Source organism: Bos grunniens, chromosome 26 (assembly GCF_055505025.1).
Source record: "Bos grunniens cultivar Pamir isolate PY7600 chromosome 26, Bosgru_T2T1.0, whole genome shotgun sequence".
In the NCBI taxonomy this organism is placed as follows: domain Eukaryota; kingdom Metazoa; phylum Chordata; class Mammalia; order Artiodactyla; family Bovidae; genus Bos; species Bos grunniens.
Genome location: NC_141190.1, coordinates 25,227,917 through 26,128,731, shown reverse-complemented (window position 1 = coordinate 26,128,731; position 900,815 = coordinate 25,227,917). Strand labels below are relative to the sequence as shown.

The window sequence follows — 900,815 nt, the reverse complement described above, 5'->3', positions numbered from 1 at the left end:
GATTGGTTGGATCTCCTTGCCATCCAGGGGACTCTCAAGAGTCTTCTCCAACACCACAGTTCAAAAGAATCAATTCTTCAGCACTCAGCTGTCTTCACAGTCCAACTTTCACATCCATACATGACCACTGGAAAAACCATAGCCTTGACTAGATGGACATTTGTTGGCAAAGTTGTGTCTCTGCTTTTGAATATACTATCTAGGTTGATCATAACTTTCCTTCCAAGGAGTAAGTGTCTTTTAATTTCATGGCTGCAGGCACCATCTGCAGTGATTTTGGAGCCCCAAAAAATAAAGTCTGACACTGTTTCCACTGTTTCCCCATCTATTTCCCATGAAGTGATGGGACTGGATGCCATGATCTTCGTTTTCTGAATGTTGAGCTTTAAGCCAACTTTTTCAATCTCGTCTTTCATGTTCATCAAGAGGCTTTTTAGTTCCTCTTCACTTTCTGCCATAAGGGTGATGTCATCTGCATATCTGAGGTTATTGATATTTCTCCCAGTAATCTTAATTCCAGTTTGTGTTTCTTCCAGCCCAGCGTTTCTCATGATGTATTCTGCATATAAGTTAAATAAGCAGGGTGACAATATACAGCCCTGATGTACTCCTTTTCGTATTTGGAACCAGTCTGTTGTTCCATGGCCAGTTCTGACTGTTGCTTCCTGACCTGCATATAGGTTTCTCAAGAGGCAGGTCAGGTGGTCCAGTTTCCCATCTCTTTCAGAATTTTCCACAGTTTATTGTGGTCCACACAATCAAAGGCTTTGGCATAGTCAATAAAGCAGAAATAGATGTTTTTCTGGAACTCTCTTGCTTTTTCCATGATCCAGAGAATGTTGGCAATTTGATCTCTGATTCCTCTGCCTTTTCTAAAACCAGCTTGAACATCAGGAAGTTCACGGTTTATGTACTGCTGAAGCCTGGCTTGGAGAATTTTGAGCATCACTTTACTAGCGTATGAGATGAGTGCAATTGTGTGGTAGTTTGAGCATTCTTTGGCATTGCCTTTCTTTGGGATTGGAATGAAAACTGACCTTTTCCAGTCCGGTGGCCACTGCTGAGTTTTCCAAATTTGCTGGCATATTGAATGTAGCACTTTCACAGCATCATCTTTTAGGATTTGAAATAGCTCAACTGGAATTCCATCACCTCCACTAGCTTTGTTCATAGTGATTCTTTCTAAGGCCCACTTGACTTCACATTCCAGGATGTCTGGCTCTAGGTGAGTGACCACACCATCGTGATTATTTTGATCATGAAGATCTTTTTTGTACAGTTCTTCTGTGTATTCTTGCCACCTCTTCTTAATATCTTCTGCTTCTGTTAAGTCCACACCATTTGTGTTCTTTATCAAGCCCATCTTTGTATGAAATGTTCCCTTGGTATCTCTAATTTTCTTGAAGAGGTCTCTAGTCTTTCCATTCTGTTGTTTTCCTCTATTTCTTTGGGTTGATCACTGAGGAAGGCTTTCTTATCTCTCCTTACTATTCTTTGGAATAGTATGCTTATACAAGATAGATGCTTGTATCTTTCCTTAGGTGAATGGTTAACCTGTGGTTCACATAGTATGTGACACCACGTGATTAACATTATCATGCAATACTACTCAGCAATGAAAAAGAATGGACACTTCATACGTGCAGCAACTTTTATGGATTTAAAGGCACTGTTGAGTGAAAAAAGCCTATCTCAAAGGTCATGTACTCTATGATTCCATTTACTTAACATTTTCAAAATGACAAAATTATAGATTTGGAAATAAGATCAGTGGTTGCCAAGCGTTAGGGCAACCAAACCATAAAAACTGATTATAAAGGAGCAGAGGGAGGGAGGTCATTGTGATTGTGGAAGAGTTATATATCTTGATTGCAGTGGTGGTTACATAAATGCACATGTGATAAAATGACACTTGTTATACCAATGTCAATTTCATGGTTTAGATACTGTGCTATAATTAGGTAAGATGTAACCATGGGGGAAAACCAGGTGAAGAGTTGGGGCTTCTACTTTTGTAACTTCTTCTGAAACTATAATTCTTTCAAATAAACATAAAAAAAATACCTCAAACAATGCTGGGTTTTTCATCTAAGATTGGAATTGAAACTGTTTGGGAACAAGTACAGTAGTTAGTTTAATTGTAAAACAGTTTATGTGAATAAAATGTTTGTCTTTGGAATAATAGATAAAGGGAGAGGGATTTTCGCCTACCAAAGGCCCAAGGGAATCAACAAGGAGAGTAGATTCAGATTCACAAAACCATGTTCAGTCTGGGTCATAACTAATGATGAGTGTTGACCAAACCAGTAGGGAAAGTTGATCACAGTTTGAGCTATCTTAAGTGCTTGCCCTCGCTACCTCAAGTTCATTCGTCTGTGCTCATGCTCAGTCATGTCCGACTCTTGGTGATCCCATGGACTGTAGCCAACCATGCTCCTCTGTCCATGGAATTTTCCAGGCAAGAATACTGGAATAGGCTGCCATTACATACTCCAGGGGATCTTCCTAAGCCAGGGATTAAACCCACTTCTCTTGTATCTCCCGCATTGGCAGGTGGATTCTTTATCACTGTGCCACAAGGAAGTCAGATGCATGTACGTGAGCCTGTATGTGTTCAATGCATGTTTTTGGTGACCTCATATTCCAACAGTTAGAACAAGGCATAGACCAACAGACTGGTTCAAAACTGGCAAAGGAGTTCGTCAAAGTTATATACGGTCACCTTGCTTATTTAACTTTTATGCAGAGTACATCATGGGAAATGCCAGTTAGGATACAGCACAAGCTGTAATCAAGATGGCTTTGAGAAATAAAAATAACCTTTAATATACAACTGACTGGAGAAGGAAATGGCAATCCACTCCAGTATTCTTGCCTGGAGAATCCCAGGGATAGAGGAGCCTGGTGGGCTGCTGTCTATGGGGTCACACAGAGTCAGACAGGACTGATGTAACTTAGCAGCAGCAGCAGTAGCATGCAGCTGACACCACCCTAATGACAGAAAGTGAGGAGGAACTAAAGAGCCTCTCAATGAAGGTGAAAGAGAAGAGTGAAGAAGCAGGTTTGAAACTCAACATTCAAAAAACTAAGATCATGGCATCATCTGATCACTTCGTGGCAAATAAATGGGAAAAAAATGGAAACAGTGATAAACTTTATTTTCTTGGGTTCCAGAATTACTGCAGACAATGGCTACAGCCATGAAATGAAGCCACTTGCTCCTTGGAAGTAAAGCTATGACAAACTAGTCAGTGTATTGAAAAGCAGAGACATCACTTTGCTGACAAAAGTCTGTGCGGTCAAAACTATGATTTTTCCAGTATTCATATACAGATGTGAGTGTGTGTGTGTGTATGTGTTAGTCACTTCAGTCATGTCTGACTCTTTGAGACACTATGGACTGTAGCCCACCAGGCTCCTCTGCCCATGGGATTCTCCAGGCAAGAATACTGGAGTGGGTTGCCATGTCCTCCTCCGGGGGATCTTCCAGACCAAGGGATCAAACCCGTGTCTCATGTCTCCTGCATTGGCAGGCATGTTCTTTACCACTAGCGCCACCTGGAATAACCCACAGATGTGAGAGCTTGACCATAAAGAAGGATGAGGGCCAAAGAATTAGTGTTTTCTAATTGTGGTGCTGGAGAAGACTCTTGAGAGTCTCTTGAACAGCAAGGAGGTCAAAGCAGTCAGTCTTAAAGGAAATCAACCCTGAATACTTCAGACTGATTCTGATGCTGAAGCCCCAACACTTTGGCCACTTGATGTGAAGAGCCAGCTCATTGGAAAAGACCCTGACACTGAGAAAGATTGAAGGCAGGAGGAGAAGGAAGTGACAGAGGATGAGATGGTTGGATGGCATCATCGATTCAATGGATGAATGTTTAAGAATGAATGTTCTTGAGATGGGTAGTTCAGGTTAAAATTTACACTCTTTCAGTGACCAGCCCTGTGACTTAGGATAACTACTTTAACATCTTTGTGACCTAGTGTAAAGAAATCGTAATGGATTCCTTTTTTTTTTTTTTCAATATATAGTGGTATGAGTTTATTGAAGTAGCAATATCAAAAAAATTTAACATATTTGCCACATAGCAAGTTCCCTATAAATGCTAGCTGTTTTAACTATTTCTCACAATCAGAATTTACAATGATTCTCTTTTTCCTTTTCTCACAAATGAAATAGGGGTTTTGTGTGGGTTTTTCTTTGCCATTTCATTCCATATGCCACTAGTATAATTTTGTTTGATTAATCAATTCCTTCTGGCTGTTAAAAGCATGTGTATGTGCTAAGTTGCATCAGTTGTTTCTGGCTCTTTGCAACTCTATGAACTGTAGCCCACAAGGCTCCTCTGTCCACGGGATTCTCCAGGCAAGAATACTGGCATGGGTTGCCATGCCCTTCTCCAGGGGATCTTCCTGACCCAGGGATCAAACCCATGTCTCATGTCTCCTGCATTAGCAGGCGGTTTCTTTACCACTAGTGCCACCTGGGAATCCCTGTTCTAAGCAGAACTACATGAGTTTTTTCCAAGAAGACAGCATAGTATAGAGCTACAAAGAGAAAGGGAGTGAGGATTCCAGCTCTGGGAGACCGACCCAGACATTTTACTTGTCTGAGTCTCATCTTATCTGTGAAAAGGGGCTTGGGGTACTGCTTTTCCTAAAGTCTATGGAGACTAAACCTCAGATAAGGTAATGGAAGTAACATTGTTTAAGAATAAATACAACTTATGAAACTTACTGAGGAAGATCAAAATCCAGCTCTTTCACTTATGACTGTATGTCTCTATTAGGTCAATAAGCAAAGTAAAGTGATGCATCACTGACTGTTTCAAGGTGGTTGACCAGTTTCCTTGGTAGATTAGTTCTCTGGCCTAGGACATTCTTCTGTTCATTGGCAAAGCAAAACAAACAAACCTATAATCACCTTGTTTAAGGCTTGTGTATGATAATGATGCTGAATCATCTTAGCTGAATGAGTTATGAGTTTAATCAGTCTCTGAAATGAATCATCGATTAGCTCTTCCATCTCCTTTTCCTGGCTATGTATTTAATAACAGGAGCTGCTCACTTGTTTGTGGTTAAATAAAAGTAGACCATTTACTTAGAACATATAATATGCCAGATGCTTATGTTAGTTGCTCTGTCATATTCATCTCTTTGTGATCACATGGACTGTATAGCTAACCAGGCTCTCCTGTCCGTGGAATTCTCTAGGCAAGAATACTGAACTGGGTACCCATTCCCTCTTTCAGGGGATCTCTCCGGCCCAGGGATCAACCCTGGGTCTCTTGCACTGAAGGTCAATTCTTTACCATCTGAGCCACTAGAAGTACATATGAAAGTGAAAGTGAAAGTGAAGTCGCTCAGTCGTGTCCGACTCTTTGCGACCCCATGGGCAGTAGCCTGCACCAGGCTCCTCCATCCATGGGATTTTCTAGGCAAGAGTACTGGGGTGGGTTGCCATTTCCTTCTCCAGGGAATCTTCCCCACCCAGGGATCGAACCCAGGTCTCCCGCATTGTAGACAGACGCTTTACCATCTGAGCCACCAGGGAAGTCCATATATATGACCTCTAATTCCACTCTTGAAGGCTCCACCCTTATGATCTAATTATCTCATAAACACCCCACCTCCAAAAATATCACACTGGGTTTCAACATGAATTTGGGGTGGGTGAGCACCTATATTCAATCATAAATATAGACATCTCTGTACTCAGTTTAGTCATAAAAAATTTTGCTAGTGTATGTATCTGAAAGGAGGAACATCACTTATAGATTAATTGATATGCATTGTCCTGCTTCATGCTTGGAACTTTTCTTCTGCCTCTTGGCCTGGTGTTCTGTGTATCTGGCAGGGGTTCAGTTTCCTAATGGACTGACTCTCTATGACATTACACAGCATTGAATGCAAGCTTTTACCAAAAGGAAAATAAAGATGGGGGAGAAAGGGAATCAGTCTCATTAAACAGATGATAATTGCAATTATTCACCAAGAATTATGAATCACAAATGAGGACTGCAGAGTCAATTGGGAAACAATTTGGCTATAAATACCCATATTAAGCAGCCTAATGAAATCCGCTTTGCTTTAGAAACTTCCACTCTTGTTTTCATCAAGTGCTTTGTCGAAGTGCAAATCTTGATAAATTATTCCTGTCTCCAGCAATGTAGAAAAAAGAAACAATGTTCTACAATAAGCGTGTTGTGGTTGCAAGATCTTCTGATGGTAATAATATCACCTACAATTGAATTGCACAGAGTTTTCAGGTTTCCCACTCAAAATCAGTATTTCATGTGGTGTTCATGATACTTCACAATATCAGGCAAGAGAAATATTCCATTACAAATTTACAGCTAAGGAGAATGTAGTATAGAAAGCTATGATGACTACCCCAAGGTCACACAGTCAGTTGCTAGCATGGAATCTGGATCTGATGAGAATTCTTGTCCCTAAATCATATCTCTTCCACTATCAGTTTCAATGCTTTTAGTTTCATATAACTGAAACTTGAATTCAAATGGACCTAAATAATAACAGAATGCATTGGTTTATGTAGATCACAAGTTCAACTGTAGATAGATGGGTATGATGGTTGGTTGGTTGGTTGGTTGGTTGGTTTAATCTAGTAGTTTGGAAATATCACCTAATTTTTTCCTATCTTTTCACTTTCTTTTTGTAATTTATTTTTTTTGGGGGGGGGGGTTTGTTTAAGAATTTTTCACACTATATCACAGCATAATTATTAACAACTTCTGGGAGAGAAAGATAACCACAGGAGGAGAGGAAAGGAACTACAACATAAAGAGAACGTTACAAACACAAGTCCTTGGCTTAGTTCTAATGGGCCAATGTAATTTAAATGTACTTTTCTTACCCAAGGACTGTGACTAAGACACTACCATGTACTGATTAATTTCAACTAGTGTTGATGCCCATTTATCCTTACCAATCACTAGGGCAACCCAGTGTTCTTGCGTGGAGAGTCCTAGGGATGGGGGAGCCTGGTGGGCTGCCATCTATGGGGTCACACAGAGTCGGACGTGACTGAAGCCACCTAGCAGTAGCCGCAGCAGGGCAAATAAATTATTGTTGACTGCATTAGTGCAATCAGAGTCCAGTTCTGACATCAGCACAGAGTAAATCTTACCAAACACAAACAAGAGGTGTTAGGGGCAGGAGTCATTCCACAAAGGAAAATCTGAGTGTTGTTGAAAATGGAGGTGAATGAAAATGTGACCTGGAAAGGTCACAAGTGAATGTCTATTCTACCTCCACATGAGCCATTCATTGAACAAAAATAGAATAGAGCCTAAAGGCTGCTATACATAGATCTAGAACATAGGAGATACAGTCCATAGTTGAGGATTAAGAGGATTGCAAATGTACATTAGTTCTCTATAAACTCGAGATTTTAAATGGGAGAGAGAATGGGAACCAGACAAGAAGTAGTTTGAAATAAACTGATGAGGCCAGTGATCTCGTCTTTGGTGACCTTTCATGCTCTGCCTACACCCACTTTCTCATTATTTTGCTCTATTTCTGTTTCTCAGTTTTCTCCTAACATCAGGTAGAACTGGTAGTTAAAATGCTCACTGACAGTTGATTCAGTCTAAATACATCTGGCTGCAATCCTAGCTGTATGAGCTTATAAAAAGTATTTGACTTCTCTGGGCTTCAATTTTCCCTTCTATACAATTAATGGTTTTATAAAATAGTTATAAAACACTTCATAACATCTAAGTTCCCTTCCAGTTTTAATATTCCAGTAATTCCCCTGCTCTTGAGATGGATTCATTTAGCTTGAACATTATATTTAACTCTGCATATATAAGGGAGAAAAGGAAGAAGACTTGGGTAAGAAATTTCTATTTCTCATTTTATCATACATTAGAATGTCTTGCTTCACTCAGTGGAAATGAAAAGATTCCTTGTGCTTTAAAAGTGACCCTGTCTTCCTCCTTCCAGCTGGTAGCATGCAAAAGACTGTACACAAATAAATTTCCACTTTCTTATCCACTGTTTAGTTTTTGCCATAACATTGGGCTTCTCCAGTGGTACAATGGTAAAGAATCCGCGTGCCAATGCAGGACACAAGACACGGCGGTTTGATCTCTGGGTCGGAAAGATTCCCTGGAGTAGGAAATGGCAACTCACTCCAGTATTCTTGCCTGGAAAATTCCATGGACAGAGGGGCCTGGTAGGCTACAGTCAGTGGGGTCACAAAGAGTCTGACAAGACTGGGCACACAGCTTGCACATGCATTGGTAGCCTAACCTAATCAACGACTGCTGTTTTCATTGAAAAATGTTTCAGGAATTATATCTGATACTTACTTTCAAAAATTGCTGGATCAACAATTTAATTACCAGCTTCACCTTTGTATCTAAGCTTTTGCTGCTACTGACAGTCCTTCAATAATTAGGATTTATATTTTTGTTCATCTTATTTTAGGAATAGATTCCTAAAAGTGGCATCAACAGGTGGAAGAAGAAATAAATATGCTATTTGGCTAGATATTGCCAAATTTCTGACCGTAAGTATTATACCATTTTGCATCATCATCAGCATAACCTCAAAAACGGTATTCTGGCAAAGTTTAGAATTCTAGCCGATACATGAAAAATTGCATCAGACTGAAGTTTAATTTGCATCTCCTTTGTGAGGTTGAGTATGGTTTCTTGTGATTAAGAGTTATTTTCAGTTTGCTTTTTTCCCATAAACTCTGTTTATTTCCTTAGCTCATCATCCTACAGGGTAAACTATCTTTTATCTTTTTAGAAGTTCTTTAAATATTAGTAACTCTTATCTATAACAAAAGTTGCCAATGTTTTCCCCCCTTCCACCTACTACATCATCTGTGTTTTTGCTTTGGTTACTGTGAATTTTTATGGGACACTTTGTTTCATTATGGTGAAATCAATTTGGATTTATTTAGAAGCTATTTTCGCAGAGTCAGACTCGACTGAGTGACTGATCTGATCTGATCTGATCTGATCTTAAATAAGGTGCTGAGGAAATGTGTCTCTGGGGAGGTAACATTAGTTCTGACAGACCTGAAGATACATATGATGACCAACCACCCTGGACTAAGAAACATTTCTAGGGAGGGCGATATTGAGAGCTAAAACTGGTACAGTCCAAGCCATACTAGGATGAGTTGGCCACTCTATGTAAACTTTAAGCTGCGCTGATCATCTGAGGAAGCCAGCAAAGAGGGTTTGGGGAAGAGTAAACTTTGAGGACAAAATGCTAAAGCAGAAAAGAACCAAACATTTTCTAAGAAGTGCCATGAGAGCACTGCAGAATGAACACAGGAAAAGGAAAGGACACAAATTAGATGTCTGGCTGGAAGGGCCAGATCACTCAAGATAATTGCACCATGGGTGCATTTATTCTAAAAGTGTCTGGATGTTATTAAAAGCTTTAGTACAAGAGTGGCATGATCTCCTCTTGCCATTTAGAACTTGTTTATTGCTCACTAACTGAGTATTGACTTTTGGTTCAGTTTTGACTTTTTGAACTCCAGTCTCTTTGTATGACAGCTTTATTCTACCATACTGAATTTCGTCCTTACTTCAACATACAGGGTATCTATTGCCAGGGCCCACACAGTGATGAAAAATCCTTGTTGGATAAACAAGTGACAGAAGGATTGAAAAGTGGTCCATGTTCCCCTTACATCAATCCTGTAAAGGACCTTCTTCAGGGAAACAGCTGATGGGAAAGCTTTTAAAGGCCAGAAAAACCCTCCAACGTAATACATAGCCTTCAAATTTAAAGCACCTTCGTTTTTCTGTGTCTTTTCTTAAGGTTCAAGTGGAAGTATTTATATTTACAGGTTTACCTGATACTGAGCATTTTCAATTTTATTGAGCATTTTGAAATTTGAGTATAAAAATAAAATGGTTTAATTATCCTTTTCTAATTCCCTGTGTTCAACCATATTCTGTCAAACAATTTCTGGCCCCTTAAACACTCATCCTGGATAGATTTAAAACTCTTGTCTCAAATGCATTTCAAATATCAACTCCTCCTTCCCTTTCAATGGGCCTCATTGTAGAGGACTTGGAGTGTGAATGGAACCTGTGGTTTGATTTTGAACGAAGATTCCGATATTTTAGGGATGGAGGATACAGAGCTGGTTCTGGAATCCCTCCTCTCTCCTCCTACCTCTGTGTTTAGCCCGTCCTTGCAGGGGCAGGGGATGGGGAAGAATAGAAAAGAAGGAAGGGTATAAGTGGCAAGAAGGTATCCACAATCTTACCATGATTCAGCTAACTCCATTTGTTGCTGGCATATCCACCAACATAGTGATTTTTGCAAATATGTGAGTGGTTTTTTGAGGCCGATGTTCTTTCACTCTGGCTCCTCCAATACTGAGGGCACAGAGAGGAACAGCTGTATCTTTTGTCAGCTCTGAAATTTCCACATATCCATTCCTTTTTGTAGGTGGGTTCCCTCCAACCTTGGAGACCAAGTAGACCACCTCACATGGTCTTGACTCATAAGCCTTGACTCTATTCAAGACTTATTTCAACTCACTTGAAGGCACAAGGTGCTGCTCATATATCAACCCAAACCTTATAAGTACAGGGCCCTGGCACTCCCCCTGGCATTCATTTCCACCCATATCCTCTTGCTGACATCACCCAGGTTTTCCTTCAGGGAACAGTTCCTCTCACATCATTGTGTAGCATCTAGGTGCTTTGGGTTTGGGCAGGATTTGCTCAATCTCTGCCATAGAACTGGACTGTGACTGGTTTAGGGTAATTAACCTTTAACTTTTCCCCATGAGAATTAGGCTGGGTATGAGTCCCTATCCCCTTCATGCTAAGCACACTATCCAGGATTCCAACTTGTTCTGTTGCTCTGGGCGATTAAGCTTTCAAGCATCTCCAGGGAAAATGCAGTCCCTTGTCTCTTTGGGAATTCTCCCCAACTCTAGGGAACAAGTGTCAGGCTCTACCAAAAACTTAAAACTCTTTCCTCTCCTTCCCAGTGCCTGAGAATTCCATAATTGAACACCCTACCAGGGTGGGAGTAAGACCTGAGCGTGCTCTCATGTAGCCATTCCAAGCTCCACTCATTTCATTTTGGATGAAGATAAAAACCTCCATCCTCCATGGAGAAGAAAAGTATTTTAGATGCTCTTTCCTTTCCCCAGTCGGGAGCTAAACAGTGGTGGGAAGGAACAAGGGTACAAAGAGATGGAGTGACAGAAGGCACTTATACAGATGTTGCTCATATGGCTCCTTTCGATGAACTAGAGAAAGGATTTCCACCCTGAGAGGATGAGCCTGTGTGCGCTCAACAAGGTGAGCAGGATGCAGGTTGGATTTCAGTCCTCACTACTCTCTTGGCTGTGCACATTCAAACAATAAACAACCCACGCTAAACAACTCTGGGCTATGGTCCTGACACTGCAGTGATAATCGGGGAGAGCAGGATTGGTTTGGCTACAACTTAATAAATACTGAAAACTGAGTCTAGTCTCAACTTGTATTTGCTCTGTGCCCGCTGTGTCATGAAAATGAGAGGTCAAAGAAAATGACAATCAAACTTCCTTCTGAATAAATATAATTAAACACTATTGGATAGTATGCTCAGTGACTTAGACTGCTGCTTGGAAAAATTGTTTTAAAATCATATCCAAGGGCAATTTGGAAAAAAAGCTATCGCTCATAATGATTGAGAGGAACTAGTCACTTAAAAAAACTAAACTACAATTTAAGCCCCATATCTTTACCTAACATATTCAAAATAGCAGAAACATGTTTCAGTTAAGACAACCAAACTCTGGAACCAAATATGAAATGAGTTGACAAAATCATGAAAAAAAGTTAGCTTGCCTTCAGCCTAATGAGAATTGTAATGTGACAAATTCCCTTAATTTATTTTCTCTTCGGTTTGTTCGTTTAAGTTTTCTTTTTCCTTTTTCTTTTTAAAAAGTGCAAATGAAAAGCTACTTAGATTCCTTACCCCAGAACACTCTCATCTTTGGATTCCTCCATTTTTAACCTGCTTATTTCTTTTTCCCATGAACTGCCATCCTGAATAGTATTTTTCTCCAAGCTACAGACAATTATTTTAATGTTTTTCAAATATATTGTAAATTTGTATGTAACTTTGTAAAATGCATGGGCTTCCCTTGTGGCTCAGCTGGTAAAGAATCCGCTTGCAATGAGGGAGACCTGGTTTCGATCCCTGGGTTAGGAAGTTCCCCTGGAGAAAGGAAAGGTTACCCACTCCAGTATTCTGGCCTGGAGAATTCCATGGACTATAGTCCATGGGGTCTCAAAGAGTCAGACAAGATTGAGTCACTTTCACTTAGAAGATATTTTAAAATTTTAATTTATTTTAAAATATTTTATCCTTATATCTATATGCTTAACTTCTATATTTCTCATATGAATTTTTAATGATTATAATATCATATAATAGAATTATTTCTATTTATCTGTTTTTCATACTCAGCCCTGTTTTTAAGATAATTCATTTTTATTGTGTTTGTATTATTTTTCTTCTACTTGCCATAAAATATTCCAAAATTTGCATTCACCACATTATAATTGTCCTTTCTTTAAATAATAGATTGCCTCCAACTCTAAATATACTGACCCATAGTTCCATATGAACCTGTGTAAAGCATAGATGGTCGTGTCACAGATTATCTGTGTATGTAATTTACTGAAGTGACTGCCATGATGCTCTCACACTGCTCCATACTCCCCCCCAATGAGTGTGTGCTGTCTACTTTCACCAACAAATACCACCTTTACAACTGGCTTGCCTTGTCCATTTCCAGCAGACATGCAGTTGAATCTACTTAATGCAAATGGTCTGACAAAGGCTCAGGTATCAATGAGAAGCAATTGGGGTAGAGTTAGCTGTATGATGTGTGAATGCAGAGAGGATATTATAATTATTAATGAGGTTGGTGGAAATCAGATAAGCTAAGTAGATTGTTAATTAACACTTTGAAGAGGGTCTCATTCTCATTCTCATTTTTCCACATTAGAAATAAGTTCATTGCAACTGTCTCAAATGATTATGGACAAACCACTTTACAATGACATTAAAGAGGAAAATAGAATTGGAAAAATAGTAGTTTGGTCTACACACATGTGTATTTACACAGTGCATTTCATTTTTCATTATTGTGGTAAGGAAACAAGTAGCATGAGATCTACCCTCTTAAACAATTGTGAAGTGTACGGTTTAGTACTATGGGATTTCTCAGGTGGCTCGGTGGTAAACAATCCTCCTGCCAACGCAGGAGATGCGAGTTCAATCTCTTGTCAAGAAGATCCCCTAAAGAAGGAAATGGCAACCCACTCCAATATTCTTGCCCGGGGAATCTCATGGACAGAGGAGCCTGGTAGGTTACAGTCCATGGGGCTGCAAAAGAGTTGGACACGACTTAGCAGCTAAACAACAATAGCACTGTTAGCGATAAATGCAGTGTGTAGAGTAGATCTCTAGAACTTTTCATTTGCGTGATGGAAACTATATATCCATTAATAACAATTCCTGTTTCCCCCTCCTCCGATCCTGGCAATTACCCATTCCATTTTCTGCCCTTTTCTTATTACCCTTTAAAACTATTTTCTGATTATCACAATTATACATGCTTATTATAGGTATCGAGAAACTGTAGACAAGTACTGCAATGTCAAAAATAAAATCGTATACTCTCTTCTTTATTCAGAGCCAATTAGTCTGTTCTACAATTTTAAAACATATTTGAGATTTTTATGGTATATTACATTTCCTACCATTTACCCAAAATATGTTTCCATTTTAAGCTGGTACAATTTAAACATTTTCTTCAAACATCATTTTAGAAAGCTACTTAGTTTGGCACAATGTATAGATAAATGCAGACTTTGTAATTTAATGTCACTTTGGGATTTACAATTTGAAGTTTTGGCAATGGCAATGGCACTCCACTCCAGTACTGTTGCCAGGAAAATCCCATGGATGGAGGAGCCTGGTAGGCTGCAGTCAATGGGGTCTCTAAGAGTCGGACACGACTGAGCGACTTCACTTTCACTTTTCACTTTCATGCATTGGAGAAGGAAATGGCAACCCACTCCAGTGTTCTTGCCCGGAGAATCCCATGGACAGAGAAGCCTGGTAGGCTGCAGTCCATGGGGTCGCAGAGAGTCGAACACGAATGACGCGACTTAGCAGCAGCAGCAGCAGCATAAATACCTGAAATAGATAATTTATTCAGAGAAGGCAATGGCAACCCACTCCAGTACTCCTGCCTGGAAAATCCCATGGACGGAGGGGCCTGGTGGGCTGCAGTCCATGGGGTCACTAGGAGTCAGACACGACTGAGCGACTTCACTTTATTTTTTCACTTTCATGCACTGGAGAAGGAAATGGCAACCTACTCCAGTGTTCTTGCCTGGAGAATCCCAGGGACAGGGGAGCCTGGTGGGCTGCCATCTATGGGGTCGCACAGAGTCGGACATGACTGATGTGACTTAGCAGCAGCAGCGGCAGCAGATAATTTATTACACCATAAAAACAAAGATGATGTTTGCTGCTGTGTAGCATTGGTCAAAAAGTTCATTCAGTTTTTTCCAAAAGATCTTAGAGAAAATCCCAAACAAACTTTTTGGCCAATCCAATATCTTTGCCTGATATCTTCCCTAGTCCAAAAATAAAGAGAATTTGAATTACTAACCTATATTCTATCAGTCCAATTCAAATTACATTTGATATCTAGGTGGATTCCTTTGATTGCTTTATCTAAGGAGATGATAATTTAAAATGAAACATTAGGAAATGACAAGACCAGAGGATTAATCTTTAAATTTCACCTAATAGCACTGTTAGAAAAATAATGTCATTACAGAGGACTGGGGGCAGTCAAAAGAAAGTACAAGGACTGGTGAAATCCCCTTTGGTATTCAAAAGGGGAAAGAAATGTCATTTTGTTTTAGGCTAAACTTGTGATTGAGAAAAAATATACAACTTCGATAATCTGTTTTAAGTTTCTGGAGTTATAATAGAGCTACCAAGAAAGTCAGAATTTTTAGGCCAACATTTCAGAAAGCAGGAAAGCCCAGAATGGTGAGTCCAACATCCAGTAATGCTTTCCTCTGAGGCATTTGCTAATTCAAAAAGCAGCAACTGAAAAGCTAAGAAATCTGAGCATAAAGTCAAAGCTAAAATGATTGGCAGTCTCACAGGTCTTGGGGCACACATGGAGTCTAGGAGCCATCAGTAAGGAGGAGCTCTTATTCACAAATGAGACTTTAATTGGGAATTTGTCAAGCCACCTTGTTAATTTAAGTGTGAACCAGATCTAGACCCACTCTATAAGGACTGAAGTTCAGCTTTGAATAAGCTCAAACCCTGATTAAACTAGCTCCTCTAGCTTTATTTTCTTGGGCTCCAAAATCACTGCAGATGGTGACTGCAGCCACGAAATTAAAAGACACTTGCTCCTTGGAAGAAAACCTATGACCAACCTACACAGCATATTAAAAAGCAGAGATGTTACTTGACCAACAAAGGTCCATCTAGTCAAAGCTGTGGTTTTCCCAGTAGTCACATATGGATGTGAAAGTTGGACCATAAAGAAAGCTAAGCATGGAAGAATTGATGCTTTTGAACTGTGGTGTTGGAGAAGACTCTTGAGAGTCCCTTGGACTGCAAGGAGATCAAACCAGTCCACCCTAAAGGAAATTAGTCCTGAATATTCATTGGAAGGATTGATGATGAAGCTGAAGCTGAAGCTCCAATACTTTGGCCACCTGATGCAAAGAACTGACTCATTGGAAAAGAACCTGATGCTGGGAAAGACTGATGACAGGAGGAAAAGGGGATGACAGAGGATGAGATGGTTGGATGGTATTACCAGTTCAAGGGACATGAGTTTGAGTAAGCTATGGGAGTTGGTAAGGGACAGTGAAGCCTGGTGTGCCATTGTCCATGGGGTGGCAAAGAGTCAGACACAACTGAGTAACTGAACTGAACTGAGCTCCTCTAGCAAAAGGCCTCCTTGATCTTTCATCTCTAAACCATGTAATGCAAAATGTCTAGTGTCCACTAAAAAAAAAAGCCCCCAAAACCCCCAGAACTGAGTATCCATGATACAGTCCATTCTGGAAGCAAAAACTGTACAATGTATTCAGTAGAAATGATTTAATGGAAATGTAAGAACTGGAAAGCAGAAAGGAGGATGTCAGAGTGTCACAAAGGTAGCAGATATGGAAGGAGCCATCTTATTTACAGCTGGATGAACAGAAAAAAAGAAGTTTGAAATATTTCAACAAAGATTGGAAGAGAAGCCCCTCAAAGAGAGAAACCAAGACATTAGGAGGGGGTTGCTGTTAAATTCCTGGTGGCTGAAATGATAATCTGCCTGCAGTGCACAGACCTGGGTTCGATCCCTAGGTTGGTAAGATCCTCTGGAGAAGGGAATGGCTTCCCACTCTAGTATTCTTATCTGGAGAGTTCCATGGACAGAGGAGCCTGTTGCAGTGCAGTCCGTGGGGCCTCAGAGTCAGACACCACTGAGTGCCTGAGCACACATGCATGCTTCTTGGCTAGCATCATCTCTGAGCTTGGAGGAGGACTCCTGTGGAACTGAGACTCAGACTTCTTAGGAAGTAACAATGCCTGGCCAGGGCTGGAGTCTCTGAGCAGCAATATTAAGGCTGGTTCTTCATCTGAAGTGTTAGAAACTGGAACCAATTGCTTCTACTTAAGAAACACCTACTCCGAACTGAAGAAACACTGTTATGATAACACTGCTAGAAACAGGATGCAAACGTGCAGAAGAAAGTCCCTTCTCCCTGCAACCTTACTATCTCCCCCTAAGGTCTTCTAATAGGAAGAGAGTGGCCAAATCAGCCAAGTTTTCTCAGATTCCCTCCTCAGAGTAGGGTAGAGAATAATGGGTTAGGAGACTGAGAAATTATAGTTTAGTAACTGCTTTAACAAGCTTGCAAATAAATATGATTGATCAAGAGTAAGTGAAAAGGCAGACAAAAGAACAGAATCAAAGGGGATCCAGATATTGGAGTTGTGAAGTGATTATTTTAAAATAACTGTGATTTGTGAATTTTAAAATATCTAGTCAAGAATTTAAATGGAGGAATTTTGGCAAATAACTGGCAACTATGAAAGCAAATAAAATAGAAGCTAAAAAGCATACTAACTGAAATTAAGAACTCAATAAAAGTTCAACTTCTGATTAGAGGGTAGAAGATTAAAGACCTTCATTCTCACCAAACTGTCAAGAAATCAAGAGGAGGGGGAAAAAAAAAATCATGCTTTCCTTTAGAACCATGAAAGATCAGATCAGAGAGCAAAAAGAATCTAAAAAACTGAAGTTTATAATGATGAACTCTTTCTAGGTTGAGCAAGACAAAGGGCATTTTTATGCTTGGGGCAAGTTACTAATGTTGGGGGACTGCAGGAGAGATGAAAGTCTATACGTGACAGAACTTCTGATGAACACAGGTATTAACTATAGATTGGCAATCAAACACAAAAATAAATTCACTCTGCCAAGTAATTATCCTACAAGGGAATTTTTTTTTTTTTTTTTTTTGAGAGGTAAGCAAACGTGAAGGCAAAACTAAAAAGTAGAACTAGGGCTCTTACTTGTACATCTAGAATTTCAAATTCTCATAATTTCAAAGTCTTTCTGTCTTGTAAATTTACACTTGTGCAGTCTCAAGGCAATGGCACCCCACTCCAGTACTCTTGCCTGGAAAATCCCATGGATGGAGGAGCCTGGTAGGCTGCAGTCCATGGGGTCGCTAAGAGTTGGACACAACTGAGCAACTTCACTTTCACTTTTCACTTTCATGCATTGGAGAAGGAAATGGCAACCCACTCCACTATTCTTGCCTGGAGAATCCCAGGGACGAGGGAGCCTGTTGGGCTGCCGTCTATAGGGTCACACAGAGTTGAACAAGACTGAAGCAACTTAGCAGCAGCAGTTTCACAGACAAGAAATCTCATGGTTTGCCGTCTCACATTCCACAGTATTGAAATATTAAAGGCTCCAGGAATTAGTCTTGTGGTCCCAAAATCTCTAAACTTTGCAAAATCATGGTACCAAAATCTATGAATTAATAAAGAAATTTATATTTTGTGTCTAACAAATATTTGCCTGCAGTGAACTTCTGTGCAAGGTGTGAGGATAGGGGAAAAGGCATGAAGACAGAAGCCTCAAGTGAATCAAAGCTTATACTTGGGGAGAAAAATTTCTCAACCAAATCTGTACTAAAAAGTACATAAAACAGTAAAACCTAGCATATAACACCTGAGTTAGTTTTTTTTTTTTTTTTTTTTTAACTTTACAATATTGTATTGGTTTTGCCATATATCAAAATGAATCCGCCACAGGTATACATGTGTTCCCCATCCTGAACCCTCCTCCCTCCCTCCCCATACCATCCCTCTGGGTCGTCCCAGTGCACCAGCCCCAAGGATCCAGTATCGTGCATTGAACCTGGACTGGCAACTCATTTCTTATATGATATTATACATGTTTCAATGCCATTCTCCCAAATCATCCCACCCTCTCCCTCTCCCACAGAGTCTACAAAACTGTTCTATATTTCAGTGTCTCTTTTGCTGTCTCATATACAGGGTTATTGTTACCATCTTTCTAAATTCCATATATATGCGTTAGTATACTGTATTGGTGTTTTTCTTTCTGGCTTACTTCACTCTGTATAGTAGGCTCCAGTTTCATCCACCTCATTAGAACTGATTCAAATGTATTCTTTTTAATGGCTGAGTAATACTCCATTGTGTATATGTACCACAGCTTTCTTATCCATTCATCTGCTGATGGACATCTAGGTTGCTTCCACGTCCTGGCTATTATAAATAGTGCTGCGATGAACATTGGGGTACATGTGTCTCTTTCAATTCTGGTTTCCTCAGTGTGTATGCCCAGCAGTGGGATTGCTGGATCATAAGGAGGCAAGAATACACAATGGATTAAAGACAATCTCTTTAACAAGTGGTGCTGGGAAAACTGGTCAGCCACTTGTAAAAGAATGAAACTAGAACACTTTCTAACACCATACACAAAAATAAACTCAAAATGGATTAAAGATCTAAACATAAGACCAGAAACTATAAAACTCCTAGAGGAGAACATAGGCAAAACACTCTCTGACATACATCACAGCAGGATCCTCTATGACCCACCTCCCAGAATATTGGAAATAAAAGCAAAAATAAACAAATGGGACCTAATTAAACTTAAAACTTCTGCACAACAAAGGAAACTATAAGCAAGGTGAAAAGACAGCCTTCAGAATGGGAGAAAATAATAGTAAATGAAGCAACTGACAAACAACTAATCTCAAAAATATACAAGCAACTCCTACAGCTCAACTCCAGAAAAATAAATGACCCAATCAAAAAATGGGCCAAAAAACTAAATAGACATTTTTCAAAAGAAGACATACAGATGGCTAACAAACACATGAAAAGATGCTCAACATCACTCATTATCAGAGAAATGCAAATCAAAACCACTATGAGGTACCATTTCATGCCAGTCAGAATGGCTGTGATCCAAAAGTCTACAAGCAATAAATGCTGGAGAGGGTGTGGAGACAAGGGAACCCTCTTACACTGTTGGTGGGAATGCAAACTAGTACAGGCACTATGGAGAACAGTGTGGAGATTCTTTAAAAAATTGAGTTAGTTTAAATAATATTGATCAAGTGGTTGGTTTGACTTAGATTACTATTTTATAAGATTTAGAATTCTACATACTGCATTAAAATGATTTACTTATTTCTTAGCCATGTTGGAAGAAAGGATTTGTCTTTCCTTTCTAGTTTGGTTCATGCTAAATCAAGTAGTTTCACAATGGTATTATACACAACTTTTAAAATAAGATGAGGCAGCAATCCCACTGCTGGGCATACACACTGAGGAAACCAGAAGGGAAAGAGACACGTATACCCCAATGTTCATCACAGCACTGTTTATAATAGCCAGGACATGGAAGCAACCTAGATGTCCATCAGCAGATGAATGGATAAGAAAGCTATGGTACATATACACAATGGAGTATTACTCAGCCATTAAAAAGAATACATTTGAATCAGTTCTAATGAGGTGGATGAAACTGGAGCCTATTATACAGAGTGAAGTAAGCCAGAAGGAAAAACACCAATACAGTATACTAACGCATATATATGGAATTTAGAAAGATGGTAACGATAACCCTGTATATAAGACAGCAAAAGAGACACTGACGTATAGAACAGTCTCATGGACTCTGTGGGAGAGGGAGAGGGTGGGAAGATTTGGGAGAATGGCATTGAAACATGTAAAATATCATGTATGAAACGAGATGCGAGTCCAGGTTCAATGCACGATACTGGATGCTTGGGGCTGGTGCACTGGGACGACCCAGAGGGATGGTGTGGGGAGGGAGGAGGGAGGGGGGTTCAGGATGGGGAATACATGTATACCCGTGGTGGATTCATTTTGATATTTGGCAAAACTAATACAATTATGTAAAGTTTAAAAATAAAATAAAATTAATTAAAAAAAAATAAAAATAAAATAAGATGTAAAAAACAACTAATTAGCAGTTATAATATCTATATTTGCTTTATTTTGGTCATTACATAAGTTTTACTGGGTCAGAACCATATATTCATAATATTTAGACTAGAATATTTTAGATAATTGATAAATATATGCTGGAAAAACACTACAGAAAAAAGTAAAAGCCATAAATATTTTTATTTTTGAAATAAAAACAGTTCATATTTTGAGGAGGTGTGAGGTTTGGGGGGAAATATGTTTATTATCCCTTTAAGATATACAAGCAATGTGACCAGATTAATCACGAAAATCTAATAATAATTGTAAAAGAGAATTTCACTAACCAATATAGTCTGGTAGATCCAGACAGTTGAGTCCAGCCTAAATATCCAAGATATTCAGGGCCTACTATTCAGAAGTTCCCAGTATCCAGAAAGTTGCAGATTTAGGAAGCTAATTAATGTACAATGTAAAGTTTAGGACACAAACCAAGGCATTATTTCTACTTTGTTCATACTGTCTGCTAAGTGAAAGTATCTTAAATCATCCAGTATTCATCCATCTGTCCAACCATCCACTCATTTTTGGAATAAGTATTTGCTGAATATATACCAAGGGATGAGAACTAGGTACCAGAGACTTAGAGGTTGACAATGTAGATATATGTCTGCCTTCAGGAGTTAAAGGCAAGAAGAGACATAAATCAATTAAATTATCAGTAATAGTAAAATGTGATAAGAATTATAATGGAGCTTGATACGGATGAAAGACCAGAAGTATGCCACTTACTCTAGAGAGGATCCAACAGGTATTCCTAGAGGAAGCTTTAGAACTGAGCTCTACCAGATAAGCAGGAATTTTTCAGTGTGAGAGAAAACAGTGAGAAAATGTTTCCAATAGAGGAAACAGTAGCTGATGGTTTCAAGAAGATGATCATCAGCCTAAAGATGAAGGCTTTCTTTTATTTGTAGTAAAAGAGTACTTAAGGTCACTTCAAGATCCTCACCAAATGGAAATATGGAGGCAGCAGCTAAAAGGCTAGTTCACCTTCCTTTTATTTATGATGAACAGGAAGTCAGGGAAGTTCATCATAAGCATGAGCACTGACAGCAGCACTCTATCAAAGAAGGCAAGTAAAAACTTATGAAATGATTGAAGACCACTTGTCAACTGAGAACTCAAGAAAATTCCAAATAAATTTTGGGCAGATACATGGGTTCTTTGATGCAAGGAAGATTATGGAACAAAAGAATCAAGGTTCATAAAATTAAATTCCAGAATAGGTGGCATTTATTTTGGATGCTTTATATAACTGAGCTTTCTAATTCTTCTAAATGTCCAAGCCAATAGAGCCAGCACTCATAGGAAGGAAGAAATGTGTGCATATGTGTGTGCTCAGTCATGTCTGACTCTTTTGCAACCCTATGGGCTATATTGGGCTTCCCTGGTGGCTCAGAGGTTAAAGCGTCTGCCTGCAATGTGGGAGACCTGGGTTTGATCCCTGAGTTGGGAAGATGCCCTGGAGAAGACAATGGCAACCCACTCCAGTATTCTTGCCTGGAGAATCCCATGGACGGAGGAGCCTGGTAGGCTGCAGTCCATGGGATCGCAAAGAGTCGGACACAACTGAGAGACTTCACTTTCACTTATGGACTATATTATAGGCCACCAGACTCCTCTGTCCATGGGATTTTCCTGGCAAGAATACTGGAGTGAGTTGCCATTTTCTAATCCAGGGGATCTTCTTGACCCAGGAATTAAACCCGTGTGTTCTGAGTCTCCTGAATTGGCAGGATTCTTTACCACTGCAGGCATCTGGTCCCATCACTTCATGGGAAATAGATGGGGAAACAGTGTCAAACTTTATTTTTTGGGGCTCCAAAATCACTGCAGATGGTGCCTGCAGCCATGAAATTAAAAGACGCTTACTCCTTGGAAGGAAAGTTATGACCAACCTAGATAGCATATTCAAAAGCAGAGACATTACTTTGCCAACAAAGGTCTGTCTAGTCAAGGCTATGGTTTTTCCTGTGGTCATGTATGGATGTGAGAGTTGGACTGTGAAGAAGGCTGAGCGCCGAAGAATTGATGCTTTAAACTGTGGTGTTGGAGAAGACTCTTGAGAGTCCCTTGGACTGCAAGGAGATCCAACCAGTCCATTCTGAAGCAGATCAGCCCTGGGACTTCTTTGGAAGGAATGATGCTAAAGCTGAAACTCCAGTACCTTGGCCACCTCATGCAAAGAGTTGACTCATTGGAAAAGACTCTGATGCTGGGAGGGATTGGGGGCAAGAGGAGAAGGGGACAACAGAGGATGAGATGGCTGGATGGCATCACTGATTCGATGGACGTGAGTCTGAGTGAACTTCGGGAGTTGGTGATGGACAGGGAGGCCTGGCATGCTGCGATTCACGGGGTCGCAAAGAGTCAGACACGACTGAGTGACTGAACTGAACTGAACTGAACTGAAACCACTCATAGAGGCAGTCATTAATGTATTGGCTACCAAACATTCACTGATGCTCTGAGTTCATCAGCCTCCAACACATGCATCAGGAAAAATGCCTTATTCCAAGACATCTCCAATCCTATTGATTTCAGATGACAACATTAGAACTCTATCAAAACTACACATTCTTATTCTCAGAAGCTCATGGCTATTCTTGCTGCTGCTGCTGCTAAGTCACTTCAGTCATGTCTGACTCTATGCGACCCCATAGATGGCAGCCCACCAGGCTTCCCCATTCTTGGGATTCTCCAGGCAAGAACACTGGAGTGGGTATGGCTATTCTTAGCCCTTTGATAAAATAATCCAGTAATCCAAGGCTTCTGCTTGCCTCAAAACTCTTCCTTTATCTCTGAAGACCTTCCGTGTAAATACAAGAATTATGGTATTGGGATTTATTTTCCCAGATTGTCCCAGAGTCAGCCTATACCTGTACCCAAACATTTTCCCATGCTTAGTTTGGGCTTAGTGCTTTGTCTGGAGTTTCTCTGTCATTTTTGAATGATTCTGAACAAGGTGATGTCAAATCATGCAGCAATGATAAGGACGTCATCCTCTTGCATCTGGTCCTTCTCCTCACTGTGTTGAAGTGTTATAATATTTATTCTATTCATTTCCAGCAGCTTCAGGTTAAAACATATAAAATAAATATAAGGATGTTGGGAGCTAGAAATTTAACATTTTTAAAATATTATAAGAGGTTTAAAAAGATATAAGCAGAAAATATTATTAATAATAAAAGTGAAGAGAGAGCTGAAACATTTGTAAATAGCACAGCTCCTCTGAGAGGATTAGTTCAAACCCACTTCATTTAAATACATTTTTAACCCTTATTTTCAAAGCATTGAATGGCACTAAATGCTACTCTCTTTATGTAACAGTGAAAGTATTAGAAACAATTCCACTACATCTGAAAATACCAAAGAACAATAATTAGATCTACTGACTTGACTACAAGTAAAACTAAATGCTGGAGGGCACTGTGCTCCGGAATATCCCAGAAGACTTTTTCCTTTTGGTAAATGTATCATAGGATATTAGTCTAAGATAAAAAGACACAGTTTCTGGCTTTTTAACTTGCTTATTCCTTAAAGGTTCATTTGTTGTTTTAATTCCCTGCTAAAAGTGGAATCTTTTAGTCTATTTTTTCTAAGTGCCTCCCACTTACCAATTATTAGACTATTACAATTACGATATCCTCATCTTTGGATTTCTGACCCACTAGTAATGAAGGAAAGCAATAACCTGTTCAGATTCTTCACATAAGATACTCCTAATATTTTTTATTTTACCTCTAGTAATAATATTCATCTACTCCCACAATATCTATTATCTCTGAGGTAGAGGCATTGGAAGACATTTGGGCAGAAAACTCACTGTTATAATCTGGTTTAAAAATATACAAGGAAATGTTTGTCTGCCCACATAGGTATGAGATATGGGTAAAGACAAATGTGTTCCAGATTTTCTAGGAATCCTGACATATAATACAATTGATCCATTTAATTAGCAATCAACTATTTTATGGGTACCTGTTATCAGTACAATACCATATTGAAAATTGTTGAAATTATAATAAATCACAAGATTTTGTCCTGGAAGTGCCTATAATAAAGAAACAAACAAATATTTAAAAACTTAAGGAAACAAGATGAAACAGAAACCAAGAAACACAAGACCACATTACTTGTTCAAAACAGAAAATTGGAAAATATGATATATTTCTTCCAATTCTAATCTCTATGATTAAGAATGAACAAGTAGTATAGAAAATGTATATTTCTGAGCATTTAATTTTTCTGGTATTATATTTCCTTTAGCATCCTTTCCTCTAATTGTACAAGATTTATATTCAATTACCATCTATATTTTAATAATTACTAAATATATGTATTTTCGCCTATACTTTAGTCTTAACACCTAGTCTCATCTCTTACCCATTTGCAAAGTGTCAGGACACAATGGATGCATTTGGTGAATAAATTATCTGATAAACAAATGAGTTAGCTGCTATTTCCCTCATAATTTTGACTAACAGGAAAGAACAAGCTGGTGATTTCAGAGGGAAAGGTATGATATTTTGAGAAAGTACCATAAAAAGGTAGGGAAAAAACTAAAGGAGACAAATCTATATTCGACATCTGGGAAAAGCAGATTTCAACATATTCAGGGAAAAGTACAGTGCTCAGTCATGTTCAACTCTTTGTGACCCTGTTGACTATAGACTGCCAGGCTCTTCTACCCATGGAATTTTCCAGGCAAGAATACTTGATTAGGGTACCATTTCCTACTCCAGGGAATCTTCCCGACCCAGGGATTGAACCCACATCTCTCATGCCTCCTACATTGAAAGGTGGATTCTCTACCACTAGTGCCAGCTGGGAAGCCCAGGGAAAATATTAATAGAATAGTCTGTAGACAAATGCCACTGAAGGAAAGAATTCTATTGAATCATTCAGCAGTATTACTGAGTGACTTTCTTGTGTCAGTGTGTTAGGCATGGGGACAGTTTCAGATAAAGAATGAGAGGTCCTGAAAATAAATTTCTGTTAATGAAGCTGGTCATGAGAAAGCTGATCTCTCAGACATCTTCCAGCTGTACATTATATGACTCTCCAATCCTTCTTTATATTAGAGGTCACCACCAAGAGGAGCCAACATTGTAGATCTGCAAAAACTAGAGATTTCACAACCCACCCTCTCTCAAAACTCTATGATCTATACTAGAAAGATCCTCAAACAGAATATTGGTGTTAGACAAGGTCAACATCACTAAATTTCATTCCAGATAATGATTTTCCCACTGTAAGATTATGCACAATCCTCTCTTATCTGCATGAAGCTTCTCTAGGGCAACATGTTTATGCTATAATCTTCAGTCTTATATGTTGATTAAAAAGACTGAGTAAAATTTGGAAAGTACAAAACCTTAAAGCATAAAAAGAAAAAATACAAGGCATATACATTGAAAAATGATCTGTATCAAATGCCATGCCTAGCTGACATTTGTTTTTGAATTATTCTTGAATTATTTGAGTTATTCTTAGTAATTTTAGATAAACTGACATATAATCATTTTAAAAAGTGAGATGGGACAGTGATATTTATTTACATTCACTATATGTGGGATAATGTACTGAACTGTTTACATGCTTTACTTTTTTAACTGTAAGAAATACATGAAGTAAATGCATCCCAGTGTTTATAGCAGCACTACTCACAACAACAAAGACATAGATACAACCTAACTGTTTACCAACAGATGAATGGATAAAGAAGATTTTTATACAACAGATACATATACACACAATGGACTATCACAACAGATACATATACACACAATGGACTATCACAACAGATACATATACACACAATGGACTATCACAACAGATACATATACACACAATGGACTATCACAACAGATACATATACACACAATGGACTATCACAACAGATACATATACACACAATGGACTATCACTCAGCCATAAAATAACAATGAAATAATGCCATTTGCAGCAACATGGATGGACCTGGAGATTATCATACTAAGTCAGAGAGATAAAGACAAATACCACATGGTATCACTTATATGTGGAGTCTAAAATAGAACAAATGAACTAATCTACAAAATAGAAGAGACTCACACACAGAGAGAATAGGCTTGCCGTTGCCAACGGGGCCGTGGGGGTGGTGGAGGGATAGACTGGGAGTTTGCGATTAGCATATGCTAATGTTACACACAGGATGGGTGGACAACAGGGTCCTACTCTGGAGCACAGGGAACTATATTCAGTATCCCATGATAAATCATGGTAGAAAAGAATATGGAAAAGAATATATGTGCAAAAGAATCACTTTGCTGTATGTTAGAAATCAGCACAGCATTATAAATCAAGTATAGGTCAATTAAATAAAAAAAAAGAGATACATGAAGTTAATATTATTATAGCACCATCTTACTAATTCCAAAACTAAGATTACAAAGACTAAACAGTCACTCCAAATGTTGTACAGTCAATAGGAGGTAGGTCTGGCTTTCTGAAGATCTGTCTGAAGCCAGAACCCCTATTCTTGGACTTTATCTTCACATACCTTCCCTTAGCATACATTATTTTAAAAATCTTCCCCACCCAGAAATCAGATAAATGCTATCTGTATTTTATTATTCTGGTTCATTTGAGGCTTTATTTTTAACTTTTAAAAATAATTCTAGATTATGTTATGAGTTAGAAATCACCCTATTTATAATTTGATAATCCATTGTCCTATTAATATTTACTGACGAATTACTTCCCTGCTAATATGAAATAACTTACCAATCTTTATTGTCTGGTCAGTTTCCTATTTTATTAGGATTTGGAGCCTGGATATAGGCCTATGTTCTAAGGCAGAAAACTTTATTCACAAAGTGAACCAACAACAGTAATGACAACAAAAACACTAACATGTTGCCGTGTGAATCCAAGGAAGGATCACTTGGAGATGGTTTACTCTTTTAGGCTGGCAAGGATAACCAAGGCTGAGTGTTCTATTGGGCTGCATGAGGATGAACACAAGCTTTCATTCACTGAGTACAATTATGTGCCTGGCATGTTCTGCATACCTCAAGTTCTCAAGGACATTAAACCCAATGTAACATGCTGAAAGAGACTGGGGTTGGGTGAGCACATTTTAGAGTTCCTCTGATCTGAAGGGGGAGAAGGTAAATAGAGAAACGAAGCCTTTCCATAGTAACCAAATTATTTTGAGGACAATTCTCACATGTCTGTAGGAATCACTCATTTTTAAAGCCAGATCAATTTCAATTATTGTAATCAGAAGAGGCTGAGGCACGTCAGACTTGTTAAAGGAAAGGCCAGAGTGTAAAAGACAGGCCTCTGAGCCATTGTGACCCAGGATCTGATCCCAGCAAACAGCTCTCTTTTTTTCAGTTCCCTCATTTGGAGGCATTCCTTCTGGGAGTGCTAATATAAAATGTGTTTATTCCTTTTTAAACAAACTATTGATTACTCCAAAAAAGGCAGATCTCACAAGGAAAGCATGTTAATCTGAGAAGCAGTGAGTACATTTCATTGATCATTGTCTAGAGATGTGCCTTGTCGGGCCAACATTTAAGTTGAAAGGGTTCTCTCATTCAAAGGTGTAAATATTGCCAGGGTAAAATTGAAAGCTCACAGACGTAGATTGCACATGCTTAAGAGATTTAAATCATTATCCTGACGCTGGGAACAAGCATTCCTGAGAAGACAGGAGAAAAGAGGGACAGATTGAGAAAAGGGTGGTCCTATTCACAAGTAGAGAGGATGAAAGAGAAGATGTAAGAGAAATAACCTTGGCGTGGCTAAGGGACAGACTTTGGAACTGGTCAACTGAGTCAGTAGAACAAAGGAAGGACTGGTTCCTGTCAAAGGGACACTGCTGCTTTGGCTAATTATTCCTCATTCCTGTATCTTACCTTACTCATGACCTCTCTGGGAAGCCTGAGCTATTTGTTCTTTCAGTCAAAGGCCTGATTTTGTTCTCTAGGAAATTAGTAATAGAATGTAGGAGTTTAGGAGGTCACTATGTACCTAATAATCCTCAGTTTTAACCTCAACATCATCATTTGCTACTAACCCTACCCCTGGTTAAAATATAATTGCCTCAATTTCTTTACCTGTAAAATGAGAATGATAGTACTATACCATTAGTTTAAAATAAAGGCTAAACATGTTAACATAATGAGCAAAAATTTAATGCTTAGAAAAATGCCTGATAATCATTGCTCAATAAATGTCAGCTATTGTTATGAGTATTCTTATAACTCTTTTTCTTGTCCATATTCCATACTAGATAGTAAGTTCATGAAGGCATGGGTTTAGATGTTCACTAGTGCAGGGCTTCTGAAACCTAAGCATGCATACAATATCCTTGAGGATTTTGTAAAATGCAAATTCTGTTTCAATAGAGGTGAAGTGGAATCTAAACGTCTGTACTTCTAGTAAGTTCTCAGGTGATAAACATCCTCCTATTTAGATTAACCACACAGTGAAAACAAGAGGCACTTGGAATCCAGGTCCTGGAGCATTTGGCCAGCACCACAACCCTCTACTCTCTTTCACTTGGTTGCATGAAATAACTTTACATCTATTTGAAGATGGCAGAATTAACCAATTCCTGTTTCCACATCTGAGATGAGTTCCATAGATAAGTAAAGTCAGTTCTGTCAAATAGAATACAATTGAATTCGTTTCTCATGTAGTTGGTTTCCCAGACTCCTATTCAAGCATCTACATTTCAGTTCATCAGGCTGCTAGAGACATCGGGGGAGATGGAACCCACTCTATGAGAAGTAGCCAGCCTGATCATATATACTTCTTCTACTTCAGAGAGTAAATGGAAATCTGAGCAATGGTAATAAATTGGTCCCCTACCAGGGAGACAGGCACACTCACTGGCCATACAGGAGGACCTTTATGGGTCATGAAAATCATCTAGTCTGAAGGTTTAAGAAATATCACTTGACCTAGAGGCCATAATTTTATAGATTCTTGATTTGATGATTTGCAATATACTTTTCTATTGGTGTTTGCTTTATGTGGGTAGGTAATACTGATTCTATAATGATGGTGATCAAATCCAGTGTGCACAGTAACTTGCACAAATAGACAATTTAAAATGCCTGGTTTATTATAATCACAGTATACTGTGCAGGAACAAGAGTGAGCATGGCTGCCTTTGTAAAAGTCCTTTTGGAGGGATTCCTTGATTATTAACTATAATCCCTAGCATCTTCTTTCTCTGAATTCATATTAGTAAAATAGTCAATATAATTAAAATTTATCATTATCATTTTTTATTTCTTGATGATGATTATGATGATGATTATCATTTTTTATTTCTCATTGCTTTCTACTGTTTTCATTTTGCTTGAAATCTGGTTTCCATGACTGTACTGTAAGTCCAAAAGAGCTCTTGCCTGTTTCATTATCCATCAACATGTTCAGCACAGTACTGGATACCCAAGGCATTCAGTAAAGAGCTGCTGAATTTTGGAAATTAGTTCTAACCTTCCCTCTGGAAATTAACAGCAACTACTTGAAGCTTTCCAGGAGGCGCTAGTGGTAAAGAACCTGCCTGGCAATGCAGGAGAGGCAAGAGACAAGGGTTTGATTCCTGGGTCAGAAGATCTCTGGAGGAGGAAATGGCAACCCACTCCAGTATTCTTGCTGGGAGAACCCCATAAGTAGAGGAGCCTGAAAGGCTACAGTCCATATAGTCACAAAGAGTCGAACGTGACTGAAGCAACTTAGCACGCAATGCACACACTTGATGAAGCAACTGAGACTGAAATTTCCAAACCTTTTCTATCTTTAAGTGAAAATTAAGTCCTTGGAGAGTGTGCAGTAAAAATATTGAATTGGACCAACCTCCAACAGAACTTTTCTGTTTAGGAAAATCCAGCTGTCTAAGGCTTCTTTCTCTAGGGACTTAAGACTTTTTCTTAACATATATGACAAGTGATGATAAAGGAATTCGGTGGCTTTGAAAATGCCACCTGAGAATTTGACAAAACATTCTGGTAAATTGCACGCTGTTTTTGTGTTTATGTGCGAGAAGGGGGAAGAGAGAGAGTCAGAGAGAAATACAGAAGATATCAAAGGAGTTCATATGTGTAAAAACTTCTCACATACACACACGTACACATATAATATATAAAATAATTACATATTAATATGTATTGTGTGTGTGTGTTCAGTCATGTCTGATTCTTTGCAACCCTATGACTGCAGCCCACCAAGCTTCTTCTCTGTTCATGGAATTTTCCAGGCAAGAATACTGGAGTGGGTTGCCATTTCCTACTCCAGGGGATCTTCTCAACCCAGAAATCAAACCCACATCTCTTGCATCTCCTGCTTTGGCAGGTGAATTCTTTATCACTGTGCCACCTGGGAAGACATACATGTGTGTGTGTGTGTGTGTGTGTGTGTGTGTGTGTGTATATATATGCTGCTAAGTCACTTCAGTCGTGTCCGACTCTGTGCGACCCCATAGACGGCAGCCCACTAGGCTCCTCTGTCCCTGGGATTCTCCAGGCAAGAATACTGGAGTGGGTTGCCATTTCCTTCTCCAATGCATGAAAGTGAAAAGTGAAAATGAAGTCTCTTAGTCGTCCCCGACTCTTAGTGACACCAAGGACTGCAGCCTACCAGGCTCCTCCGTCCATGGGATTTTCCAGGCAAGAACCCTGTTCTTATAGTACCAGTAAAACAGGAATATAAAATAAATGAGGCAAAGATAAAAACAATATAATATTCAATATTTTAAGCATTAAAACTTCCTAGATAAGCTTAGGTCTATATTTGCCTTCTTTCATCTTATTTTATGGTTTGGTTTTATTTTTGTTTTGAATTACTTATGGCCTTATATTTGTTCCTATTCTCAGAGCATCTGAAGTTCTTAATAGAGTCCCAGGAAAACTAGCAATTGTAGGTTAGCAGATGGGAGAAATAAAAAGCATTAGAAACCTTTTCAGGTCATGCATAAGGAGTTTGCAGCCTGGATCCAAATTTCTTATCTGATATCAAATGTGATATGACACAAATCACTACATTTTAGAGTCTTATTTTTATTTATGAGCAATTAAATATTTAACAATACCAGTACTGATCTCTTATATGACAGAAAAGTTTTGAGACCAAAACAGGATAGAAGTTGTCATAAAAATGATTTAGAAGTTAAAATGTCTATACAGACAAAAGCTCTTGGTGAGTGATGAGATGTGAGAAATTAGAGAAAAAGAAGAAGCAAAAATAACTTTGTGACTTCCTACATTAGTCATGGGAAGGGAGTAATGTCATTACACTGAATAAGACGGTGGACTCATTATAAAAAATATAGAGGATTGTGCTTGACTGGAGGTGATAGGCAATACCCAATAATATTCTGAACTCTCTACACAATATGAATATCACACATCCTTATTTCTAGAAAATAGTCAATGTTTATACACTATAATGTTTAGACTTTTGATGGCAAAAATTATCTTATATACAAGTTTTTGACAGTTGTCCAGGGACAAGGCCTCAAAATCGGCACTATTTGCTTAAATCTGGTTATTTCCAACCATCTCAGATGATAGTCCATCGTCCATCTTTTCCTTTCTTTCTTCTTGATTCACTGTCTGGGCATTGCACTTGGGCCTGTGGTTTAAGAAGCAGCCTACTCTTCTTGTCTAAAGGAATTTCTGTATAGAATCAGAAATTTCTTATCAATGCACAATAAATGTGATATAAATATTAGCAATTTTTATGCCCTTTAGTAACAAGTGCTAAACCTATAGGATTATGAATTTTCCTCTGAATAAAATTTTGGCTATTTATTATTTGGCTGCATTTTAAATTATATAATTTTGAACTTTAGTCTTAAGAGATCATGTAATCAACATGCTCATTTTTAATGAGAAAAAGCAGAAAAATATAGCCAGAAAGTGACTTGGGAAATATTACAGAGCAGTTTCCAAACTATATATACAATTATGCTTGGTAAAAATAAACAGGGAAAAATAATCGACTTTAACTTGTCTTTTGACTACATTTTGCAGGATCTAATGTGTATGTAAATCTATAAAATTATAACCAACTTAACTTTTGCAATACCCAATAATATTCTAAATATTTGAAATAATATTTCCAAGAAAGTTCTCCCTTAACCAAATAAAAATGAAAAATCAAGCAAATAAAAATGGCAAATATTGCCTTCGTGATGTCCAAATGTATATGAAGTTTGCAAATTCTCACAATAAAAGTCAGATTTTTAAATTACTTGAATAATTATTCCATTTTCCAAATGATTTTGGCAGTGTAGATATTACCTTTCCCATATTATACAAAGACACAATCCTTGAAGAATTTGTGTGCTTTAATTTAATTCCTTAAATGTCAGTTCTAAGGAGAAACTACTGCCTCGTTCTAAATTCATAGCTAGAAACAGGTTCTGAAAAATCTTAGCCACTCTGACAATTCATTCTGCTTTTGTTATATAATCATTACCACTGCTTTTGGCATGGTATTTAGAGTTTTCCCTTTGGAAAAATTAGAGAAGCCACAAAGAACTAACTATGCCGAGTTTGCATGCCCTTCACAAAGTCTCCATTGGGTGTCTCATTTGGAAACTGTGAACCAAACGAACAAAATACAGGTTTAATTTTGTTTCATTAGATCGTGAAGAGACCAACATGAATTAATTAGTGCTAACTGCAACACGCTTCGCTAATATCCTGCCAACACAAAGACTTCCTACAGTGCCAAGATGAGAGACATGTTCAGGATGATCGGAGAGACATATAAGTGGGTTGGTGGTGCAATTATTATTACATTTATAGCTGCAAAGTGTTCTAATTGAAAGTGGATTTTGCATTTGGGGGGTAATAAGCTCCATTAAGATCTGAGGCTAGACATCTAATTTAATTTTAATGACATCTTTTTATGTTAAATGGCTGAAAATTAATTATTAAGGCATATTTATTGGGATTATTCATAAAGGCAACATCTTAAAAAAAAAAAACAGTTAGGGACTTTTTGATAGATAATCCAGCCACACAGTCCCTCATTGGATTGAAGTGACCATGAATAGAGAAGAAGCGGTGGACACAGTGAGTGCTCATTTATGTGGTAAGGGAGAGGCTATGCCCACACCAGAGATAAGGATCTACCTTCAGCTTATGGCTCTGGGCATTTAAACTTGAGCACCTCTTGTTACAAATGTTGTACAAATGATGAATTTTCTTCAAACACCTGTTGTACAAATGATGAATTTTCTTCAACAATGAAGCTTGCTCTCACTCTATGTATTGCAGCACGAATCACAATAATGTTAACAAATTAGTGGTAATGTTTTGTCCTCCAGGTTTCCTACAGAGCAAAATACACATGCAGATGGAATAAAGGTAAATGCCAACTAGCTCCAGTGCTAAATCATGTATGCTTATGCGTACACACCTAAAAATCACACCTTGCAGTGATTTCTAATGATTGTCGTGTGCCTTGTAACTCTACCCACAAAGTAGTGTAATTCAGCTCTCACTCCTAGCAAATGTTCTCTGTCATACTTCTAGCTGTCATTCAAAGGTTGCAATGACTTAAATGGCAGAGAGAATTGAAGCAGCCCCGCCCCCTCACACACACACGCTCCATGTACATATACCTACACAGAAAGCTTTTAAATATTTTCCGGTTGTTTTAGCATTCATCTAACACATTTTGAACTCTTCGGAAGGCAAGGCAGATCTCCGTGGCTTGAAAATGACAGGACTGGAGGTGGTGTTCACATGTTAAAATAGTGAACAGAAAGAAATCTTCATAGGGAGGTGGTGCTGTGCTGTGATTAGTGTTCAGTCGTGTCCAACTCTTTGCAACCCCATGGGCTGTAGCCTGCCAGTCTCCATGGATTCTAGCCTGCCAGGTTCCTCTCTGTTCATGGGAATTCTCCAGGCAAGAATACTGGAGTGGGATGCCATGCCCTCCTCCAGGTAGGGAGGTGGTGGTGGTGGTTTGGTTGCTAAGTCGTGTCTGACTCTTGAGACCCCAAGGATAGATGCCATGCTCCTCTGTCCATGGGATCTCCCAGGCAGGAATACTGGACTGGGTTCCCATTTCCTTCTCCAGGGGATCTTTCCAACCCAGGAACTGAACCCAGGTCTCCTGCATTGCAGGTGGATTCTTTACCAACTGAGCTGTGAGGGAAGTCTCATAGGGAGGAGTAACAGATAATATCAGTTGGGTGGGGTTCAGATCTTGTGTTATCTTAGTGGCAGATAGGAAGAGACCAATGTATGAGGAATACATGCACACTGTGATGCTATAAAAATATTTTGTCTAATGTCTCCTTCAGAGCACAGTCACCTTCTGGGAAAAGTGAAGCTTTACTAAATGCAGCCACTGCCAAGACAGACTTGGCCTTCCAAGCACTAGTATATCCGAAAGCAAAATCTCCAGGAGTTTTTTATCTACACTTAGCAGTAAATTTCCAAACCTTATTTCCCTGAAGGAGGATGACATAGAGCTTTCCAAACATCTGCAAAATAAAGAGATTTTTATGAAGAACAAATTGCAAGTTAAATGATCAGTACCTCATTAGAGAAAGAATTTGAAAAGATCTGAATTGGTGCTGTTTGGAGAGTGGTAGGGGCCTTTTACCATCACAAGAGATCCCTTCCATTCCCTTCAGTTTACAAGACAGATATCAACATTGTGGTTCTCAAAATTCTGTCATGTGGGTGATGGACAAGTGTGTGAAACCATTTACACCCATGGATGATAATAATGAAATGAGTCTTTCGTGCTAAGATCCTAAAAATTCTAAAAGACGCGAGGATTGCCTGATGAGAAAATAACTTTATCTTCACAACTGTATATATTGTAGAATATTTTAGTAAATGGAAAAACATTTTGTTTTTCTCCCTTGAAAATATGAAAATAATAAATAGTTACAGATTTTAAATTTAGGGAAAAGTTAAAATATGTTTGAAAATAAAATACTTGCTCTCTTTGTATGCTAAAATTTTGTTTATTTTTACTTTATCTGTGGAGTAGTGGTTGTTACTCTTGGCTTGTTTTTCTCCCCCAGGAAATGGGTGATACTAGACAAGTGTCAGATACTTAATGGCACTTTCCTTGGTGGCTCAGATAGTAAAGAATCTGCCTGCGATGCAGGAGATACAGAGGACCCAGGTTTCATCCCTGGGTTGGGAAGATCTCCTGGAGAAGGGAATGGCTATACCTTTGTCACTTAAAACTTTGACAAATTTCAAATATTTTTCTGTTTCAGGACCCTCTTTCTTCCTCATTGGATCAACTGATCATACATTAGAAAAATTCACTTATTTCTTTTCCCTTTTAATAAACAAATGCTCATATTCCTTACTATGTTTTTCAAGCTGATGATGGAAGATTTTATGATTTTTAAAAGTGAATTAATTTGCTCTTTACTTATGGAACTACCTTTTTTTTTTTTTTTTGGTCCCTCAGAGATATCCCCTTTTTGCATGATTAGTTCTTAGTGGAAAAGATATGTATTTCTGCTAGTCATATAACTAGTTCTGTAACCAAGCGAATCATGGTTAGAGTTAGAATCCCTATGTGATTTGTAAGCACATTTCACATCGTTGTCCTAAGATAGAAACTGACTTCCACATGCAGAGTAAGAATCTGCTAGAACCAACTCATTTGCATTATCTATCGTCAACTTTATTGGGGGAAAAAGGGTTTTCCTATCCTCTGTGTGTACAGAATCTAAGCTGACAGAGTCAGGGAGTGAATATGAATTCCCAGAACTGCCATGTGGAGGGCAGACACAGGACACAGTTCCCATGGCTGGTGCTGTCCCTTGCTTGCACTGTGGCTATGGCCTTCCTTCAGCTGTCTTCAGTCACAGAGGGTCAGAAACTGAAGTTAGCTTCTGAGTGTAATGTCTGTGCCCCCTTTTTACAACATTTTCCTCATCGTGCCCAATGGGACCTGGTTAGGCTAACTGTATTCTGAGCCCATTCCTGGCGGGTTTCATCATTTTGTCCTTTGACCAAAAGTGTGACTCTAGATATATATCTGTTAGGATACACTTCTACAGAGACGTTACAAATTTAACCCTAAATTAGGCACATGCAATAAATGAAACTATGAGATAAATTAACTAACTGCATTTTATGATGCTAAATCCTAATTTTCCCTGTTTCAGAAGAATGATTGACTTGTCAGTTTGTAAGCACTGAACCTCATGCCCAGAACCTCATGCCGCGCAGATTGCTCTGGGTCTCTTCAGCAATAAATCCTCAGTCCATGAGCCACTGATTTATGCATGTCCTTTCCCTCTGTGTGTGCACCATCCTTCTGCCTGTGTTAGAAGCTATCCTAGGGTGTGGATTCTATCCTAATTGACTACCATATGCTTTCTGATGCCCTAATTTTTCTTAACCCTCTCTGTCTTTCCCCTCCCTTCACCTTATGAAAGATAGTTTTTTTTTTTTAATTCATCCATTCTATAAACATTAATAGATTTCTTCATTTATTTTGTTTTCTAACTACAGTATTTGAAGTGTTTATTTGCTTATATAACTAAGACAAATAGGGATATGGGATAATCTCATCTATGCCTCCATATAGGGTCTTGAATAAAAAGCTCAAATGCTCTCTGTCTCTTTCTGTTTCTCTCAACTCCTGTGATTGCAGGTTCTATTTATTTTGGAGTATGGGCCTCATTGTCTTATTAAAGACAGTTTTCTCCATTCAAAAGGGGAAAATAGCCATCAGAGGTTCAGCTTAGATGTCCTTAAACCTTTAGAGTCTAGAAGAGGAGCATGTCTTTTCCAAAGCCCTCTCATAACAGTCTTGGGGAAGCAACTGATTAACCTGGCCTGGTCTTATGTCCATCACTAAATTTAAAGGGCCCAAGATCAGACATACCAGAATCATATAAAATGACACCTACGTGATTTCTGAAAGAAAGGATTCTAGGCAACACACTACAAACGGGCAAGTCATTCTATTAGACACAGGGCATACAGAGGGGAAAGACAGGCCTGTAAGGAACTTGGAGACAGTAAAGGAAGCAGACAAAAGACAACTCTAGTTTGATGTGATAATTTCTGAATATTCTTAGCTCAGGGTACCCTTGGAGCACAGATGAAAGCCAATCAGAGGTGGTGTTACCCAAAGGATTCCTGGAGGAACTAAATCCTGCAGGATGCCTAGGCATTGGCCAAATGAGGATCGACTTGCACATTGCAAATAATTGTAACAGTATGAGGACAATATTGCAGACAAGAGAGCCTGTTACAGTCTAAGATCTGTAGGTAGTTCTGGCCACAAAGAGGAGGGTACGTGATAAGGAGGAAAAAGAAACTTGAGGCTGGGTAGGTACAAAGACTAGATCCTCAAGACTAAAACTTAAGACCATGAAAATGGCTTATTATGGGAAAACATTAAAAGCTATAGCATAATCATACTTATATATTAATAAATATAAGTCTAGGAACAGTGGGGGGAAAGGAATAGTGGAGGCAGAGGAACAGAGGGCACGGGGAACTGTCAAAAGGCATCTGCATTGACCTCAATGAAAGTCTAAAGGGAAGAGGAGAGACTTGAATTGAACAGCTTTGGAGAGGCTGAAAGGGACAAAACTGAGTGACAAATTGGATAGGTTAACAGAATACCAAAATGGATTTCAAGTTTTCAGACCTGGATGAACAGGGGAATGACAGATTGGAATCAAGATATAGAAGAAGGCTTGAAAAGGAATATTAACCCATTACCTATTATAAGTCTATTCTATAAGCCAGATGGTCTTCCATCCAGCACTGCAGAATTTCAAGGATTATTTGCTAAAGCTAGTTGATATCTCATTTTTTTCTTAATCTTCTAATTACCATGAAATTCAACATTTATGACCCTCAGAAATCTCAGTTTTGCTATATCTAATCTAAAACTAAGACCTAATCTAAAAATAAGGTTGCTGTTTTGCATTGCTGTTTAGTCGCTAAGTCATTTCTGACTCTTTTGTGATCCCAGGCTTCTCTGTTCATGGGATTTCCCAGGCAAGAATACTAAAGTGGGTTGCCATTTCCTTCTCCAAGGGATCTTCCCAACCCGGGGATTGAACCCATGTCTCCTGCATTGGCAGGCTGGTTCTTTACCACTGAGCCACCTGGGAAGCCCAACAGTAAGGTTAGGTCCAAATAATCAGTGCTGCTTAGAACGGTGTGATCTATCAGTGGTCTGATGGAGAGCTTTGATTGAGAGATCCTGGCAGAAGAAATCCTAGAGAGAAGGCAGAAACAATGATATGAAGAATTTGAGGGGGTGGCACAAGAAATCAAGCAGTTTAAGTTGGTACACAATCAAAGATGCAGAATGGTACCACGGATCTACAGAAGAAATGAGAAAAATGGGAAATAATCCACCTTTAACTTATAGATTCACTTGCTAATTTACTTGATCATCTTTACTGTACTTTTTTCTTTCTTCAAAATCTACTCTTTCCCTCTCAAACTTCTCATCTCAAAGTTTTGGGTTTCTCAATGAAAAGTGAAAGACATGAACCCGTAATTTTCTTTAAGAAGTAAACATGCTTAAAATAAATACTGCTGAGAGTCTGTTAAACTTCTCTTTCTCTCATTACTTTTATCTCTGCCTCTCCTATCCATCTCTCTTCCAATCCCTCTCTCATTCTTCTGAACAAGATAATTGCTTTCTTTACAGTATAAACAAACTGAAATCATCATAGTCTGACATCTTTCCTTGACATTCTACAGAAAAAGCAGCTATAAATCATGGAGCTGAGTTACCTCAAGGTGAGCAAGAGGAAAAGGAAAGATTTATAGGATAATAGATCATTGTCACTGATTTCTGCCCAGGAATCATACAGTTCATGTGAAGTACCCTGTGAGCTAAGGCTGCACAGATAAGGCTAATCTTCAGATGACATTCTCAGAGCAGAAACTAAGACTTCTAAAGCAAACCAGCATCCTCAGCATCCACGGTCTAAATAAAGTCTTCTAGACCTTTGACTCTCTGTTCCAAATTCTGACCTCTCTACTTTATTTAAACTTAGCTCTTGGGATATCCACATGCTAGACTCCTCAACCTTCCTCCCATTGATTATGCCAACTGGTCCTTTTCTTCTCATGATATACTTTGGTCAAGGTCAGGCTCGATGTGCACCACTTTCAAATAATCATTTCCAATCAATTCCATCCTATTAAAATACTTTTACAGTCAAAAATAATTTTTATATGTAAAACTACATCTTTCTATGTATAGCTATTGGTCTACTGTTCTGCATTATAGTTATAGTTCATTCATTTCACAGCCATTAAACTAAACACTTGCATATGCATACAATCTCTGTGTTGATTATTGGTGATTCAGATACATGTAAATGATATATGCTCTGGGATCTCAAGGAATTCTGAGTAAACTGATGATGTCTATCCAATAGGATAAGTTTTAGCTGGAGATATTTAGAGGGTGCTATGAGAACACAGAAGAGATGCATGGATTTCGGACTGGAGAGGCATAAAAGTCTTCCTAGAGGTTATGGGGGCTCAGCTCAGTTTGTGAATGACATGAAGAATTACCTGGTTGGGAGTTATGGTGGGACATCCCAGAAGACTTGAAACAGTCTGAGATATTGAAGAAATGTTAAGCTAATTAGTGTGGTTGCTACAGAAAATGCATGCAATCAATTGTGGGAAACAGACCAGAGAAAATCTCAAATAGAAACTTTGATATATATCAAAATCACCTAGGGAATTTACTAAGGAAGTTTCTTGGCCAGGTCCTGGAAATATGATTCAGTGTAGCCAGTAATCTGCAGGTTTAACACACTCTATTTATAAAGCAGTGTTGTGGACGTTTCAGTTCAGTTCAGTTGCTCAGTTGTGTCTGATTCTTTGTGACCCCATGGACTGCAGCATGCCAGGCCTCCCTGTCCATCACCAACTCCCAGAACTTATTCAAACTCATGGCCATTGAGTCAGTGATGCCATCCAATCATCTCATCCTCTGTTGTCCCCTTCTCCTCCTGCCTTCAGTCTTTCCCAGCATCAGGTTCTTTTCCAATGAGTCAGTTCTTCACATCAGGTAGCCAAAGTATTGGAGTTTTAGCTTTAGCATCAGTCCTTCCAATGAATATTCAGGACTGATTTCCTTTAGGATTGACTGGTTTGATCTCTTTTCAGTACAAGGAACTCTCAAGAGTCTTCTCCAACACCACAGTTCAAAAGCATCAATTCTTCCACACTCAGCTTTCTTTATGGTCCAACTTTTACATCCATACATGACTACTGGAAAAACTATAGCTTTGACTAGATGGACCTTTGTCGGTGAAGTAATGTCTCTGCTTTTTAAATGCTGTCTAGGCTGGTCATAGCTTTTCTTCCAAGGAGCAAGCATCTTTTAATTTCATGGCTGCAGTCACCATCTGAAGTGATTTTGGAGCCCCCCAAAATAAAGTCTGTCACTGTTTCCACTGTTTCCCCATCTATTTGCCATGAAGTGATGGGATCAGATGCCATGATCTTAGTTTTTTGAATGTTGAGTTTCAAGTCAAATTTTTCACTCTCCTTTTTTACTTTCATTAAGAGGCTTTTTAGTTCTTCTTCACTTTCTGTCATAAGAGTGGTGTCATCTGGGTATCTGAGGTTATTGATATTTCTCCCATCTGTCTTGATTCCAGCTTGTGCTTCATCCAGCTCGGCATTTTGCATGATGTACTCTGCATATAAGTTAAATAAGCAGGGTGACAATATATAGCAGGGTGACAATATTGTCATTGTTCTGGACAATGAAGAGCAAATGCTGAGCAAAGACATTTGAAAGGAATCTTGAATGATGTTGGGAGTGATTGAAGGTCTTAAGTCGAAGAAAGACAAAGTCCACTTGTTGAGAAGTTGCCTGACTGGGGGCCATTTAGAAGGCAGGTTCAGTAATACACTTACTACATTTAAGCACACCAAGGATTGTATCATATTGTTTTCTTTTAACCTCCAAGAGCAATGTTTCTAAAATACATCATATCATGAAGCTCTGACATATTGAAAAATGAAAATTTGGGGACTTCCTCATTTACATTGCACATGCTAAGTTGCTTCATGTCCTACTTTTCTGACACATGGACTGTAGCCCACAAGGCTCTTGTGTCCATGGGATTCATCAGGTAAGAATACTGTAGTGGGTTGCCATACCCTCCTGCAGGGGATCTTCCTGACCCAAGGATTTAACCAGCATCTCTTAAGTCTCCTGCATCGGCAGATGGGTTCTTTACCTCTAGTGCCATCTGGGAAGCCCTTGCTTACGTACTCTATCAGAGTTCCTGGAGTGCGACCAAGTGATCTACATTTCAACAAGTATCTCAAGCAAGTTTTATATGCCACAACTAGCAAAGTACCTCCAGATCATCTCAGAGCAAACTGGATAGGTACCTTTCAGACCATCTCTTCGGGGTTGCCATGGTAGATTCTAATCTGAATGCATTCCAGCATCTCATACACAGAATTCAAAACATGCTGCATCAGCCCTAAAGCAACACTTACTCAGAACAGGGGTTTTTGGTATTTCCAAGAAGCACTTCCTATCTCCACAGCAGTTAAAAACAAAAAAGTCCTCATGCAAGCTTTTTAGGCTCACACTGAAGGAATTGTAGCTTCTAAAAGTCACATGGAAATAACCATGTATTAAGATGTTCTTTGAAAATAGAAAAAGCTGCCAATGCTTCTGTGAAGCTTAAGGAGCTTTTCCTTAAAAGAAATCAGGTAATTCGTTTTGAATTAAAGTTAAGCACTTGGCTTAGTTCTCTTTCATTTTTCTTCTTGTAAATCTCTGACTAAATTAATTAAAGCTGGTGTTTAAAGCTGGCAGCCAACCTGACACAGGAGGCCATGCAGCAAGCTGCACATCGATGGTGAAATTAGAACAGAAGTTAGACTATTTTGCTCAAGAAGAGCCAGCCTGTTTTTCTTCTGCCCCCTCCTTCACCTCTCAACACACACACACAGGACTGGCTGCCAAGATTTTCCCTATTGGATGCGTCATCCCTGAGTCCTGCAGCTAGCTTTTTTTTTTTTTTTTTTCTGTTATATAAAACTTATGGCAAATGCTTGAGCAATAAAAAGGAAGCTTGGCCATTTTCCACTCACAAGTCTAACAGCATAAACAGTTGCACCTAATCTCATCATCCAAAACTAGATAAAGGCATAGTCTTCAGGCCAATGGCAGCAGAGAGGACTGCCTGCATCAGAAGAGGAAGTGGTCCTGAGATTCCATTGACATCAGTTATGATGGCTACTTTGATGTGTCAACTTGACTGGACTAAGGGATGCCCAAGGAGGTGGTAAAACATTTTTTTCTGAGTCTGTCAGAGAGGGTGTTTCAGAAAGAGTGTAGCATATGGATCAGTAGATGAGTAAAGAAGATCCACATCACCAGCTAGGGGTGGGCATCATCCAATTTGTTGAGGAACTGAATAGGATAAAAAGGAAGGGGAGGGGCAGGTTTGTTCTTTTTGGTTGGGCTGGGACATCCCTCTTTTTCTGCCCTCAAATATTGACTCTCCTGGTTCTCAGACTTTCAAATTCGGACTGCAGCTTACACCAGCTTTCCTGGCCTGAGGTCTCTGGACCTGAGCTGAGTTATACTATTTTTCCCCTTTACTTAAACATTAATTGGCGACTTACCATTGGCTTCGCCCTGATCAGTCCACGGTTAGCAATACAGGCAAATTCCCCATCCCAGTGAAGGAAACAGATTACACACAATTAGAACAATGAATGAACAAAAATAATTAAAGATTGTACACATGCTATGAAGCAGCAAAGCAGAACCCTCTTATTTTGTTCATATCTTCTCTTGTGGCAGAGGATAAGACAAGGAGCATTAGAGAGGATGGAGTTGGTCAGGAGTGCTTTGGAACTGAGACATGCAGCCTAAGAAGGAGCCAAGAAACCTAGAGAAAGTGTTCCTGGTAGAAAGGCTCCTGGGATGGTACTCCAAGAATTCTAGAGGAAATTATTTGTCTCTTGAGACCACTGGCTCTATTCTTTGACATTCTTTTCAATAAGAAATCACATTTTCCGAGAGTGCTAAGTAGAAATTTCACAAGGCTCTCTCAGGGAAACTCTGAAATGAAGAGGTTGCTTTCAAAGTGACTTATTTATCCTCTTTTCTTGTAAGTTTAAGACACAAGTAGCTTGAGTGCATGAGGATCAAGGCACCTAACAAAAATATGCCAGTGGAAAGGGACTCCGTTGGGGCACAGCTGTTCTGGGGTCATGATTAACCTTCATGCTAAGTTCGACATTCGGCACAATTCCTCCTAGACTCAGCTGCCAAAAAGGGGAAGGTATCTGCAGTAATTAGATAGACTCAGTTGTTCAAGTCCCTGAAGTGTTTTTGATCTGAAGATTAAGGCAATTTAAAGCAAAATTTGTTTTGGTATGGAGCTGGGGGTGGGGGTCATCAATGCTAAATTGTGGCAACTTTGAAATACCAGCTGGGTTCTGATCGAGTGGAGACTGGGACAATCCTGGGCCGCTCTGATCAGTGCCTGTCTCCACACTGCAAGTTGATGTGATTTGACATCAATTAGCTGGTGTGCACACAAGTCTTTCCCTTCCGCAGTTAGAGGTAACCAGAGTAACATACACCTCTTCAAACATTACACGCAGCACACAAGGCATTACCTTTATTGATGTTCATCAGGAATGACAGGCAGTGAGATATGGAGAGAGGCTGGAGAGGCAGAAAATGTGATTGGCCACAAACAGCATTGGGGAGGACAAAGCGTCCTAATGTTTGGATGAGGTCAAATAAGCAGACAAAATGTAAGTGTATTACTTCCCCAAAGCATGAACTCAGATGGTAAACATCTGTAAACATACTGGACATCTCAGGGGACTCATTGGTCCAGGAAGAGTAAGATCTTTCCCAGAAAACTCCCCAGCTGAACTTTCTCTTGTAGAAAAGACTGAAATGGTAGCTAACTTCCAGAGAACATTAAAGTTTGTTATTTTCTGATGTTTTTCAAAACTGAGAGCATTTTCCCAAATTTTCCCAGAAACAAACCAAAACTTAAGGGTGACTTTCATGGCCATAATCACAGTTTACAACTGTGTTTACTTATTTTTTAAAAATTACAATCCTCGGTGCATAAAAGGATGAACAAGTATCATAACAAATACTATTTCATCTCACCTCTCATTGCCAGACTGATCTAAAATGCTGTTGCTTAATGCTTTTTGCCAGTCTAGGAATTATTGGTAACTCCCATTTCTTATAAAACCCCCAAATCCTCAAGCCAGAATTTTATTCAACTCAGGCCTCCCTATGCAAACTTCTCCTTATGAAATCATGTTTTATAGTTCCATGGGTCTTCTTTTGTCTATGATCAAAGGAAATAAAGAGACAAAGACAAAGAAAGATTCACAGGAAATATTTCAAGGTCCAAAAGCCAAGTATAGAAAGATATATACCATACAATTCTGTTTTTTTTTTTTTTCTAAAGTACATGTTTATATACTCATTCAGTTAAAGGAATGGACAGAAAAATTACAAGGCCTAATAAAAGAAAAGTTTTCTTTTTTAGCTTTTTTCTTCTTATACTGCAAAATTTGGGACTATTTTTTACAGTTAGCATATGTTGCATGTATTCATGGCATAAACTTATATAGATGTATATCATTAACAAGAAACATTAAAGAGTAGTAATTAATCTCACCACATGGACCACAGCCTTGTCTTAACTCAATGCAACTATGAGTCATGCTGTGTAGGGCCACCCAAGACAGACGGGTGATGGTGGAGAGTTCTGACAGAATGTGGTCCACTGGAGAAGGGAATGGCAAACCACTTCAGTATTCTTGCCTTGAGAACCCCATTAACAGTATGAAAAGGCAAAAAGATAGGACACTGAAAGATGAACTTCCCAGGTTGGTAGGTGCCCAATATGCAACTAGAGATCAGTGGAGAAATAACTCACTGACTCAATGGACATGAGTTTGAGTAAAGTCCAGGAGTTGGTGATGGACAGGGAGGCCTGGCATGCTTTGGGTCCATGGGGATGCAAAGAGTCAGACACAACTGAGTGACTGAACTGACTGATGGATGAATCTCACAGTTCCATAAGATTCTACCTGAAATCTCAGAAAACACAGAGGCAGGGAGGTGGAGAGGAGAGGAGAGGAGAGGAGAAATGATTTATAGATCTAACAAAAAACAGTTTGTTGGTTTAAAATGATATAGATTAATCAATGACACATCTTCCTTAGTTTCTTCAATATTTACAGGAGAATGTCAATCACTTCTTCCAATTAGGCTGAGAAATGACATGTTTAACTAGAGTCAGATGGTAGCTGTGCCCAAATCCTAAATTCAAGCTCAAAATCTCAGCTTATAGGAACAGTATTTATGACCCATTGCCTGAATGAAGTGCAAATCTGCCACCTCCTTCAATCAGCATTTCCTGTGTCTTTTGGGACATAAATCTACAAGATGTCCAGTGAAGAAAGAATTCTTTGTTCAACCAGGTTTGGCAAATATTACATATAATCCCTTCCATTGATTCAGAGTGCACAGCAGTGTACAAAAATACATGAGATTTTGTGAAGTAAAGAAAAACGCCTTGACTTACTAACCTAGAATTTTCCCAATCTATTTTGTAAGGAATCTTTTTAAGCCAAACCTGATGTTTTATACTCAGGACAGAACTGCTTCTCCAGCTATTCCTAAATATGCTCCTAGTTTATATACCCAAAACTACTTACCTGCTGTGTTGCCCACTCACCCACTATTCTATAAAATAACAGGCCTAGAGAATCCCATGGGCTGTACAGTCCATGGGGTTGCAAAGAGTTGGACACAACTGAGCAACTTTCACAGTCACTAAACTGAAATCTGTCTTGATACCATCACAATATACACATGCACTTTGAATCATGTTGTTTTGGTTAGCAAAAATTATTGTGAAAATTGTGAAAAAGTTTGCGTATGTTAAAAATAAACTCCCTAGGGGATGGATGGCATCCCCGACTCAATGGACATGAGTTTGAACAAACTCTGGGACATGGTGAAGGACAGGGAAGCCTGGTGTGCTACAGTCAATGGGGTCACAAAGAGTCAGACACAATTTAGTGACTGAAAAACAGTAACATTTAGCTACTATTGTGAATAGGCGCAATGTTGAATTTCTTTTATAGCTTATCCAACACGTTCTCAAAACAATCCTATGAGGTTAGTGCTGTTATTCACAATTAGTAATGAGGAAAAGAGCCTGAAGAAGTTTGTATAGTTTGGCCCAAGAGAACACAGCAAAGAAATTTTAGAGGTTTAGTTTCCAACCCAAGCAGCTTGACTCCTAGGCTCATGTTTGCAAACACGTCATGAACTCAGTGTCTAAAATAATCCATGATGGATACTTCTTTGTATTCCTCTACCAGAAATAACTTGACTCCTAAATGCTTTTAATGCTTGGTTCACTGTGTGCTGTGCTAAGTCACTTCAGTCGTGTCCTACTCTTTGTGACCCTATGGACTATAACCCGCCAGGCTCCTCTGTCCAGCAAGAAAACTGGAGTGGGTTGCTGCGCCCTCCCCCAGGGGATCTTCCCGACCCAGGGATGAAACTCACATCTCTTAAGTGTCCTGCATTGGCAGTCAGGTTCTTTACCACTAGCCAGTTGGGAAACCCACTTTGTTCACTATACGTTATGAAATGGGTTTGTTTTTCTCTTCCCATTGGTGCACAAACAGCTCCAGCTCAAAAGCTGGCTTAGCAGATGTGCAGAAGGCATGTGTGCGGTAGACCAATCTATAAGTGGCTCCATCTGACATTTTTACTTATTTTCCTTTTGCCTCATTTTGCTTCATTTTGTGTCTCATCAGTTTTAATTTACTTTTTATTGTTATGCTGTGCATATGTTATACAAATATAAGGTGGCAAGGTAACAATATATTGCAGCTCTGGCACTTCTTATACATTTCCTATCTGCAGCAGACCTTTTTTTAATCCAGCTGCATCATCATAAAATATCATTATGAAAATGAGCCAGAACTGAGTTACAGTCATAAACATACCTTCTTTACTAGAGAGTTCTAACCCTAGCTGGCAATTAGCATGCAGTGCATTGCAGGGGAGAAGATTTGCCAGGAGTCCAGTTTGTCATCAACAGATAAGTAAAAAATAGTTAATGTAAACCACATTTCCAAAGTTCATTCCACTTAGCAGGATGGACCTTGAGACTGAGATCTAGAGATTGCAATGACAGTAAGTAATATGATGACCACTTTTCATTTATGTGATCATCTCTCTCCAGACAACTTTGCAGTTGTCCTATTTACTCCTCCTTGTTACACTTGTTTGGTTGTTCGGGTGTATGATGAGAGTGTAGAAACCTGAGCAACCATTAGTAGCAACTCCCCAGAGTACACAGCTTAAACTGCGTTAAGAGACCTGATTCGAACCAAGCTTGTACAAATGCCTCTTGCCCTGTGTGGGAAAGACATCTATTTCAAAGATGGCTGATCCTGTGAGGTGCTGATCTGATTCATCTGCATGGCTGTATCTTAGCAACTGCATGGCCCATCAGTTTCAGTTATGGGGAGCTGATAGACTTTGGCTTCAACTATGTAACCAGTTGTTTAGAAATAATAACAAAATCAACTTTTTAAAGACTTAAAACAATAAAGCTATGCTATATAAAATTTTGAAAAATATGGATACACAAAAAGAAGATACATAGCAATAAAATTGTTCACTCGGCCACGGGAATTTACACACACACATACATATTATATATATATGTATACATACACACACACACACACATATATATATACAAACGTACATGTATTCATGTATGTGTGTGTGTGTGGCTTCACAAATGAAGCCCAGGAGTTAGGATTCCAAACATCCATTTAACAACCTGGTAGACTGTATTAATATCTATCATGATCTAGTTCTTCTTTCTGTAGGAAGATTTTACTTTCTTGCCACCTTGAAGTCAGAATTGACTGTGTCACTTGCCTCAGCCAATGAAATACAAGGAAACAGATGTGAGACACTCCTGTGTGAAATGGTAAGAGCCAGTGCATGATTTGCCACATTCTCTTTCTTCTCTCTCTCATGACAGCCGCCCTGTCTGCCTCTACTTCAAAGCGATGACAATGGCAATCCAGTAGCAGAGCCCCAACTGACTTTGTGTCATGAGAGAAAGAAATGAGCCTTTGTTGTTTAAAACCACAGAGGTCTGGGTATTACTTGTTATCACAGCATAATATAGCCTGTCCTGATTGTCACACTATCTTAACACAAACCAGTTGCAATAAACTTCAAATGGCTATGCCAAAGCTAACAGAGCTATCATTTCTTAAAAGCAGACTAAAGAGCCACAACTACACAGAAAATGATGCTCAGTCATCATTTTTTTAGATGATTGTCTTAGAAGACTGTGGGCTAATGTAAGAGTGTGGCTTTTGCAACATACATTCAGGAGAGGTGAATGCCAATCTTTCTCATTAATACAGTAATAATCTGTTATCCATCAGTGATATCCAAAAAAAATTCCTCATCAGATGTGGCATTGAATTCTTGCAAGAATAACTGAGATGCTCAGGCCTCCATCTATCTTCTACCTTTTCCCTCCTCTCCTCCATAATAAGAGAAGAATATTTGACCTTTCCTGTTTGTGAATGGGTGGGGCAGAAGCTAAGACCTACTTGGGATTAAATCTGATACTGTGTTAGCATGAAGTTTGTGCGATTTCTTGTCACTGAGATAGAGACACTCAAGTTCATTCCAGGTTAGGGTTTCTTATTTTTCCATGTTTCTCCTTTCCTACTCTTTTACATAAACTTAAAACTTTAAAAAGTTTTTTTTGGCTTCCCTGGTAGCTCAGCAGTAAAGAATCCACCTGCCAATGAAAGAGATGTGTATTCAATCCCCGGGTGGGGAAGATCCCCTGGAGAAGGAAATGGCAACCCACGCTAATATTCTTGTCTGGGAAATTCCATGTGCAGAGGAGCCTGGCAGGTTACAGTCTATGGGGTCACAAAGAATCAGACATGACTAAACAACAACAGTGTTGTTACTGGGTTCTGTGTTTTGAGAAAAGTTATTTGAGATGCTTTGAGTTTTCACATAATGAAACTCCTTGAGTGGAATTTAAAGTTGGATAGTCTTATAGTATATTTGATATACTATATATAATTTGATAGTATTTGATATACTAATATAATAAAATCTGACTATAATCTATACCAAGCAGTTATATGAATAAAAGTAACCCCACATAGACTAATTATGTCAATCATCACCTGAAGTCACTTTTAAATGGAAGCTGTATTGGAAGAATAATATTGGCCATATAATAATATCATTTATTACAATACTGTGTGCTTACTGATAACCCATTAACTACTGGTGAATGAGACCAGTTGATGTTTTAGGAACTAAAAGTCATACAACTAACACAAGCTTTGAATACATATCTGCGTGACCTAAACCTGTTATCTTGCCTTATCTTGGCCTTTCAGATATCCAGAGAAAATGCAAATAACTTACAAATAATAGACATGTCATTTCATGGTTTCAGAAAGCTTGTGGTATTTCTAGGCACAAGACTTGCTAACAAACACTTCATGAGATGGAAGGGAAGGGAGAAAATATTTCATTTCATTCATTTAATCTATCAATTAGGAAGTCATTAATTCTAAAAATATTTATTGAGGCCCTATTATATGCCAGAGTTCCTGCTTGGCATTGCAGATAAAATGGTTGTCAACAATAGAAATCCCTGACTTTAAAGAACTCAAGCTACAAAAATAGGAGCTACAAGTAAATAAATAAATGGATACCAGCCAATAAAGTATGTACTATTCATGATAAATATGGTAAAGGCAGTAAACCCAGTGGTACCTGGGAATATCACAGCAAAGTAGATGGATGGGGATGGATGGAGGCATATTTCAGAGAGGATAACGGGAAAAACCTCTCTGAAGAAATGACATTGAATAGAGTTGAAAGATGAAGAGCTAGCCATGAAGAACCAGGGGAAACAAAACCTGCAGAGGAAACAGCAAAGTTCTGAAGCAGGGGACAACTTGGAAGGAGAGTGAGTGGGGGGTGGCAGAAGACGGAGCCTCAGATGAGTCAAAAGGGCACCAGGACCCCATCAGGTGGGAACTTGCAAGCTGGTGACATAAAGTGTGATTGTCATTCAAAGGTACATGGGAAGACATTGATGTTTTAATTGAATGTTAGAGGAACATTTCTCAAGTTGGGAGGACAGCACCCAGCAGTATTGAAAGAGCATTCAAAAGTGACGTAGTGCTGCTATGAACATTTGGGTGCATGAATCCTTTTAAATTATGGTTTTCTCTGTATATGCCCAGTAGTTAGATTGATGGGCCACATGGCAGTTCTATTTTTAGTTTTCTTAAGGATGGACCTACTGGAGCTAGAGAACTTTCTTAAGGATGGACCTAGAGAGTGTTTTACAAAGTGAAGTGAGCCAGAAAGAGAAAAACAAATATCAGATATTAACACATGCATGTGGAAATTAGAAAAATGGTATAGATCTTATTTGTAAAGAGATTCCCTGGTGGCTCAGACGGTAAAGCGTCTGCCCGCAATGCTGGAGACCCGGCTTCAATCCCTGGGTCGGGAAAATCCCCTGGAAAAGGAAATGGCAACCCACTCCAGTATTCTTGCCTGGAAAATCCCATGGACAGAGGAACCTGGTGGGCTACAGTCCATGGGGTCGCAAAGAGTCGGACACGACTGAGCGACTTCACTTATTTGTAAAGCAGAAATAGAGACTCAAGCATGGAAAACAAATGGAGAGAAATCAAGGGGGAAAGGGGAGGTGGAAGGAATTGGGAGGTTGGGATTGACACATATACACTGTTGCTACTTGTATAAAAATAGATAACTAACAAGACCCCACTGTATAGCAAAGGGTGCATTGTGGTGTCCTGAAAGGGAAGGAAGTCCAGTAGGGAGCAGATACATGTATATGTTTATGTATAGCTGATTCATTACGCTGTGCAGTAGAAACTAATATAATATTGCAAAGCAACTATATTCCACTAAAAGTTAATTTTAAGAAAGTGATACAGGCTGGGCAAACTAGCTGCAGCCAATGGATTCAAGTAGGTGATATATTCCTATGTCCAGGACATAGCATAGTATTTTGAAGATGCTCCTTTCCCTCTTTTCCATATCTTCTAACAAAGCAAATATCCTCAGGTCATTTGCTACATGTCCCACAATTAAAGCATCCTCAAAGTAATCCCAAATATTCCAAAATGATGTATTTGGATTCCTTTGCCATTCTAGGGGCAAATAATTTGAGCTTCAGTATTTGTATGCATCTAGCCTATATCCATAATTTTTTATACAAAATAAAACTGTTAAATATGAAACAGTTGTACAGAAGAAAACTTTATAAAGATTCATCTCCCTTAGCATAACTATTTACATTTTTCTGTATACACATAAAATTTCACATCGCTGCAATCAGTGTTTACATACAGTTGTTTGGCATTTTTATTTATATCTTTTGTAGGCATTTTCATGATTCTATAATTTTGGCATTTGTCATTTTTATGGGTGTATACCACTAACAGTTTCATGTATCATGGTTTAATTAATTCTTACTTAAGAGATAGATATATTATCCATACATTTTCCTACTCCAAATTGGTTCCTAGACCCTTTTCAATATATTCTATGGTCCTTCCATGTTTCTGGAGCACCTATGACCTTTTAAAATAAAAATGAAAATTAAAAGAAAATGATTTTCCTAAAATGATCATATATTTCTGACATTCAAAGAGGTTTTTCCCCTCGATTCTTTTATATGTATATTTTTTTATGAACTGCCATCTAACTTACTCCATTAGCTTTTAGACTTTATTCCTATAAACCTCTACTGGGTCTTTGCCCCTCTCATCAATTTTAACTCTTTCTTTGTTTCCATTTTCATTAGACAGAAGGCCCAGAATAGCTAACACACTCAATTGTATTTCTTCATGCTTTTGTCATCTGAATTCCTTCCTTTAGGATCAGAGGCTAGCTTAGACTTCTTCCTTATGAAAAATAGACATTTTCCCCCAAAGAATTAGGGTGGCATGTACTTTAATAACTGTGAAAAATATAGAAAAATTTAAAACAGAAACATATAGGAATTTCTACTGATTAACTATGCTAGACTGAATTTGTTGGTATAGATTCATCCTTTTCTCTGTGTAGTAGTTTTACCTAGCTGTGGTCACACTGCTTTTGTAATTTTATACCACTCTTTCACTTATCACAATTTAATAAGCATTTTTCATACTATGATGCTTTTTCATAGCTAATATTTTAATGGCTGCATAAACTTCCTTTGATTGGTGATGTTGTTTTTATTTAGTCTCTAAGTCGTATTCAACTCCTTGCAACCCCATGGATTGCAACATGCCAAGCTTCCCTGTCCCTCACTATATCCTGGAGTTTGCTCAGACTCATGTCTCTTGAGTTGGTTGATGCTATTCAACCATGTCGTTCTCTGTTGTCCTCCTCTCCTCCTGTTCTCTATCTTTCCCAGCATCAAGGTCTTTTCCACTGAGTCAGCTCTTTGCATCAGAGGGCCAAAGTATTGGAGCTTCAGCAACAGGCCTTCCTGATTTCCTTTAGGATTGACCTCCTTGAAGTCCAAGGAATTCTCCAGGATCTTCTCTAGTACCACAATTCAAAAGCATCAATTCTTCAGTGTTCAGCCTTCTTTATGGTCCAACTCTCACATCCATACATGACTGCTAGTGATACTGCCATTGGTGAGCCTGCCGTTTTGTTAACCACTTCTCCGTTTTCTAAATCTGCATAGCTTTCTTGCTGGAATTCAGTGGGTTACCAAGAAGTTGAGAACATCCTTAAACAGCCTTAGAGCAGTGTCTCCTTTGTTTTACCAATTGATGCCATTTTTCAGGTATTTGCTTCTTATATTTTAGACTGTATTTTCACCTTGTCCCAGCTATTCCTTTTCTCTCTTGCTCTTTCTGCCTTTCAACATAGCTTGGAATTCCTGAAGACAGGCATTTGATTTTATTTCCCCCTGTTACAAAGCACCTTCTAATCTGTCAGCAAAGCTCATTCCTTCCATCGCTTACCCTGTGAGCTGAAGCCCAGGGAGGAATTGGTGATTGTCAAACACATCATAAGCGATATAAAGATGAGTCCAGAGGGTATTAATTCAGAGAGAGGGAGAGAGGAAGAGAGACAGGGCAGGAGCAACTCCTCTGTGAAAGAGGGGAAGAGTGATGATAAAGGGAAATGGAAGGGCAGCTTTGGTTTCTACAAGAAACATTCTGCTGTGAGAAATGCCAAGGAATGAAATTGACCTCTGTGATGGATCATTATGCATTGATAAGAGAGACCTGGAAAATGGCATCAGTTAAACACCACTATCCATTCAGTGCATTAATGAGACAGCTTTCAGAATTCACTCGGATAAAGAGGGCTATCAATACTGGAGAAATCCAGAGGTTCTGTGGCAGATTCGACCAGGATGAATATTTGCTATGTGCATGGGGATTTTTCATTCTGTTTCTCATTTTTCCTGCATACCACCGTCAAAACTCAACTGTGCCCAGAAGCCTGAGAAATCCAGCCTCATTTTTGCAATATTGTATGATAATTTCATAGTACTAAATGTGGAAAACACCAGTGGGTCTTCCATTCTGGTCAGTTTTCAAAGCTATTTAAGCATTCTGAGAATACAGGCTCCACAAAGCCTTGGAGTCAAAAAAATTTTATTTCTCAAACAGATGGTCCAAAGACCACACTGCATCTGATTGGGAGATTTTTTGTTGCTGTTGCTACTGTATTATATTAATAAATAACAGACATTCATTTATTGTTTATATATTTAATATTTATTTATTTATATATTCCCTACTACATATTCCACAAAACATTTGAGACCAGCAGTAGACTATTTTAGAAAAGCTTATATGATTAAAAAAAATGAGCTTATCGTTAGTGAAATTTTATGTACTGTGATGAGATGGCTTTTATTGGTAATGACCAGACTATTCTCTCTACTGACTTAGAATATATCCTGTTATATGTGCTATAACTAACATCAGTGTAAAGGACTCTGTGTATGTGGCTGGACAATTATGTAACAAACAACAATTGAGAAATAGGAGAAGCTTAAAGACTTCTAATTGCACATATGAATTATCTTTGTACCCCCAGGGAACTCCATAAAAATATAAGAGAATAAATAAAAATAAATTGTAAACACATAAAAGGAGCAGCAAGGAGAGGGGATTTTGAGAAGGTTTTGGAATGAGGCAAGTGGATGAATGAATCAGTTTTGCTAAGAAACCTGAGTTCTTTAGCAGAGGAAGGCCTGTAGGGTGTGAGCCAATTAGAACTCAGAACTCAGCATCAATCACAGCAGCACTGGAAGAGACAAAAGGGGGAGATGTTGGTAGGAGTCAGCACCCTGATCTATGATCTATTCTACCCAGTCAGGCAACTACATTTTCTTCACCCCAGCAGGTGCTTCATTTTAATTCTATAAAGGAATATAATCCAGAGAAGTTCCATTATAGGGGCAGGAGGCACAGCATGTAATGGGAAGAAGAAGAAGGTTGAATTGAAGTGACCCCAGCCATCACCCACAACTAATTTTTCCCAAGAATGCTGGCACTGACTCTCCTATCTAACAATCAGCTATCCACACCAAACCCTCAGCCTGGACTTGGCTAAAGATAAAGCTGCTGTTTTCTCTTTTCAAAAAAGGAATACATAAAATGCAGATTCAAAATATAGGCACTGAAATCCCCATAGTGCAATTTCTAAGACTAAACAATCACTGAATGATGTCCACTCCAGATCTCCTAATCAACTGTTCAGTGGCTGTTCTCTAATATAAATTTTAGAACACCAGGGGTAAAAATAAGTTCCTAAAATATCCTAGCTGGCAAACAAACAAGATTACCCACAAAGGAACAGGAAAGCTTCTTTCCCATTTTAAGGTTTCAAGTCTTTTCTTCTTGACCTAAGAAGCATTCCTTAACCACTATTGTTCACGATCTTCTATCTTTCTGAAACTTAGCATGATATAAGTTTTTCAGTAGCAACATTAGAAGCTGAATGAAAATGAAGCAATGTCTTCAAAACTCTAAGGGAAAGTGTATTTCTGACATAAGATGCCATACCTGGCCAAAGTATCAATCAAGTATGAGGGAAGCAAATTACATTTTCAGAAATACAAAGTCTCATGATTTCCTCTCATATCTCATTCTCAGAAAATGACATGAAGCTGTGTCTCTCCAAAACAAGGAAATAGACCAAGAAAGACAAATATTAGTTCAACCAAAAGGCGAGTGAAGAGAAGTCCCAAGAGGTTATCTGTGCAGTTCAGAACGCAACCAGTCGGAGTAGAAGTGAAGGACGGAGGGCCCAGGAGGGAAGACTATTTCAAAGAAAAATAACTAAATAAATATTATCTCAGCTGGTGTAGGAAAAGGTATTCTAAAGGAATCTATACATCCTTTGTAGAGTTTGAAAAAAATGATTATGTATTGAAAAGCAAGCAATTTTTTCTATAAAAGCAATCAATAACTCTAATCTAGAAAGTGATGCCATAGTACCCTACTATTGAATAATACTTACATAATCATACAATGTAACACATCAACATGTATTTAACCAAAACTGGATTGTAATTATATTTTATAAATGGAGGGAAGAGAAGAGGGGAAGCGGAGGTGTTGGAGGGGCTGAGACAGGGTCTAAGGATGTTAAATCCTTATTTACTACACTATCAAGTGAAGAAGTAATGCTCAAAAGTACAAGTCAACAACTGCTAATAGTATCATAGATACTGTAATTGTTAACATAATTAGCATCATGGATACTATTAGAAATATGGAAATCAACCCAAATTTTATTTATATAGAAAGAGATAGAGATAAAGAGTTAGAAGGAGAAATATGGGTGTATATGCATGTATATATATATAATCATTGATAGTAATTGACTCTGCAGAACAGGAGATTCAGGAATGAGGCAGAGTGGGGACTAGTAAAGAGAAAGTGTTCTGTGACAGTTTTACAGTATTTTTTATTCTTAATTTGCGTGTTCTATATTTATAAATAATTTTTAGAAAAAGTAAAAAAAACTTGAAGGGGAAAAATGGTAGATATTTTTATGTATAGAAGGTTAATATATTTAGATGGGGGACTAAAACAAGGAGAATTTTTTGTTGGTTACACTATTCCTGTGCATTTATGTATGTTTTTATAGTTTCATCATTAAATCCATAAGAGTTATAGTGGAGGTAGATGCTACAGAACTTGTTGACTGCTTAGCTGAATGGCTCATGGGAGAAAAGGATAAGCCAGTCCCTTCTTTTGAGGATGGAAGTAGAGCTGTTTGAAGAACCAAACTTAAGGGACAAGAATTTAAGCAATCGATCTGTTTGTGCTTTTCCCAACGATTCTTTCCCATTTTAAGGTTTCAAGTCTTTTCCACTTGATCTAAGAAGCATTCCTGAAGCACTACTGTTCACAGTTCTCAGTCCTTCTGGAAATAATAGACCTTCTCTGGTCTCTGTCTGCTTTTGGTGAGTGACATTCTCTCTCTCATTCTCTGAGTTATACCCATAGTGTAGTAGGTTACACACACACACACACACACACACACACACACACACATACACACACACACATACACACACACATACACACACACACACACACACACACACACACACACACACAGGCCCAGTGATGATTCTCTATTCTCTACCAGGCATGGAATTAGACACATGATCTGTTCTATTTTATTGAATCGGCCAGAAAGTTCACCCTGGTTTCTCCATATCATTTTATGGAAAAACCCAAACAAACAAACTTTCCAGCCAACCCAATACATTGCTGCCCTGAAGATACCAGGAACTAGGACTGAGGGATCTTACCTATCTCAATACACTATTGAGAAAACAAAACTACACAACAACAAACCAGCCCTCAACATGCAGGAACTGGTCTGAGACAGCTGGGCCTTTGTGTGCGTGGGATCTGGCTGGATATCCAGCTCACAGCTAGGCCAGGTCAGTGACCTGTTGGATGTAAACAATCTTACAAAACACCAACACCAGAAAAATAACTCTGAAACCAATACAAAATGAGACAAAACAAGGTCATTTTACAATTTTGTATATATGCCAACAAGATAAGTCTACCTCATAACCCGCAAAATGCCAAACACCCCTCCTCTACCCCAGCCTTGTATGAGTGACACTGCTTCTTTACCAATTACAACTTAAACCTCACTCCAGTGTGCTTTCCCCAAAGATTAAATATTTTTTACAACTTATTTTGCATTTTTTTTCCTGTAGTGTAAGCATCGATTCGGAGAAGGCAATGGCACCGCACTCCAGTACTCTTGCCTGGAAAATCCCATGGACGGAGGAGCCTGGTTGGCTGCAGTCCATGGGGTTGTGAAGAGTCGGACATAACTGAATGACTTCACTTTCACTTTTCACTTTCATGCATTGGAGAAGGAAATGGCAACCCACTCCAGTGTTCTTGCCTGGAGAATCCCAGGGACGGGGGAGCCTGGTGGGCTGCCGTCTATGGGGTCACACAGAGTCGGGCACGACTGATGCGACTTAGCAGCAGCAGTAGCAGCAAGCATCAATTAAGTTATTAAAGAGTGAAAACATACTATATGTATTCAAAGTTGCCTTCTGGTATATTTGGAGAAAGGAATGGCAACCTACTCCAGTATTCTTGCCTGAAGAATTCCATGGACAGCAGGCTATAGCCCGTGGGGTCACAAAGAGTCAAACACAACTGAGTGACTAACACTTTCACTTTCTTGCTTCTGATGTATTAGTTAATTTGAATAAACAAAATTTAGGGACTTATTTTCAACTTCAAGGTTTTCTTAACATGAGAGGCATAGCTGGAGTTTTGTCAAGCACTGAAATGTCTAGAGTCATGATGCATCTAATAGATTTATTTAAAATGTATCACTTTTGGAAAAAAATTGGGAAAATGTATCTAGCCTGATGAGATACTACAATCTTTTCTAAAGATGAAACTCCCAGTAAGATTTTTCATAGGTCTTATCAGTAGGTGGAATATTTTCACACAAGTCCTCCCACTGAAGTATCACTTGTTTCTAAATAAATGTATCAATTACACATTGGAAAGAAAGTCTCCATCTATCATTCTTCCAAGATTTGGGAAGGAAGATGCAAAAGTCAGCAAGATCCACCCTTGGCAGCCATGATTAGGAACATACTGCAACAATCAAAGTTGACATTGCTAACAATTTATGTGGCTCAACCTTAATTCTGATGTACTGACAAGTGAAAAGCTGGCAGAAATACCTCACCCAGATTCTCTAATGTTTCAAGTGCTCTATGATGCTTTCTTCCAAAATCCTTCAACTCAATCCACATCCTAACTCTGTCTTGCCATGGTATCTTTCACAGGCTTTCAACCTTGTTTTGTTATTGTCATGCAAGAACAAGTTTCAAGTTAAAAAGATTTAAATTGATCTATATGTCTTCCTGTTAGTACACATACATGTTTACATTTTTTATGTCAAAAATATCTCTAGTAAAATCTCAGTGATGGATTTTTTAAAAATAATTGATTTATGCAGTATCTTGGTTGAAATGGTGCTTTTGATTAATGTATGAAAAAAAGGTTTCAATGAAATTAATTCACAGCAGCCATTCTCAAACTTTTCCATATATTAGAATATACTCGTTCATTTTAGAACTTTGGGGGATGAGGCTGCATCTCATTCCAGTGAAACCTCTGAGAGTGAAGACCAGTCATCCATATTTCCAAAGCCCACTCCCAAGATGGTTCTAATGTGAAGCCAAGTTTTGGATCAGTGATCCAAATGGGTAACTTGTGTGGAATGAACAGCACTGGTACTAGCTGGAAGCTTGTCAGGAATGCAGAGTGCTGGAGCCCTTCCTACACTACTAGTTCAGAATCTGATCTAGACGGGGGCTTCCCAAACTTCAATGTACCTTCCAAGAACTTTGGAGTTCTTGAAATGCAGATCTGAATTCAGTTGTTCAGTCAGAGAGCCTGAGACGCTATACTCTCTAAGAACACCCACGGTTCTGGCTCAAGACTAGTCTTTGAGAAGGATATAGTTGGTACAGCATGAGCCACATTCCTGGGTACGCAGTCATCACAGCCTCCAACATAACAAGGATAATAATAGCTACATCTTTTTCAGTTCAGTTCAGATCAGTCTCTCAGTCATGTCCGACTCTTTGCAACTCCATGGACTGCAGCACACCAGGCCTCCCTGTCCATCACCAACTCCTGGAGTCTACCCAAACTCATGTCCATTGAGTCGGTGATGCCATCCAACCATCTCATCCTCTGTTGTCCCCTTCTTCTCCTGCTTTCAATCTTTCCCAGCATCAGGGTCTTTTCAAATGAGTCAGCTCTTCACATCAAATGAGTCAGCTCTTCACATCAGGTGGCCAAAGTGTTGGAGATTCAGCTTCACCATCAGTCCTTCCAATGAACACTCAGGACTGATCTCCTTTAGGATGGACTGGTTGGATCTCCTCACTGTCCAAGGGACTCTCAAGAGTCTTCTCCAACACCACACTTCAAAAGCATCAGTTCTTCAGCACTCAACTTTCTTTATAGTCTGATTCTCACATCCATACATGACCACTGGAAAAACCATAGCTTTGACTAGATGGACTGTTGTTGGCAAAGTAATGTCTCTGCTTTTTAAATGCTGTCTAGGTTGGTCATAACTTTTCTTCCAAGGAGTAAGCGTCTTTTAATTTCATGGCTGCAGTCAACATCTGCAGTGATTTTGGAGCCCCCAAAAATAAAGTCAGCCACTGTTTACACTGTTTCCCCATCTATTTGCTATGAAGTGATGGGACCGGATGCCATGATCTTAGTATTTGAATGTTGAGCTTTAAGCCAACTCTTTCACTCTCCTCTTTTACTTTCATCTAGAGCCTCTTTAGTTCTTCTTTGCTTTCTGCCATAAGGGTGGTGTCATCTGCATATCTGAGGTTATTGATATTTCTCCCAGCAATCTTGATTCCAACTTGTGCTTCTTCCAGCCCAGCGTTTCTCATGATGTACTCTGCATATAAGTTAAATAAGCAGGGTGACAACGTACAACCTTGACGTACTCCTTTTCCTGTTTGAAACCAGTATGTTGTTCCATGTCCAGTTCTGTTGCTTCTTGACCTGCATACAGGTTTCTCAAGAGGCAGGTCAGATGGTCTGGTATTCCCGTCTCTTTCAGAATTTTCCAGTTTATCATTATCCACACAGTCAAAGGCTTTGGCATAGTCAATAAAGCAGAAATAGGTATTTTTCAGGAACTCTCTTGCTTTTTCGATATAGGCAGCTACTACATACCAGACAATAGGCTAAGAGCTTCTCTGTTGCAAACTCTATGAGGAAGAATGATGATACTTTACATTTAAAAAATAAATTAAGTTTCAGAGAGGTAGAATGTGGCTCAAAACTACTCAGCTTCCCCTATATCAAAAGCTCTCAGAGGTCAGAGTCATTATGAAGCACCCAATGTGTTCATTATGTGTATAAACTATAAAACATTCTGCTTCAGCACGGTTGAAGTGAGGGGCCTCAATAATCTGTCATCATCCCAAGGGATAGTCTGAGTCCCTTCTTAAGCTTCAAATGATGGCATCCCAACAAGACGATAGGACTACAAAGTGATGCTTAATGAACATGCCAAAAGAACCCAAATGGATTTCCACCTAGCAACTCTTTATAAGCATTGGTAAATATTCATTTAACTGTATGTACTTAAAATGGCAAGGCATACTGTTGAAATGAATTTTTCAAGAGACGGGCTTCTTAGATTTCTAATAAATGAGAGGATATCATCACTCTGCTTACCCCTCCAGGACATTCAAAATAAGTGGAATACACAGCACGTCTCTGAAAGCCACTTTAAGAGGAGACAGATATAAACTCATAAAGTAGTTGAGCAATAACACGAGGTGGCATATGGTAGATGCCAAATGAGCGACGGAGGCAGTATTCATAACGATAGTAGCTACCACTTCCTGAATAACTATTACATGGCAGATGTTTTATATAAATTGCCTCATTCGATCACTACAATCCAAGTAAGGTTATAATTACTATTCCTATTTTACAGATAAGGAAAAGAAAACTCAAGGAATTATGTGACTTTCCCAAGGACTCACCAATATTAAAGGCCAAACTGGGATTCCAACTCTAGGTCTCTGTGACCCTAGATGCTATTCTACTTTTAGACTACCTTATTGCCTCTCCTACACAATCCTACCTCCTCTGTATTCTGAGAGGTCAGTGAAAGAAAACATGTAGCAACAGAAAAAATTTTGCGGGGAGATTTTTACATGAGCTGTTTTCATAAAGATTGCTGGAATTTTGATAAACAGAGAAGGGGCAGGAAGAGAACCTGAATCAGGAAAAGATCAGGAGCAGTATCAGGAAATGAAGGATGTTCAAATTTGGTAAGAATGTCTTGTTTGGGGAAGAATTGTGGGTTGGCGTTCACAAACTAAGAACATTATGAAAGACCTTTAAGATCCTCTCAGGGATATTGGTCTAAAGACAGTGTGGTCCTACAGAAATTTTAGGAGAGGGAGAGAAATGATGACCCTAGAGTTTGATGAATAAGACCCCAGTGTGATGAATAGTTTATAGGCTCAGATATGAAGGAATCTGTGAAGGACTCTAAGAAGCCACATTGAAGTTTTGTGAAAATATTGCAAATTTGGGGGCAGAGCAGTTCTTTATGAAAACTGAAAACACAAAGCAGTTCAGAATTGTAGAGTTCAAAGGGGTTTGGAATTTTCTCCAGCAAGTGGAAAGCCATCATGAAGATCATTTTAGGAAAGAAAGAAAAAATAAATATCTATTAGAAAACAATGAGATTTTGGTTTGAGATGTTGTTCATGGAAATGTGAAAGAAAGTATAAAATAATAGGAATCAAGGCTCTACAGAAGATCAAAAAATAAAGAATTACTGGAATATTGGTAGTTTGAAAGAATTCAGAATGACTAGAAGATAGTAACACTTGGAGGATTGTGAATTGCTCATCTATTTACTTGAACTTAAAATCTGGACATTGAATTTACAGTGTAAAGGAAACAATACCAAGTAGAATGTATTTTCCTTTCAAAAAATCCATGGTGATAATAATAGCTTATGTTTATATACTCTGCTTTTACTTATAGGTTTTATTGTCTTATTTAAAAGACTCTTACATAGATTACCTCATTGAAATCTCACTTATCCATGAAGGGATTAGGGTAGAAATTATCACCCACATTTTCTATGCTGGGAAAGTGAGGCAGAGAGAGCTTCAGTCATGTACTTGAGGCCACTTGGAGTATAAAGGGCCAAACCAGAACTGGTCCCCTTGCTGTGTTTCAAGTCCAAGATCAGTCTCCTACAACAAAGACAGCAACTCCTAGCTAGAAGAAAGCTGAGATGGGTGGGGGATGAGCACATAGCTTTCTGTAGCAACATGTCACTCCTTCAGTTAGTCCGTAAAAGAGAAGACAATTCAATAAAAGTAGGTAATGACTTCGCATTTTAATTGTCATTAGGCTTAAATTACAGAGGTACTTCTCATCGGTTTCCAGGAAAGTGAGAGAGCAAGAGGAATGAAAGTTGGTTAAAGGGGAGGGTTTCCTCTCTTTTTCAAAGGGCAAATTATCTGTGTCTAACTGTAGAACACTTTGCATGAATCACTGACCCCTTGATTACTGAGTTCTAAAGCTATTCATCTGCCTGATCAGAAGAAGCCCACTCCAAATAAGGTCCCCCAGTGTCAACAACTCTCAGATACTGATCACGACCCAAAGCAGATGTGGGGAGTACTTAAAGTGTCTCATATGCCAATTGGGCAGGGAGGTGATGAACCTTAAGATTGCACATGCCTCTAATTACATCCAACACTGCTTTTTGAAAGGAAACAAACAAAAATGATAGAATTCTGGAGAACTGGATATACCAGTCTATAGACTGCACGTACCTTGAGCACGTTATTCAATCACCCTGCGACTCAGTTTACGTGTCAACTAACAATAGAAGACATTAATTTCTAAATCTATCTACTGATTTACTGCATGAATTGAAGACTTTACTATATGCCAAGTGTCAAGTTTAGTGCTAAAGAACTGCATGGGATAACATAGGTTCTAGCTTAAATGAATCTTTGGAATTACCAGGAAAAACTAATATTAAACAAATAATTACAAAAATAATTACATGTAATAACACTAACGGGCTTCCCTTGTGGCTCAGTGGTAAAGGATCCACCCACCAATGCAGGAGATGTGGGTTCAATCCCTGGGATGAGAAAATCCCTGGAGAAGGAAATTGCAACCCACTCCAGAATTCTTGCCTGGGAAATTCCATGGACACAGGAGACCGGTGGGCTAAAGTTCAGAGGGCTGCAAAAGAATCAGACACAATTTAGCGACTAAAAATCAACAAATAACACTAAGACCTCAATGTTTATTGAGGCTTTCTAGAATGAAGAGATTTCTAAACTTAAGACACCATATAAAAGCAATCAACTTTAAGGTCAGGGGAAGAAAGCTAAGTTTTATTGAGAAGCCAGTCTCTATTAGATATTATGGTTGAAACTTTACATGCATTTTCTAATTTAATCTTACCCTCAAACCACACATTATCTGCTATTACATGTGTTTTCTCATAAAGGAACAAAGACTCAAGGAAGTTATTTAACTTGCCCAGATTCATTATATTGTGGTGCTTAAGAACCCAAATTCTGGAGTAAGATTACATGAGTTCAAATTCCATCTCTGCCTCTTATTATATGTGAACTTGGGAAGTTACTTAACTTTCCCTTTACTTTAGTTATCTCATCCATTAAATGAGAATAATGGTATTATCCAGATCATAGTGTTTTTTGAGAGTTAAATGAGTTCATTGTGCCTGGCCAAATGAAAGTGTTATACAAATATTAAATTAGTGTATTATTATTAATATTAGGTTGTTGGTTAGGCCATGGTACCCATTTGTTTGGTCAAGTGTCAGACTAGATACTGTGAAAGTATTTTTTAGATGCATGGAGGTTATTTTTTAGAGGTTGCTATGGAGGCATTAACATCTACATCAGTAGGATTTCAGTGAAGCAGATTACTCTCCATAATGTGGGTGGGCTCATCCAATCAGTTGAAGGCCAAGACAAAGACTGAAGTTTCCTAAAAAAGAAAGGATTCAGCCCCAAGACTGCAACATAGAAACCCAGTTTGAAGTCAATCCCAAACTCCCAATTCATCACTCTCCCCAACCTTTCCCTTTTGGTAACTATAAGCTTGGGACTGACATACACACACCACTATATTTGACAGATAACCAACAAGAACCCACTACACAGCACAGGAAACTCTGCTCAATATTTTATAATAACCCAAACTGGGAAAAAAATTTGAAAAAGAATGGATATATGTATATGTATAAATAAATCACTGCTATATACCTGAAACTAACAAAACATTTTAAATCAATTATACTCCAATATATCAATAACCTCAGATATGCAGATGACACCACTCTTATGGCAGAAAATGAAGAGGAACTGAAGAACCTCTTGATGAAACTGAAAGAGGAGAGTAAAAGGGTGGTTTAAAACTCAACATTAAAAAAACTAAGATCATGGCATCTGGTCCCATCACTTCATAGCAAATAGATGGGGAAACAATGAAAACAGTGAGAGACTATTTTATTGGACTCCAAAATCACTGCAGATGGTGACTGCAGCCATGAAATTAAAAAAAAAAAAAACACAAAACACTTGCTCCTTGGAAGAAAAGCTATGACTAACCTAAACAGTATATTAAAAAGCAGAGACATTACTTTGCTAGCAAAGGTCCATCTAGTCAAAGCTATGGTTTTCCAATAGTCATGTATGGATGTGAGAGTTGGACTATAAAGAAAGCTGAGTGCGAAAGAATTGATGCTTTTGATCTGTGGTGTTGAAGAAGATTCTTGAGAGTCCCTTTACTGCAAGGAGATCAAACCAGTCAATCTTAAAGGAAATCAGTCCTAAATATTCATCGGAAGGACTGATGCTGAAGCTGAAACTCAATACTTTGGCTACCTGATGCAAAGAACTGACTCACTGGAAAAGACCCTGATGCTGGGAAAGATTGAAGGCAGGAGAAGGGGATGACAGAGGACAAGATGGTTGGATGGCATCACCAACTTGATGAACATGAGTTTGAGCAAGCTCTGGGAGTTGGTGATGGACAGGGAAGCCTGACGTGCTGCAGTCCATGGGGCTGCAAAGAGTCAGACATAACTAAACAACTGAAGTGAAGTGATCCTCCAATATGAATTCAAGTGATTTAAAAAATAATTTAAAGGAAAAAAAAAAATTGCCTGAGTTTCCAGCTTGCTTGGCCTGATCTGTAGAATTTGGACTCAAGACTAGGTCACTTCTCACCTGTGTTTCCAGCCTACAGGCTTACCATATGGATTTTGAACTCATAAACCCCGTAATAGGATATATCCTATTGGGCTTGTTTTTTTGGAGACCCTGACTAATACCACTGATAAAGCCTGAATGTGAATCGATCTCTGATTGTCAGGGTTAGCTCTTCATTTTGGAGTTTCAGTGGACTTGCCTGTCATTAAAAGCTGTTCAATCTGCACTGCCCTCTTTTACTAATTTGTTTTTCAAAAAACCAAACAAAGGATTTTGATGAGTTTTTACTGAAAAAAAAGCAGTGGTAGTCAAGTCCAAAGAGACCTGACTGCAGGTCTTTTCTCTCTGTCGTCCAGAACGTTCCTTCCCTGAGGGCTTTGTCACGGTGAATGGGGCCACTGCTGACAAGTCATATTTCTTTCATAATGGAGAGAAAAGTTTAAAATGAGATCCTAGACTTTCATTAGTTTTTGTGCTGCCCTAATTTCTTTTCTCCTTTGCTTTCACACCAGCTGCAGACTTTAATTAAACTGTGGCAAGTCTCCTAAACTTGGCGGGCTTTGCAGAGAAAACAAGGGCATTTCCTCCCAGGGCAGAGCTTTCCCAGAGCCCTCCAGCTTGGATTTATTTCCCCCAACTGTCTGGATTAGTGGCTACAAACTTTGCACGTCCTCAAATCTTGCTTCCTCCCATCTTTGAGTCTCTCTCACTTCTCCAGATTTCACAAACACTTCCCGAGCCATGTATTACTGCCATGACTAATTCCAAGTAATATTTCAGGGCTGTAATTATGGTAAATTACTATACTGGTTTATCATTTTTATTCTTTACTTGAAAGCACCATTCATAGCCATAGGATAAAACCATCATATCTGTATTCACAGATGAAATTAACACATCCCTTTATTATAGACAGTGATAAAATGAGAGGTGAAAAATGAAGGCTTATTTTCCTATTAGGCTGTAGACAATGACAAATATATTCTGGACCATCTCAAAATACTCCTGAAACTCAGTGGCTGTGTATCCTGGGCCTTGTTTTCTGCACCTGTTCTGTGATTATCAAACTGTGTAATATAGACAGTTGAAACTCACAATTCAGCTGTGCTTATATGACATAGTTATTTAAAAAAAAAACAGTATATTTCTTTATTTATGAAACTATCTCCCTCTATAAAGATTCTTCTAAAAGCTGCATCATGGGACCCCTTCTACCTCAAAATAATATAAGACAGTTTACAGGAAAATTATAGAAAATGTTGTTGTAAAGACACTTTGTTCAGTCACTAAGTCATGTCCAAATCTTTGCAGTTCTATAGACTGCAGCACACTAGGCTCCTCTGTCCTCCACTGTCTCCCAGAGTTTGTTCAAATTGACGTCCACTGAGTCGGTGATGCTATCTAACCATCTTATTCTCTGTCATTACCAACTGAATAAATAAGGAGGGGTTAGTGACTGGATATGGAGAAGGCAATGGCACCCCACTCCAGTACTCTTACCTGGAAAATCCCATGGACGGAAGAGCCTGGAAGGCTGCAGTCCATGGGGTCGCTAGAGTCGGACACGACTGAGAGACTTCACTTTCCCTTTTCACTTTCATGCATTGGAGAAGGAGATGGCAACCCACTCCAGTGTTCTTGCCTGGAGAATCCCAGGGACAGGGGAGCCTGGTGGGCTGCCGTCTATGGGGTCGCACAGAGTCGGACACGACTGAAGAGACTTAGCAGTAGCAGCAGCAGTGACTGGATAAATGACAGGGGGAAGAAGTTGAGAATCGAAGATTATGAAGAAGAAACACATACGTATCTTTTGCTGAGGAAAGATAATACAGGGGATTGGGGAAAACGGTACTGGGAAATAGCTGAAGACAAGGTTTTAATACCAAAAGTGGTGACATCTAGAATGTCCAGGAGAGCAAGCAAGAATCAAAAGAAACCAAGATAACCCTCTTTCTAAAACCTAATGTATAAAAGATCATTATTTATCAAATCCATCCTTTTTAAGCACTGCCGCTGCTGCTGCTGCATCACTTCAGTCGTGTCCAACTCTGTGTGACCCCATAAACGGCAGCCCACCAGGCTCCCCCATCCCTGGGATTCTCCAGGCAAGAACGCTGGAGTGGGTTGCCATTTCCTTCTCCAATGCATGACAGTGAAAAGTGAAAGTGAAGTCGCTCAGTCGTGTCCGACACTCAGCGGCCCCATAGCCTGTAGCCTTCCAGTCTCCTCCATTCATGGGATTTTCCAGGCAAGAGTACTGGAGTGGGGTGCCATTGCCTTAAGTAATTCAACAAATATTTACAGAGAATCTACAGTATGCCTGGCCCTCATCTAGGCACCAGGATATAGCAGTGAACAAGAGATATATGGGACCTGCCTGAGTGATGCTTAAAGTTTAATTAGAAAGAGACACATTAAATAATCTCTTAATAGCTTATTCTACTTAGAACTGTTAGAAGTTCTATAAAGAAAAACTACAGGATATTAATAGAGCATGTCATGGGGTGGAGGTTGTTTTAGCTAGCCAGAAATTTCAAAACAAACCTTCCTGAGAAAGTGATATTTTCAAACCTAAACCTGAGTGAGGTTATGCATTGGCTGTTCCCTCTGCCTGGGACTCCTCCCTTCCCTTATTATGGCCAAGAACCTAAGTGTGAAGAAGGCTGATCCTCAGAATGAAGAGTAGCAAACTTAGAGGACAGTGAGGCAGGAGGGAAGAGCCTGAAGTGAGAGGGTGGGTCTCAGGAGGACCACACCAGGATCCACAGACTACATGGAGAATTCAAGCTTTATTATTAGAGAAAGACAAGCAACTTCAACATTCAAAACTGAGGAATAGCACAACTCGATTTGCCTTTTTAAAAGATGCCCTCTTTTGAGAACAGGTCACAGGTAGAAGAGCAGGGTTAGGGGCTATTGGAACATAATCTTGGTGATGGTTTGTATCGAGAGCACTCTATATGACAGGCAATGCACTTGATGTCTTTGAACTCACTTTGCCTCACTCTGTGGCTGGGATGGACTGGTTTTGTAGGCATGTTGCAAAGGACCAGCTCGGACAACAGGTCAGAAGAGCCCTGCTCTGGGGGTTTAAGGCTCTGTGGCGTCTGTCTTGAAATCCCTAATAATTTGATCTCTGTGTGACTGGATGTAAGGATGGGACAATGGAACATGCCTGGAGCTTAGAGCCTCAGCTCACACACAGTCCTGCCTCTTCTGGCCTCTCTGCCTCTCTGAGATGGGCTCTCAGCTGTCTTCTCACAGCCCCCTGGCACCCTGGTCCCACCAGGCCTCCCTCTTTCCATCGCTGCCCCATGACCACTGCCATGGCCTGGTCATGTTGACCTGGAAAGGCCTGCTTTTCACCATCATTTTTGCCCCCAGCAGGGACCTCCCCTCTGCATGAGTACAGGACGGAGCCAGGGCACAAGTGGCCGTCCCTGCCCACGGTCCAGGGCTGGCAGCACCATGGGGTTCTTCAAGGGTGAGAAACAAGGCCCTCATCTCCCCCAGACCAGGCACTAAGCACATCTTGGCAGAGAATGAAAACGTTTGGAGGTCATCATGGACCCAGGGCTAGGAAGGCAGGCCCTGGGCCGGTGTTTGACTGGGGTATATTGCCTTGGTCTGGACCCACTACCACCTGCCCTCACAGGGTGGGGCCCCAGGCCATGTGTGAGAATCTGTGTACTTCCATCCCTGAGGGTGCATGAGAGGAAAGAGCAAAACAGAAAATAAAAAACATACAAAAATGCTGCCATGACAAATCAAGAGACAGACTGCAGAAAAAAAGAAAGTTTTATGTCTTAGTATCTTTAAGGGTTTATCCTGCTTTTTGAACAAGGGACCTTGAATTCATTTTGCACTAAGTTCCATAAATTATGTAGCTGGTCCTGCCCATTATGGTTACCACATTTTCCAGACATGGAAATTAAATTTTGTGCAGCTAGTGATGTGACACAGGACAAGTTCTTTAAGGTCTCAGAGCCTAGGCTCTTAATCACCATGTGCAACTCTGTGTTTTAGAAAGAATGGAGTTTGGGATATATTTATTTAGGGTGTTATTGAGGCAACTAGAGGTAACTAGTGAAGATGTTATGGCAGAAATATGTGTGTATATATGTATATGCATATAAGTTAAATAAGCAGGGTGACAATATACAGCCTTGACGGACTCCTTTTCCTATTTGGAACCAGTCTGTTGTTCCATGTCCAGTTCTAACTGTTGCTTCCTGACCTGCATACAAATTTCTCAAGAGGCAAGTCACGTAGTCTGGTACTCCCATCTCTTTCAGAATTTTCCACAGTTTATTGTGATCCACACAGTCAAAGGCTTTGGCATAGTCAATAAAACAGAAATAGATGTTTTTCTGGAACTCTCTTGCTTTTTCCATGATCCAGCGGATGTTGACAATTTGATCTCTGGTTCTCCTGCATTTCCTAAAACCGGTTTGAACATATGGAAGTTCACGGTTCACATATTGCTGAAGCCTGGCTTGGAGAATTTTGAGCACTGCTTTACTAGTGTGTGAGATGAGTGGATGGCATCACTGACTCGATGGACGTGAGTCTAGGTGAACTCCGGGAGTTGGTGAGGGACAGGGAGGCCTGGCGTGCTGCGATTCATGGGGTTGCGAAGAGTCGAACACGAATGAGCAACTGAACTGAACTGATATGTATATGCATATATATATACATATATATTTTAAATTTTTCTTGTGAAATAATTTAGAATTGTAACTCTATCACTTATCTTTTTTATAGGTCAGCATTTCAAGAAAAAAGGGCATTATATTGAGTTATAAATCTAAATTATGCCTCACAAGGAAGTTCTGGGAGTCAATTCAGATATCAAGGACTTTAGGCATCTTTTTAATGGAGATGATCAGATCAAAAATAAACACACTGAGCATGTTATTATGTGACTGACCTAAAACTAGACGCTATGCATGCATGATCTCCATTTATAACTAACTTTATTATAATCTAGCATTACCTCCATTTGACAAATAAAAGCCCAAGTCCTAAAGAGTGAGGTATAATAATTTGCCAGAGGTAACACAGCTTCATTTGCAGAAATGAAGCCTGTGTGTACAATTCACAGGGGCGTGAGGTGGAGTCCCTCTTCCCAGGTTACCTTGTGAGGACTGAGGGTGTCTGAGTACGACACTGCTCAGAAAGTCCTCTGGGTCCAGAGCAAGTCTCCTGGTGAATGGCACAGTTGGCTTCTCCATCCTCTCCAGGCCCAGCCATGGCCAAAAAAATGCTGGCTTCTCTCCTTACTCTGAATGAGTGGGATATGTCTATCAAGAGTTGTGCTGAGGTTCCTCACTCCAGTACACTGACAAGATGCCTTGTACTTCTCTCCCCTCATCTTGACCCCCCACTATGTGAGCAGGTAAACAAGCAAGAATAAACACAAAACATTTAAAACAAATACATAGCATACGCATCCTCAGTACTTCTGGACTTGTAAGAACTTCCCAAAAGACTTCATGGATAAATCAATTGAAATGATAAGAGTCATTCATTCCTTCATTCATTGATTTTGAATTATGTTTTGATTGTTTATCATTCAGGGACCAGAGCCCGCTCTGGGTATGGGGGATTACAGTAGGGGAACAAAACAGGAAATGCAGCACTTTCCTGGATCTCATATTCTAGTTGGGAGGTGACAAGATAATTAATTGGGCTTCCCTGGTGGCTCAGACGGTAAAGAATCTGCCTGCAATGTGGGAGACGCAGGTTCAACCCCTGAGTCAATAATTAATTATATGGCTAATGATGATAAATGCCATGGAGAAAAGCAAGCAGGTAAGTGCGAAAAGAAATGCAGGAGAGACCGTCAAGGTGCTATTTTAACAGGGGGTCAGGAAAAGCCTATCTCTCTGATATATTTAGGCAGAAATTTGAAAGCAACAAAAGGCTAACCTATATACTTAGCTGAATAAAAAAACATTCCAGGAAGTATTACTATTTCAGCAAGTGCAAAAGCCCTGAGGCTGAAGCTTATTTATCCTGTGCAAGGAAGATAATGAAGGCAGAGAGAACAGGTAAGAGAAAATGAGGCCAGGAAGATCACCTGAGGCTTTGTAGGTCAAAGCCTTTACTTTCATTTGGGAAATCACCAGAAAGTTTTGAACAGTGTGATCACAGAATCTAACATTTCAATAGGCTCATCATGGTTGCTGTGCTGAGAAGAAACTACCAAACTGGGAGGAGGTGGAGGCAGAAAACAAGGTATCTGGTTAACAAGTGATGGTGATGATCCACGTGAGAAATGAAGGTGGCTTGGCCCAGAGGGGTGGAGATGGAGGTGGTAAAAAGGAGTCAGCTTTCGACATATTTTGAAGACAGATGATAGGATTTGCTGGTGGACTGGCTGTGAAAAGGGGAAGAAACAAGATCATTCAAGTTTTTGGCCTGAGCCATCTGTGATGGGGAATGGAATTTGAGAGCCCAGTTTTGGACATGTTAAGTTTGATATGCTTATCAGATATCAAAAAGGAGGTGTTGAATAACAAGGTTATTTATAGTCTGCCTTTTAGGAGAGTGGTCCTGGCAAGAAATTAAAATGGCTTTTCTTTAGAACACTAATAGTGTTTAAAGCTATCACAAAATAAGATTCCACGGGGGAAATGTACTTCGAAAGAAAATATAATTAAAATGTGAATAATGTATTTAATATACAGTAGCTTAAGGAATCTTACATTATCTCTGCAAAGCAAGTGATATGCATCTCATTTTACAAATGAGAAATGCAGGAAGGTCAAGTGACTTATCTAAGTTAATTCCAGTAGGAAACGACAAGATGAGTGTCAAATCCAAGACACCTGCTTTCCGACCACACTCCTCCAGTGTAAATACATTGATCCCTCTGTGCTCCGGACACCCCAGCTTCTCCTCAGTGTGTGTAATTTTCTCACCTGAGTTGGGAAGTGTTCTTAGGTACTAATCCCCCTGTGTGCAAAGCATCTGAGAGAGGCTGCTGAAGGATAAGGATCATTGCTCTAACATCCTCAGCCCATTTCCTTCCACACCAAGTCCCCCGCCGTGCAAAGTACCCAGGAGGGACCTCAAGAAAGGAGGCCATTGCAGCTGAATGATTTTGTTGCGGAAAGAAAGGACCAAAGAGTTTTACACACATCCCACAGTTGAATGTTCCTAAAGTTTGTTGCTGATGCTAGAAGGACAGGCTTACCCTAGAGTTGCTGTGAGCAATGGGATGCAGGGCTAATAGGAGAAGGCATCTAATTCCCTGGGGGGATTTCCTGCCATGTGTGGCAGGGCTGCCTCCAGCCCAGGCTCTCCAGTGGAGGCTCCCTCTGCTTCCTAACCTGGATGGCTTGTGGGATTCTTGTGTTTGGTTAATTATAACTGTCTGTCTCTCGCTCATGAATGCACCACTTTTTACAGTGTTCATAGCTCTTAATTAATATAGACCTCTCTCCCTGAACAACTGCTGGCGTCTTTAGTGAAGTTATGGATTTTCTTTCTCAATTGCTCTGGAGCCACCCCAGGGCTATTAATTTGGGCTATTAGCCTTGGGTGATTTCAAAATCCATATTGATAATGGTGAGGTTGTGCTGGCAGCCTGCTACATGGGCTGTAAGTAAACAAGTGAGAGGCTCTTCTGTTATTTCTGCTGCAGACTGAATTTTCTGGGGTGCTCCTTGGGACTTAAGCTAGGTCAGGTCACTGTTATAAGAATCCTGTTCCACAGACACTTGGAGCCAATAGCTGGCTTTCACAAAGGTAAAAATGACATTAATCATAATGATAATAATGATAAATTGACATATAGGCAGACCTCAGAGACTCTGGGGTCCTTGCAGACCATCACAGTAAAGCAAATATTGCACAGAATTTTTTATTTCCCAGTGTATATAAAAGTTATGTTTATACCATACTGTAGTCTATTAAGTGTGCAATAGCCTTTTGTCTAAAAAAACAAGTACGTAATTTAATAATAAAAATCTATTTCTAAAAATTGTCAAAACAAGTAGTAACAAAGATCACTGATCACAGATCATCATAACAAACATCATACTAATGAACAAGCTTGAAATATCATGAGAATTACCAAAATGTGACACAGAGACACAAAGTAAACACATACTATTGGAAAAATGACTCTGATGGATATGCTCAACACAGAAAGCCACACTTTCAACTCATAATAAATTCAATATCTAGAAGTACAATTAAATGAAGAGCAACAAATGAGGTATGTCTATAGTAAATGAAATTCTATTACTAATAATGTTAATTAGTATTGATTAATAATTCATCATTAGTAAATCTACTTAATAAGGTAAAAGACCTGTGCTTGGAAAATTATAAGACGCTAATGAAAGAAGTTGAAGATGACACAAGCAGACGGAAAGATATACTGTGTTCATGGACCGGTAGAATCAGTATTGTTAAAATGACCATACTACCTAAGGCCTTCTACAGACTCAATGCAATCCCTGTCAAAATACCAAGGGCATTTTTAAAAGAACTAGAACAAATAATCTTAAAATTGGTATATTTTAAAATTACATGACTGTAAATTACATTTACAATAATTTTTAAATTGTCACATTTTGGTAATTCTCATGATATTTCAAGCTCATTCATTATTATGATATTTGTTATGGTGATCTGTGATCAGCGATCTTTGTTACTACTTGTTTTGACAATTTTTAGAAACAGATTTTTATTATTAAAGTATGTACTTTGATTTTAATTTATAATTTAAAATTAATTTTTTAATTAAAAAAATTTTAATGCAAAAGACTCCAAACAGCCAACATAAATTTAAGAAAGAAGAACAGAGCTGGAGGAATTGTGCTCCCTAACTTCAGCTTGTAGTACAAGCTGCAGCAATCAAAACAGTATGGTATTGGCACAAACACGGACACACAGATCAATAAAGCAGAACAGACAGCCCGGAAATAAAGCCATCCACTTACGGTCAATTAATCTACCACAAGGATGAGATAATATACAATGGAGAAAAGACAGTTTCTTCAATAAGTGATGTTGGGAAAATTGGACAGCTACATGTAAAAAGATGTTAAACATTCTCTAACACCATATACAAAAATAAACTCAAAACGGTATTAAAGACCTAAATGTAAGACCAGAAACCATAAGCTCCTAGGATAAAACATAGGTAGAACACGCTTTATCATAAATCATAGCGATATTTTTTGGATCTGTCTCCTAAAGCAAACAAAAAAAAAACAAACAAATGGGACCTAATTAAACTTGAAAACTTTTGCACAGCAGAGGAAACCACTGACCATGTGAAAAAGCAACCTACTGAATGGGAGAAAATAAGTGCAAATGATACGACTGTTTATAATAGCCAGGATATGGAAGCAACCTAGATGTCCATCAGCAGATGAATGGATAAGAAAGCTGTGGTACATATACACAATGGAGTATTACTCAGCCATTAAAAAGAATACATTTGAATCAGTTCTAATGAGGTGGATGAAACTGGAGCCTATTATACAGAGTGAAGTAAGCCAGAAGGAAAAACATAAATACAGTATACTAACACATATATATGGAATTTAGAAAGATGGTAACAATAACCCGGTGTATGAGACAGCAAAAGAGACACTGATGTATAGAACAGTCTTATGGACTCTGTGGGAGAGGGAGAGGGTGGGAAGATTTGGGAGAATGACATTGAAACATGTAAAATATCATGTAAGAAACGAGTTGCCAGTCCAGGTTCGATACACGATACTGGATGCTTGGGGCTAGTGCACTGGGATGACCCAGAGGGATGGTATGGGGAGGGAGGAGTGAGGAGGGTTCAGGATGGGGAACACATGTATACCTGTGGCAGATTCATTTTGATATTTGGCAAAACTAATACAATTATGTAAAGTTTAAAAATAAAATAAAATTTAAAAAAAAAATGTAAGTTCATGCAACTCAAGGGCAAGAAGACAGAGAGCTTGACTAAGGAATGAGCAGAGGACATGGATGGACATTTTTCCAGGGCAGACATGTGACGGCTGACAGGCACATGCAAAGATGATCAACGTTGCTGACCATCAGGTGTTGGTGAGGATATGAAGGGAAGGAAACTTGCATACCTTGTTGGTGGGAATGCTGATTGGTATGGACACTGTGGAAGGCAATGTGGAGGATTCTCAAAAACTAAGAATAGCACTTCCATATGATCTAGTAATTCCACTCCTGGGTATAGATTTGAAAAAGAAAAACAGAACAAAAACACTAATTCAAAAAGATATACGCATCCCAATGTTTGTGGTGTCATTGCCTACAGTTGCCAAGATACAGAGGCAACAGATGATGGAACTGTCCATCAACAGATGAGTGGATGGAGAAGACACACACACACAAAATGGAATATTACTCAGCCGTAAAAGGGAATGGGATTTTGCCATACGCAGCGACATGGATGGACTTGAAGGGTATCTTGCCAAGTGGATTAAGTCATACAGAGAAAGACAACTACTGCGTGATATCACTTATACGTAAAATCTAAAACAATAAACTAATAAATACAACAAAAAAGAATCAGATTCATAGATACAGAGAAAAAACTAGTGGTTATCAGTGGGTAGTGGAGGGGGGAGGGGCAGGACACAGGTACAGTATTAAAAGGCACAAACTTAAGTATAAAATGAGTAAGCTACAATGATATGCAACACAGGGATTATAGCCAAAATTTATAATAACTATAAATGACATACCACCATGTTGTATAAAATATAATATAGCACATTAACTATACCTAAACAAACCATAATTTATCATTAGTATTAACAATACAGATTTTAATCAGTATGGCATCTATTTCTATGATAATTCATTTATTTACTGCTACTGGCAAGATACTGTGCTAAGTAAGTAACACATTATTTTCATTGACTCCTCACACTGTCTCTAGAAGAGTTTGTTAGTGTCACCATTTTACAGGTGAGAAATCTAAAAGTAGAAAATTTATGCCATCTTCCCCATCACCCTGTAAGTGTCTGGGCCTTAAACCTGCATCTGTCTAAGTCCCAAACCAGTGCTCTTGCTTTCAGATGTTAGTCCTACAGATTGGCTGATTCTCAATCACTTGAAGGGACTAGTTAATATACAAATTATCACACTCCATTCTAGACCCATTCATCAGCACCTCTGTGCAGACCCCTGAATCTGCAGTAGTAAAAAGCTCGCCAAATGATACTCACCTCTGTATTAATAACTTCTTTAACCACCACATTTTTCCAAGAGTAGGCTCTTAAATATGACTGCTTGGCTATGAATGCCAAATTCATCATTTGCTGTATATCATTAATATAAACTCTGCTTAGTTTCCTCATTTTTAAAGGAAGGATAATAATGATACATATTCTAATATGTTGTTCAACACTTGTGTTTTGAGCACTTAGTATGCACCAGGCTGCGTGTGGTCAGGATGAGGTACATTAACACAGATGGTTTTCCATCAGTGTCAGACACAGGGTATTCGTTTTTCAAATTTCTGTTGTCAGGAAATGGCTGGTGTGGGAGTTGACAAGTGGAGACAGGAAAATCTAAAAGCAAGAAGTCAAAAGCACCCATAAACACTCCCACGCAAATATAAGCATTTTGGTATATCTCCTTCCAAATATTTTCTGTGATTGCAAATATAATTTTTGCAGTGTCAAAGCCTTTCTGATTATAATGCTGCATTCTTATTTCACTTAATATTTGTATCATAAACATTCCCTATCTTTGAAAATTACTTAAATACATTGTTTTATTGAGAATCACAGTGTGGGTGTGCCATAATTTACTCAAAAAACCCACTATTCTTTGACATTTCAGTGGTTTCAACATTTTTGTCATTGTAAAAATGGTTACACAATAATGTGAGCACAATAATGTGAAAATCTTTATATACATTTTTATTATTACGATATTTACTAGGAAAGCTTCCTCAAAATAGGGTTATCAGGTTCCGCTTCTTTAATGCTGTTGATATCCCTAATCCAAACTCCCAACAGCAGTTTATTAAAGGGCCTGATTAATGAAACTTTTGGGATTCCCCAGTGGCTCAGCAGTAAAGAACCCACCTGCAATGCAGGAGACACAGGGGACTCAGATTTGATAGCTGGGTTGGGAAGATCCCCTGGAGAAGGAAATGGCAACCTATACCAGTATTCTTGCTTGGAAAATTCCACAGACAGAGGAGCCTAGTGGGCTACAGTCCATGAAACCCTGCAGAAAACTTTCCTTTTACAAATGGTGAAATGGCTGAGATCATCACAAAATTTGAACTAGCTAATTTGAAATTTATGTAGCTTTCAGTTCAGATCAGTCGCTCAGTCGTATCCGATTCTGTGACCCCATGAATCGCAGCACACCAGGCCTCCCTATCCATCACCAACTCCCGGAGTTTACCCAAACTCACGTGCATCAAGTTGGTGATGCCATCCAGCCATCTCATCCTCTGTCATCTCCTTCTCCTCCTGCCCCCAATCCCTCCCAGCATCAGAGTCTTTTCCAATGAGTCAACTCTTCGCATGAGGTGGCCAAAGAATTGGAGCTTCAGCCGCAGCATCAGTCCTTGCAATCAACACCCAGGGCTGGTCTCCTTTAGAATGGACTGTTTAGATCTCCTTTCAGTCCAAGGGACTTGCAAGAGTCTTCTCCAGTACCACAGTTCAAAAGCATCAATTCTTTGGCATTCAGATTTCTTCACAGTCCAACTCTCACATCCATACAAGACCACTGGAAAAACCATAGCCTTAACTAGACGTACCTTAGTTGGCAAAGTAATGTCTCTGGTTTTTAATTTGCTATCTCAGTCGGTCATAACTTTCCTTCCAAGGCGTAAGCGTCTTTTAATTTCATGGCTACAATCACCATCTGCAGTGATTTTGGAGCCCCAAAAACTAAAGTCTGACACTGTTCCCACTTTTCCCCATCTATTTCCCATGAAGTGATGGGACCAGATGCCATGATCTTAGTTTTCTGCATGTTGAGCTTTAAGCCAACTTTTTCACTCTCCTCTTTCACTTTCATCAAGAGGCTTTTTAGTTCCTCTTCACTTTCTGCCATAAGGGTGGTGTCATCTGCATATCCGAGATTATTGATATTTCTCCTAGCAATCTTGATTCCAGTTTGTGCTTCTTCTAGCCCAGTGTTTCTCATGATGTACTCTGCATAGAAGTTAAATAAGCAGGGTGACAATATACAGCCTTAATATACTCCTTTTCCTATTTGGAACCAGTCTGTTGTTCCATGTCCAGTTCTAACTGTTGCTTCCTGACCTGCATATAGGTTTCTCAAGAGGCAGGTCAGGTGGTCTGGTATTCCCATCTCTTTCAGAATTTTCCACAGTTTATTGTGATCCACACAGTCAAAGGCTTTGGCATAGTCAATAAAGCAAAAATAGATGTTTTTCTAGAACTCTCTTGCTTTTTTCATGATTCAGCAGCAATTTGATCTCTGGTTCCTCTGCCTTTTCTAAATCCAGCTTGAACATCTGGAAATTCACAGTTCATGTATTGTTGAAGCCTGGCTTGGAGAATTTGAGCATTCCTTTACTAGCGTGTGAGATGAGTGCAAATGTGCAGTAGTTTGAACATTCTTTGGCATTGCCTTTCTTTGGGATTGGAATGAAAACTGACCTTTTTCAGTCCTGTGGCCACTGCTGTTTTACCAATTTGCTGGCATGTTGAGTGCAGCACTTTCACAGCATCATCTTCCAGGATTTGAAATAGCTCAACTGGAATTCCATCACCTCCACTAGCTTTGTTCGTAGTGATGCTTTTTAAGGCCCACTTGACTTCACTTTCCAGGATGTCTGGCTCTAGGTCAGTGATCACACTATGGTGATTATCTTGGTCATGAAGATCTTTTTTGTACAGTTCTTCTGTGTATTCTTGCCACCTCTTCTTAATATCTTCTGCTTCTGTTAGGTCCATACCATTTCTGTCCTTTATCGAGCCCATCTTTGCATGAAATTCAAAGTTCCCTTGGTATCTCTAATTTTCTTGAAGAGACCTCTAGGCTTTCCCATTCTGTTGTTTTCCTCTATTTCCTTGCATTGATCACTGAGGAAGGCTTTCTTATCTCTCCTTGCTATTCTTTGGAACTCTGCATTCAGATGCTTGTATATTTCCTTTTCTTCTTTGCTTTTCACTTCTCTTCTTTTCACAGCTATTTTAAGGCCTCCTCAGACAACCATTTTGCTTTTTTCCTTTTCCATGGGGATGGTCTTGATCCCTGTCTCCTGTGCAATGTCACGAACCTCCGTCCATAGTTCATCAGGCACTCTATCAGATCTAGTCCCTTAAATCTATTTCTCACTTCCACTGTATAATCATAAGGGATTTGATTTAGGTCATACCTGAATGGTCTAGTGGTTTTCCCCACTTTCTTCAATTTAAGTCTGAATTTGGCAATAAGGAGTTCATGATCTGAGCCAGTCAGCTCCCGGTCTTATTTTTGCTGACTGTATAGAGCTTCTCCATCTTTGGCTGCAAAGAATATAATCAATCTGATTTCGGTGTTGACCATCTGGTGATGCCCATGTGTAGAGTCTTCTCTTGTATTGTTGGAAGAGGGTGTTTGCTATGACCAGTGCGTTCTCTTGGCAAAATTCTATTAGCCTTTGCCCTGCTTCATTCCATATTCCAAGGCCAAATTTGCCTGTTACTCCAGGTGTTTCTTGACTTCCTACTTTTGTATTCCAGTCCCTTATAATGAAAAGGATACCTTTTTTAGGTGTTAGTTCTAAAATGTCTTGTAGGTCTTCATAGAACCATTCAACTTCAGCTTCTTCAGTGCTACTGGTTGGGGCATAGGCTTGGATCACTGTGATATTGAATGGTTTGCCTTGGAAATGAACAGAGATAATTCTGTCATTTTTGAAATTGCATTCAAGTACTGCATGTCAGACTCTTCTGCACAACCGTCCATGCAGAAGCACGCCAACTGCGACGGACCGTGCAGAAGGGCAGCTGAGAAGAGCTACCCCACGTCCAAGGTCAGGGGCGGCAGCTGTGAGTAGCTATCCCACACTCGAGGTCAGGGGTGCTGGCCGATAAGATCAACCCCACGTCCGAGGAGCAGCGGTTGCGCGGGTGCAGGAGGGCTGAGAGGAGCTTCTCGACGTTCAAGGTCAGGAGGGGCAACATCGTCCAAGGTAAGGAGCAACGGCTGCGCTTTGCTGGAGCAGCCGTGAAGAGATATCCCACCTCCAAGGTAAGAGAAACCCAAGTAAGATGGTAGGTGTTGCGAGAGGACGTCAGAGGGCAGACACACTGAAACCATAATCACAGAAAACTAGCCAATCTGATCACATGGACCACAGCCTTGTCTATCTCAATGAAACTAAGCCATGCCGTGTGGGGCCACCCAAGACGAACGGGTCATGGTGGAGAGGTCTGACACAATGTGGTCCACTGGAGAAGGGAATGGCAAACCACTTTAGTATTCTTGCCTTGAGAACCCCATGAACAGTATGAAAAGGCAAAATGATAGGATACTGAAAGTGGAACTCCCCAGGTCAGTAGGTGCCCATATGCTACAGGAGATCAGTGGAGAAATAATTCCAGAAAGAATGAAAAGATGGAGCCAAAGCAAGAACAATACCCAGTTGTGGATGTGACTGGTGGTAGAAGCAAAGTCCGATGCTGTAAAGAGCAATATTGCATAGAAACCTGGAATGTTAGGTCCATGAATCAAGGCAAATTGGAAGTGGTCAAACAAGAGATGGCAAGAGTGAACATTGACATTCTAGGAATCAGTGAACTATGATGGACTGGAATGGGTGAATTTAACTCAGATGACCATTATATGTACTACTGTGGGCAGGAATCCCTTAGAAGAAATGGAGTAGCCATCATAGTCAACAAAAGAGTCTGAAATGCAGTACTTGGATGCAAATGTAGCTTTACTGCAAATTTATTTTTCAATTATGTATTATACCCAGTAATCATCCCACGTTGAACCCCATATGCAGAATTTGGGATAGAAATATATGACTGAGAACTAGATAGAATGACCTCAAGTTCACATATTTGGAGGATATCCAATTGATCTGATTTTTTGTGATTCTCTCTGCTAATCTCACTTTTTTTAAATTTTATTTATTTTATTTTTTTATTCTTTTTAATTAAAAAAATTTTTTTAATCTCATTTTTTAATCCATTCACTCATTTCACAAATATTTATTGGGCAACAATTAACTCACCTTTTGATTCATTAAATAATGATTAAAATCATATTCTGAGACAAGACACCAACCAAAATTCTAAGGCTATATAGGGGCAAATAAGACAATTATGCCCTCAAGTCACTTCTACTTAATTGGACAGGTAATTACAAGTATGATAAATGTTAGACAAGATAAATGTAGGATACTATGGAAGAATATAATGGGAGCATATGATGGGAATATCAAGTCTATCTGGATTATGAAGGGTGAGCAGCAGTGGGTCAGTTGAAAAATAGGAGAGAATTATATGAAAAAGGAACAACATATGGAAAGCAGTTGAAAAAGGAAGGTTCATGATATACTTGAGGAACTGAACACAATCTGATTAGAGCACAGAGAAGAAGGGTAGAGGAAAGTGCTAGGTTCAGATGGAGAGGATGCTGGCACAGATCAAATCTTACAGGCCATGTGTAACTCAACAAGTTGGCCCAAGCACTGAAAATAATTGAATACTTAAAGGATTTTAAGAAAAAAAAAATCATTAGATCTGTGTTTTCAAAGGACAATTCCAGTTGCTATTTATCACCGACTCAATGGACAGGACATGAGTTTGAGCAAGTTCAGGGAGTTGGTGATAGACAGGGAAGCCTGGCGTGCTACAGTCCATGGGGTTGCAAAGGGTCAGACATGACTGAGCAACTGAACTGACTTGGAAAAGGAAAAAACTGAAAATCTAGTGGCCACTTATCAGGTTAATGCAATCCAGGAGAGCAATGGTGGTGGTTCAAACTTCAGGATGTCTCAGTGGTGATGGACAAAATGGACAGTCTTAATGTTAATAACCACAGTGGTAAAACTCATTGCTATTTGAGTCTTTTATACAGCTATGGAAAAAATCTTTCTTCTTCTCCCTTTAGGATAAAGGATTCCTGATTACTTTTAATTCTGTAAGATCTTTTTCTGCATAAGATCTACACTATACCATTTCTCCGATCTTTCTTTCCCTTGTGTCAAGTAATCCTATCTCTTTTTATCTTGACTCTCAGGATATACCAGTTCCAATTCTTTAAAAAGCTGTTTAAAAACATTCTTTTAGGAAGTGGTGGGAAGAAAGCCTCCAAGCTTTGAAAGGTGTACATTTGTCATTCTATGGCAAGAAATACTTAGGGACTATTTTCCTTGGTTATTGTAGAAACACTGTATATATTTAAGAACCTATTCATGAAATGCTAGAATTTTATAGTTTATAAGGCAATATGTTTATTCCATTTTCTACGGTTTGACGAAAATATGATAGGACAGGAGAAATATGCCTGCAAATGCATTTATTTTGAGGCATGAATACAAGTGCTTCCTATGTTGGGCAAAAGTGCAAAACCCAGAATAACCACTTTTCTAGTTGTTTTTGCCATGGAGGTGGGGGCAGTGATGATTCCTCCTCTGACACCTCCACTGGCTTGATCTTCAATTCTCTGCCCTGTGTCTGCTAATCACCTCATCTCACAAAAGAGAGAAAGAAGGATTAAGGAAACACTCTCTGTGACTTTATACAGCACCTCAAAATAAAAGGGCTATATATATTCAATGCATTATGAATCTGATTGTGTTTATATTCATGACTTTTGCAAACATTGACTTAGCCTGAAAAACTTCCTGTTTTCTAATTCTGCACTAGGAGAGAAATCTAGTATTAACCCCATTAGCAAGATGTTTTTGTTTGATCAGGAGAAACCAGAGGCAAGCAGCCTTCTTTCATGGTTTATCTGCTCAATAGTCAACCCCTTTCTCTTTTACCAAATCATCAATCTTTGCATGTTTTCTCTCATCTCAGGCGGACATAGCCCCACCTCTACATGACGTCAGAAAGTAACTATGTATACCTTAGTCACTGCTCTTAACTATGTATACCTTAGTCACTGCTCTTAACTATGTATACCTTAGTCACTGCTCTTAACTATGTATACCTTAGTCACTGCTCTTAACTATGTATACCTTAGTCACTGCTCTTAACTATGTATACCTTAGTCACTGCTCTTAACTATGTATACCTTAGTCACTGCTCTTAACTATGTATACCTTAGTCACTGCTCTTAACTATGTATACCTTAGTCACTGCTCTTAACTATGTATACCTTAGTCACTGCTCTTAACTATGTATACCTTAGTCACTGCTCTTAACTATGTATACCTTAGTCACTGCTCTTAACTATGTATACCTTAGTCACTGCTCTTAACTATGTATGCCTTAGTCACTGCTCTTAACTATGTATGCCTTAGTCACTGCTCTTAACTATGTATACCTTAGTCACTGCTCTTAACTATGTATGCCTTAGTCACTGCTCTTAACTATGTATGCCTTAGTCACTGCTCTTAACTATGTATGCCTTAGTCACTGCTCTTAACTATGTATGCCTTAGTCACTGCTCTTAACTATGTATGCCTTAGTCACTGCTCTTAACTATGTATACCTTAGTCACTGCTCTTAACTATGTATACCTTAGTCACTGCTCTTAACTATGTATACCTTAGTCACTGCTCTTAACTATGTATACCTTAGTCACTGCTCTTAACTATGTATACCTTAGTCACTGCTCTTAACTATGTATACCTTAGTCACTGCTCTTAACTATGTATACCTTAGTCACTGCTCTTAACTATGTATACCTTAGTCACTGCTCTTAACTATGTATACCTTAGTCACTGCTCTTAACTATGTATACCTTAGTCACTGCTCTTAACTATGTATACCTTAGTCACTGCTCTTAACTATGTATACCTTAGTCACTGCTCTTAACTATGTATACCTTAGTCACTGCTCTTAACTATGTATACCTTAGTCACTGCTCTTAACTATGTATACCTTAGTCACTGCTCTTAACTATGTATGCCTTAGTCACTGCTCTTAACTATGTATGCCTTAGTCACTGCTCTTAACTATGTATACCTTAGTCACTGCTCTTAACTATGTATGCCTTAGTCACTGCTCTTAACTATGTATGCCTTAGTCACTGCTCTTAACTATGTATGCCTTAGTCACTGCTCTTAACTATGTATGCCTTAGTCACTGCTCTTAACTATGTATGCCTTAGTCACTGCTCTTAACTATGTATACCTTAGTCACTGCTCTTAACTATGTATACCTTAGTCACTGCTCTTAACTATGTATACCTTAGTCACTGCTCTTAACTATGTATACCTTAGTCACTGCTCTTAACTATGTATACCTTAGTCACTGCTCTTAACTATGTATACCTTAGTCACTGCTCTTAACTATGTATACCTTAGTCACTGCTCTTAACTATGTATACCTTAGTCACTGCTCTTAACTATGTATACCTTAGTCACTGCTCTTAACTATGTATACCTTAGTCACTGCTCTTAACTATGTATACCTTAGTCACTGCTCTTAACTATGTATACCTTAGTCACTGCTCTTAACTATGTATACCTTAGTCACTGCTCTTAACTATGTATACCTTAGTCACTGCTCTTAACTATGTATACCTTAGTCACTGCTCTTAACTATGTATACCTTAGTCACTGCTCTTGCCTCTTCCATTATTTCCACCCAACAGCTGCCTCTGCCTCTCTGTTAATTGGATTTGGGATTTGGAAATAAAGAGGGAAGAATGGTACTCAGGAAATCAAGGAGAGCAATATCTGTCTAGCCATTTGCCTCAAGACCCTGCACACTGATCCCTTTTTGTAGGCTCCTGTATTGTATTTGATGTTGTTATGTTATCATTAATGAAAGCACCAGGCTGAGCATGACATTCTTCCTAAGTATGTCCAGCAGCCTGGGGTAGCACAAAACTGCTTCCCATAATTTCATGAAGATGCCTCAACCCTGATATTTAATTGCTTTTGCAGTTGTCAGGCTGACTTCCTATGATTTAAAACAATTATTAGATGTGTTCGCAATCAAGGTGATTTTGTCAGGCTCAAGGAAGACAAAAATGAGCTTCCTCGCCCTGTTTCATGACTTTTTGCAGTACAGAACAATAGAGCAACAATGAGGCAGGGGTGGGAGGTGGGTGGGGGGTGAGAGCTGAGCTTCCCCAGTACTCCTGCCTGGAACCTGATCTGTGCCTGTGATGAAGAGGGTGGGACCAAGCTCTGCAAGTCCACAGTAACTGGTGTCACCATCCTCAAACTCCATTTGTTCGGCCTCCTGGATGAAAGTCTTGTGTTTATTTACTTGTGATTTGTAAAACTGCACCCTTGGCAAACTGCTGGTTTGGGGAGGAAGCACATAGCAGAAACTAGCCAGTAAGTCACATAAAGACTGGGATTGCCATCCCACCTCTGTCAGCAAGAACTGATTTAATGATCCCATTTCCCCATCAGTAGCCATTAAGACAGGGCTATTTACAAGGATGGGGCTTCCTCTGAGTTCAGAGAGAAGGGAGGTCAGGTTTCCTTCCCTTACGATTCCCAAATCCTCTTAGAGCAATTCTGCATTATTTGTTATTCGGACCATTGATTCTTGACAATCTAGAGAGAAATTGTATCCCTAAGATGTCTGGGCAGATCTCAGCAAAACCTCTTCAATATAGAGCCTCCTGTGCCTGGTCTGGGGTAGTCCATGGGGCAGGTGAACACTCTCGAACCCTTTACTGCATCAATGTCTTTTGTGTCAAGGATAGAAATGATATCTCCTTCCAATCCTTATCTCAAGGACTTTGAAAGGGCAGTTCCCCTGGCCCCTTTAGCTGAGAAGATGAAGAAGCAGGGGAACCAGCCCCAATCAGGAAATTAGCTTTCCAAATGAAGGAAAATAGCAAAGCTCTTGCCAGAGGGAGGGTGGTTAGGGAATCGGTGACATTTTGAAAATGTGATCTTGCCGTGTTCTTTGTTTAAGAGACACTGCACCAAGATGAGTAGTGGTAAGTTCTCTTTGTCCATATTTTTCATTAAGATTATCATTAGGACTAAAGAATGATGATGACCTTAGATGACCCCTCTTCTTTCTGGTTCGGCCTCCTCTCCTTTCTCTAGTTCCCTTTCACTGTCCTCTTTAAAGCAGAGATTGAGAGGATCAAGTATTCATTTAGAGGCAAGTATATCATTAATTCAAAGTTAGACTTTCTGTCTTATTGGCCTTTTAATTTTAGGAATCTCATTGATACATGGTACGGGTCTCGTAATTAAAGAATAGAAGTTCTGTGTATTATAACTATGGATGCTAGCTGGGCCTGGATGTCCCTATTTGTTAAAAAAAAAAAAAATGAAGTTAAAAATTTACCATATAGAACTAGTGTGAAGGTTAAATGAAGTAATGCATTATGACCAACATAGTAACTAAGAATACTAAAAAATACGTATTGAATGTAGAGATGGATGTGAGAGAGACCAGTACATTTTTTAGCACCAATATAATCTGGATAAAAGCATGAATAACATGAATGTTCTTCCTTCTAATATTGTCTCAGGATACTCTATCAATATGCTCATGACAGAGCTTCTCAGTCAGGGCTGAATTTCTGGTCTCTCACTTTCTCTTCCTCACAGTCATCAGACTTGATATATGTCTTATTCCTAATAGAAATCTAATGGCAGCTGGCTGTCTAGGTAAGGAAAGGAAAAGGCAATCTCACAGCCACATTAGCATTAAATTGCTAATGACCAGCACAGTTTATTACATTTTTCCATTTAAAGATATTTGCATTTTAATCAGTGCCTTAGCCAAAAAAATGGGTATATGAAGGTGGCTTTTCAGCGTTCAGCATTTATAAGCTGTATCTTTCTAGATTATGAAGCAGTCATAACCCCACCTATCCCCAAGACATTTAAGGATAAAATAATTTGTAAGTCAGAACATTCATAAGAAGCCTATAAGCAGTCTCTTTTATTCCTTCTTTGATCAAGAAGCCAGTTACCAAGCTGTAGCACACCCCTGTCTACTTGAAATATACACCTATGAGATATATTTGGAAATTTGTTCATATAAGGTAAGGGTTGGAGGGAAAGCTCTTCTTGATCAATTTTTCTTTTTTTTTTTTCAGTAACCAAACACATGGTCCTCTGATGGCCCAGGCCACCTACCAGGAAGTGCCATCACTGCAACCATGAATGTAGACAAACTCAGAATCAGACCATGCCTTCTGACAAGTAGCGGGTTTATGGGACACAGGAGCAAGATAATTGAAATCTAGACTTTACTGGAAAGGCTTGGACATGGGATTCTCCTGTACCTCTATGTAGGTAAAGAAGCTGCCTTTATCTGACTGGATTAGACCCTGGACACACAAGTCTGGCTGTGTGCTGTTAGCTACACAGGAAGGCTTAGCAGACAAAGGCATGGTCCCATAGCAGCAAACATCTCAGCAAAGGCCATGTAGCAAAGGGATGCTTTTGCCCCTAATAAGGTTGAATATTTGAGGGCAGAAGGAGAAAGGGGTGACAGAGTATGAGATGGTTGGATGGCATCACTAACTCAATGGACATGAGTTTGAGCAAACTCTGGGAGATGGTGAAGGACAGGGAAGCCTGGGGTGCTTCAGTCCACATGGTCACGAAATCTCAGAGTTGGACATGATTTAGCAACTGAACAGCAACAAAAGTTGCATAAGGAAAAGATAGCTCTGGGGAGACACTGCACAGACCAGATTTTGCAGAAGGGAAGGTGTTTCTTGTGTTTCTCAGATGCAGATGTCTGTTCTCAAAATAGAAACCTAAGTGTAGCATTGTTGCCATTGGACCTACATGAGTCTTCTAATCTCTCATGGCCTTAGTTTCATCCTGTTTGAAATGACAACTGGCATTCCAGCCTTGCAGAATGGAGCCTGGGTGGGGGCTGAAACGGGGCAGAGGTAAAGCAACAGGCAGTGGTGGGCACGGCTCACCTGCTGCGCCTCGCCAATCCTGAGTCCCCATCCAATGTTCTCACTGCCTTCACATCCATTCATGACAGTGAATCCTTTTTGCCTTGCCCTCTTCTTTAGTCTGGGCATTTGCTTCTGATACCTGCCCCGATAGAGAAGGCCTTAATAATTACTGCCTATAGTACTTCTTCCCGAAAGCACTGCCAACTCCTGGGCCCTGACCTTGCTCTCTCAGCCTGAGCGTGTTTTCCCAGGCCTGGCTGAGAACAGCCCACCTCATCTCCAAGATTTTGACCTTTTCCCAATGTCTCTTTGTTGGTTGCAGCTGTCCTCTCTAAAAGCTTCTTATTGATGTTTGGCTCTAATAGAGAAACGTAAACAAGAGATAGATAAAGGTTAACAATACCCAATCAATGCTGCCGAGGGAGGCGGCCCTGGGAGGGACGTAGTGAAAGGCCAAATGTAGGGAGGGCTCTATTGACAATTTAATTGCATTCTTCCTTTCCTCCTTATACATGGAACTAATAACAAAGCTGCCTGATATTCTTTCATAGCTACAGTGAGGGTTTTTTTTTAATAGATGAGAAGAAAAATTGGCATGCAAATATGTATAGCATCCTTTTCTGAATTTTTAAAAACTTTTTCTCAAACATCCTCCTAGGTTGCCTACTTTCAGTGTCCTAAGTTCCTCTTCCAGTGCCTGAAGTGTGCTCCCCTATCTTACCTTCACCTCTGTTAAGCTGACCGCCACCCCCAGAGAAAGCCCAGATCCCCGGCTGGTCTCCCTGTGAAGCATTTCCTGAGGTTCCCACATGCAAGTGCTGCCCCTTCCTCTGCCACAGCCACCGGATCACAGCTTCCATGGAATCTGTGTTCTCAGATGGAGACTATCACCAAAACCCATCATGTGTGCAAGGAAGATGGAATTCAACAGTTGGCAGGGAAGGAAAATGAGGCTTAAAAGGGTTACATACATTTTCTGGAGTCATAAAAAAAATCTGTCCAGATTTGGAGTTATCAGTCTTAAGGTCTAACTCTATTTTTCTATCATTTTATGTGTTTCATTTAGTTTCTTATACAAACAGCATGAGATGAACATGGATAATTCATGTCTGAAGGATATTTAAAACACACATAGACCAAAAAAAATGTGATCAAGAGAAAAGGCAAAAGGCAGGAAGGAAGGAAGGGAAGGAGGGAAAGGAGGAAGGTAGGCAGGCAGGAAGGAAACCCCATGCTGCCAATGAATGTAAAGCTCACTGGCGGAATCCCATGGGCCAGGTTCCAACCTCTGCAATTAATCCCAATATTACTTTTTCATTGTAATGATTTATTGGGTCCCACCCCTTATTTTCCATCTCCCTGCCTACCTAGCTTAGAGTATTCCAAGAGCCAAAAATATTATTTTTTAAAAGAATTTGGTAGGTAAAAACCTGGTCTTGAAGAAGAAAACATAGGTGGTAATCAGAAGGAATGTGACTTACCATTACTGCCACTTGGGAAACCCCTTAATAATAATGTCTATGACTAAATGATCCCACCTTTACTACATTTTTATATGATTGGGATTTCTATTTCCATCATTTGATTGACCAGTTTTAAACTATAAAAACACCTATTTGCAAAAAATTAGGGCTACCTGGACAGAAAACTGTGCTTTTTCTACCTTGCCCATTGAGAAGCTTGTCCATCTCTTTGAGGCTTGTCAATAACATAATGCTTGTCACATCTCATGTACAGAATAAGCCTGTGCTTTAGCAGAGATCTTGCAAACCAGTAACTGCGGGGTTCGTTCCAAAAGTGAAGAGATAGAAATCAAGGTCTCTGTTACCTCCAGCATAGAAAAGGAGGGAACAATTGGGAACCAATCAATTTTCTGTGTTCAGCTCCATTTATATGCTACAGAGAGAGAAACAGCAAAATACTGTTGCATCAAAGAAAAAAATTGCATCAATTTTTAATTATGCACTTAACCATCCTCTTCGAGAAGAGCAAGCCATCTTTTGTGACATTTTTACATATTTGAAGGCAGCACTGAGTAAGCCCAGGGAAGGATGCTGGGTTTATTAGATGTCTAAGACAATTTCAACTGACATGAGTGGGTTGATTCAAGGGACAAGAGCTTTTAAAGCGCTGTGAGTGCCAGACGTTAAGGAGACATGCAATGCCCAGCCTCAGAATTTATTTTCCTTCATATAGTCACTCAATGAATTTGCTAAGACTAATTCTATGAGCTACAATATTCTAAATGCAAGAGATACAGACATGAAAGATAGTACCTACTTTGAGAGAGCACACAGTGTAATTATTGAAGCAAACATGCCGATAATAAATTAAAAGATTAATGCAGGCACAGGGCAGGCTGAGAGTGCCCTGTTCTGGGGCAAGTAATCGTGAATGTTTCTGGTTTCTCAGAAAAGATTCAGAAGGCTTTAAGTAGCATTTTGAGGATTTTGAACAGACAATATGGTTTTGTTTGTCTGTTTGTACGCTTTTCCCAAGAGTGCATTTCAAAAGAGAAGGGGTGACTTCCAGTTAATGGAAAAAATTACCTTTGAAAGCCTGTAGATATTTGTTAAAAGGTAACATATTAGCTTTCAGGCTAGAGATGACCAAAGGCAGATGTATTCTACAGATGTTGAATTACTTTTCATAGTTCTTTCAACACAGAATCTTTGTTTCTGTGATGCAATTGAATGCAATCAAGGTAAGATAACAGGACAAAGCCAGAATTCTTATTGTTGACTGTGGCTACACTCTTGAAATGTGTTAACTTTAAGCTGCCTTAACATTTTTGAAGTTCCTAGTCTTGTATGTTTCTTTTTTTAAGTTGTGGCAAAACATATGTAACATAAAACTTACCAACCCAGTCCTTTTTAAATGCACAGTTCTGTGGCATTAAGTATATCCACATTGTTGCGCACGTTTTACCAACATCTATCCACTGAACACTTCGCATTTTGCAAAACTTAAACTCTATCTTTTAAACAGTAACTCCCCATTACCTATTCACTCATGTCCCTGGCAATCACTATTCTTTCTGTCTCTATGAATTTGACTACTTTTAAGTACATCATATAAATGGAATCGTATAATATTTGTCCTTCTGTGACTGACTTCTTTGGCATAGCATAATACCTTCAGAGCTTATCCACGTTGTATAATAGCACATGTCAGAATTTCCTTCCATTGTATGTACACACCACATTTTGTTTTTCCATCACACATCCATGGATATTTGCACTGCTTCTACCTTTCGGTTATTGAAAATAACACTGCTATAAAAAATAGATATAACAAATATCCCTTTGAGACCTTGCTTTCAATTCTTTTGAATACATACCCAGAAGTGAAATTGATGGATGATACAGTTCTTTTTTCTTTAACAGTGAAATTTAGGATTAAGGATTAAACTAGTATCTAGAATATCTGACTCTGCCCTGTGGGGAAATGTCTTGGTACACAAGTCACAAAACATGGGCTCTCACCAAATTTGTATCATTAACTTGCCACATAATCTTGAATAAGTTCCTTTGCCTATTGGGAACTTAGTTCTCATGTTAAAAGAAGAGGGCCTATGTATCATTTGAGTCCACTTTCACCCTGACATTCCAAGGTTCTACACTTGTGACAGTTGAGTCTTCTCTCAGAATGCTAAATAAATGAAATTTGGTTTATCCATTATGACGTTGCGCACCCATGCTCTGCCTAGTCCTAAATAGTGGAATGTCCTACAGCGAATACTCACGAGGGCAGGGATGGGGAGCAGTCTAGTTAGAAAACCAAAGACTAAAATCAAGATTTAAATCACACTATATTAGGTAGCCTGATTATGAGCTAGTACCATATCCAAGAGTTCCTTTGGCTGTGGCAATCTAGTGATGGGGAGTGCAGTTTATGGAACAAGACAACCTGGGTTTGAGTCCTAAATTTTCACTTATTAGCTGTTTGATCTTAGGCAAGTTTTTGAATTATCTTGTGCCTCAGTTTCCAAATTGTGAGACCAATACACACTCTATGGTATTGTTGTGTGGCTACAGTTCATGGGATTGCAGAGAGTCAGACATGACTGAACATGCACACAACACAATCCTAATCCTACCTAGAGTAAGTAAAGTACCATGGACAGTGCTTTTCTACCCTTCAAGTGCATGCGTGCATGCATGCTGTCTCTTCAGTTGTGTCTGACTGTTTGACACCCTATGGACTGTAGCCCGCCAGGCTCCTCTGTCCATGGGATTCTCCAGGCAAGGGCACTGGAGTGGGTTGCCATGCTCTCCTCCAGGGGATCTTCCTGATCAAGGGATAGAACCTGCATCTCTTATGTCTTCTGCATTGGCAGGTGGGTTCTTTACCACTAGCACCACTTGGGAAATCCTTCAGGGGAACTCTCAATAAATACTATAGAATTGGGTGGGTGGATAAACAAACATTTTCCTTCAGGAGTTGCCTCTCTCTTTAGAGATCAGCAATGATGCTATCATTTCTGGAGTGTGTGCAATGTCAGAAACTAATCTACACACTTACCAATCTTAAGCCATTTTTGCAAACAGTAGTTAGCCACACTTTACAGATGAGAAATCTGAGGTACAAAGAAGTTAATTAATCTGCCAAGTTCATACAGCTGCAAATTGGCAGTGGTGAAGGTAAAAATTCAAGCTGGGTAGTTTTAAAGCCCCACTCTCAACCATCGCATCCTCTGACCCCAGTTTCCACACAAGCCAACTCAAATCTCACTTTTTCCTAGTAGACAGTCTTGACAACTCTGGTCCTTTCCATGTTCCACATGACAGAATGAGCACCTACATTAGAGAATGTTCTCTGTACTTCATTCCTATGCAGCAGCAAGCATAAGCCCCCAGAAGTATGAGATGTGTAGACCCAGGAGGGGAAAGTGTATTTTGGGTTTCCATGTTCTAGCTGTTCGTCTTGGATGAATTTGACTTCTCTGCATCTAGTTTTCTGCCATAACAATAGTTTTCTCTTGAGGTTCTTTCAAACATCCAATGAAGAAACATAGACAAATTCTGCAATTTTAAGGTGCTGTCCCGATATTTTTTACACTTCTCACTCACTCTCTGTCTGTTCCAAATTAGATTATATCTCAAATTCAGGGCTATTTTTGTCTCTCCCTTTATTTCCTCTCTCACAACTTTCAAATTTTTTATTTGTTTATGACCTTTGCTAGGATATCAGATGCAAAGCAGACTTGCTGAATACTGAAACATTGAGGGTCCCAGTTCTTAGTAACCTCCAAAGCTTTACTTCTCAATAGATTCTCCAGCCCAAAGATGACTCAGGAACCCAACAGGTCTTCCAGCCCTGAGACACACCTGGCCGAGCACACTGATTATATTACATAGGAGGCACAGAACACCATTTATGTTAGTCATATTGGTTTAGCTTCTATTTAGTTACATCATTCAGACATAGTAACCGCTACTGCTAAATCACTTCAGTCGTGTCCGACTCTGTGCAACCCCATAGACGGCAGCCCACCAGGCTCCCCCGTCCTTGGGATTCTCCAGGCAAGAACACTGGAGTGGGTTGCCATCTCCTCCAGTGCATGAAAGTGAAAAGTGAGAGTGAAGTCGCTCAGTCGTGTCCAACCCTTAGCAACCCCATGGACTGCAGCCTTCCAGGCTCCTCCGTCCATGGGATTTTCCAGGCAAGAGTACTGGAGTGGGGTGCCATTGCCTTTTCCGAGACATAGTAAATGTACTTCTAATTCAGAACCAGCCTTGGGCAACATCATGAGGTTCAGAAGTTTCTCTTTGGTGTCTAACCCTTTCACTCTTCTCCCCTTCAAATCTGCATGTAGAATTCCTTTGATCCTTGGATCTTCTTTAGTGTAGATTAATCTTTTGATTTATGCATATGTGTGTTACTGTGGAGCTTCCTGGTGGCTCAGACAGTAAAGAATCCACTTGCAATGTAAGAGACACAGATTCAATCCCTGGGTGAGGAAGATCCCCTGGAGAAGGCAATGCAAACGCAATCCAGTATCCTTGCCTGAAAAAAAAATGGAGGCTTAACTTTCATTTATTCCTAGTGCAGATGAGCAATTTAATTGAAGTCTTTGGATGACTATAATTTTACATAAGGCATTAGCTCCGACAGTGGAAATGTTAGGCATCCCACTGGTGTTCGGGTCAGAGATAAAGGGAACTTGAGACAGATAAACATTTCAAAAATTTATCAGAGTGACTAGGAAACATATTCCACCTGTTAATCTATAAGGCAAGTTCATTCTTGATTTAAATATTGAGAAGTTGTGAATAATTATTTCTCTTGTGAACTTTCAGAAATTTTTCTATTCTTCAAAAATGAACTGATCCTAATTTGATGTTCATTGCTGCATTGCAATTTGAATAAAGGTTATAATTTGAGTCTTAAGCTTGAAAAATGGCACACTTAGTTGCTGTGTGTTCACTGGAGTCAATTTTACAAGACTTATTGAGAATTTACTTTGCGCAGTAATTCACTTAAGCTGACAAAGATGTGAATTGTCTCTTTCTAGATAGGTATGCATATGCAGAACAGTGGGAATGGACACATCTGAATTAAAGTTTGGAAGGAAATCTTACTAATTAAATTATTTAACCTCTCACACTTCAATTTCTTTATCTGTAAAATACAAATTATAAGACAGGATATCCTGTATTACAAGTCACTTATAATGAGACAATATAAGAAAGTGCAGGATATATCACCGTCTCTCAAACAAATAACAGTTCCATTTTTGTATATAATACACGGCTGCTGCTGCTGCTACGTCACTTCAGTCGCTTCCGACTCTGCGACCCCATGGACGGCAGCTCACCAGGCTCCCTCGTCCCTGGGAGTCTCCAGGCAAGAACACTGGAGTGGGTTGCCATTTCCTTCTCCATAATACACGGCAGATTATGATAAATTTTATAACACAAGTGCAAAGTACCACAAACCTATGGGACAAGATTAATCCTGACTGAGAGATGTTTTATTGTCAAGCTATATCATTTCATCTAATGGGATCCTTAACTTTATTTGCTAGAGTCCATTAATCTCTCAACTTCAAATAGGTAGAGGGCTTGGTTTTAGAAAAATATCTTCAAAGACATCAATTTCCAACTCAGACTCTCCACCATGTAAGAGAATCTATGTTTGCCCAGGAAATGGAGGTTTTTCTCACTCTGCGTTTTCTGCCCTACTCCCTTTCTAAGCCATGTCCCGTCAACTTGATGGGATCCTTGGGCATTACTCCTACCTTTATTCCTACCACCATGTATCTCCCACAATCAGAGCCCCTGCAATTTATGTTAGCCATGTTTCAAAGAACACACACACGCTCATACACACGCTGAGTTCTTAGGGGAGGGGTGTGTGTGTGTGTGTGTGCACGTGTGTTGGGAAACAGAGAGCATTAATTCAAATTCCTGGACTCTCAGTTGGTGTTTACTATTCGGAAGACAACATAGATTATATAATATTCCCTCACTCATTCCTACTTGTGCTTTGGGCTTTTTTTTTTTAAATTGTTGTCATTTTCCTTTCCTTCTGCTTTTCCTATTACTTTTTTTTAAATTTAATTTTATTTTTTAACTTTACAATATTGTATTGTTTTTGCCATATATCAAAATGAATCCGCCACAGTTATACATGTGTTGCCCATCCTGAACCCTCCTCCCTCCCCATTCCATCCCTCTGGGTCGTCCCAGTGCACCAGCCCCAAGCATCCAGTATCGTGCATCGAACCTGGACTGGCGACTCGTTTCATATATGATATTATACATTTTTCAATGCCATTACTTTTGGATTAAACCTGCTCTTACTGAATACTTAAGTGCCCACTGTATTTTCCACACTGTTCAAACATAACCAGGTACTTTTCGTATTTTGTTTTATTTTCAGAGAAATGAATGTCTGGCTGGCTGAAGCACATGGAGTCCACACATCAAAAAAGAGACTTCCAAAAAACTTACATGGATTCTCAGAGCCAAAGCCACATTGCCAGAAAAGGCCCATCCTCGTTCACATGCACACAGTTGTTAATTTATCCCTTACACTTAAAATAAAGAAGATACAAGAACACTGGATTTCCCAGCAAATTCTGTGTAAGGACATATCTAAACATATGCACTGGACAGACTTAACACTATTTTGAAAACACCTGAATTTACACTTACAATGCTATGCACTGAAAGATATATGTGTATCTGAAGTAGGGTAACTTTTTATTTCTGTCTTCAGTCAGTTCAGTTCAGTCGCTCAGTCGTGTCCGACTCTTTGTGACCCCGTGAATCGCAGCTCGCCAGGCCTCCCTGTCCATCACCAACTCCTGGGTTCTGTCTTCAGCTATGTTGTTTAACCTATGCTGCCGTGTATGTTTTACTATTTTTTGTGACTATTAAAGGGGTTTTCTGCACACAGGACCTTGTACCAAGTAATTGAAAAACAAGTTTTTACATTTTCTTTAATTATTTGATTAGTTATTGATTTACAAATAGATATGCACTACAGGATTTTTTAGAAGAATCTTTCTTTGCTACTTTGTGTATTTCTTGCATCTGACTCTCTGCCAATAAAACCATTGAGTAACATCATCTTACCTCTGACCCTCCCCAGCCCTGAAAAAAGCAATAAACTACCTAATATACAGAATGCTTGCTAGACATTTGCTCAGTGTACATTGACCCTCTCTCTGTATCAGACCCTGTGCAGAGGCAGCTATGATGCAGTGGGATTCACATAACATCCTTGAGCCATAATGTTCTCCGCTATATAATGGAAATAACTATTTTGAACACTTAAAAGTTAGAATGGAGACTTCAGTTCAGTCACTCAGTTGTGTCCAACTCTTTGCAACCCAATGAAATGCAGCACGCCAGGCCTCCCTGTCCATCACCAACTTCCAGAGTTCACCCAAACTCATGTGCATCAAGTCAGTGATGCCATCCAGCCATCTCATCCTCTGTCGCCCCTTTCTTCTCCTGCCCCCATCCCTCCCAGCATCAGAGTCTTTTCCAATGAGTCAACTCTTCACATGAGGTGGCCAAAGTATTGGAGTTTCAGTCTCAGCATCAGTCCTTCCAAAGAACAGCCAGGACTGATCTCCTTTAGAATGGACTGGTTGGATCTCCTTGCAGTCCATGGGACTCTCAAGAATCTTTTCCAATACCATAGTTCAAAAGCATCAATTCTTCTGTGCTCAGCTTTCTTCACAGTCTAACTTTTACATCCATACATGACCACTGGAAAAACCATAGCCTTGACTAGACGGACCTTTGTTGGCAAAGTAATATCTCTGCTTTTCAATATGCTATCTAGGTTGGTCATAACTTTCCTTCCAAGGAGTAAGTGTCTTTTAATTTCATGGCTGCAATCACCATCTGCAGTGATTTTGGAGCCCCCAAAAATAAAGTCTGACACTGTCTCCACTGTTTCCCCATCTATTTCCCATGAAGTGATGGGACCAGATGCCATGATCTTAGTTTTCTGCATGTTGAACTTTAAGCCAACTTTTTCACTCTCCTCTTTCACTTTCATCAAGAGGCTTTTTAGTTCCTCTTCACTTTCTGCAGTAAGGGTGGTGTCATCTGCATATCTGAGGTTATTGATATCAAGAGTTAGACAGTTTTTTTTTTTAAGCCACACATTGGGATATAAATATTAAATTGATATCATGTTCTTTCCCAGCATATTTTCACCTCTTCTTAAACTCATATCATTTTTGAAAGGGCAAGGTTCTGAATACTTATCAAATTCCAATATGAATACCTGCAATGACAGTCTATAGTCTTCATGGCCTAAAAAATAAAATATAGCATATACAATAATTTCTGCCTAATGCATTTTTGGTTGCAAATGAAGAAGTGGTTTCAAGAAGTTTAAGCAAATAAATAGACTTTGTGCATATGTGTTAAAGATAAAGGGATTATCTCACGAAGACCAAGGACAAAGAATACTGCTGGCCTAAGCAAATAACTAAAAACATGGAATGGAAAAGATATCATAAACCAAGCTGGAGCAGCTTCTCAGCTTCACATCTGGGTCTCTGGTCTGTGCTTCTGTGTGTCTGCTTCATTATTCTCTTTCCTCCATTACCATGGTGGAGAATAATGCTGTACAGATCCCAAGGATATATAGTTACTATTGAAGTAAGCACACTTCAGAATTCCAAAGTGATAAATTCTCTAACAGCTTGGTTCAATATCCATTCATGGCCAATGTATATGGCTGCACCTATTCATCCCTGTTGGTAGATGAGGTGGACTCAGGGTGTGGTAGGACTGTTTTTCTAAGAAGATGGTTTCTATAAGCTTCACAGATATCTCAAAAGTTGTCCGCAACAACTACATTTACTTCTATTTTCTAATAACTTTACCTTCCAAGAAGATTCTAAGTATGTACAGAACCATGTATGAAAGCCAATAAGCCAGAAAGGAATATCCCTTCCTTAAGTGTACCCCAGAACCATGACAGTTCACATTGGACCTGGAGACATACTACAAAAGACACACTGACATGCACTCTATACAGGTAAACTAGAGCAAAATATATAAGTATATATTAAATATCTCATATGTTTGGGCTTCCCTGGTAGCTCAGTTGGTAAGGAATCCACCTACAATTCAGGAGACCCCAGTTTGATTCCTGGGTTGGTAAGATCCCCTGGAGAAGGGATAAGCTACTCACTCCAGTATGCTTGGGCTTCCATTAAGGCTCGGTTGGTAAAGAATCTGCCTGCAATGTGGGAGACCTGGGTTTGATCCCTGGGTTGGGAAGGTCCCCTGTAGGAAGGCATGGCAACCCAATCCAGTGTTCTTGCCTGGATAATGCCCATGAACAGAGGACACAACCACGACATTCACACTGGTACTGAAAACGCTGCAAAAACACACAGCGTGCACTCGATACAGGAAAACCAAGGCAAATATGTAAATTTTTATTACGTATCTCACATGTTTACAAATAACATATGCAAGTATATAAGCTACATATAAATCATATTTGTATGTTTATATAATAAGCAGCGGCTGCGGGGCCGCAGCAGGGCTAAGAGGAGCTACTCCATGTTCAAGGCAAGGAGGGGCGACCTCGTCCAAGGTAAGGAGCAGCAGCTGTGCTTTGCTGGAGCAGCCATGAAGAGATACCCCACCTCCAAGGTAAGAGAAACCAAAGTGAGACGGTAGGTGTTGCAAGAGGGCATACACACTGAAACCATAATCACAGAAAACTAGCCAACCTGATCACACAGACCACAGCCTTGTCTAACTCAATGAAACTAAGTCATGCCGTGTGGGGCCACCCAAGACGGACGGGTCATGGTGGAGAGGTCTGACACAATGTGGTCCACTGGAGAAGGGAATGGCAAACCACTTCAGTATTCTTGCCTTGAGAACCCCATGATCAGTATGAAAAGGCAAAATGATAGGATACTGAAAGAGGAACTCCCCAGGTCAGTAGGTGCCCAATATGCTACTGGAGATCAGTGGAGAAATAACTCTAGAAAAAATGAAGGGATGGAGCCAAAGCAAAAGCAATACCCAGCTGTGGATGTGACTGGTGATAGAAGCAAGGTCCAATGCTGTAAAGAGCAATATTTCATAGGAACCTGGAATGTCAGGTCCATGAATCAAGGCAAATTGGAAGTGGTCAAACAGGAGATGGCAAGAGTGGACGTCAACATTCTAGGAATCAGCGAACTAAGATGGACTAGAATGGGTGAATTTAACTCAGATGACCATTATATCTACTACTGTGTGCAGGAATCCCTTAGAAGAAATGGAGTAGCCATCATGGTCAACAAAAGAGTCCAAAATGCAATACTTGGATGTAATCTCAAAAATGACAGAATGATCTCTGTTTGTTTCCAAGGCAAACCATTCAATATCATGGTAATCCAAGCCTATGCCACAAGCAGTAATGCTGAAGAAGCTGAAGTTGAATGATTCTATGAAGACCTACAAGACCTTTTAGAACTAACACCCAAAAAGAGTCCTTTCATTATAGGTGACTGGAATGCAAAAGTAGGAAGTCAAGAAACACCAGGAGTAACAGACAAATTTGGCCTTGGAATATGCAATGAAGCAGGGAAAAGGCTAATAGAGTTTTGCCAAGAGAACGCACTTGTCATAGCAAACACATTTTCCAACAACACAAAGGAAGACTCTACACATGGACATCACCAGATGGTCAACACTGAAATCAGATTGATTATATTCTTTGCAGCCAAAGATAGACAAGATCTATACAGTCAGCAAAAAGAAGACCGGGAGCTGACTGTGGCTCAGATCATGAAGTCCTTGTTGCCAAATTCAGACTAAAATTGAAAAAAGTAGGGAAGACCACTAGACCATTCAGGTATGACCTAAATCAAATCCCTTCTGATTAAACAGTGGAAGTGAGAAATAGATTTAAGGGACTAGATCTGATAGACAGAGTGCCTGATGAACTATGGACAGAGGTTTGTGACATTGTACAGGAGACAGGGATCAAGACCATCCCCATGGAAAAGAAATGCAAAAAAGCAAAATGGCTGTCTGGGGAGGTCTTACAAATAGCTGCGAAAAGAAGAGAAGTGAAAAGCAAAGGAGAAAAGGAAAGATATAAGCATCTGAATGCAGAGTTCCAAAGAATAGCAAGAAGAGATAAGAAAGCCTTCCTCAGTGATCAGTGCAAAGAAATAGAGGAAAACAACAGAATGGGAAAAACTAGAGATCTCTTCAAGAAAATTAGAGATATCAAGGGAACATTTCATGCAAAGATGGGCTCGATAAAGGACAGAAATGGTATGCACCTAACAGAAGCAGAAGATATTAAGAAGAGGTGGCAAGAATACACAGAAGAACTGTACAAAAAAGATCTTCATGACCAAGATAATCACCATGATGTGATCACTCACTTAGAACCAGACATCCTGGAATGTGAAGTCAAGTGGGCTTTAGAAAACATCACTACGAACAAAGTTAGTGGAGGTGATGGAATTCCAGTTAAGCTATTTCAAATCCTGGAAGACGATGATGTGAAACTGCTGCACTCAATATGCCAGCAAATTTGGAAAACTCAGCAGTGGCCACAGGACTGGAAAAGGTCAGTTTTCATTCCAATCCCAAAGAAAGGCAATGCCAAAGAATGCTTAAACAACTGCACAATTGCACTCATCTCACACGCTAGTAAAGTCATGCTCAAAATTCTCCAAGCCAGGCTTCAGCAATACGTGAACCGTGAACTTCCTGATGTTCAAGCTGGTTTTAGAAAAGGCAGAGGAACCAGAGATCAAATTGCCAATATGCACTGGATCATGGAAAAAGCAATAGAGTTCCAGAAAAACATCTATTTTTGCTTTTTTGACTATGCCAAAGCCTTTGACTGTGTGGATCACAATAAACTGTGGAAAATTCTGAAAGAGTTGGGAATACCAGACCATCTGACCTGCCTCTTGAGAAACCTATATGCAGGTTAGGAAGCAACAGTTAGAACTGGACATGGAACAACAAACTGGTTCCAAATAGGAAAAGGAGTACATCAAGGCTGTATATTGTCACCCTGCTTATTTAACTTCTATGCAGAGTACATCATGAGAAATGCTGGGCTAGAAGAAGCACAAGCTGGAATCAAGATTGCTGGGAGAAATATCAATAACCTCAGATATGCAGATGACACCACCCTTATGGCAGAAAGTGAAGAGGAACTAAAGAGCCTCTTGATGAAAGTGAAAGAGGAGAGTGAAAAAGTTGGCTTAAAGCTCAACATGCAGAAAACTAAGATCATGGCACCTGTTCCCATCACTTCATGGGAAATAGATGGGGAAACAGTGTCAGACTTCATTTTTTGGGGCTCCAAAATCCCTGCAGATGGTGACTGCAGCCATGAAATTAAAAGACACTTACTCATTGGAAGGAGAGTTATGACCAACCTAGATAGCATATTAAAAATTAGAGATATAACTTTGCCAACAAAGGTCCATCTAGTCAAGGCTATGGTTTTTCCAGTGGTCATGTATGGATGTGAGAGTTGGACTGTGAAGAAAGCTGAGCACAGAAGAATTGATGCTTTTGAACCGTGGTACTGGAGAAGACTGTTGCGAGTCCTTTGGACTACAAGGACATCTAACCAGTCCATTCTAAAGGAGATCAGTCCTGGCTGTTCATTGGAAGGACTGATGCTGAGGCTGAAACTCCAATACTTTGGCCACCTCATGTGAAGAGTTGACTCACTGGAAAAGACTCTGATGCTGGGAGGGATTGGGGGCAGGAGGAGAAGGGGATGACAGAGGATGAGATGGCTGGATGGCATCACTGACTCAATGCACATGAGTTTGGGTGAATTCTGGAAGTTGGTGATGGACAGGGAGGCCTGCTGTGCTGCGATTCATGGGGTGGCAAAGAGTTGGACATGACTGAGAGACTGAACTAACCTGAACTGATAATATATACACAATATTCATTTTAACTTAAGCAAAGATATAATGGAAGTAAACCATAACCTATATATAGATCAATGTTTTGAAAAGAGGCAGAAAGGTTTTTTGAGTGTCCTTCAGTCCAGATGAAAAGGATAAGGGGAAATGCAATTTATGACTATCAGTCTTTCCTGTGGATTATATTTCAGATGCCTCACCTACTATGTTTCATCATGAAAAAAAAAAAATCCATAAATTGGGGACAATTTAAATGGCAGGAGGCTTTCTTATGAACATTCAATATTGTTTCTACCTAGAAAAATGAGGAATTCTGACCTAAGGCAAAGGGAAAGGAGGATTTGGAGAGAGTACATTCCATTCTCAGATAACCTTTCCAAAGGTAACATGCACGCTTCAGTGTTGCTCTCCATTTTTATTGACTTGGGAATCTCCATCATGGTGGATTTATGAGACTTTAAATATTTACCACCATAACACATGCCTTAAAGATGCATTATTATTTTTTAACCAACATTAAAGTTTAAAAACAGAATAAAATCTCTGCTCCATGGTTGACCAGATTATCTCTCAGAACAACAACAACAACGAAAGTGGATGAACAAATCAGCAGCAAAATTTAGAGTCCAGGGGGATGCAGTTTATTTTGGTTCCTTTGATGGGGCATTTGTATTCACACACTCTCCTGCAGGAAGAGTTTGGAGAAGCAGGTTCTGCTTTAAGTTTTGTAGTTAACTGGTTTAGGACATTTCCTTTTCAGAAATGGAACAATAACCTACAAATTAAATCAGATGACTAGTTAACCGCCCTTGGATGGGATCCAGTTTGAGCAGGTTTAGCCTATCCAGTGTCTTTAAAAAGTGAGATACTTGTCAACATTTTAAAATCTGGCCTTCTTATACTCATATTGGATTTATGGCTCTATTTTTATCCTTTTCTGAACTAAGAAGAGGCTGCTGTTCCCTTTACTTTTCCTGCGTTCTAGGTTTCTCGTATCTTGTGCCTTGATTGTCTCCTAGACTCTGAGGTTGCACACCAATGGCCATTTAATACAAGGGAAGGTATTTTGGCTCTTTTCCCAGAAGTCAATTCAAAGAAAGAAAATTAAAGCAGGTCTGAGTGACCATATGTTTCAAGAAAAGTCAGATTCAGCATGTCTCTGAAATAAAGAACACTTTCATATATGTAGGTAGGCAATGAAGTAATATAATTTAAGTGGCCACCATAAAATAAACCAAGCTGCTTCACTCATTTTTTATTAAAACACCAATAGCAATCAAGTATTTGACTCATGGATTTATTAGAATTCTTCTAGTTCTAATGCTTTATTATTCCACAGTAAATTCTGTTTGCTTTACTATTGTGACAGGGGTAGCAAAATAACTTCCATGTGGGTTTATGAAAATGAACAGGGAAGAAAGGATAATCTTGTTCTACAAAAAGAGGAATACCAAACTAGAGATAGGAATCCAAGGCTCAGACTAAGATCCCTAGATCACAGCCCAGGATAACTTCTACCATTTCTACTCTTTCTTAGAAGAGTTAGTCAACAGTGGGAGCATTGCTGAGCTCTTTGGGTCTCCAGACTTCTTTGCACTTCAGAGAAAAAAGAAAGTACAAATCTCTTAAATGTCACAAGAATGTCCTTTTCCATTTTCTTAATGACTTCACATTTTGTGAAGATAGTGTGTGTGTGTGTATATATATATATATTTTTTTCTCTATTCTCTAAGCATTTCTCAGATCTCTTTGGAAACTTCTCTCTTCTGAGCCTGTAGAGTGTTTACTTTTTACTGCCATAGAAACTAGAAGTGAATGCTTTCTTAGTTTAACAATAGTATAGGCTTGCTTCCCAAGGCACGTGGTAATTGAGTTTGGTGCAAAATCGCCTACTGCATTTTGAGCACTGATGATTCATGATGTTTTCTAGTCTACTTGCAAATGCTGAGTTTTCTGTTTTCCAGTTTCTCCCTTTTCCAGCACGGAGGACTTCCTTGGACAGAACACACAAAAACAAAGGGTTCATCGGTTTCATGAAAGAGCAGGTGAGAGTGCATTTAAGGAAGGCAGTGTTTATAAGAGTCTAAGGAAGATCCTTCAGAAAACATGCACCCACACAGGGCTTGAGAATGAGGCTCTTATGAAAAGAAAACCCTGGAAAGTTCAGTACTACAGGAATCAACCCTCAACTTACTGTGTGTTTGAAAGTGAAGCTATGCTTCATAAATCTAGGTAGGAATGTTTTTGCTGTAACAAACAAGTGTTGAAAGAATTTCTAACCTATAGATTTGCTATAGATGATCTGATCACAGTTATTCACATTCCTCAAAAGACAACACTAAGGATTGCATTACCAAATGCAAAATAGCCAGATTCACATCTAAATCAACCAAAAGTCTGCCTGTATTTAGAGTTCTGGAAGATCAAACGTAGCCCAGAATCTTGGAGTTCCTAAATAATAGAAAATGTGCATTATTCTCTTCTAAGATGAGAAATTAGTGCAAGACGTTTGGCTTAATTTACAAAATGCACAATTACAATTTTCTTTAAATAAATGTATCATGTAAATTAAGATGCTTCAAAAGCTATGTGGAACAAAAAGAATGACTATTTGCAATATATTTAGTGGATTAAAAACCCATGAGTCCGTAGTAACAATGAAAGGAAATAGCCAGTTACTGCCATTGGAGATGACTACCGATCAACTCCACACTGAAAATTGGCAATTAAGAACATAGACGGGGTCAAGATAGTAGAGTAGGAGGGCATGGAGTTTACCTCCCCCACCAAATACATCAAAAGTACATGTACATATAGAACAATTCTCCCAGAAAAATAACTGTAACCTGGCAAAGATCCCCTATGCAACCAAAGCTAAAAGAATGATCTTCACATAACTAGGTAGGATAGCAAAAAAGGCATCAGGTCAGGACTGGCACCCTTGGCAGGGATCTGTAAGAAACAGAAGGTACACACAGGTGGACCCTTACCTCGGGGAGGGAGCAAATAGACCCATAATCTGGGCATCCCAGTCCGGGGATCCTGTACAGAGAAGGTAAGCCTACTTGCCTGCTGGGAAATCCAGTGAGACCAGCAGAAGGGCTGAAGAAGCCTAGACTCTACTTGCAAGGAGTGTCCCCATGCTGGCTTGCCAACAACAAAGGCAGAAAAAGCCTTGCACTAGAAGCTGCCTCTTCACCACACTTCCCAATCCAAACAGGCAAACATCCCAGCCTGCTCATTCCACATCACAGCCTGGAGGGAGATCAGGGAAAGATTTGGTTCAGTAGCACAGAGACGGACAGGGACACCTGGAGTGTGATCCAGGTGGAATCGTGGGGACCGTGGTTAGCACACACGGGTGCAGCGAGTCGGGAGGGGAAGCACTGTCAGTGTGCACACCAGGCAGGTGGCACCACAGAACCCGGGTGGCCAAACGCTGAGTCATGAGCAGACAGGCCCTAGGAGAGGACTCAGTCCAGCTCCTCAGAGATGACCCAGAGGGCCTGGGGTGTGATCAGGGAGGGCCGGAGCCCACTGTCAACGCACACAGGCAGGGTGGCAGTGAGTCCAGCCATGGGAGACATTGGCAATGTGCTTACCAACACAGCACCACAGGGATGCACAGGGGCTAAGTGCAGACAGGCCCTGGGCAGCACTCAGCAATCCCTTTCCCAGTGAGAGCACCCTGGAGCCACCCACTCCACACCACAGCTTGATGCTGGACCTGGGGCAGACAGGTCCTGGGAGAAGTCTGTGGCAGAGAGAGCCCTGATCCCAGGTGACAGCACAGCCACCTCAATTCTTGCAGCCACAGCACCCCAGCCCCCATCTATTCCACACCACAGGCTTACACTAGATCTGGAACAAACACAACAGAGAAAGGGATGCAATCTTGGGCTGCTTCTAGGCTGAACTGTGGACCCCTACACAGGTTCCCTGTGATGGCAAGGGCCTCACTTGCTTCTGGAATCACCTCCTTTGGGGCAGGGCATGAACTCAAGGGAAACAGAGCCTTGAGACCTCAGTGATCACCATGCAATTTGTAATAATGATTGTGGTACAGAGAAGGTAAAACTCGAGACAATTGGCTAAGAGGATGTGGGATATATGTGTATATATATATATATATATACATACATATACGATGGAATGTTTTTGTTGTTGAGTCACTAAGTCATGTCCAACTCTTGTGACCCCATGGACTGTAGCCCATCAGACTCTTGTCCATAGGATTTCCAGGCAAGAATACTGGAGTGGGTTTCCATGGAATATTACTCAGCCATAAAAATAATGAAATATTGTCATTTCCATCCGTGAATGGACCTGGAGAATATTATACTTAATGAATTAAGTCAGCAGAGAAAGACATATGTTATCACTTACATGTAGAATCTAAAAATAATACAAATAGATCTATATTCAACACAAAGCCAGACTCACAGATATAGAAAACAAATGTATGGTTACCTAAGGGGAAAGGGGTGAGGGATAAATTAAGAGGGATAAATTAAGAGTCTTGGATTAATAGATACAAACTTCTGTACATACAGTAGATAAACAACAGGTATTTGCTGTATAGCACAGGGAACTATATTCAATATCTTATAATAAGCTATAATGGAAAATATTCTGAAAATATATATATAACTGAATCACTTACTTACACCTGAAAGTAACATATTGTAAATCAACTATACTTCAACAAAATTAAACCAAAAAGAAAGTAGAATAACTTTTTCAACATTCATGTAAATGAAATAAGATAATAAAATCATTAGATAAAAAATTAGAGAATGGGACGTTTACACAGTTTTTAAGTATTACTCCAAAAAGCAAACACTTCACAGATGTACTTGATTTATGTGGTTGCATAACAAATTACCACAGATATGTTTTTGTTTTTTTTCCTCTTTTTCTGCTGTGCCATGCAGCTTGCAGGATCTTAGTTCCCCTACAAGAGATTGAGCACAAAGCCTCAGCAGTGGAAGTGCCAAGTTCTAACCACTGAAACACCGGGGAATTCCCAAAAACTTAGTATCTTAAAATGGCACACAATATACAACACGGGGCCTCCCAAGACTGCCATCAGGGTGTCGCTGGGCTGTATGCCTTTGGAAGATACCTGCAGTTCATTGTCAGGTGGCCTGTCACAGCCCCGTCCAAATAGGACAACTCATTCAAAGACAGCAAAGGACTAGGGGAGGCGGGAAAGGGAAGTCCTGTTCAATGAGCTTAGCATTTCAGTTTTGCAAGATGCAAAGAGTTCTAGAGCTCTGTTACATGACTATGTGCAGAGTTAACACTACTCAACAGTATATTTAAAATTGGTTAAGATGGTGAATTTGCATTATATGTTTTTTACCAGATTTTAAAAATCCCTCCCAAACCGGAAACACAAACACCTTTTTGATCTAAGCATTAATATTGTAGGAGAGAGTTACTACCTACCTGTTTTAGGTGTCTGGAATTGTCAGCTTTTATCAGCCTATGGTGCAACCTTTGTCTCAGACCCCAAATCTCTCTCAATGATGTTGACTCTGTAGGGAGGTTGTGGCTGCTATATTTTAAACAGTTAGAAGTGCCAGGAGGTTGCAAAAACCTTCCTGGCAAAGAGATCCCCCTGCTCCTGACTGGGTCAAAGAGGAGGTGGAGGTATCTTAGGCAGGCACAGCCACAATTTAACACATGTACAACCCACCTAGAGGCTTGTTAAACTGTAAATTTCTATGAAGTACGTCTGGCTGGGATCTGAGATTCTACAAAGGTCTACACTCTTCAGGTGATGCTGATGCTGCTGATTTAAGGGCCACACCTTGACTAGAGAAAGCTTAAAGAAATTCAAATAATTATCAAAGGCAATTTATCAAAGGCAGGATTTACCAAGTTCATCTTCGTAAGAATCACCTGGTACTCTTCTTAACATCAATATCTAGGCTCCTGCCCTGGGGATGATGCCTTATTGGTCTTTACAAGAAGTCTGGAATTTTTGTTTCAGCTTTGTGATTGTTATAATCAGCAAATTGGGGGAAATAATAACTAAATAATCTTTACGATGGGTTTCAACAGTGACTTTCCCTGATCCTGCTTCTCTATGTTCCTCGTAGGGTTAGCTCTAGACTAGTTTTCAGTGGATACATAGCTCCATCTTTCTCTTGATGTGCTGCTTCAGGGACCTTCACATTTCTATAAGGATCACCACCTTTTATTTTTAATAACCAAAACAAGCAACCAATATGTGAATCCACTTTCATTATTTGATGGGTAAGCTATTTCATTCAGTGATATAATTTTATTTGCGTAGATGTGAGGTTTATATTATTTCTCTCATTGTGTTGATTAAAAAATTGATAGAAACCAAATGACTTGCTCAAGATCATACAGATGTAGGAACTTGTGAGGTCAAGATTTGGCTCTCATTTCAGTCTGAAGCTGGTCACACTCAGACACTAGACACCTAATCACACTCAATGCCAATCTCCCTCTGCCTGTTAGTGATGAACGGCGCCTGCACTGTTCATATCCTCTGCTCTTCTCTCCTTAATATAATGTCTCCCTTTACCTTGGCTTATGTCTCCTTGTCAGGACTTTATGTTCCTACCTTTGCCTCTGCTCTCCCCAGGTCTCCCAGCTCTAAATAAAGACCAGCCTTGATTCTGGGGATCAGATTCACTCTTTCTAATCTCTCTCTCTGGTATTTGTGAACATCCACATTCATGAGGTTTGGACAAAAAGCCAAATTGTGATGCAGTGAGGTTCTGATGACAGGCTCCTCAAAACAGCAGTAAAATGCACTGTCTGAGCTATTCTTTAATCAGAACCAGCTATCCTGCACAGAGTCATGTGGTGGGCTTAGTGGATGGGGAAATTAGCCCTCATAGGTGGTTAATGATGACTATTGCTGATTCTTCTCTGTACCTCAGTCATCATTAGTACAAATTACACAGTGATCATTCATTTAACAGATATACATTGAACACCTGCCTGACACTGTACAAGGTACCTGGAGATGCAGGGCTGAGCCCAGCTGACACGGAGGAAGATAATTGTAATTAAATAAGCACAATATGAACTTCCCTGGTGGTCCAGTGGGTATGACTCCAGGCTCCTGATACAGGAGCCCAGGATTCGATCCCTGGTCAGGGAACTAGCCCACACGCCACAACTAAAGATTCTACATGCTGCAACTAAGCCAGGCACAGCCTAACAATTAATCACAACAACCCATGTGTGATTACAAATAGAAAGTGAAAGAAAGTGAAGTTGCTCAGTCGTGTCTGACTCTTTGTTACCCCGTGGACTGTAGCCCGCCAGGCTCCTCTGTCCATGGGATTCTCCAGGCAAGAATACTGGAGTGCATTGCCATTTCCTTTTCCAGGGAATCTTCCCAACTCAGGGATCTAACCCAGGTCTCCTTCATTGCAGGCAGACGCTTCATCCTCTGAGCCACCAGGGAAGCCCCTGATTACAAATAGAGACCAGGGTTAATAAGGAAAGGAATACAGACATAAAGTCTACAAACATGGTAGAAATCAGCAAAGATCTGATCAGATCAGATCTGATCCGACCTAAAGATCTGATAATCTGAGATCTCTGATAATCTAAAGATCTGATCTAACCTCATTTTTTCTTTATCCTCTTTAGTGAAGTTGTAATGTTTATATATGTAAAAAGAGCTAACAATTATAGAGTCCTTATTGTATGCAAGTAGCTTCTTATAAGTACTTGATATGCTTTATCATATTATATCCAAACAGATACCATATTAGCCGTACAAAATAGGGCTTTCCCTGCTCACTTCAGTTTCTTCTTTTGTGACTTTTGGACAGAATGCTTACATAACCTGCCCACAGTCATACAGCTAGTAAGTAGTAGGTGCTGAATTCAACAGGAGTCTACCTGACTCCAGTGCTCAAGTTTATAAACAACTGTGGATTAGTTACTGCCTTAAGGAAACATGATGATGTGATGTATTGAGAGCCAATAGGAACAGTAACAAGTTGTGTCATATAGTAATTGAACCCACAATGGAAAGATTATGACAAGATATAAGAACAATTAGGTAGATGAACCATTGGTTGAAAAAACAGAACCAAAGATGATTTTTTTTTTTTTTTGGTGGTTAACAAATAGGAAGAAGGTTTGTAATATCTTGTGTGCATGCTAAGTTTCTTCAGTGATGTCTGACTCTCTGCGACCCTGTAGACTGTAGCCTGCCAGGCTCCTCTGTCCATGGGATTCTCCAGGCAAGAATACTGGAGTGGGTTGTCATGCCCTCCTCCAGGGGATCTGCTCGACCCAGGGATTGAATCTGCGTCTCTTATGTCTCCCGCACTGGCAGGCAGGTTCTTTACCACTAGCGCCACCTGTAATATCTTGGCCCTAAAATATTTTATCACTGGATCTAGGTTAACATATGAAAGGTGAGGGTTCATTACATTTATGGATGAAAAAATGCTGGGAGTTAATATGTTGATTGACAAAATTAGTATATACAAAAATTCCCACCAACTGAAATGAAGGTCTGCATCTCATTAAATGCGCCTCACATTAAATGTGATATTTAATGCAAATGTAAGTGCGGTCTTGCCTTTTGAGTTAGGGATATCAGCTTTTGTGGGTAGGATACTCAAGATGAGGAAACAATAGAAGGTGACATGTAAAAACTTTATGAGATCTGTGCTTTACTCTGAGATGTGCAAAGTTTAGAAAAAAATGTGAAAAATAAAGGCTATCAGAGACAGCATTGCTTTACCCAAGCTGACCATTTATGGAATAATGTATTCCACATGTCTTTGGTTAATATGAACCAATCATATCATTTAAAAGAGAAAAGCCAGGATGCTAAAAGCTAAGAAAAAATGTCATATGAGGAGCAGTTAAAACACAAATGAATAAATAAAACTATGTTTTTACTCCAGGGCAGATATGACTCAGGAAAACTGATGAGCTGTCTGTAGCATTTGGATTCTCCTGGAAGAGGTGGCACGACATCAAGTTGGGGCTTGGGAAAGGGGTTATTGATGAGATCCCTGGGCACAGGAAGACAAAACCATGAAAGAATAACTATTATTAGTCTCCATTTTACAGATGAGAAAACAGAGGTCAAGAAAGTTTCAGAGTTAAGGAAATGCTGGATAAATCAAGAGAGACAGAGAATAAAGTAGGTAAACCTTTTTAGGGAGAATGTCAAAAAACAATTCAAGAGTCAGTACAAAAAGTACTTGGCAACAAAAATAATAATAGGTAAAAATGCATAGCTCTGATTTTATACCAGCCACTCTATTAAATGATTTCTGTACCTGGACTCATTTAATATTCCTAGCAATCCTTTTTCCATTAGAAAGATGAGAAGATTGAGGCTGGAGGAGATGAAGTAACTTGCTTATACAAAGCAGAATTGTGACTCGGCCATATCTGGTCAGACTACAGAGGCTATACTAATACCCAAACCTTTGTTACTTCTAATATAGTTTATTTTTTATTTTTTTTTATTTTTTAATTTTACAATATTATATTGGTTTTGCCATATATCAACATGAATCCACAACAGGTATACACGTGTTCCCCATCCTGAACCCTGAACCCTCCTCCCTCCCCGTACCATCCCTCTGAGTCGTCCCAGTGCACCAGCCCCAAGCATCGAGTATCCTGCATCGAACCTGGACTGGTGACTCGTTTCATATATGATATTATACATGTTTCAATGCCATTCTCCCAAATCATCCCACCCTCTCCTCTCCCACAGAGTCCACAAGACTGTTCTGTACATCAGTGTATCTTTTGCTGTCTCATATACAGGGTTACTGTTACCATCTTTCTAAATTCCATATATATGCATTAGTATACTGTATTGGTATTTTTCTTTCTGGCTTACTTCATTCTGTATAATAGGGTCCAGTTTCATCCACCTCATTAGAACTGATTCAAATGTATTCTTTTTAATGGCTGAGTAATACTCCATTGTGTATATGTACCACAGCTCTCTTATCCATTCATCTGCTGATGGACATTTAGGTTGCTTCCATGTCCTGGCTATTATAAACAGTGCTGCGATGAACATTAGGGTACATGTGTCTCTTTCCCTTCTGGTTTCCTCAGTGTGTATGCCCAGCAGTGGGATTGCTGGGTCATAAGGCAGTTCTATTTCCAGTTTTTTAAGGAATCTCCACACTGTTCTCCATAGTGGCTGTACTAGTTTGCATTCCCACCAACAGTGTAAGAGGGTTCCCTTTTCTCCACACCCTCTCCAGCATTTATTGCTTTAGACTTTTGGATTTCAGCCATTCTGACTGGCGTGAAATGGTACCTCATAGTGGTTTTGATTTGCATTTCTCTGATAATGAGTGATGTTGAGCATCTTTTCATGTGTTTGTTAGCCATCTGTATGTCTTCTTTGGAGAAATGTCTATTTAGTTCTTTGGCCCATTTTTTGATTGGGTCGTTTATTTTTCTGGAATTGAGCTGCAGGAGTTGCTTGTATATTTTTGAGATTAGTTGTTTGTCAGTTGCTTCATTTGCTATTATTTTCTCCCATTCTGAAGGCTGTCTTTTCACCTTGCTACTTCTAATATAGTTTAGAACAGGAGAAAACCAAGAGGTTGGGGGAGGACAGCAAGGGACAGCAGGCCTAGGAAAAGAGAGGTATTGGATCTTGGGGAGCAATTGGCAGACTCTAGTGGCACCCCACTCCAGTACTCTTGCCTGGAAAATCCCATGGAGCCTGGTAGGCTGCAGTCCATGAGGTCGCTAAGAGTTGGACACGGCTGAGCGACTTCACTTTGACTTTTCACTTTCATGCATTGGAGAAGGAAATGGCAACCCACTCCAATGTTCTTGCCTGGAGAATCCCAGGGACTAGGGGAGCCTGGTGGGCTGCCGTCTCTGGGGTCGCACAGAGTCGGACATGACTGAAGCGACTTAGCAGCAGCAGCAGCAGTAAGATATTGGGGTGAAGATGCAGGGGTCTGGATGGGGAGTGATAATATGAGTAATCATGGGTTACTAGAATAATCAAGAGAGTGATAGTCCCTGGAAAGCAATGGCTACAACCAACTCCAGCTAATATCAACCTTCCCTGAATTTGGGTCTTTCACCACATCAAGTCTTTTGACAAAGGTCCTGTATCCAGCAGGACCCCACATCTCTGTCCTTTCAGGGCAATATCACTCGGCTTGAGTGGTGTTTTCACTGTCTTTTGCCCTGATAGGTTGTCTACATTCAACCTATGAGTTTTTAATGAAAAGAAATCATTAACAACTAACACGATGCAAAGTGCTTCGAACAGCAGGGCTGCCATACTGATACTGTAATTTGTATTGATGTCCTGCCTCCCTGCCCAAGCTTCTCATATTTTCTTTCTTGTAGACATCTCCATGTTCAAGGCAACAAACATTATCTTTCCCTCCAGGTGCTGGGGAAATAAAAGTCACCATGCTTTCTAATGTTAGACTTAGCCCTGGGGAAGTTGAGGCTGGTGAGATATGATTTGAGTCCTCAATATCAAAGACCAAGTCATAGAGGAAAGCCCTAAACTAAGATTCTGCTTCTCAAGGCTGTTATCTCCCCTGCTGCCCCATACCCACCTCCCCAGATTGCTGCCTCTGCTACTTATGCCAGAGGAATCATCTTCCTTTCAGCATTTTTCATCCGGAATGTCATAAGGCCACTTCTGAAACAGGGCAGAGGACTGTTCGTAAAAAAAATATCTTGAGCCTCCCAGGATGGGTCCTGGTAGTAGAACTCTCTCTTGCCACCTAAGCAACAGCTGCCATGTGAGTTAATTTCTTGCTCCCTGGCATCTTGCTGTGCACTGCTTTATTAAGAGGAATTTACTCTTCAATTTCCTGTAGTGATTTTATATCCCCAAGGTTACTGTCACACCTTACTTTATAGCAACAATTACACACCACTCCCTAAGGTCGTAAAGGATTTGGAAATACATCCTCAGTGGAACCTTTACATGTCAGATGCCACCAGCTTGCAAAAACATTAACTTTCTCATTAGAAGCTCGAGTATGAGATGCTTTGAGATGGGGGGGTTGGGAGGGTGGGGAGAGAAGAAGAAGAAGTAAAGGTTTCTTTAAAAATCCTAACCTTGCCTCAATACTCAAAAGTGTGCCTTAAGAGCGAAGATCACAGTAATGGTTAACAACCATTGGTTTTCTCTTGCAGAGAGCAGTTTCATGCTTGTAGGGGGTCTGATTTCTTCCCTCCAGCCTCTAATCACAGAGCCACACAACTCTCCTCACAAGGGTGGTTATTTTAAATGTTTAACATTTTTCAAGGAAAGTTACTGCTGAGGCTCTTTTAATCTACAGAGCCAGTTGGTAGGGGGCCTTCATTATGCTTATTTAATGGTACTCTAACAATTCGCTCAGGGCAGCATCTCAGAATCATCCGCTCTCCAAATGGGAGTTGAGGACAATGCTATAGCCCATTCAATGCAACTCCTGCATTTTATAAAGGGAAACTGACACTCTAACAGGGTAACTCAGTTCACACATTATCAAACTGTAAGTAAATTGGGAGAGATTTTCTTTATACTTTTATTGTCCATAAATTCCATAGTCGCCATAAAGAGATAAGTGATACACTGATTCACCCACAAGTTACTTTTTTTTTTCAATTTTATATTTTCTTTAATTCAGTTTGCCTTTATAACACCTCAAATTTGGGGAATTTATGAACAGAGTAAATTAGGAGTACACAACCACTGATTCTTAAAATAATTTAATCTACTTAGAAACAAAACAAGATGTGCAATCCCCATTTATGACAATAGTTATGGAAAGGCCAAGGATTTTGAAGGGTTTCTCATCAGCATACCAACAAATATGAGATGAAAAAGTTCCCCACCAAATTGCAACCTTCTAGAGGCCTTTTCTAAATAAGATGAAAAATGGCAGCCACCCAGATGACCTGACTTGAAATTTGTCTCATTCTTTCTTATCAGTCCACAGCCTCAGGGTATGAAATAGTGGTTTGTAGAAACATGTTATTGTTTAGTTACTCAGTTGTGTCCGACTCTTGCAACCCCATGGACTGCAGCCTGCCAGGCTCTTCTGTCCATGGGATTTCCCAGGCAAGAATACTGGAGTGGGTTGTCATTTCCTTCTACAGGGGATCTTCCCAACCCAGAGACTGAACCTGCATTTCTTTTGTCTCCTGCATTGGCAGGCAGATTCTTTACCACTGAACCATCAAGGAAGCCTTGAAATACAAACAAGTTTGTATGTCAAATGACTATTTTGTACATGTAAGAACATATTATTTTTCTCCTACCTCTGCTGTAGTAGAGACATCCATAGTTGGGGTGGGGGGCGGGGAGGGGGGGCAGGGGTCGAATACATTGAGGAATATATCAGTGATCTTCATTTGAAAAAAAGTCCCTTCTGGAAAAGAAGATGACCTAGGAAATCTTGAGATCTGGATACTGGTCAGAAAGCTTGTCAAGGAACTTCCCTGGTGGGCCAAAGGCTGGGACTCCATGCTCCCAATTCAGGAGGTCTGAGTTGGACCCCTGGTCAGGGAATTATATCCCATATGCTACAACTAGGAGTTTGCACACCTCAACTAAGAGAGATCCCACATGCCGCAACTAAGACCCAGTGCAGACAAATAGAGAGACACATATTTTAAAAAAAGAAGCCTTGTGTAAAAATTAATTTATGTATTTATTCAGCAAGCAGTTTGAGAAATGTCTCAGTCTTTGCTTTCAGATGGGAAAATGCAGAAACCCAAAAAGAATAGTAGCAAAAATCTCAAATGGGGCATAATGATAGCCTACTAAGAAATTCAGGAATAAAAGTTTAGGAGAAGAGAAAAGCAATGAATGTCTGCTGAACCCCTACCCTGTCCAACTGGATGCTTCAACATTATCATATTTTTGTTTAAAAAAGGAGTTTAAACTCTGCAGATCTTTTGAGCAGAAAAGCTTAATTGCATTAAGTAAATTACCATGACCTCACCTTTAGGTCTGAGAAGGCAATGGCACCCCACTTCAGTACTCTTGCCTGGAAAATCCCATGGACAGAGGGGCCTAGTAGGCTGCAGTCCATGGGGTTGCTAAGAGTCGGACATGACTGAGCAACTTCACTTTGACTTTTCACTTTCATGCATTGGAGAAGGAAATGGCAACCCACTCCAGTGTTCTTGCCTGGAGAATCCCAGGGATGGGGGAGCCTGGTGGGCTGCTGTCTATGGGGTCGCACAGAGTCGGACACAACTGAAGCGACTTAGCAGCAGCAGAAGCACCTTTAGGTAAGTGCGGGATTAGAATGTAGGTTTGTCTGATTCCAAAGCCTATAGCACTTTTCACTTTCTGTGCGTGTTCAGTCGTGTCCAACTCTTTGCAACACCATGGACTATACTGCAGCCTGCCAGTCCCCTCTGTCCCTGGGACTCTCCAGACAAGAACACTGGAGTGGGTTGCCATTTCCTTCTCCAATGCATGAAAGTGAAAAGGGAAAGTGAAGTTGCTCAGTCGTGTCCGACTCCTAGCGACCCCATGGACTGCAGCCTACTAGGCTCCTCCATCCATGGGATTTTCCAGGCAAGAGTACTGGAGTGGGGTGCCATTGCCTTCTCCAAGATTACTAGAGTGGCTGCCATTTCCTTCTTGATCACTTTCTGTATGAATTACTTAATGGTACAAGATTCATATATAGGCGGGATCTAATACAATCCCCAGAAGTGTTAATGTTACTTTTCATAGAGTGTCAGAACAGTTTCTGAGACTAAGAGATAAATTAAACCTGGTTCTACATCAAGTAATCACTGACTTTATAGGGCAACAGAACATGGATGTTACCCCCACAGGTTCTGAAATCCATCCTTGGATTTTGAATCCTACTTCAACCACTTAGGATAAAGACTAGGGAATTTGAGGAGAGTTTAATAATAGAGTTTTTCAACTGTTAATCTCAACTCTTAACAGTGCCAGGATCTGCTCCCTCTCCAGGGCTGAAGAGGGAGAAGGTGGAACACACAGAGAGAGGAGAGCTGTGTGGGGATGGCTGGCTGGCAGAAGATGCAAGTTTCAGTCAAGAGATACCTCCATCCAAAGGGGACCCCACAGTGAGGGAGCTGGAGAATAAGTACTCCAACCTCACTCTTTCCCTTTCCTACAATTTCCTGCTCCCTGGTGGCAGAATTGAAACAGAAGCCTGAAAGAAGGAATAGCATTCACGGAAGTTGGCCTTCCAAGTATTCCAATAGAATGGGAAATTATAGAGGGTGGATCTGAAAACCAATGTGCATCTATCAGATTGGGATGATAATAGTACCTACCTCTGAAAGCAGTTGCAAGAATTACACAAATTAAAACATATAAAGTACTGAGATAGATCCTGATCCCATGAAAGTCTTAGCTATAAGTCCAGAGTTGACATAAACTAAGAATGATCTACTTTAACATCCTCATCTGATGAATGAAGACACAGGGGCCCAAGAGACGTGACTTGCTCCAAGTTACATAAGGAGTGACAGAGTCAGGATGAAAATTCGGTGGTCTAGGTGCTAGAGATCTACATCTGTGCTGTGTCTAGGGAAGGGAGGGCTCACACTCAATCTCAAGTCTAAAAAGATGAGGAAAATGGGCTTTATGATCCGCTGAGCTCACCTCTCCCTGAGATTTCCAGCAACGTCCCTACAGTGGTCTGCATTCCGCAGTAGGGACTATGATTTCTTGGACTAGTTGGTGCATGAGCTGACCTGCATTTTTCTCTCTCATGGATTCCTCTGTGTAAATAAGAATCTACATGGTAAATTTCACAGGACCAATAAGCAAAGAGCAGGGACCGCTATTAGAGTCCCAACAGTTTTAAAGAGCAGATCCCCTCTGGTCTGCAATGACTATGCCAGAGTAGGAAGCAGAACCAGGACATTTCAAAAAGCAACTTCCTCTTCCCAGAAACATGAGAACTATGCAGGGACAAATTTAGCCTAGGGCCCTTTGTGATAACTGCAGCCAATTATATTTTGACCAATCAAGTCAGTTTGCCTGGGATTGTCCCAGTTTTATCACAGCAAGTGCCTCAATCTGCAATGACTATCCATCCCCAATCCTGCTCTGCCTTGCCCAGTCCAGGGCAAACCAGAATGGTCAGTCATGTTGGATGATTTACAGAGATTTAAAGACTTAAGACCAGGCCTTCCCCCATGGCTCAGCAGTAAAGAATCCATCCACAATGCAGGAGACACGAGTTCAATTCCTGAGTTGGGAAGATCCCCTGAAGGAGGGCAAGGCAACCCACTCTAGTATTCTTGCCTGGAGAATCTCTTGGACAAAGGAGCCTGGCAGACTCAGTCCATAAGGTCGCAAAAAATCAGACATGACTGAGCACACACACAGGCACAGGCTTCTAACCAGACAAGAGCCCTGTGCTTCGGTTCTTGCTGGTTGCTTAATTGTATCCTTTGGAATTTAAACAGTGGCATTTCTAAACAGTAACCTGCATTTGCCCCTGGGAATTCTGATAAGCATATGCTAATAATCAAAAAATGGTCACAAGGATAGAAACAGAAATTAAGAGGCAGCTTAAAAACAAAACAGAGAACAGACGATCTAACTACTTGTAATTCAGAAAATGCTACATTCCTACAAGAGACCACTCAAAGCACACACCTATCTAGTTAGCATGGACTGGTGAAGTGTCCACAAGAAGACTAGTGGGAAACACAGAAAGTCTCAGACCCTCTACTGACTGGGGTGGTGACATCAAGGAGTAGACACAGTTATTCAAGACACCCCCAGTAGTATCTCACAAGGAACTTTGGCTACTTTAGAGTACAATCTATTTTTGGGGAATTAATGAGTGAAGAATGAAGGCAGGAGAAATATGCCGCAAATGCTATGAAATATTGAGAAGGTCTTCAACATCACTATTTCTAGATGTTTCTGAACTTGAATGCAAGTGGGTTTCCTCGGCCAACCTGTTCTCCCTCAGTTCTCACCCAGAGCACTATCCAACACGCTGAGTCCCTGGAGTCCATCAGATAGAGCCGTGCACTATGCTCAGGGACACCTGAATTATACTTGGGATGGTAAAAAAAAAAAAAAAATCAAACAGCCTGTACTGATCCCAGCTATTTTCCCGTCCTAAATTAGGTTGTTTGAGCTTAGACTTTATCTTTCTAATTTCACCATATGAGAGGGAACTCTGATGCCCCAGATCAATTCTTGCAATATCTGTAGTGGATAATTAGGTGAAAAGGCAGGAGGGCTGTGTTTTTTCAAAGAATGGTTCAGTAGAAATGTGACACAGGGAGTTTTCAGTGATATTAATGGGACTATGATTCACTTGCATGATATTCTAGAAATCTAAGTTAAAAGTGAAATAATTAATGGTTAATTTTGTTGCATTGCTGCTGCTAAGTCACTTCAGTTGTGTCCCATGGTGGAGTCTGGTGGGCTGCCATCTATGGGGTCGCATAGATGGCAGCCCACCAAGCTCCGCCGTCCCTGGGATTTTCCAGGCAAGAGTACTGGAGTGGAGAGCCATTGCCTTCTCCATTTGTTGCATTAACTGTGCTTATTTTTTAAAACATGGCACCTTTATGGTATAGAAGCACACAGTCATACATATTTAAGTTTAAGGTAATATTCTGCATGATACTACTTTATACTACTCATAGGACAGGAAAATTGGCTAGTCTGATATTTCAAGGTCAATGAATAGCAGTTGTTTATATCAGTGAACACAACTTACCCTGACATACATTGAAATCCATCTGATGATGGATCGTTCTGTTACATATTCTGTTGATATTTTATAACCTAAAACCTTATATACAATTATTGCATTTTCAAGCAAGTCTACAGCATAAGCTAGTTCTGGGTAATAAAATGGTCTCATTGATTTACAGTGAATGATGGTCTTTTATTTAGTAAGGAAGTACACAGGATCAAAACTCCCAATGTCTGTGGCAATCCTAGCTAGGTTACTAATGGGCTATGTGAGTTTTGGAATTTTGATCCACTGTTTTCAGTCCTCAGCAGCTTAGATTTAAAATATGTAAAGTCATAATCACAAGACTCAGGGTATCAGATTCTACCCTAAGTAAACCCATTGAAGTGGGCTTACCAGGTGCCAGTGCAGGAGACAAGGGTTTGATCCCTGGTTCGAGATGAGTCCCTAGAGGAGGAAATGGCAACACACTCCAGTATTCTTGCCTGAACAGAGAAGCCTGGCAGGCTACTGTCCATGGAGTCGCAAGGAGTTGGATACGATTGAGCTACTGAGCAAGCATGCAAACCCACTGAGAAAAACATCAAAGTTTTATACAAATGAAAAGCTATGCATTTCATGAAAACTAACTAAAGAATTAGGAAGATATAAGTGTACCTAGTATTAAGTGGACTTGACTTATAATCTTCCTGTGATGATTCAGAATGAATAAAGGCAGAGCAGGCCCCACAAACTGAAGTGGGGTGATTTGGTTCAGTGGTAGTGCTACTAATTTTGGATTTGGGGATCAAGGTGCTAAACATTTTTAGTTTGCATTTAAATTTCCTCAAGGCTTAGCCTTTACTGATTTAGAGACCAGCTCCCATTGCCTTTCCCACCTCCTTTGCACAAAATGGTTCAATCTTCAGTTCAATTCAGTTCAGTCAGTCAGTCGTGTCCGACTCTTTGCGACCCCATGAATCGCAGCACACCAGGCCTCCCTGTCCATCACCAGCTCCCGGAGTTCACCCAGACTCACGTCCATCAAGTCAGTGATGCCATCCAGCCATCTTATCCTCTGTCATCCCCTTCTCCTCCTGCCCCCAATCCCTCCCAGCATCAGAGTCTTTTCCAATGAGTCAACTCTTTGCATGAGGTGGCCAAAGTATTGGAGTTTCAGCTTCAGCATTATTCCTTCCAAAGAAATCCCAGGGCTGATCTCCTTCAGAATGGACTGGTTGGATCTCCTTGCAGTCCAAGGGACTCTCAAGAGTCTTCTCCAACACCACGGTTCAGAAGCATCAATTCTTTGGCACTCAGCCTTCTTCACAGTCCAACTCTCACATCCATACATGACCACAGGAAAAACCATAGCCTTGACTAGACGGACCTTTGTTGGCAAAGTAATGTCTCTGCTTTTGAATATGCTATCTAGGTTGGTCATAACTTTCCTTCCAAGGAGTAAGCGTCTTTTAATTTCATGGCTGCAGTCACCATCTGCAGTGATTTTGGAGCCCCCAAAAATAAAGTCTGACACTGTTTCCACTGTTTCCCCATCTATTTCCCATGAAGTGATGGGACCGGATGCCATGATCTTCATTTTCTGAATGTTGAGCTTTAAGCCAACTTTTTCACTCTCCTCTTTCACTTTCATCAAGAGGCTTTTTAGTTCCTCTTCACTTTCTGCCATAAGGGTGGTGTCATCTGCATATCTGAGGTTATTGATATTTCAGTCTTACTGACCTCTTAATTCCTAGGTAGCAATTGCTACACACAATTTCAAACCAGGCAAACCTTGCCTTAAAAATCTCAGATAAACAACCTTTAGCCTCAAGGAGAACTAGCACTTGGGAACCCTGGCAGAGAACCTCAAATGGGAGCAGGATGGAGCAGTCTGTTCTACACTAAATCCTGCAGGATTTCTCTCTGTTCTGACCAGATGGAATGAGTAGCCAGCAGGGAGCTTTAGTGGTCAGTGGAAGCACATACTGAGATTAAGCATTTACTGTTGAGCCTCAGCTTTCTCACCAGTAATATGAGGTAACTTACCGATATAGCTGTTTTTAGGACAGCCTGAGATCACTCACGTTCAATGTCGAATGAGAGGTACAAACTATTGGGCATAGTAAGATACTCAAGGATGTACTGTACAACATAGGGAATATAGTCCAAACTGCAAATGGAAAGTAATCTTTATAAATTGCATAAAATATTAATAATACATTTTGATTAAAAGCTACTTAATACAGTGTAGGACATGTAGTAAAGCACCAGGTATATATGTTTATCTATTATTATTATTTTCTGAGCCTTTAAATTAATTCCATTTCCACAGTTATAACTCAAGGAACAGGATTCCTTTGCTTCATGGTTCTGCTACTGGCATGTAATTACACTGTCATTACTGTGATTATTGTTTAAAATCTGACTCTCATTGGATCATCACTTCATGAGCACAGCATCCTTGTCTGCTTTAGAACAGTACTGTACCTCCAGCTACCAGATGGTGCCTGGCATATTGTAGGTGCTCAATGCATCTGTATTAAGTTAATAAAAAAAAATGAGCTCCATGGAATTTATACCAATTATCACCAAGATCCAGAAAAGAAAATTAGCCAAAGTCACTATTAGCCACCTATGAGGGCTAATTTCCCCCATCCTACCAAGCCCACCACATAGCTCTAGGCAGGATCGTTGGTTCTGACTGAAGAAGAGCTCAGACAATGCATTTTACTGCCATTTTGAGGAGCCTGTCACCAGAACCTCACTGCATCACAATTTGGCCTTTTGTCCAGACCCCGATGAATGTGTATGTTCATAAAGACCAGAGAGAGAGACTAGAAAGAGCGACCCTGACCCCCAGAATCAGGGCTGGTGTTTATTCTGGGCTGGGAGACTGGGGAGAGCAAAGACTAACATAAGAACATAAAGTCCTGAGGAGCGGAAGTAAAGCCAAATTAAAAGGAGATATTGTGGTAAGGAGAGAGCAGAGGATGTGAGCAGTGCACAGGTGCTGTGACTTGCAAGCACAGAGAGGGAGATGGCCCTGCAGGTGATCAGGGGTCTAGTGTCTGAGTAACCAGGCTACAGACTGAGATGAGAGCCAAATCCTGACTTCAAGACTGCTTGCATCTGTATGACCTTGCGCAAGTCACTTGGCTTCTATCAAGTTTTTAATCCACACAAATGAGGGTATTAATATGAAACTCAGAGTTGTTTTACAAATAAAATTATATCACTTTCCAAAATCACTTAACCACCGAACCATGAGAGCAGGTTCACATACGGAGAGCTTGTGCTTGGTTATTAAAGATAAAAGGGGGTGATTCCCTCCAGTAGAAATCTTATTGATTCTGAGACAAAAAAAGACAAAAGCAAAAGGCAAAAACTAACAAAAAATGTAGATATAAAATCAATAGCTAGCCTTATGGGAAATACAGAAGAAATACACTGTGGAAAGATCATGGAAGATCATCTACTTAGTGTTCTCCAACTGAACTGATCATAAGAATTTCCTTTTAAAGCACACAATTTCCAGACTTCCACCAAAATCAACTAAGTCACATTCTCCTGGGGAGGAAGCTAGAAAGCTGGATTAACAAGGATATGAGGTGATTCTTATAACCTAGAAAGCTTGCTTCAGCTTCATCTTTCCTAATTACTTGAAAGCCCTCAGGTGTGCTCCATAGACCAGAAGCAGCATCAGCATCTAGGGACTTGTTAGAAATTCAGAATCTCAGGCACCAGGGCAGATCACTGAATTAGAATCTGCATTTTAAGATGACCCCCAGCTGATTCTTAAGGTCTGTGGTCTAAGTCATCCCACAGGCCTTTGGATATCTTCAGTGATGGAAAACACACTACCTCTCAGGAAAGCTAGTTCCATCTCTTAGTATCTCTGAGCAGGGGCCACCCCTTCCCCTGAGAAGTCTCATCACTGACAACCTTCAGGACCTGAACCAAAGATGGCAACATGGACTGGGTAGCAGCTGACGTTTCCAGGATACCTAACGACACTTGTTTTTGTTTTGTTTTGTTTTTCCTTCTATGTCTCTTCTTATATGTCTCCAAAACAGAACAAAAAGCAGTAAGATGAGTGTCATTCTTACAGGTTTGTAAATCACTTTAATGTTTGGCTAAACAGAAGACAGCCAGACTCATATCTGATTCTGCACTTTTTCTGATGTGATAGTGCTGGGAGCCAGCGTGAGGAACTCTGCCCATGGCAAAAGTTAAGAGAAAGGAGGCTTGGCATACGCAAAGGCGGGATCCAGCCTCAGGAGTCCCCCTGGAAATTCTTGAGCATCTACCCCCATAATCAGAGTCTGCCTACTTTCTGCTTTGTGCTCTCACCTACACCTCTGACTTTACGGGGGGCTGTCCCCCACCACCTCTCTCTGAAAAAAGTTAACTTACAGCTCCAGTTAATAAAGTTCCTGGGTGTGACAGTGTTTCAACCTACAAACTCCTTTGGAAGTCCTCTAGCCTGCCTGAATAGGTTTTTCCGGCCACATGTGATTGTTCAGAGCCTCCCAACTGTGAGAGGTATGAGATGTTCTAAACTGTCTAAATACAGATTCCTTTGAGCAGTTAAAAGATTGATTAGAAATTGTATTGATGAAGGGTTTTTCACTTGTTGGGCCAATGTTTGCTGCTAAGTTTCCATATCCCTTACCTGCTGTGTCCCTGGCAGTGTATTGATTAATATAATTGGTGTAAGTAGTAGCTTTAATGTTTATAACTTTGGACCCTTGAGTTAATTCTTTTCCTTGTTATAGCCCACCACACCTTTGCCCTATAGAAATGCAACTTTATCTAATGCTTTTGGAGGGTGGCGCCTGACTAATGACCTTTAGAGAAAAATAAGTTTTCTGAAGAAAGGGTCTTAAAATGTTAACAGGCCTCTGGGCCAGAAGATGATGTTAATCACCTAAACTTTTGCATATTATAAGCTTGCAGGAAGAAAGCCTGGCTTACTGCTGACTCTACCCCTTCCCCCATTATCCTCTATGCACAACTTAAGGTATAAAAACTACTTTGGAAAATAAAGCTCAGGCCTTGTTCACCGAAGCTTGGTCTCCCCATGTCGTTATTTCTCTCACCTTTTGGCTGAGTTATTCAGCCTCTTTTCTCCACTGAGTTTTCCTACTGAGCTATCCTTATTCTATTACTCTTTATATCTCTAATTAATATTTAATTAAAGCTATTGTATCCAGTTCACCGGCACCATCCCCGCTTTGAATTCTCTGGATCCACCGGGGCTGGACCCTAGCATGATATATTGTTAGATTGAAATATAAGAAAAAATTGCCACATATTGATGGGAGGAGTATTTTAATAGTCTTTTGGCTAATGGTGAATATTATTTTCTGATACTATATCAAAACTAGAGAAGTGGTAGTTTATTTTTTTTTAAAAATAACATCTTTGATCCCTGGTCAAGAATATTCTCTGGAGTAGGAAATGGCAATCTGCTCCAGTATTCTTGTCTAGAAAATTCCATGGAAAGGGGACCCTGGCAGGTTACAGTCCCTGGGGCCACAAACAGTTGGACATCACTGAGCACACACACATTAAAAAATTAGTTACAATGTGGAATCTGATGCTATATTAGTGAACTTTTACTACTCTATTAAAATCAGCTAACTAGTTTACCATACATTTTGGTAGCTCCTTTTATACCTTTGAATGGAAAATATTGGATCATTGAGTAATGAAGATATTCTAAATATAGACACATTTCATCAAAAAGTATCAAATGAGTCGCATTCAATAATATCACCACAGATCTCATCAGAAAAGTCTTAAAATTTTGTTAATCTTTTAGGTCATGGTGGTTTAAACAAGTTTTCCAGATTCAATTTTCTTAAACTTTTCATTGGTAACATCTATTCTAACTTGTTTTCCTTGGAGTGACATACTTACTGCATTTCTTTTTAAAAACATGTCTGTCAGAAATTTAAGATGAATAATCTTAGTTTTCCTGCCAGTTGTATTAGTCACTGTCTCTGCTCACCAAGGCGTGCTCTTGGTGGATGGTAAACTAGACAAAAAATGAGTAACTTTCAAACTTCTTCACACAGAATGCTTTCTTAAAATGACAGTTGATGCAGAAGCCCAGCCCAAAGAAGAGTCTGAATCAGATTTACTCTATACTCTAGACACAGTGGCTCCAAGAGAGTTCATCAGGTCCTTTGGGCTTGAAGAAGCATGCTTTGTGTACTCCTAGAGAGTGCCACTTCTAAACAAATTCTACATCTTAAAATCAGTGTTTGTATTATGAACACAATTGTGGCTGATGTCTGCAGCCATGACTTACATGGTAAAGCCTCACTAATTTTGAATAATGATGCTAATATGACTCAGTAACAAAACCAAATTACAGATGTTTTGTTAACAAAATGCAATTTTATTACTCTCGAGTGAAGAGTGTTTTATAAACTGAGTTATAAATGAATACTATTAAGCTAAATGGAATAAGTTTATGTAAAATTACAACCCACTATAGGCCTACATAACATGGTGATGTATCACAAACATGTAAGTCCTTTAGCATAAGAGAAATAATTGCTGTGGTTGAAAAATTGAAAGCAGAGCAAAAAGGGTCTTCAGTTTATTGAATTTTTGGTTTTCAAAGCTATTACTTGTAATTTGAATATATCTTTAAATAGAACACCCCGAAAAATCAACAATAAAATAATTATTCCAATATTTACCTGAAAAAAATGAACAGGTCATAATTGTTGAAAATATTAATTGAATATTTGTTATTTAGTTGCTCAGTTGTGCCCAACTCTTTGCCACCCCATGGGCTGCAGCACACCAGGCTTCCCTGTCCTTCACTATCTTCAGGAGCTTGCTCAAACTCATGTCCATTGAGTCGGTGATGGCATCCAACCATCTCATCCCCAGTTGCCTCCTTCACTCCCTGCCATTAATCTTTCCCATCATCAGGGTCTTTTCCAATGAGTAGGCTCTTCGAGTCAGGTGGTCAAAGTATTGGAGCTTTAGTTTCAGCTTCAGCAACAGTCCTTCCAATGAATATTCAGGGTTGATTTCCTTTAGGATTGATTGGTTTGATCTCTTTGTTGTACCGTTCAGTTCACTCACTCAGTTGTGTCCAACTATTTGCAGCTCCATGGACTGCAGCACGCTAGGCTGGCCTGCACCACCAACTCCTGGAGTTTACTCAAACTCATGTCCATCGAGTTGGTGGTGGCATTCAACCATCTCATCCTCTGTTGTCCCCTTCTCCTCCCACCTTCAATCTTTCCCAGCATTAGGATCTTTTGAAATGAGCCATTTCTTCACGTCAGGTGGCCAAAGTATTGGAGCTTCAGCTTCAGCATCAGTCCTTCCAGTAAATATTTAGGACTGATTTCCTTTAGGATGGACTGGTTGGATCTTCTTGCAGCCCAAGGGACTCTCAAGAGTCTTCTCCAACACCACAGTTCAAAAGCATCAATTCTTGGGTGCTCAGCTTTCTTTATGGTCCAAATCTCACATCCATACATGACTACTGGAAAAACCATAGCCTTGACTAGATGGACCTTTGTTGGCAAAGTAATGTCTCTGCTTTTTAATATGTTGTCTAGGTTGGTCAGAGCTTTTCTTCCAAGGAGCAAGCATCGTTTAATTTCATGGTTGCAGTCACCACCTGCAGTGATTTTGGAGTCCAGGAAAATAAAATCTGTCATTTTTTTTAAATCATTTCCCCACCTATTTGCCATGAAGTGATGGGACCAGATGCCATCGTCTTTGTTTTCTGAATGTTGAGCTTTAAGCCAACTTTTTCACTCTCCTCTTTCACTTTCAAGAGGCTCTTTAGTTCTTCAATTTCTGCATTAAGGGTGGTGTCATCTGCATATTGAGGCTTCCCTGATAGCTCAGTTGTTGTTTAAGGGACTTTCAAAGTCTTCTCCAGCACACAATACTGAAGTGGGTAGCCATTCCCTTCTCCAGGGAATCTTCCTGACCCAGGGGTCAAACCTGAGCCTCTTACACTTCAGCCAGATTCTTTAGCATTTGAGCCACCAAGGAAGCCTCCACTGAATATGATGAGGGATAAATTAAACTATATATATAGGTCTAGGTCCTTGATGATATTCAAAGACAAGTACTGAGTCAAACAAGGTTAAATGATGTATATGGGTGTAGGAGTCTTCAAAAACATAATATGCTAAAGCAGAGCATCTCAGACTTTCATGTACTTGTGAATTGCTTATAGATCATGTTAAAATCTGGATTCTGATTCCATAGGTCTTGGTGGGACCTGGGATTCTGAATTTTCCATGTGATACCACTGCTGCAGGTCTGTGGACCACATTTGGAGTAAAAAAGTGCTTTAGTGCATCCAGACTTTATGTGAGAAAGCTGAATAGATATAATAAAACATTTTTTATTTTTCATCTTTTACAGGAAGTAGGAGAAAAGTTCAAAGATTTATTGAACATATGATTTACCTTTACTCAGTAGGATGACCCTTTAAGTCCATCCTCTTGTTTGTTTTCTCATCTCACTTCCTCTAAGCACTTGGTAGGGGGCCTTTCCCCACTCCAGTACGCTTGCCTGGAAAATCCCATGGATGGAAGAGCCTGGTAGGCTGCAGTCCATGGTGTCACAGAGAGTCAGACAGGACTGAAGCAACTTAGCAGCAGCAGCAGTAGCAGGGGGCCTTTTTCATTAGAGTATTAGTGCATTATATTACATGGGAAGTCAAGTACAGAATTCCACAACCCCAGCTCTCTGATGTTGGCATAAGGGTCCTGTGATTGGCTGGCTTAAAAACTTTTTCAGTATTTTAAGTAAATTAATTTTAATTCATTAATACTATTTAATCAGTGACTTTGCTTAAAAATGCTTTCAGAAAATTAGTTGTTTTACTCGAGTAAAGCCAGCCACTATGGAGAACAGTATGGAGATTCCTTATAAAACTAAAACTAGAGCTATTGTGTGTGTGTGGTGTGTGTGTGTGCACGTGGTCAATTGTGTGCGACTCTTTGTGACCCCACAGACTAGAGCCTTTAGAGCTACTATATGATCCAGCAATACCATTCTTAGGCATGTATCTGGAGAAAACCATCCTTCAAGAAGATACATGCACCCCAATGCTCATTGCAGCGTTATTTGCAATAGCCAAGACATGGAAGCAACCTAAATGCCCATCAGCAGAGGAATGGGCCAAAGCAGGTGTGGTGCATATATACAATGGAATATTACTCAGCCATAAAAAGCAATGAAAATGTCATTTGTAGCAACATGGGTGGAGCTGGGTGTTATACTAACTGAAGTAAGTCATACAAAGAGACATGTCATACGATATCACTTAAATGTGAAAACTAAAAAATAGAATGATACAAATGAAGTTATTTACAAAAAAGAAACTGACACAGACTTAGATAACAATGTATGTTAATGGGTCAGGCTGCAGCCATGAAATTAAAAGACGCTTACTCCTTGGAAGGAAAGTTATGACCAACCTAGACAGCATATGCAAAAGCAGAGACATTACTTTGCCAACAAAGGTCCGTCTAGTCAAGGCTATGGTTTTTCCTGTGGTCATGTATGGATGTGAGACTTGGACTGTGAAGAAAGCTAAGGGCCGAAGAATGGATGCTTTTGAACTGTGGTGTTGGAGAAGACTCTTGAGAGTCCTTTGGTCTGCAAGGAGATCCAACCAGTCCATTCTAAAGGAGATCAGCTCTGGGATTTCTTTGGAAGGAATGATGCTAAAGCTAAAACTCCAGTACTTTGGCCACCTCATGCAAAGAGTTGACTCATTGGAAAAGACTGTGATGCTGGGAGGGATTGGGGGCAGGAGAAGAAAGGGGCGACAGAGGATGAGATGGCTGGATGGCATCACTGACTTGATGGACGCGAGTCTGAGTGAACTCCAGGAGTTGGTGATGGACAGGGAGGCCTGGCGTGCTGCGATTCATGGGGTGGCAAAGAGTTGGAGACGACTGAGCAACTGAACTGAACTGAACTGAATGGGGCAGTGGGAAGGTGGAGAGGAGGGATGAAATAGGAGGGTGAAACTGACATATAAAAGATAAGCAGCAAGGACGTTCTGTACAGAACAGGGAACTGTACTTAATATTCTGTAATAAACTACATGGGAAACGAAACTGAAAAAGAATATATATATGTATAACTAAATACCATGATTGTACACCTGAAACAACACTGTAAATCAAATATATGTCCAAATAAAAAAAAATAAAAAAAGAAAAGCCAGCAATTGCTCTTCAGACGCAGAGACTTACAAGATTTTAGGTTGAGCAGGTTATTAGAATGTGTATCATCTAAAAACCCTTGTTTTTCCTGTAAAAACTAGATTTTATGGTTAGTTCCTTTATTTTAGTCTTTCTTTGAATTTTTAAAGGGAAATGTGATTCTCAGTGCCTCTTGAATTTAAATACAAATGTCACTTATCTTGTATACTTATGGCTTATGAAAATAGTCATCATATTGATATATTTGTAAGTATATCAGTGTAGAAACCACTTTATTATTTTTCAGATCCTTAAAATATGTGCATCAAACTGTGTTACGATGAGTGATTTAACAGTCTAACATCCAATTGCTTAATTTTGGCTGTCCACATTTATGTTCAGTGCCCATATGAACTGTGGTTCCCAGATAGATTTAATGGAATAGCCATATTGTTCTAGAAAGAAATGTGTTTTGTGGAGCTGTAATGCAGGTTCAGGATCACAGGCTTACACAGCCTCTGATTATTGTCCACACAGGGTGTTGAATGGTCCCAGAAATCTGGTGAAGTATGCAGAAGACATGCTCTTCAGCTCCAGTCACTTGCCACTTAGCCCTGGTGATCTGGCTAGGCTCCAATTCAGGTAATTGCATCCTGTCTACTCAAATTTCCTTTGCAATTTCAATCAGATCCGTTATCCTCCTTAGCATGACTGCCCAGAATGACAGTTCAGGATTCCCTTACAGCTGCTAAACAGCTGTTGTGTTCAACCCAAGAGGTGACTGTGTTTCAGTGCTGGGTAAAATGATTCCTTGTTATTCTTTTTCCGCATCACAGAGGCATTCTGAAGCTTAATTAATCTAGATGTGTACAGCTTCCGAGGGGCAAGTTAGAGCAAAGATGGTAGACATTAATTATTAAGCATTTTTAAAGAGTTCTGCATTTACCTTTGCCTCAAAGTGGAATCTGGGCATGATATGTTCCTTATACTATGATATTATCTGGTGTAAATTTAACAAGAAAACTATTGTCAGAAACCGGCATTGATTGAGTTATATGATATGTTCTCTCTTTTTTGTCACTTTAAATGATCTTCAGAATTAACAAAGCAAACTTCTAACTTAAAACTGCATTAATAAATCTTTCACTGATGGTTCAATTACTAATTACAGATATGGCCAGGGTATTGATCTATTTGGTCTGTCACTTCCTAATTTTGCTATATGAGTTTCTTTGCATGCATCTTTCTGTGAAAGAAGCCTTCATTTAAAAAAAGAAAAAACTATCCCCAAATTGAGTGGCTTTAACCACCATCACTTTATCATATCTTATAATTTTTTGACCAGGAATTTGGTAATAGGTCAACTGGGAAATTCTTGTGCTCCACGTGATGCAGAATAGAGTCAGCTGGTGCTTGAAAGGCTCTGAAAATTTGAGTCAGCCATGTTTTTTTTGTTTGTTTTTTTTTTTTTTAAACATGCTCAGTGCTTAGTCAAAGTTATCTAACCCTGACAAGTTTGGGCTCAGCTGAGTCATCCTCCATTCAATCTCTGGTCTCTTCATTGGTTTCTCCAGCAGGGAGTCCAACTGTTACATGAAGACCTCGGACTTGAAAAGTCTGAGACAGACGTTGGCAGTTCTCTTAAAGGCTGCACCTGGAAAAAGCTCAATATCACTTTAATTTTATTGTACTTTCTTGGTCAAAGCAAAGCCAGGTCAGATTCAAGGCAAAGAAAAATAGGTCCACCTCTTAATGAGAAGAATGTGAACGAAGCATGAGCACCTTCAGTCCAATACACTGACATTTTAATAATACATATACATTTTAATAATAGCATTCTTTTCCATAGTGGTTTCAAAGAGATCTGAGGTTTAATAAGGGACACCTCTACAATTAAACACATAGACATTCAGATATAAGAATAGACTCTGTATCAACCTCTTAGCTTTAACAATGGCCTAAAAGACCTTTGGAAACACAGCCAGTGCAGGTATTTCCTCAGCATTAGCATCTGTAAGAGGTGCTGACCACAGTACTTTGTTTCTGCTCTCTGAATGATACAGTACCACTCCCCCACACTATCACCTCAAATAAGCTTGAAGTTTTAATTATTTCAAGTGTATTTACACCTAAAATACTAAAAACGAAAACAAACCACAAAAACAAAAACCTTGCAGTGAAAATAGGTCAGATATTATCCTTTTATTTTGCTGAGGAACTTGAAATAGAGAGGTAGGTAATTTGCTAAAAAGTCTCCAGGTAATGAATAATGGGCCACTCAGTCCAGGACTCCATCTACTTCACTCCAAATCCCTTCACCCCATTAAGATTTGACTTGCAACCTAAAAAATCCCAGATGACCTTCAAGGTTTCTGACTTTACTGCAACGACAATGCTTTTGCAAGGGAGCAAAGTTGTTCTCAAGTTGAGATTCCCATTTTCATTGAGAAATATCTAAATTGGGACCCACAGCTGCTGTTGTAGCTAGTCTGCTTTTCAAGTGTGGAATACGAGTCTTGTATGGTTAAAGAATGTTGTTTGCTTCCCTTAGCCAAATCACACCCAAAGATTCAGGACTGTTCCAGTCCTCTGTGTTTTCTCTTCATAAGCAAAACACACTGTCTCCATTATTCTTGTCCTTTTGTCTAATGTTTCTCATCCACTCAACTCTGTTCTCTCAACTGCTCTAGAAAGACTTCTCCCATTCCTTCAGTCCACATTCTGCTCTTTCCCTTGAATTCAAAGAACTTTACAGTCTGGAGCACGTATTATCAACCATATTCTTTCCTTTACTCATTAAATGCGACATTACTAGTAAGTGACAGAAACAGGATTTAAACCCAGAACTAACTCCAGAAATAAAGCCTTGACCATTAGGTTATAACATTTTGAATTGTGTTAGATGTAGGCACTTATGTGTGCATGTATATATGTGTATACAGTCATGCAGGAAAATGTATGGTGACATTTTATCTTTTAAATGTCATGTGTAGTGGCAAGGAGCTGTGCAAGTTCAGATAGAAGCAAAATAACTTCGTCTGATGTAAGATTCGTAGCATTTGACACCAGCTTACCAGGGGAACAGTGAGTGGTTTGGTTTAACATGAGAAAGATGTAGGTTGAGCATGAAGTATAAGAATGCAGAAGGACAAACACAAAATATGCCATGAAATTTAAATGTAGTCATATAAGTCACTGCTAAGTTTTTGAAGGTGTTTAGTGTGGGTTGACAAGATTAGACATGAATTTCAGAGGACATATCTGTCAACCTGAGCAGTAGGATGGATTGGAGTAGGATCTTGCTGAAGATACGAGTTAAGCCTTGCCCTTTTAATTCCTTCCAAAGGACATTATGAGTCTATTAAAACAGTCCAAGTACAGCAAAGTAACACACAGACTTCAGTGTAAACCTACTCTTGACTTCTTTGTTGATTGTTTTAAGAATGCGGTTCTTGAATTATCACATATTAATAACAATAGTGATATTTTTGTGATATCATCCTTTCATCAGATCTTCACATATATTAGCCACTGTATTTTAAATGGACCACTGAACACACAAAGCTGAGGATCACAGACTAGCAATGTACTGAGGATATAGTTGCCATTCAAAATGTTTGGCTAACTTACTAATATATAAGCAGTCACTGTCCTCTGTTCTTGGGGCCATTTTCCATGGTGTCTCTACTCATAGTTATCAAAGCATAATAATCACAAAAATAATGATAATAACTTCAAATAAATAAGTTATTACTATTCAACATCTTGGGTGTTTATTATATTTACTTATTAATATTTATTAATATTCAATATTCTTTTATAAAGAAACTGAGGCATAGAAGGATACATAAATACCCAAGCTTATGTACCCATTAGGGATAGAGCTGAGATTCAAATGTATGCATGATGACTCTAGAGTCTCCCAAATCTAGATTGTCTAGTCTTGGTTCCCAAGTTTCTATGAGATAAGAGATCTTCCACTAAGGGCTGAAGGAAGAAAAGCTAATATTTTTGTTAAAAAATATTTTTTGGACCCTCTAATCTAAATAGATATTTGGTGATGCATAATTATGTTTAGGATAAGGACCGTCTACCTTGCAGATCATGAGTTTAAACTTCTTTGTGTTCTACTGAGCGTAACATGTCTAACGGCAAACAGGGACCTTGAAAACCAGTAGGTGGAAAGACTCCAAATTCCCTTATCTAAAATAAGACACAATTTCTAAACCCCCAAAAGGTTTTCTCCCTTCTAGTAGTCGGCTGCCAGGATCAGAGCGAGTTCACCACAGCCCTGCACAAGATTTAATGGGGTAATTAAGAAGTGTGCTGAGAATTTGGCCTGGGACATGGTTCTGTTTTTGCTCTGCAGATTTTTTGTTGGTGGAAGCAGTTCAGGCAATCCATCATTTGCGCTTGGCAATGCCAGTGACACAAGTCAGTTCTTGGAATGCAGTAAGGGACAACGGTACTGAATGGGCAGCCAAGGATTGGCAGCAACCTAGAGAGGTTTGAGGGGTACTTTGGCTATGGTTACTGTTCCTCTCAGATAACTCTTAGCAGCACATGGCAGGGGAAAATGGAACTTTCATTCCCCCAGTCTGTCTAGACTTTGCTACTTTTTTTTTTTTTTTTTGGCTTATTGTTTCTACATCTATATGCAGACTTTTCTTTTTATATGAAAGCTTCACATGATATTACTAATCTTATATAAGTGAAAAATAGTATCTTTAGAGTATGTAAATATATGGGTGAGATAGATCACCTTTCAAATGTTGGAGAATCATTTGCATTTCTTTTTGTATGAGTATGTTTTGTTCCATTAAGCAAAGATCCACAAACTTCTGCAGGGAGCTATGAAATGTGTGCCCACTTATGACGATTGTGGAATTACAAATGCATATAGTGATTTGTCAATATCAAGTAAAAATTAAGTATTTCTGACAATTCCATTCTTATGTATTTATCTTACAGACAAACTCACATATGTACAACATAAGACCTTCATTGAAACATAGGTAAAATTAAGGTAGGAAACTATATATATATACACACACACACATGTGTGTATATAGTTTCCTACCTTAATATATATATATTATATATATATATGCATATATATAGCACCTGGTTAAGCGAACTATGGGAGGAACATCTACCTCCAGCCACGATGGAGTAACTGGTATGAGCTAACTTTCTAAACATAAATACTAAAAGGATATACAAAATACATGAGGCAATATTTTTGAGCACTAGATAATGAACCGTATAATTTTGGTATTCCTAAGCCAAGGGAAACTAAAAAGCTGAGGGGCAGATTGTCCAACTTTCTACCTGAGGATAATTTCCTGACATGTACAGAGGGTTGGAGTCAAGGCAGGCTGTCACAGTCCTTTTGAGTTGCAAAGGCAGAGATCAGAATTTGGGGGAGAGAAGAAGGCTGGAATATACAGTGTGAGCTATCAGAAAGGAAGAGGGAGCTATGCTCAGATAGCTACAAAGAATCTACACAAAAGCTACATATACATTTATACTGGAAAACATCAGGGAATTGTAGTTAAAGTGAGTAATATTTACAAAAACATAAAAAGTAGGAGACATAAGAGATGCGGGTTTGATCCCTGTGTCAGGAAGATCTCCCGGAGGAGGGGACCAACTCCAGTATTCTTGCCTGGAGAATCCCATGGACAGAGGAGCCTGCCAGGCTACAATTCATAGAGTCTCAAAGAGTCAGACATGACTAAAGTGACTTACACACACACTTAGGTGTTAATATGCCAAATACATACAATATTTTTACTCTAAAAACTATAACACATTATTAAGACAAATCAAAGAATACTTAAACAATAATGGATTGGAAGGTTAATTTTGTTAAGATGTCAATTTTTCCATAACTGATAAATAGATTTAAAGCAATTGCAATCACCTAGAAGTGAATGTGCTAAAATCTACATGGGATAGCAAAGGAACTAAAATAGGCCAAACAATTTCCATGAAGGACAAAGTTGCAAGTTTCACACTATCCAGTTTCAAGATTATTACAAAGCTACAGTAATCAAGATATAGGTTAAATGAACATACAAGAGTCCAGAAATACACCCAAATATGTATGTTCAACTGATTTTTGACAAAGGAGTTAAGAAAATTCAACTTAGAAATTACATTGGAACAACTTGAAATCCATATTAAAATAAATAAGAAAGAAAGAAAATAAACTGAGTCCACAGCTCACACACACAATTTAACTCAGTGAATTATAGTCTTAAATATAAAACTTTTCATAATAACATAGAGGAAAATCTTTGTTACCTTGTATTAGATCAAGATTTCTTAGATAAGACACAAAGAGCATAAACCATAAGAGAAAAAAGCAGATACATTATACATCATAAAATTAAAATTAAAGCTCTTTGAAAGTTACTATGAAGAAAATTAGAAGATAAGCCACAGACTGGGATAAAAACATTTGAAAAAACTCATCTATTTCAAGTACATGTAAAGAACTATCACCACTCAATAGTAAACAAACAATCCAATTCCAATCAAGTGGGAAAGGGGAGTATTTTCAACAAATAGTGCCGAAACAACCACAGATCTATACGGGGGAGGGGAGGAAACTGCCCGCCACACTACACCACATGCAAAAATTAACTTGAAGTGAGTCATAGACCTGCTGCTGCTGCTAAGTCTCTTCAGTCGTGTCCAACTCTGTGCGATCCCACAGACGGCAGCCCACCAGGCTCCCCCGTCCCTGGGATTCTCCAGGCAGGAACACTGGAGTGGGTTGCCATTTCCTTCTCCAATGCATGAAAGTGAAAAGTGAAAGTGAAGTCGCTCAGTCATGCCTGACTCTTAGCGACCCCATGGACTGCAGCCTACCAGGCTCCTCCATCCATGGGGTTTTCCAGGCAAGAGTGCTGGAGTGGGTCGCCAGTGCCTTCTCTGGAGCCATAGACCTACCTAAATGCAAAACCTAAATCTATAAGAAACTTCTATAAGGAAACATAAGGAAAAATCTTTGCAACCTAGAAGTAGGCAAGGATTTCAAAGAACACAAAAGAACAAACAAAATAATTTTGGTAGTTTGAACTTCATCATAATTAATATCCTTTTAGATTGAACTTCATCATAATTAATGCCAGACAGAATTATGCCCCAATCCCCAACAAAAAATCCCATGTCTAAATCCCCAGAATGATTGTGAATATTCTACCTTATATGACAAAGGGAACATTGCAGTTTCTAAATTAGGTTAACCAATCAACAGACCTTAAAATAGGCAGACTATCCTGAATTTCTGCATAGACAAAGTGTAGTCACATGAACCCTTAAAAGCTGAAGAGAAAAGCAGAGGGAAAAATCAGAGAAATTTGAAGCGCAAGAATGATTTAATGTTGCCGGTCAGAAGATATGGATAGGACCATGTGTTAAGAAAACAGGGAACTGGGTCCTACAACCACAAGGAACTGAATTTTAATAACTTTAGTGAACTTGGAAACAGATTCTTCCCCAGGGCTTCTGAAAAGCTACACAGCCTTGACAACACTTTGGTGTTGTAAGACCCTTAGCAGAGAATCCAGTCACACAGTGCCAAACTTATAACCTACAGACCTGAGAGTTAATATGTGGGTGATGTTTAAGGCCACACTAATCATGGCAATTTGCTGCACAGCAATAGAAAACGAACACAGACACCATTAAGAAAGTGAAAAGACAAGCCACAGAGAGGAAGGAAATAGTAGCAAGACATAAATTGAATAAAAGACCTGTATCAAGAATGCATGCAGAACACCTTCATTTAATAAGAAAACAAGCAACACAATTTAAAGTTTGAACTGGGCTTCCCTGTTGATTCAGTGGTAAAGAATCTGCCTGTCAATGCAGGAGACGTGGGTTTGATACCTGGTCCGGGAAGATCCCACACGCTGCAGAACAACGAAGCCTGTGTGCCACACTATTGAGCCTGTGCTCTAGAGACTGCGAACCACAACCACTGAAGCCCATGTGCCCTAGAGCTCACTCTCTGCAAAGGAGAAGCAACCATAATGAGAAATCTGTGCACCACAACTCGAGGGCAGCCCTTGATCACTGCAACCAGAGAAAACCCCATGCAGCAGTGAAGACCCAGCATAGTCAAAGATAAAATAAATACATAAAAATTTTTAAAAAGCAACTTAAGTAGAATATTTTATAGAGAGTTCATGAAAGACAATATGTAAATGAACAACAAAACCATGAAAACATGTTGAACATCATGACTCATTAAGATTCATATCAAACACATGCTGAGATATTGCTGAATATGCATTAAAATGGCTACAGTTCAAAAGGCTAGCCATGCCATGGATTGGAGATCATGATATAAGTGGAATAGTTATACATTACTAGAAAAGAAGAAAGCACTACAGAGAACTACCATCCTGCTATTTCATTCTCAGATACTCACCAAAGACAATTGAAAACATACAAATGTTCATACATTTATAAACAGAGAACTACCGTCCTTCTATTTCATTCTCAGATACTCACCAAAGACAATTGAAAACATACAAATGTTCATACAAAAACTTGTTTACAAACATACATGGAAGATTTGTTGGTAATAGTCAAAACTAGGGGAAAAATCCAAATGCCCCTTGACAGGTAAATGGATTTTAATTCTGAAATTATGGTATATCTATACAATGGAGTACTACTCAGCAATTACTCAAAAAAGTAATGGACTATTGATATACACAACAAAATGGATTAATCTCAAAAGGGTGATGTTAAGTAAAGAAAGCCAGACCTTCCCCAAAAGTACATCATGTCAGATTGTATTTACATGAAATTCTATGATATGCAAACAGATCTATAGTGACAGAAGCAGGTCAGTGCTTGCCTGAGCATGGGGATGGAGAAAGAGAAGGATGATAAAGCAGCATGAGGAATGTTAGAGTGATGGAAATATTTATTACCTTAATTGTGATGATGGTTTCACAGGTATATACATATGTCAAACTTTATCAAACTGTATACTTTAAACATTTGCAATTATTATACTTCAATTATGTCTCCATAAAGCAGTTTAAACAATTATATGGCCCACAAAGCACAGCTTCCAGCCAGAGAGGCCTGGCTGTGGTCCAATAGTCTAAATCCTCAGAACATGATAAAAGTCAGAAGGACACTGCGATAATTAGGACTCTGTCACAGAGTGATCCAAGTTGGGATACCTCTGAGAAGCAGGTGGGAAAAGAGGGATCTCTTCTTCTCCATCTCTATAGGTAACAAGAAAAATTAGCCTCCTAAAAAACTATTTGCTCTGGCTGATTCCCTCGACCCACTTTGTCCTGAGCCACTGAACCTTAATCAGCACCAGGTACTTCGAAGTCAGGGGGATTTCTCAAGTACAGGACTTAGTCCTTAGGATTCTAGAAGACTGTATCTGGGCCCCTGGTGTTATTAAGCATTGCCTTTGAGTTTGTTAGTGGTGGCTGACAAACCACCTAGAATTAACTAGAGTCACATTTCAGGGACTTCCTCGGTTTAAAAGATAAAGGAAATTCCCTGAGGAATTTTCTAGCTAGCCCCAGAGCAACAAGAGGACTTTATCACATCTGGGAAAGAAAGAAAATTGCTCTCATCACATCTTTTGAATTTTTTATGCCAGAGCCTACTTAGAGGCCTTTGTATCTGCTGTTTCTGCCTGGCAGGGATAGTTTCTCAACTCAGGGGTCCCATGAAGGCATAGCTGATTGCTGAACAGAAACCGAGGAACTGTCAGTGCCAGGGAGAATCTGCCTCCCCCTGATAGAAGCATCGCAGCAGAGCAAGGCAGACCAGTCTCCATCCTTCCTGCAATGTGCTTCAGCCCTGGCTCAGAGAACAGCCAGCTGCAGAGATGTTGATCCTTCCTCCACTAACAGAAGCAGTACCAGCTGGGAAAACAAGAGGACTTAATCTCTTCTCTGTCCTTGGCAGCCAGATCAGCAGGTACCTCAGATAAGGGTCCTCTTGTGACATTGTTCCTGTTCGCCTCAAGAAATCCTTAGTCTCCAGAAAAAGCAACTCATTGCCTCTGAAGTAGGATAACTCATTAACCTCTCACTTCGTCATTTTCCCCATCATTTTCACATTCATTTATTCAATAAATGGTTAATGGATACCTACTTTGTATAGGTCACTCAGGAATGATTGGTAGGGAACAAAATTAAAATCTAGATCTGCTAGAAATTGGAACAATGAATTCTTTACATCATTAAGATTATAACCTGCCATCTTTGAAACACTTTCCTGCATCAGCTGTATTACAGACATGATTTGCTCTCTCATAACGCAAGATAGGTATTATAATAGGCATTTTACAGTCGGCAAAACAAAGGTTAAGGAATTCATCCAAACTCTCAGTTTAAAAATTTGACACAAATTTAGAAATATCTTAAATCCATGCAGTTTTCACTCTATCAGGCACCTCTGTCAGTCTCTTTCAAGTGATTTTTACATGGTGATGCTTCTTGATTTATAGCATTTCTGTAAACAAGTTCATGTTATTTTCTCTAGGACATTTATTGGGGCACTGAAACAGTAAGGTGACATCTGGCTGCACAGGCCTTCATGGAATTCCCATGATCCAGTTTTAGGTTCCGGAGAAGGCAATGGCACCCCACTCCGGTACTCTTGCCTGGAAAATCCCATGGACGGAGGAGCCTGGTAGGCTGCAGTCCATGGGGTCGCTAGGAGTCAGACACGACTGAGCGACTTCACTTTCACTTTTCACTTTCATGCATTGGAGAAGGAAATGGCAACCCACTCCAGTGTTCTTGCCTGGAGAATCCCAGGGAAGGGGGAGCCTGGTGGGCTGCCGTCTATGGGGTCGCACAGAGTCGGACACGACTGAAGCGACTTAGCAGCAGTAGCAGTTTTAGGTTCTCAGCCTTTAGGTTCAGAACTCAATTTTATCCTTCATTAGAAAACAATTTTCTAAGTGCACAGGAATCTGATGTACGAGTAAGCATTCTAATTCATTATTTTAAAAGCTAAGTAGACCCAAAAAACAGAGAGGAACGTTGGCTATACTGACTCATCCATTCCAAACATTTATCGTGTACTAGTTGCCAGAGTGGTCCTAGACGGTGGGGATAAAACAGAAAATATGAGCAGCAAAGGGACTGCTGTCATGGCGATTACAGTGTCACTCCTGATAATCCAGGTTGCTACTTGGGAGGAAAACAGTCACACAGGCCACAGGACATTTAGCTTTGACTAGGTTGAGTTTGCAATGGCATCCCACTCCAGTACTCTTGCCTGGAAAATCCCATGGAAGGAGGAGCCTGGTAGGCTGCACTCCATGAGGTTGCTAAGAGTCGGACACGACTGAGCGACTTCACTTTCACTTTTCACTTTCATGCATTGGAGAAGGAAATGGCAACCCACTCCAGTGTTCTTGCCTGGAGAATCCCAGGGACAGGGGAGCCTGGTGGGCTGCCGTCTATGGGGTCACACAGAGTTGGACACGACTGACGCGACTTAGCAACAGCAGCAGCAGCAGGTAGAGTTTGAGATGTCTAACAGTTGAGAGCCAATTGTTTAATTTTCAGTCATTTTGTGAGCTGGTTGATGTCAGTTGGTAGCTAAAAATCAACCATGATCAGTATATTTATGTCATGGAAATTGGCAGACTTCACACTGGAGCACGTCTTTCTTCTCCCTATCAGAGATGGTTGGTAAAGACTTACTGGCGCATCACTGAGTAGAGGAGCGGAGGATGGATACACAGACCAGAGAGAGGCTGTGACTTCCTAGCATTCTAGAGCCTGTAGTGAAGTTTCCAGGTTAACAGAATACAGATGGTAATAAAAGTCTTGGGATAAATATACTAGCCCAGGGCAGAGTGATGAAAGCAGAAGATTGAGAAGAGGTTAAAACACACACATGCACGCACACACACGAAACAGGGGGTGGTTAGAGGAGGAGAAAGGGAAAGACAAGGGCAAGGTAAAGAGATTTGAACACATTGGTTTGAAGTATCAGGAAGGAGTTTTACAAAGGAAAGTGTAATAAGGCATTTCCAGAAGGAAGAGCTTTACTTTGCTCTGTTATTAAAATTATTGTTTAGTTTAGAAAGTGTCCAGGTTTTTTGGTGCCTGGGATGAGGTGATACACTTGGACAAAGCACTTTCAGAGAGTAATGGGGAACAAAGTTAGATGCATAAAAGTCAAAAGTTGATGGAGGTGGAAGTACAAATAGCAAGGGTAACAAACCAGAGAGTTCAAGTCTGATGAGAAGCCCTTCCCTTCCGGAAAGGCCAGAGCTGGATAGTCTTCTTCCAAGATACCGCTTGGACCCTCGTTCCCTTGTCTTCATGCAGAAACTGCCCTCTGTTAGCACACTCCATCTTTACATGGAGGATGCAGAAAGCATCAACTTTAGCTCTGCTAAGCAACCATACTCTCCTGAGATGGATGAGGCCCAAATAGTTGAACCTGGAAGTTCGAATGCTTAGCATTTAGGGTAGGTTTTTCTACAGATGGCTAATTTCATTTCCTGCATGTTGACTTTTTCCTAGCTCTTGGCTTGGAAGGGAAGCTAAATTTCATGCTTAGGGAGTACCTTGCCCTTACCCATGAACATATGCTTAAAGACAGAATATTTTCTCTGCTCATTTTTAACTCATAAAAGATGCAGCAGGCTTGGGGCAGGGAGGAAGAAGAGTATGAAACTTACATGGTCTGTCTAGCAGTAGCCATCCCACCACCTTCTCAGAGGAACTGCCTCATCTCTATGTACACCAGAGGAATGGTCATCTCTGCATCACAATACTCCACTAGCCAGGTCTCAGCTGACGGGGCTAGAGTTGGACAATCATTCAAAATCTGCACAAAGACAGTACCTGGCTGGTTCGAAAAAACAAACTGCAATAACAAGATTCCCTCTATCTGAAACTTCCTTCTAAGACTCTTAGCTTGCAGGAGCTAGAAACTTTCTTCTAGGACCCTTACAGTTGGAGGAGCATGCACTGGAAAAGCAAGTGAAAATAGAGAGGGCTAAGAGCAGACAGAGGAAATCAGAGATGCAAGATGATAGAGATTAAGACCCTATTTTCACGGTCCCCAAATAATTCTCAGAGTGGGAAAAAGAAGAGAGAAACTTGTGTTAAGGGTTCATTGCGAATGGGAGAAAACAATTATAAGCAGCAGCTAAAGTCATAGTTTGGGGGTAGAGCATTTCTGCCATAATCGAAGGGCAGCCTGATTTTCTGTCAGCAAAGCAAGGGCAGCTTGGACTCCCATAGATGACCACTGGGTGCTTGCAGCTTACCTCTTTCTAATCATTGGTTCATCACTATAGGCAGTGTACATATTTTAGCCCACTTGAAAGGCTGTTTGTTTTTTTTTTTTTACTTTACAATATTGTATTGGTTTTGCCATACATCAACATGCATCCACCACGGGTGTACATGTGTTCCCCATCCTGAACCCCCCTCCCACCTCCCTCCCCATACCATCCCTCTGGGTCATCCCAGTGCACCAGCCCCAAGCTTCCTGTATCCTGCATCGAACCTGGACTGGCGATTTGTTTCTTATATGATATACATGTTTTAATGAAACTGGAGCCTATTATACAGAGTGAAGTAAGCCAGGAAAGCTGGTTTCTATCTCTGCTACAAAGCCATAGTCTGTCCACTACCTCTGGGTTATAACTAGAGGGATATACTGATTTGGTCTGGATAATTTCTATAAAATGTAAATATATTTTTCTTCATTGAGAGTTCCAAACCAAGTCACAAGAATAATGTACAGATCAGAGGCACTCAGATTAGTATTTGATAAATGGGAGCTAAGTAGGGTACAAGAATTCTCTCATATAATCCTCAAATCGTACCATGGAACACCTACTATTATTATTATTCACAGTTTGAGCTGAAAAGAAATTAAGGCTTAGTGATGTGAATTCACTTGCCAAAGTCACCAGCCAAAGGTGACAGATAAGACCCAGTTCTATTTCTGTGGTCTTCATCATTACATCAAGGAGAGACGTAATACAGAAGACTCCCCTCCCACCCAAACTGATCCAGACTGCTAGCAAGAGCAGAGCAATCGATAGTTAAAGTTACGTATTCACCAATCACACTCTTAGTAGTTATGGGCTTTGGAGAGACCAGTTGCAAAGAAAAACCTAGAAAAGCCTGGATTTAATTAAGTAAAAGATAATATATGAGTAGATAATTTCTTTATAACATAAGGGTCCCAGGTAATATCTTCCACGTATATATGTAAAAACATATGAGTCTGGGTGTGTATGTATGTATGAATATATATTCAGACCTATTGATGCAAAAATAGAGAAATTCACAGGTCTTATAATAATTATTGTCAGGAACAATGAGCTGGTCCTACTTAGCAGTAATTGAACAAGGTAAGATGGGAGTGTTTTCTTTGGCAAACAGAGATGTTGGAAACTTAATTAACAGGAAAACCTCTCAAGTTCTGGGCCATACCTCCTCTCTCCAGACAAGGGCTCCACAAAAACAATTTATGCAGTGATGAAAATCTGGAGTTAAATAATGAAGCAGGTCTCCAATCCTTGGGAGAGAAGCAGGGCAGCCTTTGAAAGTATCACTTAGTGTTGACTGGAGGGAGGGAAGAGAAAAAATATAAGTGTTCCATTCACACTCCAGATGTTCCCAGTAAACAATCACTTTCAAGAAAGCTCAGCTTGTGTGGTCAGTAATCATTCTTGAGATTGAGGGCTTAGCATCCACAGAAGAAAACTCCTAGCAGAGGTAGGGTTGTTGCTGTGATAGGCCATTACACCACAGATGTGCCCCATCCAGGAGGAGGCTGGGGTGTTAGAGAGAGACGGTGACCCCTCTGGGGCACGAGCAACAGTGAGGCATTAGCAGCCAACACTCACAGAGGCTGGTGCTGGGTGCACTGCTGTGGTCAAAGAAGTGCAAACAGGCCCAGGGAAAAGCCAGGAAATTGCTTTCATACTCAGCTCACTGCTATAGCAGCTCTCAGCTAGTATATTAAATTCATTACAGGATGGGGTGTCTCATTTGGTACAAACAATGGCCTGATAAGACAGAAAGGGCAGACATCATTTCTCTTCAAAAACTGAATCCTTTTTTATAGAAAAGGAAATATGCCCAGATAGATGGAATAACTAGCCAAAGACAACCAAAGAGTTTGAGAAGACTTGGAACTAGAATCTAGGACATCTGACAGTCCCTTGTCCATTTCTGCTGCATCTCTCTGTCTCTTGCCCCTCTCGTGGTGAACGGGGAGAGTAAAGTGGTGGTAGTACAGTTCCAGGTTGTAGAGCAAACACTTGGGACACGGGGAGAGTGGAGGAAAATTGAGCTGGACTTGCTAGGAAGGCTTGATGAGGGAGTCACAACTGGGCTGGATTTAGATGGATAGAGTCTGAGAGCTTCTCAGACTCAGGTAGTCCAGAGACTGTAACAATCTTGGGTACATCCGAGGTAGGGCATGTGGATCATTCTAGAGAAGGGCTAGATTTGCAGAAGCATCGTTCAGCTGTGTGTATGTGTTGGGAAGAGTGCTGTAGCTCGTCTTTCCTCTCACTTATCTAGGTACCCACAGCATGCCCTTTTCTAGCTTCTAAATTCAGCTATTGTTTCTGGTTGCATTAACTCCTGAATAATTGGTCCCACATTGGTGGAGAGTTGCATGAAATTGCTTTCCTCCACCAAATAAAGAGGAATAAAGCTCTTTTAAGTCAAGATGCAGATGCTATGGAGCCATGGCAGGATTTTATAGAAATAAGATGGTGTAAAATAGGACAGTGTATCAAAAATGCCCCACTCTTGTCTCAAACATTCCTACCTGAGAGGTTCCCAAGAGTCCCATGGGAAAAGACAAAGGGAAACCAATTATTACTTTCTTATACCTAAGACCTGGGCCACAAACTCTAAATGCAGCATGTTTTAAGAAACCTGAGTGATACCTGTGACTTAGCCTTGATATTTATGAAGCCTCTCTATCAACCTTTCCTATAAGCACCAGTGAAATCACAGGATATAATGGCTCAATCTATTTTATGAAAATATAGAAAACTACAAGAATGCATACAAAAGAAAACTTTTTGCTGAGGACCAGCCACCTCGTAGCAGCACAGTGACCCCAAAAATTAACCAAGGAAGTTCAACCAACCTGTGTTCTAGAATCTGAACAATCAGACCACTTTCTCTCCTTCTTTGAAGAGAAGTAGGGACAGGGGTGGAGAAGGCAAGGGCAACCCACTCCAGTACTCTTGCCTGGAAAATCCCATGGATGGAGGAGCCTGGTAGGCTGCAGTCCATGGGGTCGCTAAGAGTCGGACACGACTGAGTGACTTCACTTTCACTTTTCACTTTCATGCATTGGAGAAAGAAATGGCAACCCACTCCACTATTCTTGCCTGGAGAATCCCAGCAACAGGGGAGCCTGGTGGGCTGCCGTCTATGGGGTCACACAGAGTTGGACACGACTGAAGCGACTTAGCAGCAGCAGCTGCAGGGACAGGGAAATCAATGGGAAGTTTCTGTCAATGAGAAACCACTAGGCTAAGCTAAGATGCCAGGTGATTATAATAGTTCACAACATGCAGATCAGAAAAACAAACCCAAGTGGACAGCCTGGATTCATGTTAGAAAGCCAAAGGGACCCTGGCATGGTAAGTTTTGATGGGGAAGGAAGCGTTAGAGGAAAGAAGTAGATCACAGGGCCTGGTATTGGGTGCTAGGAGTTTCTACACAGATATTCTGCCTATCCCAACTTTCATCCTTCTACCTACACCTTGGTTCATCTTTATTTTTAGGAATGGGTCTTGTAGTGAGTTGAAATGGTGACCCTCCAAAAGACATAACCGCGCAGAACCTGTAAATGTGACAGGTTTCTTAGCTGGAAAAGGGATCTTTGCAGATATAATTAAGGATCTCTGGATGAGATTAATCACCCTCGATTAATCAGATGGACCCTAAATCCAATGACAGATGTTCTTATGAGACAGAAGGGAGAACACACAAATGAGTCATGTGAAGGTGGAGGAAGAGACTGGCAAGATACAGGTACAAGCCAAAGAATGCCAAGAATTGCCAGCAGGCAGCAGAATCCAGGAAACAGGAGATGAAGTTCTCTTCAGGGTTTCCAGAAAGAGCCCAAACTTTGCCACACTCTGATTTTGGACTTCTGGCCCTAGAACCGTGAGGGAATCCATTTCCATTGTCCTTAGTTACCTGGTATATGATAACCCGTTAGAGCAGCCCTAAGGAGAGGAATACAGGCAGTTGGGTGATGTTTGGTGGGAATATCCTTAGTAACAATGGTGTGGGTGGATGGATGAACCGCCAGGATGCTACTTGCTCAGGTACCCCAGCCATCGGAAAACAAGCTTACCAACCAGCACTGTAACCTACACCACAGTGGGGGGGCTTCCAGAGTTCCTCTAGGGCCAGCCACCCGACGCACCAGATTCTGGCTTTGGCCCCCAGGCAGCCCTGGGGCTCCAAAATATCCCACTAAACCCAGCTCAAGCACTTCTCAGGGCCCCCTGGGAAATATACTCAAACGACAGAGACGTTCTCCTTTTTGGCAAAGGTCTTTCATCAAGCAATGCTGAGTGTATTTTCCATCATTCTCATACCACAGTGAAGAGACAAACCCTGTTAGTGTGTGCTCGCTGAGCAAGTTAAAAAAAAAAAAAAGGCAGATGTAAAATGCAGCAGCTTGGTACACCCAGGGACTAGCTGGGGCTTGGAGCGTCCATGAATCTTAGCAGTAGCCAGCAAAGTGTAATTCAATCTTTTAAACTTCATGATATATATTCATGTCAGTGGCTTTAAGATAAGGAAAAGACTTTAGTGAAAAATGAAACTTCTGATGAATAACTTGGAGGACGTTGAATAATATACAAATATTTCTTTCTTCACAGTCAGAGAGATGCCAAATCCTGCTGAATTTTCAGCCTTGTCACTGCCATTCTTTTCTAAGGAGAACAATTTAGGAGGAGGAAAGAAAAGAAACCTTGGCATTTGGGGAAGAGGGAGGGAGGGAGGGCGGAGGGGGAGGGGAGAGGCCAGGAGAAAGAAGGGGAGGGAAAAAACTCAGCATGCCATAATTGAAAGATCCTAAAAGATGCAGGAAAATTGGCACATTGTTGATAATAACCATAATAACAAAGTTAATGATAGGCTCCTGGAAGGCCCTTGCTTGGTCTCAGATTTTTTATAAAGAGAAGGAGCTGTTCAGCTGGCAGGCAGGGCTGTTATTTGAAATGCAGCATTCATCCTCCAAAAGCCCACCAGCCTCCTCACTGGCAGGGCTGCTCATCTGCTTCGCTGTCCTAGCCCTCGGTTTACCTCTACAAAATTATTGCTATCTTGGCTCTTTTCTGCGACTGGACAAAAGAACAGGTGAGGTGTGGGGTCAGGGGCTGTCTTTTCTAATTATTTTCCATTGTTTCCTACACTAGGGAGGAGAGGCAGCTCTGGGTTGACGAATGGGCTGCAGCGGGGACCTGATGGCCGAGGGGACTGAGGAACACTCCTTGGGGGTCTGAGCCTTCCTGCACTGCTTCTACCTTAGCAAGGAGCCCTGCGTCCTGTCATGCAGGTATCCTCAGTTCAGTCACTGAGTTGTGTCTGACTCTTTGCAACCCCATGAACTGCAGCACACCAGGCCTCTCGGTCCATTGTCAACTCCCGAAGTTTACTCAAACTCATGTCCATTGAGTCGGTGATGCCATCCAATCATCTCATCCTCTGTCGTCCTCTTCTCCTCCCGCCTTCAGTCTTTCCCAGCGTCAGGGTCTTTTCAAATGAGTCAGTTCTTCACATCAACTGGCCAAAGTATTGGAGTTTCAGCTTCAGCATCAGTCCCCCCAATGAATATTCAGCACTGATCTCCTTTAGGATGGACTGGTTGGATCTCCTTGCAGTCCAAAGGACTCTCAAGAGTCTTCTCCAACACCACAGTTCAAAAGCATCAATTCTTTGGTTCTCAGCTTTCTTTACAGTCCAACTCTCACATCCATACATGACTACTAGAAAAACCATAACCTTGACTAGACGGACCCCTGTTGGCAAAGTAATGTCTCTGCTTTTTTAGTATGCTGTCTAGGTTGGTCATAACTTTTCTTTCAAGGAGCAAACATCTTTTAATTTCATGGCTGCAGTCACCATCTACAGTGATTTTGGAGCCTAAGAAAATAAAGTCTGTCACTATTTCCACAGTTTCCCCATCTATTTGCCGTGAAGTGATGGGACCAGATGCCATGTGTCCTAGGAAAGCAGAGAAGGGTGAGGGCAGAGGGTATGCTCACTTAGGCCCAAACTGTCATACTCTAGATGTGTCCTATTTCATTTTCTTCATAAGACAAAGGAGAAAATTGAGGCTTGGGAAGATAAGCATCTCACCCAAGACCACACAGGGAGGAAAGGCAGAAGCTGGAACTGAACCAACATGGAAGCCCTTCAAAGGCTAAATCCCTCTGATAGCATCATGAGTCTGCCCCCAAATGTGGAGGCAATGCCCTAGCCATGTCTGTGGTGGACACGATCTCTGAATTCTGGGAGCTCAGAATTCAGAAATCCGCTAGATTTGGAAAATCATTATAAACGTTTGTTGTGACTTTCACTTCATTTTAACAAAGGGAAGTTATGTGATACACTGATAAATGCTCATAAAAAACATACACTATAAATGAAAAGTTGTTTAAAGAGCAGTCTATCTCCCAAAGCTGCTGGGCTAGTTTGAACGTGCTAACCTTCCATTTGATGTCTCCTGTGGGTCACCGCATCCAGGTCCATGGCTTCTAGAGCTTCAGTGCTGAACCTCTAGCTTCACCCTTGTATGAGATGGTCAGCTGGGTGCTAAATCTCAAGGAGGAAATTTGCTCCAAGTTTCCCTTCTTTTCAAAATGTCTTCTAGCACTAGGCAATGCCTCCCTCAAGCTGAGTTCTTCACCTCACAGTTCACGCAGAATCCCTCACCATGTTTGATAGCCACTTAAAACCTTAATTGGTGTTATTTGGTTCCAACATTTGTTAACAACGGCAAATTACTTACAGATGGGACAGTGCCAGCAAAATTGCTCAACAAAAAAGTTTTTTTTTACTTTTGTGAAAGGAATAAGACAAAAGAGTAGCACAGAGCAACATAAGAGCCCATTTATTTTGCCAAGAATCTTGAGTAATGATTTCCTGTATCTTCTTAATACTCATTGTGAAAGACCTAATTAGTTTCTTTTTCCATTTATAAAGACCAATAAACCATTCTCTCATAGATATTATGCTACCACAAGTCTCTTGAAATTATTGTGCATCTTTGACCTATAAATGTTCTTACTTTAATTATGCTTAATGATCAGTATTGAAGAACAATCTCTTATGATTTTTTAAAAAGTGTATTAAAAAGGACTCTAATGAAATACCTGGAAATCTACTAGATCTTGAAAACTTCTAAAAAACATTTAATGTGATTTGCACTTTCTTCTTTATTTTTTTAAGTTATGAAGTGAACATACACTCATCAAAAACATTTGAAGTTCATATAGAAAATACAAACTCCTCTGTGCAAATAAGGTCAACATTTTTCTAAACTTCTGACTTTTTTGTTATTTCCTAGTTGTTTTTCTAGCCAATTTCCTACCATTCCCCGATACCCATTCATCCTCCTGTTCTGCTACTTCCTCAACTTTTACAGTGCTATCACTTTGCTAGAGAAAGAAAGGAAAGGAACATGCTACATACAGAAAAATGTGAACAAAGACCAACATATTTAATGCCTAGTGTAAATGCCATTTACTTTGCTAATATTTTCTCAGTTTTTACCACCATCCTTCCTCCAGATGGCCGGATTACCCCTCTCCATCACTCTATTAACTCTCTCTAAATTATCAGAGCATTTTGTCCCCTGATAAAGTGCTATAGAAAATTGAATACTTACAAGAATGTAAGGAGACACGGGTTTGGAGACCTGTTAGCACCCATGGAAGTGATGGCTGCCTCTTTCAAAGGGATGCATTTGAAGAGAAGGTATGAAGCCCGCCCGTTGTTAAATAGCCTACCAAGATCTGAGTTCCACCGGACTTGAAGCTGTTCCTCCCCCTACCTGCCCTCCCTATCGCCTGAATGAGGCTCCGACTTGATCAGTAGGCAACCAACATGCCACTAATTAGGAGGCATGAGGCGTAGCAGAGGATGATTAGCTCGTGATGAGCACATGCTGCCTAGAGTTGTCTTGTTACCATTATAAATAGATTAGAAATCTGGGGAGCATCTGTATTCTCCCCTCACAGAGGAGAATCTGAAATTGACAGGTTGAAATGAGAATGTGTCAAGGAGAGCTTTGTAATTGACAAAGATTAACTTTATTTCTCTCACCTCATCTCTCTCCTCTTCTTCTCTTGGCACCCCACCCTCAGAATATCCCAGCTGCCAATGGAAGAAGCCCAGCAATTCTCTAATTGAACCATAAGATTTTGGAAGGTCAGTGTAAGAAAACCATTCTGGCGTTCCAAGGACCAGGTGTGTTGTTTATGGAGACAATTATGTGCTGCCCGGGTGATTGTAGCTGGAAACCAAGAAAGACAGATTAGTGACAAGAAAAACAATTCTGTTCTGTCTCTGTTTCTTTGCATGGCCTGCTTTCTCTTCATACCCACCATGCTTGAACACACTCTCAACAGCAGCCAGTCCTGGACCATGGGCAGTGACAACCCTGCAACTTAAAAAAAAAAAAAAAAATTCTCAACGTGGAAGTTGTAAGTTAAGTTTTATCTGGGGTCAAATGAGGATGTTAGCCTGGGGACAGCATCTCAGATACCTCTGAGAAACTTCTCCAAAGAGACAGGGGAAGGTTAGTATGTACATGACTTTGGCAAAGGGGGAGGACATGCACTCGAGCACACTTTTTTTTTTTTTTTTTTGCAGGGCTTTTCTGCTCATCACAAGGATCAGTCATCACCATGAAGGATTTTAGTGCTTTTCTAGATATGAGGCAGTATAAGAATTGGGCTCACACAATCAGCTTCTGAAAATATCTATCTGAAGACCTGTTCTGCCAGGTTTTCCCAGAGCACAGACAAGCTCATTCCTGCTCTCCATCCTGAACGCCTTTCAGGGGGTATTGTAGGCCAGCAGCTGCAGCAGCACATGATTTAATCCTTGTAGAGGTAAATGGCAGGCACCCAGGGCAACCCTTTGCAAAAGAGAACATGCAAGAAAAGACCCTGCTGTGTAAGAAGAGGCTTCTAGGAGAGGCTCCGGGAGGAGAAGCAGGGCTTTCTTGGTGCGGCGAAACCCCTGGAGTCCAGCAGCCTTCAGCACATGGGGCACTCTGCCACAGACATTTCAGTGGAAGTTTCTGTTCTTCACAGACTGGACCACATGCTTTCTCAGGAGCAAATCACTGGAGGCCCCACTTTCTCTAGATCATTTCTAATGGCTGCAAACAGCACCTTTCCCCAGAGACTAAGCCATAATGACAGATGGCATGTGTGCCTGTCATGATCTATTTTCTTCCATCTTTGCTGACATTTTGGGAAGAATCTGTCTCTTGTGCTCACTCTCTGAAAGAGCTCTTCTTAAGCTGTGACCAGAGTCAAAGGCAAGAAACCACTTCTTTGGTACCTCCATTTATATAAAAGGTATGTTTTTTACAGATAATTGTTTTATCTGATTATTTTTCAATGCATGAAGATAAACTCAATCAGTGACCCTCAGAGAGGCTTCGAGGGACACCAGGACCTAGAAATGTAGACCACAAAAGCTTTGTATGTGAAGAGAATATAAATAAGAAGCAAGTTATGTTATAAAGGTTGGAGTCTAAACCATAAACAAGCATGGCCAAATGGTTTACCTCCAGTAGAGTGGTTCTCTCCAGGGCATCATTGCATTCTGCAAGTCTAAGCATGGCGCAGGACCTGAAAACCTCCAGTCTTCAGTTTTATGAGGCATTTCTGACAGTCCTGATTGGAAATTTCCATTTCTTGTCCCCACCATATAGTCCAAGTAAAACTAGATCAGTTATATTAACAGCAATAACAAAAAGCAATAAAATAAGCAGTGACTTTAGGGATCAAGGTGTAAATAGTGGATTTTAACCAAAAATCTCTTCCTTTCAGCTGGGGATGATGACATGTCGAGGAATTCTGAATTCTTTCTCTAGCAGAATGGCTCTTGGCAAGAGACTGGTCATTAACTTTTACAACTTGAGGCCAGGAATGACAGAGGAGAAGGATCTAGCACGATACAACCAGAGCTTCTCAGATTCAATTACTTTCTGCTAAGGTCCAGTTGTTTCAGGTGCGTTTACTCCAATTATTGGTTCCCTGATGGCTCAGTGGTAAAGAACCCTGCTGTCAAACAGGAGATGTAGGTTTGATCCTTGGGTCAGTAAGATCCCCTGGAGAAACAAATGGTAACCCACTCCAGTATTCTTGCTGGAGAATCCTATGGACAGAGGAGCCTGGAGGGCTACAGTTCACAGGGTTTGTAAAGAGTCAGACATGACTTAATGACTCTGCATGAGCACTCCAACATTCTACTTGATCACTGTTCCAGCACTTCGAGGTAGACGTCATTATTGTCAATTTATAGATAGGGAAACCAGACTCTAATGATGTCATTTTACCCCTCCAGGTCTGAGATAATTTAAAGCAGTGCTGTCAAGGTTTTTTTTTGTTTTTTTTTTTTTTAAGATTTTGAGTCTCTGAATAAATGGAACACTGGCACAGACTCCTATTTTGTATACAACATCCCATTGGTTTCTCTTTGAATGAACTGATATTTCATAATGATAATATGGTCTGAAAACACAGAGGCAAAGAGCAATTTGACTCTGCTACTGTCGAGTTAATGGTAAAGAAGCTAAGCTTAAGGACCTGGTGATGCAGGCACTTTGGGAGGTAATTGTTGGGCCACATCTGGTCCCCTTTGGCTGTAACATTGGACTGGACAAGAGAATTTGGCAGGATCTGGTATGTGTGTCCGGATGAGGCATCCTCACTGCTTATGTTTGCTCTCTGGCCATCTGAACAAAGCCAAATGCTTTGCAAGGCAAGGAGCAGGGTGTGTGAAGCTGGAGCCTGGTAGCTGTCTGTTGAGCAGTCTTCCTTCAGTCCAGTGAGGGAAGCAAGGACAGCAGGCCATAGGCTGCTAAACAGGTGGGGCAGCGGGAAATGGCAAGTGGAGATGAGCCCTTGAATGATGAGCCCACCTGGGAAGTCAGATTCTAAAGCATTCTGTACATTATGAATATGGGGGCCACACTGCATACCCAATCAGGCTCTGCTGGCTCTCAACAAGGGCAGTTGGATCAGTTCTGCATTTGCTGAGGAGGTATGTGACAGAAATAATACTGCCCTACAATAAGGAGGATATCGATTCTATCTTCAGCTCTGCACTCATCTGTAGTGTAGCCTTAGAGAAGTCACTTTCCTCTCTGAGTCTCAGTTTATCCCTCTATAGAGGAAGAGAGTTCACCTAAGCACTCCTGAGCACCGCTCTCTTGGTAACTGTGGAACTGGCAGTGTGTTTTTCACATCTATGGAAATCAAAACTAGCCAATGAGGAAGACCATAAGGTGTTTTCCTTTTACAAATGTAGAAATTGTGGTCTAGAATGACTTGCTGATGGTCAGAGCTCTTCTAATTCCTGGCTTACTATTTGTTGCAGGGCACAATCCATCACCACCCTGACTCACGGTGTGATTTGCTTTAGGTAACTCAATCCAGGAACTTGCCCAGAGTTGCAGCTGTCGCCCAGGAGAAAATGAGCGAATTTGGAAACTGTTCTCACTTCTGTAGGCCACGATGCCTTGTACCATGGTAACAGGGGCTAGGGGAGGCGACTTTTACCCCAGTGACTCTTACTCTCGCTAAGCTATTTTAGTGGTAGACAGAGCAGTGATTCTCGAACTTCAGTGCACATGAGGATCCTCAGAGAATCGCTTTATGGTGCTGATTCTGGGGCTCTGGCTCCAGAAGGCTTCTGTAGGCTTACTTCTCTGGTCTAGAACTGCCTTAGAGAAGAAATTCCCAAGCACAGAGAACCCTCACCACTAGTGAGAGATCCTGCATAGAACTCACTACAAAGCCGGTCACACTGTCTGCCGTCTGCCTTTCTCTGTCTACCACGGAGCAATCTGCCAGGCCCATGCTGGTGGTGGGTATGGAGGCTATATTCTAAGCATGACTTTGCTCAAATGAACCAATTGACTCATTCCGTTTTACCACTGTATTTCATTTTCATCCTCTTTGATCTGGTGAGGCAATTTCATCAACCAGGACATAAAATTAACATGGGAAGAACTCAAATCTCATGGAAAGCAAAAGCCAATTCATTTAGAAAATTCTCCTTTGACTTAGGATAGCACTATTAGACACCCCACATTATTGGAGAAGTTCAAAACCATTAAAAATCCCTTAAAGATGGAGGCCACTTTATGTTATGAACCACTGAGGTTAGACCCAAAACCACCATTTCTTTAGAGGTACCATAAATGACATTCTCAATATCTGTTAATTTTTTAAAGGTGTGTATAACTCAAGAAAAGTTATAGCAAGAATAATACATAATTTTTAAATGCATTCACAGAACAAAAGAAAACCATCATTGTTTTATCCTACATCTTCAAGTGAGTTCAGAAAGTACAATTCCAGGATAGTCACTTATATCCAAAATATGGGATACTATTGACCAAAACTTCTGGTTTCTTGGGTTTCTTGGATCCATGGAAATTTATCTCATATTTTGAATACTAAAACATTAAAACATCTAACTATAGCCCTTATTCTAGGTTTTGGTTCACTCCTTACTACCTAATATGCAGGAGAGCCACTCATTCCACCTTCCAAATTCCTCACTCAGTGTGGGAAAGAGATTTGTTGCTAGTTTGATGCATCAGTCAGGATAAACAAGGTTTTAATAAGGGATATACGACTTACTTCATTCTGTATAACAGACTCTAGATCCATCCACATATCTACAAATGACCCAATTTCATTCTTTTTATGGCTGAATAATATTCCATCGTATATATGCACCACATCTTCTTTATCCACTCATCCGCCGATGGATATTTAGGTTGCTTCCATGTCCTGGCTGTTATAAACACTGCTGCAGTGAACACGGATGCCTGTGTTCTGTGGTGACCTAGATGGGTGGGCGGGAGGGCCAAGAGGGAGGGGATAGATATGGATATAGACATACATAGCTAATTTATTCTGTTGTACAACATTGTAAAGCAACTATATTCCGATTTTTTAAAAAATTAAAAAATTAAAAGGATATATATCTTATTGGTTTCCTCTCCTCTTTTCATTACTCTTGCTGAAATCTTTCAGACCTGAGGTGGAGTCCCACCTCTACTACTTACTGGGAGCTTGTGTCAGACTCAAAGGCCTTGGGATTATAAGACTTCTGCTCAAAAGTCCTGGCCACAAATATTTGGGATAGGAAACTTGGATCCTGATTCAAATGGGCCATCTAATGAAAGCTCCCCATGGGGTCACAGAAAATGAATAGGTAGACTAAATTGAACTATTGTTCTCAATTCTTCTTACCCTCCCTAGATTGGAATTACATATCCACATCTTTTGTCATGTAATTCAGTAATGCCTTGCACCAGTGTCTATTTCTTTAGCCCCTTAATATTGAACATGGCCGTATGGTTTTAATTAATGGAAGGTCAGTGACAGTAATAGAGGGGCCATTTTGAGCCAAGGCCTTAGAGGATAGCGTCTGCTGCTGGTCTCACTTGGAATTCTGTGATCTACCATGAAAATAACATCCTGGGGGGCTGCTGGTCTCAGAATGATAAGCAGACTTGAACCAACTGAAGGGTGCATTCAGGAGAGCCTGGTCAACCCCAAGTGACCTCAGCCAAATCACAGCCAACCTGAAGACTCACAAGCAAAACATCAATATCTGTTCTTATATACTTGTCAGATTCTTTTACCCATGGAGAATTATTGCAGCAATAGTTGAATGATACAATAGATAAAGACAACGGCCCAAAGAGAGAACTCTCAGCCAGGTATATAGCTTTGATGTACAAAAATACATTTATTTTCAACAATTTCAAAACCACTGTCTTTTTTTTTTTACAGTAGAAATATTCAAATGGAACAATAAAACCAAGAACAGTATATGTACATATACTGTATATATAGATATGACTCATGCATTTGTATTCCAGTGTTTAGTACAAGTATTGCAATTGTCTGCCCCATTTAACCCTTGAAATGAAAAAGCAGGATCTTTAGAAATAGTCCTAATTCTATGCTGTAGCCAGTCCAGTTTCTCAAGGTCACATTCTCTCAATGTCTCACAGAGAAGGATGTGAACAATATCCCACAAAAATGGACAGGTACAAAATTTAGCCTCTCCTCCCATATATATATATATACAGTATACCTTTTCTTTAAAACAAGTGTGCTCAGGCTGAGTCCAAAGTAAAACAATGCTACAGCATGGCTTCAAGCAACCCTCCTAAAAGGAATTGACCTGTGGAATGTGTGAAGGGCTGGGGTGCGGGAGAACACTGGCTTTGAAAGTTACTCACCCCAGATGCAAGAACTATCTTAAGAGAACTGAAGGCAGACATCTGACTGTGAGGAAGTTGTGTACATCTGACAAGCAAGTAGCACAGCTTTGCTAAATCAACTTGACGAAGATCATTAAAGGCTAGACCCCTACTTAGCCTGCAGGGTTTGCATGGTCACATGATTGCATGAGTGCCGGCTCCCTTCCCACCTCTAACTTCTCCCAGGCTGAGGCCCTCACTGGACTTAACCTAGTGCCCAAGGGTCTTTTCTGAGTTACGAATAGCCAGAGAATTCCCTGTAAGCATTATACAATTCCATGGAATCCAACCAGAAAGCAGGATGCCATTTTTTTTTTTTTTTAAGATCCATTGCCTGGCTTCTTTAGAGAAAACCTCAGACTGTTAACTATCCTCAACCTCATTCTTCTGGAGGGGAAGCCTTGTTTGCCCATCTGGGTTTCAGTTTGAAGTCTCTAGTGGACTTCATCTTGCAACTTCTCCCACATCACGGATGGGACCAAAAACTCACACATTCTATGATGTCACTGTTGTCCTCCCTTTACCAGTTGTTTGTTTCAAAGAAGTACTCCCCCTCCCCACTTTATACACATAAATAGAAACCAGTGATGGCAGGGACACAGAGATGCAAGAGTTAAGTGCGACAGACAACTGGGGAGCATCCAGAACCCAACACATCAAGCAGGCCTGGGGTTGGTCAGCTCCAAAGCTGAGTGCATAAGCCAACAGACGCATCTTTCTTTTTTCAGTTTTCTTTTTTACTAAACATTAAATTATTTCTTAGGAAATAAAAAGCTATTTACATTGTAATTATATACAATAAGCCATCTGCAGCCTTGCAATGGACATGCATGAGGCAGGGTCTCTTCTGACAGGTGTGTACTTTCTACAGCCACCCTCACTCCCCACCAACCTACCTTCTGCAGATCTAGCTGGGAAATGGTTTCTGTTTTAGGTGGGTGTGCTGGGAGGGAGGAGCTGGGTACTGGTGGTTTGGTGTGGTACGGGTCAGGGAGAGGATGGGAGGTTAGTGGAAAACCAACCCAACTTAAAAAATAAAAAGACAGATCACAGGGGAAACAGGATTTCTTGCACTATAAATGGCAGAATGAAGTAAGAAAGCCATGGGAAGACGCATCCTTTGCCCTTAGCACAAAAACAGCCATTTATTCTTCGTGGCTCATAATCAGCTAAGTATGCTTTGCCTCCCAAAGCTAAGCATCTGTCTGCTATTCATGGGGCCCTTGGTAAACAATAAGTAAAAAAGACACTTTCATTTTTCCATAATAAGAGTAATAGGAATCATCAAAAATAAAAAGTCAGAAAGGCGATTGCCCACGCGGCTTGTTGGTGTTAAACACTAGTGCAGTTGGGGATCTCCTTTGTGCTTTCGCTGTTTGCAATGGTGGCAATGCCTCCTGCAGGGGAGAGAAGACACAGGAAGGTGAGATGTGCATGTCACAGGAGGATGGATCTTTGCTTTATTTACTGCTAAATACCAAGCCACCTTGTTGTGTGTTTATCAAACAGGGCAGCTGGGTGGTCTATCCTATCAATTCACTGCCTTATCAAATCTGTGTTTAATGTTTGCCCTCTCCCACGCCAGCACACAAGGAAGCATCAATACCTTGCCATCTTATACTCTTGTAATCGCAATAGTACTAGCCAATAGGAATCGAACACTTATTATGTGGCAGGCACTGTGCTAATGACATATGCCACTTTATGATCACAACAGTCTTACAAGGCAGGTAATGTTATTCCCATTTCACAGATGAGGAATATGAGGCACAGAGAGACCACAGAACTAGCAGACTGACAGAGCAAGAAAATGAATCCAGGGCTCTCTGATGGCAGAATCCCTATTTGTGTGATTATTAGGATGCATAATGTTTTTGCCTTAAAGGAAAAAAAAAAAAAGTCCAATAGTAATGGATAGTTGGTCTCAGCCCTCTCCCACTCAGACTCCAGCACTTTGGATCTTGATCGACTTTTAAGAGAAAAAGTTCTGCCAATTTCATGTGGTCAGAGGAGGCAGACACTTTAAAACCTGGTTATGTCAGGTTTTATGTCGCTGAGGCAACTGCTGGTTTTCCCCACCCTCCAGACTAGCTCTACCTGAAGGACAGGCCACGTGGGCTGGCTGACTCAGTGTCTGGAAGATAGAGGAATCAGGAGCTTGGGGATTCCAGCACACGTACCTATGACCCGGGTGTCCAGCTCTTTGTCCAGCAGCTCCTCGGGCTCGGTGAAGTCACTGAGTGTGATTTTGGGGGCGTTTTCACTTTGGCTCACTGACCCAATCATCTCCTGCTCCTTGTCATGTTGGACTTGAGCATAGATGTTAATCCAGGGTATTTTCCTACATGGGACAGGAGCAAAATCAGATTATAATCACAGAGTGTGCCACACTGAGGCAACTGGAAATCCTGGGTGATAATGGGGAGGAGGAAGCTATAGGATCAAAGTCAGGGAAAGGGGCTGGCCACCCAGATACTGTCTTCATGAGGTCAAAGAACATAAGGAGGGACCCAGATGCCCAGGGGAGTTGTAAACCACAGAACTCCCCAAGGAATTCACCTTTTTCTGGGGCAAAACCAGCAAGTGTAAAGAGAAGGGCAATACTATTGACCAGCTGTGCATTCAGTTCAGTTCAGTTGCTCAGTCGTGTCCAACTCTTTGTGACCCCATGAATCGCAGCACACCAGTAAAACCCTTAAAATATTTACCAGTTATTACATTTATAAAGGAGCTGAACTTTGAGACTATGAGGTGGCATCACAGTGAAAAGACAGCTTTTTCCAAGTTTACATCAGTTTAATTAACTCACATTGGTTTCCTTTATAAATAGGAGAGGAGATAAAAGACTTATAGCCACTGCTACTATTTTCAGAACACCATCCATGGACCAAGTATCATAAATACTTCCATAGTCAGTTTCCTCATCTGTTCAACAGGAATAACAATAGCTTTCTCTTAGGATTGTGGAGAGGATTAAGGCAAGTATTGCTGTTCTCTGTTCAGTCACTAAGTCATGTCCAACTCTTTGCAACCCTATGGGCTGCAGTACTCCAGGGTTCCCTGTCCTTCACTATCTCCCAGAGTTCACTCAAAGTCATGTCCATTGAGTCAGTGATGCTATCTAAGGTAAGGGTTAAGAGAAGTAACTTCCTTCAAAGACACCATAGTAGTGGGTTTGTAAACAAGGCAGACAGACTCGAGGTTGAAGAAGCAGGCAGGTTAAGACTGAAATCTTATAGGAATACTTATCTCCTGACTCATCTCTGTTATTTCCTGACCCACTGTGCACCAGCTTCTGTAGCCTCCTTTGATTTCTTTTAATCCCACACTCCTTAAACTTCAATGTGCTTATGCCTCACCAGGTTCCTATTAAAATGCATTTGTTTCTCTAGAGGTCTGAACAGGATGGGTTGAAATTCTACATTTCTACCTAGTTCCCAGCTGGTGCTGATCCCGCTAGTCTGAAACCCAATCTTTGAGTTTCAAGATTCTAATACATCAGGCTCGTCCCCACCTTGGGGACCTTGAATAAACTGTTCCCTCTGTAACACACCTTCTATTCTTTTTGTGATAGTGTCTTTCTTGCCCTTCAGAATTTGGCTTATAGGCCACTCTGAGAGGCTTCTCCTGACCACCCAAACTCGCCCACCATAAATGTGTAATAACAGGATGGTGTCTGTGAAAGAAATGAATAGGGTGTTGGTTTAAGGTGATGGAATAGGCCATGTATGTGGACTTGCTTTCTGTCTTTCTCTCCCACTAAAGCCCCATCTCTGCAAGGTCAACATTTTCCATTTTCAATGCTATACACTTAACATAGTGCTTGGTATGTGGTTTATATTCAGTAAGTATTTGTTGAATAAACAGATAAATGACCTCAAAGCTAATGCTCTATTTTCATTTATTATGCCCTCAAACAAAAAGACCACACTTCTATCTTAGAATTTTACAGGTAGAAGGGTCCTGTCTTACCTCATTAAATGGTGGGGAAATTGGTCTGAAGTTCAGACATTTCATGAAGTTAATTACTGGCATAGATGTTATTAAAACTCAAGACATATGACACCCATCCCAATACAGAACATTCTGTGAAAGTGTGAAGCAGAATCACTCTGCTGCCCTAGTGCCAACCAGCTGTATTTTTAAGCATCTACATTCCCTTCCCTGCTTCAACCCCACAACCAGGTAGAATGTGGGCATTTAATGAGGTCTCCCGTAGCTAATTTGGAAAGCCCTCAAAATATGTTTGAAACATGGACAGTTTCTACCTTCCATTGACATCCAATTTTCATGTTTTTAATGGCTGCTTTCCATACATTAAGGGAGGTGTCCCTTGACTCCTACTGGTCTAAACTAGCTTAATATAATTTACAAGAACCTTAAATGAATAGATTATGTGTGAGGCAGCAGGCCACAGGCTCTCTAAATGTGAGTAATTAAAATTTCATGCTAGCCCTTACTTTCTTCTTATCTAAATAGAAAGGCAGCCTAATGATTTAGATTTCTTCTAATCATAAAAGTACATATTACTCATGAATGTTGGGATCAACTGTAATATTTATTAGGTGCTGGGGCAGTCAAACCACTCCTGATCACACAAGTCTGGGTACTTCAGAGCTTCAGCCAGAGATCACTGTCTCCCCCTTCCTGCTTTTTTAATGATTGATACCTGTAAGAATTTGGATATACTTGCCCTTATAAAGATTGTTCACCTTATTTGCATCTCTGAAAACACACTTTTTTCAGTATTTTTAATAGATAGTTGGAAGAGAATGAATTTTATGTCACAATTTGGCAGCATTTAAATTTTTTTTTCAAATTGCTCTTCATTTTTTAACACATCTACCTGTAAGACTTTTGAGACTATGCTGCTGCTGCTGCTAAGTTGCTTCAGTCGTGTCCGACTCTGTGCGATCCCATAGACGGCAGCCCACCAGGCTCCCCCATCCCTGGGATTCTCCAGGCAAGAACACTGGAGTGAGTTGCCATTTCCTTCTCCAGTGCATGAAAGTGAAAAGTGAAAGTGAAGTCGCTCAGTCGTGTCCAACTCTTAGCGACCCCATGGACTGCAGCCCACCAGGCTCCTCCGTCCATGGGATTCTCCAGGCAAGAGTACTGGAGTGGGACTATAAGTCAAGACTAAACCCCACTTTGCAGAAAAGAAAGGTGAGAAATGAAGTTTAGAGGCACGCCCTGAGCTATACATTCATATAAGTTTTAATAAGAGGATCTTAATAAGACGAGTAAGATGGATCAATCCAAATCATCTATATTAATTTCAGCTTTTATTTGTTTGTTCCAACTATTATTAAATGTTAGAAGTTTGTCAGAAGAATTTAGAAGAAGCAGAGTAGGCGTCACACTATCATGAAAGCCTTACTGGAAAAAAAAAGACTAGAAAATACAACAACTCAAAAGTTTTCTTGGACAATAAGAAAAAAACAAATCTACAGTCTAGAAAGAAGGTGTTATTAGGCAGAATTTTCAGAAAATAAAAGCCATCACAAAATGATTTTTTATTATATTGCCTAAGATACCACAAAATAGCAGTCACTATCAAAGAATAAGATCAAATATAGTCCCTTAACAGAGGAAGGAGGAAAGAGTTACTTTGATCTCCAAGATTCCTTTAAACAATTCGATTCCCCTTCTATTAAGTGACCACTTGGGATGCTGAGATTGTAGACAATGCCTGGCACAGAGCAGGCACTCAATAAATGTTTGCTGAATGAATTATTGGCTTAATGAATTAATGTTGGAGATGGCAGAGAGAAAGTTTGGGGTCTGAAAACAGAGCCTGGTGAGTGATCTAGAAACAGAAAGAGAATGACACTTCCCCTAGCCTATGCTGTCCAAGTGTTTGCTAGTCAGCTATAGCTATTTAACATTAAATTAATAAAAGTTAAATAAAACTGAAAATTCAGTTTTTTCACCATACCGGTGGCTACTGTATTGGGCAGTAGAGATCATGAAGAATTTTCATCATTGCAGAATGTTCTATTGGACAGAAATGAAAGAAGCAAAGGAGACTCTGGGAACCATGGATAAGAACCTGACCTTTACTTGCCGGCAGGCCAGGTACCCTCCATATAGCCATCATTGGAGTTCCAGGTAGGTAGTGAGAGGGAAAGGAGAACAAAGATATAAAGGGAGATCCAACAGGACCTCAGCCAACAGGCTTGGGCACTGGAAGAAAAGCTTCCAGAAAAAGTGACTAGAAAAGAAAAGTTAACTGATTCAAATTGTTTATCCATTTTAACTAGTATTTGTTTTCTGTATCCTAATTCAGTGTCAGGGACATAGAAAGGGTTGAATGGTATTTAAGAAAGGGTTGGCTGGTATTTAATTATTCTACAGAGGTAGAATAATTCAGAAATGCCATTACCTGGCATAGATTCAAGTATTAAAGTCTACACATTAAGAGAGAGCTACATGAATAAGTTGACTGTCTGGTGGCTCAGATGGTAAAGTGTCTGCTTATAATGCAGGAGACCCGGGTTCAATCCGTGGGTTGGGAAGATCCTCTGGAAAAGGAAATGGCACCCCACTCCAGTACTCTTGCCTGGAAAATCCCATGGATGGAGGAGCCTGGTGGGCTACAGTCCATGGGGTCACAAAGAGTTGGACGTGACTGAGCGACTTCACTTCACTCACAAGAAAAGAAAAAGTTTTTTTAAGTCACAGGATACCTCTGGCCTTGATTTAGAGACACCTGACACAAACACCTCTTTGCAGGACTTCTACTGGCCCCTGTTCTAGCAAACGTGGAGTTCTAGGAGCCAGAAGGTGATAAATTTGGTTTAGCCGATCTTCAAGCCTCCGCAACCACCAGGCATCCCCAAAACCAAATCCTTGAATGAATGAAAATGTGCTTTGTATGTAACTGAAGTATCTCCATAAATGGGTATCGCTCTGACCAGGCCATTTCTATTAATATACTGAATCTTTGTTAATTGGATATGAAGGATTTTCCCTTCTTCAAAGGGAACACAGTGGTGGGTTGACACATCATGATCCAAAAAGACAGGGACTCAAGCATTAGTCTACATACTGAGAAGGACAGTAAACCCCACTTTGCCCTTCTAGTGGAGAGTGTTGAAGGATCCCTCTGTCTGCCCAGTGCTTAGATGTACACTGAGTAAAACTTTTTTTTTTTTTTTTTAACCTGAGAAATCCACTAGCAGGGAGCTGACAGGGGCTGGGGGAAGGGAAGGTACAGTGAAGCATGTTTACCACTGATCTCTTCCAAAATCTAAAAGCATTACCTTTGGAGTTTAGAAAAATTCCAAAGCTATACTTTCAAAATTCATCTGACAATAAATAATAATACTTTTACTTTACACAGACTTCCTGTGAAGCATCTTTCTATGCCACTGATACATATGAGCCTACTATGTGCCAGTTTGTGACACAGGAGGCACCTTCCAGAGGCATGCTGTTATTCAAAATAGCTTAGCTTTCATGATTTTTTTTTATTATGTACTGGATATAGATATTTTTGCCTTGAAAACATGTAGCAAACCTATAAAGTATTATCGCTTTTCCATGTTACACATGAGGAAATGAAGGCTTAGTTAGAGGCAGATTCAACTGCCTAAGGCTGCAAGCACTAATGTTAAAACAGTCTGTCTGACTTTTGAGTTCACATTCTTAACCAGTATATGCTTTGTAGATGCATTACATTATGTAAATAATGGTACAGAATTATTGATTTCAATTTCATGTTTTTAATGAGTATCCTATTATATCACCCCTCCTCTGGTCTTCAAAAATGAAATTTGAATACATGTGGGGTTTGGTTTTTCTGATCTATTTACCTTTAGAAACAGGAAAAATAGGGAGGAGGATTTTAAAAGGTATACTTCTGCATGCAAATTTATATGGCAGAAAGTGAAGAGGAACTCAAAAGCCTCTTGATGAAAGTGAAAGAGGGGAGTGAAAAAGTTGGCTTAAAGCTCAACATTCAGAAAATGAAGATTACAGCATCTGGTCCCACCACTTCATGGGAAATAGATGGGGCAACAGTGGAAACAGTGTCAGACTTTATTTTCCTGGGCTCCAAAATCACTGCAGATGGTGACTGCAGCCATGAAATTAAAAGACGCTTACTCCTTGGAAGGAAAGTTATGACCAACCTAGATAGCATATTCAAAAGCAGAGACATTACTTTGCCAACAAAGGTCCGTCTAGTCAAGGCTATGGTTTTTCCTGTGGTCATGTATGGATGTGAGAGTTGGACTGTGAAGAAGGCTGAGCGCCAGAGAATTGATGCTTTTGAACTGCGGTGTTGGAGAAGACTCTTAAGAGTCCCTTGGACTGCAAGGAGATCCAACCAGTCCATTCTGAAGGAGACCAGCCCTGGGATTTCTTTGGAAGGAATAATGCTAAAGCTGAAACTCCAATACTTTGGCTACCTCATGCAAAGAGTTGACTCATTGGAAAAAACTCTGATGCTGGGAGGGATTGCGGGCAGGAGGAGAAGGGGATGACAGAGGATGAGATGGCTGGATGGCATCACTGACTCAATGGATGTGAGTCTGAGTGAACTCCGGGAGTTGATGATGGACAGGGAGGCCTGGCATACTGCGATTCATGGGGTCGCAAAGAGTTGGACACGACTGAGCGACTGATCTGATCTGACTGGATAATAACCACTATACAAGTAAGTATGTGTATGTGTGTAACCAGATTTCAGCTATATTTTCTCTATTTAACATGTGAAGTGGGGTAGTGGTAAAGAATCCACCTGCCAATGCAGGAGATGCAAGAAACATGGGTTCAATCCCTGGACTAGGAAGATGCCCTGGAGTATGGACAGAGGTTCATGACATTGTACAGAAGACAGGGAGCAAGACCATCCCCCAGAAAAAGAAATGCAAAAAAGCAAAATGGATGTCTGAGGATGCCTTATAAATAGCTGTGAAAAGAAGAGAAGTGAAAAGCAAAGGAGAAAAGGAAAGATATACACATTGAATGCAGAGTTCCAAAGAATAGCAAGGAGAGATAAGAAAGCCTTCCTCAGTGATCAGTGCAAACAAACAGAAGAAAACAATAGAATGGGAAAAACTAGAGATCTCTTCAAGAAAATGAGAGATACCAAGGGAACATTTCATGCAAAGATGGGCTCGATAAAGAACAGAAATGGTATGGACCTAACAGAAGCAGAAGATATTAAGAAGAAGTGGCGAGAATACACAGAAGAACTGTACAAAAAAGATCTTCACGACCCAGATAATCACCATGGTGATCACTGACCTAGAGCCAGACATCCTGGAATGTGAAGGCAAGTGGGCCTTAGAAAGCATCACTATGAACAAAGCTAGTGGAGATGATGTAATTCCAGTAGAGCTATTTCAAATCCTAAAAGATGATGCTTTACAGTGCTGCACTCAAGATGCCAGCAAATTTGGAAAACTCAGCAGTGGCCATAGGACTGGAAAAGGTCAATTTTTATTCCAATCCCTAAGAAAGACAATGCCAAAGAATGTTCAAACTACCCCACAATTGCACTCATCTCACATGCTAGTAAAGTAATGCTCAAAATTCTCCATGCCACGCTTCAACAATACATGAACTGTGAACTTCCAGATGTTCAAGCTGGATTTAGAAAAGGCAGAGGAACAAGAAATCAAATTGCCAACATCTGTTGGATCATCAAAAAAGCAAGAGAGTTCCAGAAAAACATCTATATCTGCTTTATTGACTATATCAAAGCCTTGACTGTGTGGATCACAATAAACTGTGGAGAATTCTGAAAGAGATGGGGATACCAGACCACCTGACCTGCCTCTTGAGAAATCTGTATGCAGGTCAGGAAGCAACAGTTAGAACTGGACATGGAACAACAGACTGGTTCCAAATAGGAAAAGGAGTACATCAAGGCTGTATATTGTCACCCTGCTTATTTAACTTATATGCAAAGTACATCATGAGAAACACTGGGCTGGAGGAAACACAAGCTGGAATCAAGATTGCCAGGAGAAATATCAATAACCTCAGATACGCAGATGACACAACCCTTATGGCAGAAAGTGAAGAAGAACTAAAGAGCCTCTTGATGAAAGTGAAAGTGGAGAGTGAAAAAGTTGGCTTAAAGCTCAACATTCAGAAGACTAAGATCATGGCATCCAGTCCCATCACTTCATGGCAAATAGATGGGGAAACAGTGGAAACAGTGGGTGACTTTATTTTTGGGGACTCCAAAATCACTGCAGATGGTGACTGAAGCCATGAAATTAAAAGATGTTTGCTCCTTGGAAGAAAAATTATGACCAACCTAGACAGCATATTAAAAGGCAGAGATATTACTTTACCAACAAAAGTCCATCTAGTCAAGGCTGTAGTTCGTCCAGTGGTCATGTATGGATGTGAGAGTTGGACTATAAAGAAAGCTGAGCGCTGAAGAATTGATGCTTTTGAACTGTGGTGTTTAAAGACTCTTGAGAGTCCCTTGGACTGCAAGGAGATCCAATCAGTCCATCCTAAACGAAATCAGTCCTGAATATTCATTGGAAGGACTAATGTTGAAGCTGAAATTCCAATACATTGGCCACCTGATGCAAAGAGCTGACTCATTTGAAAAGATCCTGATGCTGGGAAAGATTGAGGGTGGGAGGAGAAGGACACGACAGAGGATGAGATGGTTGGATGGCATCACCGACTCAATGGACATGAGTTTGAGTGAGCTCCGGGAGTTGGTGATGGACAGGGAGGCCTGTCCTGCTGCAGTCCATGGGGTCGCAAAGAGTTGGACACGACTGAGCAACTGAACTGAACTGAACTGAGAAAATACAACCCACTCCAATATTCTTGCCTGGAAAATTCCATGGATAGAGGAGCCTGGCAGGTTACAGTCCTTGGGGTAGAAAAGAGTCCGATACCTCTGAGCACACACACACGCGTTTCTCTACTTAGTCACCTTAAATGAGTGGTAAGCTGTAGAAAAAGATCTCCTAAATATTTGAGACCCTACTGTAGAAACTTAAATGAGGTCTGCTGCTGCTGCTGCTGCTGCTGCTAAGTCACTTCAGTTGTGTCCGATTCTGTGCGACCCCATAGATGGCAGTCCACCAGGTTCCGCCGTCCCTGGGATTCTCCAGGCCAGAATGCTGGAGTGGGTTGCCATTTCCTTCTCCAATGCATGAAAGTGAAAAGTGAAAGTGAAGTCGTTCAGTTGTCTCCAACTCTTTGTGACCCCATGGACTGCAGCCTACCAGGCTCCTCCATCCGTGGGATTTTCCAGGCAAGAGTACTGGAGTGGGTTGCCATTGCCTTCTCTGAAATGACGTCTGAAACTTTCTTCAAGAAAATAAACTGGCTTCATAGGCTGCCCCTCATTTTCCTAGTGTTGTGTTAGTCACTCAGTCATGTCCAACGCTTTGTGATCCCATGGACGATGACTGCAAGGCTCCTCTGTCCATGGAATTCTCCAGGCAGAAGTACTGAAGTGGGTTGCCATTCCCTTCTCCAAGGGATCTTTCTGACCCAGGGATCAAATCCAGGTCTCCCCCATTGCAGGCGGATTCTTTACCATCTAAGCCACTTCATTTTCCCAGTTCAACATAATTATAAACTGGAGAGATTCATATTAAGTCCATTTACTCTCTGACCCTAAAACATTTCCTGTTCTTTCCCAATGCCAAGTACAGCTTCAGGGAAAGTTAATATCACATATGTGGGATGAGTTTAGCAATGTAAGTTACAGGAAGAATCAACCCCCAGGAACCTAGCCCCATGCATAAAATTGAGTGATGGCAGCACATACCTTTTAAACTTGTAGATCAAAAACACAGCCAGGCCGACAAACACTACTGACAAGAGCATAAGCATGGCTGAGCTGCTGTGCCCAGCGCCAGAGTCCACCAGCGGAGCTAGGAGGAAAGAACAGACTTGCTCATTCGGAAGCTACTAGCTGGGGGAGTATCCATTGGAGAATGAGGCCAGAGGGTCTCCAACCTTATATACAGCCTCCGATTGCCTTGCATGCTATCTTGGCAGAGGAAGCTTGGCTTCAATGATGATGGTACCCTGATCACAGCTTCTTAGGGAAAGTAAACTCCTCGCTCTGCCTGGGGAAACCTGCTGTTCCTGCTATAAATTGTACTCAGCTAAGGGGAGCAGGAATAGGGTATGAATGCTCCTTTTCTTAGACACCTGAGTGCTTGTCAATATGATTATAGGTGATAGAGTGTTTCTGTTTCTTCCTCTAGTCGATTCTGGTAAAACATGGCTGGATGGGCACATGTGGAACCTCTACATCTGAAAAGCTTTCATTAATTAGAAACAGTTAGCAAATAGGCTTTTCCAGAGAGCCAAAGGTGGGTGTTCAATGGGACATGCCTTTTTAGAATTTCTTTCATAAATCAACCACCCAGAGCTAGTCCCTCTTTTCACTTTAGATTTAAACATAATAGATTTAAACATTATAAATTGAAGGGAGTTTTAAAGTTATTTGATCTGGTCTCCCAATCAAGATTCATTGAATCAGATAACTGTAGAAATTAAGGGAGATTGAGAACTACGTTATAGATAAGAAACTGTTATACATAAGAAACATAATAAAGTCAAGGCCCAAAGAAATTGTAGGTTTTCCTGAAGATCATCCAGGAATTCAATAGCAAAGCCACTTCTAAAGATGTCTTCTTGCCATCCTAACAGGAGGGCTCAAGAAAGATGTAATTAATCTTTCTTTGCCATCACTACACAAAGCCATTTATGAGCATTTATTGGAAAGCGTTTGGTAACCATCTCCTCTGTTTTATCTCCAGGATATCAGATCACCATACCCATCTCCCCACCCCATATGCCTTCAGGCACTTACCTAAGGTCAGCTGTGTGACATACACAATGACTTGAACCCCTGGCTTCAGCTCAAACTGGACCAAGTTTTGGTTTAGAGCATTAAATAGAGTCTCTACAATCTGGAGGAAAAAAGAGAGAGAGAGAGAAGCTGCATGGGAAGTAATGTCATGTGATGGTGCCCCCTCATGGAGAAAGAAACCCGGGTCAACAGGCGAAAAATAACCTATTCAGTGAGAGGACAGGATATTGGAACATTTTTATCCATTTGGTTCTCCCAGCCCCTAGAGCCCTGTGAAGCCAAGGACAAGTTGGTATTATTTGCTATTATTGGAGAATGAGACAGAGGTGTGTCCACAGTCACCTAGGGAATTTGAGTTGACAACGGACATAAATGTTTCATTCAACTCCCAGTTCAGTGTCTTTTCATCCAAGCCTGTATAACTTTCCATAGAGAGACGTGTTATGGATCCCAGTGAAAGAAAGTCAACCACCATTAGTTCTTTAATGTGAACAAGCAACACACACAGGATAGAGGCCCCTGCCAGGATTAAAGCAGGCATGTACACCACAGCCCACTCCTCTGCTGTTTCTCTGTTAGAGACAATGGGAGGCAAACATCAAAGCAGAAGCTGCCTCCTTTTTATGGGATAATTTTTCCTCTTTACTTTTCCCCAGCAAGTCTCAGAACACATAACATCGATTTAATCACTGTGTAATTCCCACATGAAAGCTGAGGCAGACTGAGGCTGTTGTCCCTAACTCTTATCTCGCTGTACGTGCCTTAATATCACAGCTGCTATTCATCACCGTAATTACCTATTTATCTAAATGGATGGATATTGTAGCTTCCAAATATAGTTCACACATGCCACTTGCTATTTCAGAATAAAGAGGTCTTGTAAAAGTGATGTATGCATTGAGAAGCTGAATTTATATCTGGCCGATTTCAATATGCAGCCCTGTAATGCAAGGATCCACTTCATTTCCAGAGAAACTGACCATGATGGCATCTGTGCAGCCCTTGGTGGACTGTGCCCAACGTGGGATGGGGTGGCAGCTAGGTGAGTGGCAGAGGGACTTGGAAGACATCTGTACATTGATTAATTCAAAAGGGAATTTGATTCCTGCTGGCTTTTAGCAGCTCCTTTCTCACTTATTTCTAACTCATCACAGGAAGGCATGGGAAGGTAAAGCAAAGCCCATTCAAGTAAGACCCCAGCAAGAGCAGGGAGTGAGAGAGCGAGACATGGGACCACTGCCACCTTCATTCTAGGCAGGTATGCAGATCATAAGAGCTATATGCCATTTGATAAAGGCAGTAAATCACGATCCCTTTGGGGAACGCTGCTTCCTTAGTCAAAGCAAGATGAGGGAATCCATCTCTCTCCAAAGACACACGTTTAAAAGCAGTTCATTTTCTTCCTAGAAGCAGAACTTCTGTTGACCAGGCTCTTTCAAGACAGGAAGCACATTTTTGAGAAATAGACAGGGAAACTCAAATCCTTCTCTTCATCCCCCACAACCCCCCCGCCTCCCACTCCATCTCTTTTTGCCAGGACAACTCATTAGCTGGGAGACATGAGCAAGTTGCAAGAATGGCAACTCTTGGAATGAATGATTTCAGGAGTGCTTTTCTTTCTTGTGTGGCTAAATGTGCCAGTGTTTGTGCATTTGTGTTTATTCTGGTTAAAGCTGATTGCTTCCAAAGCCCTGGTGCCAGACAATGAGTGACAGGTTGATGGACAAATAGGAAAGGGTTCAGTCTACCTTTTGGGCTAGAAATGCTTTGTGTTCCCTTAGAGGGTGGTGCAGAAGAGTGTCCTAGCCAAGGTTTCTTTCACTTACTTGTTCCAGGTCCCCTTCATTGCCTTTCCTCCTCTCTGTCAAGTTCTTGGGGGGAAGGATGAACAGCTCTGCAGAAGTGGGGAGGCCAGGGAACACGGCAACGAGGATCTGGTCTTCCGGGACACTGGTTACCTGCAAAGACGTTTTGACTGAAGAGTGGGTCCTGGAGGATCCAGCCTTCCCCAAGTCAATAACACGGATATTGACTATGCATAGTTAATACAGCATTTAAGGCACAGTTTCCAATATACATTCAGGCTTCCTTTTGCTTTCCCTAGAACTGCTAAGCAGAGAATTAGTTTCTCTACCTCCTCTGCTCTTACATACACCTTTCATGAAACTGAAATACTACTATGAATGATCTGCAAAGTATTGTTTGCTGGCAACATTGGCAAAAGCTCCTCCCACATTTTCCATTTTTTCTACACTAAGAAGACTAAAGCTTCTGGCTAAAACATGAACAGACTGGCTGCAAATGAAGAATAAGAAGTTATAAACAAACACGGGAAAATGCAAATTAAAAAAAGAGCAAAGCAGTTCTTGTTTTCACTTACTAAAGCAGGGTTTTTTATTAAGTTAAAATAGCTAATATTGGTGCAGCTTCAATTAAGAGGTTTCCTCAACTGTTGCTGGCAGCACTAAAAATTGATACATGTTGCCAATTTATTTTTCAAAAGGCTTACTGTAAAGTCATAAACATATTCAGACCCTTCATTCAGAAACTGTAACTTGGAGTGTTTGTCCTAAAGAAATAATCCAAAATATAGGAAAAGCCATTTGGAGAAAGAAACACTCATAACATTACTTATAATATCAAATAAATGGGAAAATATTAAATATTTTAAAAAGTTAAGTAAATAATGTTTATGCTACCATAAAGATGATAATTAGCACAGTGAGACAACATGGAAAAATGCTTAATGAGAGCTGTATTCTGATCTAGTTCTTTACATTTCCTTGGCTACAATTCTATAAAAATAAAAATGTATACACATGACAAATAAAACAAGACACTAAAAGTTGAGTTAAGATGCTGAAATTTTAAATGAATTTTTCTATTCCTGAGGGTTTAGTAAAAGGATTATACTGCTTTTCGATAAAAACTAAATGTAAGCTTCCATTTGAGGGTAAAATCCTCAGGAAAATAAAACTCTGAATTCTTCTCTGTAAAGGGTAGTCCTATTCTTTCCTATGTGTGTCCTGAAAGTCTTTTATCCAGAACTAATCTTTTGTCAATTCAGATATGATATCAGTTCCATTCAGTTCAGTCACTCAGTTGTGTCCGACTCTTTGCCACCCCATGAATCGCAGCACGCCAGGCCTCCCTGTCCATCACCAACTCCCGGAGTTCACTCAGACTCACGTCCATCAAGTCAGTGATGCCATGCAGCCATCTCATCCTCTGTTGTCCCCTTCTCCTCCTTCCCCCAAAACCTCCCAGTATCAGAGTCTTTTCCAATGAGTCAACTCTTTGCATGAGGTGGCCAAAGTACTGGAGTTTCAGCTTTAGCATCATTCCTTCCAAAGAAATCCCAGGGCTGATCTCCTTCAGAATGGACTGGCTGGATCTCCTTGCAGTCCAAGGGACTCTCAAGGGTCTTCTCCAACACCACAGTTCAAAAGCATCAATTCTTCGGTTCTCAGCCTTCTTCACAGTCCAACTCTCACATACAGTTTTTGACTTGGCAGAAATACCCATCTCCTAGAAGTCTCCCCTGACTATCTCACCTTCATTGACCTGTTCCATGTCAGCCTCTTGCTCCTAGCACTTCAGATTTCCACGAAAGGAATTTAGATCATGCCCACAGTAAGGTATGCCTATCTGCCACAGTCTTTTCTCTAATAGGTTCTTATTGTATGTCTGCCCATATTCGGAGGAGAGGGGATGGTCTCTATGGCTACCTCACTGTTCCAAATGATGCCTGACAGTGAGGAAAGAATAAATAAACACTGGACTGAATATAAGTGGAGGGGCTGTCTCCCATTAGCTCAGCTCCGATTTGTATTTGGAACTAGAGACTGGTGTTATTTCTCAGGGATGTGATGAAGAAAAGAGAGTGCCATCCTGCAGAGAACTAGTAAGTGGCAGTCAGAAGTCTGGAAAGCCCCCCCAAAGTGGGGAGGCATCTCCAGAGAGCTCGACAAGGTTTTGCCAGATGCCTCAGTTCCCTGCTGGGAGGCAAGATGGATTTATTCTAACTAGGCAGGGAAAGTAATTTTCAGAGAACAGACTGAGGTCAGATAATCACCCAATGGAGAAAATGGGATAAGCCCAGGAGTGTCCTGGCAGGTGTGACCCCGTGTCCCAGGGAAGAATGGTCACAGAGTGCATCACTCAGTTAGGGAATGTGGAAGGAACTAACTCCAATCATACAAATCCAGCACAATCCTAGATGTCTCATAGTCAAAGGCATACAAGATCAATTTCATTTTCATCCCTCTCTTTGAACAAGTTTTTGTAAACAGATATGAAGTATGGTTCTTATAGACAGCTCCTCACAGGAATGCTCTTATATTATTATCTTTTATCTATTTTTCCTCTCTGGCAGCTTCTTTTCCGTGTCCTTCCCTGGATCTTTCTCCTTTACCTTGGAGAGCATTAGCATCCATCTCGGCCCTGCCCCCTCTCCCTTTCAGGGTGGTTGGGGGGAGGGGGCAGACTTAAAGACCTCCATGGCCTCAGTTCCAGCCTCACTACCTCCTACAGAAACCTCACTTGATCTCCAATCATATCTTTAACTCTCTTGTTTATCTTTACCCAGTTGTTTCTCAGATACTCCAGACTCATATCAAAGACCAAATCATCATTGTTCCCCAAGTATGTTTCTCCTACACAGTTGCCATCTTGATCAATGGCAAGGAAAATCCTCTCCTTTCTACTCTTATAATCAGAAAGCTTCTCCTTCCCTCTCATTCACACTACATTTTATTAGTCACCAGTTCTATTTCTCAACAGGTTAAGTTAGCCTTTGGATCTTTCCTTTTCAGGATTTTATTATTACATCTGGTTTAGACAAGTGCCGTAGTCTTTTAACAGGTCATCTCCTGTGAAATCATCCCCTACCCTATTCACTTCCCACCTCTAGAGACCATCCTCTGTATTACCACAAGATTGGGTGTCTGAAATATAAAGCCACTGATCCCATCATGATAAAACCTGAGACTGCGAGCCATGTGGCAGAGCAGTTCTCCAGAGTTCCCTTACCCTACTGCTCTCCACCCAGGCACCACTTCCCAATAAAATCTCTTGCTTTGTTAGCAAAATAAATAAAGTATTTCTTTAACCTAAATAATAAAGAAAGAACACATTTCACACTTCTCAGAACCTACAGGAAGTATGTCAAAACCCCTTTTAGCTGCTCAGACCTTTCACAAAATGATCAATCCATCCCAGCATAACATCAGTCACACCTGCCCTTATAACTTATAGATTGGCTAAAATAAACTGTCATTTATCAAATATGCTGTACTTACCATAGGCCATGGCTTTGCACACGCCTTCATTGTACCTGAGAGACATCATCCTGTCTCTGTTAACTACCGTTTATCCTTTAAAACAGAGTTCAAGTATTCCCTCCAAAGACTATTCCACTAGTTCACAAGTATTTACTGAATCACAAATATGTGTCAAGCCTGAACTTTTCTAGATAGAGTGAATTGCACTTTTCTCCATGCTCCTTTGAAATGCTGGCCATGCCTCTCTCATAGAATTAGTTGCACATTAGACTTAAATTTGAATTGACCATGTTTTATCCATCATTATACTCTAGTGCCTAGGTCTGAGCAAATGGTTAACAAAACCATTTCAACTTGCTCTAAGGAAAATATGCTGTTGTCGTTCAGTTGCCAAGTCATGTCTGACTCTTTGTGACACCACAGACTGCAGAATGCCAGGCTTGGTGCTATCACCCTAGAGTCTGCTGGCATGCTCTAATTCCTAGCTTGTCACCTTCTGACTGCGACATATGGTCAATGGAAATCTTGAAGTCTGATTGTCTGGTTAAAAACAACAACAAAAGGGAGGGGATATATGTATACCTATGGCTGATTCATATTGAGGTTTGACAGAAAACAACAAAGGTCTGTAAAGCAATTATCCTTCAATTAAAAAACAAATAATTTTTTTAAAAAGCAGCAACAAAAACAACAAACAAACAAAAGCTCTCTAAACTTTGGTGGGCCAAACGAGTGAGTGACATTAGTATATACTTAAGCAGTGGTCCATCAATCATTTTATTAAAGGGCTCAATCTCCTGTCTTAGAAAAATGCAGGAGAAAGATGGTGCCAATTTCCCATCCTCAAACATGGATTAATTGTCTTTATCTCTCTCTTCTGAATCTCTCCATCTTTCTTTTCCATCCTTCATTTCCTCTACCCTTCTCTCTCTTTTTACAGAGCAATAATCTTTATTTAACTGTAGAATGGTGGTCTGAATCATGAAAATGCCTCTGGGACCACACCATCTGGTTCTTTATTCAAGAAGATTTAAGCAAAGATAAAGTCAACTTACTTTCACCAGAGCCCGCTTGATCACATTGGCAATATCTTGCCTCCACTCTGGAATGTCAGGATTGTGGTAATCCAGATTAGGAGAGAAAGATAAGAGCTGGGACTGGAAGTATTCTGCAAGGAGAGAGCATGTGTGAGTGAGGCTGAGAGAGGCTGCGATAAGGTGGGGAGACTCCACCATCTTTGTGCTTTAGGAAAAGGGCTTCCATGTGGCCTCATCTCTAATTCTGTCTTTTCAGCCTGTCTCTTGGCTTCTAAATGAAGTGGGATTTGGTGACTGGAAGTCACCTACTGGAAGTAGGTTTGTGCTCCTACCACTTTTTTTTTTTTAATCTTAAGAATTTCTTCTTGTAAATAAACATCCAAAATGCAAGATAATTGTGAAACTTGAGGAAAAGGAGACTTCTGCTGCTACAGGTAGTCATGTAGAGGCAACAATAAAGCATTAATAAATTGAGCTAGATTAGAATGGAGCTTTTTCTTGTTCCATCGATACTGCTGTATCTAGGCTGTGGGTAACATTTGGTTTCTTGATCTGATTGGTAGATACACAGGTCTGTCCACTTTGTGGTAATTCATGAAACTGAAACATTATCTGTGTACTTCTCTGTATTTTAATTTTTTAATTGAAGTATGGTTGATTTACAATGTGGTGCTCATTTATGCTATACAGCAAAGTGACCCAGTTTTATACAGATATACATTCCATTATGGTTTATCCTAGGAGACTGGATATAGTTCCCTACGCTACACAGTAGGACCTTATTGTCTATCCCTTCAAAATGTAATAGTTTACATCTACAAAGCCCAAACTCCCAGTTGCACTCCAATAAAAATGTTTAAAGTCTTCCAGGTGCCCAGTGAGAGAGCCTGAACCTCAAGTTTGCAGAGTTGTAGGAAAAGGCGCTCATCTGGGGTGAAGTGGAAGATACAAACTGAGTCAAAGTTTATAGTTTAAAGTTTATAGTTTAAAGTCACATACCCTAGTATAACTTTCCAGAAAATCCTGTTTTCTAGGATTTTCTTTTGGCTTTCTTTTTTTCTACAGTGGCTGTTTTTTGGGTCTGAGGGAGGTTCACTGAATGGTGATAAAAGCAGTTTGATTGAAAATTAACTTAATAATTAAGAATGGTCCTCCAGGATAAAGAACAGAATGGTGATTCTGTTTACCACTCTCCTGCCTTGTTTTATCCTTATATTCTTAGCCTTATTCTTATCCTTTGCAGCAAAAGATGTTAGAGTCTCCAACAACAAACAAAACACATCGGTTATGTATAGTTCATCTCAGTACTTAAGCTATGAGTTCCTCAAGAGCAGATACTGTAACTCCTCCAGCTTTTGAAATTACTGGTTCACACCTCACAAAGAATGGATGCTACCTGTGTGTTATAGATACCTTGGCGGTTCAACAGATCAAGATGCTTCAATGATAGTCTTTTTAGCTCAGCATCTCTTCAACTTATGGTTTATCCCTGTCTAATGAGACCATCAGGTTGTGATGCAGACATATCACGGAAGACAAACAATGCTTATCTGCACTTACTTCTCTAACAATCTCAGTATCTACTCCAGGACAAGTAAAGAAGTACCTTTAGATACCTTTTGTGGACATACATAATTTTCCCACAGCCTGGGCAATTTCCAAAACAGTCAGTGAATGCCACTCAGGTGGCTGGAGGGGATCACTGGGCAGAAAGGGGCATCACAGGGCTTACCGTGAACAGCGATATCTTTTGTGTCCTGGATGAGGGCATTCCCAGCGGCCACCTGGACAGTGATGGTATTAGTTCCCTCTGCTAGGAATGTGAAGGAAATGCTGCTGTCCAAGGTGATGAGGGGCTAAAAGAGAGAAGCCCAAACACTTACTTAGTCCTTTATGGGAATATTAGATTCCCTCCTTTCCTGTAAATCTCAGACTGTCACCAATCTGCATAGCATTTGCATATCCCCAAGGGATCCTAACTTGAAGAAGGAAGGAAAAAAATTGCACAGCTTTCTAAATTATATAGCTAGTATCCAGGAAGCATATTAATCTACTTGAAATACACTGTAAAATGCTCATTCTGAGAGATGAAGGTAAGACTGGGCACCATGGATTTTGTCCATCTTTCTGTTACTTCTCCTGGGGCAAAGTAGAAGCACCTTTTGTAATCTATTCCTAGTGACTCTGGGAATAGCTGATCACTTTCTCTTTTCCTCTAATATTTTGTGCGACTTATATTTTCATCATGTATTCCGTTGGGCCGCAAGATTTCTCAGAGAAGTGACCATATTTTATTTCTTTCTGAATCACCTACCTGCCTTTGGCATGTTGTCTTACATCTAGCAGAATCCATATATAAGTTGTATATACAGTCGTATTATTGATCTGTGTGTTTCATTGCAAGGCATTTCTAACAATTTAAATAAGCTGGGAAACAGAGAAACATGCATATCTGTGCTCACTTTTTAATCTTTTTTTTATTTTTCTGTCTTCCCCTGATCATAACAGATAGGACTTGCCAAAGATAAAGAGTGAAAGATAATAAGCACATGCTTTCCCTTAGAAATTAGGATCTCAGTAGAAGCAAGGGTTTATTGGAGAGAAGAGAATGCAGATTCTGAGATTAAAGTGTCATTATTCAGTGGTTATCTTGAGGCCCACGTCCTCTGAAGCTATCTGGTGTTTGCAAGGTAAGGCTTTTCTAAGGCAGCTCATGAATAGATGTCACAAGTGCAGATGAGCAGACCCCATCTCCTCTCTGTGGGTTAGGATGACAATAGGATAGAGCAGTGATGTCACCAGTTGTGAGGATGCATAGACTTGCCTTTTAAGAATGTGGATATCAGCCAGAGTTCACACAGCACATCTGTGCACCTGGATGCTGCAGAGGCTCAGGGATGCAGCATTCAGAGTATAGCGTCCCTTCTGCAAAACTGAAATCCCTTTCTAGCTCAGAATTTTCACCTGGGCCTCTGAAACAATCATTTGATTTTTTGGCTTTAAAATTCTATTGCTCTATTTTATGACCAAGCTGATGGCTGGAGTCGGACAGGATTAGACATTGCCCTAAGCTTCCTGACATCCTTTCTTCTCTGTTTGCTAAATGACAGAAGGAAGTGGGTGTGGAAAGTTATATTCTTTTTTATTAACTAAGGGTAAGCCCAGAGTCCAAGCATGCTTCCTCATACTTATGGTTCTGTGATGATATGCACAAGGATGTGAACTCATTAATTAAACCACAAATGAGGCACAAGTAGGTTCTGTGATGAACATCAACTCCAACAGACCAACGGTGACTGTTTAGTGTCCTGTGTTGAGAAGTCAAGTCAGGCTTAACACGGCAATATTGGCCATGGACATGGAATAAAGGAAAACTGTGTGCCACTGAGTGGCCATTGTTGGTGTAACAAGAACAGAGACTTGAAACTCTGGCTGAGTTTTATAGCATGTTACTATTTTAATGAATGACCTTGGGAAAAGTCTGTCCCTACTGTGGGCCTTAGCTTAAAGTTGTAAGGACTTATTCAGCAATAAGAACACACAGAATTAATGAATGGCTTTCGGCTAATTTTCTAGTTCCTACTAGTCAACCCATTAGGGCTTGTCTGTCAGAATGCCTTCAACTGTTTCATTACCTTAGTCATATTCTTTGGAAGGAAAATGAAATACATCTGTATACCCAACAGAATGACAAAAATTTCTTTAAAAATAATGACAAATATTGTTGAAGATGTGGAGCAACTAGAACTCTCATACGGTTTTGATGGGATGTACGATGGTGCAACTATGTAGGAAAAAGTTCACTTTTATAAGAAATTGTAATAATTTTTCCAAGATAATCATGCTATTTTATATTTATAGCTTAGCAATTGCAGTCTAGGAAATTTAGTCAAGATAAAAGAAAACATGTATCCACAAACAGAAGAAAATGCTCATAGCAGTTACATTCATAGTAGTCAAAAACTGAAATGAACCTAGAAGAATTTATCAATAGGAAAATGAATAAACAAGCCAAAGTGCATGCATTCAACAAAATCAAAAAGCAAATATTGATATCAACAGTATGGATGAGTCTCAAAACCATGCTGCTGCTGCTAAGTAGCTTCAGTCGTGCCCAAGTCTGTGCGATCCCTTAGACGGCAGCCCATCAGGCTCCACCATCCCTGGGATTTTCCAGGCAAGAACACTGGAGCGGGTTGCCATTTCCTTCTCCAATGCATGAAAGTGAAAATTGAAAGTGAAGTCGCCCAGTTGTGTCTGACTCTTAGCGACCCCATGGACTGCAGCCTACCAGGCTCCTCCGTCCATGGGATTTTCCAGGCAAGAGTACTGGAGTGGGGTGCCATTGCCTTCTAAAAACCATAAGAAATGAAAGAAACCTTATATAAAAGAATTCATATGGTATGAATATGAAGTTCTATTAATAGAAAAGATAGATCTAATTCATGATGGGAAAAAATAGTGGTTGGTTCTGGGGTTTGGGGTGGGAATTTACTGAGAAGGGGTATAGAGAACTCTTGGAAGCAATGCTAATAATATATATCTTGATAGGAGTTTGGGTTATAAGTATGTGTATTTCTCAGAACTCAGGAAGTACAGACTTCAGATCTGTCCATTTTGTGATTGATACATTTCATACCTCCATGGAGGAAAAAGTGCAAACAAGTAAAGAACTCTAGCTAATGATTCGTAGCCTGAAGCATTAAGGATAAAATATATAGCTGTCTGAAATTTATTCTGAAATGAATTTAAAAAAATTAAGATCAGTTGATTGCTGGATAGAAGGATGGACAGATAAATAGACATGATAAAACAAGCAGAGTAGATGTTAATGATAGACTATGTGTTAATGATAGACTAAGGATGGACAGATAAATAGACATGATAAAACAAGCAGAGTAGATGTTAATATAGATTATATTGTCCATGGGATTCTCCAGGCAAGAATACTGGAGTAGGTTGCCATGCCCTCTTCCAATGATAAGACTACAGGTGGTAGGTATATGGATATTCACTGTAAAATTATTTCATCTTTTAATTTGTGTTTGAATTTTTTAATAATAAAATGTTGGGAGACAAACAAAACAGCAAAGGAATAACTGATCTGTTTTTAGTTTCTCTTGCTTCCATAAATTGTTCTCTCTGACCATAACTATATCACATTACCCTTCTGTTTTGGTTACTGCCCTCAGCTATCTCTAATCTCTTCCCACCTCTCACCATCAGGATCCTTTCTCCCCTAATGGTATTCTCTTCAAGGAATCTGGCTACCCACTCCAGTATTCTGGCCTGGAGAATTCCATGGACTGTATAGTCTATGGGGTCACAAAGGGTCAGACACGACTGAGCTACTTTCAGTTTTTTTAAAGGAATCTGTGCTACTCCCACATCATCCTCAGCACTCAGGGGTCTACGTGGTCCCACTCTTCTTACTCTGCACACTCTTCTTGTCTTAGACTGGGCTGGGCAACCTGAAAGGAGAGGGATTCCTCCCGCTCCAGCAGATCTGACTTTCTCCCCTCTGGCTGCTTTCCTAGCAGATCCAGGAACCAAGCAAGGAAATGCCAGCTGAGGTGGGAGGGAGCATGCCATCCCACCAGCCAGTCAGGGCTCTGAGCCACAGCAAACTGTGTCAAATGAGCACACTTGGCCTCCAGGGCAGCAGACCACAGGCTTCCACGCTAGAGAGATGGCAGAATCTAATTTTGTTTTTCAAATTGCTTTTGTTTTTCATCAGCTATTATGGCATCATGGCTGATTTCACCTCCCTTGCAAAGCTGGAACACTCCACGGAATTCTTGAGTTCTTCACTGGCCACCCATGTCTAGTGCACAACACTAAATTAAATCAAGTATTTTAAGGTTCATTTACTAAATCTATTAGGCAAGCAGACACATTTATTAAGCCAGACCTCTGTTAATCCCAGCAAATTGGCCTTTTAGAGCCCCACAAATCCAACATGCGGCCAATTGACTTCTCTGTGTTTTGTCCAAGCTGCACGGGCAGCCCACGGCAAGGCTCATGGCCTGCGTAGGCTGTGGGTTACATCCCTGCCCACAAAGAGTCCCTTATGTGCAACAGGTCACATCCTATCCAGTAAACCCAGCAAGACATCAGCAAAGCTCTTGAGCGACTACATAGTTAGAAGATATCCCCCTGAATAATGGATCTGGGAGCTTCACAGAAATGTGGGGATGAAGCCTGCACCATTTTCCCACAGTAAATCAACATAGAATATTATCAAATGTCCACAGTTTAAATGCATACCCTGATAAAAACTTGCCATTCCCAAATTAGACAGACTATGCAATCAGTACGCTTATCTCCCTTAAAAGTTTTAGCAGATTCCACAATAACATGTGCGTGTATGTTCAGTTACTTCAGTCAGCTCTGACTTTGTGCAATTCTATGGACTGCAGCTGGCCAGGCTCCTCTGTCCATGGGACTCTCCAGGGAAGAATTCTGGAGTAGGCTGCCATGCCCTCCTCCACAGGATCTTTCCAACCCAGGGATAGAACCCACTTTTTTAAGTCTCCTGTGCTGGCAGTGGGGTTCTTTACCACTGAGCCACCTGGAAAGCCCACTCTCTTACAATATCCTCTTCTAAATATGAATTTCTATGACAAAATAAAACGTATTCATTTGTCATTTAAAGCCATTGGTCACCTATCCACTCCAATTTTAGTTGTTATGCAATTCATCCCAAATGAATCCCACTTTGGTAGACTCAGTCAACACAGAACAAAAACATACCCAAAGCTTTACCACTGCATACAAATCCCTTCCCTCCTTTCTGCCCCAATTCTATTGCTCCTTCAATGCCAGCTTAGGACCAGCTCCATACATGACTTGCTCTAAGACCAAGAAGCCCTGCATCCATCACCCACTAAGCTGCTTGGCTGGGCCAATAATGTTATATTCCTATTACCATAGCTTATAGTATCTATTCTTGGATGTTAACCTCATATTCTCAAATAGAGGACTTTACCATCTGAGCCTCAAATAGAGGCTCAGATGGTAAAGCATCTGCCTATAATGCGGGAGACCCGGGTTTGATCCCTAGGTCAGGAAGATCTCCTGGAGAAGGAAATGGCAACCCACTCCAGTATTCTTGCCTGTAAAATCCCATGGATGGAGGAGCCTGGTAAGCTACAGTCCATGGGGTGGCAAAGAGTCAGACACGAATGAGCAACTTCACTCACTAAGGGGAACAAATGAAATTTATACTGTTTTTGTGTTCCTCATAACAGCTAGCACAAAATACAAGTTCTTGAGAAAGACTCATGGAACTCCTGATATAATTTCACATTCGCTAATAGGTTTGAAGGTATACGGGCCTACAGTTGGATTTTAGGAACACTTGGTCCCTTCCATTTATGTATACATCGTCATACTTGAGCACCAATAACTGTGTGTGTATTCATCGTGCATTCTTATCAGAAACGTAATTTCCCTGAAGGTAGAGACAAAGTGCTCTTTTATTCCTAAGGGCACCAAACAGAGGGTTGACTATAAATATTTGGGGGGATGTCAACTGATCCTTTTTTAAATAAAATTTTATTTATTTATTTGGCCTACGCCAGGTCTTAGTTGTGGCATGTAAACTCTTAGTTGTACATAAGGGATCTAGTTTCCCAACCAGGGATCGAACCCAGGTTCTCTGCATTGGGGAAGAGGAGTCTTAGCCACTGAACCATGAGGGAAGACCCTCAACTGATTCTTACTGGGAGGTTGACTTAATTGAACCACTGGGGTGAAACTGTCCAATTCACCTGGTCACAACACACAGATATACACACACAAGCCAATTTGTCTTTCATCAGTGATATTCTGATGACTAAATACAATAATGTATATAAAGACAATAGTAGAAATAAATGCTCAAAATTAATATCTGCCCCTTTCACAGATCAGTTTGTTTATGAAGGGCAGCCAACTAGCTCGACACTCGGAGCACTCAACAACCACTCAAAGAAACTCATTTGCCAGGAAAATTCTCACTGGATCAACTTTTCAACACTATGGCCACCTTAATGTTTTTCTGTCTTGATGCTGGCAAAAGCACTGAAAATACACCTTTTTTAACTAGCAGAATAACCATGCTTAGAGGTGGGAGAGAAATCTGTGGAACCATGTCAGATTTGCCCCCCCAAGAGGTATATCCCACTGATACAACGGCTAAGCACAACAGTGACTGATATCTTCAAGTGCTTAGATATGTTCTAAGCACTTAAGTACCTTTCCTTATTAATCTTCAAAGCAATACTAGAATATAGTCTCTGCTAGCCTTACTCTGACATTACAGTGAACAAAACTGAGGCACAGAGCAATTACCTGATTTGATCAAAGACATACAACAAAGAAGAACCTGTATCGGGACCCCAATCCAGGCTTGTCTCATTTCAATACCACTCTGAATGCCTCTAATGTACTCTCATTCTCTCGGTTCTTTGGAAACAAAAACCAACCAGTAGAATCTTTGATATCTAAGTATTTTTACACTGTATGCTCATTATAAGTAGAATTCTTAACCAAAGGAATACTTAAGGTCATTGTCAATAAAAAAATAATACTATAATGGCTTTCTGCAATTTTAAAATTCCCCCCTCATAATATGGCACAATATAAATTAGAGAGGCAGATAATTTCAAATAATAACTCAGTGATGTTCATGGATTAGATGTTTTTATTCTTGACTTAGAGAAAAGTACACTGAGCTTCAAACTAACACAGATGATTATCTGAGAAATAGAAACGACTCTCCAATCACACTGTCCACTTCTCCATTGATCAAATATTTATTAGACACTGTCTGGTATTTCAGGTCACAGAATCAACACACAAAGAAAAAAACTGGTGCCACAGAGAAGCACTGTCCTCAGTTCCTTGTGAGCAGTTGAGTAAATCATTGTGCTTATGATAGCCAAGAACTGCCCTCTGTACACAGTCATCTCCCTGGAGAGTCCACAGGTGAACAAACACTAGAGAAAAGAACTCCCTGGCTGGACAGCCCAGACCTCACATCCTCTGAGGTGAAATGAACTTAAAGTCCTTCTCTTTCAGATGTTCTCCTCCCAGAAATCTTTTTCTTTTTCTTTCACCATGTTTATGTCTGCTAGTGTTTGAAGCAGAATTTTAGGGTCTATGAGCTCTTGGGCTTCCCTTGTGTCTCAGCTGGTAAAGAATCTGCCTTCAATTTGGGAGACCTGGGTTCGATCCCTGGGTGGGGAAGATCCCCTGGAGAAGGGAATAGCTACCCATTCCAGTATTCTGGCCTGGAGAATTCCATGGACTGTATAGTCCATGGGGTTGCAAAGAGTTGGACATGACTGAGTAACTTTCACTTCACTGCACTTCGTGAGCTCCCAGAGACAAACTGAGTGATGCAAAGAAAGCATCCTGGGGCTGGGAATGGTACTGGTATAGACGGGAGTGAGGACACCTGGGTTCTGGCTCAAGAGTGAACCAGATGTTTGCCTTTAGAATGCTCATCTCACATAGGGAGCTTCAAGACTGTAATGTACCAAAGGGGCATCTTATTAACTAACCTCCTTACCTATTGTCCCAGTGCACAATAACACTAGAAATGCAAAAGGATCATAGCCTATACTAAGAAATTAAAAGTCCACAGCACAAAGGATACAAACAGAAAATTGTCCTTGGGGTCCCATAAATCTAATTGTCTTTTATCAACCCATCCTAACTGCCATATTTTATGCAAAAAAAAAAAAAAAGAGCATCATTTAGTGAGTACCTAATCTATGCCAGGGAAATACAGATTATTTTACTTAGTTTTCACAAAAATCAAGAAGACATGGGCATTAGTCTCTCAGTTTTCAGTTAAGTACATTAAATGTTAGGTTGAACCACTTGATCCAGCTCACACAAACAACATGCAGCAATGCTAGAAACCTAACCCTTTTCTTTCTGAACCCACAGTACATATTCTCCACACCATATAATCAGTTCAGTCACTCAGTCATGTCCTAATCTTTGTGACGCCATGGACCGCAGCACACCAGGACTTCCTGTCCATCACCAACTCCCAGAGTTTACTCAAACTCTTGTCCATTGAGTCAGTGATGCCATCCAACCATCTTATCCTCTGTCGTCTCCTTCTCCTCCTGCCTTCAATCTTTCCCAGCATCAGTGTCTTTGCCAACAAGTCAGTTTCTCGCATCAGGTGGCCAAATATTGGAGTTTCAGTTTCAGCATCAGTCCTTCCAATGAACACCCAGGACTGATTTCCTTTAGGATGGACTGGTTGGATCTCCTTGCAGTCCAAGGGACTCTCAAGAGTCTTCTCCAACACCACAGATCAAAAGTATCAATTCTTTGGTACTCAGCTTTCTTTATGGTCCAACTCTCACATCCATACATGACTACTGGAAAAACCATAGCTTTTATTGATTGACCTTTGTTGGCAAAGTAATGTCTCTGCTTTTAATATGCTGTCTGGGTTGGTCATAACTTTCCTTCCAAGGAGCAAGCGTCATTTAATTTCATGGCTGCAGTCACCATCTGCAGTGATTTTGGAGCCCAGAGGTGAAGTCCCTCACTGTTTCCATCATTTCCGCTTCTCTTTGCCGTGAAGTGATAGGACCAGATGCCATGATCTTAGTTTTCTGAATGTTGAGTTTTAAGCCAACCTTTTCACTCTCCTCTTTCACTTTCATCAAGAGGCTCTTTAGTTCTTTTCTCTCTGCCATAAGGGTGGTGTCATCTGTGTATCTGAACTTATTGATATTTCTCCCAGCAATCTTGATTCCAGCTTATGCTTTATCCATCTAAGCATTTCGCATGATATACTCTGCATATAAGTTAAATCAGCAGGGTACTCCGTTCCCTATTTGGAACCAGTCTGTTGTTTCGTGTCCAGTTCTAACTGTTGCTTTCTGACCTGCATACAGATTTCTCAGGAGGCAGGTAAGCTGGTCTGGTATTTCCATCTCTTGAAAAATTTTGCAAGTTGGTTTTGATCCACACAGCCTAGGCTTTGGAGTAGTCAATAAAGCAGAAGTAGATGTTTTCCTGGAACTCTCTTGCTTTTTCGATGATCTTAGTTTTCTTACTAAGCACCATTATATGGTGCCTCATTTTACTTAGCACCATATAATGCTGTTTCCCTAAACAAAAGCAGGACTCACAATACTGTAAATCAACTCAGAAGCAGGAATGAATCATATTCTACTCTTACCGTGCAAGATCTGAAGTTCTGTTTGTTCATCTCAAACAAACAAAATGGGCATTGTTCCATTCCTTTTAAAAAGGAATTATTACATGGCAACTGAGTATTTATTTTTTGTACAGTCCTTCTGTGTATTCTTGCCACCTCTTCTTAATATCTTCTGCTTCTGTTAGGTCCATCCCATTTCTGTCCTTTATTGAGCCCATCTTTGCATGAAATGTTCCCTTGGTATCTCTAATTTTCTTGAAGAGATTTCTAGTCTTTCCCATTCTATTGTTTTCCTCTATGTCTTTGCACTGATCACTGAGGAAGGCTTTCTTATCTCTCCTTGCTATTGTTTGGAACTCCGCATTCAAATGGGTGTATCTTTTCTTTCCTCCTTTGCCTTTTGCTTCTCTTCTTTTCTCAGCTATTTGTAAGGCCTCCTCAGACAGCCATTTTGCCTTTGTACATCTTATTCATTATGCCAAAGCCTTTGACTGGGTGGATCACAACAAATTGTGGAAAATTTTTAAAGAGATGGGAATACCAGACCACCTGACCTGCCTCCTGAGAAATCTGTATGCAGGTCGACAAGCAACAGTTAGAACTGGACATGGGTCTACAGACTGGTATCAGGAAAGGAGTATGTCAAGGCTGTATGTTGTCACCTAGCTTATTTAACTTATATGCAGAGGACATCATGCGAAATGCCAGGCTGGATGAAGCACAAGCTGGAATCAAGATTTTCAGGAGTAATATCAATAACCTCAGATATGCAGATGACACCACCCTGATGGCAGAAAGCCAAAAAGAACCTCTTGGTAAAAGTGAAAGAAGAGAGTGAAAAAGTTGGCTTAAAACTCAACATTCAGAAAAGTAAGATCATAATCACTTCATGGTAAATACATGGGGAAACAGTGGAAACAGTGACAGACTTTATTTTGGGGGGCTCCAAAATCACTGCAGATGGTGACTGCAGCCATGAAATTAAAAGACACTTGCTCCTTGGAAGAAAAGCTATGACCAACTTAGACACCATATTAAAAAGCAGAGACATTACAATGCCAACAAAGGTCCATCTAGTCAAAACTATAGTTTTTCCAGTAGTCACATATGGATGAGAGAGTTGGACTAGAAAGAAAGCTGAGCACCAAAGAATTGATGCTTTTGAACTGTGGTGTTGGAGAAGACTCTTAAGAGTTCCTTAGACTGCAAGGAGATCCAACCAGTTCATCCCAAAGGAAATCAGTCCTGAATATTCATTGGAAGGACTGATGCTGAAGCTGAAACTCCAATACTTTGACCACTTGATGTGAAGAACTGACTCATTTGAAAAGACCCTGATGCTGGGAAAGATTGAAGGCAGGAGTAGAAGGGGATGACGAGGATGAGATAGTTGGATGGCATCACTGACTCAATGGACATGAGTTGAGTAAACTCCAGGAGTTGTCGATGGACAGGGAGGCCTGGTGTGCTGCAGTCTATGGGGTCACAAAGTCAGACACAACAGAGCGACTGAACTGAACTGAAGTGACTTTCTCAATGTGTGTGTGTGTGTGTGTTAGTTGCTCAGTCATGTTCAACTCTTTGCGACCCATGGACTGTAGCCTCCAGGTTCCTCACTGCATGGGATTCTCCAGGCAAGAATGTGGGAATGTGTTTCCATGTCCTTCTCCAGAGGATCTTCGCAACCCAGGGACTGAACCAGGGTCACCTAGAATTGCAGGCTGATTATTTACCATTAAATGACTTTCTTGATATTATACACCTAATGAGTAGAAAGGCTAGGATTAAAACAAAACAGAGCAAAATGAGTATTAGAAAAATTGATCAGAGGAGCAAGAACAACCAGGTTTGTATAATCTTTTCTTCCTTAGGATATTTGAAGTTCCCGTATTATAGCAATGAAGTTGGTGTGGGAAGGTATGTCATACTCATTGACATGGATTCCAAGCTTCATTGAGTATCCGTTATTGCCCACATCCCCCTGTGCTCCCAGCATCAAACAGAAGTTAGAACATGGGATCATCTAAGCAGATACCAATCAGAAAGGGTCAAATCTAAGCAGATACTAATCGATAAGGGCCAAACCTTTGTACTATTGCCGAACCACCAGAAATACGTAAGAGTCCCCAGTTGGCTGGGCCACACAACTGCACTGATGTTGACCTCCTTATTTCTTATGGCAACAAAGGGAACCCGGAGATGAACATGCTCCACAGGACCTAAGGGAACGAGGAAAACAATGTCAGTGTTTCTATTCCCAAAATAAACAAAAGCTCACATTCCCAGATTCTTTTTATCTTTACCATCATCTATAATAAAACAACAATCGCAAACTCACAGATGTTGAGGTGTGTGTGTATGTGTTTATGTGTGTGTGTGTGTGTGTGTGTGTGTGTATGCTTGAAATGAAGCACTGCAAACAACAGGGAACTCAATTTGGGCTTCAGATTGAGTGACATCTGAACTTAACTTCCGTCTGATGATCCCACCACAAATGCTTATGAACCTCAAATCTAAGGACAAAGCTAGTTTACTGGACACTTAGCCAAAAAATAGGAAGATAAAAAGCGATCTCTTGCATAGCTGCTGATTAGCCTGTATCGTGATTGGGGGTTGGTGCATTGTATGGAGGGCTCTGCCATTATCCTCAATTGTTAATTGGTTCCATCTTGTTCAACAATCGGCCATTGTGCCTGTCATCTGCAACACTCAGTGGGTGTCACTCAGAAGCTGGCAGGGCTGTATTATGAAAAGAAAAAAGCCTGTCTCCTTAAATTGAAGAGAAATAAATGCCAGGTTCACAAATAATAATAATTTTAAAAGCTGTTTGCCAAAAGGTGACCAAACATTTTTTTTGCTCCTCAGAAAACTGATGTAAGCAGTCTCAAGTTCTAAACTAGCATGTAAGAGAATAGACTGGAATCCATTCTATGCATAAGTGAGAATTTTAATTTAATTCATTTTCAAAATAACATGAGAGGAGGAAAACGCTGAAGAAAAATGTTAATGAGTCAGCACTGCATTTGTGGGGCAGATATGTTATTTTTTAATTCTGTGGGCTTTTCTCCCCAACCCTTACCCTTTTCTTTTTCCTTTTCTTTTTTTTTCCCTACCCACTGCCTTTCCTCCCTTTGCTCCCTTCCTCCACTTTTCCCTTTCTTACATCCTTTCTACTTCACCAGATCCAACTAAAATGTTCTAGTTATCTGCCCACACTTTGCTGGAACACATTTTCTGGTTTCCAACACGATAATGTTGATGAGCTAAAGTAACTAAAGGTCACAGCTGTAGCAAGGACATCTCTTTATCCTTGGAACCTTGAGTTCGTCTCTTGAGTGGGGCATTTTCCAGGCCACCAAGGCTTCACTAATGACATCCTTGGTTATTTTGGAGATGGCTCAGTTTAAAGGGAAGAAAGCAGAAAGATATTTTTTACTTCTGCTCCTATTTAATTTTGGCTGTATGACCTTTTCTTCTATTTTACATAACTTTGACCCTACACAGGCTGTTACACTGTCCTTTGCCTTCCTTACAGTAATAAGAACATATGAAGGTGATCTGGGGATATTAAAAGTATCATATAATTAGTTATGGGCTGACACTGTTTCCACCACCACTACCACACCATCATGGCTCCTGTTTGTCATTGGGTTAAAGTCTCTCTTACAAGAGTGGGCATTATTGTGAATCTCATTCGTACCTCCTGTGTCATAGGTAAATTTATATTGGGAGAAAAGGTGTTTGGACAGGAACTGAGATCAGATGAGGAGATCAGCCAGACCTGCTTGCCACTGTCCAGATGGTATTTTTCTGAACAATCAACAAAGTATTCAAGAATCTGTATATCTACGGTGCGAAAACACTCTCTGCCTACAGCTCTCTCAGCTGACCCCAGGCATATAGCATTTCAAGATTTCTTCCAACAAACAGTTTCAAACCTGTCACTTCAGATACACATTTGGCTAAAGGCTTAATTATTTTCAACTCGTGAGCCTGTTTAATTATTTTTGTATGGTTTGATTGTGGGCTAGAATTTAGAAAATACTGGCTAGTTTTCATTTCTTTACTCAATTTTAGGAGTTCATCTGGTTAAACTCTCTTTGCTGTTTGTGCTTTATTGATCTTTGTGGAAGAAATACGGCAATGGGAAGGGGTCCCTGACCAGGCCATGTCCTGGGAGGGAGATGAGAAACCTGGGTCTTACTTTAACACCTCTGAGTCCTTCTTCATGCCCACATTCAGATTTCTCACTCTCCCCGTGATGGGAATGGAGTCCCTTTATCCTCAAGGTCAATGCTTCTGTTTTGTTGTTTAATTGAAGTATAGTTGATTTACAATATTGCATTAGTTTCAGGTATACAGCAAAGTGATTTAGTTATACATACATACCTACCTACATACATACATATATTCTTTTTTCTATTCTAGGTTTTTATAAGATATTGGATAGAATTCCCTGTGTTGTACAGTAAATCCTTGTTGCTTATTTATCTTATATATGGTAGTGTGCATCTGTCATCACATACTTCTAATTTACCCCCACCCTATTCCCCTTTGGTAACCATAAGTTTGTTTTCTATGTCTGTGAATCTGTTTCTGTCTTGTAAATAAGTTCATTTGTACTATTTTTTAGACAACGCTCCTATTCTTAGCTCTCTCCTTCAAAATGTGCAGAGCCCATCCTGCTGGCCAGCTCATGAGAACCCTGCACTTTTTCCACATTGCTATGATTCACAGCACTGGACAGGCTTCTCAGTTTTCTGTTACTCAGACATCTCCACTCATCTAAGACTCACATTGTGGGGCATTTTGATGCCCCCAAACATAAAATGAGACCTTCTTCTCCCTACTGTGCTCAGTCTCTCAGTCTCATTTGACTCCTTGTGACCTTATGGACTATAGTCTGCCAGGCTCCTCTGCCCATGGAATCTTCCAGGCGAGAATACTGGAGTGGGGTGCCATTTCCTACTCCAGGAGATCTTCCGATCCAGGGATTGAATCTGCATCTCTTACGTTTCCTGCATTGCCAGGGGAATTCTTTACCACTAGTGTCACCTGGGAAGCCCTCTTCTCACCAAATTCATGCCAAACACAAAAGGGGTGGAGCCTCCATGAATTAGAACACCATCAAGCACAGCCACATATATGCCAGTTTCAGGACAAGTAAACATAATCTCAAGGAACAACACTAAACAGCTTTTTAGAGCAAAGAACCTGAGCCAGAAACTCCAGGCTTCTACCTACAGATAAACCATGGATTGGAGAGAAGAGAGCCGGGAGGATTCAGAAGGGAATACAGGAAACTCCTAAAATCCTCACTGTCAAAGAGTGTTCTTTTTAATAAAAATCTAATAATCTGTGAGAGATTGGTTATTATGGGCGGCTAACAGCTACTTTTGTTAGCTAATGGCCCAAGGTGAGGCCAAGAGCAGTTTCCACTATAATAACTGTCTGGTAAATGCAGCCATGATTGATTTGGAGGGAATTATGAGCACGATAAAAGTTTCAAGGAACATTTCCTCCTTCACGCACATAACCCACAATATAAACCTGTTCCTCACTGTTGTTGTTTTTGCCATTGAAGTACACTGGTCTTTGTGCCCAGCAGACAAGGTCCACTCTTGGGAGAATTAGGAACATGGGTGGGGCAGGTCGTTGGAACAGAGGAAAGTAAATTTGTTTTTTAAAAAGACCTATGTGTAAGACTGGCCCTTTTCTGGCATAAGGGAACTTGGCTCTCAGTGTGTTTCCAGTCAACAGTTAGCTGATAGGACTGGTTCACTCTGCCTAGAATTTTTTTTCTTCTTTTAAGCAATGATATGGTTTATTCTAGGGCTTCCCTGGTTAAAGAATCTGCCTGCAATGCAGGAGACCTGGGTTCGATCCCTGGGTCAGGAAGATCCCCTGGAGAAGGGAACAGCTACCCATACCAGTATTTTTGCTTGGAGAATTCTGTGGACAGAGGAGCTGGTAGACTACAGTCCATGGAGTAGCAAAGAGTCGGATATGACTGAGAGACTAGGCACACACACATACATGGTTTATTCTGAAAAAAGTATTTTCCTCAGGAAGTCTGGAAATTTTGTGCACACTAGGCAGAGGATGGCTATTTGATCAGACCCCAGTAGAAGCCACGGCCACTGAGTTTGCAGTGAGCTTTTCTGGTAAACAGCCCTTCATACACATTGCTCTAACTCATTGCTGGAGGAATTATGCATGTTCTGTGGGACTCCATGGGAGAGGACTTTTGGAAGTTTGCACTTTGTTTCCTACAGACTTTGACCCACAGGCCTTTTCTCTTTGTTGATCTCTCTCTGCTAATCAGTGTAATGAATCAAAGTCTGAAGTATGACTATATGCTGAGACTTGCAAGTCCTTCCAGCAAATCACTAAACCTGGGAGAGGATGTCTTGGGGACCCTGACACATACACATAATCCAATTTGATTCTCAGAGCCTCACTATAATCTAAATATTACAGGAGAGGGATCAGAAGTTTGTAAAGACTAAGAAAGTTGACAGATATTAAACATTTCACAAAAGGATATGATCAGTATTCAAATACAGGTCGTTTTTGCTCCAAACTTGGCTTGTAAACACCCTGCACACCACCCACCTGGGTTTCTGACCTGGTGCTGCTGGCACAGAAAGATTATAGACGGTGTGGTGTGATTATCACCACTGGGCTATTGATGGCCCATTTCTAGCAGTCTTTTTCCTCCCTCACCAGAATGTAAACTCTGCAAGAGGGGGGCCATCTTTCTATACTGCGTCCCCAGTATCTAGCAATATATTAAGAACTCAACAAATAGTCATTGAATAAAATAGTGAATGACTGGATGTGTTATTTGTAATTCCTATTTACTATTGTTGCAAGAGACCTATAGAGCAAGGTACCAGTTAGAATTAAGCCATTTTAAAACTGAAGTTCAGAAGTTTTAGAGAAGAAATCATTTACCCCATGGTCCACTAGCTTGGTGTCTTTAAGGATATATCATCCAGGCCTTTCTCCATGCACTTCCCTCATCGCTGCTGGTCCTTATACTATTAGTGTAACCAGAATGCTAGGAGACCAGCTAGTCACTGTCTGCCATGGACTTTTAAGTGTAGGGTTTTTATATTTTTACTGAGTTGTTAATAGAAAAAGTGTCTCTTATGTTCACCTAGGTTCTTTTAAGCATTTAATTTTCACCATATGTAGCATGTATGAGTGTGTGTGCTCAATCGCTCAGCATGTCTGAAACTTTGAGAGCCCACGGACTGCAGTCCACCAGCCTCCTCTGTCCATAAGATTATTCTGGCACGAACACTGGAGTTTTGTTGCAATTTCCCCCTCTAGGTGATCTTCCCAACCCAGGGATCGAAACTGCATCTCCTGTGACCCCTCCATTGGTGGGTGGATTCTTCACCACTGAGCCACCTGGGAAGACCATCAGATATAGCATAGCCTCTAAACTCTTGTGGGGTGTATAAGTAAAAACTACAGTAGTCCTTAGACCCATGATTATCACTACAAAGTATAGGAAACCAATAACAGTCCCAAAACAACATTTCCTTAACCCAACATTTTAAATCATATTTAGGTTTCAATTTATCTAAGTCAAGTTCCAGGATATCAAAGACACAAAATAAATCCAGGACTAACACACTACTTTGGAACTTCAACTGGTGGTTTCTTCCCTGGTGACTCAGACAGTAAAGAATCTGCCTGTGATGTGGGAGACGGGGGTTCAATCCCTGGGTCGGGAAGATCCCCTGAAGAAAGGAATGGCTACCCACTCCAGCATTCTTGCCTGGAAAATTTCATGGACAGAGAGCCTGGTGGGCTACAGTCCCTGGGGTAACAAAGAGTCAGATACGACTGAGTGACTAACACTTTCACTTTTCAAGCAACAGCCAACAGCCATGAAACAAATTCTAGGACAACAAAACTGTTGGGGAGTTCTTAGAATTATTTACATCTGGGATAAACTTGAAGTAACCTTGGGTGTAAGAATTAAGTTACTTTACGTGTTCAGTTCTACATATAAAACAATTTTGGGCACGTGTTTCTTTAATCCTTCTTTGGCTCTTTCAGTGGAAAGAACAATTTACTTTGATTTGTGCTGCCTTCACTCAGAGTAACTTAAAAATGAGCCTGTGGCTGTGAACCAGATGGTTCCTCTCTCCCTCTATTTTAGCAGCCTCCAATGCAAGGGACTTTTACCCGAATATGTGTTTGCATGTGCACACTTATATCAGAACAGAGTGGAGCTGAAAAGGAGAGACTAGGTGGTAACATTTTCCAAATTTTCAAAATAATCTGTCTACTTTAGCATCATGAAATGCCAACATAGATGAACTCACATCTGTCTTTTGACTGGGGTTATCATTTGTGGTAGTAGTCATACCAATTCCAGCTCAGTGAGGGATCTCAGGAAGCCTGAACAGAAGAAGTAGTCAACCGGGAGCAGAGTAAGGGAGGGGTGGTTCAAGCTACTTACAAACCACATGCAGGAAGAGGACCGCTGTGTCTGAGCCTAGGTTGTTCTCCGCATAGGCTGTCACCTGGAAGATGCCTGCACTCTTGTACACGTGCTTGATGCCGTCCTCAATGGGACTGAAATTAGCGTAGGACACTGCAATCCCGTCCCCAAAGTCAAGCTGGATGTTTGTCCTTTGGAGATCACCCTGCAAAGGGGAATAGCAGCTGGCCTGGGCCCATTTGCATGGTCCAGCCCGACTCCTCTCTGATGCTTGGTCCTCTGCCTTCAGCATCACCCCTAGAGGCCTGAATCTCCCTCAAACACCCTCCTGAAACACTCTCAACACAATCATCAGACTCTGTCTGATAGCTACTGGGCACTGTGAACAGGTACTATGGGTCTATTGCCCTTCTATGCCCAAACTCAGGTAGCCTGATGTGGCTGATATTAGCAATTATGGAGAAGGTAGAGCCTCTATGAAGCTCTGAAATGTGGAAGCCAAGGGCCTCCCTCGATCGCTCATGGACATTAATTGTTCCTCTCTTGTTTCATGATAATAATAATAGTAGTAACAGCTAACACTGATAAAGCTTCTTTTCAGTTCCAAGGAATTAGTCCCCTCATAACTCTAAAATGTAGAAAGTATTACTGTTCCCATTTTAGAAATGAGGACACAAATAAAGGAATTAAAGGAATTAGACCAAAGCCTCTGTAGCCAATAGTGGAAGGGCCAAGTTTTGAACCCAAGTAGTCTGGTGTCAGTACTCTCAACCACCGTGCTGTTATTGGAATTTTCCTATTTTTTAGTATTTATCACTAGGTTCCAAGCATGATGCTAATCGCTTAACACATTTTATATAATACCACCTTCAAAATAACTCTGTGAGATAGGATAATTATTTCCATTCTACAGATAAATACTGCACACCTGCTGAAAATATACCTGTGCTCTGTTGATCTTGGCTTTCCCTAAACTTGCCTAAGCCCCCTCTTCCCTGAAGCATTTTTTGACCATCTCAGCTCACAGGTATTTCTGCCTCGAGGGATGCCAAGAGCCACCTGGGCCCACCTGAGGAGGTGATGTCAGTGGTTTAGTTGAGTGCATCTTACCACCCCAAGTCGATCCTTAGCTTCCTAAGAGCTAACACTGAACCCCATCCTTTCTTGTACTTCATTGTACTTGTACATTGTACTTGAACTTTCTTGTATTTCATCCCACTTTATTGGGCTGACAGTTTGGATAAATTCAACTGAACCTAACCATAAGATAAGGGTTCTGGATGAAAAAAGAAGAATCAGGTTTCTCTGCTTATTTACAAAGATTGTTGATGGAGAAGAAAGAAGAGAAATACATCATTTTGGAATTATGAGCCAATTCTCCTGCCCAGTGACTGTGCATTCATCACAGTTTCACTGTCTCTCCCGCCATGGCAACCCAGATGTGAGTAAAATATTGATAGGTGCTACCTTGCCCCCAACACAATGTCAACTACCCTTGAGTTTATGAATATAAATTAAAGTGGAAATGAACTGAAGGCAATTCAAATGGATAAGATCATGGCTCTTCACATCCATTCAAGAGAAGGCTTTAATAGAGCTGATCCTGGAAACTCCCTAGTGGGAATGCGATGATGACCTCCTCTGAATATTAAAGTTCTTTAATTTAAGCACCCAGTGTGGATAAAGGCTAAAGAACGTGCTGACCCAGGATAAGGAGCCCTCACTGTCCTGTCAGTGTGGGCCAGACTTTAAAGATTTCTAAAGTATTCACAGTTGGGCAGAGGGGGGGGCATGGGGACACACTCCTGGCCTGCTTTGCTCTCTTTCCAAGATCTCAAGAGCACACAGTAATTTGCATTTAAACGTAGATGGCTTTGTGAATCAGGCAAACTTCCCTGCCCCAGCGCCTCAGCAAGGAGTGCCTGAAAACTTCCCTGGTTTGGAAACAGATGAAACAACTCATATAGGAAGCAAAGAAGCATACAGCAGAGCTATTCTATCCAGAATGAGTGAATCTGGTCTGGTTTTACTCCCCAGAATGCAAATGACCTAAAATGTGAACTAATGGAGCAGGCAGCTGATGGAAAGTCAACTCATATGACATTCTTTGACATTCTTTAGAAAAATAAGTTTAGAGGATTGGGATCACCCTCCCACATCCTCATACTTTCAAGCACTCATACTTTGAAGACTCTCTAGAAATCTTGTGGGCTTTTCTAATTAGTGGGGTTAAGGGTAAAAGAAAAAAAATAAGGATCCTGAAACAAACAGGAAAAAATGTGAATTCCATTCTGGCAATGTTTATAGTATGCAGTCTAATGATAATTAAGAGTCCTTTAACGACGCAGGCCCTAAAGGGGTACCTCAAAGAATATATTCAGATCTGCGCCTGCTCAGACACAAGGGGACCCCTTTGGCCTAGGTCTGTATTGTGGGATGAAGGGAACAGGGTCCCTAAACATCCCAAGCCCTCTTTCACCCCTTCCATCTTATCACACAAGTGGTGCTTCTCACCATTGACTTTGTTTTAAGGACTAGTGGGAACACAAGCTCTTTCTTCTCTTCCCATCTGGATGTGGGACATGACCCATTTGTAAGTTCTGACCTCAGAGGCCCAGGAGGGGGTCCCCTACCTCCTCCATGAGGATGATGAAGGTTGCATTGTGCCCCTGCTCCGCCACCAGACGCCCATCAGTCGTCGCCACGTGGAGGCCATGCGGGGCTTTTCCAGGGCACATCTGGGCCTTGGCAGTATACTTCTCCCTTAGGCCGTCTGTGCAGTTGTTGGACACGATTCGCCGGTACCTAAGGGGTATTGATCGTTGTCAGTGGTGTGGTTTATCACATGTGTGTGTGCTTGTGTGAAGCACGTTCAGTAGAGTGTGCAAGAGAGCAAGAGCGAGACAGAGATTCCACACAGTTGCACCTGACGTCTGAGTCCCAGAGAAGACAGCCATTTAGGAAGCTAAACAAATGCTGAGAAGCCACTATCCCTTCATCTCAGGAAGAGCAGCTCTTTAAACACTATTATCGATCCTACCTGGTGAACCACGGATCAGATCAATGTCTAAACCAGCCAAGAAAAATCAATGTCTGACTCACGCACGAGGCAGGAAGTGGCAGACCCACTGGTCTAGGGAAGCAAGAAAAGCAGGTTCTTCTCCCTGTGAGAGACAGACTTGTTTCTACCTCCCTGAGGCCAGAAAGCAGCTAGAAGATCAGCCTTCTTCTAACTCTGATTCCTCAGGAAGCCTCTTCCTGTCTTCCCTTGACCGCCAGGACACCACTGCATCCCCTAACACCTACTAGTTCTTACTCTGGAGCCACTGGACTCTTATAGCAGATTTTCTTTCCTTGCTAACATTTCATTTCCCATTCATCACTAACACCAGACCAGAAGCACACGTGTGAAACTCCTGTTTGATCCTGCTGTGATAAAACTGTCTCAGAGAAGAAGCCTGCATGGGAAAATCTCCCCATAAACACTGTGACTGTCTAAGATAAGAGCATCTTTGGGCACGGTGATGACATGCATCTCTCTTGACCGCTGACCCAAGCATGTGAAGCCAAGGCGAGAGCTTGCCCACAGCCCTGACCTGCATGACAGACTTTATTTCCAGGCATATCACTATCCGTAAAGCTGCATAAAATCAATGTTCTGGTAAAACCACATAAAATAAATGCACCCCAGACACCACTACCGCCATCATCGTCATCACCACATCACATCTTCTTTCCCTCTGTGTGTCAGGAGTAATTAACCAGTCTCTCCATGTTGCCTTCTTCTGGTGGCCTTGAAAGCAAATTTCTATATGAATGATATTTGTTCTCCATTATACCTGGTATTTTGTCTCTCCCTGACCCCCACGTACTGCTGAACTACTAGCCCAACATCTTCATCAGGAGATCTCAAGAGGATGTCAAGCAAATGTTATATGTAGTTACTGCTAATGTGAACTTACAATATATCCTCTTGTAGACACGTATTATTTTAATTGCCAACTGAGTTCACAGTGGGTCCAGAGCTGCCCTGTCGAATATGTTAATCACTTTTCACCTGTGGCTACTCAGCACTTAAAATGTGGTTAGTGGTGCTCGTTGAAATGATAAGAATGTTTAGTTAAATAAAATATATTATTAAATTAATTTCACTTAAAAATATTTTTCAGTGTGGAAATTGGAAAATTTTAAGTTATATATCCTTGGAAGAAAAGTTATGACCAACCTAGACAGCATATTAAAAAGCAGAGACATTACTTTGCCAACAAAGTTCCGTTTAGTCAAGGCTATGGTTTTTCCAGTGGTCGTGTATGGATGTGAAAGTTGGACTATAAAGAAAGCTGAGTGCCAAAGAATTGATGCTTTTGAACTGTGGTGTTGGAGAAGACTCTTGAGTGTCCCTTGGACTGCAAGGAGATCCAACCAGTCCATCCTAAAGGAGATCAGTCTTGGGTGTTCATTGGAAGGACTGATGTTGAAGCTGAAACTGATGCTGGGAAAGATTGAGGGTAAGAGAAGAAGGGGACGACAGAGGATGAGATGGTTGGATGGACACGGATTTGGGTGGGACTCCGGGAGTTGGTGATGGACAGGGAGGCCTGGCATGCTGCAATTCATGGGGTCGCAAAGAGTCAGACATGACTGAGCGACTGAACTGAATTGAACTGAACTGATGTGGCTTATAGTATAGTTCTTTCAGTCAGCACTGGTCTATATAATCAAATTTTCATAATCTATAGCTTCTTGCTGACCTTTATTTATTTAGAATATACTGAGCTTTACCTGTGATAGACATTTTAGAGGATGTCACATCTTAATGTACACTTGATATCATCCACTCTTGCTCTTTAACTATGGCCAGCTGGTGGATGATTTGTAACAGAGGCCAATATTTAAATAACCTAGAGGTATGTATAGGAATTTTTAGAGAATCTTTAAAAAAAAAAAAAAAAGAGTAATTTTTCCCTTTTATCTTCTTGAATTATTTGTTTGGCTTTTAGCGGTTTTGGCACACTGAACTTGCTTAAAATTGGGTCCACATATCACATGATCATACGAGAAGCTCTAATGCAATTACCTGCTTGCTCTGTCCAGGTGTGCTCTGGCTGAGACCTGGCCTAGCTGGTCATATATGCCTGTTACATTTCTCTTTCTCAAACCTCAAACTTTATTCTCTAACACCTCAGGTCTTTAAATTTCACTCTGCAGGATCTGTAGTTTGAGTGACTTAACTCCCAAGACAGTCATCTACAATAAAATTATGTCAACAGTGCTTAAACTTCAGCTCAGATCCCAAGAATAGTTCTCTAAGAACCAAATATTTGGCTAAAAAAAATGTATACTTCTCAGAGTATCTCAGACCACTCGATACATCTCTTCCATCATGTTTTTTCTTCTTTCTAGACATCAGTTATGTAGATAGTACTCTGGCCACTATTTTAGATGGCTGGATGGCATCACTGACTCGATGGACGTGAGTCGGAGTGAACTCCGGGAGTTGGTGATGGACAGGGAGGCCTGGCGTGCTGCGATTCATGGGGTTGCAAAGAGTCGGACACGACTGAGCGACTGAACTGAATTGAACTGAAAGTAAAAATACTGAGATGGTGAGTAACTTGTGTGAGACGTTAGAAGATCCATCCACTGGAAGAGTTGAGACTGGATTCTAGTCCCTTGTTACTCAAAGATGAGTGCTGGGACCAGCAAAGACAACAATGTGTGGGAGTTTGTTGAAATAAAGAATTTCAGTGCCACTGTAGATCGCCTAAATTAGGAGCTGCCTTTTAACAAGATCCCCAGGTGATTCATAGCACATAAAATTGTAAAAACGCTGTCTTCAACCACCAATCTGCTTTCCAAATCTGTACTTGGTCACCGAAGTGGCAAAGTAAAGGAGGAAGTAATAAGTAACAGAGAAATATACATAATTTGACAATTACAGAAAGTGTGCCTTGAGCTTCTTATTCCAGGAGTTCCCAGGATGGGACTTTTTTCCGTTTCCATCATTGGTCCACAAGAGCGTCAGCTCATCTCTCACTAAAGAGAACCATAATATCTGCATACCACTTGTGTTAATTTATTTCCATCAGGGTCTGGAAAATATGGTGGCATCTCTTTCCAGAAGAGAAGACCTGACTAAAATAATAGCTATGATATTTCAGAGGCAAATAGCAAAAGGCATTGAAATCTGGGTAATCAGAAATCTCTTCTATGTTCAAAAAAGCTAGGCTCAGCTAAAGAACCCCTCAACTTTCTTCAGAAGCCACCTGCTGTAAACAGACTGTTCTTTCTTGCTTCACTAGCAATGCTCCTCTGATCCCAACTTAGTGAACAGTGAAATAGGAAGGCAGCGAGCGGGGTTCCTTCAGGTAAATTACTTACCCAGTACTGTTAAAGTAGCTTTGACCAAGGCTGCAGTCCTTTGATGGAGACGCTGGATTATACCAGAAAGCAGGGACACACTGGCTCTCTCCGTGTCTCTCATAGCCATAGTCACTGTCCAGAAAATAAACATTGAATACTGCTGTAGATGCACAAATGTGAAAATATCCACAAACACATATAAACACAAATATATCTCTCTAACCATCCCCAAAGCCAAACACATTCTTTAAATATTCCCAGTAGGGGCAAAATTCATGCTTTGAAAACAGATTTTCAGACTCAGTCATTTGGAGTCCAGTGTACAGAAGACATGCTGCTGCTGCTGCTGCTAAGTCACTTCAGTCATGTCTGACTCTGTGGGACCCCATAGACGGAAGCCCACCAGGCTTCCCGGTCCCTGGGATTCTCCAGGCAAGAATACTGGAGTGGGTTGCCATTTCCTTCTCCAATGCATGAAAGTGAAAAGTCAAAGTGAAGTTGTTCAGTCGTGCCCGACTCTTAGCGACCCCATGGACTGGAGCCTACCAGGCTCCTCTGTCCGTGGGATCCTCCAGGCAAGAGTTCTGCAGTGGGGTGCCATTGCCTTCTCCAGACATAGTAGATTAGCAAACGGAGAGTCCAGGTTTAAAAAGGTGTGAATGCGTAAGGCACACTAGGTTGGGTGGGTGTGAGGGATGTCATAAGCTTAAAAGCTTATTTGGGGTCACAGTGGATTTACTGAAATAAACGGATGACAATCAAGAAGATGATTTTAAAAGTAAAGATTTATTTATGTGATATGGTTCCACACTTTATTCCAAAATGGATTTCATTGATTTTATCTTCATATTTTTTGAAATTCTCTCTCAAACACACATACACATTTGCATTCACTTTCAAACTTTCCCCAACTATTTATAACACAAGCCCCATTTCCTTTAGGAAACAAATAAAAAACCCACAAAAGTTAAACCGTAGCTCTTCTCCATGTTTTTGTAAAAGCCGAGCCATAATAAAATGAAGAAAGGTCAGGTATGATCCCCTTCCTCTTCCCTCAGCACTCCAAAATGAGGGAGTCAAAGACCAGTGTGTGGTGTGAGAAGAGGGCTCCCATTGGAAATGTAAATGGTGTTGCCTTACTTCTTGAGGTTTTATAAAATGCCAAGAATTGTAAATGCCAAGGTAGAAAAAGAATAAGAAAGTAGGCATTATTGCTACAACCAACTCCAGGTCATTGAAGGTGGCTTCACTTGGCAGAAGTCATGTCTTTCTAAGTCAAGCATCCAAGGGTTTCCTGAAACCCAAAGACAAGGCAGACAATCTGGACCTTTGAATATCGATTCACTGAGTGTTAATGAAACATGCAACAATAGGAAATTAACTCTTTCCTGACTCACTCCCCCTTTCTTTTTCTATTCCCATATTTTTTGAGACATGATTTAATTAAAGATCCGTGAAAATAGAGGCAAATTGTCTATGTGGGCACCTGGGATAGCAATGAAAGGAAGAGAGGAAGAAAAGTTTAATTCTGCATTTATTTATTATTCAGTATGTGCCCTGTCCTGTGAAAGAAGAGCCATCATTCCTATTCTCAAGGGGTTTTCAGTCTTTTGGAGAGAGGAAGACACCATGCCTCCAATCCAACAAAAGAGCAGGAATACAGTCTGAAGCAGAGTACAATGTAACACAGTATGAAGCAGTACAGTTTAGAAGTACCAATTGACTGATGCGATTATATAAATATCTGCTGGATTTGATCCCACCCTACTTCTCACCACCTTCCTCCAAACCAAACTCAGACCAATCTTTCAACCTTCTTTGTCTTTGTATGTGGTATTTCCCTGGAGCTTTTGAAGCACTCTACCCTTTTCTGTATTAGGCAGTTTCCTAAACATCCTTCAATAGCTATGCCTGATGAAGCCATCCTTGCTTTCTAAAACCAAATCTTGGTGGCTCTACCATTTGGGGAAACATTGAGGCTAAAAAAGGGCAGTTACCTCTGTTGTTTTAGTTCAGCAATATTAGGCTCTAGAATAGGACACTGCAGGTCTTGAATAAATATTTAGTGGGTAAATGGTACTCTCACTGCATTTTTAAATAATCACACTAATTATCCCATTGCATTGGTCTATTTCTACAGGGAGACTGTGAGCCTATGGTTAACTTCCCAGTGTGTACCACAAAGCATCAAGGAGTTCAAAACATGTCTGTGGAGTGAGTATGAGCTCGAGTCATTGCAGATGGCTACACAAAAAGGTGAAGCGCAAGACCAGCTTCAATAGGCGAGTTTAAATGAAACTGGAAGAAAAGGAGAATGGGACATGTTTGTCAAGGTAATCTTTTGCCATGCCTCCCAATTAATGATTGAAGATCTGCCCCCTGAGAGTTCATATGGACTTAGTATTGTGCCAGCTGCTAACAGCCCATGAGAGCCTACTTAAAATTCCAGGAACTTTGTGAGTTAGTTAAGGTTGTTAAACATAGTTTAAATAATGATTTAAATTTTATACAAAATTGTACTTATATTCAAAAGATAATACCTAAAACACAGAAATTCCATTATTTTGCTGCATTTATTATTACTATATGCAATAAATACTACATATAAGATGTCATGATATAATCATTATATGCTCTTGAAATCATTTATGTCTGTGTACCTGTGTATGGTAGAAATACATGTTGTGTTTCCTAATTCTTCATTCAGTGATGTCATGTTGGCAGCATGAAATCATATATCATGAGGATATTTACAGCAATCCCCAATCACTACTAATAAGGGCTTATTTACTTCTTTGTTCCTGAGAAAATTGAAAGTTGCCCAGTTGTGTCCAACTCTTTGCGACTCCATGGACTACACAGTCCATGGAATTCTCCAGGCTGGAATACTGGAGTGGGTAGCCTTTCCCTTCTTCAGGGGATCTCCCCAACCCAGGGATCAAACCCAAGTCTTCCGCATTGCAGGTGGATTTTTTACCAGGTGAGCCACAAGGGAAGCCCAAGAATACTGGGGTGGGTAGCCTATCCCTTCTCCAGAGGACCTTCCCGACCCAGGAATCGAACAAAGGTCTCCTGCATTGTAGGTGACTTCTTTACCAACTGAGCTATCAGGGAAGCCCAGAGAGCCAGTAGTTAAATATTTTCCAGCACAGTACTGAATATCTGATTTCAAAGTATTATTTACCTGTAGAAGGATTTGGGCTGTGATGGGCCTGCACTACTACAAAATCCCCTGATAGCTTTATGTGGTAAATCTATTGAATGTCCTGTTCATCCCAGAAATATTTGTAATTTTCGAAGGAAGGGTGCTCTCCTAAGCAGCTTTATGAGGGAGAGAAATGTCATATGCTCCTTGCTCAGTGTAACCATCTTTAGCAGTAATGTTCAGTTCTGCTACCTGTTTGTGATGCAGTAATTAAAGAAGGCCATGCTGCTTTGCCCCAAAGAGAAAAAGCACCGCATTAATATTTAATAACATTAATGGAAACATCACTAGCTGCCCCCAAGCTGTGGCTTTCTTCATTACCTTCTGCTAAATGTATACTATTGAATAAAATCTCTCATCCTATCCAAGTCCCCTCCCAGCTCTGAAGTTTTTATGATTTCAGCAAATAAGCAGGGCCAGCTGCTGCTCCAGCTTCCTAGGGAAACGTGTTTTTCTCTTGAATTGTGACATTTGGAGAGAATGTGCCAGAAAGTTCGATTCGCCTCAGGAAAGGAAGCTGCCACAGCTTCTGCAAACACACATGTAGTTTTCTTTAAGAAGTAAGTCACCTCTGTGTCTTCTTTGACTGTAAATGGGTTGAGAACTTCTAAAAGTTTAGGGGAAAATTGTCCATTTCCAGGGGCGTGTGTGTCCTCAAAATCCCACCCAGAGAGAAGCCTCAAACAATCCAGAGAGGGGACAGATAAGGAAAGGCTCAGAAACCAAACAGTTTCTGCATGTCAGAAAAGGGAGACTAGTATTACTGGGACCCAATCCCCTCAGTTCACAGAATGGAAAGGAGAAGAAAAAGAGAAAAAATGACTTGCTAAAGATTGTACACAGCTGTTGGGATGTCAATCAAAGGTGATAACTGAGACTCCTGACCCCTGTTATCAGTTCAGTTCAGTCTCTCAGTCATGTCTGACTCTTTGCAACCCCGTGGACTGCAGCATGCCAGGCTTCCCTGTCCATCATCAACTCCCAGATCTTGCTCAGACTCATGTCCATCGAGTCAATGATGCCATCCAGCCATCTCATTTCCTGTCATCCCCTTCTCCTCCTGCCTTCAATCTTTCCCAGCATCAGGGTCTTTTCCAATGAGTCAATTCTTCACATCAGGTGGCCAAAGTATTGGAGTTTCAGCTTCAGCATCAGTCCTTCCAATGAATATTCAGGACTGATTTCCTTTACGATGGACTGGTTGGATATCCTTACTGTTCAAGGGACTCTCAAAAATCTTATCCAACACCACAGTTCAAAAGCATCAATTCTTCAGCACTCAGTTTTCTTTATGGTCCAACTGTCACACCCATACATGACTACTGGAAAAACCATAGCTTTGACTATATGGACCTTTGTCAGTAAAATAATGTCTCTGCTTTTTAATATGCTATCTAGGTTGGTCATAGCTTTTCTCCCAGGGAGCAAGTACCTTTTAATTTCATGGCTGCAGTCACTATCTGCAGTGATTTTGGAGCCCAAGAAAATAGTCTGTCACTGTTACCATTGTTTCCCCATCTGTTTGCCATCAAGTGATGGGACTGGATGCTATGATCTTAGTTTTTTGAATGCTGAGTTTTAAGCCAGCTTTGAGGCCGATGTCATTCTGATCCCCTTGGAGCTGGCCAAGAAGTCATGGTCTCTGCTGGCCCAGGGGTAGGGAGTATCCTACTCTCAGACCATGCACAGTCCCATCAAGACTCACTGATCCCCAGTTCTTCCAGTCTCCCATTTTGGATTTAAGGCTCTAGGATGAGTATTTCACAAATGTCTCTGTCTCATTTTAGGAGACAATAGAGTGTGGTTGATTTGGGGTCAGATAGAGGTTTTTAGCAGACACAGCATGAACACTCAGCAAAGAGAAGCAATCACAACAAAAACAATGGACTAATAAACAAATCATTTTGTAATGCATAAGCCTAAATACAGCCAGAGAAATAGAAAGATAATTATATCCCAACCATTTTCATAAATGGTTTGAAAAACCAAACAATCATGGCTCAAGTATTTCTCCTAATCTAACACCAAGCTACCTATCTGCCCTTACCCCTCTATGCATCAACAGCCTTCATGTAACTGCTTTCTTAGATACGCTGCTCATTTTCCTCATACTTACTTAGCAGCAAGTCTACATAGCTCTATCACCACCTCCTACAGGAAGCCTTCCATCATTACTCCAGTCTTTGGTGGGCTCTTTGTTCTGAATACTCCCAATACTTTCAGGTAGGACCAACGTTGTCCTAAAGAACTTTCTGTCTGTGCTATCCAATATGGTAACCACTAGCCACATGTGACCATTAAGCACCCAATACATGGCTAACTGAAGAAATGAATACTTCGCTGTTTTTAATCTTAATGCAAATAACCACATGTGGCTAGTGGATACTATACTGTACAGCATAGGTCTGGATCATGAAATTCAACACCCAATTATACTCTTTATTATTTGCTGTCATGCTTTTTTGCATCCAATAACTCTGCTTTATATATCTTTGATTTTTCTACAATGTGCTATCTATAGAAAAAATACAATTGATTGGACTCTATACGCAGAATAACAAGGTTGAGTAGATTTCAGACATGACTGAATTTATGTACAATGGCATATCCAAGACTCTTCCCCTCACTCATCTACATTTCCACTTGATAAATGCACTCTGTGGATCTGGAACCTTCTGGGCATGGAAGATAAACACTAAGACATACTGAGACTTAGGACGCTGGAGTCAGACTATTATAATTTTAAGTAAATATATTAACATTTTTTTGTATCTCCATCTCTTCACCTATAAAATGTCTAAAATAACAGACTCTCCTTCTGGTTGAGAAATTAAGTGAGATTATCCATCTAAAAATCTTGGCACATAGTAGATGCTCAGCAAAACTTCTGCTGTGAGAGTGGTTGGATGAATGAGTAATAAAAGAGAATAGTGAGGCATAATTTCTAGCCCACACGGGTTTCTCACTGAACAAATGCACTTGGACCTCCCAGGGGTCAACTACCTCCTAGGAGACTCCGTAAGACTTGAGAGGAGACCTCTTACTCTCTGTTTTCTGACTACCCACTAGTCTGCTTACTTCTCAGGGAGGATTTGCCCCTGGCCCCTCACCAGTACCACGATGGAGGATGCTTCAGAGTGGTTCTCTACAGTAAACCTGAGGCTGGGGGATTTATGAGGTTATTAAGTAGAAACATCCATATTTATGTAAACTGCATACTTATTACTGATACCCACTCTGCATAGAAGTGAGAGTAGCAAAAGTCAATGAAAAGTGAAAGCATTAGTCACTCAGTCATGTCTGACTCTTTGCTATCCCAGGGACTGTAGCCTTCCAGGCTCCCCTGTCCATGGAATTTCCCAGGCAAGAATACTGGAATGGGTAGTCATTTCCTTCTCCAGGGGATCTTCCTAACCCAGGGATTGAACCCAGGTAATGGTTCCCTACAAATAACTGCATCTGAGAATCTATAAAGCCTTTCTTCTTCAAGTAGAGAAGGGATACAAGTGGAAAATACCTTTGCTTTGTGAATCCAGGCTGCACTCCTTAACTTTTTCACCAGAATCAAGGCATTCTCCATCCTTGGTATCCATTGGCATCCTCCCAAGTCTCCACTCCCTGCTGTCTCTCAGATTTAAAAGTTGCCTGGACCAGTCCAGTGAACATTACCTGATCTGATTTAGGGAAACAGCTAGGTAGAATGTGCATAAAGGCTTATGCTAACCAAGTTGGGCTTTTCATATTTTTTAGCTAACAATTCCTGGTAGGAAGGAGGCTTGAGAAGGAAGCAGGACTATGAAACTATTGCCATACATGGATTTTCCAGCACAATCATTAATGACAAACTATTTTTGATGGAAAAACTGTATTTATGACTAACACTTATGCTTACTGAAGTTGACTTGAAAAGAAAAAATAAATATTCAGCCCCTTGTCCAAGACGTCATCATAACAGCAAAAAACCCCAGAAATTTCAGAAAGCAAACTCTCTTTGCCATATTCAAAAGTGGTGCCTAAATACTTTATTAGGTCACATGATTTTTTTTTTTTTTTTGCTTTTTCTCTTAGATTATGACAACTAAGCCAGCCTGAAGTCTTGTGTGTTTGTTTGTCTTATCTCAGACTCAAGTTCTTCTATTTTCTTTTTAATATAAGGCGTGATCCCATTGTTCATTGCAGCACTATTTATAATAGCTAGAACATGGAAGCGACCTAGATGTCCATCTACAGATGAATGATAAAGAAGTTGTGATACATATACACAATGGAATATTATTCAGCCTTAAAAAGAAACACATTTGAGTCAGTTCTGATGATGTGGATGAACCTAGAACCTATTATACAGAGCGAAGTGAGTCAGAAAGATAAAGATAAATATCATATTCTAACACATATATATGAAATCTAGAAGAATGGTACTGAAGAACTTATTTACAGGGCAGCAGTGGAGAAACAAACATAGAGAATAGACTCATGGGCACGGGGAGAAGGGAGGAGAGGGTGAGATATGGAAAGAGTAACATGGAAACTTACATTACCATATATAAAATAGATAGCCAATGGGAATTTGCTGTATGGCTCAGGAAACTCAAACAGGGACTCTCTATCAACCTAGAGGGGTGGGATGGGAGGGAGGTTCAAAAGGGAGAGGATATATGTATACCTATGGCTGATTCATGTTGAGGTTTGACAGAAAACAACAAAATTCTGTAAAGCAATTATCCTTCAATAAAAAAAATTTTTTTTTAATGAGGCATGATTGGCTATAGAAAGGCAAATGTATAATATCTTATATATCTCCTCTTAGAATTCTATAAAGTCTTCTTGAATGCCATATACTTATTACAATTCTAATTATTGTTGTTTAGTTGCTAAGTCAAGTCTGACTCTTTTGCAACTCCATGGACTTTACAATTCTGGTACCAATGGCCTAAACTATTCAATTTGGCATTGGTTTAGAGTTAATGGCACATTCTATATTAAACCTCATCACCAGGAGTTAACCTAAATCATTTGAGGATGAGTTTCAATTTTAGAATAATCAAATTTGGGGACTCTTTCTTTTGAAAAATAAAGTAAATCTAAAATAACAAAGACTTGTTTGATTTCTTGAGAAATGGCATAATATAGAGAAGAGAATGTGGAATTTGGCTAGATTTGCTTTTGCTCCTCATCTCTTTCTCTCCCAGATTATGTGATCACAGTCAAGTAATTTATATTCCAGATGCTAATTTTCTTCTCATTAAAATATCATAGTAATGACACTGACATTACAGCGTGTTAGGTCCAGGTGGTTCTTGCACTGGCAAGCTGAGAACCATAGAGCAGGGCTCCCTTCCTCCACTTCTTCACTTATAGATGCATTTTGATAGCAGTTTCCAAAGAAGCATTTAGAAATAGTTTAAGCAAAGCCATCACCACTGAAATAAATGGATAACACTCAAAGGTACAACTCTGAACATAGTCCTTATATGGATATATGAGCTCTAGTTTACTTGCTAAAAATACCATGTGGACCACTTAACCCTGGGTTATAAGACTAAGAATAACCACAACAGCAAAAGCTATGTACACCATTAGGATAAATTCCTTATTCACATTAACGATGAATATGAATTCATTTATTCCTCCCTAGGACCCAATGAGATACATGTTATTCATTTGCAGTTTATAGCCCAGGATGTGAAGTTGTAGAGATTAAAAAATTTCCTAAGGTCAGAAATTGAGCATCAGAGCTGGGATATTTTTTTTCCAGACTAGTAAATATTAAAGTAATTGCTGAAGGAAAAATATTTATGTTACAATTCTTCCTTCAACTGTGAGGTTTCCCCCAAATGGGTGAGGGTCTAACAACTCAGAGAGACACAGGAGAAAATGTGGCATGACATACAGAAAGATGTGGAGTCAGTCTGCAGAAGGACACAAGAAAGGCTGACGTTGACATTCTGAATACTAAGGATGACATCAATATGTCATGTACCATAAATCTGAGTGGGCCACTGTATATAATGCTATGACTATTCTTCTGGATTATGGTGAATAATTAAAATTATTCTTCCCAAGTATGAAAATAGCCTTTGTTTCCAAAGGGTCAAAAATACCACAGATAGGATCCTGCCATTCAAATTAAATTCAACTTAGCACAGTCCATTCAGATGATTCTTCCTGAAGTCAAGCTTTTCAAGGCAGGGATGAAGAGCAGGTTGGGAGCAGTCATGATTGTCTCCTTTGCTTGCTATTACCAGTATAGTCCTGGTAGAAAGCAGGAAATGAAAGATGGATTCCCAAACATAATCAAGAAACAAGCTGGATGAAATGAGAATGAAGGGCATGAGGCTGTTGGGCAGGGGCAGCTGTTCTGTGCCTATATGGACTTAATTTAGCTATTAGACACCATTTAGTGGTAAAGAATCCACCCACAATGCAAGAGACACAGGTCTGATCCCTGGGTTGGGAAGATCACCTGGAGTAGGGAATGGCAACCCACTCCAGTATTCTTGCCTGGGAAATCCCATGGACAGAGGAGTCAGGTGGGCCACCATCAATGGGATCACAGAGAGTCAGACACAACTTAGTGACCAAACAACAACAATAACAAAACCCTAATGCACCTCTGTCATAGTCCTGCCCCTTCCATGTTTATAGGCTGTTACCCGAGCCCTTAGATTTGTCTTTTAACCTATAATTAATATAATGAAAATATATAAACTGAACTTCAGCTTTTGAATATGACACAGAGAAAGAATTCATCCAATTGGCATGAGCATGGAATCACTCTGCAATTACTAATGAGATCACTCATTCCCACATTTGGGAAGGTTTTTGCCTCTCCTAAAAGAAACAACATTCAGAAACACTGTACAACTGTTTTGTCCTTACACTGGAGAGGCACTAAGCATACAAAAATAAAGAAAGTCAAAAATTCCTGCACTCACAGCACTTACATTCTACTTGGGAAAGACAGGCAAATTATAAAGCAATCAAAACACACAATCTCTCTATTTGTGATTAATACTAAGATGACAATTGAACAGGGTGATATGCCTGAGACTGCCAGGGTAGGGGTGAGGTTAGATGGTCTCAGAAGGCATTTCTGAGCTGCGGTTTTTGCTGAAGTATGAGTGCTCCAACAGTGCCAGTCATACTGAGATTTGAAAGAAATATCTGTTCTTGCTGTTTCCTTTGCTTGGAATGAGTCTGGGTTAATCAAGGTGCAGGAGATAGTGGTATGGCTGCAAAACGGTGAATGAAGAGGGAATAGTAAGAAGTTAAGGAACAGTGCTAGTGGGTCAATCATTTGCAGTGGAGCAAAGAAAGAAAGTTATATTATATTTTAAGGGAGCAGGAAAGCCACTGGAGTATTTAAAACATAGGAATGATAAGATCTGACTTGGGTTTTTAAAATATAATTTTATTTCTTCTAAGGATGGATGGTGCTGGAGAAGGTTCTTGAGAGTCCACTGAACAGCAAGGAGATCAAACTAGTCAATCCTAAAGGAAATCAACCCTGAATATTCACTGGAAAGACTGATGCTGATGCTGAAGTTCCAATACTTTGGCCACCTGATGCAAAGAGCCAACTAATTGGAAAAGGCTGATGCTGGGAAAGATTGAAGGCAGGAGAAGGGGGTGAAAGAGGATGAAATGGTTGGATGGCATCACTGATTCAATGGACATGAGTTTGAGCAAATTCCAGGAGATAGTGAAAGACAGGGGAGCCTGCTGTGCTGCAGTCCATGGATTCACAAAGAATTGGATATGACTTAGTGACTGAACAACAAGGATGGATTTCAAGGTGACCAGAATGGACATAGAGAGTGAATTAGTAAATTGTTGAGGTGATCCAGATGCCATGGACATGGGTAGCGGTGCTTTGTGTTGGAATGTGTTTTGGAAATAGAGACGTGCAGGGACTTCTGGATGGCCTGCACCTGAGGGTAAAGGGAAAAATTAAGCTCTCTTGGGATTTGGACTGAATGGATGTCTATGTGTTTTACTGAATTTGGAAAACCTGGTCTGGGTTGGGGGGCTCAAGAGAAGCTGAAAAACTGCTTCTAATAGTGGGCATTCAGGAAGAACTCTGCTTGGCAACATAAACTTTGAAATCCCTGTTACCAATTCAAGGGAAGATGGATGCTGAGTAAACAGATGGACACAAATGTCTTCATCTAAGAGAAGAGACAGACTGGAGCTGGAGGTAAATATTTGGAAATTTGTGAGTCATTAGCTAAGAGATGAGATCCAAACTCATTCTCTCTGGCTGTCATTAGAGGGAGGAAAAAAGAAATGGTGATAAGAGAATTCATTGGAAAGAGCACAGTTCGAGCTCACATGTGTGGAGGTGACTGCCCAAGGTGGCAGCTCTCTAAGCTCTCCATGCCCAGCCCCTCCTCCTGGGGACTTTCCAGGACAGCTGCTAACTGAAGACGAGAAGTCCCCTTGGACACACCACTCTGGTAGGACAATGATCTTCCCTGTGAAAAGCTTCCCCCTCCTCCTTCTGGGGCTGTAGACATCCCATCTGGCCAGGACCTTAGGCAGCCAGGCTGGCAGGCCAGCTGAGTCATGCCTACCTCCTCAACTTCTTCTTCACTCTCATCCCCCAAACTAGTCAGTGTCCAGCTGGAACTGCTGATGAGACATAAAGAGACTCACCATTCAAAGTCCCAGTCAGCACAGACACAGGGTTCTGAGACCACTGTCCCTGAGGAGTCTCGGCCCAGGGCACACTGAGCTCCTGGCTTGCGTTTCTTGAATATTTTCCTTTCTCCCATGACGCAAGGCTCCCCCTTAGGAAGAAAGTCCACAGTGAGAGAGACAGAAAAACACAAAAGACAGTGAAATAAGCCAGCATTAATCTTTGCATTCTCTTTTGGTCACTTTATGCAGAAATTTCCCTCCTAGGAACCATTCAGGAGTGTTCAAGATTAAAAGACTGATCTTTTACTACCAGGCAAGAGGAACACTGTGGGAGACTGGCCTATTACTGTCCCTCCACCCAACCTGGCCAGTGATGTCTGCTTCTCCACCTCTACAGAGAATGCAAACATTCCAGTCATCCCCACAGACCACTTGGCAATTGCCTGAATTGCCATAAATTCCAGTGGAAAGTAATCCACTGTTGGCATCTTTTTCACATCATCTTCAGAGCGAAACTGAAGTGGACTCGATATGTTCCCTCTCTATGATAAACAACCATGCCCGAGTCCTTATTCCTAGTCAAGAACAAAAAGAGAAGAAATTGGTACGAATTATAAGGACTCAATGGTTCTGAAGACAAAAGAATTCTGCCTGTGTTGACTAGCACTAAATATCTGCCTTGCGAGAGTCCCTCACCCTCCGCTTTCTTTGTTGTCCTGTTCCCAGTGCTCCTGGGCCCTGACTTCAGGACGGCCTGAGAAATGCTCCCACTGTTTCCATTAGAAGGTAAGATGATCAAACCGTTAGAGGGTGTGCTGGTTTTCTGGGCTTCATTTTCCATGGGTAGCACTAAAACCCCAGGTCATCACTGCTGCCTCTCTTCCAGGCTGCTCGGTGATTTCAATGAGTAGATCAGGATTCAGGGTGCACAGCAGTTCCAAAATATCATATGCCCTTGCTCAACCTGGTGTGTGAATTCCAGTCCCACCCCCACAATTCACCATTTTCCCCAGATGGCCCACTACTTCCCTCCTCCAAATAGGAAGACCCAACAGGACCAAACAGGGCTTGCAGTGGCCCCTGTTTCCAGAGCCAGGATTCCCAAGCCGGTGTTGTACCTGATTGAGCAGGTGCCAGGTCTGATAGTCCTCCTTGCTACAGTGTCGGCTGAAGATTGATTTGTAGTCCACCTTCACCAACTGCCATTCCGAGCGGAGGCTGAAGTGGCCAAAAACTCTAAGTGTTTATGGGAGGAAGGAGAAAGACAAGCAGAGAGTCCCATAGTCAGTCACTAAAATGCAAAGACTAGAGAGAGAGAGGACTGAATTACAGCCTGGATTTTAAAGATTCTTCCAAAACCAAGTGTTGGAAGTCCATTGATGGTAAAGTCCACTGCCCACACAACTCCAGCCAACTGACATGGTATTCACTGTGGATTTAAAATCATATATATACATACATACATATATATATATATATAATTGCTTTTGAATATGTATATATTTGCAAAATTAATATATGTGCTTTATAGGAAGAATATGAAGTATAAAAAGGTATACAGAAGGAAAAACTTTTCCGGTTGTCTACAATCTTCTACACAGGTATTAATTTGATAGCCAGCCTTCTTCTTAATGCAAGCGCTACTGTTATATCTGCTGATGTCCAAAGGCAGGGCTTCAGTTTTCTCATCTGTAAAGTAAACTTTATGTGTGTGTTTTTCTTTTGGGGGTGGGGGTTGGATTAGCTAATCTAAAGTATGATCCTGCCAACTCCAAAATTCTGACTGAATCTAAGCATGTTTTAGTTGAAATTCTCATCACTTAACTCACATGAATATCACCTTCTCTCCCTCCTCCCTGAAAAATCAGTCATCTCATAAAAAGAACTCATATTTATGTAAATCAAAGAAGCACATTGTCTGCATGACTTAGATAATCAATACTGACCTTTTCAAAGTCCAGCAGTTGATAGCCCTATAAATATGAATGATCAATCGTTTCTAGAAAAATAGAAAAGAAGACTGATCACCCATACTCCACTCGGGTGGCATGTCTTATAATTACAACGCAAGGCATCTATCACAGTGATGTAAAGGAGAGACCAGTCATGCCCAGAACCAAAACCCACTGAAGTCTTTCAAGGAACTGGATGGCTTCCATCCCAGTAAGACTTAATCAGAGTCCTAGCTCTGAATTCTCCTTTTCCCAAATTCAAATATTCTTATGGTGACACCTAAAATACTAACTCCCCTCAAGAGACATTTCCTTCTGCTTTCTGAAAGATGAGGAAGCTTTGGGAGGGGTGGAGTGGATTAAACCTGTGAAATGCAGTAAAAATTGTTTTGTAGATTATATAACTTAAAATACACTGTAGGAAATGACTTTTAATGTTTAAAAGCTATGACAAATCTAGACCATGTATTAAAAAGCAGAGATATTACTTTGCTAACAAAGGTCCATATAGTCAAAGCTATGGTTTTTCCAGTAGTCATGTATTGATGTGAGAGTTGGACCATAGAGAAGGCTGAGTGCCAAAGAATTGATGCTTTCAAACTATGGTCTGGAGAAGTCTCTTTATAGAGAGTCCCTTGGACAGCAAGGAGACCAAACCAGTAGATGCTAAAGGAAATCAACCCGCTGAAGTTCCAATACTTTGACCACCTGATGCAAAATGCCTACTCACTGGAAAAGACCCTGATGCTAGGAAAGACTGAGGGCAGAAGGAGAAGGGGGGCGACAGAGGAAGAGATGATTGGATGGCATCATCAACTCAATGGACATAAGCTTAAGCCAACTCTCAGAGGTTGTGAAGATCCAGGAAGCCTGGTGTGCTGTAGTCCATGGGAGCACAAAGAGTCAGATACCACTGGGCGAGACTGAACAGCAACAACAATAATCATTTACACATTAAATAAAGCTTTTTAGATCCTTGTCTGAGGAAAAAAAGATTAAACAGACTTCGAGGGAAAGACTGGTTTTCTCCTTTAGTAAAACTGTATGGTCTTTGCATGAACCTTACCTCACTCCTGACTAGTAGGAGCTGAGGGGTTAGAATATCCTAGATTGTGTGGCCAGTACTATGTGGGGTACCTGCTCTGCCATCCCTTCTGTTCCATCACATTCTTGCTACATTTAGTAGCAAATATACTATATCCATGCCAAGTCTATATTAAGGTATTTCTACCACTTACTAATAGATCTGATACAGTTCATGGAAAGGTCATGAGTCAATCAAATTTCAATCTTTAACAAAACACTTCTTTTTTATAAAAAGTTTCTATCTGTTTTAAAAGAGGAGAATAAGGGTAAGAGCTCATCAAAAAACAAACAAACAGTGCGAGAAACTTTGAGGACTGTCTTCTTCCCTCCTTATCCAACCTATCTAAATCCTCCCACATTTGAATGCCCCCTCCTCTACAAAGTCTTCCCTGATTGCAGTACCCTGAGTAACAGGATATTAGTGATGCTAAACAAAAAATAAACACTTCTGCCTACTCTGAATAGTTTACAGTTATTGTATGGATCACAAAATACATTATGTCAGATTAATCACATTTCTTTCTATGGTAAGATAACTAGGCAGACAGAAGAAGGAAATATGGGGCACATGGTTTACCCGGATATCAATGAGGCATCTACAGAGTCTGCTGCTGCAGTCTTGAAGAAAAGATGAAAAATATAAGCCAGGTGCTGGTAAAATTATGTGGCTGAACAGGACCCAATTAAGGCATTAAAATCAACCAGGAGGGAGGGGATGTGTAGTCAGCTGCTATCTGCAGCTGTCTGCTCTTCCTTGTTCATCATTTTTATTAATGACTTTATGACATGGAAATAATGGTCATCATTGAAAATTGCATTTTCTGATGACACAAAACTGGAAGAAACAGTCAATATGCTTGATGGCAGAATAAGGAACCAAAAAGCTCTTGACAGATTAAACAGACAGGCTGAATTTAATAACATGTGATGTAACAGGGAAAAAACTGTCAGGTCCTTCCCTGGCAACTACATAAGTATTGGATAAAAGAAATGTGACTTGTTGCAGCTCAGGATAAATAATGATGATGATGACAATGAGGATGCTAGCTTAAGAATTTTCATATACAATGTGATTAACATAAGTAAACACTTCAGAGACCAAAAATACTTAAGATAATCTTAGAATGCATTAATGAATGAAGAATTTTGTATATTGCCTAGAACAAAGAGGCAGTGTCCTGGTCTGGTTTACATTGACTAGATCACAAAGGAAATTTTTACTTAGTGCTGAGTGTCAGCTTTAATGCAGAGAATAGACTGAGTATCTCCAGAATTGGGGGCTTTGGTAGTGGTGGTGGTGGAGTTTTTATCTCTTGAAATTTTAAATAAAAATATGCATTTATTGGGATGTGTTTGTTTATCCATGGAGAAGTTATATATCTTTTATCAGATTTTCAAAAGGGTTCACAGTTCCCAAAGTTTAAGGACCATTGAAAAAAAGAGGATTAAGATGATGTACTAGATTAAATAGTGGATCCCCAAAGAGATATGACCACAATCTATTCCCTGTAACCTGTAAATGTGACAGGTTAACTGCAAAAAAGTCTTTGCAGATGTGGGTTAAGAATCTCAAGATAAAATCATCCTGGCCCTAAGTCCAATGACAAGTATGCTTATAAGAGACGCAAAGAAGAGAGACATGCAGAGATGTGAAGCCTATGTGAAAACAGAGGTGAAGACGAGTTACACAGACATAAGCTAAGAAACACCTGGAGCCACCGAAAGATGGAACAAGCCTAGAATGAATTCGATTTCTTTTTCCGTTTCATCTAAATTAAGGTTTATTCTTAAATGCCACCCAGTTTGTAGAAATCTGTTACAGGAGGCACAAATATAAGAAATAATAAATAAAATGAAATAATACAAAAAGAAATAATACAAAAGGTGCTATGATTCGAGGCCAATTTTCAGCTACCAATCCAAGAAGTGGTGTAAACACTATGGCTGGTTAACCTGGAGATGACTTAGGAAGGGTCAGGGGAGTGAAGACCAATAAACAGGTGCTCCAGGGAGATGTCTACAGTATTAAAAAATAACAGGAAATAAAAGTTCAGAAGTTTACAAAATAGGAGAGATTGTTCTAATAGACAAAGTTGCCCACACAGGAAAGGAATAGCTCAAGAGTTAGTAACCAGAGAATCTCACCCTCAGACATCGTCATTTCCCAGGGCTGATGCTGAGGAAGATGCAGGGAACATCCAAGTACACAGCTGAACTGACGCTGAGCCTCTAAGCAGGTCCACGGTGTTGGTCTTCCCAACTCTTTGGGATATCTGTTTCTGATCCCAGGGTGCTCATTTCAGAACTGAACACAATAGGTGCCCAGTCGGGACTTGGGGACTAATTCAGATTCTTCTCTTCCGCAATCTTGGCAGGTCACTTCCTTTCATCCACATTTCTTTGATTTCTATGACAGATTTCCCTGTACCATGTTTCCTAGGTCTTTCCCCAAACTCTAAATTGACTTGCTAATATTTCCATTTGAAAGTTGGCTAGTCTGCTTCTCCCATGGGGTCACTTTCATGTGCCAGATGCAAAATTTTAAACATTTAATGCTAGCATTACTAGCTTTGTTCATTTTCTCACTGGACCCCAACTGATATTAGTAGGGTAAAATCTCTTGGCAACTTTCAGACACTGATGTACTTCCCATCTCTCTATCCATTATCAGTTCATGGTGGACTCCTTCCTGTGGGGCATGAGTGACTCTGATACAGGGTGTCTCTTTTACAGAGATGTGGCTTCCCTAACTCTGTTCAATATTGAATTCACTCACTGATCTTCTGATTAGAGTCGTGGAAGATGAAATGACAGAAACACAGCAAACTAAGTAGGAGATAAAATAAGGACTTACTTAATTTCAAGCATTTCTCAACCCTTTTCATATCTAACCTTAGAACATATGTTAATATTCACAACGGGAATCTGTAGAAGTGAGAACCCAGTAGAGAAATCAGAGAGACTAGAAAACAAGCCCCTCACTTTGGGGTGATAAACACTAATTAGATCTACTTGGTCCTGGATTGGAGAAAGAGAAAGTCTAGACTGCTTTTAAATAATAGTACAAGAATAAAATTTCTCAGATAAAAACTCATCTCCTTAGGGAAATGTTGCCCTGAGCTTATGACCAAATAAACTAGGAATAGCATATTCATCCCACTTGTGGTAACTTTTTGGGAAACAAAAAGTTTAATTTAATTGTATTTAATTTTCTTGTATTTTTGGTCAAATTTGTATCAATGAGTGAGAAAGCTCCATAAAGCTGGGAACGTTATTGTACTTCTTTGGACCACATAAAGCCTTTCAATTGTAGTTGCTGGACAAAGAATGGCTGACTCCTGAGTAAATAGTGGAACAAGCAATTCTAGAGCATGGCTTCATTTTCAAGTCTGACAAAAAAAGCCAATTCCTAGCATAGCCAAACCCCACAGCCATACTTTCTTGCCATTGTCAGATAAACTATTCTGACCTCTTTTTTTCAAAAATGTATTCCTAGTCTCCCTTAACTCAAAGCATATTTTCATCAACATAATCAAAACCCTGAGATAATGTATGGAAATACCTTGAAAATCCCAGTGGATAATAAGTGTTCATTCCTATCTCCATCATTCTCATTGTTGGGACCCCCACAGATTCATACCCAAGGCCCTGCTCATCAAGAGGTTTCAATAAGGTTGGCTCAAAATTCCCTTTCCAAGGTAAATACTAACCTCAAATGCAGGGCTTCTTTGTCTTTTGTGTGTCTTTTCCTTCTATACAGCCTTGGAGAAAGTAGATAACTCATACAAAAATACAGATGACTGTCTGGAAAGGGTAGGCTACTCTTTAGTTCCTTTGAAGAAGTTGCTCCCAACCACAGAACAAAATAAATGAATTCTCTGAGCCACTTCTCACAATATGGATTTTCAGGAAAAAGCAATTAAAATTTATTACTTGTTTTTCTTTTTCTTTTTACCTTGTCACCTGTATTTTTTTTTTTTTCATGAGAGTTTTTGGCTCCACTCAAGATTCACCTTCTTCTTGGGCTTTACAAACCTGAGAGCATCTCTATCCTCCTTTAACCTCCTCTGTTGCTCTGTCTGTGCTGTTGTGACTCTGGTAACAAAGTGCCCTCCTAAGCTCTTGTGTGGTTGTTTACCTTTTAACATACAGGTAGTCTGGGCATGGCAATACCAGGTAAGGGAATAGAAGACCTGGCTTTTCCTAGTCCTTGTCTACTACTAAATTAGCTAGGTGACTTTGAGCAAATCACTTCATCTCTCAAGCTTTCAGCTTCCTTACACAACATTTTTATTCAGTGACACATATACTGAAAGGATAGGATGCAAAAATTGTCTAGATGAAACATGGCTCGTTAAAAACAATTTCCAAGAGTTTATTTTCTTTTAATCCTTATGTCTACTTTGAGGTGAACGAACTATCTCCTGGTGACCCCATACACAAAGGATTTAACAATTAGAGTCACTAATCTTTGTCTCCACTGGCAATTCTTTCATATAACAGATGCTCAAAAAATAGTTGTGGGTTGATTACGGGGTAGAATTAATCTATCAAAATTGTCTACTTCTTCCAAAATTGGGGTGATAGCTTTATCTCGCCTTATTTCTGGGCCAAAGAACATGGTTGAGTTGTATGTCCTTTGGGGTTTAAATGAAAACAATCTCAGGAAAAATAGCAGCAGTATCTCTACCTCTTGTTATCACGGACTGCGCTAGGATTCCCACAAACATCTGTGATTTGCTGGGACCCTAAATAACACACCTTCTCTAATCCACTATCCAGACCTGAGTAGGCCTTGTGGGGAGGGAAGTGATTAATTTGAGGGAGGGAGGTAGTTTATAAAAGTAAAAGACTTCATTAGAATTCCATCCACACAGAGGGTTAGCTACACGTTAATTAAATGATTTCAAAGGGGATCTTGGTATATAATTGTTATAATTTAGGTGGAAACAATGCCACACTAAGTGTAATTAGAGGAGCAGGCTCTGTAAGGATGTTTTCCTCTTTACTGGAGAGCAACTCTGGGTCACCTGATTCTCCCCTGCATAGTAACTGGGTACTTTTTTCAACTTCCAAATGCACCAACTTTATATACAGTTGTGAAAGCTGAACGAAATTTCAAGAAGAGACTGGTTGACCACAATTCTTCCAAGAGGAAAATGACAAGAATTCATTATTAGGAAACCACTGGAAATACGTAAATGAAAGAACAGTTCTTGGGGAGTCAGATTAGCAGGCATGTCACTGCAGACTGACTTTTGAGGAAACACTTGATCAAACTCAACTAAGATAATATTATGCTGTCATCAACCTGCCCCAGGACTCCCTTCCTTTATCTTCCTCAGTGACTCCAGCACAAGCACCTTGAGTTCTTGGAACCACCAGCTCACTCATCTCTATCTGCCTCAAGAAAGAGAACAAGGCCAAAATTGACTCTGTCAGTTTCTTCCTAATTTTCCTCTTTCTGTTAATATTAGGCTAGAAACCTCTGCATTAGCAGAGACTTAGCCCTCAGCCTGTCCTCGCTCTTAAACTCTAGCCTGGCACTCCATCCTTTTCTTACACTTCTACAAAATGTCTCACATCCACCAACTTCTGTATTCCACTCCTACGCCTTGATAACTAATAACAGCTACCATTGATGGCTACCACTGACGGCATGCTTGTCAGACTCCAGGGACTCTGCTGAATGTTCCTCAGCTATTATCATCCTGAATCTTCCACACAATACCTGAGAATCTTAGGCACAGCCATTTCAGATGAGGAAAACTGTGGCTCTAGGACCATGCTCAAGGTCAAGACTGAGTTGGGAATCAAGCTGACATTCATGTGAAGCCAAAGCTCTTCCTGGCTGTGCTTCCTCCTTCTGAAGATGATATTCCAGGCTCTCAGTACCTCCTGCCTCACTAGTTTACACCTACATCTTCATGAAACCTGTCCCCCACCTGCTCCCAGACTGTTGTCTTAGAGCATTATTTCAATAACACTACACACCTGCTCAGAAATTGCAGGTTATGGAACAGGGACCACTTCCTAGAATTAGCATTTAATCCTATGCCATTCCATCATAAGCTCTGACTTAAAGGCCACCTTCTCTTAAAAGTGTGTTCAAAGTCTAAAGTTTTGACTTCTAAACTTTTGACTTCCTGTATGAACAGATGGTAATCTTCTCCGCCAGGCAGAGGGCTTCCTGCTCAGAAATTGCAGGTTATAGAACAGGGACCACTTCCTAGAATTAGCATTTCATCCTATGCCATTCCACCATATTCCTTTCCAAATTTTCTTCCTTCTCCCCTCTCTGTCCTAGCCAAACTGGTCTCTTTCCCTTTCTACAGGTGCCTGCTCTACATAGGTACTTGTGTTTGTGTGTACACACATGTGCTGATAATAATAGCTGTGGAATGCTTATCAGAGTCTCTAGCAAACACATATACACACATACATACACACACCCACATATACTCCTGATTACACACCTTGTTTTTTTCCATGCTTTTCATTAGAAATAGCCTCCTATAGTCTTTGCCTGCTCTAAAACCAACACAAGCTCTGACTTAAAGGCCACCTTCTCTTAAAAGTGTGTTCAAAGTCTAAAGGATCTCTCTTCTAAACTTTTGACTTCCTGTATGAACAGATGGTAATCTCCTCCTCCAGGCAGAGGGCTTCCTCAGTTTTTCAAACACCATACTTTCCACCTCCCTCTTCTCTAAGTATACTTCTCTCCTCACCCCTCCTCTTCACATCTGTGCTGGTAACGTAAGCCTTCTTTTTCTCTATCCCTACACTTGGCATTTGTGCTTCACATGTGGGTCAAGAGGTCCCCTAATGTCCTTCTATGACACTCATCTTTTCAACTTGAACTTCTATGCAGAAAACTCCCAAGGAACCTACTCTTGTTCCTGAACTCTTACAAGATTTAGTCATGAATATGACACTAAGAACTGTGAATTTGATATAAGAGCCTCCCTATCTACCTTTGTAGTATTATGTCCTGCTACTTCATAGTATTCCTCATGCTCAGACAGAATTCCATTTGTTCCAGTAAAAGAAATATGACTTCCTAGTGCCTGCTCTTCTTCTGCCTAGGATGCCTCCCCCAACATCTTATATGTCCAACTCCTGCCCATTCTGCAAGTCCCAAGGCAAATAATATGCAGTGTTTCTTGGGAGGGAGATTAAGGGGGAGGAAAACTGTTCAAATCTAAGCATTTTGTAGTGACCATATTGATTTCTCTTTTCAAAAAGAAACAGATGAAGGTTTTAAAATTTATTTTCTTATCACTTAAAGATTTTGATCAATTTGTAATGTTTAAAGAGAATATAATCTCAATGATATCAGTTCTTTGGAATTAGTCTAGCCTTTCTATACGGCCCAGTATGTAGTCAATTAAATGATATATTGAATGTTTTCTCTAAAAATGTATTCTCTATTTGTTGCATGGAGGGTCATATACAGTTCTTTTAAATCAGGTTTCTTAATAGTGTCATTCATATCCAAAATCACATGAACTTTTGGACTGCTTGCTCTGTGTGAAATTTATTAAACTATTCCTCTATGATATTTTAAATCTGCCATTTCTCCTCAAGTCTTTGTAAGTTTTTATATTGTGTAAACATAGCACTCTACAGATTTTGAGATTTTTCTATCTTCTTCATGGATTATTCTTCTTCATTTTAATTTAAAGGCTAACTTTTTGCTCTCTATATCTTCTTCCTCTATTCCTTTCTTATAAAGAAAAAGATGATCTCTTTACTTTGAATTTGTGTAGCATGTTTTTCTGTGGTGAGTATCATCCTTAGCACTTCCAACAGGTATCATAATTCATAAAATACGTCCCTATATATAGTATTGCCTTCACTAGATTTTAAACTCTTACAAGTCTTCAACTTACACAAATTTTGCCTTGCGCAGTACCATGTGTTGTCTGGGAAATGGTCCAACATAAAATATGCTGACTTCATATGGGCCAGTATGTGAGCCCCAGTCCTGGACCAATGGGAAGCTCTGCATACATATTAATTAGACTTCAGATTTCTCATGTGCAAAATGAAGATAACAGCATGACCTAGAAGAATTCTGAGGTTTAAATGTGTTGTATATTTGTAATATTTAGTAGAAATTAAGAAATGAATACTTTAAACTACCCATCATATTTTATATAATAGGACTTAAATATGATAATTCATTTCATATCTTTTGTTGGATGTCTGAGGATTTGTGGGCAGATAGTACATCTTATGCTTTTATATTCCCACTATCTCTACTTTAAGACCTTGCAAACAGTAGGTATTCTAGCAGAAGTCAATCAAATAACACCAATAATAATAAAAACACCAATATTAGTGATCATTTATTGAAACTTATAATGTGCTAACCACTTTGTGTGAATTATCTCATTTATTATTCCCATGTAACAGATAGGGAAGCTAAGCCTCAAAGAAGCTAAATAGCTCATATAAAAAGGTTATGCAGTGAATAGGTGTTGGAGTCAGGAGTCCAATTGACGTGATTGCTGCTGATGTTATAATATGATTCTCAGCACTGTGCTTTCAACAAGACTTCATATCCCTTGTCAAGCATTTTGTGACTCATTAGCAATCATCTGACTGCACTGTTTGGCACAGACGTATGGGTATGGGGGTCTATTAGGTTGCTTAAATAAAAGACAGAAACACCATGAAATATATAAAACTGAAAGCACAGTTGCTGTAAATAGAAAAGAGAAATAGGCAGAAAAGGTGTTATCTAGAGAACTCCAGTTATGGCCCAATTTGTCTCAAGGTCTAAAGCATTTCTACATGGAGAATTATCTACCTGTACATGTACTATGACAATCTTCATTGGCTTGGCCTCTAGTTGGAAGTCCCTAGGGTAGGAAAATGAACAAACCAAGCTATAAAGTCTTAGTGCTCAAGACTAAAGGTCCTTAGGGATAAACCTTTGGCTGAAACCCTTCACCTGCTAACTGGGGAAACCAAAGCCTAGGTAGTGGTCTGCTCACGAACATAAAGGAGTAGAGTCCAAGTCACCTGAGCCCCAAGTCTTTCTCCTGGCTGACTGTTTTTCATGGAAACCTCTGCATCTTGCAGGATGAATCATGCAACATCATATATGACAATAGTACCATGAGTAATTGCTGGAGGAACACAGGGTAGGAAGGTGATCACATCCAGAGCTATGGTTGACTAGGGAAGGCTTTAGCCAAGACCCACTTTCCACACTTCGTTGGCTTTTCCTTAAGGCTCTTGTATCTAGAGAGTTCTGGGTTTTCCAAACTCTAGCCTGCAACTCTGGAACTATAAACTGAGCTACTAGGTTCTTCTAAGAGAGCATTATCTTTGATGTGCTAAGATGTAGCATTCCTCTGCATAGTCTAACAGATCAAATGAGTCATCAGAATGACATAGACAACGATGTATCCTGGTCTCTGGGAAATGAGCCCCCCTCCAGAGACAGTTTAGCTGCTCTCATCAAGTTCCTACGGTGGGTGAAGGTCAGAGATACTAGGGAGGGTGACGGAATCTAAATTGGACTTCATGGGTGGTCGGCAGGCTAGAAATAAGGCATAAACCTTCAGTTCACAAATGAGGGAGAATCTTTGTAGGTACTAGGGAAGAAGGATGCTCCATTGGTCCAGGCGTTGCCTTCACACTGACATGTAGACAAATATGCCCCAAGTCAAAGGTGGGCTTCCCTGGTGGCTCAGCTGGTAAAGAATCCATCTGCAATGCGGGAGACTGGGTTCAATCCCTGGGTTGGGAAGATCCCCTGGAGAATGGAATGGCTACCCACTCCAGTATTCTGGCCTGGAGAAATCCATGGACTGTATCTATGGAGTCACAAAGAGTCAGACACGACCGAACGACTTTGATTTCACTTCAAGTCAAAGGCTCTGCAATGACAGTCTGGCTACTTGCAATTTCCCCTATTGACACACTGGATTTATTTCTCATTCTTCTAAGTAAACAATTAAACCAGCTGTGGATTCCGGTGAGTCACACACCATCTTCTATGCCACCTCCGTCCAGGATTCAGAATTAGCCATTGCTAGGAAACCGCAAATCCCAACTCAAACCTTTTACCCTGCCTTGACGCCTTTCACTGGCTGGATGTCATTAATTTGAGAGCAAATTATTAGAAACCTGGAAAACAGTTCTGAAATACCTGTAGATTTATGATGAAGTCATTTCACAAAAGGTCACAGGCAACCCTGCTATAATTAAATCTTTCATTAATTTTTAAAATACACAATAACTTACAAATGAAGCATAAATTAACCAGATGACCTTGAAAAAATTATTTAGAGCACTGTTTCATCCAAAGCCACTATCAAGTAATTTCCTGAATTTTTATTTTACAAATAGGATTTAAGTTTTTTCCTTCTTGTCTTTGATTAGGTTCTAGTAGCTTTCTTATTATTGGAGAAGGAAATGGCAACCCACTCCAGTGTTCTTGCCTGGAGAATCCCAGGGACTGGGGAGCCTGGTGGGCTGCCGTCTATGGGGTCACACAGAGTCGGACACGACTGAAGTGACTTAGCAGCAGCAGCAGCAGCTTTCTTATTTGAAATGACTTAGTATTAGTTTACTCAGAGCATTAGTTAGCACTGAGGAGTGATGGTGGGTAGTTAAGACTCTTCCTTTCTGTAGGTCATGACCTCAAAGGCAGAGTAAGTGTGACACAAACAATCACCTACACATGCCTAAATGCAGCCTCTATTCTTTCATTATCTGGAAGCTACTTTTTATTTCATGAGTACATTTTGATAAATGATTTCCATTTTCTCATTATAAAAAGAATGCATTCTCATTATAAAAATTGAAAACTATAACAATCTATAGATGGGAACATAAAAACCTCACTAGACGTAACCACTTTTAATATTCTGTGATATTCCCTTCCATTCACTGACAGTGTTCTTCTTTCTCAGACTAAGAGATAAGCAATAATCACAGTTCTCATCTAGAGTTAAAGACTTTGGAAATTAGAAGTAATCCTGCAATCTCTCTCTCCCTACCTGCCTCTCTCTCTTTCTGTAACACACAGACACATACGTACCACCACCACCGCTACCACCACTATCATCACCACCACCATTAAAAATTTGATTATGGAGAATATTCCGTAAATACTAGTGCCGAAATAAGCCTCATACAAATTTGCTTTCTTTTATAGGGTGTAGAAGAGCCTATAGAACATAGCACCTTTCCATCAGCAGAGACCCTGACTGTACTGTTTATGCCTTAGCTCAGCTCCTAGAGCAGTGTCTACCTTGTAGTGGGTACTCAGTACATACCACTGAATAAAGAAATAATCAATGTTCTTGTATAGCAACTTGATACAGGTGGATTCCTGTGCCCTTCTTCAGGGGTTCCTACAGAGCTCAGTTCTCTGTGAAAGACCTAAGCTCCCTCACCTCCTTTGCCTCCTGCCTACATAAGCCCTCTTCTCTGCATCCATGGAGGAAGCTGCCAAGGACCAATTTCAAATCAAAGCAGAAAGAGCAGTGCCCTAGAAAGGTGAGGCTTGGAGGCCAGCAGTTGTTGGTCTCCAGAAATTCAGGCCACATCCTTGACTTTCTGAGTGCTTCCATGCCACCTGATACTCTTCCCATTAGGGAGCAGAGGGATTAGTGGTAAAGGAGGTCAGCAGCTACAGAGGAACTGCACTGAGTAAAAGTGAGACACAAACTAGACCTTAACAGAAATAGACAGAAGATCAGCAGCAAGGACGGAGAAGGCAAAGGCACCCACTCCAGTACTCTTGCCTGGAAAATCCCATGGACAGAGGAGCCTGGTGGGCTGCCATCTATGGGGTCGCACAGAGTCGGACATGACTGAGCGACTTCACTTTCACTTTTCACTTTCATGCATTGGAGAAGGAAATGGCAACCCACTCCAGTGTTCTTGCCTGGAGAATCCCAGGGACGGGGGAGCCTGGTGGGCTGCTGTCTGTGGGGTTGCACAGAGTTGGACACGACTGAAGCGACTTAGCAGCAGTAGCAGCAGCAAGGAATCCTGCATGCAAAGCCTGTGTTAGTTACACAATATGATGATGAGTGAGATGGTGAAAACAGGCAGGGATTAAAAGGTTTGAAAATAAGTACCGGGAGTGAAGAAGGGAAGATTGAGAAAGAGACTAAAAGGCTTTGGATTTGAAGAGGCAAAGGAAAGAAAGTTGATTTTTAAATGCATTGAAAGAAATCATTCAATGTCCAAACAACTTTGACTCTTTCTCAAAATTTAATAAGCTCCTTCAATGGGCTTGAATGTTTAAAGTCCACAATGTTGGAAGTGTGTTCCATGAACCTGTGAAAGGTAAGTCAGGAGTTGGTGACGAAGGAGAACCTAAGAGATGGAACCAAAAGGGAGAAGATGGATGTTCGAGATGAAATTTGAGAGACGAGGAAATATCTGGGAATCAAATAAGCCATAGAGAACACGGTAAAGAGGGACTGGTTTTCCTTCGTCATTTCTCAGTCTCCTACTTTGTGTCAAATCCTGAACCAAGAAGTAAAAAGAATCAGAAAAAAATTCAGCTCCTATCCTTAAATAGTGTGCAGTTCAGTTCAATAAGAGTATTACTCACTCTTTACATATCTGCTGAGCCCAATTATGGACAGGCATCCACATTCAGGGCTGTGGAGGATGACAAATAAGACAGCTGCCAACCTCATGAATCTTTCAGACTAAAAAAGACCTCAGACTATAACTGCAGAGATGACCAATATGTAAAACAGTTAGAACACGGTGAAAAATAAAAGTGACAACACCAATTCAGCATGAGCCAGCAATTCCATTTTTAGGTATGCAGCTCAGAGAACTTCTGTGTGTGCATTTGGAGACACATATAAAGGCAGGACAATATTGTCTGCAATAGTGCAAACCAGGAAAAAAACGAAATGTCCATCAGTAGGAGAATGGAGAAATAAACTATGTATATTCATATCACAATAGAAGGCCACAGCATTTATGTGTCTGTATCAGACGGATTTGTCCCAAGACAGATAATACTCAGTGATAGACACATAGAGGAATAATAGCATTTAGATAATTAGACATTTTTAAAAACAAAAGAATACTACATATATTTCTATGGATAATTAAATATGTACTAAAAGTATCAATACCCTTACTAGAAGGATATACACCAAATTCACAGCAGTGGTTGATTAGTGTAGGAAGCAATGGGAAGGGGTTTGGAAATGGGCAACTCCAAGGAGACCAACTCTACCTAAGATCAGTTCGGTTCAGTCGCTCAGCCATGTCCAACTCTTTGCGACCCCATGGACTGCAGCACGCCCGGCTTCCCTGTCCATCACCAACTCCCGGAGTTTACCCAAACTCATGTCCATCATGTCAGTGATGCCATTCAACCATCTCATCCTCTGTCGTCCCCTTCTCCTCACACCTTCAAACTTTCCCAGCATCAGTGTCTTTTCCAATGAGTAGGTTCTTCACATTAGGTGACCAAAGTATTGGTTTCAGCTTCAGCATCAGTCCTTCCAATGAATATTAAGGACTAATTTCCTTTAGGATGGACTGTTGGATCTCCTTGCAGTCCAAGGGACTCTCAAGAGTCTTCTCCAATACCACAGTTCAAAAGCATCAATTCTTTGGCACTCAGCTTTCTTTATAGTCCAACTCTCACATCCATACATGACCATAGGAAAAACCATAGCTTTGACTAGATGGACCTTTGTTGTTAAAGTAATGTCTCTGCTTTGAAATATGCTATCTAGGTTGGTCATAGCTTTTCTTCCAAGGAGCAAGTGTCTATTAATTTCATGGCTGCAGTTACCATCTGCAGTGATTTTGAAGCCCCCCAAAATAAAATCTCTCACTGTTTCCACTGTTTCCCCAGCTATTTGCCCTAAGTGATGGGACCAGATGCCATGATCTTAGTTTTCTGGATGTTGAGTTTTAAGCCAACTTTTTCACTCTCTTCTTTCACTTTCATCAAGAAGCATTTTAGTTCTTCTTCACTTTTTGCCATAAGGATGGTGTCATCTGCTCATCTGAGGTCATTGATATTTCTCCCAGCAATCTTGATTCCAGCTTGTGCTTCATTCAGCCCAGCATTTTGCATGATACACTCTGCATATAGGTTAAATAAGCAGGGTGACAATATACAGCCTTGATGTACTCCTTTCCCAGTTTGGAACCAGCCTTATGTTCCACGTCCAATTCTAACTGTTGCTTTTCGACCTGCATACAGATTTCTCAGGAGGCAGGTCAGGTGGTCTGGTATTCCCATCTCTAAGAATTTTCCATAGTTTGTTGTGATCTACAGTCAAAGACTTTGATGTAGTCAATAAGGCAAAAGTAGATGTTTTTCTGGAACTCTCTTGATTTTTGATGATCCAGCAGATGTTGGTAGTTTGATCTCTTGTTCCTCTGCCTTTTCTAAATCCAGCTTGAATATATGGAATTTCACAGTTCACATACTGTTGAAGCCTGGCTTGGAGAATTTTGAGCATTACTTGGCTAGTGTACCTAGAATACCCTGCATATTTATTTTAGAAATATAAAGCTAAAATGGTAACATGTTAGTATTTATTAAATTCCAAGGGGTTGGCACACAAGTGTTCGTAATACTATTCTTTGTGCTTTACTATATTTTAAAAACTTTCTAAAAAGAACTATTAGGAAAAAAATAAAGGTATAAAATTAAGCATGTGGGGTCGATATTGGGAATCACAAACCCAAAATCATACAGGAGCCAGGGGGTCAACTTAAATGAACAATGAGTAAGCTGATACAGCTGGAGAAGATGTACACATCAGATGAGAGGCGGGCAAGAATCAGCTCAACCAGTGGAAAGTAGGCAGCTTCCACATAGCTCCAGCAGCCTGTAGGATGATGGGCATTTGGGCTCAATGCCACAAGATGCTTCTGATTGAAAATTTTAGTTCCATTAAGAAAAATGTAGACCAAACAATTTATCTGTGGTCCAAATGCAGAAGCTTAACATAGGAATTTAATGAAAGAAAATAAGAGCTGGAAGAACTGTGGAGGGCTTCCTGAAAGAGGTGAGATTTGTCTGTATGGCTAACATAAGAAATGAAGAAACTTCCTCAATAAGGAAATGAGGAAATCATTTCCAATGATTTGTCAATTCAATATAGTTAGCCCAACATATCTGCCGGTTCCACATCCACGATTTCAACCAACCATAGAACATTAAAAAAAAAAAATCCCAGAAAGTTCCAAAAAGCAAAACCTGACTTTGCCATACGCTGGGAACTATTTATATATATTTTATATTGAATTAAATATTATATAAGTAATCCAGAGATGATTTAAAGTATGTAGAAAGATATTATACAAATACTATGTCATTATATATAAGGGATTTGAGCATCTGTGAATTTTTGGTACCCACTATGGTAAGCAGTGTCCTGGAACCAATCACAGTGGATACCAAGAGATCACTTCCTTCATAAGCAACTAAAATAGTTTATGGATAGGGGAAGCTTGTGTAAATCATTTCAAAAATTCAATATTTGTAATAATAGCCACAAAAGATTAAACTGCATGTACCCTCTTGTTCAGAGTCAACAAACTATAGCCAATGGGACAAATCTGGCCCAATGCCTCTTCTGGATGGCCTATAAGCAAACAACAATTTTTTATTTTAAATGGTTGGAAGGGAAGGCAAATGAAGAATCACATTTTATACCACGTGAAAATTGTATGAAATTCAAAGTTGAGCATCTATAATTGAATTTTCATTGGAAGACACTGCATGCTGTCTTCCATATCGCATATCCATTCACTGCATATTGTCTGTGGTGGCTTTCACACTGGACCAGGAGAACCAAGCAGATGCAGGAAAGTCCCTGCAAACTCTAAAATCTTTACACGGAGAGTCTGCCCACCTCTCTCCTAGTTGGCTAAAGTTCTTCCTGCAGGTGGCCCATATCTTGATCATTAGACTATGGAGACTGAAAGCATCTCAAATGTCACTCAATGTTAGTTATTTCACTTAATTCTCACATTCACACATGGAACCCAAAGCTAAGAAAGGTAAGTAAGACATTTAAGATCAGAGGGATGGTAAGTGGCGGTCTGAGACCTGTCCCTGGAGTATGACTCTACAAAATCTACGCTCTCAGTCACCACTCATCCCACGCAGCAATCTACTGGTCCACATAAGCCTTTTCTTTCCAGACTACTGCCAGCTTCCAGTATCTCCCAAAGGGCTTTGGAATCATCCAAAGCCCTTTGGAGTATCATCCAAAGCCCCTATGTCGGCGTGAATTCTGCTTTTGTACTCCTTGGCTCTTACTCAGCAGGCCTCTGAATGGATGGCAAGTCTGGTGACAACCTGAAGGATCTGAATCCAGCAACCAGCCTGAGAGGCGATGATTTAAGAGTTCCACTGGATTTGCTGATTACTCGAATGACTTACTTCAGGCAAAGTAAAATCAGATTCTTCCAGCAAACAACAGAGAATTGAAAAACAGATCAATGGAAGCAGTGCTGGTTAATTTCCAATGACTTTATCGGATGCAGTCACTAGAGGCTAAACAATACATTTAAGCTCAGGGCTGGGTCTCTGTGTTCACCAGGGCTGTATTTGAGAACATGTTTCTTGCTAAGCATGCAGTCACAGTTTCTTAAGTAGAAAGAAGGTCTTTGCTTTTTTTTTTTTTCTTTAAAACCTCTGCAGCTTTGGGGTTTGCATAATTTTCTACAAAAATGTTTTCTCTTCCCCTTCACTTCAGCTATTAGTTCTGCTGGTGGAACAATGGATCAGAGATTTATGCCAATTAGAAATGGATTTATACAGGGACTCAGCGAGACAATTGGCCCTAGACAATTTGCTGAGAGCATCTCTGGCCCTTCCCATTTCTTGCTTTCCCCTCTTCAGGCCAAACAAGTTCCTATTGCTCCGTGTTTGCTCATACTCTCCCCGCACCTGGATATCTTTGCTCCTCCCTCTCCGCAGAGATACAAAGCCGTATCTATTCTATTTTAATCACTTCTTTGATATTTAATGGCAACTGCAAGTTGTCCCAACCCTTTACCATTTACTTGTTTTCTAGTTTTCATGTGTTTGTCATATTTTTTCAGATAGGTTGTGTTTGAATAGGTCTGTTGTGACTTCGTATCTGGCAGCACAGTGGCTAAAATTCTTGGTGAATAACATCCCTGCCCTTCTTGTCCCAAACACCGTGATCCTTTAGTGAACAATCCTTGGAGAACTCTAGTACCTTTCTTCAAATTTCAGTTCTGAGCCTAAAGTTTGAAACTCACCTTCCTTGCTCTGCTTTCCTCTTACTGAATGTATGAGCTGAGCACTTAATTTCTCTGAGCTTCAGTGTTTTCCCTTGCCCAAGGACAATAATCCAATCTACCTGGTGGGATTACTGTGAGACGTCAGTGAAATCAAGTTTGAGGGAGAGTTCAGCATGACAACTAACACAAAAGGAAGGAGCAGAGCAGATGCCAGCTGGCTGACACTTGCTCCTCCAAGGGAGTATCTGCTTTCTTCCAAGGAAGCTGAACCCCTCCCTTTGGGGATTTCTTTTCCTGTGACAGGCTACCAGGTTCTCCTTGGCCCCTGTAAAGGATCAACTAAATCACAGCCAATTGGTTAAAATATTTCATATCAAGAAAGAATTTCAAATGTTGCTTTGAGACTGCAGAATCTGATGCCACATCTGAGCCAAGCAAAAAAGAGCTCTCCTTAAAGCACTAATTTTGGGGCCAATAGGAGAAGGCAATGGCAACCCACTCCGGTACTCTTGCCTGGAAACTCCCATGGACAGAGGAGCCTAGGCTGCAGTCTGTGGGGTCTCGAAGAGTCAGACACGACTGAGTGACTTCACTTTCACTTTTCACTTTCATGCATTGGAGAAGGAAATGGCAACCCACTCCAGTGTTCTTGCCTGGAGAATCCCAGGGATCGGGGAGCCTGGTGGGCTGCCGTCTATGGGGTCGCACAGAGTCGGACATGACTGAAGTGACTTAGCAGCAGCAGCAGCAGCAGGGAACCAAAGAAACGCAAGTGCTCTAACAGCCAGGGCCATCTCTTTGACTGGAAAGCCTCTGCCTGAGATGGCAATAGGCCCTCTGGCTTGTCAATCACCCAGCGCTGTTCTCAGCCTTAACTAATAGGAATGGTCACATTTCACTGTGAATTAGACTAGACTAGATGGTTCCTGTCAAGGTTACCTGGGGAATGTTGAAATAATAACCTTTGAAGAGACAGTGGGAAAAAGAGCAATAAAAGCAAGCAAATCCCATGCCTGCAAGCTGGGGACTGTCTCCTCCACACAAATTCCTCTATAAAACCACGGTGTTAGAGGGTTGCCTGTTCCTTAGCTTTGGCTTCTGGTAGAAGTGGAAGCTGAAAAGAGTCTGTGGATGGCGGAGGAAATAAGAAATTCCTGGGATGTTCCTTATTTGCTAACTGCCCTTCTGTGCCCACTGCCATTCTACCCCCTGCTTCATCATCACACATTTGCACAGAGACATGCACCGCTCAGATTCCTCCCCAACTCCAGGCTCCCATAATTTGCAACTCCTGGATTCTGATCACATAGAGCACTTCAGAATATCTGGGGTCTATAAAATTCATTTCTGCATTCAGTCAGTACATATATATGGTTAAATTCTCAGTGCTAGTACAAAACTGATGCAAATGGTAGTCAAAGAATAAGGTACACAGAGATCTTCCCTCATGGGAACTTAAAGTCTGTGTGTGTGTGTGCACTTGTGTGCATGTTTGCCTGTGTGTGTGTTTACATGTATACACATATCTCTGTATCTTAAGGGTAGATGAAGAGGGAGGGGAAGCTACTAAACAAACTGCCACTTTTGTTAATATGTATTGCCTAAAGTGTTGTGAAGCAAAAAATATATGAGGTAGGACTACATATAACATGGAGCCCCAACCTTTTCTGGTGGGCTAAAGGAAGATGTGCCAGAAAAGCTAATACATAAGCTGAGACCTGAAAGATACTTAATTAGAAGTTTGGTTATTCAAGTGGGGAAGACAGGCATATTCCAGATGGATACACAGATAAAGACCCCGGGGCAGGAAGGTACCAGTGAATCAGAGAAGGGAGTTTAGAGCATGGGGGCCAGAAATGAGTTCTAGATATGGACTCAGTGTAGGTATTTGTAGACCATTCGATGCGTTTAGACTTTATCTGAAAGGCAATGGAAAGCCTTCCACTTCGGAGAAGAGTTTTGAAGAAGGGTTTTGAGAAGAGGAGTGGTGTTTCCATGTTTTCAATTTCAAGAACACTCTGAATATAAGTCAAATTCCTAAATATAACCTAAGACCCTTCATTGGTTCTACTGCTTAATATCATGTAACCTCAGGCATATGCTCTCATCGTTCTTTCCTTTGTTTTGAAGTCACTCATTCTTTCAACCAATAATTACTGATTTCTACTATGCATCTACTCCCATTTTAGGTGCTGCAGTTACAGTACTCAGCAAAACTATTAAAAATGTGTGCTTTCTTTGAACTTACATTCTATTACCTATAAATTAGTTTTCTACTGGTGAACTGCTATTGAAAATTCCAGACTGACTCAGTTGTCACCTTTCATATATGTGAAGTTTTTACTTTCTTCTACTTATATCCTGGCTTTCTAACTAGGATTTCCTAAAGATTGTGTATCTCATTTCCCCCCACACCAATACATGGACTGAGAGCTCCTCAAAGGTAGAAAGAGTTATATTTACCTCTTTAATACCCCTTGCTGCTGCTGCTGCTAAGTCGCTTCAGTCGTGTCCAACTCTGTGCGACCCCATAGATGGCAGCCCACCAGGCTCCCCCATCCCTGGGATTCTCCAGGCAAGAATACTGGAGTGGGTTGCCATTTCCTTCTCCAATGCATGAAAGTGAAAAGTGAAAGTGAAGTCGCTCAGTTGTGTCCGACCCGTTAAAAGAGTCTAAAATATATTAGAATCTCATTAAATGTTTTTGAATTAATTAACTATGTAGTAGTCAGGGCTCTCTAGAGAAACAGAGGGAATAGGCAATAGCAATAGAAAATGACACAGAGGTAGGGATGGGAAAGAGAGAGAGAGACTTACTATATGGAACTGGCTCATACAGTTATGGAGGCTGACATGTCCCAAGACCTGCAGAGTGGTTTAGCAAGCTGGAGAGACAGGAGGGCCAGTGGTGGAATTCCAAGCTTGAATCTCAGGAAAAGTGGAAGTTTCAGTTGTAATCAAAGGCAAGAAAAAGCCATGTCCCATTTCAAATGCAGCCAGGCAAGAAGTCTTCATTCTCTCTTGCCCAGGGAAGAGTTAGCCTTTTAGTTCCTTTTAGTTCTATCTAGATTTTCAACTGATTGGATAAGTTCCACCACATTAGGGAGAATGATCTGTTTTACTGGGTCTACTGATTTACATGCTAATCTTACCCAAAAACACCTTCACAGAAGCATCCAAAATAATGTCTGACCAAGTATCTAGGTACCTCATGACCTAGTCAAGTTGACACATAACATTAACCATCACAAACTTATAAATATTTAAATGAATGTAACAGGATAAAGCAATAAAACCTCAGTGTGAATGAGTATGCTTTTACTTCTGCCTGACTCTAGTTGAGTATCAGAGTCAGGGTTAAACAGAAAGAGGAAAGATACAGAATTCAAATAACCAACATCATTATTTGAATTACATCATTAATAAGCTTCTGTTTAAATGGCAAGGTTAAGTAATCTTATCCCCAAATGAATTTCCTGTCCTTGAAATTCATAAGGGATATATAAAATTTTTTGAACTCCTGCTTCAGTCTCTGCATGGCCATTTCTTGAAGAAAAGCAGTGGTCATCCTAGTGGGTCACTTGGTTTTAAAGTCCTTTTTAAACCTAAAATCGAGACAGAAATTGCCTCTTGGCAATCATTCCAGAGACTACCCTTCTGCTATCTAAAGGGCCCTGGGTCATTTTCATACTACAGAAACTTTGATTTAATGAAAACTTAAAAATAGGAAGCTTGAATTGTTTATAGTCAGTTGGGTGTTTGCTTCCAAAACTCATCTTTATTCCATTAAAGACAAACACCTGCCTGTCTCAAATCCCATATAAGAAACTTATGCACTATTCTAGTTCCTTTTCTGCTTACTAACCATTTAAAAGATCTTGATAAACAAGGTAGAAGGGGGACAAACTCTACCACACTCCTTGGAGTCTTATTGGGGAGGAAAGGAAAACAGAAGGGCTATATTGTCTTTTCAGTAAATGGTTTAGCCCTGAGATCAACCTCCTTCACATCCATGTGACCAACTAAACCCCATCTGAAGTTAAGAAAAAAAAAAGTATTACCGTTTACGATTAGATAAATACAGAATTTAACTATGGCCTTAAACTTGCTGGGAAGTGCCAGGTCATGTACAGATTGGTGTATAAGCACTATTATTCAAAGTAACACCCAAGAGAAGCATGAGATGAGTTCAGAGTGGCCACATAGGGGAGCATGCAGGATATATCACATAAAGAGATGAGAACACAGAATAAAAGGAGGACTGGTGTACCTCTTTGCTACATAAACAGGGAAAAGCTAACCTTAGGACCACTTGTATTGTCACTGCCCGATCTTCTAGAGCTGTTATCAATTTTCTAGGGCTTGTCATCAGATCTGAAAAGCCACATCTGGCTTGATAAATTCAAAGCAGATTGCACAATCTTCTGGAGTGTAAGTACCGTTGCCTTAGAGAACTTGGAACTCATAACTTAAAACTCTTTAGTGGTTGTATTACAGGAGGTTCTAGAAAGGAAGGCATTCTTTTCATAGCTAGTGACAAAGTATGGGAAATAATTTGCAAAAGTCAGCTTACAAAAAAAAAGAAGGTGGTATTCCTAGTATTCTGTGATATGCTTCCTGGAGTGCCTACAAAAATATTTTAATCTCTCGGCAGAGTATTCTGCATAACATGACAGAGTCATTTGCGCCATGTTTATTTAATGCACAAGTATGCGAAGTCCACAAGGACAGGGGTTTCTTCTTGATTTGCTCATCAATAAGAGTATCTGGCAAAAAGGTACCACTCGTTTTTTAGTAGTATAACCTTATAAAAGTTTTGCCACAATCCTAGATCCTTGGAATTTCTCTCTCATTTGCGTGTCTCTGTTGTCTAAATCTCTCCATATATACATGTGTATCTATGTGTACCTGTATATGTCTGCATGCCTATATACAAAAATACCTGCACATACATATTCACTATACAAATATATCTACATATTTCTCAAATCATTTATATTTTAGACATAAAATTTGTATTATGATAGTGTCTTTGAATATTTAGTCCTTGTGTATTAACCAAATGATGAAGCTTTAGATGCTAAGCATTGCTGCTGCTGCTAAGTCGCTTCAGTCGTGTCTGACTCTGTGCGACCCCAGAGACGGCAGCCCACCAGGCTCCCCCATCCCTGGGATTCTCCAGGCAAGAACACTGGAGTGGGTTGCCATTTCCTTCTCCAATGCATGAAAGTGAAAAGTGAAAGGGAAGTCACTCAGTTGTGTCCGACTCCTAGCGACCCCATGGACTGCAGCCTACCAGGCTCCTCCATCCATGGGATTTTCCAGGCAGGAGTACTGGAGTGGGGTGCCATTGCCTCCTCCACAATGGCTAAGCATTAATAACATCTATATCTTAAATATTGTCTATGGCTTGAACAGCTAAACTTGCATACAATATTGTTAACTCTTAATTAATCAAGTGACTCACCAGCTTACCCACACAGTTCACTTGTTATCATAGAAACTTTAATCAGAAATTTAGATGGTAAGATATCTGTTTTAGAGGATATTTTAGGAGAATGAAAAGAAATTGCTGGAAAAACTCAAATTAAAGCTATACTTCCTGAGTAACAAATTCTACAGGAAATCCTCAAACTGTACAACAGAATTGTCTAGAGAAGTCCTGTCATGGCAAAGGTTTGCACCTAAGGACGCCAGTTACAAACGAAATCCACCCACTGGAAAGATTTATAGTAGTTCCTCATAGGGTTTGACATCATGTCTTTCACTTTCCAACCATAGAGTCTATGTGCCAAACACAAACAACATGCTCAAAAATGAGTGTTAAAAGGCTTTAAAAGGCACGTTGCACAAACCCTTGAAGTTTGAGAGAAGTCTGTACAGGCAATTTGGAAAATTCAGAGAAAGTTAATTTAAAATCGCTCTTTGCTGCATTTGTTCCAAATAATTTTAAAGACATACTGTGGAGCCAAATTTTCTGTTATAAACACTTTTTAAATAATGAGGACATTGAGAATCCTATAAGACTCTTGCTGTAGACAAGAAACCCCTTTGTAGTGTTTCTGCTGAATTTCTTAGGACTGGACTTTTGTCCATTTGTTTTGTTTGCTTGTTTTCCCCAATTTGTGCACCATTTTCCATCATGGCTGGGTTCTTTCTGTATTTCTGAAAGCTCAGAGAAGTGGCTGGACAACTCTCTGGATATGAGGATGGAAGTGGAGGTGAGGAACATGGTAAAAGTGGTCCAGTCTGGGGCTAGATTATAACATTTGATCAAAACTGCATATCCACAGTTATAAATAATTTTTTAACGTCACTCTGGGGGAAAAGTAAAGCATAGGAATTAGCCACTTGCCTCCTCCTCAAAGCTCATCGGTCTCTTTGGGAAGACTGATTCTAGCTTAAAGAAATTAATGAACACAAAGGTTCAAAGAACAGCAGTCTCTCTTACAGTAAAAAGACAACCTTCCCCCAAACCAGTCCAGCAGCATTCTGTAAGCCTTTCTGTGACAACTCCACAGTACAGCAAATTCCCCTTAATCTTGCTCAGAAGACTCCCTTCATTCTGTCCAGTGAATAATTAAAGTGTGAAGTATTCCAGTCTCGGGACCGGGGAAGATGAGGTGAGGTGTGGTTTGGTATTACTGGTGAAGTATTAACATAACTATTCCCCCACACTCCTCTATTTACACAAGTGCACACACACACACACACATGGGTCATCCATTTTTTGAGAATTAGATTTTGATATATTTTTAGAAAACATCAAGTTATCTTCTTTAATATTCAGAAAGTACTCAGGGGCTTTATCTAGCTTTCAGATATATATCCCCACCATCTATTCTCACTGTAAAGGACTACGGAAAACTTTTCACAGCAAATGAATCTGAAGTGGAACAACAGTAACTCTGTGTATGTGTCTCACAGACTCCAGGCGGTTCCCTTTAAACATCCCCTGTTTTCAGTAAGTTGGCTGTTTTATCCCCTGTCCCCATCCTTACTCCTTTACTGGGCTGTTTTGGAAAGAGAAAACACATCTGAAGCCTTAAGTTTTCTGTTTGCTTGGGTTTTGGATAAATTTGTTACAATACTGTAATTCTATGAGAAACCTTAACTTTTCTGTTAGAAGCCCAGCTTCTGTAATCCCATCAGTAGCCATTTGAATTGGTGGCTGTGAGCATCTTACAGATGAGGAAACTTTGGCCCAGACACTGAAATGCTTCAGTGTAAGCCTCCCTGGGGAAAACCCACGGCCTCCGTGGAAGCAGAAACCAAGCCCCTGGATTCCTCTCAGCCACAAAGAAGTACTCACGTCATAATCTGGGTCTCCACGCCTGCCTCCACCAGGGCCCCATCCACAAAGAGAGGAACCGAAGTGAAACCATACTTGTCCCAGGAGTGGCCCTCATCAAAACTCACCCTGGGTTGGAAACAAGAACATGGAAGAGACAGCTGAAGAGAAAACCACACTCTTTCACAACTGTTTTTCAGGTTATTAAATTCTCCTCTTATCTCATTTTATGGCAGTCTGGATTATCAATAGGCATTAATCTTCAACATCTCTCTATATTATTATGAGATTTGATAAAAACGGCATTTCCTGGCTCAAGCAGAGACGGCCCCAAGAAATGCAAAAAAAAAAAAAAATATTTCAACATCTTAGAACTGGGGAAGAAAAAAAAACAAGCCAGGCAGGAGGGCTTAGTGGATGAGGTGTCACATCTCAAGTACTCAGAATGAAACCTGAGGTTCAGTTACAGCACAATCAAATTCAGTCTCTGGACTTTTGGACACAGATAAATTGAGTAGTGTGGGGTGTACCCTATGGGAAGGGAGGTGTGTGTCTTTCAGATCAAAAATAGCAATTTCCTATTTGTTCAGAATGGATGAAGTATCATTTTCCCTCCCTGATGCCACTTTAAGGGGCTTTTAGGAACAAGTACTGAGTGCCTGAGACGTTCTGGGCAACACTGTTCCGTCTTTAGACCAGCGAGAAGAGGAAGGCCTGGCCCTTTGTGGACACAGCATCTGAAACTCTTTAAAAGGATGCTGCTTAGTGAACAAGAGTTGAGTAATCTTGAGCGGTCAATTCCTTAATAATATCCCTTTCTTGATATTATGGAGTTCCCAACTGTTGCTTGATTTAACCAGAGGACAGAGTTCAAAGACCATCTTCTCTGAGAAAATTTTCTCAACGCTCCTCCTTCCCAAAAGCAGCTTTACTTGCTTCATTTTCTGCGATCCTTTTTCCTGGTTAGTTCTTAATTCTTCTCTGACTCCACAACACACAGTTCTCCGAGTTCAAATGTAGAAACTCTATTTTCCTACAACATTTATGCCTTTCCCTATCATAGTGCTGAGTGATGAATTCTTAACTTACCTGAAATCCCTCTGTTCAACATTATAATCGTGTGAATTCAGGGGTCACATAGGTTATGTTCATTGTCTGACCACCCCCGCCCCGCCACCCACTTGATATCACACCTTTATTATAATGCTTCTTACCTGATATTACATACAGTTTTAAAACATATGTCTGACTCTCTCAATGAACTATAATCTTTTTGAGGTCAAAGACCATACTATTCATTTTTGCATTCCTAGCAATTAGCAGAAACATTGGCACATGGTACTATATAAATGTTAAATGAATATATAAATTTTTTAAAAAAGGAATGATTAAGAAAACTCTTCTAATCTATCCAGGCACTTTTCAAGCATGATTTATGCTAATATCCATGAACTAGATACAAATCTCTGTCCCCATTACTAGTCAACCTACTCAGTCCAGTCTCTGCAAATATGTCTCTATCTTATCCTCTCTCCCCAAATAAACTGATCTTAAAAATAAGAAAGTCAATCTCTTTACTCAGCTAGAAAAACTAGTCTGTCATGAAACAAGTTTTATATTTCTGGTATACCTAGACCTGCTTTTATAAACAAAATCAGACAGTGGACATAAAAATGTTTCAGTTCAGTTGCTCAGTTGTGTCCAACTATTTGCGGCCCCATAGACTGCAGCATGCCAGGCTTCCCTGTCTATCACCAATTCCTGCAGCTTGCGCAAACTCATGTCCATCGAATTGGTGATGTCATCCAGCCATGTCATCCTCTATCATTCCTAAATTATCAGCATCAGTCTTGACTTTTATTTTCTCTTAAACAACTTTACTGAGATATCTTTGACATTAAAAAAATTGTACATATTTAAAGTGTAAAATGATACTTTGATAGATAGAGATATAGTGAAAGGTTGGTCATAATGAAGCTGATCTCTCAGAGGGTGGGAGTGGAGAATGGGCGGAAGTGGAGAATGGGCAGGAGGGAGAAATGGTCAAAGGTACAAAGTTTCAGTTATGCAAGATGAATGAGTTCTTGGAGATCTAATGTACAGCATGATGATGACAGTTAATCTTATTTCGACTTTTACGGACTTGGCTTATTTTTTTAATAGGCTGAGGCTAAATAATCATTGATGTGGAACCAGAGGAAGTTGGGCAAATCTGAACTGCTTCTCATGGAAATGAGTTTCTCATTTTAAAAGTGAAAGTGAGAGTATAATTAGGAATGGGTTTACCTTTCCTGCCACCTATCCTCTTGGTTTGATTCCTAATGAATCACAGGTGCTTCAAAATATGTCATGGCCGCTAACGAGTTAACTCTGTCTGATAAGTACAGGAGGTTAAAAAAAAATGTATTTCTTTAGCTCCTGGTTTATTTTGACAACTTTGGATTGATTATTGTCTTGATAGGAAGAAGTCAAAGTGGTTATTAAAGGCCTCTGTCCTGGTCTCATTCTCAGTTTCCTTAATGGTGAAGGTCAGCAGAAAAAAACTGCAGTGAGTGCCACCAGCATCCCAGGGAAGGAGGAGCCTTCACATCACTGCCATTAATAGGGCAGAGGACAGCCGTCTTTACTTTATACATGAAGATAAGATACCACAAAGTAGAAACAGAGGGACCATTCACAGCCTTCTGAGCTCTGAGTTCTGAGATGGAAGTTCCAAAGAAAAACTGAGCCCAAGGTGGAGAAATTGGTTGCTGGAAAATAAAAGCATGCTGAATGAACTGAATCTACATGAAGGAGCAAAAGCATGGATTAAATGGAAGGATAGGATCAGCCAAAAAAACTAGGAAATGCCAACATCCAAGTGGGAAGACTAACACAGACAATAACCAAAGTCTACAGATGATATAAAATGAGCACAAACAAGGAGACAATCTCCAGAGCCAGGCTGAGGGATGAATGCTGGGACTATAATTTATGGTCTGCGTTATCACTAGGAAGCCCAAGTTTGTGCCATTCAAGTGACTTTCTGAGGTCAGTAATTTCCAGCACCCAAATTTCTCAAACTGAGATAATTATTAAAACCAAAACTCCTAAAGAAAATCCACAAAAAACAACATTATAAAAGTTAATCTCTTGAGTATCAGAAATTTGGGTCTGCCATTTGTGAGAGCTACTCTTTCAGATAACTAGGAGCTTTTAATGTTCTGAAGTAACAGTACTGAATGGTAACCCCACGGGACCCACCTTCTCCTTCCCAATTCATAGCTCATTAATGGGCAAGACAAAGGAACTGGGAATTCCTTTAGGCCTACAGGTGACGCAGAAATGATAAGATCACCAGTACCAGGGAGATAGGAGTAAAGTTAACCATTGACCTCTAAATAGTGACAAGGCAGGACCATAAAACATAGAATTCACCTATAAATATTTAATTATGTGCCTGGTCTGGCAGTAGCCTATGTGTAGGGATACAGCAGTGAACAAGAAACGCCCTAGTTTCACTGGGATCATATTCTAGTTTGAGGAGACAAACAACATGTAGATAAATGGGCTAAAAATATACGTTAAAAATAAGTGTCATGAAGGCAGTAAAAATAGAGTGATATGATAGAGAGTAAAGCTACTTTGCACTGAAAATTTAAGAAAGTCCTCTCTGAGGAGGTGACATTTAAACTGAGATCTGAATGATAATAAGGAATTTACTATGCAAAGATCAAGGTGAGAGCCATTCTGGAGGGCAGATCCGGTGTGAAATGAAGAATAGAAGGCCAGTAGGTGGCTGGGGATTAGTGGAAGAGGGCTTGACAGGAGGAAATGGAGTCAAGAAAATAAGGCTAGGGCAAATGACAAACGACCTTGCTGTCAAATTGAAACGAGAGAGAGCGGATCTGATTTAACCACTACAAGATAACTTTTATTTCTTTGTGGTGAGTGGACTGTCAGGGCCCAAACAAGATGTAGGGAAATGAATCAGCGTGTGTTGGTGGGGTGGGGGTGGCGGGGGAGGTGTTGGGGGTAAGGGGAGGTCGGGTAATTGTAAGAGACCAAGTAAGAGAAGGGGCTTGGACAGAGGTTATAATAGTGGATATAGAAAGAGATGGAGAGATTGAGGCTATTCTTACACGTAAAGTCAATAAGACTTTTAGGATATTTTTACAGATAAAATCAATAGGCTTTTACTTGAACAAAAAGAAATCACAGACAACATGAATTTGGGGAGTTAAGCAACTGAGGTAGGGAAATGGGAAGAATAGGAGAAGCAAAGCTTTCTGTTGTTTTGTTTGGAGCCTAGCTCAGTCCACCTAGGCTGAGATGTGCTTTGGATTTCCATGCTGTAACAGTGTCAAGAAGTCCTTTGGATGGATGCATCCAGATTTATGGAGAGAGATCAAAGCCAGGGATGTAGAATTGGCTGTCACTTATAAGATAGGACCAACTTAAAGCAGAATACTTTATTTAAAAAAAAAAAAGCAAAGATTGCCATAGCCAGAGAAAGGAAAAACAATAACTCTCAGGAGAAGCGCAAGCTGGAAAAAAAAAAAAAACTTAGGTGATTGTCAGTCACAAGATAAATATTTTCCAGCAAGGTCACTTTTGTGATAATCAAGTCATTGTGAGTCTAGGGTGTGTTCACAGACAGCTAGCATATGCAAGAGAAGAAATTATCCTTTTACCAGATCCTAAACACCATGTTCAGTTTCAATCATTGTAGAAAACTGACAATCAATGTGATTAAAATTAAGAAACAGTTGTTCTAGAAACAGGTTCTATGAATTGAATCAAGCTTAAGGGAAAGAAGAATAAGAGCTGAATAATTTACCATCGCCTTTTAACTTTCTAAGTAAGAAAGATCCAAATAGTTCAGCACACAAAAATAATTGTTGCCTACAGAAAAGGGGTAATGTCTGTGAATGAAATTAGAATGTGGATAGATGTGTGAAAATATCAGTTTAAAAACAGATAGAATAAGGTAGAAAAGATTTGTATTCTCATAATTGTTCTAAAAAAGAAAGTCAAATATTTGAACAACAAATGAGCATTCTGTCTTGTCCTTTGGCATATCCCAATCCCTACACTAATACTGGAGAAACAGTATAGGCTCAGTGAATATGTGAGAAATAAATGAACAAAGGCATGGAATCAGTCTTGAATTGCATATCTGATCACTTTCCACACCTTAGAAAGCCTAGACCGAGCCATCTCTTTAGGGCCTTTCCAAGTGTAGGACTCTAAAATTCACACCCATTTCTGGAACAGATTTACTCTGCATAGGTCTGGGCAGCAGAACAAGGACTGGCAGACAGAAATTGCAAGTAGATTCATTATTGTTCGCCACAAAGCTAACTTTCTAACAACTAAAGCTGATGTACAACGCGGGAATCCATCTGTAAATTGGTCAGCTCTGTGCTGTCCTGGTAAGGTGGGTGTCTCAAGAGTTGTCAGAGAGGTATCTGCTGTACTGTCTCCTCAAGACCCTTCCTAATTTCATGCATTGATGACTTTATCATACTGAGATGAGAGCCACTAAAAGAAATGAAATCTTTCAACAACAATCAGACTCCTCCCCTGAATACTCTAGCACAGGAATAGAGTTAAAATGGTCATCGAAGATCAATGTTCCTCCCTTCGGTTAGGTGTATTGCTCCATTTTACATTATCCCAAATGCACAAGGTGATGGCAATGAAGCTACATGGAAGTCCTTAAGAACAGCACATGCACTTTCACTTCTCAGAGGCACATACTGGTTGCAACTATTGTTTTCATGGGAATGTTTCTCTGAACAAAAACGCCAGTGCTCATAACCACTTACAGAAGAACAAAGGAACACAAATGGCCAGGTGATGTTTTGTTTTCAGTTTCCAAGAACATTCCATTGAAAGGAGACACTGACAGTTTGTCAGGGCTAAGCAAACAGTGGGATCCCTGTCTACTCGCTGATGAGTAACTCTATTATAAGTTTTCATTAGAGCATTGCATTCCACAGGGCTCCATTGTTCATTTCACTCTAATGCTTCTAAGGTACAAAGGTAATACTAATAATACTGGATGGAGGGCTTACCCGAAATAGCTCTTAAATTCTAATCTCAATGGATCTAAGTGTACACAGTCACAAATGGATGGGTTCATTTGTATGCTGTTTTGTCTCCATGCATATCTAGCTACCTATCATTTCAATTTATAGGAAACAGCATGCCTTGTTAGCTGAGCTAAAGTTTCCCCAGCTCTTCAATTATGGTTCCAATTTTTTCTGAAAGGTGATATAGCTATTATTTAAATTCAAGAGCCACTATACAGGAGAGTGGGTAGGCCAATGTCTTTTTCTTATGCAAATATATATACATCTGTGTGTGCTGCCAAAATAATGTCAGTCTGAGACCTACTACAGAAAAGAACAATGAACTGATTACTTAACCTTCCTTCCACTTAAAATAAGCTATTTGTTTACCTTGAAGGTTGTAACTTAATTAGAAGCTACTGGTGATGAAGAAATTGCATTTGAGTTTCACAAACTTGCAACTCATAAGCCAGCCAGAGACAAAGTCAAGAAGTTTATAAGGAAATATTGATGATAATGATAAGGTCAGGCCCTTACAAAACACTCACTCAGCTTTGAAAGAGGAGTGCAAAGAATTCGTGAGTGAGTTACACTCAGCAGCTGGCATTTAACCAGTGCAGGGACTATTTCAGAGAAGGGCATTCATTAGTAGACGAGTAAGCAGACACCACGGGTGGTAACTAACTCGAGGGAAATATTTGTAGCATTTACGACAGTATCAACATCCACTAAATGGAAAAAATTTTGTTCCAAGAGCTTAGTTTGAACAATCATCTTTAATCTTTTATAAATTGAAGTGAACAAGGTGAACAAATTGGGGTAATATTATCGTTATTATTATAAGAGAAAATTCAATAGGAATGTAGCTATTTTTTTTCTGAGCTCTATAAATATTTATTTTCCCAACAACAAAAAAATATTTCATGGAATAGGGAACTATCAAACTTTGTATTAATGAACTTGAGAAGCAACATTTGATCCTATTACATTTTCCTGAGTGAATATTAAATAATTTTCCCAAGTTGGATAGCAATGCTTAGAATACAATGATAAGGGCTAAGAGATGTTACTTTTCTTGGTTAAAAAAAATAATGAACTTATGAGTCAAGCTGTCCTCTCTAGAAGTGTGAGCCCTACTCAGTTCTCAACAGAGAGAGCTCTTCCTACTACAGAGAGAGAGGTCTTGGTACTAGAAGGAATTACCTACGGATTCAACCCAAATGCCTGAACTTGTGTTTTAGTTCTTCTGAATCCTACCCATCCTTACTTACTCACTTTCTTGATTCCAACCAAATACAGTCTTCAGAGCACTCCCTACGTCTCCTGAATTCCAGGCTTGGTCAGAGTTTTCTCATCCCTTGGCTTTCCTCCCATCACTTCTACTCCTGCTCCTGGCATCCTTTCTTCAAGGATCAGCCCTCATGCCACCTATGGTATGAAGACCCCCACCCCTGCTCACACACTGGGGGTGTGGAGGCTCCATCCAGCCTCAGGATTCCAGCAATGCAGAGTCAGCATCCTTGTCCAGGCATTGCTTAGATTTCTGATGATATGTGGACGATCTAAACTCCTTACCTTGATTATGATCTCCCAGAGGACAGAGACCATGTAATAACACTCTGTGTACTTATTAAAGTATCTGGAAAATGAGCAGGTAAAAGAGAAGCATATTGGTGATAGAAACCCAACTTGGTGCTTCCAGGTACTAGCTGTGTAGCTGAGTAATGTATTTAATTTAATACTATTCATTATACCTCCTCATCTAAATCATCTGGTCTACTACTGTTACCTAGGAGTTGGATGATGTAATGTACATTAAATGAAGGGGTGGATAAAGAAATGGATGAAGAAAGGGGTATAAAACCATGCATAGCAACTTGTCCCAATATTTTCCACTGAAAAGTTTTCCATTAATAGGGTAGGAAGCTGTCCTTACCACAAATGCCTGACTGGCAGAGGTGTGTGTTTCATGGCCACGAGGGCGCCACCCCAGTCTAGGAACCAGACATTGTACTCTTCATCAAAGATCTGGAACAACAACAACAACAACAATCATAGCAACACCTTACATTTGCATGGTGCTTGAAAGTTTACCAAGATTTTCACATATATTGTTTCATCTAGATTCTGAGCCTTCCAACAATCTTATCAAGAAGTTTGACAAGCAATGTCATCCTCATTTAACAGATGAAAAAATGGGCTAGCAGAGAACAAATAACTGTCAACTGTCCCTAATCCACTCAAATGGCATTTCCAGGGTTCTTTCCCCTCGTACTGTGAGTCAGTGTGCCACAAGAAATTCAGGCAACAAGACCCATGCTCAACTAGATAACCCAATGGAAAACATAGCTTCAAAAAACTTTTTCATCTTTTCATCTGAGTATGTTACTAGTCAGCTTTCTCTTTCTCGTCTTTTCAAATGAGACGTTTGCTAATTTATAAATGGTCTCTGTCTCATTCAGTCATTCGGTCATGTCAGACTCTTTACGACCCCTTGGACTGTGGCATGCCAGGCTTTCCTATATTCCACCATCTCCCGGAGTTTGCTCAAACTCATGTCCATTGAGTCGGTGATGTATCTTATAGTAGGGTTATAAACTTTCTAGGAACTTAAAGGACAATCCCTTTTAGACATGTGGACATTAAAGTCTACATGATAACTGAGTTCTCAGACTTAGCCACCACATCCTAATTTCCCATGCTTGAATGAAGACTTAAGTTTAGTGCTTGGGGATCCTTACGCTACATGTTCAATGGGATACCATGCTTCCTGAGATGCAGAGTTACTCATTCTTTGATTCATTCATTTGCCCATTACCTATCAATCTTTCCACTCACTCATCGATTTATTCAGTGATCCATCCATCCATCTGCATACGCATTTACTAAGCACCTACCATGACGCAAGTCTCAGAGCCTTAGCTCAGACCTAACTCCACATACAGCAACACTTCTACAATTTATAACTTTTAAGTCTTCAACCTAAGACAGAAAAAATTGTCTGCACCAAAGAACAAGTTCTCTCCTCTAGATCTTCTAGAGAAAAGTGGAATTAGAGAATTCCTCCAGTTCTTAACCACTAATGGTGGCTCTTACAAGCTGGATGGAGAGGTTGGGGTGGTGGGTCAAGTGAGACGTACTAGAAGGGGTAAAAAGATATAAGCAGAGTTAAAAAGGAGGGGATAGGAGGGATGGTGTCCCCTGTAAATATGACTCAGAGAACACCATAGAGAAAAGCAAATGGACTCTCGGGCCTAAACCTTTCAATTGGTTTTCTTCTTATATTTGCCTTTAAATGTCCACACTAATGGTGTGTTTTTTTATATTCCAGATATAAACATAGACTCTGAGTCTGAGTTCAAAAGTGGACTCCATGAATAGAAGCACTGGATCAAAGTCTGAGAGTAAGGACTACAAGAAGATTCTCAGTACTGAGGAAAAGAAGTTATTTTTCTTCATACTATCCTCTCTAAAATAGTATTCTGGCCACTTCTAACTCTTGCCCTGTTCAGCACTGTAGTGGAAGCTGGAATGCTTAGTTGTTTGGGAAAAGAGACAAGGAAACCAAAGTGGTGACAACACAAGGAAGGAATGTTGCAGTGGCCACCTGGCCAGGTGAGCTATTTCTTGTATTCAGGGACAATATTTTGTCTGTTGTGAATTTCTGGACCAGAAGAATTTACGTTCCAATTTCTACCCCATTTGGCACTTATAAGAGAGTATCTTATGTTTTGAAAGTATGTTCTTATTTATGTGTCTGTTCCTCATCTAGTTGATTCCATTGTGGGCAGGAATCTTCATTTATTCTTTGGAGTAGACCTTATAGTAGTTAACATAGGAGTTGTGTCTAGCATGTCCTTGGTAATTTTTTTTTTTTTTTTTGATAAGTGGTAGTAGTGGAAGTGATGGCAATGGGGGTGGCGATGATGATGATGTTGGTGATGGTGATAATCTTCACCAAGGGACCCAAACAGAAAGTTGTGCAAGCAGATTTCAGATAGTTGCTTCATCTTCATCATTAAGACATTCAATACTCATCCTTTTTCTTCCTCAGATAGAAACCTCATCTTTAAGGTTTAGTAAAATGTCAACTCTTCTCGTGAAGTCTTTCCCAGTTTGCCCAAATAGAATTAATTTCTTCCATTTCTCTGCAAGCTGATAATGACATTAAAATAACACAATCTAAGCTACAATTATTTATGAACCCGTTTCCTCTACTTAATTTTGAGCTCCATGGGAAAAGGGACTCAAAAGTATTCAATGGCCTCATCAGGTTTATACTTGACACCTAGTTGACACTGTATAAGTCTGTGTCATCCAATATAGTAGCTACAAGAAACAATTTAAATTTAAATTGATTAAAATAAAATTAAAAATTCGCTCCTGTCACCCTAGCCATATTTCAAGTGTGCAACAAACATAAAGGACAGCATACACACAGCACATTTTCCTTATTGCTGAAAGTTCTATTGGACAGCACTACAAACAAAAATGTTTGTACAACTGAGTTAATTTTTCATATGGTCATATATCTATTAAGCAGTCTCATCCTTAACTAAGGTTAGGCCGACATATTATTTAAGCCATCACAGATGGCTTAAGCCACTTCCGTGGCTTTGCTGGTCTTAGTATTCTATACCCTTCACCTTGTAGATAAAGAAACAGATCTAGAAAGGTAGAGAGACGTGCTTGCCAAGATCCCGTGGCACATTAATGATACAAAATTGTTTTATTGATTGTATCCCCTCACACAGGCATGGTAATTAAGCATCTGGTGACTGTTCCATACCATTTGCTGAATGAAAGAATGAAAAAACTAGGGAAACCCCAGTTCTTCTTATTCCTTGCCCAGCTCTTCCCATTTTACCCCATTGCTCATCGATTCTTCCAGCTACTTTGACCAAACAGAATTGCTGCTTCAATTTTTTTTTTTTTTTTTACAAACAAAAAGTCACAATGAGCCTGAGAATCCATTGATAAGAGAAATATTGGCAGAATTTGCCCTAAATATCTCTTCCCTGTTCCCGAATCTCTCAGTTACCTGTCTCCATGTGTTGCCCCCATCAGAAGAGATGAACACACTGATGTCAGTATATGAGAGCTCCGGACCAATGTTGCCTAAAACAGAAGCAGATTATTTGAAAATGTCAGGAGCTTTACAGATTACGTGTGCTTGGGGTTGAGGAAAGGGGTAGCAGAGAGTACAGGTTTTCCAAGTTATGTTTAGAATATATTTATGCAGTTTTTTCTTGGTGTCATATTAGAACCCCAGCAGGAAGATAACCTAACATGGAAAACAACAAATGAATAAATAATACAAGAGGGACGCCTGTTTAAAAGACAACACCCAAAGACCAAATATCGATTAGCCTGGATCTCTGGAACTATTCATTCTGTATTCCATCAGTCTCTCCAAAATTGATCTTGATGATGGCAAAGACCAGAAGAGTAAACAATTATGCTAGCCTAGGAACACCTTCCTTCTCATATGTAATTTTAGGTTAAGAAAAACCGGTGTATGTGTGAGTATGTATATGTGTGTGTGTGCACATATGTGTATCTGTTTCCAAGTTAAACCTGTCAAAATATTTCTTGTGTGCCAGGCCATTGAATAAACCAACGGTACAGAATATGTAACCAAAGTGATAGAGTTTCCAGAAGAAGATGACAATATTTAGCAGACCGCGGTCGTCAAGTACCTGGAGAAGGAAATGGCAACCCATCCCAGTATTCTCACCTGGAGGATCCCATGGACAGAGGAGCCTGGTGGGCTACAGTCCATGGGGTCACAAGACTTAGCAACTTAGCGACTAAGCCATGGTCATCAAGCATGGTGGGAGAAGTCACCTGGATTACACCTAGACTGACCACAATTCCTGTCTTATTCCTTCACACCTTTTCCCTCTCCCCTTCTTTTTCTTCCCTTTGCATCACCTTGTGGTTATATTTGTAAAAACAAGAAAGTAGTTAAGATTTTCTAGCCTATCCATATTGCCCAAGTTTACCCACAAACCCTCTGGTCCCAGAACAAATGTCCCAAACTTAAAAGTGAGCTGCTCAATAAATAATTGTACAACAGATGAATGAGGAAACACGTGACTGAATTATGTTATGATGTTGATGTGCATTTGGGGAGGTCTTTAGAAGCAGGAGAGTGCCCTAAACATGTAAGAATTTATCATTGAGGCTGATATTTTTTCTTTAAAAATAGCAGGAAGGGAATGTTAGCTCCCACACATCTGTAGCCTAAATAAGAGCACAATAAAAATGCAGTAATGAAAATGTTAATTGAGCTCCTGACATTTAATGCTTCAAAATGAGAAATTAAAGCCAGGCTACAGCTTGTCAAGCTCACATCAGCATCAGGGAGCACACAGCTAGCCAACTTGTTTTGACACTCAGACTTCCAAAAATAACCCTAGGGCTCAGGGCTCAGGCAGTCAGTACCAGTGGAGAGGGTAGTGACATGGTGAACAGTTCTGAGGATCTATGTCTAGAATCTGGACTTCAACTCTTCAGATGCAGGTTTTGGAAGACACAGAAATGAAGAAAGTAAAGAGGGACGGGACAGAGAATGTCAACCTGTCCTTTACTTATGGCCACCTGGAGCACTGTGCCAAATATTCTGAGCCCATGTTTGGTTTCAACAGAGCAGAGTTTGGTGACCGATAAGTAACATCTACCAAGGGTGGTAGAGAGGCAGGGAGGCAGGTGTATGTATAGCCCCCCAAGAGCTAGAATCTGCCGGCCCTGTAAGGGCTTAGCATCTGTTACATCCTCTTTAGGAGCTGGTTCTGCCTATATCTTAAACCTCTCTTGCAAAGCTCAAGGAGACTGATTTTGGAGGCATGGTGATGATGAGAATCCAAGGCTCCCAGTGAAGCTTGCTTTAGAAATATCTTGGGTCAATTGAAAGGATCCCTGAAAGAAATGCTACTGATCACAGACCAAAAGTCAGTTCCCAGAGGAAAGGACAGAAAAGGGGGTGTCCAGGATGACTTGATCTTTGAACACATTCCATTCCCAATTGGACCTATAGGAAGGAAACCTCTGAGGGAGAGTCTGGATTACGGTGTGAGAGAAGGAAGATCTGAATGCTGTGCCTCACTTGTTACAGTGAAACTGGATGAGGGCTCCCAGTGTGGCCCCAGGCCAGGCTAGAGGAAGAGGCAGCTGGTCCCCCTTGGAGTGGTGTGATAGGAGAAATGGGGAGAGCCATGGAAAACAGGGAGCTCCTCACAACAACAGCTTAGCTGGTCAATCACACAGGTTCTACGGCCCATCTGGGCAGCTGTCAACAACATGCTTTTAGCCTTATGTCCTCCCAAGGTACCTTTCTACTTAAGGCTTTATTTAGACACTCCCGGAAAAGAGAGCACGTCAAGGCTGTATATTGTCACCCTGCTTATTTAACTTATATGCAGAGTACATCATGAAAAATGCTGGACTGGAAGAAACACAAGCTGGAATCAAGATTCCTGGGAGAAATATCAATAACCTCAGATATGCAGATGACACCACCATTATGGCAGAAAGTGAAGAGGAACTCAAAAGCCTCTTGATGAAAGTGAAAGTGGAGAGTGAAAAAGTTGGCTTAAAGCTCAACATTCAGAAAACGAAGATCATAGCATCCGGTCCCATCACTTCATGGGAAATAGATGGGGAAACAGTGGAAACAGTGACATACTTTATTTTTTTGAGCTCCAAAATCACTGCAGATGGTGACTGCAGCCATGAAATTAAAAGACGTTTACTCCTTGGAAGGAAAGTTATGACCAACCTAGATAGCATATTCAAAAGCAGAGACATTACTTTGCCAACAAATGTCCATCTAGTCAAGGCTATGGTTTTTCCAGTGGTCATGTATGGATGTGAGAATTGGACTGTGAAGAAGGCTGAGTGCCAAAGAATTGATGCTTTTGAACTGTGGTGTTGGAGAAGACTCTTGAGAGTCCCTTGGACTGCAAGGAGATACAACCAGTCCATTCTGAAGATCAGCCCTGGGATTTCTTTGGAAGGAATGATGCTAAAGCTGAAACTCCAGTACTTTGGCCACCTCATGCGAAGAGTTGACTCATTGGAAAAGACTCTGATGCTGGGAGGGATTGGGGGCAGGAGGAGAAGGGGACGACAGAGGATGAGATGGCTGATTGGCATCACTGACTCGATGGACGTGAGTCTGAGTGAACTCCGGGAGTCGGTGATGGACAGGGAGGCCTGGCGTGCTGCGATTCATGGGGTCGCAAAGAGTCGGACTCGACTGAGCGACTGAACTGAACTGAACTGGAAAAAAGAGAGAGAGACAGAAACACAAAGAGACAGGGGGAGAATCTTAACATGCTCTGAGGTTAGAGATGCTTCTCTCACCACCACTGATGTCCACTCAGGGTAATTAAATGCAAGAGGAAGCAGACAGTACAGGAAAGCACCTCCATGGAGGGGACAACATAAGGGTATGAACATTCAGAGTGTACAGGAAGCATGGCAGGGAGCCTGGAGTAGCTGTGGGGCTGGCAGGTAAAGGGGCTCGGGACTAGGTCTGGCCGAATGGCTACTGGATGGACTAGACTTGGAGGCAGAGGGAGTGTGAGTGAGGGCAAGATACCTGTTCCTCCTGCCCTCTACCTCTTCACCCATAAATCATAGGGCCATTTGCAATCACAGCAGGAAAGTGCTCTGTACACCTTAAGAACCTGGAAGGATGTATGGTCTCGGTGACCAGCTTGAAACCACAGTGTAAGGATACTTAGTACTCTGGTGCTTCTGCTGCTAAAAAGCAAATGCCAAACTCTCCAGACTGGAATTCTATCTGCCTTTGGAGGTGGTCTCAACAGACATAAGAGATGAATCCCGGCAGGCACTGTCATCCATGCCGCTTCCCCGACCCCTGGTCTCAGTGGGAGATAGGAGAAGGCAGTGAGGAGTGAAGGTGAGAGGGACCAGGGCCATTGACACCTGAAGGCAGGAGACATGCATGGATCTGGAAAAGGCTTCTGGAGAGACAGGTCCATCCAGACCACTGAAGGCATCCTCGGCTAAGTTTGTACTTATTTTTCTGATAGTGAAACGACCTTCAGGGAGAACTGGCAAGCAGGGTAAGGAGAAGCTGGGAATAAGGAGACATCTGTCAGTGACCCAGTAAAGGCTTTTCATGAGGATCTTGTCAGCTGTGTTATGCCCCTCTTGATGCACTATGCAAAGTTACAAGAGTTACAAGGGGAGAATATTAGTAAATTCTCATGGAAATGGGCAAAAGAAGTTTCAGAATCCAGTCTTGAATGCCTATGTGTTTGTTAGCTCATAAAGACTTAGTTAGAGTAATTTCGAGCCCCATGATGGTTGTAGGTGATACCGGCCATAACTAACCCTCCTGACTATGCTCTGAGCCCTCAGCGGGATCTTGTAGGCACACTCTCCAATCTCTAATTCTTACAACACCCTCACAAGGCAGGGAAAGATAACTTGATTTGCAGATGAGGAAAATGAAGCACAGAGGTTAAAGAACTTGGTCAAATTCTTAAGGCTCATAAGTGTCAGAGCTCAGCTTGGAAAGCAGGCCTGCAGAGTTCCTAAGTGCATTCATTCATTCTGGAGATGCACACTGAAAGCACATTATTTGTGGATTTCTATTGAAAGACGTGTACAAATCATGTTCTTCTGGTGCAATAAGAGCAGTTCTAAATTTCTGTAATATTAATGATGATATTATAAAAGGTATCATGTATTGAGCATTCAATATCTCCTAGGCACTGTTTTGAACGCTTGAAACCCATCACTTTGTTTAATACTCCAGTTCCATTATGTCGGTACTCTTTTTTCCACTGTCAGTGAAAACACCAATGTTTAGAGTGGCTAAGCCACAGAAAGAAATCCTGGCTACATAGTTAGCATTTACATAATGATAACTTTTATTATTTTTTTTCCTTTTTTTTACAATTTATTTTTATTGGAGGATAATTACTTTACAATATTGTGACAGCCTCTGCCACACATCAACATGAATCGGCCACGGGCATACGTGTGTCCCCTCCCTACTGAAGCCCCCTGCCACCTCCCTTTCTACTCCATCCCACAGGGAACCCAAAGTCTGTGCTCTGTAACTTTTATTATTGATTACTGTTCTCCAGTGTTCCTTCCACTCCAGTCCAGGGCCTCCTGTAGGCCTGGAGGAGAGGCAAAGTATAGCAGTCCCACAGTTGGGAGGCCTAACAGACATGGATGATGGAGTGTGGGGGTCACTACCCCCGTCAGGAACATAGTACCAGAGCCTGCCTTCAACACTCAGTGTGCTGGGCTCCCTGAAGCCAGTGGTGTTAAATATGGTGGATCCAGTTTCTATGGGTGGAGAGTTGACTGAGGTGTCTTCAGAAGGCTATGACAGCTGTCACCCCAATTCGAGTGGATGGTTACTGGTGGTATTTAAAAGTTCGTGCAGTTGAAGGGTTGGAGAAGGAAGTCATGGCTAGCAGAGCAGTAACTCCAGGGCCTGGAGCTTCAGGTTGATGAGTTTATCATCTCGGCGGGTCTCTGTGAATTTATCTACTTTCATTAGAAAAAAACTGCCTCATACCAGAGCCCTAACTTCGAAGATTAGAGGCCTGCTTTGCTTTATGCCATTAATGTATTCCTGAAAAGGTGTATGGAAATCAAATGCATGCTAATCAGAGCACTTTCCCCAGGAGACTTTCGTTTTCATCTCGGAGTTGTTTTATCTTCATTTCTGATTGATGTTCAGTGGACAGTGGTTCCAACAATGCAACCTGGAGTTTCTCTGCCCTTTCCCCCAGGCCCTCAGCCAAGTGGTTAACCATGTGTAAACAAATCTTTACATGCACCAGAGACCTCCTGATTAAAAACAGCTCTGGGGTGAAACCTTTTGTAAAGAATCCTCTGTGCAAAGAGAAAACTACCCCAAACTTATACTTGGTGAGCTAAGAAGCTCATATATCACATTTTCTCAAAGTGAGAATTCCCTATTGCAAACAACCTTTCTGATCAGTTAGATGACTTGAAAAGGAACTCTGGCCTCTAGCTAACACAGGGGACTGCGCTATGACCACGTGAAATGTTGCATTTACCAAAAGTTACAAGGTTCTGGAGCTCTTTGCCTGGGTTATTAGGTTGGCCTTGCAGTTCCACAAATTCTGCCTGTTTTCTGGGATGAATGCCCACAGCTTTTATCTGACGCTCAAATGATTACAAAGAGGTCATGACACATGCCAGAAGCCCTCAGTAAGAAGAAGCTCAGTCTTCCTTACCTGTAGCCACCACGAGCCCTGGAGCTGTCTCCTTGCTGGAGATTCTTCCTGAGGAATATGGATTTTCGGAGATCTGCAAGTGTAGGTGTAGGGAGCAGAAAGGCTAAAATGGAGAAAAAGAAAGTAGTTTCATTCCTGGGAACTTCATTCTTGTCAGGGAACTCCTGACATGCATCCCTGGCCCACCAGATACAGGGCTCGCAGGTGCCAACCTTCTAGGAACAGCAAGGGTTAGATGTGAGTCACTTACTCACTGCCCCAAGAGATGACCTGGGGCAGGAGTCATCTCTCCCTGAACAGCTGATAGAATCACATCAGAACCTGCCCTGAGCACCATTCATAGGCCCCTTCTTGTCCCTGCTCCCACCACAATTGTATGCTTCCCCTTTCTCATCCCGACTCTATCTATCGAGGTCCAGTTCATGGTCAGCCTCATGAAGCCTCCTGACCATTTCTTCCCACCCACAGGATGACACTGGTCTTCTCCCATCTTTCACCGTGGCCATCACACTCTGCTTCTTGGAGCTCTGTGGGGGCCACTGGGAGCAGTGGAGGGGGAAGTGAAGAGAGACAGTCTTGACCCTCTACCCTCTTCTTCAATCAGATGGTCCCTCTTTCTGCTTCATGTGTTTGGTTCCTGTTTATAATTTTACTTTGAATTTCACTTAAATTGTCTGAAGCCATTATCTGAAATTTGTATAAGTTTGTCTTCTTTACTTATTTATCCCTAGTTGAGTTTCTTTAAAAGGATTAGGGATTTAGAGAGATGTAGACACATAATAGGAGAAGGCAATGGCACCCCACTCCAGTACTCTTGCCTGGAAAATCCCATGGATGGAGGAGCCTGGTAGGCTGCAGTCCATGGGGTCGCTTAAGAGTTGGGCATGACTGAGCGACTTCACTTTCACTTTTCACTTTCATGCATTGGAGAAGGAAATGGCAACCCACTCCAGTATTCTTGCCTGGAGAATCCCAGGGACAGAGGAGCCTAGTGGGCTGCCGTCTATGGGGTCGCACAGAGTCGGACACGACTGAAGCGACTAGCAGCAGCAGCAGCAGACACATAATAAAAAATATATATAAAAAAATTGTGAAATTGGGGAAAGGAGAAAATTAGGTTAATAAAATAAGATGAATCCATGGGTAAGATTTAGGGAGTGGGGAATTCTTGCTGTGACCAGTTCTTGGACACAGGCAGGCATATGTCTCTGACCTTCCTAGTACCCCAAGCCAAAAACATGGAGCTGGACTGAAAACTACAAAAGGAAAAGGCCATGTTAATCCCATTTACCACCATACTCCCAGTTTTTAACATAATGTCTGGAATATCCAGTAAGTAGTGAAAAGCAACTTTTTTTGCAAAGGAGAAACATAATCATTTCTGGGACTGTAGAAATGTTTCTCACATTTGTCCTCTTTAAGAGGGCACTGAGGGTTGTGAATTTCATTGTTAATGATATGGCTTCCCTCCTCATTTGGAGTTGCGGCCCCTGAGAACAGAGATCATGTCTTATACATTAGATCCTCCATGTGCCTATGTCAATATCCCATATAGCTGGAACCCTGGGAATGCTGAGAGATTAACTCTTGTCCATGTGGACATACCAGCCTGCATTTCTTGGGCTTCTAATGCAGCTTTTACTTACCTTACCCATTTTCAAGCACTTATCAAATGGCATCATATCAGTATCAGCTAATAGGTATTTACCACTACTGAGCTCTGCCTGGGACCCTTGGGCACAGGCTTTCTCCTATGCGTCTTTCTCTTACTAGAAGTTGTAGCACATAGTATATTCTCAAGTAAAAGCTTGTGGAATCCAACTGAACTTTCCATCCAGACGATATGGCAGTCTGAGTCCACAGATCAATGCCCTAGGAGTTGTAGGAAATCCCTGCCCAGCACCAGGCACCTTCCTAAGGCCTCTCTGGTGGAATAAGGCCCCTGATGGAGCATCCCCAGGTAAGTAGTCTGCCCTGTGGTCTCACATGAGACCGGGACACTGACCAGCAGGCAGTGTACTGGGTTTCCTCTCAGGTCCATATCTGGAGCTTGCAGGAGGCGCCAATCCCTGCCTTTGTTGTAGGTGATGTATGTCTTCACCTGGTCATCCACCTTCTTGTTTGCCAGGAATATCCCTTTGATACCGGCTACCTAGGAAAAAGGGCGAAAGATGGAGAACCACGTTGGGCCAAAATGCTTATAGTTTTGGAGAAGCCTAGGGAGAAATCCCCTAGGATTGTCCACAGTGTGTTGGAGAACACAAGAGGAAAAGAGGAGGAGCATGGTGAGAAATGTCACATTCCACATGGTCTACAGGAGATGTTTAAGCTCATTATTCTTGCCTGGAGAATCCCAGGGACAGAGGAGCCTGGTGGGCTGCCGTCTATGGGGTCACGCAGAGTCGGACATGACTGAAGCGACTTAGCAGCATCAGCAGCTGCTGGCCTCCACACAACCCCCCCACTCCTTCAACCACCTCCTGCCACAAACCAGATATTCCATCCTCCTCTTACTCATCTTCTTTGCCCCACTCTACACATCTCTGTACTTTGTTCAGAGGACTTTACCCTTAATTAACTTTTTATCCTTAATTAACCACCAAAATTTCCTCTGGGGTGGAAGTGAATGATAGCAAACCCAAGTAGTTACTCCTAGAGAACATTTGAGATTAGCCAACATATACTATATATAAAATAGATAAACAAGAAAGACCTGCTGCATAGCACCAAGAAGTATATTCAGTATCTTACAATAACTTATAATAATGGAAAAGAATTTGAAAAAGAATACACATATTCATATACATATATGTATAAATGTATACATATGTGTGTATATATATATATATACATATATATATAACTGAATCACTTTTCTGTACACCTGAAATATTGTTCAGTTCAGTTCAGTTGCTCAGTCGTGTCTGACTCTTTGCGACCCCATGAACCGCAGCACGCCAGGCCTCCCTGTCCATCACCAACTCCCAGAGTCCACCCAAACCCATGTCCATTGAGTTGGTGATGCCATCTAGGCATCTCATCCTCTGTCGTCCCCTTCTCCTCCTGCCCTCAATCTTTCCCAGCATCAGGGTCTTTTCAAATGAGTCAGCTCTTCGCGTGAGGTGGCCAAAGTATTGGAGTTTCAGCTTCAACATCAGTCCCTCCAATGAACACCCAGGACTGATCTCCTTTAGGATGGACTGGTTGGATCTCCCTGCAGTCCAAGGGACTCTCAAGAGTCTTCTCCAACATCACAGTTCAAAACTATCAATTCTTCAGCACTCAGCCTTCTTTATAGTCCAATACTCACATCCATCCATACATGACTACTGGAAAAACCATAGCTTCGACTAGACAGACCTTTGTTGGCAAAGTAATGTCTCTGCTTTTTAATATGCTGTCTAGGTTAGTCATAACTTTCCTTCCAAAGAGCAAGTGTCTTTTAATTTCATGGCTGCAATCACCATCTGCAGTGATTTTGGAGCCCAGAAAAATAAGGTCAGCCACCATGTCCACTGTTTCCACTTCTATTTGCCATGAAGTGATGGGACCAGATGCCATGATCTTAGTTTTCTGAATGTTGAGTTTTAAGCCAACCTTTTCACTCTTCTCTTTCACTTTCATCAAGAGGCTCTTTAGTTCTTCCTCACTTTCTGCCATAAGGGTGGCGTCATCTGCATATCTGAGGTTATTGATATTTCTCCCAGCAATCTTGATTCCAGCTTGTGCTTCCTCCAGTCCAGTGTTTCTCATGATGTACTCTGCATATAAGTTAAATAAGCAGGGTGACAATATACAGCCTTGATGTACTCCTTTTCCTATTTGGAACCAGTCTGTTGTTCCATGTCCAGTTCTAACTGTTGCTTCCTGACCTGCATATAGCTTTCTCAAGAGGCAGGTCAGGTGGTCTGGTATTCCCATCTCTTTCAGAATTTTCCACAGTTTATTGTGATCCACACAGTCAAAGGCTTTGGCATAGTCAATAAAGCAGAAATAGATGTTTTTCTGGAGCTCTCTTGTTTTTTCCATGATCCAGCGGATGCTGTCAATTTAATCTCTGGTTCCTCTGCCTTTTCTAAAACCAGCTTGAACATCTGGAATTTCATAGTTCATGTATTGCTGAAGCCTGGCTTGGAGAATTTTGAGCATTACTTTACTAGCATGTGAGATAAGTATAATTGTGCAGTAGTTTGAGCATTCTTTGGCATTGCCTTTCTTTGGAATGAAAACTGAGCTTTTCCAGTCCTGTGGCCACTGCTGACATTGTAAATCAACTATATTTCAATAAAAATTAAAAAATAAATAAAAACAGAGAACATAGGATTTTGCTCAGAGAGGGTTTGTAGACAGGTTTTCAAGGCATCAAGGTATAATCTGTAATGGTGCTAAGTTGAAGTGTCCTGATTAGTAGTGAGGAAGATGTTCTCTTAAAAAGTTAATCAATAAGATAATTAAGGATAAAGGATCACAACAAACTGTGGAAAATTCTTAAAGAGATGGGAATACCAGACCACCTGACCTGCCTCCTGAGAAATCTGCATGCAGGTCAAGAAACAACAGTCAGAACTGGACATGGAACAACGAACCGGTTCCAAATTGGGAAAGGAGTATGTCCAGGCTATATACTGTTACCCTGCTTGTTTAACTTATATGCAGAGTACATCATCGGAGAAGGCAATGGCACCCCACTCCAGTACTCTTGCCTGGAAAATCCCATGGACGGAGGAGCCTAGTAGGCTGCAGTCCATGGGGTCGCTGAGGGTTGGACACGACTGAGCGATTTCACTTTCACTTTTCACTTTCATGCATTGGAGAAGGAAATGGCAACCCACTCCAGTGTTCTTGCCTGGAGAATCCCAGGGACGGGGGAGCCTGCTGGGCTGCCGTCTATGGGGTCGCACAGAGTCGGACACAACTGAAGCGACTTAGCAGCAGCAGCAGCAGCAGAGTACATCATGTGAAATGCTGGGCTGAATGAATCACAGGCTTGAATCAAGATTACCAGGAGAAATATCAATAACCTCAGATATGCAGATGATACCACGCTTGTGGCAGAAAGCAAAGAAGAACTAAAGAGCCTCTTGATGAAAGTAAAGAGAAGAAAGTGAAAAGTTTGGCTTAAAACTCAACATTCAAAAAACTAAGATCATGGAATCTGATTCCATCACTTCATGGCAAATAGATGGGGAAACAGTAGAAACAGTGACAGACTTTATTTATTTGGGCTCCAAAATCACTGCAGATGGTGATTGCAGCCATGAAATTAAAAGACACTTGCTCCTTGGAAGAAAATTTATGACCTACCTAGACAGCATATTAAAAAGCAGAGATATTACTTTGCCAACAAAAGTCCATCTAGTCAAAACAATGTTTTTTCCAGTAGTCATGTATGGATGTGAGAGTTGGACTATAAAGAAAGCTGAGCACTGAAGAATTGATGCTTATGGACTGTGGTGTTGGAGCAGACTCTTAAAAGTCCCTTGGACTGCAAGGAGATCCAACCAGTCCATCCTAAAGGAAATCAGTCCTGAATATTTATTGGAAGGGCTGATGTTGACGCTGAAACTCGAATATTTCAGACACCAGATGTGAAGCACTGAGTCATTGGAAAAGACCCTGATGCTGGAAAAGATTGAAGGTGGGAGGAGAAGGGGACGACAGAGGATGAGATGGCTGGATGGCATCACTGACTCAATGGACATGAGTTTGAGTAAACTCTGGGAGTTGGTGATGGACAGGGAGCCTGGCATGGTGCGGTCCATGAGGTTGCAAAGAGTTGGACATGACTGAGTGACTGAACTGAACTGAGATGTCTTCTATCTCGGATGACCCAGCTTGGTGACCTGGCCCCTATCATCGGCTGTGACACCAGTCACTGTGGACTTTGGATAATTCTTATTTTATCTTGGGTCTCAGCCAATTGTCACTTTAAAAAATGTGGAATAAGCCCTTCCCTTTCTTTTTTTCCTCTGTTGGTTGGCAAAGGATACCACAGATAATGTAGACCACTCTTGCCAGAGTTCCCCATGTATTGGGATTTGCATACCTTTGATATTCTGAAGGAAGAAGAGCATCACCACAAGTAGCTACAGACTGAGGAGATTTATCATCCAGAACGGTTCAAGACTAAGCACAGATTTGACTCACTTTTATTACTTCTCTGCCCACATCTGAGCAATAAGAAGAGATATTTAGAATGACAGCAATCTATGTTGTCTTAACTTTCCATTTAAGTTCCAAAGGAAAGGTAATTCAAATTGTTTAGATACATATAAACAAGACTTCAGCAGATTTTCTAGATAACACTATTAAAATTTTAATTGTATTCATCCTTACCCCCATTCTTTGAGGGTCATCGTGAATTGACGTGTATTGCAGTTCTGAGAGGATCCCAGTGGGAGCAAAGGGAAAGACTTTCATAGAAGTCAGCTCTTCTGTTTTGTTTGTTTGTTTGTTTGTTTGTTTGATTTTTAATGACATAATTTAGCTGATGAAATGAGAAGTGCTTTTTTTTTTTTTTTTAAGTAACCTGACTGACCTTGAAAGAGAATAAAGAATGCCAACCCAAATACAAAATAAATAAATAAATAACAAAAACCAAACAGGGCATGTCTGGAGGAGAACAGACTGGGAAGGACACCACTAGGGGAATTTGACAAAGGGCCAAGGGTGGAATTGATTACAATCCTATTGTGAACAGAGGGTGGGAAAGGACAGAAGGCAGGGTGGGGCGAGGGACAGTGGTGTCAGCCTTATGCCCTTTCCCAGTGGTACCCTCCCTGCCTTAGCTGCTCAGAGACAGTGCCGTTTCAGGAAGGCTGGTACCTCACATACTCGTCCAAGGTCTGTGAGGCTCTGCAATCACCTCAGTCTTTAAAACCAACTGCAAAGGTGTCTGTCTCAAACCCAGTTACTGATAATTCCTCACAGGGAATCGAATCTGAGTTTCCTTAGAACCTTCTGCCTAATGCAGGCCTTTTGTTATTCTCTTTAGACACAGGGCTGGTACCTTTTCTTGTGTATTACCAGTTAATAACGCCATATCTCTCTCTCATGCCGGTTGCCCCTCTCCATCGTGCACCAGAGGCCTTGCTATCTAATTTCTAGAACATAAATAGGTCAGAATCAGACTCTCATCTGTCACCTGCACACCCTGCCTCCTAGTTTGATGCATTCCAGCATGAATTACTAGCCACTCTGCTGCTGCTTGTGTTCTTCTGGATAAGTATGCTTGGAAAATATATGCCAATATTACATTAGCATTTTCCCCCTAAGAACCCCACCACTCGGGTGGGTATTTTCTGTGTGCCTCACTTAGTCTGAGAGCAAAATCATGAGAATGGAGACTGAAAAGATACAGAAAGGAGAGATTTTGAGGGAACCCAGATGCATCTCTGAGGGTGTTCCTCCTGCAGCTGCACATAATGCCAAAGAAATCTCAGTCTTGTCTGGGGGCAAAAAGGAACACTTTCCATTTGTATTTGGATTCTTCTAAGCCCCATCATTGCTGCTGAATTGCTTCTTGGCTCCATCTCTTGAATAAATGGGCTGCAAGTTTGGAGGGTACTTTGCTTTCTGTATCCTAGGCCAATAGCTTTCAAACTTTCCAAGCACAGCCCAAGTATGAAATCCATTTCCGTTGCCACCTAGTAGACTCATAACCATATATGCATATATGTGTACACATGTAGCATATCCAAAACAAAAGTTCCATGAAACACTACTTGCCTTCACTACATGCAGTATAAAGAAACTGGAGAATAAGACACACATTTTAGCTTCTCCATTCAAGGAGGCATTTAGAATCTGATAAACTTAAACATGCTATGGGCCACTGTGGTTTGAAATCAGAAGCATAGCTGCTGCTGTTGGCCCCGAGAGCTCAAGGAGCAAGCTACCAGCTTGTGGTAGTCCCCACAGAAGAGAGTAGTATTGATACAAGATTCCAGGCCTGCACGACCCAGTTTCCCCCGGGAATCAGTCTGAGGTGCAAAGGGACACTGACAGCAGCCCCTTGGCAGAGCACCGAGTCCAGGTGGCATGCTCATCTGTCGCTCACTCCCCTGGGCCCTCAGGACAAGGAAACCAGGGTTGTGCTGAGAAAAGCAATTATCATGGTGTGCCTTGGGCTGTCCCTAGAGTTGGACCTGTGGTGAGGAGCTGAAGAAGATTAGTTTGGGTAAAATGTCCCCACGGAGTCTGTAAGTAGTTGTCCATCTGTCCAAAGAAGGGTAACGTAAGGTCAAGATAAAGCAGTGGGTGGAGGGGAGTCACCGGAGACAAGGAAAGCAATGAAACGTCAATAATATGGGCAAAGAGGCCAGAACACTAAGGGTGGCTCAGAGTTTCATTTTATCCATCCAACCAAGTATAGTGAGGTCAAGATATAATTACTCATTAGGAAATCTAAATAGAACTAACAAAGTACCACTAGGCCTCTGAAAGAATGTCTAAACACACACGCATGCCACACACTCCCCACCTCCCCCCTACATGCACACACACACCTGATAATACCAAGGTGAAGCAACTAGAACTTGTTTTCATCTCTGGTGGAGAACAAAATGATATTGCCAGTTAAGAAATGGCTTGGTGGCTTTTTATAAACATAAACACATTTTTGAGAGTCCCTTGGACAGCAAGGAGATCAAACCAGTCAATCCTGAAAGAAATCAATCCTGAATATTCATTGGAAGAACTGTTGCTAAAGTTGAAGCTCCAATACTTTGGCTACCTGATGTGAAGAGCTGACTCATTGGGGGAAGAGCCTGATGCTGGGAAAGAATGAATGCAAAAGGAGAAGGAAGCAGCAGATGATGAGATGGTTAGATAGCATCACCGACTCAATGGACATGAATTTGAGCAAACTCTGGGAGACAGTGAAGGACAGAGGAGTCTACGGTGTTGCAGAGTTGGACATGACTTAGAACTGAACAACAACACACACACACATTGGACCTAGCAATTCTGCTTCTAGGTATTTATCCATGAGAAAGAAAAACTTATGTTCACACGAATGTTTACAGAAATTTCATTCATAGTCACACAGATCTGGAAACAACCTGAATAACCTTCAACTGCCAAATGAATGAACAAACAAGAACACATGCAGGCAATGCAGTGCTGCTCAGCAATAGAAAGAAAGGAACATCTCTTGATATTCAATAAGATGGGTGGATCTCAAAATAATAAGTGAAAGAAGCTAGACTCAAAAGACTCCCTACTGCACAATTTCATTCATATGAAAATGTAGAAAAGGCAAAACTGGAGGGAGAGAAATCATACCGGCTTGCCAGTGACTTTGGATGGGAGGAGAGTGATCACAAAAGGGCCATAAGAGGGAATGCTTTGGGACAATATCCTATATATTCAGTGTTCTATATCTTGATTATGGTGGTAGATGTACATACCTTTGTTAAGACTCATAGAACCAAAAAGGTTAAATTTTACTGCACATGAATTATACCTCAATTAAAAAAAAATGAATGTAAAAAAAAAAAGTGTAATAGGAAGAGGCTGAACTTTTGGGTCAAATGGACATAAGTTGGTTCACAGATAGCTTCTCCCTTTTACTAGCTGTGTGACCCAAGTCAAGTTACCAAGTTTTCTGCATCTTTGTACTCTCACAGGCACAATACAGAATAATATCTACCACATGGAGATGCTATAATAGATAAATAAGAAAAAGTGTATATATATATATATATATATATATATATATATATCATTAAGGGTTATGCTGTCCAATACCATAGCCACTAGCCCCATAGGGCTCCTGAACACTTGAAATGTGGCCAGTAGGAGTGAGAAACTGACTTTTAGTTTTATTTAATTTTAACCAATTTAAATATAAATTTAAAACTGATATTGGATTCAGTTACTGGCAAACTTCTAAATATGCTTGGAATCACCAGGGTATGTGAATCTACCTTTTCTACTATAAATTTTATGAAATGTAAATGCTGATGAAGTGTTTATGCTGAAAATTTAGCATATGAATTGAGATCCTTGGGAAGTGTAAAATGCACCCAGGATATTATAGACTTGGTATGACAAAAATATAAAATATTTCATTAGTAATTTTTCATATTAAGTATATACTTAAATGATAGTATTTTACATTTTTAGTTAAATAACATTTAACATTATAATTAATTTCACCTGTTTCTTTTTTACTTCTTTTTTCTGGATTGTAAAAATGCCTGTGTAGCTTGTGTTATATATTCATTCAACAAGGGCACTTAAGGAATTATTTGGTATCCCATTGTTATTACTGTACAGATTTACAAGTTGGAAAATACTGAAGAAAATGCAGCAGCTCAAAGCATGTTTCCATAATACAATTGAGACTGTTGGAAATAATATTTGTTACCGGATTTATCAGTGGAGAACAGCTAAGAAGAAATGTAGTTTATATTTAGAGATATGAGAAAACAACAACAGAACTCTCCATGAAAAGAGTGTTGTAAGAGTAATGGTGAGCACACCTAATGAACTACATTCATTGTCAACATTGACCTTGGATGGAATGGGCTCTGTTATCTTAAAGAAGAGATTATTATTTGGCCTTCAAGAAGTATTTTCTCCCCTGATTGTATAATTACAGCCATAACAATACTGCAGTCTGAGGCAGGGAGTGGACAAGAGTCCCTCTTTAGCAGTAAACTGTTCCAACAGACCAGGAAATAAACAATATTTCCCTTTAGATTTTACGGAGTTGGGTGAGATTGATCCCCATTGATCTCCAAGGTCTCTTAGTGCCAAAGACTAGAAGGTTAATTTCTCAAATAAATTCTTACTTTCTTTGTTCCCTTTCCAATGTCAAGAAGAGGTTCACGTAGAAGACAGAATGATACACCAGTAGCTTCAAGTGGCCACGGTCAGCTCAGGCCACTTCACATCTGTGTTAACTATACGTATCTTAGACAAGGAAAAACAGATGTGATACCCTGTTACACTAGAATGTATATCTTTGAATTAACTTCGCACAGGGACTAAATCATGCATATATTTATTTGCTAGACGTAAAGAGAAAACAGAGATACAGTAGCCTGGAGAATAAATGTCCAACTCTTTAGTCAAGCTCTTTCCTAGCATCTTTAAATTTTTATCCCCATTATTTTCCAAGGTCATCTCATATTCTAATAAAATGGACCTCTACTCATCAGACTCTGGTTCTTTTCTCATGCTGGGACTCAGGCATGCCTTACTCCCATGCTCTAATAATTCATCATTTAAACCTACGCATCTGCCAGACTCCCCAGATTCATCAAATTAGAATTAGCTTTACTCTTACAGTAATTCTATAACATACAGGAATTATACCTCTAACACAAATTAGACCATGATCACAACTCTATTAGAGTCACTTACATCTTTCCAGTAGATGGTCTCATGCACCAGCCTCATCAAACAAAATACACTTCACAAAAGTGTGTTAATTTAAATGCAATTGAATGTAAAAGCATGCTGTTTTTTTCCAGCTGTATTACTCAAGGGCATCTAGAGTCCACAAAAATTATAGTCTCTTTGTTAACTGGCCATATGGTACACAATCTCAGTTTCTATGAGAATCTCCAGTGAAGAAAGTTAAAGTCTAATGATCCCTAGAGACCAATTAAATTGAGCTTTATCTCCAAATCACAGAATGCATATCCAGGTGCAAAACAGCATCACCCTCTAAAAATCTTCAATGTGGTCATGGTCCAGATAGTGTCAGGATACAATTTATTCCCTTGGTATTAAACACCTTTTAGAATCTGAACCCCAACTTCTTATCCAGCATTCACTCTTGTACTTGACAACCAATTCTACACAATTAGACTAGCTAGCTCATGGACATAAAAATTTATACCATCTCTCTAACTCTTGGCTTCTGTCATTCTTGACATTCCACTTCTTCCCTTCTTCCTCCTGACAGCAAACGTACTGATAGTCAGATCGATAACATTCTGGTGCAGTGCATCCCTAACTCAACTATTTTTGGAACCTGCCTGCAAAGATCACATCCTCTGTATCACAAGGTTGTGGTGTTATGGAGACAGGCTTCCATAAGAGAGCTTTTGATTCACAGTTTCTGCCTGAGACTGGATGGATGAGTTCGATTCTGGGGAGCAGTATTACCAAGAACATTTCCTCCTTCATGCTTTTAAAAGCAATAAAGCTGGGATCTGATCTCCTTTTGTCTCACCATTTGCTTCTATCTCAATTGTTTTCACTCTTGGGCAGGAAGAAGAGGAAATTCATTTATGGACCCCTTCAAAGCCCAACAAACTGGATTGCAAGCTCCCTGAGGGGAAGGGCCCCTGTCTTTCCTGCTTTCCTCATGGACTTGAGCACAATACAGGGACACAATCAACCCTGATAAAAGTGAAGGAAGAGCAAGGACAACAGAATTGGCTCTAGAGAAGTTACCTTGCCTGATATATCTTGCTTCTATGTGAACGCAATGACACTATGTAGTTTTTTCCCCTCAACAAGACCAACTTCAGCAAGATAAAAAAAAAAAAAATCACATGTATCTTGGCACATTTTTCATTTTGATTCATACTCCAGAGCAGAATGTCTCATTGTTCTAAATGACCAAGGAGTTTCAGGAACATTTTTTTTTTTTTTTAAGGAAAAGGAAGAGCACAGTGGCAAAATGCACTCCATACCATATCAGCAGAGTCTGAGAAACAGGGATTTCTCAACTAAAGGTCATCTGCAGCAACGTCTACCTCTCTTAATGGGCTCTGACCACAGGAGCATGAATAATCCTCTTACCTCTATAGGCTTACTTGTGCAAACAGGAATGGCCTCCATCCTGGGAACATTCATCGAAACCTTCCCACAGTTGCGACTTACTGCACAATAACAAAGATATAGTTCTGCCTCCTGGTGTGATGAGAGGCATGAAAATGTAAGCTTCTCAAAGCCATTTACACTCTTTAGTCATCTCTACTGGTCTTTACAACTTTGGAAAGAAATCTAGGTCATTTCCCAAGCTGGAATCTTGTTGCTAAGTGAATTATTTCAGCACCAGTCTACTTCCTAGAAAATCGGGGTATTTCTTCCCTGACATTCCTGTCTCTCCTTCTTTTTATATACTTCCATTCATCCCATGCCTTTTTGCAATCCTCCTTCTACCTTGTAAAATAATTGGGATATTTCCATCGCTGTTAGTAAATGAGCAACCAACTTAGATACCAGAGTAGGGGATACTGGAACTTTGACATGAGAAGCTCAGAAGAGACCACTGTAAAGCAGAAGTCCATGTACCCATCTCTCTGTTTTGACAGCCACTCCCACTGTTCAAAGGGGAAAACTCACATGGAAGTAGCTTCTGCAAGAGGCAAAGGTGAATGAATGACCTCCACCAGCACAGTATTTATGGGTCTGACCACAAGTTACTGGTAAATGTGGGAGATAATGAGACACACCTACTTTGCTAAAATCAATCCATCTAGTTGAAGTAGTCAGTCAAGTACTTTCACTGAGAAAGATCACATACATTGTTACTAGACATATAGACATACAATATATCATTAGGGTTACTGAAACATTTAGGTTGCTTTCTTAATATAGTCTCTAAATGGGGTCACTTGGTTTCCTAGATAAATTATTATTTAACTGGTGTGTGTGTATATATGTATATCTATATATAGATAGATAGATATAAACTCAATGAAGGTTATCGTATTTAAAAATAAGAAAATTTCAACGTTAAGTCAAGGCCCGTTCTTTCCCGCACATAGGTGTTGGCATCTGGCGGCATTTTAGAGGAACCTTCACTCTTACCACTGATATTTGCTTTCTTCTCTTATAAAGTTGCTCTTAAAACATGATTTACCAAATAATTTAAAGCATATAAATAGTACTAATCCCTCCACCTAGACTTCATAGAAAGAAGCACAGATTTGAAAAGGGTGCTTAAGAGATCACTGACGTCACGTACCTTCACTTCTGGCCTGCAATCATGCTATTTTTAAGACATCAACTCGAGCTACCATTTGTTGAAGGCTTATTGAGTCAACTGCCACACAAGGTGCTTTACAAACATTGTCCCTCATTCTCACAATAATTTTATTAGATAGATGTTTTATCCCCATTTTACAGGTGAGGGAATTGAGGCACAGAGAAGTTAAGTCCCCTGCCCCAAATCACAACTGCTAAGCGCACAGCTGATATCTGAACTCAGGACTTTATGACTCCAATGCTTGTGTTCATATTGTTAGAACTCGTGAAAAAGAGAGGCAGATTCAAGTGCAGGATAATGTTGGCTACATACCTCATACAATTCAATAATGATGTTTCCCATCAGACCTCGGCTGCTCTTGATGTTCTCCATGGCCAGGGTGAAGTAGATCCCACGTGTGTCTGAGATGTAGAGGTTGTACGTGTCATTCTGGTTCCATTCCTGGACGGCTGCGAACACTTGGTTCTCATTGGTACTAATGATGTGCATGTCCTGTAAGAAGATGGAAAGCCCATAAGGCAGCAGATCTCTGTATCTCCTTGCCCACTGGGACCCAGAGTAATTACCATGACTTATGAAATGGCTGAGGAAAAGCTTGAGTTATAGGCAATGTTAAACAATTCTGTGTTGGGCCAAGGCTATAAATTATGAGCTTCATGATTTCTGCTCCTTGCTAAGTGACAGTAAGATGGGTGTAAGGGGCTTTGGTGGGTATCATTTTCCATGGCTTCAAGGGATTTATCCACTTTCATTTTTTATTTTTATAACTGAAAATTGGTGTTAGCGCTAACAGAGACATACAACCTTGCGTGAGGAAACCCACACATGAAAAAAAGACAGGGCTTCTCCCTTCACTCAATCTTAATTTATGGTTTCAACATTTCTAGGATAGTGGTTTTCATGCCTTTCTTGGGAATCTTCAGATGGGGTTGAAAGAAGGGTGGCCAAGAGGCACAGCCAATGGGTGGGGCTCTGGGTTTCCAAATCTGTTTCAAACATACCAGCACTACTTAGATTTGCTATATCATGGAGTTCTGTGTAATATTTTAGGAGTAAAAGGTGGGGGGGGGGGTTCTACTGCTAATAGAATAATATTTGAAAACCATGGATTATAGAGGAAAGGATATTTAAGCTTGAATTCAGAGTTCTGGGTCATAATAGTGTTCTACTATAAGTCAGCTGCATGATATTGAATGTGTCAGCTTCCCTGAGCTTCCAATTTTCTCACTGAACAGAGTGAAGAGGTTAAGCTACCAATAAAAATAGCTAACATTTGGGCATACTCTAAGTCATCTAAATGCATTATTTCAATTAAAAAATCCAAATAATTCTACAGTGGAGGTAGTATGATTATTTCCATTTTACTTAGAAATTAAAATGGCACACAGAGGTTTACCAACTTGCTTCAGATTATATAACTCATAAGTAGCCAAACCATGTTTTGAACCTCTGTGACATGATTTTAACCTAATTGTTAGCTTCTAACTAGTTGTATACATAACTGCTAAGCCAGAAGTTGCAAATGAATGACCCATGAAATGAATATGAATCATAATTATTTGGTCTGATTATTATTGTTGTTGTTGTTCAGTCTCTAAGTCTTATATGACTTTTTCACAGCTCCATGGATTGAAGCCCACCAGGCTCCTCTGTCATATGGAGTGGGCTGCCATTTCCTTCACCAGGAGATCTTTCTGACCCAGGGATTGAACCCACATCTGCTGCATTGGCAGGTGGATTTCTTTACCTCTCTGTCACCAGGGAAGCCCTTGGTTTGACCAAAGCCTCTACCATATATCTAAAAGTGTAGTATTTTAGATGGAGTCAGTACTCATTGAAGTCTTAGCCTTCCACACCCAAAGATTCCTATCATCTGCCTGCTACTGCTACTGCTGCTAAGTCACTCCAGCTGTGTCCAACTCTGTGCGACCCCATAGACGGCGGCCCACCAGACTCCACCGTCCCTGGGATTCTCCAGGCAAGAACACTGGAGTGGGTTGCCATTTCCTTCTCCAATGCATGAAAGTGAAAAGTGAAAATGAAGTCGCTCAGTCATGTTTAACTCTTTGCAACCCCATGGACTGCAGCCTCCCAGGCTCCTCCATCCATGGGATTTTCCAGGCAAGAGAACTGGAGTGGGGTGCCATTGCCTTCTCCGATCATCTGCCTATATATATATTAATGTTACCTTCTTGGTCCCTCAAGCCCCTTTGATTTGTATTCCTAATTCTTAATTCTAATTAAGTTTACAAATGACTGGGTCATTTCTAAAATCATTTCTAATAGTTCAGAATTCAAAATAGTTTTCAAAATCCAGTTTGCATATGTGGCTAGGAACTGTACACATATTATCACAAACTCAAGTCATTACCTAAATAACTTATACTGTCAGAAGGAAATGTTGACCTGGATAAACATTTGACAACACAAGAGTAATTTTTAAAATGAATAACTATGAGTATACAAGTGCATATGCCAAGGAGTAATAGCACGCTGGAAAAGCAAAAGAGAGGCATCCTTGTCACTGATGCAGAAAGCACTGGTGACAGGGACACAGGCAAGGGAAGTGACAGTAAGTGAACACATAGAGTGGATCTAGCCTTTACCTTATTAGACCAACCTTTCCCAGAAATGCTTTCAACAAAAAAACAGGAGCAGCCATGTCTATAATATCAGAACCATGGAGAGCTCCTCCGAGCCGATTTTAAAAAGAAGCAAACTCATTTGATTTGGAGAGCTGGGAGGTGGGGAAAGTAAGAAAAGGAGTTCTGGATCTCTTTTATTGGAGATCCTCTGTGAAATCTCAGCCTCTAGCCTTGGACTTCCGAGGTCACCTTGACTAAGACCTCACCTGCTCTGCTTGTTTGTGTTTACACACCTTGTAGAATTGCAGGTTCCTGCTGAGGTGCTTGAAAATGGAAATGAGGCTTACTCTTAAAAACCATCTGATGAAGTCATGTTGTGCTGGTGTGGAATGAAAGCCCAGGAACCCAGTAGGAGGGGAAATAGCAGCTGCAGGAAATTCAGATTAAATTCACTTACCCTGTTAAAAATGCAATAGAAATGCTTGGCTTTCCCCAGATGTTTTGGTCATAAAAATGAATGAGCTAAGTTATTTTAGACTAAATTAATGTAAAAGAATTGGGGGTGGGGGGACAACTTAAAACACTGGGGCATGGTCAGGATTAGAAGCAGCCAGATTTGCTGTGAATGCATCTTAGTTTAGACCTGCACTGGGACTGTGTCAACTGGTGAGCAGGAATTCCAGGCTCTAGGATGAGCGACTACTCTCTACTATATAGAGTTATGGGATTTCTGCTTGAGAATTCCTTAGCTAATCAAAGTCACTTAGCTAATAAAGTACATTACTAAGATTTGAGCCTAAGACTACCTAGAGAAGTTAAACTCCTTACCAGTGGGTGTATAATGCAGTGTGCATCAGCATGACCTGGAGCTCCTGAGAGCATGCAGACTCAGGAGACCCAATGCCTGAGATTCTGATTCAGTGTGTCTGGTGTGGAACCTTGGGTTCTACCACCTGAACAACCCTCCAGATGATGCTGGTGCATGCAATTCGGGGCGTCAGTTCTTGAAAAACTCTGAACGATGTGTCCTGTCTCCTAACAAGTCTTAGAGTTGAACAGGGGTCAACCAAGAATCAGAATATTAAGTCTTCCAGAAAAACAACAACAAAAAAGCACTGTTACTTAAAATTGGTCCAATAGGAATCTGAATGACAATAAAACTTATTTCTTTCATCTCGCTACCCCAATCTAATTTCAAAGCATGTGTCACTTCCTTATTTAAATGATGATAAATAACACTCCCCCTACACCCTCTCAATACAGTCAGTAGGAAGAATCATAGTTGCTTTTCGAAAAATTTAAGCTTACAACTTCCTAGGTGAACAATAATAAAAATACCTCTGCATTATTGAAACATTTTATTTAATCTGGGCCCGGTATAACTTCATTCTTGTGCCAAACACCATAATAAATACAGAGAAGAACAAAACATGGGGCCTGACTTCCACTTGGTGGTGGAGACATCACAAACTTGTGTAGCCTTTTGTGAACTTGACTAAGGACTATAATAGACATCCCGAAAATGGTGAAAGGAGTACAAAGGCTTAGAGGTGAGAGAGAGGGTGGAGCATTCAGGGGAATGTATGGAACCTAGAAGAGCCTGAAGGCAATTTTCTGCTGAGGAAGATGAAGATAGAGAGTGGTCACATTACAAGGGATTCTGTATGGCACAGTGAAGTTCTACCCTGAAGTACAAAGTTGACACAAGATTTGAAGCAGGAGGAGAAAATCAGAGTTGGTTAATGCATAGATTTTGTTTAAGATGATCAAGTTCTTTACATGATAATATTCAGTGTGGAAGCAATGTGATGAGTGGATTTAAATGGGGCAATGCTAGAGGCAAGGAGAAGTTTTAAAAGGTCATGGCAACCTTCTGGGCAGGAATGTACAAGGGCCGAACTGAGGGAGTAGATTCTCTATAAAAACCCTATGGAATGAACTGGTAAAGTAGTAAGGAGGTGGCGTCTACAGGGGCTAAGGCAGAAGGCCATATCTTTAATATCTCAGATATTTGACTTACAAAATTTTCTATTTTTTCTTAGAGTATTCATTACAATCAAGATTAATAATCTACTTCTATAATTATTTGTGTGATGTCTGCCTCTCTCATTAGACTCTAAGCTCCCAGAGAGCGGAAGCTATGTCTCTCTTTTTTATTAGTTTATTTTTAGCACTTACCAGAGTACCTAGCATGTGGTCGACATCCAACACAAGCGTACTGAGTAAATAAATGAAGTAAATAAGTAAACATGTGAGGAGGAGGAGATATAAAGGACCGAAGGGAGAGACTCTGAGCTCAGTTGTTAAATGGGACCATTAAGGAGAGAAATATCATAACCTCAGATATGCAGATGACACCACCCTCATGGCAGAAAGTGAAGAGGAACTCAAAAGCCTCTTGATGAAAGTGAAAGAGGAGAGTGAAAAAGTTGGCTTAAAGCTCAACATTCAGAAAACGAAGATCATGGCATCCAGTCCCATCACTTCATGGGGAATAGATGGGGAAACAGTGGAAACAGTGTCAGACTTTATTTTTCTGGGCTCCAGAATCACTGCAGATAGTGATTGCAGCCATGAAATTAAAAGACGCTTACTCCTTGGAAAGAAAGTTATGACCAACCTAGATAGCATATTCAAAAGCAGAGACATTACTTTGCCAACAAAGGTCCGTCTAGTCAAGGCTATGGTTTTTCCAGTGGTCATGTATGGATGTGAGAGTTGGACTGTGAAGAAAGCTGAGCATCAAAGAATTGATGCTTTTGAACTGTGGTGTTGGAGAAGACTCTTGAGAGTCCCTTGGACTGCAAGGAGATCCAACCAGTCCATTCTAAAGGAGATCAGTCCTGGGTGTTCTTTGGAAGGACTGATGTTGAAGCTGAAACTCCAGTACTTTGGCCACCTCATGTGAAGAGTTGACTCATTGGAAAAGACTCTGATGCTGGGAGGGATTGGGGACAGGAGGAGAAGAAGACAACAGAGGATGAGTGGCTGGATAGCATCACCAAGTCAATGGACGTGAGTTTGAGTGACCTCCGGGAGTTGGTGATGGACAGGGAGGCCTGGCGTGCTGCAATTCATGGGGTCGTAGAGAGTTGGACACAACTGAGTGACTGAACTGAACTGAACTGAAGGGGATGTTCATCTAAACCGCAGTTAACAATGCAGTTCAGAATTTAATGCACAGATGCGCATAGGAGCTGTGGATATAGAACTCAATAGTATGAAGAGAAGGAATGAGGTCACTCTGGAACCATGAAGGAAACAAGGAGAACTTAGGAACATCAACATTTTAAGGATAGCAAGGGAAGGGGATCCAGGAAAGGAAATCGGGGGGGGGGGGGGGGATGGGGGAACATTGCCAAAGGGAATCTACACACCAAGTTATTAATTTTTCTCCCACCAGTGTCAGATGCTCCAGAGAGGTTTAAAAAAACAAAAAAAAGATAAAGATATGGAGATGTCTGGTTGGATTTAGCATGTAGGCAGTAACAATGGCTAACAGATTTTTAGTGCAATAGTGGAGAGATGGATATGGGAGAGCTGAGGAAAACTAGCAGCAAGTTCAAGAGTGAATGAAAGTGAGAAAAGAGGTTAGAACTACAGATGACTCTTTAGGAAGTAAGGCTGTGACATAGCAAGGAAGGCGAAATCAGCATTTGGGGAAATGCAAACATTAAGGAAAACATTCCTAAGGAAATTAAGGAAAAGGTTAATATCACTATCATTATAATAAATTATCTGAAACTTATTTCCCCCCTCCTCTTTCATTATTCAAAGTGGGATTAACTGTGGGATTTATGCAAGCAGAACTCAGGAACATCAACATTTTAAGGATGGCAAGGGAACGGGATCCAGGAAAGGAAACCAGGAAAAAAAAAAAAGTGGGGTTTCTACTGTCAGAAACAAACCTAGACTCAGGTAAGGAGAGATTTTATTTGAAAACACTATTGTAATAGGGAAAGCACTCTGATCAAAATACCTGCAAGCACCCCCATAGTGAGGGCAGAAAAGAATCACTTGTTTGGGGAGAAGTAAAGTAAGGCTGGAATGCCCTGTGGGGAGTGAGGTGAATAGGTGGACAGGAAATTGTTTTCCTTAAGGTCAGGTGATTCTCAGAAGAAAAGTCAGACTTAAGTTTGGTCCAGTTGAATTAACAAGCATTTTATCCAGATTGGTCGGTGGGGATAAATGGTTCAGCTAATCATTTACGAGAAAAAGGACAGGAATCTGGTCTTGCCAAAGGTAAACACAAGGAACATTTAAGAGGAGGCAGGGGTGGGGGGTTTGCAGTAAACCATGTTCAGGAACACAAAAGGGTAGGAGGATTTCCTAAATGTTGCTGTTTTCCAGGAATCTGGAGCTCAAGTCAAGTTCAACATTGTCATCAATGTTCCACGTAAAAATAAACCGGCAAAAAACAATTTTTTCTCTTGCAGAAATGACTGTTAGACTGGGAAGTCAAGAGCAGAATGTTCAGAATGTAAGAGACAAGTGGAGGTCTATGAGACTCAGAGCAGTCCAGTGAGGCAAGCAGCTTTGAAAGCAAGGGAAGCCTGGGATATGACCCTATCAGGAACTCACCTGGAAGGTTAAGAGCATCAGTAGTATTTCCCCTGATGACAAGTGTTGCTTAGACTTGCCCAGCACATTATGCTTTACCAAAAACAAGTCATTTGCTGCATCCTCACAACTTTGCCACGTGGTATTATGATACCCATTTCACAGATCAGAAGACATGGGCTCACATATGAGCAGGTGGCAGAGCTGGAATGAAAGTCCTGGTTTCTGTTCATCCTCTTCATGAGCTCCATTGTCTTTTCCTGAGGCTGCCAGGCCTCCCATCATCTGGCTCCAAGCCCCCTGCTGGTGCGTGCTTTTCATGATAGTGGCCTGAGAGCACCAACTCGATGCCCAGGGGCTGGGTTATGGAGGACTCAGCACAAGGTTGCTGCCCCTAGTAATGCTGCTCATTAGTAATGGCCTTCATTTCCTTCCCTGCAAAACACTCCAAAGCCAAGGAGTGCCCCAGGAGAGCATATTCTGAACAGACTGGGAGTAGAAGTGTGAAGGCAATGATGACAGGGAGCTTTTCTGTGTTTCTGTGTTTAAGCAAGATGCCCAGCAGCAGCTGGGCACTACGTGGAATGGCAGCAACTTGTTTAAAAGCCATTTCAATTTTTAAACAATGGAAAGAACCAGTCTCCTTCCGCCCACTCTGCCCTCACATCCTAGTCCGAGGTTACAAAAATCCTGGTCAATGCCGACTAATAAAGGGGATCAATAACCATCCAGCTATTTTCACAGCAGCCCTCATATTAATGAGAAGCTGTTCTGGATGAAGTTCTATCAAAGGAGCCGCATGGATGGTAGTCCATCACAGTAAATTGCCATGGGGCTGCTAATCATTAATGGAGTGTTCTAGGGTTGTGATCGATGCCAGGCTTCATTTGTTCCCACCTGCAGCCATACTGCCCAGGGGAGCAAACTGTTTGTTTTCCTGAGAAGGTTAAAAATACATAAAATAGGCATACATGAAGAAACAAAATAGGTGCTCCATGGAGAATGTGGTTTAGAAAGTTCCTGAAACTTTTTTCCTGGGCCAATACATGGAAATCACCAGATTGCTGCTAAAGGTCATTCTCATGATCATGAACTTCCTCTTCATGTTCTGCAAGAAGCGGACCTCTTTCCTGCTTGGGTTTAGAATAGCTGATGGGTACATCCTGCAACCATGATCCTATAAAATGGTCCTATAAAATCAATCACAAAGATATTACAGAAAGTGAGAGATTAATGCCTGTGGCCCCTGGGGCTACTTACTATGATCCTTGCCAACGTCTCCAGCTCTTCTATGCAACCCTGTCCCTTAACATGGCCTTCTAGTTTGTTAAAATGTGCACACGTGTGTGCATGCTAAGTCACTTCAGTTGTGTCTGACTCTTTTAACCCTATGAACTGTAGCCCACCAGGCTCCTCTGTTCATGGGATTCTCCAGGCAAGAATACTGGAGTGGGTTGCCATTTCCTCCTCCAAGGGATCTTCCCGAACAGGGATCGAACCTACATCTCTTACATCTCCTGCACTGGCAGGTAGGCTCTTTACCATTAGCGCCACCTGGGAAGCCTTCTCTTAAAATAGGGCCAGTGTATGTATTTTCTACCGGCTTCCTAAACACTTATTTTCAGGGTTAACTCCTCATCTTCCTTGAATCGTCTTAAGCATCACTTTCTTTAGAAAACTAGCCCTCACGACCCATATTTGGTGAGCTTCAACTATCATGTCACAGCGTACCTTGAACTTCTGTGCCTAGAACACCTCTCATACCCACAATTCCTTGTTTACCATTTCTACCAGAATACAAGCTTTATGAAGGTAGGGAATGTCTGTCTTATTTACCACTCTAACCACAAAGCTTAGCTCAATGCATGGCACTGAGTAAAAACCTAAATGGAAGAAAGACAAGATCAATGGGTGAATAAAGAAAGGAAAAAAATGAATATGTGCATGATTATGTGAATAAATGAATGGGTAAAAGCAACTAGGGGTAGATGGTTATCTACCTTCTTATCTCATAATCCCATCTGCCTCTGTACTCATTTCACTTTTCATGATATGCTTCCTAGCACCGGCTTGGAGATCTAAGTCTTTGTAACTTTACATTTGATTTTTGTCCAACCTGAGACTTTGCTTCTTTGCAGCCCCAATAATGCAACTGAGGCTTTAATGCAATTAAGGCTTTAATGCAATTAAGGCCTGCCCATGTTCACACTGATGTTCTAAGATCCATCTCCTCCCAGGAGCCACTGTTTACAAGGGATGAGGTCCACAGAATAAGTGTTGTGATTTTCCAAAATAGGAGTTAAAATGCCACGATTCGATATTAACATTATAGTAAATTATTCCTTTTTAATTACTCATTGTGGCAGAAGGGAGTGGAAGTACAAGCAGTGCATTTATATTTAGCATTAAAATGTAGAGAGAAGCATGAAAGACATGGGACTCACCTGTGCACCTTACATATATATAATTGTATGTAGCCCCAGGGGCCATGGGTATTAATTTCTCATTTTCTGTAACATCTGTAATTGACTTTATAGGACCATTGTATAGGATCATAGTTGCAGGATGTACCCATCAGCTACACACTCTCTCTCTCTGATGTACCCATCAGCTACAGTCTCTCTCTCTCTTTCTCTCAGACACCCAGACACACACACACATATATGTGTGTGTATATAAAGTTTCTACCTAGGCCATTCTGAGTCTGGCCTTCTATTCATCAATAAGGCCCTTGTGAAAGATAGGGACCCACAGAAGAGATTTCAAAGCTAGTGTTCCTTTCACTACCAGTCCTGGGAAACGACCCAAGGTTATACTGTATATTTGAGTCATAGGAAATTAAAACTCTTGCCTGGGTATCCTGCTGGGAGGGGAACACAGAACCCAGATTCACTGACATGCTGCTGCTGCTGTTGCTAAGTCGCTTCAGTCATGTCCGACTCTGTGCGACCCCATAGACAGCAGCCCAGCAGGCTCCCCTGTCCCTTGCCTGGGATTCTCCAGGCAAGAACACTGGAGTGGGTTGCCATTTGAGCAGAGGCCAAACCCCCAGTGGTAAGTCAGGCTGAATGCCTGCTGTCTCCCAGAAAGGGATCAAACCTTCCGCAGCCCAACAAGACAGCCTTTCCCTGCTGCTTTGTCTGGCAGGACCCAGGGCAGCAGGTGATGAATACCTTGGGCAGTGAGTACTTGGGCAGCTTTATCTGAGCGAAGGCCTCTCTCCGGTAGGACACGTAGTAGCTGGCTCTTCCACCAGTTGTTACCTGGATCATAGGGAAACACAGAAAGGTCAGATGGGGCTACAGATCCAGTGCAAGGTGGAAAGTAGTAGCCTCTCCTGTTGCCTTTGATCCTCCAACCCCACGGCACCCTAAGTTACTCCCATGTCACAGCACTTAGACAATAAATGAGCAATTCCAGCAGTCTTTCCCCATGGCTGGTGATATCTGGGGGAGCAGGGACTCTCTACTTCGTCACTATGCTCTGAATTCATACACAATAAACATTTTCAACAGAAAACAGAGAAACTATTGATATGGGCTATACTTATGATCTACATATTCTATTCTTCTTTTCTTAACAGTTTTTAATCCATTGCAATGATGACATGATTATCAAAGAAACTATTTTTCTGAATCTGGATAATTACTATTGCTCAAAGCTCTTGTTACTTTGCAATTAATTTCACTTCCCATTTGAGCACAATTTCCCTTTATTTTTACAAATCCATGCAGTGAACAGATACTTGTTGATTCTTTCCATATGCAAGTTAATTAAAGGCATCAAAAGTCAAAGAAAGAACTCTGGATTTGAAAATCAGAAATCCGAAGCCTGAATCTCAGTTCTACTAGTTCATGACTGGTGATGTCAAGGTCTGAAACCTCACTAGAGGAAAGATGGCTTCTTAGGGGAACCCAGAAACCACAGCAAGAAATGGTCCTCTGGCTTGCACTTGCTGGAAAGCCTGCCAAATTGCATAGCTCTGCAGATGGCTGCTCTTGGTCCAATTACCCTAACTCAGGGGAGATTAATATTCACAGGAGAAGACAACGTAGCCTGTTCAGAGAAAATAGCAGGGAAACAATAGCAACCGGGCTTCTGTGCTGAGGAGGCAATTACTGGGGGCACAGGCTCTGTGCTCACTAAGACCCCAGCACTTGCTGGAGACAGGCCAGTCCCCCAGATCTGATCCAACCCTGGTGCCCATCCATAGCGGCTGCTGAGAGTAGGAGGTTGTTACATTTCTAGTGAAAGCCACCCATCGCTCCTCACTCTGAGGCATGGCATCTCCTGTGGCTCCTCCTTAACCTCTGCAGATTGGAAGCCCACAAAGCAGGCACCACAAGCTGCCAGGGAGAGCAGATGTTCGAGTCAGTGTGAGGGCAGAGCTGTGAAAAAAACCTGGTGCAAAGACTTAGGCTGGAAACCAACAGGAGAGACCAGCTTTCTGCCTGATGGTCATTGCTATCCTCACATCTCTATTTTCTAACTAGAATCACTCTTGTCTTGTATTCCAAGACCTTTATTTTTTTTTTTTCTGGATAAGACATCTGTTCTAAATCTATGTTGTTCTATGTCGGCTTAGAGGTGGGGTGTTGACAGATTAAGATCAATGAGTTGCAGAGAATTTTTTTTTAAATAAATCTCAATTGCATAGAATCTGGTTAAAATGTAACCCTTGGTTCTAAACACAGTCACCATTAATCCTGGCAATTATTTGCTTCTTTAATTTGCTATTTAGTTGCTTCTTTAATTTGGTTTTACTTTTAATTGTAAAACCAACACATGCAAACATACCTGCAAAACCCAAGAAGCAGATCAGTAGTTTTGAAATTTCAGGATGCACCAGAATCTCCTGGAAAGCTTGTTAAAACTCAGACTGCTGGGCCCCACCCATGGAGACTCCGATTCAATCAGTCTGGGTGGGGTCCAAGAGTTGCTTTTTCTAATTAAGTTTCCAGATGATGTTGATGCTGCTGGTCTGGGGACCACACTTGGAGCAGCACAGAAGCAGAACTTTAATGCCAACTGACATACAGCTCTGTGCCTCTCTGCTCCTCACCTATCTTGAACCCGGCCTCCCTCTCAGATGCAGCTTCTTTCCTGAATTTTGTGTTTAGTGATGATAAATTTTTTTTTTTTAACCAAGGTGAAATTCATATAAGAGAAAATTCACCATTTTAAAGTGTACAATTCAGTGGCATTCAGCGTATTCACAGTGTTACACTACCACCACCTCTTATAGTTCTAAATCATTTTTATCACCCCCTCAAGAAGACCATCTGCCCAGTGATAAAGCTTTTAAACCCCAGAATACATCCTCTATCAAATGCTTAAAAATCAGTTCTCTACAAGACATCCTGAACCTCACCATCCTCACTTTTAGTGAATGAGCCCAGCATCAGAAGAGGCAAATCCCAGCACTAACGCCGGCCAGAACTCAGCAACTAAAAACGCCTTTCCCCAGGAGATCCAGTCACCTCCACAGGGAACAAGATGACAGCACCGCCAGCCTTCTCATCAGTAGCACAGAGCAAGGCTGGTGGGGTTTCCAAATTGCCGAGGGTTGAAGGAAAGCAAAGTGGTCCCCTTGAGTGTGTGTTCAGTCCCACTGACCCGGAACTCAGGCCAGCTGTGCCTGTTATAGCCCTCTTCAAGCACAGACTCCCCCCCCCTCTCTGTTAAGCTCACACATACCACCTGGGAGAGTCTGCACTTAAGTATATCATAAAGATGGAAGTACACTTCAGAAATACCATGGAATAATCTAAAGTATTAAACGGCTGCACAAAGCCCAAGGAGCGCAGAGGCTATCTGCTGCCTCTGACATCACAGCACCCCCCAGAGACATCCAGGGGCGCCTGCAGCCCTCCCTCTGTCCCAGTCATGCCACTGGCTGTTCTGCAGGATCCAACTTGAGGCTCCATACCTCATGTAAGGCCCAGGAGTTCACGGGCCTTGGTGTGGACAGCACCATTCTAACTTCTCCCTCCTCTTAATTCCTGAATTTTGTTATTTCCATTTCTACAGCACTTTCAACATTTACTCCTGTGGTGTACATATACCTATAGTGATCCCTCCATGTCTTATTATAAGGTTATAGCTTCTTAATTCCTAAATAATGCTCGTCTCATGGCAGGCAATCAGTGGATGCATGATGATAAAAATAATGATAAAATTGTCATCAACTGGGTTCATCTTCCATGCTCCAGAACTGCACGTAGCCCTTATATAAATTATCTATTAATAGTTTAACCCCACTGACAACCCTTCTGAGTCTATGGAATGACTTGCCCAAGATAAGACAAGTATGAACCTACTGAAGTTTGGCTCTAAACCTGCTCTCCTCCTCCTGTGACTGACAAATCCTCTCTTCATCTTATTCATGTCACCAGTTGTATTGTAATTTCAGCACAACATTTCCTTGATTCCAATGTCTTTAAAACATGTTCTTTTAAATTTCTGTAACTGACGTGTGTGTATATGTTTACATTCCCAGAAAATCTGTCATGGCATTGATGCTACATCTTAAAAATGATGCCTTCTTAGAAAAGTGGTGAGTTAATAAAAACAAGAAGAGCAATGATTACCATGCAGTGAAAACTTATAACATGGAAGATGCTACAGTAAGCAGTTTCTAAACCATACTTTATTTACATATATACATATACACACACACATTATATTATATATTCCTGACCCATAGAGGATATAGCCTCTATAAGTAAGGAAGTAGAGGCTAAGAGGTCACTAATTTGTCCAACAACATACAGCCCTTCATTGACCCAGCCATGTACAATTCCAGCCTATGCTTAAACATATAACCAGGAATGAACACATCCCCAAAAATGTCAGGCATAGGGCAGGAGGTCAGTACTTAACTAACTGAACAATGAAATGTGATTCATTCACTTAACTGGAGAGCCTTCAGATTCGATTCTCTCTGTTGTTTAGTGGCTAACGAACGGTGGCTACAGAAGCAGCCACCATCCCTGCCCAGTGCCTGCTGGTCCCAGGGATTCACCTCCACACAGGGGTCCTAGCGCCTCCCTGGGGAGCAGAGTCCTCCCAGCAATGAGTGATACTAGCCTAGTGCATTCGCTGCCTCTCCGCTATTATTTGTGTGGTTCTCTGGCAATCACACAAGGAAGGAATAAAGTTTAGCAACTATTAATCTATTTTGATGAACTTTTCTCTTCCTTACAAGCAAATTTGCTGGCACTGTAAATCCCAGAGATTATTACCACTTTCCCTTTCAGTGACACCTTTTATTTTACATTTGATGAATGTCATCCAATTATTTGCTCTGGGCCCATCTGTCATGCTAAACACAGAATTAGCTGGGTCTTTTCCTCACTAATGACTGGCTCGTTAATCTGATTTTCTGGATTTCCATTTTACAGGTTTAATTGGGCTCCTGGCCAGTGAAAATGATTCCTTTGGACAAATGCATTGGCCATTAAACACATCTGTCTCTTCTGACTTGTTCCCATGCGTCTGTAACCAAGTCTAAACCGACATATCCTTTATTTTTTCCATTTCTCCTTGCTTCTGGATGATGACTTGTCTTGGAGGAGAGAGAGAAATCTGCCCCTCAAAATTGGAACCAGAAGGCCTTGAGTCATATTGAACCTTTTTCTGTCACAGAGAGAAGAAAACTTGTAATGTCTCTAGAATTCATAAGTGGACACATGGCTTCTGAGAAGAGAAGTAGAAACTAACACGTTCAAATACCTATCATGCAATGAGTGCTTCAGATTCATTTTACTATTCAATATCCACAATAAATATTACTATTACTATTATTATTGTTAAAACCATTATTAGTACCCTTACAAGGTAAAAGTATTGATAAATTTTTTGAGCATTTATTATATGCCAGGCACTGTTCTGTATGAACCAGCTTTCTGATTTATAATCAGGTGAGAAACTGAGGCATAGGGAACTTCTACCATATGCTCAAAGACACACAGCCAGTAAATGCTGGAACTGGAATTTGAACCCAAGTTTATGTGACTGCAAAGCTTATTCTGGTCCCTCAGACTATATGGGTTTCCATACCCCTCCATGGAAAAGAATGAATCCTGGTCACTCAACTCCCAATTTCCCAGGTAAGATACCCACCAACAAGGTAGATCTTTCATGTCAGTTCCCTATCCCTAAGAAATCAAGGTTCTATTGTTGCATAGGAGTCAATGGTGTTGCTATTGGAATTGGTGAATAAAGAGGGATAATGGAAATAAATTCAGCTTACACAAGAGCTGTCACCTTCATAGGAGTTGACATTTAGAAGTTTTTCCAGCTAGAGGACTTTGCTAGGTCCAGGATGGTGTGAAGAATCTAAGACAAGAGAAATGACTACCTTTATGGGCATACATTACTTATTTCTCTTGAAGCCTTTGCATTATTTCCTCCTTCTTAAAAAATGAAAGGGGACAGTCGAGTTGTTAAGATGCACAATTAACTTTTCCAATTTCTTTGCTCATTAATTCTATTCAGATTATTTAAAATACATTTTGACATTGTTAGACCTTTCTCTTCTTCTCCTCCTACATAATTCCTTTAAAGATCATAGTTCTTCTTCAAGAACAAAGAAACAGGCTTCTGACTACCAGGTCACAAGAGTCAATAAATAGCCACTGGTCTCATTAGGATGTGGCTCTATGTGTCAGGCTGGCCTGGGAGCTTCTACATGGTAGGTTACATCACCTCTGTCATCTTGAGCTCATTTCTGAAAGCTTTCTGCTAAGGCACTGCACTGTGTATCTGAACCAGAATTGGGTACGGCATTTGGAACAACAAGACACCTATCAGCAAGCCATCTCCCCTACTAGACTGTTTGATGTTGAATTTAATGTTTGTCAAACTGGTGTTTGCTTGTTTTATGTCCTGGAGGCTCTGGTCTACTAATGAAATATGCAGTTTTATCTGCCTGTTTCTAGAAGGAGTGGGTCTAATGCCTAACAACACTCCTGCTGAGGCTGAACATTTTTGAAACAGATTTTCCCATAAAAATTTTTTATGGGGGCCCTAACGTAGCCCCCAAAAATAGCTTCATCAAGAATAGATTTGGGATAAGACAGCTGATATGAAGCCAGTATTGCTCTGTGTACGAGTGTGCATGCACACGTGCATGCAGAGGGGCAGTGTTGGAGGAAAGGCATGTCCACCACACAACTGGCCAAAAAACTACTGGCAAATCAAGTGCCCAGTCACCAGCCCTGCCAAGAGACTTCTTGGAGCCTTCACCAGCTATGGGGAATGCCAGCAAGGTGCAGAACAGGGGTGAGTTAGAAAAGCATGTTACAAAGACCATGTCTAGACCACACACAACACTATAATAAGAATCAGGAGGCCTAGTTCTCTGAGATTGTTTTTCAGATACAATAAAGGGGTTAGACTTGATAAGTTTCCAATTATCTATTTTCAAGGAAAACTTTTCTGATTGTTAAGCATTATAGTACATCAGCTGGGATCTCAGACATGTGTTTGAATCCTGCTTCTGTCATATGCTGGTTTGGTGACCTTGAACAGGTAATTTAATGTTCCTAATTTCTTCTTCTGGAAAATGGAGATATTAATGTTGAGTTCATTTCAGTCACTCAGTCGTGTCTGACTCTTTGCAACGCCATGGACTGCAGCACACCAGCCTTCCCTGTCCATCACCAACTCCCAGAGCTTATTCGAACTCACGTCCATTGAGTCAGTGACGCCATCCAACCATCTCATCATCTGTCGTCCCCTTCTCCTCCTGCCATCAGTCTTCCCCAGGATCAGGGTCTTTTCCAATGAGTCAGTTCTTTGCATCAGGTGGCCAAAGTATTGAAGTTTCAGCTTCATCATTGTCCTTCCAATGAATATTAAGGACTGATTTCCTTCAGGGTTGACTGGTTTGATCATCTTGCAGTCCAAGGGACTCTTAAGGGTCTTCTGCAACACCACAGTTCAAAAGTATCAATTCTTTGGCACTCAGCTTTCCTTATGGTCCAACTCTCACATCCATACATGACTACCGGAAAAACCATAGCTTTGACTAGACAGACCTTTGTTGGCAAAGTAATGTCTCTGCTTTTCAATATGCTGTCTGGGGCTGATAAGTCACTTCAGTCGTGTCCGACTCTGTGCGACCCCATAGATGGCAGCCCACCAGGCTCCCCCGTCCCTGGGATTTTCCAGGTAAGAAAACTGGAGTAGGTTGCCATTTCCTTCTCCAGTGCATGAAAGTGAAAAGTGAAAGTGAAGTCGCTCAGTTGTGTCCAACTCTCAGCGACCCCATGGACTGCAGCCTTCCAGGCTCCTCCATCCATGGGATTTTCCAGGCAAGAGTACTGGAGTGGGGTGCCAGTGCCTTCTCCAAATATGCTGTCTATGTTGGTCATAAATTTTCTTCCAAGGAGCAAGCATCTTTTAATTTCATGGCTACAGTCACCATCTGCAGTGATTTTGGAGCCCCAAAAAACAAAGTCTGTCACTGTTTCCCCCATCTATTTGCCATGAAGTAATGGGACCAGATGCCATGATCTTAGTTTTCTGAATGTTGAGCTTTAAGCCAACTTTTTCACTCTCCTCTTTCACTTTCATCAAGAGGCTCTTTAGTTTTTCTTCGCTTTCTGCCATAAGGGTGATATCATCTGCATATCTGAGGTTATTGATATTTCTCCCAGCAATCTTGATTCCAGCTTGTGCTTCATCCAGCCCAGCATTTCACATGATGTACTCTGCATGTAAGTTAAATAAACAGAGTGACAATATATAGCCTTGAGGTACTCCTTTCCCAATTTGGAACCAGTCTGTTGTTCCATGTCCTGTTCTAACTGTTGCTTCCTGACCTACATACAGATTTCTCAGGAGGCAGGTTAGGTAGTCTGGTATCACCATCTCTTGAAGAATTTTCCACAGTTTGTTGTAATCCACACAAAGGCTTTGGCATAGTCAATAAAGCAGAAATAGATGTTTTTCTGGAACTTTCTTGATATTTTATCATGATGATTGAATCCACCATGGCATGTAAAGAATTTAACCTTAAATCTGGCACATGCTAAGTACTCAATGCATATTACCTGTCCCTGCTGAAATAGAGGCATAGGTGCCTGTATCAGTCTAATATATTGGAGGGTTTATGGTGACTGACCATGGTGACAGTTGACATGCAAATGGAGGACTTCAGGAAGTGCAGAGGCAGCCAAATGGGCTTCCTGGTCAAAATCAACCAGGGATAGAAGACTGAAATTCTTCTTGCCATCAGCAAGGATGACTTTGTGGAGAAGATTCACTTACAGAGACTGCCAAGCCAATGTGCTTTGTGCCAGATATTTGACCAAGAATGGTTACGAATCTTATCTTCATGTTCTAGCTTTTATGATTTAAAAAGAGTGAAAGAAGTCCTTGGGATGCTCACTTTACCCATAAAAATGGAAGTTCATTGCTTTTCCTCTCCTAGTTTCGTTGGTGGATGAAAAGGCAAAGATGGTTAGTGCAGCAATAAAACAAATTGATATGGATTTGAATTGTTATCCTGGAGTACAAAATTTAGGAGCATTTGAATACTCCCAGTTAATATAGTAATAGTTAAAAAAAAAAGCTAAAACTCAGTCAGTCTACATTGAGTGTTCTAAATCAGGATGCCAGAGCTTCACAGAAAAAGGAAACACTACTTAGGGAAACCTTAAAGACAAATATTACAACTTACTATCAAAAGAGCCCAACTTCTGTTTTCACAAATGTTCCTTGTACACTGTGAGTGTAGTATGGTCTCATAAAAGACTGAGAAAGGGCATGAAAAGATATTGCAAGGAGTCAAGCTTATACAGTCTTCCTATACTTATATAAAAGTTTTTGAGATATTACATAGGCTAGTTCCTTTATACTGGTAGATATTATGAGGTCAATTGATTGGCTAAAATATTCCCAATCCAGACACTAGCCTCTGTCTTTTATATAACATTCCAGAATTTCAGAAAATTAAAACAAAAGAGTGGGAGAGGAGGGGGAAGAAAGGTAAAAGGTACCAGTATCTGTAACATTAGTGATTCTAGTTTCAGCTCCATCATGTATCAGGCATGCATGTATCAGACATGCAATTTTAGGCATAGTAAATAGTCTGTTGGAGTTTCAAGGTTATTTTTCTGTAAAATGGAAATAATAGTTACTCTTCTCTTACAGGAAGTAAATGAGATAAAGATAGTAAAATGTTTTCATGTTATCTATAAATTATTCTACGAGTACAATGAATAGGATGTAATGATTGACCTGTTTATGTATCCAGGAACTCAAAGATTTTAAAAGTATTTTCACTGACAAATTGCTATAACTGAGTTTTTGTATCCCTCTGTAATTCATATGTTGAAACCTTAACTGCATTGTGATGGTATTTGGAGGTGGGGCCTTTGGGAGATGATTAGGTCATGGGGATGGAGCCCTCATGAGACCAGTGCTCTTACCAGAGAAACCCCAGAGGGCACTCTCATACTACCCACGAGGACATAGGAACAAGTTGACCATCTATGAACAGACACCAAATCTGTCAGTGCCTTGATCTTGGACTTTCCAGCTTCCAGACTTGTGGGAAATAAACTTCTGTTTTCATAAACCACTCAGTCTACAGCTCTTATGGCAGCATTAGTACAGAACCCAAGCTGATGATCCAGACATGCCCAGTCTATAGACTATGTAGGGCATGAACATTTGCCACTGGGGCAGAAGCTGCATATACCCTGTGGGGTTACAGTCATCTGCAGACTGAAAGGCTAGAGGCAGTATGGAATATGAGACTAGAAGCAAGAAATGGACAGGCAGAGCTATAGAACAGACGTGTCTTCAGCCACATGGGATAAATGGCAGGTGCACATAGTTGCTTAGAGAATGACTAATTTTATTGCTATGTTCCCAGTATTTTAAAGAACTTAAAGGGCAAGGCAAACAAAGCCATTAATTTTCTAGAGAAGCAGGGATGTGTCTTTGAGATATGGGATTTCTAGGCAGACTTGGAGATACATGGGCTGCTAGATATAACAGCCAAACTTCTCCAACATGGGATTTGCATCCCTCATGAGTGAATCTGGGGACAGCAGTGGATAGATTTAAACCATCTGTCAACCCGTTTTCTTCAGGAAACACCGCCACTTCCCCAAGGGAGCCATGAATACTCGTAAAATGCCAACTGCTATTTCTTGGAGCTTCCTCATTGTACTGTCTGTCATTCTTGTCCTATCCTCCCCCAGCAGAAGCATCACTGTTGAAAAGTCAGACTTGGTGCTCACCTCTTGTTATGTACTGTCTGCCCTCATGCACAGCAACCTTGGAGGAGAGATACTGTACAGCCTTGCTTTACTGATAAAGTTAATGATACACATAAGGTCACTCAGCTTCAAAGCAGCAGAGCCTGGATTTGGACTTGGGTCTTTAAATTTTGACAATGTCCATTACCCTATGCAACCCTGAACAAGTCTACTGCAGAGCCTCTCCAAAGAATAGCTAGTTTAGGACCAATTTCCTGAAGGGATTCATCCTGACCCAGATCCTTAGAAATACCAGCATTAAGGAAATCCACACTGGCTTACATCAAAAGCTACCTCCTCAAAGAATCGTCCTCCATCCGGATTTCCCAGCTGGAATGCAGCCTTTCTTTTCTGATTCTCAGGGCTCTCTGTAGCTCTCTTGTTGCACTTATCAGCTGCTGAGGAGATTACTAGAAGAGGGTCTCTTGTATCATCTTTGAGGGGAAACAATATGTCCTGTTCCCATTTGACTGCCTCTTGGTACCTGGCACCCACGTCACAACTCATATTTGTAGAGCATTTTGCTTTGTGCCATTTGTCTTCATCACTGGACTGAATCTCATTTGGCTGGAGCACAAGCATGCCAGGGAGGTCTAATTATCAATAGATCCCCATGTTAGAATTCAGGGGCCCTGAGGCCCAGACAGGCCCCACTAGATCACCTTGCTGCTAAAAGGTAGGGCTCACAGCCAACCCCCGAACTTCTGACTTGAAGCTCTTTTCATGTTGCTAGGCTGCGTCATTCTGTGTTCACTAAATCAAGATTAGACAAGCGCAAAGCGGAGATAATTGCATGGATTTCTACAAGTGGGTCTTGATTTTACATCAAATACTCCTTTGAGTGGTTGGCAACACCACAACATGGAAAACCAGGGGCCATAAGAAAGACTGCTTTCCTGTGGGACAAGAAGCAGCAGATTACAAGATGTTTTTTCCTATCCGCTGCCGAAACCACAGATTAATTAAAGGTCTGGCCAAATTCACATCGTTCCTCAACCATTAATCACATTCAGACATCTCATTAGGGATATCAGCCCCAATTCTACTACATGTAACACTGATCAGTCAATCAATGTATATACTTATTCAGCACTTTTGTGCCCAGGATGTGTTAGAGTCATGGGCTGTGACCTCATGGAGTTCACCATTTCTTTGTAAAAATAAGCCAAACATGTAAGATGTATCAACGGCAATGTAGAATGAATGCCACTGCCATGGTACTCTGAGCATAGCAAAAGCTAAGAAGTATAAAACAGAGAAACCCCTGAAGGAGGAACAGACAAAACAGGTTCTATCTTGAAAGCAGGACTCCATCTTGGGCTGGACTGTGGACTTTGAGCTATGTGCCCTGTATCTATGGAAACGACATACAAACTGGAAAATTAGACCCCCAGATGGAAGAGCCCCCAGGGCTTGTACCTAGACTCTCCATCGCCTAAAAAATACCCTAATTATCTGTGTAACCAAATAGAATCATAAATTCTATTATGCTATTGGGGTATGACCACAGGCCTATTGATAATTGTACACTCTTAACTAACTAGGCTTAAGGCATACGAATCACGGGTTTAAGGCATATGAATCATGGGTTAACTTTGATTGTATCTTTCTTTTCCTTTTTCAGACTAGTTTCAGAGAATCTGGGGAGGTGGGTTTGAGCATTTACACTTTAGGGTATATAAGGTTTTCACAAAAACTGGTCGGGGTCCTTAACTAAGAGGAGACTCTGCCTTGGGCCCACTGGTATAATAAACTGCACTCTGCTATCTTTATTGTCCTTCTGAGTGAGTTTGTTTCCCGGAACGCGTGGCTACAACACCCCTACCCCAGAACCACACCAGTTTACTCAACTTATTCTCATGATCCTTCTAGAATTACAATAACTCAATGCTGGGCACTGTGGAGTCCATACTCATCCTATATCCGTCTATAGATAACATGACTAACACATGGAGATGGAAGAGGGACAGCTGGAAGAGGCCTGAGCTTGGATTGCAGCTCATATCTGCCTGACTCCAGAGAGGCAGGCACAAGCCTTCTGTATCACCCTCCACAGCGTGGTGTGCATGTGTGTGCATACACACCAATAACAAGTGTATGAAAAGTAGAAGTGTTAGTTGCTCAGTTATGTCTGACTCTTTGCAACACCATGGACTGTAGCCCACCAGTCTCCTCTGTCCAAGGAATTCTCCAGGCAAACATACTGGAGGGTGCAGCCATTCCCTTCTCCAGGGGATCCTTCCCACCTAGGGATCAAACCCTGGCCTCCTCATTGCAGGCTGATTCTTTACCGTCTAAGAGTTATTTACACTCCCACTGCCTTAGGAGGAGAGGGGATTCTCACATTGAAGGACATCTTTGCCGAATGAGGAGATGGATTTGAGGACAGAAAACTAGAGAAACCAGGTCACAGCTGAACTGACCTACACACCAAAGTGAGATGGGGAGAGTAAAGATGGGGTGAACCTGGCCAGAAGAGCTGGAGAGGCAGCAGGACAGGAGATCCACGTGAGTGGATCAATGGTGCTTGACTGGTTCCACAAGAGGCACTTTGGGAGAAGGGCAAGAAACAGTGGGTGTGTGTAGGTTTTATTAAGGGTTTTTGCCATTCAATATCTGACATAAACACTCTGCTTCATTTTTACTTGACACTTTCAATAAAAAGTCTATACTACACTGCTCAATAATCTTATTAAAATTTTATTTGTTTATCTCTGCAGAGGTGGTTCACATCAGGAATGTGATTCCACTTCAAGGAAACATCCAAGAGTTACAGCTGGGTTATCAGGGATTTTATCTTTCTGCATCTTTTGGGGTTACTGACTTAGTTCTTTGTTATGAAAATTTATGAAAAACATCAGAGCAGAAGCTCAGACATGGATGCCAAACTTCCCCCAGCCCATCAGCAATTAGGATTCTTTAGGAAAAAGCACTTAACTGCCCCACACCTCAGTTTCACCTCAAAGCAGATAAAAAACTCAAAATATAGGCCCAACACACACCTGACAAAAAGCAGAGGCTCAAAAATGTCACATCTCTGTGCGCCTCATTTCACTTCCTGGTACTTTGGCCACCTCATGCGAAGAGTTGACTCATTGGAAAAGACTCTGATGCTGGGAGGGATTGGGGACAGGAGGAGAAGGGGATGACAGAGGATGAGATGGCTGATGGCATCACCGACTTGATGGACATGAGTTTGAGTGAACTCCGGGAGATGGTGATAGACAGGGAGGCCTAGCGTGCTGCAATTCATGGGGTCGCAAAGAGTCGGACATGACTGAGCGACTGAACTGAACTGAACTGAAGATCCTATGCTGTCAGTTTCTTTCTTTTTAAATTTTTATTTTATTTTGGCATATAGCCAATTAATAAAGTTATGACAGTTTCAGGTGGACAGCAAAGGGACTCAGCCATACATGTATGTGTATAGCCATTCTCCCTCAAACTCCCTCCCATCCAGGTTGTCACATAACATTGAGCAGAGTTCCCTGTGAAATACAGGGGCACCCTGCTGGTAATCTATTTTAAATACAGCAGTGTGGACATGTGATCTAACTCCCTCACTGTCCCTTCCCCCACCCTTGCCCCCTGCTGTCAGTTTATTTTTTTTTTAATTTAATTAATTTATTTATTTTACTTTACAATATTGTATTTGTTTTGCCATACATTGACTTGAATCCGTCATGAGTGTACATGTGTTCCCCATCCTGAACCACCCCCCCACCTCCCTCCCCACCCCATCCCTCTGGGTCATCCCAGTTTATTTTTGTTGTCGTCATTCAGTGACGCCACAAACCTGTTTTAAGCATCTACTCTGTGTTAAGTTTTCCACGCCTGCTCATGCCCCCTTACACAGTTCTTGATCCAATTTACTTCAGGCAAACAAGGAAGTTTACGTCGTGACTCTTATTTGAACAGCAGAACAAGAGCAGAGATTGAGAAAGAAGGCTCTGGTGTCAGTCTGCCTAGGTCAAACCTCTGTTCCACTCTTTGCTGGCTGTGTGATCTTGGGAAAATGACTTAACTGCTCTGTGCCTCTTCTGTGAAATGGAATTAAGGGCAGGTCTCTCCAAATACAATGTCATAACAATTAAATTCATTAACAATATTCCTAGCTCATACTAGCCTCTCAAGAAATGGTAGCTGATTCTTTATATACAATTGTTTCTCAAAGAACTATAGATTATTCAATACGAGAGAAAATTAGATAAGAGATAAAACTTGTGGAGGAAGGGCGAGGACAAATCTTAAGAGAAAAAATGCTTACATAGAAGAGGTACGTTCAGTCCGCTTCACAGGACTCATCTCAGATATTTCAGAGGAAGTAAGAAAGTCATGGATTCTACACCTTCCCTGCCTGCCCCCACAAACACCTAAGAAGCAATTACACAGCGCCCTGAGATAATAAACACAACGTACTAAGAGCCCTGGGATGATTTCTCCACACTGCAGTCTGGAAGCAGTTGCCACCTGGGGCAGGCAGTAAAACTGCAGGCGTTTATTCTGGAGAACCAGACAGAAGGCCTTGGGTATGGCTCCCTCTCCATTCTAATTGCATTCACTGGAATTACCACCACACAGGATCACAAGGTACGCATGCCTTCCAAAAACATTTTTCATAGAAGAAAGTGGAAGCAATCTAGCCCAGCCTCGAGAGGTTTCCAAGGCTAGAGGGAGAGAGGGTAAGTGTCTAATTTCATGCTCCCATTACACACAAGCTGGATTAGAAGAAAACAAGGGAGGAAGAGGAGAGAATGGAGATTAAAGAATCAGACAATTTTAAAGCCCAAGAAACACAGTGAGAGAAGAACCAATCAATTTCCTTTTTTTTTTTTTTTTTACAACAGATGTTTTGCTTGCAGTTCTGAATCTAACAGCAGTTGATGTAGTAAGGATGAAATAGGAGGAGGAAGAAAAGGAAAGAGCTTAAAAGGAAGGGAGGGAGAGAGTCAGGTTGGCAAACAAGAAGCTGATCCCCAAGGCCTCCCCTCTTCCTAGCTTCACCCTGATAGGTTTTACCCGCTGGGAATAACAGGGTGTCCTGCTGCCTTACCCACCCCCCACCTGAAGGCATTTTTCTCCAGGAAGGCAGGGGTAATCAGGCCCATCCTTTAAACATCTTCATCCTATTACTTTCATAATCAGCTTCTGAAGTTCCGTTCAATAGATGTGGGGTCGACCAGACTGACTGCTTGAACAGCTGCTCGGGCCATGGAGCTATTCTCTCTGCCATTGATCACAAAGACAAAAATCAATCCTGGCTAAGGAGAAAGAAGTTAAAAATAAATTGCAGGAATTGATTTCTGTTCAGACCTTCTGACTCCCAGTTTAGGAAGGGGGAAGAATGAGGATGCGTGAATCCGCCTGTCATGAAAACACTTGACATGTCCCAGCCTCAAAAGCAAAACCAGGGAATGTTTTATACACACACACAAGCACATACATACACAATTTTTCTTAATTTATACTTTTACATTATTTTATTTTTGCCTCCTAATGACTATCAGAGATGAGAATCCATCTAAATCGTAAGCTCCCATAAGACTAGGGTCGGTCTTGTGTTCACTATAACATCTCTACAGTGGGGCGCCGTGATTTGTGAGTAGTAGTAACTGCAGAAAAATGTGTTGAGGGACTGATAGAATTAAAAAAAGAATGAAGTCCGCTCCTTGCTATTATTGGCTCTTACAGTTATGCCTATTTCTGCCCAGATTTCTCACATTTGCAATTATTTTTCTTCTTTATTGTTTTGCTTATGTATTATCTCCCTCTCTCCCACTAAATACAAACCCTCCCATGGCAGGAACTTTTGGGTTTTTCTGCTGTTTAATTTTTGATCTGCTGCACTATCTCCATACTGAGCCCTCAGTGAATGGATGTGAAAGGAAAGAGAGAAGGATGATTCAGCAACTCTGTTGAGGAATTAGCTGCATCCCAATTTAAATTTTTTTTTTTTTTTTCTGACACTGGAGAAATGAGTTGGGAAATACCTCCAAATAGTAGTCCCTTCTCTGTGTCTGAATCAATGGACCGCCTGGTAGAGTGAGCAGTCTTGTGGAATTTTACCAAGAGAAGGGAATTTCTGGAGTCATATCATACAGTCCACTGCCTTCCAAACTGGATTCTATGGCATTCTAGAATTCTACAGAGATACTTTAAGAGTGTCTGTAAAAAGGTGTAGAGGAGGCTGGGTGGATAAGAGAGCTGATATAACTCTTCACTCGCTTAGAACAGGATCCATTCCTCCTGCATCTGTTTCACACATTGGAATTCCTTGAACATTGTTGTCTGAAAAGTGGTTCCCACTGTTAAGAACAGCAACAACAAAAAGTCTAAAAGCTCTACTTGGATGCTATCTTACCATTTTGTGATAAGGCAACTGAGTTCCAGGGAGGAAAAATAATGGCCCAAGGTCACAGAGTGAGTTATGGTGAGACCAGACTTAAAGGCAGGAGTACTTGCCACCCCTTCCCCGCCGCCTACTCCATACCATGGACACTGTCTCCTGCCATGAAACGTTTCTTTTCTTTGGAGCACTGGCTGGTCCTGAAGATGGACTCCTCAAATCAATTTCCTTCTTTGGGAACTGGCTTGAGCCTTGCATTCTCTAGGAAATGCCCCTGATCATATCATGCCTCATGGGTCTTTCTCTCTCTGGGAAGGAGCCTTACATACCTTAGCTGCTTTGAGCATCATTCATGGAGACTGTCAGGCCATCCAGTCCTACCACTTCATCTAAACTAACAAAACTGAAGACAGCCACTTTGTCAGTCTTATCCACCATTATACCCCTTTCATTGAGCACAGTCATAGGAGCATCTTAAGTGCTCAGTGAATGACTGTTGAATGAAAATGAATGAATGGATCTACCAAACAACACTTCAGTCTCATACAGCCTTGGGTACATAGTAAGCATTCAATCCAATCAAGCTGATTGCTTACCCACTGGCTCCACTACTACAAAACTTCAAGAAGATCTTATTCTGACTGACCCTGAGGATTTTCAGAATCTGAGTCTTAAAAGCTACTTGCAGAAATCCAAAATGTCTGTTTACCCCATTAGCTAGCAAAGGAGTTAAAACAAAGAGCGATTAAAATTTTTAAACACGGAACCTCTGAAATATATATTCTAGTTAGAATGGTAATGGGGAGAGAACTGGACTTAATAGTCTGCTTCTCAGTCAACAGTCCAACTGCCTTCATTATCAACACTGTTGTTTTTACAACAGTGCAATTATCTTTAATAGAAGGCCCCAGAAAAGGGATCCTCCTGGGAGCTGGGCTTAGCAGAGTGTGTGGCAGAGACCTGCAGGAACTTGAAAGGGCAGGATAACAGGGAGACCTGATCGGGTCATGATTCCACAGTTCTTCTGCACCCTGGAATGGAATACGAGAGACACAGTTTCCTGAAATGTATCATGGAGATTGGATCAAGCATTGGAAAGGCGCAAGGCAAGTGGGGAAGGCTGGAGAAGAGTGGAGCTGGGGTGGCAATGATGATTAACCATGTTGTCACTCACCCCCTTGGCACCCCAGTGATGAGCATTTGAATAATCCTCTAAGTGTATCTGAGGGACAACTCTCAGAGATGCAGGCATGATTACCTTGTACTGAATTCCATTAAACCTTTCTTTGGTTAATGATGCAGAAATTTTCTGATCTGAAGCAAAATTGAAACAGATCCTGACAAACAGGCCACTGAACTAGGAGTGGAATGAAGTTTTCCTGCCACTGCTATCTACCAAGACAAGGGCAGCATCTGTCTATTTCACCTTTACAGTCATCCAGAAAAGTTACTGAGAATACCAGCATACTCAGTGCTAATGTGAAGATCTTCAGATTGGAGACACGAATGAGAGGATCCTGGTTTGGTTTTGCCACCCTTTATGAACCCAGGCAGCCCTGAGGTCAGATCCTCCTCGCTCTACCATTTATTAAGCTATACAACAAAGAGTGAGACTCTAAAATTTCCTGAAATTCAGTTTCCTCCTTTGCAAAATAAAGATGATGCTAGGTACCATACTGAGATCTTATGAAGATAAAGTAGAATAAAGTAAAATAAAATGCACACATACCAGGTAGGAACTTGGCACTAAATAAGCATGAGATCCTTTTCCAACAAAGAGAACAGTTCTTCTAATTTTCTGATTGGTGGGTAAAAAATGGTGCGGTGGCTCGGTGGGAAATCATTCTGAAGAACCACTGCTTTGGAAATAGGAACTTGCAAATTTCCAAATAGCAGAAGAGATTTGAAAGTTGTGGGGCTGATCTCATTCTTTGAGCTGAATTTAGAAGTGCTTGTGGCCCTGGACAGTATACCAACCTTCCAGACCAGAACACACAGGTTGCATGCAGCCACGTGAGGCTCCTGGATAGCAAGACACCGACTGCCACTCTCCCTGTAAGATGCACTGCCCAGCAGACACGTCACCACCCTCCTTCTCATGCCCACGCAGATACTGTTAATTAACAAAATCAGTCTTTCCTACAGTATCACGGTAACACAGTTTTCTATGCAGCTATCACCAATTACTCAGAGGTAACACATAAAATGAAAAAAAAAAAAAATTGACGCCCCTAAACCAGACATATCCCATCCATGTACTACTAAAAAGGCAAATACTTAGGTTTTAATACATAGCTAATCACAGAACAATTCTCTGAGGTTAAGGAAAAACACTCTTTGCTATTTTGGCCTAGCAAGCAACCAGCACTGTATTTAATAACTTCCAAGAAGCCTCAGCAGATCTCCTGGGAAGAAGCAAACTGGATTCACTTATTAGAGACAGGCACAGCAAAGCTTTGAATAGAGTGAAGAGATCGCCATGCCAAAAAGATTGATGGGCATCCTGAAAATAAAGAAACCCTCCCCAGAGCCACTCTGTCTCAGCAGGAGACACTGGGGAATCATCAACATCTGGTTGGTAATTGATGCTCTGCTATAGGAAAAGATGAGAGGGAATGATCACAGGGAAGAAGTGAGCAGAGAGAAGGAACCTAGTGCGGGCCCTGAGAAAAGACCACACTTAAAAGGTGGGCAAAGGAAGAGGCACCTGTGTAGGAAAGGGAGAAGAGACTGAAGGGGTACGGGGAAGAGATGGGCTGCACATTATCAAAAAGGCAAATGAGAGAGGCTGCTTCGAGGAGGAAGGAGTCATCAGATTAAAAAGCTGCAGATGAATCCACCAATGTCATTATTGAGGGGTGTTGTCCGGATTCCATTCCAAACTACCTTTGATGAACTTGGCAAAGGTAATTTCAATGAAGTGGCAGATGCAGAAGTCAGACTCAAGTGGGTTTAAAAAAAAAAGAAAATGAGAAAAAGGCATAATGAATGTAGACGGAGCTCAAGAAATCTGGTTGTGAATGAAAGATGGGTCATTTACAGAAAGGAGTACAGAGTTCAAAAAAGCCTTGTTCTGTTTTGTTTTAATTTAAGGATGGTAGATACTTTAAAATATTTAAATGCTGATGGAAAATCAGAAAGAGGAATGAATAAGCTACAGTTAGAGGGAACAGAAGAATCAGCAATAAATCCAGGTCCCTGAACAGTTAGAAGAGATGAGAACGGGTGTTTGGATTGAGACATTTTATACAGGAATGAGGGTGATTCTTTCTATTTGTCTTGTATCATCCATCTGATCTGCAATCCTAGATGGATAGTTCAGTTCAGACGCTCAGTCATGTCCGACTCTTTGTGACCTAGATGCATAGTAGGGATTCAAAGAGAGTCTTTCCAAGTGGTCCTGAGTTGGGTTCCCCCCAAAATTAGAGCCTGATACAAAGGCTTTTGTGGAGATTGTTTAGGTTTTATTTGTTTTTCAGAAAGTTTCCTAGGGAACAGGAGGGGTAGAACTAGAAAGCAGGAGACAAGGAGGGAGAGAAAGCCATGCCAAGGTCATTATTATAAGCCACTGGGGCTGCTCTACTGTGCACTCTATAAAGACTCAGGATGAAGCTCAGAATTGCCCTTCTGATGCAGGAAGAGAGGAGTTCTTATCCACTGGCCCATGACTCTGCTTGGTCAAATCATTACAGAGGACCTTGACACCCTTACAATTCAAGGTAGGCACCGGCATCAGAATGACTAAGGGGTCTCTCATTAGTCTCCTACTTAGGAACAAATCAGCCCTAGGACAAAAAACAAGAGGTCCAAAGAGCAGTTGAGACAAGGTGATATTCTTTGCAGTAGAAGATGGAGAGGCTCTATACAGTCAGCAAAAACAAGACTGGGAGCTGACTGTGACTCAGATCGCCAATTTCTTATTGCAAAACTCAGACTTAAATTGAAGAAAGTAGGGAAAACCACTAGATCATTCAGGTATGACCTAAATCAAATCCCTTAGGATTACACAATGGAAGTGACAAATAGACTCTAGGGATTAGATCTGATAGAGTGCCTGAAGAACTATGGACAGAGGTTTGTGACATTGTACAGGAGATATGATTGAAATCATCCCCCAAAAGAAGAAATGCAAAAAGGCAACATGGTTGTCTGAGGAGGCCTTGCAAATAGCTGAGAAAAGAAGAGAAGCAAAAGGCAAAGGAGAAAAGATATATCCATCTGAATGCAGAGTTCCAAAGAATAGCAAGGAGAGATAAGAAGGCTTCCTAAGTGATCAATGAAAAGAAATAGAGGAAAACAATACAGTGGGAAAGACTAGAGATCTCTTCAAGAAAATTAGAGATACCAAGGGAACATTTCATGCAAAGATGGGTACAATAAATGACAGAAATGGTATGAACCAAACAGAAGCAGAAGATATTAAGTAGAAGTGGCAAGAATACACAGAACTATTCAAAGAAGATCTTCATGACCCAGATAATCACGATGGTGTGATCACTCACTTAGAGCCAGACATCCTGCAATGTGAAGCCAAGTAGGCCTTAGAAGCATCACTACAAACAAAGCTAGTGGAGGTGATGGAATTCCAGTTGAGCTATTTCAAATCCAAAAAGATGATGCTGTGAAAGTGCTGCACTCAATATACCAGCAAATTTGGAAAACTCAGCAGTGGCCACAGGACTGGAAAAGGTCAGTTTTCATTCCAATCCCAAAGAAAGGCAATGCCAATGAATGTCCAAACTATTGCACAATTGCATTCATTTACATGCTAGTAAAATAATGCTCAAAATTCTCCAAGCCAGGCTTCAAAAGTACGTGAACCAAGAATTTCCAGATGTTCAAGTTGGATTTAGGAAAGGCATAGGAACCAGAGATCAAATTGTCAACATCCATTGGGTCATAGAAAAAGCAAGAGAGTTCCAGAAAAACATCTATTTTGGCTTCATTGAATACGCTAAAGCCTTTGACTTCATTGAATATGCTAAAGCCTTTGATTGAATACTCTAAAGCTTTTGACTGTGAGGATCACAACAAACTGTGGAAAATTCTTGAAGACATGGGAATACCAGACCATCTTACCTGCCTCCTGAGAAATCTGTATGCAAGTCAAGAAGCAACAGTTAGAACCGGACATGGAACAATGGACTGGCTCCAAATTGGGAAAGGAGTATGTCAAGGCTGTATATTGTCACCTTACTCATTTAACTTACATACAGAGTACATCATGCAAAATGCTGGGCTGGATGAAGTACAAGCTGGATTCAAGATTGCTGGGATAAATATTAATAACCTCAGATATGCAGATGACACCACTGTTATGGCAGAAAGCACAGAGGAACTAAAGTCTCTTAATGATAATGAAAGAGGAGAATGAAAAAGCTGGCTTAAAATTCAACATTCAAAAAACTAAGATCATGACATCCAGTCCCATCACTTTGTGGCAAATAGAGAGGAAACAATGGAAATAGTGACAGACTTTACTTTCTTATGCTCCAAAATCACTGCAGATGGTGACTGCAGCCATGAAATTAAAAGATGCTTACTCCTTGGAAGAAAAGCTATGACCAACCCAGACAGCATATTTAAAAGCAGAGGCATTGCTTTGTTGACAAAGTTCCATCTAGTTAAAGCTATGACTTTTCCAACAGGCATATATGGATGTGAGAGTTGGACTATAAAGAAAGCTGAGCACCAAAGAATTGATGCTTTTGAACTGTGGTGTTGAAGAAAATTCTTGAGAGTCCCTTGGACTGCAAGGATATCAAATCAGTTCATTGGGAGGACTGATGCTGAAGCTGAAGCTCCAATACTTTGGCCACTTGATGTAAAGAACTGACTCATTGGAAAAGACCCTGATGCTAGCAAATATTGAAGGCGGGAGAAGGGGACAACAGAGGATGAGATGGTTGGATGGCATCACCAACTCAATGGACATGAGTTCGAATAAGCTCTGGGAGTTGGCGATGGACAGGGAGGACTGGCATGCTGCAGTCCAAAGGGTTGGACATGACTGAGCAACTGAACCATGTCTTTATTGGATTTCTTTTGAAGATCATCTCTGAAACTCTTTCCTTTTTCTTTAAACTCCTGTGTTGTAAATGTATCCCTAATGAAGAAATTGCTATTTATCTAACATTCAAAATCTCTCCCATTAAGACAAAATTAACATCATTTAAAGTATTGCCAAATAGTTTCTCTTTGAATGATTACACTCTATTAATTTCTGCCTCAGGGCTTTTTTTTTTCTTTCAGAAAGATAAAAATTTATTAGGGATATAGTAGCCACATCATAGAGGCTTTTCTACCACTCATGTGGGTGTATAAAGCAGGGTCTTAAACAAAGTATCAAAACCCAAGCAATCTGGGGACCAAGATGCTACAATAAGGTACTCAAGTATCTTGAAAGACAATTAAGTCCCAGAATATCTACAGTTATCTATACACAAAAGTTGGTTTCTTTGATAAGAGTATGGAAGGTTTGTGGGACGAGTTTATCATGCACACATGTCCATATATGAGTTGAAACCATGAATAATTAAAGGATGAATTTGAGGAAAAGGTTAGTAATCTTTTATATGCTAGGCTTATAAAAACCCTTCATTGAGGAGGTGCATACACAAAATATAGTGACGCTGATTTTTGTATGTAGATTAGTCTCTTGAACCTTGCATTTTACAGGGCTTGTTTTCAAAGGATTTCAAAGCCATTATTATCTTGCTTGATCCTCACAACAACCTCCCAATTTAGGCAGAACAACTAGCATGATTCCATTCTACAAAGATCAGGAAATTAAAGCTATGATCATCCAAGTGATTTGCCCAATGTTCGTTCTCTGACTAGTAAGTGGCAGATTCCTGATTACAACCTAGGTCTTTGAGTTCAGGATTCATTTCCCCACATCAGACCACCAGCTTTCAAATCATTAAGTACTTGAGAGGAGGGACAACAACTTCTGTCTCTTACATGCTCCGTTATTTTTATTTCTAGTGGCTCAACAAACATCTGTGATTTGGCTACTTGTACTTGTTAATTGCTAATACTTCTGGATTATCTCAAATAATACACGAGAATAATACAATGGTGCTATTTTTCTATATTTATACACAGAACTCTTAAAAACTAACAGCAACTTATATCCAAACTACCTGCTGGCTTCATTGTACTATTGGGATTATATGAGAACCACCCGTATGTATGGCATTGCTCCACTCTCAGATTTTCTTGCTATGGAGGGGTCTTCTCTACACAATGTCACCAGCAGATGAAAGTGGCATTAAGTAGCAGAAAGATCTACACTAAATTACTGGTTTCCTTGTGGATATGGAGAAGGACCTGGCAGGCTGGGATGGCCTTCCTTCCTTTGAATTTTTGGCTTTGTCCACCCCTATAGAGTACTTTATTTGTATCTTAATTATGGATTTTTTTATCTTATACTTTAGACATTTGAAGATAGGTCAATATCATACATTCTTTTTTTAAATTCAGTTGCATGTAAAATTAAAGCATTCAATGAGTGGCTGAATTCATATTACATTCAGGGCTACCTCCTGTGCCAGGAGAGGAAAGGACCAGGCTTCATATAGCTTAGTTAAGAAACATACAAATCTCTTGGGATGACTTATTAGGGTGTGGCTCCTGTTTCTTTAACACACTCCCTAAGAGCCAGGGTATGAATCATATCAATGAAGGGATTTTACTGCTAACCACTGCTGAGCTACCTGTTCTCGAAGATAAACTCCAGAAAATCTATTCCATAAGGAGAAAAGACAGGATTTCCAAGCATCTTGGTTCAGAACACAGAAACCAACTCATCTCTCTCTATCCCGCCCCGACAGAGGAAAACTGATTTCTCTTTTATCCATGCGGAACTAAGGCATTTCAGGCCGACACTTTCCCATTAAAACAAGGGCTCTTCTGGGAAGGATTAACTCCTTTTGATTTCAGTACAAAGCCCTAGGCCCTGGGCCCCCTGCACAGAAAAGGTGCTGACCGATGAACACGTTTCACAGCTTCCTGTGCATCTCCAGCTCAGCTTCCCCAACAGCAGGAGATCACACAGCAGGTTCCCTAAGCAAAACCATCAAGATGGCTACCTTTACCTCTTTGTCGATGAAACAGTAAAAGATGAGGCAGAATGTTTGGGGTCTCTCGAAACTGTAGGAGATGAGTGAGTAAGTACATGGACCCTTCTCCATACAAAATACAGGATCAATGCTAATAATGTGTCTACAAAAAGGCATGGAAAGTTTGCCTGTAGAGGGGCATATGAGAGAGGGTGAATATTTTATGCAAAATTAATATTATGAGAAGTACATTATGAAGAGGTAAGCTAGGTTTTGGGTTATTCAACCCGCTCTCTCAAATGTCTGTACATTTGTATATAATGTATATAATGATTCACTTGTGGGTAAATAATTATGCCTCAAAAACACGCACCTCATTTATGAATATGAAGAGACAGATGCAGGCCTGGATATTACCTGAATTCCTAGTGCTTCAGTTGTCCTCACACAAAAAACACCTGACCTGGATCTACACAGTCAGCAGCTACAAAAACATCAGTGGATTTCAAACATTTCTAAGTGGCAGATTCCTTTTGCCAAATAAATGTACTAAGAACCATGATACACAGAGCAAACAAGAGCAGAAATACACTTTTAAGGAGGGACTAAGAGTCCTGGAATCCCACCCTCCCAGACAACCTCCTCCATTTTTGTTTGCATCAAGAGAAGTTTTCTAAGAGCCAATGTACAAACTACCAAGAAACACCTGGGCACATAAAGGTATGAAAGACTGAAGGGGTAGACTTGTCTCCTTTTCATCAAGGCTTTGTTTGCTTTCCCCCTTTGGAGTTCTACCTCTGGTGGCACAAAACAAAATGTAAGATATCAATACTTTAAAAAGCTAGCAAATTTAAGTGGTAAGTCCCTTAGAATTGTGAAAAACCAAAGCCACTTAACACCCATACTGCTGTTATTTAGCTCCTCAGGTCATCGGCAGAGAAGTAAATAATCTGCCTTTACAAATCTCCCCTTTGGAAGTCCAATATGGAAGGAGGACAGACCCCGTCAGTGGCAGCATAATCCTCAGTGTCCAGCTCTGCCTTAGGAAGACTCCACGGGGATGGCACCCGTGAGCGCTGGGCTGGACCCAAGCCTGGGTGAGCTACAGCTGTTTCTCCCAAGACTGTTCTTTGGCAGACTTCTAGCTACTGTGGGAAGAATACAACCTATCCCAAACCCATGATAGTTTGATCAGATACAAATCTGTGGGTTCAAACTTTGGAGGCTGCTGGTGGTCTCTGAGGGTTTGCTGCTCTGACAAAAACGTCTTCTGTAGCAGCTTTATCTCAACAAACAGAATGAGAAATCTTTGCTCTTTCCTTGCCTCAGAGGTTGATATTCATTCACTAAAGTGCAAATCTTACCTTTTCCACAAAGCCCTTCCTATCTATTCAACTATCAAGCAAAAATGTAAAAAAAAAAAAAACTGAATAAATAGAAGAGAGGTGCCAAGTCATCAAAAATGACCAGTGGTGAGGAAACAATATCATAGAGCTTAATTGGAAGCTGCTCAAACAGACACAAAAATTAGTTTTGAAGTTTTTAGCAGCTGTGAAGAGGGAAAAACAAAACTACCAGTGTCTAATGAGAGGAAACAGAAAAGGTTTGCCTCTCCAGGACAGTTTTCTAATTTATTTTCCAGCCACTTCATTTCCTCCCGCAATTACAACTGTCCTTAGACAGAGGTCCTGATACACTGTGGTCTCTCACTTCCTTCATTTTACCCCTGCCTCCCCTGCCTGCAATGCCCTTTGTCCTTCACCTGTCTAACTGATACTTACAGCCCAGCTGCCAGGAAGCTTGCACTGACCCAGGGCAGGGTGAAGAGCTCTTCCTCACTCTGAGAGCAACATGTGCTTCCCACAAATACATCTCTTATCACACTCGATTATATTTGTTTCATTGTCTGTTTTCCCCACTGGGCTGAATGTATTTTCATACATTTAAATGAATGAATATAAAAAAGACACTGAATAACATAATGGATAATTCCTGGACAGCAGTTCTATAAAGATACAGAGACATTCTACAAATGGTCATTTCTTATGCAGTGAGCAATTGCCAATTACCCTAAGTTGTCTTCTATTGTTAGTCAGAGAAACAAGACTTCCTTGCTTTTTAAAAAGATAACTAACTACACTCCCTAGGAATGAGGATGGTGTCTTATCTTCTCAGTTCAGTTCAGTTCAGTTTAACAAACATTTATTAAGCACCAGTCACTATGCCAAGTGCAGAAAAAACACTGATGAATAAGACATAGTCTCATTCCTCTTAAAGTTTACAGAACTTGTTGCAGGAGGCTTAATGCACATAGATAAGTAATCAGCATAGGATCTGACTGAGGGTGTCAGGGAAGATACCTATAGGAGGCATTGCTCAAGTTGAATCCTAAAGATTGAGTTTGTCTGATAAAGGAACATTCCAAGCTGGGGAAAACAAAACAAGAAAAGCATATTAGGCAAGAAATGACATAGTGCAAAAATGACATGGTGCATGAATAGAGACTAAAATACTTTATTTTTATTGAAGTGTAAAATATGAAAAAGAAAGTACATGGGGGACAGTGTTGGGAAAGGAATTCACACCTGATTCATTCCTGATGCAGTAGGCAGGATCCAGATCATAGAAGACCTTACAGGCAATGTTAAGGAAATTGGATTTTAACCTATAGGTGATGAGAAGCCACTGAAGGCAAGGACATTGATTTTTATTTTAAATAAATTACTTTGGAAGTAGTGTTGTGAACTGATTGGAGCTGCAACCTTTCAGAAAATATAAAAGGGTTTATAAATGGTTTTTAATAGCCAAGTAATAAAGATGCTTCCCCCTATTCTTTCATAAATCATCCTGGAGCAACAAGGAAAACATGCAAAAAGAAAAACACAAATTCTATACTTAAGGAAAATATAACCCTGAAACACTATACGTGGAAATGAAGCCAAAGGCTGTGAAGGACAAACAGGGTATAGGCAGGCACCAGAGCAAAAATGCCTGCAGCTACAGTCTTAGATCAAGCTAGAGAGAGAGTTCTCTAAAGATATTTTCAAAGGAGCAAAACTAACAACCTATTACTTGGAACAAAGGAATTGTAGCCCAGGAACTGGCAGTGGAAACGTTCCTGGAACTGGTTGGTGACAAGGAGAAGCTGGAGAGGTATGGCTGGATAGAGAAACACTCAGGTGGTTTTACCTTATAAGAAAAACCCACTAAAAGACTAACACTATTTAGTTTTATGGGCTTCCTTGATGGCTCAGTTGGTAAAGAATCCACTTGCAGTGTGGGTAGACCTGGGTTTGATCCCTGGGTTGGGAAGATCCCCTGGAGAAGGGAACGGCTACCCACTCCAGTATTCTGCCTGGAGAATTCTATGGACTGTATAGTCCATGGGGAATAATTTAGTTTTATACAAACTCACTGAGAACCAAAGGGGACTCTTATTAAGCTGAAAAAGAACCTTGATCAGAGCCCTGATCCCCAAGATGAAGCTCTTCAAATAGTTCAACTGCAAGAGCTCATATCATTTAAAAAATAGATAACAATAAAAAACATAGAGATGGAAGAAAACACGGGTTATAAAACAACAAAATTAAAGAAGAGAGGAAAAAGAAAAACAGAGCAGATATAGAAAAAAAATGTGTGATCACACTGGTTAATTTTAATGATTCAAAATAACTCACATGATGAGATCACCATTATAAGAGAAGAGGTCAAAGCCTAAATACAAGAGCTCAGGGGAGATATGTTGAGACAACAAAAATAGATAAAATATAAGCTGGCAAAGCACATGAAAAAAAACTTAAAAACAACAACAGCAAAACAGGGAGAGAGAAGCCTGTGTGTGCTAGTCACTCAGTTGTGTCTGACTCTTCGACCCCATGGACTGTAGCCCTCCTGGCTCTTCTTCCATGGAATTCTTCAGGCCAAGAATACTGGAATGGGGGAGTTTCCTCCAGTGGATTTTCCCAAACCAGGGATCAAACCCAGGTTTCCTGCATTGCAGGCAGATTCTTTACCATCTGAGCCACCAGGGAAGCCTGGACATGGCTAAATACTCATTCAAGGATAGTATGAATAAAACTGTTTCTATAAATCTCATTTTGCTCACACTGGAAGAAAAAAAATCTATGTCTCCCCTTTGCTTTTCTTGTCCATTGTACACATTCTAGGTGTCTAGAAGAAAGAGAGCCAAAACACAGAAACTTTTGAGTAATTAAAAAGGAAGGAGAAATTGAGCCAATTAAATGAGACATATTCCAGCAGAAAGAATCAGCATAGTATTACCAACCATAAAACATACACCAATAAAATAAAATAGTATGCAAATATATATATGCTAAGTCGCTTCAGTCATGTCCGACTCTGTGTGACCCCATAGACAGCAGCCCACTAGGCTCCTGTGTCCCTGGGATTCTCCAGGCAAGAATACTGGAGTGGGTTGCCGTTTCCTTCTCCAAGGCATGAAAGTGAAAAGTGATATGATCTTTACATATCAAGGGTGAAAAATACATAAAGATGCATAGAAAGCAAAAATGTGAGACTAGCCACAGACAGTAACATTCCATAAGTTAATAAAACAAAGTTCTCATGGAAAGTAAATAACACATAAGTTTTATACTTAAAAGATAATATTAAAGCATAAAGGGGATAAACAATATGTTTGGCATTCAAGAATTCATCTTTATTGAAGACTTTACTAAATGACAAATTTCAGACAACCAAGAGATAAATGGGAAACTCTAGTAAAAGGACTGATGGTGAGCACTGAATTCATTTACCTATAAAATTAAAATAAAAATAAATGCAGGAATTCTGGTTTGAGCAGAATATAAACGTTCCAAATGATTTAATTAGCAAACTGAGGTTGTATAGAAGGGAGATAGAAGGCGATCATAAACACACATACTATTTTTTCTACCTGTTTTCAACAGTGCTTAATAAAATATTTAAACTAATAGAAAATTGCATTTCAAGATAGGAAAGCAAACACTAAAAGATAATATAACCAATCAAAACTGGGTGGTAGAGGAATTAAAGAGAAAGCGGAAGAAAGGCATGGCAATGCACTAACTTTTAAACTGCTCACAGGAGGAAATCAATAGATTATACAAAATAGAAGATATGCTATACTCTATAACATCATATTCATAAATCTTAGAACAAATATTCAAAATCCTCAAAGAAATACATATGCAGGGAAGCAAAGAAAACAGATTATATAATTTTTTAAAAATAAACAATTATAACTAAAAACTAAGCATACACTGTCAGAACTAAGATATATCTCTCACATTGATCAAAATCAACCCTCAAACCCACCTATGAGGAGGAAAGGACTCTGATTAAGTATTGATGGGCAACCTACTTACATCTGTACGTGCAGTATGTATTATTGTTTACCTGCAACTCATTGATTTTATTTCATCTTACCTGATTGATAGTTGGAAATAACAGCATTTAATCTGTGTTTACTTCATTATTAATGAAATTCAATGTTTTGCTCAAGAGCACTGGTCTTTTGTATTATTTGTATTAGGGAAGTAGAATAGGGAAAAGGAGTCCAAAATGGCAGTGGCTAGAAGACAAGGAAGGTCAAAGGACGGTCCGAGGACCAGAGTGAAGACTTCAGGCAGAACAAACAGCAGTTCTGGCTAAGCCCAATTTGCATAGGGCAGGCCCAGGTGGAGGAAAAACATATAAAAGGAGGAGCCAAAGCGCTTTCTCACGGACTCTCTCTCCCGCGTGCGCGCGCTCTTTTCTTTCTCTCTCTCTGTCTCCTGCTATCTTCTAAACGAAATGGAGCTGTAACAATGATTTGCCTAAGAGCTGCAGCACGGTTTGTCCAAGACCCGAGAGCTGTGACGCACCAAGGGCTTTAATGTCCGTTGTTCCAAATCTTTGTTGTGACGAGACAAAGAACCGAGGAACATATACTCGCATGACATTTGGAGCATTGTGATTTTACTGTTTCCCATTTCTTTCTTTTTATACAGTAATAATAATAAATCCTTAAAAACCCTTCAAGACTCTGTGGAATCTACCAGCCTATGCCTTTCTGATGTCATCTCTAAACTTTGCAAGTCTCATTTGCCACTTTCCTTATTTCCCTGAGCTCTATATATTGGAGTACCCAGTGGCCCGGTCTTTAGATCTCTTCTCTTCTCTGTCAACACTTACTCCTTTGGTGACTTCAATGTTGTGGTTCAAAAGTATCAATGCACTGACACCCTCCCAATTTATATCCCCAGCCCCTACCTTTCCACCATTCCTGCTTCTAAACTCAGCCTCAAATTTCTACCTGCCTACCCCACATCTGCATCAGGGGCTCAAGAAAACACAGAGCACAAGAGACCTGGCTCCTCCTCCCCCTCTGACTGCAGACTCTGGCCATTCTCTCCCTGATCACCAACCAAAGAGGTCTCCCCAGGTCATCCTAAATAGAAGTATCTACAGACCCCCAAAATTCATGGCCCCTCATTTATTTTGACCCATAGCACTGCCATTATCTGATATATTCTATAACTAAATTAATAGATGGTATAGAAGATAGATAAAGAGAAAGCAACATTTATATAACATTGTTTTGGTGGTTTATAGATTTGATTGACAAATGTCATCCTCTTAGCAACCCATGAAGTAGATAATACAATTTTCCTCTTTTTATAGATGAGGTAAAGATCATTCAGCTGTTTGGCAAGGGGCTGCTGTCTATGGGGTCGCACAGAGTCGGACACGACTGAAGTGACTTAGCCGCAGCAGCAGAATAAATGCTGGCTGTCAGGCTCTAAATTACAGGTCATTAGCCACTACCCTTCATGGCCTTTCATATCAGTGTGTGTGTGTGTATATATACAGACATATATATATATATATATATATACATACACACACACATCATCTACATATTTTTCCTGTCTCCCATTAGCATGTAAAACAGGAACTCTATTGTGTTTAATATCTTACCCCAGCACTTAAAACAGGGGGTTTGCAATGTAGTACAGAATCAATAAATTTTATTGAATAATGGAACTCATATCTCTTTCAAAAGAAATTTTAATACTGATCAAAGAGAAAAAAATTCTATTGGTTTCCAGAACAATAATATTTGTTTTAAAAAAAGAGTATTTCAGAACATTTAGAAAACAAATATAGATATTGGCCTGCAGTTACAGAAAACTTTATGCAATACAAGGAAATGAAACCCAAAAAACTGAACATTTTAAGTTCTAAGTCATATTTCCCAGAAACAATTCTGCCATGTTCATCATTTTATGCAGTATTAGCATTAAGGAAAGGGCAAAAAGATTGGTAAATTCATAAATCATCCCTGTGCTTTTACCTTAAAAAAGTAAACACTGAGAAAACAATAATAAAGCCTTAAACTGGGGACCATAACAATGGGAATAGAATGAAAGGAAACACCTGAGAAATGACTAACAGTGACATCAGCAGAGGCTGTGGGTTCATTTAATTTTAACTGATGACATCCAGGTTTCTACCTTGAATGATCTGGCAGAGTAACTCAACTCAACCACCAACTACCCTATCCTGAGGGTAGTTGAAATTTAAAGGGGACATGGCAATTATATTTTACCTATGTAATAGCTACACTGAGACGGCTGTTAGATATGTAGGTCTGCTGTACATGATAGAGGTCATAGCACATTCACTTAAGAGTTATCAGAACATGGAGAAGGCGGGCGGGGTGGAAGGGGTGGGTGCTGATGGAGCTGGTGGTGGTTAAGAAGGTCAAAGCAGAAAGCTAGGGAACACCAAGTGTAGTGCCTACTGCTGTGTATTGTGGATTGTATGTATTCATGAATAAGAAAATTGTAGTATCAATGACCTGCCAAAATTTAGGAAAAAAATTCCTAAAATTCTGGCTTTTAATTAAGCTGAGAAACCAGTGAGTATGTAAACACAAAAATCTCTCTTTTACTCCCTCTTTCAAGTTTGTTTTTGAATGGCTGGCTACTTTTGCTGTGTCATGCATGCATGTGTGCTAAGTCACTTCGGTCATGTCTGACTCTTTGCGACACTATGGACCATAGCCCACCAGGCTTCTCTGTCCGTGGAATTCTTCAGGCAAGAATACTGAAGTGGGTTGCCATGGCCTCCTCCAGGGGACCTTCCTGATCCAGGGATCAAATTGGTGCCTCTTATGTCTCCTGCATTGCCAGGAGTGTTCTTTAGCATGAGTGCCACCTGTGAAACCTCTCCTGTATCATATTAGACCTCAAAAATCTATGCAGCTAATTTGTAAAAAAGGAAAAAAAAAGTAACTGCTACGTGTAGAGTCAATCAATAAAACAAGTAGTCATTGAGCATCCTTGATTTGCAAAGACATCTTGTTAGGGTGAAAGTTCAGTGTAAAATGTGTGTATAAAACATTGTCCCTATTCTCAGAGAGTGCAAAACACAATTTGGAAATAGACAACTCCACTAAGACTGAAGTAACAATGCCTAATAGCCTATGTGCTAGAGGAACAGCAGATAATAAGAGCTTCACAATTTCAAGGAAGAGTCGTACCCAGCTTGGAAATACACAGAAGGTCTCACAGAGAAGATAGTCCTGCTATGGACAGAGAGGCCAGGAGTGAGGCAGAGAAAACTCAGGGAAATTTCAAAGGGCAAAGGTTCCTAAAGGAAGCAGTCTGGAAAACAATGGACTGGAGAAAGTTGGAAAGGCGGGGGTTGGGGGAATCAAACTTGCCCTCAAATACAAGTATGATTTATCTCAATAACATACACACACACACACACACACACACACAGAGTCCATCACTCAGTAGAGCATCTTCTTTTCTTTTCCCTCATTTTAAAATCTATTTTGCACCTCCTTCCAGTGAAACTCAAAATCTAAACCAAGGCTTCCCTTGCCTGACTAAAAATGTTAGTTACATCCAGTTTTCTCTAAGAGTCATAGAGTTCTTGGAGTCAAGAATTTGGGGCTTCACATTTGAGGGGGTAGTAGGCACTGGAAAGGAAGGGGAAGATTTAGTGAGACCTAGATTTTCACAGAAATAAAATCCTAGAGAGGCTTAATTTCTTGGAGATTTTCATTCCCACATTAGACAAGTCACTTTGGACAGAAATAGAATGTGGCTTTGATAAATCACTTATCTCATCTCTGATTACTCATTTCTAATGAGACTTGATTCCAAGTAATCTCAAACCCCAGCCCAAGTCCTGGTCATTTCAACATCCCATTGATAGAATAAAACGGCAATTTCACCACAGGATTCAGAGGGCCACTAAAGTTCCCTGTAACAATAATGACCCATAACCCCAGAAGTCTGGGGTTTCCCCAGAGGACTGGGTACCCAAAGCAAAGAAAGGACAGCACCCCAGCTCCACATCTTTACAGCCTCTGGAAAGCCATCCTCATATTCCTAGTGATCAGTTGGACTTCACCCGTGCATCTTCCCTCTACCAGTGATGGTGCGTCTGGACTCACCTGAATGAATATATATTCATCCTGGACCACCAGGGAACTGATGTCAATGGAGCGGGCAAAGGGCCCACTCCGAGTAGTCTCGGCACATTCCTGGATCCTGCAGGTGAGGTAGTGAGCATCTGAAAGGGGAGGGAAGAGCGACACTTAGACACAGGGGAAAATGGTCAGCAAAGCTCTCAGCACACAGAGCTTTACCTCCTGGAAACAGGGATGCAATTTAAAACAACCATCCTACTGCATTTTCTCATCCACAGAATTTGTAATAATTTTTTTAAAAAGAATATCTAATTCAGGCAAGGGAGCAGGAAAGAGTTAATTTTATATCCCACCAGTTAAAGAGAAATTGGTACAGATTTCTGGAGGAACAAATTTGAAATATCTATCAGAATTTTAAATGTACATATCTTGTACCAATAATGCTAACTCAAGTGATGTTTTCTAGAGAAATGTTTGTATATCTTCACAAAGAGGCAAGGGCAAAAATGTTCATTGTGGTATTGTTCACAGCAATGAAAAACCAGAAGCCGGCTAAATGTCCGTGAACTAAGGAACATTTAAATAATCAAAGGTACAGATGCTACAAAGCACCACACTGCGAAAAAAGAGACTTCCCAGATGGTGGTAAAGAATCCACCTGAAATGTAGGAGACACAGGTGACGCAGGTTCGATCCCTTGGTCAGGACGATCCCCTGGAGGCGGCTATGGCAACCCACTCCAGTATTCTTGCCTGCAGAATCCCATGGACAGAGGAGCCTGGCGGGCTACAGTCCATGCAGTTGCAAAGAGTCACACACAATTGAAGCGACTGAGCACACACGATCACCCACGGCATGATCCAATGGATGAAAAAAAAAAAAATCAAATAAAGATGTCTTTATAAATATAGGTTTGTGCCATAACTGCATAGAAATAAAATGTTTTAAAGAATACCTACACAAATGAACTATGATTAATTCTGGGGAAAGGAATGGGCTTAAGGAGACAGAGTTAAAGTGGAGCCTTTCCTTTTTATATTATACACATCTTTATTTTGTCTACAATAAGAATATATTTACTTATTATATACTTGTAAAATCTTCCTCAATCAACCCCTGAAATCTATGCAGTGAATGAGAAATCCAGGAGTCCACAGGTGTGTTTCTATAAAGAAACCTCTGCATACACCTGCTTTAAAAATAATGGTGTTTAAAAATAAATGGGTCAAAGTAAAAAGTAGAGATCACTTTAGGGTTAAAAGCAGAGAATTCTTTGTTATTGTCTAAAATGATATGCATTACTACATACATCTAATGCATTTGCCCACTTAAATATGTACACAGGTGTGCATGAGTACTGGAGGCGACATTGGAAGGCGTGGTAAGCAGCAGAGACAAATGAAGGCAAAACTTTAAATGAACAAAAATTTATAATAACTGAGTTTATAACAAGGGTACTTTAAACTATCCCTAATTCGTGTTCTTTAATTAAGTGATTGATGGAATGATCCAGCAAGTACTCCTTCAGTATATATAACATAGTGGATATTATTTTAAAAGCACCAGGAATATGGCAGTGAGTGAGGCAGAGATTTTCTATTCTGAAAGGCCCTGCTGTCTAAGAAGGGGTTCACACATATCTGTAGCTAGCTATTACACACATTTATTAATTAACACAATGCTAATTTAACAAAGAAACATGTTTTGGTAGGAAATGAATTCACTACATGTGACAGTCCTACTTTTCAAATGTCTATATCTGGGCAAAGTCAGTTTGCTTTGGTATCCTACACCCAGACACATCAAACACTGATTTCATTCTCTCCATCAGCAGTCTCATCATCTGCCCAGCAGCTCGAGCCTCTTCACTTTTCTTTCCTCCACATGACATGCGACGACCCAGCTGGTCCAAACCTTGAATTCTGTCCCTAAAGTGCTTCCAGAATCTCTCTTCTTCTATCCATGACCCTTGCCACTTGCCTCAACAAGGCCTTCCGTTTCACAACTGCTACTCAGGTGCAGGATGGATTGGAACCTGGCTGAACCTGAGGAAAGGAGCCAGCATCGTCTCTCAACCCTAACCTCAGCTAATCCCTCCTGGGTCAAAAACCATCAACAGCTCCGACTGACAGGGGACAAGCCCAGATATTTTTCTGTGAAATAGAACGTCTTTTAAAACTAGCCTTTGAAATCAAATGTCTAAGGGGCCAGGCGAATAACATAAGAGGAAACTGAGTTGGGAAAGATGATGAATGACAGCTGGCACATGGCCTCAGTGTCTTAGATCACTGTGGATCAGCTGGGACTATAGTAACATGGCCAACACTTGCCTCTTTATGGGGGAGCTGCTTCTCTGCATCAGTCATCATTGAGATGCAGGAATAAGGTGTTCTGAATTTCTACATCAAGGTAAAGGTCCCAACTTTTTTAATGTGAAATTTCCTGATGTTTAAAAAATTGACAGTTAATTTAAATTTAAAATATGATGCAGGCCAAACAGTACAAGGCCAAACGAAAAAAAACCTACAGCCCAAACAAGCCCAGGAGCCATTCATTTTGCATCTTGATTCTGTGATTTAGTCCCTCCCTATCCTCCAGAGAAAAGACAGTGCCCCATCCCCCTATGCCTGAAGCATTAGCAAGACCAGCTTGCTTCCTGTTCCCTGAGTACAGCCTGCAGGCCCCTTCCTCTTTGTCTCCATCCATACAGAAAGCCAAGAGTGGCCTGGCTTTGCACGTCTGGCTGGAAGGACAGGGAAGGCAAGAAGCCCAGGCTACCATTTGGAACACATGGCCTGTCCACCAGGAATATTCTTGGCTCCACACTGCCTGAGTAATTTGTTCCTAGAATAAAGCACTAAAACCCAGCGAAATGCTGTAAATACATGTAAAGAAACCACAAGTGTTGACACGACAACCCGCTTCTTTCTTGCCAGCCAGTGCCCTGGAAAGCTCCTTATACCAGTAATCAAAGGTGTGCACAGGAGGACATCTGTTTATCCCTCCCACAGGCTCATTTCCTCCCTGTCTATTTGTTATTTACTCCCACACTTGGACACTTTGAAAAAAGAATCAGGTATATTCGAGGCCACCCCAAACAAAACTAAAACCTACCTAAACCTTGGAACCTAGTAGGTCAGCTATTGTGCCAAACGTCCTATTTGCTGGCTCCCACCCTGCTTACCACTGCCCAGCATGGAACAAAAGGTCCATTTCAACAGGAAAGCAGCACTGAACTGAATTTTAAAAGTCAGGGGCCTTGTAGTTTTTGGTCAGACTCATATTTGAGAAGTCTCAATACTTTTATTTTCCAAAACAAAGAGACACGATAATAAGTGCTACTGCACCTGCTGTCTGGGGAGAACCCAAAGTGGGGGGCCTGGGGAGAGGAAGGAGTCAGGCAGGCCAGGCTACCAGGTGAAAACGACCGAAGGTCACAGCACATTGTGGGTGTCATAGGTGAGCAGGAGTCACCACTTGGCTCAAGCCTCTAATTTGCCAAAGGTCTTAAATTTGGACTTGGGACATTATCTCCAAATGAGGCTGAATAAAGATTCTATGATGAAACTGAAAGCAGATATTTATCATATAACTTGAGATTCCCAAATAGGCTTCTAATGACTATGACACTTTTTAAAAAAAATTATTCATTTATTTTCTTTTAGGCTGGACTGGTCTTCATTTCTACATGCAGGCTTTCTCTAGTTGAGGTGTGAGGGCTTCTTACTGCAGTGGCTTCTCTTATTGTAGAGCACGGGCTCTAGGGTGTGCAGGCTTCAGTAGTTGTGGCTCTCCAGCTCGAGAGCACAGGCTCAGTAGAAGGGCTTAGATGCCCAGTGGCATGTGGAATGTCCCCTGCATTGGCAGGAAGATTCTTAACCACTGGAACACCAGGGAAGTCCCATGCCTGTGGCACTTTTGTATGTTTTAATAACACAAGATGCCCGATAAAGAGGAAGAGGTCCAGATCTCTCAAGGATATTGTGGTGTAAAACAAAGGCCTTTGGAGGTAGAAAGTTGTTAAGTTGCTCAGTCATGTCTGACACTTTGCAACCACATGGACTGCAGCACACCAGGCTTCCCTGTCCTTTACCAACTCTGGGAGCTTGCTCAAACTCATGTCCATTGAGTCAGTGATGCCATCCAACCATTTCACTGTTCCCTTCTTCTGCCTTCAATCTTTCCAAGCATCAGGGCCTTTTCTAATGAGTCAGCTCTTTTGAGTTAGGTGACCAAAGTATTGGAGTTTCAGCATCAGGATCAGTCCTCCCAATGAATATTCAGGACTGATTTCCTATAGTATTGATGGGTTTGATCTCAGTGCAGTGCAAGGGACTCTCAAGAGTCTTCTCCAATACCACAGTTCAAAAGCATCAGTTCTTTGGCATTCAGCCTTCTTTATGGTCCAACTCTCACATCCAAACATGACTACTGGGAAAACCATAGCTTTGACTAGATGGACCTTTGTTGGCAAAGTAATGTCTCTGCTTTTTAACATGCTATAAGGAAAAGAGAGAAATTCAAATCCTGAACTTGCTACTTGCTGATTATCCTTGGTTAAGCAGTGGTACCCCTTTTCATCTGTGAAGTGCAAACAAGCTAGTATTTGTCTCTCAGGACTGTCATTGGGATTAAATAAGATTAGGTATGTTGGTGATGGACAGGGAGGCCTGGCGTGCTGCGATTCATGGGGTCGCAAAGAGTCGGACACAACTGAGCGACTGAACTGAACTGAACTGAACTGATGAAATATGCTTAGTATGTCGGAGAAGGCGATGGCATCCCACTCCAGTACTCTTGCCTGGAAAATCCCATGGACGGAGGAGCCTTGTAGACTGCAGTCCATGGGGTTGTGAAGAGTTGGACATGACTGAGCAACTTCACTTTCACCTTTCACTTTCATGCATTGAAGAAGGAAATGGCAACCACTCCAGTGTTCTTGCCCGGAGAATCCCAGAGACGGGGGAGCCTGGTGGGCTGCCGTCAATGGGGTCACATAGAGTCGGACATGACTGAAGCGACTTAGCAGCAGCAACAGCAGCAGCATGCTTAGTATGTAGTTGAATACATTTTTAAAAATCAAAAAAATTTAGTTCTTTTTGTATTATGAAGAGAGAAAGAAGGGGATTTAACACTCAGTATCCTTCAAAGGCAGAGGAACCAGAGATCAAATTGCCAACATCCGCTGGATCATAAAAAAATCAAGAGAATTCCAGAAACACATCTGTTTCTGCTTTATTGACTATGCCAAAGCCTTTGACTGTGTGGATCACAATCAACTGTGGAAAATTCTGAAAGAGATGGGAATACCAGAACACCTGATCTGCCTCTTGAGAAATCTGTATGCAGGTCAGGAAGCAACAGTTAGAACTGGACATGAAACAACAGACTGGTTCCAAATAGGAAAAGGAGTTTGTCAAGGCTGTATATTGTCACCCTGTTTATTTAACTTATATGCAGAGTATATCATGAGAAATGCTGGACTGGAAGAAACACAAACTGGAATCAAGATTCCCGGGAGAAATATCAATAACCTCAGATAGGCAGATGACACCACCCTGATGGCAGAAAGTGAAGAGGAACTAAAAAGCCTCTTGATGAAAGTTAAAGTGGAGAGTGAAAAAGTTGGCTTAAAGCTCAACATTCAGAAAACGAAGATCATGGCATCCGGTCCCACCACTTCATGGGAAATAGATGGGGAAACAGTGGAAACAGTGTCAGACTTTACTTTCTGGGCTCCAAAATCACTGCAGATGGTGACTGCAGCCATGAAATTAAAAGACGCTTACTCCTTGGAAGGAAAGTTATGACGAACCTAGATAGCATATTCAAAAGCAGAGACATTACTTTGCCAACAAAGGTTCGTCTAGTCAAGGCTATGGTTTTTCCTGTGGTCATGTATGGATGTGAGAGTTGGACTGTGAAGAAGGCTGAGTGCCGAAGAATTGATGCTTTTGAACTGTGGTGTTGGAGAAGACTCTTGAGAGTCCCTTGGACTGCAAGGAGATCCAACCAGTCCATTCTGAAGGAGACCAGCCCTGGGATTGCTTTGGAAGGAATGATGCTAAAGCAGAAACTCCAGTACTTTGGCCACCTCATGCGAAGAGTTGACTCATTGGAAAAGACTGTGATGCTGGGAGGGATTGGGGGCAGGAGGAGAAGGGGATGACAGAGGATGAGATGGCTGGATGGCATCGCTGACTCGATGGACATGAGTCTCAGTGAACTCCGGGAGTTGGTGATGGACAGGGAGGCCTGGCGTGCTGCGATTCATGGGGTCGCAAAGAGTCGGACACGACTGAGAGACTGATCTGATCTGATCCTTCATACATTCAATTAATAGCAAGTAATGTTGTGCTTTATTGTGGAGAATCAAAAGACCATGATAGCACAAATCCTACTAGTAAAGTCATACTGTGGATTGATATCACTGTTCATTTTCTCTAAATGCTATAGGTGTTCAGACAAGGAAGAAAAAGCATGCCTGAGCTGGAATAATCAAGGAGGACTAATTGAAGAAGGAGAGATTGCTTGGGTTTAGCCTAGATGGAGAAGTGTTCTATGAGAGAAGGGAATTTTTAAGAAAGAGAGTAAAAACTGTATGTGGATGTTTAGGTAGGGAAAGCCCTTGGAAGGTATTATATAATTACACAATAATTGGTGGACATTGATAAATCCTTATTTTTGAACTTAAAACCAGAAAGACTAGACTGAATGAAATTATCATTTGGTTACTCTTGTGGTAAAACCTGAGAGGGATTTCCCAAATGGTTGATAGCAACATAATCTTCATGACTAGTGTATTTCTAAATATCAAATGCCCTTATAAAGTATTTCTAAGATTTGGTACAGTCACTCCTCAACTTACAAAAACTAAAAGTCAAAGGCTTTGTTCCTTGCCCTGTGAATAGAGATCTGCTTCATAACTTTATTGACTAGCTATAAGGTGGTACCATCACACCACTGTGCCAGCCTCATGCCTCCCCATCTAGCAGATGGCAGGCCAAGGGTCTCATTTGGTGACAAAGGGTGACTTTAGATTCACTGATTCATTTCTTTTGTATTTGGTCAAGGTGAATAGAGAAGCTGCATGCATTGGACACTCCCTGAGGTTTCAGAAACCTGAGAATATAAGTCTGATTCTTGCCCTCAGAGGAATCCCAGACCAGTGACAGAGACAGAATATTTACACAAGTGAACATGCCTTGGGATCTGTGCTGCAGAGACGCTAATTAGAGAACTTAGGAATTCTGAAAAGAGTATGAAGAAGATACCCCAGCATCCTTAGTCTTCCCAAAAGGCTGCATCTCCACCAGGAGTTTTGTAAGGCAAGCTTCTCATCCATCTACATCAATGAGTTTCACAGTGAAGTGCAGCATTTTTCACTGTCAAACCTTTCCAAAAGGATCACCTCCTTAGAAGCCTGGATTAAAGTCTTATCATCTTTCCTCTCTCCTAGCACTGACTTTATAAAGCTTCAGTAAATGCAAAATGCCAAAGAATGCTCAAACTACCACACAATTGCACTCATCTCACATGCTAGTAAAGTAATGCTCAAAATTCTCCAAGCCAGGCTTCAGCAGTACGTGAACTGTGAACTTCCAGATGTTCAAGCTGGATTTAGAAAAGGCAGAGGAACCACAGATCAAATTGCCAACATCCACTGGAACATTGAAAAAGCAAGATAATTCCAGAAAAAACATCTACTTCTGCTTTATTGACTAAGCCAAAGCCTTTGACTGTGTGGACCACAACAAACTCCGGAAAATTCTGAAAGAGATGGGAATACCAGACCACCTGATCTACCTCTTGAGAAAACTTCATGCAGATCAGGAAGCAACAGTTAGAACTGGACATGGAACAACAGACTGGTTCCAAATATGGAAAGGAGTACATCAAGGCTGTATATCGTCACTCTGCTTATTTAACTTCTATGCAGAGTACATCATGAGAAATGCTGGGCTGGATGAAGCACAAGCTGGAATCAAGATTGTCGGTAGAAATATTAATAACCTCAAATAGTCAGATGATACCACACTTGTGCCAGAAAGTGAAGAGGAACTAAAGAGCCTCTTGATGAAAGTGAAAGAGGACAGCGAAAAAGTTGGCTTAAAACTAACATTCTGAAAACTAAGATCATGGCATCTGGTCCCATCACTTCATGGCAAATAGGGAAACAGTGGAAACAGTGACAGACTTTATTTTGGGGGGCTTCAAAATCACTGCAGATGGTGACTGCAGCCATGAAATTTAAAGATGCTTGCTCCTTGGAAGGAAAGTAAGTTATGACCAACCTAGATAGCATATTAGAAAGCAGAGACATTACTTTGCCAACAAAGGTCCATCTAGTCAAAGCTATGGTTTTTCCAGTAGTCACATATGGATGTGAGAGTTGGACTGTAAAGAAAGTTTGAGCACCGAAGAATTGATGCTTTTGAACTGTGGTGTTGGAGAAGACTCTTGAGAGTCCCTTGGACTGCAAGGAGATCCAACCAGTCAATCCTAAAGGAGATCAGTCCTAAGTGTTCATTGGAAGGACTGATGCTGAAGCTGAAAGTCCAATACTTTGGCCACCTGATGCAAAGAACTAACTCATTGGAAAAGACCCTGATGCTGGCAAAGATTGAGGGCAGGAGGAGAAGGGGACAACAGAGGATGAGATGGTCGGATGCTATTACCAATTCAACAGACATGAGTTTGTGTAAGCTCCAGGAGTTGGTGATGGACAGGTAGGCCTGGTGTGCTGCAGTACATGAAGTCGCAAAGAGTTAGACACGACTGAACTGAACTGAAATGCAAGTTAAGCTTAACTGAATTACATTACATTTTTGTTACATTCAGATTTACGAGTATGTTTTGCTTTTAAGAGTATTAAATATTCAAACTATCCTAAATGTCATGCCTCCTGCCATCTCAGAGAGGAAAGAAAAAAAAAAAAAACTTCCCATGATTCTTTCAACTTCCATCCCTTTGGGTATACTCATATTGTCAAAATTTTAAAAAGTGAATTAAAATTGTGAACAAAAAGCAAATTCTGCTCTTCAGGTCTTTTCTTAGAGAAATATTCAGGAGCTATTTATTTTAAATAACAGTGCTACTGTTACTGCTGCTAGGTCGCTTCAGTCGTGTCTGACTCTGTGTGACTCCATAGACGGCAGCCCACGAGGCTCCCCCGTCCCTGAGATTCTCCAGGCAAGAACACTGGAGTGGGTTGCCATTGCCTTCTCCAATGCAGGAAAGTGAAAAGTGAAAGCAAAGTTGCTGAGTCTTGTCCGACTCTTAGCGATCCCATGGACTGCGGCCCACCAGGCTCCTCCATCCATGGGATTTCCAGGCAAGAGTGCTGAAGTGGGGTGCCATTGCCTTCTCAAATGCAACTAAGTGAAATGGAGCAGATTCCAAGAAACTCTGAAAAAATATTTAGCTTCCAAAAGCCTCCCTTTTCTCGCCTGGGGAGTCGGACTAACCTATTTGTAGGCATAGTGTGAAACAGCAGAGACTGACATTTTCAAAAAAGTGTCCAATACAGTACCCAAGACAAGGTAGGTACCACAAAACAGCAAGAAAAGAAAAGATAGTTACCATTCCTTTCTATTGTGCTTATGGATTTAGAGTTTTGGTGAAACTTCTTTGTACCCACAGGAAAATTCTAGTGTTTTTTCCTTCCTATGGCATGAGGGTAATCTCACAGAGTTATAGACGTTTAAAAATCATAGCAATTCTGAATGCCTTAGGATTCCTAATGCTCCATTCAAGGCTCTTTCTGCTCCACCCACTACATACACTCACTGTGAATATGATGACTAGGTGGTAACGATGATGATGATAATAAGTAACATTTTTGAGCCTTCACTCTGTTGTCTGGTTCAATAAAAAATATGTGTGTTAAACTGATTATTACAAGAATGTTAAGAGCCATGCAGGAATTATTGCAATCCAGATAAGAAGTTACAATTATTATGACTCCTTTTCATAGATGAGGGAACTTAAGCAACGATTAAGTAAGTGTATCTGAATTCCATGGCTCTAGAAGGTGACAGAGCTGGGATTTGCACCCAGGCGATTGGACACCAGAACCAGTAATCCTAACCACTGTGTATTTAAACTGTGAAAGGAAAACCAGGCTGAGAATCAGACCAGAATCAGAATCAGACCAGAATCCACCAGAATTCTGGTTCTTTCCCTGTCACCGACTATCTATGTGTGACCTTGGGCCAATTGTGACATATCTTGGTGCTTTTTGGAAAGTGATACAATTTGAAAACTTCAAATACAGTCCAACTATTTTCTTTTTTTAAATTCTGAGATCCTTTATCAAGTGAAAGTGAAAGTCACTTAGTCGTGTCCGACTCTTTGCGACCCCATGGACTATACAGTCCATGGAATTCTCCAGGCCAGAATACTGGAGTGGGAAGTCTTTCCCTTCTCCAGGGGAATCTTCCCAACCCAGGGATCAAACCCAGTCTCTCTTGCATTGCAGGTGGATTCTTTAAGGCAAAATTATTTGCCTTACTAATGACTGAATGCTCTGTTAAGATGTAGTGGGTTTAATCTTGGCTTAGTCAGAAGGTACAGTAACTCATGAAGAATTGATAATGGTTCCAAGACAAGGAATGGTACTACACATGCTATGGGCTTTGATTCTAGAAATGTGAAGTCTAGACATTTCAAAACCCTTAGCTCATGTACAGGTGCACTTATTTCAGAGTCCTATAAGGCACACATATAGCTTATGCTTGAGAATTTCCAATCAAGAGAAACTCACTACTTTACAAAGCAGTCAGCATCATTTTGGGGTTGGTTTAATGGTTACACATTTGTTCACTGAATTGAAACCTGCTCATTGTAAATTTTATTCCATGTAAGAACCTTGTTAGACAATTGATGAAAAAATGATACCAAAAAAATATCCCTTATATTTGTGTTTTCAAACATGGGAAACACTGGAAGATCACAGAAAGGTTACAAAAGCTCGTCCAAGGTCAAACAGACCCCAACTTAACTCTTAGTGAAAGTCACTCAGTCGTGTCCAACTCTTTGCAATCCCATGGATTATACAGTCCATGGAATTCTCTAGGCCAGATTACTGGAGTGGGTAGTCCTTCCCTCCTCCAGGGGATCTTCCCAACCCAGGGATCGAACCCAGCTCTCCCGCATTGCAGGCAGATTCCTTACCAGCTGAGCCACCAGGGAAGCCCTAAACTCCTAGGGTACCACATTAATACTCTGTTGATACTCAGTTGTCTCTTGGATGGGGAATGTGTATGTGACTGAGTAAGTGCGTGAAGGAGAAAGAAAGAGAAGAACATGAACAGAAATATTCACAGGGGACATTGATGACATTCAGAGAAAGATGATTTCCAGAAGAGAATGGGAGAAAAAGCCATTTGAATCTTTAATCTCACAGCAGAAACAGGCTTTACACTGTTATTAACCAAATTGGTTGGCTTTGCCCTGTTTAAACTGTGCCAAGGCAAGAGAGAACTCAATGGTTTTAGTTTAATCTGGAAATCTGACTTCCAAAGAGGACCAGGACTGGGGAAGAGTGGAGATTCTTACAGCAAAAGAAGAAAAGGGGCCTATTCATGTTGGATTTGTTCAGGAGTGTTGGAGCCAAGTTTAGAAACAGGATTGTCAGTGCCACACCACAGCACTGAAGAGCCACATGCCCTAATGCCACACCTGCAGTCCCTTCATTCCAGGGCAGTGCTGTCCAATGGACACACAAGTGGAGATGCTGTGCTATGCTCAGTCACTTCAGCCGTGTTGCTCTGCAGGTGCTACAGAGAAGTGTAATTCCCAACCCCAGTACCAAGGCTCCTTTTCCAGGCTTATTGAGGACAACTGCCCCTGGGCTGTGACTTCAGTACCGTGCAAGGTATAGGATCCACACAGCAGTGTTCCTGAATAGGCACCTGGATGAAAATCACGTTGGGAGTGTGTGCTTCATAATATGGAGACTCCCAGGTCCTGTATCAGACCCCTTAAAGCAAAACCTCTGGGGGGACCCCAAGAATCTGCAATGAAAACTGCTCACCAGAGGATGGTCATGAATGCTACCTGTTGAGCAAAATGGCCATGTGAACTGAGATGAAAGAAGATGAAGAGAAATAGAATTTACTGCTCAAGATCCCTTTGACTATAATTTTCAAAACAGCAGTTGGCAAATGTATAACATAGGGTTAAGGGTCTGAAACAGGCTGATTAATGAGCAGACTTTTCAATATGCCAATAGAAGTGGTATAATGAAAGAAAGTCTGAGGAATTAAAAAAATATAATTATCTAAGATCCACTATTTCACCTGATTTAAGCTTCTTAGAGACATTATTGTTCTTTTAAATATATGAATTACAAAAGGACTCAAGGGATCTAGGTATTATTTAATATACAAACACAAATATTTGTGTTTATTTGTCACCGTTATATTTTCCTTGGTAAATGTTCTGTCCAACCTTTTTCCTATTTTTTAATGGGTTGTTTCTTACTCCCATGTTTTAAAAGTTCTTTATGTGTTCTGGGTATAAGCCCTCTGTTAGTTATACGACCTACAAATAGTTTCTCCCACTGTCTTTACTGCGTCTCCTGAAGAACATTTTTTAAAAATTTTGATGAAGTCTAATTTATCAGTCTTTTACTTTATCAATTTTTCTCTTGGTGTCAATCTAAGGTCTCCTCTATTTTCTTCCAAAAGCTTTATAATTTTATATTCTGCATTTAGAAATACAATCCATTTTAAATTAGATTTTGTATAAGTTGTAAATCACAGGTAAAGGTTTGTTTTTCCCATATGGTTGCCCAAATTTTTCCAAAGCCATTCATTAAAAATTATTATCCTCTCTCCACTGAATGTTTTGTATCCTATAACCCTGCTTTACATATTTGTTCTAGAAGCTTTCCCCCCCGGATTCCTTGTGATATTCTATAAAGAGAATCATGTCAATGAGAATAAAACAGTTCAGTTTTTTCCTGTAATCTATATGAATTACATTTCATTTTCCTACTTTTCATGCACTCACTGGACTTTCAGCATAATGTTGAAAAGAGGAGTTAATAGTAAACATCCCTGCCTTTTTCCTACACTTATGAGGGGAAGCATTCAACATCTCAGTATTAAATATGATGTTAGGATTGGATATTTCATAGTTTATTAGAAGTTCTCTTTCATTTGTAATGTGTTGAGAGTTTTGTGTTCATGTTTTTATTCTTTCACTAGGCTAGCCATGTGAATTTGCTGAAATTCAAGTCTAAGTCAAATTCAAGTTTAAACTACCACATCAGGGTGAGGGGGAAGGAAATATATTTTGTGCCATGTTACAATGATCAAAAAGATAGAGATGTATGTGTATGCATGAGTGTGTAAGAAAGCATTCACCACACACCAAAGAAGAAAGAAATCATGCATTTCATTAGTGTATGCAAAATAAAACATCCCTAGTTCAGCTCAGTCTTCTGTGCACTTTCTAAATAAAGGGGGGGTTAGAGCCAATTCACTAGGTTGAAAGAAGATTCTTTGAACTGTTGAAAAATTGATTTTATAAAACCTAAAAAATCACACAGAATTAATATATACCATATTTTAACATAAGTGTGGCACATGACATTTATCCCTATTTATATTTCTGTCTGCTGAGAAATGGAGTGTTTCCTGCTATAACAACGATTTCACATCATCAGCAATTCCAGCCCTCCAAATGTGAATTCCTGAGCCCTAAGAGCACTTAGGATGGAGGAGAATACCTGTGATCTGGCAGGCACCAGGCTGCAGCCACTCCCTATGGTGAGCACTGAGGAACTCAGGATGTGAAAAGCACAGAATACTGGCCCCAGATATGAAAGGAATGATTTCAGTGAGCCCAGACTCTTGCATCTTCCCATATGAAGAAAAGTGCTGTATTCTTTAATTTGGGATATCTGGCTTTTCTTTAATTCACAAAATACTTTTGATGTTCAGACTACCTTCCCTTTGTTGCAGAATTCTATATAACCTGACTACTTCCCCCACCTCCTCAGATCAGCTCTCTGAGGGTTACTTGAGATGCTGTCTCCCAGGCGTGATGTCCTAAAAATTCCCACCAAATAAAACATAACTCTCAACTTTAAGTTGTGATTATTTTTTAAGTTGACTCTGCTTTTTTCAATTTTTGACAAAAGGCCAGGAACTTTTCTATGTGTTTTGCATTTTTAATCTTATAAAATTCCACAGCAATCCTGCACTATAGGCCTTATTCTAATGTGGACCAGAATTCTTGAACTTTCAGAAAATAAGTTTAAGCTTAATGTAAGAAATTACTTTTTTTTAAAAGGGACAGAAACTTTGCTATTTGTCCAGCAACAAAAAAGGATATGTGTTAAGCCTGAGCTCATGGAACCTGAGGACATACTATAAGGGGTTGTTGGTGAAGGGATTCCTGTATCAGGTAGAAGGTCACACAGGCAGATACCACAGATCACATATATGGCTTAAAAAGGTTGACATGCAATCAAGGCCAGGGCCAGCTTTGTCCTGAAAACTGGCCTGTGGTTCACCTTCTGAGAGCTGCTGTCTTCTCCCCTCTGGCTCCTCTACTACACCCCTTCAAACCCCTCCATCTCATCCTTCCTCCAGTGTTCCAGTTTTGTTTTGTTTTGTTTTTCTCCTTACCAGTAAGAGTAATTTAGAATTCAGGTTTCACCACACTTATGATCACTGAATTTGGATACGTGACATTATCTCCCTAAATCTTAAATAGCTTTTCTGTTAAAAAAAAAAAATGTACAAACAGTGTGGGTCATCCCTTATCCTTGGATGCTTCAGAGACTTACATTTATTCAAGAATCAAAAAAGAAAAAGGAACAAAGGCAGGAAGGAAGGAACTCAGTAGACTGACAGGCATAGAGTAACATGTCAATTGCCTTCTAACTCTTTTAAAAATAAAAACAAAGCAAATAAAATATATTCCCCAAAGCACATGTTTTTATCATACATCTGTGTTTGGCCTCAAAAGCAGTCGATTTCCCAAGGACACAGCTTACGCAGCTTCTTTACTTAATGTATCCAGAATGATATCCTAATGTCAGCATACAGGCCAAACACAATCTCCTTATGTTTGTACATTCAACCCATAACCCTGAGGTGAGCAGGGCAAGGATGAGTGTCCCCAGATAATAGGAAGCTGGAGAACAGAGTGGTTAGGGCGTCTCGGTCTCATAGCTAATGGGTAGCAGAATCCAGGACCTCAACTCACAGTATGGTACTTTGATCTGCTGCACTGCTAGATCACTGTTATTTTCATGGATTATTTGGGTCTATTTATGACCTAGAATATGCTAATTAGTTTTCATATATTTTACATATTTCATGTATATCATATATATTCACATATTTAATACATTTTAAGTTGATCTTTTTTTTATTGGACAGGAAAGGCCCCTATGGATACTTTCAATTTCAGTTTAGTCTTAAGCTGGTACAAAATGATACTTTATCAGTCAAATTCTGTTTAAGATGCATATAGGTGCATGATGGACTAAGGAGTGAAATCCTGGATTCCATTGCTAACTTGCAGGGACAATAGAGGTCTTGCTCAGCATGGTATTTCCAGGGCTGAGAAATTTGCCTGGCACACAGTAGGCCATTTCTAAATATTTGCTGAACGGATGAACAAATAGTTTTGCAAATAATTTTTCCAGTTACATTTTTTTCATAATCTTGACTATGTAAAGGTTTAGTTTTTTTAAAGCTTGCAATCCCTGCAATTCACCACGTGAATGCAAAATACCACGATGAGCTATGGACATTCCTATTTGAATTACACTGAAGATGCCAGGAAATTACTAACAGGAGCCTCAAAATTCATCTCATTAACTCCCATCCCCAGAAAATTCATTCCTGAGAGTTTATTTCAATGAAACGTCTCCCTGGGGACTGAAGGCCTCTCCCCCACTCTAGGAAATAAAGATGGATATGGCAGTAAGGGAGCGCAGGGCTTTTCATCTTCCCAAGTCATTAAAATGCAAATTGGTGGGGGTGGAGGAGAGAGGCCCGCGGGCAGATTTCCCCGCCCCGCCAGCGGCCACAGCACTCACATCCGTCCGCTGTCCGCACCTCCATGTGCACCAGGTCTGCCTCCTTATCCAGTCCGGCCACTGACCTGGGGAGGAAAGGAGAGTCAGAAGCTCAGTGACAAGGACAGCTGATAACAATGTGGGGAGGCATCTGGGGTTGTTACTCAGAAAGCTGCTTTCTAAAGGAGGCCTGTCTTGTACTGAGGATCCACAGAATATGATGACTCCCAGGCCCTGCAGAGTGGTGGCCTCTGGCAGCTGCCACCTGTAATGGTTACAACTCAGGTGTCCTGGAGCTCTGCCAGGGAGTCACTAACTCTCAAAAACATAGAAACAAAAAGAGCACAGAATAATGTGCCCCATAGTAAAGCTGGTCTAAGCTTCTGTCACGGACCCTCTGCCATGTCGCACCTGATTATTTCTATGACTTTCGTTCCACCTGAGGTGCCATAGTCCATACCACTTTCTTCTCCCTGGGGAAAGTGGTTAAACCTCCCTTCTGGCTGTTTGCTTCCATACACTCCTGCCCTCCTGAGTTTGGACCTATCTACCTTCCCTTACCTCTACCTTGTAAACAATAAATATTTGGTAACAAATATTCAATATCTGGTCTGACAAGGACACAATTCTGGTGGTAGGAATGGGGAACCTTAGAATCCTAAGGCCAACAGCCAGAAAAAGGAAGGCTGAGAAATCTTTACAATCTAATGCCTGTGGGCCTCCAACCTTCCACATATAGAGCCCAGTCTTGCATAAGATAGCCAGGCGAGAGTAGGACCCAAAAAGTCAGCTTAGAAAGGCAACACAGACATGAAAACATTCACATACTAAAGACATCGCATAACCCACTCTCTGCAGCAAAATTGGACACTTAGTCTTTCTACTTATTTTCAGTCTCATTCAAAGATTGGTTTTCTGTTTTTTCAGTTCTGAATAGATAAGAGGCAGCAAGTTAGAAAGGAAAAGTCAAATTAAAACAATGAGAATCAACAGCTGGTACCCAGATAGCAAGACAAATAGAAAACTTATGAAAAACAGACCAAAGAACCCAAAACCCAATCTTCCACACCATAAATCTACTATGCATCTTCTGGTCCTAAGGCCCTAACTGTTATTATATCACAGTTCACTATCTGACATCTGTGCCAAGAGGCTGCAGGCAGAGAAAACAGGAAGCAGAGGACTAATGATATCAGTTAACTCAGTTTAAGAAAATAGGGCTGCAAATGACCTATGTTAGGAAAAATAAAATGATTTTGTTAATGATTATTGTGTTGAATGGAGAAGGTAATGGCAACCCACTCCAGTACTCTTGCCTGGAAAATCCCATGGACAGAGGAGCCTAGTAGGCTGCAGTCCATGGGGTCTCAAAGAGTCGGACATGACTGAGCGACTTTTCACTTTTCACTTTCATGCAATGGAGAAGGAAATGGCAACCCACTCCAGTGTTCTTGCCTGGAGAATCCCAGGGACGGTGGAGCCTGTTGGGCTGCTGTCTATGGGGTCGCACAGAGTCGGACATGACTGAAGCGACTTAGCAGAAGCAGCAGCATTTTGTTGAATAGCTAAACTTCAGTTACTTAAAAGTTCATTTATGCGGGCTTCCCTGGTGGTCCAGTGGTTGAGAGTCCGCCTGTCAGTGCAGGGAACATGAGTTCAATCCCTGGTCTGGGAGGATCCCACACGCTGCCAGGAAACTAGGCCTGTGTACCACAACTACTGAGCCCCACGCCCTAGGGCCCATGCTCCACAACATAACAAACCACTGCAATGAGAAGCCCAAGCACTGCAGCTAGAGAGTAGCCCCCACTCACTGTACTGGAGAAAGCCTGTGCTCAGCAACAGACAAGGCTCATTTATGTGAAATAGTTCTTTCCCCAAAGAAGCTGAATGAAAGAGGTTTTTACTCTGGTGCTTTATTTTTTGCTTAATGATCATCAATATACTATCTTTTAATTTTTCCTCATCTCATTTGACCTTAAAGCAAAACACTTAAGGTAAGGAGAACAGTTATCATTAGTTATATTTGAGTGAATGGGAAACTGTGGCACAGAGCAATGGACATGTGTCTAAGATGACACAGGAACTAGGCCAGAACTAGACAGACTGACTGACTTAGTTCTCCATCTAGAGCAGCTGTCTTGACTCCTATCCCTTCTGCCTGCAGTGCCCTTGTATCCAACTCTCTCCCTGCCCCTTTTCTTCTTCAGATACCTCTTACTGTTCCTTCACTGCTTAGTTGGCCTCTTCCCTCCAGCAGATAAAGAAGAACTTTATCTGCTTCCTTACCTTGGTGATTCTCAAACTTGGCTGCCTGTAAGAGTCACTGGGGAACCTTGGAATATCCAGAGTCTTGAAGCCTTCCCAAACCAATGAAATCAAAACCTTTGGGGTTGGATCAAGGCATCTGCATGTCTTAAACTCCGAGATGATTTCCATGCACAGCCAAGTCTTAGAATCACTGCTTTGCACGGTTTAATCACATTACTTATGCAATTGCCCTTGTATGTCTTCTATCAGTTCAGTTCAGTCACTCAGTCGTGTCCGACTCTTTGCGACCCCATGAATCACAGCATGCCAGGCCTCCCTGTCCATCACCAACTCCCAGAGTTCACTCAAACTCATGTCCTTCGAGTTGGTGATGCCATCCAGCCATCTCATCCTCTGTCGTCCCCTTCTCCTCCTGCCACCAATCCCTCCCAGAATCAGGGTCTTTTCCAATGAGTCAGCTCTTCGCATGAGATGGTCAAAGTATTGGAGTTTCAGCTTTAGCATCATTCCTTCCAATGAACATCCAGGACTGATCTCCTTTAGGATGGACTGGTTTGATCTCCTTGCAGTCCAAGGGACTCTCAAGAGTCTTCTCCAACACCACAGTTCAAAAGCATCAATTCGTCGATGCTCAGTTTCTTCACAGTCCAATTCTCACATCCATACATGACCACTGGAAAAATCATAGCCTTCACTAGATGGACCTTTGTTGGCAAAGTAATATCTCTGCTTTTCAATATACTATCTAGGTTCATCATAACTTTCCTTCCCAGGAGTAAGAGTCTTTTAATTTCATGGCTGTACTCACCATCTGCAGTGATTTTGGAGCCCAAAAAATAAAGCCTGACACTGTTTCCACTGTTTCCCCATCTATTTGCCATGAAGTGATGGGATTGGATGCCATAATCTAGGTTTTCTGAATGTTGAGCTTTAAGCCAACTTTTTCACTCTCTGCTTTCACTTTCTTCAAGAGGCTTTTTAGTTCCCTTCACTTTCTGTCATAAGGGTGGTGTCATTTGCATATCTGAGGTTATTGATATTTCTCCCAGCAATCTTGATTCCAGCCTGTGCTTCTTCCAGCCCAGCGTTTCTCATAATGTACTCCGCATAGAAGTTAAATAAGCAGGGTGACAATATACAGCCTTGACGTACTCCTTTTCCTATTTGGAACCAGTCTGTTGTTCCATGTCCATTTCTAACTGTTGCTTCCTGACATGCATATAGGTTTCTCAAGAGGCAGGTCAGGTGCTCTGGTATTCCCATCTCTTTCAGAATTTTCCACAGTTTATTGTGATCCACACAGTCAAAGGCTTTGGCATAGTCAATAAAGCAGAAGTAGATGTTTTTCTGGAACTCTCTTGCTTTTTCGATGATCCAGTGGATGTTGGCAATTTGATCTGTGGTTCCTCTGTCTTTTCTAAATCCATCTTGAACATCTGGAATTTCATGGTTCACGTATTGCTGAAGTCTGGCTTAGAGAATTTTGAGCATTACTTTACTAGCGTGTGAGATGAGTGCAATTGTGGGGTACTTTGAGCATTCTTTGGCATTGCCTTTCTTTGGGATTGGAATGAAAACTGACCTTTTTCAGTCCTGTGGCCACTGCTGAGTTTTCCAAATTTGCTGGCATATTGAGTGCAGCACTTTCACAGCATCATCTTTCAGGATTTGAAATAGCTCAACTGGAATTCCATCACCTCCACTAGCTTTGTTCGTAGTGATGCTTTCTAAGGCCCACTTGACTGCACATTCCAGGATGTCTGGCTCTAGGTGAGTGATCACACCATCATGATTATCTGGGTCGTGAAGCTCTTTTTTGTACAGTTCTTTTGTGTATTCTTACTACCTCTTCTTAATATCTTCTGCTTCTGTTAGGTCCATACCATTTCTGTCCTTTATCAAGCCCATCTTTGCATGAAATGTTCCCTTGATATCTCTAATTTTCTTGAAGAGATCTCTAGTTTTTCCCATTCTGTTGTTTTCCTCTATTTCTTTGCACTGATCACTGAGGAAGGCTTTCTTATCTCTTCTTGCTATTCTTTGAAACTCTGCATTCAGATGCTTATATCTTTCCTTTTCTCCTTTGCTTTTCACTTCTCTTCTTTTCACAGCTATTTGTAAGGCCTCTTCAGACAGCCATTTTGCTTTTTTGCATTTCTTTTCTATGGGGATGGTCTTGATCCCTGTCTCCTGTACAATGTCACAAACCTCCGTCCATAGTTCATCAGGCACTCTGTCTATCAGATCTAGTCCCTTAAATCTATTTCTCACTTCCACTGTATAATCATAAGGAATTTGATTTAGGTCATACCTGAATGGTCTAGTGGTTTTCCCCACTTTCTTCAATTTAAGTCTGAATTTGGCAATAAGGAGTTCATGATCTGAGCCACAGTCAGCTCCTGGTTTTGTTTTTGCTGACTGTATAGAGCATCTCCATCTTTGGCTACAAAGAATATAATCAATCTGATTTTGGTGTTGACCATCTGGTGATGTCCATGTGTAGAGTCTTCTTTTGTGTTGTTGGTAGAGAGAGTTTGTTATGACCAGTGCGTTACTTAGATACAAATTTCAAAGAAGTAGGATTTGATTTTTTTTTAATCCTTGGTAACATCCTTGGTAGACCATCAACAAATATGTTTTGAATAAATGATTATAACACTTTCACTCAGGCAAAACTTCATAAGGCCCCAAGTAAGCCCTGAGCTCACTTTTGGGTCTTAAAGAAAACTTTTCTTAGGCTCAAACAAGATCTCAGTTTCCTGTCTATGTCCCAGATCATTTTTTTATCATGAAAATTACTCAACTGATGAGAAAACAGTAATGAATCTACACAGACCTGAGTAACGTGTGAAGTGGTTTCCTCCTGGGGCTATTTAGTTTTTTTTTCTTTTTTTTTCAGTGAAAGAAAGATATCTTTATTTTTTTTATTCTTTTTTTTTTTTAACTTTACAATATTTAGTTTTATAACAATTACCAAACTCAGCATCAGCACACAAGGATCATTTGAAACCCTAAAGGGGAAAGATAGGGATTCTTCTCCAAAACTGAGAGTTCTTGATCTGAGCAAGGACCAAGGACACAGGGGACGAAAGGACATAAGAAGCCACGGCCAAGCCTCCAGGGAAGAAACTGAAACTTCATGTGGCGCCTGGAACCACATGCTCACAGATGTTATGTCAGAACCACATGCTCACAGATGCTATGACGGAAGTGCAGCTGTTACTGATGGAAGTACCTGCAAAAGGCCAAGTGGCTTTCAAACTTATTTTTAGCAACTGAATTCTCTGTTCATATACAGTCTCCAAGTTCTAACATGTGCAATAGATCAAACAGGAACTTATCAGGAATCAGAAACGGCTCACCCGGACAACCATGCCCAAGAGAGCTGGGCGCAACAACTGCGAGCCCATGATCTCGTTCAGCCCCTTCACTAAGCAGATGAGAAAACTGAGTTTCACACAACTGTCCAAAGACACACAGTTATTAGCCAGTGTCATGTGGCTCTCAAACCCAGTTCAGAACCTCAGGACAGCCTCTTTGTAGCACCTGGGCTGCCGTGAGGAAGTGACAGAGCTAAACTCTGGTGTGTTTTTCTCTCCTTGTGGATGTGAATTCTAGAGAAAAATCTTCCCCAGAAATAAGAACACTGGATATTGGTGTGTACATGAGGGAGGTATTGAGGGGACAAAGGACAAATGCTTGACTAAATGATTTGCTAGACTGTTAAATTTCAAGATAACCTTGTCTCAACATGTTTCTCCAGCTCACACCACCAACATTCTCGTCCTTGGTGTTTTGGCTCAAATTGACCCTCCACCTGGAAATTTCCTTCTGCATATTCCCCACTTATGCTGCTGCTGCTGCTGCTGCTAAGTCACTTCAGTCGTGTCCGACTCTGTGCGACCCCATAGATGGCAGCCCATCAGGCTCCCCTGTCCCTGGGATTCTCCAGGCAAGAACACTGGAGTGGGTTGCCATTTCCTTCTCCATCCCCACTTATGGTACAACTCAATACCACATTCCATGAAAGCCTCCTGATCTTGACTAAACATTATAATGCTATGAGAAACTTTCTAAAAAATACTGAATACCAATGCACAGGTCCCAATCCCGTAAATTCTGGTTTCATTGGTCTGGAGCAATCGTCCTCTCACATTTTAGCTACATCAGAATCTTTTTATTAAAACAGATGCTAGGCTCAGCCTCAGAGTTTTGTATTTGAGAGGTCTGGGGTAGGGCTCAACAATTTGCATTCTTAGCAAACACATAAAACATATGATGTTGATGGTTAGGGAACACACTCTAAGAACCACTACCCTAGAGTATCATCCAGGAATCAATAGCTTTTAGATGCTCATGAGTGATAAGGATGTGCAGTCAGAGTTGAAAATCACTCATTAGAGATTGAAATGCAACCTTCACAAACCAAGCTGAAATATCCCTTCCTTTTTATATATCAGTGGGGTAGTTAAAAGCATACAGTCCGGAATCAGGCACTCCAAGTCAAAGTCTCGGCTCCATCACTCAGTTGCCTTGGGATCACAGGCAATTAACTCAATCTCCTTGCTGCATGTTTCTAGTCTGCACACTGGGGATATCATAATAGCACCCTTTGCATTGTTTTTATGAGAACTGAATGCATGTAAACATTTCAAATAGAGGCATACTTCAACAACTAACTCTATGTAATGCTTACTAATATACAGCTCTCATTATGTGGAACTAATACTTTTTAAGTGTAATATTTATTGAGTATCTAATGTACCAAAACTGTTATTATCATCTTTGTTTTGGCCATGTGGCATGTGGGATCTTAGTTCCCCATCCAGGAATCGAACCCACACTCCCTGTAGTGGAAGCACAGAGTGCTAACCACTGGACCTCCAGGAAAGGCTTTTATTATTAATTTAATATGTTGTCTCTCTTAATTCTTAAACAAACTTTTGAAATTGGCAGTATAATTTTTTTTCAGATGAGGAAATGAAAATTTTGAGATGGCAAATTGCCTAATCATTGGTACAGAGTGAGAAAGAGATGGATCTCAGATTCACACATAATTCATTTTATGCCACCATCAATTATCTGTGTACCTCAATTTTTTTTCTCCTTCTTTATTGTACTGTCCCTAAAGATACGATTTAGATCTGATTAAATTATTTTTCCACTAGCGCCTACCATTGTGCCTTCTTGCTCTGTATTATTAAATATCGCCTGAGTAGATAGATGAACACAGAAACGAAAGTAGTAATAACCCCAACAGTATGTTTAGGATAAATGTTGAAAACGGTTCCATAATATGGTGGAACAGATTTCATCTGTTTAATTAATCTCTAGGCAATTAAGTAAATAAAGTCTTCATTTTCCATTATTATGCTGTTATTTTCACCATTTATCCTCAAAGCAATATTGGATCTGTCAAACACAGTCATCTGTGATTTGCTTGGCAAATGCACGACCATCCTTTGAAAACACTAGGGCCACAAAAACCCAGGGATCTTATCTAGCTCAAATGAATACAGCTCCTCTAGTGGGCACTCTGGGAGCTCTCCTTCTGCATCACAATAATCCCTGCCTCGGTCAACTGCTGGCTCCTCCCAGATCCACAGATGTCTAGGTGTAGAACCCTATGCCCATGTTGTACTACATGGCTCTGTTCCTGTCTATAGCCGATTAGACCAGGGGAGATCCTCACCGAAGCTGGTTCAGAGACACGTTTCCCAGACTTTAGGACTGCTTTGAGAAACTGTAGCATGAGACTCGGAGAAACTTGTCTTGGACACCTTCAACTATTCAGCCAGAAAGAAGAGAGAAGCAGAGATGAAAGGAAAAAAAAGAAAGAAAGAAAGAAGGCACTTTGTGAGGTTATGGGATAGGGACCTTTGTGAGGTCTAAACGCATTCCCTTTCTGGGATTCTAATAATGTCTCTCTCTCTTTCTTTCTCTTTATCTCTCTCAATAAGCACAGAGATCAAACCAATCAATCCTAAAGGAAATTAAACCTAAAATATTCACTGGAAGTACTGATGCTGAAGCTGAAGCTCCAATACTTTGGCCACCTGATGCGAATAACTGACTCATTGGAAAAGACCCTGATGCTGGGAAAGATTGAGGCAGGAGGAGAAGGGGATGACAGAGGATGAGATGGTTGGATGGCGTCACCAACTCAATGGCCATGAGTTTCAGCAAGCTCTGTGAGATGGTGAAAGACAGGGAAGCTTGGCACATTACAGTCCATGGGGCCACAGAGAGTCGGACACGACTGAGCAAGTGAACAACAACAAAATTAGTTACTGTTTCCCATACCCAGAATCATCATTAATATGCTCTCTAAAAGTTGCTCAGCATGTGCAGAGCCGTTTCTGGACATAAGGGTTAGCTACTGTCCCTTCAGCATTCTGGTTCTCCCAGAAAATTAAAAGGGCTACTGATTACTGTATCAGTATGTCTCTAACAATAGGCTATGTTCTACTGGTGGATTGTAAAATACATCTAGCGGATCAAACCCCAATTATTTTTTATAAAATATGGAATGGAAGTATCAGAGAGCATCTCATGTGGTAGACTAAGTATTTTTCATAACATGTAAAGATATATAAGAAGATATAGGTTTATCCAGGGACACAAGTATAGTATTCCTTACCAGAGAAGCAGTATTGAAGGGAGGGAGGGAGGAACGGCAAGAGAGAGGGAAGGAAGGAGGAAGGAAGGCAGGGGCCAGGGAGGAAGGAAGGAAAGAGAAACTGCATGGTCTAATTTAATATAATACCTTTCTAAATTCTAAATGGCTAGAATGAAATTCAGCAGTCACATGAACTATTTTCAGGACAAGGCATACACACATCAGGAGGTCACTTGCAACAGATGAGGAGTTTGAACTCAAATGAAGAATCCCAGTGAACCATAGCTAATATCATGCTCATGCTGGCAGTAGCAATTTGAAGCTAAGCTTTGGTCACTGGGGTTTGTGATTGTGCTAATATAGTGACGATCCATGAGGTTTTCCCTGAATGCAACTGAACAGCTGGTCTACTAGGAATATAACCAGTAATCCCTTTGCAAGTACTTACTGAATACTCACTATGTGTGAGCACTTAGGAAGCTGCCAACCAGTCTAGCACACAGCCCATTTGTTTTCTACATACATATGGGCTATAGACTAGCATAGCTCTAGAAAACAAGATCATGTCATATGATCACAGCTTAAGGAAAGGTTGCTCATAGAAAACTATTTGATCCTATTAAACAGACCAAGCACATTGCCTCATTTGTAGAGGGACTGCAGAGAACAGGCAATGCTCTTATTCCCAGCCATTAGATTTTGGAATGTTCATTCTCAGACCCCACTACCTATCTCCTGAGAGTACCTTTAATAGGTATTTATGGGGTAACACACAGAGGGAATTTCAGTCTTATTGGAAAGGTGCAGGGGATCAGGTAGGGTTTCACAGCAATGGGGAAACAAGGAGCAGGCTTGAAGAATGTGTGGGATTGGAAAGTCAGAAGGGAGAGAGGGATGATATGACCCAAGGTGTGATGGTGCAAACAGACATGATGGGGAGGAGAATACTGAGCAGTAGTCATAAGAGACCACTTTGGAGACAGAATAAGAAAGGATCTGAAGTCAGTGAAAAGCCACCATGCCAGGAATTATGAATTGCTTCCTGCAAACTAAAATCTGTGACATTCCATAACATTGGACAAATTCCTGTCTTTCTGTAGGTACATTCACTCTATTTCTTTAGAAGTTAATTTCTATTAAAACATCTTTTATAAACTGTTACTTAGGAAAGTCTGTACTTTTTAAAAATGTTTTATTGGGAGATTGGGACTGACATGTACACACTACTGGAACACATGTATACTAATTAAATAATTTTCTATTAAAGAAAAAAAAATAGATAATAAGAACCAGCCATACATCACAGGGAACTCTACTCAATACTCTGTAATGACCCATATGGGAAAAGAATCTTTTAAAAAAGAGGATATATGTATATGTGTAACTGATTCACTTTGCTGTCCAGCAAGAACTAACACAATATTGCAAATCAACTGTAAGTTAAATGTTAGTCGCTCAGTCACATCTGACTCTTTTTGCAACCCCATGGACTATAGTCTGCCAGACTCCTCTGTCCATGTGATTCTCCAGGCAAGAATATGGGAGTGGGTAGCCTTTCCCCTCTTTAGGGGATTTTCCAGACCCAGGGATTGAACCTGGGGCTCCTACATTGCAGGCAGATTCTTTACTATCTGAGCCACCAGGGACAACTGAATCAACTGTACTCCAGTACAATTTTTTTAAAACTTAGAACAACCTAATAATGTTGCTTTATCTTAATTTATTTTTGGTTTCTATGGGATATGCTTAACATATCACAACATGTGTTGTGTGACCCCCAAATGGCAGTGCATTGTGGGAATCCTCTCATGTCCTCATTCACTGAGGTCCTGAGCCAATACCTGAAACTTCCCAAATGCTTCTTGTGTATCCAGCATGGACCCCAGCAGAAAAATGAGGGTCAGGAGCCAGAGGTAGTGGAGGGGTTAGAAAGTGGGGTAGGATATAATTTGAGAGAGAAATAGGGTATAAATATATAATAAAGAATAGAGATCAGTTAAATAAAAACAATTCAGTTCAGTTCAGTCACTCAGTCGTGTTTGACTTTTTGCAACCCCATGGACTGCAGCACACAAGGCTTCCCTATCCATCACCAACTCCCGGAGCTTACTCAAACTCGTGTCCATCGAGTTGGCCATGCCATCCAACCATCTCATCCTCTGTCGTCTCTTCTCCTCCCACCTTCAATCTTTCCCAGCATCAGGGTCTTTTCCAATGCGTCAGTTCTTCACATCAGGTGGCCAAAGTATTGGACTTTCAGCTTCAGCATCAATACTTCCAATGAATACTCAGGACTGATTTCCTTCAGGATTGACTGGTTTGATTACCTTGCAGTCCAAGGGACTCTCAAGAGTCTTCTCCAACACCATAGTTCAAAAGTATCAATTCTTTGGTGATCAGCTTTCTTTATGGTCCAACTCTCACATCCGTATATGACTACTGGAAAAACCATAACTTTGACTAGACAGATCTTTGTTGGCAAAGTAATGTCTCTGCTTTTTAATATGCTGTCTAGGTTGGTCATAACTTTCCTTCCAAGTAGCAAGCGTCTTTTAATTTCATGGCTGTAGTCACCATCCACAGGCAGTGATTTTTAAGCACACAAAAATAAAGTCAGTCACTGTTTCCATTGTTTCCCCATCTATTTGCCATGAAGTGATGGGACTGGATGCCATAATCTTAGTTTTTTGAATGTTGAGTTTTAAGCCAACTTTTTCATTGTCCTCTTTCACTTTCATCAAGAGGCTCTTTAGTTCTTCTTCACTTTTTGCCATAAGGGTGGTGTCATCTGTGCATCTGAGGTCATCGATATTTTTCCAGGCTATCTTGATTCCAGCTTGTGCTTTACCCAGCCTGGCATTTTGCATGCTGTATTCTGCATATAAGTTAAATAAGCAGGGTGACAATATACAGCCTTGATGTACTCCTTTCCCAATTTGGAACCAGTCTGTTGCTCCATGTCCAGTTCTCACTGTTGCTTCTTGACCTGAATACAGATTTCTCAGGAGGCAGGTAAGGTGGTCTGGTATTCCCATCTCTTCAAGAATTTTCCACAGTTTATTGTGATCCACACAGTCAAAGGCTTTGGCATAGTCAATAAAGCAGAAGCAGATGTTTTTTCTGGAACTCTCTTGCTTTTTTGATGATCCAGTGGATGTTGGCAATTTGATCTCTGGTTCCTCTGTCTTTTCTAAAACCAGCTTGAACATCTGGAAGTTCACCAATCATGTACTGTTGAAGCCTGGTTTGGAGAATTTTGAGCATTACTTTGCTAGCGTGTGAATGAGTACAATTGTGCAGTAATTTGAACATTCTTTGGCATTGCCTTTCTTTGGGATTGGAATGAAAACTGACTTTTTCAGTCCCATGGCCACTGCTGAGTTTTCCAAGTTTGCTGGCATATTGAGTGCAGCACTTTCACAGCATCATCTTTTAGGATTTGAAACAGCTCAAAGACAGTTAGGAAGGAACAAAAGCTTCCCTGCAGGCTGGGGTACTGGAGAAGGAGAGAGTGGGACAAATAGAGAGAGTAGCATGGAAACATATAGATTACCATATGTAAAATAGATAGCCAGTGGGAATTTGCTGTGTGACTTAGGGAACTCAAACCAGGGCTCTGTGACAACCTAGAGGAGTGGGATGGGGTGGGAGCTGGGATGAAGGTTCAGGAGGGAGGGGACATATGCATACCTATGGCTGATACATGATGATGTAAGGCAGAAACCAATACAATATTGTAAAGGAATTATCCTTCAATTAAAAGTAAATAATTTTTTTTAATGAGAAAAATCACATTATCTTATTAAAAAAAGAAGTCTCACTGCCCCACATTTCCTAAACTGGAGTCTGGGATGACACAGTCAGTGTTTATTGGGGTTGCCCGATCACACTAGGTATTATTTTTAACCCATAGTCTGTTTTTAGGACAAGAATTTGTCTCTTCTATGTCCAGTGGTTAGGAGCTTTGGAATCATCAGCCCTAGGTTCTAATCCTGGCTCTATTTCTATTAGCTGTGTGACTTTGAGCAAGTTACTTAACCTCTCTAAATCTATAATTTTCCATAAGAGTCAAAACTTCCTTGTTTTGTCTTGATGAACATGAAATAGCATATGCACATATTTAGAGAATATTCCCAATGGTTCCTGGCATCTTACATTCAGACACACACAAAGATATGCACACAGACATACACTGATCTGAATACCACTGATTGTGTAGAAAGTGAGAAAGTCATTTCCTAGGCAGGTTGATAAGAAGTCTAGGGGTCCCCAAGGAGAGAGGGGTCTGGAATTCTCAAAGAGGAAGAAAGGACAAACTTTTCTTTCCTCGACATTCCTTAAGATTGTATAACAATAATGTATCCTGCCTGAAGATAGTCTCTGGATTAAACCTTCTGGCTAATCCTGTTATCTTAAAATTTAAATTATGGGAGTAGGTCTGGTGAGGTCTTTACAACCTCCAGACATTCTTTGGATTCATTGGAGAGTATATAACTCCATTGCTAACACTAGCAAGGGGGTACTCTTTCTGCCCCCTTCTGATGTCTATGTCAGAAGCTTTCTCTATCTCCTTTATACTTTAATAAAACTTTATTACACAAAAGCTCTGAGCGATCAAGCCTCATCTCTTGCCCCAGATTGAATTCTTCTCCTCTGGAGGCCAAGAATCCCGGCATCTTTACATGGTTCAACAACAACCTTTCAAAAGTGTCTAAGGAAAACTTGCATTGGAGTGTAGGAGAAAGAGCACTGGGCTGGGGCAAAGACCTTAGTTCTGGTCACAGTCTAGCACTGTGGCTTTGGCTATGTCACTTGACCCCTCTGGGCACGGTTCCTCTCTCTGCAAATCACATGTGTGGGGTGGGTGATGCCGGGATCCCCTCCCCCTCTGCTCTCTGGCATTGAGAGGCTCTATGGCTGTGGAGGATGGAGGTACATGAGCTCTTCCTTTGCACTGACCGTTCTTAAGCCCCTGTTCCATCCTGCTCTGCCCTACTTCTTTGAGGCAGGGGTGGGATATCTTTCTAATCAAGTGAGTGCATCAGAAGGGAGAGGAACCTCCTGCTGGAAAGGTCCCTGAGGTGTTGCTAGCCACTGGCAGGGTGCAGCTGCAGTTGAAGAGGGCTTTTCTCAACAGTCTTGTGCCACCAAATTCCATCTGCCCTGCACCTCTATGGGGACCAAAAGACCAAGGAGGGAGCAGGAAGACAAAGTTACTGCTGGGGACCAATGATCTGGAGGGCCCCACATGCAAGAGTTTACAAAGCACCTTCCCATCATCCTCCTGTAATCTCACTGTTTTATTTCTAGCAGGTATTGTTCCCATTTTGCAGATGATCAAACCCCAAGCCAAAGTCACTCAAGATAACCAGGTGGAGCTGGGGTTCCCACCAGACTCTGCTGACTCTGAGCCCAGAGCTCTCAGTGCTGTGGGCTTTCCCCAGCTGCTTCCCCGTACATCAGCACATGTAATTAGATGCAAGATTGTGTGGTATGGACTGGAAGTACTGGAGGAACTGAGAGAGTTAATTTTAAAAGGCAAAGGGCATTAAGGAGACAGCTTGGGTGGATATTTTATAGAAATTCTAGAGAAGAAAGAGAAAGGAACCAGGTATATTTATAGGCTAATAATGCACAGAAGAGGGGAAAAATGTGCTGCCTCTGGCAATTCTCATCAAGTTAATGGATGTTGCCAATTACTGTGGTAACATTTTTAATTGTATCTTAGCTCTGAAGAGAATAAAAACAGAATTTCCTGATCTTTGCCTCAGGACTGTTAGGGGCACACATTCTGGTGCATTATGGTAGCATGGACACGCTTGCTCAGAGCCTACAAAGACAGCCACTTCATGGGAAAGCCATTACTAATTAATGGCTGTGCCAGACCTAACCAGGCTGAAAGGAATAGTTAGAGAAAAGGGTCTCTGCTTTATACACATGGGTTCATGTGTATAAATGGGTCTGGAAGACAACAGGAAATTATGTGAGGAAAGAGGCTGTAATCACATGGGACCCTCATAAAGAAGATGGTAACCACAGCATCACTGATGCTCAGGTACTGATAGCTAGTGTGTGTGTGCTATGCTATGGTCCCTGTGATATGAGGCATTGTGTGGGATACTATTTAAGACATAATAATTGGTGTGGTTATTTGAATAATGCCTGCCTCTCCTTGAGAATGTAAGTTTCCTAAAGGGAGGGGGCCTTGCCTGCTTTGTCCACTATGGTGAATCCACTTCCTAGCATAAAGCTGGTACCTAATCATGAAATTCAACCAATGATCAAAACTTCTAATTTTTGTCTGCATTTCACTAGCCAGGGACTATAGGCTCAGAGGAGCTAGGTTGGTGGATTGTCTAAGTTGTCACAGCTAATAAGTGGCAGCTCTCAGATTTAAACCCAGGTTCACTGGACTCGGCCCTGGAGGACATTCTATGATGCACCATGGAGCCTGCCGTTCTCCACTGGAGAAAGGAGGAGGGAGGTGAGAAAATGGCCAACACGTGTTTATCAGCTACAACGTTCCAGGCACCTCATTTCTTTACATCATTACATCATTTAATTCTAAGAAGAAATCTATGAAGCATGTATTGCCCAAAACTGAAAATGCATAAATATATAAAGAAAGCCAAAGGGTATACAAAAAGATGTTCAACATCAATAATCATCAAGGAAACACAAAGCAAAATCACAATGAGACATTACTTCACACGTGTTAAAATGTCTATTTTCAACAAGACAAGAAATAACAAGTGTTGGCAAGGATGTAGAACAAGAAAATTTTATTGCACTGCTGCTGGGAAAAAAATTGCCAGCACTATGGAAAACTGTATGGAGGTTCCTCAAAAAATTAAAAACAGAGCTACCACATGATCCAAAAAAATAAATGCATAAATAGAGATCCTGAGAATTTAAGTGGCTTACCCAAGATTCCTCAGCTGGAAAAGGAGATGAGAGAAGATTCAGATGATCCCATTAGTTAACCTCAACAGAGCTTCCTTTTACTGCATGTGTCCCAAAGAGTGACACAGTGACACAGATCAAACTAATCCTAGAAACACAAGGCATGGATGGGTGGAAAATAGAAGTGTACAGTCTCCTGTTCCTTCAAACAACTCTTTTAGGGACAACGTGGGGACAAACTGTGGCACAGGCAGTTCTTTGATGACCCCTCCCACCCCCATCCCCAATCCCCAGTTCCCTCTCTGTACTTCTCTGCTTTCTACATTCAGGGGTCTCACTCATGCTTCTCACCCTGCATGTGTGCCAGGACCCAAGACACTCATCTATCTACATAGGCCTGCCCTTCCTGAATAATATCCTGGGACCTAAAGTCAACCACCAGCAGCTCATGGCAATGTCCAGACCCTCAGCCAATAGCAGCCCCAAAAAAGTAACTGAAAGAATCAAAGATCTTCAGTAACAAGTGAGGAGATCTAGGGAGGGGCAGCAGAGCCAATGAATGCTAACCAGCTGCACTTAAGATGCAAGGATCAGTCACTAAACACCTTTGCCCAGCAGCCTCACTCTCTAAGCAGAGGATACATGAGTGAATTACCCGCTTTCCTAGGCCTGGAAGGGAACACAGCCTATGTACTAACAGATTTGCAAACACTGTAAGATCTCTGCAACTGAGACCTGCACAGAGAGCTCATGCCACATGCCCAGGCTTCCCAGTTCAGGACACTAAACCTGGTTGATCTGAGTATCAGCCATTTCAACTCAAAGTCAGCACCAGTCCCTTCCTGCCTCTTCCTCTTCCGCATTTCTATCTTGTTCAGTGCATTTCACTAAGAAGCAGGGACAAGAGGGGGCTTTGCAGTCCAAGCTCTCTCTGATTCTAGCTCCCCCACCAAGTTACATGACCTTGACACTCATCTGACCTCTCTAAGCCTCAAAATCCCCTTCTCTGTTAAGAGAATAATAACATACTTACTTCTAAGTGTTGTTGTGAGGATCAAAGTCTGTGATAGTAAGTCTTTGATAGTAAGACATTCCTAGGCTTAGGAATACTCAACAACTCATGCCAGGTCTTCCCAGTGTATTGTCAGTCTTTGACTCCCACTTCTGTTTCAAGCCCCCACACTCCCTTTTACCTGCATAGACACTGCTGAAGGCACATCTCCTGGCTAAGAGGAGAAACAGGTAAAATCACCAGCTTCTATCTAGGAGTTAGAGCTATTTCAATGGCACCCCACTCCAGCACTCTTGCCTGGAAAATCACATGGACGGAGGAGCCTGGTAGGCTGCAGTCCATGGGGCCGCTAAGAGTCAGACACGACTGAGCAACTTCACTTTCACGCACTGGAGAAGGAAATGGCAACCCACTCCAGTGTTCTTGCCTGGAGAATCCCAGGGACAGGGCAGCCTGGTGGGCTGCCGTCTACGGGGTCACACACAGTCGGACACGACTGAGGTGACTTAGCAGCAGCAGCAGCATCTACCCCCAAAACCCCAGCACATTCCAGAGGCAACACATGAAAACTCCCTAGAAACTGAGACCTAGGTGAGGACTCGGAGCCCTGGCACAGGACAGTGTACTCCTCTGCGACATCGCTCACACCTGCATCTGCCATCCTGGAGAAGGGCTGCCTGGGGGAAGAGCAAGAAGTCAGACCCTCTGGGACAATTACAATTAAACTGAACCAGATGCTCTGAATTCCTCTCCTGGGAGCCATTCTGCTTAGTCCAGGGCTGGAGCAACATCAGTTAATAGGCCCTTTTTCATCTTTAATTTCTCTGATTCAGAAAGTTTACAAGATCAATTGCTAAGAGGGCTAATGTGAGGAGATGAGGCAGCAAGTTGCTCTGGGCCCAGAGTCAGCTAATTCCTTAGCTTCTAACTAGAGTCCAGAGGGACTCACTTATATAAAGCCTGAGAACTCGCCTGGTTCAATAGCCCCTCCCACCCACAAAGACCCTCTAAATAAAGAATTTGAATTGTAATCCAGCAAAAATTGGGGCTTCCCTGGTACCTCAACTGTTAAAGAATCTGACTGCAATGCAGGAGACCCCAGTTCAACTCCTGGGTTGGGAAGATCCCCTGGAGGAGGGATAGGCTACCCACTCCAGTATTCTTGGTCTTCCCTGGTAGCTCAGACAGTAAAGAATCTGCCTGCAATGTGGGAGACCTAGGTACGATCCCTGGGTTGGGAAGATCCCCTGGAGGAAGGCATGGCAACCCACTCCACTATTCTTGCATGGAGAATTCCCATGGATAGAGGAACCTGGTGGCTACAGTCCATGGGGTCACAAAGAGTCTGACATGACTGAGTGACTAAGCACCAAAGAACAGCTTATCAGCCTCAAGGCAGCCAACATTTCCCAGGAATCTCAGGAAGATCTTGCTGAATATATTTCTGCTCTGGCCCAGAGCAGGGCTCCTGAGCGTGGAGCCTGCCCTGCTCAGTCTTCACATCTAGCATCCCAGGGACCCTGATTCTTCAGACTAACAGAGACAATACAACATCATGACCACATCAATGGGAATTCAGACTATGTGAGTCTAAATCCCATTTCTACCTGTTGCTAAGCTTTGGTTTCCTCATCTGTAGATGGGAGTAACAGTACAGGTTTGTGGGCATATAACTAAATGATGCCAGTAATGTGCTTAGCATGGCACCTGCACTTGGTAAATGCTAACTATCACTCACTGTCCCTTCTGCTTGGGGCACCTGGGGCCAGCACATTGCGGTCATTCAAGGATGAATTCAAAATGGGCCAACACTGTGAATCATTTGTGTTTCACGGGAAAAATAGGATTATACTCAGACTTCACTTTAGCCAGTGTTCTAGTAGTAGGCACTACATCCCTAAGAGACGTGACAGCTTTTCATTTCACTATTTTCCCTATCTCCTTTATCCTTACAGTAAGTTAAACCCTCCCCTCCTCCATTCCCTCCCAGGTAGCCACATGCAGGAATGATGCTGGCTAATGACAAGTTTACCAAATGATTCTTGGAAACAGCATGGAAGAAGGGGAAAAAAAGAAAAAAAAAAGTGCCTCCCAACCAGAGGACATACATTCTCCGAATGGAAAAACAAACCAGAAGGGGGCTAGCTCCCGCCAGCTGTTCTGGAGGACACATTCTCCAGGGTCCTTCATTTCCTTAACAGGACACTTGCCTCACTTCCTCCAACATGTCTGCATATTTTCCTTAATGATGGTAAAATTAAACTGAACTTTTTCTGTGCAACTAGCTCTGGGGGATTCTAGAAAGCTCAGGAAGGAAGTTTCAATGTGTGCACTTGCTGAGAATGAATTCTGCCTCATATAACTCCTGACAAATTGCCATTTTTTTTAAGGGTTTGTTAATTTCCAATGAGCAAATGGCACATCAGATATCTTGTTTATTCAACAGATGCTCCTGAGCTAAACAAATGGTTCTTGTTTAACAAATATGGAAACATCTTGTCAGCTTTGCTGAGATCATCCTGTGTAACCATCAAGGAAGGGTCCTGTGGTTTGTGGAGAAAATACGGGCTGCCTCCCTCCCATGCAGGGTTCTCCAAAGGGCTGGGGATGGAGGTTTTCCATTGAAAGACATGATGTGAAGCTCCTCGATCACAGGCTGGGAAGCCCTTAAACAAAGGTCCTGGGATTTCTCCCCTCCTGTGAAGATGTCAGGTATTTCTGATTCAGGTCTATTTGATCCAGAAATCTCCTTCCTGTTAAATCTGAAAATAACCTTGAAGGAGATAACCATCTGACACAGAAACGTGGTATAGGAATTGTGGTTAATATCTCAGCTCTGGAGTAAAGCCTAGGTTGGATTCTGATGCTGACACTTAGGAACTGTGTGAATTTGGGCTGCTTACTTAACCTCTCAAGCTTAGTTTTCTCTTCTGTGAAAGAGGTCTAATAATGACATGAAAGGCAAAGATGCTAGTGATAGTAATAAATGTTCATGCTATTAATCCTAGTTACATTATTTTTTTTAATGAAACTGAACCCAAGAATGGCTCTAAGGGGCAGAGAAAAGGTTAGGAAGGTCCCTGTCCCCATGTCCTCTATTGTCTGGGGACAGTAAATATGGCTCATAATTAATTTCAGCCAATGAGCTAAGGATCTGGCTAGACTAAGAGGTAGGGTATGATGAGAAGGGCTGGGAAAGAAGGAAAGGAAAGAGGCCAGCTTGTCAGGAGCATACAAGGACATGTAGAGAGAGTTGAGGGCTGACCTCTGTCAAGTCCAAATGTGCAAGGATAAATCCCATCTGCTGATGAGCACAGCATAGTACATAGTACTAATTAGAAGAGGGATGTTATTTCAAAGCCTCCCTGCTGGGAAGTATCATGGAAAATTACCTTGAGACTGCATCTAACATGCTGAAAATTAATTTACTCCACACTTAAGGTGCTTTGGAGAGATGCAAAGTGAGGTTGATTCCAGATGAGCATAGTATTACCATGTACTGTCTGAAGGAGCTGCAGATGTTAACCAACCTGAACCTGTAAAAGGACTGCAGAAGATACCCAGCCCCAACCAGGAGTGGTTAATTACCTGACACATCTCCATAGTAACTCTATAAGGTAGAGAACAGCATGATTATCATCATTAGGTTGACAAAGAAACTTAGGCTTAGAAAAATGGCCCCCAATATTAGAACTTTTCTAATGGAGAAGCCAAGATGCCTAGCTCAAGAAACCCCTTAACATGTCTGAAAATAAAATGGGAAAGAGTTCAGGTGGTTTCAAAAGTTAGGTAACTTTTGAGCAGAATTTTAGGAGATATTAAGTAGTTTGTCTGGAACTGCAATGTTCCGCCTCCACTATCCTGGCAAAGGGAAGGCATAACTGAAGACCTGGAGGTAAATGATCTCCTGGTATGTATGAGATGAGTGATAGGTGTAGAATGTAAGTCAGTAGGTGAATGTGAGTTTGGAAAGATGTTTCAAGTATTTGGTGTGAGAAGACAGTCTACACCATGTTAAAGGGTTTGGAATTTAATCTCTAGGCTAGCCAAGACATGGAAGCCACTCAAATGCCATTGACAATAAATGGGTAAAGAAGATATGGTACATATACATAATGGAATACTTCTCAGCCATAAAAATAATTAAATAATGCCATTTGCAGCAACATAGATGGAACTGGAGATTACCACACTAAATGAAGTAAGCCAAAGATAAATATCATATATCATTTACACTTGGAATCTCAAAAAAAATAAAATAAAAAGATAAAAAAGAACTCATACACAAAACAGAAATAGATCCACACAGAGAGAAAACAAACTTATGGTTACCAGAGATGAAAGTGGGGGTTAAGTTAGAAGTGAAGTGAAATGATGTCCCTCAGTCATGTCCGACTCTACGACCCTGTGGACTGTAGGCCACCAGGTTCCTCCGTCCACGGGATTCTCCAGGCAAGAATACTGGAGTGGGTTGCCATTTCCTTCTCCAGGGGATCTTCCTGACTCAGGGATTGAACCCAGGTCTCCCACATTGCAGGCAGACGCTTTAACCTCTGAGCCACCAGGGAAGTTAGAAGCTTGGGATTAACATATATGTGTGCGTATGCTCATTCGTGTCTGACTCTTTCTGATTCTACAGACTGCAGCTCACCAGGCTCCTTTGTCCACTGAATTTTCCAGGCAAGAATACTGGAATGGGTTGCCATTTCCTACTCCAGGGGATCTTCCTGACCCAGGGATTGAACCCTCATCTCTTCCATCTCCTGCAATGGCAGGCAGATTCTTTAAAACTGTGCTACCTATGATCCTTACTACTCAATATAAAGTAGATAACCAACAAAGATTTACTGTATAGCATAGAGAACTATATTCATTATTTTGTAATAACCTATAAGGGAAAATAACTTGAAAAACTATACACACACACTGGAAAAGGTCAGTTTTCATTCCAATCCCAAAGAAAGGCAATAATACCAAAGAATGTTCAAACTACCATACAATTACACAATTGCACTCTTCTCACACGCTAGCAATGGAGAAGGAAATGGCACCCCACTCCAGTACTCTTGCCTGGAAAATCCCATGGATGGAGGAGCCTGGTGGGCTGCAGTCCATGGGGTAACGAAGTCAGACACGACTGAGCAACTTCACTTTCACTTTTCACTTTCATGCATTGAAGAAGAAAATGGCAACTCACTCCAGTGTTCTTGCCTGGAGAATCCCAGGGACAGAGGAGCCTGGTAGGCTGCCGTTTCTGGGGTCACACAGAGTTGGACACAAGTGAAGTGACTTAGCAGCAGCAGCATCACACGCTGGCAAAGTAATGCTCAGAATTCTCCAAGCTACGCTTCAACAGTATGTGAACCATGAACTTTCAGATGTTCAAGCTGGATTTAGAAAAGGCGGAAGAACCAGAGATCAAATTGCCAACAACCACTGGACCATCAAGAAAGCAAGAGAATTCCAGAAAAACATCTACTTCTGTTTTATTGACTACACCAAAGCCTTTGACTGTGTGGATCATAACAAACTGGAAAATTCATCAAGAGATGGGACTAGCAGACCACCTGACCTGTCTATTGAGAAATCTGTATGCAGGTCAAGAAGCAGCAGTTAGAACTGGACATGGAACAACAGACTGGTTCCCAATCGGGAAAGGAGTACATCAAGGCTGTATATTGTCACCCTACTTATTTAACTTATATGCAGACTACATCATGAGAAATGTCAGGCTGGATGAAGCACAGGGTAGAGTCAAGATTGCTGGGAGAAATATCAATAACCTCAGATAAGCAGATGACACCACCCTTATGGCAAAAAGTGAAGAACTAAAGAACTTCTTGATGAAAGTGAAAGGGGAGAGTGAAAAATTTGGCTTAAAGCTCAACATTCAGAAAACTAAGATTATGGTATCCAATCCCATCACTTCATGACAAATAGATGGGGAAACAGGGAAAGACTATTTTTGGGCTTCAAAATCACTGCAGATGGTGACTGTAGCCATGAAATTAAAATGGTGTTTGCTCCTTGGAAGAAAAGCTATGACCAACCTAGACAGGATATTGAAAAGCAGAGACATTACTTTGCCAACAAAGGTCTGTCAAAGCTATGGTTTTTCCAATAGTCATGCATGGATGTGAGAATTGGACTATAAAGAAAGCTGAGCACTGAAGAATTTAATGCTTTTGAACTGTGGTGTTGGAGAAGATTAGTGAGAGTCCCTTGGACTGCAAGGTGATCAAACCAGTTAATCCTGAAGGAAATCAGTCCTGAGTATTCATTGGAAGGACTGATGCTGAAGGATTGATGCTGAAACTCCAATCCTTTGGCCACCTGTTGTGAAGGACTCATTGGAAAAGACCAACGAGCTGAGAAAGATTGAAGGCAGGAGGAGAAGGAGATGACAGAGGGTGAGATGGTTGGTTGGCATGGCTGACTTGATGGACATGAGTTTGAGCAAGCTGCAGGAGTTGGTGATGGACAGGGAGACCTGGTGTGCTGCAGTCCATGGGGTCGCAAAGAGTCAGACATGAATTGATGGCACTAGTGGTAAAAAACTTGCCTGCCAATCCAGGAAACATAAGAGACACGAGTTTGATCCCTGGCTCAGGAAGATCCCCTGGAGGAGGGCATGGCAACTCACTCCAGTATTCTTGCCTGGAGAATCCCATGGATGGAGAAGCCTGGCAGGCTGCAGTCAAGTGGGTTGCAAACAGTCAGACACGACTGAAGTGACTCACATACACACACATATGTATGTATGTATGTATATATATATATATATATATATATATAACTGAGTCACTTTTGTATACACCTGAAGGTAACACAATATTGTAAATCAACTATACTTCAATAAAAAAATCTCTGCTGCTGCTCCTGCTGCTAAGTCGCTTCAGTCATGTCCGACTCTGTGCAACCCTATAGACGGCAGCCCACAGGCTCCCCCATCCCTGGGATTCTCCAGGCAAATCTGTAGGCTAGTTTTTCTCAGTCTTGATTCCCTGGTTATGTTTATCACATAAGACACAATCTGGTGGGTACACCTTGATTTTGAGACTATCTCAAATAATCTTTAGTAAAATACTGCCCAACAATGATTCATGTTTATGGCATCTCTTTATGGCTTGTCCAAAAAGGCAGATTACTATGGGCAGTAAGACAGAAATGACTGGGGACACATTAGCTGTCACTCAATTGATTTTTGTTCATTTAGGAGTGCAAGTATGTAAGAATGACATAATGTTACTGGTAACCTTGAATTGCCTCAAATTTACCAAAGAAAAAAAAATGAAGAAGTGATAACTCATCAACATCAGTTTTTATTATTGGTCACAAAATTTTTGTGACACACTTCTCATGTAATCATGACTCACCAGGGTGTCATTACACTTTTATTTTAAATTATTTTACATATCTCTTTTAATTTCAACAGCAGTTTTTAACCAAAAGGATAACATCATTTTGTCTGCATTTCAAAACTTACAAGGCAACATTAAGATTCTTACTCAAGAGGAGCAAAACTGGAAGGCAGAGAGGACAGAAAGGAAGCTGGTCTAGGTGAAAGATGATGAGGATATATATATATTTTTTAATGCCCATAGGGATGATAAAGACGCAGCTGAAAAAAAATATCTTACAAGTATCGTAAACTGGCATGGGTTCAAGAGGCTGGGGGTTACTGAGAGAATGAATGGAGTCCAGGTGATTTGAGATTTCCATGTTGGAAAAGATGGGTGGTGAGATTGCTTACTAAGATAATCCAAGAACTCAAGAGGAATGATTTTAACTAACTTGGGGGATGGAGGAAGGCAGTATGTTTTGTCATGGAGATTTTCGGCTTTGAGGTCTATGAGGAATATCTCACTAGGGCTATCCCTCAGTGTCTGAACAATATCAGAGTAGAGATGTCTAAGTGGGACATGGGAAGCACAAAATTCTGTAAAGCGTAGAGTAGGGGAAGGATTTAGTAATTGTTATAGGAACTAACCGTCTTGAAGACAGTGGGTATGCTTTTCGGGGGAAATGAATCTTTTTAAAAGCAAACAATAAAATGGTGAGGACATCCGGGAAGATTGACATTTGTGGGGTCCCCAAATTAAGAGGAGCCAACAAAATACAAAAATGGGATGGTCAGAAAGACAGAAAAAAAAAGCAGAAGAAAATCACAGTGATCAAGGAAGGACAGACTCTAGAAGGAAGCTGACACCAGTGAGAATATTGCAGAAGTGAGGAAGAATGAGGAATGAAAAGAAAGCACAGGATTCAACACTAAGAGTTCCCCAAGGATCATGATCCAAGGAGTACTGGTGCAGAGACCTGACTGAGTGGGTTTAAAGGTGATTTGAAGATGAGGAACCACACTCATTAACTATACATAGTTTCGTAAAATTTGGCAATGGAGAAAAGAGACAAATAGAAAAGTCACTTGAGTGGAAAGGACAGTTCTGTTTCCTTTTTTTTCTTAGATAGAGGAGAATTAAGGATCTTCTTAACTGCAAGGGAATAAAGAGTTTGAAGATACTGGACCCAGAGAGTAACTGCTGAAGTAAAACTCCTAACAGGTTGGAAGAGACAGGATTAAAGGTGTAATTGAAATTTAAGTTCACTAAGAAGGTACTGTTAACACAGCAGAGAAATACAGAGAAAGAGAAAAGTTTTCAGGGAGAAGGGCAAAGGAAAGCAGGATGCATTTATATGCAGTCGTCTCTAGCTTTTGGTGAAACAGAAGGCTCAACGATTGCTGAAAGTAAGGGACAGGGAAGGATAGGAATGAAGGCGAGTGGTGAAGGCATGGTAGAGAGTTGGACAAATCCACATCAGAACAGTAAATTAAAAAATACTCTGTGGCAAGAGCAGGGGCTGTTTGGCTAATCAAATAGGAGTGGAAGGAAGCAAGTCATGGGTGGTGTTGAGCTATTGTAATTCTCTTTGTTCAAGAATGGAGTGACATGCAGTGGTGCCTACCAAGTGAATGACAGACAATAATGACAAAGCTGGTTAGGTCTCTAGGAGTAATGATCCGAGCGTGAGGTGGCAAATCCACAACCCCATGCCAGCTCTGCTCCTGGCAAGGAAAAAGCAGCCTTCTGTGACCAATGAGATGAAGCCCCAGGCTGTCCTTAATTTATCCCCAGCTCTTCCAATCTCTAAACCTAGACCCTTCTATTGTCCATCTCAATTTACTCAAGTCCACTGTTTCCTAGCAAGACCATAAGTCTAGAATAGATCCCCCACGCCCTGAAGCATTGGAGAAGAGAGCCAAGAAATTGAGGTTCATAGGGAAAATTTCAGGGGGCAGCAGGGAGAAGCTGCTTTTTAGTAATAATGTAGGTCTTTTGTGCAACATGGTCACAAAATGTCAGCAGTGGATGGTTCCACTGGAAGAGTCCCTGAATATTAATTTTTAAAAACCTTTTCTGAGTATTAGCTTTTTATAAAGCACAATGTTTACCCAGGGGACCATCCATAACAGTAGTTAAACAGAGACACTCTATTTCCTTGTGTTTCCAGGGTCTTGGGAAATAGAAATCCTTTAAGTACCTTTACTTTGCTTCATGGGAGCTACTTTTCAAAGTTTAAATTGCTTATGTTTCAAACTACTCACTTCCTAAATTCCATTTATAAATCCAAGTAGCTTTTGAGCAGTTAGATGGGAGTGAAATGGATTAAGAAAGAGCAAACATACTGGGTCATTTGAGTTTATTGGATTTTTTCAAAATTTTTACTTCTAACCTCTTCTGTGAAGACACTCTGAGTTAGCTCTGATTCCAGAGCTTTGGCCTGGAAATCAAGTATGTTGCCAGAGAAGGACATGTTGTGACTGTCTTCTTAAACCACCAACTCCCGCCTCCAGGGATATCATGTCTTCTTTACTCTGGAGTTGGCCTGGCTAATGTCTGAGAGATCTAGCTGAAGGAGAGTTCTTTCTAGAATAACATCTTCTCATTCATAATCACTCAACTCCAGGCTCCAGAACACACATTGGATATTTTATAACAGTGATCTAGAAGTTTCTACCCTCGTCCAATTAAAATCAAAGGCTCTCAGTGCCAGAAGGGTCCTCAGAGGACATCATGTAGAGTTGGTTTTCAAACCACTTGTGAATGAATAGATTTTCCTGAACTATTACCAAATGATATTTTTATAAATGCAATAAAAAAAATATCACAGAACATCAAACTGCTGTATGTCTCTGAAGATTCACGATGAATGTGCTTATCTTTACTTGTCTGATCACAAATCAGTAGCAGTTTGTGGACCAGTGCTGGTACCTGGACTATACTTTGAGTAGCAGTGATGCTGGTAAAAACTTCCTCATGTGCATAAGAAAGCTGAAATGTAAGAGGAAGAGGCAATTAACCACAAACATAGAATGTCACTGCGGGAGAGCCAGGCTAGGGCCAAAGCTAGCCAGAACTACTGCATCTCTCATATTCACTCACGCAGAGATCAAGAAAGATGGACCCCTACACGAAGAGTCCTCATTCCCTGCACCCTACATAGTTTGATTTTAAATATATTTGTTTATCTGACAAGTTCAGGTTTCTTGTTATATGTACACAATTCAGGCAGGCTTTTCAGACTCCCAGACTAGCTTAGGTCTCTCGGTTGTACCGTCACATTACAATCTTTACTTGTCCTTCACTGCTTTTACTAGAGTAAGCAATTACATCTTTATCTGATCACTTCCTTACCATCTGTTTTCTCTGTTAGGCTATGAAGACTAAGAGGGTAAAGACCATGTCTGTTTGCCTACCATCACAGCCTGGTGCCTAGCACAGTGCTTGACTTGGAGCAGCTAACGAACACGTCTGTTGAAAGAATTCATCAGAGTAGCGAAGCATGCTAGGGTGGCACTCTGGGGCCACCTGCAGGCACTACAGGAGCTAGCAGGATGCCCAGAACTGCCACCACAGGGGCTCTAGGACAGCTCAGAGCTGAGCCCAGCCAAGCTTTCTCCAGGGCAGCTTAGTTCTTCATGCCCAGCAACTTCTCCAGGCTTATTTCAAGTGGCATTTTACCAATTCATTTCTTCCTTCTCTCCTCCTTGTAATTATTTCTTTAATTATTTCAGTGTGAGGCAATGTATACAGGGATAAACTATCTGGCAAGACCTCTGCCAAGCAAGTTTACAATATAGATGCGGGAAGAGAGAAGTGCAAACGATCAGCTGATGAGAAACATTAGCAAAGATAAACATTAAAACAACATGAGTTCTAGGAATTTCAACTCCTCTGCGCAGGTCCTGAGCCCTTCACAATCAGATGGCATACTACTTGGCCAAGGCGTATTCGGCGTGCATCAGAAAGTGCAAAGTTCCAAAACATTTCTGTCTCCAACCCTCAGCTCCTGCTGTGCCTCTGGCTGAAAGACTCTCCCTCGCTTGGCTTTGCTACATCTCACCTCACCAGATGTAGCTCAAGTGCCACCACCTGTGAGACCTACCCCACCCTTTAGTTTCCTGAGGCACAGATTATGCAGCTCAGTACAGGTGAACACTGAAGCATTCAACACCTGATGATCAGGCCTCTCAGTTGATTATAAGCTTTTGAAGGAGGGATTGTGGCTGGTATATAGTCACTCTCCCCAGAGTACTTCAAATCTGAAATTGTGAATATTTCAGTAGAAATAGCTAGAAAGGCCAAAATGACTTAGTTTTAGGTCACTGTACCGAGTCTACCATCACCTAGCACATGTACAAGCAAATTTAGGGCAAAATGCAAGTCAGTGTCATTGGAAGGCAACACAATCTATCTCAGAAGTGGCTGTGCTTGGGGTAATGACAAGGGAGTTTTCCAAGACTCGGTTTGTCATGTATAAAATGGGGACAGTTAGTCCAACTGGGAATAATGAGAACAATATATAATTAACAGTAACCATGGTATGAGCTAACAGCGTCACCACACCACTGTCTACACCATGATTCTCAGTGAGTCTCTACCTCTCTGGGCCTCAGTTTCCTTATCTGTAGGCTAAGTCTGCTTTCTCAAGACTCTCTTTCTGCTTTAATTGTCCAGGTGTATCTTGGAAACCAGTATGTCTCACTTGGGTTCCCAAGGTCGATGGCTGTTTCAGAAATGACTGCTGATCTCTTCTGAGCAGGCGGAAGGAAAGGTTCTTATTCATTACATACCCCCATCAATCATCTGGAGTCCAAAGGATGTTTAATACGGAATCACTTAATTTAATAGTCATTTTGACATAAGAAATTGTTTTCTTAAAGCAAGAACTGGCTGTAAAATCTCAAGTGATATTTTATGGCTGCTGTATAATAAAATCATTCAGCAATTAGTGATTAATGACATATCACAGTAAGTTTCTCCATGGTCACCTCCCCCCACGGCTGTTTCCCTCTGGTCTTACCCACTTGCCAGTCCAGCAATCACACCAGCACTGACAAGGCTCTTTCTATAACCAGGGTGGATTTCTGAGCCTAAAAAGTCTTCATCTCCATCAAAAACTGTCCAAAGAAGCTTGGAGCCATAATGGGGCTGAATGAAAGCATTTATTAACAAATAGACACATTCTGTGGCATGGGGGAAAGTTAGAAAACATGGAACTCCCTCAGACAATCACGGCTAATGTTCAAAACAAAAGAACAAAGTGCTGACTCCCTAGGTTTCGTTCTTCAGGGGCAGGGTTTTTGTGGGAAAGGCATGTCGACCTGTGAGCTGACCATCTCCGGCAGTCTCCTGCCGTCACACAGCCCTCTTAGCCCTGACCCTCCCACTCCACAATTGCCAAACACCCTCTCACTGAGCAAGGTCCCAGCCACGGCATCCATCTTTGGCCTATCCTCACAAGTACCAAAAATTAAACTTGACAGTGTGGGATTTTAACCCAGAAGGATCATCTCCACCCTTTCCTAGTTCATAACACTCATCCACACAGACTACTGGTACTGATCTCATCTTACAAAGGAAGAAACTGAGGCCCTGGGTGCCCAAGAACACACGGCTAATACACAGCACAATCATGATTCCAACCTGGGCGTCCGCAGTCAGTCAGTGGCCCCACCTTGGCCCACTGCACTGTTCTGCCTGCATGCCTGTTAACAGAGAAACTGCAGTAATAGGGGCCATGGATGAAGCACATTACTGGCCTAGCATAAGTCCTCAATAAATGATCATTTCTGATTGTCATTGTTACTTGTTTCACAATGCTGTTTATGACTGCCTTGTTATTTACTACTATTATTATCAACACTCACTTCCCTTTAGGAACAAGGACAGGATTTGGAGTAACCTCTGTGCCCCCACTGTAGTGGATACAGTGGTGTGCTATCTAGACCCTACTCTCGTCAGGCATTCACTCCCCGGTGTTAGAAGTGTGAATGGCTGGTGACTCCCAGCTGAGTCACTGTCTGGAATATAACACAGCTGATGACAACACTTCACCAAGGTCACACTTTCCCCCACTGGTAGCCCACATCTATGAACAGTCATTGTGAGGTAGGAAGGCTCAATTCCTTGGCTCAAGGCTGGACATCTCTGAAGGGCCATCCCAGCTCCACAGCTCTCATGGGATCAGCAACTGTACCTGAATCACAGTACACTTCTTCCCTGACCAACACTGCTCCCCTCACCCCTCAACGGGGTGTTATTCCTGAGCTCCAGTAAACCTCCTGCCACAAATTCCTGACTCAAAGTCTAGTTGCCAAGGGAGCACTGCCTATAACATCCACCCCCCAAAAAAACTACACAAAAAACAAATACAAAAACAACAGAGATTATTGCTTCAGTGCCTTTTTACACTAGGGGAATTACACCCAAGTCCAGAGTATGGTTTTCCATGAAGTGTGCAACTATCATGCTGAATTTAAATACTCATTAAAAAGGTATCTGTAAAGTCTTTGAATCTGTGGTCACTATAACTCGTTGATTTATTTCCAAGTAGAACTTGAGTTTTTAGATATTATAAAGACAGGAAACAACATTCTAGAATGGGAGAAGGAGTTAATTTTCTATTCTTCAAGATGTTCTTTTTCTTTTTTAATTGCAAAGCACATCTTCCAGAATTTCCTGAAGTTCCATCTCCTCTTTCCAGTATTTGCTACTCCCAGTAATAGCCTTTTAATAGGCCACCTGGTCCCCAACATTCCCTTTTATGATTTGCCCTTCATCCCACTGCAAGGATGACCTTCCTAAAGGCTGAATCTGAGTATGCCCATCACTGAGCAAAGCCCTTCAATTGTATTAACTGCAACCTGGCATTTAAAATCTCTAAGTTATCACTTTAATCTTCTTTCCCAGCCTTATCGGCATCTCTTCTCTCATAAGCATAGAACTTGAACCTCCTGACAGACTGAACAATTAACAATTTTTTAAACACACCCTATGCTCACCTACTTTCCGACTCTCCTCCTGCTCCTTTCTCTGCCTGAAATGCCACCATTATGTCACACTGCTGCTGCTGCTGCTAAGTCGCTTCAGTCGTGTCCGACTCTGTGTGACCCCATAGACGGCAGCCCACCAAGCTCCCCCGTCCCTGGGATTCTCCAGGCAAGAACACTGGAGTGGGTTGCCATTTCCTTCTCCAATGCATGAAAGTGAAAAGTGAAAGTGAAGTCGCTCAGTCCTGTCCAACTCTTAGTGACCGCATGGACTGCAGCCCACCAGGCTCCTCCGTCCATGGGATTTTCCAGGCAAGAGTGCTGGAGTGGGTGCCATTGCCTTTGTTACGTCACACTAGAAGGCCCATAAGTACAAACATAGGTCTGCCTATGAAGCATCTGTAAAGGCTCCCCTCAAATGCCACCTCCTCCATGAAGACTCGACTGATGCCGCTTCCCCTGGCCACAGTAGTCCCAGGTGGTGCCTCTGTTGGCCACTTCACCACTGTCCAGTAGTCCCAGGTGGTACCTCTGTTGGCCACTTCACCGCTGTCCAGTAGTCCCAGGTGGTGCCTCTGTTGGCCACTTCACCACTGTCCTTTGTACCAGGCACTTGTCTGTTTGTCACAGCTTTTCTTTGCTCTACTGTATCAGTAGCTTTTGCTGCATAATAACCCATGCTAAAATGCAATGGCTTACAACAGCAATGATATATTTTGCTCATACATCCAGGGGATACTTGGGGAATTTGTCTAGACTGGGTTGCATAGAAGGCTCTGCTCCAAACTAGCGATTGGGGCGGAGCTGGGCTCTGCACAGAGGTACAGGTGTAGGTGGGCCTCTTGTTGTTCATTATGGAAACTGGAATGAGAGGGTCACAGCTACCAGGGGATGGCAGAGGCAAAAGACACACACCCCAACCAGGAAGGCACTTTAAAGCTTCTGCTGTGTTACATCTGCTAAATCTTGTCAACACACGTCAAATAGATGAGCCACAGCCAGGCTGAAAAAGTACCTGCTGTGTACAGTCAAAAGGCATCATAAAGTTAAATGGCAGCGAGTTTAGAAGTACAATTCTATTACTTAAGAGGTAATTAAACATTGAAACAATAACCCACATCTATAATCTTGGCCACTACCCAGTGGCAGAAATAGAATTATACTCAGAAGCCCTGACTCCTTCTCAGACTCTTTCCACTACACCTCACAGGTCAACGATTTGCTCTTCCTAATGTATTGAGTTTCTCTCAGCTCTGGAAAATCCTAAGAAATCTCATATTAAAAGAATAATATGAGATGTCCTTTGTATGAATACACGATGCACAGAGTTAGGGAGTCCAAATAGTCTCTTGAATAGAAGTCCTTAGTAAGTACAATGGATGTAGATAAAATCCATAATCTCATTTATGCCACAGTGTTAACAAAAACTAGAGGCATTATTTTAATAATGACTAACATCTATACAGCACTTTACCGTTACAAAGCATTTTAATAATGCCTTACAGCTTTCAAGCACACTTGAATGTATTATCTCATTTAGCAGGGAGTGTATGCATTTTTAAAAGATGCCTGGAGGTGGCAATGTCTTCACTGGCTGGAACTACTCTTTCGCTGTGGATGGCAAGTACTGAGGAGAAAGGAAAGAGGGTCTGGTAAGGGAGCTTTGGCAACCCCAGTCTGCAGGACTCAGAACGCAACACCTAGGACCCCACTACCAAACCTCTCTGTTTCCAAAACAACTTCCTAACGAACTCCTCTGGTTTCTAAACCTAATATACAAAGAAACTGCTGGGAAAGAGTGCTGAAACAGAGATACCTGAGGCCAGGGTCTACTGTTTTCAATTGAGGGTTTCAGGGTGGGGCCCAAGAATCTGTGCTTGAATAAGCAGCTTAGTTCAATGCACTTCAGGTTCTCCCGAGACTACCATCTGAGAAGCAAAATTAGCTCTGTCAGAGGACTGACGGGATCTCCTTTCCTGCCACCACTTAATGTTGGAGATCAACACTCAGGCTGCAAGAGAATCATCGATGCCTAGGAAGAAAGCATGGAACCAAACCTTCAAGACCTTCAGCTCTTTGAATTTTACAGATTAATATGCAGAAAGTCACAGGAATCCCATGAGCACCCCAGGCTTGGCCACTACCCAGTGGCAGAAATAGAATTATACTCAGGAGCCCTGACTCCTTCTCAGACTCTTTCCACTACACCTCACAGGTCAGAGGTTTGCTCTTCCTAATGTCTTGAGTTTCTCTCAGCTCTGGAAAATCCTAAGAAATCTCATATTAAAAGAATTAAAAAGAAAAGAAATTACAAAAGGAGACAAAGCGTTACTCCCCTTATTATGTCATACATGTTTCAAATCTCTTCTTCCATGAAAGTAGAAAATAGTCATAAAACCCAACTCCATTTGCTCTATTTTGCTGCCACTTCTTTTAGCAACACATGTTAAACACGGGGGCGGTGATGCTAAGGAAGGTTATGACTCAGGATCCGGGACCTCTCATTCCCAGCATCACTTGGACAAGTGCATGACCACCCATTTTAAATCCCCCAGTGCTTCTGGCCCAGCTCCTTGGCAATTATTGCACACTTTGGTGCTTTTTATAGATCAGACTCACTCCAGGGTCTGACCTTTGCAACGCTTCAGTCTCCCCACATCCATATGAAATGCTGAGTGGGCAGAGCAGGAATCCCCCTGGGGCTCTCTCTCTCTGCCTCCACTGTGCACGGTTCTGCCCAAATTACTTGACAGCTTGTCTGCAACACTGTGAAGGGAAAAGGTTGGAATGTCTGAACATGACACGGTTGGCCAGTGGGGAGATGAAAAGGGGCGGGGCATGCCCTTAATCCATCATCCAGACCCTCTTTCCAAAGAGCAGATTCAAGTAAGAGGCCCGGAGGTGGAGAATGTGTTCTGATTTGTGCCGGGAGCCGGCATATTGCATATTGAGTGCATATTGCATACTGAGTGCAGCACTTTCCACAGCATCATCTTTCAGGATCTGGAATAGCTCAACTGGAATTCTATCACTGCTGGGAGCCAGTGAGGAACTCCGCCCATGACAAAGGTCATGAGGAAGGAGGCTCGGCATACGCAAAGGTGGGATCGAGCTTCAGGAGTCCCCCTGGAAATTCTCGAGCATATACCCCCAAAACCGGAGTCTGCCTACTTTCTGCTTTGTGCTTTCACCTACACCTCTGACTTTACGGGGGGCTGTCCCCCACTACCTCTCTGAAAAAAGAGTTAGCTTACAGCTCCAGTTACACAAACTCCTTTGGAAATCCTCTAGCCTGCCTGAATAGGTTTTTCCGGCCACATGTGATTGTTCAGAGCCTCCCAACTGTGAGAGGCAGGAGATGTTCTAAACTGTCTAAACACAGATTCTTTTGAGTAGTTAAAAGATTGATTAGAAATTGTATTGGTGAAGGGATTTTCACTTGTTGGCCAATGTTTGCTGCTAAGTTTCCATATCCCTTACCTGCTGTGTCCCTGGCAGTGTATTGATTAATATAATTGGTCTAAGTAGTAGCTTTAATGTTTGTAACCTGGGACCCTTGAGTTAATTCTTTTTCTTGTTATAGCCCACCATACCTTTGCTCTGTAGGAATGCAACTTTATCTAATGCTTTTGGAGGGTGGCTCCTGACCAATCACCTTTAGAGAAAAATAAGTTTTCTGAAGAAAGGGTCTTAAAATGTTAACAGGCCTCCGGGCCAGAAGATGATGCAAATCACCTAAGCTTTTGCATATGATAAGTTTGCAGGAAGAAAGCCTGGCTTGCTGCAAGACTCTACCCCTTCCCCCATTATCCTCTATGCATAACTTAAGGCATAAAAACTACTTTGGAAAATAAAGTGCGGGCCTTGTTCACCGAAACTTGGTCTCACCATGTCGTTCTTTCTCTTACCTTTCTGGCTGAATTATTCAGCCTCTTTTCTTCACTGAATTTTCCTACTGAGCTATCCTTATTTCAGCCTCTCTTCTCCACTGAATTTCCTCACTGAGCTATCCTTATTTCAGCCTCTTTTCTCCACTGAATTTCCTCACTGAGCTATCCTTATTTCAGCCTCTTTTCTCCACTGAATTTCCTCACTGAGCTATCCTTATTTCAGCCTCTTTTCTCCACTGAATTTCCTCACTGAGCTATCCTTATTTCAGCCTCTTTTCTTCACTGAATTTTACTGAGCTATCCTCATTCTATTACTCTTTATATCCTTAATTAACATTTAATTAAGCAATTGTTTCCTGATCTTCGCCTACGCTGTCTCTCCTTCGAATACCCTGGATCAGCCGGGGCTGGTCCCCGGCAGATTTGGGAGGAACTGAGGAACTGAATGACAGTTCTGTCCCTCACTGTATTTGTAAACAAAGGGGATCGAGGTGGTAGCATATGTTAGTTGCTGGATTCAGAAATACACAAACATGTACATGAGAGGAAAACTGCTGCCTTTGAAAAGCAATTTGTTGACAGCTGAAAAAGCCTAACTGACTAAAGGAATTTCCTGTTTTAAGCATCCCTGGTGGCTCAGAGGGTAAAGCGTCTGCCTGCAATGAGGGAGACCCGGGTTCGATCCCTGGGTTGGGAAGATCCCCTGGAGAAGGAAATGGCCACCCACTCCAGTATTCTTGCCTGGAAAATCCCATGGACGGAGAAGCCTGGTAGGCTACAGTCCATGGGGTTGCAAAGAGCGACTTCACTTTCTCTTTCACGGTGTAGTCACAACACCTAGGCTCAGTGCCATTTACCACCAAGTAAATGAAAGTATACATTTTTTTCCAATTCAGTCACCAGTCTTTCACCCACTCTCACATCTGGCTCTATGAATTATCACTTAACTCGTCAAAATCATTTCCAAGTGAATGTGGACCTTTGTCTTCTCACCAAAATACGTTGAGCCCACTGATAGAGTGGAGGGTCACCAGACAGCATCCTCATTAGCACAGTAACTTAGGTACTTTGGCAAAATTTTAACCATTCAATAAGTGTCTGCACTACAGAACTGAACACTTCAGGGTGGTGCAAGCACTAAGGAAGGATAGCCTTTAGACTATTATACCAGTAGGCAGCTTGTGTAAAATGAAAAGATCAATCTAGATCAGTGATTTTATAAATATTTTTGCTTCTTTATTGAATGGTCTTCTATCTTCAAAATAGATCTTATGCATAGCCTAATATATAAAACATTAAAAGCTGAGTAGTTCTGACTGAGTAAAAATGATGGAGCCAAAGAACTGATCACTAAGCACTCCTAAGGCTTCTCTGTATATCAGGTAGTTCCTGGGGCAATTTGGCATCCTTCTCATTTAACTTATATGCAGAGTACATCACGTGAAATGCCAGGCTGGATGAGGCACAAGCTGGAATCAAGATTGCTGGGAGAAATATGAATAACCTCAGATACGCAGATGACACCATCCTTATGGCAGAAAATGTAGAACTAAAGAGCCTCTTGATGAAAGTGAAAGAAGAGAGTGGAAAAGTTGGCTTAAAACTCAACATTCAGAAAACTAAGATTATGGCGTCCAATCCCATCACTTCATGGCAAATAGATGGGGAAACAATGGAAACAGTGACAGACTTTATTTTGGAGGGCCTAAAAATCACTACAGATGGTGACTGCAGCCATGAAATTAAGACAGTTGCTCCTTGGAAGAAAAGCTATGACAAACCTAGACAGCATATTAAAAAGCAGAGACATTATTTTACCAACAAAGGTCCATCTAGTCAAAGCTATGTTTTTTCCAGTAGTCATGTATGGATGGATGTGAGAGTTGGACTATAAAGAAAGCTGAGTGCAGAAGAATTGATGCTTTTGAACTGTGGTGTTGGAGAAGATGCTTGAGAGTCCCTTGGACTGCAAGGAGAACCAACCAGTCAATCCTAAAGGAAATCGGTCCTGAATATTCATTGGAAGGACTGATGCTGAAGCTGAAACTCCAATACTTTGGCAACCTGATACGAAGAATCAACTCATTTGAAAAGACCCTGATGCTGGGAAAGATTGAAGGCGGGAGGAGAAGGGGACAACAGAGGATGAGACGGTTGGATGGCATCACCGACACGATGGACATGACTTTGAGTAGGCTCTGGGAGTTGGTGATAGACAGGGAAGCCTGGTGTGCTGCAGCTCACAGGGTCTCAAAGAGTCAGACACAACTGAGTGACTGAACTGACTGACTAGGGCAATTTATCAGAACACGCTTAGAACTCCCAAGAGCACTAGTGAAGAAATCACTAGATCAGGGTGATTAGTCCTAGCCTAATCACCTCTTAGATGTCTAATCACCTTAGAGATAGAATCACCTCTTAGAACTTCCAAGAACACTAGACTAAAATCACTGGATCTTTTAGGGTCCTTTCTACTCTAACTTTTCCATATTTCATTAGTATAAAAGAGTTTATTAATTCAGTATGATACTCTGCCACCATGAATATAATAATTATAAATACTCTGCCTATATACAGAAAATTGTTTAGGTTAGGAAAAAGTGAAAAAAAGACATAAATGTGGAAACCTATTACAACTGTATTTTTGTGAAAAATTACTTTCATGTGTACAAAAATTAGAAGAGGACAAGAATAAAACGTGTATTAAAGTGATTGCATCATTAGTTCAATAAAAATCTATAATGCTGTTGTATTGATTAAAGTATAAACAGAAATGAATTATTTAAGAATATATACTAAAAAAAAAAGAATATATACTAGGTTTATATTTTTAAAAATCCACAATTCCATACTTTTTCCACTGGAGAAGGAAACTTGGGATCAAGATACGTTAGAGGAGCTGCATCTGTCTTGAGAAAAATCAGTAGCTTATCTATTGACAGAGAGCTGTGCAGAATGCACTTAAGCATCGCAAGGAAAGTGCCAAATGTTAATAAATCTTCATAAAATATGAATATCATGTCATTTCCCTGCACAAAAGATGAATTCCCTCCATTAGCCAGAGCGACATGTCTAAACCACTTACCCGGTATTTGAAGCCCTTCACAGTCTGAATCTAGTCTATATGTCCAGCTTCATTTCTCACTGCCCCTCAACACAAATCCTATCTTCCTAGCACAGTGTCTCCTAGTCAGGGGTGAAGATGCCCCTCAGAGAACATTTGGCAGTGTGAGAATATTAGAGATACTTCTGGTTTTCACAACTAGAGGGATACTTGTAAGCATTTACGGAATAAAGACCAAGGATCCAGCGAAACCTCTCACAACACACAGGATAATTATTCATACCAAAATGGTAAAAACGTTGAGGTTGAGAAACGCTATTTCAGCAGATATACCAACTGCTCTCCAAATATCCCATGACTTCAGCTTTGTTCTAATCAGCTTCCCTTTGCAAGAAAACCTGTCTCCCTTTCTTACTCGCCAAGTAAACCCACTCTTCAAGGTTCATTAATCCCATTTCCTCTAAGAAATCTTCACTTGGTATACCAGACCAACCTGGGCCCTTCAACTTCTGAGCAATCATGACATTTCTTACTCATATTCTATTGGTGCTTCCCATTTCTAGCCATGTTCCATTCACAATCTGCACGGACATGTCTCAACATTTGCATCACATCTATTAAAGTACACAGGATAAGATACAATATAATCTTTAGCTTATGGTTTTATGAATTTTATTAACATCAAGCTAGAAATATTTTCTCTAAAAATAGCTTTAACAAGTATAATAATAAGACATAGCCTGATAGCTGGAAAACAGATCAGAAATATGAACACTGACTATTAGGTAATGAATGGGATTTGAACATAGAATAAAAATAAGATATGCAGATGCACTCAACCTTGCTCAGTTTCAAAGAGATGCTAAGTATTATCTGCCAGTAAATTAATGCGGATGGTCATTTCTTCCAATTATCTTCTCATAAGTTGTTTTATTATTAATTTTCTATCTAATATTTATTGAGCACTTACCATGTTCCAAGCTAAAAAGACTGACATTTAGCCAGGAGGCAATGGCAGGGTATACTGATGTCCCACCAGCCAGAAAGGACACCAGCTGATTAACTACCATTGCCCAATCTCATACAGCTATTAAGGGCAAAGCTCTCCTCCTATTTTAATTCCTAAACTCCCACAGGAATGAATTTGTAGTTATATCACATTCTCTTGATCACTTAAAAATCTTAAACACGTTTTCTTTATAATATAAAGAATCTTAGGGCACCAACTAAATATGCATGTAGGCAAATTACAGATATACCTCTGTTGGTTATAGATTATAGATACACTTCTTATATGCATACAAATTATATATACACCTCTAACTGAATTGGTTACCCAATTCAGTCATGCCAGTCTGAATAAAGATGTTACATACAAAATATATTTACTTATAATAATACCAAAAGTGAAAATTCTTCAAAATAATATTAACTAGAAATATGTAAGACTGATATAAAGAAAACTATACAATTTTTACTGAGAAACAAAGAAGTAATATAAAAGGAGAGACAAACCATATGGCCAAAAATGAAAACTGGATATTGAAAAACATTCAGTTCTTGCCAAATGAATTTATAGCTTTGCCACAATTCTAACCAATAACCTAAATAGCTGCTTTATAGTGGTGAGGGGAAGCAGGACATTTTGAAACATGACAAAGTGATTCTAAATTTATTTGGATGGACAGATAAGTAAAATAAGCCCAGGAATATTTGGGAAGAGAAGAAAAGGTTCTATTTTTGTTTTATGTTTTGCAAGAGAGGAGACTTGCCCAGTTAGGCACTATGCTGTGTTATAAACACTCACTGAACACAGTCTGGTCTGGCTCAGGGCACAGAGGACTGACCAAGCCAGCAGGATAAAGGCTGTTGACAAATGTTACCAACCTCAGTGGTCCCTAACTTCTGGTCAGAGTTTCTCCTGCAGGAGACCATCAGAGAAAGTAGTCAGAAATATGGGCACAGAATTAAGTAGGAAGATGTTCAGTAGATTTTAATTACTTAAAAAAATTTAAAATCCTACAAATTCTAAAAATATCTATCCATCTAAATTCTAAAAATATGGATAAAATAATTATAAAATGATTAAATTATAATATAGTCACAAGATGAAATAGACAATTATCAGTAATGAGATTTCTGAAGCATAATATAGGAGAATACAGAGTCTTTTAATATATATAATCTAATGTATAATATATATGTATTATATACACTGTTTAATAAAGGAGCACTGCAAATCAGAAAAGTCCAGCTAATAGTTGCATGATCACAGTTGAGGGCATAATCTACACATAAAGTAATAGGAGATATAACAGAAAAAATAAAAAGATTTGAGCAATTTTTTTAAAAGTATGTTTGATATCATAAGCCAATTAAAATACAAAGAACAAACTGGAGACAACATTGAAAACAAAATGAGAGACTATATAAAAAACTTATAATAAAGAAGAAGCAAAAACAGATGGTCACATAAAAGAGATACAATGGCTAATAAATACATGAAAACTTGTCTAAGCTCACCAGTCTGATAAGAAATGCAAATTAAAACAAGGGAAATCCATTTTTGCATATTAAATTAGATTACTTTTTTAAATTAAATTTTTATGAGGTGTTGAAATGGCATTTCACTAGTTTGAGTGGAAATTGGTATAAACTTTCCAGAGAACAATTTGGCATGCTAATATTTATATATATTGTTTTGGTAGTCTATCCTTAAAAATCATAATAAACCAACCTTGGAAAGATAATTACTTAGAGGCTTTCAAAATAACATTCCAGTAACTTCCTTAATAGTAAATGTTTAGAAGCAAGAACAATGTAAAATAATAGTAGAGTGATTAAATTACTATATAGCCACCAATTAAAATACAACTCAAATAATACAAATTTTAAATTATGTTTAGAGAGAGTACAGAATGGTACAGGAAAATGTTCAAGTATGTTTTAATAAGATACAAAATTTCATAAACAGCATGATTTCAATTGTCAAACAAACAAGTATATTGAAAATTATACTACATTATAATAAAGGAAAAGTCTATGGAAAAGTACTTGATTTTTTTAAAGTGATGTCTTCTGGGCAGTGAAATTAGAAGCAATTATTTTCTTTTTATTTTCCTGAATTTTCTTGAATGTCTACAATAAGCTTTGGTTGATGCTACAATCAGAAAAAAAGAAGTATATTGTGTTTGTACCTTTTAAAAATTGTTTTTGAATTTTCGGTATTTCCTTCCCATCTATTCCTACAAGCCTGAGGCACTTCTGCTCCAGAATTCTTCTCGGTGAGAAGTTCTCTGGAAATTTTCCACTTCTTCTCAATGTCTTCCCTGCTTTATCAAGCTGTGGGCTGAACTGTGTTCCCCACTCCCAACTCATCCTCATTCACATGTTGAAGCTTTAACCTCTAATGTAAAAGTGAAAGTGTTAGTTGCTTTGTCATGTCCAACTCTTTGTGACCCCATGGACTGTAGCCTGTCAGGCTCCTCTGTCCATGGGATTTTCCAGGCAAGAATACTGGAGTGGGTGCCATTCCCTTCTCCAGTGTATCTTCCTGACCCAGGGATTGAACCCGGGTCTCCTGCATTGCAGGCAGATCCTAAGGCAATGCTAGGCATTGCTATCTTGAGAGGAGACCTTTGGGAGGTAATTAGGGTTAGATGAAGTCATGAGGGTAGAGTCCTCCTCATGGCAATAGTGTCCTTATAAAAGGCAAAAGCATGAGAGGACACAGCAAGAAGATAGAAGTCTACAAGCCAGAGAGAGAGCTCTCTCCAGAAACCATGCTGGCACCCTGATCTCCTCCCAGCCACCAGAAGCAGGAGAAAATACACATCTACTGTTGAAGCCACCCAGTTCTATGGCAGTTTGTTATGGTAGCCTCAGGTTAATACACACTCTTAACCCAACCAGAAACAGAGCAAGCTTAGATTTCCTCAGTGAGGAAAAGGGTGATTCCTCCTGCCTGTAACACTGTCTCCAACCTGCATGTTAAACAACCTCCAACCCTTCAGCTGGGGCTTCCCTGGTGGCTCAGAGTATAAAGCGTCTGCCTGCAATACAGGAGGCCCGGGTTCGATCCCTGGGTTGGGAAGATCCCCTGGAGAAGGAAATGGCAACCCACTCCAGTATTCTTGCCTGGAGAATCCCAGGGACGGAGGAGCCTGGTTGGCTACAGTCCACAGGGTCACAAAGAGTTGGACACGACTGAGCGACTTCACTTTCACTTTCAACTCTTCAGTTGGATACTTTCTCCTTGAGCTGCTCAGCTCAATATCCTTTTCTTTCTTTTCTCTCTAGACCTCTCCTTGACCCTCCAATTCTCAGATTCCCTAGTCAAGGCCACTAAACGCAGCTCATTACTATCAGTGGTCCACCGTCCCCACTTCTTCATATAGGGAGAAGAAGCTCTAATGGACAATTTGAGTTTCAGGAAGATTAGAGCAGTCTAAGTGCTTTACTCCACATGGGTCTCTCCTGGCCTCTCCTCAAAGGACAGTAACCTCTGAAATCTCACCCATTGTGAGAACAATCACATTTCATACCCTCTGAAATTTTATCAGTGAGGTTCCCCTTTGTCTGAGCTGAAGAACTATTTCTCGTGTTTTCCACATAGTCATGGGGTGGAAGAAGCATTTGGAAGCCATGTGTCTCTAATTCCAGAGAAACCATCCAAGAAGCTGGGAAAAGAAGAAATTATGTTTCCTATTTGTATCTTGGAATTTTTCATAGACTGGATTAGGTAAGTGGATACATTACCTAATTCAGTGTTTGACTTCTCTGCTTGACACACAAATCTTTTCAGAGTTCCCAAGGCAGGGTCAAATATGACACCTTCTCTTCACAGTAAAGAGTTCATCAAGTCTAGAACTACCTACATCTCCTTGTTTACCCTCCTTCATAGAACCCATCTGTGCTTAGGATAATTATGAATGAGTCCAACAGGTCTTGATTGAGCTTTCTGTTTTCCTCAGTGCACTGGCTGAGAACCATGAATAGCTTTCAAGTGCTGCATTTGCTCTCAGCACTAAGATAGCTCTTCCAAGGCCAAGATGCAACCAGACATACAGCGTACGGGTGGCCCCATCAGCAAAGTAGAAACTGATTTCTCCTTGCGAGCTGAGCTTTCACATCTCCCCTTCTGACCTTGCGTGTATAATTCTGAATGTAATGCATTTTTAAATTGCTGCACCATTTAAAAAATGTAAGGGAAAGTTGAATTAAATATTATTTGTGGCATACCCTGGTTTGCAAAGGGCCTCTAAATCTGATTCTATCAGGTCGATGCCTAAATCCCATTATTCGAGATTGCAAATGACTGTGTTTGCAAAATTGTAGAGGCTGCTTCAAAAATTCCGCCCATAATGGTAACTTTGTTTGAAAAGACCTTGATTTTCCAGGAAGCAATCTCAGGCCATTCTGCCTATCCCTTAACTCTCCTTCTGTCATGGGTAATGTATTAACAGACAAAGGATGACTCGCCGTGCAGTTCCTCAGGAACCATAGTTTAGGAGCTTATCCTTGAAGCAAAACACAGAACACATTCCAGAACAGGTGAGATCTCAGAGTTTAAATTGAAGTAATGATGTAAGAGGGTTCACTAGCCACGTTATCTCAAGGTAATCATGTCCCATTTTCACCTCCTGCTTCTCTGCTCTGTCTTCCACTCTCACAGCCACTACTAGGCTGAGCTAGGTAAGTCCAGGACTGAGATAAACGGGATTTTTGTAAGTGAGATTAGCGCTTCACTGAATGGGAATCTGCACACTGGGCTCACCCTCACACAAACACACACAGGCATCAAAGAATATACTCAGAGAGCAAAATCATGCCATCAGAATGCAAAACAGAGTAAAACAGAATAGAATGAAACAAGCTCAGACAATCTCACTAGAAAACCTAGCAGCTAAAAACAACAAATGTGTATTGTCTCACAGTCCTGTGTGTCAGGAATCTGGGCATGACTCCGCTGGGTGCCTCTGTCTCTAGGTCTCTCACAGGCTTGATGTGCTGGCCAGAGCTGCAGTCTCCTCTGAAGGCCTGACTGGAGAAGGACCCGCCTCCCAGCTCACTCACAAGATTGTTGGCAGGATTCAGCCGTTTCTCACTAGAACTGAGCTGTTGGACTGAGGCCCTCACTTCCTCACTGACTACTGACTGCAACCTCCCTCAGTTCCTTATCATATGGGCCTCTCTGTAGGGCAGCTCACAAAGCAATCACAAGGTCCCTAAGACAAAAACTTTTGAAGATGAATCTCTGAAGTGTCATCTTTCCATTGGTGCCACGCTCTAGTCACCAGAAGCAAGTCACTAAAAGGAGCTCAAACTCAGTGAGAAGGTGCCCAGAAGACAGAGGGCACTGGGGACCATCCGGAAGCTGCCTGCCCCAAGAATTAAGTCAATGTTAATTACAAGGAGACTCATACTTGCATATGTTTTAGGTGAGAACATACAACAGCACACAATTGACATTTTTAAAGAAAGGTATTAAAGATACTCAAAATGTATATATTTTGATGTAATTATTCTTCTTTTAGTAGTGATTAAACCAAAGTTATTGGACTCTAACAATCACCCGCTCCCCCTCCTATGTTTTCTAAGGGCTGTGCAGCAAAGATTGATTTCCTGGAAGGAAGGGTAAGAGTGACAGATGGTGAGATGAGCTTTTCTATATAAGAAAAGCTGATGATACCTGGGGAGGAAGGTGTGTGGGGTACAAGGTATTCTCTGGAAGGGGCCATGCTGTGGACAATGAACTTCTGTGACTGAGAATAGTTTTAGAGCCCATGGAAAGAGAAGGAAAAGATGAGACAGTAACTACCATGATGATCAGGATCTTGGACTGTTAGATATGGACAAAGGAAGTTTTATAAAGACTCACTGTGTGCTGTGAGATGTGATGCTGCTTTGCAACTCTTTTAAGAAAACGTTCAATAAAAAACAGTATTTCTCTAAAATGCTTCAATGTTGAATTTTGGTCATTCCATTTGAATGTGACACTCTGTTGAGACTGAGAAAAAACACACGTTTTTATTTGGGCTACCAAGGACACTTGTCCAAGGAAAAAATCCTAGATATTAAGGAAATATGCATAAAATATTAAACTATTATTTATGACAATGAAAAATATGAAAATTTCCAATGGTCAATAAAAACAGAGTTATAAAGTATGTCTCTTTACATAATGAAGTGTTGCATAGACAATTAAAATGATTATAAAGATTTTATAATATCATAAAATTGTTATAATAGAACATTAAAAGGGGAGAAGGCAGATTATAAAAATTCATGTGCAAAATATTTAAGCTATGTATAAAAGAGCACATGCATACAGAGAGACTGGAAAAACAAGAACAACGGAAGATTGGAAAGGAAATATTGTGATGGAAGGAGTTTTTAGTCCATACCCTTCCTTTCTTCTTTAAAAGATATATTCCTAGGACATTCTAGCTCTACACACCAGACGAGACATGTTTTGCTTTTACATTTTTCCTACCCTCCCTAATGACCTTTCTGAAAGAAGAAAATAGAAGCTGCTGGCACAACCATCATTAGAAATCTACAAAGAGTAAGCCAAATTAAATCAAAGGACAGAGGAGATGTGAAGCCCATACTGACTGTCCCTGCATGCCAGCCACTCCAGCCTGCAGCCAGGCACTGTTACAGCTTCAAAGAGCCATCCATCAGGAACCCTCCTCTCCTTGAGCGCCCTGAAGTGGGCTGATCTAGAGCTTGTTCCACACCTGTTGACTTCTTTAAGGGCTTTCTTTTTTCTTCTACTCTAAAGACCAGTCCATTTTTACAGCCCAAAGACCCCAAAAAAGGGGTAAGAATTTAAGTTCCTGGCAGCTTTGGGTGTATTACTTTATCAGAACATTCTCCTGCAGTGACATCAAGGAAAAACAAAGGGCCCCTGGTCTTTCAGGAGAGAGAACAATTAAGGGGAAGTCAGTAAGAAAGAAACATAGGAGACATTCTTTCTCTTGTTCATGATACTACACAAACAAATGCTATCAGGGATCAGAGGCACTTAGAGGCCAGCCCAGTTACACAGAGAACTCAGCAAGGCCTAGGATGCCTGTCCCCTCATCGGAAAAGAAGCCAGAGGAGGGTGAACACCTAGGGAGACTGAGGGGCCACCGAGGTAAAGCTGTGAACCATAACAAGTATTCAAATTGGATGTGCAATGAAAACAATCTTCCCACTGCAGAATGTGCCTGCCTGTTAAATATCTCCCAGCGGAAGAGTGGAGGTACTATTCATTTGCAGCTCAGTAGGCTATTAAACAAAAAAAACACTTTTCCCTCTGATACCCCTGCCCAAGCAGAGACTAGAGAAAGATTACAGTAGGATACTTAGCTCCTCCTGTGTTCTCCCTGCAAACTAAACTTGCTAAAGCAACTGGGGTGATGAAGAGGAGCATGACAGGGCTAGTAATCTGCCTGTTAACCACATATCAAATGAGTGAAAGGGTCACACATAAAAGAGTCTACATGTCAGTCTGATGCTCAGGGCATGATGGTGGAGTCACTCCATAGTGCAAGATTCCTAGGTGACCTCTCTTGATGGCATTAGAACATCTGGAATTCATAAAGAAAATTTTACCTCTAATGAATCTTTTATTATTAATGCTAATATTATGGCCCATGGGAAAATTATGGCCCATGCCCTGTCTAACTCATAGGCACTGTAGGCCACAAAGGAGGAAATGAATAATCATGATACCCCTTAGAGTTCTTGATGCATTTTCACAGCCATTACACTGATCGTCATCGTAGATGGTTGATTCTTCTGCACCCTTGGCAGAAATCATTTCTATATCACGGTGTTCTTCCCCACAGGTCCCCTCTAGGTTGCTACTTTCCACCAACTGAGGCAGTATAGGAGAAGAAACCTAGCATTCATGAAGGATCTATCCCTAGAAATTTGAAAATCTCCAAATTATAGACAACAGTATTTGGGCAATATTCCGTCTGGGTTGCATGTTTACTCTATTTGTCTACTTACTGCAAGATAAGTCTTTTACTTCAATTTCTTGTTTTGGGCATGACTGCCCTTCCCTCCATGTATCTCTGTCAGCCCCAATACCACTTCACTCTGCATCATCCCTCAAAAAGAAGCAGTTTTAAGGCTTTTGGCTGTTGATTTGTCTTGTTTTTATGACATTCAGAAAAATCAAGACTCAAGAAAGAGTGAGGACAATAAAGTTAGGTTGAGATGTGGCTTCTTGGACCCATTCAATTGTTACTAGATGTACACAGGAAAAGTCTCACCGGGCATAGGATTTTCTGGATCCCAGAAAAAATGACCAATCAATTACATGTTATGGTCTTCAGAACCTGATGCTAGGAAAGATAGAAGGCAGGAGGAGAAGGGGACGACAGAGGACAAGATGGTTGGATGGCATCACTGACTCAGTGGACATGAGTTTGAACAAGCTCTGGGAAATGGTGAAGGACAGGAGGGAAGCCTAGCAGGCTTCAGTCCATGGGGTTGCAAAGGGTTAGACAAGACTGAGCAACTGAATAAATTCAGAACTACTAATAAATATAGTACTTAAAGACATAACTTACAAATTATAAATCTGAAACAGAGAAATAAAATTGCCAAGAGTCCAATTCTGAAAGGATGGTATCTTGTCCTTTCAATAACTATATGAAGTTAACAGGAAGAATACTGTTTCCATTTATATGGATTCAGAGACCAGACCCCCGAGAGGCTCTGTCTTAACCAAAGCTGTGTTCTATACCCTGACAAATGCACACTTTGTCTTTCCTCAAGGAGGTATCGAGTCAATATTTCCATGCCTAACCCATACAAGCCAAGTCTTTTCAGCATAAGAGCTTTCCACAATCATGATTCTATCAATGGGGGCGGGGGCGGGGGGGAGGTCTATGTGTCTTTCTCTACAACTCCAGTGACACCTAAAAGAATAATCGTGGCAATTATATATCAGAAACAGAGAAGTGATAATTACAAAAATGGAATTTTCAGCTACTACTTGGCTAGCCAGCACAGGCACTAACTTTTATATTTCCCCATGGGGGCATATATGAAAGAAGCACAGGGTGGAAAAGAAATGAAACATAATTACAGGACCTGGGGATTTACTCTTTTTGCTCTATAAAAGAAGGGGGAAGGCAGACAGAATCTGGAACATTCCCTTCTTGCCCTCTGCAAATAGGAAAATGCTACCCTTCATCCACTTAATTTAATTTCCTTCAGGAATGATGACAAGGCTTATCCAGTCTACTGTACTTCCGTTCTTCATCAACTTGACTTCCTAGTCAGCTAACTGCCTTACCATCTCAAGAATTTGTTTCAGAAACAGCAGAGGGTTTTGTTTATTTATTTATTTATTTATTTATTTATTTATTTTGAGGGACTTTTGAGTGATGGTTGGGCTTCCCTGGTGGCTCAACTTGTAAAGAATCCGCCTGCAATGTGGGAGACCTAGGTTTGATCCCCAGGTTGGGAAGATCCCTGGAAGAAGGAAACAGCTGCCCACTACAGTATTCTGGACTGGAGAATTCCATGCACTATTCTACAGGGTTGCAAAGAGTCGGGCATGACTGAGCAACTTTCACTTTCCACTTTCTTTTTGAGTGATGGTATGCCGAAGAATTGATGCTTTTGAACTGTGGTGTTGGAGAAGACTCTTGAGAGTCCCTTGGACTGCAAGGAGATCCAACCAGTCCATTCTGAAGGAGATGAGCCCTCGGATTTCTTTGGAAGGAATGATGCTAAAGCAGAAACTCCAGTACTTTGGCCACCTCACGCGAAGAGTTGACTCATTAGAAAAGACTCTGATGCTGGGATGGATTGGGGGCAGGAGGAGAAGGGGACAACAGAGGATGAGAAGACTGGATGGCATCACCGACTGGATGGACGTGAGTTTGAGTGAACTCCTGGAGTTGGTGATGGACAGGGAGGCCTGGCGTGCTTCGGTTCATGGGGTCGCAGAGTCGGACACGACTGAGCGACTGAACTGAACTGAACTGAATTGACACTGAGAAACTGGTCCATCTTAGCTGAGCAAAAGGCAGTAATTATATAACTAGCACATCAGAAAAACAAATATTTCCATTTTCTGTCTCAGTCTATTGAAAAAATCTTAATATAATTCTAAATACAGACCAAATAATAATTGAAATAGTAGTTATAGAACAAATAATAATTGGTCTGCAAAGGGAAAAATGACTGGGAATAGTCCAGGCATTGAGGTAAAGCAGTACTACCAGTTCCCTTTTTTCTCCAAGTACTTTGTATATAATAAGACATAGTTGATTTTCACAGTGTGCTTCAGCAATCATCATTTTAATTCTGAACATAGTTCTGTAGGTGCAGAGGGGATAGGGTGAAATGTTGCTTCCAAAGATGCTGGTTGTATATATATGTATATGTTCAAAGAAGCATATATGTACATCCCCCCACTGCCCCCCCACACCACCCCTATCTTGTGGAAGGCATGAAGGGTCATCTCGTGACTCTTTAAGGGAGCTGAACTAAGGTATTAATATGAGACATGGAATAGGTACTACTTTTAAGTACTGTTAATTTTGTTTCTGTTTCTACTTAAGCACATAATTAAGCATATTATACACTTTGGTATATGCTTCCTACATACCTTCCTAGATATATTTGGCCATCGCTTCTGCAGAAATGAAAGCATGATACATGTTAGAAGCATTTCATATAGCTAGGAAGAGTAAAAAGTAAACCTTATACCAAACCAAGTTTACTCTGCTACAATCAAATTAACAATAGAATCCGTGTATAAAAAATACCAGTTAATAACACTTTCTGAATAGGGGAAAGGGCTAATTTTCCAGCTGAAACGTATTCACTCCTTGAAAAACTTGTCAAAATGTGCTCCACAGAAGTTGTTCTAAAGGATGATCAGGTATGACATGAGAAAGAGATTCTGGAGTAAAGTGAGTTTGGGAATCCGTGACTTCATGTCTGGCAGCTTCCTTTACTCTTCATTTCTCCAGAGGCTCTAATATCCTAATGTGAATCCTGAGTCTCCACGAGGCCAGAGTTGGATAACTGTTACCTAAAATTATGTGACCGTAGAAATGCTTTTGGAAGGAGAAGCACTGCTAGTGTTCTTCATAGTACGTTTTAGGAAATGCTTGCTTTTTAGAATAGGTTCATAAAATATCTACTTTTTACTAAAAGAGGGGAGATTAATACATAGCTAAGAGCACCCAGTCATGACCTTCTCAAGAAGCTCTCTGGTCCAAGGCTTCTCACTTCAATGTGCACATAAAATCACCAGGGATTATGCTATATGCAGAGTTCTGCTTAATAAGTTTCAATGCGCCCTGAGATTCTGTATTTCTAAAACTTCCCAAGTGATGCTAATGCTACCAGTCCATGAACCAAAATGAGTAGCAAAGGGCTAGGACACACAATGACCTCAAGTGCTGAAAGTGTCCAGAAATTGCCAGAGAGCCATGTTGCCTGATTCCTATCCAAGAGAGTGGTGAGACTGTGGATGGGGCTTACCAGTAAAACCTGTTGGGTGTGATGCGTTCATGCATGAGTTGCCACCGTCTTCCAAAGTCCATGGAGCTGTAGAGCTGCAAAACAAGGAAGTGAGCAGAGCATAAGCGTCAAGTGACACTGTTTAACAGAAAGATATGTGCCATCCTTCTGGAGATGAACAATCCAACCCACCAGAGTGCCTAACGCACTCAAGTAGACATGCATCCTATCCAGATAAAAATATTATGAACATGACTGTGCTATGCTTATCATGGGGTCTTCTAGCTCAATATATACCCAATCAGCTGAGGCTTTTGAGTTGAGTGTAAACTATTTCTGATGCTATCCATGTCCCACTTTTAGAGGTAAAACCTTTAGTAAAATTATATCTTCCTATTTTCTTCAAATTCCATGAAGTCTTTAGCTATATCTAAAATAACTCAGCAACACTAATTTTTAAAATATTTACTGAACAACTCTTACATGAAAGGCACTCTGATAGATAAGAAGATAAGAAAGAGGTAGATTCTGTGCTCATAGGAAAAATAAGACACATGGGTAAAAATGCTCATCAGCTGATACCTGAGCCAATATTACATGCAAAATATTGTACTCTCAGCTTTATCTCTTACTTTATGAATCTTTCCTAAATGAAATGGACCTTTCAATGCCACTCAAGATATCAGGCTCATTCACACTCTCATCTCTGTGTAAGATGGCAAGGATAAGACCACTCTTGTGCCTCAGAGTGCATGCAGGGCCAGTGCAAGTGTGGCTTCTTCCCCAAAGCTTTTTCTGATCTACTGATCTGATCTTCTGATCTGAGCCCACTCACTATTCTTCCCTTTCAATTCACTGTACTCATCATTTATTTCCACTGAGCACTTATCATGGGTAAAATATAGCATGTCTTTCAGATTTGATTGCATTATTTAATTGTATTTATACTCCTTGAATACATACAAAGTGTTCACTAAGTATGTATTGCCTAAATCAGTAATTAAAACAGGTAGGTGAAGACAGGTATCAACTCATGGAATGAGAAAAAACAGCAACGACAGAAGAGCCCCACGACTTCGGAATTTAAAAAAAAAAAAAAAAAAAACCCTCTGCAAGGCCAAATGACTCAGATCGCACATTCTCTTATTTATGAATGCAGAGTCTGATCCTTTATAACACAAAAGGGAAAACTCAACATCCCTGTAAGAGACTCACCAGGAGTGTGGAGTTTATTTTTCATTGAATACCTAAAAGTATAATATCTGAATGTGACTGATAATGGAATAATAATGATGTTTATTATTATTTATGTATTATTATTATTAGTGTCTGACAGTGTTGCTCTTTCACATACCTTTTAGCCTTACAAGGACATGGAAGGGAAGGCAAGACAATTATTACTGATGGAAAACCCTGCTCTCAAACATCCTCTGATCCACTCAGGCACAGTTAACCACTTCCTCAGAGTGTCACCACTGTACATACTACCTGCCTCCAAGAAGCTGCTCACACTTAGTCATTACTGGTTAGCTCTCCCCTCCCTAGACGGAGAGTCAATAGAGGGGCAGTGATCATGCCTTATTCACCTCTGTGGTCACACAATGCCTGGTATATAACCAAAGAACACACAAAGCTGTTTTAATGAGACAGTCCTAGAGAAATGACATTTTGGTCAAATGAACTATCAATAGGATTTAGGTTTTTGGAGGCCTTAGCTCACATCTCCTTCCATGGAATCACAATGCCTAATTTATACGGAGAATTCCATCATGTTTACACTTTTCCACAAACATCTACAAATGGGGAAACTGAGTAAGGCAGAGGTAGGTGGCCTTCAAGTTCACGGGAATGGGGTCAGGAGAAGGCCACACATGTAATCCCAGTAGCTGCTGACCCACAGTGCTCTCCAGTGTACCACACCCGGCAACGTTTCCACCTGTAAACTGTGAGCCCATAATCTCACAGTGCATACAGAATTAACTTTTGTAGGAACTTCTGGTAATCTCAAAAAAGTTGTGAGGGGCCTGGAGAAGCCTGGTCCCATTTCAGTTTCATTCAGCAAATATTCATTGAACATTGTCACCATGTTTCATTCAGCAAATATTCATTGAACATTGTCACCATGAACTACGTTTTGGAAGTCTTCTTTTGGTCTGGTAATTAACAGATATGTTTGTGTGATGTTTTATATATATAGAAAACCTGAAGACACTGAAAGATACTGAAGACGCTGAAACTCAGTTCTACAAAGGGACTGTGGCAACAATACGGAAAGCCAGGATATCCAAGCTGATTGAGCTGATTCCAGGTTTAATACTATACCACAGCAACTCCACCAGCTCTCATGGTTTTTATTCAAACTGGGCTTTCACTCTGTGAAAGTGAAAGTTGCTCAGTCATATCCAACTCTTTGTGACTCCATGGACTATAGAGTTCTCCAGGCCAGAATACTGGACTGGGTAGCCACTCCCTTCTCCAGGGGATCTTCCCAACCCAAGAAGTGCCAAATACTATATGTGTCCAACTCTGCACATGGAAAAATGGGCAAAACTATTGTCCCATTGCTCCGAGTCTCTTTCTTCATTCACCAATGTAGTGAATAAAATGATTCAATGGACATGAGCTTGGGAAAACGTCAGAAGATGGTGAGGTACACAGAGGCCTGGCATACTGTAGTCCATGGGGTAACAAAGAGTCAGACACAGAGTCACAAAGAGTTCAGCCACAAAGAGTGGCTGAACAACAACAGCAGCTCTACACCATAAGAGCACTCAACCACATTTAATTATTCAGGAAGCTAAAAGGGTAACCACATCTGGCCCTCAAATATACACAGTTCCACCATGTCAAAGAAGAAGTTGAAGCTGAATGGTTCTATGAAGACCTACAAGACCTTTTAGGGGACTAGAATGCAAAAGTAGGAAGTCAAGAGATACCTGAAATAACAGGCAAATTTGGCCTTGGAGTACAAAATGAAGCAGGGCAAAGGCTACAGAGTTTTGCCAAGAGAAGGCACTGGTCATAGCAAACACCCTCTTCCGGCAACAAAAGAGATGACTACACATGGACATCACCAGATGGTCAACACCGAAATCAGATTGATTATATTCTTTGCAGCCAAAGATGCAGAATCTCTATACAGTCAGTAAAAACAAGATGAGGAGCTGATTGTGCCTCAGATCATGAACTCATTATAGCCAACTTCAGACTTAAATTGAAGAAAGTAAGGAAAACCATTAGACCATTCAGGTATGACCTAAATCAAATCCCTTATGATTATACAGTGGAAGTGACAAATAGATTCAAGAGATTAGATCTGATAGACATATTGCCTGAAGAACTATGGATGGAGGTTCATGACATTATACAGAAGGCATTGAATAAGACCATCCCCAAGAAAAAGAAATACAAAAAAGGAAAATGGTTGTCTGAGGAGGTCTTATAAATACCTGAGAAAAGTGACAAATGAAAGGCAAAGGAGAAAAAGAAAGATATACCCACTTGAATGAAGAGTTCCAAAGACTAGCATGGAATGATAAGAAAGACTTCCTCAGTGATCAATGCAAAGAAATAGAGGAAAACAATAGAATGGGAAAGACTATAGATCTCCTCAAGAAAATTAAAGATACCAATGAAATATTTCATGCAAAGATGGGCACAATAAAGGGCAGAAATGGTATGGACCTAACAGAAGCAAAAGATATTAAGGGTGGCAAGAATACACAGAAGAACTATACAAAAAAGATCTTCATGACCCAGATAACCATGATGGTGTGATCACTCAACTAGAGCCAGACATCTTGAAATGTGAAGTCAAGTGGGTCTTAGGAAGCATCACTAGGAACAGAGCTACTGGAGGTGATAAAATTCCAATTGAGCTATTTCAAATCCTAAAAGATGATGCTGTGAAAGTGATGCACTCAATATGCCAGCAAATTAAGAAAACTCAGCAGTGGCCACAGGACTAGAAAAGGTCAATTTTCATTCCAATCCCTAATAAAAACAATGCCAAAAAATGCCGCACAATTGCACTCATTCACACACTAGCAAAATAATGCTCAAAATTCTCTAAGCCAGGCTTCAGTACTATGTGAACTAAGATGTTAAAGCTGGATTTAGAAAAGGCAGAGGAACAAGAGATCAAATTGCCAACATCCACTGGATCATCAAAAAAGCAAGAGAGTTCGAGAAAATCATCTACTTCTGCTTTATTGACTAAGCCAAAGTGTACTGACTTTGGATCATAACAAACTGTGGAAAATTCTTCAAGGGATGGGAATACTAGACCACTTTACCAGCCTCCCGAGAAATCTGTGTGCAGGTCAAGAAGCAACAGTTAGAACAGGACATGGAACAACAGACTGGTTCCAAATCAGGAAAGGAGCACATCAAGGCTGTATATTGTCACCCTGCTTATTTAACTTATATGCAGACTACATCATGTGAAATGCTGGGCTGGATGAAGCACAAGCTGGAATCAAGATTGCTGGGAGAAATATCAGTGACCTCAGATACACAGATGGCACCACCTTTATGGCAGAAAATGTAGAACTAAAGAGCCTCTTGATGAAAGTGAAAGAGGAGAGTGGAAAAGTTGGCTCAAAACTCAACATTCAGAAAATTAAGATTATGGCATCTGATTTCATCACTTCATGGCAAAGATGGGGAAACAATGGAAATGGTGACACTTTTTTTTTTTTTGATCTCCAAAATCACTGCAGATAGTGTCTGTAGCCATGAAATTAAAAAATGCTTGCTCCTTGGAAGCAAAGCTATGACCAACCTAGACAGCATATTAAGAGGCAGAGACAATACTTTGCCAACAACGGTCCTTCTAGTCAAAACCATAGTTTTTCCAGTAGTCACGCACGGATGTGAGAGATGGACCATAAAGAAAGCTGAGTGCCAAAGAACTGATGATTTTGAACTGCGGTGCTGGAGAAGACTCTTGAGAGTTCCTTGGACTGCAAGGTGACCAAGCCAGTCCATCCTAAAGGAAATCAGTATTGAATAGTCTTGGAAGGACTGATGCTGAAGCTGAAACTCCAATACTCTGGCCACATGATGTGAAGAACTGACTCATTTGAAAAGACCTTGATACTCAGAGAGATTGAAGGCAGGAGAAGGGGACTACAGAGGATGAGATGGTTGGATGGAATCACTGACTTGAAGGACATGAGTTTGAGTAGGCTCCGGGAGTTGGTAATGGACAGGGAAGCCCAGGTGCTGCAGTCCATGGGGTTGCAAAGAGTTGGACACAATTGAGTGACTGAACTGAGCTGAACCATGTCAAAGAGGAAAATGGGGCAAAGGCTAACACACTAGTAAATGAGAGATAGGAAAGATAAATTGGAGTAGAAATGGAACAGAGAGGCTTCTTGGAGAAATGCACTTTGAGCTAGGCCTTTGGCAATAGGCGATATGGAAAAGAGTAAGTTAGATCAAGATTTTCCCAGGTGAGACACTAAGAACAAAGGTGTGAATATGGCGAAGGTCTCGGGCTGGGTTCTGGGGAGCTTTTAAGAGAAGTAAGGGACATGATGACAGTTGCTAGCAAAAAGCAGATGGAAACTGTCTATTTGTCTGCCTCCCTATTCATCCATTCACCTATTTCTGTCTTTACCTTTGTGGTGGTTGTTCATTTGCTCAGTTGTATCCGATTCTTTGCTCGCCCATGGACTGCAGCACACCAGGCTTCCCTGTCCTTCACCACCTCCCAGAGCTTCCTCAAACTTGTGTCCATAGAGTCAGTGATGCCATCCAACCATCTCATCCTTGTCCCCTTCTCCTCCTGCCTTCAATCTTTCCCAGCATCAAGGTCTTTTTCAATGAATCAGTTCTTCATGTCATGTGGCCAAAGTACTGGAGTTTCAGCTTCAGCATCAGTCTTTCCAATAACTATTCAGGACTGATTTCCTTTAGGATTGACTGGTTTGATCTCTTTGCCACCCAAGGGACTCTAAAGAGTCTTCTCCGACACCACAGTTCAAAAGCATCAATTCTTTGGAATTTCGCTTTTTTATTGTCCAGCTCTCTCATCCGTACGTGACTACTGGGAAAACCACAGCTTTAACTATAGTCAAAGCCCCTTTGTTGGCAAAGTAATGTCTCTGCTTTTTAATATGCTGTCTAAGTTAGTTATGGAGAAGGCAATGGCACCCGACTCCAGTACTCTTGCCTGGAAAATCCCATGGACGAAGGAGCCTGCTGGGCTGCAGTCCATGGGGTCACTAAGAGTCAGACACGACTGAGTGACTTCACTTTCATTTTCACTTTCATGCATTGGAGAAGGAAATGGCAACCCACTCCAGTGTTCTTGCCTGAAGAATCCCAGGGATGGGGGAGCCTGGTGGGCTGCCATCTATGGTGTTGCATAGCATTGGACACGACTGAAGCAACTTAGCAGCAGCAGCTAGGTTTGTTATAGCTTTTCTTCCAAGAAGCAAGTGTCTTTTAATTTCATGGCTGCAGTCACCATCTGCAGTGATTTTGGAGCCCCAAAATATAAAGTCTCTCACTATTTCCATTGTTTCCCCATCTATTTGCCATGAAGTGATGGGACTGGATGTCATGATCTTAGTTTTTTTTTTTTTTTCTAATTTTATTTTATTTTTAAACTTTACATAATTGTATTAGTTTTGCCAAATATCAAAATGTTGAGCTTTAAGCCAACTTTTCACTTTCCTCTCTCACCTTCATGAAGAGACTCTTTAGTTCCTTTTTGCTTTCTGCCATAAAGGTGGTATCATTTGCCTATCTGAGGTTATTGATATTTCTCCCAGCAATCTTGATTCCAGCTTGTGATTCAATCCAGTCTTGCATTTCACATGATGCACTTTGTATATAAGTTAAATAAGCAGGGTGACAACATACAGCCTTCACATACTCTTTTCCCAATTTGGAACCAGTCCATTGTTCCATGTCTGGTTCTAACTACTGCTTCTTGACCTGCATACAGGTTTCTCAGGAGGTATGTAAGGTAGTCTGGTATTCCCGTCTCTTTAAGAATTTTCGTTGGTTGTGATTCACACAGTCAAAGGCTTTATTTTAGTCAATGAAGAAGTAGATGTTTTTATGGAATTCTCTTGCTTTTTCTATGATCCAACGGATATTGGCCATTTGATCTCTTATTCTTCTGCCTTTTCTAAATCCAGCTTGAACATCTGGAAGTTCTTGGTTGATGCACTGTTGAAGCCTAGCTTGGAGAATTTTGAGCATTATTTTGCTAGCGTGTGAAATGAGTGCAATTGTGTGGTAGTTTGAACATTCTTTGGCATTGCCTTTCTTTGGGAATGAAAACTGACTTTTTCTAGTCTTGTGACCACTGCTAAATGTTCCTAATTTGCTAGCATACTGGGTGTAGCACTTGCACAGCATCATCTTTTAGGATTTGAAATAGCTCAATTGGAATTCCATCACCTCCACTAGCTTTGTTCATAGTCATGTTTCCTAAGGCCCACTTGACTTCACATTCTAAGATGTTTGGCTCTAGGTGAGTAATCACACCATCATGGTTATCTGGGTCATGAAGATCTTTTTTCCATAGTTCTTCTGTGTATTCTTGCCACCTCTTCTTAATATCTTCTGCTTCTATTGGGTCCATACTTTTCTCTTTTATTGTGCTCATCTTTGCATGAAATGTTCCTATGGTATCTCTAATTTTCTTGAAGAGATCTCTAGTCTTTCCCATTCTATTGTTTTCCTCCTTTTCTTTGCATTGTTCACTTAGGAAGGCTTTCCTTTTTATTCTTCAGAACTCTGCATTCAAATGGGTATATTTTTCCTTTTCTCCTTTGCCTTTTGCCTTTCTTCTTTTCTCAGCTATTTGTAAGGCCTCCTCAGACAACCATTTTGCCTTTTTGTGTCTCTTTTTCTTGGGGACTGTTTTGATCACAGCCTATTGTACAATGTTACAAACCTCTGTCCATAATTCTTCAGCCACTCATGTATCATATCTAATCAGATCTAATCCGTATATTGGAGAGGTGTTTGGATGGAAGGAGAGGGTTTGTGAGGACCCAACCATCCCATTGGGAAGAATGCACCTACATAATTTATTGCAAGGACCAAGTATCCCATGCAGGGTTTTAAGAAATGTGATCACCCTCTTTCTCATGGCATTGCTCAAACTTAAGACAGGTGTTTCTCAATTAAAAATAGAAGAGACTTCAGTTGGTGCCTTCTATCCAAAGATATCAATCAGACTCTCTGTCAAAACAGATTCCAGACAGAGAAAATAGAACCCCAAATTCCTTCAAATAAAACCCAGCATTATTATGTCTTCCTTTGCTGCAAAATCTAGTGACAGGTCAGGGAAAAACCTTGAAGGTCACACTGATGCCACTGGAGTCTTAATCCCCCAGGAAATCATCAGCCCCTCCATCACAGGGGACCCTGCACATGGCAGAATGCAACCCCCCAACAGCTCCTGCTTGGGTATACTCTTGGGAGAAGCATGACTCCTCTCATCCCATGCTCTTCCCAACAGAAAGAGCAAGAGCTCAGCTGCCGATCTCATCTAAGCCTGTTCCACTTCCTGCCTCCCATCTCTGGTTTTGCTTTTTCAGCTCTTCATTTTGATTGATGGGAGAAAAATTAAATTGAATTCTCTGTCTCAAGGCTGATTTGAATGAACAGAAACAGTAGGCTCCTATTCATTAAGGGCCTTGGGTTATCTACCTTGTCTCGCAATCTACAGTAAGTTGCTGAGTCTGAAACTAATTTTATTCTCCCACACGCTGGATCTTTGCAGCCTCTCCAATTCATTCATTCACTCATTCATTCATTCATTCATTCACTAAAAGTGTTTCAAACAATTACTATGCTTTAAGCACTGAACTAAATTCTGGGATTGCAAAGATTAAAAATATCATGGACAGTGGAAGACAGAAATTCAGACAATTACACTGCTATGAATTATATGTCATAATATTAATACTAATTATCTCTGCAATGGTAAGATTGTGAGCAATTGATATTGTCTTCTTTTGGTTACCGGGATTTTTCAAAATTATTTCAAACATCTATTACTTTAGTAATTTAAAGAATAAAAGCTCTAACACTGAGAGACAAAGTACATAGGCAATCATTCAATAGATGGTGCTAAAAGATTTTTTAGTAGTATAAAAATGCCCATAATATATTATTTAAAATGTTATAAAACATGCATATATTGATGCTAATTATATTTAAAATATTGCATACCTTGAAATATATTTGAAGAGAATATGCTAAAATATTAGCAGCAGTTATCTCTGAATTGTGGAATGATGGGTAATTTACATACTTTTTAAAGTTTCCCATCATTTTTAAATTTCTTTAAAATAGATACATATTATATTTCAATAGTAATATTGTACTTTCTTCTATTTCTATTTTTATAATAATTTTCTATCTATAATGTATATATTTGTCTATTTTTCAAAAGACCAAGGATTAAAATTGCAATCTGGGAACTGGAATTGGACAGAGCAATATGGGATTTTCCATAAAGTGGTATTTCAGAGACATTATCACAGATAGTGGTGAATCCTTCCTAGGACAGGCAACATATTAGTGTTTATATAGTCCTGCATGGCTTCAACCCAAAGTGTTTCATGCAACATTAAAATAAAATGTATTTTCCAAACAGCAAATATATTTAAAACATTCTTGTTTATACAAAGTTACATATGAGACTGTGTTCTCCATATCTTGCCTTATGATGTCTCCTTCCTGCAACGATGTCATTCCTGACTTTTACCAAAGAACAATCCAGCTCCTCTTCTCTCCCTTCTTTCACTATGTGACATGGTCTCATCTCTCATAACAAGCACATATTCAGTAGCAACACACACAGCGACCTAAATGAATCATCAGCACAGCTGGAAAATATGAAAGAGCACGCTCTTTTCCTTATTGATTCAGTTATTCGTTTCCTAATTACATCAGCCTGTCAGGGAAAAGCATCTGATAGCTGAAGAACTAAAAAGGCAATTTAAGCAATGTTAAGGAATGTTCCTTAAGAAGAACAACATGTTGTATACAGAAAGCTTAAGTTCAAAGAATAATATGATTGTGTTAGGAGGTTATGGGTTGAATTATGCCCCATCCTCCTCCTCCCCCAAAATGGTCTGTCAAAGTTCTCACCCTCAGTATCTCAAAATGTGACCTTATATGGAAATAAGGTCTTTGCAGATGTAATCAAGTTAAAATGAGGTCAGGCTGGATGGGCCTTAACCCGGTATTCTCCTAAGGAGAAATCTGGACGCACAGACAGACACAGAGGGAAGACAAGAAGATGCCCAGAGAGAAGACCACATAAAGACAGAGAGTTTTAGTGATGTATCTACAAGCAAAGGGATGCCAAAAACTTCTGGCAAATTACCAAAAGACAGGAAGAATCAAAGACTCTTCTATAGGTTTTAGAGGGCCCATGATCCTGCTACCAACTTTATTTTGGACTTCTAGTCTCCAGAATGGCAGTACAGTGGACTCCTATTGCCCCAGCACGTCCAGTTTGTGACACTTTATTATAGCAGCCTCTTACACCTGATACTAGGGGTAATAATGACAGATTATGTTACATTTCTCTGCTGTTTTCTTGTCTCCACTACTAGGTATTTAGTTGTAAGGCCAGAAGTTTTGTTTAGGTCCAGATTGTTTGTGGTTGAAAGCCAAAGTCTAATTTGCCTATATTTCTCTGTCCTGTGTATCTTTACCACACCCTTAAGGGTATTTTCTAAGAATATATTTGAATTCATAATGACCATATGGCAGTAACCAGACATAATCAGAAGAAGCAACAAAACACACATTTTATAGCAGCCTTTGGTATTCCAGCCAGATTCCCTAGAGCCAGCAGATCTTCCATGTACAGGGAAGGATGCTTTGGAATACATTTACACAAAAGCTCTAGTCTATAGGCAAACTCAAACTTACTATGTAACTGTTCTGATTTTTTTCTTTAAAACTCATATAGTTTGTATAGCATTCTGCTGAATTGTGGTCATGACAGCCTGATCTTTCTAATAAAATGAGACTGGTTTCTGCTCAAAATAAGTTCTCTGTATCTATATCCTTGGTAATCACAGAGCGAGTGGGAGGGCTTAGTTGGGCTACAAAGAGCTACAGGAAATGCTCCCCCCCACACCCCTTCCTGGGTTGTGGCAATAATTGCAGGAGACAGGAGAGAAACCAGGATCTCATAACAAGAGACAGCACTTTCCAATATGTGCCCTGGCTCCTTCTTCAGAGGGGATAATTCCACCTAATGTCCCTTTAAGCTCTGGGGACAGAGACAAGAACTTTTGTCCTCAGCAACCATTTTCCTTTGCCCTTGGCAGGTACAAGGCATCTACACCATAGGCATATTTATTAAAAAAAGAGAGAGAGAGAGAGTCACCTAGTTATGCCATTCTATTGGAGATGGCAACATTTTTCTTCACTTTTTGAAGACTTCTAGCCACAAAGGTTTTCTCTCAAATGGTTTATATCATCTATTTCTTCAGTTAACAAATATTGATCAAATACCTATTAAGAGCCAGTCCTGATCCATGGGTTTAAGGTACATTAGTGAACCAAAAAGACAAAAAGTCTCTGCTGTCAGGAATCTTACATTCTAGTGGAGATCAAGAACTCAAATGCTGTCAAGTCTGTTGTGTGAATATGTGAGGGGAGGTGTAAGAAAAACAGGACCATTACTTGTATTCTTTAGATGCAGGCTCGTTTTGCTGGCACTTAAGGCACTAAGGAAATTTCTTTGCTTATCAAAGAAGATTTTTCACATTTTTATTGAAACCCTTGACACTCTTACAGCTATCTTTTCAGTTCAGTTTAGTCATTCATTCATGTCCAACTCTTTGCAACCCCATGGACTGCAGCACGCCAGGCTTCCCTGTTTATCACTAACTCCCAGAGCTTTCTCAAACTCATGTCCATTGAGTTGGTGATGCCATCCAACCATTTCATCCTCTGTCATCCCCTTCTCCTCTTGCCTTCAATCTTTCCCAGCTCATTGGTATTTTCCAGTGAGTCAGTTCTCCTCATCAGGTGACCAAAGTATTGGAGTTTCAGCTTCAGCATCATTTCCTTGGAAGGAAAATTATGACCAACCTAGATAGCATATTGAAAAGCAGAGACATTACTTTGCCAACAAAGGTTCGTCTAGTCAAGGCTATGGTTTTTCCTGTGGTTATGTATGGATGTGAGAGTTGGACTGTGAAGAAGGCTGAGCACCGAAGAATTGATGCTTTTGAACTGTGGTGTTGGAGAAGACTCTTGAGAGTCCCTTGGACTGCAAGGAGATCCAACCAGTCCATTCTGAAGGAGATCAGCCCTGAGATTTCTTTGGAAGGAATGATGATGAAGCTGAAACTCCAGTACTTTGGCCACCTCATGCGAAGAGTTGACTCATTGGAAAAGACTCTGATGCTGGGAGGGATTGGGGGCAAGAGGAGAAGGGGACGACAGAGGATGAGATGGCTGGATGTCATCACTGACTTGATGGACGTGAGTCTGGGTGAACTCTGGGAGTTGGTGATGGACAGGGAGGCCTGGTGTGCTGCGATTCATGGGGTCGCAAAGAGTCGGACACGACTGAGCGACTGATCTGATCTGATCTGATCAGTCCTTCCAATGAATATTCAGGACTGATTTCCTTTAGGATTGATTGGTTTGATCTCCTTGCAGTCCAAAGGATTCTCAAGAGTCTTCTCCAACACCACAGTTTAAAAGCATCAATTCTTTGGTGCTCATCTTTCTTTAACTCTCACATCCATACATGACTACTGGAAAAACCATATCTTTGACTAGATGGACCTTTGTCAGCAAAGTAACATCTCTGCTTTTAAATATGCTGTCTAGGTTGTTTATAGATTTTCTTCCAAGGAGTGTCTTTTAATTTCATGGCTGCAGTCACCATCTGCAGTGATTTCGGAGCCCCCCAAAATAAAGTCTGTCACTGTTACCATTGTTTCCCCATCTATTTTCCATGAAGTAATGGGATCAAATGCCATAATCTTAGTTTTCTGAATGCTGAGTTTTAAGCCAACTTTTCCACTCTCCTCTTGCACTTTCATCAAAAGGCTCTTTAGTTCTTCTTCGCTTTCTGCCATAAGGGTGGTGCCATCTGCATATCTGAGATTATTGGTATTTCTCCCAGCAATCTCGATTCCGCTTGTGCTTCATCCTGCCCGACACTTTGAATGATGTACTCTGCATAGAATTTAAATAAGCAGGGTGGTAATATACTGCCTTGACATACTCCTTTCCCAATTTGGAACCAGTCTATTGTTCCATGCCCAGTTCTAACTGTTGCTTCTTGACCTGTATACAGATTTCTCAGGATGCAAGTAAGGTAGGCTGATACTCCCATCTCTATAAGAATTTTCCACATTTTGTTGTGATCCACACAGTCAAAGGCTTTGGCATAGTCAATAAAGCAGATGTTTTTCTGGAACTCTCCTGCTTTTTCAATGATCCAGCGGATGCTGGCAATTTGATTTCTGGTTCCTCTGCCTTTTCTAAATCCAGCTTGAATATCTGGAAGTTCACGGTTCATGTACTGTTGAAGTCTGGCTTGGAGAATTTTGAGCATTATCACTTTCCTCTTAACTCTAAGAAAAACACCATATGTGATGTTCGGCAGGTGACATTTCCCCACAATCCTGGGGAGAAGCAGGTAGTCCTGAGAGCTCATGCTCCATCTGAAAACGGGCTCAGTTACTCCCTAGCTGGACAGAAGTGCTAGGCCAATGTGTTCAGGTTTTACAACATTTAAGAGAACCTGAAAATTCTGATATTTTTAATGGGAAATTTCCATATTTTTTTCAATTTTGGCAAAAATTTAAAATGTACCACAGGACAAATAAGATATGTTTTAAACCAAGTGACCAGGTGCTGCCTGAGGAATGCCAATCTGTGAGCTGAATCTTAGTGTGGACTTACAACTGCCTGCAGTAGTGAAAGTCACTCAGTTGTGTCTGACTCTCTGCGACCCCATGGACTCCAGGCCAGAATACTGGAGTGGGTAGCTTTTCCCTTCTCCAGGGTATCTTTCCAACCCAGGGATCGAATTGAGGTCTCCCACATTTCAGGTGAATTCTTTACCAGCTGAGCCTCAAGGGAAGCCCAAGAATACTGGAGTGGCCTGCAGGAGAGAGTAGGACTATTTGACCTTGGAGTAGGATTGCTAGATTTATCAAATAAAAATATAGAATGCCTAGAGAATTCAAATTTCAGTTAAAAATGAACAAATATTTTGTGTAACTGTACACAATGTAACATTAAGGATATGCATATTTTTTAATGTTATTTATGTGAAAATCAAATTTAATTGTGTATCCTATAATTTATCTGACAATATAACCTTGAAGTCCCACCCACTCCATTTCTACAAGTCTAGATTATAAGATGCATTCCCTTACATTGGGCTTATTTACTCTTGAACACTGGATGCCACCAATGAATAAAGTGAGTGAAGTCGCTCAATCGTGTCTGACTCTTTGCGACCCCATGGACTGTAGCCTACCAGGCTCCTCCGTCCATGGGGTTTTCCAGGCAAGAGTACTGGAATAAGTTGCCACTTCCTTCTCCAGAGGATCTTCCTGACTCAGAGATCAAACCCAAGTCTCCCACATTGTAGGCAGACACTTTACCATCTGAGCCACTGGGGAAGTGAATAAAAGAATCTCAAAATTATTATAAATATTCCCTGTAATCAACTAATTCAAACCATTTCACTTTATCTATTTAATGTCAACTGAGTACTGAGTGAGTGAGTGAGTGAAGTCGCTCAGTCGTGTCTGACTCTTTGAGATCCCGTGGACTGTAGCCCACCAGGCTCCTCCGTCCATGGGATTCTCGAGGCAAGAGTACTGGAGTGGGGTGTCATTTCCTTCTCCAGTACTAGCATGTGCTAAATTCAGTGCGAGGTATGATAATACCAAGGTGAATAACCCAAGGTTCCCTGATCCTGTGAAATTCAAAGCCTGGAAGATACGATGGACGTTCAACAACTAAGTGCATCATGACACAAGGAGACTCCTGCCCGTGGAAGCAGAGGAGAGCTAGGAGAACTCAAAGGAAGGAGTGGTCAGTTCTGCTGGACTTGACACTAGGCCAGGAGCTGAGTCAGAATAGATGAGTAGGACTTGGCCTGAAGGATAAGTTCCCCCCAAAACATTGCAGCTAACAAAGGTGAAGATTTCTGGACATTAGAAAAGATGTTGGAAATAAAACAAACATTATCTCATCCTCTTACAAAAGTAAAATTCATTTGGCTGTGGATCAGTGTACATTGGTTTAGCTGTCACATCTCAAAGGAGAAAGCAGAGATGGAAAAGGAGCTGAACAAGGTCATGTAAAAGATTCAAGAAGAAGAGAAGAAAACAATTCCAGAAGAGTGAGTGTGAGGAATAAAATGAAGACTTGAAGACGGGCTGTGAGAGTGCAGGCTATGAAAGCAGAGAGATGTAAGTAGATACACACTTTTCTTATCAAATTTGAAACATCCTCCCTTGAAACTTAAAAGAGGTAAGATTACAACAGCAAAAATGAAGGACTATTTTAAAAGCAAGTTCATAAGTTTCATTACTCTAAGAAATCAGTGAGGAAAGCACAGGATGTCCTATATACAGTTTAAAACAATGCTTTCCAGAGTTTTTCATCAGAACACCTCTAATGGCCAAAGGGAATAAAGCATCCCACCAGGAATCTGGGAATTTCCCAGGTGGCACTAGTGGTAAAAAATCCATCTGCCAGTGCAGGAGACATAAGAGACACAGGTTTGATCCCTGAGTCAGGAAGATCCCCTGGAGAAGGAAATGGTAGTAACGGGTTTCTCTTATAAGCTTTCAAATTGCTTTTATGTAATCCATCTGACCATTAATCTGGTCATTTGTTCACTTAATGCACCATAACTTCAGGCAATCTCTTCAAATAAACTAGAGGCCCTTGGCTGACAGAAAGCCATCTGAAATCATGATCCCTGTAAACAAACTTCTACTGAGCTGCTTGATGGCACAGAATCAGAGAATAATATTTTTATAGCTGAGAGTGCCCAATTCTTTTTACACATGGAGAGTCTAAGGCTCAGAAAACCTACATGACTTGTCTAGTGACACATAGCTAGCTAGTTGTGAAGCTGGAATCTGAACCCAGGCTCTTGACTCCCAACCCAATGCTCTTATTACTGTGCTGTATTATCTTTTTTGCGGGGGGCGGGGTTGGGGGGGCGGTAACTGCTTAATCTAAGAGCAAAACAAGTGTTCATAACCTCACAGGAATGATGGCTCATTTGGGTATACCATGCATGAACGACACTGTGCCTTGAATCTATTCAGCGCTTTTATTTACAAATCATTTTCACAATTCATTTTATCCTCTTTTATGCTGAAGAGTATTTTCTGAGCTAACAATCATATAAGAAAATCTTGTAAACAATTCACATATTATTTACCAAAATCTATTCTTTTGTCTCCATAGTCTTACTCTCTTGACCATTTTCCTTTGCAATCAGATTCTATTCATTTTTATGCATTATGATTCAGAAACATCTCATTTTAAGCAGTACCTTTTGAACACAAATGTTGATATTCCTCCACTAACAGACTTTATTTGTTCTGACCCACAACCCTCCTCTTGTACCTGTGTTCTTTCTCCTTCATCTACTTTGGTCTCACATCACATCCTACAATTAATATCCTCTTTATCACTTATTTTCCTGGCTATTCACTGCATTCAATTTGTCTTTAACTCTTTTCCAAGTTCAAATCTGTTTTTCTTTCCCCAAAACCTGAATCTAAAAGAGATGGGAAGAACATATTATTATTATTATTTAGTTTCAGGTCATTTAATTTAAATTGCTTTCTTTAAGTATCAAAACAATAATACCTGCTTTCAACATGAAAGAGATGAAGACTTCACTATACCTACCATATGAAACACCATTTAAAATATATTTTCAGGTGGACTATTTAAAGATGTTCATGATATTAGTATTAATATGTGGCCAGAAAATCTAAGAGTTCATTAAAACTCAAGACACTAAAGGGAACGATAGTGTGTACTTCAAAGTATTCTTTCAGAAAAATAATAACAAAGACAAAAATAAACCAACATCTATGGAAGATCTGCCCCTGACAGGTATTTTTGTATACAGCCTGACTGATTCAAAATAAATACTGTTATATGTTTATTTCTCTCCATACTTCCTGCAGGACGGCATGGAGGCCCCATGGGTGTAATGGATTTGCTCAAGATCCCAAAGTAAATTCCAAGCCATCTGATTCCAAAACAAGTGTTCATTCTAAAACATACACTGCCATTGGAAAATGAGTGTTATCAAGGAAACAACCTGAATCGTAAGAGAACTCAAACTCTTTCCTCGGAAGGTTTTTGAAACTTGGGTTTGCAACACAAAAAACTGACCAAGGAGGCAAACTCTATCCTAGAAAAGTTGTCAGAACTTGGGTTTGTGACACAAAAAACTGACCAAGGGGCAAAGAGGTTTATAACTGTTTTCAAATATGGGGAAAAGTTGTTCTGTGGAAGGACAATGAGACTTTCTCTTGCTGTATCAAAGGGCAGAAGCAGGACCAGAAGGTGATCTAGACAGAAGTAAGTGTTGGCTTGACATAAGAAATAATATTTTAATGGAAAGAACTCCCTAGTGCTGAAAGAAGCTGTCTCGCATGGCAACAAGTTCTCCAGGGAGTTACTGGATGTGTTTAAGTAGAAAATGGATGAGCACTTGGATTAAAGTGATACCATCAGAAAATTAAAGTGTCAGATGGGGTTTAAGCCAATGAGTTCTTAGGTCCCTTTAGATTCATGATTTTTGATTCTTATTTTATGAGCAAAATCATGAAAGAGAACCCAAGGGAATATTCATTTATGATGTTCCCTAAACATTTGTAAAAGCTGACAGAGGTGTGAGTCATAATGAAGGTTTACTGTTGAAAACTTCTAAGTTTAGGGAGAGTTGGTTACACAACATTAACTACCTGATCCACAAAACTTTGATACAGGCCTTGGCTTTCTCAACGGACTGAGTTATTTTGAAGAAGACTTTAAATCTCTCAATCTCAATGTTCTGAGTTATTTTGAAGAAGACTTTAAATCTCTCAATCTCAATGTTCTTGTATAACGAAGAGCTTTCTCCACAATAGCAGCTCTCAAATTGCAAAGTTACTCAGATGTCTTGTTAAAAAAAGTATATTTTGCACACCCCCTAAAAATTCTGATTCAGAGAGCCAAGAGTGGAGCCCAAAAATATGCATTTTAACAAGATATTAGATGATTCTAACATAAATGCAGAGGAATGATACATGGAGAAACTCTGTTCTAGATCTTCCTTGTGTGAGCTTGGACATTTGTAACTAAGCTCATTGGGCTGTCTCAGTCAACCTCTACCTTCATCGCAGGTAGATGATGCCCAGCTGAATATTTGGAGCTCCTCAGAAATAGGAGTGTCACCACTACTCTATGGCCCATTAGAGAAGAGTGATTTGTCCTAAAGCCTGACACATTTTGACTCCTGGGAAACCCACTTCTAGTGCCATCCTAGAAACCAGAGCCTTGGAAAAGGAGATGGGCAGACTGCTTCCACTCAAAATGATTCTGTCCAACTGCCAATGTTGGAACACAATTAAACAGCAAACAGCATAGCCCCAGCTAAAATGCACAGTAACAGCTGGACTGTGTGCCCTGAAAGTACAGTGCATTTATTATGCAGATAATTAGATTTCCTTCTAGATTCAAAAGTCATACAATCTGGGCATAAAGCAAAGGGGACTTACCACAGTCTAGTCAACCGTTTCCCAGAGTGCACAGAAAAATGCTAATCCCTGGGTCCTAAAATGAGTGAGGAAGGAGCTGGGATAGAGCCAGAAGCCAGCAACTGCTCTGATGCTTTTCTGTTCTTGGCTTTAGTGACCCAAGTCAGTGGTTCTCAGCTCTTCATTAGAGTTGCCTAAAAGTTCTAAACAATACTAATACCTGGGCCCCATCTTGGAAAACTTAAATCAGAATCTCTAGGAATAGACTAGCTAGGCAAAGGTATTTTTAAAGCTCTCCAAGTAACTCTAATGTGTGAACGGGGTTGAATACTACTGGTCTAAGGCATAGATTGGCAAGCCATGATCCACATGTTTTCACAGAGAAAGTCTGACTGGAACCCAGCCACGTTCATTTGTCTATAGTTGAGTGCTGCAACAGAGATCACATGGCTGGCAATGTCTAACACACTTACCATTCAACCCTCTGCTGACCACTGCTCTTAGGTACTGATCTTCCACATGGGCTAAGAGGTCCCAATAGAGAAATTTTATCCTGAGTGCCCCTCGCCTTGGTTGCACACCCTTTAATTGTATTTTTCCAACACCAAGAGCCCGAAGTACATGATGATAAAAATAACAACTAATGTCCAACAAGCACTTATTATATGTCAGGGATTAGGTTTGCATCAGTGTGTTTAAACCCTACAACTACCCTGAGAGGAATTCCAGTTAACATCATCTTACAGAACAGAAAACAGAGCTTTGAAGAGAACTAAGTCACTGGTCTGAAAACACAGAGTAAGTGTAGAGGTCATATTTAAACCAGGCTGTCTGATTCCATGGCCCGTGTGCTCCATAAACACACAAGCCAAGATTCACAACATGGAAACGTGGAGCTTCTGATCCAGACCGCAGCATGAGCTTGGGCAGGTTACTTCCATGGGAAGAGGTAGGACAGTTCTAAGAACACATGTCTTACAGAGTTATGGTAAGATTAGGGGTAGCATGATCCATGCCTACTAAAATGATGTCTGGAAGACCAAAACTAATTTTTGTCAAAATTTTTTCTGGAGACATTCTTGATAATATTTCATTAATTATCTTCATCCACTGAATCACTCGGTAATTTAGTGAACACTTCACCTCAACCATGTGTGGTTCTATATTCTAAGGATTCAGAAAAGAACAAGATGCTGGAAAACACAGTTGTTAAAAAATAAATACTGGGACTTCCCTGGTGGTCTAGTGGTTAAGAATCCACATTTCTACTGCAGCGAGTAGGGATTCAATCCTTGAAATAAGATCCTACATGTGAAGATATATTTTAAACATATTTTACCCACCTGCTGCCCATTTGTTTCCACTACCATGTAAACTCCATGATATGAGGGGTCACCAGCCTTTTGTGCTATGAACAGTAGACAGGTCCCCAGTACTCTGCTTGGGTTCCATTGTAAATAGTGAAACCACCAAAGAAAAGCACAAAAATACACACAAAAAATGGCACAAAACAGGTGTTTATACTCTGAGAGCTCAACAAGAAGGCAGAGCATCGCCTTATTCCACCTCTGCTGGGAACATGCATATCAGGTGACTCAATTTTTTTGCCACTCAGCACAGGTTTCCAAATGTCCAAAATTCTGAGTACTGATTTGGGGGTTAGAAATGAATTTTAGTGAGTAGATGAATTCACATATCCAGAATCTGAATCAATGACGATCAGCTGTCTGACATCATACAAAGATAACTGCTAAGAAGAAAATCAAAGCGGGATAAGGGGATGAAGCAAGACAAGCGGTACTATTTCTGTGAAGGCGGTCAAGGAAGACCACTCCAAATAGCTAACATTTGACCAGAAACCTGAATTAAATGAAAAAGCAGGTGATATGAACATCTGAAGCGTGACCTAGGATGGAAGAAGAGTGAGGGTGAAGGTCGTGAAGTGGGAACGTGGTGGTATGTGGGAGGAACAATCCAGCCCAGTGTATCTAGAACAGTGAGCACAGAAGAGAAGCTTCAGGAGACAAACTCAGAGAGGAAGCAGGGAGGACGTCATGTATAAGGCATGTCTGTCTTTAATAGGATCTGGGGTCTTACATGCATGACGGAAGTGTACGGAAGCATTTCAGGAACAATCTGCCATAGATCTGATTAAAGTTTTAAAGAGCATTGGCAGAAAGTGGAGGAACCACAGAGAAGAGACTATTGAGGTGGTTCAGGGAAGAAGGACATTGTCTTAAATTAGCCTGTGAGTGGTGAAATTGGGAAGGTGAGAGATTTGCAAAATATTCTGGAGATAAACCAGTAAGATTTGGTGATAGTACAGTTGTGAGATCTGAGAATAAAAGAGGCATCACAGACAACTCAAAAATTTTGGACTCCTACCAATTGAGTAGTATAGGAAGATGAGCGAAATGATCATATTCAGGATATATTTTGCAGGTAGACATTACATGATTTGCTGCTGTACTACAGCCAAGCTTGAGAGAAAGAGACAATTCCGAAGTGTTGAGCCTTTAGAAAGGAATGTCATTTATTAAAATTCCGGTCTGGAAAAGGAAAGAGTATGTGGGGGGTGTTGAGTTGCATGCATTAACTTAACTATTCTTTGGATTTTTATGTGTGTGTGTGACAGAGAGAAAGAGAAGAGTGAAAATTATAAAGAAGTAACAGGTACCCAAGAAATGTGTATAAATTACCTATTGGGTATACTCTGCTATACCCAATGGTATATGGTAGGGACCTAACAGAAGCAGAATATATTAAGAGTTTGCAAGAATACACAGAAGAACTGTACAAAAAAGATCTTCACGACCCAGATAATCACAATGGTGTGATCACTCACCTAGAGCCAGATGTCCTGGAATGTGAAGTCAAGTCGGCCTTAGGAAGCTAGTGGAGGTGATGGAATTCCAGTTGAGCTATTTCAAATCCTGAAAGATGATGCTGTGAAAGTGCTGTACTCAATATGCCAGCAAATTTGGAAAACTCAGCAGTGGCCACAGGACTGGAAAACATCAGTTTTCATTCCAATGCCAAAGAATGCTCAAACTACTGCACAATTGCACTCATCTCACACGCTAGTAAAGTAATGCTCAAAATTCTCCAAGCCAGGCTTCAGCAATACGTGAACCATGAACTTCTAGATGTTCAAGCTGGTTTTAGAAAAGGCAGAGGAACCAGAGATCAAATTGCCAACATCTGCTGGATCATTGAAAAAGCAAAAGAGTTCCAGAAAAACATCTATTTCTGCTTTATTGACTATGCCAAAGCCTTTGACTGTGTAAATCACAATAAACTGTGGAATACCAAACCACCTGACCTGCTTCCTGAGAAATCTTTATGCAAGTCAGGAAGCAACAGTTAGAACTGGACATGGAACAACAGACTGGTTCCAAATAGGAAAAGGAGTACATCAAGGCTGTATATTGTCACCCTGCTTATTTAACCGGAGAAGGCAATGGCACCCCACTCCAGTACTCTTGCCTGGAAAATCCTATGGATGGAGGAGCCTGGTAGGCTGCAGTCCATGGGGTTGTTAAGAGTCAGATACGACTGAGTGACTTCACTTTCACTTTTCACTTTCATGCATTGGAGAAGGAAATGGCAACCCACTCCAGTGTTCTTGCCTGGAGAATCCCAGGGACAGGGGAGCCTGGTGGGCTGCCATCTATGGGGTTGGACATGACTGAAGTGACTTAGCAGCAGCAGCAGCTTTTTTAACTTATATGCAGAGTACATCATGAGAAACGCTGGGCTTGAGGAAATACAAGCTGGAATCAAGATTGCCAGGAGAAATATCAGTAACCTCAGATATGCAGATGACACCACCCTTATGGCAGAAAGCGAAGAAGAACTAAAGAGCCTCTTGATGAAAGTAAAAGAGGAGAGTGAAAAAGTTGGCTTAAAGCTCAACATTCAGAAAACTAAGATCATGGCATCCGGTCCCATCACTTCATGGAAAATAGATGGGGAAACAGTGGAAACAGTGGCTGACTTTATTTTTCTGGGCTCCAAAATCACTGCAGATGGTGACCACAGCCATGAAATTAAAAGACGCTTACTCCTTGGAAGAAAAGTTACGACCAACATAGACAGCATATTAAAAAGCAGAGACATTACTTTGCCAACAAAGGTCTGTCTAGTCAAGGCTATGGTTTTTCCAGTGGTCATGTATGGATGTGATGGTTGGACTATAAAGAAAGCTGAGCACTGAAGAATTGATGCTTTTGAACTGTGGTATTGGAGAAGACTCTTGAGAGTCCCTTAGACTGCAAGAAGATTCAACCAGTCCATCCTAAAGGATATCAGTCCTGGGTGTTCATTGAAAGGTCTGATGTTGAAGCTGAAACTCCAATACTTTGGCCACCTGATGTGAAGAGCTGACTCATTGGAAAAGACCCTGATTGTGGGAAAGATTGAGGGCAGGAGGAGAAGGGGACGACAGAGGATGAGATGGTTGGATGGCATCACCGACTCAATGGACATGGGTTTGGGTGGACTCCAGGAGTTGGTGATGGACAGGGAGGCCTGGTGTGCTGCAGTTCATGGGGTTGCAAAGAGTCAGACACAACTGAGCAACTGAACTGAACTGATACTCTGCTAATTACTAGGGATGGTGGTGACGGTTTAGTTATTAAGTCATGTCTGACTGTTGTGACCCCATGGAATGTACCCAGCTAGGCTCCTCTGCTCATTGGATTTCTAGATGGGAATACTGGAGTGAGTTGCCATTTCCTTCTCCAGGGGATAGGCTTAAAAAAAATACAGCCTCCATGGAGGAGCTCAAAATTTTATGGGGGAAACAGACAAGTAAACAGATGATTATTCTGTTAATATTTTTTTTTTTGCAATAAAGGTTCTAAAACCAGAGAATGACAGGCAATGCCCAGAGCAACACAGAAAGAACACTGGAGATTCAAAAATCCTAATCTGCTGAAACACCAAGTTATCCAAAAAAAGACCAGAGAAATAATGACTTTGCTAGTCTCATAAATATAGTGAAGAGTTTACAGCTCGGCTGCTGATTAAATTTCTACTAGGTTCTCCTCGGGAAAAGGCTTCTGAGAATCCTGGCAGGCCAATAGTTGCCATGACATCAAGTGGCACATAAATGCCTCCTTGCTCAGAGGGCAGCCTCAGCTCCCAGAACTGGAACCCCAGGTTCATTCATTCACCTGCTGAGCTTGTTGCCTTTAATATGTAACCAAGAGCAACCTTTGGAGAGAGATGCCAACAAAACTCAAAGTCCTCAAGCAAGGGAAATGCCTCCATAACCAAACAAAATACAATTTCCTCTAAAGTTTGAGCAAGGGGAAAAAAGCTCTCTTGAGGAAAAGCTCTGCTGAAAGCCATATTCTTTTCCCTCCGAGTATGTTTCTATCTTTCTCTCTGGTCTCAGTGCTGACAGAGACCAAACTGAAAGACACAATCCTTTCCCTTAGACCCCACAGTTCAGCTGGTAGAGGCCAGAATTTTCAAAAAGAACTTACGGTAGCAATGCAAAAGGGAAATAAACAAAGAAAATATAAAAGCCATGAAATCGTTGCACTCCCACAGCAGAGGTTCCTAACCCCATGATAGCTAAGAATGTTACCAGGCACACAGGCTGTTTTGTTACACATTCTGTCTGAAAGTTCTACCTTTAGAAAATGGCTCTATTTATTGCTCACACACACACACACGCACACACACACTTTTATACACACTCCTTGACCACTTCTTTTCTAGATAATGCCTGCAACTTTTACTCTAGTCCAGAAGCATGAAAATATGTGGGTATTGAGAATGCTGAAGCCCCCCTTCAAGGGGAATGAACAAGGCAAAACTCAGATTCCTTGAAACATAAGACAGCTAAGACAGGGGTTAGGTAAAGACCTGATCCCCTCTTCACCATTTCTCCTGCCCCCATCCTGTTTCATGAAAACTTTGCATTTCAGGGCTGGAACCATGCAGGAGTACCCTATGAATCCAGGGATGGGCGTATTATATTTTTGTCTGATGGTAAAGTGGCCCCCAAACCCCTCCATTGTTGACATTTTGTACTCAAAGAACAGTGAAGGACAACCAACAGTCAAATGCATTCTCAGCTACATCAGAAGACACCAGAACAAGAAAGTCTGTACGAGCTTTGAGGAAAACCAGTTACACAAGGGGCTATGCAATGAGCGCTCACCCAGAGGTTAGTTTTGTGCCACTGTATATCACATAGCCAAATATACAGATGCCATTTTTGTTTTATTTTTGATTTTAACATTATTGCACCAAAAACACTAAATTCCAACAGTGTTGTCATGATATGGTCAAATTACAATAATGAAAATAATGAGGAAAAGGGAAGGCTGGCTACTCCTTGAATTGGAGATTGCCCAGCTCCTGTCTGCCCAAGTAAGCACACAGGAACTACCCTGCCCGTGAGCGCCTCCTCTCATTTGAAACTGGATTTTATGGTTTGCTAATTTATTACTATTTGCCCCCTGCTCTCCCAGTCCTATCAGTGTTCAGCATTCATAATTTTGCCAGGAAACCTAGAATTTATTTTCTATTTCTTCCCCACTGGCAATGGCACCACACTCCAGTACTTCTGCCTAGAAAATCCCATGGACAGACGGGCCTGGTAGGCTGCAGTCCATGGGGTCGCTAGAGTCAGACACGACTGAGGGACTTCACTTTCACTTTTCGCTTTCATGCATTGGAGAAGGAAATGGCAACCCACTCCAGTGTTTTTGCCTGAAGAATCCCAGGGACGGGAAGCCTGGTGGGCTGCCGTCTATGGGGTCGCACAGAGTCGGCACGACTGAAGTGACTTAGCAGCAGCAGCATCATTGCTCATCAACTACCGAGATACTTCAGACTGATTTTCCAATACTGTGCTCCCACCACCACTGTCCCCAGGCGAGGGACAGAAGTTCCTACTGGACCCATCACTTGGATGTGCTCATTCTCTGTGGCATGATTTATAGAAAGGCAGCCTCAATTACAATTTATCTTACTGTTTGCGTTGATGAAATGCTGAAAACACAGAATTGCCAAGATGGCACGGTACACAGCCTCCGACACAAACAGCTTTCTGCTAACAGCCTCAGGCATACACACACAAAAAAAGCTGCGGCACCAAAAACAAAGACTCAATCCATCAGTCTCAAAGACGGAAAGACCAGGGGCTGTTTTCCTAAGTCAGAAAAGTGGCCCTGGCGCAACTGTCCTCTCTCCAACACTGGGAACGCTCTGCTCTTTCTTCTGGCAGGAGCTTAGAGGCAGCCACCAGTACGGGCCAAGCAATTTCAGGAATGGCAGCCAGCAGACAGGAATCGGGAGAATAAAAAAATAAATCTGCATATGTGCTTCTATTTCTAGCCCTTGTTTACTCACAGTAATAATAATAAAAAATGAAAGCAGTAACTGAAATAAAAACAAATAGACCCATTTATCTACTAGCTTTGGTTTCACTTTTATTCTGTCAATTCGAAACTGGTGACAACTCCATGATAGTGCTTCACTCAACAGGAGGGTTTGTAGAAATAGCTTATCCCAGTGCTCCTTCCAGAAGTGAACCTGGAATGGGGGAGAGAGAGGGAACTGCAATATGTTTCATTGGGTGGTAGAACAAGGAGCATTGTAAATACAAGGTCATTCTTGGACTAACTACCCACAGATGCTCTATTATTTTTTTTGAATCCTGTCTCTTCTAAAGTATTTTTATTAGACTTAATGATCATGACATCTTAGAAATAATTGCTTTAAAAGTTCTATGTTTGGAAAAAGTACTCAAGGGAATTAACCGTCATTTTGGCTTACCTAGTCTACTCTCCCAGAGAAGGCAATGGCACCCTACTCCAGTGTTCTTGCCTGAAAACCCCATGGATGGAGGAGCCTGGTGGGCTGCCGTCTATGGGGTTGCACAGAGTTGGACACAACTGAAGCGACTTAGCAGCAGCAGCAGTCTACTCTCCATCTCCTTAACCATAGACATCCTTGCAATGGGCTTTCTCTAACTTCCCACGTTGACCAAAAAGAATTGTTTTAGGTAAAATATCTAAGAAGTCATCTCTTGACAATTGGGATATTTTAGTGTCTTAATTATTCAAATTAATGATTACTGATTATTTTCTGGAGCAATGGTTGGTGAAAAACGTGGCAATTCCCAGACAGCCTCTGTTTTTCTCACTATTATTAACATCTTGCGTTAGTGTGGTACATTGGTTATAATTAACTAAAGCTCATTGTTTTTACTCTTTGTGTACATCCTATGAGTTTTGACAAATGTAGAAGGAATGATATATATCCACTGGTGGCACACAATAGTTTCAACTGCCCTTAAAAATTCTCCACGCTCTACCCTTTCATCCTTCCTCTCTCCCTAGTCCTTGGAAACCACTGATTTTTTATTGTCTCCATAGCTTTGCCTTTTCCAGAATTTCATATATTTGGAATTATACATTATGATTTGTAGCTTATACAAATTGGCTTATACATATTGGAAAACATAAATGTCTCCCAACTTTCTCTTAACTGTAAGCTCTGAACCAGACTGGGGACACTGTGAAAAACTAATCAAACAAAAGCCTAGTGCTTCCTAACATTATTAAGGGCAAATTCACAAAGATGCATTTTATATTATCCAGTGTGTTTATAGATATGTCAAGTGAGTCAACTGAAATTATCCCATCTCAGGGAACATTATTACAATTACCAGTTATTAGAATTATTCATTATTAAAATGAGAATGTGTCAGAGTTCAGGTGGGAAAATAAAAGAGTGTTTGAGCTCTGTAAAACAGCACAGAGAGACAGTCATGCAACTGGTTGGTTAATTCTATTTTAGTGTACACACACACTGATGGATCAAGTACCAGCCAATGGGTGTTACCCAAGACTCTATTAATGACAAGGCTTTGTGCAATGCACTTTGGACATATGGATGTCTAAGACACACGCCCTGCACTCTAGTAGCATATGATCTCCTGGGGGAATGCGTTGCTTGCAATAATTAACTACAATGTTGGATATTATGTGCTGGAGTAACAGAGGTACAGATGAGTGTAATGGGAGCTCAGACAAGGGGGATGCTTTCTGACTGACTGACATCTGAGCTAGTAGCTCTTCAGCAAGGGCAGAAACTCATACATAAGCAAGGGTATAGTGACAGGACAGCATAAAGAGGATGAGGGAAATGGTGAAGATCAGGTGCCCTGCCCCCAACTCTGTAATCCAAATCCAGCTTTTGCTACTTCATGTGGAGAGTTTGGGGGGAGGAAAGGGAGTTGCTTTGGTTTATTTGTTTGTTTGCTAAAATAGCTCTTTAATGAGTTTGACTATCTCTAAGCAGAGCATGCTCACACCAATTTACTATAGTCCAGAACTGTTATTTCTATGATCTTCCCATACTTAGTGTGTATCCAAGATACGTCCAATGAATAGGGTCTGCAGAAAGAAGCAGAGGGTAATGCATATATGTTATAAACTGCATAAAGGTTGAATTCTGTGGTTACAAACTTGTACTTCACCCTGACAGCAAGGGAGAGCCATTCGAGATTTGGCAATTTCATTTAGAAGAAACTATCTTATATGGTCAAACTTTATGAGACCCTTGTCTTAAAAAATTCTCATTCCATAAAGAGCAAATCCCATATCCTAGACATCCAGTGACAAGTAAGTATGAGCAACCCTGTGGATTCTAATAGCAGATCCAGAAAGCTGTCTGGTACAGCAATAAGACCATGGATACAACGTATTTGAAACAAAATTGTGGATTTTCCAAGAGAGCAAATTTGAGCTCTGGTTTAGTCACTTGGGCTTCCTTTGTGGCTCAGATGGTAAAGAATCCATCTGCAATGCAGGAGACCTGGGTTTGCTCCCTGGATTGGGAAGATTCCCTGGAGAAGGGAGAGGCTACCCACTCCAGTATTCTAGCCAAGAGAATGCCATGGACTGTATAGTCTATGGGGTCACAAAAAGTTGGACACGACTGAGCAACTTTCACTTTCACGTTAGTCACGTGAGTTAGGTGAAGTCAAGAAGTATTAGAGCTCTAAGGCCTTGACATTGAAATGCAAGTTGTTGGTGCTTCTGCAAAATTCAGGTAAGAGAAAGGAATGCATTTCTATGGTAACTAGTCCCATTCCGACACAGAACAGAAAGATCATCTGCCATTTTCATCAGGAATAATGGACCCCTGCATCAAGCTGATCTTTAATTTAGAAATAATTGCATTCCTTCATTTATTGACTCTTTCATCCATTCAACAGATGCCCACTGATGATCTCCTGCATGCTGGGTATTATTCTGAGTAATGCGAAAGTAACAAAGATGATAAGATGGATTAACTCCAGCACGGTTATTAGATACAACATAGGAGTGGGCATCTTTGAGCAAGGTAGAATAAGTAAGGGCTTGACACAGGATGTGGCACAAAGTACACACCTGATAAATAGCTACCCTTGGTATTAGACGAAAGGATGAAGGAACATCAAGACTCAGAAGTAGCATGACCACTTTCTGTTGGATGACTAAAGGAAGCACTTGGGAAAATGGCATCTGCTCAAGGATTAGCATGTGGGTTGGAGAGGTAAGAGAAGGGAGGGAAAGAGGCAGAACAACAAATTTTACAGAGGTGAACAGAACCCATATGTGTCTAGAATGTGACATGAAGAGGAAAAGTAGAGATGGAAGGTGCAGTCTAGAATGGAAGACATGAATGCTAATTCAAAATATGAGCAATGGAGAACAACTGGTTATTCTTCTGTGTGGGAATGACATATGACATATGCACAATACCACACACTGACTTCAGGACACTCTACAGTTATCTTGATCTCTTTTCAGTTTCATTACCTGTAAAATGAGGAAAGGGTAGAGATGACTTCTAAAGAATGATCAAATATGTTATTCTATAGGAACTTTAACTTAGGTCAGTGTATAGGAAACAGGTAGAGACACTGAAAGACATCTGAAAAATTAGGAAGCCACTATAGGTGTTGTAAAACAAAGACAAAAACAGAGGTGGTAACAGTGGCAATAGAAAAGAAGCGAAGATAATGAGAAGATAGTATGATACAATGATTTTAACATGGGTGACATGGGAGAGAAGCCCCAAACTTAAGCAACAGGAAGAATGTATGGGGCGTTGGTAGAACAAGGGAAGAAAGAAACAAAATTAAGTTTGTAGCTCAGCAGGTAAGGTGGAAGAATTAGATAGTTCCTTGGTGCTCTCAGGAAGAGAAGTTTAAGATACAGAGAGAAGAAGAAAGAAACTGAGTTTATAGTAACAGTAATTAGTCAAGGGACAATCTAGATGAACAGCTATGGCTCTTCTAGACTCTACCAAGAGAAGCAATTCAACTCAACTGTGTTGAGTCTGTATTATATCAAAACTGTATATTCTGTTTCAAAATTAGAAGAGATAAAAGAGGAAAATACAGCCTCACATGTAATAACCTCCAAATGTAGTAGAGAAAAATGCCAAATCAACATAAGACCAATGTGCATCACAGCACTGTTTATAATAGCCAGGACATGGAAGCAACCTAGATGCCCATCAGCAGATGAATGGATAAGAAAGCTGTGGTACATATACACAATGGAGTATTACTCAGCCACTAAAAAGAATACATTTGAATCAGTTCTAATGAGACGGATGAAACTGGAGCCTATTATACAGAGTGAAGTAAGCCAGAAAGAAAAACACCAATACAGTATACTAACGCATATATATGGAATTTAGAAAGATGGTAACGATAACCCTGTATGCGAGATAGCAAAAGAGACACAGATGTATAGAACAGTGTTTTGGACTCTGTGGGAGAGGGAGAGGGTGGGATGATTTGGGACAATGGCATTGAAACATGTATAATATCATATATGAAATGAATCACCAGTCCAGGTTCGATGCATGATACTGGGTGCTTGGGGCTGGTGCACTGGGACAACCCAGAGGGATGGTACGGGGAGGGAGGAGGGAGGGGGTTCAGGATGGGGAACACGTGTATACCTGTGGCAGATTCATGTTGATGTATGGCAAAACCAATGCAATATTGTAAAGTAATTAACCTCCAATTAAAATAAATAAATTTATATTAAAAAAAAGAAACTTAAAAAAAAAAAGACTTGTGTCTGTTGCTTTGCTACTCTGCTCATCTGTACAGTTTCCAGTAACCCTGAAATTCCCTGGCACCACCTGTCCTCCAACTAGTTCATGAGAGTTGTGTGTGACTATTCCCCCATTCTCACCTGGATATCAGGGTCAACATGTGATCTAGACCTAAGCCAAATGTAACAGCCTTGGTGATTAGCTTTGGGGTAGGTGCATGACACAGCCAGAAGCAATTGGAGCTAATATTAAAGACTCTTTCCACCAAGGTTGTGAGAGACTAGGACAGAGGCATGGAATTGCTGGCCACCACCCTGTGGGGCAAGCTTACTTCTCAAGAACAAAGATGAAGTCAGAAAAAAGAAGAGCTGAAAGACACAGGAAAAGAGAGCACTGCCAGCATGTTTTGATCTCTTAGACTCAATCACACTTGAAATCTGATCTTCTCTTGAATGTCATACCTACTTACTCCACAAATTCCATTTGCTTATGTCAGTTTGAGATGGGATTTCATCACTTCCAAACAAAATATGTCTTACTATATATAATATATATCCATAGGTAACACTGCATCATACAGAAACTAAGTCTGTATGTTCTGTAGGCTATGCTAGTCAGTGAATACTTCGTGCAAAAGGCCAGTTCTTAGAGGTTGGTTTGCTGTGCTTTGGCTAATGACATTTTTATATGGCACTGAAGGGAATATAAAAAATTATCTCAGTGCAGCTTTTGCTTATTGGGGGCCTCATGATTTCATGTAGGAAACAGCTGCATGCCAAATTCAACAAATGAGTGAACAAAGCTTAAGGAGATGAAGAGTGGAATCTAATGGAGAAGGACCCATCCTTGTGAGACAAGTGAAATTAAAGGGGACTGGTGTTTTTTCAAATGAAGCATTTATTGAGCAACATTTTGTGTGCTAAAACTTCTCATATTTACTATCTCTGTAGTTCTGTACTCAAAAGCATCAGTAATAATAATAATATGAGCCATAAAGTCCATGACCGCTTCCTCTATTTTGTTTAGACTGGATTATGTAATCTAAAATCCGTGCTTTAACCAGTAAGCTAGCAACCTCTTGCTGCCTGGCTAATCCAACTGGCCTTTCTGGTTAATCTATCCTCTTTCCTCCCCTGAGTCTGCAAAGACTCTTCATTTCACTTCTGGTAGTTAGAAGTGACTACTGCTACTGCTAAGTCGCTTAAGTCGTGTCCAACTCTGTGCGACCCCATAGACAGCAGTGACTAACTACCTTCCTATTGCTTGATTGCTTCTTGGAACCCTATACTCATCCAAGTTAGGACCTTTCTACCACTGCCATCATGACTGCCCCTACCCTGCCTCTGGCTACACACACCCTAGCAGTACAACGATTTCACACAGAGACCAGCAGAAGAAGCAGAGGGCTCTCTCAAAAAAGTCCCTTTCATTACAACAAATAAGCTTGATAATTATCCAGAAGTGGCAGAAAAAAAATATTACCAGCACAAGAAAACAAGCGACTTAATCTTTAAATGAGATATAATGGAATTTCTAGTACCACATCAAAGTCATTGTTAAAAATATTGTTCTCCAAATGAGAACACTGCTCTCCTGATTCCAAGAGTCAAACTGGTTCAAAAATTTCTTCCTTGAGACAGTTTTCAAGATTAATAGCAGTGTATATGTTGCTCTACACAACTTTCCCCGCCCCACCCCCACCATAACTTGAAATAACATTTATTTTTTGAGCTTTGAGCGAACACGCTGAGTGAAGAGAAAACACAACTTTCACCAGGGATGTCAAGAAATTGGAGTGGCAGACAGGAATATCACTGGCTGCAGTCAGAATCCACCTTCCAGACAACATGATAGAGCCCTCAGAAGGTTTATCTTTTATGATAATAATTTATATAAGAGGGAGCACAAAAAAACTGATGACTACTTAAACAAAAATAGTTAAAATAATAAAAGTGACAGCAACTAGTCAAATACACGGTGCTAAATTTATTTCAGATTCTTTTACTTTATAGGTTATTACAAGACATTGGATATAGTTCCCTGTGCTGTACACTAGGACCTTGATTATTTTATATACAGTAGTGTGTAACTTTTAATCCCAAACTCCTTTTTTTTTTTAATTAATTTTATTTTTAAACTTTACAATATTGTATTAGTTTTGCCAAATATCAAAATGAATCCGCCACAGGTATACCTGTATTCCCCATCCTGAACCCTCCTCCCTCCTCCCTCCCCATACCCTCCCTCTGGGTTGTCCCAGTGCACCAGCCCCAAGCATCCAGTACCGTGCATGGAACCTGGACTGGCAACTCGTTTCATACATGATATTATACATGTTTCAATGCCATTCTCCCAAATCTCCCCACCCTCTCCCTCTCCCACAGAGTCCATAAGACTGATCTATACATCAGTGTCTCTTTTGCTGTCTCATACACAGGGTTATTGTTACCATCTTTCTAAATTCCATATATATGCATTAGTATACTGTATTGGTGTTTTTCTTTCTGGCTTACTTCACTCTGTATAATAGGTTCCAGTTTCATCCACCTCATTAGAACTGATTCAAATGTATTCTTTTTAATGGCTGAGTAATACTCCATTGTGTATATGTACCACAGCTTTCTTATCCATTCATCTGCTGATGGGCATCTAGGTTGCTTCCATGTCCTGGCTATTATAAACAGTGCTGCGATGAACATTGGGGTACACGTGTCTCTTTCCCTTCTGGTTTCCTCAGTGTGTATGCCCAGCAGTGGGATTGCTGGATCATAAGACAGTTCTATTTCCAGTTTTTTAAGGAATCTCCACACTGTTCTCCATAGTGGCTGTACTAGTTTGCATTCCCACCAACAGTGTAAGAGAGTTCCCTTTTCTCCACACCCTCTCCAGCATTTATTGCTTGTAGACTTATGGATCGCAGCCATTCTGACTGGCGTGAAATGGTACCTCATAGTGGTTTTGATTTGCATTTCTCTGATAATGAGTGATGTTGAGCATCTAGAAAGATACATATGTATATCTGAATCACTTTGTACACCTGAAATATTGTAAATCAACTATAACCTCAGTAAAAAAATAAAAAAGGAAGTGTGGCACTGGAAAAAAATAAATAAATAAATAAATAAATTTATTTTGCTTTACAGTTTCTTCCCAGTGCTATTTCTCAGTTTTTTAAAAAGTCCTGTAAATATTCTCTTCTTATAAAATATGTAGTATTTATAATATGCAATTATATAACATAAATGTAGGTTTTAATGCACAACAGAATAAATACCTGTGATTCCCTACTACCAAAAGTTAAAAACTAGAACCTCGCCTATTGCACTGAAATTATCTATGCACTCCCCCTGAACCCCGAAGGTAAGCAGTCACCAGAATTGGAGTTTTATTGTCCCCTTGATTTTAGAAGTAATTCTACTCCATAAGTATGTAACTCTAAACACAACACTGTTAGGCCGTGTTTCTTTCTGAAATTTAAAAATGAAGTCATTACTGTTTAAAATCTACTTTGATAGGATTTGTTTTCTACCCAGGATATTTTTCCAAGATCCATCCATGCATGTTGTTTGATGCAGTTTTAGTTTGTTGATTTTCATGGCTGAATAATATTCTATTGTGTGAGTGTAACACAATTTATTTGTCCATTTGCCTATCAATGGATACTTATTTCTGGCGTTTTTTGCTGTAAAAAGCAATTATGTATGAACATTCATGTGTGTGTCTCCTGGCAAGAGTTTCCCCAGGGTTTACACCAGGAGTTGATTGTTCAGTCATAGGCTTTGCATGTAGTTGGTGTCAAAGCTACTGCCAGACTGTTTTCCAAAGTGATTATTCAAATTTAAGCTGTTACCCAGGATGCACTAGGATTCCCAATGAACTTCAACCACCATCATACTTGAAATGATGAGGTGTCATAATTTTGCCCATTTGGTTGGTATTAAATGCTATCTTATTGCCATCTTAATTAGCATTGCACCAGTTACTAATGAGGTCGAGCGTTTTTTTCATGTTTATTTTCCATTAGTGTATCCCCTTAAATGTTATGCCTTGTCATTTATTCTGGCAATTATTCTGTTAATTTGCCTGTCATTCAATTATAAATTTGCACTTTTTCTTTATATAAAATAGATCTTTATCCTTTGATAGAGATATTACAAAAATTGCAAATATCTCCTCCAAGTTTGTGGCTTGTATTTTCACATACCATTTTTGGTATTTATTAGTGAAAAATTATTCCTCATTATTATGAACTTTAATTAATATGTTCATAATTAATTAATATAACTTGAATGTGTTTATTTTTAGGTTAGCATTTTTAGGGTCTTAATTAAGAAGCCCTTTCCTGTAATAAAGTGTAAAATAAGACTTTCAGAATTTTCTGTTAAAGGTTAATATTTTCTTTCACATTTAATTCTTAGATTCATCTGGAATTTTATTTTTATGTATGTTAAGAAGTTCAGATCCAAATATATTTATTTCCTCTGAATAAACAGTTGTGCCATAATCATTAAACAATTCATTCTACACCTACTGTTCTGTTTTGCCAACACTGGTATTATTAATTTGCCATATGTTTTGCATGACTCTTTTCTGAGCTCTATGTTCTGTAACCACTCGTCAATATGCCTATGTCTCTGTGTGTATGTATGTATGTGTGTTTGTGTGTGTGTGTGTATGCATGTATAAACTGAACAGGGACACAGAATAAAACTGAAACTGTTGATATCTGATAACCCAACAACATACACTTTATTCTCCTTTAGGTGAATTTGGGTTATTTTTAGGCCTTTGCTGTTTTTCATGTATTAGAAAACCAACTTAATAAGTTTCTACAAGCATATGTTGTTATTTTGATCAAATTATATTAAAACAAAACAACTTGAAGAGATTGCCTTTTTTAATGCTACTGAGACTTCTATTAAGTGTGCATGGTATATTTTTCCATTTAGTTTGCTTTCTTTTAAAGTTTTGAAGTTTTCTCCATAAAGGTCTTGCACAACTTTACTCTTATCGGAAAGTGAAACACATTACACAGTGTAAATTATATTTTTAATTATGTTTTCTAACTAATTATTGTGGAGGAATAAAAATCCATTTGATATTGATAAGCTTTATTAAGTTTAATATATTGTCTGTAGTTGATTTTGAGTCTTAAATGTAGAGATCATTATCAAAGGATGACTTTTTTTTTCTTACCTTATTATGATGCTTAAGATTCCCAATGCAACACTAATTCAAAGGTATAGTAAGTAGGTATTTTTGTCTTAGTCCTGATTTTAAAAGAAATATTTTTAATACTTAGCAATTTAAAATAACATTCATTACATTTTCTCATTGATAATCTTTATCATGTTAGAGAAGCATTCATCTTCTATTCATTTGCTAAAGGGTTTTGTTTGTTTTGTTGTTTTTGTTTTGTAAATCCTAGTGGATGTTGAATTCTATTCAAGAATCTTCATGAGTCAACTGAAATGGTAATGCAGTTTTTCTCCTTAAACCTTTAATACAGGTAATTTCATTTTTCTAATACTAAATGATATTGCATCCTAAAAATAAATTATATTTTAGAATAATACACTTTCTTTTGCATACGCTGCTGGATTCAGTTTGTCCCACTGAATCTTCACATTGTGAAGTAGGTGCTTTACAGTCTCCTTACAGAGTGTCCTTTAGTAGTGATATGATCAAGGGTAAAGGTAGAACTTGCCCTCAAACCTGTCTGGTTGCAAACTCCAAGATTTTAACCATCTGCCATAACTCTTTGGATCCTTTGAAGTTTACAACTCATGAACGTGCATCAACATACATTTGCATAGTGTCCACTAGTCTAGTTTTTTCCTCTTGAGACAGTAAGATCCAACAGGCTGATGTAATTAAACTGATGGACCTTGAAAATCAACCTTTTAGATGTCTGAGTGTAAAAAGAGGAAAAAATGATTGAACTTCAGGCATTAACATGCTCCAAGACCAGAGGGATAGATTATAAATGCAGACTAAAATGTCTTTTAGGTCTATTATAGAGAATGATTCTAAGTTTATCAAGTTACCATCTTAATAGGAAGGGAAGGACCTCATCTCCTTCCCATTTATGTATTAATAGATTTATGTATCTATCAAGTCTATTTACACAAGCCCACCTGCACTTACACACTTCCTCATCAGAACCTTTACCATTGTCAATCGTTCAATACAAAAGACATTCACTGAAAATGAAGCTTTTGGCAAGCTTTCACCAAACCATTTAATGTCCAAAGATTAATTCAGATCTCCTCTTATGTTTTTCTTTCACTTTGAACATGTATGTTTTCTCAACCTACTCCAGTTACTCCACATCCTTTTCTAAATTCCATCACTAGAGCCAAACACCATAGAGAACCCAAATGAACTGGAAAGAACCTAGGTCAAGGGAGGCAAATGCTTTGGAAAATTCAAGAATGGGTGTCAAGGGGTTCTGTCCCTTCTGTGCTGTTAAAAGCCTGCCCGTATTCAAGAGATCATGTTCTAGGCATTAATGGTATGCTGGAGATCCACAGAAATGACTGGAATCTCTGCTCTGGAACTTTGCTTCTCTCACATTGTCTTGAGGAGCCCTCTCTTGACCACCCTAATTTGCAGCTCTCCCACCCTGACTCTCCCTAATCTTTCTTATGCTATTTTCCTTATAGCACTTATGACAATAATTAACAACACATATTATTGTTAGATCAATTCCAACAACAGTTAGCCAACTACAGTTGACCTTGAACAATGCAGGTTTGAACTGTCCAGGTGCACTTACATGCAGATATTTTTCAATAGTAAATACTATAGGGAGGGCTACATAATCAGTGGCTGGTTGAATTCATAGATAAGAGGAACCAAGGATATAGAGGGCTGACAATAAATTATGCACGGATTGACCCCCACCTTGTTCAAGGGTCAACTGTATATCAAGAGTTGGCCAACTATACAAACCAACAATAACAATAAATATAGCACTTTATTTTTAATTTGACACACATGGAAAGTTTCATGATGGGAGAAATTTTTTGTCTGCTTTTTGTTTGTTCCTTAATGTACTCATGTACCTAGAGCAGTGCCTGGGACATAGTCACTGTGCCATGAATACTGATGGAAAGAGAAAAGGACACTGGAATGAGGGAGGTAAGGAGAGGAAAGTGAAAGGGAAGTCGCTCAGTCATGTCTGAAGTTGGCCTTCATCTCTCACTGTGCAACCTGGATTGGAACATGCTGACCACCACTGTTGGTCACTAGAGCAGGGTCTATATTCCTAAAATGTGGAGACAAATGATCTCAGCTCAGATATGCATAGAGAGTTTCCCAAGTACACAACCAGCAAGAATAGCCATTTAAAGGTCTAAGAATTGTGTTAACCTTAAAACACCAAAATCAATAGACAGCAGCAGAAAGGAATGGACTACGGATATGCACAGTGACATGATGGAATCTGAGAATCCCTGTGCTTAATGAAAAAAGCCAGGCACACAAAAGAAGCGGGCATTGTATGACCCCATTTGTGTAAGATGCAAACTAATCTACAGTGATAAAAAGCAGAGGAGTGCTGGCCTGGGGCCATAGGTGGAGGGAGGAATGGACTGCACAGAGGCACAAGACATCTCTGGCAGAGGTGATGGAAATGCTCTGCATCTTGGAAGTGGCTTTATAGGAGCTTATGACTGTCAAACCCCATTGAACTGTGTACTTTAAATAAATGTGGTTTATTAGACAGAAAATATTTTTCAATAAAGTCAATAAGGAAAAGAATACCATAACTAGCACAGGGAGAGGCAGATGGCTCTTTAGCTTGGTTTTCTATCCAAAGAACAACAGCCACCAGACCTCTGTATAATCATCAGTCCAGATATCTACAATATGCAATCTCAATTATTTCTCTCACTTGCCCTTCCCCCCTTTCTAGCCATCACTCCTCCTCCTGATATGAAGAAATCCTGAAAAAGTATATCAGCATGCACAGTTCCACTCCTTCCACCTCAGTACCTGTGTGGCCACCCTAGATGTTGTTTGTACCGTTTGTCACCATACGAGGTTTAGCCAACACTCCATTTGAACCAAGGCAGCCATAATCCCCAGCATCTCCCTAGAGATTCACCCTGACCCTAGCCTCACCTTACTGTCCTCTTAGAAGTGTTTAAAGATCAGGAAAGTACCACAGAATGAAAGAAAAAAAAAAGAAAGAAAGAAAGTGTACTTCCAATAGAAAGATTTTTCATTTAAATGCACTTTATTGTGTGATGTATTCCTTTAATTAAAGTGTGTGTCTGGGTGCATTGGTTGCTATTACAGTGCAATTCCTCATGTTTATTGAACGCAAGAGTAGCTAGGGCAATGCAGTGGAAACTCACACATTAGCTAGAGTGCAACTTAAAGCTATAGTTCCCTGATCTTTTGAGCTTTTAAGAGGCAGATAATCTTCAGAGTTTGTGGCTCATTGTGATGAGATGCTCTCTATCAATTTGCATAGGTCTGTTCTGAAAAAACAATGTTTATTTCCAAAAACCTTAAGTGGTTCATCTTGTTGTCTCACCGAGATTGCATCTTTCACCCCTAGAAGAAACACAGAACCAGACAGAGAAAGGGCAGACGCTAGACAGTTTCTACAATCTTCAAAAGATGAGATAGGGATATTGCTAACACTCCCATCATCCATGTGACTTTATGGTTTATAGAGAACTCCTCCTGAAGGGCTTGTGAAGTGTTGTTACCTCCCATTCTGACTGTGGAACTAAAGAGGCAGAGGGTGAATGAGGTAACCAGGTGGTACAGAAAACAGCAGAGATGTGCCAGACCCATGCCTCTGGCTCCAAGGCCGGTGCTCTTTCCACCACCACAGAGTTGGCAGTAAGGTGGCTGCTCTGATTCTGCCATGAGTCATGACCAGCTTTAGAACAAATCCTGGAACCTCTCTGGGTTTTAGTCTCTTTATCTGTAATCAGAGGGGATATTTCAACATCCATTTAATTCTTAAATTCTAATAGTCTCTTAAATATTCTTTCATAAACTGAGAAATGGGAAACCAGAGAAAAGGGAGTTTTATTTCATGATTATAGGAGAATGGTTAGTTTTCTTCCTTGTGAGGGCTCTGCAGCAGCATGAAAAAAAGGTAGCATTTATTTCACTGTTGCTCCTGCCTTTTTCTAAAATATACTGAGATAAATACCATCATAAAATATCAGATCTTAAAAAATCAGTTATTAGTCAATTAACCCCAATAGAGCAACTGTTTTCATTCCCTCATAATCTCTGACAGGTCTCCTCAACATACATCTATACATTTCCATGCTGATATATTATCTCACTGCGATTTTTTACAAAGAAGAAGGTTTATCCTTTTGTTCTTCTTTAGGGCAAATATTGCACCTCTTGAATACTTTTTCTCTCCACCTGGATTGTGAGCTTCTTGAGGGCAGAGATCCTAAATAACACGTCTTCACATGTGCCTCAGTATTTATTATTTGTTACTAGTAACACTAAAAGCCTTAATAGACATTTCTAGTATGTTCTTCTGCTTCTTGAATTTGTCTTTCCACAATTAAAGCTCCTCTTTCTTTTTCAGATTCCCCTAATGAAGTCAATTTGTCATTTTGGCTCTGGCATTCACTAGCTTTCAGTATAGAGGCAAATCACATACTTCTCTAATGACTTATTTTTAATTCTTCAATTTCAAAATTAAAAAAAATTACCAATTCACCAGGTAAATGTGGTATAAAAAGTACATGGAAGCACTTAGCACAGTACCTAGTATATAACAAGGACTCAATAAACACGTGTTAGACACAAGAATACAAAACAACGTGTGTCTATGTTTACAGTTCCCCTTAGAGTCCAAGGGAAAAGAGAAGAAGAAGGAGAAAAAAGAAAAACTATGCAGTCACAACTTGATCCAATCCTAACTTCTCAAAACTACTCACCATTACTCTCTCAGTAATGTTCAACAAGATGGACAACATCCTCTAAAAACACACTGGCTATAAAGTAGTCACCACAAGCCTCTTCTGATAACTCAAATGCAACAAAAACCATGATTCAGGTACCAAAGGATAGTTAAAAAATACATCAGAAGCATAGATGCACCCATAATACTATTACAGCCTTCAAGTTCATCCAGATTGGAATAAATTCAGGACTGCTGATGGGAAAAAAAAAAATGTCTCCATGGGGAATCTCTACTGGAAATTACAGTAGAAATACAGGAAAATACAGATCTTCATCCAAGAACTGATTATTGGGTATATAGTATATGCTGGGCACTAGTCATTCACAAAGGGACAAGGATCTTCTCCATTGTACACATAGTCTATGCAAAAAATAAATAAATAAAAGAAAGAGTGTTTATAATATGAAGTGGTAGATGCTAAGATGAAGCTGTGTCTGTGCAAAACCGAAAAGGAACCTGAATTTTACATAAGGCAGTTGGGGAAGGCATTTTTTAAAAGATAGGATTTGAGCAGAGACTTGAAGGCAACAAGAACCTAAGTCAAGTGAATACCCTACAACCCAAACAGGGTGACAGAAAAGAGGGTTGAGCTAGGATTGTACTCGGCAATGGAAGCCTGTGTCATGGGGGCTCTGAGAGACGGAGATGGGCCCAGGGCAGGGGATGGGCAGGCACACAGGGAAGACTACATATGGTGCCCGGGCCATGAAAGACTTTAAGACTTTTACTGAGTGAGGTGGAATCTACTGGAGTTCGTGTTTTTTTTTTAATTGAAGTAATGTTGGTTTATCACATTATATGTTTCATGTGTATAATACTATATTTCTACATCTGTATACTGTATATCATGCTCAGCACTAAAAATTTAATTTCCATCTATCATCATCACATACGTTGATTCCCTTTACCCATTTCAGCCTTCCCTCCACTGGCCCCTTAAACTCGAGTAACTACTACTCTCTTATCTATACCTTAATGTTTGTTTTTCTTTGGTTTAGTGTATTCATGACTTTTTTCTGTTTGTTCATTTGTTTTTTTTATATTTCATATATGAATGAAATCACAAGATGTTTGTCTTTCTCCATCTGACTTATTTCACTTAGTGTAATACCCTCAAGATGCATCCATGCTGTCATCATGGATAAGTAGCATTCCATTGTGTATAAATACCACATCTTTTTCCATTCATCCACTGAGGGGCACTTAGGTCATTTCTATAACTCAGCTATTGTAAATAATGCATATATCATTTTTGAATCAGTATTTTTATATTCTTTGGAGATTTTTAATCAGGGATGACATAATACTTACATTTAGTAGATCATTTGGCTGCTTTATGAAGCCAAAATTGATGGTAGATGGACAACAAAGGAAGAGAATGTGAGGCGGGATGATGGTGCCACAGAGCAGACTGGAGCAGTGGAGGAGGGCATGAGCAGCACTGGGATTCTAGATATGTTTCAGAAATAGAGCCAAGATGACTTTCTTAGTGATGGATGGTAGAATATGAAATAAAGAGAAGCTCCAAGACTCTAAAGTATTTTCCCTGAAAATCTGGAAGAATGAAATGGTGAGAGGGGCAAATTTGTGAAGGGGAATGAATAGAAACCATATGCTTATTTTAGGATGGAATATTTGGCCCATTTATGAGATACCTATATTGAGAAGTTAAGTAGGCAGTTGGCGATGAACAAATCTGGGGTACAGAGGAGAAATCTGGGCTAATAATTAGGATAAATAAATGGTATTTAAAATCATGAGCCTGCCTGAGATCATAATAAGAGGTACAAGATCATAAGAGGTACAAGAATTGTGCCCAAGGGCTCTTCAGTATCTTAAGAGGTCAGAAAGATGAGGTAGCATCAATAAAGGCTTCTGATATGGAGGAGCCAGTGAGGGAGAAGATATAGTGTTCCTTCTTCCATATAATTCCCCGCCACCCCTCACTCCTCCTCCTACTGAACACTTTTGACTGGCATTGCTGTATAACTTCTATCCATCTTCCAAATCTCAGTCTTCATACTAATTTCTCAGAAAGGACTTCTCTAATCCCCAATATAAAGTTTTCCCTAGTAATCACATCACATTGGTCTTTGCCTTCTTAACACTTTGGGTATAAGTCTGTGCACATATGTCTTTATTAATAGAATTAGATATGACAATTTGTATCATTCCATGTTTGTTTACATGTATACCACAATGAATATCCTCCATTTGGACTATCGGTTATCTGTATGCAAGTGAAAAGTGAAGTCATTCAGTCGTGTCCGACTCTTTGCAACCCCATGGACTGTAGCCTACCAGGCTTGTCTGTCCGTGGAATTGTCCAGGCAAGAGTACTGGAGTGGGTTGCCATTTCCTTCTCCAGGGTATCTTCCCAACCCAGGATTGAACCCGGATCTCCCGCATTGCAGGCAGACGCTTTACCATCTGAGCCACCAGGGAAGCCCTCTGCGTGCAAGCACACAGTCTAATCCCATCCACCCCAGGGTGCAATTGTTGAATTAATGCAAGAATGAACATCAGACTCCTGGGTAGGTGTCCGATGTTCATTAACTAATTTCAATGTAATAGCAATACTGTGATGTTTACAAAATTACTCCCACTTTGCAGGCATGAAAACTGAGGATGACAAAGTTGAGTAACTGGTTGAAAGCCACCTTGTTAATAAGCAACTAGACCAGGATTTAAAAGAAAACACAAGTCTATCTAAGTCCAAGCAGATGCCCTTTCCATATTGCCCCTACACCATAGCAGTTCCGTTAGTATTTGATGCTGGTCTGTTTAGAAAGTAGTCAGTAACAAATGGAAGACGAAGTGAGGAGACTTGTTAAGCTCAAGCCTCGTCTTCCCAGGTCGTTACCCCATACCTCTCAAGTTCTCCACCTTTACTTACTCACCCTCCCACACTACACACTACTCTCAAGTTCTCCACCTTTACTTACTCACCCTCCCACACTACACACTACTCTCAAGTTCTCCACCTTTACTTACTCACCCTCCCACACTACACACTACTCTCAAGTTCTCCACCTTTACTTACTCACCCTCCCACACTACACACTACTCTCAAGTTCTCCACCTTTACTTACTCACCCTCCCACACTACACACTGCACGGCTGTCTATGTTGAAAGGTCACCATTTGTCCTTCCTCTGTAGCCACTTTCTGCCATCCTCTGGCCTGTTTTATGATCTCACAGGGCCCACCCACATGGACTGCATCAGCCCACCTGGCTTCCTCACGTTCCAGGAGGATTCAGCCAAAGGAAGGCACCTGCAGGAGTTTGGCAGGTAGGAAGACGAAGAGGGCAGGATTTGTCTTTCCCACTTCCTTCCTGCCTGCCTGGCCCTACATTTTCAGCAGGCGCTCCCTTTCCTATGACTTCAGCTATTGGATGCTCCCCCAGACCACTTCAGCTCACTCTAGGAATTCAAGTGTGCTTGCTCCTACAGGCTGTGAGGTCTGACAGCTTCCTACAGCTGCTTCCTACTGCTGGTCTTAGGGCCTTGCTGTGCTGCACACCCCTCTGAAGAGTCCCTTCACTCCATTCTCCCTGGAATTCTAGCTAGGGCCAACCTCCTCCTCTGGGCCTGAACCTTGGCTGATACAAGGTCAAAGCACACCCCTTCTCGGTGTTATCTTGCTCTGGCCCCAGCCCCTCCCATCTACCTGCACAGCCCAGGCTGTCAGGCAGCTCACTGTACCATGCCCACTCTGGTTTTACAGCCATCCACAGTCCCATAAAAATCAATGGAACAAAAACCCAGAGAATCTTTATCACACCTGAGAAATTTCCCATAACTGCCCTGAAATTGTCCTGGATCTCCTGTGGTAAAACTTAAAGAGATGAATAAAAGAAAAAGAAGTAAGAAGTTTTGACATCCAGGTGTAAACAAGCCGTAATTCCCATCTTTTCCATGACTGGATGAGAAATGAAGTGCCCTGGAGGTGCTTGGCTATCTGAAGACAGAGATAATGTCTCGTGGGCCTCCAGTTCTGAGGGCCACGCTGTTTGCATAAACATTTTCCAAACCCCAGCTCCCAGTTTCTCGGGAGGGAGCCCTCGGCATCAAATAGAGCCTGGGCAGTAGGAACAGTGTGGGGGACAGGTGCCCAGCCTGGGTTCCCGCCTCTGCCCACTCATGCTAGGACGCTGGGTAAGCACAATTAATGACAAAGCGGTTTGTACAGTTTATGTAAACATATTAAGACCTTGCTCTGCACGTTTATCTGACATTAAGTGATTAACCAGCTGCATAAGCTAATATTTATACATGACTTGTAATTGTGCAATGCAAATTAGGCCCCATTTATCAAGGAATCGGAGAATTTAGAAAAAGAAACAAGAGTCCAGGGACATTCTAGTAAACCCTACATGTTCTAGGTGAGGAAACCAAAGCAGAGGAGGGGAATGATATGTCCATAGTGGGGAAGAGCAAGGGCTAAGGGTCCCAGTCTCCACTAGGTCTTTTTCCTGCTTTATTTTTTTCTATTTTCCACTCACAAGGAGAACACAGTACCAAATTCTTAAAGAGAATACAAATTCGAGTTTTTCTAACTTCTTTGAAGGCCAGAATAGTAATAACTAACATTCTGTCAGCTCTCCCTCTATGCCAGTCAGATGCTAAGATCTCCATGGAGTAAAATGATTGAATCTCCCAACATTACTATGAGACTGATGCACTTGTTAGGAATTTAAAAGATTGAGAGCACAGATTCTATATCCTGGGTTCACATCCAGCTCTATTAAAGAGCTGCTTTCTGTCCCTGCTTTTACATCTATGAAATGGCAGTGATGGCATTTATATCCTAGGGTGGTTGCATGATTAAGTAATAATCAAATAAAGCAGTTACCATGGTGCCTAAAACACAGCGAGCACTCTTAAGATGTTCCTTATTTTGTTGTTAATTATATTCTATATTTTGTAGATAAAGGAAGAAAGGCAGAGAGATATTTTTTAAATGTGCTCAAGGACACACACAGATTCCCAGCTGCTAAACAACAAGGCCAGGTTCCAACCCAGGCCTTCCGTTTCCAGAGCCAACATTCCTTCTCACTGATACTGTCCAATAGCACATTCTGTGACGGTGAGAATGGCCTACAGTTGTGCTAACGCATACGCTGGGTACCAGCTGCATGTGGCTACTGAGAACTATGAAATGTGGCAAGGGCAGCTGGGGAGTGGGTTTTTTAATCTTATTTATTTGTAAGTAATTTATAGCCTTATTGAGTAATGACTACTGTATGGAATAGCTGACCTCTTCACTACCTTATCATTTTGGAGTCTTTATACCTAGCTTAGTACCTGACCTACGGGAGGCACTCCATTCACTCTCTTAGATATAAACCCTTATCCCCACCTTCCTGACATTAGGGTCTTCACAAGGCTATCCTCTATAAGGGGTTATATAACTAAGATGATCCCATAAATGTCTGTAAAATGGATGAATAAATAAATGAACTGCCACCTCAGTGAGGTCGAAAATGGCTCCGTGTGAAGCAAGGAGGGTCTCCTGGTCTCCCCTGCTCTGTCATGATGAAGACCCCTTACTCAACCTGCAGCCTTTCAGGCTTTGTCTGCTCTTAAGGAAAAACAAGTGGCCAGATTCAGAGGCCATAAATTATTGGTCACTTGGTCCCTACCTGGGCATACAGTTGAGTGTCTGGAGGAGAATTTGGAATGCACTGATCTCTCATTTTGATTCTGGTGGATGTATTTCTCCATGTGCCTAGAGAACTTTTAAAATGCACTTAGAGTCCACTTATATCCTATCTGGGACCTGAAAAATTAAGACACCTCAGCATGCAGTCTGAGCAGCCTCTGTTTGAATCCCAGTTCTGTTGTTTCTAGCTTGGGTGTGTTGAGTCTATTGATGCTGTAAAACCTTAGTCATCTTATCTTTAAAATGGGAACAACAGGGCCCTTCCCCAAAGGGTGGAAAGAGAGGCCGAGTATGAAGAGCTTAGCGCAATGCCCAATGTGTTGTACTTGTTCAAGAAACAATGTTCTACATCGCCCTGCAAGGTTGGAGTTATGGCAAACGCCTCCTCTAATCGGCCTGTCACTAGCCCATCCTTCCTTTCAAGGTTTTTCCCTTGAGGGGATTCTACAAGCAACTTTTCAAAGAAAAAGAATATTCAAAGAGTGAGCATAATGCTGGACCCGATCCATATTTTTGCATAAATTTTCAAATGGCAAATGCAATTTCAGGGAAAATTTTGGATAATCACCATCACCATCAAAAAGCACTTTAGTGCCTCTTCCTAAGTAGTACTGAAGGAAGAGGACAAGACCACAGAGTCCTGCCCTCCAGGCACATTTCAAAAGATCACTTAGACACAATCTGTTCTGTTCAGAAAATCTCCAAACCCAATGGCTTTCTCAGCTCTTATCCCTCTAACAGCATTTGATTCTTATCGAAACCTTGAACCTCTCTCCTTCCTTATGGCATCGTGCATTTCTGGTTTTCTTCCTGCCTCAGGAACATTCAACATTCTTCCTTTGTCTCCTTGGCTGGCTGCTGTTATCTCTGTTCTGCTACTTACTGCCCACTAAGGTTACTTAGTGACCTCTGAAAACTAACCTAACCATCCTGAACCTTGATACCACTATCCACAAAATCAACAAAACGATACCTACCTCAGAAGGTTAGTTTGAAGATTATATAGGAGAAATAGTCCATAACTAGATGGTATTTCATCTCTTAACAAGACTTTTTACATGATAAATAAAATAAAACTCAGAATCTTAAATAGTTTCCCAGCTTGGAAGGAAATTCCAAGGTGTCAAAATCAAACTGAAAACTCAAAATTAAAGTTATAATCAGGAGCTGTCTCAGTCATGATCAACGGTAAATACAGGCTCTTGGAACTGAGGGGTGGGTTCTAAGATTTATTCAAGGAAAAGAGAAATCTTTGTATCCTACAAGGTAAATAGTTGGAAACAGCCCATTTTAAAAGTTTGCAGTGTTATCAGACATGAGACAGAGCCTTAAAATATGTTAGTCAGTGTCTGGACAAGCAACAACAAATTGCCTACTGATCAAAGTCTTGGATTAGGGTGTGTGGGAATAGCCACCAAAGGAAACAAAATCACAGGCCCATTACTGCTATGGATCTGGAGTTTGAATCCATATGACCTGCATGAGAGATAGACAAATAGACATACAGATAGATACGGCATATCCATTCATATGCTAAGGGATCAAACAGAGGCAAATGCAAAACCACCTATGGGGGATATTCTACAAGCCAAGGAACCTCCTAAGAATTCAGAATAGAAAACTCCATGTGAAGATGAACTAATTACTTAAAACACATACATAATTCCCACCCCCAAAACACACACACACACACACACACACAAATAAAACTCTATGATATCTGAAATTAATGGAATTAATGAATGAGTCAGAAAGATGCTACAATATTTAAATTAGTATAAGTAAAACAGAACAATGCTTAGTATATATCAGGTATTCAACAGGTTCAGTTTCCCCACCCTCTTTTCTTCTATATCCTAAATATTGCTTCCAAAAGTCTGCCTTTGTCTCCTTGTGTGGGACATTTATTTTTGCTTTTGTTATAGTTTATTAATTCATTAATTCAGCAAAGGAGCCCATGAACAGACCTGAGCTTTAGGAAGACTGTCCTTTGTGCTACCACCAAATTGACTCATCAGATCAGATCAGATCAGTCGCTCAGTTGTATCCAACTCTTTGCGACCCCATGAATCGCAGTACGCCAGGCCTCCCTGTCCATCACCAACTCCCGGAGTTCACTCAAACTCACGTCCATTGAGTTGGTGATGCCATCCAGCCATCTCATCCTCTGTTATCCCCTTCTCCTCCTGCCCCCAATCCCTCCCAGCATCAAAGTCTTTTCCAATGAGTCAACTCTTCGCATGAGGTGGCCAAAGTACTGGAGTTTCAGCTTTAGCATCATTCCTTCCAAAGAAATCCCAGGGCTGATCTCCTTCAGAATGGACTGGTTGGACCTCCTTGCAGTCCAAGGGACTCTCAAGAGTCTTTTCCAACACCACAGTTCAAAAGCATCAATTCTTCGGCACTCAGCCTTCTTCACAGTCCAACTCTCACATCCATACATGACCACAGGAAAAACCATAGCCTTGACTAGATGAACCTTTGTTGGCAAAGTAATGTCTCTGCTTTTCAATATGCTATCTAGGTTCGTCATAACTTTCCTTCCAAGGAGCAAGCGTCTTTTAATTTCATGGCTGCAGTCACCATCTACCAGTGATTTTGGAGCCCAGAAAAATAAAGTCTGACACTGTTTCCACTGTTTCCCCATCTATTTCCCATGAAGTGGTGGGACCGGATGCCATGATCTTCGTTTTCTGAGTGTTGAGCTTTAAGCCAACTTCTTCACTCTCCACTTTTACTTTCATCAAGAGGCTTTTGAGTTCCTCTTCACTTTCTGTCATAAGGGTGGTGTCATCTGCGTATCTGAGGTTATTGATATTTCTCCCAGCAATCTTGATTCCAGTTTGTGTTTCTTCCAGTCCAGCATTTCTCATGATGTACTCTGCATAGAAGTTAAATAAACAGGGTGACAATATACAGCCGTGACGAACTCCTTCTCCTATTTGGAACCAGTCTGTTGTTCCATGTCCAGTTCTAACTGCTGCTTCCTGACCTGCATACAAATTTCTCAAGAGGCAGATCAGGTGTTCTGGTATTCCCATCTCTTTCAGAATTTTCCACAGTTCATTGTGATCCACACAGTCAAAGGCTTTGGCATAGTCAGTCAAGCAGAAATAGATGTTTTTCTGGAACTCTCTTGCTTTTTCTATGATCCAGCAGATATTGGCAATTTGATCTCTGGTTCCTCTGCCTTTTCTAAAACCAGCTTGAACATCAGGAAGTTCATGGTTCACATATTGCTGAAGCCTGGCTTGGAGAATTTTGAGCATTACTTTACTAGTGTGTGAGATGAGTGCAATTGTGTGGTAGTTCGAGCATTCTTTGGCATTGCCTTTCTTTGGGATTGGAATGAAAACTGACCTTTTCCAGTCCTGTGGCCACTGCTGAGTTTTCCAAATGTGCTGGCATATTGAGTGCAGCACTTTCACAGCATCATCTTTCAGGATTTGGAATAGCTCAACTGGAATTCCATCACCTCCACTAGCTTTGTTCGTAATGATGCTTTCTAAGGCCCACTTGACTTCACATTCCAGGATGTCTGGCTCTAGGTGAGTGATCACACCATTGTGATTATCTGGGTCGTGAAGATCTTTTTTGTACAGTTCTTCTGTGTATTCTTGCCACCTCTTCTTAATATCTTCTGCTTCTGTTAGGTCCATACCATTTCTGTCCTTTATTGAGCCCATCTTTGCATGAAATGTTTCTTTGGTATCTCTGATTTTCTTGAAGAGATCCCTAGTCTTTCCCATTCTGTTGTTTTCCTCTATTTCTTTGCATTGATCGCTGAAGAAGGCTTTCTTATCTCTTCTTGCTATTCTTTGGAACTCTGCATTCAGATGCTTATATCTTTCCTTTTCTCCCTTGCTTTTTGCTTCTCTTCTTTTCACAGCTATATGTAAGGCCTCCCCAGACAGCCATTTTGCTTTTTGGCATTTCTTTTCTTTGGGAATGGTCTTGATCCCTATCTCCTGTACAATGTCATGAACCTCATTCCATAGTTCATCAGGTACTCTATCTATCAAATCTAGGCCCTTAAATCTATTTCTCACTTCCATTGTATAATCGTAAGGGATTTGATTTAGGTCATACCTGAATGGTCTAGTGGTTTTCCCTACTTTCTTCAATTTGGCAATAAGGAGTTCATGGTCTGAGCCACAGTCAGCTCCTGGTCTTCTTTTTGCTGACTGTATAGAGCTTCTCCATCTTTGGCTGCAAAGAATATAATCAATCTGATTTCAGTGTTGACCATCTGGTGATGTCCATGTATAGAGTCTTCTCTTGTGTTGTTGGAAGAGGGTGTTTGTTATGACCAGTGCCTTTTCTTGGCAAAACTCTATCAGTCTTTGCCCTGCTTCATTCCGTATTCCAAGGTCAAATTTGCCTGTTACTCCAGGTGTTTCTTGACTTCCTAATTTTGCATTCCTACACCAATGCAAAAAAAGGAATAAAAGAATTCAAGGCAATAATGGAGAACCAGGGACCAAGACAGCAGCAGGCAGTTCAAGGGAAAGGCAATCTATCTGCCTACAAGAGAGTAGCCATGTGATTAAAAAATATATATGAGAGAAGGAGCTAGTGGGATAGAGCAGGGAGCCACTTGAGGAATCTTCATGCCACTAGTGGATTCTAATGGGTTGGGTCCCCAAGCTTAGGAGCAAAAAGCATCCTTCCAAACTTTGTGTGTGTGTTTTAAAGGCCAAGAGTTGGACCATGGAAGAATGAATCCTCCTGATCCCCTATTATATAATAGGGCTACATTCAGGGTTTTCAGAAGTTACTCTTGGAGCAAGAGATGTTCACTCTGGAGGGGACAACAGTAATTGGAGCAAGTACTAAGCTGTGCCACCTATTTAAATGGTTTTTACAAGGAGAGAAAGAGGACTTCTGAGCTTTGGAAAACAGTGTTTGAATGAGGTGGTACCCAAAGAGAAATTATTTCCGGTGGATAGAAGAGTAAAGGAGGTATATTTTTACTTTAATGTGATAAGGCCCTAGCTAATAATTAGAATTCTCCAAAACCAGAATTGGCTGCTTTGAGAAAATGAGCTCCCTGAAACTGGAAATGTGTAAACAGAAGCTCTGTGGTTGCTGTCAGAGCTAATATACAAAGGATTTGGGAGCTGGACTAAAGACCTGTCCAGCTCACAGATTCTATGAGAAGACCCTAAGAAGATAAAAGGCAAAGAAAAAAGGTTAAAAGCAGCAGCAAACACACTGCAAAAATATTTACCAATGAGAATATATAAAAGAAATTCTATATCTAGAAGTATTAATGAAAACTAAAAGAATTTAATTAAATAAATGATAATAAGAGTGTTTTCCCTCTCTTCCTTTTTCCTGTTTCATAACAGAGGGTGAGTACTCATTCATATATGCAATCCAAAGGAACAGCACCAAGTGACACGGGCACAACTGAAATGCTAAAAATGTCATAGTTCCCACGCTGTCATCACTTCCCTCCTCTGTGTATATTTCCATGAGAAAGAGCTAGATCAAGCTCTGCTGTCTTCAACCCTGTAATTAGAGAACATGGGCCCTGATGCATAGAGTCAGAATCCCAGCTTGTGGCTTAAGGGGCAAAGATAGCCCAGTCACGGCCATCCACACTCCATGCTAACCAAGGGCTGATGCTTTCTCCTGGGAAACTCCTTACTGATATATGGTCCTATTATCCAACTATTGCCCAAGTGGCCCCCTTGGCCTAAGACCTCTGGCCTTTCTAGTTTTGAGTCTGGAGAAATAGATATTAAGGAGATTGAAGGATCAAAGAACCTTGGGAGGTAACTTCACTCAAGAGAAAATATCCTCTGAAGTCCTAAAAAAGTTAAAACTCAAGATAGTAAAAAAAATAATTTTTTAAAAATGCAGAATAAGAAAACAAACAGAAAAAAAAAAACCTGCCAAGAAGGATAAGGACAATCAGAGGCCAAATCACATGGAGATCAGTGTCATCTGGTTGACTGCAGGGCCAAGCAGAGAGCTCACACTGAAAAAGGATTTAGCACAACCATGATGTTGGAGAAGACTCTTGAGAGTCCCTTGGACTGCAAGGAGATCCAACCAGTCCATTCTGAAGGAGATCAGCCCTGGGATTTCTTTGAAAGGAATGATGCTGAAGCTGAAATTCCAGTACTTTGGCCACCTCATGCAAAGAGTTGACTCATTGGAGAAGACTCTGATGCTGGGAGGGATTGGGGGCAGGAGGAAAAGGGGACGACAGAGGATGAGATAGCTGGAGGGCATCACCAACTCCATGGACATGAGTCTGAGTGAACTCTGGGAGTTGGTGATGGACAGGAAGGCCTGGCGTGCTGCGATTCATGGGGTCGAAAAGAGTTGGACATGACTGAGCGACTGAACTGGACTGAACTGAAGGATCCTTTACCCACAGGACTCTCATGGTACACCCATGAGCTTTATATCGGGATTCTCACCTACATAGAATGAAGTAAGTTCAGAAATGTAAAGTCACATACTCTAGGTCTCACCATTGGGAAAAAAGAGAAGCATGGAGTTATAAACCCAGGTCTTTTGAGTCCAAGTCCAATTCTCTCCAGAGCCTAACTCTGTGTCCCTCAAGAGGGTCAACTTTCAGCTGACTATTAATTATGAATTGTCCTCTAAACTGTTTCCTTAACTGAGCCTTTTTCCATAACAGATCTCTCACCAAGCATGTGTCAAGTACCTAATAAGTACCCCAGTGAGTTTCCCTCCTTGGTGAAATCTTCCTCATCCTTCAAAGTCCAGCTAACTCCCTCCCCCAATATTCTGTAGTCTCCACAATCCCTTCCCTGCTGGTGGTCTCAGAAAGTCATTAGTTTCTTAGATTCCTATGTCAACATATGTGATTAACAGTTCATTACTTTTTCTCTCTCATTAGACTGAGCTACTTCAGGGAAGGTCTGAGTCTGATTCATCATTATATCCACATAAGCACTGTATACAATTATTTAAACCTTTCAAGTTCTCAGTGAAGTTTTGTAGAATGGAAAAGCAACCTCTGGCATAAGAAAATGAGGGTCTTGTTACAGAGCCAAGCTGTACACATGAAACAGACATTGAAGAAAAGATCGTTACATGCTACACTGTGTATCCCAGATTTTAATTACTGCAGAGATAATCCCTAAGGGAGAGTCCCCGGAAAACAAAAAGCACACATATACCTCTCCCACCTCCAGCTCCAGATGTGCTCTCTCCTCTCAGAGATTGGAAGCATCAACAAAGGGTTGTTCCCTATGACTATAAAGACAGGTCACTGTCTGATCAAGACTGGATTTCTTGATATGATTATTGATGGAAAGTCCAAGTCTCACACCAAGAGAGACAGAGTTGGACAGAAAAGCACACATACTAAATTCTAAACAAAACTGAAAGTCTACACGAAGCTGATAAAAGGCAAAACTAAAGATTATCTCTGCTGCTGCTAAGTTGCTTCAGTCGTGTCCGACTCTGTGCGACCCCATAGACGGCAGCCCACCAGGCTCCCCCGTCCTTGGGATTCTCCAGGCAAGAACACTGGAGTGGGTTGCCATTTCCTTCTCCAGCGCATGAAAAGTGAAAGTGAAGTCGCTCAGTCGTGTCCGACTCCTAGCAACCTCATGGACTGCAGGCCTACCAGGCTCCTCCGTCCAAGGGATTTTCCACGCAAGAGTACTGGAGTGGGTTGCCATTGCCTTCCCCAAAGATTATCTCTAGGTTTTGAATAGTTTATGGTAAAGAACTGATGCACTCAAATAGCCTTTGTTATTTTAATACAGACAGTTCCCAACCTCCAGGTGAACTATGTCAAGAAGAAATCACCTTCACAAGATTACTTAGCCTTTTTATCACCTGTAATATCTTCTCTGTGTGGTAATCTGAGCTTCCAGGGACCATCTCTGGAAAAAAAGCCACGTTTTCCATTTTCCACACACCTTGGCTGCATCTTCCTTCACTGAAATACTGAAGTATTTCCTTTCATCTCTTCACTGGGATGTGAGGGCAGAAATTTGTATTTATCTGATATTTTAAAGTTACATTTTAGTAGTAAGGATATTTTTTTTATTACTAATTCTTTTCTCTCAAAGTCCCTTTAATAGCTTCAGAGCATCTTCTCTTACACTAGGTAATTTTACTTTTCTGAAACCAGTTAAAATAGTTCTATTTTACAAGTGAAGAGGTACAAAGTACGCTCAGTCACAGAGAACACAGTATGGCCAACCCTGGTAAGTATTCGACGTGCTCTTGGGAAGAATGTATTCTGCTTTGTTGGATGAAGTATTCTATCAACATCAGTTAGACTAAGTTGCTGTGTTGTTTAATTCTATATCCTTACTGATTTTTCTTTCTACTTGTCCTATAAACTAACAAAGAATCAAAAATTAAATTTTAAAATGCCATTTAAAAATTATGATTATGAAATGCTTAGGGATAAATCTGGCAAAAAGAGATGCAAGACCTATAAAATATTTATATAAAATATTGCTGAGTTAGATTAAAGAAAACCCAAATAAATAAAGACAATATGTTCATGAATCAGAAGACTTAATATATGTAAAATGCCAATTATACTCAAATTGACCTATAGGCTTTCTGTAATCTTAATAAAAAATTCCAGAATCTTTTTCTGGAGAGGCGAAATCAACAAGCTGATATTCAAATTCATATGGAAATTCAAAGTACCTAGAATGACAACAACTTTGACAAATAAGAACTTTAACAGACTTACTCCCTGACTTCAAGACATTATAAAGTTACAATAATCAAGATATTGTAGCATTGGTGTCAAACAGACAAATAAATGGTTGAAATGAAATAGAGTCCAGAAATATAACTGTATGTATATGGACAACTGATTCTTGACAAAAGTTCAAAGGCAATTCAATGGAGACGTTATGATCTTTTCAATAAGTGGCACTGGAATAATTTGGCATCCACATGCAATAATAATAAACTTTGACTTATACCTTGCACCATCAGCAAATTTAACTCAAAACAGATCTATAAGGCCTAAATATAAAACTTAAAACTATAAAACATTTACAAAAGGGCAGAGGAAAAATCTTTGTAAACTTGACTTTGGAAAAGATTTCGTAGATATTATACCAAAAATATGATTCAAAAACAAATAACTGAAAAATTACACTTTATCAAAGTGACAAGAGTTTCTTCATTGAAAGACACTGTTTAGAGAATTAAAAGACAACCTATGGTATGGGAGAAAAATACCTGGAAATCCTATATCTGATAAAGGACTTTCATTCAGAATATAGAAGGATTCTCAATACTCAATAATAAGACAAAAACAACTGAATTTTTAAATAGGCAAAATATTTTCTCAGTGATATCATCAAATAAATAATATAGAAAGCAAAAAAGCACACGAAAAGATGATCAAAATATCCTTAGTCACTAAGAGAATGAAAACTAAAATCACTACATCACTACACACCTATTAGAATGATCAAAATTTTTTAAAAATAACCATAACAGATGGGAGTATGCTGCTGCTGCAGCTAAGTTGCTTCAGTCGTGTCTGACTCTGTGCGACCCCATAGATGGCAGCCCATCAGGCACCACCGTCCCTGGGATTCTTCAGGCAAGAACACTAGAGTGGGTTGCCATTTCCTTCTCCAATGCATGAAAGTGAAAAGGGAAAGTGAAGTCGTTCAGTCGTGTCCGACTCTTCATGACCCATAGACTACAGCCCACCAGGCCCCTCCATCCATGGGATTCTCCAGGCAAGAGTACTGGAGTGGGGTGCCATTGCCTTCTCTGAGATGGGAGTATATCAAACTAAAAAGTCTTTGCAAAGCAAAGAAACTATCAACAAATGAAAAGGCAGCCTACTCAGTGGGAGAAGATATTTGCAAATGATATATCCAACAAGGGGTTAATATCCAAAGTGTATAAAGAACTAGAGATCTCTTCAATAAAATTTGAGATACCAAGGGAATATTTCATGCAAAGATGGGTAAAATAAAGGACAGAAATGGTATGGACCTGACAGAAGCAGAAGATATTAAGAAGAGGTGTCAAGAATACACAGAAGAACTATACAAAAAAGATCTTCATGACCCAGATAACCACAATTGTGTGATCACTCACCTAGAGCCAGACATCCTGGAATGTGAAGTCATGTGGGCCTTAGGAAGCATCACTACCAACAAACAAGTGGAGGTGATGGAATTGCAGTTGAGCTATTTCAAATCTGAAAAGATGATGCTGTGAAAGTGCTGCACTCAATATGCCAGCAAACTTGGAAAACTCAGCAGTGGCCACAGGATTGGAAAAGGTCAGTTTTTATTCCAATCCCAAAGAAAGGCAATGTCAAAGAATGCTCAAACTACCGTACAATTACACTCATCTCACACACTAGCAAAGTAATGCTCAAAATTCTCTAAGCCAGGCTTCAGCAGTACATGACCCATGAATTTCCAAATGTTCAAGCTGGATTTATAAAAGGCAGAGGAACCAGAGATCAAATTGCCAACAACCATTGGATCATTGAAAAAGCAAGAGAGTTCCAGAAAGCCTTTGGCTGTGTAGATCACAACAAACTGTGGAAAATTCTTGAAGAGATGGGAATACCAGACCACCTGACCTGCCTCCTGAAAAATCTGTATTCAAGTCAAGAAGCAGCAGTTACAGCTGGACATGGAACAACGGACTGGTTCCAAATAGGGAAAAGAATTCATCAAGATTGTATATTGTCACCCTGCTTATTTAAATTATATGCAGAGTACATCATGAGAAATGCTGGGCTGGAAGAAGCACAAGCTGGAATCAAGATTGCCAGGAGAAATATCAATAACCCCAGATATGCAGATGACACTACCCTTATGGCAGAAAGCGAAGAAGAACTAAAGAGCCTCTTGATGAAAGGGAAAGAGGAGAGTGAAAAACTTGGCTTAAAGCTCAACATTCAGAAAACTAAGATCATGGCATCTGGTCCCATCATTTCATGGCAAATAGATGGGGAAACAGTGGAAACAGTGGCTGACTTTATTTTTTTTGGGCTCCAAAATCACTGCAGATGGTGATAGCAGCCATGAAATTAAAAGACGCTTATTCCTTGGAAGAAAAGTTATGACCAACCTAGACAGCATATTAAAAAGCAGAGACAGTACTTTGCCAACAAAGGTCCATCTAGTCAAGGCTGTGGTTTTTCCAGTAGTCATATATGGATGTGAGAGTTGGACTATACGGAAAGCTGAGGGCCAAAGAATTGATGCTTTTGAACTGTGATGTTGGAGAAGACTCTTGGGAGTCCCTTGGACTGCAAGAAGATCCAACCAGTCCATCCTAAAGGAAATCGGTCCTGAATATTCATTGGGAGGACTGATATCGCAGCTGAAACTGCAATACTTTGGCCACCTGATACGAAAAACTGACTCATTTGAAAAGACCCTGATGTGGGGAAAGATTGAAGGCAGGAGGAGAAGGGGACAACAGAGGATGAGATGGTTGGATGGCATCACCAACTCGATGGACATGAGTTTGAGTAAACTCCAGGAGTTGGTGATGGACAGGGAGGTCTGGTGTGCTGCAGTCCATGGGGTTGCAAAGAGTCAGACACAACTGAGCAACTGAACTGAACTGAACTGTTGCCTGCCAGCCTCCTTGTCCATAGGATTTTCCAGGAAAGAGTACTGGAGCTTATTGCCATGCTCTCCTCCAGGGGATCTTCCCCATCCAAGGATTGAACCTGGGTCTCTTATGTCTCTTATGTCTCCTGCATTGGCAAGTGGGTTCTTAACCCCTAGTGCCACCTGAAAAGTTCATTCATAACATATCCAAATGTCAAATCATTAAATCATTATGCAGTATACCTGAAACTAACATAATATTTTGTCAATTATATTTCAATTTAATTCATTAATTAAAAATTAATTATAACAAGTGTTGATGAGGAGGTGGCACAACTGTAACTCTCATGTTCTACTCTTGGGAACGTAACATGGCATGAGGACCTTGGAAAACAGTTTGGCATATTCACAAAAATTTGAACCTACAGCTATCATATGATCCAATCATTGCAGTATTAAGTAGGTGTCCAAGAGAAATAAAAGCATATATCTGTGCAAAACTTATGCAGGAGTGGTCATAGCAGCTTTATGCACAATAGCCAAAACCTAGATTAATCCATTAATATGTGAATGGATAAACCAATTTTGGTATAGAATGGAATACTCCCCAGAAAAACTAATAATAAAGCACTGATATGTGCAACATGGATGGATCTCAAAATACTATGATAAGAGAAGAAAGCCATGCAAAACAGAGTACATCCTGTTTCTTTTATACAAAATTCTAGAGAATGTATGCTAACCTATAGTTACTGTCAGCAAATCCCCAACTGTGAACACTGTGAGGGGTGGGAGGAAGGAATTACAAAGGAGCGTAAGGGAGTGATAAATATGCTGATTTTCTTGACTCCAGTTATGAACACAGGCATGCTAGTGTCAAAACTTATCAGATTAGTACAGTTTAATATGTGCAGTTATTACACATCAATTATGCCTCAATAAAGTTGTTTATAAACATCTGAAAGCAATTCATAGACTGACCTTAGTTTTACTTTAAGTAATGTTTATGAGTACTTAAAAATGTTTAACTCCAGAAGAACATTTTAACTCTTCAATACCTATATCTTCAAGATATCACTCTTCAAATGCCAAATAAACCATTTTGAAGCTAGCTCAGACCTTTTCCCTAAATATGTTTTCATAACGATCTAGAGTTCTATTTTTGTCATGCCTAGCATTTTCACCATAAACACCTTTGGGACAAGCAATTTCACAGTGCAACTATTCAGTACAATAATTAGTTGAAAAGCAATTTTGACATAAAAGATAAAATAATTGGTTGGCAATTTGGTTTCATTTCATCATTGACATGCTGCTCCTATTTTTATATTATATAAATTTTAGGTCTCATATGGTCTATACTGTGATGAGTGGACACAATGGCCTTAAATTAGCAGATAACAACTCTAGTCTTTGGAAATATGGCACTAAGAAAACTTACAGGAAGTGTGAGGCAAGAAAGTATAAAGCCAGTCTGTACACTACTAGAAAATGATAACAAAACAGTCTGCAAATCTTTCAGGAAACCCAGCCACCTTCCCACTCGTCAAAACCAAGCTACGGCAAATGAAAAAGAGGTTGCTTATGATTCACAACAGGCTTTGGGAGCTTTAATTATGGAGTCTTTGGCTGATTTAGATACAATAGCTTGTTCACTCATGTCATCTTTACCAAATTTATCACGCAACACGAGAAACTGAAGGCAAGGAAGAAAAATCAAGCTCCCCCATCCCCCTCAAAGACACGTTACATGATTCCTGATGAACTTAAGTTTCTTGAAAATGACAAAAATTCTTTGCTATTTGTTAGTGTACAACATGATGCCAACAGAATTTCAGCATTCGATATGGAAATTGGCTTTGATGATTTGCTGAAATATGACTGGGCATGTGATGGAACATTTAACTGAAATCCACATATGTTCTGCCAGTTATGTACATTACACATATTGACGAAAAATAACAGCATCCCTCCTCTGTTTTCCTTCCAGGGAAATCTGAAGAGTTTTACAGCAGATTTTTCTGTATCATGAAGAATTTATGTCTAACATTAGGTCCTGAAGCCTTAACAATCAACTTTGAGAAACAAATTAATTATAGTTTTCTCTAAGATACACCCAAATATGATGATAACCATCAGTGTACACATTTTAAATATATTCAATATTTTTTATAGTTTCATTTTTCACAATAAAATATTTTGCTAATTTTATTATTTTTCCATGTTTCATTGTGTTCTTTTAATGCCCTTGTTTTATTTTCATTATTTTATCTTTTACAGCAAATTATCTTATGGTCAATTAGTTATGCAGTGAAACTGCCTGCAGTGAAGGTAGGGAAAAGATTCAATACCTAGAACTCTATTTTGTAGACTTATCATCATTGCCATCAATTACTCATTTCATCAATGCTTCTCTGTCCATGACAGGTGAGATAGTATCAGTATCCTTCATTATTGCATCCCTATGTCATGGTACACAGTATGTGCTCAATAAGTAGTTGTGGAATATAATATCTCTGACCTGTTATCTGGGTGATTAAGAAGGAAGTTGTTGATACTTTCATTATACTAAAAAATATGAGATAGTTTTTGCTCTCTAAACTTTTCTTCATTTTCCCATTTATTCCATCAATATTCATTTGAGAAAAAAATTATTTCAAGATTCTAAAACATGAATTGATGCTTTTGAACTCTGGTGTTGGAGAAGACTCTTGAGAGTCCCTTGGACTGCAAGGAGATCCAAGCAGTCTATTCTAAAGGAGATCAGTCCTGGGTGTTCTTTGGAAGGAAGGATGCTGAAGCTGAAACTCCAGTATTTTGGCCACCTCATGCGAAGAATTGACTCATTGGAAAAGACTCTGATGCTGGGAGGGATTGGGGGCAGGAGGAGAAGGGGACAACAGAGGATGAGATGGCTGGATGTCATCACTGACTCAATGGACATGAGTCTGAGTGAACTCCGGGAGTTGGTGATGGACAGGGAGACCTGGCGTTCTGCGATTCATGGGGTCGCAAAGAGTCAGACATGACTGAGCAACTGAATTGAACTGGACTGAACTGAAAACATGAATCTTTGTAAGAATTTGTTAGGCCCTGGTATCAGTTAATACGTTACTTGGGAGGAAAAAAAAAAAAAAAAGACATACATCATGGCATACTTTTCAGTTATTTTTAATGATTAAGTTGTGATACCTGTAATGGTGATTAGATGAATAATATCAGTTATTTACTTGATTTTTAAAGTGGTATTTCTCAGCATCAAAAAAGGGAAGAGATTGTAAAAACCTGAGGGTAAACAGATTATATCAAGGGTAATGATCTACTAGTTAAACTGGAAAGCTCCCTTCAAGGGCTGGAGCCTCTGGGCTAGAAGGTTCCAGAAACCATCCTTGCCTGAGATTAAAAAAAAGGAGACAGTAGATACCTCAGCCACCTTCCAGCATCTCAATTATGAAAACACTCAAATCCAATATTAGTACAACAATACTGGAAGAGAGAAAAGTTAATGTATCTTTTCTCCCTCACTCATTCCCCAGCTGCTTATTACAAAGCTCTGAATTACGATCCCTGCTATCTCTACCAAGCGCTTCAAATCAGAAAGTCTTCATTTTAAAAAGACTGTTTCAATAACTTTCTCAGACAGATACTGCTGGATGCTGCCTCCAGTGCTCAGTGCAGCCAAGGGAGGCAACGGGCAACATGTCAGAAAAGCAGCTGAATGGAAAAGCAACCAATAAAGAAGGTCTTTGTCCCTTCCATGCTACATCTTGGTGGCAATGCCCACCAGGGTCTTCCCTCTCCACTCAGTGTGTTTGAGAAACAAGTATCTCCTTGGTCAGGAAAGAAATGTGCTATGGGCACAGCCTATGGCCTTAGATATTTTTGAAGGCAATTAGACCATCAGATCAATGATGTCCCTTTGATTCCTGTCACATCAGGGTTATCAGGCACCCCTCCTTCCTATAACTACTACACAATCATCAAGTTTGCTCCTATTTTCAAATCCCTCTATAATTTGTCTCCTTTCTTTTCCACTCCACAATTATTATCTTAACTCAGGTCTTCTCTATCTCTTGTCCAGGGACTTAAAATTTAAGATCTTTGGATGTCCTAAATACTGAGAAGCATTTTGGCCTCTCCACCCCTCATGTACTTAAAGTATGTAAAACCATAAAATCAAAACGTATGCTAACATTAAAATAGCTTTTTTTCTAAATTTTTCTTAAAAGTCAGGATAGTTATATTCCATAGATAAGGTTGTCCAGGGAAAGCTTTATTTCAGAAGTCATATTAGCATTGAGTTGTAAAAGAGAGAGATCGATAACTAGATAAAAAAGGAGAAAAGGACTCCCAGAGGGAAGTATCTATGCCAAGGTATTCTGGGCTGAACCAAGAGGATATATTTCCCTATTACATGAGTGAACAAAAGACTTGGGGAAAGGGTTAGAAAATGAGACAGTCTTCAAATTACAATGATCTCTCTGCTGAGCTGACTTTATCTTCCAAGCTATGGAGAAACATATTACAATGACGAATTTAAGAAGATGTGTAGGTTTTCCTGCTGATTCAGTGGTAAAGACTCCACCTGCAATGCAGGAAACCTGGGTTTGATCCCTGGTTTGGGAAGATCTCCTGGAGGAGGGTATGACAATTCACTCCAGTATTCTTGCCTGGGAAGTCTCATGGACAGAGGAGTCTGGCAGGCCACAGTCCATGGTGTAGTGAAGACTTGCATACGATTCAGCGACCAAACAGCATGTGCAACACCTTCAGGTCACTTAAACCTCTTTCTCTGAGATCTACTGACATTTTCAAATGCAAAGAGTAAATAAAAATCTCAGACATCAAAACCAAAAATCAAACACAACAAATCTAGCTTATACAAGCAAATAGCCATGATTCTCAAAAATAAGTTTCTAGCAGAGATTTCTTTCAAACTGTTCCCATATGTTCTCCATGGCCTTAGCACCATCTTTCCTCTCATACTTTCCATGATTCCCTAACCCAGAGTCAAAGCCAAAGACCGGGTTGAGACCTTCCTGCCTAGTCTCAGGAACTCTCATGAGCATTTGGTTTTCATTCCAGGGATAAACCCCACCCTTACTTCCTTAACTTCCCACCCCAGCCTCCTAACACATTCTTCCTGGTGGCTGGTTACATTCCACTTGCCTCAGAAGCAATCGTGCTGCACAGAGGAAACTCTTCAGGCCAGCACAGACCCAAAGCACAACAAGACTTTTATCACTTAGTAACCTGGACATGCATTTATCAGCTGAATTGTATCTCCTCCAAATCCGTTTGTGGAATGCTAACCCGAGCACCTTAGAATATGACTACATACGGAGATGAGCTTTTAAAGAGCTAGAGTGAGCCCTAAAGAAATACGTTACTATAGGAAGAGGAAATTAGAACACAGAAACACACAGAGGGAAGATTTCATGAAGTACCAAGAGAACAGCCATCGAGAAGCCAAGGACAACATCCTCAGAAGAAACCAACCACACTGACAGCTTGATCTAATCCAGCTTCCAAAACTGTGAGACCTTACATTTCTGCTCTTTAAGCCACCCAGTCTGTGGTACTTTGCTACAGCAGACCTAAAACTAATACAATATGTGACAAGATGGGCAACAGGTTTGTATTTCTTTTCACCGTAATTCCTCTTTGGAGGAACTTTTCTTATTTCAAGATGGCATGGATCAATGTTGCTGCTGCTGCTAAGTCACTTCAGTCGTGTCCGACTCTCTGCGACCCCATAGACGGCAGCCCACCAGGCTCCCCTGTCCCTGGGATTCTCCAGGCAAGAACACTGGAGTGGGTTGCCATTTCCTTCTCCAATGCATGAAAGTGAAAAGTGAAAGTGAAGTTGCTCAGTCATGCCCGACTCTTAAGCGACCCCATGGACTGCAGCCTACCAGGCTCCTCCATCCATGGGATTTTCCAGGCAAGAGTACTGGAGTGGGGTGCCATTGCCTTCTCTGGAACAATGTTAAGAGAAGTCAAACGTATGACCTGTGTCTGGAACTCTGGATACCTGGGCTTCCAGGAAGCAGAGCCAGGTAACTAGAGGATTTTGCCTGCTGTCAGACAGAAGATGCACTGAAGCTGGGGGAAGGTTAGTGAGTGTGTTCGCTTCCTCTCACAGCTGTAACAAATTACCACAAAGGTAGTGGCTTACAACAACTCAAGTTTATCATCTTATATTTCTGGAAGTCAGAAGTTCAAATGAGTCTGACAGGGTTAACACCAAAGTGTCAGCAGGGCTGTCTTCCTTCCAGAGGTTTTGGAGGAGAACCCATTTCCTTGTCTTTTCTAGCTTCTAGAGACTGCCTGCATCCCTTGGCCTGTGGCCCCATCTTCAGAAAGCATAATTTCAACATCTGCTCCTATTGTCACATCTCCTTTTTAAATGCTTATTCTTCTGTCTCCTTCTTGTAAAACCAAACCCCAGAGCACACCTGGTAATGCAGGATACCCTCCTCATCTCAAGATCCTTAATTTCATCACATCCACCAAGTCCCCCTTTGCTCTTTATGGAAACGTATTTACAGGTCTGAGGATTCAGAGACGGGCATTATGTTGGGGGAGAGGATATTATTTGGTCAACAACAATGAGGAAAACGAGAGGGTCAGCCCAGAAGGGACTTAAGAACACAGAAATGTCAAAGGAGACTTGCTTGTGTCCCCTGTCCTTCCCTTTAGAAATCTTCAGATACCACTACCAAAATCACAACACGCTTGTCACGCAGTTGGTTAGAGTTCCCCCAGGAGCAGAAACTGAGATAAGAACTAAGTGGTGTGTTGGGAAATAGCATGGGAACACAGAAATTATAGCCAATGGAGTGTAGAAATGATACGTTATAAAGTCAGCTAACTCTGGGCAACTAGAGCTTCATTCCATTGGGACATTCTGGAAAAAAAGTATAAAACTCTTTGGAGTTGTTCCACATGAGAAGAGAAGAAACTATGTTATCTCTACACCAAATTCTGTTGGTCATTGGCTGAGGGCTGCTCCAACATGTTAATTACATGGCACTTCTATAGAAACGGACTGAGTAGCCTCAAAAGGCTCCAGCAAAGAAATGCAAATGTTGCAATCAGAAGTCAATGGGACCATTTCCTTTACAGTGGAAACACCAAATGGATATGGGCAGGACTGTTAAAATTAGATTTTTCAAGGAAATCAGTGACATGGCTGACTTTTCCATCCTTATTGATATGGGGTTGAAGTAGCCCATAAATACGAGGTAACAGCTGACACCTGGATTGCACAGAGAAGCAGCAACAACAGAAAGTGACTTCTGTGCTTGTCTTATACCTATAAACCTGCCACGGCTGCAACTCACCGTACAGTCTCTGTCCCTGAAAAAACCAGCCTTGAACTCACTGTCATCTGGCCCCCGTTCAGGACTTCTGTAGAGCCCTGTTTCCAGTATTTCCCTGGTCCAAAGCCAATTTCCCCCTCCTCTCACACTCCCACATTTGGCTTAGACAGAACATCAATCCGCAGTGCTGCACATCTCTATTGCTCTTTTGAGTAGACAAAAATATATTGGATAGAGTTTCCCTCCACCTACTACTTCCTCCCTTCATTAAAAAAAGAAAATTAAAAAAGAAATTACCAAAAAAAAAAATCTCCAACTGTTATTTTCTCCTTTCATTTCACTCCCAAGTCCTCAGCCCTTCCTCTCCATTCTCAGCCATAAATCAGGCCTTTCTGGAGTTTCCATGTCCAAATGCACAAGGACAAAATGCATGTGGGTACTTTTCAGTAAGAAGTCAATGTTCTATAATTTAATTTTCTCCTCTGACATTAAACCTGCCATTCTTTGCGTAATCTGAGTGATAAATGCAGAGTCAGACTTCATCTTCCTGACATTAATACCTATCAGTACTCCAAATGCAAACAATTGTGACATTAGACTTTATAAAAATTACCAAGCACACTAACTTCGCTTAATTAAACCATTTAAAAGCTGCTTTTATTACATTTAATGAATGATATATTATACTGCAATGAAACATGCAGCAATACAAATACTTCACAATGGTCCCAATTAAGACTCACTTCACTTATGCCAATTGACAACACAAGTATTCCACACTTCATTCAGTTTGTGCATTTTAAATGAACTGGTTAGTGAGAAGGGTGCTTCTTTGCTAATGAGTTTTGTAATCAAGGCATCTATTTTAATTTCAAATTGGTTAGATTGGGGGAAATTGCTAGACTAAATGACTGGTACTAATTAGGATTATAAAAATATTCATCATGCCATGGAATTAACATGGGGGTCTGATTTTCCTATATTTGCATATTGCTTGAGTTTTGGGGAAAAAATCTTGACAAATTGTCTTCTCTTTAGCAAACTGAACAAACACTATATCTGTTTTAGCCTTTCTTTTCATTTAAAGCATAATACATAGTCATGGTTTGTAAATGAAGTTAAATGATTTCAACTTCTATCTTCATTACCATATTAAAGATGTCTCTATAAACTTCCTTAAAAAAACCAGATTATAGTATTACCTATTTGAACAGCAAAGACTTATTTAATCTATATATGTTAACTCAAACACTGGAGCAAATGGATGGGAAAAGTGAGCAAAACTGCATGAAACCTGAGACACACACACACAAAACTGCTTTGTTGTTTATTTTCTGCCAGGGGGAAATTATTCAGTCCTATGACTTATCAGGAAGCAATGTGATGACTTTCCTATTCAAGGCGCCACCTTGGTAAGTGACATCAGCTGAGGCATGTGCTAGCAGTAACTGGATTCCTCTGAAGACCTGGTCTCTGCCTGGCTGAGTTTGTTGTGTCACTGGTTCGGTGTTCTCTGAGGCTAAGGTTCAGTGTAAACTGGCCCCTATGGGATTCTGCCCCAGGTGGCAGAAAGTCTGTCCATCTACTAGTCAGAGTCAGGTGTGATGGTCGTAGTTGAGGGTCTCAGCCAGATGCAGAGAGCAGGCCAGTCCCCTCACTGTCGGGGTGACCTTGAGCAAATGGATACTGCTTTCAGGAGTCACATACTCACCTATAACTTGGAAATAACAATACCCACTTGGCAGATCCCTATGAGAATTCAATGTAACCATGTACATAAAAGCACCCATTGGTGCCCATACACAGGGATACCTAAGGACATATTTGCTCTGTTTCCAAGAAGCACTTACATGTTCAATACCAAGTAACGTAACATGAGGAATATAACAGTTACTGAGCACAAATACCAATTCACTGCATACGTCTATACCTCTTGGCTCCAGAGTATTTGTTTCCATTAAAGCTGTCAAATCAAATAACCAAATGCCAAGTCAATTTTAGGATATAGTCACAAAATTCATCTGAAAAACCACCAGAAGAAATCACTTTCTTAATATCTAACTATAGTGGGTGCTTCTAAATAATAAAACCTATATCTATCACTGAGTTGTAAATAATATGGCTTGAGGTTATATCCAAAAAGAATATTTTTTTGTTAGAAAAAAACATAGTTCCTTGAGTTTCACAGTTAAAAAGAGACCATATAGTGAGAAGCAAAGCTAAAGAAAAGAAAAACCTCAGACTTGATATATTCCCAGTCCAGGGAAATTTTCCTCTACACCACACCACCTCTTGAAAATGTAGTTAAATTATAACTTAAAGTGATTTTACCTAAATTGACCTTATTCACACTTAAACTGTTTTTTTAAATATCACTGTCTTATATTTGGGACTAAACATTCAAGGCAGCAAGGACATCCAACCAGTCCATCCTAAAGGAAATCAGTCCTGAATATTCACTGGAAGGACTGATGCTGAAGCTGAAACTCCAATACTTTGGCCACCTGATGTGAAGAACTGACTCATTTGAAAAGACCCTGATGCTGGGAAAGACTGAAGGCAGGAGGAGAAGGAGACAACAGAGGATGAAATGCTTAGATGGCATCACCGACTCAATGGACATGAGTTTGAGTAAACTCCGGAAGTTGGTGATAGACAGGGAGGCCTGGTGTGCTGCAGCCCATGGGGTCGCAAAGAGTCAGACACAACTAAGCAACTGAACTGAACTGAATTGAATCATAAAAGTAATCTAATGAAATAATACAAAATCTAAAAAATAAGTGGCATTAAAAAAAAACCCTAAAAACAATACCATCATCTTAAGAGAACTCAGGTAATATTTGGCAATATCTTCTACTATTTTTAATTTTTTTCTTCTTCCTTCCCTCTTTGTTTCCTTCCTTCCTTCTTTTATTTGTTGCATACTTATACTCAAAGCGTACTACTTAATTTTCTATGAATCATGTATTAATTTATATACATATAATGTCTATGAGATATACAAGTACTAAATAGATATTAATATGTATCCATGTTGCTACATGGTCATCATAATCACCATTTTAATGGCTGCATAATATTCAGGCAAATGTATATACCCTGATTTAAAATCCCTTAGTGTTGAACACTCAGCAAATTTCTATCCAGATTTTATGAGTGATTTTGATAAACTTTATTATGCCTAAATCTTTTTGGTATTATTCTCTTGGTTCAGTCTCAGAAGTAAAGTAGCTGAATCAAGTTATGAAAACGTGTTTGTCTTCTGATACATTGCCAAGATGTTTTTCAGGAAGGAAAACTCATTTGCATGACCATCAGTACAATTTCAGAATGAGTTTCACCAAAACTTTGTCAACACTAGGTGTCTTCCTTATGGCACAGAAAGGAAAATATATTTAAATTAAAACTTATTAATTTTAAATGAGCATCTTTGGAAAGTTTCCTTGTGAATTCTCTGGATTAACTAGACTTATTGAATGTCAATGAATTCTTGCCTTTGGCTTACACTAATTCTTTAATGCTAATATTTTTAAAGTCTCCTTCTCTGTCAGTTACCTCACTTGCTATCTTCCAACCTTTCTTCAAAGGAATTCATCTTGAGTCTATTTCTTCACCAGTTTAGCCAGCCATTAAAAACGACCCTACTGATAGCAGCTGGACTTGGGATGGAAGGTAAGGACCCTACTGATAGCAGCTGGACTTGGGGTGGAAGGTAAGGACCCCACTGATAGCAGCTGGACTTGGGGTGGAAGGTAAGGATCCCACTGATAGCAGCTAGACTTGGGGTGGAAGCTAAGGATCCCACTGATAGCAGCTGGACTTGGGGTGGAAGGTAATAACTGAAAAAGTACATAAGAGAGATGCTGCTGGGATTCCAATCATGCTATGCTTCTTGATCAGGGTGCTGGTTCCATAGGTACATTCAGTTTATGAAAATTCATTGAGCTCATGATATGTGTACTTTTCTGTATATATATTATACTTTGATTTAAAACATTTAAAGACTGACCCTGACTTTAAAAGGTCAGGTACCAGAGGGGTGGGTCATGGTAGAGGCAGAGAATGGAGGAGGGATAGGAGATTTGGCCATGTTAGATCAGCCAGATCATAAGCCCAGAGAGGCTTGCAAAGGAAGGAATAAGCAGAAGAACTCCTAGATTCAACTGGAAAACTGGAAACCTAGGGTCAGAATTAGGCAAAGGGATGAGAGTTAGGGACACTGGGCAGCAGTGTGGGCACAAAGTACCAGCACATATGTGAAGGTAAGGTCACTCCACACAGGAAGGGGTGGAGGAACACAGAGAAGCTTACATGCAACCAGAAGAGGCTGCATCACACGAGCCCTTGCCCACCTCTTCCTATTCCTGTTCCTATAGTCACCTCTTTCACCAAAGGATTACCACACCTGAATTTCTATCATGAGAGCATAACTGCTTCAGGAAAGGTGTTGTTGAGAAGAAATACCTGTATACCCTTCTTAATACATATATATGCTGCATCTTCCATTAATTATTTTAGCAAATGTTCTTTTCCTGACCGAAAGGTGTCAGGTTACCAAAAGGGACACCTAGAAGGTAGAGGCAGGGACCTGAAGTCTGGGACATGGTATAGAAAAGGCAGGCTTGGGAAGATAAAGACTTTTGCTGAAGTCTGTTCCTTTGAGCCAGCATCCTTTAGAGCAATGTTGCGAAGACTAGAGATTCTCACTGCACCACCCTCACTGAATGCAAGTTAATATTGTGCATTAAATCAGTTTTGTCATTCAGAACTCAGCTCAAATAGGTTAATGCTAACATTTGAATAACATGGTGGTTGTGCCATCTTTTTTAATACAAAATAGGGCTATTCTCTCTCAGTCCACTGTTTCTGTGTTCACCTTCAGGAAGTGGCCTCCTGGAAACTGGTGTTTCTATGGTGATGGAGACAGCATATTTCTATTGTATGAATGAGACATCTGTGAGAGCGGTGTGGGCTCACCCTAGGTGAGTGGGGCTATGGATTTTCCGTTCTCCTCTTCAGTGTTACACAAGTGATTTTATAGGCATGAAAGAGGACCCGATGAAAACTCAGTGTCTCTCTCTAAATAAAACATACCTTTTGTCCCAGTCTTATTCCACAGGGAATAGGCTTCAACACCACAGCCAGCCCAAGGTAATTCCCCACAGCCCCGTCCTCACCAGCTGGGGAGCCATGAAGCCTTTCTGTCAAGGCTGCTGAGGAAAATTCCCATCTCCTGCTAATCCTGAAGGCTCTGAGCACAATTACATTTCTAATCAGAGGGTTTTCATGAGAATATAAACGAAAGAAATGTCTTCATTTGTACCAGCATTCCAGAAGTACAAATTTAAACTTCCCTTTGAGTTTTCAGGCCTTCTACACACTAGATACACCCTAACTCACTGGTGTCCTGCTCACTGTGGCAGCCCACCCCCTCCACTGCAGACCCTGTTTGGCCAGTGACCATGCCCAGAGAAGCCTGGTGAACTACACAGTTCATGGGGTCACAAAAGAGTCAGACATGACGTAGCAACTAAACAACAATTCCCAAGACCGCATCAGTTTCTTAACCAGCTTGTCACTCTGTCAGCTGCTACTGAGCTTGGTGGATGGCCAGCAATAAAAACAAGACACCCATAGCTGCACACCCCCCTCCCTCCAAATTACCACATAGCAACCCTTCATTATGTGTGCCAGTGTTTCAGAAAGTGGCTTTTACATTGAAATTTCAGGCAATTCTAGACTAGTCTAGCCCAGAAGCGTCTGAAAAACAATCATGTCTGAAATCCCATTGAGATTCTCATTTCTGATGGCCAAAGCCAGCTAGGTGTGCTAAAGTTTCATTTTGCCAAGAAGACAAATGATAACAGAGAGCCCTGCAATCCCACCTCTCATGCAGGAAAACAGCTATTATCAGCTCTGCATCTCTGCATCTCTGTGTCCACGTTGCATGCATCTGTGAATACATGAGCATGTGCCCATTCGAAAAACTATAGAGTTCCTTGTCAAAATGAGGGATTGGTTTTAAACATCAGCTTTCTGTAACTATGAGAATAACACCTAACTTTTTAAAGGACTGCAATGTCCTCAAAACCGATCCCAAAATCTTTTCAAAACTTCTCGGTTTCAGTAAGATTATTGAGCCCTCCAGCTAATTCAAAATATCACAAAGTGAGTTGTTTCAGTCGTTAGCAAGGAAACAGTCTGATGGAGGCAAAAGAGAATCCTGCCTTCTAAATAACTGGTAAATACGCAGCTGCCCTAAGATGTTCTAGAGCTTTGGTTCTGAGAGGAGAGGAGTAGCTTTTCTTCTATTATTTCCAATTTGGTCAACCATAACATTATTTCTGCTGTGCTTTTTTTAAAACCACCAAGATTCTTATAAAAACATCTCCAAGATTCTTGTACACAAGAAAGAATTTCATCTTTACTGAGTCAGTTAATGTTAAAATGCAAGATGGCAGGAGGATCTGTAAGGCAGAGGGGAGCTGGCATAGGAGGTAATAGGACCCACAGTATAGCCAGAACAGGACTTGATCAAAGGCCCACATCGCACTGAGAAGGACACAGAAAGAGTCTGTGAGACTGGGACGCATCAGAATTGGAGAGGCATGATCCTCCCACAGGGTCAAGTGCAAGGTGCATTTGCCCTACGTCCACACCCTTTCATCGCTTTGGAAGTTGGAAGGCTTGGCTCTCTTTCACCACCAACCTGGCCCTGACCAGCACAAGGTAGCCAAGTTTCCCAGGGGATTCACAAGCTGCCAGCCAATATCTCAATGAACACAAGATTATGTGCACTCTCAATTTCTAGACAGAATTTTGTTCTATCCAGAAGGTATTTCCTTAATTCTCCAGCAGTGCCTTTATTGAGTGAGAGCTCCTGGCAAGTTTCCTGCAGCTTTGGGGTAGCAATTTGGAAGGTAGAGCAATTGGATATTGTCCTTTTAAAATATCATCCAATTAGGTCTTTTGTAATACATACAAGGTAAAGAGATAGCCTTACAGATTCCAAAGAAATTGCTAGTGCATTTCATCAAAGGCACAATAATGGAAACATCGATTCTCTCCTCACCACAAACATCTCCCTTTGATGCTGCAGTTACCTTAATACAAGCACTTTTCATTCTCTTTGGAAGAAGCCCGCGCCTCAATGCACGCATGTCAGAGAAGGCTGCAGTCCGAAACGAGACATCTGTATATCAGTCTCGGCTAGCCTTGCATCTTCATTTGCTGCTCCAAAGCATCCCTCTCCTTGACTCTAAACCAATAAACTACCCCCAAATAAAGAAAAACTCTGCTGTAACCTGAATGCCTGGATGATGTTTTATGGCATCTCTACAAATGTTGCCGGGGGCATCATCAGCCTTCTCACACCATTTATTTAAGAGTGTCAGGGCACCAGTTAGAAACTTTATGGGCCTAAAGAACATTCAGCCACTTCACACAAAAGATGTCAACAAGAAAGAGAACTTAAGGAAGAATGCATCCAGAAATGTTCAGTGTGGTTAGGAAAATCCATCAGTGCCCACTGCCACATTTGCAAAGATTTTCACCAGGTGAAAAAGCAACCATCGAGTCAGAAACTATCTTGAATGCATTCTATCTGTAAGGGTACTTCACGAGCAATGCTGTAGATGTTCTCAGTGCTGTGGAGCTGGAGAAAAGGAATACTTCTATATTGCATTTGGTTTATCAACCTCTTGGCATGAGATGTCTGCTGCCTAGCTGGTCTAACCTAGCTTGTCTCTGCATAAATAAAAACATGGTTTAAGAGTTCTGAGTTTCATCTAAATAAATTATCATACAGCCATTTAGTAACATCTAAATGATTTATTTTTTTCAACACATATTCAAAATTCCTGGCTATACTAAGCATTTAAACAGAGACTATCTGACATTTGGCTAAGTCTTTCATACAATATCCACCTGATGCCATGAAAGAAATGTATTTGCAATGGTTTTTGCTCTGCAAATGTCATGCGGGTGTCCTTAGGGGACTGCATTTAGCACCTGATGCCCACCTTGAGGCTCTATTAATGAGAGATATAAAGGTTATGTTGAAACTATTGTTTAAAGGTGCTGACACCTCATACACACACACTCACATTTACAAATTACAGATTCAAACATATAGTGAGGAGCAACTGTTTCAGGACTTGAGAGAACAGAGACAAGAAGCTATTTTAACAACATTATTCTGTAGACAACTCTATGTAGGACAGTACTTGTAAGCATCCATCCCCTTTCACTGATTGATTCCACAACATTGTGACATAATAGTTTGCCATCACACACTGTACTAAGGTTCTGGAAAAAGCAGGAAATACAAAGAACAATCTAAATTCTCTTCTCATAGATATAAGTTGATCAACTATAAAGGGCTCATTACCATAGCAATGCATCCATCCACTAATTCATTTGCTTAACAAATATTTGTGCTGTGCTTAGTAGCTCAGTTGTGTCTGATTCTTTGCGATCCCATGGACTGTAGCTCTCCAGGCTCCTCTGTCCATAGGGGATTCTCCAGGCAAGAATACTGGAGTGGGTTGCCATGCCCTCCTCCAAGGCTCTTCCCACCCCAGGGATCGAACCCAGGTCTCCCGCATTGCAGGCTGATTCTTTACTGTCTGAGCGCCCATGGAAGTCCAAACTTTCAAATATAGCAAATATTTACTGATCATTATTAAATGGCAGGCACCGTCCTAGAGACTGGTGCTACAACAGTGAGTAAAAGTAGACACAACCCTGCTGTCCTGGAACTTGCAATCTAGAGAGAAATGCAAATGATGCCAAGTGCACATCAATCAACAGGAAAATCTCAACCATGACAGGTACTCTGAAGGGAAGTGTGCATAGCCTTGTAAGAAAGAACATCAAGGGGGATTTAACTTTGTCAGGGAGCTTAGGGACGATGTCCTGCGGAAGTGATGTCTGAGATCTGATAGTGAAGAGGTTTACTGTATGGAAGATCCCAGGCCCAGGAAAGAGAGCAAGGGAGACAGCTGTGGGGAGGGACTGAAGATGGTCACTGAAGTACTAACAGTGAGTTAGAAGAGAGAAGGAGGGACCAGACCAAGCGGGTGCTATTGCAGCCTACTGAGGACTTTGGACTAATCTGTGAGCAAAGAGAAGATGCAGAAGGAATTTAAGCAAAGGCATGAAATCAAAAGATCTACATTTGGGAAATACATAGTTCAAGTTACAGGATGAACACATACTGTGAGAACTATCAGGGCTACCTCCTAGGTTTCTGACTTTTGCACCTGAATGAATACAATTAGGGAATACTGGAAGAGAAGCAGCTTAGACGTGGGAAGATCAAGAGTTCATCTTTGGAACATGTTGAATTGAAAGGCTTCTGAGACATATAGTAGACAAGTCAAGTACACAGCTGGATATACGTATGGATCTGAAGCTCAAAGGGGAGGACTCATTGAGGTACTCTATCTTGAATGTACTTTTAGAAAACAATGAGATGGACATGTGTGAGGCTTTCCTCCCTTTGCTAAACTGAGAACAATGGCATATTCCAATTCAAGGCAGCATGGTGTGATAGAATATGCCTAGACTTGAAGTCTGACCATAAGCTTCCAAGTTCTGACTCCTCTAGCTACCAGGTGAGTGGTTTCGAACAAGTACCTTGGCTTTTCTGCACCTTTGCTTACTTCAGTCTCCATAAAATTATTTTGAATATACATTTCCCATTTATAGCACAGGGTTTGTTTTAAAGGTTAAATGAGTAAAATCACACAAAAAACCATCTTAAACCTGTGAAATGACAAATGGCATTGTCATTAATGAAATATACCCGCCTGCATATTTTGATATTAAAGACCAGAAAGGAAAGTTAGATGCTGCAGACACAATCAATGTAGTTGGAACAATGCAATGTCATTGAATACCCTCGTGTATATGGACTGAGTAAATAGGCAAGTGCTTTTCACAGGTGGTACCTGGGTGACAGGATGTGAATGAAAACAGAATGTGTTCACCTTTTGATCCAAACTGTAGGCCAGTACCCAGTCCTCCTGCTTGGGGTGAAAGAGCAGACTCTGGATGTAGAAGGTGAGCCGGTATTTCTGATAGGTTGCCCCTTCATCTGAGCTGATCAATATGCTGCTCTCTATCTCAGGATCACTAAGAAGCATGATCTAAAGAAAGGAAAGAGAAGAAAATATAGACAGAGTCAGTAGCAGAGAATAAATACAAGAAATTAAAGCATAAATATAAAGTCATTTCTACTTATATATCACAGCACAGAAAAGGGCATCTGGGTCTCTAGATGAAATACTGATATTTTTTTTCCTGATTCAGTCCTTTATTGGTGAATTGAGCTAAAATACTGTGCAAGGTTAGGTCTGCATACAAATGAGGCTTCATTTTTCTGATGTCCATCTTCTAAATACTTTCATTTTTGATATTTATACTTGTACATATTGGAAGTTTATTCTTATGGTCCTCTGTCCCTTGACCTTGGGATCATCACACCTCTGTCTTTTCGTCTTCCCTCTGTCAATTCTCCACATCACTCTCCATCACTCTCTTGCTTTTAAGTCATGAAAAAGATCCCACTGTTTTGTTCCTTCTGAACAGTTTTAGAGATTTAATTGATTTAGGTGGTTTCATGATCCCTTTGCTCTAGTTGTTTTCCAAAGCACTTATCCCTGAAGGCCATTTTTGACAAATACTGATGCTCAAGAAAGTCTGTCCTTCCCAAGCCGAATGCATAGAGTGGTGTAGTGAACAGACATCTGAGACAGCAGTCCAGGTCTCAACACTTCTCTGTATACTGTCACCTTGGAGCATTACTTAACTTCTAGAGGCCTCGGTTTCCTCAACAATAACTGAGTCTGATGATACCAGAACTGGCTTTGAATGCTTGGCATAATGCATATTCGTGACAAGTGATAGCTATGATTACTATCAACCTCTCAGGAGTCAAAAGTCTTCTATTCATAGGACCTCAGTGGCATTGGTCTCACTAAATGTGTGAGTGACGTTTCAGTATTTAAATCCAGTAGACACTCAGACCTATCTTTCCCTTAGTTAAACTCTTTGCAGTCTTTGTGGCCACTGACAATTCCATCCTTCTGGAAGCATTTTATTCCAGGGGCTTCTGTAACACCATACTTATCTTGGTTTTCCTTTCTACCTCTTTTGATTACTAAACTTTCTATGATTATCCTTATAACCATTGCTCAATCCTCAGTTTTGACCTTCTCTTTTCACTAGATACATTGGTCCTCAGTGACCTCTTCCACTCTCATTTGTATTTATTTGTTCGTTACCACTTTTCTGGCGACAATTCATAAAAGTTAATCTAAGGTCTCCTCCCAGTTTCAGACTTGAACACTAAGTGTTCTGGCACTTTCTTCAGTTTGAATATCCCACAAGACCTAAAACTCAGCAGGTCCCAGGATACCTCATCCAAGCCCCTGTCCCCATCCCTAGTGTTTCCTGGTTCAGTGAGGGTTTCCACCAGCCACCCATGTGAAGCCAAATGCCCGGGGTTCATCCCTAACTCTGCTTTCTCATTCACCTCCTATAATTAATTAGTCTCTAAGCTCCGCATGTTTTACCTACTAATTAACTCTAAAATCAGATCCATTCTCTCCCTGCCCATTGTGGTTCTGTTAGTCTGAAATGTGACCATTTCTGTATTGGATTCCTGTAAGATACCCCTAGTCCATCTCTCAGATTCAACCAATATTCCTCCAATTCCCTTTGTATACTGTGGCCAGAATAATCTAAAACCATGCAGTGACTTATCTTTGATTTTCCTATATCCTAAAACTCTTCAAATGGATTGACATAACCTGCCCCTTGTGTTTGTTTCGCTCCATCATTAGCACAGCTCTTTTGACCTTTATCATCCAGCTCAACCCAACTTCCTTGAGTTCCTAATGTTTGTTAAGTGACTTAATGAGCAAATGAGTTTATTTCCTCCCGTAATTCGTCCTGTCTTGGGCTGTACTGCCACTAGCTGTTAGGGTTACAGCTACACACAGTATGTACCATGGGGTCCAAAGTACCAAGTAAAGTCAAAGAAACATTTCCTTATGCTTCTAAAATGAAACTCTTGAAGAGTAGAGTTTTAAAATTTTACCAATAGTATATATCAGTATTATAAAGTAAGCTTTACACAAATTCAATGCCTTTAACTGCTAAGATTCATAGCCATTTTCCTTTTTTGTTCCTGTATAACTTCCAAGACAAGCTTACTTTCTTTTTCTCAAATATTTTCTTTGGCTTCATTGAAATAAGTTATTACTAGTTATCAGCAAATTTTTGAGAAATAGATGCAGTATAGGCAGTCTAGTTTCTTTTTTTTTTAATTCATGTGTGAATAATCTAGGACGAAAGCTCTTAGATTCGTAGACAGAATAGCTGTCTCCTCCCTTGGCACTGTGAAGGGTGAGGACTACTGGGAAAAGCACCCCTGCTGACCTTGAAAAAACCTCAGAGGATGCATCCACGCTCCTTGAAGACTGCGAGGACAAATATACTGGGAAAGAACGAGGCTTTCCTAACTACTCTCCCTCACTTCTCACCAAGTACTGATGGGCTACATAACAGGCAATGAAATCATTTCTCCCCTGGTGCAGAGAAATTAAACTGCTTCTTTTATGCAGGTATAAAGAAGTTTCATGCCCATGATTTTAATTAGAAGATAAGACCAACATCATAAATGAACTTTATTTTATATACCATGAGTTACAATAAGGGTTACCATCAAATATCTAGTGCAATGTACTCTCTTCCTCTAGCCCTGTTTCTTCCTGTACACACACTCCATACTTTCATACACAAAGCACATTAATCTGCACACAACACAAACATTACATGTATGTGTACACACCTATGCTTACACGTACGCCTCTGTGGCACATTTATGCATACACATGTACAGAAAAGCAATTATATATAAGGTGTACTGACATTGTGAGCTGGTTTTAGGGGACCCTTTTTGGCAAGAGTACATTTTTATTGCAATCTTTCTCTGAAATCCTTTTATATACTTCGATATCACTGGCAGTGTCTATATTAAATCTAGTGTCTGAGAAGAATGGAAGGAGGGATGTAGAAACCTATATGTTTTAGATTTCCGATCTATGCTGGGTACTTTGCAGGATATTTTATCGAAACCTCAAACAAATTATGTGATGGGTCATTATTTGTGTTTTACAGGTAAGGAAACAGGCTCAGAGGAGGAAAGTAACTTGCCTATTACCCCCTCTAACAGACTCAAACGTCACCACCTTGAGTCACATACGCACATACTAATGCTAATGCTTTGCTACACCTGGAAAAGCACTGTGTCACCTATACCAAGGGACAAGGGGAAGTCAGAGAAGCAGCTTTTTAGTCTTTTTTTAAGCATCTTTAAGAAACTGGTTCACTGGTAAAGAATCCGCCTGCAATAAAAAAGATGTGGGTTCAGTTCTTGGGTCAGGAAGATACCCTGGAGAAGGGAATGGCAACCTACTCCAGTATTCTTGCCTGGGAAATCCCATGGACAGAGAAACCTGGAGGGCTACAGTCCATGGGGTCACAAAAGAGTTGGACATGACTTCATAACTAAACAACAACAACAAGAAATCTACACACAAAAAAAGCAGTTTCAGGAAAGCCCCTTTCCTCCTCTGACTCATTCAACTTTGGTCAAGAGGACATGAAGAATTAAATGAATAGGAATCCAAAGGGACAATAGAATGTTAGTGCTTGAAAAAGAAAAAGTGAAAAAAAAGAAAAAGAAGGAACCATAATATTAACATAAATGGAATCAGAAAGCAAAGCCTCAGTAGAAGTTAAGCCTCAGAGTAAAATATGTATATTTTGTATGACTCTACATAACAACTTCTATACCTACATATATAATGAAAATCACTCCACGTCCACCCAAACTGTTACTGGGAAGCAGGGATTTCAAAGGTAAAGAAAAGCCTACAAGGACAAAGCAGGTAAACTAAGTGAGCAAAGCAGATAAAGCAAGACAAGAAGCAGTAAGTACTTTGTCAACATAGAGAGTGCACACATTTCCTTCAAATGTTTAAAATGAGATTGTTACCAAAAACATTATACTCACATTAAATATCCTCTGTGGACTAAATTTGTGATATAGGCATGTGACTCTTGGCATAGTTATGAGAGTTTCATCCTACAAAGAAATTTACAAACCTTGCCTTTGAACCCATAATTGTAGGTGTATATGTAGAAAGCCTATGGCAATACAGGTTCAGACATCTGTGAATTCTGTATTTATATGATTTTGATAGAATGAGCAGGAAAGAGTTCCCACTAGAGATTTCTGTTTTGTTTTGTTTTATTTGGCTTTTGCTCCAGTTTGGCTTCGATTCTTTTTCCAGCTTGTCCTGATACAAGATATGTATTGGTTATACACATATGCTGGAAGAGAAGGGGGTCTTTAAAACATGAACAGAGTTATCAATGCTATAGGCTCTGGGGCAGCTGTCCTGGGTTCACATCTCCAGTCTGCTACTTTATGTGTAAAAGTGAGGATATTACCCAGTTTTTCCAATCAGTTAGCTCATCTAAGAAAAATACTGATAATAATCATGTTTAACTCACCATGGTATTGAAAGGATTAAATGAAATAATGATTAAAGAGTTTAGCATAGGGCCACAACTGCTAAATAAACATAAATGTTTATCTATAAATTACCCAGAATAAGAACATAACTAAAGGCAGAAGTCGGAGAAGGCAATGGCACCCCACTCCAGTACTCTTGCCTGGAAAATCACATGGCAGAGGAGCCTGGTAGGCTGCAGTCCATGGGGTAGCGAAGAGTCAGACACGGCTAAGCAACTTCACTTTCACTTTTCACTTTCATGCATTGGAGAAGGAAATGGCAACCCACTCCAGTATTCTCGCCTGGAGAATCCCAGGGACGGGGGAGCCTGGTGGGCTGCCGTCTATGGGGTCGCACAGAGTCGGACATGACTGAAGCGACTTAGCAGCAGCAGCAGCAAAGGCAGAAGTAATGCCAAACAGGTTGGAGATTTAGGTATTATTTGCTCTGTCACGACACCCCTCGTTCCAGAATTTTGTTGATAAAAACCTAAGGGATGGGTGGTGGGGGTATAGGTACAGGGGAAATGCTGTTCAATGAGCATCAAGTTTTAGGCCTGCAAGATAACCAAGTTCTAGAGATCTGCTGAACAGCATCGTACCTGGAGTTAACAATACTGCAATGCACAGTTGGAAGAGTCTGATAAGAGGATAAATCTCGCATTGTGCATCATCACAATTTTTTTTTAAAAATGTGAAAGGATGGGGGGGGGAAACAAAACTACATTTTACACTTATTTTACATGCATTTTATATTCCTGGCAACATTTTAAGAAAAGCACACTCTATTAGCAAATATAAAACACCACCAAAATGAACAATCAGTAAGTAAGTGTCAACTCAGTAAACACAATTGCACTTTGAATGACCACTCTCGTCTCCTCAGTGGGAGGCTCTGGCCCATGAAGGAAGTAAACATACCTTAGGGGTAAGAACATAACTAAACATTCCTTAGGAGTAAGAACCTCATACAACCTATCTCTTTGAATTGGATTATTCCCTGTACATGGGTTGTACCTCAGATTAGAGATGAACAAGCTTTAGAGTTTATCAATATACATATGGTCCTTTTATCTTTTAGTAGGAAATTCCTGGTAAAGTTGAATAATGGTGGTCCTAATTTTAATGCTGGGTTGCAAATTACAAGGGACACAGGTGGAAGTCATGAATCAGGCAGAGATTTTGCTTCACTAACTTAGATTTTCAAAAGCCTATAAAGCTTGTTTGTGTCTAAGTCAATCAAAATCAGTACTGGAAATGATAAAATTCTCCCCAGAAATCTTTCTAGAATGCGTACCTTCCTGCTGCTGGGTAAGTCTTAAAGCACTCAAATTATAAAATTAATGAATATGTTCACTTTATTCAGTTGCCATACTCTGTTCCTCCTGTGTATGGTCTACAAAATGGGATGAAAGCTATAGGTTTCTCAGCCTCTCACTCTGCCAGAGTTTCCAGAAATGCAAAGGAAACAAATTGTAGTTCAATGCTTTGAAAACAGTCTCTGAGTAGGAGTAAGCAGACTTCCTCTGAATAGAAAAGGAGAAATGCTATAATTTACTGTATAATTGAGTCCTAATGGGAGACTCTCAGGAGCTCAGTAAGAAATAACAATAATATCAATACAAGCTCACAAAGAGTATAAGAGACATTCTTTAGGCTGACCCCCTAAACCTACTGACATAATCAATATGTTGTTGAATATTGGTTTACACACAAATAGAGCCTGTTACAGATAAGGCTCTTAATCACAACATAACAATATACTACCAGTATCCACCCCCACCACCCTCTGTCTATTTACCTCTCTAACATTTCCCCTTATAGCAGAGGTTATAGCTGGCAGGAAAAGGGGTTGCCCCCAGGGGATATTCAACAATGCATGGAAACATTTTTTTCATGTAAATCAAAATTAACATACAATATTATATTAGTTTCAAGTGTAGAACATGGTATATTTTTATACATTCTGAAATTGCGTCAGTAAGACCAGATACCAACCTGTTACCATACAAAGTTATTAGAATATTACTGACAACGATCCTCATGTGCACTTCACCTCCTCCATAACTTATCATTTTATAGCTGGAACTTTGTACCTCTGATCCCCTTCGCTTATTTCATCCATTTCCCATCCCTGGAGACGTTTTAATTGTTAAAACTGCGGGGTAGGGAAGAGAGTAACTGGCATTTAGTGGGTAGAGGCCAGGTATGCTGCTAAATAATTAAAACGCACAGGACAACACTGGACAACCAATAATTACCTAGGCCAAAATGTCAATAGTGCTGCTACTGAGAAGACTTGTTACCAAGTTTGTGCATTTATAAGTGTATGTATGTATATATATGTGTGTGTGTGTATATACACACACACATATGCATGTGTATATTATATATATCCTATTTAGCGGAAAATATGTAAACTACATATACAGTCTTCAGATAGAACATCAATGCATATTTATGCTTATGTGCATGTCCCTTTCACTCATTACCATTTATACATGCCATTCTCTTTGCCAGGATTAGACTCCCCACCTTTTCAGCCCTACCCATTATATTAAGTATATTTGTACTTATCCTTCAGAAATTAACTCAAGCACCTCCAGTAAAGCAACAATCATTGAGGTCAATCAGGAAAAAATATATAAAAATAACAAAATCAACAACAATAAAAAATAACTCAACTAAAAAATGAGCAAAGGACTTCAATAAACATTTTCCCCCCAAAAAATACAAAATATATTTTTGATGAGGATTTAAGGAAATTGGAACCCTTGTGCATTGTTGATGGGAATTTAAAATGGTATAACTGCTCTGGAAAACAGTATCATAGTTCCTCAAAAAATAAAAAATGGAATTACACATGATCCAGCCTTTTCCTTCTGGATATATAGCCTAAAGAACTGAAGGCAAGATCTTGGAGAGATATTTGCACACCCATGTTCATATTGTTATTATTAACCACAGCCAAAATGTGGAAGCAACCCGTGTCTACTGACGGAAGAATAAACAAAATGTAGTGTATACCTTGGAGAAGGCAGTGGCACCCCACGCCAGTACCCTTGCCTGGAAAATCCCATGGACGGAGGAGCCTGGTAGGCTGCAGTCCATGGGATCACTTACAGTTGGACACAACTGAGTGACTTCACTTTCACTTTTCACTTTCATGCATTGGAGAAGGAAATGGCAACCCACTCCAGTGTTCTTGCCTGGAGAATCCCAGGGACGGGGGAGCCTGGTGGGCTGCCGTCTGTGGGGTCACACAGAGTCGGACACGACTGAAGCGACTTAGCAGCAGCAGTATATACCTATATTGGAATATTATTCAGTCTTAAGTAGGAAGGGGATTCTGACACATGCTACAATGTGGATTACACTTAAAGACATTATGTTAAATAGAATAAACCAGTCATAAAAAGACAAATACTATATGATTTCCACTAGAGTAATTACACTAGTCAAATTTATAAAGAGAGAAAGTAAAAAAATTACAGCCAGGAGCTGGGGGGAAACAGAAAATTAGGAGTTGTTTAATGGGCATAGTTTTACAGATAGAAAGCGCTCTGGAGACTGACCGCACAGCAATGTGGATGTGCTTAACAATTCTGAAATGCACATTTTAAAACAGTTATGTTAAACTATGTGGTATGTGTATTTTACCACAATTTAAAACACGAAATTAGATACGAAATGAGATGAAACAATGGTTTGAGAAAACTTGAAAACTAATCGGACATAAACACTATTCATTCAACCATTATTTCCAGAGTCTTTATGCCAGGCTCTACTATAAGGTCCAGGATAAGAGCAGTAATCAAACCAAATGAAAACCCTGCCCTCAGAAAGCTTGCATCCAAGTGAGGGGAGAAGAGAAAATAAGTAAATAAATAAGTAAAATATATAGCTTATCAGATGGTAATGAGTACTTTAGAGTAAAATAAATCAGGAAAGGAGACAGCAAGTGCTGAAGTAGGGGGGTGGGGGTCTGAAGCGTGAAAAGCAGGGTCAGGAAAAGCCTCACTGAGAAGATGACATTTCAGGAAGGATGTAGGAGTCCAGAGAGCTAGAACAGAACAAAGGCGGCAGAGTGCTGAACGTGGGGGGCAGTAAGTGATACAAGCACCCTGGCTTTATCCCAGTGATGTGGAAAGCATCGGTGGGCTTCCGGCTAGGCACTGGAGCCTACGGCTTGTGTTTTGATCCTTTGACCATGGCTGAATAGAGCATTGTGAGAGGCAGGGAACAGCAAGGACAGAATCCGAGAGACCAGGAGGAGGCCACTGAATCCAAGTGGGAGAGACTGTCAACACAGGGCCAGCTCAGTTACCGAGACGCGGTCCGTCTGTGGGTATACAGGAAAAGTCCTCTTACAGATGAGCTGTGGGGAGTAAGAGAAACTGAAGAGTGCATTAGAGAGCTTTATACTTGTATACCTGTATGTTCATCTCTGTGTTGCTTATCATGATCAAAAATCAGAAATAACTCAAATGATCAGGCAGATTTTTGGTCTGAATAAGTGGGAAAACAGAACTGGCCTTTATGAGACAGGAAAGCTCATGGGAGGAGTAGATTGCAGGCTGTAGAAATAAGGAGTATGCTTTTGAAAAGGCTAGGTTTTGGATGCTTAATAGCCATCCAAAGGGACAGTAGATATACAAGGCTTATTTTCAGGAGATGGAGCTGGCCTGCAGATAAGAATTTAGGAGACATCAGTGTTTGAACAGCATTTAAAAATATGAATCTGGACACCAGGGAGACATGATAAAGATACAAAAGAGCCTGAGAACTGGGTTCTAGCATGCTTCGGAAGAGTCAAAGAGATAAGGAGGGGCCAGAAATGGAGTGTGTGAAAGAGGAGAACCCAGAGTGTGTTGTGTCCTCAACACCTTGAAACCAAGGGAAGAAAGTATATCTGAAAAGAGAGTTGTTCACCTGTGTCAAATGTAGCTGACAGTTCAGTAGGATGAAATCTGGGGAACTGACCACTGAATCTAGCAATGCGGGGGATGCTGGTGACCACGGCAAAGGCAGAGGAGTGAAGCAGGCAGGCAGCGCTGATGCACATATAAACTGGCATGACTGTTCTGAAAAGCAATGTGGCAGGAGGGAACAGGACTCATAAATATTCATAATTTTGACCCTATAATTTCTCTTCTAGGACTCTGTCCAAGGAAACCATCAGGGACCCAATAAAAGGCTTATGCACCTGTGTGTTCATCTCAGTGTTATTTATAACAATAAAGCATTGGAAACAACTCAAATATCTGATAGAATAATTAAAGTAGGCTAAATCCACTCAATGGAATATTATGCAGCTATTAAGTATGAATTCAAATAGTTTTATGAAATGTGAAAAATAATCATATGTGGAAGCAGTGCAAGAAAAGCAGGCTGAAAACATATGAGGCGTAATCGCAAATTTGTTAAAAATGGTTTCTATCTCACGCCCATATATATGCACAAAAGAACTGGAAGGAAAAACTCACTGCATGTTTAACAGTAGTTATTCCTGTGCAGCATGATCATGAGTCATTTTTTTCTTTATACTTTCCTATTTTTTCTAATATTCTGCAATTACCTTTATAATGATGAAATGTTTCTATGCTCCTCCCCATATGCAGATATTCATACACACATACACACACTCACACATTCACTCTTTCCCACTAACCCTTTCAAGAATCCCAACAGAGTTATGCTACCCATTGTCTGCCCTTGGAAAAACTGAGAACCTGGACAAATATGTGTGCACACTGTGACCACTGTTCTGAGAGCAGAACAGGCCCGGGTGAAGGTCAGGTAGAGACGGTACCTCACTGTAGAAGCAACAAGAGCACCTCCCAGCTCGGAGAGTTGATCTCCTCCCTGGAGCAGGAATCCCTGGTGTCTGCCCCCACCCGCGCTCTAAACCATCCACCTGCTTTGCACTGCATGATGGCTCCCCCCAGCACAGCTCTGATCCTGACCATGGCATTTCCTCACCATAAGAAATTCTAGTCCCCTCAACAGGTCATGAAAATCAAGTCTGGCACCTCAGACATCGTATAAGTGGGTTCCTGTGCTGTTCTCAAGCTTGATCTCTACAACATAGCCATAAACCCTACCCACGAATTCCCTAAAAGTTTTTTTTTTTCCCCCAATCACTATCCCACTCCTCTAACATTCCTGTCTTTGCTAATGTTCTTCCCTTACCTAGAAAGCCCAGCATCTTCCCTCGTCCATACCTTCCTTCCAGGCCCATTTTAACTCTCTCCCTTCCATGAAGTTTCTCCAATGCTTCAGCAGAATGATCTCTACCTTCCACCAACTCCACCGGCAAATTCATTGTCACAGTGAACTATGGCTTCATGTTTAAAATATGTGAAAAGTTATAAATATATTCATGTATTTTGACTTAGTTAAATTTTGTTTCACTTGTATTCATCTCACTGTGCCATCTGGATGCTAAGTTCCTGAAAGACAGAGAATGTCACATGTCCTGGTCCTTCTGGGGTTCAGGGAAGCACATAATAAATATCTGATGTGTGGTGAGTGAAGGTCACTCAAGAGTTTCTAAGTTTGCTTGACCAAATGTTTACTACATTGGATTTGTGATTCACCAATGCCCTGGCCAGAGAAGCCGGCTTCATCTCAGTAAGAGCAGTCAGCAAATCTTTACAGAGAGCACTGTCCGCTGGCAGCCCACCCCGCCCCAGCCCCACCTGCGGCAACGATTTCTCAGGGCAGTAATCTGTTACTCTGGTTCCTCTTGTCAAAGTCTAATGCAGATCAGTTAATAAATTGATGGCCATGTTAGTTAATAAACTGATGGCCATGTTATTTTTCTGCAAGATGTTTAATTCCAATATTTTTAAGAAAGCAATTTTATCCCTGGAAGAGAAGAAAAAAGAAGTTTCACAATTAAAAAAAAAAAAAAACCTGAAATCTGTAAGATTGGGTTGGAAGTCATTTTCATTCCTTTTGTCAAACTGTTTTAGTGTTTTGTTATGGTTTGATTTGAGGGTCTTTGGTCTGCTTGTTTGGTCTTTCTCCATCTTAGGAACACTAAAGAAAGATGCAAAACCAGACACGCACACCTGAGATCAGAGGGAGGGTGCTGGGACACAGGTTAGAAGGCAAAGGATTTGGTACAGTGTTTACACAGCCATCAATCATAACCAGAAGATCCTGAAAAATATCCAACTAGCTGAATTAAGATCATCCACATTGGTTATTGTTTCAAGCCTCCAACTTGCTACTGTGCACATCTGGGACCACAGTGGGGCCCCAGAGTTAAGAATCACTGTTCAAAATCCTAAAATCAGAAAGGCAATCACTATATGAAGAGATAAGGAAAATACGCTCACCAGCCCGCATATTATCTGCCATCTACCACAAAACACACCTAATGTATGAGCGTCTTGTTGAAGCCATGCGTGAGAAAGACTGAAAACACTCTAAGGCACAAGGGATGGTAAATGGAAATTAATTGCATAGTACTCATTATGACTAATTTTAAAATTGCAGATTGTCATTGATACAGTATTTATCTAGTATGGTGGCTTTAGTATTTCATTCTGGGAACACTATAAAAAAAATAGGGAGACCTGCTAAACTATTTTTCCCAACAGATCTTGAATTCTTCCTATGAGGAGCCTTCAAAACCTAGGCAATTTTCAGGGACTTAATCCTACTGGGATTAGCAATTTGGGAACAATTATTCTTGTTAAAAGAGGCAAGACAAGTATTAGCTTATGCCAAGGAAAACAATTAGGGGAATAAATACGCCTGGAAATGTCCTATGTCCTGATCTAGTTGGAAGAAACTATGCTATGGAGAGCTTCATTAGCATCAGGAACAAATCACTCCATTCCAAAAGCACCTCCTTTTTAAAAAATTAATTTATTTTAATTGGAGGCTAATTTCTTTACCCAACAAGAATGAGAAGCATGTGAATATGAGTTAGAACTCAACTCCTCACCCCCATCACCATTTATGCTTCTGAGGGATAGGACGGGCTCCCAAACAGCTAACTGCTGGATGTGATCAACAGGGAGCAAGGTGACTTTCTGAAGAGCAGCCCTTGGGGCCAATGACCACCTAAAAGCCAGTCTGTCCCAGCTAGTGGGCACCTCACTGTCCCTCAGCAGTGCAGGAACCATCCTAAGAAAGGCAACTGTGGCACTGGGTCCAGTCTCTCAGACCAGAGACACTGAGCTTCCAGAAAGAGTGAAAATGAAAAAGAATTAGGCTCTGCAAGGAGCTGGAGGCCCTCGATCTGTGATTTCCACCTCTAGCTCAAGACATCTGCTCTGCCTTCTTTCACCTTCAAGTGGAGTTCGTATCGAGGCCTTTGAGTGGCATCACATTTTATATTTTGCCAAGTCCTTCCACAGCTGTTTTCTCCTCAGTCTGCTCCCTGAGGAAGGCAGGGCTGGTATTGTTACCCACTTTATTAGCTTCCTGTGGCTGGAAACAAATTACCACAAGCTTAATGGCTTAAAAATATGTAATTTTATTACCTAACAGTCCTGGATGTCAGACCCAAAATGGGTCTCACTGGGCCAAAGTCAAGGTGTCAGCAGGGCTGCCTTCTGTCCTGGAGGCTTAGGGTGAGACTCTTCTCCCTTGTTTTGTCCAGCTTTTACAGACTACTCCCAACCCTGGTCTAAAAGCCCCCTTCCATCTACAAAGCCAGCAATGGCCAGTCCAGTCTTTCTCACATCACAACACTCTGACTCTTCTTCCCTCTTACAAACTACCAACTAAAAAAAACACCACCTAAAAGCTGAGAATTCTGTTTTATTCAGTGAAATTGCTGAGGACTTAAGCCTGGGAGGCATTCTCTCAGATAGCTCTGAGGGATGGCTGTGAAGAGGCAAGCCAGGAGCCAGGATGCAAAGGAGTTTATGCAGCAAAACCAGGTAGTTAGAACATCAAAAGACTACTGTTAATTAAAGAAAACTCAAACATCTCACCTTAATGAATTTAGCGCTATTCTATATATGAGAAGATGCAATAGTCTGGGCTCATTGAAATCCTTCCTTTGAGATGAAACCTACCTTTCCAGGGCCAGTATCCTGTTTTTTCTCCTGCCTGAATCTTTTCAGGGTGCACAGCCAGGGTTGACAGCAGCAGCTTGATGGTCACAACCGCATTTACTTGCTGATATGGCAGGGACAGCCTTTGTCCACACTTCTAAGGACCTTTCCAGAGCGCTCCCCTGGCAACTGAGCCAGGCAGGTACTCTCTGTAACCATCACCATCCTAAGTCAGGCAGTTTCCAGACAGGAAGGGGAAATAAAGCCACAGTGACAGTACAAATTTTTAAGGGCAGCAGATGAACGACCTTAATTCCACCTACAATTTGAATCCCCCTTTATCATGTAACCTAACATATAAACAGTCCAGGGATTGGGATTTTTCCAGGCGGCCAACCACATCCCTTTCTAGGGGCAAGGAAACCAGGAGCCTGTGATGAGCAACTTGCCCAAGGTCACATCTGGTTTACACATCTGTAAAAATGGGGCTCAAACTCAGAACCTGCTTTCCCAAGTTGAGAGCTCTGTCCTTGCTGTTCTGTATTGGTAACACGTGAAGGAAAGCGAAAGGACGCAGCGAGGGAACAGAGTGTGTGCGACACAGGAGCAGAAAGGAATCAGAGCTGGAGAGACTCCTTAGGCCTTTGTCCACCACCACCCCCAACTCCCCCCACCCCCACCCCGCTTTGGTTCCCACCCCGTCAGTTGCAAATTTGACCCCTTTCTTCCCAAACAAAAGAGCCCTTGGCAGAATGTATTTTTCTTTTCCTTTTGGGTTTTCAGGGAGTTGGGTTGTTTGGTGGGGTTTCCTCTCTTTCCCAACATGAAGCAGGAAGGGAGGGGACCAAGAGGCAGCAATTTTGCCAGGCAGGTATTCTCTGTAATGATCCATCATCCTGTGCTGGGCAGTCCCCAGACAGGCAGGGGAGAGAGAGCCACAATAACAGTAATAAACAGAGAAGAGGGTCTTCCAGGTAACAGCATAATGAGGAGACCCAGCTGCTGCAGTCGGGGAGAGTGCGTAAAAGCAAGAGAGGAAAAACTGAAGTGGAGAGAGGATGGAGATGTCCAAAGGTTGTGGTTTTATATTTTGCCCCAGTGACCGCTACTCTGTATGTGTGTGCACGTGAGTGAGCTTGTGTGTGTTTTCTCTCCCCATAGCTCCAAGGAAGAAAGCACCACACACACCCTCACAAACTTTAGGTTGTTGTTAAGGATGAAGCAGCACATTTGTCAAAAGGTCCAACTGCCACCTCAGATTCCAAAGCTTGCAAAGGATCCACCCCTATGGTGATTTAGATTAATCGCTTCTCATTAAGAGCCAATAAACAAATGGCACCAGGAGCGCTCCTCTCAGCCACAGCCCACTGTTGTGGTGTCTAATTGCCAAGCGAGAGCAGAGGCAGGCCGGAGAGTTGTCAAATATAATTTATAGGTTTTTAAGATCTAATCATTTTCTATAACATTAGATTAAATGACAGTTTGTATTAAAGAGGAAATTACATTTCGGCTCGCTTTCTTCACTTTCCCCCAGCTTTTCCAGCTATGATTTTCAAAGAGCTCTAATTCCACAGCGCAGGGCCAGAAAATGCCCTTGACAGTGTATTTCAAAAGGATCAGTCCAAGGGCTTTCCTGCACCCAAAAGTCTGTCCAGAGAAGGGGGACCAGAGATAAATGGGAATATTCTCTTAACTGAGGCCCCTCCATTTAGGAGCCCCGTAAAGTCAGCCCCCCTCAACTTCACCAGAGCTGTGCTGTCTTACCCTGTGACCACCCTCAGCACTGAGGCAAGGAAAAACTTGTACAAATAATATACCTACATTCCACTCCCAGGTATATATCCAAACAAATTCAAACCAGATACTCAGATACATGTACATTCCTGCTCACAGCAGCACTATGCACAGAATGTAGCTAAAACATGCAGAAACATTCATCAATAGACGAATGGATAAGCAAATTCTGGTACATATACATGGATCATTGCTGCTAAGTCACTTCAGTTGTGTCCGACTCTGTGTGACCCCAGAGACGGCCTCCTACCACGCTCCTCTGTCCTTGGGATTCTCCAGGCAAGAACACTGGAGTGGGTTGCCATTTCCGTCTCCAATGCGTGAAAGTGAAAAGTGAAAGTGAAGTCGCTCAGTCGCATCCAACTCTTAGCGACCTCATGGACTGCAGCCCACCAGGCTCCCCCGTCCCTGGGATTTTCCAGGCAAGAGTACTGGAGTGGGTTGCCATTTCCTTCTCCAACATGGATCATTACTCAGCCATAAAAAGGAATGAAGTACTGATAACCTGTCACAATATGGATGAACCTCAAAGGCATTATGCTAGTGAAAGAAGCTGGTCAAAAAAGGTCACATATTGTATGACTCCATTTGTATGAAATATTCACAAAAGGCCAGTCCCTAGAGATAGGCAAGTTGGTGGTTTCCAAGGACTGGCTAGGAAGGAACAGGAAGTGACAATTTAATAGTTACAGGGTTTAGGGGAAGGTGATGAAATGTGTTGGACAAGATAGAGGTGGTGGTTGCACAGTATGGTGAAGGTATCCAATATCACTGAAGTGTTCATTTTAAAATGGTTACTTTTATGTTATGTGAATTTCACCTCAATAAAAATACAATAAAAGAGCTACGGGCAGCACTGGGTGTCTCCAGTCTCCCCTGGGCAGGCCAAGAAAAACTAGGATGACAATATTAAACCCAAGTTACTAGTAAGCACAAAACTGACTCCCATCTGGCTTGTAAAGTAACCAGTCGCCTAACAAACCCCTCTCCTTGATGAAAACTAATAATAATATAGTTGGTCTAAACAGCTCCCACAGCCCACTGCCATGAGGAAAGCCCGAACAGCTACACTAACCCTGATTCCACGACTAGCTTGTGAGTCTCAGCACTGGTCTGCTTTCTTCCCATGATGCCCAGCTGCAGCTCACGCTGAAGAATCCACACGAAGAACTCATGTGTCCTGCTGATGTTAGTAACAGTTCCAGGCTGACGACCACTCCCAGGAACAAATCCCATTCTAATCGTTTCAAGCCTCCTCTTCCTATTTCTTGAAAAGTAACATTGCCACCAGGTTTAATTAACAAGCAGAGGCTCCTTCATGCCTAAACACCATGCTTGAATGCTCTCTTTTTAGAGGATGGTGTGCAGGTGCTTGCTTTATATAGCTTTATGAAGCATGTGTTATAAAACCACCTCAACCATATGGCTTTTCTATACCATGGCAGTCCATTCATTTCAATCCCATAAAATCCTAGCAATATTTAAGTGTTAAAGGTGACTTTCACTATGATATTTATTATTGGATAATGAAAAATGGGACAGATAGCCTTCAAACCTCCAGGCAATGGACTGAACCACGTCTCTTCTAAGCTTTTAATAACAGGACTACTATATTTCCTGGAAATGACACAAATTCCCAGAGTCCCCTTTGAGATTCTCTTTTGGCAGCATGAATTTTCTTAACAGTTCTTTTTATTTTTACTTTAGTGGAGACCAAATCTCGTATCAGTCAGAGGAAAATCAGTTAGTTGAATATTTGAATCTGCTTTCTCCATCAGACTGGACGTTTTTAGCATAGCCCTGCCTTTCGCATTTGGCCAAGAATTCCCTGTGACTCGTGACTCCCCTTGCTGTAGATGCCCCTATAGAACTCAACATAGAGAACTGTCAGAACACAGCGGGAATTAACTTATGTCACGGTTCCCACCTCTGGACCCTCTTGAATCCTATGTCCTGTTGCTATTATATGCGTTAGCTTGCTTATGGTCATCCATTACTCTGTATGTTTGTGTCTTTAGCAGACTGCGACATCTCTGAGAACAGTGACACCTGACTTACCTTTCTATCCCTGGCATTCAGCATAGTATCTGGTATGTTGCAGATGCTAATAGCTATATCTGAGTAAAATAATAATTAACTAACTCTGAGAAAACTATCATAGAGTATGATCATCAATCACAACTATATCAACATATTGTTGAGAGCACATGAAAGATACAGCAATCTTCTGAAAATCCTACAGTTGTCAATGATATAATTGTTAGCCAACAGTGGCACCATGGAAAAGACCATCTGAATCCTCTGAAACCCCTGTTAAACACTACATCTTCCTACATCCTACCACAGATACCCCAAATTGGGATTTCGGATTCAGGAAGCAGACCCCTGAACTGACCTTATGACAAACACTGAGATTATTCTAATGCATACACGTGTCAGCATCTCCCCTTTAGAGTGTCTGCAGCAAGAATATCAGTTTTCCTCCAGTTTCTTACAGAAGTAAACTGCTAGTGCCTGATAGCCCTGTATTAAGGGGGTGGCCATGGAAAGTTTGAAGGACTCACACAAATTAAAATGGATCATGAAATGCTGAGGCATCCTTTGCACAATGGGTTAGAGTTTCTGGACTCAATGGAAAACGAAGGGCTGCAGATGAGAAGGAGGTGGCCCAGGGGCAGAACCAACCACAGCAAGGGAATCATGGCAGCGTTGATTAATATCCTCCCCTGACTAGTCTTTAACCCCCACTACTCTGTCACAGGGCTTCCCTGGTGGCTCAGCTGGTAAAGAATCCGCCTGTAATGCGGGAGACCTGGGTTTGATCCCTGGATTGGGAAGATGCCCTGGAAAAGGGAACAGCTACCCACTCCAGTATTCTGTCCTGGAGAATTCAATGGACTGTATAGTCCATGGGGCTGCAAAGAGTCACGACTGAGTGACTCTCACTCATCTGTCAGAGGTGCAATCCCCAAACCGCCCCCCCTCATAACTCTATGTCTCCCCCCCTAAAGAGCCTACATTTTCGGCTTTCTAAACATTACCCATTTACAGAACTGGAAAGAAATTAGCATCAACTGTGGAGCAATGAGCTGCTTTCTACATTTAGTTTCTGGACTAGAAATGAGCAGGAATTAGCCAGCTTCTCTCCTCATTAATAGGCAATAGTTGCCATCCCTGCTAATTTACAACATGTTAACACAACTTGAGCTACTCCCTGGCTGTCGTGACTAGCTTAAGGTGACATCAAAGGGAAACACATAATATTTGGTGTCACTGTGTGTATTCATTTAGGCTGGAGAGGCAAGGATGCGGGGATGCAAACTTGAATTTGATCAGAATAGAGTAAGCACAGCTCTCAACTCAGTTCCAAGGTGGAAAGCAAGGGGACTTTCAGCCTTTGTTCCTGCCCCATGGTTTAACGCAGACCCTAAGGATCCTGGACATCTAGACTAGGAAGGGCCAATTTAAGTCAAAGGGGAGAAAAAGATATAGTTGAGAGCAGTGAACTTCAAGCTTGAATATGTTCATGGATCACCAAAGATTGTATTAAAATACACATTCTGGTCCAGTGGGTATAGTGATGGATATGAGATTCTGTACTTCTAACAAGCTCCTAACTTAAGCCAATGCGTCCAGGTCTAACAGATCATACCTTGACTAACATGGACTTAGAGGAAGTAAGGACTCTGAGATACAACTGGTGTAGTCTTGTGGTGCTTAGGCTTCAGTGTGCATCAGTCTCCCCTGGAGAACTTGTGGAACTACAGATTGCTGCCCCGCATCACAAAGTGTGATTCAGGGATTTAGCGGGAGAGGTCTGAGATTTTGCATCTCTAAGAAGTTCTCAGATGCTGCTGATGCTGTGGTTCAGGAATCACACTTTAGAAGTATTGAGTATAAAAGGACATTAGACATAGAATCTGGCAGCCCTGGATTCAAACATCACTGTGGGGCCAACTCTCTCAGCTCTCAGAACCTGGTGCAAAAGCGAATAATAATAACTATGGGTTGGTTTGTTGGTTTGAATGGATGTTAAATAAATGAGATAACATACATAAAATTTTGAGCATAATTTGTTAGCCCCTCAACAATAGGCAACAGTGAACTACCTTCTGGTTGTCAAGATTAGACAGAAGGAGGAATGTCTAAATGATAAGACTATCCCAGGATGTGGCTTCACCAAGATAAGCTTTCACATCAAAAGCCAGCTTTGCCCAGGAGTCAAGATAATCATGAATCTATATATTGTGCCTGATTCAATTTGCCCATGTCTGACCTTCCACCTCTGATATGTAGACTGTTCTTTATTTTCTTGGGCTCCAAAATCACTGCAGATGGTGACTGCAGCCATGAAATTAAAAGACTCTTACTCTTGGGAAGACAAGCTATGACAAACCTAGACAACATGTTAAAAAGCAGAGGTGTTACTTTGCTGACAAAGGTCTGTCTAATCAATGCTATGGCTTTTTCAGTAGTCATGTATGGATATGAGAGTTGTACTATAAAGAAAGCTGAGCGCCGAAGAATTGATGCTTTTGAACTGTGGTGTTAGAGAAGACTCTTGAGAGTGCCTCAGACTGCAAGGAGATCCAACCAGTCCATCCTAAAGGAAATAAGTCCTGAATAGTCACTGGAAGGACTGATGCTGAAGCTCCAATACTTTGGCCACCTCATGCAAAGAACTGACTCTGTGGAAAAGATCCTGATGCTGGGACAGACTGAAAGCAAGAGGAGAAGGGGCTGACAGAGGATGAGATGATTGGATGGCATCACCGACTCAATGGACATGAGTTTGAGCAAGCTCCAGGAGCTGGTGATGGACAGGGAAGCCTGGCATGCTACAGTCCATGGGGTCGCAAAGAGTCAGACACGACGGAGAGAATGAACTGAACTGATGCAAGGCAGTGTGAAAGGTGCCTCTGAGACTGGGGACTGAGCAAGATGGTTTGTACCCTCAAGAAACGTGCAATCTCACAGGGGACATGCAGTCCCAAGTAGTAAGAATTTGGTCTGTTATGTGTGAGACATTTCACAGGGAATATGCAAAACAAAGAATACAGTGAGTAGAATTAGTGAGGACTAGAAAGTAAATTATCTGTAAATAATAAAAAATAACCAGAAAATGGAAATACTGCTAGTGTCCTCTGTAGATGTCTGAAGGGCTCAGTAAAGGAACAGCTATTCCTCTATAGATAGGAAGGTCCAAAAAGCAGACTTTCTTCAAAAACACATTCCACTTAAGATACTCCTATTACACTATTACTTTGTTGAAATCGTTTATATTTAAGACCCAACCTTTCAGTTATGAGACCACTGACAGAACAGTATTTACATATCAATTTTGAAATTTTAACTTTAGTGTATATAAGAATCACCTGGAAATTTTGGAAGACCATCCACATCCCATGCTACATGCTCTGGAGATGCTGATTCTGAAGTTCTGAGGTAAAACATAAACCTCCCAAGCCCCCATTTTTTTCCAAGACACCATTTCTCCAGGCTGAGCTGAAGAAAAATGTTGCTTTTCCCCAAGCAGCTCTGCTATTTCAAATGGAAATTTCCAGCGGGTTTTCTCCAAAACTGATTTATAAAACATTTTTGTAACTAAACCAGATCTATAAAAATAGCCTTAAAATTTTAATCACAATCATAATAGCTAATATTCCTTGCTCTTGCAATGTGCCAAAATGTATGCTAAGAATTTTTTACATGCAGCATTCCCTTAACCCTCACAAGGACTCTAGGAATTAACATTCTTCATTAACCAGTTTTCAGAGAAAAGTCCAGCAATTTGAGGAAACATATAAGATTGTACAGCTAGGAGGTAATGTTGCAGGAACAAAAATTTTATCTTTTTAACCCTTAAACTTATTATTGTATACTAGTCTAAAATCAGTATTTGGTGTGTGTGGGGGGGAGGGGTGTCAAAAAAGGCAATAGGCAGCATCTCATTGGCTGTGGGTAATGATCACACACAGCTTCGTTTCAAAAGGTGACGTTTTGAATGGGATAGAAAGTTAACAGTAAACAGAGAGTGTTGCAAAGAGAGCACAGTGTGTAAAGGTGGGGGATGCCCAGAGCAGCCCTGGTTTCTCTACTCTGCTTGTTGTTGCTTTTATTTTTATTCCATCTTTACGTCTCTTATTGCCCTGGCTTCTACCTCTAAATCTTATACTAACGTTTACTGTAACTCACACCTGTAACAGACACCTGTACAGGTGGTCTCATGCAGCTTAAACAAAAACTGCACACAAACTAAACTTGTGTATAAACTGGGAGTTTGGGATTGACACATAGCACTACTATAGATAAAACAGATAACCACCAAGGACCTACAATATAGCACAGGGAACTCTGCTTAATATTCTGTAATAACCTAAATGGGAAAAGAATTTGAAAAGAATAGTATGTGTATATCCAAATCACTTTGCTGTACACCTGAAACTAATGCATTACAAACCATAGTCCAGTCTAAAACAAAAATTATAAAAAATTAAATGCATAAGTCAAATCTTATTCCTCCACTGGCTTAAAGCTTCTTTCAGGTTCTCTGCCATGTAGCTAATGATCTGTGAATCAATAGTGAACTATACCAAGGCATTGACCAGCAAGTTCACTATTTGCTCCTCCACTCCAACCTCCACACACACACACTCAAAGCCCACCTATTTTAATATTCAAAATATTTATATTGTGGGTTTTCTTAAAGGGAACATGAATTTAAGTATACATTTGGTTCTGCTCAAAAAGTCACAGTGAACAAAGGCCCCAAATCTGGACCATGCCAGATGACTGCTCTAAGGTTCTCTTTATTACATAAGTATATGGAATAAAAATAGAATGTATTTATGAAAGGCTGAAAGAAGTTCCAAGAGATAGCGTAAAATTCCCTAAGAAGTAGAAGGTGGAAGTCATACTTAACTTATTTTCTTAATATGCTATACTTTGAACCCCTTAGAGAATGCCTATTCTGTTAAAATGTTTCACTGTCTTACTGGGAAAAATAAATCAGTTCATCTATCATTTTCCTGAACTGCCAATTCCAACTAAAAGCCTGACTTCCCAGGCTTGAATTACTTTCCAAACTATTTCACTTTCCCTACGGCATGTAAGCAAAAAAGCTCCTTCCACCATCCATGTCTCCCCACTGACACCCAAACACTAATATAGTATCTGTGGAAAACATAGCAATTTGGAAACAAACTGAAGATAGCAATTTTAAATAAAGCCAACTCTCAATTTTCTGCCTCTGGAGTGGGGCGGGGATCATGTGTGCTCAAGGAACCTGCTGATGTTTTAAACATGCAAGAAAAAAAAAAAAAAAACTTGACTTTAACTGTCAAAGCTTGGTTATTCATAATGTGAAGAAGACCTGGAAGGGTGTGATCCCAAGCGGTGACTAATTAAAGCATTTGTGTCCCGGATGGTGGTCCTTTCTGCAACAAATTAGCTTGAATGAGCTGGGCTACTATTAGCATGGATCTGCATTCCTTGACAAAGTAATATTTAGTGGGTGGTTGGCAGGAATGAGGGTGGTAGCAAATGGGACGGGGTGAAGAGTGGCCTATCATTAAATACTTCGCATAGAGACACAACTATGAACAATCAACATTACAGTAATGGAGCTGTCTGTGCCATTTATTAACTCCTAAGAGGCAAATTTGATCTTCACTCATTCAGTTCCTATGTGTCCTTCCTCTTGACGAGGTTTCTTTCATTAGAGACCCTTTCTTTGGACTCATGAGGCATGTCAGGTCAAAGAAAAGGAAAGTCACTGATAGACACCAAACTGGAAAGTCAACAACATGAGGACAGGGCTATATTAAGATTTTAACTACTATGTCCCCAGGCTTGGCACCCTGAAGATGCTATGAAATGAACTTTTTTAATTAATTATTTTAATTAGAGGTTGATTCTTGTACAGTATTGTGGTGGTTTTTGGCATACAACATGAATCAGTGACGGGTGTACATGTGCCCCCCCTCCTGAACCCCATTCCCACCTCCCTCCCCACCCCATCCCTCTGCATTGTCCCAGAGCACTGGCTTTGACTGCCCTGCTTCATGCATGGAACTTGCACTGGTCATCTACTTTACATATTGTAATATACATGCTTCAGTGCTATTCTCTCATTATCACCCCACCCTCGCCTTCTCCCACATAGTCCAGAAGTCTGTTCTTTACATCTGTGTCTCTTTTGCTGTCTTGCATATAGGGTCGACATTACCATCTTTCTAAATTCCATATATATGCACAATGTACTGTATTGGTATTTCTCTTTCTGACTCACTTCACTCTGTATAATAGGCTTCAGTTTCATCCACCTCATTAGAACTGATTCAAACATGCCCTTTTTTATAGCTGAGTAATATTCCATTGTGTATATGTACCACAGCTCTCTTATCCATGCATCTGCCGATGGACATCTAGGTTGCTTCCATGTCCTAGCTATTGTAAACAGTGCTGCAATGAACATTGGAGTGCCTGTGTCTCTTTCAATTCTGGTTTCCTCGGTGTGTGTGCTCAGTGGTGGGATTGCTGGGTTATATGGCAGTTCTATTTCCAGTTTTTTAAGGAATCTCCACACTGTTCTCCATAGTAGCTGTATTAGTTTGCTTCCCACCAATAGTGTAAGAGTGTTCCCTTTTCTCCACACCCTCTCCAGCATTTATTGTTTGTAGACATTTTGATGGCAGCCATTCTGACCGGCGTGAGATGGTACCTCATTGTGGTTTTGATTTGCATTTCTCTGATAATGAATGATGTTGAGCATCTTTTCATGTGTTTGTTAGCCATCTGTATGTCTTCTTTGGAGAAATGACTGTTTAGTTCTTTGGCCCATTTTTTGATTGGGTCATTTATTTTTCTGGTATTGAGCTGCTTGTATATTTTGGAGATTAATTCTTTGTCAGTTGTTTCATTTGCTATTATTTTCTCCCATTCTTACGGCTGCCTTTTCTCCTTGCCTAGTTTTCTTCATTGTGAAGTGAATTAATCCACATCAACTAAGTTCCCAGCTGGATCACTTCTTTCATGAGAGGTCCCTCCTTCTACTCCACTGAACTGCACACGCTGTCCTTGCCCATTCCATATAAATCACTTCCATACCCACCCAGCCTCTAGAATTTTCATGTCCAGTTGGATGTCATGTAATATCTGAATTTGGATTCCCAGATCTTTGATGCTGATTTCTTTATCTTGTATGATGCACCCACATCTCAGTTCATTGGTAATGATCTACTAATTTGGTAAAGTCCTCGTTCCTGGGCTTTGCACACTGTCCTTTGTGACTTCCACCAGGCATAGTAGAACCCTGGGGATGAACTTAAATGCTAAGGGGGAACACAGCTGACCTCTGGGAGTAAGCAGAACACAGGGGCACTCGGGACAGGGCTGGACAGGGGTCAGTATCCTGGATCATTCAGAGAGGTGGACAATGTCCATGTGGGAAAAGCATGCAGCCTATATATGTGTTATTTGTTTCTTAATGCCAAGCCCATTTTTGGTCCTGCTGGGAGTTCTCTATAAGGAGTTCTTTAAACATTCTCACTCACTTCTACAATGACAAAAATAGATCTGGTGTCTAGACAAAAGCAGTTTTATTTTCCAAATGCTTATGCTCAAGGTGTTTAAAAACCATAAAAGACAGCGTTGGGTCAGGAAGTGGGTCTTGGTAAGCAAGCAAATGGGGCAGACAACTCTTGAGTTGATGGGATAGACGTGTTACTAAGTACATCAGCCTCACTGTCCATAGAGGGATGGCATCCCTGTTCCAAGAGAGCCTTAGTATTTCTAGAATCACTGAGCCTCCCTCAAGAGGAGAGAGACAAAGCTCTTCTTTCCAAAACCCAGCATTTCCTATTCCTCCCTCAGTCCTGGCTGGAGTACGGGATTCCAAATCGTACCCGTTCTTCTTTCAAATACTGATAGAGAAGGAAAAACTTTCCCCAATCGACGAAAACTACAGCAAGCATGGATCATCCTGCTCGTCTCTGCCAGAGAACCTTTATTTTTCAAAGTGCACCTCTCTCCAACAGCCTTTCCTTGGTCAATCACATTCCCTCCTGGAAGAGGAAACAGAGGAATTCTTTACATGTGAGCTAAAGAAAAAGCAATGTGATGGTGAGGATGGGGGTGGCATATTAGACTAAGTATCAGTGCTAACCTCAACAGGCCACACCGTGGCATTTTCTAAAACATGAGTGGCCATCATCTTTCTCCACCTCCCATGCCAGGTGCTGTAGACAACCCCAACCTGTCACCCCAAGAAGTGAGTTTGGCTTCAACACAGGCTCCTGTTCCCTGCAATCCTCGTTCCTTCTACATCTGCCTTTGCCTATTCCCACACAAAAGGGACAGGCGGAGAGCTCAGAGGGAGAGAGGGCTTCAGTTTCTCTAGGATGCAGAAACCCCACCAAGAAAGGATAAAACTATTAACTCCAAACAAAGAGAAGCTGCTCTGATGCCTTCACTGCTTGGGCCACATGTGATTGGTTCTCCCGCAGAAGAGGGGAAGGATAATGGGCTGTGAGATCCCAGGACGTGGGAGTGCTCACTGCTAGGGGAAACAGAAACCATGGAGTCAGAAAAGCTACTCATCTGCAGCCAACTTCACCTCTGAGCAGAAGAGGGCTCGCAGCATTTACAAAGAACTCTGAATGTCCCATTTCCACGTCAAAGCCCAGTGATTGTCTAAATACCACAAAGTACTTATCGAATGATTTTGGTTTCTGCTGATAAATGAGAAACAGACTGCTTCCATTATAACCATACCTACCACTCAGAGAAAGGGAGGGACCATGTGGCCCAGGCAGGGGGCAGTGTGGCTGGAATTCACTAAACTGCTGTGAAACAGGAGAAGAGTGGGGCAGGGGGAGGGGCGTCCAAAGGAGAGAGAGCAGGGGAAAGGGGCCTTGAGCAGGAGAGCAGAAGGAACCAGCCTGGCAGTCCAGGGTTTGCAACTCTTTGTTCTCAATCTCCTACAGGCGTCTTACACAGCCCCCTATTCCCTTCATAGCCAGTAGTACATAAAGAACTTGTGGTCCCCACCACCAAAGCTGTCAATTCTTGAGTACATATGATATGCCAGTCACTGTGTGAAGCATTTTCATGAGCTGTTTCATTTCATAACACCCTAGAGGGTAAGTATTAATATTATTCCCATTTCACAGATAAAAATACTGAAGTTTTCAGAACTCAACCTACTCATTCAAATAACACTGGTAATAATAAGTTGTAGCACCTAAAACTCAAGTCTGCCTGATGCCAGCTTGGGGTCTTAAAAACCACACTGGATAGCTGTAAAATGTCCCATTCCCATAGCCCCAAATCGGGTCTCCTAAGCCACACAACTTTCCCAACATGACTGAGGATTCACTGGTGAAGATAAAACACAGCACGAAGCAAACACCCTTTCCTTTTTGGTGGGAAAAGGTATGTGTGGCAAATGTTTAAAAAAAAAACTGTGCTGCTCAACAGAGCAGCCATGCTCCCCATTTTAAATCAAAATGTCTCCTTAACATCACAAAATAATATTATGTAAAGTATTAAAGTCAATATACACAGAGTTCACAGATCATTAGGGTGCAGCCTGGTGAATTTTCACAGGGGAGTGTGCTATATATATTCACTTTCAACATAAACAAAAAGAACATTTAGCAGCCACTCAGAAAACCACCATGTGCCCACTCTCTTCCCAAAGTAACCCATATTCCTTCTTCTACAAACTCATTAGTTTTGAGCATTTTTAAAATGTTGTATCAAAAACTACACTTGTTGGTATGACTCCACATTCTATGAGATTAACCCATTTTGTTGCTTGCTTATCAAAGTGATTTCTTCTTTCCTTTGCTGTACAGTTTTCCATTGTATAAATATTCCACAACCTATTTGTTCATTTTTCTGTCAGTGGACATTTGAGTTGGTTCCAGATGGTGGCTTTTATTGGTATGAACAATAATGTTGGGAAGCTTTATGATTTCAACATTCACATTTATATCTATAATCTATCAGGAATGACTCTTTGTAAAAGTAAGATAGGAGTTCAGAATCTTCTTTTAAAAATAATAGGATAGTCAATAGACCAAGTTACATTTTTTAAAAAAGAACATACTCTTTATCACAGCATTTCACTGTTATTTTTGTTATACATCAAGAAACTATATATATATATATATATATATATATATATATATATGTCTACTTCTGGGCTCTAGTCCATTGGTCTATTTTTCTATCTTTGTGCTAATATCATATTGTCTTAATTACTGTAACTTTAAATAAGTCTTGATATCTGGTAGTGTAATTACTCCAGTGTTTTTTCTTTTTTTTTTCAAGATTGTCTTATATACTCGTGGCCCTTTATATTTTTCTGTAAATTTTAGAATCAGTTTGTCAAATTCTACAGAAAAAGTACACTGGAATTTTTATTGGGGTTGTTTTGAATTAATAGATGAGTTTGGGAGAAAATTAACATGCTCATAATATTGAGTCTTTCTATTCATAAACATGATTTTATCTCCAACGTATTTAAGTCTCTCTTATTATCTCTCAACAATATTTCACAGTCTTCTGTATCAAAATCTTGTTCACTGTGTACTACACTCTATTCATTACCTCATTATAGTTACCTATTCATTTATCAGATATTATTTTATGCTATTACACAGAACCTTTTTAATATTTTTATTTTCTATTTGCTTACCATCACATAGAATTTTATATAAATATGTAAATATAGAAAAATGGTATATACACACACATAAAGACATTATATTGAGTGATCTTGCCATATTCACTTATTAATTCTAGTGGTTTGTTTATAGACTGTCTTGAATACTCTACATAGACTATGACGTTATCATTTCCTTCTCTTCAAACCTCATACATTTCATTTCTTCCTTATCTTTGGCACTTGATAGAACCTCAAATATAAAGCCAAATAAAAGAGAAAGTGAGCATCCTATTCAATTGTTAATTTTAGCAGAAAAAACATTAAAAATTTCACCATTAAGTGTTATTGATTTTTTTAAAAATATATATATATATACTTCATTATAGTAAGGAAATTCTCTTTTCTAGTTGGCTAAGGGTTATTGATATGAATGAGTGTTGAGAATGTTGAAAAGTGAAAGTCGCTTAGTCCTGTCCAACTCTTTGTGACCCCCTGGACTGTATAGTCCATGGAATTCTCCAGGCCAGAATACTGGAGTGAGTAGCTTTTCCCTTCTCCAGGGGATCTTCCAACCCAGGGATCGAACCCAGGTTTCCCGCATTGCGGGCAGATTCTTCACCAGCTGAGCCACAAGGGAAGCCCAAGAATCCTGGAGTGGGTAGCCTATCCCTTCTCCAGCTGAGCTTCCTGACCCAGGAAGAGAACCAGGGTCTCCTGCACTGCAGGCAGATTCTTTACCAACTGAGCGATCAGGGAAACCCCGTGAGTGTTAAGTGTTATCAAATATTTGTTCTGCATCAACTGAGATTAGCATATGATTTTTCTCCTTTATTATGTAATTGTGGTGAATTATGTTTCATTTTTAATATTAACATCACCCTGCATTTCTGAAATAAACCCAACTTGGGTATAATATATTATCTTCTTTATATTTTGCTGGCTTGAATTAGTTAATGCTTTGTTAAAGATGTTTGCATCTATGATTACAAGAGGAACTAATCTGTAATTTTTTATTTATTTTAATGTCATTCTCAGGTCTTGATATTCAGGTTATGCTGCCCTCATAATGAGCTGGAAAGACATCCACCTTTTTCTATTCCCCGAAGAATTTCTCTAATATTCCTTTTGTTTTTTCCCAAACATCTGGAAGAATTCACTGCTGAGGCCACCTGGGCCTGGTGACTTCTTGGTGAGAAGACTTTTCATCATTGATTCAGTTTCTCCAATAGACACTGGACTCTTCAAATTTTCAGTATTCCAAAATATTTCAACAATTTCTCTAAGAAACTATGGTATTTGACTCCTAAGAGTTCTCAGAAAATGCTCCAACACATCCCACGGTCAGATTCCCTCCACATTGGTCAGACTCTCCTTCCTGAGTCCTGATCTTTTAGTCTGATCTTATTGACTTTCATCCTATCTCAGCATTGCCTCTCTGATGAATACAATATGCTTTTATCACTAAAAAAGAAAAGAAAATCCCTGTCCTTGCAGTAGGTTGATTTATTGAGAATTTAACACAGCAGGATAACCTATTAAGACAGAAACACTGTGTCTTCTTTCTCAACGCTCCAGACTCATCAAGCTGGAACAAAGGCTAGGTCCCAATTCCCCATGTAAACTTTTCCAGACAGGCAGCCAGCGCTTGGTTTCCAAGTACTGGACTCTCTTTTCCCCAAAAGGAGACTTCACAGCGTTTTTGTTACTGTGTTTCAGAGCCAGAGTGAGAAGAGAAAGAGGCTTGTACTTGGAAGTCAGTGCTAAAATCATCTTTGCTTGTTTCTCCAAGGTCTAGACCAGTCCAGGGAAGTTAGTCAGATTCGTCGAAGTTTTGGTACTCTAGTTGAAAAGAGAAAAGTCCAAATCACTGAAGTCTATTTCAATAACAGTAAGAAGAATTGCTGTTCTCTTAGCCAGATAAACAACATTCAGAATGGCAGCTACTCACATGGGGTTGCCTGTGACTACCCACTGTATATAGACTATGAACGAAGCCTTCAGAAGGTGTGCACAACTTGATTCAACACAGAGGGAGTGAAGACGGCTTTGGAGGGAGCCGCGTCTGAATGGGCCAGACAGACACCTGTCAAGGGCCAAGTGTAGTGAAGACCATCACCAAATGACGTTAAAGCCATTCCCACACTTCCCTGGGCTGTGTGACAGCCAGCATTTTTACAGGACCCAAGGACAGAGGGAGCCTGAAATAACTGATATGAAATAGATCAATAACTGTAGTAATTAAGGGCTCTAGTCCCCAGTTTCTTTTTTCATTTTTCAATGAAAACAAACTTTTATATGTTTAATGTTTCCTATCTTTTACTCTCCAAGTGTTATGGAACAAGGGGAATCCATGCCTGTATTTCTTTGGACATTTTGGAACATGGTCACTGTGGAAACTGACCAGGAAATTAATTTTCTAAGTAGGTTTTTGGTGTGGGCAGTCACTTAACAGAGCCTCAGAGATGGTTTGGCCTGCCTTGACCTCCTTCTTCCCCAGGAGTACTTCCACCCAAAGGACAGAGATGTCCCCTAAAGTTGCAGGGTATGTTGCGAAGAGTGGCAGCAGGAATGGGATATGAAGTTGGATGGTTCATCTGCTTTGTTTGGGCACTTTCTGAGGTTATTTTCACTCCATAATGGCTTATTAATTTCAGCTTAGTTAAAATGAATGTCAATGCAGTGCCACCCACTGTGTTAGGCACCAGGAAGCCTGGACAGATAATGCTTGGTTCTGGCCCTGGGGGTCTTCAATGTTTATCAGGGGAGACAGACAGGTGAATGGCTAAACTACAGGGAGATTTATGCTAGGAGAGGAGAAACAGAATGCTGTAAAAGCAGTAGGGAGGGAGTAAACAACTCCACCACAAATGCTCCCCTCCCCTTCCTCGTCTCTCTCCCCCGCCCCCAGCAGAAGGTGCTAGGCTCTGGATTCTGGCAGAGGACGCTGGCGAAAGATCATAAGCTATAACAGCTGGAAGCCATTAGTCCCAATGCAATGACAGGAGAGGCCAGCAGAAGGCTGAACACAGGAGGTGAGTCCAGGATGAAGCAGCCCAACTCAGGTGCCATCTGGATCAGGAAAGCAGATAGGGAAGAGATAAAACCTGAAGCAAAAGACCTCTTGCTTAGTTAACCCTCCACAGGCCATGCCCAGAGAAAGGCTGAGAACCATCGACAGGTGACTTGGATCCAGCTATACTGGAAATGTCCTCAACACCTGCACCATGGTTTCTGTTCAAGGCAGCAACAGGAATGCTGTTTTCTGAGAACTGGAGACCTTGTATCAGGCATTCTGATGGGTACAGGAATGGGAAAACTCAGGCCAGGCCCCAAAAGAGCTAGCCACGTTTCTACAGATAGAAACATTAAAAACAGTATGCAAAGTGGAAAGGCCAGTCAGTGCAAGAGGAAACACTGGGTGAGTTGATAAGTAAAGGTCTCAAGGAGGAGATGACTCTGTACGGGGCCCTGAAGATGGTTGGAATCCAAGTAAGTAGAGAGAGAGCATGGGAGGAACTTCTAAGAAGACATAGTGAGCCCAAGCACAGGACCTGCTGGAGAAACGAAAGGGAACGTGGAGCCTGTCTGAATTCTATGAGGGTAGAAGAGTGGGCAGGAGGAAATATCTGGTGCAGGTAAGTGTGTTTAGTCACTTAGTCATGTCCAATTCTTTGTGACCTCATGGACCATAGCCCTCCAGGCTTCTCTGTCCAAGGAATTCTCCAGGCAAGAATATTGGAGTGGGTAGCCATTCCCTTCTCCAGGGAATCTTCCTGACCCAGGGATTTCACCCAGGTCTCCTGTGCTGCAGGTGGAGTCTTTACCATCTGAGTCACCAGGTGAGGGAGGAGTTTTAATCCCTTGCTATGGACATTAGCCTGAATCCTGAAGCAATGTGCAGTGGCTAGCAGATTTTGAGCAGGGTGGGGACTACATAAAAGCAAATTAACTTACATCATATTTTTCCCTGGAAAACAGACCTCCCTGCCCAATAAACGCCATCCGATTGCAAGATGTCAAAACACAGCCTAGTCTCAGATTATAAATTTACCTGCCAACTACTGAGAGTCATATCAGCCTGAGAAGGTTTGGTCTCTGCACTGTATTTATTTCCCAGTCAAAAATGCAAGGCACTAATAGCAGTAGAGAAAGAGGCAAGCTGAGGTTGAGTGGGTTCCCGGAGCACAGGAAGCCCTGGAAGTACAGAAAACACAGTAAAATGTAGCAAAATCAAAGGGTAAGATGGAAGTCCAAACTCTGCCACCCAGTCATCCTCCACCAGGTCAAGCATCTACCATTTGGCTGGCTTCCATCCCCACTGGTGGTCAAATGTGAACCAGTCCTTACTGCTGTGCCTCATAATTCAAGGCAGAAGTGCACACAAGCACTGCCAGAGGACAGCGACCAAACATGTGGGCAGCATCATTTGGAAGTGCCTGGTGGTGTGGCAAGGTACAAGCAGCAGTGGGATCCCGCCACCACTTTGCTAAGTGACCTTCAATAACCCCCTGAGAGGTGAGAAAGGGTGCATTCACCCGTTCTTATTAAAGCAACCAGGGGCATCTGCCTGGAGCTTAGGGAAGGGCTGTCCATCCAAAACCCATGCTTGACTTGGCTGCGATGAACAGGAGGAAAACATATCACAGGCACCATCCGTATTCAGGTATTCAATGCTGCTTTGCCTCATGGTAAGTGAAGGTGACATGAGCTATTCAGTCAGAGAGAACTTAAACTGACTTACAAAACACGTATTCAGTTTTAGCAATCACACAGAATGGAACTTGAATTTTATAGTGAAAGCTTCTAATGGATTTAATATTCAGCTTCCTGGGATTCAAATTAATACCTACTTTTTTCTACAACATGCCTTCTAAAGTGAAATTCAACTACAACCACTAATCCATTTGACAAATTCTCACTCATCTTTTAAAACTTAAGTCAAACATGACCTCGGTTCCACGTCTTCTACTAACCACTCTCAGTAGACTTAATCACTTCCTCTTTTGTTACCAAAGCACTTAATACACCTCTATCGTAATGTGTTTCCCTGGACAAAGACTAAGTCTTGTTCATCTTGGTGATTCCTGTGCCTGGCACTGTGCTAACCACAGAGTAAATTTTTAATAAATGTCTGCTTTTTTGATGCCACACTGGGTTTATTTGCTCTTAATCCTATGTTCAACAACAAGAACTGCAAACATACTTTATTGTTGAATTCGTCTTTGTTTGCCAAGACTTACGTGTGCTCTTAAGTATAAGCCTGTCTCCTAAGATCTAGACCCAACTGCCTAAAACTTTCATACCTGGATGTTCCATGAGGTCAAACTCAACATGCCCTAACCAAACTGATTATCTTTTGCCCAAAACCTGTTCTTTTTCTGTAGTTCATCCATGTCTAAGTAATATCCCCAATCTCCACTCATTTATCTGCTCAGCTGAAATCCTGAGAACCACCCTAAAATCTTTTGTATTGCAACATCCAAATAAACTCTAAGTTGAGTTGACTCCATGTCTTTAGCCCTTCTCAAAGCCAACCTTCCTCTTCAACCTTCCACCACTGCAGAAGTCCAGGCCCTCAGCATCCCTTGCCCAGAGCACCATGTCAGTCACTAGCGTTTCACTTGCTCTATTTCAAATACATAGGTCTATAACTTCTTTTTTTCTAATATATAATGAAGAAGTTTTCATATCAACAAACCTAATATTTAATTATTACATGATATTCTACCACACTAATGCATTTTAATTGACTAATAAATCTCTCGTGGTTGGGCATTCAGATGACTTCTAATCTTGTAAATAATTATTTCAATAGTAGCAATCATTTTAATAATAATTTTTATAAGGCAATGTCATACTGGACTCTGATGTCACTCTCACCATCCTTCACCCTTACCTCCCGGAGTGACCTTTCTAAGCAACAGATCTGATCCAATGACACCCTACTCTGTATTCTGTTAAGAACAAAACGTAACACTCCACTACCTAGCCCGGAACAGGAGACACTTCCTCTGCAGCACTTTACCACCTCTCTTTCCTCCTCTGCTGCCTCCTCACATGGGCTTTCAGTCTACCCCCTGCAAAGACCTGGGGCTTCCTGAACATACTTCATGCTCTCATACATCTAAGCTTTCATGCATGTTATTTCCTCGGCCCAGAAACCCCCTGCAACCTGCCCCCACCATGAGTCCTCAGTAAACTCTTCCTGATACATTGACCTGGCTTCAATATTAGGCTCACTATGAGCCCTCCTGCCCTGCCAGGTAGAGCCAGCACCTCCTTCCTCTGTGACCCAGAACATCTATCACCCTTCTGGACAAGTCTCCCTGAAAGCAAAGGCCAGGGACAGAAGAAACACACTCCAACATATTCAATAGATAAATGATTTTTTCTTTCTTCCAACTAGACCAGTGATTCTTGACGCATTTAAAAACTTGTCCCAGGTCAAAGAACTGATGCAGTTGAGCAGGACAAAGAGAAGCATGGACAGGTGAGCTCAGAACCTGCAAAGGTTAACCACACATTGGTATAGACTTCTGCCCAGTGATACTGAGCAGGTCGTGGAAGTTTCTGAGTAAGGAATGCCATGATCAAAGTGACAATTCCTAAAAATAAATGACACATTCTGACTGGTATCATTTTTTGAAAGGATGACTGGGGTAAGGGTCTCCTTCCTTACCACTTCCTCTCCCTCCATCACTTCTAGAGGTTGATGGTTCGGACCCTAAGTACTCATCTGAGGAGTTCAGGGTAAACTCAGCATGCGTGAGTTCATACACAAGCAGCTGGGGGTTTCTAAGGAAAGCATCTTTATAGCTGCTTGAGAGGAGAGGGTGATGCAGAGTACTTTAAACCATTTACAGCTGTCTTAGGGTCCAGCGGAGGCAAGACGGGCTCTCCAGACAGCCGCGTCATGAAGCTATTATTGTTGAGGAAATCTTCTTCAAGAAATAACTTTTTACAACCTTGCGTCTCCAAGACTGCTCTCCTCTGAGCTATGGAATGCTGATGCACTGTGATTTGGGATCAAGGCAGGGCGGCTGAGACCAGGAAGCCAGCGCTTTATCATTCCAAGCCGACTTTCTGGAGCTAACCTGTGTGCTAAGAGTCTGCTCTGACATCAACTCACTCCTCTCCAAAGGTCCAGAGTGGCGTCAGGAAATCGTCCATGCATATATCTCCTGTCACTGTCTCCCCAGGGATGATTAAAGATCGGAGGTTCAGGCCAAAGACCACTTTGGATAATTGCATCCTATCTCTCCGCTACTCTTCTTCTGTGTCCGTCCTTCTTGTCTGGCCTGGCTTGACTGTTTTAATCAGTCAAGTGCCTCTCCTGCTACCATCCCCCAACAAGGGAAAAGGACCCCCATGAAAACAGGCTGCCGATAACCTCACAGTCTCAGGAGCCTGTGCCCAGGCTTGCCTTGCACCCCTTTCCTCCAGCTCTCTTCCCTTCAGGTTGGTCTCTCCATTAGGCGTCTTTTCTCACCCTCTGACTGTAGCACACCTTCTTTCTCCAACTTGGACCTTTTCCCTCTTGGTTCAGCCTTGTCTCAGACTCTGATTTTTCTGCCTTGGCCTGCTCTAGGTCCAAGATGACCGTGAGGACCTTACCCATAGCCAGATGCCCTTGGGAGACTCCCCACCTGAGTCACCCTGGTCTGAAAGACTGACTTGGCCCCTTCTGATCCCAGTGCCCTGCAGGCTCTAAGTTTACTAGGCACACAAGAACCTCAACTGGAGCTCCCAGTTGTCTGCATCCTCCTTGGCCACCCATCTACCTAGATCTGTTGGCATTGGGCAATGTCTTCTGTGCCACTTCACAAGAAGAGAACTGGGTTTGAAGCTAGAACTCTGATGTCCAAAGCCGGGCAAATGAAAGCATTATTTGCTCAGCTGTGTCCAACTCTTTGAAACCCCATAGACTGTAGTCCACCAGGCTCCTCTGTCCATGGGATTCTCCAGGCAAGAAATCCAGAGTGGGTTGCCATTTACTTCTCCAGCGGATATTCCCAACGCAGGGATCAAACCCTCATCTCCTGCATTGCAGGCAGATGCTTTACTGTCTAAGCCACCAGGGAAGTCCTTAGTTCTGCCATTAAGAAGCTGGGTAACCTTGAGTATATGAGAGTCTTCTAATGGGACTTAGTTTCTTCATCAGTTTCATGAGAGGCTTGAACCTTCAAATCACCTACTAGCTCTGCACTGCTCCAAACTGATCACGTGATGCCCAAGAAGACCCTGAGTACCCAGCTAGGACAAGGGCCGTTTGTCAATGGGTAGCCCCATCATGGGATTACCCCTTGTTTATAGGCATCAGTTGTCCTGACATCAGGGAGATGATAAGAGTAATAGTAGTAGGATTTACTGACTTTGACACCTGGAGTCAGTTACTGGCTAAGCATTTGCAAGTATTTTTCATTTATTCCTCCTCTCAGCCTATGAGGTAGGTACTTGCATATCATGATTACACAGATGAGGAAATAGAAGCTTAGAAATGGTTAATAATGTGCCCCAGACACCAGCTGCTGAGAGGCAGAGCCAGGATTTGCACAAAGTGGCTTCTTGACCAAACAGCCCCCTGGGGACCAGCCAGCCTTGCCCTATCGGGGTTCCTCGTGGGAATGCCAGAGCAGAGCCCTGCAGCTCACTCCTGGGAACTACTGAATGCTCAGGCATCTTCTGCAGGTGACACGCCACTCCATTCTCCCTGGTCTATTGTCGTCTGACTTTGAAGGAAATTCAGCACCCCTGCACTCCTTGACTTCTCCTCAGTGCAGGAAATGTTTTCCATAACTTCTTAGCACAGGGCCATGGCACTGCATATCGATACTATTTTAGATGTGTTTAAGAGATGATTCTGGAAGGTCAGAGTGTCCATCTAAGCCAAGGGAGGCCAATAAGCCATTGTATTATAGAGCTCATGTTTCCAATTTGGACAATCTGGGTTTGAAGCCTGGACTGGCCTCTCTGCAGCTGCGAGACCTTTGTCTTTTTGCTTCGATGTGCTCTCTTCTCTCTCTCTTTCTCCCCCTTTGAACACCCACATTCATTCTCACTCTGTTGCTTTCCCAACTTTCTCATAAAATGGGGATAATTTTCCATTCTAGCTGTTGCTGCCATAACTGCAGTTCCTGAGGTCTTACACCACCTACTTCTCTCCCAAGTCTCAGTCCTAAATGAAAGTTCCACTTAAATACAATCTCTGCCTGTGTGGGGTCCAGGCCTGAAGTGCCTGTGTGCTCCCTGGGCCTGGCACAGAGCCCCCACAAAGCAAGGAGCTCCCCAGACACACAGTGTTGAGACAGATCATCTGTGCACCACCAAGAGGGAGCAATGAGACTGTGTGAGCATCTGCACAGATGGAGATGGCTTTCCGTGGGGTTACAACGCTGGAGGGCTCTCTGGGGCTCTGGAGCCAGGCCGACCTGGATGCAAAGCCCTGTTTCACCAGCTCTATGTGCCTAATGGGGCTTGGGTAATAATGGGTGGAAACTTGCTCTGCACATACTGCCCAAGGCTGGCAACCATCGCTTTTAATTTATACTCCATTAAGAGAGATAGAAGCAATCAATGGATCAGTGAGAAAGTACACAAGACAGGTGGCTGGATGGAGGGAGAAATAGAAGGGATGCAGAGGGGACAACATTTACTGTTGTTTTGGAAGTTGAACAGACTTTGCCTAATGCTGGCTTGAGACAGGTAGAGATTCCTTTTCCCATGAAAAAATCAGCTATCAGAGATGGGCTCCCAGGAAACTGGGAGACATCGCTGAGCAGAGGGGAAGCCAAATTGAGGTTCCTTTAAGTGGAGTGGTGGTGGAAGGGGGTTGCAGTGTTGAACATCTACTCTTTGCACTCTATATAAATTCATTCATTCTTAGGTTTGCTTTTTTGACCCCACTGAGAGCCCCATCTACAGATGGGAAAGCTATGGTTTAGAGAAGGTAAACAGTGCACCCAAGGTCACACAGCCAGGCATGCAGTGTACTCTGAAGCCCTTTTCTCCACATCAGAGCTCCTCGCTGGGCACTAGGGAGGAACAGGAACAGTGAGTAAGTTTCTAAACCAAGCTGCACGCTGACCCTCTCTGACAGCTGGGAGATAGTCATCTACATTTCTCGCACCTCTTTCCTCTCTGGTTCATTTCTTTCCTCAGTTTGGTCATCATAGGACATCCTGGGCCACTCCTCAGGGTTACGCTCATGCTGTGGAGGGACAGGCTGTCTGTCTGCTCCTGCACCCAGGGCTCTCCACGTGGAGGTGCCAGCACAAGTTGGGTGCCTGTTTGTCACTGAGGTCAGTGTCTCATATGCACTGGCTGGTCTGACCCCAACTGCGGGGGTGGGGCTTCGCAGCCTCCAAATCTGCCCTGGAGTTATTTGGCAGCCAGAGGATCCCAGGATGCTCGCCCCTCATTACCCGGACATGCCTGCCAGCTGAGCGTGTGCTGAACATTGACGTCTGTCATTCTGACCTTGGGCTGGTAATGGGGGGACGGGCTGGGGGCAAGGCACGTGTGCCAGGAGCAATCTCTCTGCTTGGCTGAGCTCACCAAGAAAGAAAACGATAGTCATCTCTTTCACTGGTGGTGATGGCTGTTTTTGTCACAGGCATCTCTACCTTAGGGGCAGTGAGACCCATTTGCTATGTAACTGTGCATCAGAACATTAGGAAGAATATATCGCCCTGGCTTCCCAGACTCTCTGCAAAATTGTCTCTTGTCCGTGATGCTCAGAAAACATACCCAGAAGGTCCGGGGAGGACAGGGCAGGGAGAAGAGATGGAGTAGGATGCCCGACATGGGCACCTCATCAGCCCAAGAGGTTCTTCTCATGTGCAGCTCTCTTGCTATCAGCCCCCAGCTCAGAAGTCTGCTATGGTTCCCCATGCCCTTTTGCACCAAGTTCTAACTCCATTCCTGAGTTTCGACGGGTCTACAACATCTAGCCGCACCCATCCCTCTCCAGACTTGCCACTGCTAAACACAATATGCCTCTAAAGACCTCCAAACCCTCTTTCCCCTATGAGATTGTCATCTCTCTCCTCTTCAAATCCCAAGCTTTATTCCAAAAGTCTGCCTGATTTGCACCTCTATCTTTCACTGGCTCAGGCTATGCCACAGGATAGCATCTTTCTTCAAGTCTGACACAGTATTAATTTTTCCAGTTATTTCTAAAGCTTGCATAATGTTCTTTGTTGAACATTTTCTATACACACATAGATGCATATATGCATCTAAAGAAACCCAAAACCAATAAAAATAAAATTACAAAAAAAAAACAAAACAGGTTAGGCAAACATAAATCATGATGAAGTACAGTAAAGAGCTAATTTTTATTATTCCTCTTAAATGCATGAATAATCTTGGTACAAATCACATCTTTATTTTAAAAAATATGATATACTCAATGCAAACCTCAAAGGGCACTTTGGAGAGAAGCCAGGCTATAGGTTTATATTCTTCCCATTTTCAAATAAAATGCAAAAAAAAAAAAAAAAAAAACTAGTAATCATTTTAATGAGCCTTTAAATAAAATTTTGGCTAGAGCACACTGCAGTAATTTATACAGGGGACCACATGCATATATTTGCTGAGAAAGGGACTTTGTGACTAAAGAGTGAATTTCCAAGAATCACTCTCGATTCCTTTCCTTTAAGTGATTAGCTTGAATTGAACCACACTTCACATCCACCCCATCGCTGAGTCACACTTGCAAAGGCAAATGGAAACCTGTAAACCAGTGTCTTTCCCCTCATTGATTCACCTCTCTTTTGATTTCTTCTTTCCTTTATCCTGATTTCTCAGTCCCTGAAGTTAGCCACTTTCATTCTTGGGGTTCTACTTTCTGGTTCTTTTTCTGAACATACCGAGAAAAGAAAGGTTTGGAGTTGGAATCAGTTATAAATGAAGACAGTTTGGTCCAAGTTCCGTTCTCCTCCTCTTTTCACTCCTTCCTTTCACACATTTTCCCCTAAACTCATCTCCTGAAACACTGCTCTAGCCTCTCAGTAACTGTTAATTTATGAAGCAAGAAAAACGAGCTGGTTGTGAATTAACAAGAGTGGGACCATTTCTGTCCATCAGCAGAATAATCAATCTCTCTCGGTCAGGCAGCAGATTTGGTTTTAAAAGACAGGGAAGATGATTGGAAAAAACACAGGTGGTGGTGTGCCTCCTGAACAGGGCAGGATGTGAGGCTTTCAAAAAACCCAGGTTCTGGGGTCTGCTTCCTCCCTACAGGAAGCCAGGAAGCAGGCAGCCTAGCAGTGGAGATCCAGGAGCCCTGCGGCTGGCTCACGGGGCGCCTGGATTCCAGGGTGTGGTCCTGGGGGCAGCTTCTTCTCAGGGGTCCTTTTCTGTAGTTGGTTTCCTCCAAAACAATACTACTTTTCTCATTTTACTCTAATTATGGTCCTAGGAGGAGGGGACAAGTAAACAGTCTTTATCCCCACTTTACAGCTTAAGAAACAGAGGCTCAGCAATTTAAGTGACTTGGTCAAAGTTCCCCAGCTACTGCAGAGAGAGGCCTAAACCAGAAATCCGATCTGTTTTTTTCCTGACACTCTGCCCTGCAGGACCCAGTCTGATTTCTCTGATAACTGTTTGCCTTGGGCATACTTTTCAACCATTCTGTGCTTCCAACATGCTAGAGGCAGCCTGGATTCCAGACCCTTGATTTCTCATTCAGGTTCATTTGAGACAGAATTCCAGCTGAGATATCCCTCAGGCTTTGAGACCAGAGACATGAGAAGCTATAGATATTTGGATGAAGCCTATAGTTTGTAACACACACTGACTGAGATGGGTAGGAAGTACATATTCCCAACTGCTCCCCACCTGCACCCACCGTGGAACCCAGTCAGGGTTCTCCATCAGATCTATGCGCTCTAGCTGTCAAGAGCTCCCGGGCTTGGCAGAGAACATGGCTCTGCTGCAAATGACTTCATGACCTTGGGCAAGTCCCCAAGTGGTCTCTTCTGTTTAGTGACAGCCTTCCTAGACAGTCTCTGAGGGCCCTTTTATCCCTGATACACAGTGAGTCTAAGAATTAAGCATGAGTAAAAGTGAGTTACTGAGCACATTAGACCAAGGTAAGTGACCATCAGCAATCAAATCTGAGTAGGTCACTGACCTCTTGGTGTCAAACTTTCATTGTTTGTAAATGGACTAATGATAGTACCAACATCATACAGTTGCTGGTGAAGTATTAAATGGGTTAATTTATATGAAGCATTTAGAATAATTTTGGCACATAGTGAAACTTCTCAAAAGCTGCTGGCTGCTATTTCACCTTCTTATCATCATTGTCGTCAACATCATTATTATTGCCATTTTATTACTATCATAAATACTTGTTACTTTTGTTTTTTAAGTTATTACTGTTGTTAAATTTTTATTTTATTTTGAAGTATAATTGATTTGCAATGTGTTTTTAGTTTGAGGTGTATAGCAAAGTGATTCAGTTATATATATATCCATTCTTTTTTAGACTCTTTGGAAACAGAAACAAATATTAGCTCTAAGAAGGATTTCTCTTATTTGCTTTTTAAATATAGCTTATTATGCTTCTTCTTCTGAAGGAAGAAAGCAGGGTCAACAGAGATGAAATGCCTGGTTGAGACTGCAGGAAGTAGGTGGCTATGATGGAAGAAGTATGCCACAGAAGAGCTCTTCCCTTGCCTGCTATTTTGATATGCGGTGTCCTCACCCCTGGGTTGCCAGAACAGATGCAAACAGCTTCTCCAGCTCCCTTTCCTGCTGGAGGAGGGCTGTGCATGCCTAGCTGAGAAAGCGATGCTCATGGGAATTGCATCAGCTCATGCTGATGGGGCTCCTCAACTGTGCCATGGAAGATGCTGCCGTTTTGAGTTCCACCAGCAGAGACAGTTGTTGCAGGGAATCAGCCACCTTCCGAACAAGGAACTCTGACTTCAGAAGACCTGACCTGAATGACAGGGCTTAGCTGGCCAATGAAGAGAAAGTGTTAGCCACTCAGTCGTGTCTGACTTTTTGCAAGCCCACAGACAATAGCCCACCATGCTCCTCTGTCCATGGAACTCTTCAGGCAAGAATACAGGAGTGGGTAGCCATTCCCTTCTCTAGGGCATCTTCCTGAATACATGGCCATAAATCCAAGAGTTATGGGGATCACACCTTCCAAGGACTACCCACCTGACTGCCACCAAACCCAAAGTCCACAGATCATCACATATCACCGTGTAGCCCTCTGAGAGGCACAGTCCAAATGGTGGCCAGCCAGGCCATCTAAGCAGGAAGGAACCTCGAATAGTTTAGGACCCACCCTAGCCACTATACAAATAAGGAAATGGATGCTCTGCGAGGAAGCTCACTTATTCAAGAACACTCAGTAACCCAAGTGGAGAACCAGAACCATAAAGAAGATGTCTGCCTCCTCCACCTGTCTTAATGGTCTTACCCTTACCTGATATAAAAGGTCCCTCCGCACTGCAGAACCTACTATGTGAGTCCTTTGAGTCAAAGGGAGTGCTCTGTGAGCATTGCTCAGCTTAATTTCTCTCTCACACAGATCATAAAAGCAGCACCGCAGGGCCCCAGTAACAGCAGCTTCTATGTGTCATCCTTATCCTGTTGCCCCAAGGACCACACTAAATACCAGCTTTTTATCTGAAGACTTTTTATCTGAAGACATATGACACATGAGGCCAATTGGGTCCAAGGGATTCAAGCAAATTTGGGACAGCCTGCCAGGTCCCACACGCTGAACTCCACATCCTAGCCTATCTAAAACATTTCAAAATAAATAAATTTATAAGAAAATAGGCAGAGAAAAATCTCTTAAGGAAATCAGGAAACAGGGACAATGACAGTGTGGCTGCTCTGAGCCTTTCTCCTCACATGAGGACAGTCACCAGGAGCCTAGATGACCACGGCAGTCCCCACCTGGCCCACACCTCTCACGGGCACTGTCTGTCTGGCCCTTGTCTGCATTCACATTTGAGACTCTAGGTCTATGCATGCAGCTGTTTTCTGTGCGCATCCTGTCTGGCTGAGTAGACTCCATATTTCTGAAAGCAGGAAGCTCCCATCCAAAATACTTTGCTCAGAGCAAGACACTTAACAGATGGTTTAATAGCCTAAAATTATCCTTCTTTTGTTTTTTTTTTTTTTTTGCATTCTTCTTTTGCTTTGCTTTCGTGTAAGAGATTTTAATATCTGTGAATTGATATTCTAAGGTATTCACAGATACCTTAGAACTGATTTTCCCTGACCCTCCAGCAATCTTAGGAGACATGGTCAGGGAAGGCAGGGGGTGCGAGATTTTAAGATTCTGTGTTTTGTTTAGAGGTTTTCCATTGTGTCAAAGAGAGCTCAGGGTTATGCTGCTGTATTGAGAGGCTGACATGGAAATAACCAACATCTGATCAGACACACAATACCTCTTAACAGCTTGACAGAGACGGCCGGCTCATCAGAGAAATCTGAGTGGTGATTCCCACTGTATTTCTGCAGGGTAGCCTGGAAGTAATTATCCTTCTCACTGGTAAATCAATTAGGAAAGGAAGATCTAACACTCCTCTCCTCCTCCAAGAAACTGATAATCCTCTAACAGTAATGGGCAGAAAGCTCCAGGTAACAGAGTGACTACGCATCCATGAATGAAAGCAACCTGGTCTTTGTATCTGTGGCACGGGCAGCCAAGCTGAAGCAGGTCAGAGTAGAGAGCATGGCCTGTGTGGTCAGACAGAGGTGAGCAGGGATCCTGAACCCCCTCTTACCAACTACTTTAGAGAAAGCAAATGGCTCATCTGCCTGAGCCTCAGTTTCTTCACCTGCCAAAGGGGAATAAAACTACCAGGGCTCAGGGGATTAAGAGAGAAACTAAAAACTGAATGTAGAAATGAGCTTGGCCCAGTGCCCAGAACTTATTAGGAGCTCAGTGTTAAAAAGTCCTCATTCTCTTCTGATATCAGTGCTTACTGTCTTCCCACACCACGCCCCCCGCTCACTCCATCCCCACACACAGGCACACACACCTCTACCCTGCAGCAATTTGATCACACTCCCTGGCAGTCAGGACTTTCTGTGCTCTATGTCGTTTCCAAAACACTGTTTCCAAATCTGCAGGTGGCAGCCGCTTTCGAGCCAGAGCAATTAGGCCATAACCCGCCTGCATTTCTCCATTCACTCAAAGATTTGTTCTTAAATAGACACCCATGATAGCTAAGCCCCTCTCTTGTTGAGGCACAAAGACTTTAGCCTGTTTTACGAAGCACAGTGCCAGTAAATGCAGGCTTTTAACCTTGACATGTGTCATTCTGCATGGGTCTGTGGACAGAGTCAGCTGACAGTAATGAGTTCCAGGAACCCAGGGATGTTTATCTCCTACAAAGCAAAGGGTAGGCTGTGAGCTGGAGCTCAGATGCCACCAGAACAGAGGGCTCCTCCAGAGGCAAGCCTCAGACACACGCATCAGAAACTAATGCACTGGTCCTCAAGCTCAAAGTGCCAGGCTCAGACATCACCCAGGAAATGATCAGAGAAAGGAAAACAGCAAGAAATGCAGAATCACATCAAATACAACTAGTGCAGATCAATGCCATTAAAACAGTGCTGATGCCACCACAGGATGGCCTAGAACAACTTCAACTCAAGTAGCTCCCGGCATTTCACATCTATACTCTATTTAGGTACAACTAGTCCAAATTGCAGAAGGCAATGGCACCCCACTCCAGTACTCTTGCCTGGAAAATTCCATGGACAGAGGAGCCTGTGGGCTGTAGTCCATGGGGTCGCTAAGAGTTGGACACGACTGAGCGACTTCACTTTTACTTTTTACTTTCATGCATTGGAGAAGGAAATGGCAACCCACTCCAGTGTTCTTGCCTGGAGAATCCCAGGGACGGGGGAGCCTGGTGGGCTGACGTCTATGGGGTCGCACAGAGTCGGACACGACTGAAGCGACTTAGCAGCAGCAGTAGCAGTCCAAATTGCAGCTTCCTTAAGGGAGCATTTTTCCTTGGTGGCTCAGACAGTAAAACATCTGCCTACAATGTGGGAGACCTGGGTTCGATCTCTGGGTTGGGAAGATCCCCTCAAGAAGGAAATAGCAACCCACTCCAGTACTCTTGCCTGGAAAATCCCATGGACGGAGGAGCCTGGTGGGCTGTAGTCCATGGGGTCCCAAAGAGTTGGACACGACTGAGAAACTTCACTTTCACTTTTCACTTTCATGCATTGGAGAAGGAAATGCCAACCCACTCCAGTGTTCTTGCCTGGAGAATCCCAGGGACAGGGGAGCCTGGTAGGCTGCCGTTGATGGGATCGCACAGAGTTGGACACGACTGAGGCGACTTAGCAGCAGCAGCAGCATTGCCAGATGTTTCCTAATTCGTCCCCCAAATAAACCTTTATTTCTAAATAAACCTGGGGAGACTCTTGAAGACTCACCATTTACAAGTATAACAAGCGTGGTGTGATTTACAGAGAGGCTCTTTCCTTATCTTGCCTGCTTTCTAAAGTGGTTGGGAGGACTGGCAATTTATACAGATAACAATTCTAAAAAGAATCTGAGCATAGTAGATGCTCAATTAATGCTAACTAAGATTAATACTAGTAGGAGACTCTACACACATCAACATTTCTACTTTCAACCTAATAGCTTATTAGCTTTCTACACTGAGAAATTTTATGTTGTCAAAAAAGTATTAAGACATCAACAATTAGCTTTGGGAACAACTATACAAATGTGAGCATACTTTACTGTCTTGCTAAGGGTGACAGAACTCTGATGCACTCACAGCCTCCAGGGAAAGCACTAGCCATCTGTTACATAAGGAACTCATTAGGTGAAAAGTCACTACTTCAACAAGATTAACTGAAAAATCTGCTAGAGACTACTGCCATTAGCTGCTTGATGAACATCGGGAGCTACAGATAATTTGAATGCTGAGAGAGTCAAAAGAATCTTGCTTAATTGAGACAGATGAGAATTCCGATGACCACTGGTTTAAACTCTGAGATACATGTAAGACAGGACCTTTTTAAAAAGTTGTATTACAAGGTCATAATGACCCACACATCACTACACCAGTAAAGAAGCATACAAGGGTATTTTATTTATATCTATCATTTTTCCTGAGTGGCTTGAGAAGTATAGGTCTAGTAAACTTAAACATTCTGGTTAAGAGAAAGTCACCACTTGGAATATTTGTGCATTGCCAACGTCTTGAGGCTCAGGATACAATCAAAAACACTGGACAATAAAATGAAACAGAATTTAGTTTCATCCCTCCTCGGATGATTCAGAAAGCACTTCAGGATCACTCAGTCTCCTTATGAAGTCAATTTCTATGGCTAGTTCCAAAATAAATAAACCAGCAAATCCATGGCACTAGCCTATTTTTTGTCTCTTCCTGATCTGAGTGCAGAAAATATCTGCACTTTTAGCTTTCTGGGTGGCAGTGCCTCTTACATGGGATTTAACTGCGTTTTGGTGGTGTTTCTCTGAAAACACAGGCAAAATGGCCTTTTGGAAAGAGTTTGGGAGTTTCTTATGAAGTTAAAACACATGCGTGTGTGTGCATGCTTAGTCACTCAGTCATGTCTGACTCTGTGCAACCATGTAGACTATAGCCCACCAGGCTCCTCTGTCCATGGGATTCTCCAGGCAAGAATACTGGAGAGGGTTGCCATGCCCTTCTCCAGGGGATCTTCCTGACCCAGGGATCGAACCCTCATCTCTTATGTCTCCTGCATTGGCAGGCAGGCAGGTTCTTAACCACTAGCACCACCTGGGAAGCCTATAACTGGCTTAACGTTTGTTAACTGGGCAATAATTCCTCTGAGAAATTGCTCCAGAGAGCCCATGGTCTGAACATCATCTCTGGGATGGGGAAATGGAGGTGCCTTCTGCACCAGTGGGCATCAAAGCCTAGCTTTACGTTCTTTCTAACCCTCAGCATTTGTCTTATCCTCTCTTTGTCTCCCACACGACTGACCACCTGTAGGTTATACTAAGAAGAGACAAACTAGGAGTAGAGAAAAACGGCAGAAGACTGAAAGATATGTTATGAGTAGGAGTCTAATGGAAAACATATGTGACAGATGACTACCAGAATGGATGCAAACAGGCATGACTCTTCATATGCCCCTTGGGAAAATCCTTACAAAGATAGCTGATCTATCATCTCCATGAAGATATGATTACTTTTGTTGTGGTCCAGTCATAGGTGAGAGATCATTGCTGAAGGACATCTGCCATGTGTCAAACACCTACTTCTTTCTTCTCCCAGAGTGCAGACACTCCTTGTGATTTCACTTGACCCCAAGTCACTGTGTGGGTGGGAGGAGCTTCATGTTGAGAGTCAAAAACAAACTATCCATCCTGCCGTTGACTATCTGAGCGACATGGGAAGGACATTTGTCCTCCGTTGCACTCAGCTTCCTTCTTAATAAAAGGATAAGGCAGAGTGGAGATGGATCATGGCTGACTTGATTCAGTCAAGTTTAATCACGTGTCCATATCATGGACATGGCACTGAGCTTAAATTCCAGATCATGAAGCAAGCTGCCTCAAGCTCCCAGGTCCGGACTAAACCATCAATTTTAGAGCCCGGCGCTATGACCATATGGAAGGAAAAGGAGCAAAACATGGTCTGAAGCCAGAAAACCTGGACTGAGCATCAGGAGCCCTCGGCTCTTAGTCTGGCTCCTTTTTTAAACCTGGCTTTGGGGACTTTTCTGGCATCAGTTTCTCATCTGGAAATTGAGACTATTGTTATACATGAAAGATTCTTAACCAAGACTCCATGGACATCCTGGGTCAAGAGATGGGATTAAGGGTATTCATTAACATCCAAAAATTCTTAGAAAAATTTTGTGGAGGGGGGTATGTGTCTAAGAGGAGATCTAGAGCTTTAAACATATTTGCTGAGGAGCTGCAGTTCAAAAACCATCAATAACCACTTGTTCAGATGAAATCTATGATCCTTCCCAGGTCTAATATTCAATAATTCAAACAACAATATTGAAAAATGGAAAAATGACAACTCTTTGGGATTAAAAAAGAGAAACTACTCAGCTAAAACCAGGAACAAGCATGTACACAGTCATCCTGATTATCAGTTTTTTGGCACCTGGCTGGTGCCCACACCTGCCCATTCCCAGGTGTGGGCACCCCTGGAGCTGCTGGATCTTTGGGCAACAGCCACCAATGCTGAGCCAGGAGTGAGTCACCAATTCTGCTTTGCCCTTCACTGGGAATAGCTAGGTGGGAGTGAGGAGAAGGGTTGGCTCTGGGTTATGATGCTAAGGGTTTGAGTCCAAGTCACTCTGCTTTGAGTAGCACTGGCAATCATTGTTCTCAGTCACAGCTTGGACTCTGCCAGGTTGGAATCAGAAATCAGGGACACCTGAACAACGGGTTTAAGATCACCCCTGCACCTACCTCACTAAAGAAAAGGTTTGCAAAACCACTGGGGAGTAAAAATCAGATGACAAGGGGAGAGCTGGGCAGTGCAATGCCATTTTCAGTCCTTTCAGTTCAGTTCAGTGCAGTCGCTCAGTCGTGTCCGACTCTTTGCGACCCCATGAATCACAGCATGCCAGGCTTCCCTGTCCATCACCAACTCCCAGAGTTCACCCAGACTCACGTCCATCGAGTCAGTGATGCCATCCAGCCATCTCATCCTCTGTCATCCCCTTCTCCTCCTGCCCCTAATCCCTCCCAGCATCAGAGTCTTTTCCAATGAGTCAACTCTTTGCATCAGGTGGCCAAAGTACTGGAGTTTCAGCTTTAGCATCATTCCTTCCAAAGAAATCCCAGGGCTCATCTCCTTCAGAACGGACTGGTTGGATCTCCTTGCAGTCCAAGGGACTCTCAAGAGTCTTCTCCAACACCACAGTTCAAAAGCATCAATTCTTTGGCGCTCAGCTTTCTTCACAGTCCAACTCTCACATCCATACATGACCACTGGAAATACCATGGCCTTGACTAGACGGACCTTTGTTGGCAAATTAGAAACCCTGAAATGGCCTTTCATATCTGTGTGGTATCTACTGGGGCCAGGCCTGCCTAAGTTTCTGAATAGGAAGGAGTGCCTCCCTCGCTTGGGAAATATCACATCTCCCCGCAGCCAATAGATCATACAGCACTTATTTTCTATAATCATCCATCATTCTGTGGAACCCAGGCCCCCTTCTTCCAAGAGGTCTCTGTGAGCAAAGTCTGACCTTATACAATTTCACCCAGGAGATTTTTCCCGACCCAGGTATAGAACCCACATCTCTTACATGTCTCCTGCATTGGCAGGTGGGTTCTTTACCACTGCACCACCTGGGAAACCCAGAGTCAAGCCAACCCATTCTCAAATCCCAGATCTGTTAATCACCATACTATCTGTTACTGTCTGGCTTTAAGCTAGAAAGTTACTTAAACTCTCTGAGCTTCAGTTTCTTCCCCTGTAAAATGGGGATAGTAATCATTTGTACCCTAGAGATTCACTGTGAGGACACATGAGATAAAGTGTGTAAAGCACACAGCACAAGCCCTCCGTGGCACAGAGAATCTCCTAAAATAGTTACATCATTTTACCATTGTTGTGGTTGTTATGACTGTCACTACTATCTCAAGGCACTTGTTTGAGTTACAGTGTCCATGGTGTTCTTGACATATAAAATAGACGTTCTGCAAGTGACTCCATGGCTACGGTCTTTTTCTGAACTCTTGGCCTTTGGCTTCCCTGCCACTCCACAGGGAGTGCTCAGGACCCAATGATCCCCCTTCTCACCTTCCTTTTGTTGGTGGGGTTGACATAGAGGTAACTGAGGACAGTCTTCAAACCCACTTTGTCATTCAGCTTTTCATAGGTGGTGCCATAATCTGTTGATCTGCAGGTAAAAGAGGAAGAAAGAAAAGAAAAGATTGTTTTACCAAATGGGGGATTGTGTTTCCAGGGGAGCCCAGCTCTACCCCAACCTGCATCTTTGTTCCCAAATTACATGAGTGCTTAGAAAGTGTTCCTCTGAGATAAAAGGCCCCATTAATTTTAGAACAGCAATTAGACTAATGCATCTGCTTACTACCTAAGCTTGCTCCCCTTTGTTCCTGGACTTTCTCAGAGACCTACTTTCCTGCCCTTTGTGAAGTGGTGCGGTGACAGGAGCTGTGGAGGTAGGCTGCCTCCGGTGCTCAGCCCTCTATCCTCCCAGAGCTCTGTGGGGAGAGGCCTGAGTCCCTGCTCGGGGAACAACAGGGAGAAAGGCCAGACCTTCTGAGGTACAACCACCTTCACGCCCCTCTACTGAGCCTGAAATCAGGAGACCCTCAGAGGGGCAGGAAGTGTTGCATCCAGGAGCCTCAAGGGATCCAACAGCCAAACCCGGCCACACGCAGCAGAGTCTGATGCTTCCTTCCCAAAGGAGCAATGGTGCATCGGGGGAAAAGCCAGCAACACTGAGCAGCTACCATTCGTTCTCCATGCCAATTTCCTGCTGGCTACCTGTTCCTCCTTTGGGTGCTCTGACTAAGACCACGAGCCAGGGCTCTGAGAACAAAGGCAGGCCAACCAATCCACAGGCTCCTTCCTTTCCATCCCGCCTCTCTCCTTTCCATGGAGGAGGGACAGCCAGTACCCAAAAGTGGATTCAAGAAGCCAAGCTTCCTGCTGCTCCCGCCTCGCTTCCCCACCCCCACCCCATACACCTCCCTCCCTTTTCAGGACCTGTATCATCAGGTTCTCATTCTGTCTGCCATCACCTTCCTTAGCTAGACTCAGGAAATCTCTCCCACTGGAGCTGCAGGAAGCCACAGAGGACTACTCACCATCTCTACGGTCAGGTAACCCCAGGGGTGCCTGCATTCCAACTCTGGCCCTGTGCTCTCTTAGTAACAGTAACTACCTGCCCTTGCCTTTTCCTTGATTACCTTCTAATCTAATCTCCCTCGATTTACCCACCTTCTAACTTTAATCTGCTTCTGCCTTGGCCCACAGCTTAGCTTTATAAGCCAAGTGTCCCAGGCCTGGCTTAAATACCCACCCTCTGGTAAGGCTTCGCTGGCCTTCTCCCTGGTTGCCGCTCATTTCTTCTCTGCACAAGTGCAAAGTTCCCCATCTGTTGTACACCCAAGGCACATACTGTGCATGAAATGTACTCTTTGATTTTCTGATATTGTCATGATTAGTTTCCTTATATTCTGTTTCCCTCGCCACAACATAAGGTCCTCAAGGACGAGGAAATTCAGGGAATGCTATGGGAAGAGGAAAGAGCATGAACGTGGGGCACAGCAAACTCTAGTTCATTCTTAGATGGGCAGATCCCTGGTTTCAGGACCAAGTGCAGGTTACTGCACCTGCTGGAGCCTCAAATTTCCTACTCAAAAAAATGGGGATAATCTAATCTTACAGGGCATTTACGAGGATAAAAAATACAACATGTTGGAAACTTCCTAACAGGATGTAGGCATTCCGAAACGTCAAAAAATAAATAGACATAAATGAAAATACAAAGGACCTTCATGTCTTCTTTCAAAATGTACAGAACATCTTACACATCATGCACTCTTGGCACATTTACTGAATAAACAAACGTCAGTATTTCTAATCCTTCCTTAGGCTCCAGGCCCCACATGGTCATTGGTTATGCGAACTTTAATAATCAGCATCCCCAAAACTCAATTCTTATCTTCTGTCTCCTGTCTACCTTCGGCACTAGGAATCACTGCCAATGAGAGCAATCCTTGCCTTTATCTCTCGAACCCAGCTCAGTCTCCGGGTCTTAATGATTCTATCTCCTAAATAACTGAGACCCCTGATCGTCTCATGCTCATCCAATGCAGTGGCTAGTGCATCATCGTTTTTGCAACAATCCCCCAATCAGATGCTTTTCTTCAAACTTCTCCCCCTCCCACCAATCTCCATGCTGTCATCAGGCTATATGTCAACCACACAGGTCTGTCCACCGTACTCCCTGGTAGTAATCACCCACTGCCTACACACAGTGAAGTTGTATCTTTCAAGCTTAGTCTTGTAAAGTCTGGGTGTAACTTCCCTTACTAGACCCATTTCCAGCCACTGGCTCCTCTGCCCCTTCCTCTCCAGCCTCATTCAGCTCCTGAATGTCCTGAATTTTTATTGCCTACATTTGTGGCACAGCATTCCTCTCTGTCTGAGCTATCTCTACCCCCTATTTCCTTTACTTAGTAAATTTCTCTCTAATCTTTATTCTCAACTCTATTTAATCACCCTCCTTCCAACTTTTTTTTTTCTAATTTTATTTTATTTTTAAACTTTACATAATTGTATTAGTTTTGCCAAATATCAAAATGAATCCGCCACAGGTATTAGTTATCAATTTTGTACCTGTACTTTCTTTATAATTTTCGCGACCTTGTTTGTTTTTGTTTGTTTGTTTTTTCTCTCTTTCTTTTCCTTCTTCTTTTCTTTAACATCGTATTTTTGAAATTCCAACTTTCTCACTGGGGAATTAATCTCCATTTCCTTCGTGTGCTTGTACTACCTCACACATTCTACTATTCTAGTGTTTATCCTATTGTTGTGATCATACTATTTTTATTCTGTAACTTTTTCCTCAACTATACTTCCGCAAGAGCAAAAAGCCATTTCTTATAACAGCCCGATGCATTGCACCATACATGGTACTAAGTGTGCTGAAAATCTACTGATTACTGTCTTGTTTTGCTTTGTTTTTATTTTCAAGGGTTAATGAATACATGAATCTGTCTAAATCTACTCACATGTTCTCAAACACCTGCTGATGTCCAATGACAACTCAACAGAGAGCCACACCTAGAAAACATACCTGATACTTCAGATGCTGGCCCAATTTGCAGAATGGTAAAGTCTTTTAGCATCTGGTACCAGGGAAGGATCTAGCATCAGGTTAAATGACACTAGAAGTAAGGTTAAATGACCAGTCATTCTGATCTCCTATCCTATCCAGGGCAGGGGAGAAGACATATCATAATCTCGAGAGACTATCAATAGTATATTTTTATTAATACAAATAAAAAAATTTTATAGAACAAACTGCTTCTTGATTCTACAGTCCTGAAGGCACAAAGATAGCACCAGGTGGGGAAAGAACATTGAACTTGGAATCTAGACTAAAGAACTGACTCTGAAATGTACTCAAAGTATTACCCTGGAAAAGTCTTCTCTACATCTGTTAAAGAATGAATCACCCTGACATTTCTTAAAATGGCAAGGCAGACATAATTCAGGACTATTGCAACAGGTATAGGGACCACAGTAATGAGGTTTTGAAATAGAGAAGGGAGATTAGACCATACTTCAAATACACCAAGGAAAATGTAGGAACTTAAAGCCAAAGAGAAGGGTGGGGAATCAGTGGATAGAACATTACTAAGAAGGTATGGAAATTCTTTGCTGACTGACAGGATTCTTGCTGAAGGCAGGCTGGGGTGATCAGATGTCACCTGGGTTATGGTTGGGGATGAGGACTTCCATCAGATATGGAGTGCAATGAGATATTGTGAGGGGTGGTGGGGATTCTGGCTAAACTCACTTAGCAGGATTGTTGCTAAAAATGGGCTCTTGAGGACATATCTAAGGACTGGCCCTAGGTGAAAAGAGCTCAGAGGACTCTGACTAGAGCCTGGTCAAGAAGAGAATCTTTGCCAAGCCCCATTCTATCTTCAACACAAGAGTTTTAACTCAGATAATCATAAGGCCCCTTCTGGACTTTAAATCTTATTATCCTACCAACACAGTGCTAAGCTGTTTCCAACTAAAAACTTTTCTTTATGCTATATATAGCAAACATCTTGCTTGTAAGAGCGAAATTCTCAGGTCTCCTTTCATGACTGGTGTCACAACAGACTTCCTTCCAGAATCCAAATAATCCTCATCAAAGGTAGTGTACTTAACATGACGCATAGTTTCTCTTTCTGGAAGCTGCACAACCAACTCACATTGACTTTGTTCTTTTCCAAAAGTGGCTGCTGAGGGTAGGAGCTTCCCAACAAAGGATATGCCATGGCTCAGCTTCCTTCGCTTCTGGGGCAGCGGCTGCTCAAGCAGGCACATAGACACAAGTCTCACTCAGTGAGGGTGCCTCAAGGAGCCAGTGGGCCCTGGACCAAAGGAGGCCTAGACTCTGTCCTTTCTAGCATGGTCACTGCACACTGCGCTGACCACAGAGTGTGGTGGGCTTCCTTCCCCTGGGCTAGGGGCAGCTGGCAGAAGCCTCTGCACCACTGCCAGAGCCAGCAGTGCCTGGAGAAGTCACTTTGACAAAAAAGCAGATCATCCTTCACCTCGTGACTCCAGACATCTGCTGGCAGGGTCACTTAGAGGAAGCAGGCTCATTTCCCTATTTTAAAGCTAACTTCCCAAATCCTGATGCTAAACTCCTAAAGCTGAAATGTCCAGAAAGCTGGAGATGCCACACATGCACTGGGCACCTGCCATGGGCTGGGCCCTGGGCCAGTTACCATTTGGAACAGCTCAGAACACACAGCTAACCTGGCAGGCAGCGTGTGAGAGGTGCCCAGCCACAGCGCTCCCAGCTTCTGTGTCTCTACTCAGATTCCTCCAGTTGCAGAAGGTTACTCCACTGCTCTGTGTGTGTGTGTGTGTGTGTGTGTGTGTGTGTGTGTGTACCTCTTGCTCTTCTGTTGTCTTTCATTATGAATTATTTCCAACACACAGAAAACTACAAGATGCCAACCATAAATCTACCACTAGATGTATATGTTGTCCATCAACACAAATACTTGATTATCTTTTCAAGTGTTTTTACATTTACATAAATGTTATCCCACAGGATATATGTTCTGCAGCTAGTTTGTTTTGCCCAACATTCAGTTTGGAGGATTTTATGCATGTTGACACACCTAGCCATAATCCATTCATTTTAACTGCTGCGGAGCATTGTAGTTTACCAATAAACCATTGTCTATTTATCCTTTCAGACTCTGATAAATGTTTTGTCTTTTAAAATTTGCTATGATAAACATTTCAATCACCATTTTTACACAAGTCTTTTCCAGAGAGACATCTTGATGTGAAATTACAACTCATACCCCATGCACAACTCTCATACCCTAAACATAACTTCTCTGCTGGTTATTGACAAATTTTTCTCTAAGGGGGCTGTACCTTCAAAGAGACACTCCCTTAGTCTCCAGCTCCAGAAACTGAGTCCTTCTTTATTGCCAGGGCCTGAGTCCACAGCTCCTGACCAGTCTTGTAACAGCTTTCTCTGTGTCCAAAATCTTCAATTTCAGAGCAACTGAATCCAGTTAGTAGCTGGACCCTGAGTCCTGGCCTCAAGACTCAACCATCTCTTGTTTTCCCATTTGCATCACTGTTGGGCATCTGCTCTGTGGCTCCACCCTGCCAGGGACCTGCTTGCTGTCAGGTTGAGCCTCCCAGCTGCCAACTACTCACATTCCTCCCCAGGTACCCCAGGCTCACTGGTAGACTAGATGTCTACCCTCTTCAACTCCCCTAGGACTCCAGGTTTGAGCCCTCTAACTATTTAGGAGCTCTTGTCCCATCTTGATAAGCCTCCAGAAGACCTCCATGTGGGCCAGTACACTCTGGGAGCACCGCCTTACCTCACCAACCTAACCTGTCATAACCCAGGTAGCAACCCAAGGCCACTTTCTCGATGACAATTTCCAGAGCTGAGTTGTGAATATAGTATACTTTCATCCACCCAGCAAGCTCCCATTCCTCTGATGAGCTTCTAGTGGAGAGGCTGGTGGCAACAAACATATGGGCTGCTATTTTAAAAGTAAAAGAAAGAAAAGAAAAACTTCCAGCCAACGCAGCCAAGTCGGCTTCCCATTAGAACTGAGCTGGAGCTCAGTACTCACCCCCCCACCTCCACCCCAGCCCACTCTGCATTCCCAGCACCACATTCCTGCCAGAGGTGAGAGGGCTCTGCAGGGCATGCTGCCAGTTCTTATGGGGCCACCAGATGTTCAGGATGGGCGGACGCACGGCTCTCCTAATCCTGCCAGCTGCCTGCCCCTTGTCTCCCACCTGTGCTCCTCAGCTCCCCCTCCCCCTCCAAGGCTTGTCCCTGAGAAGGAACTACGAAATACCAAGTCTTTCATTCTTTGATTCTCTTATACGTCTTTCGTCTTCCTGGTGGACTCCCTTCTCTGTGATATTATCTAAAATTAGTAAACCACCTCAGTCCTGATAGTTCCTTTTCCTGTTAGCAGTTTTATTTTATGTTGCTTAGTTCTTCATGCATATCTGTCTGTTCTGTATTATGGCGTTGACTATGTGCTAGATACTGGGCTTGCCCTCTGCTGCACCCAAGTCAGGGGCACTTATGAGGCAGTTTAGCACAGGCAGTGAGCTGTTTCGTGTAAAAGGGCCAGAGTGTAAGTATTTTCGGTTTTGATGATCTCTGTCAAAACTACTCAGCTCTGCTCTTATAGTTCAAAACAAGCCAAGCAGGATACCCGATTGAATGGGTGTGCTGTGTTGCAATAAAGCATATTTACAAGAGCATGCAGGGCATAACTTGTGGGGCACTAGTCTAGCTGACTGCAATATCAACCCCTACCATCCCTACCAACAGCCAGGCTTCCACCTCACTTTTGTCTCTCAGACAGCTTCCCAAGATTTCAGCCAAGGTATCTGATGCCCTGTCTCACCATTCCCTGCCTGGTTGCCATCAGGTCTAAGTGTCTGCCTCAGCCTGACACTCAGGTGTGTGTAGTCTGCCCTCTTTCCTCCCCTTTCCCACTCTCCCAGTGAGATTATGGCTGGCAAGTGTCCGGATTTCCTCCTTTCTGACTCCCAGTTCTAGTACTAACTACATCGCGGAGACTTTTCCTACAACTTCAGCCCACACTCTCCTCTGAATATATCAACAGCATTAGAAGTTCCATATTTATTCTCTGAATACGCATATGTGCTCTTTTCAGCAATGACTAAAAGCTCCTTAAAAGAAAAATAACAAATAAAATAAATATATTCTGAAACTCCAAAAGTGCAGAGCACTAAATAGAGAAAACAAGGAAGACAGAAGCAGGGCAAAGACAACTATACACAGGACTGGGCAAACTAGACCACGCGCTCTTCACTTCTCTGAACAGTAGGGTCGCTATTTTAAGTACTCCATAGAGAATAGTGAGAAACTCAGTTTAGCATCTGATAAACCTTGTGCATAAATGTGTATGGCTGTCATTTTTATGACTACTCACCCAGATTGTCTTTTTCTCAAGGACAATCATCTTGTTTTTTTCCCTTGATTTATAAACTCCTTACTCTTAGGGGGTGAGGCACATGGATGCCCAATTAATCATTAAGGAATTTTTGGCTACTGTTTCCAATTGTGCCATGAAAATACACTATGGCCCAGCTGCTGGGGAATCAAAAGGAGGGCCCATGCTTCCCAGTGCCAGACCCCCAACCATTCCCCCTGAGTGTGCTGCACTGACCTACACTACAGTGAGAACAGCCAACAATCAAACACCAGAGGCAATGAGGGGCTCCAGTGTGCAGTGAACCTCAGCCCACTCTGCAGACAGGTCATGAGTTTCCACAATGCAGCTCCAGACCCCTGGCTGCCCAGAGAGTCTTTACCATCCAAATGGGAAAATCACTGATGCTCCCCTCTGGCCTGTTCCACTCCCAGTCTTAGGGCCAGTGTCTAAAACCACATTAATTCATGTCTTTGGAGTGGCAGAAGCCCAACCTGACCACAAATAACCAGCCAGGAAACTAATTTCAGACTTCACACCAAAGGCCAGTGATTTAAATAGCTTCCCTCCTATGTGGGTATTGGCCCTATCCCCTACTTCAGAAAAACCACAGACAGGCTGAAGCCCAGGCGGAAGCTCATACAGCTCTCCACAATTCTTCATGTCATCTGACTCCACAGCCTCATTATCTCGTTTCACAAAGAGAGACACAATGATACAGAATAATTAATGTTCTCCTGCCCTGGCTATCTGAATGAGAGCCACCATAGTGTTCCAAGTACAGGGAATTGACGGTTACCTGACTCTGCAGACCAGATCATGCAGAATTCATAGTTTATATAAAATAAAATGTAAACCCACCAGCAGTACCATTCCAGCTCAGATCTGGGAGGGAAGGATGGGGTGTGGGGAGTTAGACAGAACATTCAGATCTTTGGTCTTTCCCATTGAAGTATGAACACTTCAATTCTCACTGAAGAATCTCAGTTCAGAAAATAGGGTTGCTGGATTGTTATTCTGAGGACTCAAAATGACAAAAGACCTCAACACTATCAGCCAAGAGGCCTGTTTGTGTCATATGGGTGAAGGGAGGAAAGAAGTCCTCCAGAGAAAGGGAACAGCATGAGCAGACCTGTGAGAGGAGGCGGCATCCCATTGATTGCACCTTTATTCACATGCTGCTGCTGCTAAGTCGCGTCAGTCGTGTCCGACTCTGTGCGACCCCATGGACGGCAGCCCACCAGGCTTCCCCGTCCCTGGGATTCTCCAGGCAAGAACACTGGAGTGGGTTGCCATTTCCTTCTCCAATGCATGAAAGTGAAAAGTGAAAGTGAAGTCGCTCAGTCGTGTCTGACTCTTAGCGACCCCAGGGACTGTAGCCTACCAGGCTCCTCTGTCCATGGGATTCTCCAGGCAAGAATACTGGAGTGGGGTGCCATTGCCTTCTCCGTTATTCACATGAATATAGTGTATTTTATACAACACACATACACATACAATATACAATAGCATTAAAGAATCAGGTAATATCAAGATTATTGACCTAGAAACGTCTCTAAGACATGACTAAATGAAAAAGGCTGCTGAATAATAATGCATTAAAGACACAAACAGTGTACCCAGACAAAACAAACCGATATATTTCCATTCAGTTTAGAAGTGTGTATCCAAGTGCATTTTAAAATTTCTAGAGGAAAACACAAATGCATGGTAATAGAAGTTACCTCTGATTAGGGGTCCAGGGTGGGTTGATTGGCTATAAGAACTAGAGTTTATTTGTAATGTTATAATGTTTTCAAAACAAAAATATATCCATGTATCACTCATGCAGTTAAAAATAATCACAATAAAGTGATTTGTTACAGAACAGTTACAAGGCAGATCAGTAAATTAACACATCTGTGAGGAACTCTATTATAGATAAGCATTTGCATTCAAAAAGACAGCCCTGGCATGACCATAAGAGGATTCGTTTCAGAGTCAAGCAGATTTGGTTTCAAATCCAGCCTGTGCAACCTTAGACTAATTACATAAGTCTCCTATTTCATATCTGCTCAATGGGAATATAAATATCGCCTTCACAGGATTACCATGAAGCTTAAATAGCCCTAATATCATGCAGTTCACTTCACTGTCAGTTGTTGGGAGACCTCATGGTGGAACAATAATGTGATCATTGGAGGAGAACCTGTCTCATACATCTCTCAGCAAATAGAAGGTAAGTTGTAGTTACATAAGCACCAGTGGGCAGGCTAAGGCCATCTCATCCCCACCATATGAGCAATCAGCGAACATAAGGCACATGGGAAGATAGAGGGGTTGCTACGCATAATCAGAGATAGCCTCCAGCAGGTAGAAATTAAAGTCTAGGGAAAACAGACTTCACTTTTTTTCAGCAAGTTTTCCTGGGGAAAAAAATAATGAGGCACCAACTAGAAGGTTCTGGACAGTTTTAGCAAGGCATTTCTATCTGGGGAGTAGATGTTTACCATTTCCCTTTAAAATTACATGCAGCCAGTTGAGTCCCTATGACATGCACACAATTATGTCTGTCTGTGCACAACTAGAAAGCCCCAGGATAAAATGGGTAGCTGCCTAATGGAGAGATGTGAACTCATGGGGAGCCTTCAGACCATCTCTCTACCCTGGAAAAGCTAAGCTCTGTGCCTCATTCATTTGTAAATCGTTTTCTTCTCTGGCATAAGCATTATGCCTTCTATGTGGTAAGCACTCAAGGCATTAATTAATCCATCAAAATGGTCTATTTCTTCTCTGAATAACCAGCCCTGTAGAGAAGACAGTGGTTCCTCTTGCTTCCATCTTCCTCCGAGAAGCCTCTCATCTTTCCTGCCTCTGGTTTCCTAGCACTCAGCATCAGCGTCACTCTCAGGGAGTGCTGTACCTACTCCCTAGGGATACACCTCTTTTTTCCTCTGCTGTTGTTTTATGTCATTATTTAACTTTTTGTACATGAGGTTCCTTTTTCCAGAGAGAATAAGTCCTCTGAGGTCAAGGAGCTTCTTGCCTGTCTTTTTTAACCCATAATGCACGCTGAATAACGCCATGCAGTTTAGATATTCAGGCTAAGCAAATGTGTTCCAGGGACTGAAATAGTCACATTCAGATTCCCTGCTGCTTATGAAAGGTTCTCCTGGGAGAGACTAACAGCAAAGCAGATGTTCCTTCAGGCAGAGCTGGTTGTATCAGTTTATCTTACTGGTCATCTGGGGAAGAAAGAAGACTAAAGTTATGCCAGCACCTGACATTGCCCAGCCCAAGGAAGAAAAGGAAATTCCCAGATACCCAAGAGTGGATCTCAGGAACCATAGGCACTCCATCTCCTCATGGGCCCAGAAATCTGAAATCTCACTTATCTCTTCTTCTAAAAGAATTATATGTTAATGGCTATGCTCCCTATATATTATTTAAACACTGCCCTGTTGAGCACATTCTACATTCCAAATGCACTTGACACGAGATCAGAGCTATCGGGCTTGAAAACCAATCTCAGTTTTTTAAAGCTTTCCTTAGAAAGGTTAAGTAAGAAAAATAAGCAATTAGCCAGAAGCTGGGTTTGTTCCCAAGTCACAGAGTATTTCTTAAACCATCCTGTGGCCCTTAAAGAAACGCTCCTCTGAGACCCGAGGCAGGGTTCATTAAGTGCAGGTGACATGGACTGCCTCATCAAACTGGTGCCCATGGCTTTAGGGAAAATGAATGCCATACTCTAGGGTATTTTTAGAATATATATAAAAGGACTGAAAAGCAATGATAGAAATATCATAGAATATAGAAAAGAATAATGTGCAACACAGACATCAATTATAGCCATGCTATACAGAGAAAAATCCACTTAATATTTTAGTATTTTTTTTCTCTGATCTGTGGGTATGTGTATGTTTACAAAATTGGGAGTCATTCTCTGTATACAGTTTGCTGTCCTACTTTTCCACTTAACATTTTAAATATCTCCCCATGCTGCGACATAGCCTTCCAAAATAATTTTCAAAGCCTTACAGCATCTCAATGTACAAATGTATCATAAATTACTTTAACTGCCTTCTTGGTCAGATGGTTGGTTTCTGGTCAAATGTTTATATTAAATAACTTTAGTGTGTATTCTTCTACATAAATCTTTATGTGCATCTCTATTTGTTTCCTTAAAGTACATTCGTGTAAGTGCAATTATTAGTTCAAAGGGTAAAAATTATCATTAACATTCTTGTTATAAAATATTCTATATGACATAAATATGCTGGTCAATCTGCACTTCCACTAACAGTACATGGAAGCGCCGGTTTCAGGGAATACTGGCCAACACTGGGCATAACTATTTTAAAATCTCCAGACATAGGTGTGTTGGCAACATGTATTGCAAAAATATAAGCCCTTAATCCTATCTTCACACTAAAATGCTTTGTCTTTAACAGTGGTTCCCAAACTTTTATGATTCAGGACTCCTTTATACTCTTAAAAATTAATTCATACATTACATTCACAAATTTGCAATTTTAGAAATTACATCTGGCAAAATTTTACAATATTTATGAATTTATTTTAAAGTAATAAATAGTTTTTTTATGATAAAGAAACTGGAGTTTCTCAAGCAAAAATAATTTAGTGAGAAAGCACTGCACGGTTTTACATTTTTTGCCGAGTCCCTTAATATCTCACTTAATGGAAAACAGTTGGATTATATCTACATCTGTGCTTGATCATTATGATATCACATATGTCATACAACTTCTAGAAACTCCACTGTACATTTGAGAATGAGAATTTTTTTTAAAGCCCATAACATTTTATTATAATTTAAAAATAGCTTTGACTTCATTAATCTGCTGATAGGATCATGGACATTCCCCAGGGTTCCCAGGATCACACTTTGAGAACTCCTGCTCTATGCCAAACAACTGGGTCCCAGGAGGACTGCAACTTACAAAGAGATCGTTTCTAATTTTAATAAAAGCTATACTTTGGCCACCTCATGCAAAGAGTTGACTCACTGGAAAAGACTCTGATGCTGGGAGGGATTGGGGGCAGGAGGAGAAGGGGACGACAGAGGATGAGATGGCTGGATGGCATCACTGACTCGATGGACGTGAGTCTGAGTGAACTCCGGGAGTTGGTGATGGACAGGGAGACCTGGCGTGCTGCGATTCATGGGGTCACAAAGAGTCGGACACGACTGAGCGACTGATCTGATCTGATCTGATCCGATCTGATGAACTTCTTGCAAATGTTCTCACTTCATTCTTCTTCCACCCGACCCCGTAAAGTTCAAATCCCATCTCCTGCATAAAGCCTTCTCATCTAACCTGCCTTTCAGTGATATTCCCTTTCTCTGATTCTTTACTGCTTTTATATCACTGCAGAACGATTTGGCCTACACCCTCTGATTTTCATAGCCTCTTGTCCCCACCCAAACTATAAGCTTCTTGAGGTCAGGGATCAAGTTGTTGGCACACACTTGGGCTCAATGACTGATTTCTCAGAAGAGAGCTGCTCTAAGTCACTGTGGCATTTAAGGAACTAACATTTGCATGGTACTTTACACAGAACACTTTCTCTTGAGATATTTTATTTAATTCTCACAAGGACCCTTTGACATAGACATTTTATCTTTGTCATAAAAATGAGGAAATAGAGACTGAGAAAGGTTAAGTGACTAAAGCAAATGACAACACTGAAACTTGAACCTTGGTCAACAGATTCCAGATCCCATGCACGCTACTCCGATGCCTGGCTACTAACTGGCAGCAGTGGTGACTGAGCCCCACAAAGTGTCACAGAGGGGAGATTTCACAGACTCATCCTTTCAGGGGAACTCCAAAGACATTCCTAAGAGGAGGTACTACACAAGTATTAAAAACAAGAGTGTTTGAAGTCAAAACTAAGTTGGAATTCCTATCCTCCCACCTACTAGCAATATGACACTGGCACATTTCCTTAGCTTTCTAGGCCTCGCTTTCCCTATCTCTAATATAGGCATAATCATTGATACCAGGCAGAGTTGTTGAGAGAATCCAATGAGAAAATCTACATAAAGCACAGTGCAAGAATCAGCTTAGTTCTTGGATATACTTCCATTCCTTCCTAAAACCATCTCATCACCATCCCTTATTTCCCCTCTGGAAAACAAGAAGGATTTCATGAAATGAAGATAGGCACTGCCTAGAGCCTAAGCAATCTATTAAACAGGAAAATACTTCATCCCAGACACCTGGGTCTGGAGTCTTTGGAACACAAGGTTCCAGGCCAAAAGCATCACTGGAAAGAAAGGATGGTGTTTTGTACCAACAGACACTCACTGCCAATCCGTGTGAGAGCCTATATGGGTCTTAGCTCTGGAAGCCAGCCTACTCCTCTCAACATACACATAGATTCCCTCAAGCTCATGTGCCCTAGGAGTCTCTGGAACTCAATACCTTTCCTGACACAGGTTGCTTCTCTGGGGAAAAGGTAGTGCTCAGTTGGTCAGGTCAAGATGCTGACAGGAAACAGAGGCCAGGTTGGGAACAGTGCCTCCCAGCCCGTTAACAAATACTAGGACTGGCAGCAAGACAGTGTGTTAACTATCTCCAGCGGCTCAAACTTCAGCATTCAGCAAGTCCCATAAGTTATGGTCGATTGGGTTTCCAGAATCCTGTGGTTATCGACACTCCTAGTTTCTAACCAAAAACAATGATCCACAGTTTGAGTACTTTCCTCTTTTACAAAATGAGAGGGTTGAAATCAATGATCTCAAAGGTCCTGCCATCTCCAAATTTCTGTATTTCTCCATTTCAAGCTCCAAATGGCTTCTGCTTGCTTTCAAAATGCAGATCTATGCTCTAAGGATGCAAATCTGTCATCACCAAGGGCCACTGAGGTCCTGCAAAAAACTGCCTGAGGTCAGGCATGTCCCTAGAATAAGTGTTCAGCTTCCCAAACGTCTACAAGCCTACGGATCACCTAATCTAGACAACTAAGGAATGCTCTCAGAAAGTGTCATGTGGTCTTGGGGAGACAAGATCATTTCTCACTAAATAACTAGAAAGCGTGGCATGAGTCAGTCTTGGAAGCCAAGGGATAATATGTGTCATTTTAAACACAACATCTGAATCATCATGAAATGATAGGCAAAATAACATAGCGTATCAGCAAAATTTTGATACAGCCCTCTCCTGGAAAGATTAGAGAGGAGGCAGAAGCTCAGAGAGAGGGACAATTAGTAAAGGGATACAAAAAAGCAATTAGATAAAACTCTGTGAGGACAAAGGTCCTACTAAGTCCCCAGTATCCACTCCCTTGGCCCTCAATCACTATTTTCAATAAATAAATGAATAAAGGACAAATGAGTAGGAAGCAGTTAGAATAAATTCAATAGGATAACAGTGTTGTTAAATGAACACATTTTGGAGTCGGAGACACAGCAGAGTCGAATGTGACTAATACACACACACACACACACAAACACACACATCTATAAGTGGGTGTGCTCAGTTGCTTCAGTCATGTCCGGCTCTTTGCCACCCTATGGACTATAGCCTGCCAGGTTCCTCTGTCCTTGGGATTCTCCAGGCAAGAATACTGGAATGGGTTGCCATGCCCTCGTCCAGGGGATCCTCCCAATCCAGTGATTGAACCTGCATCTTCTGTGGCTCCTGCGTTGCAGGTTGATTCTTTACTGCTGAGCCGCTGGGGAAGCACACTAAACCAAGCACCGCACAGGGTTATTTGAGAACTCAGTGAGAACTGAGTGAGGAAAAGCGCATAAAACATTTATCGCAATGTCAGGCTTATTATACGTGTGTGTGTGCTCAGTCACTCAGTCACGTTGACTCTTTGAGACCTCATGGACTGTAGCCCACCAGGCTCCTCTGTCCATGGAATTTTCCAGGCAAGAATACTAGAATGGGATGACATTTCCTACAGGGGATCTTCCCAACCCAGAGACTGAACCCACATCTCTTATATCTCCTGCACTGGCAGGCAGATCCTTCACCACTGTGCCACCTGGGAAGCCCTAGGCTTATTATTACTTAGGTTTTTAATATTGATGATGGCATATGATGGTAATGATGAAAATGATGCAGATAATGATATTCATCAGTGCTAGGGAGCTCAGAGAAAAAGGAAGGAAGATTTTATTGAAGAGGTGAGCTTTGAAGGAAAAGATGGAGAATCAGGAGTCCAGAGGAAGACAAAGGCTTGGAACCTAAAATACATGAATATTTTCAGAAAATAATTAGGAAATGAGCCTGATCTGAAAGAAATGTTCTTACACAGGCATAAATGAGCATAAGTTTTTATAAGTAGAATAAGATTTGGTAGAGGGTCTTGAATATCTGCTAAAGAGCTTGAACTTTATCTTACAAACAACAGGGGCCCCCAAGGTTCTAGAATCTGGCAGAGACATAATAGAAGTCCATTTGGAAAGACTAATTGGTCGCTGATGGATATGATGGGCTGATGAAGCATGTTCTTCTAGAGGTAGAAAGACTTAATAGGAATCCATCTCACTAGCTTGATGACAGCAGGGTGTAAGAAATGAAGAGGGACACAGAAGAAGCATAATGTGTTTACTCGCTTGGGGCAGAGATGAAGGAGAAGAAACAGGTAAAGACAACTTCAAGATTCCAAGCCTGAGTGCCTAAGAGAATAGTGTTACCACAGACGGAAACAAGAGTGGAGCTGACATCTCTGGAGCAGCTTATAAAGTGTTTTTGAGAAAACAGAAAAACATCCTAGGCTCAGTTGCCTAAAACCAGAGCCTAAGACTGGGTCTAGAAGCTTGAGACGGAGAAGGCAATGGCACCCCACTCCAGTACTCTTGCCTGGAAAATCCCATGGACGGAAGAGCCTGGTGGACTGCAGTCCATGGGGTCGCAAAGAGTCAGACACGACTGAGCGACTTCACTTTCACTTTTCACTTTCATGCTTTGGAGAAGGAAATGGCAAGCCACTCCAGTGTTCTTGCCTGGAGAATCCCAGGGACGGGGGAGCCTGGTGGGCTGCTGTCTGTGGGGTCGCACAGAGTCGGACACAACTGAAGCGACTTAGCAGCAGCAGCAGCAGCAGAAGCTTGAGAATGATTGAGGGAATAGTGAAAGTGAAAGTCGTTCACTCGTGTCCGGCTCTTTGCGAGCCCATAGACTGTCCATGTAATTCTCCAGGCCAGAATGCTGGAGTGGGTAGCCTTTCCCTTTTCCAGGAGATCTTCCCAACCCAGGGGTTGAACCCAGGTCTCCCACATTGCAGGCAGATTCTTTAACAGCTGATCCACAAGGGAAGCTGAAGAACACTGCAGTGAGTAACCTATCCCTTCTCCAGGGAATCTTCCCAACCCAGGAATCGAACCAGGGTCTCCCGCAATGCAGGCAGATTCTTTACCAGCTGAGCCACAAGGGAAGCCCTGACTGAGAAAATGCTTGTAGGCAAAACCTAATGGAAGAGAGGGAGGCAAGATCGGGGTTCAGGTTCCAGGTAAAGCCTGATCCACAGGGGGTCCAATGGGTAACTCTCTCCACAGACTTGACGCACTCTAAAGCAAGGGGCCAGGATTTTGTGCTCCACACCAGCCAGTTATTGGCCATCCCAGACGTAGGAAGTGGTGACCTCTGGAGGAAGTCATCACATCTTAAGCTGATGGGTGCCTAAAGGGAATGTTAAGCTAAATTTAACCTAAGGCTTATTAGCATGTAACTCTCAGCAATTGCCTTCGATCATTACTGTGATTGTCAGCGTTGAAATGATGGCGAGATATCCAACAAACTTGATGAACGAAAGAAAACAATATTGGGCAACTACAGTCCTCTGCCTCTGTACAACTTCCATCTGAGAATATCACTTCCCCTTTATTTTCTGCCCTGCTTTGTGTAAGCAGCAGATAGCCTAGGAGCTGTCATACTCCAGAGTTTCAACATCAGTCATACAATTCATCAGAGGTGCAAAAGCATGAAAGAAAAGCTAGGGGAGGCTTTCTAAAAGTGAAGGAAAGACAGACTGTTTCTATTTTAAGCACTTGAATATGAATGGGAAAACCTCTGGGCCCTTAACATTCTCTTCAAGTTCATATATCCTGGCCTAGAACCATTTCCTCTGGATGGAGCCCATCTGCAATGCTGCTCTAACACATCTAGAATTCTATATGGCTGGATTTTCCTTGTATGTGGTAGGAATCTCCCCGAACGCCTGTGTATACATTTAAAGTTAGTTTTAATGTTCCAGTTAAGCTGAACTCTCTGTTTAAGAGCTGTATACTAAATCCTGTAATAGAGAACCACCCCCAAAAGTATATTTCCTCTGAAACTAAGATCTAACAGAAAGCATGCTTGCATTTTACAGGAAGCTGGGCTTCAGTCTTTGACCCAGAAATCAACAGATGTTTATCAGATGCCCATAGTGTGACAGGCACTATGCTAGATACCGTATATCTTGGGAATAGTAAAAAGACATTCTGGCTAAAGAACAAAAATGAATACAGGAATAGAAAGGCTGGATGTGCATTCCAGAGAGTATATACATTGAAGCATTAGCTGCAATAGCAAACACCACCAATATGTCAGTGACTTAAAACTGTGTTAGTGTACTTCTGATCCGCGTCATAGTCTATTACAGACAGCAGTGAGGTGCGGGCAGGAAGGGGCTCTTGTTCTGCACCATGATTCAGAAACCTGGGCTCTTATATCAAAATTCTGCTATCTTCTAGATGTATTAGGAATTCTCAGTTGAACTGGTGGAAAGAGAAATGAGTGAGAATTGTTTTTACCATGAATGGAAGTGGCATCCATCATTCCCAGCCTCTCTCTCTGTGGGCCAGGATTCAGTCATATGACTATGTTTAAGGGAAAGAATGCTGTTCAGTCACAAGTCATGTCCAACTCTTTGCGACCCCATGAGGTGTAACACTCCAGGCTCTGCCCTGTTCTTCACTATATCCGGGAGTTTGTTCAAACTTATGTCCATTGAGTCAATGATGCCATCCAACCATCTCATCCTCTGCATGACTGAGTGACTAAACAACAACAATAACACACGCACACACAGATATATATACATATATATTATATAGTGTGAGTCACACAGTCATATCCAACTCTTTGAGACCCCATGGACTGTAGCCCACCAGGCTCCTCTGTCCATGGGATTTCCCAGGCAAAAATACTGGAGTGGATTGTCATTTCCTTCTCCAGGGAATCTTCCTGATTGAAGACTAAACCCAGGTCTCCTGCATTGCAGGCATGTTCTTTACTATCTGAGCCATCAGCATTTGATTTCATATATATATATATACACACACACACACACACAGAAGTAAACAATGAAACAATATTTAGCCTTAAATAAGAAAAAATACTGCCATTTGTGACAACATGGATAAAGCTGGAGGGTATTAGTGAAATAACCTGCTGCTGCTGCTGCTGCTGCTGCTGCTGCTGCTGCTAAGTCGTTTCAGTCATGGCCGGCTCTGTGCAACCCCATAGATGGAAGCCCAGCAGGCTCCCCCGTCCCTGGGATTCTCCAGGCAAGAACACTGGAGTGGGTTGCCATTTCCTTCTTCAATGCGTGAAAGTGAAGTCACTCAGTCGTGTCCAACTCTTTGCGACCCCATGGACTGCAGCCCACCAGGCTCCTCCGTCCATGGGATTTTCCAGGCAAGAGTACTGGAGTAGGGTGTCATTGCCTTCTCCAATGCATGAAAGTGGAAAGTGAAAGTGAAGTCGCTCAGTCGTCCGACTCTTAGCGACCCCATGGACTGCAGCCTACCAGGCTTCTCCGTCCATGGGATTTTCCAGGCAAGAGTACTGGAGTGGGGTGCCATTGTCTTCTCCAATGCATGAAAGTGGAAAGTGAAAGTGAAGTCGCTCAGTCGTCCGACTCTTAGCGACCCCATGGACTGCAGCCTACCAGGCTCCTCTGTTCATGGGATTTTCCAGGAGTGGGGTGCCATTGCCTTCTCCTGAAATAAGCTAGTCAGGGACAAATACTGCATGATATGACTTTCATGTGGAATCTAAAAAAAAATAAAAGAATCAAAATCATAGAAATAGAGTAGAATAGTGGTTGTCAGGGGCTGTAGGTGAAGGAGTAGAGAGAGGCTTGCAAAAAGACACAAATTTTCAGTTTTAAGACTGAAAGGTCTTAAAGTCTGAGTATCTAATATTATGGCCAATGGTAATAATGTGTTATACAATTTAAATTCGCTAAGAGAGTAGAATTTAAGTGTCCTGACCCAATAATAATAATAAAATTATTCAACAAACTTGATCTCCCATGCAGTTAGAAACCTGTGCTCTTGGGGCTGGTGCACTGGGATGACCCAGAGGGATGCTATGGGGAGGGAGGAGGGCTCAGGATGGGGAACACGTGTATACCTGTGGCAAGTTCATGTTGATATATGGCAAAACCAATACAATATTGTAAAGTTAAAAAATAAAATAAATAAAAATAAAATTTAAAAAATAAATTAAAAAAATAAAATCTATATAAGTTCTGGGAATAGGTAGTGGTGATTATTGTACAACTTTGTAATGCTATTGAATTATGCCTTTAAAATGTCTAAAGTAGTAAATTTTATGTATATTTTTACCACGATAAAAAAAAAAATGTTCGTTAGAAAGAAAGGGGAAAAAAAAAAAAACTAGTCTCAATGAGACCAAGTGGCTTGCTCTAGTTCACATGTCTGCTAAGCAGCGTGGGTATTTGAAACCATGTCTGCTTGATTTTAGAACACAAGTCATTCTTCTCTGAGCCGAAGAGACTGGCAGATGACTTAAAAAGAGGCCATTGCAACCCAATCCTAAATCACCTCCTCAATGGTGCTAAGGAACATATGTGTAACCAGGGAGATTTTGCCCTCTATTCTCCACCTCCATGAAAATGAATGAGCTGAACTGAGGGTGAGAAGTCAGGATAGGCTGCAGGTATCTGAATCTGTGTCCCCAAAGGTTAGCTGGCAGGCATGAGTGGGGCTACTCCACTCAAAATTCGATATTCTTCTGTTTTTCAACCATTTAAAAATGTGAAAGCTGTACTTAGCACACAGGCTACACATAAAACAGGAGGGAGGCAGGATTTGGCTCATGGGCTACAGTCTGCTGACCTCTGCCTTTGGCCCCTGCCTTCTTGCCCCCTCCCCACTATTAGCTCCCTAACACCTTGCTGACCTAGAAGCACCAACACTCAGCCTACCTCCTAGACCAAAATCTGCACACATACTTGAAGCCATGCCTTCTCTGAGCGTGCCTTGCCTGAACCACCCCAGTCCCAGGGCACCATCCTGGACTTCGTCCATGGTGGCTAGAATGCTCATCTGGTTCATGCTAGCTTTAGTAGTGGGAGAGCAAAGAAAAGGACTGCTAAATGCTGTGCTTCTTCATGCCTTCAAAAGACCTGCATGTTAAGAGTGGCCAAGCTGCAGCTTACCCAGTGGACCAACATGCAGGCTGCCCAAGCTGGAGTTCTTCCCAAAGTGAATGGGAAGCATCCACCACCTCCCTTTCTTTGCCACAAGCCCAAGGATGAAGCATGTGTCCTGTGAAGAGGGAAAGTGACAACCCCTGCAGGGGAAAAGATGCACCAAACCCATCTGGTCAGTGCAATCTGGCCAGGCCCATGCGGCTAAACTCATGTTGCCTAAAGCAACAGTTTACCTCCAGGTTGGAAAATGGCAGCAATAAAAATATAAATGGAACCCAGCCAGAGAGATGATTCTCAGTAAAAAAGAGACTCTGCATAAGGAGAAATGGGGGGGAAATATTTATATCCATAGAGAGAGAGAGACATTATCTTCTTCTCCAACACATTTTTCTGAAGTTACAAATCAATGGTTTCTATTTATTCCCATTGGAGAGAAAAACAAAAACCCTGAGATTTATGAGCAGTGTTGTTTATTTATAATCCAAAAACTCTTCTCATACCATATGGTTGGGAAATTTACAGAGAGACAAAGTGAGAGGAAATTGCCTGCTTAATTCAATGGTCTTGGCAAAGCTAGTAGGCAGAGAGCGCATCCCAAACTCTTCCTCTGACACATGTGTAAGCGTGTACAGGCGAGGAGGCCTGCATGCAGAGAGCAGAGGGAGCCCTTCCATCACCAGAAAAGCCACAATGTAGTGTAGTGGGAATGCAAGCAGCTGATGAGCTCAGCTGAGAAGGACAGGCTCATTTCTCTATCCCAGCACAGGCTAGAGAAAGGGATACTGAGAAACAGACCAGAAAGGAGGGTGAGGGCTAAGCAATGTAGGAGCAACCAGTCTTCTGGACAAGTAAAGAGGATGCACAGCACATGAGGGTTCTCAGGAAGGCAAGTACACACAGCTTTCTACTACACTTCTGTTCAATCATTTTCCTTCTCCATGTTAGTGAGAAATAAGCAGAAATTTCTGATTCCATCTCTGCTGCTCAGCATGCTCTACAGAAAGGCAATCACTCACCGCCTTGAAGGAACCAACACAAGTTTGCACTGGACGCCTTCACTTCCTCCATGCTCTACCCTCCCCTTTCAGAATGATGACAAACAGAAAAAAGGAAAACACTGAGGCTGAAGATGATTAATACAAATGAGAAGAGTGGCCAGATATGAAAAGGGATTGAAAAGCATGGAAAAGGATACAAGTGGCACAGTGGGGCAAAGGAAAGGTCACCTCTTTGAGAAAATCCTCCCTGAAGATTCTGTCCATGGGGCTCCATCCACTGAGTATCCACAGCCCAGAGGACCTACTCACACTACACTAGGGTTCCACACCTGCTGCCTGCAATACTAGCTACCTTTTAATATGCATACAACTGCTCTCCTGGTTCACCTGCCACTTCTGTTTGGAGGACTCCCAAAACTTTTCCTGCTCCAGCCTCTCCTGTGAACTCCAGTCTCACATTTCCAAATGCTGTGCAAGGAGCCGTTGGCACTTCAGTTCCAGGATGCTAAAACTGAGCTCAGCACTCCTCCACCATAACACTGTTCCCCCTCCCCACTTCCTCCCTCCTTTTCTTCTTCCATTCCCCACTTCTGTAATGGGACCAAACCCTCCCAGGTCTGAAAGCTTATAATCATCATGACAATTTCTCCTCCTCACTCTCCTCTAATCGCTGTCAAGTCCTGTTAACTGTGCTTCAGAAATTTCTCTTGCATTGGTCCTTCTCTCTCTCTTTCTGAACAACCGAAGTTTAACAGGATGGGCTGCATGGGCAGCTGTAATGCTCCACCAGATCTCTGTCCCACCTCTACACATCTTTCTCCTCAGCCCAGGGTTCACAGTGGTGTCCAGGCTACCTTCCTACAGCGTAGTTATAGGCACAGTCATTAACCTCATGGTTTCCAGTTACTATAAACTATAATTCTGGTTCAATATTCTGTGTCACCCTCCATCACCACTGTTCACCCCAACTCTAGGGGCTCCACACAGCTGAATCTCAGTAATTGCCTGATGACGTCTGATGAATGGACAATATGCAGAACAGCAACGCTTTCTCTCTTCTCCTCCACGACCATTTGGGAGAAATGCTGCTGCTGAGAGGACCTGTGGCTTATAAAGCCGAACTGACTTGACAGTTACAAGTGTGTAAAACAATGATAAGAAAGCAAAGGGTGGATGAAAAAAAGGAGACTACACCAGAGTTCGTGACAAATAACAGGGAGGCAGCCTCGTTGGTAAGCAGATCAAATAATTAAGAGCAAGACCCCCAAAAGATCTGTGAATAAAACAGAAGGTCCCAGGTGAGTGAGGAGAAGTAATTTATTGATGAGGAGTAGATGTAGCTAAACAATGAAATGAATTTGTCGGGGAGGAGTGTTGCAAGAAGGGAGGAGGGGACAGGTGCAGGAGGAAAGGCATAAATTTGCCATGGGAGAAAACCCGAAGTCTTTATCAGAATGGGTGAAGGAGCGTCTCTGAAGAGCAGAAGGCTGACCAGACTGCTAAGTTGACAGGGCCTGCCTGAGAAGGAAATAATTGGAGGGAGCACAGAGCCATTCATCCTGCCATGGACACTGCTGGCTCCTCTCGGCATGCAGAGCAGGTACGGCAAGGCGTCTTGGGCACCTGGAAGGAAAGGAGCCCTAATTCAGAGAAACAGACTCCACAGAAGCACCTGTTAAAGGCCTCACACCGGGAGACTGGGCAACCAAAATGGGACAAGACACAAAAGGGGAAAAGAGGGACACAGGGTTTGTCATGTGTCAGAGGCATTGGAAACAACTGGTAGGTAGCATTGATAAAATCTGATAACCAAAAAAAATCTGATAACCAGAAAATCACACAATGAGTGACATCCAGCTGGAGTGAACTATGCCCTACCTTGTTCTGATTGCCAGAGCTGACAGTGCAGACAGTGTGGGGATTGGATTGCTCTATACCCAGAATGAGGTTATGCTTTGTACCCAGTGGTGCCTTTGGAGATTCTATTCCACAAGTTCCTACTGAGTGTCTCCATCAGCCTTTACAACGTTATTTATAAACACAAATCCCAACAAGTGGAAACCACACATTTTCCCATTGTCTCATCATCTAAATCAACCACTCCAGGAGTGATAAAGCAAATAAGATCCTAGCTCTCATCAGTCTCACTATCTAAAATAAAAACAACAAGCCAGTATAATAATAAACAAATTCAAAAGCTAAGATTATGAAGGATGCTGAAGAAATGAAGAGGGACTAGGGAGAGACAGACCAGCAGGGGGCAATATCTTCTAAGAGGAAATGTCATTTAGGCTGGATCTGAAGCATAAAAGCACGCAAAGTGTGGAAGAAGAAGCATCACAGTGAGAATGGCATGTGTAAAGGTCCTGTGGCAGGAAGGAGGCCGACCAGTTTAAGGAATTAAAGCGAGGCAGTAAGGCCAGAGCACAGTGAGCAAGGGAGAGAGAAGTGCCTTTGTTGTCCCGTCTCATGTTCCACCCCGGGATGACACAAAATTGGAGAAAATAACATGTATTGATTGCCTTCTATGTCTTCTATGTGGGGTGAAGTATTTTTCAACTATGGTTTCTGTTTTTGCCTGCACAAGCTTTTAGAAAGGACACAGTCAATCACAATAGAGATGTTTTCATTGGTCTTGGTTTGGCAAGAACGTGTAGATAAGACATAATCTCATTTTGCACCTTTAGGCAAAATAATAATCACAACTACCCTGATGCCTCTCCTTAAACAGTTTTACTACGTTTTTTATACACTTAAAATGTAAGTTTCTTAGCAACAGTGATAGACAGAACCCTGAATGGATATATCTTAAACATCAAACTGAAAGTTTTTGAAGGGACACATCAACAACACGTACGTATTTTCACAACATCAAGCAAAGCTGTAAAACTTCAAACAAGAATCGTCATAAAATATTCCCGCTGACACACCATCTGCATATTCTTCCTGAGAATCACAACCCTGTCTACAGAAACGTGTGTTTGACAAACAAGAATCAAAGAAGTAGGAATTCCACGAGATTCTGTCTAGGATTTCAAGCTTAGACGATTCAAGATCCAGTGGCCAAATAATTACATTTGGAGGTAACAGTTGCACAGTGTAAAATGAGTAAAAGAGGAGAAATATAGAAGAAAGAAATCTGGGATCCAAAGTCAGCTTTGCCTTTAGACTAGCTGAAAAAACCTTAAGTACCATTCACCTCTCTGGAGGTTCATTTATCAGTATAAACTAAGGAATGCTGCTGCTGCTGCTAAGTCGCTTCAGTCGTGTCCGACTCTGTGCGACCCCATAGATGGCAGCCCACCAGGCTCCCCCATCCCTGGGATTCTCCAGGCAAGAGCACTGGAGTGGGTTGCCATTGCCTTCTCCAAACTAAGGTATAGGCATTACTGATTCTGAACATGATGGAGTAACCAGAACTGAATCTACCTTTTCACATGAAATGACTGTAAGGTAAAATAAATAAACAAAACAATTACTTTCAAGTCATTGGATAACAGGCAACAAAAACCAGGGATCTCCAAGAGATTGGAAACAAATGAGGTAAGTCTTACGATTGCCCTGGATCACTGCATGGAAAAAGTTTCCAGGCTATATGGTTATATGCTAAGTAAAGTATTCATATGAAGCCCAGTGATCTCCCTGAGTTGAGTTGATGAAATGGGGGATCTGGTCAGGCAAATGTACCTAGAATTTGCAAGAAATAGTACTAGAGAAGAGACAGCTGCAGAAGCAGAGAGAATTCTAGAGCGATGCAGAGCACCCGCTCCCCTCAAGTCTTCAGCTGAGTGGTAATCGGTTCACGAAAATGAAGAATCCAAAGAATGGAGAAAGAATCACCTGAAAGGACCAGAAGGAGCAAACCCAGAAGCTCGTTGTGTTCAGTCGCTTCAGTCACGTCCAACTCTCTGCAACCCTACGCACTGTAGCCCACCAGGCTCCTCTCTCCATGGGATTCTTCAGGCAAGAATACTGGAATGGGCTGCCATGCCCTCCTCCAGGGGATCTTCCCGACTTAGGGATTGAGCCTGTGTCTCTTGCTTCTCCTGCACTGGCAGACAGGTTCTTTACCACTAGTGCTACCCTAGACGTTTACACAACGTCAATAACCGTCACTGTGCCCACCAGCCAGAGTGGCAACCCCCATAAGTCATGGAATGAATACCTCAGGGAAGTTCTGCCTTAGTAGTGGGGCAAAATCAATCCTAAACAAAATGAAGTTCTGATCCCAGCTTATAAAGCTTAAAATTAACACCTGAAAGAATTCAAACACCTGCAAGTAACTTAAGTGTGTCCCAGAATGAGGCTCAACAATATTCACTGGAATTCAAAAATATCTAGCAACCAGTAAGACAAAAATCTTAGTATCTGGCACTAAATAAAAATTATCTGGCATTGTAAGAAACAGAGAAAAAGCATATTCATAATGAAGAGAAAAATTAACCAATCTAAACTACTAGCTCGTAACTAGGGGTGATTTCCTACACTCTCCAATCTGGCAATCAAGGAACACTAGTCAATGATGAGAACCATCTAACTGTCAAGACTGAAGATGCTACTAGCATCAAGTGAATGGAAAACGGGGATTCTGCTAAATACCCTACGATACACAGGCAATTCCATGACAACAACAAAACCAAAAAATTAGCCAATCTAAGATGTCACTACTACTAGTGCTGGAAATATGATTCAAAACCGTCTCAGAAATGATACAAGTTATAGAATGAATAAATAAGGACATTAGTTGTTAAAACTATATTGCATATGTTCAAGAAGCTAGAGGAAAAAGTACATATGTTCATTATATACATGCAAAAAATAAAAAGTAGATACAAACCAAACTTTCAGAGAGAAAAACTGTAATGTTTGACCCTAAAGTATGCTAAATGGAATTAATGGCAAATTAGACAATGCAGACGAAAAGGCAAGTGAAAGTAAAACCATAATAACAAACTGCACAAATGAAACCCAAGAGGAACATGGGAAAAGGTATCATCAGTGTGCTGGAGGACAGCATGTGTAACTAAGAGTTCCTGAAGAGGCAAGGAACAAAACACATGTGAAGAAGTAATAGCTGAGTATTTTCAAAAATTGATGAAAACTATAAAGCAATATCCAAGAGACACAAAAAAATCCCAAGTCATGAATAAAACAATATCAAAGTTCATCATAATCAGATTGCTTAACACCAATAATAAAGACACAGGCAAGAGAGAAAAAGGGTATGTCACAGTGAGAGGAACAAAGATACAGATGTTAGCAGATCTTCTGTTAGAAACAATGTAAATGACAAGGAAGTGCAGCAGTATTTTTAAATACAACAACGACAAATGCTATACCACGTGGAAATCTTGATATACATGAATGAAGAGCATGGAAATGGTAAATGCATGGATAAATATAAGTTCTTATTATTTAAATACCTTTGATAGATAAATGATTGCTTAAAGCAAAAATAATAACAATGTATTATGCAGGTTATAACAGAAGAAATAAAATTCATAGTTACACTGACCAAAGAAAATTAGAGATATCAAGGGAATATTTCATGCAAAGATGAGCACAATAAAGGACAGAAAAGGTATGGACCTAACAGAAGCAGAAGAAAGATCACTCACCTAGAGCCAGACATCCTGGAATGCAAAGTCAAGTGGGCCTTAGGACGAACCACTACAAACAAAGCTAGTGGAGGGGATGGAATTCCAGTTGAGCTATTTCAAATCCTAAAAGATGATGCTATGAAAGTGCTGTTTGGGACACTCAGCAGTGGCCACAGGACTGGAAAAGGTCAGCTTTCATTTCAATCCCAAAGAAAGGCAATGCCAAAGAATGCTCAAACTACCGCACAACTGCACTCATCTCACATGCTAGTAAAGTAGTGCTCAAAATTCTCCAAGCCAGGCTTCAATAGTATGTGAACCGTGAACTTCCAGATGTTCAAGCTGGATTTAGAAAAGGCAGAGGAATCATAGATCAAATTCCCGACATCCAATGGATCATGGAAAAAGCAAGAGAGTTCCAGAAAAACATCTATTTCTGCTTTATTGACTATGCCAAAGCATTTGACTGTGTGGATCACAACAAGCTGTGGAAAATTCTGAAAGAGATGGGAATACCAGACCACCTGAACTGCCATTGAGAAATCTGTATGCAGGTCAGGAAGCAACAGTTAGAACTGGACATGGAACAATAGACTGGTTCCAAATTGGGAAAGGAGTATGTCAAGGCTGTATATTGTCACCCTGCTTATTAAACTTATATGCAGAGTACATCATGAGAAATGCTGGGCTGGAGGAAGCATAAACTGGAATCAAGATTACTGGGAGAAATATCAATAACCTCAGATATGCAGATGACACCACCCTTATGGCAGAAAGTGAAGAGGAACTAAAAAGCCTCTTGATGAAAGTGAAAGAGGAGAGTGAAAAATTTGGTTTAAAACTCAACATTCAGAAAACTAAGATCATGGCATCTGGTCTCATCACTTCATGGCAAATAGATGGAAAAACAATGGAAACAGTGACAGACTTCATTTTGGGGGGCTCCAAAATCACTAGCAGATGGTGACTACGGCCATGAAATTAAAACACACTTGCCCCTTGAAAGAAAAGTTATGACCAACCTAGACAGCATATTAAAAAGTAATGACATTACTTTGTCAACAAAGTTTCATCTAGTCAAGGCTATGGTTTTTCCAGTAGTCATGTATGGATGTGAGAGTTGGACCATAAAGAAAGCTGAGCGCCAAAGAATGGATGCTTATGAACTGCGGTGTTGGAGAAGACTCTTGACAGTCCCGTGGAGTGCAAGGAGATCCAACCAGTCCATCCGAAAGGAAATCAGTCCTGAATATTCATTGGAAGGACTGATGTTGAAGCTGAAACTCCAATACTTTGGCCACCTGATGCGAAGAGCTGACTCATTGGAAAAGACCCTGATGCTGGGAAAGATTGAAGGCAGGAGGAGAAAGGGATGACAGGATAAGATGGTTGGATGGCATCACTGACTTAATGGACATGAGTTGAGCAAAATCCAGGAGTTAGTGGACAGGGAGGCCTGGCGTGCTGCAGTCCATGGGGTTGCAAAGAGTCGGCATGACTTAGCGACTGAACTGACTGACTGATAATACTTTCAGGACACAAATAGGTTAAAAGCTAACGATAGGGGAAATGATGGAAAAAGATGTACCAATCAAAAGAAAGCCAGGGTGGATTTACTATTATCATGAAATGTAGGTTTTGGAGTAAAGAATATTACCATGGATTAAGAGGGCCATTATATCATAATACAGTAGTCAATCTCTGCAGAAGACATAACAATCCTATGTTTATGCACCTCCTAATAGAATTTCAAAATAGATGAAGCATAACAAGGCATAAACAGGGCTAATATTCAAAAATAATGTTAAAATAAAGGAATTTGGTAAATTAATGACTTTCCCAAGGCCCCTAAATACCCCCAACCATCCCTGCAGCTCCCCAAGATCTTCCCACAATTCTGTACAAGAGGAACATCTGTCCCACATGGCGCCTCATTACCCTGTTCCAACCCTATTGCCTCTGTCTACTCTGATTTAGTATTTTAAATATAATTTCTGAGCTTAGATAAAGGTAGTATCCAAATTTCCTGCCACTTATAAGGTTTTACCACTCCATGTATTCAAGTTGACTCACCACAGAGAAAAGAGCAGGTGCTGAAGGGGTGATTAGAGCAAAGAAACAAGAATGGGCGTCTTTATTTTGCACTGGTGGTATATGTAGAATACAAGTTTAGAGAAACATGAAACAAGGGCCTCCCCCATTTCACATTTCTCACTAAACACGACAAGGTCTGATGCTCTGCAGGGAAATACAATTCAGCTCAATTCTTGGTATCAACCAGCACATAAGTCTCTTTGCCCAACCACCCAGACTGTCACTTTGCTCTGGGATTTATGGATTTGATTTCAACATTTAATTCTCAGTTTTATTCTCAGTACCAAGGGAATAAAAGAGTAAAATCGTTTAAAAGAGGTTAAGTGTTACAATCGTATGAGACTCTAAAAAGTGAAAGTGAGGGGAACGGTTTTACTGCGCTCTCTAAAAGAAATCTATGATGTCTCAATGCTGTAAGCAAGAAGAAAAGAGGCCTGGGAAAAGCATAGCTTCCCAACCACCCCAGAAAAGATGACCATAAACCCGCAACTCTTTTTTTGTTTTTGTTTTTATTAATTAATTTATTTTTTAATTGAAGGATTAATCGCTTTACAGACTTTTGTTGTTTTCTGTCAAACCTCAACATGAATCAGCAATAGGTATACATATATCCCCTCCCCTTTTAAACCTCCCTCCCATCTCTCTCACCATTCCACACCTCTAGGCTGATACATAGCCCCTTTTTGAGTTTCCTGAGCCATACAGCAAATTCCCATTGGCTATCTATTTTACATATGGTAATGTAAGTTTCCATGTTACTCTTTCCATACATCTTGCCCTCTCGGCCCCTCTCCCCATGTCCATAAGTCTATTTTCTATGTCTGTTTTTCCATTGCTGTCCTGTAAATAAAATCTTCAGTACCATTTTTCTAGATTCTGTATATATGCTTTAGAATATGATATTTATCTTTCTCTTTCTGACTTACTTCACTCTGTATAATAGATTCTAGGTTCATCCACCTCTTTAGATCTGACTCAAATATGTTCCTTTTTATGGCTGAGTAATATTCCATTGTGTATATGTACCACAACTTCTTTATCTATTTATCTGTTGATGGACATCTAGATTGCTTCCATGTTCTAGTTATTGCAAATAGTGCTGCAGTGAACAATGGGATGCATGTGTCTTTTTCAATTTTGGCATAAACTCCCAACTCTTAATAGCACTCATACAGGTCTCAGGCTGTCTCCATGGGCTCACTCCTCTCCATGTTGCTGGGAGGGCACAGGAGATAGGAGAGAGAGCCTGGCTTGTACTAAATGTGCAAGCATCTGTACCTGTACACCCCATGCAGACCTGGCCACTGTACATCATGATAGAAGCAGCAGAGCTTAAAACATACACAGAAACACAAGTAAAACAATAAGGTAACAGATTCAGAAGATATAGGCACAACTCTCAAAAGCAATACCATTTGAAAAAAATTCAGTTCACATGAAATCTAGGTAATTTTCTGAATGAAAGCTGCATGTCATCAACATTACCATTACCACTTGGAGATCTTGGAGCAGGGAGGATGCTGAGGTAAGCACCCATCACCTAACCCACAGGGGCAAGTCTAGCCCTTCCTATCCCTGGACTCTTGTTTAGGGGCTGCATTCCATGTCACAAGCCTACAGGAGCAACTTGAGCTCCTTGGTGGAACTTTTAAAGCCCTCTAGCACCTACATCTTCCCACCTCCATGTCTGTAACCATGTCTCTGATTATTCCTCTGCAGTCCCTCTCTACACCAGCAGGAATGAGTGAGTCCAAGTAACCGCAAAGCCATGCTCATTTCTGATCTAAGCTTTTTCTCACGCCGAATCTTTTTCTAGAATACCCACAATGATTTCCATGTCCAGCTCTTTCCTAGCCATCTTTTCTGCCTTGGCTCAAGCTGCTCCCACCCAAGTTCCCTTTCCCAAGCACTTCAGTCTGTAATGACTGCTTCTTACTCTGAAGTCCGTTAGCATTTACAAACAGTAAAGTGCCTATGCCATTTGTTCATAGATGTTTTCCATTTGCATATAATTACTGCTTATGTGAATTTTTTAGCTCCCCAACTAAATCATAAATTCCTATAAAACAGACACTCTAAAATAAATAATTTTCCCTACTATGTTTAGGGAGATATTCATTAAATTACTTGCAAAATGAAGAAATTTTAATATCTAGGATTACCCAGATGTCCCCAGCTAAATATTACTTTTGGAAAATTCTGCTGTCAACCTGCACTGCACCTCCTAAACTCACAGATAGGAAAGTTTTAAAAAAAATCATATATTACAAATTCCAATCAGATTACTCAAAAAGTTGGGCCAAGAAGATGGTAGGTAAATTGTGGAAACAAAACAAAACAAACAACAAAAAAAAACTCTAAGCAGGACTGAAAGCTATCACCATAGATAAAAGTGTAAACATTTTAATTCAGGAAATCTAGGGAGAAATATTTTCTCCACTATCTTACAAATTTTATATATTATTTTAAACAAATAGCGCAACAGTAAACAGGCTCTATCTGACGTCATTTCTAGCTGATACCTAACTACTGTCCTGAGTTCTAATGCAAAAAATATTATAATTCCTAATCTATATCTAGAGAAAAAATGTACATATATACACCACCATCAGAATGAATTCAGCTTTTTGGGCTTCCCAGGTGGCACCAGTGGTAAAAAAATCTGCCTGCAATGCAAGAGACACAAGAGATCCAGGCTCCATCTCTGGGTTGGGAAGGTCCCCTTGAGAAGGAAATGGCAACCCACTCCAGTATTCTTGCCTGGAAAATCCCACGGATAGAGGAGCCATGGGGTCGCAAAGTCAGACACGACTGAGCACACACCACCACCATATACACATACATTATTGTATAAAATATACATATACACAAATATATGCAATTTTTTACTTATATGGTGCCAGGGCACATTCTGTGTAGGTGCCTATTCTGAACAAATGGAAATATATATAAAATTAAGTCCATAAAGTAAGTGGAATGAATTCACCATTTATCATTGTGACAAAGATATTTAAATTCAATTTCCAAGAATATTGAAAAGAGAGAAGCCATATCTTAACGAGAATTTGGGGACTGCTGATGAGAACGAGGGGATCCAAATAGATTTTGCTGCCTCCATACAGGGATGACCAATCATTATGTATCATAATCCCCAAAATAAAAGCCTCCACTCCACCCCCAATCCATTATATAAAACTCTGGATCAAGTAATTCTTACTAGGGGAAAAAAAATAAAGATGTATTTAAAGACTATGGAACAGGGAGCCAAGAGACATAAACGTCCTTACACAACTACTATCTAGCTAGGAATCTATGAGATCATCGCCTGATATTTCTGAATTCTCAGTTTCCCAGTCTGTTAAACAGGAGGAAGAACTGTGATGTCTTTTCTGACTCTGAGGCTCTTGCTTTACTTTGAACATTACCAAATCACCTGTCACAGAGACTAGCTATAGCTATGCTCTCTCTTTTCTAACTATTCTGCTGACATTGCTGTCTTTGCTATTTCACTTCATATCATGTGAACTAAGAAAAATTCTTGGGAATATTGAGAAAAAAAGTAGAAATCCTAAAGCTGAAATACTTTTGCATTAATTAAGTTGCATTCAAAACCTTCCCAGGGTATTAGGATAGCCATCCTATTTACGTTCTGTCAAATTTGATGGAGCATCTGCTTTATAGCAAACACTTCATGTAAGTAGGCTGGTATGGGAGTGGAAGAGAAGTAGAAAGAAACAAACCAAAAAGTAATTTCTTGGTTATGCATTTTATTTTTGAGGGAGAATGTTTTCTCCTAAGCCTTAATAACCTGCAAGCATTTTAAAAGATGATGACCATTAACCTTTTTTCTAAGTCCAACAAAATTTAAAAAATAAAATCCTGCTGAGTATTAAAGACCATATTACCACAAGGACCACCTATACAGCAGGGTCTCTGGAATAGAAAGAAATGTTTTGAACATCTTTAAAGTGCTTATTGGGCACTTGAGACATAAGTGTGTGCCCTCAGAAATCCAGGTCTCCTTGGCAGCATAAACGGAAATCTGTTGTCCTTGAGATCTTTGTTTACATGACCCTAATAAAGGCAACGGTTTTGGTTCCAAAATGTCCAATAATAGACATTGTTTCCATAGGAGACAGCAGTGCATTGGCTGTGCCTATGAGCATCCATAATGGAACGTGGAGATGCTTTCTGCATGGGCAAGCAGCAGTTCAGGTCCCTTTCATGGTCCGGGTTTTAGAGCAGAGATGAGCCTGTTCAATGTATTCCCAGCTCCCAGAACTTGGGGGATTCTCAGAAGCTCTGTTAAAATACTAACTTGGAAATTTACTACTAGTCCATCTACAATTTCCTGATTTCCTACCAACTTTGATGAAACAGAAGAAATAGAATTAGAAAATCTACAAACAAGAAATACAAGAGATGTGCTGGGCAAGTACCTAGTGCAAGTCTACTATGATTAGTAGCAAGGATCTGTGGAGGAATGTGGAAGAAAGAAAACCTAGAAATGTATATGGAACCATTTTCTGGAGAGCTTTACTGATGGGCACCTTCTTTTTCCTCAATTGATACCTACAGGAGTTCAATACTTCTTTTTGGAAATGTTTTCTTTTCCTTATACCTAAATGTCCCATTAAGTGTGATGGATTTTGTTCCATTCTATTTCTCAAAAAGGTCACCTCTCGTCTATATCCAATGGACCCTAGTCCTTCTTTTCTAAGACCAACCTATTACATGCATCTCATACAGTATCACCTGATTATTTTTCCTAACTTCTATTTCTGATCTTCCTGCTGCTGCTGCTAAGTCGCTTCAGTCGTGTCTGACTCTGTGCGACCCCATAGACGGCAGCCCACCAGGCTCCCCTGTCCTTGGGATTCTCCAGGCAAGAACACTGGAGTGGGTTGCCATTTCCTTCTCCAATGCATGAAAGTGAAAAGTGAAAGTGAAGTCGCTCAGTCATGTCCGACTCTTTGAGACCCCATGGACTGCAGCCTATCAGGCTCCTCCGTCCATGGGATTTTCCAGGCAAGAGTACTGGAGTGGGGTAGAGAACTAACCCTAGGGAGTATCAAATAGTGAGACATAGCAAGGGTTAGCAAGGATGCAGTGAAGTTGGAACAAGCCTATCACGTTGTAAAATTGTGCTGCTGCTGCTAAGTCACTTCAATCGTGTCCAACTCTGTGTGACCCCATAGATGGCAGCCCACCAGGCTCCCCTGTCCCTGGGATTCTCCAGGCAAGAACATTTCCTTCTCCAATGCATGAAAGGAAAAGTGAAAGTCAAGTCGCTCAGTCATGTCTGATTCTTAGCGACCCCATGGACTGCAGCCTACCAGGCTCCTTCATCCATGGAATTTTCCAGGTGAGAGTACTGGAGTGGGTTGCCATTGCCTTCTCCCAAAATCTGATGACTACTTCCTTAATCTGCTATCCCAAGTTCACCATCCTAGCTTCTCTCTGAACTTTACAGTATTTAAAGGTCTCTGATAGAACATACTGATTTTTACATTGCAGATCCTAGATGTTAGATTGCTTTGTATCACTTGTTACATCTCATTTATCTTTTTATCTGACCCAGGGTAACCTAGCAGGTGGTAGCCCTCCATGTCTGAAGAATGAATTAAATAATTAAGTCATCAAAGCATACTTGTGTTAAATACCTCCTTTCTTTTCTGATGATCTGTATCACTTGTGGAATTGCAAACTGGAAGCTTATGGGCTAAGTCTTCCTGATTGTGCTTGATTTAGCCTGCCAAGAAGTATTTAAAAATCAGAACCTGAATGACTTCAGGGGGAATGTAAATGCTCCTGTTGACCACAGGCTCCACCCTCCTCTATTATCTGTTCTGATTTATCCATTTGTTCCCCTCTGAATATTTGATTCTGCAATATTTGACTTCAAATTTATATACTCTTGAATTATGACAACAACCGACTTTTATTGGGAATTCACATGTGCCAGAACTTGTTCCAGGGATTTTCACATACTACTGCATTTAAACAATCTGAAAGTCAACAGTAATGGCCTGCTGTTAGGCATTTAATAGTTCAGTGGTGCTAGCATTATCCCCAGCTGGGCAGCTGGATCTACAAAAGTAGAGGCTGGTCCCTGCTGTGATTCATAAACAGAAGGAACTTAAGGTATAATTACTGGCTGCTCACAGGAAAGAAGCCATGCCTTCTTTAAGAAGTTCAGGGAAGCTCAGGATAGAGGAGCATTGGTCTCAGGGACTACAGTAACAAACCCAACTCCCAGTTTTCTCAGAGGAATCGAAGTTGAGTTGCCCCAGTCTGGCTCTCTAATACTTGAGAAGCTCCAAGTAAAAAGCTGTCCACCTCCTTTTAGAGTCTTCTAATGCTTAGTAGGATCACCAATAAGAAATAAGACATTTCTGGGAGTTTCGGATCAACATGTACACAATACTATACTTAGAATGGATAACTAACAAGGACCTGCTGTATAGCACATGCAACTCTGCTCATGCTACATGGCAGCCCAGATGGGAGGTGAGTTTGGGGGAGAATGGATACATGTATATGTACAGCTGAATCCCTTGGCTGTTAACCTGAAACTATCACAACATTGTTAGTTAATCAGCTATACCCCAATACAAAATGAAAAGTTTAAAAAAGAGAAATAAGATGTCCCCCATACATTCCTGCCCCAGTTGGCTGCTCTGTGCAATATCTCAGCAAGACTTGACCCAAAGAGCCATTTTTCTCAGTTCAGATTCTCCACCAAGCTTTTTATGATACTAATAAATGAGGTAGAGTCTAAGGTTTTGCCTTTAAAAATACATATTTCAGAGTTTTCTTATCTTCCCTTCATTGCCGATGAATCCTTAACAGTCTTCTCATAGCCTTTGCGCAAAGGCACTTAATCTTCTCATCTAATGACACTGTCTACAGAGAGAAGCCGCTGTGTCTCCATTCACCAATAGCCAGATCAATCATGTGTCTCTAAGAAAATGAAGTCATACCAAGCTGGTTTTTAACATCACTGAGGGGTGTCATTAAGACCTCGGAGACTATGTCTGTCGACAGGTTCTGATAGGTTATGATTAATTAAGCAACTCTTTCCCATAGACTCCCGCTCTGCCTCTGCTGTCAAACCCACTCACCCAAAAGTGGAGACTCTTGGGCTCCCCAGGCCCTATAGCAAGCAACTTGAATGAGGTCCAGGAAACTTGCCCATACTCACTGTTCTGATCTGGAGTAGATAAAGGAAGCTTCTCCTTTTTTCTGCTGAGAATGAACCAAGCAGATGGCACAGCCACCTGTAAACTTAAAATGTGTGCCCTTCCTCCCTGTGATTCTGTGATGTTGCTCTCCTGAGGACCCGATGCTTTCTTCTCGACTTCACTGTAAATCAGCAGCATTCTCTTTGAAGTAGAAGAGACGGGTCAACAGGGTAAGTGATGTGTGACAATGAAACGGTGAATTAGCATTCTTTTCTCTAGTCCAACTGTTCACTGGCCTTTGTGATATTGGCAAAGATTCTCTCATTCAAGGCTGTGGCTGGGAGGGGGCAGTGGATGGGGCTATTGGGATAGGTTTTTGTAGGCAACTATAGTTTGGGACTAGGCAGCACCAAACTGGAAGATTGTCCAAGGAAATTTACAAATCACAATGTATATTATGGACAAGGGAGATGCTCTTGATCTCGAGCATGATCTTGATCTGGATGCTCCTTCTCTAAATAGGAGGGTTGAGTCAGATCCATGAACACATTTCCCAATGGGTTTTTTCTCTTCAGGCTTCAGTATACTGATTCATAAAATGGTTCTGTAGAATTCTACAGTTCTGGGAGGCCATGCTCTTTACCATCACAAACAATGAGGTCATATTCATCAGGATTTCCCTGCAAAATCATAGCATTCTGAGGATACTTGCTTCATTAGCTGATGCTCTCATACTCATTTCTCCTTTATTCCAAATATTAAGCTTTGCCCAAGAGTGTCTGAAGCCAGGAGGTTTCTTTTGACTCAGGACATAGTCACACTTTCAATCTTGCATCAAAGCCAAACTGAAAAAAGTGATTTGGGAACCACTTTTATGATAAATCTGGGCATTTCACGAGTGGTCAGATTGAGAATAAAGCAGAGATGGAAAGTAAATCAGGTGGATTTCCATCCACACTTTATTGCAAATGGAAATACAGATTATTTTTTTCCTTTAACTCTACAAAACTAGGGTGTTAATCAGTGACAGTAATCTGTTAAACTTCTTCAAAGGAGAACCTAAAATTTTCAAAGGGAAATCTACCTACCAAATTCCATTGTGCATCCACTGTGCATCACCTGTGGCTTCAGATCCCATATGGAAACTCACGTTTTTTCCCAATGGGAAACAGAGATACCTGCTGACTGCTGAAGAGGCAACGAGCTTTTATCACATTAAATATACCTGAAAAACATATGAATTCTTTAAGATAAATATTGATGCTCCCATTTTACCAATGAGAAAAATTGAGCCCAGACAGTGTGGTGGCTTGGCCAAGGTCACAGAGCAAGCTAGGGATGGAGGTAGATCTGGCATTCAGGTGCATCCAGCACCATGCATTCTGATGATAAAACCCATTCCATAACCTTTCTGCTATGCTACTCTACTTGTTGTTTTGTTTGTTTGTTTGTTTTTACAAAACTACAACACTCTTCTTCAATCGCCAATGAAGCAAAGCTTCTGCCTTTATAGCTGTCAATGTGCATACTTGTATATATATATATATGTATAAGCAACTGAAAAAGTGAACACTGCCCATCCTTCCATTCTTAACATGAAGTTCTTTAGTCTGTTACTTTTTTCTCTATTAAAAGAATTCTCCTTAATCAAGGAAAAAGGCTCAGAATCTGTCTGCATATTGTAGGTTCCCTCCCAAGCTTGGTCTTTGAATCTGAATATTTCCATTTAAATGCTCCATCAATTCAATCAAAATGTTAATATTCTGATTACAAAGTATTGCTCTATGCATTTTTAACATGTTTCTTTCCCACTTCTTTCCCTCAGCAAAGAACAGAGCTGGAGTTCACAAATAGGCAGGTCATTTTGGTTTAAAAGGGGGAAATTTACATATCACAATGCTATAGTAATTGATCAGTAGAAATATTTTGGCAGATTAAACCACAATCTATATGCACCCACCCATATTCAAATCACTTTTGTACTCTGCACACAGCTCCACAGTTGCTGAACCTCTGTGTGTTTATACTGATCAGGGGGACCAGCAAACTAGCAGCTCTCCATTTAAATCTGCATTAAAAATGGGTTTAGTGATGTGATTATGAAGTGTAACTCTTTTTTCAGACTTTGCTGCATAAATGATGCTGAAGTTGGAGCAAATAAATAATCACAGTTTCAACTTCAAGGCATTATCTCTCAGACTACAGAGATTATATATTTTAACAAGTCAGATACACAGAACCATGTCAGGAATTTTAAAATATTAATCTCTTTCTCCCCTGTATGAAGAGTGACAAACATGTGGTTTTGAAATCCAATTGTGGTTCACATCCTGACATTACCACTGCAAAATGGACAGCATGTAATTGGAGATCCGCTTAGTAATGACCCCATCAACATGAGCTACCTCTCTGCTCATCTGCATTACAATATTACAGAGCAAAGCGGGAGGCCAGGCGGTGGAAAATGGGGTTTCTAATAAGGGATTGGAGACTGTGCTTCAGTGTTCTGGAGGAAGGCTTTTCTCCTCACGGCCGGTGAAGGGGCAGTGTGGAGGGGGAAAGGCTGCTAGAAGCATTGGTGGAGGAGGTGACGACCACAAGGATAGGTGTTGGAGGCACCAAAAAGCCCCTGACCCCAGAACGCTTTTCCCACCTGCTCTGACAAATCTTTTAACACAAAGCAAAAATTTGAATCCTGTAATTAAGCACCAAACACACATATTCTGAAAGGATACAGTGATAGACGCAGTAACTGCTAGCAGATTTTGACAGAGGAAAGGAAAGGCAGAGAGTATGCAGCACCCAAACCAGAGGAAGAGAAATCTCACAGAGAAAAGGAGTGTTTAAGGAAGGAAGATAAGCTCTGTGGTCTGACACATTTTTCTCCGTGTTGCCATTAGAAAAAGATAATGACAGCATGTGTTGGTAAGTCTCAAAGGTCTTTAACAAGTCCCACCACATTTTATCTCAGCCATTGGTTCATTTAGGCCACCGATGTCATTAAGTATCTAATAATGAGGTTGAGCTACAGTGAATGCAAGGAGAAGAGAATGAAGGCATGCCACCTTCCAAGAACTTCCAGCCTGGTTGGAGAGGTGATATAAAATTATTTGAACTATGAGTGAGTGAATCCAGGGTGGCTTGGGCCCTGGGGTAGAGGATCTGAGCTGTGGACTCCTCACCCGCCCCAAGGTATCACCCTGGTTAACCACCACAACCACCGCTGTCCTGAGAAAGAAGTAGTAGGTAAAATTCACTGGACTTGAACACTTTTTCCTGGATGTCTCCATCTTTTGACCTTGCCTACAGTCTCTGTATAGTGTTTGGCAGGTTAAGGACACTGTGCCAAGGGAGAGTGGGCCCAGTGTATGTTCTGCTAGGCAGGCTGTGAACCTGTTCAGTGGAACAGAGTTGGGGTTAAGGTTAGAGGAATTTCTCCAATTCACATGCGCACACTCTTTTTTTTACCAAAGGGCTGTGTCCAGCTAGAGGAAGTAACTTTGTGCACATTAGACAAATGTGTATGCTACACGATAGGACAGTAGTGGCCTAGCCCTACCATCCTTTGCATGTACATTGTGGTAGGAAGAATAATGGTCCATAAATTGTCCATGCCCTAATCCCTGGGATCCATGAATTCATCACCTGCAAAAGGGTCTTTGCAGATGTATCTACAGATTTTGAGATAAGGAGAGTATCCTGGATTACTCAGGTGGGCCCAACCTAAGATGAGTCCTTAAAAGAGGAGAACTTTACCCAGCTGTGGCAGATTCAGAGTAACGGAGGATGAGAAAGCCTTGATCTGCCATTCCTGCCTTTGACACTGGCAAAGAGGATCATTAGCCAAGGGATACAGATCAGATCAGTTGCTCAGTCATGTCCGACTCTTTGCAACCCCATGAATCACAGCACGCCAGGCCTCCCTGTCCATCACCAACTCCCGGAGTTCACTCAGACTCATGTCCATCGAGTCAGTGATGCCATCCAGCCATCTCATCCTCTGTCGTCCCCTTCTCCTCCTGCCCCCAATCCCTCCCAGCATCAGAGTCTTTTCCAATGAATCAACTCTTCGCATGAGGTGGCCCAAGTACTGGAGTTTCAGCTTTAGCATCATTCCTTCCAAAGAAATCCCAGGGCTCATCTCCTTCAGAATGGACTGGTTGGATCTCCTTGCAATCCAAGGGACTCTCAAGAGTCTTCTCCAACACCACACTTCTAAAGCATCAATTCTTCAGCGCTCAGCCTTCTTCACAGTCCAACTCTCACATCCATACATGACCACAGGAAAAACCATAGCCTTGACTAGATGAACCTTTGTTGGCAAAGTAATGTCTCTGCTTCTGAATATGCTATCTAGATTGGTCATAACTTTCCTTCCAAGGAATAAGCGTCTTTTAATTTCATGGCTGCAGTCACCATCTGCAGTGATTTTGGAGCCCAGAAAAATAAAGTCTGACACTGTTTCCACTGTTTCCCCATCTATTTCCCATGAAGTGGTAGGACTGGATGCCATGATCTTCATTTTCTGAATGTTGAGCTTTAAGCCAACTTTTTCACTCTCCACTTTCACTTTCATCAAGAGGCTTTTTAGTTCCTCTTCACTTTCTGCCATAAGGGTGGTGTCATCTGCATATCTGAGGTTATTGATATTTCTCCCAGCAATCGTGATTCCAGCTTGTGTTTCTTCCAGTCCAGCGTTTCTCATGATGTACTCTGCATAGAAGTTAAATAAACAGGGTGACAATATACAGCCTTGACGAACTCCTTTTCCTATTTGGAACCAGTCTGTTGTTCCATGTCCAGTTTTAACTGTTGCTTCTTGACCTGCATACAGATTTCTCAAGAGGCAGATCAGGTGGTCTGGTATTCCCATCTCTTTCAGAATTTTCCACAGTTTATTGTGATCCACACAGTCAAATGCTTTGGCATAGTCAATAAAGCAGAAATAGATGTTTTTCTGGAACTCTCTTGCTTTTTTGATGATCCAGCAGATGTTGGCAATTTGATCTCTGGTTCCTCTGCCTTTTCTAAAACCAGCTTGAACATCAGGAAGTTCACGGTTCACGTATTGCTGAAGCCTGGCTTGGAGAATTTTGAGCATTACTTTACTAGCGTGTGAGATGAGTGCAAATACAAGCAGCCTCTAGAAGCTGGAAAAGCTTCTTTTCCCCGCTGCCCCTCTTGAGCCTCTGGAATAGAATGCAGCCTGTGGAGACCTTGCTCTTAGCCCAGTGAGATCTGTCTCCAACTTCTAACCCATAGAACTGTGAACATAATAAACATTTGTTGTTTGAAGACATTAAATTTGTGATAAGTTGTTACAGCAGCAATACGTTAACTAATATAAGCTTGATCCATTATAGTCTACCTATCCTAAAACTCTCACTGGTACTCTCAGGAGTCCCAATGTGCAAAAGTCTTGGGAAAAACATGTCCCAAACAGTCTTTTGCAACATGCAGCTGTCCATGAAAACCAGCAACTTTGCCGATGCAAACTGATGGCACAGGTTGGCGTTTCCCAGAGGTTCCTAAACGTTTGCCATCATTTCAGAGTGACCCCTTAAAAATATCCATTATGGTGCTGCATTTCCTTTTCTTGGGGATGGTCTTGATCCCAGCCTCCTGTACAATGTCATGAACCTCCATCCATAGTTCTTCAGGCACTCTATCAGATCGAATCCCTTTGAATCTATTTCTCACTTCCACTGTATAATCGTAAGGGATTTGATTTAGGTCATACCTCAGTGGTCTAGTGGTTTTCCCTACTTTCTTCAATTTAAGTCTGAATTTGGCAATAAGGAGTTCATGAACTGAGCCACAGTCAATTCCAGGTCTTATTTTTGCTGATTGTATAGAGCTTCTCCATCTTTGGCTGCAAAGAATATAATCAATCTGATTTCAGTATTGACCATCTGGTGATGCCCATGGGTACTGTCTTCTCTTGTGGGGTTGGAAGAGGGTGTTTGTTATGACCAGTGCATTCTCTTGACAAAACTATTAGCCTTTGCCCTGCTTCATTCTGTACTCCAAGGTCAAATTTACCTGTTACTCCAGGTGTTTCTTGACTTCCTAGTTTTGCATTCCAGTCCCCTATAATGAAAAGGACATCTTTTTGGGGTGTTAGTTCTAGACGGTCTTGTAGGTCTTCATAGAACCGTTCAACTTCAGCTTCTTCAGCATTACTGGTCAGGGCATAGACTTGGATTACTGTGATATTGAATGGTTTGCCTTGGAAACAAAGAGAGACATTTTGTCGGTTTTGAGACTGCATCCAAGTACTGCATTTTGGACTCTTCTGTTAACTATGATGGCTACTCTATTTCTTCTAAGGGATTCTTGCCCACAGTAGTAGATTTAATAATTATCTGAGTTAAATTCATCCATTCATCCATTCCATTCCATTCCATTTTAGTTTGCTGATTCCTAAAACGTTGATGTTCACTCTTGCCATCTTCTGTTTGACCACTTCCAATTTACCTTGATTCATGTACCTAACATTCCAGGTTCCTATGCAATACTGATATTTATAGCATCAGACTTTACTTCCATCACCAGTCACAGGCACATCTGGGTGCTGTTTTTGCTTTGGCTCCATCTCTTCATTCTTTCTGGATTTATTTCTCCACTGATCTCCGGTAGCATATTGGGCAGCTACCAACCTGGGGAGTTCATCTTTCAGTGTCCTATCTTATAGCCTTTTCAAACAGTTCAAGGGGTTCTCGGTGCAAGAATACTGAAGTGGTTTCCCATTCCCTTTCCAGTGGATCACATTAGTCAGAATTCTCCACTATGACCCGTCCATCTTGGGTAGCCCTACAAGGCATGGCTCACAGGTTCATTGAGTTAGACAAAGCTGTGGTCCATGTAATCATATTGGTTAGTTTTCTGTGATTGTGGTTTTCAGTTCCTCTGCCCTCTGAGGGAGAAGGATGGGAGGTTTATAGAAGCTTCCTGATGGGAGAGACTGACTGAAACTGGGTCAACTGGGTTTTGTTCTGATGGGTGGGGCCATGCTCAGTAAAACTTTAATCCAATTTTCTGTTGATAGGTGGGGCTGTATTTCCTCCCTGTTATTTACCTGGGGCCAAACTATGGTGGAGGCAATGAAGATAATAGTGACTGCCTTCAAAATGTCCCATGCACACACTGCTACAGTCAGTGCTCCCAACCCTGAAGCAAGCCACCGCCACCCCATGACTTCACCAGAGACTCCTGGACACTCACAGGCAAGTCAAGGTCAGTCTCTTGTGGAGTCACTGCTCCTTTCTCCTGGGTCCTGGTACATAAGGTTTTGTTTGTGCCCTCCGAGAGGGATCAGATCTGATAGACAGAGTGCCAGAAACTATGGACAGAGATTCATAACACTGTACAGGAGGCTGCGATCAAAACCATCCCCAAGAAAAAGAAATGCAAAAAGGCAAAATGGTTGCCTGAGGAGGCCTTACAAATAGCTGTGAAAGAAGAGAAGTAAAAGGCAAAGGAGAAAAGGAAAGATATACCCATTTGAATGCAGAGTTCCAAAGAATAGCAAGGAGAGATAAGAAAGCCTTCCTCAGTGATCAATGCAAAGAAGTAGAGGAAAACAATAGAATGCAAAAGACTAGAGATCTCTTCAGGAAAATTAGAGATACCAAGGGAACATTTCATGCAAAGATGGGCACAATAAAGGACAGAAATGGTATGGACCTAACAGAAGCAGAAGATATTAAGAAGAGGTGGCAAGAATACACAGAACTATATAAAAAAGATCTTCACGATCCAGATAATCAAGATGGTGTGGTCACTCACCTAGAGCCAGACATCCTGGAATGCAAAGTCAAGTGGGCCTTAGGACAAATCACTACAAATAAAGCTAGTGGAGGTGATGGAATTCCAGTTGAGCTATTTCAAATCCTAAAAGATAATGCTGTGAAAGTGCTGTTTGGGACATTCAGCAGTGGCCACAGGACTGGAAAAGGTCAGTTTTCATTCCAATCCCAAAGAAAGGCAATGCCAAAGAATTTTCAAACTACGCACAATTGCACTCATCTCACACACTAGTAAAGTAATGCTCAAAACTCTCCAAGCATGGTTTCAACAGTATGTGAACTGAGAACTTCCAGATGTTCAAGCTGGATTTAGAAAAGGCAGAGGAACCAGAGACCAAATTGCCAACATCCACTGGATCATGGAAAAAGCAAGAGAGTTCCAGAAAAATATCTATTTCTGCTTTATTGACTATGCCAAAGCCTTTGACTGTGTGGATCACAATAAACTGTGGAAAATTCTGAAAGAGATGGGAATACCAGACCACCTGATCTGCCTCTTGAGAAATCTGTATGCAAGTCAGGAAGCATCAGTTAGAACAGGACATCGAACAACAGACTGGTTCCAAATCGGGAAAGGAGTATGTCAAGGCTGTATATTGTCACAGTGCTTATTTAACTTATACTCAGAGTACATCATGAGAAACGCTGGGCTGAATAAAGCACAAGCTGGAATCAACATTGCCGGGAGAAATATCAATAACCTCAGATATGCAGATGACATCACCTTTATGGCAGAAAGTGAAGAAGAACTAAAGAGCCTCTTGATGAAAGTGAAAGAGGAGAGTGAAAAAGTTGGCTTAAAACTCAACATTCAGAAAACTAAGATCATGGCATCTGGTCTCATCACTTCATGGCAAATAGATGGATAAACAATGGAAACAGTGACAGACTTCATTTTGGGGGGCTCCAAAATCACTGGCAGATGGTGACTGCAGCCATGAAATTAAAAGACGCTTGCCCCTTGGAAGAAAAGTTATGACCAACCTAGACAGCATATTAAAAAGCAGAGACAATTACTTTGCCAACAAAGGTCTGCCTAGTCAAAGCTATGGTTTTCCCAAGAGTCATGTATGGATGTGTGCCGGGAGCCGGCATATTGCATATTGAGCGCATATTGCATATTGAGTGCAGCACTTTCCACAGCATCATCTTTCAGGATCTGGAATAGCTCAACTGGAATTCTATCACTGCTGGGAGCCAGTGAGGAACTCCGCCCATGACAAAGGTCATGAGGAAGGAGGCTCGGCATACGCAAAGGCGGGATCGAGCCTCAGGAGTCCCCCATCTACCCCCAAAACCAGAGTCTGCCTACTTTCTGCTTTGTGCTTTCACCTATACCTCTGACTTTATGGGGGGCTGTCTCCCACTACCTCTCTCTGAAAAAAGAGTTAGCTTACAGCTCCAGTTAATAATTCCTGGGTGTGACAGTGTTTAACCTACAAACTCCTTTGGAAATCCTCTAGCCTGCCTGAATAGGTTTTTCCGGCCACATGTGATTGTTCAGAGCCTCCCAACTGTGAGAGGCAGGAGATGTTCTAAACTGTCTAAACACAGATTCTTTTGAGTAATTAAAAGATTGATTAGAAATTGTATTGGTGAAGGGATTTTCACTTGTTGAGCCAATGTTTGCTGCTAAGTTTCCATATCCCTTACCTGCTGTGTCCCTGGCAGTGTATTGATTAATATAATTGGTGTAAGTAGTAGCTTTAATGTTTGTAACCTGGGACCCTTGAGTTAATTCTTTTTCTTGTTATAGCCCACCACACCTTTGCGCTGTAGGAATGCAACTTTATCTAATGCTTTTGGAGGGTGGCTCCTGACCAATCACCTTTAGAGAAAAATAAGTTTTCTGAAGAAAAGGTCTTAAAATGTTAACAGGCCTCCGGGCCAGAAGATGATGCAAATCACCTAAGCTTTTGCATATGATAAGTTTGCAGGAAGAAAGCCTGGCTTGCTGCATGACTCTACCCCTTCCCCCATTATCCTCTATGCATAACTTAAGGTATAAAAACTACTTTGGAAAATAAAGTGCGGGCCTTGTTCACTGAAACTTGGTCTCACCATGTCGTTCTTTCTCTTACCTTCTGGCTGAATTATTTAGCCTCTTTTCTCCACTGAATTTCCTCACTGAGCTATCCTCATTCTATTACTCTTTATATCCTTAATTAACATTTAATTAAGCAATTGTTTCCTGATCTTCGCCTACGCCGTCTCTCCTTCGAATACCCTGGATCAGCCGGGGCTGGTCCCTGGCAGATGTGAGTTAGACAATAAAGAAAACTGAGCACCAATAAAGAAAAAGAATAACTGATGCTTTTATTGTGGTGCTGGAGAAGACTCTTGAGAGTTCCTTGGACAGCAAGGAGATCCAACCAGTACATCCTAAAGGAAATCAGTCCTGAATATTCATTGGAAGGACTGATGCTGAAGCTGAAACTCCAATACTTTGGCCACCTCATGTGAAGAGCTGACTCATTGGAAAAGACCCTGATGCTGGGAAAGATTGCATGTGGGAGGAGAAGGGGACAGGAGAGGATGAGATGGTTGGATGGCATCACCAACTCAATGGACATGAGTTTGAGTAAACTCTGGGAGTTGGTGATGTAAAGGGAGGCCTGGCATGCTGCAGTCCATAGGGTCGCAAAAAGTCGTATGCAGCTGAACTGAACTGATGGTGCTGCAGTCAGGGTTTCATGGTAGCATCTCTGACCAATTCCCCCTGCCCTAAGCACTTCCAACAGGTTGTGTAAACCCCTCCAATTTTCTGTATGAAAATTGTTGATAGTTGTAACACATAGAGTGTATTCCACAGAGACTAAAATATGAATGAGGAAGGCAAATTTTATGCATTTACATTCTAACCCATATGGTTTTATTAATTTTTTTACACAAGTATTTTATCATTATTTAAAACCCTTTGTCAAATCACTTAAATGGTCTCATAATATTTCATGATATTATATAAAATAAGTTGTTTAACCATTTTAATTGAGACTCCTCATCCTTTTCTATTGTGAACATCTTTTCCTAAATAATACATACATGTGTACACTCACAGAGACACACACACACAGACGTTTATAGTTAAAGACGAGAAACACAAGAGGCAATTGTTCAAATTCTTCATAGGTTTTAAGTAAATCTTCTTGAACATCAAGTACCAAGTCCTTTGCTCAAAATGTTCATATAATGGAATTCTCCACAGCCGTACCCACACCACATCCGTTTCCTTATCAAAGTACCTTTTCATTTCTTTCACAGCATTTACTACCAGCTTTCATTATATTGCCTATTAATTTACCTGATTTTTACATGCTTCCTTCACCAGCACATTGGCTTGCCAGGGGCAGACCATGAATACTCTAACATCACCCCAAAAGCACAGCCCAGTTGCAGCAACAGAGTGTAGGCACAACATACTTGTAAAGTAAATAAAGAAATACAGTTCTCCATGGAAATCTCCAGGGCTATATACCCTTGTCCCTAAGCTAGTGCTCAATAAAAAGACAAAAGAATTTCATGGACATACGTAACTGAAAAAACTGTGTATATTTCTTTAAAAGCTAGATTCAACATGACTATCTTGATGACAGTCAAGATACTATCAGGTCATCTGAAGTCCTTTCTGAAAAAATGGCAAGTTATAAACAAGGAAAAAATTGTCAAAATATAAATGTTATTACCAAAGAGACCTCTTTTTAAGAAAACTAACTTTATAACACAGAGACTACAGAAGACTTTCAAAGTCAATGATAATGACAAAATTACCTTTTGAAACTGGAGACTGTAGATAACAATAGAGCAAGCACATCCTGTGTGGTATCTGATTCCTTCCCAGGAGATTTTCTTGCCCTCTCCCTGTATAATTAGCCTTCCTCTCCTCTCTTAGCCTGTTTTCTGCCCCTTATATAGCATTTCTTTATAAGGTCTTGCCTTGAAATTACTTGTGAACATCTTTCTTTCTTTGGTTCTGGGCCTCTTGAAGATGTGTTCAGATCATAATTTATCCCCTGTGCCCAGTTCAGGTCCCTACACATAAGACTTGAGGGAATAAATGACAATAAGCTAAATTAACAGTGACAGGAAATTATTTATATTGAATATCTATAATGAGTCAAATACTTGTGTACTGACTACTGACTTAATCCTCATAAAAGGTATGATAAAATTGTTTCCATTTTATAGATGAGGAAATGAGGGATCAATAAGATTGTCCAAGGTCACACATATCACTATGGGTTGGAAAGAAGTGCGCCTAGGCATTGAAATATGGAGAAAGTGAAAAAGACAAAGGAATGAGAGACATTTCAGGGTCAACAATAATGTGGGAAACTACAGGGCATGCTGGATGGTGGGGGTGGGTGGTGGTGGTGAAGCAGGCATTAGAGTTACTGAAAAACCGTAGATACTGTACAGCTAGACCCGGACGGGGGTGTGGTGTGCATTTTATACGCCAGCACTCAACCGCCATGCAGAGTTGTGTGGCATTCAGAGGAGGCATCCTTTTCATTCCACAATCTGCAAGGGTCAGAGCCATGGAAAGCTCTACCCAAGCCTCCTAACCTCCAACTCAGGCTCTTTCTTCTACAGCAAACTGAAAGTATTATTATTTTCTAAAAGGACCTGAAGGCCTTTTGGAGTATCTGGTATCATGCTCATAGAAACAGATTTTTAATTGACATGCAATTTCTATCATTTGACAGATTAATTTGAAGGGCACATAACTAAAAAAATATTTTAGAACCTGACTTGCTTTGTTAATAGGTACAAGAAAATGCAGAAACCCAAAGACAAAGAATAACCTTAAGAAAATAAGCACCACTCCCCCGTGACCAGGAAAATCAAAGCAAGTAACTAACATCTGATGATAATGTTATCCAGGACAAACTGGTTACAATAGGAGATGATTACAATCCTTAGAACACACTCCCTTTCAGGAATGTTGCCTGCTCTTTGTGACTTAAAACAATTGAAGCCACATCTTCCTTCGTCAGCAGCTTTGCTGTTTTTCTTAAGAAATGTCAGGTCTAACAACAACATTAAGGTGAGAAATACAATCGGCTACTTATTGGCATTTGACCTTGATGCATGGAGTAATACTAATGAGAGAGAAAAGACATGGTTCAAAAACTCCCCAATAAACTTGAGGAGTCTATGGCGTATGTTTGGCAGTGTTGTGTGAAAAACAGCCACTTTCCTTTTGCCACGTGAGTCTAGCCATTCTAAAGTGTTCCCATCACTGTTATAGTGTCTAGAAATTCAAAAACACTAATAATTATGTCCACTGTAAAGTTCTGCATTGACCCTCAGCCTGGCACTTATTCACTCAGACAGGCATGTAGGTTTTACAATTTGGAAACATTTCTAATATGCGCCATTGAGCTCATGAGACCATCTATTTTTTCATGGACGTGGGCAGGCCAGTAGCAATAACTAACTAGGAATTTCATTAGAGCAGCTGGGTCTCAGCCACAATTTATAGCCTCAAACATCTTCAACACTTGAGAGCTGAATCTGAGATTTCAGAGGTTCATCTAGGCAAACCCTGATTTGAAAACTGAGCAGGTCAGTGACTTCTAGTAATAACAATTAACACTTTTTAAAGAATTTACTAAGTTCCAAGAGCTATGCTAACCACTTTACAAATATTTATTAATGTAAATAACACAATTAATTTACAAGGTGGACCCTATCATCATGTGTCATTTTTTTTAATTACAACACAAATATATTTCTCATGCAAAATAGGACAAATGACACATACTTACATGATGCAAATAAAGTGGTGATAATTAAGTTTTCTCTCTGGGGTACCACCGTGATTATGTGGTTTGAATGAGGGTTAGTGCCACACAGGGAATTTGCAACCATGATGAAGACAGTATAGAAAATGCGCTTGGGGAGAAAGCTAGGTATGTGACAGGTTGCTAGGAAAAAATGAAAACAGGAATGACAGCAGCATATATTCTTTTATACACAAAAATGAAGACCTCAAACATGATTTGCTGAAGTAGCCATCCACAGACGTTAAATTACTTTTCCTTTGCTTTGGTTAAAACAGTCTAGGAACGACAATCAGTTCCCCTTCTATAAATAGTATATAAACACCATGATAGGACTACTTTTAGGAGAAAATAATTAACTTTTAAGAAAAGAAATTAGTCTTAAACTAAATTAAACATTTACCAATTAATAAATTTCTTAAAAAGGTACCATCTTCATCCTACAATCTTGAGCATAACACATACACTAGTTTAAAAAATAAAATTTGTCTCACAATAAGTGTTAATGCAATGAGCTAGAAAATGCAATTAATGTATCTTTTTAAAAAAATCCTAGCAACAAAAAATAAATTTTAAAAGTAGACATTTTTGGAAGATAGTACATTCTAAAAGAATTAATACTTTATTACAGGACATAAGTCAAACAACCATTGCTATTAATATTTCACTATATTCTTAAAGAAATATTTAAAAAGAAGTTTCAGGCCTCAGAATTGGAACAGCACTTATAGTTCCATTTATGGCTATGAAAATGTAGTCAAGTTCCATTTAAAACTGTAGCCAGTGATGAAATATACTTCAAAAACATAAACATTTGGTCTGAAAATCTTTACTATAGGTTAAAAACAGACTGATGTTTGTTGCTGATGGAAATAACTTTAATCCAATGTGCAAAAAATGTGCAGATATTTGTACTTAAGATACATAAGACCAAAGCTTCTGTATTATTTACATACTTTAAAAGATTTTATTTATTTTTATATAGATTTATTTATTTTAATTGGAGGCTAGTTACAATATTGTATTGGTTTTGCCATACATTGTACATGAATCCACGATGGGTGTATATGTGTTTCCCATCCTGAACCCCACTCCCACCTCTCTCCCCATCCCATCCCTCTACACACTTAAAAAGATTTTAAACATAATGATTTCAGGAAGGACACTGCATCTCCTTTATGGATAATCATGTGCTAGAGAACCCAAAAGCTTGATGACATTCTTTTAAATTACACAAATGTATCCAAAGAGGCATACCTGTTTCTGTCCTAATTTTATCCTAAAAAACAAACAAACAAACAAAAAAATCCAACTTCAAAAGCAATTATTTGGAATTGTTACAAATGTGTCTCTGAGAGCCAGGTTCCAAATATGCCTCATTTTGAAGATGGGAAGGTTTAAGCTGAGAGGAGTAACTTGCCCAAGGTCACACAGCTATTCAGTGGCAGAGCCAAGACTTAAGATTGACTGTTCATGTAGACCACTGTTGTGAAAAAAAAAGTGCAAATAATGGTTTACATGCCAAGATGGCATCTTGACCCAATGTACATCCCAAAATACAAGATAGGGTATAATTTTGTTGATTGGTCAAATGTTCTTGACTTCCTGGGGAAAAAAATCTACATATTGACAAACATTCATTGATCATTTATTTAAGCAAAATACTGTGTATGTAGAAAACATGATTCTTGCTTTTGAAGAAGACAGTGTCTTAAGCATGATAAGCCATGTGCATTGAGAACTTGAAGGTAAGGAGGAGTTGAAAAAATAAAAGACATCATGTATTCAAATAAAAACACAAATTCAGCAGACATAAAAGTATGAGAAAATTGTAGAAGAAAGAGAATGTGATCAGAGAGGCAAATTTCAGGGTTCACATTATTATAAAAAAGGCAGCTCCAAATGATGATGAGAACCAAGATTTGGTAATGCTAGCAGGTGGCTGAAAGAGAGAGCTAAGACTATGAGGTCAAAGCACTGACAGTGACTTCCATTATGAATGGAGAAGTCATCACAGAGGGTAGATATTAAGGGACAATGATGAGAAGGAGAGTTGTAACCAGGAACATGGGAAGGAACATGGCAAAGCAGACTTGAGGTTGTTACAACCTAAAGAGTCAGCAGGCAGTAGTTGTCCTCCATTATGACACTTTCACAGAGTTGGAATAGACAGTAGCCGTTCCTAATTTCACCTGTCTGAATTACACATCAGATCTGCTTTCATTTATTAAGAAAATTACCTCTTGGGAGTTTTAAAAGGCCTCCATAGTTTTGATGCCCCCAAACTTTGGTGAATTAGCCAGCCTACAGTAGTCAAAAAGTATAGGTAATAAACATTGGAAAGGGACCAAGATACACAGTCCAGGGAACAGTAAGACCTTTAAAATAGCCCTCAGCAGCAGATATTCCCAACATCAACCAGAATGGCAACATGTGCTGGAGTGTTAGTCGCTCAGTAATGTCTGACTCTTTGTGACCCCATGGACTGTAGCCCACCAGGTTCCTCTGTCCATGTGATTCTCCAGGTAAGAATACTGGATTGTGTTGCCATTTCCTCCTCCAGAGGATCTTCCCAACCCAGAGGATCAGTCTCCCAACCCTTGTCTCCTGCATTGCAGGCACATTCCCTACCATCTGAGTCACCAGAAAAGACCTGTGTGTGCTGGAGACAAGATAGCAAAGGATAAATGGAAGTAAAAGAGAAACTCAGCAGGATGTTTGTGCCCCTCAGTGGCAGATCAGAATGGCAGATACCTACAGCCAAACCAGGAACTATACGGAAATGTCTGGTATTCTGTCGTTTATCAGAATTTGTCAGCATGGCCAAACGCTCTCACTCAAACAAAGAAGGAAGGTTTGGAGGAAGCAAATGAGATAAGCCCATGGCATCCTCACCCCTATTAATGTGATTTCTTTGCGTGGCCTTGTTCAGGATAAGCTCCCATTGCTGTGTTCACCTCACCACGGCAGTGAATTTTTAATGCAAGTCAACTGTCTAACAGTATTTGTATTACAGTAATAACCTGGAAGAACTTGTTTAATATCGGAAGACTTAGTGGAGCAGATGAATAGGTGCAACATGATATTCACGGGATAGAAATTCAATTAGAAGCTGCAAGCAGTGCTGGAGAGAGGTGGTTATTGTTCAACACGTACCACGGGGCCCTTTGCCGGAACACAGCTATTAGCCGAACTGGTTGAGAAATTCTGTTTTCCTTTATGGCAATCTGTTAGCTTGTACAAATTTATATTAATAAATACACCAAGCTGCCTCTGTGGTGGGAGAGCAGGATGAGGCCAAGGGCTAGTCACATATTTTAGAATTATGGATTAAGTGCATTATGCCATGCAAATTAAAGATATGCCACAATTATAATAAAAATGAGAGACTGTGCATCTGCAAACGGTGAATGTATGACTACTGCATCCAAAAGAGAATGCTGGGGCCCTACCTGCAAAAAGCAATTGTTTCTGCTCTAAAGAAAAAAAGGGAGGAAATTACTTCTCAGGCACACTTTCTTTCTGAATAGGCAGAACAGTACTTCTTCTAAAGACAGTCAGGTGAAAGTCAAACGGGGCTCTTAACTGTCTCTACTCTGTGCTCAGAACTGGATCTCACTGCTCAGAACCTATACTGTTCAGTGGGGGGCACCTTAGAGTAAGTGGAGGTTGTCAAGTTAATTTAGGAATTAATGGATTCCCAGCAACCAAGGAAGAACGGAAAGCCAGGGGTCTTATTCCACAGAGGGAAAGTGGTCTAGGAGAAAAAGACATCCAGCATTCCACCCCCCTTACTGCATTTCTGCCTCAGAAGAAGCCCTTGCTATGTTTTCCTATTTTCTTTTAGTTTTGAAAACAGGAAGCAACAGCCCTTCTTGTGAAAATGACTGACACATTGGCATCCCCTGCTCCCTGCTGCAGAGGGCACAGATTCCTTGGATTTTTCTTTGCTTTTTCCTTACCACATTTGTTGTGTGGGAGCATACTCAAGTGTATGTGTCTGTGTGCCTGTGTGTGCATGTGATTATAAATCACGTTCTGCAAACAGAATATCAGTCCTTCAAGCCATTCGAGCCATAAGCTCTCACGCAAGGCAAATGATGATGCTTTCAACACAAAACACAATTTTCTTTCTGCCAAGATTCCAGCATATTGTGCTTTTCAGAAAACAAACTTTTCAACCCATATTGTTTGTAATAGTGCATGGGAGTGGGCGTGCGCCTGCACATTTGGGCAAGCACATGAGATGCACACAAAGAAATGGAGCTAAAGAAAGGACACTCATCAGAGACCCAGACACCCCAAAAGGAGGTGTCCATGCAATTAGCTGTTTCCTTCACTCCTGTATTATTTTTCTATTCTGGGGTTCCCAAATGATGACTTGTGGACTAACCCCTTAGGATTTTTGCAAAAGTATGAGGATTTTGAGGTCCAATTTCACACTTACTGGACCAGAGTCCCTGGAGGATGGGAGTGAGAAGGTAGAAATCTTAGCGAGATTATGGTCTGTCATGGCCAGATGATACTGATGGACACTCAATTTGAAAAGCAATCATCTATTTTCTTGTCCAGACAAAAGACCCTAACACGCAGATATATTCTCAAAAATATTTAAGCAGGAGTATCATCAGACACAGTCCCCTCATTTTCCAGACAATGAAGCCAAAATCCAGGAAGGAAAACCAACTTGCCCAAGGTCACACAGGAGTCATTGCTGGAGTTCAGGCCAGGTTGGCAACAATCTCTGCCATTTATAAGTTAACACATAATTTAAGAGCACTTTACCAATTACCATCACATGCATTGCTCATGGCATCTTACGAGTTTCATGCAGGAGTTATATTTATATGACACATTTGGGTACAGAGACTTGGAGAAGGATGTGGCTGACCAGTGTATAAACTTTGCTTTATTCAGCCACGTAGACCAGTGTCTGGCTACATGTGAATGATTTTAATTTGAATCAAATGGTCAGTAAGCAGAGCAGTTAGTGTGGGACAGAGCAGAAGTCACCTCCTTGCCTAAAGTACAACTGTGTTCCAATCAGTTAAGACTCTAATCAGAAATACAAGGCAAAAGAATAAAATAAAGACCTCTCAGCAGGGTGAGAGAGTGCCAAGCAAGCATATCCCACAATCCAGAGTCTGCGCATCCCTGGGCACTCCCTACACTCCCTCCCCTAGGTTTCCAGGAAGAGCAGAAGCAAGATTCCAGTTCAGTTGTGTCTTAGGGGCAGGAGCATCTGGGCTTCAGCTCACAAACACTGATAGAAAGGATTCCAGCAAGATGGCTCAAATAAAAATGGATCAAGGATTCAAAACCAATTACCAAAGTATAATCTCACTCAGATGGGCACGGTAAGAATAATTACTCTCCGTAAGAAAAATGTCTGTTGTAGGCACATTGCAGAAGGCTGCATAATTAAATACAGCTGCCAATTCTCATTCATCTTCCTGGCGATTTGCACTTGAGGGTCCACCTGCATTGCCAGAGGCCCGCAGCCAGCACATACAGTGGAGTGAGAGCAGGGCCCCACATTTCTAAAGTAACCGAACTCTACTGAAGACACTGCACCTTCAAAGAATCCTGACTTTGAACATCAGCTGGCATTACCAGTTTAGTTAAGGGGATAACATACACAGACTGCATGTCTTTCCCCCTCCCTTCCTCAAAAGCTCTCACCAATCTCTTTGCATAATTAAATCCTAGCCATCCAGCAAGGCCTAATCCACACTGGAGCTGGGTTCTCTGTGAAGCCATCTCTGTGCCTTTATCTCTTTATCTGCAGAATGTGGATCATGAGAGTAGTCATCTCCTCAGACTGTTGTGAGAACTTAATCTACATGTAATTTTTGAACAGCACATGGCACATAGTCATCTCTCAAAAGATGCAACTATTGCTTTATCCTCTTACTCCTCTGGTCAACACTGGCTCACTTCTTCTGACTACTCCTGTCCCTAAGAACACAGAGGATCCCTTGAACATGCAGGGCTGTTTTTGCTGACCTTGATCTCTGCTCACTCCTGTGCTTTGTGTTGGTCTCTAGGCTCCTTGAGGGTTAGCAGCCTTAAATTCTTTGGCCTGTCACTATATAAGCTGCTCAGAAGACAGGCCAGCAATACAGTTAAAAGGATGCCTTAGAGGTGGGCTCCTTGCAAGATTCCTTCCAAGTCAGACATCCAGGGGAGGTAAGAGGAGCAGTGGCTAGAGAAGATGGGTGTGGGACAGGCATGCCTCATCCAAATCAAGCTGGGCAGAGCCCTGCAGGGCCACTCTCAACATGGCAGACACCATCTCCACTATGGCCAGCTTAACCCTCCCCACAGTGAACTTGTTTCTTCCTCTGTTCCTCTGGTCACTCTGAGGTCTGCCCTCTCAGCCAGCTGTCCTATGCCCTTTGCTATCCCCAGGACAAAGGTAGCCTGAATCCTCACACCTTCCCCACTAACTCATCAAAGTCTCTCTCAAAACTTTCCCTCATGCTGAGGTCCCAGGAGATGACAGCAATTATAGGTATTACTTTTCTTTGAATTAATATAGTCTTAAAGAAGAACAAAAATATTTATTAAATATAATAATGATCCATCCATTTCATCAAGGAGATAGCACAGAGCCTGGCACATAGTGGGGTTTAACAAATATGTGTTCAATAAATGCATGAATGAGTGAATGAATGAATGGCTCCCATTCACTGCCACTTACTAAAGGTGGCTCAGTGCTTCTCTTTCCCAAGGATTTAGATTGGCCAAGAAGGAGAGTTGCAGATGATAGGATTAATATGGAAAAAAATAAATAGTAATTGATTTGAGTGCTTTTGTTTATACATATTTTATCTGAAAGATAAAAATAGGGTAAAATTTATGCCATCCTTTGAGAGTTATTGAGACTTAGAACATGCATCTACTATGCATCAACCATAATAATAATAGGAACATTAACAACAACGATAACAATGACAAGAATCTATAGCATTACTAGAGCTCTTTTGATGTGCCAGGCAGTATTAACAAGAACTCCCTATTTACTTCAGAAAACAGCTCTATGTAGTTGATGCCTTTATCATTATGCCCATTCTGCAGATGAGGACACAAAAATCCAACAATGGGAAAGGATATGCAGCTAATAATGAGGCCAAGCAAGAGCACTGTGGCAGTCAGCACTACGCAATATGTGTGGTGATCATGCTTTCTGATATCCCAACTCAGTTCTGAGTTCAGACATTCAATCTAACACATTCAAACATGACACATGGTATGTTCTGCTTCGGGTTTGAGGACAGACTGCGGGTAGCACTGCCTAGAAGGGCCTGAGAGATCCATCAGGAAATCAGAGGCAGGAGAAAGATCGCTGGACTGTTTGGGCAAAATCTGTCCTGGAAGCCATGGCCATGGACTAGCCAGGTTAAAGGGACCTCTATATGAAGTGAAAGATGCAAGTGAGCATCCCTGGCAAACTGCATGAAGCATGGGAGGTGGGCAGTCCCATGAGAAAACAGCTCTACAACAGCAGGAGAGTCTACTGGGGGATGAACTCCTACAGAGTCCACATCAGACAGAGTAAGACATCAGAGCTCAGGAGTTAGAACTTTTTCCTCGTAGTTTTAGAATACTGCAATGTGGCATTTCTCAATGATGTGTTAATATCACTGGTATGCTTTTAATTAATGATCTCTAGCTGCACATGTTATTTATAAAGAGATATTTCTCCAAGAAAGCAGCCAAGACATTTTCCTTCAGTCAGAGAACAAGCCCCTGGAGCATTCTGAAGTTAGAGTAAAGGGAAAATGAATGGAACCACCTAAGCTGAACCACAAGGCTCCTCAGCAATTAAAAGCAACCATATATGAAAAGAGGAGACTAGGATGGGGTGGGGGCAGCGGGGTGGTGTTTCTAAGAACCACATAGGGCCAGATCCCTGCGAGCTAATGAATTCAGAGAAGCTTGGGTTGTAAAACAAGATGAATACCACCCCTCATTAGTGCTGCATTTGATGGCTGTGTAAAAGGAAGAAAATGATCCACTTAAAAAGGGTCTTTAACATTGATGGGTCAATTTTGGCAATTATAGGATTTACGCGGCTATCTTTGCACCACACTGAAATAAGCCACAGCAAAAGCAATCTTCACTCACATGCTTAGCTGATGAGCATGCAGCTTTTTGAAAGCTTGCCTGCTCATTAGCTTTTAGGTCTTAGCTCAAATGTCAACCCCTACGCAGGGCTGGGACCAGCAGGAGATAGGCAAGCAGGGTGTCTAGGGCACAAAATGTAAGGAGGCCCATGCAGGACCCTAAAAGTGAATTCCTCCTTAAATAATGCTCCCTGGGCACCTCACCTGCCTCTTCTGTCTCATCCTAGTCCCAGCCCCTCTTATAGGTGAGGTCATCTCTGACCATTCTAATAAAAGTGCCCCTTGTTGACTGAAAACACACACACACCATGACAGCTGTGAGTTCAGTTTTATTTGGGGCTTACTGAGGACTACAGCCTGGGAGACAGCCTCTCAGATAGCTCTGAGGAAGTGCTCCAAAGAGATAAGAGGGGAGGCCAATATATATGAGTTTAGTGAAGAGGATACATGCAACCAAGCACACATCATGGTAGAAGGTTACTGCTAGTTACGAGGAGCAGATGTCTCTGTGACTGATCTTAGAGGTATTCTAGGTATGAGATGCATGAAATTGCATTCATAAAATTTTCTCCTGAAAGTATTAATAACTATCTGAAGGCCTATCCTGCCAGTTTTTTCCAGAACACAGAGTACCTCATTCCTGACCTCCACCCTGATCTTCTTTCAGGGTGTGTTAAAGGTCACTGATGCAGTCACTAGCAACTACTTCTCATAGAAGCTGATGGTGAGCAACATTCTTTAGTTGGCCCCCTCACTACTCCTCCCCTCTACCGACTGACCACACACCCCTGTGGCACTCACCGTATTCAGTTATCACTGCTATGCATCTACTTCCTATTGTCCCCACTCTTGTGTCCACTCCATGAGAGCAAGGACATGGTATATCTGTCTTCTCTACCCCTGCCAGGAGTCCCTATTGCCTCGCTGTGTCCAGCACATTGTAAGGAGGTTGCTGGGATTGTATGTGCTAAATGGGAATAAAACAAGAATGTTAAAACCTCCCAAGAGAATGGTATCCAATGACTCTAGACAACCCAACAAAACCCTCCTAAATCCTTTTTTTTTCTTCTCATGTTAAAGTTTACAGAAGGAATTAGTGGTGTGGGTCCATGTACAAAATTGAAATACTCCAAGAGAGACTTAGGGTGGGGGAAGCACCCGAGTTAGTAAAGAACAATTCAGAAAATATGAACTCCCCAAGCATTAGAGCCACATTTTCCCAAAATGTTGACAGGAAAGAAAATAAACAATCAATGAATAGTCACTTATAGTAAGCACTTCAAGATTATTTCAATTAATGCTCACATTCAGATCAGATCAGTCGCTCAGTCATGTCCACCTCTTTGCGACCCCATGAATCACAGCATGCCAGGCCTCCCTGTCCATCACCAACTCCCAGAGTTCACTCAGACTCACGTCCATCGAGTCAGTGATGCCATCCAGCCATCTCATCCTCTGTCGTCCCCTTTTCCTCCTGCCCCAATCCCTCCCAGCATCAGAGTCTTTTCTAATGAGTCAACTCTTCGCATGTGGTGGCCAAAGTACTGGAGTTTCAGCTTTAGCATCATTCCTTCCAAAGAAATCCCAGGGCTGATCTCCTTCAGAATGGACTGGTTGGATCTCCTTGCAGTCCAAGGGACTCTCAAGAGTCTTCTCCAACACCACAGTTCAAAAGCATCAATTCTTTGGTGCTCAGCTTTATTCACAGTCCAACTCTCACATCCATACATGACCACAGGAAAAACCATAGCCTTGACTAGACGAACCTTTGTTGGCAAAGTAATGTCTCTGCTTTTGAATATGCTGTCTAGGTTGGTCATAACTTTCCTTCCAAGGAGTAAGCATCTTTTAATTTCATGGCTGCAGTCACCATCTGCAGTGATTTTGGACCCCGGAAAAATAAAGTCTGACACTGTTTCCCCTGTTTCCCCATCTATTTCCCATGAGTGGTGGGACCGGATGCCATGATCTTCGTTTTCTGAATGTTGAGCTTTAAGCCAACTTTTTCATTCTCCACTTTCACTTTCATCAAGAGGCTTTTGAGTTCCTCTTCACTTTCTGCCATAAGGGTGGTATCATCTGCATATCTGAGGTTATTGATATTTCTCCCGGCAATCTTGATTCCAGTTTGTGTTTCTTCCAGTCCAGCATTTCTCATGATGTACTCTGCATAGAAGTTAAATAAACAGGGTGACAATATACAGCCTTGACGAACTCCTTTTCCTATTTGGAACCAGTCTGTTGTTCCATGTCCAGTTCTAACTGTTGCTTCCTGACCTGCATACAAATTTCTCAAGAGGCAGATCAGGTGGTCTGGTATTCCCATCTCTTTCAGAATTTTCCACAGTTTATTATGATCCACACAGTCAAAGGCTTTGGCATAGTCAATAAAGCAGAAATAGATGTTTTTCTGGAACTCTCTTGCTTTTTCTATGATCCAGCAGATGTTGGCAATTTGATCTCTGGTTCCTCTGCCTTTTCTAAAACCAGCTTGAACATCAGGAAGTTCACGGTTCACATATTGCTGAAGCCTGGCTTGGAGAATTTTGAGCATTACTTTACTAGCGTGTGAGATGAGTGCAATTATGTGGTAGTTTGAGCATTCTTTGGCATTGCCTTTCTTTGGGATTGGAATGAACACTGACATTTTCCAGTCCTGTGGCCACTGTTGAGTTTTCCAAATTTGCTGGCATATTGAGTGCAGGACTTTCACAGCATCATCTTTCAGGATTTGGAATAGCTCAACTGGAATTCCATCACCTCCACTAGCCCCGTGAAATAAACTTTGTTCCCGTTTTCCAGATGAGGACATGAATATGAAGATTAAAGAGGTTACATAATCTGTCCATGATTTTACAGAGAATAACTGAGGTGCAGTGTTCAGATTTGGTTTCCAAAATTATTCTTTCACATGGCTGCAGAAAGCATCTAGATTGATCTAACTTCAAGGACTCAAGGTGTAAACATAACAAATTCTGCTGGTCATGGGCTTCCCAGGTGGTCCTAGTGGTAAAGAACCAGCCTCCTAAGTCAGGAGATGTAAGAGACATGGGTTTGATCCCTGGGTCTGTAAGATTCGCTGGAGGAGGGCATAACAACCCATTCTAGTATTCTTGCCTGGAGAATCCCATGGACAGAGAAGCCTGGAAGGTTTACAGTCCACTGGGTCACAAAGAGTTGGACAGGAATGAAGCAACTTAGTACACACACACAGCTGGTCATGACTGTTCCTAACTCTGGTTATTATAAAGAATTCCTGGATCAATAAATCCAATCCTGAAAGAGCAGTCAGCATGATGAGATAAAAAATTTTTTGGAAGTATATATATTTTTACATGTTTTAAATATCTGTTGCTTTCCACCATAATTTCCATGAACTTCTACTATATAAGTCTCCTTTGCCTTAATCTGTATCTGTTTCTTCTTGATCAGACCTCTCTGCCTCAAGTAAGTAACCATGAAGTTAGGTCAAACTCCCTCAAAAGAAAACACCAACAACTGTGTCCCTTTTCCTTCTCGGACTTCTTTTCAAATTCACTGTTCACTGTTTTAGCCGTATTTCTTGCTCCTTCCCTTTTCAAATTTCAGGGATAATACATATGAGGTGTCAACCACAAGCTGATGAACGTCAAAAGTGAGCAGAGAACTATTGTTTGATCCCTACACATCTGTTGGCTTCCCCGGTGGCTCAGTGGTAAAGAATCCGTCTGCAATGCAGGAGACAAGGGTTCAGTCCCTGGAGGGAAGATCCCCTGGAGGAGGGCATGGCAACCCACTCCAGTATTCTTGCCTGGAAAATTCCATGGACAGAGGAGCCTAGTGGGCTACAGTCCATGGGGTCACAAAGAGTAGGACGGACTGAGTAACTAAGCATGCACTCATGCTACACATCTGCCTTCCACGAAGACTCGTGACCAAGGACAGGAGCAGTGCAGTCAGCCTCTAAGTGTGAGCACAGGCCCGCAGAGAAGGTGCAAGATGCAGGAGCCTTGCAACCTGGTCAATTCCAAGACAGAGCCTGACTTTCTCACTGTTAGGAGCAGTGTGCTCAGCTTGTAGCTTCACTTCAGGGAAAAGAAAAAAAGCCAAGATGCTCTCAGAGAAAGGCCTTTCAGACCCACAGATTCCTCCTGGGTGAAAGCCCCAGCATTTGATTACCTCCATGTCTTCAGTTTCCCACTTCTATCCAAAAGCAAAGGGTTTAGTCACAAACCCCTAAAGACTGGACTCCTAAGACCTTACAGGGTTGTCTGCCTTCCTGACAGTGTGCTGGTTTCAGCTTTGGTCCAGTGTCTTGCTCCAACCAAGTGACATGAAGTAAGTCACTTCCTTTCTCTGAACCTCACTTTCAGGAGGGAAGGCTTAACGAGATATTTTTCTCCTACAGGAAGTATCAGCAATCTAGTTGAGAGAATGTATAAAGGAAGAGATCTACAAGGAGTTATATCAAGAACTGCCATCCAGGGAGCTGAGAATCTCATGTCAACCTGTCTGCCTTGGTTTCTGCCTCCCGTCTCCCTTCTTGCTTCCCTCCCTCCACATGGTTCCCATCACGTGCCAAGCACAACGCTTGGAAGTGAGAGAGAATGTGGTACGATACACACTCCTGCTCTCAGTGAACCTCTGTTCAGTGTGAAAGGTAGCACAAAAGTAAAATAATTGCCACTACATAAGACATAAAATCAAATTATGTTGTACAAAATGAAGTTGTATAATAGTTAGAGACGGGCCAGATCGGAAACCTGTTTTAGAGAAGATGGCCGAGTAACATCTCTCTGGAGAAGAGATGCTCAGATTGAATAAATAAAAGGTGAAGAAGAACTAGACCTTGCAAAAAATGTAACTGGAAGCAGAAGGAAAATGACAGTATTTTCCAGAAAGATGTGAACTCCCCAGGCAGGAAGAAGGATGCTTTGTTCTAAAGTATCTGAGAAAGCACCAGCTTGCCTGTGGTGAGATGGGGCGGTGTTCACTATCACTTCACTAATTGCTCTTAAGGTCTAGAAAAACTTGGTGCATTCATATTTCATCACTGATGCTGTAACAGTGGACAATGAGGAGCAAAATGATAGGTCCAATAATATCTCTGATGCAAAGATGTTGGGAGTACCCTGGTCCAGCCCTCACAGGCTGAGGCTGCCCATCATAACATACACCAAAGGGCATGAAAGATAGTACAGCCCAGTGAGATCCTTATCAACAAACTTCCTGGATGTTTCACCGTTCCAGGATGTCTTGGCCACGGGAGTGAGCTGAACCCTGAAGGGACTGAATGTGGCTTTGGTACCAGAGTGTATGAAACGCCACTGGGGTTTGCTTAGGTGCCCAAGACTGGACAGGCCCCTCTGTGCTGCATCCAGCCAGTGGAGGCCATGCTTGCTCGGGCTCTGAGGCCGTGGCTGCAGTAAACACTAAGCACTTCCCAACTCCTGCAGATTCCTAGCAGGGGAAAATCTTTTTAAAAAATTTTAAACTTAAGACTTTTATAAACATGTGATAATTCCTAACATCTCTGAGCAGGATAGCAAACCCAGAACTCCATTCCCATACACACAGAGCATCCTGCTCAGCTCATACTACACCCCGCACCTCTCTACACATCCTGCCATCAAGATGTTTAGATTGTAAACAATATCAGAAAGTACCTATTCCTGGTGCACAGCAGCCTTCAGATATCTTAACAAATATGAAAACAGCCCCTAAACATACACCGTCCCCACTGAATCCCCCACTCTCTTGGAAATTTTCCTTTTGTCAAGCCCGATGAAACAATCTGGAAACTGCCTCAAAATGGCCAGTGAATTTTTATAACTGTGGCCTGCTGTGTGTGGCATGCTCAGTTTTCAGCTGGCTGGCTTCCAACACATGCTGTCACTCCAAAATATCCATTTATCCCATCCCACACCATCTAACTGACAAAGGACAGGCTCCAGAGCAGAAAACACTGCTACTACAAAGCCGGTGATGACAGTAGAAGACGCACCAAGAACCTAATATCTGCCAGGGGCTGCCTGGCACTGGGAGTCGCTGCAGGATCTGAGGCTACTGGACGCAGCCAGGTTTTCAAAAGACCCATATTAATATCAAGTACACCCAGGTGGACCCTGGTCCTCTGACTACCCAAAAGACATCTATTCAGCACACAGACACTCAGAGCACACAGCCACGTGCTGTGGGTGGTCTTAGGAAGCCATACATGGTAAGACCAAGTAGCAGGTAAGTGGGTAGAAAAGTAGATTCTAAGGGACTCAAGAGAGAAGAGAATGCCGGGCTAGGGTGCTCAACAAAACAGAGCATACATCCTGAAAGTGGTTAGCAGGAGAGAAAAGGGAATTCCAGAACAGACGGGGCGTAAATAAAGGCAGGGCTGTTGGGAAATGAGGTGGTAACCTGGCTAGAACAAAATCCATGGAAGCATTTTCTCTGCTGGGAATTTCCTAGTTTCCATCTGTGAAGTGGGTACTAAGCTCTGAAGTGATAGGGTGAAGGCCACCCAAGATACCACTCGAAGCTTGTAGTGGAAAAACTCCTTAGTAATGAATAAGTCATGAGTCTGTTCTTCTTGGTTAAAAGTGAAAATCACCTGTGTGAACTTAAGCAGATTACTCATTTTATTAAAAACTCAGTTTCCCCACCTTCAAAAAAGAAAAGTAATAATAGTCCCCAATTCATAAATTTTGGTGAAGGACTGGATGAGATAATTGAGCACAAAACAAGCAGATGTTTCCCCAACTGAATGTCACAGCTTATTCAACCATTTTTAGCACACAGTTCCTAAATAAGAGATGGATGTGCTCTTTCATAAGAATAGATTAAAAAGGTAAGAGCTTCTCAATCTTAATAAAAGTAAGAAGGAATGTGATTTTTAATAAAGATTAGCAGATTTGATTATTTACAAAATGTAAAACTTGTTCATGAAAAGCAAAACTATGATAACAGGAAAAAACAGGATGGGGGAAATATTGGCATAAGATTCAACAATGTTTTCCATTTATATATTGTATTAAAAGATGTATAAAGGATAAGGCAAACAATCCACCAATAGATAAACACACAAAATGCATAAAAAGAAAAATGCATAAGGGATTACAAGTGAACAACAAAACAAAGAAAAAACTTCCACTCACAATAATAATACAGAATCAGTAATAAAAAAAATTAAACAAAATTCCAATAATAATAGTATTCATTAGGGCTTCGCTGGTGGCTCAGTGGTAAAGAATCCACCTGCAGTGCAGGAGACCTGGGTTCAATCCCTGGGTCGGGAAGATCCCTTGAAGAAAGAAATGGCTACTCACTCCAGTATTCCAGTCTGGAAAATCCTATGGACAGAGAAGCCTGGTGGGTTACAGTCCATGGGGTAGCAAAGAGTTGGACATGACTTAGAAACTGAGTGCACACACAAAGTATTCATTAAATGATGGCACACTCCTGCTTAAAGCCTTCTAGGTATCTTCCGTATGCCCAAAGTAAAACCTGTGCTTTTAAACAGCCGACCAGACACCACAGGTGTGCCTCCTGTCACCTCCTTGCATTTTATAGGCTACTCCTCACTCATTCACTGGCTTACTTTGGCTTCTTGAAAAGGAAAGCCCCCAACCACTACAGAATCTTTGCACAGGGCTGCCTGGAATGTTTCCCCTCTCTCCTCTCCAACCCCTCAGCTCCTGGTTAATTCTGCCTCATCTTTCAGCCCCAGCTATGGGCACCTCCCAGATGTTATGGGTTGACTTATATCCCCCACAAAGATGCACACATTCATGTCCTCTCCCCAGTAGCTCAGAATGTGACCTGATTTAGAAACAAGTTTGTTGCTGGTGTCATTAGTTAAGATGAGGTCAAATTAGAGTAGGGGAGAGGGACTAATCCAATATGACTGGTATTCTTATAAAAAGGGGAAATTTGGATGCAGACATGCACATAGGGAGAAGGCCGTGTAAGCATGATGGAAGGGACGGGGTGGTAATGCTTCCACAAGCCACAGAGCTCAAAAGACTGCCAGCAAATCACAGAAAGTAGGGGAGAGGCATGGAACAGAGCCTCTCGCACAGACCTCAGAGGGAACCATCCCTGCCAATACCTTGTTCTCAGACTTCCAGCCTCCAGAATTATGAGGCATAGATTTCTGGGGTTTAAATCACCTACTTTGTGATATTTGTTACAGCGGCCCTAGGAAAGCCCTCCACGATCCTTCCCCCTGGAGCAGCTCCTGCCATTGCAGTGCCTCAGGGAGCCCGTGCTTTCTCTCACCCTCTGGAGAATCCTGGGTCACTGTCTGCCTCCACACTGGAGGAAAGCAGGAAAGGAGCAGGCAGCAGGCCACTCTGCTCCCTTTCCACCCATGGAATCGCGCATGTGGCGCACCCCACACGTATCTGCTGACTGCCTGGGAAACACACAAATAAGCCCTGGCAGGCAGGAGACTGGATTGAGGGATGAGGACAAAAGGCAGAGTGGTCCAAGACTGAACACGCACAGAGGGCATGTGCTGTGAGCCAGTGTTCTTCCAAACACTTCACCACGAGTAACTCATGGTGGCTCTCGGCTGCCCAGTGAGGTAGGTACCGTCGTCACTCCTACTTCAGAAATGATGAAGTGGGGCCCAGAAGTGGGGCCCAGAGAAGTTACTGCCCGAAGCTCACAGCTAGAAAGAGCTGAGACGTGGACCTTGGCAGTATGCACTAGTCTGTGCTCTCAACCTCTGCGTACAGTGATTCTCAAGAACATATAGGCAAGCAGGTACAGATAATAGGAAAGACAGAACAGAACATACAAGTTTCTGCTCAGCAAGTCCCTAAAGGGTTATTAAGAAAATTGTGGAGTTGAGACCTATTTCAAACCTTTACAGAAAGGAAGAGACTAGGCCCTCCAGTGTTTCCACCCTTGATGATTCCATCCCAGATCACACCCTGAATTGGAGGAGCTGTAGGTAAAATCCAGTTGGAACTCCCTGTAGTCTCCCTCTTCCACATGAATCTTGCACCAAGATCTTGCATTAAGAACATTATAAATCTTAGACTGGTTGGAACCTCTATAACAACTTCCAGCCTCAGTCAGGTCATCCTTAGTGGCTGTCTAGACTAGGATGAAGTGCACAGGCTCTAGCATCCAAGCATTTGGATCCAAATCCCAGCTCTACCATCTGCTAAGTGCATGACTTGGGAAAGTCATTTAAATTCTCTGGCCTTGAGCTGTACAAATGGGGATGAGAACACTCTTTACCTAACCAAATTTTTATAAGGCTGAGTTAAACATATGTAAAGCACTTCAATCAGTACCTGACACATAGTGCTAAGTATGAGTAGCTACTTATTGTGGTTGCTATTTTCATCTTATCAATGCAGATGGGCCTGAATACGCTCAGTGAGCAAGGGACATGTATATTCTTCTTGGAGACTGGGATACATTGCTTCCCAGGATCTTACTACCCAGTCTTATTCCAATAATTTTACAATAATTTAGGCACACTAATTACCTAAGGCAAGTAAACACATATATGCAATATTCATATATTACATACATATATATGCACCCTGTAACTGTGTTAACTTTTCTCTTTAAATTTCAGAGGCTTCTTTTTCAGCATAAGAGTGTCAGAAATACACCTTTTTCTGAATACAACTCAAGTGTGCTAAAACTTATAATTTCTCCTCTAGAAGTCTACCCTAAGAAAATCATCTAAAATGCAGACAAAAGCAAAGCTTTATGTATCTAGATATTCATGGCAACATTTTTAAATAGTGAAGAACTATAAGACAATCTAAATCTCTAGAAATAGAGAAATGAATATAGTTAAGTAAATTACAAAAAAGCAATATAATACACTATTATGTAAACATTAAAATTATGTTTGCAAACCATTTTGAATAACATAGAAAAATGCTTAGTCAAATGTTATATGAAAATAAGAAACAAACCTGTTTATACAAGAAAATCACAATTATATAAAATTGTATAGGTTAAAAATGGCCAAGTATATATGCTAAAACTTAACAATGGTTGTAAACAGGATTGTATATAGTATTTTTATAGTACTCTTCATTTTTAAGTTTTGAAAAATATTTTATTAGTGAAATTATTGCATGAAAATTTAAATATGTAAAAACTATTTTTAAAAAAATAGAAGCTTAGGAGGCTTATTGTTTCTTCCTTGTTGGCCACACACAAAATCTTGTATAACAATTCTATACTCAAGTCCTAGAGAATTCAGGCAGATGTTTTAAAAGAGAATGCCAATATAAGGCACCAGAGTAAATCAGAATTTGGTCCAATTCCAAATTCTTTGCAGTTTGCATTGTTACTATCCAGTCTTCCATATCCCCAACAGTAAGTTATGAAATGGAATAATAATCTTAGGCAGTCAATCACTTCCTTTGTCCTCTGCCCCATGCTTCCAGAATGCAAAAGTTTGAACTTTGTCTGAGTACAGGAAGCCAGTAAGGCATGCCTAGCTCCTGATGGCCCTTCATCAGGTTGAACTTGATAAGCCAGTCATTGGATTCTAACTTCAATTGTATAGAACTTATGTTTATATAGCTTAAAGCCAGTCAGACACTCAGGGGGATGAAGAGAAAGTTTCTGGTTTCCTTCAGGCAAAGGGATTTTAAATTTCAGTTTTCTGCCTTCCTCATTCCTGATCCATAAATACCATTAGATCATTGGGCATTCTATAAAGGTAAGCAAATAAATAAGCACAGAAGCAAATGTGTGTATGGATGGATGAATGGAGGTAAAAAGCAATAAGAATGTCACAGCAGTCTCAGAATAGACCATCCTTGCCTATAGCTTTTTTCCCAACTAAATTATATTTTCTAAACATATCTTTCTAACCCCATTTGGGGTTATATTTCTATAACCCCAAATTTCGTTAATGTTCATACTACTCAAAATGATCTACAGACCTGATGCAGTCCCTATCAAACCCCCAAAGGCATTTTACATAGAAATAGAAAAAAATTCTAAAGTTCATACAAAACCATAAAAGACCCTGAAAAGCCAATGAAAGGCCAATGAAATTTTGAACAAAAAGAACAAAGTTGGAAGAATCACACTTTCTGATTTCTAAATATATTACAAAGCTACAGTATTCAAAACAATAGGTACTGGCAAAAAAACAGGCATGTATTAACCCTAAATACTCATTGGAAAGACTGATGCTGAAGCTAAAGCTCCAATACTTTGGCCACCTGATGCGAAGAGCCAAATCATTGGAAAAGACCCTGATGCTGGGAAAGAGTGAAGGCAGAAGGGTAAGAGGGTGACAAGATGAAATGGTTGGATGGCATCACTGATTCAGTGGACATGAATTTGGGCCAATTCCAGGAGATGGTGAAGGGCAGGGGCACCTGGCATGCTGCAGTCCACAGGGCTGCAAAAAGTCAGACACAACTTGGCGACTGAACACAAGACCAGTGGAATTAGAATAGAGAGTCCAGAAATAAACCCACACAAACACAGTCAACTGACCTTTAACAAAGGTGCCAAAAACACACAATGAGGAAATGACAGTCTCTCCAACAAATAGTGTTGCAAAAACTAGATATCACATGCAGAAGAACACACACACACACACAAAGACTCAAAATGGATTAAAGACCTATATATAAGACCACTATAAACTCCTAGAAGAAAAAAGGGGAAAACCTTTTTGAGGTTGGCCTTGGCAATGATTTCGTGCATATGGCACCAAAGCATAAGCAACAAAAGCAAAAACAGATAAGCAGGATTACATCAAATCAAAAACCTTCTTCACCGCAAAACAATCAACAAAATGAAAAGGCAACCTACAGAATGGTAGAAAGTACTTTAAGAACATATATCAGAATGATAAAGCCTTAATATTCAAAATATAAGGAACTTCTACAATTCAAGAGCAAAAAAAATTTTTTAATGGGCAAAGGAATTGAATAGGTATTTCCCCAAAGAGGATATAGAACATTATACATGGAAATATGCTCAACATCACAAATTATCAGGGAAATATGAATCAAAATGAAATAGCACTTCACACTGTTAGGATGGCTGTTACCAAAAGACAAGAGAAAACAAATGCTTGTGAGAATGTAGAGAAAAGGGAACACTCAAATTGTTGGTTGGAATGTAAACTGCTAGGGCCACTTTGGAGAAGAGCAACAAGGTTCCTCGAAAAATTAAAAATGGAACTACCATATACTCAACAATACCACTTCTGGGTATATATCCAAAGGAATTGAAAGGATCAGAGAGGTATCTGTACTCGCAAGTTCATTGTAGCATTATTCACAACCATGAAGATGTGGATGTAACCTAATTGTCCATCAACAAAAGAATGGGTTTTAAAAATGTGAAACTTTATACCCTTTATACAATGAAATATTATCCAGCCTTAAAGTGAATGAGACTGAAGGATGTCATGCTATATGACATAAGCTAGACACAGAAGGATAAATATTACATAGTATTAATACAACTTACATGAGGAATCTAAATAGTGAAACTCATAGAAGCAGAGAGTATATTGGTGACTGTCAAGGGTTATTGGTGGAGATGGGAAATGGGGAGGTATTAAAAGGGTTTAAAGTTTCAATTTTACAAGATGATTATGTCAAAGAAATCTACTCTACAGCACAGAGCTATAGCTAACAATACTATACTGTATACTTAAATTTTTGCTAAAAGGGTAGTTCAGTTCAGTCACTCAGTTGTGTCTGACTCTTTGTGACCCCAGAAACTGCAGCACACCAGGCCTCCCTGTCCATCACCAATTCCCGGAGTTCACCCAAACCCATGTCCATTGAGTCAGTGATGCCATACAACCATCTCATTCTCTGTCATCCCCTTCTCCTCCTGCCCTCAATCGTTCCCAGCATCAGGGTCTTTTCAAATGACTCAGTTCTTCATATCAGGTGGCCAAAGTATTGGGAGTTTCAACTTCAGCATCAGTCCTTCCGATGAATATTCAGGACTGATTTCCTTTAGGATGGACTGGTTGGATCTCCTTGCAGTACAAGGGACTCTCAAGAGTCTTCTCCAACACCACAGTTCATAAGCATCAATTCTTCAGTGCTCAACTTTCTTTATAATCCAACTCTCAAATCCATACATGACCACTGGAAAAACCATAGCTTTGACTAAATGGACCTTTGTGGACAAAGTAATGTCTCTGCTTTTTAATATGCTATCTAGGTTGGTCATAACTTTCCTTCCTAGGAGTGTCATTTAATTTCATGGCTGCAATCACCATCTGCAGTGATTTTGGAGCCCAGAAAAATAAAGTCAGCCACCGTTTCCACTGTTTCCCCATCTATTTGCCATGAAGTGATGGGACTGGATGCCATGATCTTTGTTTTCTGAATGTTGAGTTTTAAGCCAACTTTTTCACTTTCCTCTTTCACTTTCATCAAGAGGCTCTTTAGTTCTTCTTCACTTTCTGCCATAAGGGTGGTGTCATCTGCATACTTGAAGTTATTGATATTTCTCCCAGCAATCTTGATTCCAGCTTGTGCTTCATCCAGCCCAGTGTTTCTCATGATGTACTCTGCATATAACTTAAATAAGCAGGGTGACAATATACAGCCGTGACATACTCCTTTTCCTATTTGGAACCAGTCTGTTGTTCCATGTCCAATTCTAACTGTTGCTTCCTGACCTGCATACAGGTTTCTCAAGAAGCAGGTCAGGTAGTCTGGTATTCCCATCTCTTTCAGAAGTTTCCACAGTTTATTATGATCCACACAGTCAAAGGCTTTGGCATAGTCAATAAAGCAGAAATAGATGTTTCTCTGGAACTCTCTTGCTTTTTCTGTGATCCAGCGGATGTTGGCAATTTGGTCTCTGGTTCCTCTGCCTTTTCTAAAACCAGCTTGAACATCTGGAAGTTCACGGTTCACGTATTGCTGAAGCCTGGCTTGGAGAATTTTAAGCATCACTTTACTAGTTTGTGAGATGAGTGCAATTGTGCGGTAATTTGAGCATTCTTTGGCATTGCCTTTCTTTGGGATTGGAATGAAAACTGACCTTTTCCAGTCCTGTGGCCACTGCTGAGTTTTCCAAATTTGCTGGCATATTAAGGGCAGCACTTGCACAGCATCATCTTTCAGGATTTGAAATAGCTCAACTGGAATTCCATCACCTCCACTAGCTTTGTTTGTAGTGATGCTTCCTAAAGCCCATTTGACTTCACACTGTAGGATATCTGGCTCTAGTTGAGTGATCACACCATCATGATTATCTTGGTCATGAAGATCTTTTTTGTACAGTTCTTCTGTGTATTCTTGCCACCTCTTCTTAATATCTTCTGCTTCTGTTAGGTCCCTACCATTTCTGTCCTTTATTGAGCCTATCTTTGCATGAAATGTTCCCTTGGTATCTCTAATTTTCTTGTAGAGATCTCTAGTCTTTCCCATTCTATTGTTTTCTTCTATTTATTTGCATTGATCACTGAGGAAGGCATAGGGTATATCTTATGTTAAATGTTGTCGTCACAGAAAATAAAAATAAAGAGGGCAGTATAGGAAAATTTCAGAGGTCATCTATATGTTTATGGCATAGATTATGGAGATGGCTTTGTGGATATACACTTATTTCCAAACTCATCAAGTTGTATACATTAAATATGTCTATTTTCAATCATATTTCCTCATGAGTTTAAAAAAAAAAAAAAGGCAAAAGACAGATATTTCACCAAAGAGAATATACAGATGGGGAAAAAAGCACATGAAAACTTGTACAACATCGTTAGCTATCAGGGAAATGCAAATTAAAACTATAAAAAGCTATTATTGCCCATCTACTCAGAGAAGGAAATGGGAACCCACTCCAGTATTCTTGCCTGGAGAATCCTGTGAGGAGAGGAGCCTGGTGGGCTGCTGTGCATAGGGTCGTACAGAGTCAGACACGACTGAAGTGACTTAGCATGCATGCGTGCACTGGAGAAGGAAATGGCAACCCGCTCCAGTATTCTTGCCTGGAGATCCCAGGGATGGAGAAGCCTGGTGGGCTGCCGTCTATGGGGTCGCACAGAGTCGGACACAACTGAAGCGACTTAGCAGCAGCAGACCATCTACTGGAATGGCTAAAACCAGTTGTCAGGGTGCCTGGAAACGTACAGATCCATGATATCCTATGGTCCCTGGAGATGCCTAGGATTTTGCTGTTCCTGTGGTTTTGTTGTTATTTCTTCCTCCAAATGTTGAGCTATACCAGTATGCTTCCTATAAATCCTATATGTGGCCCAAAGCCAGTGATGATTTCTACTGCAAAGTTGCCTGAAAACCATCCCCCATTTGCTGCACTTTTTGATCCTCAGAAAGCCTAGACTTGTAGCTGCCAACTCACCCTTAGAGATTTATCTCAATGCAACTCCATGGAGAGCAGCACCTTATAACCATTCTCCTATAGCACCAATCTCTGAAACAAGTGCCCAATTAAGAAGCCTGATGCTGACAGAATGTGAGCTAACTAGTAAGTGCCAAGGCTCATTCCCATTACTAACCTTTATGGTTGTCATCTATGAAGATGAGGGCACAACTATGTATTTTTGCATGAATGATTGCATTTGTCATTCTGAGCCAGCCAGAAGGAAAAATGGGTAAGAGGGCAAGAGGGCTGGGGAGAAGATTCTGAAAAATAAGTCTTCACAAGCATTTAAGAAATAAAAATAGCTATGGAATCTCTTAGGTCAGTGGTCATATCAAAATCAAGTGGTGAGCTCTTTAAAACCATAAGTTCTTAGATCTTGATCCCAGAAATTGATTCAGTAGGTTTGGAATAAGGCCCAGGAAACTGGACATTCTTATATTTCCCTGGTGATTCTCATGAACAACCAGAAATGAAAATCACTGAGACAAGTGTCCAAGGAAACCCATTTCTGGTCCCCAAAGTAGTCCCTTGGTCATAGCTCTCTTATGAAATGTGAATGGTTGCTGAGCTGGAAGGGTCAGGAAAGAGTGATTATTAATGAAAGAGCAAGATCATGAGGCTGCTGAGAACTGGGAGACCTAGATCTGGGTACCAGATTTGCAATCACTGACCACCAACCTACTCAAGAAATTGAGTTAATCCATCTGTAAAATTACACAGGCCTCCCATTCCTCCTAGAAGCATGAGACGTGCTATGTATTCATGTGGGCAATGACTACAAATATTATACCAATTTAAGATATTAGAGCCATTGAAAGGGAGATCTTTTAAAAGATAACTATGTATTGCCTTATTTTTTTTAATTTGTCTTTAGTTGGAGGATAATTGCTTTACAATATTGTATTGCTTTCTGCCATACATCACCATGAATTAGTCATAGATATATGTATGTCCCCTCCCTCTTGAAACTCCCTTCCACTTCCCACCCCATCTCACCCCTAGGTTATCACAGAGCACCACATTTGAGCTCCCTGCATCATACAGTAAATTTCCACTGGTTATCTAATTTTGCATACAGTAATGTGTATGTTTCAATGCTACTCTCTCAATTCATTCCACCCTCTGCTTCCCCTCCTTGCCCACAAGTCTGTTCTCTGTTTATGTCCCCACTGCTGCCCTGCAGATAGTTTCATCAGCACCATCCTTCTAGATTCCATATAAATGTATTAATATAAGATATTTGTCTTTCTCCTTCTGACTTCAAATTTTAGCTTTAATTTTGGCACAAACCATTTGGAAGCAAAAGTAAGCAGTGAAATGTTTCCCTTATAAGTTCAGCGATTTCTGAAAAGAAAGCTCACAGACACATAACATAAAGAAGAGGTCTTTTTAACCAGTTTATGGCTCCCCAAATAAAGTCTAGGATAGTGGTCTTCATGGGAGAAGTTGCCAGAAGCCTCCTAATGACATTTACAGTCCATGTCCAATAAAGTAATTGGCTTCCAAAGGATGAGAAAGTAACTATGAAAGCTTGACGACCTAATCTTTATAGTCATTATATATCAATATATAAGCAGGAATGGAGTATATAAAAATTCACTCTCCTATAAACTTGAAAATAGATAGGCTTTGTGTGAATTGAAATTTTTCCCTTTATTGGTGGGGTGGGGGGGGGGGGCTTCAAATCACATCCCAAGGGCCCACCCATCATAGCTTTACACATGTGGACATCTGGCAGGAAAAAAATTAAGGCACTACCTGAGAGAGTTGGAGAAAAAAATCCATTTATAAATGTTATTTTAGAAGGAACTGTCTGATCCTGTTTACTTATTAACTTCATTAGAAGGCTAATGAATCTACTGCTGAGAAAATGAGAGGGAGGTCAGGGTGAGGAGAGGGACGGGCAGAATTTCACACCCCTTCTCCTAATGGTGAGGTTATTTGTGATTGTGATAAAACAGCACCACATTTGGAAGGAAGGGAAAACAACAGAAAATAACGATCAACAGGCACAATCCGTACGAAAGGATTGCGTTCTCTCAGCCACTGGACAAAAATCAAGATTTACACATGTCAAGATGCAAGAAAAAAGACTAGGCCGTAAAAAGAAACCTTTTTCCCATAATAAATAGGAAAATATTAAATCAGTAAACCAGATCTGTTTCTCCAGTGTTCACACTGCCCTATTCTCCAGCAAAGTTAAGATGTCTAAGGTTTCAATATTCAGGGCAAACTCTTTTTTCATGTTTTTTGGGGGAGCAAAGAGTTTATAGCTTGGATGATGCTCTTTATGTTTAATGAATTTAAGTACAGTAGTTAGAGCAGGTGTTCTGGCTAACACCTGCCCCCTGGCTACTATCTGTCCATGAACAGCACATTAGTTTTCCTTAAGGGGGATGGCTGTGCTCACAATGTTAGCTCATAAAAGGTACCTGCTGCCTGCTGCCAAGTCGCTTCAGTCATGTCCAACTCTGTGTGACCCCATGGACTGCAGCCTACTAGGCTTCTCCGTCCATGAGATTCTCCAGGCAAGAACACTGGAGTGGGTTGCCATTTCCTTCTCCAATGCATGAAAGTGGAAAGTGAAAGTGAAGTCACTCAATCGTGTCTGACTCTTAGTGACCCCATGGACTGCAGCCCATCAGGCTCCTCCATCCATGGGATTTTCCGGGCAACGTACTGGAGTGGGGTGCCATTGCCTTCTCCCTAAAAGGTACCTGTTGGCCATCATAAATCCTGTGTGTGTTTCTTGTTTGACTTCCCAGGTTGACAGCATCTGTGGACCTGGAGTGGAAAGGGACTTGAGATCATTTCATCTAATATCTTTATTTATGAGGAAATAGAAGATGGCATGAATTGATTAATTAGCAGATGATTAATTAGCAACTGAGACAGGCCTAGAACCCATGCTTCCTCTGAGCCCAGTGGCTCCCAGTCCTACCTGAAAATCAAAAACAATCATGGGGCTTTTAAAAGTATACATCCTGAGTAACCTCCAGCTTTACCAAACTGGAATCCCTTGGTTAGGGGCCAAGAATCTAGATTTTTAACACAGTCTACAAGTAATTCTGAGGATACACCAAATTTGAGAAACACGGATGACCCCAAAATGCCTTCCATATTAATTACGTAGGAGGTAAGAAAGCTCTTCAAGAGGCTTACATCCCCTAATAGTTGCAGTAAAAAGAAAATAACCAGCAACGGATGAGTTAACTCAACACTATGTTAAGGGAACTTAAATCAGATTGTGCTTTGCATCCTACACCCCAAATCAGCAGCAATAGCTGATGTAGAAAAACCAATAAATATATTAACCTTCCCCCTTGTGCCAAGCACAGATGAATATCTGAAGGAAAAGACTCCAGAACATTCTCTCAAAAGAAATGTAACATTTCCAGGCACCACATGCTTAGGATTCTAGGTATGTCCTGCACCCCAACCTCCTAAAAAGTATTAGCACAACTGTCCTCTGGAGCTGGTAGAAGCTGCTGGGCTAGGAGGATATGGGCCTATGAACAAACAATAATTATTACATAAAGTACTAACTAAATAGTACGTATTTTTGCATTCCATGCATTATCTCACTGAATCTTCACAAAGCTTCCATGAGATCTGTCTTACTGTCATCTTACTATATGGATAAGTAGACCTAGACATAGAGAAATGAAGACATTGCTTAAGGTGGTACAGTTAGCAAGCAGTAGATCTCAAATTTATACCCAGGCAATTTGAAATTAGAACCTTTAACCACTACACATGCACTATCCCATCTGTGACCAGGGGTTTCTGAGAACTATGGGAACTACTAGTTCTCATATGAAGCAGTCTTTCCTCTTAAAATTTTGTATCCTAATGGAGAAATTTAGTTTCATTGAAAGTGAAGAAGAACTAAAGAGCCTCTTGATGAAAGTGAAAGAGGAGAGTGAAAAAGTTGGCTTAAAGCTCAACATTCAGAAAACTAAGATCATGGCATCCAGTCCCATCACTTCATGGCAAACAGATGGGGAAACAGTGGAAACAGTGGCTGACTTTATTTTTATGGGCTCCAAAATCACTGCAGATGGTGATTGCAGCCATGAAATTAAAACACACTTACTCCTTGGAAGTTATGACCAACCTAGACAGCATATTAAAAAAGCAGAGACATTACTTTGTCCACAAAGGTCCATCTAGTCAAGGCTATGGTTTTTCCTGTGGTCATGTATGGATGTGAGAGTTGGACTGTGAAGAAGACTGAGCACCGAAGAATTGATGCTTTTGAACTGTCGTGTCAGAGAAGACTCTTGAGAGTCCCTTAGATTGCAAGGAGATCCAACCAGTCCATCCTAAAGGAGATCAGTCCTGGGTGTTCATTGGAAGGACTGATGTTGAAGCTGAAACTCCAATATTTTGGCCACCTGATGCAAAGAACTGACTAATTTGAAAAGACTCTGATGCTCGGAAAGATTGAGGGCAGGAGAAGAAGGGGACGACAGAGGATGACATGGTTGGATGGCATCACCGACTCAATGGACATGGGTTTGGGAGGACTCCGGGAGTTGGTGACGGACAGAGAGGCCTGGCGTGCTGCGGTTCATGGAGTCGCAAAGAGTGAGACACTGCTGAGCGACTGAACTGAACTGAACTGAATGGAGAAATAAGATGTTTTATATTAAACAGCAAAACAAAATATATGAACCGCATTGATCATCCCTCTAATTCATTCCTAGAACTGCTTTACATCCTCATAGAGTGAGGTGTGATAATAATAAAAATATAAGTACTTCTACAGTAGGGCCACTCATCACAGAATACATTGTGTTTTGCATGTACCTATATATACTTGTATATGCCTGACGCTGTTCCCTGTATGCATTAATCTTATCTTTCAACCAAACTAAATATTCCTTGAAGATAGCAATCATGACATACTTATTCTGCATCCCCCAGCAATGAGCACAGGGATGCTTACATAATGAATGCTCAATTAATATCTGTTCAGTTGAATGCTCTGTGACCAATACAGGAGTTTTCACCAGATTCATTACCACTGAAAACAAACAGAAAAAGACCCCAGTTCTAGAGGGAGGATTTCACAGCCTGTATCCACCCAGTCTTCAGGACCTCACATATGAAGAGCCTAGCGAATAGGATGGAAAGCTTTTAATTAACAGCCTAGCCAAAAAAAAAAAAAAAAAGTCATTGCACTCTGCAGTTTTGTTTCCATTAATTCACTCAGATTCAGCAGGAATTCCACTAAGGAATTGGGATGAACAGCTGTAGAGGGAGGGAAGTACATAAATAAATCATGAGTGTCATTAAAATTTGTAAACTAATAACTTCTGGGAAGTCTTGGCAATTATTATCAGGGTTTTCTTGGCAAACAAAAAAATTAATAAATTCAAAGGTCTCCACTTTCTATTAAAAAAAAACAGCATCCCCCAGAAAGGTCAGTGACAGAACAATTAGAGGAGAAAATAAATGGTCCAGACAACAGCTTGCAAAGCAGATGAAAAGTCACAGGATTCCCCAGTGGCAGGGGGATAAGACAACTCAATACAAGGAGAGCAACAGGACAAGGCAAGGCTGGGGCTGGGATTGGTTTGGGGCAACTGGAACGTCAGTTCAATTCTTTCAGCTTTGACTTAGTGTAGCCCAAGTGCTGACAGTGTAGATCCAGAAACAGAAAGGGCACTGGTCCCTGCTCTGGGCTTCCAGGCTGGGAACACAATGTAAGGATGAGACATTAGTGGGAAGCAGAGGAGAGGCACCCGGCCCAGGGAGGAAGGAGAGGGAAGGTATCCAGGAAGGTGTCCAGGAGGATGTGCCCAGGAAGTGGGCGCATAAACACCCTAACCAGGAGCCCCTTGATCTGAAGTCCCCTTGTTGTGTGGGCCCTGAGACCAAACACATAGGAGGAAGGGCTGAGAATACTTGTTGCTTTTCCAAGAGCATATTGATTCTCACACTGCCGGGCTGGGGGTGGATGAAATGGAGCGAGAAGGGAAGAGGAAACTGAGGCGAAGTAGCAAACGGGAGGGCCATCCACGGCAAAGGATTCCTGGTTCCTCTTATGCCCAGAAAACTTCAAATTTGTTTAGCTCTGTGAGGACCCCTAATCCAATAGGAATTCAAGATGAAAGCTCGTGTGGGGACCTCACACCCAATCAGAAGCTGGCCACTCACAGACCTTTGCCAGAGACTAGTGCTTGGGACGGACCGATGGAAGCTGGGGGATTGCATGCTAGCTCATCTACCTCCATAAAATGGGACCTTAAAAACAAATTTTTGGAGGAGAGGGCAATGTGTTTATCAATCCAAGTGTTAATGTTTAGGACATGGAGAACTGAGTCCAAGAAGCAATTTGCCAGTCCGAAACATAAATCCCTACCATGACTTATATTCAAAACTAAAGACTCAAAAACCTCAAGCAGTGGCTTAATCAGTCTGTTCACAGGGACCACTTTCAAAGAAAAGTGGCCCCTTGCTCCCAAATCAAGGACCAGGAATGCCACCAAGCTCAGCAGAGGGGCATGAAGAAGACACCAAAGCATGTGCTACATGCCACTGTCATAGGAATAAGTGAGAATATGACCAGTCTCTGAATGTATGATGCCTGCACACCATGCAACAATGGTCTATTCTCAGTTGACAATGGAGGAGATGTGAAGACTCTCCGAACAGACCCACAATCTTGAGAGAACAACCTTGTGGTTGCCAAGGGGTAGAAAAAGGAGGGAGGAGGGTGATGGAGTGGGATTTCAAGTTAGCAGATGTAAATTATTATACATAGAATAAACAAGGTCATATGTATAGCACGGGGAATTATATTCAATATCCTTTGACAAACCATAATGAAAAAGAGTGTGAAAAAGGAGATATATATACACATATACACATAAAACCAAGTCACTTTGTTATACATTAGAAATTAACCCGACATTATAAATCAACTATACTTCAATTTAAAAAAAGAAAGAAAAAAGAAGAGGGCTGTCTATCCAGTTCCAGGGTTTCCATTTAGGGGATGTGTGTGTTCATGGAAGGAGATCAGGAGCCAGGGAACCCTCTTTATTTTTAATTGGAGGCTAATTACAATATTGCGGTGGTTTTTGCCTTGCATTCACATGAATCAGCCATGGGTGTACATGTGTCCCCCATCCTGACCCTCCCTCCTACCTCCCTCCCCATCCCATTCCTCAGGTTCATCACAGCGCACCAGCCCTGAGCACCCTGTCTCATGCATCGAACCTGGTCTGGAGATTTATTTCACATATGATAATACACACCTTTCAATGCTATTCTCTCAAATCATCCCATTCTTGCCTTCTCCCACAGAGTCCAAAAGACTGTCTATACATCTGTGTCTCTTTTGCTGTCTCGCATATAGGGTCATCATTAACATCTTTCTAAATTCCATATATATGTGTTAATATACTGTATTGGTGTTTTTCTTCCTGACTTACTTCACTCTGAGTAATAGAGGAGCCAGGCAACACTTTTAGACTTCTTATCCAAGAAACTCAGCCAAAGTGTCTTCCTCTCCCTGAACTCACGTCCTTATCTTTGAAATGATAAGATGCCGGGGCTCAAGGAGAATGTTTGCTATGATCCTTTCTCACCCCAAGTCTCTTCGACTCTAGGGTCAATAGCCATGATTATTTCAGAATTACCAAGAATCACAGTTCAAAGACCTAGGAGTTCTGGTGACGACTTTTCCATTTCTGTGGACAGATTTCCACAGCCCTCGTTTCATTTTAGATGACCAGAGTTTTAATATGGATCAGGTTAGCCCTTGACACTGCCCATATTCCAAGTAGCATAACATTATAAAATAATTTCCTTCCAGAACAGGTGGAATTTTTCACATTTTGTCCTTTGATGAAACAGACATGCATTTCTATGGTGAAAAAAGTTTCCTGCTCCCCACCCCCACCTCACCCAATGAACTGATAATATTTGAAAGAGAGATTACTAGACCTCTACTGGGCACTATGGTATCCAACAGCCATATTTAACTATTAAACAAACTGTGGCTGCATTTTGTATGTAAACTTGAGATATGCCCTTAAGTGTGAGATACACATTCAGTTTCAAAGACTTACTACAAAAATCTAATGCAAAATTGCCCATTAATAATTTTATTGATTGTCTATTGAAATGATAGTTCTATATAACTAGGTTAAAGAAAATTTATTAATAAAATTAATCTCCACTGTTTCTTTTCACATTATTGACTGCTGGGAAATTATGTGGCTCCTATATATTTCTAATCAGACAGTGCTGGATTAGAGAGCATCCATCTCAATTACAGAAGGAATATTTTAGCCTAGAAGTTGAAATCCCAGTCCAACCACTTGAGGGCAATTTTCCCACTCTGAGAACTTCTCCCTCTTCCACTTTCCATATCATCCCAATCTTCTACTCATTAAAAATTATCTTATTCTGGAGGATTTCATGAATCCACTCTTGCCCAGCATCAGGGCCAGCACACGGGGTGGACTAAGCACAGGCTCAGGGTTCAGTAGGATTCCCCCCACTTCTTAGTTTCACAATCTGGGGCATATTGTTTAACCTCTGCAATGCTCAATGTTCCCATCTGTAAATTGAGCCCAGTGATACCCGACTCTCAAGTTTCTCACAAAAGATAGAACAAGACAGCTTAGGTATAGGAACTCATAGAGAGAAGCAGCTCAAGTTGCAGATTGTACGATGACAACTAACTCTCTCTGAGCACCTCCCATGCATAGGTGCTGCAGGGCAGGTATTTTTCAAGGCAGTTGACATAGTTCATTTCAATGAAATTTCAAAACAACTTTATGTGGTAGGTGTGGATATAACCTTCATGGTACAGATAAGGAAACAGAGGCACAGCGAGGTGAAGGAACGTGTTCAAGATGACTCAGTGGCTCAGGGGAGGAATGTGGACTTGTAACCAGGCCATCAGTCCCAGAGCTTCACTTTTAATTACCTTGATGAGGAGGAAGCTGATTAGATCTGAGCCTCCTGATCTGGACTCATTGCTCCTCCTTGGGTCTGGCCTCTATAAAGTCTGATAGAGTCGGTCTCTAGTATCACTCCTGACATATGGACAACCTCCAGGCTTGACACACTATGGACTGAAAACACCCTAAAAACAAATCCCTGGGTCTTTTTAAAAAGTCACTCCCCAGCCTCATTAATTCTACAGGCTTGACACTCCATATGTAAAATGTCCTTTGACTAAAGGATGCCAACACATGGTTGTGCTAAATGACGAATTTGTGCACCCATTCTTGTGCTGGTGGAGAGAAAATATTTTGACCACCCCCAGTATAATGGCACCTAGGCGTTCCAGAAAGAGTGTCACCAAGGACACACACTACCGCCATGCTACAGACTGCTTTTAAACAGCCTCTTGTCTATTTAGAAGTAGATGGCTTCTGAATTATTAATTCAGTGAGACAAATAATTATGTCATACTGCAACCTGGCAGGGCGCATCATCTTGTCATGACAGCTGCTGCTCCAGGCGCCTCTGCTGTACAGAAAATTGAAGAAGAATCACCAAATTCAATTTCAACTTAGTTAAGCATGTTGGACCAAATCACAGAAATGAAAAGGTGTGTGTTTAATTTAGTTTCTTTTCTGTGCTCACTGTATTAGTAAGGAAGATCATAGTGCTCTAGGCTCTAACTGTAAAATACACCACTAACAGCAGAGAAAAGAGGATAGGGGCACGGATCCTTAGGGATAAGGATAACAATAAGAAGTCAGAAGACACACGGTGAGGGCCCAGGAAGTTGGAAAGTCTCCATAAAGTTTAGGATCAGTCCCTTTTCTCAACTGCCCCCTCTGCAGGGGTTCCTAAGCTGGGCTTTATCTGACCTGTGAACCCTCCGGATAACACAAATACATATTCACATAACGCGTATCCATAGGGAATGCCTATAACATCTACCAGCTTGTTTCAAATCCCTGAAGGGTCACACCATATATACTCTGTTATCTACAGTCTATGCTAAGTAACCCCCATTGGTTTGGCCCCTCCTGTGAACCTGATGAGTCCTCCCACCCTCCTCCCTACCTAATCCAGCACCCAGCTGCTCTCCCTACCTCCTTCCTTGTCCCCTTATCTCCTACAGCCTTGCCTTGCCTGGCCTTTGCCCTGTGCGAGGGACATTTTTCCACCTTCCATTTGCCAAACTGTAGCTCACCCATCACTCCAACAGCCCTTCAGAGAATCTTTCTTACAAAATAACATCTCCAACTAGGTAGAAACTGCTATTCCAATTCCCCCTGCCCAGTCAGCATGAGGAACAACATCATAAATCACTGTTCTCCCCTCCCTATCCCCCTGCCAACACCCCGGAAGGTCTGTGATAATTCCTAGACAGCACGGAATACAACCCTTTGCATGCACTTACAGTTTCCATCCCATGGATCCCTGCCTTAGTGGATTCTTACAAACAAAACTACACAAATACACAGGGTTACAATAATCATTAATTATTACAATTAACTGAGCACTCTCCACATGTAACTGTTGTAAATGTTTGCACATTTAATATTTAATTTAGTCCTTACAGTCCATCCATGAATTTATTCATCAAGCAAACATTTATTAAGTACCTCCTGTGTGCCAGATACTATTTGAGGTATTGAGGATACAGCACTGAAGCAAAATGGAAAAAAAAAAAAAATTTCTATCTTTACAAGCTTAGATGTTAGTGGGTGTAGATTGAATATAAATAAATCAATAAGTAAATATTTAGCAGCTAGAGGGTGACAGGTTCCAGGGAGGAAAATGCAGCCCAGTAATGAAATGCCAAGTCCTGAGACAAAGGCCTCACTGATGAGGTGAGCAGAGAGGAAGAAGCTCAGACCCAAGAAAAAGCCAAGTGTAAGGGTCCTGAGGAAGATGCTGGCTTGTGCGAAGAACAGCAAGGACAATGTGGCTGGAGCAAAAGTGGGATTTGTACTGTCTCCAATTTACATTCAGAGAAACCGAGATTTACGAGAGCGAAGTCGGTTGAATGGCACTGCCCCTATCAAAATATGTCCTAACCCCCAGAACCCACAACGGAATTATCCTTGAAAGAGCATCTCTGCAGATGTAATTAAACTAAGAATCTGAAAATGAGAGCATCCTGGATTATGGGGCTGGCCCCTAAGTCCACTGGCAAGCGTCCTTCTAAGGGAGAGAAGAGGAGAAGACAGAGAAGGCAATAATGGAGCCCCGGGGATGCTGACAGACACCAGAAGCTGAAGGAGGTGAGGAAGGATTCTCTCTAGAGCCTCCAGAGGGAGGGGCCCCAAAGACACCTTGATTTCAGACTTCTGGCCTTCAGACTGGAAGAGAACACATTTCTGCAGTTTGCAGCCACTCAATCTGTGGTCCTTGATTCCAGCATCCCCAAAAGCTGATCCAGAGAAGTTAGATAAAGTGCCCAAAGCCACAGAGCTCTTTGGGTGGACAAGCTAGATTTTGAATCCTAGCAATGGGACATCAGGGTGCCCTTAGGGCCATTCGGCCATCTGCTGTCCTTGACACACACTAGTGAATATACTGACTCTTATGTCCATGGGGCACACACTCTATCACTTACTGGGCCTCCAGCATTAAGCATCTGGCCTTGGCTCCCTGGCTTTGCCTGGTTCACCCTTAGAACTACCAAACCTTTCCTGAAATTTGATATGGGCTGCCAGGTATAGCTGTCTCTCATTATAAGGACAGGATTCTCTGGCTTATTTCATTATTTGCACCAAGCAGACAGCACTGGAGTCAGGCTTAAAGGATCACCACAGCATCACTGTGATAGGGCCTGAGGGGATGGCTTCTGAGCCTCTCGTTCCCCAGGAGTCCTGTGTGAGTGGAAAGAGGCACGCTTTCATCTACGAGAGGCAGCCTGGTTACTTATACCTCTGCCAATTTCCACTGAGCACCAAATTAGGTTTTGGACATCCTGTGCAAATGAAGGCAAGCCCCGCCGATATGAGCAATTAACCCCTAAATATTTAATAGATGCTGTGACTGCTCCCCTTCCAGGAGAGAGGCTCTGGCTGGTCCTCTGCAAACAGGTCAGATAAAGAAGCAGCCAGGTTCACAGATACTCATGCCCCAGAGCCCTCTGCTCCAAGACTCCAGAGACCCTCAGGACAGGCGCTGAGATGAAAGACACCACCAAGTGAATGGCCTTTTGTGACCGTGTTCTCTCCAGTGTTTACAAATGACAGAGTAAACAGGATAGACACACAGCCCTCTTGAAGCCCACGGATGCAATAAGCAGAGCATGAAGTGCCGACTCAGAGAGGCTGATGAAACTCACTGGGGCCCTGTGTGACTGCCCGCAGCATGGCTGGAATAGTGAACTTGCATGTGAGGAGGTGTATGCAAGAGTGAGTGTGTGGTGTCTCCTGTCCAGAGAAACTGTCAGGTTCGTGGCTTCCTTAAAGCCCTCTCTGGCTTAACCCACTCACATCCTTCTCCCCATCCCAGGTCCTTGTCAGGGCTGATTTATTCAGCAGGTACAGAGACATAGAGCCTAGGGTTCACAAAAATGCTGTCATTTCTTTTAAAGTCAAAGCCAAAGAATGAGCATGTTAGGCTGAAAACAAGTTTTAATATACAATATTAATATATTTGTTTTTACTCCAATGTAGTTGTAAAATATATTTTTAATATTATTTTATGAAAGAAGGAGTCCAGGAAGGCTAGGGACCTCAGAAGTCATCACACAGATCCAATTCTCATGTGTGTCTGTGCCCAGAAGCACAGGCTTCTCAAGAGTCACAGCAAAGGACAATGAGAAACAGTCCTTAGGCTGAGACTCACGCCAAGGCTAGCATCCTTCCTATATCAGGCTCCCTTATCCACAGTCTCCTCTTGCATCAGACATGCTCTGATCTCTCTATCTTTCATTCACATTTGTCGAGCCAAAGGAGACACAGCATGAATGCAGAAGCAACCACAATGCCAAGGAGAATGTGTGACGGGCCCCAAGCAAGATCAGCAGAGTGCTAAGGAATTCACAGATAGAGACCATAATTGCCACCGGGGCATTAAAGTGGGCATCCAGGAGGAGGAGCATCTTCTGCTCCTTTCAAAACATGCTCTCCAGCTGCTCAGTTGGTGCTTCTCACGTGAGCCCAACCAGAGAAGCTAGTGAAGGACCTCTAATCCACTTACCTCCAAAGTGAGCTCTCCGTCACGCTCCCCAGGTTGAAGTCATACAGCTTCGTCAGGATAAGTATAACCTGAGAGAGGGATGCGGAGAAGGGCACAGGAGAGGAATGAGAGGGGGAAAAAAAAGAGGAAGTCAACTTTAGTTTGTGCAACAATATTCACTGCATCTCAAATCACCCAGAGGAGGACTTAGAATTTATCCGTTGAGTTGAGGGGTATTATAGGATCAAGCATGGGGGAAAAATTATTAATTTAATGCTACCTCATAACTGGTAGCATTTATTTTAATCCTGACAGTGCTTTGCACTTGAAATAAAACGTGGCAACAGGGATTAACTGGATATCTACACTTGTTTCCCCACGTCTGTCCTCCTTCAAGGTCAGGCACAGGCTGGCTAGCTCTGTTCACTCAGATGGCCACCCAGAGATCAGAGGATGGGCTTGCCTTTGATCTAGAGATGACTCTGACTTACGGACATGGACCTAAAAGGGTAAGAAAGAACTGGGCCTGATTCTGTCTTTCTACAGAGGGGTTCAAAGAGATTTCATGTTCCCACCCCACCGCTAGCACCTCACAACCATAAAATCTTGAACAACAGGCAAGCCCAGCTGCCAACGCTCTCTGATGTCGTCTGTCTTTCTCTGTGTCCCATCCATGGAGAAAGCAGACATTAGACTCCACCAGACTCCAGGACCACTTTCCTGACTCCAGTTAAAAGAAACCCAGAAGAAAGCTGCACATGAAAAACAGCTGGACAGCCCATAATAGGGTCAGCAGTTTTCTGAAATGAACATCCATTGGCCAGACTACTCCCAGTCCCCTTAAACTTTTACAGCTGAGGACTTGGATCTCCGCCATTTCCCTGCTGCCCCCTCATGCACCTGGACAATGGCTAAGGCACAATCCCATATCTACAAGGATGCAAAGTACATGCACCTGAATCTATTTTAATCAAAACACAGGTGCCTAATATACAGCGCCTGCCTTGCCTGCACACATGATAATCCAGTTACACATAATTGTGTTTATCTAAATTTAATGCACAACTCATTTCACTTTTCTCAACTCCTTCCCATTTCACAATTTAACTTCCTTCAGTTCATTTGCACAGCAGCCATTAAACTCTTTCCAAGATAATGGATTTCTGCTACCAAGATAGGACTTTTGCATGCTAGGTATCCATTTAAGATTAAAGAAAAATAATCAGCCATTATATTGAACATTTTTATGGCATTTAACCAACTACAAGACACTCATTTTGAGATTTATTCTCATCCAGCACCCCATGGGGTCGGTCAGCACCATTTCCATCTCTTTTATGTAAACTAAGAAAAAATTAGAGGCAAGGATATGACCCCATTATGGGTCAGAGAGAGTCCCTGAAAAACCTGACTTGGAACCTTCAACTTCTCTGCAAGGTTATGACTAGAGGGTTCTTTAGGTCTCTTCCCAGATTTTGTCCTGTGATGAGGAGTCGTAGGTTGGAAAGAAACAGCCAAGCCGAGAAGAACATCAAAGACACAACTATTTTAAGAACAGTAGAATCTACCAAACCACCTGACCTATTGGTACCAAAAATGCAAGTTTATGTGGTCGACGCACAATGGGGCCAAACATACTAAAATACCAGAGTTTGGAGCAGAGAAAGGTTTACTGCTGGGCCCTGCAAGGAGACAGGTGGCTTATGCCCTAAAAACTCTGAACTCGCTAAAAGCTTTCAGCAAAGCCTAGCTTTTCTGGCAAAGGTGAAGAAAGGGTGTGGTTAGTTGTGGCAAACTTTCTGGTGTTAGATTCTTTGTTCTTGAGGTCAGGTCATGGTCAGGTAACGATGTTCCTGTAAATCTCTACCGAATGTTATTCTCTATTCTGACAAGAACGGCACAGCTTTTGCCCTCTGAGGTCCCAGTCCTGGCTAAGAGGCAGATCTCAGTTAGCGACGCCCTCAGGGCCAGGTCACCAGACCCTGCCCAGCTTTCATTGCTGAGGGAGCCAGGCACCCATAACCCAACTGGTCGTCTAGCTCCTCAGGCAACCCCAACAGCGGGGGCAGGTCCTAGACTGCATCCAATGTGGACAGCTGCTGCCATTAGGTCGCAGAGGTGGAGATGGGGGAGAGGGTTCATGGTCACCTCAAGGCCTGGGATAAGGCCAATGGGTGTCCCCAGCGAGGGCTCTGGAGCCCTGTGGGACACAGCTCCCAGGCTGTTCCCTGGGACCCCCCAGCTTCCCTGCTGACCCCCAACCAGGAGCGCTGGCAGGCACTATCGGAGAAGGCTGGATCCAACTCTTACCTCACTCTCCACCTGACAACCACCATTCCACTGACAGTTGGCTGAATGACCCACTAACAGTCACTCACTGACAACTGGCCACTTGTGGGTGGGGCCCACTGTGGTGCTAACCAATGGCTGAGTAGAACCACCAAGAGTCGCTCATTGACAGTTGCTTGCTTGGGGGAGGGGCAAACTGCAGTGCTGACCAATGGCTAAGCGGGACCTCTAATTGCCACTCTAAGCTCCCACAGGTCTTCTGGTAATTAGATAACTAACGGTTGCCTGGTAATGGGTCTTGAGGTAATGGCAACCAGAAGCAGCCTTGTGCTAAGGGCCGCACACGCCCCCACTCTATTACACTATTAGCACAGCACAAAAGCAAGGAGCATGTACCCTATGCAAAGTATTGCACTCCATGCCTTTCCCGTTTGCTTCCTCATTTGTTAAATTCAGGGGCTAATGGAGACAGGACTTGTCCAAACCTTCTCCAACCAAATGCCTAGCAATGTGCCAATAATTCCTATTTGTTAAATCAATTCAAATGCATACACACCAGATTTCTCTTCATTTTACTGCTTTCATTGACTAAATCATTCTTTCACAGTCACTAGGTAAAAACATGAGTGGCTATGTGTAGACCATCCCAAATTCTGGAGAAACTCAAAACTACGTTCTTCTAGAAACAGGTCAGAGCCCCCTTTAGTGTCTGCCTGAGCAAGTCAGACTACTTTAGTGTCTTCCGATATCAAGCTTTCTGGGGCACCAAGCAATTTCCCGGAGAAGGCAATGGCACCCACTCCAGTACTCTTGCCTGGAAAATCCCATGGATGGAGGAGCCTGGAAGGCTGCAGTCCATGGGGTCGCTGAGGGTCGGACACGACTGAGTGACTTCACTTTCACTTTTCACTTTCATGCATTGGAGAAGGAAATGGCAACCCACTCCAGTGTTCTTGCCTGGAGAGTCCCAGGGACGGGGAAGCCTGGTGGGCTGCCATCTATGGGGTCACACAGAGTCGGACACGACTGAAGTGACTTAGCATAAGCAATTTCCAAAAAGTGCAAAGCCCATAAGGGGAGAAAAAAGAGATGTTGAGGGTTAGAGTCCTACTACTTAATACAAGGTCTAACAAACAACTGGATCTGAGAGCCCTTCTGAGAGCCCAGAGCTGTTCTCATTCTATCAGCATTTTTACCCAGTGCTTAGACCACAGTGGCAGACTTTATTCTGGGGGCTCCAGAATCACTGCAGAGGGTGCCTGCAGCCATGAAATTAAAAGACGCTTACTCCTTGGAAGGAAAGTTACGACCAACCTAGATAGCATATTGAAAAGCAGAGACATTACTTTGCCAACAAAGGTCCGTCTAGTCAAGGCTATGGTTTTTCCAGTGGTCATGTATGGATGTGAGAGTTGGACTGTGAAGAAAGCTGAGCACCGAAGAATTGATGCTTTTGAACTGTGGTGTTGGAGAAGACTCTAGAGAGTTCCCTGGACTGCAAGGAGATCCAACCAGCCCATTCTGAAGGAGATCAGCCCTGGGATTTCTTTGGAAGGAATGATGCTAAAGCTGAAACTCCAGTACTTTGGCCACTTCATGCGAAGAGTTGACTCATTGGAAAAGACTCTGATGCTGGGAGGGATTTGGGGCAGGAGGAGAAGGGGACAACAGAGGATGAGATGACTGGATAGCATCACTGACTCGATGAACGTGAATCTGAGTGAACTCCAGGAGTTGGTGATGGACAGGGAGGCGTGGCGTGCTGCAATTCATGGGGTCGCAAAGAGGTGGACACGACTGAGCGACTGAACTGAATTGAACTAGACCACTCTCCTTCCCTCCCTCCATCTTCTCAGTCTTTATTATGTTTCTTACATATCTCATTTCTTTTTGGTGTCTGCTTCTCGGAGGATCCAAATAAATACATCCTTACACAACTCCATGAATTTTACTTCTGCCTTCATAATAGATAGTTTCAATTTTGCTCTTAATACACATACGTTTTTGGTTAGAAGCCTTTACTGGATCCTCTGCCTAAGGATGAAATCCAGATTCCTTACCTGGTATGTAAGGCACCCCATAGTCTGACCCACATACTGTCTCCAGGCACTTTTCCATGGATATCAAGAAACTGCCCTCTGCTTTAACAATCCAAGTTCCCAAGGTGCTGCAGATAAGGAATCCATTCTCACGTCTCTGCTTTCGTTCTTTCCAGCTGTCTTGTGGTGTCATTGCCTGTGAACAGTCCTTTCATTACTGCCTGAATATGTCTACCTTTGTTCAAGAAACAGCTCAGGATCCATCTCCCTCAAGTAGCCTGAAGTCCTATTACATTCAAAATTGCATTACATAATTTGCCACAAAGTTAAACACTATCTAGATAGCTTCTGGATGTCACAGGATCTGCCTTCTCAGCTCAATTCTGAACACCGTGAGGCAGGCTTCACGTTTTCTACTCCTGTCTCCAAAGAGACAGGCTCAGTACATCAAAGGTTCCCAAAGATCATTATTTTTGAGTCAGTGGAAGATAATGGTATCTTAGCTGTAAAGCATAGTCTTCAGAAGGGGATGGTTCAATCCAGTCTATTATCCCTGTTTTACAGATGAGGAAACAGACAAAGAGAGACAAAATGACTCAAGTTAAAGTTCCAACAATGTGTGGCCTTGGTCAAGGGCCCAGAGCACTGTTCCTCCCACATTATGAGAAAAGTTGGAGCCTAACTGTCACTGGGGAGCCTGCTAAATGAAGATTCCCTGCAAGTGTGACTTGGTGAGTCTTGGGGAGGACCCAGAAATCTTCCTGTGGCTATTAGAGGACCAAGCTTTGAGAAAGACTCCATCACACCATGATTCCTCTCCCAAGTTTGGGCTACAGTGACATTGCCTTCCAGTGTGGTGGATTCCTGATCTAGAAAAGCATTCCTGCCTTTAAACTGAGCTGAATTTTACAAAGAAAACAGGTCATAGGAGATGCATGAGGAGGATGCTTCCCAACAAAATCACCCAGGCATTCCTTCAGAGGAAAGGTCCAAACAGAGAATTAGGACCAGAAGCTTCCTTTCCCCTGGAGCCGGCATAGAAGGACAAGAATAAAGTTACCAAGAGATGATAATGTAGCCTTTAGCCCAAGATATCCTGTGCCTAGCAAAGAAAACCAAGACTGAAAGAAAGCCCGCCAAACCCTTGCTTCTCTCACCAATCAAAGCCTTCCAAAGGCTCTGAGAAGGGAATTATCAGGGAAGAAAACTGAAAGCAGATGCAGAAAACCCACTAACAAGCCCCAGGGTACCTGGGAGAGGACTCAGATCAGAAAGAAGTGAGTGTGACCAAAGAATCACCAGTGGATAGATGAAGAAGGATGGAGGAGCTAGCCTGGGGTCCACAGCAAAGCTTGACATGACTCCTCTCCAGCAGATGTCCCCAGATGAGAGGTGCCAGTCCAATTCAAAGAAGAAAAAGCAGGGACCAAAGATTAACTGAACCATTACTATGTGCTAAATATTACACTGGGTGCTTCTCAATTCTCACAACAAACTGTCGAGACTGAGAAGATATAATATAGTTAGCACTCCATTTTACAGATGAGGAAAGTGAGCCCTAAGAGTTAAGCAGTCTGCTCCCCAATGTGCACAGCTAGCAAGAGACCAAGTCAGCATTCCCACCCAGGACTATGAGACTCTGCCATCCATGCTTCTTCTGCTCTAATACAATGCATCCTCCATTTAGCAAATGTTTATGTGAGCTTTCTGTGTGCAAGGCAATGAGCAGGCAAAGTGAACGGAGAAAAACACATTCCTGCCCTCAAAGAGTTTATCACTCAATCATGAATTCCACAAATATTTACTGAGCTCCTCTCATGTGAATTAGACACCTGCTGAACTCAGGGAATCAGAGAAAGATCCAGAGCTCAAGGCCCACAGATGAAAGTAATTTTTGTTTTCTTTGCTTTTGGAGAAAGAAATAGGAAACAGAGATGTGTAATGAAATGACAAGACAAATTGTTGAGAGACCCAGGTTTGTCAAATATGCTTTGTCAAGGGAGGGGACATATGTATACCTATGGCTGATTCATGTTGAGGTTTGACAGAAAACAACAAAATTCTATAAAGCAATTATCCTTCAATAAAAAAATAAATTAAAAAAAAATGTCCTTTGTGACCAACAGGCTACAATGCTAGGGGAATTTTAGACAGAGGAGAAATTCAAATAAATTGGAATTATTCATGAGTAAATAGCACCTCTCTCTTAATATAAGCCACACACATACAGACACACACAGAGTAGTAAAGCCACCTAAATAAAAGCTCCTGTGTACATAGGAGCTTTAAGGCTCATATAACCTTAAGGCACATATAACCTTAAATTAGCATCAGACACAATCTCCGGAAGAACATTTGCTCATACATCTCTTATAGTTTTTATCAATTTGGATTAATGTGACATCTCCATATGTCTCATCTGTTAGATTGTGACCTCTTTGAGGTCACAAGTCAGGTCTCATTCAATTTTGCATCCCCAATGCCTAGCATACCACCTGACACATGGCAGGTGCTATCCAAGGTCCGGCAAATGAATTATAAATGAATGACAATAAAAGGAGGGATGAGAAGATAAATGTATCTGAGAGGTACAGATAATGTGCTATAAGAGTTGAAAGGAGGAAGCAATTAAATCAGAAAATGTGGTCAGCAAAGTCTTCATGAGGGAAAGATTATATGATTTAATCTAATCTTAGATTAAAGATTATATGAACTCAAAGTATCAAGAATTTGGATATAGAGAAATGAAGTTCACTCCCTTGCTTGTCTGGCCTCTCTCTTTATTTCCCTGTCCCTCTCTTTCTTTCCTTCATGTTTTAATTGGACAGCAGTAGATAGAAGAAAGCAGGGTGGTAAGATGCCATTTTAACCCTGCTTGGTGGAAAAGACAGCATGAAGGTAGAGCTGAATGGGCCATTAGAGGCAAGAGCAGTCATGTGTTGAGTGCAATGTCAGGGGGGCACCAGCCACTTGGAGACACAGTCAAGCTGCACAAAGGTGGGAAAGACGGGACAAAGGATGATAGAATCATGCATGAGGGACAGAGGAAGTCCAACCTACCACCAACTACGGGTTGATAAAGTTTGATAAAAATGAAGAGGGTGTTTACATAGAGGGACTATACTATAACAAGACTTACTATGTATAAACACATAACATATATAATATTAATATATAATGTATATTAGATGACTAAAGTATAACAAGAGACTTACTGTGTATGTGTGTGTATATGTATACACACATATTATATATATACATACATATATATATACTTGTATGTGTGTATATATATATATATATATATATATATATATGTTGCTGTTGTTTAGTCACTAAGTCATGTCCAACTCTTTGTGACCCTGTGAACCGCAGCCTGCCAGGCTCCTCTGTCCATGGGATTCTCCAGGCAAAAATACTGAGACTCATATAATTAGTTGACCATAAGGAACATGGCTTGCCTCTGACAAAATCAATTGGTGCTGCCCTTGCTGACCATCCACCCCCCATCTCCTTGTCTCTAGGAATCTAATGACTTCTACTGCCCCCAGATGCTCAGACCAGCCCTCAGCCAACTACTTGGTCTTTGGATACACAGAGTGCCAGTAACTAATGTCTTTATTTGTCACATCCCCTCTCCCTTTCATTCTTCTATTCCTACCTATGCCAAACACAACATAAGATTCTTGGTGATAAAGTGATCAGAAGAGAAATGGCTCTTCCTTTCGTAAGATCACATATTTCATGAAGCCAGGACCCACTGGGTCCAGCCGTCTGCCTCCTGGATGGGGCTCTCCTGGCAGCGTGGAAAGAGCACTTACAACTAGAGGGCTGCACTCAACACCCAGTCTCACCATATGCTACTGGGCGAGCCTGAGCAACTTATTTACGTTTTCAGAATCTGTTCCAATTTCCTAAAATGGGGATAATGATTCTCCTTCCCCTGCCAACCTCACAGGGTTTTTGAATCAAATCAAATAAGGAAAGTTGACCTGCTTTAGAAGCTGTACTATGCAAATATGAGTTATTAGTATGATAATTATTCTTCAGGAGGCAAGGCTTCCAAGTTATCCTTATTTGATGGGGGAGAAGGAGGATTCAGACACTAGAGTTGCTAAGCTCCCTCTGAAAAATACCCACACGTTCTAGACCCCAGTTGTGATACAGGAGGCTACAAATCAGACGTGGTGTGTTCTCTGGGCTCCTCTACTCAGCTTCAGCTTCAGCTTCAGAAGGAAGGCAGGAAGCCCCGGGGGAGTCCTGTCCTCTGAAAGGATAATGCATAATCTGCAAATTCATAAATCACTGGGACGCTCTCGCCCGTGAGCACATTCAGTGAAGTGAGGACCTTTAATGCCTGTAAAATTTTACTCTGAAGGAAAATTACTTTAGTTCATTAAACCTTCCTGAAACCTTGGTGTCTTTAAATCCATCAGGTTCTATACATGCCCCCTGAAGTTCCCCTCATGTCTCACCACCACATTCCTGCCCCTACCTGATAGTTCTTTGTTTCCAGCCAATTAAAATAGGGACCATGGCCTTTAGTGAAAGTGATCGACAGTGGTAATGTAGTAGGATGCTAAAACCTACTCCTCAGGGACTGTACACAAGAGTATATTTTTCAGTCTCAGCAGTGTCTAAATCCTGGAGTCCTCATCCCAATTCATGGGGCACTCCCCCCAGGGAACAGAAATTGAGTATTTGTAGTCCACAGCTGATGCTGGGAAAGATTGAGGGCAGGAGGCAAAGAGGGTGACAGAGGATGAGATGGTTGGATGGCATCATTGACTCAATGGACATGTGTTTGAACAGTGCAGGTTTGATGCACGATACTGGATGCTTGGGGTTGGTGCACTGGGATGACTCAGATGGATGGTACGGGGAGGGAGGAGGGAGGAGGGTTCAGGATGGGGAACACGTGTATACCTGTGGCGGATTCATGTTGATATATGGCAAAACCAATACAATATTGTAAAGTTAAACAATTTTTTTAAAAAGGGAAAAAATGAAAAAAAAAGAAAAGAAAGAAAAAAAAATGAAAAAAAAAAAAGAAAGAACCTCAGCATGACCCCTGATCCCACCCTCATCGCACATACAGCAAACAAACACAAAATCTTCTGAAATGTATGATAGTCCACTGAATCATCCAATTTCTGATTCTCACAATTTTTTCATTCACCCACTAAGCAAATATGCATGGAATGTTTCCCACTGGCCAAGGGCTATGGGTTCAGCAGTGAGGAAAACAAACCAGCTTCTCTGCCCTCAGAGAGCTTACATTCTGGCAAGGAAGATAAACAAACAGGTAGGTAGGTAACACAGTAGTCAGATGATGGTGAGTGTTAAGGGGTGGGGGTGGGGAGGGGCAGGCGGATAAACAAAAGGAGAAGAGCAAGTCCTAACATGCAGGGTAGTTCAGGGCTATGCAGCTGCAGCAGAATAAAAGGAGCCCAGGAAAACTATGAAAAACTGACACTCGAGCAAAATCCTGAATGAGATGAGGGATGAAGCCATGTAAGAGACAACAAATGCAAAGATGCTGAGGCCTTTCATATTCAATCAACATCAAGAGGACCAATGAGGATGGAGCTGAGAGACAAGGGAGAGCAGAAGGAGATGAAGTCCGGGAGATCTGGGGAGGCTTAGATCTTGCTGGGACTTGTGAAGGACTGTGAAGATCCTGGCTCTTACTGAGTGAGACGAGGAGCTACTGGAGGATTATGTCAGAGGACTTCAGTGTTCACAGGGTGGCTCCGGTTGTGGTGTTAAGAAAGGCAGGGTGGGGGAAAATGCGAATTTGGATTGTGTTGTAACCATCCAGGTGAAAATGGCCCAAGCAAGCATGGACAGGAAAAGAAACATGGTGTGAACATACTTTGAAGGTAAAGCCAGGAAGATTTGGTGAAAATTTGGATATGGGGTGTGAATAAAAGAGAAGAGTCCAAAATGACCTTCAGATTTGGGACTAAGTAACTGGAAGCATAGAGGTGCCATTTTATGAGATGAAGACTACAGCAGAAGGAGGTTGGGAGGAAAGTTGAGATGTTTAGTTTTGGACATTAAGTTTGAGATGCCTAAGAGAATTCAAGTGGATGAGTCAAATAGCTGGATTAATGAGTCTGGAGTTCAGGGCAGAGAGTCCAGGCTAAAAATATCAATATGGGAGTTGTCAGTGATTCAGTTCAGTTCAGTTCAGTTGCTCAGTTGTGTCCAAACTCCTTGCGACCCCATGGACTGCAGCACGTCAGGCCTCCCTGTCCATCACCAACTCCCGGAGTTTACTCAAACTCATGTCCATCGAGTCAGTGATGCCATCCAACCATCTCATCCTCTGTTTTCCCCTTCTCCTCCCACCTTCAATCTTTCCCAGCATCAGGGTCTTTTCCAATGAGTCAGTTCTTCGCATTAGGTGGCCAAAGTATTGGAGTTTCAGCTTCAGCATCAGTCCCTCCAATGAATATTCAGTACTGATCTCCTTTAGGATGGACTGGTTGGATCTCCTTGCAGTCCAAGGGACTCTCAAGAGTCTTCTCCAACACCACAGTTCAAAAGCATCAATTCTTTGGCCCTCAGCTTTCTTTATAGTCCAACTCTCACATCCATATATGACTACTGGAAAAAACATAGCTTTGACTAGATGGACCTTTGCTGGCAAAGTAATCTCTGCTTTATAATATGTTGTCTAAGTTGGTCATAACTAGGTTGTCAGTGATTAGATGGTATTTAAAGACATGAGACTAGGTTAGATTGCCAGGACATGGAGTTTGAATAGAGAGATGAAGATTGAAAGTTGGGGCATTTCAGCATTTAGAGATTAGGGAAATGAAGAAGGGAAACCAGTATGTGCTTTAAACCTTTTGAAATTGGCACAGTGAGTATCTGTGTCCTGTATGAATATTCACCAAATGGAACTTACTACAGAAGAATCTCTCAATAAGTAGATGGAACAAGATGGCCTTCTGTTGAAGCCAGTAAGCCTTTCTCTCCAAAATGCCCCCATCTGCTCCATGGGCTCTTTTGTACAGTGGCTACTGTGGCAGAGATAGAACCTTTGCCTACATTTGCCATGTACTGGTGGCTCAGACAGTAAAGAATCTGCCTGCAATCTGGGAGGCCTGGGTTCCATATCAGGGTTGGGAAGATCCCCTGGAGAGGGGAACAGCTACCCACTCCAGTATTCTTGCCTGGAGAATTCCATGGACAGAGAAGTCTGGCAGGCTATAGTACATGGGGTCACAAAGAGTCGGACACAACTGAGCAACTTTCACTTCACTTTCCCCTCGCCAAAGCTGACACAGGCATCACTACTGCTGAGTCCCCAACCTGACAACCTCAGAAACCAACACTCAATATTGCACCTGGTGGCAAGTTGACTGCACCATCTCACTCCTATCACATAGAGGAAGCAATTTCTTCTCCTTGAACTTGCTTTTCTTTGCCTGCAGTGAATATACTAGAATCAAAATTTTTAAATTTCTGAGCACCTTACTCACTCTCATGGATTCCCACACAATTGCATCTAACAAAGGAACGCATTTCCCAGCAAATGAAGTGTGGTCATGGACATGTTGATGGAATCTGCTGGTCTTCCTGCAAATTTCATCAGCCAGAAGCAGCTGACCTGATACACTGATTGAATGGACTTTCAAAGATTCAACAGCAAGTCCTAGCTGGAAGCCAGCACTGTGTGAGGTTGTGGTGCTATCTTCTAGGATGTGAATGTAACTAGAAAATAAACCAAAATTCGGATACAAAGGTTTGAGAACCAAGGGACAAAAGTGGGAGTGTTCCTCTCATTGTTCCTCGACATAAACCATCACAGCATGTTTTATTCATGTCCCCACAACTTTTGGCTCTGTCAATTAATTAACAGAGAACACCTGTCCCATTGAACTGGAAGCTGAACTGAATACTCAGCAACTTTGAGCTTCACGTGCTACCAGTGAACCAACAGGAAAAGAGGAGGCTACTTACAAACGGGATGAAGATGCACACTTACAGTAGCTAAAGGCGTGAACTGTGCTGCTGTGTCCTCTCGGCCCAGCCCACTTTCCTGCCTAATTATAGAACATAACCAGGACCCTGAGAACTGTATTTCTAAGACCCTCCTGTCATGTGGCTTCTGATTCTGCCATGGGGCTAGGGGTACTTGCGCGGACATGCAGACAAAGGAGAAGCTACTCCCTGCACACTTCTGTAGGCAACAGGACACCAGCAGCAACACTGGGTCCCAGTGACATGTGAGGCAGGTTCCTGGGCCCTCCTTGTGCAGCTCAGCATACCCACAGGAATCTCAGTGGGAGAGACCCTTGGCCTTCTGTACTGCTCTTCTTCCTCCCGGGCAGGGGGGTTAATAGTTTCTGCAGAGTTGAGCAACTACATTTTCTCCTTCTTGCTCCTCCAGTCTTGCTGGTACACTTGCAATCAATTCCTGTATTTGATGACTTCTCTCTAGAAATACCTAGAGTCAGGGACCCTCACTGACACAGAATGGGCTTCGAGCTTAGAGGGAACTCAGGGGAGTGTGTGTTCTGGAAGCCATGCAAAGAATGGGTTTCAAGAAGGAAGGAGTGATCGGCCATGTGAAATGCTGCTGACACCTCATGTGCAAGGAAAATGAACCACTGGATTAGCTACTAGTTGACTTCAGGGGCCTTCAAAATAACTAGTTGACTTAAGTTCTCCCCCTTCTTACATCCTTACACCAGAATGACCTTTCTAAAGTAGAGGCTGAATTCCATTGCCTATACATTGTCAAACGATCTATAGTGGCTCCAGGCCGCCTTTCAGATCAAATTCCCCAGCACAGCATAAAAGGTCTTTCTCAACTTGGCCCCAATTGACATTGTAACCCCCCTGTAGAGCCACTTTCCCAAAACAACATCTAACTTCTAGCCACATCAGAATACCCATGTTTCTCCCTGTTCCATGCTCCCACACATTCACACAAGCTCTTTTCCGTCTTCTGAAAGCTCTTCTCTCACTCTTCACCTGAGGATCTTTTTCTTCAAGGCCTAGCTCAAATACCATCAACACTCTGATGTCTTACCTGTCCTGCAAGACAGAACAGATCTCTGCTCCCATCCATGCTCCTTTGCCTTGTTGCACATACTTCCAACTATGCTACTCACAGTGGGTTATAATTGTCTATTTGCATAGGTATCTCCACCATAAGGGTATGTGCTCCTTGAGGACAGACATCATTTTTCTCATCATTGTACTACAAGAGTATTATCACACTCTTCATTAGCATGCTGCCTATTAGCCAACAGAGATATGATGCATTCAGTGAATTCAAGTGTTGCCATAGGCATTCAAAGGAGGAGAAAATGAGTCTGGACTGGGGTGATCAAGATGTCCTCATAACGGATGAGAGGCATAAGTAAGGTCATAATAGATGAGTGGAAGTGGACATTCCCAGATGTCTTCTTTCTAGAGTATCTCATGTAGTTTTTCAAAGGTATCTTTTTCCTGGATAAATTAGTCTGCCAAGTCTCCCCAAAAGGAAGAATTCAAAGCGACTGTGAAAGAACTTCAAGAAGGTCCAGAGGATAAAACAAAAGGAACACAAAGCCAAGGAGGGAAGATTGTGAAAGCAACCTTCCTATATGGCTGCATGAAGTTGTTTGTTTTTTTTTTTTTAGACTTTTTTGATGTGGACCATTAAAAAATCTTTATTGAATTTGTTACAATATTTCTTCTGTTTTATGGTTTGGTTTTTTTGGTCATGAGTCATATGGGATCTTAACCCCCAAACCAGGAATTGAAGACTCACCCCCTGCATGGGAAGACAAAGTCTTAACCAGTGGACCACCAGGGATATCCCTGTGACTAAATTAAGTTTTAGTGCGATTTTACTCTCTAGGGATTTCTAAAGATGACAAAGATACATACCTATACCTGACTGGATGTAAATGAAAGAAAACAGTATGTCTACAGCCAGAAACATGACTGAGTAATTTAGACAAGAGAAGAACAAACACAGAAAAGGTAGCAGTGGCAATGCTAGTATATCCTGAGCACCTACAAAATGCCAAGCGCTGTGCTTGTGTTCTGTGTGCATTACACAGGTAATGAGCATAACCACAGTGAAGAGCAGATATCACCATCCACATAGTCCAGATGAAGAAACTGTCCAGGCCATGCTGCTGGGGAGAGGTAGGAGTCAGCACCCAAACACAGGTTTGTCTATTCCTATATGATCCAAGAAAGGGATACAAGATAGAGAAATTAATAGACATTAGGAGAAGGCAATGGCACCCCACTCCAGTACTCTCACCTGGGAAATCCCATGGACAGAGGAACCTGGTAGGTTACAGTCCATGGGGTCGAGAACAGTCGGACACGACTGAGTGACTTCACTTTCACTTTTCACTTTCATGCATTGGAGAAGGCAATGGCAACCCACTCCAGTGTTCTTGCTTGGAGAATCCCAGGGGAGCCTGGTGAGCTGCTGTCTATGAGGTCGCACAGAGTCGGACACGACTGACGTGACTTAGCATTAGTCATCCCTAATTAAAATGGGACCATTGTTAAGAAAGCACTTTGCAGCATGTGGCAGCTGAACAAGGCAAGTGGCAGATCAAGGAAGCAGAATGCAGCATTGTTGAAACTAGGAGCTTGTGAAAAATGGCTGTTGAGTAGTGGGAGGTTGTCCTGGTTTTGTGTAACGAGCCATTAAAAATGAATTAAAAATCCATTCACTTTCATTTCCTAAGAGACATTGAAAAGGAAGGAGACAGCCATCTCTTAGAAATGATTTAGGTAGCATGCAGCCCAGTAAGGGGGTGGGGCAAAATGACCCCAGAATTCTCTGCCAATGTCCGTATTTCATGATGAGAGATCACCAGAACTAGAGTTCATTAGCTCAAAGTGTACCATTAACTAGGACTCTGAGCTCATACCTTCCTACATGTCCATCACTCCTTCCATCCAACCACCACCAGCACCACTCTCATGAGGAAGCCAAGGGCAGCAACAGGTGTAAACAGACGAAAGATGAAACCATGGCTCCAAAGCCATTGGCGTGAATACAGAGGAAAATATAAGCAATCTGTTACCTTGGTAATAGACCAAAAGCTCTGACCCAGACAGTCTTAGTGTAGAGTTCAGGCTCTGCCATTTACTCTCTGTGTGACCTAAGGCAAGTAGCTTGCCCCATGGAGTCTCAGTGTCCTTATCTGGACAATGAAGCCAGTATCATTCCCTTCACTGGATTGATGTGAGGATTAGAATTATGTTCCAGGCACATGGTCAGGCCTCAGTACACATTAGGTTCATCTCTGAGCAAACCAGGTCATTTGCCCACCCGAGTAGGAAAATGGCATGCCCCAAAATGGAACATGTCACTTCTTTAGTGATGACAACTTGAAGCTCAGAAAATAAACAGCAATTTCACCAGGCCTCTCACTGATGTAGAGATGAAAGCCTGGAGCACTCCCTGGGTGCTGGTGCTTACTTTGAGTGGACATGCATTGAAAGCCTCAGCAATGGGAAGATCACAGGCCCATCAAGTCCATTTTGCCTACTGTGTGATCCTACCCACTTGTCACTTTCCATTTCAGAGTCTGTCTCTGCTTTTCCTGCCTACAGGAATGCACACTCCCCTTCCTCCCACCATTCCTGTCAAGGGGCATCATTCCCTCTTAGAGCTCAGGAACTGAAAGAGCTTTCAGCCAAACCATTGTAGCTGCTGAATCAAGGGGATTTTCAAGGGATAAGAAAGTCCCCAGATTGGAAGTAGCTAACAGACCAAGAGACCCAGAGTAGGGACTTGACTAGACTGTAAAATGCCTCAGGGCAACACAATGGTCTGTCCTATTTTTCACAATATCTTCAGCACTGGGACAGTACCTGACACATCCCAGATTCCCCATATAGAAGGGTGGAATGAATGACCTACCATCTAATCCCATATCTGATATTTCTCACAACCTATCTCCTACTCAACCTGACACATCACTACATAGTCTCTCATGGTCAATGTGCGCATGTGCAGTTGCTCAGTTGTGTCCAACACTTTGTGATCCCAGGAACTGTAGCCCTCCAGACTCCTCTGTCCATGGGATTATCCAGGCAAGAATACTGGAGTGGGTTGCCATTTTCCTCCTTCAGGGGATCTTCCCAACCCAGAGATCAAACTTGCACCTCCTGTGGCTTCTGCATTGGCAGGCAGATTCTTTACCACTTGGGAAGCCCTCTTATGGTCAGTGTACCATACTAAATGCTGTGGAGGATGTAGGGATGAAGGACACAATGTTCCTGACACTTTTAGTGCAACCGGAGATACACATTTATACAACCACCTTCAGTGAAAGTTGCAACCACTCTGACTTGCACCTGGTTTTAAGTCATTTCACCTTTTGTCTCATGGGAGTCTCACACTAAACCTGCAAGGTTGATATGTGATAGAAATGAGTGATTTCCTAACAGGGATGATGTAGAGGATTATCCTGTGTGAAAATTTTTACAAGAATACTATTTGGACTGGCTTAATTTAGTAGGTGAAGAAGGCAATGAGCTTTTCAGGCTAAGGATAAGCATGGGAAGATTCAATTGGGCTGAAATTTCCTGTCATGTTCCAGGCTTGGGGTGGGAATTTGCAGGGCAGGGGGTCTGCTGAGGTTAGGGCCTCAGGTGTGTGGAGAAGAAGATGGAGACCCAGGTTGGAGTCAGACAACAATTCTTTTAACTACTAGGTATGTAAGTTTCCAATTGGATGTAACACATTATTACAAACAAAGTAGCTTCAGTTCAGTTCAGTTCAGTTCAGTCGCTCAGTTGTGTCCGACTCTTTGCGACCCCGTGAATCGCAGCACGCCAGGCCTCCCTGTCCATCACCAACTCCCGGAGTTCACTCAGACTCACGTCCATCGAGTCAGTGATGCCATCCAGCCATCTCATCCTCTGTCGTCCCCTTCTCCTCCTGCCCCCAATCCCTCCCAGCATCAGAGTCTTTTCCAATGAGTCAACTCTTCGCATGAGGCGGCCAAAGTACTGAAGTTTCAGCTTTAGCATCATTCCTTCCAAAGAAATCCCAGGGCTGATCTCCTTCAGAATGGACTGGTTGGATCTCCTTGCAGTCCAAGGGACTCTCAAGAGTCACAACATAAATGTATTATCTTACAGCTTGGGAAATCAGAAGTCCAAAATGGGTTTCAATGACTAAAACCAAGGTGTTGGCAGGGCTGTATTCCTATATCCCTTCTGGAGGTTCTAAGGGAGAATCTGTTTTCTTGCCTTTTCCAGGTTCTGGAGGTTATATGTGTTCCTTGGCTCCTGGTCCCCGTCCATCTTCAAAGGCAGCTATGACTGGTTGAGTCTCACATTGCATCACTCTCACTCTGACTCTTCTTCCTCCTTCTCCCCATTGAAGGATCCTTCTGATTACATTAGACCCAACCAGATAACCCAGGATACTCACTTCATCTTTTACTCAACTGATTACAGCCGTATTTCCATCTACTGTCCTAACTCCCCTTTGCTATGTAATCCAAGGTCCCAGGGATTAAGATATGGATATCTTTGGGGAGGACACTATTCTGCCTAGTACATCAGGTTAAAGAGTTCCAACTCTTCTCAGGAAATAACACACAAATGTCTACTGTGCTTGAGCAGGTGAAAAAATCAGTTGGCACCTGCATTTTGGAAACCAAACAGTCAGGAATATGAAGGGTAAATCAGTGAAGATGAAAAACAGAAAGTCAGGTGAGAAGGATATCACAATATAAGAGATAAGAGAATTGAACTAAGACAATGGTGATAGAAAAGGAAAGAGGGAAAGTAGTGGGTGGGAGCCCTAGCAAAATTGTTGCTAAAAATTGCAAACAGAGCACAATAAAAAAGCATCGAGTCATAGATACCTCTGATGTTTTCAAGAAGTTAATGTGCTTCATTTTCATTCAAAGGCTTGGGCTTGAAATCCAGCTCCAGCACTTTCAGGAGGACCATCTAATATGTTCCCACGGCCTAACCCTCTCATGCCCCTGCTTGGTTGAATGGGTTTTCAGCTTAGTTCCCTGCACCTATGCATTCTCTCTTTGTTGGCAACAAGTTTATGACCAATTTGTTCCTTCTGCCTCACCTTTTTCTTGCTCATCTGCCTAGGGGACTGAAGGGCATGTTTGTTCATTACTATCTGCTCAATGCCCGAGCTTCTGAGAATCTTCTTCCCTCAATTAACATTTCCTGGCCTCACTCACACGGCTGGTTATCTCTTGAGCTTCTTTGGCAGACTGCTTGCCTGGATCTTACCCATGGGTTGTCAAGAGAATGGACCATAGCAGTCAAATACCAAGACCTAACACTATAGCATTTGTGAGGTGGGAAATGAGGAGGGGCTGTTGATTTTAATCCATTCAAGCTCCTGGACAAGCACTTGATCAAAACCCCAGCATTCTAAATCATATAGTAAAAGGATCATCCACTCAGGAAAGAGAATGCTCATAAATCCCAGACATTAGAGGTAAAAAATATTTAGGGTATAATCAGGGCCATGCCAGACCCAGAGAAGAATTGTTCTCTTCCAGTCTCCTGTAGTGGTCAACATTCCTCTAGCAGCCAAACCAATATTCCCACTAGAAAGTTATCTGGATTGCCTAAAATAACACCAGCCTGGACTTCGTCTCCATATAACACCTTGGAAAGGAGCAGAACCTCCAACGGCTGATGGTGGATGATTTAAGAGCCCTCTTGTGTGTAGCCTAGGACATAATAACAAAGAACACACAATTTATTTGTATTGATTCACCAGCACACATTTGATCATATCTCCTTGTCATTCCTTTGGCTAAGAATCCATGGCCACAGTCCTGAGAAATTTATCTTTCACAAAATATCTCTGTAAAAAAATAAGTTCCTCACATATCTTAGCTACAGCAGAAGAGTCAGGTCAGAGCTGGCTTGCCAAGGAAAAGCGAAAAAGGAGCCAGCAGCCTCCTTGTGTGCTGACCCTGTTCTAAACAATCTTCCTCCCACACACAAGGTGTGCTTGAAAATTAAAGCTTCAGTTCTGGGACAGGGACCATCAGATACACAAACAGATATCAGTGCCAGATCAGATTATTGCTCTAGAAGCACAAGGAGCACAGAGGAATGGGTTGGACCTTGAGACAAAGAGAAAGAATGCAAAATAAGGAGCAGAAACAAGTCTGGACCCCATGTGAGACTCAGGCAGCATGAAAGTGCCCAGATATTCAGCACTACTTTCGCATAAGCTTGAATGAAGGTTATTCATCCAAATAATCTTGTGGTGGTGGTTTAGTTGCTCATGTCCAGCTCTTTTGCAACCCCATGGACTGTGGCCCTCCAGGCTCCTCTGTCCATGGGATTGCCCAGGGCAAAATACTGGAGTGGGTTGCCATTTTCTTCTTGAGGGGATCTTCCTAGCCCAAGGATCAAACCCCAGTCTCCTGCATTGCAGGTGGATTCTTTACTGACTGAGCCACCAGGGAAGCCCCTGCTTTGGAAGATTATTCCTTCCAAATGATGTTTTGCTAAGCACCTACTATGTGCCTGGTTCTGCTCCACAAGCTGGAATAGGTTACACACAGTTGTTTGTTTGTTTGTTTGTTTGTTTGTTTGTTTTTCCTCCAGAGACTCTCAATCTAGTGGAAGGGGGTAAAAAGGCAAGTAAGCATTTTATTTAATGTGATTTCTAGTGTACTACTTATTGCACTAACTCAAAAAATTCTGTGACTCATAATTCCACGGTGCAGTGGCTCTTCTTACTCCAGAATACAACAAAAAATCCTGGGAAAAATAAAGAGAAATGGCATGCATTTTAACAAGATTGAGCAACCTGTGTGGACACAGGGATCTTTAAACTTGAAGTGGAATATGTTGAACGGATATCTAGAAGGAAGCCATTTGCTACAGATGGCTTTATCTCATTGTAGGATTTCTTCTTCAGCCTATTCAGCTGCCCTCAGCATTAATAACACTGACTGCTGCTGCTGCTGCTGCTAAGTCGCGTCAGTCATGTCCGACTCTGTGCGACCCCATAGACGGCAGCCCAACAGGCTCCTCTGTCCCTGCGTAGCCCCAAAAGAAACAGAAATCCTTTCTGCTGTCACCAACAACATGCATGTATCCTTCTCTCCCTGTCAGCATCCCCTTACCTACCCTCAAGTGTCAGCTCCAACCTCACCCCCAGCAGAGAGCCATCCCTCCTTACCCCAGTCCCCACTCATCTCTCCATCAATGGTCAACATATTTCCCAGGATCTCTCATCCTACATGTTTATCTTACAATTTGACCTCAACACTCCTATTGAGTGGTAGAGGGAGTTCATGTCCCTCCCTTGAAAGCAGACCTATCTTTGTTATTACCTTAACCAACAGAGTAGAGGGGAAGTGGTGCTAAGTGACCTCCAAGAGCAGGCATCGGCCGCCAGCTCTGAGCGGGGACATCTTCAGAGCCTGCAACCTCCCCTTTTGGGCCAGCCTCAGTTCTGGCTCCTTCCCGTGGAGGTTTCAGACAAGGTTTACCTAGTGCCCTGTCAAAACCCTTGACCCACAGAATCATGAACGTAGTCTGTTCATGAACATGTTTTCCTTTTGCACTACTAAATTTTGGGGTGGTTTTTCATGCAGAAAAAGTGCCTGGAACACATGCATAAACCACGTGCAGCATTTAAGGCTTCCAGTCATTATGCATGTGGAACTAGTTTTCTAATGACTTAAGTTATGTAGATCTAATTTCCATAAATAGAATGTAAACTCCTTGAGAGAACAGATTAAGACCCTATCAGCCAACTTCCAATGGGTACACTAAATACCACCTGCCCTAAAACATGTTCATCAAGAACCACTCAGACTTGCCCCCTCCTTTGGGAATGCCACATCTCAAAGAGGGCATGATCACCCATTCTGTTGTCCAGGCCAAAAGCCCAGGAATCCTGCTATATTTTTCTGCACCACATGCAAACCCACTCCATTACTCTGCCCCTACTCTTCGTATCTCACTCTTCCATGCATGGCTACCACTCCTTCCCCAGTTCAAATTCTCATCCTCTCTCATGAGCTCTGTCTTATCTGCCTCCTTACTGGTATCCCTGTCTCTAGTTGCACAAGTCCTTCTTCCACAAGGTGCCAGGCTGCCTTCCCAACAAGCAGGTCAGACCGTGTCATTTCTACAAATCCTCGGTGACTCCCTACTGCCTACAGGGTAGAATGTAAAGTGACCAGCATGGCACAAAGGCCTTCTCAACCTTGCCCAGCCTAGGTCTCTGTCCTCATTTTTTGTCACCAGCTCTTTACTTTGGTTTCTATTCTCTGCATTACTCTGAACCACAGAATGGAGAAAACTATTTCTGAAACTTTTTCAATTATCCCCCCAAAATAATACATAACCAGGGCATTCTGGCTTCATTTATTTCCATCTCTCTCTGTTTCTCTCTCTGTCTCTCTCTCAATCGTCTTTCACAACCCTATCTAGACTCTAGATCTGTGCTTTCCAATTAGCACTATAGGCATTAGCTACATAGCAATCACTTAAAGTTTAAAAATAACTATTACTAATTCCGTTCTCCAGTCACACTAGCCACATTTCAAGCACTCCACAGTCACACGTGGCCAGTGGCTACCATACTGCAAATAGTGGATTACAGAATATCTCCATCATTGCACAAAGCTCTAGAGATTCTCAGCTAAGAGTTGTTCTTCAACTATACTCTGTTCTCACTTGCCCCCCACTTTTTTTCTCATCCAAATTACTGATACAATAGATAGCCAGATTTTCTGTGGGCTTCCCCAGTGGCTCAGAGGTAAAGAAACCACTTGCCAGTGCAGGAGATGTGGGTTCGATCTTTGGGTCGGGAAGAGCCCCTGGAGAAATGAATGGCAACCCACTCCAGTATTCTTGCCTGGAAAATCCCAAGGCAGAGGAGCCTGGACAGCTACAGTTCATGGGGTTTCAAAAGAGTCAGACACGACTTGGCGACTAAGCAACAGTAAGATTCTCTATGCTGCCCCGAATCCATGCTCTCTCCTCATGGGAACAATATCACTTTGGGGAAGCAAGTCTCCCCATGATAAGACATGTGGTTCAGATGGTATGGACCATGCACTGACCCATCCTAAGTTTAAGGAGTAGGCTCTGTTTGGCTCTATTCCACTCCTATGGCACAGTGGTTGGCTTAGGGGAAAAAAAATATGTTACCTAACTAGAATGAAACAAAATTCAGCTTGAGTCTTGCTGGGACTTCTCTTTCAGGAAACATCCTAACAACCCCACTTCTTTTGATAACATTGAATAAAGAAATGAGTTCTAGAATAACTACAACCATTTTGCTGTCTTGAAGGGAGTTTCTGAAGTTGCTGAAGGAAGACAAAGTAAAATCAGCCAACAATGCACAACCCAGTAGAAATATTGCTGCTGCTGCTGCTAAGTCGCTTCAGTCGTGTCCGACTCTGTGCGACCCCATAGATGGCCGCCCACTAGGCTCCCCCGTCCCTGGGATTCTCCAGGCAAGAACACTGGAGTGGGTTGCCATTTCCTTCTCCAACGCATGAAACTGAAAAGTGAAAGTGAAGTTGCTCAGTCATGTCCAACTCTTCTCGACCCCAATGGACTGCAGCCTGCCAGGCTCCTCTGTCCATGGGATTTTCCAGGCAAGAGTACTGGAGTGGGGGTGCCATCGCCTTCTCTGAGTAGAAATACTAAGGGAACCTAATTCCATGATAATATCATTTGAGCTGCTGGATCAAGCCTGACCTGAAGCTGTTGACCTCTAGCCTTTTATGTTACATCAGTCAATAAATCTTCCTTTTGTTTCAGCCCACATATTTTATTAACTATTATACTTGAAACACTACTCTCATATTTTAAGCCTCAAATCAAAGTTATCTTTTGCATAAAGCCTACCATGACTCTTTCAGCAGACTCTGCTACTCATTCTTTTATATGTCCCTCAGTGCATCCTAATATTACATCAATGTTTCACTGAATTGTATTACTGATATTTTATTTTCTTTCTATATTATGAAACATGTGAGAGCAAGTTTTGAGCCTCTTAATCAGTATTATAAATAAATAAACTAAACTAACTAAACCCTAACATAACCCTACCTGATACATAATAGATGCTTAAAATGTCTGTTAACAAATAAATATAGGACAAATAGTAGTCAACTGACAAATTTCAATTAATAATAATAATAGAAATAGAAGTCAATATTCACATCCATTTTCACCTTTAATATTCAAAACCCTATGAAATGTGACTACCCCTATTGCCAATTTTTTTTCAGGGATGAACCAGAGTTTTTTTAAAAGTAGTCATTGAATTTGTTACAATGTAGTTTCTGTTTTATGTTTTTGTTTTTTGGCCATGAGACATGTGGTATTTTGGCTCCATGACCAAGGGTTGACTGCATACCCCTGGCATTGGAAGGTGATATCTTAACCACTGGACTGCCAGCATAGTCCTGAACCAGAGTCTTTAAAAGATTAAATAACTAAGTAAAGTCCCACAATACATAAATGGTAGTGCTGGTATATTCTTTCCTCTGAAAAATCTAGCCCTGTTCCCTCCCAATGTTTTATATTCCACCTCCTTCCTGATTAAGAGCATCAATTAACTCAGCAATATCAGTGCCACTAAAGTTCCCAAGGCGGCTGGGGTACATTCGAACCTTTGCTGAATCTCTGCAAGACTAAGTTCAAAGTAAACCCAATGAAATCCTCAAGAGAGGGCCACAAAGTCAACCTCAAGCCAACTCTTAATTCCAAGCTCAGTGCTTAAGGAAGACACAGGAACTGGCAAGTGGGCTTCCAGAGCTGTTTGAGCAAGCTCAGCTCTTCAGGAGTGAGAACTTGACACTCCTTCCACAGTTCTGGCCACCTCTCCACTCTCCTGAAACCTAAGCTCCACCCTAAACTTTGCTTCACACCCCATGCTCAGGTTCTTCCTCCAGGCCACCTACCCGGGCTCAGGCTCTGGTTTTTCTTCTAAAGTTGGAACGTTGACTCAAGAGAATAGGTTCCCTGTGAGTAGGAGGTGACCTGGGGAAAGGGAAGGGGTGTGCCTATTATCACTGTACAGGACTCTGAAGGGTCCAGGTGGACGGTGTGCAGCTCCACTTCAAGCAGAAATTAACCCAGAATCACAGCGGAGATGTCATTCAACCAGCTGGCAGGTGCCCAATACCTAAAACATGCCACAAGCTTCTCAGGTATTGTAGGCCTATGAGGCAGAGAGCGCACTAACACAGGTGAGCGAGTGGAAGGCTGGGGATGGGAAAATGTGCAGGAGAGGGTCAGAAAGAAAGAGAGAAGCAGGTGTACGTATGTGTGTGTGTGCACACCTGTGTACAGCACATAACATGTAAGACCTCTCTAAGTGTGGCTTAGAGACCATATGAATGGTCTCTAAGAGGACCATTAGAGACTTGGGGTCTTCTTGGGGACCATATGAATCAGACTTATCTGAGCAACTTACAAATATACAGATTCTGGATCCCACCCTTTCTACACCGAGTAACATCTCTGAGAGCTGGGACTGGTCATCTGCCTTTCACAGGCCATGTCTGTAGCCAAGGCAGCAGCGGACTGACTCTTGCAGAAATAACAAACCTCCTCTGGGCTTGGGGGCAATGGACACACGCTGCACCCAAAGGCAGGGAAACGGGTCCATGAAGGTGCATACAGAGATGCTCACCTGCAATCTGGGCAATGTGACATCTTGGTACCCAAGCTGAAGGCTTGACCGCTCTGCAACTCTGACAGCTGAGTGCCTCTAGGGCTGACCTGTGCCTGGGGGAGGCCTTTCCTCAGCAACTATCTGTGCTGCAGGCTGTTACAGGGCTCTGTTCCCACACAGACCTAACTGTCTTCAGGAGCCTCCAGAGGAGGCCAGAGGACACAACTGCCTCTGGGGAAACTGGATTTGTTTCTAGAACTATAGTAACTCAAGACAATCAAGAATTATTAATACATGAACAGCCCTTCCAGAAGATACTGGGGCTGGGAGATATGGGAAATACCAGAGTAGGGCCAAGGTGATGGGAGTCTTATAATGACTTTAATGTTTATTCCCAATGGGCCCAGAACAAGGAAGATGAATCCCCCTTTTAATGGCCTTTATGCAGTCAAGATCTCTGGTTCAGCCAGGAGCTTCCCTTCTCACATATATGAGCCTCACTCAAATTCTCCAGTAACCTCTAATTAATCCAGCCCTGAGCAGAGGAAATGTCACATCAGATAACCAGTATGGCAGGATGCAGCCATGGGACACCTACAAGCCACCACTGATGATACATCCTGTGCTGAAGAGTGGATGGCCCCACCAAAGGAGCTCACTCCCACCATGCAGCCAAGGCCTGCAGAGGCCCCCTGCATGCTGAGGAGGACAGAGTTCTCAGGATTAAGTCCTAGGCTCTCCCACAGCCAGTCTGGAGGAGGTAAGCCCGTCATCACGACACAGCTGTACCCTGGCTCCTGGACCAGGGACTGGCATGAAAGAGATACTCAACAAACAAGTTGGCTGAATGAAGGCAGGAGCAAAGTCACAGGTGGTTAATGAGCTCCTGGGATAGATATTATTTAACAGAGAAGAATTAACCAAGAAACTAAAGTATAGTAGAAAGTGAAAAGTGAAAGTGAAGTCACTCAGTCCTGTCCAACTCTTTGCAACCCCATGAACTGTAGCCTACCAGGCTCCTCTGTCCGTGGGACTTTCCAGGCAAGAGTACTGGAGTGAGCTGCCATTTCCTTCTCCAGGGGATCTTCCCAACCCAGGGATCAAACCCGGGTCTCCTGCACCTCACACAGACGCTTTACCCTCTGAGCCACCAGGGAAGCCCCAGTGTGTAGTGCTGCTGCTGCTAAGTCGCTTCAGTCGTGTCCGATTCTGTGCGACCCCATAGGCGGCAGCCCACTAGGCTCCCCTGTCCCTGGGATTCTCCAGGCAAGAACGCTGGAGTGGGTTGCCATTTCCTTCTCCAATGCAGGAAAGTGAAAAGTGAAAGTGAAGTCGCTCAGTCGTGTCCAACTCTTAGCGACCCCATGGACTACATACAGCCTACCAGGCTCCTCCGTCCATGGGATTTTCCAGGCGAGAGTACTGGAGTGGGGTGCCATTGCCTTCTCCGCCAATGTATAGTAGTCAAGCCCTAAATCACAGAAAGTAAACACCCTTGGGTTTGCTTACATCCTGGGTTACATCCAGCACCACCACTTCCTGCATATCCTTGAGCAAGTTATTTAATCCCCAGAGCCTCCCTTTCTGCCTCTGCACACAGGCACACAGCCTTCATAGGGCTGCCGTGAGGAATAAAGAAGAAAACTGTCAATCAGAACCTAGCATCTAACACATAGAAGGAAGTTAGGCAATATTAGCTGGCATTAGAAGTAGCTCCAGAAAGTCCCAGTTCTCTTAAGAGGTAGAGGAGAGAAGATATTCCACAGAAACCCTCCAAGTTCAGGACTGTTCTCCCCGTCATCCAGCTGAGGAAGCTCAGGCTCAGAGAAGCTAAGAAATCTCCCCAGGCTACACAGTGCAGAGTCAAGACTCAAGTCCAGGTGGGACCTCAAGGCTATTGATCTTTCCTCAGTGTGTTTTTTAAAAATCTCTGGTGGGTCTAGAAGATGACCTGAGGAGAACCAGGTCCTGCCTGGCCCCCTGGGCACAGTTGGGAATCCACTGAACTTACCAATTCCCTGCCTTCAATTAGCTGTCATTCCTATAATGTGAAAACAAGCTGTCAGGGAAAGAGCAAATAGAAGAACAAGGAAAATGACTAGTAAAGTGAGGAAGTTTGGTTGTTTGTCCTTATATTGGAAAGGATAACCATCTGCTGGTCCAAGACTGGAAGTCATGCTTATGGATACCAGGGAGAGACAGAGATGCCTGAAAGCACAGAACAGGTAGTTTAGAAGGGAAGAAAAGCAAGTGCCCAGCAGACCATCTTCAGCAGATTTTTAGAAGAGCAAATTAACTCACTTCTGAAAAGCTGGGGTACCACTTGAATTAGCGAAAATTAATTCTGAATTTACAAAGTATAAGAATATCCTCCTGAACCCAGAAGACAAAATTCAACACACACCAACCTGAGTGATAACAGTTGACGGTGGCAGTACTGTCTCTGACAGTACTCTGCAACTCTGACAGAGTTGTCTCTGTCTGGGTCGGCCTCAGCACTTGGAATGAGTTAACACACAAGAACCTTTTAGGATGAGTTAGTTATCATTCCCCCATCATACAGATTTGGAAATGGAAGCTGAGAGGTGGTTGAGTCGCTTACTTGAGGGTCACTCGGACAAGCAGTGCTGGAGCAGGGTCTGGGTACATGGGTTCCAGCACCCACCCTGCTCTCCCAGAAGATGGGCTAAAGGCCCTGGGAGTGGCCTTTGTAAGTAAGCTGAGAGAATGGGTGGGCCTAGAGCTACTCAGCACGCTAGGTGCCCTCTCATCGTCTCTGCAAACTCAGGATATGTGGGAGACACAGGCTCAATACTTGGGTCGATAAGATCCCTTGGAGGAGGAAATAGCAACCCAGTCCAGTATTCTTGCCTGGGAAATCCCATGGACAGAGGAGCCTAATGGGCTACAGTCCACAGGGTAGCAAAGAGTAGGACATGACTGAGCACACAAACTCTCCTGGGGATGCTGGCCCAGCCTGCTAGAGAGCGTTCTAGCCAAATGACAAAGCTATTTATGCAATTAACCAGCTAATTCCACTTCGGGTAATATAGTCTTATATTCCAAGGAACACATTCAGGAAGAAAAAGAAAAAAAGGTATTTGTATGGAAATGTTCACAACGCTGCTCTCCATCACAGGAAAAAGAAACAAAAACACACACAACAATTAACCTAAATACCCAATAGCACAGACGTATTCAAGCAATTAGTAGCATATTCTATGATGGATTCCACATTGCTATTACAAATTAAAAACTAAAGCTACATGGTCTATTTTAAAACAGGTGGAAAAGGTAGAAACATACTTAAAATTACAAATTAGACCAAAGAGTGCATTCAGGGTTATTAGAGCTATATGCAGATATGTATATCCACTGATAAGCCGGTGTTTGGTATCAATGAGATTACATTCTATAAAGGTATACACACACACACACACACACACACACACACATTTATATATATGGGCTTCCCAGGTGGCGCTAGTGGTAAAGAACTCACTTCCAATGCAGGAGATATGAGAGACACAGAGTTGATCTCAGGGTCAGGAAGATCCCCTGGAGAAGAAATGGCAACCCATTCCAGTATTCTTGCCTGGAGAATCCCAGGATAGAGGAGCCTGGTGGGCTACAGTCCATAAGGTCACACAGAGTCAGACATGACTAAAGCAACTTAGCATGCACACACATATATGTACTGAAAATTTGTTTCTGTTTTATGCATTGATTTGCCTGAGATCTAACATGTAACTGGGGAAATGCTAATACATTTCCTTTATACATGGCCAGAAGTGATAATCAGAATAACATCTTGATCATTAGGATCAAGATGACTGTACTTTGAATCTTAATTTGAAACCTTTATTTATTTATAGCTTAGTGTATTCAAGTATGTTATGTTCCAGGATACCCAATGACCAACTTCTAAATTATTGTTTGCTACTGTGGTTAGTTATTATTAATCCCTGAGGCTTAGCAGACGCACCAGCAATAACTGTGTACACGTATCCTTCGTCTGTTAATATTGTTTGTCTGTCCTGCCTCCTCCTTCAGACTGCAGGCTTTTGATAAATAAGGATTGTGTCTTCTCTCTTCTTCCAAGTGTATCCATAGAGAGCATCTTTGAAGTTCTCATTCACAGACTGGATTATCAGTTAGAATTCAATGATGAAGAGGAAGAGAAAAGGAAGAACCATAATTATCAGCTGTATTTAAAGCTATAATACTGTTAGAGACTTAAAAATAGGATCTCACTACAAATAAGCAACTTGCTGTGTTTTATTTTGGCATAGGACTTGAAACAAATAAAATGCTTTCCATATCCATTAATTAATAAGCAGCATCTAGTATTTCCTAGTGATGCAAAGATAAATTAGACCCAGTCCTGCCCTCCTCCAGAGTATTTCACAACTAGTGAGTTAGATACATGAACACAAAATAGTAATCAAAAGAGGATGTCTTTAATAGAGGTTATTTAGCCAGTACTCTTGCCTGGAAAATCCCATGGGCGGAGGAGCCTGGTAGGCTGCAGTCCATGGGGTCGCTAAGAGTCGGACACGACTTTTCACTTTCACTTTTCACTTTCATGCATTGGAGAAGGAAATGGCAACCCACTCCAGTGTTCTTGTTGGAGAATCCCAGGGACGGGGAGCCTGGTGGGCTGCCGTCTGTGGGGTCGCACAGAGTCAGACACGACTGAAGCAACTTAGCAGCAGCAGCAGCATGAGGAGCTGTCAGTGAACAGAGAAGGGCGATCAGGTCAGGCATCCAGGAGGAGGAGGAGTGATATCTGGGTTGAGTTCCAGAGGATGATTAAGGAGAGGGAGATGTGGAAGGGAGGAGGGTGGTGGAAGAATAGGATGAGCGCAGAATTCCAGGCAAAGTGAAGAATGCCTGCCAAGGCAGAGGCATGACGATTAAGAACAAATCGATCTCAAACACAGGGTCTGAGTCTAGGGCAGCTGAGGTTGCGTCACTACAAAAGCCTGGCTTTTGAGAAGGGTCTTGCTTGATTATTTGGGGTAGTATGTGTCCTAGGAATGGGAAAGGAGAGCAGAAAGATGGAAAGGAAGGAATACAGCAAGTGACACACCTCACTGCAGCTAGGCAGAAAGAGAACTTTCTGAACCCCATCTCCAATCTAAAGGAAACTAGATTCCACTTCCCCAACATGCTGGGACACTCAAAACCCCGCCACTCCCACTGCAGTGAAGAACTAGCAACTCAGAAGCCATTCAGATACGAGATGTTCTAGTGGAGTGTTACATGATTAAGATGGGAGAGAACATATACAAATTTCTACCTGGTAAGTTGCAAAGTTACTCTGGAACACAGTGAAAAATAATCTTAAGTTTTCTTAAATTAATTCTAGAAACCAAAAAAATAAAAAAATTGACTCCCCCAAATATACTTTATCAGTGAGAGAATTTTCCTGTACAAAGAAATAACTTAAGATTTCTAAAATGTTTGTGACAATGATAGAAGAAAATTATCTTCTCAGCAAACCCATCAAAATGCTGTTGTCCTGATTACTCATTTTGTTTCAGAGATGAATTATTTATCTTTAATGAAATTTCTTCCTACCCAGAGCATCATCAGTGGAATATTCTCATTTGGGGCCATCAGTTCGACTCATGGAAAGAGCCAAAGATTATAGAAAGGACTGACACAGTCAACCCTGAAGAGAAGAAAGCTTCCCTACCCCCAGGATATGTAGTGTGCTCACACCCAATTCACCCTGGAAACGTGTTGATGAGGCCACAGAAATGGGACACCTCAGGTTTGACCATTCAGTAAATATTAATGAACCCTCTTCTATGTTCCAGCCCCTGAGTTAGGTGTGTATTATATATATATATATATATATATATGAATATACGTATAAATATATGTAGGCTTCCCCAAGGGGCTCAGCAGTAAAGAAACTGCATGCAATGCAGGAGATATAGGTTAGATCCCTGGGTCAGGAAGATCCCCTGGAGGAGGGCTTGGCAACCCACTCCAATGTTCTTGCCTAGAAAATCCAATTAACAGAGGAGCCTAGCAGACTACAGTCCATAGAGTCCAAAGAGTCAGACACGACTGAAGCAACTGAGCACACATATATAAATACATGTGAAAGTGAAAGTGGCTCAGTCATGTACAACTCTTTGTGAACCCATGGAATTGGGGAATATACAGTCCATGGAATTCTCCAGGCCAGAATACTAGAGTGGGTATCCTTTCCCTTCTCCAGGGGATCTTCCCAATCCAGGGTTCAAACCCAGGTCTCCCACATTGCAGGCAAATTCTTTACCAGATGAGCCACCAGGGAAGCCCAAGAATACTGGAGTGAGTAGACTATCCCTTCTCCAGTATATCTTCCTGACCTAGGAATCAAACTGGGATCTCCCACATTGCAAGCAGATTCTTTACCAACTGAGCTACCAAGGGAGCATAAATATGTCTACATAAATATATACAATTAATATATATAAAAAATACACTGCTTTTGTCAAAGAAATGAATGTGTAATTACAAATTATAATGATGTTCTCTGAATTATAAAATAAACATTTATCTTTATATCTTTCACATTGTGAGGTCAGAAATGTTCTTTCTAAACAGTGAATGAATCATGAGAAGTAGCTAGCCATCTGAAGAAGGAAAGAAGGGAAATCACTGAACTCACACGGAACACTGGTGGTGAAGACTCAGGCTCAAAACACTCAATGCCTTGGGATAAGAATCAAAAAGGAAGTCATCAAGGCTGGAGCATGGCAGTTAAGTGTGAGCTGGAGTTAAGAAGGTGGTGAGGCAGGCAGAGGCCGTGTAGGACACGGAAAAAGAAAACTATCCTAAGGATGATTTTGGAGCTAAAGACCAAGGATCGGTGTCTTGGAGTTAGAGGTGAATATAATCATGGTTCTGTAGGAAAGAAAGAGATGGGCTCTTCCTTCTGTTGCCAGATAGACAGATAGAGACATAAAATTCAGGTATCCACCACCCACCTATAACACCCTATCAAAAGGAAATGGAAGTCAAACTGGCCCATACATCCCCCAAATACCACTCTGTTCATCCTCTGGGAGGCTCTACAAGCTCCCCTTTCCCAGGCGACTCCCAGGTAGCTCCGCAGTGCTCCCTGCTACCACCTCACCCAACCCCTGCCCACAAGCCACCTACGGGCCTGAGCTGAAGCTAGACCATCAAAGAGAGAAAGCTGTTTCCCACCAGAACAGCCTTGGCTGGGGGCTGGGCCTCTCAGGTCCCCTTCTTTCCCATCCTCACGGTACTAGTACTACTACATCACTCACTAGACTATTTCAACATTGAGTGCTGTTATTATTTAAGAAAACAAACCTTTTAATTTTGGAATTGCAAACTGAGAGTAGAGATAGAATGTAGAAAGGAAATAATGTTTGAGTCAGAGAGGTTTTGTTTATCTGCTATTTTAACTGAAAGAATATAACAAAATCTAGGTCAGAGTTTTTTCTACTATTGTGACTGAATCGACCAAAGAATTGCTAGAGCCAACAAAACCCTGGAATAACTAGGAATGGGCCTAATGAGTCAAGAACTGAGCACCGGGCTATCTGCACCAGCTTCCTTCCTTTCACATGGAAATGCCATCTTTGGAAGCAGGAGAGCTCTCCAGGGGGAACGGGGTCTCCACCTACCCCTCATCTAATCATTGAAGGTGTCACTTTGGAATTAATCCTTTCTGATGCACACCTCCCAGCAGGCAACTCCCTTGTTCTCAAAATATCAATGGCTTCTCTACCAGCCAACTAAGGCCTGGAGTCCTGAGGTTAGAATGCAGGGCCCTCTGACATCTGGCTCCCCATCACCTCCCTGCATCACTCCCCAAATGAACATCAGGTCTCCTACCCAAAGCTCGCTTCCAAAGCTCTTCCCAGGAAATGCTGTGCTTCGGTCATTCCAGCTCTCCCTTCTCCTCACTCCATAAGGCTCATCCCAACTTCCAGTGCCTCTCCAGACATCCAGTGACTGGGAGAGTGAGCACAGATCCAAATGGATGCTGTGACTCCACTTCTAAGCTGGATAACCTCAGGCCACTTTCCGAACCTCTGAAAGTCTCAATTTTTTCCACCCCCGTAGACCAAGCATGAAGCCCCTGCCTTTCCAGGCACTTGTGAGGAGTAAATGAGGCTATTTTTCTTTCATGTCTTACATCAAACTCTCTCTTAACCTTAACTCCCCCAGGCAGACACTTTCCTCTTACGTATGCATGTTACAATAATTACCATGTTGGTGGTAACTGCAGGTCTGACTCTCGTGCTGCTGGGGTCTCTTAGAGAAAAGGCACTCTGGCTCTTCATCTTTGTATTCCCAGGAAATAAACAAAGGAAAGAATGTGTAAAACACTTGGCCCAGCTCCTAGGGCATAAAACATGCCGATACATATTTTCCCTTCCTCTATGGTATCTTAATATGCTGTCTTGTGCTGTAATTATCATATGCATGTCTTATCTTTTTCACTGAATTTTAAGTTCCTTGGAGCTATGGGCATGTCTTAGTCATTTTTTAAAAGTTATTTTTTTTAATTTACATACAGCAAAATTAACTTATTTTGGTGCACAGTTCTATGAGTTTTGACAAATGCATAAAGTTGTGTTAAGTACCTTAAACATTTTTATTCCTCCTATTCCTCCTGGGTACTTTATCTCTCTAGAAATGTTTGCTGAATAAATGAATGAATCACTGAGTCAAGGAAACAATGAACAAATGCTTGCTGGGAAAGTTTCCATAATTGCCACCCAGATAGGTTTTGAATCAAAGAAAATTCAGAAAATGAGGTTACAACTGCTATGGCACTTTTCTGCAAACTATTTCTTAGTATCTATTACAAATCTAAAAAAAATGCTTATACCCTCCAGCCCAGTATTTCTACTTCTAAGACTATGTCCAGAGTAAATAATCAGATGCCCACAGGAAGGACATATCAGCATTTTTTATAGTAGCAAACCATCTGAAACACTGTATATACTGCACAATACAGAAAGGTTAATTAAGCTGTGATATTTCCATATAAGATAAAATCACATCTCCATAACATTATTTTATGATATTGTATACAGTATGTCACTGTATAGTGTTAAGTACAAAATACACTCTATAAAATAATACATAATACTAACAAATGTTTTTTAAATATATGCATATGTGTACAGTCTATATAATGACAATGTTAAATTAAAATTTTTTATATAAAGTGTCAAGCATATTTTACAAAATTAATGCACAACTATGTTGATATAACCATTCATGAGCAATAGGTGATTTTTATTTCCTTCATCATACATTTCAGATTTTAAAATTTGTTATAATAGATACTCTTATTTCTTTTATAATCAGAAGGAAGTTATAAAAATAGAGCTGAAAGGCCTTTATTTCTGCTTTAAAAAAACTCATAACCTTTATTTCATCTCTAGATGATTCAGCGGTGGCTAAATTTTAACATTCAAGATGTGGCATATGGCTGTGCTTACAGGAAAACGTGTTTTCTCTCTGAAGCGTGTTCAGAAATAGCCCATCCCACTGGTGGGTGACACATTCTCTGCACACCTACAGGAAGCAGCCTCTGTCCCAGAGGACTAAGGCTTCAACAGTCGTTACATCAGGACGATGTCAGATGAAGAACACCAGGCAGGGTTGGGGACGTGTGCAGTAACTTCACCACTAAAAGAACCACAACTTCCTTTAACCTCAAGTTAAGCTGGGAGTATGCTTCATTCACTTCTGTATTCACAGCAGCCAGCAGAGTGGCAGCCTCCGCAACAGACCACCGGATAACGCTTGTTACACAAGGATGAGCAAGACAAGAGTGAACGCTGGAAGGTGGAGGAGTGGAGATGCAATCTGAGACTATAAAGTAGACCTGCTACCCTGGAGGACACATTTATGGCCAAATGCCTGCAGCAACAGACCCAACTGTCACACCTGCCGGTACCCAGGCTCACTTCCAGTTGTGACCTGCAGCTTCTCCCATCACAAGTCAGGGTCTACCCCTCCAGCCTTTGGATCTGGGGTGGCTTGTGATTTGCATGCCCAAGAAGACTATGGCAGAAGAAGAGTGTTCCAGTTCTGGGCCCAGGTCTCCAGACATTGCATGCTCCTTAAGAACACTGCCTGGCCCCTGAGGACACCCTGGGTTACCTGGGGACGGGACTCAGGGCCAGCCGCCCATCAGGAACAGAGCCACCCAGCTCAGCCAAGACCAGAACAACCTGGCCCAGCCCAGCCTGCCAACTCACAGAATCCTAAAGCAATTAAATGTTCTCTTAAGCTATGAAGTGTCAGGAGATGAATGACAAATGGACTTTCATTTCTGCTTTTAAATCTCTACATTTATGTACCTTAAAGGTAGGCATTCTTTAATAATTCACGTTCTTTCTCCCAGGACCTCTAGTACTCTCTGAATGTCATGACTAGCCTCCTCATTACAAGTGATGAAAATCTATAAATCATCCTCAAATCCCTCCTTGTCCTCCTCCACATTCTTCTATATCCAACTGATCATTAAGTTCTGTTGATTTTCCCACCTAAATACTTCTCAAATCCATTTATTTCTCTCAGTCTTTATTATTAACACTATTTCAAGTTACCATCAGTTCATTTCTGTGTGGCTTTGACAAGTCACTTTACTGTTCTGAGCCTTTGTTCCTTGACTATAAAATGAAAATAATGCTACCACCTACTTCAGAGGTTGCTGTGTGGATTAAGTGAGATTATCTAGGTACTTAAAAGAAAACCTAGGATAATGTAAGTGTTCAGTAAATGTTTATTTTCCTTAATAATATATCATACAGTGCCCATTTATAAAGGGCCTCAGTCGTCTTATCTACTGACCGTTCCCACCATCTTACTTACATGAAGGCAAACCATCTTCACCCGTGTCTAATTATTCTATTCCTTCCAGGCCTTTACACATGCTTTTCCCTTTTTCTGGAATGTCCTACCCCACCATCTATCACGGGTGAACTCCTATCCATCCTTTAAAACCCAAGCCATATTTTACCCCCATACTTTCAGCTTTCCCTGAGCCCTTAGTAGAGTTAGTCAGTCCCTCTAATCAGTCCCTCTTATATGTTATCTCTGTGTTCCATACATGCTTCTACTGAATTGTACATTATCATAACTTACTCATTCCCACCCATCTTTACTGTAAGCTAGTTGAAGGCAGAGGGCAAGGTCTTCACATCCTCAGCACGTAAGACAGTACCCAATATACAATATGTTAAAACACTGATGCTGGGAAAGATTGAGGGCAGGAGGAGAAGGTGGTGACAGTGGATAAGATGATTAGATAACATCATTGACTCAATGGACTTGAGTTTGAGCAAACTCTGGGAGATAGTGAAGGATAGGGAAGACTGACGTGGTGCTGCTATCCATGGGATCACAAAGAATCAGACAACTGAGCAATCTGAACAATAACAACACAGTGGGTGCTAAATAAATGCTTGTTGAATGGATGAACAAATAAATGAAAATCCACTCATACACTTGCCACCAGCTCACAAAGGCAAAACCTACCCTGAATCAACAGAACCAACTTCTGCCTCGGGATTCTTAGTCCTTTCAGTGCCAAAGTAGCTGGCATCCATGTGGAAAATATTTGCTGTCACTCCCCCACCCAGATTCCAAAATCCAGTTCAAAGCCAACCGCCTGTCTCCCTGCCAGGGCAGCCCACAGCTTTGCTGCAAATGTTTCCCTCCGCTCTCCTCTGCACATAACCTTAGCTGCATTATTTACTACCCTAAACACCAGAATATGTATTTAAATATGCTGTAAAGGTCAGACAACTGAGCCATACCCCTTCCCGGGAATCCATTTCACACCATGGCAGAGCTGGGCCTCCCAGCACTCACTCAAACTCCGATTTGAAGGTAAATTATGAAGGCTTTTTTTTCTCGTGTGAGGACAATCTCATCATGCATCATATTCTATGGAATAATAGCTATAAATCCATCTGTTACAAGCTGGGAGAGCAGCAAGTGTTGGGAGCCACAGAATGTTTTTAACTTGTGGGCTGTCACCCTCATATTCAAAAAGTTCAGCTATAAAAATCAACATCAAGTGAAAAAAAGAGTGAGAGAGAGAAGAGATGGAGAAAGCATTTGGAGGACAGGGACTGCTTCCCACCAAAACAACTGGAGATGCTCCCAACATGTGATTCTTGAACTTTCAGAAGGTTACTCATCGCCCTCCTCTTTCTGGTCTAGGCAGCTCTTTCTGTCCTTGCCATGATGACTTCAATTCAGTTCTCTTAAATTTAAAGCCTCAAAGAGGAGCTTTTAGAGAAAATGATTAAATGATAAATATTTTCTTCACTTCACATAAAAGTTTCTACTCAATAATAGGATATTTGTGAATTCCCTAAAGCCTCTCTATGGACCAAGTAACTTGAAAAAAGAATTTGTTCTATGTTAGCCATCAGCTGAGGCTGAAAGAATAAATAGTGGTAGAATGAAGTCTCCAAACACCAAACAGAGCAACAAACACATAACACACACACACACACACACACACACACACTTTCTCTCTTTCACACATACACACTCTTTGTGGAGGAAACTTAGCTAAAAGGTTATTAGTGGGAGATAGTTTCTCAAGGGCAACAATTCAGAGTGTCTGAAAATGCTTCCTGGGAATGCATATGATATGAGATTTTCACAGAGGTGTTCAGAATGCAAGAAGAATAAAAGGTGTAGGATGTCAGCTGTGTGGAACATGGATCTGTCCCAAAAGCTCCTGAGGTTTAGAGGACTTTTCTAGTGTTTGTCAACATCCAACATAGAAAGGGAGACCTAAGCTCATTTCAACAGCTCTGAGCAAACCCTAAACCCTTAGTTTTCTTCCATGTTTCATTATGAAAACCACAGCACACCAATGACAATTTCAGGAAGAAAAAAAATATCCATAAGCATACTTCAGTACAGTCGCTCCATCATGTCTGACTCTTTGCGACCCCATGGTCTGCAGCAAGCCAGGCTTCCCTGTCCATCACCAACACCTGGAGCTTACTCAAACTCATGTCCATCGACTTGGTGATGCCATCCAAGCATCTCATCCTCTGTCGTCCCTTTCTCCTCCCACCTTCAATCTTTCCCAGCATCATAAGCACACAGCTACTGCTGCTGCTGCTAAGCCGCTTCAGTCGTGTTCGACTCTGTGCAACCCCATAGACGGCAGCCCACCAGGCTCCCCCGTCCCTGGGATTCTCCAGGCAAGAACACTGAAGTGGGTTGTCATTTCCTTCTCCAATGCATGAAAGTGAAAAGTGAAAGTGAAGTCGCTCAGCCGTGTCTGACTCTTCACGACCCCATGGACTGCAGCTTACCAGGCTCCTCTGCCCATGGGATTTTCCAGGCAAAAGTACTGGAGTGGGGTGCCATTGCCTTCTCCACATAAGCCCACTAGCCCCTTCCTATTTCTATCCCTATGTTCTCTTCTGGTAAGATGAGATGTACACCTTTGCACTGACTTGTGGTCAAGTACACATGGCATTTTCAGCTATCTTTGCATTTTCACCTAACCTGCCATACTCCCGCTTTGCCCTAACTAAAGTCTTCATGTGTGTGTTAGCTGCTCCGTCGTGTCTAATTCTTGGTGACTCCATGAACTGTAGCCCAGCAGATTCCTCTGTTCATGGGATTTTCCAGGCAAGAATACTGGAGCGGATTGCCATGCCCTTCTCCAGGGAATCTTCCCGATCAGGGATCAAATCCAGGTCTGCTGCATTGAAGATGGAGTCTTTACCATCTGAGCCACCAGGGAAACCCTAAAGTCTTCATAATGATCACTATTATTATCAGGGAACATACCTTAGTATGTTGCCTTTTTTTAAAAACGTGATTTTTTTCATACATTTAGCATCTTTTCACTGTCAGACAAGTCCTTAGGATAAATTCCAATGCGTGACATTACTTAAGCATAATCAAAGGTCATTATTCATGTTATAGCTTTGGGTATACCCTACCATGCTGCTTTCCAAAATACTTGGTTTGATTTACAGTTTCACCGGCAAGACCATTCCAGTTTCACTGTTACTGAAGAGGGCTCTAGAGCTGACAGCACCGTTAGTCAGTCAGAGACATCATGCTGCAGTTATTTGAGGTTATTATTCATAATCTTACTGTCTCACTTGTAACTAAGCTTCCCACCTCTCTATGCCTAGACTTACCCTCTGGGCACATAGGAAATTGACTCAGAGGAAACAGCCTAAAATGGAAGAAACGCCTAGCATGAGATTGAGTCACAAATATTTTGCTTAGATTCCTAATGCTGCTAATAACTAGCTGCGCGATCTTAGCAAGGATTCTTGGCCTCTCTATGCCTCAGTTCCCTCACCCAGAAGCTAAAGACAACTTGACCTAATTTACAGGAAGTTTAAAAGTGATTAAAAAATATTTATCATACTCTTCTGCAAATGTTCATAACTTTTTTTCCCGACTACCACCCTCATTCGATGGTCTTTACAATAAAGACTGAGATCATCTGCAGTAAGATAAGCAGGGTATCTGAGACAGAGGCTTAAAAGAAAAAGTCTGACGTTTACTCATGAAAAAGAGAGAGGAAGAAAAGGTTGAATGGTGAGAGGGAAGAGGGACCAGGAGGAAGAGAGAGAAGTTTTGGGTGAGGGTGCAGAGGGCATGGAGAGAGGGGGGTGCCCTGGGCTGCAAAAACTGAAGGATGATGGCCATGTGGAGGGTGGAAGGCGATGGGAATGGAGTGTCAGCTAGAAGGAAGGGCATTGTGCTCATCCATCATGTTAGGTGCTATGTGTACTCCCTGACCCAAATTCCACCCTCCAGAAGAAAGTGATTGTGACTGGCTTCAATCTTAGAGCCTTCTCACCTCCCATTACCCCTTACTCCCTACTGCTCCAAGAGAAGCCCTACCCACTTAGGGTAACTCTTCAGCCCACTTCAAAATTCCTGAAATGGACCCCAACTCATCTTTGGTACCAATGTCTTCTAGCCAAAACCACTCTGAAACAACATTGGGAAAATTGAGATTTTTCTGACTATTCCTTGCATTTTCCTCTTTTGAGCCTTGCTCGTGTTCCCTCTTGATATCGCTCCTATTCCAGAAAGCCTCCCCCTGATCTTCTCACTGGAATTAATCTCATTGTCCTCCATGCTTTGGCACAATTTCATTTCTGCTTCTTCTATAAAGAAATCACATTCTAGTTGTATTAGTTCTGTGTATACGTGTCACTTTCCTTATATTCAAGGGTAAGAAACTGAAGTGCAAGGACCAAAGTTTGTAGCCCCCTGATCACTCACAGAGTAGGTGCTTATTACATCTGGGTGGACTTCCTGGAAAACAGTTCCACATAGCACCTGAGAACCAGCTAAGGGTGATACTCAGGGTTTGTTTCTCCCTATCTCTCTACTTATCTAAACCCTACTTATATGAATGAATAATGAATAAATCATTGTACAAATGAAAGGATGAAACTGCAGAGTGTCTAGACTCAGACCTTTCCTAAGGCACACAAGAAGCTCACACCTACCCTTCTGCCCATTTCTGGTAGAAATCAAATAAATTTGCCCAGTTCATATGATTTGGCCTCTATTCTGGCTTCAGGAAATGATATCAGTGTTCAAATCGTATCCTATCTCTACCGGGATCTCCGGTAGAGAGAAGATTGGATCTCCGTTACAATCTGAAGACTGAACGTCAACATTGAAAAGATGTGCATTAATGTGCCGCCTTCCATGATGCAGTTCATGGAAAGGGAGTGCACTAAGCTTCAGATTTTGTTGTTAATTGTATGACAACAGTAGAGTCACTTCATCTATTTTAGCCTCTGTATCCAGAGCTGTATCCACCCCTGTCCACTGCCAGGGCTATAACAGTATATGAAATAATGTAAGCGAGGTCACTTTACAAAAGCATCAGGTATAATAATAGAGGAGGGAAACTAAAATCTACTTTGAGCTCTTCCTTTGGAGCAAGGACCATGAAAGAAACTTTCAACATCCTGTTTTATCCTTTCTATAATCCATATTACCAAGAGTTCATATACATGAAGGGTGAGGTTGAAAGAACTGAATTCAAATCTTGATTCTGCCACTTAGCAGTTGTGAGGCCTTGGGCCAGGTCCCTTGACCTTTGATTACCACCTGTAGTCATCTTTAAACTGAGGATGATGAAAATCCTACCTTCCAGGTGCTTGTTAGAATCACACGAGATACTTTATGTGGGGAGAAAAAAATAAAGCTGTGGAAATTGGAAAGCACTAAGCAATTTCAAAGTATCATTACCAAAATAGAAAAACACTTTACCCTTACAAGGTAACCAGATAACTAGAAATAAATGGGTGATGTATACCCAGCAACTTGGGGACTGACATCCCAAAGCAATTTCTTGGCATTGATTTGGGTCCTAGCATTGGGTGGTAAATAATGATATAATGGCTCTTTCCCTGGAGTTTAAAACAGGCTTTAGCCAGGAGTTAGAGAAGATCTCTGTGACAGCAGTAAATTTAGTCAAGGAGGGAGACCTTGAGTCCTGAAGGAGGCAGAGGACCCTCCAAGGAAGAGCTGGAGGAGAAAAGGATTAATGGGGAAGAAAAATACTGCTTTTCAAGAAAATCCAGAAGCAAAAATGGGGTCACTCACCTGCAGTAAGTGCCTGAGTGAGTAAATGAGCCTGGGGACTCAGAGGGGAACAGAAATGCATTCTTCACAAACAGCAACCCAGAGACACCCAGAAAGGGAGAGAGGTGATGAGGTAGAGGGGAAAAATTGCTAGTGATGGGTAGTACAGAGGGTTATGAAAAGTGCTTACTGTAGAGGTTTTCAGAAATATTTTAGCCTAGGAAATCTCTCTTTAAAGGAAACTGATGTGAAAATCCAAAGCATAAAAAAAAAGTAAAATCAAGATGAGGCATTTGAGGAGGGGTTTGGAGCCTGAAGGTTCAATCCCACAGCTTCTCTGTTCCCCTTTAGGTAGCTTCTGTGAGGAATGTGAGGAACCCTGAAGGATGTGACAGCAGAATTAGATGGCCACTAACTGAATAAGGGACGAGATCTGTAACACCACCACCAACATGCTTCCCTTTCTTCCTTTTAGTACTGGAGACCCTCCTCCACATTTTAGCCTTTATCCTGCTAGAAATTTTATTTTCCAGCTTCCCTTGCAACTAGAAGTGATCACGAGACTAAGTTTTTTCTTTTTTTGCCAAGGGAATGAGAGTGGAAGTAACATGTGCAATTTCTGAGTTAGTTCCTCAAAAACAAGTGGACAGCTCTCTTCTTCACCACCAATACGGACATAGTAGTAGCTAGCTTCAAGCATGTGGGAAAGACAGAGAGGCCAGTAAAGCAACGAGATGGGAAAAGTCTGGGTATCTATGACTTTGTGGTCAGAGTCGTCTCCCCTCCCTGAACCACCAAACTCCTGGACATGGGAGAGAAATCTCCATCTTGTTCAAGCCTCAGTACTCTGGGTACCATGGTAACAGGTGCCAATGATCTAACTAACCAGGTCTGCAAGACCTAACCAGGTCCAGGCACCAAAAACTCAATTTGGTGCCTCCTATCCACCTCCAAGATCTTCTCTGAGCACATGATTCCCAGCCCTAAAACCAAAATGGTTACCTCTTTGACCTTCAGAAGTTGTCAGCAGCTTTAAATGGTAGCAGATTCTGCTTATGCTTCATTATTCAGGGAAAAATATTCTGAAAATACACAACAGATCCCAACAGGATCCTTAGACCGGGCTATGACAGCACAGACTTCCTTTCCCGCCTTTGCTTTCACTCAGCTCCTCAGAACTGGAACCAGGATTTCACAGTCCTGCTTGCTCTCCATTTCCTGACACTGCTGCTTCCAGGCTATTCTCAGGATGAGCTATTACATCCTGAGGGAAACCACAGCCTAGTATCTAGTTCTTTAAATCCCAAAGTGATCTATCAGCTCAGACTGAAAAGTGCCATCTCAATTCTAAGAACTATTACAGGATGTTGAGAAACTCCATAAGGTTTTATCTCTGCTGAGGCTGTTTTCGTTTTCTTCTTTCCTATTTTCTCCTCTTGGATGATCCAATTGTAAAGCAAAGGCAGAATAAGGAGATGTGAGGTCCTCCAACACCCTCTCTTGGCTTCAGGAATCCATAATCTTTGTGAAATCACCATTAAATACTAGGTCATTACTGAAAATGATGATGTTGAGGTATATAAAGGAAATGTAATACATTGGAATATAAGAGCTATTCTAATACTACATCTAATTACCAAGAAGAATGATTCACCCAAATATTTAAAATGTCTTAAAATATAATAGAGTGAAAAGAGAGAATGTGAGCAATTACTTTAGTGAGCTGGCAATGGGAAGTAGATCTCAGAGAATACAATTCCCATTTTAGCATCAAAGCAGCCAGGATCTTTCAAAATCATTGTAAAGTCTATTCTTATCAGTGTTTAAACTTAAGACCGTCAGAAGTGGTAAAACTTTTGAATTTTTTAAGTGTGTCTGAAGCTTGCCCTTGACATATACCACAATGACTCTGTAAACTTCTACATATTTGTAAATTCATGTACAATTTTGCTATTAGAACTAACTGCATCCCTTAACGTTTTAGTTGCTCCTTTCAGGCTCTGCTTCAAAACAAACATGACCAGAGAAAAGTTCCAAGATGTAAAAATTATGTTCACAACAGATTTGTATCTTACCCTCAAAGATTCCCTCTGTGCTGCACGGCAATACGTAATTCATTCATTCACACAGGCATGTTTATGGCAGCATGAGTGACAATAGAAAAGGAAAAATTGTGCGGGCAGAGCCAGGGGTGGTATTTTTCACCCTCAGAATTACATGACAAAGTAGGCATTTTTTCTTTCATTTTACAAATGAGAAAATTACGATTTGAAAAGGTTAATTTTTCTAAGATCAAAATCAAAGGTCCTCAAAGTTTCACAGCCTATCCTCTGTCCTACTCTATCTTCTTCCAAGGGAGCAGGGAAAGTGGAAAAAGAATAATACAAGCTGATCTGCCCTAACTAAAGCTCCATATGAGACAGTCCCTTTTAATACCCCCATGTTTACAGATGAGGAAGCCTGGGATGAGGAAGACAGGCTGAGTGACTTCCCAAGCTGACACCAACAAGTGGTTGAAATGAAATTTGAATTTGAACCCAGGCCATCTGACCGTGCCCTTCACCGCCTCATTAAAGCTGCCTCTGTATGCTAAAGGAAGTGAAAAGACATGAATATGAGGTGAAGGGAGGTAATAAAAGAGTCACTAATTTCTAAAATTAGGGGAGAAGTCAGTCCTGGCTAGCTGAATCAGGGAAGGCTTCATAGTAAAGGCATGAGGGAATGATTAGCACAGCCATGAGGGGAACCAGAAGTGATGAAGGAAATTTACATACTCAGGTTCCTTCAGCGATTGACTCAGTTTAACCTCAAAACCATAGCTTGTCGTTACTCTTAGTTTTATATATTCACTGGGTTTTGACAAATGTGTAATGATCTGTACCCACCATGATAACATCATGCAGAATTCTTTCACTGCCCTAAAAATCTTTTCTTCTTCCCTTCCCCTTAACCTCTGGCAACCACCAATCTATTTATTGTCTCTATGGTTTTGCCTTTTCCAAATTGTCATATAGTTGGAATCATACAGTATGTAGTCTTTTGAGACTGGGTTCTTTCACTTAGTAATATGCATTTTAGGTTCCTCTATGTCTTTTCATAGCTTGGTAGTTCATTTCTTCTTAATGCCAAATAATATTCCATTGTATGGATGTACCACAGTTTGTTGATCCATTTACCTCCTAAAGGACATCGTGGTTGCTTCCAAGTTTTGGCAATTATGAACAAAGCTGCTTTAAATGTGCATATGCAGGGTTTTGTGTAGACATATGTTTTGAACTCATTTGGTTAAGTACCAAGAAGCATGATTGCTGGATCATACGGTGAGAGTATGTTTAGCTTTGTAAGAAGCTGCCAACCTGTCTTCCAAAGTGGCTGTAGCACTTTGCATCCCCACCAGCCATGAGCGAGAGTTCCTGTTGCTCCACATCCTCACCAGCATTTGCTGTTGTCAGCCTGTTGGATTTCTGCCATTCTCATAGGTGTGTAGTGGTTTCAAAGTTGCATTTTAAAAAGAGCTTCCCTGTGATTCACATGCAGATGGCTCAACGTTTTGAGAAATACAGAATTTATAGAAAAAGAAGCCCTTACCATTTGCTTATACTTTCTTATATGAAGGTTACCAGGGCTGCTACTCAACAGGAACTCACTGGTATAGCCACACCAGTTAAAATACTGACATACTCTCAGCTCCATTAGTTAAAAAGCTTTTGCTCCAAGCTACCATCCAGACATGCTGCTTAGACCTTTCAGCTTTACTCACATCCTATAACTAAGTCACTAAGGCTTGGCATGAGAGGATCTCTAAGATTCCACTTCAGCTATAGCAAAGGTCCTTTCTGATTAGGCAGAGCACAGCCTTTCCCTGGTCACTGAATATTTTTAATATCAACTAATATCAGCCATGGGATTGTCCCATGAGATTATGCACTGCTTCCCAAACATTCCTGATGACTATAAGCACTAGCTGAGTTTGTTTAAAAGATAAGGCCTGACCTTTAGAAATGCTGATTCAGTAGATCTGAGTTGGGACTCAGAAACCTGTGTATGTTCATTCTCTTATTTTTTAAAAAATACCTAAGATGATTTTTTTTGCAATCTCCCAAGTGACAATCTTCTCTTGTCTTTGAGAGAATTTTACAGTTAAAGGGAGAAGGGGATATTTGCACACAGGCTAGAAAAAGGCAACTAAGTCCAAAATGCATTGACTTTGGATGTAGAGACAACAGCTGGAGATATGAAATTCCAATCCTTGTCTCACCTTGCTTGCTGTGTGACTTCGAGCCATTAACCTTAAACTCTCAGAGGCTTAAGCTCTCTGAAGTTACAGTTTGTTATTTAGACTAGGTGAGATAAATGCATATGGCACATTGAAATTAGTCAAATGTTTACAGCCAACACATTTTCAGATTCTCTCTATTTTTTTAAATCGGGTTTGATTCAGAGCTCTCTCAGAAAAGAAAAGTTGGCAAAGGTTGGCTTAGCAAACAGCTTGGCTCCATCAAACCAATGGCAAATGCAGCTCCTTTGATTTTATTTATTTGGTGGGCATCTGATCTACATTGAGATTTGTTGTTTTACAAAAACATATTTGGTGGAAAAAACACTTTTAGCTTCATTCTGAGTTAGAAAACATTTACCTCAATCATTGTCATTAGTCACTAAAGATTTCAATTTACAGACTTCTTACTTAGGCTACTTATTTTTCTCTTTTTATTTTTTACAGAAGCAAATACTCTTGGTTCAGCTTCTTGCTTTGTTCTAGACGGGGGTTGGGGGGGGGGTGCGGGGAGCAGGTGTGGAATGGGAAATGCCTTCTTTCATGGAAATTTACCTCTTCTAAGCCAGAATGATTCTTGGGAATCTCAGCCCATCCCATGTCATTAGGGATGGATGCCACCCTGTCATAAGTGCTAGCCTGCAAAGAGTAGAGAAATGGGGAGATAATGAAATTACTGAACACTCAAAGTGTCAGAGACTGACAGGCTGGGGCCATCCATCACCGATTATATGAGGCATTAACATGCTGCTTCCCTACCCAGAGACAAAGACAGCAACAAGAATAGTAAATAATCTGGAGTGAGTCTGTGGAAGAAACCAGTAATTTAATGGACTGACAACCAGCCAATATCCTGAGAGTATGGCTTGCCTCTGCTCCTGAACTTGGTTTACACCCAGGCACCAGCCCCTCAACTGATACAAGATGGCAATACTTCCTAAAATTCAATTCTACACACACCACCTTCTTTTCAAACTACATCTGTGTAACACCTGTGCTAAATGTACTTCTTTAAACTGGTTCTTCTTTTTTACTAAAATTAATGGATTTTGAAAGAAAATTTGGTATTACTACCAAAATGGAAATTCAGGATTACCTTCCATAAATGTGGAGTAATCATGAAAATAATTACAAAGCAGAGAAAACATGGCCATTAAAGTCTAGTCAATACTGTCCCCTGCTGTGGGCTCTGAGCCTGAAGCCTGCCCTTTCTTTGTTAAAATAAGAGATTATCAAGTGTTAGAAAGGTGTTAAAGACACACCAGCCCCAAACTGAGATTTTCTTCTTGATATCCTAAAGGGATTGAAAGCAAATTGAGAAAGGATTAATTATCTTACCAAATGAGCCAATGCTACTTACTGCAACATCCATGTACCAAATGAACTCCTACAAGTATCACATTTTGGGAAATACTGTTAGGCACTTTGGCTACAGAAAGCATCACACTGACAGGCTTTTCACAAATACAGAACCAGCTATGGAAATCGCAGACCCTACTAAATCCAAATCTGAGAAAATATCTGCATTCTACCCAGCTAAAAGGTAGACAACTAGTGAAATCCTTCTTCAATGACTTTTCAGTGAAACATCTTAGAAGTAAATATCCTGCCTCCCTTTTTATAACACCAATAAGGTTCAGCCAAAGCAATACCACTGATCAGGATGGTTCTCAGTTCAAAGCAGGGCCAGATCTAGCTGTCGGCCTGGCTGTTGCAGACATAATTCTTATTGCAGGTAAAACTAAACTTGGTAACTAGAGCCTTGGATCAGGAATCCATAATGAAACAAGGGTCATAGTGGAAATATGACTTGAAATTAACCAAATTCATAGTAATCAGGGTTTCCTTAGTGGGTCAGTGGAAAAGAATCCACCTGCCAGGGCAGGAGACACAGGTTCAATCCCTGGGTCAGGAAGATTCCCTGGAGTAGGAATGGCAACCCACTCCAGTATTCTTGCCTGGAGAAGTCCATGGACAGAGGAGCCTGGTGGGCTACAGTCCATGGGGCCACAAAGCAACTAACACTTCACTTCATAGTAATCAAAGACTAAGCAGGACCATGGACAGCTCCTCGGTGGTACCAAGCATTAATCATACAGAATAACTGGAGTTCTTCAGTTCCCAGCAGAAATGGGAGTCTTTTCTGGATCCCACCAAGTCTAAAATAATGATTCCAACAGAAAAGCTATTGACCCTTAGGAGGTATTTTGAAAATTTTGTGGGAGATGGGCAATACTGGATTTAGTGGACAGAGGCACAAAAGCTAATCACTCTACACTGTTCTGTACCATGGAAAAATTATACCATATCCCTGAATAGAAAACAATCACCGGACATTCTTGAAGAGAAGACTCTGTTGGTTATTAACCAAGTCCAGAGCCTAAATTATTTTCGTCTATAAGAAGAAAATATTTTTGTACAGTATCAATAGACTAAATTCTCTAGGTATATAACTACCTTATAGGTTGAGGGAAGATAGCCTTTTGTTTCATAAAGAACTTACCCAAATTATGCATCTTTTTTTAAATCATCATAATAAATGGAAACACCATTTATAGTGTTTGAATTTCCAATACCACACACCTGTGTCAGACTGCTTTTGTAGCTGTCCTATTCGTGGTGATTCTGTGATGATATCATTAAACTTTCCAGCATAGTCATACCTCAGGAATTAGTGAAACACACACTGTTTTGTTATAAATCTCTATCCATCTATTTCTCCTTTATATTACAGTTAGGGCATTATGTTGATTTTAATTATGTGGGTAGGCAGGTTATATTTTCTCTGAATTTCATTTCAGTACTGTAAAGTGAGGATTTCAAAATATTTTTTACAAAAAGGGAAATTAGGTCTGATATGCCTGAGAATGTTGTTCTCAGACATCGGGCCCACCGATGTGTGTGTTTTAAGCATCTCCATGTCCCCCACTGAGCCCATCAAGAGCCTTCCTGAGGGTAGAGAAAAGCAAGCTCTTAATCCTCTCTAAGCCCAAAGTGGGTGTTGAGCTATGACATCCAGGACAGTGTATTTGCCAGGGAATTCAGCATCAGAGTGGTCCCTCCTGAATCCTCTTGTTACCCCAGGACTCTCCTTATCCTGGCAGCAAAACCTGAATAAGATATGTAGGTATGTATTGTCTATTGAAGTAACTTTCCAAATCTTTTCCTCTTCAGCTATGCTGGATAATAATTAATCAATTTCTTCCCCCTCCCACCTCTTTACCTCTCTCTCTTACACACACACACACACACACACAATCTACCTTGACATCCCTCCTTAAACTTTTGTTTAAGTCATTCTGATGGAGGCTCTTCATGTCAACTTCCCCTTGGATTCCTGTAGCTATTTCCCCTCTGGGTTTCTAAAAGACTCTCCACCTCAAACCACAGGCATCTACTCTGAGCCCCAGAACTCCCTGTATTTCTATTCATTCTTCCCATCTACAGCAGCCACTTGGCTCTTTACCACTTTGGCTTTGTGAAAGAAAATGTCCCAACCATCAACCTCTGAAGGGAAGTCAGGGCACTGGGGAATATCATATGCTTCACTCCATAGAGCTGATGAGCAATACATGTACAACATTTTCCAGACCAAAAACCTGGACACAAAATCTGACAAAAATATGGGCATGAATTCTGACAACAGAACAAAGAATCTGGAATCGTGACTGTTTCAGAAATTCAGGGATGAGTGATCCTGACAGGGAAGTCTCAGAAGTTTTTAGACAGAACTGCATATTACTTTTCTCTGGCCAGGAAACTGAGATGAGCCAAAGGCCCAGTCCTTGCATTTCTAACACTCTGTGGGCAACTGCTCCAGCTTTGTCACTGCTGACCTGCCTCACTCCACCCCCTTAAATTGTCACTGCCAGAGTCCCATCTTCAACCATCCCTTTCTCTCCATACTCTATTCCTGGGAAATTGAATCCACTCTGCTTCATTACCACCTAACTTCCAATGAATCCAAAAACTCCCTCTTTCATCCAGAGCGCCCTCCTGCTCCTTGGTCCTATAACCCAACTGCCTTCCTGAAACCTCCAAACTTTTGAACGACTAGGGGTGGTTTAGTTGCTAAGTCATGTCCAACTCTTTGCAACTCCATGGACTGTAGCCAGCCAGGCTGCTCTGTCCATGGGATTCTCCATGCAAGAATACTGGAGTGGGTTGCCAATTCCTTCTCTAGGGGATCTTCCTGACTCAGGCATTGAACCTGGGTCTCCTGCATTGCAGGCAGTTTCATTCATTGTAGGCAGATTCTTTACCAACTGAGTCACCAGGGAAGCCCTGGTGAACCACTGGTTCTTCAATCATAACATGTTAAAATCATACACGTTCTGCTTCCCTCACCTTTGCTAAAGAAAATTCCTGTTCCTCTATCTGCATTCATGTTTGGGTTAACAGTGTCAGCAGGAACCTTAAAGTCATATTACTGATCGAATTGTTCCCCAAACTTACTTAATCATTGCTAAGTCCTAACAACACTACCTTGGCAATAATAATTTGTTATCACATCCTCTGTGTTCCCACAATTTCCATCCTGATTGTTATCATCTTTTACCTGGAATACTGTAATAGCATGGATTTTAACTGATTCTACTTCCTTCTCACAGCCTCCCACCCATCTCTCAACCTTCCAACAAGAATGTCCTAATAAAACACATTGTCAAATCTCACACTTGGGCCCTCATCAAGCATTCAAAGGTCACCTGTGGTACAGAATCCAAATTCCTAAACACAGCCTTCCATTATTGTTCCCTTTCAATCAGGAAGAACTAGAAGCACTTGAATCAGGCAGATCTGAGATTAAATAACAGGTTCACAGATTACTGGCTCTGTGACCTTGGGCAAGAATGAGAGTGCAGACTCATTATTTTAATTATTCTAACTGTACAGCCTGTGTTTATTGTACATAGAGCTCAACTTCCTATTCATCTACTTGAGGTAAAAAAAAAAAATTCACCCATATGTGATGGGGTTATGTTGTCTGACATTCAAAGCAACTCGCTTCTAAAGTGATAGGAATCTCTTTTCTCTTAAAAACAGATATTAGCAATGTTATTATAAATCTGTTTTAAGGACTAAAAGAGAAAAATATATATATGCAGAGTATATATATCATATAACACATTTGTTGATATATTCATAAACATATATGCTCATATGCATATGCATTTATATAAACATATATCATATATGCATATACATTTTATATCTATCTATCCATATTAGAGCACAAGTTCCAAGGCTCCTCTCCTCATCTGCCCCAACAAGATACTGATACCATGAAATGCTTTTTTTTTTTTTAAGAAAGATTTATCTATTTATTTACTTTATTTTTGGCTGTGCTGGGTCTTCATGGCTGAGTGTGGGCTTTCTCTAGTTGCGGCAAGTGGGAGGGGCTACTCTTTGTTGTGGTGCTCGGGCTTCTCATTGTGGTGGCTTATCTTGTTGCAGAGCACAGGCTCTAGGCACACAGGATTAAGTGATTATGGCGCACAGGCTTAGTTGCTGCATGGCATGTAGGATCTTCCCAGGCCAGGGATTGAACTGGTGTCCCTTGCATCGCAAGGTGGATTCTTAACCACTGGACTGCTAGGGAAGCCCTGAAACTCCTTTTTAAGATATAAAACTTGGGATTTAAGTCATCCAAAAATCATTCAGTCCCAAAGTAGGGACACAGCCCTTGTGGAAGACCCAAGGATCCCACATTCTACTGAAGCTAGAAGAAATGGAAAAAAAAAAAAAGGATAATGCACAACCTACAAACTGTAGGAGTTTAGAGAAGGAAGCGTCACTACAAACAAAACTAGTGGAGGTGATGGAATTCCAGCTGAGCTATTTCAGATCCTAAAAGATGATGCTGAGAAAGAACTGCACTCAATATGCCAGCAGACTTGGAAAACTCAACAGTGGCCACAGGATTGGAAAAAGTCAGTTTTCATTCCAATCCTAAAGAAAGGCAATGCCAAAGAATGTTCAAACTGCTGCACAATTGCACTCATCTCACACACTAGCAAAGTAATGCTCAAAATTCTCCAAGCTAGGTTTCAACAGTATGTGAACTGAGAAACTTCCAGATGTTCAAGCTAGATTTATAAAATGCAGAGGAACCAGAGATCAAATTGCCAACAGCTGTTGGATCATAGAAAAAGCCAGAGAATTCCAGAAAAGCATCTACTTTTTCACAATAAACTGTGGAAAATTTTTAAAGAGATGCGAATACCAGGTGACCTTACCTGCCTCCTGAGAAATCTGTATGCAGGTCAAAAAGCAATAGTTAGAAACCGGACATAGAATGACAGACTGGTTCCAAATTGGGAAAGAAGTATGTCAAGGCTGTATATTGTCACCCTGCTTATTAACTGATATGCAGAGTACATCATGAGAAACGTTGGGCTGCATGGAGCACAATCTGGAATCAAGATTGCCGGGAGAAATACCAATAACCTCAGATATGCAGATGATACCACCCTTATGGCAGAAAGCAAAGAAGAACTAAAGAACCTCTGGATGAAAGTGAAAGAGGAGAGTGAAAAAGTTGGATTAAAACTCAACATTCAATAAACTAAGATCATGGCATCTGGTCCATCCCATCACTTTATGGCAAATAGATGGGGAAACAGTGGAAACAGTGAGAAACTTTATTTTCTTGGGCTCCAAAATCACTGCAGATGGTGATTGCAGACATGAAATTAAAAGGCACTTACTCCTTGAAAGAAAAGCTGTGACCAACTTGGACGGCATATTAAAAAGCAGAGACATTACTTTGCTAATAAATGTCCATCTAGTCAAAGCTATGGTTTTTCCAGGAGTCATGTATGGATGTAGAGTTGGACCATAAAGAAAGCTGAGCACCAAAGAATTGATGCTTTTCAACTATGGTGTTGGAGAAGAATCTTAAGAGTCCCTTGGACTGTAAGGAGATCAAACCAGTCAATCCTAAAGGAATTCAGTCCTGAATATTCATTGGAAGGACTGATGCTGAAGCTGAAGCTCCAATATTTTAGCCACCTGATGTGAAGAACTGACTAATTATAAAAGACCCTGATGCTGGGAAAGATTGAAGGTAGGAAGAAAAGGGGACAACAGAAGATGAGATGGTTGGATGGCATCACTGACTTGATGGACATGAGTTTGAGCAAGCTTCAGGAGTTGGTGATGGACAGGGAGGCCTGGCATGCTGCAGTCATGGGGTTGCAAAGAGTTGGACATGACTGAGCGACTGAACTGAACTGAACTGAAGAACTGTAGCCATTCTGATACCAAGAATATTTAGAAGTTCACTTTCCAAAGCAAGAATTGTTGCAAAAACCATAGTATTAAACATCCATTGCATTTCTTCTAACTGCCAGGAACAGCACAAATGCTATATGCAATCCAAGGGAAATAAAACACTCAATGCCTTCAAGGACCAACAGTCTTACAAAGTAATTAACCTGCTTAACCAGTGAAGCAAAGCAGAATGGGATGCAGTTGAGAAGAAGAACTAACCACATGCCATAGGAAGATGAGACTATAAATAACATCAAGCTACACTGGATAAATAGGCAGCCCCAGGAGTGTGAGTGTGGAGGTTCCATCATACATTCTCTTTTTCCCACTGAGCCCTATTGCCCAGATAACTCTAACAGGACAGGCCCATGATGTTTTAGGATAACTCAGACTTTCTGGATCCCTGAGTTTTGAATTCACATCAGAACCAGTCCCCAAACATGAGCTTTTTTTTACAGGGAATGTAGACACTAGTCCAGGCTTCCCTCTACACTTATGCCTCTGATCTATTTCCCTCCCTTCTTTTTTATTTGATTCTCAAACAGAAATATAACACTCTGGCCTCAACAAAATATTTTCATCATTGGTTGTATTATGGAAACAGGGTGTGAAAAATATAAATATCTGTTCTGACCACAGCCACCAAAAGACTCCCAATTCAAAAAGATCTTCAGTTTTCCCAGAGTTTTAGAGAACTCTGGATGATCCATCAGTTATCAACAGAAGAGTTCATGTGTTATGAATAAAGACAGAAGGCCTAAGGAGACACTCTGGAGTCTGTGCGTCTGTGGTTGCTCCAGCCTCAGACCCTCTCAGACCAGCATGGGCACCCCCCTCGAAGTCCTCCTGCATTACCCAAGCATAGCAGCCAGAATTCAGAGGCTTAGCCACCAACATTCCCATGCTCCAAGTTGAAGGCCAAAGGAGTAGCTTTAGAGTCAGTCCCTGAGGACCTGAGTTTCAACTGAATGAAGCGCCTTCATCAGAAAGAATGTTCATGAAATGGTCACTCTGCACATTGAGGATCACCGCTGGGCTCCCATCAAGCAGCGATCTCTTCTGAGTGGTTTTAGACCCTTAAGCCCCTCTGAGCCTCACTTAAGTCACCAGAAAAATGGAGATATCTTTCCTTTTCTCCTTTGCCTTTCACTTTTCTTTTCACAGCTATTTGTGAGGCCTCCTCAGACAGCCATTTTTCTTTTTTGCATTTCTTTCTCTTGGGGATGGTCTTGATCCCTGCCTTCTGTACAATGTCACAAACCTCCATCCATAGTTTTTCAGGCACTCTATCAGATCTAATCCCTTGAATCTATTTCTCACTTCCATTGTATAATCATAAAGGATCTTATTTAGGTCACACCTGAATGGTATAGTGGTTTTTCCCTACTTTCTTCAATTTAAATCTGAATTAGGCAAATGAGTTCATGATCTGAGCCACAGTCAGCTCCTGGTCTTGTTTTTGCTGACTGTATAGAGCTTCTCCATCTTTGGCTGCAAAGAATATAATCAATCTGATTTTGGTATTGACCATCTGATGATGTCCATGTGTAGGGCCATGAAATTAAAAGACACTTGCCCCTTTGAAGAAAAGTTATAACCAACCTAGACAGCATATTTAAAAGCAGAGACAATTACTTTGCCAACAAAGGTCTATCTAGTCAAAGCTATGGTTTTTCCAGTAGTCATGTATAGATGTGAGAGGTGGGACTATAAAGAAAGCTGAGCGCCGAAGAATTGATGCTTTTGAACTGCGGTGTTGGAGAAGACTCTTGAGAGTTCCTTGGACTGCAAGGAGATCCAATCAGTCCTGAATATTCATTGGAAGGACTGATGCTGAAGCTGAAACTCTGATACTTTGACTACCTGATGTGAAGAACTAACTCATTTGAAAGGACCCTGATGCTGGGAAAGATTGAAGGCAGGAAGAGAAGGGGACCACTAAGGATGAGATGGTTGGATGGCATCACCAACTCAATGGATACAAGTTTGAGTAAACTCTGGGAGCTGGTGATGGATAGGGAGGCTTGGTGTGCTAGTGTCCATGGGGTTGCAAAGAGTCAGACACAACTCAGCAACTGAACTGAACTGAAATGGAGCTAATATCCTACTGGCATGAAGGCAAGGGACTGGATCAGATAGCTTCTTGACATACATTCTAGTTCTAACTCACCAGCTTCGCAACCAAGAAAAGCAAAGGCTGGCTTTCAAGTTTGACAAGGGACCAATTTAAACTAATTTGGGATGCCCATAGATTTGTTTGCGGGGCTCTGAGTCCATGCTGCCTCCAGTGACCAGTTCCAAATGCAAAGTAACCAGTTAAAAAAGATCTACCTAGCCCAAGTCTCATTTCTCTCACTCTACCATGGGCTTCCTCCTTCCTTCCACAGGTTCAATATTTCCTTAGCCTTTCTCAGACATACCTACCATTCCACTGGCCTTGCTTTGAATAGCTCATGCATGTTCTTTCTTTAGTTCTCAGTGCACCATAGGAGTTCCATACCCAATGTTGAGGGGCCAGGGCTACTGCCAGACTCTCCAAACCCTACTTATTCATCTATGAGATGATTGGCCAAGGGAATGATGTTGTTTGTAGACTATAAAACCAAGCAATAAAACAGTTGCCTGAGTTTCAATCTTTATGCAAACTAGGAATGTCATCTTATGAAGGTCAAGTAGTCATGGACCTCAATTTCCTAATCCTTAGAACAGGTCAGAGAGGGTTCAGTCTCGTTCACTCAATAGGGATTGCACATACATAGTGCAAAGACCCACACATGATTCTCCTAAAGGTAATTGCCTTAGTGCTAAGACCATATTTTTCTTATGTAAAGTATTCCCCACTAGCACTGGGAGTGGTATATAATAAACATTCAGTAAAACAGTTGCTAAACTGTTGCTCACCAAGTCATAATCCCTTCCTTCTGAGATCTTATATAAACATGGACACAAATAAGCACCATAAAAGGTCAGAACTAAGAGATGAGTACTGAAACAGAGTTACATCCTAAGAAAAAAAGCTGTTTTCATCTGGAACATCAGGGAAGGCTTCAGGGAGGAGGTGGCATATGAGCCACTGAATGAGTAAACCATTAGACTGCAAAGATAGGGAAGAGCTGTGCCAATAAGGCAATGGGTGGATCCTCCGATGGTAATCAGTCTACCTGGGGATTACAACTCAAGACCTTAGGGTTTTCTCTCACAGTCCTGAAAAGGATCTATGTCCTTTTTTCTTTTCCTTTTCTCTGGACTTCTTTCCAGTATGACCTATTTTCTGCTACCCTCTCCTATTTCCCCACCCACTGCAAACTCCTACTGGGAAGTGGTTTGTTAATTTTTTTCTTGTCCACCCTAAGTTAATGGGCTTCTGACTAAACACTTAAATTTATGCACCTTACTGTCTTTTCAGCATTGTTCTCAGTAATTTATAGCAACTGCTGCCTGCTGCATTGTGTTATTTAGTACTGCATGTGGTTCTCGGGTTTAGTCTGCACACTGGTCTTCTGCGGGAGGGAGAAGCATTATTATATGGAACTTGGACGGACTCTTGATCTCCTGTTCTGAGGGAAAAGCTCCTGTATGGGTGAGCTACCAAGGAGAGTTATGGCAGCATTGGCACAGAATCCCTTGAGTCACGCCAAACCATTAAGAAGAGACAGGATAAGGGAGAAAGTCCTGAATTATCTGACAAAGTTGACCACTGGGACAGCCAAGGTTCCCACTAGTCAAAGGAAGCCAGACAGAAGAAACATCACCCCAAAAGCCACAGAACCAGATATTCATTACATGGAGGAGGCAGCAGAAGGCTCAGAGCAGGACCATCTAAAGTACTCACTTCCACTTACAACTACACTTTCAAAGGGCAGTCATCATGCTCTTAATGATTATCAAGTTCTTATTCTGAATACACACTGTACTAAGAATGATTTCCTTTGTTAATTTCATTTTCTCAGCAATCTTGTTCTAGTTTTCACTTCTCCTGTCACAGAAATACACCCTGAGAAGAAAGCCTCCCAGTTGCAATGTTTTAAACCAGTAAAACCCTGCATGATGTAAGTTTTTGAAGAACAGCCCAGGGCAAGATATGTTCATCTCTGCCCTGATTAAAAGGTGAGTAAGTCCTCAATCTCTAGGAATCTGGTGTCCAATACAAGAACAAGATGCCTCTTCAATAACTTGGGGCAGAATGCACAGACAGGCAGAAATCAGATTGTTTCTTGGCTATCTGGTCAATCTTCCTCTATGGACTCTACACCAACACCCAGGAGTATGCTTTCTGACTACAAAGGCTTCTGTCAATCATTAGCAAAGGGAATGTAGAATCCCCCAGACCTTGAAAAGACACGACCTGCAGATTTTTTCAAGCTGAATTTGACCCAAGAGGGGCATGCCACTTTGGTTGCCAAAGACCTAGCCACTTCTACCGCCTCCGACTTGGCCATTCCAAACATTTGTATTACCTCTTTGACCCCTGATTCACAGGAAAGAAACTCTGAGAGCTCCCAAGAAATAGACCACCCACCCTACACCTGCTGAAAAACAGCAGGACAGAAGAGGCAGTGAGCCTGGGTGGTGGAAACAATGATGTCATTAGGAAGGAAGCTTGAGCTTCTAATAAATGGCACATAACAAATTGGTGTGGTATAAATGCAATTTATGTGGACCATAATGTACTCAATTCATTCCCATAAATGAAGGTAAAATCGTACCTCACCTGACAGGTTCTAGTTCTTACTTATCATTAGCAGTGATAAATCCCACACAATAATGGGAATTCCTGGAGACAACTTTTCATTTCTGGTTAGTCACATTCAAACCACAATTTGCTCATCCTTCCAAAAGCAAACCTTGCTAAGCATTATTAGATTTGAAAATCATTTTTTAGCTTTAAGTGATTTTTGAGAAAGTAATACATGCATATGGTGGGGGGGGGGGGGGGTGGGATCCAGAAGCACAAAAGGATTTTCTACAACCAGCTTTCTTGCTTCCCCTGTCTCTCAATAAAATCCTTCCCTAGTGGCAAAAATTATTATAAATTTCTTATAAGTCATCTCAGAAATCACCCTTGTAGATGTAAGGTACATATTTAGAGATCACTCTTATACAAATGGTAGCATGCTATCTACAATGTATTGAAACTTTTTTAAAAAACTGTATCATGGAGACCAGTCCTTATCAGTGGAAACAAATCTTCCTCGTTCCTTTTAACAGCTGCATACTATTCTATTTTATGGATGGACCATAAATGATTTAGCTATTTACCAACTGATGGACATTATGGTTATTGTTCCAGTCTTTTGTTCCCACAGTACAGCAATAAATGGTCTTTTGGCTCCATTTTCATTTCTTTCAATGCAGCTACTGCCCAATTCAACTTCTCTACCTTCTTCACCCAGATTCAGGAGCCTCACCCGAGAGACAGAACAAAGTCTCTGCAGAGCTGTGGTTCTTAGCAAAATGAAATCTTCCCTCCAAAGACCCATCTGGAGGGAGTTGCTATGAGGAGAACCTGTAAGAATAATAAATCTCTCTTGACACAAGAGCTGCAAGGAAGTTGCCCAGGCTGCAGCAATGGGCTTCTCAGTTTGAGATCTCAACAGCTACTCTGAAAGCAGAAAATGGAGCCATATGAATCTGTAATTGTAACCCCTACTCTCACAGGCAGAGCTGCCTGCTTGTAGCTGCTTCTCATTACCTGCTTACAACTGTAATTTCCGTGTGGTCTTTTCCCCTACCCTGTGGTTCACTGGGAATTCAGAGCTGCAGCAGTGGTCCTGGGCATTTTGAAAAAGAGAATGAAAAGGTACCAATTATGGAAAAGTGATTTCTTCTTTTGAATTCAACTGCTGTGGCCTTCACTGCTCCTCTTCAGGTGAGAATATCACAACCTTGTGCAGACACATTGTTTCTGGAAAAAGAAACCCCACCTGCCTGTCCTGTGAGAGCGTCAGATGGCTAGGCTGCATCGTAGCTGAGTTCAAAGTACTCACCAGCTCAAACAAACAGATCAACTCCTCTTCCTCCCAGGATGCCTAGAGTACATGCCCTAGCCAGAAAGAAAGAAGCTAAGCATTTTATTAGATTCATTATGGAGCCCAAACGATACAGGAAACAGAGGTAACTGGCATTAACATGATTCACTGCAAAGATGTTCATCTTTCTGCAAAGTTCTCCCTCTACAAAGACTCATACATCAGTGAGCTCCATCAATAAGGACATGTGATCAGAAAAGACAGCCTCAACCCCTACCAAATATATTGGTAGGAGCTGTGGGGCTGTGGACTATAACCAGTGAGCCAATTTCTAAAACTTCAAAGTGAGATCCTGTGTCCTCTGTTCTTTGCCTATAACAACTACGGGAAGTCACTCAAGTGGATTCAACTCAGCAGAGGACACTGAAAAGGGAAAATGGACAGTGCTGCCCTGGGGCCCTGGAAGATTGGGGGCGGTTTCTTAAAGTGCTTCTCAGGTCAAGCGTGAGTCCAGAACAAAATACCAGGCATCAAGCAGACCCTGCCAACCCTGCACAATTCTTCCATCCCAGCAGCTGGACCTTAGACCAGTGACCTTTCTTATGTACCCTATTGCTGAGAGAAAGAAGAGCATTTTTTTCATCTTTGAATTCCCAGTAGGTGGCATTTAGTTCCTTGGAAACAAAATAAATATGTGTTGAATGAATGAATGAGCTAAAACAATAGGCGTTACTAACTTACTCGGTTAAATTATGATTCCTTAAGAATAGCAGCTCTCTGAGCTGAGGAATTGAAGTGCTCCTGTCCTTGTACACCTCAGGGATGAGGCTCAGTGCAGACCCACAAAAGTAGCCACCATCTCTAAGGAGTGTCCCCAAAATGAAGCATGTCCAATCCTGAGTTTGTAAACACAGACCACCATGCACCACCTCAAATCACATGCAAAATTGTATATATGCATCTGTATGCATTTTTCTGCAAGAAGTTCCTTTGTTTCCATTAGATTCTCAAAGGGATCCATATCCCCAAAGTGCTTGCTGTTCACTGACTTACAGAATCAGAAAGCGCGGAGCAGTCTTCTGCCCCGCCTGATGTGGAGGGGGGTGGGGGGGGAATGGAGCAGGGGAGGCTGCAGGTGTGAGTTCTGCTGACTAACAAGCATCATTGCTCTGCTTTATGGAAACACATAAATCACCAGGACTTAAAGAAGCTCAGTCCCAGGAATGCTCTTGTGCTTGACAGCAAGCACATTTTCTTCCACCAAGTCAACATCTCCAAAAAGTGCAGCCAAGCCCTGTCGGTTCAAGAAAAAGAAAAGAAGCTTGGAGCAAGATTAAAGAAATAAATAAACCACAATCTGCAAGCTGGGAAAACAGGCTCATCCTATAATGGTGCTAAATCGCTCGATTCTGGAAGGGAGGACAAGAACAGGTGATGCGCCCTGTCAGCTCAGATCCCAGAAGCTCAGCAGTGAGAAGGCGTCTTTCATCTCTGCCCACACGGGGGAACTGGGGGAGCTGAGTGCTTCCTCTGGGCATGGAGGAGTGCTCAGCTCTGGATTTGTTCGGTGGTGTTAGGGAAATATTACCTGGGTGCATCTCCTTCTGCATTGTCCAGTAAACATCCCTCATCATAAAATGCCTGGCTGAATATCAGATTTTACAGCATCTTGCCCTGCATTTAAACAGACCTGATCCTTGCCAATCTCTAGAACAGAGTTTCTCCACCTCGGCCCTATGGACATTTGAGTCCAGATATCTCTTTATTGCAGTGACTGGCCTGTGCATTTAGGATGTATAACAGCAACATCCCTGGTATTTACTCAGTAGATGCCAGAAGCATTTCCCCCACTAGCTGTAACAGCCCCAAACGTCTCCAGACTTTATCAAAAGTCCCCCAGCGAGCAACATCACCCACAGTGAGAACCGGTGCTCCCACTGGGTCCTGGGGAACATCAGATCTGAGGGATGTTAACAGCTGTTACTTAGAGGAAAACAGGATACTGTGGTCAAACAGTCTGGGAAACACTGGATTAAACAAAGATAAACCGGGACTCCTCCATGATGGATTTTTCAGAGTCTGAAATAGATCAGGGTGCACCGTGAATCTATAAGAGAGAAACATAATACCCAGCATTCTCCCAACGGCATTTGGCTGCAGAATCCTTTTATCTCAGAGCCTTCAGGATTAGTATTCTGGGGGATTTACTTTTGGAAACACTTCTGTAAGGCAAAATTGGAAATATACCTCTAAGGCAAACACACCCAGAGGAAGAGGTGGGGAAGCTGAAGATGGAGAGAGCAGGCTGTGCACAAACCATGACTTCCAGGATGCAATTTATCTTAGAACCCCAGACTCCATCATTAGACATTCATTTTTTTTTTTTGAGAACAGGTTTGGATTTTCAGGCTTCAAAAGTGCCAAATATTTTGGAAGCTATTAAAACATCCTCAGCTAATGCTTCATAAGCAGGGTAAGATTATCAGAGAATTTCCCAATGGTAAGAGCTGGCTGGGTCCAATGGTCTGTGGAGAATGGGAAACCACAGAGGGACTCAGAGTAGAAAAGAAAGTAACATAGGAAAGAAAGGAAGGAAAGAGGACATCAGAACAAACCTCTTTCAGTTCACTGTTCTGGCCAGGGCTCTCTCTGATGCAATAATCACAACGTGCTCTTGTGGACTTTAAAAAGATGGGAGACAGTAGGAAGGTTATCTTGTAAGAGGGGTTTGAACTGTTTTTGTAAAATAGATTTACAATAGTATTATTTTACTAAACAGACCTCATGGTAATTTTTACAGATTTCCATGACCATAAAAAATTAGAGCTAGAAAGAACCTTGAATCCTCTATTTCTATTTTTTTTAATGTGTTTATTTATAAAAGTCATTTATTCAAAGCCAAAAACACAAAATGCAAAATCATAACAATTCTCTTTTAGCATGACTGTGTCCCTGCCAACACTTAACCCCCATTTCAACCTTCTTTGCAGCCCCTGAAGAACCTTCCAGAAACCCCAAGCTGCTCGGTGCACCATCTGAAACACAGTCCCTCCCCCTCCCACTTCACAACCAGAGGAAACTGAGACCCAGATAGACAATGACACTTGCCCGAGTGTCCCAACTTCCGGGTAAGAGAGTCAGGAGCGGAACCCAGGTTCACACACGCCTCCCGTCTCCCTGCATGCTGAGGTGGGTGCTAATAGAGAACAAGCTGCCTTGGAATGCAGTGATCACCTCCTTTCTGCAAGTATCCAAGAATAGCTGATGACCACTTGTAAGGGCACTGTGAATCTTTCATGTGAAAGATGAATTAGACATCTTTGCAATCTCTTCTTAAAGTCTCACTAGCACTGCCCTGTCCTCCCTGTCATTAGCAGCAGGGTGCGTGGGGAAGCCTGTTCTTAGAGAAGAGACACAGCCCCAGAGAAAAGAGTGACCACAATCACTGCCCATCCCATCTGGCTCCCAAGCTCCTGCCTCCTCTTGATGGAAGCAGGCCAGCTGGAGTGAACAGTGTGGGGCTCAGCGTGGGTGAGCGATGCTAGACAGCCAGGTGACACATCCCAAAACCAAGTCAACAACTCCAGGCTCAGTGTGTATCAGGCAGAAATATGACAGCGACTGTCAATCACAGGAAATATCATAAAAGAGGTTTAAAATAATAAAGCTGCCTCGGAACTGCTAATACGAATGATCCATGCACACGATGGCAGACCCTGCTCCAGATTACTGAGTGTGGAGGCATCCCTGTGAGTGTGTGTGTGTGAGTCCACAGGCACAAACACACACCTGCACCTCACAATACACAGAGAAACAAAGCTGGCACTGTGTCTGCAAAACTCAGTAACTGTATCCTTATTCCAACTCAGTTCTTCTACCTGAAGGAGACAAGTGATGGCGGAGAAGTGAGATAGACCCAGTGGACCAGGAAAGAGGCAGGAAGACCCGCCCTGATTGATGCCAAAGCATGGCATAGCTGTAGATGGCCAACCTGGGCCTGATGATTAGCAGGAGGAAACAGGGGCACCCAGTGAACCTGTCAGCATTTTCTATTGCTTTTCTGGAATCTAGGAAAGGATATCTTATTGTTGTTCAGTTGCTCAATCACGTCTGACTTTTTGTGACCCCATGGATTGCAGCATGCCAGGCTTCCCTATCCTTCACTATCTCCTGGAGTTTGTTCAAACTCATGTCCATTGAGTCGATGGTACCATCCAACCATCTCCTCCTCTGTCTCCCCCTTCTTCTCCTGCCCTCAATCTTTCCCAGCATCAAGATATCGTCTAATGAGTCGGCTCGTCGCATCAGGAGGCCAAAGTACTGGAGCTTCAGCTTCAGCCTTTTGGGAATGCAGGAAAGAACGTCTGATATTTGGCAACGAGGGAGGCACAGTGACAGCCAGAAGTTCCTCAGGTTTGCACTTTCTATTATTACCTTGTTTGCTCCATATGTTTTTCATCTTTTCATTTTGGTGTGTGTACGAGTGTGTGTGTGTGTGTGTGTGTGACTTTTGCATTTTCTCCAGGAGTCACGATACCCTCCTCACACATAAGCTGACAAGTCACTCAAAGCTATGTCCTCCAACAAGCTGGTGCCTCTGAAAGGCCCAGAATAAACCCAGCTCTTCCTCACATGCTGCCTTTCTGTGAGGATCAAAGGAGGTGACTGATGTGGAAGGACTCTGAAGTATAAGGCATGGGGAAGCACAGGAATACACACGATTCCACGGGGCAGGCAGCTGTGGTGGGTGGGGACAGTCCTGGTCTCAGCATCACAAGGGGTTCAAACCCCAGCTCTTCTACTTACCAGCTGTGATATAAGCAAGCCAGTTAACTTCTCCGGGATGCACTTGACCATTGTGAAGTTCACGTGAGATATAAAGATGGGCTCCCCAGGTGGTGCAGTGGCAGAGAATCTGCCTGTCAATGCAGGAGACGCAAGAGACTCAGGTTCAATCCCTGGGTCAGGAAGATGCCCTGGAGTAGGAAATGGCAACCCAACCCACTCCAGTATTCTTGCCTGGAAAATTCCTTGGACAGAGGAGCCTGGCTGGCTAGAGTTCATGGGGTCACAAAGAGTCGGGATACAACTGAGCAGCTGAACACACATGAACTATAAAACATCCTGATGTTAGATGTTAGTATTACCACAGCTGCTTCTAGAGCTCTCTGCTCTGTAATCCCCAGTGATACTCATTCTATGTCCAAAATATATCTCACTGGTATAAGAGTGCTCTCCATTCATTGCTACTAATAGTGGTTGTTACTGCTGTTCAGTTGCTAAGTCGTGCCCGATTCTTGCAATCCCATGGACTAGAGCCTGCCAGTCTCCTCTGTCCATAGGATTTTTCCAGGCAAGAATACTGGAGTGGGTTGCCATTTCATTCTCCAGGGTTTCTTCCTGACCCAAGGATCGAACCCAAGTCTCCTGCATTGGCAGGAGGATTCTTCACCACTGAGCCATCAGGAAAGTCCAGCTAACAGTGGTAGGCACATAAGAAAAAGCTATGTAATTTATCTCATAAAAATTATAAACTGCTGTATGATGTTAGAGAACAATATATTTCCTAGCAGCATTGGTAACAGCAGTAGTCTATAGCTATTCTATATTCTATAATGTGTTATTATTCCCTCTCTAAGAAGGCAGTGAGCTCCTGAACAGAAGCTTTATTTGACATTTCTGTGTCCCCGCAAGATGAGGATCACCCAGCAGACATTTAGCAAATGTCTGATGACTGACAAAAGCCACAGGCAACCCTGGTTGACGCCATCTCAGCAGGCTCTGGCCTGGCCTCCCCGTAAAGGAAACTGGTTTCAGAGCCTGAGCACAGCAGATTCCAGCAGAGATGGTTCTCATCTCCATCACACCCAGAAATCCAGTTTCAAATCTCCTTACCCCACAAAAGGAAAATCTGCTTTGGGCTCAGAAGCCCTTCCAGATCCAAACAGGGACCAGAAGCAGAACAGGACTCCTCATCTAATGAAATAGCCCCTTTGGAAAGAAGGTCAGTGACCGAGGGCTCATGTCTCTAAACCAAGCAGGCTCATGTCACCAGTCTGGATGAGGGGACTATTCAGGGAAGGGTTCAGTGTGGGAAAGAGGTGAGAACATGAGGGGCTGGGCCTAAGATTTATTAATAACTTCCCTCTCTTCCATCCCTCCTCTTCTCCCTCTCTCTCATTTCAGGGTGACCTCCATAAGTCACAGCACGACAGAACATTTATTATTATTATAATTACAGTGATCATATTGGTACATACGCTCACAGATGCCTCTGAACGTGTGACGTGCTAATTCTCCTGCATTTCCAATTCATAGTGTCCCAGAGCCAAAAATACTCCGTTCTCAGAAGACGTTCAGCTCTTTTTTTTTTTAATCTGCCTCTTTTCTCAGGGCAACTCTTTCCAATGCTGCACAATACAGCCAATTCTCCGTACCACCCTGCCTCCCTCCTCCTTCCCACAAGTAAAACTGCACTGTGCTTAAGGTTAATATGCCTGTCAAGACTTCCTCCAATGAACAACAGGTTAATGATGTGCACATCTCCTTAAATAATTCATACTTCTAATAACCATGTTAGTCAGCACTTATACAGCCCATCAATTGATGTGGGGTAGTGCAGGTGGAGGCTGGGGAGAGTGGAGGCTTGCATGGCACAGACGGGAAATGAAGAGGGACCTCACATGCCATCCTATCTAATCAGAGTCACGGGGGAGACAGAAGCCAGCAGCAGGAGCCACTGTGACATGTGGGAAGAGGAGAAGGCAGGAGATCAGATGGAAGGCTCAGTGCCTAAGGGTCAAAGGATCATTGGGCAAGAGAGATGGTTTTCTTTCCAAGATACCACAACGTCTTTACAAGACATCAGATGCACACGCATGTCAAGGGCCCAGCCGCCTTCCCGCTTCTTCCCGGGGGTTCCCCCAGAGTACCAGGACCAGATGGGAAGGCACCTCTTATTCTCAACTGTTTCTCTCCAATGTTAGTATTTGCTCCTTGATGCAAATCCCCCTCCTTTTTCAGTTGTGCATTTTTCTCTTCTAACCAGTTAGACGTCAGACGTCTGACCTCCCTTTTACCACTCAATTTCTACATTTGAAACAATGTGGATGGACCTGAAGAGTAATGTTTAGTGAAATAAGCCAGGCAGAGAAACACAAATACTCTATGCTATCACTTACAGCTGGAACCTAAAAAATAAAACAAATGTATATAGCAAAACAGAACCAAACTCACAGATAGAACAAACTGATGGTTATCAGATGGGGACAGGGATATGGGATTAAGATAAGACATTCAAACTACTATGTAGAAAATATTAATAAGCAAGCAATAAGGATATATTATAGACAGAGCTCCGGAGAAGGCAATGGCACCCCACTCCAGTACTCTTGCCTGGAAGATCCCATGGATGGAGGAGCCTGGTAGGCTGCAGTCCATGGGGTCGCTCAGAGTCGTACACGACTGAAGTGACTTAGCGTAGCGTAGCGTATAGACAGAGCTCAGAGAAATACAGCCATTATCTGTAATAACTTTGAATGGAGCTGCTGCTGCTGCTAAGTCGCTTCCGTCATGTCTGATTCTGTGCGACCCCATAGACGGAAGCCCACCAGGCTCCCCCGTCCCTGGGATTCTCCAGGCAAGAACACTGGAGTGGGTTGCCATTTCCTTCTCCAATGCATGAAAGTGAAAAGTGAAAGTGAAGTCGCTCAGTCGTGCCCGACTCTTAGCCACCCCATGGACTGCAGCCTACCAGGCTCCTCCATCCATGGGATCTTCCAGGCAAGAGTACTGCAGTGGGGTGCCATTGCCTTCTCTGTTGAATGGAGTACAACCCATAAAACTATTGAATGGCTATGTTGCACACTCAAAGCTAGTATAAAATGGTAAATGAACTTTAATTCAACAAAAATTTATTTTAATAAAAAAATTTTAAGAATTTCTGGATAGAAGACCATGCTAAGTATATAACTGTCCTATGGTTGCTCTAACAAATGACCACACATTTCGAGTCTTAAAAATAACACAGATGTATTCTCTTAAGGTTCGGAAAGCCAGGAGCCTGACATGGGTCTTGCAGGGCTGGTTCCTGGGGGCTCCAGGGGAGAAACCACTTCCCTGCCTATTTCAGCTTCAGGATGGCAGCACTCCTCAGTCCATGACCCCTTCCTCAAATCACTCCAACCTCTGGCTTCCAGAGTCCCGTCTCCTACTTCCTCTCATCTCTTGCTTTCTTGTGATATCACCCTTCCTGAGACGATCCAGAATAATTTCCCTACCTCATGATCCTTACCCAGTTACACCAACAACAATCCCTTTCACCATGTAGGGTAATGTTACAAGGTTCCAGAGATAAGGATATGAACATCTTGGGAGGGAAGCTAGTATTCAGCCTACCATCCTTAGAGTACCTAGAAAGTGCCCCAGCTATTTAAAAAAAAAAAAAAAGAGGTTTCTATGAAGCTACATGGAAAAGATATGATAAGAGCATTGAACATGATGTCTGGATGGTAAGCAGCTGTTGACTGTTAGGTCTTCTTATTATCCAACACAGTCTATGCGTCAGACAGGTCCGAACACCCACTGTCCCCCATGAGCTTTGACACACCTCATCTCACTCATGCTCACTGCAAACCCTGAGATGGATGTGGTCGTCCCTCTTCAGAGGATGAGATAATACCAGCTCAGAGAGGAAGTGACATGTCCAGGGTCACACAGCTGACAAATGCAGAGCTGAGGTTAAGATTCAGATTTATCTGAATGGGCAAAAATAAATATTTGACCAATATTGTTACCTAACCCACTATGTATCGAAATGGGTTCTGGGTCAGAATCACCTTTGAAACAGAGTAGCAATAAAATTTCCAATCCTGGAGATTCTGACTAAGTCTACATTGAGTGGGGCCTAGAATATATCTTTTAACAAACTAGATGTATAATTTAGATGCTTGGGCAAATTTGTGAAACAGGAGCCTAATCATGGCGACTGAATGGTAAAGAATTCACCTGCCAGTGCAGGTGATGTGGGTTTGATCCCTGGGTCGGGAAGATCCCCTGGAGAAGGAAAGGGCAACCCACTCCAGTACTCTTGCCTGGAAAACCCCATGGACAGAGAAGCCTGGTGGGCTACAGTCCATGCGGTTGCAAAAGAGTCATATATGACTTAGCAACTAAACAATAACTGTTTACCCCCAAAATAATATCAGTGTCCTCCCTGCAGTCACAGTGAAACTGTCGTCTCTTTTAAATACAACTCCTTGCCGCACACACACACTTACACACAAAATTAGATACACAGAGTTTCTCACCAACAGCATGACCGAGGTTTGGGGCCAGATAATTCTTTCTTCTGGGATTTTGTCCTGTGCACTGCTGGATACCCAACAGCATTCTTGGCCTCCTACCCACTAGATACCAGCAACCCTCTCCCCTCGGTTACGACAAATGTCTCCAGACATTTCTGAAAGTCCCCTGGGAGGCAAAATTGCCTCTGGTTGGAAACCACTGTGATGAGGGCAAGGGTGATGGCAAAAAGAATGGTTATGACAGCAAAGTCACTGCCTGCAGAGATGTGGGGTCTCTGGTCAGCTCAAGTGAGGACGAGGCACTGGGAAGTGCAGCACCTGGGCATCACAAGTGTACAATTCTCATCCCACCGACCCACCCAGGGCTCATCACTGTGACCTGGGCACGTGCAATGAACCAGAAACAGCCCCACTCCCCACCACCCCCATTTCTCTCCGACCTTGTAGGTCGTTCTCTCTGACTCTCTGTCTCTACTGCCATATAACAAAGAGGAACTATGCAGGGCTTTGCAAGGCTTTACTCTTTTTTTTTTTTTTTTCCCTTTGCTGTGGAATAAGCCCAGGTACTTTTATTTTTATTATAGTTGATACCTCCAGCAAAGACCATACAGAAAAGTTCTGAGGCCTGAGATGTAAGATTATTACAGTTTTGCCTGCTCCAGGATCTCAAAGAGGGGTGAGCTGAGACAGCAATCTTGTAGAAAGACCTAAGAACAGGCTGGTTCTAGAGGCGGGTATGTGTTTGGATCCTGGACTGCCCTTTAAGAAAAGATAAAAAGACAACGTTCCCTGCAAACTACATTTGATATAAGTTTTTGGCAAGAGTGTCCTGGATGGAACACAGTTAATTCCATTTCAAATTAATATTTCATGAGCAGGGTGTGACCTGAAAAAGAAAGAAAAGTTTTTAAAAAGCAGCCAACAACAAAAATACCCAAATGATTAAGCAAAAATGTGTGATTTTCAAAAGGCAAATGCAATTGACTTTTAGATGAGGGCTTCATGCCAACAGCAACTATCCTTGCATTGTCCGGCAACATTCGAGCAGGATGAACAGAAAGAATTCAAAATAGACAGGAGAATTCCCCAACCTTGGGGAGTGTTGGTACTCTATGGCCTGAAAGAAGACTTGAAGAAATAGCACAGAGCTCTCTTCCGCCAGAAAACCTCCCCCGACCACCATGGACTTCCATGAACTCCTTCATACATCTTGGTGCAGCCCATGCCCTGCATATCCAGGCATGCTGTCACCTCGTACCCCCCGACCCTGGCTCCCATACTCTGTCTCAGCATCTTTAGTACCTACAACACTTTGCTGAGCACAGTAGCTTATATGTCTGCCTCCCCTTCAGACTAGAAGCTTCCAGAGGCAAGAACCAGGTTCAGTCGCTCAAAGACCCATAGCATACAACACTAGCAAGTGTTCAATATCTAATTACTCTATGAAAGAACAGGAAGGAAAGACTGCCAGGAGGGAAAGGGCTACATGACCGTGCACTTGCTGGGGTCGGAAAAGCCATGGTGTATCTCTGCCTCTAGGTTCTTGCTATTCAGGTGAGCATACCTTGTCTCCCAGTTAAGCAGCGACTCCTGGCTTCAGGGGCTGTATATTCTCACCTGTAGAAAGAAGCCCACCACACCACCTTGGTGCCAGCCCAGCACTGGAAACATGGACACCGACGCTGTTCTGTCCGAAAGACTTCAAGTTCAGTGCTGCCAAGACAGAGATGGCCTAATGCCACGCCCAAGCCCAAGGAAGCGCTGAAGCCTATCATCCTGCGTTTGCGGAGCTGGTCTGGCTGCATTGTGTCTCTATTTCTTATCACCAGGAGCACACTGGCCATTGGCTAGTGTTCGTGACTCCAGAAGTTGAACACGTTTACTCTGAGGTCCTGATCACTGCATTAGTATCCCAAGTGCTGATGGATGCCCCATCACAGACTGGGTGTCTGTCTGCCTGAAGCTCAGACAGTGTCTTGCAGGCAAGAAACCCCTGACCTGCATGTATCTTTTTGTTCCTAATACCTAATCAAAGCCTGGCACCTAACAGCGAAAGGAGGCACGTTTATCGGCATTTCTGTGTCTCAAGCATGATATGTTATAGGCTCTAGACTCATTCTCTCATGTATTCCTCAAAGAAGAAGGAACTCTTTATTTCCTCATTTTATAGGTGGAGAAACTGAGACACAGAGAGTTTAAGTACATGCCCAAGGCCAGAGCTAACAAACAGCAAATCGCAGATTAAAATCCAGGTTTCCAACTCAAATTCCTATGTTGCTTCCAGTGTACCATACTTCATCCCAAGAGTGGACGTTCAATAAATGCTTGTTGAGTTAAACTCAATTCCCAGAACACTCTAAAATGGAACACACACGCAGACCAGGCTCCTCACAGCTTATGCTGCTTGTTAAAATTATTCTTGGCTAACAAGAAATAATTAGAGTCCCTGGAGTACAGTCCATTAGAAATACGTCCTTGGGAATTAGAACATAAAACAAGCCTAAATAGGAATGCCTCTGCTTGTTGATGAAGTTCATAAAATCACAGAACCTCAGAGCTGAGGGGGACCTCAGCTAGAAGATCACCTAGTTCAAGCCCACCCTTCTTTTAAAGAAAGGTACACAGAGGCAGAGATGGAAAATGACTGGCTCAATGTCATAGCATGTCAAGGTGAAGCAATGACAGAACCAGAATTCTGAATGGTCCCTCGTGGCTCCCTTTATGCCCTGGGAATGAATGTGTTCATGGCTCAGTGGTGTCTGACTCTTTGTGACCTCACAGACTGTAGCCTGCAAGGCTCTTCTGTCCATGGAATTCTCCAGGCAAGAATACTGGAGCGGGGACCCAGGGATCAAAACTGGATCTCCCACATTGCAGGCAGATACTTTACCGTCTAAGTCATAGGGAAGTTTTAAATATCCTGAGTGTGACTGCTCACTGCCTACCACCCTCAGAATCCAGGCTTGCTGATGGACTCTTGGCCAGATTTCTCTCTGTGGTCAGGTAACTGGGACTCACAGCCACAGATGGAAGCTGCCACATCACCCCAGCATTTAATCACCTGCAAAAGCCATTTCCCACATCGTTTGCCCCATGGCCAGAAATATTATCCTCAAATAATCAACACACAGCAGATACCCTTCAAGGCACAAGACTGTCTTCCTCTTTTCCCGAGGATACGCTGATATCAGCACAGCTTGCAGAGAAAGAAGGCGCTGCTGCTCACTGCCACCCGCTCAGAGGCCAGGGGGTAACAGTGCAGCCTCCAAGATCCAGTCATCAGTTTCAGAGAGCCTCCAAGGAGAAGGACAGCCCTTGTCCTGCTGTGATGGAGAAGCTGGGCCAGTCTGTCTAGTCAAAAGGGAAGAATGATCTCCAACTGAGAGCACTGAGAGCCAGGGTGGGGAGGGGGAGGGATGACATAAGCCAACAGAACAATTATTCCTGGAGTTTACCCTGTACAGGAAGGTATACATCCCACCTTCTTTCGAAAGGGTGGGAGATGGCTTGTGAAATTAACCACCACAGAGAATATCATATTACAAAGTAAAAAAAAAAAAAAAAAGTTTAAAGAACAATCAAAAACAATGCAAAAGAAAAAGAGAGTAGGTATTTACAGTTGTTGAGAGATAGGAGAAACCAGCCTGGTTTGGTTTGTCTGCCCTGAACCAAGGATGCTTCGTGGGACACATTTCTGGTAGCCAGCCTCTCAAATCTATCTCAGAATTTCCATCTGACCAATAAGGAAACTGAGCTCAGAGAGGCTAAGTTACTTGACTGGCGACACACAGCTGGTGTCCGTCTCCCAATTCTGAGTTCCAGCTTCTCCCCCGCTGCTGCCTCCTGCTCTGTATGCCTATGCCCAACCCTGAGTCAGCTGGCAGGGGTGTGCTGGGAAATGTTTAAACACAGGCTCACTGAGAGGAAAAATAAGAACCCTGATTTATATAGCATTCACCAATTTTCATAGTGTAAATATTGTCATCGTGGCCAATTTCAAACCATCCATGTGCATTAACCAGCTCACAAAATTTCCCAAAATGTAACTTTCAGCTCCCAAAGCCACTCGGCACCAGCCACCACTGCTGCTGAGGAGGAATCAGAGGTGTCCGGGTGCAGCCCCTGCCTGCAAGGAGCCCACGGCCCGATCAGGAGGATGTGGACAGATTAACACACACGATGCTGTGCAGGAGAGAGGTGTGCTGGGGCGAAAAGCTATGCCTCCATGGACTGGCAGGACTTGACCCCTGCCACCTCTCCAGCCTCACCTCCTTCCAGAAGCCTCCAGGCTCACAACTATGCTGTTTTACTGATTAGCCCGCAGCCCCTTCAATTCTCATTCTAAACATTGCTTTTTCAAGAAAGCCTTGCCTGACACCAGGTCTCCCTGGAAAGCACTCCGACAGCGCCATGATTCAAGCTACAACCTGTTCATTATGATATGATGTGTCTGCCCTCCACCCAGGGATCCCAGGACCCCCAGCCAAGGGCCCCAAGAGGTCAGGGGCCTGAGCCAAACTGCATCCACGTTTGCACACGGGGTCCCCACTTCTCACATTAGCAGTGCTTATTAGCTAACTGTATGCTCACAGAATTTGAGAAACAGGAAATCTTCGAATTAGAAGGCAAGTCACCTAACACAGCTTCTCAAACTTTAAGGTGTACAGAATCCCCAGAAATAGGGGATTAATAAATAGGAATAGGGGATATCCTCTTTCCAATAACTCAACGCAGATTCCGATTCATAGCTCAGGTGTGAGATTCTGCATTTCTATCAGGCTCCCAGGTGCCGCTGATGCTGCTGGCCTTTGGACCATCCGTGGCGTGACACAGATCTCAGAGATGTGCACTGTCCAAAAGGGCCCCCGCCAGCTACGTCTGGACTGTGGCCAGTCCAAAATCTGTACCAGAGTTTGAAGGCTTAGTAGGAAAAAAAGACAAAAAATATCTCAATAACTTTATGCTGATTACACGTTAAAATAATATTTTGGATAGATTAGGTTAAGTAAAATAAATTATTAAAAATAATTTCACCCATTTTTTACTATTTTGAACGTAATTACTAGGAAACTGCATCCATGGAAGTGCTTCTGCGGCTTCATCAGAGGAGTATTCCTCTCCTCCCATATCCAGTAAAGTCCCACACTCCACTCTGGAAACACTGCTGCTGCTAAGTCACTTCAGTCGTGTCCGACTCTGTGCAACCCCACAGATGGCAGCCCACCAGGTTCCCCCGTCCCTGGGATTCTCCAGGCAAGAACACTGGAGTGGGTTGCCATTTCCTTCTCCAATGCATGAAAGTGAAAAGTGAAAGTGAAGTCGCTCAGTCATGCCCGACTCTTAGCGACCCCATGGACTGCAGCCTACCAGGCTCCTCCGTCCATGGGATTTTCCAGGCAAGAGTACTGGAGTGGGTTGACATTGCCTTCTCCACTGGAAACACTAAGTTAATCAAAATCAAACTGCTTCCTTCTCCATCAGATTCCCCAGAACCTTTATTTGGCTCCTCTGCTTTGTGAACGTCACAAGACCCACTTGAGAACAAAGGGTCTAATGTGCAGTATTTCCCAGACTTACTTGCTCTCTCTACAGAAGTACATGGCTTCAGACTTCTCAGGTAAACTCCCAGGTCCCATCCCAAGCCTGTCAAATTAGAGTTTCTGGAAGTAGGGTCCAGGAATCAATTTTTTAATAATCAGATGGTTCTTATGACATTACCTTGGAATCACCAGAAAGAATCCTTTGACTGCTGCTTGATTACCCCTAAAAATAAGAAGCTCATCACCTTACAAGGCAGCCAGCTTCACTATGGGGCAGCTAATACTCTTGTAACAATCCTTACCCCAATTGGTGATATTACCAGCATTATCATTATCCCAAATGACCCCCCAAAGAAAAGCCATCTGACCAAACGGTACCTCTTAAAATCTAGAGGACTGAGGGCTCTCCAAGCTCAATCCCTTCATCTTTCAGATAAGGAACTGAGACGGCAGAAGGGCAATCCTATCCTAAGTCATACACACAGACAGAATCAGACTTGGAATCAGTGGTTACTTCTCGCAGCCCTGCCTCAGACCCCTGCAGCCAACACCCCTCTGGCTCTGACCAGAGACCCCAGCCCTGCTGGAGGCTGGCTCCAGTTCCTGGTGGACCTCCCTCAGTTCTGGCAAGTTGTCTTGGAGGACCACGCCACCCTTCCCTCTGCCCCCGCTCCCTTTAGGCACCAGACCGGAACCCCAGTAATGCCTGCCAGTCTCTCCCATCAGGTGCTGAACCTTACAGCCAGCCCCAGCTCCTCAGCAGGCATCTCACCACACCTGGGCACACTCCCCAGCGCAAGGGCCACAGCCGGCATCATTCCTTGGGGTAGGAATGTCCATGGCAGCACTCCAAATACCCCACCAGACACTTAATGTTCTAAAAATCTTTCCAAAAGTAGAGATAGCCGGCAGCAACCCTGTGGGCACAGTGCCCAGGGAGGCCTCTGGAGCCAGTTCTGTGAACTGGCCTCACCCCAGCTTTCCCTCTAGCTATATGCTGGTGGCAATGGAGAGACCCCCAGGGTGTCACTGTTCCCACTCTCTCTGTTCTTCCTGGTGGAGTAGTAAAAAGCCTGCAGCTGATGATTGCCTCATTCCTGGTGAACCCACAATGTTTCTCATGCCCCCGGAGAGATCCACTTCCTTAACTGCAAGTAAATTAGTGGTTCTCTGACCCTCCTGTCACTCAGGAAAACGGGAGAGCGGGGAGGCTTGGAAGCTGGGCAGGGAGAGAGGCAGGAGATGCGGCAGCAAGGAAGTGACAAAGTGAAGCCCAGGGTCAAGGTTCCACACTTGAGTGTCTCCTTAGGCTGAGACACTCTCTCAAGATGTGTGGATTCTGTTTGCACAGTCAGTAGGAATCTACGAGCTGCCCTCAGCCCTCACCTCCTCTATGCCCAAGTCCTTACACACTTATCTACATGCTTTGTGCACTTATATTTTGCCTCCACGTCAGGTCACTCCAGTGTCACTCAGGAGCAGGAGAGCCTCCAATTAGGCAGAGAAGAAGATGCTTCTTGCATAGAAAATTGGATTGGAGGGAGCAAGAGGTGACTCCTGATTCATGAAGCTCCTGAATAGCAAATTCTCCATCACCAGAAGCTTCAACAAGCACTGAATGGTTAACAAACACCACAAGAGAACTAAACACCATCGCCTTCAAGCGCCCCAATGACTTATTATATAGATGCTGTTTGGTGGCCATGGAGACCACACTGTCGAACAAAATAGAAAATTAAATAAGCAAAAAGATTTTTTTTTCCTTCCTATGTATCAAGAGCTCCTCTCCTTTCACTTCCCCTAGCCCCATCTCAAGCACAACTTCTCTTTAAATATTCTTTGCATTATAAAATATAATTTACAAACAGAAAAAGTAGGCTGCTGAGCTTTTTAATATAACACTCTCAGAGTTCTCAAAAACTGCCTGTTCTCCACCTCCTCACTACTTAACTCCAATCCAGAGTGCCTACTTCCCTCCCCTAGAAGAAGGAAGAGAGCCTGCACTAAATGACTCTCAAACTTTAATGCACATAAGAATCAACTAGGGAGGTTGTAAAACAGTATGGATTCAGAGTGTCTTCCCAACAGACTCAGATTCTATGCTTCTGCTTCTGAGCTCAGGGAACCATAATTATAACAAAAAGGCAGGTAATTCTGAGGCAATTCTCTGAGTCACACCTGGAGAAGCTCTCCTCAAATAACAGTTCCGAGCCAGGTCAAGGAGAACATATTTAGACGTTTATTTTCAGAAAACATTTGATGTAAGTGCTAATTCTGCTTCATCTAGTTTAACCCCTTGGTGCTAGCTCCCTGAATCTGTCCTGCCCTGGAATGCCAAGCGCTTTGATGGGCTCGTCATGAGTAATAAAATGACTCAGAGGGTGGTGTCTACTGACCATCTTTTATATTACAGCCAAGTTCTACTATTGTAAATAATTTTTAAAAATGAAAGAGGAGAGGGCCACAATTCTATTTGCTGGTCTCTTCAGTGTCTAATTTCCGCCCTGACACAAGGGGGCGGTGGTGGACACTTTTTTAGGCTCAGGGGCGGTGGTGGACACTTTTTTAGGCTCACTTGTTCAGTCGTGCTGTGGGGAGAGGGGACACTGCAAACAAATAACACTGGCGTGTGCTCGCAGTGTCTCGGCCACACTGGGTTTGCCCCCGCTCACAGTGTGTGTGCTTTCCCTGTCTACACTGCTCAGGCTCTAGGTTGCTCTGCCGGGAACTGTCTGATGCTGGCCCCCGGTTGCATGCACTCCCCAGGTCTAAGCTGCTCAGGTTCAGGTTCTCGGGTACTCCACAAAGGCGCAGACTTGGCTGGGCCTACGTTTTGTGTCCTTCCCAGGTCCAGGGAGCTCAGGTGACCAGGTGCTCGGCGAGTGCTGTCGCCCCCAGTTGAAGGCTGCGACTTATCGCCTCCCCCGTCCCAGCTGCTTGGTTTTCTGGGTGTACAACGGGTGCGCCTTCTCAGGTGTGCCGTGTGTCTCTTCTGGGGAGCTGATCTCTGGCTGTGGCCCTCCTGGCAGATGTCGACCATACAGAATCCCAGGAAGTCTTGGTTAGCAACGAAGCCTGCTTGCAGTTTGGTATAGGATGCCTCTCTGGGGCCTCGATTGTCCATTTCCAGCTCTGGCTGCCCTTGCCTGCATGATGTGCCCGTCCACAGCTGGCTAGCTCTGCTCAGTCCTTTGTTCTGTGAGTGGGCCTGGCAGTGTCTTAGGTTAGGGCTTTTCGCGGGATAGCTATCCCACAGTCTGGATTGCTATCTCAAGCTAGTTCCCTCAGATTGCCCTCGGGGCAATCAGGCCCAGTCCTTACCCTAAGCAAAGCAGCCTGCACCTCCCTGTCCCCACTCCCCGTAGTGGGGAATGCGAGCGTCCGGGCTGCTGCTCCACTGGGAGTTGCTGTTAGGCACGTAATCTGTGGGGGTTAATTATTTATTTATTTTTCCTCCTGGTTATTTTGCCCCCTTGAGATTCCAAGGCTCACCACAGAACCGCCAGGAGAGTGTTTCCTGGTGTTTGGAAACGTCTCTCTTGTTTAAGACTCCCTTCCCAGGACAGATCTCCGTCCCTACCACTTTTGGCCCTCTTTTCATCTTTTGTATTTTATCCTACCTCCTGTCGAAGACAATGGGCTGCCTTTCTGGGTGCCTGATGTCCTCTGACAGCATTCAGAAGTTGTTTTGTGGAATTTGCTTGGTGTTCAAATGTTCTTTCAGTGAATTTGTGGGGGAGAAAGTGGTCTCTCTGTCCTATTCCTCCGCCATCTTAGGACCGCCCCTAGGGCCACAATTCTAAAGAGAAGTAGTGACACTCAACTTTCAGAGCAGAACCTAAAAGCTGGCCACAGGCCAGTCCTCTGGACACAGCATTACAAAGGGTGTTATTTCTACAGGGCTGGCAGATGGGGTTTCACCTGTATCTCAAGGTGGGATTTCATCAAGCATGCCAAGGGTGTAGGCCTGAGATCCCGAAGCTCCTCAGAGTTTTTCATTTACCCAGTGATTCAGAAAGCAAACCCTGTCAGCCTCTGGGGAAGGTCATTTTCTTAGCTGCTCCAGAGCAGAGGAAGTATACAAATATTGCCCATTAACTCAGCAAGTATTTACGCATCATTTCCTCTGTAAAAATCCTGGGTTGTGTCAGAACAAGGCATGGAACCAGCTCTCTGCAGACTTACACTTAAGTTGGGAAATAAGATGTTGAGAGTCAGAATCACATTTAATCAGTGGTCAGGGAGGACCCAGGGACACTATTCTCCAAAAATACTGAAGAACATGAATCCAAGGAATGGCCACTTTTTGCATTTTTCCTCTAAACCCAGAAAAACTAGAAACCTGATAGTCATTACCTAGGAAATAATGGGTCTTACCCATAATACTGGAGTATAGGGAGTATTTACATTACATCAGAAAGACTCTGACGCTTTTTCCATTACATGGAAAAGACTCTGATGCTGGGAGGGGTTGGGGGCAGAAGGAGAAAGGGACGACAGAGGATGAGATGGCTGGATGGCATCACTGACTCGATGGACGTGAGTCTCAGTGAACTCCGGGAGCTGGCGATGGACAGGGAGGCCTGGTGTGCTGTGATTCATGGGGTCGCAAAGAGTCGGACATGACTGAGTGACTGAACTGACTGACTGACTGACATTACATCAAACCCATGCAGGCAGTCATGGTAGATGGAATAATGAGAGAACATGTCACAAAAAGCAAAGACACTCCTTTGAGGAAAGTACAGAAAGGAAGTAGCCACCTTCCAGCAAATAATTCAAGTCACAATGCAGAGTTATGTTCTCTATATACTACGGCCCCACAACTTCTTGATCCCATTGTGCAGCATCTACTCCTCCTTCTACCATTGACCTCCCCAGATCCTGACTCCATCATGGTCCTTACAGCAGCAGCAAGAGAAAGTCAAGGTGAGCACTCAACTTGCCACCATGAAGGAGGAAAGCCTCCTCCAACAGTCAGCAGTATGAAGGGCCCTTCCTGCAATCATTCATTCATTCATGGTTCATATAGCAGCTACATGTCCTGCCCTATTCCAGTGCTTGACATGCAAGAGGGGACAAGATGACACAGCCCCAGCTCCTCCCACATGGCTCAGACAGGACACAGACAAGTGAACGAGCATTGTGAATGCAGTGTACTAGAACAGAGGCCTGTAAAGCCCTGCTTCACTCACTGCCCCAAAGCACCACTCCACACACGAGAGTTGTGTTAAGGAGGCAAATATTGACCAGATTTGGGGAGAGTATCTACTCCAGCAGCACTCTCCTGACCACCCTCAGCTCCACTCATGGATGCCACGACAATCAGACCACATCTCACCTTCGAGATTCTCTCTGGTCTGATTTTACAGCATTAGGGGGTCCTCCCCCAGGCTTCATCTCACTCACCTCTCTCCCATCTGGACTATTTCCTGGGTCATTTCTCCTGAAATCAGCAGGATGACACCAGAATCAAGAAGTACTGCTTCCAGAAATTCTAGAAGACAAGGAATCCTCCAGGAAACAAAGCAAATCTCTAACACCTATGAACTCAAATGGGAAGTTAATGGCTGTGGATACTAGGGTGTCCCCCCTCACAGGGCTAGACGAAGCAGCTTGGAGTGGTGGCTGAAACACAGACTGCACAGCCATCCTCACTAGGTGGGAACCCCAGCTCTGATACTCACCAGCTGGAGGATCTTGGGCAACATACTTAGTATCTCAGTGGTTACTTCTTTATCTGGGAAACAGTACTTAATTCACAATGTTATTATGAAAATTAAGTGAATTGATATCTATAATACACTTTGAATTACAGCTGGCACAGAGAAAGAGTCTTGGAAGTTTTCGTTAAAAAAGACCTTCTTTCTCCCCATCCAATAGCATGTATGAAGGTTATCGGAGACTCCATGTTAAGTCCAGACATAACCCTCGTGCTATGTCAACACTGTTAAAAAAAAGAAATATGTATTGCATGCGAAGTGTCAGCTAGAAGGAGCCAGCATTGACTAAATGCCAGCTGTGCACCACCCACTGGGGTGGGTATTCCCACATACATTCATTATACACCACTCAATCTCCCAACAGCCTTGAGACATCAAAATCATTCTCCTCAGTTTCACAGATCAGGAGACAGAGGTTCAGAAATCCCTCTGACCTATTTAGGAACTAGAGACTAGCTCTATGACAAGGGTCCACAAACCTCTTAACTGCTTCCCGTCATTGTTCCTCTATTTCCACAGAAAGATTAGGAGCTGGGTCCACAAGAGAATGGGGTTTCTAAGGAAGAGTGGAGGTGGGGAGACTGCCCTCCTCTCTGTCCAAATCTATAGAGAAAGAAATCGCAGAAGATGGAGGAAGTGTCACTAAGGTAGAGAGAAAGGACTAGGCTCCATGGGGCCATAAGGAAAGAGAGGTGGAGTTGGGGAGCCTAGAAAGAAGACCCAGGGCTCCATGAGAGGAATTTCTGGCAAGGTCTCTGATTCTTGGTAGAGATTCAAACTTCAGTCAATCTGGCTTTAAGGACCAGCCCACCACTTACCCTGTCCTCTGTCAAAGGCAGACATCAATAATCGATAACAGCACTCATGCCTTTAGGCCTGGAAAGAGTTTCAGCCTTCAGATTCCAGGAAGCCCTGCCAATCAATCAGAGTTGACTGCTAGATAAAATCTATTTGTCATTCCTTCTATTCACCATGCTGCCAAAAGAAGTCAAAGAAGTCCCCTGTCTTTAAAGTGTGGACAATCTACTTAAGGAAATGACAAGGACAGAGGAAACAAGTGAAAATATACATTCCTAGAACCTACTGGATGAACTTGGTTAAAAATTCTGGACGGAAAAAAAAGACCACCCCACCCCATGGGGCCAGGCAATGCAGGCCCAATTAGCTGTGCTCTGAGAAACTAGTAAGTCCTTGCTTTTTTAGCTTAAACTTCTAGAATGTTTTATGATTTACAAAGCAGCATCACTTTACTCACAAAACTACCTCACCAGACAGCTGGGCACCTTGTAAATGCATAAAGCATTAAATTCTTAGCAGTTTTAGTGGTTCATAAATTTTTTAAGTAGGAAATCATTTTTGCAAGTGATTTCCTTTACAAGTTTCATGCCCCTCCTTTCTTTTTCCTATTTTGTTGCACCAGCCAGACTCTCGGAGCCTCACTACTCAATGTATGGCCTATGAACCAGCAGCACTGGCCTCCCCTGGAAGCTGGCTGAAAAGGCAAAATCTTAGGCTCCATCTTAAAATTCTCAGAATCTGCACTTAACATGATCCTCAGGTGATTCACATGCACATTAAAATGAGAGAAACATTGCTCTGGGCCTGCTAAGTCATCTCAGTCACGTCCAACTCTTTGTGACCCTATGGACTGTAGCCTGCGAGGCTCCTCTGTCCATGGGGTTCTCCAGGCAAAAATACTGGGGTGGATTGCCATGCCCCGCTCCCAGGGATCTTCCTGACCCAGGGATCAAACCAGTGTCTCGTTATGTCTCCTCCATTGCAAGGGGTTCTTTACCACTAGCGCCAGCTGGGAAGCCCAAGCATTGCACTGCGGCTAAGTCACTTCAGTCGTGTCCGACTCTGTGAGACCCCATAGACCACAGCCCACCAGGCTCCACTGTCCCTGGGATTCTCCAGGCAAGAACACTGGAGTGGGTTGCCATTTCCTTCTCCAATACATGAAAGTGAAAAGTGAAAGTGAAGTCGCTCAGCCGTGCCCGACTCTTAGCGAGCCCATGGACTGCAGCCCACCAGGCTCCTCCATCCATGGGATTTTCCAGGCAAGAGTACTGGAGTGGGGTGCCATTGCCTTCTCCAAGCATTGCACTACCACCTACTAAAAAAACAGAAATTGTAAAAGCTTTCCTTATTTTTGCTTGGATTGTAATGAGAAGGTATCTATTCAGATGGTAAAGAATCCACCCACAATGCCAGAGACTCAGGTTTGATCCCCGGGTTGGGAAGATCCCCTGGAGTAAGGAAATGGCAACTTACTCCAGTATTCTTGTCTGGAGAATTCCATGGACAGAGAAGCCTAGTGAGCTACAGTCCATGGGATTGCAAAGAGTTGGACACAATTGAGCAACAACACTTTATGATGCTTATTAGAAGTTTTTGACAGCTATCCTGTATCAGTTAAAGCAGAAATCTTGATGTAAATATTAATTAACTATGAAAAATTAAAGTCTAGAGAAGCTGGGTCTTCCACAAGATGACCCAGCTCATAAGTGACAGACTAAGCACAAATGTCCATGTCTGTGCTTTCACGATGCTGACCACCATCACAAGGAAAGACAGACTAATAAAACATTATTCACACCTAGCATGAGGTTCTAGCCAGCGATACATATCTGTTGAATGAACAACTGAATGAATGTCATTGTGCTTTTCTTTCATATAATGGTACATTTCTGCACAGCTGAATGAACATTAAGTGTTAGATCCTTGAATATTTGTGAGCCACATGACTCAGTGTGCAAGAAGAAACTCTATTTTAAGGTACTCTGCATTGAATCCTGTCACAAAAAGGGGAAAAAATAGCCTGCTTCATGAAAATGTACTCCTTAATAGATTTTAATCAACAACTGTTGATTGGGTGCAGCTGTGTGCCTATAACTGTCTATAGTTCTAATAAAGATTCAGGAGACATACAACAGAGGCTCTCACAGTTAACATGCATCAGAATCACCTGGAGGGCTTATTAAACCACAGTTTGCTGGTCTAACTCTCCTCCTCCTTGTTGCTCATCCAGTAGGTCTGGGGTGTGGGCCAAAATTTAGTATCTCCAATAAGGGACAGGATAACGTTGGAACTGGAAGGGGAAGAGCTTTGTCTATCCATCCCTCCCGCAAAAGGTCAGGGACAATCCTGCAGGAGCCATTTCTGCAGGATTCCTGTACTCAGAACTTTTGTCCTGGATGTTTTCACTGCGGTGATGGAGAAGGGAAAGGCGAGAAAAAGGAAAAATACTCATGAATATTTCATATGGTGCCTCAGCTGACTTTTTAAACCCTGAACACCCATTAAAGTGCCACTGCAATAATGTCATTGTTTGCTCGTCATTTTCTACCTGACTCTTAGGGAGGGAAAAAAACAGAAATAATAATTCCTGGCTCTGATTGGGAGGTTGCAGGAAATCATCTACCACTTGTACTAAGGCTTTTGAAGATCAAAGGGCTAAACAATCACATTTTCATTTATGGGGCATCATTCAAGGAGGTAGAATTCCACAGATGTACATTTTTTCCAGATAAATGAAGCTTATCCTTAAGCATTAGATTTGTTTTTGAATTTTAACCATTTCAAATGCAAGTAATTTCACAATGGTACCTACTTCCCTGTTTTCTCAGACAAAATACATGAAGCAAAATGTACTCCAGAATCCTCATTGTAAACAGCTTGTACTTTCACTCTGCTCTAATACATGATGTCCCAGCTTACCGTCACACTTAGGGCTGCTTGCTCCCAAAATAACTGCTTCACACCGATGAGTTCTGTTTGCCTTCAGTGTCAATTCCCCACCCCTACTTGCTTCCCAGATAATTCATTGCTCTAAATTTGCTAGGAATTGGGAAACTTAACAACCAACATCATTACAATAGTATGTAAAAAGAGAGTTCATAGGCTCCAAGCGAGGGCCAAAGGCAGTGTTGGCTGTGTAAGTTGTATGACCTTGAGCTCATAGATGTATGACATCTATGGTCAGGAAGCAACAGTTAGAACTGGACATGGAACAACAGACTGGTTCCAAATAGGAAAAGGAGTTCGTCAAGGCTGTATATTGTCACCCTGTTTGTTTAACTTATATGCAGAGTACATCATGAGAAACGCTGGACTGGAAGAAACACAAGCTGGAATCAAGATTGCCAGGAGAAATATCAATAACCTCAGATATGCAGATGACACCACCCTTATGGCAGAAAGTGAAGAGGAACTAAAAAGCCTCTTGATGAAAGTGAAAGTGGAGAGTGAAAAAGTTGGCTTAAAGCTCAACATTCAGAAAACAAAGATCATGGCATCCGGTCCCATCACTTCATGGGAAATAGATGGGGAAACAGTGGAAACAGTGTCAGACTTTATCTTTCTGGGCTCCAAAATCACTGCAGATGGTGACTGCAGCCATGAAATTAAAAGACGCTTACCCCTTGGAAGGAAAGTTATGACCAACCTAGATGGCATATTCAAAAGCAGAGACATTGCTTTGCCAACAAAGGTTCGTCTAGTCAAGGCTATGGTTTTTCCTGTGGTCATGTATGGATGTGAGAGTTGGACTGTGAAGAAAGCTGAGCACCAAAGAATTGATGCTTTTCAACTGTGGTGTTGGAGTAGACTCTTGAGAGTCCCTTGGACTGCAAGGAGATCCAACCAGTCCATTCTGAAGGAGATCAGCCCTGGGATTTCTTTGGAAGGAATGATGCTAAAGTTGAAACTCCAGTACTTTGGCCACCTCATGTGAAGAGCTGACTCATTGGAAAAGACTCTGATGCTGGGAGGGGTTGGGGGCAAGAGGAGAAGGGGACGACAGAGGATGAGATGGCTGGATGGCATCAGTGACTCGATGGACGTGAGTCTGGGTGAACTCCGGGAGTTGGTGATGGCCAGGGAGGCCTGGCGTGCTGCGATTCATGGGGTCGCAAAGAGTCGGACACGACTGAGTGACTGATCTGATCTGATCTGATGAACCACGATTATTTATTTATTGCTTCCTGATGCAGCCTGGATAGTAGCATTTGCCTGAGAAGCAATACTTAGATAAACGTGTTACTGTTTAGATAAACGTGTTACTGTTTAGAGATTTTTTTTATTAGCATGTGTACATACAGGTGTTTAGTCATTCCTTCAGCATGTGTGTGTGTGTGTATGTGTGTGTATAAAGCACTGACTGTGTGCTAGATATGGTCTCGACAAAGGTGCAGAATCCTCTCCACGTGAGCTCAGTCTAGTAGGAGTCTCCTCCTTGTCAACCCCATCCACACTCTCCTGCTCAGCAGCCATTCTCCAACCACTGCAGCTTGAACACACCAGGACCGTTCATTCCCTCCTGAGGGTCTCCAGACTTTTCTTTTTCCTCCCCTGGGACTCTCTTCCCACAGGTCTTTGCATAGCTGACTCCTCCTGTGCTCACAGGTCTCACTCAGCAATCACTCTACCTGAGAGGCCTCCCTGACAGTCCCATCTCCAACTGCCTCTCGCCCCCTTCTAGTACATTACTGGGTTTTATCTTCTTCACAAAGAAGATGCAAACAACCGTGTCTTTGGAGAAGACCCTCATGCTGGGAAAGATTGAAGGCAGGAAGAAAAGAGAGCGGCAGAGGATGAGGTGATTGGATAGCATCATGAATTCAATGGACACAAACTTGAGCAAACTCCAGGAGATGGTAAAGGACAGGGAAACCAGCCATACCGCAGTCCATGGGGTCACAACTTAGTGAATTGGGGACATGGGGACACAACTTAGTGAATAAACAACAAAAACCATCTTCTTCATAGAACCCTCCATGATCTGACATGATCCCATCCAGTAACATCCTGTGTGTCTACCTGGCCCACTTCTGCACAAGTGTCCCCAGCACAAGGGCCTCCGCGGTGTCAGCCAGCAGCCCAGGCTCCCCAGGATAGCACCAGGCCCTCTGCGGAGCACCTGGTGACCCAGCAAAGCAGCACAAATGGTTAAACGACAGCAGGGTAAGTTCTGGAAAAGGAGAGCAGAGAATACCCACCCGAGCCTGGAAGGAGGAAAAGACAACTCAAGGTGATATCTGAGTTTGCCTGAGGGTATTCCAGACCAAAGGACACATGCAATAAAGGCATAACCAGCAAAGACCTACCGCATAGCACTGGGAACCCTGCTCAATGTTATGCGGCAGCCTGGATGGGAGGGAATTTGGGGGAGAATAGATACAAGAACATGTTTGGCTGAGTCCCCTTGCTGTTCACCTGAAACTATCACTTTGTTAATCAGCTATACCCCAATACAAAATAAAAAGTTTTTTTTTTTTAATAAAAAGAATATATGTAATAAACATACTAAAAATATATATTAAGATAACCCCTCCACAAAATCTCAGGCTAATGATTTAAATATTGCCCCAAACTCCTCCACACTGCTGGATGGGCAATAAGGAAAATGAAGCCCCTCCACCACCATCTCCCTCTGGATGATGCATTCCCTTCTCAAAGTGGAGCGAGCACACACACACACACACACACACTGCACATGGAGCCTGTATTAGTCAGCTCAGGCTTCCAGAACGAAGTCCCATAGACTGCATGGTTACACAATAGAAATACATTGTCTCACAGTTCCAGAGACTAGAAGACCAAGATCAAGGTGTGGACACGATTGATTCCGTCTGAGGGCTGGGAGGGAGAATCTGTCCCATGCCTCTCCCCTCACTTCTGGTGGTTTGCTGGCAACCTTGGGTGTTCCTGGGCTTCGTCACTCTGATCTCTGCCTTCATCTTCACATGGAGTTCTCTCTATGTCCAAAGCTGCCTTTCAATAAGGACACCAGTCATCCTGGGTTAGGGGCCCACCCTTCTCCAATATGACCTTACATTAACTAATCATATTGGCAATGACCCTATTTCCAAATAAGGTCACATTCTAAGGTGCTGGGCATTCAGGCTTAAACATATATATATTTTAGGAGGATACAATTCAACCCACGGCAGAACCTCAGATTGGAAACCAGCTTCCCTAGCAGGGTCTGCTTCTGTAGGATGAAGACGTGTCTGGGGTCCAACCGGGGACCCTATGGAGGCATATTAGCCTTGTCAGGCCACTAAGAGTGTGAGAGTGTGTGTGTGCATGTGCGTGTGTGCACACACATGCACACACATGCTCAGTCATGTCCAACTCTTTGTGATCCTAAGGTTCTTAGCCCACCAGGCTCCTCTGTCCATGGGATTTTCCAGGCAAGGATACTGGAGTGAATGACCATTTCCTTTTTCAGGGCATCTTCCCAATCAAGGGATCGAACTCACATCTCTTGTGTCTCCTGCAGATTCTTTACCACTAGCACCATCAAAGCCACTAAGCAGGGAGCACAAAGCCAACAGGCCCCTGGCTTTGAGGAGCCACCCGGGGGAAGACCTGGAGGATGGATGTGAGCTCTGTTCACACCCACAGTCCCCTGAGTACCAGGCTGTTTCTCTTAACAGCTTAAAAGCCCGTTGAGGTCCGAGCTGTCATTTTAAAGTGATGAGGTCCAGGACACTCAGGAGATAAGAGGTCCCAGAGCCTGGACCTTGGACACAGGCTGTACAGATGAGGAAATAGACACGAAGTGTAAGGTTGGACCCTTCTTGCTGTCTTGGTCGATGGTTCCAGGCTGTAGTGTACTTTATACGTGGCAGCCCTTGATGAACATTTATCAAAGAGCTGAATGACAGAAGGAATAAATGAATGAATCCAGAGGCAAGACGATAAGGATAAGGTGCAACAACCATCAGTGGTTAACCTCAATCAAAAAAAAAAGAAAGGACCAGAAACAAATCTGGGGTAAAGATCATTGCCCTCTGGAAGTAGTTAAAAATCAAATAATATCGTAGCCACTGCAACCGAGCAGTGCAATCACACCCAGGGTCTAATTAGACTTCTGAATACATATACACATAGGTCTAGCCAGAATTTTCTTTGCCTCAAAACACAGATCTCAGACCTTTTATCCCCAACCAGGACCCGTCTGTTTCAGGGGCTTAGTCTCAATCCATTCATTAGTGCTGAGGTTCCCAAACAATCCAGTCCAAGAAGTAATTATATTATTTCTGGGGCCAAGAATTCTCCTGCTTCCACATCCCAGCCTAATGTGAGTTCTTCCCGCAAAGGACTGAGAAGGCACAGCCAAGAATACATTCAAAGAGAAGGACAACCTGTAATCTTAACTTTCCCTTTGTACTTCAGACAACTGCGATCAGCATCAAGGTGGCAGGAAAAAAACAACTCCCAGTAAAGAGAGCAGGCAGACACCTGTGTGGAGAGACCTTGCCCACAGAAAATGAAAGTGCCTCCCTTTAATGCCAGAGTTTAAGAGGAGAAATCTCTTCAGAGATGAGAAACGCAAAAGAAAAAAGGGAAAGAGAAAGAAATGGAGAGAGTCCACGCGTCCCGCCAAATTGAATTTCAAACCACCACCACAAAGCAAGAGCCAGCTCAGAAAAAGCAAGAGGAAAGTCGATTCTCCTGACAATGAGCTGCAGCCCTCCAAACACACAGGAACACAGACACATAGGCAGTGCAGCCAGAGCTGAAGTGCAAACAAGAGGTGCAATCTCTAAGAGCAAAAGCGGCCAGAGAAAGTGGGCCCCGGAAGCCAGCTCTGTTGCTGCACCTGCCTGGGGTCTGAAGGACAAGCGTGCCCAGTCCTGCCTCAGAGAGCTTTGCAAATGAGATGCAAAGCAGCCTGCAGTGGGACTCTGCAGGCCCAGAGGATGAGAGCTAATGACAATTATTGAGTTTTAATAACTGGGTAATTGCTGAGCAGACCAGCAGAGGCCAAAAGGCCAACGCCTTTGCTTTGCCAAGAAAACCAAGGGTTAGGTGTTAACTGCATAAAATTAAGTCTGTCGCTCCCCTGGTCACTTGTAATTGGGCTCTGCTGCCACGTGATGTGGGGACAAACCATTTGGGCCTCTGGCAGACCCACCTGGACAGAGCAGGCACAGACTGTTGTGAACTGTCATTGGGCTCCAACACCTCACCCTGGACAACAGCAGCTGTTCAGTGCTGGAGTGAGTGAGAGGTGTGAAGGTATAAAAGTTGTTCTTGAACTTGGATTCAAACCTTCCAGCTTTAGAAGCCGAGAGACTATCTCAGGAAGGATCCTGAAAGCAGGTGGAACTATTAGGAGGTCCAGTCCTCAGCACTGAGTTCCAGATATCACTAACCTGAAAGTTGGGAAGGATTCCCCAGGTACCAGCACAGGACATGAACATCCTGGCTCAGCCAATGCACTGCCAACCACTTGGGAAACTGAGGTGCTTAAGCTCCTAAGGGATCTGCCTTAAAAGTATCATTCTGCCCACTCTCAGAGGGTTGGTGCCAGGTGAGGTCCACTCTGGCTCACAGCATGCTCCATTCTGCCTGCTATCTCCAGCCTCCAACTCTTCACTGGTGCTCTCCACTCTTGGAATGCTTCCTCCTCTTCCAGTCAAACCCCTCCTGGTACCTTCTAAGTTACATCTTATTTCCCTCCCCACCCCGCTTATGCACCAGCAAACCCTGTTTATGAAGAAGACGCTGAACAAGAATCACCTGCCCTTCACAGTCGGAGAAGGCGATGGCACCCCACTCCAGTACTCTTGCCTGGAAAATCCCATGGACGGAGGGGCCTGGTGGGCTGGTGGGTCCATGGGGTCGCTAGGAGTCGGACACAACTGAGTGACTTCACTTTCACTTTTCACTTTCATGCATTGGAGAAGGAAATGGCAACCCACTCCGGTGTTCTTGCCTGGAGAATCCCAGGGACGGGGGAGCCTGGTGGGCTGCTGTCTATGGGGTCGCACAGAGTCGGACATGACTGAAGCAACTTAGCAGCAGCAGCCCTTCACAGTGAGTTACCCGCTGAACTCTTTGAGCCCTCAGTCAATTCCAAGCCCAAAGGGTATTTAGAATCATCCAGTCCAACTTTATAGATAAAAATAAACTAAAGCCTTGTATATCAACTATATCACAATCAAAAAAGAAAAACAAAATTAAAATAATTAAATAAACCAACCAAACCCCCAGCAGGTAACCTAGCTAATCTAGACATCCTTTTGTTAATTTTGGATTCATGTATGGGAATCTCATGGGTCTAATACGCTATTATTTATCTTAAAGACAAAGCTCTTACATTATCCTATACATTCATCTTTTATATAACCACAGAGCATTTAACATAAGAATACGTGGAAGTAGATCCTTAATAAATGTCTGCCCACCACTTCCTCTGTGATGCACTGATGACCTAACTCCAGTAAGAGTACTATGGGGTTCAGAGTGACCTTGGCTTCCTCTAACCCACTGATGAGGAGCTACATAACAACCTAATAACTTTATAGAAGAGCAAGCCACTTTGGCTGTTGTCCTAAAGGCAGCAGGCAACAAGACAGGGAGGAGAGATTGGTTCCTCACCTTCATCCAGAGAGATCTCTGCTCAGTCCCCACACACTACCAGGGTACATGCTATTTCCCAGCTGTGTGTAAAGTAACAGTACTTGAAAGTCAAAAAAAGACAGTCCTTGCTCTTGACTTTCAATCTAAGGAGGAAGACAGACAGGAACCCAGATTATTATGACTCCATGTGACAAAGTGAGATGACAGAGAAAAGGCAAAGGAGTATCATTCTAGATTCTTAAATGAAACTCCATATGTCTCTCAGCTCAGCAGTATGTTCCCTGTGAACACAGGCTGAATGGCTTGACTATCTGCCAAAGTCCCCAGCACACCTCTGCTTCTAGGTTTTCTTCCATCCCACCCTCCTCATCCTAAATGTCCTCACTTTCCCTGTAAGTTTAATACATCTCAGAAACCCAAGCTTCAAATTGAATCCTAAACCTTTAGGATTAGTCTTTTCATCCAGGCCCTCCTTAACTACCTTACCACTTCCTTTTTGCAGCACTTGCTTTGTCTCGATAGTATTTCCTGTCCAATTCTTACGTCCTTACTTAACTCTCATGCAATCTTAATACTGACCTAAATTTTCAAAAGTCCTTAATAGTAGGTCTCAAGTTCTCTTCTGAAGAAAATTCACATATGGGCAACTCTCAGATACACAGCAAGAAATCAGCATATCTCCTTGCAGAATAAAGGCGCAAGCAAATAAATGTGTCCTATAACTAGTCAGGTTTCAGTTATTTGTCAAGAATTCCAAATAAATGTATCCTCTTGCTGTCTTCTCGCCTCCCCATTATACACTAACTCAGGGAGGCATGATACTCTTTTGGGTCAACCAGAATGAGTTCACCTAGAATGCATTAGCCACAGATCTTTGCTAAGATCAGCCAGATTATTTCAATAGCATCTCTTCTAATTTAATTTTTTCTTTGGCATCCCCCTCCATCCTGCCCTGACTCCATCTGGATTCGTTTTAGTGCTTGGGGAAAAGGAGAAAATGAGTAAATGAGCTGGCAGGAAAAGAGTATAATTCAGTGGTTCAAATTGCCATCCTCTAATGAGTGGAATAAATCTTTACTGATGCTAATAAACAAGATGGCAGTACATGGGCATGGAGGTCAGGGTCCAGCCTGGTGGGGCCCCAGCAGAGACTGATTTCTGTAATCAGTTTCATTCCTCTCTGAATAACCCAAGTTACAAGTGGTCTGGATGGGAACCGTTTCTGGGTAAATTTTCATGTATAGGAACAAGGCCATGAGCCCAAACACTGCTCTCACCACCAAGCCCAGGGAAGCTTATCTATCTTACAGTGTCTCTTGACTTCTCCCTTTACAGCACCTAAAACCAGAAATGCCACAAGAAAAGAGTTTTACCCCACTATTTTGAACTCTATCTCTAAAATATGCTGATAGCTATAAGACAGAAAAAGTCCTTCTCTCTACAGTAGGGGGTCTCCCATCTCCGAGCTCTAATGTTTGACGATCTGAGGTGGAGCTGATGTAATAATAATAGAAATAAAGTGCACAATAAATGTGATGTGTTTGAATCATCCTGAAGCCATCCCCACCATCCCAAACCCACAGAAAAATTTGTCTTTCGTGAAACTGATGCTGGGTGCCAAAAAGGCTGGGGACCGTTCCTCTACAGGGTTACATCCAAGGCAGGCAATAATGCACAGAGGACCCAAACCTGGCCACACGTTCAAATCACCTGGAGAGCTTACAACAGCAATAGAGATTCTGACTCAGTGGGTCTCGGGTAGAGTCTGGCAATCTGAAGTTTAACAAGAGCCCCCAGATGGCTCTAAAGTAACCAACCTATTAGATAGACTGGTAAACACATGGAAACACTGTGTAATGTGATTTTGAGTCAGGCAGGTCTAGGATGAAGTCTCACCTCTACCATATACTGCAAAGTGGGGCAGAAGTTAATTAACTTCTGGGTAAGAGAAGTTTCTTCAGAAAGCTGCTGTAGGCTTTTAAGCACAAAACACTCCCAAAACTAGCAGTGTAGAGCCGGACCTGTGGCAGAACTTTTGTAAATAGAAACTGCCCACAAAGAGAGTCAGACAGTCTGGTCAGTCCAAATGTCACTAAATCATATTAGGTCTATCAAATTAAAGCTCTGTATCAGGATGTAAGTATGATTTAATCATTTCACATACATAAATTCTCAATGAGAATAAAGTACAGTTGGGGTTTTTTAAAATATAGTCACCATAATGCTAGCACAGAATTCCACTGCTACAGCCTTGGACTTTTAGATCATTGATCTCTGAAGAATGTCATAATGATGCAGCCTCATTCATAACATGAGACCATAACATAAACTCCAAGGACAATGTCATACTTGAAAATAAGATTGTGCAAGAAAGTCCTTCAAAATGTCTACAACAGAGTAATAAAAGTTAGTATCTTTAAAAGCCACATTTAGAAGGAACAGACAGAGAAGGCAATGGCACCCCACTCCAGTACTCTTGCCTGGAAAATCCCATGGGCGGAGGAGACTGGTAGGCTGCAGTCATGGGGTCGCTAGGAGTTGGACACGACTGAGCAACTTCACTTTCACTTTTCACTTTCATGCATTGGAGAAGGAAATGGCAACCCACTCCAGCGTTCTTGCCTGGGGAATCCCAGGGACGGGGGAGCCTGGTGGGCTGCTGTCTATGGGGTCACACAGAGTTGGCAAGACTGAAGTGACTTAGCAGCAGCAGTAGCAAAGGGAACAGAGGGGATAAAGACCAAAAGATCAACAAAGTTGCACATTACAATGGTTCTTATACTTGTATTATCACGGTTGATCATCGGTATAGTATTAGGAAGTGGGTTCTTCACTAAAACTAAGTGTTGCTATCAGCAAACACTTGCATTCCTTCAGCAAGCGCTTGTACTCTTTCTGTTCTTGCTTTTTACATACATTCAGTATTCACAGTACCTTTCAGAATTTGGCCTTAAAGGAAAGGTGTGAAAGACTTCAGCATTTAATTTTTCCTCTTGACATAACTCAACCCAGTCACTCTACATGAATGTAGATCACTTATTTCTTGGCAAGAAAATTTGCTGGTAAATATCATTTAACCTTTCTCAAACAGTGAAGGTGGCCCTGGTTCCATCCATCAAATAGATTCCTCACTCTTAATTTAAAATATTAGAAGGTGCCCTAAACCTTTTTCTGTGGGAGAGAACCAAGCAAATCATATTTGGATAGATTCCCCATGGTTGTCTATAGTCCATGCCAGATTCTTAAAAGATACCTAGCCAGGTACAGCATTTAATTAAAGGAAGGTCAGTCTATGGAGTGGACATACTCTTGCTTGAGCATTTAATTGCTAGAAAGAGTTTAATAAACTATTTTTGGAGTCAAACTCCCTGTTTCCATGAAGGTTTAAAGGAAAAAACCCTCACTGAATCCCACCAGCAAGATCTTTCCAAGGTTGATTAATAATCAAACAGCTGTCTGTAGGCATTCAGTTCAGTTCAGTTCAGTTGCTCAATCATGTCCAACTCTTTTTGACCCCATGGACTGCAGCACATCAGGCCTCCCTGTCCAGCACCAACTCTGGAGTTTACTCAAACTCATGTCCATTGAGTCTGTGATGCCATCTAACCATCTCATCCTCTGTTGTCCCCTTCTCCTCCTGCCTTCAGTCTTTCTCAACATCAGGGTCTTTTCAAATGAGTTAGCTCTTCACATCGTGTGGCCAAAGTACTGGAGCTTCAGCATCAGTCCTTCCAATGAATATTCAAGACAGATTTCCTTTAGGATGGACTGGTTAGATCTTCTTGCAGTCCAAGGGACTCTCAAGAGTCTTCTCTAACACCACAGTTCAAAAACATCAATTCTTCGGCGCTCAGCTTTCCTTATAGTCCAACTCTCACACCTCTACATGACTACTGGAAAAACCATGGCTTTGACTAGATGGACATTTGTTGGCAAAACAATGCTTCTGCTTCTTAATATGCTGTCTATGCTATGGTAAGTCACTTCAGTCGTGTCCGACTCTGTGAGACCCCATAGACCACAGCCCACCAGGCTCCCCCGTCCCTGGGATTCTCCAGGCAAGAACACTGGAGTGGGTTGCCATTTCCTTCTCCAGTGCATGAAAGTGAAAAGTGAAAGTGAAATCGATCAGTCGTGTCCAACTCCTAGCCACCCCATGGACTGCAGCCCACCAGGCTCCTCTGTCCATGGGATTTTCCAGGCAAGAGTACTGGAGTGGGGTGCCATTGCCTTCTCCAATATGCTGCCTAGGTTGGTCATAACTTTCCTTCCAAGGGGCAAGCGTCTTTTAATTTCATGGCTGCAGTCACCATCTGTAGTGATTTTGGAGCCCAGAAAAATAAAGTCTGTCCCTGTTTCCACTGTTTCCCATCTATTGGCCATGAAGTGATGGGACCAGATGCCATGATCTTAGTTCTCTGAATGTTGAGCTTTGAGCCAACTTTTTCACTCTCCTCTTTCACTTTTATCAAGAGGCTCTTTAGTTCTTCACTTTCTGCCATAAGGGTGGTGTCATCTGCATATCTGAGGTTATTGATATTTCTCCCAGCAATCTTCATTCCAGCTTGTGCTTCTTCCAGCCCAGCGTTTCTCATAATGTACTCTGCATATAAGTTAAACAAGCAGGGTGACAATATACAGCCTTGATGTACTCCTTTCCCAATTTGGAACCAGTCTGTTGTTCCATGTCCACTCCTAACTGTTGCTTCCTGACCTGCATATAGGTTCTCAAGAGGCAGGTCAGGTGGTCTGGTATTCCCATCTCTTTCAGAATTTTCCACAGTTTCTTGTGATCCACACAGTTAAAGGCTTTGGCATTGTCAATAAAGCAGAAATAGATGTTTTTCTGGAACTCTTTTGCTTTTTCAATGATCCAGCAGATGTTGTCAATTTGATCTCTGCTTCCTCTGCCTTTTCTAAATCCAACTTAAACATCTGGAAGTTCTCAGTTCACATGCTGTTGAAGCCTGGCTTGGAGAATTTTGAGCATTACATTACTAGTGTGTGAGATGAGTGTAGTTGTACAGTAGTTTGAGCATTCTTTCGCATTGCCTTTCTTTGGGATTGGTATGAAAACTGACCTAGTGACCAGTGGCCACCAGTCCTGTGGCCACTGCTGAATTTTCCAAATTTGCTGGCATACTGAGTGCAGCACTTTCACAGCATCATCTTTCAGGATTTGAAATAGCTCAACTGGAATTCCATCACCTCCACTAGTTTTGTTCATAGTGATGCTTCCTAAGGTTCACTTGACTTTGAATTCCAGGATGTCTGGCTCTAGGTGAGTGATCACCTCATTGTGATTATCTTGGTCATGAAGATCTTTTTTGTATAGTTCTTCCATGTATTTTTACCACCTCTTCTAAATGTCTTCTGCTTCTGTTAGATCCATACCATTTCTGTCCTTTATTGTGCCCATCTTTGCATGAAATGTTCCCTTGGTATCTCTGATTTTCTTGAAGAGATCTCTAGTCTTCCCCATTCTGTTGTTTTCCTCTCTTTCTTTGCACTGATCACTGAGGAAGGCTTTCTTGTCTCTCCTTGCTATTCTTTGGGTACATCTTTCCTTTTCTCCTTTGCTTTTTGCTTCTCTTCTTGTCACAACTATTTGTAAGGCCTCCTCAGACAGCAATTTTGCTTTTTTGCATTTCTTTTTTTGAGGATGGTCTTGATCCCTGTCTCCTGTACAATGTCAGGAACCTCTGTCCATAGTTCTTCAGGCACTCTGTCTATCAGATCTAATCCCTTGAATCTATTTTTCACTTTCACTGTATAACTGTAAGGGATTTGATTTAGGTCATACCTGAATGGTCTAGTGGTTTTCCCTACTTTCTTCAATTTAAGTCTGAATTTGGCAATAAGGAGTTCATGGTCTGAGCCACAGTCAGCTCCTGGTCTTGTTTTTGCTGACTGTATAGAGCTTCTCCATCTTTGGCTGCAAAGAGTATAATCAGTCTGACTTGGGTATTGACCATCTTGTGATGTCCATGTGTAGCATCTTCTCTTGTGTTGTTGGAAGAGCAAACCTCTTCAGTATTCTTGCCTTGAGAACCCCTTGAACAGTATAGGCATTCAAGATCAATGGAAAATATATAACCTCTCTAAAGTCCACAGTAACTATCAGAAACCCAAGAGAAACTTCATTATTATATCCTGCCCCATTCCACGTTATGAGCTTTTATTTTTAACATGAAATATTCAAATGCGAGTAATTAATTCCATCTAAAGGAATCAAGTCAGAGAAGGCAATGGCACCCCACTCCAGTACTCTTGCCTGGAAAATCCCATGGACGGAGGAGCCTGGTAGGCTGCAGTCCATGGGGTCGCTAAGAGTCGGACACGACTGAGCGACTTCACTTTCACTTTTCACTTTCATGCATTGGAGAAGGAAATGGCAACCCACTCCAGTGTTCTTGCCTGGAGAATCCCAGGGACGGGCCTGCTGGGCTGCTGTCTATGGGGTCGAACAGAGTCGGACACGACTGAAGCAACTTAGCAGCTGCAGCAAAGGAATCAAGTACTAGTGAAAGGAAAGTATATTTCAATCACTGAACAGATATAAGAATAATTACAATGGAACACACCTAATACCATTAAGATCTTATTCTCAAAGAAATGGAAAAGGAAAAAAAAAAATGGAAAAGGATAACTAAATGAATCTGTGATCCTTCCAGAGAGCACACCCAGGCCAGAAACAATTTAAATGTGTCCTTGAGGTCCTTCAACTTTAAAAAAAAAAAAACAAGGCTTAGGGTGATTCTTCATCCCCCTACATTTGCCAACTATTGAACTTTACTCAACTTTGCAACCCAACATCCTCATGCTCGAAAATGATCTTTCCTTTCCTTAACACCAACAATTTCTTAAAATCCTGTGTTTAGCTGGAACTTGTATAGGAAATTAATGAAAAACCTAATTCTCTATCAATTGAAGTTTAACATGGGGACCTTCCATTAGCATTTTTATGAGAACATTTTTAAAGAAAGAGGATGAGGACTTAGTTCAACGGAATAAAACGTGAAGGGTGAGATTCCAATTTTTGTATAAAGTCACTCCAGAATATGAGTGAATTTACCTGTGAAGGAGCCACCTTCAGGTCCCTCCTCATCTCACGTTATTTAAGAGGGAAGTCAAAGAAGTGAAAATGCACTTTACCTAAAACGGGATTACTGTAGCTTGTTCTCACCCAGGGATATAATGAATGAAAGAGATCCTGATTCTTGCCTCTCATTTCACAGCTGAGGAAGCTAAAGACCACAGCCATTTAATGATCTGCCCTAGATCACACAGAAAGCTACAGTCATCTTATTTACTTTCTGCTTTATATGGGCTGTGGAGAAATAGATATATCCTACTTCTTCTGCATCTACTTAACCTTTACATTCAGTTGCCGCGTTTTGTATCACCTGGAAAATTAGAAATAGCCTCCTAATTAGTCTCCCTGATTGCATGGTAGCATACCTCTTACAGGGTGTTAAGAGTCCCTGTCACTTGAATGCTTAGTCCCCACATTGCAGGACACACCAGTAATCTTACAGGAATGTCTTTTGAGATTCACCCCATGTGGCCTTCCAACCCAGGATTGGTAACTTCCCATAACAGAAATTCCGTAACCTCCCAAGAAAACTCATCTCATGACCAGGCATTTCTATTTGGAATGTATTCATTATTTTGAACCCAAATCTGTCTCCCTATGGCTACCAGAGATTAGCATGAATTCTGCAATTTGATACCATATTAAACAATCCTAATAGCTCTTGTATTTGATACTCTTACAACATCTGAGGGCTGCTATCATAGCTCTTCTTTGCCTTCTCTTTCTCTTTTCTATATTAATAATCCCCTGTTTCTTCAAACATCCCCTATATGATGGGTTTGAAGTTTGGACATAGGGTTTTCCTCCTACACGTCCTCTAATTTGTCCATGTCCTATTATGTATCCACCAAAATAGGAAAATTATTCTAAATGGAACCATTACAAACACTATATTCCAAACGTAAATGTGCACAGTACAAAGAAATCACCCCTATTCTCACTGTAGATTATACATCTATAACAGAGATTAAGGTTTCATGAGCTTTCTGGCTTATTATATCAGAGTTGACTCATAGTGAACCATAAGCTTACTGTTTTTCAAGCCACTTGATAATATTTTACTCGTGCTACTAATTCTGTGAAACATCTCCCTCATCCGATTTTGTGCAGTTTAATTTTGGGATTTGTAGAACTTTACATTTATCCCTGCTACATTTTGTTCTGTTAGAGTTGGCCCAGATCTCTGGTCTATAAATATCATTTTATATCCTGTTTCTGTCTTAGTATTCACTGTCTCTCCTGCCTTTGTATTATTTGCACATTGGATGAATTTGCCACCAGTATCTTCCCCAAGCTGAGGGAAACGATGCCTGCATGTCAGGCAGAGTAGAGGGCAGGACCAAGGACAGCAGCTTACAGCCCGCTACTGGGTGATCTCCAGGTTAACTTACAACCATGGTCAATATCCCTTGAGAACAACTGCTTGAACAATTTCCATTAGATACAAATATAAATCCATAAAAGAGAAAAAATATGTATATTAATGCATCTATGTGGGATCTAGGGGCTTCCCAGGTGGCACTAGTGGTAAAGAACCCACCTGCAGTGCAGAAGACATATGAGATGTGAGTTTGAGATATATGAGATGTGGGTTTGATCTCAGGTCAGATCTCCTTGAAGAAGGCATGGCAACCCATTCCAGTATTCTTACCTGGAGAATCCCATGGACAAAAGAGCCTGGCGGGCTACAGTCCATGGGGTCGCATAGTTGGACATGACTGAAAGGTAGTTAATTAGCATGCACGCATCCATGGAATCTAGAAAAATGGTACTGATGAAACTACTTGCAGCAAGAATAGAGATGCTGATATAGACAACGGACTGTGGACACAGTGGTGTAAGGAGAGAGTGGGACAAACTGAGAAAGTAGCATTGACATATATACAATGCCATATGTAAAATAGATGACTAGTGAGAAGCTGCTGTATAACACAAAGAGCCCAGCCTGGTGTTCTGTGATGACCTAGAGGTGTGAGATGGGTGGGGTGGTGGAAGAGAGGATGAAAAGGGAGGGTGTGTGTGTGTATATACAGTTATGATCAAGGCTATGGTTTTTCCAGTAGTCACATATGGATGTGAGAGTTGGACTATAAAGAAAGCTGAGCGCTGAAGAATTGATGCTTTTGAACTGTGGTGTTGGAGAAGACTCTTGAGAGTCCCTTGGACTGCAAGGAGATCCAGCCAGTCCATCCTAAAGGAGACCAGTCCTGGGTGTTCATTGGAGGGACTGATGGTGAAGCTGAAACTCCAATATTTTGGCCACCTGATGTGAAGAGCTGACTCATTTGAAAAGACCCTGATGTTCGAAACATTGAAGGCAGGAGGAGAAGGGGACGACAGAGGATGAGATGGTTCGATGGCATCACTGACTCAGTGGACATGAGTTTGGGTAAACTCTGGGAGTTGGTGATGGACAGGGAGGCCTGGCGTGCTGCGGTTCATGGGGTTGAAAAGAGTCAGACACGACTGAGCAACTGAACTGAACTGATGACTGATTGGTGGTGTTATATGGCAGAAACCAACACAACATTGTAAAGCAATTATCCTCCAATTAAAATAAGTAAAAAAATTTTAAAAATCTGTATTAATCACAAAAATATCACAAGGAGGTTGTTCAAATATGTTCCTGAGATCTTTTCTGCTCATGTTATTTTTTTCCTCACGTAATAGATTATTGACCCTTACAAAAGAAGCAAAACTGACTGTTTGCATCAGACCCTCACAGCATCCTGGTTATCATCAAATCCTCCTCATTATTTTAATATAACCTTCTAAATCTTGCTTGTGGTCATTTTCAGGCCCACTGCTCCAGAGTGTGACATCCATCATCTGACATTTGTCTAGCTCATGCTTGAAATTAGTCAGTCTTTAACAGTGATCTCCAAGGTAATGTTTTTCAGAGCACTGGCATAAAAATGCTCCATGATAGAAGACTTGGATTTATTTAAATCAATATAATATTTTACCAGTCTCTTCACATACCTTACATGGCTTTTCTCATTTTTCCCTGTTCATTTACACATGTTCATTCTACACCACTGAGTCCAGACATTTACCTTGACCCAGAAGGCAAAATTAAAGTGGAAACTGATGTGCTCTGCTTTCTCCCTGGCATCCATAACTTCCTTAATATCTCTGCCCTAATATTTACAAAAATCTCACTCTTGCCCTTGTGTATTTTTTAACTATAAAATATTCTAAAATTTGGCCTTCTAAATGATTATTTTAGGTCAGTGTCACCCACTCGTGTATATTACACACACTTGGCCTTTGAACACATTTTCAAACATATTGCTTAAAAACTATGTCTGATGCTGATCAAGACAAAATAAAGTTATATGGCCACGTACTAATGTAATTTTTGTCATTTGCTGATTTTCAAAGAACAATATTCATTCTCATTTCTTTGCAAGGGACCTATAATTAGTTCAGGCTCAGGAAATACCAATGAAGATATGTTTTAAAACACAATAAAAATTTTTCCATGTGGAAATCAAAGAAAGAAAACAGACAGCATCAAATATATAAAAATCAGCAAAATAATTTATAATTTACTTAAGATACCACAGCATCAATACTTAAGAGCATTGGTTTGGGGGTTAACAAAGCTGAGTTCAACTGCTTTGGTTCGGTTCACACTAAGTGTGTAATCTTGAGCTACTTACTTCTTCAAGACCCTATCTTCCTCATTTGTGAGATATGGATAATCTTTGTGCCTCCCACTTAAGGGGCTTGGAGGAGTCAGTGAAAAAGAGGAAATAATCGATTTGTTCAGTTATTGACATACAACAAGCACTCACTAACTGCACAGTATATTATATGGTCCCATTTAAAACCCACTTTTAATATTGACTACTTGAGCCAAAGATGCCCCATTTTTTTAAGGAGCATGAAATATGAGGTAGATATAAATAGCTTAGGAGAAAAGAAACTAGGAAAACAGCTGACACAGAAAACACAATCATGTTCAAATTAATAAAGTCATATCTGTCTGGTTCTGGCCTTGCACTATAACTTCCTAAAGGACAAGGTCCCTGAAATACATTTCTCTGTGACCACCATGCATGCACACACACATACACAGCCATATCTTGCAGAGTGAGGGGCATGGCAAGTGCTAAGTAACCATGCTTGACTGAGCAGTGAGGTCCTCAGAGTCGGAAAACAAGACGTAAATTTACAACACTTCAGGCTACACACAAATCAACTGCAGTTGTTGTTGAATCACCAAGTCATGTCTTGACTCTTTGCGACCCCATGGACTGCAGCACGCCAGGCCTCCCTGTCCTTCACCATCTCCTGAAATTTACCCAGGTTTATGCCCACTGAATCAGTGATGCCATCCAAACATCTCATCCTCTGTCACCCTCTTCTTCTGCCTTCAATCTTACCCAGCATCAGGGTCTTCTCCAATGAGTCAGCTGTTTGCATCAGGTGGCCAAAGTATTGGAGCTTCAGCTTCAGCATCAGTCTTTCTTCAGAGTATTCAGGGTTGATTTCTTTTAGTATTGACTGGTTTGATTTCCTTGCTTTCCAACTGTAGTAGACAAGCTATATACCCAGGTTCCCTTTCCCTGGGAACTACCTCGCCCACATCATGAGGTGGTCTCCCTGCAGTCATGTTTTTGCTGCATAACCCTGCCCCTTTGACCACAGCAGACAGGTTTCATGGTGGACACCTGGCCACCATGAGTGGACAGATGTAAAAACTGGCTTCTCTCTCCTGAGGGTCTGTTAGGAATTTATTTACACTCTTGGTGGAGATATGGAAGGAGGGCCTGCAAACCCCTGGCTCTGAAGCCTTGGATTTGCTTAATCCCCACCCTTTTTTTCAAGTCTGGTCATTCCCTGAAATGCCTATAGTACTACAGTATCTTTCCAGTGAATTTCATTTTCTCACTTAAGTGAATTCCAGATGGCTTCTGTTGCCTTTAGTTTAAAAATGAAAACAGAACCAACACACTGAGGAAAATGAAGAGAAAGAATGCCAGTTCCACCATCAGCCTGGCCTTGCCTATGGCTACAGATGCTTTTGATGGATACAAACAACCAAAACAAGATCTAATAGTTTACTAATGTGTTAGAACAGAATGAATGGAACTTAGGAAAGAGATTATGGAATCATGGTAGTGAAATGTATCTTCAAGATCCATAAGAGATGTAGACTTTAGACTCAGATCACATAAAATCAGAAAAAAGCCAGAATTTTCCAAGAGAGATATTTTTCTTAGAAGATTAATCAAAATTATGTGGCAAAATAAGGGCCAACGCTGGCTGAGTGCTTCCTATATGCTAGCCACTTGCCCCACGTGGTTTTATGTGCGTAAACTCACCCCCATGACAACTCTGTGACATGGAGCTACTAAAGAGAAGGAAACTCAGGGATTGAGAGGTAAAGGATGTTCCCAAGGTTTCATGACTAAAAAGTAGCAGATGGAGGTTTCAAACCCAGTGCTCTTAACGATGGCAGTGGGCCATCTTGCAAGCTGACTGCATTCTTGCTGATGCTGGCATTTTTGGTGCGGAAATGTAAAGGCAAAAAGAGGAAACTCTCTGGCAGGAGTTGTCTGACATTATCCATGTGAACTTGTTCATTCACTCAGCAGGTTTTTCCTGATGCTCCCTACATGCCAGGCACTGTGCTGGGTGCTGAGAACAGTCCCAGTGACACCTCCCTTATAAAACATGGTGACCAGGGTTACAGGACTCCCCAGGTGGTGCAGTGGTAAAGAATTAACCTGCCAATGCCAGAGACACAAGAGGCATGGGTTCGATACCTGGGTGGGGAAAATCCCCTGGAAGAGGAAATGGCAGCCCACTCTAATATTCTTACCTGGAAAATTCCATGGACAGAGGAGCCTGGGGGGCTACAGTCTATGGGGTCACAAAGAGTCTGACATGACCAAGCATGTACACACACATACACACAGAGTCATAACATGTCTGCACAGTCTATTTACGGGCACAGTATATTCAGTGCAATACCTTTTACTAAGTATGCATTCACTAATCTTCGAGAAATAACCTATGCTCAACACATGGGAAGCATTTCTCGCCTTCTTACAATCTCCAGGTATGTTAGCACCCCTCATGAATTCTCTAGGGACCTTGTGTCTCTATCACAGATTTCCCAAAGTGCTTTGGAAATATCTGTGTGTCTGTTCAGCCCACTACAATATAAGCTATTTACACATATGACTGTGCTATTCACCTGCCTCACTAGGGCTGGGAAAAATTCCCAGCATATGGAGGTGCTCAACAAATGTTTGTTGTATGAATGGACTCCTCAGGGTGACCTAGTACCTCTCTAGAAGGCCATCCTTTGAAAACAAAAGTCATGTCAGGACAAGCGCTCTGAGAAGCTGGTCCTTTGGCAGAGTTGAGCTTGTTCTAAACCAGTTGTTCTCTTTCCTCCTGTCTTCTTTCTGATGACTTTCCCCACTGGGACGTGGCCAGCCAGATGCCTGGTGCAGCTGAGCCACAGGACCACGGAGCAAGGTTCCCGGTGAATCACACTCACAGCATTAGCTTCACAAGTTTAGGTCTTCGGTCACTTAGGGTGAAGTGCCCCACTCAGCAGAGCAAGCATCAGACGTAGAGGTGAACCCTGCATCTCCGCCCAGCACACGGGTGACTGTGAACAAGCAAACTTCTCTGAGCCTTGATCTTCTCACTTGAATACTCACTTTAGGGAATCATCTTGAGGATTAAATGGGTATCACACAAATGAAAGTGCCGGAACACAGTAGAGATCAATAAATATGAATAGCCCACCCCAAGTGAATACAACATATCTTTTAAAAGTATACAATGATCCTTCTAGATGTTTTATGATCTACTTTTCTATCTCCTTCGTTTTCATCTTTCTGAGTTAGTAGACTTTTCAATGCAGGGGTGACAATAGGGAACAGCTAGGAGACAGCAATGATTAAAAAGAAAAACCACATCATTAATTGAGGATGATAGACTCATTAATTTATTTTACTGTAAAATCTTGCATGGGAAGACCCCTTGAAACCTCTCGTCACAAAAACCAAAGGCTTGTAGCCATGTTCACTGAGCAAATGAAACATCAGTCCTCAAACCACAACTAATTTTATGTTTAACTTTTTTAAACAAACCGTAACAAATACTAAGTGTAGCTAATCATTTCCTGATTCCTTTGGTATTCATTGTAATAGCACTAATTACGATAAACACATTTGGAATTAATGTGCATGTCATATGCATATATCAATTCCATTCTAATTTGCCATTGATTAACGCCTGTGAAATGAACAAGGAGTCTTCAGTTTTAATACACCACTCACATCTTGAGACAGCACAGCCTTAAAAAGGGGTCCCAGGCGAAGTAGCAGCCTGCTGAAAGCAAAAGTCAAGAGAGGCATTGCAGGAAGAAGATTCTAAGTGTCTTTCCCTTCCCAGAATGATGCATTCTCGGGGTGCAGGCAGAGTTCAAGTTCTCCAAACATAGCATTCAGTTCAGTTCAGTTCAGTTCAGTCGCTCAGTCATGTCCGACTCTTTGCGACCCCATGAATCGCAGCACGCCAGGCCTCCCTGGCCATCACCAACTCGTGGAGTTCATTCAGACTCACGTCCATCAAGTCAGTGATGCCATCCAACCATCTCATCCTCTGTCGTCCCCTTCTCCTCCTGCCCCCAATCCCTCCCAGCATCATTAGAACACATCAATGTGGGAGAAAATTGAATTTGGGGGTTAAAGACTGGGCTTGGAATCTGATCTGGTTTCAAATCCTAGCTTTGGCCCTTGAAAATGTTAGCTGCTCAGTCGTGTCCAGCTCTTTGTGACCCCATGGACTGCAGCCCGAGAGGCTCCTCTGTCCATAGAATTCTCCAGGCAAGAGTACTGGAACAGGTTGCCATTCCCTTCTCCAGGGGATCTTCCCGACCCAGGGATTGAACTTGGGTCTCTCGCATTGCAGGTAGATTCTTTACCACCTGACCACCAAGGAAGCCCCAGTTTTGCCCCTTATTAGCTGGTGTATTGTTTTAGGCAAGTCAATCAATCTCCCTAATGTTCAGCTCCTTCATCTGTAACAGTGGAGATAACATAGGATAGTTGTAAGGATTAATAAGAAAAAGTAAATACTTCACTATTCTCAGCAAATGGTTTGTGCTTTAATAGAAAAGCAGTGTTATTATAATTGATAACAATCACCATAATTATAATAGAAAATTTGCTATTACAGCTAGGAATCTCATTCGACAGGAAGCACCAGCATAAATAAATATCCTCCAGGCATGTCCAGTATGTCAGAGGTCTAAGAGTGAAATAGGGAAGGGAATGCAAAGATAACTCTGACTGTTTTCAGTTTTTGTTTGGGGGGTTTTTTGAATAAAACTGTTTTAGGGTTTGAGTTTAGAGCTCAGGGTGGAAATGGGCAAAGGGGAGCACTGAAGGAAATGGCAACCCAGTCCAGTATTCTTGTCTGAAGAATCCCCATGGACAGAAAAGCCTGGTGGGCTATAGTCCATGGGGTCACAAAAAGTAGGACATGACTGAGCAACTTCACTTTCTCTTCACTTTTCACTGGCATGAGGAGGTTGCCCCATAACTCTCTGCCAGCCACCATGCACAAGTCCATCAAGCTTTTAAGAGCTGGTTTCTTCATTTGTAATATGGAGATGATAATATCTGTCTCACAGTGCTGTGAGGATCAAATGAGGTGATGAAACGGGTAATGTTGAAAGCATCATGATCAGATTTTATTACTATTATTATTGGCATCATTATCATCACCATGAATGAATGAAGGTTTAGGCAAGCCCATTCTGAGATCCTTTTCTTGGAGCCCTAGCCTTTCTGCCTGAATAAAGGATGCTTCTCACTGTCCTGTTCCTAACCTCTCTTCCAAGCCTCCACTTCTACCTCTGTACAGCCCTGGCAGACTTCCTGTGGTTTTCAGCCCTAGCCTCCTACCTCACCAAAGCAGGCTCATGAGTTCAAAGGGACTTAGGACAGCACAGAGACACCTCAGAACAAACTCATCCCCTCTCAGGAAGTGAGAATCGAATCCACCACTTCCTGAGAGCCCATTCTCAGTAATACTGATGTACTGAAGAGAACATCTTGGACACAGGTTATAAGGCACCCAACTCCTGCTGGATTCCCCATCCCCGTGGTGAGGCACCTGGTCAAGAAACCCAGAACAAGGTGAATGCCTCACAATACATCTGCTGCCTTGCCTCCAACTACATCATTGAAACTTTAAGCTTAACCTCCCCCTCACCCCAGAGCAGGACACCCTTGAGTGGAGAGGCCATTTGAAGAAAAAAGGCTTTTCCATACCCAACCTTGATTATGGGCATATGGCAGATGCTTAATTTTAAAAATTAAAAAATATCAAAAGATTGCAAGGGTTGGTGAGGTTGTGAAAAAGAACTGGAACACTTGTACACTGTTAGTGGGGATGTAAAGTGGTACAGCTGCTGTGGTAAATAGTACAGAGATTCCTCAAAAAAATAAAATTAATTAAACTAATTAAAATAAAACTACTGTACAACCCAGAAAATCCCACTTCCAAGTCTGTATCCAAAAGAAATGAGGATCTTATAAACTGATATCTGCACTCCCATATTCATGACAGCATTATTCACAATAGCCAAGATTTGGAAACAACTCACGGGTCCAATGACAGATGAAGAGATAAAGAAAACGTGGTTTATACACACAGTGGAATGGAATTGGGCCTTAAAAAAGAAGGAAATCCTACCATTTGCAACAGCAGGAATGCACTGGAAAGACATGAAGCCAAGTGAAATAGGTCAGTCACAGAAGGAGAAACACTGCACGGTTCCTCTTACACGAGTCACCTCAAATAGTGCAACAGAGAAGCTGACAATAGAAGGCGGTTACCCATGGATGGGGGAAGATGACCTGGGGAGCTGTACCTCAATGAGTATAAAGTTACAGTTACACAAGAGGAACAAGGTCCAGAGTTCTACTGTGCAACACAGTACCTATAGTCAGCAACATGGTGCTGTGCACTTACAGATGTGTTAAGAGGGCAGATCTCATGCTGTATGCTTATCACAAAACAAGGAGATGCAAGAAAACCTTTGGAGGTGATGAATATGTTTATTTCCCAGATTGTGGTGATGTACCATAAGTATATACATATGCCCAAACTCACCAAACTGTATAAACTAATTATGTGCAGTGTTTCATATACCAATTACATACACTTCAGTAAAGATGGGGAAAAAAAGAAACTTACCAAAATGCTACTACTGGTTACCAAAGGAAGGTGGGATTGGATAGGAGTATATATGTAGTGGATGAGGGTAGTGGGGATTATTAATATTTGCTTTATAATCATTTGATTTTTTAATCTAAATATATTTTAACCACAAAAATGATAAGGACTAAAATTTTCCCAAATTTGGCAAAAAGACACAAACCTAAAATGGAGAAGGCAATGGGACTCCACTCCAGTACTGTTGCCTGGAAAATCCCATGGATGGAGGAGCCTGATAGGCTGCAGTCCATGGGGTCGCACAGAGTCGGACATGACTGAAGTGACTTAGCAGCTGCAGCAGCAAAGATTCAAAAAACTTAGCAAACTCCAAATAGGATAAACCCAAAGAAACACATACCAAGACATATCACAAACTTCTGAAACCTAAAGATAAAGGGAAAAAAAATTCTAGAAAGTTGCAAGAGAAACACCTTACCTACAAGGAAAAAACCGTTTAAATGACAGTGAATTTTTCATGAGAAGTGACACCAGGAAACGTGGCATGACATTTTCTAAGAGCTGAAAGAATAAAATACTGTCAACCCCAAAGTCTCTATCCAACAAAAATATCTTTTAGGAATGAAAGGGTAATTGAAAACATTCTCCAAGAAAAGAAAACTAAAAAAATTTTTTTACCAGTAGACCTACTACAAAAGAAGGACTAAAGGAAGCTCTTGAAACAGAAAATAAAAAGTGATCAAAGAAGGAAACTTGGAAAATAAGGGAAGAAAACACCACCAGAATGGAGCACAGGAGAAAAGCAATCACAAGGATACTGCCCAGCCTGCAAACCAGAAATGCACAATGCAGTCAGTAGATACGAGGATGACTGTCAGTGCAAGTAGGGTGGATGAACCTGCTTCTGGAGAGCGCCTGGGCTGAAACGCTGTCAAAGGTTACAGACGCAGGGATGAGTTATAGATGTGTGGATGAGTTGTGAACAAAGAGAAAGTCATCACATTAAAAGCCTGAACACCAAGCAAGAAAGACAACCAATAGTAAAGCAAGTTTCCAATTTAAAAAGTCAAAAGAAGACTAAGAGAGGGGAACATTTTAAAAGAAAAATTTCCCTTGCAAACAGTCTTCAGAAGGGAAACAGTCTTCAGAAGGACTCATTCCCCAAAAGAGAATATAACAACTATTTAACAGAATAAACTACAAAATCACCAAGGTCATAAAAATTACTATAATGCCAAAGCTCTTTCAGGATGCTGCCAATAATAACCAAAAACATGAATGCTGAATTCATCAAAGTCAATTTAAAATATGTTTCTAAATCTTGACAAAATAATGAAGCCTCAGTGTGCTCTCTAGAATGAAGCCCTCACTTGCAACCAAATACCTGTGTACAGGTGCCAGGATGTGTCTTCCCGGGCACAGGCATGCCCCACTTAGAGGGTGTTCTTTATACCTGGGCGTTAACTTCTCTTAGGAAGATATGGAACATTATAAAGAAAACAACCCTTCCACACGAACAAGAAATAGCTTTATTTTCCACAAGCTCACCCCGCTCCCGTGGCCTTATTCCTTTTCCTCCTTCTTCATTTGAAGTCAGACCCCCAACTCCAGGCTCTCTCAGCTCCACCCTATCAATTCACAGGAGGGTCTGGCTGGGGGCAAATGACTGGCCATGTTCAGAGATGACACTCACAGGCCCGAGGCCCAGGAACTCAAGCACTGAAAAATTAAGATGACAATTTAGTCCAGTCACAGGAGGACAATTAGGAAGGCTGACTGGTTTCTTTCATAAGTGGATTCCTGGGCAGCCCCAGTATGACAGCTGTTTAACACCAGCCCAAGGGGATAAGCCAAGATGAAAAAGAAAATGAGTTCAACCAAGCCTCATTCTGCTATTAAAGAGAAGAAACAGAGAAAGCAAGATGTATTTGACTTGACTTTGAGCTACGACTGTATTGTGTTTCAAAGACTGTATTTTTCCTTGAGGGAGGGGGTGGTCAGATTAGAGGCCACACTTCGAAAGAAAAGAAAACATTATTAGGGAGCAAATCAGAAATGGTTTCAAGAAACTTGGGGCCTAGCTGGAGTCTGTAGCACATGTAATAATTGCGTCCCAAAAAGAAATCCTTACTGGGATGCTCATCCCCAAAGCCAGCTTCAATTGCTGTCTTTTCATCTCAGCAGTCATCAACAGGCCAGAAACTCAGCTGTGGCTTTCATCAATTTCCACCATCACCACTGATCTCTGAAGCTTTAGTCAGGGAGAGAACTGAAGGCTTTGTCTTTTTTATAGGTAATTTACAATTATAAGGGCCAGTTTCCTTGAACCCTGCAGTGGGGCAGAGGGGCTTGGGGAGCAAGCTTCATTCTCTCCCAAAGAAACAAAGGGATGGGTTTAAAAAAAAAGCAGACAGTGAGAGCTCATGAATACCCCAGCTCTGGCTCCAGCCAGAAATAAACATGAAAAATAATGAAAGTCCTGAAAATGAACAGCTGAGGATACATCTCCGGCTACATTCGGGGGCAGCTCTCAAAAACCACCTGGAGTTTCCCGAATCCCGAGCAATAACTTTCAAACTATTTCCTAAGCCAATTTTTTGAGAGCCCTGAATGGCTGGCATAAGTGCCAAGAACAATGCAGTGGCACAGCTTCCACCAGAGCTGCCGGGCCCCCTGCCCGCCGCAGACATTCACCAGGCAGGAGGGCCAAGTGAAAGGCAACCTGCAGGGGGACAGCCCCCTCTGGGAGCCCTGCTCTTTCCTGATGTTCTTCACCAACTCTTAAATTTGTACTCCACCCTTTCTGGGGAAAGACTTTTTTAAAACTGACAACCTTAAAGGGGCAGATTCTTCTACCAACTATATATATAAAAAAAAAAAAGTCTCAAGAAAGAGAAATCTAACTTGCCAGGCATATTAATAAGTTAGTAACAGACCCTGCATATATGTTATGTCACTTAACACTCCTATCACATGTACAAGGTCACTGTTGTTTTTATCTCTGATGATGAGAGGTTAAATCATTCAGTCAAGGTCATAAAGTTCAAAAGTACCTGTGTGCGTATGTTCTAAGTTGCTTCAGTTGTGTCCGACTCTTTACGACGCTATGGACCACAGCCCACCAGGCTCCTCTGTCCATGGGATTCTCCAAGCAAGAATACTGGAGTGGGTTGCTGTGCCCTCCTCAAGGGGATCTTCCCAACCCAGGGATCAAACTCACATCTCTTACATCTACCTGCATTGGCAGGCAGGTTCTTTACCACAAACACCACTTGGGAAGCCTCAAAAGTACCTGTGTTGGGATTAAACCCGGCTAGCTCCATTCATGGCACCCCACTCCAGTACTCTTGCCTGGAAAATCCTATGGACGAAGGAGCCTGGTAGGCTGCAGTCCATGGGGTCACTAAGAGTCAGACATGACTGAGCAACTTCACTTTCATGCATTGGAGAAGGAAATGGCAACCCACTCCAGTGTTCTTGCCTGGAGAATCCCAGGGACGGGGAAGCCTGGGGGGCTGCCGTCTATGGGGTCACACAGAGTTGGACACAACTGAAGCGACTTAGCAGCAGCAGCAGCAGCTTCATTCAAAGCCTATGGGTGTACTTTCCATTGAAGAATGTCATCTCTCCTGTCAAAGGGTCCTGAGTGGGATCAGTAGAGGCGATGGAGAGAGTCAACAGAGGTGAACCCTTCTGCCCACATGTGAATCCTCAGGTGTCATTCTCACCGTGATGGTCGCTAAGAACATCATTGCCTGCATGAGGGTGCAACCCACACACTGAACAATAGATCTTCCTGGGGTCCTGTGCACAGGCACGGGGTCTCTTGTGCTCTGGCTTCTTAATAATTTTGCTTCTTAGGAAGAAATGCATACTGTGCCTCTGAAGCTCTTTCAATCTACCTGGGAAGATAGGACCACGGTCAGCTCTTAACTGAACTACGAAAAACCAGCCTGCCGTTTGTGCCTCAACTTTCTCCACTTTCTCTGCTCTTAGCCTTCTCGTGTCTCCTCTTCACCTTCAAGGGCTGCAGGATACGCTCACTGCTGTGATTGCTCCTAGAGCTAAAAGAAAAGACCACTGACTAACTCACATCAAGTGCACAGAACTGCAGATGTTCGTCCTCATAATAAACAAGTATATTTCTAATGATAAAAATTATCATTGCATGCTGGACTAGGAAAAAAATACATTTCTAGGGGAGAGATCTTTCTAGCATCCATAAAAACAAACTACAGCAGTAAACATTTTTTTTTCCACACTTCAGATTAAGCCAACCTAACACATGCATATTCATACAGACACACACATGTGCACAGGCACACAGAGAGACATGAACTTAAATACAGAAATGTTTGTACTCCAACTCAATCCAGTTAGTATATGCTGAGAGCATACTGTTGTAGTGAGAGCCATGAAAGTAGGCTACCAAGATGAGCAAGATACTAGGATCCTTAAGAAATTTATAATCTGTCTGGGAACAGACGTTCATCTAGGCATCACTGAGGGGACGTCACAGCCCCAGTCCTTTGGTTTTGTGTGCTTAGTCGCTCAGTCACATCTGACTCTTTGCGACCCTGTGGACTCTAGCCGGCCAGGCTTCTCTGTCCATGGACTTTTCCAGGCAAGAATACTGGAGTGGGCTTCCATTTCCTACTCCAGTGGATCTTCCTGACCCAGGGATTGAACTCATGTCTCCTGTGTCTCCTGCATTGCAGACAGATTCTTTACCCGCTGAGCCATCAGGGAAGCCCCCTTTGGTTTTGAGGAGATGCTAAAAACAAAGAGCAGGCCCATGTAAATGGTGTTAGCTTTGCAAGCTCTCTCAAAAGAGGGGGCTCCTCTCTTCCTCCCCCACTACAAAACAGGGATTGAAAAAATCGAAACCTTTGGACATTACAGCAAAGCACCAAGTCTGGTGCCTCCCAAGAGAAACTGATGGGGACACACTGCAAAGCTGCTTTATTGAAATGCATAAACTATTGGGATTATCTGCAGGCAAGTCTCAGATCTCCATATTTATTAAACCTAAATCAATGCCTGACACCAGAAATGTGCAAGAGATTTGCTGAATGAATGAATGAATTATAGAAATCAGGGAGGCACCGGGTTCAGTTCTTTAGGGTATAGTTGTGTGGCCTTAAGCCAGCCCTTCTGCCCTCCACATCTCTGCTGAGTGGGCAGCAGTGCCAGCCCTCCCCACCTGTCAGGACCCCTGGGAGCAGCAGAGGAGTTCATGGACTCCAGAGCATTTTCAGAAGCATAAAGCATTCTGTAAGTTCAAGGGCTGTTATTATTCTTTTGCAGATTCCCATGCCAGTCCATAGCTGCTCTTGTAGGGAAATTGAATTCATCCCTGATTAATCAGCCTGTTTACTGCAGGCTGATGGTAGCCTGACTTGCTCCCACTCTGGCTCCGGGGCTCTCTCCTCTGCTGTTTGCTGCTCAGCCCCTCAACCTTCAGACACTAGACCCAGAAATAGGGCTTGGAGGGGCCTCTTCTTCTCCCCTGTAGGCCCCGCCTGCATGGGGTCCATCACCCCGACCCCTTACCCACCTCCATTCTGATTACACCAGGCTGTGCGCAGAATGCCTACACAAAGCTTCCCAGCTTGACAGCTCCTTTGGGTGTCAAAGTGCTGCTGTAACCCTTCTTCCTTGTGTGTCCTGCTCATTCCACAGCTATTTATTCTCAGGGAAGCGGAGAAATATCTCTGCTCTACAATATGACATTTTAGCCCAAGATAAAATCTTCTAAACAGCAGCCAACAGCAGCATGTGTGCAAAAGCAGAGGTTGATCCGAAGTTAAGGAGACTGAGACTGGAGTTGATCTTTCTAGTAATTTGATACCCTCTTTCCTCCGGGGCCCCCCGCAGAGATACTTGGCACTAGGCGTGTTTAGCTTCCTGCAGTGGAGCTGGTTCTCTGTGTTCCTGTCTCACAGGCATCTAATACCATCTTTAAAAGCAGTGTCTTCCTGGAGTGAATGATTCGCCTTTCAAATACAAGTGCCACCGTTTAGGAACACTGTGTTCAGAGACAACAGAGAACACTGATGTAACAATGGCCCTGACGTCATGTTCCTCTGGGTCTCTCTGTAGCCATAACATCTGCTATTAAGCCTCTGAGCTAGCACAATACCGTTAAAGCAAAACAATATCCTATTTTATTGCAAGTGTATCAGACCCCTATGCAGAGTCCCTTCTTGCTCTCTTTGTCTCTGACCCCTAGGGTCCTTATCCAGTAAGCAATCAAGATGGATTCACCAAGGGGCAAGGCAACACCAAATCAGCAGTAGTAATATAAGTCAGGGTCCTGCCCTCCAGATAGATACACTAGTGTAACCTAGGATTCTCGAGCGCTTGTTGCAACTAGTTGAGAGTGTTACGTTCATTCTCTCATTTAAATCTCCTTAAAACCCTATGAGACATTCCCCAATGTTGAAGAAACTGTTTTAGAGAATTTAACTAATGTACCCAAGTTAGTGGAAGGGCTAAGATTTGAATTCGGCCTCTGACTTCTGAGCCCACATCCTGAAGACAGCATCAGTAAAGCACCAACATGAAGCAACCAGGGAATTCTGAAGGGCTAAAAGGTGCTAGCCAGCATTCATCCCTTCATTTGTTCTCATTCATTCTTTTACAATATCTACTGAGCATCTTCAGAGTGCCAGCCACATTCTGGATACAGGAAGCAATGTCCCTGCCCTTCAGTTACTCAGTTCAGCCAACCTGTACAGGCTTAGTGACCCGGGCAGGTCCACAGAAGAGGGAAGACTCCAGGGTAAGACTTGGAAAACTACAAAAGTGTAAGGGATCACAGTGGGAGAAACAGTGGGAGCCAAGTCCTAGAGGCTGGAATGTTCATAGATGAAAGGTGACAGGGAAACTGAGGCTCCTAGTGCCAGAGTTGAGAAAGACTCAGGGACTAGGTGGCCTTTTCTGGAAAAATCCTGAGCAGTGACTCCTGGGAAGGAGATGGTTTAGGATTAGACCCCAAGCCCTGCTCCTTCTCCCAAAATAAACAATACTCAGTAAATGAAGACACAGACTAAGAAGATACATCAATCAGCATCTCTGTCTCTGGCTGGGACCCAAGAAAACCCTTTGAAAAGGTTGCCATGATGCTCCCATGGACCACTTATTATGGTGGCAGAAATGAATATGTGGATTGTGATGATGTTTCTCCAAGCCCCCTCCAGGCCTCTTCCCCATGCAGTCAGCTCAGCAGGAGCCAAGGAATGAGGAGGATAAAGGGGGTGCTCTACCAGACAACCAGACAGCACCCAGCTGCCTTGGGAATGCACTCACTCACTCAAAGCCCATCTAGTCACTGCCATCCCAATCATGATGAAAACATACCACATCCAACTCAGTCTTGGCCCCTTGACCCTGGGATCACCCTTTTACTGGGTAGAACAGATAGCTGGACTCACCACTTTTTTTTTTTTTCCCTATCTGGAAAGGATATTATTGACTGTCCAGCAGACAGTCAATAAACAGCTGCTGAGGAAAACTGCTGAGCAAACTGGGAGGCCGATGAGGTGCCTAGAGATAAGACCTAGCTTGTCTGCAGCTGGTCTTGGACTCAGACTCTCCTGGCACCCAGTTCAGATGGATTTCTCCACTGACCCCAAAGCATGCCCCCCTGACACCCTGCCAAGTATCAGTACTCTAGAATGCAAGAGATGCAACATGGCAGTCTAGACAGGGAAGCAGAAGATCAGGTTCCAGATCAACTCCGTCCCTTCCTAGCTATGGAGCCTTGGTCTAAACACATTTCCTTAAGCCTCAGTTTCCTGATCTGTGAAATGCCAAAAAAATGTTGCCTCCTTCACAGGGCTAAGGGCAAATAAGATAATCCAAGTAAAGCCCTCTGAACAATATCTGGCAGATAGTACCTGTTCATCTCTCATGCCTCCAAGTCTACTCTTCTCCAAACTGCAAATCTGGGCTTGACATGAATTTCAACTCTTAGAATCTTGACCACTCTCCTATAGCAAGGACAACAAAAAGAAGTCCAAGATGTGCCAAGCAGTAAGTCTGAATGAAGACCTGTTCTAACTGATGTTCATGCATTATACTGTTCTCACAAAATGTGATAGAGATAGCTATTTATTGCTCCATTTTACAGATAAGGAAACTGAGGTTCAGTGAGATTAACACATTCCCCAAGGTCCACATAGCCTGTCACTGGCGGATTGGGAAGTCACCACGTCCTTTGCCCTCTAGCATGCCATCAGCCCTTCTTCTCTCTCAAAAGTGCTGTGCCCAGAAGGAGCCACCTCATTCCAAGTGTTACAGAGCCAGTGACAGGGAAGGACTTTTTCCAGCTTCATCACAGGTCTGTAGTTCCATTCATGCCACTTGACACATATTGAACTTGAAATTATATCTTCTGAAATACGAGTAGTCAAACCTCCCCATCCTGGCCTTGCGCAGCTGTTTCACTTTTTTTAATGCAAGGTTAAAACCCAGCATATGACCCTATTAACCATCATTTTAAGTTAAATCAGGTTCATTTTTCCAAACCTGATCATTTTAGATCTGAATTTTTTCATCCAACATATCTATTATCTCTCTCATCTTTCTTTGTCATTGATTAAAGGAAATGTTAACAACACAGGATAAAGACTAGAACCTCCTGACTCTAGAAACCTGCCTCTGGCTTAAGAATTGCTTCATTAAAAAGTATTCCTGAGATTGGATACAGCTCCCTGTGCTATACAGTAGGACCTTGTTTATCCATTCCAAATGCTAACAATTTGCATCCACTAATCCAAAACCCCAGTCCATCCTTCTTCCTCCCCCTCCCTCTTAGTAACCACAGGTCTGTTCTCTACGTCTCCAAGTCTATTTCTGTTTTGTAAATAGGTTGATTTGTGCCACGTGTTAGATTCCACATATAACCATAATGGAAAGAATATTTTAAAAAAGAATGTATATACATGTACAACTGAATCACGTTGCTATACAGCAGAAATGAGGACAACACTGTAAATCAACTATATTTCCATTTAAAAAACTAAATTAAAAAAAAAAAAAAAACATACTCTGAGCATACTATTCCATGAATAACTGATCCAGCCCAAAGCCCTCTGCCTTGAGCTCAAGGTACCTTGAGTGGCTTCCCAATGCCTTACTGAAATCAGGACATACCATGCCTACTGCAAAGAAGGAAAGAGGTTAGCTAAAAAAGACTCAATCCTCAGTTAGCACATGATTATTCCTAGCGATTACTATTTGTTTTTCCAAGGTTACACAATCCCTCTTTTAAATACTCAATTTTAGAATCTTGCCCAGGACTTTCAACTAGCACATGAATTTGTAAACTACCTTATACAGACCATTTTGAAAATATGAATAACTGCTTGTCTCCTTCTGGAACATTCCCACTCTGCAATGATTTCCTCAAATATCACCAGCAATATTGTATTATACCAAAATTTGACATCTAACCTGGGATAGGATCTTTTGAGATCAAGAGACTTGAGCTCATTTTAAGCAGATGGAGCTTTATTCTAATCGAATCACCAGGGCTGGTGGCCTACTCTTAACAGTCCTGATCTACCCCAGGCTTGTGACCCACAGGACTTGTCTTCCATTGAGCCTGGACTTCTGCTGTCACTTGCTAAGCTCAGACAAGCTGGAGCTAGGAAAGATCAGCCAGATACTAGGATTCTCCAGGGCTTATATTGAGACATTCTTTGAGCCTACAGGCCTCGAGAGAGCCCCATCACAGAAACCAGTCCTTGACTTCTGGTAGGACAGGTGTAAAAGGCTTCCTGCCTGGGGTAGTATTTCTCACTGTATGAAGGTCCTCATGTGCAGTGTAACATAATCCCAAATTCAAGGGTCTGTGACCTGATTTGACCTAGTCTGACTCCTCACACTGCTCTAACCTGTCTCCCAAATCCTTTTCTGGTTCCAGCCATCTTCATATTATCATCTCAGGTACACATGCTCCCAACATCCAGATCCACCATAAACAGTGAATTCTCAGCCTTGCCTGGGTTTTCTCAGTCCTGCAATAGAACTCAGTCCCCTCAAACTTTCATTGTTCAAGTCTAAGAAAACCACTAGAAGCACGAGGTCATGGCTAAAGTTGAGATCTAAACAAGGTTTAACCTCTACTGTTCACTTCCTCTTTCAGAGGTAACCTGAGAACTACAAGCTGCACCCTGACTTTTAAAATCACTCAGAAGCCTTTGGCTCAGAAGTTCTATTCCTAAGGATTTCAAGGAAATAATCAAAGATGGTTAAAAAAAAAAGACAAAGCCACATGAACAAAATTTATGAAACAAATTTTGTTTCAAGAACACCTACATGTTCAAGAATGGGGGATTGATTAAAAAAAAATACAACTATTCGTACAGCCACAAATGGAATGATGTAGATAGACAGATGATATATAAGGATAAATATATGATATATAAGGATATAACCTTTAAGGATTCTGATCATAGCATATTTGATTGCATGAGAAAAATGTTCATGATATATTGTAAAGGGAAATATCAGATTACAAAATAATATGTACATAAGATCTTAAAGCAATATATAGACAGAAAGATAGAAGATGACTGGAGAGACAGATGGAAAGGAGGAAGAGGAGACATTGGAGGGACAGGCAAAAAGTATATTAAGAGTAGCTATTTATGGATAGTGGGTTTTCAAGAACATGAGTGTTGCCTTTCTATTTTTTACACATTTTTCTGTAAAAACAAAATGGACGTTTATTACTTTGAAATTAATAAAAACCCACCAGCATAATTATGACATATCCTCTCACTTCAAGGATATAATTCATTCTCCATTCATTCATTCAGCAAATGAGATCCAAACACCTACCTTGCAAAAGGCCCTGTCCCCAAACGATCAAAGGAATAAGACATGACCCTTGTCTCCAATTATTCAACTATTGTTGCTGAAGAAACAATAGTGAACACAAACACCTATAACAAAAGACACTATAAACATCAGTGCCACATGAATATACAGACAAATACTGGCGCTCACAGACCCAGGAGGGAACTGGGCAGCACCCTTAAAATGGGCTGAATTCCAACAGATGGAGATGGTGTAGGGGGTGGATGACCAACCCATCCTGGTTCACCAAGACTTCACCAGCTTGAGCACTAAAAGTCCCACAGCCCAGGAGAATGGAGACAACTGGTAACCCGCAATGGGAAATGCTCTCTGCAGGAGAAAGGGGTCAGGCAAAGCTTTCTCAGTAGAGGGAAGGCAGCCCACCTAGAGGAAAGGTGAATAGAAGCCAAGCTTCAGATGCCTCCAAAGTCTAGTCAGAGGAGATGGACGTTAAGTCCATCTGGCAACCAGAGGAGTAGCAATTTGGGAATAGTAATTGGGCAGGAGTCCACCTGGCAAACTAGAGGAGAGAAGGAATCAAGGTGAGTTCTCAGAAAGGTGCCCAAGGGAGAGTCCGTCTTGGGGGAAGTGTGTGGCAGGATGGTACTCAGGCCATTTATATGCAAAACATGGAAAATAGTTGCTCTAAGTTACATCAGATTCCACAGTTTCTAATGCACATGTCAGCTGTCATTCTCAAACCACGCCCGGCCTCCACCACCTCACATTTGCAGAAAGCAAGAGTCTGGATGAATAGGTGTTTTTATTCCCAGCAAAAACAGACTGTCTAAGAAAGTAAAACTCTGTTTGCCAGCAAGTGCCTTCACAGTCATGAAGAAACACCAGGCACAATTGCTCGGGAGAGGACCAGACCAGGTGGTGCTCTAAGAGTCCCCAAGAGGAAGGCACTCTCCACACTGCAGGAGTTCCTGGAACTGGGAACCACTGAGCGCTGAGGAAGGTAAACTGGCCTCTGCTGGCTTGAACTGCCAGGCTTGGCTACTCTAAAAACCTCTCTGTGCAGAGAGCTCAGCTGGTTGATTATCTTTCTGACACTGTCTTACGCACAAGAGGGGAAGAGAGATCTTTTGTGAGACATGACTTCCCCAGCCCTAAGGACATTAAGATTCAATTTCATGTGTTTCCCTCACCCCAACACACATGCAAACACACTCCTCCAATCTCAATATGAGTATAATTCCCACGGTTTCTTGCTGCCAACAAGCTTACCTTTACAGAAGTAAAGGGATGCAGGTCCAGCCTCAAATTACTTACATTCCACCCCACTGAAAAAACCTAAAACCTAAATTAACCAGCCCACATGTGGGCACATATACACTAAACACTCAAGTACAAAGGGCACACAAAACCAAGTGACACTTTTATTGATGAAGAAATTAAAGAATGGGGATTTAGAGAAAGATACTCTTCTAGATCTGAGCTGTTCAATACAATAGCCATGTGTGTTAACTGAACACAAGAAATGTGTCTAGTCAGCACTGAGATGGGCTGCAGGTGTTAAATACACACCAGATTTCAAAGACTTAGTATGGAAGAAAACAATATAAAAACATTAATATTTTATATTGATTATATGTTGAAATGATAACACGATAATTGACATGCAGTGCTGGAAAGGGAGCTGAGATGATAAAACCCTTCCCTGGAGACCCACCCATCACACATCCCACACCCTTTCTCTGTTTTTGCTCCATAGCCCTTGTCCCTTTCTAACATACTGTACGATGAATATACTTTCTAGCTGACTATCATCCACTAGAGAGGAAACTCCATGGGGCCAGGGTTTTTGCTGTTTTAATAACTGTTATATTGTCACCACATGGTGTTTGATTTCACTGAATGAATGAATCAATTTGGGCCTCCAGGGATTTTAGGTTACTCAGGGGCCAAGAACACTGTGAAAGTGTTGGGTTGAACACAGCAGGGCAGCAGTCATCTTGCAGCTGTGGGCATCTTCTCAGAGAGGAAGGTTTCCTATGGCACAATAGATGCTTCCTTTGTCTCCTGCACCCCTAAACTCACTCGTCCTGCAAGGAGCATGCCACCAGGCTCTGGGATTGCTACCAATTCACCTGAGACAAGGAGACAGCCTCTCCCTCCTCAGCCTCTATAGCCCTTCCCAACCGGGCTTACTGAGCTCAAAGAACCATATATGAAGGTGGCCTAGAAAACTGCATTTTGCAAATGTTTTCATTCAGCAGCAAAATCATTTGATTTCACTGAAGCTTGTCTTTGTGGTGAAGTGGTGAAGTCGCTCAATCATGTCCGACTCTTTGCGACCCCATGGACTGTAGCCTACCAGGCTTCTCTGTCCATGGGATTTTTCAGGCAAGGGTACTGGAGTGGGTTGCTATTTCCTTCTCCAGGGGATCTTCCCAACCCAGGAATCAAACCCGGGTTTCCTGCATTGCAGGCAGATGCTTTACCTTCTGAGCCACCCAAAGCTAGACTGACAGACAGCCATTAAACACACTAACCAGGAAGTTGTTTGAAGAGGTGGTGAAGCACAGTGGAGGGGGAGAGTCAAGCGACTAGGACTGGATTCTGGCACAGTTATACAGTACTTGCTGTGTGGCATCTGGCAGGACAAACAACCTCTCTGAACCTTCCACGTCCTCATCTTTAATAGAGGAGTAAAATAATGCTATCTCACAAGCCTGTTATCTGGTTTTAAGGACATGATGCATATGAAAAGTGCTTTGTGACATGGGAAGCACTCCCCAAATTGATTTGTTACTATTTTATGATTGTTATTATTGGGAAGAGCCACAAGAGTAAGAATGAGGGGGAATTTAAGTATAGGAGATGCAGGGAGATCAAAAACCTAGCCATGAATGGTCACTTGGCAATTTGAACTACATGACAGGCCCATCACAACAAGCCTGGGAAAGCAGATGAAACACAAAGATCTGCTCCCTCCCACTTCCCTTCTCATCTCCTCTAAGCCCAGAACTCACAAGGCAGCGCCCTGGCTCAAACACCCTCATCTCTGAACCATCAAGTATCCCAGAGCCAGACCTGGGCACCCGGACTTGAGAGAGATTCTCTGAGCTCAGAAGCCCATGATGCTTCCAAAACGCTTCCAGTACAAGTCCACGGTCATCCCCAAGGACAGTCTTAACCTGGGATCCCAATTTCTGGAGGATTGCTGGGGTGAAGAGGAGGCACAGCTTGATGCTGGAGACCTGTCCGAGGTTGCCACTGGCCTAGGTTACGGCTGCACCCTACACAGTGGGTGTGGCCTGAGTTGGGCTGCCATGTGAGGGCCAGCCTAGAAGAGCCGTGAGAAACACAGATTTCAGGTCAGAGATACCCGTGTTAAATTCTGGCCTCTGCACAGCTGCCCAATTATGTCACCTTGAATTAGAGGCTTGGCTCTCTGAGCCTCTGCTTTCTCCTATGAGGATGGGCAAGAGCCCTTTGCTTGTAACTCTTCCCATGGTGCCTGTCCCATGTCATGGTAAACTGTATGTGTTTACTCAAAGACTGCCCAGGTTCCAAACCCAGACAGGACACTCAGATCAGATCAGATCAGATCAGTCGCTCAGTTGTGTCCGACTCTTTGTGACCCCATGAATCGCAGCACTCCAGGCCTCCCTGTCCATCACCAACTCCCGGAGTTCACTCAGACTCACGTCCATCAAGTCAGTGATGCCATCCAGCCATCTCATCCTCTGTCATCCCCTTGTCCTCTTGCCCCCAATCCCTCCCAGCATCAGAGTCTTTTCCAATGAGTCATCTCTTCACATGAGGTGGCCAAAGTACTGGAGTTTCAGCTTTAGCATCATTCCTTCCAAAGAAATCCCAGGGCTGATCTCCTTTAGAATGGACTGGTTGGATCTCCTTGCAGTCCAAGGGACTCTCAAGAGTCTTCTCCAACACCACAGTTCAAAAGCATCAATTCTTTGGCACTCAGCCTTCTTCACAGTCCAACTCTCACATCCATAGGACACTCAGAGGATATATCAATTATCAATTTCTCTGTGTTTGTGTTTTCTCAAGCAAATATGAACAATAAAAGAATCTATTTCTTAGGTATGTTGTGAGGATTAATGTAATTAATCCATGTAAAGTGCTTAGAACAGAGTCTGGCACACTGTAAGTACTCAATTGTAATAGCTAATATTTGCTTAATAAAAATAAATAATAATAATAGTAAATGACTGCTGATGGTGTTTAAAACCCAAAACAGTCCTGCCTTAGCCCATACTGGCACTAGTGGTAAAGAACCCTCCTGCCAATGCATGAGATGTAAGAGGTGCAGATTCAGTCCCTGGATCAGGAAGATCCTCTGCAGAAGGGCAGGGCAACCCACTCCAGTATTCTTGTCTAGAGAATCCCATGGACAGAGGAGCCCGGAGGGCTACAGTCCATTGGATCACAAAGAGGCAGACACTACTGAAGCAACTTAGCATGCACGCATGCACTAGCACATAATAGGAAATTAGTCAACATTTTCAGGGAATGATTCAGGGGACTTCTAATCTCCCCACATTGGTGTGTTCCATCGACTCATAAAATCTGTCTATAGGCCAATGGCTAGTGGAGATAATGGAATTCCAGTTGAGCTATTTCAAACCCTGAAAGATGATGCTGTGAAAGTGCTGCACTCAATATGCCAGCAAATTTGGAAAAGTCAGCAGTGGCCACAGGACTGGAAAAGGTCAGTTTTCATTCCAATGCCAAAGAAAGGCAATGCCAAAGAATGCTCAAACTACTGCACAATTGCACTCATCTCACACACTAGCAAAGTAACGCTCAAAATTCTCCAAGCCAGGCTTCAACAATATGTGAACCATGAACTTCCTGATGTTCAAGCTGGTTTTAGAAAAGGCAGAGGAACCAGAGATCAAATTGCCAACATCTGCTAGATCACAGAAAAAGAGAGTTCCAGAAAAATATCTATTTCTGTTTTATTGACTATGCCAAAGCCTTTGACTGTGTGGATCACAATAAACTGTGGAAAATTCTTCAAGAGATGGGAATATCAGACCACCTGACCTGCCTCTTGAGAAATCTGTATGCAGGTCAGGAAGCAACAGTTAGAACTGGACATGGAACAATGGACTGGTTCCATATTGGGAAAGGAGTACATCAAGGCTGTATGTTGTCATCCTGCTTATTTAACTTATATGCAGAGTACATCATGAAAAATGCTGGGCTGGATAAAGCACAAGCTGGAATCAAGACTGACAGGAGAAATACCAACAGCCTCAGATATGCACATGACACTATCCTTATGGCAGAATGTGAAGAACTAAAGAGCCTCTTGATGAAAGTGAAAAAGTTGGCTTAAAGCTCAACATTCAGAAAACTAAGATCATGGCATCAGTCCCATCACTTCATGGAAAATAGATGGCAAAATAGTGGAAATAGAGGCTGACTTTATTTTGGGGGGTTCCAAAATCACTGTAGATGGTGAGTGCAGTCATGAAATAAAAAGACGCTTACTCCTTGGAAGAAATGTTATGACCAACCTAGACAGCATATTAAAAAGCAGAGACATTACTTTGTCAACAAAGGTCCGTCTAGTCAAGGCTATGGTTTTTCCAGTGGTCATATATGGATGCGAGAGTTGGACTGTGAAGAAGGCTGAGTGCCAAAGAATTGATGCTTTTGAACTGTGGTTTTGGAGAAGGCTCTTGCAAGTCCCTTGGACTGCAAGGAGATCCCACCAGTCCATCCTAAAGGAGATCAGTCCTGGGTGTTGGACAGGGAAGCCTGGCGTGCTGCAGTCCATGGGGTCACAAAGAGTCAGACACGACTGAGCGACTGAACTGAACTGAAGTCAATGGACGCAGACATGGTGCTGTCACCTTGCGCTTCACATGCTGCCTTTTGGTGGTGATACTGACTTCTTCATCAACTTCTTGTGAAAGGGAGACCCCACTGTCACAAGCAGTCTCCAAAGGACCTGGTCTGGAGGAAGCTGCATGAGCACAAGAAAAAGCAGCCACAGAAGATCCGAGTCGGGTCAACTCACTGCTCTAAATGGGGTGTGAGTGAAGTAGTTTGGTCCAAAGATAAACCTCATGGGTCTGCTGTTCCCTCCAGCTCAATTATCTTCCAACTTCATCCAGGCTTTTCTCAGCTGTCACCTCCCAAGAGACACCCTCTGAATTAAATCCTCCAACATTCTGCATCCATTATCCTGCTTTGCTTTTCTTCATAGAATTTTACATGACAGTTGCTCATTAATTTCTCGTCTGCCTCCTCCCCAAGGGAAAGGCAGGGAGACTCACCTGTTTTGCTCTCTGCTGAGCCTAGAACAGTGCCTGACACATACACAGGAGGTGCTCAAGAAATATTTGCTCAGTGAATGAAAGAAGGAGAGGTCCTCTCCTGGCAGACATAACCACCAGTATTCCAGGCAGGACTGCAGAGTTGACACCCTTCTGCCAAATGGCTTTTCTCAAGCCCAGAAGGATGGGCTGGGCTGGGTTGTAGGGCAAAGGGAACCTGCAAACCCAGGTCCCAACTCAGTTCTTTCAGGTGGACAGGAAGACTCTGACTGCCTTCATCTGGAAAACACATGCCGTGACATTCCATCATTCAATTAGAAAGTTAAAGAGTTGCAACAAAATTAATTTCTTATCACCAGGGAAATTAAAATATCTGCAAACAAATTCTACCCCTGCAGCCCAGTTTCAGGTGGTTGATACATCTGATGTGTTGGCAGCAGTGAGAACCAAGAGGGAAGCATTGGGAAAACTAGTTTCTAGCTGGAAGGGAAGATTTAGGAAAGGTAAAAAAAAAAATAAGGAAAACTAAAAATACACCACCACCACCACCAAAAGCAACAACAGCAACCACTGCCACCCAAGTCTGTGTTTGTAATGTCTTCTCCAAAATGTGCAAATGATTATGACTTAAGGACCTAAAATGCAGGCTATCCAGTTAACATCTCATTCTCAAGACCAGAATTCAGACATTAATTGTTACCCCAAATGACTTGAGTTGTACCATTTTAGCATGGTATTTGAGAATATGGGTTTTACAATTAGATAAGCCTCTTACTATCAGTGTGGCCTTCGGATATATACTAACTTGTCTGATCCTTGAGTTCCTCACCTATAAAATATGGATAATAAACTTAATCTCCTGGATTGTTAAATAATGTATAATTGTACATGAAGATTCCCAGGTGAGGCAAATGGTAAAGAACCCACCTGCCAATACAGGAGATGTAAGAGACTCGGGTTCCATCCCCGGGTCGGGAAAATCCCCTGGAGGAGGGCACTGCAACCCACTCCAGTATTCTTGCCTAGAGAATCCCACAGACAGAGGAGCCTGGTGGGCTAAGGGTCACACAGAGTCAGACACTACTGAAGCAATTTAGCATGTATACAGATACATAAAGCAAAGTAGGTGCTCAAAATGTAAAATACATTTTTATCATTATATCAATACCATTAATACCAAAAAGGTTAAAAATAATGATATCAATAATAAACATAAAAGTAATTTTTCTCAAGTTTATAAATGGGGATGGTACATATCAAAACACAGAATAGATCTGGCAAGAAATGTCATCAGAGCCTATAGTTCTCTTGGAGCTTTCCTAGAGCCTTTCTGTTCAAGACCCACTGTGACATTCCTGTTCTAAGGGGGACACAGTGAGATGGCCTGGAGTGATCCCTAAGAGACTAATGGATTCCACGTGACTCATTCAGTGACCCACACACCCAACCCAAACCTCCCCACTCTTGTTACACCCCATCCCCACCCCATCCCCCTCCTTCCAAACCCACAGAAGGTGTACACAATTTAAAAAAAAAAAGAAAGAAAGAAAGAAGGGACTTAGGAAAGCATCCAGGGAGACAGGAGTGAGAGACTCGAGGTCTAGACAGAACTGCTCTCAGCCCCAAAGTAAAAGTGAGGACCCAGGCCAGACAGGGTGGGACAGAGGGGAGGACGGGTGGGTGAGCCCACTGCACTCCAACGTGTCCCCATCGTGGTGATTCAAAGGGATGGGCAAGTCCTCTTGTCACTCTCCCTCTGTGATTTTACTCTGTTTCCCTGGAGTCACCAGCAATTAAAGGGCTTCATGATTGCCTGAGGGACAGGAGTAAGGAATGGCTGGAAAAGGCATCCTATTCCATCCAGGAGAAATATAATCCTCCCAAATAAAGAAAAATTAAAACAGGGAGGGGTCCTCAACCCCCAAGCCACACAGCAGGTAGTCAGGGTTAGGCTTAGGATGTATTTGAAACAGCTTCAAATCTCCACACATTCTGGATTAAAGTCAAAGCACAATATTCTGTTCAGTTCAGTTCAGTTGCTCAGTTGTGTCCAAATCTTTGCGATCCATGAACTGCAGCATGCCAGGCCTCCCTGTCCATCGCCAACTGCCAGAGTCTACCCAAACATGTCCATTGACTCGGTGATGCCATCCAACCATCTCATCCTCTGTCGTCCCCTTCTCCTCCTGCCCGCAGTCTTTCCCAGCATCAGGGTCTTTTCAGATGAGTCAGCTCTTCGCATCAGGTGGCCAAAGTATCGGAGTTTCAGCTTCAATGTCAGTCCTTCCAATGAACACCCAGGACTGGTCTCCTTTAGAATGGACTGGTTGGACCTCCTTGCTGTCCAAGGGACTCTCAAGAGTCTTCTCCAACACCACAGTTCTAAAGTATCAGTTCTTTGGTGCTCAGCTTTCTTTATAGTCCAACTCTCACATCCATACATAACCACAGGAAAAACCATAGCCTTGACTAGATGGAACTTTGTTGACAAAGTAATGTCTCTGCTTTTTAATATGCTGTCTAGGTTGGTCATAACATTTCTTCCAAGGAGTAAGCGTCTTTTAATTTCATGGCTGCAGTCACCATCTGCAGTGATTTTGGAGCCCAGAAAATAAAGTCAGTCACTGTTTCCCCATCTATTTGCCATGAAGTGATGGGACCAGATGCCATGATCTTCGTTTTCTGAATGTTGAGCTTTAAGCCAACTTTTTCACTCTCCTCTTTCCCTTTCATCAGGAGGCTCTTTAGTTCTCCTTCACTTTCTGCCATGAGGGTGGTGTCATCTGCATATCTGAGATTATTGTTATTTCTCCCGGCAATCTTGATTCCAGCTTGTGCTTTCTCTGGCCCAGCATTTCTCATGATGTACTTTGCGTATAAGTTAAATAAGCAGAATGACAATATACAGCCTTGACGTATATTCTGAGATGGCGGCAAAAGCACTGAAAGCCTGCTTCCTTTTCCAGCATCCTATCTTTGTGAAGCAGGGCTTTCTGCAGTGACAGCAATGAGATTACAGAATAGACTGGGCATAGCAACACACTTCAGGTGTCACTGTCTCCCATCACCCCAGATGGGACCATCTAACTGCCCGAAAACAAGCTCAGGGCTTCCCCTGATTCTGCATTATGATGAATTGCATATTTATTCCATTATATATAACGCAATAATAACAGAAACAAAGTGTACCAGAAATGTAACGTGCTTCAATCATCCCAAAACCATTCTCTGCCCCCCAGTCTGTGGAAAAACTGTCTTCCATGAAACCAGCCCCTGGTGCCAAAAAGGTTGGGAACCACTGAAAATATGGTGACTAAAGGAAACCCAAGTCATTCAGAGGTGGGGAGGAAAACTGATGATGGACTTTAAAAAATGGTCATCTCAAAGCTAGCAAGTTTGGGCTGGGCAGGAGGGATTTACCAAAAAGCATAAGTCAGAACCAAACCTTTTCCCCAGCTCAGAATCCAAGCATTAGTTTTTGCTGGCTGTATGCACCAAACAAGTTATCATAAGCAAATTAGCAACCAGTGGAGCAAAGATAAGTGGACTCACTCTCCCCTTTTTACTAAATTCTCTAGCCATACATCTTTTACTGCACAATGGCTCACGTGAACTATAGGGAAACTCCCTTACTTTGCTCCCTTGAGCCTCTTGGGAAGAGGAGGGGCCAGGACTTGGGCTGGTAAACTTCTATGCTCAAGTGCAAAGGCTATGGTGGGACGCAAAGACCGCACCAGGTGACACTGGCTGGGTCCATATTCACTCACAGCTGTGGGCGGGTTTATCCAGGGCACCAATTATCTAATTGCTGCTAATGATCCCTCTATTTACTCAGCTGCAAATTTGCAAGTTGGGGCCTGACTCACAAGGAGGGGATAATAATGGGAGATATATTTCCATTTGAAAATTCATGAATAAGCAGCAAGAGCCCTGTTTATTAAAATTTAGATGCAGATAAACAATAAGTATAGTTCTAGGAATAATTGCAGGGTTTCCACAGTTACAGAAAAACCAGCCCTTTTGTCAACACTTCATTGTTCTATTTATACCTTGGGAGATATTGCACTGAGTTTCTATAAATACAGTGGAAACTCATTCGTCTCAACCCCCTCTCACGTGGAAAGTCACAACCTTGTCAGCAATAAAAGAACAGCATCCCAAGTGCGCCTGATGTTAGGTCTCAGGACTGTCATAGATGAATCCTTCCTAATAGAAGGGATAAAGCAGAACAAGTTTGCATTGGGCTGGGCAGGGGGGAGGGGAAGCAACAGGCATTCTAGTCTGGTTTCTGAAATCAACATGAAGCGGCTACATCTTCAGCAGCTCTCAGCCCCTGAGTGTTAAGAATCTCAATGATTAAAAGCAGAGGAAACAAACTGGCCAAAGCATCTCGATCCTTGCTCAGGACGGAAGCTCATCAGTGACAGTCATGTATGTTTTCTCTGACTGTGACTCTGTCTTCCTCTGGGGATGTTAGGCCTCTCTCTCCTATTATATTACAAACCTCTATCACAGCAATCTTGAAATCTACTTTTTCGATCCTCCCACCCCCAAAGTACCCAGCACTACACTTTGTACCACCCAGTGTTAATCAGCAAGAGTCTGGTTCAATAAAGGCCTTCTGATCCCAAATAACCCAAAGAAACACCCCCATAGCAGGACAAGATTGTGCTGTCCTGAAGTACAATGAATATTTATGAGAAGATCACATTTTTAAAGTGTTTTACCATTTGGCAGGCACTGTGTGAATTACTTTCCAAATAAAAATCTAATCATCCCACCAGCTCAGTGAAGGCAGTCCTATTACTCTTTTATTAAGAACTAAAAAGGAAGCAATAGGGTACATTCCCTGAACACACAGTGAGTTAAGTACCAGGGCCAGGACTTGAACCCAACACCTATCTGCAACTAGGATATATGCTCTTAGCCACCGCATCATGCAAATTTTCTGCTTCTTCGATCCAACCTCAGACTGCATCACTTAGTGGATAAGCCCCTGAGTGGCCTGTCTTGGTGCCATGGGTCAGACAGATCTTCCTTCTATTAATTCATTAATCACTACACACACACACACACAGCTTTAGTCTTTCTCTTTCTCTCTCTCCATAATCCTTCCTTTGCAATAGCTGACCCTATATCCACAGCAATTTTTCATGTGCCCGCACTAATCTGTCTCATGTTTAGGGGGAAAAAATCACTTTATATACAAGGTATATAGTAAATACATACAATAAATATATATATACACATAATGTATATATAAAAATAAAGTGCACATTCGTATGCATGTGCGTCAGTTTCTTGTTACTGTCTCCATACAGGTAAGGTAAAATTCTCTACAGGGAAAAGAGACTACACCAGAGATGGGGCCCTGATGTATACACCACACCCCTTACCAGCTGATGTACCATATGCTGCAGTGAAGCCAGATTCATTAAAGGGATTTACATATACAGAATTTTAATACAAATGACGTCCTTCAGTGGTCTATCTCTCTAGAAACTCTAGTCCCTGAACATTTCACAGGTTTCAGAGCCAAAGTAGAAGCAGCTGAAATAAGAAGCAATGGCAAGGAGGGTCCCTAAGGGAGTGCAGGAGACATTTTATTGTTTGCTCATCAGCAAGACAGCAGCTGTGTCAGAAGGTAGGGCAGGGGTTTGGGGAGCCAGCTGGCAGGCTCATCCAGAAATCTGTGCCCTGTTCATTGGAGAGAGATATCTCTTCACAGTTATATTCTGCAAACAGTAGAGAAAGTTCCAGCCTTTTGATTTGGCCCAGCATCCCTATAGCTAGTTTATCCTGGTGGCTCAGACAGTAAAGAATCTGCCTGCAATGCAGGAGGCCCGGGTTTGATCCCTGGGTTGGGAAGATCCCCTGGAGAAGGGAATGGCAACCCATTACAGTATTCTTGCCTGGAAAATCCCATGGAAAGATGAACCTGGGGGGCCACAGTCCACGAAGTGGCAAAGAGTCAGACACAACTAAGCAACTAACACACTTTTCCCTATAGAGGAGATGCCCAACTATGAGTTCAAGCATCAGTGATCCTGAAAAATTCATATCCATCAAAATTCTCTCCTCTTACTGGATTGTTCACACATCCATTTAACAAATTATTCAACATATGTTTGATCAGCCACTGGACCAGCTCAACCAAGTATGCTGCTGCTGCTGCTAAGTCGCTTCAGTTGTGTCTGACTCTGTGCGACCCCATAGACAGCCTCCTACCAGGCTCCTTTGTCCCTGGGATTCTCCAGGCAAGAACACTGGAGTGGGTTGCCATTTCCTTCTCCAATGCATGAAAGTGAAAAGTGAAAGTGAAGTCGTTCAGTCGTGCCCGACTCTTAGCGACCCCATGGACTGCAGCCTACCAGGCTCCTCCGTCCATGGGATTTTCCAGCCAAGAGTACTGGAGTGGGATGCCATTGCCTTCTCTGCAACCAAGTATATGCCAAGTATATGCTCCCTCAACTGAGTTTTGCTTAACCAACCTGCTGGATTAACTGCCATTCTCCATTCTGTGATGCCCGCCTAATAAGTGAGTCACATGTTATCACTCAACCATTGCTTCTCCCACCAGCCAATATATGTGTTTGCAACAGCTAACTGTGCTTGTTCTCAAAACTGTATAGCTGTCATACTTGTTATTATATTATTTAATTAATAGTATGTAAATCAACAGAAAAGAGTACCCCAAAATCCATGTCTCCATAAATACTTATTTGAATGTTTTGCAAAGATTTGATAAAGGTGAGTCACTAAAAAATACAGATTAATTACATGTGAGGAGGAGAAGAATAAAAATACTGGATGTGGGGAAGAACCTAGTATGTTTGAATGGCTTTCCCAGAGTCTTCACACATCATGAAAAACAAAAATTAGAAACTAGAAATTATAGATAATGTATTAGAGGTATGATTTTAAAGAGAAACATGATTTAGGACTCTAAGACAGAGCCTGCCTATATCAAATAATGGATCAATGAACATACAGCTCTCAGTTTTCAGTTAAAATAATATATTCAGCGGATATATGAACTTTATTTTTTGTGATTTCCTCAAAATGCCAGACAAATGTTTCAATTACTAGCAACTGGTCTCCATTGTAAGATACAAACAACCACAATCCAGTGAGTGTGGGCTGTAAGAGAGGCATGCGGAGTAGGAGAGGGAGGGGAGAAGATGGAGAATCTCAACCAGGCTTACAGTGGGAAGAAGGAAAGAGGAAAAGGAAACACCTTCAGGGAGAGGGAACCTGTGTGTATAGTCTTGAAGAAGAGCTCGGAAGGCAAAGTGGAGGCGAAAGGTATTCCAAGCGCACAGAGCAGCACCCGTAAGGCATGTGCTGCATGTGTGGGACTCCAGGTGAGTTGGTTTGGTTGGAACACTGAACATGTGGCAGCAAAGGTGATTCCTTCCACACTTGCTGTTTGCCAGGCACCGTACTAAGATCTGCACTCGTAGAACATACCATCTTGTCGCTCTATGAAGACGTGGATCCCTCACACTGCACAAAGCTTTTTTATATACACGCTCCAGAAATCTGATCCTCAGAAGGTTAGAACTGGGTCTGCCTCTGCTTTCGGTCCCATTCACCCCCCTCTCACCACCACACACACACACACACCTCTACCCCACCTCTGACTTCCAAGGCAATGCAGAGCATAAACTTATTCCTCAGCAAATACCATCAAAATGAACCTGGACAGGCTATCACATCTGACCAACAATAAATTCACACTGGCCAACAGGAGCCAGAATTGCAAATAACTGTCTTATTTTCTTTTCCGCTGGTGCTATTTCCTTCTAAACTGTAATGCTTATCCAACCACCCAAAAGCCACTGAAATAGGTGGGAGATTAGATTATGTGATACACCTCTACACCCTCCAAGAACTTTCCTAGTAATCAGAGTAGCTGCTATTTTTTTCCAGTTGGTTGCTGACAACATTTCAAAATGAATCCTCCTACACTCTTATTTTTACCCTCAACTAGCTGACTTTAATTGTAAGGTTTATAGCCCAGATGGAGCAGAAAATCTCTTTGATTTCCTTCAGAAGTGAGGTTTGGTAGAAAGCAGCTTCATCAGGCTACTCTTAAACATTCTGTTTTCATTCTCTGCCTGCCCTCACCCTTTATCATTTGATCTAAGCTACTATTCCACTGGCTTTCTTGAGAGTTCAGCTTCTAAATAAAGAGACCAAATTTCCCCTCGGTCTTTGGGACAATCTTTGTTTTAAAAGGTCAGCAAAATCTAAACTCGTGTAAAATCAATCAACACGAAGTTTTCTCTATGTGGTTGCTCAGTTCCTAAATCGTGTCCGACTCTTTGCAACTCAATGAACTGCAGCATGCCAGCCCTTCACTATCTCCCTGAGTTTGCTCAAACTACATCCATTGAGTCAGTGATGCTATCCAGCCATCTCATCCTCTGTCACCCCCTTCTCCTCTTGCCCTCGATCTTTCCCAGCATTAGGGTCTTTTCTAATGAGTCGGCTCTTCACATCAGGCGGCCAAAGTATTGGAGCTAATAAATTGGATCACTTGAAGATAAACTTGGTAAGCATTTGGTTTACCAGTACATCCCCTGTGCTGCACTTGTCACTCAGTTGTGTCCGACTCTTTGCAACCCCATAGACTATAGCCCACCAGGCTCCTCTATCCACAAGAATCCTCCAAGCAAGAATACTGGAGTGGGTTGCTATGCCCTCTTCCAAGGGATCTTCCCAACCCAGGGATCAAACCCAGGTCTCCTGCATTGCAGGTGGATTGTTCACCATCTTTACCATCCCTGAGCGACCAGGGAAGCCCAGTACATCTCCAATGCCAAGCAAAAGATACAGTGAGAAGCCGGTGCTCAGTACAGAGAAACTGAATGAATGGTAATCCTCAAAGCCATTCTGCAGGGTGAGCAAGGTGGATTTTCTCTCAGTTGAGGATAGACTCATTCAGGTGAAGCAATTTGCTTAGGCTCCCTTCTTCGAGGACTCCATCAACATGTGTCTGGTGCCATTTTACTAGACCATATTCCAGCATGTTCCACCAATAGAACAGGAAGATTTTTGCTTCTGCAGAGCTGAAATCAGGCCCCCAAGTCCAGTCCAAGATCCACTGCTCTTAAGATGGAAATTAAGACACTGGAAAAGGGGTTTTTGGAAATACCACTTAAAACTGAATCCTGTAACAGAACTCTGCCGGAAAAGGAAATGGATCATGATGGAGGCTCTAGAAATACTGAAAGTACAGTGTGTTTCAGCTGTGTCCAGGCAGAGGAGTCCACATAGACTCCAGCAGACTGTGTACACAAAGAATCTGCAAACAACTTCCCTCCCTCTGTTTGTGTGTGTGTGTGTATGTGTGTGTGTGTGCTTAGTCGCTCAGTCGTGTCTGATTCTTGCAACCCCATAGCCTGTAACCTGCCCAGCTCCTCTGTCCATGGGATTCTCCAGGCAAGAATACTGGAGTGGGTATCTGTTTTTGTAAATACATTTTTATTGGAACAAAGGCTTGCCCATTCATGTACATATTGTAAATGGGGGCTTTCACATTACAATAGCAAAGTCAAGTAGTCTATCCTATATCCCACAAAACCAAAAATCTTTACTATCTGCCTTGTTACAGAAAAAGTTTGCCAGCTCCTGGTATAGACTCATGAGATAGCAACATGAGAATCAACAGCAGCAGAAGAAATGAAATAAAATATTACTGATGTTCAAAGAGCTGGAAGCATCATTTTTCTACCCGACACCAAAAAATAAAATCCACATTCTCACATCCTTGATACTTAGAAGCCTTTTGTCAATAACATCTACTCTTGCCTGAGCTTTTGAACCAGACACCTACTCCCTTCAGTTTGACTATATTTAGGATCAGCAATCAGTGGAGAAGCTTAGGAAGCAAACTTTTTTACTGTATTTTAAAAGAAAAAAATAAGAAAAGTGCATGTTGAATGCAACGCTATAATAAATGGAAACTCAGCATGCCTTGTAAAATGCTCTAGATCTCATTAAATGATTTCTTGGCTATTATCCTTTGTGCTCACCAATGGATCTGAATGGATTCTCCAGTGAAAGTGGAATGTTTAAGATGCTACTCTTTTGAAAGGAAATAGCATATTGGAACCATAAATGACGAAGACCAATTGTTAGGAAGACTGACTTTAAATTCACCAAAAAATTGATGCTTTTGAACTATGGTGTTGGAGAAAACTCTTGAGAGTAACTTGGACTGCAGGGAGGTCAAACCAGTCAATCCTAAAAGAAATAAGTCCTGAATATTCATTGGAAGGACTGATGCTGAAGCTGAAACTCCAGTACTTTGGCCACCTGATGCAAAGAACTGACTTATTTGAAAAGACCCTGATTCTGGGAAAGATTGAAGGCAGGAGGAGAAGGGGACGACAGGATGAGATGGTTGGATGGCATCACCGATTTGATGGACATGAGTTTGAGTAAACTCCGGGAGTTGCTGATGGACAGGGAAGCCTGGTGTGCTGCAGTCCATGGGGTCGCAAAGAGTTGGACATGACTGAGTGATTGAACTGAACTGATTTTCTATCTTTAGACTTTGCCACTGATATTCCCTTGTAAACCACTTAACCCTCCCTATGCCTTTCTTTCCTACAACTATTAAATGAAGAAGATCATATCCATCTTCTACCCCTTATCTGCCTCCTCCAAACCAGCAGTTCAGAAAGGATGCATAAGACAGCATTCATTACGAGCTTTTTAAAAGACTTTCTCAGGTAAATGCTAAACAGCTGCTACGTGTATGCTCTCCAAGCCCAGGTTGTTTTTCAGGGAGGTGGAACTAAGCAAATGCAAACATGATGCAGTAGAACAAATGCCAGAGATTAAAGGGCAAATGACCTAGCAACTCATCTCCCACCTTACTCCAAGCACGGGAATGCAAGAAGAAAACTTTCTGGTAAATTCTAAGAAAGGAACTTCAGCATCTTCATCCTCCAAAGGCTAAGCAATTGTTGCTTTCTACCAGGATGAATAACTTTTTCTGGAAATTGGGATGGAAATTCAAAGGGTTAAGTCACTTTCTCCAGCCTTAAAAGGCTAGGGTTGCGGTTGACTGTGAGATCCAATAGGTCCCTGTCTCTGATGGCCACATCCTTTGCTGCAGTCCAGGCTAAGATGAAATTCGTGGCTGACAGTGTGGAGCAGAGAACATCTAAGGCCATAGGATCAAAAAGTCCCACCTCAAGATGCCAGCATCATCTGGTACTACCTTGATCTGAACCTCTCCCTCTCCCTCACCCTCTCCCAGTCTCTCTATATCTCTCTCTGGTCTGGCCAACACCCCTTCCATTTTAAAACTGTTCCTCTCGTTCTATTTTATTTTGATAAGGAGGTCCATCAGAGAGTCTGACTCTTCAAGTGGGTGGGATACATGAACCAAACAGCAACTTTTTCATAGACAAAAATAAAGAAAAGGAGAAGAGAACCGAGAGGGGAAGGAACAGAGAGGCGCTCTCTCCTTTAGTCACCGCAAGCTCTAAAATTCCATCTTTCCTACCTCACGGAGAGTGCCTCCTACAAAACAAAGAAGCTGAGAATGAGGAAACCAGACTTGGAAGAAGAGAGAGGAAAAGACAGACTCAACCACGCTGAACCACTAGATCTAACCTCAGTTGAAAGCCACATCCACTCCAGAGCCCTTAATTAAGGTTAAGTTTTTAGTCTGGTTAAACACTTTGGATTAAACTAATTTTGACTTTAGTTTATGTAGCTTCCACCCAAAGCTTCCTGACCAGTATGGTGAATGTACATTTCAAGTCACCTCATTTACCTTCACAAAGGGATCAAGGGATAGGCTGTGGGTGGCTCAGGCAAACTATCCCACCCCTGAAATCACCTAAAGCAGTACTTTCACTTCGTTCTGTTTCATGGCATGTTATGTTTGCAATCTGTCAACAGCCGCTTGAATGGGTATTTATTACACTTTCATTTAGAACTGAGTGAGAAAATAATTTGTAAGTATCTCAGAATACATTAGTTCTAGAATAAAGCTCATACTGCATTCAGATAAAATTACCCTAATGAGTAAAACACTCATCCTTTAAGAGGGAGGGGGCATGCGTATACCTGTGGACGATTCATGTTGATGTATGGCAGAAACCACCACAATATTGTAAAGTAATTATCCTCCAATTAAAATTATTTTTTAATTATGTTTTTAAAAATCTATTAGCTCTTACTTTTTTCTGATAATCATGAATTTCCTGATTATCTTTATTATTTGCCTTTCTTGATTATAATTTCTTAATACTTTGCACCCAAATTCTTAAAGCCTTTAAACTGATATGAAAGACTCCCATATTAAAGCCCCTTTCTGCTCCCTCTACCTGATATCCATAAGCACCCTGCCTTCCAGAAAAACCAGTCCACTTTATCCCAGACAGACAATTACATTCCTGCTGCTTTGAATCTGAACAGACAATTCTCTTGACCCATTCACCTTCCACTCATTCATCTAGAGATCCCAAGATTAGCTTCTCTTCAAGAGTCAGTTGGGTCTTATGTCATCTTTGAAACAGTACTAGACATCCTAGCCCAGTTAACTCTCTCATCTCTGAGTGTGTACCTGACTGCTAGCTGACATTTATAGATATCTGGTAGAACAGTGATCCATATGCATAATTAGTTCTACAGTCTTGAGGAGGCTCCTGAGTACAAGTCTTCCCTCCACACCACCAAAACCTTCCCTCAAGAGCTCTGCACACATGTCCAGTGGTGATAATGATGATGAAGACGTAGGCGTGACGACCAGGTAATCAGAGACCAAAGCTAAAGCCCAAATGATCCACCTATGAGATAATTTGGGAGTCCAGGCTTTTATCCTTTTATACCCAAACCCTTGGGTCTTTCCTATGCAAAGGGGTCCCAGTAACCAGTGATTTCAGCATTCTAGAAACTAATAAACAGGACTCAAAGCAGCAAGATGGATCACATTTGCTTACAACGACCCAACAGTTCTCACTGAACCTCAAACACTTGGAGTTCAAAAGATCCCAGAAGACTGTTCCTTTACCCATTCCCTTCATCCAAGTGCTACCCAGCCTCCAAAACCCTTCTGTTGTGAGAATAAAAAGACCCATGCTGTTTCCTTGTCTCCCCATACCTCAGTGACCCCACTTTCTCCAAAATCATACTGAAAGGAGAACTTTCATGGCCCATGATGGATAACCAATGACATGCTTCCCTGTGTTATTTAATTGTCTTCCCATCTTCTCAACTAGACTGCAGGTTCCCCAAGGCAGCGACAATTCCTTCCATAGCTTGGTATCCTTCCCTTTGTCCAGTCCAGAGTCACACAAGGTAAGCATTCAATAGACATTTTTTCAATGAGAAGTCTAATTACGTTGCCTTATACTGAAACTACTCCTTTTCCTTCCTAAAAGGCTTGTAGCTAATTTGGGAAAGCTGACACAAAGGAGGGTATACGGGTACCTCTGCTAAAGAGAATGACCAACAATAGGCTGAACCACGGGAGTGACGATGGTTCACTGTGATGTTGGAGACACAGTCAAGGCCTGTTGACAATCAAAAGCAAAACAAAATCCTAAAAAATATCACCCAGGAATTAGCACATACGGATTTAGTTTGGTGCTCAAAGTGATGTATGTAAGCGCACACAGACTGTGTGGACACAATTTTGAGATATCCTGTGGTTATTCGTAGAAAGAGACTGAAAGGAAATTTCATACAAAACAAGAAGTCTAGATCCTGGTCTGATCATTGGTCCAGCATGACTTTGCATAAGCCAGGAAACTCCAACCCTCAGATTTCCATCTTTAAAATGGGGCTACTAGTGCCTGCCCTGCTCCACAACTGCATCACCCATGGGTTGCTCCAGTTAATGGTCCTCATGAACTCAAGGTCCCCTGAACTCCAGGCAACATAGTGCACAAAACCCTTTAAAAGTTGACCTTCCTTAGAACACACTGGAGACACCGGGCTCGCTCAGACTTCTGGGTGAAGGAATTAAACCACAGACAGGACTGTGAACACACTGAACAGCATCATTTAACTAGACCCTTCACTAGATACACTAATAGGGCTAGATCACCTACTACGTCATTGAGAGTGTCCTGGGTGCATCTGAAAATTAATTCTTCACAGAGGATCCTTTCTGATGCTTACTTACATGTTGGATGCTTAGCACCCCGTGAGGCACCTGTTCTCTTTGAATAGCCCCCTTGTTGTGTGAAGCCTGAAACACCTGTGAACATTTTAACAGACTTGGGCAGCAGCCCTGTGATAATCTGCAAATGGGCTCAGATTAAAGTCCATACCCTAAAACTACAAAGGAAGAAAAGGATTACCCTATCTTCAGCACACAGGCAAAGCACACCACCAGGAAAAGTTCTCTGTGACATAAAAAGGAATGGCCAGCAGGACCCAGACAATCTGGCCAGAACAAACTTTCACCAAGAAGGACAGCAGAGAATCCTTGTCCAAATGTATTCATGATGTTCAATATCTTCTGAAAAATCAGTGCCGAATTGTGTGCCAAGGAGAGTCATGCACCTATAATCTCTCATCAAGCTGTACTTTGCCTTCAGTTCCATTCAGCCATTGATGACTCAGCCCCTACTGTGTACTCAAACTGGTGCAAGTTGAGGATCATATGTGTAAATGGTATAATGGGTGCTTGAACAAAGGCTATTCACTGAAGTTTTACTTACTATATTGAAAATCTTGAAACAACACAGATATCCACCAATCATAAAATAAATTTTACTGCAACCATCCGTAGAGTATTGTGTACATGTACAGCTGACTCTTTGCAACCCCATGGACTATAGCCCACTAGGCTCCTCTGTCTATAGGATTTCCCAGACAAGAATACTAGAGTGGGTTGCCATTTCCTTCTCCAGGGGATCTTCCCAACCTAGGGATCGAACTCACATCTCTTGCATCTCTGGCATTGGAAGGCAGGTTCTTTACCACTGGCGCCACCTGGGAAGCCAGGAGAGTATTATGCACAAGCAGAAAAGAATGAAGTAGATTTATATGTGCAGATCTGAAAAGATACTCAACTACAGTAAGTGAAAAAAGGCAATACACAGTAGAATTAATAATCAGTTCAGTCTCTCAGTCATGTCCTACTCTTTGTGACCCCAGGGACTGCAGCATGACAGGCTTCCCTGTCCATCACCAACTCCAGGAGCTTACTCAAACTCATGTCCATCACGCCAGTGATGCCATCCAACCATCTCATCCTCTGTCGTCCATTCTCCTCCCACCTTCAATCTTTCCCAGCATCAGGGTCTTTTCCAAGGAGTCAGTTCTTCGCATTAGGTGGCCAAAGTAGTAGTAGAGTTTCAGCTTCAGCATCAGTCCTTCCAACAAATGTTCAGGACTGATTTCCTTTAGGATGGACTGGTTGGATCTCCTTGCAGTCAAAGGGACTGTCAAGAGTCTTCTCCAACACCATAGTTCAAAAGTATCCATTCTTCAGTGTTCAGCTTTCCTTATAGTCCAACTCTCACATCTATACATGATTGCTGGAAAAAAACACAGCTTTGACTAGATGGACCTTTGTTGGTATAGTAATGCTTCTGCTTTTTAATATGCTGTCTAGGTTGGTCATAGCTTTTCTTCCAAGGACCAAAAGTCTTTTAATTTCATGGCTACAGTCACCATCTGCAGTGATTTTGGAGCCCAAAAAAATAAAGTTTCTCACTGTTTCCACTGTTTCCCCATCTATTTGCCATTAGTGATGGAAAAAGATGCCATGATCTGAGTTTTCTAAATGTTGAGTTTTAAGCCAACTTTTTCACTCTCCTCTTTCACTTTCATCAAGAGGCTCTTTAGTTCTTCTTCGCTTTCTACCATAAGGATGGTGTCATCTGTGTATCTGAGATTATTGTTATTTCTCCCAGCAATCTAGATTCCAGCTTGTGCTTCATCCAGCCCAGCATTTCAATAATAGGATCTTACTTATTCAGTATATATACATGCATATACACACACATATGTTGCTATAAATCTGTATACATATGATCATACATGTATACAGCAAAGTAGAGGGCTACATGTCCTAAATGTGTGATAGTGGTTACCCTGGAGGAATCAAATTTGTGTTGAGAGCCAGAGATGGAGAAGAGCCTTTCACTTTTTATATTATACATTTCAGTAATGTTGAATTTCTTTCCATTCCTTTTATACTTCTGTTATAATTATCCAACAAAGATGTTATTTTAAAATGGTATACTAAAAACTTGTAACTATGTATGTGCTGTGCTGTGCTTAGTCACTATTAACTAGACTTATTGTAGTGATCATCGTACAATATACTCAAGTAACAAATCATTATGTTGTACACCTGAAACTAATATACAGTTAACCTTTGAAGAATGCAGGGGTTAATCTGAATATAATTTATAGTCAGTCCTCTGTATTCTTGCCTGAAGAACTCCATAGACAGAGGAGCCTGATGGGCTACAGTCCATGGGGTTGAAAAGAGTCAGATATGATTGAGTGACTAACACTTTCACTTTTCACTCTGTATCCATGGTTACCCTGCATCTGCAGATTCAATCAATCACATAACTGTATAGTATTAAAGTACTGAAAAATATCCACAGATAAGTGAACCCAGGAAAGTTCAAACCCTCACTGTTCGAGGGTCAGTGTAATGTTATGTGTCAATTGTATTTCAATTTTTTAAATGGTGTACTAAACTGTTTTCTCTAGCAGCATAACCATTCCCACTGGTAACCATCACCTAAGCTCCTTAACTCCAACACTAAGAAACCACAAATACACTCTTAGGCACACACACATGTGCGGGCACACACACACACACACACACACACACACAATTTGGAAGATTGAAAGACCCGGCTTGAAGGATAATACATTCCCTCTTCCTTCTACTAGATTTACAACACTTCTTTTCCTCATTAATTCCTCACTAAAACATTGAGTTTAAGTTCTTCCTAAATGTGAAAATATCTTTGTGAAGGTCCTCCACAGAACATATGATTTCTTTCCTTTTTTTTTTTTTAACTTTTTATTTTGTATTGGGGTATAGGTGTTGGAGAAGACTCTTGAGAGTCCCTTGGACAGCAAGGAGATCCAACCAGTCCATCCTAAAGGAGATCAGTCCTGGGTCTGACTGGAAAGACTGACATTGAAGCTGAAACTCCGATACTTTGGCCACCGGGTACGAAGAGCTGACTTATTTGAAAAGACCCTGATGCTGGGAAAGATTGAGGGCAGGAGGAGAAGGGGACGACAGAGGATGAGATGGCTGGATGGCATCACCGACTCGATGGATGTGAGTTTGAGTGAACTCCGGGAGTTGGTGATGGACAAGGAGGCCTGGCATGCTGCGATTCACGGGGTCACAAAGAGTCGGACATGACTGAGCGACTGAACTGAACTGAACTGAACCGATAGCCAAGTAAAAATGTGATAGTTTCAGGTGAACACTAAAGGGACTCAGCCATACACATACATGTATCCATTTTCCCCAAAACACCCCTCTCATCCAGGCTGCCACATAACAGTGAGCAGAGTTCCCTGTGCTATACAGTAGGTCTTTGTTGGTAATGCATTTTAAACATAGCAGCGTGTACATGTCTATCCCAAACTCCCAAAATATCCCTTCACCCTATCCTTCCCTCACCCCCTGGCAACTATAAATTCATTCTCTGAGTCTGTGAGAGAGAGCCTATGATTTCCAGCAAAACTTTAAAGACCCGCAATGATAAAATTCCAGGAAACAAAGCAGATCTGAATAGCACAGACCACATCTTATAATGAAGTTTGACATGAATCACCAGGAGGGCTTCCTTCATAGCTCAAAGCATTCCTACTTCCACTGAAATTTATTGAGCCCCGATCATGACTGTGTAGTCAATATGTTCCCCAAATACAGAAAACTTCCTTGAAATTTTATAGCTATATATTTTATAAAGTTTTAAAGCTAATAAAATGAAAGCTACATTTACAGAGGACCTACTGTTTTTCAAGCATTCCACTAAGCACTTATATCAATGATCTCAAGTAATTACTGCAAGACAGGTGTTCTTAGGTTGAGACCCTAGGTCTCTACAAACTAAGATTTGCATGCGGGAGGGTTTGGGGGGCAGGGGGTAGTTAAGGGGAAGCTCAAGATGAACACCCGTGGGGAAGGGAAGGCTGTAGGACTCGGCAGAGGGAAATCAAGTCCCTTCTCCATGAAAAGTATGATGATGCAGCCACGACAGAGGCCTCCCTCAGCCTGCCCCAGAAGCTCTGGAGTTATCCCCCCTTGCATCAGGACGGCAGACCTTTACACCTTTGACATGGACACAGCCTACCTCAAGGGAGCAGGCATGACCTTGGATTAGGCAGCTCTCAGGCTGAGGGCCATTTCTAAGAAGGACTCAGCTGCCAACACTCCCAGAAGCTGGGGGGATGAAGACTCATCCTGAAAGGGCACGTCTTCACAATGCAGCCCAGCATCTACTACACAGGCTATGATAAAATCCACATTCCAGAAATGAGGGTGTGGCAACAGAAATCAAATCACCAATGCAAGACATGGTTTTGGGTGGCAACGTGGCATTCCTTCCTCCAAAACTCCTTCCCTAATGGCGGCGACAGAGGATGAGAGAGTTGGATGGCATCATCGACTCAATGGACACAAGTTTGAGCAAACTCCAGGAGACAATGAAGGACAGGGAAGCCTGGCGTGCTGCAGCCCATGGGATCACAAAAAGTCAGACGTGACTGAACAACTGAACAAATGCCATGCTGCCTCCCCAAACCAAGCATCTACCCACCTGGAGCCTCTGTCTCAGAGAAAGGTAGTTTCTGGTCTGCAGCTCACCATTCAAATTTGATCTTTTGTGCAGTAAGAACAGCCATTTCCCACCAAAACGAAGGGAAGAAAAGAATTCTTGAATTCAGTGATAAAAGGAATCTACCAAGCCAGAGACACCTGTCACAAATGCAGGTAACCTGCTTAAAATGCAGGTTTTCATTCTCGGAGTTACAAATATAGGGAAAAAAAAAAAAAAAAGACTTATGGTTACCAGGAGTACAGGGTGGGGAGGGAAAAATTGGGAGATTGGCATAGACATAAACACACTACTATGTACAAAATAGATAACTGATAAGGGTCTACTATATAGACGCTTACTCCTTGGAAGAAAAGTTACGACAAACCTAGATAGCATATTGAAAAGAAGGGACATTATTTTGCCAACAAAAGTCCATCTAGTCAAGGCTATGGCTTTTCCAGTGGTCATGTATGGATATGAGAGTTGGACTGTGAAGAAAGCTGAGCACCAAAGAATTGATGCTTTTGAACTGTGGTGTTGGAGAAGACTCTTGAGAGTCCCTTGGACTGCAAGGAGATCCAACCAGTCCATTCTAAAGGAGATCAGCCCTGGGTGTTCTTTGGAAGGAATGATGCTAAAGCTGAAACTCCAGTACTTTGGCCACCTCATGCAAAGAGTTGACTCATTGGAAAAGACTCTGATGCTGGGAGGGATTGGGGGCATGAGGAAAAGGGGACGACAGAGGATGAGATGGCTGGATGGCATCACCGACTCAATGGACGTGAGTTTGAGTGAACTCTGGGAGTTGGTGATGGACAGGGAGGCCTGGCGTGCTGTGATTCATGGGGTCTCAAAGGGTCGGACATGACTGAGCAACTGAACTGAACTGAACTGCACTGATATAGTACAAAGAACTCTACTCGACACTCTGTAATGGTCTATATGAGAAAGGAATCTAAAAAAGAGTGTGTACATGTATAACTGATTCACTTTGCTGTACACCTAAAACTAACACACACTGTAAATCAATTACACTCAAATAAAAATAATTTTTAAAAAGCAGATTTCCAAGACTGTTGAGTCAGAATCTCTAGGGTTTAGATGAGAAGCTGCATATTTAAACAGATTTCAAGATGATTCAGATCCTAAAAGATGATGCTGTGAAAGTGCTGCACTCAATATCCCAGCAAATTTGGAAAACTCAGCAGTGGCCACAGGACTGGAAATGGTCAGCTTTCATTCCAATCCCAAAGAAAGGCAATGCCAAAGAATACTCAAACTACCGCACAATTGCACTCATGTCACACACTAGCAAAGTAATGCTCAAAATTCTCCAAGCCAGGCTTCAACAATACGTGAATCGTGAAATTCCAGATGTTCTAGCTGGTTTTAGAAAAGGAAGATGAATCAGAGATCAAATTGCTAACATCCAATGGATCATTGAAAAAGCAAGAGAGTTTCAGAAAAACATCTATTTCTGCTTTATTGACTATGCCAAAGCCTCTGACTATGTGGATCACAATAAACTGTGGAAAATTCTTCAAGAGATGGGAATACCAGACCACCTGACCTGCGTCTTGAGAAATCTGTATGCAAGTCAGGGAGCAACAGTTAGAACTGGACATGGAACAACAGACTGGTTCCAAATAGGAAAAGGAGTATGTCAAGGCTGTATATTGTCACCATGCTTATTCAATTTATACACAGAGTACATCATGAGAAATGCTGGGCTGGATGAAGCATAAGCTGGAATCAAGATTGCCGGTAGAAATATCAATAACTTCAGATATGCAGATGACACCACCCTTATGGCAGAAAGTGAAGAAGAACTAAAGAGTCTCTTGATGAAAGTGAAAGAGGAGAGTAAAAAAGTTGGCTTAAAGCTCAACATTCAGAAAACTAAGATCATGGCATCTGGTCCCATCACTTAATGGTAAATAGATGGGTAAACAGTGGAAACAGTGACAGACTTTATTTTGGGGGGCTCCAAAATCACTGCAGATGGTGACTGCAGCCATGAAATTAAAAGATGCTTACTCCTTGGAAGAAAAGCTATGACCAACATAGATAGCATATTAAAAAGCAGAGACATTACTTTGCCAACAAAGTTCCTTCTAGTCAAAGCTATGGTTTTTGCAGTAGTCATGTTTGCATGTAAGAATTGGACTGGAAAGCTGAACACCGAACAACTGATGCTTTTGAACTGTGGTGCTGGAGAAGATTCTTGAGAGTCCCTTGGACTGCAAGGAGATCCAACCAGTCCATCCTAAAGGAAATCAGTCCTGAATATTCACTGGAAGGACTGATGCTGAAGCTGAAACTCCAATACTCTGGCCACCTGATATGAAGAACTGACTCATTTGAAAAGACCCTGATGCTGGGGAAGATTGAGGGCAGGAGGAGAAGGGGACGACAGAGGATGAGATGGTTGGATGGCATCACCAACTCAATGGACATGAGTCTGAGTCAACTCTGGGAGTTGGTGATGGACAGGGAGGCCTGGCGTGCTGCAGTCCACGGGGTCGCAAAGAGTCGGACATGACTGAGCAACTGAACTGAACTGAAAGTTTGAAGGCCGCTAAAATACAGTTATACTTTACAGTCTACATCATCATGACTTTTCTTTTTAATTTCCTCATTCCCTGGCTCCATATGTCCTAAATAGTCACTCAGCAGTCAGCAAACCATTATTATACTTGGAAATGTGTAGTCTATTGATGTCCCTGGGGATCAGCAATCCATGGAGAGAGGTTCTGTTATCTCAGGTAGAGTGCAATTTTGACAAGAATAAGAATGAGGACTCATTCAATAAATATGGGGCATCCAAACATGGGTGCCCATCCATGTTCAGGTGCCACAGGATATAGAGAGGTCTAGCCATGGGCCAACCTTTCAGGAGCTCATTGTGAATACACATCCAACTCCAGCCACCTTGTGGCCTAAGGCTTCAGAGACACTCTGCATCTAAAGCTGCCCTTGACCCCTGAAGCACCTTTCATCCAGACCTGGTTCTAGAAGGCCAATGTCCAGATTTCTTTTCTCTGCTGCTGCAGACACAGACCTTCCTCTGCCATCCATCCCTCCTTCTCTTCTTTCTCCTTAAGGCCTCCCATATCCTCCATTCCCCTGCTCTTCCCCAAATGATGAGAAAGGTGAATGAAGACTCAACTCCTCCTCCAGCCCCATATAGAGGTGGTCCCACCTCATAAAGATTGCCAGGTTACTAAAAGACACCAGCCGCAAGAGCCAAGCACCTGCCCTTAAATCAAATCACAGTCAGCTCACAAATGTCATCATGTGTCCACACTGCAGGGTGAGAAATCACACACTTGTCCAAAATGGGAGGTCAAGTATAGAGGTGAAATCCAACACACACACCACAGACCATTTAACTTGCAAAATGGACCCATGAGATAACATCATAAGCCACGCAATGAAGACATACAGGGTGAGGAAAAGAGCAGTCAACGATTGTTACTGTAGCATTTACTCCATATCTGAAGTAAGCAGAAAGAAACAAAGAAGTTATAAGAGAGAAGAGGAAAACCATAGGTGAGTGTTGTCCCAAAGCCGGAGGTCAACTGCTCCAGACCAGACAAGCAATAGGAAAACTAAACAGCCCAAGTGGGGAGGGGGATGAATCAGGAAATACATCCTAGGGGATGTGATTTTTTTTCTCTTTTATTGGTACTGATCCAGCAGAGCCTTCCCTATTTCTGTTTCTTTTTATTTTTTTAGTTTTCTAAACCCACACAAAACAACTTCCAACCCTCCCACCCTAGTCATTTTCACTCTCCACCCACCACCACTACATCACAGCCTGGTTGCTAATGCAGTGGGCCAGCCCGAGTCTGACAGGTCCAGGGGTCCCCCGTCACTATGTGGATGGAATTCCTCCATTTGGTTGCTATGACACTATGGAGCTAGGACTTTCCAGCCTTGTTACCATGGAATCCTTCCTTCTCCATCCTTCACTGCATGTCAGAGTGGCACAGCACTGAAGGATAACTGCCCACAGGCTGCTGGCCAAGCCCATCTCCCTGGACATCGTTCTAAAGGACCCAGTGGTCAGAGCCAGCGGCAATCACACACCTGCACCCTGCAGAAGAGTTTTCCAGGAAACCCCTCAAAAGATTAGCTACATAGAAACAGCCTTTTAAGATCTGTATCTGAAAAAAAAAAAAAAAAAGTGCTCTGAACACATGTGGAGCTCTGTTTCGTAAAGGAACCATGGAGTCATCCATAACAGGGTGGAACTCTTAGCACAAATCTTGCCTGGCCCTTACAGGCACACCCAGGGTGGGCAGTAACTGTCTGGATCACAGATCACTGGGAAACAGCTATTGCCCACCCTCTATCCTGGAACCCAAGACCTGGCCTTCATTCAGTGTTCTCAGGAAGGTGAGAAGTGGGAGAAGGAGGGACATAAAAGAAGAAAAGACTCATCTCTGTACAGTGAGAACAAAAATAAACTTCCTGTTGCACAGATGCACACACCTCTGAATTAACACGGGTTATGTGAGGGTCCATCCAGCTCTGATGACGGCAAAGCACCCCAGACAAGACCTGGTTTCTAATCCTGCCTCAACCCTGTGATTTGGGCAAAGAATTTCTTCTCCATGAATTTTAGTCCTGAGCAGATCATCTCCCTGGGCCCCACCCAAGTGGCCAGACTTCACTATTAATGGGGGCTCCTGGGATGGGACTTCTGAGTCTACCCTCCTCAGAGAAGCAAAGCAGCAGAAACCAGGCTACAGAGGACTGGATCCTCGAATTCATGTCCCATCCCCTGCCCCAAGGAGTCCCAAGGCCAGCGAAGGGCTTCACCACTAAGATCAGGCCTTTGTAGTACTGCCACCCCCGGGCAGAGGCATTTATAAAGGACTCTCCCACCTGCAGGCAAAGGATAAGAGCTACTCCAGCCCCTCCTTGGAGGGTGGGAACTCAGAGCTGACCCAGGCACTGTAGCTGCTCCTGTCAAACATACACATACTGTTCAAAGATCCCTTCCACTGGCCACACAGCAACCAAACTGAAGAATTCCAAGGAAACTCACTTGAAAACTAAAACATGCAAAAGAAGGGAATGTGACGATGTCAAAGAGTGGAAGTATCTGCTCCAAATTTAACCAGTACAGCCATATGCAAGCTGGCAAGGTAGGGTTTACAGCAGAATCAGCCCCCACAGCCCTTCTTCTCTGTTAAACACATCTAGGGAGTCCTGATCCATAATTCCTTTGCTCCAGGCCTTCACTGTTTCCACACACCTCACTCTGCAGCCTATCCACAAATGGCCCTGGGCTGGGAAGTGGGGGGCAATGGAGAACCAGCAACAAGGACCCTGCCTCACAAGAGTTATCACCCAGTGGTGAAGACTAATGAAAGAGAAAGAAATTAAATTCCAAGTTGTAATAAACTCTTGTGAGAGGAAACAGGGTATTAAACAGAATAATCCTCTAAGGGGAAGGAGAGTCAGGGCAGGTGTCTCTGATGAAGTGACATTTAAGGTGACATATAAAGGATGACGTGGGGTCAGTCTCACGAACAGTGAGAGGGTGTCAGTGTTCATGATGCACCAACAGCATGTGCGAAGGGCCTAAGGCAAAAACAAATAATTCAAGGAACTTCCTATCTGGATGAAGAGACAGATATGCAAACAACCAACCATGAGTTCATAAGATAACAGGGAACAAAGTGAGCAGAACCAAAATGAGAAGGGAAGGAGCCCCTGAAAGCCAAGGTGGCGAGGCACTGGCTGGTCAGGAGGGCTTCCTGGAGGAGGAGGCACATGATCTGAATCTTGAGAAATGAGTGGATTTTGCCAAGGCAGGAGAAACACAATGTACAGAGAGCTGGAGGGGTGAGGGACACAGAGCTTCCCTGCACCACAAGCAGCTCCTGGAGCCTCAGGTGGTAGGAAAGGAGTGATGACAGGTGAAGCAAGAAACAGATAAAGAGGACTTCCCTGGCAGTCCAGTGGTTAAGGCTTCACCTTTCAACGCAAGTTCGATCCCTGGTCAAGGAGATAAGATCCCATATGCCTCGGGGCCAAAAAAACCAAAACATAAAACAGTAGCAATACTGGAACAAATTCAATAAAGAGTCTAAAAACAGTCCACATTAAAAAAAAAAAAAAAAAACAGATCCAAGGGTTTAAATCATGAAGAGTCTTGTGTGCCAAGGCAAGGAGAAGGAAGGAGGAGGAGACTCCTCAATAGATGGAGCAAGAAAATGTACACTGGGTAACAGGTCACTCCCAGCCACACTCAGAATGGGGCACTTCCTCACTGCAGGGGATCTAGGGCCCTGCTGCCAAAGGCCCACCTTGCTGGGGAGGTGACAGGTCAGCACGTGGCGGGGCAGAAGCCCATGGGTGTGGAACAGCAGGTACCCAAGGATAAGGATGCGTCAGAGCCCCACCCACACCAGCTCTCTCAGAAAGGCTGGTAAGCGGGGGATTCAGGAGAGAAGGAGAACAAGAGAGAAAGGAGAGAAGACAGGGAGGAGGCGAAAAGAGCAGGAACAGGAGGGCTTGGAGCAGGGGCTACACACCCCCCGGGCTGGGAGACCTCCAAGTGCCCTGGCTGTTTCTCTCAAGAAGAAAACAGAAGCGGTCCCCTGCGCTGCGTCCCCAGTGCTGGGAACTATGGCGTGGTCTCTCCACGCAGGCTGCCACTCTCCCTGCCCACGGCCTGCTGGCAGGTGCCCAGTCTGCGTGCTCTGATTCACAAGACCCTCCACATCCACCAAGCATGCAGCTTCTGTGACACATCTGCGTCCTCCCCCAAGTGCCCCCTACACACGCACAGATACGCACAAACCTATACACACATACTCACATATACATACACATGCACACACGTGCACACATATACACACATATATATACACAGAGACATATACACATATGCACACACATGCATAGATATACACACGCATATACACATAAACAGACACACACACACAGCCTCTGCCTGGACAGGTCCTCTTGTCTCCCTGGCCCCCATGTCTTCCAAGAACTCCCTATTTCTGGGACTGACCTAGGGGATCCAGATCCTGCTTCTAAAAGGTTCAATTGGTTAAGATCTAAAGATAAAATACACCAGTTAAATATGAATTTCAGATAAACAACACATTGATTTGGACTTATATTTGCTAAATCTGGCAATGCAATGACTGATGGTTCAGGTAGGCAAACTCCTCTTCCTTTTGCTCCAAATTCTTCTCTGAAACAACAAATGATGACGATGATGCCAATGACGTCAGTGATGACAGCTAACATTTTTGAGCTGTTAGGTACTAGGCACCGTGCAAAAAGAAGTACATGTCTTATTTCATCAAATTCTCACAGCAACCCTATGAGATCAGTATGATTATTATCCCCATTTTTCAGATGAAGAAGCTGAGACTTAGATCTTGCTTGAGCCTACACAGCCAGAAAAGTGGGAGCTAAGATTGGACACATCAGGTCAAACTTCAGAGCCTATGCCCTAAGCTCCCCACCAACATCTTGAGACACACAGGAGGTATCAGTGAGCCAAAGAGTTTTTGTGTGCTCAGCTGCTCAGTTATTACACCTCGGTTTGAAATCACTTAGCCAGAGAATCCCAAGAGACTTCTCCTTCCACGCTCTACTATGTGGTACCCACCCACCCACAGCCCCGGGCTCCCTCCTGGCCCTTGCTCTCAGTGCACAGCCACACTCAGGGAAGAACTCCAGCAGTCATTCACACTTAGTGTGCACTTACATATGCTGTGACCTCTACCAGACATTTGAACCTAGAGTCATCTCTGTTAAGCATTAATAATAAAGATCTTCACCATGAAAGGAAGCTCAATCACTGGTATTTGGTATTGGGAAAGGGGTTTCCCATTCACCCAGCCAAACCCTATCTGGAGTCAGCAGGAAGAGGCAAGGGACCCAGAGACATTCCAAGTGTCTCGGGAAGTACCTTATCCTCCAGCCCAGACTGGCTGGATGATTTTTTATAAGTTTGAGTGTCATGCTCTAATTGAGAGAGCTTACTGTCCAGCTGGGGAGAAAAAACTCTCATGATGGATGGAAGATTTTTGGCAAGGCTGGTTGGATGGATGAATGGATGAATGAGTACAGGTAAGTGGGAAACTGGAGCATGGATGGAGACTGAAGGAATGGAGGAATGGGTGAGTAGACTGGCGGATAGATGGATTGATACATGGGTAGATGGATGATACATGGGTGGGTGGGTATATGAAGGATGGATGGATGGGTGGGCAGATGGATGAACAGGTGGATGGATGTTTGAATGTACGCAGAACTGAGGGAGGTGGGTTTGTGATTCTTAGACCACTGACCACATGGGGCTCCTCCTGGGAGCCTGGGTCTTTTCCATAACGTACAGTGAAAGGATTAAACACAAGGAGAGAGGAGAAAGGGAAAAAGACAGGCTAGCTAGGAAGGGGTAAGGAGGGAGGAAGTGGGGAATGAAAGCATAGGGGAGAAGGAAAAGGTGGGTGGCATTTTGAATTCAACTGGCTCCCTCACAAGCTTCCTGAACCTTCCAGGCTGTTATACAAAGGTAGAGATGTCCCCGTGGGGACCTCAGCTTTTCATCTCTGCAATTTACTGAGTGTGGGTGTTCTAGAGCTCACGAGGATTGGCTACTCGTCACTTTATTCATCCAGGAGGCTGGTGCAGGGGGTGAGTAAGGCTGCCATCGCTGCAGTCTGAGTCTGCAGCAGTTGGCAGCTCTTTCACCTGAACTCCCATTGCCAGCCCCAAGGGACTCACTACTGCTACTGATGCCCCTAAAACAGCTGAGACCCAGAGAGCATGCCTACAGAGCCCCTGTCTGCCTGCGCCTGGAGAAGCCAGACGCTGCTCAGAGCCTGCCTTCCATACAGACAGCGGTACCTCCTGCCTGACTCCTCTCACTACTGAGAAGCTAACAAGGGTCTACAAGAGAAATCAGAGCCCACGGCCCCTGAAGAGAGATCCTGCGCCCCTGCCCTGCCTGCTCTTACCTCGCTTCCCTCCGTATGCATTGCCTTCCCGACTTCCCTGCACTTTCCCTCTCCTCACCCCAGGGCTGCTGGGCCTCACTGACCCCTGACCATAAGCAGCAAAAGGTCAGCCAAGAGAAGGGTCAGCCAATCCCAGAGAGGCAGAAACATCAACAAAGTTTCTCCACCTCAACTCCAGTGAGTCTCACGGGGGGTGGTGCCATCTCTTAGAAGACACGAGGAGCCGGAAGGGAGAACACTAACGACATTGACCAGACGGACTGGAAGCAGGGACGCTAAGTCCGGCCATGCCCATGACAGTCTGGTACTAGAAAGAACGTTTTCCCTGCCCACCAAAGCCAATGTGCCCCCTATTTTTAAAATATTGCTTAGAGCCACACCGAACTGCCAGGCATTGGGACGTTTCTAGAAGGGCTCAGAGGTGTGGAAGATGGGCCAGGGCTGGAGGCGGCAGGCAAAAGAAACATAAAAACATTGGGTGCAGTTTTCCCCATGCAACCTGTCCAGTAAAACCCCCACCCTCCCTCCCAGGGCAGACTGGAGGCAGGAGGCCTCCACCTTATCCATGTCTACAGAGTCATTTCTTGAATGCTTGACCCAAGTTCCATCAAGGAGGGGTCCCTATGCCTGCAATTAAAATATCAGACCTGAAAGTGCATTAAAAAAATAACCGCTGGCCTGTTGAACACTCACTAGATTCAATCATTCTTCAGCCTCACATGGATTCCTCACAACAACCCTACAAGGTAATTACACCATTATCCCCTTTATACAAGAAAGGAAACCAAAGTCAGGGAGACTAAGGAACAGGCCCAAGTTCAGAGAGCTGCTAAGTGGAGGAGTCTAGGCCATACAGCCCCAGGGCCTGGCCTCGGATTCATTCATTCAGCAAATATCTATTAGGCACCAGATAGAATTTCTTCCAAGTAAACAAACTGCCTTCTGGAGAGGCCATTTCTTTTCACAGCTCAGGAGATAAAGGGGAGCCGGAGAGCTTGCAATCGCAGTGTTTCTCCCACCTTGCTTTGCTAAGCTTCCCCACCTCGAGGATCCTCCTCCCCTGCACTGTGTGGGAGCTGGAAACAAAACAGGCAAAACTGTTTTCAGGAAGCCTGCATTCTCATGACGAGAGAGACAATAAATCAGATGAATTTGTAAAACACATAATATGCAAGACAGTTACAAGGAGGACAACTAGAGCAGGGAAGGAAGCTGAATCAGACAGATGCGTAATTTTAGAGTGGGTGGCAAGGGTAGTCCTCAGTCAAAAGTAACTTTAAGCAAAAACCAGAAGGAGATAAGACAGTGACCCATGCAGCGAGCTGGAGACAGCACTTTCCAGAGAGCAGAAGAGTCAGTGCAAAGGCCCTGAGGCAGGAGCTCTGCTCATGTGTTGGGGAGCAGAGAACTCAGTGTTTGCTGGGTCAAGTGAAGCAAGGAAGCAAGCAGGAAGTGAGGGCAGTGACAAGGACCAGTCATGGCGTCTTGAATCTGATCAATCCCTTCATGATGGATGACACAACTAGACTCAGGCTGGTGATTTGTTAAAAGCCACACAGGGCTAGGGGCTTCCCTGGTGGCTCAAATGGGAAGAGACAGGGAGCCAGGTGCTAGGAACCTCTGGTGACGGTGAGCTTTCTCTCTCCTCGGCTATTAAAAAAATAAAATAAAAACCCTCTCTGGAAAGGGGCTCTATTGGAGAAAATCCCTACCAGGCTCAGGAGCATCTCCTCACGTGTGCACTACACAGGAAGAGCTCCTAGTTCCCACTGTAAAGCAGAGACACACCCACGGGGTGCAGCATGTGTCACACTGTCACACCTACGTGTGAGCAGGTTTCCTCCCACAAAAGAGGGAATCCATTAGAGGCAGGGATGTCACAGGAAGGTTTGCTATTTTCCCTTTCCACTGCCAAGGTGCCTGCCCTACTGGCCTCCCTGACCTGCGTGCTGGCTTCTGGAAGGTGTCCTGAAGGCTCTCAAGTAGGTTCTCAGGAGGGTTCAGTTCTCAAAACCAAGCACCCCCATGGTGTGCCTGCCTCCTCACACTGCAAAACTTCACAAGAACATTTTGAGAACCCAGAGGTTGACAGCACAAGGAAGGCCCAGGAATTCACAGATCAGGGCCTCTGAGCAAGCAGCAACAGCAGCCAAGGTCATGCAGTTCAGCTCAGCCGTGTCTCCTCACCTCACGGGTACACACTAGTGCAGCCGTCACAACAACTCCGAGGTGTGGTCTGTGATTATCCCCACTATACAGATAAGGAAACTGAGGCATGGGTCTATGATTATCCCCACTATACAGATAAGGAGACTGAGGCATGGGGAGGTTACATGACTCACTCAGGATCATGTTCATTCATGGTAAGAGCCAGAGCTGGGATATGAACCGCAGCAGTCTGACTCGAGTCCTTCAAGGACCGGCCCCAAGGTCAGACTCACTTCACTGAGAATAGATGCCTTGGAGGCAGGACCAGGAAACGATATGGTCCTGATGGGGGTCCCATCTCTGTGCCAGCAAGTCCTCTGTGCTCCTCTGGGAACGCCAGAGTTCACACGTTCCTTACACTTCCCTGGTGACCCTGGCACATCTGATCATGTGTCTGTCTCATCCAGGACTAGGCTGTGAGCTGCAGAAGCTCTGTTTAGTCTATTTGCATCCCATGGAAAGGCACTCTGTGCTGAGGGAGTTAATAAGTAGACGAGAGCACAAATGAACAAGGGTGGGCAGGTCCAGATGTTTCAGGTGTCTCCTTAGGGAACTTTCAGATAGAATATTATGACACTTGGGTCATTTCCTATTTGCCTCCCACCCAGTCCCACAGCAAGACTAAAATAGCTACATATAGATGCTCTCCCTTTTTTCCCTTTTATTGAATTTAACTGAATGTTTCCATTTAATTTAAAAAACACAACAGGTTAAAGACCTATTGGAAAAGACCCTGATGCTGAGAAAGATGGAAGACAGGAGAGGGGGCCGACAGAGGATGAGATGGTTGGATGGCATTACCGACTCAATGGACATGACTTTAAGCAAATTCATGGAGATAGTGAAGAACAAGGAAGCCTGGCATGCAGCAGTCCATGGGGTCACAAAGACTCGAACACGACTTAGATACTGAACAAAAACAAAAAGGCTAAAATGTTGGATGTACTGTGCTATGCATGAATATTTATCACTCTGGGCTATATAAATTGAATCAGTTCAGTTCAGTCGCTCAGTCATGTCGGACTTTTGCAACCCCATGGACTGCAGCACTTCAGGCCTCCCTGTCCATCACCAACTCCCGGAGTTTACTCAAACTCATGTCCATTGAATCAGTGATGTCATCCAACAATCTCATCCTCTGTCATCCCCTTCTCCTCTCACCTTCAATCTTTCCCAGCATCAGGGTCTTTTCCAGTGAGTCAGCTCTTCGCATCAGGTGGCCAAAGTATTGGAGTTTCAGCTTCAGCATCAGTCCTTCCAATGAACACCCAGGACTGATCTCCTTTAGGATGGACTGGTTGGATCTCCTTGCAGTCCAAGGGACTCTCAAGAGTCTTCTCCAATACCACAGTTCAAAAGAATCAATTCTCTGGCACTCAGCTTTCTTTATAGTCCAACTCTCACTTCCATACATGACCACTGGAAAAACCATAGCCTTGACTAGACAGACTTTTGTTGACAAAGTAATGTCTCTGCTTTTTAATATGCTGTCTAGGTTGGTCATAACTTTTCTCCCAAGGAGTAAGCATCTTTTAATTTCATGGCTGCAATCACCATCTGCAGTGATTTTGGAGCCCCAAAAAAGTAAAGTCTGCCACTGTTTCCACTGTTTATCCATCTATTTGCCATGAAGTGATGGGACCAGATGCCATGATCTTAGTTTTCTGAATGTTGAGCTTTAAGCCAACTTTTTCATTCTCTTCTTTCACTTTCATCAAGAGGCTCTTTAGTTCTTCTTCACTTTCTGCAATAAAGGTGGTATCATCTGCATATCTTAGGTTATTGATAATTATTGGCAATTAAAAGAAGGTCAACAACAACAACAAAAAAAAGAAGGTCAACAGAAGGCTTTTTGGAATTCTCTCCCAAGGGAAGGGGAAGAATAGACACTGTGATCGGGAGCCCTGGGTGAGGACTCTGCAGGAATCTCAGCTGACAAGGCAAAAGTGTGTGCTTAGAGGGCCATCCCAGCCCCCAGAGAAAGTTCCAAAAGGGTTTAAAATAGGGCTGTTCTACCCAGAAGTCATCTATTTAGATGAGGAAAAAGTGGACTTGGTGTGAAAGGACCCAACTGAGAGCACAGAGTTTCAGGAGAAGATGAAGAAAGGCACTGTCACTTCAGCTGCCTGAGTGTTTCTTCCTTCTTTACTGCTCGCCTGAAGGTGTTCTGGGCTGGAGGAAGCACAAGCTGGAATCAAGATTGCTGGTAGAAATATCAATAACCTCAGATATACAGATGACACCACCCTTATGGTAGAAAGTGAAGAAGAACTAAAGAGCCTCTTGATGAAAGTGAAAGAGGAGAGTGAAAAAGTTGGCTTAAAGCTCAATATTCAGAAAACTAAGATCATGGCATCTGGTCCCATCACTTCATGGCAAATAGATGGAGAAACAGTGGAAACAGTGGTTGACTTTATCTTTCTGGGCTCCAAAATCACTGCAGATGGTGACTTCAGCCATGAAATTAAAAGACGCTTACTCCTTGGAAGAAAAGTTATGGCCAACCTAGACAGCATATTAAAAAGCAGAGACATTACTTTGCCAACAAAGGTCCGTCTAGTCAAAGCTATGGTTTTTCCAGTAGTCATGTAAGGATGTGAGAGTTGGACTATAAAGAAAGCTGAGCACCAAAGAACGGATGCTTTTGAACTGTGGTGTTGGAGAAGACTCTTGAGAGTCCCTTGGATGGCAAAGAGATCCAACCAGTCCATCCTAAGGGAGATCAGTCCTGGGTGTTCATTGGAAGGACTGATGCTGAAGCTGAAACTCCAATACTTTGGCCACCTGATGCAAAGAGCTGACTCACTGGAAAAGACCCTGATGCTGGGAAAGATTGTGGTCAGGAGGAGAAGGGGATGACAGAGGATTAGATGGTTGGATGGCATCACCAATTCAATGGGCATAGGTTTGGGTGGACTCCAGGAGTTGGTGATGGACAGGGAGCCCTGGCATGCTGCAGTTCATGGGGTCGCAAAGAGTCGGACACAACTGAGCAACTGAACTGAACTGAACTGAAGGTGTTCTGAGACAAGTCAGTCATGTAAAGAATGCATCTGGCAAAAGGGCGCCCCTGGGCACTGTGGTGGGAATGTAAATTAGTTCAGCCACTATGGAAAATAATATGAACGTTCCTTAAAAACCTAAAATCAGAGCTACTATATGATCCAGAAATTCCACTACTGGGTATATATATGGAAAAACCAAAAACCTAATTTAAAAAGATACAAGCACCTCAATGTTCATATCAGCACTATATACAATAACCAAGATATGAAAGCAATCCGAGTGCCTATCAACAGACAGTGAGATTAAGACATGATACACACAGACACACACACTGTATATTATTCAGCCATTAAAAAGTGAAATATTGCCATTCACAGCAATGTGGATGGACCTAGAGAATATTATCCTTAGTGAAATTAGTCACAGACAAACAAATGCTATATCATTTATAAATGGAATCTAAAAAATAATACAAATGGATGTATATACTAAACAGAAACAAACTCACAGACCTAGAAAACAAACTTATGGTCACCACAGGGGAAAGAAGGAGGGACAAATTGGAGGTATGGGATTAACAGATACAAACTGCTACACATAAACCAGGATTTACTGTGTAGGGAATTGGAATTACGGGCTTCCCAGGTGGCACTAGAGATTAAGAACCTGCCTGCCAATGCAGGAACCATAAGAGACTCGGCTTGGATCCCCTTGGATCGCCTTCAGGGAGGAGGGCATGGCTACCCACTCCAGTGTTCTTGCCTGGAGAGTCCCATGGACAGAGAAGCCTGGTGGGCTACAGTCCAAAGGGTCACAAAGAGTCAGACGCAGCTGAAGCAACTTAGCATGCACAGAGAATTATACCCAACATCTTACAATAGCCTATAATGGAATGAAGGAATAAAGAAAGGAAAGGGGAGGAAGAAAAGAACCTGGCAATGCTCGTGATACATAGTGCTCAATAAATGATGGATCCTTCCTTTCTCTTTCAAGATGGATAAAGTTCTCACCAGCCACGGCTGGCCCACATGGGCCACTCCAACAGCTTTTCCTTCCTTCTCCACAAGCAAGAGAACCCAGTTTCATCTCATTTCATTTATACCTTGGAAGGAAATTGGAAGATACATTCCAAAGTCCTCCACACACCCCTCTGCAGCTGCCTTAGGCTCCACCTATGTCTCCCCCCAGGCAAAGTTCCTCCTCAAAGTGCCACAAAATCAGCCTCCTTGCAATTTCTCATCTCCAGTCTACTTTCTACCCTCTAAGGTTCTAAAGAACAATTCTTTTCCTTCTCTGCATAGAATTCCTTCAAATATTTGGTGTTCCCATCCCCCAAGTCATCACTTTCCCAGGTTAAACAAAGCTAATATTTTCCACAGTTTCTTTTACAAGAGGATTCCAATATCCTTCCCCCATCCTGTTCTCTCTCAGCAAATGATATTCTCATTTATCTTGGGCATCCAGACCTGAAGGCATCACTGTAGACATGGCCCAGCAATAATAACTGTACACACTAACATTGATGGAATACTTCCTATGCACCTGTGAATTCACTTAGTAACTGCCTTTGCAGCTCTGCTCTCTGCCTTGGGAAGTAACTTGTGTGCACTAGGTCTAGGCCACCCAACTAATCAACTCCAAATATGAGGTGTCACCTCACTTTAACAAGGCTTATTACTAAAGCCTCAGGTCATTGTTGGAGAAGGAAATGGCAACCCACTCCAGTGTTCTTGCCTGGAGAATCCCAGGGACAGGGGAGCCTGGTGGGCTGCCATCTATGGGGTCACACAGAGTCAGACACGACTGAAGTAACTTAGCAGCAGGTCATTGTAGCACACCACCACCTGAAGGCAGGAGGCAGAAGACATGAAATGCTGAGGTTCCTCCTTGTTTACTCTCAAAGTATCTATTCTCAAGGGCTCTATCCTCAGTTAAGAGATTTAATTTTGGCATCTTCACGATTTTCTATTTTCAGACCATGCACGTGTTGTGTCTACCATTGACATCAATTCTATTGCTCCTAGAATGTTCCTAGGACATAAGAGTGCCTATTGCTCTAAACAAATGCCTGGTCATGAACCATCCCTCTTGAAAATGTTGTGTAAGAGAGAAAAAAGTAGAAAATCTCAGCAATGAAAGCAATTTCAGTGGTCCTTTTTGCTAAATACACACGCACTGCGTGGTTTGTTTTCAGGAACGGGGAACGGATGGTATCAAACGAGCCACACTTTCCCCAGAAGTCATGCTTAGAGACAACTGGCCACTCTTAGGAAACTGGCTGTAGCCCTGGGGTCGCTGTACCAAGCAAGGTGATAACAATGGTTTCACTCCCACCACACTTCACCCCTGCACCAAGCCCTCATGACCATCCCTGGGGACCAGTGGTATTTCAAGTTTCAGTGATGGTGAAATGATGATGCCCTCACGCAGGCAACTGCTTAGCCCAAAACTCAGCCTCTTCCCCCAATAAACTCCTGCCACACCACAATCAGGCTTCCTTAGTGGCTCAGATGGTAAAGAATCTGCCTGCAACGTGGGAGACTTGGGTTCAATCCCTGGGTTGGAAAGATCCTCTGGAGAAGGAAATGGCAACCCACTCCAGTATCCTTGCCTGGAGAATCCCATGGACAGAGGAGTCTGATGGGCTACCATCTGTGGGGTCCACAAGAGTTGAACACAACTCAACAAGTAACACACACACATAACAAACACACCAGCTTTCCCCGGGTAGGTGGGGAGAGGTTGGCTAACGTGAGAGGGAGCATCTTGAGCGTATTAAAACACTGCAAAACATGTTTGCATTCATCCTTCAAAGAGTAAAAAAAACGCTCTGTATTCTGTTTCTTCTTCAGCGCTTTTTTGTGATTGTTTTCTATTGTTTTCACCATAAATGAAACCATCCTAATTCAGTCAGGACCAGAAAACCAAACAATAGCCTCAGGATAGACTTTGCAAAAGAGAAAGCAAAACCCACAGGAGAACCAGGCCAGCTGCAGAGGGCTCAGGCAACACAGCACTTCATGGCATACAGACACCCCTAGGTCAGTCTGAGACAAAGACCTCAGCCCACAGGAGATGAGCTTGGCTTGTCGCCACAGGAGTTGGGCTTGTCTGGGATGAGGAGGGTGGTTGCAGCTTTACTTCAGCCTGAATCGTGGCCATCTCTCTCTGTGTGTACCACTAACTGTTGGATGGCCATTATTCGCAGAGAGCTGACACTGAGACACCAAGGAGGCACCAGCCATGCCCATTCATCTCCTGCCCCAGACACTGTAATCTGAGTGACTCAGGTAAGCTGGTATTATGTTATGGGCATCTCAAAACTGAATTAAAATAAGGAGTCTAGAAAAAGGGATTTCACATCACCTGATGGAGGAGGAAAGGAGGTACCCACCACCATTCTCCACTGAAGAAGAATGAGATTGAGCTTGAGCCCAAGATTAAGATCAAGGCTGAGATAGATCGGACTTCCCTGGTGGTACAGTGGCTAAGACTCTGCCTGCCAATGCAGGGGACACAAGTTCAATCCCTGATCCGAGAGGATTCCACATGCCACAGAGCAGCTAAGCTTGTGCGTCGCAACTAATGAGCCCGCTCTCTAGAGCCCCCAGATTGCAACTGCTGAAACCCATGCACCCCAGAGCCTGTGCTCCACAACAAGAGCAGCCGCCGCCATGAGAAACCAGTGCACTGCCACGAAAAATAGTCCCTGCTCGCCCGAACTAGAGAAAGCCAGGACAGCAATGAAGACTCAGCATAACCAAAACAAATAAATATTTTTTTAAGATAACGATTGAAAAAGAGACAGAAAAAAATCAGATACAAAGAGACACAGTAAAGACAGAGGCCCTAGGAGGACTGCAATGACTGCTCTCTTCCTCACAGGTCTTCCTTTTTATTTGCACTCTCTCCTGCTTCCCAGGAGCACTGGATTCTCACTCAGCCCCAGCCTTGATTAGCCATGTGACCTGTTGATCATAACTTCCTACAACCCTCAGAGTGCTTGGTACACAGGAAGCATCCAGGAAATTCTTCCTCTCCTTTTTAGCATACTTCTTCATCTCCTCCTCTCTCTTGTCTCTCTTATTCTTACTCATATTATCATCATTATCATTCCCTTCTATATATTAGTTTTTACTAAAAAGTGATGCATTCAAAAACAATCATAAAACGTTACACTTGAAAAAGATTTTTTTACCCCTAATACGATAAAAAGTATATATAACCACCTACAGCAAACACAGTGATTCACTGTGAAATATTGAAAGTTTTTCCCCTATATTCAGAAATAAGAGAAAGATGTCAGCTATTACCACTTCTATTCAATACTTTTGGGAGGTTATAATTTGGTTAATAAGACAAAAAAGTGAATTAAAGGATGTAAATAAAAGAAACAAAACACCCATTCACAAATGATATAATGGTGTGAAAAGAAAATCCAAAAGAGGTTCGATGCACAATACTGGATGCTTAGGGCTAGTGCACTGGGACGACCCAGAGGGATGGTATGGGGAGGGAGGAGGGAGGAGGGTTCAGGATGGGGAACACATGTATACCTGTGGCGGATTCATTTTGATATTTGGCAAAACTAATACAATTACGTAAATTTTAAAAATAAAATAAAATTTAAAAAAAAGACAAAAGAATCTAAATACTACCAATCAGCTATTAGAAAATGAAAGTTTTTTAAATTTCCACTTAAAATAGCATCATACAGCATCAAACTCCTGGGAATAAATCTATTTGAAGATTTTCAAGACAATTTCACAGAAAACTGTGGAACACTGCTGAAAGAAATTAAGGAAAACCAAATAACATCAATTTTCATCCAAATGACCAACTGATATAACCCTAGCCAAAAATCCTAGCAGGCTTTTTTGGTGGAAATTGGCAAGTTGATTCTAAAATATACATGGGAATGCAAAGAGCTGAGAGCCAAGAAGAAAACACAAAATGTTAACAAAATTGAATTACCAAATAATATGATGGATTACAAACCTACAGTATTAAGACAGTGTGGCATTGGTGTTAGGATAGAAAAAGAGGCCAACAGAACCAAACAGAAAATTCACAAAGACACTTGATTTGCAACAAAGATATATTTTCAGTAAATGGTGTTAGGTCACTTGAAATTCCATATGAGAGAAGGAAATGAATTTGACCTCCTTATTCAGAATTCTGCACATTAAAAAGAAAGAAAGAAAGAAATTCCAGATGGACTATGGGCCTAAAGGTGAATGTTAAAACAGTAAAACGTGTAAAAGATTTGGGAGAATAGCACTGAAACATGTATAATATCATGTATGAAACGAGTCGCCAGCCCAGGTTCGATGCATGATACTGGATGCTTGGGGCTGGTGCACTGGGACGACCCAGAGGGAGGGTATGGGGAGGGAGGAGGGAGGAGGGTTCAGGATGGGGAACACAGGTATACCTGTGGCGGATTCATTTCGATATTTGGCAAAACTAATACAATATTGTAAAGTTTAAAAATAAAATTAAATTAAAATAAAAAGAAAACATAGACTAAAACCTTCCTGATACAGGAACAGGCAAAGATTTTATAAGCTTAAAAACACTGATAAATTGTACTTCGTTAAGATTAAGAGCATCCCTTTATAAAAAGTGCACCATTAACAGAATAACAAAGCAGCCTACAAACTGAAAGAAGATATTCTACAATAAACACACCTGACGCTACAAACTGGAAGGAGATATTCTACAATAAATACATCTGACAAAGAACTTAAATCCAGAATATGAAGAGCTCCCATAACTCCATTTTTAAAATACAGAATTTAACATAAAATGGACAAAAGATTTGAACAGGCATTTCACTGAAAAGGATATCCAATGGCCATGCTACATATAAAAAAATGATCAACATCCATCAGTTATCAAATTTAAAACCACATGAGATATGTTAATATCACCACATAAGCCTCTGCAAGGAAGTGGCGCAAATGCAAATCAAACATTGCTCAAAGGAGTATAGTTGGCATAACTTTGGGAAGTCGTCTGATAGTATCTACCAAAGTCTATTCTACTCCTTGGAAGGAAAGTTATGACCAACCTAGATAGCATATTCAAAAGCAGAGACATTACTTTGTCAACAAAGGTCTGTCTAGTCAAGGCTGTGGTTTTTCCAGTAGTCATGTATGGATGTGAGAGTTGGACTGTGAAGAAGGCTGAGTGCCGAAGAATTGATGCTTTTGAACTGTGGTGTTGGAGAAGACTCTTGAGAGTCCCTTGGACTGCAAGGAGATCCAACCAGTCCATCCTAAGGGAGATCAGTCTTGAGTGTTCATTGGAAGGACTGATGTTGAAGCTGAAACTCCAATACTTTGGTCACCTGATGCGAAGAGCTAACTCACTGGAAAAGACCCTGATGCTGGGAAAGATTGAGGGCAGGAGAAAAAGGGGATGACAGAGGATGAGATGGTTGGATGGCATCATCGACTCTATGGACATGGGTTTGGATGGACTCCAGGAGTTGGTGATGGACAGGGAGGCCTGGCATGCTGCAGTTCATGGGGTCACAAAGAGTCGGACATGACTGAGCGACTGAACTGAACTGAATTCTATGATCCAATTATTCCAGTCCCGGGCATACGCTCAAGAGAAATGAGTGTACGTATCCACCAAAAAGATGTACAAGAATGTTCATACAATCAAAAAAAAAAAAGAAACAACCAGATGTCCATCAATTATAGAATGAGTAAATAAATTGGGTGCATTTCTACATTGTAATACTAGACAACTTTTTTTTAAATAATAATGGTATATACGTCAAATAGGGATAGATTTCAGACATAAAGTTAAGTGGAAAAAAACCAGAACATACTACACAAATCACATATGTGCTGCTATGTAATGGATTAGGCCAAAACTCAGTGGCTTAAAATAACAGATATTTATTGTATCCACTCTGTGGGTTGGGAATCCAGGTGCAGCTTATCTGAGTCCTCCAGCTCAGGGCTGCTCACAAGGCTCTGATCAGGGTATCAGTCAGACTATGGTGATCTCAAGCCTCATCTTGGGGAATATCTGCTTCCAGGCTCACTTCTACGGCTGTTGGGCCACAAGCCTCAGTTCTTCACCGGCTGTTGTCCAGAGGGCAGCTCACAACATGGTAGCTGGTTTTGTCAGAGCAAACTAGAAGAACCAGAGAGAGTACAAGCAAAATGCAAGTCACAGCCTTGAGGAACCTAATCTTGGAAGTGCTATCCCATCACTCTTGCCATATCCTATTCATCAGAAGCAGGCTTCGGGGTCCAGCCCACATCCAAGGGAGGACATCACACAAAGGCATGATTATCAAGAGGCAGAGATGATTGGGAACCCTCTGAGAGGCTGCCTGCCACACATTATTGCATGTACGTGAATTTCAGGAACAGACACATCTTGATAGAAATCAAAATATTGATTATTTCCATGGGGAGAGGCTATTGATGAGAAGGAGAAATGAAGGAGCTGTCTGGGATGCTAAAATGTTCTATATCTTGATCTCACTTACATGGTGGGGTAACATCAGTGTAATCACACATTAAAAAAAATTCACTGAGATGTACTATTCAAATCTGTGCACTCTAGTGCATGTATATTACACACCAATAAAACAAATTAAAGGATCTAGTAGCCACTATCTTCTTCCTTCTATATCTGAGGATATAAAAAGATGATCTGAGTTCCTGAGGTCAGAGAGCTAGTTTTGAGTGGTTAACCCTGGTTAGCCTCTCTCATATGGTCAGTGTGTGCATGTTACCTTACACATGCCGCTGGCTGGATTCTCCCTCTGGCAGTTCCATGTGAAGAGAACTGTTCGCAATTAGAGGCAGAGGCTATACCTGTGTAATGTGCTCCTCCAGCACTAAGGTCAAGGTTACACTCCAGAAAGTCTCTCTGTTATTTGACAAAGTTCTCAGAAATCAGTTCCATACCAGGAGTAACACTTCCTGGGCCCTCTTCACCTATGGTGCCTGAAAATGATGAACAATAAAAATGCCAATTATTCTGATCTTTCAAACTCAAAATCTGAGAAAATCTAGATGAGATCTGGGTAACAGCCCAAGTTTTGCACTGAGCTCAAAAAGTGTTTAACAAGTTATTGGGGGAAAACATAAAGGGTACATTTGGCACACTTAATTACAGTTGATTTTGATGAGAATGACATCATAATCAGATGTTAGAGATACATCTCACTGAATCTGAACCCCAACACTCTGAAGTAGGAACTAAGATTCACACCGACATTGTAAATGAAGACATTATATGTAAAGAATATAAGTAAATGGCCCAAGATTATCTGGCTAGTAAGAGGCCCAACTAAGTGAGGCCAAACTGCTATGTATGCTGCTCCCAAATCTATCATTGTTCAGTCACTAAGTCATATCCGACTCTTGGCAACCCCATGAACTGCAGCACGCCAGGTTTCCTTATCCTTCACCACCTCCCGGAGTTTGCTCAAACTCATATCCATTGAGTCAATGATGCTATCTAACCATCTCATCCTCTGCCACCCTCTTCTTCTCTTGCTCTCAATCTTTCCCAGAATCAGAGTCTTTTCCAAGTCTGTGATCTTAATTAATTCATTATATGACTCTTCATGCATGACTTTTAAAAAAGCCACTTAGTTCTGTATGTGCCAGTCAGTCATAAATGGTTCAGAGAGAATCAACAGCATAGGTCCAGAAGGGCCACGTTAGCAGTTAGACTGGCATCCTCTAGGTCTTAGAAAGAACAAGCTTGGATTGTAAATTGCACTTCATTTGGCTTACTAATTAAAATCTGTACACATGCACAGCCACACACGCAGAGGCCTGCCACTGCAAAAGTATAATAGCAGAGCTCCAACCAGTAAGGTGCTCAGCCGAGATGGGCAACCTCAACTCAGGAGACCAAAGAGAGAGCTGTCCACTCTAAGTCCCAGGGTGCAATGAAGGGCACCAACACTCCTGACAGCTCAGCAGGGTGGCAGGAATGCAGAGGAATGGGCTTCCTTAGACCCATCCATCTGCCGGGGGGAGGGGTGCACCAAGACATCAGCACCCAGAAGTGATCCGTAATGAAGGCCTCAAAGCCCTTGGAACACTGAGAAGGACTTAGCTAATCAGTCCTACAGACTTGAACCAATTTCACTAAGAGAATATATGGCCAGACCACATGACTAACAGGCAATCTCAATTGTTGGGAACCATGCAAACCACAACAAGAAACAAGCTGTTGAATTAAACATGACTGACCATTTCCTTGGGGGATTTCCCCTTTTAATGTTCATTTGTTACTTGTTCATTCATTTATCAGCCAGAGTTTAACACGTCTAAAATAGAATATTTTTTAATCATGCAAAATCTAGCCATTATTTCTTTCTCCTATAAAAAAAGGCCACTACTCCTTTATGGTCAGGAGATACTCTAGCCTGATCCTTGGGCAAGCCAGGGATGTTTTATATTAGAGGAGAATGTCTTTTCTCTCCTGGGTCGGGAAGATCCCCTGGAGAAAGGAAATGGCAACCCACTCCAGTATTCTTGCCTAGAGAATTCCATGGACAGAGGAGCCTGGTAGGCTACAGTTCATGGCGTCACAAAGAGTCAGACATGACTGAGTGACTTTCACTTTCTCTTATACGCAGAACCATGTTTCCAAATCTCATAATACATGAACATAAGTCCGTTTCTACTCACTCGCCAAAACCACCTCACTGAAGCACCATGCATTCATGTTACCTGTAGCACAATTTTAACTCTTTCTATTTTATTTACTTAATAACTGTCTCCAATACACACACACATATGCACACACACACACAAACTGTAAGCTTCATGAGAGCACAGACCACAACTTCTGCCTCTAAATCTCAGCTCTGCCTTTTCCAGTTAAGTAATCTGAGTCATGTTACTGAACCTCTCTGATCCAGTAGTGCATGGAGATTTTTGTGAGGCTCAAATGAGAAATACATATAAAATACAGCAGAGCACTCATTAAATTTAATCAACTTCACCTATTACCGAGCAAGAACAAAGAGTCCAGAGTCCACATGCCACAACAGCTCTTCCTCCTTATCCTAGATGAGGTTTACTCTGGCAACCCATGGCTAGACTTTCTGTGCAGGAATCCAAACAGAAAAATCCCACATCCTGCCATCACATGGTATTTTATTGGAATTTCATCTCTCCAGACAGTCTCAATTCCCTCCTCTCCTCTCCCCCTCGTCCTGTCTGATGCTATGATGCTACAATCCAGTCTCTGTGACTCGGGACTGTTTCCATGGTGATAAGCAGTGATGTCATAAAGGGGGGATTGTTACAGGGCTGAATGAAATCTGGCACCAGATGCAACCTGCCTCCTTATATAAGCGGGGGTGGGGGACAAGCCCGTGGACACATCTCAGAAAATGGGAAACCAAATCACCCGAGGGATGGCAAGGGATGACCAGAGGGAGAGAAAGTTCCAATCCCTTCCACACAATAGCAGCCCCATTTGGAAAAGAATGGATTTAACAGAATTCACTAAGACAAGAATCGTGTTTCGCCAAAGAAAAAAGGAACGAACAAGAAGCAGCAACTACCGGAGACTCCACCTTCTGGTCTAGGAAGACCCAAGCTCACGAGGCTACATCCACCAAAGCCCACCACACTGTTTATTGAGTAAAAAGCTACCAACTCTTCCCTGCCAGAACCTTCGACTGTCATGTGAGTCTGACTGCTCCAAAACCAGACCATGGTGATCGTCAGCCCAGCGCGCATTCTGAAAGTAAAAAGTCTTACCAGAAAAACAGCAGCCAACGTCAGCTTAATTCCTAAGAGGAACTCAAATCATCTTATTAAGAAAATTCTCAGAGGAGATTTTATTCAAAGGAGCATTCTGTAATGCCATCTCTAGGTTCTGCAAAAGTAAGCCCCGTCTTGTCTGCACAGCTGAAAGAAGGAGACCTTTACCCAGAAGAGCAACGCTTGCAAGTACAGAAGCACTGGTCGCATTGGAAAGGCGTGGTCAGGGTGCTCATTGTCAAGGCCAGGTCCCTCTGTGCGTATCCCTTGAAATTACAGACTGAGTGACTGATACAACTGTAAGTGCCAAGGAAAGGGCTCTTCTCAATTAAAGGTTTCCCTTGGTCCCACAGTAGGCTCTGGGAGCCAGTGCTTTACCCACTGCAGAGTCCCCTTTTCCTTCTCTAGGCAGCTGGTTCTCCTGAATGCTGTGCACCTGGCAAGTTGGGTCCACAGCAGTAGCTAAATACATGTGTCGTGAGCATGTACTTTTATGACCTTCATCATTATTTATGAATTAAATTCAAAGGGAAGTCATATCCATCCAGGAAACTTGACATATGCTTTCCTATACCCACGTATGCATGTAGTTCAGATAACTCTGCTTGCTTATTATTCTGGATAGGAGGAGGCCATGCTTTCCAGATGTCAGTAAGGGCAGCAAGGAGCCAGTTATCTTGTCTCAGAGAAAGTCAAGTGGCCTGAGGGCCCTATTTCCAGGCCACTCTCCAGTCCCCAAACATAATCTCTCGTGCCTGCAAAGCTTGGCCCATGCTGCCCTCTTGGCCAAAGAATGTCCCTCACCCCCATTCCTCCCTCACAGCCCCCTCAAATATAAGATCTGGGTTCTGGTCAAACAGCCCAGATCCTCCTTTCTGAATGTTTCCTTCCAAGAAGGAGTCCCTCCCTCCTTCACTGCCATCTCCTCTCCCACAAGCAGGGGCCCTTGAGGGCAAGAACCATTCCTTATTCATACTGAAAACATGCTCCAGCCTCTGCAATAGATGTATGCCCAGGTGGATGGGGGAACAAGAACCAAGACCCTTGAGTTCTGCAAATCTTCACTGCCAACTTCGAAATAAAGTCGATTTTTAAAATCGAGTTTTGGTGATTCCAGTGACTAATTTTATGGACAAAGTTCCATAAGATCAAAGAGGAGCAGGGTAGTCCAATGAGAAGATCTGGGACTCTGGAACCCCAAACTCTGGTTCTGAGACACCAAGCAAATGGTATATCCTCCGGAAGGTTTATCCTCCAATTTCTCATCTGTAAAGACAGAAAAGGGTGGAAGCCTCAGCTCAAAGTCCAGTTCTAACACTCTAACTCCCTGAAGCAGCATGTGGCACTTCCACATCCTGCAACGAGAGCATGTTATGTTTCAAGGATGATTCCTCAAGGCACTGTACTGCCCTCCTGATGTCTCTTTCAGTCTCTCTTAAAGTCCTGCCTCCTAGTTAGTGCTCACAATACACTGTAGCCTGGAGACGGATGACAATTCCCCAGGAAGGGCAGGCCATAAAGACAAATGGAACCACTGCCCTTGTTAATGCCACATCACCAGAAGAGAGTCTCCCCACTCTGCCCAAACACTTCTGAGCATAACCTTGGCCAGGTCCCAGGCACCAGCTAAGCTCTCCTCAAGTCTTGCGTGAGCGGGGCTAATTCCATTATTTTGCAAACACATCTCTGTGTACCTGTATGTTCTGTCACTCTCCTCGTCCATGACAAATGTCTGGCATAAAAATTACCTTCAGAAATGTGTTAAGGCAGACAGCAAGTATATCCAGAGGCCTGGGGAAGGTGAGAAAACTGGAGATTGGTGGAGATGTTCTTCATTACTGTGCATCAGACAAATAAAAGGAGAAAGAAAAGTGGGGGTGCCAGGGTGAAGGAAAAAACTGATGGTTCATTCACCAGCAGCATGCATGTGTTGAAAGTCTATCCCAGTTGCCCAGCAACCAAGAAAAAGCATTTCAGAGAGCAAGGGGCTAATTGGATAAATGAATTAATTAGACATTTCCGGAGCCAGTGCCATAAATGACGACAGGCTTGGGTGGCCAGTTTTCTGCTAGTAAAGTACCTTCGATCTTTGTCTCTGCTTTGGTCCGGCAAATTTAGGGAGCTGGGAAGAGTGGGAGGCAGGGAACAATGTGTCAGAGATGCTATCTTAGGAGGAGCAGGTGATGAAGGTAACCCCAGTCTTGGGGAAGAAGTTGAACTAAATAACTTTTGAGGTCTCTTTCGACTCTAACATTTGATCGTTTTGCTCTGCAGGGTAGGGTGTGGGGGAAAGGACTAAACCTCCACTCTAGCAGCCTGAGGATAACTTTTTTCCCACACCATCCTGTGGGGTTTCGTTTTGCTGTGTTTAAAGGAAGCAGGTTCCCATGAAAGCCAATAGACGGCAGTTGTTGAGGAGTTTGTGTGGGAAATGAGATGTTTTGTTGGTGGCTGCTTTTTCCCTGCTCTGCTTTGCTTCCTCCCGTTGGCTTGCTTTAATTACAGCAGAACCCCACTGCTTCCTCTAATGATGGAGAGGCCGCTCCTGCACAGAGCTCACAGTAGAGAGGAGGGCGCAGGCAAGAGGTCCTGCTGGTGGAAAGAGAACAGACCCAGGGCAAGGAGGGAGGGTGGCCAGCAGCTGCCGGAGCCCATCTCTCAGCTCCACTGGCCCCTGCAGTGAGAGGAGAGGAAAGAAGAGTTAGGGATGGGGTAGGAGAAAGCGGAAGAGAGAAACAAACTGCAAGTCTCAACACTTGCTCAGATGCATGCATGCATGCTAAGTCGCTTCAGTCGTGCCTGACTCTTTGCAACCCTATGGACTGTAGCCAGCCAGGCTCCTCTGTCCGTGGGATTCTCCCAGCAAGAATACTGGAGTGGGTTGCCATGCCCTCCTCCAGGGGATCTTCCCAACTCAGGGACTGAACCTGCGTCTCCTGAGACTCCTCCTGCATTGCAGGCGAATTCTTTACCATTGAGCCACAGGGAAGCCTACTTGCTCAGATACCAAAGTGAATTCAGAGAAGATAATCAGTTTAAGTGTCAACTGATGAGTGGATAAAGAAAATGTAGTATTTATATATAACAAAAAATTTTTCAGCCTTAAAAAAAGACTAAATCCTACCATCTGCAACCTGGAGGACATGTTTTTCTAAGTGAAATAAGGCAGGCGGAGAAAAACAAAGACCGTATGCTCTGTCTTATATGTGGACTCTCAAAAAGTCAAACTCACGGAAGCAGAGGGTAGAATGGTAGTTGCTGAGGGCTAGGAGGTGGGATAAATGGGTAGATGTTGGCCAGAATACAAAGTTTCAGTTAAGAGTTCTAATGTACCGCATGGTGAGGACAGTTAACAATACTGTAGTGTAAACTTGAAATTTGCTAGCAGCATAGAAAGAGTAACTATGTGAAGTGATGGATTTGTTCGTTAGCTTGATCCTAGTAATCATTTCACAATGTACATGGGCATCAAAACATTACACTGCACACCTTAAGTATGTACAATCTTTATTTGTCAATTATACCTCCAGCTGGGGAAATCAAATAAAATGCACATATCTCAGGAAAATGAAGGGAAGAATAAAGGACTAGTATCAGAAGGTTCTCTCAGAGCAGGAAGAGTGAGGAACATGGAGAGTGCTGGGCAGAGGAGAGGGTAAGAGCCAGGGTGGTTTTCCCAACATCACTTTCTTTTCTTATTTCTCTTTAATAAACACTGGTCCAGCCCCCAGGCCTGAGAGACTGACAGGGGCTCTGGGTCGGGAAGATCCCCTGGAGAAGGAAATGGCAACCCACTCCAGTACTCTTGCCTGGAAAATTCCATGGACAGAGGAGCCTAGTAGGCTACAGTCCATGGGGTCACAAAGAATAGGACACAACTAAGCGACTTCACTTTCTGGGGCATTTGAGATCTCCTCCTGCCCCTGGAAATTTCATCCTCTACTCAAGTGCTAACCCATAGGGTGCTGCTGCTGCTGCTAAGTCACTTCAGTCGTGTCCGACTCTGTGAGACCCCATAGACCACAGCCCACCAGGCTCCCCCGCCCCTGGGATTCTCCAGGCAAGAACACTGGAGTGGGTTGCCATTTCCTTCTCCATTGCATGAAAGCGAAAAGTGAAAGTGAAGTCGCTCAGTCGTGTCTGACTTTTAGCGACCCCATGGACTGCAGCCTACCAGGCTCCTCCATCCATGGGATTTTCCAGGCAAGAGTACTGGAGTGGGGTGCCATTGGGGTTGACCCCACTTTAAATATTAAAATTCACATGTTACAATGGGTCTTATCCATTCACAAAGGATTCAGGATAGACTTGTTAAAAGCAGGATAAATTCTAAAAGCCTGTTTTTAGGAAGCCACTTAAATTTAAAACAAGAAGAGGGGGCTATAAGACAGAGTTCCACCAAACAGCTGTGCAGCAGGTGGATACAAGTGTTTCATCCTCAGGGTCACCTGCCGTTCTTTAAAGACACTTATCTCTACACTCTTACCATTTCCACTCCTTTCAGGAGAAATTTAAATAGGGTTGAATCTGAGATTAAAGAGAAAGAGAAGGCTATTGATAAGTCCTAGTTCACCCCTGTAGCCATTACAAGATCATTTCCCACTGTGCAGGGCTTTTCTCTGCTGGAACATTTCATGAGTCCCTCCTCCCCCAACCCTGAGGAAGGGAAGTGGCATCTTTCTCCTCCCCTTAAAACACACATCTGTACAGTGGCAAAAACGGCTCCCAGGAGGCAGATCTACCGGGAGGTGAAAGTGAAAGTGTTAGTCGCTCAGTTGTGTCCTACTTTTTGTGACTCCATGGATTGTAGTCCGCCAGGCTATTCTGCCCATGGAATCCTCTAGGCAAGAATCCTGGAGTGGATATCTATTCCCTTCTCCAGGGGATCTTCCTGACCCAGAGATTGAACCCAGGTCTCCTGCACTATAGGCTGGATTCATCTGAGCCACCCAGCAAGCCCCAACCAGGAGGCAGACCAAGCTAATCTTCAGGACCTCTTATCACCTAATAATCACCCCCATTTTTAAGCACACACCTTGTCAAACATTTCACATTCACCAAACCCCCACATTGGTGTGCAAAATAAGGATTATAATTCAGCTAAATAAAAGAGACAACTAGGTTTCAGAAAAGAAACTGCCCAAAGTCACAGAGCCGGTCAGTGATGGAGCTAAGAATCAAGGTGAGGTCCATCTACCTAAGCATGACTCTGCCACCTAAAACACCCCAGCTTCTGTCTCCCCGTAAGTCATCTAATTTATTCATTCCATCCTACTGGAATAAAAAAGCCCGAGACTGTATTAAGAACTTAATGGGAAACAAGAACCTCAAGGTGCCAAAAAAGATCAGTGGATTAGGAATCAGCTAGACAGACATTAGTATGGGTTCCTCCACTATCTTGGTGAATTTAAACACTCTGCAGTTTCTATTTGGAGAAGGAAATGGCAACCCACTCCAGTGTTCTTGCCTGGAGAATCCCAGGGACGGGGGAGCCTGGTGGGCTGCCGTCTATGGGGTCACACAGAGTCGGACACGACTGAAGTAACTTAGCAGCAGCAGTTTCTCTTAGCCATATTTTTCATACCTGGAAAAGGACATGGTTATATCATTAAGTGTTCTTTCTAGCTTTAAAATATGACCTCTGAACTATTTATATTCTTAGAGAATCTTGGAGAGGACCATGTTTAACCCAAAGGAATGACTCGAATTGTCAAGTTTCTGCCCCCATCAAAAAAAAATCATTGAGCACAGAATCCTTTCTTCTGCCTCCCAAAGTCACATCACAAGTATGAGCAACTTTTTTTATGATTTGGTAGCCACAGAACTCTCTCACACATGTCTGGAAGTGTATAGTTTATAATGCCCTTTCAAACATATGATTTCATTTTGATCCCTCCAACTATTACACAGATGAGAAAATGAGTCTGATGTTGACTGATTTGGACCATTTCATAAAGCTGGTAGAAGATGATATGGAGACTGGCTTTCCAGTTCCAGTTTAGTCACAAGCAAAAGGGATGCTCCTGAGGGTACCCTGTACTTGGATCCAGAGTCCTCTTGCAGCCTGAGCCTGTTCACACAACCACTAAGCTATGACCATCATCATCCCCATTAATCTCTTTTGAGGCCATAATAGACACGAAGTAATAGTTGTTGAAATAACTAATAAAGGATGCTAGTACCACCTAAAAATCTGCCAACTCCATCTCCAGGTCAGATCAGCTCTGTTTAAAGGCATGTGCACATTAACACTCACATGTACACACGCATGACCTCCCCACAATTTTCTCTCCTTACCTCTACTCCTGAAAAGGCCCACTGAGAAGTATTTTATCCCAGACATGATTCTTTCAGTATCCCTCAGTCCAAACTGTGAAGAGGCTGGCTGAGGCAGGGGATCGTCAAGGAGCAACAATGCTTCTCTACTGCCTGCCTATGTTCAGTTACATGGTTGTCATGGTGGTGTTTCATACCATATCATCAGCTCTGCCCCAACTCCGTTTCTTTAAAAATTCATAAGTGTGCAAAAAAAGAAAAGAAAAACACAAAACAAAACCAGAAGAGGGAAAAGGCAATCTTGAAATCCATTCAACTGAAGAAGCATATGTTCCTGCAGGCATAGTAGGTATTAATAATTCAACAAAATATTACAGTAATTACTATACTTTGCAAAATCACAACAGTGTACTTTAGCACAACTCCTACCAATCTCCTTGCAACTGCCATTAATAAATAAAACACAATTCCCTGTATTAAATTTGTTGTTTAAAAGCTAAATATTTTATCAGAATATATTTTAAATAATCCATCAAGACCAAGAAAATCCCTGGCCCCACATAACTCCCCTATTTAAGTGAAACCCCATCTCTCTGGCTAGAGGAGAAATTGACTTTGACTCGATCCAGAATACACACTGAGTGTCAAGGCTGGAAGGCCCTCATGGAAGGACCTGAGGACTGCTCAGCTCACACACTCTGCTGGAATCTGGCCAAGCTGTTGGAAAAAGAGTGAGAAAGGAGAAAGAAAAAGTGGAAGATGAATTCTTTGAACCATGAATCTGACCTACTTCATTCAGCTCCAGGAAAAGAAGCCATGAACTATAAAGAGAGGTGAGTAGCAGGAAACCACCAAAAAGACACACAAGTATAGCCTTGAACATGTATGACGCTCATGGTCTCGAAATACAAGCAAGCCTCCCTTTAACCCTGTAGTCATGGTCCTACGTGTTTGCTGCATCCAGTCTATCAAGTCCTTGATTTTATCTGCTGTATCAGCTTTTGCTGCAAAAGTGCTGCAGAACAAATCACTCAAATCTCCATCTTTTTCCAAAAATAAATAAATCAATCAATCATTTATTCTCACAACAGTCATTTATTCTCATAAGTATACAGGGCAGTTGGGGCTTGGCTGGGCAGTCTTCCTGCCCATGGCTGGGCTGGGCTGATCTAGGCTGGGCTTGGATGGAAGTAGCTACAGACGACTTGTCTCCTGTTCTCTACCCAGGACTGGTGGGCCAACCTGGACATGTTTTTCTCATGGCTACTGCAGAGGTACAAGACAGCAGGTAGATATACAATACCTTCTGATAACTAAGCTTAGAACTAGCAGTACTTCTATTGGCCAAAGCAAGTCACAAGGCCAAACTCAAGGTTAGGAGATGAGGAAGAAGGTCCCACCCATAGAGAAAGGGCAATGCAAAAGCCCAACACTAAGGGAGTTAGAGAGAGAGTGAAGAATTAGAGAGAGAAGCCAACAACACAATCAATCACGCTTGCTAAATAGTTCTTCAGTTGGTTTCTTCTCACCACTTACGCTGCCACCACCCAAGCCACCATCCTCTTTAGCCATTGCAACACTCTGGTCTCCTCGAATCCAGCCTTTTCTCCCTCCAACCCCTCAGTCAGCCAGTCAGTTGGTAAGACATGTCCTACTCTTTGCATCCCCATGGACTGTAGCCTGCCAGGCCCCTCTGTCCATGTGATCTTCCAAGAAAGAATACTGAAGTGGGTTGCCATTTCCTCCTCCAAGGTATCTTTACGACCCAGGGATGAATCTGCATCTCCCACCTGTATCTCCTGCACTGGTAGGCAGATTCTTTTCCATTTGAACCACCTCGGAAACTCAACCCACAGGGTGGTCAAATTTAATTATATGACTCTCCTACTTTGAACATTCCCAAGGCTTACCCCTTTGCTCTTAGGATAAAGAATAAACTCCTCCCACTGAGCCTATATCGTCTTTCTTGGTCCAACCCATGCCTGTCTTTCTCAATTCATCTCCCACCAGCCCCTAGCCCACAAACCCTCTGCTCCAGTCACTCTGTCCTTCCTGTTCCTTTCAGAAACCCCAGTCCCTCATGCCACAGAAGCTGGGTATCCAAGACACTCTGCCCATTCCTCTTCATCTAACTGATTGTGCTCATCTGCTTCTGCCTCTCTGCCCTCTCCCAGGTAAACATCCTTGGTGAACCTGTTACAGTATCATGAACCTCTCCTTCAGAGCTCGCCATTATGTACTCAGAGCCCAGCAGCACCTGGCACATAGATGGCACACCACAAATATCTGTTGAATATCAACAACATTTCTTAAAACTATTTTAATTATTTTTAAATAAAAGATGGCTGCAGATGGTGACTGCAGCCATGAAATTAAAAGACATTTGCTCCTTGGAAGAAAAGTTATGACCAATCTTAGACAGCATATTAAAAAGCAGAGACGTTACTTTGCCAACAAAGGTCCTTCTAGTCAAGGCTATGGTTTTTCCAGTAGTCATGTATGGCTATAAGAGTTGGACTATAAACAAAGCTGAGCGCTGAAGAATTGATGCTTTGAACTGTGCTGTTGGAGAGGACTCTTAAGAGTCCCTTGGACAGCAGGGAGATCCAACCAGTCCATCCTAAAGGAATACTGGCTGATATATATCTGAATATATACTACTACTGAATATTCTTTGGAAGGACTGATGCTGAATCTGAAACTCCAATCCTTTGGCCACCTGATGCAAAGAACTTCATTTGAACTTTCATTTGAAAGACTCGATGCTGGGAAAGATTGAAGGCAGGAGGAGAAGGGGGCAACAGAGGATGAGATGGTTGGATGGCATCACTGACTCAACAGACATGAGTCTGAGTAAACTCCGGGAGTTGGTGATAGACAGGAAGGCCTGGTGTGCTTCAGTTCATAGGGTCACAAAGAGTCGGATACAACTGAGCAACTGAACTGAACTGAAGACTACCTCATCTGGTTGTGCTATACATTAAAGACATTCAGATAATGTGTCTATGGCAAATTGCTTCAAAGAGAATTTAATTTCCCCACACCACACTGCTGATTTGTATAAATGTGGTTTTAATGCATGAGGTTCCCTTAAAGGGTTGGGCCTCAACAATAGGAACAAAGCCATGATGTCCCATGTTAGGCATCCCCTTTCCCCATGCTCATCAGCTCCCTGAGGGGGAAAACACACATCATCCAAAAACAGCAAACTATGCAGAATCAGCAAGTACCCTAAGAATGTCAAAGACCCAGGGGGAATTTTTTTTGATCTTACATATTTATGTCCAGGTGAGCCATCAAAGCCATGTGAGATAAAAATAAATTTTAGACATATCCACAATGAATATAAAAGTATCACTCAAGCACTGGGTGACTATATAATATACCATCCGAGGTGGGATCATTTGAGAGTTAAAAGGAACCTAGTAATATATATGTCAGGACACAGGAACAAGTCAGGACATTCCTCTGCATTCTCTGAGAAAGAACACTTGAAGATCTACCACAGAAAAATGAAATGTAATCCAAAAAAAAAAAAAAAAAGAGGAATGGAATTCAAGAAACAGAGGCACCAATCCAGGAGTAGAAATAAATAGAAATATCAAGATGACAACAAGGAGGCAGGCCTAGAAAGAAATCAGTTCAAATTAGAATATCCATTAATGATACAATTAAGAAGCTGGACTATCTTAGCACTATGGTGAAAAAATAGATGTTTCTTTTGTCTTCCTATGAGGAACATTCTCATCGAGGGACACAGATTTAGTCATTAGGATTATATCTATTTCTAATCATGCTACTGAACTTTTTGTAGATAATAAAACAATCATAATATTTTAAACATTTTATGAGTTTCCATTTACTGCGGTCTTGATTACATTCAGTGTATTTCCTAAGAATGCTCAAATTTAGCACAGATTTTGCATGAGCTCACATATTTCTTTGCAATATCTGTCTAATATGTGAGTCCCACACACAAGACCATAAGCTTGTGGGGTATCCAGTCGGCATCATACACTTTTCTGCACATCCTGCATCACTAGGTCTATAGTAGACACTCTCCCAAACACTTCATATTATCTGAAAAGTATAAAGCAATCAATACAGGTCAAGTCCTGGAACAAATGCTGTTTTTTTCAAAGACATCAAATTACACTCCTATCTGAGAATTTTATGATATCAGATGTGACTTGAAATAAATTGTACATCGTGCCTGGAATAAGAACCTCAAGGTTTTTGTTTTTGTTTAGCAGCATGGTATGCATGCTAATGAAAGTGTTTCATTTGTGCTGGGAGATATGGGAGAAGGCAAAAGAAATGTGTGGTTTCAAATTTGCTGCATAAGGACCTCCAGCTACTCAAAGAATGAAGGAGAGGTGATGTGAACTAACACCATGAGATCACACTGCCCCTGTTAACAGCGCTTTGAAAAGTACTCTTTTCAAAAGGCTGCAGTAGCTCATTATTTAACTGTGACATAAGCAGAGCAAATAGCATTGTCCCCATTTCACACATAAAGAAGTGACTGACCTGATACTACATCTAGCTTGTGGTGACATGGGTCTGCATCAAGAGTTGCATAACTCTTTCATTTATAGATAAGAAAACCAGATCCCAGAATAAGCAAGTAACTTAATTAGCATCACACTAAGCAAACAAGTTATTGAATGGATGAATGAATGAAAGTATATCTGTTGTGGATAAGACCAAATTTATACATGTTTAAAAAAGCATCTTCCAATTTTTTTAAGTCATAGTTCTAGACCCTTTCCTTACTAATATACCCATTAAAATTTGTTTTATTCACAGATAAATAAGCTACTACACCTGGAAGGGTCTTCATTCTCTTACACCTAAAAAACAGGTGACTTGCAGAACAGAGTAAATGTAAACCAGAAGGCAGCCACACATCCCAACTCCCAGGCCAGTGTTCTTTCCAGACTCTCAAGACGCCCCACACTAAGGATATCTCAGATGGGGAGATACCAACTGTAAGCTCAGCTGCTTCCTGCCAAAATCTTGACAAAGTCCAAGAAAAAAGAATCACATCTTATTCCTAGGCCAGAGATCATGCACCAGCAGGTACGGGTCCAAATATGAGGGAGAGCAGCCTGGCAGGCTACAGTCCATGAGGTTACAGAGTCAGATACGACTGGGTGACGGAACAACACCACATCATGAAGAACAAGTCCATGACATACAGGTATATGTATGGCTGAGTCCCTTCACTATTCACCTGATACTATCACAACATTGTTATTAAAAAAAGAAGCAGCAGCAGCAGCAACCTATGCCCTGGGCTGGGGTGGGGCTCCTTAGCTCTGAGAAGTAACAGTGAAAGCTAATTTGGAGGTATGCATCCCCTCCTCAAACCCCCAACACCATATTCTTGCCACTCAGTATAACCTGGGCTTCTTCCCTGTGGAAGGAGCCAGCCCAAAAGGAAGACCCTCTCAGAACCACGATCAGTGCCTCCATCTCCCTCTCGGTACCGAGTCGGTACCATGGTGGAGCTGGATGCAGAACTTTAAAAGGGTAAGGGAAACACTTGAGGATAATCTTAAGTGTCAACCTGACAGTGCTGTGGGGTGTCCAGATATTTGACAAACAATATACTGAAAGTCCATCCAGTCAAAGCTGTGGTTTTTTCAGTAGTCAAGAATGGATGTGAGAGTTGGACCATAAAAAAGGCTGACTGTCAAAGAATTGATGCTTTTGAACTGTGGCACTGGAGAAAACTCTTGAGAGTCCCTTGGACTGCAAGATCAAAACAGTCAATCCTAAAGGAAATCAACTCTGAATATTCATTAGAAGAACTGATGCTGAAGCTGAAGCACCAATATGTGGCCACGTGATGCAAAGAGCCGATTCCTTAGAAAAGACCCTGATGCTGGGAAAGACTGAAAGCAGGAAGATAAGGGGATGACAGAGGATGAGGTAGTTGGATGGCATCACCGACTGAATGGACATGAGTTTGAGCAAGCTCCAAATGATGGTGAAGGACATGGAAGTGTGGCATGCTGCCGTCCATGGGGTCACAAAAAGTCAGACAGGACTGAGCAAGTGAACAAAAACAACAACAAAATATTAACGTGCCTGTGAAGGAGACTCATTTGAAAAGACCCTGATGCTGGGAAAGATTGAAGGCGGGAGGAGAAGGGGATGACAAAGGATGAGATGGCTGGATGGCATCACCGACTCAATGGACATGAGTTTGAGTAAACTCTGGGATTTGGTGATAGACAGGGAGGCCTGGCATGCTGCAGTCCATGGGGTCACAAAGAGTCGGACACAACTGAGCAATTGAACTGAACTGAACTGAAGGGGTTCCTGGAGGAGCTTAGCATATGAATTGGTATACTAAGTAAAGCAGATTGCCCTCCCAGCGAGGGTGGGCCTCATTCAACCCCCTCTAGGCCTGAATAGAATGAAAAGGCTGAGTAAGAAGAGATTCTTTCTCCTTGTCTGTCTTTAATTTGGGACACCAGCCTCCTCCTGCCTTCAGACATGGACTCAGATGGGAATTACAGGATCAGCTCTCCTAGATTTCCAGCTGCTAATGCTGGCTGTGGACTCTCATCTTCCATGACAGTATCAGCCAATTCCTTACTTAAATCTCTCAGATATATATACAAATATATAAAAAGGTTTACTTTGAGAGAGATAATATATCCTATTGGTTCTGTTTCACTGAAGACCCAGGCTAACACACTCAGAAATAACTAAAGGTATTAGTTCCTTTTCCTCCAGAAACATACTCTGAAACAAAGCCTTGAGTTCAAGTACAGTTGACCCTTGAACAATATAGGTTTTAACAGCGTGGGTTCACTTATACTTGGATTTTTCTCAGTAAACATACACTACAGGATCTGTGTGCTTGGTTGAATCCACAGACATGGAGTTTTGAATACCGGAGGGACAACTGTAAAGTTATACATAGATTTGTAACTGCATGGAGAGCCATGCTCCTAATCCCCACATTACTGAAGGGTCAAATGTAACTTATTTGGGAGGTGATCCGAGGAAATACTGATTGAGCTAGAGACAGCAGAGCGCAATGGGAAGGTTGCCAATAAAAGGCAAGCAAATTACCACCTCGAGCATCTGGCACTTAATCCCAGTGATGGCTTCTGGGAGATAGTGTAGGAAACAAGCTTCAGAGTTACCCCACCACAAAGGGAAAGGGAGCTGGGGTATTTATCCACCAACTTCCAGTAGTCATTATCAGGTGGCTGCCCCCTACTTCTGGAGAAGGCAATGGCACCCCACTCCAGTACTCTTGCCTGGAAAATCCCATGGACAGAGGAGCCTGGTAGGCTGCAGCCCGTGGGGTCGCTAAGAGTCAGACACAACTGAGTGACTTCACTTTCACCTTTCGCTTTCATGCATTGGAGAAGGAAATGGCAACCCCCTCCAGTGTTCTTGCCTGGAGAATCCCAGGGATGGGGGAGCCTGATGGGCTGCCGTCTATGGGGTTGCACAGAGTCGGACACGACTGAAGTGACTTAGCAGCAGCAGCAGCTCCCTACTTCTTGATAGAAATCAACCCCCTGCTTCCAACCTGGGCCTGTGTGATCGAAGCTCCAGGCAGCACACAGTCCCTGGTGCTGGTGGTCAGAAGTCAGTCCCATTCGCAGACCAATGGCAGGTGCAGAGAGCAGGGTACCAACAGATCTGCTACAAAAGGACAGACACTCAATCCACCCCATCTCCTGCCTAAGTGATAATGAGAGCTAACATCTTTAACCAGTGTAATATCTATAACACTACCCCTTCACAGTATTACCTATAAGATTCACAACATCCCTATAAGTTCAGGATTATCCCCATCTTACAGCCAGTGAAACTAAGGTTCAGAGACTTACTTGGAATCACTGCTGCTTGGGTACCTTCTCATAAGAGGAAAAAAAAAAAAATCTGAGTTTTGAGAAATCGTCCAGTGAAAAGTTTTCTTTCAAGCATGAATAACATTGAAAACAACATAGTGATGTAAGTAACTCTTTTGCCTCTAAAGATTCTTTCCTCTACCTGCCACTAGCCTAGAACACAAGCTTCTCTGCATTTCCAGTACCACCGCCTCCAAATTGTAACAAGCTCCCTCCATACGTGTAATCACATTCAGATACAGCAGCTTGAGTACTGCAAAAAAAAAAAAAAAAAATGTTCAACTCTGTAATTGTTCTCCATTTCCCACTGAGAACAGATTTTAAAAGGAAAAAGTTCATTTCTTATGCAGCAGTGTGATCTTTAACCTGATTCTAACCATCTGGAAGAAAAACCGCCTCCCTTACCATAGACACCAAGAAGGCTTTAAGAGGACTGAGTCAGGTGTGTGGGGCCTGACAACCAGGGGGAGAGGACTGTGATGGCCTCAGGGGGTAGATCCTGTGCCTGGAGGCAGCAAGAAGAAATCAGACTCTTCCCTATTCCCAAGACAGTCATTCTTTACCCAGGTAGTTTTACGTATTTAAGAATTGATTCATGTCATTCAGCTCAGTAAGCTTCTATTAACTGACCACCATACACAAGAAAGTGAGGGGCACCAAGTCAGAAAATGCAGAAGAGATGGGGGAACCAAGCCTGAGCATCACTTCTGGATTAATTTATATCTAGAGTTTTAGTTGAGTCATTTATGGGTTGAATGGACTGCAGAATGGATACATTTTACAAAACATCCATACCCTTTTTTCTGCAGGAAGGGACTGAATGATCAGCCCCCCAGGACTCAATTCCTTGGTTGTTAATGAAATGTTTATCTACGGGTCAAGCCCTCCCACAATGAACTCGCAGGTTACTACGGCTCTTCCTCAGTCCTTTGAAACAATTCCTCATGCAGTATTTGTTTTATTATTTCATTCTACTTATTTTCACTTCTTTCCCAGGGCAACACTCCCTCTAGTGTCTGTGTAGGGATCTCAGGTCCCATTCCTGCTGCACAGGGTACAGACAAAAAAGGGAATTCAAGCCTGCACCTTGATCGGTGTGGATCACCACAAACTATTCATGGGTTTGGCCAATATGATAATTCTGAGAAAGAAGCTACAGATATTCTGCAACAAGTTCCAGCCACAGATATTCCCATCTCATGCCAGGCACAGAGCAGAGATAGGAGAAGACAGAGAGGAACAACAAACCCAGAGCATCAAGGTCCACCCCATGACTTGGATGGAATGAGTGGCACTCTAGACTCTCCTTGTCTGCCAGTTCCAGTAGCCCTGCGTCCTCTTTTCTTAAAGCTACACGTTTCACTCACTTCCTTCAGGAAGTCTTCCATGATTAGCTGCAAGGTACAATCATGGATGCCCAAGCCAAGAGAAGCTACTCTGCATCTTTCTGGATGCCTTTCTCAAAACTCCACTCAATGAAAGCCCTGAAATAAATGTTCTACTTGTTAGTTATCTATTAGTGCAATCGTTAAGTTGACCCTACCCATCTGATTCCAATCATTTCTAAGAAAATTCTGAGTATGAGCTTCAAGCAGCCAAGTCCTCAGCCAGTCACACACTCTCTCTCTCTCTCTCTCTCTCTCTCTCTCTCTCTCTCTCTCTCTCTCTCACTGTCTCCTTCAGTATGACACAGAAGGCAGATAACACTGACTTGTCTGAGTCAGGACGTGGACTAGGGCTGGCAGTTGAACAAGTGCCTCACTGAGAACTAGGTTCTAGCCGAGGCTTAGGGATCAGCTCACTGGGAACTGGGCATCTACCTCCTTTCTCTGCTTCCATGTTTCCTTCTGAAAATGAAGAGAAAGCCCCATCCAATATAAGAGTAACAATTAAACCAATTAAATATCTGGAGGACTAACTACAGGTCAGGTGCTTCTTTTCAACACTTTGCTAAGCACAGCATCTTATTTAATTCTTAAAACAGCCCACTGTGAGAGGTACTATTTTATCACTCCTTCTATGGATTTAACAAATAGACAAGAGAGGGTGACAACTTAACATCACACAGCTATTAAGAGACAGAGGTAGACAGCCCAACTTAAAAATGGGCAAAACTGAACAGACATTTCTTCAAAGAAGACAGACAGATGGCTAATGGGCACATGAAAAGATGCTCAACACCGCTAATTATCAGGGAAATGCAAATCAAAACTGCAGTGAGATATCACCTCGCACCTATCAGAAAGCCTATCATCAAAAAGAACAGAAATAGGTGTTGGCAATATGTGAAGAAAAGGGGCTCCTCTTACACTTCTGGTGGGAATGTACATCGGTACAGCCGCTCCAGAAAACAACACGGAGGTTTCTCAAAAAACTGAAAATAGAACCATCTTCTGACCCAACAGTTCTACTCGTGGGCATATATCAAAAGCCAAACAAAAAATTAATTCAAAAAGATACATGCACTCCAATGTCCATAGCAGCATTATTTACAATTGCTAAGAAGTGGAAGCAGCCTAAATGTTCATCAGCAGATGAATGGATAAAGAACAGGTGATAGTGGTGTGTGTCTGTGTGTGTATATACACGATGGAATACTACTCAGCCATAAAAAAGAAGGAAATTTTGCCATTTGCAGAAACAGAGGTGGACTTAGAGGGCATTATGCTGAACAAAATAAGTCAGAGAAAGACTAATAGTGTATGATGTCACTTATATGTAGGATTTTAAAATATATTAAAAAAATAAAAATATATAATAAACTAGTAACTCTAACAAAAAAGAACCAGACTCACAGATACAGAGAGCAAACAAGTGGCTACCAATAAGGAGAGGGAAGTGGGAAGGAGGAGGATAGGGGTAGGGGAGTAAGAGAGACAAGCTATTAGATATAAAATAAGCTATAAGGATATACTATACAACACAGGGAAGATAGCCAATATTTTATAATAACTATAAATGGAAAGTAACCTTTAAAAATTGTGAATCACTATATTGTATACCTGTAACTTATATAATACTGTACAGCAACTTTAGACTAATTTTTAAAGAGAGTAAGTTAAACTTAACCCAAGAAAGAGAGAGAAACAAAGACAGGATTCAAAGCTAGGCATCTGGCTTCAGAGCTTATGCTCCTGTTTCCTATATGGCTGTTTCTTGCTCCTAGTTTATTTCTATTCCTAGTATATACTGAAAAGTATAATCTTGACTGCATTCATGATGAAAACTCTCAAGTATGCATTCACACAAGTCACACAGTCATATCCAGGCTAAATAACCTACAACCTAACAGGAGCCTTGGGATCCTATATAACTATGGTCAGCTTTTCCCCTAAGGTAGGTTTCTTCCAGCACAGGTCACGTACCAGGCCCCTGCTTACCAAAGGGCACAGATTTGGTCACCAACAGCCCTGAACAGCTGGCCCTACTGTGCTCCGGGTCCTCTCACCCCAACCTAGTAGGGATGGTTTCCTCTGCTCCCCAGCAAGGAGTTCATACCAGGAAGCTACTTGTGCAATCCTGAAGTTCTCAGACTCCATTACTTTTTGGAAATTTACTATAGCACATTCATTAGCATACTATAAAGAACAGCATCTCCATAAATAATTAAACCCAAACTACACTGATCAAAACAAACGAGCAAAATGTTCCTGGTGATGCAACCAGACTTGGTTCACTCACTAACTCAAATGATGCGGTGTCTCACAAGAGGTCCCCATTAACAATGGTTAGTAAGACACAGACTTCCCAGTAAGGAGCTGGTCCTTACTGTCTGCAGTCACTGCGGTGGGTAGGCAGGGTGGCCACAGGATACAGCCAGGGAGCAAGAGGGAGGAATCTATTCCTCAGTCTCTCCGGCTAGCCTTGTGTGTACTCATCCTACACCTCACTCTATCCGACCTATAAAATGGGCAGCACCCTACCTCACTTGAGTGAATATAACAGAAAATGGTCTGTAAAAGCAAAAAACAAAAAAAAAAAAAAAAAGAGAGAGAGAGAGAGAGAGAAGCAGGAGTGTGCAGAGGACAGCTATAGAAGGAAAGACCAGGAGAGAGTCCACCCTGTAGGGTGCCACGTTTCTATCTGAGCCTCATACCCTTCATCTCTCTGCTGAATGATGTGATGAAGACCGTTCCCAAGAGCACAGCCAGCCTTGACATCCTGTTGATCTAAGGTGCCCACGGCACCTCCTCTGAGCTCACAGCCTGAAACGATCACTTGACAAATAATCAAACATCACCCCGTGGCATCTGTCTTGTTGCCATGTGTTATTAAACTTTACAGAAGAGCAGCCTCATACCCAAAGCATATTAGAAGGACCCTGAGGCAAATGCCGTCTTATCCTTCTTTGTCTCTCCATCACAGTCCTACCAACTCCTCAGTCCCCAGAACCATGCCACACTCCCAGTGAACACTAGGCAAATGGTTGACTATCTTACGTGAGTCCATCTGATCTCTCAAGTACATACAGAAAAAGCCAGGATTGTTGACTAGTACCTATTTCCATCCTCTCATTAAGTGGGGTAGAGACGTCTCTACATCTTCTGTTAAAAGTCATATATAAAATAATAAACCAAGTGCGTAAACTCAGCACTGTTAAGAAACAGTGTCAGCTGTCCTCCCCGACCAGCTAGGGCACTGTCCAGTTCCCAGGGTCAGTTCAGCAAGTACGGACTGAGCTATGTGCCAAGCACTGGACCACAAAGAACACGTGAGAAAAGCAGAACTCACAGTAGGTGTGGGACGTGGGGTGCTGCAGCAAGTATTTCAGCCCTCATCCCTCACCTTCGAAACACTCATAAAATAACCAAGTGATAACCTAAACATAATCAAGAGTGTGGTACACTCTGTAAATCCTATAAACAGGAAAATAAATGAACCTAGGAAAGGTTCTAATCATGTTTGGATCTTAAACTGAACCATAAGTAATGTGTGTGTCTCCATAGAGGAAGAGGGGTATCCTGAGTGGAGAAGACCTCAAGAGCAAAGGCTTGGAGTGAAGAAGGGGATGGGGACAATGAAGCACTGCCTTGCTAGAGTGAAGGGGTCTATCAGGGAACAGTCAGATGCAGAGCTGAAGAAGCAGGCCCAGGACGTATGCAGTGAGGGGCCTTGAAAGCCAGGCTAAAGGACTTTAAATTCAAATTCAAGAAGCTAAAGGCTCTCAAGCTAGAATGGAGACCTACTGGATGAAATGCTTCTGGATACAGCAGCTGTCAAGTTATGAACAACCTGAGAAAATTATTGCTATCCCAAGGGACAAGGATTTCCAATTCCTTCATAGCCTCTGCTCAGTGAGACTTGGGACTCACTCAGTCACTGACTTAGTCAAACCCAGTTGAGTTTCTCTACTGCACACAAGGCAGAGATCTCTTGTCTCCACTCTCTACCAATGAAGTCAGGGCAGCATCCAGACCTTTCAGTAACCCACCACCCAGAGGAATGACCAAGGTTAGCTGAAGGCCATCTATCCCACAGTACCAGTGATACTTACCCAAAGTGGCCCACCAGGCACTGGCATGCTACACTTTCCAACTTCACAAGACCGCTTCCCCCCAGACTTGCTGCAAACTAATCCTCTGACATCTTCTCATAAGGAAGTGTCTCAAGCCAGCCAGGAGCTTCCCTGGTGGCTCAGATGGTAAAGTCTACCTGCAACGCGGGAGACCCGGATTCGACCCCTGGATAGGGAAGATCCCCTGGAGAAGAAAATGGCAACCCAATCCAGTAATCTTGTTTGGAAAATTCCAAGGATGGAGGAGCTTGGTGGGCTACAGTCCATGGGATCACAAAGAATCAGACACGACTGAGCAACTAACACTTCAAGTGAGCCAAGAGGTCAAAGGAAGCAGGAAATCAACAGTTAAATCAAGCCTCCAGGCCCTGGAGTACCTGGCCTTGGATAAACCCTTCAGACACAACCTCCTATTTCAGCATCCAGCTTTGTCACACCTCTCTGCGCCCTGTAGGATGACTCAGGGCCCACAGAGAATCCAGTTCCAAAGTCCCCCCAGTTACAGTAAGAGATTTACCCAGCCAGAGGAAGAAGCAGTTCTCCCTTCTGCCCCCTGAGCCTTCTTGTCACCATCCCCTCCCCTTAAATCCAACACAATCAGAGAAGCCACTTCCTGTGTGCCTTCTCTGCCAACTACAAAGCGAGTTCCAACCGCTGCATTTCTGCAATCATTAAATCAGGCCTCCCAATTAAGGAGTTTGCAACTTCTGCTCACCTTGGAAATCACTGCAGGATCTGAGAAGCAAATCATGCCCTGTAACCAACCAACTGGGCCATCAGAGAAAACGCAGAGCAGACAAACAGCCTGTGTGTGGCCACTCCACTCCCCCCTCCCGCCCCCAGGCTGACAGTAAGTGACCTGGAGCAATTAGTGCTGCTCTGTCCCCCTGCATTTCTCAGCTCTGTCTCCACTGAGATGGCTTCCCTTGTAATATTAATTAAAAACAGATTCTTTTTGGCAAACCCCTGAAGAATGGCTCCAGTGGCAGGCTTCTTTATTAAGCCTCTGAGAAGACAAAATGCATTAAGATATTGTGACACGGGTACGGTGAGCGGGGACGAGAAGGCTAGACATCCCAGCCAAAAGCTATTTGAAAAATCTGTTTGGGAGCCACAATTAGATGCTCCAGTGAGTGAGACACAATTAATCTGATCAAATCTGTCACTATTTTGCACATTAGGAGTAAATATTTTAGAGCATTGTCCAGCTGAATTAGTTAAGAGCACGAAACCATGCCTGGGAGCATCTGGGTGTTCCACCTGCTGGTGTGCTCAGGGCAGGATAGGGACCTCAAGTTATCAGCATCTTCTCGTTTTTCTTCACCAAGGTGCAGCATTGGGCACACGAATTAAAGACTATCTGGCAAGGCATCCCAACCAGACACACTGCAGGGCAGCACACTGACTGAACCGCAGGAAAGGCATGGGGATCAATTTACGGGAGGAGGCAGCATTCTCGCATCTCAGCACCATGAACAAATGAGGGATTCCCCCATCAAGGCTTTATAATGCTCAGGGGGCCTGGAAAGTGCGCTGTTGTCTTCACAGCCTCCCAATCTCCAGAGTCATTTGCCAACTCACTAACCAAGCAGGAAGGCGTATTTCTTCTTTCAAAAGAGAAGGGCAGGCTGATGTGATTTTCTGTATCCCTGTAAGCCCCAGGGTCTGGACTCCCTCTGGGTGTTTGTGAAACACTTTCTAGCCCATTAATCACCAGAATCCCAGCTGGAGACAACCAAAGAGAAAGGCAAATCATTCTTCCAGAGTACAGGCTTCAAGCCCAAGCTCACTCTCCTCTCCCCTCCGCCGAAATACGTGGCAGGACAAGAAAGGCCAGAGGGGAACCCAGACTCCATTTCCTCCTGACTCAAACCTGCTGGGCACTTCCTCTGTTGCCCACCAAGTCTTGCCAGCCCCTCCTGGGACCAAAGTGAATATGTGACTCAAGCCTGGAATGAGACTCTCAGCCCCTGGGCACATGCTGGGCACGTGGGGAAGGGAGTGGAGACCCTTCACTTGCATATCCATCTCCTCATGTGCGTGCATATGCGCTCAGTTGCTTCAGTCTTGTCTGACTCTCTGCAACCCTGTGGACTGTAGCCCACCAGGCTCCTCTGTCCATGGGATTCTCCAGGCAAGGATATTGGAGTGGGTTGCCATGCCCTCCTCCAGGGGACCTTCCCAACCCAAGGACTTAACCCACATCTCCTGCGTCTCCTGCACTGCAGGCAGATTCCTTACTCATTGAGCGACCTGGGAAGCCCCATCTCCTCATGCTGCTGCTGCTGCTGCTAAGTCGCTTCAGTCGTGTCCGACTCTGTGCGACCCCATGGACTGCAGCCTACCAGGCTCCTCCGTCCATGGGATTTTCCAGGCAAGAGTACTGGAGTGGGGTGCCATCGCCTTCTCCGCCATCTCCTCATGCCTGACCACAAATGGCCACAGTAGAGTTCAATTTTCAGATATATGGAGTAACTGGAAACTCTCCTCCAAAAGGAACTCACAGGAGGAATGTGGTTCACCAGAGGCAGTTGAGGGAGACCAGCAAACCCCACACTGTGTTAACTGGTGGCCTTCCTGGAGAAGGACATAGTTAACACTCAAGTCAGAAGGGAAGATGGAACTTTCTTTTCGTGCCAAAAGAGCTTGAAACAAAGATCCATGTTCTCTGTCTTGAGGACTTCTCCAACCAATGATGAAGGGACCTTCCAGAAGGAACATCCTCTCCATCACTCTTTACCCTGGCTTTTTTTTTTTTTCCTAACAGCACCTTCTTTTGCTGACCTCAGGAAAGGAGGAGGGGAGAAAGCAATTGATTAGATTTAAAAAAAAGAAAGAAAGAAAGAAACTGATTGGGTAATGTTGCAGAAACTGGTTTTCTAGCTACTCCCCGCCAGGGGTTGTTTCCTTAAAGTCTCCCAGAGGCAGGGCTGGGTTAGCTTGTTTGCTCATTTTCCTCAGGGCAAAACAGACTGACCCTTGAGGAAGGCTTTTCCACTGGAAGTGCCTGTGAAGCATGGTCTAAAGAGGCAGTCCTTCTCTGGAGCAGAGAGAGGAGACACATGGGGTCCCCACACTCACCTGTGCTGCCATGTCCTTTGCTCAGACAGTAAGTCTGGCCAGGAGCACAACCAATGAACCCCTGAGGCGGTATTCCTAGACTGCCCAAATCTCATCGCTGTCGCTAAGAACTCCAAGGCCAACTGGTCCGCTCCTCAGGCCCTTTGGACTCATCTTTTTAACTGGAGAGCCATTTCCCAGGGCTAGACTTGCCCCCTCACTTCCTCTGCTGTACAACTTCCTTGAAGATGGTCAGAGAAAGCCATGCACATGTAACTACTATCTGCAGAAAGCATGCTCCAACGTCCCATCTTCAGGGAATTTATCAACACACAGAAATCATCCTTAAAAGCAGAAACATAAAAGAACTCTTTCGACAGAGTGAATTTATATCGTCCCAGTGTGGCACGCTAAAATCGAAGGACATCACCACCACCACCTCCTCCTCCTCCTCCTCCTCCTCCTCCTAGGGATACATTTGCTTCCACACATCCAGTCCATCCTCCTCACTGAGTAAGAACATGAACAAAATAACCCACATACACGCGATTGCTCATTCTCAAACCAAGAGAAGTTGAGAATCAAAAACCCTGCTGTCAGAGAATTACAAGTCGCCCTGTCTCTCTCTCCACCTCCCCCTGCCACACACACTCACAATCCTCCCAGCACCTGTAAGTCCTCGATCACCCATCCCTCCTACCTGTCCACCCCCTAAGCCCAGAGCTGACCACTCTGAAGGTGTGGGGGGCCCTCGCTGAGATGAAGCCACCACCGCGCTGCTGAGGAGCTGCTCTGCCCAAATGCTTCCAACCCAGGTTGGGCTGCCTGCTTGGTGCTGTATGTCTATAAGAATCAGGAAATCTGTGCTCGGTATGCACTCCTCGCTTTCCTGTTACTCACTAGTCACCCCTGCGACACCCCCCAGGCGCCGTTAAAATAAGGCGAGAATTTCCTAGGGAAATCTTTAAAGTCAGTCACGAAGAGAAATACAAAGGGAGTGGAGGCGGTGCTTTCCCATCGAGTGAGTTCCCCAAAGCTGCAGGTAGGGACATCCACCATCCTCCAGATTCTGCCCAGAGCCCCGGTTCTGATTTGATGCTATAAGCCAAAGACGAGGAAAGGGTTTTTGCAGGATTGGCTGAAGTTGGGCCCGAGGAAGGCAGGGGAGTGGGGTAAATGGTCGGAGCCATCCCGCAGGGTTCCTGGGCTGGACTGCTAGCGCTGGCGGCCAGCTGGGGGCGGGGTGGGGAGCCCCTCCGGGCACGCGCTGAGGGCTGCAGCAGCTGCAGGGGCAGACTGTATTCTGCGCCCTAAGGCCCGCCGCGGGCGCCCGGAGCGTCTGGAGCCGCCGGAGTGGACTCCAGGGCGCCACCTGTCGGTACAGCAACTTCCCAGGGTAACCTGGCAGCCGAGAGAAAGGCGTGGAGAGGCGCGTAGAAAGCCCGGGGAGGCAACTCGACTCGGCCAGTGTGCAGTGGCAGGACGCAGCGGCAGGGGCGACTATGTGCTCAGTGACTTATGTGTGCTTCTGCTTGCGTGAGAACAAGGAGTGCGGGACGGGTGTTGAATTTCACTTCACACTTTAAACTTTTTTTTCCCTGCCTCTCCTATAGCTTTGCAGGGCAGCTGCCTGGGTTTTGAAGGGGAAAGCTGATGTCAAGAAAGGCCCAGACTTGGGCCAACTTGGCCCAGCCTCCCGCTAAGACTGGAACAAAGTGTGCCTGGGGCCCAGGGCAGCATCCTAAGTGGGGCGGGCAGGAGTAGTCTGAATGGCACCATCTCCTGGTTCTTTCCTGTGGTTGGAGGAGAGAGGGGAACCCCGGGCAGTCGGAGTCAGCCAGCCTGTCCAGCGGTTCTTTCCCCAAATCAGTATACTTCCCCGCCCAAAAATTCACGCGCACACCCACACCTCACAGGACAACTGATTCCCCAAGCCGAGCACCAAAGAAAGTGATCACTGATCCCGATAAGGCACCTCTTTTCCCCTCTTCCCTCCAGACAGCCCCAATCTTAGAGTCTTGGAAGGGTCTTAGGTAAACAAATTCACACAGTCTTACAACAAACTCCGCTAACCTGTTGGGGGCGTGGGGAAAGCGGAAGGGTCTTAGGGTCTTGGAAGGGTCTTAGGTAAACAAATTCACACAGTCTTACAACAAACTCCGCTAACCTGTTGGGGGCGTGGGGAAAGCGGGATGCACCAGACTAAAAGTCGAGGAGCCCCCTGCTCCTGCCTTCACCTCAACCCAGGGCAACTATCTGCCCCTCCTTCCAGCCCCCCCTACCCCACCTCAGCCCACCCCCCATTTTCCTTTGCTGTCGGGAGACCGTGAGCTCCGCAGCCGGGTGGATACTCACACTGCTGTTGTGTCCCGACCAGTGCACCATGGCTTGGTTGTGAGCCGAGTCCCCGGTCAGCGCGAACGAGGTGCTGGGTAACCGGAGCTCTTCAGCCGCTGAACCCGCGGTCCGTGGTGCCTTCACCTCCTCCCGGAGACCCTTGGCCAGAGGGCGGCTTCCTTTGGAACCATCGGCTAAGACAGTAGCCCGGGCATCCCCGTGTTCCAGGGCACTGGGGGGCTGCGCCCGACGACTCCTCCTCACGCCGCTAGGCTTGCCAGGAGTCGAGATGCCCGGTCCCCACCGCGAGCTTGCTGGAGACAGCCCTCCGGCTTCTCTTTGCTTCTTTCCGCCGCTGCCACTGCTTGGCTGGGGCAGCGGCTCTGGTCCCGGCCGGCGCTCCAGTGCGGCGCCTCTCCGTACAGTCGCCAGCTCCTCCGGCCACTGGCTTGCCACTGCCAGCGGTGAGAGACGAGGCAGCGCGGGGGACAGCGAAGCCAGAGCCGCTAGGCGCCCGGGACCGCCCGTGGTGTCCCAAGTGATCTCGGCGCCGGCCAGGACCCACGTCGACAGAAGCAGGAGGCCGGTCCGGGCGAGGGGCGCCCCGGGCCAGCCTGCAGCGCGCTCGGTGCGCGCCGCCTCCATCCCGCTGCGGCTGCCGCGGCTCGGGCTGGCAAGTGTGTGGCGCCCGCCGAGGTGCGGGTCCGGCGCGGGGGGTGTGCGCTGCGCGCGCCGGCGAGCGAGCAAAATGAGTGTGTGTCGGGGGAGTGGGGAGGGGGCGGCCGGGAAGGAGGTGGCTCGGCCTGGTGCGCCTTGCTGGTCCTCTCCACTCTTCGCTCCTGGCTCTCGATAGCAGGCTCTCTCCTCCACAGGGTGATTCCAAAACCCGAGAAAAATTAATAAATACCCCGTAGGTGCTTTTTCATTTTCTTAAAACAAGATTCCCCCAAAATCTTCCCCGCTGAGCTGCTCCAGAAATTTTGTCAAAAGGAGTATTCAAAGGTAATAAGAAAATCCTCTTTTAAAATATGAAAAGCAACCCCAATCCAGGAGGAGAGGCTGGCGACGGACCCCAGTCCGGAGTCTCTCTGAAACCCAGCCTCCAACCTGCTCTCGGTGAAGAGTTGGGAGCCGCTTCTGGCCGCGTTTAGGGGGGTTACTCTTCGGGCATGCTGTGGGGGCGGGAGATGGCGCTCAGGGAAGGTTGGGGGAGGTTCTCGCGGGAGGAGGAGGAGTAAAGTGTTTTCAGCGCCAACTGTTCAGGTTGGGGAGCCTAAGGGGAGCCCGGAGTCTTCGTGCAGAGAGGCAGCTTGCGGAAGCCGAGCGCGGGAGGGACTGGGGACTCCGCTCCGGGCTCCCCAGCCTATCCTTCCCGCCACCCCCACTTCTACCCAGTGCCTCCGCCCGGTGCAGGGGCGCGGGGAGTGCGTGCGTGCGCGTGCGTGAGGGGAGGCTAGGGGTGCGCCCGAGGCTGGCGGGCGGGCACCCGGGTGGGGGTACCTGGCTGAACTAGGGGTGCCTGGGTGTGCGGGGGCGTGCGACTCTGTGCGTGCGCGTTTGCACGCGTATCTGTGCGTGTTAGTGTGAGCAATGGAGTGTGGGGGCAGGGAGGGGTGCGCTCGGGCTGTGGGCACGTGTGGATCAGGCACGGGCTGTGTTTGCATTTCCATGAACCTGTGAGTCGTCAGAAAGGCAATATTGAGAGTAAGGCGGGCGGTTCTGGACCGCCCGTTCCTCCAAGGCGCCCCGCTCACCCATAGGCCCCCATCGCCTGTGGACGTAAGCTGATTGTTGCTAGAACCTCCGGGAGGGTCGGAAGAGAGAACTAGGAGGCGCTGGCAGCCCGGTCTGGGGGTTGCCAGCTCCTCCCGGATTCGCCAGCTCTTCTTCCCAGGATCCCAGCTGGAGCTGGGGAAAGACAGTCGTCCAGCTCCTACCCGGAGGACGAGAGCCCATCTTTCCGCCTGCGATTATGAGATTGCTCCCTCATCTCTCCAGATTCATTACTAAAAGGGCTCAGTTGTTCTCTCAAAGTGTCGGGCTGCCAATTAGAGGGTCCCGGCCAGCGCCGCGCAGGCCTGGGGATCAGTCCCCACTGTCCCCAGCTGCAGAAGCACAGCCGGGCCGCGTGGAACTCAGCCTGGGCTGGGACTCTTCCCGACCGAAGGGAAGGGGAGATTCGGGGTGAGCTGGAGAGAGGAAGCTAGACCCAAAGACAACCTGAAGATGTAGTTTACAGGCTCTGGGGCCAGAAGTATAGCAGCGGCTGCTGCGAGGAGCTCCGGGAATTTCTAGGGGTTGAAAAGACCTAGATGCGTGGAACGGGAGGAGGGGCTATTAAGAAAGGAGTAGGATGGAGGGAGTCTTCTGGAATCGATAGAAGAGTTCTCTTGTGGGAGACGGTTAAAGCGGGGGTGAGGGGGCTGCAAGGAGAGGGAAGGAAAGAAAGGTGGAAGGAAAGCTTTAAAAAGGGCGGAGGGGCAGGGGGGTTGCAGACAAAGACGGAGACAGCGGGGAGGTGACGAAGTGGTGGAGAGAAGGCGAAATACTGGTGCAAAAAGAAAGGGGAGAGCAAAGAAGAGGCAAAAGAGAGCCACAGGAGGGTCAAGAGGGATGCGGAGAACAGAGGCGCCTGGGATCAGAGCCTGCCAAGGATAGAGACAACCTGCGGTTCCCAGGAGCCGCCACCAGACCCCTTGTGAACTTGCTTTAACGCCCGTCCGCCAGGAGCTGAAATGCAAATTGGGAACCGAGGAGGCTAGGCCAGAGAACCACACCGATGACCACGTACGTCCCACTCAGAATGAGACTGGTCCTTGGAGTCTGTGGGTTTCCAAAGACCATGGCGATCCGCAGCCCCAAGAAAAGTTCCGGCACTGAAGGCTGAGATGGGCTCAGAATCAGGCTCTGGACCCGAGCCGGCAATCCGCAGGTTCCCAGCGCCCCTGCCGGGGAAGGCCTGGCACTGCAGCCGGAGCCGAAGCTCTGGACTTGCGGGGGGATGGGAAGCCTCCCCTCTGCTTGGGCTCTGAGCAAAGCTGGTAGATGTCAGAGTGGAAGAGCTGGGTCTGGACTGTTAGATAGGACTGCCGGACCAGAGGCGCACATAACCCAGGGAGGGTCCGGCCTTCCAAGCCCCAGGCCCAGAGGGGAGGTGGGCTATCCAAGCCTCCTGCGGTCCCCCGTGGAGGGCAGTTGTCTGCAAGAGCAAAGCTGGGGTCTCTCATCTTTCTCTCCCACCCAGATGCAGCCCACAGAAAGGTCCCATCCTCAAGGTGGACTTGTGGATACGTGGCTATGAAATATTTGTTTGGGAAAAAATGGATAATAGACTCCAGATGCAACATTTTCATGTCTTTTCCTGCACCAGTCCCTCCTCTTGGCTTCCTCCATTCATTAGCACAGCCTCTCCTATCTTCTGTCTCTCCCTACTTCACCCCTTGCCTAACAATCCTTGCCCTCTGCGCTGTGCTGCCCCTCCCTCTGCAGCCGCTCATTTCCCATCAGCCTTCTCTAGTGTCCAGACCTCTGCAGGCCTCTCCTTCCTCACCAACCTCTCTCTGCTGGACTTTCTACAACCTGACATCTGCCTGCAGGTGACTCATCAAAGCCGTATCCCAACATACACCGCCAGTGGCTCCCTGAGACAGCGGGCCCAGCAGCCTCTGCTTCGCGCATTTGCAAATGTGTTCCGTTTGGAAAGATCTCCCTTGGTCTACATGGTACCCAGGTCCTTCTGGGTTCTCTCTGACCAACCTTAGTCAAGTTTGCCAGCCTCTCTTCTTCATTATACGTCTTAAATGTGGAGCCTCAATCTCCATCATCTCCCTAATTCTCTGTACCTGGTTCTCATTCCACCTTCTCTCCATGAGTAAGCCCCACGTTCTCATCCATTTCTGTGCTTCTTTAACAATCACCAGTGCATTAACTCCTGAATATACAACCCTACTCCGTCCTCTCCTGTGAGCTTCCTATCCAAATTCCCTTTTGCATGTCCACATTGAAAACCATCCACATCAATTTCTAAAAACCATCCCCAGTACCTCAGTTATGCAGACAAGACATTTAACATGTAACCTTAGCTCTTCCCTCTTTTAATCCCCACATCCAGGAGAATCACTGCAAAGTCCTATTTAAAAAACCTTTTTACCTGTCCTTTTCTGTTCCCAGGGTCACTGCCTTAGATCTGAACTTCATCATCTCTTGTAGGACTTTGCTATAGTTTCCTGTCTTTTCCTGCTCTTCAGCACTTTGTTTCTCCAAGCCACCCTCTCCACTGTCCATCTGTGCTGTCCAGTATAAACATGTGAGCCACAAAGGTAATTTAAAATTTTCTGGTAGCCTCATTTTAAAAAGTAAGAAGAAACTAATGAGATTCATATTTATGATATATTTCATTGAGCTAAATATATCCAAAATATTTTCATTTAAACTTATAATCAACAGAAAAAGTATTGAAGTATGTTTACATATTTTTGTACTAAGTCTTCAAAAATCCAGTGTATATTTTACACTTATGAAAGTGAAAGTCTATCAGTCATGTCCAACTCTTTGCAACTTCATGGACTATACAGTCCATGGAATTCTCCAGGCCAGAATACTGGAGTGGGTAGCTTTTTCCCTTCTCCAGGGGATCTTCCCAACCCAAGGATCAAACCCAGGTCTCCTGCATTGCACATGGATTCTTTACCAGCTAAGTCACAAGGTAAGTCCCATTTTATACTTATAGCACATCCCAGCTCAGACTAGCTACATTTCAAGTACTCAGTAACCACATGTGACTAATGGCTATTTTTTTAGACAGCACAGTTCCAAGCTCCATGCTGTTGGCGGAAATACACTCTTAAACAGAAGGAAGATGATGTCATAGATTGCTGTCCTCAAAAATTGATTGTCGACTATTGTCCACAAAGTCCAAACTTTTTAGAATGGTGCCCAACAGTCCAGGCATTCCCTCACCTCCAGGAACTTGATTATTGTCTTTCTTAAGCCTGTAATCTGTCCTCTGCCACAGTTTCTGTTCTGGTTTGGTTTAAATGCCAACTCTTCCATGAACCCAGCCCCCACTATCCCATAATGCCTCATACTGTATCCATTATTATCATTAATGCATCATCTTCATCGTCATCATCACCAAATTCTTTGTCTTCCTGCTCTAAGATGGGAGTTGTTAAATATTTATCTGGAGTTTAAAAGAGAGGGCTCCTATGTCCTTTGCTGGCATAATCCCTACTGCAGCTGAGAAAGGCAGGTTGGGAGCCAAGATTAGCCCTCACCCAGTCCCAGTGGGGACAGCAAAGAAGCCCTCATGAGGAATACATTTTCCCTCTGGGTTTCTAGCCTGTTACAAACAACTGGAGAAAATAAAGTGTTTGCTATAAGTTATCCATGAGAGTACCTTAAACATCACCCTAATATGGCTTCTTTCAGGTTTTTTTTTTTTAACCATCACAGTGCAATAACACTCAGGGAAATTGCACTTTCTCTCCCATCACAAATGTACACACGTGCACACGCTCACACACAGTCTTCCAACCCCTTAATAATCTAACAAATATCTTGCCACCAGCACCCACAGCTGGCACATATAGGGAAGCGTCGCAATTATGCATATTTCTCATACTTTACAACATGTTCAGCATTCATTTGAGGATCTAAAGACAAATTCCTCATAAAACTCAGAGCCAGGAAAAAATTGGATTTCTCCTGTGAAGCTGACATACCAACATCTCCTAAAGGCTTTCTTAAAATGGCTTTGTCTTCTCACTCTGTCCTCTTGTCTCACTAGGCAGGCTGAGTATCATGTTCACTTGCTCTAATAGTCTTCAGAACAAGATCTTTATCCTCTGCTCCCCTTTTATGAAATACTGTTTGTTTTTATTGTTTGATATCCTTTGGTCATACTATATTTGCGCATTGTTGATAAGCCACTTCATATCCTTTTAAGAACTAAATAGGAAATTAATTAATTGATTAACATCAAAACAACAGTCCACATTGTAACTCTGGAGTTCTACAGAGGAAATGATTATAAAGCAAAACCTGAAATGCAGATGAAAGCAGTTAGACCACTGAAATCAGGACTTAACACAATAGTAGGAAGAACTGTGCAGAAAACAAGAACTGTCTGTTTTGCTTAATGCTCTATCTTCAAGCACCTGGCCCAATACCTGGCAAAGCACTGACCCTCAATAAATGTGCAATAAAAGATAAAACAGGTGAATGTCAATAATAACACTTCTGCTGCAACTACTGATCTTTTGCTTTTAGCATATGCATACTTTCTAAAGAAGCAAAAACTCGGAGATTTGACTAACACTGTTCCCTACCACAGGTGACCATCTGCCCAGCAGTCACAGGTGTAGGTAGTACATTAGGAATCTTGCCTCAAAAGGCACCAAAAATTTTATGATGAGGGAAACTGGAAAAGAAAGAAGAAAAGCAGAGGAAAGAAGGCAGGAAAGAACAACCTGAAAACCGACATTTAGCCCAGGCTTTCTTTACATCAGGCTCTAGGTCTTCTATGCCCACTGCTTCATTTAATTCTGACAAAGTCATTGTTCTCAGTTCCAATCAACAGACTGAGAAGCAAAAATGTATACAGGTGAAGCAGTGATGAGAAGTGGTCATGGTGATGGTAATGATGAGCATTAACATATGATGAGATAACTCTGAACCAGATGTGTGGTAAGGACCCATCAGCATTCCAGCAGAGTGATTTAAGAGTTCAGACTTTGGAGCTAAATTTCTGTGTTCACATTCCACCATGCCAAACACCAGTGGTGTGATTTTAAACAAATGACTTAACCTCTTTGCACCTCTATTGTTGTTCAGTCGCTCATCTGCAAATAGGGATAGTGAAAATTCTTACTGATAGAATCTTCAGTTCAGTTCAGTTCAGTCACTCAGTCGTGTCTGACTCTTTGCGACCCCATGCATCGCAGCACACCAGGCCTCCCTGTCCATCACCATCTCCCAGAATTTACTCAAACTCATGTCCATCAAGTCAGTGATGCCATCCAGCCATCTCATCCTCTGTCGTCCCCTTCTCCTCCTGCCCCCAATCCCTCCCAGCATCAGTGTCTTTTCCAATGAGTCAACTCTTCGCATGAGGTGGCCAAAGTACTGGAGTTTCAGCTTCAACATCAGTCCTTCCAATGAACACCCAGGACTGATCTCCCTTAGGATGGACTGGTTGGATCTCCTTGCAGTCCAAGGGACTCTCAAGAGTCTTCTCCAACACCACAGTTCAAAAGCATCCATTCTTCGGCACTCAGCTTTCTTCACAGTACAACTCTCACATCCATACATGACCACTGGAAAAACCACAGTCTTGACTAAACAGACCTTTGTTGGCAAAGTAATGTCTCTGCTTTTTAATATGCTATCTAGGTTGGTCATAACTTTCCTTCCAAGGAATAAACGTCTTTTAATTTCATGGCTGCAATCACCATCTGCAGTGATTTTGGAGCCCAAAAAAATAAAGTCTGACACTGTTTCCACTGTTTCCCCATCTATTTGCCATGAAGTGATGGGACCGGATGCCATGATCTTAGTTTTCTGAATGTTGAGCTTTAAGCCAACTTTTTCATTCTCCTCTTTCACTTTCATCAAGAAGGTCTTTAGTTCCTCTTCACTTTCTGCCATAAGGGTGGTGTTATCTGCATATCTGAGGTTATTGATATTTCTCCCAGCAATCTTGATTCCAGCTTGTGCTTCTTCCAGCCCAACAGTTCTCATGATAGTTAAATAAGCAGGGTGAAAATATACAGCCTTGACGTGCTCCTTTTCCTGTTTGGAACCGTAGTGAACATTAAATGAATTAATGTACATACATTAAACATTAAGCAGTTAAACAAGGTGTGGTACCAATACAGTGCTTTATTAAGTCTGGCTATAAATGTCCTTACTCTTGTTAATAGTCTGTGGAGGCCAGTATTTTATGCCCATTTTACAGATGAGGAAACTTTGATTCAGACAAGTTGGGTAGCATACCTTGTGAGCGACAGAACTAGGGGTTTGAATCCGGATCTGTTTGACATAAGGGCTAAGCTCTTGCACAGTGGTCTCTACTGTCTTCCTACCCCAGGAAGATCACATAACATGCCCTAGAAAATATTTGTATTCAGGTCTATTTGGCTCCAAAGCTTTGTGCTCTTTCTGCTGCATCACCTGTCTTCCCACCCAAGCACACACCATAAGGACTAACCTGGTAGCTGATACTCACTGAGCATATGGCTCCTATAACATGCCTAGCAATTTAAGAAGAGGTTAGTGATTTGGTTGGTGGTGTTCTTGTCTTTAAATGGCACCCCCTAGTAAGGCAGTGATTATGGTAGTCAGTGAATTCCAGGCGTGCATTCAAGTAGCGAGTTCAGGTTTGAAGAAGTCAAGTCAACAGTGGAAAATGAACAACATCCAGGAAAGCACATACCCATTAAGCTACAGAAAGTCATCAGCAACTTTGTCAACATTTTCCCCAATGTCATGCCTCCAAAAGAAAAGAGCAAAAGGGCAAAAATCTAAGGAGGTGAATGCAATTGGGAAAGAAGATTTGAAGGAAAAAGGGTGTTTTTTTTTTTATTCTCCCCATTGCTCTAAAAGTAATGCTGTCTTTCTTAAAGAAAAGGTGGTCTCTGTAAAACAACATGGAAAATGAAAGCTTCCAACTGAGACCCTTGGCACTGGTGAGAGGATGAGCCAGAAGAATAAGCATATGAAGCTGAGAAAGCACAGTTTGAGAGGTTGGAGGGGAATCCATAGAGCGTGGCATCATGAAGCAAGGGAAATGAGTGTTTTATAAAGAGTGGGCTGTGTTACCAAGTGCTCCTGGGTCAGTTCACAAGCCCCCAAGCTCAGAACAGACTGCATCCTGCTGGATCTCAAATACCATCCTAGACAAGGGGACCAGGAGGAGGACACCTGCTTCCACCGCAGCCTCCTGACCCAAGTTCTGACCTTAGCCACAAAGACCAGACATGTATTTTTTAAGGCAAATGTGTTGATCTAGGTATTACAAGAAGCAAATGACACAACAGGATTAGACCTGCAAGCCCTGTAAGGGGAAACGAGAGGGAGCCAGGAGCAGTGGCTGAGAAAGCCACCAGCCCAACATGCATGGAGGAAAGAGGGAAGGGAAGAAGGAAAGTTGGGTGAAAGAATCTTGGTTACTGTGCATCCTTAGAAAGTGTGGCAAGACAGAGGGGAGTCTCAAGTCGGAGTCACTCCTTGAGGAGTTCTCTAGCTCCCAGAAGCAGGCCTGCCATGGTACCCATGCCACACCTGGCCCTGGCTTGGAGCGGCCTCTGGGAAACACAGCTTGGGCACTAATGTGGTCATGGATTTTAGAGCGCCACTGCTGGGGCATTGGTCAATTAGGCATTATTCAGCTTTTCATTCTAAAAGAAGGTATTCTAACATTATCCCCACAGGGTGGTTTTGAGAAGTCAATGAATGATATATGTAAAAGCTTAACCTAGTGCCTAATGAACCTAACAGGCTCTTCTTAAATGCTTATAAAATGAATAAAAGAGTAATTGAATGAATGAACAGAAGACAAACAGGAGATCTGAGTAATTGAAGTAGAATATCTCACAGTAGAAAGGCAGGGAATTTTCTAGGAGAGGTGGAGATGAGGCTATGAAAGGATTTAAAATGTAGTCTTGGCTTTCCCAGTGCTAGCTGAGAAAATTTTAACAAGTCTCCTGGTTATGACAGAGGAAAGAAAATCCACTTCACTGAATTTGAGGATTAGAGGAAAGAATATACAAGGAAGCAACAAGCAAACTTACAGAGCGACATAAAAGGAAAGGTGTGGCCTGCTGTTGTAGGTGACATCCACGTACTTACAGAGCTCATCTCTTTAGACTGGATCCAAGACAATCCCCATTTCAGATTTCTAGAATCCAGTATTTGCTTGCTGCTGCTGCTACTGCTGCTAAGTCACTTCAGTCGTGTCCGACTCTGTGTGACCCCATAGACAGCAGCCCACCAGGCTCCCCCATCACTGGGATTCTCCACGCAAGAACATTGGAGTGGGTTGCCATTTCCTTCTCCAATGAATGAAAGTGAAAAGTGAAAGTGAAGTCACTCAGTCGTGTCCGACCCTTAGCGACCCCATGGACTGCAGCCTACCAGGCTCCTCCATCCATGGGATTTTCCAGGCAAGAGTATGGAGTGGGGTGCCATTGCCTTCTCCAGTATTTGCTTAGAGAAAGTCTTTGTGGCATTCAGCCTCCCTTTCTTTTCCCATGACTTATAGTTCTGTGCTCTCCAAAGAATTTTATACAGAAAGAGCATCTAATTCATCCTTCAATGTTGATGTCTTAATTGTCCCCTTCCTGGGTGTATAATTGCTACTGCTACTGCTAAGTCGCTTCAGTCATGTCCGACTCTGTGCGACCCCATAGACGGCAGCCAACCAGGCTCCCCGGTCCCTGGGATTCTCCAGGCAAGAACACTGGAGTGGGTTGCCATTTCCTTCTCCAATGCATAGAAGTGAAAGTGAAGTCGCTCAGTCGTGTCCAACTCTTCGACCCCATGGACTGCAGCCTACAAGGCTCCTCCATCCATGGGATTTTCCAGGCAAGAGTACTGGAGTGGGGTGCCATTGCCTTGTCTGGGGAGTGTGATATTTGCCTTTAAAAAGACACCAGCAGATGCTTACCAAGTTTAACAAGGGGAATAGACCACCAGGTGAAACTCCAGGCAGCAGTGACAGTGAGATCCCAGCAGAGCTGTCCTGTGCCCCAGCGATACCACTGTTGGGTTCAGGCCCAGAGAGCAGGGAAGAAAATAGGACTGGAGGTGAAATGGAAAAGCAAAGAGGAGACAAGAGAAGGGTGAGAAAAGGAGAGAGAGACGAGGTCCCTGGATGGTGGTAGTGGGAATATTGGGGAGAAAAAGACTAAACAGATAAGCTTTCAGGTCCTGGAGATGGGACATGATTTCCTGGGAGAGTCCAGTGGGCAAGCAAGGATTCTGGATCCAAACAAGTTCAAATCCGAGTTCTGCCTTTCTAGCTGTGTGACACTGCGTTTCTCCATCTGTAGATGTCAATAGTTCCTATCTCAATGAGTTTTTGAGGATCCAATGAGGCAATGCCTAAATAGTGCCTGACACATAAGTAGCACTTTATAAATTACTATTAGACCCTCTTTACCTCCCCTCTCTAATTCCCCTCTTCATCCCCGCCAAAACATATGTTCCATCTGCCCAATGATCATTTCTTTCTTGAGAAGTCAAAGCTTTTATTCCCATGATGAGATTGCAGAATTAGAGGGCAAATCACCTCTTACAAAAGGCCTCAGGGGCTACCTCCATGCTGTGACTCTGAACAATGGCATGCACCCCACCTCCTCCCAGAGTCCTGGGAGGTGGTCAGATCCAGACCCCCAGTGCTCAGAGAACTTAAACCCACCCTCCAAAGCTAAGAAGAGGGAGGACTGGGAGATTTTCTCTTAGAGCAAATTTGGGTCCAAGAGAAGCAAGAAAGAGTGGTCTGGGTGGAGAAACCAAGGGGGAAGGGCCCCCCAGAGTTTGAACAGCGAAAGAGAGACGAGGCTGCAGCTCAGAGCCTCACCCGGAAGGACAGGAAACCCTCAAGGATGACCTGAGGCTGTTTGAGAAGTGAGGATGAGACCAGAAGGAGATGTACGGCGGATGGCTTGCGGTCCTCCCGCCCCACACTCAGGGGTCATGACCCTTTCACTCATCCCAGAGCCAGAATCAGGAGCCAGCCTGAGCCCTAAGAGAGCTGGCAGTTCTGAGGAAATAGTGTGGCAGAGAGAGCAGAGCTGAAAATAAATATAGCCTCAAAACAAACATGTGGTTTACAGCCCAGCAGAGACCACAGGGGAGGTCACAGAAACCAGAGTCCAGGTGAGATTCCCCCACTGAGGACCACGCAGGGTGTTCCCCGAGCTGCTCCTGTGCCCAGGGGCCCAGGCTCGCTCTGCCGCAGGTTCTCTGCCGGCACTGCTCATCCCTTCCCTGTCCACCTAGTATGCTCTCCATCTTCCTTCAGATCCTAGGTCAACCTTCACCTCCTTCAGGGAGCTTCCCCTGACCTCAAGAGCCCCTTCCCCTCTCCTTAGCGTGACCACATGCCCCAGTTCAGGCCACTTTCCCAGCCTAATTAGTAATAGTACCCCTGTTTACTCTCAGAAGTGTCCCAGTTTGAGCAATAAATTATGTGGTCACCCACTCTGCCTATTACAGGCTTTCCTAGGACTATCTGCCTCTTCTTTAAAGCATTATTATAGTTGAATTTGGGCTTTGCTGGTGGTTCAGTGGCAAAGAATCTGCCTGTAATGCAAGAGACCTGGGTTCCATCCCTGGGTTGGGAAGATCCCCTGGAGGAGGGCATGGCAACCCACTCTAGTATTCTTGCCTGGAGAATCCCATGGACAGAGGAGCCTGGCAGGCCATAGTCCACAGGGTAACAGAGTCGGACACTACTGCAAGCAACTGAGCAGGCAGGCATAGTTGAATTTCTGCTGTGTTTGTATAGAGATTAAATTAATGCTTTTCTCTTCCAGAATACTGTAAACCCCATCAGCAAAAGGATCATACACATTTTTAGTTACACTTCTAATTTTGAGATAACTGTAGAATTCCATGCAGTTGTAAGAAATAACAGAAAGGGATCCCAGTTCCCCCCAAAGGTAACATCTTACCGAAGTACATTGTAACATCACCAGCATGTTGATGCTGAAACAGTCAAGCTGCAGAATATTTCCATCACCACAGGGCCCTCAAGTTGCCATCTGAGAGCCACACCCATTTCCATCCTGTCTCCAATCTCTCCTTAACCCCTGGCAACCATTAAACTGTTCTCAATACTGTATATTTGTCATTTCAAGAATGCTATATACATGGAATCATATTGGGATTGGCTTTTCTCACTTAGCCTAATTCTCTGGAGCTTCATGCAATTTGTTATTTGTTTTTGTCAATAGTTTATTCTTTTATATAGCTGGGTTGTACTCTATGGAATGGATGTTTCATAATCTGTTTAACCTATTGAAGGACATTTGAGTTTTCTCCAGGTTTGGGTTATAAGGTCAAAGCTTCCGTAAATATTCATGTACAGGTTTTTCTGTGAAGGTTAATTTTTCTTTTCTCTGGAATAAATGCCTAAAGTACAATTGCTCAGTCTTATGGTGGTTGCATCGGAGAAGGCAATGGCACCCCACTCCAGTACTCTTGCCTAGAGCCTGGTAGGCTGCAGTCCACGGGGTCACTAAGAGTCAGACACGACTAAGCGACTTCACTTTGACTTTTCACTTTCATGCATTGGAGAAGGCAATGGCACCCCACTCCAGTACTCTTGCCTGGAGCCTGGTGGGCTGCAGTCCATGACTCTCGCTAAGAGTCAGACATGACTAAACGACTTCACTTTGACTTTTCACTTTCATGCGTTGGAGAAGGCAATGGCACCCCACTCCATTGTTCTTGCCTGGAGAATCCCAGAGATAGGGGAACCTGGTAAGCTGCCATCTATGGGGTCACACAGAGTCGGACACAACCAAAGTGACATTAGCAGCAGCAGCAGCAGCATGGTGGTTGCAAATTTAGTTTGGGGTTTTTTTTTTTCCTTTTTTTTTTAAACAAACTGCCAAAGTGTTTTCCAGGGTGGCTGTACTGTTTTACATCCCCACCAGCAATGGGTGAGGGATCCAGTTTCTCAGAATCTTCTCCAGCATTAGGTGTTCTCCCTAGGTTCCCTCATTTTAGCCATGCTGGTGGGTGGCTAAGGCAATCACTTTGTGGCTTTAATTTGCATTTCCCTAATGGCAATGCTGTTGAACATCTTTTGATGTCCTGTTTGTCATCTGCATGTTCACTCAGGTGAAATGTCTCTTCATATCTTTTGCCCATTTTCTGATTGGATTAGTTTGTTTGCCTGTTGAGGTTTGAAAGTTCTGTATGTATTCTTGATTGCTCTTGCTGGATATGTCGTTTGAAAATGTTTTCTTCCAGTCTATGGCTTGCCTTCTCATCCTCTTAACAGGATCTTCCACAGAGCAGAACTTTTCAACTGTAATGGAGTCCAATTTATCACTTTTTCTTTTATGGATCATAGTTTTAATGTCATTAGTACTTTTTGCCTAGCCTTAGATTTTGAAGATTTTCTACTATGATTTTTTCTAAACGTTTTACAGTTTACATTTTACATTTAAGTTCATGATCCATTTTTAAAATTTATTTTATTCAAGTATAGTTGATTTACAATGTTATATTAGTTTCTGCTGTACAGCAAAGTGATTCAGTTTTACATATGTGCACATGCTTTTTCTGATTCACTGGGAAAGACCTTGATGCTGGGAAAGATTGAAGGCAGGAGGAGAAGGAGACGACAGAGGATGAGATGGGTGGATGGCATCACCGACTCAATGGCCATGAGCGTAAGCAAGCTACAGGAGTTGGTGATGGACAGGGAATCCTGGTGTGCTACAGTCTATGGGGTCACAAAGAGCCAGACATGACTAAGAAACTCAACTGAACTGAACATGCTTTTTCATGTTCTTTTCCATTATGGTTTGTTGCAAGATATTGACTATAATTCCCTCTGCTATACCGTAGGACACTGTTGCTTATCTGTTCCACATAGAATGGTTTCTGTCTGCTAATCCCAAACTCCCAGTCCATCCCTATGGCACCTCTTCTTCCCTGTGCCAACTACAAGCCTGCCCTCTGTTTTATAGATAAGTGCACCTGCATCATATTTTACATTCCTCACGTAAGTGTCCTGATTCATTTTTATTTAGCTTTTGTATAAGGTATGAGATAGTTTGAGGTTCATTTGTATAGCTATAGATATCCAATTGCTCCAGCATTATTTGTTGAAAAGCTATCTTTCCGCCACTGAATTACTTTTGTACCTCCATCAAAAATAAGTGGGGCATGTTTGTGTGGGGCTGAGTTCTCTGTTCTATTCAACTGATCAATCAAATCTGCCTATTCTTCTGCCAGTACCACACAGAGTTCATTATTGCAGCTATATATTATCTTCAAATCAGATAGACTGATATCTTCCACTTTATTCCTCTTTTCAAAATTGTTTTACCTATTTTAATACTTTTGATGTAAACTGTTATCTTGAATATAAACTTTAGAATAATCTTGTGCATATTTATAAAAAAATCTTGCTGGGATTTTGAATTGATATTAAAACTGTATACCACTTTAGGAAGAACAGATTTCTTTAATATTAATTATTGAGTCTTCCCATTCATGGACACAGTATGTCTCTTCAATTACTTATATCTCCTTTGCTTTTTCTTATCAGCATTTTGTAGCTCTTAGCATAAAATTCTAGCACGTGTCTTGTTACACTTACACCTAAATATTTCTTTTTTGAATCACTATAAACAATATTTCGGAGAAGGCAATGGCAACCCACTCCATTTTTTGCTTGGAAAATCCCATGGACAGAGGAGTCTGGTGTCCATGGGGTCACACAGTCGGACGCGACTGAAGCGACTTAGTAGCAGCAGCAGCAGCAAACAATATTTAATGTGTGTGTGTGTGTGTGGGTGTGGGTGTTTGACCATTCCATGTAACCTGTGGGATCTTAGTTCCTGGAACAGGGATTGAACCCCGTCTGTGGCTATGAAAGTGCCAAGTCCTAAACACTGGACTGCCAGGGAACTCCCTAAATAGCATTTATTTTTAAAGTTTGGTGCCCATGAGTTCATTGCTAGCATATAGAAATACAATTAATGTTTCTATCTTTACTTGAATCCTGTCACCTTGCTGAACTTGTTTATTCCAGGATTACTTTTATAGATACCTTTGGATTTTCTAAGTAAATAATCATGTCATATTGCAAATAGAGATAGCTTTATTTCTTATGGCAGAAAGTGAAGAAGAACTAAAGAGCCTCTTGATGAAAGTGAAAGAGGAGAGTGAAAAAGTTGGCTTAAAGCTCAATATTCAAAAAAATAAGATCATGGCATCTGGTCCTATCACTTCATGGCAAATAGATGAGGAAACAGTGTCAGACTTTATTTTGGGGGGGCTCCAAAATCGATGCAGATGGTGATTGCAGCCATGAAATTAAAAGACGCTTACTCCTTGGAAGGAAAGTTATGACCAACCTAGACAGCATATTAAAAAGCAGAGACATTACTTTGCCAACAAAGGTTCATCTAGTCAAGGCTATGGCTTTTCCAGTAGTCGTGTATGGATGTGAGAGTTGGACTATAAAGAAAGCTGAGCGCCGAAGAATTGATACTTTAGAACTACCGTGTTGGAGAAGACTCTTGAGAGTCCCTTGGACTGCAAGGAGATCCAACTAGTCCATCCTAAAGATCAGTCCTGGGTGTTCATTGGAAGGACTGATGTTGAAGCTGAAACTCCAATACTTTGGCCACCTGATGCAAAGAGCTGACTCATTTGAAAAGACCCTGATGCTGGGAAAGATTGAAGGCAGGAGGAGAAGGGGACGACAGAGGATGAGATGGTTGGATGGCAACAACGACTCAATGGATATGAGTTTGGGTGAACTCCAGGAGTTGGTGATGGACAGGGAGGCCTGCCATGCTGTGGTTCATGGGGTCCCAAAGAGTCGGACATGACTGAGCAACTGAACTGAACTGAGTCTATAATGCCTTTTATTTTTGTTTCTTACTTTATTGCACAGGATTAAACTTGTAGAACTGTGCTAAATAAAAGTGGTAAGAGTATACATCCTTTTCTCGTTTCTGAACTTAGGGGGAAAGCATTCAGTATTTCACCATTAAGTACAATTTCACCTGTTGTCTTTTTGTAGTACTCTTTACCAAAGAGAAAGGTCTCCTCTGTTCCTAACATTCTGAGTTTTTAATCACAAATAGGTGTTAAATTTTGTTAAATGCTTTTTCATTTTTTGGCAGATAGGAATTCACATGTTAAATGCTTTTTCTGAATTGATTGGTATGATCAGTTGATTTTTCTTCTTTAATTTATTGATATTGATTGATATCCTCATATTAAAGCAGTCTTAGAAGCCTGCAATAAACCCCACTTGATCATAGTATATAATTCATTTTGTATATTGCTGAATTCTATTTGCTAATATTTTGCTAAACATTTTTGTGTCTGTCTCCATGAATAATATTGGTCTGTGGTTCTCCCCCTCCCTTTTTTGTTACTGTTTGATTTTAGTATCAGGATAATACTAACTTAATAAAATGAATTGGGAAATGTTCCCTCTTCTTCTGTTTTCTGGAAAACATTATGGAGAATTGGTCTTAATTCTTTAAACGTTAAAATAAAGTACTTCCTATAGTAATTCATTTAGGGTAGGTTTGCTAATAATAAATCCTATTAGCGTTTCTTCACCTGAGAATGACTTCATTTTCCTTTCATTCTTTCAGGATAGTTTCACTGGCTATGGGTTTCTGGGTTGACATTTCTTCACTTTCAGCACTTGAAAAAATGCCATGTCATTTCTTTCTGATGTCTATGATTTTTGATAAGAAATCTATTGTCATTTGAATTGTGTTTTTCCCCTATAGCTAATGTAGTTCACTTGCTGCTTTCAAGAGTTTTCTTTGTCTTCAGTTTTTAGACGTTTGATTGTGATGTGTTTTGCTGTGAATTTCTTTGTGTTGTTTTTCTGACTGTTCACTCAGCTTCTTGAATATGTAGTTATGTCCTTTGCCAAATTCAAGAAGCTTTCAGCCATTATCTCTGCAAGTACTTTTCTATCCTCCTCTTTTTTCCTTCTATCTTCCTTCTTTTCCTTCTCTTCCTTCTTTTCCTCCTCTTTTCCTTCTCTTCCTTCTTTAAGTCCCAGGACATGAATGTTAGATCTTTTGTTACAGCCCCACAGGCCCCTGAGATTTTGTTCATTTTTCTTTCAATTTTCTCCCTGCTGGTCAGGTTGGATAATTTCTATTGTTCTACCTTTAAGTTCAGCGATTCTTCTCTCGGTCCACTCTACTGTGCTATTGAATTTATCCTTTGAGGAAGTTTTTTTTTTTTCAATTATTATGCTTTCCAGTTCTAAAATTTCCATTTGTTTCTTCATTATATCTTCTATTTCCTTGCTGAAACTTTCTACGTTTTTATTTCTTTCTAACATATTTATTATTACTTGTTGAAGTATTTTACAACTGCTTTTCAATCTTTGTCAGAGAATCTCAACTTCCCCGTCATCTCAGTGCTGGCGTCTACTGATTGTGTTCTTACATTCAATCTGAGACTTCCTGATTCTTAGTGTGACAAGTGGTTTTTTTCACTGAAATCTGGAATTATGAATATTATATATGAGACTGAATTTTATTTGAACCCCTGTCTTAACTGGCTTCTTCTGATATAGCTCTGGCAGAAGGGGAAGGGATATCATTTTGTTACTGCCAGGTAAGGGTATGAGTCTACATTCCCTACTTGGCCTCCATTGACACCTAGTGGGGTGTGAGGCTGGGCAAAGGTTGAGTTCCCTATCCCCAGCTAACCTCCACTGATACTTCTCTGGCTAGGAGGAGTAGGACTATAGCTCATTACTGCTTCACTGTGGCCTCCATTAACACAAAAATGTGGAGGTGAGATACGACTTCATTACCCCTGGGCAGAGGTTAAAGTCCTGACTGTCCACTAGGCATACTCTGACACCACTCCAGCAGGGTCAGGGCAGAAATGGCTTCTACTGACATCACAGATAGGGATGGGGGAAGCCTCATTACCGCCTGGAGTAGATCAAAGTTTTGGCTTCCTGTTATACTTGGCCTTCCTCTAACATAACTGTAGCAGGGGCTTGGAGCACCATATTAAAACCACAAAAGGGTGCAAGTCTAGGATCTTCATTCAGCATTTGCAAGTCTAGATGGAAGTGAAGCCACAGTTTCTTTAGTGGTATTTGGACACAGTAGACTTATCATTGTCTAAAAGTTCTTTGTCTTGCCAAGCTTCATCTTTCCTGGTCCTTTGGCTAGAAAGAGGAGGATTTTTTTTATTGTCTTTGCCTGTTGGTATCTCCAGGTTTCTTGTTTCTTCATCTCCAAGTCTGGGACACATAAGGCAAGAAGATCCAGGGATCTCACCCCATCATTCCTTGAGTCTCAGGTCCCTGGCTGATCTGCCTTATTTCCATATTTCAGAGTCTTATTATATTTATTTTACATATAATATCACGTGGTTTGTTGTATTAATACATAGCAGGAAGCATAAGAAAAGTACAGCTACTTCGTCTTCCCAGAAGCTGATCACACCTACTTTTATTCATCATCATATGTTCAACAGGCTTCCCAGGTGATGCTAATGGTAGAGAATCCACCTGCCAATGCAAAAGACCCAAGAGATGCATGTTCGATCCCCAAGTTGAGAGGATACCTGGAGTAGGAAATGGCAACCTGCTCCGATATTCTTGCCTAGAAAAAATCCATGGAGAGAGGACCCTAACCTAGGGGGCTACATTCCATGGGGTTACAAAGAGTTGGACACAACTGAGTGACTGTACTCATATGTTCAACACCAAACTCAGTTCCTGGCACAGAGTAATAGATCTTCAATGAACGTATGTATACAACCAAATCCAAATTCGCCAGTGTTTAAGTAAGCCCTTCATCCTACATGTGAGCTTTTCTGTGGGTCCATGCTTGCCCAGGCTATAAAGGGGCCTCCAAGAAGTAGGTGGCCTTCCATTTTCTTTAGCAAGTACATCCCTGAAGGGTTATATATCTGTAAAATTGAGATAATCATAGAACCAACCTTCCAGGTTATGGTAGGGATTAAATAAGAAATCCACACAAAGCACTAAAAAATGCTTCTGTCAAATTGTAAGCTCTCAATAAATACTATTACTGGGCAAAAAAAATACCCTGAATTTTTGTCAGTTAGATTGCATTTCTCACTGATTCTCCTTATCATTTTAAAGGTGATGTCATTTCATTTCTGATTCATTTTCAACCTGACAATTGTCCCCAAAGCTTAGTTTCTCAGCCTCCCTCTCAGCCTTTGTGACAGGCCATCGGTAATCTATAAATGGACTGGTGGTCAGTGCAGCCAAAGGTCTTTAGAATTCATTGAATTCTGGTGTTCCTTCTTTTGTCAAGCCCTTACATCACCCCCTAATTGTTCCATTTTCTAGACTCACATATTGGTTTCTTTGAATTCTGTATGTTGGAAGTTGAACGTAATTAATTCTTGTGCTCACATGCTGAACTTTATAGAGATTTTCCATTGGATCATCCTGGGTGGCACAGTTATAATAATACCTATTTTTTCCCATTGATAATAATTCATCGTAATAACAGTAGCTGCAGCTCATGGGGCATTTATTATACTCAGGCCCCTTTTTCAGAACTTTACCAACATTTTCTCAATTAATCCTTATGAAAGAATGGGGTTATAGGCCCTCTCACACCCCCTTATCAAATGAGAAAACTAAGGTTTAGAGAGTTATGTAACTTGCCTAAGGTCACAGAGCTCCTAGGTACTGGGGCCAGCATTCCAGCCCAGGCCTGAATGAGGCCAAGAACTCTTCCCTGAGAAGTGGGACCATCTACTTTAGCAATAACAACCACCACACAAACCATTGATGTTTGCCCAGAGGTCGCCTTTTCCAGAGGTATAAAGCAGCTTACATCCTGAGCAAACCTGGCTCACAGAAATAAAAAATTCTAACAGGCTAACAGGAGGAGGTCTGAGTTCTGCTTAATTGACCTGGTGTAATTATTTCCATTGAATTGCTTTACATCTGGGGATGGGTCCTTACTAAGCAGACCTGCCCAGTGATTCCCATCAGCACCTGCTGTAGTCTGGAGGAAAATAATTGCATGGAAAGTTCTCAGCTAAATCAGAGTGTCTTTATTCCCACCAGTGCCTAAAACACATACCTACACACACACACACACACACACACAGAGTCCTGTGCTAAAAGGGTTTTGTCAGAAGATAGGTTTGTCCTTTAGTTCAGATGCTGCTTCTGAATGACACAGATCAACCCATTTTAAGGCCCTCAGTGGCAAAGTTACTCCAAACAGCCTGAACAGGGCCCTCTATATAGCAGTGAGGAGATAGCAATGAGCAATATAGTCTCTGGACCACCCAGACCAGAGACACACCCACTCCTGATCCCCACCAACAAAAGGAACAAATCAGACAAAATATACAGAGGAAATGTGTTTGGCCAAAGTTGCCTCTCTCCTCTTTGTAAACGCAAGGAAAAGATAAATTACAGCTTCTGTTAGTAACATAATTACTTTAATCAAAATTTAGGGGGTCGGAAAAGGCAATTCTGAATGTCAGCTTTCCAGTGATGTTTGTTAAGCCTGGGAGAATAGAAATACAGTCTTGTAAATAACCAGCATATTATAACTGGAGCAGTGTGTGTATTGTAATCACTTTGAGTTGGAATAGCAATTAAATGATAACCAGGATTGCATTCTCTGCCCTCCCTCGCCTCTATCCTCATTTCACAGCCAGGTAACAATCACATGCATAGGACTATGGTGGCTTCTTTTCCCCTTAACCCCATCCAAGTCACTGTCAACCTCTAAGGCCCTTCTCAACCTCTTCCTTCAACCGTTTCCTAAAGACTCTGCCCCACAGAAACCCTCCCATACTAATCAGCTGCACTTGTTCTCTACACCAGACATTTTCCTCCTTAATTGGACTGATTTCAACTTTGTACTACTGTCTGTCATATACAGCCCTCTAATTGTGTCAGGTCTCCCTAACAAGATTATAAACTCTTGGGAGGCATCGAACGTGTCATACTGAGCGAACAGACATTTAGAACTGGAGGGATCTCAGAGACAACATTGCAGATGAGAAAACACGGGTCACAGAGCTGGTTTGGGGCTGAGCTAGGACTAGAGTTCAATCATTCTAACTCACAGTTCAATGTGGTTCCAACCCTGGATTGGTGGCAGGTTTTGAACAAGTCCCATCAAGTATCACCTTGGTCAGGTATGAGGGAGAGGGTGTTAGGAACAACTTTCCTTAGACGACCACCCTTCAAGCTCCATTCCAGAGGGACTTGTCCCATTGAACAGGGTGAGAGAAGGCAAGTTAGGTGGAGAGCTAAGGAGAGGCTCCAGTCCAGAACATGCGCTTGTGACTGGCAGCCTAGCCAGTTGCTGTCATTTGGCCTGGGGGCGAAGGCCGGTGTACTTTCTGAAGGACAATGAGAAAGGCCAGGCTGGCCCAGCTTCCCTGTAGCATCTTGAGAGACACAGGGCTTGTATTAAAGAAGTTCCTCTAGTTCCTCCCCCCTCTCTCCTTTCCCAACCTAGGTGACTTAGCTCAGGTTCTCTAGAAGCTGACTTTTTGAGTGATTTTTATAGGTGATCCTCCCAGAGAAGTGGAAGTGACAGGAGAAGAACAGGGAAGAAGCCAAAAAAGGGCACAATTTCATGAAAAATCCCATGGGAGGTAGCTTCATCATGATCCCGGAGGGATGCTCATGAGTGTAAGTCACCGCTGGGACTTATCCCAACCAGAGGATGGGGGCTAGGATTTCATAGTGTCAGCCTGCAGTCACTGGCTCAGGATGCGCTGGTGGCACATAAGTTCCCAGGCCCTTCTACCTTCTCATATGATTGAGCAGAATGAGTGCCAGGTGGCCAAGGGCAGGTCTTTGAAAAGGAGCCACAGGATCTATTGGGAGCTAAAGGACAAGGGGTGGGGGGCGGGGGGGTGGGTGGGGACCGTAAATGGTGAAAGGGCTTACCTGGTGGCTCAGATGGTGAAGAATCTGCATGCAATGTGGGAGACCCAGGTTTAATCCCTAGGTCAGGAAGATTCCCTGGAGAAGGGCATGGAACCCACTCCAGTATTCTTGCCTGGATAATCCCATGGACAGAGGAACCTGGTGAGTCAGTCCATGGGATCACGAAGAGTCAGACGTGACTGGGCGACTAACACTTTCACTTTCACAAATGGTAAAAGGGGATCTGAAGACATCCGAGCAGAGCACCAACACTGTCAGTAACACTAGGACATTTTTATCTAGTCAACAAGCAGCTTGGAAACTTTATAGACAAGTCTCTGTAGCCTTCATTTTCTGGTTTCATAAAGGGGTGACCAGAGGTGGGCTGCCGTCTATGGGGTCGCACAGAGTTGGACACGACTGACGTGACTTAGCAGCAGCAGCAGCAGAGGTGGTAGGAAGTAGATAAGGTTTCCACTGAGGAAAAGACCCTCAGGGCTCAAGTCGAGAAATGCGGTTAGGGGAGAAGTCACTTTGAACTATTCTCCCACCACACTCAGCATGCACAGCAAGGTGGGAGTCACTGGGAAGGCTGGCTGCCAGGCTGCCAGGAACCTCTCCAGGTAGCATTTACCTTGGTGCCTCAGGAAGTGGGGAGCATATTGTTTAAGAATGCAACCCTACAGCTAACCAACGACAAGTCCCTGGATAGATTACTTAACATCAGTAAGACTCAGTTTCATCATTTATAAAAATGTGGAATTGTAAGAACTATCTCGTGGATTTATTGTGAGGAATAAATACGTGTGTGTGTTGGGGGTGGGATATTTAGCAGTGGCATTGAATACAGTAAGTGCTTGTGGCAAGTTGTATTTTCTCAAATAAAGGCACAATATTACTTCCCACTGCACTTGGCATTTTCTTATCAAAGGAGGGAGTCTATTTCCCCTGCCTTTGAATCTAGGTGAACCTCTGACTCTCTTATAACAAATGGCAGGCAATTGGAGGTGACGTGACTTTCGAGGTTACATCAGATCAACTATGCTTCAATTTAAAAAACTAAATAAATAAAAAAAATTTTAAGTTGTTAGAGCTTCCACCTGGTTCACCGAGAACCTTGCTTTTGGAGCCCTGGGAACAACATATTATGAGGAAGCCTTGAGCTGTTCACATGGAGAGAATGTGTGGGGAGGTCCTGAGTTGATATGAAAAGAGAGAAATGCCAGTCAACCCCGAATTTCTCTGGTCATTGTTCAAATACAATCCAGGCCAGAACTGTTCAGCTGAATCTTTCCAGATTTCTGATCCACAGAAACAGTATGAAACAGTAAAATGATTGTTCTTGACTCAAGCCACGAAGTAATGATTTATTACAACAGGTAACTGAAATGGTGCTTCATGAATGCTAGGTCTTGACTTTGCTAGGATATCATCCACAGCCTCTCAGGTTCTAAAATGTGGTTTTGTTTTATTCCACTAAGAATGACTCAGTAAATCGGGGATGGACTCTCTCACTGATCGAGGTCACAAAGGACTCATGTGCAAGCCAGAATGACAATTTACTATCACAATAAAACTGCAAAGTGGTTAAACATTCTGTCCTCAGACCAGATTATTTCCTCCATGTAAGAAATTTACTTTGGAAAATAAAGTATAATCAGGTATCTTGTGAGTATAAAGTGAGAATAAAGGAAAGTAATTACCTGACTCAAATGATCTGATGGTATCAGGTCAAGGGAGCACACTGCCTTCACCTCCCTGGAAACTACCCACCAGTTGCCAGAACCCAACAGCCCAGACCTTGAGCCAAGACATCAGCCCCTTCATGTGGCCTTTGGATGGACACTGATGGCATCCGGCCATCTGATAGTCCCTTTTCCATATTTAATACAGACAATTCTCCTTGTGATTGGTACAGTATTTCTTTAGCCCAGCAGATATTAATAGTGTTCTATAAAGAAATTACGTTTCATAATGTTCTATGAAAAATAAAAGCCGTGTTAATTCAAATATACTAGATTCAGCAAAATTTAAAGGGGTTCATTACTACAGGACTTCCCAGAACATTGACTTTGCAAATCATGATGCAAACCACCCAGAGGAAGATACAATAAGACAATGAATTCTGTCCGCACCAACCCCCAGATCGCAGTTTGTTGAATGCTGTTTTCAAGATCGTTTCCATCAAATCACATTCTGAACCAGAAATCATTCTGACTACTTAAGTTGTCTTTCTATCTGACTTTTCTGGCCTAATAGACTGATTTTATTACTTAACTCTCAGAAGACTTACCTCATTTCCCTTATGTCCAAATTCTCTTTAAGGGTATTGGACTTCTGCCCTCATGGAGTTCTGGACTAGAGGGGTGAAGGGGGCCATGAACACTGTAATTTAGGGACAGTGCTGGGACAGAGATCCAAAATGTTGTGATGCTTCTGGAAATGCCAGAAATAACTTTGGAAGGGGGCAGCAGCATTTAAGGGGAGCTTTGAATACAAGAGTTTGACACGAGTTTAAGAAGCAAAGTTGAAAAAAAAAAGTGGGGGGTGGGGCACTTCAGGCTAAGTGACCAGAATATGCAAGAGGTCTAGAGAGGAGCAGAGAACAGAGTATTCGGGAAGTTGGGAGGAGCACATGATGGTGGAGGGATGAAGCTGAATATGCAGGAAGAGTCTAGAAAGCCATATTAAAGAGTGAGTGTGTGTGTGTGTGTGTGCATGCATGCTCAGTCATGTCTGCCTCTTTGGGGACCCCATGGACTGTAGCCCACCAGGCTCCTCTGTCCATGGAATTTTCCAGGCAAATATACTAAAGTGGTTTGCCATTTCCTACTCCAGGGGATCTTCCTAACCCAGGGATCGAACCCACATCTCTTGAGTCTCCTGCACTGACAGGTGGAATTCTTTACCACTGTGGCACCAGATGAAGGTATGCTGCTGCTGCTGCTGCTGCTAAGTCTCATCAGTCGTGTCTGACTCTGTGCAACCCCATAGACGGCAGCCCACAAGGCTCCTCCGTCCCTGGGATTCTCCAGGCAAGAACACTGGAGTGGGTTGGGATGCAGAAATGGACTGTGAAAGAGTGAGTGTAGCCAGAATAGCCCCAGGAGCTGGGAAAAGGACCCTGAAGCTAGTGGATGGAGTCAACAGGGAAAGCAGAATGTGGGAGACTGCTTAGGAAGTTACTAGACAAGGGAGATGGTGAAGGACAGGGAAGGACTGGTGGGCTGCAGTCCATAGGGTCTCAAGGAGTCGGGCACAACTGGGTGACTGAATAACAGCAGAATATCCCACAGGAAGATTAACTGATGCTCAGAAATCTGTGATGGCTCAGTCATCTCCTTCATATTCCATGAAACAGGAGACAGACTATTAGAACAGCTGCCTTAAAGGAAAAAAAAAAAATACTGAGCTCTGTGCTTGGAGCTCTTTGAAAAATCATCACCACATCATTTCAGATGTGCAACTTCACACAATGACAAAACAAAGAGAAGGCCCTCCTTGTGAGAGCACGGAAGCAAACCACACTAATCCAGCCCTGCAGAGAGGAGAATGGGATTCATCACAGCTCTCAGTACAGGGAGACGTGAGGGGACAGCTACACTCCCCAAAGCTGATACAAAACCGCTGATGTCTGTCACTCAATCAGTACTCTGCTCTGAACTCTCTCCCACGTCGCCAGAGGATGTTCAGTTCTATAATCCTGTGGGGCTTCCTTTTAGTGCTGTTCAGAAGTCCCAGGGTTCTTGTACCTTCTAAATATTCAAAGGAAAATCCTGTCTCCAGTCCCCGTGGCTACAACAAGGTGATCCTGGTTTAAGCTAGTCTGGTCATCTGAGGTGGTAGATTCGAGGCAGAGTCCAGAAATCTCCCAACCCAGTGACCAAAGCCACAGTATTCAACTTCCAAGCATCTGCAAACCCACCTCACAATCACCCCAAAGTGGGAAGCCAGTCTCCTCCCCTCACAGAACCCATGAAAGTCAGTCATCACCTAACCTTGAAGAATCTCAACTCCACTTCCCCTCCAGCTGTCTCTGTCTCTCTCCTGCAAAAGCCCTGCTCCAGCTCAAGTCAGAAACTTAAATACCTAAGATGACCAGCAGGTACCTGGACAAATGAGTGGTATCTACCAGCTGGGAGATTATAAAACGGCAACTGACTCTCAAGTCTCGGTGAGGAAGACAAGACAGAGTTATAGGGATTGTAGCTAACCAGCCAGGTGTTCTAAAGCAGACAAGGTCATTGCTGGCCCTTAAAATGCAGAGCCAGTATGGACTGGGCACTCAATATTCTGGGAAAATCTTAAAATCTGGGTTTGTATACAGAATTTCTTCATTTAAAAAATTTAAAAACAGTCAGATTTAAAATGCCAATGCAAGAGATGCAGGAGATGTAGGTTTAATCCCTGGGTTGGGAAGATCCCCTGCAGTAGGAAATGGCAACCCACTCCAGTATGCTTGCCTGGAAAGTTCCATGGACAGAGGAGCCTGGCGGGCTACAATCCATGGGGTCACAAAGAGTTGGACATGACTGAGCATGCATGTGTGTGCATGCACACACGCGATACATATACACAATGATACTGCTCAGGGCATATGGGACGTAGCTCTTCACTGGTTTCAGCCCTGGACTGTGTAAGACACAAATGGTCTCAGAAAGCCTGAGATTTCAAACACAAAGGAAAGTCTGCTGTAGTTTGGCAGGCACAAAAGCTCCTGAGGCAAAGGAACTCAAACTTTTGTCTATGTTCTGTGTTCTTGGAAGCTGTGTTGTGGGTTATAACTACAATAAAAAGGACAAATTGAAATCTCAATAAGGAATTCTGCCCTAACTGTGTTACGGAGCAACCTGGGATCCGGAAGAATGTCTATGAGTGACCATAATCCCCCAGGTCTTCCTAGAGAAGAGAGGACTATAGGCAGAAGTGCTATTCAATTAGGACACACGAGTGTGCCAGCTGTTAAAATACTGAAATACTAGGATTCTACCACTATCTCAACTCTTGTTATCCATGCCCAGAAGCTCACAAGATTTAGGCAATTCGGTATTCATGTTATCTGAACTCAGTATCTAAACTCACAGTATACAAACTCGGTACCCACACTAAGTACTCAGAGCTGCAGCCTCATTTTCTTGGGCGGTGGCTATGCCCACACTTGGTAGGTGGAGAGGAGAGCAGGATCTAGTGATTCTACTGAGCACTTCTCCCTAGGCAGGTGAGGAGCCAACCAATGAAATCTTCCACAGAACCAGAGAAGGGTCAGCTATCATTATCTGCCCTTTGAGAATGACTCCTGGTCCCTCCAAATATGACCCTCTTAATGGTCTTCTTTCAGTCTCATGCTATGCCTGGGGCTCAGGGGCCTTTTGCAAGGCAGTCTGTGGTTTCAACAGTCCAGATACATCACACACTTTTTAGCAATGTTGGGAAGTAACAAGCAGGACCCATCTGATCCGGATGCCATAGACAACACTCTCTTCTCTTTCTCCCCCTACATTTTCTCTGTGAAGGAGAGTCTCCATCCTCCCCACTGCTTCACCAAGATTTTGCCTACAGTGAATCACTTCATTTTCTTTTAATTCTTTCCTCTGAAAAATCCCCACTTCTTCTATTCTTTGGTCCTCATTGTCCATGGTTGTCCTTTGCCCAGAGTCAGCAGATATGAGTTTCTCTTTCCTCTAAGCAGAAAGGCTTCAAATCCTCTTACTACAGAAAAGAAATGAACCAAGAATAAAGCTGTTAATTTTCCACGTAAAAACGGCCTCAAGCTTCATATCTTGCTCCAGGTCATGTGTCACCCATTTTTCCCTTTTGTCTCAGATGCATTCCTATCCTTTGCCCAGGAAAAATGCATTTCTCTGACTTCCTTGCAGGCTGCCTTCTGGGTTAGCCAATGAGAGAAAATGTTGGGAGATTGCTGGGCAGAAAAGAGGGAGAAGTCAGAGTATTCCTCCCCCTTCTTTCTGCTTTGATTAGCATTTCCTCTGTGGTCCCAGCTCCCATCAGGCAGTCTACTGTAGACCCAGACCCTGCTGAATAGTTTGAACTCCAGCTCTCTGACTCTGGTCATACCATCTTCTCCCTTTACTGGCTATATCTTAAAGTTTGTAGAGGTTTCTTGCTTCTGTTTATCTCTGGGTTGCCTCATGGTCCTGTTTGACTCTTCAACTGTCCCAACACCTTTATAATCTATTCTTCATATTTAATTTCTTCTGTTGACTAACTGTACAGAGTATTAGTATGTACTCTGTTTCTCTGACTGGATACTGGCTGTCTCAGATGACCTCATCATCAGAGCACCACCCTCCTTTTCTTGATTGCACCATAGAGGGTAGTATCAAACTATGGAGCAATGCATTAATATGATAATGTCCTTGAGACCCCCCAACTCTCTACCAAGGCCACCACAAGCTAGGGAGACTATCTTTTCTGATGTATACAGTTCAGTTCAGTTCAGTTGCTGAGTTGTGTCCGACTCTTTGTGACCCCATGAATCGCAGCATGCCAGGCCTCCCTGTCCATCACCAACTCCCAGAGTTCACTCGAGTTGGTGATGCCATGTATACAGTAGTCTTGTAACAAATTTTCTTTTAGTTAAAAGAAATCTTTTATTTAAATGGCAGATAGTAGGAAGTATTGTGGAGAAGGCAATGGCACCCCACTCCAGTACTCTTGCCTGGAAAATCCCATGGGCGGAGGAGCCTGGTAGGCTGCAGTCCATGGGGTCACTAAGAGTCGAACACCACTGAGTGACTTCACTTTCACTTTTCACTTTCATGCATTGGAGAAGGAAATGGCAACCCACTCCAGTGTTCTCGCCTGGAGAATCCCAGGGACAGCGCAGCCCATTGGGCTTCAGTCTATGGGGTCGCAGAGAGTCAGACACAACTGAGGCAACTTAGCAGCAGCAGCAGGAAGTATTGCATTTGCTTCCAGGAAATTCATAAAGTGAAAAATGAACTCATATATTCTGGAAAAAAAAATTGGTCAGATACTAAAAAATAATTTGTCAAATACAAAACGCAATTCAAATTTCTTATGATTCGTGAATATATAGGTTGGACCTAAAGGTCTTAATCCTGATATCTCATTATTATTCTTCCACTTGGAGATTAAAACTAACCTTCTTTTAGACAAAGTTTTTTGTTGTTATTTCTCTTTGTCATGTACAATCATTGGTAGAAAAAAATAAGACTAATTAGCTACTTCAAAAAGTATCTAATTGAAAAACTTGTCATGATTCTGTGTTATTTTTTACCTACCCTTCATCCTTCCTTAATTCTTCTGACAATGATACTCAGATTTTCCTCTGGAGGAAGCCAGTGCCTCACTCTCCCACTGCCCTTTATATGCCTGTGTGAGTGCTCAGTTCTGATTCCTTGTGACCCCACTGGACTGTAGCCTGCTGGGCTCCTTTGTCTATAGGATTTTTCAGGCAAGAACACTGGAGTGGGTTGCCATTTCTTTCTCCAAGGGATCTTCCTGACTCAGGGATTGAACCCACCTAGCCTACATCTCCTACATTAGCAGGAGGATTCTTTATCACTCTGCCACCTGGGAAGCCTGCCCTTTATATAGAGCAGATTATATCCCAAGTACCCTGAGGAGTCATGTGACTCAGGTCAGGCCAATCAGCATCAATGCTCGTGGCCATGATGACTGATTGACTGACAAATGGGCATATGATCTAATCCAAACCAACGTGCTGCGATTCATGGGGTCGCAAAGAGTCAGACATGACTGAGCGACTGAACTGAACTGAACTGAAGCCAATCAGGTCAAACAGAGCTAATCCTGGGACTTTTGAGCAATCAAAAAAGAATTTGTTTTTCTCACAGCTTAGAGGTGTGAAGATGCAAGCCTGGAATTTCCACTTGGAGGGAAACTCTGAGTAAAATCAAAGAGAAATGCACTGAGGAAAAACGGAGAGAGAGAATCCAGGTCCTGATGCTATAATTTGCATCTGTTTATCCAGTTACTGTTAAGTTAATGCGCTGTTGAAATACATTGGGATGGCAAAAACTTTTTGGCCAATTCAATATATATATATATATATCGAACAAACACTCTAATTTTTTTTTAAATCCTGATATCATTTATTGGCACAAAAATTACTCAGATACAATATGGTGTCTAGACCTAGCTACATTTTATACTTTGGGGATTCAGTTTAATACTTCTTTTGCTCGTAACTCCCAACATGTCGTAGAACTTTCTGTGTTCAGCACCTCCATGATAGAATTTCTGTACTCTAAGCCCTTGCTTTAAACACAGCATTTAGACCTCATTGAAAACAACCCCCCTACACACACACACACACGTTTGTGTGTGTTTCTATGTTTTGGTTTAAGAAAGTTTGTATTGGATTTCTATCCTTTGCACCCTAAAAGGTTCTACCTAATACACCCATAACAAGTTAGACATTGTGTTGGGCACCATGGAGAATCTCAAGATGAGCAAATTCCTCTCTCTCAATTGAGAGGGGAAATAAATGGTTCCATATTTGAAGCTGATGATATTATTGGAAGAGGAAGTAGAAAAGCACAACTAATTATTCCACTTGTATTTTGCCTCTATCATTTCAAGAAAAGTAAACATCGTATGGAGAGGGTAGACAAATGTTTTGTCAGGGCTCAGAAATCTGAGATAAATGAGGAGGTGGAAGACAGCTCTCCACTGCCTTGAGTGAGTCCACATTGCTTGGCTCACCTGAGCTACACTGAAGTGTGCTTACAGGCCTTAAAGAATGCCAAGCCACAGGGAATGCTCTCTGAAGGACTGTGAGGAATTGAAAAATTGTCTGGATTTTTTAATGAATTTTATTATTTACAGTCCAGTGAGTTGTATTTAATCCTTGGAAAAATTAAAGTTGGTTTTTTAACACATTAGAAAAATGTGTTCATTTCTTAAATTAAATATTTTTTAAAGGAACTAATTAGCCCATTTTTTTTCACCAGCAATTGTATATAACAAGAGAAACAACAATAACAAACACCTTAGTCTGAAAAAAATAGTTTTAATCTCCAAATTGAGGAATGTGTCAAGATTAAGACCTTTAAGCCCAATCTATACATTCAAGAATGACAAGGAATTTGAATTTGATTTTAGTATTTGACCAATTTCTTTTTCTCCAGAACAACAGCATGAGTTCAAAAAGAACAAGGAGTACCAAACCAATCTTCTGTCATTAATAAAATTATAAGATGAGCATAAAAGGGAATATGACAGACATAACGAATCCAAATGGTAAAGTGATTGGCAGTATTTTTTCTTGTTTTTGAAAGTTCTTATTTTCCAATGGAGAAACAAGCCACAGGATAGTACAGCTAAAATTATTAATTGATCAGAACTAAACAGTGTTTGATCAATGGAGTAACTGTAGGGGGGTTTCCAAGGGAATGCTATGAGGCTCTATCCTACTTAAAATGATGTATCAGTGATTTTGATCCTTACTGATTTTAAAATCGTATCAACCTGGGAGAGATTGGTTAATGAAATCATGACTTAAAAGATCATAACAGACTAATAATTTATCTTAAAAGCAACAATACGATTTTTTAATAAAAATGTAAAGTCCTACATTTAGGTTAGAAAAAAAACATTACACAAGTACAGAAGGAGGAAGACCTGGTTTAACTGCTTCGCATCCAAAAGTGATGAGGTGTTTCGCTTGACCACACAGTGCAGTATCATGTCACCACGATGGATGATAATATAGGATACTTCCTGACGTGGGGGAAAATAACATGTAACATTTTCGTAAGTGGATCAAACCAGTTTATAAAATTATAAGACACATACATAAACATAGTTATTAATAGGAAGAAGATCCAAAAGGTAGCAAGCAGTAACTCTCAGTGGTGATAATACAGGTCACCTTCTTCTTTCTGTTTCACACATTTGCTGCAGTCACTTTGTATAATAAGTATTTACTGAAAATACTTTGTATAATAAAAATTTTATTTTGGCTCAATACAGATAAAAAGTGTAAGGTGGCTAATAAAAAAAGAAACAACACAAATGCAGTTTTAGGCTGCATTCAGAGAATTATATTTTCTGGAAACGAGACATTGATCAGTTCACCATGCTCTGTACTGGGACGGCCATATTGTGTCATAATATCTCCACTTGCTGCACTCCCAGAATTTATCACAATGTGTAAAATGCCTTTATTTGCTCTTCCATTGACTTCTGCTCCACTAGCCAGTATGTTTGTGAGGCCAGAGACGCTGACCTTCCTTATTACTGCGTCACCAGCACCTCATCCAGTACCTGAAACAATGAAGACGTTCAAATAACATTCATTAAATAGGTGAATAACAGAGGCTTTACTATACTGCACTTTACTGTGCCTATCTTTCAGTCTAGAATGCATTTACTGGATATATTCTTGGGAAACTTTTCACACATATCAGACCCAGAAGAGAAGGAGAAATAATGAAGCGGCAAGAAGCCAATTATCAAAATTTCAAAGTTTGGGCTTGATACATATTCACAAATAACTAGGGGACAGCTGCAGTGTGGTGGATTAAAAATAAATTACTTTCACGTGATTAAGGTTGCTCTCTTCCCAAAGGTTGTCATTTAGTCCCTTTTGACAGGACCTTGCAGAGGAGAATAAGATAACTGCTGTGATTGGGCAAAATAAAATATAACAAAGTTACAGCTCTTCTAAGGGCTGGGTGTTCGGGCTCTATGGATTCATATTTAAATCAGATTCTGAGCAGATGAAAGGCATGTACAGTAAGTCAGCCTGAAGAGAAAGACAGGCGTATGTGCCCCCCTGGGAAACAACTGAGCCTTTAGCAGGCGCCAGGATTTGGGAAAACTAGGGGTGGGGGTGGGGGGGGGAAAGGTTGGAAGGGAGGAGGGAAGGAGCCATCAGTCTCTGTGCCACTTTCAAGATCCACAGTAAGTGTGTTTCTGTAGGCAGATTGCATCTCAGAGGAGCCCTGTAGCTCAAGATAAAGATGTCCATATAAGATGCAAATTAGGACCCCACTGCAGAGGTGTCTGCAAAGAGCTCATAACCTGGGGAGAGGCTTGGAAACAGCCTGAAGAAAGGACAGTTTGGTGAGAGGGAGGAGACCAAATGTCTTTGGCTAAAAGAAAGTTGCTGTCATTGTCCCCGATGGTGATGCTGCTTTATTATCCCTGGGTTCTCTGAGCCACGGGCACAGATGAGAGAAGGCTGGATCTCTTGGCTCCATCATCTAGCATTAGAAGAGGAACACTCCCCTCCTCCAGTCTGCCTGGTTTTAGGACCCCACCCGATTTTCCTTCACACCTTATATCTCCACTGCTGGATCCACTTGCTGCCAATGTGCACGTTTCTCTCCACCAGCCTCTGCCTAAGCCATCCCTGGACACAAGGAAAGTGTCTTCCCCCCTGTCTTCAGATCTAGTATCTGAATGACAGCTTGTTTAGTACTTTACAACTGACTTCCTTGGGGGCTCAGTCGGTAAAGAATCCTCCTGCAATGTGGGAGACCTGGATTCGATCCCTGGGTTGGGAAGATCCCCTGGAGAAGGGCAGGGCAACCCACTCCAGTATTCTTGCCTGGAGAATCCCCATGGACAGAGGAGCCTGGTGGGCTGCAGTCCATTGGGTCACACAGAGTAGAACACGACTAAGCAGCTTAACACACAAACACACCTACATACCACGTGCTGTGTCTCACTTGACCTTCACAACAATCCTTTGGGGAACCCAATGAGAAAGAGAAAAAGCATTAATAACTGCTAAGCATTAACAACTCTGGAGCATGGCACAGCTGAGCTTCGGTCCTGCTCCCACCTCCTAGCTGTGTAACTTAAGCCTCACCTTTCTGTGCCTCAGTTTCCAGTTCTCAGCCTGACTTTTAGCCCAGAAGGTAATACTGCTACTGCTAAGTCACTTCAGTCGTGTCTGACTCTGTGCGACCCCATGGACTGCAGCCCACCAGGCTCCTCCGTCCATGGGATTTTCCAGGCAAGAGTACTGGAGTGGGGTGCCATTGCCTTCTCCGAGAAGGTGATACAGAGTTTGCTTAAGAACTTAGCTCTGGAGACTGGCTGCCCAGGTAGAATCTCTGCCACTGACCAGACATATGACTTAGGGCAAGTTACTGAAGTTCTCTGTGCCTCAGGGTCCACATCTGGAAACAGAGGATGATGATATGGCCAACTTGGAGGTTTGCTGTGAGGATTAGAGAAGTAAACACATGTGAAATACTCTGATGAAAATCCGGCACACTGTTATCATTATATAAGCTTTACTATTAATCTTGCATGCGTGCTAAGTCTCTTCAGTCGTGTCTGACTCATTGCAACCCTATGGAATGTAGCCCACCAGGCTCCTCTGTCCATGGGATTCTCCAGGCAAGAATACTGGAATGGGTTGCCCTGTCCTCCTCCAGGGGATCTTATTAGTCTTCAAAAACTATTTTTTTTTTTTTTTTTGTCCTGCTACTAAAAGTAACACATCAGCACTGCAGAAATCTTGGGGGATCTCTAGTTTGCTATTTATATGTAATTATTTTTTAACAAGAGTCTCAGTGAGCACTACTTTAAAATATTTAGCCAATGCCTCCTCTCCCGTGGTCCCATCCCCCTCCATCCAGGCTGTCCTCATCACTGAGCTGAAAAGCAGAAGTGAGAACTCAAGAGCTGGGCAGGCGAGCACCCCTCCAGCAACCACTTTCCCTCCCCCAATGACAACCTTGGCAACAAACAATCAGGAGAGAACAGGATGCAAATTAAGCCCAGAAGTTTCTTCCTTGGAGCTAGTGGCTTATTTATTTTATATGGGTTTTTGTTGTTCTGTTGTCATTTTAATTTGTCCTCTCTGCACCACTCTCCCTCTGGCAAGTAGCCACTCACTTTCAGAATCTAGGAAGATGACAAAGTTCCCATAATGTGTGCTGGCCTGGAAAAAGAGAGGAAAAAGGAAACATCCATATGCTTCCAGGTGAGGGAAGGAAGTGGGTTCTCCACGGTCTCCCCTCCTGTGGCCTCCCCTGCCACACCTGAGAAGCCCCCTCACCCTCTCGACCCAACAAAATGCCAGGCTGCCTTCCCAAAGTCAGACAGGGCCTCTTGGTGCTTCCAGCCACACCCCTTTGAGATACAGGGGGGTGTTTCTCTTAAGTAGCTCAAGTATGAGGAATCGGATAATTTAACATCTAACCTAGGAGTTTTCAAGTGAAAGGGGACACAGTTACCAGTAAGTGGCAAAGACGAGGACGGGTGGTCACCCTGGAAGTCCCAGGTTCCTGACGTGCAACTGCTTCGTTCCTGGGTCTCCCCATGAGAGCACTAATTCTCAGAGCCAAACTGCCTTTTGAGGCTTCAAGTTGCCCCACCTTTAGTCTCTTCTCCAGATTTTTTCGTGCAATCTTACAATGTTCTAACTACGATGGAAGAAGCAAATATTCATCCAAAACAGAAACGACGTCCATGTTCCCTCATTAGAGAAGGAAGAAACCTCGTTCCATACCAGGCCCACACTCCACACCAGCTTCATCGGTATTTGTTGAATGAATGGTATTAAATTCAAGTAGTTCTTGAGATAATAAAATAGATAACATTGATTAAGTGCTTTTTCTATGACAGGCACAAGGCTCAATACTTTAAACATCTTATCTCATTTGATGCTCCTAATAACCCCAGGAGAAGAGACATCCCAAATAACAGATGAGGGAACAGAGACTTAGAAAGGTTGAATAATTATCCAAGGTCACGGAGCTGATAAGTGGCAATGCTAAGACTCAAGTCCACGTCTACCAACAAAATCCCCTTTCTTAACCACTATTAATACAGATAAAGATAACGATAATAATAACAAACACCGTGTGTCAGGCACACTAAGCATGTTACATCTGTAACTATAATACATGTCCATACACTATGGCTAGAACATTGGTACTGATTATACCCACCCTACAGGAGAAGAGATTGAGGAACAGAGAGGCTAAGTGACATGTCCAGGGTCACACAGCTCCTCAAGTGCCTGAGCTGAGACACAAACCCAAGCAGTCCGGCTTGAGAGGCCCTGTCCTCTACCATCCCTCCTATCTCCCCATCTCACTCCTCTATTACTGACCATGATCCAGAATAACAGTTTTGAATGGGAGCTTTTCTTTAGCAGGACTTTGATACTTTCATTCAATGTAAAAACCTATTATTATTTCTTTGACCCTGGACTTCCTGGAGACTGTCAGGGACACAGCAGAAAACACAAGTCTTTCTCCTCCAGAAACTTCCAGTCCCTTCCAGGCTGAGATTCCATACGTAGTAGGTATTTACCGAGTCCCAGCTAGACACCAGCACTTTGCTAGATCCTTGTGCTTTCCTGCTTTCTCTGATCTGCACAACCATCCTAGGGTTTTGTGGAGACCCATGCTATCCATTTAATAGGTAAACAAACAATGACTTCCAGGGGAAAAAGAGATCCCTTAGCTGTTGGCTGTGGCTCCACTTGGCCAGGAATTCTCCCAGGCCCATCCTCAGATCAGTCAGCTTCACACAAGCCAGCAGTATTCACACTTGATTTTTTTCTTAATATTCAGTTCTCATATACACATACACATATACACACTTACAAAAAAGCCTAGCCTATTTAAGAACTAAATATAGAACTGATTGCTGGGCACAGTGTTTATTCTAATCCGTGCAGGTTCATAAAGTCCACTTTAGACCCAAATAAGGCTGACTCACATATGTAAAAGAAAATCAGTTCCTATTTACAAGCTCCATAAAATCTGCTGCAAATACTTAGGCAGAAAGATGCAGCAAAGGCATTTACAACCTTCCCCACACATCTCCCTGGCAGGGGTCTCAAGGAGCTTTGGAGAGAGCTGAAAACCCAAAAACTATAAGGCTCAAGTAATCTACAAGGGTAATATACCTTAATTACTAAGTGAACAGGGCAATCTGAGAATACTGTATTCAAATGGATTTTCCTTTGCAAAACCACTGCAAACTACGTCAAATGATATGTTTAAGGAACCAGACTCATAAATATACACATATACAGGCTTTTTGTCCCTAAAATGTCCAAGCAGTATTGTCATTTCTGTGGGCAAACACTATCTCCATGCCCAGTCTGGTGCCACCCAAGCTCATCAGTCATTAAACATCACCTACTAGCCCTCCAGCATCTCTTCCTTGCCCCACCCTGTAGTGTGCACAAGTGGGGAAATCTGCCACATGATCCGTAGGTTATTCAAAGAAGAAATTAGCTGGGGTCTGTTTATAATGGGTCCTGAAAGCCTTTGACTCTGTAGATCACAACTGTGGAGAATTCTTCAAGAGATGGGAATACCAGTTCACCATACCTGCCTCCTGAGAAATCTGCATGCAGGTTAAGAAAAAACAGTTAAAACCAGACATGGAACAACAGACTGGTTCCAAACTGGGAAAGGAGTACATCAAGTCTGTATATTGTCACCCTGCTTATTTAACTTATATACATCATGCAAAATGCCAGGCTGGATGAAGCACAAGCTGGATCAAAATTGCTGGGAGAAATATCAATAACCTCAGATACGCAGATGACACCACCCTTATGGCAGAAAGTGAAGAAGAACTAAAGAGCCTCTTGATGAAAGTGAAAGAGGAGAGTGAAAAAGCTAGCTTAAACTCAACATTCAGAAACCTAAGATCATGGTATCTGATCCCATCACTTCATGGCAAATAGATGGGGAAACCACGGAAACAGTGACAGACTTTATTTTGGGAGGCTCCAAAATCACTGCAGATGGTGACTGCAGGCTTGAAATTAAAAGACCCTTGCTCCTTGGAAGAAAAGCTATGACCAACCCAGACAGCATATTAAAAAGCAGAGACATTAGTTTGCTGAAAAAGGTCCGTCTTGTCAAAGCTATGGTTTTTCCAGTAGTCATATATGGATGTGAGAGTTGGACTATAAAGAAAGCTGAGCATTGAAGAATGGATGCTTTTGAACTGTGGTGTTGAAGAAGACTCTTGAGAGTCCCTTGCACCACAAGGAGATCAAACCAGTCCATCCTAAAGGAGATCAGTCCTGAATGTTCATTTGAAGGACTGATGCTGAAGCTGAAACTCCAATACTTTGGCCACCTGATGCGAAGAACTGACTCATTAGAAAAGACCCCGATGCTGGGAAAGATTGAAAGTGGGAGGAGAAGGGGACGACAGAGGATGAGATGGTTGGATGGCATCACCGACTCAATGGACATGAGTTTGGGTGAACTCCGGGAGTTGGTGATGAACAGGGAGGCCTGGCGTGCTGCAGTCCTTGGCGTTGCAAAGAATAGGACACAACCAAGTGACTGAACTCAACTGAAAGCCCATTGGAAATGACTGAAGGAGAGAGGAGGTTTGCTGTCAAGAGCAGCATCTTGAGGAACCCAGGTTCAGGGAGAACAGCAGACTCTTATCTCTCCCTCTCTCTGGAATGCCCCCAGTCTTGCTCTCTCAACTCTCTTCTGAGGCTTCTCTTACCTCATCTCAGTCCCTCCACCAGCCCCCTCTGCATCTGCACAACCAGCACTGCATAGAATGGGCAGGGCTCTCTATTAGGCTACTAAACCTGCTGCTAAGGAATGAAGAGACTGGCAGAAGCCTAAGAAACTTGCAGAGTCCTCAAAGTCATTACCTCCGAAGAACGGACTAACTGCCTTGGAGACTTCCGTGCCCCATTTGCTGTGCCCCCAGGGAAGGAGCAGCCTGGCTTATTTTACAAAGGCTTTGAAATTGGTCCTCTGAGTCTGATTCTCCCTGAGGAGAAGGACTCTCTGCAACGGGGCCACTTTCCAAAGAGAGATCATAAAAAACCAAGCAGGACCCTGTGGGGATCCTGGGCATGGACACTTTTCTGTATCCCCTGTTTCTTGATTGTAGGAAATAGGCTTCAGTCCCCAAGACCTTCCAGAGTTCCAAAGGGCAGTTTCAAACAGTTGCCAATCAAGGAAGGGAGGAGATGCCAAAACAAGGGAGGGGCAGTCAAGAGACAATCAGTTCAGTTCAGTCGCTCAGTCAGTCATGTCCAGCTCTTTGCAACTTCATGGACTGCAGCACGCCAGGCTTCCCTTTCCATCACCAACTCCCAGAGTTTACTCAAACTCACGTCCATTGAGTCGGTGATGCCATCCAACCATCTCATCCTCTGCTGTCCCCTTCTCCACCCTCCTTCAATCTTTCCCAGCATCGGGGTCTTTTCAAATGAGTCAGTTCTTTGCATCAGGTGGCCAAAGGATTGAAGTTTCAGCTTCACAATCAGTCCTTCCAATGAATATTCAGGACCGATTTCCTTTAGGATGAACTGGTTGTATTTCCTTGCTGTGCAAGGGACTCTCAAGAGTCTTCTCCAATACCACAGTTCAAAAGCATCCATTCTTTGGTGCTCAGCTTTTTTTACAGTCCAACTCTCACATCCATTCGTGACTACTGGAAAAACCATAGCTTTGACTAGATGGACATTTATTAGCAAAGTAATGTCTCTGCTTTTTAATATACTGTCTAGGTTGGTCATAACTTTTTTTTTCCCCCCAAGGAGCAGCCGTCTTTTAATTTCAAGGCTGCAGTCACCATCTGCAGTGATTTTGGAGCCCAAAAAAATAAAGTCTGTCACTGTTTCCACTCTTTCCCCATCTATTTGCCATGAAGTGATGGGACCAGATGCCATGATCTTAGTTTTCTGAATGTTGACTTTTAAGCCAACTTTTTCACTCTCCTCTTTCACTTTTATCAAGAGGCTCTTTAGTTCTTTCCTTTCTGCCATAGGAGTGGTATCATCTGCATATCTGATAATAGAGAAGCCTTAAGACAAGATCCTGGTTCCACTTCAAGGGATACACATAACAATATCTTTGAGCTCTTCTGCAGAACTAAAACCCCCAACAAATGGATGATGTTAAATATTTGAGTAAGTATTCTACATTCCAGAGAGAAGGTCACAGTTTGATAATTCTTAGAATCACAGACATTCCTCAGAATGCCTGAAACCAGATTAAAGGGACACAGGCTCCATACGCACCCTGATCCCCATTCGCAACCCTACCCTTGAACCACTGCTATAAAACTCCTCACCAAATCCTCCTGGGTTGGCACACAGTTTTTGAGGGCATGACCCCATTGTTTTCCCCTTTACCTGGAAAAGCAACAAAGCTATTCCTTTCTATTTGATCCAAAACTCTGTTTCTAAGATTTGACTTGGCACCAGTACACAGAGGTCAAATTTTCTCATCAAAACTTTCAGAGACGTCCCACATATGTGGAGGTCAGAGCTCCAGGAACTATACCTCCCAGGACACAGAAAAGAGGAAAAGGCCTCCCCAGGGCCTGTATCCCTGAGCCTGCAGGAGACAACACAGCCATTCCACAGAACTTACTGACCTACAATATTCTCTACCAGCATTAATGGAGAGCCTACAGCAAACTCTTGAGAGTTGTTTGGATAGCAAGGAGATCAAACCAGTCAATCTTAAAATAAATCAACTCTGAATATTCATTGGAGGGACTGAAGCTGAAGCTCAAATACCTTGGCCACCTGATGCAAAGAGCCAACTCATTGGAAAAGACAGTGATGCAGGAAAGATTGAAGGCAAAAGGAAGAGAGGGTAGCAGAGGATAAGTTGGTTGGATGGCATCACCAACTCAATGGGCATGAGTCCAAGCAAACTCTGGAAGATAGTGAAGGATAGGAAGACTGGTGTGCTGCAATTCATGGGGTTGCAAAGAGTCAGACATTACTTAGCAACTGAACCAACAAAAACAGCAACCAAGCCTAGCAAGCATGGTGGTGGGAGAGGCAGGGAAGGGGGGAACCCAGATTCAGGAAACAAGGTCACCAACCTCAAGGAGCCTGAATTCTACCAAAGAGGACAGATATGCCCATGCTACTGCTGCTGTCACTTCAGTCATGTCCGACTCTGTGCGACCCCATAGATGGAAGCCCACCAGGCTCTGCCATCCCTGGGATTCTCCAGGCAAGAACACTGGAGTGGGTAGCCTTTTCCTTCTCCAATGCATGAAAGTGAAGTTGCTCAGTCGTGTCCGACTCTTAGCAACCCCATAGACTACAGCCCACCAGGCTCCTCCGTCCATGGGATTTTCCAGGCAAGAGTTCTGGAGTGGGTTGCCATTGCCTTCTCTAGATATGCCCATAACCAACCTTAATAAAAGGCAAAGGTAGAACATGCCTCTAATGAAGAAAGGAAACTAGACTTTGCTAAAAGACAACTCTATGCAGGTATTCGAACCTCACATTCTTCCTGAAAGACCAAGGGAGTATCCAGGGCTCGTGAAGCTGAGAAACTTTCCCACAGTCGCACTGCTAGTTGCGGGATTGAACCCTGCTCTTTCCCTAATTCTGAGAGGCTTCCTCCAAGAACACTGCAGTGCCCGAGAGAGGTGCTGAGAACGTGAAGAATGCAAACTGAACTGGGGAAATCGCCAACAGCCATGCTGGGAGTGTTATTATGTAAAATTAAATTGCTGTTGTACTTTTGCAATCAACAATGTTGGGGAGGGGGGGTAGACTTTAGATGATTTGTTTGAAGTAGCCACAATGAGAGATTGATGATGATGAAGACAGACGTAAAAAGTACCAAGACCCCAAAATAGCACCAAATAAGCCCCCTTAGTATAGAAGCAACCAGACCCACATACCCCAGTCAGTCCTATATTGCAATGTTATATGGTAATTAGTGTTCCTAATGATACCTCTGGGTTATCAAGAAAAGGATAAATTACTGCCATGTTGTCTAAGTGAACGGAATGCACGGTCAGGACGCTATTGATTCTGCATCTGTCTTGGCCAGGCAGTGTGATCTTGGAAAAGTCAGTGAACCCCTCTGGACTTCAGTCATCTCACTGATGAAATGAGGGTTGTGTCGAGTGTAAGTCTTTCATGCAAACAAAGAGGTCCTGGAGAGAGTAACTATTCCCACCCATCCCACTCCAACAGTACCAGCAGCCTTCATGGGGTTCTTCCCATGGACCATCTAATTCAGATATGGTCATTTATGCCAAAGGTCCCGTCTCATGTCCTCTCTGCTAATATCCCTAAGAGTTCTTTTCTTCACAGATTGTCACTGGGGATAACATGACCATATTCATCTTAAAACCAAGGGGCACTTTGCTACTTATGGAAAAGAAAAATGATTTAATATGGCAGAATTATTTTTACTAAGGATTTTTAAGGGCACAAGTTACACTGTTTAGATGTTAAGCTACCTTTGCCATCTATAGGCAGCACAGGTCCCTTCATTCCCCTAAAAATCAAAATGTGTTTCAGAGAAACTGCTGATGTCCTGGCTTCTACACTGGAGCATGCTGAGTCTGAATGCAGACCTGGAAGAGATGTCTCTGCTCTGCTGGAAGCCTTGGTAGGGCTGAGGGTTTGAGGTACATTCTATAGCCCTATCTCACGCTCAAGGGTCAAAACCAGTCTAGGTCAGAGAAGGAAACGTGAGGCTGTCAGCCCCCAGGTCCATTCACGTCCAGCTCTTGAAGTTACAGCATTAGAGGTCCAGTCCTGGAAGCCTTGTTCTTTAACTTCCAGAGCACACTGTATAAAACCAAATACCCTGGGGGGAGATAAGACCATAATCCCTGGATGGTAAATAAATTTTATCTTAACTACCAACTTTGATCAATTGGTAATGACTGCCTGGAGTATTCTATCGAGAAAGAGTCTAAAACTGTTCCCCAGGGGGGTATTCAAAATATTTAACAACCCACCAATCAGCTCTTTTTGGCCCCTTGATAGTTTGGATGTTAACTCTTCAGTTGCTAGGTCAGTTATGGGAGGTCCAAGCAAATAATCTCAGTTCAGTTCAGTTCAGTCGCTCAGTCATGTCCAACTCTTTGCGACCCCATAAATCGCAGCACGACAGGCTTCTCTGTCCATCACCATCTCCTGGAGTTCACTCAAATTCACGTCAATGGAGTCAGTGATGCCATCCAGCCATCTCATCCTCTGTCGTCCCCTTTTCCTCCAGCAGCAGCTATTTACCAACTGACGCAGAAGATGATTACATATAAAGTATGATTACAGGTAAAGTATTATATATAAAATATCAGCTCTGGCTGTCCATCAGGTTCATGGGAACTGGGCAGTAATGGATTAGCAGTGTCAGCCTTACATGGAGGCAAAGGAGAACATAGCACCTTGTCAAACATTTTCTCTCCCTGTCTGCCAACTTGACCTTCTAAAGAATCCACATTGTCCTTTGTGGGTCATGGGACCAGAAACTCCTGTGTTGTAAGCACTATAAATTTGACTGGTTGCAAATCGAGAGGGTGAACCTCAGATATATTCATACTGGATATGGGTACATTGATTTGTTTTCCATTCAATAAACTACCATTGATGCGAAACCAGAACACTCATTGATAATTTTGTTGGACTGTACCTTAGAATGCTAACAAAATTGCTTCTATTCAGCAGCAATTAAAATTATGGGTAAGATGAAGCCTATGGATCTGACACAGATGGTAGCTTTCAGACCCGAGGAGCCCTGGAAAGGTAGTCAAGTTCTTCTGGCCTTTCTTGAGTGCTTCCAAGTTGGAAGCTATTGCTAAAAACCTTAGGCGGAGAGCAATTCAGGGTTACCTTGAAGGTGGACACCTGGTCTGACAGGCAGAGCAGATTACTCTTCAGCCATAGAGGATGTCTAGGGATAAGGGTCTAAATCTCTTGCATATCCCAGTGTGCATCAGAAACACCTGGGACTATGTTAAAATGCAGATTTATGGGCTAGAAATAAAAGATTCTAGCTCAACAGAAATCTGCACTTTAAAGACTTTCCACTTGACTCTGTTGCGGGTTGTAGATCCCATTTGGAAAAACTCAGTGGGAATGAGAGCCCAAGAGGCTTCTGAGGGTGATGGAAACTGACAGTAAAATAGAGGAAAACGATACCAAGGGGACATGGGCAGCTGACGTACCCTGCACCCACTCTGGCCTTCCTGACACATGGTTAGATCCTGCCTTCACCAGAACAATGAATGGGGTTCATTGATAGATGCAGAGTGACAAGTGCTTGCTGCACATTCATCATTTCGAATCTCACCACAGCAGAAACCTACATGGTGGACACTCCCACCATCACTCCCATTTTTAGGTGACAAAACTAGGCCCAGGGCCACCCAGCTTGAAGGTGGTGAAGCCGGGGCTTGTAACAGGTCAGCCTATCTCCAGGGCCTGGATACGCGTGGCCCACCGGGACTGCTGAGGTACAAGAACAATTCTGGTATACCTGAGACAATAGCCGGCAAGATCCTCGTAGACGAGCTAGAATACAAATACAACTATTAACTCTCCTCAATTTATAGTGACTAGAACTGGGGAAAAAAGAGCAGAAAGTAAAACTGACAGCAGCTCAAGCTGCACATGATAAATTTCCTTATAATTAAAACACAACTGAAGAGTCTTATCTCCTTGACCAAATTTAGATTTACAAAATTGACCCTGAGAAAACTGGACCTGAAAAGAATAAAATTATTATGGCAAGAACTAACATTTGAAATGGTCCAAAAAAAACCCTGCCTAATAAATCAAATATGTATTTATTGTACGATGTATAGGGAATAGAACTTCTCATAATGAAATGGAAATGAAAGCCAAATTATTGATAATTTTTAGATATTATTGGATAGCGAAAGATGATCAAGAAGCTAAATTTGGGGAATTTCCTAGCAGTCCAGTAGTTAGGACTCCACGCTCTCAGTGTCAAGGGCCTGGGTTCGATCTCTGATGATGGAACTAAGATTATATGAGACAAAGAGTGTGGACAAAAATAGTTTTTTTTTTAATTCCGATTAAAATGATCTTATTTATAAACATGGAATCAAAATGTCCTTAGGGGGTCAAAATAGCAAGAATGAGCATTCAGTAGGTCACATTGGGCTGTAGTTATACATGGTGCCTATCACCTGGGCAGCCACCCTCCCTCACAGTCAGGATTTGTAGAATAATCAGGACACAAATATCCTGTGTCCATCGGTAGAGGAGAGCACGTCCCCCACATTCCTCCAGCAACAATGTGCAGTTCACTTTCCAAGGGAAACCAAGACGAGAATCACTGCTGAACTGACGCCGTGGTTACATTCTTGATGCATGTACACAACATCACCCTCGAGGACAGGAAGAAGACTTTGAGAAATACTGCTGTAAAGACTGAGACCTTCCCCTACCTCCTGGCATCTCTCACCCCACTCTCCCCGCCCTGAGTATTTAACACCCACACCCCACTCTCCAGCTATTGCTCTAGTCTACACATCGACATCACTCCTCTGGACCACCAACCTCACCCAGCCTCCTATTCTCATCGTTGCCTCCTTCCCATCATTCTTCATCCTGTAGCTGGAGAGAGCTCTCAAAAATATAAGTCAAATTATGTTCCTCTACTTAGAGCCATTCAGTGGCTCCCTGTTGCACTTAGAATAAACCATAAAATCCTCATCCTTTTTTATGAAACCCTTTACATTCTGACGCTGCCTGCGTCACCAGATATATCTGTACCACCCGCCCATCTCCCCCCTCACTCCTCCTGCACTACCGGGCTTTTCTTTCTTCCAGTTAATCCCCACCACGGACCCTTTGCATTAGCAGTTCTCTCTAGCTAGGGCAGTCTGTTCTCTGGAAGATCCTGCCGGCTCCTTCTTGACTTGCAGATCTCAGCTTCAGTGTCATGTCCTCAGAGAGCCTTTTCTGACCTCCCCCAACCCAAGATACCACACTCACTATTGTTTCATCTAGTTCCATTATCTTCACTCATGCCGCATCTTCCGCTTTGAGCTGTGTTCATTTTTGTTGGATCCTTCCATTACACGGTTAGGTTCCATAAAGGCCACAACTGATTTATCTTGTTCAGTATACGTAAGCACCCAACATGTATCTATGGATACAGTGAATGAATAGATGAATGAATAAGTAAAGGAAAAAATGAAGTAACTCAAGGCTACGGAAATTTTAGGAGCTGGTGCGCTGGGAATACCCAGAGAAATGAAATTAAGGTGATCTTCCTTCTCAGCCCAAACCCTTGCCAAAGTCCCTCCGCCTTTCCTTTAGGAAGCCTGCCCCATCCTCCTATGAGTTTCTATATCAATAATGGACATTTATGGTTCACCCTTGATTGAAGAGTGACATCACCTCCATCATCATACTGTATTATATTCCATGTGATATTACTCCATCTCATGGCCTTGGATCTCCCCAACCAGTGTAAACCCCTTGCAGGTTTGGAATGTAATTTTTGGTGACCTTTGAATCCTAGTGGACACCCAGTAAATATTTCACAAACCATAGAAGGTCAAGGTTGGGAGTGATCTTAGAGATCACCTTCTGGAGATTTCTGTGTGGAGGTAATAGAGCTGAGACCAAGAGACATAAAGTGACCTGCCCAAGGTTGCATGACCAGCCAGACATAGGATGGCTCCTTGAACCTGGCTGTCCTGTTTCCCAGGCCAGGATCTTTTCCACTGTATCAGTGGACCATTAGGAAAGCAGATTCCTGGGCATCCACTCAGATCTGGGATAGGGCCCAGAATCAGGTGCCCAAAGTGACTAGGAAATCCCAAAAGCAGTGCTGCTTCTGTGACTTGATGTTGTGCAGTGCTTAGTTCGGAGAAGGCAATGGCACCCCACTCCAGTACTCTTGCCTGGAAAATCCCATGGACAGAGGAGCCTGGTAGGCTGCAGTCCATGGGGTCACTAAGAGTCGGACACGACTGAGCGACTTCACTTTCACTTTTCTCTTTCATGCATTGGAGAAAGAAATGGCAACCCACTCCAGTGTTCTTGCCTGGAGAATCCCAGGGATGGGGGAGCCTGGTGGGCTGGCATCTATGGGGTCACACAGAGTCGGACACGACTGAAGTGACTTAGCAGTAGCAGCAGCAATGCTTAGTTGCTTAGTAATGTTCAACTCTTTGCAACCCCATAGACGGTGGCCCTCCAGGATCCTCTGTCCATGGGGATTCTCCAGGCAAGAATACTGGAGTGGGTTGCCATGCTCTCCTCCAGGGGATGTTCCCAACCCAGGGATTGAACCCAGGTCTCCTGCATTGCAGGAGATTCTTTACTAACTGAGCCACCAGGGAAGCCCAACTTTATGTTAGGTGAGACCATATGAACTTGCTGACATTCAGGAGCTCTTGAAATACAAAATGGCAATTTCATATGTTTTGAGCTAATAATATGCATGTGAAATGTTGAGCTAGATGAAGCACAAGCTGAAATCCAGATACCAGGAGAAATACCAATAAATTCAGATATGCAGATGACACCACCCTTATGGCAGAAAGCAAAGAGGAATTAAAAGACCTCTTGATGAAAGTGAAAGAGGAAAGTGGAAAAGTTGGCTTTAAAACTCAACATTCAAAAAACTAAGATCATGGCATCTGGTCCCATCACTTCATGGCAAATAGATGGGGAAACCACGGAAACAGTGACAGACTTTATTTTCTTGGGCTCCAAAATCACTGCAGATGGTGACTGCAGCCATGAAATTAAAAGACACTTGCTTCTTAGAAGAAACGCTATGACCAACCTAGACAGCATATTAAAAAGCAGAGACATTACTTTGCCGGAAAAGGTCCGTCTAGTCAAGGCTATGATTTTTCCAGTAGTCATGTATGGATGTGATAGTTGGACCGTAAAGAAAGCTGGGCACCGAAGAATGAATGCCTTTGAACTGGAGTCTTGAGAGTCCCTTGGACTGCAAGGAGATCAAACCAGTCAATCCTCAAGGAAATCAGTTCTGAATATTCATTGGAAGAACTGATGCTGAAGCTGAAGCTCCAATACTTTGGCTACCTGATGCGAAGAGCTGACTCATTTGAAAAGACCCTGATGAAGATTGAAGGCAGAAGGAGAAGGGGACAACAGAGAATGAGATGGTTGGATGGCATCACCGACCTGATGGACATGAATTTGAACAAGCTTTGGGAGTTGGTGATGGACAGGGAAGCCTGGCATGCTGCAGTCCATGGAGTTACAAAGAGTCAGACACGACTGAACTGAACTGAATAATAATCTCTTGGGTATAAGGTGTTCCTTGTAACCAAGGAAAAGACCCTGAGGACAGATAATCGCTCTCTAAGGGAGGAAAAAACAAAAACGAAAAACTGAAAGCCTGAGGAGGAGGATAATAAATAGATTCTCTGAAGTGGAAATTTCAAGTAGAACAGGGAGACCTTCCCTTCCTGGACCAAAAGCTACCCTGAGGTGCCAGGGGGCAGTGTGGGTATCACTGGCCATATCAAGTCTTCATCCCCGAAAACATCATACACAGTAAGGCAAGTCTTTAAAGGTGATGTGTTTTGAGGGGGTCCTCTCACCAAGGGCCACTTCTGGCCCTTTATACAGACCACCTCATCCTCAGAGCAGCCTAAGTCTGTACTGTCAGCGTTCCTATTTTACAGATGAGGAAACCCAGGCAGGCAGGGGGCAAGGACCTAGCCCAAGGCCGAGGATGAGAAAGTGATGGAGACCTTGGTCTCACCCACTGCTCTGTTTTGAAGACGGTCCAGGGAAAGTCATAGGGCCATTCAGCACAGACTTTGAAAAACCACTTCCGGCATGGAGTGGACAGTTGACTAAAGGACCTTTGAGGCAACTTCTTAGCCTGGGGTTTTCGGATTCCAAGATTCTGAGTGTGGTGTTTGGAAGAGGGGGTTCACCACAGGTTCTTTTCCCCCAAACACTCTCCTCCTTCCCCTCTTTCTCTTGCCTTCTGGCCAGGTATACACTGTTGCTGGGGGGAGGATGTACGGGAGTGGGCCCAGGAGTTCAGGATTACAATCTCCTATTTCCACCTGATATCCCCTGGGCACTCATTTATCCACAGGAAATGCTGTGTCTTACAAACCGCTCTCAACACCACAGAAGCAGGCATACTCCCCACCCAACACCACTCTAAAGACAAAGAAACTAAGTCACAGGAGAGAGGCCTGACCTCAGCCGGCCAGTGACAGGGCCAGGACAGGAACCTGGGTCTGTCTGATTTCAGAAATCTGTGCTCTCTTCACAAAACCCCAGAATGCCCATGAAAGGCAGCTACAAAACTCAGCTGTCTCTTCCCTGTTCTTCTCCAGATGTTAACGTGGCCTGAGAGCCAAGTGGAGCTAAGTGGGAGGGAAGGAGTCTAAATTCTTGGTTCTGACTACAAATGGCATGTGCCCCCCGCAGCCCAAGTCCTCACATCAGAGAAGCTGGCCGCCCACATACGCTTATCCCAGGTGGTGCCTGCCCCACACAAAGCAGGGGGTGGGATACGGGGCGTGCCTTTTCCTACTCTGTTGATCAACAAGCTTGATCACAAGAGTCTGTAATGATAATCTGACAACAGTAAACAAAAGGAAGTTGGGTCGCTCCCTAAGCGTTCAAAGTCTAGCCCTGGTCCAACGCTTGCAGTCTTCTTCTCTCCAGGTGAGGTCGGTGGGAGCCTGTGGCGAGCCGTCAGCTCCCTCGGAGCGGGGTGAAGAACGCCTCCCCACAAGGTTCACCCCCGGGAGCTGCCACCTCCCCAGCAGCCCAGCTCCGGTTCTGGCAGGGACAGGTGCTACTTCCTTTACTTTGCCTGATAATGCTATCATTTCCCTGGCGGGTTCCTTTGGCTGGTTTTTGTTTTTTATGCTACGGGAGTTCTCAATTAGCCTCTCTCCTCCACCATCTGCTGATGACAACGATGGCGTTCGTGACAGCAGCGACAAAGGCTCCGTCCCGTCTGGGCTCTGAAGCAGCGAGAGGGCACTCAGAGCCTGGCTCCAGACCAGAGTCGCTGCTCGCCCGCTGTGGGCAGACCAGAGATGACAGAGATGGGGAGGGGCTGAGTTTCCTCTTAGAAGAGCAAATAAAATGAAACAATTCCACTCCTAGGTGTTTACCTAAGAGAAACAAATGTATGTCCACAGGAGCCCTTGTACACAAATATCCACAGCATTTTTCTTTTTTACCACCTAAAACTGGAAATAACCCAAACGTCCATCAGCTGCTGGGTGGATTAACAAAGATACATCCGTACAATGGACTGCTACTTGGCAGTAAACAAATTTCCAACACACACAACAGGATTGAACCTCAAAAAGCATTATGCTAAGGGGAGGAAACCAAAGACACAAAAGACTACTTACTGTCAATTCTATTTATGTGAATCTCTAGAAAAGGCAAAGCTATAGTTAAAGAAAAATAAACCACTGGTTGCCAAGGGTTGGGAGCTGGGGAAACAGATTGACTACAAAGGGTTATGAGTGACCTTCGGCGACTGATGGAAATGTCCTATATCTTGATTGTGCTACTGGTTAGTAAGTATATACATTCATCAAAACTCATTCAACTGCACTCTTAAAATGACCAAATTTTATTGCATGTAAACCCTACTTCAAGAATACTGTTGTTGTTGTTGTTTTTTCAATTAAACGGGTTATTTTTAAACCACAAGATGTTTCAGAGCCTTTGGTACATTTTCAATCTTCAGGAAAGAGCTGCAGATATGGCCAAGGTTTTTCAAATTCACTTGACAAAAGATTTAATCAAAAGTTTTACAGAACATTAGTTAAAATCTTGAGGAAACAGGTAGAGAAAATTGCATTAGAAAATTACCAACCTGGATAAAGCATTGCCCTCTCTTCACTATCATCTTTAAAAACTCAAACCCCCTTGAGAAAAAGAATACATTCAGCAGGACCTCTTCATGGGTGCCCTGGTTAAGTAGGCAATTTCCTGCAGGTTGAACACCAGGTATTATTAGCGTAAGTTCACTGGGTGAGGGAGAGGGTCCTGGGAGGGGAAGCAGGAGCCAGAAGCCTGACTGGGTGGGTGCGCTGTATGCTGTGGCCATCCATTCATCCATCATTCACCCTGTGAGACACTCTGCCATGTGTCAGAGAAGCAGCCAGATAAGTCAGATAAGCAGCCCACCCTCTAGTAGCCCACAGCCTTGCTACTTCTATTGAGAGCTGTCTGTCCCCAGTTCCAGCACCCATGAGACCCTCTCACCCATGATTTTCTTCTGGGACTTCTATTAGTAACTGCCTTTTCCTAGTAGGAGGGGGGGTGCACCTTCCTGCCCACCTCCAACCGCCGTGATCACCAACTCTAACAAATGGGTCACCCCAAGCTCCCTGATCACAAGGGATTTAGCACTGGCCCTGGAAAGCTCAGTGGCACCCCACTCCAGTACTCTTGCCTGGAAAATCCCATGGACGGAGGAGCCTGGTAGTCTGCAGTCCATGGGGTCGTGAAGAGTCGGACACGACTGAGCGACTTCACTTTTACTTTTCACTTCCATGCATTGGAGAAGGAAATGGCAACCCACTCCAGTGTTCTTGCCTGGAGAATCCCAAGGACAGGGGAGCCTGGTGGGCTGCTGTCTATGGGGTCACACAGAGTCGGACACGACTGAAGCGACTTAGCAGCAGCAGCAGCTGGAAAGCTCTGGCAGGTGGCAGTAAAGGGAGAGAGTCTTACAGCTCATTACATCTCAAGCCACATGCAAATTCTTCCTACCCCTCCATAAGCCTACCTGTTGTTCTGAACCAGAAAAACCAGATGAGAGAGAGCATTGTGGAGACAGCTGCATGGAACAGGGGTTCCCAACCCCCAGGCCATGGACCAATATCAGTTGGTGGCCTGTTAGGAACCGAGTCACACAGCAGATTAGGGTTAGGTTTAGGGTGTGTTTGAGACAGCTTCAAATCTCCACAGATTAAAGTCAAAGCGGAATATCCTGAGCTTGCCACAAAAGCACTGAAAAGCCTACTTCCACTTCCAACATCCGATTTTTGTGAAGCAGGGCTTTCTGCAGTGACAGCAATGAGATTACAGAGTAGCCTGGACATAGCAACACACTTCAGGTGTCACTGTCTCCCATCACCCCAGATGGGACCATCTAGCTGCCCGAAAACAAGCTCAGGGCTCCCACTGATTCTGCATTATGATGAATTGCATCATTATTTCATTATCTATCACAATGTAATAATAAGAGAAGTACACAACAAATGTAATGCACTTGAACCATCCCCAAACTATCCCAACCTCACCCCACCTGGCCCAGTCCGTGGAAAAATTTTCTTCCATGACAGTGGTCCCTGGTGCCAACAAGGTTGGGGACCACTGGCATAGAACATGCCTACTTTGCTAAGTGGATGAAGAGCCCTGGTCCAGCAAGCTCTTCTGTCTCCCTTCTGCCTCTCAGGGCTCCCTGACATGACTACCTGGTTCCTGCCCAGAAACTCTAGGGAGGCAAAGCTCAGACCCAAGACTGGGACCCTAGTCTGCTCTTTCTAGAAATAGCTCCTAATTCCTGCACTATACTAAGTTTCCTCCCCACTCCTCACCTAGGAAAGAAGGCAGACCCAAGAGTGTAAAAGACTCTCCTTGCCTTTTTCTGTATTCCATGCACCTTGCTTGTCATCCAGTCACACACACACACATACACATACACAAACACACACACACACACACACACAGACGACAACCCTAAACCACCAAGGCTTAAAGACAGAAGTGCCTGGGAGATGGAACCAGAATTGGTAACACACGACTGCCCTGATCTACAGCTCCCCTACTGCTCAGGGTCTAGAGAGGTTATCCAGAGCCCCAGGAACACGCTCTGGAAACAAACAGAATCTTGGAAACATGCTCTGCTGAAGGGAAATGGTCAGACGTTTTGGCTGCCCATCACTTTCTACACTGCATTCTTGGATAAGAAAGCACCATTTCCTCTACAGGAACCTGGAGTCATGCACACTCCACTAGGCTCCAGGCTACAGGGCCTTGCACAGGTGACCCCAGCTCCATCAGGAGATGCACCCACACCAGACCTCACCCAGGACCTGGGGACACAAGGACTCCAGAATGGCAGCGGGACTCCAGTCTCCAGCAGCAGGGTAAACCCCATGTCCACCTGTGCCCAGCACACATGGCTCTGTCCTCACCAGGCTGCTGGAAACCACAGGTCTCCTAGTTTTCCTGGAGATATTGTTTTTCCAAGGCTGATTCTGCAGTCTTCCTATTGTTCCCCCAATGGGACCAAAAGCAGAGCAGTCACTACCATCTCCCCAGCAAGATCACACGTTCCATGAGGGCAGGCTTGGATTCTATTTTGTTCACTGCTCCATCCACAGATAGGAGAACTTCTGGTAGGCACTCAATAAACATGTGTTGAGAGAATGAATCAAATAAATGCATGTGTATACATATCTTGAAAGTGAAGTGTTAGTTGCTTAATCGTGTCTCTTTGTGACCCCATGGACTGTAGCCCGCCAGGCTCCTCTAATCCATGGAATTCTCCAGGCAAGAATACCAGAATGGGTAGCCATTCCCTTCTCCAGGGGATCTTCCCTGACTCAGGGGTATATTTTAAGGAACCTGATAAAAAAAAAATTAAGAAAGAAAACAGAAAAGCCTAGCTGCCCTAGATGATAAATCCCACCCGTAGGAACACACAGGCTTCCAGAATCACTAGATAAGAAGCACCGTGATGGCCGGTGCTGTGACTCATCTGTGTTACCCTAGCACTTCACGGGAGGTCAGCAGAGGTGCTCGGGGCAGCTGCACGAACGACCACACAGTGGAGAGGTGACTGTCTGGTGGGGCAGGTGTCTGCTGCTCATATTATGTCACTGGAATGCTTTTCACGGATGTCTCCTGCAGGCTGATGCATCAAAACCATAGCATCAGTGAGGAGGCCAAGGAATTAACTGCCCCAGTCATCTTCAATTTCTTTCTTCATAACAGAATCGTTATCTCAGATGGCATGCCACAGGAGAAGTGGGGCTGCTTCAGATGAGGCGGTGCTCCATAGAATCAACCTCTTCATCTGCCCCTCTATTTCCCCTTCCACCCCCCACCACCATGCAGCCCCCATACCAGGAGCAGTCTGAGGCCACAGCCCAATCCAGACACTCCCCAGAGAGATAAGAGTCTTGGTACCACTGAGCCTGTTTCCAGGTGTGATAAACTTTCACCTCCTGTCCCTGGGTCCCTGGCTGCCGTGAGTCACACTCCTATGTCCTCTTTTGCTGCCTCAGCCAGTTTGAGGAAGGTTTTTGTCACTTGTAGCCAGAGCAGCCTTAATAAAGATAGCCGATCTGTGTGGATGCCGTCACAGGAGCCCCTAAGCCTTTATCGTTTCCCAGCAATCACCCCCATAAGCCCTACTGGGAAACTGAGAGCTGAGGATGGAGAAGGAGCAGCAGTAAAAACCTGTGACCATCTATTGCCCAGCACGTTTCCAGCCTGCAGGGCAGGGGTCCTTTACCCTAGATGAAATTAGTTAACCTCCTTGGCTGTCTTCCAGCAGACACACACACATACACGCACACGCACGCACACACACGCACACACAAAGAGGTGGAGATTAAAAATAAAAAGAGAGAGAGAGAACTCTTTCATTCTGGGCAAGATCTAAATGCAATTACAATTCAGTAGATCCATGAGGAAATTGACAAGAGCCAATGCTTTGCACAAGGCATGCTCTGATTTCATGCCGACAAATTATTTTTTAAAGGGCATTAATATCACAAGCTGATGACTTTTAGCCCTGAGCAAATGATGCATTTTAATGCTTCTTTACACACAGCTCTCAGCCCAAGTGAAGCTGTCTTCTTCGGCAAACCATTAGCAAACATTTACATTTCAAAACTCAACAGGACGGCTGTTGTTAGGTTTTCCTTTCTTTTCATATATGCCCGCACAGATAACTCATATTTCACATGCTAAGTGTTGTGTAGCATCCTGTTTCTGACCCCTGGCATACCTTTAGAAGATGGTGGCTCCTGGTTTTCAGGCCGACCATCTAAAGATTGATTTTGAAAGGGAGAAAGAAAGATAGTGGCATCATCAAACACTATTACCTTTGTGGCAGGCAGGCTCTTTTTGAAATGGCAGTGTATTTTCAGGTTCCTTTATTCCTCAGCGCAGGCGAAGGAACCAGACATCGGGTGCCTTCTCCCGCTTGAGAGTCAGAGCAGGATCCTCAGAGAGCAAATTCTAGTGGTTAGTGTTCATCTTTCCAAGTGTGGCCAAAATGACAGTGAACCCGGGGGTGGGGGAGAATTAGAATCAATTAGGGGCAGAAGCTAATTTTCCTCTTTAATAGACACAACTTGGATAAGAGTCACAGAATTAGAGGTTTTGAGTGTGCAGTCAGGATCTGATGCATTTTAGGTCATCATCTTACAGTTCAGTCTATGCTCTAGACTGGAGTCTTCAATGCCCCCCACTATAGCAGTTTGAACATGCAGACTCTGCAGGCAGACAGGTACGGGTTCAAATCCCAGCTCAGCCACTCCCTGGCAGTGACACTTTGTACAAGCGACTCAGCCTCTTCTGTTTTCTCCATCTGTAAAACGGGAATAACAAGGCCACCCAGCTCACTGAGTTACTGCTGATGTGATGATTCCTGTGATAAGGTTCAAACACATTGTTCCTTCCCAGAGGGAACATTTCCATCCATGCTGCTCCACCACCTCCATGGCTTAGGTTCACTCTTCTCCTAAGAATGGCTGTGCAGCTTTGTCCCAAACCTTACAATCTCCTTTAATAATCTGGGGAGGTAATCATTCAGAGAAACAAGATGATGAAAACAACATTGTGTTGAAACAGGTTTGCAGGGGTAGCTGTACAACGCTCTACATTTACTAAAACTCATTGAATTGTACATGCACAGTGGGTGAATTTTATGGTGTGTGAATTAGACGTCAATAAAAATAAACAATGGAGAAGGAAGTGGAAACCACTCCAGTACTCTTGCCTGGGAAATCTCATGGAGAGAGGAGCCTGGTGTGCTGCAGTCCACGGGGTGCACTTGGAAGAGTCAGACACAACTTAATGACCAAACACCAGCAACAAGAAAATAAATAACCAGGCCAGGAAAGTTAGCAAGGATCCAAAAGGTTACCTGACAAAGATTAACAAATGGTTTGAAATCCCCCATGTGTCTGAGACTTACGATCTGACTCAAACATTCTCGACTCCTCGTGCCCTTTAAATAAAAGGAGCACCTGACATACACGGGGGTTCCCTGGTGACTCAGACGGTAAAGAATCTGCCTACAACATGGGAGATCCAGGTTTGATCCCTGGGTCAGGAAGATCTCCTGGAGAAGGGATTGGCTACCCACTCCAGCATGCTTGTCTGGAGAATCCCATGGACAGAGGAGCCTGGAGAGCTACAGTCCACGGGGTCGCAAAGAGTCGGACATGACTGGGCAGCTGAAACTTTCACTGACTTGCACACTCTTTCCCTTCACCTGTCTGCTCTGTGTCTAACGTTGGGACAACTGACAGATCATGAGTCTTTAAGGCAAGACCCACCTCCTCTCCCCGCTTCCCCAGAGGAAATGTGCTCCCGCTCTCTGCCCACCTTTCCTTCCCCAAGTGACAATGATTGGAAGGAACTCAATGAATATGAATGGCACTGGGGAGATGCGTACCAGGAAACCCAGACCCAGGAGCGATCTTGTTACTGAGCTAGGGGAAAGCTGAAAGAAAACGCAATCCATTCTACCTAATGTTCACTCGCCCTGACAGCTCATCTCTCCCACACACTCATTCCCCCAAATATTTATCTATCTTGCTTCCTCTCTGGGTACACAATGGCCCTAGCTAGCTTGAACGGAGATGACATTCTCCTGAAAAACGTCTTTTGCAGTGATGTGTGCACTCCGTTATTTTGGGAGCAGCCGACATCACTACAGGATGGCTATTTAGAGTCCCTGGGGCATCCTTCTGGTGCAAAATGCCTCTGTCCTTCTTCATTCTCCATCTCTGTCCCACTCAGGTGGGCAAAACACAGCCTGCTTCAAGGTGACCTTAGTAGGAGGGAGAGGACAGCCCTCCCAGGTACCTACAGAGGACACCCCAGCTTTTTGACCCCTTAGGAAGCTGCCGGTGGCTCTGCTTTCTCCTCTGGAGCCCCTATCCCAGTCCCTGTTCCCTGCTCGAAACAGCACCTTAAATCCACTTCCCATTTCCCAGGGGTCTGCTTCCTGCTCACATCTTACCAAGTGTTCTCAGGATAAGTCAAAGTGTTAATCGCTCAGTCATGTCCAACTCTTTGTGATCCTATGGACTATGGCCTGCCAGGATCCTCTGTCCTTGCGATTCTCCAGGCAAGAATACTGGAGTGGGTAGCCATTCCCTTTTCCAGAGGATCTTCCCCTCCAGGGATCAAACCCATGACTCTTACATTACACACAGACTCTTTACTTGCCTGAGTCACCAATTTCTGACTGTGGTTTTCCCCAACAGATTTAAGGTAAGGCAAAGGAAGAACACAAGGAGCACCCCCATAACCACCCAAGAAAGGAGCTAAGATGGGCAGATTGAAATCACCCTTGCAGTGGTAGGGCCAGCACCACTGACTCAGGGGATCAAGATAGCTAAGTGCTCAGAGGGCCATTCAGGGCCCAGGCTCTGATGGGGACCTTGATTTTATTCCTCACCCACAGACATTAAGGAACAAAGGCCAGCAGACTTCTGCAGAATGGAGAGTAACAGAGACTCCACCAGACACACAGGGTGAGCCTGGGCAGCCCGTGGATGTGTCCTTCCTGCTGACTGGACAGGTTTTAGCAGGGTCTGGTTTAAGGAGGCCCTAACACTCCCATCTCCACATAATCTCCCATCCTATTTTCTTTTTAGGCTTTTTTTTCTGTCTGAACAGAACAACCCTGTGCCTTCCTTTTTCTGAAGCCACTCTGCAAATCTCAGGGCCCAGAAATAACTTCTGGCTTCCTCCTTTTAGGCCTCCTGTTCTCACACCCTGTTTTTCTGAAGTATAAGCAGGTTCAGCATTTTAGCACCTACTTGAGTTAGAATTCATCACCATCCAAGAGGATCCCTGCTCTGTCCAAAGCTGCCTGGTTGGTCATCCAGAACAAATCAGATGCAGATGCAAAGCTTCGCTTCCAGACCCCCCTTCAAGTGCTTACATGTGAGATTATTCTGCCCCAGAAGGGCCAGTCTGGGAGGAGGACAGAGAACACTGCCCATCGAAAGGGCCCCAGGAAGGTTTCCCTAGGTTCCCCATCTATCCTTGGGGAGACCTCCCTGTCAATCTATAGCCACCTGCCTCACTCTGTCTGCACCCCTCTCCTCCCTCCAGCTAGGTCTCTCCTCTCAATAAGACCCCTCGCTCAGCCTCTTGATCCTCAGCTCATGACCACATTTAGCCGCTAATGAGCCCCTCAGACCTTCTGTCCTGCCTTTACTCACACTCCAGCCCCCATTCCCTGCACCCAGAACCACCCAGAACCCTCTGATCAGAGGACCTGGCAGCCCTGTCTGCAACCCCAGGGGTCAGCCATAAGCCCCACATTCTGCCCAGCTTCACCCTCCCACAGCCCTTCTCCACAATAAATCTCATCCCCACCCAGCCAGGGCTTCTCTAGTAGCTCAGTCAGTAAAGAACCTGCTTGCAATGCGGGAGACCTGGGTTTGATCCCTGGGTTTGGAAGACCCCCTTCAGGAGGGCATGGCAATCCACTTCAATATTCTTGCCTGGAGAATCCCATGCACAGAGGAGCCTAGGCTACAGTCCATAGGGTCGCAAAGAGTTGGCCACGACTGAGGGACTAAGTACCCACCCAGCCAGGGCACAGATCCAGATCCAGACCCAGGCGGGAGCGTCATCTTTGACGCCCTGCGCTCGCTCATCCCCCTAACCATCCACCAGTGAATCCTGCAGATTCTGACTCCCACAGAGGTCCCGCGCGCACGTGCTCTCTTCCCCACCCCAGTGTCTCCGGAATCAGCCTCTCTGATGCGTCCATGCCCATGCCCCAGCTTCCCGTCCTCCAGAGGAGACAGTGGAACAAGTACACCACTCCCTCCCTGGATTGATGTCCCCAGTGACTCTCCCAGCACTTGAAATAAAATCCGGACTCCCTCCTGTGATCCACGTAGTCCTGCTAATCCTCAGCTCACCCTTCATGCTTAACGTCCTACCACACTCTCCATGAACAAATGCCTCCTTCATATATTGTATGTTACTCTCCAACTTCCTGTGCTTCTTAAGGGAGAATGGAAGCATTCCCCGGGCGCGTGCTCACAGTCGTCCTGATAGTGATCAGACATCTACACTGCCCAGTAGCACTTGCCCACTTCTCCAACCAAAGCAGAAACTAAGTGCATCATCTCTGCTCTCTAGTCACGTTTTCTACCTGGGGCTTAAGCCTTACCTCCCAACATCATCCCTTTTTCTAAATTCACGGTATTTTCTAACCGTGTCCCTATTCACTACGCAGCAGAAAAGTAAGGCAGGCGGAAGTAATGGAAACTCTTTGGTGCCCTCTTGTGGTCACAGCTAGTTAGCCGACTGAGATGTGCCCATAAGAAGGTAGGCTTTTCTGTTGCTTTTGGAGAAGGAGAAGGCTGCTCTGGGGTCTCTACAATGGGGAGCTTCAAGCTGGGGAGGGAAGTACTTTCAGGTACCAATCCTAGATAGATAGATAGATAGATAGATAGATAGATAGATAGATAGATAGATAGATAGATAGATAGATATAGATAGATAGATAGATATAGATAGATAGATCTCTATGGTGGATATATATATATCCACCATCCACAGGGGGAGGAATCCAGATCAAAATCCTTTCCAGCCAGCATCTGAGTCTCAGATTCCTGTTTCCTAAAATAAGGGTAATAACTCCAGCCCAACCACCCAAGTAAGTGTGAAGTAACCATGAGATGGAGACTGAGTACTGGATCTACTGAATATATGTATGTATGTATGTATGTATGTATGTATGTATGTATGTATGTATGTGTGTGTGTGTGTGTGTGTATTCCAGCATTCAACCTTGATATATTCTAAACGTTTCTCCTGTCCCCACACCCTTGCTATTCATACGAGTTTTCTGGAATCACCGAATGAGTCAGGCAGGATGGGGAGGAGGATGGATTGGGGGTGATGTGTGTCTGACAAAGAGGTGCCCATATGCCACTCATCGTCATACAGAAACGTCCTGGAGAAAACGTCAGCAGCAAGCTGTTGCAAGTGGTGAAGCAGAAAGGTCGTGGTGGTGGTTGGGGCGGCGGGGGGAGGGGGCAGGTGGTGTTGTCACCGTCCTGGGGAAATTCAAGGGCAGATGTTGGGTTCTGGCATTTGCCCAGATGAAAAGCCAAGAATCTGTGATTAAGAAAACTAACCCTAATCTCCTGTGTTTCCAATACGTCTAGAGCCCCTAACTTTAAAATATTCATCTTTGCACCCCTGGAACTTATTAAACTGTTGGACACCAACAGGTACTTAAGAAATAGGCAGTGCATGACTGAGAGTGAGTGAATTTGAAGGAATAAATGAATTTGACTTTGAGGAAATGTGTGCAACTCTACAAGCCTCTAGCTCTGAAGCTGCTTACTTTCTAGTCCTGCCCAAGCCCCTAAAGACCCTATTCTTGTCCTCTGTAAGCCTGAGCTTTTTCATCTCTCTTATTTTGACTACAGTGGGAAAAGGTCATGGCTCACTTTGTCGTAAGTGCCTAGAGTCTTGAAATCCCTCTGTGCACAGCTAATTTTGCATTGTCTGCCCATCACATTGCTTAAACTGAATAAAGAAAACATGCCTGCTTCTAACAGTGAAAATGGATAACCTTTTCCCTCAAACCAACAGTTCTTAACTCTGGTTGGACATTAGAATAAACTGAGAAGCTTATGCACACATACACACACACAAACATACACACACAATCAGTCCTCAGGACCCATCCCAGAGCTATTACATTGAACTTTCTAGGGGTAAGGGCCTGGGCATCAGTATTTTTCCAAAGCTCCCAATATACATGTGTGCATGCTAAGTCATTTCAGTCGTGTCTGACTCTTTGCCACGCTATGGACTGCAGCTCACAGGCTCCTCTGTCCTTAGGATTCTCCAGGCAAGAATACTGGAATGGGTTGCCATGCCCTCCTCCAAGGGATCTTCCCAACCCAGGGACTGAACCCACATCTCTTTTTCTCGTGCACTGGCACCACCCAGGAAGCCCCCTGATATGCATCCAGGGTTAAAAATTGCTGCATGAAGGAGTGGACCCTTGCCCAGAAAGCACAGCCTCACTGACAATGCAGGATGAAGCAGTAGGCTTTAATGTTGCCTTCCAAGCACCCTGAGACTCGGACCAGGAAGAAAGGGAGGATCCTGAGCCCTAGGCTGGTAAAGATTTCCAGTTCTCACTCCTCCTTGAGCACCTCTCTTGCTGATGGCCAAGAGGGGGATGGGACCCCAAAGGGCTAGATCCGCCTTGTCTGACTTAGGAATAGTTTCCAGCAGGTGGACTGGCATCAGCACAGGCTCCAGGGTGGCCCTGCCAGGTCCAGCTGGCCTGGACAGAGAGCCATGGTAATGGTTAAGGGACGGAAAGACCTTCTTTTCACAGCACTAACTGGGTGGAAACTGGGCTTTCAATGCAAATAATCTGACATTTGGGGGGTGCTGCATAAAGAACCCACTATTCATTTAAAATTATGTTTTCAACAGCCGCTCATGTATTTCAAACACAGCACATGAACCTAAATTCAATCTGCTGCATTGTAATTTCTTGCTTTTAATTTAAGGCCCCCAGGCCTCAACTAATTTAAGGGACAATCTGGTGATGACAAGGAGACCATCTTCTTACAAAAATGTCACCAGCATAGGGGACTACTTCACAAATGTGGAGCACAGTTGAGACTTTCCAAATCTTACCTACAGTTTCGGAGTCTTTTAAAGCTATGCACCTGAGCCATAAAAAATAAAGTCTGTCTACTAGGTAGCAAATCATGGTGGTGCCCATCACTTCTAGTCTCCACCAGATCGTTTGTTCTCTGTAATGTCTCTGCGCTCTTACACATTAGACAGCTGCCTTTGAAACCACGGGATAAGCATGAGCACAGATCATCCCTTTGTCATGTTCAAACAGTGATCTGACCGTGTCCCGCTGGCTCTCGGTGAGAACGGCAGACTTCGGATCATCAGTAAGCCCCATGCTGAGATCAGAAGTCCACCCCAGGCACAGGGTACCAATGGCTTGTCACAGATGGATGGGAGAATTGTCAAGCTGCCTCTCTGTGTCTGACAGAGACACTGGGGAGAAGGCCTGTTTTAGGACTCCCTGCAGGATGCTCTGATCTGCAGGCCAGGAACCTGGAGGTGCTGCCTCAGAAGGCAGAGTGGCACTCACCTTGACTGCATCACCCAGAGTCAAGCAGGTGCTCTGAGCTGGTCACCCTGGGGTGCCCCTACACAGAGCGGAGGCCTTGAGAGGACTCTCAGTCCATAATGGAGGGAAGTTACAGCAGTGAACCCTGGCTCTCCGAGGGCTCATCCCTGCGAGCTGCTGAGAAGTAATCTATGCTTTCAAAAGACCTCGACTTTCCCTTGCCTCACCCTCAACCCTCATCCTCACTGCTTTCCCCACTGTCCTCAAAAAGTGCTTGCCACACAGAACTCATAATAAATAAAGTTCCCAAAGAGCAAATAAGCAATCCCTCATTAAAAGCCAACCCATAAGATAAGAGAGAGAAAAATCCAGGCTGGATCCCCCTCTTCTTTCAGAACTTTTGGTTAGAACTCATTCATTCATTGTCAGTGCCTGTTCCCTGACATCACTGCCTTGATGGGGCTTTGCCTGGCCCTTGCAGAGGGAAGAACAAAACAGAAGTTGCTGCTGGGCAGAGTCTGACAGATTCTTACATGAACCCTTTTCTTTGCTAGAAGAGAGAATCGAAAGGCAGAGAATTAGGGAGACCCCACAGAGAAGGCTTTCAGTAAACGTTGGTTCGGTGGCAAACAGAACAGCCCTGTCCCCGACGGTGCCCCGTCCAAACGAGAGCCCTGTGGGGACGCAGCCTTCCTGCTCAGATGCTCCGTCCTTTGAGCCTACAGGTTTCGCTGGAACCCGCTCCTAAGTGTCACCCTGGCTCGATGAGCTGGAGAGACCCCTGAATGTAACCCGCCTGTGGAGAGCCTGAGGCCCTCTGAGTGCCTGAGAAGAGGTGAAGGGAAACCATCTCAGCTTTGGCCCATGCGGAGTCAGGGGTGAATGTGCCCTGTGCTGCGAGATGGGGCCGGCAGGGGTTGTGAGCTCCTAGTGAAAGTGGAGAGGGAAGCACTGGGATTGACCGCAGAAACAGTCTAGGTCCCCTTCTGCCCTCCAGGGCTGACTACCTGAGTGACGGTGGGCACGTTAGGTCACTTCTTCCCCTAAACACTGTCTGTAGTAGTGTCTCCCAAAGTATACTCGCCAGAACACTCCTTGCGGTCCATGTAACACTGTCGTATAAAAATGTTCAGGTATCCCTGCTTCCAAGCTAGTCTTTCACAGTGTGAAAGAGAGCTACAGTGCATCTTGGTGTCATAAGGCTCTGAGTGTTCCTACAGCGGATGAACCTGTTTCCGCCAGCATTGTCCACCTGTGTTTGACAATGACCATGCAGCCTTTTTTCACAGGAGCATCTCCAGGGCAACTAATTTGGAAGAAGGCCGGTGTACAGAGTGATTCTCAACCTCTCCCTGAGGGGCAATGTTGCCCCCAGGGAACATTGTGCAATGTTTGCAGACCTTTGGGATTGTCACAGCTGGAGGTGGGCGGGTTGCTAATGACATCTGATGATCTGAGGCCACGGATACTGATAAACATCCACCATAGCCAGGACAGCCCCCCACAACTAAGTGTTACCCAGTCCAACATGTCAGTAGGGTCAAGACTAAGAATCTGGTCTACAGCCATTTCAACATTCTCTCACCATTCACTCTCTTTTTCACCTCTGGCAACCAAACCAGCCCTGCTTCCCTGGGTTCACCCACCTGCCATCTAACTACCTATCCCGAAGCCTTTTCTCATGTCTTGTCCAGCTTGACCTTTTGCAGCACTTGGCGTTGATGATCTCCCTGTTGTTCTTGAAACCCTTTCCTTAGCTTCTGAGACCTTTCTCCTGGTTCTTCTTCAGCCTCTCTGGCTTTGCTCCCCTCCTCCATCCATGTAAATGGAGGATGCACCCTCTTCTCCAAGCCTCTTCTCTCTGGTTCTCCCCTCTTTCCCTGGATGACCATATCTCAAGTGACCACAGAAGCCAGAGACAGCTTCTGCATTTGAACTCCCTGGGAAACCTGGATGAGTAGGAGATGGTTCTGCTTTGGGAGAACTAATTTAGAGAGGGCAGTGAGTGTACTAGTCTGCTCAGGCTGCTGGAACAAAATGCTACAGATTGGGTGGATTAAATAATAGAAATTTATTTTCTCAAAGTTCTGGAGGCTGGAAATTCACAATCAAGGTGTTGGCAGATTTGGTTTCTCCCGAGGCCTCTCTCCTTAGCTTACAGATGTCTGCCTAATTACCTCTTCTTGTAAGGACACCAGTCAGACTGGATTAAGCCCACCTAAACAGCCTCGTTTTATCTTAATCATTTCTTTAAAGGCCCTATCTCCAAATACAGTCAAATTCTAAGGTGTTGTGGTTAGGGCCTCAATATATAAATTTGGGGGTAAGTAAACTCTTTCCTGGAAAAGGAAATGGCAACCCACTCCAGTATTCTTGCCTGAGAAATCCCATGGACAGAGGAGCCTGGCAGGCTGAAGTCTATGGGTTTGCAAAGAGTCAGACACAACTAAGCAACTAACACACACAAAACCTTTCTTCCCATCCTTCTCCTCTTCTCCCTCTCTCCAGCAGGTAAAACTGAATTTCCATGAGGTCAATGTACACACCATCAACACGAGATATTTCGGGTACTTGATCTATGCTGAGTTGATGGCAGGTACAATGTCAATTTCAGAGGATACTGAGCTTGTAGAGAGCTGAGAAGCTCCACTGGTAGGCAACAGGGGGTAGGGTGGAGCTTCTGAGACCACCTTGGACACATACCTGGAAAAGGAGTAGATATCTCAGAGCACACAGGCCACACAGAAGCTTGAATCCTGAAGTAGGTGAGATGTGCCCAGAGTTATGCTGAGCAGCGAGAGAGGGTGAAGGTAGCAGAGGGTTCACACCATGGAGGCAAGAGAGCAAGAAGGCTGAAAGTGAAGTCAGATCCAGTTAGAGCTTAGAGGAGCAAGAAGGCTAGAATGACGGATGTGGGCTTTCCCCTGTAGATGTTACAAAACCATCCAAAACTGTAGAGTCTAGGAATGTCACAGTGAGGGAGGGAAGAGGCCTGCTTAATGCGAGAGATTAATCCAAAAGATAGCATAAGGTTGCAAACAGCCAGAGACTTAGGGGTGACATAAGACTTCCCGCAATACTCTGCTCAAAGTCAAGGTCAAAAAGGCTTATGATCTCAGTCTGAATACCCTCCCCCAAAATATCAGAACATCACATGACTCACCAGCTTCAAGCCACTAATCAAAGTACAAAGACCAACCTCATGCCAACAAAAATCAATTTCTGTTGTGCCCTTTGCTTTACAAATGATCTAGATTTTCCGAGTGCCGTGGATGTGAAAAGGTAACTTTTCCAATAAGATTATTTCATGCAAGAAACAGTCTCATTTTCAATAAATAGTTTTAAACCATTCTCCCTGGTTTCTGAATTACACTACACTCTGAAGATATATAAATATCGGGTAGCCGTTTTATTTCCTGTGAGTGGGGAGCTTTGGTTTAATAAGGAGGAGAGAGGCGGGGTGATAGGCTGTTGGAGAGGAAGCAAGATCTATTAGATCATCTCGGCCATCTCGCTGGGCCTGCCCGAGATTGCTCCCAGCTGCACTGGCATATTCACTGCTGCTCAGGCTAGTCCAGTTTTAAATGATTTAAGGGTAATATATTAAAGGCTCATGACCAGCTATAAAGAGGTGCTTCTTCCTGAGACACTAGCAAAGGCTTGGCTGTAATTTTAGATGGATGCTCATCCCACCAGAGGTCAGGGGGCACCTAGCTGTCCTTCAGGCTGTATCACATCAGGGCCACAGAGGTCACATCCATTTGGACTGTGGTCGCCATTCAAAAGAGAGTACCAATGCCGTGTGCATTTATCAAAATTCAAAAGCAACCATGAGCTGTGTGCATTCTTATTGTCCATGACACTCTGTACAGGTAGGTTTCAAAAGGAACAGACAGACATCACAGAAAGGTGCTGAGCAAATTCTGGAACTGATAATATAACTGAAACCAAAAACTTACTACAGGGTTTTAATCATAAATTTTAGTAAAAAAAAGAAAAGAAAGAAATCAGTGAACTTGAACATAGGTAAACTGAAATTATCTAGTCTGAGGAGTAGGGAAAAAATAATGAAGAAAAATGAACAGAACCTAACAAATCTGTGGAAAACATAAGTGTAACAACATACACAATCAAAACAGCATATATTTTGGGCACAAAAACAGAACTATGAATCTGTGGAACAGAATAGACAGCTCTGAAATAACCCCACACACCTATAGTCAATCAGTCTTCAACAAAGGAGATAAGAAAACACAATGGAGAAAAGACAATCTCTTTAGCAAATGATGTTGGAAAACTGGAGTCACATGAAAAGCAATAAAATTAGAATACACCCTCACACCATACACAAAAATAAAATAGCTAAAGACTTAAATATAAGCCATGACATCATAAAACTCCTAGAAGAGATCATAGGCAAAACATCCTCTGACATAAATCAGGGCAATGTTCTCTTAGGTCAGTCTCCCAAGCCAAAAGGAAATAAAAGCAAAAAGAAACAAATGCAGCCTAATCAAACTTAAAGTCTTCTGCACAGGAAACGAAACCACAAATGAAACAAAAAGACAGCCTATGGCATGGGAGACAATGTTTGCAAACGATGAGACCAACAAGAGCTTAATCTCCAAACTATACAAACAGGTCAATTAAAAAAAAAAAAAAAACAATAAAAAAAGGACAGCTGGCCAATAGGCACATAAAAAGATGCTCAACATTGCTAACTATTAGAGAAGTGAAAATCAAAACTAAAATGAAGTACCACCTCACACAAGTCAGAATCAGTTCAGTCGCTCAGTCATATCCAGCTCTTTGTGACCCCATGGACTGCAGCACACTAGGCCTCCCTGTCCATCATCAACTCCTGGAGTTTACCCAAACTCATGCCCATTGAGTTGGTAATGCCATCCAACCATCTCATCCTCTGCCATCCCCTTCTCCTCCTGCCCTCAATCTTTTCCAGCATCAGGGCCTTTTCAAATGAGTCAGCTGTTCGCATCAGGTGGCCAAAGTATTGGAGTTTCAGTTTCAACATCAGTCCTTCCAATGAACACCCAGGACTGATCTCTTTTAGGATGGACTGGTTGGATCTCCTTGCAGTCCAAAGGACTCTCAAGGGTCTTCTCCAACACCACAGTTCAAAAGCATCAATTCTGTATCCTGCATCAAACCTGAATTCTTGGGGCTGGTGCACTGAGATGACCCAGAGGGATGGTACTACGGGGAGGGAGGAGGGAGGGGGGTTCAGGATGGGGAACATGTGTATACCTGTGGCGGATTCATGTTGATGTATGGCAAAACCAATACAATACTGTAAAGTAATTAACCTCCAATTAAAATAAATAAATTTATATATTTTTTAAAAAATAAAATTATATTAGAAATTAAAAAAAAAAAAAAGCATCAATTCTTCAGCGCTTAGCTTTCTTTATATAGTTCAACTCTCACATCCATACATGACTACTGGAAAAACCATAGCCTTGACTAGATGAACATTTGTTGGCAAAGTAACGTCTCTGCTTTTTAATATGCTGTCTAGGTTGGTCATAACTTTCCTTCCAAGGAGTAAGTGTCTTTTAATTTCATGGCCACAGTCACCATCTGCAGTGATTTTGGAGCCCCCAAAACTAAAATCTGTCACTGTTTCCACTGTTTCCCCATGTATTTGCCATGAAGTGATGGGACCAGATGCCATTATCTTTGTTTTCTGAATGTTGAGCTTTAAGCCAACTTTTTCACTCTCCTCTTTCATTTTCATCAAGAGGCTCTTCAGTTCTTCTTCGCTTTCTGCCATAAGGGTGGCATTATCTGCATATCTGAGGTTATTGATATTTCTCCTGGCAATCTTGATTCCAGCTTGTGTTTCTTCCAGCCCAGTGTTTCTCATGATGTACTCTACATATAAGTTAAAAAAGCAGGGTGACAATATACAGCCTTGACGTACTCCTTTTCCTATTTGGAACCAGTCTGTTGTTCCATGTTCAGTTCTAACTGTTGCTTCCTGACCTTCATACAGATTTCTCAAGAAGCAGGTCAGGTGGTCTGGTATTCCCATCTCTTTCAGAATTTTCCACAGTTTGTTGTGATCCACACAGTCAAGGGTTTTGTTATAGTCAATAAAGCAGAAGCTGATGTTTTTCTGGAACTCTCTTGCCTTTTCAATGATCCAATAAATGTTGGCAATTTGATCTCTGGTTCCTCTGCCTTTTCTAAAACCGAGTCAGAATGGCCATCATCAAAAAAGTCTACAAATAATAAGTGCTAGAAAGGGTATGGAGAAAAGGGAACCCTCCTACACTATTGGTGGGAATGTAAATTGATGCAGCTACTGTGAAGAACAATATGGAGTTTCCTTAAAAAACTAAAAATAGAGCTACCATATGATCCCACAATCTCACTCCTGGGCGTACACCTGGAAAAGACGAAAATTCTAATTCAGAAAGATACACGCACACCAATGTTCTCAGCATGACTACTTACAATACCCAAGTCACGGAAGCAACCTAAGTGTTCATCAACAGATGAATGAATAAAGAAGATGTGCCACATATATACATATATACACATTGGACTACAACACAGCAATAAAAACGATTGAAATAATTCCATCTGCAGCAACATGAATGACCTAGAGATTACCACATAAGCTAAGTAAGTCAGAAAGAGAAAGTCAAATACCATATGAAATTACTTATATGTGGAATCTAAAATACAACACAAATGAACATATCCACGAAAGAGAAATATACTCAGACGTAGAGAATAGATGTGTGGTTGCCGAGGGGGAGCAGGGTTGGGAAGAGAAGGACTGGAAGTTTGACATTAGCAAATGCAAACTATTGTATATATTGTAGAATGGATAAACAAGGCCCTACTATACAGTATAGGGAACTATATTCAATACTTTGTGATAAATCACAAAAGACTATATATATATATATATTTAACTGAATCACTTTGCTATACAGCAGAAATTAACACAACATTGTAAATCAACTATATACTTCAATATATTTTTTTAATCATGCTGGGACAACATGATATCCAAAGGCAAAAGAATGAGTTTGGGCCTCTGCCTCACGTCATATACAAATATTATCAAAATGTGTCAACAACCTAAAATACTTAGAAGAAAATTTAGGGATAAATCTTAAAGACCCTGAATTTTAGAAATAGATCCCTATATATGACAGTGAAAGTATGAACAAAAAAGAAAAAAATAGATTGGACTTCAAAACTTTACAACTCTGTGCCTCAAGGTGCATCATCAAGAAAGTGAAAAGGAAACCTACAGAACAGGAAAGAGTATTTGTAGATTATTTATCCAATAGCTTTCAAAGACAAACAACTCAATTAAAAAGTGGGCAAAAGACTTGAGTAGACATTTCTCTAAGAATATATAGAAATGAGCAGCAACACACACATTAAGTGGTAATCAACATCATTAGTCATTAAGGAATTATAAACAAAACCCACAATGAGATACCATTTCACACCCACTAGGATAGTTATTAAAAAAAAAAAACACACATACACACAAAATCACAAATGTTGGTGAAGATATGGAAAAACGGGAACCCTTGTATGTTGCTGGTGGGAATGTAAAGCATTCAGCTGCTGTGGAAAACCGTTTGGTGGTTACTCAAAAAGTTAATTAGAGCTACAATGTAAATAAGTAAGTCCCTTCAAATTTGGATATGGATATTTGATACAGATCCAAAATAATTGAAAACAAGTACTGAAACAAATATCTGTATACCCATGTTCATAACAGTGCCATTTCACAACACCCAAAAGGTAGAAGCCCAGATGTTCTTCACTGGATGAATGCATAAAAAATTATGACATATGTAGACAATGAAATATTATTGAGCCATATAGAGGAATGAAGTACTGATTTATGCTACAACCAGGATGAACCCAGAGAACATTATACTGAGCCAAAGAAGCCAGACACAAAATATTACATCTTGTATGATTCCATTGATATGAAATATCCAGAATAGTTCAATCCAAAGAAACAGAAGGCAGATTCTTTGTTGTCAGGGACTGGAGGGGACAGGGAAATGGAGGTTAACTGCCTTTTGGAGGTGATAAAAATATTGTAGAATGACAAACAGGTGGTAAAGACACAACATTGTAAAGGTACTAAATTCCGCTGAATCCTTCACTTTAAAATGGTTCATTTTTATCTTGTGTACATTTCAGCTCAGTTAAAAAGAAAAAGTAAACCAGATAAATCAATTTTTGAATTTTTAATAGTTTATTAAAAAACAAAGCTACTGGAAGGTAGAAATCGAATCTCACTCACCTTTATGTGCCCTCACCCCTTGATATTTAGCACTATCTGTCGCACGAAGACAAGAATCAGTGTTTGCCTGAATGAATAAATAATCTGAAGATAAGATACATAAACTATGGAGACTTAGAAATTCCCTAATATCCTCCTTGCTTTCTTCATTTGTTTAAGTGTTTCCTTAGATTTTCTTTTTCCAACTACAAGAGCAATACTCACTGGTTTCTACAAGCCAACAACCAAAGTATGCAAAGCCTTTCCACCACCTGCTCACCCCACACTTCAGCACTGCGGCCTCTGCACTCTCACAAACACCGGTTCCGGCTATTAATTAACAGTCTTGTGTGTATTTTACACTTACAAGTTTTCTTCATGAAATGATGTGTGCAACTCATATCTCAGTTATCATCTTGGTATTAGTATTCCAAGAGCGAATTACTCCTGTGGTCTTCTGTTCGTCCATCTCCTCCCCCGGATGCCGGGGATCAGGAGAGAATGATAAGGAGGCATCTTCCCAGGTCAAAGGTATGAATTTCAACAGCTCCATGCACTGCCTAATTACAGAAAGGAGGAGTCCGATTTGAAACTTTAAATGAGAACACTTAGGCAGTTGAGACATTTGGCAACACCCATTTTCCCTCCCCTAATATATGCTATTCGTTACTTTATAACCACCCCTGCCTATTAGCAGAGACTGTCTACCTCCCAACATAAATTTTATCCAGGATTATTTTGACTTAATTTTTAATTCACAGATAGCATTCCATCACCTCCAAACATTTACTTATTTACAATCAACCCTCTCTATCTTCAGGTTTTGCATCTGCTGACTCAACCAACCACTGCTCTAAAGTATTTGGCGGGAAAAACATCCAGAAAGTTCCAAAGACCAAAGCTTTAATTTGCCATAACCTGGCAACTATGTACATTTTAAATGGTCTAAAGTACACTGGAGGATGTGCATAGGTTATATGCAAACGCTACACTATTTTATACAAGGAATTTCAGCATCCACGGATTTTGATATCTACCAGGGTCCTAGAATCAATCCTCGTGGATATCAAAGCATAGCTGTATTTACTTATTTTTCTTAGTGTCTGCCCCTTGCGCCTCCAGCATGTTACCTCCACAGGGCAGAGATTTTAGCCTGCTCTGTTCATTGACATACGTCCAGCATCCAGAATACTGGCCAGTACATAATAGGTGATCATATGAGAATATATCATATATAAAGTTCTACAAGATCTCCCCTTTTCGGACCTCTTGTAAAGGTCACCTCCCTCTAGAAAAAGTTAGGGGTATAAATTTGGTATATTTCCTCTCCGTCGTGGTTCCCCAGGAAGATTACAGCTAAATAAGGGAAAGTGGTTCCACCCCTGGGTCGGGAATATCCCCTGGAGAAGGAAATGGCAATGCACTCCAGTTTTCTTGCCTGGAGAATTCCATGGACAGAGGAGCCTGGTGAGCTACAGTCTATGGGGTCACAAAGAGTTGGACACAACTGAGCAACTAACACACACACACACACACACACACACAGGAAGAGTTGGGAGTTGACCAGTTGATAAGGTTCTAGCCTGCCTGGAGCTACCAGTTTCTCATTTCTCTGTGTCCCCAGTGAAGTTTAGAAATAACAGTCCCTTCTTGGGAATCATCCCAAGAGAACTGATAAGCCCCTCTACATAATCTCACTGAGTCTTTAGTCCAGCCTTTGGGAGAGGCAGAGGAGGTAGCGCCACGTCTTAGAAAGGCATCTGGGAGGCTTCTGAGTGACACGAGGGAACTGACATCAGAATCCCCAGGTCCAACTGCTCAGGACTATCACCAGAGCCGCACGGAAGCACGCCCTCTCCCTCATGAGGTCGTGTTTAAAATTCCAGTTCAGTGTCCTATTTTTCTACCAGAGCAAGCACTGGTCCCTATTTGGGGACCAATAGACTACAAAACAGAGGCTCAAGGTTTTTTCACGTAGTATTGGTTGGCCAGCGTTTCGTTGACTGTCTTTCAGTTTGGGTTTGTCTGGTGTTTTCTCATGATCAGACTGAGGCTATGCATTTTTGGCAAAAATGCACAGTGGTATTTTTGCACAGAAGTGAAGATGTGCCCTCAGCACAACACTCTTTGTCAGTGTCAAGGTCTTAAGAGGCAAGGAACGACTAAGGAATTGTTGGGGAGTACAGAAAATGAACAGGAAAACAACCAAATGCAATGTGGAGGCCTGGATAGGACCCCGGAACCCAAGAAGGGTATCAGCAGAGATGGTTCTGTGCTAAGGTTGATGTCTTAGTCTTGATCATTGCACCGAGGTTATGAAGTCATTAATGTTAGGGGATGTTCGGAAACTGGTACGTGGAGACACTGTGTGTGCATACTGAGTCGCTTCAGTCACATCTGACTCTTTACAACCCCACGAACTGCAGCCTGCCAGGCTCCTCCATCCATGGGATTCCCCAGGCAAGAATACCAGAGTGGGCTGCCATTTCCTTCTCCATGGACACACTGTACCATTTTGCAACTTTTTCTGTAAGCCTAAAATTCAATATAAAAGATTTAAAAAGATGTGTTGGCTGTTCCTTATTCTCCTCACCTCTATTTATCTGGAAAGAGAGAGAGGGAAAGATACATCTTTCAAGCTCCTTTAGAGATACAAAGGTAGGAACACCCAAGCCCAACCCAAAGGAGACCTAGATGGCTGCCAGTAGCTTCTGGGCTCAGAGGTGGATGACCAATGGAGGGCGGGCTCTTGCTGAAATTCCAAGATATTCCATCTTGGATGCGTGCGTGCTAAGTCACTTCAGTCATGTCTGATTCTGTGCAACCCTGTGGACTGTAGCCCCCCAGGCTCCTGTCCATGGGATCTCCAGGCAAGGATACTGGAATGGGTTGCTGTGCCCTCCTCCAGGGTATCTTCCTGACCCAGGGCTGGAACCTGTGTCTTTTATGTCTCCTGCATTGGCAGACAGGTTCTTTACCACTAGCCCGTAGTTCTTTACCACCTGGGAAGCCCATAGTTTGCTGAAATTTTTGTTCCCATAGACTTAACTATGTCCTGACACAGGAACCTGCAGGACTAGTCTCATTGGTCAAACCCTTAACCCACTTGGGAGGCCTTACTCTCCCTTAATCTGCCTAACCACCCACTTATCCCTTCTGTTTGCTGGGGCCCCACATGCAGGGGTAAGCATTTCAGAGGATTTATTCCCCCTTCCATGTCCTCACTCCAACTCTGACCCAACTTGTGCTTAACATTTTTTTCCATCACTTTAGATGGCAGTGGTGTGCTCCAAGTTGTGTGTGTATGAGTGTGTGCATGTGTATATGTTGACTCTAAAACAAGTGATTTTTCCACTTACACTATATAAATGTCACACCATCAAGCCATACTCAATATTTCTGTAGTATTAGTGAAGTTGAAATCTTGTCATTATCAATTGCAGGTAGCAAAAAATAAAGGACTTCCCACAAACCCCGTCTATAAGCGTCTCATTCATTCAGTAGATATGTATTGGAAACCCCAGCATCACGCACTGTGGAGCAGTGGGGAGCAACTCACTTACAGTCTTCCTTCTACAACATAGAGTAAGTGAACCTTCTTGGAAGGGCCTGAACCCCCTCCCATGACTCACTGGGAGGCCTAGCTTCTTCTCCATCCACGAGATGTATATCCAGCCATAGACATGCAGAAAACAAAGGTCAGGATCGATGTGACAGACATTTTAAAGGAATGGAAAAAGGCAATTCATCACATACAGAAGTATCTAAAAGCAAAGAATTGTGGAGACCATCCTCTGCTCTCATTTCTGAGTACCAAGGCCAGATTCTATCAAGAGAATTAGGTCTCACACAAAGGAGGCCTTTTTCCCCAACTGTCAACCTATTCAGACAAATGGGTTATAACCACTACCTGCTATAACCAAACTAACATGGACTGAAAGAGTTAGCTGCTCAGTCAGGCTCAACTCTTTGCAACCCAGGGACCTCTGTCCACGGGATTCACCAGGCAAGAATACTGGAGTGGGTTGACATTCACTTGTCCAAGGGATCATCCTGACCCAGGGATCAAATTCCAGTTTCCTGCACTGCAGGCAGATTCTTTACTGTCTGAACCACTAGGGAAGCCCTTGGACTAACACAGACTGGGTGTCTTCTAAACAACAGAAATGTCTCTCACAGTTTTGGAGGCTGGAAGTCTGGTGTCAGGGTGCTGACATGGTCAGGTTCTATACCTGCCGAGGGCCTCCTTCCTGATACATAAACAGCCATCTTCCCCATGTAACCTCACTTGGCAGAGCGGGTAGGGGAGATGTCTCAGGCCTCTCCTGCTGCTGCTGCTAAGTCGCTTCAGTCGTTTCTGACTGTGCGACCCCATAGACAGCAGCCCACCAGGCTCCCCCGTCCCTGGGATTCTCCAGGCAAGAACACTGGAGTGGGTTGCCATTTCCTTCTCCAATGCATGAAAGTGAAAAGTTAAAGTGAAGTCACTCAGTCGTGTCCGACTCTTAGCAACCTCATGGACTGCAGCCTACCAGGCTCCTCCGTCCATGGGATTTTCCAGGCAATAGTACTGGAGTGGGGTGCCATTGCCTTCTCCTATCAGGCTACAAATCCCATTCATCGGGGCTCTGCCCTAATGACCTAATCACCTCCTAGAGGCCCCACCCCCTAATACCATCACCTTGGGGTGAGGATTGCAACATAAAAATTTTTAAACAATCAGACCATGGTATTGATTGACCCACCTCAGTCCCCATTTCCTCTTCTAACAGATTAGGTCCTGGGCTCATCCTTACAAGTGGAAATGAAAAATAGGAAATGATTTGGGCCCAACCTGACATGAACTTGACTGTTGAGGTTCCAGACTGCTGTAGGGGAGTGGAGTAAGGAATGCATCAGCCTTGGGAACAGACCCAAGGACCCAGAGAAAGTTTTCAGACCCTGTCTCTCTTTATGGATATAATGAGATAACCATGGTGTTTTGGAGACTACTGACCACAGTCCTGAGCCCCGGCTTCTCCCAGGGTCCACCCCACCCCAGCGGTAGGCTGCTGGGGAGGCTGTGCTGGAAAGGTACTGAGTCAGCAGTGCTCAGAGCCGCCTCCCCTGAATGCTCAGAGCAGCTGCTTAAATGTCTCTCAGCGTGAGTGAGAGGAGCCAGCTAAATTGTTGCCTGACACGTCAGGAGAGGCGGCCGCCCCACATCTGCTCAGCCCTTATTTTTAATTGCTTAATAATAGTGAGTGGGCTTCCCTCCTACCCCACCGGGCAAAGCAGCGTGGGGGGCTTCGACATTCAGGGCCTGGCGTGTGGGCAGCAAACGCAGATGAGGCTGGGAAAATGTCAACCACCTACAGCTTCTCTCCCAATTAATCACAGCACCATATGACAGGGCATACCTCCGAGGAGGAACACTGGGCTGGCAGTGGGGAGAGCTCACTCCAGCCCCAGCCTGGCTACCGAATTAGCCCTGTGACGTAGCTTGAGCAGCTCACCCTCTGGGAGCCTCGAGTTTCCACTTATTTGAAACTTTTTATCTAAAAGGAATGGGGATTGGAGGAAAGGATAAGGTCTCACAGGCGAGTGATTATGGGCTTGTGATTCAGACCACCTGGGTCCACTTCCAGCTTCCACCACCTGCTGATGGTGGGATCCCAAGTCAGAGATCTGAGTTATCTGGATCATAATTCCTCCAATTATTGATACAGAGATGAGCATCACAACAGGATCACACAGCAAGGCGGTTGGAAGGACTTAGAATGGAGCATAACATGAGGTGTGCACTTCATAAAAGTTGGTTGCTATTATTATTCCAATTCTAGTCAACTAAGTTAAGTTCCAAGGGAAGTATTTTCAAAGATGAATAACACATGGAATTTGCCCCCAGATACTCAGCCTTATGGGGAAGACACGCATATGCATAAAATAGCAAGATGGAGGAGGTAGGCTGCCTGTAAGAGAAGGGGTAGCACCATGTGCCGAGGATGGGCGGACCTGTGCTGGGGGCTCAAGTAGCATGGCTGAGCCAGTTAAATGGGCTCCACACACTTAACCCACACAGCTATCCAAATGATGTTGTTCCCATCAACCTCAGAGGGACGCAATCTCAGAGAAGTTATAAAATTTGCCCGAGATCACACCGCTTCTAAGTGTCCAAGATGGGAATTCAAAGTCAAACCTTAGGTCATTTCCCTTCAATTCTGCACCACTGGGGAACTGGTGGGGACTGGCAGTTGCTTCACACAGGAAGTAGCATTAGAGCAGACTAAGCCCCCACATTCGTTATTATAGAAAGGCAGGATTTCTGGGTCATGTCCCAAGAATGTTTCTTAGCTACAAAGGTGAGTTCTTTTTAACTTCTCTGAGCCCCAGTTTCTTCACTTTCTGAATAACAATAGTGCCTACCACAGAGCTCATGGGAGGAATTAAGTGAGCTTACACGTGCAAAGCTCTTAATAGTTCTGTCACAGGGCAAGCACTTGTGTGTGTTAGTCACTTAGTCGTGTCTGACTCTTTGCAACCCCATGGACTGTAGCTCACCAGGTTCCTCTGTCATTGGAATTCTCCAGACAAGAATACTGGAGTGGGTTGCCATTCCCTTCTCCAGAGGATCTTCCCAACCCAGGGATCAAACCTGGGTTTCCTGCGTTGCAGGCAGATTCTTTACCGTCTGAGCCACCAGAGAAGCCACTGTGTCATCCTCATTGTCATCATCCATCCTCAGTGCCCCCTGAGCTGGCAGGACCACCCTTGATAAAAAGGGAACCTCTGTTTTCACAAGGGCTCTCTCAAGACCCTCTCCTAGCAGGTGCCTGAAGTGGGTAGTCAGTCACTTGGTCCTGAGGTTAAGAATCTGTCCTATGCCTGGGGTCCTCCTGAAAACAGAAAAGCCACCGAGAATGACTCACACACGCAATTCTTCAGGCTTTGAGAAAGCAGTCCATGCCTCAGGAAGGATGGGTGACTGGAAACTGAGTCAGGGGCAGACAACAGAAGGGCTGCTACAGATGGGGACTACCAGAAAGGAGAGGGGGTAGAGCTAACTGCCGTCTCCTTCCCAACCCCAAGGGCTCCCTTTCCAATCTGCTAGGAGGCTGCACCCCTCCCACCCCCAGCCTCTGGCAGGGATGGTATACGAGCTGGCCCTCATTAGCATGTGCCGCCAGAGCGCAGGGGGTGAGTGATGGCTCCCCCAGAACAGAGGCGTGTTTGATGTTGGCTTGTCAGCCCCACCATCCTTCACAGAGACCCGGGGCCAAGATTCACATCCTCTGTCAGAGGCTCATCTAATACCCTGAGCTGGCCTCCACGGGGGTCCAATTTGTACACCTTCTCCCTGAGAATGGCAGGCAATTTTTCAGGCGCTGGACATAGGGAACCTGTAGCAATGCTCCGTTTTTCCTTGGGAATATCTTAGGGCTGCAGTCAGGATAGAGTAAGAAGATGGGGAAAGGAGAGAAAGACCTGGAAGAAGTGCATGAACCATAGCCTTTAACCCTTAGAGCACCTGCCCTCCCTCCCCCAGCCACATCTCAGGTTTTCCAGGGAATGTCACTTGGAATAATTGTATATCATTCAGTTATTAATTCAAGACACTAGTCTGTCACAACAAGCAGTTGTTTGCCAAGAGAAAAGGATGCCAAAATCTGATTCCTACGAGAAGGAACATCCTCAGATCAAGATGAAGCAGTCTTGTATTTTAGTTGGAAGCCTTATTTTGCCTCTCTCTTCTGTCCCTCACTTGGGTTGCCATGTCTTTAATTTGCTAAGTCCCTCTGATGTGCTGGGCAGAGGGCTGAGGGTCGGGAGACACGTACAGCTGACTGCGGCCAAGTCTCTGCTCTAGGAGCTCTGTGGACCAGAGCCTGCGACTCTAAGCCTGCCAAGGACAGAGACTAGGTCTGGGAGTGGCTCACTCTGCCCTGTAGTTTCACAGTGCCCGGCACACAGCACAGCCTCAATGGCACTTTTCAATGCTCAATTTTAGTAGCATCTTTCCTGCAAAAAATGACATAGAAGTCAACAGGAATGAAGTCTTATATTCTTTTCTCTCATCTAATTCGTTCCAAGGGAAGAGCGTTTTCCTCATTTACCATTAAGATTCAACAGTAAAGATGCTACAAAAATTGACCCCACACCACACATTCTGTGTGAAACTGATGGAAAGAATTCTGTGCTGGAGGCCACAAGTTAATGCTGGCTTTGCCCGAAGGACCTGTGAAGGTCCCTGTGGTAACTGGGAACCCCCTGGACCACTCAGCCTGTTGCATGTAGGGCCGGCTCTTCTGCCTGATCTATAAGACTGTGAGGCAGAGGGGGCTCAAAGATGCTTTAAAATGGTGGCTCTCAGCTGGGGTCTATAGGTTCTGCTCTTAAAACCTAAAGCTGAGGAATCAAAATGGTGATCCCAGACATGGGGATTTGGTCCACACAGGTACTAAAGAAACCCAAATTTCCAACATTGAAAAATTAAGAGATTTTACATTTTAAACTCTGGATTTCCAGCTGCTCTTGAAAAATAGGAAATCTGACAACACCAGACCAGAAGCTCAGCATGAAAGCCATCTTTTGTAGCTGAAGAATGGCTCCAGCCTTTAGACTGGGCCTGTGCTCTGCAGGTCAGCACGGTTCACACTGCAGTCAGCTTTTCTGTTTTAAGCCAATCACCCCTCTCCCCTCCAGGCCCTGGAGCTGTCTGAATGGGTTAATAAGCCTGAGCAGATTCACTTGTGGCTTATAATGACTGCACATGCCCAACACTATCTAGGAATTCACACTTACAGTTACAAGTGGACTCCCAGGAATTCAGAGGAAAGGGAGTTCAAAATGTTGGGAAAGGTGGAGGGGGCAGGGTGTATGGTGAAGGAAAGGTGGGAGACGTGTGTGGTCCTGCTTGGGGCCCATGTGTAAACCATTCTGGCCAGACTGGGGGCCTGTGCAGGGGAGCTGGTGGGAGGCAAGGCTGGGAATGGCAAGTTGAGCCAGTACCGTTGGAACAAAGGACCTGAATGCCAAGTACTATTATTCTCCGCTTTTCATGCCAAGAACTCCAGATACAACATAGAGTTTAGGGACTAAGGCTGCCAAGCTCGCCCTGCACACACTTCCACCCCCTCCTTCATGATGAGAGTCGAGGTAGGAGTCTCGGCCTCGGGAAACACATGGCCAAGTACAAAGTTCTGAAAACCACCCTCCACCCTCACAAACTCCGCACTCCAGGTTTCCTCCACCAGCCACAAGCATCTCACCCAGACCCAGCAGCAGCAGCAGGCCAACATCTAGGTTGAATCCTACAAAGCACCTCAGGGGAAAGACAGAAAAGAAAAAACCTCCTTTCAGCTTCATTAGAGCTCTTGCTTAACTGAGCTAAAAATAAAACCAATTGCTTTTGCTCTTCTAAAGTGAAAAATCAGTTTTTAAAGGATCAAGATTCTCTCCCTGACTGGAGAAATCATTGAATCAGGACTAGACGGGCTGCCAATGAATTATGAATGTAGTAATCAAGTCTTCTTGGAAGGCCAAAGTCTTGGTTACAAATGGGCACTAAAATTAGAAATATGCTGAAGCTGCCTAAAGCAGACCCCTTTTTGTCATTTTTTTTCAAAGAGGGAAGAGGCACAAACTGCTCCTCCTCAGGTATCTGGCTTGTTCTCAAGCAATGCCCCGTTCTCACCTTTGAAGGAAACATCTGCACAGAAGAGTATAGGAATGCCATCCACACCCCACCCCCAAAAGCCCCCCAATCTCCCCTAATGCTAGTTGTGAAAATGCTTCCTGTTCTCCTCATTCATGATCTGGAATCCCACAAATTAAAAGCATTTAGGACAGTGAGCAGACTCTTCAAATCCAAGAGAGCAGGGATCAGTCGTCTACATCTTGGTAGGTTAACAGTGATTCAGTCTCTCATCGGAACAAACAGTTGAGCCGACAGGATTGGGAGATGGAGGAGACAGAGTGTGTGTGTCTGGAGGAAAGTGAGAAGAGAAGGGCAACACTCAAGGGTGGGGTTCAAGGGAGGACAAGGATGACTAGGGCGGCCTTCTACCCGCCAGCCCTCAACCAGGAAGGAGAAGAGGTCCCCGCAGAAAACTCAAACATGGAGAAAAGCCAACCTAGAGCCAATAGCAATAATAACAGCAACATGCCCTCATGAAAATATGGCACCTGAGAAGGCGTTCCCTTACCTCATTTTGTTGAGGATGGATCCATTTTAAGCAAAAAAAAGGTGGCTGGAAGGCACTATCTTTCCTCAAACCCTTGACCTTTGGTGCGGCCTCTGGAGACAGGGTCAGTTCTAACCACAAGGCTCCCTGAACTGGAGCTGCTTCCAAGAGCTTACTGGTCCCAGCCCTGGAGTGGTGAGTTAGGGGAGGGAGGTCAGGACTCTGCTTCTCCTGGAGCTCAGGATTGAAAGTGAGCCCAGCTCCTTGATCCCTTGCCACTTGCTGAGCACGAACATATGGGCTTAATCAGTGGTTCTCAGCCCTGATTGCACATTAGATTCACCTGGGAGATTTTTCAATGTTGATGCCCAGGTCTTATCCCAGACCAATTAAATGTAGTATCTAGGAGTGGCCCCAGGCATCACTACATGTTACAGCTTTCTCATGATTCTATTACTAATATGCAATCTCGGCTGAGAACCAGACTTTTTTTTATAATCGTTTTTTAAAATTGAAGTATAGTTAATTTACAGTGTTGTGTTAGTTTCTGGTATACAGCAAAGCAGTTCAGATATAGATATGTATATTCTTTCTCAGATTCTTTCCCATTATAGCTTATTATAAGATATTGAATATAGTTCCCTGGGCTATACAGTAGGTCCTTGCTATCTGTTTTATATATAGTAATGTGTCTATGTTAATTCCAAACTTGTGCCTATGTTAATTCCAGACTCCTCATTTATCTCTCTCCCCTTCCTCATCCCCTCTGTTAACAGTAAGTTTGTTTTTTGTCAGTGAGCCTACTTCTGCTTTGCAAATAAGTTCATTTGTATCATTTTTTTCTCAATCCCACTTAGATATGGAATCATATATTTGTCTTTCTCTGTCTAGCTTACTTTACTTAGTATAATAATTTCTCCACCATACAAGTTGCTGCAAATGACATTATTTCTTTCTTTTTTGTGGCTGAATAATATTCTATTGTATATATACCACATCTTCCTTATTCATTCATCTGTTGATGGTTGCTTCCATGTCTTGGTTATTGTAAATAGAGCTGCTATGAACACTGGGGTGCATTTATCTTTTTAAATTAGAATTTTGTCGAGGTATATGCCGAGCAGTGGAATTGCTGGATCATGCGGTAATTCTATTCTTAGTTTTTAAAGGAAAATCTATACTGTTTTCCATGGAGATTGCACCAATTTACATTCCCACCAACAGTGTAAGAAGGGAGAACCATTGACTTCATCATTCCCATCCATCACCTCTTCTCCATCTTCCTGCCCCTCTTCTCACTTCCCAAACCCAGACTGTGGGGCTTCTCTAGCATGAGAGGCTCTGAAGGTAGCAAAGTCTTCATCTCCCAGAGTGGACACTGTATTCTGGAGCATCTCTGTGTAGCACCCAGCTTCCCCACACATTCCAAATCATTCCATTAGAAGACGCCTTTAAGGCACATCTTGGCCAGGGTAGCAGGTAGGATTCATCCTCAAGCCAACTCTGTCGGACCAAAAGTGAATCTTTGGGGCACTATATTGAGAAAATCCTTCTCAAGAGGACATTTCCAAGTTCAGTGGGAAAGAATACCATCTTTAACTTCAATATCAGCTAAGGATACAGGAGAGGAAAATGGGGGTACAGAAGCCTTAGCATCTGTCAAGCCTAAAAAGTTCCTTTTCTGGATTATAGGTAAAAAGAGACCTAGAGAAAGGAAGCCCCCATTATAACATGCCCCCATTAACCACTTCAATACATCACCAAGTTCACTTAATAGGTACTGTCTGTGTCTAACACTGTAGAACCTTGCTACTCAAATGAGGGTCCACGACCATTGGGTTCAGCATCTGACAAACTGGGAGCTTGTTAGAAATGCAGAATCTTGGGATCCACACAAGAGTAACTAGATTCAGATCTGCATTTTAACAAGTTCTCCGGGGCTTCAGCTCCACAATGAATTTTTTAAAGTACTGTTAGGGAGTAGAGAAGATGGGAATAAGAGTGGGCTCTGCCACAGTCCAGATGAGGAATGCCAAAAAAAAGTCAAAAAAAGAACAATGCTAAGTCTTATAAGAGAACAAAAAAATGCTGCTGAGCCCACAGAGGGGAGAGATCTACATAACCACAAAAGCACAGAAGGTTTCAGAGAGAAGAGAGGCTTTGGGCTGAGTGACACAGGATGGATGGAGTTTGCATAGGCAGCTAGGGTCCTGTCACTCTTGGGCAGCTCGCCCCTCACTTTTTTTTTTAACTTTTTATTTTATATTGGAGTATAGTTGATTAATGGTGTCACATTAGTTTCAGGCATATAGCAAAGTAAATCAGTTATCCATGTACATGTATCTCTTCTTCAAATTCTTTTCCCATTTAGGTTGTTACCTAACACTGAGCAGAGTTCCCTGTGCTATACAGTAGCTCACCGTGCCCTCTCCTCTCACCCTCTCCTTTTCCAAAGCTCCAGATGTAGATCAACTGTTTCTAGTGGGAGCCTTCTCTTCTCAATGGACTTGGAAGCTTCTTGAAGCCAGAGACGGATCTTTCCCCTGCCCCATCTCCTGCATACGTTCACACAGGACCAGGCTCAGAAGGAACACTCCAACCCTTTAAAAAAAATAATAAATGATTGACCAAATGAACAAGGAAGGACTGAAGCCAGGCCTGTAACAACACAGACCCCAGATCCATAAGGGAGGTCCATACCCACTTCCCCAGATTGACCAAGTGAGACTAGGCTGGTACCCCAAATTATCAGACTATGACTTTAGAAAACTTTCTCTAGAAACAAAACCCTCACTTAGGTCTGGTTTGGCTGTGAATACGTTGGGGCCCCTTTATTCTGGAAGAAAATTCTGTGGTCCCAACATTCAATGCTAAACCACAGAGGGAGAGAAGCAGAAAATAAGGCTTAAACAGATGGGGTGGGACCCCTGCCTGAAGCTTTATGGAGCAGGGCTAACACTCTGCAGGGTTGGTTTCCATAGTCAAGATGTTCCCTCTCATATAGCACCCTCCAAAGGCCCTGGCCAGCCAATCCACAGACCCTATCCACCTCCAGCCCATCCAATAAAGTTAATATACTCTGCAGAGAGTAAAGAGATGTGCAGTATAAAGTGTTATATCATCCTGTATGATGAGAAAGCCTCAAACAGAGCTTTAGAGTCATGGATATTTTCCATATATTTATTATTTCACAGTCCTGCTTTTGTAAACTCTACAAAAAAAAAAAAAAAAATGGAGAATGCAGGCTCTGGGGTGATACTACCTGTGTTTAGATCCTAACTCTGGCACTTTTCAGCTATTTAACTAAATAACTAAAGCAAGCTATTTAACTTCTCTATACCACAAGATCCTTATCAATAAAAGGGAGATAGTAATAATAACGCCTATACCACAAGGGTGTCTTGGGATTAGAAGAGCTAATGCATAAGTGAGTTCTTGGTGAAAAAGTGAAAGTGTCAATCGCTCAGTCATGTCCAGCTATTTGAGACCCCCATAGACTGTAGCTCACCAGGCTTCTCTGTCCATGGAATTCTCCAGACAAGAATACTGAAATGGGTTGCCATTCCCTTCTCCAGGGGATCTTTTGACCCAGGGATTGAACCTGGGTCTCCCACATTGCAGGCACCATCTAAGCCACCAGTACACACTACATATTCAATAAAAGTTAGTGATTAGTTTCTGCCTTTGGCTCCTGCCCTGCCCCTTCCTTCTAGACCCATCTCATTACACATGTCTCCCCTGCGCCCACTCAGTGAACATGACCCCTGCATGTCCAGTTTATCCCACGGACATCATCTAGGCCTGGTCTAAGGTAGCACCTCATGTTTCAAAGAAAGCAATACCCTCTGATACTTGACTCTTTACACCAATTATTCCCTTAGAGTTCAGTTCAATTCAATTCAGTAGCTCAGTTGTGTCCGACTCTTTGCGACCCCCATGGACTGCAGCAAGCCAGGCCTCCCTGTCCATCACTAACTCCTGGAATTTACTCAAACTCATGTCCATTGAGTCAGTGATGCCACCCAACCATCATCCTCTGTCATTCCCTTCTCCTCCCACCTTCAATCTTTCCCAGCATTAGTTCAGTTCAGTTCAGTCACTCAGTCGTGTCCAACTCTTTGCCACCCCATGAACTGCAGCATGCCAGGCCTCCCTGTCCATCACCAACTCCCAGAGTTCACTCAGACTCATATCCACCGTATCAGTTATGCCATCCAGCCATCTCATCCTCTGTCGTCCCCTTCTCCTCCTGCCCCCAATTCCTCCCAGCATCAGAGTCTTTTCCAATGAGTCAATTCTTCGCATGAGGTGGCCAAAGTATTGGAGTTTCAGCTTCAGCATCATTCCTTTCAAAGAAATCCCAGGGCTGATCTCCTTCAGAATGGACTGGTTGGATCTCTTTGCAGTCCAAAGGACTCTCAAGAGTCTTCTCCAACACCACAGTTCAAAAGCATCCATTCTTCGGTGCTCAGCTTTCTTCACAGTCCAACTCTCACATCCACACTTGACCACTGGAAAAACCATAGCCTTGACTAGATGGACCTTTGTTGGTAAAGTAATGTCTCTGATTTTCAATATGCTATCTATGATGGTCATAAATTTTCTTCCAAGAAGTAAGTGTCTTTTAATTTCATGGCTGCAATCACCATCTGCAGTGATTTTGGAGCCCAAAACAATAAGTCTGACACTGTTTCCCCATCTATTTCCCATGAAATGATGGAACCAGATGCCATGATCTTCGTTTTCTGAATGTTGAGCTTTAAGCCAACTTTTTCACTCTCCACTTTCACTTTCATCAAGAGGCTTCTGAGTTCCTCTTCACTTTCTGCCATAAGGGTGGTGTCATCTGCATATCTGAGGTTATTGATATTTCTCCCAGCAATCTTGATTCTAGCTTGTGCTTCTTCCAGTCCAGCGTTTCTCACGATGTACTCTGCATATAATTAAATAAACAGGGTGACAATATATAGCCTTGATGTACTCCTTTTCCTATTTGGAACCAGTCTGTTGTTCCATGTCCAGTTCTAACTGTTGCTTCCTGACCTGCATACAGATTTCTCAAGAGGCAGGTCAGGTGGTCTGGTATTCCCATCTCTTCCAAAATTTTCCAGAGTTTATTGTGATCCACACAGTCAAAGGCTTTGGCATAGTCAATAAAGCAGAAATAGATGCTTTTCTGGAACTCTCTTGCTTTTTTGATGATCCAGCAGATGTTGGCAAATTGATCTCTGGTTCCTCTGCCTTTTCTAAAACCAGCTTGAACATCTGGTTCATGGTTCACACATTGTTGAACTGGCTTGGAGAATTTTGAGCATTACCTTACTAGCATATGAATGAGTGCAATTATGTGGTAGTTTGAGCATTCTTTGGCATTGACTTTCTTTGGGATTGAAATGAAAACCAACCTTTTCCAGTCCTGTGGCCACTGCTGAGTCTGTGGTCCCTTAGGGTATATTCTCAATAAACTTGAAGGTATTTGATACTCTAATTTAATCTAAAAAGAAAGAATGCATTTTAAAATAAGAATAAAATATACTAGATAACTAATAAGGACCTACTGTTTAGCACAGGAATTCTTCTCAATGCTCTGTGTAATGACCTATAAAGGAAAAGGATCTAAAAAGAGAGTGGATGTATGTATATGTATAACTGATTTACTTTGCTGTACAGTGGAAACTAATACAACATTGTAAATCAATTATATAGAGGAAAACAATAGAATGGGAAAGACTAGAGATCTCTACAAGAAAATTAGAGATACCAAGGGAATATTTCATGCAAAGATGGGCTCAATAAAGGACAGAAATGGCATGGACCTAACAGAAGCAGAAGATATTAAGAAGAGGTGGCAAGAATACATAGAAGAACTGTACAAAAAAGATCTTCATGAACAAGATAATCACGATGGTGTGATCACTCACCTAGAGCCAGACATTCTGGAATGTGAAGTCAAGTGGGCCTTAGAAAGCATCACTATGAACAAAGCTAGTGGAGGTGATGGAATCCCAGTTGAGCTATTTCAAATCCTGAAAGATGACGCTGTGAAAGTGCTGCACTCAATATGCTAGCAAATTTGGAAAACTCAGCAGTGGCCACAGGACTGGAAAAGGTCAGTTTTCATTCCAGTCCCAAAGAAAGGCAATGCCAAAGAATGCTCAAACTACTGCACAATTGCACTCATCTCACATGCTAGTAAAGTAATGCTCAAAATTCTCCAAGCCAGACCTCAGAATATGTGAACCGTGAACTTCCTGATGTTCAAGCTGGTTTTAGAAAAGGCAGAGGAACCAGAGGTCAAATTGCCAACATCTGCTGGATCATCAAAAAAGCAAGAGAGTTCCAGAAAAACATCCATTTCTGCTTTATTGACTATGCCAAAGCCTTTGACTGTGTGGATCACAATAAACTCTGGAAAATTTTGAAAGAGATGGGAATACCAGACCACCTGACCTGCTCTTGAGAAATCTGTATGAAGGTCAGTAAGCAACGGTTAGAACTGGACATGGAACAACAGACTGGTTCCAAATAGGAAAAGGAGTACATCAAGGCTGTATATTGTCACCCTGCTTATTTAACTTATATGCAGAGTACATCATGAGAAACGCTGGACTGGAAGAAGCACAAGCTAGAATCAAGATTGCTGGGAGAAATATCAATAACCTCAGATATGCAGATGACACCACCCTTATGGCAGAAAGTGAAGAGGAACTCGAAAGCCTCTTGATGAAAGTGAAAGTGGAGAGTGAAAAAGTTGGCTTAAAGCTCAACATTCAGAAAACGAAGATCATGGCATCTGGTTCCACCACTTCATGGGAAATAGATGGGGAAACAGTGGAAACAGTGTCAGACTTTATTGTTTTGGGCTCCAAAATCACTGCAGATGGTGACTGCAGCCATGAAATTAAGAGACGCTTACTCCTTGGAAGAAAAGTTATGCCCACCTAGATAGCATATTGAAAAGCAGAGACATTACTTTGCCAACAAAGGTCCATCTAGTCAAGGCTATGGTTTTTCCAGTGGTCATGAATGGATGTGAGAGTTGGACTGTGAAGAAGGCTGAGCACCGAAGAATGGATGCTTTTGAACTGTGGTGTTGGAGAAGACTCTTGAGAGTCCCTTGGACTGCAAGGAGATCCAACCAGTCCATTCTGAAGGAGATGAGCCCTGGGATTTCTTTGGAAGGAATGATGCTAAAGCTGAAACTCCAGTACTTTGGCCACCTCGTGCAAAGAGTTGACTCACTGGAAAAGACTGATGCTGGGAGGGATTGGGGCAGGAGGAGAAGGGGACGACAGAGGATGAGATGGCTGGATGGCATCACTGACTCGATGGACGTGAGTCTGAGTGAACTCCGGGAGTTGGTGATGGACAGGGAGGCCTGGCGTGCTGAGATTCATGGGGTCGCAAAGAGTCGGACACAACCGAGCGACTGAACTGAACTGAAATCAATTATATTCAGATAAAATTTTTTTTAAAAATCAGAAGGACCTCAGTTTGAATTCCAGTTACTCCACTTACTTTCAAATATGAATCTTGGACAAGTTTCTTAAACTGCATGACATTCAGTCTCCCCACTTAAAATAAGTCATAGCTTTTACCTCCTAGGAATATTATTAAGATTAAGTGAACCACTGAGCATCAAGTACATGGAACACAATAGACAGTCAATGGAAGCAAATTGTATAATGACTTTTCAGTTTTCTTTTAAGGATTTTCAATCTCCTCCAAGCAAGAGTCAGCATGTTTTGCTACTGTGACTTTCAAATCATTTTAGGGAGCAAAATACTCCCATTAAAATAAATCAAACAGATAAAATTGGTCCCATCATCCCCTTCCCTCCTGAAGGGTCTCTTGAGACACTGTCTCTGAACCCTTAGAAAACTACCTGCATAAGATAAATTGGAAGCCTTAAATTCTAATATCTGTTATTCCACTAACTCCCAGAAAGACCTTGAACAAGTTACTTCTGCTCTCAGAGCCTCAGCTCTCTCACTATTAAAATGGAGAACTTAGGTATGTGATCACTAAAGACCCTTTCACTTCTTTATAACTCAAGGAAGATTCTGGTTACTGGATCTGCTGATTGGTTTTCCTGTCTTCTCCCCACACCTACCTCAATCTGTTATGCTGAGTAACTGTTTATTGGCACTCTATGAGACAGCTATAGCCCCATCACTAGGGTACAGCTGGTTTTATTAAAGGAAGCAATATAATCATGTGTTGCTCCACACCTGGGCACTTGCGTGTGGCAGAACATTACATGCGACTATCAAAAGAAGAATTAGTCAAGGGCCTGGGAGTGAGGCTATGGCTTTAGCTAGATGGTGAACGAAGCAAAAATGGCATGCCTACCTTTGTCCAAAGACCCTGAAGTATCTTTCAAAATGGAAAGTCAGGAGCTGAGTTCCATGGGACTTTAAAGACCACGTTGCTTCTCTTCAAAATATCCTTAACCTCCCAACTATCTATTATAAAAGAAGATGAACATTTACAAATTACCTGGAGACTTTCATTACTGTCTGGAGAGTATATTACCTAGAAGGCGAGTTGTCCAATGTTGAGTGAATGGCAAGAAGTTGAGTGAATGGCAAGAAGTTGAGCATGAGAAGGCAAATTCTCACAGGGATGGCAGACAGGGGAAAGAAAGTAGCAGAGGGTCTGGCCTAAAACTTAATGAGTTTGAGTCAAGCGTAGATCTGGGCAAGATGAATGCCAGAATAAAGCCAAAGATCTTGTCATTTCCTCAAAGGCTGTCTGTCCAGATCTACACACAAAGCAGAATGAGGCTTAATGAGAGGTTGAAAATAAGGCTGTAATTGTGAAAATACAGATAAATCATGGTGCGTAAAAAGAGTCCTGAAACACTTTCAGGTCTTGCCTTTAACATATACAAAACAGAGTATACCTCTCAAAAATGGTAGTAGAATCAAGTGGAAAAAAACATATATACATATATTAGAGTCCTATGAAACAATGATTGTTGTTGTTTTTCAGTCACTTAGTCACATCCGGCTCTTTGCAACCCACAGACTGCAGCATGCTAGGCTCCTCTGTCCTTCACTATCTCCCAGAGTTTGCTCAAATTCATGTCCATTGAGTCAGTGATGTTATCTATCTCATCCTCTGCTGCTCCCTTCTCCTTTTGCCTTCTATCTTTCCCACCATCAGGGTCTTTTCCAATGAGTTGGCTCTTCGCATCAGGTGGCCAAAGTATTAGAGCTTTAACTTCAGCTTTAGTCCTTTCAATGAGTATCCAGGATTGATTTCCTTTAGGATTGACTGGTTTGATCTCTGTGCAGTCCAAGGGACTCTCAAGAGTCTTCTCCAGCACCAAAATTTGAAAGCATCAGTTCTTTGGCACTCGGCCTTCTTTATGGTTCAACTCTCACATCTGTACATGACTACTGGAAAAACCATAGCTTTGACTATATGGACCTTTATTGAAACAGTTACATGTTTAATAAACATAAGATGTTATTTATTAAGGTATTGGACCTAAGTAGTGCTTGTGATCAGCATCAGAGACAGATGACAGCTGAGTTAACTGCCTTTCAGATCTTTCTCACCCTCCTAGGCACATCCAGGATTGGCCTTATCCTTGAAATAAATCTTAAGATTCATTTGTCAGGATAGGCCCAAACTGCCTAAAATGCTTACTCAACATATGAGTCATGCAATATATATGCAACATTTCTTCATAAATGAGTAGCTCAGCAGGTGAGCTTACCTAATGGATGGCAGAGTTAATTCCTCAATGCCCCCTTGAAGCTGAGGCAGGAGCCATGGAACACATCAACAGAAGATGACCTAGAGCAGAGGTCAGCAAAATTCTGTGAGGGTCAGATAGTAAATATTCTACGCTTTGCAGGCCATACAATTTCTGTTGCAACTGCTCAACTCTGTCGTGGTAATGCAAAGGCATGCACGCTCAGTTGCTCAGTCACGTCTGACTCTTTGTGACCCCATAGACTGTAGCCCACCAGGCTCCTCTAATGGGATTCTCCAGGCAAGAATACTGGAGTGGGTTACCATTTCCTTCCCCAGGGGATCTTCCCAACCCAGGGATCAAACCCACATTTCTTGCCTTGGTAGGCAGATTTTTTTTTTACCACTGAGCCACCTGGAAGACCCATAATGCAAAAGCATCCATAGTCAATTTCTAAACAAATGAGTGTGACCATGTTCTAATAAAATTTTATTTATAAGAAAAGTTGATGGGATGGATTTTTCCTATAGGCTGTGGTTTACTGACCTCTGATCTAGAGAGCCAGTTTGAATCATTTTAGGCAGGACTGGGTAACGCTTTACCATCATGCACACAAATTTGTTGGATATAAGGGATATTTAAGACATGTGAATCATCCTTTCATTATCCTGAACCTCAACTTTGGCCTTTATTTCAGATAACCCTTTGGGGGAGAGCTTGGGTAGTCCTAGCTAGAGAACGTAGAAAAGATCAAGAAAAGGCAAAAGGAAAAGAAAGAAGTTGAACAGTTATGAAAAGTTAGTAGAGAACTATGGACATATGGAGTCTTAGAGTTGGCCTTGCAAGAGACAAAACACTTCAATTGATAGACATATTTCCATAGAAAACAACAAGATTGGACCACTGAGAACTGAACGACAGAGGGAAACCATGACTGCAGTAGAAGCAGCTTGAATCAAATACAAGGAGAGGCTCGACATCAATAAGGCATTTACTTTAAGCTAGGACCAGCACTGGGAGTTTTGCAAATGTGATTGTGTTTAGTCTTCATCACTCCTCTCCAATAGAATATTACTTATACTAAAACATTAGAGGTCTCAGGGCAGAGAAATGATGTCACTTGCCCAGGGAGATGCAGCTGATGAGTGTGGACACCAAGATGACAACCGAGAAGAATTTAACATCAGAGCCCACACTTGCCCCTCCCCTACTTCCCATTTGCCTTAGATTCCAAACCCTGAGTCACTTAAGGGGATCGAGGGCTCATTTCTGTGAGGCTCCAAGTCCAGAGGGTGGACCCTTTCCTCTTCAACACCTTCCCATTTCAACCGGGCCATCCTGGCCAGTCTCAGCTCTCTCCAGAGCCTTCTATGCAGCTACCCAAATGGGGAATGACTGGGAACCACTCTCTCATCCTGAAGACCTTCTCTATCCCTTCTGTGCAGGTAATTCTGTGACCTTCATTAAGTCCCCTGGAGAGAGCAAGGCTCAGCAATAGACACTGAGGGGAATGGGCCTGGGGGCAGAGGAGGCTGTCTGAGGCCCTGGGGGCTCCCAGAGTTATCCCCCACTGCCATCCCTGGTCAAAGAGGGCCTGAATGACCGTTGCAAATTTCATATGAAATCCATCCCTCAGTGCTACCAAGTGTAGGGGCGGGTGGGGGGAATGTTTTAAAGTCAAGCTATAATATGCCTGCAATAAAAGTTTACCAGATTTCATATAGGCTCCCAATAATGAGGGGAGATATTTCAGTAGCTCGGAGACTGCTGGAAGAGGAAAAGCAATTCCCAGCACCACTTCTTCAAGGTGAGAATCTGCCTCCCCATATGGTTCATAACTGGGAGTTTCTCCCATTTAAAGGGGGATAGTATCAAGTTGTGTGTCTCTTTCTTCCTCACTGGGGTTTGTAATGATTCCTCAAATCTTTTGAATGAAGAGTCTTAAAGCACTAAGTTTGCCCTGGAGATGAACGGTGAATAGTTACACCCCAAACCTTGGAAGAGTCCAAAGCTACAGCAACAGAGAGGTAAAAGGGTGAGGAATTACAGGGTGTTCAAGGAGTAAATGAGCTGGGGCAGGGGTCTGATGGGAAAGCTTGTGTCCTTAAGTTGTGAGCTCTGGGAAATGAATGGAGGCCAGATCAAAATGTGGCTGCCCTAGACAAGCACCTTCCGGGGCCATGTCCCTATGAGGTGGCCAGAAACTTAAGAGAAAGTATAGAGAAGACGCTCCCGGGGTGCCTGGGGGAGGGGCCCAACTGGGGAGCCAGAGAGGATGCTTGGCCACCTGGAAGCCCAGGAGATGCCTTCAGAGATTTGGGAGAGGGGAGAGGAGGAGGCAATGGCCAAGATCAGGGAATAGCACTTGAGGGAGGCAGGCACAAAGGCAAATGTCCCTGGTGTGGGACCAGAAGGAGGGGAGCTGCTCTTTCCAGCTGCCCTCCTGCTCCACCCAGAGAGTAGGGGCTCCTTCTCCCTCTGCAGGAAGCTTATGGCAACCTGGACCAAGAGGCCCCTGAGGTCTGATACAGAACCGCGGAGCCCCATGCTGTTCACTGGCTAACAGGCATCACGTCAAATCTCATTAACAGAAACATGCCCTATTTCAAACTCATGATCGTGCAGACACAGACAAGACTCGAACTGACATGCGAGCTTTCAATAAAAAGAGTGTGTTCTGCAAATCAAGAGTGTGAAAGAATTCTGGGCTAGAGGGATGATTAACCTATTTGGAGAAAAGCAACCAGATTTCAAGAACTTGGAATGACATGAGCGCCTCTGTCTGCATCTCAACAGTGTCACTTACGCATGACAGCTGTCTCCCTACTTCAGAGGACCGGCAGACTCTGCCACATAACACTTCCATCAGCCACCAATTGGTGGTGGTGTTTAGTCGCTAAGTTGTATCCAACTCTTTCATGACCCATGGACTGTAGCCCGCCAGGTTCTTCTGTCCATGGGACTTTCCAGGCAAGAATACTGGAGTAGGTTGTCATTTCCCACTCCAAGGCATCTTTCTGACCCAGGGATTGAATTCATGTCTCTTGAATTGGCAGGTGGATTCCTTACCACTGAGCCACCAGGGAAGCCCCAATTGGTGTTGCTACCTGTGCTTAAAATTGTGATAGTGACTGTCTCCTTCTTTTAAAGTCCAGCTCACATCACCCCTCTCCTGCTCCCACATGAGACCCTCGAGGACTTCTCAGTCCAACAACTTTCTCTAAAGTGTCCAGAGTCTAAGTCACCTAGGTGCCATTTATGGGTTATCTTGAAATATAAGTTCTGTCACATGCCCAGAAGTAACAACCCTAACTAGACCAAGAGTATTAATACTTAGACACCAAAAGACAATCTTTATAGTAATTTGACTTCGTAGGTCACCAAGAATTCTGTGTTGGCTAATTGAAAGGGAAGTGTGATTTCCTCAGAAAATCTTTATATAAGGATACTATGACATGCTAAGTCACTTCAGTTGTGTCCGACTCTGTGCGACCCTATAGACTGCAGCCCACCAGGCTCACCCGCCCCTGGGATTCTCCAGGCAAGAACACTGGAGTGGGTTGCCATTTCCTCCTCCAATGCATGAAAGTGAAAAGTGAAAGTGAAGTCGTTCAGTCGTGTCCCACTCTTCGCGACCCCATGGACTGCAGCCTACCAGGCTTCTCTGTCCATGGGATTTTCCCAGCAAGAGTACTATAGGAAGCAATTAAAAATGATGAGTTGGGGCCATATATATTGATTGACCTAGGGTGATATTATACTTTTAGTGGAAAAAAACTGTTGTAGGTTATGCACACCCTATGATCTTATTTTTGAAGAAAAACAAATTTATATTTTATAAACATTTAAATATGTTTGGAGTGAGCACAGAGAAAAGGAAGGAATAACATACACCAAACTGCTAATGTTTGTCTGGGGGGGTGAGGTTGGGGAAGGGAGTTGGCTTTTCCGTTACAGGTCTCTGTGTCCTTTGGCTGCAACGAACATGCCTTACTCTGTACTCGGAGGGGGCGTCTGTAAGTGTTACAAATAATGCGAAGTCCAGCTGTGTCAGACTGTGCTCTAATCCCGACAGCATCATCTCTTTCCCATGAGGCTTAAGGCCAAGCTTGAGATCTAATCTTACTGCATTGTGGTCAGAAAAGATGCTTGGAATGATTTCTATTTTTTTGAATTTACCAAGGCTAGCTTTATGGCCCAGGATGTGATCTATCCTGGAGAAGGTTCCATGTGCGCTTGAGAAAAAGGTGAAATTCATTGTTTTGGGATGAAATGTCCTATAGATATCAATTAGGTCTAACTGGTCTATTGTATCGTTTAAAGTTTGTGTTTCCTTATTAATTTTCTGTTTAGTTGATCTATCCATAGGTGTGAGTGGGGTATTAAAGTCTCCCACTATTATTGTGTTATTGTTAATTTCTCCTTTCATACTTGTTAGCATTTGTCTTACATACTGCGATGCTCCCGTGTTGGGTGCATATATATTTATAATTGTTATATCTTCTTCTTGGATTGATCCTTTGATCATTATGTAGTGACCTTCTTTGTCTCTTTTCACAGCCTTTGTTTTAAAGTCTATTTTATCTGATATGAGTATTGCTACTCCTGCTTTCTTTTGGTCCCTATTTGCATGGAAAATCTTTTTCCAGCCCTTCACTTTCAGTCTGTATGTGTCCCCTGTTTTGAGGTGGGTCTCCTGTAGACAACATATGTAGGGGTCTTGTTTTTGTATCCATTCAGCCAGTCTTTGTCTTTTGGTTGGGGCATTCAACCCATTTATGTTTAAGGTAATTACTGATAAGTATGATCCCGTTGCCATTTACTTTATTGTTTGGGGTTCGAATTTATACACCATTTTTGTGTTTCCTGTCTAGAGAATATCCTTTAGTATTTGTTGTAGAGCTGGTTTGGTGGTGCAGAATTCTCTCAGCTTTTGCTTATCTGAGAAGCTTTTGATTTCTCCTTCATACTTGAATGAAATCCTTGCTGGGTACAATAATCTGGGCTGTAGGTTATTTTCTTTCATCATTTTAAGTATGTCTTGCCATTCCCTCCTGGCTTGAAGAGTTTCTATTGAAAGATCAGCTGTTATCCTTATGGGAATTCCCTTGTGTGTTATTTGTTGTTTTTCCCTTGCTGCTTTTAATATTTGTTCTTTGTGTTTGATCTTTGTTAATTTGAGTAATATGTGTCTTGGGGTGTTTCGCCTTGGGTTTATCCTGTTTGGGATTCTCTGGGTTTCTTGGACTTGGGTGATTATTTCCTTCCCCAGTTTAGGGAAGTTTTCAACTATTATCTCCTCAAGTATTTTCTCATGGTCTTTCTTTTTGTCTTCTTCTTCTGGAACCCCTATGATTCGAATGTTGTAGCGTTTAATATTGTCCTGGAGGTCTCTGAGATTGTCCTCATTTCTTTTAATTCGTTTTTCTTTTATTCTCTCTGATTCATTTATTTCTACCATTCTATCTTCTAATTCACTAATCCTATCTTCTGCCTCTGTTATTCTACTATTTGTTGCCTCCAGAGTGTTTTTAATTTCATTTATTGCATTATTCATTGTATATTGACTCTTTTTTATTTCTTCTAGGTCCTTGTTAAACCTTTCTTGCATCTTCTCAATCCTTGTCTCCAAGCTATTTATCTGTGATTCCAACGAAGAGAATAAAATACTTAGGAATATATCTACCTAAAGAAACTAAAGACCTATATATAGAAAACTATAAAAAAAAACTATAAAACACTGGTGAAAGAAATCAAAGAGGACACTAATAGATGGAGAAATATACCATGTTCATGGATTGGAAGAATCAATATAGTGAAAATGAGTATACTACCCAAAGCAATTTATAGATTCAATGCAATCCCTATCAAGCTACCAACAGTATTCTTCACAGAGCTAGAACAAATAATTTCACAATTTGTATGGAAATACAAAAAACCTCGAATAGCCAAAGCGATCTTGAGAAAGAAAAATGGAACTGGAGGAATCAACCTACCTGACTTCAGGCTCTACTACAAAGCCACAGTTATCAAGACAGTATGGTACTGGCACAAAGACAGAAATATAGATCAATGGAACAAAATAGAAAGCCCAGAGATAAATCCACGCACATATGGACACCTTATCTTTGACAAAGGAGGCAAGAATATACAGTGGATTAAAGACAATCTCTTTAACAAGTGGTGCTGGGAAATCTGGTCAACCACTTGTAAAAGAATGAAACTAGAACACTTTCTAACACCATATACAAAAATAAACTCAAAATGGATTAAAGATCTCAACATAAGACCAGAAACTATAAAACTCCTAGAGGAGAACATAGGCAAAACACTCTCTGACATACATCACAGCAGGATCCTCTATGACCCACCTCCCAGAATATTGGAAATAAAAGCAAAAATAAACAAATGGGACCTAATTAAACTTAAAAGCTTCTGCACATCAAAGGAAACTATTAGCAAGGTGAAAAGACAGCCTTCAGAATGGGAGAAAATAATAGCAAATGAAGCAACCGACAAACAACTAATCTCAAAAATATACAAGCAACTCCTACAGCTCAACTCCAGAAAAATAAATGACCCAATCAAAAAATGGGCCAAAGATCTAAATAGACATTTCTCCAAAGAAGACATACAGATGGCTAACAAACACTTGAAAAGATGTTCAACATCACTCTTTATCAGAGAAATGCAAATCAAAACCACTATGAGGTACCATTTCACACCAGTCAGAATGGCTGCGATCCAAAAGTCTACAAATAATAAATGCTGGAGAGGGTGTGGAGAAAAGGGAACCCTCTTACACTGTTGGTGGGAATGCAAATTAGTACAGCCACTATGGAGAACAGTGTGGAGATTCCTTAAAAAACTGGAAATAGAACTGCCTTATGATCCAGCAATCCCACTGCTGGGCATACACACTGAGGAAACCAGAAGGGAAAGAGACACGTGTACCCCAATGTTCATCGCAGCACTGTTTATAATAGCCAGGACATGGAAGCAACCTAGATGTCCATCAGCAGATGAATGGATAAGAAAGCTGTGGTACATATACACAATGGAGTATTACTCAGCCATTAAAAAGAATACATTTGAATCAGTTCTAATGAGGTGGATGAAACTGGAGACTATTATACAGAGTGAAGTAAGCCAGAAGGAAAAACATAAATACAGTATACTAACGCATGTATATGGAATTTAGAAAGATGGTAACGATAACCCTGTGTACGAGACAGCAAAAGAGACACTGATGTATAGAACAGTCTTATGGACTCTGTGGGAGAGGGTGGGAAGATTTGGGAGAATGTCATTGAAACATGTGAAATGTCATGTATGAAACGAGATGCCAGTCCAGGTTCAGTGCACGATGCTGGATGCTTGGGGCTGGTGCGCTGGGAAGGCCCAGGGGGATGGTATGGGGAGGTTGGGAGGGAGGAGGGTTCAGGATGGGGAGCATGTGATTTTTTTTTAAATATTTAATAAAAAAAGAAAAAAAAATAAATTCAAAATTTAATCTCTGTTAAAGGCCATGTAACCTATATTTTGATTTAAAAAAAAAAAAAAAAGGCCAAGCTTGGCATGGGGAGGGGCCTGGCAGATCATCTGTCTCCTGCCATCCCATGTGGCATCCATGCACAGACTCCCTGGGCATCTTAAACAGTGCCCTGCCTGCCCACTTCTCCTTGAAGGAACCATGGGTGGCTTTGTTCCTTCTGTCCCAGGGACCCCCGCCTGAAACAGCAGACAGCACTTGAAAACTAGACAGTGCCCCCAGGAGGCTGGCATCCATGTACAGCGAATCAGACTCCCTTACTAGTTGGGTTCAGCCAACAGAAGGATCAAGTCACCAGAGGGTGGGAGGAGAGAGGGGTCAGGCTCCTCATTCCTCCAGCTCCCTCACAGCCCAGCCCCAGGCTGGTGATAGCTGTGTTCCTCTGCTGAAAAACCACTGCTCTGCTGGGTGCCCCTTCTTCAGTCTTCTTGGAGTGTGTAAGTGCTTCATGTCTTGGTGGGGGGCGAGTGTGGTGAGTTCCTTGCTGTTACTAATCCAGAGGTATTTCCCATCCTTGAATGGTTCCCTCAAACATGCCTACACTTGTGAACAGTCCCTTTATTAAACTCTCTTCCATACCCCCCATGAAGGTACCATCTGTTTCATGCCAGGACCCTGAGCTGCTTCCCTGGTTCTGACACTGGCAAAGGGCTCCAGGGAGCTCCAGAAGACAGCAGGGCTGTATTGAATATTACCCATGTTGGAAAAGACCCTGATGCTGGGAAAGACTGAGGGCAGGAGAAGAAGGGGGTGACAGAGGATGGGATGGTTGGATGGCATCATCAACTCAATGGACATGAGTCTGAGCAAACTCTGAGAGAGAGAGAGCAAAGGACTGGGAAGCCGGGCGTGCTGCAGTCCATGGGGTCTCAAAGAGTCGGACATGACTGAGTGACTGAACAACAACAACAAACATTTTGAGAAGCCGCTCCAAGCCAGAGACAGGCACAGTCTGGAAACACCTCTCTCAGGCAGGCTGTCCAGCCTGAACCGGGCGCTGGGGGGTACAGTAATGGGCACAGCTGAGCATCCTGGGTCTCTTATGCACTAGCCATGGAAAGGTGGTCCATAAGGCCAGCTCACCTCCTTGATGGTCATTTGAAGAGAGGAATCAAGCAAGCTAAGAGAAATGGAACTCTCCATGCCTCTGTGCAGGCTAGACACAATCAGAAGGTGCCGTGGAGCCAGCTGCTGTAACCTGTAGCTCCCATGGCAAAACTGTGCTCCTGTGACTCTCATCCAGTGGGTGTCAATCAGGCAAGGAACAGGGAGAGAACAGATGCAAACAAGCCAACTGAAAATATACCCGTTGCTGACTTCGTTAAATGTGCAGGAACATTCTCAGTCCCTGGGGCAATGACGGGACCTCAGGATCTCAAGGGGCACAAGTGAAATGGCAGCTAAAGTAAAATTCAATATAAAAACAACAACAGGAATGACAAATATAGATATCTGATACCAAAAAACTCTGTTCATATTCAAATCCTAATTTGACCTACCACTAACTCCAGTGTTCTTGCCTGGAGAATCCCAGGGACGGGGGAGCCTGGTGGGCTGCGGTCTATGGGGTCTCACAGAGTCGGACACGACTGAAGTGACTTAGCAGCAGTAGCAGCAGCAACACCTAACTATTAATCAAGCTGAACAAGGGTGAACTGTGACCTCCGTCCCCGTTCTCTTCCATCATCCAGCACCTATCATTCAATCTGTGTGTGCTATTAATGCATGAATTCCAGGAAATGTGAGAGGAGACCAATCTCAGGCTCAGTTAAGTTCAGTCGCTCAGTCATGTCCGTCTCTTTGCGACCCTGTGGACTGCAGCACACCAGGCCTCCCTGTCCATCACCAACTCCCGGATCTTGCTCAAACTCATGTCCATCGAGTTGGTGACGCCATCCAACCATCTCATCCTCTGTCATCCCCTTCTCTTCCTGCCTTCACTCTTTCCCAGCATCAGGGTCTTTTCCAACGAGTCTTCTTCGCATCAGGTGGCCAAAGTATTCTTAAGGCAAGAATCTCAGGCTCGTTTCTAGACAGAGCAGGAAGTTACAACCAAGTGGGGCCTTAAGGCCAGGCATAGATGACAACAGACAAGCCAACAACTCCTCTACCATCACCCACCACCCACCCACCCACCCACTTTATTGGCAGCAAGAAAGCAAAGACAGTCTAAACCCAGGTATAGAACAGCCAAGAAAACAAAGAACTGGTTTTCCTATCCATAAAGGCCCATGTTCTACCTTTAGTCTAGTGAGAACACTGATTGAATGTTACGGAAGTCAAGATTAAACAGGCTTAAGCAGAAAAGGGGACTGACTGACTGACTCATGTAACTGAAGTCCAGGGATGGGTCAGGCATGACTGATCTAGGTCCCCAGGAATCTCTAACTCTCTGCCTCCCAGATCTGCTTTCCTTGGTGGGACTATCTTCTCACTATTCATGAGTGGTCCCCAGCAGCTCCAGGCTGATACCTGCTATTAGGCAACTCCAGAGGAAAGTACATGAAAGTTCCCGAAGGAGTCTTAGATTTGAGTCTCAGTGGGATGACCTGTGTCACTTGCCTGTTGGGGGCCGGCGTGAGGCACTCCGCCCATGACAAAGGTCATGAGGAAGGAGGCTCAACATACACAAAGACGGGATCGAGCCTCAGGAGTCCCCCTGGAAATTCTTGAGCATCTACCCCCATAACCAGAGCCTGCCTACTTTACTACTTTGTGCTCTCCCCTACACCTCTGACTTTACGGGGGGCTGGCCTCCACCACCTCTTTCAGAGAAGGAGTTAACTTAGAGCTCCAGTTAATAATAATTCCTGGGCGTGATAGGAGTGTTTCAGCCTACAAACTCCTCTGAAGGTTCTTTAGCCTGCCTGACAGGCTTGTCTGGCCATATGTGATTGCTCACAGCCTCCCAACCGTGAGAGGTACGAGATGCTTTAAACCTTCTAAAAACAGGTTCTTTAGAGAAGTTAGAACATTATTAGAATAAGTATAGTGGGCTGATTAGAAATTGTATTGGTGAAGGGTTTTTCATTTGTTGAGCCAATGTTTGTTGCTAAGTCTCCACATCCCCTGCCCTTACACACATTAATGAATATATAGAAGAAATAAGTATTAACCTTTGATATAAATCACATTAGACTTAGGCTAAGTAAATTCTTTCCTTAACTAAAACCCACTACACCCTCACCCTATAGGAATGTAACTTTATTTGGGTAGCGTCTGTTTTAAGAATAATCACCCTTGGAGAAAAAAGTGTTCTGGTTGACTGACCACTGTCACAAGGAGAGGGTCATAAATTGTCAGCAGGCCCCCCTGGCCAGAAGATGATGTAACACCCCTAAGACCTCTATATACATTTGTATGAAGCACCTGACTTTGATAAAAGTCAGGACTGCTGTCCGCGCGTGACTTTTGTATAACATCTCAGTGTATAAAAGTAGACCATGGAAAATAAAGAAATTGGGATCAGTTCCTCGAAATACTGGTCTCCCCATGTCGCTTTCTCTCTCACTCTGGCTGAGTCTCCATCAGGAGCGAGGAACCTGCCATGCTTACTAATTATGCCTGGGCTTCTAAGATCCGGCCGGGGAGGCCTCAGTGTCTCCTTTCCTTCGGGAGAACAGAAGGATGCCTGCGGCCTATGTAAGTGGTGCAAGCTTCTTGTCTTGAAGTTTTATTGGTCTCCCGCGTAAATCAAGCTACTCAGCCTCTTTTCTCCACTGAATTTTCCTACTGAGCTATCCTCATTCTATTACTCTTTATATCTTTGATGAATATTTAAATAGTCACCGAAGCCGTCTCCCCTTCGAATATCCTGGATCAGCCGGGGCTGGACCCTGGCACTTGCCCATCTGTAACCATTCCTGTGGCTAAGAAAAGGGAATGCTGATTGGCCAGGCCTGGGTCTTGCACTCACCCCTGGGTCTTGGAAGTAGAGTAGTCTGGCACAGAGTAGGCATTCAAAAAATACATGATGAAAGGAAGAAGGTATGAATGAATGAATCAGTGAATGGCCCAGAAGTGTGAAATTTCACAGTACACTGTGGGACAGTGAGTTGGCTACGGCAGGTGAAAGAATGTAATGGGAAAGTCACGATAAATAGATAGGATCTGATGTGATAGTCATGGGCAAGTTACTCTGCCAAGCAGAGTACAAGCCACAGGACACATGGAGAAGCCCAGATGAGCTGTGTGCCTCTGGAGCTTACAACCTGCCAGGGGCCATGTTCCAACGACCTATCTATTATAACAAGGAAAATGTGCTGGGGCCTACAGGAGCAGGGGCATGTCTTCCCACCTGGGGAGAGAGGAGGGCTTCAAAGACCTTTCTGTGGAGGCATCTATTTTCTATTTGGAGTTGGTGAGTGGACTAGTTTAGACAGGTGGAAAAGAATGAATGTTTTGGATAGGAAGGCTGATCAAGAATTATGGGGGCTGGGATTTAGGACAGGCCTATGAGAAGGAGCACCTAGGAAGGGGCCATAAATGGGTTCAGGAGGCCCCAAGCAAAGGCTGAGTCTTCTGGCCAAAGGTTTAGAGCTTTACATTTTGGCCTTGGGGCACTGCAGTGGCTTCTTGAGCCAGTTGATCCCAGTCACCTTTAGAAATAGCATCTACCTGCTCTCAGGGCATCTCAACTCGAATTCACGATCTTAAGGAATTGACAGGATCTCTCGTTCCAGTGGGCTGCTGCTGCAGGGGTGGGTGATTCTTCTCTGAAAGGCAGCATCTTCAGGCTGCAAATTGCCTCCCTGACTTTCAACCATTTCCAGTAGCAACAGCGTAGCTCATCTTAAAGAGCCACATTTCCTGGCATGAGTGATAAACTCAACTTTAAACTGATTATTGAAATCTACAAGCTGTTAATCCAGTGGCTGCAGTGAAGCCCCATTCTCTCCACTGTTTAATCTTCACTTACAATGACAGGATTCATGCGCTCTTTCAGCGGCTCTCTGCAGTCCCTGCCATGCCTTCTCCAGCCTTCTTCCACAGTCACTCCACACAGCAAATACACTCACATAATCTCCTCTCTTCATCTCCCTCTTCTCATCTCCTATCTCTCTATCTCTGTCCCTGAATGAGGCATATCTGGAAATTACTGGCCAAAGCCAGCAAGCAAATCACAGGGAAGAAAATCTGCACAGATGGAATGAATGGATTCATAAGAATCTTTGCTCACCCTGCACAGGAATGGTCCAGTAGGCTCAGATGTCCACTTGGTTTGATGAACCATCTTAGCTGGCTGTCTGGATTGGGTCCCTCTGCAGTGGAGAGCCTTGTCACGGGCTTCCTCAGGGTTACCCAGGAACATCACTGAAGTGAGTGTTACTCCCCTCCCCAATAAGCAGCTTTACTGCAGGTCTGGAGCTCACAGGTGCCAGGGCTAGCACTCATTGGGCCGAGTCAGAGCTGCCCTCTGTCCCCACACCAGACAAACCACAAGCACAGAGGCCCTTGTGTGATTTTCTAGAGCAGGGGCTCCAGAAAGGACCTAAGGAGGTTATTGCCTCCCTCGTATCCATCCCGCTGCCTGAGGCTTTGCCCTCTGGGAACAACACCAAATGGCCAAGACCAGTGTTACTACACATATGGCACTTTCTTCTTCTTCTTCTTCTTTGAAAAGAAGTTATCACACGGAATGGAATGAAGAGAACTGACATAGACAGGGAAACTGATCCCCAGGTACAGGGCTTCTTCTGCCAGTGGGGCGACGGGGGGCCCCCTGCTTATCTTCCTTTGTCAAATTTGGTTCATTTATTCTCCTCAGCACTAGGCTCTCTCCACTCAGATTGGTCCCCCAGATGGATTCTCAGTTAGGTTCAAAACGTGTCACTAGGTGGTGTCAGCTTACATCCAGCCAGCCATCAATCAACAGCTTGTGGGGCACTGCAGGCTAATGACACCCAGAGCCCTGTGCTTGACCCTGGGCAAGATGGGTGGGGCGGGGGTGGGGGAACCGTGACACAGAAGAAGTATTTCTTTCGCTGAGAGCTTCTAACTCATTAGACAGATGGATGCAATCCCCACAAACCTCCCAGATGGCAATTAAATTACAACCAAGGGCATGTGCCAGCTGTCTTAAGGAAGGCTCCCAGATACTGACATGTGACACTTCTACTTATGTCTCATCCACCCAATATGAATGCATCTGCCTTGAGCAGGTTCAGCCGGGCTAGAGCAGGCGGGTAGAGGTGAGGGGTTCAAGAAGGCTTCGTGACACTCAGAGCAGGCAGATGTGTGCACGTGCTTGAGTGTGCATGTGCGTGTGCCTCTTCAGACTGGCCTTCGCCAACCTTCTCCCTGTTCCCTTGGCACTCTCTGCCTCCCCTCCCCTTGCCTCCTCTCTGCCCACCCACAATGCACTTAAGAACCAGTGGCCTTTCCAGCCCCAGAGATAAGTAATTTACTGTGATTAAAGGCATGCCCCTCACCAAGGGCATCTGCCTCTGCATTTGAAAAGGGGCGATCAATGCTGAACCCCTAGGACTAGGTCTCTAACAGGAAGTACTCAATGATAGGGAGATGGGTTTTCTAACAGCTGTTATAAACCTCCTGTAACTCACACACAGTACTGGGTAAATCACATCCATTAAATCATTCAACCCTCATAACAATTCTGCAAAAGACACATTCCCAGCCTCATTTCTCAGAAAGGGAAACTGGGGCGTGGAGGCAGGAACAGGGCTTGCCCAAGGTCATCCCATGGTGGAGCAGCTCTGCCCCTTTTCAATACCCTATACCTGGATGGGGACAAAATATCGCAGGGAGGTTGGGGACAGATGGGAAGACATGCTCCTCAGAGCCCCACCAGGCACAGACCCACAGAACCACTCCCTGATCCAGGCTGACCCCACATCTGTCAGATCCTTCTAGAGTCTGCCTCTCAACCCTACTCCCTCTGAGGCCACCCGATGCGAACAGCCAACTCACTGGAGAAGATCCTGATCCTGGGAAAGACTGAGGGCAAAAAGAGAAGAAGATGGCAGAGGATGAGATGGCTGGATGGCATCACCGACTCACTGGACATGAGTTTGAGCATACTCCAGGAGATAGTGAAGGACAGGGAAGCCTAGCGTGCTGCAGTCTATGGTGTCCCAAAAAGTTGGACACGACTGAGCGACTGAACACATTCTAGAGCCTGCCTTTCAACCCACTCCCTCTTTACCTCGTACCCCTCCCTCCCCTCTCCCTCTCTCTCCCTCTCCCCCCTCCTCTTTCACTTTGGGAAGTAATCAAAAAGGCAGGGATTATCCACCCTTGCATTCATACCTCCCCACATGAGCCGCTGGTTTGGGGCCATCCCTAAGCAGTTTTTAAGAAAGCAATCTAAGCCGAATTGAGTGTACCTCCTCACCTGAGATTTTAGCAATGGAGTCATTTCTCTGGAAAATAATGATAATGAAAAATGGCCTCCAATTATTCAAAGCCTATTTCTATGAATAATTCAGGAACAAAGGAGTCCCCTTTTCTGCTTGCCACAGCACTCCTCCTCCAACCTGACCCCTTCCTCACTCCCGGGGTGCTTTTTAATTCTACCCCAAAGACTGTAACTCTCTGCACACTGAAGTGCTCAGAAATTTGGTCACCTGGAAATGGGTGCACGTGTGCTAAGTTGCTTCAGTGATGTCTGACTCTTTATAACCCTGTAGATTATAACCTGCCACACTCCTCTGTCCATGGGATTCTCCAGGCAAGAAAACTTGAGTGGTTTGCCATGTCCTTCTCCAAGGGATCTTCTCGACCCAGGGTTTGAACCCGTGTCTTCCATCCAAGTACTAACCAGGCCCAACCCTGCTTAGCTTCCGAGATCAGACGAGATCAGGTGTGTTCAGGGTGGTATGGCCGTAGATGAACCCCTGTCTTACATCTCCTGCATTGGCAGGTGGGTTCTTTACCACTAGCATCACCTGGGAAGCCTCATCTGGAAATACCAGTTAAAATAGCCACCAGTCTGACATTGTGCTAAGCATGTTGTGTGCATTCCCTCATGGAATCCCCTCTGAATCTGGTGCTACCTACTTATTACAGATGAGGAAGCAGAGGCTCAGAAAGTGAAAGAAATTATCCCAAGGTCATATAACTAGAAATTGATGGAGAAGGACTCAAGCCCAGGAGATGCCAGAGCCTACACCCCCACCAGCACTCCGATGCTGAGTGCAAATGGCCAGATATGGGGTGAGGGGCAGGGATAGAAGAGGGGTGAGAAGTGGTTCCTAGGCTGCAGTCCTGACCACCTCTCTCCTTGTGCCCACTCTCAACTCCAAAGCAGAAGCGCTCTTTCAGCTTGTTCCAGTTCTTTAGGATTTGCACTAAATCGTTCCTCTTCCTGGGATGTTTCTGGACTCAGTTTATAGCATTGGCTTCCTGCAAGATCCATTTGGTGAACAGAAATCTGGGAAAACTTTTCGAGCCCTCTGGCACCCAGGGGCAGGCTTTGCCTTATCTGGAGTCCAGCTCCTCAGAGGAAACTTTATGAAGTTTTATGTATAAGTGAAAGCAGACCCTCCCTCATCTTGTCACCATAGCAACCTATGTCCCATGATAACTGAGAGATGGGAGAAACAAGCGTGCAAACCGGACTTACAGCTTCCTGGTCTAAAATGCTTGTCCATGGATCTGTTCTGGTTCTTTAACTTCTCCCTGTGAGGCAGGGCACGTGGTACCTTCTCTACATGCAGCACAGAGAAGGGGCCCAAGTTGGCTAAGACTCTGCCAGCAGACAAAGCCTAGATACCCAACAGTGGGAGAGGAAAGAAGGCACATTGACCCTGTCCACCCCAGTCATGAGTGGGCTCTGGTCAGCTCCATGGCAGAGCCAGCCAGGGCACTCCAGTATCCATCCTGCTTTCTTCCTTAGAAACAGAATTCTGACACTTATTCCCACAAACTATCTCTAGGAACAAAGCCTATATGCCCTGCTCTCCCCGGGCAGCTGGGTTCTGACCACATGAAATGGAGCAGAAATATGTGAAAAACTTATAGGAAACCTTCCTTTTCTTTCCTTCTTCCCATTTGCTGCTCATATGCAGATGTGACGGCAGTAAAGGACCAAAGTCACTGCCACGTTGGCAGGAGAGTCCCTGACCTCATTGACCTCTTGCTCTCCTCCCACCTGCTGGCCCTTCACACTGGCCAGACGCCCCTGGGAAATGGAGGACTCCAGCTGAGTGGTCCTTAGTGGTCAGCCTCTGGGACTCAAGTAAGGAACCTCCAATCAAGGAGACACGATGTCAGAAGACCCTTTAACCCATTTCTCCCAAAGCAGAATCCAAAGAGCTCATACATTCCTGCTGGAACCCCCACTCTTTAAACCCACCTCAGCATTCCCTGCCAAAAACGTTTAAGCCTGAAACCAGTTTGTATACAGACCATTATTTGTACATGCTAAATTTTTGTCATTGCTATTGTATTCATTTTTTCATTGTGATAAAATACAGATTACATAAAATTTACCATTTTAATTAGTTTTCAGTGCATCCTTCAGGGGCATTAAGTACCTTGACATGGTTGGACAACCACACCACTATCTATCACTAGAACTTTGTTATCACTCTAAACTGAACTCCATACCTATTAAACAATAACCCTTCCCTCTAGCTGCTGGTAACCACTATGCTACTTTCTGCCTCAATGAGCTTGATGATTCTGCTGCTGCTGCTGCTAAGTCACTTCAGTCGTGTCCGACTCTGTACAACCCCATAGACGGCAGCCCACTAGGCTCCTCTGTCCCTGGGACTCTCCAGGCAAGAACACTGGAGTGGGTTGCCATTTCCTTCTCCAATGCATGAAAGTGAAAAGTGAAAGTGAAATCACTCAGTCATGCCCAACTCTTAGCGACCCCATGGACTGCAGCCTACCAGGCTCCTCCATCCATGGGATTTTCCAGGCAAGAGTACTAGAGTGGGTTGCCATTGCCTTCTCCTTGATGACTCTAGATAACCTCATAAGTGGAATCATATAATATTTGTCCTTTTGTGACTGGCTTATTTCACTTACCATAATGTCCTCAAGGTTCACACATCTGGTAGCATGTATCAGAATTTCCTTCTTTTTAGAGACATATTTCATTGCATGTATAAGCATATCTTGTTTATGCATTCATTCATAGATGGACACAGGTTGTTCCCACATTTTGACTATTGTGAATAATCTTGCTATGAACGTGGGTGTATAATACTTGTCTGATTTCCTGCTTTCAATGATTTTGGATATACACCCAGCAGTGGGATTCTGGGGCACATGATAATTCCATGTTTCATTTTTTGAGGAACCACCATATTGCTTTTCCACTGTCTCTGCACCATTTCGCGTCTCTATCACTGCTGATTGTTCTTCGTGACATTGTATGCACCTGTCTGTGGTTTCCTCATCCAGACAATCAGCACCTTCCATGTAAGAACTCCACGTTCTCTTGCCTATAGTTGGGACAGCAGTAACTACTTACGGGAGACCTCAGATAGAAAGACACTGCAAGACACCAAACTCAACCTAGAAAGAAAAACAGCCAAGAAAATAAGTGCAGAGACATGGACTGTAACACAGAAACAACATGCTATCCCACAAATTATTTAAGGAAGTCTTCCCAATAAAGATCGTATTTGAGTTGGAACATGAAAGGTGAGAAGGATGCCTACAGCCGGCACTGAGAAAGGAAACTCTGGGTGGGCGAAGCAGTGAGAGAAAAGATACAACAGTGTGAAGACTTCCGGGGGACCAGCAGGCGCTCAGGTAGACCAGTACCTAGAAGAACGGCTGTGCATTAGAAGCGGATGAGAGGCATGGCCATCACGATGCTCCAGAAGAAGAGAGTGCACGGTGTGAAAACCCTCAAGTCACAGACAAGCATGGAAACCCAATTAGGCTCCCTCATCTCCTGTGTCCCATCATCCCTTCTGCCACTAGTAATGCAGTGAGCTGGCTGGGAAACCCCATGACAGAATGATGGGAAAGTCCGATTTTCTAAAAAGCACCGAAGTCAGACTTTATTGGAGATCCACACACTCTCACGTGCACACACACATTATCTTATGCTGCAGAGTTGCTCACGGAAGTCAGGGGTGGGAAACAACACCTTTTGTAACTCTGGGGGAAAGTACTGCTCTTCAAAGAAGCTCAGTTTCTTTCTTCCTCCCACAAGAGCTGTCATCATTCAGGTCTTAATAGCAACAGACTCGGTAAAGAGAGGAAGATGTTTGGGAAAATTTTTACACCTCCTCCACCTCCATTCAGTCTTACATTTGGGGAACAACCAACCA

General features: G+C 42.2%; 1 protein-coding gene and 3 long non-coding RNA genes across 23 annotated transcripts; 1 reads left to right on the top strand and 3 right to left on the bottom strand.

Moving 5' to 3' along the window:
* Window positions 1–130,948: 130,948 nt before the first annotated feature.
* Window positions 130,949–152,433, bottom strand: LOC147344289 (uncharacterized). The gene is made up of 3 exons (XR_015155307.1): window positions 152,299–152,433; window positions 145,848–145,979; window positions 130,949–133,021 (listed from the first exon to the last, which is right to left on the bottom strand). It is a non-coding gene; the product is annotated as an uncharacterized LOC147344289 (long non-coding RNA).
* A 311-nt stretch (window positions 152,434–152,744) lies between these two features.
* Window positions 152,745–160,339, top strand: LOC147344288 (uncharacterized). Of its 3 annotated transcripts, none has more exons than XR_015155310.1 (5): window positions 152,745–152,879; window positions 153,041–153,115; window positions 153,285–154,000; window positions 154,478–154,658; window positions 156,075–160,339. It is a non-coding gene; the product is annotated as an uncharacterized LOC147344288 (long non-coding RNA). The 3 variants fall into 3 exon arrangements; XR_015155309.1 differs by having other exon boundaries at window positions 156,030–160,339; XR_015155308.1 differs by having other exon boundaries at window positions 154,478–160,339.
* On the bottom strand, window positions 158,397–791,785 carry SORCS3 (sortilin related VPS10 domain containing receptor 3). 10 transcript variants are annotated; one of them, XM_086377573.1, is made up of 30 exons: window positions 600,065–600,111; window positions 597,776–597,843; window positions 548,659–548,795; window positions 547,591–547,771; window positions 510,870–510,969; window positions 470,542–470,693; window positions 461,012–461,170; window positions 385,682–385,755; window positions 335,099–335,163; window positions 319,057–319,175; window positions 285,090–285,179; window positions 275,084–275,263; window positions 262,820–262,966; window positions 260,815–260,917; window positions 254,598–254,674; window positions 251,493–251,584; window positions 243,522–243,629; window positions 217,046–217,163; window positions 215,943–216,076; window positions 204,101–204,214; window positions 200,353–200,524; window positions 197,738–197,924; window positions 191,341–191,474; window positions 179,812–179,935; window positions 178,098–178,210; window positions 173,587–173,718; window positions 171,761–171,860; window positions 170,705–170,810; window positions 161,121–161,281; window positions 158,397–160,337 (listed from the first exon to the last, which is right to left on the bottom strand). In XM_086377573.1, exons 7-30 carry the CDS (start codon window positions 461,165–461,167, stop codon window positions 160,273–160,275), a joined length of 2,871 nt encoding a protein of 956 aa, XP_086233699.1. In that variant the 5' UTR covers window positions 461,168–461,170; window positions 470,542–470,693; window positions 510,870–510,969; window positions 547,591–547,771; window positions 548,659–548,795; window positions 597,776–597,843; window positions 600,065–600,111; the 3' UTR covers window positions 158,397–160,272. The 10 variants fall into 10 exon arrangements, with proteins under 10 accessions (XP_086233699.1, XP_086233696.1, XP_086233700.1 ...); XM_086377570.1 differs by lacking the exon at window positions 470,542–470,693; XM_086377574.1 differs by lacking the exon at window positions 547,591–547,771.
* A 31,891-nt stretch (window positions 791,786–823,676) lies between these two features.
* On the bottom strand, window positions 823,677–872,610 carry LOC147344286 (uncharacterized). Of its 9 annotated transcripts, XR_015155859.1 has the most exons (5): window positions 872,324–872,610; window positions 862,507–862,699; window positions 837,451–837,604; window positions 825,820–825,915; window positions 823,677–824,009 (listed from the first exon to the last, which is right to left on the bottom strand). It is a non-coding gene; the product is annotated as an uncharacterized LOC147344286 (long non-coding RNA). The 9 variants fall into 9 exon arrangements; XR_015155856.1 differs by lacking the exon at window positions 825,820–825,915 and having other exon boundaries at window positions 872,324–872,608; XR_015155860.1 differs by lacking the exon at window positions 837,451–837,604 and having other exon boundaries at window positions 872,324–872,608.
* Between the last annotated feature and the right edge of the window lie 28,205 nt (window positions 872,611–900,815).

Excerpts from the sequence above, each read along its gene's own strand:
- SORCS3 (XM_086377568.1), bottom strand. The coding sequence starts at position 791,737 with ATGGAGGCGGCGCGCACCGAGCGCGCTGCAGGCTGGCCCGGGGCGCCC. Across the intron at positions 597,844-791,110 it reads GGTCGGGACACAACAGCAGT|GTTATACTTATCCTGACGAA; the intron begins GTGAGTATCCAC and ends TCCCTCTCTCAG. Across the intron at positions 243,630-251,492 it reads CTGCCAGTCAGGCATTTGTG|GGTGAGTTTTGATGAGGGCC; the intron begins GTAAGGACAGCT and ends TTTCCAACCCAG.